Consider the following 1,153,433-nt stretch of genomic DNA (forward strand, 5'->3'; position numbering starts at 1 on the left):
AGACCTGGTTCAAGAGATTTTTTTAAATTTTTTTTGAGATAGCTTTAATGAATAACACAACTCCACCTACAAAAAGCTTGAATCAGTCAATGTAACGGATCATTGCAAATTAAATCTTTTCTCTCTGTGCTTTCCTTCATACTATTCTTTTTCAAAAATAAACATGGAATAAGTAAACAAATGCATTTTTTAAAAAACAGAAGTGAGCTCTCAAGAAGATTATATTAATACAAAATAATAGCCTAGTATATATCCTGTCCATCATATAAAACAGAGAAGGTGTGGAGCTGGAAAGCTGGCAAGAAGCAGGATGGAGGTCACCCCAAATTTGGTGTTGGAAAAAAAGATAGCAGCTGGAAGTTCTCAAATTGCTCATTTGGAAGTAGCAGGGTGGACTCACAATTCTGCCACAGTCACCGCTGTCATGCGCCGAATATATTCACCTTAGGAGAAAAAGGTAACGGAAAAGGCCAAGGCTTAGTCGAGGCATTTGGAAGACCAAATCCATTGAAGTCTGAACCCAACAGAGAGTTGCAGACCTCACCACGGGCTTTCGGGAGGTCTATGCTGTGGTGACACCGGGGCTTGCCGCAGGGGCACTGCGAGGACATCCACACTGACACCTGCTATTTCCAGACCTGCTCGTGATTTTCCACTCAAAAATGGCTCTTCTGGAAAAATACTCATCTATTTATTTATTCTTAATGGGAAAATGTCAACTGTGATTTCAAAAATACGGTTGCTTTATTGCATGGGAAATTTTGAAACCAGCATGTTTGCCTCAGTTTAAAGCACTTTCAGCCTTCAGTTTAAACGACTTCAAGTTGAAATATCAGTCACAGAAATGACCTCCTGATATGTCAAGAGGTTTTTTTTTCACCATAAAAAATATTAAGTCAAAGCAAACTGGCCATTCCAAAACGATTTTGACATATAGTTTCAAAATACAGTGAAGCAGTACAGTAAAAATTTACAGTCTTATTTTCAATTCAATTTAATGCATTTTTTAAATGTTTGAAACATATTTCACAAAGTTGGGCTTTTGCTAGGAAGAGAAAATGAAGTGAATGGAGACTTGTTTCACTTCAGTTTTTGAGGTGCTTGCCTTTTGAGGTGCTTGCTCGGGAAGGGTGGGCTTAACTTCAGGTGCCACCAGCATGTCCTGGGTAGACGGTTCCTAAGTGACCTCAGAAAATTAATTTAGAGAACAATTTATTTAATTAAAAAAAAAATCAGCCAAAAAGATCAGCCACTTTTTTTGAGTGTTTTTTTCCCCATTGTCTCTTTTGGGTAATAGTAGCCAGTGCTCTCTGTGATCTGGTACCCATACCCTTTGGAGATCTCTTCACCATCCTGTTTCCCTGGTTCAAATGGCAATAAAAAGCCATTTCCAGCAATTTGCACTGGGAGGGGCAGGAATGGGTCTATAAGGGTCAGGTTCATGGCCGCGAAACCCCCTCCAAACCCACCACAGGAGTGCATGGCTGGCCCCAGGATACCAACCACAGGACTGCCCCAGCCTCTGGCTTCTGCTTTAGGCTAGTTTTTATATACAATAAAGTAATTTTGACCAGCAAGAACTTCCCATTTGGTCTAGATTCCCTGGGAGTCCTTTATAAAAGGAATGGTTTCAGTAAGGATTTTGCAATAAGAGTGGCTTTGCTCCAGATTTTGTACCGCATAAATTCTGGCTTGGAGCTGGAACCGGTGCTATAAAGACAGAGTCATCCATGCAGAAACCTCAGCAGATAATCCTCATCAGGAGACACTCATTAAACGCTGTTTAGTATCGTCGGTTCTATGGATAATTAATAAAGCAATCAGCTGGAAGAACCCATACGAGGTAGGGATAGTATAATACAAAAACTCTTCCACATGACTGGCTGAGTAAGGGTTTCAGCACTGGAAAGGTGTGAGAAAGCCCTAAACGCCTCTTATTTATACAGAAAGCGGACCGACAGCCTTCAATAAAGAAAAAATGCAACTGACTCATGAGGGCCCCCAACCTGCACTCAGGAGAAACCCCTCTGATGGGGCACTGATGCCTTCGGTGCTCACAGCACGTCTGCACTGAGACCAGCATCGCATCTTGACTGGGCTACAGCGGAAACCTCGGTAAGCGAGGCGGCGCAGAGGCGGCAGCATCCATCAGCAGCCAATTCATTATACTAAATCCAGAGAGGATAATGAAACCCGCTGAAATATGGGACTAAAGGCCAAGGTTGGGTTTCCCTGGAAACCATAGCATTGTATTTGCTAACTTTTGTTATTTGCAAATGTTGTCCCTGGTATTTCGGCATCGCTGGTCTGCCAAGGGAAACGTAGGGGTCTGCGCTGGCGTTTCCCCTCCCTCCCCTCCAGCCCCATGTTAGGACAACTGTAGCTTCAGCCCTCCATAAATTCTTGCTAAAAAGATAATAAAAGAATATTTTTTCTCCTTCCCAAAGTCTCCCTTTTATCTTAATAAAGACACTGTTATACATTCTCATAAATACCTTGGCCCACATAATATTTCCTTGGCTCTTGCTGGTGGCTGGGAGAAAATAAGTGACTTCAGTGGGGCTGTGGTGATAACGTTCGTATTTATCAACAGAAACTCCGATGAGTCTTATTTGCATTTTTACTGCAGTCCTGTTGCGGTATAAATCAAATAGATCTCAGGGCCGTTCATCTGTCGTGATGGATCTTAGCGCTGCTGTCATCGCGAGGAAGGACATCCGTACGGGGAGATTTGTGTGTATCCGTCTACTTCTGCCCTGCCAATAAGCGAGTTGTGTCATCCCTGATGGAAATGTTAGCACGCGGTGGGGATATCTGGAAAAAAGGGGTTTGCTCACGGTAATAAATTACTTAGCCAGACTATTCGTATTGTCTAGTCATAACTTTCAGCCTTTTATCTCTGTGTCTTTAAATGGCAAGGGGATTTCAGGGCTTTTTACAGACTATTCTTTAAACAAGACAAACTATTTTTAGCGATTTTTACAATAGGGAGCACAGTGGAAATGAGCCGGGCTTCCCAGCACAGCCTTGGCAGCATTTTTAACGCTCAGCAACACTTATCCCCCCACATGAGGAACTGCAGCCCCCAAAAGTGGCACCAGACAGCCAGACATATGCGATATGCTTCTGTAGCCTCTGCTCTCCCAAACCCACCGGGCACACTGGCTCATCTCCCTTAGGTGGAAAATAAAGGTGATTTTTACTATATTGCATAGATAAAGAGCTGCCTTGGGCCCTGGGATGTGCTTTAATAACAAGTGACCCCAGCCCCATGTGCAGTGGGAGCCATGGATGCCTGCTATAGGATGGAAAATGAAGATAAAACTATGTAAACACTAAGTGATGGATTAAAATATTGCCACGTTTTACAAGAATGAGCATAAATACTTTCCAGAAGTTTTCCCAAGCTGTTTTATTTCACATGTTTTGTCTGCTAGCTCTCCCCCTTGACCATAAGGCAGCTGTAAAAACGTCCACAAACAGGTTGGCTGCGGGGTGAGTGACTTCTCTGCTAGCCCACAGAAATGCTGGAAATATTTAGCAGTTGTCGTTAATGCCTGTCCCTTCTTAATGGGAAGGAAATTCCCCGTTCCATCGCTCCATCCACGGTAAGGACGCGGCTCTGGTGTGAGATGCACCATCCCCTACTGCAGCATGCCAAAGTTGAGCGACGTTAAGACAAAACCCCATGGCAGGCAAGTTGTTTAAGTGTCTATTTGGTTTTATTTTCAAGTTTTTGCCTGTTCTCCCTCTTTTTCAGCGTGAGAAGAATGGGGGTGTTTTCACGACCTCAGCCTGCCAGCCAGCCCCGCTCCATGGGGCACAGATAATCCCCTCCCCCTGCAGCCTTGCCCCGCTAAGATGGGCTTATTTTTTAAAACAAAGGAGAAAAAAAAGAGATGTTTTTGGTGGTGTCCCACATTGTTTGCATTTCCTTTGTCCCATCCCGTTCTCATTTTGCCCTCCAGCACATCCCACCAGCCTCGGCATCCCATTGCTGGCTCTCAGGCTGCTGTTGCTCTGCAGGAACCGCCGGAGAGCTCAGCCGCACGTGTCCCAGAAGACTTTCTGCTCCTCACATTTAGGTTTGGACTGCAAGCAGCTGTCTGGAAGCCTGGATCTGACCTCCCTGGTCTTGGGACTCTACTTCTACATGCATATCACTCCTGCACGCATGGGCAGATCCTCTAAGCCAGTGGTGTCAAACTGGTAGGAGGGAGGTTGGTGGCTGTGCTGCAGCTCCAAAGAGGGTTTCCTGGGACATTGTCACTGCCCAGCATCCTTCTAGCTCCCCCAGGATGGGAAAAGTCATTCTGGCATCTGCTGGAAATGCTCTGGGGCTTGGGCATGGTGGAGAGGATGCAATGCAGAGCCCTTCTCTCCAGCCCCAAGGGTAAGGGAGCATGAGGTGTAAAATAACCACACCGGGGCATTAACATCCCAAATTTTAACATTGGAATGCTTCTAGCCCCTGTACATACACACACTGCCCCACCAGTGCTGCTGGGGCATCTCAGCCTGCGTGGGTTTGGTGCCCCCCAAGCAGTTGCAGACAGTCAGTATGGCTCGGGGTGCTGGATTTTACCGGGGATTGCTGCAAAACTGCCAGTGGAAAGGGAGACACCGAGGCTGGCACGGGGAAGGGCTCATGTCCCATGTTTCATGTGTGACAGAGGAGTTGTGCTCAGCCAGACCCATGCAGAATCCCACAAGGATCGGGTGCCTCTGCAGCTGAGCAGGACCTTGATCCCTACCCTCTGGGGGGACACAACAAAATCCTTACAAAGAGCAGAGGGTGCAACTGGTGCAGGAGGGACAGAGAGTCCCTCCAAGGCCAGTACACATCCTCACTGGTTTCTGTAGACACAGACAGAGAGGGACCTGCGAGACAGCATCTGCCTTTAATTGCCTTGTTCCCTTTCTCATCTCTCTGCCCATTTTTCCTTTCATGCCTCCTCTGTTGTCTTGTCGCACCATCCACCTTCCTCCCTCGCTCCTCGCATCTCCCTAGGCTTGCATCCCCTCCTCCTTTCATTGCCATTTCAAATGCCCCAAAGGGTTTGACTTCTATTTCACCGTGCTTCTCGCTTCCCCGAAAGCCCTCCCTCTGGAATAACACCAGGGTCTCCCCTTTCATTCACTTCTGAGCTGAGTTAAAAGAAATGGGTTGTTAAACCTGCACAAAGCCAATAGCACCCAGATTTCTTTTTGATCTTGACATCCGCACATCGTAATAGAACCAGAATTAAAACAGCCCAGAAATTTGGCAAAGCAAGGGTTTGGCGGAGCAGTTGAAAGGAAGATTTCCAGGATTTTTTTTTTTTTTTAAATGAAGGATTTAGAACAATTTTGCTTTGAAACAATGTCTTGCATACAAAGCCATTCCGCCCTGCCAAATGATTTCCAGTTTCTTGTGATAAGCTGCGTATTGGGGGGTGGGGGTGGGGGGTGGGTAAAGAAAATGCTGGGCTTTATTTACCATCAGTGGGTTCATGTTAATATGCAGCAAAAGCAAACCACCCTTTCACTGGGTGTACGGTCCACATTCCTGCTGTCCCTACTCCAGGTCCCCCTCTGTTTAACCCTGCCAGATGGTGGGAGACAGACACTTGCACATCGCTCCTGGTCCCAGTCCCCTTTCAAGCACAGGGAATTTTGTTTTGATTTTAATGCATCTAACGAGAGGTTCTTGGCAAAGGCAGCCTGCGTGGCTTTCATTCCTGTGGTCCATAACATACACACTCACCAAGCTGTTTACACTCTCTGTCCAGAGATATTTTTCTGATTAACCACCAGCAGCTATTGGGATTTATGTTTGCCCACATGCACAGCTGGGAAGAGCAAACAGCAAACACTGGAGGGGGGTGGACGGGCACCCTCTGTGTTTCGGCTGTAAGATGCAGAATTCGAGGTGAAGTGGCTCGTTGCTGCTACTTGCACCATTTCCACTAATGGCCGAGGGCAGGACGGTGGTTTTTTTCAGCTGTTTCACCACTGCTTTATTGGTACTGTAAATTCCAGGAAGAAAAGGGTGCCTTTGTATCCATCTAGATAATGCACCTATCTGATTCAAAGCAGTAATTACTGGGTATTTCCTCAGTGCAATCAAGTATTTATCAGCAGTGGGTACTTCTGCGCAGAAAATTAGATACTAAAGGGCATTGCTTTACAAAAATCAGCACACATTAAATAACTTTTTCTTCGAGCCTAAATATATGCTGTAACATCTTCCTCCGAGGTGTGTGTAAGTGTGCGACATCACTTTAATTAGAGCATTGGTGCTATCAGTAGGAGAAACCAGCATCCATTAACTTTTCATTTTCATTTAAAGCACGCTGCTTCGTAATAAGAATATCAGCTAATGATCAAAAGTCCACCTCTTCTTTCAATTAAACCTCATTTGCTTTAATTTCAACGCGTGCTGTTCTTTTGCTGGAGCTCACCTTAGGGGAAGGGCTGGGTGCATCCCCCAATCCTCATCCCCCGTCTTCTTCCACCTCCTGTTTTTTGGGACGTTTGTGGGAGCCTGCGCTCCCATGAAGCCAGAAACCACTATCACGTAACAAATAGTACATTTTTATATAAAAATAGATGTATTGTCTATTAGACACACACCAGAGTCCAGCACTAATTTGCATACGAACGTCATCATCTCTTCTCTCCCACCCTTTGCCCCTGTGCCAGTGCTCATCGGGGTGAGAGCAGCAGCTCTGATCTCTGCTGCCATTCACAGCTGAGCCACTTCTTGCTCTTCATTCCTGTAATGCAAAGCCTTGGCAGAAGGAGCAGGGCAATAAATAGTTTGAGCTCTGGGTCCGTGTGCCTGTGACCCGAGCCGTGTGTCGGTCCTGCAGCCCGAGCAGAGCCTCGCCGCGGTTATCGGCTTGTCCTTGCTCTAAAACCTCTCTGCACAAACCAGATCAATACTATCAGCCAGTTTCCTACTTACCTGTTTCACCAGAATCACCAAGCTATCTTTTTCAATACTCAAGGTCCCTGGCCAGAAAAGCCACCCCTGAAGTTATGATTTATTTATTCATTCAGGGGAGATGCCATACCCAGCAAGAGTGAAATAGAAAAGGCAGATGCTGACCAGTTATATCTCATTACTCATAACTAATTTGATGCTTTTCCAGCTGTAACAACTAACTCCAAATTATTGTCTGGCTGCAAAGTGATTTCCAAAGCTTTAATCTCATACACAGCTCCCCGCACTGCCAGAGAGAGACTTTGCAGAGCTTTGGTGCTTGAGCAGAGTTCAACCCACAATAAGGATTAAATACAGAAAAACAATAATGAACCTTTTCCTGCCCATTGACACCAACATACATTTTCCTATGTGAGTGATGTATAAATACAGGATACATTTGCCATCGATGTGTCCTGTTGTACACGTCTGGGCACCTTGGGAGGGAAACTGTTGTCTCTGCTGCTGGATGATATGCAGCCTCCTGTCCCGTTTGCCATGTTCTCGTTGATGAAAGACGAACGCGTGCAAAAATCAATGGCCTCATGCATAATACAGGGAACAGCAATTAACTCTTTGCTGCTATACTTTGCCGTGATGCTGACTGACTACAAATGGCTCTCTGCCGGGGCTGAACTCTGCCAATTCTCATCATCGATCAGGCATCCTGTGCCCGCTCAGCTTTCAAAGCTGCTTGAGGTGTCTCTTGCTGTTTTCCCCCTCACTTGGCTGGCAGACACGCATGGAAGTAGCTGCACGTCTGATCGTATTACTCTCTCCAACCACACCACTTATTATTCTAGCTGGGTTTGCAAATCTGATCCGTGGTGCGTGGGCCTGGAAGCTCAGTCTTGTAAAACTTGATTTTATGAGGCCAAGCCTCATCCCAGTTTATTCTACATCATTGCCAGACACTGCTCCAGGAGGTAGGGACTTTGTCACTGTCCAAACTTCTTGAGAGCATCCCTCTGGTCCTCCCAGCCTCCTCATTCCCACACCATACTCCTACCACCGACCTTGGAAATGCAGGAATTGACCAGCCCGTCGGGTTCACCGCGGTGCGGCAAGTGTAGGGGTCCCCACGGGAGCTGCCTCTGAGCAGGCAAAGCCTGCGAGCTCTGCCAACAAAGCTCTCCCTAAATCGTCCCTATAGTGGCCAGTCAAGCAGCAATAAAAACAATTGCCTCTGTGAATTTATCTCCTATCGCGCACCAGACGTAAGAAGGGATGGCTGTTCAGGTGTTTTGCTTGTGTTCCTGATAGTTAAATGGGAGAACATGTTATTAATAAAAGCAGCAATGAAAAGTAGCAGCATCCTTTGGCATGAGAATTTCTTGGAGCCTTCACCAACCTGGACCAAATGGCCCCAGCGTGGGGGGTTCACAGCCCTCCTCGAGAAGTCTTTCATGGAGGAAATGGAGCTGGGACTCAAATCTTCCTCTCTGACACCTCGTGATGAAGCGTGGTAGCTAATGACTAAGCTACTTTAGATGTGGTGGTGGGACTACATTCCTGAGTTCTTGCTGTGATGGGCTGAACATTTAACGTCCGCAGGCACGTAACCATAAGCCCAGGACTCATATAATCCTATCCAGCACAGCTAGTTCGCAGCTTGTCAAAGATACGATCTTCACCGGGCTCTGGAGGAAAAAACCAAGAATCTCTAGTGCTTTTAAAAAGCCTACACTTCAGTTTGTTTAGTGAAAGGATGCAGGGATGGTGAGCAGGAAGGTGACGGGGCCCCTTGCTCTAGATTAGACCCAGATGGCCCGCAGAGGTGGGGGACTAGCCTTTGCCTTCTTGATGATGAATGCACAAATCCCTTCTGCAGCTATCTGAACCGTCGTGTTGTGAAATGTATTGTGATTGATTAGGAGAGTATTAACCTTGTCATTTGTAATAGGTCATCCGTTGATTTTATCACATTTTAATCCATATTTTTTTCGTACTGGTCTCCTTCCTGAAAAAAGCGTGTAGATGGGCGAGCTGGGGACGGATGGGGGTCAACGCTCAGAGAGTTTGATGATAATTTTTTTAATGCTTGCCTTTTCTGAGTCAGTTTTTTTTTGGTGGTTCTGATGGTGGGGTGAGACGGCCATTGTCCAAGATTTATGTGACCAAATTAGTGATGTATATTTACTGATCACTGTGAATTCCCCGTGTCCTTGAGGTGCTGCAGGTTTAAGGGAACAGACCATAGGTAATAAGTATTTAGGCTCTTGCTCTACCCAAAGCCATGAATATCTCCCTGAAGTCACGAGGAGTTTGCTGTGCCTATCTGAGGGTAAAATCCACTGTAGATTTATTTTGTGGTTTGTGAGTACAGCAATCATTTCTGGTTTATTCGCTGTCTTATTTAAAGTGGGTGATGAGCTGTGAATTCCCAAGTTAGGCAGTTACTTAATTAAGTAAAAAACATTTTTTCTTCAGTACAGCTTTGTGAGCCCAAGCTTGCAGGCACCTGGTGAGACTTTTGAAAGCACCAAACACCAAATTTCCCATTAGTACAATTCCAAGAAAACCAGCCCTCCTTCCCTACATCTTCACCAGAGACATTTCAGGCCACTTTTGTTTCCCACCTCTGTTTTCCGTCTCTGTGCTGGGTTTTGGGATTTTTTTTTTAAGACCTGCGGCTGAGCAGTTTTCATACAGCCATACACCCCAACGTGATGCTCAGGTGGAAGGAAGGATGTTATTTCAATTACTTATATCCTATTTTTCCCTGAATGTGTTGTCTGGAAGGGATGACTGTGGTCTCGGGTCCTGCTTTGGTCCAGGAAGCAACATCTCAGCTGGAACAATGCTTAAAATGGGCTCCCCCAGTCGATGGGGATAATTTAATGGGTTGGCAACTGTGGCTGCAGAGTCAGGCTGCAGCTGCAGACGAGGCTTGCTCTGCTTGGCTGGAATGAGTTAGGGGTGCAGCAAGAAGAGAGTGAATCGGGGCCACCGTCAAGTCCCAACTGCATTTCTGTGTCCTTTAATGATGACATTAAGTTCAGGTTAGCGGGTTTCTCGGCTTGAACTGCCAGTAAAGTGCTTAGAAAGGGGCCAAGAATGATGCTTGGGTTTTCATGAAAGGAATAGATTAGAAACATAAAGAAATCAAATTTTAAGAGAGAAACCCAAAAGAGAAGGAGTATCCCAGTCCTGAGAGGGGTGATGGGTCCCACCTCAAGCTGCCTAAGAGGTGTTGGAGGTCTGCAGGCACACCAGGCAATCGGAGGGTCAGCCTTGTGCTCGTGTGCTCACTGCTGTTAGCTGCTGCATGTCTTTCCGTCTGCATTACAAAGTGAAATGAGCTGAAATTTCCCCAGAAGATCACTTCTGTAATTACTGGTATCTGCATGCCTGTGCTGATGGGGACATTGCCATTATAGTCTATCACCCTGCGCAAGAGGAGAACTGGAACTGGACAGAGTTGCCCTCAGATGGTGCTTTCTGGGCACTGATCTGAAAGCACGGTGCAATTTTTTTAATGCTTTTGGCATCAGAGAGAAAAGCAGGGCATTTCTGTTCCACGCTCACACTTTGGGAAGTCGAGAAATTTCAGATTAACCAAATTTTCTCAAGCCCAGTGAGGCGATTTGTCGGTATGACGATGCACTGAGAGGCATTTTTGTGCTACAAGTCTCAGGAGCAGCCTCTCCGGGATTAGGGCATCCCCTCCGTGGAGCAGAGCTCTGCACACCAAATTGCACGCTGAACAATCACTGCAGCCTCTCTCCATTCTGTGGAGGAAAGAGGATTTCACCCTCTCAGCTAAATTTACCTTCAGGGGGAAAAGCAACACCAGCCTCTTGCCCCAGATGGTATTATCTTGGGTAACCGCATTTAACCCAGGCTCTCACTTTGTTACAGTGCGTGTATACATGGGAGGTACTTACATACTGTTTATTTTTAGATTTCAGCTTAATAGAGAAACAGGAACAACAACAAAAAAAAAACCCCAAGGGGAAGGGTGCAAACGTATTTCTGAGACATGCCTGAACCTGCTGCATCTTTTAATAAGATTTAGCGAGATCAATACGTTGATACAATATTCTCTGGCCTTGCCAGAACAAATATTCAGAGAGGAAAGTGGGGCAAGGACGGCTGCGGGCTTTTCTTGCCGTCAGATCACCACTGCAGAATTAGCAGAAATTTCCATTCTGAAAAAAAAAAGATGGAGCTTAGGCTTTCAGTTGATGAAAACCCGGCACATTTAGGAATTGCACGTCCTTGGTGGGATAATAAACTTGCAGTTCCCTCTCTCTGATGCAGCGTTTGCTCTTTCTAAGGGATTATTCTCATTTTTTCTGGGTTTGATGTGAGTAAGATCAGGACCAGGCACCTTTGGCTTGAATCATTGCTATGGCAGTGGCTCAGGATCTGGTGTGGACTGGGAAAGTTAAACACCAGAAGGGGTCCCCAAAAATATCCAGGAGGCTTTCAGTGCCAAAGCTGTCCTGCTACTGCTGCAGCAATTAAAAGATTTATTCAACCTAGAAAGCAACATTCTTCTTGGATTCTTAGCAGTGTTCTATGTTGAGCATATACACTTGGAAAATACTTTCCAAAATATTTACTTTCAAATATTTTTAACTATGCTATAGTGTTTTAGAAAAAGAGCTAAATTTATCCCTTTGTGGAGGTTTTGCAGTACAGGCTGACTCAGAGATTGCTAGTACAAGCTGAGTCTGCACTGCTGCTGGGTTGTGTTTCATGGAGACTTCGCTCTTACCTGATCTGTATGCTCCTTCTGAAGATGGAGGTGCTATTAGCTATTGCTGCAAATGATTTTAATCAAATGCATTTCATTAAAATCATTTTGGGCACAACAAATAAGGTAATTTGCATGAGATTTGAGTAAGAAACCACCATTTTTGGAGCCTGGTAGAAGACAGGACTGAAGGAGGGTGTTGCTGGCATTGCACGTTTGTTACTGTTGTCTGTATTTATGGGCTGGATTGTGAAAACAGATTTTTAATCTGGAAAATAGAGGCTCAGCCTCAGTCAGAGTAACGCCTCTGCCTTTCCCAGGAGCCTGCTGCTGTGCTGCCTCCCAAGGCCCTTGCTCAGTGCTTCTGACCTAGTAGAAATAACTTCTCTCACAAGAGACTACAGCAGTTTACAAAGCATTCGGGAAAGTTTAGGACTGGAAAAGCGAAGAAAAACTACATTGTTTACTCTAATGCTACCAGCTTTAATGTGAGATATGATAATTTGCCCAATCACATTCGCTTTGACAACAGATGCATTTTGTCAAGCTAAAAGAAACAGTCTTAAAAATACACTTGTTATTTTGCTGTCAGCCAAAAAAATAACCTCAACACTAGAGTAGATTAAAAAACAGAGAGCAGTAAGAGCAAGGTCCAAAAAGCATGAATTCTCTGCTAATAGTAGGAGCGATCTGCTTTGCTGGAAGTCAGTTGAGATGGAGTTTGTCTGAACACACAGTCCCTGGGCACTTGTTAGGGCGTTATTTGCCCATACTGTCATGCTGTGCGAGGCCACGACCCGCACCTGATTCAGTCCTCTGGCAGAAAATTAGTGAAACTTCATTTTTTCCCAGAGTTGGAGCCCACACCTGTAAGTGATCAAAAGAGAAAACCCAATCCAAGCACTCCTGCCCAAAACTAAGGTCTGAATCTCAACCCATCTGCAGTCTGCGCCTTCAGTCCCTTCACATTTGCTGTAACAAAAAACTGTCCAAGAAAAGTACAAATAAACTTGTTAAGAGAGATGTCTGGGGTCACTGCACAAGCTGTCACACTGAGTTAGCTCCAACATGTTACTGCAACGTGTATTTATGGCCCAGCATGGATCAGCCCAGGGGTAGGACAAGGTACTTTGCCAGGAGCAATGGATTCCTCCATTTTTCTTGTACCTAAATCCAGACTGAGTTCAGCAGAACTTAAAAAACACACAGCTAACAAAGGAAGAAAAGGATACGGGAAACATCTAAAGTAGAAATTTAGTTTTTAAAAAGGATATAACATAGAGAAATAGGTATATTGCCTGCCACCATTACAGACCATCATCTGGCCGAGGGCTAAGTCAGCATCAGGTTAACATGGTAAGACCACGCAGCGGCTAATGCCCACAGAGGCGTCAGGGCTTTTATCGCACCGTCCCTTTTCCAGTTCATCCTTTCTCATCTGGACTCAACCTTTTTAATAGTGGGGCTCAGACAAAGAGCCCGGCGGCTCCCCCATGTCTACCCAGCAGTCCCCAGGGTGGTGGGACCAAAAGCAGCCTCACACCATCAACCTACCATCCCGAGAGCAACCTCCAGGGCGCCAGCGGTGGAAACCAGAGCAGAAACCTATGATTTCTCTAGTGCTTTCACATCAATTACCTTTTACTCAACTTTATGAAGCTTTTGCATTTTTTCCCTTTATTTCCTTGTCATGATTAGCCCACGTCCCACCACTGCTCCCGTCTCCAGTTGCCATCTGCGAGCAATCTACATTCCCAGCCTCATCATTAATTTGTGTCATTTCTTGAAAACAGCACAATCGTATGCTCGTGGTAAGTATTTCATTCTGATTCAGGAGAGCTTAAAATGCCTCCGTGTGTGCCACCCTGCACCAGCTGAGTGTCACCAGACCACAGCCCTGGCTTGTTTTTATGGCTTGTATGAAAAAGCCTCTGCCTCATGCTCCCCGTGATGCACGAGCCCTTTGTGAGCGCCCGAGCTATGCCCAAATTTACTGCTTGGGGTTTTCTCCCCCCACACATATGGTAATAATTTTTAATGAAAAAACAATGTCAATGACATTTTCTGCAGAACAAAAAAAAAAAATAAAAGAAAGAATTTTCTTTCAGAAGTTGCCTTTTTGTAAAGAAAACAATGCTTTTGAAACTTTTGTTTTAAAAACTTTCATTGCTCGTGTAAGTCTGAAAACATTTGGCTTCATTTCAAATGCAATGAAAACAGTTATTGAAACATCCAGATTTACAGTAAAAGAGGCATTCCAGCCTTCAGACAGCTCTGGATCCAGAAGGTCCTTAGAAACACTTGGGACAATCCATCCCAGAGACACTAAGCCTCTCTTTTGCCATTTCAGTGGCAAAATAGGGACATTTCTTGGACATCTCTCTGCGCCCCAGCCACAGGGTTGGCTATGCGCATGCAAACAACTCATCCGCTGAATACAAATCCCTCTCCACTGTAGGGCCTGGGACCCCAACATACCTATGCCCCTGGGAAATAAATGCAGGGGAAAGCCTCTCCTGAGGATATAACTTGAAGAATCAAATGTTAGGCTGGTTTTAATGAAGGGTCATTTCTGTAGTGAGATTTCAGGCACAACGGGACAACATCTAAGGAAGACGACCTCACCCAAAGAGTACTCAATATTCACCTCGTTGTGACAGGTACCACTGGCTTCTGTGCCTCCTGCTTAAGAAATTCATGTAAGATAGAGACAAAGGGGCGCGCTGCTGCCTTTGTCACACATCCATATGTGCCACATGCCGCTCGCGTTAACGTAATTAACTTAATTTGACAAACTGCATCGAGCAACAGGCGTAGTTGTCTCAGAGCCTATTCGCTCGGTACGGTGACTACTCTCCAAACCATCAACATGACAGAAGAACTGTGTCTAATTAACACTTTCTTAATACCTCAACAAATAACAAACCTGCTGTTGGGAAAAATAAGTTTCACACTTCCTTATCAAATTAGGGCAAAATCACTCCTAATGAGCTAAAATCAATTAGTGCGACACCAAAATGAATGTATTTATGCTGTCAGCAAGCGCTATTTGCATAACAGTTTGCAAGGGCAGGGAAGATGCTGTAGCTTCTCGGTGCTGCTAATGAGGAGCTGCTGCAGGAAGGTGCCACTAGAGAGAAAATTGGTTTATGCAGGCTCCATACAACACTGGCCGGCACCCAGGGCCAGAAGCATCACAGGGCATCATGCGGGACTTGGTTCTCCAAAAAAACCCAAAAGGCCAGGTAAATGAGGTCCAGGGCTGCGCCCTGTCTGCACCCCCGGGAGGAATGGGGATGGCCTTGCCGCTCCTCTCTGCCGTCACGTCGTGCACCAACAGCGCCGGTGGCCGGGGTGAGCCTTTTGGCACCACCGGTACCCTCCCCATGGGCGGCGGTGCTGATGGGGAACCTGCTTCCTCCCTCATTTACCCAGAGAGGTAAAAACCTCTTCAATGCCTCTTCTGCCCATGCAGAAAAAAAGTAAACAGCTGAAAATGGTACATAACAAGACAGAAATGCCTTTATGAAAATCATCCTTAGTTTTCTGTTGTTGTTAAAACACTTAATTAGATTAGAGGACTGGCTCATGAACAAATAGAACGGAGGTAGACAGCAATTGATTTTAACCATATTTATTTTTTATAGCTACCTAAAACATCTCGTTGTGGTGCCGGTGTATACAAATGTATTTTTGACCTTGGAGTTAATTGCTTTGAAGCTGTGCTTGTGACTAATGCGTACGTGCCCATATGTCTCTGCCTCTCTCTATCTCAATGCCTTTATAGTCATGCAGGTAGAAATAAATACATAAGAGGAAGAATGACACAATGTGGACTGAAATAACTGCATGTAAACTGGTGCAGCTGAAATCCTTACCAAGACACTTGTAGCAAATTATGTCACCTTCTTCGGAATTCGGGCTATCATACAGATAATAGTTGGATGGATAAATAACATCCTGCGGCTTTCCTTGTCAGAAGAAAGGATGCACGAGTGGAACACGGGTCCAAAAAAATAAGTGAAAAGAGAAGCAAATACAGGGAGGGATCAGGAGGAGAGTAGAGGCGAGCGTGTTTTAGGGGAGGAAGCAGGAAGGTGATGGCACACCCGGCCGGGCAGAGCAGGGGCAGGGAAGGGACGTGCTGCGTGAACCCAGCAGCACCACAGACACCAGGGGATGGTGCTGCTTCCCCTCGCAAAGACTTTACAAGGACTGAGTTGCTCTAAGCCCTTCTGGTCTTCCACTGGAAGGCTTTGGGGAAGGATATGGTGGGAGGTAGATCAGCACAACCCAGACCAGCTCTCTGCAAGAATGGGCACAGGGAGGTCTGTTCTACGGTCAATTCTATAGCTTGGGAGAGTTTAGTCAATACAAGATAGGATGTTTTCTTCATAAAATAAAAGCAAATTTTCAAACACGTGGGCAGGGTGATGCTCTGTGATGATCCTGAGCTTTTCATATTCTCAGTATATTTTCCTTGGACAAAAATATTGGTATTCATACAAGCCCATTAGGCAGTAAATTTCCCACACTTCTAGAATCACTCTTCATTGCTGGTTTCATTTTACTTTGTCTATTAAAAAGATGTGTGCATTGAGGAGTATTTTAATATCAAAACCCTGAAGCGAACAGTTCCCTTTTATTTAATGGCCTTGGAAAACATTTGTAGCAAATATGAAAAGTAAGCCAGGCTCTTCAGCAGGGGACACATCTGCAGGGGCAGCTGTGGGAAAACATGGCAATTCAGCCCATTTCGCTGAACCCACACCTAGAAAACAAGTATTAACCAGGCCAGGGTAAAGGCTCTGGCTGCTGCCAGGTGCTGGTGGGTCCTGCCCATCGCCCCCAGGCTGGGGAGCAGAGCGGGAATAAGTCAGTGTCAGATGGAGCCCTCCTGCTCTGGGTGTGGCTGCAGCAGATGCAGGAATTCCTGTCCTTAAAACCTGTACAAAGCTGTGCCCAGAGTACGTGTGGGTCACCCGGCTGATGAACTGCTCATTAATTAGCATGGGGCTGCAGCAACGTTAGTGAGTGGTGGCTGCAGCATCCCCCAAAAGACACATTGGAGGTCATACCGGAGACATTTCTCCAGGAATTTCTTCTTTTCTTCTTGAACGCTTCACGTCTTTTGGCAATATACTTTCTACTCTATTTTCTGTAGTTTTCTCAGCAAAGAGAGCGAAGAGTTCATTGCATCTGCCGTAGAGTTTCCATGAGCGTGGCTGCTGCCGCAGGGTCTGCCCAGGACCATGCAAGCCCCAGGTGTTCCCGCCGTGCTGGGACGTCAGCCCATCCACTTAACATAGCTTCGCGCATTCCCCGGCACCGTACATCACCTCCCGCCGCCCCACCAGCAATTTCAGCTGCCTCGTGGGAGCTCCGCCGCCAAAGATGGCAGATCCTCTCCGCATGCAGAAAGCGCATCAATCACATGGGAAGCACACAGGTAATGGGCAGCATGGGATGGGTCCGTGGATCCTGCCCAGCAAACTGCAAAAAAAAAGCCACAATATTTTAACTTTCTGCTCTAGATACACTCCGCTGGGGTCTAAGGCATTAAGCATGAATCTGTTTCTTATCTTTGCTTTTTATCTGGCAGTCATGGGGAAAGCATTTACTAATGCAACCAATGCACTCAGGAAAGTTTTAAACAGACTTTCTGAAGAAAAAAAAAAAGACTTTGTCACGGGTTATTGTTAGTGGTTATTATCAGTAGAAATTTTCAGACAAAGAAGACTGTATCTGTGGCTGGGACTCCTTGGCCAGAGCCACATGTGCAGGCACCAGAAAGCCCACTCCGGGGAAGAGGCATCCACACCTCGAACGCTGGGCTCAGGGTTGGGCCCCTCGGGACAAGAACGGCCTGGAGGGGCTGGAGCGTGTCCAGAGAAGGGCAGCGGGGCTGGGGCAGGGTCTGGAGCACAAGTGTGCTGGGGGGCGGCTGAGGGGGCTGGGGGGGTTTAGCCTGGAGAAGAGGGGGCTGAGGGGAGCCCTTCTCGCTCTCTGCAGCTGCCTGAGAGGGGCTGGAGTGAGGGGGGGGTCGGTCTCTGCTCCCAAGTCACCAGGGACAGGTGAGAGGGAACGGCCTCAGGCTGCGTCAGGGGAGGTTTAGGTTGGAGATGAGGGGAAATGTCTTCACCAAAACAGCGGTCAGGCCCTGGCAGAGGCTGCCCAGAGAGGTGGGGGAGTCACTGTCCTGGGGGGGGTGTCAAAAAAACATGTCAACATGGCACTTGGGGACATGGTTTAGGAGGCCTGGGGGTGTTGGGTTGGTGGTTGGACTTGATGATCCTGGAGGTCTTTTCCAACCTTAATGATTCTATGACTCTATGAAGGTGGACATCCCGGTTTGTGACACATCTGGAGACTCTTGGGCAAGTGTACAAAATTCCCTAAATCTTCACTGGAAAAATTTTGAGATGGAAAAGGAGACATTATTTGTCCAAGAAAACAAAAATCGATGGTAGCTTATTATAGAATTTTATGCAAAATAAAGAAAAATTGATGGAAAGAGATCTTTCCTCTCACATCACTCCATGGTCTGTTGCAAGCTGGTTTCTCTCTGAAAAAAAAATGTTCTCATACTATATCTGGGCCTAATGTATAATTTTTACATTACAACCAGGATCTTTGAAAGATCATCTGAAATAAGGTTGCGACATAATCTCCCAGAAAGGATGAGAGTCTGCAAGGTCAGTGCGTAAATGAGATGAGAGCATATAAGCAGCTAATGAAGCAAGCAAATATTAGTGAGAAAGGGAAGAAATAAATTCCTGAAGGACTGAAACCAGAGTGTTGCCCAGCTGCATGGGTTCTGTACAAGCAGCGAGAAAATGTGGGTACGAGGTGGACCCTGGGAGCTCCCTGCCAGAGTGGGGCACCCCCAGGCCATGCAGAGCATCCCCCACGCCTGGCACATCCATGTCTCTTGGCACATCCTGGAAAACCCCGTCAGCTCCTTTTCAGCAGCTTTAGACACCTTTGAAATTATTTCACTTCATACATGGAAAAATTGGCAGGGGGCAGCTCCTCAGCTTGTGCAGACGAGCTCCCCGGGACCCACCCAGGGCAGGACCCGCTTGCAGGATAAATAACTGGAAAAGATGGTGCTGCCAGGGCCAACGTGGCATTAACATCGCTGAGCAGCTCCTGTGGCAGAGGCATTAGCTGCCACAGTAATTAACGCAGGGCAAACACGTTGTGTTCCTGTAGGTGCAGTCATTCTTCGAATGAGTAATTTATACGAGTACATTAAAGTATATCGCGTGTAGTTTCTCACCTACCACTGCCTGAGGGGAGCACGCAAACCTGTTTTACAAGGAAGTGCTACACAGACACCACGCGGTGGGCCATGAATAACAGATACTTTTTTTAGATTTTCCATCTTTAAATAGTTCTACAAGGCAGAGAAAACACCCTTGCAAAACCAAACCCCCTGTGCATCGCACCCTCATGGTGCGTGGGGATACAGGAGTCCTGCCGGGAGATGTTTGGCAGCTGCTGCTGCTCGAAGGTGGTTTGCAAAACCTTGCAGATGTTTTGCTAGATGCTTACTCAGCACCCAGCAAGGACTTGCTGGATGGGTTCATAAGCACGCTGGATAGATTCACCCCGGCACTTTGCAGAAGTTTTATGCTCTCATGTACATCTTCTCCTCCAGGGATGCTCCAGGAGCGCTCCTGGACCTGTTGCATCAGGCTTAGCCTACGCAGTTAATTCCATGTTTATTGTCTCATCTTGCAGTCATTCTTACGGTTGTTCAGAAAATCTGAATCTCTGGTCCGTGATGCACAGAAGTCAAACTTGGTCATCAAATTTTGAACTGCAGATATAGATCAATGTCTTGTTGTGATGTACAACAGCAGCTGTGGCTACAGTGGAAGGGGACCATGGACTCATAAAGTGTCCAGAAGTCGATATGATGTGATTAGTCTCAGGCCTAGAGGGGAGGTGGAGAAAACCTGAACACTATTGCGACTCTACACCTCAATCATCTCAGTTATAGGGGGAAGACTGCTTTTCTTGCCAGCTTAGGAGGAAAAATGAGGCAGTACAAATGCCACGTCCAAAAGCAGGAGGACATGGAGAGCCCAAGTCAGAAGCCAAGTCACCGTAACTAGTGTATATATTTAATATTACCCAGTCAAATCTACTTGCCATCACAACAGCCTCAGAGAGAGGTTGCACTATTTTAAACTGATGCAGGTTCAGCACAGGACCAACAGAACAAAGGCAAATGTGTCTTTGGAGAGCCTTCTGCTCTCCCAACCTCTTGGGAAACACAGCAACAAAGCTCCTTTAAGACATTGTGATCTGGCATCACATTGAAATGTCATGGACTACCACAAGACAAATATATCTTTTGTGCAATTTAAATGGCAATCAGGGAGCAATTTTTTCTGATTAATATACGGAAAGTTGGCGGTCACAGCAGGGGACTGATGAGGCTAATCCGTCAATGTCCTTGATAGTGGTATGCCTGATTGCTCCGAGCCAGTGGAAGTGCATAATGACAAGGAAAGGCGGTGATCAGAACCGGGGTACGCCACCCCTTCTGCTCGAGTCATTTGGATGTTTGCACCTCAGCTGACGCTACGTTGGATATTTGGATGGTCTCTCAAGAGGGCATTGCTAATGAAATTAGAAGCAGGAGAGGGTATCTGTATTAATGGGGGAGCAGATGCAGGCCAGAAACACAAGAGGAATTTAGGATAGCTCCTGGATGAACTTGTTCTTTCAGTGCTTCTGCAGCAGATACCTGCCGTGGCCAAGTAACTGTAAGTAAATGCATAAGCAAACATCTCCACTGCCTTTTTATCAGGGAATTTGTGCCCTTAGCAGGGAGCAGGAGAGGGGGTTTGAAGGGTTGCACTGGCCACTCTTCCCTCTTTGTGGGACCAGATGCTCATGGTCCCAGGAGGGTCCTGCCCAGCGCAGCTGAAGCTCTGTAGTTTGCTGGCTCAGCAACCAGCTGCTCACAAGAAGAGGTTAAACACCAGCTGAGGGCCAAACTGGCATTTGCTTCTCCATCCTTTGAAGCCAGTCTCAGCTGTACCTGTGCTTCTCAGTGCTCGTAAATGTATCGACAGAGTGAGCTACGGGTGTTTAACACGCGCAGGTAGGCAGGCAGGAAGCCTGCAATGCATCACGCTGCAGTTGCCCACTGCATCCCTGCTGAGAAATGAGAAATTTCATGGCTTATTGAACACTGCAAATAGTCACAACAGATAAGACACAGCCCCAATTTTATTTTTTTTTTCAGTTATTACACATCGAGAAATTCCCATTGTGCCACAGCCTAGAAAGCCGTACTTGCTTTCCTCCTCCCAACACCCAGCTGGCTTGGTACTCTGAGCTGAGTTAAACAGCAAAGCCTCCCATGCCCATAGAGAGGACTGCAGCACAGCTCTCCATCTCCTGCAGCTCTTCTCACCCTCTGAAAACCAAGGACTTCTTTGCGCTGGCAGCAATTCAACGGCCCCGTGTTTGACAGCTGACCGTACACCGTTAGTGGTGATTGTACCACTAATGGTGGTATCTTCCACTGAGGGCAGCAGGCGGAGGGTCTTCCCATTTAGCATTTAATTTTGAAAGCTGTGCACGTCTCCCCAGTGCTTGCAGGCTTCCCTGCCTGCCGGGGGGCTTCTCCGGGTGCTATGCAGGGATTGGATCCGGGGTTTCCTGAAGGCAGCATTTACCGTCACTCTACCATCGATACGTATGATGGACACATTCATCTCCCAGAGGGTGGAGAGAAGGAATCATAACTGAAATAGAGCTACTCCTAATTGTTGCTTTTTATGGTGTAACACTTTCCTTGACGAATAGCCTCACTTCGGCTTTACCTTTTGACTCCAAAGGGTGTGTCAGGCGTGTCCAGACAATGCTTTCTTTTTATGGGCTGCATAAAGTAGAGAGGAGCAGCTGGCCTCGAACAATCTTCTCCATACATTGGCATGAGTGCCCTCCTCCAGAAGCAGTTCACCTCCAAAGTACATATAGCAAAGGCTCCACTGAAGTGCTAAGGATTATTTCTCTCTATATTCATTTTTATTCTAAATGCTGTAAACACACAAATGCAGAAAGTCTTAGACCCAGCCAATGCACTGCAATGGCTTCTGCAACTACCTTGGGTAGAATTTGCTATTATTTGAAATAATACATAGCAAGTGATAACAACAGTACAGCTAACACTCAGGTGATTCCATCTCATTTTTAATTCAGGTAACAAAATGTTCCTAGATTCAGACATCCCTCCTGCGCTGGCAGCACGTGGAAGGGCGCAAAGGGGCTGCAAGTGCCCTCATGGGTACCAGCGACCCTGGCACACATTACACAGCTCGGCTGCCGCCTCAAGCTAATTTTTCAGTGTTGCATTGAAACCACGCGGTTTGACTCAGCTTTCCATCAACTAGATTGCAAGAATGCTATCGGGCACCATATCCTTTCCTCCACCCCTTAGTGCCTTTGATTTTGTAGCATGTTTGGTCATAATGGCTACTGCCAAGGAAGAGAAACGTCCCACAGCACTGGGAAAGCCCTGGGGTAGCACGGGGTCCACCGCGCCGCGGGCGTGCAGCACCCAGCCCTGGATGGGCCATGCACCCGGCACTGGTTTGCAGAGGCAGGGTCGACACCGGCTGCAGGAGACCACTCACCACCTGCTCATTTGCTGGCATAGGGCAATTCAAAGGGAGCCACAAATTTGTAACGACCTGAATATTTCAGTGCAGCCACATTTCTAATCAGTATGGGCTAATTTGCTTTCAGATCTTTTTCTCTCCTGTAAAGCTCAGCCTGCTTTGCAAGACAAATGATCGTTTTTCTGAAATACCTTTCTTCCCCTTGGATTGCAAACCAACTAGCCCTAGGGCTGAGCCTCCAGCAGATTGCAACCCTGCCACCTTAAGATAGCTTCGGAAAACTGCAGGCTCCTGCTGGCAAACAGCCCTGACACCCCATCGTACACTCCATCCTCTATCCTCCACCCTCTATCCTTCATCCTCCATCATCCACCCTCCACCTCCCACCCTCCACCCAGTCTTCCATCCTCCATCCTTTATCTTCCACCCTCCCAGCTTTCCTGAAGCAGAGCAGGAGGGCGAACCACAGGTGGGAGATGCCTCCTTCACACGTGCAACACCACACACCCCTGACCTGTTCCCTGCCGCAGATCCTGACATGGGGTTGTTAGACTTGGCTTTCGACTGCTCGAGCGGGATCTTTCCAAAAATACTCCAACCAGAAGAGTTTTGCGCCGTGCTGGAGGAGCATCCCTCCCAAATATGCCCAGCCCCTGTTCCTGCATGTCTTGCAGATGGCAAGCACTTTTTCTCCAGGACTATCAGTGGTGGCTGCGCTCAGTGGGGAGGACGCAGTCCTTTTGGTGCCATCCTGGTACCAGCAATGGGTAACACTGCCTGTAACCACACTGCAAATCACGACTTGATGGGACAGACTCAGTGCATGCACTTGGTTAGCTCAGATGCCGGGGCAGGAAAAATGCAATTCCAGCAGTCCCATGGGCAGATGCATGCCCCTTTCTGCCCCCCCCGAGGCTGCAGGAAAACCATCTCCCTTCAAACACTGCTGAGAGCAGATAAAGTGGATGGATTGTACCCCGCAGGCACACATGGGATGCTGCAGTGACTGGGCGGACAGTCAGAAACTCGCTCGACCATTGTCGTTAGTGTTTCTAAGCCCTTCGATAAATCAGCGGCCCGCACCTTTATTTTATCTGTAGGCTCTAATGCAGTGATCCCAATTATCAGCTGACTATCCAGCCTTATATTCAGCTTATTTCACAGGGCAATAATAGTTCAATGAAAAGAAACAGAGTAGGAAACAAGTGAATGAAACTGCTGTCGAGATGTTTCTCCACAGGAGAGAGATGTCCCCATGGCACAGAGCTCCTCGTGGCCGGCACAGTCCTTGCTCCAAGCTCAATGCACGTGGGAATTACCAAACATCCCCATGCCAGGCCCCAGGAGGGACCCTGGGCTGAGCACTCAGCCTCAGAAATATTGGTATGAAAATCAGAAATATAGGCAGAGTGAGTAGGAAAAGCACCTGGCCACATCCCAGGCAGCCCTGGAGAGGCTTGTGCTGCGAGGATACCTAAATCCTACCCAGACCCTCCTGCAGAGGCATTTCTCAATGCTGCTTTTTTTTCTTCTGCGCAGCTTGAAAGCACAATCCTTGTTGCATGAGCATCCCTGCACCAGGAGAAATCACCCACCGGCAGCATGGGAAGGAAAGCTTTCCTCCAAAAAACCCCGCTTGTGTGTTCCCAGGCAGCCCACCTCCGCAGCTGGCAGTGTCCTGTACTATAGAAGTAATATAAGAAACAGTCATAATAGCTCTGTAGACCATAAATATGATCCTACAGAGCCACAATTAAACATATGACCAAACAGAAAATATTTAATGCTTGCAACAGGTTTTCCTTCTCAGCCCCATTAGATAAAGAGATACTGGTGGGAAAATCCAGGGAGGCTGTTGCTGGAGTTCAGCAAAAGGGCTAATGAGACGGCAAACAATGTTCCTTTTAGGCCCTGGGCTTCAGGAGTCCCGAATTCCCAACATTAGAGCCAACACATTTTAAATTACTTCCCAAGTCCCAGCTCTGAAGTCTGTTTACATTTTGGAGAGCAGCCAAGAGGTAGCTTAACATCAGTAACGAATCCGTGCTGGAAAAGGACGCCTTCCCGGCGGGGCTGCCCCCCAGGTTATCACTGGGGCTCCAGCCCTTGCCCCTGAGCTAATGGGGGGACACGCTCGGCTCTTCCAACACCCGAACCCAGCCGGCTGTCCTTCCCCAGTGGTGACGAAGGCACGCACAGCCGTGTAGCCCACGTCCCGGCTATGGAGTATGGTGGTAGGAAGGATGGTGGGCACAAGGAAGCAACGCAGCAAGCCCTTCAGATCAAGCCATGTACCAGGGCAAGGAAGGGTTGACTGATGCCCAAAGACAGCTGTGCTCCTTGGACGTCCCTGCCTCTGCAGGGGAAAATTTAATACAAGTTTGGGGTTGGTTGGGTCTTTTTCTGTGAAGGTGGTGAAATTTGACTGCATTAAGAGCCAAGTTAGATGACCTTGAGGATTACATCTTCTTGTGTAAGGAAGAGGATGGAGATGCTTCAGAAACAGAGGAAGAGAAAAAAACAATTGGGAAAAAAAAAAATCTCACAATTTGAGTTGTTGGAATTCTTCCAGTTCTTCCAATGCTCTGGTGCGTGTTGGAGGGAGGAGAGCTGTTTCTCACAAACCTTATCAGATCCCCCAGGCTTAAATAATGGTCACGACCAATGTCATTTTTTCAGTAGGTTTTGATGACTCTGCAATTCCTATTTCCTTTTGATATATGGAGGTTTGCATGTTTTCAACAAAAAAATTCTACGCATTGTCTTTGTGCAGAAGCAGCACTCCAGCATTTACATACCGTGCAATGCCCAGAGTCTAACCAGAGTTTTCCCCTGGCAGCTGGGGCCATGTTCCCCAATAGGTTTTTATACTTCACTGTAGCTGTGGCTGACTTTGGTACTGAAGTTTAAATATTTGTCTGTTTGTAGGAAAACTCAAAGTTTGTAGCTCTGTAGCTGCTGTCTGAGACCATGAGTTCACGTCCCTACATTCACATGGCTGTGCCTCTTGTCGGGGTACTTGTGATGTAAAAAAGGGGCTTCTTTCGGACCTGGGTTATGTTTCAGGCTTTTCACTTATGTATTTTTCATGTATCAGGGAAGGTATTTACTTGCTTTTGTCAGATGTTCTTGTCTCATTCATTTTCCATCAATGTTGCTCTGAATGTTTTAAGCCGATTATAAATGAGAGGACTAAAAGGCTTATACATTTTTTTGCTCAAGGTGTTCATCAAAGATGTCAGGATATCTTCTTAGATCCATTTAAAAAAAATAAAAAATCAGTATATAGGAAGTATACAGGCACATTTCCAGAGCCTCAGGTGGAAGTTGGACAGAAAAAATGTACGTGCCGGCAGCCAAACTCCACACTGGAAATCTCATACTTCAGAGAATTAGGACCGTACTGCTGTCAGAATGGCTCCTTGTATTTTTGAGTGCATCCTCCAGCGTACCATTAAATAATAGGGTTAATCAGGGCTGATGCAAAGGTATCACAGAGGCTGTTTTCGGACATCCAGAAGCAAGAATGATTTCTCCTTTCCCTTCTATTTATTGATATGAGATCAGTTTCTAACCAGCAGATCAAAGGGTGCCGCCTGTTGCACCAGTTCACCGTCAACGGAGATGGACACCTTCCAGTTTGCAGCCCAGAACTGCAGTTATGACCCAGCTCATTTCAGATGTAAGGCTTCTTTGGGGACCAAGTCCTGCAAACAAGAAAAAGATTCCTGTTGTGATTCTTTCTTCCGGCATCAATTTATCCCCATCCGCAACGTCTCAGATGACCTTCAGTCTCTCTGAACTTTTCCCTGGGGAGCAAGATGAAGCGGCATTTGCATGCCCGACCCTTTTTTCCTGACATTTGCTAGCATGTAGATAGAGCTTCATTAGTTCTACGTTATTTATTTGATCTTATGATTTTTATCCTTGGCTTTGATTACCCAATAACACTGGAAATTATTTTGAAGGCTACAAGGGGGTCCTTCATAAATAAGAAGTCTGCCACCTGACCCTCATTATTCTCTGGTTCCTTCTGCAGCGCTTCGTTTTCCATACGCAGAACATGAGTGAAAATATAAAGGGGAAAAATCCATGAGAAACGGTGTCACGCAGACAAATGCACACGCCTGCTTCAGCTTTCATGTATGGCAACGCCGGTAGCCCTCAGATGTCTACAGCAGCTTTGCACGCCGCGTTGTTACAGCACGTTGCCATGATCAATAGCACCATTAATCTTTTATACGTTGACTTCTTCCATGCCTACTCCACAATTAAAAACTCAGAGGAAGAAAAAAAAAAAAAAGCACAAAAAAACCCACCCCAACCCAGGGACGGGCGCGTTGGGAAGGTTTTGGTGGAGCTGGCAGCAGCTCTGCCTACGACCGCGCCAGGGACGGCACAGCCCGAGCGCGGGCCAACAACGCGTTAGTGCACTAACGGCAGCAATTACTGTATATGGTGCTCTTTAAGTATTATTATAAGTATTATTTAAGAGACGTGCTGTCCTCAGATAGATCTCCATCTCCCCGAGGAGACCGCTGGAAGCTGAGGGGAAATGCACCAAGTAGAAATGACTTTTAAAAATAATCTTAAGATTTAATGACAAAGCGCGGTATGTGGAAGAGGGAAGAAAAGGGCAGGATCATGACACGAAAGGCAAAAAGGGTAGGAGTAAGCAAGCTGGGATCTTGCGGGAGAAACAAAGCTGAGGAAACATGGGATATTTTGATGGGAACTGTTTTCCAAATAAAACAAATCAAATGCTAAGTTCTTACTTAAATGCAAAGCTCTCATCTGACAACTTCCAAATCAAAAGTTACTTAGAAAATAAAATAACCTTTCATGTTTTTAAGATGGAAATGTCCCTTGAGTTACAGGTATGGCACGCAGATGCCGTGAGTCTTGTCCGGCTGGCGAGCGCTCCCCGGCAGCTGAACCAGCAGGGATGCTCTAAGCGTGAGCAGCATTTCCAACAAGTTGTAACGAGAGAGAAAGGCAGGGTGAATGCACTTTAACTAGTAAGATTCACAGTCTGTGAAGGCTTAAATTATACCCACCATAAAGCCGGGTGGGGGTAACACCTTGTGTGGGGCCACGGCTGTGATTTATGTTCCCTGATGCTGACCCAGATGGAGCTTTGGGGAGGGCTGGGCTCTTGCTTTCCTGCTAGTCTGAAAAACCAGGAGGGAAATATCATTTCAAGTTCATTCACTCCTTCATTGTCAACGTTAAATTAAATTTTTTTCCCATGAAAATGAAATAGTTCCATAATGGCTCCTTGTTGGCATTTTAGAATTAAAATAGGCAAATGAAATGCTGTCTTGAAACCAAATATTAGAACAATGGACTTGGGAAATGCTGAAGTGAACTTTACAGGCTTTTTTTCAGCCTCAAAAAATATCTCAGTAAGTCACAGACAACTGTGCAAATAACGTTGACGGATCTGATTTTACATTTTCTCTGAGGAGGAAGTATTTGACCAACAAATTGCGTGTGGCTCCACTTGGGAAGATGCAAAGACCGTGGTTCAAAGCTGAATGAAAGTACTTTGCTTCGCCACAAAGTGGCTTCCTACACCTGCAAAGCAATAAAACGGGAAAATAAATGTCACGTACAGGGAAAAACAAACATAACACCAAAATTCAGCCTCATTTTTTTCAGTGGAAATGGTTACGGCAGCTCTACCCAAGCTGCTGTGTGGATTGGCTTCAAAATGGCGAGAAGATGCTCCTGTGGACCAGAGGAGGTCCCAGCCTGATGTCGTCCCACACACACACGCTGCTGGGCTTTGCACCACCACAACCTGCCTCCCTTCCCAAAATACCTTCAGAAACATTATTTTTGCATATATGCAACAAAAAAAAAACCCACAGCATTTTCCCTGCTGGAAACACCAGCTGCCTTCCTTCACCTTTACTGCCCTGGGCGATAACGTTTGCAAATAGGGGAAGCTGCAATAGAACGAACATTATCTGTACAGCAACATTTCACGGCAAAGAATTAGTCATTAGGACTTTTGAGAAATTTGGGTTAATTAGTTTGAAACACAGTACAAAAAGATACGAACGCAGTACGCTGCTGTGAACCAAGACGGGCTGCTTTGCAGGGTGGAGTAACAGCATTTAGAGATGAAAGAGCAAGGCTGCTTGAGGGATAGAGCCTTGTTTACAAATATACCAAAGGTTGGATGGATTTGCACAGAGCTGTGATTTTACTGTCACACTTAGGTTAGGAAAAGACTAACAACATCTAAGGGCGCCATTCCCAGCTCAGGGCTTCAGCTGAACTGCTAAAACAGGAACAAGAGGAGCAATTTTAGCTCCCACTAAAATTATTATTATTTGCAATTGGCTGCATTCAGCGTGGAGCTTTTAAACCTTATTTCCTATTGTCATAAGGTCCTTGGATGGGCTGTTTCAGATGCTCGGCGGGATCGATCCGCCCATACCGACCCCCTCCCGCGGCTCCGCCAGACAAAAGGGCTCATTTCACGCCCAGCTGGATTCGCTTTGGGAAGGACACTCCTAAATGGGCTCCCTGGGGTCAGACACGCACCACTCAAAATGGTATTTCTGGGAAAATAAAATAATTTTCAATATATTCAGTTATTAAACCTGGCAAATAGCTATAATCTATCTTGGGCTTTTATTTTAAAAGGAGGGGTTAAACAGTGTTGGAAACCCTATTGGAAAATCCTACAGCAGTATTTAACAGGAGGATAATTCCCACCTTCAGCCAGCCAGAGCAAACTGGAGATCGGATGGGAGAAATACAGATCGGATTCTTTGTCCATGTGAGCCACGATGGGCGAGACACTTTGGAAAAAATCAGATAAGAAAAGTGATTTAATTTGCTTTCCTAGGAAAGAAACTAGCCCAGAGCTCGCCAGCCCGCACCCAGGAGGAGACTGGCTAGCACGGTTTGGGTGGAGCGAGCCCACCTCCCGGCACTGCAGCCCCCAGCGCGTTATTGCCTCTCATCTTCAGCCAGGCACGACACGCACTGCTGGAAATTTAAACAAAATCACAGCCCCAAGGAAAGTTCTCCCATCTGAGCGCATCATTTCTGCTCTGACACCTGCTCCTCGCCCACAGGGCGCACGCTCAGCACCAAACCTACTTCTCTGTGCCCACGCCGGGGCTGAAAACCCTCCTGCCCTCAGAAACGCCTGTCGCCCCTGGGCAGAGGCTGGAGGTACATCCCAGCAGCCCTGCAAAGCCTGGCTTCATCCTTCTGCTCCTGGGGAGGTGACCTGGAAACACATGGGCTGGAGACAAGCCAACATCGTCTTTGCAATAAAAATGTTTTTGCGATAAAAACGTACCCCAGCAAATGCAAGATAACGGCGCGCTCTGAAAAATTTTTTGCATTTTTTTTTTTTACTACAGAAACAAAGCCCCTCTGTTACTTAAGGAAAGCTGTGAGTGACCACGGTGGACCTTTGCAGCATCCACCCCCTCGTCCAAGGTCGACTCACAGCGTACGGTCGAGCAAAATGAAAACCCTTCCTGCAAATGTCAACAGAAAAATCAAAGCAGGAAAGACGTTATCAGCATTGGTGCAAATGAGAGATTATCGCATTCCTGCAGCAATAACCTGAAGATAAAGGCAAAAATTCAAAGCAAGCTGATAGTTTATGTTGCTGTAGGAGAACCAATGTTGAATAAATTCATCCTCAGCAATGACACATGAAGCGAGGCATGACCTCCAGACTATCCAAGTGCTTACAACAACACAAGGACACTGATGAATTTGAAGCAGGCGTCACTTTGACATATGAGAAAATCCAACGGATTCTGATTACAATATCCCATGAAGCCATAATTAAGGCCTTTACGGCAACAAAGAAAATTGGATTACATTATTTCCGTGCTAAACAGCCAGAAGATTGCAGGAAAGCCAAGAGTATAGAGCGTAATGAGCCATAGACTTCTCAGACAGAAAACAAAGACATGGGCAATTGCAGGATATTTTTAAGCGGTCTTGTGTTTTTCAAAATGATATAGGACAAACCCACGAGTGGCAGCAGAGGAAATCATACCTTCATTTTCTCCTGGTCTCTTCATACTCCATTTTTCATAAGGAATGTGCATCATGTAAATCAGAGGAACTCTAAATGCAATCTGCATGTATTGTGGTTTCCTTCAATGCCTCTGCAGAAAGCACAAAGTTTTCCATCACTGTTTTATTTAAATTAATACATCATCCATACCCACAGCGCCGGCGAGGAATGCTGAAAACCCCCGACACACACTGCAACCACCTGAACTCTCCATCCTTTGAAACACCAAACCAACTCGATAAGAACCGGAATCTCCTGAATTAAAATAGCATGTGAGAAGCAGGCATGGGGCAGCTCTATCAAACTTTGCATTAATTTAAAACCCTTTCCATTGCATTAATAATAAATCAAGTTTCATGCGATGGGGAGGAGTATTTGAGAACCTGCCCATGTCTCCTCTTCACCACCTTCCTCCATCAAGCACAGCAGTGTCTGCTCCTTCCTCTCCATCGTTTCAAAGAACATGGTGGTCCATGGTCAGCCGTTCTCAATTTTGGTTTGCCGTGGTCCAAAAGAGCAGTGATTTGGCTCTTGCCAAAACGTCGTTGTCTATGTATGTCCTTGCTCTGAATGCAAATCCATAACGCGGAGCAAAGCTCAGCCAAAACCGCTGATTTTCCTTGGGTCTTTGTCAAAGCCTTGTCAAACTTCACCAACATTTTGTCAAAAATTCCTCCCAACCCTTGTCAAAATGTTGGCTGATTTTAGCACAAGACATTAAATCACAAAACAATCACAAAGTAGGCAAACTGTGCAAAACCATACGGAGGCACCCGTTTTCACAACAAACCAGCAGAGTAAGCGTTTTGTTCTACGTAATGGTGTCACCACAGTTCTGACTGGTTTTAAAAAACCCACCTTTTATTTTTCCACCACGGTCCCTTGGCCCAGGTGACTGCCTTCTCATGTGGCACCCATGCTCTGCCTCCAGCTGTGCCTCCAGCTGTGCCTCCAGCTGTGCCCAATGAGGAGCTCGTTGGAGGCATCGCAATGCAACCTCACCACAGTTCAGCTACAAATCTCAGATACCTAAAGTAAATAAAACTATGTATTCTCAAGCCAGAGAATAAAAATCATCTTACTATTCAGTTACACGATAGATTTACCGTGCACTTCATAAAACATGAATATCATTTGTTTTAATAAAAGGAAACCCACCAGGGAGTTGGTTTCATCTCGGCTCTCAATTCGCTGTTTGCAGGTCGGGTTTTGCTAGATTTCTCAGCTGATGGTACATCAGTCACATCCGATCAGATCACAGACAACAGTGTTGGCGTTCTTTAATATGTTTTTTCTAGTATTCTCCATCCTCTCATACTCTTTCATAAAAAATATGAATGTGTCAAATACTTTTCAGATTTATATTGATTTGTGACAGATCATAAACATCTCGTCTTCTTCACTTCACTGAGCAAAAAGAGCTGAGAAAAATTTCATTCCTGCTGCATTTTCTTCTTCAAAAGAATTAGCAAATATTCAGGTGAATATCCAGGTCAGAAATAACATCTGAAACGCCTTATCAAAAATACGTGTATTTTATCAGATTATTTCAGTGGATGGCCCCATCACCGTTCAGATTTCAAGACAGACTTTAAGTTGCTGTGTTTTCCTTTTATTTGCTTTTCTAAATGGGACTCGGATAAAAAGGGAGGTTGTACCAGTGTGGGGCAGGGGGAGAAAGTGTGCAAAACCTCTCCAAGACCTCCTGTGCTCCTGCGGGACGCCCCGGCATCTCGCGGCTCCTCCCCAGCACTGCATCTCCAGGTCTCAGCAAAAATTAATTGAAAGTCTGTTCTTCCCATTTGTTTCCTTCTGTGAAGCATAAATTCAGAGATTAATTAAAAATTAGCAGAAGAACAGTGTTTTGGGAGGAATGAAATGGTATATGAATTCTGGCTGAATTTAGCAAATTCAGAAATGGCAGAATGTTTCCTCCTTGTGCTTCATTTCAAAATGGCAGAATCAATTCACTTGAAAAAGAAAAGAGGTTAAATCGCAAGATTAACCCCAAAATACCCCCAGATTTCATCTAGGATATAATGAGATGCTTTGGGTTGACCCTAAAGAAAAAAAAAAATATTTTATTTCCCTTGTATCTACTTTAAATCAGTTTGGCTATTAATGTTTTTAAAACTGTCCAGCCATGCTGTGCTTTCAGTATGAGCAAACTTGAGCTACCTGGAAATCAAATTTCTTTAAATACTCCCAGGTCATGAATTTCTATAGTATAGTAAAATTTTGGGGGGGGAGTGTGTAATATCCACACACGCACCAAAACCACCAATGACAGAAAACCAAAGCATAGCCAGAAGAGCTGATCTGGCAGGCAAATAGCTTTGAGAAAATTGCATATGACATCAAATCAGAAGCAATGTCAGAATATCAAATGTGTACCTCAAGCTCTATTTGAGTCAATTAAAAAAAATAATCTACTCTGGGTTTATGGGATTGCTGAAAAATGTCAGAGCTGAAGTTGCTGTGTACAAGCACGGTACATGTTAAAATACATTGACCAAAATGGCCTTGTGTGTTGACGAGCCATAAAAGTATCTTCTTTAATATCTATAAAATGAAGTAAAAAATATTTTTCTCTTTTCCTCTTCCAGTATGTAAGCCATTCGGTCCCGCCCTTGCAGGAGCTTCCCACCGGGGAGCAGGGATGCAGCATCAGCTGCCAAGGTTCGTTGCCTGCACGGGCCAGGTCGGTGTTTGGGACGACGAGCAGTGACCATCAGCAGTATTTATACCCTCTCAGGGCATGGGGTTTTTGCCTAGTTCAAAGAACAAGAGCCCAAAGTGGGCAGTAGATCCATAGCCTCTAGGAAGCCTTCTGGTCACCGGCCACCACCAGCTGCTGGGACATCCTGGGAACCCAGGGCCCAAGAGCACCAGAGGTTCCTCTAACAACAACTGTCTCCTCCATAAGATATTTAACCTGGCCTTTAGACCCTAATTCAGCCCATTTGGTTACTGGTTAATGCGTTTGTTAGCGGTCACCGTCATTAAGCACATCCCTCCACGGCAGCCACCTCCACGCTGGTCACATAGAATCAGAGAACCATTAAGGTTGGAAAAGACCTCTCAGATCATCAAGTCCAACCATTAACCATGGTGCATGGGGACCAGAAGACCTGACATAAGAATCACAGATTTCTTCTACCGCTCCGTGTTTTCATTTTCCATCCAGAGCTCATCCTTACTTTCAGACCCCATCCCATTTACTCTCCACCATGTACCACCACCCGATCTGCCGAGCGGTGCTGCCCGCGCAATGCCCGCTGCCAGAACCGGCAGCTCCTCGCAGGAGAGCCCACCCAGCCCTGCCGAATCTCGGACAAGGGTTTCCCAAGGAGAAGGAAGGTAATTGCCATCGCTTTATGATTCATTTAATTACCTTGTGTTATGAGGATGATTATATTTGATTCACACAAAAGTGATGCCGATTACACACAAAATCATTAACTGATAAAAAGATAATATATTCTCTGTAATTAATTTTTTTTTTTGATCCTTGACCGATATCCTGCTCTCAGGAAGAACTGCAACAAGCTAGATCTGAACGATAGTCATTCTGGGCAGGAAAACCGAGCCTGTCCCATTCCATTACACATGGACCCAAAACGAAGGTCTCTGAAATCTGGAACAACAGGGCTAGGAACGATGCGAAGCAAACAGGTACCTTCTCCCACACTCCCACGAAGCTCTCTGTGCAAAGGCGTTGAGGGGATTGCGGGGAGGAGGATGCTCGGAGAGGGGGCGGTCACGCTCTCTTGGCAAATTATTTTTCTTTCTATCACAGAACCACTTTCAGGAATCCTTCTGGGTACAGCTGAAACCCTTACAAGCTAGTAAAGGGTTGGTTTGACTTTTATTGCTTCAATTAATCAGTGTGGTTATTCCCCATCCCAGGCTGCTATTTCTAACCTCTGCGTTTCAACCCTGTATCAGTGTTTGCCTGCATTAATGCAAGGAGCCAGCATCTCTCCCTGCCCTGACCGGGGGGAAGAGCAGCCTACAGCAACCGCCTCTTTTTCTTTCTTTTTTTCTTTTTATCCCTTTTTTTTCTTGTTCTTTTCTTTTCCTTTCTTTTCCTTTTTCTTTTTTCTTTTCTTTTCTTTTCTTTTCTTTTCTTTTCTTTTCTTTTCTTTTCTTTTCTTTTCTTTTCTTTTCTTTTCTTTTCTTTTCTTTTCTTTTCTTTTCTTTTCTTTTCTTTTCTTTTCTTTTCTTTTCTTTTCTTTTCTTTTCTTTTCTTTTCTTTTCTCTTTTCTTTTCTTTTCTTTTCTTTTCATATTTTCCCCTTTCCTTGCCTTTCCTTGCCTTTCCTTGCCTTTCCTTGCCTTTCCTTGCCTTCCCTTGCCTTGCCTTGCCTTGCCTTCCCTTGCCTTGCCTTGCCTTGCCTTGCCTTGCCTTGCCTTGCCTTGCCTTGCCTTGCCTTGCCTTGCCTTCCCTTCCCTTCCCTTCCCTTCCCTTCCCTTCCCTTCCCCATTTCCACTGTATTTTCTTAGTCCCAAGCAGACGTGAAAGGTCCCTGATCTCACCAGTGCATCCAGGGACAGCACATAAGCTTCAGCCACAGTTTGCAGGGGGAACACCTGAACACCAGTGAGCTGAGAGCGCTGGGCGCCTGGCACAGCTCAGCCTGGCATCCTGGGAAGAAAGGAGGGCTTTAGTATTTTACAGCTAACCAGGAAGGTGGGGAGCTCCCCACGCAGCAGCTGTTGGGTGTGGAGCACGCTGCCATCGCCCACGGCATTAAGGATGGCTGGCGGCTCTGCAGGGCTGGGACCCACGATGGTCATGGGGGGTCCCTGCCTGCAGACAGGGGCTGCGGGGGCTGCGAGGAGCGGGGGCTGCACGGCATCTCCAGGGATGCCCCCCGGGTGCCCCAAAAACGCCTCTGCAGGGCACCAGCTGTGCCAGGCACCACGCTTCATTTCACTGGCTCTGCACAACAGCAAGGATTTTCTCCAGTTTAGCTCAAATTACTACTGTCTGCCACATGAGTTATCTAAAATGACTGCCCTGGCACAGCATTGCAGGCAGTGCCAGCACCTTTCTCATCTGGAACTGGGAGATTTTACCCAATACAGTGAAAAGCGTGGCCAGTCCCAAGGTAACAAGCGAGGAGGACACTCTCAGAGCCATTCCTCCCAATGAAGGACATGTGAGGGAATAAGAAGGATGGTAACGTGGTGCAAATTTTATGCCAAAAAGACAGAAGATGATGTAAAATCAAGACTTTTAAGCTTTCTCATAACATAGGCTACATCTGCAGAGAAAGCCTATTTTATATTCTAGCCTCCATCCCTCTGGCAGGTGAATAATATTCCTTCAGCAGCCGGAGCGTTTGCTTCCATGGAAAAGCGATATTAGGGAAGTACTGATGCATTTTATCATCTTGCAAGAGTTTGGCCCAGGTGAAAGAAGTCAACAAGAGGTGACCTGATGTGTTGCATTAGCACAGACCACAGAAACCTCCTGTAAATTAAAGAAAGGGTGACCTTTTTAGATGTGCGCCCTTTGCCTCATGTGTCAGCACCAGCATGAGAATGGGCCCAAAATGTGCATTGCAGGCCACGATGTGAAAGAGGAGGAGGGTTTGACGGAATTTAAAATGAGACAGCATACCTATGGAAATGCAAGAAAATGAAGCTAAAAATTACCTTGTAGGTTTATTAAACTTCCACATGATTTTGGCTCATAAAATGCTTTGGATTCGATTTAGAGAGGAAGCTGATGGCATTCACTAGTGGTACAAACAACAGGATGGAGTTACCCTGCTATATTCCCACCAAACATCTACATTAAGACTGTACGTTTATATTTTGTTTCCAAATCCTACTATACAGCATGCAGCAATTTCTGGCTCGTGCTGTAGCAAGAGATACAGGGCAGCAATTGCACTCCCTTAGCCTGCCAAATGACAAAAGAGTCGCTCCACAAGAGTATACTGAAAAATATGGGCAGATCATAGGTTTTAGGCAGCTACATGGGTTTAATTTCATCCACTGTTGTGTAATCGTGGTACTGGCATAAAAAGACATCTGTATTGTTCAGGTGTATCTCACCGGGAAGCAAATGACACCATTTTCTCTTCCCTGCCAGTGCACACGCTTTGCCCAAGCATCACTTTCCTCACTTACAGAGGAAAGCCACCCGCCTGCCAGGTAAAAAGGGAAAATGAGAAAAGAAAACCTGAGCAGACGTTACCTGGCGTGACAGCGGCGTGTTGTACCAGCATCCTGGAGAGTGGGTGCGGGGACTGGCGATCAGACCTGCGCAACTGAGCCGTGGTCCACAGCAGCAGCAGCAAAATTCATTTTTATAAACATACAGAATGTGAAAGCAACTTAAACACTATTACAAATACAACATTGGCATGCTTACTAAAAAACACAATTAATTCCGGTTTCCAAAGCCTCTAGGCAGAACATCAGGCCAGAGGGCTGTGAATTTCTCCCCGACGTACACCTACAAAGCCAAGCCAGCAAGGCAGGCTGTCTGCAGGACTTAAGGCTAGGAAAATTGAAAATCACTAATGGAATATTGTGCAGTTTGTTCATATTAGGAGCAGTCAAAAATCATACATAATGTAACAAGGTACATGCAACAGCAGGCTCACGCGAGATAATTTAACCATGAGGAAATGGTCTTTGAAGTGGTCCCTGATGAGTTTTTGCTTGTTCCTAAGAGAATCCAGATGTATTTCAGAACAGCATTTTAAAACCACTTTCTAAAATTACACACACCCCCCCCAGTCATTACGGTGCATTACGGTGACACTCTGCAGTTGGGATTTTATGGGGAAAATTACTTCCGAGTTATATTTTTCTGTTAAATGCTCCCCCTCCAGTACCTGAACCCCCACTTTGATGACTGCAGGCATTTAATTACCTGACGTACGCATTCCCTGGGCCTTGTGTTTTGCAGAAGATACATCGTGGGCCAAATTCTGCCTTCTGTTATCCCTGGAAAGCTCATTAAATGTTATTAATCTTGACTTTGTCAGGCTTTCGTTAAGGTAGCTGAGAGTAGAAGTTGGCGTGAACAGTCATGGTTTCACCCCAAAATGTTAACTCATGGTTTTTACAGCCACAGAGCAGAGCAAACCGAGGGGAACCAAGCACCCTTCCTCTCTCGCCTGCTCCGTGAGAAGGGAATTTAAGTGCATTATTAAAAGGGCTCCCTGATTTTGCACTTTGCTGGAGATCTCACTGCCAAGCCACAGAGCAGGCAGGTCAGGAGGTTTGCAAGCCAGCAATATATAATTTTAAGATTTGTTCTTTTCTTTGTCCCAAAAGTGACAGAAGCAATGTGTTGGATGCACCAGCTGGCTCGGGCTGCATAGGTCAAGGACGCTGCAGCTAAAACAGAGACACCCAAACAGCCATGCAGCCCAAGTTACACTGGTCCAGGCTATAATTGTGTTCCTTACTGGTATTTCAAGGAAAACTCCTTGAAAAGGAGAAAAAGAGACTCCTTGTACATATAATTAAGACCTGCAACCTTACACTGCCATGAGCCTTGCTGCCACCCCCATGACTGCAATGACAGCACGCACCGCCACTGCAGATCCTCTCCCACTGAAACAGTGGCGGGTCCTTCCCATGGGATCTGCAAGAGACAGGATGCGCCAGGCATCCACATTTCCCATCAGGATAGGGGGTTGCAGGACCTCTTTTTCTTTCCTTTTCTTTTTTTTAAGGATTTGACCTTCAGAAGGAAATTCATGGGCAACCCTAACAATAACCGACTTCCCCCATCTGTGTTAAGTACTGGGGAAAGCTATCAGGCAAAGAAAATTGATTCCCTTTCAGAGAGAGAAAAAGACTCGGAGAGGGATTTCATTTTCCTGTAAGGTTATTATATTCAATGTTAACATTATTTAAAGGGTTTTGAATGGAGCTGTACTCCGCAACATCTCATTATGGAGTAAAATCATCTTAATGATTATGCTCTGCCAATACCCACTGCTTTATGGGGTGCTTTCATTACCGTTAGAGATGCTCTCCGTCTGCGAGTGACGTCTATCTATCCCAGCAGCTTTGTGAGGATGGGAAAGAAAAGGAGACCATCACTGTGCAATAATTGTTAGCGTTTCTGTCTGCAAAATCCCCGAAGTTGTAACGATTCAGTTCAAACACGTGGGATTTTGCATTTTCCTGCAGTGCTTTTTAGCACTAGAAGTCTTCAGAGAGTTTCATACATTAAACATAGGTTCTGTGCTTAATCTATTTGTACTGGCTGTTTCCTTTCCATACGGAACCCGTCAGGAGTTTAAAATAATCTGAAACGTGGTCATTTATTTCCACACTGCATTACTAAGCGTATGAACAGCACTTATCACCCAGTAACACACCTGCAGTGCAGCACCTTTGCATTTGTGGAACTAAACACATTTATACAAGTGAATAAGTAACACAGACTATACAGCTTGTCCTAAGCTTAGCCAGGAAAGCTGTTCCAACATATTTTTTTTTCCCTAAAAAAGTCTTCCAAGAAAATGAAGTAACTTTGGATTTTATAAAAAATATTGTCTGGAAATGTTTGCATTTGCAGTGAAAACTCCAAATCCTCTGACCAAACGATGCAAATAACCAAAATGTAAGAGACTGGGAAAAGATGCTTTGACAAAATGCAATATTCTTTATTAAACGTGGTGTTTGACCAAAAGCACCCACAGCAATACATCTCCTCGGGAGGAAGGTGTGAAGGGGTATTTACTTTTATGCTTGCGGTTTGTAAAACGGTTACAGGAAAAATTATCTCCCACTTCTGCAGCCAAGAATACAAGGTGGTGGTAGGTTAAAAAGGCTCATTGTTCACTCTAAGAACAACATTAAATACTTTTTTATAGCGAAAGATGTAAGCTCAATAGATTAATCTTCTCATGAAGGAAAAGATTAACAGGTGACTTGGCCATAATATCTAATCTATCTAATACACGGCACTCTGCAGTCTAACAGGAGAGTGCTCTGCAGCCTAGCAGGCAACGTTATCAAAAGTTACTATAGCTGGAAGTCGAAATTTAGTCTGGTACGAATTAAATTAGACGGATTCATTTCCGACCTTAAGTGCATTTAATAAAGGGAGCAATTTACCCGGGATTGTGGTGCACCCCATGCAGCATGGATCAGGCATTCGGTCTCGGTCAGACTTCCCAAGGTCTAGTACTAGGGTCCTTGTCCCTCCTCAACCCTTCTAAAAGCAAAGAAGTCCTGGCTTTCTAAGCTTTTTCTTATTAATTGAATCCTATTTAATGCAAGCACACCTATATTTACAATGAACAGGGCAAACATTTCTGCACAGGCATTGGTACTCCACGGAAATACAGCTCTGCACTGCATTGCAGCTCCCTTGCAAAGATGTTTTATAGCCCTCAGAAGGAATAAATCCAGCGCACCATGACCCTACAGCAGCCTTGGCAGGTCGCACCCCCCCGTAGACATGCAGCAGTGGGGGACCCCCCATCCCCAGACCCCGAAAGCCAACGCTTTCTCTCTGGACTGGGTGTTGTGTCCCTGCCAGCGGGGGTGAAAAGAAACAGCTCTAATTCTGACCTGTTCCTACAGATGAATAGTGATTTTTAAACTCTTTTCTTCCCCCAAGTCTGCTATTAGTGTGATTAATGGAAGGAGAGAAAAACTGGGTAAGGAGAGGAGAGAGGCACCCTGCTCCTCCGAGCCGCAGCTGCCCGGCCAGCAGCCCACCCCTCTGGCGAGGAGATGGATGAGGTTGCTGTGCGCTGGGAAGAGGGGCCAACGGGCCAAGCTGAAATCCCATCCCAAACCCATGTTTAATATTTATAGCTGGGTTAGAGCACCAGGAGGCTAAATCACACACAGGTTTTGAATTACGTGTGAGTTTTCCCCACACTGTCCTTTTCACCTCCATCATCAGCAGCAGTACCTCCATATGGAAGCATCCCAGCTACTCGCCCAGCCAGCTCTGCAGACAGAAAGCAATTTGCCAGTCACCATATGCATTAACCAGAAAATCCCCTCGGGCAAAATTCCTACATGAGGCTCAATGAGCCGCAGATACCTTAACGGAGTCCCCGAGCCCTCTGACAACTGGATTTTAATAACTTTAATAACCCAAATACTGTGAGCTAAAGTTAAAGATTAGGTTTGTAGTTTTTCTTGTACTTATTTGGGTGCGGGAGTGTTTTGAATAGCTTGTGAGTGGCTTTAGTTGTTTTCCTTGTCAGCATGTTGGCCCTGGGCTTGCAGTTCAATGCTCAACTCAATTGCTCCAGTTTAAAAATTTTTCCTTCTCCTGACTGCTTTAGTTTTCCAAATAGTCCTAAACTGCAAACTGTAAGAAAGAGAGACACGGGGGGTTTTATGGGCTTTTAAAGTCCACAAAGAGGGAGGTCCTGTCTGATGAACACTAGCAGGGATGCCTGTAGGCGCGAGTAGAAAGCCATTTGCGATGCCTCCTACAATGGCCTCCATCGCCCTGCACTGCTCTGAGGGAGGCAGCATCCAGACACCTGGCACTTACCAAAACCACAGCAGAATTTATGAACTGCTGCCAGCAGCCTCCATGCTTGTTAACGCCTCTTCATTTCCAAATCTAACAGCCGGAGAGGTTGGCTCCTCTGCATGTGGGAGATGAGGGACTTTGGCCCCATCGCTGATGGAAGGTGCCCAACCACGCCTGCACACAGCAGCCAGCTCAGCGCCAGTGTTTTGTGCTGGGGGGAACAGAGCAGCATGGCCAACCCACCTGCTGCAGGTCACCATCCACAGCAGTGCTTCCTCCAGTATAGCCGCACTTGTGCAAGAAACTCATTGCTTAAAGAAGACCTTCTCCCCCCGAGCCTGTTCCTAGCACACCATTACTGCCACTACCACTACAAATAGAATCAGAGTAATGAGTTGGGTTGGAAGGGACTTCAAAGATCATCTAGTCCAACCGCCCTGCAATGAGCAGGGACATCTTCAATAGATCGGGTTGCTCAGAGCCCCGTCCTGCCTGACCTTGAGTGTTTCCAGGGATGGGGCATCTACAACCTCATCTAACCTACAAATGTTACCAGCTTCAAAGGAATTATATCACGCATCCATGCTGCAAGCAGAAACAGGCAAAGCAAAAGTAAAACTGTAAATTATCTCTTCTCTAACATGAACATGTTGAGTCACAAGTTAATTAATGGTAAATTACGTGAGAAAATTCCATAATGAGCCTCCAAAACTCTCTGAGTCAGACGCCCACAGGTTGGAGGAGGGATGAAGGAGGGGGAGAACAGCTTACAAAAGGATGGCCCGAGGAGCAGGACCAGGAGTAAGCGGCCATCCACCCATCATATAATTCCCAAGAAAGAACTATCTAGAGCACGATGAGAGATGTCAATGCTTAAAAAAAGAAACAAATGCCAGAACTCTACAAGCAACAATTTGCCAGAAAAAGCAAAATAGCTGAGAAAGAGTAATCTGATCCACATTTTTTTCTCATTTTCTTCATTAATTTTAAATACCAAAAACTTACAGGAAGGCAAGCCCTAAAAAAAAAAAAAAAAAAAAGAAAGACAGAAAAGTTAACTCCTTCTTTTCTGGATGAATAAAGAAGCATAGGCTTTTTTGTAGTTTGTCTCCCTTTCATTTGAGAGGATTGGACCAGAGCCAGCAGGCTGCTGAAGAAGCAGACACTCGTGACAAGGTGGCTCAAGCTGCGAGATATGCCAGCTTAGATCCCATCAGGGGCTCTGGCCCAACACGGGCAAATGCCTCTGGATAGGGAAATTTGGGAAAACCTCAAAATCATCGGACAGTTCTGCTCTCCCTTCATAGGGTGGCTAGGCGGGCAATGGATAGCTTTCCCTCCCATCACAGATATCAGGACCAGATGCTCTTCTTGAGATCTGTTCTTTCTCTCTGAATGCCACAGAAATGAGTAATCATCTAAAAAGTGATTTATTCACAAGACAACCTGTGAGACACTCTCCGGGGCGATCAGCCGCTGGTTTGGTTTGGGATTGAGTGCAGAACCTGCCCTTCATCTGCTTGCCATCCTCCTTTCCTTTCCTCTCTCTCTTCTCTATATGTAGCCAGAGGGTTATCACAATTTGATTAGTAATATCCTAAATTATTGGGGTTTATTCCATTCTGCATTTGCAACAGCTGATGGGACAGCTGATGCTGAAGGAATTGCCACCTTTCAGAAGAAGACTGGTATGAAACAAGGGTGTCATCCATCAGTTGAAACACCTTCCAATAAAGCCAAGGACACTTGGACCACAGTTGAACCCGTCACTCTGCTGTGGCACCAAGAGATAGTTGTCATAAGTATTAGAAATGCCTCAAAAGCACCAAATCCACAGGGTGCACCAAGTCCTGCAGCCTCCACCCTGCAGACAGGAGGTCCAGGTCCCTCTCCAGCTAAGCAGACACACGACGTCCAGTCTTATAAGTGCATCACCAAAGCGAAAAGAATTCCTGAAAGCCTTATTGCCAAGATACTGCTTCACTGGCAACCTGTAGAGGCATTTCTCTTTCCAGCTTTGATCCCAACACACACCTCCTTACCCCGTACTCCTTGTGCAGGAAGATCACCATGAAGACAAGACCTAAATGTCTCCAGATGGTAGAAAGCATCTGGCTTTCATCTCCCCAACAAGCACTGGCCAGCCTCTATGTCCCCAAGCTGTTTTCATCAAAATTCTCTTTCACCTGAGTGACCTGAGTGATTTCTGTAAAGGTACAGTGCTCAGAGCCAATCTAAGTTTCTACTCCAGCTGAAACCCAAACCAGAGGCGCTCCAGGTCACGTTCGTTAGGGTTGGTCTGAGAAACCACAGTCCTTACGCCGCAGCCTCCTTCCTTTCCATCTGGTGGCAATGCCCTGACCAAAGCCACAGTCACACCTGTCACCTTTTGCTTAAAATTCAGAAATAATTTCCCAAATATGAACCAAAGCTTTTTGAATCTCTATTTCCCTAACCCTCAATTTCAAAGAGAAGAGAGGGTTGAGCAGCAAGGACCTGGTCCTGCTCTCACTGAAACACCTACTCCTGGGTCCTCTGTCTTTCACCTGAAGTTTCACTTCTTCCCACCAATGATGAGAAAGAGAATAAAGCAGGAAAGAACAAATCCTTTTCAGTATCTGTTTCCATAGAAACACCAAAATTAAGAGAGAGAGAAAACTTTTAACATCACCCAGTCCATACACCTGCCAGCACAGTCCCGGGGGTTCGAGACCGGCTCACACCTGAGCTGACAAAACACACCTACATGGTAGTTTTACAGACTTACTGACAACACTGACTTGAGACCTATCCCAGAGTTACACGTTGCTGTGATCTAACCAGGCGTGATGTGACTGTCTCCCAGGGGTACTCCTCTGGCTGCGAGGAAGCAGTGATGGGCACAAGGCACCCTCACACTCAGTACTTGCCTTAGGAGCTCTAATGTATATTTAACCGACAAGATGCATAAAAATCACTCGCTGAGCAAGGCGAACATGGGAGTTATTTGGACAGGGTTAGCAGGTTTGCAGTATCCAGATGGAACACACAACTCCTCCAAGAATGTGAATATCATCTTTTTTTTTTTTTGAACAAATTAAGATGGGCCACGAGCCAGACTGTGTCAAGAGGAACACTCACATAAGGGAAGCAACCACACTGTGGCCCTTTGTCCTGATAAACCACCATTGTATTTCCCTTTGCTGCTGGTTTTAGAGCTAGAGCAGACAAAGCAAGTTACCAGCCTGCTATCTGACACCAAAGTCTGGGGATCCCCATGGTTATGATAAGATACGTACTCCATCAATGGCTAGGAAGGAGGAATTTCATCTTCTCCTTTGCCTCTCATGTGAATGCTTTGAAATGAAAACATATGCGTCAAGAAATCCCCGAAGCATTAATGAAAACTGGATGCTACTTCTTGTTACTTTCTAAATTTGATATATAACAGGAACACTGAAAAATGTGCAAAGGAATGTTCTTCCCCCCTCCGCTAAACGACAACAAGCTTTTCCCTGGTAGTTTGCAACGCCGTCTCTGTTCCATAAAAACACAATAAAAATCACAGTAAGAAACACTAGAAGAGACTGACAGAGTAAAATAGGAACAAAGTATAAAACTGAAAACATCAAGAGTAAGCTCTTAAGTCTCTTCTTCCTAATCTTCCCAATGATCTTCGCTGCTGTTTTATTACCTCTCAGAAGGGTTTTAGCTTTAATATATATTGGAATTACTGGGGAAAGGAAACATTTTAAACATTTAGGCATCCTAACTCTTTCAAGAGAGGCTTCTTAACCTTTAATCCTCCTTCCTCCACCCGCAGGCCACGCAATAGGCAAGGCAAAAGGTCAGTAATGTGGACAAAAGCAGTAGTCTGAGTCTAGCCCACTTCTCTTCTGCCCAAGCTATCTACAGTCAGTGCACAAACACATGTCACTGACTTTTATTACTGCTAAGGGCTGATGTGCTGAGTTTAAATACTGGCAAGTATTTAAACTACTTGACATCCACGCACGGCCAAGCAGAAGAGCATGTGGGCTTACCTGGGAGGGAGAGCGGCACATCAGCTCTCCCCAAGAGCTCACAGTTGGCCAACCAGGTCCTCAGCTGATGCGAATTGGTTCTGCTCCATCTACCTGCACCCTGGGGTCTTTTCGGGGGTGATCAGTCCATCTACAGTCAGCTCTGCCCTGCTGCCCCCACACCCAGAGCTGTCAGCCAGGCTCATTATGGGCAACAACTGTCACAAATATAATGATGGTCACGGGGTCTTTGCTGTGATCCCTCCTGTGGCACCCTGTCGCTGCTGTGCACCAAAGCATTTCATCTGTGTTTTGGGATGGTTCCTGGCATGCATTTTCTAAAGTAAACATCAGCAGCAAAATCAGCTCCAGAAATGCTTAGCACCACCACAATAAATATTCATGAGGTGCTCCAGGGAGCAGTGCTTTCATTTCCTCTGCCCTCTTGTTGATGGGGTGACCGTCCTGCCCTGCAGGAGCTACAGACACTTTCCCTACATCATCAGGAAGACCAGAGGGAAAGGGAAGCTCAAAACAAGACTGCCAGGCAATAATGTGCTACAAACAAGAGAGATGTGCATACACTTCAGCCACCCTGCCTCAGTGACCTCTCGAAATACATTCGTTTTATCAGTTCCATGTCATCCCCTTGTGCCCACACTTACAAGGAATTTCACTTTCTCCACAAGTCACTTCACTCCTGAAAAACTCTCAAAGCAATAGCACAGATGTGTGAAATAGGTGCAGCCACTGGTGTACACAGGGACAGAGCAGCACCACGCACTAGCTGAAGGCAGCTTGCCAAAAAGCTTCTTCCTGGTGAAAAAGTGAATACAACAGAAAAGGATAAAGCTTTATAAGAGATTCTGCTGGTTTTCCACACCACACTGATCTACCCAACTAAGTATTTGGCCTCAAAGCATTCATTCTTCAAGCTGATTGACTCTAAAGCTTGTATTTAAGGCAGAAAGGATGGGCAAAGACTGGCAAGTGGGAGCACAAGTCTCCCTCCTCCTTTCTCTTGAGCTATATGTTGCTATACAGATTGATCAGAACAGGCTGTGAGCAGCTGAGCTGGGTTTGCTCCCAAGGGCTGCTGCAGATGAGTTTCAGCATGATGAAATGATGATCTAACCATGACCTAATGGGAGTCCTTTGTCTGTCTATGGAGAAGCCTTCAATGAGCTCATAGCTCATATGGTTTATCACCATAGTTGGTGATGAGCAACTCCAGAACCATTGTAGGGAGATGATTAAAGACGCAAGTTTGAATATTCAAGCACATAGAGATATGCTTGACGATGCCTTTTGTTAGACACCCCAGCCACTGATTTATACTCGCTGTCAAAAGGAAGCTAAAGATAGCGTCTGGAAGACAGCATAAAATGTTGGGTCTGGTGCATGGAGCTTAAATAAAACTATATGTTCAAGAAAACTGTATGTACATTGCTGTGACTCTGGGTCTCACGTAGTTCATCTACAGGTTTGGAACAAATATTAATTCAACACCAGTTAAATGGTACTGCAGCCAAAGCTGTGGCTGTCAAAATTGTGCATCGACAGTGGCCTTAGCCTGTTTGGGAAGTAATTGGCGATGCAGCTAAAGATTCCACAGGGAACCAGTAATACGCAGCAGGAATGATGCTTCCAAAGTAGCACTGCAGTCTGCCCCCACTAGACCCATTTCTTCCGATCAGTATTTATCCAAGAGGAAAACAGGATCAACTGATCATTTACACCAGTGACTTTTTTTTTTTCAGTAGTTTTAAAGATACTGACAAATAAAAATGCAAACTGATCTGTATTAAGCAAGCTTTCGGCTGTTCTTTGCAAGTTTAAATTTGAAATGCAGCATGTGAACCCATAGCATTTTATGGTTTCATCATATGAGTAGGGCATTTCAGCTAACTTTAGTCTCCCTTTGATCATCTTACATGTCTCATCTGTTCCTATCGTAACTTTTGAAGAGGATGTCTGATGATTTCTTCTGAAGATCATGTAAGAAAGTGAAGAGCCTTTATTTCAGGTTACCTTTAGAAAGGAGGAGGTCGACACATGCAAAATGTAGTTTTCAGTCATTTGTTTTAGTCTTTTCAACACAAGAAAATGAATCTGTCGGTGACAAATTAGTAGGTTGTTTGTTATTTCTATACTGGTAAAGGAGAATATGAAACTTACCTGGTGTTCTGGATATTATATTATTTCTTATTCTTTTAAAGCATAAATAGGTGCTGTGAAATGGAATTAGGCCAAAAATGCATTAGCAAAATATCAAAGTAGGAACAAGAGTTTGGGGACAGGAATATGTAATAGCACCTAACCAGATTTGCCAGCAGGAGCACTTTGCTCTCAACAATAAAGATGCTCTCCAAGGTAATAGGTTTAGCTCTAGATATATTACAAGACAAAATGCAGGAACTCGAATGATTATTAGTTCATCTTGTTGCCTCTACCCAAGGCTGCTCTACATTAACAATTTTACCCTGGGAAGTAGCAGACCGATGCTGGGGAGCCTGGGCAGAGAGACACTGCATGTGGATTCTGTCGCACTCGGTGACTCATGATAAGAAATATTTGGGGAATTACTAAAATGCAATATATTTTAATGTTTATTTTTTATTCCAGTTTTCACTAAAGGCATCAGAAGGTCTTCTATAGACTTTAATGGGCTCTGAATGTGGGTAACAAAAATCCTGGTGATACTTTGCAAGAAGGTTTTCTGGACTGATCCCTGAAATTCTGGGCAATATTCACCTCCCTCTCCCCAGAACCAAGCTGTGGACTTTTTCCTAATGCACAGGACAAAAGAGGGCAGGATTTTAAGCATCCCTGCTATTGCATAGCAGCAGCATGCTTCACAGTGACTGATTTCCTCAAGCTTCCAGCCAGGAGGTTTGGTTAAGCTCTGCAAATTTTTATAGAAAGGGCCTCCAACTGTCCTGACTTACATGTCAGAAGAGATACTTTATCACAACATCCATCATCCATCCCATCTCCTCAAAGTGGGAAGTTTTGCGATATCTGGTTTTACATACTGCCAGATGCTGGGCTCTTTCATTCACTGCCAGACAGGAACAGAGCCTCATAACTCATAGGCAACACACAATGCCATAAACCTTTTTGCGAGGCGCACTTCATAACCATGAGGGTTAAAAAGTATGACCCCACATATTTAAAAAACAATAAATGAGGAATTTAGTGCCCATTAGGCATGGCACTATGTTTAAGCATGAATTTTGACTTCTCAGATTTTCTAAGAGAACACTTTCCAGATGGAAAAATAGAGATCTACTAAAATAGAAATGTCCTATAAAAACACTGATTTTGATACAGTTCTAATGGGAACCTGTCTCCTTACCTGCCACCTAGCACATCTGGCACGCAGACCCAGAGCCAAGCGCTTGGAAGACCACATTTCAGAGCAGATGCATGGCCAAGGACCACCATGGCCAAGAGATGGGAATTGGAGCGCTTCCAGCCTGCTGAGCCCCCTGTCTTTCCCACCAGGAGATCGAGGGGGAGAACTCCATCTCCTCCTCCTCCTCACAGATCTCTCCATCCAAGACATGGGACCTACCTCGATCAAGCAGAACAGCAACGCTCTGGTGTAGTCCTGATGCAAAACAGTCCCTTTTCCAGTTCAGTGTGGAACAAATTCAGGTCACACTAAGGTTAGTCCAGGCTGCTTCTGGCCTCCAACCTTGGTGACAGTCTCAGCACTGAACATTTGATATCCAAATGCCCTATTTGTTCTCACATAGAGGCAGATTCAGAGTGGGAACAACATCTCCCAGTTGTAAACGTAAATACCTCCCAAAACACCCAACCTGCAAGCACTCCCCCGTCTACTTTCCAGGTGGCCTGGCCACGTTGGATGTGGCAGCATCCCAGAGGTGCTGGCGAACGTGGTACCTGGAGACTAAGGAGATGGCAATCCCCCCACTCCCTCCACGTGAGCGGGCAGGGCTGAAGGCAGGAGCAGCTCATGCTGCCACCCCAGGACAAATATGCCTGTTTAACCCCTACCAAGCAAATCATAAAGCTTTTAAAGCTCAACCTCCCCCTCTTCAGCCAAACATTAAAAGCTACAGTAAGAATTGAGATGAATTAATGTCTGCCTTACAGCCTCAGTTCCATTTGGGTAACCCCACATCAGGGGGAATGCTCACTTCCTCTGTCTATTCATTTGGATGTACGTTCAAACAAGCAAGGGAGATGAAGGAGACACAGAGCAATGCCCTGAGATAAAGGAGGAAATCCCTTTCAGGTTCACGGAAATAGATCTGGGAGGGATGTCTTTCCAAAAAGAAAACAAGCCATGCTAAGACTTATCTTGTGCATTTGTACCACTTACTAAAAAGCCTCTTTTCCCAGTGGCGGTGAACAAATCTCCCAGCCTAGTATCTGGAAATGCCAGAAGAAAGAGATTGTTCGTATAAACACATACATTTCCAGGGGAAGTTTACTCTCCCTATAGCCAGAGGATGTTTACTTTTCCAGAAAAAGAGTATGTTAAAACCTTTCTTCCCTTCTACTTCATCACCGTTTCACTGGCACTTAGGAACAGACATTCCTCATTTCAAACAAGGTTTAGCAGGTCAAGCGAAGGGGGAGCCACAGTTGTATATGCAAGCAAAAATAAATACGGGGAATGAAATGAATAAACAAAGAGGTTGAGTTAGAGCTTAGAGACTAGTAGTTCCCTGACCGGGGCAGTGACACAGGCAGGCAATGTGATGGCTGAAGACTGTCAACTCAAAAAGCTCAAGCCCAGACTAAGCTCTGCAGGTCAGTCCTATCGTGCTCCTAAACGTCACAGGGACCACAGGCGGAGACCCTCCTCCCTCCCTCTGCCATTCCTCATGAAGAACTTTTGAACCACAGGGAATGTGACCAGCATGCTATGAGAGTCAGCTGGCTTTTGGTATGCTCAGTTACTGATTTGCTGCAAGCAGATTTTAGAGATCAAAAATCAATGCCAATGATTTTAACTTCAGTTTAACAAAGTCCTAATGAAGTTTAATGGATGCCATTAGGTAAATTGCAAGCACCAGCACTATCCATCACTGCAGAGAAATGGAGATACTTTAAAACGCATTTTAAAGGTTCTTATAGAGGTACAATAAGAATAAAGAATATCTCATTATTTTTATGACTACTTAACAAGCTTCTGCAGTATTCACATAAGCACCTATAAATGAAAACCCACCGCTCTCATAATCAGGTACAATTCCACTGCCTTCAGATGAATCACACCTGATTATCTGCAGGGTGAACTGGGCCATATAAAGCAGCAAAGATCGACGTTAAGGAATATAGGGAAAAGCTGCAACTCTAATGCTTATGGAAGAATTCCAAAAGCCTCTGTGTGGACAGGCTTAAAACAACTTCACCTTTCAGCTAATGAATAAAGACAAAGAGGTTTTGATTAAGGTCTTGTTCCTGCAAAAGTGAAGAGGACAGGAGAACCCCCTCGAGGCTGGGCTTTACAAAGCAGCATATATGCTTTAGGAACAGTACATGATTCTCTGCGGAAGGAAAGACAAGCTTCCCCTGTACTGAACAGGACAAGAATCCAGGTGCCTCACACATAGCCCAAGTAAACAGGTCACAACAGTGGTGCCATGGAGCTGAGCAGACACTGAAGAGGCCGCTTCTATCTGTATCAGTGCAGGTGATGGCTGACAAACACTGAACTCTCCAGAAGCATTTGATGTTTGTGAGAGAAGAGCCCTCTGATTTTCATGAACACAGAAGCACCTGATCACAGGAAAAGCCACATTTCCATGCTGGATCTCTCCTTTCCAATTCCAGGAATTCATCCCATTGAGTTGGGTATAAAACTGGCTGTATGGCTGGGCCCAAAGTGTTGTGGTGAATGGAGTTAAATGTAGTTGGCGGCCGGTCAGAATTGGCATTCCCCAGGGCTCAGCGTTGGGGCCAGTTCTGTTTAATATCTTTATCAATGACCTGGATGAGGGGACTGAGTGCATCCTCAGTCAGTTTGCAGATGACACCGAGTTGGGTGGGAGTGTCGATCTGCTCGAGGGCAGGAAGGCTCTGCAGAGGGACCTGGATAGGCTGGATCGATGGGGCGAGGCCAGTTGTGTGAGGTTTAACAAGGCCAAGGGCCAGGTCCTGCCCTTGGGTCACACCAACCCCAGGCAATGCTCCAGGCCTGGGGCAGAGGGGCTGGGAAGTGCCCGGCGGAGAAGGCCCTGGGGGTGCTGGCTGACAGCCGGCTGGGCATGAGCCAGCAGTGCCCGGGTGGCCAAGGAGGCCACCAGCCCCCGGGCTTGTGTCAGCACTGGGGTGGCCAGCAGGAGCCAGGCAGGGATGGGGCCCTGTGCTCGGCCCTGGGGAGGCCCCACCTCGAGTGCTGGGCTCAGGTTTGGGCCCCTCGGGACAAGAAGGGCCTTGAGGTGCTGGAGCGTGTCCAGAGAAGGGCAGCGGGGCTGGGGCAGGGTCTGGAGCACAAGTGTGCTGGGGGGCGGCTGAGGGGGCTGGGGGGGTTTAGCCTGGAGAAGAGGGGGCTGAGGGGAGCCCTTCTCGCTCTCTGCAGCTGCCTGAGAGGGGCTGGAGTGAGGGGGGGGTCGGTCTCTGCTCCCAAGTCACCAGTGACAGGACGAGAGGGAACGGCCTCAGGCTGCGTCAGGGGAGGGTTAGGTTGGGCGTGAGGGAAAATTCCTTCGCTGAAGGGGTTGTCAGGGATTGGAACAGGCTGCCCCAGGAAGTGCCAGTCACCATCCCTGGAGGTATTTAAAAGACGTTTGGATGTGGTGCATAGGGACACAGTTTAGTGCTGAACGGGCAGTGTTAGGTTTACAGTTGGACTCGATGATCTTAAAGGTGTTTTCCAACCTATATGATTCTGTGGTTATGAGTACTGAAGACCTCTAAGGATGGAGTTTACACAGCTTCTCTGGATCCCTGGAAGAGCAGAGTGGGGAAGGGCTGAAAATTCACCCTTTGCTTGTCTTAGGTACCAAAACAGCTTCCCAGAGGCACCTCTAATGACTCTGCTTGCAGACCAAGGAATCCAGCAAGTCTGAGGATGGTGAAGGAGAACACCAACTAGGGCTTGGAGTTGAGTTTTCAGCAGAGGGTGGTGGTGACTGGGAAAGTTCCCTTTCGCTTTCCTCTCGCTCTGATGTTGCTGCAGCTGCTGAGCCTCTTCCCTTGTGCTGCCAAGAGGAAGCCACTGTCACTAAAATAAAGACTGGTAAGGAAAAAGAGCACCTCGGTAACGCAACAGGAAAAGCTGGTCATGCACTTCAGGTTTCACTGTTAAAATTGCTTCCTGGACAGAGACTGTTTCTTCCATCTTCATGGAAAGAAGTGTCCTGTTAACTGAACCTACATGTATTTTTCAGAAAACACTTTAAAATGAGGATTTAGGTATCATCTTGTATGCATTCCTTCCTCTCCCCCAAACTGAGAAACGTAATCTCTGAGGGAAGAATTTAATCAAAGCCAGCTGCTAATTACTTTCCTGACACCAGGGGAGAAGAATGTTGGCATCAGAAAGATCTGGAAAATTTTCCGGATTAATATTTGATAAATCTGTAATTGGATCGTTTGATTTTGCAGTCTCCTTTGAATAGAGGTAGAAACTTTATTGAAATTAATCTTTATGAATTCAGGCCACAAACTTCAGGGGATGATAACTAACTGATTGATTTGAGTATCTTGAAGTGCTAGCCCTGGAGAGAAGATAAATTGGGATTGCCTAAGGACAAGTCAATACATACTGAATGTAATCCAAAGTGCTTTCCTCTTAAAGGAAATAAATTACATTCTGTAAAGAGTTAAAGTTGAATTTCCCCAGTCTTTTTTTTGCTAAAGTTCAGAGATTTGACATGAATATTTAATTTAAAAACAAACGAGAATTAAGTGTGCTAACATTGAATTAATAAAATGGTTAAGTAGCATGCAATGGTGAGCAAATGTTCTCATGAAAATGAAAAACTGCAACATTACAGTTATCTAATATATCATATTGTTTAGAATTGCATATAAGAATTTCTTCTTGATCCTAGTAAAATAAAGCAGAAATTCTATTAAACGCAGTAAGAACATTGTAGGGCTCAATATTATTACTATGAACAACAATTTCTTGCTCTGATTTTTAAGTATTCAGTTATGTATTGAAACCTTTAGATCTGGTTTATGCTAATAACCCAGCAGCAAAGCAAAAAAAAATCTGTCCAGAAATATCTGGTTTATAACTAAAGTAAATTAAAGGCCATGCACACATTCACTGAGGGATACGAATCCCCAGCCTTTTATTTTGAAGACAAGAGATTAAAGTTCCCTTTCCTTAACCAGCATCGCTGCTTTGAGCAGAGAGCAAAGAAATTACAAAAAATAAGAAAGAAGTCTTAATTCTGGTGTTTGAACATGGGTCGTGTGTGTTTCCCCTCTATTGCAGAAGCAAACAGCAATACAGCTCTTTTATATTAGCTTTAAAGAAGATTTGGGTTCAGGCACCTCTCCCCTGATATTTTTAATTCAGAGTTTAAATAGTTGCATTAGTATGCACAGCACTTTCCACAAATGCAAGGAGGGAGGGTTTTGCCTCAAAGAACTCATGATCTAAATTAAATCACAATACTGAAAAAAATGGCAAAAAAAGCCACCTGAAAACAATACTCTTAATCTAGCTACAAAGCTTTCTCCCTTCCCCTTTCCATCGCTGCCAAGATTTATGAGAAGCCAAGATATAGAGGGTGATAGCCTGCACTAGGCAAACAAAAAAGGCAGTACTTGAAGCCAAGGATGAGGAGGTTGTTCAGCACAGTGCCTGTGAAAGGCTATTCTGGACTCGGAATTAGAAAATTGATAAAGATAGCTTTGTTAGAAAAGCTGGAAAGATGTAACATATGAGAATGTCATGGATTCGGTGGATATGGCATGATGGCTAAAGTGTTTGAAGTGGACAAGGAAAAAGGCAAATACAGAGATAAAAAGGGAGCTAAGATGATCCTTCCTACAAATACACTTCAGGCCAGAGGGGGACAAATGTGTCATGTTCCAGGTGACATTAAATAAAAGGATGGCAATTTCAACCCAGGTTATGGAGCTGTGGAGATGTAAAAGATTTTTGACGTATAAAAGGAAAACCAATACAATTCTGCAATCAAAGAAGGAACATGTGCTGGAGCATTACACATGTGGAGGGACGTGGCTTTGGAATCAGTACTCTAGCTGAGCTGCTCTGACATTGTGTATATATTCAACATACATGCTGTGGGTAGCGATCTGTGCATGTTCCGCAGAATCCGTATAGTCAGTAGGGCTCAATACCAAACATAAACTATCTTTGTAGTGCCAGTTTTTCTTGGAGCAACAAAGACTTGCCCACAAACACAGCTTGGAGCACCTTCAACCGCAGGCAGCGAGTAGAGTGGAGTAAAATCATGAGCCCTTCTCTTTGCCATGGAGCACTGGGGAGTCTTTCTACACAGGGCTTCCAGCCGACGGGTACCACCAAGCTGCTCCGTCACCACACAAAGGAGAATGCTTTCAATGCATATATATGCCTTTGCATTTATAACTTCTGCAGCTGATTATGTAGCAGCAAGTACATAAACTAATAGGTATTCTAGAGCTCAGCCCATGGAATTACATCAGCAGAAATCTAGTTCATAATGGAAAAGTTTATTTTGAATTATCCTCACAGGCAAGCTAAGGAAGTGTGGGTTGGATGAGGGGACAGTGAGGTGGAAAGAGAATTGGCTCAACAACAGAACTCAGAGGGTTGTGATCAATGGGGCAGAGTCTGGCTGGAGGCCTGTCACTGGTGGTGTTCCCCAGGGGGCTGTGCTGGGTCCTGTCCTGTTCTACATATCCATCAGTGACCTGGACGATGGGACAGAGCGTAACCTCAGCAAGTTCGCTGATGATCCCAAGCTGGGAGGAGCGGCTGATACACCAGAAGCTGTGCTGGCATCCAGTGAGACCTGGCCAGGCTGGAGAGCTGGGCCCAGGGGAACCTCAGGGAATTCAACAAGAGCCAGTGCAGGGTCCTGCCCCTGGGGAGGAACAGCCCCCCGCACCAGCACAGGCTGGGGGGGACCTGCTGGAGAGCGGCTCTGCTGAGAAGGACCTGGGGGTGCTGGGGGGCAGCGAGGTGACCCTGAGCCAGCACCAGGCCCTTGGGGCCAAGAAGCCCAATGGTATCCTGGGATGTATTAAAAGGAGTGTGGCCAGCAGGGCGAGGGAGGTTCTCCTCCCCCTCTGCTCTGCCCCAGTGAGGCCACATCTGGAGTGCTGCGTCCAGTTCTGGGGCCCCCAGTTCAAGAAAGACAGGGAACTGCTGGAGAGAGTCCAGTGCAGAGCTGCCCAGGTGATCAGGGGACTGGAGCATCTCCCTTGTGAGGAAAGGCTGAGAGACCTGGGCTTGTTCAGCCTGGAGAAGAGAAGACTGAGCAGGGATCTCATCAATACCTATAAGTATCTGAAGGGCGGGTGTCAGGAGGATGGGGCCGGGCTCTTTTCAGTGGTGCCCAACGCCAGGCCAAGGGGCCACGGGCACAAGCTGGAACACGAGAAGTTCCATCCGAACATGGGGACAAACCCCTTCCCTGTGCAGGTGCCAGAGCAGGGGCACAGGCTGCCCAGAGAGGCTGTGGCCTCCCTTCCCTGGAGACATTCACCCCCCGCCTGGACGCGGCCCTGTGCCCCTGCTCTGGGGGTGCCTGCTCAAGCAGGGGGTGGGACGGGGTGAGCTCCAGGGGGCCCTTCCAAACCCCGCCAGTCTGGGATTCTGTGAATAAAAGTTGACTTTGTAAGCGAACCTCACCCCAGATTCCAAAATGAAGGACCAAGGAGAAAGGTAGCTCACCAAAACAAAGTGAGGGAAAAAAAAGCCTTTAGTCCATTGAAAAAGGGTTCTATTCTTATTTTGTAAAAGTTATTTGAAGAAACTGCATAGCGCCCTTGGAGGACCCGTTTTATTAGAAGTAACATTTATGCACCCCGTTCTCATCGACCTTCCAGGAAACCCCTGGGCCCGGCGGCGGCCGAGAACCTCCCACTGTATTTCCCTCAACAGCAACACCCCCTCTTTTATCAATTTTCGACTCCATGGTACTCGCCGGCCCCAGAAAGCCCCAGCCCAGGGCTGGGGGGGGGAGCGTGATGGCAGCCCGTTTACGTTACGTGACTGACTCCTGGTGCACCCAGCGGGTACTGCACCCCCGACGGCCGGCTTGTTGCTGCCGGCACCACGGAGCCCCCGCAGGGGCAGCCACGGGAGACTTTCACCGCGCCGAGACGAGGGGAAGCAGCGGCCCCGGCAGCGGCGGCCCGACCACCCGGCTGCCCCGAGGGGCCGCCCCGGCCCGCCGCCACACACCGCCCGACGGCCCCGGCCGGGCCTTCCCACCGCCCCGTCCTCGGCTCCGACCAATCGACCGCCGAACGACTAACCCCGCCTTATCTCTGCCCGCTTCCTTCGCTACGCTAATCGAGGTGTCGGTGGATCGGCTCGCTCGGCTTGGGGACAGCGGGGCGGGCGCCCGTCGCGCGGGTGCGGAGGGGGGGGTGGCTGCCGCCATTTTGCAGGAAGAGGTGAGCGGGGCGGCGGTCGGGCTCCCTCCGGGGCGGTCCCGCCGCGCCTCTATCTCCCCTCCTGCCGCCACCTTGTTACAGAGCGGGCAGCGCCGCGGGGCTGCTGTCGGGGACCCGGGGGGCGGCCGTGCGGGGCGGGCGGGCGGCCCAGCCGGTGCGGTACGGCCGGGCGCGGTGAGGGGGAGGGCGAGGCCGCTCCGAGGCCCCGGCGGTGCCGCGGAGACGAGCGCATTCGCTTCTCTTGCAGGGGCAGTGGGGCCGTGAGGCGAGAGGGAGCCCGCCGCCTGCAATGGCCAATGTGAGTAACGCGGCCCCCCGCCTCCGGAGCGGGCCCCGGAGGCTTGCGGTGCGGCGGGGGCTGCGAACCCGCCCTGCGCCTTGTCCCGGTGAGAGGGCAACGCGGCGCCTCCCGAAGAGAGCGCTTCTCCGTCTTCCGCGGGACGCTTGCGGCTTATTTCCCCTTTAATGCTGTCTTTAAGTCACCTGCTTGTGGGAGAGTTGTTGACAAAAATCTGAGTTATGCCAAGGCCCATTTTTATTAGAAGGCAGTAGTATCGTCGTCCTTCCATCTAGGTGTGGAAGCCAATTTCTGTTGGATATCGTGGGATTAAGCAAATTGAGGATTATGTAGGTTCTGGTGGTGTTTTGTTTTGTTGTTTTTAATGTTATGAGTTAAGGTGAAACACTCAGGCTCACCAGGGTACTTCCAGACTGAAGAATAAAACGCCCTTTATTGATGTATTGTTGCCACAGAGACATGAATAATTTATTGATTTCAGCAGTATTTTTTCCCCTTGTGTAATGATAGATATGTAAATATTTGCATAAGTGAGCTCAGTCAACATGTCTGTAATTAACGCTAACATCTCCATGTTAAGTGATCCTGACCATAAGGAAAAAATACTCTTTTCTTGTAATTATATGTTAGCTCTAATTGATTAAATCTGATTTATCTGTAATATAATCGTTATGGAAAAACTAATTTCAATAGCACTTTTACGTAATGGAAGAAAAAACATTTCGGTGGAATCAGCAGGCTTTTGTTGTTGTTACAGGAACCTTTTAAAGCTAGTGGTGTTTTAGAACTAGAGGGCTTATGGTCTTAACCATTACTACTCAATCTAAGTCAGAAAATCAAACATGCCTTTATGCTTTTGAGTTTTCATAATGCTGGTAGAACTTCCTAGACACTGTACATTTATGCAGAGGTGGTATGTAAGAAACTGATGCTTACTGACTTAGATCCTGATACTTGGAGTAGAGGTTTTTATCTTAAGCATGCAAATAGTACCATTTGCTCAGGATTTTTTTGAAGTAATCTTGTTACATACATATTTAGTGTACAGATATGTAAACTTTTATAGAATCAAGAATACACCACTTAAAGAAAACCTCTTTATGTAAGTTTGTTGAAAGAATTTCTTTCCTTCACCTGGAAAATAAAGTTTTATGAAAGCACACGTGCTATGGCAGGTGGGGTTTACATTTTCCAGTAGTGCATGCTTTTGTGCAACTGCAGTCAAGAGTATTAGTGTTTTTGTGTTAGAGTTAAGTGGTCTTTAATTTTTTTGAAATTACACTTCTAACTCTATGTTTTGAGTGTATGATTGGTTATTTTTCTGCTATGGGTGCATAAATGCATCGTGAAAGTTGTCAGTCTCTTTTTAAAGTATAAAAAAAAAGACATTTCAGTTTAATCACACTACCTGGATATTTCTTTAAAACAACAAAAAAACCCAGTAACAGTTGCTTGTATTATTACTTAAGTTACTGTCGTTGGGCCTCAGAGTTAATCCTCATGGTGAGCAACTACTAGCTCTTTGGAGTCATGTTCAGACCATTTGCATGCTCAGGGAAATAGCATTGCATCATTTTCCGTTTGCTGTGTGGCTGAATCAGCTGCTGATAGAATCATCTTCGGCAATTGAAAGTTATGTTGACAGTACAACTCTGTGGTGGGGAGCAGATTTTCTGGTGGATTCCAAGACCACAGAACCCATAAAGGCTTTATGGCTTATTGGCTCTTTGCCCACAATGCTGATCTGGTCACAATAATACTTGTCGGTAAATATGTGAGTGCAAGGAGTTTACAAATCTAAATAACGCTGGCTGCACTAACTTACGTTTTGCACATGTTAAACGTTCATGGGTTTTAAGAGCAAAAGCAAGAAGTTGAAATTACCATACCTACCTGTTTTGTTACGCGTATCTCCCTGTCTAGTTCAGAGCTGTTGGTATGGGTACTTTGCTGGCAAAGAAATATGTGTAAGCACACATGTACATACTGCTTCTACCTGAAAGCTACAAGAGGTATCTGGAGTGATACTATCTTGTGTCTCCCTCGGTCTTTTAAGAGGTAGGTATACAGGCTGGCTAACATTTGTGCTAGCCTTCGAGGCAAACGTCTTGGATATCAGCGTTTACTTCATTAACAGTATTTCTAGGTATTTCTGATGAATCCTGTGATCATCATGGGAACAATGGCATGCATGGGAATAATCCTGGGAACAGTCCTCACCCGTGACTTGGTTTAGGTTGTGGGGTTTCAGTGGTGCTATTTAAACTTCTCAGGGTGTTTTCCTCATGTGACAAGGCCTTTCAGTAAGTGTTTTGGGGGCTTTTCCTTTACTTAGAATACTATTGCTAGTAAAACATAAAACTAATAAAATACTTTCAAAATTTGATTTTACAGAAACAGTTGATCATAAGTAAAATTGTAATTTAATTGAGTGAAGATTTATCTTGTGATCTACAAAGCTGTACTTAAACTAATATTTTTGCTCGTGGTGTGTAATAATTGTTTGCTTTTGTCTTCTCAGGTGCTCTGTAACAGAGCAAGATTGGTCACCTACCTACCAGGGTTTTATTCCTTAGTCAAAAAAGTTGTAAATCCCAAGGCTTTTTCTACAGCAGGTTCCTCTGGCTCAGATGAGCCTCATGTTGCTGCTACACCTCCAGATTTATGTAAGAAAAAGCAAATTCTTTTTCTTTGAATTCGTAGGCTATCAGAACTTTATACCCCATATAAATTTGGGAATTCTGAAGTGTGCTTTTTATGTCAGGGCCCTTACTTTTACTTGTGTATTGTGCTTACTTTGGTTATAGATGATTATGATCAAATATGGGTATTTGTATGGGAGAGGTTTTTTCTTTTTTTTTGTTTTTTTTCTGTCACCTTTCTTTTTAGATGCGATGGCTAAAGCAAGGCCTTGACTTTTGCAGGTCCAAGAACTGTATGGCCAGATGAAGTAATGGGTCCATTCGGTCCTCAGGACCAGAGATTCCAGTTGCCTGGTAATATTGGTTTTGACTGTCACCTGAATGGCACTGCTTCTCAGAAGAGCAACCAAGTTTCAAAAAGTCTGCCAGACATATTAGCAGAGCCTTCAGCAAGTGAAAGGCATGAGTTTGTAATGGCACAATACATAAATGAATTTCAGGTAAGAACAGGCTTCTTCGATGTGAAACTGATATTTCTCGTCTAAGAGAAGCATAACTAATCTGTATTCCTCCTGAAAAAAAGATATCATTGATTTTCTAGCCGGGTTCAAAAGATGAACTTCAGCTGTGGTGAGTGGGAGATTACACAGAACTTTGCTGAAGTTTTTTCTTTGAGGATAAAGAAATATTTCAGGGTGTGTTTTTTTGACTAAACAGTGCTTAGTGAAATAGCATTTCAGTAGTGACTTAATTGTATGGGTACGGGAAAAGAAAGCTTCAGTTTCCAAACTTGCTGTTTACTAAATCTCACTACCTTTCATCAAATGGAACTTGTAGATCCTTCAGTATTTCATTTAATGGATCTGGACATGAATGCTTTGGACAGTGTTTAGATCTACCTGCTTAGTTCTGACCACCCTTGAATTCACACAGGAGGAGCAAATCAATGTCCCTCCATTCTCACAGTGAGACTGCATTTTGGCAATGGCAGAGCTTGCAGCGAGTCAGATTCATTATTAACAACCAGCAAGTTGGTAATTGCTGGCGTGGTCACAATGTTTCAACAAATCTTGAAACTACTAGCTGCTGACTCAACTTTCTAGGCTGAGTTTGTGACATGCTCAGACTTTGGAAGTCGACTAGCGAATCTCCATTGTAAAAATGCTGTATAGTGGTTTTTTGTAAATGTAGCGTTGGATTTCAAAGTGTTAGAAAATGTAAGCTTCTGGAGAGCTCCCCAGATTCTGTTTTCAGCTTGCGTGGGTCCTACTTCCCATTAAAAGCCCAGCAGAAAATTCTGGTTGTGTTCATCTAGTGCAAACCAGGTGCACTGAATGCATGTCCGCTTTCTAGCAAGATTACATGTGTAATAAAATGCCCAGTGCAGCTGTTGCTACCCAAAATGGAAGGGAGAAATGGGAAAGAGCAGAGGCAGGTTTTGCAACTGGTTTTCAGAAAGTCAACAAGAGTCAGCTCTGCTTCATACCAGTAGGAATCCATGAACAGCATTTAGCTAACAAAAATGCTAACCTACTCATCCTAGGAGAGGACCCAAAATGGAATGATGGGATCAGCTGAATACAGGAACCTCCCGTAGGTTGCTGCAGCAAGCAGGAGAAAAGCTCAGTGCTGCTGAAGCTCATGCACCAGTCTTTGAACCAGCCAGAGAAACAGCAAACTTCTCTGACCTCTCTGTACCTGAGATTGATGCATTAGTTTCATCTGAGCAGAGTAAATGGGCCTACCAGCCTATCAGTATCGGATAGTGATCTGGATCTTTGGAAAATGGCCATAGTCCCTTGATGATAGCATGCCCGCTAAGCGTATGTACTGTATAAGTGGTGTATAGCCAGCTAGAAGGGGGGTGGTAGACAAAAAATCACAATGAACTACCGTTCTAGTAAGAGAAGTGTCCTGTAGTTAGGAAGAAGAGAAGTTTACCTGCATAACTGCATCGTTTGTCAGGCTTAAAGTACCAACCGACCTGTCCCAATGATTTTGCAGTCATAATGTAAGATACACATAGAAACATATGTATTGAAACTGCAGTTAGTGTCTGTTGTTTTCTGTTGCTGTGTTTGTTTTTGCTGTTTTTTTTTTTTTTTATTCTTGAATGTTAATTTCTGGAACAAAAATGTTAGCTGCACTGTGTATTCAATGTAACAGTTTTCTCTAGGGAGAACTGTCAGGTACAAACAGGTCTTAGTTAGGGCTTAATGTATTATTCAAGGTTGTAATTTCAATCTTGGAGAAACTTGCTGAAATGCCTTGTAAATTACGGCATCATTAGAGCTACAAAAACTGTATTAAGGCATTCTACACCTATTACATAACAGTTGCTGTCCCAAAGGAGGCAGCTGTACTGCCTTATTAAGGGCATTTGAAACTTAAATGCTATATATTTAACACACAGGTGCTCCATTTGTAACATACCCACAAGGATCTGGGGGACTTTTTTTGTTGGTTTGGGTTTTTTTAGAGACTGTAGAACAAAAAAACTGTAAAGAATAAAAATGGTGTTATTGGAAAACTGTTCTGCTTCTCAAGCTATGACAGCTAAAGCTAAAAATACTGATAGTTCAGGGCTCTAGAACTGTTGTGTAACTTCAAAATAAAGTTTTATTCTGGCTCAGGTAATGTGTGTATGTCTGAAATCTCTTGATTGCTGTTGTATTGAATACTTGAGGCTGTTGTTTCAGAACGGTATTTTAAAAAATTCTGTATTGATTAAGGATTTGAGATAATATGGTTGCTATAAAACAAAAAGCCTAAAATCTCCCTTTAGGTTTAAGTAACACCCCTATCTGTTTCACTCCTAATATTTGAAAACTGAGTTTTAAGTCTCATTACAAGTCATCCTTCTGTGAAACTGCTTGGGTGTGACATTGAGTCACAAAAATGTAGTCTGGTGTACAAAGCTATTCTTGTTATACATTAATGACCATGAAAGTTACAATTTTCAACTTTTCTCAGGGTGCTGATGTTCCACAGAAACAGCAAATAAATAACGCTGAAACTTACTTTGAAAACGCAAAGGTAGAATGTGCGGTACAAGCTTGTCCTGAATTGTTACGAAAAGGTATGTTGTTCTCTTTTTTTGAGAGCTAAGAAATTATAAGTTTTTAAAATGTAAACATCTGTAAGTAAATGCTCTGATGTGGCATCAATTACAGAATGTGTAACAGAAAAGAGTAATTCAGAGTTAATATTTTACAAAAGAAAAATACATGCTATAAAATGAAAACTGAAACTTTGCTGTTGACAGTACTTTGTATTTCATGTAAAGTTCAGTGCCACTTAAATTTAAGATCAGCTGGGGCGGGGAGTAACTTTCAGCTACTACTTTAGTGTCAGGTAGATTCTGGAGCTAATTCATTATCCAAAAACTGGTTTGTGACAAAATCATACTAAAAAGCAGTGCCAAAAGGTAAAAGAGCAAACTGAAATTACAGAACTACTGAAAGCATCGCTTTTGTATCTTTCTTTAATTTGTTCAAGAGGTAAATTATTGAAATTAAACTGGAGTAAAACCTTCTACCTTTAAGTGATACACTGAAAGAGGGTGGAGACTGAAATCTTGGTCTAGATGCTGAAGAGAGCAGACTTTTCAGAGAGTAAGAATGAATGAACCTTTCAACTTCTAATTTTGGAAAGTGCTTTTCCCTCCCACACTGCAAGCAAGGCTCTGTGAAGCCCAGTTGTGACTTCAGTGCTTCATGTCCGTTCCTGTTTGTAGTCCAATAGATGATATTGAGAGAATCATGATGAGTTTGGGCCTTTTCTGCCCCAGGGGAAGAACAGTCACAACTGATGTCAAGTCTGCTGTCATGTCCTAGGAAGCAGATCTGAGGCATTTCTGCTGGAAGATTTAATGTAAAACCCCATGTGCATCAGGTAACATGGCTTAGCCAGAAAGGAAGGGTCTTCACACCTGATGTGTGTGAACTGTGGTGTTCATTTCAAAATACTAAATTGTTACTGTAGTTGGTGTTACATCTTTACAATAAAGACACTTGTTTGCACATTCTGCAATGTGCAGAGTAGTGGGGCCTTGATCATCTTGCATTAAATAGGAAGTCTTGAAATAGCCAACTCCACTCCCTAAGTCACTTGTAACAGGACCTTACCAAGGTGCGTTAGTTTATGCAAAAGCAACATCAGCATTTCAAACCAACATGCGGTTTCCTGCATCTGGTGTGAAGAACACACATGTATCTTGGATTTAAATGAAAGGAAGGCTCTAAAGTAGTGTCAATAATCTGTCTAAAACTGAAAAATCATAAGTAAAATGTAAAAGCAAGCCATAACATGCTGGTTTCACTTTTTTTAGACTTTGAATTAATGTTTCCAGAAGTGAATGCCAGCCGTTTAACGGTATTAACTGTCACCCAGAAGACTAAAAATGATATGACTGTATGGAGTCAAGAAGTGGAGGATGAGAGAGAAATGCTGTTAGAAAATGTAAGTAGCTGACAGTACATCACCTTATTTTTGTTTGTAGATGACTCTTCCATGAACTATGTCTGTATTTTGGTACATTTATAGCTCTGGTAGTAATACATGGTAATACTTTTTAGAGCATTTCTGAGCTATGCTGTCTTACTGATAAAATGGACGTAACCCTTTTTCTAGCTTTGTAGCTATTTGACTACTCTAAGTGTCTCAGAACCATTAAATTCTTTATAGTGGGGTGAGTCAAAAATATACTGAAATGTTGTAAAATGCTACAGTAAATTATTTCAGACAGTTGATTGTTGTCCTGTTGCAGTTAAAGGGCAGCAGCTGTTTTCTCAGCTTACTTCAGCTTCGGCACAGGGCATTTTGTAGGATTTTGCTGCTCTCTTTGTTTTTCTGTGGCGTAACTGAGATTCGAGTACAGAGTCTGGCCACGACTGTGTCCTTACTGTTAAGAAGTGGTTGCTCTGGGGTTTTTTCCGTTCTGATAATAGGTATGGTTAATACTTTTTGCCTGGATATCAGCTGTATTTATTACACCTTAACCATCCTGAAGAATTTCGTCGTCTTGCTCTGTTGCCACTAGAGGTCTCTCTGAAAATCGCTTTATTTCACATTCTTCAGATTTTTCTTGAGTGTACTCCAGCAGGTGTCAGCGTTCACCACCGCTGGCATTCTTTTCTTAGCACCTCACATTATTTGTTAGAATTTTTCTAAAACTAGTATAGATCATCCTGTGGGATTTTCGTCTGTATTGTGATGGTCATATTTGTGTTTGAAAATAGTCTGGTAATGTCCTTTTCAATCCTGTAAATTGCAACTGTGGCCTGTATAAAGCATTGTAAGGGTTACCACAAAAAAAAGGGAGAAGCAGTCTGAAGGATCAACATAAAGATTACACACAAATTAAAATTCCCTTCATTTTAGTGTGTTGTTCTCTTTGAATTATTTATGGTCTGTTGGTCTTTGGCATTGTAATCTGGTCTAATTATATGTTAACTGGCATCTTTCTTCCTTGTGCACCTCCCTGTCAAGTCTAATACAGTCATTGTAGGGGTGTTAGGATGTTGGATGTAACCTCCCAGCCTAAAGGTTACTAACAGCAAATTCACATGAAAATGGTCTGTTTGTTTGCTTCATAGATGGTTAGAAGTAACCTTAAAAACACTAATTTAATGTGAGAGGTGTGTGCGAAAGTAATGAGTTATGTACGGCCAAATCGAAATGTTTACAGTAGCGAATCTCAAGCGTTTATCAACTGCACTCTTAAGTGATTGCTGAGGGGTTGTTACAACACTGGATCAGAAGATGTACTGTCTCAGAAATGTAATGCCAAAAATGCTGTCTTCAGGTGGCTTATTTATATTTGTGACTTAATTTACAGATGAAACATAGTTAATCATCGCCACCGAACCTCAAAATATAGAACAGATTACTGTAAAGGGTAAACTTCCCTTTTTTTTTTTTTTATCATTAAGGGCCTGAAGCTGGGTAACTATAATAATATTTCTATAGATTTGAAACCCTGAGGAGGGCACTGACTGTAGAGAACAATCCAATTTTTATAACCAAAAGTAAATAAAGTATTAAATTTATTCTGAAGTTATAAGTATTTCTAAGATTAGGGCATTTCTTTTCACATTTTGAGGAAGCTATGTGAATTCCATTTGTGCTTTACTCTAGCTCAGTGTATTCATGAGTTTAGATTTTTGCACTTGGACATGTTTTTCTTGGGGTGCATGAGTGGTTTTAGGCCATCGCTTATCTCAACTTCTGTGGGTTTTTCCCCCCCCCCCCCACTCACCTTTGCAGGTTTCTGCGGAAGTTTTCTGTGGGCCCGTGCTGGCCCTTGTAACATGCGTTGAAAACTGCTGCTCTAGGTGATAAAAAGCACGTACCTGAGGTCTCCTGTCGTTGCTGATTTATCTGGAAAAAACACGTGCTGCGTAATCTGTAGGTTGTGTGATTATTTTGTGCCCCATGTTGTGATGTCAGAATACAGGAGCACAGCTTTAAATCTACCTGCTTGAATTTTCTGCTGTACCTGACAAACAGATAAATGCAACTCGACATCAAAGATTTTTTTTTTTTAGAAAAGCTTGTTTTCTCAAATTAGCTGATGTGACAAGTTTGCTTAAAAAAAAAAAAAGTAGATTCTTTAAGTTGTTTCTTCCAAGAAGGGAGGTTTTTGATGACATGTTATGGAACAGGGAACTTCTTGGCATGTTGCTTAATTGAAAATGCTATTTTCAGGAACATCAGCTGGTGTCCTCCAGCGTAACTGAAACATGACCTGCACCTTTGATTGTCAAGTAGTAGGAGAGTTTGAAATCATCATTCATCCTGACCACCAGTTCCCTACCAGAGAAATGGCATAGATTGGTGTAAAAGTCAAGTGCTTATGGAACTGTTTGCTATCATGATACAAAACTAAAACGTTCTTTAAAGTCACTTGCAGTTAAGCATTTGTAATGCAGGAAGAACTCCATAATATTCTTCTGTTGGCTGAGATAAGATCTTACAGCAAAACTGTTTTTTTCATATATTTATAAAAATATATTTAATGCTACATTTAGTGTCAAATTTGTGGAGTTTAGGTGAGATCTGTAAACTCGTGGAAATAACACAGAAATACCTGAAGTAATGGTTGACTTCTTATAGAGGACAACAGGTATGATTGCAATCTGCATGAATAATCAAAGCAATTACATAATTCCTTGTACAAGCTGTTAATCCATTACTGACTGGCACAAGGAACACTTTTAAATCTCACATGATTGGAGTAGTCTGATGTATGCCATTAATTCTAATCCTCTTAATAGTAATACTTCTTTTTGAAAGTATGCTGAATTTCTCATTTACTAGTAGAGGCCAAAAGAAGTCTGTGCTTGTTCTTTTTCAGAATATTATACATGTGTTCTGACGTGTGTGTATGTATAGGTAACAAATCTCATTTGATATTCTTCTTTCCCTTTATTTTCTTTTAAGTTCATTAATGGTGCCAAGGAAATTTGCTATGCAATTTGTTCTGAAGGCTATTGGGCTGACTTCATTGATCCATCCTCAGGACTGGCAGTAAGTTCTGTGCTGTGTGCAGTGGACACTGCAGTGTCCTGACCAGCAGTGGTATTTGGATTCTTTGTGGGTTAAATCCAACTTCTTCATATTGCCCACAAGCTGTTACCGTAGGAAAATTCCTTTCATAAATTAAGATAGGATAGTAACCCGGAGCTGGTACCCATACTGTGTCAGTTGTCATTGCTCTTGACAGTTTGGAGAACAGTGTTCAGCAATGAATTTTAGATAACTGTGGAAGTTTTATGCCCAAAAGCTCTTGGTTGCTGCACAATAGTCTGGTTATGCCCTCCCAAGGTAACTTGGTAGTCCTGACACCTATTTGGGTAGATGGAGGGTTTTAAAAAGTCTCTTTGCACTACTTAGTGATATCTTTGTTACGCAGAAAGTACGAATAGCATGTTCCTATTAAACAGCAGTGGCATTCATTATCAGATTACACCAGTTCTCTGGAGGAGCTGACAGCTTCTTACAAAGACATCTGTGAAACAGAGAGTGTCTTAAAACTTACAACAGAGAATTGAGAAAGCTTCTATCAAAGCGTGAGCGTATGTGTGTTTTTGTCTGAGGACTGTTAAAACCATATAGTAGTTGAACGTAATCATGGCAAAACTCAGTTTAGTGAGGTTTTATTTAAAAACACTATGAAAGGCAGTGATTTATTGTGTTAACAGAGGCAAGCAGGTTTGACAGGGGATGTTTATAAGGCGAACAGGTGGCTGAAGGTGTGTATAGTGCTTGAAAGCTTCCCACAAATTCCGTGCATTTAAGGAATAGTTACAGATTGATGAAAGCAGGGTTCTGTCTTCGGGCTCGAATTCAGTTCCAACATCCTTACCAATAGCCTGTTCATCAGGAGTAGGCTTTTGGTCAGAAGTTTCCTCCTGAGATAAAGCAGCTGAGATACACATGCTTTGACGAGCAAAAACGTGGGCAAATCTGAAATCTTTATTTATAGGGGGCTCCTTGAAAAGGTACATGTCTCGTTTTTGCTGTTTCACAGAAGGGTTTTACCCTTAATGCCTGTAGAAGTAGGAGAACCCTTCCAAAGCACTTGAGGATTTTTGTATGTATGATTGATTAGACATTCAAACAGACTGCTATGCCCTCAGCGCTCTGTCTGTGATGAAGGGAAATATTTAAATATGGGGTATCAGTGTAACCAGAGGTGCTCTGCTTAGTTTCCTCTGTAGATTTCATGAACAAAACTCTACATAAAATTTCCCATAACGGATGTAACTGGTACTTCTGGGCTTGGGTTTTGTTCTAAAAAGAGGTAGTTCTGACATTTTAAATGTTCTTGGAAATGTTCACGTGAATAATTCTTTTTTTTTTTTTTTTCTTCCCCCACCTAGTTTTTTGGACCTTACACAAACAACACTCTGTTTGAAACAGACGAACGCTACCGCCACTTGGGATTTTCTGTTGATGATCTTGGCTGCTGCAAAGTGATTCGTCATAACATCTGGGGTACTCATGTGGTTGTGGGAAGTATTTTCACTAATGCTGAACCTGACAGCCCTATCATGAGAAAACTAAGTGGGAACTAGCAGTATTCAGGATTTCACAAGTTCTTACGAGCTTTGATTTCTTCTTCTTGATGATTCTAAGCATTGTCAGGAAATGCCACACTTTAAAGTATTCTTAGATAATAAAGTAGCTGTTATTTATTTTTAGTCTTTGTGAATGTGTTCACCGCATGTGACTTAGAATATTAATTGACAACATTGAAGCAGATACCTTTATGTGCCACATGGATTTTAAGCTGTGAGTTTCCTTCATCTTGAATAAGTTTAAACATACATGTACATAGCTCTCTGCATATCCTTTTTTAATATTACCTTGCAAGCCACACCGCTTAACCATTTTGTCTTTCAATGTCTAACAAATCTGTGCTCTTAGTATGAAAAATCCTGATGCCACTAAAGTTTCTAGGAATTTTGCCACTTGCTGAAATAAGTAAGTGGCAAAAAACAAAACAAAACAAAACAGTCAGGTAATAAAATTGTTCTCCCAGAATATAGAACTTAATAAAAAGTGCAGAAGTTAATGCTGGACTAATCACTCATTTGCTGTTCTAATACGAGACTAATGAGATAAGCTTTCAGTGGTCTCTAACTGCAAGTAATACTTCAGCAGGGGAGTGTTCACTTGACTGCTACATCCAGAGACTCAGTAAAAAGTCTTAAATTGCTCTAGAATGGGTCCTCTCTCAGTGTTTTTTGTCTTTGTGTTCCTTCGGATTTTAATTTCTCAGTGTTTGCTAAATACATTTTATTAGTTCTGTAAATGTAACTTGAAGTTGCCTTTAACTTCTTAGGTCATTAAATATGTTGTGAAAAAAAAAAGATAATGGGGCAATGCTTGGATATCATCATTTTTTTTCCTGTATTTGGATGCAATTTAGACTTGTCTCTTTGGAATTTTGAAATGCCTGCGCAAAGAGCAATTATGATCAATTATTGCAATTATGATCAATTATAAAAATATTTCGACAGGAAGGTTTCAGTAAACTAGTTGGTCTCTTCAGGTATCATAAAAACAGTCGGGTCAGTTGAAGTTACTGGAGGGAGAATATTGAAGAAAATTCAAGGCACCTGAAATTCCAGAGCTCTGTCAGCTGCCTCCCTCCAGAGACTAACTAACAAATTAGATTTTAATCTCACGGCAGTTGCTTGCCGGGGCCGTTTGTTAATACACCACTGCAGTAGCTGTGCCAGTTGGTGCAACAATGGGAATCCTTCAGCCTTGGCTCAGAATTGAGTGCAACTTTTGTCTGGCTAATGCCTGCACAAGACGATGATCTGAGAGGTTTAGCTTCCTGACAGATAGCTAGGGATTTTAATCATTGTGTCTTTTTTTCCATTGTTAACAAGTACAGATTTAAAACTTGTTCTAGGTTTGTATACCACTTCTGTTCCCTACTCGGGGTCTGAGCCAGTCATCACCAAAGTCTTTTTCTTTACTTTCATGGGTTAAGAATCAGATCCTTTACCAAGTGCCTGTATCTGTCCTTGTTAACGATTGCTGCACGCCCGTAACCCTGCTGGATTGCGGAGGTTTAGGTGAGGAAGACTTTCCACTGGAGAAGCGAGTGCTGCCTGCTCTAAATTGACTCGCTAAGCCAGCAATTCAGAGGTTATCTTGCTCACCTACCACCACTGTCATTGCTGTTGGCTCTAGTCTGCGCACATTCCGAGGCTGAAGTGTGTGCCTCTTGAGGCAGGATTCGTTTATCGCTTTGTCGTGGGATTTGTGCTGTATTTCCAGAGTCCAGGTTCTTGACCTCTCTACTGTCCAAGAAAGCTGTATTATTTCCAAGTCTTATATTGATATTTATTTCTCATTCTCATAAAGAGGATTAAAAAAGCTTGAAGCTGCAATGTGTCTCGTCTGTTTGCAGAATATTTTGCAGAATGCAAATTAGCTCATTTGATAAGAGGGGTAGCGTCTCACTGGACAGTAGAGTACGCTGTTGTAGAGAACTTTGGATAAATATTAGAAAAATAAATTCTGTGATAATAGTTCACATATATTTTAACTAAAATGAAGAATCTTTTCTTCAGGTCACTTTGCCGTACTTGCCTTTCTATGTTTTATAAGGGGAAAAGCTGCTGGGCAGCTCTCCAGATTAAGCTTGGATGCTAGTTTTTGAGTTCATATCCTTTGAAGTTTTGTCCTGGAAAGGGCTTTTACAGTGGCATTTTGAACGGCTTCAACCCAAGGCAGAAATCTCGCTGAAGGTAGTGGGAGTTTTGCCTTGACTTTCCCACCCTTAATGTTTCATGCCCGCAGTTGAGCAGAGTATGATTTCCTGGTATTTTTCTATGTATTTTCTCATACGTATTGATTCTCAAAAGAGGCTGTTCCAGTTCTATTTCCCTCGCATCAGAAGAGCTATACTGTGTATCGATTAACTCGCTGCTCTGAAATAAAAGTTCTTGAATACTGTACTTCTGGTAATAAAAACCAAGACAACTTTGTGTTACAAAATGAATTCCTTTCTAGGGTAAAGAAGCAAACACGTGAGAAGAGCTATTGTATGTAAGGTCGCATTTGACTCCTTAGCAAAGGCTACTGCTCTGTGGGAAGTACGATTTTTCTTAATTCGGAGAGGCTGTTAATTTCTGGATGTTATTAATTCATTACCAAATATGCTAGAATTTTTTTGCAATGAATCCCATGAAAACTTATTTAAAGTGGTGATGCTGAGCATCACAAGAGCAGTGCTCTGTGTAGTTACAGGTGCAAGCATGTTATTACACATGGAGAATATACTTAAAATGCTGCAAGTCTAGAGGTTAGCTGTAGTGGTCAGAAGGCTAAAGAAATGTTATAAGTGTCACGTAGGTGCCCTAAGATACGAGGAGCTGAGCTAAATGCCTTTCACAGAATTCTTAGTAAAGGTGAGGAGAAAAATCACAGTTGTCTCTATCTCCTAAAATATCTTAGTACTGCTATGATCCCAGTGAAGTTCTACACCGCCATAGTCCCCTAAACAGCTGGTGCCATCACTGCGAAGGGCAGTAGTGGTAACAGGATTTTAATAAGTTAGAAAAATAAATTTGAAACCAGGCTTAAACATTTTATAGGGATAAATACACAGAGCAGAGGCTGGTTCCCAGCTGGAAAGAGATGTTTTCCTGTCCTGGGGAAAGCCCTCACTGTGTGTCTGAGCTCAGTGAAGAGGAAGAAGTTGCATTGTTGGTCAAATCAGGACAGGGAAATAAGTATCTTGAGATCTTTGATGCGGTGATAGGGATCTTTCTCTTTCCACCTGAAGGTTCCTGAAGTATAGACTCAGGGGCAGCTTTTTCTGGTAGAAACCTCGAAGTAGCAAGTATAAAAACATTCCTGCTTGCGGTAAGCGGAAAGCTTACACGTTTTTCAGTGCCATTGGCGTTCATGTTTAAGCTGTGGGACAGTACGAGCTAATTTTAGGAGTTGTGTGGATTTTGTGGTGGGTAAGACACAGCACATTATTTTAACAGCCTGAGGATTGTGTTTGGAGGAGTCTATTCGAAATCAACTGCTTTGGTTCGGTTCAGTGACTTCATTGATTTATTCATGACACATCCTCATGTAACAGTGCGGGCTTTAGAATTTAGCTTTATATTCAGCTGTGCTTAACTTGTAAGAACGCAGGTAAACTAGGGTTTCTCTGGGTCACCGAGTTAAACGTTAACACTCTACAGGCTGTCCTGTGGAGGGAGTAGAAACACTGTTAGTGATGTAGAGCTGAAATGGAGTAGTAAAATAATTGTATGACTTGCCTCATGCTCAGTCCTTTTAAAGCCCCTTTTTATTAAGAGTTGCTTCTTTTTTACTCAGCAGCCTTAAAATCGTCATTCAAACTGATGTTTGCTGCGCATGCATTTAGAGAGAGCAGGAAGATAAGCCAGGTGATTGAACAGCTCCCATTTATAAGAGCATAAACAGTGAAGAACTCTATTCTCCTTCCACTAGCAGCCACCTGGCTGGAAAAAAAGCTGTCAAAATAACCCAGAGGGTCAAAGGGATCTCTTGGGGACGAGGGCCCCTCTGCTTTGACTGCCGTCTTGGCTCCAGGCTTGTTGCCCTTTCTGGCTAATTGCGGTGTCATTCAGCAAGAGATACTGCGGTTCATAAACCTGCAGGAAAGCGCAGCTGTAACTGACAGCTCCAGGTAGCTGATCCAGAAAGGTGAGGCCGCAGGACATCAGCTACTTTGTCACGGTAACATACGTAAAACCTGGTCTGTGAGCTTGTCTTACTTTAAAAGCTGCTGCTCAGTCAGGCTACACTAATTGCAGAAATCTGGGTATATGGTGGAAAAAGACATGAATTTGGGAGAACTCCTTGTACCCAGCCTATGTTGATGGTATTGCTCAAATAACTTGAAATAAGTACGAAGTAGCAATAGGATCTGGATGATCCAGCACATCAGAGCACACTTGTTACGCTCTTTTTTCCCCCGTCCGCTGCACCCTTAGCCAGCAGCAGAGCAGCTCGCCGTGCGGTTTGCCTGCTGGTCGGAAAGAAATGTGACAGCTGCTGATTGAGAACGCGTGGAATTGGTTGTGGATGTGTGGTCTAAAATGTCGGATAGATGGGGTTATTGTTATGTTGTGTTACGAGATACGCAACATACATATTTCTGAAATCACGTACTTTAGAAACCAGGTAACTTATTAAACCGCAGTGTCACCACTTAAAAGTTGCCCGTGTGACCACGTATATTAAATGAATTCCTTCCCTTGCTCTCGAGCTAATACTTGGTGGACACTGGTAACTCTCGCGTTTGGTAGCACATGGATGGCAGAGAAGCCCTGTTAAACTGTGGCGTGCCCTGCGGCACTTCAGCGCGTGGTTTAGGAGGCCTGGCGGGTGTTGGGTTGGCGGCTGGACTTGATGATCCTAGAGGTGTTTTCCAACCTTTATGATTCTATGTTAGCATCGTGGCAGAGGTGGGGAAGGCAGGCTGATAAAGGAGAATGGCCCAGATCTGTGTACATTAACTGGTGAGTGGATAATCAAGGGCTGAAATACCTCTCTTGATCCGAAACAAAATATCCTATGTATGGATATTTTTGTGTATTCATTCGTCTAGCAAAATAGGACAATTTCACACAAAATTGTCAAACATTTGTGGTTTTTTTTTTTCAATTCTTCTTACACAAAGCCAAAATCCCTACACGATCACTGATGTTCTCTCGAATAGCTGTTTTTACCACATAAGAATCGATATTTATTCGTTTACTTGAGCTGCCCCTCTGCACATAAAAGTCATGGTCAGGAAAACACGTTGCTTGAAGCTTCCCTTTCAAACAGAAGAATTTTACGCTGGTTTGTTTGGAGCCACTAGGAAACCCATAGAGATAACCCAGAGCTTGAAAAGTTGCATTATTATAGCTTGGCCTCCAAAGCTTTCCTGGCTCTTGACAAAGCCTTGCTGAGCAGATCCTGAGCACAAACACTGCCGGTACTCTTGAGCTTGCCAGCTCCTGTTGAAGCCAAGGCATCCTCCTGGTACCACAGAGCTTTGGTTAGTTATTAACTCAGGCTAACACTGGGACTGTAATGCAAAATAATGGAGCGGTGAATTATTTCCTAAGGAAGAGGAGGCAGAATGTAATAGTGCTGCTGCTCCAGGCCTGGCCTGTGTGTCCTGACAGGCGGGGGGAACCCTCACTAGCAGATACTCACGTGGTGGCTGTATTGCTTTAGCACTTCATTGTATGTCATTGTTCTAATTGGATGCAATTCTGTGGGGTTTGGGGTTTTTTTTTTAGCTTGAAAAAGCATCGGATGGGAAGGTACTGCTTATAGCTAGGTGTGCTGTGAAAGGGGACGTGATGGTTGGGCCAGAGAGGTAACCTCTGTGCAATTACTGTCAGGAACGAGCACTAAGGTTAGTCCGAATTTCCAGCAGAGGAAACTAATTACAGATAAGATACTAATATAGAGTAGAATTCCTGCAGTTTATTTGAAATGATTACGTTTCCTCTAGAAGTATAACTTCAGCAGGGCTAACTAATTTTAATTGCAATTAGAGTGGTGAAGTACCGAAGTTTTGACCCTGCTATGAAATCCCTTGGCCAAAGAACTTCCATCAGCAATCAAGACCTCGGCTACACCTGAGCACTAACTCCTGCCACTGATATGTCCTAGTCTGTTGTTTTGGTTTGGGTTTTTTAAAACTTCTGGGGGCAGCTGCTCAGCTGTTTTAAATTATTTCACTGAAAGCAGCAGACCTGCTCTAATTTCCACTAAATAAAGGTACAGCTTGCCATACTCCAGTGCATCCCGGAGGGTTAAGCATTGCCGTGTGTGCTTTCTGTTTGTTGTTCCAAGCAGGTCAGTTGGAGCCTTTTGTGCTCTTAAGTTTTCGTGCAGGCTGACACTTGCATAGGGGAACTTTTCCCTAAATCTGGAAGTTGTCCAGGAGCTACATGCCCATATGCACACACGCACCCGAGGCTAGCAGCAGCTGCTTGATGACAACAATGGCATCTTGTATCAGCTGCAAGAATAAGTTATGTGTTGGCTTTTTCATAGGATCCTGCTCTGTTATAATTCTCTTTGTTTCCAGGGGAATAACAGCATCTGACAGCCGCCTTTGTCAGGAGCAGATCTTCGCCAGGGGATGCATGCAGCGTTGATGATATGTACTTGTTAGGTCTGTTTTAGAGCTGTAAAGTTTATTTTTGTTGTGTGAGGGTTTTCTGTGCCCTGTTAAAGTGCAGGGTTGAACCTTTGGGTGTGTACACCAACATGTGGCTGCATCGCTTGCTCATGATCGCATCCTAAACGGTACTCAAACACAAAAACTCTTAAAGTAGCAAATTCTAGCAGCAGCACAGCAAAGCTGGATTTGCTGCAAGACACCAAGCCAACCCCATTTTCTGGTTAAATAGAATCCCCCACCCTGTTACCTGCTGGTTACGGGGAGGGAGGCTTTCAGCAGGTGTGTAATCGGGGCTCAATGCCCTGCAGCTGGTTCCCCCCCACCCCAGCCCTGCCCTGCCCGTCCTCCTGCAGCACAGCCCCGCAGTAAGGCCTCTTTTGCTGAGCTAATCCTGTCCCTTTCTGAGAGCATTTGGTCGGTGTTTTATTGCCTTGATGTGGGTAAGTCGTGTCTGTGAGATGTTCTTGGTCTTTCAGCTCTGAATACTGTGAAAATAATTTAAATTGCTGTATGAGTACTTGGGGCAGTGAAGACCCTGTAAGTGTCCTACAGGCTTTGGAGGGGCTTTATCTGGGCTTGTGCTGGCCTGGGGGGAGGACGGGGCTCGGGAGAAGGGCTGCCCAGGATGGTTGCATGGATTCCTGCAGACAGCTGCAAGCCTCCCGCTCTCCCTCTGAGCGGCAGTTTGAGGAAGGAGACCCAAGCCTGACATCTGATGCAGTCTTTGCTGAGAAGCTGATGTGGTGACAGGAGAAAAAGCCTCAAGACATTCAGTGAGCTCAAGTGTTGCTAAAATACTTGGGTGGTTTTGTACCAGCTGGGGTTTCCCAAGGGCTGACTTTGCTGCAGAGACCACGTGGCTGCTGCGCAGCCTCAGAGCCACACCACAGTGGTGTCTTAGCTCAGGAGAACCTCAGGTTGAAAAATCTTGAACCAATTAATTTACTAATTTGAGCAGAACTTAAACAGTGGAGTGGAGCTGCTGAGCTCAAGATAAATGTGGTTATTTAGGTATTTTCCAGGACTGCTTTGTTTACTTGCAGGAGTTAGATATATTTCTCTTTTCATTTTGTCCTGTGATCTTTGCTCCCTCTAAGGGGGAGTGTTGTGTGGCAAGCGAGTTTTAAATCCAAAAGTACATAAAATTTCAAGAATATTGAAAAATAGAGGTTGGTGATAAATAAGATGAGAAGCCCTAGAAGCGCAGGAACAAAGCGTATTTGTGTAGAGGTATGGAAAAGAAAATGAATGTGTGAGGGGAGAGGGCAGGGTCATTGCTGATTTGGTACTTTGGAGTCTGGGAGAGAGAGATCAGAAAAGTTTGGGATTTGGAGACAAAAGCGTAGACAATAACGTGAGTAATTCTTACAGGCAGGATTCAGAGTAGGAACCAAAGGAAACCCAGGTATTTAACTCCGTCCTGTTATTTATGAAAGTCATCCAGAGCATCTTATGACTTTCAGCTCAGGGGATTTCCCTACTAGCTGACATCCTCTTGGTCGTGCCCAGAGTTGGGTGATGGAACCCCCCGGTTCCTGCCCCTCCTCCTCCTGATGCTCCTCTAATCCCCACCATCAACACAAAACGTGACCATGTCCTTCCCAAAACCGCACAGCAGAGTACTGCTTGTGCAGGCGGGACTCTCTTCCAGCATCTTGTCCCTTCCCAAGGGGACGTGTCCCATTTAGTGACCCAAATATTCCACAGGAACAGGGACACGTGCAGGGCTGGCCCACCGGCGCGTGGGGTTTGAGCTTTGCAGCCCTCCAAGGCTCTTCCAGCTCATCTCCTTGAAGCCGTGAGAGCCACACAGCTCCTGTTGCTTTTGCCAGGTTGGGGGTTTTTTTCTTTCTTTCTTTGGGCTTTTTTGTTTGGTTTCTTTTTTTGCTTTTTAGTTTTTTTGTGTTTGTTTTTTTTTTTTTTTTTAACTAAATCCTCAATGATCACAAGCTATGCGGTTGGTTGCCCTGTTTGGAAAACCATTTAGTAGGTACTACAGCGTGGACCGTAGCCTTTCCCTACAGGCTGTGCGCGTTCAGCAAAGGTCCGTGACCAACTCCTCCTCCATCGCATGCCCTGTCCCCATTTTTCTGAAGAGATGTCTATCCATAGACGCATGGCATATGCTGTATATAAATGAGTGGTACTTATAAATGGATGGATAGTAGCGTGCCTGCCAGGCTCATGCACAAGTTGAGGTTTTACATGTATCCACAGAGTCAGAGACTGCAAATCTGTCTTTGAACACAGGAATCTTTTATAAAGGAGGGGTTTTCACAAACATTTTCACAAACAAACCTAATAGCTCAGGTTAACTGGCATGCCACATGGGCTATTGTAGAATATCTCCTCCCTCTGCCAGCCTTTTGTCATTGTTTGGGTTTTCTGCTGGGTTTGATGCTGGAGAATTGCTGCAGGCTCACAGATTATCTGGCGATGGAGGGGGGCTTGGGAGGCTGTGAGGGTCCAACCCCTGCTCCCTGCCAGGCTGGCTTGGAAATCTGGGAGTCTGAAAAGACACTGAAATGTCAATGAGCAAACTGGCAATAAAATTAACCCTCTCCATCCCTGCTCCTGCCTACCCACCGAAAAGAAATTGTTTCCTAAAAACCTGTGAAAGCGTCCCAATGAAAATTCAGCTGAAAAATCATTGACCAGCCTTATTGTTCCCAAATGTCTAGGGTAATGAATGAGGTTATCTGCTGCACACTAACGTCCGCAGTGAGGATAAGAAATAGCTGGGGTTTTTTTCCTCTTGACAAGTATCCTGCTGTCATTCATTGAGGAAAGAAACTGTGGTCTTACCTGGACTAAAGCCAAAGGCTGGTGGTGGAGCTTTGAGCCCGGCACCCAAACCTGAAACCCACATAAAAGCCGGGACTAAGTTGAGATCTGACTGTGGCTTTTATTTCCCACGGGCTGCTGCGGTGCCTTTAAAATAGTAGCCCTCCACCTTGGCAATGGCAATCCTTGCTTTAATTTTTTTTCCGTAAGGCTCAGGCTGCTGTTTCAGGAGCTGCACAAACACAAAGGTCTCATCGGTGCGGAGTCTGACAGGGGAAGCCTAACAGGATTTATGAGACTGAAATTTCATGCAGCTGGGTGTTATGCTTCACTGAGAAAGTAATCTCTACCGCTAAAACTGCTGCATCTGGCAGATTGGAAAAGCTTTAAGAAAAGCAAATATAGTCTGAGGGCTGGACTTTGGGGAAGGGTTTGGCTCTAAAAGAGACACAGAGCTATCCCATAGTGACTAAATGATGACTGCTAGAAAACATTGGGAAATTAGCTAGTTGGAGTAGCTAATTTTGAGCTGATGTTGAGTTGGAGAAAACTCAACATTTTGGCTAGTGGGATGTTTTCAGGTGACAACTGATCATTTTACTGGTTGTGAAAAAGCCATGTATGGGCACATGTTGCACCCTGCCTTGTGCTTAGGTTGGTAAGACATCAGTTGGGTGTGAGCGGTGAGAAATACCCGTCCCGGGTGGTCAGCTACAGGGTCAGCAGGACCAACCCTGCCTTTTTCTGGTCCCCGTGACACCTGCCATGGGCTTTAGGTGCAGCTTTTTATTTGGCTGTCCAGGTAGATCACTGCATGGCACACAACTTCGCAGCAGGAGGGTTACTTACATTTTTAAAGGAAAAACCTGAGCCAATTACCCCCTTAAAATAATTACCTACTTAAAATACTCTCCTTCTGGCACCCAGCAGCAGAAAGGACTTGGCTGGCAGCCCCTTGCCACCAAACCAAATCAATGCTTTTTGTGTAGGTGGGTGGGGTTATTAATTTCTAACACACGTGAACTGACAAGTTGAAGTTCAGCCTGTCTTCAGTAGAGCTTGATAGGAACACCTATAGCATAACCAAAACCTATTTGAATTTTATATTGGAGACTAGTGGAGTGCTGGCCCTTTCAGATTGCTCCTCTCACTGTATGAAAACTTACTTTGGGAGGGGTTTGGGTGTTTTTTCTTTTTCCACAGCTTGGTACACTTCCTTTTTTTTCCCCCCAGTTTCGTCAGCCCTATGTTGGATTTGTTTGCATTTATTGTAGGTAGACTCCATCATGTTGAAGATATCCTGCAATTTTTAGTCTAAGACTTTTAGGTCTGAGTACTGGATAATGAAATGTGTACATGTAACATGTCTAAAATCTGATGACATCTTAAAACATATAAGTTCAGATATATTGGAAATGCTTTTAAATATGTAATGTCAATGCTAAAGGATTGAAGTTGTTATATCAGTGTGGGAGGTGGGTGGCTGATGGGTGGCTAAGGAGGAATCTGAGAGGACTTTGGGATTAATATCAAGGGGAATCCCACCCAGCGATGAGCAAAGGGAAATTGATACAAGAACCAATCAAATGATGAAAATAATGGTGGAAAAAGAAAATGCCTTCACTGCAAGAGCGGTCAGGCCCTGGCACAGGCTGCCCAGAGAGGGGGGGAGTCACCATCTCTGGGGGAGTTCAAAAAACATGTAGATGTGGCACTTGGGGACATGGTTTGGGAGGCCTGGGGGTGTTGGGTTGGGGGTTGGCCTTGATGATCCTAGAGGTCCTTTCCAACCTTAATGATTCTATGTAATGGGGTTGGCGTTGTAAACCATGTATGAGCAAGATGCAGCAAAAACTGGAAGCTCATTTTGACATGAATCTGGAATTGTAATGCTGGGGGATGTACAAGGGCTGTGACTCAGGTGGTTGGTTCTCATCTTGGCTTTTTTTTAATTCTGAATTGATGCCACCTTGGGCATTGCACCTTTAGATCATGAGACTTAACTTACGCTTGCCATTTATTCCCTAATATACATATTTTAAGTGTGTTTTCCATTTCCTTTCCCAGTAGCTACATGGTATGTGTGGTGATACAAGTCACCAGACTCAGAGTTCAACTTGTTGGCAGTCTCTTGGTGGAAGGAGCAAGTCGTGATGCAGCCTTGATGGGGCATATATGGGAACCTCCAGGCGTTAGTGAGACTCTTGGGGCATAACCTTTGCTGGTGGCTTGAGCCTCTTTAGGGGGTTAAAAATGCTCTCGAGAGCTTTGCCCTGCCAGTTAGTCCAAACTGTTTTTTGTGGGACTTTGGCTGGCATTGGAGAAGAGGTTCTGGGTCTCAAAGTGTTAGGAATTGCAGCTGCTGCAAACGGGAGGTTCAGCATCGCTTTGGCTGTTTCGGTGTTGGGTGGACTTTGCATAAACCGAGTTGCTGAAAGCGATGCTGGGCTCCCTGATGATTGGGCCAGGAAAGCGGGTGAAGGCTCTGTCTGGTGGTGGTTAAGGGGAGGAAAAGAGCTACACAATCAAGAAGAATTGTCTTTACTGACAATTAAATCAACTACTTTACAGAAATGAAAGCAAAGCGTTTGTTAATTAACATCTGCCTTCAGCTCACCGTGCTGTAATGCAGAAAATCAGTAATTCAAGCAACGCGCTAGAGAAGCGCTGCAAGGCTGCGTACCCCGGGCGTTTCCCTGTCCCTGTCCCTGAGCAGGGCCTGGTGTTTCCTCAGGCAGCTCTTGAAACGGGATAACCAACTCTCTTCCCTCAAGGCGTGCTTGTAAGCAAAAGCTGCACCAAATGCTGAACCGTCAGACAGAAACGAGTTTTAGGACTGAGGGAAATGCAGGAGCTGTAAGGCAATGTACTGTAGTTAACTGTGCTACTGCAAGTTGGATTTATTCAACTTAAAAGATGTGGGAATTGGGGCAGTGCAGCAATGCTGTGGGCTGCCACCAGCTGCCCTTGCCTGTGTCCAGCTGCTGACAGGTGAAGCCGCCAGTGCTGGCAGCAAATCCTGCATCTGGGACCGGGCCCTACGGCACCAGGGGCTCCGAGAGCGCCCTTTGGGTGCCTTTTCTTACGAAGTGTTGCTGTGGGGGTTGAGCAATACCATTATTCTCCATCTGAAAAAGAAAATAATATCCTACTGAGAAGTTCGCACAACTCTTTTGCAAACTGTTCATGACCATCCCATTTAAGGGACCATCAGATTTTTTTTTTTCATTACTAAGAGAGAACTGTTGACATCTTGACGCTAACTCCCCCCTTAAAGGCTCCTCCTGATGCTTTAGGCACGTAGCATTAATTGCACAGCGTACTCGCCAGTCAACACTGTTTGTTGTTATTATACACTTGCAAACGTTGGTTTATTAACTTTTTTGCCTTTGCTGTGTCTTCACTTTCTGCAGCCAGGAGAGCCTCGGTTCAGCCTTTCCCACTGCTGAAGCGGTCGCTGAGCTGGAAGGCCTTTATATGAACTCGGGTAAAACAAGTACATTCACTTCTGTACGCATAGCATGAGGGAATATCCCACGCTACAGCGATGTACTTCTACAGCTTTAACTTAGGTATCTCTCTCTATAATTCTTTTTTGTTTTTTTTAAATATTGAGTCTTACCTTCTTCACGTTATCCATAAATAACTTTGTCCAAAACCTTTCGTTAGCTACACGACATTGTTTACATCCAAGTAAGTGTTGCTTTCAGGAGAGGAAATTAGAAATAACTGCATGAAAACCTCCAGAATGTGCTGGGACTAAATTAGAGTGGCAGCACAGTTACGGAAAACATAAAGCTTTCCCAGAGCAGGTGAGGGAAAGGAAGATCCAGGGGTCACAAACTAAACAGGAACCTCCGCAGACATTTTATTAAATGCCCAAGACAAAACAATTTGTAACAAATAACTATGGGAGCGCAGTAGGAGGAAACCATGGGGAAGGTTCATTAGCGACAGGGGGAGTTAAAACAAAATGCTCTAAACACAGGGGTTTGGGTTGTTTAGTTTTTTTGTTTGTGTTTTTTTGCTAGCAGGACATCAGGGAAAGGCAAAGGGGACAGGGGAGCAGCAGCAGTGTCCCAGAACAGGAGGTGGCACCACACCAAAGAGCAGGGCTGCTGATAGCAATTGTACATCGTTATCAGACACCTCACACATCATCTGAATATTTAAAGCATTTATTTATACAAATGTACAGCATTTACAATAGTTAAAAAATTAGATTATATTTAAAAGGAATATCACATATATAAATACGGTGCAGCTTAGCATTTATGTGCTTTTAAAAAAAACCCCAACAACTCCAGGGGCAGACAGGGCACGGTGACCTGCTGGTACAGGGAGGATCCTGCGTGGGTCCCCCGCTTGCTCTCAGCCACCTTAACTTGCTCTTTATGCTCAATGTCCATAATCCTTGTACCGCAGCGGAGGTAGCAGCCCAGTTGGACAGTGCTCAGGTCCCTTTTGAAGGCCGCAACTGTGGCACAGCAGTGGGGGAGAGGGACCAGCGCAGCACAGGAACCAGCACTTCGTCCATCTACAGCAACATCACGGTCACAGCAAAGCTGGTGATGGGCTTCGGAGTGGCTCCTGCTCTGGTATTTGCAAAGCACTGGTCTTGGCATAACTGCGTGGCTGGCAACGGGATATTCTAGGTGGGCTATAGTATTTATTTCCAAGCTACTTTTACTAGGCACATCCACAATTAACAAGTTTAACCATCTGCCTTAGCATGCAATGAATCAGCCCCTGAAGTACCACTTTTTCCCCCACTGACTGCAAAGGGAGTAGAAGTAACTGGCTCGGTTCAATATCTCTACAACACCCATAACTAAATTTGATCAGTGGCATGCCAGTCTTTGTGGGTAGAGATCACTCCCAGGCACCCCAAAAAAAGTCTCTGGTCTGCCTGAGGTGTACCTACACACAGTACGAAGATCCTGTGTGTCAGTGCACACGACGAGCCAGCTAGCGCGGGAGCCCGTGCCGTCTCACTGCAGGCACCGCACCTTTCATGTGGTGGGAGCGGTCCCAAAAGGCCAACATCTTACAAAGAAATCCGGCCCTCCCACGCAGTTATACGTATCTAGCTCAGAGTTAGCGTACCACAGGTTAGGCTCGGTGAGTTCTGTTAAATAACAATGAAACTGCAAAATATATGGAAAATAGGGGGGGGATGACACAAAGTAGCCAGAAGACACAGCCAGAAACCTGACTGCAAGCTGTTGACCAAGGCAGTCAGCTCAGGTCAGGAGGTAATGTCTGCTCCTTGCTGTTGGCTAGGTATCTTAGTGCCTGACTCCTAAATGCCTGTGTTTAGCAAGGCCCAAAATGAAAATATAAATCCTTAAAGCATCCAGCTCAGCTGCCGCCACCCGAGATGGCAGGGAGCTCCCCCACAAGGTGCTCCTGCTGGCCACGTGCAACAGGGCCTGAGCCTCCAGCCCACCGCAATTGAACAGATAAGCGAGATGTTCCCGCGTATTCCCAGATTCCCATGCTTCCACCTGCTGGCGTTCCGGCACACATTCTCGAAGCCCATGTCCTGGATCTGGCCCTGCGCCTACACAACAGCGCTGCCGAAATGCTCGGCCAATGTTTAACCCCTGCCCCAGGAGAGCAGCTGAAGTGCTTCACGCTCCCTTTTTTTTTTTTTTTTGCAGGATAATAATAATAAATATTTAAGTTGCCATCAGAGAAGTCATAAAACCCTCCACCTCATTCTCCCCCAGCACCTACAGAGAAAGCTCCTGTGAGTCAGCACTGGGCTTCCTCTGCTCGAGAAAGCTTGCAGAGGAGGGCAACAGGCTTTATAAAGACTGCAGGGTGGATTTTTCTCAGGACCTCCAGAGACACATCCACCTTGCATAAAACCGCAGGTTGCAACTACCCTCTTACCACTAGCGATCTGCGAGCAAGTCACAGGACATCAAAATGCAAGGTTTGTCTGTGAGGTCAGCTAGCCTGGCCTCAAAAAAAAAGTTAGTTTTATATAAAAAGTTAGAAAAAGGAAAGACCCAGTGATCAAAATTCAGTTTTCACACTGAAGTATATATACATTTTTAAAAAAAAGTCACTCAGCAAAACACACTGAGGCGTCCAGCGTGCTTTTCTTCCCCAGAGCAGTCACCTGAAACTAAATCAGGAGTGCTGCTCTCAGTTCTCATCCTCCTTTGCCGCCAATAAAACTCCCCCAGTCAAGTGGAGTTCACTCCAAAGGCCACAAAACCCAAGACCGCTCCTTGCGTGCTCAGAGCTGCAGTTTTCCAGCTATTAATGGTATCCAACACAGATGCTGCTAGATGAGGGCTTGCTGGTACCTTCCACGAGCCCTCTCAAAGCACTGGAGGGGTTTACAGAGCCTTTGGCTTCCAGCATTGGCTTCCTTCCTCTGCCTTTCGCTGTGTAACTCACCAAAAAGAGCACCTCAGAGCATAAGCATACCCTAACTTGATAAAGCCCAAGTTGCCTTGGGGCACAACTAGCCAAAAATTAACTCATAAAAGAACAATTTATTACTATAGTGTGTTTTTTTAAAAAACAAACAAAAAATTAATTATAAAGTTTGGTTTAACTTTAAAACAAGTCCATGGACACCCTGATTTTATTATTGACCCTGCAAAACAAAGCTAATTCTTTTTCAACAGTGATGCAAAATAATTTTTATATATATTTATGATAATTTATATATTTACCCACTTGCAAAACAACTATTTTCCTTGGCAATATCAGTATTAAGAATCTTTTAAACACTTTAGACCCTACTCAACATAGAAAAATAAATATTGCATACATGATATCCGAGCAAACCAAGCAACACAAGTCACCAAAATACAGCTGCAGCTAGTATTAGTCCATACTCTGTCATGGGAGTGCAGTAAATAAAATAACAGAAGCTATTCAGGATCATCGCTTTCTCACGCTGTAGGACTGGGTGCCAAAATACGACCACAGGTAAAGCCCCCAAAACCTGGCTCGGTAGGCACCAGCACCTCCACCTGGGCACCCACTAGCTCGCCATCCGCCTCCCTCCTCTCGAGAGGGTCAAGGAGCACACACCCACCTCCCCCCCCCCGATTATGCTTCAACAACAGGGTTGTTAGAGTTTTTCTGGTTGGGTTTATAAACCAAAGTGATTTTTCTGTGCATCCCACCGTGCGGTGTTACGGGGGGGGTGGCTCGTCATGCCGCTGCTGGACAGCCTCGGAGGAAGCATCCGTGTGTGGCGCTGGCCTGAGCCAATCTGCTGCTGCTCCCTTGACCTCATCCCTTCCAGCTACTGCTGCCGTGCTACAAACTCCTGCCCTCTCCGAGAGGAGCAGGAGGCCTGGGGAGACTGCAAAGGCATACTGACTATATGTATGATGTTATTCACCGTTTGGTCTCAAAACAGGTTAAAGAGACACAGGCATTAGTGCTCTGACAAATTATAATGAAGTTTTAAATGAGTAAGTGATGATACTAGCAGCTGGCAGTGACACCATAGTTCTAAATAACATTTCTTCATGGAGAAAGGACACTAAGAAGACCATAGGCATCGGTCCCAGCCATGGACTCTGGGAACATTTTTGCATAAGTTTCTTCAGAAAACAGTAGAGAACCGTGATGGTTTTACTCCCTTCAAATGCACCTGCATCCCAGGCTCACTAGCTCATCGTTAACAAGAAATCAGGAGGAAAATCAGTCTTGCAAAGGCAACTCCAAAGCGCAGGCTCTGTGGGGAGAGGTGGCCCGTTGGCGCAGATGCTCTCGCCCCGCTCAGCTGTCCGGGCCCGCCCCGCGTGGCATCGCCACCCAGTGCTGTGACATCAACCCCAGCCAGAGACACGCCGTTGTCAGCAGGACGGGCTGTGAAAGTCGCTGTGTTTTGTTGAGGGGGGAGAGGGTTGTAAATACGGCATCTGTTGTGTTCCTTGGTAGTGGCAAGTTGCAGATGCTTCCTTCGCAGCAGGAGGTGCAGATCTGAAAGAAACGAGGCTATAACTTGGTTATTTGAAAAATACCCCTGCCACTGAATAAAGATATAGGGGAAATAATATGATATATGCAAAAAAGCACTGGGCTAGTCTGATGGGTTTTTTTTCCCTTTTTTCCCCTGCTTCTTTCCTCCTCCCCCTTTATTTTTTAACTCCATTTACTCGGAGGACAATTTCACCCGTACAGGAACAGTACGTTGGCTGGTGCAAGGAAGACCCATCCATTTTCATAGAATCATAGAATCGTTAAGGTTGGAAAAGACCTCTAGGATCATCAAGGCCAACCCCCAACCCAACACCCCCAGGCCTCCTAAATCATGTCCCCAAGTGCCACGTCTGCACGTCTTTTAAATACCTCCAGGAGTGGTGAAGAGGAGCTTTGGCTCCTCTGGCATTTTGGAGAGGTTATTGCCTTTTCTACCCCAAATAAGTAAACTGAGGAAAACCAGTGCTGTTTGGCTAAAGCAGAGCTCACAAGCCAGAAATCAAAAAAGCCCCAAATCAGTATTTATTCATACGGGGGGGGGGTTTGTTGCCTATCACCTAATACTCGGGCACTGGCGTGACGGAGTGCGTCAGCCCGTAAGGACTAGCTGCCGCCTCAGGGCTAGGAAGGGCCGGTTGCGGTACCCTGCCAGGGCACAGGGGTTTAGAGCCACAAGACTAACGCACCCGAGGCCAGGCGAGCATAAAATGACGTGCAAAACAGAGATTCAGCGTGTCTGGCAGCTCGGAAAGGTCTTTAATTTTAACCTGTTGGAGAAGTTCAAACAGGTCAACTGTTGACCTTCAGAAAAATCTTTAATAAGTAACTGATTGAGTCACATATAAAGCAGCTGCTCGGAAGGTTTCGGGGCTTTCCCCTACCCGTTTCAGGAAGAAAACGAAGAGAGGGTCGGCGAGCATCCGCCGCAGAGCAGAGGGCACCAAACACGGTGCAGGACTGCTGGCAAAGCACTCCTCGGCCACAAGGGAGTGGTTTGCTCCCCCGAGCTGCTGACAGGACATTTAAACAGATTATTCTTTTCTTCTGGGAGAGGTTATTCCTTTGTTTCTGTGACAAATGGAAACGAGCTGCAGCTCATTAAGAAAAATTTCATTTCTGACAGTGCTGATTTACCCACTGAAGCAGTCAGACTTCTGGTGGAGGCCACAAGGATTCTGCCCAGTTTTCCTATGAGAAAAAGGCAATTTTTATCCTATACCTTGTATTCTTCATGCTTTACATAGGTGCATCCCGTAGACAGGCAGTCCTCTAACGGTACACAGCGTTTGGTGACAGATACACTTTCTCCAGTGACTTTCATCATGTGTTGGCTAAAGCAGTATCTTGTACCTACGAAGACATACAAATGTGTTTGCTGGTCAAATTCAAGTTTCCTCTACAAAGAGGAAGAAATAGGAAATAAATCTTGGATTTTTTTCCAAATCTTGGGATTTAAAAAAAGAAAAAGAAGAGTTTTGATGTATTTATTGCAATACGTAGATGTCTCTTAATACTCTGGTGCAAACCTGGTTTCAAAGCACTCTGGAACACGGAGATCTGTTTCCAGTGTTACAGCTAACGAAACATACAGTGGCTAGTCAAGCTACGAAGGGAGCTTCAGATAAAGACCCCAAATCTTGCACTCTGTTAGTTTTATAGGAATTGTCTTGTCGTAAACAATACCTGTTTATGTCCGAAGCCAACTTTCATTTGTATAGGTTTAATTTTTTCCCATTACACACTGGAGTTGCCTTTCCCTACATCCTCAGAGCTCATGCAAGCTGTCCTCACCGCTCACACTCTGATCCCGGCTGTCCCAGGGCTCCTGCGTAGCCCACCCCGCTCTGTCCCTCAGTTTCATCATCCATCAAAGCCAAAACACCGACAGAACAGGTGGGAGGATTTCCGTATTTCTCAAGTTTGCCAGTCTTTGGAAGAGGCACCGCGAAATGGACTGTGCCCAGTATTCCCATCACACCTTCTGCACGCTTCTCCTGCGCGCGCCCCCGTTCCCAAGGGAGACCCTCCTCCTCCTCGAGCAGTTCCTCTGGTGACACTTGTAAGGCGCACAGAAAATTCAAAGCAGGATGACTGACAAATGCTGTGGTTATCCTCAGGCATAGAGGAATTTGGGTTTATTTCATGCTTTAGTCATCAGAGGGAAGCTGAAGGTGCTGTTCCACTTCCTAGCACTCCAAGATGAAAACACCGGATTTTCAACACAGGAAACATGCCATTATATATTTCTTCCCTAAATTATACCTTGTTTCTTATTAATCAACCTTATTATTAATAACATTGTTGCTTTCACGGGGGGGGGAAAGGGGTGTAATTAATATAAAGTGAACATTCCTGTTCAGCCCCCATGTCCGATGGGGAAAGCCCTGCATACTTCTCGTGTTTCAGATTTCAGCAAGAGCCGAGCGAGATTGCCAGCAAAGCACGTTAGTCATTAGGCAATAAAACCCCTCAGACATCTGTCGTATCTTTGACCTGCTCTTAACTCAAGTGCAACATCCGCAGCAAAGAGACTTAACTTATCCCCCGAGGCTGGAGGTGCTCCGTGTGCTGTCTTCCTTCAAACTGGCCAGGGCTGCAGCACGCGTCCTCCAGGCTCTCCTGCGCGAGGGGGCGACGCTCTCAGTTTCACCCCAAGGGGAGCACTCTCTGCACGACGGCTTCGAGCTTCTCCCGGGACCTTGCCTGGAAGGGCCATTCCCCAGCAAATCTGGGCGTGCGTCCCTGGAGCTTTATTTCTCCTGCAATGGCTCTGTCTGTGCAGCGGAGCTCGCCCTTGACAGGTCCCAGATGGAACAAATAAAACTTCTAGCACCCCATAACTCTTGCAGGGCTGTTTTGTCCTTTCTTCCAAGTGTGTTTGTAGAAAATATTGCGCAATCCTCTTAGAGACATGTATTTTCCCCTGCACAGAGGGACCAAGTATGCTGTCTTCACAGCCATCGCTGATGGCTATCACCTCCTGCAAGGCAGGGCTGCAGCTACCGAGTAAGTCCACAATAAGCAACAAAATCCACTCGCTCAAATTAATATTAACTTTTGCACTGCATTCTGGTCTGCCTCTCTTCCGAGAGCAGGCTAAAGATAATGAGGGCAGGCGCTATGAAAAGGTTCGGGCCAGAGAGCACTGGGAGAGCCCAGAGCGACGCACAGGTGGGGAACGTCACCACGTCTAACCCACAAGGACCGCTCTGCAGACAGGGAGCCGCCAGCCAGAGGGGTAGAGGAGGAGCTCCAAGCTGAGCCCATGAAGAACACATGCCCAACACTATAAAAAAGTTACCAAAAGTATCAGAGAAATCTAGAGTGATTCAAATAAGACATTAAGGCATGAAAGTTGATGCTTATAAGTACGGTGGTGCCCAAGCCAGGCAGCTGTACGGCCACAGGGCAAGGGTGAGTCTTGGTGGTATCGTGTCGAAAAAAACATGGATTTCTTTCCTAAATTTCACGGTTGCAGAGCATCTTTAGAGGCACTTGAAAGCTAGGCTGATCGTGGTGTAATATCCAGGCTGTCCAGCAACACGTTCCATTACAAAAGCATTTAAAAATGAGATTGTTGCTCTGGGTCAGATTATGTGGGGGATTTTTCAGGGCTGTTGATTTGCACTGACCCCCGGCACGACAGACGACACCATCACCTCTTCTTTTGCATTTTTCCTTCCTCTGGTGGAACTGTCTGGCAAAGGCTGAATGACGTCCTTAAGCTACGACATATCTCCAAACACCTACGTACAACAGGCAGCCCCAGGCTCGGCCTGCTAGGAGTGGGTAGGGAAAAACTGAACCTGGTATTTCAAAGGGCCCAGAGTCACACATTGACTTTTGAGAGCCCGTTTCCCAAACCACAGCCTCTAACAAGGCTGTCAGGTGCCACCTGCAACGGCTGGAACGTCACCACGGTGGTGGTGGCCATCATCGAGACGTCAGCCCTCCCACGGGCCATCCAAAAATAGAGCACTGGGAGTATTTTGAGTGCCATATTTCCATACAAATTAGATCACTAACACTGTTTCTGCTTGAGCTGAAGCTAATAAATAACAGAAAACGAGGTTAATGCACAGCAGGAGGCCTGCCTTCTAGGAAATGTTTTTTCTAGTCTCTGTTCAATATGGGGATTCATGTGGTTCCCTTTAAGTTCCTACATTATAGTTAATGAAAATATTCTGGTTTGCTTGGTTTTAATAGCATTCTGTCCTCAAGAAAAAAAAAAAAAATAATCCATACAACTAGCAAATACCAGGATGGAGATTTCTCATTTTCTCCCACCACTTAACCCAAGCAAACCAACAAGGGTTCAGATCCCTGCAGCGAGGGAGGCAACGCCGTAAGCATACCCCTCTGGCTCCCAGAGATAAGGTAATTACCTGAGCAGATAACCCCGGAGCAAGCCTGGAGCCACACCTCAAACCTCAGGCTGCATTTCTGCGGCTTCCTTACACAAACTCAAAGTCACATTTGAAAATTAAAGCAACAAAGAAGAAAAGCTGGCTTAATAAAAGCTTTCTGATGTGGAGGTGCATTGGATGTAAAGCTAAGAGACGCCAACAAAAGCCATCAGCGATGAGGCATCCCAAAGCGACGTCTGATTTCTGCAGAGCGGAGAGCGATGACACTGTCAGCTTTGCTTCCACTGCACAGCATAAGGACAGAGCACCTAAGCCATAGCACCCGACCCCTTTCCCCAGTTGTCTGAAACACAGTGACTGCTGACTCAGCAGTGCAAGCCCTGGTCTCCCCCAAAAGCCGGCAGCGAGGGGCTGGGGGCCCGTGGCGCAGGCAGAGCTGCGCTCCAGCCCCGGGGCACGGGATGATGGGGCAGTCTGGGCACCGACATGATCTGCCTCGAGTAAAGCCTTATCGAATCCTTCCATTTTAAGAAGTTCTCTATTCCAAAGATTAAAGATAGACTCAGGTTTCCAGCTAGCCCCTTCTCAAGGCTAAAACCCCATCCTTACTTCACAGTGGGTGTTTGTACCAGCAGGCAGGAGGGCTGGTGACCATAACTAGCGGCTCCGTTCAGGCTGAACACAGCTGGTGAGATCCAGATGCACCAAAGCATGGTTTTCCCCTCCCCTAAACAGCCATTAAGTACTAACTTCTCTTTCCAGATTAGCATTTTTTGGGGGTCAAGTCATTTCTGCTGGTTGTTACTGAAGGCAGACCTCGGAGTCGCGCGCCTCTCCTTGCACAGCGATCTATGGGTAACGCCGTCCTTGGTCATTTAAACACCACCTATTCCTGTCGAAGCTGGGAGTATCCATGAATATCGGTCTCATCTGATGCCAGCCAGCCTGATCTCTTTTTTTGTTGTTGTTGACGTTGTGCTGATTTGAGCTCAAAGCAAATAAATTCTCAGGCAGATAACGCGCTGTGACGCAGGCTGCAAACACAGCTGGTTCGTCCCTGCAGTGCAGGTTATGGTCTTTTGTCTTTCCAAAGTAAATATTTTCTAAGGGCATTTGTAATGTCCCACAACAGACTGCAGGCATTCCGGATAGATGCTGGACAGCACTGCCGAGCCTACGGAAAGCACCAGGGAAGCGGTAAACCCAGCAGCATCCCTGTGCCCGCGCGGCCCCGGCTGCCTCCTGCCCACACGTGGTTCCCCCACTGGCGAGGACATGGTCCATGTCCAACCTGTGTCCAGGGCTTCAGCAGGGGCTGTGAGCAATCTGAATGCATGTGAGTGTCTCAAAAAGAGAAGCAGTAAGGGAGGGGGAGATCTGAGGGTCTCACCGATACCTGGATCTGATATTTGGGGGCCCGTATCCCAAAGCCCTTTCTGAGCTGTTCCCAACTTCAGACTCCGATGGGAGTTATGAGCCCAAAATACTGAAAATATCTTGATGCCAGCCAAAAAGAGGCAGCCTTGGCTGCCCTGAAGCGCGGGCTCGTGCCATAGGGAAGGGAAGCAAACAAAGCAAGGACTGGGCCCGTACTCACCAGTAAGAGAAATCCAACCCTTAAATACATGTCAGCCTGATTTAATTTCCAGCTGAGCCAGAGGAGCACGGGGAGTAGATGAAAGTCCTAAATTTCATCCACCACAAAGAGACAGAAAAGCTTAAAGGATTAGTCATATCTCTTACACGTCTTTCTTGTTGAGGAGGCTTACAAGCAGGAGCAGCAATCACCAGCATCCGAGTACACGTAAGGAATAATGGGGGCTCAGTGCTGTCCCCACTGCGGGGACAGTGAGAGGTTCTTGTAAGGTGGGTTTAAGTGAAACGCTAGCATGCAGCTGGTTACCTCTTGGGCAATAGACATCCGGAGCCCATCGGTTGCATTCATAATTATCTGCTGCCTTTTCACAGGTGAAACACTTAAATCCATGAGGATACGGTGTGGCTGAAAGGAACAGACAATATTCCATTAACATGAGCCAATTAATCCGGTTCTGCTGTTTTTCAGAGGCACACAGCAACGTCTGTTCTCTTTAGACATATCTGCCTGCAAGTACGCCTGTCAACTTCTTCAAGTTGGTCCGGATTTGGAAAAATCCCATCACCGATAGCAGCGTAGGAGAGGCACGTACAGATACAATAAGGACGCGGTTCACTCTGTTTACCTAGCAGAAGTGCCCACTGGTGACTTCAAAGGGAGTTAATGTGAGCACGGAGTACTTATTCTCTTGGTATCAGAGCTCACATCCAATACCGCTACTTTATCAGTGCTGATAACAAAATATCAGATGGATTAAAATACTTCTGGAAACTGTCCCACCGGGAAAATGAGCCACCCTGTTTGAAGGCAGGCTGATATCCCCAAAGGAAAGGAAAAAAAAAAATCAATTTGCTGAACCTCCAGTTTTTAACAGCAGACCCCACCCTAATTTATCTTGCCAAACAAGAAGTGTAATGTCTTAAGTGGTCTCCTGGCAGGGCTTCTGTAGCACATTCAATACATCTTCAAGATGCTGCCACCTTCTCAAGAAGCCAAATGGTGAACGGATCACATTTATCTCCATGGGATGAAGTAAGCTGAACCTCCGCAGCCCCACAGGCCACATCTCACCTCTCCCTCCTCTCCACCTCCTCCCCTTGCCCACGGGCTCTGGGCCAGACCCCGTTCGGGTGTGAGAGGTGAAGCAAGAGGCATTCACTGCTTGTTTCCCCAGAGCTCCTCTGGGTAAGGGCCAGCAAGTCCCCTGGGAGCATCTCTGGTGGGGCTCGTGCTGCCCTCAAGGAGCAGCTTTGGGGTGGGACAACACAACAGCACGAATTAAATTCACTGCTCTCTCCCTGGACCTCTAGCAGGTCACAGATATGGCATAAAACGGGACTTTCAATTTGCTTGTACAGAATATAAATTTTTCAGCCAAATTCAGAAAGGAGACGAGTTTTCACTGGGAACAGATGGCAGCACAGCTCTCCTTCTAGGATTAATTAAGGTTGTGGCTGATGAAGTGAACAAAACTAGTGAAAGGACAGTCCATGGAAGATGTAAAGATACATAACTTTGCTATAGCATTGCTTCAGGGAGTTGGTGCCACAGCTGCAAATGGTCACATTTGGCCCTTGCTCACAGCTATAGATGTGCTTGAGCAAGCTGTGCGGCCGGGGGGCTTGGCCTTGTGGCCAGGCAGAGTATTGGAACAGAAAACAGTGAACGAAAAGCTCCTGACATACTCAGCAATGGCCCATAACCCTATCTGTCCTTTAATCCCTCTGGGAAGCAACAGTTTGGTTTTATATCAACTAGTTTCATGAGTACTGGGGATAATTATTTAATCTTTGCTCAGCACTCGGCTCAACCCCAATGTTTCTGCTGCCTTAACACACGTTCTCCCTCATCCTTACCCCCATGCCGCAGCCGGCCGTGGCTTTGCAGCCCCCGCAAAGGTGACTTACTGGAAGGGTGGAGGTAGACGATGTCCTTCACGGTGAAGTCCCTGGGCTGCGCGGCTGGCAGGCAGCCGGCCAGCAGGCTGAGCAGCAGCACCCACGCCGGCGTGGGCTGCGAGGCCATCGCCGGGCGAAGCCGTACTCATACGGCGGCCGAAAACCCTCACCTGGGCAATAGCAGAGAACAGGGGTGAGCAGAGCAAACCCGCGAGGAGCGCAGCCACCACCTCGGCCCCCAGCAGCCCAACCTCACGAAAACCATGATGCTCCCGTGAACCTTCGGCTGCCCTCCCGCAGGGGCGGGCAGCGGTGCCGTTACTTTGGCTCGGCTTCAGCGACATCCCTGGCACCGCCTGGGAAGAGGACTCGGGCAAACACTCTCCCAGCAAGAGAGCTGCAAATGGGAGCCAAGGGGAAGGGTGGTCACGTTTGTCACTGTTCACAATTTAACTGGTTGGCGACTGGTTTTCAAAAACCTCAGTAGGATGATGCTAGTCATTGGAAACTGCACTGCAACGGGGTTTAACTGCTTTTAGAGAATACTGGAAAACTGCACAGTTAGACCGGGAAGAAAGGAAACGGTAGCCAGAGACCTGTCGGGATGCCCGGCGAGCAGCAATGGCTCTTCCACCCACACTCCAACAAGGGATCACACCTTCCTAAAATGCACCTTTCCGGCAAACCAGAAGCTCCGCGTTACTTCCCACGTATCTCAGGAAAGATGAGGAGCTCCAGCTGCTTCAGGTTATCTCTAACTTCAGCTGGATGCTGTTAATGACAAAGTGATTCATAGACTCATAGAATCATTAAGGTTGGAGAAGACCTCTAGGATCGTCAAGTCCAACTGTCAACCCAACACCCCCACGTCTCCTAAAAAAAATTATTGCGTTTTCCTCATCCGTGCTCCAAAGGGTCTTATTCCCTTTGTGACAAATGATGCAGGGTATTTCCCCCACATCCCTCAATGAAGGGAACTAATATAAGCAGAAACAAATACCCCCGTGGTACCACTCGTGAAGCCATCCCAAAAACCAGCAGCTTTCAGGAGCATCCCAACCCCTGCACCCAGGCTGTGCAGAGCCCTCCAGGAACAGACAACACTAATACATTGCTAAATACACATCTCTCATTATTACAGTTCCTTAAAAATGATGAAAACGTGCCTCAGAAACCAAATGGGACAGGAAAGGCCCGAGAGGAGGCGGCTGCCGAGCCAGGCAGGAGCCGCCGGTTTCCCCCGGCCGCTGGCATCCATCCAGCACACACAGCATTGGGGTATTTTTCCCACTCAGGCTGACCAAGAGATCTGTGATACCCAGATATTTCCTAAGCAACTTCGAAAGTGTGGTAGCTATTATTTAATAAATCAATTTTGGGTTGTTTTTTTTTTTTTTTTTACAGGAAAGATGTTCCAGGGGCAGTGGCGCAACCTTCCACCTCTGCTTCCAAATGTTTGTCTCGCAGCAGCGACCTACGCAGGACGAGCAGCACAATGGCCGTCGGGGGGGCTGTCATTATCCTTGGCTCTTATCTGAAAACAGCCCTTTATTAAAACACCATGAAATCCATAAAAATAGTGAGGGAAACAGATAACACACAACATGGTGCATTAAACTCTGTTGTTTTAACCTTACAAAGAGGGAAATGCCAATTTCCATTGGGTTTAATCCACAGATGCGTATCGGCCAGGGGAAAGTGAAATCCTGGTTAGAAACAGAAAGGAAATAAAACAAACCTCTCCCAGCCACGTGAAAGATGAAAGAAATGGGACCAGCAGCTCCCTTTGGGGTCTGGAGGAGGAGTCCCAAGCAAAGCCAGCCGAAGCCCACCTCGGTGAGGGAGCTGGGTACACGTGTGGATTTAGGACCATTCACATTTTTGAGTTCCTCATGGCTAAATACACACGGGCCTGGAGCTGAGCCGGCCAAATGCCGACGCTGCCCTGACGCTCCCGAGCCGAGGACAGCAGGAGCCATCAGCCGCACAAGCAACGGCGCCGGGTAGACGCGCTCCAGTGCGGGAGCGTTTGCTTCTGGGACACGTGTCTGTACGTCACGTAAGTCACACACGATGCTCGGCACAAGGAAACGAGGTGTGTTTGGACTCCTGAGCTGAGCCTCTCCTTTCCTACGCAGGAGGAGGCCAGTCCATCACCGGACACACATCAGCCTCTCCGCTCACTGCTTGACCAGAGCCACTCAGCGGCAAGTGGGTTTCACATGTGGAAACTGCTTAACATTCATCCTGCTGAGATAATGAAGGCTTGGAGGACAGAGGGCTTGCTGGATTGTGTTTTTTTTTTATCCCAAACAAAACAAAGCAGATTTTACAAGCCCCTTTATTAATTTCAAGAAATCAGCAGTTTGCAGTGAAACTCTGTCGGTTCGCAGGGGCTCAGCAGCAATCCTGCATTATAGCACAAAAAAAATTAGGACCCCCATCCCAACGAGAGGAGCTTCTCATAGCTCAACACAAACTCTCAGCAGCAACCTATGATTAACGTAGGTTATCAACAGAAAGGACAAATAGCAATATTTTAAGTTTAAACATAACAAGATTAAAATAACAGCAAGAATTCCTCCCAAGTATAATTAAAAAATGAATTTGTAGGGTTTTCTCATCGTAATCACAAAAAGCACTTGTATTTACAGCTCTGATCAGAGTCTTCCAGTTGAGGACACCAGTTTTCCCTCTATAACACGTGCTCCCTTTTATGGGATCAATTGCTTATTCAGCCCATCTCCAAATGTCCGTGCGTAGCTGTTAGTACTTGCCTCGTCGTCAGATTCAGAAGACAAGTGGCTGTTAGTCCTGCCTGAGAGGGTGGCAGAAACCATCCAGCTGCACGCTAAAAATACGCACATCGTGCCTCTTGTAATTGCAAGTAGCTTAACTGCCAACACCGCTTCTAATGAGCTGCAGGAACCACAAATGAATATATAGAATTCACTTCCCCACCTCTATTTTATATGTTTGAAGCAGATTTAATTATAGGTAAGGAATTAAAAATTTTTAAAAAAGCCCTCTGTGTTACAAAACATCCCTGCTCAGACCAGAGCAAGGCCAGCCCGGCCGCTGCTTTGAACTATGGCAGCCGCTGAAGTGGAAAGTATTTATTGAACGAAACGCCTGCCGCCGTTACAGTCACTGCTCTTCACAGCAAGCGTGTTCTACCTGGGCATTTCATACACAAATAGTGTAAAAATAGATATTTCTGCGGAGACAGAAGCACCTTCTGTAAGCTACTCGAGTACTCAATATTTCACAAATATTTTGACTATGTACACACGGGCACACGTAGTTCTGTCTTTCACAGGGGACAAAAACACACGTACAAATACACTGCGTCCAACTGAGAAAATATTCCACAGAGAGTGAAATACCAAAAACTATTTTGAATAAAAACCTATTCAATAATTACTGCTCAGCACAGTAATTCTGTGAGCACGCTCGTTCTCTGCTTTTACGCCCACACATAAAACCAAAACGTAATTGCGTTTTTGTTTTTAAAGGAAATGCACGTATCTACGGATGCGCTGTCTTAAAACATGCAGATGGCTGACAAAAAATTGTTTTCAGTTACACTTTTTTCCCCAAAATCATCCAAAAATGACGTTTTTCTGCAAAGATGGCTGGCCTTCGTGAAGCCTGTAAGCCCTAAGAAGCTTCATCAAGGGCATGGAGACTTTTTCTCTTGCTCACAAGCCCCTTTTAGGTCACGGCTTTCAGCCAAAACTGCCAAACGTTGTACAAAAATACCTTTTCAAACAGCGATTGCTGCCATATCAGCTAGTAAAGTGCTAAACTGCTGCTCTCCAGCGCACGGGCACGCATTTTTTCCTTCTGAATTAACTCGGCTCCTTTCCAGCTGTAGTAGCCTCCCGTGCATAGCAGCGTGCACGCACCAACCGAACAGAGAACGGCATGGCCCGCTCTGAATTTGATACCGGATTGCAGTTAGGGGAAATAGTCACATGGTATTTAGATCATACAGTCTGTTTATAAAAGGTCTTGGGCACTGACACAGAAATCCTAGTTAACTCAATCTTTCCAGCTTCACCAGCACCTTTCAGACGGAAAGGCATCCCCATCCCCGCTCTGCAGCAGGATTACTTCTTCCTGCCCTTTGCCCTAACACGGCGCTATGGAAATTAACCATTAAATTCCCTAAGCAGCAGCCCAATTGCCCATTTGTCAGGTCTCATTAGGGTGGCGACATGTCATCCCCTCCGTCACCAGCGCTGGGGACAACGGAAGGCCCCCGTCCTCCAAGGAAGGGCCGGGGGAGCCCTCGAGCAGAAGCGCTGCCAAACATGAGACCTCCGGTTCTGGGGGAGACACGTTGCTGGAGAGCACAGCTATTTGTGAGGATGCATTTGTCGCTCCTGTCCCTCTCGCAAGCTCAGTAGATAGTTGCTAGCTGGCCTTCACCGACGGCCGTGAGCTGGGCTGCTGCCAGCTGCAAGGCTGCAAACATTGCAGCATTTCAGGAGAAAATAAAAACCCAAACAAGTCAGACACCAAATCTTCCCCTACAACCATTTGGCCAAAGCAAGGCAAGAAGGAATTCCTGGTTTGCAGCATTTCTGTGGTTCTCCTCCTTGTGCGAGTACAGCAGATGCTGTGGTGTTCGGTGCCCCTCCATCTCCCTCCGCGGCAGAGGAAGCATTGTCCTGCTCTCCCTGGACGTCTGACACAGGTGGAGGTTGCCCGGCCTCACACGAGGTTGATGCTTCTACTGACATCTTGGCTGCACCTTCCTCCTACATCTCCTCCTCAATGTCTGGGCCACATCTCCAAGTTTTATAGCTTACTACCTTATTTCATCTTGAAGGCATTTTCTCTTATCTCTTCACTTGGAAGAGCCCCCATCTCACAGTGCCCTAAAGCAACACTTCTTTCAGATAGATAAAACAGTAAAAGCCAGCAAAAGCTCCCTCTCAGCAGGCAGGAGGCGTATCAGCCCTGAAGTATCGAAGCGCAGCATGCCAAAGTCACAACATTGGTCAGAAACTGGAGAAACCACAGCACAAGTAATTTGCTTTTGTGAGTTACACTGTGCAAGGTCAGCTGGACCATCCTTCGACTATGTTTGATGATTATTCATCAGTGATAAACCAAGTCAAAGGAGCTACAACCAGCGTGGCAATGCTGGAAGATCTGTTCCTTGATGCAAAGCCTACCCAACCGTAGTTCCAACTTACGCACATCACCACTGCGACTTCCCCAACAAATGCAAGAGTTAATTCACTGTTCTTTACATGTCTTCCTGCCTTTCTTCCAGTCTACATAAAGCTACAGGTTGGAGCTTCCACTACCGCAACTCTAATGTACATATTCATTTGCATCTCTCTACAGCGTCGAAAACTAAACCCCAGATCTCCATCTCCGGAATGCCATCACTGTCCAAACAGAAATCCGGATTGCAATGGAAGTTTTCCCACCTACCAGCTGTGCAGGATCCTGGACAGCAATCCCAGACACTATTTGCAACTTTACCAGCTCTAACTGCAATTTTCCCCCTTCATCCCTATCCTGCTGAATTATTAACATCAATTTTTTTTGTTGTTTATTCTGTTTATTTCCTCCCTTTTGGTTCCTACCAAAAACATCAGAAAAGTTTTGAACAAAAATTGGAATTAATTCGAATTGCCTTCAAAATCCAGCCTCTTTCCACTTGCCATTTAGAGAATTTTCTTTGGGGTTTGGCCCTGGGAATGGTTAAATATATGTCACCCTCCTTGTAATATGGGATGTGGTGAAGCACATGTAACTTCTGAGAAGCCGTGGGAGCTCTTGCAAAGGGGTTCGCTACCTCTCCTCAATTACAGAAGCAAGAGTAATTAAACAACCGAACACAATTAGTGCACAAATTACTCCCAGAAACGTGGATGATCTAATCGCCTTGCTACTAATTACAAAGCCTGTATTTCATTGAGCTAAAAGCCCACGTCCTGGGGAAGTGAAGGGGGGTACAATATGTTCCCTCTCACGCCATCTTCCCTCGGATGCAATTTAATCTTTAACAAGATGCGATTTCAAGATTATTTTAGAAGTCCCACATTGCTTTTATTTTCAACCTGTATTATTTATATTTTCTGTCTGACTAAGGAAAGTGAAGCTTTTCTTAGGACCTGTACAAACCCTTCATCTTTTAATGAGTTGTAGTAAAACATCACTTACATTCATGCATCCCCAGAGGATAGTTTGGCTTCAGATAAACTCAGAGGAGAGACAAAACAGATGAATTCCACTCGAGTATTTCAGACACTTACTATTTGGCATAAATGACAGAAAAAAGTTAGATTACAATCCAGGCATGCCATGATGTTCATATGAGAAAATACAATTTATGCAAATTAATTGTCAAACTGGGAAGACGAGATATTCAAGGTTAGACATAACTCATTCCCACTTCACTCCACCGTGTATAACACACAGTGGTGCAGGGACACCAGTTCTTTTAAAATTACATGTAATATTCAAGAGTGTGACTCTGAACACTTCTGAAGTAGCAGCAGGATGGACACGGGTGATCTAATAAATCATTTCAAGACCTGTCCCCCAGGCTTTTGCACGGCATGCAATAGAGGCAGCAGGGGCAGCGAGCCCTGAACTCAACGGGGTGGGTAAGATTGGGATTCGGCTCAGTTTGGGAAGTTTGGAAGCCGGCACTCACCCCTCCCGTGTCTCACTGCACATGGGCTGACCTCAGTGTGCACGGAGCCCCCAGACAGCCCGGCTCCATGCAGACGGAGGATAAGGAAACCATGCGTGAGCACAAAAATCCTGGGATTTTCCTGCTAATAAGCAGCAAAAAACCCACTCACCGAGCTCCAGTGGCCAGGTCCCTCTGCAAAGGGGAAGAGAGCGCGTAAATTATTTCCTAAATAAACATTTAGGTTCACCGGGGCCGCTGAAAGGGCTCCTGTCTCCAAGGCAGGGATGCTATTTCTGTGGACGACACATAGCGTATGGCTCCTTTCTGCTCATTGTGGAAGTCTCATAGAAGAAGAAGGTGCAAGGCTCTGTGCAGCTGGCCCCAGGGCACCCAGGGAAGGTTTTGTCAGGACAGGGAGGCTCTGACTGCGGTCCAGGGTTGGCAGACACCCCATGAAATGGTGCAGGCAGTGGGCAGGTGTTGGTGCTCTCCAAGGGAAAAGTAGAACGAGGTCCTAAGCTTATTCAGTAAGTTAAATTTTGGTGAGGCTCAGCATGGCAACAGCAGTTGGGATCAACCTGGGCCATCTTTACTATTTACATTTACCCAATAAGCAAGAGAATTACGCTTAAAACATGGGGAAGCACTGACGACACCACTGTGCAATGCATCTGCTAGGAAAAAATACTGCAACATGTTACCAAATATATGTAGGCAAAGAGTCAGAGACGCCAAAGAGACAAGTGAAATCAAACAAAACAGGAGAACGTACCCCATGCTTACAAAGAGATAGATGGCAAATGATCTAATCTGCAACCAAGACATGAAATACTTCAGTAAAATAGTTTCCTGGTCTCTGTACTAGGCTAGCAGATATACATATACACAGCAGTTTTAAAAGATGAGATGAGCCCACTGAGGTTTTAAGGTTACATTTTTATTAAGTCTAGTAGACTGGGACAGTCTAGAGACCAGGAAGATCATCAGCACAAACTCAGTATTTCTAAAGGATCAAAGGAACGACTGCTTAGCCTAAGGTCAGTCCTGGGTAAACTCACAGAACAGCCTGTTTGTGCTACAGCAACAAACATTTCAGGTTGTAAAAAATTGCACGAGAGGGTTGGTAGGTTCTTGCGGAAAAAGGTCTCCAAGCAAACCCATCGTTTTCGAATGGGCAGGATTACGGCTCTGGCTGTGAGAGGAGGCTGTTACACAGAATAATTGGGGAGAGACCAAAGCAGAGAGCCAAAGCACCGAACCCTTCTGATTACAAAAATGAGTTCAACCCAATTAACCAAGCATGCTTGGGCCAAATTAAAAAAAAAAAAAACACAACAGCTTAGTGACATCTCAAAATCTAATTGGTGAAAAGAGCATCTTTGAATGAAAATACTTATTTTTTCCACTTTTCTATAAGGCTAGGTTCAGCATTTTTGTACCAAAAGTATTGACAACAAGAAATTTCTTGTATTAAACACAGCAGAAGACGTTAAAGACTGAGCTGAAACGCTTGCCCGTCATGCAACAAACTGTGCTTTAATAAAACCATACATCAATCTGCACCATTGTGTCCTCGCTCTGCTGATGCCTTCCCCCTCGGCTCTCCAGAGCGGTTTGTGACAGTTCTTCTCGGACATCACCCCGCACATTTGACATGCTAGATTAGGCACCGAGTCACAGACTGCTCGGCATTGACCCAAGGCAAGCTTTGTAGAAGTTCAGCGATCAGCCCCGAAAACACGACGTTGTGGAAATGAGATTTTATTATTATGAAATAATTCAAAACTTGAGCTTTTCCCTTGTGGAAGAGAAACGAGAGCTTTTTCACCAACATCAGCGTAAGCAAGGTTGGGCCATTACTATTCCTCACGACGGGTGAGATATTAATGAACCCCCAGCTTTAACCATCCACTCTGTAGTGCCATGTTTCCCCCCAACACAATTTAACATATTTATGTAGTAGTTAATGAACACCAGGTGGTATTGTTCCAGCCCCAGACCCGCGTAGGTCAGGCTGCAGAAGGGCTCTGTTCCCTTGGCAGTTCACCCGGAGTTCATGCCATTTTTTATTTCCCGACCCACACGTGAATTCCCGTTGGCACAAGGCAACAAAAATACCAGCAAGCCGCAAAGGGAGGGGACACGTCTGAGGACAACACGTCTGGTTTTCCTCATTCCCAAGGAGCACATCTCAGTCTGGGCTGCAGGAGACACCGCACCGATAACCCCCAGGGAAATAATTGGGAATTTTCTCACCGTTCCCAGCTATACTTCATGGCACCTACATAAAGTTTAATGAACAATGACCCAAGCCTCGCACAACGATCCTTTAGATAAGTATCTCATTCTTATTTTTCTCTTGATAGAAAAAAGTAGCTCATTTTTGTGTGGGTTCACATCTAGCAGAGTCAGAGGTGGCACCCAAAACCTGGTTTGTGCATCAAAATAAGTAAGACCTTTCTCTTGCACTATTTTATTATTGTACTGCCACCCTTTGCTCCACAAGGACTATAAGACTTTGTAGGAAATCTCTCCCTGCAGAAATTTCCATGATTAGTTACATTAAAAGAGCAAAATTAATCTGATTTCACTTTTTTTTAAAATCACGTGTACTGAAATTCAGACAGTTTTCTCGTAAAGCTTTACTCAGTTATTCCACTGCCATCCCTCCGATTGTAATGCATCTTTATTTGGTATAAACATTAGAAAAGCTACATGTCATTAAAGTCATGTAAAAGAAACCCATATTAGAACTGACCAATTAGTGTTCTTTCAGCTGCCTAGTTAATCCATGGAGTAAACAAACAGTGCCATCATTAATTCATTCAGGTTTTCAATAGCTTTTCCAAAAAAACAAAACCCACCATAACCCAAAACAAACAACCCCCCTGCTTCATATGACTTTCAAGTGTTATTTGAGTTCAGTGGCCAATTAATTACTTGGCACTTCTCCTCCCAGAAAAAGCCATTTACTTCCTTTATTTTTCTAACTTGTTGGTGAAAAACAAAAGGCCAATTAAAAGAAAGCAATCGCCTCCACCATGATGGGAGGCTATAAAATGCCATCCCCATTTTCGCCACCACTCCCCATGACTGTTTCAAGCTTCCAACGCCTCACCGATGGGTTTCAGCTGAGAAGGAGACCTCAGCGTGCTCCCTGGTACTTGTCCGCACATACCTGGCCCGCGAAGCTGAGCGGCAGATAGATCTGCCTTCCTACAGAAAGCTCTTTACCCTTTGCTTTGACAAAAAGCCCCCCTGCAGTAGCCTCCCACCCCTGTGAATGCCATTACAATGTACAGATGAACTTGCCCTGCAACCTGACTCAAAGGGAGCCTAACGGAGCAGCAGAGTCTGCTGCACCTGCGTACATGCAATTCGCAGCGCAAGCCGAATAGCTGAATTAACGCTAGTTTTGATTCATCCTTCTGAAACAAAAGTGACCCGAACCACTTTGCTGTTCAGAGCTCGGTTTAGAGGCAACTACTTATAGAGTAAATTAACTGCAGGCAGGAAACTCCAAGGCTAAAGCAGAGGCACATTCGTTCCCTCTTGTACCAGTTTCCTTGTGCATTTACTTTTTCGTTTGGTTTTCATACACGCTCTGTTCCCTCCCTACGTTTCACTTATAGCTAATCACTGTCAATCATCCCTCCATTTTACTGCGTACAAATTGCATGATCAAGGATATGGGCATAATGCAGTTTTCTCATCAAAAATACTGATGTTATATGACATAGTTTAATAGGAAAACATTCCCATGACCATTAATTATCTGCTAACATGTCATAAAGCTAATGCATATATTTATGTTTGTTCTTTTTTAATAACAGTAAATCAAGACGCTGCACAGAGGTAAACACTTGCAGAATCGCTGCAAGTGCAAAACCAGGCTCAGATCCTCCTGGATTTCTCACAAAACCAGACCTAGTCATTTGTAAGCAGTGTCAGAAAAGGATTTTTTTTTTTTTTTTTTTTTTTTGCCGTTTTTGCTGTTGGTTTGGGTTTTTTGTTTTGCTTTGTGGTTGTTTATTGTTTTTTCTTCCAATTGTCACTGTAACCCTCCAGAAATAATTACCTGGAGCTCATCAGTTATTTACTGTGTCGATTCATGGTTAGCTCCAAACAACAACAGTGCAAAAGGATAAAAAAAAGTAAACCTCCCTGACACTACAGTGCCCGGCTAGCTGTTATTTTCCCAAAATAAAAAAAATTATATTTATGCATTCATTTAGCCTCGTCGCAGAAGTAATGCACACGTGAATAAAGCTGCCTAAAAAAAGGGCTAAGAGGAAAGGGGGGGACGAAGACCACTGGGGATGTTACAGGAAGACTCTGGGCTAGGTCCTAAGAGCCACGGGACCACCAGCTGGTGCCCATCATCACAGGTAGTAATAAAAACTGGTAATAAAAACAGAACAAACAAAAAAATCAGGAGAGTGCAGGGCACCAAAGCAAAGGCCTGTGAGCCAGGACAAAGGGCCGGGCACTGCCTGAGGCCAGCAGAGAAAAGGAAGAGGAGCTGAGGTGTGAAGAGATTAGGTTGTCCAGGATGGAGAAAAAGCCACATTTATTGAGCAGTTTTACTGTGACTCTTCACACTTCACCCCCTAACGAGGAAAAGGCAGAAGCTAGTGGGTCTGCTCTTCTGCCTCTGTAGCCCCGCTCGCACAGGGGCACACCTGTGCAAACAGGTATGGGTCTCGCTTGACTTGCTTCACTGGGGTAAACTGGAGCACGCACCTCCATAGATCATGTTGCAGCTGGTCATGCTGGGTCAGTGCGTATTGCTTGGCAACTTCACCAATCTCTGGCACATGAATTAAAACACAACTCCTACTTGGTATGAGTTAAGCTTTAAACTTCAAAAAAAATAACTTCTTCCTCCATTCTGGAACATCTCTGCAATGTAGGAGTTGTCACCCCTTTGGTCTCGCACCTCTGATAAGCCCAACTGGTGCAGGCTCCCATGCAGGGTGGTCAGGCAGCCTCTGTGGGGTTTTGGCATCCTCATCCCCGCCTTTGCCTTCGTCTGTAACCAGCCCCACGTCCTGATGCCCCGTGCTTTTGCCCCAACACCTTTGTTAACACCTTCTGCCCACCACCTTGCCATGCACTGTCACCTCTGCCACTGTCCGTGTCATCCAGCTGAGATGCTTTAATATCATTAGCTCACCAGATGGCAAATATTATACATGATATTAAATAATGTATTCGATATCAGTAACTGGGAGCTAAGGCAGACCTCCTCCCGCTCCATCTTCAATCTGCTCCAGCAAACCTCTCACCTCCTGGAGACAAAGCTTCACTGCAGACTCTTCTGCTCCTTCGTTTATCTCTTCATCTGCTCTGCCTTTTGCTAGATCCAAATGCCTCATCATCTTGGCATTACAAAGTCCACTTTCCCAAAGTACAGTGTTTATGGAGTATCATCAGTAATTCAAGTGTCTGCCAGCTAAGAGATGTTATCTCCAGCATAGCTGAAGAATACCTCAAAATCATGCTCCAACTCATCTGCCTTAAACGCTCACCTACGGAACATGCTAAAAGCAGACATAGTTTTCAAAATATACCCCCCTGATTTAACCAGTTGCTTAATTTTCACACATGAATCATCTGGCATTCCACAGGCCACGATATATAACTTTCATTATGTCACCGCTGACATTTTCACTGCTGGAAGACCATGATTTACTGGTTTTCATTAGACCTGATCCCCACTCTCAGTCCTACCCCCAACTTCTTGAGGAATTCACGTCTGATCAGTGAAATGTTGATCTGACTTGAAAATACACTGCTCTTCATCTTCTAATTTCTCTAAAATTGACCTTTTCTGACAATCACTTCCAATGCTGACAGTTAGCATATACCACTATAAATAACGAGCCTGAGAGGACATCTCTTCCTCCAGCGTTGGAAGAAAAGAGGCTTCTAGCAAAGGCACTCTACAACCATAGCCACAACACTGCTATGTTTTTACCACAACAAATACAAAGGAATACTTAAGAAAAAATAAACCCATTTTCTTTAAAACATTTGAACTGAAACTTTGTACAGTTTTGCTTTCCGACTTAAGCACTAGGCCAATATCGTTATATTTCATTATACTTCTTTCCTAGCAAAGACCTCCCTAAGCGTTGAGAAACCACCTCCAAAAGGCTGAAGGTTCCTTTGCATTAATAAAGCTTTGCCCATGGGTCAGCACAGCCAGTACTGGTGTGCAAGATCTATGGGTGACAGCACAACCAGGCCAGCAAACACGGCCCATGCCATTATTTGAAAAGAAAGACAAATAAATACATAAATAAATAAACCCAAACAAACAAAAAACACCAAACCCAGGCAAGAAGTCAAGCGCTAGTGAGAACTGGTTATTTCAAAGGATTTACAGATCATTGAAAACCTGAAAAAAAAAAATCAGCCTAGAATAAAGTATGATGGAAGCTTACTCCCTAAAGCCAACAGAGAGGCCGATTAGTAAATGGACTGAAAATTCAGAAATCTTACAGGTCCAAAGGAAACATGAGAACATGTCTGATGCGAGGAATTCCAAATTGCTTTCTATGGCACTGTTTTAGTTAATTTCTCTTTTATATATAATTGAGACCTCATGAAACACTAAATCAGGCAAAGGTTCTTATAAGGTATGTTGGACTTTCCAAGAATATTATAGCTAAAACACAGACTACCCAACAACATCTGTGATCGTCCCCACTATACCCACCAACAGATACACATTTTGGCCCTGAAAGACTGATTTAGTTTCCATAATATCTAATTATGTGACAAGTCACTGGCTGTAAAACCATGCTTAACATGCTTAAATCCGTGCTGGGTTCCAACTAAAGAAAAAACAGCATTTCTATTCTCCTTTTACGTAAAACATGCACTAGCTGTAAATATCTCAAACTACCAATGTAAGTAAGATGTTCAAAAAAGAACTATAAAAAGTGAGACTATATTATGGAGCAAACCAGCACCATAAACAGACAGCAAGATTAACTCATAAAATTCCACACTGGGAAGTGCAACAGAAATCCATTACAGAATCAGAGAATCATTAAGGTTGGAAAAGACCTCTAGGATCATCAAGTCCAACCCCCAACCCAGCACCCCAGGCCTCCTAAACCATGTCCCCAACATGCCAACACATGTTTTGACCACCCCCAGGGACCCCACCTCTCTTCCAATGCCTGACCACTCTTGCAGGGAAGAAGTTTTCCCTAACATCCAGTCTAAACCTCCCCGACACAGCTTGAGGCCGTTTCCTCTCCTCCTATCACTGGTGACTTTGGAGAAGAGACCGACCCCCACCTCACTACAGCCTCCTTTTAGGGGGAGGAGATCCCTCTTTCTGCAGAAAGGGCACGTTTCTGCAAGCTCTGGGCACTGACCATTTCCACCCAACTCTGAAGTCAACTCTGGTGATACTCAGAAACGAAGGCACGGCGATATCACGTGCTAGCGTGTCATTGCTGGTTGCAACGATTACCTATTTTAATCCTGGGCAGGGGCCACAGGAGGTAGAAGAAACAGTGCCAAGCCAGTGAGGCTCACCATCGGCTGCCCATTCACCAGGACCTGCCACCTCCAAAAGGACCAGAGAACCATGACCAAAGAACCTTCCCTTTAGTATCTTGAATCTTTTCATATAATTTTTTAAAGAGTCATCCCACCCCGCTCCCCTTTCCTATTTGTTTCCTTCTTTTTTTCCTATGAAAACCAATTCATTACTCATGATTCCTTCACTGGTAGATCCAATTTCCAATAATGATTCTCCATAAATAACTCAGGAGGGTTAGGAGTTCTAGGCTAAAAAAAACCAAAAAACCTTAATGTTTATCTAGAGATGTCTCTCTCACCTATTTCTGTATTTTCAATAAATGGCCAGTACCTGTGCAGCAAGTAAACTCCCTTTAACCTTATGTAAAGTGTGGAATTCAAGCTATATATATATGTATACAGAAAGCTTTGGTCATGGATTCTGCACCCCCTAATACATGGGGGCTACACCTACCCCTGTGGATAAAGCTGGCCAAGAGAAGGCCAAGATGGGGTGGCCACCGAGAGCAGTGCGTGGCCCTCCGTAGCCCCAGCATCACGCCCGGGCACCGTCTGGGAGAGCCACGCGAGCAGGCGGCGGCCGAGAGCGCGCCGTGCAAGGGTGCTCACGGCGCGGGCACTCATGGGCACGCACAGCTCCTGCTCCAGCCCGGCATTTGCACCCAGGGGTCACTGGTAGCAGTACACAAGGTGAAAAATGTGGGGTTATCTCAGCGATTACACCCTCAGCGCTCCCCTCAGTGGAAGTCTGCAGGGTTTGCTTCTGCGTTTAAGTATAAAGTATTGCTAACTCCAAAATTCCCACAATAAGACTCTTCACCTGCTCTGTTTTCCTCTGGTAGGCTGGGGCTGGATGCAATGACTTTTGGGTCAGCAGAAAACCTTCTGTTGACCTCAGATACCTGCTCTATAGGGCTTTTATAGCACTGCGTGGTGAGACGAGCATCCTCCCGCAAAGCCTGAGCAAAGACTGGCGCCAGCTCGGCCGCACTCCCACAGAGAGTTGCAGCACCCACCCGGCTCTGGCACCTCCTACACCCACAGCAGCTTTACACATAAGCTCATAATTGCAGCCGCAGCTCCGAGCACCACAATTATGAATACACGATAAAAATAGTTTGCTCACACCCCACTCATGCAAGCCCTGGAGCCAAAGCAGTGCCGTCGGGTCTGGCACCAAGAAATCATCACACTCTCGCCCACCATCAGCCAGGTTCCTTGTCTGCAGCGTACAAAACCCCTCACAATACAACAAGCGCTTTTAAAAATATACCTTTCTGCAGAGAAGAGACAGGTAACCGAAGAAATCTAGGCCTGCCGAGATGCAGCGGGATAAGGCGTGCAGTAACCAAGCCTCCCGAACCAAGGGAACAGTATCTCTCTGAACTCCTTATGAAGTTATACAGCAGCGTGAGAAGCATCAGGAATTAATTAGAAAACAGGTTTCCACGTCTGATCAGGTGTCTGCTCTTTCTGCTACAGCTTTGTTTACAAGGAAGACGGGCACCACAGCTGACTCCTCCAAGCTGACACCTACTGCTCTGTGCACGCTCCTGTGGAGGGGGGGAAAAAAGAAGAGGCGTTGCTCGAGACAAAAATGTTAGATAAATAAAAGAAAAAAATACTAGAGAGAACTCTGCAGAGTCTGCTCTTATATTCTAATGCACAGCCATGCCTTCTCCCCTGTGCAATAAAACAGGAAAGCAGAAAAAGGTCTCACCCCTCCACAGGCGATTTGTTTCCTCCAGACTTGCCCACTATAAAAGCCTAAAACTCTGCACACTGTAGCCATGAAAATTATTCACCTGATTAAACAAAATAATCAGTGGTTTAAGACTTTGCTTTGATTCTTTCAGCCAATTAAAAAAAAAAATAAATAAATCAGTTTTACACCAGAAACAAAGTAGCTACAAGTCTCGCAAGCAAAACCCCCTACATGTTCTTATCTGCCAGTATAGATTTATTATCATTTTTAAAGCTTAAGCGGAAACACCTGCAATCTCCAGGGTTACAATTCTGCGGTAAATGGGCAGACCCAGGCCGGAGCGGAGGCAGCACACCGAGAGATCAGGTGCATTTTCAGCCCGGACAGCAGCAGAGGGGGACGGGGCTGGCACCCGTAACTTCACCCCTTGCTTATACTCCAGCGTACAGCTCATTGCAACAGTTCAGAAAACGTTGTCTTTCTTCTCAAAGCGGAAGGGAAGAAAGAAAAAATGTGCCGTACAACCTCCTCTTGTTATGACAGCCTTGCACAGATATTTCAGGTTTTGTTTTAGTATCGGGGGGGGGGGGGGGGGGGCGGTGGGTTTCTATGAAGCTCCAAGACGTGCTGCTGTGCCAGAGGTATGATGTCATGTAACTAAATTTCTGACTCCCCGCCAGCCTGAGCAGTTATATTAAATGGAGCCAAAATGAGCTTCCTGTGCTAAACTGGAAACAAAAGAGCACTTTCACAACGCTGCCCTCAGGGTTAATAGAAATATATATGTCCAACTCAAGGCACCGTTACCGTCTTATCACACTATCAGCTTCTACATGCATAGAACAAGATACAGTGTGGGCTCTTACATAATGGGCCTATATTTAAGTCGGCGCGGACAGACGCAGAGAGACTTCAAAACAGCGGCAGGCAGCAAACCACCAGCTCAGATCTGCCCACCACGGGACATTCCTGCCCAGCCGCTCATTTCCCAGACGTGGAGCACATGGCACGGGGTAGAAGACGTAACCTCAAACCCCAACTGGAGACAGAGGAGTCACTACTGGAATTGAATTAGGAGAAGCCATTTGGATCTTAATCTAACAGCACTGCCAAGAGTCCTGATAGCTGTAGAGACCCAGGAGTTTTAACCACAGTTAAGTCAAGAATATGATTATGGGTCAGATTTGGAGAGAATCTGCAAAGTAGATGTTACAATTCACATCAAGGCCAATGGCTGCTTAACTTGAAAAGCGTTTTACCTGCTGTCACCCAACCGTCCCCAAGCACCGGCCGTGGACGGTGCCACCCCTGAAGGACCAGGCTTGGTAGGTTCATTTCACACAGGCTGAGCTGGGCTCAGCAACGGCAGTGAAAGCAAGCCAAAGATCTTGTCATGGTGATGCTTTTTTCAAGCAACCCATGTTATTTTAAGTGCCAGAGTACCAAAAACTTCAGGTGACAAAGGTAGTGCTGCATTACACAGGCAAGTCTCATGTATTGCCAGGTCTGCCCATGGGACATGACTTTTCTAATATTTCGATGGCACCTAGCTGCTCTTGCACCCGCCCAGTGGCAGACCACCAAATGTGTCCCGTGTTCAGCGAGTCTGACAAGATGGACCTCTGAACCCCAGGAGACTGGGAAACCAAGGACTGACAAAATAAATATACGTCCCAGAGGTACAAGGAGACCTAGTGCCCCACTGGGGACCACAGTTACAGCCTCACTCCTGAATAATGAGCCAATTTTAATGGAACTGTGAGAGACACGGTGCCCTGAGAAATATCAAGTTAACTGTCAGAGATCTGCAGGTATTTTGGATTTGAAAAGAACAAGCAGATATTAAAGTCTTCCTTGAAATGCTTGAGAATTAGGGGAAAAATCCAACAAATGGCGCTCAGACAGATCTAACTAAGACTGCTAAGTGTGGTCAGATGCTGCCGACAGCTGCTGAAAGCATATGCAATCATTTCAAGACAAATCACCTTGAAAATAACCCTCCCTCAAGAAAGCTTATGATATCCAACAAATGTAAACCATTTTCAGACATCTGTGGAAAGGAGAGAATTGTAAGGACCTCAGAAAAGCAATTATATCAGAGAGAAAACCAGAGTGAAGACAAAGGCTGGCATCAATGAACACAGTTATCAAGCATTCCCCAACAGGGACAAAAATCAACTAAATGGCTTTCAGTGGGGAAGTGCTCTCTGTTCCTGAGGATGCTCTATGCAAGCCAGCACGCAGGTATGGGACGAGCCTCAGGAATGCGAGCCTCCACCGCCAAATCCATCAAACTGTCACTGGACCACAAAAGCCAGAGCGAATTTGGATATCCAGTGCACATCATTTTTCCATCATCTGAAGCCCTCTGAGAGCTTCTGAAATGTGAAAGTCTTTCCTTCTTACAAGTAAAGCTACATTTTACTGAAAGTTACTACATTTTTTTAAAAGTCTACAGAAAATGTGTGTGCTAAAGACACCACCAGAACTCACCCTGTTGGGTAACAGCAACAGCTCGGTTCCTCTCCTTGACTCACTAACAGTCAACAGTTAATCAGTAAGACGCGCTAAGTGCCCACAGAGGCTCTGTGTAGCTTTCCGCATCTCTATACGACAGATGTACCAATGCGCTTGTACGAAGACATTTTCCATTCACAATGGCAACACGGGAGCATTGCTGCAAGGCTTGAAAACCTCTTCCCATACCATGTCCTGTGAACGGATACCAGATACAACCCACTAAACACACAGTGGTCTTGAATCGAGATCGGAGTCAGACTTATCGCAGCAGTGCCTCTACAGCAAAGCAGTGGTATTTAATGTTGGTCCTACTATTTGGAACCTCAACATAATTTTCATTCACTGGCATCGGATGGAGCCCTTCACATTTATTTTGACTGCCAAGCCAGGCAAACACCTGCACAGGATACGAATTCAAAAGGAAAAAAGTGACAGATGTACAGCCATACGCACCTTGCATGGCAACAATTTGGTGCCAAAGCACCAAAACCTGTGCTAATCACCTTGAGCTCATTAATTTACAAAGCTTTGGCCCAACTCTAGCGGCTGGCAGACGATAAAGCTTTTAGTTGATGTGATTCAAACTAATCCACTAAAAGGCATTTAAGATCCAGCTAGGAAATAGGTATTTTTATATTATTAGAAGTGCTAAAAAGTTTCAGTGACACCAGACTCTCAAGGTGAGGGACAACACCCAGATCCATATGCGAGGATTTCCCACCTCAAATCCCACCACCAGTCAATGCACTCACAGTCACCCAATGGTTGCTCTACCATTTCTGTACCCTTTCACTGGAGACAGGCAAAAAAAGCAACCTGATGCAACCTATCTTACTGCATCTCTCCCTTTTTCACCCTCCTTCTTTGGACCCCATCTTCGGCATGATCTCCTAGGGAAAGGAGGCTTTTGCCATGGCACAGGAGCATGGGTCATTACGCCTTTCTGCTCCCTTCTCCATCCAAAGCAACGCTCAGACCCATCGGTGGCATTTGGCCAGGCTGGACATGGAGGTAGAGGCTGGGAAATAAATGAACACACACTGCAAACACCCTCCAAGTGCCTCAGCTAAGGAAGCACTGCAGCTTGCATGAGTAACTCATTAGACACAAGAAAAACCCAACCCAAAAAACCACCACCCACACCAAAAACAAAACAAAAAAACCACAACCAAATCCAACAGAGAAAAAGAGAGAAAACTTTTAGGTGCCCCAATCATGGAAAAAACTGAATTACAAACCACAAACCAGGAGAAGACACAAAGCTGTAAGAAAGCAAGCTTCATCAGACATGGGGCTCACGGTGTCCTTGGGGCAACGCATGCTGCTGGCTAGTTTGCTGTCAAACTGGGTCACACTCAAAGGTTTTTATTTCATCACTTCCAGAAAGCCAGAGGTTTCTTGTCCTAAAACCCAACTAAAGAGCTCCAAATGTTATTCCCAGAGAAAATAGTGCATATAAAAACCTACCTCTGATAAGTGGATAAAAATTCATTGGTTTAACAATGCTCTTCTCTGCCTGAACTGAAATTTTCTCAGTAAAGCAGTACCACAAAAAAACACTCACAAGAACAAAAACCAATGAGAAAGTCTTTTTCCTTTTTGCCCCTCAAGTATAAGACCTACAGCCAAGGAACACCGAGGTAGAAGCTGTTTAAAACCTCTTTTATCTGGGAGAAAAATAAAAAGAATTACAGTAAGACCTTTAAAATAATTTTAAAACCACAAAAACCTCCATACTCTATTACATGTTAAAGTACTGTACAGTTTGGCATAAGCAAGCTAAGCTCTGGTTGTAAAAAACTTAATAGCAATGAAACTTTCATACTTACAGAGCAGCTCGCCTGATGCTGATAAAACAACCTCAAAATTTTTCAGTCCTTGAAGGCCAACTAGCAAACATATATACGCGTGCACACACACACGCATACATATATATGCATGCACATGCTCTCATCATTCAGCAGAGACAGGAGGTAAAATGAGGAGGACGAGGACAATTGGTCTTTTCCTGGGCTGGGAGGAATCAATAAAGTGTTCTCTTCCCCCTAAACTACTTGTAGTTGACTCCCTTGGATGCTCTGAAGCACCACAATTATTACCCACCAAATGAGCTGTTCAGGAGCTATGTAAACCTACCCAAAGTCACAGCCGTTATCCCAAGGACACAGGGTTCAAGTTCAATATTCACAGTTGGATCCACACAGGACAGATGTATCCCGACCCTACGCTCACCCTCTCCCCCAGCGCTGCTCGACACCGCGACCACAGACGCTGGCCACCACCCTCGCCAGCCCCTCTTATCTCGCTGACGTGAAGCCTCGCTGGGGGCTGGAAGCTCCTTAAGAGAATGAACACATCTCAAGAGATATTAACTCTTAATATCTGCAGACTGGCATCTGCTTCCTCAGCACTTTAGCCCCAAATGTTTGTCTGGAAAGAGTGCTCTAAAACCAGTAGGGTTTTCTACAAAATCCAGCCCTGCACCGGTTTAGCTTTAGACTCTTGTTTTATTAACACAAGGATCACAGGAAAACAAACTCCTTTGGCTAAATATTTAAGGCCAGAAAAGCCTGAAAATGCTTTTGACATCTCTTCCTCGCCAGCATCCACAAAAAGCAAAGAGCCTAACAGATGCAGTAAAAATAAAATACGTAAAAATAGCTTAAACTCCATTAAATATTTAAACATAACCAAGACCACAATAACAGCATTAGCCAAACTGGTCATGAAAACCCACTAATGCTCATGCCAAAACCATCTTTATCTGAAGGTTTGCCTTGTTTGTGAAAATTCCAACGGTCTGTTTTATTTCACGTGTGTAGATCTACAGAAGTGCCATAAACCTTATGTGGTGACACTCAAGCAAATATGATGAGATGGGTATTTTTACAACATATATTAATCATGTCTAAATCAACTGCATGTGCACATCAGAACTATGAAACCGATCATCCTGCCCAAACACACTTTACTGATCAACTCAAAAAAGTGAGCATCGCAGTAATTTAGGGAAGCCTTTCCAAAACAAACACGAGCATCACGTGTTTCACCCGGCCACATGCACGAGACAGAGCAAAACATATCACAACATGTCAGTGACCACCCGATCGGATATTGTTCCTGCCTATTGCGTTCAAATAAAGCGCATGCACTCACCGGAAAGGTGAGCGCCAGATGAAAAGGTTCAAGTTTATTTCGGATGCTGAAATTAAACCGCTGCTCGCTGGGACTTTGGTCGGTGGAAGCCCACGAGACCATATGACTTTAGCCACAGATGCACAGAGCGATATCTTAAGATGCTAAAACGTTATCAAGGACTTCCATTATTCTGGAGACAAGAGCTATTGTTTCCACTCACATCAGCGCTATTTTGGGAAACGAGTCATACCCACAATTACCCAAATTAGCTTTCATTCAACTATTCAGATATAACGTCTGAAAAGTAGCCTAACTGAATCTACTCCATTTACTTCAAAAATCACGCACGTCATTACGAAACAACAAACAAATGAAAATCTGCACAAGAAAGCTTGGAGCTGGCAAAGAGACATCCAGGGGTTTAAGTGAAGAATATTTCAGTTTGCTTGTCCTTTCTCCTTCCTACCAACCTTATTTTTAGGTGACTGAAACCTTCACAGCATACCTTTACCTTAGATTCCAAAGCACGGCTGTAGGCACGCATTATTGACTTAAAGACATCCATCCTACAGCTGATTAAACTCCCGAAATGAGCTGGTCAGGCACCTCCCTCCAACACCCAGACAAAAACCTATTGATTCCCATAACAGTAATGTGAATATCGTGGCATAAAAGGGCAACAAGCTGCAATCCCCCCACCGACGTTTCAGTACCAGTGCTGGAAAATAACATGGACTTGCACTGCAAAGTGATTTAATCTGAAAATCTTTGCATGAATAAAGGAATGATAACAGTGAAAGGGAATGGGGACTGGAGTTAGCAATTTCCAACTGTTGGGGGGGGGGGGGGGGTGGATTAAAAAAAAATAATAATCAAACACTAACACAGTGGCAGTTCATGTAAGTTCCTGTGAAAAGCTATTTTTAGAGGAATTTTTAAAATTGCCCTTGGGCACTTCATAGCCACATCTAGTAAGCTTGAAATTAGGCAAGGTCATGAGTATGCAGCCTTCAGCATTTCTGAATATAAAATACCAGGAAAATACCCTGTTTGCATGACTTCCAGTTTCCTAGAATCATTTTATTCACTGCCCTATAAACCGATTTCTGAATCCCAATACGTCGGTCTATTAATCCATTTACATACTTTTCTTCTTTTGCACAGCACCCCCCTTAAGTATGGAAACACCCTTGTCAATACAAACCCCAGTAGTTTTGTAACCTGCCTCGTGCTGAATTATTTACATGAACATTTTGCCGGCCAAATACCTTCAGCATACAAAGGAATCGTCTGGGCGCTAGTCAGTCAACTACCTACAAGTCGTAATTCATCTGTGCAACAGCTAATGAGATGAAAGCAAACACAAAAGCAGTAGGTTGACTGATACAAAGTAATTGCAGGCAGAGTTCGATGACAGAAATTTATGTAATTCCATTAAAGGAAAGGCAGTCGCAAGAGGAAAAGTAGGGAAGCTCAGCTAAAACCCCCAGAATTTAAATGGAACGCACGAGGAATTTTATGTACCGTATGAATACCTAGAAGGACGCAATAAAACTTTTACTTATATTTAACCCTATTCCTCCCACCCCTCCCTATCATACCCAGCAGTTTCTACAGCGTATTCGGCTGTTTATATAAAGCCAGGCAAAGCAGCAAGGCAAGCCCCCGCAACAGCTTACTCAGAAACACATGCCGATGGAGGAGCTCGCAGGGTATTTTATGTCCTCATCCTAAGTACATCCCCGCATTTCACTTTAAGGTTTCCACGAAGAATTTTTCCGGGTATTACAGCAACGTAAACTCCTGGCACGAGGCGCAGCTCCTGCTGCTTGCATCTGCAGCATCCCTTCTAAGGGAGACCCAGTCTTAACACCCTGCCTTGGCACTGCTGCGATCCAAATAAATAGCAATATTGTGGTTTCAGGCCTCATCACGCCCTGGAGCACTAACGAAGGGTCTGAACTGGGGATCACGTAGGCGCAACGCTGTGCGACGTACAAATGGCAGCACCGTTTATAGAGAACGCTTCCCTTTTTTAACACTTCCCAAGTGATAAACCATGATTTTATTTAGTACGTAAATGTCAAAAATATTTAAGCTGATGATATATGGCCTGTGATGAAGCAGTCCCGCCTACATACATACATCTCTATCGTGAAACCCTCGCAATCGCCACAGCAGCTTTATAAAAACTATATCAGAGACAACGAAGTACCATGTGTGCAGAACAAACCAAGTACTGGCACTTACGGAAAACGACGATTATTGCTGCGAACATATGGTGACAGAGGGATAAGAACTACGCTCCTCTCTGAGTAGGTCACACCACTCAAAGAACACAGTCAAGTCAGCGGGCAAAAATGGGTATCTGAGGTCTACTACAGCTATTGTAGATCTTGGCAACCAGGAAAACTATGAAGGATTATTCACTTTATGAGAGAAAGAAGGTTTTCCAACAAGCAGGGAGGCTTGTCGGTCAAACTAATCCCCCCAAAATATCAGGGAATCCAAAATAATTTAAAAAAAAAAAGATTAAATAGATGTAGGATATATTTCTACTCATGTCATTCCTCACTAATTATATCACAAGAAGGTATTGTCTAATGTAAAAATCTATTCAGAGCGCCAAAGGACCACCGGCAATTCCATCTTACCACCTACTCCGTGCTGTTCTCGCTCACTAAATACCTTCTTACAAAAGGAGGATACCTAGCAGCAACTGAGATACGCCGTGTTCTACCCAGGGACCACGACAGCCACCCTAGGGTGAAAATGAGAACGTGTTTTCAAGGCAAATGAGTTCGTTTTAACTAAACATGCCTTAGCGAACCTCAAGGAACCAAACCATCAGCGGCACCAACGCACACTTCGATCTCTTCTGGGGAGTCCGCCAGCGCCCAAGCTCGGCTGCTGTATCGCTTGACCCCTGCGAGCTGTTCTGCCTCTTCCATCACATCGATTTGACAGACACTACGTGCAATGTGGGGGCCAGGAGAAGGGAGGGGGGGGCTCTAACTTAGTGCGGCCACTTTCATACATGGCTAAATAGCATCTTGAAGGACGCAGAGTGATTATTTTAGCACTCCTTAAACCGCTGTACTTGACATTAGATCCAGTTTCTAACAGCAGCGGGGAGCGTGGGCAAATCAAGGGATTCAGATTTGGTTTCCATTGGAAAAGCCCAGTCCTACTCATGAGCAAAAACTGAAAAAATAATTTATTCTATTGCCAAACTACAGTGTCACTTGTACCTTACCTTTTACACAAGAGAGTTGGAGGAAATCAGACTCAACATCAGACACACGAATGCCAGATAATTAAACAAGCGGATCACTGACGCATAAATAAAGTTTTAGGTTGACAGCAAACAAGTCTTCTACTGTAAAACAACCGGGATGGCTTTTCAAATGTTTTTATGTCAGCACTGGCCTAAAAAATCCAGTGGAAACTCGAAGGGTCAGATTCCCTCCCTGCTGGCACCTCCCAGGGCCGTACAGGAGGCAGCAGGGTTAGACCCGCGGACCAGCCTGATTAAAAGCCTGTCCTCGGTGTTTGCATAGCTAATCAGCTGAGCGTTGGGAATCATTTTATCTGAGCAGTACTAATGAGCTAAATCACTATTATCATCACAGTGATCACCCACCCGTAAGCGCCTCACCAATGATTTATTTTTACCTCATTCTGCAGCAAAGCAAACATGGATCTAGTGAAGAAACCTTGCCCGGACACCTCCTCTCCACCAACGTATGGAGCCTGCAAGCTCATCGCTTACTAAAATGGAAATACCTATGTTTTCATTTCAGCCATCCTTCCTTAAGCGCTTGTTACGCAGCGACGGCACCATTACACTTCCACACCAGAAAACCAAACACGCAGGACTGAAATCCTTGTGGGACGCCGGAGCCAGTCTGACCTCCTGACACCACCCTCCAGCAGCGGCCCCGAGCTTCGATGCATCGAGATAGCCGTATCTCTGTGCAAAATGGGCTTTCCACAGCAATAAAAGCAAAAAAGTTCAACAAAGATCATTCTAAAGGTATGTTAATGGCCACACTGGGGATCTCCACCCAGTTCACACTGAGATCTTTGTTATTTACCATCAATTCCCACCAAACAGGCTCTCTGAGGCAACAGATCTTTTTTTATATATTTTTTTGAGACAGAATACAAATATTTTCCCAGTTCTGCCCATTGGAAGTTCACAATCCATTATAACCATCAGCCCTGTGCTCTGGCGTGGCCTCACAATGACTCTCATATAGACAAAAAAGATGAACCACGGCCCCTCTGCGCAGCCCGGACTTCTGATGCTCTAAAAATCAACAGACACCTGACAATGTGCTGCGTTAGACACGACAGGTACTCCTGCAGGTAGCCCCACAATTTGGGCAGGTTTTCGTACCTGTCAATACCCATTAACAAGAAAAAGCTTCTAAAATATAAAAGAAATCACATGGACATATGAAAGACACATACTCATTTCCTATTGTATTGGCAAGTGATGTAATTAAGTGTTTTCCATCACGCTGGCTATAGAATGTAATTATAATTAAGAAACTGTTAAAAGTCCCTCCAAAGAAAGCGTGGTTTAGCAGAAAAGAGTGCGTGCTCTGTAATGCTAAATGCAGCGCTGGCTACAGTTGGAAACACAACTATTTGGCTAAGAAATTAATTTAAATTTATTACATACTGATTTTTTTTAAGTAACAAGGAAGAGTCGGAAGCTCTTTTGCACCGGCGGTGCTGTTCTCTTTTGCAGACTCACAACATAAATCATTATTTCATTTGCTTTTACTTGGAAAGCAATTTGTAAAGAACTACGTTCTCACAAGCAGGCTCTTAATAAAAAAAAAAATAAATTAAGAATCACAGCCCCAGCCTCCTGCGAAACCCAAAGCACCCCACTGGGGAGCGGGGCAGGACCAGACGGACGCAGAACTGCTCCCTCACCCCACCTTCATCGCAAAAAGCACCCGGACAAAGCGCCCCGGCGGCTGGACGCGCGTCTGTCCCCTGGAGGTGCCCCCCCTTGGCTCTCGGCACCGCGGAGCTGCTCCCCCCGGCCGCGGAGCCCCCCCAGACCCACAAATGGGTGGGAGGGGGTTGCTTTGCAGGGCGGGGGGGGAACACGACATGGTGCTGTCACCCCAAAAACGGGTGGGCAGGAGGGGGCTGGCTGGGACACCACCACCCCCCCACCCCCCCCCCGCTCCCCTCACAAAGAGGGGGTCGGGTCCTGCTCCCTTAAAGGAGCGACTGATCCATACGTTGAGCTTAACTAATCCGACGGGTAGTTGAACAGACAGAAACCGGTCGGGTTTAGCTTTTACCTTACCCAACACACGGTCTGTTTTCCTAAGTACATGTCAACTGCAGTGACTTTTAGACTAAAATCACTTTTTTTTTTTTTTAAAACGGGAAAAAAAAAGGGTTAGGAAGGGGAGATTTCTGTATAGTCTATAAAGCCGCGTACCTTCGCACCGTGCGCTTCCTGCCTCGTCGTTCAGGGGGTTTCCATCGCGCCCTCAGCGGAGCCGGCGGACGGGGGACCCCGGGGCTGTCCCCTCGGGGTGCTCCCCGGGGTGCTGCAGCCCAGCCGGTCGCTGGCCTCTACCTCCGCCCGGCTCCCATCGCCCGGCGGGCTCGGCACACCTCCCTCCCGGGGCCAGCGGCAGCCACGCTGCTTGTTCATGGAACGAGGGTTCCCGCTGCAGCTCTCCTCTGTTGGGAAGGGAAGATTAGGATCTTCGCCGGGCACGGATTGTGCTGAGCTCTAGTTTTCTTCCATGCTTCATTAAAAATTAGATGCTGGATTATTTAAAGCATATATATACATATCAAACAACTACGTTGTTATTCTACTCTCTTACAGAAGTCCTCTCTGTTTCGGGAGGGGGAACAAACTACAGACAATAAAGCATAAATTCAAAAGCACGGGGAACGAGAAGCTCTCAGGGAGAGCAGCCAAAAGGGGAGAGGAATCGCATCCCGCTGCAGCGCGATCCGGCCGCTGCCCCCCGCAGCAAAGAGCGAACCGAGGGCCGCGCCAGCACGAACCGCATGCGAAACAAACGCTCCTGGCTGCGGGGTTACCTTATCCCGGCAGCTTTTCCGCTCCGAGGGGCTGATGCCGCTCTTCGCAGGGGTCAATAGCGAGTGATTTCTAACTATCTTCTCCAGCTGGGAGTGTCTTTCCAGCGATGAATCATTCCGGTTGATCCCAGCATAATGTTACAAGAACGCTTTACTCAAGCAAAACTCCATGTATGAGGCTGCAGGTTTTCATCTCTTGCCAATTTCAAGTGGGTTTTGTTATCGTGAAAAGAATGTAATTACGTATATCTCGCTATATTCACGTCTGTTTCTCAACAGACTGAACATAAATACCTACAGATACTTAGAGAAGCATGACATCACGTTTTAGCTCAGTTAAGTGGCTTTTAGATAACAAGCAATGCCCCCGTCCTTGAGAATGCAAAGATTAGATAAAATATTGAAGAAGAGCCGTGACTACCAGCCGGTTGTACATACCAGCGTAAAGCTTCACAACACAATTTTATTCATTTCGGTACATTAATTAGTCATGCAGAAAGTATTCAAAACAGACTAAGCAACAATTCATCAAAAAAGCATTAGTATTAAATTAAAGCAGCGTTGGCTGCCAGCTGAAAGCTGCTAATAAAGCCAGGAATGCTCTTGCTGTTGGGAGAAGCTACACAACCTGTCCCCCACTCCCATCCCGTGCTCCCCAAACACAAATCAGGGGCAGGGGCTCAGGCAGGAGCCCGGCGTGGCACCACCGGTCTTTCTTGCTCCCTGCTGCTCCCCTTTCTCCCTCTAACGTTTATGGGAACAAAATCTGCAAAATAGAAGCGCTCTCAAACAGTTCTCTGCCGTGGCCAAAGATATTTTTGTCCTCTGGGTTTTGAGCACTGCCACGTGTATGCTCCTGTGCATAATTTCATTTCACAGAGTTGCTCGGATCATATATAACCATTGTTCGCTCACTGGAAAGGCTGCAAAGTCAGACCCAAGTCTTGAATTAATTGCTTATTATTTACCTACATGGAATCTTGGAGGGGTCCGTGTTTTCCTCTTAGGGTTAGTCTAGTATAAATATTAGTTTCAAAGATTCCTTAGAGCTTTGCAGGAAAATATTGCATAATGGAGCACTGGCTCAGGGGCAAAATAAAAAAGTCAAGGGCAGACCCCCTTAGACCACTGTATCCCACAAGTCAGATAGAGGCCGAAGGAGGACTTGAACAAGTGACTGGGAAAGTGGAAAATGGTCTAGCAGAAGAGGCAATAAGCACAGAGGTCCAGGAAAGCCTTTAAGGGGCCGAGGACCAAACCTTTGCATGGGCAGGGCAAGATCCCCTTCCTCGCCCTGCTGCAGGACCAGAGATGCTGGGTGTTCCTGGGCGATGAGCTGCTCTGGCAGGTGATTTGAAAGGCACATGCCAGCTCTGGGTGTAAGACCTTAGTCAGGGCTGGGTGTGGAGGCAGGGAGCTTGGTGCTGAGCAGGCAGTGCTTGGATGGAGAGGACAGGAGCCAGACAGCCCACGCGAGGAGGAAGTTACGGCAGCCCCAGCTGGATACAGGGCATCGCTTGGACCAAGGAAGGGCATCTGACTGGGTTTACTCACGGGGTTCACAGATTGCATCAGGCGGTGGCTGCAAAGCTGCGGTGGCACAGCAAGTATTCAATGGTCTTCTATGGTCTGAGATGGTAGCCAGCCTTACCCCAAAAAATAAATGCGTAGAGCGAGAGAAATCTCCTCTTCACGGGAGCTAACAAGAAAATAAGCCTGAAAGAGTGGCATAGACACCGACTGCTCACAGAGGGCCGACACCCTGGGACCACGGTCCTAACGCAGCTTGAAGATCATCCTTTATACCGGAAAACCCTAGCCTTACACATAGGGTTTAATTATACATAGGTAATTATTTTCATATCTATTCCCACGAATACCATTAATAGGAACAGACTCATCTGGCTGGAGCTTTCCCTGCTTGTGAATCGTCCCAGTGAATCAGTTGTAAAAATACAGACAAGGGGCTTAATGAAGAGACGGCAAAAGGAGCAGCAAGGCTATGAGATGGCATCGTGAAGAGGAGAAGCTCAATAGGACAGGCAAGAAATCCCACAACAGTATCAAGATTATATGGGCTGCAAGTCTTGTGAAGGTTACAAGAGCCTCATGTTTCTGTAGGGAGATTATGAGGTCAAAATGTCTAATTAAAAAGGAATTTATATGAATCAATTTATTCCAACTCACTCTGTCAGTATCCATAGAAGGTATACCTGCCTGACTGCACATGCACATATATAAAAGAGTTATTTCAAACCTTGTATATAAAACCATTGTTAAACTAACTCGTAAAATTATGTAAGTTATGAAATAAATTGTAAAGCATTTTAAGAGTCCCATACAGACTTGAGGATTAAAGAAATAACTGATGTTAGCCATAAAAAAAGCTAGGCAATTTATTATGAAAGACATTTATTTCTTCTCCTAAGGAGGATTGCTCACTACAGCCAAGCAGCATACGCAGCCCTTTGCTAGAGTTTGAGCACTGACGTGTGGTATTTAAGGCAGGCTCACGAACAGCAATTAACCACGACGGTCCGAGTGAGTGCTATGGTGTCTCATGCCAAGTTAAACTAGGGAATCCTGAAGCATCAAAGGCCAGCCGTTAATAGCTATTATTAATTCATTAATTTAAAAGATTACATGAAAGAATGAACAATCGTAGACAAAACCAGGCGGCAACACCAGTTCTGTTGATCGCAAATCCTGGTTTTGTCCTTATGGTGAATGAATGAGTGACATCTGTCCCTTCAGAAATAGTTGGGGGGTGTGGGGGGGCCTTTAGTGCTGTGACTCTGCCTTTGTGCGCTATGTAAAAATAGATTTAAATTTTCACATCTCTTCAGACACTTCCTAACTGGCCAGGCATGAAACCACATTACTATTTTAACAGTATTTCCAGTGCAGCCCTTAGTTTCTGTGCCAACATTCAATGCATTTTATTCATCCACTTGCTTGTGATGGTTTATGAATGATCGCTTCATAGCTGGGGAACACGAAAGCCGTTTCTTCAGCTGCATATAGCTTATACAAGCAGCAGTGTGCATCTGTGGCTCTTAGCACTGCTAGACTGGATTCTTCAAATTCCCCTTAAACCCTGAGAGAAGAGCTAAACTGGGACTATTTTAATTTCTTTCTCTGTGTTCATCATGACCTAGTCTAGTTTGGGCACAGGGCTGAACTTCTTTGCATCTGTGTCTCAGAACAGTAACTCTCCTATTAAATGTACCTTATTATTACTGTTTATAGCTCCCCACTACCAGCATCAGATACAACACGTCTATCTAAATTAAATTTTGCTATATCCTTTTTCAAAAGCCTTCGGCCAGTTTTAATCACCTTTACATCTTTGCTGAAGCTTTGCCAAGGGCACCCAGCATTTGGTGTTTCTGAAAGAACAGCTCAGGAACTGCAGTAGCAGAGAGCCCCCAGAAGGCACACTGCCTGCTTTCTAACACCTCCTGCATTTAGACCAAGATTTTGGAAGACAAAGCGTAAGTCATTAACCTTTAGGCTTGGTGGAATTAGAGCCGGACATCCTCGATCAGGCTGTAAAAAAGGCACGGCAGAGGCGCTCGCACACTTCAGCCTCGGAGCAGCCCTTCCAGCCCACCTTCTCCTGGCCGCTCACCATCTGGGGCAAAAAGACTATAAAGACATGGTGAAGCACGACTGTGCTTCCAGGTGTCCGAAGTCTGGATACACTGTAATGATAATTTTGCTTGTTGATGGGAACTGAATCTCCACATCTCTGGAGATACAGGAGAGGGTCTTGACACAAAGAGGTTGTCCAAATGGCAACCCTCCAGCTATCCTCTGGAGCAGTCTCAGCAAGAAAAAGTTCAAAATCAGTGACAAGGATATTAAACTTTGCATCAAAAAAACCTGAAAGCATTGAGTTTTGAAAGATCAAGTTCAGTTGCTACCAAAATTCTACCGAATTGTCCTATTCGGTAGAAGATTCAAAGACAATACCTTGGAGACATATTCCAAGCTATCGGTGGTTTATAGTCATCTCACAAACATAAGGTTTGGGTTTCTGCATGCCCAAACAGTCCTTGGTTTCATGTGGAACTAGTGACATAATTAACAAAATTTAATAACGTTCAACAGATACTCAGAGCCAGAAGACTGATGGAGCAGTCTAAATGGGTGCCTTGCCATATCAGCAAGACTGAATTTTCCAGACCTACAAAGGGAATTGAGGGAAATATCTGCGGTGTTACTGTTCTCTAGCGTTTGGAAATTACTTTCCCAGTAGTAAAACTGGGAACACACTATTAAATCACAGCACTTTATGAAGAACAGGACATACTGGGCATTCTTCTATCCTTCATTTGATCTCAGGCTTCCTGGTTTAAATATCACTTGAAGAGAGAGAGAAATCCGATCAATTATTTAGTCTTGCATCCAGTCTGACACCCCAACCACCAAAACAGTCTCAAAAAGAAAAGGATTTCATACCTGTTCAGCATCCCTTCATTTTCAATGGTAACTCTAAAACACGATTCCTTTCGGACACCCCTTTGAGAGAGCACGGCTTAACAGAACAAAACATAACACCATCTGGTGTAATAAAAAAACCCTCAATACTTCAAATAAACCAGAAAATATTCTAGGAAAGAATGAGGTAAGGTTTACAGAAGGATAGGCAGGTAAAGAGAAGTTGGAGGGAAAAAGTAGGAGTGCTTCAAGGGCAAGGGGGTACTGTAACAGGAGAAATAAGTGTGGGGGGAAGGGGAACAAAGGATTTAAGACATTCCAGGGTTAGGTGACAGGGGAAATCCCTATATCATCAAGGACTTGCCATCCTCTGCCTGACAAGAGACTAGATTAATTAGCCAGCGCAGGATTCTGTGCCGCAGCGGAAGATGGACATGCCCAAAATCTTCTTGTAAGGCTTTAGCTTATGGACAACAGGAGCTGGGTTAAGAAAAAAAAAAGGCAAACAAAAAAACCGAAATAAAAAAAGCCATGACAGAAAGGTGTCCAAGTCACTCAGAAACACAAGGCAGAAGCTCTAGCCAAATAGCAACTAACAAAATACTTGCATACAGCTGCGTGATATTTCCTAGTAGAAGGTACTGAAGGTGTGCGGCATGTTTTAACAGCACGCTCCGCAATTCGTGAGCTACGGTTTCAGCGTGCCCGTTGTACCCACCAGGAGCAATGCTTTAGCAAACAGCTTATGGCGTGTTTCTCCTTCGCTGCCAGGCTTCGGCAGGAGACACCTCTGTGCCAGGAAGGGAATTCCAGAGGTGGGTATCAACCGTAGAAACTAGTCAGGAGCCTTTCTGCCAGATGAAGGATGCTTCCCAGAAAGCGCACTTCTGGATCAGCGGCAGCCGAAAGAGCAGAGAGCCATGAAATAAAGCATTAAAATAAAATTTAAAAAGAGAAGGGAAAAAAAAAAGAGAGAGATAATTAGTGGAATAAACAGGGGGTTAATTCTTTTTTTCCACATGCTTTCTTTTGTTTTTTTTTTAAACAAAAAGCAAGGACAAAAAGTGACAGGCACGAAAGGGACCCTGATTGCCTATTATTAACTGCTAGTAGCACCATTAGTTTATTTACTAGAGTGAAAACTAATAAGGAGACTAATGAGAGGTTTGGTTTGAGGCATGGTGGCGTTTCATTACAGTCTGGTGGAAAATTGGAAATGAACCCGATAGCTCTGTACTCCATTAACTCTTTCTCTTGGATCTGTGTGAAAATGCAAACACACATGCCAGTATTCAGCCATACTTGCCAGGAAAGTTCCTAATAATTTTTGGCCAACTTTAATCTCCTCTGTAGAAGATTTCTTGCTATTTTTTCCTCTTTATGCCTTGCGTTGCAGTATTAAAACATTTAAATTCATTTACCATCAACATAATAATAGTTTACATGTCTGTCGTGCCTTTCTTTGATCAGGGTCTGTCAAAGCATGGCCCAAAATGTAATTAATTAAGCCTCCCAATACTCCTGGGGTCAGAAGTGGGATACAGCAGCGTCACTTCACCTCCCCAGCACGGTGCAAGGAAACATTAATTCCTTCAGTAACCTGCTCGGTAAAGACAAATGCTATCTCCAACTCAAGAGATAGGGAAAAGATAGAAAGCAAAATGCAGTATCTGCTGGGATGGGGTAAAGAAATCAAATTTTTCACCTTTTCTTGATAAGTATCTTGGGAACTCCAGTTTAAGTGATTACAGACATAGCATCACACAAAGAAACTAGATTTTGAAAACTCTTAATGGATACATCAGAGAAACAGGAAGCAAACAGGTAAGATTTCCTATAGCTTTGAGTGATGTAAACAATAAAACTATTTTAACCAGTTGGACAATAATAAGGCCATTTCTTTTGCAAGGAGCTGTATATTGACAGGAGACTGGCACATCATCTACCTCTTTCCCACGTGAGCATCCCTGGGCATACATCATCTCCGACAGTGCCACCAGATCTCTCCACTGCTTGATGCTTTCATTTCTGGTGGGGTTCGGTAAATAAAAAAAACCCATAACTCTGGTTTGGGAATTAATACCTACTCGAGTCATTGTTAAAAGAGCAGTCTCTATCCCCCCAAGCCAGGCATTCCTGTTTCTTCCCTGAATTTAAAAAGGGCTGGATGGGCTAGAGTAACTCACTGCAGATCCCATTGATACAACACACACTAGGGAGCATCTAGGTGATAAATGACCTAGCTTTTTCACAAGATTACCAAATTATATCTTTTTGCTTGGTTGTTTTTTTCACTGTTCCTTCTAGAGGAGCCAGCAAAACCACTGCCATCAAGTACAATCTCTCTGGGTAAAAGTTTCATGAGGGGCATCTCTCCATCTGCAAATGCACCAACACTTTCAGATGCAAAACATCTGAGCTTTCTGGAGACGATCCGTTTGGTTTCTTAGGAGGAAAAAAAGATTGTCTGAAGACAATTCCCAATAATTTCTGATATTTGTAGCTGGCTATTTATAACAGTTGGATCCTCAATTAGGTACAAGGGGAATACCTGTATTTAAGTTCTCAGCTCTCCAGCATAACGAAGTGCACAGCCAAGACAAAATCTAAAATTAAAATAATTTTTAAAAAAAAAAAAAGAGGGATTTAAAAGAAAATACCAAAGGGGGCTAAGCCAACAAGTTTTGTATTATTCCCTCAGGGAATAAGTCTTTAAAGCAGGTGTAGAGATAAGCAGCAGAAGGCACAACAGAGTGGTGCAAACACGACATGGAAGAAAGACCAAAAATACACGCACACGCAATTACATCTCCTTCCGACAGAAATGGTGTCAGACGGAAACGAGCTGGGCAAAGAAAGGAGTTCCACAACTGCAAAACAACGCGCAAGGTGACTCCAGCTTCTTCCTTCGACCACGTGTCTGCGTTACCATAGAATATCATTAAACGATTTCACTGATCCCAGGGCAGAAAGCTGCTGCAGAAGTATGTGTACACACATACAAATATATTTGCTTCAACTATTCGTCTCAGATTCCAGAAAGAGAGTGACGTGCAATTTTTCCCTAAAGGACTTTGCAAGATTCTAGGAATGGGAGAAATCTCCTGCAACCTGTCCCCTTTGCCATCATCACACACACGACCTTTTCGTTTGGAGATGGAGCTTTCATTAGGACCATCTGATCTGCGCAGTGCCCCCAAAAAAGAGCCCTTGTTCAGTTTGAAGCCAGATGCTCAACTTTATTAAGCACCTGATCCAATGTCCACTGAATTAATGCAAATCTCCCACCAACTTCAGCCGCCTTTGATTAGGCTGTAAAAAAAAAATAAATTACAAACTTCTCTATTTTCCCCCCTGTAGCTCAATTCCATCAATGGATTAATTTTTTTATTTTTTTTTTTAATCAAGAACATCTCAGATTTTGCCTCTCTCTTTTAGGTCAAACCTACTGGATATCAAATGTCAGCCACCTAACCTTATTGCCTCTTGCCCTTGCTTTTCAGATGGACTTGCTTTTCAGCTAGATGTCTTCTTTGGGCTTATATATTAAGGAGACAAAAGTATGAAATGGTGGAATGACAGGCTGATTAAAAAAAATATATATACAGCAGTATATTGTTCAGACTGCCACACTGGCAATTTGGCAGAACTGTGATGTGATATTGTCATGTTTAATAAACAGGATGAAAAAAAAGGTTTGAGTTTAATAAAGTAAGAGAATAAACAAAAGAAGGGGGAAAAGCCATTGGGAAATGCATGTCTTTATAGTTAAGATGTTAATGGTCCAAAATAACATCTGTGTTCTTCCTACATTCTTAAAAAAAAACGGGGGGGGGGGGAGATCACTTGCTGATTATGTTAGCTTGCTTTGAAAACCCACAGCAGATTTATTATTTCCTTTGGAGAAACTGTACTTTGTTCTTCCTACAATATCATTCCCATCAACCGTAGCATGCCAAAAGAAGCTGCTTTGGGAACAGGCCAAAAAGATTGAGACAATGTGGTATACTCTAAGCACAGACTATTTATGGGCCATGAGAGAAAATCCTTCTGTGATTTTTGAAGTCTGCTTTGGTGCAAGTTAATGAGAAAGTTTGAGAGACTGAAAGGTCTCATTATGATATGTCACTCCAAGATTGCATCTTTGTTTTCTTAATTTTCTCTTAAGCTGCTCCCAAGTTGGCTGAAAAGAATCTTTATGAGAGAGGATGAGATAAACTTTGAGAATTTCAATGCAAAGATGGCCAGTCCAGATTTGATCCTGTTATTTTGCTCTTGCGGTGAGCTGGAGTGAATGAGCCTACGAGTCACTGAGAAAAGACTGTCGACAGAGCTCTAAAACCCCAGCTATTTTTTTCCCCGCACTCTGCTGTCATCTTTTTGGGCTGAGTAGAGTTTCTAGTTATTTACAGTACCTTGCACACTGACACAGATTTAGTCCTCTCTTCCGTTTGCGAATCATTCCTTTTTTTCCCAGGATCCCGATCATTTTTCCAAATTATTTACAAGGTAACCCTCAGTGACAGCTGTAATTGTGTGGGTTATCTGCAAGGCTGTGCCCAGTGGCCATAGCTGGTTTGCTCAGAGAGCTGCCTCGCAGAGCCAGCCACCTTCTTCCTAAATGGAAGACCAAAATGAGTTGACAGAGCTTGAAAAATTACTTCATCAGTAACACCAGTAACAGATTATTTCTTCTCATTAACCTTCTCACATGATTAAGTAAAATCCTTTGAAGGGAAGCCACTTCCTAAGTGGGCACAGGAAAACCTGTCACATGAAAATCAAGATGCTCAAAAGAAGAGTTTTGGTGCACGGTGGGAAGTGACTGCTGCAGTTATTGATCAGCTCTAGGACCTTTGGGTTAAGCAACTATTTACAAATACACATCACTTTAGGTATTAATGAAATAGTTTGTCCGGCAGCTTCACAGGAGTGCCAGCTCCACTCTTGCGACCCTCACCACCTCGGCAGCATTTCAGCAGGCTGCACTGGGCTGCTAGTTTATTTGTTGCACCCCTGGCATTGCATGCTGCAATGTTGTCCAAGCAGGCAAAAAGGAAGAGTAGCTAAGTTAGCGGCTGGCACGTTAAACACAGAGGTGATCAGAGGGAAGGATGTATGTCCCCTTACGACACAAGGGACCTACACAGGTAGCATCGCATCCTTTGGCGTGATCGTTTTATGACCATACCAAGCCCTACAGTAGTCCTAGATTTTGGCTCGACATGATGTTTTCATGATATGTTTTCTTTTGAACAGAGTCCTGGGAAAAAAAAAAAATAATCAGAAGTTTGGGACTAGAGGGAACCTCCCTCACCAGCAAACATCGTCCTCAGCCACTGCAAAGAGCTCTGACATAAAATCTGTTTCACACTGGGATCGACTTCCACGTTAAACATGCAGCTCCTCCAACTGGATGGCTGTTCCCAAGTCTCACTGATCCGGTCACCACCAGAAATGCTCCCCTCCACCCAGGGTATCCGTGGCTCCATCACATTCTGCACTGCGTTCGTCTAGGTTGCTCCCAGCAGCGAGGGTGGTCAGCGATGGGCTTTTCAACGCAGGCCCGCTCTTTTTAGTACAGCACACCGGCAGAGAAAGTCATCAAGAAGAAACCCCTTGAGGTTTTTCCTTGTGCCTCTTCTGAAGGACTGAGGCAGCACGTCTTTGCCGATGGACGACCCCAGTAGGTCCCATTTTTTTCTGGTGCCAACTTGTCCTTTCAACCGAGTGCAGCTTAGTCCTGCTTCCCTTGAGCGCCCCCAGCCCATAGGGCCTGCTCTGTGCCCTTCCCCTCCCCTCAGCCTCCAAACTACTTACACAGCAGGAGAATGTGTTCCGGAGAGGGAACAGTTGCTGTAAGTGATGTAGTCATGGCTGGGGAAGAGCCGAGTTACCTGCAATGAACCCCACCGGCACGGTTGTGCCCCAGACCCCTTGGTCATCCCCTTTTCCTCACTCAGCCCCCAGGGACCCACAGGCAGCATGCCCTGTGTGCGCCTGATTGTCAATAACGAGTTCAATTCTGAGCATACCTCCTGAGAGCCACCGCTGTTCTCTGCACGTTCCTTTCACTTCTGGAGCTAATGTTAAGCTAAGCTGGAGAGGAAAGTACAGATATTAATTTACATGCAGAAGTAAAAATGGTAGATTTCAACCTACTCCTTGTTGAAAGCCCAAGTCTGGAAGTGTTTCTTACTACTCACTGCAGACCTCAATTCCTAATCAAACACTTGCATTTAGTGATTTTCACACAAAATGAAGGACCCAGTGTCAGCTACTTCAACCTGCTCACACGCTCTGGCTTTTGGGACACACGCGAGTCCATGGAGGAGGGCTGGAAGAGGTCCGGAGTGGTTTATCTTTTCAGTTCAACAGGAATAAAATATTACACACATGGTCGATGCATTAACTTCTATATATAAGGACAGAAAATGTAAAACCATTCAAAAATACTTCGAGATGCCACCAGTCAGTCATTAAATAACTTTGCTTTTTTGTACTAAATAATAGCAATTTCTAGGGAATCTTAGAATGAGGTTGTGGGACTGGAACCATACCTAGGAATCTTCTCATCTCATGAGTGAGCAGGCAATATTTGGAAGGATTTATAATGAACCTGAAAAAATAAACGCAACTTCTCCTATCTGTTTACTTCTCAGTACCCAGTTTATGCTAACAGCCATGGAGCCAAGTAGTCTGCTTCTCCGCAGAAATCAGAGGAGCTGTAAAATTGCACCAGTGTAAAGATAAATGCCCTCACCCGGGAGAGACAGGGATCCACAGCGAGCAGAAAAGAATGTAAGATGAGATCTACCACAAACACCACAACGATAGTAGCCGGGCAACACGCGAACGCTCCCCAGACTGCAAAACTCAGGAACCAACTGAAATCCAGCCCTTTCCCCATCGCTGTGCAAAATGTTTGCAATCAGGCTGCTAATTGCTGCTTTCCAAATACTTTCCATTCATTGGAATACCTGGAGATATTTTGAAATATTAAACATGCTTGTGTGTTTCTTCCTGGAGTGTTGAAAATTCAGATATTTTTTTTTTTCCTTCAAATCTTGGTTATGAATACCAAATGTTGAATATGATGCATTGCTTCAGTGGAAGAGACACCAGTGGGAGTTAGCCCCTTTTTGCACTTTTTTCTGGTTTTTTTCGGTGTATTCTTCAATGTCATTAGCCATCACTTGGATGATTCCTTTCTTAAAATAGCATAATGACAACCGATCATCTCCAGCCTATTTTCAGCACAATTTTCATCACCAAGACCACTTAGTTTCACGCAAAACTCCCTGTTCAAGAATAATTAATGCTCTGACAAACAGCAGCAGCCACGGCTCAGCACTGGGAAAGCCAAGCACGTTGATCAAGAATGTATCTGAGTGAGGACAGGAATGCCTCATTCACGGTCACAAAGCTCTCCAGCTCTTCTGCCTTCGCCCAGCCCCAAAACGGCAACTTGAATTCAGTCAGGCTGCTCGCATGCTTAAATTTACATGTATGCTTAAAATAGTTTTAGATCCAGTCCAGCTGGCAACTGGAACAGACTCATTAGAGAGTTACCTGGATCCACAGCTAGAGGGGGAGGAAGGCTCTCGCTGTGGTCTTGTAGCTTACACAAGAAATGGAAGACTCGGGCATCCTGGAAGGTCAGAAGGGCTGAGGATCTACAGCCAAAGCAAGCGGGGCTGGCGAGCATCCCAGCCCAGGCGGCAACAGAAAAGCAACGCTCACAGTTAACACTTCCACATCAGGAGGTTACAAACACACCCCCCCCCCACAAACACCCCCCCTACAAACACCGTCCATTATTGCTAACAAAAGATAGACAATAAGTGAGCTGAAGATACCAGAAATGCTGCAAAGCTGGATACTGTTAGAGAATCAACACACAACGGTGGCAGCGGCGCACACCGGGGGCGGCGGAGCAGAGCAGCAGTACCAGGGTCTGCAAGAACTACCGCAGCACCACCTCTAGCAAAAGCAAAGGGAACGAGGTAAGAAAAACTACACCAGCGTTTTGAAAGCTAAGAGGGTTAACTCTCTTGGTTCTCCCAAAAGCGAGGCACTGCAGAGCCCAGCGTGCTCTCAGCACCTACGGCACATGTGTGCCCCCCCCCCCACCCAGCAGATGCCCTCACCTCTCTTCGGACAAGCCAGGTATCATCGCTAAACCGACCACTGTGCGTTCTCGAAGGAAGCCTGCTGAAGTGGAGTTGTTCCCCAGAAAGGCACACGTTGCTGCAGAGCAAAGGAATTCACAAAGGAGAAGCGGGGCACAGCCTGAACAGGGCTCTCCAGTGCTTCCTTCACTGCCTTCAGCCTCACACACACACTCTCCCTCCCACCTGCCCCCACGTCCTCCTGCTTTCACCTGCCAACCCCTGTTCTGCTCCCCAGAGCTTCTTGCCCTGAAGGTACTCACATGCTCCCATGTCATCGCTGTAGGACTGGGCAGGACAGGAACAGGAGAGGAAGAGAGAGGCTTAACCAGCAGAGAAGGAAAAGTGTCACAAAAAGAGCAACAAGAACGAACGGAGCCCTAACAGCCATGACCTACAGAGGAAGGTCTAACGAGTAGGAGCTATTCGACGTACGGACATTTTCTGACAGAACGAAAGGGCAAGTTCATTGAAGATCACCACGGGACAATCTCTTCAGCCTGTTCACGATGGATGTGAACACTTGCACTGCAGCAAGACCTACTCAAGCTAGACGGGAGCAAAAACCTAACTGTAATGGCAGTGAAACATCGGAAGAGCTTTCCTTGCTCTCAGAGCAGAGGTCTTCCAGTCCAGGTTAGACAAGGGCTTCTGAGGAGGACAGGGAGCAGAGTTGCCCTCGTACCTATCTGAGACTTCTTGAGGTCCCTAATATCAGTTGCACCTAGTAGCAAGCAGGTGTTCCCCACCGTGTGGGCACCTGAACGCCACTGGAACATCCTCTGCAAAGAGCACATCTCTGTGCACCAAGAGGAACATCTGCTCCATCTCTCGCTGCTTGGACAGCGCTAAACTTTGTGATGATCAGCTGTCCCAGGCCCTTTCCAGAGGCACGGGACACTCCAAATAGCATTTGAGAGTTCTAACTTGTCTTTCCAATTCATTAATGAACACTTTATCTTGTTAATCTGAAAAGCTGGAAAGGGATAACTGTCTTTAAGATTAATAGCAGAAACTGGGGGGGTGGGGGAAGCGTGAAACAAAATTCCTTCAAGTCAAGAGCATAGTTTGCTAATGCAACATGATTGATGACAAGGATGATATTGAATACATTTCTCCATTAATATAAGTACACTTTCAAGATTTCACAATTAATCCCATTCTCCTGGACTACAAGTTAATGGTCATTTTCCCAGACTTCAACAGGAGAAAAGTATAAATCCCACGAGCAGGGATGGGCTGTCCCATAACCAAACACATCACTGCTAATGTCACGTTGACCTCACGCTTACAGGCCAACTGCACGCGTTTGTGTACGCAAATCAAAAACCTTTGCATCAGCCTGCCGGTGTCTAAACTGATTTTGATGAGTGCTGAAAAGACCGAGTTCCAAAAATCTGCTGATAAAGATTATTGCCAGTGAACTGTCAAAGAGGGGGTTTCTTCCCTTTATATTATAAATTAGGCTATTACCAAAACACATTTCTGTAAAGCTAGATTCTGTGCAAACCTGGTCTTAACAAAACAGGAACATCGGCTCCTGTGGCAAGGTATCGCATGGGAAAGATGTCCAGGCCCTTCCCTTCCTCCCGACTTCCCTTTCTCCAGATGTTTGAGCCCCAAACCTGCATGTAGAAGGGAAATCATTGTCCCCAGGGAAGATTATTTCATCTCATCCCATCACCAGATTCTTTTCCCTCCCTCGCCTTGTTATGGGTCCCAGTCTCTGGTTATCACCGCTAACAGCGGCGAGCTCGCCCCCCAGGCTGCCGAGCCTGGCCCCTACGTTGCACGCCGACAACTAGCCCAGGCCACACTGAGAACCGGACACGTTGATCCCACAGAGAAAAGGTGTGATCTCACCTGCCCCTTCATAAGCCACCTTACACGCGCACGGCTGCACCTCCACCAGCGCGGCCGGCTTCTCCATGGACCGTGAACATCGTTGCGTGGGGGTGGATAAGGAATACGCATTTCCAGCATCTGAAGGCCACCTGCAGTCATCCCCAACCATGTCCCTCTTGCTGTAGCCCTTCAATCCCTTCCCGTTACCCTCCCAACATTCTCCTCAGTGCCTCAGACAACTCCAGAGATGCTTTTGTTCAGATACAGAAATTCCCCAGTTCTGACCTCTCCTGCAGGCAGGTTGTCTTCTCTTGCAAATCATCCTCTACTATTTTGAGCTACCCAAAGATTTGGCAGTCTGTGCAAGTGCAAAATAGCCAAGGCATTTAGTGGCTCAGGACAGAGTCCTCTCCCATGGGCTGTATGCATAGATTTTATTTTATTTTCTCCAAGTAGCCTAGTGAAAAGAAGAGAGTTCACCAAGTTTTCTCAGCAGCAGCAAGACAGACATCAATGCTTCACCCTGTATATACTTAAACCAAAGCACTAATTTAGGATCCCAGCTCCTTTCAGGGATGGTAATTTACCCCTCTGTCCCAGATGACCAGAGCATTTCTCCTCCAGGCCCAGCTCATACAAAAGCCCCAATTTCCAGTTGTGCTGGCTCCCATGTGGGGGGAGGTCGCGACAGTCCTGTGCTCTCCAGCAGCATTTTGACAATGTTTCTGCTGACTTAGACTCTTTGCTCCCAGTCTGAAAAAATCCGTTCCTCCAAGCACAGATTTTTCCCTCCATTTAGTCTTTTCCAAAAGTTAGTTTGTGGCTATGAAGATGTTGGATCTGGTTTATTCAGCCTTCAGGGTGTCATTCTTCCCACAGTGGTTCATACTGTTCTTCATTTAATACTCCCCTGAAAATCCATCCTTGTGTTTCTCGTGCTTCCTTTTTCCACAGCGCTTGCTTTACCCCTGGTAATGTTTAACTCGCCCTGCACCATATATACTCACACCAGCTCAGCGCCTTTGCTTTTCTGCTTCTTCATAAACAGTTTCTCCTGACATTTCCGAGTAAGTCTGCGTCCTGCTTTTTGCCTTCCCAAGTCAGCAAACTTCTCCCACGCAGGCTACGTCCTTGGCTGCAGTAGCCAGGTCTACCTGGGCTGAAGCCCAAAACCCTTTGTTACAGATTTTAAATGGTGGTGAATACAGCCATCCACACCAGCTTTCTTAAAAACAAAAGCACATTTTTAAATAGGAGGGGGAAAAAAAAGGCACAACACAAGAGACAAACGCCTACTTTTTGTTCCAAAGGTTACACAGCCCGTTGCAGAAAGCTCCCCCATTATCCTGTCTGCAAAACAGGCAATCATTCATACCCAGAGAAGTATTTTGGAGGGCAATGCTTATAAAACCCACGTTCTCAGTAAGAGAAGATCAGTAAGGGAATTTTACCTCTTTCATATACATGAAGTGGCAGCGCTAGCAGCTCAGTGACACAGGAGCAAAATCAAAGACGGCAAAGCTAAACCCATCAGGTGAGTACACATGGGCCTGGGCAGGTATACACCGTATGAAGAGCACGGGAAAACTATGCATGAGGAGCAGAGTCTGAAGGCAATGCGAGCGAACATCAGGCAGGACCAAACCAAACAGAACATGCTGAATGCCGTCTGAGATGGCTCAAAGCCACATGGAATCGGAGAGAGAGATTTTAGCCCCAGAAAGACAGATGCAAAGGATAAACTGCGAAATCTAAACCTCAGTATTTTCAGTGAGTTTTCCTACAGTGTCAGCTCTAAAATGCTTCTGCAAAACGCAGGTTAATGCTGTGTAAGCTAACTTTGGCCATCCCCCTCTCTCTGTAGTAAATGATAATGTACTTTTTTTTGAGGAAGGATATCTTGGTCTGATGATGTTATTGTCATTTGTTGAATTTTGGAAACTGGAGATGGGTCATTTCATCCATTCAGGAGTCAGCCTGAACTCTAAACTCACCGTGTGAGGGAAGGCAAACATCGTGTCCTAGCACTCACGCTTCATCCAGACTGAAATAATCAGTTTTAGCTTTGACATCTCACAAAGTAAGATCTCAAATGGTAAGGCAAAAAAAAAAAAAAATTGTAATAATAAAAAAAGCTGTTTGGAAGCACAAAGGATTAACACCAATACACAGCCCACATCAGCAGTAACAGGATTTAGCAGAAACAGTATTTTGGTTCAGCATATTAATAGATTCATTCGATAGAGTTTCTGTATCTGATTTTCAGTATTCCCAGCACTTAAGAAATCATTTGACCGCCAGCTGTGGACTTTTCCTTCTCTGGCTGGGGATTGAAAAATGCTATTCCCTGCCCCCCCAATACCTTTTCCTATATAAATGTGGAAGAGAGCAGAGTCCCGACTTTCTCAAACCCAGAAGGGCAGCGTATTTAATCGCTCATTTTCAATCTTTGAAGACCAGCATGAATAACACCATTGTTGCACATGTATCAGCACCCAATGCTAGGGTTACACTACTTTTGGAAATCAGTAGCCTTTGGATCGCCCCTCTAACAACTATCATGTTTTTTAAAAGGCAAACCAGCGTACCAAACGCACACTAGAAAATCCATGTTGCATCACTTCAGCTTAAATTCAGAAACAAAAATATGAATTTTGACTAGCTAGCAAACAGGTAAAACACTACCTTTCCTCCACATAAACCAACCAGCGCCCAGCCTCCCATTTGCACTATCTCCTTGCATTTATCAAGTTTAAACTAACAATGGGAATACTGACGAAATCCTGCGAGGAAACACAGAGCTATTGAGCTGCTACGGCCTATCGAGGCCTCTATCAATCTTAATGTCTAATGCCACATTCCTCCTTGCTTAGATTTCAACGGATACGAGAAAGAGTTGAGCAAATGTTATGTAATTGCTGTGCACTTCAGAGCTTCAGAGGAGGCTGCGTTTCACATTTAGTTACTCCACAAGGCACAGACCCAAAGTATATAGTGTGCTAAGAGTCACCTGCATCCACCTCATCTAACCGTCAGGACGACAATCTCAACGCTTCCCATCAGTCATGTGGCATTATTTGGCCTTCAGTTATAATATCCAGAAAAGAAAGAAAAAATAATAAGAGTCCACAGAGAGATCCTTACCAGCACACTTTACTGGATCTTTAGGCGAAACTCATGTTACTGCATTATGGCTGGTGACAACCAGCTCAGAGGGAGGAGTACGGAAACTAGCGAAGCTGCTTTTCACGTAAGACAAATTGCTCGGTCTCTATTTGCACTGAGAAATGCATGTTCATGCTAGTTCTCCTATTTGAATTCAGCCAGGATTAGTCACATGATTAAAACACTCAAAAATCTGTCCCTTAATGCATTTCTGGCAGCTTTAGCAGTAAAACCACCGGGATTTATTAGCAATAGAAATGATTATGATTTTTATTCTTTGTGGCTAATATTTTCAAGCGTGCTTCCTGCCTCATTGACCAGTTTAAAAGTTTGGCTTTGATATTTTTGGCCAGGTTTTTAAGGGTACTGCAAAATTCCTTCGCAATACGGATGGTTTTAAAAATGCTGCCAAGTAGCAACTTTAAAATCTGACCCTGAGAAGCCTGCCTTTTACTGAAAGTGAGAAGAACTTTAGCCATCACCTCCCTTCTCTTGTCTGGAAAGGACACTTTGGTACTTCAGTGTCCCAGAGGTTAAACTTTCGGCGAGTAGCACCGCTTGCACGGTGACACAAAGCCGGCTGGGATGACAAGCGTGCCCAGCTAATTACGCACCCTGGAACGGATTCGCTCCGCGCTGCTTTCGGTGGTCAAAAACCGGGGTCAAGGCTGTTTGCACAATTAAACGTCAAAGCCTTCAGCAGGCTAGGTGTCTTCTAATATAGCCTCCTGACACCTCTGACACCCAGGAATCGGGCACTTTACAGAAGAGCAGAGACAGATAAAATTACATGGTGCAACTGTGGAAAACGAATCAGAATTACCCAAGCAGTCAAAACACTTGGTTCTGTATTTGGTTTTCTGCTTTATGATGGGCAAACTTTTTTCAGTGCTACTTTATTAGCTGTGACCAGAGGTCTAATTACTAGTTAATCCTAGGGAGTATCAGGTTTAAACAGCTGCTGAATCACAGTTCTGGAGGGTATCAGTGCAAGACGGGGCTATATATGACTAGTGCTGGTGCATGTGTATTGTGTAATCTGGCTAAAAGTGTCCAATAAATAAGTTCTCATAAAAGTCAGTGGCACAAAAGTGATACTGTGACTTACACTTCAGAGAAACAAATGGGACATTTTAATGAGACCACACACAGATGTATTCTGTAGGGGTACTTCTTGGTTAAAAATGAAAGCAAGTCATGAGAATAAAACAAAAACGGAATTTTTTTTTTTTTTCCTACAAAGGGATTTTCCTGCACAACACTCATCTATAAGTTACTTTCTGAAGGTTTGTTTTTGTCAGATGGATCCTTTTGCTTTTGTAACTGACAGGGAAACCTGAGCATTTCTAGCCTAAGGCCCCACATAAATTCTTCCCTCCTTGATAGATGTTTACCTCCAGCTTTTGGACGGGGGAAAAAAAACCAAACCCAGAATAAAAGTCCACGTGTCCCACGCTCCTTGTTGTCATATATGGCCCATGAGGTAGAGGCCATGGAAACAGTGCCCACTAAAGATGACATCCTGCAAAGATTTCGGTTGGGTTTCAGTTAAAGTTTAAGCAGACGGAGGCCACAAATTCCCTCGAGGTTCATCACAAGAGGGGAAAAAAAAAAGAAAACAAAACATTTTAAAGTATCAGCCCATGTGAATGAGGTACAGAAGCGAAGAGCGATGGCTGCCTCCCTGCGCCAGCCCCGGACGCCTATATCCGAGATAAGCGCGGGATGCTAAACGGGTACCGCAGTGCGGTCCTGCAGCCTCTCTGCCGGCCAGGCCAACCCGCAGCGCGGGGGGAGGCGGCAGCGGCGCACAGCTCGCCCGGAATAAGAGAGTGCCGACAGGTCAGGTGAACAAAAGAGGTATTCTGAATGGTATTTGGCCTCCATTTCGGTCAGCAGCAGCCTGGATGTTAATGGAAGCTTCTTCTCCGAAGAAAGACTAATAACATGTCTCAAAAACACCTAAGGCAGTTTGCGACACAGTGAAAAGGCTCGGCTCTGAGCTGTTGAAAAGGATGATGTTATGGGGGAAATGTTAGAAACGTTCTCTCAGCACAGAGCCTTTGGCCTGAGCACACAATTATTCTATAAATGTTGAGATTAACATACAATAATTAGTAAACAAATATTTAAAGTAGGACCTAAATGCCTTCTGTAAGACTGAAGCCCAAAGGCAGCATGTTCTTTATGGTCATTAAGGCCAAACAGGTTTTGCTCCCCACACTCCAGGCAGAGGGACGCAGGGGTGTGGAGATGAGCTTTTATCCCTGCTTTGCAGAAAGGGAACGGAGACAGAGCCAGCAGAAGTCACGTAAGGAACACACGCGGGCATTTCTCGCATCCCAGTACTGTGCCTAGTCACAAGCCCTTGCATTCTCATCAAAAAATAAAAGCACATGAGCACATGAGTCTATAGGGACCACATAAACATGTTGTACCTTTGTCTTCTGGGTCTGATCGGTGACTAATTTAGCCAACCTAAACGTATCAGAATTTTTTAACCTCAGTTATAGTAAGGCCAGAAAAAATGAATTTAGTATATTAGCTTCTGAATCCATCAAGCACTTTAATCCATCAGATTATTCTTTTATCCATATCACTACCATCTTTCTCTAAAGATCCACTCCCTCCTCTTTTTTTAAAAATAAATAATAATAATTAAAAAATCCCCACTGTAATTCAGTCACTATTACTATCTCCAAAATTATCTACCTGTGCTGGATTCATACCAGAGAGATTTACAGGACTTAACGGCAGCAAGGGTTGGAGGTCAGTTAAGGAAGCTCTGAAATTACTTGCCCTAGGACAGCAAATTCCACAGCAGTTGCAGCAAAGCACAGGCATAATGACTGCTTTGAACGTGCTGATGACAGATGGAAAAGGTTCTGTTTCGCGTGCAGTGCCAACGTCCTTGTAGACAGTATAATTTTCCTCTTGATAACTTACTTCCTTGAATCAAGGTGTCTCAAGAAGCGTCACTAGCTGCACCCTCCGTTCATCCGAGTTAGATGCGCGGTGTCCGTGCAACCACTGTCGCAACTGGGACGTACAAACTCATACCTTAACACAAGCGTTATCTCTCTGCCCTCGCCAAAATGGTTTTAGGTTTCAAATCAAATTTACACCCTGCAGTTATGTGATGAATTGCTGAGCTACCGCAATTTCAGTAACCAAGATTGCTCTTTCATCCTTCTCTGTACAGGTTTCCGTAAGTCAAGTTTCCTCACGCTACTACTGTTTTTTGCTTTTCCTTCCCCACATTAACTCTCAGATTTCTCTGTAATTGGCTTTTCAAGAGACTCTGGCCCCCACAGCTCTGCAGCTGCTTCTCACCACGCTCCCTTGCTAGTTCGCTCCTAACTCTTGTCCTCTCCTAATCCACGTACTTCAGCAGGACTTCCCTTTCTCTCCATACTTACTTTTGATTGTTTTTCAGTGAGGAAGGCAGCGAAACAAAACTGCCCAGTGAAAGAGCTTGCCGGCTGTCCTGATGATCCAGGCTCAGGGTGATACTTGACACATGCTCTATGACGCACCATTGAGAACCGACCTCGCCAAACATCACACTCCCACTCGTCGTGCTTAGCTCCCCTCAGTGACCTTTGCCATTTCTGTACCAACAAACATAGAGAAGGACGGGGGGGAAAGGTTTAACGTTGACTTTTTACAGGTTTTTGTTTTTGTTTTTTTTTTTTAAAAAAAAAAAAAGAAACCAGTAACACACGTCCTATAGAACTACATAACCTCCTTGTATTTCCAACTTACACAAGAAGCTGCAAAATATTTTAAAGATCGCACACTGTAAGTTTAATAAACTTATATTGAGCCTTTCTGGCAGCACCTGCTATAAAATGGCTAGCACAATAAATTGTTGTCTCGTCTTTACTTTGCCTTTGGCTTTTACAGGCAGAAAGATTAATTTTTTTCCACGGTACTCTCAGTAGCTTTCCTTTGCCCACAGCCACCTACAAATTCTTAGCAACTTTCTAAGGCTACCAGTTACTTAAAAAGTGACAGGCTAAACGTGCAGAATAGAGATTACAGCATAAAATGTTATATGATATAATGAAAAAGGCATGTTATGGTCACAAGGCAATGCAAAGGAAGGAAAAGGAGGAGGAGAGATTTCCACTCTGCTCAAATTAATAGGGAGCACCCTAGGATGGGGCCACGAGAAAGATAAAGGAGATAAATGCTCGGTTCTTAAGCTGAGCAGATGAACTCTCACTTACTAAAGGAAAAAAAAAACACAACCAAAAACCACAAAACCCAACCCATCTCTTTCAGAAACTTAAATAGCCAAAAAAGAGCTAAAAGATTTTATCCGAAGTTTGAAACAGGACTTGTGTCAAGGCGCACGTAAAGGCACGCTATCTCAGCAAGCAAAGCTGTGCAATATCACTTCTATAGTGGCTGTCACCTGAGGATCCAGAACCACTCTAAAACCTGAACTAGTTAAGTCTTCCAGTGCACGTGTGGGATTTAAGAGGATCACCACGACTGTGCCTTTAGGACGTGGTGTCTTGAAGTACACATTCTTTAATTGAAAGAGCAAGGAGATGGCAGAAAGGCAATTTGTGAAGAGCGAGGGTAGATTGTAACAGGGCGAACACCTCCGTTTTTATGCAGAATCCCTAATGAATTGCAGTGATGAGACCTTACTTTGCAGCTAATCCAAAGACAAACATCTTGAAACCATCTGTTCCTGCCCCACAAAACTGGTTGAAAACAGTATTTTAAGTGAAGGGGGACGTGCATTTTTTTAACCTTTTTTTTGACCTGCACATCCCTTAAAGTTTCCTAAGAGAGACCTCCTCTAGGTCTAATTTGAGCCTACCAGAAAGAATCTTCCCTTCCCTCCTCTCCATTAAAAAAGTTACCTTTCAGTGGATCCTTTACAGAATCCACAGACCCCTCAAGTTTTAGTTTACAGCCACAGGTTGAGACCGACCTTTGATCCAAAAATGTTGATCCAACATTTTTCCAGAGATTTTTTAAATTTCCTACCTGGCCTTAAAGAACTGTAATAGAATGGTATTAGGAAAACTGATTATAAGAAAGGAGAACACTTGAATTAAAAAAAAAAATAAAGCCCATGAAATGAAATTACAAAGGTCATTGATCGTGACATTTCATAGGAACTCAAAACTTTCAGGAATGTTTGTAGAGTTTAGAAGGGACCTTACTAAGCGGCGATCCCAGGAGTTTTCACTAGTCTTCTTAAGTTCAAATAAGGAAACTTGAAACATAGCTGCTGGCAGACACGGGCATAGAAGCCTGATGGTCCAACTTATACACAAGCTATACTAACAATAATGCTTTAAAATCCCTTAATGTTTTGCATTTGCTTAAAATCAGGGGGATAAAGGATACTTAAACATATGACAGTATAAATCAGAATCAATGGTGTAGATTTGCCAAATCTTTCAAGGTGTGCATGTCTACGTGTGTGTATTTTTAAAGCACGCCGGGCATGGAACAGGCAACAGCAGAAAGTCTCAGCCAGTCCTCAAAGGCCTTTATGCTCATTAAACTTTTAAAATATAATTTAAAAGGGGGGCAAAATTTGAGCTGCTGAAAATCCTGAGAATCAGAGGTGTACAAATGTGATTTAGAGCCTTCACTCATTAGTGACTATTAAAAGACTACGTGAAGAAAAGCAGAATGACTGCATGTCAAGACTGAGTCTGGGATTTCTTGACATGTCTTATGCGTGTAAATGGAATACTTATTTATCACTGCAATAACAGAAAAAGCTAGTTCTGGAAATAATTCACAAACAGACAGGAATAAATTGTGAGTCAAATGTCACTCAACAAACCCCCTAGCACTGCTGACTTCTGACAGTTAGGGCAGAAGGTATATTAGATTTATATTACTTTAAATGAGAAACTTTTAAGCTTAGATCAGTCAAAGCATTTTCGGAGTGAACAGAAGGAAGTTGCAGAGAGATGGAGATTTTTCTCACCAATAAATGAAATCCACTTGCAGTGCAGTGACACCGAAACCCAGCTAGCCTGGGATCTTAGAAGACACTGCCAAGAGCAATCCCAGCTTTACACGGGTATCGACCACAAACACGGTTTTGACACTGCAATTCCCCAAGCGGCTATACGTGTGCTGACCAAGCCAGCTAAACACACACACGATTGTCGGCAAAAAGCAAGAAAACCAGTCGAAACCAAGAGACTCGCACCGCCTGCTGCAGTTTTCCATGCTAAGTTTCATACGCATGGCTCTTTGCCCCAAAAAGTTCTATGATCAGGTATTCACCAGATTCTTTTAATCTGGTGAATCTCATTACTTTTAATTATACTAACTCTTCAAATATGGAGTTAAAATAATATTAAAATCACCTTAAATTCATAAACACCAGATAATTCCATTTAGGCAACATCCAGCCTTTAGAACATAACATAAAAGAGAAAAGAAGATGAATGTAACACACACCAATATGAGTCTGGTATAGAATACTACAGTAAAACAGAAACATTTTAGTGATATAAGGTAGCCTAACCAAAATATCTGTACATCAGAAGTAAAATAACGTAGAAATCAAACGTTTTTAATGATTCCTATTAAAGTTATCTGCACTAACGCATTCCAACAGATCACTTAGACTTGAAACTAATTTTCAAACAGAAAATCATATTAATAAACATGTTGAATGTTCTCCGCTTCACAGTAGAACAGACAGATCTTACCGAGCCTGCTATGCTGCTCCCTAGTAACACCAGAGTCTAAGGTGCTGTTCCACAAGGCTTTAAGGACCAGAAGTATCAATGCACGAAAAACCAAGATATACGGTCATAAAACCTACAACGAGTTTAACCTGTAATTAACACTCTGTGGCAGAAACAATTTAAAGCTAAATGCTTACCTGCATCAGTCACAACTGTAATGAACTTCCCGACAGAACTGTAAGTCACTACAGCCCTTCACAACTGCCCTAAAAAGGTAAAAATTTACCCAGACCTTCTTTCTTTAAGACTTCCAAGTTGAGAATGACAAGATGTTCCCCAACCAATAAGCCATCAAGAATCATGTAGATGGGATGACCTCCAGAGGTTATCCAGCCCAGCCCCCGGCTCAAAGCAGCGCCAGAGCGCAGGGAAGGGCGTATTCTCCAAAACTTCCTTCCTGTAAAGACAGTTTCTTAACCCGGTTCAGCCTCATGATAGGTCAGCGGTCTACACGATTACTTATGGAAAGGGAAACAGGTAGAGAGTCAATGGCATCAAGGTCAGAGTATCTCCAATGCCACGACTGCAGCCATACCCCGCTCACCCTAGAGATCAGATCTGTTGGCTCTGGCAGACTGTGTTTGGCCAAAAGCCAAGATAAATATATCAGAGAACTTCTGAACCAAATGCGGGGCGGGGGGGAGGTACGTTTCATTTAAACATGCTTTATTGGGTTTCTATGGCATAAATGCACCCATTTACAGTTTTCAGAGGAGGCAGTTAGAGGAGATCTATCTAGCAATCAGCTGAAGAAAACACTGAAGGAAACCAAAAATTCAGTTGAAGTAAACCCTCTGAAACTTGCCTGCAAATGCACAAATGAGTTTAGCCATGGAATTATAATAAAGTAACATTCCCTTAAAAACAAGCTATTCTGATTTTGGCTGGGATAGAGTTAATTTTCTTCCTAGTAGCTGGTACAGTGCTGTGCTTTGGATTTAGGATGAGAATAACGTTGTTAATACACCGGTGTTTTAGTCATTTCTGAGCAGTGCTTACATTAGTCAGGGACTTTTTGGCTTCTTATACTGCCCTGCCAGTGAGGAGGCTGGGGGGTGCATAAGCAGCTGGGAGGGGGCACAGCTGGGACAGCCGACCCCAACTGGCCAAAGGGATATTCCACCGTGTATGGCATCACGCCCAGTATATAAACTGGGGGGAGCTGGCCGGGGCAGGCGCAGCCGCTACTCAGGGGCTGGCTGGGCATCAGTCAACGGGTGGTGAGCAACTGCACTGTGCATCACTTGTTTTGTATATTCTTTTATCATTATTATCTTCCATTCCTTCTCTGGCCTATTAAATTGCCTTTATCTCAACCCAAGTTGATGATAGTAAGGGGAGTTTTACCTTTTTCCCTGATTTTCTCCCCCAACCCACTGCAGGAGTGAGCGAAGGCTGGGTGGTGTTTAGCTGCCTGCCGGGTTAAACCACAACACAAGCAAACAAACAGCTTTCCTCTGAACAACTGTTACTTGTAGTTTTAAACAATTTAGTAAAAAAAAAAAACCAAACCAAAAGAAAAAACCTGTAAGGGGCTGAAGTACAAAGAATAGAGAAGGATAGTTTGTTTTAAAAAAGTAAGTAATTATAAACTTCTGATAGCCTGACGGGATTTTCTGAAATCTTTGGGTTTGGTCCTGTATCTGTCGTGTCCCGTCCCCCCCCATTCAGTCTATCCTTTCTATTTTCTGTAGTGTAAAGTAGCAGAAAATTTCCTCGCAGGGAGCAAGAGATGATGTTTTCTAAAGACTAAAGGCAAGCTGGTAAGCAGTCGTGAACAATAGAAAAGCTCATTAGTAAAATATGGTTTTCCATGAGAAGGATTTTTTTTAAAAAAAAAAAAAGCCAACTTGAATAAGTGCCAGCACGCACACAATAACTAGGCAGAGCAACTGCCCTCTTGAACCAAATGGGTGGTTCAAGTCCTCAAATGACTGGGTGTTAGGTATTTGCATATGTATTATCCTGGCAATTCAGGCAGTAAAAGTCCTAAGGCACCAATTAAGCCATCCCTAAACCCTTACTTGACAACTTCAAAAGGTATAGAGGGATTCATAGACCTAGAGCTGACTTTCTTTATGTAAAATATGATATTAATTATGGAGGAGATAGCACAACTTTCATTTCCTACTTCAGTATCTTGTCTAGAAATATATTAGAATCTTTTACATATCTGTATTTCTCTTCACCAAAGAGCAGTTTTGTTCTCCCCACTACTTCTTGTCCCTGACAATCCCCAACGCCATTTAACAAGATGGACGTGAACAATGAACAGGAGCAGCTTTGCAACAATTTCTCTATTCTCTTCCAATTCAGGTCCCACATTTTCCATTAAGGCAAAATAATTTTCTTCCTAACCCTCCCCCCAAATAAACCCCCAACAAAACCCAAACCACCCCCAAAAAATCAAACTGCCAAAAAACCCCACCTATGTTCTGTTCTGACCCAAGAACAAAGAGAAAAGGATTAATTCCAGGAATTCCTTCTTACTGACAGCTTCCACGGGCTGCTTTCCAGACTAGAGGAATGATGTTCCACTTTGGGGGGTTCTGCAGGAAAAACTCATTTATATAATGTTCTCCATGAGACATTTCTAAAAAATTTGATATCCTGCCAATACGAGCTGACTAACTCTGCATTACAACTGCCCTCTCAGACTAAATGAAAGCATTTGCACTCAGCACCGTTCTTAATCGATTATAGCCATGAATTTTTTACTTTCAAGTATTCAGGGCTGAACTCTAATACTGCTCAGTGGACACCATCTCCCCAGGTTCTGCGAAAGGCGCATTTCCCATTTACTCTAAGTTTACCGGTGTTCATGAAATTAAAAGAATGCACAGTTGCAAGAGTAATTCCATAATATCTGCATTGCTGAGTTTAGCAAAGCAAAATATTATGGATATTATCTCTCTTCATCAGGAGATAGAATAGGGAAAGCAAGTGAACAGGCATTATTCCAGGGTTTTTTTTCAGCACTCAATTCATGAAACAAAGTGGATTCAGTAATAGAAGAAATGCATCAGATATTTAATATTGGAGGCAAGCACTTTCAAAGTATTTGCCCTTCACAGAGCAAATAACACCATGATTTTCATTTCTGGATTTTAAACATCCGCACATCTCTGGATCCTTGGGCTTAAATCACCTCACCATTCAACAGGCACCACAAAGCCTTACACTGAAAATCCATTTTATGCAAGTTAAGTGGTAAAGAAGTTTGAAAACAGTGAAGACGCTTTGAGAGGTCGCAGATTCAAAGCGAGGACTGCGTGTCTGGATAGTACACGCTGCCCTCACACGTGGCCTTGGGGATGTGCTACCCCGTCCAGCAGCCGTGTTTACAAGATGCTCGTTGGCAGATGATAGAAAGCAAGAGGAGAAACCGTGTTCTCCTGATCTTCACCTTTTCTACAATGTTATTCTTCTTCCTTAAAAAGAATAAGAAAAAATCCCCCTACTTTTAAGAAACACACCATGGGGAACACTTGCATCACAGAATAACTGGAGTTCATCCTTGGTCATTGCTGATTAAGAAAAGGTGGGGAACACTGCCTCACCCCTGGATAGTTTACCTGTATCTAGTAAAAGAACTACAGCAAACAAGATTAGGACAAGCTTATTTGGGTAGAGCTGCTGTGCTTTAGCCTGCCAGCCTACCTACGTCTGCATTGATTTTCAAATGGAGATGAGTCCTGACAAAAAGGATGCTCTGAGTAGTGAGGACATAGGACTGGTCTGTGCCACTGAGGTCCAACAGAATCCAGGACACACTGCATGTTCGCTCATAACACACCTGTGACCTCTTTTAGTTAAAAAGCAAGATATACAGCGGTGGTTTAAAATTCCAGGCCAGCCGGTAACAAAGATACGTACACCCTTGTGGAATAAGCATAACAGAAAACAATAACCAGAAAAAGATAAACACACCAGCATTTTTAAATGTTCTTTGTTTGGCTTCTTTACTTTTTCTATATGACTTTTTATCTCACACCTCACTATAATCTTCGAAAGAGGACTGTGAGTATTCTGTCTTTCAAGTCCTTACTCAAGAGGTCATGAGTCTCCATTAAATTAATTTCCCCACTCTATGATGTACCCTCAGCTGATCTGTGTGATGACCCCCAGCTGCAGATCAAACCCTAACGGAAACGTTTGCAGACTCAAAATACTTGTATAGTCCGTTCCCTTTAACAGAGTTGTTTGGTGTTTTTTTTTCTTTTTTTCCTTTTTCATGTCTTTCAGCTGCCCAGGCTGTTTATATTTTGACATTCTACCGGCAGGTTGAGGCCTCTGCTGCTTTTTTATTACCAGAAAGTAAGTTTGAAATCAACCAAACAACAACAAAAAAAACCCCTAACCACTGGGGATTTTTATATTTTCCTCTGTACACACAATTCTGAAGGGAGAAGGACAGGAGGGAGTGCTTTGCACAGCATATAAATGACATCCCAGAAGGCCTGTGGGGGGAGAGGGCTGACGAGTTTGGGAAACATGAGAGCTGATAAGCACACATCCCCACACGCTCCACAGGAATTAAAATGCTCGTTAAACTGAAAATTTACCTTCCAAAGGAAAAAGACCTTCAACTTAACCTCCAAGAACAATGCTATTTTGGTCACAGTTTCTAGATTTTTCTGCTTTTGGATTACTTCATTTTCTTTCCTGAAATCAGCCCAGTTTTTAAACTTCTAAGGACTTCCTGCACCATTAATCTTATTAATGTTAAAATAAGCCATATGTCTCATTCTTGTTATTTCTTAAACCTACGTCTAGTCAGATCCATGCAGCATTTCAACAGTGATGACAATTAGGCTTTTATTTTTCTTAAAAAAACCCTTTGTTTTGCCACTTTGGCTATCAACTCACAGGCCAACTTCCAAACAGATCTTTTCAGCCGCAAGAACCAATTAAACCGGCACATACCTTGTCTGACTTATTTAAAGTCACTGGGTCTTTTTAGAAGTCTTTCCCAATGATCACATCACCATGAGTAAGCTCCAGTATAAATTTATTGCAGACCAATATATATATTTCTCTTATTTCATTAAAGCAATAATAGAAATTACCTAATTGCACAGCAACACCTGCACGTGAGCAATGACCATATATACGCTGGTTAAAGTCCCAGTACTACCGTGGTAAAATTCCCACCAACTTCAACGGAACAAGGCATTCATTCACAGTATTTAAGACGTTTCCAGGTCATGAAAAACAAGGCTTTTCCAACCACATCTCATGAAACCATTTACATACCATATGGTTCTTGGGAAGCATTTTCTTTTTTCCATAGTTAAACAGAGAAGAAGGAACTGCGTATCGGGCTGGAAATACTACTCCATCAAAGAAGAAAGCAAACCCAAGAGTGTACTTTATGATTGGTTCCCGCTGCTCTGTACCCCATCTGCATTCAGCAAGGGGAAAAATTTAAAAGGTATCACTATACATACAGAAATACCTATTCTGCCTCTTAAGAAAATAAAGTAGCTCTAGTGATAACCATTTAGGTGTGCATCAATGTTAACTAGGCATAAAGAAAAGCCAAGCGTTTGCAAAACACTAGAAAAATATCTGACAACTGCATTATAAGTCAAAATTGCAAATAAGCAGAAGGATATTCTGCTACTTAGGTCTCTGGCTATAGCTCAGGAGACAGATTATCATTTCTAACATATACCTTAGGAATGAATAAGAGACTGGAGAAAAGTCAGCCACAAAAGTCTTCAGGGCAGCATTCAGTTCACTCCTCTCACCTCTAAGTGCCTCTAGTTCAAACCATTCCCCAACGTGAATCATGAGCAAGTTTTTGCCCGAATCCCTCACGTTAATAGGGGAAGAGTACACTCCTGCACTCTCCAGAGGTAAAACTCAGTAAAAATACTCCGAGGACCTCTCTGTGATGAATGCCACATTAATGCACACTTTAATGTTAACCAAATCGAAAGCTGGACAGAAAGAAAAATCAGGTGCAATGTAGTTTCTGGTGCAAACTCAGAATCATATGAAGAAATAAGGCTGGAAGGAACCTTTGAAGGTCTTTGGCCCAACCCTTCTGCCATAAGCACAGCTAACTTACAAGCGATATTAGGTTGCTTAGGACTTCAGCCAGTTTAGTTCTGAAAATTCTTTCTGCCCCCCCTTTCAGGGCTTAATTGCTCTCACTAGGAAGAATTTTTCCCTCATGTCTACTCGCAGTTGCTGGCATACAGTCATCTGCACTCTGAAAAACTGTTTTCTCCCTGTAGTTCACAATAATGAACACAAGTGGCAATGTTCGTTTCTCATTACCCCCACAAAAGTTAAAAAAAACACTCTAAAGAATGCAATATTTAAGAGACACCAAGAAGTACTTTGCTATGAGGAGTATATTTAGAGTGTTCCCGCCAGCAGATAACCAAGCCAAACTGACAAATTCCATCGACTGATTTGATAAGCTATGACCACAACTTGGAGTTCATGCTTATTCTTCCTTCTGTTCATGACAGACTTCCAGATTTTATGTTCCTTTGTGAATTGGTCACAAATTAAAACCGAACAGCCTGGGATCAACTGTTTTCATCCTTCATTTAATGCGGGTGCATTGCAGGACTCTATTCTTAACAAATTCTTTGAATCCTAGCCAAAGACAGACATGGGAAAGCCTAAGAGCCGTAAGGAAGTGCCGTTTGTAACAAGTTTGTGGGATGTAGCCATGTGCAAGAGATTATTTTTCTTCCTTTTCGGAGTAGGGGGAATACACAGTGGAATCTGTGAAACCAAAACCATGAGGAAATAGTACAATTTGTAAGACCTAAAATACACATACTTTCTCCAAATGGCATGTGATACGTTTTGTATTAATTCAGTGAAAACCACTGCGTTTAACTTGTCATACGCTTATTTTTCACCTTATTTTATGTTCTGTTTATCCCACCTCCACTCACATATATATTTTCTACTTATTACAGTTCATTTTGCCACAGCATTCCCATTCCAGGACAGCACCATATCACCCTGGTTACAGCGGCAGTTCGAAGGGCAGAGATTAAAAAAACCCTAACAATAAATGCTAAGACTGGGACAAATTAACAGAAATGAACTGTGCAATGTGACCTTTAAACCCCTATTTAACAATGTTACCTTTCTTCTTGAATAAATCTATTCAAATATCAAACATCTACACTTTTCCCTCCTTTAACAGCAGCTTCTTAACACAGTACTGACATTAAAAACCTCGTCAAATCACCATGAAATTTAAGCAATCTAAAATAACGTATTATGACTACTAAATATATTCCTCTTTTACACTCTCCAACCCTCTCCCCAAACTTACAGCTGTTTTTCTGTATCTCCTTGATTTCTTGAAGGCAGCACCAGAACAGATGATGTTAAAAGTTCCTACAAAACACCAGACGTACTTTCTGCAGAGAGATAATACAGACTAATTAGTTACCTGGTGCCTGCATTGCTACAAGAGGCTAAGTTGTCCTGACCTTTACAACAGCTGCCTGGCTTTTGGACAGGCTGTTATTTGCCCCAGCTGAGAGCCTCTATCACTGCAAACCTTAAATCTACAGTGAGAAACAATATCCCTACCTTTCCCTCCAAGCTCCACAGCTGATGAGATTCTTCCTCAGCCGAAAACGGAGGAGACATGAAGACCAGGAAGATGCTCAAGCGCTCCATAAACTGCTCCTGCTCCCGATTACCCTGCCTAAATACACGAGCTAGAAGCCAGGAACAGTGTCACTCAAGTGCGGTGCTATGCTGCTCCTTTAGGACAGGGCTGCTGGCCTTGTTTTCTTGATTTGAAACACCTGCAAATAGCAAGGCCTGTAAAAATCAGGCACTTCTTACAGGGCTCCTTCTAGAGTCGAGAGATGTGTAACAAACAAATATTTTCCACAGAAATGGCTTTGTGCTCTGAAGTAGCTACATTTTTTAAATCTTGATCTTCTTTGGATGAGACTTGCTACAAAACTCTGAAATGGGCGTTTTGTCCTGTTTAAATGAGCGGGCTGCTCATATCCTTCGTTTGGAATTTTAACCCGTACCTGGGCTTCACTTTTTCTGGTAAGTTAAGAGGCCGGTGTAGAAGCAGATTTTTCCTATCAAATGTGATAGTAAATTCAGAAATGCAAATGAAACCTAGTTTTCTTTGTGCCTTTTAAATGCTTCCAGGCACAGCATGCGCCCATCAGGATAAATTACCCTCCAAGAAGGGAGGATTGGAATCAGTGAAGATTCCTGAAGCCACTGCTGGTAAAAGTCAAAGCAGATGATATTATAAACCATACTGAAGCCATGACAGAATTTCACTTAAACTAAGTCTTTGCCAGCGTTTCCTTAGCTGGAGCAGGAGTCTAACAAGCAGTCTCCCCAGGAAACACAGATACACACACACGTTGTCCATAACGGTACCTAACGGGACTCAGGTGTACGTGCGATCTGTTGTTCAAGGGAGCCACATGTGCAATGTAAAGCTACATATCCATTGCTACACCTTGTAATACAACGCCAGGAAAGAAGGGTGATCCTCATCTAGGAAGTGGAATTAAGCCCACACTGCTGATCTGCAGCATGCTTGCTCGGTCTAGCACACCCATGAGAAACCGCTGGGAAGGCGCATATCCCTTGGCCAGTTTGAATAGAGATGAATAATTTCCCACTGTTTCCATTTCCTGAAGTGGCAGAGCTCTCTGGCATCATTAAAAGGGTTTTGACTTATGCTGCCCGGGGAAAAGGGCATCTCTACCCCATGAAAAATTTTATGTCCCTGGAAACAATTACATGAATCAGGAAAGTCAAAATCCCAATCCGTTCCCCCTCGGGCCTGCCTTAGGGCTCAGGCGCTCTCCTGCCTAGGCTTGCTGACCCCTGCGCCTGTGGTCGGCCGCAGGTCCCTCCTACCTTCTCAGGACACCTCCTAGCCTGCCTCCCAGTGACATCTAGCTTGTATCAGAAGAGAAAGAGCAGCAGAATCTGCCCTCAGTGAAATTTCAGCTCAAGTCCCCCGGTGCCAACAACCGGTCTTGTTGTCTTAAGAAAGAAACAGATTTTTATCTTTTTCCACCACAAACATCTTCCACCAGGAAATATTTGAATATTTAATTAAAAGTGCCATTTCTGGAGAAGAGTTAAAACAGTAACATAGCAGTAAGAAAGCACCATACAAACCAACACTGAATAGAGAAGACGCTTTCAAAAATAAATCTTCTACAGAGTGTCCAGTGCAATGTAAAAAAAAGTCACCATTACATACATATATTATAAAATGACATTTATCTTTCCTCAGCTGCACAGATTAATTTACTTGCCATTAGTCATGAATTCTCTTCAGGTTCTAAGGGCAATACAAAGGGATCATTTTGCCCGTGAATGCACATGAGTTTGGCACCCACTGACTTTACCCAGTGCCTGCTGTCTCTGGACATAACCACCCACCCCACTGCTGAGTGGGAATACAGTATTTAACACGTTATTGTTGGAAGCGGGATGTACACAGAAGTATTAGCAAAGACTTTTCTGCATATAAAGTTATGGCTGTGCATTTACAGAAAGGGAATTTCCAAAGTTGCGCAGCTAATTGAGGCATTAACAAGTCGTACGTAAGTTACAACAGCTGTGAACCAAAATCGAGATGCATGAAATACATACATTATGGAGCGCCTGAGGATTATTTTTCTCAGATCAAACAATACTTGCATAAGCTCCTCAGTCAGTACTTCAGGCAGATATCTGAAGAGAAAATATAGCTGATACCTGAATCTATTTAATAAAATATAAACATTCCACCATAAATTAACGTTAAGATTGCTTATGCAGGCAACATTTGTCATGCCAAAAATACGCACTCTGGTGAATTTTAGCACTATTTTCTCTAACAATCAGCACACATTGCTTTTCCTACAAAGTTAGCTTTTACCATTGGCCTAACATAAAATGCAAGCAGAAGCATACAGGCTTTTACATACATAAAAAGCAGCAAAGGGTAGAATTAATATTCACTCTTAAATTCTGTATTTCTTCAGCCAAGTGCCAATTTGTGCAGCATTAACATTGCAGTAACAGCTTTTGCCTATTCATTTTTCTAGACACCATAGTCCTAATCTTTGCCATAACAAAGGTATTGATGTATCAAGGTGACTAGAACTCATCCTTAATATCCTCCACTACTGGAATTCTATTACACTAAAAAATAAACCTTTGGCAACAGCAAATCCTTTCATATACCCAGGCTGCTGACTTTATTGTTAATTTTAAAAAGACGACAATTAAAATCAAACATACTATTTTGGCACTCCAGTGGATTTTTAAATTTTTTTTTAATTATTCCAAACAATTCTTTACCAAATGCATTAAGTAAAAGTATTTAAATTATGAGCAGATTTCTTAACTTTCAGTGTGGCAAACAGGAAAAGAAAATTTCAGTTCAACCAAGAAAAACAAACACACAGAGACCTCCCCTCCCAAAAGGTCTTTTGGCAGTTGCAGAGAACCTGCACCCATTTCCTCTGCACCTGAGCCCTCCCTCTGGGCAGCTCTCCAGGGTCTCCCTGGCACTCCCAAACGCTCTGGAATGGCATTTGCAGGGTAAACAGATGTCAGCACTTAAATTATTGTAAATTATTTACAGTAAACTCATAGAAGAGTATAGGGCACTTTAAGGCCTTGTTAAGACTGCAACAATTATTCCCAGAAACTGAATTATGGGAGCATCTAGTACTTAGACACAAAACCACAAAGAATACCGTGACCTGAAACACGGAAGACCACTTGCTTTCACTTTACTAAGGAATTCCCCCTTGAGCAGAGAGCAAACCTGGAATGATTTCCCCCCCCAAAAAAAAACCCTCAAGCACCCTGTAGATCCTGTAGCAAAAAGATGATGTTTAATGCCAAAACACATTGAACGTGCTGGTTGCTATGTCTGACACCAAGATTAATACTACAGATATGTTACCTAGGGATGATCACTGAACAAAGGAAAAAATTCCCCAAAACATCCTCAGCATCTTGGCCTGCTGGATGGAACGACAACGGTGATCAGAACCCAGAGCCTGGAAAACCTTGACTTAGACAGCAAGAACTAGTTTGCATTGGCAAGGAGGAAGTGTCGCCATCCCATTTTTTATAACTACGCAATTGCCTGTCAGCAGATCATAGACTTTTAGACATATTTCTATATTCTAGAAGTATTGTGTAGGCAATTTTAGAATGCAAACCAAAACACAAACATTTCAAAAATCTGTTTTCTTCTGCTGGGGCATTGGAAGAAACACATCTGGGCAAAAGGAGCAGCTGAAATTTGTTAGGTATTTGGATCACATAAAATTGTACTGAGAAGTCGTATAACTTCAGTACCCGCTGGTCTCTAGGATCAGAATGTTTGCAGTGCAAGGAACATGCATTAAGGAAGTAACCAGGGCAGACACTGTAAGTCTGACCTCACAGACTGTGTTTTAGGCCAGTCTCTAACAGCTCGATCTCTCAGAGCCCTGGAGAGCACTGTACTGTGCTACGTGTGAGAGTTCACCCAAGCAACTCATTAACATCTGCATCACAACGTTTACAAAGGAAAACCAAGAGGGTTTTAGTACATGTAACTGTAATCCAAACTCTATTACTTGCCAAATTTGCAAGTGTTCATGTAATTCATGAACAGTCATCTAAATGATAAGGAGTCAAATAGTCAAATAAATCACACTAAACTCCCCATTATTATAACGAAAAACAGAATCTTGGCCCAAACTTTTCAAACAGGGGTGGCAAAGCTACATAACAATGGTGCCCTGAGGTCTGGGATATCCGACAGTGCTGACTTACAAGTTGATGATCCATCGAGGACAGTAACATCTGGGAGAAACTTCTGCAAATCAAGAGAGAACCCAGTAGACTTCTCTCCTTATTTATACCAAGTTACAATTTTTATGACAACGTAGCTGCAATTTCAAAGCCCCGGTATTACCACCACTTTGAACAATATCACAAAGGCAAAGATTCAGCTGAGGTGAGACTCTATTGCAACAAAACAACCCCTTTGAGGCAGGGAAAAAAGGAATTCTGATTTAGGTGCTCAAATAGTTCATAATTTTTAGACAGAAATTCTATATAATTTCACACTTTTAAAATCTGAGTGTGAGAAAACATTCTGCAGAAAAGAAAGATATAAAGTATTATTTTGTATTATTTCCCATCGAATTGATAGCTCTGATCAAAACAGAAAAAAAAATCCTCTCATGTGTGTTCTCTATGAAAACCGTGCATGTTCTCTATGAAAACCATAACTGAAGATAAGCTTAAATACATCTGTTGATCAAGACAAGAAACTCCGTGTTATTTATGCACAATGAAATACAGTTCAGAAACAGTTTCCCTTGAGATACCTGGTGGCACATTGTCCATCGGAAGTTCCATTTTTATCTCACCTGGGAAAGCGATTGTCTACAGACACTTTTCTCTGTTCAAAAAACATGCCAAGCATATGTGTATTTTCATCATAATATAGTGAATTATAATAACTTGAGTTCACCCCACTGCCTAGCCAACCAGTGGGTTGTTGTGGGTTATTTTTTTCTTAAACACTGCAGGCCGTACGGCATCTTCACTAAAATATCCAAGGACTTCATGATGTCCCCTTGTCTTTCCACTGTCCCCTTACATTTCCTGTAATTAAGGACTATCAGTGATTTCTCCTTGCACATACGGAAACAATCTTCTTACAGTTTTTTATGGCCCACAGGCAGGCAGGCCCTCTCAAGCAGGTGTAACGGGAGGATGCTGCATCACGACCACGCGATCATCATGACTGATACAAGCACTGCAACGTTGACTGTCCGCCTGCTGCCATCCGACGTTCTCCGGGCGTGCAATACAGCAAATACTGCATTTGTGTGATTGGTTGGGATTTCTACATTGCATATCATGCCTTCACAGCACGAAACACATTCCTGTTGAGAAAAAGGGAGATCGCTGGACATCGGGTAATTCAGCAGTGGCCTTTAGAGATCTATGTTCTTTCAACTGGTTGCAAAGGTTACAGCTAAACGGACTAATCACTTCCACCTGGCAGCCTGACCCAAGAGAGCAGATGGAGCTTATCTCCTACAACTCATCTTCCAAATCATGCACCACAGCTTTACTAGAGTAACTCATCACCTAGTGCTGTCACTGGGCTTTGAAACAGCGATGTGATGTCATATGGCCACGTAGCTGTACTGACGAGTCACTAACATTGTAAAAAATAGACAAAACTTTCCACCACTTTCCCCTTCTAACATGAACTAAAAACAGGATTTGAATGTTTCAAGTTTCAGCTTTTACAGCTAAAAAATTCTGACTGTAAAAACTCTAGTCCCATTTGTTTTTCCCCTCAAGCTTTTGTATTCAGTGTAGCTTTGCACGCTGAACTTCAGACTTCCTTTTTATCAGTTTTCTAGTGCCACGGAACCACTGACACAGCTGGTTTTCAGGAGAGAATCTGAAAGTAATTTTCCTTACTTGACACTCCTTACTGGAAAAGCCAAGCAAATGCCAATTTTTATCTAATCCAAAGGCACGAGAACTCTTATAAGATAAAATGTGCAGAAGGCAGGCTGCATACTTATTTCATGCCCTCAACCCACCAAAAGCTGTTGAAATCAATGGAAGTTGATTCAGATAACAGGCAGGTTCTTTTACAGTCAACATGGATGCTGTCTCCTTTGTCTTTGGTGTCTGAAATATTTCATGTTAAAAATAACATACTTAACCTTCTCAACTATTAAGGAATCAGTGGATAACACTTCATTGGAGTGAATAATAGGTTGGTGGGACGTGCTTGATTATTAAGAATCAACTTTTACCTAGCGTCTCAAGGATGGGAGAAGGCAGCAGTTCTAGCTTTTTGTCATGGAACAAAAACTCAGTTGTATCTTGCTTAATAGCATGGCCTTCGTGGACAAATACAGTCCTGCTTTGTGTACTGTGCAAGGTTTGTTAAGCAGAGACATGCTTGGAGCACCTAACGCCCCGTCTGGCTTGCCATGAGGCTGTCAGCAACACCGCTGCGGCACCGCAAGCACCAGTGCAGGTTGCGTAGCCTACCTGGGCACCCTGCTCAGAAACCAAGGCCCACCAGCAATGCCCTAGAAAGCTCAGGTGTTTCTTTAGAAGTTGTTATTACATCCCGTTACGCAGGAGCACAAATAGGAAAGTAGGAAGAAGGGGTTAGTCACGATTCTGTTACAGAAATGTGATTTCTACTGTTAAATACTGGAGAGTGTATCTTGGCACATCCTCTTCAGCTCAGCAGGAAAAACAAGTACTGGAATGCAAACTTCAAAACCAATCTGCTTCCCTTATACAAAGAGTATGCTTACTGTGTGGCCACTTTCTCGGTGATGGTGGCAGCCTACGAAATGGCATTCTTCTCCAGTAGCACATTTTTTGGTGACTGATGTACTCTTCCCGTGGTCTGTGAATAGGTGAACTGTCAAACAGTACTGAGTACCTACAAAATAAATTTTAGAATGTTTATCTGCAGAAAGTATGTGTTCTCTTACAGGGTTTAAAATCTTCACACCATTTAGCAAAATATTCCCATAAAAATGACTTATTTTGTCTGTATAAAGCCATTTTCCAACTTGATCAAAATACCATTTTAATTAGTGATGAAATCTTAAGCTTAACTGGCCCTTCAAACCTCTGAAAAAGGCTGCTATCGTTTAAAGTACTTATTAGCGCTATATTCTACACATTTATCTTCCATTCTCTACTCCTTTTGCAGCACATTCTTGCTTGCTTTGTTTCAGGCGTGTTTCCTCATACCTCTACTTCATTTCTTCCCCTTTCCCACTGTTACTGTGAATATCGCTGCAAAGAAAAATGAGGAAACGTATTTCCATTCTTGTCTATGCATCTATCATTCTCTCATTCCAGTATGATCCCTAGTCATTCAGGTCTTGCCGCTCATGAGCAAGCCTCTAGCCTAGAGAGACCATGACATTTTGGAATGGTACCCAAAAGGAACGGGGTAAGGCTACCAAGGCAATTCTTTAGTATTTTTAAACAACATCTTTAAAATTAATTCCTAGGAAGCACATAGCTATACACACACACAAAAATTTAATTCATGTATTATCAATATATGAATAATGCATTAATTACTATATTAATAAGGTATTGTTATATATTACAGACAATGCTTTATACATATATAGATATAAATAATTTTTTACTGTTGCTTTGCACTCCAAAACGGTCAAAACAGTCACCTCAGCATAAAGTGCATGATTCATTATTACTAATAACATAACTGACAGCACCACGGTGTTGGCACGTTAATCCTATTCAGTTAGACTTCTGCAAGACGGCTGAGTCAGGGGGAAGCAAATTTAACTATCATAAAGAATCTCCTTAGTACAGACGCACTTACTTGCAGGACACCATCTATCTTCAGCCCATCTGTTACAGTTGTAATTGTCCACCGCATTATCACAGGTAAAGCACTTAAAACTGTTTGGAAATGGAGTGGCTTTAAAAATATTAAAATATAGTAAGTTTGCAAATATTAAGAAAAGAAATATTCAAAATAATACTGTAAGTGCTTGTACACACATATACATACAAAACAGATTACATGCGTTTACATATTTTCAATGATCCATCACTATTAGACAAATAAAACCTATGACACAAGTTTTGTAGAAAGCTTTTACGGTTTTAACTGGTTTTGCTATGCCTGAACTTTATATCATCTCCTGTTTTCACTCTCTCACAATCTAAAATACCATTTTAAGTAGTGCTGGGAAAAACAAGAAAGAGAGACCATCTTACATATAAGCACATGACAGTACATCCGCATGTATGTTTGTACAGATACACAAACACAATCTGCATTCAAATGGCTTTTGATTCCTTTGATGAAAAAAATACATCTTCAAAACCAGCTTCAGATCTTGATCTCCAACCCTGGAGAAGCCTGAACCCTTTGACACAGGGATCAAGAGGCCTATTTTAAAATCTTATTTACATTATACAAATATATAAACTATTTTAAGATGCACAGTTCCCTAGATGCACATATATTCCTATTATATCTAGCTGTCTTGACTATTTTAATGATACATATCATGAACATCTTCTCCCCTTAAATGAAGGGATAGAACACTTCTGATGCTAGATAAGAGGCAAAAAAATGATGCTATTAGTGACAACTGGCTTCACAGGTCTCACAAGGTTTTTAATTACCTTCAGTTTGAATTAACTGCATACAGCACACCTATTCTTTCCCTTACAGAAACCCCAACAAGATAAAAGACAAAAACATCTGTTCTGTATTATTTATGAGAAATCCACTGCATAACTTGTACTGTAGGAAGACATTTCAGAGGCAGAAAAATGTAATAAAAGAACCTGAAATGTGAAAACTATTGCCCTCCTGCACTTTTTAATTTAGCAATGCATGCAATTGTTTGTTTTCAATCAGTCAACTTATAATATCTTAGAAATAAACTGAACTGCTATGGGTTAAAAAGCAAAAGTTTTATTTTAAACTTTTTATCCTTCATCTTTGAGGAAGACAAACACCTAAAAAACAAAGGTTTGATAGAATATGGCATTTAACAAAAATGATAAGCTACAATTGCATACACAAAAAAACCCGTAACTGCCTACTTACGGTCTAGTGGAGGTCTCACATTGTAAAAGTTGATGTTCTCAGCTGAAACCCAATTTCCTGAAAGGAGGAGGAACGGAAGAAAGGCTCCGGCCAGCATGTGATACAATAACAACATGCTGAGTATTACCGTACATGAAAAGCAAAACTCTTAGGCCTAGGAAAGAAAGGGAATACATTATTTAGGGGGAATCATAAAGAAATGAGCATGTAGAACAATAAATTTCCTATTAACTACTTCTGAAACCTTGAAAATTCAGTCCGTAGATCTATACTGTGAAGATGGCTAATGCAAGCAAGCACGCAACGATGAACAATGCAAAGCTGGGCAATTGCTGCCTTCTGCTGGCCAGGATCCTGTACAGAGTACTTAAATTTCCACAGACTTTAAAAAGTTAGTATTACTTCTTTAATCTATTTGTCATTCTACGCAATGCCAATCTTATAAATTCCTTGTAAGCATTCCTAAAAATCAACATCACAGCTGAGCTCCTTTATATCCTACTTGAAACAGACAGGATTACCATACCATTAAAGAAAGCAAAATGCAGACAAATGTCATTTTTCATTTGAAAGACCAATTCCTTATCTGATATAGATCAATGTGTGTCTATTGACTTCACATAAGCTACATCATCTGAACTGGAAGCACACTTACAGTGGCACAGCATTAAAGGTCATGACTGTAAATTAGATTTACTTCTTTTTAAAGTGCGTACCAAGGAAACGCCAAGGAAGATGCTTGGTGGTGTTACACAAGCTTTGGAGAACTGCAAAGCAGAGCATTCAGAGATGAGATACGTGTTTTAGGCGTTGCACATTTATTTGGGGCTCCCTAGGTACATTGGTAAGGCTTTATAGTGAGTAAGAACTAATCAATGGACATTTTGGACAGTTTGATATTTAGATGTACACACATATGTACATACACAGAGGTATGTTTGGCAAATTGCAGTGATACTGGAAACCTAGGTCAGATATTAAAAAGCAGAATCAGATTAAATGGCACCCTGCCCATGCAAATTCCCAGCAGGAGAAACGAGCTTGAGTGGAGGCTCCTGCCAAACCAGAGACGTTGCTTTGAGCTGCCAAATGCATTCATTCAGAAATCTCTCTGCACACCCCTGCACAGGCCTATGTAGACGTACGGTACGCCTGCGCAAGCAGCTCTGAATGAATCCAAGCACTGAACTGAAAATGCCACTCAAGACCATGGCAGTAAAGTCCTTTTTCCTGGTATTTTTTTTGTTTTGTTTTTTTTTTGCCCCCATTTGGCACTGACCAACAAATCAATCAACAGGAAGTTCAGCTTATTGCATTGGGAGTTTGTCTGTCCTACTTAAGGCTTGTTTTTTAAATCATGGCTTTATGAACATGTTTCAGTAGATACTGAGAAAGCCACAGCATACCTCTACCTGCAGTGCTCCTCCAAGATGATCTTCTGTGGATGGTCCAAATTTCTTCTGACTATAGCCCAGGATCAAAAGAAGGATTAAGAAGAAGAATCTGTGGAAAACAAACAGCAATAGATCATCGTAACTCTTTCCTGAAGGAACTAATTAGCTGAAACACTGTATGTCCCTATTTATATTGAAAATGAAGACAGAAACCTGGAAGTGTGGTGGGTTTTATAACAAAATATCCAAAGAAGCATCTGAACTACACAGTATGGCTCTGCCTTATTGAGTGCTATCCTACTGCAGATATACAGACTCCCTCCTCCCTGTGATACCCCGATGTCATAAAGACAAATAAAAGACAACAAGCAAAGCAAGGTGACTACTCAGTCCTTCCATGAGGGTGAGTTTATTTCTCTTGCAAGGGAAAATCATTATTGAGGCAATGACCTGGGCGGGACCAGACTATACCATATGAATACATATTTCACACTCTAGAGACATCCAAACTTTCAACACATGCTATGACCAAAATAGAAGCACTAACCAGCAGCAAGGTAACCTAAAAGAGCAAAGACAATCATCAGCCTCCATCAGCAAACTATGAAGTAAATAGGTCCCCCACAGTTCAATCCTTACTGAAACAGAAACACAAAAATATTGGTCAAATCCCTAGCACCACTGCAAAATTGAAAACAAATCTAAAACATAGTTCCAGTTCTCTCCAATTAAGCACACGGTATTTGCACAGTGATATTCTGCAGCATTAGAGACAGGCTGTTTATAACCCATTTATAACCGTTTATAACTTGACTTGTCTCACTAACACACACTTAAGGTGCACATTGCAATTGTACACTTAGTTTTAGTGCGGGGGGTTAATTTATTGAGAGACAAACCTGTGCCTCATGGCTGGACACTCTTCTGCTGACAAGTCAGCCCACATCCTGTTCTGTCACTGAGCTGTTGCCTCCAAAGCCTATTTCCTGACCCTTTAATATTTTCCGAGACAGATCAGCAGAATGTGGCATTATCCGGCATAGAAGAAAGGGAAAAGAGGAGACAGTGCTGCTACTACAATTCACAAATGATCCTACATACTATTCAACTTAATTTCTCCTTCCTCTATCACTCTTAGCTCTACCAGTTTATGTTGGAGACAACACCTCTCCCTCCAGCTCCTTTTGTTTGACACAGTTCATTTTAAGCTAGTGCTTAAAAACTCTGTCCTTCGCCATCTGTATCTAAGATTCTTCATATCAGTTTTTGCTCAAACATAACCTTTTCTCCCTGTGTCAAGAGGTGAAAGAATTTTTATTCCAGCTGACAAATTTCTTCTTTTCTTCATAGAAAATAATTCCCCATATTATCCCATCCCATTCTCTGCTTTAAGGTGCTCTGGATGAGATTTCAATCTTTCATTCTTCAACCAAGAGGAGGAAGCACCATAGTGTACCAAACCCCTTCATTAATACCATAACCCTTATTCTGAAGGAGTTGAAGAGTTAAAGTGTGCCTTCCATGAAAGTAAAATTATACTTTCCATTAAAATAGCCAATCTGAGAAAAAATGAACAGCTAAAGATGTACAAAGGCTAACATAAGAGGTCGTCGTTTCCCACACAGAGGAAAATTCTTACATGGTGATTTAAAACCAAGAATACCCCCAAAGCACAGAACATGAAACACAATTACACACACCTGAATTAGCCAGGTCTTTGGAAATGCCTCCTTTTCCTGATGCAGACGACACAACCGTCCTGTCACTCTATCTACAGACTGTCCTTTCCTGTTCTTTCCCATAGGTATCTCTGGTCATCCGTTACTGGAGTCCAGAGAATGATGAGATGTTTGGTCTGACTCAGTACATCCCCCTCATTCTTGCGTTCATCCCGTCTATCCCACTACTCTGCAGAAAGAGATTAAAGCTACTTTAACAGCAAGGTGAAATTTTACCATGCTGAGCCACGTTTCCCTACCTCCCCCTGCTCAGCCTGTCCCCTCAGAGGAAGACAGAGGCAAGGGGATGGCACAGCCCATAACGCTGCACCAAGCCAAGCCTGTTCTGAAGCTACTGTGCCAGAAGAAGCTGGTCCCCAAGCCCTGGGAGGGAGTGACACAGTGATCTCTTGGTACCATCTCAATCTCTGTATCCTTTGCTAGGACACCATGAAGTGTCTTTACATGCAGAGTAAGCACTAGGTCAAAATCAGAGCTGCTACATGTTTAATTTTAATAAAATAATTTTTAAAAAGTACAGAAACTGATACCAATGCGTGGAGTTAAAAAGACAGTAACTCAAGTACAAGCAGGTACCAATTTTCAGAGCCACACTTTCCTGATCCTGATCCTTGCCCTTGTGCCCCAGGACCATCAGGGATCCAGTACCAGGCCCTTAATGCACACAGGCTGCCCCAGTGGTTTTGGTAAGAGTATGAGAAGAATCTGGTTTTTTTATTTTGCCTCTAATGCCAACATCCTTCTACACAGATCCCCTGCAAAATACCTCTGTTTATGCCCTGTGAATATCACAAGCAAGTTCCTTTTGAATTGGCAAGCCAGTTTTAATCAAGTAGCAAATTTCAGTGGATTTCAGGCAGCTCAACAGCATTTAACTCCTTCAGGTTTACTCTGTAGGAAGATAGGGTATTGAATCATTTCAAAGCTAACAGTTGCAAATTTGATCTCCTTAACATATATTTTCTGCAGTTTCTGCTAGGTTGAGAAAAATTTGCCTTTATGGGGAGTCTGTTCTGTAACTTGATCTGGTGCACCTGGATAGCAAATAAAAAGCACAATTACACTTGTGCCAGCTTTCTACAAATTCAAGCTCTCTCCTGCTCCCCTCCTCCAAGTTCCTATTGCTCTCCCCAGAGAAGCTCATGCCAAATGGGAAGTTTTAGAGAATATAAATACAAAAAAGCTACTCTTCAGCTGGTGTAAAGCACAGTAAATTGACCTCACAGTTTGCTGTAGTCAGAGGTATACTTGTTTGCTAACCAGGCCAATAAATAATGGATGTCGTCTGAGATAGTCTTAGTTACACAGCTGCACCAGAAGTCTTTCTCAAATAAAATAGGAAAATATTGGCAAAAAAAGGCTTTCATATCTTATCTAAAAATCTTTAAAATGCTTATTTTCTTCATAGCCTCCTACCTCTGTTGCTCTTTCATATAATATTATCTCGTAGCATGAGCAAACATTTCATTATGCCCAATTAGGCACTCTCATTAATGAAGGAAAAAACTGTCACTATACAGATGATTAACTTATATAAACAAGAGCAAACAGGGAGGCATAGCTTTCCTGGGGTGAGGGAAGAAGACCCGAGAGGGAAGGGCTGTTAACGTACACTCTGCTACGTTCCGTAAGAACGTATGTTCTGTAAAGAACTTGTTACTAAAGCACCTTTCAAGAAAACAATGAGGAATACAATGGCTGAAATAAGTAATATATTCCAGAAGGTTTTAAGGTTTATCTTGCAGTGTGTTATAGAAGAGTAGGAAGCAGTGTGCTTGATTTCTGATTTTAATAAAATTCAAGTCTGTCAACATTGTTTTTCCTGGCAGACTCTGTGGAGGATTAGCAGATTTAACATCAGATATGGAATGCAAATGAAACTTCCTCCTGTCATTTAGTAAGCAATTTTCAGGTGCTATTAGGTAATTGCAAATGCTTATGTTAAGCTTGTTAAATACCACTTCAGGACATAAGAGTTAGAAATACATAGGCAGAAAGGTATGTATGTTAAGGGCTAAAAAGTTAAACCCAACACCTGACATCATCAGGTGCTCCCTGCAACAAATGACAAAGGCCAAAAATGACACTTCCAACTTATCTAAAAGGACAAAAATAGCTCTTTTCCATTTCTTAGACAAATACTGCCGTTCTCATGTTTTCCTCTGGAGACCATTTAATTTGATCTGTAAGCTACCATTTACCCCACTTCAAAACTCAGGGAGTGCATAAGTGGATGGAACAAATAATAGAAAGCCTTCATTTTCTTTGGGAAATAGGCGGAGCACATGTAAAATAAAAAGGAGGGGGAAAGGAAATATTTTGAAGGGTTGAAAAAAACCAAAACACTATTACAGATCTGCAAATTAAAACTATTTGTTATACAAGTTCTACCTCTTCTTACCTACTGACCTGAAGCGTCTATTTTCTGATTTCTTTCCTTGCAGCATGTTATCATTAGTACAGAGTAACACAGGAAACAGATTTTACATTACACTGACAGATGTCTGCAACTAGTAACATCAACAGAATAAAATTCAAGTTATCAACATTATTTTTAAACACAACACATTTCTTTATCTTCACCCACAGCACACTTAACCATGCCTGGAATTAAATTTGGTCTTAATTACAAGAAATTATAGAGTTCTTTATCTAAGATCTTATAAAAGTAAAACACATACAGACCTGGTAATGACAGCATCATTTAGCTTGGGGTATAATGCTGGCATGGGAAGTGTGATGCAAACCGATTGCGAGACATGGAGGTGTCTGACTACACGATACATACAACTGCAAAGATTTTGAAAAAGTTAATGTATGATTAATGTGATAGATCTGAGCAGTACCATTGAAGTGAAGTACTTGCAAGGATAAAAAGAGAAGATCCGTGGAATGAAAATTGCATTACATGATGTTATATCTCACTCCTTTAATAGCCAAAACTGCTCAGCAAAAACTAGTCTTGAGCACTGACATTTACTTTGAAAGTCAGAATCCCTGATCGTCTTCGGAGAATAATTTATTCTGTCTAAAAAATCCATTAATGAGAGATAAATTCCCATTCCTTTCTGCAAGTATAAAATTTCCTCAAAGAACTGCACTTTGTCAAAGCTATGGATGACCAAAAGTTTTACACTTCAGCTTGTCACAGCTTTTATATATCACATACACAACGGTTTTACATCTCTCTCTCACCCATCTGTGCATGACTGGAAATAGGAACTTAATATTACTCTAGAGAAAAGTGATTACAGGAATAAGCAGTGTTTTTTCATTCCTTGAGCTCATCAGAGCACTTCCATAAGGATGAGTTTAATGATATTAATTTTACAGAATATTTTGTTAAATGCACCAGTGGATCAGACCATTATTAACCAGTTAGGCCTCACTACAATGGTGGGATAGCAGTTAAGCAGACCTACCTCTCTGTACACAGGCTACTGGGACCCCAGTTTACGTTAGCCAGAGGCCCCAGTGAACACCTGGCCAGCTGAAAGTAGAAGACAAATTCTGACTTCCAGTATCCTTCTACAAGTTTAGCTCCAGGCCACAGCCAATATTTAAAAGACTTCTTTGTTCCTGCCAAGCTAAAGTTACTCATATTCAGCAAGACAAGGTAATACACTGCATGTCGCACTAGCATGAAGTTCTTCAAGACCTATTTTAGAACACAAGAGAGGAGGGAAAACAACAACATGGCTCCAATTAAATCAAGAGATATCTGTGTATTTTTATATAATATCCACTAATTATTATTAAATGGAAAATGCAGGTCTTCAGCCAGTTAAATTCAGCCTCAGGAATATGCTTTGGTTTTAATGCCTGTTTTTCCAAGTGAAATTACAGACTCACAGAATGGTAGGGGTTGGAAGGGACCTCTGGAGATCACCTCATCCAACCCCCCTGCTTGAGTTTATGTTAGAAATCCTATTTCTAACACCCTAAATCCTATTTCTATTCAGCCTTGAGAAAAGGAGGCTCAGAGGGGATCTCATCAGCATGTACCAGTACTTAAGGGGTAGCTACAAAGATGATGGAGACTCCCTTTTTACATGGAGTCCCATGGAGAGGACAAGGGGGATGGACACAAGTTGCTCTTGGGGAGATTCCGATTGGACACCAGAGGGAAATTTTTCACAGTGAGGACAGTCACCATTGGAATAATCTCCCCAGGGAAGGAGTTGATTTGGCCACGTTGGGCACCTTCAAGAGTCATCTGGACAGGGAGCTGGGCCATCTTGCCTAGACCGTGCTCCTCCCAGAAAGGTTGGGCTAGATGATCCCTGAGGTCCCTTCCAACCTGGGATTCTGTGATTCTATTTCTAACACAAACTATGCCCAATATACACAGTTACATATGCCATAAAGTTACATATACCACTCCCAACAATAAAAGACATTCTAGGCAACAGAAATGAGAACCTACATGATTTCCACTTGAGAAATAAATACTACATTCCTGTTCAAATTAAAATGTCAAATAAAGATTTGTTAGGAGAAAGGAGTGCTTGCATGCAGTCCTAATTCAAATCTTAGATTTACCAAAATCTATTTGAACCTAGAATGGCCCTCTGGGATCAGACAAAGTAGAAGATATGACATCACAAAGGCATCACAAAGAACATTTTTCAGAAGCTTCGCGTTCAGTTGTATTTTAAAACTAAGTCTTCAGCTACGCACCAGCCGAGTTCATAAACCTGAAAAGCATGCTCTTTTACCCACCGCTGATGTCTGGAGTGAATTCACTGACATTATCCTTCACTTCGTTACTCTTGGTCATTATCTCACCACCTTGGGTGATTTTTTCCCCCCCTGAGCTGTTTGGAAAGGGAAAGGTGCAAAAAAAGTGGGTGGTGCCTGTCCTCTCCTCCAGTCTTAGTTGCAAGCTTTTCCCAAATCACAGAGGGCTCAGTATAGCGTATGTGCCAATACAAACTCGAATTTTGAACTGAAAGAATACAAAATGGTAAAGTAACTTTGTCTAGTTTTATTGTACCAAGTGCCAGGGTCCAAGGTCTCATGGCAAAATGTCCTTGCTTCACTTAAAGCACAGATACTACGTTTTCTACAATAACACAACACTAGAAGGACTATTTTGCCTTCACTTTCCCAGTAATAAGAAAATGGTCAGCAATGCCCGTCCACCACCAGTTTATGCCAGTTCAAGACAGTAGCACAAACTAATCTGCACTGCAATTGAAAAAAACCACACACAAAGTCAGCCACTGGCTTACATTGGCAGGGTTTAATGTGTGAAATGTACAGTACCAGTACTTGTCTGATACTATCTTTGCCTTTGTTTATATACTATCTATATACTTACAATAGCAATAGATATACTATGTTATACATATATAATACTATATTTATTATAATATAATAGCTATAGATAGCTATACTATCTTCGCCTGATACGTTTATACCAGCTTTTGGTTACTACGCAATCCCTGAAATCATAAACAATATCATCTCCTTGAATGCACCAGGAATGACTGCACATGCTTCTAGATAGATGCCAGCAGTTCCCAGTTCTGCTATACTATGTCCAGGGAACTGCAACAAACTCCTGCTATTGAATGAATTAAGTCTAAACATCAGTTGTTAAGAACAAACCGTCTGCCTTCATACTGAACTCATTGAGAAGAAGCTTTTGTTCAGAAGCACCTGAACTCACATCAAGAGTTAGTAAGTCCCTTAATCTAAATTAAACTCCTTATTGAAAATATAACTTTCAAAGCAGAAATCTTTTGTAGGTTGTATTTTCATGGCCTACATGATGTTTACATTTATTAAAAGGACTGATTTGCATTGCAAATGTGCTGGAGACAGGGAAAGAGTGACATTCTGATGACTGTCCAGTCCATACAACATCTACTATTGATGTAACTGTCCAATTGACGTAAAAACTACCTTCCTTGAAATCCCATTGCCTACAGACCTGCACTGTGCTCGGTGTCATACATCACATGTAACACTACTAGCAGTGTAACACAACTAGTTTTGAGCAGAAAACTAATCATAGCGTCACCGACTACACTTCTGAAGATGTTTTGTGCGCAAAATCCCCCTCTTCCACATCACTCCTCCACATTTCTAAGGCACATACCTTCAGTCACTGAAAACTGATCAAGTATCTGAATAATTCCCATTATTTCACCTTGCCCTACACAAGCTGACATAACATCTCGAGCAAACAGCCTTGCAGATATAGTTCTCAGTAGATGAACTCAAATTGTGCGTTTTTCCCTAGTTTTCTCTCTGAAATCTCAGGCTACTCCACTCTGAAGCAATGGATACTTCAAATAATCTTCCTAAATTACAGATGAAGACTTTTTCTACTTGAGATACAACCACCAATGGAGAAGACATGATGAAAATCCCATTTCCAAGCCAAGGTTCTCTGTTTGCAGTACTCTGGTTTCCACAACCCCTTGGTAGATGAACTTTTCACTCCTATTATTTGCCACCAAAGGGTGAGCTGAGAAGCTAGCACTGATGAGAGTGCTTTTGATGAAGTCTTTTAGGAAAATCTTAATATACATGACAGAATATATCTACACGCATATTTTACAGCATTTGCTTCTTAAGAAAAGATTTACTTGGAAGATGTGTCCAGAGGTAGATGAACTTAAAAAGCAAGAGATGAAAGCGGGTAAGGAGAAAAAGGCTTTTATTTTTCTAAGTGTACTAACAACGTCTGTTTCTATTCCTTACACTTACAAACACAAAAAGGCTTAAGAGTAATTTGTTTGTTTTGAAATGCTTTAAATGAACTAGACTTAGTAAATTGCTGACCCACCCAATCTGACCTAGCGTAAGATGGCATTTACTTCCAGTCCACACTCTAATCCAGAGAGTTGAAAAGAGCAAAAAGCAAATCTCAATTTTTACTAGCTGAGAACTATTACCCACAAGCAGCATTTGGCACAATTTGTTATTTGAACAGCCCCAGTCTGCCTTCTGTTGCATTGTGAGAGAAAAGTGATTTGCCGTCATTTCAAGGGTGGGGGAACAATACAAACATAAAAAGCTCCCTTTCACAAGTTCACAAAAGCTGTGTCGACATGTATGCCATATCTTCAACCATAAAACCCAAACGCAGCACTGTTTTCTTCCTCTAAGGCTCAAACTTCTGGAGCAGAAGCACACGGCTACCATGTCTATAGAAACAACTTGATATTAAGCATTAATAATTAAGTACAATATTAAATTAAAATTATTTGAAAATAATTGCATACAGTTTCTCTCCTCCCCCTTCACCATAAACATCCATGCTCTAGAACTGGAATCACATCACTATGTATAGCAGCTGAAAGGAAATCATGCTTCCATCATCTTGCAGTTACCTGTTTCATTTGCTGGAGGCTGAGTCTTGAATATTAGAGTAGCGAAGGGAACATTCCCAGGATTCAGGAAAAAAAAACAAACATCCATCATTTCTGGTCTTTTCATCATTGTCCAGGACAGACATATAGCATTTCATAACATTGTTTAAATAATATTTTTTCACTAAAGTGTCACTATCTTTTTCTTAAAAAAAAGCTTGAATCGAAGCAGTGCAGGAGACAGGGAGCCAACCATTTCCAGCACCAGCTGTTTGTGCTGGAACAGCATCAAGGTAGTCCCTTCACTTCTTGCAGCTTTAGCTCCCACCTCCCTCCCTGGAAGTTGCTGCAGTAATCAAATTACAACACTGATCATCTTACAAATCTTAACTATTTGGAATGGTCCCATCCTCAACTTAATAGTATATTGAATATTGGAAGGAAACGGGTAAAAGTCTATTGCACAAAAAAATCCAATCTTGACACCCATTTTATTACCACCAAAGGGACAGGGGTACCTCTTCTCACCTCTTCACACTGCAAAAGATACTGTCACTGTGGGTGTGAGTCATGGTCTTTGTTCTAAAGAAAGCAACCAAGCATCTTGGTTTTGTCTAGAACAAACGTTCCCTTCCCCAATACACACTTTTTCTCAGCTGTTTGGGTTTTTTTTCCCCCCTTATCTCTTTAGTGTGATGCTATCAAGGCAGTGAAATTTTCTCACTTGCTGGAGGAGGTACCTAAGAGTTTTATAATTGAAGTCACAGAACTGCTTCTATTCGGTACATCCTAGCTCTTCTGATACTCTCCAAGGACAGCAAGGCTATTTACCCTTTGGATATGTCCTTCCCACCTTCATGCCTCTGAAGTCCTCTCTGAGAAGAAATCATCTTTACTTTCTGGGTCTTCCGGCTGAGGGGAGACTGACTTGTATTCTCAAAGCCTGATAAAGCCTCATGCCTCACTCCTTTCAGTCAAGTTGATAGAATAATAAATCAAAACATGGAAAGTAATTTATAATCTGAACTAAAAGATAGTTTTCATTCAATTAGAAGAGCAATAGAAAGAGACAAAGTGCACACTCTACCTCTGCTGTTACCTGCCCATAAGACAATGACACATTCTTAAATAAACTGGTAGCGGGTAACAAGCAACACTAAGAATGCCTCTCGGTGGGGAGATTTATTTACTACACGTATTGCCTGCAATGCGCGGGATTTAATTGGACCAACTCAAGTTGGCAAATTTTGTGTTTCCTTCATTTCCTGTTCACAAATCAGGAGTAACGCTAAACAAAAGCACCACAAGTACAAAAAAAAAAAAAACTCACTTCACTGAAAACAAGAGATCCCTGGCAGGTAAGGCAACCTTGAGTAAAAACATAAAAGTAAGTATTGTATTTTAGAAGTGAATGCCAATTTCTGCATCCGAAATATCATCAGTTGTTTTGCAGCAAATCTCTTCAAAGGTTTGTGAACTGCTGTGATTGGACTAAGCTCAAACCCAAGAGCCAAATGCTCTTTTTTTTTTTCAGATTTCAGATCCTCCCATATATTTCCACACAGCCTGATAACTCTCCCTTTCAGAGAGCAGCAGACACCCAATGCTGCATCTGTTTGCAGCAAACTAACTTTGACTATTGGTGAAGTTTACCAGCTAGAATACTGTGCTGCTTTTGGCTGGGATGGAGTTAATTTTCTCCACAGTAGCTGGTATGGGGCTGTGTTTTGGATTTGTGCTGGAAACAGCACTGATAACCCCGGGATGTTTCAGTTCCTGCTGAGCAGGGCTTGCTCTGAGCCAAGGCCTTTTCTGCCCCTCACCCCACCCCACCAGTGAGGGGCTGGGGGGCACAAGGGGTTGGGAGGGGACATGGCCAGGACAGTGACCCCAACTGACCCCAGGGATGTCCCACACCGTATGAGATCGTGCTCAGCACATAGACCTGGGGGAAGAACAAGGAAGGGGGGGGAAGGCGGAGATGACACACATTCAGAGTGACAGGGTGATGGTGTTTGTCTCCCCAAGTCACCATTAGGCGTGATGGAGCCCTGCTGTCCTGGGGATGGCTGAGCACCCGCCTGCCCGTGGGAAGGAGTGAAGGAATTCCTTGGTTTGCTTTGCTTGTGTGCGCGGTTCCTGCGTTACCCATTAAACTGTCTTTACCTCAACCCAAGAGTTTTCTCACTTGTACTCTTCTGATTCTCTCCCTCATCCCACCGCGGGGGAGTGAGCAAGTGGCTGTGTGGGGCTGAGTTGCCAGCTGGGGTTAAACCATGACAAACACATAGAAAATACTATGTGCAAACCATGCAATATCTGCACACTGCATTTCAAAGCAGGTGCACAACTCAACATGAAGGGTGAATAAATAGTTTATTGTAGCAGTTTCTCTTTATTGTGCTTTTCATACTCCATAGGCCAGTTCCAAGAACTATCGGATGCCATTTGAGTAAGCTATCCATATAAATGAACACAGATGAAAACTTGCCTTACTACTGTTCCCCTCTAAACAGAAAGCAATTCACTGGGGGAAAGAAGAAATCTTATTCCTTTTGTGTACGGGAGCTCACTTTCTAACTCTTTGCAATCAAAGGCACCACGTGCTTTTGCAAAGGGTTACTCAGAACCTTGCAGAAATCCTTTGTGTAACCTTGGGTGTATTTTAGGCAGATAGGTCATTATCAAATCAGCTGCAGGATAAACTGGAAAGAGACACAAGGAAAAAAAAATCACCTGTACGGAAAAAAACCGTCAAAACAAAACCCCCCAAACACTAGCAAACACTAATAAGAAAATAAACACTAATAAGAAAAACACTGAAGTCTCCTAACAAAAACTACCACATACCTTTATTAGTAGTAGTAGTCTCTTCAGGTCTCCATTCTTTCAGCAGGCTATACAGATTTCCCTCAGAGCTTGCAAACATCACATGAAAAGGGCAAAAAGGAAAAGTATGAGGAAACACAGATGTTAGGTCGTTTCATTTTGGAGGATTTGTAGGATTTCAGTTGATTTCATTATTGTCTCTTTGGACTGACAATACATAAGTATTTCAACACGTCTTTCAATACTCTCCCTGAGAGCAGGAGATTTTTCTTTTGATTTTCTCGTGTTAAATAATACATTTTTAAAAGTTTTTTCTGTTAGGCTTCTTTTCCGTAAAGAAGGAAATGTTGTTTGTTTGGGAGATGGCTCTGAACTGTGTTACGAAGTGGGAGTTACAAAGCTCTCTTTTCTCCAAACCTGCCCAGCAACGAGGCGTTTCAGGAAAGAATACGTGAACATCTCAGCTTACAGGGATAATTTCTGCTGTAGATATTCACCCCCCTTCCTGACAGCCTGCAATTCAGGGACTTCCTGGGGTAGAAACGGTATACATATCTTGGTATTTAACTGCCTGTCCGTGGTCCTTGGATAATTGAACTGTCCATGGGTTATTACCATCAGTTTTTGAACCCACCGAGAGTTTTGGTAATCACAACACCCTCTGGCAATAAATTGTGAAGTACCAACATGTACCTTTTGAAAAAGTGCTTCCTTCTCTTTGTTTCAAACCAGCTGCCTGTTTCATTTTATGGCATCTCGTCCTTGCACTGTGACAAACCATGAATGACCGACCGTTCTCGACTTCCCTTCCACACACTTGCCGTGATTTAATTGTTGTCTGCCACATCCCTGATTCAGTTGCCTCTTTTTCTAAGCCGAAATTTTTAAACCTTTTTCATAGAAGTTGAAGATCTTTGTTGATCTTTACTGTCCTCTACACATTTTTTGTTTCATGGTATATATTCTAAAATCAAGTGAAAAGCAACCACTAAACAAAGCATGGGTACATATTACAGGGTGGGGGGAAGAGATACCCATTATCCATAGGTTAGAAATCTACCTTTTTAGAGGTTAAATGACTTTCAGAAATTGCCAGTTGAGAATAAGTCCTACTTGCACATCAAGCAATTCCTCAAAACACATTCTGTGAACATCAACAGACGAGTAGTTTCAGAGGGTAACCTGTAGTTTATTACTTTCATTCTAACACTTCTAGTGTGATGCATGGATTATGCAGAAGTTGACACAAACAGAAAATTAATTATCTACCTCAAGGATTTACAATTGTGTATAAACAAAATAAGAACATAAATGAAACATTTTCAAACTCAGATCTTCAATTCCAAGTGTCAGCCTGGAGCAAAATTTTAAGTCTGAGCTACAGTACTAGATCCCCCAGACATGGAAAGATTAAAAAACCCCGTCCTTTCAGACTTGTATTGGGTTTGCATGGCAAGGTTTTGGTAGTAGGGGGGCTAAAGGGGTGGCTTCTGTGAGAAGCTGCCGGAAGCCACCAGAGCCAATGCCAGCTGGGGCCGAGATGGACCCACCTAAGGCCGAGCCCATCTGTGATGGTGGTAGCACCTCTGGGATAACACATTTAGGAAGGGAAAAAAAACCCTGCACATCTGCGGTTGGAGAGAGGAGTGAGAATACGTGAAAGGAACAACCCTGCAGACACCAAGGTCAGTGAAGAAGGAGGGGGAGGAGGTGCTCCAGGTGCCAGAGCAGTGATTTGCCTGCAGCCCATGGTGAAGACCACGGTGAGAGGCAGACTGTCCCCTTGCAGCCCCTGGAGGTCCACAGTGGAGCAGGTGGATGCCCAAAGGAGGCTGTGACCCCATGGGAAGCCCATGATGGAGCAGGCTCCTGGCAAGACCTGTGAACCCCTGGAGAGAGGGGCCCATGCTGGATCAGTCTGTTCCTGAAGGACTGAACCCCAAGGAAGGGACCCACGCTGGAGCAGCTCATGAATAATTGCAGCCTGTGGGAAGGACCCATGTTGGAGAAGTTCATGGAGGACTGTCTCCTGTGGGAGGGACCCCATGCTGGAGCAGGGGAGGAGTGTGAGGAGTCCTCCCCCTGAGGAGGAAGGAGCAGCAGAGACAGCGTGTGATAAACTGACCCCAAACCCCATTCCCTGTCCCCCTGCACCACTCGGGGTGAGGAGGGAGAGAAATCAGGAGTGAAGTTGAGCCTGGGAAGAAGGGAGGGGTAGGGGAAGGTATTTTAAGACTTGGTTTTATTTCTCATTACCTTACTCTGATTTGGTTGTTAATAAATTAAGTTAATTTCCCCAAGTCGAGTCTGTTTTGCCCATGACAATAAATGATGAGTGATCCCTCCCTGTCCTTATCTCAGCCCATGAACCTTTCATTGTATTTTCTCTCCCCTGCCCAGCTGAGGAGGGGGTGATGGAGCGGCTTTGGTGGGCACCCGGCATCCAGCCAGGGTCAGCCCGCCTCTGCACTGAGAACTAGAGGTTAGCAAAAAGTCTTCACTGTGTGGTGACAGAAGGAGGGAAAACAGGGAAAAGAAACACAGGATGGGCTGCATCAATAAAACTTACAAGGCAATTAAATAAAAATATGGACAGAAGGGCCAGGACAAGTTATTTGGCGGACAATGTAGAAAGTGAGCTGAATCAGAGCTTCAAGTGTAAGCTGAAGGATTCTGCAGAACTAAATTACCCAGCAGGTGAAAAGCTATCCATTCCACAATACCAGGCAAATATATAGGAAGCAATAAACTTTACTGCAGAAAAAAAAAAAGAAATTCAACAGTCTTTTGAAATAAGACAACTTCCTTGCTGCAATTCTGTGCTTATCTGCCATGAATGGGCTTCAGTGATTGAAACCCAGCAGCAGGGAAAAGAAAAAAAGAGACATCGTTCCCGAACAGTTCTCAGCTGATGCTTTAATCATTTCATTACTAGTATAATAGGACGCCGCACCAGCAAAACCTTCTCAGTGTTTTCAAGAAGTATCTTTATACATTACCAGAGAAACATTGCAATATTTACCAAGAAGTGGACGAAGCAGCAGAAGGGAACCCAGCTTAGAACAAAAGGGAAATGTCTCTAACGACCATCATTGCCTGATGAACAGACAATTGAGCAATCATTGCCTGATTGCTCAATCATAATGTGCATCTGGTCCCTACCTCCGTCTCTGATGGAATAGAATTTCATCTTTTAAAATAGTTATACTGATACCTGCAGCTATACATGCTACTTAAGTATCAAAAGGTAACTGAATATACAACACTACATGGCATTTGCCTGTACTACCGGTATAAATCCATAACTTAGCTATGTAATCTTAATAAAAATTAAATAGACCATTTGACCATAGCAACTGATTAGAGTCTATAAATTAAAGAAACAAGGAGCGTACCAACTTGGATAATTATTATGTTATCTATCTACTTATGATAGTGCCCACACATATTCCTTCAGCCAATAAATATTTACCTTAAGTATGCTTAAGTCTAGCCTTCTTTGTTAAAGTTCTGAGGGTTTGATTCCCCAAGAGTTTTTAAGGTGACAGAGCAGCACCAACACGCAGCTAGCAATGTTGTCAGCCTGCCGGCGCACACAGTTGTCCAGCAGGATTCAAGTGCTGCCCTAGTCTGCAGCAGAATAATACATATTATACTGAGAGAATATAGAGACCTATTTCCTCTGCCACAGAATTCCTGCAAGCCAGGAAGAACAAGAAGTTGCACCCAGCTTTGGTGATAACTCTAGCCAGATTTCTCCAGCGCTGTGGTTTGGGTTTTTTCCCAAATCTCCTTCCACCAACAGATCAAGAAGATAAAGTATGATACGGGTTTTAATGCAAAACAAGATTAAAGGTTAAATACAACAACAACAAAAAATCTTTCAGAAAATATTTAAATGACAAATGACCCTCAAATCCTCCCAGTTGCAGGGAGGACGGCAGATCTGGTCAGATCTGCTGATATACAAAAGGATGCAAGAAGAGGCTTCAACTCAGATGCCTAAGAGCACTATGCTAATTTGCAATTATTATCTATATGTCACTTCCTGCACTTGCCACACCAGTGTGAATTACCTCTTTGATGTTGCACAGCTTGAAGTCTAGCCATGCATCACCCCACTCGCTTCATCCTGTAATTCCACCACAAGAAATGAGTGTGTCTGTGCCTGACCTTTAATTTGAACTATTCATTATGGCCTTGACGAGTGGATTGCAGGTCTGAAATACAGTCGGATGATTTCAAGGACATAGTTACCTTGCAACAGACCTACCCATGCGCACGTATGCAGATCTCAACCCACAGGCCTGAGGACAGAACTAAGCGAGTTTCCTCCACTAGGCAGGTCTCTGACTTCTATCAATGTCATCTGTCTGCTGCTCTTCTCATCACACATACAAGGAAGTGGCAATACATTCACGTTGCCCATTGACACATTTCTACCTGGTCTAATGCAGAAGAAAAAAAGCAATTCACAAAATTCAAACACAAAATTAACCCACAGCAAGCAAAGCACCAGCTCCACATCCATCCTTCAGTTCTCCCTATCAAAGGTGGAGCGAAAACCTATAGGATGAAGGGTATTCAGGGGCTTTTGCTCATCTATCAGATCTAGAACACAGCCCTTAAAAGAAGAATCCAGCTTAAGTACTCATTACCCTATTTGAAACAACTCAAAACACAGGCAGCCAGTTGCATCACAACAACAAATAACTACCATAAAAGCATGGTGGGAGTATTTTTAGGTAAAAAAGAAACTCATTAGCCAAGAAGAGAATATAAAATATTCTAATTTTCTACAGAGGATAAAGTGTGAGTCTGGGACAAAAAAACATAAGGCATACTTTGCCTTTTGCAGCAATCTAAGTATTTTTTGATTCCTACAAAACAATTTTGCATTGAACAGAGTGAAGTGATGCTGTAACAGAGGGCAGAATTCCTCCAGCTCTTATCTGACACTGTGTAAACACTATAAAGTGCCGTGGAAAGATAAAGTTCTCCATCTGCTGATGGTTGCTACTGTTAGTCAAAATGGGGTCAAAAGTTAACTCAACCAGCTTATGCATAAGGTTTTTATAGTTTAAGCCCTTAGGAATGAAGCCACATTACCATCCTTTTGGAGAAAAAAAAAAAATTTACTTTGTGCGTAAGAGACTCCACCAGCCAAAGACAAGAGATAAGGCATGTAAAGGGCCAGTTAAGCTGAACCAAGAACAGCTTACTCAAAGCAACCTGAATAATCAATAACTAGAGACAAGAAAATTAATTAACTGTTGTACAATCCTCTCCAGAATCGATTCCAAAGACAAAATATTGTGAGGAATTATCATTAGCTTTAAAATTTATTCAGAATAATATCTAAGTACCCTCAAAAAATCAATTAACTGAGCTTTTAGTAGCATACCAAGCAAGGAAAAATGACCGTATTATTACCAGCCCAAGACTCGGAAGATGTGGGCCCAGTTTCCCGCTCCCCTACAAACATCCATCACCTAAGGCAAGTCACTAGCCTTTTCATTTTTCCATCATAAAAAAAAATAACTGCATACCTTAAACATACTTAATCTCACAAGAATGCATGAGGCTGGGAGGTATTTGTTGACAGCCATAAATGCTGTATTCTTATAGATACAAATTCAATTTTACACTTAATAATCTTGAAGGAAGCAAGTTTGTTGAAACCCCCAGTCAAACCTTAAAACAACATCAGACTATTTCAAAATCTAGTATACAATTTAGTGTAGTTACTTCTGTTCCTTAAAGAACAGAAATAGCTAGGCTTTAATCAACCAGTGCTGACACACATTGAATAAAAGGAAAAAGAATTACTTTATCCACAGTTTAACTACAGAAGAACTAAGTACCAAAGGGGCTTCCTACAGAATAGAGGCAAAAGCATCCAGCTGACGATCGCAGGGACCTATATTTATGAACTAATATGCACTTCAGTCCAGGTAGGGCTGGGATTTACAGCTAGTCGGAGATCAGCACTGGTATATAACTGGGCCAAAGCCAGTATCAATCTCTTTCCCCATTCTCATGGCTGCTCTGAATAAATAATTTGAAAAAATAAGAGGGATCTCCACTAGCTTGCCTCAGCTGTAACACTCCAAGGGCATTCGACAGCCTTAACACAAGAGAAAGCCGAAATGCTTACTGTCCACTTTCATGCACATTCAAACAATATATCTGTATTCACACATACACACCTCAGGAATACAGTTCATCCTAGCAATTTTTGGTTCCACCTTCCAGTTTGGGAACTACGTGAGTTTGTTTCTCTGCCTTATCCTGGTGATGCAGAGAAGAGCAGGGATGCAGCAGATCTGCTGGGGTGATCATCTCACGATGACTATTCAATAACATTCTATAACCTGCCAGAAATCTCTGACACGGGAAGGACTCCAGAAATAGGAGAACTATGTCAGACACGCCAGACAGCTAGTCTCTGTTCAAAGGCTTGAAAGTGTGGGGTGGGGAAAACAGGGGTGGAGTGAAAAAAATAATCCTAACTTAATTATAAATATAGCTTAAGAATCCCATCCACGTGAAAGTTCTCCTGCTTTGGATCATGAATACCTCCAGGGCTCAGAAAGCTGCCTTGAACAGAAAGCACTTGGAATGATTTCCTTGTGAGTAGCTCTTAAGTGGTAATACATGTGAGGAGGACAGGGAATGCTCCTCAGTAAGTGCTCCTTCAACACACTGGTGGAATCATTTGTTGTTTTGCTCCAGGTTGGACGGCTGCAGTCCGTACCTACATACGGCCTCCAAGGCTGGCAGCCTCGGTGAAGGAAAAGGTGTGGGTGACCCATAAAGCATTTTGTGGCTGTGCTCTCCCAACAGCCAAAAGCTTTCTTCCCTTTCTTACTTGACTCTGACGTCAGGCTGCCTGTGCTTTTTGGTGTCATTCACCTCTTTCCTGTATTATTCTTGGTCTCCCTCACAGTCACGCGTTACTTGTTTCAGGTTCAAGCGTTTTAACTGCTCCTGTAATGAATGGGTGAGAGGAAGGAGCAGCAGTCAGGGATGGAAGAGAAAGAAGACATGAGATGACACACCAGAGACTAGAAATCATGGCAGTCTGAGAAACTTCTTCCAAATGGAACAGTGCCGTGAATACTCTGAGAGCTCACTCCATTTGCTAAACAGATAGCTCTCTTCCACTTCCCTGCAAATACAGGAGCCTTTCTGTGTTACCTATTTCCTTTGACTATCTTTGTGTAAGCTGCAAAGAAATCCATTTTCATAATTCCCTACGTCAACTACTTCAAAATGCGTCCCTCAGGTTCAAATGTAACCACTGCCATGTCAGCAGAAAGAGAAAATACTAATAAATCTAACATTTAACAAATAGCAAGCAAAGATCACTATAGTGCTCTGTACCATGTAAGGAAAAAGCTAAAGGTGTTTTACAAAGCTGTATTTACAAAAAAGCAAATGTAACTACTCCCTGAAATCTTAACTGCTACTTCAACATTGAGAATTGTTATAAATTACATTAATACAGCACAAAGCCTACCACTAACTGTGATATAAATGTAAATGAACCCAAAGGAAAGCTTTGTAAGAAATTTTCTCTTCAGTTGAGAGCAACTGCTACTTGAGTGAAGACACGTTAACCTTCTAGGCAGCGTTGTTTGTAGACTTCCGAATCACAATTAGAAAGTGTGACAACTGGCATTCTCCGTAACTCATAAATTGGATAGGAAAAATATCAGAAGCCTTGCAAACTATTTACTCTGCTTCTTCATCTTCCTTTCAACACTTGTCACTATAGAGGCACGCTACCAACATCAACTAACACATCTACTTAGGTGATAAGGGATAGCAAAAATGTCTGAAATAACTCCATGCCACCTACAAAGGCTGTAGGAGCTCATTATACTATCAAAATATTATACAAGACATAGAAATAGCATTCTCACTTTATTGAGACTAGATGGTTCTAATTCCTCTAACAACCCCCAGTTTCAACAGCTAGAAATTTCTGCTGAGCAGCTGCTGTTGAATACCAGATGTTGTGAGAGTTTCTTAGAAATTTATTTGAAGAAACATATCCTGCATACCTTCCATTCTAAGCGTCACCCTAAACTTAATCTTGGCTATAAAGTATAAAAACTGCTATACCTCATCAGTCTCTGCTTATTCAGGCTTGACAGACAATATAAAAATCAGCATCCAAACGCTTTTGGTTCATAATCCCTTTACTTACAAATGTATGACTGTTGGCAGAGTCTTCTACTTTAAGTGTGGTGTTTTGCTTGTAAAAATGCTGAACAGAAGTTTCAAGGCTCTAGCTATCACGATAACTGTCACAGCTGCTAAGAAACTAACACTCCGTGCTGTGTATGTATCTTCTACAACTGTGACATTTTCTCCCATTATGTTGCTGACAGGGTTCTTTTTTTCTGTCTCTAGTACAAAAATATCTTAGCTGTCCTCTACTTCTAAATAACCAGCCTGCAAATATATTCACACTTTTTTCCTTTTAAATCCGTGTATCTTAATAAATACCAAATGGTTCTAGTTTTGCATAATTTAACAAAACAAAATATAAACCCAGAAGAAAAGAGAAAGGAAAAAAACCTTCAAAATCTTATTCTCTGTTCTTAACACCATTTCTACAGTGCAGGGGACAAAAAATAGATCTTTCTCATAGGAAATGGAAGAACCAGTTGCACACAGATTCCTAAAGATTAGCATAATGAATTTTTGCCTAAAAAGTGCCTGGATTGAGAATTATTTAGCAGTACCCACACTTGCAGAACTTAAGTAATAATACAGCCACTTCAGCACCCTGAAGCGCCTCATGCTGAGGTCAGACGCGTGCCAGGGCCAGGACGGCAGCTGGGAGGCCGAGGAGGGACGTGGGGAAAGGCAGCCAGGCGTTGGAAGATGACTGCAGCCAGCAGCAAGGCGATCCCACCTCCTCAGCCTGCAGGTTAGACATCCAGCAGCATCACTTCTTAACCCAGCTCAAGCAGCAGCCACCTGCCAGACCCCAACTGCTCATTCCCACCTCCGACTTGCCCTGCAGAAGGTGCATGTGGCCACACCATGAACCAAACCGAGGAACTGCTCCAGGTTAAAATAAACCCAGAAAAGATTGCTTTCCAGCCACATCCCTTTTCCTGGCTCAGTTCACTTCGCGGCTGTATAAATGCCTAAGCAAACACAGCACAGGAACAAGCAGGAACAGACAACATGGTTACTGTTTTATGCTGTCAAGAAAGCTACCTATGAACTTCACCCCCCAAGCAGTCTGTCTTAAAATAAACTATATTGTTTCACTGTTGCTCTGAGCTGGTTCCTGGGTAGCTGGTTTGCATTCCTCACGTGCTTTGGTAATAGATCAATAAATACTCAGCAGGTATGCCCGTATTTAGACACCTAGGCGATACAAACACTAGACACAGATGAAGGCAAATTGCACTGTGCAAAAGCCTACGGGGTTACGGCTGCAGATTTATGGAAGGCTGCATGGCTAGGCCCAAACAAACAGTTTTGTGAGGCACAGGCTTGTGATTTTGACCTGATTATACCGTAGACGTTGTTGTTGAGCATGGTTATTGTCATTAGTCCATATGCAAGGAAGTACACAGGCTATTTAGCCAAATGGAAAAGCAGAAACAAGGAAAGGGCCCAGCGGAGAAATGAGACTGACAGTTTAATAACAATTCAGTAACTAAAAGATTTGGAAAAGCAACCGATGTGAAAACTCACAAAACCCCGAGAGAAACAGCGGGGATTCAGAAGGTAACTCAGGAAGAACAAGGACCAGCCCATTGCAAGCACTAAGCAGTTAAGGGAGGGTGACATTCACAACCTGCCTAACCAAACACCATCAGGTCGCTGAACCATGCACAGCAACTATTTTAGTGTTTAACCTAGTACCACGCTGCTTTAATCTATTGCTTGTAGGATTAGTCAGAAGACAAAGGAGCAGTTGTACACTCACAAGTTGTACGTGTGATCATGCAGTCTAGTCTTCATGCACAAATACGCCCAAATAAACGCTATCCAAAGGTTTTCTGGCTGCACACCTAAACCCATGTGAGTGCTGGGCTATCGGCTCCCTTCCATGTAGAGAAGCCCTAATGTAATAAATGAATATATAAATAATCAAACATGAGCTAAGTAGCTGACTGAACAACATACAGGAACCGAAGGAGCCGTGTGCCCCCCTCGGCCTTGGCTTTGCACCCACCTTACCCCACATTCAGCACACCGAGGGAACTTCTTGGCAGACGAGCTTTCTGCCACATTAAGTGTGCTGAAATGGCTTGGCCCAGGTCCAGAGGGCTGCAGACCTGAAGACAAAAAGATGGGAACACATGGCATAAAACGGAGGAAAGACGACTGCACCACAGAGGTCAATAGTTAAATCAGGCTTAGGCTGCCACAGAATTGCAGCAAGACTTACTGCATAATTCCCAGCTGCTGGATGGGCCATAAATTTGTATTACATCTGCAGTAAAGAAGCAAAATATATTTCCTGGTCTAAATTACTAATTTGAAGACTAGATAATCATCTCCGGTGTTGTTTGCCTCCTTTGTTCTGCCATATTAATATCTGCCAACATCTAAATAGTCCGCTTTGTTCCTTTCTATTTTGTTTACTCAGCTACTGAACCCAGGGAACAAGTCTTCTCACTATTTTTATAGAGAGAGGATATCTGGAGTTATCTTTTTTTTTTTTAAACAGGACTTGCCTATGAAGGCCATTCAAAAAAGAAATCAAATACTCATAGAAGAGCATAATGACTGTTCAAAGCAGTTAATGAAATTTGACTTGGCTCTGTGTGGACATGTGCACTGAAGATAACATGGACAGAGTAAGTAGGCACATGCTCCAAGTCTGCTTCTCTCTCTCTCTGTAAGGGGAAATATCACTCAAGATGTTCCCTCTTGCACCACAAACTATGCTGAAGTGGTCTTAATTTGACTGAAGAGGCACTTGCTGACTCATGCTCCAATGCCTGTTACGAACTCCGTCACCCTGAGTACTCTTGATTACTCTTGCACCATTTGGGAAAAAAAAAAAAAAAAAGGAGAATTTACACATAAATTACAAAAAACATTATAATTAGATCACCTTATTGCAGCTGAAGATTATGTCTCCTAATTAGCATAGCCAAGTTGCTGTACTTTGCCCTCTTTGCACTTCTATCTCCGACAAGACAGTGTGTACCCACCGGAGGGAAAATTGGAAAGTTTTCTTTAAAGGTCCAGAGGCCACTTTTGTTGTCTGGATTTTGAAAGGAGCACTTTTTTCTTTTTTTTTTTTTTTTTAGTATTTATAAAATCTTACCAAAATATCTCATTTGGTTTGTTTTTTTGTAATCCTTTAATGATATATTGTTTTCTTTCACAGAATCCCAGAATGGCAGGGGTTGGAAGGGTGCCCTGGAGCTCATCCCGTCCCACCCCCTGCTTGAGCAGGCACCCCCAGAGCAGGGGCACAGGGCCACGTCCAGGCGGGGGGTGAATGTCTCCAGGGAAGGGACCCCACAGCCTCTCTGGACAGCCTCTGCCCCTGCTCTGGCACCCGCACAGGGAAGGGGTTTGTCCTCATGTTCAGGTGGAACTCCATTTTAGAACTACAATGAAAGCTGAACAGAAAATGGTAAGAACTAAACGCCATGAAATTATGGAAGAGAGAAGTCGGGGTGGGGGGAAAATATATTTTATTTTTGCTGTTTGATAAGGACAACAAAAAATATGCAGAGCATTAAAGGGGTTTAAAATAATTTAATTCATGATCCTTGAAATTAACATCAAGATTCCCCATTGACCTCTATAGGGCCAGAATTTAACTTCAGAAAAATAAATTCTAGAGAACAGAATACGTCTACCTAAATGCATGTACAGAAGGCAAGATTAAGTCATTCTGATCACTCCTTTTCTTATTCTTACATTTAAAATAATATTTTAAGCCTAACTTTTTCCATGTGACTCAACGAAGAGTGTAGAAGAAGTATTCCTACAATAGCGGAGAAAAGGTGTAATTCACCATCAAAAGGCCATTTAAAGTAGAAAGGTAATTTCAAGCACAGATAAAATTATGAACAGGATTTTCACAATTAGCTTAAAGAATTTCAAATATCCAAGAATGTAACAAGCCTAGTATATTGCAAAAAATCTGAAGCTGGAAACAAGCAAACAACAAAACTGAAACTGTTTTCCATGGACCAGATCAGCATCTGGGGACAGAAATACAGTTGAGGTTCCTTTTTGAGGATGCCAGCACTTTTCCATAAATATGGAGTCCAAAGAAAGTGGAAGAAACAACAGAAATATTCTTAGGCACAATTTTAAACTAAATGGCGATGAATCTGCCCTTGATATAAGGGAGATGATAAAAGTCATCAACATCTTGTAGGACTAGGAAGGAAACAAAGGCTGAAGAAGCCAAAGCGGTGAGTGACTGGAAGCACAGCTGGAGAGAACGAGTCAGAACAAAAGACAAGACAGTCTGTACTGAAAACGATGCATTTACATATGGCTGAACCATAGCAGAACCTCTTACATTTGATTATCCAAATGCAAAAATTAGTCTTTATAATAATAGTGGCCCTCTTACCACAGCAGCTGCTCTTCAGCTCTCTTGTACGTGTGCAGCTGTTGGGACAGAACAAATACACGGTCTGCTGGTGGACATGAAGAGTTTTCCATCGGTTCAGATCCGTCCTGGGGACACAGGTGTAACCACCGTGCCATCCAAACAGCTCATCCAAGTGACGGAGGGGGACAGAGCAGTACTGATGAAGCTATGGTAGGATTCAGGAAAGCATATGCTGATCAAAAAGATAGTTACCAGTGAAATATGCAGCAAGTGTATTTGAACTTAAATTATCCCTTGGAGCCTGGCTCTCAACACACTGAACTTCCCTTGCTTCATCCCATCCCAGTACTGTTTTATTAATAGGGATTGAAGACAGGTGGTGTGACCAATGAAGCTTTTTATCATTACAGATTAATTTTCTTTACTCGGTGGTCATTAATCACAACTTCCCTGAAAGGAAGTAGTAGTTCAAATATTCTTCTAAATGGACTTTTTTGTCCAAGCAAAGTTTGCTTGGCTGCATTGGGTTTTTTGTCCAACAAAGTTTGCTTGGTTGCATTGTATCTTCTGTAATTCCCTCCTATCTCCTTTTAATAAATAACTCTTGTAGAGTTTTACAGCAAAATACAGCACCTTCTAGGACTTCTAACATGACGCTTCTTGTAGGATACTGTTAATTAATAACTTTTAAGATGGGCTTTTAAAACCTGTTAAGAAATGGGAACTTGATAGCCCCTTCTGCTGTGTTTTATCATTGAGAAAACAGAAATGTTACGCTTAAAACGCACGCTGAATGTATGAAGTATGTTCTACTGCACAAGTGAGGCCAAGGGCAAAGAAGAGATGCCTACTTCGCTTGGAGTCTTAGACATCCCTTGCAATAGCATCAGTAAGAGTAATATTTTAAGGCTGATGAAATATCGAATTTCTAAAATTCTGGGGAGTCAGGCAGTAGCGTTAGAAATTGCCGTTTGAAAGAGTATCACAACCAAACGCTAATACCATAACCTGAGGAGCACTTAATGCCAGTGTTCGTACTGAAAAAAAGATGGAGGCCGCTCCCAAGCTTCAGCAGACTGTTTTCAGCTGATTTCTTGTTTTTTCTGTTGGCCTGGCTGGGGGTAGCCCAGATGAGCTCCCTGCTCAGGCTCTGCATGCAGCCTCCCGCACAGCCGCACCAGCACCATGCAGCAACAGCGCTGCCCGTTCAACAGCAGCACCAGCTCGACGAACTTGTCAAGCTGCCACTGTGGCTGGGGACTTTAGCCAGGAGCTGAGAGCTGAAACAGGCCACAGAGTCAGGAAAAGCCCAAAGGATTTCTCGGCCAGCATCTGCTGCCCTCGGAGCACCTTGCAGCAGAAAGCCCTACCGCCGCACAGGATTGCCCCGTTGTATGAGCAGTTGCAGAAGCATCCGTACGGCCGCCTCTCCCTTCTGCAGACGGGCTGGCAGAAAGCAAATGCGCAGGGAGCCGGCGGGTGCACGGCCGGCAGCGGGAGGTGGGGGCAAAGGGGGAAACAAGGAATCAGAGAGCAGGAAAATTGCACAGGCTCTTGTGGAAGCAACAAGCCTTCAGTTCACCACATCAGTTATCACAAAAGGGCACAGACTGCACATCTTCACGTGTCATTTTGGTTGTGTTTGGGGATTTATTTTTTTTTTTACTAAATCGGTTTCCTTACCAAGGTTTTATGGAGCTGGCACACTGATGCAGAGAAAGCACACCGGTATTTCAAGAGGCAACATATCCCTGAACCATACCACACCTGAGAAATGCAATACTAACGGTGACAAACCAATATCTGCCACATACAAATGCTTAAAATGCCCATGGCTGAAAAATCCCATTTAACAAGTGCCCTCCAACATACCAGATGAAATGATTAAAAAGAGTTAAAACAGCATAAACTTTTCTCATTTAAAATTACTACTACAAAATGAAAGTCAATAATTGTTCGCAGTTTCTTTTCAGCACTGAAGCATCATCTCTAAAAGAAGGGGGCTCATTACACAGCATCTGATAAGTTCTTGGCAGAGTTTAATGATAAACAATGGGACTCTGTCTCGAAGTCCGCGAAGAATCAATGTCCTGCTAAACTCCTGACTGCCAAGGAGACACAAACCAATGCATTTGCAATTTTCCCAGCAAGCTAAAGAAAGCAGGGTGGCTAATTTCATGGACGAAAGCCAAGTAGAATTACTGTATATTCAACACCTGTGGGTCAGCACACTTCGCACTTAAAACACATCAAGCATAAGGACACTCTTTTCCCGGTAACACAAACCCCATTTAACTTGAAGCACGTTTTTAAATTGGTCATTACTTTAAAAATGTGCAGCTTTTTTTTTTTTATTTAGAAACAAGGAGAATATAATGAGAATTCAAGAACAATTGTTTCCTTTTGTGCAATGAAAGAGACCACATACTTGTTTTATGCAAAGTCAAACAGGATATCTAATGCTCACTTAAGGCAAACAATTCCCTCAGCTTGGAGAAAAACCCTACACATTAAAATAAACAACTTCTCAATTTGTCTATGACCAGTAAAATGAATACAAAGACAGTAAGCAAGCACATGGTTTACATCCACTCCTGACACTTCAAGGGAGTAGAAACTCCAGATTAAAGAATCTGAAATGTCTTTGCAGGACAACTAATCCCCGGGGAAAGACTGCTTTGTTTTTGTAATCTGCAACCACATGTTGAAGTAGACAACTGAGGGAGGAAGAAAGAAAAAAAAAAAAAGGCCTTCTTCCCAAAGCAGCACTGCACTCAAGTGACTTAGCAAAAGAATAAATGTTTGCTTGGGTTTTTTAAGTGATGAAGCACAAACTACGTAAACCATGTTGAGATTAACAGAAACCTAAAAGAAAACATCACCAGATGCAAGGATTGTACTGGTTTTGGCTGGGATAGTGAACTTCTTTCCATAGAAGCTCACACAGTGCTTTGGTTTGGATTTAAGACCAAAACCATGTCAATAATCCAAGGATGTTTTAGCTATTGCTGAGCAGGGCTTATACTGAGTCAAGGCCTTTCTGCTTCTCACCCTGCTCCACCAGCGAGGGGCTGGGGGGGCACAAGGAGCTGGGAGGGGACATGGCTGGGACAGCCAACCCCAACTGACCCCAGGGATGTCCCGTACCATATGGTGCTGTGCTCAGCAATAAAAGCTGGAGGGAAAAGGAGGAAGGGGTGGACGTTCGGGGTTAAGGTGTTCATCTTCCCAAGTCACCGTTATGTGTGATGGAGCCCTGCTTTCCTTGAGATGGCTGAACACCTGCCTGCCCGTTGGAAGGAGTGAATTAATTCCTTGGTTTGCTTTGCTTGCATCAATAATTCATTAAATAAAATACGCACTTCATAAATTGAAAAATATTATTTGCAACACAGGAGTGCGATTACAGAAGCAGACTGCTCTACAGCACCGAAGAATCAGGAAAAGTGCAAGTTATATGTAATTTCCCAGAAGAGAGCAGAATCTACTTATGTCCCACGCATATATATTTGAAGAAACTGTAGGGTGCATCACCTGCCCAACTCTGCAGACAGATTTGTAGCGAAAGGATTCTCTCTCCTCTGTCCTACTTTGTGATCGCACCCTTGGACTTGGACAACCTGCTGCACAGCCTGCCAGGCCCTGCTAGCATCACCTCCTCTCCCCTCGTTCTGTCAGTCGCTTGTATGTATTTCCTAGATCACCAAGTTTTTTCCTCCAGAGTTTCACTCTCTATGGAAACATTAATAAGCTGGTGATTCCAGCTGGGGGAAGAGATGGTTTAACATCCCCTGCGGCCTTCTCTGCTCCTGGCTGAACAAACCCAGGTGTCTCGGCCTCTCCTGTGCTCCGGCCTCCTGCCCATCCTGGACACCTCTGCCGGACTCGCTGCACTTTGTCAGTGTCTTGCATGTATTGGGTGTACAAAACTGGTAACATACTCCATAGGTGGTCTTGCAACGGCCAAGCAGAGGGGAAGGACCGCTCTCCTCAAGCAAGATGGCGCTCCAGCCGATACAGCCCAGGACGCGGCTGCCTTCCTTGCTGCGAGGCCACGCTGCCGACTTATTTCAACTTGCTGTCCCCCTTTTGCTATTTATCTCACAGCATACGAAGCATGCTGTTTCTTCACTGAGATTTTCAAAACCCACCTGTAGCACCTCATAACATTAGTTTCATCATTATGTTATGGTGCTTCTAACTCCATTACATAATACCAACGCTATATATGTTTTTGGCATTTCAGATCAGCAGAAATCTGAACACAGTGAAAGAAAACGCAGGGCAAACGTGCTGAAAGGCTGAGTGCGGATTTAAACAATTCAGACCAACATTACCTGCTTCGTCATGGCTTTAGCAAGCCCCGTGATATACTTCATATGAAGCTAAACAAGAATTGCGTACCAGAGACATGCATTTGATTTGAGTTTGGTTTCTAGTACAGGGCAGTATGTGCAGTCACCCTTGGCTGGTGCTGGGAAAGGCCACAACTCCACTTCAGACAGGTTCTGAAGTCTTGCACTCGCTGTGAGTTCATTTAGAAAGAGGGCCTCTACACGAACTCTCAGACGTCTCTTCTAATTTCACAGTCTCCATCCAGACACTCGCTGAGGCCCGTTCGCCCCTGGCAAGCTCCAGTGAAACCTCCCAGTCCCTAGTTGGCACTAAAATGAGTTTCACTACAAACATGTTGTCTGGTTCTGGACACTGTATTACAACAAAATAAAAACCTAACAGAATTTAGTTTGTGGGAAAGATTTGCTACCTTTTCAAAACAAAAACGTTGCTTCTTTGGTTGACTGGGGTTCCCCGCCCACCCCACCCCCCCAAAAAAAAAAAAAAGCAGGTACCTATTTAAAATACTTTGATTTCCCCAATTCACTTCCACGTCCATAATACAAATTAAGGCACAGAATGCTGAGAGGATTCACAAATCGCATCCCAACAACCATGCAAAATACTTCCAACGTTGCTCTGTAAGAGGCCTGTGAAGGTCAGAGGGAACGTGGTAGCAAAGGGCAGCTCTCATCAGTGCCGCAGGTCAGCAGCCGGCAGAATACTGACTATCAGGCACTCAGCTACAGACACCAAGATATGAAGGGCTAGACAAAAAAGGCACTTAGGTTTCTTCTAGGATAGGTATAAATACATAGCAGAAAACTGTATTAAAAAGAAAAAAAAATCAATGTAAGACCCAGGTATTCTAAATATTTGTGAGCATGTTCAGCACAACATCAAATAAAGAAAAAAGCCCTTAAATCCCTCCCACTATGCAGTTTATCCATACGCAAAATGTTTTTGCCACCATAGGCACCATATAAACAAATAGCTATAGCCTATTAACAGGCCATTTGGCTCAGAGGCAACAATCTTAGCCAAATACTTCCAAAAACCACCACAGGGAAGCAGCTGGTCTGTCCCAGTGTCCCAGCCTACACCAACTGCGCTGTTGTACTGGTTACACGAAGCCTTCCGCTGTTTCTGACACTCTAGGAGATAAAAATAAATGTAGATTCCCCTTTTTCATATTACCCAGTGATGATTCTGGTAATGAATTTCTCAGCTTTGTACTATAAACAACTTTTGAATTTGAGGTATTTGAACTATCAAGTTGCTCCCTTATACTTGTTTTAAATGAGAAAATATAAAAAGTACCTGATTTACGTCTCCTGTACTGTTTCTTCTATCAACTCTTCTCTCTCCCTGCTGTACCGAGGTCTATCATTTTTGTCACTCAACATGAAAACTTAGGCTTGCATCAACCAGTCGGTTTCTAAAGTACAAATCTCTGTTCCATTTTTCCATACATTCCTATCCTGTGCGCTTTTTAACAATATGCACTGAGCCACAAAAGTGTTGTTGGTATAGGCTAGGACTGAAACTAATCTTCAAAAATTAAGACAAAACCTTGCAAGTAGTCTATTTTATACATCTTCTGAAGGTATACTGGGTGTTGCACTTCAAAGTGAAGAGAAGCACAGAAGAAAAGCATTACTTTCAAATATCAGTTCTTGCTGTTAAAAAAAAAAAATCAAGTTCAGTATATATTATATTACTAGACCTGATGACATACCTAAAAGCTACATCTAATGTCATAGTTCTCAGCCTTTTCAAGTCTGTTTCCATGTCAGGAGCTTAATGAGCAGAAAACCAAACAAGAACTCCAAAGAAGATCAATGTCATTCAACAAAACCCTCTCCTCCTGCCTTTTTTTTTAAAAAAAAAAAAAAACATTGCACGCATTCTTGAGAAGACAATGATGACAGATTGAATGTCAAAACCCTTTAAAAAAATTTCAAACCTTTTAATTTTTTTTTAACTCTTAAAAGTAAGTGTTGCTACTTTGAGCTTATGCAATGTGAAAGCCAAAACCAGGTAATAAAAGGTACACCTTGCCTTCATCTGAAGCTCATTTAGACAGTGTTATTTCTTCCACAGGTCTAATCATATTTTATTGTAAGAAATACCTTTCTTTATTATGTTAAGATAAACATTAAGGTGTTTTATGGTGGTAATTTCTTTGAGATAAAGAATATGGTGCTGACATGATTCAAGTCAAGTGCAGGAAGCCATAACTCTGGAATTCCTTTCCCAGCATCACTCCTGGCTGCTATTTGCTTTTGGAAAATCACTGCCGTAGTCTGAGGCTTGGGCTTCACTCATCTATAAAACATCTTCTTACCTTCAGGGCTGATGCTGATGTATGTCATACAAGCAAACGCCGATTAACAAAAACAAAACTTCATCTAAAGTGCAATATGTTCTTTAGTCAACCTCACTCAGATCCCAGACCAGCAATGCTCTCTGCCACAGGCTTTCCCATTGACTTAACAGATTTATGCGTAAAATTAGATGCTTGGCTTAATCAGAGCAACACAAAGATAAGCTAGATTTAGTTCACAGTGCTATTTTGGACCTAGTAGAGTTATAGCATAGGTATCCCTGCAGGGAAATGATTTTCATGTATTTTACATTCCAAAAAAAAACTTTTGAACAAGTTCAAGGGGAAGTTACATAGACTGAAAGCGTGCGGCTACACTGCGCCACAACCCAGAGCTTCCCAGTGAGCACCCTGGGAGCTGTCTCCAGAAGAAGCAGCTGAATAGCTGTGCTGTTGCTGTTGTATTGCCTCCGGGACCTACACTACTGCAGGTCCCTGTCAGCTCACTATATTACTGCATGCTGTGATGTCGAAATGCTCTATGAATTACACTGAATTTACAGAAAACAGTAATTTCTTCTCATAGAACAATGCTCATTGTATTATCAAAGAAAGGAGGAAAACTCCATGGACAGCATCTACCACTATGGAGAAACAACAGAGAAACCCAATAAACTGTCCATTTCAATAGCGAGACTCTGATATTCTTTGTATTATTAACACATTTATCACAGAGACACACAGATGGGGGGACCAGCAAGCTTTTGGGGTTGCCTAACTACAGTGTGCTCCTGCTGTCTGCCACCTAATACCTGTCCTCAAAAAATAACCTTCTGAGCAAACGTAGATGAACCTCCATATGCCATTGAAAATGTAATATAATGAAAACAACAACTTGCTGCTTTTAAATAGAACCTACTTCTCAAGACTTAAGTCACAGTTGGAAATGGGATCTTAAGTTTTGAGCTGTTACAAGTCTGAGCAATTAAATCTCATACAAAAACACATTAATATATGGACTACAAGTTTCTGAGGTGATGAAAGATTAATAAGCCTGGTATTTAACATACTACTATAGCTACAGGCACAATGAACTTCCCCTGTGCCTGGTATACTATTGGGTATTGCATTGCACGATACATATGCACAGCCTCAGGCTTTCCTATTAAAATAGAATATAAAAATTCCAGCTTTTTAAACCACTGGACACTGCACCAACAGGTCAATCTGTCCAGTGGAGAAAGACATCTGGGTGATTCGCCAATACTCTGGATGTGAAAATGCATCCAAGCACAACCTGCTAATCCTTCAGTCTTCCTCTACCAACACAGAGACTGGAAAAAACCTAAACCCCTCCTGTGTTAGAACCGACATTAGCCATGAACTGTATGGCATTCAGATGCATAAAGCCACTATCAGGGATTATTTCTGCGACTGGATCTGAGAGACCTGAGCTGATTTTGATGACTGATGTGGTATTTTTCTTGCAGAGCTCAAACAGCAACATTTTCAAGCACCTAGGTTTAAATCCACAAAAGGGATTTGTTAAAAAAAAAATACAAACACAGTAGACACACAAATGACAAACTGCAGTCTTCACATTCACCCTCTCAGCTGCTACCAGGATTCCCCAGGCACCTCAAAGTTTTCCATTCTCTAATCACGGGAAATTCTGCTTTCAGGCACACCCTATTTTGGCAGGCCTCAGCAGTTTACCACCCTATCTTGCAGCTTAGTCTCACACTTGTATTCACAAGCCCTTCTTGAGGGCTTCATCCGAGGGGTTCGATCCAGATGGCACTCAGGCCAGATTCCTTCGCTCGTGGGGAGGGAGGCTTACGGGGAGTGAAGGAATTGGAAGCAGGACTGCTTTGCTCTACTCGGTAGCTCCACTCAACAGGAGTTAAGTGGCACGCTTGCCTCAGATGTGGGAGAGCCTGGTTAATTCTTGCTAGGTTTCAGACCACCGTTTCTCCAAGAAAGTGTTCTATCAACAGCCAATCTGTTCATTTACAGCGGGAAGCTCTTGATCTCTCTTGTTGAAACCGATATACCTTGCAGGGAACATCAAAGGTCCATCCTGCAGACAGAAAGACTACACACACACACGGAGCAGACGATCACCTGGGAGGAAGAGGATCTCTGTTCCAGTCTTTGTCTCAGTTATCAACTCTCTTATCCAATGACTTTGGCATATAAAACATCAGAATTTTTAGTGAAGATAAATGTCTCTGGTAAACCAGAATAAAGCTCCGTGTTTCGACGAGAGTCAGGGTTTAAAAACCTGTATTTCCCTAGCCTCCCTCTTCTGCATACCTGCAGGCGTCTTCCCACAGGTAGAACATAGGCCCTTGACATCTCCCGTGAGCTCCCTTATATTAGTAAGACATACAGAACATAACCACCATTACACTGATGTTATGGTTCCATGCAACATCTCCTTGATTTCAATACCATTTTGAGGGCTGTTTTTCAAATCAGAGTTTTTGTGGATTTAGCCACATGTCAAAGCTGTACAATCGATATCTATTACAGCAGGCTGTTGAAAACATGCAGCACTTGCCGCTGCAAGGAAAATGCATTTCACCAGATTAGTTCAGACACTTCTGAGTATTGGTGATAATGTTTAACAATTAACCCTCTTCCAAGCAGACTTAGAAGTTGATTAACTACTGCATCCCTTTTACAGAAAGGGAACAACTCAAGAAACCTGGATAAACACAGTTTAAGACTCTCCCAGAAGAAAATAACCCATTTATACGAGCACGGTTATTAGAAGAGTTCTGAAGGGATTTCCCCTTATCTACTTCTTCAAAGAATATGTACTATATTCTCAATATAAACCAATGTATTTTGTGTGTATACACATCGCAAGCATTTTCCTGCAGTAGTAAAATGAGTAAACCTGAAACTTTCAAAGTAATTTTATTGCTCATTTTATAGATTTTCCTAGCCCTTTGATGAGCTGCCATTCCAGAAGGCAATCTTAGCCTCATACCTTTGTTGCTACTACTCATGTCAACCACACCCATTTCCAGGTTGTCTGTGGGAACAGTATGCACTGGGAATTAGCCAGGCATCTCCCGTCAGTAATCCCCACAGCAGAATGCCAAATCCCATGTAGTGTCACAGAGGTTTTCTTCAGCACGTGCGCTTCAGCCCTAAGTCCATTAGGGAGAGAAGCAAAATGTAACTTGACTAAGATGCAGAGACAGAAACCACCAAGGAAATGGCATTCCAGAAAATCCAGGCTCACCAACGGCCATTTTTTAAGGAATCTGAAATAAAGATCGGATTGCTTTATCTCATATTAATAAAGAAATAAAGCCAGCCATTTATTTATTAATAAATAAATAAATAAGCCAGACTGTATCTAAGTGCCAGAAGAGCTAAACATCCTCCTTCTAGCAAAGCAGTAGCTATAAGCAGGTAAATTCTCTGCAGGTGTAATCCCCTAATTTCCAATGGGTCACATTCTAGCAGATATCCTTAAAAATAAAGACTGTCAGACTATTATACCCATCACACAGTACTTTATTTCTAGACAGAGTAGAAACAGTTGGACTAGCAGCTGTTCCATAATCACTGTACGCAAAATATTCCCTCCTATGCAGAAAGCTGGTACTTCACTGACACCTACACCCTACTCCAACCACAGCATTGATGTTAAAATTACTAACCGGTAACGCTGCTAACAGTAGCTACGGAGCCATGAGGCACTCCACGGGACATATATTGTTCATTTCAGGCAAGGGAGCAGCAGTGCTGAGGCTGAGCAAAGAAATGTTAATCTCATGCACGGTCCTAATCAAAGTACCTGGCATGGCAAAGTGCAAAAAGAGGAGATCAAAAAATCCGTAACCAAGTAGACAGATGAAAATGAACGATACTTGCCACAATCCACACAATTCCTATTACTGCCATTGTTCTGGGGGATAATCAAATGCTCAAGATGCTCGTAACAAAATCCTTTATTTAAATGCCCAGTTTAAAATGGAAATACGTAACAAGCATTGTCCACAAAAGATTACCTGGAGACTTAGCTGCAATGATTTATTACTCTTCAGATTTTTTTCTGCAGAACAATTCTGCAGTGGACTACAGTCTGGTGGAGGACAACCCACTCATCTGCCTAGCTAATTTGACTGAATGCTATTAATGCATTTCTTAACAGATTTTATACTCTATTTCTATACAATTTTTATACTTTTTTTTAATATCTAGACACATACACACACTGTGATTTCTCTGGTAAAACAACTAGCACTAAAACAGACGACCCTGGTGGCATACCCCAAATGCTGCAGCTCAAATATCACTTTTAATTGATGAACTCTAGTGAAAATTGAAGAAGATTTAGGCTAATAGCTGGGACAAGGCCCAGATTAAGGCAGCACTTGAACTAAATTATCTTCACTTTTCCATGATAACTGAGAAACGGGAACAACAGTTAAGGAGATGCACTGTGGCTGCTTTTAGCTATGTTGACTTAACAGTGTATATACTGCCAAGTTTCAAGTTTTGTACCTTGCATATGTCCAGGCATGTGATTTAGCACATTATCAGAGCAGCCTTAACCACTGAAGCCTCTTCTGTGGAAGCACTGCAGGAAAACAGCGTAGTGTACCATTACGGAAGGCCAATCATTACCTTTCCAGCTACAATGCATTATTCTGAGAAACAGCCACTTAATAAACTGATAACATTCCTCACAGCATAGATAGCTCCTCTCAAAGCCAAAGAGGATAGAGAAAAATAAAGCCCAAAGAAAAGCCATTTAAATGTGAATTGTATCATCAGTCCATTACATGTCAGCACTTACTAGAAGACAGCCCATGATCTTATCTAGTGGTGGTGGTTAACAGGCAAGGTTGTAAACACAGCTTTAACTAGTTAAGAGTGCATTCTGACAATTCAGAGCAGATCTCAACTCCCTTTATTTTGGCAACCGAGTATACAGCAAAGATTTCTTTTGCAATTACATTCTTCTTAAAACAGTTTCCCACATAATTACTTCACTCTGGTGGTCAAACTACGCTGACAACTGACAAAGCCACATACGGAAGTATATTTTCAATCAACATATACCTTCTGCCTATTTGAGTATTACCAGAGAAAATGCGTTTTACATCCACACAGAATAAATTAAACCCTCTGCAAGAAGAGTCATACAAATTGGACTTTCCTCATTATCACAGAAGCAAGGCTGCATTCTTGGCAATATTAAAGAAGACAGAAATACATTTCTAAAATCCCCAAACCCTAGAAATAACTAGAGGATTAAATAATCTATGCTTCAAAAGACCAAAGGTCTTCAAGTGTACACAGAATTTCACAGTCAAACATACTCAGGTAGGATATTAACACAATAAATAAAATTAGAAAAAAGCAATTTGGAAATACTATGCCAGCACAAGAAGTCTATCAGCACTATTTATTTTCTTGAGTACACATCCAGAGAAAGCAATATACTGGATTCTTACTCTGAACTAGTCATTGTTGCCTCCTCTGGCCACCAGCCAGAGGAACCACCATGCTCTCATGGTGGCCCGTCAGTTTGAATTAGAGGCACGAACCATCCAGTTCTGTGGTTTGTAATAGCCATGTTACTATTTCCCTGATAAGCAACTGAAATGGACCCAGAGCGCATCCTTCCCAAGACCTCCAGGCCTTGAGGTCAACCCTGAAACCATTTTCGCTCCCTCATTTCTAAATTCTTAAGTCAGAGCTGCCCCCAGAAATAATGCAAGGCTGCCCAAAGCAAAGAAAGGAAAGGAAATACTTTCTCCTCTGCTTAAAATTATCCTACATGCATCTCTGTGACTATCAAAATGGTACACAATGCATTCACTGAGCCTTCAAAATCCCAGGATCTATCTCTAATTGTACTTTAGCATGACAGTGGGATACAAAGAATGTTCATAAATAAATTCATGTGTCCAATGACATTTTCCAGTGTTTGGACACCTCAGGACATATTTTCAAGGCAAAAAAAAAACCTTGAAACAACTAAAAGTGGTCCTGTTACTTTTTGATTCCCTGTACCTACTATAGTTATATTTCTGTACTGATTTTTCAGAATATCTGGCTTCAACAGCTGATGTCTGTTCAAAAGCCTGACCCATACTGTAACTCTTCAGGCATTTTCTATTGAATTAAGGCATCAGAACAGTTGCTGTTTGCCCTGTGCATTTTTTAAAAGAAGTGGAAACACAGCCTCTTTCAAGCCAAGGGTGGTTTTGTCATCCAGCTTTTTGGGAGGCAGTATTCCACCCTGCAGCTGCAATTATTAAAGGCTTTAAAGGTCTTATTTTGCAAGGAAGGGGTGGAGGCTAGCAGTTTGAAAATCCAGGAGCAGCTAGAATACAAAACATGTAAGGCATTCAGGTTATCGACTGTCGCTGCATGTCCACCACTCCAGAAAGCATTACTCACTTTTAAAAATTGCTTTATTGGAAACGCAAAAGACAAATGAAACGGTCCCAAAAGCCACTCCTTCTCTGAAAGTTGAGATGAAATGCTATAGGTCAGTCACACCATCTCACTAAGAGTAAGAAAAAGTTGGTTACTTCCATTTGCTTTTCTTTTCCCAGGTGGGTCACACCAATGGCAAGCCAACTCAAAAGCAGGTAAGACTGGAAAAGCTATGCAGAAGGGTGCAAGGCTCTTGCACGAAGTTTTGCCTGCCTTACACGACTAATAACATAGTCTTTGGATGTCTACCCTGTCATTAGGTACCTACGGTAACACAAAGATTAGGTTCTGTAGTTTGTCTCTGGGTTCTGTCCTCTTCCTCCTTTAACCTTGTGGTTGATTGACACCAGAGAGCAACTAAACATTCACCATCCAAGACTTGCTCCCTCCCTGCCCCAGTGGGATGGGAAAGAAAACTGGAAGATAAAAAGTGAGGGAAAACCTTGTGGGTCAAGATAAAGGAGGTTTAATATGTGGTGGAAGGGGAATTACTCACACACACCCCACCAGCAGACCAATGCTCAACCACTCCCAGAGCAACAGCTGCCTTGAAAAGACACCCATCCCCCTGTTTTTTATTGCTGAAGACATTATATGGTGTGGAAGGTCCCTTTGGTCAGCTAGAGTCGGTTGTCCCAGCTGTGTCCCCTCCCAACTTCTTGTGCCCCCCCCAGCAAGGAGGCTGGCGGTACAGAGTGAGAAACAGAGGTGTCCCTGATGCCGTACAAGCACTGTTCAGCAATAGCCAAAACATGGGTGCATCATCAACAATGGTTTAGTCCCGAATATAAAACAGAGAACCATATGGGCTGCTATGAAGAAAATTAACTCAATTCCAGCCAGACCCAGTGCAAACGCCCCAGGAGCAAGCTCTTGTAGGAGCATCAGCATAGAAATGATTCCTTCCAGCAACTCAAAACCAACCACCTGATGACAGGAATCACGGAACGGTTGAGGTTGGCAGGGGTCATCTTGTCCAACTGCCCTGCCCAAGCAGGATACCTAGAGCCAGTTGTCCAGGATTGTGTCTAGACAGTTTGTGAAGATCTCCAAGGAGGGAGAGTCCACAACCTCCATGGGCAACCCATGCCAGCGCTCAGTCGATGCAGAAAACCAAATCCTGATGCAGACAAAAAATCTGGGTAGTTGCGTACCTTATGTAACAGAAAAAATGTAATGCACTAAAATAGTTGATGTGAATTGTTATGCTTTTTATCTTTTGGCATAAATTGCACAAGGTAAGAAACCTCTCTCTATCAAATATCCTCAACTAATAACTATCCTTTTTAAAGCATGCCCTACTAGGCTGGTGGGCTCACTAATTTTTAACAGGGAAAAATAAGTCCTGTGGTAATGAAGTATGTCAGCAAAGGCCTTTTCTTCCTCTCCTATTAATTCTTAGTGAAATATTTCTCTATACATCTGAAATCTGGCTTTGAACTACAGCAAACAATTCTTTCCCATCAGACAGTGATCTATTTGTTGAATCACTAGGGCGTTGCTAAAGTCAATGTTGGTCAGGAAAGGGAGTAAAGTCTACTTCAGCATTCTCTCAGGACATTCACCATTGCTGAGGTACTGCTCTAAGTGAACTGAGATTCTGAATCCTGGCAAGCAGGTGGAATGTATAAATCTTACATATGCTGAGTGTTTATACAAACCAATCAATCCTACTGCCACAGCCAGGAATGATTACGGTTGGCAGGTATCACTGAGGAAGGACACATCCTGGTGAAACGCATACAAGCAAACTCACAATAAAAACAAATGAACGACAACAACAACCACAACGATAATCTGTCTTCAGTTCACACTGTTCCGCACTCTACCCAAGATGTGCAAGTCTAATCAAAATTATTACTTGGAGAAGCACAAAAGCTCACAAGCTAATAAAATGATAAATTCAAACTGCATCAGCCTAGAATATGGACCAATATGTAGTTTTTCCTTCCTGACAGGTGCCCAGACACACACCCCTTGCCAATCACAGCCTACCAAGCACCAGGATCATTGACACCACTGCCCTGCGGCACCCATGAGCTACAAGCGTGCAAGTCACATAAGGTGAATCCACTGGTGGCTCTGGGCAGGTATCTCTTACTTGAGCTCATGTTTTAGCTCCAGAGGTTTCCAGTCCAAGTCTAATGGCACCATTCAAGATGGCAGCTGCTATAGTAACACAAACCAGTTGTATTTTGATTCTCTGCAAGACAAATCCATAAATAATACAGACTGAGATCTTCATTATTTTGAAAATATAATCTGCTTAGTTCCTCTGAACACAGGAAGTACTGAGACTTTCTTATAACCAAATAAGCTATTGCCCAAATCATGACAAAACAAAGACTATGGTATAACATGATCACAACAGATTAACTTGGACATGAGGAAGACAGCTGGCATAACACAAACAAAATATCTATATATAAACAGATATTCTGTTTATGAAAAGTACTGCGCTCTATCATGTTTCATGTTAGATACCATACAATGACAAGTCCTTATCAAGACAACACGGTATTGAGTGCATACGCTACAAATCTAGAGATTAAGATAGTATAGTAGTCTCAGGAAGTGTTATTAGCTGAAAGTCCTAATAACAAATACTTTTAAAAAGCTGGTTATTGACAGTATTGAGGGACTAAAAAATAGAGAACTGCTGTGAGCCTGAACACCAGATGCCCTGAATCCCCGTTTCATTTAGCACAGAATTCACAGTGCCTGGAGGCCCTCGAGGTAGGCAATGATAGCCCTTAATCCCTACCTCTGAAAGAAAAAAAAGAAAGCCATGCAGATTTTAGTTAAATTAGCAGGCTGGTTCCAACAAAACCTTATTACTCTAAGTATGCTACAGTTCCTGCCTTACAGTGTACAGTTCAAACGACACCCTCAGCCCTACACACAATTCTGGCAGAAGAGGTATGCATCTGTTCTGCACAGCGAAGCTCTCACTTCCTACAACTAGAGAAGGAGAAATCCTACCTCACTTGATACATCTTTCTTCTTGCCTAATTATACAGTAATTATTAACTTCACTTTGTTTCTTCAGAGAAAAGAAGAGATATTTTCAAGTCTGTGCAGATTAGCTGTAAATCTGCAGCCCTTCTACACCTCATTCATATTTTAAACACCTATTTTAAGTTTTTCCACACTAGACATAATTTGTGGCAGTGTAAATTCTTTTTAGCCTTAGTCTTGCAAACGGGGTAATCTCTCCAAATGTGAAACTCATTACGGGGAGGGAAAGAAAAGATGGGAATTTTGTTGCTGAATAGGATTATTTTGAACTGGGATCATTTCAACAAACCAGCTTGCAAAAGAAGTGTACTGAATCAACAGAGCAGGGGCAGGTGGGAACCGCAAAATAGCTTCAGGTATGCGTACACACCCTCGCTCCCACAAACCTCGCCGGCACAGGGATGTTGCTAGCAGAGCCTCGTCAGACTACTCAGACTACCGAAAGGTTTAGGACCAAGAACGTACAGAAACTATAACATTACTGGATGTGGGTAGGCCGAAAGGGAAGAAGTAGGTAAGCAACATAATCAGCATTTCCTCTCAGTGAGACTGCTTTTTTTTTAATATATACTGACACAATTTGCTGCTCCACGTTCCCTGTGGTCAGCTCTCCTCCAAGGACAGCAGCCAGTGCTGTTTTCTACCTTTTTCCTCTCAAACAAATGAAGCTAAAGAGCCAATTCCAAAATGCTTTAATGAAAGAGGTAGACAAGTCCTCCTGAACCTACCAGTGACACTCTTTTAAAGCCGAACACTTTATTATCCTTTTTTGATCTAATGAATGAGCGAGAATTTTCAAATCCTCTTCCACTATTCAACGACTCCTGTAAAACTCCAGTACATACCTCAGCGTGTAACAGGATACATGGTTTGAGTTGTACCTTGCTAACAATACACACATATTAAAGCAATAAATCCCTCAGATTTATTTTTTTAACCAAAATAACTTAGTATGAAAGCACAGAGTATGTATTTCATGGCATCCAATCAGAGAAAATTCCTTATTAAAAGCAAAACAAAAAAACCAAAAAACACCCCTCAGACTAGATTAAATCCAACAGTCATTCATTAAACAAATGATACTATCAGGATGTAGCTGCCCAGTGACAAGCAGTCATTACCACAGTTTCAGAGAGCTGCAATTTGAAGATCATTACTCAAACAGCTATTAGCAAGTACCGGTCTAAATATGGGTTATCGCCTGCTAGAAAAGAAAACAGAAGCAAGTTTTCAATAAGGTGAGAGGCAGACACGGGAGATGGTGGTATGAAGCAGGGGAGAATGTCAAGCATCCTTGGTAGAAGTTCCCAAGGGAGAAAGGACTGTCCAAAAAACCAAACCACCACCACCAAAAATCTCAGGAAGGGTCTTTCCTGAAACTGCAAACTACAATCATCTTTCCCTTCTGTGCTGTGAATTTTGAATTTTATCAGGCTAGATTGATATCAGGCAGTGTTGTGATAATCTTAAAAAAAAAATTAAGAGGAACAGAATGCACCCCAAGGCTGAAATTAGCATCCAGAATTAGCTTTGCACAGGGAGATTCCCCAGCCCTTACAACCACGTGGCGTTTTAATAACTGATATCCCAGAGGAACAGCTGCTGTGCCAGCATCTCTCACCCCTAGCTTGTTCCAGCAGACTGCTTTCTTGACTTCTGTAGAATCTGCTGCTGGTTTGGGGTTTTTTTTTAATGTATTTGAAAATATTTTTTACATGTTTATATAAAAATCTCTGATTTGATTCTACAAACAACATAAGGCATATGAGATACCATTACATTGAACTTGCACCCCACAAGTGGAACGTTAAATTGACATGTACCAAAAAGAGGCTAAGAAAGGGTCATATCCTCCGGTATAGCATGTAAAATAAAATTTGCCATTTACTCTATAATCCCAGTGCGCCAGTGTCTGGAAACCAGTCTGTTCTCTGGCAGTTCCAGAGAACCACTGTAATTTTAATTTTTTTAAACGTTTGACTTGTAGGCTTAGCTTTAAATTATGGATACAGGACCTCCCCTTTGAGCAGACCCAGTTTACGGAGGAACCACATTACCCTGCATAGCTGAGATCAAGCATCTGATAATGATCTCTGTCCTGCCACTCTGGGATGAAACGCCAGTTACAGAATTATCCTACACAGTCCTGTAACCGCAAAGAGCTGGAAACTACAGAAACAGCTGTAATGATGAATCTAAGGAAGATGTTACTTTATTTGAACCAGGCACAACAGATGGAGACAGTGGACTTCAAGGAGAACCGATGACCCCAGCCAGAGAACAGTGCCGGGGCCTGCACACCCACCTGGTGCTCTGCAGCCACGACACTATGAGCTAAGGAAAACGTGGCCATTAGGAACTACAGCTAAAATGGATTTTCTTAGTTACGGGTTGAAAGAAGGAACATCAACACTTTACAAACAGAATACACACAGAATTGTACAGGTTGGAAAAGACCTTTAAGATCATCGAGTCCAACTGTAAACCTAACACTGTCAAGACCACCACTAAACCATGTCCCTACGTGCCACGTCTACACGTCTCTTAAATACTTCCAGGGATGGTGACTCAACCACTGCCAAGGGCAGCCTGTTCCAGCACTTAACCACCCTTTCGCTGAAGAAATGGCTCCTAATATACAACCTAAACCTCCCCTGACGCAGCTTGAGGCCGTTTCCTCTTGTTCCATCACTAGTGACTTGGGAGCAGAGACCAACCCCCCCCTCACTCCAGCCCCTCTCAGGCAGCTGCAGAGAGCGAGAAGGGCTCCCCTCAGCCCCCTCTTCTCCAGGCTAAACCCCCCCAGCCCCCTCAGCCGCCCCCCAGCACACTTGTGCTCCAGACCCTGCCCCAGCCCCGCTGCCCTTCTCTGGACACGCTCCAGCCCCTCAAGGGCCTTCTTGTCCCGAGGGGCCCAACCCTGAGCCCAGCATTCGAGGTGGGGCCTCCCCAGGGCCGAGCACAGGGGCCCCATCCCTGCCCGGCTCCTGCTGGCCACACCAGAGCTGACACAAGCCCAGGGGCTGGTGGCCTCCTTGGCCACCCGGGCACTGCTGGCTCATGCCCAGCCGGCTGTCAGCCAGCACCCCCAGGGCCTTCTCCGCCGGGCACTTCCCAGCCCCTCTGCCCCAGGCCTGGAGCGTTGCCTGGGGTTGGTGTGACCCAAGGGCAGGACCTGGCACTTGGCCTTGTTAAACCTCACACAACTGGCCTCGGCCCATCGATCCAGCCTGTCCCGGTCCCTCTGCAGAGCCTTCCTGCCCTCGAGCAGATCAACACTCCCGCCCAATTCGGAGTCACCTGCAAAATTACTGAGGGGTCCCTCAGTCCCCTCATCCAGATCATTGATAAAGTTAATAAACAAGACTGGCCCAACACTGAGCCCTGGGGAACCCCACTCGTGACTGGCTGCCAACTGGGTTTAGCTCCATCACCACAACTCTCTGGGCTCGGCCATCCAGCCAGTTTTTACCCAGCGAAGAGTGTACCCCATCCAAGCCATGAGCTGCCAGCTTCTCTAGGAGGATGCTGTGGGAGACAGTGTCAAAGGCATTGCTGAAGTCCAAGTAGACAACATCCACAGCCTCTCCCTCGTCCACTAGGCGGGTCACCTTGTCACAGAGATCAGGTTAGTTAAGGACCAGCCTTTCTTTAAGCTCACATCTAACACGTACTCCTTATTTGGCACCAAAACTCTTCGTATGTGGCCGTAAATGAAGTTTTAAGTCTAAGGCAAAAATAGCACCTGCAAACAAAGTTTTAAGCGCTGAGTGGAAACACATAATGCTTACCGCGTCAGCAAACTCGGCAATACAAGATACATATGTCTGTATTTCTCTCTATTTCATAAGCTTTTAGCTCCACTTCTGCGTATTAAGTTGAGCTCTGAATTAGTGCAATTTGCCACAACAGGTTTATTCACATCAAGACAAAGCTGGGGCAGCATTTTTCAGAAAAAGGATTAGATGACTGTAACTACTACCATCTGCACTTCTGCGTGTTTAGACTCTGAGAAGGGTAATCACCACACTTCAGGGCATGCTTTGCAGGGGTCAGAAAGATAATCTTACGCCCATCTTTCTGTTTTTGACATTACCCAATTGGGAAGGCACATAATAGAGGATATTAGTCTTCCCTGAAGCATTAGTTATTCATCACTGCCAGAGGCAGCTTTACAGATCTGAGGTTATGAGCCAGTCTAGTATGGCAACCTGCTCCTTCAAACTCTGAAACGCACTCCGCAGTCCAGAGTGTGAACACTACATTGTATTTCAGATACAAATAAGAGATAATCCACAAGTACGCCACAAGATTTCATGGAGCAATTTTGGAAGGGATGATTATACCGAGGGCCTACACACCACTAAAGATAGTATTTTATGGAGGGTTTTTTCGTTTGTTAAATTTCTATTTAAAGAACAGACAGAAATTACAATATCTTGCATTTAAACCTAGGGCAAATATAAAGATACAAATCAAGTATCGCTCTTACAAGTGGTGTTAGTTTCCAATCTATGTAACCCAAGATAGGCCTAAGGATTTCAGTCTCAGCTTCTCCGTCATTTGGAAATACCAGTGTAAGCTTCTTAGGCTACGGGGAAGGTAGACACATTTCTTTATAGAAAAACAACAAGGTTACTTGGGCTGGCTAAGGAAAGAAAACAGTTCTCACAGATACACTGATTTACAAGCAAAACAAATTAAGAGTGTGTAAAGAACTATATTCAAAATGCTAAATAAGCAGTAAGTTCAATCTATTTATATATGATTTTTCACCTACTTATTGCAAGCACCTCCTATTTTAAAAAAATGAAGGATGAAGACTTCTTTCCATGAAGCTAGTCAGCAGATACATTCTGCAGGACGGAGTGGACCTTCCTCTGGCTTGAGCGCTGCCAGTGAAACAGCCCCTGGCCCCGGCCAGCATCCTGCCAGGAGCAGCAATCTCCTCCTCTCCCCAGCTCAGGTGGTCACCTCAGAGATGACGACCTGATTGATCTGCAAGCCATGATGGTTCAAACAAGGTGGGTTAGCATCAACACTTAAATAACAGGTCTTGGCCAACCCAGCACATTTAGACTGCAAGGGTGTAGGGAACTCTTCCAAATGCAGCCCTGCCTTTAGATCTGAGTCCACAACCCTCCAGCAGGAGCACTGAGGGCAGGATGAGCTTCAACCAGCAGTGAATGTGTCACATATATAAACTTCAAACTAATTTTTGTGACTGCTAGTGAGGTCCTAGTCCACGGTACAGTGACTTTGCAAAACTCGCTGATTAATAAACAGCACTGCTACAGTACAATGCTGCTTTTTTTCCCCTCAACATTTCAGATAAGCAGACAATTTCTTCTACACACTTCTGAGAGATGGGATTGTTATCAAACCATTTTATGGACTGAGAGAAAAAACAGACAAGGAAATAGAGTTTAAATGCTCTGATAATTTAGTTTAAAGCTGGACTGACACTGAAAATAACTTTTTCTAGACACGCTACAGGGTTTACAGAAACTTTCAAGTGGAAACCTTCATCCCGGACTTTCCCACCACCTCCACTTGACTGATCGCCATCTTTAACAGGTGAGAATTCCACCTTTCATATGCACTGCAGTACATGGTTAGACCAAAACATGGGGAAGCTCAACATGCTTGAATTTCTTGGGGTGGAACTGGCACCCTTAATAACGCTATCATTGCGGTGCTGTTTGCACAGAGAATTCTTCACGAAATGATCAATTTTCACAGCAAATCATGGAAATAGAAAAGTCATCATTATTCCCACTAATGAGACAAGGAATAGGTAAAAAGAAGATAAATGACTTCTCTAGAACCATTTAGCATTTCAGAATATGGCTAAAGCCAAGTTCTTTTAACAGAAAGACCCATGCTCTAATCCTTTACTGCCCATTTCCAGATCTGTAAAGCGATATTAACAATGAGGTTTGTCAGTTTATTTCAAGCAGGTTTTACAGTTTAGATTTGTTTAAATATCAAAGCAAAATGTAGACAAAAACCACCAAGTGAATGCCATTTTAACCCTAATTCGGTTCCTTGCCAAAGCCTGTAGTTCAAACCAGGTACATCAAAAAGCCCCAAGCTTCAGGCAAGAAATCCCAACCTAGTTTGGTTGGCATAGCTAGAGTGGTGCCGTTTCAATGTGAAAACGGATCGTAGCTCGTGCCTTGCATTCTGGCTTCTCACAGATGCTAGGCTCTGAGTGAGAAAAACAACAAATGCAGTTATGCCGAGCCTTCATTTCAACATTTGGCGCTCAGAATAACCAGCCCTGTACTCAGATGCCTGCTGAAAGCACATGCAAAGTCTGGAAGATGAAGCCTCTTATTTAGACTAAAAGATTCTCACAGCAATTAATGGAGAAATAACTGCCAACAACACATGCATCATACAAGACAACTCGATCCTTAAGGAAAGCTGCAATCTGAAATTCCTTCCGAAGTTTATTGGCATGGCACTATCGTACGTACCTTTGCACCACTTCTGAACTATTAGACATGCACCTCATCCAGAAGTCCTTTGAGTCACACACACAAATAACCGAAGCATTCCTTTCCTTTGAATCCACAAAATCCAGGTACTGGATATGCAGAAAGCAAAGTAGATATTCAGGAATTCTGAGGTTAAAAAAAAAGGGGAATTTCTGAAGTATCAGAATTTCTGCAACAATGTTTTTTTTAAGATGGAGGACTTTTATTTTAAAAAACCCATCAAACAAGTAAGGTAGAGAGGAGGTAGGGGTTTTTTTTGGCATAGCTTAGAGCCCGTTTGGACTGAGAAATGATAGACAGTCCTGGAAAATTCTTCACCCCTCAACCACCTTGCCCTCCTTGAGAGACACTAAGCACCCTTAATATATAAGGTGGTGTCATTCCCTTTCTCTCACCTCTGCTACTGAGTTCCTCACTTGCTGTCTGCACTGGAAGCACCCAGCAGCGATGGGCAGGATGCGCTGTACTACAGCACACACAACAGTCTTGGTGACTTCTGTTTCATAACCTAAGTTTGCAACTCCTGATTTCAGAGCTCTCCTACAAAATTGACCCAACTTGTATAAGCAGTACAAAAGGAAAGAGCCCCTCTCTCTTCTGCCACAACTGAAGCTTGGGAAAATGGAAAACATGGCAGGAAGATATCGTGGCAAATCGACTAAGCAGCGTGAATCGGCCTATGAGTTAGCAAGGTACAGGTGTCTCTTCTACAGAGTTCCCAAGGGTGCAGGAAAAGGTGCCCGTTGCTGTAACACAGCTTCTCTCCCCTGCAGCACCTCACACTTGCCAACTGCACGCCTCCCCGACAAAGAGACCATATCTACCCTCACCTTGGCTACGCTTGCCCTCTTTTCTTTCTGCCAGATAAAGCATCCAGCACCTGGTCCCAGCCAGAGGATGGAATTAATCAGAAGCATTCTGAGGATCAGTGCACGGGATCCATCCTACATAAGCTGATTACAGGATTTCCGGACTCCTGACAGTTAAGATCACGCAGCCAGAATGTCAGATGTCAAGCGTTGGAGATGTGGCTCTGACAAAAAAGAATATCCACTCTGGAAGGGGTGTCATTGAGAGGATGCGACCGGCTGCGAAGAGAACACGGCAATTATCACGCTGGGAAACGCTAATTGACTTAAAGCAAGTAACTCCTGACGAGAAGAGGGAAAGACTCTCATCAGCAACACTGGTAGCTACGTTAATTGTGGATTGACTAGAAGAGCAAAAGTATTGCCGTGCAAAGACTGATGAATCACCAAGCCATGCCCACTGTAACAAACAGGACAACTCCCTTCATCCATGCTATAAAACATCCATCTACAATTACCTCTGGAATTCACCTGCGGGACCGCACTGCCGGTACGTGGCCTGGCCACGCTCAGCGGGGTACTGACCGGCGCTGCCGACGCGAGGCACAGGCACCAAAACGACAGCGTACTCTTTCAGCTTTGAATTCTCGTTATCCAAATTGGCGTACATGCTCTCAAACGCGAGGGAGGGCTTTATTGTCATCGTAAACCTTCAATTTTTTTGTCCTTTTCTTAAAAAACGCATCTGAGGAGAGGCAGAGCGGGGTGTCACCATCAGGAGGTTTGTAGTTACGGAAGAAGCTTGAAAACTTTAACCTTAGAGGTTCAAAACCAACCTGAGAAACAGCGACCTCAGCATTTAATATTTTATTATTTTAAACAAAAACATGTTTATTGAGGGAAGGAAACTTGACTCATTATCTGAGCATCTGGGCTTACCAGTACTGTATTTATGAAAGAGGCTGCAGTACATGGCTCTCTGCAATTGCTCTGATCTCTGCATCTGCGGTTCCAGGCTCTACCCGCGCTACCCTCTTGACAGACGGGAAATCATATGAGCCTATTTTCCTGAGATTGCCCTTAGGAATCAACCAGCCGAGTCTTGCAAACCAGTTCTATCTGCGTGAACCGCGTACACTCATCAACCCCGGGACTGTTTTTATTAACCCTATTACCAGAGCACCCATAGGCCTTGCACAGAACCCAGCCCTCGGCGCCCTCCACACCACACAAACACTGCTGGTTGTTGTTCCAAGGAGTTTACGGCCTAATATTGACACAGGAATATGCATCCGTGTATAGGAAACACGTTCTAGGCGCCGGCGTCCATTCTCAGGGGAAACGCCACGCAAAGGGCTGTGCTTCCACAGCCTGCGCCCGGCACCTGCTTCTGCACTGCCACGGTGGGCGGCTGTTACTGGTATTTGCCTCGTTATGTACTTATTTTAATGCTTTATTATTTGCTATGGTGAAGCCTAACGTGCTTACTTTTAAGAAGAGTGAAAAGTTTGCTGACACACCTGTGAAAAATGAAGAGCAATTTTTTTTTTACGGCTATATAATCGCGAGCAATGTTGTAATAACTGCAATTTTACAACACACCTATAAAACAGGGTTCGTATTTCGCATCTGAAGCACTCGACGCGGAGCACCCGGCACTTCTCCTTCCACAAGCGTGGCTGCTCGGTCCCCCCACGCCAGGGGGCCGAGAGTCGTCCCCCCGCTCCCGCCGGGGCTCGGGGGGCGCCGGGCTCAGCGCCCAGCCGGGGAGGGCGGCGTCGAGGCGGGCAGGGGTCGGATCAAGGAGCCGGCCCGGCCGCGCCTGGGCCCCGACACCGGCCACCGGCCCTTCCCGCCTCTCGCCCCGCGGCGGGCGCGACGCCCGGAGGGGAGGTGAAGGCGGCGCCGCGCCCCGGCGGCCACGCTCCGCGGGGGGCCCTTCCCTCCCCTCTGCACCCCGGAATCCCCCTGTGCCCCTCCCGCCGGCGGTCCCTTTCCCTCCCGTCCCGCCGGGGGTCCCCGCTGCCGGGCTGGCGGCGGGGGGGCGGGGGACACTCACCCTCTGAGGACGCCCGCGGGTCCCCGGGGGCGGCGCGGGCTCGGCGTGAGGCGGCGGCCGCTCCGCTCCGCTCGGGTCCGGCGGGAGCGGCGCCCCTGGCTCCGCGGGAGGCGGGCGGCGCCGGCGGCCCGGAGGTGGGGCCGGGGCGGGGAGGGAGCGGCCCGGACACCCCCGCGCCCGCCCCGCGGCAGGGTGGGCTTCCCCGCGGGGCCCAGGCAGCCCTCCCGGAGCCCTGGCGCCGACGGTGCCGGTGGGTCACCGGCTGCGGGGGGAGGCGGTGTGCTGTGAGGTAGGAGCTCTCCAGGCGGGCGTTCAGACAGCGAGGAGCTCGGTCTACGCGTTCCTTGCTGTCAGTCAGCTTTGCAGTGCTCGAGACGTTGGGCATCGGCACTGAGACTACTCAAAATTACGAAGCGCTGCTTTCAAGCCAATGTGAAGGAAATCTGACAGTCCAGGAGCCTGCAGTTCAGATGTGCTGCCAACGTTACCCTGGGGAACAGACTTGACATTCAGCAGCTCCTGAAAGCCCCCTGACCCGCTGGGGCTCTGCAGGTGGCATCGCCATCTCCATCCACCATCACCGTCCCCACTGCCGCAGGTCCGGCTGTGGGGCGAGGCATCCCTCTCACTCAAGCATCAGAAGCATGTGAAGTAAGAGCTGATAAAGTTTTGGCTTTTTGAAGCCAAAACTATTGAATAAATACAGTCCCCACTGAGCCTAGCTCTGCTGGAAGATAAATGTAATATAAGTTTTAGCGAAGAAGTATTTTCATCACTAGATACACAGTGAGCGTTTTTCTAGGGATGCAAACACCTATCCTTTCCTTCTCACCGTACTCTTGCGTAAGCTGAATCTTGGAAATGGATACAATAATTCATGTTGTTTTGATAGTTAATTAACTGATGCAACCCAACATTCTGAAAATGAAATTGTAGGGATACTTGCAAACAGTCTGCTCTATAATTGAGCTCATCCTCCAGGCACAAGCTTTATCTTCGAGATCTTGAAGGGTGCATCTTTTTGATTCATGGAAAAAGCTCTGTGGCGTGGCAGCGCGCAGCGTTTGCCTTCCTCGGCAGCACCAGTGGGGAATGCTCGGGACTCCCCGGCCACGCTCCCTAATGTGAACCAGCTACACTGGAAAGCCCCTTCGGCCTGATGGAGCCAAAGCTCTGCATTCTGCAGGCAGTAGCACCATCCAAAGGTCATTCTCATCTAGAAACAATTGACTCCCAATTTAAACAGACTAATTTCTGAGTCTGCCAGGACAGTGGTCTGCCCTACTAAACATACTGGGTTAATCATGACTATATTAGTGCACCTACACGCGTGGTTGCTGGGTGGCATTCACCTAGCTCTTTGAGGCCTGTACTTGCCACGCTGACCATCAGCCACCATCGGCCACCCGTCACCAGCAAGAACCCTGAGAGAGCCTGGCTCTAAGTGGCTTCCAACGCTTCTGGGTTCCTAGCGGGCCCCAAGCGAGAGCAGCAGGAGCGTATGTAAGCAACGATGCAGACCCACGTCATCCTTGTTAGAAATCTACTCGGCAGCAAAACCAGAGCCATCCACTCCTACAGAAATTCTGGAGCACCATCAATTTGCACTGCTGCGTAGGAAAGTAACAACAGACTTGAGAAATGCCCAGAGTAATAATTACTGAAAATAAGCCATTTATAAAGCTCCTGAACGTGACTTAAGGGAGGTGGCGAGGACGCAGGAACCCTGCTCCATTACACTGTATATAAAGTGAGTGTAACATCCCTGTACAAATGGAAATGCATGCAGAGGGTAAATCTCCCCGTCATCCTCCAGGCTACTGGAAAAGAATAGGAAGCAGGAAGATTTCCATGGAGAGGTGGTAGAGAAGATGCAATTATTTATTAAAAACAGAAAACAAACCCAAACAAAACCCCCTGTGTTCATTTCCCAGCGAGCCATCCAATGAATTCCTATACATTTAGAGGAAAAGCTAAAATCCAGAGGCCTCAGACGTGGACTCCGGCACCGCCTGAAGCGCAGCTCCATTGAACGGGTCGCTGCCACGCGGCACGGGCACGGGCAGCGCGCCCCTCTAACAGATGTGCTGTACATAACGCGTCACACAACACGCACACCGCAAAGTTTAGTTCAATTTTATTTTCCACGGTTTTTGAATGATACATCATGCAGTCTGCCAGTGTATCCATCCATCTCTGATAGAATTTTAGAACGAAGATAAAAGACTTATCTCCATGGGATGGGGGAAGGAGGGTTCAGGTCTGCTATCAAGAGTTTAATACATTTCAGCATCATTTGATGCAATGGCAAAAAATTTCCCCTTGTTACCAGCAAAACGTGTCCACAATTTATTTTTTTCCTAAATTGAACACTACTGTAAAGATACATAGAGCCCAGAGAATACACATCTGCAGTACACGTTACACACTTTACAAACTAGACATGTATAATTCTACAGAATGCCTCAACCCCCGTGGTTCTCCCACAACGAAAAGTGTTTCAATGGACAAGACGGTGAGAGCGAGAGGGGAACTGGTGGAGCGAGCGGTGTTCCATCCTGCACAGCGGATGTTCTCCAGTGCGCCTCGCAGTTCAGGCAGGCACAGTGAAGATAAAAGAAATCAAAGCAAGGGTAGATTAAGATTATCCTGCCAAATTATGTTTTGATTTCTTCCATTTCCTGTCGAGATGTATTTCATTCGTGTTTACCCAGTGTCTTTCCTCTCCAATAACAGAAATTTGATCAGGCCTCCTTTTCCGTTCGGGCCTGCGTGACCCAAATGGCTTTAAATACTCATTTATTCAAAATGAAACAATGTTCAGCTTAAAATTCTTTCTTTTGCTTACTTCCCTTCGTCAAAATTTCAGGCAAACGTGCATCTTAGTCCATTTGGCTTTATAAAATGAAATTTTAAGTTACTCACAAGGTTCTGTAGGCAGAAATTATTGACTTTTTTTGTGACTTATTTTTTAGTTTCCGATAGATTCAGGATAATCCACTCTCACCCTTGTTGAGTTAAATACAAACTTAAAAAAATGCATCAGCCAAGATCTTTCCAGGTTTAAAACTTCCCTTGCTTTCCAGAAAACAAGTTGATGAAACGTGAACTCAAGGACAAACACAAGATATTTGAACATATCATTAAGAGAAGCTCAAGCGAGCAGGAAATACTTTTTAATTACTAGCAAAAAGAACAATATGCACTTTAGTTCCATCTGAAGTACGTTCTCCATTTGTGAACAGTATTTCCACCAGAAGTTGTCCCATGCATGACATTTTAAAAGGGAAATTTAATCTGCGCTACACAAATCACAACTTTAAAATTAGCCTAGAATAAATATAACACAACATTCAAAGAGTGAAGAAAGTAAGATAGCATCAAATAGTGGAAATGGCAGGAGACAGGTTTTGATCTCTGCAGAGCAGATGTGTGGTTTCCATTTCTGTATATAAAATGTGTAAGACTAAAAAATGGTAGAAAAGTTGAATATACAATACTCAATACAAACTTAAGTCGCCTAATTAAAACAGGCTTACAAACCAAGAATCTAGAGATAAGCAGAGTAAGTTCAATCGACGGAATTAAGAATTTCCAATCGAGTAACTATCTTCTGTACTTCTTGGGGGGCAGTTGAGCCTCAGGCATCTTTTCAGCATTTCAGTTCTAGAAAGTGCTCCTGCAGCCTTGACGTAAAAGTTAACTTGGAGAACCTTACATTATTTCAGCTAGGTGAACTGACTGGCTGATCAGCACTAGCACAATTAAGAGATGTCAAAGCTAACTTATTACTCAAGCTGAAGAAAGCTGTCTAAGCTGCCAGACATAACTAATGGTGATGATGCGAGGAACTTAATACAGCTTTTTTAAGCTAATGCTGCATCTACAGTATATTTCCTGACCACACTTTGAATTTGAGAGACAGAATGAAAAGTTTTACTACAATACAAAATCTTTGACAGCATTAAGTTTGGTATCTTTTCCAAGACAACTCTTTTAGAACCAAACCAAGAGGATTGTTAGTTCATAGTACAAATGTCAGCTCCGAACAGCTGATAAGATAGCACAGAGTAGTTCTGAATTAGTAACTTTATTAAAGATTGCATATGGCAAGTTCACAGTTCATTTTTCTGGCAGTGCACATGCACATAAAGAAAGAAAAAAATATAAAAACTTTGGAAAATACAAAATAAATTAAATACATGCAAATTTGCAACTTCATTAAATATTTTTAGCAAAATGCTCCCCAAAATAGTGCAACATTAAAAAAAACAGTTAAATTAAGTCCAACTTACTTTGCAACAACCTAAATAATTTCAGTAGGAAAAAAAAAATCTAAAGTCAATTCACAATCTTTCAAGTCGCTCTACGTTGACTAAATAGTTCTACATCTACCAAAATACACATTCAGAAAGTGAAGAAAAAAAAAAAATCAATCTCAAAGGAAATAAGAGCAAACATCTGCAAAACAAGACCAGAGGGCTATGCTCGGCCGTAACCTTCCTAGAATCCACGCTTCGTTAAGACGCGACGCTGCGGACTGTGCACACCTGAACACGGACGGGGTGTGTGTGTGTGTGACGCAGAAGTGGTGGCAGGGAGGAGGAGCGGTAGCTTCTGCCTGCCAGCGGAACCTTCCCAGAACGATTCCAGTGCCCCCTTGCTGAGAAGATGGAAACTTTCTGTCTGGCACAAGAGAGATCCAAGAAAGGCAGGCAAGCGGTCTCATCCTTAGCTCCGTGAGCACAAGCCGACCGTCCGTGGGACGACTTGCGTATTGTAACTTGTCAAGACATTCCTTCCCCCTTGCAGTTTGCTCCTCACCTCCTAACAAACGTATTCCCAAATCTGGTCTGCAAAGGACAGCTCGAGTAGATAACTCTCACCTCCTTTTGGACTCTCTCTATATAACTTTTTTAAGGTAGGGGCTGGGGGTTTGCGGGAACTTTTACTTTTGTTTCTTTAAGGTAGCGTCTGTTCTGGTAGGGGACTCTTCACTCCGGTATCTGAATTCCGGTGTGAACGCATCGGGGCTTGCCGAAGGCATGCGGGAAGGGGAAAGGGGGGGGATGCTTGTCAGCTTTTCCAAGACAAGATTTCCACAGCATTCTGAAAGTCTTCAAAATTTCATAGAGAACAACGCTTACAAACACATGGCTAGCCATCACACTCCAGGAAAACCCACCACCGTAGGGAGAACTACAAGCAGATCAGATCTTAATTTTAAGATAGGTCACACAGATATATTCATGTAACTACCAAACTTCAAAACCTAGATCTATACTAACAGATTTCTCTGCATCCCGTTTGATCTTTACCAGGTACTGCAATAAAGGTTATTTTACACAGTCCAAAGATTTTATCAGGATATTACAAATGGTTCTTTGGGGAAATTTACTTCTGAAAATGTAAGCAGTAAAATTAAACCATATAGCAGCACATTTTCATCCCCTAAAAATATAAAATAATATGTATATTATACAGTAAATCAGTCATGACAGAGCACAATCACCTGCCTTTGATGGCACTTGGTCATTGAATAATTAATTCTTTGATGCCAGAAGTCGGGATTTACTGATGCAACAGAAGACTTCGAAAAAGCATCAATCTGAGTGTAGAAGCCCCAACCTAACCAGCGCCAAGGGGTCAAACGCAGTCAGTGAGAGATTCTGAGCGGCAGACTTCCTATCATTACTTAGATGGTTATGTTAAATACATTGTACAAGTATCTGTAGAAGAGTTGAGCCGAACACTTCTGTACACGTGGAGATCCTACGAAGCTCAAAATACCTGGGACCGGTGCATTGCAGATGGCTGTAGGAAGCGCAGGATGAAGAGGATGTGGATCAGGTTGAAGAGGGGGGAAAAAAAGAAACTAGTGACTTAATGACAGTCCTTAACATGCTAAGTGGAATTGACCTGTCAAAAGAGAGCAAGAAAGGTAATGATAATTAGCGGACGTTTGTGACCAGAAAGCAGATACGCAAGGTGGCAAATCAACCCGTACCTACACTGCACAGAAACATGATGCACAGCAACCGAAGAGCCACCATAACAGCGACGAAACGAGGCACCTAAAGCACAGTTTTAACAATTCATGAAATTAGGGTTTCAGTTACTAAGTCTTGGAGGGGAATTTTGTCAGATCTATCTTTCCAGGCCACAAACTGGCACAGTCATAACGGAACAATCCTCGTGATGAAACTCATTCTTTGCCACCAGGAGCATAGTGCTACGTCTTGCCTAAATACATCCTTAAACACGATCTGAAGGTCTAACTTTTTTCTCCCTTTCATCTCTCTGTTCTTTTAATGGGATTCTTCTCTCCTCTGGTCAGACTTGGATGTTCTGAAGAGCAGACGTGTGCATGTCTTATACAGGTAAGGAGGGTAACTGCAGTTGAGTTTGAAAACATAAAATGAAGGGCTGAAAAAATACAAATCCCAAACAACCCTTCTGTTTCCTATGTCTCCTGACAGAGAGGTGCTTTCCTATTAAATACACACACACACACGTATATATAAAAAAATATATGTTCACAGAAAGATATAAAAATATTTTCTATAATATCCTAGTAATATATTATAAAAATATACTGTACAATTTTATATAACATATATTCATATTATACAGGCATCTTTCTCACTAATTTAATAGTAATTCCATCCAGAAGCAAAGTTCAAGGCACCTTACGCTGAGCACAGAAGTGATTTAAAGTTGATCATAAAACATTTGAAATATAGATTTTCAAAAGCTCTTGGGTTTAACTTCCCCCCATCTCTCATTAGCCATATGAAAAGCACCACATGAGTAACTGAATGTGCCTAGCACATTTTAAAATTAGCTCATCAGCCTTACAGAGAGATGTGCTTTCCTCAATTAAGCATTTTCTTGAATAGTTGTTTAAACAACCCTTGTCCATATTCAAGATCAAGTTATAAAGATAAATACATAAATATTGATGCATCAGTGTTTTTAAATTTACCCTAAATTAACAGTGGGAATTGTAGTTAGCTCCTAATTGTCATCCTTATTAGCACCTTAAAGGTAACCAGGATGGTTATTAATTTATGCATCTTATTGGCTAGATTAAATATAGTTATTCATCTTGCTCAAGGATGGGGAGGTGCTGGGAACATACCAGAGACTTTAGGATAAGGCACATACAGACAAGAGCCTGTCTGCACAGCGTATTTCACAAACACAGATCCCAGTACAAGTGGCTTTAATAACATCAGTAGGCCATGACGGAGAATTGCTGCCATCGTTAGCGTATCTTCATGTCAGCCCTTTCCTTCTCTTTAGAAACGGGGTATCAGACAAGATTTGAAATACGAAAGCATCATCAATACATCTGCTCCTGGTCTGCCTGTCCAAGGTCTCCAGGCAGCGCCTGAGCATCCCCACTGTGCCAGCTCGCTCACAGCTCTATCGATAGCAGGAGAGCATCCCCACTGTGCCAGCTCGCTCACAGCTCTATCGATAGCGGGAGAGTATCCCCACTGTGCCAGCTCGCTCACAGCTCTATTGATAGCAGGAGAGCATCCCCGCTGTGCCAGCTCGCTCACAGCTCTATCGATAGCAGGAGAGCATCCCCGCTGTGCCAGCTCGCTCACAGCTCTATCCATAGCAGGAGAGCATCCTCCAGCCAGCAGCTCAGTCACTGAGAAAGGTGTTGCAAAAATGGTGACAGCAACCCTAGAGGTTTGCATCCAGCACCTGAAGGGCTCTCCAACAAAGCCTCTCAAAAGCGTTGAGTGTTATCACCCATGCTTTCCCCGAGCCCCAGCCTTAGCTGTCCCTGAGCTCTGCTAGGGACACTGTTCTGCGTGCGGGGCCAGGTTAGTTGTAATTAAGCAGACTCAAAGATGATCTCTGCCCCACCTGGAGAAAGTCCTTGTTAAATCATGAGCTGCAGAAGCACAGCACCGCCGTGGCTCACCTCTCCTTGAGCAACCTGAGTAACCAGACCTGTGTCTGCCAGGTGGGGTGTAGGGGGGGTTCTGAGCAGCGTCCGTTTCATGAATTTAAAGGCAGACCTTCAAAATGAGCTGATTTGTACTAATGTTGACCTGGCCACATATTTTAAGCACGAAAAACAATTTAACATAGATTTCTACCACCTAATGCATGTTTCCCATTATTCACTTCAATCTGGCAATTACTAACTAGCTGCTGCAGGGGACATTCGAGTTTCTTCAGACACTGACTTTATGCTTATTTACATTTCTAACACTTATTATTATAGGTTTTCTTTAATGATTTAGAAAAAAAACCCATATGAAACCAGGTTGTATAGTGACTGATAATTTTGCACAGTTTTTGGCCTAAACTTTGTGAGGCAGCATGAGAAAGAGTCAAAACAATTTGGGTTTTCTTTTGTTCCTATCTAAAGCAAAATAGATACCACAGTTTTTGCTTTTTAAATTCCTGGTATTATTTGAAGAACTTTAATATTAACCTTTTTTGCAACCTGCACTGTGTTTAGTTACACTTAAAAAGTATTCCCGTAGAGAGCTTTAAATACAACAATATACAACTAAGCTCCGTAGCTGACCAGCAGAGACACGAATATGCAACCGTCCACATGATGTGATGTGCAGCTGTCACATGTGGGGGAGTATTATCCTTTAAAGTTTTGTCAAAATACTTATCTCCAAAAAATTAAGAATTACCTTGAAAAACACATTTCAATCATTTTTATTAAAACAGAAAAGATTAAACTGTAAGAACTGACTCAAAACTATGCTACAGAAATAAACATTTAGAAATCCCCAAGGCCTCCTCCATGAACCCTGGCATAAACTTAGCTACCAGGTTGTATCAATTCCAGCACCAACTTCTTACAGAATTACTCTGCAACCCAAGCAGGACTTCTACTGCAGCAATTACCCTGTTAGCTGCACCAATGAGAGTTCCCTTTCCGATCATTTCCGAAGTCTAGGCTTGAGGTATGCCTTGAGTAACAAATCGACTGCACTTGCATTTTCAATGCAATGTAGGCAGAGTGAGGAATTATCTCATAGAGATTTGCAGACGCTCATTGGCCTCCCGAGCCTCCTCTTTAAGCCAGTTAATGGCAATTTTCAATTTCAGGACCACATTTTATTAACGCCCACATTTCTTTCTCTCCCATCTGCTACTGTTATTCACCAAACGCTGTGCTTTCTGGGGTAGAAATCATCTCCTTACATCATGCACGTTGCACCTAGGCAACATGGCCCAAACTGGGCGAAGTCTGCACTTTGTCCTGATGAGCCTCACAGAAGAAATTTTACCACTGAACTTCATAAAAACAGCAAAAGCAATACTGGCTGTTACTGAGGGGTAGGCTGCTGGGTTAATAAATCACAATTACTGACCAGTCTAACAGCGATAAGTGTCTATTATGTTTACTGTGAATGATGAATGAACATAAGATAAATTGCCCCTCATCCTGGTATAAAATTGTCATGCCAGAGACAGTGTATGTTACTTGACAGCAAACATTTATACAGAAATCCCACCTTTATTTCATTGCTGTTAAATAACTATAAAACAAAGTTCTTTTCTCATGCTGGCTGTGTAGAACTGTGCCATTCAAAAGCACGGTGTAGCTCTCCAGAGCATATAAATGTCTCAACGATACCATGGAAATAATCTATATAAAGTTTTCCCTGCACAAGTAGTACCTTTACTCACACTCTTACTCAGGCCCCTGGGCTTTCATCCAATGAGCTCAAAATTCAGATTACTCTGATACTCCCCAAATCCTTTGGCGGCCAAATAGTTGCAATTTGCCAATAATCTTCTTAACTGAAGGAACAGAAATGATGAGAACTGACCTTTTAATCGCTGCTTGGCCTTAGCTTACTATATCTTCAAGACATCTCTCTAGATGTGGGCAAAAAAATCTAGAACTTGACTGACTGATGGTGTTGGTCTCTTCTCCCAAGTCACTAGTGATAGGATGAGAGGAAATGGCCTCAAGTTGCATCAGGGGAGGTTTAGATTTGGTATTAGGAACCATTTCTTTACTGTAAGAGGGGTCAGGCCCGACACAGGCTGCCCAGAGAGGTGGGGGAGTCACAATCCCTGGGGGCGTTCAAAACACATGCAGACGTGGCATTTGGGGACATGGTTTAGGAGGCCTGGGGGTGTTGGGTTGGGGGTTGGACCTGATGATCCTAGAGGTCTTTTCCAACCTTAATAATTCTATAATTCTATGACTTAAAAAACCGATTATAAAGACTAAAATATGGTTCTCTGAAGTAGTAATCATAGAATAGAATCACAGAATACACAGAATACACAGAAGGGACCACAAAGATCATCGAGTCCAACTCCTGTGACATTTCAAATTGTTGCCTAACATATGATATGTAATACATAACACAGCCAGGTGTTGGACTCAGTCTTGAGCTGTAGAAACTAGACCGATAAACGCCATAAAGGAACACTACTGTCAGTTAAGAAAAAACACACACACACTTTTGTAATGGCTTCATTCCAACCTGTAGGGCTTCTGTCTGTTTTTCAGAACTTTTTTTTCTAATTTTTTGAGAAACCATAAATCCGTAAGTTTACCCCGTTTCCTCTAAGATCTTCCATCTTCGTTTTCTCCACCCCTATTGTCCATGAACTCCTCTGCAACACGTTCCAAGCATGGCCCGAATCTGCTCATCCTTCACCACCCTCAAATCTAAAACTCAGCATCCAAAACATCTGAGAGGTATTCTCTGCCTTCTGACTGCGTTTTTGTGGACTTCCAAAGTCCTATCTTGTTATAGACCCATCTAGTTTTAAGTGTGTTTATTTTGTTAATAACTTTTATTAATCTATAGTTGTTCACTTGACATGTGCCTATGCCAAATACATGGCCTGTTTGAGTCTGACACTTAATTTCACAGCAGATGGTATATTGAAGGCCCACCCAGTTTAGGCAGGTAGCAGTTTTTTTTCCCCCAGAGCAGCTGTTACGATATATGTTTGGAAATATTTTACATGCCTCTGTATCACACTCTTCTCTTTGCTCTTTCACTGAGGTGGGAATGCAACGAAGTAGACAGACAGTAGCTATCTCACTTGTGAGATGGAAAAGGCAATTCCAGTTCAGAATGAACTCATGTGCAAAATTACTCAGCAAAGACTTGCCCTAATTCATCCCCAGCGAAAATATGTTGCTTGCAGCTACATGGCTTATGGAAAACACAATGAACAGAAACAATCTGCACAAAACAATAACAGCTTGAGTGCGATGTGATGGATGGTTTGCATGCATGCATGACATGAAACATTCTCCAAAAAAAAAGGAAAAAGAAAAAACCACCCAAGAATGCTGAGTGCCTAAAGGAAACCACATACTATCAGAAGAGAGTCGTAAGCCAGAATTAATCCTGAAGGAGGGGAAAAAAGCCAAACTTGGAGGGACAACTTAGCAGTCCACTGGCTGCTTTCCACAGCCACTCACTACCATCCAACTCTTAGCATGCCTATATCATAAAGTTATAATCTAAAGTAAGAGCAGATGTAAAATATCTCAGAAATAACAAGAATTTAAAGAAGTAAATGGGAGGGGAGGGTACATGTAGCAGTCAGGGAATATGCCACTCATCTCTCCAGGATGAGATTTTTGCTTAGGAGAAACCCTCAAGCCCTTGCAATTAAAGTAAAATATTTACACATTTTTCTGCAGAGAGCTCAGTAAGAGTGCAAAGCAAAAGAAACAAAAGTTTGCCAAACTGTGACACTCAAATTTAGAGAGCTCTGTGCTGCTGCCACTCACGTCTGCTCTATGCCAGGCCCAGGCTGGAATATCACAACACTGAAACATTCATGTTACAGAAAGCAGAAAATTAGAGTGGCAGAAGGAACCTCTGGAGCTCTATTTTTACTACATGAGTTTCACACCTCTATGTGTGAATTTCAGTACAGATTTACCAGAGCATTTTAGTTTATTAAAAAAGTTTTAAGTGATAAGTCATTAAAATAAAAACTCTCATCAGCAGCTTGCAAAGCATTCTAACAAGGCACTCCTCGCTTAAATGACTGATTTTCACAGTTAAATTATCAGCAAACAACTCCTACTAATAGTAGAAGAAAATACTGTGGGTCTTCTTAAAGCAAGACTGAAATAGAAGAAAACTGGGTGATCAGTGAAAGAACAGATGAGTAAGTTACTTCGGTCTTACTTCTCGTCTATTTGGTGTTGTGATAGTAGCTGGAGTTTGACATCCCTCCCCCTCGGATGGCATGGACAGCCGTTGGAGAAGACGCTGGGTAATGACCAGGGCGGATAGGCTTGGCTGCAGAGTAAAAGTAGGAAATCAAAGAGGACGTTTAGCTTTCACACAAGGTTCTCTGCCTCACCTTCTCCTCAAGTACAAACCCCATTGTTTCCAAACAAGGGGCCATGCTTGGCAGAGTAGTCTGTAACCTGGCTCTGCAGAACACAGCATTCCCTTATCTCAGCCAGCAACAAATACATCCATTTTCTGCTTGTGACAGAGCCATTTAACCATCCCATGCATGCCCCTCATCTCTGCAAAGATTATGGACCCACTTGGTGGTCAGTGATGTACTTTCTACATCCAGTTTGACTATTTATATCATTCCAGAAGATGCTGAGACAAAGCTGTCAATGGCTTTCCACAAGAGGCAGCATACAGCAGGAAATAGTGTGTGCCATCTAATTATTTCTCAGGTTTTAAGACACCAGTATTAGCATCACCATTGAAAATATCCTACTTCAGCAATTTCAGCAAAGCATTTCAAAAATTGCCCCATCTTAAACACCACTTGGATGTGTAGAACCATTCAGACTGCACCACAAAGACATATTAGGCATCTGAATTATATAGGAAGATTTTTGACCCTACACAGTCCAAATTAAATCACAAGGACAAGTAATCATAGAAAAAGAAAGGAAGGAACAAGGTCCAGAGAGGCAAGGAAAGAATGAAAGCAGAAGGAGAGGGGGGGGCGGGAGGAAGAAAGTGAGAGACTAATTTAAAGAGACAGGTTTTCGGGTCACTAGAAGGGCACACAAGACCCATTATACCATTTATTTACTGAGTTAAATAGCAGAGGCGCTTTAAACTTTAGGTGGGGCAGATTCTATTAAAAAGTGAAGCCTTTGAAGATTCCTGTGCAGCAGAGGAGAAGCAGACCCTGTGGTTTGCCCCAGACTGCTGCTTTCAAAGCTCTTGCTATTTAAACATGAGCAAACAGACCAACCATGAAGTACGTGAGCAACCACTAACCCTTTAGCTCCATGTCCTTACCAATTTGAGCAGAGTGTGCTCTCCGTGCCATGTTTTTGGCTCTCACAGCCTCCTTAATGCGATCTACCTCCTGCTGGTACCGTTTGCGGTCTCGCATGGCGTTCTCCTTGGCCTCCTTCAGTGCGCTCTCCAGGGCCTTAACTCTCTCTGCCGTAGCTCGAAGTCGTTTTTCCAGCTTAGGAAGCTCACAACGAAGATCTGCATTATCACGTACCAACTGCAAGAAAAGAAGTTTCAAAAATATCCTATGAGAAACTATGGGAGAGGTCCTCTTCCAAGGAGAGAGAAAATACGGCCGATGCCTCTTCACACCTTGTATACTACCAATGAAAGAAACAGATTTCTTCCAGAAATTATTGTAAAAAGCTGAATGTCAAAGAGCGATTTATTTTTAATCATGTAGTTCATTTGTCTAGCTGGGGTATGATATTAATTTAAATTTTCCAGAAAGATGTGAGTTTATTCCATTCAACAAAACTTCACCAATCTGATGGCGGACGGTGAGGGCTCCAGCACAAACCCTGCTACTACGATACCCACTTTTCTAGATTTCAAGAGCAACTATGGCAGAAATTCTGCATTTCTTCAGGACACAGAAATGCCTGGCATTTCACAGATATCTGATCACCTCATTATTTCAAAATGGCAATGCTTGAATATGGCTTATAGACAACACGGGGTATCATCAAAAATTCATCATCTCCACTGGTTACGGCATGCTTACCCACTTGTTCCCTACTCAAGCATATGGGAAAATGGGAGACTTCAATGCCTCCAACATTGCTAAGAAATCACTTAAGGCCTGTAGTGATAAATGTGATGATTATATGCAACTCTGAATTCATGCACTGCCTCAACTAAATACGAACCTGAGCAAGGTCTGTCGATTATCAGAATAACATCTAACTTCACATGAAACAATAGCCGAGATAGAGAACTGATTTTTTTCATAAATAAATGATGCAAACAGGTAGAAAATCCAGTACAATTTATACTGAACAGATTATGCCACTACTAGAAATCAACAGAAGATTGTTCCAAGGGAGTGATTCTCCCTTTTCTGGAGCAAAGGGGAAAAGGTGGTTTAACCACCACATTAATAATACAGCAAAGCAACAGCACGTACTAACATTCACACGTTGTTTGATAATCACGATGTTTTACACCTGCTAGTCCAGGCTTAGTGCCAGAAGAAAAACACAAACAAAGCTAAAAAAAATTGTCACAATGTGCTTTTTCTGCAAGTGTTGAACCCTTGTTCTATGAAATAGCTATGATATGAAATAAGAGCAGGATGATATCACATTCAGGTAAAGTCCAATGTAATTTTTCCCTCTAAGTTTCTTATGAGGCATGGACACCTAGTTGGTTTTGAGTAAGTATACACTAATAAGAGCTATAAAAATCTGTATCTGAAAACGCAGGAGATGTGTGAACTGAGTGCAAAAACGGCGAAACAGTAAAACGAAAAACGCTTGTAACACGTCCTGATTTCCACATTTAGAAACTAGGTCTTTAAACCATCTGCTCACTAGGAACCTCAAAATACTGAACCTTAGCAGACACGTGTCACGGTCCGGCACTGTTTGCTTTTTTGGCACTCCCACAGGAATAAATAAAGCAAATCTCAGCGAGCGCCATGTCTCACTAATTACAGATTCAGAAAAACACACTGAAGAATGTTATGACACTATTCAAAAATGAAATAAAAAACATCTTTACTGTTTTGTGCTCTGCACCCGAACAGTGGGGCACAGTTCAGAAACACTGACATCTGACATCTGACAAGAGGGTGGAAGCATACTTATTGGCAGAAATGATCCAGCTTTATCTAACGAGATGCTGCCTAGATATATACACACACCACTGGGATGTACATGCTTCCAGTAAGCAGAGGGTAAGGCTCTTTCCTTGACGTATAACTGAAACGTTTGCCTACCACCCCACCATTTGCAGAGTGGGCACCTATGGAGAAGGGCTCTCCATAGCCCTTGTCTCTCTGAACAGCAGAACTGGAAAGGAAATGGGAACCCCATGAAAGAGGGAGAAGACAAAGATGGACATGCTCAGAGATGACCAACCTCAGCACCCTGGGGAGGCACCAGCCTTTAAGCTGCACAGAAAACCTCTATTTCTTTGCTTTCATCAGTTTGCTGGTTGACTCCAGTTCGGTCACCTCTGAGGGTGCCTCTAAGCAGCTTTAGACCAGGAGTCAAAGATGGAGACACACAATCCATCCAGAAACCAGCAATCAGCACACAAGGTGAAACAAACACCTTATTGTCGGTTTTATGTATTATATCAATACAGGGACAATTAGTCTTGCCAAAACTGCAAGAGTATTTTCACGGAAAAAATAATAGCTTATTTAACACATCCATAAGAAGTATGGGGAGTGGGAAGAGCAGCTTTCATACCAACCCCTAATTTTAGTTGAGAACTATAGGTACCATTTCCTCAGACAGTACCTACATGTTACCTTCAAATATTATCCTTTGAAACAATAAAAAAGTATATTTTTTAAAAAATAAAGGTAGTTGTAATACTAAGGAAAAGTGATACATGTAAAGTTTTTCCTCATAGCTGAGTTTCCAGAAGCAATTACTACCAATCAATGAAAATGACACATAAGATTTTGATTTAATAGCAACCAGGCACCGGCAGGAAGCGCAGCCCCTACCTGTTTGTGAACTTTTGTAAGCTGTTCCAGGTTGTTCTCAAGAAAGGAAATTTTCTGCTTCTGTGCAGCACTTCCACCTCCGTCGTCACTGTCGAGTTCAACACTCTGCACAGAGAGTTGCAGCATTCAGCACAGCCAGGCAGAAACTCAAGAGGAAGCTCAGGTCTTTTGTGAATTTAAGCTTCCCAAAGGCAGAAAAGTCTTTCAGAGCCCCAAATTAAAAATAATTTATTTTATCTGCTCATTTGATATTTAAGAGCCACATTCCCTGCTACGCAAAATGTAAACTATTCTTACTGAACAACTGGGGCGGGGGGGGATCCTGAATAGGAAAATCATAGATTTTAGTGGGGAAAACCCCTTTTCTCTCTTTTTTCCACTCCTGGGAGACTTTTTTATATAATATGGGTTTTCAACCTTTTTTTTAAAAAAAAAAAAAAAAAAAAAAAGGCATAAAAACTCTTCCCAAAAACTACTCTAAAGGACTGAAAAGCATTGTGAAGCCTTTGATAATTCATGCAGCTTCTGACTCTTCTTCAACAGCTAAAAATACATTAATTTCTGCCAAATAATAATTTTGCCAGGAAAAGGCTGAGTAGCCACAAGCCCATAGAAAGAAAGGGCCGCAGCATTCAGTGTAGCATAAGTTAATGTAAGTAATATTGAATAATTTCTGATACCCATTAATACCATCTTTGAGAATTTTGAAACTGAACTGAATTGGATTGGTTGGTTTCACTTAACCACGAAGCCTTGTCCTTAGCAAATTAGAACCAAACAGAAGGTGATAAACATCAGAACAGTTTTAATCTTATTACTCACTGTTATTGAAAAAGACAATAACCCATTTTGTAACAACATGCACTAAAGGCTTCCAGCAAATCACAAGAATACTGCAAAAAAGATTAGACTTTTAAGAGTATAGTCTTACTTTTTTAACACGGGTGGTGAGATCTTGCACAAACAGTTTGCGTAGGTTGTGAAGAGTCTGAAGTTCTCTCGCCTGGAATCAAAATAATAATAATTTTTAAAAAGCATAAACCAGTAAGACATAGTCGGTACTCTGGGGTAAAAATTCTTTTCAAATTTGAGTACATGATAACACTGTCCTGTGATTTACTTATCGAGATGTACCTGCCTGTAGGTATATGCAGCTCACAGAAAGGCAGTGCCCACGCTGTTCCCCACTGAAGAGCTCTTGCACCTCCCAAGGTGCTCACCACTCCAAAGCTACTTCTGAAAATACGTTGACTCCGTCTTAGGGCGTGGGGAAACAATAGCAGAAAGCTGAAGTCTCACAAAGTGGCCATGGTTACACACATCTAGCGACGTGGAAGAGCTCTGGATTTCACTCCAGCAAATGCATTGGCCCGCTCCGAATGCTTACTCACAGGCACTTAAGATGTCTAAGTGCTCTTCAAGTTTTGGCAAAAATCCAGGTTTTCCCAGGTTTTTTTATATGCACCAACTTCTCAGGCTCAGCGAAATAATCACCTTAGTCCAGACTGGAAGTGTGACACAAGAAGTGGCAACCCTGCCCCTACTCCCACAAGGATGGAAGCACTGATCCATTTGCAGGAAAGGAAGCTATGTGGATAGGCAGTTCATCCAACCTCACACTGCCCCAAAGCCACAGCCAAGAGAACTGTCTTTCCAAAGTTGGCATGAGTAACCTTAGCTTTTCCATTTCATGCTTATCCCCTCACACCCTGGAATTTAAATGAATCGCTCAATAAGCTCCACCACGACGACAAGCTTTTGAACTTGCATTTTTTTTATCTTTATCTCTCCAAACAAAAAGGCAAAACTGACTAGAAGCCAAAAACGAGAAGGTTCCTGCATGGACTACTAGAAACCATACATTACAAGAACAGCTTATTTATGTATGAGTGACGTGGTACCCAGAGGAGGCATCATGTGCCACTCCAGGTCAAACACAGCTGCAGAGCAGACGCCTCCCCATGAGCTCCCATTCAGGGTGCTGCCCCACAGACCCACCACCCCATAACTCCCTCCCATGGGACCCCTTCTTCTACCTCCTCACCAGCCCAGCACTGGGAAGGAGAACAAGCCAAAGAAAAGCAGCAGCTGTAGTCCCACCGAAACTGCTCTTCATCCCTTCCTTATCATATCAATCATCCCAACAACACGCAACACCCACAGAGCCTGATGCCTCCCCATCCCAAAGGGCAGGGATAAGCCACCATTTGGCCTTTGATGGCTCACGTTTTCCTGTAATTTGCTATGCTTGATTGTTAATTCCTGCTGCAGTAACTATTAAAAGTCTAACAAAGTGAATAAAGTCTTAATGTAAGATACTTCAAAGATGCTTATTCAAAAATTAATAAAATATCATCTGGGTTTCTGCAAGCTGATGGCCTCGTACTGCCTAACTCTGATTTCCAGCTGCCTTACTCATTTGGCATACAGGGCAAATCGAGTCCACATGCAAGCTCGGTAAGTATCTGATGAGTACGGTTCATATCAGAAAGGTTGGTTAAATCTGTCCCTTGCATGAGTTTATTTTAACAAGGCAGGGAAGCCATCAGGACCCAAATAGTTCAGCTTCAGTAATGAGTTCATTCAGTAACAAGTTCAACTGATCCTGAGGCCGCTATTAGCTTAATTTTTAAAGCATCACACAGAGGAGAAAATCCTGGTTTTGAGTTAATAACCATGTTAACACTAGCAAAAGTCACTGTGTGATGCTCCTAGAATTGCTATGGCTTCGACCCGCTTCTGAGATCTTTGAGAAAGCTTGCGTATAGACGAGCTTTACAGACAGATAAAAATGTAGCTTCCAACAAAACTGTGCAGCAACAGCTTCAAGCCTGAAGCCATCCATCATAGATTGCGTTTTTAACTTTGCATGCACATTATCAGATTTCTTTGTAAGCTGTTACACTGGTAAAGTTAGAGGAGACACATATCACCTAACTGTGGGTACACTGTTCAGTACACTGCTTATTTCAGGTGATTTAAAGTGAAACAGCGTACCAGTAGACTTAACAGCGATAGCTTATACACGGGAAGCAACAACAATAGCATTTGATCTCAAATTTCAAAATTCAATGTCATGATTTGGCAAAGTGCACAAATTTAGCCTATTATGATATAAATTGGTCATTTTTGGGGGCACAGATACAAGTGTTTTAGTAATATATCAGTGTTGAAGACCTATGCGGGAAAAAAGCTCAATAAAGTGTAATTAAGACATACCACTGTTTCTTCCAGCCCTTTAAGATCTTCTCTTGCTTGCTCCCTTTTATCGTTCAGCAGTCTAGAAAGATCACAACATTAAACACAAAACAAAAATGTTGAAGTCATGCAAGACAGAAGAGACTCAACCAACGTTCAGTTTGGGTAGAACATCTGCAGATGTGAGCAAATCGTACATCTCTCTGCATCTGTAATTACGCTTTCGACTGTCCCAAATATGGAGCTTTCTCACATGGAATGGCTCTGCCACCATCTCCATTTTTTGTGTCCACACTTGAAATTTTTCTCTCTCATTTCCAGGAAAGGCTTTTACTCAGACATCTGATTTGTTACTTTAAAAAAAACAAACAAACAAACAAAAAAACACCCACCCAAACCCTCCAAATTCTGTCTTGTTTGGTGTTGCTGTGCGTTAAGGAATGAGGGATTTAACACTTGCTATGATGTTTCATAAAATCAGAGCTCTAAAAGAAGAATATTTTTGGCAAGTATCAAATCCACTATTAAAAAACCTACGATATAAAAATAAGAAGTAATTGGTAATCCTTTATTAGTACTGCATTTGGCTTTGTTAATGAAATGATATTTTCAGCGTGAATATTTCCACACGCATGCTTCTCACTAGGACATTTCCTGTGGACATATTAAAAGACACTATATTCAAGGACACCAGATGAGAAAACTGTTGACTTACATGAGCTTTTCCAGTTTCATTTCTCTTTCCTGGTCCTCAATTTTTAATTTATCATAATCAGCACTCAGTTTCTCTTGTTCCAGTTGCAGCTTCTGATTCATACTGGAAAGGAAAAGAAAAGATCAGTACAGCTCAGCCCTGAACTCCATGAACAAGGTAAATCTCCATAAACAAAATGGGGTTAGACAGAGGAAGTAAAGCTGTAAGTCTCCACTGAAAAAATGTGAAAGAAATTAAGCAGAAAGAATCTGAAGAACCGTATTTAAAAATATTGGAGAATTCAAATCAGTGGCTTGCTTCCTTTATCTTAAAGGGCACAAACTGTTCTTGCAATCTTTCCGTCCCACTTCCTCACGTTTCACGTTTCCCCATTATCAGTCTTTGGCCACACAATAAATGTGATGAAAGAATGAACACTACATCAGGATTGCCTAGGTTTTATGAACACTGACAAAAAAGATGAGTACAGGAGCAAAACCCTCAATTTTCCAAGTGCTGGAGTACCTGACTAACAGAGTTACATTGCTGTGTTGGGAAGAAATATTAGGGTGTGAAAATGGGACACATTCGAGCCACCCAGATGCTCAGAAAGTCTGTGGCAGGACTAGCTGCTATATGAGGTCCTCAAAACTTTTATCTTTTAAAATCTGTTCTCTCCAACCTTCTTTTCCCTTCTGACCTGCAGGTGTAACATTATTCTTTCTTCTTCCTCTCTATAATTTTATGGACTTGTTAAAGCTCCACAATAAAGAGCCAGGCACTACAATCCACTGTGCAAAATAATTAGAGGGTTGGGTGTTGCATGTAAGGACACTACTTCCTGTTAGGTGCTGAAATATATAGACATTCATTAAAACTAACAAAACCAACCCCAAAACATCCCTGCAGTGTCACAGAACAGGATAGGAACAGAGAAAGCAATGGAGCAGGTGAACATACTCTCTGATTTCATCAATTATTTTCTGCTTCTCTTCAATTTCATCCCTCAGCCTGGACAGCTGCTTCTGGTGGGCTTCCCTGTGACTCTCCATCTGCTGCTCCAGTGCCTTCTGCAGGGCGCAAAAACCAGAGCCACACATGAAACAGAAATCAAGGAACACACAGCTAAGCTTCCTTCTTACGTGTCAGCTAAATCAACCTATCTTTCTGGTTTGAGTGAAGCTTATCAGATCAGGTTAGTTCAGGAATCTGCCTGGGACGTCTCTCTATGATTACAAAACTGTGCATCTACTCAACTGAGCGTTTCATTCAGACAGTTTTTAGCAACAGACGTACACCAATTTCTACTCATTTTCTTGCAAAAACTATTGCATGTGAACCCAGGCACATCAAGTGCCAAGAACATCATTGTTCTTACCAGTCCTCTATTATTTCACCTGTCTATTCACACACACCCCAAAAAAAGCACACAGCTATACCTGTGACAGAAGTAAAACCCAAAACACCCTCCCTCTCTGAGAACTGTTTATCCATGGCCCTGTTATTTAAATTCTAGGATTAGGCATATCTTAAGTAGTAAGCAAAACTCAATGCTTCTCTTTAGACGGCTAATAAAAGATTTGCTTTTTTCTTCCAACTGTAAGGAATAACCTTACAACGGTTTTAATAACTTTAACTTTTTATAATGGAGGCAAAAGTTCTGAAGCTGACAAACCTCTATCACGATCCTTGTAAAATTATCTTTTTTCTTTTATGCCATTTGCAACTCCATCAGAAACACAACTCGCACATTATTGCCTAACACTTCTTTGCATTCCAAAGGAAGAAGAAAATACCACAAAATAGATTTATATTTCATTATTATTTCTAGGCGATAGTCCGAGTTCTTGCCAAATGATTTGAGAGAGTGGTCTGGCATCTTTGTTTATAAAATTTTAGTACCTAAACTACATTAACCCCAGGAGCCTGATTCACTACTTAGCAAATTGACTTTCAGCAGAGCTCCACTGGCAAAGAATTAGAATAACACAGAGGTGAATCAATATCATTTTTCAGTCATACATAACAAAACTGTTCTCAACTACGGATGCAATATACAGGTTCTTGTATTTCAGTTCTCCGTTCATGAGATTTGAGGAACCTGGGCATGTCCGATTCATCAACCACAGTCCCCTGAACCTCTCTACTCTTTGATGCCGGCTCACCTTACAGACTGGTCACCTCAGATATTTAGGCTACAACTTACTTTTTTTTATGATCTGGTCAACATCCTCAACATTAGCAAGGTCTCCAGTTTCAAATTGCAAAGATCACTCACTGACATAAGGTCAGGTTTTCTAACAGAAGCTGGCAATTCCAACAGAGGCTGAAAGTGTTTTCTAAAAGCACACGCTGTGTACAGGAAGACAAAATTACACCCTAATTATCAGCTTAACAAAAAATCTCACTGAGAAATGCCCTCTAAAATTGCCACACGCCATACTACCTTCATCTCCTCTGCGTCCTGAAGCCGGGTCAGATGCTCCTTCTCCTTATCCTTGAAACTGACTTCGTGCATTTTTTCTGTTTAAAGTTAGAAACAGCTGAGAATTAACCACAGTTCCAGGACGTGCTATGTCCGGCCATTTAAAAAGAAAAAACAGTTCCTCTTTTTGCGGGGGGTAGCGGGATCAGGGGAGACAGCTTTGGAGGGGCCAAAACAGCCATCGCTTGCAGTACCTAAGCTGTGACCATACTGCCCAAACCCCCTTTTCCTTTACTAACAGCCCGTGTCGTTTTCAGCCCACCCAGCACCTTTCCAACCTACCCTTGTCTCCTTATAACCCTGCATATCACAGTCCTCCTCGTCCCCTTTCATTATCTGCTGGGCAATGGTGGCCTCCAGAACCGGGTCATTTCTTATGAGCAGGGTAGGAAGATCAGGAAATGGAATAAAAACTCTATTCTAAGAACTACAGAAGATGTTAAAAAAAAAAAAAAAAAGAATCTTGTCACCACCTGCTGCTCCTGGAGTGAGAGAAGATCCCCTTGTGCAGAAATCCAAGGGCTACTAGGTCACATTGGAATTATGTGTCAAACAGGAGCTTAGCAATGCCAGAAGAGCTGCTTTTGATATAGCTTTTTCCTCATTAAATCAGAAGGGGGAAAAAAACCAACCCAATTCTTAAAATGAAGTCAGCTGAATCCTATAGAGGAGCTAGGAAAGACACACCTTTTACTCAATCCTAAGGGAAGCAGCATCCTTTTGAATGAGACAGGGCATTTGCCAGAGGGACAACTGAAATTAGATATCTAAGAATTTTACAGAACAGAGATTTAGCAAGATTGACTGGTGCTGTTTGGCTAAACTATTTGGGTTGGGTTTTTTATTTCTCACATCATTAAAGCACAAGGTGAAGCTCTTCATAGTTTTTGATTCTTTGGAAAAATAAGTTTCTATGTATTTTGTGAAAGGACTGGGGTAGTTCTGGTTTTATCTGAAGCGTAATGTACTACAAGGAAGTGCAATGTGTAAAATGTTCTGAATCACAATTTTATGTCTTCACCAGAAAACAGTAAGCAGACAATAGATGTTGTAGGACTAGTCTACATGACACTTCAGCCAATACTGCATTTTCTAAGATCTAGTTTGTAAAAGAAATGATGACCACAAGACCCAATGCTGTACCTTGAGCACGTAACTTGGCAAGTTCTTCATTGAGAGAGTCCTGTGACTCTTCCAGCTGCCTCCTCTTCTGCTCCATATTTTGCATGTAGTCTGTAAGGGACTTGATCTTTGCTTCATGCTTTAAAGACATGGGGAACAGCAATGAGATGTGAGTACCACAGCTTGTTACCTAGGAATTCAGGTACTTTCCTACATACAGGACGAAAATTGGAAAGCTCTCCACATCCAGAGCTGATGGCTAGGAGAAAATACAGCAAAAGATCTCAGAAGGAGCTAACGGACCAAAGCAGATGGTGTTTTTAAAGGTCACACTTAGTACCCCAAAACACATACTGAACAGTGCAGATGGTAATTCCAAAACGTCATGGGAAGGTCATGATTTGGCGTTAAACAAACAGCAGCAGCTTTCTAAACCCAGCTGAACACTGGGCTTCTGAGGTGGCTTCCTGTACGCTTCCACCTGCAGAAGCTCAGATCAACTTTCACCAGCCATTGTGACAATTCGTTTCTTGCTAACATCCTTCTGAGCTAGAAGGGTTTATGTTTAAATAGAGAAGAGCAAAGCATGTATTGAAAATATCAAAAATTAAATTAAAATTTTCTAATCTGGGGGTAAAATTAAGATGCCTTCTGGGAATTATTACATCCTATTAATAAGGCTGCTGAAGCATTTGTGGTTCACTGTTTTTAAAGTTCACCCTGGCAGAGAGGGTATTGAGACCTCTGGGTTGGTGCTACTGTAAAGATCAGACAGAGAGGAGTAATCCTTAGCAGGAACTAAAATAGTTCAGACCCTCCTGGCACCAAGGTCTCCAGGAAGAGAAGGACGCACACCCCAGTTGCATGCTTTGGGCAATAAATCCTCCAACAGATGCCTCAACCTGACAGGAAATTTAGTCAGCTCCCAACTTGGCTCCAAATGTTCTGGCTCCAAAATGGAGACTGTTGGTATAGCACGCAGCGGTGATGCACCATTTTATGGATCAGCCGTAATTGTGTAGCCCTGTGATATGGCACTGTATCAGGCCACCAGCTCTGTACTGAGTTTGCAAGGCCTCAGGCCTGAGGCTTGCTCTCTCTGAACTCTTTCTGACCTGCCTTGCAGCTTTGCTTTTCTTTTTTAACTTGATAGCTTTACAGATAAGGTACATTTGCCCATTAACAAGATGTTGAGCATAACAGAGCCCAGCTTCCTCCCACAGACGGGCCTCGATATGCACCTACTTGCAGAACCTCCAAAATGCCAAGGCAAGGTGGTCACCCGCTTAAGAGTGTTTCTGCTTGGTTTCTTTACCACATGAACATACAGTACTTGGATAAACCTTTCAAATCCTAAACCTCCAGTCTCTTGTCTGTAGTTAGGTACTGAGGACAACAGTCAGGTCATGCTGGCGACAAGCTCTGAGTACTGAATAGCTCTGCGATTCCTGTGTGACCACAGTGTAAGAGGACAAACACCAACCCCACAGAGGCAGCCAGGCTGCCTTCCATTCACTGCTTCCCTGGGTCAGCATAAGCCAACACCACGGCTGAAAGAGACTGTCCCACCAACCGCTGCTGAGACCTTTATACCCAGCTCTGTGTTCCCGCTCCTCTCTTGCCAGCAGAAGCTGGCTTTGTGAACAGCTGCTTTGCAAATCAAGCCTTAATCTGCTTTACTAATGCAAGTTCCCAAGGAAAGGGTGCAGCACAGGCTGGCAGGATGACTTCCTTCAGTGGCTGTGCCAGCCCAGGGTCTACTTTAAGACAGGATGAAAAGTATCTCTACAACTACCTGAAAGGAGGCTGTAGTGAGGTGGGGGTTGGTCTCTTCTCCCAGGTCACTAGTGATACCACGAGAGGAAACAGCTTCAAGCTGTATCAGGGGAGGTTTAGGTTGGATATTAGAAAAAATTTCTTCACTGACAGAGTGATCAGGCACTGTCACAGGCTGCCCAGAGAGGTGGGGGAGTCACCATCCCTGGGGGTATTTAAAAGATGGGTAGGTGCAGCACTTCAGGGCATGGTTTGGGAGACATGATAGTCTTGGGTTGGCAGTTGGACTTGTTGATCCTAGAGGTCTTTTCCAACCTTGATGATTCTATGATTCTATAGTTTTTACTTAACATTTCTGGACAGCCAATACCCTCAGGACTCCAGCCTCCCTGTAATACTAAGAAGTATGCTTCCAGCTACAGCTTTAGTAAGTAGAACTCAATAAAGGCATTCTGCTGCAGGACAAGAGGCTGTCCTTGTTCCAGGTTTTCTTAAACTGGTAGCAAATGAAATACAGTAAATTGTATTTTCTCCTCCCCTCCATGCGTCCACTTCAAAGCAGTTGAGCATGTCAAAGCAGTTAATCCCCTCTCCTGCAGCAAGCATCACTGCTTCAAACTGCCACCCCCATGAAACCCTCCTACCATCTAGCTTTCTATCTGATATAGTAATGTTTTCCATAATGTATTATTTTATGTATTGCTGCCTAGTTATCTTGGTCGCATACTAACAGAACAGATACAGGGTAGTCTCCAAATGTTTTGCTAGGGAACCATACAATCACTGCTTCCTTTCTCAGGTTGCTTTTACAGTGAAGGTACCAGATACAAATTGATGCTGAGGAAATCACTCTGCGGAGGATTTTCAGTATTATGCCATAGAATACATTTTGTGATCTACAGCAGGACACAACCTTGCCACAGAATGTGCTGAAAAACATTGAGGGGGAGGAATGGGAAAAGAGAGAAAAAACAACAAAGCAGACAAGAGAAACACCGCTCTGCTCCCTTAAGTCTCATTTCTCACTCTTAGCACACACATTTCACGAGGAAGGAGGCTGACAAAGCCATCAAGCCTTGCTGCAAAGGAACAAGGAAGGAGCAAACGTACTTGTGAAATGAGGAGCTGGCAAGCTGCAAGCTCCCTCTCGCTGGCATTCATCTTCCTGTTGGAGTCTATCTGGGCACTCTCCAACTGCTTGCTGCGGTTCACCAGAGACTTCACCTCAGACTTCATCTTGCTGATGTAAAGCCGTGCCATGGTGAACTCCTCCTCAATCACCCCGTTCACATCTGCTAACTAAACACATAGACGATTGCGATCTTGAAGGTGTGGTTCTAACAGGTAAGTCAATGCAAAGCAGTCTTCCTGCTGTGAGAAACTCTTGTCTAGAGGTAGGAAGCCTCTGTGAAAGCACAGCAGCCCTCACAGAGTACCCACAGACCTTCAGGTCACCTTTAAACATGTTATACCACTCCTTCTTACAATCTTCACTGATAAGCTTCAAAAGTGAGAAATTAAGGCTTGTGCTCAGTGTGCTTCATCAGTTAGCGGTTCAACACCTAAAATAATCAAGCCCACCACCATGGCAAGAGTATATTCTGGAGAAACCTTCTCATGTCACCAGCACAGAAAATTTTCCTTCTTTCAAACTGCTAAAAGCTGAATAGCATTTTCAAAGTACTCCTTAAAGAAGTCCCCCCTCAAAGGGTTGTGCTTCTTCAGTAACACAGACATGGGTCTGGAAATCTCATCTGGCAAGAGAAAAGTAATCGCTCTCGTCTCTAAATCTTAGTATCATTCTATTTATACATCATTTCCTTCCCTGGTTTAACATGGTGCCTTTTATTTGTATGTCTTTCTCTTCATGACTTTTCTTCATCTACTTAATTCATGTGGCCCACTGACGAGCTATGAAGGTTCTCCTTGAGCGAGCATATGGCTGGCAACTTCATCTGCTTTTTGCCTTTCTCCCAGCACCGCCAAGGGGAAGGTAACATGTACTGTGTCTTCTCCCAACAGCCTAAAACATGCGGCTGCTTCCAAAACTCTCAGTCTGGTCTGAAATTAGACACACTTTTTGAAGCTGCTGATTGCCAACAAATTTGAAGTTATTCTTCTAAAAGCTTCTCAATCTGGCCTTATTTACACTGACAGCTGTCCTGTAAAATGCTGACATCTTAATTCCTATAAAAATGTGTATCACACAGCCTCTGTCTCCATTTTCAAAGATTTCCTCTTATAGTTACTATTACAATGGCCACCAGAGGTTGCTGTAGCGTCTAGCAAAGCCTGGCCTTGTGGTCCTGGCATCTGCATAACCTCATCAGACAACAGGGATCATGCCCTCTGCATTAAGAGCAGGCTGGAGCATCTGTTGATCTAAGGGGCTTTAGCAGGACATCAACAACCCTCAGAGCCAATTCAAAGCACTCCAGCCACACGTATTCACTTTTAGCTTTGAATGTTCAGGAAAGTTCATTGCTCAAATACTGAAAAGTGAACTAAAAGCAAGAAAATGGAGTCCATTGCAAGGAATTCCCACACATCTTGGAAATTAATTTCTTTTCCAGTTTTAGCACTTGCTCTTTTTCACATGGTTTTAAATGGACAGACAAGATGGCATTAACATCACCAGGAAGATTTTCTAGGCCATTAGAAGTATCCATCAGAGATCTGCCATTTAGCAATGACCACACAAATATCTTCTCTAAGACTTAGCATTTTGCTCATCTACAACAGGAGAAATGAGTAGCTACCTTCTCTACCATACATGTAAACCCAAGAGCCAGACAGAAGGCAAACTTCAAAGCAAAGCTGGATAAAATTTGCACCATCTCCAGGCATGTTCAGATACCGAGGTTTCTGCTGCTTCAACCACCTTCACTCCCATTTTTACCTTCTTATTTCAGAGGAAAATGATCCTCTGATATTTTTCCTCTATAAAGGTTATTAGTCAATACACAAAAGTTAAGCTGGTCTCACTGTCATGTAATTATTTATGTGGTATCTAGCACAAATTTACCAGTGCTGGCAATCAGTAATTTTAAAGCATCTTGTGTTCAGAAACAGACACAAAAGCGTGGGCTCTTTGATAAAGCGAGCCACTGATGAAAGGTAATAAACATCAGAATGCAGAATACAGTTTCTGTGCAGATCTTTTTATTCAGGTGCCCTGGACAACCGTCAGTACAGACGTCTGGCTTTGAGAACTGTTCACCTTCAGCTACACAACAATTTTAGGACATACTTCAAACACAGAGGTAGCCACCCAGAAGCCAGATCTCACCACTGAAGATTCTTCAGCTTCTGGCAGTACTGGATCATGCCAGCTCACGAAGGAGTAGGGCTATATGTCTATTGTTTTGGGGGGAACTCAGTCCCCCCATTAATAAATGCATCAACACACAGACAGGCTGCATTAGTCTGGGCCCAAACACTGAGCTGGGAATAAAAGTGGTAATTGTGTGCACTGACACTGCCCAGATCTGGCCCAGACAAAGATCTCTTCAGTATTTTATACTCTGTGCTCTAGCCAGGATTTAAACAGCAGTGTCCTGGGAAAAGGACATATTCTACGTCAAGTATTTTTATACTGTGGGAGGAGTGGGGGCAAGCAGTAAAGGTAGCCAACTTACCGTTTTAACATCATTAGTACCAATGATTCCTCCAATCTCTCCCAGGTCCTTAAGCAGTAAGTTCAAGATTTCTGTAGCTCTCTTCTTCTGATGGTTACTGAGCTCCTGCAACTGGCCCAGCTCCCTCTGGGTTGCTGTCAGGACACTCTGAAAAGGTTTAAAAGCAAAAGTTACCTCCCCTCTGCAGAGTGGGGATCAGTTCTTCTCTGATATCTAGGTTACCTGGCATTGTCTTTTATTTTCCTGAACATGCCTACTGGATCGATGTACTGACGCTGACAATTCTACCTTGCCATAATCCACTTTCACAACTCACGTGCTAACAAGGCTACTTTACATCTATTAAACATAGTAAATCCTGTAAGAATCTTATTTGCATAATACATGTCAAAGAAGGTTTATCACAGAGAAACAGGTATAGAAGTATTTAAAACTTTTTTTTTCAAATGGATTTCATAGTAATCTCTTTTACTGAAGTAGATAACAAAGTCTTCTGAGAAAACAGACCTGTTAACAACAGCTTCCTCAGTTCGTGTAATGAATTAAGGAACAAGGATGTATTAAGCTAGTATGCCAATCTTGATTTTTCTCAGATCAGACTTTTTTTCCTTAAGAACAGTACACAGCAGCTGAAAAAGCTGATTTTTTTCTGATTCCTTCCTTGAGATCTCCTGACTCTGTACAAAATTCCAGCTCCACAGCGCAGAGTCCAGAAAAACACAAAATGCTGCAATTTGCATAAAGCAGATTTTCACATCTTTCTTGGCATAATACAGTTTTTAAATAACCAAAACACAGACTGCCCAGTTCTCACATTCAGTTCGGTTGTCTCTATGGTGTGCAAAATACAGAGGTTTCAAAAGAGCCACAATCTGCCATCGGCTTCCACAGAGCAGTTCCTGAAATACCTTAATTTTATCTTTTAATTAAGATAGATGAGAGAGGGTAGCATCAGCAAGTACGGATCTTTTAACAGCTTCCCTGCTACTCCCATTTTTAAACTACGTAACAACATACTTGGCAGCAGTATCTGAAAGATTCCTGAAAAGGCACAGGCTAGCAGTTATCTGGGAACCCCTATGGAAACCTTTAGGTGAGGTGCAGAGTTAGGGGGCAAGGATGGAGCCAGCACTATAAACCGCTTGCTCTTACACTCTTCTGTGCCAGCTCGTCAGCCAGCTGCTCATTGGCTCTTGTTTTGTCCTCCACTTCCTGGGATTTCTGGTCATAATTGACAGCTAATTCTTCCAGGGCTTGAAGGACCTCTTTCACTTCATCTTTCGCTGCTTCGTTCTCAATCTGAAGACGGGTCAGCTCCTCTTGAATCTTCTCATAATCTCTCCTAGTGGAGGCCAAAAGCTGGAAACCAGATATCACAGAAGCGTTAAGTCACCCAAGAACTCAAAGACAACACTGAAAAGGGCAAGGACAGACAAAGAGAGAAAGAAAGAAAACATGAGCACACAAGCGTGTGTGAGAGAGAGAAAGCAGGAGAGAAGAAATCCTGCTACTCTACCAGAAATCACATCAGTTTCAGCATAAATATATTTGAAGGAAGCAAAAAAAAAGGCTCTGAACATCAATGAAAAGAAAAATCTTAATCAAATCCTATTACGGCACAAGACTGAGGCAGAGAAACTTATTTTAAACAGTATCATAGCTCCAAATAAATTTTCTGCCTTCAATCCAAGGCTGCAGCTAGGACCAAAAAAATCCCACAAAGTAAAATGTTTAGACACAGAATCACAGCTTTGAACTGAACCAAGTAAAAAGGCTCTCTGAGGCAGCCTCAAAGATCTTGTGGCATAAGAGGGATATTTTGGTAAGCAAGCCTATGATGATTATCCTTAGTTATCATCTGAAGCATGATGCCAAAGACAGACTAGCTGCTCAGACAAACAGACTTCACACATACTGGTGAGTACTTCCAATTTGTAAAACTTACTAAATTTACTCTTTGCATGCTACTAGGAGAGATGCTGAAGTTTCAGTGACAGTGCTGACTGTAAGAGGTCAGTTGCATGGTCCTCTCCCTTGCCCTCACATCCCTCCTTCTTCATTCAGATGTCACAGCTATCGGGTTCTTAGCACAAATCCAGACTCAACAGCAGTAATATGCTGCAGAGTGATGTGAAAATAAATAAAAGGTGCCACCTAACATCTACTGTTAATAATGTACTTTTGAGAATAATAACAAATTCAGCCCTTGCATAGCATAAAAACAGAAAATATAGAGCAATAACACATAAAATTTAGTGCATGAGATACAGGAAGGCATTCACACCCACAGATCACCCTAACAACAGAGATTGAACGCTTATTCACAAAACTCACTTATTTCCAAGCCTTCCTGTCCATGGATTAGTATAGTATTGCTGTACTCCATCTTTCTGGGATGGCAGAACAAAATCTGCACTACCAAAGTGTGTTGGGTGGACTTCTGACCTGTCCCACCACTGCCCACTGCCTCCCAGGCCATGAAGAAGTCAAGCATGAGACCCTAAGCTAAACAGAACCATCTCTCTAAAACAGACCACCTAAAAGGAGAAATGTCAGAGAAAACACTGTGCTTTTTTGGCTCAGAGTCCTAATGGGAAATAGGAAACCAAGCAGGCAGCTTCAGACACTGGCACATGCCCAAAGTGGCAAAGAGAGGATTCAGATGTAAGGGAAATTTATCTCGCTGGTAATGCTGCAGCCTCAGAAGTGCACTCACGTTATGGAAAAACCCACTGAATTGCCAAAGCCAGATGGCATGTAAATATTTAAACAACAAAATAGCTTAAAATAATCTTTCCACTAAACACAGATGGAACTATTATTTACATTTACTTAAGAAAATTTCTGTGTGAATATTACTGTGACTTCAAGTAAAGGGAAGTGTTGTATATCACCTAGAGCATAAACACAACTCCCCAGAAGATTCTTGATATAATGTGGAAAAAATATACCAAGATTTTAAAAGGCTATTAATAACACATTATTCCGATCAGATGTAAACAAAGGGAAGGAGACAATGGCTGCAGCACTTTGCGGATCTGTTCACAGCATGTTAGATGTAAGGGTGGAAGATTTAGAATCCCCCCCAAAATACATACCCTAAGAAACAGCCAGTGGCAAAAAAGTACCAAAAGATACCCGTATCAGCACAATGCCATCTGTGGCAGGCCTTATAATTAACCTGCTAGCTTAATCAAGCAGAAAAAAGTACTCTGGTTAATTAGGGGGAAGCAGAGTGAGGCAGCTGCTCTGCAGCACATCTATCAACGAGCTAATCACAGGCTCTAAGACAGAACAGGTAGATCGCTCCCGCCGCGCAGGTCAAGCTTACATGTAGAAGACAAAATCTTGAAAAATTAATTCAATTCCCTTAAAGAAGAAAACAAAAATATCGCATTAGCTTTCAAAGTTAAGAGATGGACAAGCTTATCAGATGAACCAGCTAGACCTGCTGAACAAGTGGTGCAACATCAGCTGCAGAGAATTCCATAAGTCAGCAAAGCTTACCTAGAACATGTACAAAAAAAAAAGGGAAAAAGTGCTCTGTAAGGCAAGGATTAGAAGCCACTGAAAACTTGATTCATCTTCCAGATGTAATATTGAGTATGGAACACAAAGAGCATGGGGAATAAGCCAGTGTACAGCATGCCCCCAAATACCTAACACAAAGAAGGGAATGCACATTACCCAAAAAATAAGACTCAAGAAAAAATGAGAGGGAAAAAGAAGCTTTAGACGAGAACGTTGATGTTAGAAAGATGGGAGAAGTGAGACGGCACAAATAACACACATCAGAAAATGTTGCTAAAATGCATAAAATTCTTTTACGTTTGTATAGCACAGACATGGGTAGCGGATAATACAGAGCAATCAAAAGAAAGTTGTGGCAAGTGAATGAAGAGCTTAATCGTGGAGTAAGATAAAGGTGGTAATTCCTTCTGTGAGGATAAGACCCCAAAGGTGGCAGGTAAGTCATGAGCGACAAGTAATAGATGTTTTCATACATTGTTCTCTCCCTGCTAAGGAGCCAAGCCTTGGAAACCCTTTCTGAGGGCTTGATGAAGGATTAAGGCATGCACAGAATCATTTTTCAATTACAAGAGAGGTTTCACACCCCCAGAAAAAAGCAGCCAGCATAATGCTGTACTCCAGGTGAAGTGGCTTGGGCAGCTGCGAGAGGTACGCCCCTAGGGAATCACGGCAGTGTTCCCGCAAAGACAGACCAACGTTTCAGAACACTAATGATGGGTGAACTCCCACACCAGGATTTTGTTCTTGGTCTGAATGGACCTCCTCCAGCTTCCTGCAGTCTGAAAACCAGCATAAAACCACCTTCTAAGGAATATCACAGCCACATTTGGGGAACTTGGTAATTTGGTGTTCTTGCCAGATTTTATATCTTCAAAACCTCTCATAAACAAATGAAAGATAAGGAAATGACTTGATTCTACATTTAGTGATCATATTTCCTGTCTTAAAACCAACATTCATTTTACAAACAGAAACGATAATATAAAATGTTTAAAGAGAGTAATCTAAGATTTCAAAGCAAATCTGTGGCAGAACCAATAATCAATTTTTCAGTCTCATGGATTTCTCTCAGTGCTGCCTCTAATTGCCCATGCCAAAATAATGAAGGTCAGTAATTTATTTCTGTGAGTAATTTCTATACTGTCAAACTAGCGAGATCTGTTAACTACCTACAGCCCATCCTGAAAAGATACAGACATAGTGAAAAATACATTTGAATTGAAAAATACCGACCACGCTCCTACCTTGGTATCTCCAGCATCACTTCCCAGCAGGATGGTATGCTATTTTAAGGAGTCATCAAGGCTTAATGCTCTTCTGAGGATATTATGAAATTTGAAGTTTAAACCTAGCTGTCACACAGGTTTTTCTTACCTATTGAATTTTAGCCAGTTAATATAAACATATCTAGCCAACAACTGTGACAGAATTACTCAAGAAAGGTCTCATAAGCAAAATGTAAGGGTTTTTTTGAGTTGTTTAGGTTTTTTACCTCCTCTTGATCCAACATTTGTTGCTTTAGTTTTTCAGCCAACTGGCTCTGCTGGTTGATTTCATCATCCTGCAATGAAATAGGGTTGGAGATTTTTAGTTTCTTTTCACAGTTCTTGTTTGGTCACTTTTATTTCACCTTTCTAGAAAAGAAGGAATATAATGCCATAGCAAAACTTGTGCACGTTTGAGTGGTATGAGAGGAGAGAAAAATACATGTACACAGAGCTACACAGTACAAGCAATGCAGACACGCAGTAATGAAAGAGGAAGCTCAAACCACAACACAGAACCCGGACCCTTGAACTGCAGAATTTGTATTTCCCTATTCCATCGCAGACCTTGAAGAAAATACTACCATGTAACGCACAGCCAGGCATCCCATTTTACTGGCATTTCAACCTCCTTGTTAAGACAGCACCTTTATGCGTAGGAACTGATCTTAAATACAGAAGAGAAGTGATGATGGACTCCACTGTATGAGTGCTTCCTCCAGAATGCCGCACAAGGCACACCAAGCTCAGTCCCTGACCGAGTCTATCTCTGTTCCTGTGATGGATATCCTTCTCTAAAGGAACTCACCAAAGAGAAATGGTTGCTTTTTCACCCTATCAGAGTCAATAGATGTTTTGTGTTTCACTGGCAAGCATGCTAATAAATTGGTCTCTGATAGAAAATAAAGCTATCAGGTAAAATATATCAAATCATTTGCTAAAATTAAAATAGTCCCAGATATAACATAAGAATGGTCTACACTGTAACTATGAATAAATGGTGATATTTTGGTTTGGTTTGGGGAATCAAATACCTTCTCATTTCTTGTGGTACTGCAGCAATGCACCAAATACGCTTCCTATGTTTCCTAGGGCAAAACTCAAACCTGCTGCCAGTTCCCTCAAGAATAATTCAGTGGGCTTTGCTGCTTTTGATGAGGGAAAGAAAAGAATGACTGACTTTTTTTCTTTTTCTAATCAACACGTAAGAGCTACAGACTGCTACCAGGAATGTATTCTCCATCACAAAAAAACCCTGTAATTTCTTCAAGACCTTAACTGTTATTTTGAATGCCATCAACATACTGCTGTGTGCAGCCGGAGTGTGCAGAGAGACCTCATGCACCTCAGAGCTAAGGCTTAAACACAGCTATCTGCTCCCTCCCTCGGTATTCAGAAACAGCCAAACTTTAATATTAATGTACAAGAAAACAATGGGCTTTTTTTCTGATATTTTCTTGCTAATTACAATTGAAAGTCAAAATGAAGTTTTGATTCAAGATAAAAGCTATCCTGAAAACTCTGGCTAGATAGCCTTTTAAGGCGTTCTCATCCATAACAGGAATTGGTTTTAGTCTGCCTTTCCCCCTGCCACTTCTTATCTTCACACAAGCCACAGCTATTAATGGCAAGTGCTCAGTAAATTTATTGCCAATAGCTTTAAGTGCAAATGATGTATTTCAAGCTGTGCAAATAAATTAAAAAAGAAAAAAAAAGCCACCTGCAGTCCAAGCAGTGTTGACAGCTAGAACCACATGAACAAGAGAGACCCAAGGGGTGGTTATATATTTTCCTTAAAATTCTAGTATAAAAAAATCTATTAGAAAATATTAAGATATAGGCTCCCTTTCTTCCTTTTTCTCCTGTGACCCTGAGATGATGTTACAGTTTGCTGAGGCAGTACAGTATTTACAAAATTCACTGAAGGAGGGCTGAAAAGCCTGTATCGAGTCCTGAAAATGAAAGGCAAACAGCGATTTCGTGGAGAATGCCAACAAACACTATCCACAGAGGGAACAGAAGCAGGTAGCTGACATGATCGGACAAGATCTGGTTTTATGCAGTGACAGTGTTTTGAACTTTGGGACATTTTCCAGTTCACGGTGCCCAAGAAGTACAGAGACAACAACCCATTTTGGCTTAGTTTTCCATTTACGGCCAGAGAATGGGGTCAAACCAAATGTTCACACCTTATCGTCCAGCTGTCTGTAGAGACTGGCAATCTCCTCATCATATTTCTGCTTCTCCTCTGTCGAGATACTGGCAACAACCGGTGTGATGTTGTCAATAATCGGGGTGTTATCACAAGGCTCCAGGTTCTTCTGGTCCTTTGCACTGATCTGTTCATCTTCAGGCACAGCTTCTCCTGCAGGCACATAATCCATGGTCATTACAATCTAAGACAGAGGGTTGCCCCAAACCAAGGACATCCTGGGATGGTCCTTCGCAGTTGTCAAGAGGGACTCAGCAAAGGAAAGAAAGGCCGTATCCAGCTGTGCAAGACGGGCAACCGCCATGCATACAAATGACAGGCCAAGCTAGGTGTGGAAGGAGGGCTGCTCATTCTCCACGGCTAGAAACACAAACACGCAAAATGCAGCACCAGTTCGAATGGCTGCCATTAAAAGCACTGAACTCCTGGCTCCCCTTTCACTCAAGCCCTCCATAGATGGGATTAGCTCCTTGGATTAACAGAGGTGTAAATAAGGAGGAAAAAAATCCTACTTTCCGTCTAAACCCACTGGCAATTAAATGTCTCTTCCTCTCCAGATTCCCACCTGCCTTATCAACTCTCCCTCCCTCACAATGAACTGCTAGAGTATCAGGGCAACAAGCAAGACAGCTGCATTTAAAACGATATTCACCTTCTGCCTTGTCACATCTAAAATTGAAGAGCATAGACCAATTTTCAGACGTTGCCTATGCATACCAGATAGGATGTTCTCCCTATACATTTTCTTTCAAAATCATTTTATCTGAAGAATATTTTCTTCAGTAACATCGATGCATTGTAATTACGAGCCTGCTGCAGTTCAGTGAAGTGGGACAGGCAAGGCGCTCGTGCCAGAAATTGAATCTACTCTCATTCAAGCCTGGTGAGAGACCCTGTGAGTCACTGAATGCTGCATGCTTGCTCATGGTACAAGAAGATTGCATCCAACCCTTCTGCACAAACAGGTTTCTTCCATTTCTATGAAAAGCTGCAATATTTGAGACCCATGAAGCTTTACTAGCCATTCCTCTTGCCAAAATAGTGTAGGCACTATGTATCTTACTGGCAGGGAAACCAGTAAACAGTAAACATCAAAACCCCAAAACGCAGCCTAATTCAGGCCTCAAAACAAAACAGGATATGAAAGAGTACAACCAACTGAAGGAGAGATAATTTTTTCAAGCTTAAAGAATGAAAAAAGAATAAATTGAAATCAAGCACCATAACCTCTAGAAAAGTACTACACTCAAAATACTTTTTTGCCCTATTGCTAATGGCTTCATGATATTTTATATTATTAATGAGAAGATTGTAAAATGATTTTTCATTGTTGCATGCCACTGGAGCAGACTGGGAAAAGTGGGCTCAGTCAGACCGTGGGACCTTGCACAGAGGCAACCTCCTCCGGCTGCGGAGAATCCATCAGGAGCCTCCCAAAATGAGTCTTGGGATTTTCATTTCATTGTGGTATTTCACTTAACTCAGAAGCTCTGTATGGCAGACTGCCACAGGTGAAAGGAGGAGGGGAGCCTAAATTTGACAGAGAAGCTTGGATGAGAACAACCTCCTGCCTGTCAAACACAGACCAAATTGTGCACTTGGATACAGGGCTGCTGAAATCCTGCCTCCGTCAGAACTGGGTCCACCCATTTTCTGCTACAGTTTCGTTTTGTATATTTTTTTCTAAATTTACACAATAAGCTATACCAATGGAATATTTAGGCATCTACCTTGTATTTCATATTCAAGATGTAATTTCTGCGACACTTTCATTTGTAAAGAGCCTCCTTTGACACAATATCCTCCCAAATGATGCTATTTCAGAAGGTCAGACAAGAAATCAATAGTATTTTGAATGTATCGCTGGGTGATGCCAATGAGAAAATCAGGACAGACCGTCGGGAAGAGGAGATGTGTATGTTTAGACAAAACAATAGAGACAGCCTGTTAGAAGGCTTCTTTACGTGGCATATAGAAAGGATCTATACAGGGTTTTCTGAAAAAAAAAATCTAGAATGAGAAGGAAATTAAAGTAATCACATTTAGCAAACACAGAATGAAACACATAGAATATCAGCGGGTTATAAATCCCCAGCACTCCTCAACACCAGCAGACCGACCGTCTCCATAGCAATTGCGCTATGCTGATAAGGGAAATATTCCCTGTGTTGAAGTCTCCAGAGAAAGGCACGGAGCGCAATCATTAGGTAACGATCTCATCTGAAAGGCAAGTAAACAGCACAGGGACCTGAAAGAGGGGAGCAATTTTAAGTAGAGATTTCACCCAGGATGTTCAAAGCCAGACTTGACTGTGCAAAACAAGTTGTGACTAATAATTAAATCACAGAATTGTATATGGAAAAGAACTTTACGATCATCAAGTCCAACCGTAAGCCTAGCGCTACCAAGTCCACCACTAAACCATGTCCGTAAGTACCGTGTCAACATAAATACCTCCAGGGATAGTGACTCAACCACTTCCCGGGGCAGCCTGTGCCAATGCCTGACCACCCTTTTCGGTGAAGATATTTTCCCTCACACCCAATCTAAACCTCGCCCGACACAGCTTGAGGCCATTTCCTCTCATCCTGTCCCTGGTGACTTGGGAGCAGAGACCAACCCCCCCCCTCACTCCAGCCCCTCTCAGGCAGCTGCAGAGAGCGAGAAGGGCTCCCCTCAGCCCCCTCTTCTCCAGGCTAAACCCCCCCAGCCCCCTCAGCCGCCCCCCAGCACACTTGTGCTCCAGACCCTGCCCCAGCCCCGCTGCCCTTCTCTGGACACGCTCCAGCCCCTCCAGGGCCTTCTTGTCCCGAGGGGCCCAAACCTGAGCCCAGCATTCGAGGTGGGGCCTCCCCAGGGCCGAGCACAGGGGCCCCATCCCTGCCCGGCTCCTGCTGGCCACACCAGTGCTGACACAAGCCCGGGGGCTGGTGGCCTCCTTGGCCACCCGGGCACTGCTGGCTCATGCCCAGCCGGCTGTCAGCCAGCACCCCCAGGGCCTTCTCCGCCAGGCACTTCCCAGCCCCTCTGCCCCAGGCCTGGGGCGCTGCCTGGGGTTGGTGTGACCCAAGGGCAGGACCCGGCCCTTGGCCTTGTTAAACCTCACACAACTGGCCTCGGCCCATCGATCCAGCCTGTCCAGATCAATCACAGATTTGTTCTCACTTTAGATACTTCATATTTGCAAGAGTTACATACTATTGAACTGGGAGACACATCAACACATAGGACCTGGATGTCAAGCAATTTAGAAAATAAAAATTACTCCAAAGAAGTAGTATTTTGCTGTTGGTGGTTTGCTGGGATTTCAAGGTACAGGGGGGATGCAGGATTAGTTCCTTTAGGTTGGGAGCCTGTTTGTTGCTTTGGAGTTTGGGGCTTGATTTTTTTTTTAATACAGGGAATAAAAAACTAAAAGGATGGCTTGCTAAAATTATTTGTCAATGTTCCAGATTAAATAAAAATTCGCTAATTTGTATGTACGCATAAAAATATTCTTCCTGCTTTACCATCCTACACGTGCTTTTACAACCTACCCTGAACAGCAGTTCCCTGTGTTTCTAAACAGCAAATTGGCTGTTCTCGACACATTTCACTTAGAAGCCACAGAAGACAAGTGGTGAGTCTTCTAATCAAATGACACTCCTAATCATTGTACTAAAGGACTAATTATTCTAATGTTAAACTCAATTATTAAAAAAGAAACAACAAACCACCAAGATCTAGTTACCTTAAACTATAACGGAACTGATTCTCATGCCTGAGGAGCAGAGTTCTTTTAAAAGAACCCCAAACATAATGACATTTTACGTTTACTTCATTAATAATACTAACATTATTTGAAATTATTCACACCTTTCTGTATTCTCTACATCTGATATCACACTAGTTTTGGCACTTACAGTGGTACCTTTTGTAAATGGCTGGTGCTGGTTTCCCTGGTTTTTGCTTCTTCACCTTTCAGTTATTATTATGAAGCATGAGCTACAACTCTGAATCGTGAGCTTAGAATTAGAATGACTCTTGTGATTTAAGGCAAGGCTTAAACATACATACATAACTTAAACATATAAAGACATGTACCCCTTCCCATTTTCTGGTACATACCATTTCTCCACCTGTTCAGTTCCAGCTCTAGATGCTGGATAACATTCTTTAGACTCTTGTTTTTGTCCTTCTCCTTCTCATACTTTTTCTTCCACTCCTCCGCAGTCAGCTCCAGATTTACAGAGACCGTGTTCTTAATCGTCTTAGCTCTGCGCAACGAAACCAGGTGTCAGTTGTTCTGCAAATTCTATCTCAATACAACAGTAAGGATTCAGAAATTTTTCCATAACACAAAGGGAAACCGCTAAACATTTGCAATTTATTTTCTGAAGTGCAATGCCACAATTCCATTTTCTCTCACTCCCTCAGTACCATTACTACTAGGAAGCCTCAACAGAAATTTTTCTAGGTCCAAATCTGGCGGCCAGTGGCTGGGGCTTAAACTCCACCAACAAAATTCAGCCGTGTTTCAAGCATCACAGCATGAAGGATGTCAACACAGTGAACCAGAGATATGGAAGCTTATCCCTCCTGAAAGCCAAAGAGTGCTTTCAAACACATTTTTGGGGGTGGAAGGAAGGGAAGGATGAGGCCCACTGGTCACCACCAGGTAACTGGGTTACTGCTGGGCTGAGGAAGGCTGTCAGTGGGAAGGGAGCCTGAACTCATGCCTGTGCCACTGTAGGCAGGCTCAAGAGTTACTGCCTCTCTAGGCAGAAGTATCACAAATTTTAAACCTTTCCAACAACCACCACCACAACTTTATTATTGTGACACTGCTTAGCTCCAACTGAACCCCAACAATTGCAACAGCAAATGCAAAGCAAGCAGGAGAAAAACGCACAGCACCTCCTCTAGCAAATCCACATTTAAAAAGAAAAACCAAACAAATCAGTATGAATTAAGAAAGCTTTGGATCTTTGCCCTTCACTGTTCAGACACCGAGGCTCTCCAAATGCCTCCAGCGTTATGGAACAAAATAGAGACTAAGTAAAGGAATAACAGACAAACCTCCTACCGGTTTGTAAAAGTGTAGGCTGAAACACCAATGCAAGAAACTACGCCTAGGAATGGGCTATAGATGCTCTGGCTAAGTCTCCTTTGGGGAAAGCACGTGATCTCAATTATTTTCTTCACAGCTCCACTTAATTATGCTAAAACATCCTTTAAATGTGGCCAGTCACTAAAAATCCTGAAAGTTTCTTTTGTCGGCAAGAAAACACACTCATATCTGTGCCCCATACTCCTGATAGCGCTCTGGTGATTTGCACTATGTGACAAGCAGGAGTTTTATTACCTCAGAAATATTTTAAAATAACCCTGTACTTTCAAAATAATGCCTAACAATTAGCTTTCACATATTGTCTCTGCCAAAAGCTCAAGTTTCCACTCATTTAACTGTACAGGGTGGAAAAAAAAGCGACACCATAAAGTGTATTGACTGCATTACTCTGATGATGGATGAAGTACTTACTAGCAACTGAAGTGAAAAACAATATAAAAACACAAGAAAAGATGGAGCAGAAAGAGAAGAAACTGGCTCACTACTAACGGAGGAGCACAAGCACATGCTGATTAGTGTAAGTGGGCCTGTGAAGATTAGTTTTACTCCTGACACTTTTAATGGTGATATAATTCTTTTTTGCTAGGAAAAATGGAGGAACCAGTAATCACCCATGACTCATATACCTTCCCTTTAACGTTATTCAGGCCCTTAATACTGTCACATCAGAAAAATGAAACACCACAACCAAAGAGCCCGTAAAAGAAACCACTTCCCGTAGACGGCAACATTCCTGTCCAAAATGCTGACAAATAACACTGGGTATGTATAGTACGTGTGCTGCTCTGCAGGTCTAGTGCATCACCAGTCCTCCTCCTCGTATTCCTTTTCATTTCAGCTCAATTCTATACCTCTTAAGCAAACAAATAAAAACCCTACAAAAAACCCCAGCCAAGCACTCTCACAAAGTATTTAGCTATCTTCCCAGTCCTTTCAGCTGACATCCTCGTCCTCAGTAAGGAGGATCTTAAAAATATTCCTCTTCCTAGAAGAGCACTCGTCATGTCACATCACTCTGAGCTCTGCTGGTCAGGATGTGCAGAATTGGTTTGAAAATTATTTTCCCCAAAGAGAAAGGTAAGTTTTACTAATTACTGACAAGAAAAACAAAACCAAGAGAAATGTAAACTGAAATAACATGGAAACTGGACTTCCTCTACACACACTTCCTGAAGTACCCAAGCATACAACTTCCCAGAGATCCTGGAGCACTGTACGCATTACTGAAGAAAAGCAAACCCCTTTTAATCTAGATTATAAAAATAAAATAATTTTTTAAAAGCTACACTACCTGTTAATCCTCTTAACCTGGACTATTATATTTTCCTGTTTACAATTCTTTTTACTTCAAACCATACCTGCAGACAGAGGGTTCAGCATAACAGCAAGCAGACTGAAACCTAACACGGCACCTACTCATCTACTTAAAATGAAATGTCCCTTCGGATGCTTTACTGCCTTGGAGCCTCGGCCAGAATGAATTAGCAGGAACTTTGGGACCGCTCTTCTGTTCTACACAGGTGCGAGACTCACACTCGTCTGAAATCACCTGCAGTCAGAAAATTGGACGTGGGGAGGTTCAAACTGTGAACTAGCAAAACATTTAAACTTTTACCATCAACAAAAACTGTACAACTCACTATACTTCAGAGTTGTTAACGCTTTTTAATCACTGCATCTTAATATTTGCATTTACTCAAATTTCTGTGACATTATAATAAACGGGATTTCAGTAGGAGCTTTTATCTTCAATAGCTTAAGCTCATGTTCATCATAAAACAGTGAATTAAAACTGCATAGCAACGCTTAAACCACTACATGTTAATGACTGCTTCCTCCTTTTATAGTCCTTATCCATAAAAACTTACTGCAGCAAACTGTGAGGTTCCTTTCGGGAAGTTTTTCCCGCATGCTGTTATTTAAGTGAGTAGCTTATAGGAAGGACATGCTATAGGAAGGGGACATCAGAGTAATAGGTGCTTTCTGCAGCTCCCTGGCTTGCAGCACATGGGTCCCTCCCCACCTTCTACAAATCCCAGCAGCGGATGACAAGGACAAGTTAATACTGGTTCTGGCAATGCCAGATGGGGAGCGTGTTGCAGAACTGTCCCGCAGCCCTAACCCACAGCAGCAGCCCTAAGCCCCAGTTGTTCCTCACGAGGGACTGCACCCAACTGCATCTGCTTGTCCTTCACCGCCCATCCTGCGTTTTTACGTACTCTTATACGAACACACTTAAGGGATCATCCCTCACTAAAATCTAAGGAAAGTTCACATTAAAGGTATAAAAGTCAGGCAATGAATTAATATAAGATTGTCAGATTAATCTTTCATATGTGGTTTTACTTTCCAACATAAGATGTTCCTTAACAGTGTGGGCTTCGATGCAAAAATTATGCATGGTGGAAAACAACCCAATTTAATGACATTTAAAATAAAATAAAAATAAAAATCAGAAATATATTATATTGTACATACTGTTAAGTATATTATATTTCAAACACTCATAGCTTGCTAGTATTTTTTCCGTTGTGATTTGATACAAATAAACATACACGAAACAGTGAGCAGTCATCCAAAGCATCAGAGTTCTCCTCAATTGCAGCAAAAGCAGTAATTACGTAATGAGCCTGACCTATTTTTGCAAACTTTCCAAATGTATTTCATATGGCTATTGGCAACGAACACATATGGAAAAGAAATCTTCTGTCTCAACACTTCCACATTTATTTTATCCTCGCTTGTTTCTGAGGACTTGTTCCTACATTGTTAATGTCCTTCAGTCATATAAAAAGGTCTGTGAGCTATCACAGTAATCTGTCGAGGCTGTCAGCATTACACTGTGTCCAGAGTCTTCATTTTTCTTAACGTTTAAAAAAATATTTTTTGCAACCCTAACAATAATCCCCAAGATGCCATTCAAGGAGAAGATGCATCTTAAAAGCATCAAGAGCAGTATCAGATAAAGCAAAACTGAACATTTTCCACTGAGTTAGCCAACAGAAAGCTGCCCATTACCATTCTCTTCCCCATAAAATTCAAAGAACTACTATAACGCTTTATACTTTCTGCAGGAAAAATTATCAGAGCTTCAAAGTAGTGCAGCTGCTGGCCAACATTAACATTTTTCTGGTACCACAGGGAATAAAGTGACAGTTTTCTCAAGTTCTCCGATACTATTTCTGAACAACTCCAGAAACCACAACCTCCCTATTTTAAAATATCTGCTCATCTCACTCCCCTCGGCACAGCTGGCTCAGAACACATGGAGGAGCCTAAGTGTCATCCAGCCTGATGCCAAGTAGGACTCACCGCTGTCCGAACATCAGGGTTGACTTGGTTTCTGCTTCGTTGAACACAGAAGGAGAACAGCATATCACGATGGTGGTTCTGCAGTTTCCACCCAGGGAATCCTGAAGTATTCGGGTCATTTTGCTGTCTCGGTATGGAACATGGGTTTTCTAATGAAAGTAAGAGACAAGAACAATTTTTTTAAATTGTCTCATAACGAGAGAGAACGTGAGTCGTCAATGATAGGCTTAATGGATTTGAAACACACAATCCCGAAGAGTAATTGTTTTGATTATGCCAAGATTGGATAACCACTCAAGTGAAATCATGCAGATTTAGTTTCTTATCTTTAGAAGAAGAGCAAAAGTGTCACTGGTTTGTGGTTGGAAAGCTAATAACTTCTTTCTGAACTGAAATGTTAGCTTATTTTTTTATGTGCATGGTGAAGAAACAGATAAATAAAAAGCCATTCTTCAACAACACAAAACAGGATTACTTACAGTTCCCTCTGCCAAGGCAGATATCACATTGCCTAAAGCAGACAAAGACTTATTGATATTTTTAGCTTCATCAAGAACAGCGCCCTCCGCTCCAGTTTTGCTGACCTACCAAAGAGAGCAGGCAACAGTCAGGCTCAGCTATGAGCAAGCCTCTGTACAAATACAGCTACAGTGGCAGATAGTGCAACAGTTAAAGATGCTTTTGGAAGAAAAACAAAGCACGCTTATCCTCAGCATGAAGAAGGAGAATTTTGTATGCACGTTTTTCTTAGTGGAAGCCGGTAAGACTGCTGCCTTCTTCCAGTGTAAGAGCAAGCTCATTCTTACTTTAAGGGAAAAGCTGGTGAGCCCATGCTCTCCCAAGGACACTTGGGGACCATTTCCAAGACCAGACAGTCCATACAGATAGGGAACACCACAGTATATTCTCAGGGCACGCTCAGTGGAACAGCATATGCCACCAAACGAGTATCTTGGCTTTGTGTTTTGCTTGCATGGACCAAGAATATCAGGACAGAATAGGCATCGTCTCACTCATGCAAGGCCCACTGGCCCACAAACTGGATCCCAGAGTGGCCCAGTCAAGAAGCTTGGTGGCCTGGGACAAGCACTCCCTTAGACAGCAACACAGTTTTATAGTCTTTTTTCTTTTTTCTTTTTTTTTTTTTGTTTTGTTTTTTGGGGGGTACGACGGACGGACACAAAAACGTAGCATAAAGCTGTATCTTTTCCTCTGCACTGAAACTACAGTGTCTGTACTTTCCTCTAAAAATGAATGCCACATGACATAAAAGGAAACATAATTGTATCTGTTGTGCTTTTGGCTGGGACAGAGTTAATTTTCTTCACCGTAGGGGGCACAGTGCTGTGCTTTGGACTTAGTATGAAAACTAATGTTGATACACACTGATGGTTTAGTTGTTGCTGGGCAGTGCTTGTACTAGTCAAGGACTTTTCCAGCTTCCCGTGCCAGGGGCACAAGGAGCCAGAAGGGGAGGGGGCACAGCCAAGAGAGCGGATTCAAACTGGCCAAAGGGATATTCCACATCACGTAACGCCATGCCCAGTATGTTACTGGGAGGGGCTGGCCGGGGGAGGGGGGCAGCAATCATGGCTCGGGGATGGGCAGCATCGGTCGGCGGGTGGTGAGCGGTTGTGTCGCTTGTGGGTTTGGTTTTTTCCGTTTTTCCATTTTCCTTTTTATTATATTATCATTATTGTTATTATTATAATAATCCATATTATTGTCATTATTATTTTATTTTAATTATTAAACTGTTCTTATCTCAACCCACAAGTATTTTTTCTTTGCTTTTGCTCTTCCGATTCTCTCCCCCATCCCACAAGGGTGGGGGGAGTGAGCGAGCGGCTGCGCGGTGTTTAGTTGCCAACTGGGGCTGAACCACGACAGTATCTTTTAAGAAGACAATCTGCCAAGGAAACCCTGATTTCAGGTTTTCTGTACAGTGTCCAAATGAACATAACAAACCACAGAAGTGTAGTTTTCAGAGGAGAGCAGAGCCTGACTAGGCACTCATTTTCTAAACACCACTAGGAGGTTTTAATTTCACTTCTAGTATTATATGCAATAATAGAAATTAACATGATTAATTACTCTGATGGATGGCTTCTGCATTGTAATGATGGGTTATCAACTAGTGTGTCCCAACGAGCATTCTGAAGGGTGCTCTGCCTATCAAAATCTTTCATTTAACTTCTTTTTTTCATAAAGAAATAGAAATCTATGACCACAGTGAGAGACACTGCTTCATTGTGAGTAATTATTTAATTATTCTGACATGCAGAATAGTTACCAAGGATCCAGCTGGAATGAAGGATCCATAGCACTGTAAAATTCATTTAGTTCACTTATGGTGAAGTAACTTTGAACACTACAAAAGATGTTAGAATTAGAACTGAGAAACAATGTTTTTTCCACTGCAGTACTGTTCTAGACCATTACTCTTTTAATAAACAGATACAAGTCCTTTTCTGATTAGTATTTTTCTATATTGGAAAGCAGACATAGTCACTACGATCAAGACAGACATTCAGGGAGCTTCAACAGATTTCAGCTGTATAACTGCGTTGACTGCTCTTATTTCATTGATCTAGTATGCGAAATAATTACAGAAAACATAGAAATAGTACATCTGAATATAAGGAAATTAAAATAGCAGTTTAATATGACAAATTACACAAAAATTATATTATATTAAAATACCCATAACTGAATGCGAAGCTATTTATAAGTACGCTGGTTCAAATTCACTTCATTATAAATGAAGGTATATTGCACAGTTTTGGGTTTTGCATTTCCTACCAATAAACAGTTCTGATCTGTTCCTTTTCTCATTTCACATTAAAAAAGAAAAATAAAGACTGCCACACTAATAATAACATGAGATCAGACCTCTGTAAAACTTCTGTAACTCCACCTGGCTTAGTTTGCACAGGCAGACATTCACAAGATCAGTTCAGTGATCCCACCAGGATAAATCAGCAGTTTAGGAAAAAGGAAAGATTACCTTCTCACTTCCAGCCAAGTCTACCAGGTAAAGCTTTCCACTGAGTTTCTTCTCAGTTTCCACATTCTCTTGTTTAATATTAATGAGGAAGATACTGTGGCTCCTAGAGCTATGTTCATTCATATCTGCAATCACATTTGACAGGTTTTGTTTAAATTACTTTAAAACCTGACAAGAAATTACATTTCATCAGAGCTAGCCTATGGCTAGCAAATTCAAAGGGATAAGCCCATCCACTGGAGAGCCCAGACTGCTCTACAGACAGCCGTGTCTACGCCAAGAGCTGCAAAGAAAGCTTCTGGACTACAGAATGAGGTCCTACTTTCTCCCAACATGAGCAAATTAACCAGATTCATGATAAAATGACAGCCTTGGGAAAAATGCTGGTTTTCTTTCTTTTTTGAAAGTTTTGTTCCCCTGAAACAATAAAATTTGACCAGAAATAGTCAAAAACAACCAAAAAAATCATAGCATAAGAATAATAAAATAACATTACACAGATATAGCAAGAAGTGAAGGTTCTGTCCTTTCACGCTTCTTCATGAGTATAGACAGCTCAGACAAAACACTGCTGTGATATAACAGACACTATTTAGACATAGAACTACAATGCAGACGCATGTCCTGAACAGAGGAACAATTTTGAGCTGAGCAAGAGAATTTAAAGAGAAGTAATAATAATTGCAATAAAAAGAAGCTGGGTAGGACTCAGTGCAATTGTGTGAGGAGATCTCCCAACATTTTAGCAAAAGTTTTCATTAAAAACCCACCATTAAAATTTCAGAGTGATTTTTATTGCTTATGCCATTAAAAATCCTCCTTCACCCAGGCAGTTACAGTTTGAGCTTCCACTTATTCTGAGTTTGACTGTAACCATGGCATGCTTGAAGTTTCATGTAGTAGCAAAAAAAAAAACCCCCATTAAGAATCAACAAACCACTTTCTCGCCCGTTTTCTCTATTTTCTGTTACTTTAAAATGCACTATCACCTTCCCCCATTCACACTCACAGCAATATTTATATTTTTCTGAACTCCCTTTTCCTCCTCCATCACCAAACTCCGTTTTTTCAATAACACTTCCAAATTTGCTCCTCGCCATTTTCGTCCAGGTAAAATTAATTCTCTGTCAACTTTTGGCAGAACTTCCCTGTGCACAGGCAAATGCAACAGGCAGTATCACAGCAAAAGGTGTATTTGGGTACTTTTTTTTACAGTGAATAGCAGAAACAACGGGAGGAAATGTTACTCAGAAAAAAGAATATACGTCTATTGGTATGATGAGAAAGGCATGGGAAAGCTAAAGCAATGTAATATTTACTAAAGCAAGAAGGTAGAGACATGGAAGAGAAAGAAGTTACCCAGGGCATCATAAAAATAGAAAATAAAGTAAAATAATATAAAGTAAAATAAAGCAAAATAAAATAAAATAAAGCAAAATAAAATAAAATAAAATAAAATAAAATAAAATAAAATAAAATAAAGCAAAATCAAATCAAATCAGTAAAACCCAATCAAACACAAGCCCCCCCCCAACCCACCCCCGCCCAAAGATTTGAGTTATAAGCTGAGGTCCTGCCAAGCCCACTGCTTGGATCAGACATCTTACAGCATAAATTGGGAAACAGGGCAAAGATACCCGCTCTTTTCATCACTGTAATGCTAGTAGGCTGCGCACAGCACAACGTGAACAAGTTTGGCACAGCCCGAAGTGATTATTAGGTTTTTTAATTGAGGAAGATTTGTTTGCTTTGCCATCGTTGGAACTCAATCCAAGGCACCGCTTTACTGGGATAACTTGCAAGAGAGAAACAGGCGGAGTCTGGTAATTGCTCTGCTCTGCCATTTGATCGGTGAATTGCTCCGAGTTCTTGACTTGTAGCACAAAGAAGAATGTACGTACATAATTTCAGCTATACATAATTTCAAAATATCTATATCATGTTATAACAATACATATTTTGACTTTTTATATAACAATACTATATAATGCCATATATTAAATTCAGGAGTTCTCAAGGCTCAAAGTCAATAAACGTTTCTGTAGGCAGTGAAGCAGTAAAAAGTACAGGTCTATTAATCTCAGAGCGTTATAATTTGTGCATCCCTACGTCGTTCACATAAGTAACTCAAAGTACTTTGTGAACATGAAGAATCAATACACCACTAGGAAGCTACAACCACCCGCACGCCATAGCCAGAAAAGCTTCCACAGAATACTTACTTGTAACGGCTACATGACGGTTGGCTTTCCCTTCATCAATGACATCCAAAACTTCTTCAGGACTAGATACAAATCGTTCTGTACAACCCTAGGAATATGCAAGTTGAAAATAGAAAAGTTTTCTGTTCTCTTCCTGCCACCAGGAAGAATATTTAGCACTGATGAACAAAATAATTGGAACCGCCATCAACATCCAACATGATCATTAGTGAGGCAATGGACCAAAACGTGCCTTTGTATGACTTTCAGGAGGGGTCCACAGGATAACTTGAGAGACAATTTTCTTTCACAAGATTAAAGACTCGGTCAAATCTAAACATGCAGCAGAACAGAGTTTCTATACTTAGAACACATGGAATGATACATTCCTGTTACTAATTTGGGTTAGATTACAAGAGGAAGTCTCTGCCTTAATGCAATATTACTGAAGGAATTATTTTATCAAATTTTTTTTTGCCCTCCCCAGGATGAGAATAAACAGAACAATATTATGTGTATATTATTAAGGCTCACATATGTTCATCACAAGTGTATTAATTTAAGTGAGGGCCCAGGAAGGCATAAAACAAATTCTTAACCCAACAAATCTGTTTTAAAACATTGCAAGCTGACAGCATCTATGCAACAAAATATTAAAGAACAATATTCTTCAAGGTGTTCTCTTTCATATCTGACATGAAATGGGAATATGAATACTTAAAATTTAACACCGTACTAACAAAATATAAATGTTCAAAGCCAGGAAAATAAAGCAAACATGATTCAAGCCCATTAATATTTCAGGAAACTGTCTAAATTCAGGGACCAGGACTACTTGAACATTCAGGATTCTGTACATGAGGTGAATCATCTCAGCAAATGCACTGGGATACAAATGGAAATGTGTAAATAAATGCATATGTGAGAAAGAATGAAAAAATAAGCATCGAATTTTCCTTGTACCTTAACATACGGGACTCTGTTTTTATCTTCATGTACAGCGAGGTTTGTTTTTGACACTAGAAAAAAAGACCGAGATCATTAGGAACATTCCGTGTCAACTATAGGCAAGACAGACAAATACCATGAACGTATTAAATTTGTAAATGAGAATAGTAGTCGCTCCCCACTCCTTATTAACTACCAGTCTTTCTGTTACATAAAACTTGTTGCTTGTCCTGTCAATCTTGTACCTGTTTCTTTAAAGTTAACTTTATGGCACAAGAGCTTTTTTTTATTTTGTGGATTAATAAAATAAACACAGACCAAGATGGATTGTGCCAAAGCAGCAAAAATTTCAAAAGAAACCGAAGAACTCACTGGAATTCAAAAAAGCTCAGATACACGTCCCTGGCTTTGTGTTACCATTAGCATACATTTCTCTGTCTTCAGACTGATTCAAGACACACAATTCACACTTCCATCAACATACAGCACGCACATAAAGACACACAAATTGTAAAAGAGACGGATAACTCCCAACAAACTCTACATAAGAGAAGCAAAGCAAGGAATAAGTTGGACCAAATGTATTCTAAATTTAAAACCCTCAGCAGAACACAGTTTTATTTTCAGAATCTGTGTTGCCAACGAGGCTCAGACATGGCTTGAAATATGAAAATTCTCTGTACTCATTGATTTATAATGAAGCTACGTAGCACTGCAGAGGTAGGTGCATGAAGAGTCAGATCAGATGACTTAAACTGCAAAATTCTCTTCCACAAACCCAGTCATACAGCTTAAATTTAAATCACTCGCAAAGAAAGTAACTGTTTCCCCTTAAGCGTTGATTCAAAGCACTATACCGAGCCCAACGCCACTTAGTCACATAAGAAATGCAGAACTTACCATCAAGTAGGTCCCTTATTTTGTCCAAATATATCTCAAAGTAGGAAACCTAAGTAATCATAAACATTACAGATTTAAACTTTGGCGATTTAAAAATCTCTCCACCTATATTTCCATATCTGTCCAAATAAAAAGCACCAAACTAAAAATATAATCCACTTCCCACATACTTTGATTCACATATTTCACGTGAAAGTATTTGTATTTTGAATGATTTACAGGTCACTGATCTTTCTCCATTTATCAATGATTCATCAGGAAAGTCTACAAAAACCTTTAGATAAATCTTACCTTCTCTATTTTTTTTGACACAAAAATATCGAACAGAATCAAATCAATTCAGCTAGTATCATATCAGTACAGCTGCATCACAAGGAGGGTAAATTTTGACAGCTCTAAGAGGCATATTGCTATTCACCAGCACAAAAGCACACAGCACATTTAGTGGTTTAACACCCAAGTTACACAAGCTTAAGCAGCGTAAATTAAATTAAACTTTTAAATGAAGTGTACGTAAAAGTTCTGTCCTGAACCAAGTCCAAAGAGGAAACTGAAAATGAGCTTTTCTGTAATAGAGAGACACAATTGTACTCAAAAAAAAAAAGGGGGGGGGGGGGGGAAGATGAATGAATGACTCTCTAAATTAAAGGATATTCGACTCACAGAAGCAAACATAAATGTGCTAGGGGGGTGATGCCTAACCTTACCCTAAATAAGCTTTATCCATTTAGCTAGAACACTAGATGGATAAATTTTAGGTATTAGTAAACTCTAGCTATCCAGTAAAGTATCATTTTCTCTCATATTAATAATAAATTATATATATATTTTTATACTGACAAGTTGATCTTCCTGTGTGACAACTGCTATTAAATGCAGATGTGTTTTGCTTTTGTGCATTTACTTCACCTGTGTCCCATTTAAATCCATCCTCTGGACCAGCTCATTTCAACAGTCCGGTTCTCCTAGACTTAATTCACATGTTTTCTATTACCCTATTAACACACTGCTGAGGACCAACACACACAGGAGATACCAAGTTCCCCTCCCTGTTCTAAACTGGTCTCTATTAAAGCAGAAGAGAAAAAAAATTATATTAATTTTCAACGTTGGCTTAGTTATTAAAAGAGCATGACAGTTTGGATAAATTCTGGCTCCCACTGACAGAACATGCATTTCTCTCAATGACAGCTCCTTGTATAATCACTCACTCATTCATTGCTATTTAGGCAGCTTTTCTGTTAAGATATTCATAAATGTCAACTATGATAGGAAACCACTGAAACAATTTAGTGCTGGCAGAACATGATTTATAAAGCGATAATCTTCTGCTGGGACAGGAATTTACTACATCTTGTACAAGGGGGTCCCCATCTGTGGGTACCCAAGTGCTATCACATGGAATAGCAATAGCCATGGGAGAGCTTTACAGAAGATGAAAAGAAATCAGTGTCACTCCTATGGAAGTTATGTTGATGAAAATTCAGAGGCGTGACTTCTGAAGGAGCTCAATATTTTAGAATTAAAATATTATAAAATATATGTATATAACAATCATAGAATCATTAAGGTTGGAAAAGATCTCCAAGATCATCAAGTCCAACCGCCAGCCCAACATCCCCAGGCCTCCTAAACCACGCCCTGAAGTGCCACATCCACTTGGGCTTTGAACGCCCCCAGGGACGGTGACTCCCCCACCTCCCTGGGCAGCCTGTGCCAATGCCTGACCACTCTTGCAGAGAAGAAATTGTTCCTAATATCCAATCTAAACCTCCCCTGACACAGCTTGAGGCCGTTTCCTCTCATTCATGCGGCCTCACCAGTGCTGAGCACAGGGGCCCCATCCCTGCCCGGCTCCTGCTGGCCACACCAGTGCTGACACAAGCCCGGCGGCTGGTGGCCTCCTTGGCCACCCGGGCACTGCTGGCTCATGCTCAGCCGGCTGTCAGCCAGCACCCCCAGGGACTTCTCCGCCAGGCAGAAAATATTTATAAAATTTAATTTTAATAAAATGGTTTATTTGTACTTTGTGTGTCTACTTCTTCTGACTGTACTTCATGAACACATCCAGAAGGAGGAACTGCTAAGAAAGCTCTCGATACAAAATGACCAAATAGTCCTTCCAGGAGATCAGGAACTGGTTCAGAGGTACTCTGCTAGACTATTGGGGAAAAAAACCCATACATATACCCTCAGAAGTGCTTCAAGGGCTTTAATACAAGCAGTACTAGGTCGTCACTCATCTCCCACTTTTAGGCACAAGAGGGACAGAGGAAGAGAGCTCCATTGTCAGAGAACATCACCTGGTCACAGCAGAAGGGACAATGTTTTCACACTCCACCTGCACTCAGCACATAACTCTCCTGAAGTCGCCTAGGTATATTTTGTGTGTTTTGGGGGAGGGATCACACAGAAGAGTACCCATTTTTCCTGCAACCCATAGGGTAATTTTACTGATGTCCGCTTAGAAGAAAGCTGTACCCTGACCCCAACTCTGCCAGAGGGACCGATGCCCCCATGGAGACCGAGCTCCCCAGGAGACTGGATGAACAGCAGGAATTAAAGGTCACTCAAATAATTTGAGATCATATGTCTCATATCACAATAAGGGACAGGGAAAACATATATATCAGTTGTTCAAATCAAGACATAGCCTGCCATCTTAAGGAACCCATATGTAAGATTGATAGATTAAAAATTACTTCTAAACATCCTCCTGCCTATCGCCCAAAGCCATCTTTCCTCCATCTCAAACCCACATATTGTGGAGGACTGTTTATGCCATTGAGATAGGAACAACATGTCAGTATTCTCTCAAACGTCGCACAGATCAACAGTATTTATGGTCATAGCTAGTGGGGCTGAGGTACAGTCTCTGGAGAAGCCACAGTGAAATACGTGTTTTCTTACCATGCTGGCTAGCCTCTCAGGGGTGGTGAGAGACAAAGCAATCAATGGACTAGCAAACCTGAGCCGAAAACACACTGAAAAAAAATTTCCATAACTCTATTGGATTATTTCTAGCAAATACCCTCAGTAACCTAATCCTTTTTTGAGTTATAAAAGGAAGAAGGGAAAAATTCTGCAGCACAATGTTACACCCTGAATGCAGGTTTTCCATCCAAGCTCAACTTCCTTCCACCAGCCCCATTATGTAACATGTCATCCCACATTTACCTTTATATGAAACTCCAGGTTTTCATCCATGGAATAGATGTGATCAAAGATGTCATGTGCAATTCTCGGAATGATTCCCATGAGCTGAGGGTCGTGCAGCTTCCCCTGCGGACACAAAACCAAACCTTGGTAACTTGGAAAGCCTTGCTCAGGCACAAGAGAAAGCCTTGTCCAAACATACCTTCCTCCAGTGGGCCCCTATGAACGGGGCTGCTGCCTTGGGGGGATTTGCTTGATATAAGTGCACAGAAAAGGTGGCAGAACGACTCGACATGATAGGACTCTTCACCTGACAGAGCACCTATTTTGTCAGCTCCTGCCATTTGCCAAGCATGCTGTCCTGCTGCTATTTACACTGTCACTCTTCGACCAAAGGTAGATGAATAAACACAAACAAACGTGCAAATTACTACCTGGTTGTCCCAGTCAAATCAGGTATTTGGAAACATGTCAGAAACAACAGGTATTAGAGCATTTTGTTTCTCTTTCACCACTATGCTAGAAAGCTAAAGGGAAATCTGGGTTGCGGGGATTTGGGGATTAGAGTAATATATTCTGATTTGAGCTTGCTGGGCCTATTGCCAGCAAACTGTGCCTTACAAACACTACTGTTCTCCATGTTGATTTGCACAACTACCTTCCTCTATTCTTTCAAGAACTGAATATTAACTAAAAACAAGAATTTCCCTGCCGCACAGCTCCGTTTAGTCACATTGTTCCTTTTGAAAAAGCCAGACACGAACAGGAAAGCTAACACCATTTGAAAATTGAATAGATATATAAACTCAAAATAAAAACCTTTTCTGACCACAGCATACAGTGCATTTTTATTTCCAAATATTTTATGAGACTGCTTAAATACGCAATAACAAGTCAGTAGTTGTAAGACTCCATCAGAACATAGTGTCTAGAAACTCCAATATACCTTTTTAATATATCTTTGTCCAAGTATGACTGTCCATAGTGACACAACAAAGCATCTTACTCCACCAGTGGTAGGGATCTTTTTTTAAAATATAGTGGGTAAGCATACAATTCCAAATCATGGGAAGTCAGATTTGATCTGTAATTGCTAAAAATTATTAAACACCAAAAAACTTTTAGCAAAATAGGAAGAAAATCATACACGCATACACGTGTTTCTCGATATTACGCATGTTTGTGAATGACTAGTGGTTGACTTGGAAATTGACCTGTTTTCCAAGTTTCTCACTCTTTATTAGTATATTCAAACACAGCCTTTCCAGACATCGCTTCCTTTATGGTAAAGCTGGTGAAAGGACAGTCAACTTCTAAGCATCAACCTAGGATGAAGGAAATTTAACATGAAGGACTGACACAACCTCTCTCTCTATCTCAAAGCTTGTATTTAAAGCAGTTACTAGGTTTCTGCCCTTGAATTGCACAACTTGGGGAAAGAACGGGGGGGAAGAATATAGATAAATCAGTTACATTCCTGACTGCCTTTCCTATAAAGCAGCACTCAGCTGTATCTAAACCGTGAATATTTTATTTATATTACACAAATAAGATTATCTTCTGCAGTGGAAGCAGTTAAATGCTATACCTTATCCAACATCCTATTAAGCTTCTCAGAAACTAAAAACTGCTTGTCGTAGGATACATCATTTTATTTCAGACTATGAGAATGACAAAGAAGGTGATTAAATAAACTAAATCCCTGATGGAGAGGAAAACTTGTATGCATAAAACCACTTAAACCAAAGGCCAACACCTTGTTTTACCTTGTCAGCACAGCACTTGGTTCCATCACACAGTGCTGCTGTTGAGCAGAGACCGCAACACAATTTTCACACTATCCACCCCTTCTCCCTGAAGAAGTCCTTGAAAAGCTCACAGAAACCAACTGACTACCTTGTATTACTGCACAGAGAGAGTATTCCCAAAGCGGGGAAAAGAGTTTTTCCTAAACTAGAATAAACAGAGATTTACTGGTATTTCTGCCGTGCACACGAATGCAACACTATTCAGCACTGTAAGATGCACAATGCCTAAGGCAGCAGAGGCAAAGGCAGCTACAGAACAAGAAATGCTAGAGCTATGCAGTGTCCCCTTTTCTATAGTAGCTTTGATCGAGCTGGTCATTAGCTCAGCCAAAGGACAGCTTGAATTCAATGTTTTGTTGCAGAGACTTCTGTCTGCACAGAGGTGCATCAGCTTTGGAATCACCGCACTAGCTAAACCTTTCCTCTAAGAACTGCTTGGGGTCTGGGTAAGTGACAACTTACAGAAGTATTTAAACATTCTCCTAGTCTCAACAAGCCCTGTAATAACTACGCTTTACTGAGCTTTCTCTAGCTCAGAAGAGAAAGCAATCTGTAAAAGATGATTAAGTGTGCTTTAAGGCAATCATCACATCTACACCTTCTTGGGCTTTCCACTATTTAAGTCAGTAGAAACTTCAGTGAAGCAAGATCACATTCACCGCTTTGCGAAGAAAGAGTTAAGATCTCTAAAATGCCGTAGCATCAGCACTCTTGTGATGTATCAAAAAAAAATCATTTTTACTTTATTATCAACATGTTTTTATTAAAACATGAGATGAATGAAGCAGGTCCCACTATGATTTATGGAGACCACGGACTGGAAGAGAAGAGAAAGGTAAAGGTAGGCTATTCACTGGAAAGCTGGAATTAAAAAAAAAAAAACAAACAAAACCCAAATTAAACCACTCTTATGGATTTAGCTGTAACCAAAGAGTTTGGAGAAATGCGCTGCTGCTGCCATGCTGACGTTGCAGTTAGTAAGCTCCCCTAAAGCACCAGGACGGAGAGTTCTCTGCTTATTAAAGCCTCTCGTTTTAATAAGAACATTAATTTCCACATTTAAACCTAGCAGGCAGGCAGGCAGGAGCTAGTGAAGTGTAACATTTGAGACAGCGCTCTTTCATTTCAGGATATTGACATTATAACTACAATCTATAGGGACCCACTATTGAAAACATTATTATAAGGTCAAAGCTTATCAATATAATCTTATGGTCAAAAATACTGAATTTTTAAGATAGTTTTGGTTATTTCCTGCTACACATGTTGCCAAATGTTTTATCTAGCCCAGCAGAAAGACCTATGTATGTCAGAAAGCCTACCCTGGCTATATCATACTACCGTGTCCTCTTTAAGCTTAACACTAACACTATGAAGCATTTCACATTTCACAGAAAATCCTCCAGAACAGCTTTACCAAGAAGATTTACTATTTCTTCAACTTCAGACTATTTTTTTCTTCCACAACATACTTTAGCAACTTTACAAGAGGATGTTACTTTAAAAGGGGGATTAAAACTGAATATAGATTTGATTCTACTTTAAACTGACAGCTTTTTCTCTATTAAAGAAGTAAAGCAGCCATTTTTCTACAGTCATTTTCTTTATCACAGCTTGTAATTCTGAATATAAATTGGCTTTAAGAGATCTTTCCCTATGCCATGTGGAAGCACCAGCTCAAGCCCTGCAGACATTTTGATTTAATTACATTCAGAGCTGGTGGATTACTCAGCCATTGTGCCATCTGTGAGGGCTGAGCTAGTGATTTCCCCCATCCTTGCAAGGACAGACTTAATTAGACGTGAGGCATCAGTTATTGCATCCTCCAGGAAAGTAGCAATTGTGGCAATCGAACAGCAATTTCACCAGGGCCTGCTGGCTCGAGAGAATATTGCTTTCCTTCTCCTTTAACCTTCAGGGTAGGTAGGTCACCTGTGTTCATCGTGTAGAAAACCCATCTGATGCTGTTAAACAGATGAAAGCTCATTTTTTCCTTTCATTTAGCAAAACTTTGCTGTAGACCTCCTGTTTAAAGTTCACAGCTGAACTGAAATGCTCCAAGACATATACACCCAGCCTGTACAGCGTTGTGATGGAACAATCCTATGCAAGGAGTAAACGCTTGAATGATCTTCCTTTTTTAGCAAGAGACTAAATGTCTTCTAATGGAACAGTTATAAAAAAAAACACAGGAAAGAAACGACACTGTCATGCTTCATGTAGCAGAAATATGAACAGACTTAGGACTTCAGCCACTGGAATTTGGTGTAATTTGGTATTCTCCTCCAGTGCAACAATTCTCAAATCCATCCATCTGTGCTGCAGGAATGGTATTCCCAGAAGGGGAGTGCAAATGAGAAAACCAATAACCAAGGCACAAATTTTCATAATCCTGCATGCAAGGGAACCCTACAGACCCTTATTACTGTTTTCATTTGTGGATTAACAAATTTCCCTCAAATCCTTTAAAATATACACATACCTAAACTGTTATGACAAACATGGAGAAACTATATTTGATGTTTTTCACTCACCATGTTAGTTTAGCCAGATATCTGTAGACGTCTCTTGAAAAAGACACCACATTGAAAGAAAGACTACAGCTTAAAAGGCAGTAGAAGCTAAACATACCCAGATCTTTTTATATGTCACTCACAGCTGAGTGCTCCAGATAGCTGGCTTGTTCAGGTAATTGGTACATATAATTCCACTGCTGCTACTGAACTGATTTAATTTTGCCACCGTACCTCCATAGTATGTGTCTTGCCTGACGATGTCTGTCCATAAGCAAAGATTGTGCCATTGTAGCCTTCAAGAACATCTGCAAGAAGAAAATCAATTAAAACTCATATTGGCATCTTAAAGCTGGATTATCAGCATTTCGTGAGTCTTTTACAATGCTGAAGCTCATTTAGGAAATAATCTGTGCAATAAAGAATGGGAAAAATGCGACATAACTAGCTACCTTTAGGCCAAAAAAAATTTCATAATAAAATCTAAATTAGAGAAACCTGGCAGGGCAGAAAGTTTCCTGTCCATGGCCACTTCCAAATGCAACTCCTGCTTTTAGAGTCGGCCTTCTCTGCTTCTGAAATATTTGTACATTTCCCACCCTCTGTAGGCTACCAGGAGGAAAAAAATGTGTGTATATGTATGTACACATATTTATAATAAATATACACACACATCTATATTATATATTATTGCATATAACATCATCTTATTACATAAACACACACACATATAATCTACTTATGTATGTATGTAGATGACCCAGCTAGGAAGGAGAATTCAACAGGGTATGATAGAAAAATATAAAAAGCATGAAGAAGAAACAAGTGTGAAAAACATTGAGATAACCACCACAGAAAGATGATGTCAAAGAAAAGAAATGGATAAAAAGAAAGGCAAAGAGATCTTTTTCCGAGACAATCATGACACAGACCCACATTTCCAGCAATACTGAATAAGGATGAAATTGGAATGAAGCCATTTAAAAATATCTATTATACTTAAATGCAGAGTGTAACTGTTTAAGCTGTGGCGGAACTATTTTGGGGAGCTGAAGAGGACAGACATGCCAGAGGCTGTATAGACCTCCACAGAGTATTGCTGGGTAAATTTTTCAAATCTTGAAATCCAGGAGAATGACAAAGTTAGAGACTATAATTACTATTATTCTGGTATTAACATTTTGTATCAATTTAGCATCCTCGTCTGTTCATAAGAACAGAGACACTGCTTATTCTTGCTTTAAGGAAACAAAGTTTAAAATAAGGAATTATAAATAATAATTGTATAGATAAAAAACCAGATGTCCAGCTGTAGATGCAGTGCTATCCTGAGTTCATGCCTTCGACCCAGAATTTCACCCCTTCATAAAGGCTTCAAGATAGGGCCAAATTTCATGTTATTGGTATTTCAGAACATTCATTCACCAGTTCTTTTCTGAAGGGAACATCTCATTGATTTTCAGTTCAACACAGAATGAACTTGAGTGGAAGGGAAAGGCTACAACAACAGTAGTTTGAACGCAGGAGAAAACAGCTGTCGAGCCACGCTGCTGGCCATCGGCTGCACCACGGTCAAAGCCCATTCGTTTGAACTTTCATGGGGGCAATTTTTTTCCAATAAAATCCCAATGTATACTCATCAATGTCTTTGGAAGGCATTAACGTCTTAACAACAGAAAATTAGCTGCTTAGCCATTTCCTGAAGGTTGTTGATGATTAAACTTTAAACCAAATTCTGCTAGGAGCTCCACTCGACGCACAGCAAGGGGTCTAACTCGGGTGAACCAGCAGAAGCACAGAGCACGGGGCCAAGGAGGTAGAGAGACAGAGATGCAGCCAGGGATCGGCAGCTTAAGGGCAGTGGCAGCAGCTCACAGGAGATAGGAGTTATATCTTGTTTTTTAATATAAAATATTATTTACTTTTAAAAAGTTCATCAGATTAATACAAATTAATTTCAAAAGAGGCTATAGGAAAGGCAACGCTCAATGCAACTGTATTTGAAATATTTTAAATAAAAAGCTTACTTGACACTTTTTTTAATAAACACACACACATCTAAGCACAACAGGGAGGCAGTCATGCGTAACTTTCAAGACTATATCCAGTTGTAAGCACGCCACATCTATTGTGTATAGTAAGTTCCATCTTTGTTAGCCAGCAAGGAAAGAAAATCTAGCTAGAAGTTAGAAAAGGAAGAAGGTTTGGTTTTCTCTTTAGATGAAAGCCAACTCATATTTGGAAGGTGCACAGAACCAGAATTTCAAGGTGTTTAGGCATCAAAAAATATAAATAGTTGTCCTAGGAGGAAGTCAGAAATCCTCAAGCAAACATGTGCAACTCCTTTTTGTTTCTAAAATACCACCTAGCGTGCAAATACCTTTTAAATTCCACCCCAGGAGAGTTAAGCACAATCTAAGGGTTCACTATTACCATTTCCAATTTTTGCCAAACTTGGTTAAAGTTTAAGGGAAAAATAGGTTGAATTAAAAACAAAATATTATCTTGTTATCTCCAGGTGAATGGAAGGTACAGTGTCAGCTCTGTACTGGCACACAGCCTAGGGGGGAAATAATCTGATTAATCAACTGTTATGTAAGGAAATTGCTCAGAATTTGCATCAATGTATACTAAGATACATCGCTGCTGGAGGAAGCATAGGTAAGTAATTTACCTTCCCAATCAGCAAAAAATACCTTATTCTATTTAAAAAATAGGCTTTTGCGTCACCTACAATTTTAAAAAGTCAGTGGTCTCTGTGGTAGAAGAGGTTATTTTTGTCAGAAGGCTTTCCACCTTGGGACAGTTAATATACCATCTGTCAACTGGATAAAGAGAGAAGGCGGTTGCTGATAGAAACAGCCTGCACAAAACTTAAGGGGGGGGAGGTGGGGGGAGAGAGATGAACAAAGTGACTGAACAAAGATCAGTTGGGATTTTTATGTAACTCGTAACAAACAAAGTAAGACCAAGCACTTTTCCCAGTTCCTGGTCCAACCCTCTCCACAATGATTTTCCGTTTGATTTGCCCTCCGCACAGAAGCCAGCTACGCGACTCAGCCACTCCACTGCTGCCAGATGGCCTTTTTCCTGGATAGGACCAGTAGCAACAGTCTAAAAGTGCAGCCCTTGTGCTGCCACAACACAGACTCGCTCAGGTTAGGGACCCAGAAAGTCCTTCCAGCAACACCCGAGTGCCCAGCAGAGCTCTGCAACAAATGGCCACAGGTGGCTGTGGACTGGACACCTTTCGAATGGACAACCCACAAGTACAGAAGTCTTAATGGCAAGCAGGAAGACAAAATGGCTTTACAGAAGTCCTTCCAGCCTCATTTCTATGACCAAATTTTTAGCTCTATACTTTTTTTTTCCACCTCTAAACTTCATATTTCTGCGACTCAGCATTTGAGCCCTGCATTTGTAACCAGAATAGAAAGCCCATAAACCACGCAGTGAGATCAACCCCACCACCCAAAAAATCATTAAAGTAATTTTCTCCTCCTCACAGGACACACAAAGGTGCAGATGTTCACATGTGCACTAACACGCTGACAGCTCTGGTGCTCAGCAATAGCTTGGGCCATTATATGTTCCCGCCTCAGTGTAATTGTAGGAAAGATGTAAAATCAAGATACAGAAACCCATCTGTGTAGATTGAGAAGATAAAGCTGTCTCCTGGCACTAGAGAGCAATGGGAAACAAAGCAAAAGTGGTGGCAATCACACACTATTGTTCCCTTTCAGATTTAGTGGTATTTCTTAGCTTGCTTAAAAAAAAATGCAAACACAAGTTCCCAAACTGTGGTCATACGCACCAGTTATGATTCCCCACACTCTTCCACTTCTGCCCTTGGGAGCACCTTGAACAAACACCATCCCAGTCCCCACCCCAATGCAAATCACTGTAGCACACGGATTGCTTTTCCTCCTGTTTCTCATGTTTCTCACGTGTGGAATGTGAAATACTTTGACTTAGTCATTGAGCTGTTTACTTAAACCTACTCCCATTTCTTCTTTAGTGAAAAAAACCTCAATTCGATCATTCTTATTGTGAACTTAGTTATTATAACCATTGTTTTAGAGACTGTTAGGCCACCTGGCATTTTCTGTAATAACATTAATCACAATGAAACCATCAGCCATTTCATGGGACTATAATGAAATCTGATAACAAATGGTAACCTTGAAAAGCTATCTAAAAAAGTCTCAAAGACTTAAATAGTGCTCCCAGTTGTAATGCACCCAGCTCATATTTCCATGTAGTAAATTACATTGTTGCAGTCTATCAGACACAGCCCAGTCTGTTTCACATTCTTCACTTTATTAGGCTTTAAACTGGAAATTAAACCTAAGGAAATATAAGTCCAGAGCTCAAGAATATCACTCCAGTGTGCTCTCCCTCCCTCCCAGACCCTCTCCCTGTCTTACACTCCCCTCCCCTGTCTCCCTCCCTCCCTATTGCTCTCCTCACTTTCTCTTTTGTTCTTTTCCCCCCCTTACCTCTTTTCCTTTCTATTACACCCTCTCACCCCCCCATCAAACTTGCCTTTCAAGGAATCCAGACACTCCAAGACAGCACATATGCAAAAGTGTGTTTGAACTCTATTTTCAAATAGGACTTTGGAAAGTATTTGCCTTTCTATTTCGTTAATGAAGAAGACTTAAGTCCCTGATTTAGGTCTTCCATATTGCTCTAAGACAGGATTTTATTTCTCTCAACATTTTCAGAGGAAAACAGCTTCCACAGGGGATATAAATACCCTCTAAAGTCTATAAACAGTGATGTGCCGCTTCTGTTAGTGCACGCTGTAGTATTGAAACTGTTCCCCAAACTTCCAAAAGTTGAGTGTATGTCAGCAACCCGAACCAATGATTTCTAAGATCTACAACTCCAATCCCACCAGTTTTTATTAAAGGCTTACCCGTCTGAAGTCAGAACTGCCATAATTAGGCTCCCCTCTGAGAAGAGGCAACTTAAGTCTTATGACTCATTTCCTCTCTCCAGCATCAAATAATTCAGCTTCTGGCCCTCACCCCCGATCATTTAGACTACAGACATGCTGGTTTGCTCGAGGCTGTCCGAGCAAGCCAACCAATTTCCTGCAGAACAGACCCCAGGGTTTGCAGCAGGGCTGCCCACTCCAGGGACCTTTCCCCACTGGCAGGCAACAAAAGCCCTCAGCAGACGCAGCTCCAAGCCTGAAACACTACCGAGCCCTTCAACACTGCTTCGGTAGCTCCTGCACCTGTGAGCAGCCCCAAATCTCTCACACCACGTAAATCCCACAGCCTTCAACACACAGCCTTGCATTTCTAAACAGGCACAACTCTGACACCATTCCCACTGTCTGCAAGAACTGAGGTCCAAATCTTGGGGGGCACAGGGGCACCACACAAGGCCAGAGAACAACTAGACTAGGTACTACTCATAAACCCCGAGATGCTGTAGCAGTTTTAATACTGTCATGGATAGACTATCTGGCATCAGAACCGAGTGGGAGGTCTGAGGGTCATTTGGGAGGTGGGGAAAGTATGGTAGGCAATTAAAATGCACCCAAAAAGTTTGATTCTCAAGTTAAAATTTTGACATTGCAACCATTTATGAAGGTTTTGTTTTAAACAAATAGGGTGCTATCCAACAGGCACTTGGGTTCTCATTTCATTTTTAAATACAAGCTATCCGGCAGCAAAGCAGCTACAAAGCCAGTGTCTTCTACGTTTTCCTTTAACGGTCCTTCCATTCAAGGACAGAGCTCTTCCCTGCTCATCCTGTACTGAACAGTCTCATGCTGCATGAAGAACATGCTTTTTGTTGCTTGCTTTATACCACAAAAAGCAAGTATTTGTGTGGAATAGCAGTCATACACAAGGAGAAAGTAAGGAACAACTACTGCAATTCCTTCAACTCTTTTTGTGTTTTTTTTTTTTTGTTAGTTTCAGGTTTTGGCTTTGTTTTTCACATAGACAATTCCTTAAAAAAGGAAATGCTTGGATTTACTGACATTTATTGTCCTGTCTTTAAGTAGCTTAAGGAGACAGAGAGGCATCTTTCGCCCTCCCCCCAGCAGGAATAAACAAAGACAACACCCACCTTTAACAATCTGCTTGGCACAGGCATTATAAACTTGTTCCTGGGTTGTATTAGGAGGTAACACTCTATCAAAGACATACGGCTTCCCTTGCTGCAAACAAAAGAGAAACTCTGTAAGATAAAGAACATTTAAAACAGTTTATAGACCCAATTTAACAGGCAACCTGAAATGCAGCACTTGGTACAAAGGAAGCCATTCAGTGCAATGGAGATGACAATATTTTGTTGACTGAACAGATGTGACATTTCGTGTGCTCCAAAACCATCTTTTCTATAGCTGGCAAGTAAAATGCGGCATATGTTTTTTGTATGTTCACATTTGGGTCAGCAGCAGGTTGCAGGAAACAATAAGCTGAACTACCAGCAATTGATATTGAAAATGAATTGAATTGAAAAGTTGATTATTTTCTCCCTCTCCTAGGACTTAAGGGGGAATACCCATATAAATATTTGCAAGAGATTTGCTGTTCATTACTGCAAACTAGTGAAAGCTGTGGCGTGAGAAACAGCAATCAGAGCACAGAGCCAGAAGTTTGCAGGTCCTGAGCGCTGCCTTCTGCTAAGGCTGGTGTGGCCCAGCACAGCACACGTTCCTTCAGCAGAAATATCCTGGTTTAATTTCTATGCTAACCATGCAAATGCATAGGGTAGACCCAAACAAGACAGCCTAGTCAGACTGTTTTGTTGCAGTAAGGTTATATTTTATCCAGAAATTGTCATGATTTTTATCCTTAACACCAACAAATAACAGCATGCCATGTGGAAAGAGCTCCAAAATGACATTTGAATGGGATTGGGGCCATTTCCAGGCTGTGAACTGCCACCACAGACACCAAGCTGCCCTAATTCCCAGGTGACACCATGACTGACACTTATCCATATGTATATACACAGTGTAGCACCACCCGCACATACACTTCCAGAAAATTTTGATTCCTCTTCGTAGTAAGTATAATTGGTTACAAGAGAAACACAGATTAGTAATCCTAAAAATATGTTTGCATGACACTTAAAAGGCAAATCAATTTTAAAGACAGCAGCTCACCTCCTTACAACTCAAAAACAACAAGACACTTGCATTTAATACACAATTCCTTTATTTAAAGTTACGCTAAGCAGACATATAACACCTTTCTTATCTTCCATCAAAGCCTGCAATATTTCCCTTTGAAGGTGTGACACCTACTCTGAAAACAGCATAACGAGGGCTTCAAAGCTAACTGCGAGGTGGCTGGATATCCGATGTGGGAGCCTTGTTCTGTTGAGTCGACGTGCCATTTCTGCCATTCGCAGCCAGATGTTCAAATGCTGTGCTCAATTAGCCATTTTTGTCACACTTTGATTTTACTTCAAGCAGATCATAAGCTTACACTTGCCTGCTCCTTAAACTCGGGTACTTAACAGCCACAGGGCAAAATAAGACAGAGAGGTGTTTGCCTGTAGTGTGTGTTCTTCATGTTTCATCCCAGAATTTCAAATCTCAAGGATAAGGCAGTGATTTATAAATCGTTTATTAAATAATTCATGGTCTTGCGCTGGCATGGGGTGAACACTGGGCCATCAAAGCACCCCACTTGATAAGACACAAACCCAAAGAAGTGACTCAGACCAACATCCGCCAATGCAGCCCCAGCCCCCAGAAGAGCAGTGGGACTGCTGGGAGCACCCAGCCGGCACCTACCCAAAACTCTGTCTCTTCACATCTTTCCACGGACAGTGCACGTTGTGTGGCTCTCAGCTAGACAACGCTCTTCATTCCCAGGATGAGAAGGGCTGCTCAGCCCTGCTATAACTATTTGCGAACAATTTCTCAAATGGACTTTGTACCTACTTGCCCCCATTTTGCTTATTCCAAGCCCTAGAAAATAAGCCCTAATGCAAAAGGCCAAAAAACACATGGGGACATAACCTCAGCCATCCACTTATCCCATTTATTTCCTTCATGCCCGAGCTGAGGCTTATTAGCTAAGCAATGTGAGAGCATAGCAGAGAGTGATGCCAGTACCTCATCCTACCATGGCAAACACAAGCACTCCAGGCAAACATTACTCTGGTGCAATCAATCCAGCTCTTCTACTGAGCTCTCAACAACTATAACGTCAGAGAGCCTCAAAAAACAATCCCTTCATAACTGTCCCATCATAATGCAGCTGAAAGAGGTACTGGCTGCAACTGTTGTTCTGCCAAACTGAAAAGCTACAAATGTAAAGCTGCAAATCACAAACATGCTACATAGGTCAAAATTCTTCCTCAGGAATTTTGTTCTGGGAAGCTAAAAGACTGGAATACCCCTCACTGATATCTGAACAAAATAAATGAATGTGAAGGATCACAAAGCATCTGTCTCCAACCACACAAAATGAGAGAGCTCCATTATCCAAGCAGCATTTACGGGTTTTGGGGGAGGTTTTTTGCACATCATCTCCACATTGATCTTAGACAAAGACAACTCAAGGCTCACACTCCTTTCCACAAAGGACAGTATGATGAGTGGGCACAGGCCCTCTGGCTACCCTCAGTTTGAGAGTTTATACTTCTTTTGCTCTACCACTTCTTCTCCTCTGCCCTAAACCCTCTCAGTCCTGCTCAATCCTCTTCTCCCCACCTACATCACCAGCAGGACTCCCTACTCCTTAGGCTTCTCATCCTCCTCCCTCTTTCTTTGTTCAGAAGTACCTGCTTGGGTCTCTAATGCTGGAGAAATATTGGGCACCTCCCATGCCACCCCGTTCACCTTGTCAGCTTTCTGACCCTTCTGTACCACCAGCTCTCATAGAACCATAGAACCATTAAGGTTGGAAAAGACCTCTAGGATCCTCAAGTCCAGCCGCCAGCCCAACACCACCATGTCTCCTAAACCATGTCCCCAGGTGCCACATCTACACGTTTTGAACGCCCCCAGGGATGGTGACTCCCCCACCTCTCTGGGCAGCCTCTTCCAATGCTTGACCACTCTTGCAGTGAAGTAATATTTCCTAATATCCAATCTAAACCTCCGCCCCGATGCAACTTGAGGCCTGTCATCCTGTCACTTGTTACTTGGGAGAAGAGACCAACCCCCACTTCATTACATCCTCCTTTCAGGCAGTTGCAGATATGGTCTCCCCTCAGCCTCGTCTTCTTCAGACTAAGACTCTCCTTGGAGTCCTCCTCACCACCAGCTCCAGGCTCCTGGTGGCAGGCTGCAACCTTCACCGCCACTGGTGGTGGGGCTGGAGGACACGACACCACCTTAGACAGGGAGAAGATGCCCAGCCTGAAGGAAAGCTGTGGCAAATCACCTGCCAAGATACTGTTAAGATAGAAGATTTTTCTCTGAAGCAAACTACGGTTTGGGGTTTTTTTTCTTCTTTTGTTTTTGGTTTGGAGGGTGTTATTTTTATAAGCTTATAATTTTTGACAGACTTTCCTCGAAGGTAACAAAAGCCATATCCATCCTAGAAAGGCAACATGCTTGGAGATCCAAAGGTTTTGCTCCAAAACAGAGGGAGGGCGAGCAAGCATGAACATCACCGTATTTTTAGCATGTTCCCAAGCAGTACTTTTTCCCCTATTGTCATCTTCAGAAATAACACAACCGTTTTTATTTTGCTTTTAAATGTAACTCAGCTTGACTTAAATACCAAAATCAGGAATATTTCAGCCCTATTAGACCTTATTCAAGAAAAGTAATAAGCAGCCAGAAATAAGTGGTATTTTCTGAGTTGATGCTAAGTTTTATCTGTGCCCCTTCTCCATATATTATTTTTCAAACTTTCTCATTATATGCAGTGAATTATCTCTCAGACATAAATCACATCTTCCTTCCTATGCGATTACTTCCTACAGTCCCCCTGACAATCTGTTCCATTAACTTATGCCACTGCTGCATAATGGCTAGGATAAGTGCTCCGATCCACCCACACAATTCCTGCTGAAGTTGTATTGACAGCAAGATAGATTCTGTCCTGGCTCTTCGATAGCATGAGGAATGCTATTCATATGTATTGCCAATTTTTATTTCACCAGCTGAATGTTTAAAGTTTCCTATTGAGTTTATAGGCTTGGCATTAAAAAAAGCAAACACTGAGGATTTCACATGCACAAAAAGGACGGTAACCATGAATGCATGTGCTAGCAAAGCCATCATTTTACAAGCAACAGCATCGAACAGTACTATTACTACAAGCTAATGCATTCTCAATTAAAGACAATCAAATATATTTCCTGTTTAAAAAATAAGTAAATAAACCTCAACTCTCCTAAATTCCATATAGACAGGAAATGAGAAGTGCTTGGTGCTTAGAGCTGCATGCTAAGAATTAGGAGCCTTAGTGCAACTTTGTGATTAACTCCCTGTGATCTTCAGACAGACGTTCAGGGTCAACTCCACCAGAGTATCTGTAGGTTATGATGCTAAACAGGACGACACCTGACTTTCAGGCATCTGAGCTCAGAGGCAGAACCCATAGTCCAAGGACCATCCCCAAAGTGCCTTATAAAAACCATGGGCATGGTGAGACGGCTTAGAACAGAATTTCCAACAGCCAGCATGAAACTCAGAAATTGCTAAAGCAGAAGGGAAGAGGACAGCATACAAAATGCTGGGTTTCTTTGCTTTTGGGCGTTGTAAGGAGACATTTGAGTCTGATGAATTATTGCCTGAAACCATTCCCTAGAATTAGAGATACCGTCCAGATCTCTCCCAGGACAGATGCAAGTTTGTTCTGCTTGAGCAGACAACAGCTATGAGCAAGCTGTATGACGACCGGCAGTTGTGAATATGCCCAGTGCAAAACATACAAGCTCTGCTGATGGCAGAGGCAAAGCTCGTTCAATATTGGCCTGCAAAATACCACACCAGTTCATCCTTGAGGGGGGCATCATTTTGAATGAGACCCAAGAAGAGGTCACGCATTCACTTTTAAAAGACAGAAGAAGAACATCCATCACTCCATCCAAGGCTCATCTCCATGCATCCCAAGGAGCGCAGAAGCACAGAGGCAGGGGGACCCAAATGGCAGAGTACAGGAAGAGGCACCCTGACAGGGCTCCTGCCAAGGCTGCCCCTGGTGAGCACCTGCCCCATGGTCCAGGCGAGAAGGCCATCAAGAGGGCTCTCAGGATCACATTTCAGACTGCTTAGGGGTACAGCACACACAATGGGAAGCAGGGGAAGAACATTTCAGGATTGCACAAGAGTTAGGGGATGATGAGGGGAGGACAAAGGCAAGGAAAGGGAGGGATGCTGGTAATTTGGGGAGGAACAAACGGGGAGAAGGGACAAAACCACCAGCCCTGTAAGCAGGCTGCCAGTCACTATTCTTGTCCGGCCATGCCCCACACCCGATCAGCACAGTCCTATCTTCTTAATCCCTTTATAACTTTCTTTCTGGATGAGGGAGTTCACTCTGTGTGCATGCATGTGTACGGGGGGGGGTCTAAGCACCCCAACTGAAGTAGGACCACAGGCCACAAGGTCCATGTGTCCCTGCCGCCAGCTACAGCCCTGTGTGAGGAGGTCTGGAAAGGGGCTCAGCCTCACCTCTGCCAGGCTTCTGGATTTGGCTCTTCCTAACAGCCAATAGTTAGGGCATTCAGCTGAGACGGGCTGATAGATCATGTACATCTTAGTCCTCTCTCCCCTCAGAAAGCAGGAGTGTTCTTTTCTCCACAACCTGGTCAAAAAAAAAGGCAGGCCCTCCACCCCTGTAAAAGGGATGCATCAGTCATGCAACCATCAGCTGATAACTCGGGAAAAATTTTGGTCCCTGCAGAAACAAAACAGTGCCAAATCACACACTGGGTTTATCAGATGAATCGTCTGGCAAACCATGACTCTGCTGAAGCTCTGTCATTGTTATTCTGGCTCTCTATTCAAGTCAAAGAGTTTTATTGATGCAGCTGGAATGAATGATCTATGAGTGGGTTTAACATACCATACAACACACCACTGCCAGTACATACAGCAGATGAGTATACAGGTAACAGAATCATGTGATATGTAGGAGCTTAATTAATGGGAAATTATTTCCCAGGTGGTTTTCACTACCCTAAGTGCTCTTGTAGGAGAGGTTTTATAAATAAAAGATATATAATTGCAGGCCTAGAAGACAGAGTTTTTCAAAGAGCAGAAAGCAAACTATTACCAGCGGCAATTCAATTTTTCAGTTGAAGCACCGAGTTTCTCCCTTAGAAGGTGGCATAAAACACATTTCTTCCCTCTAGCCTACAGGAGTAGGAATTAAAACCTTTACACTCTCTGAAAATGTAGGCACCACACTTACTGAACACGGTATCAAACTTACTCCATTCACAAGCAGGATACATGGCTGGATAACTGAGTACATGGAAGGACTTCTTTTCCCCACAAGTTATAGAGAGTCTGCAACTACAAGGTTGTTTCTATTTTGCCGATAACGCACAAGAAATTAACAGGATCTATTCCATTCTCCTAAAGCCATTTATCTCTAGTGAAGACTGAAAACATGAGGATTAAAGATGAAGAAAATAAATGCATGTTAGCAAAACAGTTAACTTTAGTTATTATTAAAATGTTTTCCCTTTATTCTGTCATACTGGCTAGGGAAATGCTACTGCTGTCCTATTCATCTTCTATGTTAGCTTGCCCTTTAAAAACATTGGGGCAGCAACGATTCATCTAGTGGATGAGAATTCAGAACACTTGGGATAAAAAAAATTAAGAAAATTTATTCAGAATAACCTGAATACAGTTCATAGTCACACCAAGTTCTCCAAAAGAAATTCTTAGATCTTGGTAATGCTCCTAAAACTCGGTTGGAAAAGAAATTAAAACAAGCAGTCATGTATGAACAGGCACTGCAGAGTAATCTGAGTCAAACACAACATTACTTTTGCATAGAAGGCTTAATTATTGATCTACCTTATGAATATTTCTGTGGAGCTGACGGAATTTGGCTCACGGCCAGAGATCCACTTTTAGCTTTCACTCTCAGCAGAAAGAACCTTTAACTCCTTGCAACAAATCCTGTTTTTGGAAAGCGCTATTTTGGTATAGATATGCAATTTAGGAAACCCAGCCTTAGAAATTATTTTAAAGCTTTTCTTCTACCTAGATGTATAACCTGGAAAATATACTCTTTAGAAACCTTGAATGAATTTTAAACATAAAGATCTCCCAATACTAAGCCAACTATTGAATAATACCCTTTAGCAACATTTTTTTATACTTCTGACACAGCAATATTCGGAGTCACAGCTCTCCATTATTAATTACTTGTATTGGTGCAAGCTAGTCACCACGGCCCAGAGGATGAGATGAACCCAGTGTATTCAGCCACCACAGACCCCGCCAAAGCTCTAACCCCTTGCTGGCATTTCTCAGCCTGCCAGATGGGATGTTACCAACATAATGCTAATCACAAAAATAAAAAAGCTGTACAGACTGTCTCCCAGCCCCCAGCCCGGCCATCAGATGATAAGCTGCAGGCAGACAGACTCCTCACAGCTGGGAGGAAGGCTGAGGTGAGGGGCTGGAAAAGCAGCACCCCTGTGCATCTGAGGCTCAGGAGCTCCGTCGCTGCTGGAGGCTGCAGCCCAGCTGGGAGCGCCCATCGGCACCACGGAGAATGGGACCTCTTCTTACTTGAGGGCAACCGACTCACTCCTTCTCCTCTTCCAGGACTCCCCAGCGCTGCACGGCTCGGGAATGGGATGGGGAGGCAGAAAGGCCCCGGGACACAGCCTCCTCCAGCTCATCGCCATGGTCATCACTTCGCAGACAGACAGATGCTGGCAGCCTCGGCCGGGGCACTGCCCAGTCAGCGACTGAACACCCGGCAGCACCAAGCACCACACGTGGATGCTGCGTTACCAGCAGCGCTCAGGCGGCGCTTCCTTTGGTACTCCTTCCACAGTGCAGCCTAATGCCATCAGGATTAGCACCACCCTTCCAGCCCACCAGTGCCCTGCACACCATGCGGCAGCTTGCAGATTTGGGCCTCGATTACTTAACTGCTTATGCAACAGCACAAAACTGGGTATTTGGAGAGCCGTGTTATCCTTCTGCAGTCAAATTTCATCTCTGAAAAGACGAAGCTCTGTTAATGATCGTGGGGAAAAGGATTTCATTTGGTGCTCTGTACAGCACTAGCTTAAGATGTGCATCATTCCCCCTTTCCTGGGTCTCTCACCCCACATTAAAAAATTAAGATAACTTTTTCACACTTTTGTTTCTTTTACAAAATTGTTTTTTCTATTTTTTCTCACAAAACTAATTTTTAAATAGATATGCGATTGTAAATTCAGCAGACCTCTCCGCTTTATCATACGTATAAAACCATCAGGGTGAGGAATTAGACACAGGCTACTCTAACAGTCCTAGGGGACATGGGAACATTGTCCCCAGCACCACCCCTCCAGCTTTCAGGTACCTTGCACCACCGTATTAGCTATAACAGCTAACTACCAGTCTAATTTCATGTGCTAATTTAACTAACTTAATAGAGTTTTTCAGGCCTTTTCGAAGCTACCTTCATAAGCTACTCATTTTACTTCAACAAAGCACAGACAAGCTTAATTAAATTAACTTTAAAATGCTGTCACTCGCATTTCAGATAAAGATCCTCTGGACATCAGAGGTTCCCAAATAAAGAGAAATCATGTAAAGATATTTACTACATAATATTCCAAGCCACAATCAGGACAGGGGGTCCTTGTCTAACCTGCTTCTGATAGCTTCCACCATTAACAGACACCTTCCAAACCCTTCTAGAAAAAAAGCACTCAACAAGGACTGAAGGTAAGCCAGACTCAAAATCATCCAAAACTTCTCTGGTTTTACCAGGCTCCAGCATTTTAGCTAACCTACCCTACTCCCTGACAGGATAAGAGAATTTGATAGTTTGCATGGTTTTATACACAAAAGAAATTAACAGTTTAGAGAGAAAATACAGAAAAAAATATTCTTTGTAGAAGAAAAGAGAAAGGTACCATAATTATAGAAGCCTAAGACTCTGCTAATGAAAGGTATTGTGATTTTTGTAGCAGTTGAGAATGAAAAGAGAACAAGGTATTGTCTATTTTGTAAAAATGAAATACTTCAAAATTGGTTTTAAACTACCAGATTTTTGTTATTTAAAGAACACTATGATTGCCTCTTAACAAAAATTAAAATTACATAGCCATAAAATAATGTAGTAATAGCTATCCTGAGGCAGCTCCCGACGGCAGCAATGGAAGGAGTCAGGCGAGAGCACCTCATGGGTGGGGGGCTGTGGGAGTAAGTTATGCATGGAGCAGCACCTCTGCTTCTTGTCAGTGTTAAAACATTCCAACAAAAAGCAAAAAAGCTAGGGGGATATTTCAAAACACAAAACAAAGCCGTTTTGGTGAAGTAAAAGTCCCAAGTAAGATGCTGACCTTTGGCTCCACCTACAGAAGAGAAATACAACATAAAGCAGCCCCAGTTCAAGACATTACTACATCTTAATTCTGCTGTGGCAGTGTTGTGTTAATCTCCACTTTGTTAAACATATCACTTACAGATTTATGGGGCAACTGGGTGGCTCAGGAGATTAGTAATGGGATACTGAGCACTGTCAGTTGTAGATTGAAATCCACCTCAGGTCAGGAGAGGTCAAAATGAAATGAGAGGGCATCACTGGTCCGTAGAGCAGCTTTCTTTTCAGCATGCTCCGCAAAACGAAGGATTGAAGGGGATCAGAGAACAAACTACACCATTGGTCATGGAATATCCCGTCAGGCTGGATATATATTGGCAAAAAGAAACAAGTGAGACGCTTGCACCCCACTGCCTGCATTGTACGGTATTTGTTCTGCAGAGAAAGCATTTCACAAGCATAAACTGTCGCATTTGCAGCTGGGCTGTGTACTCATTCAGACTCCCGGGGATTAAGCCAGAGCCACTAATTTATTGTGCGACTGAATCCTGAGGGAGGAGTTCCTGGAGGGTCTCGAAACTGTCCTAGTAATTGCAACTGCAACAAGCCTAGATCCCGACAGCCAGCCTACACGGTGGGTCCGGGCATATCTCTGCTCCCCAGACTGACTCCCTTAACACCGATCTGTGCGGAGCAAAAATACCATCAGCATGGCGGCACACCATGGTAAGAACACGGTTCTGCACTGGGGACATGCTTCACCAAACAGGGTTGAATTACTGTCATCCCATAATCACTGACAGCAAACCACAGGACCAACAGCAACACCTGTATATGTAGACTATTTTCCTCTGCCCTCAAGAACTGAAAGATCTCAAGTCTTCAAAAGCCCAGACTAGTAACGTCCAAGACAGGTGAGAGAGGAAGATAGCAGCACCCATGATCGAATGGAGCAACTGTACTCCCAGAGAGCTACCAACAACCCTCACCCCTTGATACCTTGCTGGTTTAGTGTGTTCCTGATTCATTGGGAGACCAGCAACAACAACTTAGACTTGCTTCCTAATTTACAAACCACAATACTAAATGCCAGTAGTGCTGACAGATTGAATGTCTACTGACCTGGTGTTGTGGCAGGAACTTAAAAGCCTACAATATAACAGAAACGTTACCACTAGTCTGCCCCAACCTCCTTGCAGGCAATGGAATTAAAAACGCATGCACTGAAAACACATCAGAGAATTAAGGAAGGAGAATGACAGCACCACTACTTCTGTACTTCTCTCTACCTTTTCCACTGAAAAGTGATACTCAAAAGAAGAACTGAAAGGGCAGCACACAGGGGAGTGCTCTGTCTAGTTTTATCTATAGAGATATTTGATGTACACCTGCACTAGTATTGTTTAGCAGCTTGACTGCTTGTAGCCTAGACTCATGTTGTATATTGGAAATATGCGGCTCTGCATCTCAGTGACTACAGTAAAAGCCACAATCTGAGCATGGAAGAACCTTCACAGAAGCTCAGATGTCGAGGCAGGCAGAGCAATTACCCTGTCACCGAGTAATGCAGACAAGTTGCTCCTGGCAACAAACCTCTTCAAACATGGACGGAGAACAGCGTTCACAGAGCAGAGAGCCCATGCACGACTACGGCCATTTTGATGAGCTTCTGCGCATCCGCCGCTTTTCTCCGTTCTGGTACTGCGGAAGCTCCAGCACCCGGGGCAGACCATGGCTGCCTGTTACTGTGAGGCCTGTGCTTCACACGCGAAATGCACATCTAAAAGTTTATTTAATATGAACACAGAGCGAGGTTAGATCTTCCAGGAAGGAACATGCAGCGTTTGATAAGGACTTTGATTCCCATTGCAAAATCACTGACCTCCTTTCACTCTGGTAACATTTCTATTGATTCCTTTTACCTTTTCTTCTGATTCTTATCTCAAATTGCCCGGTTTCCTCTCCCCCTGCCATTTCTCCCAATTTAAGACAGGCAGGGGTGGAGGAGAGAGGAGGCAGCTCCCCTCTGGGAGGAACAAAGCCACCCGGCACCCGCCAAGCACAAGCCTGCGCACTTGGAGCTTCAGCCCTAGCCTGCAAGAGCACCAGTTCCTGCCATCCATACCCTCTGTATAAAGAGGACCCTGCTCACTCCCATCCATAACCTTACAACCAACAAGCTTCGCTTCTCGGCTTGTTGCACTGATTTCCTTACGTATCTCATCTCATCATCTGGAAGTTTAAAAAAAAAAAGCGCACAACTCTCACTTTTACATGATATGTCGAAATCTCACAGTTTTAGCACCAAGCATCCAGTCTTCCTCAAGCTACAGCATTTAGGGCCAGCCAACTACACAAAAATCATAGTTTTTAATATTATTAAAAAAATAAGAATTCTGTCTCTGATGCAATGGGGGCTACAAAGCTTAAATAGGAAACTCTTAAATGAAGACCCAAATGCTATTTGTAAAACCCATACATTTGTGGGAGCAGGGTCATGATACTGCACTGCTTGGTTTGGGAATACTCAGCAATCTTATTCCAGTCCAGGCATTCTTATTTGTACCTCTAGTTCATAAAAATCACATTAGGTAACTGGACAAGTAGAGACAAAATAAAATAATCCTTACAAAAACATTGCAACCCCTTACAAACCAGAATTACTGCTGCATCCATTTTTGCACCAGTTATCAGGAGGAAAACAGACTATTTGAGAATGTGGTGTTTGCACTTCTGATAAACTAATCCACCACTGATAAATTAAGTCAATCATCAAGAAATTCAGAATTGTTCAAATCTCATTCAAAATTCAGGTGGATCTGGTTCCAAATGGCTTTGCATTTGGTAGCAAGGAGGTCTACGCCACCTTGTCCTATACTGAGACATCTGTGGTGACAAGTTGTGCTTTCCTGGACAGTCAGTGAAGGGGTTGTGGCTGTGCTACTGCACAGAATACAGCTCAAATAGTTACACAAATAATATGAATAAAAGTGGTGTTACTGAGCTGGTTAAAGCACAAGCACCCAGGCACACACAACAAAATATCCTCCTGTGAACTTTGTAAGAACAGAAAGCTGCAGAGTTGCTTTTTGAAATGCACTGCTTGGACCTTCTTTGATAATTTCTGGGGTTTTTTTAAGTGCAGAAATAGATTTTCTGGCTCGTAAGCCCTTCCTGTGCCCTCCCTGCAGCTAGAAATGCATTACACCTTACATATACAGCACATCTCTTCTTACAGCACAGCAATGAGATCAGAAGACGAGCCCCACTTTCTGCTAAATTATCCAGAAACAGGCAGTGCTGGCTGGAATTATCTGACAGTAATTCTATTATCAGATTTAGTAATGCTGATATATTCCTTCTGCGTTTCCCAAATCTTCAAAGCAGGGTACAATCTGGCCTGCCACACTCCGTTCCCTTAGAGCGTTCAGGAGGCGCAAAAAGCGATCGTGTTAAATGCTTACACACATGAATGAAAGCCCTTGTGCTGCTGTTTCTTGACCCACTGTGGCAAGGAAGATGAAGAAAGGTCCATGACCTATAAAATGAGTGTCATATAAACATAGTACCTGCCTCATAGGTAAATCATGATTTGTATTCCTATTTCTTCACTAGCAGAAACAAAACCTGCAAAAGACAGGACTGTCAACTAGCAGAAAATAAGGAGGGTGCAAACAACCATTAACACCTTTTATTTGCATCAGCATAAGCAGCTGCTCTTCCTGTTAAGTCACAAGCCATTCTGACTTCAACCTCCAGCCACTCTCATCATTTGGCACTATTTCCAATAAAAAAGCAAAACCAGACCCCTTAGTCCTGAAGCCACAGAGGTCTCTTGTCTTCCCCGTCCTTGATGTTTATCCAATTTACAATTCCTAGATCCCAAAGTCTCTGAAACCCACACAACTCCAAATGGCAGTTGTTAATAATAATAAAAAGCAGAATAAAAAGCAAGCAGTTCTTGTTACACACACCAGCTTAGCCTCACGAGCACAGTCTCCTCTCCACCTGGCCCTTCTCCCCCACACCTCTCAAGAGGAGGGGTAGCTTTTCCCAGACACACTGAGCGTGCAGCAGCAGCACAAAGGAACTGCCTGCTTTCCCTTCACAGCAGCTTACAGGGAGAGGCTGAGCACTGCCTACTGCACACATCTAGGGCAACAAGGCATCTTTATTAGCAATGCTCCACTTAAGATGACTGTGGGAAAAAAAAAGGAAAAAAGAAAACCCAGCACAGGATCAGAGCTGTACCAGCAGGACAGCGCTGCCGTCGCTGCCCCTACAAGGCTCTCTCGGGACCACATTCACGCCGTTCAGCCACTGCACCCAGAAATGTAGAAATACATTTCTACAGTTACCAATGGCTCTTTAGAAAAGAAGGACAGATACACAGCAACAGACTCCAAATCCTAAAGAGAGAAGGTACCTCTCTCCAAGTCAGAATAACTGCTCTGAATTCACACGTCCACCAGCAAGAATACAGAGACACCCAGCTGCTTCAGCTTTCAGGCTTCTTGATTTTTAAAGAGTGGGCCCCAGATTTCTCAGAATGAAACTGAAGTGTGTACCAGCAGCTACCATAGTATCAACAATCAGAATACCCTGAAATTTAAACACCGAACCCAATAACAGATAAGAGAAAAGGAAGGAGTATTTCCATTGTATAAACAGGGGACCAAAGAGCTGACGAGCCCAAGGTCACCTGCAAGTCAAATCCAGGTTTGTTCAGTTCCAGTACAAAGTCTGAATCCAAAACAGGCCAAATGCAAGCTCTACTAAGGTGAACAGATGAAGAGTTGCATGAAGCCAGTAAAGCAATGTACTCGGCTCCGTTCAAATTATACATCCATATAGTACTGCCGTGCTGAAATAGCACATGTATATATCATAAAACTTAAGAAGGAAAGAGTTCACTTAATTTTAAGAAAAACATAAGTCCCATACGAAGTGATATATTATTAACCAATTCTGACAAAAGTGAATTTTAAAAAAAAATTAAAAAACAGGGCAACAGTTCAGCCTGCTTCTAGAAAACAACCACATCACTACGCCTCTCCACTAGCTCTGCATGCAGCCAGCCTTCAAAAAGCACTGCAGGCAGCACCAGGAGCTGGTTCCCCCTGCGGCAGCTGCTGTCCTTGTGCCACCAGGAGGAACAGCCCGGAGGGCTGCTGAAGGCAGTGAGGCCGCCAGTTCTGCGCTTGCCGCACTTACAGAGAGTCGTACCCATCCCACATAAGCAGCCCTTCAAGCTTCTTGGTTGGAGATAGCAGTGACTCATCTCGGCATTTTTTTTCCCCGAAGAGAGGCAGTTCTGCGGGTGAGTTGGGCATTTCCCGAGCTGGGCATGGACAGCCAGGCGTTCCCATTTCTCATTCTTTTTCCCAGCTCTGGCAATGGCTCACACAACACGCCCGGTATGAAACCACCTGAGGTGCTTCCATTTTCCTTCAGCTCTTAGCAGCAGCGTCCTACCTTCCACCCGCACAGAAAGAGGGAAGGCAACTCTCACACAGTGCTTCACAGCTCAGTGATCACATATGGTACAATTAAAATAAACTGTTTATGCTGGCAACAGTTTTGTTTGCAGTTTACAGCTGAGGTTATTCTATAAAACTCAGAAAATCTGGGCTGCACATAAAGCAAGCAATAGACAGAATAAATCCTCTATTACCAATATAAGCAAACTTTTTTCTCAAGTATAAAGAAACACGTGCTTCTGTACAGCAAGATTAACTTTGCTTTGAGATTTGTTTGCATCATTGAACTACTTTGCTTTGAAGTTAAATTGTAAAAGGTACCATAAAGTGAAATATAGTCAAGCCTATGTGTTTATCGAATGACAGCAGAGTTTTCCACTGGGTATTTATGGTTGACCCAGAAAGTGTTAGGAAAATAAAAAAAGAAGCATACAGGGAGGTTCTAGGAGGAGAAAACCAAATAAAATGCAATATAAAAGGGGGGAGAAGTATAGGATGGATATGACATGGAGGTGACAGTTTGAGACTAACAGGTCCATCTTCAGGAGTGGCATTTTCTTTGATTAAGATGGTGACAAAAATCAGCATTGGGCTGTTAAAGAGGAATTAACTGCAGCTGGAGAAGACTGAGCTAGCTGTATGGATGCAGACAACTGTGTGTCTGCGTGACTGAAACAGCTACTAAGAGCACCAGCAGCAAAACCCAGGAGCAGTGTGGCTTCCCAGGGTCAGAGAAGTCACTGTGTTTTAAAAGGGCATGTGGCATTGACCAAGCCATCAGCAAATTCCGTCAGGTACACAGCCAGCAAAGCAAGATACTGACATTTGCTGTGCCTGCTCCAGCTGAACTGGCCACAAGCACCTCGATGGAATATCACTGCATGTTTTGAGCTAGTCCAATATCCATACATAGAGATACATACAGGTATCTATACATACATATAGATACATACATAGATATATACATCCTCCAACTGCATCCTGTGCTTCCCTCACTAGGCTCTAGTGTCTGCAAGTACAGCAGCTCAACTATTCGTACTACAGAGCAACGTATTTAAAAAAAAAACAACAAACAAACAACCCAAATGACTTTCCTTAGTACATTTTTGGAACAGATTATTACTAAGTGAACAACATAAAATCTCAAAGGTCTGTGAGAAGTTGCAGCATTATCCACATCTCGCTGTTGGCCTAAATACAGAGACTGAAGCAATTCAGGAGAACTGTACAGTCAAGAACAGAGATTACAACTGCAAAAAAATCTGACTTCTGTTAACAGCTTTGCTAAAAATATTCACTAACCCAGTTACCCCAATTCGGATAATGGTCTCCTGCACATCCTTTGCTAGGTGAGAGAATAATTTAGCAGTCAGAAGGATACTTGTGTATCAGAGACTCGACTTCCCTGTAGATTCCCAATGTGACTTTAAAAGTCAACTTTCACCCCCCAAAATAAGAGGTCATCTTTACCTCACAGGCTGCCACAAGGACAATTAAATAGAAAAGACTGTGTCATAGCAACAATTTCTAAGTAAATTCAAGAATATTTTGTTCAGTACAGCAGAAGTTACTGCAAGCCTTTGGGCCATTAGACATATCAGAAAACATGTTTTTCGGTGTCACATCCTCCTCATGCAACGGGAATGTTTAAAAACAGCTTCAAAACACCCAGTTTTTCCAGAATCCTGCTGCTCCCTGACCCAGAAGACAGTCTCTTGTACCAACCAAGAGCACCTCCTATCCATCATTATAACTAGGTAGTAGAGTAAGATTTCTTTTAGCAGAGTGAAGTACTGAAAAAATGAATCACTTTTAGCAAAGACATCTAAGAGGACTGCTATTAAATATTTAAGTTCTTATCTCTGAATACTCATTTCTCATGGGGAAAAAACCCAGCATTCTTGGTTTCAATTAGATTCTATCTCATAATTTGAAAATATGCATTTTCTGAAGCTGTCATGGGACCAATTATTGATATTATAATGGGAATCCGATAACAATCATATGCATTTCCAGGACATCCCATAAAAAGTCAAGAACCAAACAGGCCATAAATATACAGAAACATCTTGGCTCCTTCCAGCAGATGAATAAAACCAGGAATCCACCAGAAATGCCATGCCTGTGACTCCACACCTTTAAGATTCTGAAGGATCCTACTTCAGGTGTTTTGAGGTAATGGGGTTTTTTGCTGTTGTGCTGGGTTTGGTTTTGGGGTGGTTTTTTTAAGTATGCAATATTTTCACACTCCAAAATCCCGTAAAATTGAATAAAGGTATTTTCCCAGTTCGCAAAGCCATCACACAGACAAATCCAACACCTACCTTCCAGTGGAGCTGGAAGAACAAACATTGACAACGCTGCAGCCAAGTCAAAAGTGTCAAGCAAATACTGAGCAACTCTAAATCACTTTTCTGCTTCTACACCCGCAGCATCAGCTGAAGCACAGGTTACCCTGTATTGCACACCCAGCCTGAGGTCTCAAATGACTCGGATCCAGCACCCCTTCGTATTTCTCCCCGCTGCCAAAGAAGAGCTCTGCTGCCTCACCCTGAAGCATCCTGGTTCTCAGCAGTACAGAGAACTGAGAGCAGACCCTGAACCAAGGCTCATTCCCACACAGATATACAGGGGTTTTTTAAGTCACCTGAGTACCTTCGTAAATAACTTTTCAGAATGAGTTGTACCTCGGCAGCACCTCTGAGCTTTAAAAGGCTGCAGCAACACAAAAGCAAACAGAAGAGGGAAAGTAAAGGGTCTGAAAGTAGGTGGTAGGTAATTGTGTTCGGTCTTGTTGGGCTACATTAAGACAAAACATATCAAGTTCAAAGGGACCCAACAAAAACAGACCCAAACCACAAATAAATCCCTTTGTGTGGAGGAGATCTTCTGATAAAAACATTCATCCCAAATTCCAAACGTGCTCTTGTGTTCAACTAAACCAGCCAGAATTTAACAAGAAATGCACCAGCAACCAGACCATCCCAAGCCATGGAGGCTAACAGGTGGAAACTGGATTACATGTGTTTCTTTTCCAAGCAGAGAACAGATCACCCCATTCGTTCGTTCCTTCCATGCCACTGCGACCTTTTCAACGTGTGTCCACAACTCCCCTTTTCCCCACACGTATGGTATTACCGATGAACAACACGGCTCAATTTATGCACACTGAAGTCTTCAAACAAAAGAACAGACAAATACTGATAAGACAAGACATTTAATTTTCATTTAACATTGTCCTCAGTGGAAGGAGAATCCCACCTTTAAGAAAGCACAGTTGTGAGATCTGCAGGTGTTGCACCTCTGCAACTTGCTCTGATGCGCTGATTACAGAGTTAGAAATGTACGTTAGTGCCTGGAGACACGATTGGCATTTCGGAACCGGTACATTTGGAAGAAAACAAATCCTAAGGTGAGTCATTTTAATGATAACAGGAAGAGCACGAAGGTAATACCAAGGGTGTCAGTAGTCCAGTTAAAAACTGTCAAGAAAAACTAAATGAAATAATCTCTCCTCCTAAGTATCTGTTTTTACAGAGCATCTGTCCCCCACCCCAATCCTCAAAAAGCTACTACAGAGAAAAGCATATTAATATTAAAGACTTATAAGTGGCATCTCATCCTTCATTTTATCTTTTGTAACAGCTTTTATTCTTCTGGCAGTTTGAAAGACTGTAACAATATGTGGAGATGTAAGTACACATCACACCCTAACAGCTTGCTCCCTGCATGTTATGCCTTGGTTTAGGGCAGGAAGCTTCAGGAGAAATCATCTCCAATGATGCGGGCAAAAAAAAGTACTCCCAGACTTCCCCAAATACCGATAAATCTGACTGTACCAGACTGAACAGCCATTTGCAAAAATGAATCCGAACACCAGTGACGAACTACGGCATCTCAGGGGAAGGAAACAAAGACTGGAACGAGGTATGCGAGTACAGATGCTGAATGGTCTAAACCTTCTGGGCTAAACCAAAGGCATGCTGCAGGAGCTACCAGAGGAAAACAGACAACGTTCACAGTGGCAGGAGACTACATTTTCTAGTTGTTTGACAATCTATCTTGTTGAAATATATCATCTGTATTTTAAGTTTCAAAGCTTTAAGGATGAACCTGTGTTTTTGACAGGATAGGTGTGCAAGATGAAGATCTTTTTAGAGAAAGATGTCCAGGTAGGATTAGAAAAAGATTTTTTAAAGCCTTCAATGCCCTAAGGAAACACAAAAGGGAAACTGCTCCGGTGAAAAAAATAATAAGCTTTGTATTTTGAGTAAATCATCTTTCTAGCACCACCATCAATAAATAGAAGCTATTTTCACACCTCATTTCTCACTACATTTTTAGAAAACAGAAAAGCATATACAACTTCATCCAAGAAGTACCAACTGATCCATGTTGAATAATTTTCCCGCAGTTCAGCACTTCCCAGACAAGCTTGAAAAAATATCCCTTCCAGAACAGAAAGAGCAGAGGATTCAGAAAAGAAACAAACAGAAATCTCCAAACGACACTGTCCCCGCCAAAGTCACTATGTTTAAATCAAGCAAGAATGTGATGAGCAGTGTTTAGCAAGCCCCGGATTTTGCTTCAAACCTTAACTGGGAGGAAAGGATCTCTGTCTCACGAACATCTTAGAAAACTGGTTTGGTGCCAGCAGAGTCCCGGGAGCCCAATCACCCACGGCTCATGCCGACACCTGAGGCGCAGCCTAGGGGAACCCCCACAGAGCATTGCTACCCATGGGGCTCGGGCAGACCCGAGGGTGTTACTCATAGACCCAACTCACCGCCCTCTAAACAACACCACGCTCTGCCCCTGTGTGAAGTTTCAAAGCTCTACGTGTGCCAAATCGCCATGCAAGCCCACAGCATTCCCTTCGGAAAGCTGTCTCCCCATCCCGTAATGACCCAGCCCAGGTTATGGGGTTGGACAGATATACAGGCTGGTGCTAGAGAAGGAGAACGTCTGGGGTCTGGAGAAGCTCAGAGACTTTTTTGCAAGCCCTTATCAAGCCAGACTTTTTCCACTGACTTATTTTACGGGAGAGTAAGTCATGTTGTCCATTACACTTGCTTCAGTGCTTTAGGGAAGTATCACTGCGTCAAGAAATAAATGCATTGTATTTCTTGATAATTAGATCTGGAACAGTTTTGTTCTTTAGCCAACACACTGTTAAACCAGAACCAAAAGTCTACTCTGCCAGTCATCTCGTCTGTCCCGTGATTTTAGCCTTCTATACAAGCTTCTGAAAGTAAGTGAGAAGTGCAACAGTATGCCTTAGGAAGACAACTACCCTCTTTAAAAATCAAGCACACGAGCAGCTCCCTGAACAGCTACCACAGCAGTTCTTCAGTAAATGAAATAATTTATTTTGCAAGGTACAGAAAAGCCACCCGGACCAAATGGAATCATCTCGTATTTGTTCTTTCCCAAATGAACAGCAACATGCTATGATTTACAGGCTTCCGCTTCTTCCCAAGATACCTACTGGCTTAAGCTACTGAGAGAAATCACCCAAAAAAAAGCAAGTGCCAGATCTGTCAGTCTTGTGCTGCTGCTGCTGCTGCTCTGGAAATAGCCTGACCTGAAAGCAACACAGCCCAAAGCCAGGGGGGAACGAGCACAGCACATCATGGTTCATCTCATCCACAAAACGGGAAAACACAGCAGATGAGAGACATTCACAGCTTATGCCAGGGTGCAGGAGGATTAACAACACTCTTGAAAGAAACAGCTCCCACCAAGGTATTTCTCAGCTCTTAGTGTCTTCAGATACCCTCAATCCCACATAAATGTCCTGCTTAGCTATGCCAGCTACTTTTATCTCACACCAGTCCTTCACAAAAGCTTTCATACAAAACATGCTCAGTCTCCAACGGAAAAGAGTTGAGCAGAGCTGGAAAACACACCAAAGATGCTGGGAGACAAAGCAAGCATTAGGTTCCCAGATTAAGCCTTCTGCTAGGAAACTGGCACGCTGCACATCCACTGACACATTTTACATCAAGACAGAAGCCCCATCTCACTTCACATCCTACACCAAGCCGGCATGAGCTTTCTATAAAAGGTATTTACAGATACGTCATGAACAAACCCTCTGTAAGCAGAACTGCTGTGCATTTTGAGGTAGGAATGCTTGGCTTTTGTCAGAAGCACAATCTACCACACCCAGTGAAAAATGCCATGCAGCACTGGGTGGATTTTTCATTTTTTTATATTTTTTTTTTCAGGTAGTCATTTATCTACTGCCCCAAGGATTTTTGTAGGTCTGTCTTAACCACTGAGTGCCAACTGCATACCAGCTTACAGAGATCTCTGTACAGGAAGGACTTAAGAACACGACTTTGTTTCATTAGTACAAACTCTACTGACTTTACTGGGATACAGAAATAAAAAGTAAAATATATCAAAACATTCTAGGGATGGAACATTCCAAACAGTACTTATAGCAGAAAGTATTAAAAAAAACCACAACCCTGCTCAGACTCCACCCCACCCACAGCAGAGGAATCAGCCATCAATTTTTGTTTTCTTCTACTTCATGGAATATGACGCTGCAAAACAGCAATGACCATCACACAGCGGCAGGGTATCAGGTGATGATACTTTTATTTGGTTTTAGGCACAATAACTAATTATGTGGAATGTTTTGCGGATGAAATAACAGAATTTTCCCCTGTGTGAATGAAGCATGATCCCAAAGGGCCCCTCCCATCTGCCCTGTAGCTCTCGCTGGTTTTCCCACGGGTGGTTTGCCGCGGGAGCTGGCAGAGAGTTATGCTAAAGCCCCCCAGATCGGGCAGCAAGGGGCTGAGGAAGGCTCCGCACTGCCCGCCTGACACCGTGTGCAGAGCAGAGAACTGCAGTGCTCAGCAGCTCCTGCTAAGCTGGGCTTTACACATGCCCTCACATTGCAGCTCAAAAAGCAGCTGACAACCAGAACGAAGAGTCTTTTATCCTCTTTCTGGTAATACTAACGTGAGGTTTCCAAGCTGGCTAGAGAGATTCGGTTTAGACGTTCTCCTTCCTACATGGGAGATATTTGCCTGGAAAATCAGTTTCAGATCAGTCTTGCACTACAACGGAAGCGGTTGCTCTAGTCCTAACAGAGAAAGGAGGTGAAAATACTCCTTCACAACTAAATGTCTCTATTGTTTACAACAGGGGATGGGGAAAAGGGCTGGAAGCGCTCTCCCCATCAACATAAACCAGGAAAGTATCCTCAGGGAGAGCATCCCACCAGGTGCTGAGCCTCTCTGCATCCTTCCTTTGCAGATGCTCAGGAATATGGGCACTCGGAGGAACCAGGGGAAGCATAAGGAAACCACACACCAGAAGACTGTCAGCAAACAGGTCCACACCCTCCAACAAGACCATAAGAAGCAAGCCAGCTAGAAAAATACATTTTTAGACATGTCAGCCAACACAATCAATCGAGAGTCACCTTGAGGTTGCAGAGGAGCAGAAACAAAATGAAACTGCAGTCTGTTGAGACTGTTGGGTAGCTAACCACAAAAGAAAGTGATGGATTTACCGCTGTCACCTTTTTCTGCCATGGTTAAAGATGAGATACGTTTAAAAGGCTTTTATATCTTAAACTTTAAAGTACTATCAAAATACAATGGGTTTTCTCTGTTTTAACCAAAGGAAACTTTAAGGTAAAACATTTTAATTTTCCATACTTTACTGCGCTGCATATGCAAAGCGCGTGAAGACAGATGGAAGAGGCCAGAATATAAGACACTCAGTGAAATCCCAGCTCTCAGGGAGGGGTTTAACTGGTTTGAATGGACTTAGGACATTGCCCTAGGACTTGCCTGACAAAGAGCTCTGAATCACACAACCACAGGCATTGCAGAGATACAGCTTTATTTGTGGAGTGAAAGATATCCTGGGGAAACTCAAGCCTAAGTTGTTGAACTTCCTTCATGGCTGTTTGTTTTCAAGAAATCTCATCAACTCATGATCTTTAATTTTTGCTGGAAAATCTGCTCAAGGCACTAGAGGAGTATTATGGGAGGTGACGGTGGGAGGTTCAGAAAGAAAGCATTTCCCCACAATTGTTTGCTGGGATGGAGAAGTAAATTTATTCAGACTTACTAGTCAGAAAAAATAGGCATTTCCTTTAAATCATTTCTATTTTAATTTTTCTTACATGAAGACAGAATTCCTGGGGGGGAGGGGGGTTTTCTTTGTTTTTTTTTAAGTTTTAATAGAACCCCTTTCTTTCCAATATTTTATGTAACAAAAATAAAAGCTGCATTGCAGTGTTTTTCAAATGCTATAGTAAAACATACAAAAAAAAAAAAACAACCGAGGTTCTGGTTTATTTTTGCTTTACACAGTGTTTCTAATAGCTTTTGGAGCCTAAAATCTTGCTTTTCTAGACAGAAGCCTACTCCAGTAGGGCCTTCCACCAGAATTAGGATTCCTTCTCCCTGCCAGGCATTATTTGTTGGAGGTAAGCAGTCACTCTAAAATGAGTAAATAACTACAAATGGTGCTACCTTCTACTAACCTACTGCAGTGGCATCCACTGTAAATCAAGTTACACCAAAGCTCAAGGAGCTCAGTACTGCAAATACAGAAGGCAAAGAGTATGAAAAGATTTTCATGTTCATTTACACTTACAAAACTACAAATATCCCCACGGAACCCCAGCCAGATGGTTTCTCTTGGGGGGAAAAAAAAAAAAAAAAAAAAGAGAAGCTGTATTTGAGGACATATTGCACTAGTTAAGATGACTAAAATGTGCACCTAAAAAAGACCAATATTTTGCCCTGTGAAGGGGAAGGAAAGGCATACACAAAGCTTCTGACTAGATTTTCAAGACAGCAAATAACCCCCCCAAAATGATCCTGCCAAATTGAATATACATATAAAAATAAATATTTATATTTTTATGCATTTATATAAATAAACACATGCACTCTTCTTGTTTCTCTCAAACTTTTTTATTTTCTAAACTTCCATGGTAGGAAATTGACAGTTGCCGGTAGTTTTCCTTTTTACCTTTACTAAAGGAACTACCTCCTGTCTGCAAGATATAAATACCTTTTTCAAAGCATCACAGTTACTGTTTTCCCAGACAACAGATACTTTATGGACAAAGATGCATTACATACTTGCATGCTCACTTTGGTGGGAAAAAAGGATTCTAAGTTCCACTTCTCTTAAAAAGATGGCATTGTTAAGGGATTTGCAGTAGATGTGTTTTCATCTACTTTTAATATGTCCGAGGATTTATTTATTTAAGGGAGGGGAGGGGAATTTGCTGACATTTGTTTCTGAAACACCCAAATGCCTGTGCTACAGTTTGCTTGCGTTCCAAATATCTGTGGACTGAAGGCAGCTCTCCATGGCTGACTGAGATCGACAACCAGTTTGGTTATTCTGTTGTTAACAGATTGCTGTGGGTGTCACAACTTTAACCTTCAAATAAAAAACATTAATTTGGCTACACAGAAAACATTTATGAAAAACAAGTTGGCAATTTATGTCCAGAATTGACTCATTTCTTTCTTTTGTTTTCTGCAACTGTTTGCAACTTTCATGAAAAAAGTTTCTAATCAACTCAAGGTTTTAATAAGAATCTTAACAAATCATACAAATAATTGCTTGCTCTCTGTATCAACAACTAGTTTTAAGATCCCTTTATCACAGCATAGTACCGATCAGATTATCCGCTTAACCACAGTAGACCAACATATAAAGCAAAGCACCCACATGGGTGGGTTAGACAGCAAACCAAAAGGAGAACTCAAGTTAAAGCGCCTGGGGCTGTCTATTCGCACCCACCAAGACCAGCACCAGCAGACTCCCGAGCACAACCCCAACCCACTTTGGAAAGCTCCAGCTCCCAGAACGCAAAGCAAGGCACACTCCTGCGCAAGGCCGACGAACGCGCTGCGCCACGTTAAACGCTGGGCGAAGGAGCCGCATCCCAAACCACGGAGGGCCCAGATACATGCACGCTTTGTTCGATTTAAAGCCTTTGCTGCTGTGAACAGCCTTATCCCCTCCAAAGCAAGGGAGGAAACGCAGAGTTTGGGTACGGTGGTGCTGCAAGCGTGTAGCGACTTGATATTTAAACTCATTTTTATTTTTTAAGATGAGAAAATACTTCACCTCGCATGGGTTATTTTAACTAGCGATGTTCAGGTGGTTCTGCAGGGTCCCACCAGCACCAGCACGTCCTCCCCGGCCACCACCGGCCCCAAGGCGGGACAGGGCACAGTGGATACCCTTCGCCCCGGGAAGCGGCCCGGGGTCTCGGGACAGGTTCGGCTTTGTCTTGCCTCGCAAGAGCTCCGCGCCCGCGGGGGATGGATGCTGCGGGAGGTGGAGGGATGGATGCTGCGGGAGGTGGAGGGATGGATGGATGCTGCGGGATGGGGGGAGGATGCTGCGGGGGGCTCCCCCAGCCTCGGCCAAGGGTATCCCACCGCATACCGGGAAAACTTTCTCGCCGGCGGCTGCCGCAGGGGCGCGGCGGGCGGGCGAGCATGCCCAGTCACCGGCATGACATCAGCGCCGGCAGCGGCGGCCGCCCCCGCGTCCCCAGCCCTCCCCGGGCCCGGCCGGCGACCCCCGGGGGGACACCCCAGACCCCCTCACCCGGTGGGTGGGAGGGGGCCCGGCGGGGAGCACCACCGCCACCGCCCCTCCCGCGCTCCGCCGCAGCGGGAACAATGGCCGCGGGGAGGGATGCTCGCCCCGTCACGGCGCGGCGCGGGCGGGAGAGGGATGGCAGCGCACTCACCCCGATGACCACCGTCTCCTCGCCTTTGAATTTGGGGATGAATTTATCCCCCCGGAGGATCTCCGCTTCGTTGAGGGGTCGAAACCGGCACATCACTTTGATGCTGCACTCGGCGGGGTCCGCCATGGCGGGGCGGCGGGGCGGGAGGCAGCGCTCCGCCGGGCAGGTGCCGCAGACGCCCCGCGTCGCCCCCGGCCCAGGCGCGGCTGCGCGGGGCGGGAAGGGCGGGCGGCGCCCAGCCCTCGCCCCTCAGCACCCCCGGGGCCTGACGGGAGGCGTAGTCCGGGCTGCTCAACGGATCCCACCGTCCTAACGGTCCCAACGGCTCCCCTCAGCCGCGCCGCTCCACCGCCTCGCCTCACGAAGGAAGGCGGGAGGTAGGGCGGGTTTTCCCCGCCTCAGAGCCGCCCTCCCGTCGCCAGCTCCCCCCACAGCCCCCGGGATAGCTCTTCGTCCTTGCTAATCTATAGTAATTAACTAAGGGTTATCCGTCCCAAGCTTATGCTCGTGGTGACAGGAGAAAAAGAAAAAAAAAAAAAACAAAAAGGCACAAAGAGGGGAGCAGGTACTTCATTTCCACCTGGCGTCATCTGCTCCATTTTAAAGCAGATTAGGCCTCCACAGGCAGCTGCTCTCTGAGGGAAAAGATGTCAGGAGCAAGGACTCGAAACCTGCACTTCACCTCCTACCCAAGCTCCATCCATAACCAAGTTAAAGGGCGCTTGCTGCTGGGATGCTGTCATGGTTCCATGACATGGTGTGTGCCAGTGCTTCCCTTCATTGCATTACCCGTATTTTCTGTGAGGAAAAGCAGAAAGCATAGTGTCTCTGGGTGACGCTTTGACCTTGTTACATTTACAAGAAGTTTGCCACGAAGCAGTCAGTGAATCAGCATCTGGGAAAGACAAAGTCTGTAGCCGGCTCCTACACTTCAGGGTTGAAGTCCTCCTCCCTCACTCTCTGACAAGGAACATGGCAACATTTCTTTTTTACCAGCTAAAAATACCTTCAATTTACCCTCCTGCCCCAACCCTGTGCCAAGGCCAGTTCATTTCACTAGATTACATGTGGTACCTTAGACTGTTTCAGACCATTGTAGTCTCCTCCTCCCTCATTTTCTCCCTACAAGAAGCTAGTCTGCCTAAGGACGAATGTGACAACTGCTAATGTCTTCTGGAAAGTTGCAGAGGTTCCCTGGACTTTACCAGCTCCAAGCAACTTCTGAAACTGGTTTCCTCTGCAGATCAGAGCACCAGTTTCCTTAAATTAGCCTCAGTCGTACAATTAAGGTGACATTGGTCAGTTCTTTGGCATTGCTACAGAGATTTCCCTTCCTTCTGGCCACAGTGGTTGTCCCCATTACCTGATGTGGATGCGAGAAGAGCAGGCTAGTTACAAAGGCTCTCATCCCCTTCTTAAAAGCAATTACACCAGGGGGAGTTAGCAATGTGCAGGATGCGATAAGACATTATTATATAATGTGATTTATTCCCGTGGATTACCAATTATCTAGCCCTTTATTTCTCTTATGTTTCAAGCTTTTACCCTGAATAGCAAATTCTTAAGTCATGACAAGTAGGGGCTTAGTCATAAAAGACAATCATTTCGATGAATTAATCCTTATTTTTCTCCATTATCAAGAGCTCATTTTGGAGGAAGATAGGCAAACCTCGATTTTCCTATTAGAGTAGGTATAATCTGTGATCAGGAAGAATGCACTGAAAAGCCGTCTGTTCTTAGCAATTTTGTCACAAACAATACCGCGTTGTCTGTATTCTAAACAATACCCTATTGTCACAAAACTGCTAATTTTATTACTTATTCCCAGATTACAGAGTTAAGCAGCCTAGTAGGAACATTAGTTTTCAGCCCAATTCAGGTGTGATCAGAACCTCCTTCAGCTTGTGAGCTTCTTCCGGTGTGTTCTGGATGCCTGGTGGAAGGTATGATTTACAGTTTATTGGGAAACTGCTTCACCTAAAAACACAAACTAGCAAGATACAGAAAAATAGCCATACTCCGCTGCTGTAATCTTAAGCATTACCATTATTCATCTTTCACTCCTGAAGCCATGGTTTTTTTCAGACAGTATACTTAGAAGAAATACCACTACAGATATACTCCGCTTGGCTTTGTTGAGCTACAGTACACCAGAACGCAAGAGAATTTTCTTGCTATTGGTACCACAAAGTAAAAGAAAGTGAACCTCGGTATCATCTTATTTTCCTCCAACTGCGGGGCAAGCTCTCCAGCTAGATACAAAGTCCATGGTTTAAATCACCGTGGCAGATGAGACACGGTTTGACAGCGAGTTCTGACTGTACCTGAAAAAATTCTGAAGCTAAGCCAACCTCAGCTGGGACAGTTCACTAAGCAGCCTGGGACGTCTGAGATCTGAAGGGAATGACAAATCTCCACCTCGAAGGCGGGGGTGAAGAGGGCGGCCACATGGGAACAGCGAGATGCCATTTCTCTGTAGATGAGCCACCAATACAGCCAAGCTGTTCAGGCTGCAGGAAAATCAAGGAGAGGGCATGTGATAGGGGTTCTGAACAACAGCAGAGCGGATGCTGATGGGGAGGTGGTCCCACAGGAATGAGGGAACGGATGCCTGGGCATTTCAGAAGTGAAGAAAAACCCTAATTTCCTATCCACACAGCCAAAAGAATATGATTTCCTTTCATTGCTTCTGGGCTCCAGGAACGACCTTTAGTGTTGGAAACGAGCTTCAGGAGGAAAAGAACAACAAGATTGAATATCTGCTGTCTTTAACAATTCAGTGCCATGAACAGACGCCGGTACTGGCCAGGGGCCTAACTTCTCAGCAGGGAGAGCAGCTTTAACGTGGATTCCATTGATCCTGGTGTCTCAGCACTGGCCATTGAGATGAAATCTGATGATAGGCTTCTGTCATCTGTGCTGAGATATGTCTACAGGGAAAGCATTTCTTCCAGGAGGTACCGAAAGGGTTGGGATCCCCGTGACAAAAAGCAATTTCAAATGTCGAGGGTAGTTAATGTCCCTTGGTGTCCCACAGGCACCAGAAGACGCTGTTAGGAGTGCGTCAGGGAAAATGTTTACAAAGCCAGAACAGAAAGCATTTAACAGGAATAAAAATAAATAAAGGAAGCCAAAGACTGTAGTTTAGGCAACAAAATGAGCTAAAAAGTGCTGAGAAGGCAGCTAGGAGGATCTGAGATATGGAAACAATCTAACCCGCATACTCACGCATCACTTCAGGCAAGGAGACATCTTTACCTTTCAGAAAGGCTGGGCTATGAGACCATTTGTCCAGGCAAAGTTAAAATTTAATAGCAAAAGGTATAGGATCTGCATAATGGACACTCTTGGTTGACCAAGACAATCATCCCAGAAGCAGCATTTCCCTTGGTCAGACGGGTAAGGATCTGCTCAGTGATCAGGGGTTCCTTCCCCATGCTTCCACAGAAAGGTCGGATATGGGAACCGCCAGGCAAAAGATACTCCATCGGAAAACATCTGGGCATGTTGGCAGGGAGTTTAAGTGCAGCCATTGTTTCTGGTTTGCAAAACACTTCAATGTATGCTTAAAGTATGTGTGTAAGTGTGGTAAGTACACACATAAATCTCAATCTTCATATAAATTATTCACGTTATGCATTGTCATACATATCATGTTATCCCACCTCAAAAAATGGGATTGCTAAAAATAAATTGATTTCTACTGCTTTGTATGAAACAGCACAGTATTTTAGTTGATTATCCAATACTCAAAATACTTTTCCAACTTTCAGAATCCCAGAATGCAGGGGTTGGGAGGGCCCTCTGGAGCTCACCCCATCCCACCCCTGCTTGAGCAGGCACCCCCAGAGCAGGGGCACAGGGCCGCGTCCAGGCGGGGTGTGAATGTCTCCAGGGAAGGGACCCCACAGCCTCCCTGGGCAGCCTGTGCCCCTGCTCTGGCACCTGCACATGAAAGAAGGTTTTTCCTCATGTTCAGGTGGAACTTCCCGCGTTCCAGCTTGTGCCCGTGGCCCCTTGGCCTGGCGTTGGGCACCACTGAAAAGAGCCCGGCCCCATCCTCCTGACACCCGCCCTTCAGATGCTTATAGGTATTGATGAGATCCCCCCTCAGCTTCTCTTCTCCAGGCTGAACAAACCCAGGTCTCTCAGCCTTTCCTCACAAGGGAGATGCTCCAGCCCCTGATCGTCTTCATAGTTCTGCGTTGGACTTGCTCCAGCACTTCCCTATCCTTCTGAACCGGGGTGCCCAAAACAATTCATTCATTTGGGTGACTCTATAAAAGGATATATAAAAGGATATATAAAAGGATTATAACTTAAGAAAAAAAAAAAAAGAGCTTTTTCTTCCTTAACTATAAAGCAATCATAGAAACCTCAACCAAATGAAGAACCCCGACCCCACTAAAAAAAAAAAAAAAAAAATAAATACAGAGCCGTGAAACACAAAGCCTCCACACTGAATTTTGCTGTGAGGGGCAACGTGTCCGTTGTCAAACCCCCCAGCTTTATGCATGAAAATGCAGAAAGAGTTAACCAGCACTGCAGGCAGATGATGCCATCTTCTGGTGTCACTTACACAGCTGCTGATTTAAAACCGGGATGACTCGTCTAGTCAGATCATCCTCAGGAAGATGGGGGACGATGTTATTTTTAGCATCACTTTATCCCCAGGGCAGGGTTCAATGAAGTCGCATTAATTCAGGAGGGGTCGGTGAAGCATTAAGCAGCGATGGTGGGAAAGCGAGTGCCAGGCTGCCATCAGCTCGCCGCCAGCTGCCACCAGCCCGTCCCCAGGGGGTGAAGTCAGGGCATACAGGGCTATGTCGCCACTTGCTGAAGCGGGGCCTTGCATCCCCGTCAAAAATCAGTCCGAGTTTGAAAGTGTAATGTTAGTTGTGCCTCACCTCGGTCAGCTGATCATCCTCTGCCCCGTTAGCTTCTTCCTGCTCTCCTTAGGAGAGTTCAACAGCTGGCAGGCACGGTGTTGGTTTAAGTTTACAGACATTCCTGAGGAGGTAAGGTCTTGCCAGAACACAATACGTAGGGTGCTCCAGTCAGAGCCTTTTCTTTTTACCTGTCAGAATGCTAAGGAAGTGGTTGCATGCTCCTGGCTCACAAAAGGATTTAGGGTGCTGTATCTGTTCTGTTACAACTTTTATCGCTATCTAGTGTGGCCTTAATTAATTGCCTCCCTCCGCCATTTGCCCCTTGCTCTCTAATTGATCTTTCTACATTATCCTCCCTGTGTGATTACATTTGTCCTGGCGTTAAATCAGCGTATAATGGGTTGAAGCCAGATTGGACTAAACTGATTTCCCCATTCTGAAGTCACAGAAACAATTGTAACTTTGGGGGAAAAAAAGGCAGCGTAGGCAGGGTACGGGGGAAGGGAAATCCTGGCACACCGGTTGGGGCTCGAGACACCTCACAGGTTCTGCACAGGAGTTTTGGGCCATCCTGCCTCGCCGTGCCTGCACGTCTGCTCACCCTGAGGCCGTCGAGGGTCGCTGGCTTGCACTGCACAGCACTCTCAGGCGGTGCAGGGACGGCCGCTTTCCACACTGCTGTGTATGGGAAGTCGATGCTGATATTCAGAGGAAGGAGTGAACAGAGCCCCTGCGGAGTGGGCATAGCCCCCGTTCCAGGAAGCAGTTCAGTTGCTCCACAGTTAGTCCCTTTTAGTTTTCAGTTTTACATCCTCTTCCAACTTCTTTTTTTTAATTCTTCTTTAAATGGTAGTTACTGGGTGACAATATAGACTGTGATAAAATGGGGTTAAATTCATGGCCAAATGTAACTAGCACAGGTACTCTTCATTAACTTTTTGAGATGACACCATTAAAAATCCAAAGCACATGCAGAAAAAACCATTACTCTGCATTTTGAGATACACCAAGTGACTCAGAAACAAACAAGTTGCTGAGAAAACAGGGAATGTAACTTCAAACTCCCGTTTCCTCCTGTATAACAGAAAGGCACTTCAGAAGCAAACATTCTCATGTTGGGGAGTGTCATTTTGGGTACCGACCGTTGCCGCAGCAGGACGGCGCACAATCAAACCCATTTAGGGCCAAGTGAGACCCTCCCGCCGGCCAGCTCCAGGCACTGCACGTAAGACACTGGTGTTCCCAGCTTTTCCCTCACAGAGTCAGCAAAGATGCAAGATGCAAATACATTCCGTCAGTTAACAGGAGTCACTCACAGAATCACAGGATGTCCTGAGCTGGAAGGGACCCACAAGGACCATCGAGCCCAACTCCTGTCCCTGCACAGGACACCCCAAATTCACACCGTGTCTCTGAGGGCCTTGTCCAAGTGCTTCTGGAACATCGCCAGGCTGGTGCTGTGATGCCTCCCTGGGGAGCTTGTTCCAGGGCTCCACCACCCTCGGGGGGAAGGACCTTCTCCTAACATCCAACCTAAATAACATCCAACTAATACCCAGCTCCTCCTAGAAGGCTCTGTATGCACTGGCACGACAAGGCACCCAAGGCCAGCGCTTGCTGAGCTAGGTGCTTAAAAGGACAGGGTAACGTACGAGTAAGAACTGCAGCCTGCCTCAAACTCATTCTTAGCCAGCGGACTTCCTTAGCAAATAGAAATGAAATCAGCGTTACTTTCTGTCTCTCTCTCTGAGGCGCATCTTTACTTAAATCTCTAGAAGGAGAATGTAAAGCATCGTAAAGAAAATTACCCAAATACACATGCTATTCTCACGCATTACTGCTGGCCTCCAAGAGGAATGCTGCCATTAAATGCATTTAGGCACTCTGCAGATAGCTGGAAGGCTGCTTTACCGCTAGGTAGGCTAGAGCAATGCAGCAGCGTATCTGTAACAATCACCCACTGCGTGCCTTTCTCAGACATGAATGCTTGGCTCTGAACAGCTAACCCCACTGACACTGTCCGGGTCTGCTGTGACGCAGGAAACGTTTCCCCTCCCTCTTACAGAGGGGGCTTTCCTTTTTCTTCTTTGCCAAGTAGCAGTTAACCGTGAAGACGTGCTTTAATTTATGGCAGTTATTCTCCATTCTTCTAAGAATGTCTGAATATTGCAAAGCCTAAAAGCAGAAGAAATAGGGAAGCGAGATTTGAAACCGTTTCCCTGAAGTCGAATCCGGGCAGTCTGCTGAGACGACAGTCCTGTATAACAAGTGTTTAGTTTGCTGTAGCCTTCAGAGCTTTCCTGTCTGGAAATGGGAATTTCTACCGGGACGCCCTATTCTCGAGGCCTGGGCAGTTGCTCCTGCAGAGAACTGGGGAGTGAGAGGAAGGCTGGTTACCTGTGAGCACAATGCCGAGGAGCCCACTTCAGGATAAATCGGTCGCCTCCTGGAGGGCTGCCTTGTCTGAGGGTTCTGCTTCCCAAGTCACAGTTATGGTAATATGGAAACAGGAAACAGTTCTGTCGTTCTCTGAAGAGGAAAACGGACTGTCAGGGAAGGAAAGGAGTCGCAAAGGCAGAGCCTCAGGGGAACTGAAAAGGGCTGCGGTAACCATCGTCTTGTTTGCAGGGGGCAAAACCCCGCACAAACAGCCTGCTGCGGAGGACTAAAGAAAAGGGTCAGCTCTGTAAATAGAACAGGATATCATTTAGATGTTGTTTGGAAAGGGAAGGAAAAGCCCTACAGCAGAACCAGAAACAAGATGCCTACAATTAAACATGTACCAAAACTCCAGTCACTCTACAGATTAAAAAAATTAGACAAGCCTTATGAGAGAAAGAATCATAATTTTCTAGCATCTGACATTTAAGGGAAAACTCTGCACGTTACATTTGGAGCCAATATAAATTGCTGTAGATAAACTACATTCAGAAAGGCTTACCTGAACAACATTGCCTGACACACAATAAAAGGGAAATCACTCTTCAAAAAAAATCACACTGCAGGTACGTGTGGTGTTCAAGAAGGGGATTAAAAAAAAAAAAAAAAAAGATGACTGTCATATCCTCCACACTTTCAACACAGCGCACAAGCGTGACTCAGTCATGGCTATTCCCTGCTGCGTACCAGGCTCAGGAGAAAGGAGGCTTTCTAACAATACTTCCTTCCTTTTCTCTTTTTAATTGAAGATTTCTATGGACTACAGTATTATTTCCCACTCTTTCCTTGCACTTGAGGCACACAATTAATTGCTAGAAATTCTTAAGATGACTATTATAACTTTAAAGCTATGTCAACACTAATCCTTTAAAAAGAAACTCATTCACCGTACGGCATTCATTAAATCCTTTTTTTCCACCTCACGTTCTTCCAGAATCTTATTAAAAGTTAAAAAACCTTTAGCTGGAGCTTCTAAGTAATTGGGTGAGGATTAGACTATACCAAGTCATAGATGCACAGCGATCTTAGAGTCATTTTCAGTCCAATTTACCATGGAAGCTACCTCCGTTTGTAGTGAGAAGAGTCTCTACTACAGCGCTCGTCATTTATGAAGTGTACAACTCCCAGTCCATGGAATAAATGACTTCACGTTTTCATTAAACCTCAAAAGGGTTTTGGGGATGTGTCAGAGAGGCGATGTTATTTTTCTGTATCAAGGGGAATAACTTCTTTTTTCTCTTCCAGACTCAGTTTTGCAACAATTCTGCTTTCAAGAAGAAATTCATTCATCCATCAGGCTCCATAGTTATTCCTGGAAATGACCCCAGTTCTACAGAAAACCCGAGACATCGGTGAAAAGATCACGTACACGTAAAGAACGATTAATGGGGAAGCCACGACTCCAGTAAAGGCACGATGCGGCTGGAGCGATGAAGCAGCACGTATTTACACGGGTGCCCCCCCTTGTGCTGACACCCCCAACCCTGCCACCGCACCTTGCCTGACCAAGGCAGCGATGCGTCATGGCTTCCTCTGACTGTTCTCACAATCTATCGTCATCTCTCCTTGTGGGCTTCATACTGAACAGAAAATAAAGCATCAGTCAAGCAGAAAACAGCTAACTTTAGACATCCGAGTTTCTGACGAGCTCTCAGTATTTAAAACTCTGCAACTGCCAGAACTTTCAACTTACAGAACGTAAGGCACAACATGTTTAAACACAACTTAGATTAAAAATAACTCACTCACTCTATATAAAAAAAGCTAAGAGGAAAAGTAGGCGGACTGCATGACATCTAGGCAAATCATATCTTGACTTTTTCGGGGTGTGGGGAGTGCTGGACTAGACAACACCCTGAGGTTCCTTCCGGCCTCAAGGTTTCTGTGATTTATAAGAAATACAGAAACATTATCCAAATTACAGGTGGAGAACCAAAACAGCAGAAAATTCAAACGCTCCTACCCGAAGTTCCTTTGGCAGAACAAGGAAGTGTCTCGTCCTGATTTACTCCTAGGTCTCAGGCCCCAGCTACGGGGCCCATCCCGCCCCGGCCGCATACTGTAAGCGCAGGAAACAATCACATAAACCGACATCTTTTGGGAAAAAGTGCGTATGCTGGGGTCAAAATCATCGAAAGACTGCCAATATCCTCTAAAGTTTGCCCTTAAAGGTTGGGCTAGATGATCTCTGAGGTCCCTTCCAACCTGTGGTTCCATTGCCTGCACACTGTGAAATAAACACATATGCAACATGGCCATGTTTTGATATGTATTTTTATTTCCCTGCAGTTTTCACTTATCAAGAACAAGTAACAGGGAAAGTTGTCTGAACTAGTGCATAAACAAACATTCTGAAACACCACTACACGTATCTAATTTACAAGAACCGTATAAAAAAAGTCACTAAAACACTACACTACGAAGGTGTCCAACGCTTACAGTCAGACTTTTTCCAACCCGTTACTTGCCTTGTAGCCACAGGAAAACTCTCCAAAATTGAAAAGACAATCTTGCCACAACCCTCCCTCCCCCCCACCACCTGGGATGGCTCGATAGCTAGACATCCAATAATTAATTATTGCAATGATATATAATGCAATACATACCTGGTAAAATATCCTTTATGTGGTGTGTTACAGTTTTAAAGCCGGTTAAAATATGCAGTCTTCAGATAAAATGTAATCAGTTGAAAATTTTCTCATATCTGCACAGTTTTAGATGTGCTAGATGCATAATTTTCCTAGTCAGGTTTTTTTTTTCCTGTGTAATTATTTTTTATAAACTGGTATTATAAATAGAAATATACATTCAAAATATATGGAAAAGTGAGTTACTACATTAAATTTGCATGTATCGATCCATCCCTTTCCCCTGCACAGTAATAGAAAATACTATTTTGCCTTGAACTTCATATTTGACAGTGAAATGCCACTAAAGTATTTACCAAAAAGTCCATCTAGTCAAATTGTGAAACAAAATGAACCAAGTGAAAACTTTACATTTCCTTTAGAAAAAAATTACAAGAATTTTGTTTCCTAACTATGAATCTTTAACTTTTTTTTTTTAGACACAAAGTTGGATTTATTTGTACAAGATACAAAATGTAAACATGGCAAAATAAATAGTTAAAACAAGTGATGCAGGATCCCATTTCATGCTCATGATCCCATTAAAGAATTATTTTTTTAATCCATTCAGTTGCAAATTCAAGTGCAAAAGCATGATGATGAATATCTACTATTCAAGTAACAGAAATAATATTGATGATACAAATAAAACTATTTTACAAGGTAGTGATTTTCCCAATTTTTACAAAATTTACATTATATATCGACTTAATACACGATATAATGATAGTCCATTTAGGTCCATTTTAGTTCTCTGTGATCCACAGAGCGCTGTATTTTGCATTCAGTTGGAATATAAGTGACTACACCACGAGCACGGGTCGAGACGCCGGTTTGAGGTTATGTCACTTCCATTGCTACTGTTGTCTCTGCTATGCCGTTCAAACCCAGTCGTTCTGGTTCATGGTTCTCTCTGCAAGAAAAGGAAGAGTCAATAGTTACAGGCAGAGCAGGAGCGTTTCCTTACGCCGTTTCAGTAACGCCTTTCACGCGCTGTGTGCTTTTACGCAGTGGTTGCCTGGAGAAACCTTAACACATACACTAGAAACAGATTATTTAAAACTAAATGCCGGCGTTTAAGAACCGCTTTTACTCCACAGTCCCTTCTACAAATTACTGCATTTCACTGTAAATTACCAGCCTAAATTATGGCTAAGAGTTACGCAGGAGCCTCCTGAAGGAGCCAAGGCAAGAAATGGTGAGTATTCTTGTTACACTGAAATAATGAAGTGGTGGTGAACCCTTCAAGATGGTCAGGAAAAAAAGTCCTAACAAAACAATAAGCAAAGGCCTCTTGTAAGAAAAAGAGACTTTTTCTTTCTTTTAATAGATTTAAATGGTGATGGAAAGCACTCATTAAGCATAATATGTTTGGGGGTTGGACTAGATGACCTTTAAAGGTCCCTTCCAACCCAAACCATCCTATGATTCTATTCACCACGATGACTCGGTACCAATAGCACATCACTCTGTTAGTGAGCAAAGCATCGTTCTAACACGATTTCCCCCCCTCCACCTCAATTCCGCTTCAGCTCTTGCACCAGAAATCTTAACTTTTGTTTCAAATTTATTATAATTCTCTCTAGAGAAGCCTGAGATCTCTTCAGCTAAGGTGGCACTTTCTAAGGCGGTTGCCGACATGACTTGTGACACCCCTCTGACTTGAAGGAAAAAAGAACCGCATGCATTAATGATATAAAGGTATGCTTTAAGGCACGACTGCTAATTCAGAAATACTTTTTCCACAATCAATGCAGTGGCCAAACAATACCTGCAATTTGAGATGGCAAAAAGCTCTTTTTAACCTCTCCAGAAGCATCACGAAATAATTAGTAAGGCACATTTACTACTATCCAATTTTTACTTTTCTAATTCATAAACAAATGTGATTGATTTTTTTAAGCTTTATACAATCCAGCAGAGATTTAAACCAGAGCCCAAATATTGTCATTTTCAGAAAACTTAGCCAACTGCAAGCTCCTGCTGCTCCTGTGAAACATCTTCTAATTGTCCTGAAATAACAGTGTTGCTTTTCAGTGAGAATAAATACCTGCCTGTATACACCAGATAGGCTGGCACCGATCTGGTTTCATTTTACATAAATATGTAACGCATGTACCTATATATATAACAGGTATGTGCCCGCCTCATCTCATGACATGAATACACTAAGTTACGGAGAGAACATGTGGAGAGTTTGATAGAACCTGCCCGAAAGCGCCGCATGAGAAGGGACAAATGAAAATGGTTAAAGCTAAGCCATTTTAAACACACCAGAAGTTTACCAAAATTACCAGTGCCTAAAGCCAGTGCAATTATTTGGGGGTTAATCTGCAAAAAAATCAGGCCTCGTGGTTTGGCACGGCCACGCCGAAGACACCAGCAGCTGCATGTTTTCCAAGGTTGAAGCTATAGTGAGAAGTCTCTTATTAGAGACGGAAACAATTCAATTTAGCACTTTATGGCAGCACTCACAGCACAAACTCAAAACCGCTCCAGCCTGCTCGACGCTTACCTTGCTATACTGCTGATGGCACTGCTAGGAGTTACCTTTGGCACTCTGTCCATACTGGCAGCAACTGTGGCGAGTTTTAAGGCTGTTGGCGATGGTGCTGAAGTCCTTGTATTGATATGCACATTGACTGGAGAAACAACACTGACGTTGTTGAGGTGCACTGCATTCGTCAGGCAAGAATTGTTCATGGGAAGCGTTTGAGGGCTGCTTGTGCACAATGCTGGAATTAAGTGGTTTGTGGTGGTGTGGCCAACTGTCCTTACAAGCTGTACAGTTGAAATCCCTGGGCTGGATGATAAAGCCATGTTGGTGGAGTACAAAGTTCTAGAGGTTCCTGTTACAAAAACAAATGTTGTTAATTAAAAATATGCCACTCCTTAGATTCAAAGCCATAGATTAACCTCAAGGGTAATGCTTTAAGTATGCGTGTCACTGGAATTGTGCAAAAATCTCTTTTTTTAATGATTCACAAAAATGTGAAATGTTAGAAATACTTATCTTTTTTTTTCTTCCCATTTACAAGAACATCAGAAAGTAAAAGAAGGTACTACAGTACCTACAAAGAACTTAAACATTTCCCAACCTCGTACGCCTCAGTTTCGGTGCCTTAAAGGGGCAACATTCCCCATAAAAGTAAATTGAACGGGAAACACCTTAGCCAGGCAACCTCAGAGAGCGACATGACGCCAAATTCTGATGCTTTGCATCACCTCCTCAGCTCGTACCTTGTTCTGCTGGCAACATAAAGAGGTTCTGGGGACTGGTCTCCCTCAGGGCAGCAAAACTAGGGGTCTAAGACTAGGTAAAGTAGAAAACTACTTTCAGGTTACGCTGCAGTGCTCCATTTGCACTCCTGAGTCACGAGAAACCTCAGGTTTCACAGTGTATGTTCAAACCAGAGGGTCTCGGATTTCATCGCGGTACCCTAGCTATTCACTGGTCTGATTCTGATCACAGGGGAACTAGATACTTTATCCCCTAGATTCTTATTTCGGGGGGGGGGCGGGCGGGGAAGAAAAATCTGCTTTCAGCTAACATTTCCTAATTTACAGATCTTCTTATCCTACACAGGAATAGTTCTGTCACGTCTTTGCCACTTCCAGCTTTGGAACTCTAACAGAAGTGTAGTTTTTATGCTAATATTTGCAACGGTTTTCATCAGTTGTAAAGCCGTGTACCGTGTATTGGCACGGCACCTTACCACATGCCTCATCTTACACCCCTCAAAACATTTCCCTCTCTGGTAAGACCTTAGAGAATTATACTTAGGTGTCTTTTTCTTTCCTGGAACTGTTCCAGTATATTGATTTTATTCAGTTGCGGGTTTTTTTCCTCCCCTCCATTCATTTCATATTATCATTAATGCAGCCTGGCAGAAGGTCTATAAAACTAATCACACCATTAGCTGTTAAAACAACAAATTAGTCTAAAAGCCTTTTATCTATTATAGCAAACGCCAAACAACATTTGTGTCTTTGGCAACGTGGCTACTGCACCAGCCCTGCCTTCCAGCAGCGGGGCCAGAGGAGGGGCAGGGGGAGGTAGCGAATGCCCACGTCTACGCCTTCGCCCGAATTTGGGAGGAATCCCACACGCAGCAAAATCTGAAGCTTACAGTAATGCCAAAAGAATTGCTAGAAGTAGTTGATGAGTTTGTTTTGTCTGAATATGCAAGTGAAAGAATGACCAAATGATGTAGCAACTTTTCTATTGCCTTCTCAAAGTACTTCACGTTTTAAGCAAGTCATTTCTTTTGATTACACATTCACACTGTTTTTAAAATGCTGTCACTTTCTAATCTGTTATGATCAAAAGCATAAAAGATAAAAGCCTACAAAAGAAAACAGAAAAAATGCCCTTCACAACGTAAAAAAGCATTTGGTAGTTTTATGATCATACTAACCTGCACGTCATTGCCCAAAAGTATTTTGAAGAGCAATATTTAAAACTATCACAATTAATATATTTGACTTTTTTTTTTTTAATTAAACAGTATTTTAGAAATCAGAAATAAGATCAGTTGCCATTCTCAGCTCACATTAGACCAGGAGTTTTAAGAAATCATCACCTGAAGGCTGGACAACACCATTAATATTGTTGTGGCTGGTGTTTTGCTCCTTCGTTACCTCACTGCGACTCGGGGCAGGTGCACTAACCACTGCAGACGCAGCAAAGTGGGCGCTGGCTGAATCGAGTGTTTTTGACATACAGTCAGAGGTGCTGGAGCCCTGTGGGAATTAAAAAAAAAGATTTCTTCTTTATAATTACCCAAGCACAAAATGAAATGCCATGTTAGGATTGCTGTAATGCACAATTACCAGCAAATAAATAAATGAATACATCTTCTAAATGTGATCTAATGCACAGTAACATTAAATATTTCCATATCACAAGTCCAATGAAGAGCTGAAAATTAGTGTCCAAATGAGCGTCGAGTAAGTCCTGCCCCATTCAGCCAATGGCAAACGTGGTTCTTGGCAAAACGGATCCCTTTGACGATGTGCTGCTTAGCCTAGAGAAGGCAAGGCTCCAGGGAGACCTTACAACGGCCTTCCAGTATGCCTTTACGTTCCTGGGGCCCGCAGGAAAGATGGGGAGGGACCCTCTATCAGGGAGTATAGCAATAGGACGAGGGATAACAGTTTTAAACTGAGAGAGGGTAGATTTAAATTAGATATTAGGAAGAAATTCTTCACTGTGAGGGTGGTGAGGCCCTGGAACAGGTTGCCCAGAGAAGCTGTGGGCGCCCCATCCCTGGCAGTGTTCAAGGCCAGGTTGGATGGGGCTCTGAGCAGCCTGAGCTTGTGGAAGGTGTCCCTGCCCATGGCAGGGGGTGGGACTAGATGGTCTTCAAGGTCTCTCCCAACCCAAACTATTCTGTGATTTTATGCGTTTGAGAAGTTTCCTCTAAGAAGAGGACTATGCCTTGAACTTGCTTCTCTCTTCTGTCTCCAGGCAGCAAGTACACTGCAACTGCAAGTCTAAATAACTTTCAGTATTTATGGTACGTTCATCCTCACGAAGTAATTTGTACCACGGCGCAAGTGCCCTCCGTGTTCTGGAAGTACACATCTTCTGTTAGTCCAGTTTCTCTGAAAGACTGGTAAGTACTGGAAAGACACCCCGAAATGGCTGAATGTATCATTCTGCAATTTCAATTTCTATTAATTAAGAGAATGACTTTCCATAGACATTCAGAATGTCTTAAAAATCAGAAATCCATTCCTTTAGTTTAAATATTCTGGTATTGTGTCTTTACACTTACAAAAAATGCAATCAGTTACTGTCACCGCAGAACCCCTCGTTAATCAAAGCAGAAAACACCGAGGGGCAGGGACAAACAGCACTGGCAATCAGATACAATATGCTCAAAGTAAAATAAGTTTTCCTAGTAACAGACAAAAGCAACAGCTTTTATATTTTCCTGGTAAGAAACTAACAGAAAATTAAGCTTGACAGAAAACCAGATCATCTTCCCTTGCAAGGCGTTACAGAGGAAAAATGTGATTCTTTTAGAGAGAAGTAGCAACACTGGGGATAGGGAGGGGGAAGGAATCAAATTAAGTGTGCAAAACTACCCATTTCCTCTCAGAAGCTACCAATTTTAATACTCACTGAACATCTGTTCATAACAGAATACATTACCTCATAAAGGAGTTTTAGTAAGGAAATCTCTGTGGAGCACAAAGGAGGATAAAACCCAGTGCGAACAGTGAGACGTGACAGAGCACTGGTGATTTCTACAATGACTGAGTCTGTGGACACTGCTAACACATGAAAATATGAAGTCTCTTACTCAACTTTTAAAATGCAGCCACGATATGTAGTATTAAAAAAAGAACACAACAGGTTTTGATATTGAAACCTGAAATATTACCCCATTCCAAATAGAAAAATGGAAGCCAGCTATCTGTACTGGCTACAGCACAAGTTGCCTTCCGGGCACTACACAGCAAACTGGAAAAGCATCTTGACCAAAACCCATCCTACATTCGATCGAAAATTTAACGTATTTACTGAGGTGTTGAATTATGTTGTAAGACAGGTGAAAAAAAATCACTGTAAGCAAAACGGAAGACATCAGCATCTGACAACATTTTGGGTGTGTTACCTGTGCTTTTGGATGTGTCTGTTGCGAGGAATGCTGAGATTGCTGTTTCTGCTGAAGCTGAGCAAGTTGTTGCCTCTGCATTTGAACTAACTGCTGTTGATGTGTCTGAAATTGTTCCTCCGTGATACCCCCTGTTACTACAGAAAAGAAAGGGGAGCTAGCGTTAAATAGGCCCGCACAAACACATGCATCTGAAATGCAAGAGTGCATCCGTGCTGGATAACAAGTGGTTGAAGACAACATACATTGTGTTAGACGCTTGCAAAGAGCTTTACGGAAAGGAGAGGTCAAGCTAATTTGTTTGTTGTGTTCTTTGAGCATTGAATCCATTTATAACAAAAGGATTCACAGCTTTCACTGCTTTTAAGCAGTTTCTATCTTTGCTGGTTTTCTCTCCAGTAGTTTTAAGCAAACACTTAAGGAAACTCCTTTCCTGGTTTTCAGAAAACAAGCACATCCTAAAAATCATAGCTGAGGAAGAAGTTTGCTGGGCTGAGCTGGGTGTCTTCTCTCCCAGCAACCGTTGTCAGTCCGTTCCTACACAACCTTCCTTCCTACAGTCCCTTCTTATTGTCCTCCTCTCCGATGTCAGAACGGACCCTGTAAAGGAAGCGTACGCCTGCTGTTCGAGAACGCCTACTTCTACAGCACAACCAGAATTCAAATATTTAAATGATTTGTATATAGTGCTATGCCAATTCTCACTTGAAAGGACTATAAACTAATATACAATGACAAAGATAATCTCCAGATCTAGAGCTTAGTAAATGTTTGCAAATATCACAATGCACTGTTTATTTAGCAAATGCAGTTTGACCTCCCTGTTTCACACCTTCCTCCCCCCCCCCCCGCCCCGAAGGAAATGCTTGAGTTTCACCTGGACAGGATTTTCTCCACCAATTAGTATTTGTTTTTTATTTAAATAGAATAAGAGTTTAAGGGTGACCCAGTAGCATCATATGCTCAACAGGTGAAGCGAATGGTGAAGTCAGGAAAGCTGTTCTCAATATTCCCCCCCCCCCAAAAAAAATGCACACTTGAAAATACTGTCTGGCATTTCGTGTTAAAACCTGAGGTTTGTGCAGTTGATGCTAACGTGAGACCCAAGTTCTCCCAGGAGGAATTTAAAAAAATTCGCTTCTCAGATTCCCATTAACGACATTTCAGCAGTTTACTCTGAACTGTATTTTTCAAAGACTGAAGCTGTCATTCATCTCAAACCCCTGCACTCTGCAGCAACATCATTGCATCAAGAGACACTGAGCTAACACTAAAATACGAAGTGACTCATCTTCCAGGGTCTGGCTTTTTCATTTACTAGTTGCGATACTCGCCATTGTCCTGAAATTCCATTCTGAATGAACACCAAAATTAACAGCGTGACTGTTTAGAAATCAGTACTGAAACAGCTTCTTCATTGCTACATTATCAAAACAGGCTTCAACCACATCAGGAGGGCACTTAAAATCCAATGACTTACGCAGTTACTCCTATTAGATTCTAGGCATTTTATTATCATTTCCAACACACTCTGAAGGAAAATTTATTTTGTATTCAGCTGTATTTTGTCCATCTCGAAGATTCTTACTTATTACTACAAGCACTTAAAGTTCAGTCAGCTAAACCTGTCAAGTTCCCTCACAACAGTCTCCCAAAACGTGTTGTTTCAGTAAACGCAGGAGCCAAGAACACCATTATGGAACAGTACATGTATATGTATTTCTATTTTTAAGTTCTGAGGTAACAAATTCCAGAACATGTCTTTTGTTTTGTTTTTTTTTTTAAAAAAATGTTTTAGAACAAGCTTATACGGCACAATGAAATACCTAAATTCCATTTAGCTATTAGCTATTATCTGTCTGCAGCACAGGGGTATTCATCTAGACTGAAAGCTGCTTCCTTCCCTGGACTGTAAAGACATAATATAAAAAGTAGTGTCTGTAACAGAGGACCATCTAATTTAGCCGACATATCAATTCCATGTCTTCAGTCTCCCTCCTCAGTGTGACAGAGACCATGAAGTCATGAAACACTCCATTACAAGGTACGGGGAAGCTTGCTGCAGCAATATAAAAATCCCTTACTCTGCCTTTACATGTTTTAACTCCACTCAGTTCACTACCTATCGCCAGACATTTACTCAGTGGTCAGACTGAGCTCAGCTGTTCGCCTTGTTATAAGCCAGATGTTCATTAGTGCATTTAATCTCATTTTCTTCTGCCAAATCAAACAACTGAAGGGTCCTAGAGATAAAAAATAGCAAACCTCTACAATGTCCCAAGGTAACCTTTAAGGTCACAGTTAATGCAAGTGTCCCAGACTTCTTATAAAACATTCTAGAATTCTGCCTTCCCCTGCTGAATATCGGAATATGGAAATACTACAAGAGACTGGGTAAAAAGTCAATGTGATATTAAGTCTTCCAGGCTCCTCTCCTCCTTGACAGCTTTGGTTTGGATTATTATGTCACTTCTCTTAGGATTTGAAAGCTTTAATCAACAATCATCTTTCCGGCTGCCTCAAAAGTGGTATTTCATTAATCTAATTACTTCTACAGGGTATTTAATTCCGGGGAAGAAGAAAAAAAAAAAAATAAAACAAAAAAAAAAACCACACAACAACCCCAAAACAAAACCCAAACCAATCTCTAAAAGGTAAAAGCTTATTCCATAAAAACTCTTCATCTGAAAATGCCATCCTGCGCACTTGCACTCTGCAGCTAGGGACGCGGTAACCAAACAGGTAACTATTTGAGTGGGTCACTGGAACTTGCAGCTGAAGTGAACTGGAAGCCAAACGCAACACGCTGACTGTACTGCAAATCGCTGAAGCTTCTGCCTAAAGCCTACTTCATACTTCAGTCCCCCAAAAGTCCCCAAAAAAGTCCAGGAGTGCAGCAAGCAGGTTAGGTATTGCTTAGCTGCCATAGGTAGTACCATCTACAAATTCCTGGTAACTTCCTTCCTCCACCATCTCTCCTGACGATCAGTTGTATCCCTAGCTCATCGGCTGGTCTCATTTTAGAATAAACAGAGAATTCTTCTGGAGACGTGTCTGGCAAAGAGAGCAGCTTACATTTCCAGACACAGTGTGTAAGGCTACAAAAAGTTTACACGGCTGATCAAAGGGATCAGACTGTTGCAGTGACCTTGTCTCTTAAAGTTCCTCAAATTCAGCTTTCCTGTTTGCAGTTCTGATAACATGAGCAAGAAAATAATTTAGCTTGAAACAGTGGTTCTTTATTCATGCACTGGTTAGGCACTTTAAAAATGTGTGACCAGTCTTTTCTTGAAAGTAAGTCTGTCTTTCTGTACAATGCCTAGCATTTGAGGAAATACCGCAGTAAGAGTTCCTTTATTAATACAAGTTCATATTATAACACAGAGGTAATTTTAAATATTCTTCTGCACCAAAAACCAGAGCAAGGAAATCCAAGTCTTCTCTAAACTGAAAGAGAAACCCCCCGAATAATCAGTTTAACTACCGTCATTGTTTCCTCTAGAGGTAGCTTTATGCTTACAGGTAAGGGTGCTATAAAATCAACCGATTTCAACAATCGTCTCCCAAACATAGTTACTTTAGTAAATGCGGTGATAGTACATGCGCTCGTTTATTGCACAGCCAGACTTTGACCGGCCCTTCCAAAATTCACTCACTATTTGCTAAGGAGAGAAACCTAACCGCACTGCGTCTCGCTGGCTCAGCTATTTGGTGAAGAACTCTGTTGCACCTGATCCTTTACCAAAATTACGAGATCTGTTTTGTAATTTAAATCTGGGAAGAAAAAGGTCTTCTGTAACCATAAATTTCCCTGCATAATGTACTTCAACTACTGACTGATCTCTATTCTTATCGAAATCTGTTCTTCAGATAATTTCTAAGATTATATAACAGAAATTAACTATTATTCATCTACAAAGTGGCCTGGATCCTTCAGATTTGGATTTATGCCTTTTAACTATTTCTCTATAGTCTCTCCCATCATTAAAATATGTCTTTCTCTACCCTTTCTTTTAGTTCTCTCTCCCTAACAGTACAGATGCTGAAGTACATGAGTGCTCCTCCATAAGCGTATATCGATCTGTCATTAATATGCTATGTAGCATCAACAATTCAGGTGTTTTACTCTTGTTGATGGTATTACCCGAATCAGGAAGGGCTGACATTTTTGTCTTACGCACACACAGCTCCCTACCAAAACACAGACCTCCCTTTCCCTGAATATACCGCTTAAACGCTGTTCTCATTTTTGTTTTCTTATTATGGGCCATCCTTCCTCGAGCTATTGGCGTTCTCTTCCACTGCTGCAATCTTCATTTATGCTAAAGCCAGGTATGGAGATTTCACTGTTCTCTTCAACCTTTTTCCTTCACTCATTTCCCTATAAACTAGTAAAATCAGATGTATCGACTTCCATCCCAGAATAGTCCCCAAGTTTTTTAGGTAGGCTCCACTCTCGAGGGGGAGGAGGAAGTCTCCCCATGGCAGAATTGAAAGCCTCACAGTTTTATATCTAGCTAATCCTTAAATAATTGATTGATATTTATATTATCATGAAAAATTCTATAGGACAAATAATCAACCTAACCTGCATCTTTCCAAGCAACTTTCCTTACCTTGGTGCCATCATACTTCGCTCACACAAACAGAAATCTTGCAGTATAACTTGCTCCTGTCACTTAAAGAGCTACCAGCAAATTCTTCGTTGCTCCTTACAGCTTATGGTCTCTCTCTCACATGCTTAACTGACAGACGGCATTCCTGTTTTCTGCATTTGCTTGAACAAGACATCTCTTGATGCTTATCAATAATCCCATCACACAAAACTGCCCCTTTCTGCTACAGGTGCAACTCTGCAGCCCGTCAAGCTTCTTACAAAGGAAAAGATACAAAATATGACCATAACACATTATGTCCGTTCTCTTCATACAGCAGAAAAATATTCTTGTGCAAATCTTTTCATGAGAGAGAGAAAAGAAAGGTTGCAGTGACTATACTGAAACGTTATCAAAGTAAATATTCTGTGCTTATGTCAGTAACTGACGTCACTTAACAAGCTAACGCTCAGTCTTTTAAAACCCTAACAGAGAAAACTGCTTTTGTCTTCCAGAAATTCAATTTCTACACGTGAATTCTGAAGTTATGCTACTGAAGATTAAATACCCAATCCCACAACTGACTTTGTATGGATGTGGAATAGTCCGTCTCTTTTAAAGCGAATTACGGAACTGAGAATCAGCCTCTTGTATTACCCAATTATCCTGTTTCACAACACCTCATTTCGTACATAGACGATAGAGTACGAAAATACTCAGATGCTTGCTGATGCTTGGTAATAGATCCCTTTTGGCACATCTCCAGTTGTTCAGCTTTTTAAACAATCATACATCCTTTCACAATTAGAAGGAAGTGACAATGTGAAAACCTGAGCAATTACAAGTCCAAGTACAGGAAGCAAGTGATGTAAGAGACTGCTAATGTAAGCTTAAAGCAATTTTTCTTTTGGTGGCTTTTATTCCGACTGTAGTGCTTCCGTTGCATGTATTTTGTGTTCTTGTGAAGATACTGGAAGAATTTTTTGTTTTTTAAATGAAAACTGTTTACATGTGAAGGGCTGTCCTGCTCATCCGGAGCTGTCGGGTCATAAAGCTGCACGGTAAGAGATGGCCGCGCTGGCTATGAGAGTTAGAGATGACATTTAAGGGAAAAGGCAGTCTCCTATCACATTTAAATCAATGGCCGATGATATTCTAACAAAAATCAACAGAGAAGGTGCATCACTGGATGCTTCCAGCATCTAAGTTTTTACTATGACAGATATCAACAGAAAGTGCCATTTTCAGACTTTTTCCTGCCTCCTCAGTACGCTTACTAACTTACCAGTGGTTTTCCAAAATGTTTTGGTGAGATTTAAAAAGAAAAACTTCGAACAACAAAAAAAGACACTCCCCCACTCCAAGAAACCAACTGCTTTACTTTTGTATTTATGAAGAGCATTCTTCTCTCCTTAAACAAGGTCAGACCAATTAAAGACTTTGAGACTCAATCACGCCTAAGCAATTCTTAAATACGAGCAGAATCCCGCCTTTGGATAACGCCTTCAGTCCAGCACTTTATCAGGATTCTGTTGAAACTGAAATAACAGCAGGAGGAAGAGGACTATTTGTAGAAAAATTCTGTGTATTTTAAGAAATGTAAAATAATTAGCTTGTCTCTTTGATTTAGGTACGTGTCACTGCTGAAGGTGTTATCAGTCCAGTCACAAGTTAAGACCACCGGAATTCAATATTCTAAGTTCCAGAAGAATTCAAATCCTTGCCTACCTGATATGCCATTCTTGCTGGTGTTCAATAAAGCTACAGACGCTGCAGAAACTCTTTTGTTATTCACAGTCTGCCCTGGTTTCCATGAGGTACATTCTTCGCTATCGCTGTCCTGTAGATTTTGTAGCCTTGGCTGAAAACACTGCAGTCGACATGATCTGATATTGCTTAGTATTTCAGGAAGGGACAGTCTGTTTTCACAACGTTTACTGGAAGCATTGGTCCGTGAAAAATTAGAAGAAAAGTCTAAAGTCTGGGAAGAGCTTGAAAAACTGTTCAGCATTTCCGGGTCAATCTGTCTCAAGACAGGATCATGTTCTGTGGATATTCGGTCCATTATAACCCTGATTGAAGAGGATGAACAAAAGACATTAGTTTAACTATCTCCTTCCCATATTTTTATCCTTTGAAGGGGAATGAAGAGCAAAACTAACGCAACTGTACCTTCCGCCCCTGCCAATTCGTCGTCTTGCAAATCCGATACACCTTCTTGGAATTGTAAGGGTTGTAAGGCAATGCCTGAACCTCAGTTTGTCCAATTCTGCCAATTCTGAGTTTTCATATGAAGGATTAGTTTGGTCCAAACGAGGCTGTGAAAAAAAAAAGAAAAGGCAATTTTGCACTCATTTAGAGAGGATACTTTGATTAGGTTACTGCTAAGTGATTATCATGCACCAGCTACAGTATCAAAAATGTGGAAAATGCCCACAGAACTATCGCTTGATTAACACGCTCAGATCGTAAAAGAACGTGGAAGATTTTTTTTTTAAAAGGGACACATGACTTCATGAAGCAGAAAACCCTCTTTCCTTGATTAGTCATAAAATCAGCCACCACAACCAAAATACAAAAGAAGCCAGAATTAATTCATTCTACCCAGCAGCACATAGAGCTGTCCCACTCAGTCACAGCTCCACTTGGCCCAATACCTCCTGTTGATATGGGCTCTTTTGGTGATTCATCACAAGATATAAGACACAGGGAGCAATTCTTTCCTTGTTACAACCTCTGAGCTTCAGGCTCTTAGAAGCCAAAGGACTTCCTGGAGGCAAGGCTGCACCCTGACTGTGTTTTCTAATCAGCTGAGGGCCTATCCTCCTCATGAATTTGTCTAATCCTGCTAGTAAGGGTCAGTCACGTAAAAGCTTTTGCCTGTAAAAATGGGTTTATGAAAAATAATTGATAGAAATACTTCAAAACTATGTGCACAACTCCAGTGCTAAGCATCACGCTATGAAGAATACTTGTAGTACTTATTGTGACAAAGGAAGTACCAAGGAGGCCTGTTCATTTATCAAAAATGCCGCTGAATCTCCAGCTGTACAAAGCAAAGCAACAACAACTCCCAATGCAGACAGCTTGCAACCTAAGTGTGTAGTAATTTCGAAACAGGACCCTAAATTTACAGTTTAGTTTTACTCATGAAACACATACTGCCAAGGGTAACAGATGCTGATCTGAACAGCCTTTGTTCCCATTCACAGCATTCAATTACCACACCTTGGCAGTGTATTTCCATATCAGCTTACCTTAGGGCATTTTTATTACTCCATGAATATTTTCGTTATTATTATGAACTCAAAACTGCATAACCTTTACAAGCAGAAATGCTGTGTGCTGTCTGAAACGTCTTACGTGACAGGTTAATATTCATTAAAATCATCCATTTTTGTGATCAAGTTAAACCACAGCAGCAGCGCTGTAGTTTCAATCAATTTGTGTGAAGAGTTAACCAAAACTCAAACTGCTTCAGTAGTTAAGAAAAAAAAAAACGCCCCAAACCCTAAACAAAACAGAACAAAAAATCCACCAAACAACAACAAACCAAAAACTTAAACGCTAACACTGAGGCTGTTAAATAACCTGCTTCTAAACAACCATAGAAAAGTAACAGAAAATAATGAAAATACAAGTCTTCAGTCATCTCAGCTTCTTTTGGCAAAGGACTTAACTCACAGGCTAAGGGAAAAAAAAAAAAGTAGGATAAATTCTAAGCAAGAGAGCAGCTAACCCTCCAGAGATAAGCAGCAGAGGTGATGAGATTAGCAATCAACAGGTGAAAAAAACCTCACCCAAACCGCAGGAACAAGTTAAAAAGCCTCACAAAAAATGGGTGGTAAAGAGACAAGTATATGTGAAGTAACCCATTAATAAATCTCTAAAAGGAGAACAGTGGTTAAAAATAATGACAGGTTCTTGGAAAGATCGAGCTGTCTGTGGTGTTCTGAGATGACTCCGACCCAGCAGGACGCTGCAAAGCAGGCGCAGGAGCAGGTGCCAGCACACATCTGACCTCTGCAAAGAGCTTTCAGTACAAAACTTGTGGGAGAGCCCCATGCTATAATTTGAGTGTTCAGGGCGATGTTTAGGCTTCTGAAACAGCCCACCTAGTGCCTAAATGACTCCTCTATAAGCAGGTTTAAAGGCTACACAATTATTTTGTCAGGTAACTTAACTCTTCCCATGGGAAGCAAGCAAAGAAAAACCAGACCTGTGGTAGTGTTGGGTTGCCTTTCTTAGGCCTCTGCAGCCTAAAGCTCCCCATCCATAAGCACATGCTTGGTAAAAGAATTTCAGTGTCAGTGGTTCTGAGATGATGACAGGACATCTATGATTAGTCTCTGTCCCCTGCACATTCTTGCAATCGCAACCTGACATTTTTCAATGTACCTACAGTTTGCACTGATTTCAGAAGAAAATTTTCACTTATCTCGATGAAAAAAAATCCTCAACAGATTAAACCCCTCTGCTTCAACAGCAGGCTCTACTCACTGCCCCAGCAGGATCTCTCAAGCAGGTCTGAGAACTGGGACAACTAGTACCTAACTCTAATGAGCTCTGCGAGCTGGGAAGAAAGGACATGCTAAGAAAACTGAGGGGGACAAAAAAAATCTCAGCCTTCTTAAGAGCGGCTAAATTGGCCTGCAGGCAACACATTCTGTTACCTTCGGGTAACCACAGAGGAACAGTACAATGAGAATAGTTCTCATAAAGATGGAAAATGATTGTCTTTGGATTCAGCAAGTCAAAGTGATGGAAGTGGTGAAAGTGGCAACAGAAGAACAGTTACATTAGCACTGTGCTAATCTAAATTTACAAAAAAGCCCCACCAATGTCACAAAAAACACCACACCAAATCCAACAGCAAATAGTCTTACAGCATAATACTGGCATCCTGCTCTTCTCCTGAAAGCACAAGGTCCATCAGGATCATTTTCTTCTTCTGCTTCGGATACTGGTGAGGGTACCTAGACCAGAAAGCAAAGTCATTCTTCCAACTGCCATGCTTATGTAATAGAATTTTAGTTACTATACAAGTTTATATTTATATAGCATAAACTGCCACATTTATATATTAGATGCAAGCCTCTCTGAAGCACAGCTTAGAAGAAAACAAACACATAGTTTATGCAAGTATCTTTTATATATATCTACTACCCAACAGAGTTGTTATTCTCTGTTTCAAGCTAGACTAGCCAGATTACAGGCAACTGGAATTCCCACCTGCTGTACGCTGAGATTCCGTAACATATTATTACCTGCGGGAACTCATCTTCATCTGAACTGTGGAAGTCATACTGTTTAATGTCACTCTTGTTGATAACAGGCAAGGGCTCAGCAGAAGGCTGTTGAGGAGTTACTACACACTCTATTTTAGGTTTCTTTAGATACTTCTTCTTTTGACGTACAACGTCGGACACCTCCTCCTTTAGAGATGAATGATGAGGATGCTGTTTGCGAAAAAACAAAACAAAACAAAATTTAAAAAGTAATTAACCTTTCCAATCCTCATGCATTAAAGACAAGGCTGCTTATCTTCCAAAGCCTCCCAACATGCAGCACCTGCAGACTATTTCAGACACACAATGCAGTATTTGTTCAAATCGTTAAAAAAAAAAAATTTAAAAAAACCCCAAAATTTTACCTCTTACCATCTTTACAGGTATTTATTAATAAAACAAAGTGAAAGCTTTCAAGCCGTATGACTACCGAAGATGTTCCCTGCTTTGCAGTACACTCAGTATATTGTAATTGGAAATCTTACTCCAACTGTTCTCTGAAATTTCAGTTTTCTATGGCAAGCACTTTCAATTTTCTGAACCGCTCAGATACATTCAAAGGAAACCATCTAATTTGTTTCATGTTTCTCAGTTTGTATTTTTGAAAAGATGTACTGTTATTCAGCAAAATCTTAAACAGCAAAACTAACATAAACCCTCTGTAGTAAGAAACTCCATCAATATGAAACAGTTCACTTGAACTAAAACGCTTTTAAACTTCCAAGCTGTTAAATTAAAAGGAAGATGACTTCACTTGCAAAATTCTCAATTATAAGTAAAAGCCACTGCAGTTTTGAGGAAGTGTTTACATCTACCCCAAATTAGCAGTTATCAATAACCATCTCACTGAAACTAGCTCCAGTAATGGAGCTCAGCTCCATAACTGGGGACGAGAAAGACAAGGCATAGCAGAATTCCTGCACCAGAAGGCAGCGAGGGGTTTGTGTTGCCTTCAGCCACCACGAGGTGTCGCGGGTGCTAAATACAAACTTCAAAAGGTCTTCAACTCTCCAGCCTTACATCCAAGCATTTTATAACAACTAGTATTTCAGGTTATTTCCTCAAAAACACGTCTTACTTCAAAGTTGGGTGCATTAACCCGAGATGAATACATCTGCCAGTACTGCTGCTCGCAGGGTAAGCTGGTATTGACTACACTACTGTCTTTCGTTTAATTCTATTGGAACCGCACATTGCCTGAACCAACGGCTAAAGTCATGGTTCACTGGGACCCTCCTGAAAAAAAGGTTTTTAATTCTCTTCCGCACAGATGTAAAGACTGTCCTCGGAGGAAGATCGCAATGAGCGTACAACATGTTACAATCTGATTCGGTACTGGAACTGAACAGTGACAGAAGGTAGAGAGCCCCCTTTGATGTGGTGCGGTTTTTTGTTTTGTTTTGGGTTTTTATTTGAGTGGAATAAGTTTGTTCATGATACAAGAAAAAAAGAAAACTGCTTGAGTTTAGCATGTCTAGCTATGGATTATTCTTATATTACTACTTCTCCAGATGTTACTAACAAGGTCATTTATAAAAACAGAACTAGATCCAGTGGGTTTCTGTACAGATTCAAAAAAACTAAAGGAAGACACCGTCAAGTAGCGTTAAGTTCAGTATTCCAAAACTCTGCTATTTTTAGAAAGACAAATTAACTAGTGTGTGACACACAGCAAATCAGGTCTTACATCCTTCTGCGCTATCTCAGAGCAGCCTTCCATCCCTTTGCAGAAACTGAAGGTTCCCAAAGTTAGCCACTCCTTCCACCTCCCTGTGTTTGTTACTTACCTAATACTGAGGGCCAAGCAGTGGCAGATATAAAAATGCCTACTCAGGATTACTGAGAAGCGAACAGGCCTCAGTAATAACAGACTACTACCAATTCCAGTAAGTGTTTGTGGTTATGTGCGGTTGGTTTGTTTGTTTTTTAATTAGTTGCTTGCAACTTTTTCCAGCTGTCGAGAAGATGTAACAATTGCATTCTTGTGCCTGGAAATATTACTAATCAAAGATCACTTAAACAGTTCAGAAGAGTTTCTAGAAGCCTTTGGCATTCCAGCTGTAATTCAGTAAAATCCTGTGTTTTCAGGACTATCTTTGCGCTGAGGGCTAGTCAGTACTTATGGACAACACCATGAGAAAAAATTCAGTGCTCCAGTCTCCCTTTGAAGGGAGAAGAAAAACTAATTCACTATACTTTGCAATCTCATGGAGGTCCTGGTGTCCACTTAACTCATTCACGTTTGCATCACCTTATAGTGAAAGGTACAGAACTGAGAAGGAAACTGAAGACTACTACAATGCTGCTGTTTAAAGAAACAAGCAGCGATGCCAGCCAATCATTTTAAAACTCTGGTGGGAAAGACAAAAAACGTTAAACTAGAAGCAAGCATGGTCTCCTACCTTCAAGTATGGCAGCCTCCTACTCAGTTTCCCAGTGCAAACATCTCCAGGGTGTATCCAAAAGAACGATGAAACCGATAAGAAGAGACTCGCAGCAGAAGGCGGCTTACCTTAACTTTACATTCTTGAACTTTGTGATGATTTCCATTATGAAGAGTGGATGGAGTTGTGCTCGTCTCTTTCTCAGGTCTATTAAGCTTCACTTCATTGAGGATTTCACCTCCATAATCACCCAAATGGTACCTAAAGAAAACCACACACACACAAAAAATATAATACCGCACCTCCACTGGGAAACGCCTGAAAGACAAAACCAAAAAACTAAGAGTCTGTATAAACCCCTTCTATTTCAGCTTCTCAGGTTTACGGTGCTACATAAGCCTTCAGCCACACACGAGTGCAGAAAACTGGCATCCATACAGAAATCAATTACAGGAGGTGTTTCCAAACCTATTTGATGAAAATTAAAACCTTGGTGTCATAGATACCTTCTTATAATTTGCCATTTTACCTTTTCTCAACAACTTCTAATGTTAAATGCAATAGCTCGCGTTTTGTTTTCTCTCTTCTCTTAATCATCTCCAGAATTGTTATGGCTCTGCTAAACTCTCTTCGTAATTTCAACATCTTCTCGTAAGATGCTTCATCGTTCTTTCGATTCTATTGAAAGATTAAACAAATTTAAGTCAAAAGCAGAACCTGCGAGGCATAAATAGCACAGAGAGTTACATAATGCTGCTGCAAGTGAGAATCCTACATGTATGCTAAGAAGAAACTTTTCCTAAAGCATAACCTAGTTGGTAGACAAAGCCACAAAAACTAAGCAAAAGCCAACTCTTAAGATTAAGCTGAAAGAGAACTTTCTGGCCACTTCTCCCCATACTTTCCCTGCTCAGATTCCATATCAAACCAGCGAAAGTTTGTCAGAAAAAGGAATTACAGAATCCCAGAGTAGGCGGGAGTTGGAAGGGACCTCTGGAGATCATCCCGTCCCACCCCCTGCTTGAGCAGGCACACCCAGAGCAGGGGCACAGGACCGCGTCCAGGCGGGGTGTGAATATCTCCAGGGAAGGGAAGGGACGGGACTCTACAGCCTCTCTGGGCAGCCTGTGCCACTGCTCCATCATCCTCAAAGTGAAGAAATTTTTCCTCATGTTTATGTGGAACTTCCCGTGTTCCAACTTGCACCCGTTGCCCCTTGGCCTGTCACTGGGCACCACTGAAAAGAGCCCAGTCCCATCATCCTGACATCCACCCTTCAGATATTCATAAGCATTGATGAGATTGTTTTAGGTACCAAATCTTGAATTCATCACTTTTCCCACCTTGATTCCACATGCAGTAAGGCTGCGTACATATGCGTGCAACACTGATGTAAGATGCCGAGTAACTATAGGTTTTCTAGTTCAAAATCAATCCACGCCACAATCACAAAACCTGAGCTATTTACTCCACGGCAAATGGAAGATCATTTTCCCTTCTTTCACAGAAGGGGAAGTCTGCAACCTAGCAAGTCCCACAGCTGCTTGTTTGTGTGTCAATACATATACATTGCCCTTTGAGTTTCAGCTTCCTAAAAAATGGGCAGACTGTAAATTCTCTATAGAGACCTGAAAGATTACACATTGACCACATTGTTCAGCAGGTGTGAGATTTAGCCGTCCCTAATGACAATGAGATCAAGTAACTGTGGATACCATAGGACAGATCCTGGAGAAACGATCAAAATTATTCCTATCACTGCAGTATTTAAAATGCCAAATTTAAGAAGTCTGACGAGTTACCTTTCTTGTCTGCATCTTCTCAGTTCTCCTCCGGAAGGCAACGTAAGGGTCGTTGTTGGTGGAGCCATCCCTCTTTTCCTGTTTGATTTGGGGGATGAGAGATGGCCCTCTGCAATTCTTACGCTTTCTTACCCAGTAGTCATATACAGCCTTAATAAGGTAGTCATCCTCATTTAGCAGCAGTTTCGCTTCCTGAAGTGTTACAAGCTAAGAGAGAAAATTCAAGAGGTGCAGTTGAGATGGTGGGGGGGCACAGGGAGGAAGTCACCACACATTCCCACCTCTTGTGCACTTCCTAAATGAACTTGATATTTTTCTAGAACAAGAGTGTAAAGGGAGGAAAAAATACTGATCTAAACTGAAGTGCTTCAGGCATGAGCTGGTCTTCCTAAGTTAAATATATAGTTCAACTTTTCTGACCTAGCATCATCATCATCTCAGAAACTTTCATAAAATACGACTTCACCAATTTTTCATTAAATCCAAAAACACTGTTTGAAACAATTACACACAGAGGGTGTAAATAACTTACTACAGTCTGCAGATCATGATTTGGGAATCACTTTGACTTTTTTTTTTAAGAAGTGTCTTACTGGTTAGCCGTTATTAACATATGATTGTTTGGAGTTTAATATTGATTCCCCTAGAAGATTTTTTTACTCTAGACAGAATACATCCTGTAGTACATTAGTTTCTTAATCTTTCCCCAAAAACGTTTACTTTGTGGCAGAAAAGGATAATGACTGCCCTTGTTTATTGCAGCCCAGAGACAAAGACATTCACTTCTCAGGGAAGTTATTTCAGTAAGAGGTAGTTAAACACAGGTAATTAAATGATAACATTTGTTTTTCCTTTTTATGTTAAGTTTTTTATACAGAAATCAGACTCTAAATAAATGCAAAACCCACCACTGATTAACTAGTACATTAGTTTAACATGCTCATATCATCTTAAACCCATTCATTACATAGAGAACAGTATCTCTAGTAATACTTAAAACAGAAGTCAGACAGCACTTCATCTTCCCCATAATTTGAACAATTTCAACTGAACAACTTAAATTTGCAGTTTTACAACGTGTCAAACTATGCTAAATCTTGTCCCTACGTTAGTATAAACAGAAAAAGTAACAATATGTTTCAGAAAAATGAGGATATCCAAAGTGTAACCACTGCTACTCTAAGTGCTAGCTCCAGCCAGGATAGAACAAACCCCTTGCAATCTACAGCAGAGTTAGAAAAACAATGAACTGTTTTTAAAAGAGGGAGGCGGGGAAGGTAGTCACTAATTCCTCTGTGTTTACGAGGTCATGCAGCATTAAAACAATAATTTTGTATCTGTTCTACCTAGAGCAGACCTTAGCCTGGTTAACCAGACACACACACTCACCAGCATACCCCATCTACATGTAAGAGTTGGTATGATTGTGTGTAGCTAATCCACAACTTAAACATCATCCCATCGCTGTGAATATTGCTAAAAAAAAAAATCCATTTCAGTCATGTTTGTCCTTTGCTCCTTTTTTTCTATTCACATATTTCTTAAATTAAAAAAAAAAAAATTGACTCTGCCCTGAGTACACAGTTAGAAAAAGTTAAATTTTGTCCCTGCTTCCTTGTTTTTGCAAGTGCCACTGGCCACATGGATGCAGAGTCCCTCTATTCCTTGCTTACATCAGGTTATCAAAATGCCCAAGAGGAATGCCTGGAACCCTCTCCTTGGCGAGGACAGCATTCCCACCAGCGTCCTTTTGTGTTTCAGAGATAAGTCACATAAACTGTAAGTGAATTGTGTAGTAGCCGCCCCAAGGGGGATTTGAGAGCATTATAACCCCGTGTGGGGAAGGAATCTGCCAGGCAGCCAAACTTCTTTGTTCCTCAGGCTCCAGTAACTGGCAAGAGTTGTTTTTATCTTACCATTCCTACCACAGAGCTACTCAACACTAGCTGAAGTTTTCTGTAGCCCAAAAGCAGGACAAGAAGCTTGAACACACACACGCACACACACACCCACCCCACAATCCCTGAAGTTAGGCAAAAAATACCACACAGGAAGTCCCACAGAAATTTCATCTACAAAGAGGGATTTCTCCTTACACATCTTACCTTCTTCAAGGCGTAGCTTATGTTGTAAGGGTCAATTACAATGTTTAATGTACACGTAAGTTCTTTTCTGTCATGGACTTCCTTAATTAAGCACTTTCTGGTTCAAGATACTCTTCACCTCGGTAATGCTTCAGTGTTATTTACATTTAAGGGAAAAAAGGGGGGGGGACAGCTGCCTACAGAGAGAAATCCATATTCTTAAATATTTTGTTTTAGGAAGGCATCTTTCAGTTCTTAAATTTAACTCTGTTACTCAAGCAATGAAAGATGAAACCAGCATAAGAAGGATGCAAATTAATCTTGAAAAGCGATAACAAGAACCGCTTTAACTGAAAGCCAAAACAGAGGTAGCTACATCAAAGCTCTGAGAGATGTGAGTACCACATGTTCAAGAAGTATCATCCAATGTACTCTGCAATTCTTCACATATCATACTAAGAAATTTACCTAATCCTTATTAAAAAGTTGCTCTGAGATATAGGCAATGTCGGCCTCTTAACACCTAGCATTGACCTAAATCAGCTTAAGTATCTGAGGCAGAGCTACAGATCCTGCAACGGGATTTTTCACGCCCACAAAACATTCATCTCACCGAGAAATAACTCTACCTATTTCAAACTTGCCTTTCAGAAGCTGATCCTTCAGATACAAGTTTTGAGTAATGATTTTGGCTTTAAGACCCTTCTCCAGACACTGGCCTCCTGGAACACCTCAGGAACTGACGAATAAGACACTGGTACCCTTCTGATAAAGTAAATGACTAAATATCCTTCTAAAGCAAGGAAACCAGCCTCTGAGTTTCAGCTAGAGTATAACTTACTTTCTTGCACCTGTGCAGTTTCTACTACAACAGCCCAACCTTAACAAACACTTTGCTTCGCTGTCTATGCTTTTAAGTTTCTAATCTTCAAATGTCAACTGAAGGCAATGTCCACTAGTACCAAATGAAACAAAGAATTTGGATTCTCATCTATGTTTATAACCACATCTATACACCTACTGATCACCACAAGCTTCTTCCATACCAACACAGGTAAAACAAGATGTTGTAAGTTGTCCTCTGTAATGCACCATGGTCAGGAATTAAAATTGAAAACCCACTCCCAAAAGCTCCCTCCTCACCTGTTTTCCAAATTACCAATATCGACAGTAAGAGACAGCAATATGATTTCTTATATAACTGCAGATTCATACAAACACACTTATCCTGTTAGTAGGACATAAAACAGACTAAAAAAAAACCAAAAAACCCCACACAGAACCACCCCATCAGAAAACTCCAATATCAAAAAACCTCAGTGATTTCTGAGCATGGTACAATACCTGACTAGAACTGGCTTTTTCGAGTCTGTCAACCATTATTTCAAACTGCAGCGGTTTGATTTCCATCTTCCGATTTAGTCTGTTCAGTAAGGTTTCATCCTCAGAGTCCATATCATAATCTGGCTGTTCGTTGTCCAGATTGAAGGCTGAAACAAAAATATACAGGCACAAAAAATTGACATGCTTGGTAAATAACATTCTATAGAAATACAGAAGCATGCACCTGACACTCAAAAATCAAAAATGAACTATAAGATTTTGCATTAGCACATCTCTGCCATAACACTTTTTTCCTTCTGCTAAGGAGTTTCCCCATATAACAGCTCCAAGACAGTAGTCGGACTTCCACTACGAGGAAAATCAAAGAAGTTTCATTTTACTTTAAGTGGCTTGAAGGGGTGACAGGAAAAAAGCTTTAGTTTAAAAAAAATTACTGTAGAGGCATAGAAACTTTAATGTATCTTTGCAAAACAAGAGCAAAAACGCTTCTTAATGCTGTTATAGTACAGCTCCTCCAGAATATCATGATAAAATTCTTAACAATTAAGATAATTTTCAATCAAATCCCAGATTTGGAGAAAAAGCACTTACACTGATGTTCCAATGTAATTTCAGTTGCCCATTTTTAAATAGTTCTACAAACTAGAGTCTTAAATACTTAAGACTAAAGCATTTTTCCCCCCTTTCACATAACTGGCAAACTCTAAAAATGTCAGACCAATCCTGTGGGAATGGTACCTTTTTCTCCAAAACCAACTCAGCTCTGCATGTAGAACCTGAATATTCCTTCGTACTCTCCAAACAGTAAGGACCCCACTTTACAGCAAAGCTCATGTCTCTATTACAGATTGCACTATTCATTTTCCATATTCAGACAAACTTTCTGGTCCTACTAAAAGCAGAAGGAAGTTTTCATTCAGGTAACATAGCAGAAACTAAATTTTACAAGAAGTACGAGCAAATTTCATACAACGGCAAGAATTCTTAACATCAAACGTTAATTGTATCTAATAAAATCTTGAAGAGGTGAAACACTACAACACTCCAAATAATTCAATCAACAAGTTACTGTATTAACAGCAGCAAAGGCTTGTTGAAATATATTCTATTCGTATTAGACAAATAGCACTATCTTATCTTTACGCTCTTAACTCATGGCTATATCTGAGTGCTAACTTAAAGAAGAGCTCTGCTACTGAGCTTCCTAGTGTGCTTTGAGAGGACCTTAAAACAAAAACTTAGACGACCAGGAGCAAAGCAAAAATGCTAAAAAAGTATCCTTCAAGCAAGTTACAGTATTCTCTCTCCCATGGCCTGACCACTCAGCGAACAGGTGGTAAGCAGCATATTCTTTCTGTATCTCAGACTAACCCAAGACTGCTCTTTCTGTATTCCAATGCAGTAAGTTAGCTACATCACCTCCAACATTTAATCTATTTGGCTATGCATGGGAACACAGTCCGATACAGCTGAGAGGTGCTAATAAGCAGTCCCTTACCACGTTCAGCTGCAAACTGCTACCTCTCAGAAGAGACTGCTCGCCTGTGCTGACTCGGACAGCACCCCTTGCTCAGAAGGCTTCTCCAGCCTAACACACACACTGTAAACATGCTATAAAAATTTGTTTCAGGAGAAATCAGTAATAACAGGTTGTAACTATGTATTAAGTGGAATTATTAATAATATTAATTCAGTAATACAAGTTGCATGGCACTTGTCACTTCACACTGTCATTGGGCACATGAGCCACAGCACTCCCTCTAACAATTAACAACTGTATATTAGACAAATGACAGCTTACGACATTAGATGCTGCTTCTCCAGGGGCAGTCTGTAGGAATCAAAAGTTCCAAGATAAAAACTGATTCAGTTTTTTTTTTTTTTTTTTTAAATTCATAGTTCTGTAAGACTGCATTAAAAACAGCACCAGGCAAGACTATTCACTTGAGAGAAGAGAGAGACCGTTACAGGGCTGGGGGTGACTGCCATGCGGTCCTGTTCAAAGAGCTGAACAGCTGGCAACTAACCAAACATCAGTGAACTAGCTGCCACGTATCAATGCTAACTCAATGAAACCAGTCTGCTACGTATCGCTTCGGCTCCTGTAAGCTTTGCTCCAACTTCTCCTGTGCGGGTTCAGCAGAGCCGCCTGGGAGCTCTGTGGTGTCGTCACCAACAGCCATCATGTCGGCCGCACCTGGGACGGGGTGTGTTGTCCCACCTGAGCTGTAGCCCTCACACTCCTGAGCTCCACTCCAAAGCCTCTCTCATACAGCACTGACCACTGTTCAAACACAGGTCAGACCGAGTACGTCCAACTCCACCTGTTATTCACTGGGGTTTCAAAACACTTCAGAGCTTTCCCAGCCAAATACGACTTTGGCAGTTCATACTTCTGGTGCTGCTGCAGAGTGATGCCCAACACTGCACTTCCCCTCCACTACAATCTGTAATTTGATGACCTCTTAAGCATAAACTGCCACTTTCACCAGGAAGGAAATTGCACAAGTTTCACCAGCCCCAAGACCATCCCCAGAGTTGACAAAACTACTACAGTCCTATTGTACACTGTGAAATCACACTCAACTCTGCTCACGGGAGGTGGCCAAAATTTCTAGACCAGACATTCCCATCATTTTGGAAAAGCTCTCCTAACAATAAAGCAGGTCTCTCCACTGCAAAAAACAGCTGCTTAACCATGTTCTCACAGATGACATGAGAATATACAGAAATTTATTAAAGTTCAGCAAAGCCGCTGCTTTTTTACCCTCAGACAGATGTTGATCTTACACCAAAACAAAAGGTCAAACTATTACCTGTCAGTACGTAATTCAGTAACCAAAATGTTTCAAGCCAATTTTTCTAAACCAGAATATCAGTGAGCAGGATGATCCCTATGACAGAGAAGACGTGACACCATTCACCCGTACATCATATGCAGTGCCAGGAAGCTTGCCTTCGTTTCCACAATGAGGAAAGAAGAGTCACTGGAAGTTCTCCAACCATGCACCTTCCTGAACCACCATCCAGAACAAAATCTGGAGGCTGCAGGTTAATTACACCGAAGCAATGGAAGCAACACTCACATTCCGCCTCCTGTTTCACTGCGGACAGGAAGGCCACAAAGTCTCAGCAGCCTGTGGAGGTCCGAGTCTCAGAAAATGCAAAACTATCGCTCTGCCTCTACCTGCCACATGCAATCCTAAGGAATTCATCTACCCCCAGCTGGCTCGCCACAGCTCTGTGACACTCATGGGAGCATCCTCCTACCCTGAAGTTTGTCCACCACAACTCTTTGAAACCTACTTTCAGTGTCGTCCTTAACCACCAGTTTTCTTCTTTCCCAAGCACCGAGTGAACTGTACTGGTTCCAGAGCAAGCCATTTTTCACGCTGGAGTTGGCCTCTAGGGCAGCAGCTCACTGGCTTCCAAAGGCACTGCTAGATGCAGGTGGTTTACATGCTGTGTGATGTAATCATACATCACCACGTTCTGCTTCTGCCCTGCCAGAGCAACAGAATCCAACTGTTCATTCACGCCTGCAAGAGTTAGTGAAGAACTAGACTTGGCCACAGAAAGCACTGTACTCCACCTGACCTGCTACTAGTTAGCATTTTAAGAAAAAACAACCTGCTAGCTCATGTAGTTAAAAGTGGATCTCCTCTGTCCCTTTCTCCTGCTAGCTCCTGGGATATTCTTGTGACTGACTGACAAACCTAGATATCCTTCTCCAGAACTTCTGCATTTCTCCACCTTGCATGCACTGCGGGAACACTCCTGAACAGGGCCCCAGCAATCCTACCAGTAAAGTTTACCTCGTATAAACGCTCAGAACTTGTTGGCTTGCTAATTGCTGTTGCAAAACCAATGTCCCAGTTTCCACCCTTGGCCACTTCAACCACTCCCAATGGCAGTACCTGTCAGACGCATTTGCTTTGTTTACCTGAGCTCCCCTAGGACCTTAGTTTACACTAACTTACAGAAATACAATTTGTTTTTAAGTAAAGTTATTTTAAATTGGCTTTAATGTAACTAAATTAACTGATTTCATTTAGCTAACTACATTAAGGCTGTGGTTCCACAGTCATTTGAAGCTGACAGAGGCGTGAGTTACCACTGAAACAAGCGGTTCCGCTAGCTTCCCTCCCCAACAAGCCACGTTCCTACCGCCTTGCTTGTGCCAACACCGGCAATCATGCAACAAGCCAAGACAGAAAACTGATAAATATGGAAGTTCACCTAACCAAAAAAAGAAAAACCTTTCTGCCAGATCAGTTCCCAGAGTTAGCTCACCCGTGAGCACAACTGCCACCAGAAACTCGCTGGCAGAAAAAGGAGCAGGCAGCGTTGATCCTGATGACAGCACACACATGTATCCAACAGCAAATGAAGAACCACAACACACTCGTTATACCCAAAGTTGTAACAAAGCATCAAAACACCACCTCAATGGCAAGTCCATAGCACCTGACCGCAACAGGGCTTCCAGCACTCCCCACCTACACCGGAACACCTCAGCAGCGGAGGCGTCATGCAAATACCCAATTTTACATACCCAGGCTGCAATCCCACAGCCTGAACAGATCCTGCCACAGCATCCTCTGAAAACGTGGAGCACACGCCGAGTAAAAAATCGGCAACTCTCAATTACATGAAATGCACACGCTTCACTTTTTTTTTTTTTTAAACTTAAGAGTAACTAGAGTTCATCCCATACAACTTCATGAAGGTTATTTGAACAATCCGGCCAAGTTATTTACAATAAAGCATTAGTTTGATATGATTACCATTTACATACACAGGTAATATACATATTATAGAATAATATATATTAACGATATATTTTTGCTCCATTCTTATTGTTTCTGTTAGGGACACTAATTTTCTTATACCCACTTGGCTTAATTCTAGCATAGCTAGAAGTGTACTACCTTATTCTCTTTGCTGCATTAGTAACTTACAATGCATCTCCATGTTACTGAAACTACAAACATTCTTGGAAAATTATTAAGCATACTGGAATAGTTAGAATAGTTCAAGGCTTTTGTTTATATTCAGTTCAAAGTCACCTGGATTGGTGCTACCTAAGTCCAATAACGCCTCGAATCCATGCTTATTCACTAATTCGATGCCTCAGAGAAATTAACTTTTCTCTGTTTAGAACCACTGGTCTAAATAAAAGAATTATACTAGTAAAGTTAAAAATATTAAAAACCTGGGCTACCAGATGAAATGCAAAATTATGTAGGTTTACTCAATTTTCTAGTAATAACCACCAGTAACTATGGATTACAGTACATTGCCTCTAGGCTTCTATCAGTTTACATCAATTGCCTGGCCAAAGTGTTGTTGCTCTTTGTGCTTTTAATATTAAAACAGAATTTCTAAGTGGTTTATGTAGCATAAAGCTGCCTTGTATCACACCTACTCCAACCAGAATATGTGGGAAAATTATCTTGGAGCAGCATCTAATGTTTATCTTCAGCTCAAATACCTTCTGTAATTCTGTCCAGAAAGACTGAGAGTTTCAACAATACAAAGAACATTTTGGCATAATATATTTAACACTTTTAGACATGTTTATGAACAATATTTACAGTGTTTCTGGCAACGTCCAAAGAAAAGAATAAAATACATTCCTCATTCAGCAGCTTTAGTTCAGTTAATTCAACCTGCCTTGCTTGCGGGTTTGTTTCTTCTATTAAGGAGAGAAATAATCTATTTTCTTTAGCTCAGTTCTCACATTACCAGTATGATCTCTACTGTATCACAGAGAATCTTGAGCATGTTATTTCCAAAAATCTCTCTTTTGTAAATATATAGAAGAAATAGGTGATTTCACCATGTTGGTGAGAAATGACACAAAGATTTTCAATATACAGCTGGGTTTGGGCTTACATATCTTTGCCTAACTTCAATTCCAGTTGTGTTTACAAGCAGACAACACAAACATAAAATGCTTTCTCTGCTCAAATCTACATGTGGATCAACAGCCTCTTGTTGAGGCAGCTGAAAAAAAAATGTGAGGAACAGATTATCACCACATTCTACCTGGCAAGATGAAGTTCGATAAAGTCAATACTGTCTGTGCAAACCCCAAAACTAACAACCGAGGACCACACTCCTGTCCAAGGTGCTTTGGCATACCCTCGTCAAGAGTCTTTCCAACACAACCAGCAAAGAAACACGTGAACCTGTGACGAGAAGTCTTCTCTGTAGAGACCCAGGACTGAATCTGTGCTACACCATAAGGGCTGAGAAGCCACTGTGATAATGGAATCTAAGGTTTTGCTATGCAGATGACTCTTGGGAGAGGTCCAAGTCATAAAATAACCCCCTAGAACTACATGCTGCAAAGGACAAACGCGATGTGTATGCCAAAGAACAACTGAACTATAAACGTGTGTCACTTGTCAAAAGAACATCAACCAAAAGAAGTGTCAAATTTAATCCAGAGACCACTATAATTAACTACAAGTTTAGATTAATCAACTCAATCTTTTAAGACTAAGGAAGCTAAACTCGTGCAAGAGAATACTTCCTTTTATCTATACAATAAGCTTAGAGTTCCCTATAGAAAGGGAACTCTATACAGTTTTAGGGAAATGCAGAGAAATAACTGCTACCCACATCCCAGAACACATCCATGCTAGAGTGAATAGCTTGAACTCTACTGCTGACACAGCTGAGACCAAACCTTCAAGAACTCTATCACAATCAGTAGAACGAAGGCTGATTTAATCACAAAACCTCTTCTATTTTATTCATCTCCATTTATACAGAACTTTTGAGTTAACAGGCGCTCCAGACTCACTCAGCGAGCAAGACAACCAACACCTGTTCCACTCTGCATTAGTATAAGCAACTAGGAGGCAGCTAGGCTTGTTCAGAATTGGGGGGCGGGGGACTGGACGACAAAACAAAAAACGGCTTGGTCAACAATACTGGATGACCACCAGACAGGATAAGGCTTGCCAGCTACCATACATGGAGATATGGTATCAGCACAGAGCCCACAAACAAATACAGCAGGAAAAACCTCACATTTACCTTCAACCTTAAAGTTCTTCTAGAACTTGAAGACATACTAGAATTTACATGTATCAATCCCCCTTGGATTTTTGAGTCCTCCCACTTTCTGAATATTGTAATAACTTCACCCTCAAGATTGTTTGAAGTTTACTCAATTTAAATAAAGGGGGGGGCAGGAGAGAAACAAAACCAACATTTGTTAACTTACGTTGAATGTGAATGAACTGCTTTGGTTGCTTGAACTCTCCTTTATACAAACGATTGTAATAGTTGACATTGCTCTCCGCTTCAGGGACTGGGATAACCATGCTCTCTTTCTTTTCTCTGAAAACTTGTTGTGCTGAGATAGCCCGTTGCAAATGATGTTCCTGCAAGAGGAAAATTTAAGAGTTTGTTTATTTAGGTATCAGTATATGGAAGTGCATAAAAAGACAGTCATTCTTTTCTCCTACTGTTGCCCCAGTGTTCTACAGGAGACCCAGATAAAAGAGTTGAGGCTTTACTGTATTTTAGAGGACAGCAGGATATTTGCTTCCAGGTTAGAGGCAGGAGAAGACGTGTTCTCCATCATTTAGTATACCATGGGGTTCCCAACTGATAGGAATCTTAGAGCTCCAGTGAAGGTAAGGCAGGACTACAAAGAGATGAAAAGAACCCTTTGTTCAGACAATAGCACACACCTTCTACCACACTGGGAAAGAGTCAAACATTCAAACTACACAAAATAACCTCAGTGGAAGACTAGGGCTGGTGTAAGCCAAACCCATCAAAACCTGTCATAGAGAAAATTTATGCAAGATCAGTTAACAGATGCAGAGTAAGTCCTTTAAAGTATTATAAGCAACAGCTTCAGATCAAAAGAATAGCTAATTTCATCATTCCTGTCTACCCAGCAATTCTTCCCGGCTTGCTTTCTTTGGAAGCGCAGCTACGTAAGAGCCATAGAAAGAGTAGTCCTCACAGAGTAACACCTGAAAAGCACAGGCTCCCTAAACAAGTATCACTTCATTTTAGTCTTACACAACAGGAGTCACAATTTCTACAGAATCACTTCAAGTGAAATAAAAATCAAAATAAATGTATTAGTTTACAAAGATTTTTTCACACAGTTTTATTAGTTAACTCTGAAACCCATCTACTGCTGCAAGTTAGCACCAACGTGTTAATTTTTCTCTTCAAGATTTTTCATGAATACTCACGTTGGACTTCACAAAGACAACAGTTATAACTGGAGTATTCTGATTCACACTACAATCCGTGTACCGTTTCAGTGCAGTCCGCAGAACACCTGATATGAGCTGACCAGTGACTAGAGGAGCCTGCCTGGTAGACTGTCAGATGGGATGATTCTGAACACTACCCCCCTCGCTGTCTTCCTCCTTGAGCCAGAGGCTGGCAGCTGTACAGAGTGTATGCATGTGCTTCAGACCCTCCAGCGCAATCTACTCATTTAAACCATTACAAAAATGTTTCATGCTACAGCTCCAAATGGCTAAGTTGGCACATGCTGCCTTCTGTGTGGCCAGTAAAGAGGAACAGTAGTAGTCTTCACCAGGATGAGGTCTTAAATCAACTTTCACAAGTAGCTGGCTGTGGTAAGTTGCGAGTTCTCCATCCGTGTAAATTGAACATAAAACAAGCAAAACTGAAGTCTCCTAGCAGATTAACTACTAGTCTCGAGCGGAACCAGGAGCTTGAAAGTTTTGTTCTCCTTTCACTGTTCTCTCCCACCACAGCGTTCTTGCCTCCAGCTTCCAAACTTTGGGGGAGGGAGGATGACAGAGCAGAAGATCAACTTGAAGTTGAAGCTCAGGTCTGTCACAGACCTATGCAACTTTACTTTGCCTATTCCAGGGGCTTCAGGTTATCCTCTAGCCATTCCCTCACACCTGACTGCTGAACAGAGGGGAAAAACACAGACTTTGTTACTCTATCTCCACTTCTGGTTTTCCGGGGTACCCCTCCCCACCACTAACACCAGTGACTATCCTGCATCGCAGCACCACAACGAGGAGAACCAGGCAGCGTTTTGCTAACACAATCACAATGCAGTCTGGCAGACATGGCAGTCTCGTACACAGAGATTCCTGGCTACACACTTGGTAAATTCTCTCAAGAACAGGATTTCTTAGTCTTTAATTCTACAGAGCTTTGTTTTTAAAAAAGTAGTAAATGAAAGCAAATCTTTAAAAATATGTGAATGATATTTAATAAATTACGCCCTCTTAAATATCAAGATCTTGCAGAAGCACAAATAACGCAATTTCTGCAAAATTAGAATATAACAAATCAGTGACTGGAAGAGCAGCTTGGGGAATCTCCTGTAGCAGATGAAGCAACATTAAATCAAACTATCAGGCTCCCAAGTGAATGTTATTAGAATTAAGCATGCAATCAAATATCTAGTGTGATCTGCTTGAGTTACTACATACCGAGTAAATCTGTCACTCCACCATTAAAATGTGTCTTGGAGAGCTTCACAGCGCTGAGTAGGTAATTCAACTCAAATAAAATTTGTTTCATTACTGTGTTGCTTTCAGCTGACATCCCTAGAGTTGCCCCCTAACAGTGAACAACACAGTACACAGGAGTACCACAGAAATGCTGTTAGGAAGGACTCGTGGAGGTTATCTGTCTGGCCCCCACTTGAAGACAATTATCTCCAACACTAGCTAGGTCAGCCGTGACTTTTTCAAGCCCTGAAAACCTCCAGTTCCCACAGCCCCTCTAAGTAACCTGTTTCAGGGACGTACTAACCCTCTTTTGCCAGAAGTAACAGAAGCAGTTCCCTCACCTTCTCCTCAGGGTAGCTACAGTCTAAGCTTCCAGTCACTCTGGCAGCCCACTGACAGACTGCCTTCCAGTTTCTCAACATCTTTGAGAAATCTAGGGAAAGCAGCGTAACAGGAAAGAGCATTTCGAGAGCAGCCTCGCCAATGATAAGTGGAGAAGCAGAGTAACTTCCCCACCTGGTAGCCACGCTCCTCTTAACACAGCCCTGTCTATAGCATGCCTTAGTCACACAGCACACACATCATCAGTGTGGAACCATCGCCTGGTTCGTTCTTTTCACCAGTGCTGCCCGTCAGCCAGGCAGTTCCCTGCCTGTACCAATGCACAGCATTATTATTCTGCCCCAGGTGCAGAATTTGTGCATTTCTCCTAACTCAACTTCACGACGTTTCAGCTGGGCCAGTCCTCAGGGTTCTCAGCATCCACACAGACAGACCCTCCACTGTTGGCAAGCCAACCGCTCCTCCTAATGTGGGATCATTGACAAATTTGCGGAGGATGCATTCTGTACGCAGCCAACCAACTCATGCTGACCAACTTGTCATTCCCCACCACACCCCCAAAATAAAACAAATCCAGACACTCTTCTAAAATGGGATTAAGTAACTCGTAGAGAGGCCACACTAGTTCACAGTGGCCTAAGTAATGAATAGGTAAATATGGCTTAACTTTCAGAAAAAGTAGTGAAGAAGGACACGCAGCAACCAAAATTCAAAACCTCTTTTGGCTCCACAGCCCATTAAACAGCGCAGATGAGTAATTCAGATTCGCAGTTTTTGGATCACTGCTAGTAAGCATACAGAGTTCCCAAGGAAAATCTGACAATAGGTGTTAGTACTCACTTTACTATAAAAAGCCTTCAAGCATAACACAGCTTTCAAACAGAAAAGTCTTAACAGTATTACTGTCACTCATCAAACAGCAGAGCTTCAAGAGACAGATAAGCAATATAACTTTCACAATTAGGGAAAAAAAGAAATCTTTCTGCTGAACATGAAGTTAAGGGAAATAAAAACTTTAACTCCTGAAACAGCTCTGTTTAAGCATACTCTGCAGATTTTTTTATGAAAGTTTGTCTAATTAAATGGCTTTATTAAATCTGAAAAAGTGCTTTAAGGATAGATTTAGTAACTGGTACACCAATACACCTTCTTGTCTATTTTTCACCTTTTCTTATGGTTTTAAAAGACGTACACCCCTTTTTTAACTTGTACTGCTTTCTGAAGTAGGGGAGATAAAAAGATCTCATATAAGATAACTGAACATTAGAGGAAACAGTGACGACAGCAAACAGAACATGCTGCCTTGGGAATAAAAAGGAGTACCTGTCAAGAGAGTTATTACCCACTAATTCCTTAAAAAGCACATCCAAACCTTTCTCACTAGTATGACTAAAAAATTTCAAACAAATACAGCTTAGATAGTCCTATTTCTTCAACTAACAGCATAACAGAATTAGAAATATCCAAATGTTTAGTATATGTAATACTGCTGCTTTAGCACATTGGCGCTTTAAAACAGAATTGTTCTCCAAGTGAGATTCAACTCTCTAGATGCACTTTAGCCATGCAGGCACCTTCACTGTACAATCACCATACTGACAACAGTTTGCAACAAACTGCTCAAGTCACTGGCTTTATATAATCCAGTATGTTTTCCCTGGTGTAAGCAGCCTGTCCTACCAGCACGAATCCACTCATTCCGCGCCGAGCGGCACAGAAGAGCACGCTGCACCTCGCAGTCTCACACCCCCACCTTCGAAGCCCCGACCCAAATGACTTGACAGCCATTCGCAACAGGGTTGACAGAGAGAGTAAGCACCAGCTTTAGTCCAGAACAAACTTGAAATCACGCCTCTGCACGCACACTGAGACACTGCAATCCTCACTTTAATTTTTCCTCAGAGGGGAAAACCAAAAAACCCTACAAGGCAGTACCTAAAAAACACTTCACTTTGGTTGCACACGTTCAGCACCAGGCTCAAAGCCCGAATCAGCATGAGGTACCTTTCACCCCTGAAATTCAACAGGTTTTGTGTTCTTTCTAAACTTTCTATCTGGGAGTTTCTTCACTACAAAAAAAAAAAAAGTTCAACAATAGTAGTAAGTCAACAGGTAATATTCTCCTAAAAACTACTTTTGTTAAGCTTTAAGGGGAACAGCGATTGATACTGAACATTATTTTTACCCATGAGAACTATATTTACCAATATACTCCCTTTTATTCTGCTGCTGCAAAACAGAGCACTTGGATCCAATGGACCAGTTTGGTTTCTTCCTTATCCTTTAAGTTCCTTGTTGCCCCACAGTACTCTCTCTGAAATACAGTTTATCATACTTTTATATGAAGTTCTAGTTTCTTGGATGAGCACCGTGGGAGATGCCTGTGATTGAACACCATCTTCACACTGAAAAGCTGATCTGTCTCAATTATGAAACTGCAATGAGCAATTCCATAGTGGATACAGATATCCTGGAAGACAAACCTTTACAACTAAACATATTAATTCCTTAAAACTAAAGCATACAAGCAATGCTACAATTCTTTAAAAGGTTATTTCACCACTTTTATTCACTTACTGATATTTACACTTACCCCATGAGGCAGAAAGTAATAACACATTACAGTTTACTGTGGCACTATTTAGGAAAAGAGTTTCCTCTTTGCCAGTCCTTTCACAAGAGAGCTTTGGGTCACACAATTTACATTAGATATTTGCAACACTGTAGACTTTAATGAAAGTATATTCACAGTTGTTACCGAGACTTCAGGGAAACAAAACATAACATACCACAGCTTAGTTACTAAAATCAACTCTCTTAACAAGATAGATGGCTTTAACTCCAGAACACTCTAAGTATGGTGGAAGAGAAAAGTGAATGTATTAACAGCTTTACCTTCTCAAAATAAGCTATTTCTAGACCAACCTAGAGTCAGCCTTCCAATCTACCTGCAATCAGGAACTAAATTAGAGCAAAGAAAACAAGCAGAACTTACTAAAGCCTAAAGATCTTATTTGCTTAACATTATATTCAAATTAGGAAATACAAATTAACTGACATTTTTCTATTTAATATGGAGATTCAGAAACAAAAAGTATAGAATTTTCATCTGAAGTGTGCAGACTCATCTTGCAAAGTCTCAACCACAGCTAGTAACACTGTGACAAAGTGACAACACTTACAGAAAAAAGTGTCACAAAGCTCAAAAACCACTCTGCCCAAAAGCCTCTCTCCCCTTCCAAAGCCACAGACCCACCTACTCCCCCTTTGCACAGCCCTCCCCCATATTTTTATAAAGATTCCTGTTTTTTTAAATAAAGATTTCCAAGAGAGAAGTGTAAACTCAAGCACCATTTTTCATTTTCTTCTGCGGTTAACTCTTTCAATCCTTAACTGCCATAAAAAACATGGGGAACAAGTATTCATCCTCCTCAGTGCAGAAAAAGCTTGATATTTTCTAACAAGAAATATTAATTTGTCTCTATAACACCAAAGGAATGAACCCCTTCCTGAGCCATTAGCAGCTTACTGGCAAAGTTTTATTTTTAATTAATTGATTGTACATTAAAAAAAAAAACACTCAAAAAACCCCACCAAAAACAAAGAAAAAAAAAAGAGATTCCTGGACATGTCAACAATATAAACAAAATGCTGACTAATTATCTGAAGTATGACTGACTTCTCACTCTAATCTTATCATACCTGAAAGTGGATCTAAGCAACTGAAAGGCTTAACGAGGGTGTGTGTGGAAGAAAACAGGGGTGGGGGGGAAGAAGATCCCTCCAGAGCTGTTTTCCTTTCTTTCCCCTCCCTCTGCCAGGGGTGGAAAATAGTTAACTGAAATAAGAAGTCACATATAGAGCAGGAAACCTGTCTGTACACCATGGCAATTTTCACCCTTGAGACAGCAATGAGTATCTTCAGAGAAACTAATTTCCAATTTATTTTGAAAAGCAAACATTTTAGTGAATTAGCAAAGTCGATCATGCAGCATATTCTACTGATTCAATGGAGAACTAGTCTATTCAGTCGTCAGATCTGTTTCCTCTTGCTAGACAATGTCCCCTTAAAAGGCTGCATGAGTTACGAAGCAATGCAGAGAGCTGGGCAAGCAACAAAAAGTCACATATTGAGTTCAAACCAACGTACCCAAAGTAAAGCTGCTTTATAGGACTGAAACTCCTCTCAGCCTCCCCCTAAGGGGTTTCTGGCTCTCAGTGGAAGGCAGCTCAAGAAAGCCCAGGAGAAGGTACAGTGTTACCTCCTTACAAGCAGATAGGGCTCATGGAACACTTTTCAGTTTTGCTTTTGGCCATATCATGTTTTTCCAATATGATACCCCTCACCATTTTTTTTTTAATTTTAAATAATCACAGGAACCACTCATCACACACCTGCCTTCTGTACTGCCAAATTATGACTACAGGCAAAAAAAACCGAAACCTGTACAATGGCAGGCTGCCGTTACAGATGACTCAGTAAAGGAAGCAGCAGCTAAGTGAATCAAATTGTACTACTCCATCCTAAAAAGTCACAGGAGTGAACTAAAACATCAACAGAGAAAAAAAAAAAACCCCAACCTGCAAACAAACAACCCAACACTTCTCTGTCACTTTCTTCCCTTTTCCATCCCTGAATAGTCTCTCAAGAATGCTGACATAGGCTGAAACAATATAACAGGACCACCAGCAACACCTAACCAAGCCCAACACCCTTGGGTGACACTTCCTGTCTAGATAGATAGGTCTACATAGCAGCTGTGTATCTAAATTAAGAAAATCCAATCTGGACTGAAAAAATGCCAAAAAACTTCTTCCATTTCCTCCCTGGCGGTCTGACCGAGGCCAATTTAAGGACTATAAAGTGTTTACAGGCAAGACAGGCAATAAAACTAGAAATTAGCCCATGAGACACTGATGGAGGTACGGGGAAGTGAGATGACCAGAGAATATTGCAATGATTTTTGTGTTTCTTTAGTTAACCTTGCAGCACAAAAAACCACCAAAATAAAAATCCCTAAATAAGCTTAACGCATAAAAAAGGAAGCAATGCAATTTCAATCACCCTATGTAAAAACAGACATGAAACAGTGGTGAGACATCGCAAGTATTACCTACCAAGTGGGACAGCAGTAACGCATGAGACCATGAGCAATCTCCCACCCCTATCATGATTGTTTGCTATTTATGAACATATCGTTGACACAAAACTGTCACTGTTTATAAAGCAGCCAAAAAACCCCTAGAGCAGCATATTTCAAAGCTACATTTAATTGTACAAGTTTCCAGCCTGCCAAAACTTGAATATAAATAATTTAAAATAAAACTATTGTTATAGTATAACAATTAATTGAACAGAACTATTAAAAATTCCTTTTGGAAAGGCTGAATACAGAACTTTGAGAAATGCATGTTTCGTGAAAAGCGGGACCTCTTTCCCCTCCCAAGATGAGTCTGCACAACCTTACGGGATAATTGTTACAAGTACTGCAACATCCAGTCAAAAGACTTCCAGAGGAGTCTCCATCTAGCTCCTTATATTGCTCCCCACAAACAAACAGCACCTTACACAGAAAAAACGGCATCCGAGGAATTCCTTTTTGTTTTCTGTAGTTTGCTTCAATTAGCATAGCTTGATCGTCCCAAGTCAGACAAACAGGGATGGAAAGGTGTACACCTACATAAATAAACATTCTCTTATTTTTCATGTAATTAACCCCACAATGTATTTTAAAAGGCTGAGATTCCACAACAACTAGTTCTCCTCTTTGTTAAATACAATACAATACACAGAACCTGAACTCAGTTTAATTCCTGGCTCCATGCACCAAAACCATGAGTCACAAGGCCACGCTCCTTGCGGAGGAGAGGAGGAAGAGTCACCAGGAGGGAAGACTGCAAATTCTCTGACAGAAGCTGATCGCACCTCCCCACGGCATCTGCCTTCCTGCTGGGAGGCCACAAGGACCTGGGAAAGGCAGCACAGCAGTGGCTGCTGCCTCGCTTCATCCCGCAATTAAAGACCTGCGTTACCCAACAGCTTCGTAACAACATGTGCTGCTTCTGATCCCAGCACAGAAACCTTGCTTGAAGCTATTCAAGCGCCTCCAGTGGCTGACACTTCTGAGGCTACTTGCTCTACGACATTTGTTAGCAAAGAAACTGTGCTACCTTAAAATTGAAGAGCTGGTCTTTCAAAGCATCAGTTCTTGTTCATATCACACAGGTTACAGAATCCCAGACTGGTGGGGGTTGGAAGGGGCCTCTGGAGCTCACCCCACCCCACCCCTGCTTGAGCAGGCACACCCAGAGCAGGGGCACAGGGCCGCGTCCAGGCGGGGGGTGAATGTCTCCAGGGAAGGGACCCCACAGCCTCCCTGGGCAGCCTCTGCCCCTGCTCGGGCACCCGCACAGGGAAGGGTTTTTTTCTCATGTTCAGGTGGACCTTCCCGTGTTCCAGCTTGTGCCCGTTGCCCCTTGGCCTGGCGTTGGGCACCACTGAAAAGAGTTCAGTCCCCTTGTCCTGACACCCACAGGTGTTAACGCTGGTCTCGTTTTGTTGGTGCCCACCAGAAGCCTCAAGGCCGGTTTCAACACTCAGAGATCAAGAGGTGAGAATTTGTATGGCTGCTTAAATGAAAGATACACGCTAAAAATAAGCTCCTGTGGTCAAAGCAGAACTTAATGCCTTAGCACTGACATTAAGTTGCCACAAGTTTGGGTACCAAACCAGCCCGTTAATGTCATCTTCTCCAGAGATGCACTTTCCTGTAACGTTTCAGGTATAACTTGTACATTCAAGGACAAGTTGCTTGCATTACCCCTCCCTCTCTTGCTGCACTACGCATTTAACCTTCTGACCCATGTGTAACATCATCTTTCCAGGAGTAAGATCCAAAGTTCTTATTATGGATTTGTATTTAACAGAGGTACACACAGCAATACCAGGGAATTTGTGTTTGTTACAGAGTTTTTAAAACAAAAGTCCTCAAAGTGATGAAACATGAACAAAACAGACATCCATCATATTGTAATACAAAAAAGAGGTACCAGAGATTGGTTCTAAAGTCAGGACAACTCAGAAAAAGGTTTAAAAAAAATAACACATAAGTGCACATACAGTAATTGGTAGGAATTGAAACTACTAAAACATCAATTAAAAAATTCCATTTTACCTCAAACATCTTTAACTAAAGAAATATATATATTATTACAGAAAGTTAGAAAATAACAACAGTGCCTCTCTTATCTAGTCACTGGATACCATTGCAAGGCATCCAGAATTTTGTCGATATCTAAGCTTAGTACAGGGTCGTCAGACATTACCAGGACACTCTGAAGTAGGAACAATTTTGTTATGCAACTCAAACTGGTCAGATAAAGTGTAAGTTGTAGCCATAAAAATGTCAGAAAGCTAAGAAAAGCGAATCACAGATTAAAATGTAAACAATAGAAAACAACTAGGGAAAAGTGGCAGGAAACATTTATAAATATGCTGTTCATGAGTTACTTTGTGTGTCACAGGACATGATGAGATAAAATGGAGAAAACTAATTAACTGATATGGAAAACTGACGGAAAAGTGACATCCAATGAACTGGGGAACAGCCTCACGAGGCAAGCTGTGTAAGCCCCGACTTAACTAACCTAACACTAACTGGGTAAGCCTAATGCAATTTAGCATGACATAAACATGAGAAAATACCTTATAGAGAAAAGTTCTACTGAAGTTGACATACTGGTGAGGTGTGGAGCACACCAAACTTCAGGGACCAGAGAGGTAAGTCTATTAGACAAAAGCAAGCCAGTTCTTTCCTCACACATTCACCAGTGGGGAATGTTTTTCTTTGCCAAGGAACCCACCTGAGAGGACACAACTCTACTATCGGCTCACCTACTCTTTCCACTCTGAAGTGTGCACTTAAATAATAACAGGCTAAAGGCATATTTGCAACTAATTAAGTCCAATATTCTTATTCCAGGCATTTCCTTGTTGGCTTATTTCTGAAGAAATACTTTTAAAAAAAAAAAGATAATCAGGTGTAGTAATCTCTCCTTTTACATTAAAGGATTAGGCATTTTATTGGTGTAAATGTATTAACCACAATTAAAACTGCACTAAAGTAAATTAGGAAAAATAAGGACTCAGATTTTTTTTCTACACGTTCCTGCTCCCTCATATTTAGAGCAGTTCTGTTATGGACAGGGACAATATTTTAACTCAACAGCTTCAGTTACATGGCACGGTGATTATCACATATTAACAAGTAGGGATTTGCAAATGGATTAAAATCAAAACTTTAAAATACTATATTCCAAAATACTTTTTTTTTTTTTAACTCAGGACTAGTCAACATTAAATGCAAAATTGTGGCAGCCTATTTGATATAACTTTTAGTTGCAAAAAATTATTTTCTCTATTTCTTACTCCTTTTCATACACAGTAACTCAGTTCCGGTTCAGTTCTCCTCTACTTAGAGAAATTCCAGTTCTACAATTAATCTTCCCTGCCAATGGTTTTTGCAAGACCTAAGATTTGACTGTAACTTTGTTTATGTAAATATTGCATGTGTTATTTATCTTTTTAAAAGTTGAACAGATAGAATGATAAATATGTTAAGTCACATAACTGTTCAAATAAGTATAAACAAGGCATAGCTTGTTAGGTTTTTGGAAAAATAAATTACAAATAACCTTGTGCTTGTGAATGTCTAAGCACCAATCAAAATTATATTTCTTATGAAAAATAATTAAAATCAAGATTCATATAAGCAGATTTAACATCTGCTGATCTCAATTACTCAAACGGGACATCTCAACTGATCTCAATCAACACAGAAATTGCACAAAGCTGACTACTGCTCAGTTTTGTCAAGCAGGAGCCATATGAAATCTGGCACCACGTAATTCAAAGCACAACCAAAGCTGCCCAAAATATTTCTTTCCAAGCTTTCCTTAAATTGAAGGAAAAGGAAACACTGCTGCCTACATCTGAGACATCCCAGAGCTGAGGGACAGAGCACAGAAAGGCAGATTGCAAAATGCTCTCCTAAGTTTTCATCATGGCATTCCACCTCATCCGAGGAAACCTACCTATAAGGGAAAGTTCCCACATAATGAATTGAGGTGTGACTCCCAATTAACATCCCTGCAGATACCATTGTTCTCTACTATGGACTCAGGCACCCAAACAAGTTAGGACGGATTGGATTTCACAGACCGGTGTTAACTGACCCCATGCATACCACTCTAGCCTGCAGCAAAAACCCAACTTTATCTAAATTAAGAGTGTGGTTTTAAGATATGGCTGAACCCATCTAACCTCAGGACGACACCAAAAGTGTAGCAGTCTCATGCTTCTCCATTCCCTGGTCCACTATCCCCACGTGCTCCTATCACTTCTCATAAAGCACAGGATGCTCAATTTTTCCCTGGTGGGCTTTTACCTCCCATTATCGAGTCAGATGGGCCTCAGCACTCTGAAAAGCAGAGCATCCCTACTAGCTGCAGGCCACAGTTAGTCTGGCTCAGCCGTATCTTAAAAGCACACCCCCAGATAAATGACTTGACATTTGTCACAGGCTAAGCCTATACTCACAAGCAATTGTTACAGGTTCGCTGACAGGTGTTAATGTGATAAGCCCTAATAAACTGATAGTGAGTTTGAGACTTAAGAGCAAATCTTTCCATTGTTTACCTTTGGCCACATAAATACAGCCAGAACAAATTAAAACAAAGGCTACTCAGTTCAACAGTTCACCAGGTAACTACGCTCAGCTACTCTAGCATTTAGATGAGGTCCACATTCATCAACAGCTTATTTTCATTCCCACCACAGTGTCAAGCCAACACAATCCAACCTACCTAGTGTTAAGACTGACATACTATTATCGAAGGGCACATGACAAAATACCAGTGGTGGACTGAAAGGAAGTTTCTGTTAGCCACAAAAATACTTTGCAGGTGAAAGCACAGGAAGGACAGAGGATCACAGCTGAAAACTGAAATAATGTCTGGGAGACAGAGCTGAAACACACACTTGTGAGGGACACCACTGCATGATGCAATGGGTCTCGAAGGGAAGGAGAAAAATACAGGACCTGAAGGCAGGGGAAAAGGTCTCATAAACAGAACCTAAGTTTAAAATCCATTAATAAAGATTACAACACAGCATTATGCTACCTACTACCAAACATACTTCAGCAATCCCAGCAGTTGCCAAACACACCCAAAATAAGTATATAAATAAAGGTGCCAAACTCAAACACAGAAATAAACTTCGACAGGGAATTGCATTTCCCCAACACATAAGCCAGTTGATTCTAATCAAATAAATCCCATTTCTTTCCTAAGTGAAGTGTGCTTAGTTTCACTTACTTCTGCATGGAAGTACAATCTTCTAAGTTTCTTAAACTTTTGTAGTCTTTTTGAGGGACTTTCATTTTACAGAATATCTGCATGGCTTGAACTGAAGTTATCCTCTGTTGACCTTCTATTTTACACACCAGTGTCCTGGCTTCTTCTTTGTTCTACAAAGCCCCACGTTTGCAATCAACTTTGAGGCTATGAATGCACATCTGACATAAGAATCCCAAGTCAGAATAGGTTCTGCCCACATGGGGAGCCATGTATGTATAAAAATTTTTTAAAAAGCGTAATCTGGAAAAATGTGTGCCATTTCAGCAGTAGACAAAAGGGGCAAAAGCAGAGCACCCCTGAAGTGCCCAACCAACACCAATGTATTTTTGCTCACACATGCAGGATGGAGCCCCTCCAAGAAAAGATTAAGTGACCATTATTAGATCTTATAAACAAAAATCACACACACAGAATGTTTAGGTGTAAGAATACATGCAAGAAAATGTTGACATAGGACTGGGTCATAACGAGCTTTTTAAAAAAAAGGCAAGTAAGTATTGCCATAAAATTAATGATATCTCTGTGGGTATGCAAGTGTTTTGAAGTCTTCCAGTTCATTTTATCAGCACAAATATTCAGTACGTTCCACCCTATCAGCAAAAGTACCCAAACAGAAAACTACGACTCGTGCAAAGTTAACGCTTCCTGCTTTAAAAGGGGAACGCATACTGCTGTTTCAGAAGTGTCACTAGCTCCAGGATGCCTTGAAAGCCAGATGCTGAACACTTCAAGTTTACAGTGTTACAAAAGAAACAGAATTCACTAAGGGACGGAGAGAGTAGGAACAGAAGAGAAAGCAAGAAAAAATTTCTTTTAACTACTTGCAGCCTGTCCAAATACTCAAAATTGAACGTTGTATTTAATGATCAATGAAAGATCATCCTGAGGTGATCACTCAAGGACTGAGAATGAAAGTCACTTCTCCTTCATACTCTGTCAGCATTTTAATAATGTTAAACCATGTCCTTAACTTGCTATTCATGCACTTTTTCCTCTCTAACCTTAGCCTTGTCATGTGATGTCAAACTCAGCTGTAAATGAATGTACGTTCAAACCAGAATTGAGATGAACGTTCAGATAGCTTTGACCAGGCAATCTAGGTATCATCAATTACCACCATACTTTTACCTTCCTAACAACTCCAGTAAATTTACTTCTGAAAGCCTTCAGCCTGAATTTGCCTCATTATTAGGCATGATTTTCCCCCACAACATGCAACTCTGCAACCTCCAGTAATAGGTTTTCACATAAAAAACACAGTTATGCGATAAGAAACAAAACCAGGGCTTATCTGTTCTGCAACTTTTCCCCTTTCTAGCCAAAACAATTCGTTAGCATTATGAAATAGAACTCTCATTCATCAGAAAAAAAAATAGTACGAAATGTTCATGTTCAGTTTCTGAAGTTAAGCAAAAGCAGGAAGATGTCCTTTTGTTAACAGTAATCTCTCTCTCAAGGGCTTAAAGAAAGAAAACAAAACAAAAACAAAATGAACCAAAACAAAAACCAAACCCACAATATTTTCTTCTTCAGGTTTAGTTTAGGGTAAATTATAAATACTTGTTAACATAAACATGCTACAGACCAGAAGTTTAAATCTTTCACAGCTGGAATCTCCAAGGGAGAAAAAATGAACTGCTGATTTGTAAAATACTGCAAGTGGATATAAATCTCTAATAGAAATTGTTCCAGAATATTCATCAAGATCAAATAAAAAGAGGTCTAATGAAGATGCTTATACTGACAGACTGGGTAGTATAATTTTTTGTAGTGAGATGAGCAGCAGTGTATATTGTTGCCCGGTCTGGGACTGTAGTGACTGTATGATAATTTAATATACAGTCCAAATAACTTTAGTAATAGTAGTAGGAATGAGTGACAATCATTCAGCACCCGCAACCCCAGGCTTTAAACCTTTCTACGCTCCAAGCAATAGAGCTAGTTAAAAAAAAAAAAAGGGGGGGGGCAGGGGGCGGGACACAACCAAAACAAAAAAAAACATTTTAAAAACAAGTGGTCCAAAATCTGCATTTTTGTATATACAAAATATCAACCATGAACAAAGCAAATCATATGCCTGTGGTAGCAAGCCTAGGTTGTAAAGAACAGGTCAGACAGACATGTCAACCTTACTCATTTTAAATCTCGCAAATCTGTGAATACATAGTTATTTTCAGTGAAAGTCAGGCCTGGAGGATATCTGACCCCATGACACACTGTACTAGGAGACCTTTCTGATTTCACCAAGGCTTCACACAGGGTGGCACAGCAGGGACAGCAGCGTACTGAAGCCAGAGTATTGTCAGCTTTGTGTCTTTGCACAGCAAATGCAAATCAGCAGCCACCCCGAGGGTTCAAACACCTTTCACAAGATGTGCTCCTGACCAAAGTCTGCGCTAAAAAAAGGCCTTGAGACACTCAAGTAATTGAGATGTCAGAAATGAATATGTGGGTCTCTCTCTCCCCCGCAAAAGTCCCTTTCAAAATACATCAAGTCAATCACAGCTATGAATGAAAGCTGTTTAGATATTTCTAAAATATTTCACTTCTGTCATCTCCAACAGCCTTTCCTAAAAGGGCTTTACATACCACTACCACAAAAATTTACACTAAAGCATCATTTGTGCAACACTGGGGAAAGGGCTGCTCCATGAATGAAACTGTCACTACACAGCAATAACCTAAACAACCTATTAATAGGGCAGTTTATCATCTCGTCTGGCTGATGTGTCTAGCACTATGCTTATATATCGCTCCAATGACCATTTCATTTTGAGACTATTACATAATCTATCAAATACAGCCACATTTCAGTGCAGAGAAAATAAACCTCATTCTTACAGGAAAGCAACATTTTAGTATAACACTAAGCAGTTTTAGTGAATTATAAATCTAACCTTCACGGTCATTTAAGCAGCCCACAAGCAGCTTGCTTGCTTGCACTCTTACAAGAATTTTCCATTAACAAGTTTATTTAAAACATGATTTATCAAAACAACACTATCATTTTGAAAAAGCAGCCATGTTTTCTAAACATTAAATGCAAATACAGCCCTGCAAGGAGACTTTAAAGACTGAGAAAACCAAATTACTCTCCCAGATTGCTTCATTATTACCACGCGATCGTTGCTTTTAAATACGCTCCCAGATTCTAGCAGAAATTTACTCTTTGGGAAGTACTGGAGGTTTTCATCACAGTGCATTACACATTGTAAAACAACGGGGGAAATAGGGAAAAAATAGAAAACAACAAAAAAAACCACAACGGTGAGACAGAGGATTTCTTTTAACATCAACAGCCAAGTGAGAAAACCAATCAGAAAGGCACGGAGCCTCCTTTGACAGCTGTAACCTCTGAAAAGCCAATCCACAGGCATAGAGGTTTGGCTGAGGCGGAGACACGGATTCATTGAAGAAATTCTTGAGGGTGCATTTACTATCGGCTCTGCATAAAAGTACAGACACATTAGGCAACAAGCCTATAGCTAAGACTTACACAACTCTAAAGAGCACAAGAGTAGACGTTTAAAGATCAGCAGGACAGACCAGGACATTCAAATGGCGCCAGAACTGTGGGCAAGCATTTTCAAAGTGGTGCTGTCCTACTGCTTGTCAAAAATTGAAACTTATGTTTAATTAAGTGGACAAAAGCTTCCCCCCGCCATAACATTACCAGAAGGACATGCATCACGCATCCAATTTTTTTAAACACTTGCCGGTTTATTTGGAAATCATCTAAACACTTACAAGCCTAACGCAGTGCAACGCGTCCAGCTGATGCATCTGTACATCATACTGCACATGCAGTTTGAAGTACAGCACAAAACAGCTCTTTGGGGGGGGGGGGGGGGGGGGGGCACAAGCAGGACGCGTACTCCTTACAAGTACCGAGGATTCCTAGGGGACGAGGATGAGGGGGACGAGCCCTTCGAGCCGAAGCCGCCCGCTGTCCCCCTCCCGGCCCCCTGCCCTGCCAGCACACATGTGCACCGTTTGGAGCAAGGCAGCGTCCCACTTCCTCCGCTCCCCGTCCTCGGGGGAGCCGCTCCGGCGGGCAGGCACCGCACCGCGCCCCGCTCCGGCTCCGGGCCCGCTCCCGTCCCCGCTCGCCGGCACAGGGGAAGCGGCGGCAGCAAAGGCACGCTACGCCAACTGCGGCCGCCCCGCTCGCTTGCTCATTCAGAGACGCATCTTGCGCCTTCCTCCTTCTTACGCTAGCGTAAAGGCCTCCCCCCCCCCCAACCCCCCCTCCCGACACTAATCAAAACACTCGCGAGTCGGGACGCAAAGAAGATGGCGGAGCAGGGCCCGCTTACGGCGTCGGACAGCAGTTTACGCTGCGCTCTTTGCGCAGGGCCCCATAAGAACCGTGCAGCGCTGCGGTGGGGAGCGTGCGTAGTGCGCTTGGTGAATGCCGATGGCCTATTTCCCGTGAGGGGAGGGGGGTGTCTGATAAACAATGGTGCCCCCCCTGCGCGGCTCCCTTACCGATTCCTCCTCTTTCTCCATCCCCGTGGGCATCTGCGGCACAGCCCGGTTGATGGAGACGCAGTCGTTGAGGTCGGGCATGTCCTTGCCGCGGTAGATGGGCAGCGGTTTGGCGGCGTCTAGCGCCCGGGCTCGGAAGGAGAGTTTGCTCATTGTCTCCCCCTCACAATAACACCCCGGGGCCGGGCGGGCGGGGGGGGCCTTCAGTGCGGCCGCGCCGCCGCCTCCCAGCCGCTCCCGCACCCGGCCCGCACCACCATGGAGGGTCCCGCCGCCCCGGAACAGCTCTCCGCGGGGCCGCCCGTAGCTCACAGCTCACGCCCCGCAGCCCTAGATCCGCGCCGGGCTCGCTCGATCCGCTCCCTGCGCCATGGCAAACATGGCGGACATTAACCAAAGCGGCCAGCGATCCCGACAGCCACCGCGAGAGCTCGCGGGGGGGGGAGCGGGAAGGAGGAGGGAGGAGAGGCGAGGGGCAGCCGCTCTGCGCGCGCAGCCGAGGGCGGGAGGCTGAGGCAGGGAGGGAGGGACGGGGGGTGGTGGCCGTTGAGGCGGGACGGGACGGGACGGGACGGGTCGGGCGGGCGGAACGGGACGGGGAGGCGAGGAGAGGCGAAGTGGGGGAAGTCACCGTCTCCGCGGCGTTCCCTCGTTGCCCCGGAGCCGGTTGGCAAGACACCAAGGCTCACCCGGTGGCGAGAGGCCCGTGTGGTGACTGCGAGGCGGGAAGGGCGGTCTTCTCAGCGCCCGTCGCGGGCTTATGGCTCGCACCGTGAGCTGTTCTGAACGTTTTAGCGATGAAAGCAGCCGCCAGGAGAATTAACACTTTTAATAAAACAGTAATAATTTGCAGTTACTGTCGCAAATCAACACTTCACAAACACACTCGCACCTGTTCGATTTTTCCGTCAAGAGCCCCGTCCTGTGTTCCTCTCTGCACGCTCGAAGAGGGGCTGAAGTTCTGAGTACCACAAAATAAGGTGCTTCTCGCGCCCAAAAGTTTGTTAAAGACGTGTCCGTAGGTCTGGAGTTGCTCTGGGATAGCTGTGCAGTCCGTGTGCTCAGTGATGCTCTCCTCCTGGAGAAGCGCCTCGCTCCTGATTGCTTCGGCCCTCTTCCACAGGCTACAGCACTAACCAGCAACAGGGCACACAACGTGCAAAGAATAATCCCGATTGTCCACACGTGGACAAAGCCACAGTCCTCTACCGATCCAGAGCTGCCCACATCAGTTCAATGTCTAGACTTTAGTCTGCAAAGCCCTTCATCAAAGACCTTTAATACCTCATCACTTCCATATAATTTTGACACCCTGAGATCAGGCCAGCGGCTTTTTCTCACTTCTACCTTAGAGCTCTTACAGGAGTTGTCAGAGCAATCTTCTGTCTCTGAAATAAATTGGAACTGTTAGGCAGGCAAAACTTGACCATGTTACCACTCGGACCACAGTGCCAACTGTATCTAATATTCAATTTTTTCATTTAAAAACAAAACAAAACAAAAAACAACAACACTTGACCAAATAGGTTCAGTCTCTGAATTACTGTTCCTTTTTAGTTACCTGCTGCATTTGTTTTTTAGTTTTATGTAGCAAATGCAACTACTGTTCATGATAAACACATCATTTATCATTTACAAGATGAAGAACAAAGAACTGTGTCAGCTAGAGAGAGAGATAAAGAAGATGAAACAAGTGAAGTAATACAGAAAAGGAAAAAAGAAGCAGCAGTAACACTACGTTCATGAGCCAAGGACCCAAATCAGCTTGAGAAAGAGATCTAGAAATTGTATTAGCTGCTCCTGTGAAAGCATCAGGATAATGTTCAATAATAGTCATATGAACAAATGACACTTTAAAAGTTTAAAGGAACAAGGAACAGAACTGTGATAGATTGCAGTTATTTAAAATTCCCTTAAAATATGTTTACTCATAAAGACAGACAATTCTTGACTTGGATTAGAATTAACATGCAAACATTTAAACATTCCATAGTTTCTAGCTTAAAATTTATAGTTCAGCACCATTTTAGATGTGGCCAAACTTCCAACATCCAAAATGGGCTTAGTACCCTCAAACTGATTCACAATTGATCGGTAGCAGCAGACAGTTGCCATTTTCCAAAGAGTAGTTACGATGCACTTCTGCATGAGCTTTGGCGTCTCAGTCTTGCTGTGCAGCACCAATACGGAGATCCTAAGTCAATTAAGCCATGGGCTCTTCCTGAGCTGGAGACTCTGTGACTTGTGCATCCTTGCAACTCTCTTGAATAAGCTAATCCAAACAACTCGAAGAAACTGAAAGTTGAAATAAATATAGTCATGCTGTTTTGGCTAGATAAAGGTGGTAGCAAGTATAGTTACTAGAGTTCTCAGCAGCTCAGGAGTTAGGTTCACATTTTGATTACTGATGTAGTGGAAGGAAGGCCCTCGGGGTGCTGACCGACAGCTGGCTGGGCATGAGCCAGCAGTGCCCGGGTGGCCAAGGAGGCCACCAGCCCCCGGGCTTGTGTCAGCACTGGTGTGGCCAGCAGGAGCCGGGCAGGGATGGGGCCCCTGTGCTCGGCCCTGGAGAGGCCCCACCTCGAATGCTGGGCTCAGGTTTGGGCCCCTCGGGACAAGAAGGGCCTTGAGGGGCTGGAGCGTGTCCAGAGAAGGGCAGCGGGGCTGGGGCAGGGTCTGGAGCACAAGTGTGCTGGGGGGCGGCTGGGGGGGCTGGGGGATTTAGCCTGGAGAAGGGGAGGCTGAGGGGAGCCCTTCTCGCTCTCTGCAGCTGCCTGAGAGGGGCTGGAGTGAGGGGGGGGTCGGTCTCTGCTCCCAAGTAACAAGAGACAGGACAAGAGGAAATGGCCTCAAGCTGCGCCAGGGGAGGTTTAGACTGGATATTGGGAAAAAAATCTTCCCTGCAAGAGTGGTCAGGCATTGGAAGAGGCTGCCCAGAGGTGGGGGAGTCACCATCCCTGGGGGTGTTCAGAAACCATGTAGACATGACACTTGGGGACATGGTTTAGGAGGCCTGGGGGTGTTGGGTTGGTAGTTGGATCTGACGATCTGAGAGGTCTTTTCCAACCTTAAAGATTCTATAATCTTATGATTCTATGAAAGGAGGAGTTCTGTGAATGTTCCCTCACCAAAGCTGTCTTGTTCATCAACTGCTTCAATGTGTGCCTAAAGTAGATGCTGAACTAAATTCAACCTCACCTGCCAGGACCCAGCTTCACATCTTAGCACAGACATTTAAAGTTGTACTGAAGCGTGAGCTTCCCCTACACTTGTTGACAAGCTGTGTATGGGGGGCACGAATTCCAGTCTCGCTATTATTTACCTTCAGCTTCATGTACCTTCAGCTCATATTTTCTGTACAAATGCCATTACACCATTACATACGGTTACGGCCCTGCTGTACAGATAATGTGCATTTGAAAAGGTTAGGGTAGCTGCATCGAACAGGCAGTTCCCCGTGAAGTACTTCCTCAAGCAGCTAAAAGGCAGGAAGGACTTTCCTCTTTCTGCTTCCCTTCTAGCAAGAAGGAGGCATTTTACACACTGCCGTAAGAATTTTTTTGCTTTTTCAGTTAGCACAACAGAACAATAGATAATAATAACCTTTTCCCCTTGTGTGCATGTTCTGTTCTTTTTCACTGCTTAAACAAAAAAAAAAAAAAAGGAACAGAAATGCAACATATTTACCCTCAAGGTGGCTCTTAGTCCTGAACTCATCCCATTATTTTATTTCTACAAGCAATGCAATTTTTTTAAAATGGTGCCCCATGGGACACTGAGGTTTTTTATGTAGTCAAAAAAGCCATTGCACGGAGCTGAACATGGGGAGGACTACAGTTTTAACTTACGTTAGCTTAGCTTTAAGCTGGAACCATACATCTTTTCAGTACATAACCTGATCTCTTAATCTTGTAAAATATTACAGGTTTTCTGAAGAATTTCAGCTGTAAAAATATTATGAGCTATACCTGACCTATAGATAAAATAACTTACTTTTGAGTTAAATCAAGGAAGCAATGTCTCAAACGAAATTATTCAGTAGTTGAGTTCTGACGTGTCTTTGTGTTTTTCTATATAAGGTAACAGATTTGAATGTGCACGTTTGCAGACTGGATAGACCAAAAATATCCAAATTTCATTTGAACACATGTATCAATGGAAATGATACAGTTATATAGGCTCAGGTGCTTTTTCTCATCCTTGCTTTTGGTTCTGCTTCTCCATAGTGACATTTCACATGAGGAATGCTTGTTTTCGCTGTAGCTGCCTAAAGCCTGGGTCATTTCTGGTGGTCTTTTTGCAAATCATTTTTTTTGTTTGATTTTTTGTTTTTCTAATAATATACATCTCACTGCATTAGTCTTACATCAAGCAGAAACATCACTTATGGACAATTATGTCAAGAAATCTCATTATTGAGAGTATTGAATATAACTGAATGTTTGAGTATTGCGCATTATTGCAATATGATATGTCATGAGCATGCAATAGTTCTTTATTTTGTGTGATGTTTCCTTACAAGTACAAGAAGTATTAAAGAAAAAGAAAGCATGGGCGGTATGGGAACCGGGATTCCAGAAGTGGCTAATGGCCTCTGGAAAGTCATGGTGTCATTCAGCCTCGTGGGGTGTTTGAAACCTTAATTAATTGTACGGTGTTGAAAGAATACTAGAATATTAGGGTGCTAATGACCTCACTGTAAATATACAACAAAAATAATCGAGATAGGAAGCGTATAGAAGAATTGTCTTTGTCTTCTGCAACGTGCCAGGTACGCGCTGCCCGAGGGTTAGAAGATGCGATTAGGACTGACGAATCTACGCTGACAAATATTTCCGATGTCACTGATACAGCCATTGTACGTCCAGGATTCCTGCCTCGCCAGCAGCAGCAGCAGCCGCCTCATTAGAGAGTGTTTTGATCTCATGTTTAAGCAAAGCTTCACTAGAAGGGAGCCTAAAAGTAGCCAGGAGGCTGGCTTAGTAACTTCAGCACAAGGGAAAGTGCTGAGCTTTCCAGGAGATACATGAATGGACTAGGGGAGTCTTTTTAAAGGTTATGAAGTCCTCCTTTCTCCCTATGTCTGAGAACTCCTATTGAAGTGAAAGGAACCTCTGTCCTATTCATTTCAAAGGGGGGTTTGTCAGGAAAAAGAGCTTGATCAAAGTAGCTACTAAGCATGCTTAGTGCCTAATGTTTGGAGTTAAATGTATCAGCTGTTCCAAACCATTTCTATTTCAAATTATTCAAAGGGTGCAGGGGACCAGCAGCCTGCACATTTTCCTCTTTAAGGTCACCAAAACCTATCAGCCGAAACCTGAAATCTAGTATGGAATAGCTCCTTGGGAGCTTTAAAGCTCTGAATGTAAATTATAAAAGTTGAAAATTAAGTTAAATTAAGTTAAAATCTCAAGCCCAACAGCAACAGGCACCATAGAAAACTAAATAAAAAGGCAGCTATGAAAATAGCTGATTCCCAAAATTGTCACAGGAAGGTAAAATGATGAAAGATGCTTCAGCTAGGAAGCAGCAGGAGGCTTCTGATTTAAGACTTTTATACCAAAAATATCCAGGTCAAGAAATATGTTTGAAATGGAGGGAAAGCGTGCTGTACGTCTGAAGGTTAACACAGGCATCAGGAAGGGTCGTCACCTTTTTAAGGGAACCTGGTGCAGATGTTTCCTATTGTATAAAATCTTGGGTTCTTAGTGAAATGAGAAATCTAGTGTTGACTGAGGTGCCTATAAAGACATTCAGTTTTAACTTGTAGGCTGAAATTTGCTCTTCACCACTATAGATGTGCGTACACGTCTATATTCATCTCACGCGCTGTTTATACCGAGCGTAGGTAGATGGTTGAGTAAAGCTGTTAGCCACCTGTACGAGCGCAGCTCAGAGAGGCAGAAATCTGGGGTTGATTTTTAAAACAGGCAGGATAGAGTATGAAGCAAAAATGATGCATCTGGAAGCAAAGTGGAGTTCTAAAAGAGCAATATTCTTTTGCCCAAGGGTAATTAATAATAAGGATATCCGTAGCTTAAATAAGATACGTGTATTCATAACGCAGAAACCACCATGTCTCAAGAGAGAAACCCACTGAGAAACATAAACATTAAAAGGTCTATCAAAAGCATTTTGAACCTGTTTGGTGTCACTTAATGTTGAAAATGGTCAGCACAGAGGGAATTGGTGGTTCTTTTGGTGTTTGACAGGCCAGACTTGACGGGAGATGCGGTGCAACATCGCTGACCTCACACGGTGTGATCTTGTAGAGGTTGCAGCGACAGTGCGAAGCGAGGTCACGTTAAGGCAGCTGGTTTGGTTACTCACGTGTAGGTTTGGCAGACTGGCCAGGGGCTTCTTCTGTGTCATTAGCTCGCATATATGCAAGTGAAGAGAAGGGGATAATGCCAAATAGTATAAAATCGGTAGGTCTAAAGGATTGCGTTTATACCGTTAAGTTTTGGAAAATAACAGTAGGCCTTAAAAAGAGAGAGATTTACTCCACTGTCATTTAGAAGAGTCTAGCAGAGAAAATAATGAAAACCAAGTTTACAAATCTATAGAAATTTATCCCGAAGTCTCACAGCTCAGGAGGCAAATACAAGATTATTTTTCTTTTTTTTTTAAATCAATGTGTTTTGAGGAGCTGGGAGCTCCCCAGCTTGTCTTAAAAAAATGAAAAAATAAACCCCATCCCACCACTTAAAGCACCAATAAAGTAAGAATCACAGAGCACTAAAAACCTCTTACAATTTTTATTCAGAGTTCAGAAGCCAGCATGAAGGAATTTCCCTAAAGTGGACTCTGCGAAAAACTGCCCCAGCAGTAAGAGATGCTCCCTTTCCTCTTCAGAGCTTCATAAATCTACTGGATTTTAGCGCAAGGGTGGAAGTGGGTCTGCTTGCTAAAAATAAATTTGGAGGCAACTGCAAAAATAAGAAATCAGGAAATACACAAAGCGTAACTTATTTATAAATACCCTTAAAGCCACAAGCTTACTTAAAAAAAAATCTTGATAATTGCCATCTTCTGGATTAGTGTCCCAGATATAACAATTTTTCTTACTCATTAAAAATGGCAACATTTTCCCCGCCCACCTAGTCCTGAGGCTGATATGATTTGCTTCAGCCTGATCCGGAGTTGCAGTCCTCACCGGCATGCAAAGAGCCCATCTAATGGCTTCATGTGGTGAAAGCAGGAACCATGGTGTGGCCGGCAGCAAAGCGTCTCCCCGCGGAAAGACTCCTTTGCCAATGCAGAGTGCTGTTTTTTCCATCATGGTGGGATAGCTTGAGTGGGAGCCTGGCATTGGGGTGCCTGGCTGAACCGAGGTGACCCGGGCTGCTGGGGTGACCCTCTGGATTTTGTGAATTCAGGTGTGGGCACAGGCTGAGGCTTTGTGAAGTGTCCGGGCAGAAAGCCTCTGCTGGAGATGCTCTTTTACCAGCAAAACTCTACCTTCTCTAGTGGGGTTCGTTTTCCTTTATCTGTGTATATACCAGAGGGTTAGCGTGCACACCATCAGATCTGCCTTTTTTCCCTTCTCAAACTCTTAAGTCCTTCCATAACCCCTTAAAAAGGAAAATCTCAGTGCTTCTCAGCAGCTGGGGTAGAACCAGGTAGCTGCCCCACCTCTAGAGCAGTAAGACACCTGTGGTTGCTACTCCTCCTCTTGCTCCGGTGCACTCTCTGTGCCACGCTGTTCCTCTGGATGCCATCACAGAATTACAGAATCACAGCGAAACACAGACTGGTAGGGCTTGGAAGGGCCCTCTGGAGATCACCCCATCCCACCCCCTGCTTGAGCAGGCACACCCAGAGCAGGGGGCACAGGACTGCGTCCAGGGTGGGTTTGAATGTCTCCAGGGAAGGAGACTTATCGCACCACCAGTCTGGATCTCATCAGCATCCCCAGCAGCGCAGGCCACTCGTGCTGTCTATCAAGGCTTGCCAGGCTTGGGCAACGAAAGGATGACGTGCTGCCCCTTAACTGGTGCTTGCAAAAGGCCGCTTTGTGAGAGCAATTTCCTGCTCACCCACTCTCACTGATGATAGCTGCTGGGCAGGGGTAACCCAGGTCTCACTCCTCACAGCAATCCCCCTGCCCCAAATCACTGTTGTCAACAGTAGCCTAGAGGCTTTTCCCTGGGAGGAAAGACTGTACTTTTATCCAACTGTGATGCTAATCAGGGAGAAGTTTATTACCACTTGTATCGGAGTAGTGTCGTTGCATGTTCTGTACTTGCTCCATTTTTCTGGAAAATGGGACCGGAAGCAATCACAGAAAGACAAGAGCCTCGACAATGTTGCTGTGCATCAACAAACAAAAATATTAGCTTGGTTGCAAGAAAAGGCAAAATGAAAATGAAAGCGTTACGTTGGCTATGAATAGTGCAGTTGTGATACTGTTTGTAGTACACTCTCAGCACGTAAATTCATAATAATGAAATACAGTTTTTAGTCTTCTAAGTTATGCAATCAACACACAGATTTCAAAACATATTCATGCTTTGAATTTCTGTACATCCTTGCCAAAGGGGTTTCTTCAAGAAAATAGTATTTAAAAGACACTTTTGTTACGCAGATACCAGTCACAGCAAATCTGATCTAGTATTGGCTCTTCCAAATTGCTGCTGATCACTGCTGATTGACCAGTTGAGAAATACCTTGCTACACGTACAGTCATATCTTGATAAATCCACAAACGCTTTAGAAGACCTGCTTTCAGGAAAGTCACACAGTTGTACCAGCTATTGGTTCCTCAGGAACAATATCGCGAGCTACGCTCAGCTGAGCAATTTGTTCGTATTTAAGTGACTAATGATTCAGCATCGCTCCCTGAAAAGATGGGAGAAGTTTGCCTGTTAGCACATTCAGCTTCCTCACGCTGGTGCTTTCAGTTCACAGTCAAACTCTTTTTGGAAGGAGGAGCAGCGCATTTACATCTGAGATGGACTTTGATGCCTGGTACCCACTGCCAAATCCTGTCCTGGAAAGCCCCACTTCAGGGGTTTGAACTCAAATGATGGGAGAGGCGGGAGCAGACGGATAAGAGAGGATGAACTAGTTGCACTAAATAAGGCCAGTGAGCTATGAGGTATAAATGTCCATGTGTATTGAACCAGCCCTTCCTGTGCAACCAGCACCACGGGGTGTATTTAGGCAGCGTGAACGGTGAGGAGCTGCAGCTGGCCCACGGTTACTACATGCACCAGTCGCTGGGTACTGGGCTGGGGGGTGAGCTGCCCAGGGTGTGTGATGGCAAGGGGTGGCCGTATGCACCAAGGGCACGGCGCAGGTGCACCGTGTTTTGGGTGCAATGCAGAGCTGAGAAAAGGCCACTTTGGAGTAGGCACCAGCTCAACGCAGGGAGAAAGCTGAGTAATCAAGAAGAGGGAAGTTTGGCTCATACTACAGATCCGCAGGCACTCTTACTGTATGAATAATGCCATTCACGCCTCTGAGAGCTTTTGTTTCACTTTGAATTGATCTTGAGAGGGTATTTTCACACAGCTGAGTCTAACTACATATTCCTCTATGACTGAACTTGGAGCTGGATGTGTAGAGCCTCTTGTGTCCTGGGCTCAGGCCTGGAGGACAGACAGAGCAGTACCTGTTCACAACATTTCTCTGAACTTCGCTAAGAAAAAAAGGAAGAAGAGAGTTAAAAGTGGGAACTGGATTGTGGGTGTGGGATAGAGCAGACAGGGTACAAGGACTCTGGTGAAAGTGAGAGAAAGGTGATGACTTCAAGTTTGAGTTTTCACTTGTAAGCCTTGGAAGCTTGCGAATGCAAATTATGGATAACTCCAGGTGATATTTGTGGAACTACAATGAACAGACATAGCCAAATGGGAAAGGGAAAGCCTGAGAAAAGATACATTTGTCATAAATATTTAAAATAAACATTTCACTCTGTATAGCGGTGCAGTAAGACTGCCCTATCGCCTGTGGAGCAAATAAACGAGGAGGCTCAGAAATGCCCAGGTAGCCACACAGTGTCTCCTGGGGTGGCTCCTGGCCAGAAGACGTCGCAGGGCATGGCAAACACCTACCTTCCAGCAAGCACAGGTCATCCGGAAGAGGCAGGATTTACCAGGGAGCCAGTGCACAGAGGAGCAGGAGCAGCTGAAACCAGCTTGAAACAAGAAGACAACAAAGAGGTAAACAAACCACGTGGGACAATTTCTGAAGAGCCTGCACAGGCATTGTTAAACCCTACTAGAAAACCAGCTGCAACCGTTTCACTTTCTATCTAGGTCACCCCACGGTGAGACACGGTGAGTCAATGCGAGACAAACTTTTGGCAAGTTTTACTCCTTGCTGCTGAGGCTTTGAAGGCTCTAGTAACATTTGTGCAATACATCCCACGCTTGTTGTTAGGGAAATCAGGGAATGTCACAGGTGTGATGGGAATTTCTAACCCTGAAATCCTGAATAATGCCGGTGAGATTAAAAAGCAGGACAGCAAGTGCTTCTGGCCACTGCAGGTGTAGCAAAAATCTTATAAGACAAAAGAATGGCTGGGTTCGGTAATGTTTCTGCAAGTACCTGAATGGTGTCACTAATTAATCACTCTTAGAAACAAAGGAGAAATAAAGGAGTGGAAAATATTGCCATTATATAAAAAGAAACTCACCTCAGAGTCCTAGTATGAATCTTCAGTTGAAAAAAGTGCCAGTGCAATAGTTGTATTCTCAAGAAGCCCGAATTAATCCATTCCCGGTTTGTATTCAGTATTTTTTTGTATTCTGTGCAATTTCTTTGCACAATTCTGTCTTGATTTTAAACACACAGATATATTTGTGAGCTTTTCCTGAAGTCACAGGTTAATCCTTCAGAGGAAAAGGATCCATAAAGCCCAGGCGTTGCAAGGAATTGTAATCCCAACCTGTCTGGATTATCCAAAACACATTTGTAAACTACCAAGCTTTTTCCTCTCAGTGAAATTATAATGCAGCACGGGCTATGCTTTCTGTGATCAAAAAGAACGACAGATTTAAATTTTCCTTAAAAGCAAAATATAATGAAGCGAGAGATACTTCTTCTCTCGCCTTAACTAGTATTCTGTTACAGTAACTGTATGGGAGGTGTAGAGACAGATTTCTTTGTAGTTCATGTACCCATTCTTCTGAGATGTTACCCACTCAGGGAACTTGTTGAACAGCCTTTACTCCAAATTTAAGTAATAATAAATGCACACAAAGTCTTGCCTACCACTGACCCACAGCAACCCCTAAAAAGCAAGAGAAAATGCTTTCTAATTAATTTCTTGTTATATTCAACACTGAGCCAATAAAACTTTTATATAGTGAGTCTAGCAGGGAAAAGTGTATTACTGTCAAAGCAGAAAAACAAATGTATACATTTAGTTCAACAGCAATTCCTTTGTTTCAAGCTTCAAGCTCATTGCAATATGTAGCCTCCTAAAGCTATGAGAACATTATCAAGCTTTTCCTGTACTGTTTTGCCACTTTCCAGCAAACTATTATACTGCACGGCAAAATCAGGCAAAAATCATTCAGAGGGTGGAACAAAATGGTTATTCTAAACTGCTGTTAAGGAAAGAAGTAGGGAGGGAGTGCCGTGTAAGGGGAAGAACAATACAGAAACAAGAGTTTGATACTGGGGATCACCACGGGTCGGGGAGAAGATTTATTCTCAAGTTGCAGTGGTAATTAGTGAAATTAATCGATCTGTCTACATAGTTGCTCTGCACTGCATTGTCCTGCGATCTCAAGGTCCAACAGTTCTGGGATGTGTCAGGAAAGTTGTGCCGTACCAGAGCACTTCACAGTAACTCTACAAGCCCTTCCTTCTTGCTTTGAGATGGCCTTTCTGGTGGCTTTTGTCCCCTAGAGAAAGTAACGGTGGCAGGAAACTTTGTATGTATGAACCTTATGAGAGAGAATAGCGAATGGTTGAAGGGGTCAGATGGCTCAGCTCTTCAAGCCGCGATGGCCCAGGAAAAACATTTTAATGTAGAAGCAGGAGTGATGTGTTTCCAGGAGTATCCCTGCCAGCCAAGCAGCATTAACTCATCACCTGCAAGGCTTAGACACCAACTGCCTGGTGTAACTCCCCTTTTCCTGTTAGCCACAAAGCCAAATATTGAAGTACACTGAGGTACTCTAAGTCACAGCTAAGCTCGAGGTGAAAGAGCTGCTCCCAGTGATCCTGGTTCAGTGGGGCAGGATGAAGTGCAGCTCGTGCCTAGCTTCCAGGAGCTCAAATAGCTGCAATGCTATTTAAGGCATAATCCTTCTGCTCTCCTGGGCCACCTTATGCCCTTCCAGCAACGGCTGCTGAGCTTCTACATGGACCTGCCGCTAGCCGTGCCAGGTCCTCCTCGGCGCCTCTTTTAGAAAAATGGGTTGTGGAAAATCCCTTTTCTGGTTCAAAATCATCACGCAGACATCATGTGGGTCAAAGTGGAGGTAGGTAGTAACAAACTGAAGTTAATTTGAAAGACTGAGTGTGTGTATTTAAGTGCAAACTAAGTATGAAAGTGATTCTTGCACTGTGATACTCCATCTGGAGAATTCTGACATATGGGAGCAAGGCCAGAGGACTTCTGAGAGGGTTGGGAGCTGGAGCGCCTAACGTATGAGGAACATCTGAGAGGGCTGGGTTTGCTGCGCGTGGGGAGAGAAGGTGAAGGAGGGACCTGATTGCTGAGCAGAACCAGGCTCTTCTTGGAGGTCCACCATGAAAGGAGGAGGGAAGAGCTACAAACAGCAACAAGGGAAACCAATTAAGCATAGGGAAAAGTAATTAGCGGGGAGCTCAGTTAAACACTGATGCATCGTCCCAGAGAAGCTGGGGAATCTTTTCCACTGGAGATGCATAAACCCCACTGAACAAAGCTTGGAGCAACTAAACCTAACTTCCAACATGGCCCTGCTTTGAGTAGGGGTCAGAGCTGATGAGCTCCACAAGTCGCTTCCAACCTAAATTAGCCTGTGATCCTAAAACGTGTTGCAACGCAGAAGAAAAATTAGCTGCTCAGGCTCTCAGAGATGATCCTGTATTTTATGCTGTCAAATGGGAATGGAAGGAAGATTTCTATCAAAAAAATCCTAACCATGAAACTTGAAAAAATGGGGGTACGTGTCTTGTTTTAAAGACACAGTAGGCTTTAGTGTTACACTGAAGGCTGAAGCTTCTCCTTTTTCTCCAGCCCTCCAATCTCTGCAAAATCAAACCCAACCATCTCACAGCTGTGATCCTCTAGCAATAAATGACATGATTTTCAGAAGTGACTAGGGTTGAACTCTCAGCCGTGCTGATCTCCAGGCACTGGGAACTGAGGCTCCTGAGGTGTCTAACAGCTTCTACAATTTAAAAATCTGTTTTAAATGGCTTTGCTTGTGATAATTTAGGCGCTTTTTTTCACTCTTCCTTTTAGCATGAGCACAACTGATGTGAAATTGGCAAAAGACAGCCCAGGACCTTAGCGATGCATTTTTCAGAGGCTCTCAAACCAAAAACTTATTAAAATGAAATCAACCATCAACATCAGTTCAATTAATAATTTAGACCCTGAGTTTTCTGAATTTCTTGGGGAAAGTGGAAGATACTTCAGAAAATCTTTTCACACAGATTGGTATCAAACTTTGGGATGTTTCTGCAAAATCTTAGTTCTACTCCCCAAATATGGATAATACGGAGCTTAGCTAGACTTAAACAGAGTTTGGTTATGATCTAATTTTAACAAAAGGCTTCCGTAGGCCTTATTAGATTTTTAATAGATAGTATCACTTTAGAACAGATAAGCATAACAGCATATCTATGAAACAGAAATAGAAAATATACATAAAAACCCAGACAAGCAAGTAATATTTTAAAATTTTTTCATTCTTTCATATGACAAATTTGTAGCAGGAAGAGAGAAAGATTAATTACTGTTTTGGTTTAGAAGGATTCTAAAGCTTCCTCTAATTTTTAGCTAATTCTCTTTCAACCGCTCAGCAATTTCACACTGTCAGGTGCGGCTGAGAAAATCTGGCGTTATCGAGACACATACCCTTGCCACTCAGTATCCGAGACGTGGGCGCGTCTTGCTGTGCCAACAGCACGTGCCCTGTTTAACTCAACTTTTACTGGAGTCCTCCATGTGAGTTGTAGCTGGATGTGTAGGGCTCTGCTCTGCCCACCACGTACCGACCGTATGATTGTTCAGGAAAACCTAGGCTGTCCGTACCTGCAGGCCTGTTTTACTTGTTTTTAAGGGTAGTAAAAAGGAAGCTGCATTTGACCAAAAATAGGACATCAGTCTCGCACTCTGCACTAGTTGCATGTGAGTGCAACAGGTGCAGCACTGCTGAAGCAAACAACATCCCTTCTCCTCAGAGAAACTCCCATTAAGGGTGTAATTACCCTTGCTTTAAGCTTTTCCTTTTTATTCTCTATCTGCTTCAGCGGTATCTCTGGTTAATGTGCAGGAAGAACCCAGGCTGAAGCAGCACTGAAATCAGCAGCGTTACATGATCAGCTCTCCAGGCTCCTGACCATTGGGGGGTTCAACGAATGCCCCCTTTTCCTGGGGGAGAAAGGGGCTCTCCCAGTCCTGCAGAGAGACTTGCACCACTTGTCCCATTTACCCTTGAGTTTTTATGTGATGGTGAATTTCAGACGCAGGAGTTTTGCTCTAACTTCAGATACCAAGATGACCAACTCAAAAGATTAAGAAAACTGACTGCGTGTCACCTCCAATGTATTAAAATACTCTAAATTGGGACGTTGTCGTTCCATGTACGCGGCTTTCCTTTCCTGCTGGCACCTCTTTAATAACACGTTTTGTTCCTCTCTATTGCCAGTCTGAAATGGAACAGATTCTCCATGTGACAAGAGAACCACAACGAGGAACCGTAGGTCTTGGCACATCGCTGCAGTTATTAATTTCCTGACGAACAGCTCCTCAGGTCTTCATTCCACTGCGGGCAGAGACTCGGTTGCGTTTAACCAGCACCATGAAAGCTTTTGCTTTTCTCCAGCTCAGAATGAGAGTGGAGCCCTTGTCTGCTACGGCATCGGGAGATTTGAGGGTATTTTTTCTGATGGATCGTGGTGTGGTTTAGCTGTGATCTGCCCGTCTCGTTGCTGCATTTGTCCTATTCCCATGGACACATCATTATTCAAGGTATGCTTTGAATATATGAAATTCTATGATTTTTTTCCCCTCTGTTAACCATACCTTTAGTCTGTTAGCAAATACACTTTCAGAGTTCATTTCCAGTTTAATGTTTCTGCACGAAGCATGTAGGAGCCGGTGTCGTGGCTGGATCCAGCCAAACCCCATTTCCATCTGCCGAGTGATTTATAATCCAAACATCACCACCTCAGTTCCTGCCCTTCCTTTCAATAAAATTATGCAAGTGCTCTGTTCTGAGATAAGCATTTTTGGAAATGGTTTTATTTACGTTACCTGTTTTGTGTTTATTTTTTAAATTATGATTTCAGGTAAATTCCTGCTATCTTCGTTCATGGCTGGGCAGAACGGCCCTGTTAATGTAAAGAGCCATTGGGTGATAGTTTAAAAGATTCAGTGCAAATTTGATATAAGGATAGGATCAAGCAATATTAAAAAAAAATATTTGAGAAAGGTCAATTTGCTGTCAGCTGTCCCAGAGCAGAGGATACTGGGCACACTCCGCTCCCCTAGGTATGGATGGTGGCAGGCAGCCGGGCAGGCGTCACCACACCCAGGGCGGGTTTTTGCTACGTACCAAACACTTCCAAAAGCCAACATTTAAAATGAATTTAGAAATAGATGCAACGAAACATGTTTAATGTCAGGTATGTCCGGCAATCCCTTTAGGTACATTGCTGACAACATGCGTTTGTGTTTTAACCCACGACATTACCTCTCTCTGTTTTGCTCCTGAAATTTGCTTTTGTTGGGTATGGAAAGACTTGCCTGAGAATTGGTCTCGCCTTCCTCTAGCACCGGGCTTTGCAGTCTCGCCGCCGCTCTGATGCCTTCGCTCTTGTGCTGTAGTTTGGTGTGATGGCCCCAAGTCTCCCTGTGCCGCTAAATAATGCATTCGTGTGCAGATTAATATAAGTGGCAAAGAACAGTAAAGAACAGGATTTGAATTTCCTTCATTTGATACAGCCTAGAATAGGTCATTTTACTTGCAACTCATGTTTTTCAGCAGTTAATTGTATTCTAAAAGAACAGAACAATGTTATGTTTAATAGTTGTAACTCGTTTTATTTTGGGCTGAATGGTACAAGCTGAACTGGCGTATTTCAGGGATAAAGACTGGTCCTAAATCTTGGACAGGATTTTTGGTTCTCTACTTTTGCTTTGAGAAGTTTTCAATATAAAGCTTACCCATATAAATCAGTATACATCTTAAATGCAAACTTTCCAGAATATATTCAAAAAGTATCCGCTTTAAGCAAGTGCTTAATTTAAGCCTGACATGTGATTTGCTAAACAAACTTATGACTAAGGCAACACATAGTTTCTTCAGCAGGACTAAAATTTGTTCCAGTGTGATTCATCAATGAGTAAGAGTGATGCTATCTGGAGTTTTAATCTAAGTGCAGATTTGAATAATAACCTGGATTTTTTCGAAGAGCAGCTAGCTAAGCAAGAAAAGGAAAAAAAAAAAAAGAGATCTGTAAAGGGCTCTGTGGTTGATACCACTACCTATTTTCAGCTATATGAGTCAGCGAGCTATCACATGGATTTGCACAGAAATATCAAAGCAAATCCCACTTCAAACCCACACCACTTCCCAATATATACCCTCACTCATCGATTCCAACAAACCAAGTGAACGTATGTTTGTCTGAAATAAAAGCAGAAGAGATCAGAGCTACAGCAACAATTAACTTTCTTAAAACAAAGACACTAATTTTTCATGAAACTTCTGCCTGGGCTAATTTACAATGGAACCGAGAAGAAATATGCAGTCAACAAGTGACATTTGCTGAGCTCAATAAGCGGAGCCTTTACAACGCGTGCAGAGATCAAGGGAGGCAAATTGTTTTGCAAAATTGCAAAATTTTTTTTCTAAAATGGCAGGGATGGCAACTTGTGCAAATGTTCCTTAATAATAATGATTGAAAGAGCTACAGCTGTCATGCAAGGCCTGAAACCCAACATATTTCTTCAATATCATAAGCTTATTGGGATATAAATATGAGATACCTCTGGATACATGAGAGAAACATCATTTGTTGTGGTTCGTATTTTGAAACATGAAGCCAATTACTGGGCTAGAACAAAACATAACTCAATCTGTTACAGAGGATTTCTGCTAAATCACATCCTAGTAGAAGATGAAGCTTTGACAGACTTTCATTTTTTCCAGAATATTCTGCAATATATTGCAAGTTGCTGCCAGGTATAAAGTCCTCTGGAAATTAAAAAAAGGATTTAGGCAATATTTTTAATGCTATATTCAGAATTGCAACATTTACACATGAAAAAAATATATTGTCTTGTACTTTTATTGATCAAAAAAACCCCTATGGATTGGTACGTCCTACCATTTTAGGACATCCTGCTTTTCTCCTATGGTTTATACACCCCTATAACTGAAGGTGATTGGGACGTCCCCACTACCAAGAGGATTTAGCAGTGACTTAGCAAGCAAATGAAGAGAAGAAGTGGAGGAAGCTGCTGGGTCGTCTCATTCTTCCTCGCAAGTATCTGCTTCAAGGAGATAAGTTCAGCTTTGGGTTTTTGCTGGGAGCCTCCTCACCAGGGAGCAAGATTTCCTCAGTGCCAGACTAACCAGAACGGGCGATTAGGAAAACAAGTGAACACAGTGAGGAATTGCTACTTTAGAGAAAGCGATGCAGCAAAGCTCCTACTGGTAAAGTGCTGGGTGACAGAGCGAGAAGAGGCGGTGCTGTGGTAGAGTCAGTACCTCCAGCAACATAAGCAATAACAAAAACCAGCTCCTTGGCATCTTCTCATTTTCCGATTGTGCATTTGTTTGAACAAGATCACACAACAAAGCAAATGGCCAAGAAAATAAATCAAGTCCATTCGGCTTTGATTGAGAATTATCACTGCCCCTGACTTCTGGTGTGCAGCAGGCCTAGTTAGAGATGAGAGCTCTGCACTGTATAAAAGATACCGTTCAGAACAGCAAGACAGTCGAAGCCCTTGAAAGGTGGAAAACGTGAGTGGGGGAAGTACACCTGCCATGTTATTCAGGAGCAAAACAGACCGTATGACACAGCTCAGTTAAGACCCAGCCGGAGCTGCTGTTTGACAGACGTGTGCCTGCAAATACATTTTGCTCATAACTGTGTGCAAACTCGCATGCTGAAGGAGGGGCACATTCCTGCATGGAGCTGTCAGGTTTCTGCCGCTGTGCTGGGGCTGGGAATACGAATGGCACAGGCAAGTCAGTCACCAGTCCAGCGCTTGCCCTAATTACGGGCATTGCGGCACAAACCATATGGCACAAGTTCTACATTGTGTGCCTTGTGTACAGCAACGTTAAATTTTGCGTTCAAAAAAATGTGTAGACATGGCACTTCTGGGCATGGTTTAGGAGGGTCTGGGGTGCTGGTTTGGCGGTTGGACTTGACGGTCTTAGAGGTCTTTTCCAACCATAATGATTCTATGATTCTTAATTTTTATCTTAAATTATTTTTTAATACATTCAGTCTGAAATCTAGTGCCATATACTAATTCTAGGTAAAAAAAAAAAAAAAGGAGGGCTAACAAAATAAAATTTTGTTAACTGGAAACAACCAACAATGAGCTATATACATTAGTTGATTGCAACGTGAGCACAAGGTCCAAGTATGTCTCAGATGATTTAAAGGTATTTAGGAGAGAAACAGCTACGTGCTGGTGTTACCCTCCGGCACTGCTGAGACTCCATCTCAAACACCAGGTAGAGCTGATTACCTAATCTGGCAACAAGTGGCCATCAAAATGACCAAGTGATTGGAGAAACTATCATACGGCAAGAGATGAGGTGTGCTGCTTGCTTGCTCTAACAGAGTGAAAGCTGAGGAGGGATAGGATCGCTGGCTGTAGAGGTGTCAGCGACTGGATGTGCAGAGAGAGAAGCTGAACAGCTGTGCTGAAACAGGAACGAACGGGTGTGTGCTGGTTTTGGCTGGGATAGAGTTAACTTTCTTTCATATAGTGCTGTGTTTTGGATTTGTTCTGAAAACAGGGTTGATAACGCGGAGATGTTTTAGTTGCTGTGAGGCAGTGCTTACACCGGTCAAGGACTTTTTCAGCTTCCCATGCTCTGCCGGGTACACAAGGAGCTGGGAGGGGACGCAGCCCAGACAGTGATCCCGACCGAGTGTCCCACACCATACGACATCGTGCTCAGCGTATAGAGCTGGGGGAAGAAGGGGGAAGAGGGCGACATTGGGAGTGATGGCTTTTGTCTCCCCAAGTCACTGTTACACGTGGCAGAGCCCTGCTTTCCTGGGGATGGCTGAGCACCTGCATGCCCGTGGGAGGGAGTCAAGGAATTCCTTGGTTTGCTTTGCTTGTGCACGTGGCTTTTGCTTTCCCTATTAAACTGTCTTTATCTCAACCCACGAGTTTTCTCACACTTACTCTTCTGATTCTCTCCCCCATCCCATTGCGGGGGATGGGGGTAGGTGAGCGAGCGGCTGTGCAGCGCTGAGTTGCCAGCTGGGGTTAAACCACAACAGGATGAAAACAAACTCTGAGCAAATGCAGGTTGGAAATTTGAAGATGATTGCAACTGCAGATTGATGTCCCAATCAGAACAGCAGCAGGAAAAAGTAAAATACGGTCTGATGGAACTTAAAAGCTAAAAAACCCCAGACAAACAAACCCGGATTATGCAATGCTCTGCTTAGCAGCGCTGGCCTAGGCTTTCCCACAGGCAGAGCCCTTGCACCACTATTTTGGGACTTGGCGTTTTGTTTTTAAGCATAGATTTTTAGCCTCAAACTAGGTTCTCTGTTTTAGCATTAAACAGGGAGGAATGCACACCGTGCTGCTTGGTGGATTTCTCGGTTAGAAAGTCACGTGTGCAGGTCAAGAAATGTTTTTCCTTGGGTGATGCAGAAAAAATGTGCAAGGTCTCCTGCGGGCGCTGGGAGCCAGAGCTGCGCAGCAGCTGGGGAGAGCAGGTCAGTGAGGCTGAAGGGAGAAATACTTTTCTGAACACAGCAGCCTTTGTGGAACGGCGATTTGCTTTTCATGGACCATTCAAATCCATTAAGCCCTGACCCAGACGTAGGAGCAGGTAACTGTGGCAGGAAGCCTTGCTGAGGTGGCTGGAGCGGAGATAAATTCAGCTCGCTTTACGTTGGAGATCAGACTTATAACATGCTTCTTAGAAGACGCTCTAGGAGAGTATGTTAGAAAAACCCCATGTTTCTAAATTATCTGAAAACTTGAATAGATGCAATTGACTACGGGGCTTAGGTAAGAGCGCTTTCAAATTTTGAAACCAAAAAGGTAATGTGCAACTTCAGTTAAAAGCAGCGATTTCTGAGCATGACAGACAAGAAAACTTTAGATTCATGGTGATTTACTTGAAAACGCTGGGCCCGGATGCCATTCTGCAGCAGTAACTCAGAGGTTTTAAAAGAAACCTTGTTTCTAACTTGCTTTTTTCTAACAAATATAAACTTCAAGACTTTTTACTTAGTCTTTGGATCTAGAAGCAAGTAAAAGAGAACGCGAATGTGTGATCAGGAGGAGTGCTTTACCTGGGTTTTGTTTTATCAAAGGACGAAGCTGAAATAAACCTTTTTGATTTAGGAAGCCCCTTATCTCCTGGAAATTCTCAAAAAGAAATCTCATTCCATCTCTTAAGGATCATTAAAAAAAAACCCACAAACAACACTGTGGGCCTGGTAGTTAAAATAGTTAGTTACAGGCCCATAACGCACATTCTTAGTCACATTTTGGTGAGACCCTGTGTGTTACCCATTGGGGTTATCTGAACGATGCCCTAACAGTTGGACTCAGGGGGAGTCATACTGATGTCTGAACTTAATGGTAAAATCTGCTTTCCCTGTAATCGGGAACAGCATGGGGCTGAAGGAAGGGAGCCCAAAAAAGCATCTTTTCTTCCACTGGTGATAATTTTTCAGCAAGTGAGAAGAGCGGGGAAGCAGCCTGCCTGCTGGACAACTCTTACCGCTGCAGAGCGACCGAGCGGTAACCTGGAGCTATGGCACCGATGACTGTGCATACTGTAGGACATACTGCTTTGCTGCCTGTTCTCCTAGAGCCTGCTGTTTTGGGAGCATTGTTTATTAACTATTCCCTGATCCCAGCTTTATAATGAGTGCCCCAGCAGAGCTTCGCTGCCGCACGCCGTGCCAAGCCCACAAGACCCGGAGGTTGAACCCGCACCATCACACACACGCACGCCTGCAACAGCCATCAGTAGCTACACTTCCCTGCGACAGCTCACACCGAACACGCCCCCAAAGTGCGAGTGCCTGAATCACCAGGCTCTGTTTACACCTCCTTTAATTAACATTCATAGGTCCTTTTTGGAAAATAAGATCTAAGCTTAGGCAGGAGCTCAGGGCAGTAGGACGGCGGGCGATGGCAGAGCAGCCTCCGCGCCTGCTCCTTTGCTGGGCTCACTGCTGCCGCCACCGCCATGGGTCAATAGCTGTTTTGGGGAGAAGCATCGCTCCCAAGAGCATCAGCAGCCATCCATTTCTCACGGGGAAGAGCAGCTCAGCATGCCTGCTCCTCCCACTGCTCCCTTTCGTGGTCCATTTGCTCTCCACCCCCCTTCCCCCGAGTGGGAACGGGCCCTCCTTGGCCTGGCCCAGCTTGTGGTTGCACACGCGGCTGAGAAGTCTTCTCCTGGTTCTGAGCGGCTTGTGGAACGGGGGCATTTGCTCTTCTGAAAATAGCTGACATCTTCAAGATGTTCATCTCCTAAAAGTTTTAAGATCAAAATCAATAAACCAATTACATTTTCCTATGCTTTGGTAAATAATTGTGCTCATTTTGCTGCAGGTTCAACTATTCTTGTGATACACTTCATTCACTCTTGCTGTTCAATCCATTATTTTATTAGAAGCTTAAGTCACCCTCATCAGACAGTTAATAAGAGGATCAGTGTAGATAGTTAATGGCAACATCTTCATCTGAAAACTAATTAATAGAAATGCAACATTTGTATCCTTTGGAATTTGGCCGGGTTTAAACCTCTTGCTAACGAAGCACAGGAAGTCATTAAAAAATACGCAGAGATGCTTTGAGGTTTGTTCGACGCGGACTTTGCCCGTTGTATAGTTAGGTGTTGCTTAATATGAAATGATCTTTTCAAAAGCAAAAGCCTTCCGGCCCCGGCTCTGGAAGACAAAGGTGTGTTTTTAATCATGCACGCTATCAGTCAGCTCACTGGTTCACAGCGCATCACCTCAACGTGCCGAGATGTCTTTACAAGGCTGAGGCCCCGGCCAGGCGACGGGAACGCTCCCACCCGCAGGCGGGACCCCGTCTCCAGGCGGGATCTGCTGAACAAAGGCACCCGCGCACCCAAGCTGCTCCGCTGGGCGCCTCCCGTCTTCGGGTAGATTCAGACTAGAGTGAAGGAAGATGTTTTTTACACGGAGAGTGGTGAAACCCTGGCCCAGGTTGCCCCGAGAGGTGGTCGATGCCCCATCCCTGGAAACATTCAAGGCCAGGCAGGCCGGAGCTCTGAGCAACCTGATCTGGTTGAAGATGTCCCTGCTCACTTCAGGGGGGTTGGGCTGGATGGCCTTGGCGTGTCCCTTCGAACCCAAACCATTCCACATTTCTGCCATTCTATGATTAGGAGTGCGAGCATGCAGGAACAGCAGAGAGAGCTCGGTTTGGGGGACAGACATGATAACATCTTGTTGTACAGATTCCGTAATTAATTTTAATTTACTTAATTAAGTATTTAGTCTTTGGGGAAGGAAGATGAAAAAGTTGCTTCATAAACTGACAATGGGCGATTGTTCTCGGCTTCTTATCCTGGAGGCACGCAGGATAATGAGAGCTATAGAAATACTTGGAGAGATTGATTACCGAGAGCAGATAGGAGTCCCCCGGCACAGGCTCCTCGTGCATTTGCAGAGTACCGGCTACCTCCCTGCTCGCCTGGTGCACGCCACCGCTCCCCGTCTCCGCAAGAAATTAAACTGGCTTTGTCCGAATGCAGCTACTAGGGGACAAGTGTGACAATATTGACATGAAAGAAACATGGAAGAGAGCGGACAAATTGGACTGACTTGCCGGTGTCTTATGTGGGCAAGAGCGATGCAATTTAAAGCCAGAATTTGGAGACGTAATTTCTGATCGGAGGGGGAAATTCAGCAGATTTCCATGCAGACTGTGTTCTCCCCACACACGGGGAAGGATTCCTCACGGAGCGACTCAAAAAGATAGGCCGTGTAAGATCACTTCAAAGCACCGGATCAGGAGGCGATGCTCTGAAAATGGCAGCTAGTTAAACTTATCTGACTTCTTGGGTTCAGGACATGGAAAACTAAAATTTCTCCGCAAAAGCAAATTTTCCTTTGAAGTCTTAGGGCTTGGGTAATTAATGAAGTGGTTACGGATTTAACCTCTGCCAAAAAAAATCATCCCTTCATCAAACATTAAATCAACAGACAAGAGAAGTTGGGGAAATGATGTTATTAAAATTCTAATGTGGAAATTCCCAGTACTCTTCCCCAGCATACATAAAAATAAAACGATATAAATATAAAAGAAGTCCAACAGATGTAGTGTCATATGGACTTGCTTAATGGCAACGCTTAGCCTTTCAAAAAAAGATTTACATCCACATTCACTACTAAAACTTGACATTTGCATTGAATAATTCATCATTTGTTGCTCGCTGCGCTTTGCTGCCTTTCCTATACTCCTAAGTAATATTAGCCCCGCCGTGAGTGAGGTAGATCAATTCTAACCAGTGCAGATATTCTCGGTGTTACTCTCAATATGAATTTTCTAAACCCATGTTACAACTTCCCCAGCAAGACCTCTTTGCCTGTAAAAGAAACGCTCCGTACAGATTTAATTCGCACCATTACTGGGCTTCAGCCTAATTCTCCCGCAACTATTCCAAGCATTTTAACAAGAATCACATGCAGTTTGGACGTGTGTTTCCATGCCTACATGTGTCTCATTTTAAGACAAGCTCGTTCCACCTAACTCCTTGTCCGGATTGCAGATGAGGTTGCTGTCAGGGCTCTTCCACCCAGCCACGGAGACCCTCCCCCTTTTGCTGCCGCTCACCTCCCACCGCTCCCTGCCCCGGGGATAAGGGGAGAGGTGTTGGGCGATAACCTGGATCCAGCATCTGCGCAGAAACTCGTCCAAGCGGGACCGAATACGCAACGGCTGCAAAAGCGGTTTCCCCGTTGCTGGGTTTAGGGTTGCAAATACTTTCTTGTATTTTCATAAATCTCCCAAAATTTTTTAAATCTAATTTTAATTCTAACACTTTATCTTCAATTATTCCATCATAACCAAATTATGAATTACAACAGTTTAAGTGGTATCAGGCTTTTTTCTGGCACTTATCGGCAACTGTGAGAGAAGCAAGCGGTGCTTGCGTGGCCCCGCGGACTCGCCTCCCCCGCCGGGCGCTTTCCTGCCGCCTGCTCAGGGAGAAGTTTCGGAGTTTATTCATTCAGACTAATGGGTCAAACAGCACAACACAAATTCATTTCACTACCTCAGCACACGCTGAAGGGGCTAAAAACTTGTTTTTTGAAATTAATTTAGTCACCTGGACTCCCTCACCTGGCGCTAGAGCACGGTTGCGCATCGCACCCTGAAGCCTTCCCTTGACGAACCAATAGCCACAAATTCAAAGCACGAGTAAGTCTTTCAACATGTTTTGGGGGTCTGTTTTTTTCTTTTTTTTTTTTTAATTTAAAATTTTCTCTTCTATTCTACGTATTTTATCCTGCTTTTAGTTCAAGTTCCCCTTAAAATACCACATATATGATCGGGCTTTATCACGCAAAGTAAGTTCTTGCAGAGCACACCAATGCAGCCTCAGGACTGGAACGGGAGCGTAAAAATCTTACGTTTACTGAGGGGAGCAGGGGAGGCCACCGGTGACGCGCGTTGCTGCTGTCACCGATTGTGGAGGCTCCTGGCAATCGAGAGAAGGGTGTTGGCACCTGCCTCGCGAGGGCCAGTAGCTTCCCTTGTAACTTAAAAAGCGAATTAACAGGAAGACTGTCATGGCATTATCTGAAATGGCAAAAGCCTCGCGTGTCATGATCTCTATTAGCTCCATGGTTTTGTAAAATAAATTTATAATATCTGAAAAAAGAAGAGCAGGCTGGAGGCGACCGGCACACAGTTAATCATCTGGGCAACGGCGCAGGCACGCCTCCGGGGTACCGATTTGTGAGCACTGCGATGACACCTCAGTGGCCAGGAAGAGAATTTTGCTCTGTCGGGTTGGCTTTTTGGATGTCGTTCTGTAGCGACACGGAGGGAGAATCACAGGTTCGCCTGTTTGTTACTTTGGTTGATGAGACTCTTAAGATTTATGAGACTAAGTTGGGGAAGCAGAGATTCTCCTTTCGGTCACAAACAAATAAAGGATAGAGTTAGACTAGACTAGAAAAGGTTTTCCTTTCTTTTCCAGGGGTAAACCTTCAATTTTTCCTCAGAAGCAAAGAGCAGCTCCCACGCGTGAGAACAGGTAACGGCAAACCCCGATACTTTGTGGTTTTTATGACTTTTTCCTCTTCCTAGAGAAAAATCCACGAGGGGAGCAAGAAATTATTTTCCTGGAACTGAAAACGAGCGGCATCTCTACCCGGAGTTAAGAATTGCTTTTCTTTCAAAAAGGCCCAAAATAATTGTGATTTGATGAAACCTCTGAAGTAGGATTAAACCTCATCTTTTCTCTAAACCGGTTTCCTTGACGGGGGCACCCGAAAAGCCCTCTCCAACTCCCTGTGGTGGCTCCCCGCGGCACAGGCCCCGCGACACCCCCCCCCACGTTCACATGCGAGTCAGAAATCGGCCGAGTAGCAGTTACACGTTTTCTGACCCGAAAGTGTTTATTCTTCTGTATTTTTAGGATACTCTTCTCTTTCTTTGCATCGCAGCCTGAATTTTGGTACCTTGCCATTTCCTCAGGGCGGGAACGCGTGTTTTTCCGTATCGGTACAGCCTCTCACGATCACTGATTTTAAATAACAGCTAACAGGTACCAACACCATTCGCTGAGCGGAATCATTAACGCCCGCAGCAGGACTTACCTGCGAGTGTTTCGCACCACCGGACCTGGATGCGGACGGGGCCGTAACAGACTTTGTTCTCCCGCCCCGTGCTGGAACTGGGTCAGCGCCGTTCCGAGCCGGACGCGCACCGCGGCCCGGACCCAGCTCGCCCCCTCACGGGTATCGGCTCCCGCCTGCAACCTCCCACACGTGCACGGTTGTTCTCCTCGGCGTGTGGCGCCCCAGGCAACGCTTCCTTGGGGTTGTACGCAGGAATAGGTGGGGATGCTCCCGCTCTGCCTTTGCCACTCCGCTTTGTCCAGGGCAAGTATGTCAAACCCCTTCCCTTTTCCCCTATCTTTCCCAAAACTGGAATTTCTAGAAAGAACTATTCTACATATATATATATACACACTTTTTTTTATTTTCCTGTTCTAAATCCTAACCCCTTATTTCCTGCTGGGATGGCACTCGCTTACAGGCAAATATTTATCTTGCAGCAGGTGAAAACGTGAGAGATGAAATCTCTCCAGAACGTGCTTTCGCGGGAGATATTTCAAATCAAATCTTGGAATTTTTTTTTTTTTTTAAAGCGACAACAAAAACAGCTTTAAGCCTTCAGAGCCAATCAATAAACTGTAAAACCTGGTAGAGAGAACTGACGTAGGGAGGCCTGACTTCCCACCACTCAGCTTTCAAATGTGAAGCAAATATAACGCATTACTGTTCCAGTTCGTAGCGGCTCACTCCGTTCTGCACGCGGGTTTCAACAGCGGCCTGCAACGCGGGGTCGCGGGAGGCCGGCGGGACTCTTTGGGGTCTGTATGCTCGGGCGGAGTTTCTTACAGGACTACAAACCCAGCCCGACGGAACCGCTGCGTTTTGAGCAATATCGTATGAAATACGTGAGCGCAGGCTCGCTCTTTACAGTTTAGCCTCTAGCCCGTGACGCCAGCAGAGGGGCAGAAACCCTCGGCGCGGCGGGCTGCGCGCTCCCAGAGCGCCGGGGATCCTCGGGAGGCCCCCGGCCGCGTGTCCTGGGGGAAAAGGAATTATTTTTTGGTAGGATTTTTTTTTTTCTTGAAGTCTCAAAGTGTTTTTCTGGCGTTGATCCGACACATGCGTGAACGGCGCTTGCAGTGACTTTTGCACTAAATGATCTGTTTGTGTGTTTGGGATGTTGCACATCAGTTCACGCGCTTAAACCGCTGCGTTAACGGTGTTTGTATTTTGGGAATCCTGAAACACGAACGTTGAGTTGCTCAGTTAGTCCCGGTAAAAACAGCAGAGGGAGGGAGGGGACTGAGGGCCGTGTTACCGGAGTGGGTCTGGTTTGACTCGGATGAGAAGGTCCTGAGTTGTGCGAGCAAAAGCTTCCACAGCCATCGGCTTCCCCGACTTACCCGTCGGACGTCGCACCCGACGACACCGCCCTCGCGGAGGTCACGGCAGGCCAACTAAGGACAGGTAGCGGGATTGGCAGGCTGAACTGTGAATTCTCTTGCCTTTTATGCATTTAAATCAACCTCAACATTGTTGGTTGCTACTTAATTTGATAGCGGTGCCCGTGGCCCCATTTAAGACTGGGCATCCCATCGTGGCATCTTACAAGTACATCGGAAGACATAGTCCCTGCCCCGAAGAGAACATCACAGTAACTTTTTTTTCTGGTGATTTAATCATAATATTGACAATTTTATCAAAAATTACAAAACTGATATTAAAAAAATCTCTAATTCTTAATAAGACTAGAATGGGTTTTTTTAAAAAATAGAAAAGCACTTTTATGCTACTGCTCTTCTGGAATTCTCACATTACAACCCTACATAGCAAAATACAAACTGTAGCTAAGAAAGGTAGCAGTCCTAAGGTAATTCAGTCCACCACGAGCCCTCTAATATCTCTATACCATCAAACTCAGGGACTCCGAAAGGAGAGCACATTACTTATAGACCTTCGGCAAAGCTGGTTTAGGAAATACCTTGAAATGTTAAGTTCTTTTTCACCCCTAAAACCTTAGGCTGTGAGAATAATTAGGCCTGGGACTTCAGAGGTGGGGAGGGTTTTTTTGATTTTTTTTTTTTTTTTTAAAACTACGTGGATATTATTTTTGCAGCTGACACCAGCCAAACGTTTTCTGTCAGAAGTGAAAATATGAAGAAAATCCATTGAAATAAATGAAAATATCTTTTTTTTTTTTTTTTTTTATGGTGTTCACAAAATGCACCATAATAGAAAGAGGAATATTTCCTTTAATTTGAACGTCATCTGAATGACTCAACCACATTGTCACCCACTTCGCAGAAGAAAGCATAATAAATAAATAAATAAATAGACAAGAATATGTAACACTTTACATCCTCAAAGAATCACGTAGTTCCCTCATCTACCGAGATCCTGATTGACGTCGTGGGCTCGCTTTACTCAGCCAGTTCGGTTTCGTGTGATTGTGCCATGTTAATGACAAATAAAGCGTTGTTCCACTTTCCACAATGGAGTATTTTTTTTTTTTTCCACCTTTTAAATATAGGAATTCTCTCTTAAATTAGAAAGTAGGCAAAAAGTATTTTTTAAATTTTCATTTTTAAGTCTTCTATTAGAAAAAATATAGATTTATTAAACAAAAAATAATAAGGTAGAAAGAAGGGTTGGGCCTCCATCAAAAAAGTATATTATGCTTTAATGCAAAGAGAAAGAAATGGCTCTATGGGCAAAATTCAAGTATGAGTGACCAGTTTTTTAATCGTAAAGTAGGTGCAACATTTCTTAAAATGTTACAACACTGCATGACCTGTAATGCTCACAATATTTACATTAACTGCTTACATGAAACCATAAAAACTCTAAAAGAGAAAAAAATTGGTATGGACTGAAACAAACTACTCCTAGCACCCACATCAACGCCATTATTAACCAATGAAATCAAGTGCACAAAAATACTTTACATAGTCTACTGATGTAAAGTATACATCGGTGAGAAAGTACAAACCTAGTTAGTCAAAATGCCAAAAGAAGGGTCGGTCAATACAAACTCGGTTCTAGGACAGAAAGCAAAGGGAGAGAAAGAAACTAAATCGAGACAGGCGCTCGCACACGCACACGCGCACGCACGCAGTGATGAATTAAAGCCCACGCGGGTGCGGACAGGCGGCAGGGAAGCGGGCTTGGCGTGGAAAACGGACAACATCGACTCTCGAAACGAACACATCGACTCGGAACAGAAAAACGTGAGCTAAACTACAACCCCCCCAAAAAAATATTAAAAAACCAAAACAAAACAAAAAAATCGATAGAACCAACCACTTCACATGAGCTCGCATGGAGGACGGTGGCGTTACAGAAAAGACAAATGAACCTACCCTGCGGAAGGAAGGGCTCCTGCCTCCAGGCCCCTGTAGCCAGTGTAGCTATTGCGATCCCTCGGGCTGGGGGGAAGGAGGAGTGAGAGCCGTTTTGCCGGACATGAGAAAGCCCAGGGGCGAGCCCGGAGGTAGTGCTGCGTGCTCTGGCACGCGAGAGCCGAGGCTGGGAGAGCCGCCGGGTCCCGTCGTCCTCGGGGACGGCTGGTCTCGGTCAGGTCCTTCAGAGAGAGGAGTTTGGGACTTGGGCAAGGCAGCTGGGAGGAGGAGCAATGACTCGTGATCCTGGCGCCGCGTGCCGGGTAGCTGGAGAGCGGCGATACCGCCAGCTTCCCAGGATGCTGATCACTGCCAGTCCTTAGCTAGAGAGTGGGACTTGGGAATTCGGGGAGGGGGGGAAAAGGAAATCTGAGGTAAGTGGTGGTCCCGGACGAAGAGGTAGGGGCTACGGGCTCCACCCCGGCACCGGGAATGGTGAACTGGGAGCTATTTCGGGAAGCCTTGAAGACAGAGGATGTCATTGCTTCCATCACCATCACCACCATCCGTGTGAAAAAGAAAAAAAAAAATGAAATAAAATGGAAATAATGTTGTGCTACACTTCCGTTCGTTAATTTTATAATGGCTCATAGCTTTAGACTTTTAAATCTGTAGTGTATTAATTTTTTTCTACATATGTTTCACATTTCTCACTTAATATAACATAAATAATTTGGTTAATAGATTTAACCTGCACATTTCAGCCACATTAATATATATAAGAATCTGTTAATGGTATAAATAATTCTTTTTAAATAAAATAAATCTGATATGTTACATAATACTGATAAAAATTACTGTTGCTAATAGTTTTGTAAGCCACCCTTAAGTTTTTTGTTTTAATACTGCGCGATGGATACTGGAATTACTTTCACGAACGCTGCGGAGCATGCCCTTCCATTCTACTGCAAAACCAAACCGTAATCGATACTGATCACATTATTAACGCAGGGCCTCTGCCCCCTTAGAAGTAAACACGATGGTTAATGACGTTAGATAATTTAAGCTAACAAACCTAGGGGTTTTGAGGGGGTCAACGTTACGGGGGGATATAAACTGTTTAGTTCGTCAGGTGGCTATGAAACCTTAACTACAGAAACGGCTGACTAAAATAGTCCATCTACTTTTTCTTCTTTTTAATAAAATCTACAGCATTCTACTTTAAAAGTTAAGTAACTAAAAACGCAACCGGTAGTTGCAGCCTTTGACTTATTAATTAGAGCTGTGATCCCACATCCCGTTAGGAATCTGCAAGGTTGCACTCTCCTACAGAGACCTGAAATGGAGTACAGTACTTCCAGGCAAGGTTCATTCCAAACAGACAGTATCGATGAACACTCAGTGGCGTGAAGTGTATGTCATAATTAAGGTATTACATAATCATGCCTTCTCTCTGCTGTTAAATACAAAAACAGCATCTTTTACATTATCATATAAAAGCATTTAGGCTGTATTTTTATTTATCACTTTACACTGGTAGTCTCTTGTATGTGTACTCAATAGAAACCAAAGAATTTTGTACACTATTTTTTGTACAATAAAAGATAAAGTGTGCATTAGGTACGCTTGTACATGACAATATTGTACAATATTTACAGTTCAGATATCGCCGTGAAATTCTGTATTATCTATATACACAATGAAAATTTCTCAGAAACATTTGGACTATTTCTTATAATCACAATTTTAGTATTATAGAAAAAAATTTCAGTAATCATCTGACATTGTTACTGCAACCTTTCAAGATTTCTGATTGGCTTATCCAGCAACCGCTATCCCTCCTAATCATCAAAAATATTGTACCACTAATCCGCGTAGCACCCTGTGATGGTGTCTATCTGTCTTCATATAAATATTGATATAACCGCGTCTATATCAATACCTACATATAGACTTATGTGCACGTTCGTTTTGATAAGTACTGGACCAGTAACAAAGACATTCAATGTTATCTAGAGATCTTCCTCCTCTTGGGTTTTGGAGGCTTCACTTGTCTGTCTCCCTGTGGGATTTGGTGGACCTAAAAATAAGTATATTTAGAAGTTAGCACAGAATATTGGTCAAAGGAACCAGCCAGTAATAAACGAGCTACAGGATCGCTCGAGGTGCCGTTACAAAACGGTTCTTATTATTCCGTGTCCTCGAGGAAGCCCGAATTAAAAGGAACTTCCAGAACTTTACGGCACTGGGGAGAAAAAGGTTGGTGCCGCAGCCGGGACATCTCAAACCTCTGCGACCCTGGGGAAAGGTACCAGCTACAGCGACTGTGAAACCGCGTAATCGGGAACCCAAAACGGCAATTCCGTCACATTCCCCGAGACAAACCTTTACACATCATCGTGACACGAGCAATGAAGGAGGAAGTAGGTGGTGAGAAAATACAGCTAACAGGGAAAAAGAGAAGTCAAATTCAGGTCTGCGGTGGCATTTTGAAGGAACAAGCTATGTTTAGCAGAGTCTGTCTTGATCTAATTATTAAAAGGAAATATTCAATTCCAAGCTAAACGCTAGATTAATTTGAGCGTGAAACAGTTTTTCATCTCTGGCTGCTCAGTAAAAAACACAACATAATTGGAAGCAAAGCCGTGGAGGAAGGCGCTCGTGTCTGGCGTGGAATAGCACCACCATCTGCCGGTGGACGCGAGCTGCTGTCCTGGGAAGAGGAGTTTGCAGCTTCCAAACGGCAGTCAGGCAACAGGGACAAATCCTTCAGCAATGCGCGACATTGCTTCCGTGGATCTGTCCTGAATCCCCTCAGACCGCTGACATTTGCTGTGCGTTTACGGGCACTTACCAGCAGAAATAATTCTTTGAGCTAATTATCTTGTTTGCATATGCTTTCTGTTTAAAACCTAACTGATGCCTGAACAGCAGCAGCTGACAGAAATGCAAGTCACTAAAAAGAGCGCTGCTGATTCCCTTTGACTGTTTCTAGGAACCATCATCTTTACGGAAATAAACCCTGATCACAAATTTTGTGACCAGGTAATTAAAATATAAATCAAGACTCTGTAATGACTCGTCTGCATCGGCTTGTCTGCCTTACGAAACAACCCCATCAGCAAATCCCATTACAGCAGTTTCCCCTGAGCCAGTTTATATCACAGTTAAAATTCAGAGAGCACGCAGGTTTCAGTGTTTCTGGATTTATAAATGAAAAAAGGTATCCAGTCCAAAATGGTCCAAGTCCAAACGTATAAGCTGGAGCATAACCGGCACAGGGGGGTGCGTGCCAAACACCCCCCGCGTTTAGTTGTAACAGACCTACAGTCAGGTCCTACTTGCCTTTTCGTTCCACAGACAAGAGGAAAAGACGTGTTGTTTTAAATCAAAACTCAATCTCGTTTTGTAAAATTCACACGTTTAAACAAAAGATCTGATTTTGCTATTATTTATGTCAGCCCGTCAAAGCTACTGAGTATCTATTTAATGGGTTTTGGTGGTTCTGAAAGCAGCTCTAAGCCTGCAGTGCTGGGTACATTTCCTTTTAGGTGCTCCAGTAGCTCCCCTGAAGTTTTACCGCTTCTAAATATGCAGGTGTACAAGCACCTTCAGCACTGAGCATCGGACGTCAGGAAAAAGACTTCTTAGTGTATTCAAATGTTTTTTACTAATAGTTTGGGTAACTACCATGGATAAGATCTGAGAGGTCAGGGGTGCTGTGATAGCCCTTCTGGCATTTCTAAGCGTGCTTCAGTGAAATTACAGACGTGCTCTAAATATGAAGACGGGGACATTATATAAACCAAATTTTATATTAGAAGGACGCTGGGCTCACATCACGACAGTTACCTTCCCTGACAGCATCTTTCAGGTCACATAAGGGAAGCTTTACTCAAAGAGTTTATGTTCAAAAAAACGATGCTTTTAAATGTGGTTTCAATATCTTGCTACTCAAACGGAAGCCAAATGAGCCTGATTTTGTGTCACTAGTCAGAGAAAACCCAAGGAATATGAGCTGGACTGGAACTGATCTAAGCATTACCAGGCCGGATGAGGAAAAGTACGTCCAGGAATCTACCTTTGTGAAAAATAATATAATTAGCAATGTAAGTAAAGTTCTGCATCTTTTCCCATTTTTCAGAATGATTAGACATCTGCAAACGTTTGTTAATGCAGGAGAAATGTTGAAAATTCCACATTACTTAAGAAAATAGAAACAAAATTTCTGTTAGAAAGCAACCCAAACCCACACTCCCAGTCTTCATGTGACACACGTGCAGAAATGCAGAAAAAGGAGATTATTGCGAACGTGAAAAGAAACTTACATTCCCAGACATTTTGTCTAGTTCACTCATGGCCTCGTGTATAGCAGCTTCTAAATGGTTATTTAGCTTTCCACTTCTAGGAAGAAAAAACAATGCCATCAGTAACTCTTAGTAGCAGAAAAAAAACTTAGAAGAAAATTCAGCGATGAACACATTAACGCCCTGGATATATCTGACCAACTGTAGAGCCTTGAGGTTGCTGTAGCACAAACGGCAAGATCAGGCCTATATGCAATGTTACGCAAATTAAAGGCTTGTGCTGGAATTACAGACGAAAACCGAAAGCCATCACTTCAGTGCGCTGTGTGGCTAGTGACGATACCCACGAGACAGCTTACAACCATGAATAAAAAGCAAGGCTTCACAGTACCACAGCATTTTGTGCAATCTTTTTTTTTTTTAAACCATTATCAACGGGCCAGACTCTCGCGGGTTTTGATCAGGCGCAGAAGAGGAGCACTCCAGCTGCTCCGGGCTTCCCTAAGGACTTCAGCTGTCACCAAACCTCTAGCGCCCGCTCGCCGCTGCGTGCTTCCCGCTCCATGTGACACGCTGCATTTTCATTTAACCGTGGTTCCATTTCAGCAGTACTTCTGCGAGGGACTAAATACGTACACTGCCGTCTTCTTGAGAAGTCACTGCCTGAGCTGCAACGTTTTCCTCTTACCCAAAGCACAAGGCTCAAAGTTAAATATCCCTTCCAACTTTCAATAGCCAGAGGAAAATAAATCATATTAGTCCTCTAAAACGTTGCTAGTTTTACCCCGGAATGATGGCTATTGGTGTAGGTAAGAGGTCTAGAGAATGACGGCTACGGTAGAGGTAAGGAGAGGATTTTCTTCTTGCAAACCAAAAGTAACCCCAGTCATTGGGCAGCTCCATACGCATTGGGTTTTCCAGTGACATTTCTGATTTATGTCTATTTCTTTTTTAAAGAAGTTTCCCACTGGAGCACCACGCTCTGCATGACAAGTCATGCTTCTGTGGCTCCGGCTTCACGCCTCAGAGTTTCAAGGCAGCAAACAGGACCTGAGAACATGCTACTGTCGGTTATCGACAGCTTGTTGAGGACCTGTGCTTAAAAGCAGGCATATATATACACACACACACACACGCTGTGTGTATATATATGTATTTAGATAGCCTGGTTCATTCATGACTTCAGCTGAACAGGTAGAGTTACAGGAGTCATGAACATGAAGAGAAATGGCTGAATATGAGATGAAAGAGAGTGTCCTGGAGATGAGAGACATTATTGTGAGCATCCATCACAATATCCTCAGCAAGTAAGGAAGCACTGTTATCCCTGCTCTGGAGGAGCAGAAACGAGGCAGGGGGAGGAAGAGAGCCGCCTGCATCGTGAGGGAAGATAATGGCTGTGACAGGTAAGAGAAGAGCTCGTCCCAAGCTCCAAGGATGGCTGGGTCACTAGGGCTGTCCCTCACAGAAGGAGACGCTTTCTAAAATAAAAAAAATCTCCCATTTTAACAAGACAGACAGACCATCACGTCAGCTGGGACATTCTTCCCTGGGACTTACAGATCTATAGCAACTAAAAGCACTGCGAGATTGACAAGGAGGTAGCACAGACGAACCGTCCAACCACTGCTGCTCTACAGTAATTCCATCCTCTTTGTTCAGCAAAATGATTTTCATAACCACCAGTCCAGGTGGGAGATCAAAGAGAGGAGATCAGACGGTCTGGTATTCATTATTTAACGAAGATATTCCCTAACACCACTTTGCATTGGTCATCTGAGCCATACCAGGGCACAAATTGCACAAAAAATTTCAAAAAGCTAGAAACCGTACTGACCTGACTGCACAAAGGCGGAGCACAGCAGGGCTTTGTCCACGTGTGAAGTTGCACGAGTTTAACTAAGGCTTTGAATGAATTACTTAAAACGGTGGTGGAGGAGTTTTGTGCAACTTAAAGATTATGTATCCTGATGTAGTTTAAATCAACTGGAGAATTTATAAGGTAAACTGAGCGAAATATTCGCATACAAAGCCTGACACGTCCACCAGGGTTTCTGGACTGCTTGAGCTAGACTGCTTGCAAAACCAACTTCAAGCGATGCAACTTGGGCAAGCGAAGGCACCCTTAGGTGTTATGAATGACAAACAGAATATTGTTCAGGGGCAACGTAACTTCCTGCAGGGGTAAAACAACTCTGTTTATAATGCAGATATCTGAGTATCTGTAACACTGCTGACTTGCGTGTCGTCTAGAAGCAGATTTCAGATGTCAAGTTACCCATCTGTGATGCAAAGTAATTTAATCAACATTATGCTCTATCAGCCACTCGTATTACAATACCTATGAAATTATTGCCATACCTATGAAATTATTAGTCCAAACAGCCATTTGAAAGTATTTGAAATGCAAACCAGCATTTGAATTGTAGTCTTAAGACACTGTTATGTTCATTTTACTGTGAGGATGGTGATCTGCCCCTGAGCAGCTCAAAGTTTCAGAAGCACCCATCGCTAAAATATCCATTTACTGCAGACAAAACAATGCAGCTAAAAACCTGAGCATCTGACATCAGCTAAACATCTGCATCAGGTCTCCCGTGATCCAAACCAACCTGTAAATATCACAGTTATTCACTCATTAAAAAGCAGCACATCATCTCCGAGAAAACCTCGCGTGGCCAACAGCTTTGCAGAAGGATTTAAACCCCTTCCCTCAGGGAGGAGAGCCTTTTTGCCAGAAGTGTTCTTTTAATCCTCCTCCTCCCTACTACGGCCCCTTAAAATTTTACCAAATTGTATCATCGAAATGAAGTCTGAGCACGTGCCGAGTCAAAGTTCCCTCCCACAGCGGACATACTCCAGACTTCACCTGCAACTGCTGCTCGGGGCAGCTCTGGCAGCGATAGCAGGGGATGTCTGAGTGCACCCACCCTGCTTGCCTCTAACAGTATGGTGCAAGCCGCTGGTAGACTCACACCTAGAGAAGACAAGAGACAGACTGTGTCAGGACAGAGACTGACTGGAGCTGGAAGTTGGAAAGGTGGTGGAAGAGATGCGTTGTATCTTCCCTTACCGGAGTCCTGTTCAACTCTGAACATGGCACGTGTCCTACAGAAGGAACGTCAGAGACTTACCTGTTCGATGCTAAGGAGCCATGTTCAAACTTCATTTTGAGATAACTTAGGATGGATGGTAGGGACGGTAATGGTAGGGATGGTAAATGGCACATCCCTGACAAAAGAGAAGCCTCGTGTTGGAAATAAACACACAGAGGAACAGGAAACCGCAGGAGATGACGACACTGGTGCTGGGTATGACCCGCGGAAGATGCTTTGCACGCAGTGGGACAGCAGACCGCTAGTGAACAGAGGAGAACAAGGAACTGTGAAGCTTGGGGAGAACAAAGACTGGGTCAGGCGAGGCTTTGATAAGGGAAGACTGGGCCTCCAGCAGGTGATCTTCTAGAGACTACAACCGGACAGGTGAGGAAGCTGCTACGTCCTGACCTGCTGGAAGCGCGAAGGGACGTGGCTCGGAAGAGAACGGAATGGCTGAGACGAGATGGAACTGAGAACGGGCCTTGTAGGAAATCGCACTCTGGTACAAACCACTGAGCCACCTCAGCCTTTCTCAGTTAAAAACTAATACTTAAGGTTAGATTAAGATTTACAGTGCACAGATACTGGATTTAGGGTGCAACTTCAATTGCACCCTATTACACCCCTATTACAATACAGTTTTTAGCTTTGCAAACATTTTTCATCTTCAATTTAGTTTTAAAAATTTTATATTTAATATCTAATATACATTATTGGGGATTGCATCAAGACTGTGCAGTGAAGGAGGCTGCTGCTGTAGTCCCAGAGGTAACGTTGCCAAAACTGTACAATATACTGGGGCTGCGACACGAACTGTAGGAACACGAAGCGTAACTTATGGGGTTAAGGTACCTGAATGTCATTTTGAGGACCTGGATGCTAACCCTGCTCTGACACTGGACCTATGTGATGCTAGTCCATGCTCTCTCAACATAAACTTCTCCCGGGTTTCTTTACCCCCGTCTTCTTTCCTATGGGAGCGGAGCGTTCAACGATGCCAGTACATGATACACGTAAGTGCTGAGCACTTACACAGGCAGGAAACAGAATCAGGAATATTCTACATGTAGCAATTATACCTAACGCTAAAGGTTTTAAAAAATCTGGGCTTGTGCGTAACAAGATACTGCAGAGACATACACCAGAAAGAAGACCACAGGGAGATGAATAACTCTTTCAGATGGATTTATGACAGTACACAGGAAAAATAAGAAGGGTCCATGAAAACATACCAAAAAAATTAGGCTATGAAATAAGCACAAGTAGAGATATGGAGAAAAAACCTGTAAGGGCTGTAAAGCAACCCTGCGCAAGGGGCGAGCAGGTGCCCCAGACCGAGCAGGTATTAGATACCTCGTGTTTCCCTGTGGGGAAGGAACAGGGCAGAACCAGACATGCCACAAAAAAAGGCCGTTGGATTCAGTGAAATTGCAGACAACCCTTGCAGGCTGCTAAATATACAAATGCAAATCAGAAGATGGGGAGTTTTTCTTAAATTGTACTGTTTATCTCAACTTTAACATCTCTGTAAAATTGCTCCTGATGGCACCTTACTTGAGTCACGTATTTTGCTTCAGGGACATGAGCAAATAACTGGGGAGTTGCCAAAAGCCCTTCTATGTTCTCACCCCACCCCCTCAAACTCCAGTAAGATACTCTGAGGATGATCTTGGAAAAAAAAACCCACCAATATTGTCTCATTGGCATAAAAAATATTTCTCTTAAGCACCACGTGACATATAAATAGAAGAAAAGCTTACACCTTAAAAGGAGTGGAAGACAAATAATTATTTAATTCCTTTAGGCCTGTGTTTATTGTGCTAAAGACAAGTATTGCAAGCTGACTTTAAATTCTCGCACCGATTCAGAGTCATATATTTTCCCTGCAACAGTAAATAAGCAACAGCATCCTAGAACAAAGCCAACCATAGCAGAGTTTCTGCTTTCCATCCTTTTATACCTGTCCAGATTATTTCTCTCCTAAAGTGAACCGCTGCCCTTTTTTTGTCTGTGCTGATGCTTCACGCCCTAGTACCGTTCCGTGGTCCTTCTATCCTTGTATATTTGTAAATAAAAGTTAAAAGGCAAGATAAACCCAACACTTTGCACAGCTCTGACACAAAGCTGTGCACTGAGCCCCTTGTCTGGCTAAATACAGCCAGACTTCACAAATTCTGAAACGCTTCTCAGCAATGGGAAATAAACTGAATTTATCTGAATAAACCTGTGCTCTGCCTGCAGCAGCAGCTGCCAGAGGGAGAGGGAAGAGATAAGAAGGGCAGATCTTGTTAAAAAGCGTATTTGGTCAGAATAGTTTTGATGTAATAACTTTTTTCCCCCGTAAATTAGAAATCCTACACATGAAAGCTCAAACAAGTAGGCTGACATTTTACAAAGGCTACTGTAAATATCAGAAGCTGCAATAAAAATGCAGATATCAAAGATCTCCAATGATTATCATAACCAACACAAGGAGTGCAGAAAATTAACTCTTCAGTTTGGCCGATCTGCTAAGCTCCCCAAAATGAGAGTCTAAGGAAGGAAAAGAATTTAATTATTCCATTTCACCAGTAAATAAATGGGCATTTACTTACTTTCTGTTCCTTTTTCTGGCTCGGTTGTAAGCTTCTAGACCTTCTGTTAGTGTCTTCAACTTCTCTGGCTCCACCTGAGTGAAGGTATGAACACCAAACCACATTACCCAGACCTGCAATTATTAAACACTGCTTTTACTTCACTGCTAGACATGCATTACTATGGAGCCTAATCCTCCCTGCGTCTGTAAGACACTAACCTTCCCAGCAAAGAGTAAATTAATGTATGGCTGTATACACCCCCTCATACCTAGCTGTACAGATCGTCATTTCTCTAGATGTCCACACCACTAGCAACAGAACCCACAGAGTCCCAGGTGGGAAGGGACCTCTGGGACCACCTAGTCCAACCTCTCTAGGAAGAGCACAGCCTAGACAAGATGGCCCAGCCCCCTGTCCGAATACAAAAATACAAATACAAAAACCAAACCCACCACACTTCAGAAAACAAAACTAAGAAGGAAAAGAATATCTTTAAAACCTTGTTTGTCTTTATATTATTAACACGAACACTGTTGTTAAAGTCTCTCGTGCTGTACTCACATTATACAAATGTATTTTACACCTTTGAGACCACCTGGAATGCTTTAAAATACCAAGTTGCCTAGTTACACGTGATACAATTTTTACAGATGCCATCAACACAAATATATTTCCCATCACCTCAAAACTTCCGGATAAAGCATTTAATGCCCCAGTTCAACAATGCTGCTAATGGCACGGCTAAATTCGTTCCTACTCCGGAAGAGCCACAGTACATGCTTAAGTTAAAAGGCTTAAGGCTGTAAAAGGGGGGCGGGCAGGATGGCGAGCTGTGTTCATGCCTTATGAATCTCTGAGCTGTAACTACCGCTCGCCTTTGCCAGCTGATTTACTGGTCCTGAGAAAGGGCTTTTTACATTTTTTTACTGAAGCACATACATTAGCGATCTGCCAAGTCAGGAATGAATGTGAGCACGTGCTCAACAGGGCTGCTGAGCTGGTAGTTAAAGTACTTTAACTGGAAGCATAAGTTCTCTTAACTCAACCAGAATTATCATCTTTTAAGCAATCTGTACATAAACCACCGCATACAATCACTGGCACCGCTGGGCAGGTACCAGTCAGTACTAGTATAAACAATACAAACACGAAAGAAAATTAATTATATGATTGGTATGATTTTATCATCTGCATTCTCAAAACATTAGTCCACTTAACTCTGCATATTATTGTGAATTGGCCCAGTCATTTCTGCTTGTAAAAACAAAATAAGGTATTTAAACACATCAATTTAAAGAAAATGAATGGATAAAGTCCTTTTTCTTTGTCAGTATTGCTACATTTTGCTTGGCTTATTTTTTAATCTTTGCATGACTTAACATGAACCTTATAGCATTTGTCTCATTAAAAAAGTACAGCTTGTATTCTGACACAAGGAAAATTAATTCTATAAATACAAATTTATTAAGCATGCCTATATACAATCTGAAAAATAAATTTAAATGCAAATTCCCTCTAAACCCAGACTTTCAATTACTAAATAATTTATTTGCACAATGAAACTGAATTTTAGACGTGACAATGTGAAGTTAACGAGTGAGCAAGCTGTCAAAATCTCTAGCAATAAGGCCTCATGTAATACATTCAGACCAAATTTCCCATGTCTTGAACTTACGCATCTGATAATGAAATTGGGGAATTCTGCCGTTTCAGGAACTTACAGGACAAGAGTCATTATTGGTGAAATCTGTGCGTGGGGAGGCAAGATTGCTATTTTCATGAAATAGATTCACTATGCCACGGATCGTAGCGCTTTTCCCTTAAAACTGTGCTTACTTTTAATGTAAGACTGCAAATACTTCAAATAATTCCTCTCCTATTCAGACTCTGGAAAAATACAAACGCATACGTAAGAAACACTCGCTATTTAAAACCTGTGGAGCTTTTCTAAAGATAAACATGAGAAGAAAAGGCACACGACACTCACAGAATGAGCAAACGGGCTTCAGAAGCTTATACATGACATCTCCTACATTAAAATGGTATTATCACAGCAACGCTACTCTGGCTGCAATACGCTATAGCTCAAGCCTTCATTTCGTAGAATGTTTGAAAAACAGCTAAAGAAGAAACTTATATTTTTCAAACTGGACAGAATTAAAGGGCAGTAACATAATCACCTTGATCCTTTACCTTGGGCACTTTACTACGTGACAGAGCTGTCGTGAACGCTAAACCGTACGTTATCCATATCCACGATATCTATTCGTATATAAGGAACAAACTCTGCAAAGGGTTGCGTATGTCTGCCATTAGATATATCCGAAAGTTCAACGGTAAATATTTTTATGAAGAGCTAATATCACATTTGGGTCATGAGGGACTTAAGTAACAAAAAGAAATCAATATCTTCGTTACCGGAATTTTGCCATGGAAGAACAGTAAAAAACCCACTGGCAGTTTTTTGAAGAAGTAGTATCAAATTGCTAACGTAACATGGTATTAGAAGTAACTCTACCAGATGTATTTGAATTAATAACATCATATGCCTTCATTTACAATAAGCCATTACAACACTAAATAATACATACAAATGGCATTTTCAGGACACTGATAAATCACACCTATTATTATCTCTAGACCTATAAAATCTGAGTTCAAAAAAACCGAGTTTGACTGACGGAAGGCCCTATCGAGAACAATGCTTGCCCCGTAAGAACGACTGTGCAACGCACTAACAACGGGCAACCACCGCTCACACAAACCCTTTGGCTTTCACATTGGTGCTGTCAAAGCCTTGCTCCTGTTTAGATGATCTGATTTGGATAATAACCAAATTAATTACTTTATGAAATACACATCCCCCGCTTTAGGATGTGTGTAGCTTCAAGGCTTGATTCTTTCTTTCTCAGAAATTTCTGCTGCTACTGCTGCACTTCCCTTGGGTTCCTCTTTAATTTTCCAATAGCCAAAAAGCAAGCGTTCATTAGGAAACAAAGGTGCGACACTCCTCCCTTCTCCTGGTAGGGGAACACCATTCTAGCTGCTCTTCAAGCAGATGTGTTATCACATTTAATACACAAAGTCTTTTAAATGGAAACAAAAAATCAAATGACGTACGATATAAGGAACAGAGAATATACAAAGCACCATGAGATCCCAACAGCACAGCAGAACTAGTGTTACAATACAGGAGGTTAACATTTGATTATACAAATACTTTAAAAGACATTTTAAGGAAGCTCTGCAGAAAATACCATTTTCAGAACTGCTGCTGGTGACTCCCACCATGAATCGTAACCTTCCCCGATTTTCTGAAGTGCAGAATTTCTGAAGACCATTTCATTTTCAAGGTTAGTTGTTTTCGGTTTTCAAGGTGTTTTTTTGTTTTGTTTTGTTTTGATTTTTCTTCAGACCCGGCTGCCCAAACACTGGAAGAGTGCAGCTGTACAACATGTTACAGGAGAGTTTGAGTACGTGTACAGATTGCCACTGTGCATGGGGGTTCCTGCTTATTTTCAACTAGAAAGAGAACTATTATACAGCACATGCACATTTTCACCTCTTTCGTATTCCCCTGCATCCCACCTTTCAACCTCAACTCCTGACCTTTGGAACGGTCATTCACTCTGTACTACTTGTTGGAGAAAATTAGGCTTTTTTTTTTTTTTTTTTAAATTTAGAATTATTAATAATAAGTTAAAGGCCGCCTGATGTGAGAGGTGATCCACTCCGTGGGACATCCTGATGAAGAACTTGAAACGGCCTCTCTTGCTGCCTCCACAAGTACCTTGACAGTACTGCACGCGCAGCACTACGCTCTTCCATAGTTTGCTTCCCTGTTGCTCGTGCTTCAGTATACAATAAAATCTGTGCCGCTGAAGATAATATTACACAATGCTTATACAATGCACGTAGGAGACACAAAATTAATGAAGGCAGGTTCACACAAAAGCAACTATACGTTCTGGTATCCACAAATTGGGGAGTAAACTTAAAAAACTGCTGAGGAATGCAAATGAAAATGAAAAATTCACCTTTTTACAAAAGTTATAAAAAAATCAGCTCTTCAAATATATCAGAACAGTCATGGACGCACAATTTTGTGAAGTTAATATACAAATGCATACCTGGACAGTGCAGTGCAATTACTGTATTCATAATTCTAGTTTGTGGTCTGTCCCGATTGCCTGTACTTTATAAACTGACTTGTAACTTCAGGATCTAACCTTTATATGGAATGAGCTCTTAAGCATTCAAATATTGTTACTAAAGCATGTTGATTTCTCTGAAAAGCAAATACTTTTGTTCAGTGTTTGCAGGTGGGAGCTCTTTGAAACCTTTATGGCTGAGGAGTTCAACACAGAAGCCACCTGTAAAGAGAGACTAAAGTTCTCCCAAACTAGGGTTGAAACCATTGCTGGCCAAACATCACCCCGGTTATTTATAGCACCAATTCCTCAAAGACCTGATGGACTGTCTGGGGGAATTACATTTGCCTATCAACCTCGGTGAACTGCGACAGCGGCCTGCAGGAAGGCCAGCAGTGGCTACACTAGAGATACACCAGTTCCAGCTCCAGAAGTTCCTGAGCTATGGGCTGGTGGGAGTCAGAGGCTGTTGGTGAAGAGGCACCCCTCACCATGTTCTTGTACTCCCTCTCCTCTGGATATCTGCTGTTGGCCAAATTTGGGGGAACGGGGATCTTTGGTCCAAGCCACTATCACCGTTCTTATGTTCTTAGGACTGCTGCCGTGCAATGCACCAGGCAGGTACACGGGGACAAAAGACATAATTAAGTGGTTTGATTTCTTTGTGTCAGAGGTAAAACGTTATTTCATTAGATCTTCGCTTTCTGCTTACATAGTTTTAGAATTTGCATTTTACAAAATGGCTCTTAAAAATATTTATATATGGAAGATGTGAAATATTTGGTAAGAACTGCAAAAATATAATGTTTTACAAGCAGCGCAGACCAGAATTTGAAATATTTGTCATAATAAAATAACCAATAACTCCTTGATAAATGTATTTTCTGTATATTCCCCAACAAGCATATGATTTGTCGACAAAAAAAAAAGATTATTAGTATTAAAGAGCAAACTAGAATGCTTCCCTTGCTATTAAAAGATGGTTATAACCTCCTTTCAAGGCGAAAATGCGCATCCATTTCCTCTTAAAGAGCGTACGTGTCAATCAGCAAGATTTACTTATTACAGACTTAACAGTTTTCAACACTTTTAAGATATCTCCATATAGGTTTCTTTGGACACAGCCAGAGAAGTTCAGCTAAACACACAGTGTACGTTAAACAATTTTTTGTTAACATTTTTTGTGTAGCAAGTCTTTTGTACACAAATTCGTTGTAAAACATCATCAGGCCAAAATATAATCTCTTTCACGGCATTGATCGGCGTTTCTCATTAGATAACTATGGGAAAAATTCAGTTCTGCAAGCTATAGTTATGAAATAAAGCAATTTGTACTACTAGAATAAGAGACAAAGAAAAAAATAAAGAATGGACCGAGATAGTTTTGAAAACCATTTGTATGGGCATAGGTACACGTGTATATAGATAGATAGATATGTGCATATATATATAAATATACCTTCCCCTCCTCAGCGTTTTGTTGACATGAATTGTGAACGTCTTCTTCTCTTACTAGTTTTCCAGGCCATGAAGTCAGTCCTTTGATTTGGCCCCAGACCAAGTCGCCAACATTAAACGTCCTCGGCCTGTAATGTATCAGCTCATTGGAAGAAGGGGAGTCTGGGTTCCTTAGGTCATCTTCACTACTGATGCTTTTAGCATCTGAAGGGCTAGGCACACACCCATTAATGCTTTTGGCATTAAAATCTCCATTGTAATGGATATAGTCTTTAACTAACGAACTTTCCAAGCTGTTTGAGGAACTTGGAGATTGCTCTTCCAGAATCAGGTCTTGTTTAGAAGTGTTCAGCAACTCCCCAAATCCTCTGTTCTGCTGAGGCCTATTTCCGTTTATGTGTGCACATCGTTCCACAGTGTTCTCCAGTCTTTCCTTAAAACTCATCATAGTTCTTTTGTAATTGTTATACCTGAAATTCTCCTCCAACATTTTATCACTCTGACAGTTTCGCTGTGATAACAGTATCTGATGCTGCTCGCCTTGTAATAATGGCAGCGTGGAGATGTTATTGGGCCTTTCGTGACAAGGACTACTATGGATATGGGCAGAGTGGTCTAGAAACTCGTCACATTTCCATCTATTTATCTCACTGACGGGACTTTGCTCCCCTTCCCACTGTTTTTTGGGTGTGTTACAACTTGTTGATTTGTAATATTCATACCCATCCCCTTCGCTTGAATTTTTACCGTGCTCTGAATTCTTCAGTATTCGTGTTCCTCTAGTGTTCCTTATCCTACCTTCATGATCAGAAACGGCAATGTTTCTTCCATGGATTACTGCGCTGACAGCACTAGAAAGATTTAATGGGTCACCAATTGAGGCTGTGAAGGCACTCATGGCACTCAAAGCTGGAATGGGACTCATTTGTGTTGTACTGCTAACGGCAGTGGTGATTACTACTTGCATTCCTTTGCTCGCAGCATCTACAACTGCTTTGTAGATGGCGTCCACCGATGTATCACCCTGAGCAGTGACATTGAGGTTATCCTTCGCCTGTTGTCCAAGAGATGGTTCAGTTCTTTGCTGCAAATCACACGATGTTTCTTGGAAAGGAGGAAGCATAGTGTTGGAGCTCTCAGGAACTGGTGCCATTCCCATTTGAGTGATCATTCTTTTGTTTAGGACAGCAGCATCTTCCTGCATTCTCACCTGGAAAAAGTAGAGAAAAAGGTGGACATTGCCCTTCTGCCTAAAGTTCCATTTCAACAGACAAACTTCATTTCATTTTAATTAAAAAAATTGGGACGGCGGCCAGGGTGACTATTTGTTACAGTCATAATTTTAGTTTGGTTATACATCAGTTATGAAGTTTAATGCTAGATAGAAAACAAGCAAAAAAGCATAATTTAGAGGAAAACAAAACCACTGGCTTTTAGACTTTGCCTCGTGGATCAAAACACACGCCTTGCATGAAATGATGCAACCTGCCACGCACTGCTGAGACTATGCTATCATCTCTTTCAGAGTCTTTTCAGGGATTTTCTTCTTCTGATTGAAGTACAGCACCCTCCTTTTTCTCTCAAGTCCTCAGCAGCTCCACCAAGTTCAATATTTCTGTTCTCAACTATTCTCTTTCGTTCCTCCCCAGACCCTAACTTTGCTTCCTGCCTCCCCATCAGCTGTTCCGGGCTCCTTCTATGCTCCTCATTCAGTCTCTGGAATGTGGGCCACCACTGTCCTTTTGGAATTGGCTAGGATTTCTATTTTTTCCCTTTCGGTTATGCGTGTCTCTCGTGGGATCTCTTTTTACTTCAGTCCCTCGTAAACCGTGCCTGCATCCCTTTGCACTGCAGCCGTAATGTCAGGCACTGCCACAGTAAACTGTAACCTTCAGATTAAAGTAACTGTGCTTTTTATACTTCCTGTCACATACGTAGGCAGTGAAGACGATGTCAATAATAGTGCTATAACAAAAAATTGTAAAAAAAGAGGGTAAAATATTTGCAAAAGCTCCTTTAAATACTTAACCATTACTATTTATACAACTGAGAATCTGAAGCAAAAAACACTGAGATAAAGCTACTAAAATGCATACAAAACCAAAGCGAGATAATAGGCAGTTAAAGGGCTGTGATTTTGCAACAGCAGTGAAACATCTCCACTGAGAAAATGACGCGGCTTCTTTTTCCTTCTTAAAGGGTAAAAGCACTTTCTGGCACTATCTGCATGCCTCCGTCTCCACGTCTCGAGTTCTGCAGCAACCACGGTATTACTGAATTATAATAAATACGTACTTTAACTCTGGTTTTACTACCTGTTTTGGCTGCTATGCTCCCTGTCAGGATCTTGGTTCGATAGTTCAACCTGCATTATGACGAACCGTCTGTTTAGGTGAATAGCAGGGAGGGAGGTACCGGTTTTGCACTGTTTGTCAGTGTATATTCATTCTAATGCCCTTTTTCTTCAGTCTGTACAATCCACATCACAGCTAGCTCTTCCATTTAATTTCAGCAGGAATACAAGAGGACTGGTACACACGGTCACGTCTAATCATTTATTAAGTTTCTCATTACTGTAAAGAGGTATCAATATTTATTTCTCACCACTGAACTGTTAAGGGTGGTCTAAATGGGAATTTATGATCATTTCTGCGGAATGGAAAATAGTTTTGCTAAAAATGTATAGTAACTGTCAGAACATACATAGCATATTTTTTCCAATACATGCAGCGTAACTCTTTCCAAAGAAACTATACCCAATTTCTAAGGAAGAAGGTATAAAATTTCAGTAACAAATGTTACTGATTTGCCAAATCCAAAAAATACAGGAAGAGGCAAGCAGCTGGATATACCATATTGTCTTAATCACTCAGCAAAAAAAAAAAATCAAACTACGGAGGATATAATTTTACCTACTGAGAGTTGCACATTTGTTTGAATATTGATTTCATTTTGCTTTCTACCTGGAAATTTTGGAACAGACATGCCATGGGGTTTGGGTTGTTAGCTGGGCCAGGAATTGGGGGCTGGCCTTGAAAGCCCTGCATGTTCTGATACCCCTGGAGAAGGTGCTGTTGCTGCTGATTTGAAGAAAACATCTGATTGTTGTTTAATAGCGACTGCAGATGACTCAGCTGATGGTTATTCAAAGTAGTGTTTATAGATGACATGTCACCTGTAATTCAAACACAGGGAAACATAAGTCAGCATAGTTTTCAACAGTCAGGAGGAATTTCCTTGACTCAAATTTTAACTGACTGCTAAGCAAATGCCTCTGTAAAACAACACTCTTCCCCTTCAATCTTCTACGGAATGATCCTCAAGGCATGTGCCTCCTACTCTTTATTCCGTTATTTCTTCAGGATTACTTCTTTTGCATGTCACGTCTATCTGGACTCTTTCTAAAGGTTTCTGACACGACTGCCTTTGCCTTTGGAAGGGTACCCAGCCACGTATGGCAGAATGAGCTTCTATGATATTCGGTGTCTCGGAATCCGACTCTTAGTTTCCAAAGAGTTGACTGCTTCAAACAGTACTGGGGTGGTGTGGGGGAGGAGGAGGAGGAGGGGAGACAGAGAAAGAGAAAATAATTTAAAACCCCCAACAAAACTAGCTTTTCATTAACTATGACAAAATAACGTGAGCTAACTGCAAATGAGCAAGGGCTCATTTTTTTTTTTTACATTCGAAAGAAACAACTGCATTAATATTTTGTATTACAGGAAAATCTCACTTTACATAAAAATTTTCATTCTAGTGAAACAAATACTATTTCTTTATTTGGCTGAACCTGACTTTATGAAATAATAGAGCTTAAAAATATATCAATTTCCTAGGTGCTTTTTTGGTTTTTAATTAATAGCTCATGCTTTCCTTAAAATTGCCATTTGCAGGATCATTGGTTAGCTGCATTTTACGTGGAAAATGTAAAGTAGGGTTGAGCTCACGATAGGCATTAGTAGGTAAGAATGAGGTATTAAGTTAAAATACTTATCAGCTCTTTGCCACTATTTAATTCCTCCTACTAGTCTATTTATCAGGTTACGTATTGCAAACAGCAGGAGTACTAACTCTATTACGTATTCTTGGTAAAACACCATCAAAAGATGGAGGAGAAAAAACTTGTATTTAAGGGCTTTTTAATCACTTGTTTTGGGATGTAGGTGTTTGTCAAGTGAGATACCCTGGGTTGCTAAACTACAAGCTAGAGTAATAAAAACAGAGAAACGAGGAAATGTAAATACACGCTGAAGGGCTCGAAGGGCAACCTTCCTCTTCGAACTTGCGCGAGGACCTGCTGCGAGTGCTCTACGGATTACTGTACGGGGAGTGTGCTTACAGTTTTGGCACTTTTGATTCATTTGGAAAAAGGCACTTGGCCATTTTTCATCTACTGCACAGCTACTCGTACTAACCCTGTGATGCCACACGCACTTGAAACGAAACACTGCATCCCGGAGATGCACCTGTGCTTTTACTACTTAAAAAAAATGAAACAAGTCCGATTGCTTACAGAATTTTAAGGTGTACATAGTAGGTCTAGGTGGCATCAGAATTAAGACTGGAATATAAAATAATTTCCAAAACCAGTATTAAATGTTACTGAATGAAATTAGAGCGTATTTTAAATTTCTTACAATAACAGTTATGTTTTTCTCAATAGAAATAAACAAGCTGTAACAAACTAAAGCCTTACAAAAAAAGTATGATAAAGTGGAGTCTTTAAAAATAGAACCTAGAATCCAAAAGTCCCCCTCCCCAACCCTCTTCCTTTTTTTTTTTTCCTTTTATATCTGTGAAGAAATTGAACTTACCAAGCAGACCTGTCCCCAGTAGAGGGTTAAGTAGCTGTGGCACCACAGAGTTATTGTTGAGTTTAGCTGGACCAGATGTATTCCCAGCATTATTAGATATGTTCAGCAATGTTTCTGCCATTGACACCACTGCTGTCCCACCACCCAGGGTTGAGACAGACAGTGCTGCCACTGCTGATGATGTAGTGGTTGTGGTAGTGGTTGCCTGGGAGGAGGTGGCTATGGAAACCTCTGGATGATTAGCGGTGTTGCCCGATGCAGAGTTCAGGACACCTCCCACCAGCTGGGGATTCAAGGCCATTAATGCTGAGGCCCCAGAGACAGCTGGGAGGAGCAGGGGGTTAGAAGTAGTGTCAGTGCCTGAAAAGCTTGGTATAGGGTTGCCCAGGGGGTTGGTTAAAAGGGTCTCCACCCTGTTGCTTTCTGACTGATTGCTTGGCAAATGGTCAGGTGGGGCTGTCATCTGTGTTACTGAGGGTAAAGGGTTATTTTGCTGTTGCAACAAATCTGAGATGGTCAGATTGAAAGATGGTAGGGGAAGCATGGCAGCTGCTTGGGCTTGGTTCTGAAGGAGGGTTGCTAGAAGCTGAAAATGAACAGGTTGTAATACCTGCCCATCCACGTCACTGGAGAGAAAAGCTAAAGCAGCATTTACATTCGGGTTGAGAAAACCTAAAGGGTTGAGGTTGACCTCAGACTTGCCTTCTCCTGCTGAAGGCTGTAGTATATTTAATAGATTCTGGTTTAGGAGATGTTGCTGATTCACTGGCAAAGAGATAGGTAGAGAATTGAGGAGGTTTTGATTCAAAGAATGTGGAAGATTGTTGTTTGAAGAGCTGTTCTGCAGAAAATGAAGCGAGTGTTCGTGGCCAGCAAAAGGGAAATCGCTCCCAATGGGCAGCTGGCTCTGAAGTGGGTTTCCAGCTGCAGTAGTGACTATAACACCATCTTGAAGCACAGATGTTGTCTTTGTGATGGCAGGTTGGCTGGTGCCAGCTATGGCTATTGATGACGACGGTCCTGAACCCCCTGCAATGCAAAAGAACAAAACTATTAATAGAGTACTGCCTGTTGGGAGACCATCATCGAAGCTATAAACTAACTAGGTTAATCCAAAACAGTAATGTGTGATACCTGTGCACAGGAAAGAAAATGTTTGGAGCATCCAGATTTCAGTACTTTTAAAATAGGAATGAATCTGTTATCAGCTACTTCAGACACTATGTGCTGTGCCACATCTCATCAGAAAGTTTTTAACTATACACTTTTATTCCCCTTAAATTTCTCTGAGTAGGAATAAAACAGGATTTCATTCCTTCCATATTTTGAATAGCATAAACCTAAAAGCAACCACGACTTAATGCAGTTAGTCGTGGACCGGTACGAAATGAACTACTAGGAAGAAGGATCAATGGGAGACATGAACGACATTGTGTGGAAGAGTGTGAATACATGATCTAAATGTAGATGTGAGCCTTATGCTCTTTTATTTCCTGCTCTACTTCATTAATGGGATTTTGGAGAATTATTACTTAAAGCGTTATTTTGGACTCCTGAAGAAAAAATACAATGGTTACGATTACGTGTCATCATGAAGACTATGATAAAACCTAATGAGCAAAATACATCACGGTCAATGTAGGTTGGTAGGCAAACCCTCCACAACAATTTATAAAGAAAAAAAAGTAAATAATTGGGGTGGCCTAGTCATATCCATCGCTTGGCATGAAAAGAAAGACCAGCTGGGTAGATTTACTATGAGGGGGTGACACTGAAGGAGTGAGAGAATAATGAAGTTTATTTGGCTTTCTTTATACCTCTTTACCAAAGTGGAAGTATAAAATAAATTATTCATTCTCTTTTACTTAAGGCAGAGTCAGGAATTGACAGTGGTCATACACAAAAAACATATGAGAGGAGACTAGGAGAATTAAAACGAGTGAAATTACCTTGAACTATGCCTTTCTACTTTATTCATTGTGATTCACTGGAGAACATTCCAGTATTAAAATTACATACTGCATATATACAAACCTGTATAATTATAAATATATTTAACTGTGGTTTTGACGCAATAAAATAATTTTCCACTCTCAACTGCCCTGCAAATGCAGCTCATATGATAGAGATCAGACGGTATTGATTATCAGAAAGTATCAATTATCATTCTTCCAAACAAATACTATTTGAAAAGGGATATGCAACTACACTGTTAACTGGTAAGAACTGAATGAAAGCTTTGCATCATTTGTAACTCAAAATACCATTTTTTAAGTACTGTAACATTATGACAACTCAAAAAGGTACAAAATTAACATAGTACATGAGGCACTGCATTGACCTCAAGAGAAGAAAGATCACACCCTCTCTCCCAGGTACCATTATCGCATTTCAGTACTGGAATTAAATAATAAATTAACAAAAGATAAAGTAAGAACAAATTGTAATCATAATGCAGAGGATATCCTATTCTGGTGTGATGAGAAATACGTTAACAAAGCAATAAAAGCCATTTCATGACAAGTACATTTCTCTAGGCAGCAGTTTGGAACAAAAAACCAGATAAGCGCTTGAGGAAAAAAAACCAGCCATGCACTGAAAATATACGTCTCATTGGATTTCCACTTATGGTTTTGTATTTAACATTTCAGATTAGGCAGGAATAAGCAAACGCTCTATACCTTGACACCCCCAGGCCTGGCAAATGCCTCATGTAGACCCGAACAAGTGGCACCCACGCCCTCCCCAGCTTTCTAGCTCAGAAACACAGATTTCCAAATTATTGACACCTTCCCAGTACAAGTCAATGAAAAGCTGCTAACCAGACAAGGTGCTCAGAGATTACTCAAAACTAAGATGAAGCCGTAACAGGAAACCTATTGGTAGAGATGAATGAAAACCACTGCTATGGCAATTAAGTTTGTTTTCTGCCAATGTATCTGTCCTACTACCGGTCACCTAATTCTGGAGAGAAGCCGCCTCTGGCAATGCCTCCAAAATGGAATGTAACTGGAAAAAGAAAGATTCTCTCAAGCACGTGTTTACACATCAAGGCGTACGTGACTTACTGAGATGGCATGTTAAAAAGATTTTTCATGTGTGCGCACTTCTTTTGTCCTTTTAGTATTTTGTTATTTTTGTAAATAAGTAAATAAGCCAACAGTAAAACATGGTTCATATGGATGAGCGGCATAACATAAAATTAAATTCAACGTGCATGGTGATTATTTATTTTTAACACACAACTATAAACTCTGGCTACTCAGATTCAATGCCACAAATCCCAGAGAACCAAAACTAAAATATAACCGCACATCTTCCTTTTTTTACTAATCTCTGAAATATTCTAAACTGCATTGTTAGAAAAGTAATAGAGAAGTCTTTACAATCTTTGTGGCTACAGGCAAACTCTTTTTGTTTCACCGGAGAAAAGTCAATACATGCACTTATAATAGTTTCAAAGCCTCATGCCAGGCCTGTAATGGATCAGCACGTTACAGAGCCCACAGTGATACACGTTATTAACCACCTGTTTGCTCACAAAAAAGGGAAAATGTCAACTTTTTTTTTTTGTTTTGTTTAAATCAGTATCCAGAACTGGCACTCCAAGGATTTAAATATTGGGAAAAGTCCCAAAGACCAGACTACAGATTTAAGGCAGATCACGATAAAGTAATTCCTGTATGGTTTTAACAGAAGAACCGGCTGTACCGCTCAAATGACACAAGATGGATGACTACCAACTTAAAAATACATAGGGCCTCTTAAATAATGCTGATTGAAAAATTGCTTACTGAAGCAAATCTGTCCCAGCACTTTGAGACACACTTAACATTAGTCTCTCTAGTTGCAATCTAGTTTAAGATGGACCAGGTAATACCCGAACATCTCCAGATGGCTATTCCTCCTACTTGTAAATTGCCTTCCACACAAAGTCTTACTGTTATATAGATAAAAGCAGGCTACCATCAGCTTAGCCCGACCTGCAGGAATAGTCTGATACACTGGACTTTGTAAGCATGAGTTCGTTTCAGGCAATATTTTTTTGGAAACTCTTTACTCCTGCAATAGGGGAAAGACAGATAAACAAGCCTTTTCCTCAGTAGCTAAGAAAGACTTCCCTCGCTAGTAGAAATCACATTTATGTGTTGAGCAGCACATGGATTGATTTTTAATTCTGACATGAGGAGACTCTTCTGTATATAGACCTCTCATGAATCTAAACCCTAATTTTGGTCTTTTCAGGTGGAGCTAATCTCTATTTTTAATTTCTTTATGATCCTATTTTCCATTCCACTCAGGTAAATGACTACACAGAATAGTATCTGGTGTGAAGTAAATCTCCAACTTTTAAAATTGTTGCTAGGTTTTTGTCAAAGATCGCTCTGACTTCTATCCCCCATCAAACACGGCTTCTGGAGATCTAACCTGAGAGATCTAGAGCGCATTCAACACTTCCCTTTCTCCAGCTTAATTATGCAATTAACTAGTTGCTACTGGGGGGGAAGAGGGGGGAATCTTGATGGATCCTGAGTGGGAGGAAGAAAATGTGTCCTTATTTCAATCCAGACTTGAGAAGTTTGGGAGTTGAAGAGGTGATGAGCAGCCAGACTTCAGCAGGAAAATGAAAAAACCGGCAAATATTCTCCCCCAGCTTCTGTTAAACCTGCCTCACAGACAGACATCATAGGAATTGGTGAAGAGAAGTCCTGAATCGGGTATCAGCTAATAGAATATTTACAACTGCATTCTGGGACAAATCTATCTCCAGCAACAGACTGAATTGCCAGCATATGATTTCTGGATCTCTTCCAAAAATACCATCTCCAACAAGTCAATATTCCAGATGAAGAAATGCATGCGCACCCATCCTCATCAATATATAGTCCTGCTAGACATCTTCTGAATGCTTGGCCCTAATCCAAATGGCAAAATCTGAATTATTTTGTTCCCCTTTATAAAACATGTATAGTTTCCGTAAGTGTGATTGATAGTGCTGCATGAACAAGGCACAGAATTCCATCTTCCTCTGGGAGGACCATGAGAGCCCTTGGAGAGCCCTCTGAACTGCCCTTCCCCAGCTTCAAAATAAAATCTCCACGATCCAGGACAAACGTGAGCAATCCTGTCTTTTTGACTCAGGAGGAGACCAGGTGCAATGAGAAGAAAGCGGTGCCCTGCATCGGCAGTGTCAACACGTGAAGAGTTCTCTGAAACAGCACGGAAGAATGTACCTTGCCTCATCAAAGCAACAGTATAAGCTGCACTGCGAGTACAAGGGGAAAAAAGTCCTAATGAGAAGCCTGTCCTTTCAAATCAGGCGGAAGCACCAAAGCATAGCAGCAGTGACCTGGAACTGACTCTGGATGTACTTTGAGGTCTGTCTTTTAGTCAAAGCGATATCTAGACCCATACATTGTATTTACTAGAATTTAAGAAGAGGGCAGGACGACACTGGAAACCAGATGGTGGATGTCAGCTGGAAAGGGATCCCTGTGCAAACAAGCTGTCTTGGCCAGCAGTGCTGTAAGGAAAGCAGGACCACCTGCATTTCCTTCAGGCCTGGAGAAGGACAATGGCCAGGAGAAAAGAAGATGCACCGCAGCACCGAAGACTCTTGGCAGTGCGTTAGCTCACCCAAAACTCTACCATGACATGGTTTGTTAGTAGTGTATCCAGGCTCCAAGATGACAGTTGGGAGGCTTTTGATGAGAAATGTGAATGGGAGCTGAAAGCTAGAAGGAAATCACAAGTTTGAGTCCAAGTTTCATAGGAACGTGGTATTTTGAATCCTGGAAACCCAAGGCATCGTACATATTAGCTCAGTAAACAACAGTTCTTAATAATCAGAAGGTCTTAAAAGTAAAAGGAGAATGAAAAAAGGATGCAGGAGTTAGACTAGAAGCCATAAAAGCCTAAGACAAATGCCGGCTTCCAGTGCCTGCAGACGCAGACGTCTGACGAAAGTTCTCTTGTAGTTGTTGAGAAAAAGGAACCGTCTTTGTAATAGAGTGAGAAGAAGAAATATCCAGAAAACTGAAGAAGTAGATCTATTGTTCTCTTGGAGGGTTGAATAAATGTTTTGGGAGTAAATAAATGGAAATTGAATAGGATACACGTTTTTTTAAAATTACCTCTTCGTTACTATAGTATTTTATGTATGCTTTTTTTTTCTTCTTTTGAAAGTAGGTTTATCTTCCTGTGTGGATTTTATCTGTGTTCCTTTTTTTGAGGTATTGCTTGACAAGCATTCTTAAGCAGATGCAATAAAATAGTGGGTATTATGAAACCAGTTTGTGTTAGAGAAGATTTACTCTCCCTGCTCACTTAAAATAAAGCAATTAGAGTGGAAGATATTTATCATTCATACCTTAGCATTGTCCTACCATGAAAAGCGAGGAACCCATATGTACATATACGCTATAGGATATAGCCAGAGATCTTTCTTGTTTTGAGTCCTGGTTTTTAAACCCTATTAAGATTTGAACAATATGAAGACTTGGACAGCGAGCTTCAGTGGCTGTCCTCGGAAAGCGGAGTTGGGGTATGAGGTATTGATTTCAAAGTAAACAAAAGTAAAGAGTCAAACCCCATGTAACATCTCTGCAGCGGAAGAAGAATTGCGTCTGCATAAACATATGCAGGAACGGTAATGATTTCACATACTGTGAATAATGCTCGGCTTCCTTATAAACCAGATAATTCAAACCGAAAGCAAACTACTGTAGTCTTCATAGATACTAAAAGTACTTCTACCAAATTAAAGAACGTTAACTATATATGTATTTTCCTAAAAATTGCAGTTAGATATACCAATTAGAAAAATACAATCAAAATTTTTTACAACGCATTTCTCTATAAGAAACTATCCATTATGTAGTCTAATATTTCTATAGTCTCAACAATATATTGCTGGAATCTGTAGAATAAAAACAACCGATAAGACAGGTGTATTAAGTACTTAAGAAGCTAGAAGTACAGAACTTGCATGAGTATCTAAAACATTTTAAGAGTTGAAAACAAAACATGTTATACATACCACTTTCTCAATTCTTACTTTTATGCGTATTCAATAAAAATGCAGCTAGCTTTATTTAATATTTTTTCTTTATTGCTTTTTAAATATAGAACATTTCAAGTTTTTGAAGCCCTTGTCAGAAGCTCACATGCAACTTCTTGGTCATGTAGCGACCACCTCTTACAACCTCTCCTAGGGTAAAAGTTGGTAGCTTTTTCAGAAGAAATCTGCAAGATCCTTTCAAAAAGATCCAGCGAGAGTGGAGAGAGGAAAGTTTCGCTGCATACCTTACCCTGAGGTGGTGAAGGTGTGAAAGTACAAAAGATCAGTTAGGCATTGTAGTCACTACTGTATCTCAAAGGGTTTGTGCAACCTCTACCGCATAGGGTCGCCAGCCCGTGCTCGAGGCCTCCAGAAGCTACTGCAATCCTAATATAAAATAAGACTTAACATCAACTCAGAAATACAAACACACCGTTTGCATCAGTGGCAATACTGTTAAATTAGTGATTTTAAGAGGCTTAACTCGCACAGAAGCGTAATTGCTGATGGATGCGATCTGACCTCATGCTCCTTAAAAAGTTGAGACGTGTTCTAGCTTTAACTACATATTCCATCACTTACCTCTAAACTTAGAACCAAGAGCTATACATTTTTATAATTATATTCTCCATTTTCTTTTTGGAATGGAAAACATTTAAGATATGTATCTGGTATCACATTTATTATAGTGTTTTCAATTCCGAAGCAACCATAATTCAGCAGTTAACCGCAAACTACTGTCAGCTGTTCTTATCGAGATTGCGCGCTCCCTTGGGACAACAGAGGAATCACGAACAATGGACCAAGAAGTAAAATATCCTTCTCACGCCAGTGCAACCAGCTAAAAACGTGGACTCCCGTCATATACAATACTCCGTCCACACAGAACGTGCTCTTCTGTGAAACAGATTTAACTGCCTGTCCATAATATCACGCTTCTCACTGTAGCAGCTGAGCGTATTACTCTGACTACCAACGGCACAACGCTGCATGGCCGTATTTGGTTTTTTTACTTAAAACAAAACGGCTGTAGGGTTGGCCCCATACTTAATAGTGTTTTTCAAACTCTCGCTTTAACTGATTATTTTAAGAATGAAAATCAGCAAGGACTAGAGCATGCAGTCTCTGCATCTTCTGAAAAGCGACCCAGCCAAAAATGAGTCTGTCAAAATTTTGGGGCAAGGGCAAAAAGCCCAAAGCAGTTTCTAGGACAACAGAAATCCTTAAAGTTAGGCATTTTTAAAAAAAACACCTGAGTTTCAGTCTTGGCTTTTCTCCTTGTCCCTGTCTCTCCTGACTTCTACATTTTGCCATCACTGCTGCTTTTAAAATTACTTTGGAAAAGTATTCTTATGCACTTAGCTGTTAACAGAAAGCAGAAGCAGTCTTCTGTTAAAAAACTGTCAAGACAACAGCATACAAATGCAGAAATAGTCTTTCAGTATTTACTCGGTGTTGGCACTTACTCTGATGTCACCCTCTTATCATTCCCCCATTCACAGTTGTGGGAGATGCACTGCAGATGAGGTAAAACATTTAACTGCAAATTTGGGAAACTAAAAATTCAGTAAAAAGCATTATTTCTTTCAGCAGTCCCCACTCCACCCCCTAGCAAGTTCTGGAGTTGCCCACTGGTTCTGCTTAAGAGTGTTTTTGTAAGATGTGGAGAGCTAAATATGTATGCCAAGCCTCACGTAATTAGTTCAGTTTTTCTTGACATTCATATCTTTAATAAAATAAGACTCATCGTTCTGCATATTTTATTTTTTTTTTAACAAATCTGCTAATTTATTAATATAAATTCCTAGAAAAATGTATGCCAGTTAAAGCCCTAACCAGATAAGAGTCTGGTTAACTAAAAGACTGTGAGCTACTGGCAAATTAAAACACTAAAAAACAAAACACCACAAGAAAAACCCAAGCTGTGTGTCCACGCAAGCGATGTGCTTGGTAAGCGGAGCTTAGCAGAGCTGAACTTTTAATCTTGGTATTTATCTCAGAGGTAGCGCCACTGCAAATCACCAACTGGGTACGGCAGTGCCTGAAGGGCCCCAAACAGCAGGTGAGGTCAGATCACAGCTAACATACATTGAGGTATCAAGTTTAAAGACAAGGATGAAGGATGCAGTAGCAACGTTGAGCGCTGTATAACTGCACACCTTTCACAAAAGAGCCTGGCACTCGGAGCACGTGCCCCAGGACGCGGGCGAAGCGCTACGTGATCCCGTCATAACCCTCAACACGCCAGCGCTCAGTTACTATTACCTTTTCTGATCGCCACTCACCAAAACTCAACCCGCACAACGTCTCATATAGCTATAAATAAATGATTCCTACATTTCCTTTTTCCACTTCTACTAAAATTAAAGGCTTCCTCATTTCATCTCCCTGTTCCAAACAACCGAGTTAATTAAGTAGAGATTGAGCTGATTCCTAAGTTTTGCCAATTTGCTACCACTTGCTAACAATAAACATTCATAAATAGAGGTAATTTGAAAAGATAAACTCTATTCCACTTCCAAATTTCTCCTCTATTGTAAGCCTTGTAGCAAGTATGTTTACACAGATGGTATAAAAGGCTATCAAGTTAAAAATTAAGTTATACTTAATACATTGCTGATACCTAAGTCAGCCATTCCTTCATGTTCAGAGAATGAGAGTGGTTTTGTGCATAAATCTCCTATCAAGAGTTAAACAGAGCAAATAAATGAGATTATTCATTTCAATGGCAGGGTAAGGAGCAGACTTGACCCACCATACATGTCTAATACTTGGAAATCTTATTCTTCATGTAGAACATTTCCCCCATTCTTTACAATTTTCAGTTGAATAGGAAAATAATCACTTTTGTCTCCCTAAAATAATAACAAAGGAAAATAGGGTAGAATGTTGAAAAGTAGTGCCAGATTTTAAGTAACAGTGATGACCTATAATCATACCCCTCGCCACCACCTCCCCACCAGAGAAAAGTCCCTCTGTACATTTCTGTGAACACCAAAACCCAAAATCAAGAGAACATTTCAATTGGCTTTATAATTAGAAGAGTAGCTGGTTGGCATCCTGTCTAGGGGTTATTTAAGTTGAATAAGAAACTTTTCGCAGACATAACAAGCCCCATAAAGGATGTCAGCTAGATACTCTTCTGAATTTCAAGTCAAAAAGTTCTACTGATTTTGCAATTCCATGATATATAAAGGTAATTTTGGGGAGCAAATCCAGAGGCTCAAATACTAGAATATGCCACTTCTAACACATTTAATGTGATATATTCTAAAATACCCCATCTTCTTTGATACATAGAAAAGACCATTTTCGGAGAAGCAAGGGCCTACATTATGTTGATGACTACCACTACATCCAACAGTACATTTAACCTTTTATTCATGCTTTAGGTTCCTCACATCATCAAAATATGGATGCGACTGCAGTATCATTCCTTTCCATCTAAAGCATATATGTTCACAGCTCTCCCAGAAGCGAGAATACTTATCCCAAACTACCAAACTCCCCCACCCCGTGTTCACAGAAACTGAAATGTGAAGTGATACTGTTCATGGCACAGAGCAGTCATTTCTCCCCTAGACTAAGGACAAATCCTTTAGACTAAAGCAGTTCACTCCTCAGGAGACACAGCTTTGTGCTACAGGCAAAGAGCAAGAGAAAACAAAACTTTACGAACGGCAGAGCAGCGGGGCACGTCCCGAGGATCACACCCCACGCTGCTGAAGAATAAAAAAACCAAAGGCCAGACTGATTTGAAGGGATATTTAATCTGAGCTGTAGTATGACTATCAACAAGATAGTTTCTGATTCTGTGAAGGGAAGGCAATCCCCGACCGCTCCACTTTGACTAGCTCTAGCCAACTCCCAGTTTGGCAGAAAAAAAATCTTTCATGAGTCCTTTTGTTTATACTGGGATTGAATCCTGATAATGAGGCACTATAAAGGTTAGCACAGAGAGTATTGTGAGCCGCCAGTGTGAAAGCAGTGCAGCTCCCCGTGCCACCCACAGGTCAGCCCGGGGGACAGCAGGAGGGGACGGAGCTGAGCAGATGCTGAGGTCAGAAGCGACCACCATCATCGTTCAGAACCATCCGGTGCACATTTGGGTGGTGATGTCTCTTTAAGACTCTTTCTGTTCACATACTCAACAGGTCCTCTGCCAGAGTACTTCAATGTTTCGCACTCTCACAAAAAGGAGACCACTAGTTTCTTTGATGCTGAATTTACCAGCTTTCAGCCACTGGAAGTTGCCATCAAATGTCTGCCAATAAGTAAAAATCATTCAGCCCTCCACCTTTTCAGATACTGCCCAAGTATAAATACCTGTAGGAAGAGATACTATTCCTTGGCTACTTTTTTGAAGGTGCAGATTCCAGGGCATTCCCAAACGCTGGAATACTTCATATCCAGCTCAACTCCCTGGCATCCAGCCTGCTCACAAGCTCACGGTGCAGGAGGTGAGCCTGACTTCAGGATCTTCGGTAAGCGAAGAGTACGGACCTGGCCTCTCTGGCTTACATCCCGAGTTCTGATCGACAACCACCCGTACCAATTTTGTGGCCCTCCTTTGAAATCTCTGGTATTTCTGTACCTTTCATGAGTGTCCGCTAGCCAGAACACAGCATCCCAGCTCTGCTTTTCTCAAGTGTACACAGAGCCAGGAGCATCCCCTGTTCCACTGCGTATTCCCATTTTTTATGTTTCCAAGGATTCGCCCGGCTTCTCTCTTTGTGCGTTTTCTGGAGTTTCTTTTTTTCTGCCACATCACTGATCTGACAGTTCCCATTGTGGCTATAAATCAAAGCCTCCTAAACCCCTTCTTCGAGTCACTGTTTCCCAAGACAGTGTTCCATTCCCAATTATATGATGCTGTACTGGGCTATATTAAAATAAACCATGTTTGAGCGGGACAGAAGCTTCTCACTGATTAGTATTGGTCCTGTGCGCTCCTCCTATTTCATTATATTTTACTATTCTCTATTCGGTAAATTTCTCCAGTAAAAATTACTGTTCCGAGTCTATGGGAGGGATGTAGCCTTTGTGTGCCAAATCTGCCCTTTATTTGTTGCTACTAAACTTCTAGAGTTTCTCAAGTTTCTGATGTTCTGATATCTGAAACAACTTATCATCTTTATTTCTATTCGCTATGGTTATTATATTAGTTCCCTTGACTTCCCTTATCAGCTGTATATAGCTGTTACTCCCAAGAATTTTTCACTTGGTTCCATCAATGCCGTCACTTATGCGTGTTGCATTCTTAGCAGGATTTGCACGTTGAATGTTCAACACACATATAGATTTTCTCCGCTGTGAACTTCTGGACTAACGGCACATTCTAACAGCAAGAAAAAAAAAAAATGAGCTAGACTCTACGATAAAACATATCACGCAGTGACATGGTCCCATTTTACAAAAAGAAGAGACAAATCCAAAGAGAGCCAAAGTGGCTTAACGAAGAAATCTTAAAGCTGCCAAACCTTCAGTTTATATTGGAAGTCTGAGGGCTTGATTAACGAGGAACACAGCGTCAAAGGTTAACAGAACTATTAACACCACTCATTAGAAAAAGTGAGTCTAGAACCTGGTCTCCTGGCAGAAAATGGACGGTTTTCCAAGGAATAGCCCTAAACAATCTATACAGATCTGCTGCTAGCTCTTCCTGCAAGACAGCTGTTACTGAACAGTGTTTGTAACCCAAATATTCGAGAACTGAGACTGAAATTGTTAATAAAAATTAATTGAGAGTAACTGGTTTTCAAGGGCTCAAACTTGGAAAACTGCAAAAGCTTTCTACTGCATACACAGAATTTTTTATTTTTGTATTTATTCATTTTTAATTCCATCACACTCATACTGATACTGAAAACTACCTGGAACCTAAAGATATTATCTGCGGAAGAAGAAAAGCTGGAATAATGGAACGTGGTCCATGTCATTAAAATATAATTAAAAGCTCAGGCAATAACCAGCTATCTAACTGTGTTGACTCTCAGTATTTTTTCTCTCAGGAACTATTTTCTGATTAGCAGCTATTCTGAATGCTGGCACAGAAACACAAAATAGACTCAGCAATTAAAATACTTAAAAAGAAAGAAAAAAAAAAAAAGAAAAAAGAGCCACAAACTCCAATACGAACACAAGAGTTTCCTGAAGACATCCTGCTCAGCTGAACTGCTCCTGAACGCGCTGTCACGCGGCATGTTTGGCACCTCTCAGCTCCAGACATCAAAACTATCAACTCTCTGTGCCTCTGTACACAATAACCCACAACGTACCTCTTATCAGTTTTGTCTCCATGGCTGAACGCAGGCTGGTAACTAACTTCCGTTTTTAAAAGTTATTATTCATGCAAAATACTCAACATTTCATGCTTTTTTCAAGGAAAGAACACTTCCATTCTCCTGCAAATACAACAAAACGTCCCCACCTGGATTTTCCCAGCTATGGATTAGATCTGCATCTCCCGCCTGAGCCCCACGCTGCGGTGATGACTCAGGCAGGAGGCTGGATAAGGGTTTATGCACCGTTTTAGAGCCTTGCCCCTGGGAATAACACTAAGATAACAGAATCTGAAATTTCATCTTAAAGACGAAAACCAGCTTCTAGCCATCAAGGATACTTAATAAAATGATTAAATGCAGGTTGTGTGTATTTTGCAAGCATCAAAACTACAGAAACAAACCCCTTCAGCAGTGAGGAACAGAATGTATTCAAATCTTTCTAGTCTTTGCCTACACAGAAATATCATTTATCATTTAGATAAGGAAAAAAGTGTCAGTTTAAAGCCCTATAATTATATCCCTATAATTCCATCCCTTATCTCCAGGGTATTAGAAATACCATTCTGCAGAAACACCACAGCAGAACAGAAGCTCCCAGGTGGGGTTATATACATATCACTGCTCCTCTATCGATGAGAATTGAATTGGCTGTTTCTGTCGAAACCTTTCTCTGTGGGGCTTTGGCACATGCACAGATTTGTTCTGTCGCTGCCATCCCACAGGAGTTTGATAGCTGATACTATTGTTGCTTCTCCCTCACATAAACTTTTGCCTTCTCAGGAAGAAATTCGGCTTGCCTGAAGACAAGGACTGGCAATGCAAGCAAAGGCTCTGATTAACTACCAGAGGAATGACGACAAGCTGTGCCATCAACCCGAAGGCAGCCTTCACGAGCGGTCCCAGCCACCCCCGCACCAAAGTGGGGCACGCTGTGGTGTATGGCTGGGTCAAAGCGATGGAGCGGGCACAAGAAGGTCCCCCATGGGGATGAACTTGGATTCTCGTTCTTAGAAGCCCTCTTTAATGGTCTTTAAGCAACATTTTATCGATAACTTTTATGTCACGTAAAATTTACGTTAATCTGTTCCAGTCTGACTTTTTTGCAGGAATCTTGAACCTTTTCCACCCTCACCCGACGTGGGGTGAGTTACTACTGCTCAGCTCCTTGATATTAACCGCTGGTGTAAAGGTTCTTATCTCACATAACATTCAGTCTTTTCTGTTCTCTGGAAGGCAAGTTAACATAGTCCAGTGCTGCAATAACCTCACAGCTTTCTTCAGCTGTGCGGACAGTGACCATTCAGAAGAACCCACACATACCACTGGTCCCCACTGAACTCACAGAGGCGGAAACCTAAAGAGTTCCTGCCAAAGGGATTTTGCAGTAAGCTTAGCGGGACAGGGAAGCAAGCTCCTAAGGCAAAACCAGACCTTTGTTCTGTTCAGAAGAGAGTACAAAGTCTCAGAAGAGACAGACTATATCAGGAAATACTCCTCTTTGTCAGCATGACAAGGCAAAACAGCCATGCAAGGATTAATAGCTGCTTGCTTGCGACACAAACCACCAATAGCTAAGGAACAAGAAAGGCCTTTTTTATCCAGGAATGGAGAGAAACCTTTAAAAGTCATCAGAAACTGTGACCAGCATAAAATTAGAAAATTATTTTTATATAATTCGGTTTGTATATAATTCTGTTCTGTATTTTAAAGAGCAAACAGCTCTCTTGAAGGAAGCTCAGGAATACATATTGGGTTCTTTCTTGGGTTAATGAGAGAGACCACTTGGATGCTTACAGTCACTTTCGTTTGACCTGATGTAGTTTAGCTATGATTGTATCAAACACACGCTTTGAAATTTAACCAAGCTGAAACAGTGAAATATCAGATGGAAGGTTTTCTTTCTGCTTCTTAAGAAATTAACATAGCACCACCTTTCAAAAATGCATACTTTGTTCAACCAGTAGCAGTTAAATGAAATAGAAATTTTTGAGCTGTCTCCCTTTTATCTTTAAACAGCACAGAGGTAGTAACAGGAGCATACCTGTTTCCTCTCCAAGTCTTCACTGATGAATAAACCAGGAAATCTCTCTACACTCTTCCAACTGAATATACAGTTTATTCAGCCATTTAATTACCAGGTTAGTAAAATTATCATGATAACGGCAAACACAGGGTTATCTTGTGAACTTCTGTCCTCCTAATATCTCTTCCAATCTCTGATAAGACCAACTCTTTAATGCAAGCAGTAAGGAACACATGTATAGCCTGGTCATACGCTGCCAGGCTAGCCATAGCATTCTAGGGCATGCTGCAAAAAACTCCCAATTTATTTGGGCAAGTGACAAAAGCTGAGGTCTGGGTATGTATAAAGTGCATGGATTTTATTTATGCAGAGCGTGCGGAAGTTAATAAATGCAATAACTGTCATAGGCAGGAGGCCAAGATGATTTTGTTCAGGAAAAGGGAGATATATTTTAGTCTACCGCTGGTTTTTTTTCCCTCATTTGTTTTATTTTTGAGTTTCCGGATATCAGCATGAAATAGGCAGACTTTTCATATCTGTAAACTCAAATTTAAAAAGTAGGTATGTAAAAGGAACCCATTAAAAAATAGTCATCATATATTTCCAAGCAGTCAAACATAGGGGTATCCTTTTAGAAGGAAACGTACCTGCTTCAGGACTTGTTTGATTACAGCTGCTAACAATGCTGTTTGGTATCACTGGAGTGGAGGATGCCTGGATTCTCGACTGAGATGGGTTCGGATGTAATGAATTTCCTAAAGCCATTCCTGACTGACTGAGCATCCCACAGCTCCCGCTAGCCTGCATCTGATTTATTAAACCTGCAAGATGGTTGGTTGTGCCCGGGCTAGTACCGTGGACAAAGTTAGTGTTTGTGTTCTGGCAGTGCACACCGTCCCCTCGCAAAGGTAAACTCTGTGCCAGTGAGTTCTGGAGACTGCCAGAGTTCACACCGGCGTCAGCAAAATGCATCTGGTTACCAGAGCAAGGTAAAGCAGTATTTGAGCTCCCACAACTGGTGGTACTATTGCTGCTCATGTGAGAGCTTTGACAACTCATGGACTGAAGTAGCTGGGACATAGAACTGATGGGAAAGGAGCTCTGGCTTTGCTTTCTGATCAAATCAGATCCGGCTTTGGAAACTCCAGAACTGTCCAACTGAGACTGTCTTAGCAAACTCAACACCGTGGTAGTCGGCTGCTTTCTTTTCCTCAGAGGATCTTTTTGCTGAGACATCAATTTATCTCTCAGTGCTGCTCGGCCACTTTGCCCTTCGGTTGTTGGTAGAAGCACATTGGCAGCAGGAGGGAACATGGTATTTAAAGTGCTATGTCCTTCGTTGTTGCCACCACTGGCAACAGGTCCAGAATTGCTACTGCTGTTATTGTTGTTACCAGCAAGTTTATTTTGATTTGCTAGCTGTGCTTTGGCTGCTGCTGAGAGTAAACTACTTGCTGGAAAAGAGGCAGCATTGTGCTGGTTCAAGATCTGATTTAAAGGCATTCCCAGCAAACCAGGCTGACTCTTCAAGGAACCACTTCCAGCCGATGCAGTAGAAAAAACTGCATTGTTTGGAGGATTCAATACATTACTCATTCCAGCAATCAATGGGTTAGGGATGTCCTTGTATTGATTAAGTCCATCATGCTTTGTGGAAGGGCTGGATGGCATAGATGGTCTCGGTGACCCTATCGTTGACCTTGGGGACCTGGGAGGAACTTTAATACCGCTACAGGATGACTGTGGTCCTACTGGAGGCAGCAGGAAATTTCCATGATCTGATGACGTGGAAGAAGAACGTGATCTTTGGGGAGAAGCCTCGATCCTTCCAATCCCGGATCCCATCATATGAACTGGGGATGTCACTGGTGAAGGAGAGAGGGAAGTTGAAGCAGAATGCTGAACTCTTTGAACATGACTTCCATGGTTCACATGACCGGGTTTTACAGTTGGCAAAGGAAGATTACTTGGCAAAGGGACGACAGCAGGAGGCATGCTTACATTCATCACGGGTACCTGAGAGTGGACGTTTGAATGGAAAGTAGTTGGGTTAATGATAACAGGATTCTGATTCACTGGTTTGCTAGGAATAGGGTCAAGTATGCCAAGTGGATCCTTTTCTGATGTTAATGGCTTTTTCTGAAGCGCACAAGAAGGCGGTGGAGGAGGCGGGGGTGGACCTTGGGGCGGTTTATGGTGAAACATTGCTCGCGGTATTTCCATACCAGATGAAAAATTACACATGGGTTTTTTCATTACTGGGCTTTTTGTGGTCAAAGTTGGGGAAAGAGGTATATTAGTCCTTCCAGCCATTGCACAGGATGACTGTATGGGAGAACCATGTAGCATTACTGATGGTGGAGATAGAGGTGTCCTGTTCATGTGAATAGGACTAGAGTTGGGTGCTCCATGAAAATTGGGGTTGTTCCTTGTGAAAACATCAGGGCTTCCAAGTGGGTCAGTCCTAGGAGAGATTGAGCCATCTCCATATATCTGTGATCCTGATGAAGCTGGACTGGGCATCCCACCATGACTGCCACGATACGGAGACTTCTGTCCAAGTTCATTGCTACCCAACCTCTGCCTAGGATAGACAGAATGAAGTTCTTGTTGCTGGCTTCCAGCCATTTCTTGCACATAAAGCCTACCCATGGCATTAGATGCCCCTATCATCAACTTGAAAGGAGTCTTACATTCTGGCATCACAGAATTTGTAATTCCTTCATGTGATTTATTCCTCATTGATCTTGGAGTTGCTGCTCGAGTGGGAACTACTGGAGTTGCACCTGGTATTAAAAACACAAGAGTTACTGTTTTACAATCTGATATCACACATCTCAGTGCAAAACTACTGTGTGTGAAAATACTCATAGAAGCTAGAAAGCCTTTTGGCTAAACTTTTGCCTCAACAGAAATAACACCTGAATCACCAAATAGTTGCTGGAATGGCGCACGCTACCCTACTACACAGAGCAGTTGTGCAGACCTTAACTCCATATCCCACGTAAAGACTGCATAAATAGGGGCAACTTCAACACTTGTGTTGCTCAGGTTTCAAGCACACTTGCTACAGACACAAATATATTTTAGCACCGTCCTTCTGAAACACCAATTCCTGAAAGGTTTTTTTTTCTTTCCCCCTTTGTCTTTTCCCTCTAACCATCATCTCCAGTGTCCTATTCCTGAACCTCCAGCATCACCACTTTGGCTACAGCTAGAAGGGCTGGCAGGAGGAGCAAAGCTGTCACTGTCCCAGGGAAAAGGAGCCTCTGGCACCATCTATTGAGTACAGGAGGAACAAAGCCCAACAAGGGTTTAGACTAATTTCTCCATGCCCTACAGAGAAAAGGGTGCTGCCCCAAACGCTGCCCCTGACGAGGATGAATGGGGAGCCGTGCCATACGACTTTGCCACAGATTTCTATTCAGCAAAGCACTTAACTGCAGAGATCTAAGACACCATGGCCGCGCAAGGCAAGATGCAGCTTCTCTGGCTGCTCTGCATCACTTGCTGGCACCAAGGGCACTGAGTTCCAGTCCTCTGAGTTAATCTGTTCCTGGGAACTGCTTTGCTAAAAAGGTGAGGACATTATATCACGTCCTGTGTTACTTTACTGAATTAAGGCTTTTCCTGCAGCTTCTGCAACAAGCTTTGCTTGGGGGTAAAGACGCTAAATTTAAGGGGATCTGCTTCATATGTTGGTTTCAGGATAAAGGCCCTGGGGATATTTGCATATGCACACATATGAACCCTTCTACAATGGAAAAATTTCCTGTAAACCCCAGTTTTGAGACTAGACTTTCCTACTACAAGAACAAAACCACTCTCCTTTTCTGCCCACTAATACCAGTTTGATTTAAACCCCCCCTTTTTTAAAGTGCTTTACTTTTACCATCACAAGCAGCTCCAAGTCTGGCGGACTTTCTGCGTTTTGCTGCTCTGGGAATTTGTAATCCAGCTTGCAGTGCAAGCTCAGTAAAGGCAAATGAACGCGTTTTTGGCATGCAGCCTCTGAATATGCAAACTTAAACTTGAGTAATGAGCTAAAGGTTCCATGTGCAGATGAACTCAGAGGTGCCTTTAAATTCTTCTACTCACAAGAACCCAATCCCATTCTTTCCTTCAGCCTGGCCGTAGGAGACAGACAGCACTGACATTGCTGCCTTCATTCTATTTGCTCAACCAGCCACATCATCACAAAACCAAACATATTACATTACCCAAAATACAACCAAAGTCTCACTTAGGGGACAAATCTCAAGACTGAACTGCAAAACGAAGTATGTACAAGAACCCTCACCTTGAACGCTGGACTTAAGGAAATGGTCAAATGTAAATGTGCATAAAGGAAAAGGCCATTTATTGGGAAATTTTCTTCTTCGCTTAGTGCACAAAATTCTGATCAGCAAAGAAGGCAAGACCACATAAATGCAACTTCTGTCTTTAACATTTAGCTGGTTTCACCTCCTTCATTTTGCTGATTTTTTGAAAACAGAGATGTAATTTAATTACTACTAATAAAGAACACAAAAAAATTTATATGGAATATGCACAGTAATTTGGGAAATTGCACTGTTCGTTTAAAAAAAAAGTACATTGTAAAAAACAAGTACATTGTAAAAAACAACCTAACCAAAGCTTTAAAATCATAAATAGCTATTTGAAAATGCAACAGCGCATCAGTACTATGAACAGCACCGGTCTCTTCGCATTGTCTACGCATCTGAAATGTATTATTTGTTTTTATACTCTTGAAATTTTCCACTTTGAAGTCAAGCTACAGAGCAGTTAGCGATTAGCCAGCTATTACTACAGCAATATAGGGGTGCAAAAGATCTCTCAGATTATCAAGGGTCATCTCCCAGAAGTTGCAGGCACCAGAGTATATAACCATAAACTTAGCGAGCTCTGTCTTAAAAGTAAGCTTCACTCCTTTGTCCTAATCATTTGGATTTGTAGGACTACCTCAGAAGCTTTTCTTGTAATCCGTAGAAAGTAGCTGATTTTCAGTCTAAGTTTCTATGCAACTGTTTCTGTAGCTGTTTCTTTCAGCGCTAACTTTGTCTTTTAGCTGAAGTAGCTTTATTTCCTGGTGCTGATTCTCCCGATGCCTTTATTGGCAGCCATCGGTACCTCCTTTGAGCCACCATTTTGCCAGGTTGAACATGCCAAACGCTTTTAGATGACTTTCATGAAAGAGGTTTCGCAGTTCACTAAAAGAAGATCCTCTGCTCTAGTTCAGCTTGAGCACCGCTAGCGAGAACAGGGGCGCCGGAAGGCAGTAAGCATACAATGGCATTTGTACTTCTCTCTCTGAGAGCCACATTGATCTGCCCCATACCGCCATCTGGTACTGCTCACAGGCATCTTTGATCAGCTACTACATCTAGGCCTTCTTTCTCAATAATTTACAGCTAATAGCTTTTTTCACTAGTCCCCAGGTGAATAACCTTACAATTAACAGGATTTGTTGCTACACCTTTTCTTTCACTCCAGGTCTCTCAATGATCTCCTACTTTCTCAACATGTTTTGATCTTCCCCTGTTTTGATAATACCTGTCAACTTTATCCATCAACAAATTACCTCATTTTTTGTTGATATGGATAATTAAAATGCTAATCCAGGTTGGTCCCCAAAAATAATCCTTGAGAAATTACAGTGGAGATCTTCTCTTGCTATATATTCTGCCTTGCAATACAATTTCCCATTTAGCCAAGTCCTTAGCCACATTCTAATCCCTTTATAATCACTTTATTCTGCTTCTCTAATTTCCCATGTGACAGAATATCAGACATATTACTACAGTTCCAAAAGATGAGAGCTAATGTATTTTCTTTGTCTAGAACAATCTGATATCTTTTTCAAGAAAATCATGCTCTTAGTTTCGGATGACCTGTTTTTTAGGCTCGGTTTCTGTCTACCTACATCTCTCTAATTACTACCTCCATTTTTAACTTCAATCTGTTTACTCTTACACTTGTAGACATTCAAGACTTTGGGGGCTGGTTCTATATAGGAATTACATATACTTGATATCAAGTAATTAAATGATTCTGCGTGATTTTACTTACTTGTTCCACCACCAGGACTGGTTAGAACTAGTGAAGGATGTGGTGCTTCCATGCTTTTATGAAGTGTAGCCACAGCAATAATTTTCCTTTTATGTATGCATAGTTTGGTGACATCTTCGTCCGCTTTAACATCTTCAGCAGTTCTCTGCTTCACAGTAGCTCCAGGATCAAAATTAAAGACCTGAGAGTAAAGATTCCAACATTTAAAATAATTACTATAGGCAGCAAACTCACCAAATATACCTAAACCAGACATTTACATAAAATTACACATGCCTCTGTTCTTTAGAGCTGACTGCTCCTACGCTGCCCAAGAGATAATCTTTACAGTATGTTTTGAAATTACAAATAGTGAACATATTTATAAATAGCAAGAGAACTTTAACACCCCTCAGTATAAAGGGTAGGGAGACAAAAAGGAAAAAGAATCATGTGGGTCTGAGATTACTCTATGATTAAGAAGAACAGTATGTTTGTGTATAGACAATAAAATTGTGAAGCTGATACTGAAGCTATCATGGTAGTCAGGGTCTCGTTCTGATTCTCACATATTAACACGACGCTGTCAATGGTAGGTTTCTGATTTAACAGGAAAATGTTAAAACACCATAAAACCCGAGTCAGATTTTTCCGTGAGGGGAAAAGGCAGAAGGGAGATCCATTCTGTGTTTTCTGGTAAATCTACGGGTATATACCACTTCTCTCATTTTGTATGTACAATCTGAACAGAGATTAAGTCATGGTACAGCATATTAGCTGACACAACTGATAAGGATTATAGCACAGAGATCAAAAATGATGCTTTTCTTTACCTTGGGAAGAACAAGAGGACATTCTAGGCCACACTTGCATGTTCCATCAGTCAGCAAGTAAGTCTTCACCTGCTCCAAGCAGGATAATAAAGACCCACTGGGACTGTAAAGGAACAGAAATGATGAATACAAGCTATTTGATAGGTCATGACTTCTATCTACCATTCTAACAGCTCACACAGACAGTGTTTAAAATAACACAGCTAAGACTACGTATTTTGTTTCATAGTACTTCTTGCTTTTAGTCAAGAACTGGAACGATACTTATCAAAAATAGACAAAGGAATTTTTTTAAGAGAAAGATTTATTACAGAAAAACAAACACCGCAAGTGCAGAGAAAAGAAATTAATGGAGACTATTGATATTTACTATTAATATTACAGTCCTGCCTGAAAGCCTTAGCTACTGCCTAACAACACTAAGATTACTTTTCTCCCTCCTCTCTCCTATAAAGTTTAACACAGGCAGAGCGCAGTCCCCACGGACCTCCTCCCCCTCCGCCACATCACTGCAGTTCCATGCAGGCATGACAGTCATCTAGTTTTTAGCACCAGGACCTAATTTAAAAAGAAAAAACACAAAAGTGTGTTTCAAGAAGCATGAAAAAACCCACATAGAGAAGGGGGAACAGTAACAGAACTGTTGTGGCTAGGTCTCTTAGTTGCATAAACAGTTTGGTTTCATTCAGCTAAAATTTCAACCCTCTCACTGAAAATGAGAAATATTACACCAAGAAACCAGTCCAGTGAGTTTCTGATAAACTGCACTCGGGTTTCTCTAACTCCCACCAGAAAATCATTATCTCCATATCCAAAAATAGGACACTGGAAATTCTGTTACGGCAAAATCACTAATTCATAAGATGAAAAAAGTTCTCATGTCACAAGCCTCTAACTTCCAGATTGCTCTTTATTACTTAGCCATCTAAACTGCTTGTCAGGGAAATAATACAATAATTTATGAGGACTGGCTAAAAGACTGGTTCTTAATGGCAGCTGTAAATAGCCCTTAATTTAACTAAAACAACTGAAGTGGAGTAGTTTGTAACACGAAAACAGCCAAGAGTCAAAATTCTAAACTATGACAAACTTTTGCACTTAAAACGCAATGAATAAACACCTAATTCTGCACAAGAACCAAGTCATATATAAAGTAACATCTGCAAGTGACATTTAAAGTTACGGTAACAGTTTAAATAAGTCATTTATTTGCCAGACTTGCCCTGAAATAATTATTTTAGGGAGAACTGCCCAGGTCAACTATGTGCAACAGTGACAGTTCTGAGGGTAAGAAAGATAAAAGAGCAATCTAAAAATAACAGTACAGGTACGAAGTGACAGGTCAGAGAGCCAAGCCTTCAGCCAAACATTCCCTGTCTTAAATTGAAATACTTGGGGAACAGCGGGAAATTACTCATTTCATTTATTTCTTTATGTATTTATTTAAATTTCAGCTACAGACTGGTTAAACCATGATGCTACCGTTACCACACTGTAACCCAGTGAGCATCACTCGCTCTCTGCTTCGGCTCCGCACCTCCAGCACTGGCCGTTCGCTTTGGACTTTCCTGACCTGTCCTGACGACGCGCACAGGAGCACCTGCTCGCCCCAGGCGAGACCAATACTTCCCACGGGAGACATTCAGATTGCCATTTGCTCTACACTATCCCACCTACGCGCAAAATCTCTGCGGACGCTTTCTGTGACGCTTAAAAAGCTTGCATTAAATGGCAACCCTGGGAATACGCTCTGGAGTCAGGATGCCATTTTATTTGCATTGGTAAAAAAGGCTTGCTGTGCAGCAAGAGTAAAGCTATACCATCAGAGCTCGTTTTTTCCCCTATTTCTACAATAAAGTAATCTTAAATAACCTTCCTTGGCAGGCTGTTTGTCTGGAAAATTTGGGCACACATATCCAGTGCAGGCACAAGGAGATACTGGAGCCTGGAAGCAACAGATCTGTAAGGCACATATTTACTGCACTGGTGATCAGTGGGTGTAAAGTAAGGTCTGGATAGTCACACTTACTAGGAGTGCACAGCTCAGCCCACTGAATCCGTGGCATGTGGGGTTCAGCAACCCTGCCGCACACACATGCATGGTTATTTGTCCGCAAGAGACGACAAAATTTAAAAAAGGCCCAATTTTTCTGTTTCTGCCCTGTTCCTGGGCAGACCTATGTAACTGCCAAGTATCTTCTGTGTGCACAGATTTCCTCACACTTCTACACTGCAAAGGATAATCCACAGCTTCCTTTGTAGGAAACTACTGGGTTTTTTTCAGCACTGAGGTCATCCAGAAGTTTTAGGCCTCCCAGCAAATCAAGAAAGAGCAAATTATAAAGTATATTAGGATCTGTTACTGACAGTTGTGAAATCTGTCCTGTTATTAAAGAGCTTTTCTCAGTTTATTCCACTGATGACTATTCACGAACAATTAGCTGAAGAAGAGATTTAGGTCCTATTTTAAGGCAGCGGCACTGTTTTACTAAGAAAAGCACTGAGACTCAGCTCACTGCTTTTAACAGGTAGTAAAACCTAGTTAGTTAATAGATTTAATCCAAAGCAACTGTTGACAGTTGATAGAAAAGTGTGTGTGCTTTATAAGGAAGCACAAATACGATGAGTCTTTATTTAGCTTGGATCATCTATTCTAGTTAAATCATGTCAGGGCTTAATATATACACTAATTTTCTCTTGGATAGCTTTTGAGTCAATATTGTTTGACCTTTCATTCCCTCAATAAATGCTGTGCCTATTTGCAGGGTGGTTGTTCCTTTGAAAGAGCAGTGCAGCACTGGAGCAGGTTACCCAGGGAGGTTGTGGAAAGTCAGTCCTTGAAGATGCTGCTGGCGAAACCACGGGCTGACCTGAGCGAGTGCTGCGGACACGCCACGTCAAGAGGAGGCTGAACTATTTGACTTCCCTCCTTTCCAACCAACATGTCCTACCCTGTGCCTTTCACCAAAGAAGAATGTGAGAGCCGTGGGCTATACCAAGTGCGTTGTCTAGTCTTCCCTTTCATCGGGATGGCTTAGAGAAGGCAATCAGAAAATTAACCATGGGATTAGAGAGAAGAAAAAAAAATACACGGGCAAAACTTGGGAAGAGGGCAGAAATAATACAAGCCTCCCCAGGCTGAAAAAGGCAGCTGGTAAGCTTGATTAATAGGGTCAACTAGAATAAAAACAGTGTTTTGTGTAAGGCAATTCAGGACAGAACTACTAAGAAAGTCCCCCTGAACAAAGAGGACATATATAAAAAGAAGACAGAAAAGCAAATAACTGTCAGAATTATACCAACATTTACTAGTTTATAAACATGAAAGACACATGCTTGAAGAAGCAGCACAAGCTTCGCAGCCTGCTTCTTACAGCCCTACAAAATGAAGTTCAAAGGCAGGTAAAGTCATCAGGTATATAGAAATACCAAAGCATAATATGTTCTGACGCCTGGATAGAGAGATGACAGGGAAAAAAACCCCACGCAACCGGCAACTTTTTCTTTCTCATTGATTTTTAACTAAGGCAGAGGCCCAGTAAATTATAGCTGTAATGAGAAATACAAGGGAAAGGCGATTTATCTTTGACACGCGTATCACTGACATGGATTTTGTTTGATTCTGCTAATTGGGAATACAAACAAGAAATCCTGGAATACATTTGATCTTTTATGGTAGTTTAGTGTAAAATTGGAGTATGCTTTGACTCATGAAAGACTTTTGTATTGGTGATACATAAAATGTTGTGAAGAAGTGGTTATTTTAATCACAGAGCAGTGGAAGGAGATTAAGCAAGTAACAGACTGATAATAATTTAGATTTCTGTGATGTGCACCTGATGCACCCATGTTTTGTTAAAGCTAACTTTGATCTTCTTTCCAATAGCATTTAATTTGTAGTCTGTATGAACACATTCATTTAATAGCAATTTCAATACATTTCTTTGTGACCGTTCCAGGGTGAAGGAAAAGAATCCAATAAGCTAACCAAATAAACAAATGAAATACCTAAAACTTTGGATTTAGGCTTGTGTTTTACCTACATGAGAAATGTGAGAAGTCCGTAGAAGTAAATCTTGCTGGAGAATGTCAGTGATACTAAACACAGAACCTTCACAGGGCATATAAAACCTGATGTTTTCTGCAGCTACTAAGTAGTTACACCATTTAAATTTCCTTTCAAAAGAGAGTAAGTAAAACACAAACGTGTAATGGAGATCTGGAACACAAATCCAGAAAAGACTTTGGGAAGAAGAGCTACAGAGTGTCAGGATAAAGTTGCATGGCACAGCATGAACTGACCTGAAGGCTTGTTGCTGACAGAATAAGCGAGTCCCACTCTACCTTACCTGCCATGAACTGTTTGCGTCCCCAAGCACCACTTCGAACTTGAGCAGCAAAGGCTCTTATAAAAAGCCCATGCTGGTGCCTACGCACCTGGGAGCAGGCAAAAGACAGCAGAGATTTCTCATCATCTCAGGTGTGGCATATAACTAAACCTCTGGATAGTTTCATTGTAAAAGGTTTGAATAATAAAGATATTAAGTAAGGTTAAATCTGCTACTGCTCAGCTTGAAAATCCATATGACAATAAGTAGTAATAAAGAACTATTCATGCCTAAAGCAAAATGTATAGTAAGGATTATCAAATTTTCAAGACCAAGCAATATTAGATTTGAGAGTACGTTAAGGGCATGCAAACGGCACCACTGCCATAAGCGGACTCCATTAATATCAGCAGAAAAAGCCATCTCGCGCTCCCACAAGAACGAGCCCTTGAATTTCTGAGTACAAAAGATTAGCTGAGTCACTAATTTACCCCACGTTCTGGCAGAACTACCACGAAACAAAAGCGGTAACCCTCTCAGACAACCGTACCTGATATAGAGCACTCCGCTTTGGTCCACCCGTCGCTGCCAACCAACGGGAACTTGCACTGCTGGTGGCCCTCCATCCGTGTCCCCTCCGTCACACTCCTTTCCACCATTCATTTTTCTGTTTCTGTTTATGAGTCTTCAAAGATATCAACAGTAAGATGATATCCTTTTACTACATGTCATCGTGGCCTCCCAAAGAAGGCCACGCAGTACACTTTTCCCCAAATTGTACAAAGTGCATTGGGAGGCTCCAGCTCAGTTTGAAACCAAGTCCTTAAAAGTGGCCATTTTTGTTAATGAGTCAGTTTCCCATTATAAGCCACATTAAATATGCAAAGTTTAACTCCTTATATATTCATAAGGATGAACTATATAGATAAAAATTAGTGCTTCCAACTTGGGAAAACCGTAATTCACCAATCCTTTGTTACCTGTCAGAAAGGAGAAGGGGGTAAAGGAGAATTTCTAGTTCAACAGCATGGCTCCAAGCTTGATGACTGTCTAAGATAACTTGTATTTTGTGAAAGCTCGTCTCATTTTTATAAATATGAGTCAGATCTAATACCTCCAGGTATTATACCCTTTATATGCCACATTCTTTTTGTTTTCTTTTTATCTTCCGTTTGTTATCCAAGTTGTCTTCTTGAGATTCTTTCATGACTCCCTGGCTCCAATAAAACAGCCTGAAAAATACAGATACAGAGAACACATGAGCCATCTTCTAAAGTCTTTCAGCCCAGTTCAGTAACACATGAAGATGTATACAGCTGCATCCATTTAAAGAGCTTAGAATCAAAATTTTAATATCAATGGAACCATCAGAATAAGGCTTAGGGTAAACATAATCCTGCTCGCATATTCTATTTATATGTGGATGCAACGGAGCTCCGTCTTAAAAGCTAAGAGAGTGCAACTGTGATTAAAGAGTTAATGTACAGTTTGGGTGAATTAAGGGATGTATCTTTTAACTGAATAGTTTCACATATGCTTCTATTCAGAATTATCAACAGATGACTAATTAATGCCCTTTAAAAATTGTTGATAAAACTGAACAAATTTAATGTGAAGGAAGCTGCTTCTAGGGTTGATAATAACCATAAAAATGGAAACCCCTGCATTTAGACGAAATTAAAATAATCATTTCTTACAGGAAAATTGTATAATAAAAAGGGAAAAGCCAGCATCAATGCACTGATCTCAGAATACCTATGAAACAATTTGAATATCGTAAGTAATAATTTCCCCCAGATGATTATACTGTATGAGCAAATCTTCATGAAAGAAGTTCAGAATAGCTGTGTTATTCCCCCAAAAGAGTTTTTTAAGTCGGCCAGGTAAGACTTAACTCTTAAGATTGGACATTTTATTAAGGTGAGACAAACATGGAACACGCGATTAAAATAGTAAATAAGTTAGAGATGACAACAATCCTAGAACTCAAATGTAAGATGGCAGTGATTGCTATTGTTGTAATGATGCTAACAGGTTTTTTGTGGAATTGCATGTCATTCCTGCCTTATTCCTAACACTAATGTTATGCTAACATTTTAAAACTTAGTAAATGTTACTATAGGCCTGACTCATTTTAATTAGAGAAGGTTTTTTGAGATAGAAATGGAACAGAAAGACTTAGGATCCTACAACATTTCTGCAACAACAGTACCAACAACACATTACATCTGTATTTAACAGTAACAACAGCTCCTTCCTTCAAGACCACTAAAGGAAGGTTACAGAGGCGTAAATACAGTCCTCGAAAATATTCCCTTAAGTACACTTATGCAGTACATTTTCTTTAGATGCGCTACTTTTAAATGTAAAGTTCAAAATGCTTCATAAAGAAAAAAATAGCCACGGTATTTACACGAAGGATGTGGCCTAGAAAGGAGCCAGCTGGACATACCCCCTTGACTATGGTGCTGAAATTCAAAGGATAGAATGCGATTTTCAGAATAAAGAGTGCGATTTCCTGCAGGGTGAAGCCTTCTAGAAGAGCCTGGCACAGTTTTGCAGGGATCTGTTTCAACTTTCCTGTACTCTGGAGCACTCCAATAGGATGCAATCCTTGGCCAGCCAAAACTGGGAAAGGGATGAGGAGACTATGATGAGATCCTGCTCACTGACAGCGGAGGGGTGACCGGCTACCAGCTAGCGAAGGTCAGAGTGAATGTCACATGAAACACCTTGCCGTCTCTCATATGAAAACAATCTATCCTTTAATCTCTAAATCTGGTACACAGAAATAGGATTTGGAGAGCACTTGGCGACAGTTCAAGACTCTCTCAGGTTTTCAGTTGAGAAGTTTTGGTGTTTGACTGGGTTTTATCCTAATTAAGAATGTGGCAGATGATGGTTCATCAAAACCAAGGCAAAATTTGCCTTCAGGTTTCAGCGTTATTTATTGCTGAATGTTGCACTGGCATTTTTATTACAGGTCCCATGTAAGGCTAAAACAGGTAAATAATTCCCCTATTATTTTTAATGAGAATTAACTTTCTGTAACACAGTAAGTTCAGGATCAGAGAAAGACATATTTAAAATACTGGAAGCGCACAGCACAGAGAAGGTTGCTCATCTCTTCGCCCGGTCTTGCTGTGGCCCGTGTTGCTATTTAGGGCAATTGCACTGGATCCATTACGAGAAAATAATAGCCATCAATTTCTTTTTTGCACAAGCAGCAAGAGCCACTTTGAAGTAACCTTATATTTCTACTGGTTCTGCAATGCTCTGCCTCAGCTAACATCCCATTCCATCACCACCATAATACTCATCATCGTCTAATCAGATAAACCATTTTTCTGTACTGCACATGGCTTGAAAGAGTACTAGAAGAGGCAAAAGAATTCACTTAACTGCTTCATCTGTGGAAAACATTTTAATTTTTACTCAGTTCGTTGAATTGGAATAAAATGGCTGCTTCAGTCAAAGTTTATTGTTTGTATGGCTTTTTCCTGAGAAGTACTAGAGACTAAAGAATTGTAAACACACACAAGGATTTGAGTGATGTAAAAAATAAAAATGAATCGCAGCACAGGTATGACGATCCATTTTCCATTCTACCCCAAGGACAAAAATACTTCAGCCACCACACTCACCCTACGCAGAAAACAGCGAACAATGCTGTTCACATCGTCAAAGTTTGACCTTTTGTCCTGTAATTTACTGTGCTCATATGCAAGTTGGGGTCTGTGAGGACACGCCGATGTGCCTGTGTGCAATGAATTACCGAAACGGGGGTTAAGGCTCCCCGGAAGCTGCTTAGCACACGGCTAATCAGTGTGTAACTAGCCATGTTTTATGTGTTTAAAGGAAAACTCTTGTGGAACTGAGATATTTTTTTTTTTCACTAAACACTAGCCCAGTTCTGTGCAGCTTTCCAGAAAATGCAGGCAATAAAATAGCCGGTACGTACTGTAACCACTGCACATTTCTGTCGGGCATGAATGGTAAAATAAGAGCTTGCTATCAATGTTTTGGTACAGAAAACCTTCACTAAACTGCATGTGAGAGTTGATAAGTCTTATTTTATTTAACTGCATAACACCATAGAAAAGTTAAGCGTAGTACAGGTCTCTTGGAGAGACTTAAACCTCTCAAATCTGGCTCAACAAAGGACACCCATCGCATTTTCCCAATAACCGGTTATCAGCCAAACAAAGAAAACGGAGCTAAGGAAGACAGCAGAGAAAAAAAAGAAGATGAGAGTCACTTAAACCAGGCTGCGTCTGGCTCTTTTTCACTCTACTGCTGGCACAGGCTGGTTTTATAACACATTTTATACAATAAAGCAGCCTAGATGGGAAGCTGCAAGTTTAAAGGGAGAATGGACGGGATGGTGGCACCGCTCTGTCATGTTTGGCAACTGTTCTGTGATTGAAAAAAGACATTTAAATCCCAATAGGGACCAGCCTGACCACGAATGCTCCGACACAGAGCACCCAGTTGACTACTCAAACCTTTTCATTTCTTACCAGCCCAGAATCTTCCAACTCACTGGCAGAAAAATCCCGCCCCTTTTGATGTACCATTTTCCCCGTCTCCATCAAAGTATTCGAACTGAAGTACTTGGGATTGGGTAAGAAAGTATTTGGATTTTGGACCAAATCCAAAGTATTTTGGACACTGGATTCTATCCAAAGGCCTGATTTTCATCAACCCATGTAATAAATACCTCTTCTCTGTAATCTCGTAACAACTCCAGACAACTCATGTTATCTCACCACGAGTAACACAACTTTCCACATCTAAATCAATTACTTCTTTCTTCTGTGCGCCAAGACATGCTGTTTAGATTTGTTTTGCAGTCCAGTTTCATTACAATATGCTTAAAAATATTTCATTGGAGAACTATGCAAAACTACACTGAATTGCTTCCCCCCTTTAGCCCCCCTCAAACCCCTCCCCCCATGGAAAATCTCTCCTGAATTTTCATATGCTGAAAATATGCTTTCAATTTTTAATGCAACTGTCTCACTTCTTGACATGTTGCGTTTTAAGAAGCCTCTCTGCACACTCAGCTGTTAATGTTTACTTTAACAATTTTTTTAGTCAAGTAGTGAAATAGAAAATTTGGTACAAAGTAAGGAGAAGCTTTAAGGAGATACTAATAGCCTGGCCTCAGATCTATTACATATGATATGAATACCAGGATAACATTTCTTTTATTAGTAAGTGGACATAAAGCCAGTTAAGACAAATTTTGACAGTCTAATATTGCAAAGATGCTCCACTACTTTTTTCTTACATAAATTTTCAAGCATGCCTAAAAATTCCATGTATCTCCGAGAAAGGCTGCTTAGAGGTCTGTGGTCAGAGGCTGCCTCTCTGATGCACAAAATCCGGTGCTAACTTACAGAATGGCCAGATTTTTGGTATAAAGTTATGCAAATGCTTAGAACGTACATGAAACACTGCTTATAGATACAAGTTGCAGCCTCACTTCCCAGCCTTTCCTTTCTATCGCAGAAAAACCTACCAAATACACTGAGAAACAGAAATACCCTCAAATCACAATCTTGGGGGTTTTAGAGCTGACAGGAGCTTTAGCTTCTTAAAAAGCATTACTTTCAAGCCATGCAGAGTTAAAATGAGGTTTTGTTTAGTTATTGCTTGCACATTATTAATCTTTCAAAGCAATTACTTAGGATTCTCCTGTATCACCTAATTAGATACAAGTGTTGCATTACTTTTTGGGAATGCTTTTCCATTTTGAAAAGAAGCATTCTCTTGACTAATCAGATTGGTAACGAATACTTTATGAAGCCCTATTTTTAGTCGAGTGAGTCAACAAACAAACATGTCTGAAGTCTAAAGGAAGCCTTTCTTCCTTCAACCTTATCTCATTGTATTGGTATCCAGGTATACATGTTATACCCTGGCCTTCGGGTTGAGAAAGATACCTTTATCTTACTCATAAATACAGAGTATTAATACATTGCAACAACCAGAAAATTGATCTGCACTGAATGAATTAATTAAAATGTAGATTTTAAATCGCCCTGGTGTCGAACCAGTTTATACTAGTCCAACTACCTTTGGTATTAAATGATTTTGAACTGTATAAAGGACAGTTTTATTATATGCTGTAACAAGGCTTATGTATTCCTAGTTTATACAAGTTTCGATGCTGTAGAACCTTTTAGGATTGGAGGACCCCAGTTTAACCACTCTATTAAATGATAGCTATTTGGATGAATTAACTCATAAACAGCCAACATTTCAAAAGTCCAGGCCCCTGTACCTCTCTCTACAACCACAGCCAGTGACCTTTACCAGTAGCCCACTGGACGTGCCCCAGCTCAGCCAGCCTTGCTTACCTGCATGTGGATGGACACAACCCTGTATCATTTGGTTTCCTATGCTGCCAGACTACATGATCAAAGCAGTCACTTCAGACCTCCGACTTAGGACTCTACACTAATAAAACAATAAGGAAAAGATTCTCATGGAGAAAGACTGAATATGTTCACGGATTCTAGCTGATCACTAAGAGCATGCAATATGAATCTCATCTCTTGGAGCATTTTGGACCTGCATGCCAAAAGCTGTAACCTTACATCCGACATCCTTCCTGCAGGTAAAAAGCAGAGTTTATTGAGCTCCTCAATTCAGGAGATTTAACTGTGTTGTTACAGTTGTCCAAGGCAATGGCTGAACTGGGAAGGAACGTGACCCTTTTAGCATCCTTTATTTAGTGTACGTATGGTGCCCGAACCTGAAACTTTCTCGGAGTACGACTGCCTTTTAACACCTCTATCTGTGTCACTCCCACAGCTGGGAGCAATTGAGGTTCACACTTCCAGTGAAAGGATGGAGGAAGTACCTCCTCTGTGTACACACGTGCACGTGTGCACACACACAGCACCTCTGAAAGGGTCTGGACAAAAAGCAAAGCTGAGCTACATGACAATCAAAGATGGCAGGAGACAAAGGATTTTCTTTTTAAACCTCAGCTCTGTCTACTCAGTCAGAATTTAATAAATACAATGGTCACCCAGTAAGAGTCCCTACACGAATACAACAGAGTCATCATGCTCTTTCAGGCCTTCCACCACATTAATTTTTTCTTTACAAGGGAAATAGGTCAAAACTGTGTGCGTGTGAGATAGGGCTACTTTACTGTCAAAATAATGTAAGCCCTCAGATTTTTAAAAAATTAAGACTAATATTTGGTATGCAATTTCAATCAACCAAGTTATTCTGTAGATAAGAATCATGTCACCATTACCAAAACCTTTCTTGGGGAATATTATGAAACAGAATATTACTAACCTATATGTTAATAAGAAGTGAAGAAGTGTTATTACATCCACTTTGTCACTTCAGGGGAACTCGTATAAGGAAGTGAGGAACTTGTGTAATATACGATGCCCATCTTCAGCAACCTACAAATCTAGGAAAGGCAAACCTGGACTTGGATGCTTTCTCTCGTTTTTAATGGCCAAAAGCCACCCATACATTTACTTTTCAATGCTCTTGTTTCAATCTGCAGGCATAAAGCTAAAACAATCTTGTACAAACTGGTTATTTTTTTTATTTTCTGAAAGAAGAAAGCATGTCAAAGTATTACACAGCAGAGATTTGCATAGTGAGGTTCCTAGCTGAGGATTTAAAGGACTAAGCTTTCTATAATATAAAGAAAAAATATACTTGAACTCTTTACTGTGTAGCTTTCCTACATTTCGTTTTCTTTTTTCTTCACCATGCAGTGGTGATACGTCATCGGTTCTGCAACTGGGAAGGCCGCTTTTTCTGGGCTTTCTTTGAATAAGAATTCCTGTCTCCACCAAAACTTGCTATAAGAAATCCACAATTCTTAAAGTATTTTGATTCTGTTTATGTAATGCTTTTCCAGAATTTAGTATTTTGGAAGGAGCAGGAGTAGATTTTAATTCTTTGTGGCTTCAGGTGTCTTTTATGGTTATAATATTGAAGCTTTTGTACACCAGCTGAGATTCTGTTAGCTCTGTAACAAACTACCAAGCTCTAGAAGAGTCTATCAGGGCAAGTTACCATGACTCCATGTCAAGAAAAAAAGAGATGACTGTAAAATGTGGGAGGAAAATAAAGCAATCTGCACCTACAGGAGAGAGAATTCAGACCTTCCAGCACCAACTGCCACAACAGAAGAGGATATTAAAACAGGAAAAGCTGCTTTGTCACAGCAGGTTCGCTCTTGCTAACCTAACACACAGATTTATTAGAAAATGACCGCTGCAGACATTCACATTTGTCAGAAAAAAGTGACAAGGCACTTAAAATTAACAGAAACTTAAAACTCTAGCAGCAACATACTGGTTATTAGGAAATGATTTAGCTAGAAATATTTTAAAACTTCAGACCGAAGTAAAAATTACTTCAAAAGGAGATCCAAGCACATGAATAAACAAATAACAAACTACTCTCAATTCTCATGTTTCAGGCTTCCAAAAATCTGAAATTATTAAATATATTTTTGTAACAGCTTTATAATGAAGACTATATGAATTTCAGGAACATCTGATATAGAATGTTCTTAAGGTATCTAATAAACATGGAAAATAAATAGGTAATAACTATTCGTAAGTGTTCTGTTCTAGTTGACAGCTTTGCTGTACATTACCTACTTACTGGTTACTAGGGAAATATAAATTTGAGAAAACAAAAAAGTTAATTTTAAACGAAAAGAATATTTAAATATGACTGTCTCAAAACCTGAACATGAAAACTCAATTAGATTTTAGATACTCAGTTAAGAAAAGGAAAAAAACAGATTGCTGGAAATATGGTGAAAGGCCCCGAGCTGCTGGCATAACAATTGTCGGATTAGCCCCACATCTCCATTAACTGTGCACTGCGATATCAAAAATTAAGCAATGGATGGTAAAAATGAAAATCATACTCTTAAATGCATACTATCTTAAATCATACTATCTTAAATGCAGAGGCCTCAATAAACTATATACACCTCCTTTGTATTAGACACCTGGAGTTCAGGGCACAGCAATATTTAAATCATCTGAATAATTCAGATTCAGTTTCTGTGGAAGAATGTCAGAAACATAGTAGGGTTGCAAATTAAACCTGTAAATTATGCTTTTGTGCCAAAGTAAGAAGTCACATGACTCTACTATTTTTAGACACAGGGAATTTTTCTCCAAGTGCTATTTTTTAAATTGTTTACTGAATGATGTATCTCTACTCAGCAATTTCCTTCATGAAAATACTCTTAAGATATTAAAAAAAACCCCTACCATCAAAATCAGCTATTCAGACACCTTAACGCAAACTCTACAGCCTTATCTGGCACAAATGTAATACTGCTCGAGAGCTTGGGCTGCCTCTTGAAATCCGGTATGCTACAAACCTGTGCAATATGACAGATGACTCTCTAGCACTAGTAGATTATTACTCACTGTCTTTCAGTGATACACTAATTGAATGTGTAAGTATTTGGAGAGTTCATCCCTGCTGTTTTATTTAAGCGACAGACAGTTCTCTGTTTTCTAGAGCAGGACTCAGAATTTCAAGGATTATTTTTTTTAAAAAAGGTAATAATTTAAAATGCTTTTATTCCATGAAAATTATGACAACTATTTCTTTCTTGATATACAAGAGGTCCATTAATTGTAAGTTTAACAATTTTTAAATGAACCTCTATGAAAATCTGTATACGTGGCCCTTCCTTCTAGTGCTTCTTTTTCTACTTACACTGGTCCGAGTCAGCTGTTTTATGAATATGCCATTCGATTTAAAAATAACCTTCCTCCCCTTCCTATTAAGACTTCACTTTTGGTTTTTTAAGATACATGAAATAAGTAATGCAAATATAAAGTACTTTTAAATATACAAATTATCAGTAGGGCGTAGGATTAAACAAAAGAACCCAAACCTGACCTTTTTCCTCATTAAGCATTAGATTGAAGGCAGATATGTGCATCTTGTTCATTCCAAGCTGAAAAACAAAGAATCAGTTGAAACAGAAGATAAGCAATAGTAAGCGATACAGTCCACTTACAATGGTAAGATTTCAGCATTAAATGAGTCTTAATTATTTCTTCATATTTATAAACACTTAACCAGAGGGGATCCTTAGAATATTATTTCTCCTTTGAAACTCTGAAATAAATACCTGTTTTCACTTCTTATTTTGTACATGCTTCATTTCCATAGAACATGAGCACAGAAAAAACAACCTAATATTTAAGAAAATGCTAATGTACAACTTTTTTAAAAAAAAATCTACTCTACTAAAGTTAAATCTGTATTCCAGCAACAAAGACGATAAAGTTCTCGACTATCCACGCCACTAGTTTCAAGTAAGATTTTGTGCTTTGTGAGTGAAAAACCTTGCTCCTGTGTGGCTGTCCCATTCCCTTCACTCAGAGATTTACTCCTTAGAAAGCCAAGGTATTTTTAGCTTACTAAAATGAGCTAAGTACCTAAATGTTAGTGCCTGTCTATTTCAGGGTTGAGTTTTTATATGACAATTATCAGATGTATTCACATTGACACCTTAATAAGGATAAATTTCGTTGTCCAATAAACTGTGAAGCCTGCAGTCTGGCTCCTAGAAAATGAAACATTTGGTTTTACGATAATAAAAAGCATTCTGTTCTCTGCTTCAGTACAGGGGTTGTGAAACTCTTCCTTGGAGGTGTTTTGCCATCCAAACATGGCAGCATCAGGTTTAATGTAGAGCAAGATGGTACCCGGTAACGATGCTCAACCCTGCCCTGCGAGGTGTCCATGGCTTTGCTCACTTGATGTACTATATAACCTGATTTTACTGCATGTGCAATAGACAGCATACGCTAAGCTAGGCAAAAAAAGGTTTGATTCTCTTCAGAAGGGACTAAACAAAGGGGTGAATCACATTCAAGCCTTGACAAGTAGAAGAGAATTCCACCAGCTCGTCAAAGCAGAGAAAACAAAAATAATAGTAAGGACCACAGGCACCCAGAAATTAAAACCATGTGTCCCGTCAAGGATGCGGTACCTCCAAGAGTTTACGAACAAAGCTCCAAAAAAAAGATGAAAACCTAGAAAACACAGTTTCATTCCAGTTGAAGGATAATGTGTTTTGTAAAACTCAATACAGTCCTTTATTATCTGAATAGGCTTGAAAAATGTCTCTGGAAAAGCAGGCGATAGGGACATAACACAGATATTTAGCATGTCCTGGCACCATGCTCCAAAATAAGCGAGCTATCAGAAAAAATGTAGGCAAAGAACCATTTAGTCAGCTCCTCATCACAACGTATTTAAAGTTTGATCAAACAAATTTCATTTAGTAACACAAATATATTCTGTCACAAAAGAACCACCATAAACAAAGCCATTACTGCCACGAACAAATGTCATAAACTCTTGGCAGAAAAATCTAAAAAATACAAATTCAAGCTACAGACAGGCACAACAGCTTCCCACATTTGTTATGCATGTATGTATTTCTTATGTTACACTTCAGCCTAGCATCACAATGGAACTCTGAATTGGAGGAAATCGGTGGCAACCTTCCAAAGGTTGCTGAACCTGAATTTCACTCCATTTAAAATATAGCTTTTCAAAGCATTCCAAAGCCTTTTATTTAAGAAAAAAGGTCCTTTGCTTCTTTTTTTTGTAATGAAAACTGCCACACATGAAGACTTTAAATACCACATACCTTAAACAGAAGTATTTTATGAGTAATAGAAAAAGTTTGCAGGGAAACGAAACAAAGCTAATCCCACAATTAAGTTGACAGAATTACAGAAACTGAGGATCTGAGGAGGGATCTCAGGAGAACAACCTGCTCAGCCCACTGCCAGCGGTGGAAGGTCAAAATTACTAAGATTGTCTCTGAAAGCTGCTTCTTTATGCATTTTTAAAAAAAATTTCCTATCACAGATTTCATGATATTTATAGGTGAATATGCCAGTCTTTCATTCATATTTGCAGTCAGATATTAGGTAAAACAAACAGGCTCGGACTGTTTTCTCTTCACATCTCTCCTAAATTATCCTTTGTGCAAACTGAACTTGCCTTTTTTTTTTTTTTTTTTAAATCGATAGAGCAACTGCCACCATTGCTTTTCTAAAAACCTCTTATCTTTTTAAAGCCTTATGCCCATCCTACAGTGTTCCCTTTTTTTTCCTAGAATAAACAAACCCAATCCTTTCAGCTGTTCTTTAACAGTCCTGCTTTCTAAATCTGTCACTAGCTTGTTGCTCTGCTTTGCCTTCTTCTGGCTGATACAAATTTTCTTTAAAGGGCAGTGTCCAGTACTGCAAAATACATTCTACCTGAGGTCTCGCTGACAGTGAAGACGTACCAAGTCCTGTGTCAGACACTCGTACTATACACCGTAAAAATTTCCAGCGCTCTAGGAATGAAGATTTGTGACATTTCCTCCCCTCCGCCCCCTGCCAAAGCTCTCCAATTGTCTTCCCCTTATCGAGGCAACATGCAATAGAAGCTCAGAGGTTTCTGGAAAAGGTATTATTTTTAATGCATTTTCTCACACAAAACATGACTGCGGAAAGTAAGATATTTTTAAGGAGCAAAGAGACCCTTATGGAAGGAGAAGCTCAAGAAGAGAAGGTTTAAGAGAGATCTTACTTCTGTCTTCAACTAGCTAACATGTAGTTAAGGAGAAGATGGAGCCAGAATCTCCTCTGACGTCCACAGTTAAAGGACAAGCAGCAGGCACATGTGCAACATGGAAAGTTTTTAATACCTATTAGGATGTATGGCGGGATCTTTTCAATGCATATGAATACCTGAAAGAGAAGTGCAAAGAAGATGGGGGCAGGCTCTTTTCAGTGGTGTCCAGTAACAGGGCAAGAGCTAGAAGGCACAGACGGAAATGCAGGAGGTTCCGTCTGAACTTCAGCAAACACTTTTTTACTGGCACAGGTTGCCTGGAGAGTCTCCATCCGTGGACATACTCAAGAACTGCCTGGACACAGTTCTGGGCAACCTGGTGACCTTGCTTGACCAGAGGGGTTGGACAAGATAACCTCCAGAGGTCCCTTTCAACCTCGGCCATTCTGTGTAACCTCCAGATAACCCTTCTAACAGATATCACTCTATGGTTACACGATAATTCTGTCTTCATGACATCCCCAGCTACTGGTCTTGCTAGCTTCAACAGAAAACATTACATAGTGCTTCAGTAATACACATCCTTCAAGCAGGATGTGGAACTGCTTGAGCAAGTCCAGGGGAGAGCTACCAAGATGATCAGGGGACTGGAGCATCTCCCTTGTGAGGAAAGGCTGAGAGACCTGGGCTTGTTCAGCCTGAAGAGGAGAAGGCTGAGGGGGGATCTCATCAATGCCTATAAATATCTAAAGAGCGGGTGTCAGGAGGATGGGGCCGGGCTCTTTTCAGTGGTGCCCAACGCCAGGCCAAGGGGCAACGGGCACAAGCTGGAACACGGGAAGTTCCCCCTGAACACGAGGACAAACCCCTTCCCTGTGCGGGTGCCCGAGCAGGGGCAGAGGCTGCCCAGAGAGGCTGTGGGGTCCCTTCCCTGGAGACATTCACCCCCCGCCTGGACGCGGCCCTGTGCCCCTGCTCTGGGTGTGCCTGCTCACGCAGGGGTGGGACGGGGTGAGCTCCAGGGGGCCCTTCCCACCCCCACCAGTCTGGGATTCTGTAATACAACCATATACATATTTTCATCCAACATTACAGAGAAAAGAATCCCTTCACTTACAAACTAAACAATTCACTTATCTCATAATCCAGGTTTTCTTACAGACACTTGTCTTAGAACCTGTTCACATCGCAGGTTCAACAAACTCGATTACAACATGAGAGTAACATCCTCCTTGGAACATCATGAAATCTGAAAGCCTCCTTTCAGGAATTTAGAGTATTAAGAATGGAAGCCGGAAAACCAAATATTTCTAAATATAGCCACAATGTTAGGTTCCACAGGTACAATCTGCAAATGCAAGGGGGGGGGGGAGGGGGTGGGTGGGGGAGAAATATCAAAGGATCTTCCAAATTTTCATAAAACCCTACCAAAGAAGATTGCTCTTCTGTTAGCTGTCCCTACTGAAAGGGACAGCTCTTTTAAAAAAAAAAGATTCAAAATGAGCTGTGAACATCAAGTATTCTGTGGGAATACTATACCTATCAGGTGATCAGACAGAATTCTGTATTTTCTCTGAAGAAGAAAGTACTGATAAGAATGAAAGCATACCAGCGTGTTTAAAAACCTTATTCTGATGCAGCAAATATAGTACAGACACTACACTGACTCATTAGGATGCCCAAACAATCTATTGTAGATTACCATAATTTTATTTAAAAATAAAACCCTACACATTTCCTCAACTGGGGCACTTCAGATTAGGGATCTCTTCAGTCTTTTCTGGAGGGATTTAAAAAAGCTTTGGAGAAATCTTAAAGCTATGGAATTAGCCTGGTATTTATAGCTCTGTTTCCTAGCGTGTTCTTTGAGCTTCCTAGGACATTCTTTTTCTCCATCTGCTGGTTGTTGACATGGTATAACCTTATATTTTGATTATGAAAATGTATAAGAATAAAAGCATTTCATTTCACATTTTACTGTAAAGTTCTGGCTTCATCTCAGGGCAAGGCAGCTGCACTTTGCTACTACAATATAATCTAGGTCAAGAATGGTGCTGCATATTTTCTGATACAGATAACTGGAGTTCCATTGTTTAATGATGTCAAAATATATTACTACCAATTATGACTAATACTCCATATGAATCACACTGTCACAAAACGGTAATCTTCTTACCATTAAAATACTGTGCTTCGCATGCTGTTTCAATACAATCTGTTAAATCTAGGTCAAGAATGTTTTTTTTCTTCTTTGTTCTGTTATCAAAAAGGTCCACGTATGGGTGCACTGTCTATCTTGTACGAAGATATGAATTGCTAAATTGTTTACTTCTCTACTTCAGCACCACTAGATGTTGAAGATGTCTGCTGTTCTTCTGATTTTTCTTCTAACCATTGGCTCAAATCTTTTGTATTATACTACTTGGGATGCATTTTGTAACATACTTCACCACCACGGCATAAAACTATCAAAATAAAATAAAAAGTTTCTCAGCTTAACAAATGCACTGATTTACTTCTGAATACTTACCTATATCACTCCTCATGGTCTTGCTTCTAGTCACCTTGGGGATCTTTAGGCTCCTTAAAATTCTTGATGCGCTTTCAGCTTTGCTTTAGACAGTCTCCTGTTTAGATCTTGATAATGGGCTATGTCCATTGAGGCTGGCTCCTTGTCTTACTACACCCCTCATCTGAGGAACTCTCACACCCCACGTTACATCTGTTGAGACAGTTGCATTATTTAAATTAAAGAATGAGCCGAATGTTTTTATTTCACTTTTCTTGATTGCTTTGTAAGCCCATATCCAATTAGTTTGTAGTATAAACTGCAATAATATTTGTTTTTAAAGAAGGGGAGGATGCTCTGACTGGAACTGAAAAAAAAAAAAAAAAGGATACCTTTTACTACATTATGGTGATTCGTTGTCCAGAAGAGCGAGTAGATTTCTATAAAAATGAGTATAGGGTTTTTTTTTTATGATGGAACTAGTACGCATACAAAAAAGGTCACTTCTTCAGACAGCTTGAGCTGTACTGATGCATGCTAAAAACCTTCAACTACAGAGGGAAGAAGTCCAGGCTTTAAGGAGTTACAATTCTGCGAATGGCCTTGGCTATGTAAAAGGTTCCACCAGCATTGCTCATGAGCTGCTAAATCAGTCTTTGCCCAGGTACAGAGATACCGGTGAATCCCCACCTGAAACAGAACCCAGGTTATTCCACACCGTCTGCCTGTTATTGAGCCTTTTCCTTCAGATTCACCATCAGAATGGTGCAGTCCTCCACTGGCTCAGAGTTAGTTATGCTTTGACCGTGCCAGTTTCAATTTCTGTGACACGGAAAGGAGTTAACAGTCTTTGCAGGACTTAAAGTCAATTAATTAGTTCTTTTAGAGGTGAAATGGATTGGAGCTTACTAGGTTAGAGGCATATCCAAAAGAGTTAATGTAGGCCTTTAAAACATTACACCTGAAAGTCTGAGGACTCAGTAAGGGCACAGTTACGGATAAAAAAAATACACATTTAACACATTCAGAATTACTGGGGATTTTACCTTTTTTTTTTTTTTTTTTAAAATAAATCTTCAATTAAAAGAGATGCAACACAGTCAACCAATGCTTTCTGAATCCCACAGGAAGTCTGATGAATTTGTTCTGATTTACAGATCACTTATTTGGAATCTCTTTTAAAGCCATGTGTCAGCATAGCAAAGGTCTTGGTTGTTAAAACCTTCTCCCCAACAGAAAACCCGCTGATACAAAACGTGAATGAAAAATTTCAGATAAGCCAAACAAACTGTGTATAAGCACATTAAGTCACATAAAGTACATTGGCTGCAAATACCAAACACAGTATTTGCTAAGAGTATTAAAATCTCTTAGTTAATTTTATAAGCAAAACCTTTTTGCTTTCTTGGCGATGACCCGCTGTTTGACTTTCACTGACTTTTTAGTACCACTCATTTACCTGAGTTACCAGTTGATCAGCATCTTCCCAATTTAAGGGCAAAATTGAGGCACAGCATTTTGTAAAAATGGATGCCAAAGAGTCTTGGCTGTTTAACACTGCATTTACCAACCCAGTAGAGCCTTTCAGCGAACAGTTTTTTCATATGCAAACTACTAAGAAGAAAAATTATTAACTCACTAAAATCCTTCCCCAACCAATGACACTTTGACACGCCCCTATAAAAAATATATATATTAAAAATATATTTTATATATATAATATATATTATATATATATATTTGACACGCCCCTATAAAATGATGAATGTATGTTTAGATTTTCTTAAAGGCTGGGGTACCAGGCAGCTTCCATGTTTAAGCACTATACGTTTAATGCTTCTGAACACTACAGGGCTTACCTGTTCTTCATACTGAATGCTTTTATGTATCTAGAATACTAACAACGTACATCCAGTCTGTAGATGTTATTGAAATGATTACAATAAAAAATAATAATACATACATGACAACAAAACTAATGTTATTGCTATTGGTAAAAAAAGCCTCATCCCCTTAGTTGAAAGTGTTAAAAGACTGCTGAACAAACAAAACTGAGTTTATAAATGCAAGGAGTCATAGGGCTCTAAATACTGAGTATGTATGACTGAAAAAAAATACTGCATTTTAACAGGTGAAGAATTGGGGTGTTCAGTGGGCAGAGCTGCAGTAAAAGTTACCCACAACAAAGTCAGACGCACTGGGGAAAGGAAAAGGATACGAATCTCATGGAGTTTGAGACATGCTGAACCCTCTCCCGTGAAGCATCCACAGGACTCACGAGGTTGGGCTCTTACCAACGGGCCTTGGCTGCTAGCTTCAGCCGATCAAAAAACCGAATGCCAATGTTTTCTAAATTACTCCTGAAATTCTAGATCTTAAAATCTAACACGTAAATGGCTAATTTAAACACCAGAATTTCTTCTTCAATTGTAGAAATGACGGAAGTTTTAAACTTGTTTCTGCTGTATATAAGCTGCGGGAAATCTTTCAAAGAATGAACATTTTTACATAGAATATTCATAAAATTAAAGATAAATAAGAATCCGTGGCCTCACAACATAGCTTATCTTCACAGTAACAAAACAAATAGAAAGATGATATAACCTACCATTAAAGAATTTGCATACAAATATATTTTAGATCGCAATTTCACTATGGATATTACATTCCTCAGATAAAATTATTTATTAATGTTTAAACACATTGAAAGGTATTGATAAGAGACATTTTTATGAAGAACTTCCCTTGAGCATATAATGCTAATCACAGCAAACACTGTAAAACTAATTTACTGGAAACAATTTCAATAGATGGATGAAACAGCCCAAGAATGAAACCTAAGTCATACTAGGGCTTAAAATAACTAGGTCATGTGGACAGTACTAAAGATTGAAGTAGCATCAGTAAAAGCAGCTTCTAATAAAAGCCTCAAGAGATCTACAGAAAAGCTTTATTAAAATGATTTCAAATAAATAACCTGATTTTTAATTTACAGTATATAAATAAAATAGGAAACATAAATTAATGATAGAAATTGTCCATACTGAGCACATCGAAATGGAAACGTGTAAGCAAAGATGTAATTAAAGTTTCTGCTGAAAACGCAGACATTACCTTAATTATGCATATGCCTTTTAAACACTTACTAGCATCAAAATACTAGCACCAGAGAGAGATGACCACCTACAGAACAGTTTTATCAATACGATGCATAGACTACTGGTGATAATCAAAAGGCTCCTATATGGTGAGCCAGGAGAAGTTGTGTGGCTAATTCAATAGACTCTGCATTGCTTTTCCCCTCCTGAAAGTCTTGTTCTCATTCTCCTTTTAAGCAGCCTTCCTATCTTTCTTTGCCTATTAGGAACCACCGGTTTTTGTGATGAAGAATTAAAAGTAAGCATTTGTAAAAAACAACTGCCAAGGATTCCCCCCCCCCCATTTAAAAAAATGGACACTGGACATTGAAAAAAAGCACTTTACGCCTGAAGCCTGCTTTTCAATGTAAGAAGGGGATCGTCACAGGCCGTCCTAGCTGTTAATAAATAGCACTGCATCATGCGTGAAAAGACCAGTTTATTTTATCATTCAGAGATAAACGCAGGACCTACACAGTGACTACAATATGTTTATTTTTCGATTGCATACATATCCATTACAATAAACTTCCCAACGAGTTCTCACCAAGTTGCAGGAATCTAATGGTGAATGTATTTCTGGGGAAGAGACATCTGTTTTTGCAGTGCATGTGCTGTCTCGTTCTCTTTGTGAGCGGTCTATTTACATAACAAGTCTGTGCTAACAGATTAAAAAAATCCTGTCCCCATCTAATCTCTTAAGATATGTACAATATTCTTACAACTATGGTATTCGATGTATCTAAAATTAAAGATACTCTATTTTTCATAAGGAAAAAAAAAAGAAAAATGCTAAAAAATCATCTTCTAGCAGCAGAAACAAACTCAGTAAGTTTTCAACTGTGCACTGTCACAAATGAATAGTGAAAGGAGATGGCAGTCAGCCAGTTCTCTTTTCTCTTCAGGTAGCTTTAAAATTTATTTCTTCTAAACCAATCAGCTTGATTACTGGATGTTTCTCAGGTTATTCTTCCCATTTACCCTGTAGCATAACTGAAAAATACTCCCCAAGAGAGTATATTCCAAATCAGAGCTGTGGGCTCCGTGCTAGAAAAAAATGGCAAAAGCTTAGAGACATGCCTACAAGCATCCATTCTGATTTTGTCTGATTTTATTTGCAATAATTGTTATTTTTATTTTGTTGGTGGAAAAGTCACACAAAATAATATTTAGTAATGCATCGTATTCCATAATACCAAAAATAAACACACTATCATTAACTTCTAGTGGTGGTGCTACATTACCACCACATAAAAGCACCGCCTGTAGCACCAGCCTACTGGAAACCCACTGTTATCTTCTGACGCATCAAAGAGAACAGAAGAAATTATTTCAAAATTTGAAATCACTGTATTTGCTATCCATATATACATGACAGAAAGAGAAAGAGTGGCAAAGAAAAAATCCACCTACCTCAAATCTGGAGGACTGGTGGAGGTAATCCACCAGGTTTTGGTGGGTCTGTGAACTTTTGGAAAAAATTAGAGAAGTGCTATTTCTTTACGTCTTTATGTTTCTTTGCCCGCTTTGTTGTGATAAAGCCTCTTCTTCCTGCAATAAAATACATGGTGTACTAAAACAAGGTTTGCAGAAAGACAAGCTATCAATACCTGCGCTTCACAAAGACCGCACAGCTTCTCTAACAGACTGCTTTGCTACACAAAAACCACGGGCACGTTCAGAAAAGCAAACATTGAACAGAACTGGTGAGTTTACCTAGGCGCTCTCAGTAGTCAATTGAAGAAAGGTAGAGTCCAAAGTGTGATTTAAAATAAATTAATCTAAGCTGATCCTAAATACAGCGGTATTCTGAACTGCCCTCTAGAAGGGTGTCTCTTTCTTCATTGAGCATAACCACAAAATCAGAAGAATACCCTACTGTCCAAGGGGAGGGTCCAATATGGCCATATCCTCCACTGCTTTACACTCCTACAGAATTTAAAGCTATAGAAACAGAGCCCACGCAGCTGGAGAACGGATAAAAGGACTTTTTAATGAGATATGCTTGAGAAGACCTACCATCAAATTTCAGAGAACTAAAGCTGTAAAAAAGATTCCCAGTTTTGCTTATTTATATATACAGCTCTCTCTGTATATATACACTCACACACATACATATATACATATATATAAAAATTAACATAAAAGCCCCAAAGTAGTTTAGATACCACCGAAAGTAGAATTTATACTTGTAGGCATTTTTCCCTTAAATGCCTATAGATTTTTCCCCTAAAACAAACACAGCTACGACTAATTCTGTGACTTGAACACGTGATGAAGAATCATGAACTCAGCCTAACCAGAGCCTTGTATTTAATTTTATTCTTATAAGCAGCATAAACAGTTGGCGAAACTATCTTTGGATGGCTATGCTTGGGCTAACTACAGGGATGACAGGATTCTCAGGTTTCCCCAATGCAGACCTGGAACCCCCATCAATCCTGAAGACCTGGCTTAAATCAGGGCTGTGTTAGCTCCTCAGCAGAAAGCTTGAAAACTATGGGGATGCCAGACTTTTTCTCTCCTTCTTCATTTTCCTGGAACTTGAGACCATTCTTGAGGAGGGAATCCCCCAAGTGTAGCCCCTTACTCAGGTTGGAGGGCACAACTCAACCCTCTGCTAAAAGGCTGCCCCTGCCCCAGGCCAGGTGCTGCCGTTGGCCGCTGCTCCCTCTCCTCCACAGAGGCTAATGCTGGTCCAGTGAATCAGATCAGGGAGCCGATTTGTGTATTTCTGCTGGATTAGTCTTAACCTAGATCGGTTCCCTGATCTCTGCGGCTGGAGGAATGCTTGTGCTGGACTAGATGCTTAGGAAGGAGTAGCACATGTACAGGAACAAGTAGCTCAAAGTGGAAAGAGCAGCAGTGCATTTGGCTCGTGCCAGTCCAAGGTGCTTGGGGAAACTCAGTAAGTTTGCTCATTTCTTTTGTTGCAGAGCACTGCGGTATTGAAAGTATCTTCTCATCTCCCGTTTTCATAGGAGAACGTCAGTAGATTTCATTGCTTAAATAAAAGTAATATTTAGCTGTCTACATATTCAAAATGTGTGATCCTAATTCTCAATTTTAACTGTTATAATACCAAAGAGCAGGTAGGCATGTCTAAAAAAAATCTGGCTTGAGTACCTGACTAAAGTCATCATAAAGCTGTGGAAAGAATAATCTTGCTTCCTTACTGATTAGAATTCACATCTGTTATCCGAATATTTGCTAGACACAGTACCTGGAGAAAACGAAATTAAAACGTAACAGATGACATAGGAAAACAAGAAGCAAATATCCTACCTTACAAGGCTACCTTTGCACGAACATATGGCCTTTTCCAAGTGTGCTGTTCTCTTGTATCACAACAAGTTGGCCATATTAATATGACTTCCAAAATGCGTTTTAACTGCCTAACACCACAATATACCAAGTGAAAAACATGAAAGCTAGAAGAAATATAACAACAACAGGCAGGTCTTTCAGAGAAGCTAATTTAAAAATTAGCTATAGCTCTAAGGTTAACATACTAACACATTTGTTTTACGTATGTGATATATAGCTACAAGGCTAACATACTAACATATTTGTTTTAAGTATGTGATATATAGCTACAAGGCTAACATACTAACATTATTCACAGATTTGGCAATGGTGTCATTTGAGTGGCTGTAGCTTTGAACAGAGAAAATGTGAGAAGGGATACTATCTATTTTTCTGTTGCCAGTTACAGGGAAAAAAAAAAAGAAGAAATGGAGTTTTAATTTGCAAGAGGAGAAAATCAGAGACATCAATTTAGTCAATAGTCTCAATCCTATAAATCCTGCATATCTGATACTCTCACAAAGAAAGTGACAAGTACTAATAATATATCTTACAACCATGAAAAGACTTTTATTTTACAAAAAGCCTCGGTTTTGACAGGAAAGGCGCACACTCCTATTCAGAAACAGCATACATGCAATCTTCACCCAGCAATTTAAGAACTGAACGAAAACAATCAAATTGACAAATAGATCAGTTTCTGACTATAGAGAAAATCACTCCCATGTACAACCCTGGGTAATAAAGAGGTAAGCACAGTGCAGGCCCATGTACCATCGCACTCGTCTCACCTAACTGCTGGTTGCTATGGCAAGCATTTGCCTGTATTTTGTACATTAAACAGTAATATGTTTTCTGCTTCCTCATTCTTGATATTTTCATGAAGTTAATACTCAAGATTTGGACCTGTAAGGTACGGAAACTAACGGGTCCCTCCAATAATCATGCATTCCAATTCATTTTGGGTTTGTGGAAGACATCTTAGAATTAAAAATTAAGGAGTAATTTAAAAATTATTTTCATTCACCTGTAACACAGCATTTTAAAAACTTGTGATTTATTTCCATTAGCTACTTTGCATACCTGTTGTACATGCGTTTCTATTTTCTAGCTCACAATGGAAATATAATCTACTTTTCTCCTTCACTGATCTTTAATTTAATATAGAGATAACTGTGAAACTGATGAGAACCGAGATGATAAACAAGTGATTTTAGTTCTGTATAATACCAGTCTGTCTTTTCCCCTCCTTTTTTTCCTAAACAAGTGTTGTTAGAGGTACAAAACAACAAATTAGTAAAAAAGAAAACTTTATTTAGTCATTACTACCGTCAACTAACAAATAACTGAATTTTTCTGTAGTTGTCTCTACCTGAAACACAGCAGTATTTCACAAGGTGTGTAAGAGCCAGCTATCAGTACCAGAGCCATTCTTATGAGGGGAGGATGGTGTTAATCCACTTTCTTCTTGATTTCTACGGCTGCCGTAAAGCCTTAGCATACAAAATACAAATACCCCAAAGTGAATACATTTAATAAAATAACGCCAACAGGAGAGAGAAACAATCCTCTTCCCACCCCAGGGGTCCCCACCAGACCAACTGCAAACTCAGATGGCCTCCACTGACAGAACGAGCCAGGACAAAACTCTGCAAGAGTCACACACCTTTCTTTTTTTTTAGATCAAAAAAACCCCACCAAACTCTCTTTTGCTAGGAATGTTGTTCCTGCTATCAGCAAATGCACACAGCCCCCTGTTCTTTCCCACACATGAAAAGAAAGAATCTCTACATGGCTTCATTTGGTTGTTGCACCATATCTTGACACACTAAAGACAATTTGACAGCGGGGTCAGTAGTCCTAGATTATGACTTCTAACCTCCCCTGTACTTTGCAACGTACACGACTTGCAGCAGCAGAGTCTCAAAAGCATATTTACAAATAGCTGAAAAGCCAATAACAAATCTTATATGCATTTTGTTTCCATTAATGTACATGCTTTTTGTCATGCTTGACATGGATGAGGTGCAGGATGCACAAATGTTGTCCTGAAGACAGCTGAACCAGCCTTTCCTCCTGCCCGGCTTTCCTGCTGTCCCTCCAGCTGCTCAGGTGCTTCCACACCGTGCTGGAACTCTTCTTTCACAGATCAGGCCGAACTGAACCCACCAGTTATGATTCATATTGTTTTATATAAAAATATTTGTGTTGACACCAAGATCGTAAGCTTTTCCGTTCCTCTAGGAACATGGCATGAGCAGCTGAGGCACTGTACAAATATTTGAATAAATATACGAACGGCGTAAGAAGCAGAAGAAAAGGACTTTAAGACAAAACTGTTACCCAAAGCCTCAACCTCATTAGGAAAGAAGAAATTTAATGCAGCAAGCACACCAACCGTTTATATTTTTGCCTCATGATACTTTATCACCACATAATAAAGTACCTTCTTTTAAACATGATATTATGCCATTGTTTAAAATTAAATCCTCCACAAAGAAAATAACATAAACTTTTCTAAACTATGTCATTTCTTATTTAAAAATTCTTGGCACAATCCTCCATAACTGGCAAATCTTGATTATTTTTAGCTCTCATGCAGGCCAACTGCTGCCACCACAGTTGACAGGAGGAGGACTCAATGACTGGCGTCCAGCACAGAATCTCTGCAACGATGTTCTTCTTGTAGCCTGAGTGCAGACCACCAACGCTGGCGGCAGAGACATCCGTTTTCTCCTAAATCTGAAATATTATGTTGTACACCTGAAGTTCACCTAGAAATTAATCACCTCACCCAGGTACACGAACACCATCACATATAAATGTTTTTTTCATTGTTAATCCTCAAGGATGAGATAACTGGAGACTCTTAAAGAAGCTAAGAAAAAAAAGGAGGGGGAGCGGGGAAAGAAAGCCTGTTGCTTCACAGTCTTCTCATCACTAACCTTTCTAAAGAGGAATTACCTTAAGGGAGGTCAGGGAGTAGTTTTCACCACCACTGACTGCAGAGCCAATGGTTTTAACATGCTGAATTTTACTCTTTGCTTATTTAGTGGTGTGACCAACTTCGTCACCGTAGCATTCACACCTTCCATATTCTTTGCTTCCATCATCCCTCTATGGCGAGAGAGCCTTAATCTCCCAGTAAAATGATAACCAAAGTCATCGTATATACAAATTTCATTACTTAATATCTCCACAGTGCCTTACAAGGTGTTCAATATTGTTATGCTACAGAAAAGCCTGGCCAGCGTGTTCTACAGCAAGTATCCCGCCTGAAACTGGAAATGCTGAGAAAGTTAAAAATAAATTTAAATAGCAAAGGAATTTCATTTCACTACGCAACACGTACCATGCTGCCCGCTGAAGGCTGCCTCCCTCCTTCACCATGGAGGAATATTCATCACTGTGTTCCTCTAAGTAGTTCTTTCAAACGGATGTTGCTACTAATTAGAACTAGTAATTGTCCAATTCATTCATAAAGCATCAGGATGGTATTTTAATAATCCCCTGACACAGGACTCCTAAAGCAGAATTCACTTTCTGGAATTCTAATTCTATTCTTGTTAAGGTTAATAGATGGTTTCCCACTGAGTTTAACATAATTCACACTGGATCACTACTGAGTCTATATTTATATAAAATGCCCTACTATTTTAATCTGTTTGATAATTTTAACCATTTTATTTATTTGTCGATAGAGATCAAAATTCTCTAATAATTTAGCCTAGGATCGAATGATTTTTCAGAAAGCTTCAACAGATACCATGAAGTCTGTTTTTAAGGTATGTCTAAGTATCACGGTACTAAATCATCAAACATTCCTCTTATGTTTGGAAATATATATCACCTGCTGCAAGTAGCACCAAGGCATTAAGGCCAGACAGACACATGAAATAATACTAAGCTGCTTTAATGACAAACGTTCCAAATGTCATTGGGGAAAAAACCAAAGCACCCGTGCTCTTAAAAGGCTAATGAAACTCACTTCTTTTTTGCAAGGTTTTCTGAAGCCTTACGAGTTTGTGAAAAGGCCAGAGATGAGAAAAATGCCTCAGACAATAGTTGATATATAAACACATCTAAAGAAGGCCTCACGATGTCTTAATGTATGTAAACACATCTGAAAGCTTTATGGTGATCTTGGGCAAGTATCGATACATATATCATGTATTGTTCTGGTCACTGCTGTGATCATAAAAATAATTATCCTTGCTGCAGAATTTGACAGAGCCAGATTTTCCCTGAAACCACATTTTGAACACCAATCTGTACTAAAATCTAAAAATATCAATGTCTATAATATTTTATATAAATATACAATATGCACATTATATAATTACACAAAATAATAAAAAAATCCTAATCCAAGAATCAAATAAAAAGGCATAGAAAGCTGGCGAGAGGAAAACGTCATTTTTAATCTGATTAATACTAAAGCAAAAATCTTTAACATTTATATATAAAAAAGTGATTTGGCAACAGCCTATGACTACAGTGCACAGAAGCCTCCTAAGGTCAATGAGAAAGCTGTTCATAGAAGTGCAAACCCCAGACTGCCCTCAGAAAGGTTTGTGCGGGGCAGGTCGGCAATCAGCACTGCAAACCTGCCAGAGCCCTTTCAGCTTCTGACTCCCAGAACATCGTGCTGGACAGGCCACAAAGCCCACGCTCTCGAGCACGCGATGAAGGGATGTCCAGAGAGCTCACCGAGCTCGGTGGGTATACCTCAGTGCCTCCAGTTTGTTTCTGACCCAGGAGTAAAGCACAAGCCCTCTTGCAAGTCTCCCCTTCTTCGCTCTGGCAGAAGCAGCTGTGATGCCTTCAGGCCTTTTGCTGGAAAGCTGGCTCCCGCACTCTCTCACCAACTCCTCCTCTCGCTCCTCCACCTTCTCCTCTCCTCACCGCACTTTTGCTCTTGGATCTAAACCCTTACACATACCGAGCAGACAACCTGTCCTTAGCAGAGTCCTGAAACTCTTCTTCACCTCCTGCCCAAGTCCTCTCCCAAACATGGCAGCACATCTCACCCCGACACCAGCTGAACTCTCTCTTGCTGTCCATCCTCCACGTGTGATTCTCCATTTCTTTGGTATCTCTCCATGGAGTCTCCTCTGGGGAAAACTCGTCCCAGTGTATTTCCTCAGCCCTCATCTAGGCTGGAGAAGCATAATAAGGAAAGCACACACCTGCCCTCCAGGGAGGCTGTTGATGATGTTAGAGCTAACTAGAGAGAGCTGCAGCTGGCGGAGGACACCACTGACGGGTACAGTCACAGGCTAGTCTAAGCAAGTGATGGATATGGAAGCATTTCTAGTCACATAAGCCTTTTTCAGTTAAAAACCTAAAAATAGGAAAATACCTAAGCTGGTAGTTTGGCATGTAAAGGAAGAATGAGGACATTTCTCCTCATCCACACCTATTACCTGCTTCTTTCCAGCCTGTCACTAAGGAACTTTGTGTAGGAGGCCACGGTGGTGTTGGGCTGATGGTTGGACTTGATGATCTGAGAGGTCTTTTCCAACCTTAATGATTCTATTCTATGAGCTGTTCTCCCCAGAAGCAGGCTGGACCTCAGCAGTCCCACTGCCTTCCCGAGGCCAGAGCACATCCAACTCTGCCTCAACAGAGGTAAGATTTCACCCATGTGAGAGTATTTCCAAGTAAATGACCAAGCAATCCACAACGGTCCCTCTGGCAGAGCTAGCCTGGGTCGCTGGTCGGATTTCCTGATGCCACAAAAATCAGGATGAGAAAAACCAAGCCTATTTCCTAAAGCAGGATGCCATCCCGCTGTATTCAGTAAGAGTTTTAAGGAGGCAGCAGGTAGGGCTGCCTTAGGACTTGGGCATCAGCGGTGGTTTTAGCCACACCAGGCCACCCTCGCTCTCTGGCAGGCAGTCCCATTGCAGTGGTTTGTAATCGGAAAAAAAGCAGAACTCAAATTCAGTGGCGATGACTGCAGTATTAGCTACAGCTGACATAGACAAAGCATTACATTAAACATCTCCTACAGCAAGTTGATCATAACAGTCATCCGACAGCGGTAAGTTAATTAGATTCTGATACTTAGTTCGATATTCCAAAGATATTCGAGTGCATACTCAGCATTTGCAATACTGAAAGAGAGGTGGTGTAAGGCTACTGGGGAGGCAGTAAGAACCTCTGTAACACAGTTCTTAATCACAGGGAAAAAGAGTAATTCCCAGACCCTCACACAAACGGCTGCCGATACCTTTGCACTCAAAACCAGCTGTTTGACTGTTTTTAAAATTTTTTTCAATTTGCGGATCACTACAAATAAAAAGTTTTATACCTTTCAGTTCCTATTTTAATGCAGCACTTTGCAATACAGAATTATGCAGGCTGTATTCCGCAGTACAGAGTAACGAGTGGACAGAGGCATGTAACTGGTTTATTGGTCCGGTTTGCACACTTTATTATGCAAAACAGAAGCAATAGTTTTCATCTGATAAAATATCATGTTGGTTTTACTCTGAGCAATTCACCAAGAAGAAAGAACAAGGCGGGTTCCCAAGCTAAAAGTTAAAGGTGCTGATGTATGACAAAGTGCCAGCTAGTCAAACTGCAAATGAAAAACCAGAGGAAACATCATGTCATTAAAAACTTATAATATATTTCAGTAAAAATACATTACACAGCATCATAAATTTACTATTCCTTTGGTTTACTGAGATAACCACATAGCTTCGGGGGGAAGAGGATAAAAACAAAGCTAGGAAGAATTGCCTTACCAACCCTCCCCCATCAAAACACCCCCCCACCCCCAACACTTCCACAAACCTAAATGCTATTTTTTACTCCAAATCTGCTATGTAAGCATTATTAAATGAGAAAAAGAGGGGACAGTAAAACCAAGCATTTAAAGTTGACAAGGTGTTTGCCAGTAAATCAACAATAGGAGTAGGTAGCAACCAGAATTTTTAAATTAAATACACAAATATATATTGAAGGATTAAAGGCACAAAGCTATTGCAACAGCAGCAACAAATCCTTCACAAAAATAATTGCAGAATTAACTCTTTTCTCTAAGATGGTTACATTGCAAAACCTACAACGTAAATTCAAAATATGAAGTGCATTAGGTTTCTTGCTTCTAAAATGTTTTTTTCTGGGGGAGAAATTCAATGAATGGCTGTGTTAATACTGTCATACAAAGATCAAGAAAAGTGCTTCATGTGTTAGAGCCGCTAACGAATGAATTTTGCTTGCCCCATCTTAGCCAGCTTTTCACATCAGCAGAGCACACAGAGAAAAAGGACCTGAGAACAAGATTTTTAGTAATAGTCAACAAACAACTTGGTTACAGGTAAGTTTGGTTTTTTACGACAAGATTTAACGTAAAATTTCCTCTACCAACAAAAATCCCCCTTTCAAGCTAAAGAAACGACGCAAATGACAAATTGTTTAAGGCCTCCAGTCATTAACAAGAAGTTAAACACTTAATTGCTTTGTAAGTTGAATAATTAAAAATATAAGTGTAATAGCAGTATAGCCTTACAATTTTGTACGGATATCAGGTGAATTACACAGTATCAACTGGTCTAATTTAACGACCGGATTTTTTCCTTCTTCACAAAACCCACAAGCTAGGTGTCCCTGTTCCTTCATTCCTAGCATGTTTTTCCACTACCCGGATTTAGGCTTAATATAAGAGAAAGTTTCTGACCCTTGAAGCTTTTGTTTCCTCTTCTGTACTCACAAACGTCTCCAATTCAAAGGTACGGCAGCTGGCAGGAAGGAGTTAATAGGAACTTCCAGCTGACAGAATTCATTTCCCAAAGAAAGCAGGAGACATCCGTTCAAGGAGAAAAACTTTAAATTCCTACTGAATTACACTAGATTGAAATTGATGGGACAATCAGATCCTCTGGCAACTCCTAATCTGGTAGGTAAAAAGATTTCTATTCAAACCAAGCGCTGAGATATAACTGTGAACTGAAGCCTAAGGATCAAAGCGCATCTGCATCTTAATGCCAACCTGCTTTAAATTTGACAGCTCTAAGAGTACACTTCCCAAACACTGGAAGCAGTGCTCAGTGGCCTTGGTCTGGCGCATAATAAACCTGACACACGAGGTCCAACTATTTGGACTGCCTGATCTGCCAACTGTCTGCACCCATGGTTAAAAGTAATTGCATATAAAAAAAGTTGATTAATTTAAAAACTAAAAATGTTGATTAATTTTAAAACTATCTTTCAGGGGATGGCAGTATGTAGCTATGCCAATGCAGAAACTTTCGGTCAGCTTTTTTGAACATGTGAACGTGGAAACATGTGGCAAACACACCTAAACAGAAGTTGGGACCTAGAATAACCATGGAAAATCATACTTTCAGCCTCACCCTGGATTAACAAGATAATCAGCAAGTGTGATGATGAACAGGACCTTCATTTGATGAACTAAAGACCTGCAGTCTCATCTTAGCGTAAGAGGATACCAACCAAACAGTCATACATAAAGGCACAAAATTAAGCTATTATGTAAAATGGCAATGTGCACCAGTGCATCAGGAAATACCTATTTTAGCTACTGCTCAATTTCAGAGGACAGATGGAAACATTTAAAGTTTGGGTAACAAGAATTATTTCCTAATAATACCAAGATAGCCTGAAAAACAGGTAAGAATGCCTTTAATTCTCAGCAAACTGAGCTCTGTGCAACCTAATGTGGCTACTTTAACACCCTGATCATTAATGATAAGATTTTAAATAGTTGAGTTTTCTGCTCTATGGCATCATCCAAAGCCTCCAACCAAATATATTATGAAGCTTCATAATATATTAAATGGGGAATACGCCAGCATACTCTTGTGACATTCTGCGTTAGCAGGTACAAATAGCGGTGCTCAAGTCTTTCCTCAACTCCAGTAGCTGCAACCTGTTTGAGCGTTGAGTACTTCCAGCAACACGTATCTCATCTGAAGTTTTAGTGCTAGAGAAAGTGAGTCACCTTACACACAAAACAAGAGTCTCAGAGGAGATTTAGAAAGAAAGCCTGCTGCACTTTCAAAGAGCTAACACAAGCACTATGAAAACTAGCCTCCAAATCTGTTGTTATAATATGAAATGCCTAACCAAGCCACGATACAGGATATGAACATTCCTAAGAAAGCTGTAATGCTGTAAAAGTTCATGCAGGTAATAGCTGCTGCTAAGTGGAATTATTAAATTAGTAATTTTTAAGTAGGGTTCCAAATAGTCAACACAAACCAGATACAGCCTTCTGAATTCTTTATTTTTTGAACTATAAACATGTCCTCTGCTAATCTACCAAAATTAAGAATCTGCTCATGCAGTTAGATCCTCATCTTGCGTATGAGGGCTTCACTACAAAGCAACATACATTTACTCAAGGTACAAATTTATCCTAAAACACAACTGAAACTGTAGTAAGTGGAAAAAGTCAAATCAGCTGTCTGTAACTGCTGTAGGTCAGCCTAACGAAGTGCTCTATGGTAAATACAGTAGGGTAAAAAAGTTTATACTTCAGCACCTTCAAGTATTTTAGGCAGCAAATTAAAACAAGCAGTTTAAAACAAGGTTTTTCTCTAAACAGAACTTTGGTTTATTCTTCCAAAGATCCCTTAAATATAGAAAATATTAATTCACCTGCACAGAAATAATACTGTACCCTAACATGCCTCATTATCCTCAAGAACTGTTGCTATACCCATGTACCAAAATATTTTATGTCAGTACTTCTTCCCACTTGATGTGACCAAGTCATTTTGCAGCAGAGCCAGTTTGCCAGCACAGAGTAAACTATCCATTCTGCTTTATCCATTTTCTTCGTTGCCTTAGTCAAAATACAAATCCCCCAACAAACTCAAGTCTGCTGCAGACGTACACTGGATGGTAGCCTGGGCCTTTGCAGCACAGGTTGCAAAGATGAAAACACTAAATTTATGTACAGGAATTAAAGAGCGTAAGTCTTCCAAAGCAGTCAGTTTTCACACTGGTTTTCTAAACTCATCGAATCCCAGAGTCCTGAACTTTATGACCTGCAGACTATTTAGCATCTCTGTATAAATTTTGCTGGTATGTTTGATAGAAGTGTGTTTTTGTAGCATGCTTTCCAAATCCCATTTACAAGTAAAGACGACTAACGCATAAAACCAACAAAAAGGAATGTAAGTTTATTTTACTCTCTGCTTTCAAAATTTTGTGCAATCAGCAACAGAAGATGACTTGGAGACTGCCACGTATGCAACTAGGTGTGAAGGGTCATACCGAGAAGGAGATCCAACACACCTTCAGAGCAAGGATTTTCTCTGCCCAAAATGACTGCAGACCCAGGTAGGGCCCATTGCACTATAAAGACAGTTTGAGACACAGGAGTTTTGAGAGCTGAAATAAACCAAAAAGCTGAAGAGAGAATTTTTTTTCTTCTTTTAAATTTCCCACTGTTATAGAGTAGCACTTTTAGAAAACTTAATCCATGAAGCTTTTTGGAACTACAGCAAGACAATTTAACACATTATGCTACTCTGGAGTTTAGGTCACACATACTGACATCCTGTTTTGCATGAATTTTGATTATCCTTAGCATTATGTTATTTGACATTCATGGAATCATCTCAGGTTAAGCCAAATGGCAATACGTTGCATCAGGTTGTATTTTAGTAACCTCAGCGCTGCAAGCTCAGCAAGCAATTCAGGATTTCAGTATTCTGTATTATTGCAAAGGCACTATATATACATTTATATACAGTAATTGTTATATCAACAGAAAAGTTTTTAATTGATTTACAGGCATAGCACTTAAGCAAATTATCAACGTTGATGCCTATCAGTTTGATTTTTCCTTTCTTTTTTCTTTTCAGCTGGCATTAGCACAAGAAGTTCTGGCATTGACTCTTTTCAGTTTGTGCACATTTAAAACCAGCGTTGATTTCCTGGGACAGCTGATTTAAAATTGCTATGTTCTCTTTAATTGAGAAAGGCTTACAGGAGGGCCATAAAGACTCCTATTAACCATTTGATTTCCAGCACCCTAGAGAGCAAGGCTTATTTTCTCTTCCCACTATGTACTAAAGTGACTTTCTCTCGGATCACTAAAAAGTGTAATAGGACTTCCTAGAGGCAGCGTGGCTCCTCCCCTCTCCGTCCCACATACACCATAAGCATGGATACCCCAGGATTTCTCCATGGCAAAGCCTGTTTCTTTCTGGGGGCTGGCTGGACAGCCATCTATCTGCTTCCTGTACCGGAGAGTACACAAGATTTCAAAACCTCTTTCACCTCCCCAAGCTCCCCAGAGCTCTCAGACCACTGCTCAGGTCTCAGCCTTTACAAGGTAGCGCTCACCTTCTCTCGAAAGCTGATAGCTGCTTTCAGCCACCAGCACCCTGGGGGTGAAGCTGAAGCACTACAAGAGCTGCCCAGGGAAGTGGTTACGTCTCCATCCCTGGAGGTACTTAAAAGACATTTGGATGTGGTGCTCAGGGACATGGTTTAGTGGTGAACTTGGCAGTGGTAGTTTTAGGGTTGGACTCGATCTTATAGGTCTTTCCCAGACCAAATGATCCTATGATTCTGCAATGTGCTGATTGAATTTATGGCTGAGACCAAATGATCTGCAGCCCTGCCCAACCAAAAACCTAGCCAGAGAACAGTGATTTAAAACTACTGTTCAAGGAAAACAGTGAAAGAAAAGCACGTTAACCCACGAGAGAGAACTTGTGAGTACTGTACAAAGCTATGCACATATTCTGGATATGAGAAGGACCAGCTTTTTGTCCTGGTAAACCACAGATGCCTGCTGCACCCAAGATCATCTCTACAGACAAATCCTGACCTTGAGATTGAACTGTAAACAGGGATACAAGGTCTCACTCCACTCTCCGGTCCCTAAAGACATCTCTCCTTCACTGCTCTCCCTGAGGATGGACAGCACTTCCCCAGTTTCATACACCTCAGCACACAGAAAGCCAAGGGACTGCATTGAGGACAAACTATCTGCTCTTCGCATGTCTGTGCAACCTCAGATGCTTGATCCTATTTAGCAGGGCCTTTTTTGTTTTCTAATTATCAACTTATACATTCTCTGAATTTCCTTTTTTTTTGTTTTATTAAGTTGTTATTGTATTTTTGGATACAATAAAGTGCCAGGGAAACACCATTGTTCTAGGTGTAGTCTTTGTTTTTCAGAAGGGACAAAAAGGAACAGGCATCTGATTTATTTTTGGCATCTTTTGGTTTGAACTGTGATGCTAAACATTCTCCTGTAATTTTTTTTTGCACAAAACGTGATACTGCTGTTCAGGTGCAAGCTAACAGTTACCAGATAGCTTTCTGGAATATTAATTTCATTTCAACAAAAACACATTAAGCATAAATAGTTTACAAGATGAAAAAGCAGCATGAAATTATGACAGCAATAAGAACTGACAGCATATGATGCTAAGGTAAAATATTTTGTGCCTATATAATGCACCAGATTTCTCTCTGCTCCTTAGTAAGGGCTCACTCCACCTCCTCCTGCTCTCCCTGCTGCCAGCCCCACCTCCCTTAGCATAGGAAACAATTCTTCAAACTGTGCAAAACAAGCTGAATGTCTATTACACCTAACTTAGTCATCAGAAATTACCTTGCTTTAGCGTCATATATATTATGTAAAACTCACCGTGTGCTGTTACTGCCGGGCAGGTCTGAGAGTCCTGCAGCCCAGGCATGACGTGCACGACCTACGGATACCAAACTGTTGAGGTATCCTACCTTTAATGGGGTGACGTTATCAGTTATCAAGCTTCTTTCTGGAAGCATTCTTCAGAATGCTGCAAAACCAGGTATGTTTTTTAAACACCCAATGAGTACAAGTTTTCCCAAACTGATTTACTCTGTTCTGTCTCCTCCTGGATACACACTGATACATTGCACGATGGAAACGTGCAGTTGCTGGCAAAAGCCTCGGCATGATCTGGGACTTGAAGCACTGAGAACCACTGCCCACGCTATGCAAGTGTCCATCACAAAAGCACTAGCTGTTGATGTCCTGCTATCAAACGCTGTACTCACCACCACGCAAGTGAACCATCCAAACAGTACTTCACACAGAATGGAAACCTTCTCCTGGTGAGTCATCAGGATTTTTTCTTTTTTTTTTTTTGGCACCAATACGGATCAGAGTAAATTAACAGACATGCAGGAAAGCTCTCCTCCTGCATCCCAAATCTCTAAAGCCGTTTTTGGGCTTGTACGCATGAACCGCTGAAACAACAACAGATGAAGAGACAGTTTGGTTCCTGAAAAGGACTGGGCAAAGGCCTTAAATCTTGTACTCCTGTCAAAATACATCCAAAGACATCATGTGTGAAATCTATTGAAAGCTAAGTGTTAAAAAATTAAATCAACCTAATTAGGTAGATGGCTAGGCCTACCATTCTTTATTAAGTAGTTATGAAATGTCAAAGGTAAAAAGCATACAGGCTCCAGAGATCAGCAACATTTGCATTTGAAACTAGACAAAGATCACGTTTTTGGGGGTGAGGCGAGTGAAAATTAGATAAAATTCACATTCTTCTAATGTTCAAAGGCTGCCCTGAAGGTGGAGGACATTTTTAGCCATTTTAGCATATTTTCTTTTGAAGCACAGATTAGGTTTGTGTTTTTATTGTACTCTTTTGCTTCCAAGCCTTCAAAGTATTAACTCGGTGTTCTCTGCTTTGGGCTTTCAGAGCTACATCTGTAGTTTGTTTTACTGTCAAGGCTTGAACTGCAGCAGACAAGAATAAGCTCAGACCACGCTGCCTCCATGGGGCCAACAGCCCATGAAGACAGGTAAGCACAACCCACCTGAAAACGCGTGCTTTAAATACCCGGGGCAAAGGGCTGCCTGTGCAGTCCTTAAAGTCCTCATGTGGGCAACTGCATGGTCAGACACCAGTTTCTGGACAGCTTCAGCAGTCATGGAACAGAGACCTTCAAGGAGTACGTGACAAATGCATACAGCATAGATTTGGACTGATCCAGATGTGCGAGAGGTTGCCCCACCATTTACATTTGTCAGCCAAACCCTGAATCTAGTAATTTATTGAACTAAAATCGCCAAGTTGCAGAAGTTATGGAAAAATCTACTAAAAAAATAATCCATGCTTATTTCCTGTGGAAAACCTTCACAGGAGAACCCCATCAGCAACATCATCAATACTCCGCCAAAATATTTTTTACCTTTTATTAGAGCAAAAGAATCACGAAAATGAATGACAGAGCATTCAGACAGTGTTCCTTAATGCTGCCAACGAACAGCTTTTAGATGGGACAAAATACTAGGTGAGTTCAAGGACAGATAAAAATTTAACGGATACAGAATCTGTAGCCTAGAGCTCATATGACAAAACAGGCTGCAAAAACACCGAAATGTGTCAGATCCAGAAGAAGGGCCAGGGATCTCAAATGAGATCCTATCCAAAATGTAGCGACGGAACACACTTCAATCAATACAGCACTGTACTTTGTGAACAGAACCAAAATGCTTTTCCAGTTCTGCCATCAATTTCCGCGGAGCCAGGACCTAACTCAGACTTCAATAATTGCGTATGAACACTGACAGTATCCTCAAATCCGTCTGCTTTAAAATCACCTTTTAATCATCACTAAATGACCACGCTTATTTCAACGCTAAAACATACATTCAATCCTAGACTCATGTTTTATAAATTTCTATTTCTACCGAAACAAATTGACTTTTGTTTCGGTCCAGTAGCTACTTTGTATAGTTTTATTTCCTCCCTTTAAGTGAATACATCCCATTATCGTAAATATTATATGAAATTGAATCTAAGCTAAAACTTACTCTAAGGAACACAGCCCTGCGATTCCAACACATAAGGAAGAAGCCGCAACCTCTCTTTGCCTCCCTTCCCTTCAGTCCACTTGCCACCGAGTCCAGTTCCCAGACTGGTTTTAGCTTCTTATATACTTAGTTCTGGATTTAGGAATTGATCATGAAGGAGACAGTCAGACCCTTCTTTCCTTCCTGTCAAAAATGTAATCCCCCTGAACTGAACCCAAAAGTCACTTACAGCTTTAGCTGCTCCTCCAGAAGAGCTCAATAATGGGACAGGACAGACTGTGCCGGTCACAGAGCACCGAGGGATTCTGCCCAAGTCTGTACCTGAAGCAGAGGCTCTAAATATACAGCAACACAATTTTACCCTATCACAGAATTTTGCGTTTAACTACATATTTGGGGCAGCACTAGCCTTAATAAATGTTTTACCCTCCAAGAAAATCTCTGAATTCTATTCAACATCTACCACACTGTTTCTGTCAGCAGCTTGGGGATAAAGCAGTACGGCACGTCAGGAGAGCCGCAACCTTGGTACGCGATGTATCAATTTCTGCGAGAGCGCCATAGCAGAAGTATGCTGGGCTGTGTCTCTCAGCGCACTCTTGGGCGGATCGTTTTCACATAAATGGCTTTCAGAAACTTTTCCCAACTGGCATAATTTTATTCTTTTTGCAAAGAGCGCAAGGAAATGCTAAAGCGCACATACAGCTGAGGGAGATGAAGAAAGCGTACCACACTGTAATAGCAGCAAGCAACAATACAACTGTGAAAGATTTAGTACAAATAAACAAAGAGAAAATACTTAAGTCCTTCCAGATGAAAGGTAGAGCAGCATTAATTTTATATAAAAAGCTACTTCTTGCTATTACAGGTAACTAAATATGGAAACGTTTTCTAGGTGAAATGATGAGCTCACCATCACTTCCAGGATTCAAAACAAGATCACGGACCTTTCGAACAGGCAAACTTTAATCCAGGTTCTGCAAAAAAGTGATAGTCTGCACGTGCTGAAGGAAGCAAGAAAACAGTCGCTGTGGTCTATTCTGGCCTTTGGGCTTTGCAATTCCCTTGCTCTCCCTTACGTGCCCAGGGAAAAAAAAAACCCAAAAGCCTGTCTTGGGCAGGACAGTAAAATAAGCAGAGTAGATACAAAGATGGAAGACACAACCGACGAATCTCTGTCCAGTTGGAGGCCCCACTCCCATCTTCACTCAAATATATGCTTTTACAACAAGCAATTCTAATCTGAAAGCATTTTATCACTGATCAGCGCACTTTACTCTTCTGCAAAAGGACTTAAATATAACTTTGTGCATTAGGCACGTGTCTGCAGAGGCTGCTTCACTGGGGAAAGAGGTGGCCGCTCTGGGAAACGCAGCTTGTCTCTCTTCACCCCGCTTCCCAAATGAGCCCCATCTGATGCGGTGTGTGGTCTAGATCTCAGGACCTGGCTGTTTCAGTCTCATCAGCTTGTTCCCTACCCCCTCCCTGCAGCTGCAGCCAGGCTAGTTCATTTGTAATTATAAACCATCTTTTACTGTCTCAGATGGAATTTTAACTTTGCATCCCTGTAGCCCAAATCAAAACTATTCATAAAGAATGCGTAATTTTATATGTTTAGATAGGACAATTGTGATAATCTAGTCTGAGGGCATCAAACCTCATTTGGAAACATCTGTGACAAACCAGTGACTTGGCCTCTCACATGAGAGAGGATTTCAAAACACCGTACCTTACAGTGAACGACAGAGTCCCACACAGTTGTTACAGCGGACATTTAACTTCTTTCTCTTCAGTTAAACTGGGAATGACAAGCTTTTTGGTAAAATGTACCAGTACATCATCCTAAAGCTGTAACCCGTTTTGCTAACAAGAAACTAGAAAGATCTTTCCTATGTCCTCGCAGGGCAAAAAAGCCACCATTTACAAGATCGTTTGTGGCGCCAAAATGAAACGTCAGTTTTCTGCTCGCATTGTGAACACAAGGCTCTTCTTTGAGAAGAGGGACTAATAAGTGTGTTTAGGATGGTACTCCCACCATCTTAAACAGCTAGGCAGAAGGTGATTTTGCTTTGTCATTTGAAATAGCACACCTTTTTTTAAAGATTTGAAATGTATTTCAGATTTTAGATCAACCAAATCCAATTTAAGCAAAAAAAAAAAAAAGAATAACAAAAATCATAATTTTTATGCGGGTACTACTACTTCATAATAATTTTCACTGAAAAGATATTAGAAAGAAGTCTTTTAAGTATGAACCAAACAGACAAAGCCAACTGAATTATGGAAGCATGTTTGGTAGTAACCACCAAATTTCACACCTTCATGCTGAGGAAGGTGCCTGGCTCGGTTTTCACTCTTCTCATTCTTTTGACACTGTAAATCAACTGTTTTTACAGGATTTCAGGCATGAAGGTATCAGGGCTATCCACAGTCTTAATATTATTTATGCCAGATGGCAAAATCAGCCGAATATTGGTAATATGGCATTTTTAAAGTAACATAATCTAAATCAGGGATTTGCTAACTTGCTGCGCGGGAAGATATACGTTGCGCAGTTTCATAATATGAAGCAATTTGCTCTGTATTTTAAAAATGCCCCTTTGCAGGAACAACAGTTTTGTCTACCGGCACCTGTTCCAATTAATTGTTTTCCAAAGATCACAACCAATTTTAATAAGTATTAACTTCATCAAGGCATGTGCATAGATTTCTGTTGATATAACAGTTAAAGACAGTTACTAAGATTTTTACACTCTCAAAGGTGTTAGAACGATATGGGAATAAAATGATCTACTGATTGATCTTCTGGACAGACAAAATAATATACTATATCATCCAAGCTAATGTTGAATTCATCGTGTTTTTCAGCTAGCGGCAGTTATCTAATCTTCTGCAAGTCAACAGAAATACTGTCATTAAACTTTACTCTGGTAAGGTTTTCTTACTTTCTTCAGCTGTGAAAATTCATACCACACACAAGATACTTGAAAACTTTACCAAGATTGCCTGAATATATTTGGGGTTTGTAAGCCCTTAGGAAGGCCAAAAGTTGGCATGCAACTAATGACCAAGTGCTCCCTTCCTCTTTCTAAAAAAATCAAGACCTTTATTCTGTGTTGTTCTTAACTACTTACAGAGATGTTGTTTGGGAACATGCAGTGTTATTTATCCACTCTGGAAGACATCGCACTCCTCCACATCTACAGAATGCAAAAGCCAAGGACTTTGACTAATGCCAGTATCTTATCTGCTGAATTTCCTTTCAGACTCTGCAATACTGTTTCTTCTTCAAGAGATGAAATTGTGTAAAAAAAAACCATCAGAAGCATGTGTGTCATGGGGATATATTTAATTCTATACTATGAGAATACAATACAAACTGAAAGCTACTACATGAGAACTTCATTCAACACAGAGTATCTCCCAGTCAGAACACCTACATGTCAGACTATTCCAGGCTGTCATTATGCCTACTGTCAACTGTTCATTTGCCTACAGAATCTATCCTATGAAAATGTCACTTGCCGTCACTCAAATACTTAAACTATGCTTGAGATAGAAAGAAAATTCAAAGAGAAAAAAAATATATATGTACACATGAACCAATATAAATGGCTACACTAGAAAATGTATAAAACTTCCAAACAAGAATTAGTACTGTAAGCAAAAATGCTCTGTTAGAATTATTTAGGTGAGGTTAAATTATACACGTTGTAACACACATAATAAAAATCATACAGCTTTTGTTCTGCTTTTATCGATGGTGCACCCGTGGCCAGGTTTCCTTCTCCATTTTGTGTTCCCGTCATCAGAAAAGCGGTTAAGTGAGAATTCTGTCACGTAGCTACCATCTCATAAACTATTGTCAAATTATACACAAGATTCAACAATGAACATTTGCATTTATGTATCAATAGTATAAACATAATACCATGTTTTCTAACATCTAATCAACATACATCTCAAAGACATCACAGTTACTTTGGAAAATTCCTGCTGGGATCTGTCTCTTGAAGAGTTTTAGTTCCCGTATTAAGGACACAACAGATGGATGGAAGCGACCAAAAAAAAATGAGGTATTTGAACTTTTCATGATACTTTTCAAATGGAGAATTTAGCTCACCTGCCCTTTTCCTAAGCTCAAGTATTTTTGCCCCCACTCTCACAGTGGTACCTGTAAACTTTCATACACTGAGGATAAAAAGCAAAAGAAAGTTAATGAATCCTTTGAAGTGATATAATCTCACTTTGGGAGATTAAGTTAAAGCCAACTGTGGCAGCTACTGAGCCATCTTGGTGAAAATCTTACCTCTCCTTAATATTTTTCAGGAATGCAGTAAAAAAGCAAAATAAACATTCCGTTCTGAATGACAGCTCTGGAGTATCACCACAGGTTTTCAGAGGAAGAGTGGCTCTTTTCTTGAGAAACTTTGTGTGAGCTTGAATTTAAAAGCACCACTGGTTTTAATTTAAAAGCATTTCACTGAACTGGGATCCTTCTAAGAAGAGACAAAGATGTTTGAGATTCACTGAGCTGAATCAGCAGAAACTAACTGGGGTGGCGATCTCCCTTTAGCAGAGATATGCTGATAGAGGCCAGTCAAGAATCTGAAGAATGACGATGGCTTGTTTAAAGATAGATCAATAAATGCAAGAATTAGTTTAATTTCAAAGCTCTTATTTCTCGTTGTAGAAAAGGTGTTGCGGCTACACTTGTAGTATTGCAGCTCCTGGTGGTACAGGCCAGATCAGATGCGGATAAACACTGGCGATCCAAGCTGAATGTGCCAACTTCAAACCAGGGCTGTACGCAAAGCTATGGGAGTGCCTCGAGTTCAGCCCTTCCCACCTCTGCCTTTACAGATGTAAATTCTTGCTTAACTGGAAACGACTGCAAACAGCTGAACACAGAGTCAAGGAAAGCTCCTGCGCCCTCTCCCCGCACAGTATAACAAGGACAGAAACAAGGAGAAAAGCCGACTTGGCCAGGCCTTTGCTGTGGGGACACTTGTATCTGGGACAAGCATCCCCTGGTCAGAATCACCGGCACCAGTTATCCAAAGCAACCACTGGCTGATGAACCACAGCACAGACATCTCCTTTTTTTTTTTTTTTTTTTATTTTCACTTTCCTTAACCATTTCGATAGATTTTTACCATGACAGTGGGCCTCTGAGGATGTGAATTTATAGTAAGGGGAAAATAAAACAAAATTGAATAGCAAAATGGAAAAAAAACCCACCTTCACAACCTCTCAGGCCATCTTCACGTAAAGCAAAACAATGGTTTCCTAGGCCTGCATTAACAGCTAAATTTTAAATTTGCTAACCTTGAGCTTCTTTTTTGAGCACTGTTTTTTCAGAAGGAATTATAAAACAAAAATCAAAGATCTGAATTTGGTTTGGTGTTACAACAGAAAAGAATAGTTCAGTTTATTGTAGATAATTCATTCTGACCACATTCTTCCTTTAAATATTTTGTGTCATTAACAAATAATGACAGTAGCTCTATTATCTGTTATTTTAAACCCATAGCTCTTTAAGGAAAACCAAAGATTGTGTGGCTTTTTCTTCATAGAAATTGCTCGATGTATTACATGAAGGCAGAAGGATGGATATTTGTAAAACTTTCTAACATCACGAACTGAAATAATAAAAAACCCCAAAACTTTCTGGAGACATCCAGGTTACCGTGGCTGTATGAAGCCTTAAACGACTAATTCAGAAGCTCTGTGTGTGTATGCCTAGCTTTGCTAAGAAAAATTAGATATTGAAAAGCCAAATTTTCATGGTTTTGCTATGATGTCATTAATTTTAAAGAGAGATGCACTGCAGTATCCAATATTTTTTGCATTATTTAAATATTTAAGTTTGAAATAAAAATTAAACCACTCATCTTGATTAATTCAGTAACAGCAAAAATGTGCTGGCAGTATTTACTTTTGTTCAGGGTGCCCTCTGTCCCGATTTTTCAAAATGGAAAGCCCTTGTAGTTTGCAATATTTATTTACAGTGTCTGCTTCTAGAAAAAGTTCAAAATGTCAGCCCATATTTTATTTGAAAATTGTTGCTGAAGGAACAGCTGGAAAAGAAATGGAGACCATTGAAAACAAACTTCTTGCTCTGGTGAAATGTGAAAAACTTGGCAGAAGAGGTACAAAATTTTCTGCTAAGGCAGAGAATGACCTATCAAATCTATTATATTTAACACATACTCTATAATTTGGCTCTAAAATGTAGCTAAAATTAGTGATATTGTAGGGCAACATTATAGGAATATCTTCCCCCCCCAAAAAAAATCCTCTAAATGATATTTGTAGAAGTAACTTTCAAATTAAGTAGGTTTCCCTTTATTAAATTTAAGAAAGTAGAATCAGTTTATGTCTTACATTAGAGAAAGTAACTTGGGATTTCACAAAAACCCAACCCTTTCATATTAAAAGATGAGAGAGAGACAGAAAATTGACCGTTCTCAGAAAAACATTAGGGTTTCAGAAAAGACAATTGGGCTCCTTGGTTTTAATGACAACCCAGGAAAATTTGTCCATCAATCCGGACTGCAGACTGCTTTAGGGAGAAAAATGATGCAACACGACACTGCTCCTTCTCTGTCTAGAATAACTACAATCACAACATTAGTAATGACACCGTTCTAAGACAAACTATTTAGAGACGCACTGCGTGTGCAGCGCCAAGTCATATGTTATATACTTCAGTATAATTAAACAACCTTATAAATTCTGAAGTTCGGATAGTGAGCGGCCCAGTTCTGCGCAGAGATGTATCATGAGTCCCAGAACTACGCAGTTCAGAAAGTTCTCTAAGACTACATGGCTTGCAGCTGGAGATGGCACAGGGGACTAAACACATCTATCATTTTATCGCACAGTCTAAAATTCTATCTAGCTACGAGAATTTTCCATGTACTGTTTCAAAGGATAAAACACAAGAAACAGATGTAAGCCTCACTTTTCCTCCTGAAGTCTGCATAACCAGCTTTCTATTTTATTAAAGCTCCATTTCTCTGATATGTTTTTGCACCCTTCCAAGCGATTAACAAGACCAAAAGATATTATGAAGACTTGTATCATTCTGGTTTCTTTCACAAGCTGAAATAAATAATACAAATCAATAAGTGCCATCTCAGTTTTTGGATAAGGAAAATCTACAGCGTTCATGCTAAGACCACTATATGCATATTAAAAATTCCCATGAATACCAATGTGTTTTCTAAACAGAATTTAAAGCTTTTTGAAACATACAGTTCTGGAAACACAACATTTCAATGCACGTACGCACTATAGCAAGGACACCATTTGGCAGACGGCTGATCTTTGCATTACGGTTGTGCGTAACCTTCCTCGCACAGCACCGAGGCAGACTTGGCTCCCCCGTAGCACTTCTCAGTCACGCCGAAGTAGCTACAAGGCTGTTGTACTGAAGTTGACTTGCATCAGCTGACTCAGAGCATGGGTAGAAAGATGTGTAACCTTCAATACCCATCTGTGCAGACTCACCCTGAGAGAAAGGGGTGCAAATCTGGAGCCAGAATAGAACTGTAGGTCTGGAAAGTAAGTGAAATGAGGGAAGACTGGTACTATGTGAGAATAGATAATGAAATTGAAATAGGAACTGGCTAACATTAGAAATTACTTGGTCAGGGAGAATGAAAAAAGAGATGCAGGACATGAGACATACAAGGAACTAGGATATAAGAAAGAATGGCTAGATGTGAAACTGAGAACCAAGAAGAATGAAATCATGGCTTCAAAAACCGACGCCTACATCAACAACCCTTGCAATTCCTATGCTTTTTACGGAGTATCACTGCTCTCGCTTTTCTGTCTCTAAAGAATCTTCACGGAGTACCCCTGTTCTGCAACTACTGCAAGAAGTATACAAAGCCCAGCAGCCCACCTTAAGAGCTGGCAAGGGAAGCTCGTAGAACTGAAAACATTTCTGCAAAATAACCTGGGCTTCAGAGACCGGGTTTTGCCAGGAAGTCTGAGAGAAAACCTGTTGCTAAAAGGTACGGTAAACCATATAGGCAAATTCTTAATTCTATCTGCAGAACAGGGTTTGAAAATTATATAGTACAGAAGATCTGGAACCACACACTGAACAACTAAAAATACTAGATAGCTGCATGCTGATTAAATGCCATCTATTTAGTGCAAGGATTTCCTTCTATGGAGAAAAATAGCATGTTATCCTGTAATTAACGGCTGCATGATAATGTACAAGGTGCAAATGGGTGAACCAAGGTCACTAAGGTTTGGGAGTATTAGACTGCAAGCACAGTAATGCGTATTAAATACAAAAAGCCCTTGCATTTAAAAATAGATCGAATGGAATAGAAACAGTGTCTGCACATACCTATACAGCTGTGAACATTTTAGTACTGGTAGTCAATAGAGTGCAAAATAAAAACCAAGATGCCAAGAACAAGACCTACATGGTTTTTTTTGGATTTCACAGAAGCATTCTGAGGTTTATCCACATGCACATATTAAAACTTTACGGAAATAACCAGTAAAACATTAACTTTATAGAAATAAATACTTTTCCTGTCCCAGTTTTCTCCCCAAACAAAAAAATGTTTCTTCTTAACCCAAAGGCAAACCTTGATAATTATTCACGCAAAACATTTGGTTTTCCTTTACCAAATGTTGCAGGTCCCCGTTTTAGAACAAATAAAAACATACCTAAAGGTTAATGCTTGAAGGAAACAGTCACAACAAAACAAACCCAAAAATTTAACCTCGATATGGCAGGGGTATAAATAGTCCCTCTCAGCTCAGCAGTGTTTGTCTTTTAAATGAAAAAGGTCTTCCATTCCAGGGGTAAAAAGAAGAAGGAAAAGTAAAAAGAAAAGACAACTGCCTTAATTTCTTTCTTATTTTGAGCTTTCCTCTAACAAACAGCTACCACTTGTTTCCTTATTTTAGGTCATGTAATTCAGCTATATGTGCTGCGCTTTTTAACTCTTTCCCATCTGCTGCTCTCTTACAGCATCATCTGGGAGCTGAGAAAACCTAGAACGATGCAAGACCCCGATGGAACCAGGGCTGCACCAGCTCAGAGATGCCGGCCAGCGGCCACTGCTTATGGCGATACACTTGAGTAACATAATGTTTTCGTGCCCTTGTTAAACTTGAGATGGAAAAAACCTCAGAAAAGTAGAAAGAGTTTCACAGGAGGCTCTGACTTATGTAAAAAGATACCAAATGGGCAGTGAAACAGAAAAAACATTACAAACACGACAGAAATGAGGTACTTCATTTTTGTAACGCAGAAGTGAGAGACAGAACTCCGACCCTGCATGTCCCAGCCCAGACGCTCCTTCAGGCCGGCTCTGGGCTAACTAGGCAGTTCCCATAATCTTCTATTTGTACTGCTTGAAAAATATAAAGGTCTGCAGAAAAAGCCCTTTCCCAGAAAATCACGGCTGCCCAGACGTGCCTAAAGGAAGAAAGGTAGTTCTGACCACTGAACAAACTTTGTACTAAGTAGATTGGTTTTCACTGTGTCGCATCACACAGTGTTGCACTGCAGGTGAAAAGAATATCAATAGGGCCAAAGCATCCTAACAACACAGTAAGTTTTTTTTTTCTTCAAAAAACAGCTAATGAGAGCTATTCAAAGTTCAGATCTGAGAACTAAGTAGCTTATTCATGAACTTATCCATCCTCTTATTCAACAGCATTTTACATGCTTCATTTTGAAAAGTCTCGGATGAAGTTGCTGTATTCAAAAGTTCAAAAATGAAGCTGTACCCTCATTTTGGACCTGTCTACTAAAACAAAGAAAGGCAAATATGTAAATTCCTAGTGAATTAAAGTGCCCCATTAGGAGTTCAATTATATTCTGAAATTACGTCTTAATTGATTTGCTCATAGATGAGCTGTACAGCTAACCAAAAATCTACTGCCATATAATCGTCACTAAATTTCAGGTATTGCCACACATTAAATTAACAGCAGATAATGAGTGGGAAAATTAGCTCCCTTTCCAGAGCAGAAAAAATTCTTTCCATACTACCTAGAGTGCTTTATGTAGTTAGTTTTAAAACAGAAAAAAATTATGCACAAACAAAACTCTCCTGAATACCTAACGTTTCTTTTGATCAAAAGTCCACACAAAGTAAACAGCACAAGCAGGGCGCACAGCAGATTCATGTCTCTAATATCTAATTAAAAAGAAGTCACATTTCTAAACTCTCATAGAAAACTTCAAGAGGTTCACTGCTGTTTCACTTTGCGTGTTGCTGCTATTTCTTTTCGACATAACTTTTGGGTTTTTTGAGTAGTAAAACCATACCCAACTACTTTTCAGATTCTGATACGTAAGGTATTCCTGGTTATCCTCAGTATCACACACAGATATTGCAAATGACCTTGTGGTATGAAAAACTCATGAGAAAGAAAGAATAAGGAATAACATCAAATACAGAAGAAACAAGCTAAGGACTCAGATTCTTGTAACTAAAAGGAGGAAAAGAAACCGAGCTCCTTCCATAGACCTTATTCTTCTCATTAGTAGGATAAATAAACTTGCTAAAAAAAGTTAAAACTTTTAAAAGTGAAGCCAGGCTCCTGAACTCCAGCTGCTGTTCAGTTTTGGTTATTCTGAGGACAAAAAACTATCTAACTTATTACTTCTACGCAAATGCATAACAGAATATTTCACTTACCTTTGCTGGCCAAAGGGAACAAATTTCAAAGATCTTGTCTGTAAATGATATATTCTTCAATCTTTACGCCTCCAATGACCACCATCGTCAATAAGGATCTGAAGAGAAACACCACAAAGCAGTACATAAGCCACATTAGTTGCAACTAGACTTAGATTTCAAAATTGTATTTCTTTATTAAGAAAGTACAAACTCAAATTGCACATTTAATACAATACCGAATTTATTAGCTGCTGTTAAAAACAAATAGACAAGCACCAGAGCCATTAAATGGGAAGGCATTTAGCTACTTGAGGCATGCTACAATTACTTGCAGTAGTGTATTAAAGACTAAATGCACCAGGCTTGGGAAATTCAGTGCTCTTGTACCAAAATAACAGCAGCAGCATTGAGATATATTGTATTATAAGGACTGACAGGTTATGGAAAGTTAAACCACCTCCCTAAACTTTGAAAAGCTAAATTAAAAATAACTTTAAGACAATATCCCTAAAAATGCCAGTTACGGTTTCAAAAAAACCCCCACATTATCCAACGGTACAACCATACAGTATCATTTATTTGTGCTTTTTTATTTTATTACTGTAACTATGGAAATATGAATTAAAAAGTTTACCATGCTTATGGTAAGGTCAGAATCAAATGAACGAGTCTACGTATGTACTTCCTTTGGAATCAACTTATGCTAAAATGCCCAACAGCTACAGGGGTTTTTTTTAGGTCTCAACTTCTTTCATTAAACGAGAAACCACTTGTCTATTATAACCACAATAATCTTCCATAGAGTAACTGAGGTCGCCAGGGACCTCTGCAGAACGTGTGGTCCACCCCGCCCGCTCAGGCAGGGCACCCTAGAGCTGGTGGCCCAGGACTGTGCCTACCTGGACTTCAGACATCTCCAGGCATGGAGACTCCACAGCCTCTCCGGGCAACCTGGTCCAGTGCTCAACCACCCTTGCAGTAAAAAAGGTGTTCCTGACGTTCGGAATGCTCTCCAGGGCAGAGAACATCAGGACATTTCCTTAATGAAGGAACTTGAAAGCGTAGCGGTGTAACATGAGACAGGGAGTTTGACAGCAGCCCTAAGTCAGTATAAATAACCCTTAGGTACATGCTGGATGCTATATACAAAATTATATACTGGTTATACTGGTCCCTGTATAACCTAACATACGCTGCAATGCTTTTGAAATCTTTTAGTCCTCATTTAGCAACAGATGCAATTAACTAGAAGATGAATCACGTCAAAAAGCTTTTGTCCTGTAAACGATTTTCCCCTCTACTCAGTAGATTCCACCTGGTTTAGTCTTTCTCAGATTACAGCGGTATCCAACTCTGAGCAAAGGAGAGAACCTTTTGCTGACTCCTGGCAGTGTACAACCACAGCAGCAATCCAACTTGGGTTAACACAAGCTACTAATTCATCTTGAATACTTGTTTTTATTTTTAAATGTGATTTATCTATTTACTAATTTATTTTTTTGCAGGCTTAGAACATCTAACTGCCAGCAGTCAGGACATGTGGGGGGGTGATGGGATCACCAGGTCACTTAGCAGGCTCTGTGGGCAATTTATTGCTGCTTAAAGCCATAATAGTTAAATACCTCTAATAGCAAAACCACTAAGTTTTTGCAGTTTGCCTATATCAACGCAAAAAACAGTTTCATCTCAGCTTTATGATAATTCTTTATCTGCATTGTCTGTGTTTGTTTATTCTGAAGTCAATCCACACCCCCACATCTTCCGACACCTGAAAATAAATACCTTTCAAATCAACTTCTGCAAAATAGCAAGTTATCGAATACTTAAACGGGTACTCTGCTCTTCCTAGTGCTTCCAAAAACTTAAAATCTGTGTAGCAAAAATAACTGTCAGATCAGTCTCTGAAATCAAATTGCATAGGCTATACCATGATTATGTTAACTGTCTTTTTCTAATGAAAAAACTGAACAAGAAATTGGATGTACACTGTGCCTTGATGCTTGCCAAACTGAGAGTTGATGGATCGGTATGGGGAAAATATTCCAGATACAAAATGACCCTATTGAAGTATTAAGAAGCTGCTGCGTAGGAACGGAAAGCGACGCTGCACCGGCAGACTGCCGCTGCATTTTCAGATATGGTTCAAGACAGGGTAGAGAGGCAGGAGAGGAATGGAAAAAAGCATTTCAAATAATCTAAGGCTGATGAAACACCTTGAAGGGCACAGAAGTAGTCTGTGAAACAAACAGGCGCACAACAAGTTCTGCTGATAAGCTGCTCAAAGTCACTAAACAACCCGATCTAAGACACCAAATGTTGCTGCATTAAGGTACGCCATGTGAACATTAAACCCAAACCAATTATCTTGAATTCAACAGGTCTACGCCTTGTGCAGTCACAATCTACGCTTCTTTTGTTAGCTATGCTTGGCTTTGGCTGTACTTCGCTTGTTTTATATGCCAAACCAATAAAGTCAGAGGAATAAACTGGTACGGAAGCCAAAGCAGAACCCTTTGACAGATTTGTTTAAGAAGTTCAGCACGGAAGATGCTTATCGGTGGTTACAAACCAGAAAGCACACCTGCTGACAGGGACATCTTCAAACCGAAGATGCACTGAGAGCGGGAGTAAAACTTTTTTTTTTTTTTTAATTTAAAGGGAGACCACATAATACAGAGCAGCTACAGGGACATGAATGCAACATTTCATTGTGCCATTTTAAACAATTATTCATCAAGGTGGTTCAGAGTCTGTGACTTGTTTTCCCTGAAAGCGACTTTGCGCATGTAATTCAGTGTTGAGGCTTCCAATCGCTTGTCCTTCAAACTTAGCATTGCCGTTTCTTAAGAAGCTGAATCATACCCAAACCTCCCCAGATTTTTTAAGTGCCACTGAAAAGATTTTTTTTTTTTTGCCTGACAACTAAATCATTCTCATTTTGCCTTTTGTGTCAATAGCTATTTCATTTTTTTGTTGGTATTGAACTGTACAACTAAAATCCAGATATGTAAGCTCTCCCCCCAATTGCAGATGTTATTTCTGATCAGATTTAATTATCTTTCTCTCATACGTAACAACTGCAATCGTTGTAAAGGCATCATTGATTTTGTTCTCAAAACCTCTACGCTTTCTCAGAGGAGTTTTAACATTGCATCACAGGGAAAAAGTTTCTTCTCTGTTAAACCACATTTCAGAGGAATCTTCTAAATCTCTGGGGACCTGTTTATTTTGCTCAACAGCACCCAAGTGTTTCTTTTTTTTTTTTTTTTTTCATATGGTTTTATGATCATCATCCTAACAGCCAGGAGGAGTCACTATGATCTCATCTTCAATTAATGTGAAGTTACCAAAAAAACTAGAACAGCCTCTTTTTAGTAACACATTATCTTATTTACAATACCTAATCCCGGACACAGAAAAGACACAGTTACATGGCCCTGGAAATAAAGGGACAGTCATAAAGAGACTTAAACCAGACATTTCCATCTTGAATAAAGTCTATGTTCTCTCTCTCTCTCTTTTTTAAGTCTCTAGCACCTTGTTTTGAATGTTGTTCCTCTAAATATCCTAGAGTATGAAGAGTTGGTTCTACAAGATTCTGCGTCCTAGTCTGGTGCCAACCCACAAAACGTATGTCTCTGCTCAAATATAAGAATCTGTTTTGAAATTTTTTTTTTCATTTCTTCCTGGACTGGGGACAAAACATTTATTTAGATACAACTTAACATTTAGTATCTTCAGAGATATGAAACTTTCTAAATCCCAAATATATTCTCATTAATTTATTCCCTAACAGCAACTTCGAAGAAGCTAAACTGTCTGAACACATGACAACAATCATTCAAAGTAAATGCTGAAAAATCATTGGGGAAAAATAATAAATTGGTTTTAGACATTATTTTTTACGCTCGTGGGTGCTACTAAGTCTTAAAACCATCAGATTTATTTTTAACCTAAATATTTTATTGCACAGCTATGTAAAAACATCAATATGTTTTTCTAATGTCATTAGCTTTCCATTTGTTCTCACTGTAAACAGCTCTTGTACTCTATTTTTGTATGATTTGGGATAAGGTAGATTTTCCACTATTGTTGACACAACGGCACAAAGTATCGTTCAAACATTTTACAAAAAAAATAACTCCAACGCAGGAGATGATACAGCAAAGGCCACCCTGAGCCCACGACGGGGTTTCTTTAGATGAGTCTCTGGGCCGGTCCATAGCTCTGATGGCGAAACTTCGCGTCTCCGTGAGTTGTGGTAACTGCCCGCATCCACCCCACGCTGGGGCTTTGCTTTTAATGAGAATATCACAAATGCAAACAAAAGCCAGTCTAACCTCAGGAATTAAATATTTGCATTAGTTTCAGCAAATTAGCTTCTTGAAAGAGCCAACTTCTGCACAGGCATAAATCAAAAGTAACTTTGAAGTTACATATGTTACTTTCAATCACATCAGTGAAAAAACACGCCTGAGCTTCACATGGGTGTTTATATATTAAAGGAAACCCATTAGCTCGGACAGGTGCAAAATTTCAGACCGTTTTCTTTTAGATAAGGGAATATATGTGAGAGGCACTACCACAGAAATACTACAAAGGCTTTGCAATCTCCATCAGTCATTTGCCTCTGGGAGGTATGTTTTCCTTTGGTGTGAGCAAAAAACCCAAACTTAGAAACAGATGAAGATTATTTCATCCTAAGATGAATGTACACAGAAAGAGTTAGAAATTTTAGAACGCAGAATGGAATATCTGCCTATAGCTCCACAAGGGTAAATGAAAGCTTTTCTAAATGGTTTTTTTTTTGTGACAAATTTAAAGGACTAGTAGATTTGGAAAACACTGAAGGGATCTTCGTTTTCCAGCTTTCTGTTTTTACACCCATAAGCAGACTCGTACGTCGCGTACCGGCGATCACACCTGATGCGTGCAGCGGATGAGGAAGAAAGCAACAGGAATAAGCACTGCACAGAACGCACCGCGATCCCTACCAAGGTCACGTTCTGATTTCAGAATCCGCGAGATGATTCAACTCAGTGGCAAAGGCACGCCACCAGAAAAGAACTAGGAGGAAACCCACCCGAGTTTCTATTTTTGTTCCACAATAATGCAGAAAAGGCAGCCGCAACATTTTTTAAAATTAAGAGTTTTCAGTGAGAAATAAATAAACCAGGTTGTCTTGTTTTTGTCAGACGAGCAAGCAAGAACTAATGAGAGCGCATGACAGATGACTCCAATAGCGTTACAAGACAGAATTTCATCCTGCTTTTAACTGTTACTTACCATTTTACCGACACCAATCTAACTGAACTTTCTAATTAGCATTTAAAAAAAAAAAGCATTTTAACTAAAGGTATGAAAGCCTCACTAATTTTATCATTAGTAGGCTGGTGAAGGCCAGACTTCGCAGTTCTCAAGTGTTCTCCAGCAGTGCTTGGGCTCGTGTCATTAAGCTGAGCAAAGCATGACTTGGTGATGCAGCTCGCCGCAGTCCTCAAGGCGAAACGCTGCAGTGTGGGCCTGCTTCGAGTTGGGCATTTTTGCTGTAACACATACTTGCCTATATATATTTTTTTTCCGCAATATTTGAGTCTAAACCATATGTGCATACATATAAATACTGTATTTATAAGCATACATACAATAAAAACTGTATTTTCTCTATGCATCTAGAGAAGTGATACTTCATTTTTTAAATACAGTCAAAAATCCCAGTACTATTAAAAGTTCTGAGAAACAAAACAATATTTCTGGATGAAAAAACCCAGCCCTCAAAGAGACGCAAACTACATTTTAAAAAAATCTCATTTCTCTTCCAAACATGAATATCTATATTTCCTTCCTTTCTAGGTTACTTCTAAATCCTTTTTTGCAGCTAATCACTCCTTAAAGCTGAACAGTATAACTTCTTCTACAATTACCAAAAGAAAGTTCTCCACGGAGATAGTCTAATGTGCAACTGGCTGGCTCTTGGGGCATCACAGGACTTTGGGCTCTACATCTGAGGAAACTAAAACTATACCTGAGCCTAAGTAAGGGGTAGAACAAACTAAAAGAACCCCTCCCCAAAGCCCCTCATCAACCTAACCCGCACCATGCGTTATATCCTGCCCCGTCATTTGCCACCATGTAAACACGGCATTTAGACTTTCCTTTCTTCTTCTCACTTACTTGATACTACCTTAATAGTCGAGCACGCCCTTAAAGCTGGAGCGCTTTACGTGAGTACAGAAGTTATGACTCATTCAACTGAGTATGCAGAAGCTTTTGCATCAATTTATTTCACATCTCAGCTGGCCTCTGCGTCAGGCTGCCCAACCAGCATCTACATCATCCGCAGCTATAGGAAGTTGAAGAACGTAGGGTTTAAACTCTTAGTTTATCAGAGAAGAATGACAAATCAGGACACTGAGCGCTTCCATGGGAACAGGAGGAGGACCGGGAGCAGACCAAAATGAAGCTGGAGTAGGAACCAGGAGTTACTACAGACACCAACAGGAGGAGCCTTGCCTTGCTCTGAGTAGCCCAGAAATTAAGATGAGAGATGGGAAGAATCCCTCATTCATGTAAGTTAAATGAGGGCAAAGTAAGCCCAGTACTACCCTAAAGAAATTATTTTTGCACAGCAAATTGGGTCATAGAAGTGAGTGAGGTTTACTAAATATACACGTTATCTGTAGTTAAGTGAGCACTGTCAAAGCAACGAGGCTTACTCACATTTCACCCAAGTACTCTTTTATAGTCTAATGATCAGTCACACATACCCCCCTTCCACTGAAGATGAGGTACCCGCAGACTTGAAGAGTCTCTCAAAACAAAGATGGTTTTGACCTTTTTAAAATTTCCATACACAAAAGAAAACACTTTGCATCTCTACTGCCATTCATCCAAACACCTAACATATCTTAAAATATACTCTCAAGCATAATTTATTTCCCAAGTCACGTGAAGATGACAGAGTTCTCAGTTTATTAACAGAAAGCTGTGGCAGCGTGATTTAGTGACCTCCTCAAATTCTTGGTATTTTGTCTCCAACAGTGTCACCAACATACAAAATTTCTGTCAACTGGAATCTTGTTGTTACAACCCTGCAAAGATAGCCGAAATCCTTTTGAGAATGTGAAAATGCATGAATGAAGAAAAATGAATGAAAGGATTAGGAATACTACCTAGTGTTTATTTTTGGATTGAAGTAAGAAAACAGAAAAATATTTTTATAAACTGATACTATATAAACTATAAACATGATGTTTATAAACTATAAACATGTTGTTCTTCCTCTGCTGTTTAGATGGTTCCAAAATATTTACCTCCGATTTGTGGCAGTTGCTGTCACCCTAACAGCACTTTATAGCTCCGGCGCAGTCTATGCCTATAACCAATCTGGAGAGAACTGATGTCATAGTAATAATTTTTCTAAACATAGAACTAAAGACTGAAGGAACTGCATTATAGAACTGTAAATACAAAGCTTTAGTTTCTGAATGGTGATTTCCTATCAATACTCGCATTTAAAACCTTCAAAGATGTTACAAGTTGGACTAAAGTTCTATTTTTGGTTGATTTTTGAGAAAACTGCGTACTGACATTTACTATTATAAAATAATTAGTGTTCTTGTGCTTTCAAACACTGAACACCAGAAATCATGACACTGAATCAAAAAACTGAAAAGAGGACACTACACAGCAGATGAAATCCTGACATCTCTTCAGAGACTTTCTTTTAAAATGGAAAAAATGGCACAGTGTTGAGCCTCCATTGTTTGAAGAAATATTCTTCTCCTCCAAAATTAAATTAGAAACATTTAGAAACACAAAATGCTGTAAATTTAAGAACGTATGAATTTGTGATGATTACACAGAGGAAGAAAAAAATGCATCTCTTCAGATATGTCTCTTGTTTTATTTTCCATCTTCTTTAAAGAACAGAAAAGGCAATCAAATGCCACAGAAAAATTGTATTAATTGGCTGATCTTGTGACGGTTTCCATTCAACAGTATTTTTCCATTCATTTAGCTGTAGGATAATTATTCAGCACAAAGTGCAAAGTTATATACCACGTTTCAAATACCAATAGGCAGAATGCTACCACTTCGTAGGACACTGGGTACCAAATGAAGACAGATAGAGGGACATCGCTACAGCCCCTGTTACCTGTTCAGCAGAGCCATACCTTAATATCAGGTACCAGGTTAGCCAGATGTCCGATAGCGCCAATTATACATGGCGTTCCATAGAGTAACAGTCCTTTTTTACCTCAAAGGAGTTCAATACCCTGTTGTGCCAGATGACTCTCCCACCTGACAGAAAAAAACCCCAAACCCCAAATCCACTAATAAAAACCCACAAACACAAGAGGAAGAGGCATACGGGGTCACGGCACTGCAAGAAATAGGATGCAGGTGTTCAGAGCCTCCTGCTGTGTGGCAGGGGATTCGGAACAGGGCAGTACTAAATCCCCCCAGATCGTTTTAGGTAGAAGACTTAATATGAAAACTCCTAGGGAATCGCTGGATTTCCAGGTGTAACAGATACATTCTCAGCAGGATGAAAGGGCGAGCTGCTCTGCCTGGTTACAGGTACTACCATAGCTGGGGGCTTCCTCTGTGTCTGTCTGAGCAAGTCTGCGTTCTCCTGGTCACTGTAATTTACTTAATTTCTATTAATGTTTAAGCAGTAGGTCTTGGTGAAATTGTAAGTAAAACTACACAGACACTCCCATGAATCTGTAAATACCTTACTTATTTTTAAGGAAAGGAACCAGCAAGAAGGTCGAGGAAAAGTGTTTCTCTGAAATCTTAGAAACATAGTAGGTTTCCAGGGTCTTTTCCGCATTTTGATTTCAATATTCAACTGCTAAGTACAGTGTATAATTTCCCAGAACAAGAACCAATTTTTTGGTCTGTATTTTAGCATCTGTAGTTTTACAAAGGACTTATCTTTTGATGGAACTCCCAGAAACGAATTAATTCACCAGTGCCCCCAACCCCCCCAAGATTTAACAGAGGAATACTTCTTTATGTTAGCGGTGCGTGTTCACCATCAAACAGAAATCCAGTAAGACTTTTAATGTGAGATTAAAATGTTTTTCATGTATGTATCCGAACACATAAGCCTGACACCCACTTTTTCAGGCTTTACATTCACATATACCTATTACTCTACCTGCTTTCCCTTCACCCTGATGTCTGGAAAATGGCAGGACAGAAGGGCCACCCACCTCCTGACACAAATACACAACCAGCTGCTGCTAGGGATACCAAAGAGGAGGCACCACAGGTCCTGACAAAGGGAAAAAACAAACATGAAAGGTAAGGAAAAGCAGATGAAAGCTGGGGACATGCCCTAAATACCAACACGTCTCATTGTCTGAGTGTTGCTTTGAAGAAGACCCCTAGAACACAGGAAAGATTTTTCTAAAGACAAAGAACAGTTATCAAAAGCATGAATTAAGCAGGAAATAACAGAAGAAAACAATTCCCTCATTGGTCAGGTAAGCCAGTATACACTTTGCTTTTGCTTCTAATGATACAAGAAAAAAGTTGGGAAAGTGATCTTTTTAACCCTGCTGTTTACCTTAATTAAGGGAGACGGTATTCATTCTACAAATAATATCCACAGAATGTTTAAGCTCCAAGTACAGGTCACACTATTTTTTTTTTTCTCCCCCTTTAACATAAGATTTGTAGCACTGCCATAATTACAATGCTTTTAAAACAAGACTGTACACAAGTATCAAATTCTGATTGATTACTATCAGGAACAATGAGTATCATCTTCCAAAACTTCATTTCTTCCTTTTGCCAAAGTTAGAGCAGCTGCTATTTAGCTGATGATTTAGGCGCATCCACAAAAGGCATCAGGAGCAATTTAGTTACACGGGTCTAATTTAATAAAAAATAGCCTGTGAGATGACTGTATTACTAACAGAAAGGAATTTATCTCCCTTTTCAACTATGTGCGCGGTACATACAGAACAGCCCTATGGAACCTGCAAATCACTCCAAGAAACTTCAGAATACTCCTCAAATGAAATAGTACTCTTTTTTTTAAATAGCAAATTTATTAGAAGTTATGCTTGTAGTCCTTCCTTGGTTAAACAAAAGATAAAAATCCTACTTCCTCCCAGTTCACTGTGCTGCCTTCTTGAAAAGCAGGCTTTCTGGACACATTGAAAAAGGAAAAAGCCTTAATAGGTCTTTGCCTAATTTATTTATTTATTTTGAAGAAGGAAAAACATAATTCTGAATGGACTTTGTAATTCTTTTTACCTCATTTCCCTTCCAATATATTTGGCTGCCAGATTAACAACACTGTTTCTGTGTGTCACATCTACTGTGCCATTTAATCAGCTTAGTTCAATTGTAATTTTACACCATTAACAAAGAGGATTGGGGCATCGGGGAGGGAGTGCCTGTTTCCGTACAGGCTATCAAATCCCGTACCCAACCTTTAGAGGTTCAGTCCTACCAAGCTCCTCTAGGCTACCTGTACTTTCCGGAGCTCCAGAGGCCAGCCTGACTCGCGCTGCCAGACATCCCTGTTTAAGACACATTCAGTTAAGAACGCAGCGCGCTCTATTCTTCTGCGGAGAAAAGATCATCTGCTATTAAAGAACTTGGCAATGTAGGTAACTTCTTCTGAATGGCCTTTCCAGCTCTGACGATGCATCTAATGCAGCTTTAAAAATTCTGGCTTTAGCCTGCCATTCCTTCTGATATTTCTGCCTTTATCAGTTCAGCCTCCATCATTACTCTTTCCATTTTATCTTTACTAAAAAGAAAATTTTTCAGGGAAGCTGCCTTGCTCCTCCCCGGGGTCCAAGAGGCACCTCTCTGCGTTAGTGGCACCACTATCGCATGATGACATCTCCACAACAGGCGCACAATTAAGCCAGAAGCAGATAAAAGCACTATTCCCTTCCTACTTGGTTGAAATGAGGTTTGGAAATTTTTGTTAAGAAAACGACCTTGTTAATTTTTTAAGACATCTCCCAGGAGAACCACAATCATCACATCCTTGTTTCATGGTCGTCAGGAGGAATTACAAGGATTGCGTTGCTTAACTTCCTTAGTATCCAGACAGATCAGGTATGCAGTTTGTCTCTTCAGTCTAACGGCAGAAATGTATTTGTAGTAAATGCTGTTTTATGGAAGTAATTGGTAAGACAGGTTACTCTCTAAGAAAGGGAAAGGTGGAGCGTCTGCATTTCAGTAAGACCCCCCCCCGGGGCAGCAAGGAGGCATTTGAGCCCAAGGAAAGGTTATGTTTTAAAACTTAAGGAGATATTTAAGTGTTTTTGTTACATCGGACACAATCTCACATAACATCTCTTCTTTAAACATGGGGCAAATACGTAAGAGGGCCAGAGCCAGGCTAGTCTCCAGTTTCACCCAGGCAACTCTTCATCACCAGGCTGGAAATGACGACTGTCAGATTTCAGAGTTCAGCTGGAACACTGCTCAAATTCAGACGAGCGCAGAAAGTAAAGGAAAAAAACCCAAGTTTACTGCTGTACTCTTGACAATGAGAATAAGGTGACGTTGATAGCTCTAATAATTTCAAACAATTTTAGAAACAACTTTCACCTTCAGCTACAGCACTTAGAAGTTTCTTAGAAGCACCGCATGTTTTAAGCGATTTCTTAATCAGTTTCTAATGGTTATTTGGGATACGGAGATTACTGGAAATACATATGTGGGGGGAAAAAAAAAATCCAAGGGCACTTTTGCACGCATATCCTCTCTAGTAGCAAGCCTGTTACAGAATCGCTGCTTCGTGTTTCCCACCTGGCCCTCACAGCGCTTCAACCGCCCCAATGTGCCAAGACAAATATTTGCAGTGCCACACCGAAACCCACAGCACTGAAATTATTTGGGCTTACAGCAAACAACAAACATATAAAACAAACAGAAAAACCTCCAAAGAAACAAAAATTGAATGTATCGACAGAAATTTTGCAGAACCCAGCTAACACCCCCCCACCCAATAAAAGCATAAAAAAAATTGTTTTATCTGCACCGTTTCATTAGCCCACAGATACACTGCCACAAGCACTTTCACTGGTGCAAGTAAAAACGGGGAGAAAAACCTTCATGCGGTGAAAGAATGAATGGCCAAGAGGAAGTGGGCAGAAATTTCTCCAACCAGTTTGGCTGCTGGAGAAAACTGCAGAAGCGTCCTTATGGCAGTGTTACTAATGCCAGTTAAAATAACCAGTCTAAACCACCAAAGCAATTTTGATCTGCAAGAATTTTATGACGCTGGAGATAATACTTTTTAAGGAAAGACATCAAAAGCTTTCAAAAGCCTAGCTAAGAGTATCCATGTCAAAATAATGATATTGTTAAAAATTGTCATTTATTTAACCAATTTAAAAGTTTAAATTCAGGATTTTGGTTTGTTATTTCTTTACCTCCCACTGGTGGTTAACAGACCACAAATATATACCCCTCTCTTACTCTTTTAGAATGATTCTAATCTCAAGTGAAATAGTACAAATGACTAGTAGAGTTGCCATCTAGGTCCTACTGATGGTAAATAAAGCAGCAGCATTTATATGCAGTCAAAAAAGGAAGGAAAAACCTCCTAAAAAAGCTTAATGATTTCTTCCTATCTTCCTGCCTTTGTCTCTACCCACTTCAGCCCAAACAGTTTTTACTCTCACTTTTTTCAACTTATCTAAAACTAAATCCTGAACCATACAGATCTCTCTATTCCTACTAACTCCCACTGAAGAAGTGCACAATGTGCACAGACCTACTACCATCGGCTCATCTGCGAGATCAGAAGTTTGTACTGCGAGATCCTTCAGCTCTCTAAAGCCGTGCAGTGTTCAGGCATCATCACAGCAACTCCCAAGGATGCAGAGATTCACATTCATGCCTCAAAAATTTAATACATTCTTTTATATACCCATATGAGATTATTTTACATTGAGTGGTTAAGCTGAAGGAAAGAAACAGAGAAGAAAAAAAAGAGAAAGAAGAAAAAAAAGAGGGCCTTTGTCCTGAAATAGTTTTTTTCTTTGCTTTCTTTGGAAGAGCCATCTAAAAAACCACTACTATTGCAGAATGCTCTTTCATGACATTTAGCCTTAATCTTCTCTTTCTTCATTTCACTGCTTTATTTCTAGCTATAAGCCCCTACACTAGCCCGAGTATTTCCTTTTTATCTGTAGTTGTTTACAATTGCAGATATACATAGGCTGTTAAGCCTTGTCTTGCCTGTTCTCTTAGTCTTTCCATGCCGTTACTTCCTTAAGAGACCAGACAAAGGCACATTCAGGTGTCTCCAATAAATAAGGCAAACCACGGCTCTAGCCCAGAAGTACAGTTACTAAATCATCTGGCTGGAATCCCTTGGAGCGAGTGTCCACAAAGAAATGGCTGTAAGTCATGCAACTACTTACATCCTTTTCAGTGGACTGCACTGAGGTCCTCAAATTTGTGTCTAGCTCTCACACTGCCACAATGCATGAAGCTTTGGTACTAAAATTCTAAGAAATGGGGTATTTCCTGGAATCCTCTGGTTTTGGTAACCCATGGACAGCAAATAAATGCAAACATGAAAATATATACAAAATGTCATCAAACCAAAACCCTATTCACAGAAATTCTAACCATTTTTGCTGTGCAAAGTAAATTACAATAATATGGTTTTATATGAAATCAACCTAGATAGATGTCTGTATGTTCATAGATAACCCCGGCCATTTGGAAACAGCGTAACGGCAATAAGCCAACATTTTGGATCAAGGGAAAAATAATTAGCACAGAGTAAAAGTAGCTTTATGATCTATCAGAAATTGATACCAGATTTTCACATTCAACTGCTACTGCTGGAGGAAGCAGCCCTGCTTTTTCCTGCACTATATCCGTTTCTGCCCTACACTTCACCCTTCCCCTAGAGCTAGCACAACCAATTCACTGCACCAGGAGCTCGCCCTTAAAACTAATCTGTTTTCTTGTGGTACTAATTATAACCTGGATTAACTTCTTGATGTAATTCATCGTACAAACACTTGTGTGGGCAAAAGGCAGGCACCGATAACATGGGAATAGAAACGAGCTTCTTTGGGTAGTTTATCATACACGAAGCACCCGAAGGTAACCATGGAGAGATAAGACCATATGGAGGCACTGCAGAACAGAGGTGGAGGCCTGTGAATACTGGAGCCAAGATGGTCACAAGCCAGAGTTACCCATAGTAAATGTATGTTGACCTACAGCAGAGGATGTTTGGTCTATAACCTCAGCTTTCACTTATTCCACAGAAAACCTACACTCACTGTAGGTTAGAATCATGGAAACACACCAGTTGGAAAGGACCTCTGGAGGTCTCCAGTCCAGCCTCTTGCTAAGAGGAGGCCCAACTAGATCAGGATGCTCAGGGCACTGATGCATCGAGTTTTACATACCTCTGAAAACAGATTTTTACAACCTCTCCAGTGGCTGACCATCTTCATGGTGACTTTATTTTCCTTACATTTAACTGGCGTCTCTTTTTTTCCAACTTCCGTCCATTGCCTCACTGTGCACCTCCAGAAATCTGCCTCCGCCTTCTCCATACCCTCCAACGCCCTTTGATAATTCCCCCTCCTAGATGACAACCAGCTCTGTATTTTGACTGAACACCAGTAAACCCACAAGTCTAGCATCTACTCATCTTGCAGATAGAAAATGGGCCCCATTTACTGTAGAAATGAAGCATAAACATGCAGAAAGACTGTACAAGAGGTGAACAGGGAAAGTTTAATAAATCTCCTTAAATTCAACCAACAGCTCCTTTTAGCTGTTTCTACTGCACCTTCCACTATTCAGTACAACAGCACTTTAGCATGCAAATAATTTTCAGTTCCTACTGTCAGCTCAGCAGGGGAAGATTTAAATCTGGATTTTCTTGTACCATAACTTTCTATTTCTTGGTTGTCAAGGTCTGAGGTATTCTGAATTCTGTGTACTGTAAGAGCAAGAGATACTGCCAACCAATCTCAACACCTCAGCAAGTTTTTTTTTTCTTTTGAAACATAAATATTTTTGAAAGTAAATTGGGTCCTTTTAGTCAGCTGAGGTTACAATGTCAGTTTGTTGTAAAGTCACACTGTTGCCATTAGCAAAAACTACAGACACTATGAATTTCTTAGGTCTTCTACCACTTACTGTAAATAATGTTAGAATTCAATCATTGTAATATCTTTGTTTTTAATAGGCATAGAAGGTGAAGTTGCCTCCATACTAGGGAGGGGGAAAAAAAACCCCAAACCTACAGAAGTACACGTGTTCCCAAATCATCACTGCTTTACAGCAGCTTACAGTAACACACAAAAAACTATTTTTCTTCTGTCTCCATTCTCCCTGTAACCACAAATCATCACAAGTACATGATCCTCCTACGGCGCCTCCTCCTCCCGCTGGGCACCAGACCTGCTCTGGGCACTGAAGTGCTCTTCAGACCTCTCTCCCTCTTACAGGACTTCTGGCCCAACACAGTTGTGTTCAAATACCTTTGGAACAACCGCCTTCAGAGATCCAGCTCATTTTATGTTAGGCAACATTTCCATGGTCCCTTACTTCATTTGATGTATGTCTACGGTCCTTCTGCAAAGGGCAGTCTTCTTCTGCAAACCCACTCATTCATTCCCGCTACCATTCATGGGGCCGCACAACGAACCACGGCAAGCCAGGCCGAGCACCTCACCTGACCGACACCTACCTTGGGGAGAGGGGAGGAGGGTAAGATATGAGCTTTTACTCATTTTCTGGTTATAAAAATATTAGGACTAATGCAAAAGGAAGCAGTAAGGACAGAGGCAGCTGGCCCGCATGCCCTATTTTTCCTTCCCCCATACCGATGCTTCCCAACTTTGTCAGGACTGTCTTCATTGGCATCAAAGTCATTAATGCAAATACTTAAAATCAGTGTTAAGGCTGTCCTTAAATTCCTACGTTAACTTCATGCTACCTTGAGAGTTCCCCATTCTGCAGTACTAACTGTAATTTATTTTTAAAAGGCTTGATGAGATGGGTAATTCTTGCAGTATTTTCTATATTCTACAGCTGAACTATGGTTTCTAACATAAAACCCTATCACAAAACTTCCCTGAAATAATTTACAAGAATGGCACCATTCTTAGCTGAATGGGAATTCCCCATGGAGAATAACATAGCCTAAAATAGCTCCAAGATGTAAATCTCTCATTTGTCCCCCTGGGTGCTCTCATCTGCCTTCATCTACATGACCAGCACGTACCGAACCCACTCCGGGTTCCCTGAAAGCCCTTCCCCAGCTTTTTCCCCAACAATTCCCATCAGATATTTCCTACGTGTCTCAAGAATATTGATTTATCTTCCCAGAACATGTGGTAACTCTAGCAGAATCTCATGCAGGGGTGGGCATGCTGGGGTGAGGCAAGAAGCCAGGAGCAGCCGTGAGCCTCCTAGACCTTGCCCCTGTACGAAGAGATTTCTGACACACTTGCCTGTCTACTGAAAACCTCCTGTGTGATCTAAGGAATACAAAGAGGAAGATGTTCCCACACTTTCAAAAACGATACACCCAGTGATGAGGCCCTAATGCTGCTGTAGGATGTTGCGGAGGACAGAAGTATAAATGCCTTCAAAAGGTAATAGTAGTTATGGACTACAGATCCATTCGTAACTATTAAAAACACATGGTGCGAGCTCAAGCTTCATTTCTAGATGCCTGGTGGTACCTGAGGTTCTGATAATCAATGAGGTATATCTCTATGCATCCCCTTTTGCTAAGCCCGTGTGCCACCCGTTGTCACAGATCTGGCCCAGCATGGCTCTCCTGGAGAGGCACAGACCCATTCAGACCACAGAACAACCAGAGGAGAGCAAGGAGAAATGTAGGCTGCTGCCTCCTCCTCTCTGCACAAAGCTGAGTCCTAACAGACAGAAGGCTGACAGCATGAGACTAAGATTTTTGTTGACATTAAATACTAGAAGCTTTACTAAATTAATTATTTTTATGACTTTTCTCCCCGGTCTTCTCCCTCTTCAAGCTTTGCTTTTCTGCCACTGCAGCCCCAAATCGACCTCTTATCTCTGACCATAGTTTTTTGGGCTCCTGATATTTCTCCATCCATCCATCCATCCATCCATCCATCCATCCATCCATCCACCCATCCACCCATCCATCCTCCCAAATTAAGTCACATTTATTTTCACCTGTGTATTCCCTCGGTTGATGTGACTTCTCCTCCTCACCCCTTATTTTCTTATTTTAAAACAATAACTATCTCATAAGCTAAAAATATCACAACTACCTCATGTTAGTCTGATAATATTTCCTCACATTAGGAACCTCTTGGCCTGATATTTTTCAGTTCTCATGCCCAATATGATTCTGACTTTCATCTTCTCTACACTTAACCAGTTGTGCCACAGGTGGAAAAGCCAAAGTATGCAGGTAGGAAAGTCCATCACTACTCTTGCATTTCAACCTAGTACATACAACATTTATTTTCTTCCACAAAAATGTGGGCAAGCGTGCATCAGACAGACACTGTGTTCTCGCAAAAAGTATGAACAAGTAACAGCAAAAGAACAAACAAGAGAACGTGACATGCTCAGTCCACTGCAGGGATACAGCCCAAATGGCTGGTACAGATAGTTCAAGTCAATATGATCGCCTGCCTGCCTGAAAACCCTTCAACCAAATTTTCCTTCATATTTATTTTAACCTCCCAGGCAAAATGCTCGGCAAATATTGCTCAGAAGAATACAACTCTTTCATTAGTAACTTCAATGCTGCTTAGTTAAAGGTCTGTATGCTAGCTGGCAGAAGTTTTGCAAAGCTGAGATTGATAGATGATGAAAGGAAGCCTTGACCCCAGCTATAAACAAAGAACAGAATAGTCTCTAAAAATGAAAAAATATTAATGGTCAAGAGACAGAGCGCTATTTTTAAAGTGTTGATAGGCAGAAGCTTAGCTCATGAAGTACCCCCACTCCCTAATCAAAAATAACAAGTTTTGAGACAATAAGGTGAAGAATGTCACAGCACTGTGAAGGTTCTGCTCCACCTCAAGATTTTACGCCCATAGTTCGATACCAGCCTTCCCGTCAGGCTGACTAAATTCCAGAGAAACAAACATGACAGCGAATAATAAAATTTTAAATTAAAATTTTACAATTGCTTATTATATGTGTAAAGTGTGAAAACATTCACAGGTAAAACAGTCACATGTCAATATCATTGTGTAAAGCACAATCTAGTTACTACTTCATCTGTTAAAACAAATTTAATTCATCTCGAGGTGAAGTCAAAAACGTCAACCTCAGGTTCAGCAGTCAGACTAAATTTTAAAATCTGAAGTACTTCCTTAGTTAAACTCTAACAGTCTTAAGGGAAGCAAAAGAAAAAGCATACAGAGAAAGGCAGACAAAGTTTAGATCCCAGAGGTACTATTTTAAAGTTGACTAATAGTTGTAGGATCCCTCTTTTAGGGATATCTGACAATTTGATTAAGAAGTCACAAACTGCTGCTGCATTTGGGAAAAGAACTTCCATTTTCCTGTTTAACATAAACAGTAAGGTTAATTCTGGTGTAAACATAAATCAGATTCCACAGAAGGCAAAAACAACAAAGAAAGCATTTGTTACAACTTCTAGGATAATTACATAGACTAACAATTGCATTAATTACTATTTTTGAGTGATAACACATTGGCATTGTTTAAAATATGTAAATATGTCCTGTTGTAAATGCATGCTTGAACTTGTAAATAAGAAAGCAGATTAATGGAAATAAAGATGAAATATTATTTGTTAGTATTACCTGGAATGTCAAAGAATAGGTAAAAATGTAGGTGAGGTGTTGAAAAAACTGGGAAGTGAACATGTTCAATGTCAAGGCTTTGAACATAGAGTGTGGCAGGTTGGGTAAGTGAGGAAAAGTTACGAACAGGCAACAATAAAGATTATCTAGCACTGATACTGCAACGAGAGCACAGAAACACAATGCCTTACAAGTCTTGATAGAGTAACTATTTATTATATTTATAAAAGCTTCAGAGGCTACAGGCAGATGCTATAGAGGCACCAGATTATCTTTGAAATACGCTTTTCAACGAGAAGGAGTTGTAGCACCAAAATGAACAAGGAAGTTTCATAAAAGGCTGCAAGAACACACAAGGCAGGAAAGACAACATCAGGAAAGTGGCAAACATTCCCCAAACCAAAAGCACTGAGCAGTTGTTCATCAACTGCTAAAAAGCTGCTGAAACCTTAGAAATAGAATTGTTCTTCAGAAGAGTCTCTGAAGAAAATGGCAAACTGTGAGGTCCAGGGGCAAACCCCCATGGGAAATCACACATGAAGAACTACAAAAGAACTTCAAGAGATGACAAAAAATGCAACTTCCGTTGCATTTCCACTACTGTTGTTTTTCAAATGGAGTTAAATCATTGAAGTAAGAGTCCATCAAAATTACAGCACAAGAAACCAAAAAATACGCAGCAAACCCTTTTACCACCTGCTGCTGACCTTAGAATGGTACAGAGGACGCCAGAACTGCTGTCTGGCGGGCATGGATTTAGACCGGCAACGACGACAACCCATCCTGTGCAGCTCCTTTCACTTAGAAACCCTCCGGTGACACGACACGAATACTGGTAACTGTATTTCAACCTTCAACTACAGTTTGAGCTACTTCCAGATCACACAAAGATCAGTCACTGCAAACTGTCAAAAGGAGCAGAACGTTACTTTCATAGTATTTAAATAAATTATAGCTTCAAGTAGGCTAAGAAGGCTGGAAGCTTCACAACAGCACATCTGAAGCATTTCCGCATCAAGGGAAGAGAGATATATCTGGGAAACAGAGTATGCACCTATAGCAAGGAGGCTGGAGAGTTTTCATTCATCAACATTTCCTATTCAGAAATGAATTCAGAACCGAAAGCAGTTGGAGAACTTTCAAACTACGTAGTCAGAGAGTCCGTACTTGTTTTGAAAAATCTGAAACTTTTTTTAAAAAACCCCAAGGCTACCAGTAGCAGCAGGTGGCAACTATTCCTTATTTTCAGAAGATTTTATAAGAAGTTCTGAAGAATCTCCTACCAGCAATCTCACCCTCCGCATCATTTACACGTGGAGGGAAGTATAAAGAGAGGGCTCATGAGAATGCAGATGGAGTGACTCCTTGTACTCGATTTAAATGCAATCTCTCACACTTGCAAATGTCAGAATATACTAATTTGTATTAGCATATTCATAACCTAATACCAGAACTATCAGAATATGGAGAATTATGTTGTTTCTAAAGCTTCTTAAATTATAGAATTTAAAAATTAATGTAAAAGTGCTTTGGCCGTACAAGAATTCTTGACTTTAGTCAATGAAAAATTCAAATGAATTAACAAATACATTTAAGTAAACATTTGAAATTTGGTAATCAATTTGTGACTGGCAAAACATTATTTCCATTCTGCAGGAAAACACCCTTGCTTTCAAAAGCTACTTAGAAACTGTGCAAGCTTTCAGTATGCTACCCCAGATACCCTGTCTTCTGCATCAACACACCTTCAGTTCCGTGAACACAATATTCTATTTAACTTTCAAATGTTGACAAATGTGAATTTTAATCGTAACTTTTCAGCCTTTTTTTCCCTCCCCCAAGTTATGAAAAGAAGGACCTGAGAACCCACTGACGTTATTGGAAAGTATAAAAGACCTACATTTGCTTTAGCTAAAATCCTTACAGCTCACATTTGTATATATTACCAGTTTTAACTGTTAGGTCTTGAATAAAAAGGGTTGGTTGGGGTTTGGTTTTTTTGCCTTTTTTGTTTGTTTGTTTTTGTTTCCTTTTTTTTTTTTAACATATGAACTAAGTCATCTGACCACATTTAGATACCTCAAATATCTTTGATTGGATTGCTCCAATAGTCTTTAACATCGCCACTTTTCAAGTGTCATCGTATGTCAGAAATTAAGTGCATAGTTATTATAAACACGAAAGAAACACTGATCCATATTTATAAAAATGGAAATTACGTTTACACAGATGCATCATATACCATTTATTTTGATATTAAACCCAATTAAAATAATTCAATTCTGTGAAGCAGAACAGCCTTCACAAAAAAAAAATCTGAGGGCTCAAATTTTATTTTATCCAGAAAAGGTTGGAGCTCCCACAGAACTAAAAATAGCCCATCGGAATACTATGGGTCAAAACTCAATCACTGCCCAAGACTCCCTCCCCCAAAATAATGCCTATGAGGCAACGGAAGGACACGACAGTTCTGCCTTGTATATGGCTGGATGCAGCCCTATGATTTTAATTACAGATTTTTCTTTTATCACTGAATGTTTTAATTACTTTTAAGAGAGTTAAGCAGGAGAACTGAGGTGATATCTGTAGGCTAAATCTCCCTTGGCCTGCTGAGTGCTGACTGGGCTTTCTGCCCTGAGCTTGGATGGATACTCATTATATAAAGGTATATCTTAACAGGTTTGATTAAATCACCAATGAGTTCTGGAAAATGCCCCATTTTAATTTGTCCAAGCATAGTGAGGAGAAGCTGGAAGGAAAATGCTGTCTTCAGACAACGCAGGGTAAGAAGCAGCCATTGACTGCACACTTTTTTTTGCTGCTGCCTTTGCAGCTGGCCACCGGCAATGCGCCGCCATAGCTATATAACGTCACCTTCCTGAACAATGACCCTGTATTCCAGGTTGGACAAGCAGGAGGTAAAAACTCAACAACACAAATCCCTGCAGCTTGTATTCTACAACCACGTGTTGGTCGTATTTCTACATTTACCATGGGTAAACCTCATGACGAAAACCAATTAATCTGAAAACCGTCAGGTTCCGTTTTGTTTCTCTCTGACTTTAAATATCCAACCAGTAGGACAGAATAGAATAAAAGTTCATAGAAGAAACTCAAACAATGTTTTCTATTTTGTCCCCTCCAGGCCATGGTTTCACACTTGAGGAGGTCTGTTTCAGGCACCTAAGACAGAGAGGCCTTTAACTGGTATTCCATGGTACTGGTCCCACAACTGCTGCCTGAATAAAGACACTGGTGGCTTTTAAGGCAAGTTGACTTAGACATGTATCATTTAGTTCAAGAAACCAATATGCGAAGTTCTGAGAGCTGTTCTATTCTGAGGCTACTCAATCTAAATAGGATCTTATTTCAATTTCTCAAAATGGGTGGGTGGGGAAGAAAAAGCGATTTTTAATGATGTTTTATCATTACTGTTAAGTGAAACTACAAAAATAATTAAATGTTTTGGCTGTACACTCAACTGAGTAAAATTTTCTATTATATATCTGCACCTATAGTAGTTTGGTTTCGTAAATCAGAAAAAATGTTCCTTTTTCTGAATTCAACTAGACTGAATATAAATTCATAGAAGTTCAGTACATTCATATTTCCTTTTTTTCTGTTTAAACCCACCAGTATCCCCTAAAATGATAATATACTATGATAGTGGAGGCATCTTAGACCAAGTCCTGAATCCTGCGTTCAAGAAGCAAGTTTGGGTGCTGGAAAAGCCCAAGTTCGGTATCCCAGCTGTGAAAACAACTCCTTCTCACCTTTAAGCGTATCACAACTGCTCAGGGCAGGATTCAGCTTAAATATAAGCATCAAACTCCACCCCTGCTGCGCCTCTGGCACAAAGACCTATCGAAGACTACACGGAACAGCAACTGGAGGCCAGGCAGGAGGCAGACGCTGAAAAGCACTAACTGCTTACAACCAGGCACCTGCATCCACCTTTCAGTTCTGTATTCCATTACCAATTAAAAAAAGCATCTTTTTTCTTCATACGTGACAATTTTGAAAACAAAAAAAACCAAAAGAAAGCAGCTAACATTTTGTATAAGGATGTTAGGAATTCGAAGTGGTTTGCAAGAGCTCGATCTTCTTAAATATAGTATTAAAATACATTTAAATGGACATTTACCTCTATATTCTCAAACACAAAGATAACGGGGCAGGTCAGTCACTTTTAGGGCTCAATGATCTTTCTGATAATGTCACTTCACACTGATTTTAGTGGAAGCTCAATTCTGCATTTAATCCTTAACTTCTAATCATCTGCTAGATAAGATGTATACAAAACATCTATATAAACCATATGGTCCTGTGAAAACGTGGAACTGAACTGAATGAAATGCAAGCTCTTGCCTTTTCTGAACACATCTGTTGCTGTGGCTTCTGACAGGATAGCACCAAAAGGGCTCCCACATACGCAGGACATAAGGCAGGAAGCATTTTGCACATGCTGTGCTAGGCTGCAATTAGCAGATTCAGAGGCCACCTGTCACGGGGCCGAGCGGCACACAATTCCAGGGGACAGGCTGGGGGAAGCAAGCCGAGCTCTTGGTAGATGGGAGGCATGCTCCGTTTCCTTTGCTGACAGCAGTGAAATATCTCCTTCCTTCTCTCAGTTCTTCCCAGCTCACCCATTACACAGGTCTCTGCTACCAGATTACCTTAACATACGTGACAGGGGACTGCGGCATGCTAACGCTCAGACAACTTATTATTTGCAAAGTTATCCAGAGCTGGAGGACAAACCCGAGCTGTTCTCCTCAAGGAGAGGTACTGCACGTATTATTGAATCTTGTCTTCCTTTAAGCTAAAAAGAAAAACCCAACAAACCCCAAACAAATCATGCTGGGGCTTCTCTAATTACATAATCAAACATGGAATTTTTACTGTGACATTTTCGGTATCTGCAATGATGAACTTCTGCAATACATACAGAGTATGACAGAAAATCATTATGCAAGTTCAGAAGTGATGAGCTTCTACCCTTCTTGGCACATTTTAGCTTTGATAGCAGTCAATTTTTCTCTCATTATAAATGGGAAAACTAAAGTTATCATGAAAAGGCCACTTAAAAGCAAAACAAAATACAGGAATGCAAATTTATATTGGAGTTACACAACTGCCAAGAAAGCGCAGAGCCTGCTAATCTTCTGTTTATTACTCGTATGTTCTCCTCTTTGCCTCAACAGTGCGCATGCAACACTGAAAACTTCAAAAAATGTATTTTAAAGGCTGACTTTGAATATTGTGAGCATGAGTCAGACATAATTTACATGGCTAAAATTTCACTAAATAACTTTGAAATTATACCACCATAAACCTTGTCAGGAATACTTATTTTCAGCTTCTTCATGTATTCAGTTACTGTAATCCTGAGCCCTCTACCAACACGAATAAATTTAATGTTGTATTAAGAGTGACGCAAGGCTACCATCCGTCACTTTTTAAAGCACAGATGCAGAAGAGTGTGATCAATACAACAGCACAGAGGAAGTAAGTGACAGCGCTGAGAATACGGCTCAGCCATTTGAGCCCCAGACCTTTCACCACAGACCATATGCTCCCCTGGCATCCCAACACGTCTTTAACAACCAGACAACCTTTTCCCACACTAATTTTGTTTAGCCAGACTGCTTCAAACACACCTCCTTTTTTCAATTAGCCACACAAACATGAGAAAGTGGTCACAGACCCCTGATGTCTGTTAACAACACACTGAAGAAAAGGGCTGAAAGCTCAGAAAATCCTCTTCCTTCTGGAAGATCCAGTCAAGCCTGTACGTTGCAACAACATGGAGGAAAACGTTCAGAAGGAATTTGCATTACCTCCTCTCACATTAACCCCTCGGAGCCTCGTGCACCATGAAACACCGCTTCTCTTGCACGCTGCTGTCCCTGCTCATGCCCGCTGGTGTGCTCTTGCCCACTGGCGCATCAGAAAGGACCACAAAAAAAAGCCCTTCACAGCCTGACAAATGCTCCCATCTCCGCAGATCACACAGCAGTGGCTTTCAAGAAGAAATCAAAGAGAAAAAACTTCTGTCCCTCTCCAAAGGACGACTGAAGGCTCTGCTATTCCTAGGAAAGTCATGGAGATGTGACAGGGACCCATTGCCCTCTAGTGAGGCGCAGACAATGTACATTCAGATGCCATATTTTCATTTTTTTAATAAGTTATTCTCATGCTAAGATAAGCATGCGTAATGCTTACCTGTAGAGTAGAGGGAACCCAAACAATAGAGGATATTTGTAAAGGACGAGTTGACTCTGAAGACTCGAAGAAAGGGCAGAAAACTTCCCCCCCCCTTTTTAAAGAACAGATGTGTTTTATTATCTACCGTAAGGTAACAGTTAGTCCTGCTCTCAAAGGCAGGCAGACAAACCTGTGGAGATTAAAGTTCTTCATCTGATGACTGTTCACTCCTCTGACAAACTCAAAGTCCATTCAAAAAATTGCCAGCTCTCTATCCATTGAAAAAGTAAAACACCATGCATTTGGGTTGGGTTTCTTTTTTTGGACAATCTACACTGACCAACCTATATTCTGGTACCATTGATTCCATATGTTCATCCTTTTAACTACGCTGTACTTGTTTGCATAAAAGTTTACTTTTTACTCAGTGAAGATCAATATTTAAAATATGATAAAACCCAGCAGTCTAATTCAGTATCCTAAGCACCAAAAAAGTAGCATTCATTAAAGCATTAATTTCCAGACATGCTAAATAATCTTACTTTGAGTGTAATTTTTTTTTCAAACTATGTTGATCTCTGATATTATTTAGACAGCACAGCGACAACCGTGCAAAACATATTCTGCTTTGAAAGTCTTTTCCTTAGATTTAGGTCCTATTAATTAAAAAGCCTCCTAAATTGTCCTTCCTGGCTCTCCTTGTAGCATAAAAATGATAAAGACCAGCAAAAGTTAGCCTTACAAATTTTTGCTCTTAATCCCCCTCGTAAGGAGCAATGTGCATAATTACGGTATATGTACTTGCCTAACATCTTCATTCAAAACCGCGTTGAGTCCAGCTTCATGCTTCTGATTAAAGAATTTCAGCAAAAATTCACCCTCACATTTCTTAGACCAATTCATGTTTGTCCTTTTACCTCTGACAAGGTAGCTTTCACATGCTAAGCTCACCATTTCATCCACAAAACCACATGGGTATAAACCTGCTGCCTCCTAAATCCATTTCAAAATTCACACAGAATTAATCTACAAGTTCCTGTTTCTTTCTTCTGCTGATGTCCTCTTCCCAGTACACATAAATCTCTAACAAAAGAGTACGAATCTCTTACGTGACTGTAGCATAGACAGAGGCTTGCTACTGCTAATAAAATTAGAAATGCTTATTTGAGCCATACACTCATATTCTTGCCACTTTACCTTCTAGTCCTGGTCTATGCAATGAAAACGAACAGCTTACAAAGACAGTAGCCTGGTTGTACTCCCTGCCCATATCATTATTAGAATACCAGCAGAAAGTTTTAAGAAAGCTCAGAACATTTGCCCCCTCTCTTTAGTATTTTGCTTCTCTCTGCATGCAGACAACATTCGTTCCCAAAGTGAGAACAGGTATATGACAATGGGTATCTTTTTAAACTGGATCTTTATAAACAGTTTTTACAAAATGGACACCACAAAAAGTTTAATTGCTGAACAATGAAGGATAGGCATAGGGTGGTTAGACATGGGTGATAAACCCTGCTCTTCAAAAGATTGAATTAGATAAGAATAACGGCAAGAGGACACACTTACCATAGTACCTTCTAAAATGTCTTTTATTAGACTATAATTCGGGACAGAAGTAACAACACAATCTAGTGTTCAGGGACTACAGCAGGGACAGATTCTAATCCCAACTCTGACACTGACTTGAGCAAGTTATTCAATCTCTCTCAGCTGCCACTTATTAAACAACTTTTTTTTTTTTTAATTTGACTCTTCAGTCACTATGAGGATGCACCAAGAGATCTGGCTTTGAAATTGTTAAAAAAAAAAAGTATCTATGGAGGATAAAAAACAAATAAGCCGCTCTGAAGGTATGATAAAATAAAATCATTCCAGCAAAGGATAACACGTAAGTATATGAGGATGGAACTGGAAGAAAATCCCTAGAAGAGACTTTAATCATGGTTGCTATCTTGTATTCGTGTTTAAAAATAATAATAAAAAAAAGAACAAAGTGAGCATGTTTGGCTTTCCCACCTAACACTAGGGACAACCCTTTATCTGTATTTTTTCAGGTAACAAAGAGAAACCCATTATAAATGATGAAAAACATGGAGGTGCTTCTCATTTCAGCCAAAGACACAGCAGAGAACACAAAAGATCTGAAGATTTAAGTATAAGAAACACTTGAAAGCAAGGTATTATGGTCAACACTAGCAACTAATGGCTCATCTGTTCCAGTCAAGCACTGGAGCAAGCTCCCCACAGAAGCCTGTCGGTGTTCAACAAGCATTTGGGTAACGTTCTTAGACACATGGTTTAACTTCTGCGTTGCCCTGTGTGGACTCAGGAGTTGGACTCAATCCGCATGGGTTCCTTCCAACTCAGGATATTCTACTATTTTATCATCTACCTTAAAAGCACTAGCAAAAATCATGGAATCCAGAAAAGTGCAGGCATTAGTAGCTGAGGAAGTGAAGCTGCTATTCCTCCTCATAGATTTTCCAAACAGTGTGAAATTGAGATGTTTGTCTTAATTTTCGTGTTGCCTACAGTGCCCTGAAGAAGAACAACCACCCCAAAACTGTTACAATTTTTCCCCACTGCTGTTGCTTTTCCATTCAGACAGGTTTGAAGCAGAAGCAATGATTCTGTTTGTATTCCTGGGAACTCTACATTGCATTGGCTCACATTTTAAAGGTTATCTTTAAAACCAAAAGCGTTCAGAATTGATCTTTTCCAGCTAATACATCCTCCTTCTCAGACAGGGCTCAAGCTCACGAGACGCTCCACTGTTTGAAAACAGGGACTAAACAAGTACCAGTTTTGAGCTTCTGCTCACAGAGCTTCTACTCACTTGCTTCTGCTTCCCTCCTCTCATTTTTTTCTTTTCTATCTAAAGGACAGCCCCAGCATCCCAATATAATTTCCTCAATATGAATGTTAACATTAGCACTGTTTTGTACGATTTTTGTCAGAGTATCATGTACATAATGTTTAATTAAGCACGTGACTACAGAAAAGAATTGAGATTTCCCCATCCCAATATTCTGCAAAATTATTCCTCCACTGCCACATCTAGATAATTTATGAAAACTTACAGTCGATTTATTCCATGTGACACTGGTAAACAAATTAATGTAGAATTTAATTGCCTTTGTCTCTTCAGCTCAGAATTGCCTTTTAGTGATATTTATCTGAAATTATGATCTACAAAGAAAATAAATTGCAACTGAGCTTATAAAATTGATCGTATTTAGAAGTCGACAACTGTCACAAGTATTAATCTGAATTTTACTTCTCAGGGAAGACGTATACTTGATCAAATATTTCTGCAAAGAAGGCTGTTTTTATGCTGTCTCATGTTTCCTGCAGTATTGTACTCGCATACATTTTTCTAGATTTATTTATTTATTTACTGCATTTGTATAAACGACTCTTCGTTTTTCTTCCAAAGAACATCAAAACCCCTTTTTAAAGCAACCCTTTCCCTAGTGAAATGCAAAGCAATCAAATCTGTGTTACACTTGATCCATAACTAACACTGAAAACCAAACAGAACTGAAATAAAAAAAAATAATCCTTAATCATTATTATATAATGCATACTGCCTCAGCAGTATTAGTACAAATCATTAAAAAAATCTGAAAAACAAATATTAGTGTACAAAACTAACAATAACCCATCTGGCTTGCATTATCTAAAACAAAGTTTGGATTGTGGTAAGTTGAAAAATTATGGCAACATGAACTATGCATTCCTGAAAGACCTATACATTTTCAAAATTCCTATCTGTTCAAAACCGATATCTCACAGCTATTCTGAATTACACACAAAAAAACCCTATACAGGTATAAAACACCTCTGCGCAGACATTTCCTCTGTGAAGTAGCTTTAGCAGAAAAAAAAAAATTTGTATATTTTAAACTTAAGATACAAATAAGGAATGAATGCCCCAACCAGGAGAGAGTTAGGTTTTAGGTGATGATTTTTACCTGGAGGCCTTCTGTTCCTATTTGCTTATTCTGAGATTTACAGCAATAGAAAAGCATTTAGATCTGGAAGTGAGAGTATTTTCTTCAATTAAAAATAAAACATGCAGACTGGAGGATGGGAAAGGAAGTAAGCAAAATGAACGATGCGTGGATATTTGCCACTGTGAATATGAATGGACTTCAGTAAAACCTGGTTATTTTTGCTTAGAAATGTTTTTTTTTTTTCTATTTAGGACACAATCACCATAGCCTAGAATTACTGTGGATTATACATGCGGGCACACAAAGTGCACTCTTAGGCTTGGGACTTGCACCCAGAGTCTTCAGAGAAGTCCATGCAGGGATGTAATGATCCTGAGCATATAAAACACGACAGTTCAGGCCCTCAGACAAATTCACCCATGCCAAGATAATGGCACAATTGACATCTTGTAATTGAACATTTTATGAACATACACATTCACACTCATTTTCCGGTTTCCTAACACCACAAAAGCACTATTTATTCTACTTGCTAAACTCAGGAAGAATCACAGCAAATTCCCAGTGTTATCAGACAACGCAGCAAAAAGCCTTTCCCTCTGATCTAACACCCTGGCTTCACATTTACGCACCCTCCTTTGGGGTGGGGTGTGGAGGGAGAAGAGGGAGGACTCGCTGGGTAGAGGAAATCAAACTTCAGGTATGCCTACGCTGCTAACAGAGGGTGTAACTGCAGAAGACAGACAGACATGACCTAGTTTTAATCTCACTAGCTTGGGTACAAATAGCAATGAAAAAAGCAGCAGCAAAAGCGTCCGTGAGTGGCTAGAGCATGTTGAAGCCTGTTCTGCTACAGGTTTACTGCTTTTCATACCCAAGCTAGTTCCAGTACGCCTAAATACACTGCAGTCACACCTCCCAGGCCAACAACTGAATACCTGTTGCTGTCTCTTCTCCTGACAACCGGATGATCGTTAAAGAAATAAAGACCCTACAGAAGCGTTGTAGAGGTGGGCTTCTGGCAGACACACAACAAAGCAAGCTAAACATTTCCAAGGTAGCATGCTTCTTACAAAGTCACTTGAGCACTTGGCTGCAAATAGGAGATCTGTCTCCTGAAGGCTTGTGTTAGAGCTTTTCTCTTCCTATTTCCTTTTGAGATACTGCTCTGCTCTCCATGGACTAGGAAGAGCATTGTCAAAAGCAGGAAGTAACTGGCAGCTTTTTTATTTTCTCCTTCTCTCCCATCCCCAGCAATGATCCCATGCATGAAACATACAATTGCTGTCTCCTACTGATGAATTGTGTACTGACAAACATTAAGGAATGCCAAGGTACTAACCCCTTTCCTTTAAGTACTAGTAAGTTAAAGCTTCTGGGCCAGGAAAGTCAAGCCACTAAGAGAAGGAAAGATAACAGGGAAGGAAGAAGCCCTCTCCTCCCTTCAAAATTTCATAAATTTATACAGGAAAATGAAAATTAGTTCAATTAGTTCACCATTCCTGAAGACATCATCGGTTGGTTGGGACAAAGCTCTCCCAGCTTACTTTTTCTGTCACCTTAATACTACCATGGAAAAAAAACAGAAACAAGTTGATGAGCTGCTATGCCAAAGCCTGAAGAATTGTGCCTACCTGGGGTTTGTGTGTCTCAGGTTACAATGAAAGCCAGAACAAATTTCACATGGGCCAACTCTGAGATTACAGTTGTGCAACACATTGACAGGGAACTGCCGTGTTAACAAGCCAGCAATATGCAGCCTTGGGGAACCAGCTTGTTTTCCAGCAAATGCTTCATGATAAAACCAGCACCTATTCTTGTCCACGTGGACTGAAGAAGTACTTGCAGTAGCAGCACACGAGAGTAAGGACACTCCATTTCAGTAGCAACAGCAGGATTCATTCAAGCATTCTAAAACAGCTCCAGGTAAATAAGTGATCCAGAGGAATTTTCGCAAGGTGTTTAATAAAACCCAGAAGGTGGATCAATGAGGATTACTTCATTAACATGCCTGAACTTTTCCTCCAAAAGGAAAATAAACAAAACTACCAAACAGTAAGATCCCTCCAACACTATTCCTTACAGAGACAAGGGAAACCTGCTCAGGTATGCTTCATCTCATAGAATCATTACAGTTGGAAAAGACCTGAGGATCATCAAGTCCCACCACCAACCCAACACCCCCAGGCCTCCCAAACCATGTCCCCAAGTGCCACATCTCCACGTTCTTTGAACCCCTCCAGGGATGGTGACTCCACCACCTCTCTGGGCAGCCTGTGCCAGGGCCTGACCGCTCTTGCAGTAAAGAAATTGTTCCTAATTTCTAGTCTAAACCTCACCTGACGCAGCTTGAGGCCATTTCCTCTCATCCTATCACTAGTGACTTGGGAGAGGATCTCAACATCAGCTGTATCTACAAAAAGCCTGCATTCAGTCCTTCATCCAGTGGTATATGTTTCCAGTTTAATAAGGGACCATGGCACGATACCAACTAAGTACTTTTTAGTTTTTAATTAGAAGTGTGGCTACGGTTAAGAATCAGGCGTGCCAGGTAATAAAAAGCAGCTGCCACACCTTCAGTTTCAGAAATGTTCTGGCACAAAACTTCTCTGGGTTTACAAACTCATCTTCCAGATACACTTGCAATGTCTCTTTCCTTTCCAAACTGTTGGGTCTTTATGACAAATTCGTTTTTGTGTGTTAAGAGTACTAAACACCCAACTGGTAAATGAAGAGTCTTGTCAGGATCTAAATGTACCTTGTCAGGCAATTACATTACTTTACAGCTAGAGGTGAAGTTATTTACCAGCCACAACAACATCGTGCCACGTTTGTACCCGGGCTTTGCTGGGGAAGGGGAGGGAGGGGGCCGAGGTGGCTGTATCGCAGCCCGGTGACACCCATACATGTAACGGTCGGACAAGAAGGCAATGCACCCAGGGTACCGTGCAGCACCCATAACAGCTCCTCGCTAAGCCAGAGCACAGCCCACTGGCATGTTTTCTGCAATGTTAGTGTTCACTGAGATGCACTTGAAGAGGTCTTTTCAAACACCTTAGGCAAGGCTGGCTGCTGCAGAAAGCTAAGCCTTCTTTACTTACGAATTTACAGCCATCACGAATGAGAAGAACCTACTTCATCTTCTGTCGGGAACATCAAAAACTTCTAGCAGGTAGGTGAACTTCAAACAGTCTTGCAGAGTCTCTTAAAGAGAATAACACAAAGGTGTATCCCGGGCAATAAGTACTAGTGTAGGCTGGAAAACTTCCATCCCGCTTTCTCAGTAGTGTGTAGTTCAAGTTCTAACCTAAAGTCAGCCCTTTATTGTCCTCTGCATTTTCTCAGAACAGGCAACAGCAACTTTCTACCACTTCTAATCTCTACACAACTATTTTGCTGTATCTGAGCAGTACTACCGTCGGTAGTAATATTTTAATCTGCGGGTGGGTACCCAGCTATCATTTTGTACATGCATCCTGATTTAAGAAAACTTTTCCCTAACTCTTCTTTTGCAGTAAAAAGGTTGGTTTTTTTTTACAAGGAAAAATTCCAAACTGACAAAACCTACCTTAATGCCAGAAAAACTTCCTGTACTGTACAGAAAAAAGGCAGAGATGAGTTATCTCCTGTCTGTTACTATCCATACATAAAATAAGAAAAGGTGATACTATCACTCATCTCCTCCATGACTGGGACGATACAGATGCTTTCCAGCTTGATCTTTGAAGCCCAGGTGTTTGGGTGACCCTGGTAAGGTCTGTTATCCTGGATACACACTACCACAGCACATTATTCTAGATCCTGAGCAGCCTGGTTGAGACAGCCTGGGGCGCCATCCTTGCACCCTCCTGAGTGATGAGGCATGCCAAACATTTTGGCTGTCTTCTAGAACAGGCTAAGGATGTCCAGGAATACAGGGCAGCTACAGGGAAAAGTATCAAGGAGGCACCTGCAGAGCCTGGTTTGAGATGTGTGGATGACAATGTGGAGACAGCCTTCCCTATGAGCCGATGGACGGAGAAAGGCTGCTTCATAGAGGACACAGCTCCTAACCTAGCTGCTTATCAACTACTAAACCCAAGTTTATCAAGCGAGGTTTCATTCTGAACTTACTACTAACAAAGCAGGCTCTAAAGGGGGACAGTTTAGAAAAAGCACAAATTATTTGAGTGTGAATACTACGATTCGCAGAACGGTTCTACTACAAAATATTCCTAAATGATACCTTGAGAAGCTAGATAGAGGTAATTCAGCCACACCCACTTTCCCTTCTTCCCAGTGTCCTAAACCAGCTGCAAAATTCCAAAGTTTTTAGAAGCAGATATCTGTTTTTTCTGGGGAAAGGGAGAGGATAAGCATTATTTCCCCAAATCCTCTTCACAGATGAACCTAAACTTACACAGCAAAGTGGTACGTCAATCTCTGCTTTTGTACACTAAGGCTTAATGTAACGTTTTACATCAATTTTTGAACAACTGTGAGAAAACAAAACCAAGTGACACTTATCCTTAATTGATGGATTCATCACTGTATTATTATACTTCTGTATTTACTATACTGCACATTACATCATGAAGGAGCAAAGCAGCCCCAGAAGATAACATGCCAAGAGCAGGGAGTGTGCATAGCAAGTACTGTCTGCCACAGGAGCAACTTTCAAGAGTCAGGGCCTTCCTTGCAAGCAATCGCTCACCTTCACAGCAAGAGTCAGCTCACATTACTGCAACAGCGAGCAGCTAACAGTTACTTCACTTGAGTTCCTATACTCAGGTTAGCCCCAGTAAGCATAAACTTACAGGCAAAACTGGAGCTCAGAGTTAATTTTATTGGCAGCTGATGAATTTTGCTAATTAATATAAATTGTGCTAACTTGATACATCGCTTGTGGTTGAATTCCCACTCAGAATGTGCCAATAGTTCTACTACTAGTTCTACTCATAGATGTGTTTTTCCCCAAACTTTGTAACAGGTAAAATAAAAGCATGTACAAACACGTGGTTTGGATTAACGATTTTTGTACAAATGGAGGGTGTGTGTAATTTGATACATCAAAGTTTTCCTACAATTCCTGCAATAGCCAAGATGTTCCAGCTTTCCCTGTCTGCTCCCCTAATCTTCTAATGCTGAAAACCAGCAATGCTTTAATGCACCTTCTCACCTTTTTGAATCATCTATATGAATCAGCTGAACTCCAACTGTCTATTCTACAGCCAACCCTTGAGAATAACATGCCTAAGAGCTATTAGGAGTAAAGATGAGCCTATGACTTTGGGAGAAACCTCAGAAATATACATTTGTTCACTTAAAACATGAACGGAGGTACAGGCTGATCGTACTGCTGTACGCCACCAGAAATGCATTTAGAAACTGAAGAGCCTCTTCTGTGAGGAAATGACAAGTCTGGATATTCCTCCTCTTCCCATGTCTACTACAGGGAGTTGAAAGCTTCCTCCTTCATTTCTAAATATAGACCTCGTGATCAGATTCTTCATGATAGGTTTATGAGCACGAGCAACATGATTTCAGACTGAAATAGCAAAACAAAACACAGAACAAGTCACAGTACTCTTCTTGAGTCCTCTTTAAGGTCACCACCCATGGGGACACAACCCAAGAATGTGAGTCAGTGAGCCTAAAGAACAACCAGAAGAGAAGCAGCCAGAGCTGCGCCTGAGTAAGTGGAAGCTGTAATCTTTATTACTGTGGGATAAAATACGCAAAGTGACTTCCAGTTTTTAAACTATAACGTTACAGTTATGAGGGATCTCAGAAGTAACAAGTTGGATGTCCTTAATTGCAAAGGTATTAGTAACACTATTTTCCTGATCTTCTCTGTAACACCTAAAATGGACTCAAAGGAAGGGCAAATAACAAATATGTGACTACCAGTTGATTTTAGGGAGTTTGCATTTATTAAAAAACTCTAGAAAACAACAATAAAAAAAACCCCAACCCCCATACTAGATTTACAGGTCTAGCAAGTATTACCACATATTTCTGTAAACTTCCACGCTCCTTGTAACTCTATCACACTGGTAACTTAATAGTGCTATACAGTTATTAGCATCAGAGGAGGGTCTCAGCTAGCTCGAATACGTCCAGTCGCTGACGGAAGCGAAGAAGGACCCTGAAGCCACCTGTGTTTGGGCTCCTCACCATGGGCAGCCTCACCAGGCTCAGGTAGCTTCATCAGGGAGAATGACTTCTGCTGGCAAATCTCCGAGTCCTAGCTCAGCATCCTGCTAACCTCACTTTTGCTCATTTCTGTCAGATTCAGTGAAATTCTGGAGCAGAGTAGTTTACTAACCCTTTGTATTCCCCAATAAGCAGTTTGATCATTAACAGCATTAACAAACCTGTGTACCACACAACAAATCATTTATCACACAAACCCTTTTCATCTTCCCTCACTGATTGTGGCTTTTCACCTTTTCTGCTTCTGTTGGTGTCTTAGTTCAGTTGAATTCTTTGTTCATTTATTCCTTCTGTGGGGGTGGGGAAGACTCAGAATATTTTTCAGTTAGGAGATAAAAAGCATCCTTTTGTTCTGCTCAGACTGATATTCTATAAGTTCGGTATGCTCTCCCTTCCGTATTTAGTTTGGCTTTATAATCCAAAATGGTCAGAGGACAAATGTTCCTTCACAAGATGCTCCCAAACGCCTACGGCAAAAATTTAAGGTATCAGTTAAAAATAGAAACTAAGATCTAAATTGGTAGATTATAATGTTGATCTGAGCCCTTTTATCTGTGCTAGAAAAGCTGCAGAATACATAAACCTAGTGGAGTCTCCGTGCAGAAAAAGTCACTATTCTAGATTCCCGGTACAATTTCTCCAAGGGCACAATTTTACATCCATTTCTGGTTTACTACACTGTTGTAACCATGAACTTATCAGTGGACAAGAAACCGAAATACTTTTCCCTACTTTTGGTTAGTTTAATGCTTTGTTATATTTTAACTGGCTTTCTGGAAAATACAATATAATTTGAAAGTTTGTGTAAGAAGAATCAGGAAACTGCACCCAAACTTCTCATGTCATTATTGAAAGGTCTATGGGTTTGTAATACCGGCACATATATAAATAAACTGAAGGCCACGCAAGAGAACAGCACATTCTCCTTATCACCACACCGGGTTTCCTCCTAAGTATCTTTGCCTTGCATGAAGATCAACACAAAGCAGTGTTCCTCGCTCGCTTGGACCTGTCCCATACTTGGACAGCTGCACCCATTTGAAATGTGCCTGAGTAGAGCAGCATCTTCTGCCCACTTTGGATTGAAACAATTACCCACACACTTTCTGTGGCGCAGAGCACAGCATGACACAGCAACAGGGATCACACTGGCTTAACAGCATTCAAATGGCAGGTTTTTATCTTGAAGTATGAAATGCACATCATTCTGTAACTGCTAGGTTTGTAATTAAAGTGTGGCCATACCAGGAACACTGTGGTAGTTGCCCAAGCATAAAGTGGGCAAAATCTTCTGAAACAACACTGGAATATTCCTCTTAAAAATCACATTGTTCAGAAAATATAGGCCTACCACTGCCTAAATAAATGAATGGTAGGTCTTCCCAGCTAGCAAACTGTACAACTTTAAGCAATACAACCTTGTTATATTTGTTACTGGAATAGAGTTAATATGGCTAACAGAGATCTGTGTTAACAAAGAGCAATCTTCCCAAGGAAATTTCATGCACCCGATTAACCCAGGGCAGGCCGTCCTCTCCAAAACCAGCTACCACTCAAGATGCGTTTGTTCTATTTATCATTTGTCCGTAAACTGCTCAATAAATTGTGCATTGAACATGACGTATGTAATGAGCATCTCCATGACTGCAGAAATGACAGGTTCCCAAAACCTAAGGTCTGATTCCCAAACTAGTGCAGTCTGGATAATGTCCACCTGCTTTCAGGCTGTTGTATTATTTCTCATTTCCCTGGCTAGACAAAGGGCATGTGGCATACCCTCAGAAAAGTCCCACGTGTGACTGACTGACTTTCACAGAATCCCAGAATGGCGGGGGTTGGAAGGGCCCTCTGGAGATGACCCCATCCCACCCCCTGCTCGAGCAGGCACACCCAGAGCAGGGGGCACAGGGCCACGTCCAGGCGGGGTGTGAATGTCTCCAGGGAAGGGACCCCACAGCCTCTCTGGGCAGCCTGTGCCCCTGCTCGGGCACCCGCACAGGGAAGGGGTTTGTCCTCATGTTCAGGTGGGACTTCCCGTATTCCAACTTGTGCCTGTTGCCCCTTGGCCTGTTGTTGGGCACCACTGAAAAGAGTCCGGCCCATCCTCCTGACACCCGCCCTTTATATATTTGTAGGTATTGATGAGATCCCCCCTCAGCCTTCTCCAGGCTAAACAAACCCAGGTCTTTCAGCCTTTCCTCACAAGGGAGATGCTCCAGTCCCCTGATCACCTTGGTAGCTCTCCGCTGGACTTGCTTGAGCAGTTCCCTGTCCTCCTTGAACTGGGGGGCGCAAAACTGGACATAGTACTCACCAGGGCAGAGTAGAGGGGGAGGATAACCTCCCTCGACCTGCTGCCCATGCTCCTTTTAATATAGCCCAGAATATTGTTGGCCTTCCTGGCCCCAAGGGCCTGGTGCTGGCTCAGGGCCAGCTTGTCCCCCAGCACTCCCAGGTCCTTCTCAACAGAGCTGCTTTCCAGCAGTTCAGCCCCCAGCCTCTACTGGTGCAGGGGGTTGTTCCTCCCCGGGGGCAGGACCTTGCACTTGCTCTTGTTGAATTTCATGCGGTTTCCCTCAGCCCAGCTCTCCAGCCTGGCCAGGTCTCGCTGGATGGCAGCCCAGCTTCTGGTGTATCAGCTGCTCCTCCCAGCTTGGTATCATCAGCGAACTCGCTGAGGTTACACTCTATCCCATCATCCAGGTCATTAATGAATATGTTGAACAGGACAGGACCCAGCACAGACCCCTGGGGAACACCGCTAGTGACAGGCCTCCAGCCAGACTCTGCTCTGTTGATCACTACCCTCTGAGCTCTGTTGTTGAGCCAGTTCTCTGTCCACCTCACTGTCCCCTCATCCAACCCACACTTCCTTAGCTTGCCTGTGAGAAGGCTATGGGAGACAGTGTCGAATGCCTTACTGAAGTCAAGATAGATAACATCCACTGCTCTCCCTTTGTCGACCCAGCCAGTCACGCCATCGTAGAAGGCCATCAGGTTGGTCAAGCATGATCTCTCCCCTTGGTGAGCCCATGTTCACTGTTTCTGATAACCTTCTTGTCCTCTACATGCCTGGAGATGACCTCCAGGATGAACTGCTCCATCACCTTTCTGGGGATGGAGGTGAGGCTGACCGGCCTATAGTTTCCCAGGTCTTCCTTCTTGCCCTTTCAGAAGATTGGAGTGACTTTATAGAAGTTCTCAAGTATTCATATCTGTATGATTTAATTTCATGTCAACTGCCTCGCATCAGAAGCCAGCTACAGAAACTACAGCAGCTGCTTAAGAGAGTTCTCCAGCCTGCTGCAACACCTCCCCTCTGCGAGGAGCCAGTGCCTCCCACAAGTCAGGAGGGGCTGGCGGAAATCTATCTGTAATTCTCACAAAAATCTCGGTTGTAACCTGCTGAAACAACAGCTCAGCCCCAAAGCAGGTGTGGCCCACCTCAGAGTGGAGAAATCGAGGTTTGACGCTGGCTGGAAAAAGGCAGAAGTGAAAAACATAATTGGATCGGCTGTACCTTAGCTTAACAAAGGTGATGGTAAGCACTCAAGGAAGAGGGCTTAAGGAGGACAAACATAATCTTTCGGAGGCCAGCTATAGCAGTTACAACTTCAGAAAGTTAGCAACAAAGCGCAACTGCAAGATATAGCTACACACATCTGGGTTGCAGACAGCACCGCTAAGGTATTGGGTTCTGCAAGCAGGCTCCATACGTGTCCGTATGCGTGTAAGTCTTTGCACAAGCATATTCTATAGCATTACTATACGCTGATATTGACCCTCATTATCAGAGGGGGTCACATATCAGTCAAGCACCTAGCCAGGCCAATCCCATACACCTAAAATAACAAGCAATTTTCTATAAGAATAGTATCCAAGTAAAGTATAATGCTTATGATACGTGCAAGCCTAACACAAGTCTCAACTGGCAAGGACATGACTGATCTTACAGACTTGATAGCGTCAGCACAGCCTACCTGGCTCCACCTGCTCCACTCTTCAATACGTACACACCCTGCTTTCTCTAGCGTGCGTTCCAGAAGCATTACCAATGCACAGGGTTGGGACAACAGCTAGTACTTTTTGGGTTGGGGCTTTTTTTTTTTTTTTCTTTTTTTCCCTCTTTTAAAAAAGGTTGATGTCCTTTTGACAAACTTGCTGCTGGAGACAAAGTAAAATCCAGCTAAGAAATTTCAGTGGGGTGCAGCACAGAACAGCTGTGCCACAGGTGGAGCAATACACATGCCTAAATACCCAACTCACCTGCCAGAAAGAACTGAGCTCACAGATCATGACATGAATCCTTTGGCCGAATGACCCTTAACTAATTCTATTAATACTACCTATGCCCTCAAGAGAGGGGTCAATTCTCAGTAAAATGTACATTGGATGTGATAGCAGTTTAGTTTTGGGGGGTGTTTTTCCCCCCAAAAGAGGTGTGTGACATGTTAAATTGCTCCAATTTATCTGTTGTGTTGCTATCATTTCTCCTTAATGATGAATTTACTACAGAAAAAAACAAAAGCCAAAAGCCTATTAAAATGTCTATTTCAAGACATTAGCCTTCACTTTTTAATCTGTGTGCTCAAAACTCTCTCTCACACTGTAGCTGAAGCACTGCAGAGCAAGAAGACATGTAAAGCAAAACCAGTCTTGAAACAGGCTAATATCTCCAATTTCCTGCATGATGCTAGTTCAGTGTTCCCTTCACATCCTGTCCATCGTTACCTACTGTTGGCTGAAGATAATCTCTTCCAGGCTTCTCAAATGCTGACACAGGAACCTCTGTGAGCTCACTGAACTACTTCCTTTTCTCCTTGAAAAGATTTAATAGCCTACAACTTTCTTCTGTGCCCTACTTGTAGTCTACCGTTTTCTTCCTTCTTGTATCAAAATCTGCTAAAATAAAATTTTACAGAGTGTCAATTCAACAAAGGAAAAAACTATAAAGTTAGTTCTGACAGCTCCCTTTCTCAAAAAAATCTAATCAAAAAAGAAAGAAAAGGGAAAAAAATCCTTTGCCCTTGAAAAGATGAATTGAATAGCCTTAGGTATTCTATAGCTGTATTTATGAAAAAGTTTTTGGACACTAAACACACAAGTCTCTACAGAAATGGGGAAAGAGGTTTTGCCCAAGTCATAAACTTCTTTTTCCATGGCACAGAGAAATACGCTTCACTCCACCACTAGACGTAAGCTCACCTCAGAGAGGTGCAAGTCCCATCCATCTTGAAGGGAAGCAATGCCTATGAGAATACCATCGAACGAAGTAGTCTCAGAAAAAGCCACATATATACACACACAAATATATGCTATTCAGATGTAGGAGAGCAATTATCTTCACTACAGAAACACAGTGTTCTTTCCTGACGTTATTTTAAAGCTTTCTTACAACAACATGTTATTAAAGCTTAATATTGTAATGGTAGCACCCAATCGCAGTACTTAATACTAAAAGAAAAAAAATTTAATAGATCACGAATTGTATGACTGTTACTATTCTATGTAGGAAAGTCATTCCTACTTTAAAATAAAGTTAAAAGTCATGGTGAAAATCATGTAAAAGTAACGCAAAGCTCCCTGGGTATAAATGAAAACAAGGGCAGCATATGTGACAACTCCATGTATTTCCCATTTAATACTTCATATTGTAATGTTGCAGAAATGTATTATTTTCCTCACTTTCATCCAAAACAACTAAGTTTGATTTTAAAATTTTGTATTTTATTATACTGAGAAAAACACCTAACAAGAAAGATTATCAGAGATCAATCCAGTTGCTGAGCATGTATTTATATTTCCTGCAGAACAGGCATTTTCACTTTGTTAGATTCCCTCCGCCAAATCTGTCTGAAGTCAAATAGTCAACTGACCTTTGTGTTACTATAGAAAATCTAAATAAAAAACCCAAATCCTCACAAAGCTGGTCTTCTAACTTAATGCAATTATTTATTAACATATTATTCATCAAATGCTGAATCATGGGGAAAATGCCTAAGTAACTCATTGCTACTTTGCAGATAACTTTATTTCAGCTGATTGAACAAATCCCTTTTTCTTGTTTTTGGCAGAACCATATCAGAATATTTAGTTAAAACAATGTTGTACAGCTGTTGTATTTTGGAGAAAAACATATATTGAAGTATTTAGGGACAGGTTTTGGGGTTGGGCTTTTTTTTTTTTTTTTTTTTTTTTAAGTCTTGAACAGGAAAAAAAAACCGAATGAAAAAATTAAGGCCATTTCTTGTAAGCGCAAAGATATTCCCTTGTAGCCAAGCCAAGAAGCTAACATTGAATAGTATCAACAATATGAATTCATATATCCAATAGAAATTAAATTTAGAAATCAAGTTTCTCTCATTATAAGAAATCTCTTCTACTGTTCATCCTAAATTATCACTTTTCTCTTTTCATTCTTTATTGAACTATGTTAAATCATCCCCCTGTGTTAGGTCCAAAATAATTTTCACAGAGTTCAATGAAAAAAAAAAAATCCCTCATTATTACTATTGTTCTATATTACAGTAATACCAGAGCGCCGGTTATGATTGACAAATACACAGAAAAACACTGTCCAGAAGAGGCACACAAAATAATTTAGTCAGTCATTGAATTCAGAGGGATCAGAGAATCATTCTTAAAATACAGATTGTTTAATGCTTACAAAATCAACATATCTGGTTCCTACTTCTGCTCAGGTTCCTCAAAAAATTTTGTTCCTATTTCTGTTGAAATACTTAAGCACACAAAATACACAGAAACCAACGTTATTCAAGAGATGCCCCTTCCCTTGCTAAGGTACACTGAATTTATTTCCTATGATACAAGCCACAATTCAGATCATTATCTTGGACTAGAAAAATGCTAAATCATTAAAGCTCCTGTTGAATAAAAAAACCCCAACTTTTCTGGCTGTATTCAACGGAAGAATGTTTGTCTCTATTTACGTAAGTCTAGAAATATTCATCTGAAAAGGGTGATGCAAGCAGTTTAAAAAATAATTTTCACATTTCTATTAATTTTAAGACACACACTTCTGTTTTCATGGAATAAATTCATAGCCTTAAAACTGTGAAGATAAGAGTTAAAACAAAGAAGTTAAATTCTCTACCAGAATGCATTTGCTCAAGTGTACAGCTAACAAATGCTTAAATTTTTGGCAACACTTCTGCATTTCTGAATCATTAGGTAGTCAAACTATTTTTTGATTTTGCTTGCATGATGCTGGGTTGGAATAATCCATATAAATCAATGGTTTCCCCTCACTAGGAATACTGTGTTTACTTCTGGTCATCTGATGTCAAAAGGATGCATAAAAAATAGGAAGGTTCAGAAATAAATAACAAAAATGACTTGTGCGTACAGCAGCGGATTGCAATTGTTTACTCAAGAGACAAGTAAGAAAGAATATAGTCAAAGTAAACAAAATAATGGCGAGCCAGAGAAGGCATGCTGAGCATTTCAGTCACCCTTTTTGGGGTATAACGATGGGATGCTTTTCCTACCGAAAACTTAAACATGTAGGTCTTGGGCAGAGACAGCTGTTTATGCTATGGGAACAGCAGAATTCTCCGATGCTTTCCTCCAACCGAGATGTGGAATTTGCTGCCACAAGTCAGAACTGAAGTAGGACAAAGAAGAAAAAGCAGAACTCAACTCCTGTATTTAGTTGCCTAGAGACTTAACTCGTGGAAACCTAAACATCCAGGCCAAAGTCCTCTAAGATATTTACACAGTTTTCTACCGATAGCAGTTATCGTTTGAAAACAGTGGGGCTTGGTGTCCAAATGCGCCTGATGATCTAGACTGTAACAAATTCAAGTTCTTCCAAGTCGAGGCAGCAACAGCGACAACGTTATGAAATTTATATGCCTGATAGTAGTCAGATGCCTACTTATTTCCCTTTTCAAATCATCCTGACACGCTGTAGTATGTAAAGGCTGTGCTTAAACAGCACTTTCTAGTTGAAAATATAGTGAAAATATAAGCCATGAGGCTTCATACTTGTGTCTTTGGTAAGGCTACCAGGCTTTTTTCCACAGTCACCCTGTCCCCCTCCCATCACCATCCGTTAGAGGATCTCCTTCCCTCCACCATGGCAAGTACTTCTACACACAGCTGCATGGTCCCTGTTCCCCAAACGCCTCCCAGTTTTTGTTACAGCCCTGATCACCTCTGCACCAACCTCCTCAGCCTTCAACTCTTCTCCAAACGCTTGCTCTGCCTCTATCTGTTTCCCTCCCTGCTGCATCCCCCTTCTCTCCCTGTTACCATCCACAGCCCCGCTGTGCTGCTTCGCTCCCAACCACCAAACCCTCTCCCCAAAGCCTGCGACTTCCTAACGTCTCTCTGCTCACTTCCTTCCTACTCCCACACCACAAGGCCTCTACAGAAACTTTCAGTTATAATCCTCCTTTCTCCTACAGAGAGCAAAACACTGCCTTCCCTTAAAATAAGTGTACCTAATGTCAAACACCACAACGAATAGCAGGAAGACTTATCCACAGGCAGCACCTTGCAGCTTCAGGGAACTTGCCTCTCCGGTGAGGCAGGCTTCACCATCCTTTGCTGGTACAAAAAAAAAAAAAATCCTACCCAGTGATGTGTTCTCTGAAGTTTCACATTTATTTGTGGCGTTCCAAACTCACTGCACTACTGACATGCAGAATAACACCACTGAGTTGAGAATCAAACATTTCTTAGAGCAAGTGACAGTAAGTTCTGAGGTATTTCTGTTAGGGGAAAGTAAAGTATGTGAGTAAAGCTAAAGTAAACAACAGGAGAGACTGTAAAAACTGAGGGCAGAACAATTATGGATCTATTGGACAGGATTAACGCAGAGATTAAAAAAGTAGTAGTTATTTACAAATTTTTCGTGGGTGAACAGATTCATACAAGCTAATCCTAAAACACCGCTCATCTGTGCAGACCTCTAGTATATGTGCTACCTGACTCCTTTCAGACCCTACGTTAGGACATTAAACAGAAGTCTCTATAAAAAGCATTCTTTCAAGACAACAATAACCAGAGATGCTTTAAGATGTCTTCAATTTAAGGTTCACCAGTCATCAGCAGTGAATAGGTTCACATTCACCACCTTTATAATGAACATGTTCATATATTACACATGAATTTTGGCTACTCTCTATCAAAACAGAAACTAAAAAGTATTCCATTTTTTCTATAATAGAAGCTCAGGAACATTCTAGGCATACAGATACTATAAATAAATCCCACTGTACACAAAGTACTATGATTATTTGCAATAATTAGCAAAAGCTGAATATTAACTTCTTTTCCTGTTTTGTTAAATGCAATACTACTAAAAATGGTATTAACATACTTCTAACGGCTCCACTACGGGATAAGTGTGTGTCAGGTTGTTGTATCAAATCCACAACTTAAAAACAAACCAATCCCCAAAAACCAAACCTGAATAAACTTACTTTTACTCAGCATAGATCAATATTTGGAGAAAGTCGATTAACTGTTTTTCAATAAAAGAAAAAGTGGTAAACAGGTTCTACAAAATTTATATATTTATCCTCTGACAAAACAAGTTAGTGCTCTGCTGGTTATTATTTAAGGAAAAAACAATGTAGCTCCTACACACAGGAATACCTTTGCTGCCATAAAGTATTTACATGTTCCTTTTACATAAAAGAGAGACCTAAATTATTATAATGTAATTTGCTGTTTATTTTTCAGTTCCAGGGATATGCCCATTAAGTTCTACGTCACTGTGCGCCTGCAGATTCTTAGCAGAACTCTGACATCAGATAATGACTTGAGTTACCCAAAATGATTAAGACTGATTCATAACGGTGAAGTTTTTAAGAAAAGGAACATGGGAAAAAGACCAGCAAAAACCACAAGCACGGGAAGAAAGCTAAATATGTAAGGTGATCCACTAGGAATTCACATACCAGCTGATTAAGAAGCTGCCTAACTACCAGCTTTTGGGATCGTTACATGGTTAGGACTGCTCACTCCCCAGTAACTCTGTGAAGTTAGAACTCATGAAAAATTTAGGTTTAGGGCTTGATCCAGCACCCAAGGAAGTTAATAAATATTTTAGCACTGACATCAGTGAAAACAGATTAGACCCTTTATTTTTTTCCTTAGTGTAAAGATTTAATAGATAGATTTTTAATAACAAAAAATCAAGGGTACAAATATTTTATTGACATTTCAAAAAATTAAAATCACCTTACACAGCAACAAATCACACGCCTAATACAAACCTATTTATCAAAGAATAATAACTTGGCCAAAGCATGGTACAACAAAGATGTTACAAGAGTAATGCAACTTTCTGAGAAAACGACGCTACCACAGCGAGCACTGCAACTTTATAGCTCGTGTGCTCTGCACAGATGGACAAGTAATTTTTAGAAATGAATCACGCTGCAAATGATTTTACTAATTTTAAAACAGAGGTGAGGAACCAATAGCCTACAGGCCAGATATGGTTTGCTTCTTCAGTTCAGATGGCCTACAGACACATGCATGCTTTATTACTTAATAACACCAAGGCAGGCTTCAAGGAAAACCACGTGTGTTTTAAAAGGCTCCAACAATTCACATATTTTTAAATACATAACCCTTAAACCCAAATATCAGCCTGAAGTTTAAAGCATTAAATGAAATCTATGTTATTAGCTTGTAGGTTTTTTTTAACACACAAATTCTTGAGTTATTGTCCACTAAATACAGCACATTCTTGCTACCCCGGGAAGATGGGACTTCACAGCCCTCAACACTTAAATTGTCTTAGTAGAGAAAAGTCAATGGTACTTTGAATTTGGACAACAGCCTATGCAACGGCTATGGTAGAAGAACTTTGATACCTGCTCTGATACAGAGGAACATACTCTACAGCCCTTATTTAGGGCAGAACTTCCACTGAGATCAATGCATGTTTTGCCTTGAAGAGACACAGCACCAAATAGAGATCTCTGTCTTTCATCGACAGCTTCTTTCAAAGCATTTCTGAATCTGGAAGTGTATGCAGGATTCTAAATACAAAAAGAACAAGTGAAAAAGAATTTGTTGAGAAGGAGAGAAATCATAGCCCACCACTCCACTTTCATCCTTTCTGCAATTATTTGCAGCTGCCACGAACATATTGATATTTAGTAAACCGAAGGCTACAGCTTTAATTGAAGTTTGACTGCTATAAACAGTTAGCTGCCTGGCTCTGGCCCGCACTCTAATACCATCAGCAGAACAGAGATGGGAAGCATAAACAAACCTTTTAACTAGATTACAGTTTCCAAAACGGCCAAGAATCCCTTCAGCAAGCACTCCTGTGTGACAAAACATTAAACGAGGAAAAATATTTATAAATGATTATCTTAAAAGAGCCTAACCTTTCCTAAGATAGTATGAATAGGAGTCTTCTGAGGAAAATTACTTTAAGTTTTTGAAGGGTGCTATCCTTGAGAAACACGGCTTGATCCTTCGAGAAAAAAAAACAAAAAGCCAGAAAACTTTAAAACAAACCGTTGCAAAACAGGACAATGTTTTCCGAAGGCTTTTTCTCTTCAGACTTCAAAATACAACCAGAGAAGTTATTGAAATTCGAAATACCAGCAGATCTTCTAGTATCATTTCACATTTCAAGTAGCCACGCTCAAGAACAACCTAACAAAACACCACTGCATCGCTGATTTATACCAACATGCCTACCTCTTAAATCCCACCCTTCTCATAGTCTGCTTTAGCTGAGCTTCTTCCCCATAAAGACTATGAGGGGACAACATACCCCCTGCCTTCTGTCCCCGAGCCTGTAAAAGACAAAATGAAGTTCTGTTCTAAAAAAAACCCAGCTCGCTACAGACTTCCAACTACTTTGTTTCTTTAATCAATGATGTCATTTGTCCACTTTTGCAGTGTTTTCTTACAAAAATAGCAGATACCAAAAAATTCTTCCTCTCATCTAGGGGTTGGATGAGAAGATCCAGCAACAACTTTTTTTTTGTCTTCTACATACATATAAATTTACCTCCTTAAGTCAGCAGTATGCATATATAAAAAAATTAAATAGATGCATACATCTTCATTGCATCAGTCTTAAAAGTAGAAAATTAAATAAATTTAAAATATATATTAGGTGCAAACACAGTCAAAAATATAAAGCCAGTGCCAGCTGTTTGTTATTGTCAATGCTACAGCTTGAGTCCTACCAAAACACCCGAAATCTGTACGTGTTCTATGGGGGCTACTCATATATATGCATAGATGTACACACACACACACACACACGCACATACATTCATGTGTGCGTGCATATATAAGTATGTGTGTATGTGTGGGCATACATGCATAAAAAATATACACGAGATATACAGATGAAATCTCAAAGGAATGAGACAAACCCAATTGTTTTACACACTTTTATAGTAAGTTTAGTTTGTCACAACAGATAATCCTAAATAATGTGTTGGCAATGACCTACCAGAGTTTAAAAATAAAGTCTAAAACTGCAAAATTGAAATTTACGTGTTTTTGAAACATTGGGCAGTAGGAATGGAAAGATTACACTATCTATATTTACGATACGTAGGCCTACCTTCTATTTGGCCAACTTCTACTTTTCTCCTAACTCGGACTGCATTTGTTTCCTTTGGCATCGGGGTACAAGGCAACATTATTGCAAGCCTCTCTTTATCTAAACGTTGAGAATATCACCATTTGATCCAACAGGATTTGTTGTGCAAACAATTGACAACTGTTCTGGTTCCCTCACTTGGGAATTTTTCCTAGCAAGGCCATGCTACTGATGCTGCAAACCAAGGGCCCTCATATTTAAGATGCTATTTACATTTCAGATTACTCCTCCTTCAGGAAGTTACCAAGATCCTTTTGGATTTAATGTCACTGAAAACACAGATTAATCAAAAATTATGAGAATGTAAATTTTTTTTTATTCCTGGGCTTCAACTTTACCTCATATAGGAATAATGTAATTAACATATTACTTCTATAGGTCTTACCTACCAAATACTGTGACAAGATAAGAATTTTTAAATACCATTTGCTTACTTAAAAATATATTTTCTGTAGAATAAATAAGAAAAAAAGTGAAAACAGCACATTGAAGAATTTAACCAGAGTAATAAACATAATCCTTTATTCTTTCATAAAGTTGTTAGAAACCTCAAAAAGAATTTCCAGACATCTTCCGATTTAATTTTTTCATGAAATTTAAAGGTCCCAGAACAGAAGATTTCCGGAAAAAACCAAAACCCAAACAAACAACAAAGCATCTCATGCATCTCCACCTCTCTGTATTGCCCTCTACAATGTTCCTCAGCACCAGCCCAATGAACCAACACTCAAAGCTGCTCCCCACGATTTGTTCCTTAGTCATTCCCATGGGAAGGACAGGAGGCAATGGAGATTTTTTGATGGGAACACCTGTCAAGCTGCAGATAAACCGAGATGGTCAACTCATTTCACAAAGGTCTATGAATAGCCATCTCACGGTAATGACTGATTCCTGCTGCCATGTGCCAGATCAAAACAACCCAGAGGTAAAAGGCTTGGAATACAGATCTTTGGAGCTACACAGTCACTTGAATTTTAACTTTTGAGTTCTGTTTTAAAGTATCTATTTTTTTCCCCCACTACTTTAATATGCTCGTTTGTATACACACATATGCATTTGTGTATGTAGCTAAACATATATGCATATGTACTCAGATAGATTGTAATGTTATAGTCTCAGTGGTTTTGACAAATTTTACCTCTATTTAAAAGTAGCACAAAGTCTGAATTCCTTTCTAGAGGATTCATAAAAAAACCCCAGGTATTGCTATAATAAAGAACTTGGAATTTAAGGAGAGGAAAGGAGTCAGCACTTCTTAATTTCTTAACTGCTGCTTTTTATTAGCATCCCACTTGGTTTAACTCCAGTTACAGGGCTTTCAAGGATGCTTTCATTTGTATCTGTCTCCAGTGCTCTTCCAAAATTTTATTCCTAATACAGGCTTTGGTTCCTGTGCAGGCCTACCTGAAACTGACTGAGCAGTGTTAGCCCACCTAGTAGTTCCAAAAATAGTTACAAAGAAAAGCCAGTGAAAGCCTGTGGTTTCAAACATTCAAATAACTCTTAAAAAGAACAAGCAGGTCCTTAACGACATAAGAGCATTCAGAAGTGCATCCTGTATCTTTTTATTGTTAAAATCAGCAGTAACTTTGATACCCAGTTCCACTGGGACAAACCAGACACCAACACAGGGCCTTTAAAAAAACACAACCAAACAAAACCAAGCATCCAAACAACTGAACAAGTCCAAAAGAAGTAACCGAACTCTCCACTTTTCAAAAGTTTTAACAGCATTTTTTAAAAGGAAGCTCAGCCATTTTCAAAACTTGTGCCCTGAGCCATTAAGAGACGAGATGCTTCTCCTGCAAGCTGCTTTGTGCATGTGGTCTCTTAAGCCCACAGAAAGACACACTGACATTAGCAGGGCTCCAGATGGGCACCCACCTGGCCTACTGCTTTCCAGAAGGAACATCCACGATAAGCACTCGCTGCTGATTCGGAAACTGATTCTGTAGTTATGGACTCTACTCAAGTTACTGATCTTCCACATGCAAGGAATTGCCACGAATAACGGCGGTGGGGGGGCAGGGGGGGAACCTACTGAAAAACCGAATTAAATAACCCAGCTGAAACCCAAGGCATTCCATTTTTGAGTGGACTGTTACTGATGCCAAGATCTTCAGCGCTTTCTAACAAGGCAAAGACTGATCCCTCCACAGCCAAAGAACGAAAGGACTGCCAGTGAGAAAAGTTAAATTACTGTAAGTATTGCATCATAAAGATTCTCTTCAGACATCTGCTTACCTAGTCTAAATAGAAACCAACACATTCATCTACAAAGCAAGGTAAGACAGCAAACTCCAAGGAAAGACTGTTAAATACAAGTGTGGCCTGAACAGCATCTTTATGTCTAGCACAGCCTATGTTTTACCATGGTATGTTCCTTGCTAATTCAAAACAATCTTGCTGACCTAGAGTCTGGGAAGCCACTACCCTGGAATACAGGAAAATAATTATTAATTTTGGCTCCAAGGACAAATAATTGAAAAACACGCACAAGGTTTTCCTAAAAGCAATTAGCAATTGTAAATACCTATTCAAAACAGCAGCAAAAAGAGCTTAAAATCTCCAAACAACACCAAACGTATTGCCCTTTAGTTATAGCTGTTGATAACACAGTTTTCCTTAACACAGGTGGAGAGGTTCAATTCCTTCAGTTCTTAGAAGGCTGTTGTGACAGCAGCCCCAAATCAGCCCTAGACCCCTTTTTGCGAGGCGCTGCAGAAAGGCAGGAATTGCCTCCGACACAGCTCAGAACCCCAGCCCTGCCAGCAGGTCCTTAGGATGGACCTTCCCTACCCAAATCCCCCCAATCAGCCTACAGAAATGAAGGTTTTATTAGGAATTTTATCTCTAGCATTTAAAGTAAGAGAAGCTCCTGAATTATTCTGCCCAGCTTTAGAATTCAGTATTTTACTAAGCAATCATATTAAATCAAATCATATCTATTTTTAACACTAAAACAGAAAGAAATTAAAGCGTTAAATCCCCGTAATAAATAATACATCCCCTCAGCTGTAGGCTGTGAAAGTTGCAGGCGGATCTGCAGCTCTGCCTATATTGGGAGCGTAATCTTGGAGCCACTATAGGCTTCCATGTACAGGTGAAAGTAGATCAATGGTATCTCAGGTTGATGAAAGAAGCATTGCCATGGAAGAAGGAAAAAAAAAAACCCAAACCAAAAAACGGTGTCCTTTATTCCCAGTCAGTCTTTTGCTGTCCAACTCTCGCCTGTAGTAAACTAACTAAAAGGAGAGTCCCACGTTTAAAGAATGGTCTTTTTTTTTTTACACATGTATCTGCTGATTTTGACCATGATTATCACTCTTTATTTTCCCATGTTTAAAACCAAAGTCATCTTTTTTTCACAACCCGACAGAAAACTAAGGGCAAACTATCAGAAAGAACTACAGTTACAGCTGCTACCTTTGGTTACTCCTTCGAAATGTTGTCAAGTATCGGTCCAACTATATTTTTCTTTCATTCTTTCCACCCCATCAAATTACAGCTTTCTCCAACTCCGGTTTGATCACAAAATTGCTGCTTCGCACAAGGCATGTACGTACAAATTAGAAATGGGAGATACCAAAGCATTTCAGGAGACCTCTTTCTTGTGGGTATCTTTCCAGCGCGAGGCAGAGATGACACACGCTCCCTGCTGACCACCATTTAACCATGATGCCCTGCTGAAACACATACTGGTGGCCTGCTTCATGGCTCCGCACGCTCCGCGGCACTTAATAAACTGAGCGTTCAAACAGTCTTTTTAAAATTACAGAGGGCATAATTAAGCTCCAGAAATAAGAAGACAACAGCAATTTTAATATAAGCATCCTATGTATGTAGAGGAGTCTGATTTCACCTTGGCGGTAATGCCCAAACTCTTACTTCTGGATTCTCACAAACCTCTAGAAGGCTTCTTCCAATATTTCCTCAAGGTAGGCATTTAGTTTGCCCCCCTGACGTTTTTTAATCTGATTCAGACATTTTAACACCTAACTTTCCTTTTAATCAGTAGAAATAATGGTCAGACCAGCCCACCAGTGGCACCCGACCTAAGGAACCAGCGACATCGCGAGCATGGATGGAGACATTTGGCCTTCCCAGCAGAAGGCCGTGGAAAAACAGATCACGACGTATATATATTTGAGCAAACTGTTGACCAAATATAGCCAGCCACCAACGATAACCACGTACCGCTATCGACCGTGCAACGCTGATCCCAGTCTTGCAAACACCGACTTTTGTCGAGAGTCCAGTTGTTGGACTATCCCTAGAAGTTAAGCTCGACAGCAGGTCTTTGTAGGACCGGGGCCTTAACGACCGCAGGGGTTTAATAAGCCAAATAACGGCCTGAAAACGCCGTGGAGAGCCCGGCGGGGGGGGGGAAGCGAACCCCGAGGGTCTCCCCGACACCCCACCGTTATTTCAGCCGGCCAATTCCCCGTTGCGGCGGGGTAAACACTTTCGGGACGAGCCGGGGCTCAGCGCCCACCTCAGCCACCCCCAACTTTCCTCACAACACGGCGCCTTCAGCACAGGGCCGCCCCCACCGATATAACACCCCCCTCCCCCCCCCCCCCAAAAAAAAAAAAAAACCAACCAACAACCCCGGGGCCCTGAGGAAGCAGCCCCCGGGGGCGTCGGGGCGGGGAGCATCACCCCAACCCCGGCGACAACAAAGCTCCAGTAGGACGGTGCGGGGGGACCCCCCCGGGGGCGCAAAGTGACAGGCGGCCGCCCGGCGCCCCCTCCCCGCCGCCCGCGGCCCAGCGCGGCCGAGCCCCCCCCTCCGCTCCCTCCCCTCCCTGAGGTAAACAACCGGCCCCGCCGCTCCCCGCCGCCGCCCCGCACTCACCTCAGCGGCCCCCCGGCGCCCGGCCGGCCCCGGAGCGGCGCAGGCGGAGACGCACACACAAAGGGTAATAAAGGGGGAGGAGGGGAGCGCGGGGGGTGGGGGCTGCCCAACTGCCTGCCGCTCCCCCGCCGAGGTGCCTCCCGCCGGGGCCGCCTCCCGGCTCCGCTCCCCCGCCGCCGGCGGGGTCGGTGTGTGTGGGGTGAGAGGGGAGGGGGGGAACTCCCCGGGTCCTCCGGCGGGGCTGGGGGTGGGGGGGGTAGAAACTCGGGGCGTCTCGCACCGGCCCCCCGCCCCCGCGCCGATGCCGAGCGGAATTAGCGCCCTGTCCCTTTAACGGTGTAAATAATGGACCCCCCCGCCGCCGCCCCCCCCCGCGCTCCTCCTCATCGTCAGCTGCTGCCGCTGCTCCGGCTGCTGGGGCTCCGGCGCTGCCGGGGAGGAAGAGGGGAGGCAGCCAAGGCGCATGCGCGGCGGGGGAGACGGGGAGGCCGCGGGGCGGGGGGGGGGGAGAAGGAGAGGGAGGGACGTGCCTTCCCACAGGGCCGCGCGCGCCGCCCGCACCCGGAAGGAAACGCGGCAGCGGGGCGGAAGGAAGTGGCGGCGGCGGAAGTGAGGGGCGGAAGTGAGGGGGAGGTTGGGCGGGTATGTGTGTGTCACGTGAGGGGGCGGTGGCGGCGCGGGGGCTGGCGGGAGCGGGGCGGCGGGGCTCGCGGCCGCCGCCTCAGGTGAGGGAGCGGCGGGAAGCGGGAAGGGGGCGGCGGGTCCCGGGTCCCGGGGATGGGAGCGGGGACGGTGGGCGCGGAACGGCCGCTGCCGCAGTCCGGCGCCTCCGGGCCGACCCCCCTCCCCTCACCGGCGGGTCTCCGGCGGTTGCGGGGCCGCTGCCGCGGGTGCCCCCAGCGCGGCGGGAGCGCATACGGTGCGGCGCTCGGTGGATGCGGGGCCTCGGCCGGGCTTTCCCAGCCCCGGGTTAAAAAAATAACAACCGGGAACGGGTAAAAACCCGTGAAGGGGCGTGCTTCTCCCGGTGCTCCCGCTGCAACGTCTGGTGGCTTCGGTTCAGGCCGGTGTTCCCGCCCTCCCACGCCTGTCCTCGCAGAGCCGCTGCCCCGCGTGTCGGTCGCGTCCCTCGCAGCCGTGGGTGCTCTGCCGGGGGACCGCGCCGCGCTGCCTTCCCCGCGGAAGGAGCGGAGCTGGGGGATGAGGGAAACGGCGGTGCTAAAATGGGCGTAAACTGTTGCGGGGCGAGTCTTGGAAGCCTTCTGTTAGCGCAAAGGTGAAAGGATTTTAGGGATGCTGCTCATCTAGGCAGGTACTGTGGTTGTTGCTACAGACTGCACGGGTGCAAGCACAGCTCGACAGTTGTTTCTGTAAAAACTTACTGTGGGTCTTAACACGTTACCGTGTGCCTGTGGCTTGTTCCGGCTCTGCAGAAACGTAAACGCGTCGTTTCAGACTATCTTAAACGCAGTTAAAATGAACAAATTATAAATTACACTTGGAGGTGTTGGAGGTGTTAAAAAAAACAACCGCAATTAAAGTTACACCTGGAGGTGTTAAAGAACCGTGTAGATGTGACAGCTCGGGACATGGTTTAGGAGGCCTGGGGGTGTTGGGTTGGGGGTTGAACTTGATGATCTCGGAGGTCTTTTCCAACCTTAATGTTTCTATGATTATACTCGCTGGTCAGTCAGAGGAGGAGGTGTGCAAATGCCGCTTGCAAGTATATAACTTACTTGATGACTGTCGATCTGGTTGTTCACAATAATGTATCTGAAGTGTAAACGCACGAGCTGTGCCGCTCCTGGATTGGTGCAAGATCAGCCTGTGCGTAGGTGTGCTGTCTTGGTGGAACTTGGTACGTGGCTCATAGGCATGCAGATGTCATCGTGGCTGTTAAGAGCTTGCTCGATAAGAAAACTTGAAGAAAAAATTTCATAGCAGTTGCATTAGGTACTGTTTGCGTTGCGTTGAAGCATCTGAAAACAAGCGCTGTTCAGAAGTTTTATATAAATGTGGATTTAATCAGATATGAGTTAAAAATGCTTCAGTTGTTGGTTTTTTTTTACTAGTAGAGTGAACTGGTACATCTTTGTCAGCTAAGAAACAATGTTCATTACAACTTCAGTTCTTATGTATAAACAACTGTCTTGTGTTTGCTGTACCAAACATAGTAATATCTAAGTAGAGTTTCTGACTAGCAATTATTTGGAAAATGGAGTAATTCAGTATAACTTTTTTTTTTCTCTTTCTTATTTAAAGATGAAAACTTCAGCAATGAGTAAACGTAAGTCAAAGGAGAGCTCTGCAGCAAATGCAGAATGTATTTCACAGGTTAGTAACATCTTTATTAGCTGGCTTTGTCCTTAAGTTGTGAAACTTTTCTGTCCTCTGCCATCCACCTCATTCTGTAGTTTTTTACCAGACTGGTTAAAAAGGTGGGTACAGGTACTTGAAGAAATTTCCAGGGCCGTAAATGGTTTTTGTATTTATATTCTGTATTTCTTTCAGCTTCTTACCTGGTGTTTGCTTGCTTCAAGTGTTATAGTAACAATCTACTTTTTGGAGTCTTAATAAAAATGGTGAAGGATGGTCTTGCGTTTTTACAGCTGTTTGTGGCAACAGATTTGCATAAATTATTTTTATCTGATCAGATTCTTTATCTTCCAGTTTGTAGGGTGAATCAGAAACTGGGTGACTGTTTTTTTAACAGCCTGGGTTAGGCAGGACAGCAGCTGCTGAATCAGTTTTTGGGGGTCTTTTTTTAAGCTTTAGTCTTCTGTTTTCTCAAAGTGGCTACTTAAAACCTGTGATACATCTTGTAGTGAATTACCTCTGGTCCAGTGCTTGCTTTTATTTAAGTATTTTTCCTTCATTTACGTATAAAATCCCTTTACCGGAGGAAAACCTTTTCACTTGTGAATGGACATTGCTGACTATTCAGATAGGCTGTTCATCAAAGTAGAATAAATCTGGGGATTAAATCAGTAAGATATTAGTAGAAGAAAAAGCAACTGAAAAATCAGGTAGACAAGTGCAGCTCCTATTAAAAAAGAATTAAATTCATAAAGTGGCATTTTAAGCCAAATGCCTAGAGCTGATGGTGATAATTCCATCGTAAATTACAAATTAGTGAAGTGTTAGCAGAAGATGTATTTTCAAGGTCCTAAAAGCCTGTTAGTGACTTGCCCCGGGAGTGGTCAGCTAAAGCAGGCATAAACAGGTAAATACCACCTAAGGTGAGAGAAACACAAAGCATGTGTGGTACAGCATTACCTCAGTACAGGTTTACCTGGGGTAGAATGCGATTCTTTTTCATGATTTCTTAGGGTTCAATGGAAATGAAAACTGACTCAGTTAAGAGGTGCAACTGAAGGATGTAGAGGGAAACCATGTGGGGGGAAGATGAGCCAGCTCAGATCGAGGGAATGGAAAAGCAATGACAGAGATGTGTGCAGTAATGGTATAGTTAGTTTTTAGGTCACATGGGCATTCACTTAGAATGAAAGACAAGGTGCTCAAATGTGATTTTTAAGGGAAAATCACTTTATTAACAGTTTGTTATTTAATCTCTGAAATTCTTTGACAACGAGCACTGAAATTGGACGCGGAGTGTTACAAAAGGATGGAGTATACAGGTGTTTTAGGATAGCTTAAATGAGGGATGGGGAGAAATAGTAGTAGAGTCCTGTAAATTTGTAAAAGTTGGGGTTGTCCAATGCGCGTACCGCTAGTCAAGCAGTAGGGAGAAGTCTGCTATGGTGCCGAAGGTTGGTGGTTTGGGAATTGAAGATGTGATATTAAGTAATGGTTCTTAATGTGGAAAATGGGAGTCAGGGCAGACGTATATCTAACGATATGCCGAGCAATATATCCAAGTTAATAGTTAAAATCACATCATTCACTGTGCAATTTGAAGGACTTAAGAACTTGATCTAAAAATGAAGCTGGATAGACTTCATTCCATCCTTCGTAAGCAATATGCTAGCTTCAGTTTCATATCGCTTCCTGCCCCCCTTCCAAACTTTTAGGAACAAGGTATCTGAACTGAATCTTTGAAGAAACTGTAACTTTGATACTTCCTCACGTTTGAACGTTGTAGGCCGCACCGTTGTTGTGAGTGGTGCATAAAGCGTGTTCACTGAGGATTTGGGGGAATAATGGACTGGGTTATGTTTTATTTAAGTCAGCTGGGAAATGTTTTCTTGCCTGTATTACACAATGAGTTAGAACTAGGAGTTAGAATAACTACTGACGTAATTTCGGTGACAAGTCTAACATCCCTTTGGGGCTGAAGGAAAGGAACTGCCAAAGACACATATTGCTATCCTTTAATTGAATTTTCTCTCTTCTGCTACAAAAGGGTCTGTGAAATACTCTGCCTACTGCAGCTTTATTCTTACTTTCATGACCCCTATATCATTGATGACACTTAAAATTTGCATGTTGGAGTGTTCGTAACACCACAGAAACACGCATCTTTTACTGTTATTTTATTGCAGTAATTGCGTTATTGGTACGTTCTGGTGTTTCAAGCACGAAGCTTTCTCTCTGTCTTGTGTTATATCCATAGGTGCAAAAAATTCTACGTGAAAGATTCTGTCACAGTACTGCTACTGGGAAGCTGTTTGGGGTTGAACATCAGTACAAGTGAGTAATTTCTACTTTAACCACAGTAGAAGAATAATCAGGTGAAGTCAGAATTTTCTGCTACCTCTGTTTTTCCAAATTACACAGCCTTAGATGACTTGCAGCGCAATGCTTCTAAACATTGTTTGCCTCAGATTTTAAGAGTTTTTATACAACCATTGCTTGCTGTTTTGTCTGCCTCTGAGTTTTGGATTTCTCGTCCTTGTTCCAGATCTGCAATTCCTGAAACACTTTTTATTTGAGCCCAAAAGATACTTTCAGTGCATATTCTAAGGCTGTATTTAATGACCCAACCAAGCAAAAAGTTAAATTCTCTTGTTGGGAGCCTTTATTTTTACTTCAGGTTTTCTCCTGTTGTTTGTAAGACTGTGTGCAAAACAAATCTTAAACCTTGGATGCTAGCATTGTGTTTCCTGAAGTAGAGACCCATGTTTAAAACAAACCTACTTCTTGGAGCCGTCCAGATGTGGAGGTTAAAGTTAGGAAGAAGGGACCAATTGTGGCAATAACACTGTCCTAATAGTGGACCTTTTACAGATGCAGGTCAAATTCTGAAAATATCGAACACGTATCTAAAGAACTTCGTTTTAAACAATTGGTTTTTCCAAGGGTAACTTTGTGTAAGTTGAATCACCTGATGTGCGTGAGCATTAGTTTCCTTTCCCTTACAGGAAGGAAAGTAACATTTCTGATATTAAAAAACAGCGTGGTGTAAGATCCACGCAGAGCTCACATGGATGTGTTTATTGTTGTTGTGAGAAAATATATTTCTATGATGTTAGTATTCTACAAAGCAAACCTCTTCTCTTTATATTGGAATTCTGAAAAACAGTTTACAGACTGTCTTCTACTTAATATGCCACTGTTGATGAATTACCCTGGAGAGAAAACATGATGAACTTCCCAGCTTTTAGTTTTTCTTTCCCAAGGGATATCAGGGCTCTTGGCTATAGTTAGCTCTCAAATCGTGCACAAAACCACATGCCTTTGCTACAGCCATTCTGTAATGGCTCCTTCACTCCTTTAGAAGCGATTGCATGATGTCGGTATTCTAAGTGAAGAAAAAAAAAAAGGCATATTAAATGTGTGCATTTGTAAATGTTTGGGAATTGGGAGTGCCAGTAGTTTTTGTAAGTACTTTAAATGTGGTACTAGGTGATAAATCTGTCTGGAGATAATTTAGAGTTGTTCTCTGTTCCTTCTTTCGTGTGGGAATAGAATATGAACTTGAAGTTTAGTAATGCTGTTACCGTTCACAACCTTTGAATGCCTAAATTTAGCATATGATCAGTTTTGTGAAGATTGTCAAAATGAATGTATTCCACTGGATTATTAATTTTTACTGGGGTCAAGGTTTTCCTTCAATATGTTTGCCAGTCTTCCTTTTTCATGAACTATATATTTTTCTCTGATAAGAGAAAGCAATCTTTTTTTTTAAGAAAGAAAACTATTGAAGTCTGTCCTTTCATTGTAGAGAATTGTAGAACTTTATGAATTAGTGATACTCCTGACTTCTGCATGTTTTAATATTTTAAAATATTTTAAGAGGTCTGATCACTCAGCCTTTTGTACTTTATTGTAGTACATTTTGCATGCCCTGAGCGTTGGCTCTGAGAGCAAGCTGAAATGTGTCAAGTTTTCTCTCACGTTTGAAAGATCCTTTGAATTTTCCACAGTTTCTGTGGGTGGTGTCTGGTCTGAAATTTTTAACCTATTGCTGTTGTCAACACAGGCATCTGCTGGAACTGCTGAAACGAACGGTGGTTCACGGAGAAAGTAATTCTGCCCTCATTATCGGACCCCGAGGATCAGGAAAGACTGCGGTATAAACACGTATTAAAAGTTGATACAGGGTCAAATTAAGCCTGAGGTGAACAACCTCACTGAAGTCCTGGGAGCTTTTGGAGTTAAGTTTTCATCTCTGCCTGTTTTTAATGAGAGAACTGCTAGTTGTTTACATATAATTTCAAAACATTCTAGGACTTCTTGTGAGATAATTCTGTTGAAAAACAATATGGAGAAATTGGTTTCCTAATTACAGTCTTCTGAAATCTTTCAAATGCTGAGTTCCTGGTGATTTTGTAAAACAGAATAGCTTCATGTGTGGCTGACAAAAGCACGTGCCTGTCCACCCTCGCAATGACTTGCAGAAGTATGCATGCTTTTGGAAGTCTTTGCATGTCTTCGCTAGGTTTCATGACACGCTACACGTACCTGAAACATGTAATATGGAAATATTTTTATCAGAACAAGTTGCATTTGTCATTCAGCGATCTCACTACAGCATAGGCTCTGCCTTCTGTCAGCATTTTGCCTAGTACAACTCTGTAATGGCTCTTGCCGCAGAGGCGTTAATCTTTGCAACTAAGGCCAGGTTTTGCTTACCCTTTAAAAATTAACCTGCTGTTGCTATTGGGCCTCTGCTGTAAAAGTTACAGAAAAGGCATCAAAAAACTGTAAAAGCAGTAGGCAAAGGTGTGGATTTATACATGGCTATTCATATGTGAGGTACCTTAACCCTGTTTTAAACGTGTTAGAGAATATTGTTACCTAAATTGCTAGGAGGTTGGGTATTGTATGGCCTAGTTTACAAGCATAGGTTTTTGTCCTTTAAAGGAACTCTTTTTAGTTGAGGGATGTGAAGGGATGACATCTAACTTCAGTGTTACATACTTTAATATTATGCAAACACTTAAGTCTTATGTTTACATGACTACAAAATGGGATGAATAGGTTGGCTGTTACTGCAAAAAGTATTCAAGATTGAAAAATTACAAAAATTACTTTGGAAGTTTAGCAAGCGGCCTTCAAGCTTTTCAATACAGTTGAATAGAAATAAATGAATAGGTGGTAAGCCTATCCATGATACGGCTGACACCAGTCATTCTGCCAATTTGTTGATAGCTTTCTTGTTTCGCATTTCAAAAAGTCAGTATTGTTACCTTCTTCTGTTAGCCATGATGCTCCAGAGAGCGGCTGATTGCCTAAAAATTATGGAGTGGTGGTGGGGAAAGGCTTGATAAACCAGTGGGAAGTAAGGATTCCTACACCTGTGGACTTCCTGCTGGTCTTGAACTGGGGTTTATTTCTCCTTTATTAGATTTACAGATTTGTAAGTAAGTAACAAGCACTCTCACAGTGCAGAAAATAGTTTTTAGATTTTCTTGTATTTGCAATGTAGACTTTGAAGGTGCAATTGAGGTTGTTGGATAAGGGGCTAGCTGGAATGGATGGCATCTGCTTATTGGGTATAAACTTGAGAAACCAAGGGAATAAGCTTTTTTGTACTGAGTGCTGTATAGTAAATGTTGGCATCTGTAGGAGGAGTCTAGCTGTGTCTGCTGCTAAATCCAATATCAATAGAAAAGTAGAGAAGAGCTTTATACAGCAAGGAGATCAGAATAAATGTGGAAGACACTAAAAAACCCACAATAGAACGATCCCTTAAACACCATGTGCCCCCACCCTCCAAAACTCAAACTACTTTTATTATTTAATTGAAGTTTACATTTTCTTCCAAACCTTTCACATAAGGATAGTGGAGATGAAAAATTGTGGTCCTTTCTGCCAGAATACAAGCAAGAAAATCACGTATGGGAAGTGAATGACTGTCTTATTCTATATCAGGTGAAAGATGTTAGTTCTCAAAACAGATTGCTGGAGACAAGAAAATAGTATGTGTGTACATAAGTATATGTCTGTGTATACATACACATAGGTGGGAGCTGCGAATTCTCACCTGAGGAAGCAAAAGCAGAGAAATAGCAAGTGAATGAAAGTTAACATTTCGTCTAGTTAAGTGTATTTTAATGCACGTTCCTTAACGACTTTTGCCAAGAACAAGCTCCTGATGGGCTGTAAATTGGGGACCCCTAAGTTTTATAAGCAGGAGTTGATGTAATTATGTGCAATTTAATTGTGTCAGGTTTCCTAACTTAAAGACGAAAAGAATAAGCATAGTGTCTTTAAAGATTTAAAGCAATGACTTTTGTTCTACAGCATCTAGTGATGCCATGAAGCCGAATACTCACATCTCAAACTCATAAAGTTTTTTTTTATAAAGGCAAAAGACTTAGTCACTTGTTATTTGGGTAATATCTAAACTATTAGAGTTACTCTTGTATTTTTCTCCCGACTAATTCAGCAGGATGAACAAATGTAATTGCTACACTCATGAGAGTGAATGCGAAGCTGTCATTTTAGTGTTTTAGTCTTGAAAGTACTCAGAAACATTGTTACCTAATGAAACTGCACATATTGTTTGCTATCTGGTAATATCCATTTGTACGCTTTTCTCCTGTTAATACATTAATCTTATTATAAAGAAATCACGTATTTTTTTCTTTCTCTAGTTATTAAATCATGCCTTAAAAGAGCTCATGGAAATGAAACAAGTTAGAGGGAACCTCTTGGAAGTTCATCTGAATGGCAAGTAATCCAGCATTATTCAAATGTTAGGTTATATTTAGTTGTTATATATTGTATGTACCGAACAAAAACTTTGGTTTCAGCAATTGTAATCTAGCCTCAAGTATGGACGCATTTGTCCGTGAGCTCCCCAGTGCCTTTCTTTGGATCTCTCTATAAAGAGAACTTTTGTGCTTTTAATGGCTTTTCAAAGACATTAAAAATCAGTTCAGTTGTGACTGAAGTGAAAGTAACTGAAGGACTGAATAACAAAGTAACTTCTTATTACATATGGAAAATTACTGTCTGGTCTTAATTTATAAAAAGGCTTTGTAAGGCTGGAAATGGAGAGAAGCTTCTGGATAAATTTCTAGTGGCCTCTTGGAGCGAAGGAGAACTGCCAGTTATTCATGAAAAATCATTTTATTTCAGGGCTTCTGCAGACTAATGATAAAGTGGCCCTGAAGGAGATCACCAGACAGTTGCACCTGGAAAATGTGGTTGGTGATAAAGTTTTTGTAAGTATCAACTTCATTATACTCTTCACTGCTCTCCCTCAAAGATCCTTGCCTAGAAAACTCGCTTTATAGAATGTGACTTGTTGAGACTGAGTGGGCGTTGAGAGTTTATTAGCAAAACTGTGATGGGCTGGCTTGGTCTTCTCAAAGCTTTCTCTTTTAAAATATTTAATAATTGATGGCTGTAGTGAACTGTGGCAGCAGGTACCTGTGAAGAGCCTGGTGTACGAACACTTCAAGCGTGCCAACAAACACTAGTAACGCTCAGCACTTGTGCAGAACACATTTTGCTAGTTGAGCAAGATCAATGCATCCTGATACTTTTTCAAAACCCACCAACTTTGACTTGGAGATGGAGGAAGAACAGGAAGGCTCTCCTACCATTTACTTCAAGCTTCTGAATAAAGCAAACATTAAGCATTCTGCAGAGGCTTTCTTCAGAGGGGTGAATTGTTTTGGCAGCACTGGCTTTAACATTTCAAGACAAAGAGTAAGCAAGTTAACCAGCAAAATAAATAAATAAAGCTGTATCTTTAGTATATTTGCAACCTTTTTTAATTCATAGGGAAAACTATCCAGGCTTCTTAGAGCCTTTCATTTTACATAGAATTTCTAATAAAATATTTGAGAAAAGGTCAATGGAAGCAAAGGTAAGAAACTCATTTATGTTAGTACTGCAGTCAGTAATAAAGAGAATAAAAGTGCTTCAGATTAAATTTCACTCATTTGAGTGTGAAACCACTTGGGCTAGTGATCTGAGCCACCCTGGCTGCTGCCTGTGTTTCAGTGAGTGTGCTTGAGAGGCCAGTCTTCTGGTGTGACAGAAGGTCCTTCTCAGCATTGTCTCCTCCTATGCTCCAAGAGGTAGGGCCTCTGAGATCAGCAGAGTTTATATAGCTGTGCATCGGGTGTAATACCAATCCAAGTGGCTAAAGTAGAATTCTGAGAGGGGAGAAAGCTGAACTCTCGTTGGATGAGGTTTATTTTTATCAGTTGCATTTGGAAAGCTTCTAAAGAGAAAAGATGTTACTACTTTATTTAAGAGAAACCAGAGAACTAGGTTAGAGGCAGTGTGGGATGCAAGATGAAGTGTAGATTGTCATTATTAGGCTTTATTATCTTTTCAGAATGCTTGCTGCTTAGGCTGTGCGTCAGTTTCTTACTTATCCCAAGTGATTTTAGATACAGAGCATGGAAAACCCTGTCTGGTGGAGAGCTAAAAATTTTCCCAAATACAGCTGCAGCCATAAAAGGAAATAGCAAGTATTTAATATCAGTGTAGCCATTTGAATGAGTTGTCTTTTCAGCAAAGAACAACTTTTCAGTGTCTACAGTTCTACTACCAAAAATGGTGGAGGCAAAACTGGACTTAAATATGCTTAATTCCCCTGTAATTTTCCCTGTTAAGTTATCGTGGAGCACTGCTACACAGTGATGTGCAGGAATGTCCTGGCCATAGAAACTTTTCCCTTCTTAGCTTCTGCAGCTCACATTCAGAGAGTAAGTTGGCTTTTCTGCCGTCTTTGATAGGGCTTGTGGTCTTCCATTATAGTTATTTCCCATCCCACAACGTGCGTGCTTCAGAGTGTGTAAATGTGGGTGTAACTGGAGCAGAATGGTTGTAGCAATTCATTGTTTTCTGTCATGAATGTTTGTTGTTTTCCTCTATCTAATAAGGTTGCAAATTAAAAAACTGCATGCTGATCATTCTCAGTGGAACACGTTAGATGGCAGTTTTTGCATGTGTGTAGACGGAAAATGAGGATGCAATAGCTATTAGAGGAAAGATAGAGCTACTTGGAAATTTAGCTTATTGTAGACATTCTTCTGATCACAAATTTCTGCCTGTCTGAGGCAATTAGTTGGGGTTTTCAGATGGGGGAAAAAGCGGATCGCTGTAGAGTTACCTATCAGTGTTCTTGTCTGCGGAGGTTATGGTTATACAACATGAAGTAACATCGCAAATTTTCAAATGCGCCGGTTCTGAAAGCAGGGTTTTAGAAGGAAATGGGCTTCGTTATGTGCCTGAACTTGATGTAGTTGCACCATTCTGAAACCGACGCTGAAAACCTATTGTGAAACTTTTTTGTCTTCTCTGTGTAGGGCAGTTTTGCTGAAAATCTCGTGTTCCTTCTTGAAGCTTTAAGGAAAGGTAAACACTAGTAGCCCCTGTTCTGAAGCAGCCTGTGTGTGTCACTTGACTGAAAAGTTAGCGTGTGCGTGTTTCTCCATCTACTTGTACAAGCGGTATGAAGAAATCTAGCCCAAGAATGTGTCATGGTTAAAAAACAATGTAAAAAATACATAATACTGAACAAACATATGCCTGACATAACTGATGCTCTAAAGGCTTGCATGTGATGGTCAGCTCTGCAGGACAGATTCCTTTATCCAGATTTAAGCTATTAAGAATAGTGGGGTTTTTTTAAGAGTTTGCCATAGAGGTCTGTCTTCCCTTGCAACCAGAAATGATGCTTGGCAGAATACTACAAAACCTTACCAATTTTTCAGTGTATTTTTCTTTTTGCTGTTGTAGCAGTACACGTGTGGAAAGCAGGGCTTAGTGAAAAGCTAAAAGAAAATATGTAAATTGGTAAAACCTGAAACTGTGCAAGCTGTAGAGGTGGAAGCCTGATGATGATGTTGCCGTAGCCTAACTTTTAAAATTGCTGTCTCAGGAGATCGAACTAGCAGTTGTCCGGTCTTGTTTATACTGGATGAATTTGACTTGTTTGTTCATCACAAGAATCAGACGCTGCTCTATAACCTCTTCGATATATCCCAGTCAGCGCAGACTCCGGTAACAGTTATTGGACTTACATGTAGGCAGGTAAGACATTGCGCTTTCTCTAAAAAAAAAAAAACAAAAAAGAAAAAAAGCTAAAAACTTTGAGTGAGAGACTTTTGTCATAGTTGGAATGTTTTCTCTTCTCCTCTCCTGGAACATTACTTAATTTACTAAGAGGCTTTTCCCAATTATCCATTTTTCTGACTTTTGAATTGGGGAGGGGGTAAAAAAAAAAATAATTGTGCTGAGACTAAACTTAGATGACCAAAAAACTGCAAAGCCTTCAGTTTGACTGCTAAAGGGGCAGGTTTTCCCTTCTAAGGAGGCAGACGCAGGACTGTTGTCCGGTATTACTGCAGAAGAGCCGTATTTATCCGTGTGGCTGTTGTGTCTGTGCCTGACGTGGCTATGCTGCCGTTCGCCCTGGGGAGAGGCTCCTGGGCTTCTCAGTTTCTTGGTCAGCAGTTGGTAAGAACAGTTTTAACCCACAGTGTTTAAATCATTGTTCTGAGGGCAAGGAATTTTTTTTAAGCACACACTTCAGTGAGGTACTTTTTCTATAATAACGTGTTCAAAATGGGGTTAGGATCCACGATAAACTTGCTGTGAGTTTTGCCACGACGTTGTAGGGAACTGTGGACAGACTGTGTGTACACTGTGAAATAATTACTTTGTAACACTATGGAAGCTGATACTTTATAAATATTATACTGTTTTTCTCAGTACACTGGATTGGTGGTGAAGCTAGCTGGGTCATGACAAGGAGAAGAAGAATTAAAATCTTTCATCAAAGCTGGAATCTGGGGTTGATTGGGTTTAGGTGATATTTAGCTGGGCAAGTTTTTGTAAATTAATAGAATAGTTAATAGTCAATTTAGTAAATTACAATCTTTCCTTTTGCTTCATTGCTGTCCCGAGTCTGGTATCCTCATCACCCATTATTTAGAACCCTATATGCTCTGCTTTTGAACGTAATTAAGGTAGCGTCTTCAGAGGCTGTGCCGTGGTTGTGGTGATAGCTGTTGCTTCTGAGTTTTTTTTAAATCCCTAGTCCTTGTTGCATGTTAGTTCTAAATTGAAAGGGGTCTTTCTGTTTCGCACTGTTGGCTCTCTATTTGCTCTTACCGCTCTCTTTTTGGTGAGGAATTTGTGTTCTTTTTTTAGTGCAAGTAAAACCACCAAAGCCAACACACAACAACCCTTAAAAACCAAAAAGGCCTATCCCAAATTCCTAGAAACTAGGAGTGTGCTCATTCTGACCCAGTATAAGGTAGGGGAACGGTGCTGTGTTCCTCTAAAAGGAGCAAGCCGGTAGGTTGTTTCTGATGCCGGCCTATTGCGATGTGTTCTGAGAAAAGTAAGCTTTTCTCTTACTCTCTTCAACCAACAACTTGATGGCAGACTTGCTTAGTTCTGTGTGACTATCTTAGAAGATAAATATTGGCTCTTAAGTTTTGGGTTTGTTTTTTTTTTTTTAAGCTAGATTCTTTCAGTGTGACGAAAGGCAGGTGAAATGACAGCTGCCAACCAACGTATCTACTAAAGAGACAACTTGTCGAGAGCTGCGATAGGCTGCCACATCTTGAACGCAGATTTAAGTAACTGAAATATTTACATAATCTATGGAGAAATTTTGCTGGGTATCCTAGCAACTAATTACCCTGTGTGATGTAGCGCATCACATGATTCGGGTAAATGGCTAGTTCTGAGGCATTTCAAGGCACATCAATTACAATCATTAGCAAAGGTCTTGTTAGAAGGTTTTAAACCTGAGAATTTAATTGTTTGTTTGTCTGTGTTTTTTTTTTTCCCAACACTATTTACTTTTGTGTTTCCTCTTGCAATTTTTACTGTAGCAAAGAATGCACTAAATGCGTCTGCTTTTTTTTAATTATTATTTTTACTCTTTTTTTTAACAAGGATATCCTGGAGCTCTTGGAGAAGAGAGTAAAGTCAAGGTTCTCTCACCGCCAGATATACTTGATGAATTCCTTTAATTTTAAACAATACCTTAGAATATTCAAGGAACAGCTTTCTCTTCCTGCTGAATTTCCTGATGAGTATTTTGCACAAAAATGGAATAAAAACGTTCAGGTATTTAAAGCTCTTTATACTTGGTTTTAGTAAAACTTATAAAGTAAGACCAGTTTATAAGTGTAAACCTTTACCCAGGATTAGTATTTCCTTTGGCTATTTGAGTTTGTTATGGAATAAGGCGAATTGTGAGAGAGAATCTTTGCTTATTGAAGTCTGGAGATAAAATTGTGTCACAAAACAGACCAGAAAGTTCAGGTTAGACATGAAGAACTGTGTTGTCAAGCATCAACTGAGCTCTTTCTGAAAGTTAGTTAACCAGTATATTTTCAGGTGAGTATGAAATGATTTGCTGAGATGATTAAAACATTACTTACATTTTTTTTTTTAGCATCTCTCAGAGGATAAAGCTGTGCGAGATGTGCTGCAGAACCTTTTTCACTATGCCAAAGATCTGCGCTCACTTCATTTGCTGTTGGTATGTATTTGGATGTATATATATTAATCTGTAAACTTGGGTTTTTCAAGTCAGTTGTCTGAGCTTTTCTTAAAACATCTTTTTATTGAGTGGGCTTTTGACAGTGCTGGTTTCTTGCATGCTTTATCAGTCCCTGCTTTATTAATGAATTTGAGTAGATCCAGTTTCTGTAGCAGTTACATTGTGAGGGTGTACTGTTTAATTAAAATGGTGGTGAGGTTCTGGTATTTAAGAGAACTTTTGCCAAGCCTTTCCATTTATAAAGCAAAACTGTAGGTGAAATACTTGCAAAATACTCATTCCTGTCTGAGATTCTTTTTGGTTGCTGGTCAATCCTGAAAACTGCTTGTACTAAAACCTACTTTTTCTCCTTTAAGTCTGTTGCTGCAGCCAAATATTCCTCTGTTCCTCCTCTTGCACTAATAAATCTGTCGCTATAGTCAACGTGTTTCCCTCCATTGAGGTCTGTCTTCAAAGACCAGTAAATTTTGGTGCCGTTTTTGTACTACGGAGTACAGTATTTGTTGTTGTCGTCCCTCTTTCCACTCTGTCTTCCTGAACCGTTGCTCTTGCTGCGGTGCTCCTGAGCACACATGATGTGCATTTACGGACTAGTTGCTCCTGGATTCCTCCTGAGTAAGAGAGTTCAATATATCTACAGTCTTGTTACTCACGCAGAAGAAATGTGGAAAAGAGAAGGAGAAGTGCTGTCCCTTTTATCACTTCCAGTTTCTTCTTATGCAGAGTATCGGACCAAACCACTTTAGGAACTATGATTAGGCACTGCTTTGTTTTCCAGAGCTGGTTTCACATATGGAACATTTCAGGTAGCCCAGATGCTGCCCTGAATTCGTCCATTACTCTGACACTAGTCTGGGAAATGTGATCTTAATCTTTTAAATCTTGAGGTGCTGGAAGCTTGAGGCTACTAATCCCTAGTAATACTGAGACGGAAGTTAATCCTGATCTTCCGAATGACCACATTGTCTGGCATCAAGGGCCTGAGGAAGCAAAAGCGAATTGTACTTGGTAGCTTCAACCTTCCCCAGTTATTTTAGGGGAGAGGAGGAAGGCTGCTGTGTGGAGAAAAATTAGCCTTCTGCCTCTCTGTTAACTGTGAGAGAAGACTTCTGTGTTCAGTAAGTAGGAGGTAATGCTGACAGCGAACTTCCTCCTGTCACGACAAATAAGCCGGAGCTTAATGCGTGGTCAGGCTCTCTTGGAGGGTTGTTTTTTTGGTTTTTGGGTTTTTTTATTTTGATCTGCCTGCCTCCCTCCTGTTTTTTAACACAGTTACTATGAATGCAATAACATTCATTACAGAAGATACGGAATGCTGGTTTGACCACCTTAAAATATCTATGTGCTTCTGTCAGCGTGCAAAGCCCACTAAACGTACCTGCTTATCCTGTCTGGTGCAAATATTCAGGTGTTAACCTTCAGCTCTGTGGTGGCCTGTTCTTGAGTCCTTAGTGCTCACAGCTTCTCCCAACACTGAGTTTATAGCCATGCTGAAAACTAGATTGTGGACTTCCTGCTCTCGTTCTGAAACACACGAGCATGATCGGCGTCTTCTTTCGGGCAGCCCTCTGTGGATGCAAGTTCGTTACAGGATTGCAGATTATTTCTGGTTTAGCGGCACCCAATTCTGTCTCTGTGGCTTGAATGAATGCCAGAAAAAGGGCCGATGGCTCCCTGAATAGCATCCCTTTGAGCTCCAGAGTGTGTCAGAGCCGAGGCTGAAGCTCCCGATTGTTTTCTTCAGCATGTTCTGAAGAATTCCTTTAGAAAGGGGTTTTTCACTCTGAAGTCATCTTGCTACATAAAAGTATGCAATACAGATTCTAGCGCTTCTGTAATTCTTTTGTATTAGCTGAAGCGTGGATTAATTGCCCTACATTTAGTTTTTAAATTTTTAAATTCATACAGTTCTAAAAATCTGTAGGAGCCCGCTGTTTGAGCTGGTGAGAGCAGCTCTGCGATGGGCAGTGCTGATAACTGGAGCTGCTGTTGCTAATTACCTGCTTTTCAGTAGCAAGGACTTGTTTTCAGTGACCGGCTATTTTTAAAATCCCATTTAGTGCTCCCCATCACTTCGCACTGTCAGTTGAACACATGGGTTTCTGTTTCATGTTGCACTACCCTAAGTGGGATTGTGCAAAACCTTGGAAAGCTTGGAAGAATCGAATGAGTTAAGTAAAAAGAAGTGATTTTTTGCAGAAGTAGGACTAGATAGCTAGTTTTGCTTTTCATAAATGCTCTTTTCCCCATGGTGTCTCTTGTGTGGGTGACTTCATGTGATCAGGTGCTTGTCTGCCTCTGAATCTGGTAAACCAGAGGATGCCCAGTGCCCCAGGCTCCCTTCGGTGTAGTTACCAGTTACTCTCAAATCTCCCTAGCCCTGAAGCAGAGGTGGCAGTGACTGACAAGAGATACCGCCGTGTTTCCTGTACTTCTTCCCATCTTGCATGTCCATTACTGACCTGGGCCTGTTGTTTCTTCACCCCTCCCCTTCTTCCCTATCCAAATTCACTTTAGCCTTGATAGTATTACAACCTCATTCCGCACCTTTGGAAGTCTGAACGATCGTGCAGCTTGTTGAGGCTGTTCAGTTGACATCTATAAAAGAAAGAGGACTAGAAAATCCTGGTGGTAGATAGTATTGGATGTTCTCAGTGAGAGACCTCAATGGAACAGATGAAGCAACAGTTTCTCATCACACAGAGCTGCAGAAGTCGGAGGTAGTCACTAAAAGCCATTTTTTGTGTTGATGACTATTAAACAGCAAAGTATCTACCAGGCAGATACTTCAAGCCTGGAAGAGCAAGCGAAGGTCGCTGCAGCGTGCCTGCTGCTGAGCGAAGGCCTGTGGATAATCAAGAGCTTTGAGGGAGCGGTGTCAGAAGGGGTCAGTTAACGACGTATTTATTAACTTATGTGTGTTAAGAACTCACTTTCTGTGACAGGTAGTTAAAGACTGTTAAAAGGTTCAAACTGCAGCTACATTTGAGACTGTTTAGTGAATGTTGTGAAGGGGTAACTCACATTCCGTAAACAGAGGGGCGCCTTCAGGCACTGTCTCAGCACTTTCAGGGACACGAGTGTACCAAGGTGCCCTTAAGCTAGTTGTAAGTCATTCGTACAGCAATCACCGAAGTATGCTAATCCATTGACATTAACATAAACAAGTTAATGAGTGTTTATCTCCTCCAGTGAGGAGGCTTTAAAGTTTTAAGCCTGGAAAACCTCCCTGGCGAAAGGCAGTTGTAGCTACCAGCTATTTACAAGGTTTTCAGTATGAGCCCACTGTCTGTAGGGTTTATTCAATGATGTTTCCAGTAGATGACTCCAGGGGAAATGTGTTCTTCTGCATTCCACCTCCAAGTAGAAAGCACATCTGGTAATTAGTAATTAAATGAAAAATGTCTTCTGCTTTATTTTTAGATGCTCGCTGTAAGTAACGTTACTGTGCATCACTCGCTTATCACTGCATCAGATCTTCAAGAAGTAAGCAAGCGGTATAGGGTGGACTCAAAAGCAAACATCGTACATGGTAAAGCTCAGCTTTTTTCCTCCCTGAAAGTCTCTTAGGAATTTGGAATGTGTGAGGTTCCTCCCTGAAATCCTTTTGATGCAAGGGATGCTGTATAGTGTGGTGTCCCCTGTTGGTGTGAGCTGCAGAGGGAATCCATCCGCCCTGGGAGTCTGCTCCATGCTCATCTGCGTGGGTATAACAATGCCGGATCAGCCAGGAACAGAGTTACAGAATAGTTGGTATAAATCCCGCTCAGCAGGGAGCTCGGCAGCACCCTGCTACGATGCAGACCTGCAGCTGTCGGTACTGGGCAGCCTGCGTGGATCTGCCCTGCCAGGGGAAGCACCGGTAGCCTGGACAAAGGCACCTGTCTGGGCAGTGTTTCTGTCCTGTCTCAGTGGTGGAGGAAGGAAGGGAAGGTGCTGACCTCTTCCTGCCAGCGCTGGGAGCTGTTGCAATAAACCCTCTGAGAACTGCAAAAATCTTCTCAGATATGTACAAAATGGGAGCATGTACTTGAATTGTACTTGAATGCTTGTGTCAGCCCTGGTGTGGCCAGCAGGGGCCGGGCAGGGATGGGGCCCCTGTGCTCGGCCCTGGGGAGGCCCCACCTCGAATGCTGGGCTCAGGTTTGGGCCCCTCGGGACAAGAAGGGCCTGGAGGGGCTGGAGCGTGTCCAGAGAAGGGCAGCGGGGCTGGGGCAGGGTCTGGAGCACAGGTGTGCTGGGGGGCGGCTGAGGGGGCTGGGGGGGTTTAGCCTGGAGGAGGTTGAGGGGGAGCCCTTCTCGCTCTCTGCAGCTGCCTGAGAGGGGCTGGAGTGAGGGGGGGGTCGGTCTCTGCTCCCAGGTAACAAGCGACAGGACGAGAGGAAACGGCCTCAAGCTGCGCCAGGGGAGGGTAAGGTTGGATATTAGGAACAATTTCTTCACTGCAAGAGCGGTCAGGCCCTGGCACAGGCTGCCCAGAGAGGTGGTAGAGTCACCCTCCCTGGGGGTGTTCAGAAACCCGTGCAGACGTGGCATGTGGGGACATGGTTTAGGAGGCCTGGGGGTGTTGGGTTGGTGGTTGGACTTGATGATCTGAGAGGTCTTCTCCAACCTTAATGATTCCATGATTCTGTGAATTCTGTACTCTGAGAACTGCAGCAGCATGCGCTTACCTGCAATTAACTGAGCATCTGCTAATGCTGTACTGACTCCTGTAGCCGCGGGGCTGTGGCGTGCTGCTGCCGCCTGTGCGTGACCCGGGGCTTCTCCCCTCCTGAACCCCAGCGGAGGGGTGTACCGAGCGCTATGCTTAGGCGTCCTCTGATAAGCGTTTTGGAACCTGTGCAAAGGGTGAGAAGAAATAATCTTCTCCTGGTGATGATACTCAGCCCAAGCGTAGTCACAGGAGGAATCCTTCCCCGATCAGGAAGAGTTACCTTGTCCCCTTGCTGCTTTATGGCTTCTGGATTTTACAGGCTTTGGGTTGGCTTGGCCCTGTGATTCTCCCAGTCCCCTTAGTGCCGTGGAGCTGATTCCCTGTGTCGCTTCTTTAGCTTTGAACAGCAAACAACCCCTTGGAACTCTCACTTCGTGGCACGTTACACAGTAGCACGGAGATTCTCTTGGTGCTGCTAATGCTGCTTTGGCACAGCGCACAATCTGCAACGAGGGTTTTTCTTTACGCTTAATTTTCTTGCTTTTTGATGGAAGCAGCCCATTTCTTAACATGTTCGCTTCATCCCTCTGGAAAAGAAATGCTCTCTTATCCAGCCTCTCCAATTCTGGAGTTGTTTTTTTTTACAGTATGAAGCTATGCGAGGCCTACAGGCGTGTGCAAACAGAGGAGTAAAACAGCATGTGAACTGCTTGCATTTCTGATACGCTTAAGAGACATACTTAGAGCTCTTGTCTTTCCCTCTAGGTTTGTCTGTCCTGGAAATCTGCCTAATTATAGCGATGAAACACTTAAATGATGTTTATGAAGGAGAACCATTTAACTTCCAGATGGTTTACAATGGTGAGACAAATGCAGGAACTTCACGTAAGCTAAATCACCTACTTTCCCCTAAGTAACTTGGTTTTTTTCCTATCCCTGATACAGAATTCCAGAAGTTCATACAAAGGAAGGCGCACTGCATGTACAACTTCGAAAAGCCGGTTGTCATGAAGGTAAGCCTTGAAATGCAGTTGGTTTTATTTATTGTAAGGTATTGAGATGTGGGTTTTTTTTCCCTGGTGCGCAGATCCGCGTAGTCACACGCAGCCCTAGAACCGAGGGCGGGCGCTTCAGGGCGAGGGGAGTCGCAGGTGGGGGCTTTGGGCAGTGCCCGCTGCCGGCACCGCACCTCGCCTTCCCGGGGGCCGGCAGCTCACGGCTGCGCTGAGCGGGTAAACAGCGGCATTTGGGGGAGTTTAGCACCAGGGTAAGGAGCTGCTTTAAACAGAGCTTAACTGGTTCAGGACGGGGGTTCAGCAGGAACGACTGTATGAGCAACGTCTCCCAGAGGAGAGATTTGTGTACGTGTGTAGGCATCTTCATCTTGCTCCTTCGCTTCTGTTGTTTAGAAGTGAGGTCTCCAAAATTTAAATTGATCTTCCCACATCAGAAAACCTGTTTTACTTAATCCAAGTCCCAGTAGGTCTTACTGGTGTTTGGAATCAGTTCGTAGCTGTTTTGCCTCAACCAGCTACAATCTAAAGTGCAAATTGAAAATCAGGAGTTTGGTTACAAACCTGATGCCCGTTGGCCCTCTGGGCTGGTGGCTCTGTTAACGCAGTTTTGCCAGGCTCAGCTCAGGGATCTGGTCGCAGGGCACAATCCTGCCGTAGCGCAGCACTCAAACAGGGGTCCTGCAGGTTTTCGCTTAACGAATTTAACCCGACGACCAGCCTCGCAGCTGCTCAGCTTAAACAATTTGGGTTCTGATTCAGCGTCGTTCTGCTATGCTTGAACTGGAAATGACGTACAGCTGCCCATGCGCTTGTAACAGGCTCTTCCCGTTTGTCCCCCGGAACAACAGCGTCCTTCCTGGTCAGTTAATGTGCAGGTTTCAAATACGATTTCTTTTTAAGAGGAAAAGCGAAGGTAAACTAGAGCTGGCGCTTCATGTCTGTCTGAGGTCACGCACCGCGGGTTTCTGTCACAACAGCGTCCTCCCAAATGAGCGGCACAGCCCAGAACGGCCCTATCTTCCGTTCCCTAATATTTTTTTCTTTTGTTTTTAGGCATTTGAACACTTACTGCAGCTGGAATTAGTAAAACCGATAGAAAGGCCGTCTGTGCGTGGTCAGAGAGAGTACCTCTTAATGAGACTGCTTTTGGACAACGACCAAATCATGGATGCTTTGCAAGCGTACCCAAACTGTCCGACTGACATCAAGCAGTGGGCGACGTCATCGCTCAGCTGGTTGTGAACTTTGTGGAACTTGCAGTATCGCTTTCTGCATTTAAAACTTTTGGAATTGAACTTGCAAACTCCAGAAGATGTGATGTTTACCCGCAGCAGGGTGTTCAAATTAATAAATTTTTGGAAGAAGCTCGCTTTGCTGTGCTTCGCTGATCGGTTTGGGATCTTGGTTTTTAAGGAAAGCGATACTGCTGTATCTTCTAATGGCCATGAAGTCGATTACCGTAAATGCCCAGGCCGTTTAGCTCAGCTCAGCACTAATGGTTCCACTTCGCAGAAATCGGAGCTCTTTGGAACTTCTCACTCGCGGATTAAGATGGCTCCGGGCACCGGCTCAGCGGCGTGCTGCCACAAGCGGCCGCGGGGCTCGCGCCGTGAGTTCTGAAGCACAGATCCCAGTGCCGTTTAAAGCTCATACTTAGTGTCCTTTTTCTTCTCAAATTTAACTTGAGCTAGAAAATTGACTTAATTAAAGCTTTAATCACCGCTACCTTCAGCCAGTTAGTGGTATTTCTGTGCAATGTCTCCCGGTCGTTCAGCGGAGGGAGCGATGCTGGACGGGCACCTCGTGCAGGCGGCCGGGCCGGAGTCTCCCTGCCCGGGGGCGGCTCTGGAGCTCTGACCCAGCTGTCCCAGCGCTGCAGCGTCAGCTCTGCAGGGCGAGAACCTGGTTTTAGAGCTGCTCTAGTGAAAGATGGGTAGCGCCGCGCATGGGCAGGGCGTGCGCAGCAGAAGTACGGCCCTTCCCAGGTGAGGGGGAGCGTTGGTTTGGTACCAGACGTGAAGTCTGGGTTCTACAACGGCGTTGTTTTTCCAAAAAGTGCGTGCGTTTGCCCCTTGCCCGAAACGCCGCGCGGAGCGGGAGTGCTTTATTCCACGCATTTTTGTGCAAAGATGGGTACGAGCTGGTAACCAGGTGGGCACCCTGCACTGAGACACAAGGCAGCCATACAGTTCCATGTGTCAGTCACAGCTAGTGTTGACACCCTCCAGCTAATCGCTGATTACTTTCTCATTTCACCTTAAAGGCACGGCTCCCTTGTAATTCACACAGCCTCAGAGAGTGGCTTATTTGAGTTGGGGATTTCTGGCCTATGGGTGTGATTTTTAGTATTATAATGAGGGCAGTTCACCTAAAGGGCACTTTGGTTTAGTTCTTATCAACATCCCGATTAGTTGTTGTTCTCATTTACGTGCTATATCACCGCGTTCTCAGCATCTTCTGAGCCCCCTTCTCTGGCCGCTAAATCCTGCCTTGCCCGGCTCACGTGGGTCATTGTTATTGCTTAGGAGAAAATTCTGTTTTCTTGGGGATCTCAGTTTGAGTTGAGGCTGTAAGTAGCGTGGGACACGCCACGTTCCAGCCCGTTAGGCCGCAGAAGGCGGCCTTAAAGCCCGTGTGATGTAACAGGCATTTGTGGCAGCGCAAGGGCTCGGCCCTCGAGGAGCTGAAGCAATTGCAGCGCTGTTTGTTCACGCCTGGGCCCCCCTCGCTCTGCTGTCACTCAGGTGCCCTCCGCTTCGGTCAAAGGGTTAGGTTTTATTTATTTTGCGCTCTTTACTGCTGCGTAACGATACTGCCTCCACAGGTGCACGTCTCGCAGCACTGCGCTTTGAAACGCAGCCACATAGGTACTGGGCTTGCCCTAACTTTGAGAGCTGGTCCTGGAAGTGTCCAGACTAAGAGGCTGCGCGTGAGTAACTTCAAGTTGTTAAAGTCTGTAAAATACAGTTAAGTTGCAAGTGACGGCTCAGGCACCCTATGTGATGCTGTTAGCTGGGACCGCTAGTGCAAACTCTCAGTAAAAAAAGTTTGCTGCAAGATCTTCCACAGAAGTAACTTAACCAGGAAGAAAAATATTTATTCGGCCAACAGAAATCTCTCTGCAGCTCACATACTTCAAGGTCCTTGAAAAGGGGAAGGGAGGGGTTACCCAGCGCGCGGGGAGCAGAGTGGGATCAGGAGGGGCTGGTGTATTGCACGCGTACCCGTAGCTGAGGAGCAGCGGCTGCGTGACAGCGGGGTACCCTCACAGGAACGTTGATTAAATCAATCCCAGCAGCAGCAGCTCCCCTTTTCCCCTCTGCTCCCACCCTCAGGCCTCCTACTGGAGCAGCTGGGTGCGGGCCGCGGAGTGGCGCAGGGTGCTGCTGGAGCACCCCGCGGTCCCGTGAGTAGCGACGGTCGCCAAACCCCTCACGCCGCAGCCACCGACTGGTGCGAGTTCAACCTCTGCGTCCAGAACGCCTCGCCCTAAGTAACAGCCTCCCAGCCACGCGGCTGAGAGAGGCTGGAAGTGAGTGAAATCTCCCGTTTTCCAGAGGAGCGACAGCTCTGCTGGCAACGCTGGGTCACTTCTACAAAAACAAGCTGCAGCAGCGATAACGCAGGCTGGAAGAAACCCCCCCACACACACACATTAACAGAAGAGCAATCACAGTGTAGCCATGGATTTTAAAGGTCTGGTTGATGAAATTTAACATTTTTAGAAGGGAGAGGGGTGACGGACGGGGCACTCGAGCTTCGCTCCTTTATCTCTGCGAGTGGCGGCCGCAGGCGCAGCCTCGCACTGGCAGAACACGGTGCCCGGCCCCGGGGCTGGAGCAGCCCCGCAGCCTCTGGGCCAGGGACAGCGATGGAGCGCGCAGAGTGCCCAAACCCTCACCCTGGCCTTTCCCTGCCTCCGCCCAGCCTTCATCACCACAGCCCAGAGTCTGCCTCGGCGCTCAAACTGCACGCCTGTGCAGCGTCCCTTCGAGGGGGAGGGATGGGGAGGGAGGGTTTTCCATCCGAAACGCTGCAGCTGCAGCTTCTGCGGTCGCTTCCCCGCCCGACTACGCTGCAGGGCCTGCTCGCTTCCCGTTACTCGCCCCGTGGCTTGAGAATCGCGGCAGGCGCGGCCGCATCTCCTCTCCCGCAGTGTTACAGCGTGTAAAAAGGCATGTATGAGTCATAGTAGTCACGTTTTTTTATTTTAACTTTTGGGGGGAATAGGGGAGAAAGAGTATACATTTTTATTTGTACAATATTTAACAATCACTTTATTGAGGGCGGGGGGGGGGGAGGATTGGTTTATTTTTAGTACTTGCAGAAAAACAGCAAGTACCTTTTGACAGTAGTACAACAACCTGTGCCCGAAACACTGACAAATACGAAGAGTAGAGTTAAAATAATTGCTTACCAAAATCTTGAGAGGTAACGAATAGTATATGGACTGAAACGGCGTTAAAAAAAATAAAATTAAAATAAAAAAAAGTACTGCTGGTTGAGTATCTGAGGTAAATGATGTTCCATCAAGGATGCTACTTCAATCATTCTGCCCGTGAACATCTATTGCAGCTTTCTGTGTTTTGTACCAAGTGTTCCTAATGAATGTTTAAAAAAAAAAAAAAGAAAAAACGTTAAAAAAGAGAAGCTGGGGAAAAAAAAGAGCGAACTGGTAACCCTATTCATTCTCTCGAACGCTACCACGAACAGGAAATGTCTTATTACTGCCTGGTGACAATTTAGTTCGCCCACCGGTAGTCGGTATTTGGAAACCACACCGCCTTTTGAACATCGCAACTCCAGAAGGCTCGAAGCGATGGATTTCGGTCCTCATGGCACGGGTTCAGATCACCGCCACGAGCGACAGCGCTCGTCCAGCAACTCCAACAAGGCCGAGGCACGGCCTCCGCTCTGGAACGCTACGGCCCGGGTGGTGGGAAGTACAAAGTCATGCAGGGTGCGACACGGAAACTTCTCACCCTCTAACACGACGGCAAAAGTAACGCTGAACTTCTCTTAAGGGGCTTAAACTTCGGGCGCAGGCGGAGAAGAGACTCAGGCCACATCCCCTGGCAGAGCCGCGGTTGTCAGACCAAGCTCAAAGGTAAGAGCAAGGGGGCGGCTGTTGCTCAGGGGACGCCTGAGAAGGTGACTCGCTACAGGGCATAAAGGGACAACAGTCACTGCCCGCCAGCATGTAATGCCAAAAGACTTCCACCGGTGTCAGTCTAACTGAATGCTGCCCTCAGTTACGCTTGCGAGGCACCGCTGGCTCGGGCACCATCACAGCTCGCATGTTAGACGCCCTGAAGTACAACCAAACCACCCCTCAAAGCACCCCGCGAGCACAGCCGCACCAGAACAGCTCCGGGAGGGTACTGTTCCCCCTTCGACAGTGTTTATACTACGGCCATCCCTTCCACAGCGACACCAAATTATGCTGTTAAAAAAAAAAGAGGAAACCCTTTTAAACCTCATACTTAACCTCAGGTTTAAGCAGCTCCCCCTTCGCCGCAAGGACCTGCCGTAGCTGCGGGTCAGAGGACAACACCCAGATAATGCGTGTTTTAGACATGACCAAGTTCTGCATCAGCTCTTGACTAACTGATTACAAAACGATCTGTATTTACTCTGGTTTTTGCTCGTAACAGGGTTAAAACTCACTGGGAGCACAGAAACTTCAGCGAAACGCGAATGGGCTCCTGTTTGGAACTCGGCAGCTACGTTCGTGCCCTGCTGCACGTGTAAAGTCGCATCCCTGGATTAAAAACAGAAGCAAAACGAAAGCATCAATCAAAGAAGCGGCCACAAACCAGAGCTCGCTCTTCAGACAGCCGAGCTGCCCCGCACCGAGCTGCCCCTGCGGCACCGACGGGCTCTCCCGGCTACCCAGAACCCGCGGCACCCCGCGAGGGAGGGCAAGGCGGAGCGCGGCTCCTCTCCTCCCCCCCCGACGCCCAAGAGCACGCAGGCCTAGGGCTTGCGACTCCGTAGGGTCTCGTGTTGTTCCCAGAGATCAAGTTCATGTAATGTGTGAAACCGGGAGTAGCTCGCGGCCGCACAGATCGATTTTTGAGATAAGGTTCGCAGCGAGCTCCGAATTGCAACATTAAAAGCTTCTTTCGAAAGACTGACCGCGTGGTGTAAAACCAAGAGCGACGATGAGACGCGCAGCGTGCTACTGGCTATCGCCGGTTCTGCGCTCCAGGGGCTTCTAACATTTATTTTACTTGAAAATCTGCGCGAAGGACCAAATAAATGGAGTGAAGCCGTACTTCCGAGCAGCACTTTGGCACCCACCTATGAGTCACTTTGTAATTTGAAGATAAGGCATGACTTCCTAAACTCAAGAACATTGGAGTTGTGAAAGCCATTTTGATGTTTTTCCGCATTTCTTGTGAGTCTGTGCTACGGCCACTGGTATTCGTTACCTCGAAACAGTCGCTGCACGATGCGAGTTGTAAGCGTAACTAAATCATCCCTGAAATTTGTAAGCCTTTCTCATCTGAAATCTGCGGCTTGAATTTTCCGTCCGATTCTAGGGTGAGCCTCCGTGTCGCGGACGCCGAGCGGCGCTCTGGGGCGACGGCGCCGAGCTCTAACAGAGGGAAGTTGCGAATCTCAAAGCAGAGAGTGAGGAATTGGGGGTAACTGAGCTTCCTGAGGTGATCCTGAAACAGCGATACAGAACCCACTGCATACTGTTTAGTGAAAGAGAACACGCGCAAGGCAGACCTTTTCACAAACATAAATAGGAAAAAGACTTTTTTTAAAAAAAAAAAGAAAAAAAAAAAGAGTTCAGAGCTTTCCAGTGTCATAGCTCACAGAAAGTTAAAAAAAAGTCATGCTTAAGTTCTCAAATATTCCTCAGACACAGCAAACCTAAATAGTGTTCAGTTAAATAAATGTATGAGAGATTCTGGGGGAATGGAGGTAAGAGAAAAGCTTGAAACTAAAAGAGGAAGGAAAATTTTGTTTCAATAAACAGCACTTTTTTTTTTTATACACAACAAGCTAGTACAAGAAAAGGCTAAAAACACTGCTTTAGGAATGGCCATTTACTGTCGGCATGAAGCATAGCTTACCCTTTTTAAATAACACAGTGAATTTGAAATACATCATTTACAAAACATGGATCAATTTATTATTCCAATTCTGTTAGTGTTGTCAATCTCATAATTTAGCAGAGGTGGAACTGAGGTATACCTTGTTGAGGGAGGTTAAGTAATACTTGGAAGCCTCTTTGCTATATCCCACTTGATTACTTTTGTTTATGTACACTGAACAGCAGCACACTAAACATTCACAAGCTGTGTCATATTGGCATTACAATAGTCATTTTTATAAACAACAGCAAATGCAATAAAAACAAGTTACCCTTTTTTTTAAATCTGAAATGAAATGTTTGATTTAAAAAAAATAACAGTAGTTCATTTAAGGAATTAGTCTCTTCTGACGGGTATTAAGAAATCTGATGTCAGTTTTTAAAACGCTTTATTAGCCAGCACAGGTCCGTATTCTTCATTTAAGTTCCTTGACAGCGTTGTTAGGGTTTTCTCAGTCCCCGTGTCCTTCAGGTGTAAGCAGGGAATGCAAAAAGTCTCACGGATCCATGTTTGGGAGGAGGAAGGGGGAAAATAAAGGACAAACACCTCTTGATGATGTTCCGGAGAGACTTACCATTCTTTTCACACAGAAAACAGCAATGACCTAAGCAGTCCCGTTCGCTTTAGCAGCTCCAGTGAAGAGTCCCGGCGGTCAGTGGCGTGACCAGTGCAACTATCATAGACTGGATTCTTTGGGAGGAAAGTCAACATTTGTCACCATTGTGACCACGGTCACGATGTCCTCTGTCGTTATAATGTTAGTTAATTTTTGCATCTGAATAATCCGTTCTTCTACGCAACCCGCCGACAACCTGGCCTCCGCGTCGTGATCCCAGCACTCCTCTATCGTTTCGCAAAGCATCGCCATGCCCTGCGAGCAAACAAAGCAAAGTGAAAAACAACGGTACGCGGAGTTAGAGCGAGTTTTACGAAGGCGGGGTCGCCTGGCAATTCCAATAGCAGGCTGCATTTTAAGGTACACCTGCCAAACCTCGCCCCTTCTGCCAACCACAAAGCTCTGCCTCTTTCTTGTGAAACCTAGCGGGGTTCAAAACCTTTTTTACAGATTATTTTGCACTATTTAAGCAAGATACGCAACAGCCAGCAAACCCTTTGCACCGCACAGTGTCGCAGCCTGCTGGGGAAGTCCTCGTGGTATCTTGAAAGATCCTGCGCTAAGAGAGGTGAAGTTCTTCAGCGATCAAAGGAAACTTGAACGCACGCACCGAACAGCACAAAAGGGGGTTTGTGTCTGACAGCAGGTCACTCTTCTCCAAAGTAACACTGAGCTAATACAGTCATATGATAATTACAAGGAGCAGATGGTAACGGACACTCGTTTTTCTTGCAGACAGACAGCGTCATCTATTGTTTCTAACAACCCGTTTTTTTTGGGGAAAAAAAAAAACAACCCAAACCCCGGTGCTAGGAATAAGCAGCGGCGTTACTGCAAGTCTCCAGCCATGAACCACGTCAGGGAAGCATGCGATTCCTCCCTAACCGATCCCAGAAATGCTCATACGACACTGCCTGCCCTATCTTAGCACCTTCAGTGTGTAGCATTCCTGTACTAAATCAAGATTATTATTTCTTAAATATATTTTTAACATGTGCATTCAAAGATTACCCTCAAGAATTTCTTCTTTCACCAAAAAAGAGTGTGTGCGTGTGGAAAATCACTCAAATCACTCAAGAGGAGAGAGAACGTTCTAAGATTAAGAACACGCTAGTTTACAGTCCATCTACTTCTTACTAGACCTACTAAATTCTTCCTAAAAGACAGCATTACGAACACAGCACAGGATTAACCAGATTTGAAATTCAAATCATGGCAGAACTTTGAAGAACTCGGTTGCGTAACTACTTACAGAATGTTTTTGCCAACACTCTCTTAAAACAGGTCTCTTCTTTTTATGAACTACAACTTCCTGCATGTCTTCAAGGGAGGGATGCTGGCCAATTTCTTCTTCAAATGGCAACATGTACTCATCTACTGGGCCTACAGATAAAAAAAACAAAGAGAAGTTAAAGCACCAATTTTGCTTTATAAATGGGGGAAAAAATAAGACTGGTATCTTAGAAACGTAGCCCATAACCAGGATCTTATGGAGCCGTTGACTTTCTGTGGCGGTTATGGCTCGTCCTAACGGCAGGTTAGCAGCAAGCCATGACCAAGATCTTCGCGAAGCAGCGGTGGCGTTCACCGGAGCTAGAAGCCTTCGCTCTCCTGCGCGTGGCAGCCAAGCGCGGCTCCCGGCCCAGCTCCCTCGCAACTGAAAGCTTCGAAACGCAAGGGCGGAGGGAGGCTCTCGGATCCACAGCTTCTCCCCTGCCTCCTCCAACAAATCATGGCTTTGGTAGGATCAGTCATCCTCCTCCTCCCAAGTTTGCTGGCACTCTTGGTATCAGATGGCCACGCAGGCACCCGACAGCCACTTGTGAATGTTTTCAAGTACCACAAACGCTGCAGGAAGCAAGCCTGCAACAGCAACTGCGGCATCTCTCTGCGAGTGTAACGCGCTGCCTCCTCCAATCCACACTGCCCAGGACAAGAGTACCTATGTGGAAGGCTAAGCGTAATACTTGTCCGTAACAGAACCCATAGGAGGGACACGCTCCGTATGCTGAACCACAGACGACATAATGGACATTATCATAGTAAGGTGTTTTGTGCTCTCAGATCAAGTCTGAAAAAAGGAGGAAGGGGACCACAGCAGAAGCGAACGGTATGGTACACGTGAGTCCCACCAGGTACCTTCCGGGGAAGAAAAGCCCAACCACAACCCACAAAACACCCCACCACAACCATGTCTTTGCAGAAATTGAAGCGGCAGCCAGGACTGCGATCGTGGCCGTAGAGCTACACAAAGCTGTGACTAAGGAAGGCTGCTTTCCTTCACCGACGCCACCCCTACCTTCTGGAACAACCACCGCATCGGCCAGACACCCCTACGACACACTTCTAGCGAGATTTAGGTACGTACATTTTACAGTACACCAAGGCATGAAAAATCAACGCAGAATGTGGGACTCGGAGACTTGTGTGAGATCGTGCAGATCCTGTTAGTAAACAGCTTAACATTTCTAAAAGGGTAAAATCTCCCCAGTGGCTTCTGCTCCGCGAGGCACGTCTGAAGCAGAAAAGCACTGCTCGGAGGGGAAGAGTGCTGTGTGGCCACGCGCTGATCTGCTGCGATCTCCCGTGCGCCCTGGCTCGTTACATGGCTGTCAGCTGCACTCGGCTCTCCCACGAGAGCTTCGTGACAAACAGCATCACAAGCCCAAGTGAAACTGTCGTATTTACTTAGTTGGATTCAGTTGCTTTCAAGACTGTACTGAAAATGCAACTTTCTCCCCAGCATTTTTGAGCCTTGCCTTTTGTCTTGCTCTTGATTAATCCTGACTTATTCCAGACACACAAAAAAGATCTCTATTTACAAAATTTAAGAATAGAATTCATACTTGAAACAGGGGACACCCAATAACTTTGCTTGATAGCTTAAAAATTGGCTCCAATGCTGTGCTTTGAGGCAAACGACTGTGATGGACCAGCTGCAGATCTCTCAGACATGACTGTATTTTCCATCTCTAGGCTATCAACCAATTATCAGAAATTCCTCAGAAGTTCTGGCATCTAGGTGAGCTGAACTAATGATGCATGAGTGACAACGAAGAGAAAGAGAGGGCAGGGAAGCACTGAGCTTCCATGGCACAGCCTCACTCTGGCACCTGTGGCTAAACCAGGAACAGAGCCTTTTCTATCTCTTGCTGCAGACAACTGACTCCCCGACGCACTGAAGAGCAGGTCACCAGGTCGGTAAGGGCCACGGTGGCATCCTGCGTATGCCTGGGAGCAGCTAGAAAATGATCAACTGCATCAATCTGCTTTGTAATAAAATATATGTTGACCTACGAAAACTCATGTCTTTTGGCCTTATAATCCCTGGCTGTATCGGGAGCAGCTCTCTGACGTTAATCGGCGCCTCCGCACATCTTCCCCAGGCAGCACTAACAGGCCGGTCACTGCCCAGGTGCTAGGGTGTACAGCAGGAGGCACTGACTTCCCAGCGGGTGCTGGTGGGATATCGCTGTTACCAAGGTTAATCTAATCTCAGTTTTTGCTTACGAGAAGCAGCGATACCTTTAAGGTAAATTGTTTGGCACTGAACAGGCTGAACTAAGAAGAAACCCAACATATTGGGTTAGGAGTTCCGCAGTAATCCTCTCTCTTCCTTACGACGACCAGGAGAAACACAACAGGTGTCCAAGTATCGGAAAACTTTTACCTGGGATGCCAAGTACTAAATTATAAAGTGGCTGCGTGGTGTTGGCGTTTCATTCGTTTCCCCACATGACTACCACCCTTACTGAATCTTACTACATACATATAATCTACCTTCCAATGTCTTGCTATAAATACACCTCTCAAATTACATTAAACGTTTCCATAACACGAATATGTTGCTTACCATCTGAGGCAGTACAGCGGGATGCCAATTCCCAGAGGACTAATCCCATGGCATACATATCTATTCTCAAAAATGCATCCCTTTGGAAATTTATAGCACCTTCTAGTACCTCAGGAGCCATATACCTTCGTGTGCCAACCTGGAAAGATAGGAAAGCATAAAAATTTGTACGCTAAGAATAAACATGATCACAATTTCCGTCAATCTGGTGACGACTATAAAAATGCGGCAGACCAGTACTATTTTTTGTCAAAGATTAAAACCAGCTGTGGCTATCCTTGTTTAGGACTAAGTCTTGGAAGTTTCTTGTATTCTTATATCTAAGAGTAGGTAAGAGGAATTAGAAACTATCCTATAGACAGGGCCCTATAAAGGATATGTACAGAGCAGGAAAACCTGAATAAATTTTAAAAGAACACATTTGCATAACGAGCCAAGATATTTGTCACTGCCATTCCTCATTCTCTTCCAGGTTACGGGAAGGCCACTATTCTTATTTTTTCACATCAAACAAGTTAATAGTTTCACTTAAGGATGTGAAACTTGCTTATGTTTCTTCCCTTGACAGGAGCAGTCATAAAAATAGCAAAGGAAAACTACCTACCCAAGACACAATTTATACTGAGAAAGTTATATGAAATCACTTCCACAAAACTGGCCGTTAAATGAAGACTGCGGGGATACCCCCTCTTTTTGAAATTATGTCATCTGAATAAATCAGAACTGATATTATGTCTGAACAAGATCTACTCCACCATGTAAACCTTCACGGTAGCAGCTCCGTCTCTCCTAAGCAGCGTTACTGAGGTTTTATAACCTTATTGTAAAGGATTTTATTTTTGTCGCTCAGCCATAAACTGTGAAGTTCTGCCTAAAATGAAATATACTTAGTTTTCCAGAAACCGTAATGCTCTAAGTTCAAGCTTGTTATTTTAGAAGTATGTGGCGCTAAACCAGTTCCCTGTTGTGTGACAAGTGCTTGATTAGCACCGTTGTCAGAAAGTTAGAAGCTGGCTGCCAGTGTCATTCCTCAATTTCTGAGCAGAATCTCAGAACGATTAATTAAACTGTAGCAAGACCACTCTTTCTTCTCCAGATCCTCTAGTAAGAATGAAAATAAGGAGCGGGGAGAGAGGCCATGTAATGAGTCTGGGGGAGGGAAAAGGCTGTGATATGTAATTATCTAAAGAATTGTTTAATTTTTAGCCTGTGAGAAGGAAACACAAATTGCCACGTTCATTAAAGGTCACCAAAAATCGGCATTTTTCATGCACGGGATACTGTATCATCAACCCTAACCTATTGCTTTCCATTCACATACAGTTAACAGATGTATTGTTTATGTAGATAAATTGGTATTTACCTGTCCATGTGTATCTCCTGCAGACTTTCCAGCCTCAAACTTTAAAGCTAGACCGAAATCAGCAATACAAGCTGTAAGGTTATTTTTCAGCAGCACATTCTTGCTTTTGATGTCCCTTTCAAGTTAAGGAAAAAAATTAGAAGTCTAGAACATGAAATACCTTATAAAGTTCTAAGGAAAAAGTAATATAATGAAACAAAGAATATTATAATCTGAAAAGCAAGAAAGTTGCAAAGAAGCCGTCCCTTTAAACAAAAAAAAAGAATAACAATAAAACCTAGGAGAACACTTGCACATCTTTATTCTTACAGAAATAGAGGCCGCAACTGGAACTATAATTTTGTGCTTTGTTTTAAACTATGTACAGATTTGTAAGCATGCATGACACAGAAACAGAATAAAAATGTAGTTACTGCATACTTTAGTTATAACCATATTCTGTTTGTTTAAACAGTAGGAAACAAAACACTTCGAAAAATGAATCTTGATTGTTTCTAACACGGAGATACACGATTTCCTGCAGAAACAAAAGACAATGGACTCGATCCAGGGATTCCCATCTGTCCTGTGCGTATCGCTCCCCCTCCCCCGTTTTACCATCAGTCAAGCAGCTTTGCTCATGAAATTCCACATTCTGCAGAATTTTTATTTCTCTTACTCTATATGCCTATCTTATTTTGGTTACCACTATCATTTCAACTCCCTACTTCAATTAATAGCTTTCTATACCTACCTCATTTAAAAAAACCCAGCGTTTACACTCAACAACAGGCAGAACACCATTTACAGCAAATGTTTCTGTCTGAATGCCTTCAGTACCACTTAAAGTTATGTAAGTGTTTAAGTTGTTTCCAATAGCTATAATGCCAATTATTTTGTGTACTGCAGAGGGCGCTTAAATAATTAACTGTAAAAAAAAAAGAATTAATGACATTAACATCAACCACCACACCAAGTTCTATAAACCAGCGAAGTTTTTGCTTAGGCTGAGCAGATTTCTCTTATGAGGCTCTTGATAATTCTGTAAGGAAGATATCAAGGGTATTTATCTGAATACTTCCTATCTATCCACGCTTCATATGCTTTAACTCACAGTTGAATATTAACAAACACTTGAAAATATTCTACATATACTATACCTGTGTGAGATGGCAGGTTTGTGCCCATCTTTTAGCCCTGGTATATCCTCGTGAAGATAAGCCAAGCCTCTAGCCATAGTTTGAGCGATGTGACATAGCTCATTCCAAGAGACCACATTAGCCTTGAGAAAGTCTGTTAATGAACCCTGTGCAGCAAAAGAGGAAAACAATTACAGATCAATTTTATTCTCAGCTACTCATAAAGAACACTTCTAGATGGCCTCCATCATTAACAAACACGGTATGCCTGTCTGCCTTCCTGTTTTCTGATAGACCATGTAATTATACACATACATACGTAATCAACAGCTAGTTTAAACAACAAAAAATGAACCTTTGCATCATCTCTAGTCCACGAAGAGAATCAAGACACATCTACACATCACCTCAGCAAGAAAACAGCGCAATGAACTCAAGTGCAGTGGCACGCTTGCCAATGAACTGCGCCTAACTGTCAGTGTCAGAAATGGGAGCTAGACTTAAGATATCTAAGTTCTTGATAAAGACAACCCTGCTTTTCCAAGGGTGATTTATAATCTTCCAGGCACAGGGAATTACAGGTTGGATTCACCTTCACGGATCCTGCTGAACTGTGTACACGCATTCTCTAAGACCTTTAACTGACAGTCTTTTCTTACAGACCAGCAACAGTAAACTCCAGTTTCACAAGACAGTTTTGGACTGAAACACATATTCTGAATAAATCTAAAACGATTAAGTAAAAATCTAGTCAACATAAAGCACTCCTCTTCAAACTCACTCCGACAGCCTGCTCTATGCACACATATTCATGGATTTGTGTATTAGCCGGTGTGCGAGATGTCACCGTGCCACACGTTGCTGTATGAAAAGGCAACACGAAAGGAAAAAATGAACAAAGTGCACTCAAAGTACAGAGGCAACCCTTTTAAAAGTCAAATAAAAATTTCACATTTTCCATCAAAGTCATCTCAGATGCCATCTTTCCAACAGTAACAAGATTTTTAAAACTCTTAGACAAAAACCCAATCAAATAAATGACAATAACCTTTCAGGAAGGCAGATTAGTTTGATATTATCTACTTGATCATGGAGATCTGTCAAAAATTTTAGAGAGTTGGATAGTTTTAGTCTTCTAAATGATTAAAGCAGAGGCATAAATGGGAAGAAATGCCAGAATGAAGAATGAAATCTTCAATACTAGAAATATGATCTATGACTCAGCCTTAATGCATTAGCATATCCATATTTTACAGATGTATATTTTCTCAAATCTGCTACAGGTAACATCTTCCTAATGCCTCTGTGCCTGCACTAAATTTAAGCCTGAGGCTTTTTCTGCTCTTTGTACTTACACCTGTGACAGTTAAATGCATTAAAAAAACCGAAAACAAAAACAATCCACCTAAGTGGACAAAATAAAAGAGTGAGCACATTCCTAATTACCTGTATTTATGTCTCTTATTGTGGTTATCACAACACAATTGGTACGCATTATTTTATTCTTATACACGCAAATCAGCTGACACAAGTAAAACAAGAACACCACAGCCTTGACAAGATGGAGTTTATTTAATTTAGGCATATTTAAATGGGGGATATTAAAAAATACACATTCTAAAAAGCGAAGAAGTAGAATATATTTGGTTGTTGTCTAAAACAACTCCTCTATTAAGTAAAGGCTGATGACAACTTTCTCAGCTGGCTGAAAATATATTTAAATAAATTCATTTCCAATGAAAAGAGACAAGCTAAGAATGAGCAAAAACTATTTTGTTATTTCTTAACTGTTTAAAGTTCACGTTTGTGACAGATATCTAAGGCTGTTCTTCCTCTACCATCATCGTGAAAAAAGAGAAACCACATCATGAACTGAACACACCTTTTCATGAAATGCTGTAATTAACCAGAGATCGACATCAATGCTGGTGCCTCGTTTCTCTGCACCAATGAACTGTAAAATGTTATCGTGCTTCATTCCAGGTAAACTGTAAATTTCATATTCGTTCTGCCATGACTGTTTGTCCTTTGAAGGAAAGAACACATCAAACCAAGTTAATACCATAATAATAAGAGGTGCTTTCCCCGACAGAAGTTTCTTCCCATAACTTGCTGTGCATTTGTGTATGATCTATCAAAAAGACTAAAACTATTTTTTTTTTAAGACAGGATTTACTACCTAAAGGACAGAAAGTGTATGCGTAGTGTATGCTACTAACATCGCGAGGCTGATTATTTACAAGTTCCACATGTTTTAGACTAGTAATAATATATGTTACAAACTAGTGACCTAATGTACACAAAAATACGCCAGCCTGTCTGTTTTTGCATGTATTACATATCCACATTTAGTGGGAAATTGTCTGAAAAATGTTGATTTGTTGTAAACAGACATCAACTCTTGAAAATAGCATCACGGATATGAACCAAGGAAAAAAAGCTGTAGATTAGGATTGGAGTCTACATACTGCAAATCACTGCAATTGCTTTAGTCTTAACAGCGTGGTTCAATTTTTACATTTTATTAATCTGCAAGAACCCCATAAAGAATTAGAACTACATTTTCCTTCAGTAAAAATAGTGAACAAAGCCTCAGATTCAGTTTACGTTGTGCTGATGGCTGAAACCAGCAGAAATACATACCATTTCTCCTAGAATAAGAATCCGCAGATATATTTATTCAGCAAGTCAACACTTGGTTAATAATCAGAAAACAAAAGGACGTTTCACCTCAAGTAGGAGTGGGTGATTTTAATTAACGTAAAATCTATCCTAATATCATTGTGTATGACCATTTTGCATTCTTTAACTAGACTGGATCTTAAATTTGTGAGTACGATCTCTTCTAAAGCATGACTTTCAGAGGGTCATTGCTAGGAAGTGAGTATTATTTCACTTAATTGAGGCTTATTTAATTGGAAAAATCACCTTATGGATTTGCATTTCAGGACATTCCTTCCAAGTACAATTTAACTTGAAAAATATTAACAAACTCTTCTCAATTGAGAGATGTGTGAGAGCTGCTTAGAACTGTTCATGCCAAATATGTATTGTTATGACTAGAAACATATTTAAATCTCACAGTGCTTATGTTTCATTAATGCTTGCAGCATTAGAATACTTACTTTAACTCAAACTCTACCTGCACATTTTTTTAGCTCACGACATTTCCTGCATTTAAGAATTTCTTTGACCTATCTAGATTTAGTGTGTACCGAAAACTCTCTAAAATAAGTCTCTTATTGTGACTAGAAAAGCTGGTTTAACATTATGCTATTACAAGCCACAAAGGCCACTATGAACTTCTGCTTACCTGAATAGGGAATATTTTAACTGCAACATACTCGTTCAGTAGTTGAGCTTTCCATACACACCCAAATCGTCCCCTAGCTTTGATCTCTAGTAACTGCAGTGGCTTCAAACCCATCAACGGTGAAGGTGGCGGTGGTCCAGGATCCTGAAATCAGGTTAAAAACCACTGAATTAATTTTACTATTATATGTGCTATCTATGATGACAGCACTAGAAATAAAGGCTTGTAAACTGAAAGAGACTTGGTGTCATTCTGTGATCATATACCCAACCCCCTCGCAACAGATTCCCCCAAACAAACCAGAAACAAAACAGCAACCCTTCTCCACAGGAAAGAAAAATGAGATTGTAAAACATGCTCAGAATTAAAGTGCAAGCAACAGCGTAACAACAGTTCCGTATAAATCAGTCTAACCAGGTGTAAAAGCACAGCAGAAATTAAGGAACAAAGATAATCAAGCTTTACTTGTTGTGTGGTTTTTGTTTTTTGTTTTTTTGTTTGTTTGTTTGTTTTTTTTAGCACTAGAATTAAAATGTGCACCTTTGATATATTTAAGGGGTCTCGTTCGTTCGTTTGTTTGACATACACGTGACCTGTTCAATCCTTTAGTTCAATGGCCTGGCAACGTGACTCTACACAGCCACAAAGTCCATTTCCACGCGACCTCAGCCATCAGCCAGGAAGCAGACGATGTCTACATGAGCAATTTGGTTGGGGGCATAAATGACTAATTTTTTTTTTTTTTTTTTTTTCATTCAGAAACCACTGAACCACACACACACGGTGCAGACGTTTGGCACAGGAAACCAAACATCATCACCTCCGCAGTCAGCCCCTCCAAGCCACGCGAACGGCAGTGCGAGGAACCACAGCACCAATGCTTCCACCTACATCCACTTCTATTGCTCCCAACTTTTGCTAGTGTAGCTAGCCAGTATGTTACTGAAATGTCAGTACTTGCCGCACCCCAGAAACAGAACTGGAATTAAATTTAAGATATTATCTTGTCATATCTTACAGCATTTATCCTTTACTGAGGGGCTAGCCCAACAATTCCTTTTCAAATATGGCTGCATAAGCTGGGAAGTACAACTGCAACTGAGACGGTGCTTCCATACAGCTATCCGTATAACTACCGAGCTTACTACAGATTTTAACAATTTCCCCTTCTGGGAAAGACAACGTGACAACTTACTGAATATCTTGTATTTTCTACGTCTCTTACACATCCTGTATCGTAGACATCATCTGAATGTAACAAGTATATTTTAAATTTTATTGCCAAAAATGTGCTGCTTTCTGGGTTGTCATTTTCTCCCCAATCTAACATGTCAGATTAGCTCGTACCTGTGTAAGCTTCTTCCCTGCCATGAACAAGTGCATCAGACCCATCTACATATGCCTCTGCGTCGAAGAATATTACCCTACGCGCAGAGCCAGAGAAACATCATCCCTTCTGTCTGATCCCTGTTTTCTGGAGAAAAATAAGCCAAGTTCTGGTGCGTAGTGGTCACTAAGCAGCATTACCAATACCGTCACCACAAGAAACAGCTCCACCTTCCTTCCACACACCCCCAAATCAGTTTAAGCCACGATTTGTTCCTCGGTCCAAATCACTACAGAGAACTGCAAATGTCAGTGCCGGCGGAGATAGCGTGGGGGTAGACTGCTAGACCACAGATGGGAAGCGGGTGAACGGCCGCTTTCAGTGGCAGCGCAGGTCTATGGGGACCACAAAATTGCACCACAAATTTCAGTGTTACATATGGAAGAAAGAAACATACAAATGGAAGTTAGGTATCGCTTTTACATTATACCCACACAGCAGAATACCACAACAACAAAACCTAAAGTCTACTGTTCAAAAAAACCTCCGAAGTGTGCACTTGGCTTCTCTATTTTCTCCCTAACAGTCCCAGCTGTGATGCTGTTTTAAAGAGAAAGAATGAAAACCACTGGAGTAGTTGCTTCTACGGAACAAATGAGAGTACTCAATAGTAGTACAGTATTTGAGCACTTCTGTTAGCAACAGAAATCTTGTGCACGTTAAAGACATTTTCTGAACGATGGTGGTTTTAAGTATACTTGACTATTGTGAGAATGGAGACAAGTGCTTCTGTATCCAGTGCAAGTTTGGAGTAGTTTAAGCGCAGGAATAATACAAAACAAGAGAATGGTTATTTAAGCAACACCCTTCAAAAAGAACATGTTTCATAGAGAGACAGATTTATAGCCATTTCAAGAAATTGTAACCTAATCCCACAAATTAATAACTGTAACAGAAAATATAATGTTTGAAATTCAAATTAGAGACACATTACAATACTACCCTCAAAAAAGTATGAAATCCTTTTGCAAATGTGACAGCGACAGGTGCTTAAAGTTGTTACATCAAAATTGCTGGGTTTAAATCGGACAAACAACAATACAGAAAACGAAGTTTAAGAGCTAAGTTTTCCCTGCCGCGCTGCCTTTCATTCAATGCCAAAGGGCCTTTATTTCAGGCACCAGGGAAATCACTGTCCTCAATTATATAATTGTCAAAACTAGAAACAAGGTGCCCAAATTTACTCACAAAAGCCTACTTTAATTTGTAAAAAACCCTGCTATTTTTAAGAATCCTCAGCACTGTGTAGCATCTGGGGGTTTAGCATCAGGCGATCAGCTTTTTAAAGTTTTGAACCTAGTGACTTGCCTAAATTAAGAGAACAATTGTGGGAAGTAAACCCAAACCTCACTTTGCTTTAGCGGCTAGAACAGCTCCCTTTCCTCTCCACACCCTCCACCCAAAAAATCTGTCGGTATTTTGAAGGGCACTACGTGAATTTTTTCTTGACCACTAAGCAAATAACCACTTAATACTTCTCAAAGATTTTATATAAAAAAATAAATTACAGCATCTGTCGCATGAGAGAAGGCAATAATTCCTCAGTAAAAAGTGGCCAGCGAAAATCGGTGCTCCTTACTTTCACATTAAGCCACAATACTTTTCATATACCTGGATTTCGTACGTCCTAGAAAATCCAGGCATTTCGAAATACTTCCCCACTACCTTATACAGCAACCTCCTGCGGCTCCCTGCACATTTCCCTTCTGTGTTCAGACATTCTTATTAAGTCAAAACTTCCAGCATTCTTATGAAGAAGCAACACACCCACACACACAAATCAAAACAAATTACTTTAAAATGGAAAGTATAATTGCCTTCTGTTAACATAACTGAAAAGAATAGTTTTTCCAGGGTTTTTTCTGATCCTTTTCTAAACAGCTTTGTTAAAAAAATCAATAGGCATTTACTCTAAAACTACAGGTACTATTTTTATATGGAAACATTCCTTGACAATATTTTCAATTTCTCTACTTCTAAGCAAAAATGTTTAACGTGCCACGGGCATAATTATTTTTGTATGGCTTTTTAAAATCATCTCTGTGGCGCCAAGGATGATGATATAGCGTGAGTAAAGATATAATGTGGATATATTAGTCTAACAGCTTGCCACAGCTGTCAAAAAAATAAGGGCCCAGTTCCCCGTTCCCAAGCTTTCCCTGTCCATTCCCTTGGACTGATTCTGGTCCTTGTTTGACCACGCAGCAAATCAAGGCAATACGTTATATTGCCAGAAAGCTTTGATTCATTTTGCTAAACTATCAGAAAACTAACCTGCTTTCAGTAAATAAATAAATCAGTTTGCAGCGAGGACCAGGTTAACACAAAAAGCACGGCAAGGCAGAGGGAAGCAGGGCTCTGTTTTGGGAGCAGTGAGCCACTGGCCCATGTAACTTCACCCCAAGTACTCCACCTTCTCAAAGACGTGCTCGGTCCGAACCATGGGGCAGTCAGAGGCAGCATGAACACCCCTGCTGCACAGTGATCTGCTGCTACATAAAAAGCAGAAGCAGCTATGGGGGCAAAAAGTACTTGAACTGACTGGGTCATACGATGCTCGGACAACTAAGCCTTACTTCCCTTACAGCTCAATGCCATTGATCATTAAAACCCTACGTTTGGGTTGTATGGTGATCTCAGAATCACGGACATCTAGTGATGTCGTATGATGTAAGGTTTTCGGATCTCAAACAATGCTTTTTGGTTCTGGTTTTTATAGCTGGGAGTTGCAGACAGCTGTCAGATAGCGCATGCTAGTCACACCAGAAAAAGGACAGAGGGCAAAATACCCACTAAAGAGTAGCAACTTCCAGAAATAGGCTTCCCTGAGAGTCTTCAGGAATGGTTCTTACGGTCAGAGAGAAGCTTAACAAACGTGAAACATGAAACTACAAATACATTAAAAATATAACCAGCGGAACAGATTGTTTAAAGACCTGCCCCACTGCGGTCCATCAGCACTTGAGCTTATCTCCAGTTGCATCTCTCATGGCAACTGAACCAGGTACCACAAAGGGGAAAAAAGACCAATTACCCAAATGGGGTTTTATGTAGACACATTTTCATCCTTTCATTCCTCTCTTTCCTGATTCTAAAATATAACCAAGTTCCCAAACTTCCAGAGCGCATGCAAGTTTTCCTTGTTAAATGGTGCAATATTTCCCCTTGGTTACATTTATCGTACAGCTTAACATTGTGAACATGGTTGACAAGTTCTCACTGGAAGACTCTGATGACTACCTTTGTTGTTTCCTCCGTTTTTAGTTTGGGACTAGTTCATTTTCAAACTGATCCATAAAGTTAAGATCCAAATACAGTAAAAGGAGTCAGAATTCTTAAGTTTTGTAATTATTCCAAAATTGACTATGATTTGTATCAAACTAGATTTCTTTTAAATTAAATGGCAACAAATTTTCTTTTTCACCCCACAAAATCCCGTTTTATTGTACACTACAAACATTTTCCCCACAGTAATACAAAGTAGTTACTTGTAGGCACGACACTTCAGCTTCTCCCCTAACTGAAATTACCTCATTTGAAGCAAAACAGTAACACAAGTAAAAGGAACTCGGATAAACTTTTACAGATGCAAGATATTCAGGGAAATATTTAAATAGCACCATTCTATTTTCTTCTAAATTACATTTACAAGGCATTTCAGCTATTAATGAGACACCTATAGAGACAAAAGAAGTTGAGCATTTGTATTACAACTCAAATCTTGACTTTTTCAATATTCAATTCAGAAGCCTAGCAATACTGACCAAGTTCCTGAATTAACAGGTTCCAGTTACTTGTAGTTTCACATGAAGTATCAGCAGTTTAATACACGTAAAAGTAACTTCTGGCCAGTGAAAAAAAGTCAAAGTAAAGACTTAATAGCGAAAGATTATTTTTCTTCAGGTGATCTATTTCTCCGAGCCCCTGAATCACACAAAACCCCATCACATCACCCAGACTCACAACATGCAGACCACACACCTCACTCAGACAGTCACAGTTCACAGGTGGGAGATGACAACAGATACCCCAAGACAGGACAGAAGAGGGCAGGACCCGCTGTTTACTCCCAGGGCGACCCGGTCCAGCGAGACACACAGTCCCTGCCGGCTGGCCTGCTCCCACACCAGGGACTGGGGTCCCCAGCAGACGCAGTCCTGGCAGAGCCCTCGCCACTGCTCCTACGATGTGGCACGAGGGCGGGAGTGACACACATGAGCTCGGCTGCAGATGAAGAACCACAAACTGACTATGCCCTGTGTATTTCATTGTCAATCCCTGCAGACACTTCACTCAATAGCCTGAGAAATTATAGTAAGTTTTAAGAAAGCTATGAACAGCAGACTAAATCTGTGTTTAAGTCAGGTGTGTTTACAAATCTCTTGTCCAAAACACCAAAAAAATGTAATTCATACCAAAACAACTTCTTACATGTCCACAGAAAGTTCCATAAGCATGAACAAACATCAATGCATCTTACCTCAATCATTATATGAAAGGCGTGCTTGTAGAGAGGGGAAAAAAAACACAGGCAAAAGAAATTACTATTTATACCAAGAATGGGATGAAAAAACAGCTTATAAGAAAAGAGACAAAACAGATTCTTTGAGAATTAACAACAAAAATATTCACGGGGCTAGCAACACTTTCTTGTACTAATAACAGATCATTTAAAATAAAAGACTCCATCATTGATATGTTAGCAAAGAAAAATGGGCAAAAAATAAAGATTATTATACAGACCATTAGCTGAATTGATCTCATAACTAAAACCAGAATTAGCCGTTAGAAGTGTATAAACAGTCACGTTACTACAAACCAGTTTAGAAACACATGCAGAAAATTAAACAACATACACACAAACACAAGGTATGCAAACTTCTTTCTTGTTATGCTGACAACTGTACAGTAGAGGGCAGCGTTGTATTTTTTTAAATTCACTGTAATTAGCTAGCTGTGGAAAACGAAAACTTTTTAATGTCTAAGTTACACCTAAACTTATAAACAAATAGGTCATTGTATATTAGGCCTATATTACTGAATTTAATCAATAAATCTGGCATGCTAGAGTTGTAACTAGAACAAGTGAACTTGAAAACTCTATATCCAGCATATATACAGGGAGATTGCAATATTCAAGATTCTTTCAAACCAGTAACATGAGTTTACTGACTGTGGAATGAAATCCATTATAAAAATCTAAGTCCCAGGGCACTGTTACTGGAACTTAAAACACATTTTAACTACACAGGCTTGTTTGTGCTTCTTTGATCTCTTCTGTAGTGAACAATCTCATTGCCACTCAAGCAGAAAAGCTCCGAGACACCTTCGCTGCTCCTCTACTTTTGCTTCAGTCATTTTCTTTGTCCCTTATAATTCGATCAGATAGATGTTGCAAGAGCATGAAATTCAAACACTTGAAGTATTCAGCTGCCATGTAACAGCAATCATCCTTTCCTTCACCCTTTATCCTCACGTTCTTAGGATGATACAGAGCGCAGGGCCAACAAGAGGCTTTTCTCTGCACTTGAAAACCTTCTAGCACACACTCAGAGTTATCTAAATAATTAATAATAGAAAGGCTGAAGTATTTCTTGAAGGATAGATTAGTTGGGAGTTTGATTTATAAATACTGTAGCAGAGCTTGCTGCCACTGACAGAGCACTAGAGGATGCTGGAGCCCAACAGGATCACTCCACCTCCCACCATCGGTCAGACGACCACCAGAGAAAACCCACACCAAGAGTCTGAAGCAGACTCTTTCAGGACCTGTAAATATTTCCAGGCACTTCATAAGGGGAAAAAAAACCCCACAGTACCCAAAACCCCAAACCCTTAAACTGGTTTTCAGAGTAGCTGATCATCTTCCCCTTCAAATCTCTGCAAGCTGGTGATTCCAGTAGAATGACAGCTATTCCACGTACACTTAGAAAAACTACAGGTGAGATTCTGCAGCACAAACTCCACAAACCATGAGCACCGTTACTGAAAAAACTTCCCCCTCCAAGCCCCCCATGCTCCTTTGCCAGAAACAGCAGACAAGCAAAATAAAGTATTACTCAATCAGTGAATCTGACAGGGAATGACTACCGAAGAGAGTAACAGAAACACCGTCGTGTACTCATATTTCTGCTAACTCAGGTAGTCAAAGGACAGACCATAACTCTTAAAGAAATTATAAAACATTGCTTGTATGAAATAGTTATTCAAGGATTGTCTCTCCTATGGCTGTAAAAAAATTTATTAGTAATTTTTCAGACCTATTTGCTATTAAAATTCTCTAGCTCCTGAGAATTATGTAAATTCCTCAGAAATAAGGAAGAAGATACACGAATCCAACCTTTTTGCTCCTACCATAATGAGAAACTGCAAACACAAAGCTCTGAGAAATAAGAGTCCTCTCCCATGCCTCTCATTACTCTCAAGGGGATCAACTTCCCCCAAACACTAATAAATTGGACATGCATGAAAATTTTCAGAGATTTATTTGCATCATAGACCCTGTGATTTTAAAGTCACTGTCTCGATAATGTAGATTGAATATTACTGTTTACAATGAATGAGCAACAGAAATTCAAGGTAAATTAAATGTAGTGCTGTAAAAGCCTTCAGTGTCTTGTCAGTTGTTAGATCCATATATGCCGAGCAAACATTTAGGAGGATAAGACACCAGGCACTGCCTACATCCAGCCTTACCAGAGGGATACACATCATCTTGCACCAGCCTCTCAGACCCACCCTGTACAGGCCCTGCTCCTAAAACTAAACCAACTTTTTAATAAGCCAGGAATACGGTATAGTATTGAAAGCATTTCTAAGACAATGCTCTGCTTGAATCAATTCAAAAGCACAAAGTAACTTCAAGTTCACTGTAGAAATAAATTTGAAACGTTTTTTAAAATTCTAATTGTACTTTTAATTATAAAGTTCCCTTTAGGCTGCCATTCAGGGGTAAGATCCCTAAGTCTGGATTTGTTTACCTCTTGAAGATAAAAAAAAAAATACAGCTGCGTTTATGGTTTATTTAAATGGAGACAGCTCATCCTGAAAGCAAATAGGCGATTCTGGAAAGTACTTTGAAAAATAATTTTTTTTAAAAAAAAGCTGTCAAGATTTAGAACCAAAGTTTTGGAAGTCTAGTTGTACAGGGAGCGCTGGAAAAGCATGCATTGCTTTGGGTACTTGTTTTTCAGTTACCTGTCATACAAACCCTTCCCTCTGTTAAAGATTTTAAGGAACTACTTGCATTGTAATAGCCTATGAATTCTTCAGAGAGTTACACGCTATTTACCTACTACACATTAAGGACCACTTACCTATAGAAACTTTCCTACCACTTCCTCACAGTACCCCTATATTTGTGAGCCTGTTTTTTTTTTTCCCTGTAACAACCGTATCACAGTTGTGCCTCGCTGAACCACAAAGGATCAGCACTAGATCATCCTCCTGTGCCATTCCAGCTGTTGATTGGAGTCAGTTCTAAAAGAAATTCTTATTACTCCGGAGTCTTATCAGTGCGGTTATTAGAGAATGAAATCATGCACACATCTAGCAGTCCAAATCTTGAGATCGTCCAGCTATTCCTAATACCAACACTGCCACTCATTACACGTTAATCATTCATTAGCCACTGATACATACCCAACTATAACTCCTTCCTAGCTAGCCACAAGCTCTAACTCAGACTTTCTTTATTATTATTCTTCCTCTTTCTGAGCTCCACCTTTTCTTTATCGATCGATCTCTTTTCCCATTTCATATAAGCGTCTGGCTTCTCCTCCACGTATTTTTTGAAGTAGCTATTAATCTTCCTAAGTTTGGACCAAGTCCTTGTAAAAACACCTCTCCCCTTCTTATTCTTCATTTTTTTCAAGTGTTATAATGATTCTATTAAAATATCTGTAACCACAATAAGATAAAAATGCAGCTGGAAGACAAAAATTGGAAAAACCTGAACACTTGATTTAATTCTTCATTCTTCTTCAGCAGCCAACTGCAATTTTCCCAGTGTGCCAAAGGGATAAAGAGTATCCCTGAAATTTTAAGTGCACCAGGTACATTATTTCACGTGCTAGAAGTTAATTTAGAGAACAAAACAAACAAATTAAAATCTTTTCCAATGCCAGCCATAAAAATTTTCCAAAACTATCTCACTGAAAACAAGCCATTCAAGTTACACACACACACGCTCACCAAACCCCTTGGCACAGGTCTGGTGGCCTAGACCAGATGTCTGAGGGCAAAAACTGCCGCAAAGAGCAGGGCTTGTTTTGTTACATGTTCTTTCCTTATTACTTTCCAACACCAAATTTGTTTTTCCACTGCTACACATGCAGCAGGACCTGCGGTCAGTAGTTCAGAATGTCTTGCATCTGCCTATGTTAGAGACTTTTCTCCTTCATCATTATTCACCTCACGTAATATGATACTGTTTTAAATTCTAATGTCTTACAGCTGAAACGGAAATATCAAAACCATGAGATAGCTACAGAGATCTAGTCATACTTGAGTGTCTTCAGGAAAAGATACACTGAAGAAAAACTATTATGGTATGCTAGTGAAGGGAGCCATACCCAAATCGCCAGCAACCAAAAAATCAGAGTATTTTTTTATGCTCCAAAAACCTTGAGACCAGAGGGATAAGATCAACATCTCTTTATATTTGATACATGTGCTTCAATTGTTATTAATTCTTGGTTCACCTAGCACATGACTTTGAAGACAAGGGACGTTCTCCATAGATACAGGACTAGTGTGGTTCATCTATATGGGGTAAAAAAAATCCAAAAATGAAGCACATAAAAGATGACTGTGCTCAGTATAGGGAATACTGGGTGAAAAGCTTAACAGAAGTGATATACAGGAGATTAAAAGCAGAAGATGTAGTCGTATTTTTCAACTGTGTAACCCTCGCCTCTGAGGAGAGATCCTAGCAACTAAGCTTGCTTTTATGGACACTTTAATAGATGGGATCTGTCCACTCTGAGTTTTTAAATGTCTGGAACACCAAAGAGGCCTAAATCAGGGCTTTCTTGTGCTTAGTGATGGAAAACATGAAGCATCTTTGACCGAAGTAATTTCAAACATTTCAGAAGAAAGCCCAAAAATAGGTTATGAAGACAATATGTGAATATGTAACGCTTTTTTCCAACCCTCTCGACATATGACTTTTACATTAAAAACAAGACAAAACCAAAAAAGCAACTCTGATCCAAGAAGATATTCGTAACCTGGGCACTCGACAAAGAGTACAAGAGGTTAGTCTCTCTTTGCACAGTATGGATGTAAAACGTTGGGAGCAACAGCTCTGTGAACTGATAAAAACCAAAAGTGTTACTTGTGTCAGTTATGCTATAAAATAGGTTATGGTCCTATCTATGGGATGACAGAGTGGTAACACCATAGCTGTAATTAGCATTGAGTGACAACTCTGGCCCAAGCTCAAGAGATTTTAAAAATAATAAATAAATGAGCATAACATACCAACTCCTTGCCATCTGCATTCATATTTCTACTATGAATATTAGCAGTACAATATTTCCCTGTGGGAAAATCTAAACTATACCTAATTTGAGAGTTAAAGCCTTTGTCCACAACAACAGCGTTTCATTTTCAGTATACCTGGTGCTGCTAAGTGAAAATTAACCAGATGAGAGTAACTCTTTCATATATAAAAATACACAGATTCAAATATTTCAAGTACTAATCCATTCTTTGGTAAATTTGATCAGAATACGCATTTGCTGCATGATTACATCAAATATAAATAACAACATTAACCAGTTCTTTCAAAGCATTTTACATACAGACACATGTATTTAGCAAACTTAATTTGTTAATAACTCATTTAAGAATTTAAATAGCGACAGATTTTATAGAATTTGAGAGTCAGCTCGAACTAGGCAGCACCCACACAATAAAGCGAGGCATAGTTAACAGCACACACAAGAGGCAAAGAAGTACATAGGCCATGTAGGCCAAGACTAATGGGAGCAGCAGGAGCAACGACAGGTCCCTGCGTGGGCAGCAGCACCTCGGAGCGCACAGCTCTGCCGTGGCTGTCCCGGACCCGCGCCTCGGGACCCGCTGAGCGCTTCCGACTCGGGTACCGGCAAGGAGCATCTCAGCAGTCCCCTATTCTAGTAACCCCCTTGACCTCTCTACTCACACACCTGAAAGAAAGCAACAATGAAATGTGTAAGGAGCAAACAAGAATATCTGCTGCTTTCCAGTCTTAAACCAAACATATAAACTAACCCTACTACATGAAATTTTGAAGTAATTTTTTGTACATTCAAAGAGAATGTGTAAAGTGAAGTTAATCCACAGAGCTGTGAACTGAGCTCAGTTTGTGTAGGAACTGCCTGCCTGGTAGGTGCATGCATGTACTTTGAAAGTCAAATTGATTCACGAGAAAATGAAGTTGCTTGCATTTTCTTAGACATTTGTCCTTTATATTTTGCTACAGGTTAAAAAAATTTCTCCTAGCATATTTCTTCCTTTCTTTGAAATTTTCCAAACAATTCCTTTTCCTTTTGTCCTCTGATTTTTTTATTTACTTATCCCGTTGTCTCCTAATTCTTTCAAAATTTCTCATTCTTCCATGTTTCCTCATTTTTATATCGTTTGCTTATTCCTCATGTATCCTTTAACTTCTACTGGAAGAAAGATTAGTACCAGGGCGTACTGCACCCAAGTACTGCCAACACCTTCCGGGAATAAACCAAGTAAAACGAGATATCCTTTATCTGTATCTCATACAGAAATCCCTGTTTCCTAGGGAGTATCTGCTGTACATCTGACCTGCCCCATTCTACCATTTGCTACGGGAAGATTTAGGAAGGAATCCTTTCGCCTACGAACTCTACTCATGCCCTAATTATTAAATATAATATTAATATTTACTATATTAATTGCATAAATATTTAAATGTTTGCTTCGTGGTTATAAAATTACTAATACTTTTCCCTCTCTTCCTGCTTCCTCTGCCTCCTGTTCAAATCATCTTTAATCAAATTTAAAGTGGGAAATACTGCTCTGCTGCATATGGGAGAATATTTAAATTACATTATTATGGAAATAGAATGTATAGTTTTTCAGGCAGAAGTAGCTTTTCCTGACTTTCCACATCAAACCTTAATGCCTATTCACCACAAGATAAGAAAATGTTATTACACCATAACTAGCTCAAGCACCAACACATACTTATCCCAACAGATACAATCTGAGCATTAACAAAACAGGTTATTACCCTATTTATTAAAAATTTATGACGTGTCCACTCCTGCACCAAACATAAACCATGCAAGAAAAGAATTGCAATAAGAAGGAGGAAGAACATAAAAATTCAAGTTCTTGGTATCTTGCACATATTTAACATTTGCTTGATTTTCTATCACTTTATCCTCTACTTATTTAATTTCTCTAAGTCTACAAAGGAAATTACATGATGAAATTATTCACACAACTAGCAGTTATGAATTTAATCTTACAGTGAAGACTACTAGGTTGATGGAAAGTCCCAAATACATAAAAATTGAGATGGATGAAATAATTATGCTAACAGATTGCATGAAGTTTGAGGATCTGCAATACTTTCTGCAAGGACAGGAAACATACTTTTCTCCTCTAAATTATGTTCTTTTCGTTTGGCAAGAACATATGCCCACTGCCTCCCCCCAAGTTTTTCTTATCTATTACTACAAAACTAAAACCAAAACAATTTTATTTATCAACCACAGGCAATAATGCTTCCTAGAACACCCTGAAGTCAAGCAGTAACACCAAAAATGTCACAGAAGCTGGCAGTACAGAGCAAATACATGTAAATTATTTTTAAGTACAATCGTACTGAAAGTAACAAGTGTTTTCGTTTTATTTAATTATGAACAGCATCATCATATCATCACTGTATGAGAGGCAATGTATCCTGACTGGTCGCTGCACTGAGTGAGGAAGCTTAAGTTCAATTCCTACTGCAAAAAGCAGAGTGTTGCGGGACCTCGGTAAGTCCTTCACTTTGCCACTTCCACTACCACATTTTGTTCATCTTTGCTACTTCGGCCTGAAGAGTTTCTTGTCTTAACTCCTTTCATAAAGGCCTTCTAATCTCAGCTGAGTCTCTAGACACCACTGAAGGAAGAGGAGTTCTAGTATTAACGCTAACTACACCTACAGAATCAGCTGGAGCCTGACAACAGCAGGAACTATGAACATGCAGCCAAAAACAAGGTTTGTTTTGATCAACACGGCCAGTTTATGTTTCATGTTTGGAATCCACAATCTCATAATATTTTCAAAGTAAAACACAAACACTGCTAAAACTGAAACATTTTAAGACAAAACACAAAACGCATAAACAAGTAAGAGGAAAAAGATGACAGGAATCACAGTAAGGCCACGAGCTGAGCTAAGCCCTGGAACTATGCTTCAGCTAAAGATTTTCTTTACGTTCCCTTTAACTGATACCTCTATCCCAGTTCCATGCTCTTCTTGTAGTTACTATATTCTATGCACTGCAAATTGCCATTATGAATTAGCATGTCTCCTTCATTTTTGTTTTAAGGTAAGCATTACATAAAGCTCAACCACAAGTACAGCTCAAACACAAGTGCAGCTGTACGCAACTTTTGGACAAGTAGTCCTTTTAACTATGTGGGAGTCCAAACTTCCCACGGCTCTCCAGCAGTACTGCATCTTTGCCATCTCAAGTTGTGTTTAGTTTTTCTCCTCCCAAACACACAGACGTGTAAAAACATTAAGTAGTTGCTCATACGTTCATCAAATGCCAATTAAAGGAGATAAGGCCATTTAAGTAAAGCTTAATTTTCTGCTTTTGCGGCTAGCAAGCATTTGCACCTCTAAACCAGGAAAGTAACAGAAGACTTCAGCCACATGACAGATGCACACCCCTTCCTCTCCTCTTCACAAAATGGTCTTACCATTCAAAAAACCATAATCATAATGCAGCGACTTACTTGAGTTGGAACGAGAACTGGAGGATACGCTAGCTTGTGATGTCTGTACATCCAGAACGAAAAGAGCACAATCACTGCAATTCCCATTATAGGCACCAAAGAATAAAGCAAGGTATTGAACAGAGGTGGCTTAGGTGTCACAGGATTGGAAGTTGCTGTAGAAAGAAAAAAAGGACACAGCTTGTAAGAAACAAAAATCATCCAACGTTTGAAATGGCTGGCATCCTGATTTTCTAAAAACTCCTGCAATCAGCACAACAGGCTAAAAATACTTGGGTTAAATAGTGTACTCTAGAACAGACAGTTATTTAAAAAGAGCATTTTGGAAAGCGCAGAAATAACTTAGATCCCCAGATTTACACATCTAACTTTTTTGTGCTTCTAAGCTCCGCCTACCTCCAGTGTCTAAGAGGTGTCGGTATTTTAAAAATATTGCAAGAATGCCATCACCTAATGAATGAAAAAAGAATCAATACAAAGGTTTAGTCTTCGGAATGTCTACAATAAATGTTGTTAATACATAGAATAGGCCAGAAATAATCTGCCAACATTTCTATGCACAGTTGGTTTGCTGGAAGTAAAAGCTCCCTAGCTGAAGACTCGTCCATAGGACCTCCAGACAGGCTCCAGAGAAGCCCTGCTTCTGAGGCAGCCGGAGCAGGGGCAGCCACAGACCCCTGCGGCAAGAGAGGTTTCCATCAGTGAAGAATGTCAATTATTCCCTTAGCAGTATCACTGACAAAAATGACAAGAATATCTCTTGGGTCAACAAAGGCTATTTTAATCTCACAGAAAACGTTATTTAATTTCATAAACAACTTCCTCTGGCTATTTGGTACACAAGACATTTGCTGTTTTCAGTTCAGTTATTAACATTATTCAGTTTTCCAACACAGATTAGATTCTTGACTGGAAGAAGATATGCAAGAATAATCAAATAATCTTTTAGTTATTGTTTTTTAAAACAATTATTTGTGAAATCTGCCCATCTGATTTTCTTTGTAACCTGGGAGAAAATTCTTTCCCCTTTTTTAAAGTTTACTGTGTCGATGTACAGAGAAACTCAAAGGTGCAATTAGTTCAAAGAAATAGCAAGAGCGCTGTTTCAAGAAGAGGAACATTCATAGGCTGGTACATGTATATAAGGATGATATGGCTTTTAGCCCAACAATTTATAGACACTTACAGAAGCTTAACTATACAATTAAGGTAAGATTTGACACTAACTTCTGTATCTTAAAACAGCCAATTATTTCAGATTATCCTCCCTCCTCACCCTTAGAAAAGAGCTGAAGTACCTTTTATCAATTTAAATTACTCCTACTATAGAGACCTTTCAAAGTTGAAGAAAATGAACTGGCAATTTTCTAGGCTCTTTATGTGAATGCACACAGCGCTCTATCATTCGGGAATCAGAAACCTTCTGGCAGGAAAAACTGACCACATTTTGAAAAGCCTTATCTCCTGAACATGCACAATGTTAAATGTTTCTGAACCCTGCTAAGCGGTTCCTTTACAAACGTGTTGGGCTAACTTACGTTGCGTGACCTCCATTTCAGGAAAGTAGAAAAAGCGTTCGTTACACATGTTGCCTTCACAACAACAGAAAAACACCTCGGGGCTGTCTTTCTTCTCTATGCAATCATTCCTATAAAAGATAATAATAAAAAATTTATTAATCTTAAGTTGGGGGGGTTGTTCAAGAGAAAAACATATGCTCACATTTAAAATTTAAATTGAACTTCATTTAATCATCCAGGATAATGTACTACCCAGCTAGGACTTGAATCTGAAGAACCAAATTAAAATTTTGTTCATCATTTAATATTAATGATATGCCACTGCAATATGAAAACTGAAACAGTGCATTTTTAAACTTTGTCTTAAAAATAGCAAAGAAAACCACTGACTGGATGTATTTCAAAAGCTGACAAAAATACTGAAGTTCATGATCTAGATTTAAACAGAATAAACGATCAAACGCTGGTGTTTAACCATAAACTCACAGTACAGGGTTGCATGGGTTGGAGGTAAGTGGGAAGGAAAATGTTAAAATTTTATTTTATTTTTAGAAGAAAAGGCAAAATTTCTGCAATTTCTCCTGCCTACATTATGTTCATGGACAGGGCTTATTCCACTCTAAGAATTAACTGCAGGAAAGGACTTCTATTAACAAATAAGCTGAAACTATTCAAGTCAGGAAAGAAAAAGAGGAGTCATGCAGGAGTCAAGTTAGCAGCAGAAAGAGAAGAATTTTAAAATCCTGCAGAAATAGTTGAGTGTTTTAAATACAGCTGAAGATGGTCAAAAGATTTTTGGGTTCATCTTCAAAAATTAGGTTATTTTATGGAACCAGCTATTACTATTACACTCTATTGTAACTTCCATAAAACATTTATTCTTCGGTGTTCTTAATCAGCAGTTGTTTGGAGTTCAGTGTACTCTAACTGTTCAGTAAGCCACTCTTCACTCCGAGAGATAAGATGTTGTTTAAAGGGTATTTTACACGGCACAGCAGCGTGCATTCTTATAACAAGCTGCAGTTAATGAGGTCTCCGAGCCAGAAAAACTTTTACTCAGTTTTCAACTATTTCCTTAATGTCCTCCCTGCATTTTATATCTTCTTCCCACTTCTTTTCTTTGCTCGAAGGAGAATTTATACTAATTTTTTTAGCCTGTTCAAAGATACACATGTAACTCGAAGATAACAATGCTACAGAGCCCAATTCTATATCCAAACTGAAAAATTCTTTTTCCATCCTAAAATTTAACATTTAGCAGAAATAAACTTGGTATTTGTAAATACCCCCACTTCTGCAAAGCTACAACTAAGAGTGGATTTAAAAAACCCCAATCAAACAAAAAAACCAAAGTACTTTCCCATCCTGAGTGACTTACAGTTCCTAGATACTAGTAGGAACAAATAAGATTTCTTTAAAATTGTCCTTTGCCTTCTAGCATAGCCAAACTTCAATCATGCTGTGCAAGCGAGCTGCAGATGCTTTGCCACTTCTGAGAAGCAGATAAATCAGAACTACTGTTCAACTTAGCTTTAAACTGTCACTGAAGGAGCCAACGGCCTTATGGGGGGGGAAAATTTGGTAGAAATGATCGTAATGATTTCTTCTAATCATTCAACATTTAAGAAACACAAAAGGAAAATTTTTTAAAATAATACTAAAAATAATTTCTAAATACATTTTAACGAAGATCTATTACACATTTAGTTTCTTAATTCTCTCCTTTTCCAGACAATAACTGTTTTAGTCAAATAAAACTTCATATAGGACTTTAAAGAACTATCGTACCATTTCTTAAGAGAGTCATGACCTTTATTCAGCCAGTATCTAACAAAACCCAAGTCCTGCTGTTACTGCTCACGGGTACTTGCTACACCATCTGTTATTAAAAAAATGGCTGGAATTTTAGAATATTCAATGGCTCTTAGAGCTGCCACTGAGGTGAGCTTTTTTAATAAATCAGCAAAAAATACTTCCACGTTTAATTAAAGAACAGACACAATGTGCTGACTTCCCTACCCCAAAGACTTTGGAAAAGTGAACTACAGAATTTTGCACTCTGGTTTCAATAGCTATACTTGCATTGTTTGGCAATAACAAGTCATTAGAAAATATATTATTAATGGCCTAAAAAAGAACAAATTGAACACCTGGGTTTTAACATATATTAAGTAAATAAGAGAAGGTAGAACATTCTATTCTGCAAACAAGACAAAATACTTAGATGAAGTCAGGTCGCTACATACAGGTACCTGAGCAGAAAGAAGCATGTGTATGCGTGCGCGCCTCTGGGAACAAGGTAACTATTCATAGACTACTGTACATCGTTTGTCTCAAGTACTGTTTGCAAAGGGGAGGTCGTATAAATTATGGACAGGCAAAATGGGTTAAAATTACAAATAAATTTTAAATTTATAGGAAAACTCACTTACCTGTCATAACAATTGATGTCATCTAGCCAGCAACCTTGCTTCACAATTTCAATTGATCCAGAAATATTCTTCCACGTAGCAAAACAGTGTCGTCTTTTATCTTTATCACCATAACAAGGTTCAATACCACTGCGATTTGTTTTATCTTTTTCCCAATTAGCGTTGTAGTAGATACACTCTTGTGTTTCTGATCTGCCAAGTATGGCACCTTTTAGGAATGAAAAGTAAATCACAGTTAAATGGCATTCTGAAGGATGAGATGCATGAACAGTCAAAACCAGGATGTACTAAAAGATCATACACCACTTGCATCAATATAACCTCTCCCCTCCTTTTTTTTTTTTTTTTAAATAAAGAAATAAAACATTTAAAGTTCACAAGCATTCCAAGTAAATGTTGAAACATAAAACAAAGATCTTCTGTTAAGTCAAACAGCAATTTGGATAACTTATCAAGATTTGAAGATATAAAGGACAAGTTACAGCAATACTTTTCCCTGAATAGCAATAGCAGAGACAAATATTGAATAGGAAAGATTTAGTTACAACATTAACCAAACAAGAAGTTTCAGCTAGCAGAATTTACCAAAAGGCATTTTTGTCTCTTATGTTGCCACACGCGCCAAAAAAAGCAGTTTGTACATGTCAGAAACCTAAATCCAACTAATAAATTCAGTTTTAAACTATCAACCTCTTTTCCCTTAGCTTTCATCTGCGACATAGCTTCTTAGCACAAAGCACTGACGTATAAGACACGCTATGCTAAAATAGTGTATTTTGTCATTCTGATTTGCCAAGCGAGCAACTGGAATTAAGACCAGTAGGTGTGAGGCAACAGTCCCTAATCTCCAAGGGCAGTGCTGGTTTTTCACTGTGTGGTCCCACCCAGTCACCAGCTGCAGCGTGAAAGAGCTTCGGTCTTTGTCACAGCTCAATAACCAAGCGCTCCCGCTCTCAGAAGGGCCAGGGGCACAACCCCCCTTCCCACCATGCGTGCCCAACATACACACTGGGATCAACCACGATGGCCAATGTGCAAGCTCCAGGCCATAAAAGCCAAGTGTGGTTTGGAAGCCAAAGCACTGATGCAGTCTGTATTAAACGTGCTGGTTTAGACCATAACAGACCAACAGACTGGCTTAACCTACCCTGATACCAAGTGATTAATTTTTTGTTGCTGTCCCAAATATTCTTACAAATAAAAGTTTCTAAACTTCTCAATTTAATTGTCTTTTAAATAACAAATGTAATTGATTCACCAATGCCTACAGACAACCTGCAGCAAAACCCAGCAAATATTAAGACTGAGGCACCTGTAGGGGGAGCTTACTTTTAGTTTTAATGTGATGTGAATGACCAATCTAGTTTCTGCAAAGGTGAAGGGTTGTTAGGATGCAAAACCATTAACAAAATACTGGAAGGGAGAAATAACTGGCTATTACTTCTGGTTTTATCTTGTCAAACACTGCCAAGAGCGTGTCATTAATCTTCATCATTTAACACTTATTAAAAATATGGAAAAACAGAGGGGGAGGAAAGAAGAGCTAAAGAATCAGAGGACTCGCTTCAAAACTGAGAAAGGGTCAGGAGGATGACAGAGCACATTTACTGTGCCTGTGCACCCATCTGATATTTTCCAAGAGGGACAGGTACATTAGACATCATCCTGAAGATCAAATTTAAACAGAAAAGGACTTCCATAGCAGTCATTTTAACACCCCGTCAAACACACACAACGGACAGTACGGTAATTTTTCTCAGTAAACAGACCCAACTGCACAGGGACCAAAAAAAGTTGCACTTCTCAGGGTGATGAGAATTATTTCAAACTGGAAATTGCTGCAGCCCTCTTGAAGTGCCGCACAGCACATCCGTGGAGCGCAGTGCTGACCATACTGGGCATCCCACATTACCACCTTCAGAAACTTTTGACTTTGACGCATTCCCAAAATAGGCAGAGGATGCTGCTTACGCTTTTTGGGAAAGAGCCTGGATGTTCAATGGGAGAAATGCACTAGCCAGCTGGTAACACTGCGAGATGCAGTATGTTAACTATTATATTCTTTGTGCTGCGATGGCCTGACCTTTACAACTCCCAGCTATGGCAAGAAACAGATGAGGCAACAGATTGAACAATTTGGTTCTGTCAGTGCAATAAAGCAGAAGTCCTGGATTTATCTCATACGTGCCATTCCTTTTCTTCTGCTGCCAAGTCTAGCTTTGAAGGACCGTAGACAAGCTGAATTTGATAATTTTACTGTAGTTTCTGAATTTTAACTTTGCACAAATATTTTCCTTGTACGTGTCTTCTCTATAGTCAGGGTTTTTCTTATCCACTAATGCTCTGAATCAGTTCAGCCTATCCTACTGGCCAGCAATTGCACTGTTGGTTTAGTGACTTTGGATCTGGCTGGAGTATCTACCCCGTAGTACCTTCTCTGGGGGCCGAGGAGACATTTGCAATAGGCCTGGCAAGACTGAGCTGATGTATGGACACATCAAGACATTATTGGCTTCACCGTTCGAAGCAGAAAAGCGGGAACACGGTGGAAACAAGGGAAGAAGGGGAACCACACAAAGGCGGCAGCCCTGAGCCCACCGCACAAAGGAAGCATCTGCTTCTAACGAGCTCTACCACCCCCTCCTCAGGGATCAAACTCCTAGAGGAGAAGGGCAGCTGGCATTTACAACAAAAGCAAATTTATTTGGGTGCCAGTTTAGGCACAGTACATCTATAGTGTAACTCCCATACCCATTTTGAGTGCTGACAAATTGTTTTCGTATGAAATTGTCATGTCTTCAGGAACTCTATTACTGAATCTCAAAAGGCAAATCGCAGCTGTCGAAAGAAGCCACGAGCAAAGAACCAGCAGCACCCTATGGACTGAACTTCAAGTCTGAAAGCTTCTGAGAGGAAAACACATTGAAAAAGCAAAGAATATTACAAGTATAAAAGAGAGTTTAGCTTCAGCATGTTAACAGATCACATTTAATATATGCTGTTATCGCACTGCAGATAGTATGCTGCTGTATCACTGTACATTTGTGTTCATCCCCAACAGCTGCAGTAAAAGAAAACCAACATTTGCTAGTGAACTTCTGAACTGCTGTTAATACAGGATACACTGTAATTGTCAGCAGTACAGAAAGCAATTATTAGAGTGTGCATGTGCAGTCTGGAAAACCTCACCTTAGGAGGAATATTAAGGACTGGGTACCATTTGTTCACGCAGAAAGACGACATGAAGGCCTGGAAAAAATTCTAGCAGTTTTTTTTTTGTGGGTTTTTGGGTTTGGTTTTTTTTTTTTTTTAAATTTTAAAAGAGGGGCAAAAAATGAAATCTATGCATAGCTGATTAAGAAGGACTATACTAACATCGCCCTAATTTAGAAAGGGATTACGGGAAAAAGATACTGGATAAAATAGGAATTTTCTATTACAGATACCACCACATTGCACTCCGAGGGAAAAAGAGATACCAGCTTCTGCGAGTTTATCATCTAGCTTTATTTAGTAAACATGAAACTAAGCAACGCAACCATATTGGTCTGTAACGCAGAAATGGCTTCATGACAGTTTTAATAAAAAGTCTGATATGTGATCATGATCTTCTCCCTCATTTCCTGAGAAGGCTTCAAAACAGGCACGCTGTCCCCCCCGTGTCTTACTCCTACCCCCAAATACTGCTTTTGCAGCACGCTTGGCTGGTGACACAAAGGCTTCCAGTCAAAGGGCAGATAAATCTGGTTTCTTGCTGGTTTTTGAAATCTTGCAAAAATTTTGAGCTGAAGCCATGAAAACTTGTGAAAAGGCTACAAAGATTAGTTTGACGGAGCTAAGATCTAAAACAGCACCATGGAAAAAACAAACCCAGATCTTCTGAAAGCCAGTCTACTATGTAGGTTGCTCTGAAGGGCGCTCCCAAGGTCTACCTAACACATCTTCAACTAGAAGTAAAATTTCAAACTTATTTCTGCACATCTTCCAGCACTAGACAGAACTACAGGCTTCTTTTCCACATAGTATGTTTCCGAGGTGTCCCTACTCAAGCCTGAGATGCAAACAGCAACAGTGAAGTCTGGGAAGAGTAATCACATCTGTATTTTGTGGCTGCACAACCTACCCAGACAAGTCCATTCCACTGTCCTTGAACTTGATTCTATTATAAGCACTAATGACAGTATCGGTAAGGATTTGTATGCAGGAACACTCGTGACAGAAAAGGGCTTTTTGTTGTTGCCGTTTCCTGGAAAACCTAGTATATACAGGAATGAAAGGGTGAAGTTTAGTCTGGCAGCTACCTACACTTGTTGTAGCAAGATTACTTAAACTGCATTGTTTGTGATTAATCTGAACTCATTCTGAGCACCAAGATCCACAAACAAAAGGAATGGAGTAGTTCATTAGAATAAACTAGGTGAGCAGAATGGCCTGAAGCTGCACAGGGATCGGGTGCTGTGAGCTGCTTCACAGACAGAACGGCCCATTTGCTGAAAGATCTGAATTGTAATGCACTGGTGTAGGGGAACAAAAAAAGGACAGAAAACATAGCATATAGAAATAGCATCTTGAAAAACTTCAGTTACTGTTCAGGTATCTTTTTCTAGAACTTGCCTACATATATTATTCTGTTTGCTTCCACAGGATCTCATATACACTCTCTAGACCCACAAATATATCTAGAATATACAAATTGTATCTAAAATCTACAAATAGATACTAAAAAGGACCAGCTTTGACATTTCCACAAGCAGGAAGAATGTTTTCATCACTACGTATTTTTTCAGTAACACCCAGGGGAACGTTTCTCAAAGGAAAAATAAAGAGGTTATTTTCAACCTACTAAAGCAAACTGAGTTACAATAGAAAAGAGCTATTCTGTCCTCCTTATTCATACCACTATGTCCCAAAACATATTTTGTTGATCTTTAGATAAGTATTAGTCCTATTATCATTATCATCATTGTTCTCAATGCTCGCAAGTCAAACAAGGACTGTACTTCATATAAACTGTGCCAAAGCACAGTCATTAAATCCAAACACAACAGCAATTACCTTAAGCAATGCAAGAATCGGGGAAAAAGATAAACAAGGCAGCAAAGTAACAAATCACCTGAACTGTTGTCACACTGCCTTATACAGAATATGCATATAGTTTCAGACTAGAATTTCTCATTCTCCTTTTCAGCATGTACCACCAGCTCTGCACTGTAGCTCATCAAAAAGTCACTGGGAAAGAATGGAGAAAAGCCACCAAAGTGTGCACCTCTGAGAGACTTAAGATCTTTTAAGAGGCTAAAAGATTACTCTCAAAAATTAAGAAATTGAACTGATGTTCTTCTCATAAAATAAAACAAAATTTAAAAGTAAAAAAAATAAATTAATCTGCAACTCAGCATGGGTTTACTAACTTGGAAGTTTCAGCGTGGCTTTTTGTATAATAACAGCTATACTAAACTTAAATTCTCCAAGATTGTAGTATGATTTTGGAGGGGGGCAGAATATCAGGAAACCTGTATTTGGTTAGATATATGGGGGTGGTGGTGTTTGTGGTTTGTTGGTTTGTTGTTTGTCTTTTTTTTTTTTTTGTTCACACTTTGCCAAAATGGAAAAGTTGTACGGATAAGCCTGCCCTTGAAGTATGAAGTTCTCTAGCTGAGAAAAACAATTCTGAAAAAAAGAGCTTTCCAGAGGAAGAATCCAGTGCTGGAGAACTGAAGAATGATCTACCTAATGGCACTACATTAAGCCTTAAGAGCACAGGTTCCTAAATATAGTGGAAATTATGGAGAGAGGTGTCACCTACAAATAAGAAATACAACTGCAAAAGGGGGTGGTGGGGGGGTGGTGGGGGAGAAAAGAATAATATCACTCCACTACTATACTGTTAAAAAAAAAAAAGTCCTTGCAGCCCCTTGTTTGCTGGACAGACGGCAACAAGAAAACAAACACTTTTCGACTGGAAATTCTACTGGATTTACAGATATCAGTACATAAGATAAAAGAAGTCAGCTGCTATAACCACTTCCTGTTGTTTAATCTCTCTTAGTTTTATTAAAAAAAAAATAACAGTGAGCATGAACATATATTTTACTCAGCATAGACAACCATTCATCTGCTTCTGAAGTTCAGCAACTCAAAAATAGTAGGTATTACTCCTGGATCTAAGAGAGCTTCCAAAACAGAATCAGGTAATACATATATTTTACTGTGGAAACAAATGATCAGACGGCACGCGTGGTATTTGATCTCTCTTCTTGTCACAGATGCAAAGGCCAGTGCTCTGGCAATGGAAGGTGGAGCGGGACCGTCCATTATCCTTTTTTCCTGACATTAAACAGCCAGTGCGCAATGCATCAGTCTTTCCGAGATGAGCTACAGAATTTATACATACTTGAAGAGCTCTGTACACGGCTTCAGTAGATCACCGTTTCTCTTCAGGGTGCAAGCAGTGGGCCAAAACACAGTTAGGTTCCACTCAATATTTAAAGGCACTGCAATATTTTAGTTCTAATATGAGAGATTTGGCAGACTTTGCTGCCATGCAACTTATGCAACTTTTTGAACAGAAACAACGCTTTGGGCTAAAAAAATACTATCCATGCATGACTGGCAACACAAAATTAGATGCAATCAAATGGAAGACTAGGATTTTGGAAAGAAGAGATGCCCTTAAAACACACTCAACATCCAAGACAGAAGAAGCCCCCTACCTGTGAATCCCTATGAAAGGTCAAGTGGCTACTTTTGCAAAGTTCAGGCTTTGATAACTAGCACATTGAAGAAACCTGTCCGTCTATAAAGCTGTGACCTGTCCGATTACTTCTCCAAAATAACGTGTAAGAGCCACTCTCCATCATTTACCAGCAGTCCTGGTTAACAGGGGAGGTCCCAGATGACTGGAAGCTTGCCGATGCAATGCCCATCTACAAGAAGGGCCAGAAGGAGGATCCAGGGAACTACAGGCCTGTCAGCCTGACCTCAATACCAGGGAAGGTTATGGAGTGGTTCATCTTGAGGGCACTCACCAGGCAAATGCAGGACAGCCAGGCGATCAGGCCCAGCCAGCATGGCTTCATGAAAGGCAGGTCCTGTCTGACCAACCTGATCTCCTTCTGCGACCAGGGACCCGCCTAGTGGATGAGGGAAAGGCTGTGGATGTTGTCTACCTACACTTCTGCAAAGCCTTTGACGCTGTCTCCCAGAGCATCTTCCTAGAGAAGCTGGCAGCTCATGGCTTGGACAGGTGTACTCTTTGCTGGGAAAAAAACTGGCTGGATGGCCAAGCCCAGAGAGTTGTGGTGAACAGAGCTAAACCCAGTTGGCGGCTGGTCACGAGTGGGGTTCCCCAGGGCTCAGTGTTGGGGCCAGTCTTGTTTAATATCTTCATCAATGATCTGGATGAGGGGAACGAGGGACCCCTCAGTAAGTTTGTATGTGACTCTGAGTCGGGTGGGAGCATTGATCTGCTCGAGGGCGGGAAGGCTCTGCAGAGGGACCGGGACAGGCTGGATCGATGGGCCGAGGCCAGTTGTGTGAGGTTTAACAAGGCCAAGGGCCGGGTCCTGCCCTTGGGTCACACCAACCCCAGGCAACGCTCCAGGCCTGGGGCAGAGGGGCTGGGAAGTGCCCGGCAGAGAAGGCCCTGGGGGTGCTGGCTGACAGCCAGCTGGGCATGAGCCAGCAGTGCCCGGGTGGCCAAGGAGGCCACCAGCCCCCGGGCTTGTGTCAGCACTGGTGTGGCTAGCAGGGGCCGGGCAGGGATGGGGCCCCTGTGCTCGGCCCTGGGGAGGCCCCACCTCGAATGCTGGGCTCAGGTTTGGGCCCCTCGGGACAAGAAGGCCCTTGAGGGGCTGGAGCATGTCCAGAGAAGGGCAGTGGGGCTGGGGCAGGGTCTGGAGCACAAGTGTGCTGGGGGGGTTTAGCCTGGAGAAGAGGGGGCTGAGGGGAGCCCTTCTCGCTCTCTGCAGCTGCCTGAAAGGAAGCTGTAGTGGGGGGGTCGTGGGGGTGGTGTTGGTCTCTTCTCTCCAGTTACTAGTGATAGGATGAGAGGAAATGGCCTCAAGCTGCATCAGGGGAGGTTTAGGTTGGATATTAGGAACAATTTCTTCACTGCAAGAGCGGTCAGGCCCTGGCACAGGCTGCCCAGAGAGGTGGGGGAGTCACCATCTCTGGAGGAGTTCAAAAACCATGTAGATGTGGCACCTGGGGACATGGTTTGGGAGGCCTGGGGGTGTTGGGTTGGTGGTTGGACCTGATGATCCTAGAGGTCTTTTCCAGCCATAATGATTCTATGATTCTATAAGAGGGGCTATTAAACTTTTTATTAATTTAAACAAAGAGCTACAGTTTTCAGAGACCCGATATTTTAGAATAGGTGGTAGCAGAACTAATTAAAGCATCTTTAAGGGGTGAGGCCACAATTCAAGGAAAAGGATGCAAGTAAAGATCAGGAACCTCTTAGTTCAATTGTTAATTTGAGAGACTCCATGGTACCATCCAAAGCAAAGTCTCTGAGTGATTAAAGAAGATGGGATTAAGGGGGCAATTGTGATACGTGGCATACTCAAAGAGGCCACTGCAGGAGGCATAACAGCAGCATCTAAATCTTGCTGAACTCTTGCTCAAGGAAAAGAAGCTGAAATTACTTTATAATACGTGTTCCTCCCTGCAGTCCCTCCAAGCAGTCAGTCCTACTGTTAGAAGAAGAAATAAATAATGTCATAATAGGCTTTTGTAGAGAACTTCCATTTTCTGCCTTGTACTTCCGAGTATCTTATTTAAGACTGGATTTAAGGAAGTGGAAAAAAACTAAACCTCTGGTGTCCAAGTTTTCCAAAATCATTTCAGAGCAAAGCATGTCACAGAAAATGGAGAAAGAAGGTCAGGCAACATCAATTTCTACCTAAAGAATATAAAGGTGCCAGTAATGGCACAACTGGTATCTATAGCATCAGCTGGCTACCTCTGAAATAAAGATTGTCATCCTCTGGGAATCTCTAGAAATTTCAAGTTAAGTGCTATTTTTCACACTTCTTGACTTCAAGGGAACACACTAAAACACAGGCTGATGTTTTCAAGTTCAAACATGCCATTCCTGTCACTGCAAGGTGTGAACAGCACAAAACAGAAAAGCTTTCTCATCTACTGTCTAATACTGTCTAATGATTTTGCGGGGGGGAGGGGGGGGGGCGGTGGGCAGTGGCAGAAGCTTGAAAGATTCTGTAAATTATTTGGTTTTTTGAAGCATAGCCTTGAGACTGCACTCACCTCATACATGCTGGTAGCTTTTATAGATACTACTGTCAAACATCCCCTCCAACACAACAGAGAAGGTTATTGCAAGATGATAGATTTACCACAAGTAACACAGGGTTCAACACTCACCAGAAAAGTTTAAATTCTACAAGATTCAGAGGTTGGAAAAAAACAGACCAGGGCCAAACAGGCACTAACACTAGAAATACACACAGTTTCTAATTAGGATTACCCTCTCACCCCAGCAAAAGAAACCCAAACAAACAAAAAAAATCAATCAATGTAGAAAATAATCACAGCAGCTGACCTCAAAAGAAAAGCCGTTTCAAGTCAGCAGAGATTTAAAAGGAAGTGAGCAAAAGGGGCATGGCACAGATGAGAGGGACAATGTTTGCCTGAACAGGTCCCTTCCCATCACTCCCCCCAAGAATATTAGCCCTCAATACTGTGTACGGGTCTGAATGTATAAACAAATCTCATGAAAAAACTCAATTCAGTTTTTAAGATTGAAAACTTGGAAACTGGGGTTCTGCTCTACCCTGACTATCTTGGTGGTACCATCTGCAACTGCCTCCAAATGAAGCTCAGGTAAGGTAGCTGCTCATGAAGTAGCTAGGGATGCTTTCCCATTGCACATGCGAGTAACACCATTTCCACAGTCTTAGAATACTGTTATTAAACTAAAAATGTAGGGCGCTCCCCTGGTAGGCATACTCCCAGACTAAAGCCTAAATAAACCACCTAAGGATATAAAAACTAGATTAGGAAGATATGAATCGTTTTCAAGGATGACTATCATACTGCTGGTGGCAACTAGCAGAATTTCTATTTTGAGGCTTGACAGCGAGTTTCCCAGCAGTGATCTCAGATACCTGTCATAGCTGTTCATCTGATTTGAGAGTCCCAAAGCAAGTGGAATCCTGCAGTGCGTGGCTGCCACTGCACGTGCCACAGCACACCAGGCACAAGAAGGCTCACCGTAGGCCCCTTTCATTGTAAGGGCCTGCACATCCATTCAAAGTCTCTACACAGGCATTCATCGAATGTAGAGGGCAGCTCAGGAGGTAATATTTGGCTTCTCTTCATACACTTCTCTTTCATGCTAGATTTTCCCAAGATAAAATAGGGGTCACAGAGAATTCTAACCATGAAAAATAAGATTTACCTTCAAATAAATGCTGCCTTTATAGCTTAGAGATATAAGCAAACTTCCTCCCTCCCTCCAGGCTGCACTGAACAATCTAAAATTTTCCATACAGCAAGAGTGAATCCCATGCAGATAGCTGTAAAAAAACCGAGGACTTCTCACGGCTGGCATCCTACCTCTGCTGCCAATGGCCTATGGTTTTAGTGTGCTGCCCACCTTGGTCAGAGCAGTACCTCAGTAACACCCGGCTGTGACTCTCTGGTATTTCAGATCAAAATGATCCTTTCTCAGGGTTGGTATTTGTAGAACTTCTTCCCTGAGCTTTTTAAGACCTTCCCAACTGTGAACTATGAAGCATTTTTAGGAACCTTCTAAAATGGAGGTCTTAAAACGCCTGCGAACTCACGTAGATGGAAAATTCTAACATATTATTCACTTAATGAAAAAGCGTTAAAAAGACTTAACAGGAATCTATTTGTCTTTACATTCCCATCTCTGATTAGGCCATAAGACAGACAAGATCAGTAAATGAAATCGCCTCCAACTCTTTTCCTGTAACATTTATTTCACACATCTTCCAGAATCCTATGGAATATGATGAGCATCTACATTTCACCACACATATAATGCGAAATAAGAAGCATCTCCTCTTCCCTGCAAGGAGAATGCCTTCTGAACCCTCAACAAATGTGCATAGAAGAGATAAGTCAGGCTAATTACAAAAAATTATTATACCTTTCTCCTCCCAAATCAGTCAAGTTCAATGCAAATTTTTTAACAGTTTGACAGCGAAGAAAACAGAACCCCACACCAAATCAACAAAAACACAGTCAAGACATCTGTGAGGCAGGCATCCAACTTCACATTTGATGTTTCCTCCATGTGATGCATCCTACCCCCACTTCTTTTTCTGTCTTTCAGGACCTTATATAACTATTTAAAAGACAACAGGACCGGCATGATTCTGTCTTAAACTGAGATCTCAAACAAATCTCTCTGTGGGTGTTGTGTCCCCACTCTGTGCTATTGCAAGCAAAAACACTACCCAGTTATCCTTCATATGCTCATCAAGCTTCTTATTCAAATTCAAACTCTTTTGCCATCGCTACACTTCACTTTTTTTCCCCACAGCTACAACCAAGATCCCAGGCTAAACATACTTACAACGAGTGTTCACCTATTTTTTTCTTTTTTTAAGCACCAGCTCTATTCTTTTGCTTACAACTGGCCCAGAAAACATATAAACTGCTAAGCTATTTGTCTGGCCTGGCTCAGCCAGCAGCTGACTGCCAGTAGCTAGCTGGCTGGCTGATGAGTACACATCCACTGACCAGCAGATCCAGACAAGCTACAGCTGCCCTTGTCCAGATGGCAGCTAAACAGTATGAAAGACAGGTTCCAGATTTGTGTGAACAGAGAGAGGGATTACCTTGGACATGCAGGCAAACAGAATAACATGGTGGGGAAAAGGCAGGATCCAGTCTTGAAAAATTCAAGCCTTTAAAGGTTCACCCATTCAATGGAGCTGGAAACCCCTTTTTTACCCTTCCCTGTTTAAATTCTCCAACACATTTATGAACAGTCATCAAGTTTAGCTTCAGTCTTGATTCTAGAGTCAATGATCCAGGGGCTTTTTTGTATTTTTATTTCACTACCTCATCACAACGGTAGGTCTTTCCAAGTTCATCTTTCTTACAGAGGTTGGCCAGAACTACACTCAGTACTTAAGGCATTTACAAAGACTTGTCTTGTATCGATATTGTTTTTGTTCACTAGGAAATACGCCTTCAAAAGCATTTTTGGATCACATGAATCACAGCCAAATCACATTAGTAGCTCACGGTATCTGTTATAATGCAAGACCACAGTCTGAAATACATTTTTAAGTTGTAGCGCAATCAAAAAAAGCAGACTCTGCTGTATAGCCTCACAAAGAGCTGAAGTGGCACAAATGAGTGGAAGTAATTCCTTCCTTCAGCCACTAAACTTAAATAAATGCCAGACTGCAGCATTACACATCTGAGTAAATACCTATCATCATAAAAATGCTAATATGTTTTTGACTGCTGAACCCTCTTCCTAAAGCAAAAAACTCTGCATAACCTCAAACTTTGCTGTATCTGTTTAATGCCATTTCTACTGTCCAGTCCTATTTATATAAAATTCTAAAGCTTTTCTACACTGAAAGACTTTCAAGAGTTGTCTTTATGTTCTGAAATCAGTATTAATTGTATTTTAAAAATCCAGCAAAACTGCCTGTCTACCTCTAGCTAAACTAGCTGTCACTCGAAATGGATTTTCTATTTGTCCTCTCTCAGGCTGTCTTATTTTGCTCACTGTATCAGACTGTAAACCTGAAGATTATGTAAAAATTCCCATTCACATAGCTTGAAACAAGCCATATTTTTATGGACGAGAACACTGTCGATAAGATAACCACCTACTCTTCTTGCTTTCAGGCTGTGAAGTCATCTCTGTCTTCAAGCTCCCAAACTCAACACGGGCGGTTCCAGCTACACAAAGCCTCAACTGCAACTCAACTCTTTATCAGTCACAAAACTCATCTTCAACACAGATGACCTGGGTACTGACTGAAGGACAGAAGAAGGGAGTAGCAAGATTTTTTTGTTTAAAGTACCTAGTTATTTTCTAGAGAAAATCAGGGAAATCCAGAGTCCAACTATCTCATGGAGTCTTTATTACATAAACACATCCAACATATGTAATGCTCACTATTTAAATACTCATTAGTTTTCACCCATCATCACGTTCCCATGCTCTAAAGGTACTACATATCAAAGGGAGCTTTCCATCAGGACGTGAGAACTGATAGAATTTCACTAGAAATCATTATTATGCCAGTTTTTATGTAGAATACATTCTGATATAAGTGACTGGTAAACTGTCAAAAACTTCAAGTATTTAACATTCATAATAAGATAAAAAAAGCAATGGAACAAAGCAATTTCCTAATGCACCTCAATATTAGACTGTTGTTCTGCTCTATTTTTTTTTAACCTTTATGGATTCTCATGAAGCAGATTTTGCTATCCACTGGTCATTTTTTTATATTATTACTAATTGTATCCAGAAAAGCAAGACTGACAACTAGAAGAACAAATCCAAAAAGGAAGTATTTCAAAACCAAAAGGAGGTTATTAAAGTCAGGATGCTACATACTAACACTTAACTCATTGTATTTGTCAAATATTTAAGAATAACTGACTGGAAAAGGGAACAGTTTAGAAGTACTTTCATATAACCCTTGATGGTGTTCTAGAGCATAACTCTGTAGTAGTGACTTTAAGGCTATGGTACGCATTGGACAACCAGCACATTTATTGTCATTAGAACGATTAAGTGCAGGAACTGCCGCAACAGCTGGCTTAAATGAGCACTGATCTAACATGAGAATCAAGTCAATATAAAAGTAACCCAAGATAGTTGCTTTTATTTCTCTTGCCCTCCTACAAGCACTTACAAATAGTCAATGTTTTCATGTTCAGTGGTTTTCTTAATAAAAAAGCCTTTTCTAAGGCTGTTTGATGTTCAGTATGAAGCAAGGCAAACAGACATTTGACAATATCAGAGCGCAACGATGAGCTCACTCCAAATAAATACTACTACAGTTTCTTGCATACAAAAAAGTAACTATGCACATGCTTCTAAAGTTTGGCCCTTGTCAAGTAGGAAAAGAAATATTAATCTCTCCTGAAAGTCTTCTCAAAAGAAATTCTGAAGTGGATAAAAATGGCTGTTGTTCTTCCACCAGAAAAATGCTTCTGAATTGCTGCCATTTAACCTATACATACACTGGAAAAATGTAGAAAAACAGTGTGGAATCACCCATCTTCTCCCTTATTAGAGTAAGTACTAGTTCAACTCTAGTAATGTATAGATCATCTCCCTATTCCCCAAAATGCATAAACAAAAAATCTTTGGAAGAATTATATATATAATATACCAACATCAAGTAATTTGGAAAAAATCCAACTAAGAAAAAAAAGACCACAATATTCTTATTTGTGGTTATGTGTAAATACCTAAATTTTAAGTCAAAATTGCATTTTTTTGTTTTTAGCAAATCACGTTTCATAACACATGATCAAGCTGAGTGTTGGTACCGCACACCCTGACTGTATAGCCCACATCTGGCACAGTAGAATAATCCTGAACTATTTAAACACGTTTATAGCATGCAAGTCCATGAAAAAATTGCCTGAAAGTGTTCATTTAAGCCAGTTTTGCTTCATTATATTTTGCAAGAAAGCCTTAAAGATCCATTTGTTACAAGAGATTGTATAAAAGTTTCAGGGTTACTCTGAATTAGCATACTGAAAAGTTAAGATAATTTACCAGAATTTTAAGAAATTACTCTCAGGAAGCCCAGGTTTGTGTAAGAGAGCCCTACACAGTTCTCAGCTACTTAAGTATCTACATTTAGAACAGCAACTCCGGTTCAGCCAGTACATCAATTATGCGCTGGGTAATGCTTTTAAAACAGAGGGAATCCAGATTTGCTGTGGGACACTTGTATTCAAATGTTTTATTTTAATTAATTTTCCCCTATAGCTATGCCAACATTCAGGCAAGATTACAGATCTCCATAATGACAGCCATCCCCTACTACAAAAATATTACATTTTGTTACAGAATTAAAAAAAAACCCAAACACCAACAAACAACAAGAAAAAAACCCACACATGACTGCCAAGACACAACAAAAACTGTATGATGCTAGAACTGTTTTGGTAAGGGCTGGAAAAAAATTAGGTGATGGCAAAGTACAGAGCAATGCACAACTCACCACCTCCCATAATGTATTTACAAGTGTTTTATGAGAGCTAAGTATTTTTTAGCTTATTATCTAGTTACTTCTCCATCCGTTTTGTATACTTGATGAGTACATGGAGTCGTGTTCCCGAACCTGGATTTAAGACACCACTGTGGTCTAGAAGCTACAAACATTCCATAAACAACTCTAACCAACAGACTCACATAAAGCACTCAGTGGCAGCAACAACAGAAGTTATTACAGAAAATAAACCCCATCGACTTTAATATTTAATGGAACTACCCAGAACGTTTTACTGATTGACCATCAAATAGTTTGTTAGTATTAAAAGGATTCCTTTCACTTAAAACTTCCCCATAAAATACATCATGTTCTGAAATCAGTCCTATACAATCTTCAATTGATAAATAAGCAAATGAACAGAAAATCTGATTATTCCAAATAGTGAAAAATCATTCCAGTTGTACTTGAGGCACGAGTGAGGAACTGATCATCTCCCAAAGCAGTGAAAGGTTTAATCCCCAGACAAAGGTTTGAGAAACTTGCTGCTTTCAAATCCTTTGCTCTGCCACATAGCGGGCACATACCAGTCCCAGATAAGTTTTAGTCTATTCAGGTACTATATGTGTCACTGCTGCATTTGCTTCTTTTGCACAGCCTGAAGCAGTCCCGTTCCATCACCCTGAATTGCGAGGGTGGTGGTCAGGAAGAAAAATCTTGGTCTAGTAGAATGAAACAGATATTAACAGATCACTAATATCAGACCCGACAAACACAGATGACTGTGGCAAGAAGATCAAAGAAGCCACCACCTATCTTCAGATGCAGAGCCAACAGGAGGAGAAAACACACTTAAAAACGTTAGCCTGGTTCACTTCCTATGAATTTAACTAACATTTTGAATAACATCAGCTGTATCTGAAATAAGCCAAATGATACTTTTAAGGTTTTCAAGATACAAAACACTGATTTCTGCTACTTGCTGAACATATCCAAATGTGTCATTTTTACAGTACTCAAAGAAGATATTAGGTATCTTTCTGTATGATCACATATACGTACAAAAAACCCAGTTAAGATACTTTCTGGCATTCAAGCAAGGAAGATAAATGTAATACAACGAGTTTTAATCAAGATCAAAGCTGTAGGAGAATGCAGACAGACAGTCTAGACTGCTTTACTTCTGAAAGCCTAAGCATATAAAGCAACATCTGCAAAGAACATTAATCACATTTAGTCTACAATCTTACCACCTCCTAAGCAAGCAGAAACAACTTTTACTTAAAAATCACATGCTTATATATGACAAGCATTTTAATGATCTTTAAATTAGATATTTATCACAGATTACAAAGCTATTATATTGACTTTGAAATATGCTAAAGGTAATTTTAAATACATTTGCATAGTTCCCTGGATACAGGATTTGGGGACATACAGGACAGAAGAAAGCACTGGTAAGGAAACCTACTGAACAGCAACAGAACTATTCCTGTGCTGCCGGTAGAAAATGGGAATTCTCTAAATATTGAATTCAGTTCCGATTTGCTGCTCTTCATTTAAGACTAACTCAGCAGGCAGCAATAAAGTGTAAGGTATTTCCTATACACAGTTTTCTTAAACTAGCTTTGGGAAGTGACATGAGAATATAAATAATTAGCTTCCTTTTGATTTTTTTTCTATTAAAAAATTTATCTTGCTCCTACATTTTTTAAGGGGAAATTAAAAATTGGAGAAGCAGTACATATATACACATTAAAAATGTATGGGATTTACTACAAATCCTTTAATACAAAAAGAATCTATTCCTTATGTACATTTGTTTTTTCTGCTTACATTCTGGTCCATTCTCACTCACAGTTTTGTATCCTTACTAGCAATCATTTAATTGCTTTTATTTAAAGTGTCTTGCAGTAAAGTTTTCCCTTCTGCCAAAATTTTCATACAATCAACCCTTCAACAAGAGCCTGGGAGAGATATACCCACAAAAAAATGAAATCCATCACCTTATAAACCTGAGGCAACAGCTGTGAAAATTTACATTTTAAATCCACAGGAGCAAAGAACTGCAACCAGTAATTTCTGCATGAAGCTCACAACTTCTTAAACAACCCCACATCCCGCAGGAAACCTAATGAAACGCAACAGCCAATTCAAAATTTATGATTCTTATTCAGTGTTAAATTTCTCAGCTAAAAATGGACACTGTACATGATCTTGCCTTCATCAGTATTCACTGAAAATACTAATTTTTAATATTTATACTGCCTAACACCTTTAAAGTCAGCAATCCCTTCTCATTGTAGACAAGTGCCAGTCATCATGCTGTTTCTCAAACTAAGGTTCACTGAGATTTCTTAGCCCCTCAGTAACACAAGATCTGTAGACAAAAAGATTATTCTTGAAGGTCTTTTTTCTGAAGCCTTCCCAATTTGTCGACTTCAAGTCAAAGCTTCAAAAGAGACATTTTTTCCAGCAATAATCCCACCAATGCCACAGTAATATTATCCTGCACTGAAGTAGCCAGCATTCCACTGGAGTGAACATGGCAAGCACCTGTGTTTTATTCTTGCACATGCAGGAGCAGTAGCACTATAGAGCTCCGCAGTATTTCTGTAGTGCTGAGGTTCATTTGCCTATGATCTAGTTAAAGAATTACCTATTTTAATCCTACTGACAACAGGTTTGTTTTTTTTTTAATGCTAACTTTAACCTCCTAAAAAACACAGTTTAACAGAGAGATATTCTGCGCCCCTTTTGAGACTCCTACACCTGTGGAAAACAGTGTGTTCTGCAAAATATCCTAATATACTATGGTTTAAGTTTGTCACTTCCTCAGGAAGAGAGGACAGAGTGAGCAGGAGAGTTCTGCAAAGCTGCCAGAGCAGCAGGCTGGTGGCAAAAAGCATCAAACAAAAGCAGAGGAGACTGGCACATGCAACAAGTATAGAAGAATATAAAGCACAGTGCTATTTTGTTATTCGCCTGGGCCGCCTCATACTGTCACACCAAGGCAATCTATTTGCTGGCCAATTGCTCAATTTGCTTATCTGATGTATTCCACTACAATATTATAAGTTAAAAAACAGATTTTAGGAAAGTAGGAAATTTTGAAGTACTGAGAGATCATGCAGAGACTTTCTCAGAGCTTGGCTATTTATCTTCAAAAACATGGGATTGGTTCTGACTGCTAAAGTTTTTACTGTGTTAATTAGGTAAATTTGATAGATTAAGTAAAACTAGACAGACTATTTCTGGTTTGTACCTAGCAAACAAAATTTGGTTTCTATCATACTGCAGCTATATCAACTTCAATTTTTATTATCTGGTCTTTCCTGCCCCCCATGTCAGAATGAATATATGGCTATGCCACTAATACATATTCCCAGCAACCTCAAGAACATTTTAACCTTTTAAAGTTTCTGAAAAAAAGGAAAAACTCGCTCTTTTAAAGACCAACTGCACAGTGATCTATTTACGTATTTGAACGACTCGCGCATATTTGGTAGCAATTCTACCCAACAGCCCATCCCCACTACCAACCAGCCAGCCTATGTAACTCTTAAGACACCTACTCCCGTAGCCAGATCACGTTCAAGGCTGTCATTCTGGCATCTTCGCCCAGACCTCTTTGCTGGTGGAATTGCTCTTCCCTTCATAAGACAAGCTCTGCTGTCTGGAAGCTCTATCAGTCTACAGACACCTAACGTGGAATACATGCCCCTTCCATCTAAGCAGCTTGACACGGAAGTCCTAGAGTTCACTAAAAGAATCTCATGGATGCACATTTTGTAACACAAACCTACCTAGCAAAGCTAGCCTCACGGGCAGGTCAGAATTACTGCTCTGATTTTTTTGTGGAATAAGGAATTTACCACTTAGCCTAGAAGAAATAACACCGTGGCTATATAAAGACAACCTGGGTTTTGACACTTCTCATCAAGCTGTGAGCAGAAAAAAGTTAATCCAGAAGTCCATGGATGAATCAGGGATGTGTGTGGTAGAAGAAAACAACACCACAAACAAAAGCTTTCAGGTGGAAGTACTGTACTTGCTATTAGAAGCTAATTTTGTGTTCTAAATTTAGATAACAATTAAGAAAATGACATCTATTGACCTGAAATCCTGAAAGCACTTTAGAATACAATTTTGACCTTATTCTTCCTATTCAAGAACACAGTGAAAGCTAGAACGTGATTGTTGTTACCTTAAGGAGCCTCTCCACACTTTGACAAAGTAACAGTCTTAAATTTCAGGATTAAGACTCCAAGTTCCACACCAACAAAAGTCTCGAGCAGGGTTCCTTAAAGATGTAATAAGACTAGCCTAGACTACTCTGTGTCAACTAAAGCTTTGACAAAGCTGGCATCAGAACTCTCGGAACTTCTACCTCAATAGCTGTACACAGTACGAAGGATGAAGAATCTTTTCAGACCGTTGATGATCATGGGCAGGTAACCAGAAAACCAGAATTTTTAACCAGAAGTTCTAAAATGCATGATTCTTAGGATCAGGGAAAAGATATCTATACTTGCATCAGGATCACAAGTGGCAGACTTTATTATTATACATAAACTATTTTTGATCTATTTCACTCAAGCAACATTGATAATAAACATTTATCATATCAAAGCAACTTAGGAAGAACCCAGGATACTTACTTTGGATTAGCTTATGTCACCTGCAATGTCTTTACTGCCACAATGGCTAAAGCCGCCCAGAATAGGCAAGCTTAAAGCAAGCAGCATGTTATATTGAATATGCTGACACTGTATACTACAAACACACAGAATCTGAAGAGAATTCAGGCATTAACCCGGCTTAAGATCGACGGTACAAAACCAGCACTTCCTACAAATCTACCACCACAGACTTAACTGTTCAGAACCTGCCTTACTTGCACCCCCTGATCCCCTTCACACCCTAAAGAATACTCTTTCAGAACAATGCAAAAGAAAGAACTACAGAATCACAACTACAACATGAGCTACAACTTAACTTTTCAAAAACATATGGTAAATGGAAGCGAAGTGAACTTTGCACAAGATTGTAACTGCTGATTCAACTCCCTCCCTTCTGCCACGCAATTGCTGGGTCCAGCACAAGGCAGGCTGTGGAAACCTGTCCTAGGGAGGGGAAGGACCGCTCCCTTTTCAGCCAGTCAGTAGGTACACAAGATCGGGTGTGATGTGAGAGGGCATCTTGAGTGCAAGGAATACTTCTTTAATGTTGCCCCCTCAAAGACAGAGAGATACAAAAATTGCTTCTGAGCAACTGTACTGAGGCTACAACTTTTCTCCTGTTTGGAAGAGATTAGAAAACAAATGTGTTCAGACAGCAGTTATCTTTCATGAACTGTTGTAAGGCGTTTTGGTACTAGGATGCCAGCTCAGTGTAAGAACACATGAAGGAAAAAACAGCAGGTTTGTCTACTTTTCATCAGAAATATCCCTTGGAGGAGAATGTTTCAAAACCATCAGACCACATCAACTGTAGGTTTAACTAAAGGCTTTTGGCAGGAGTATTCGGCAATCAGGAATTATTTGATCTGAAGGTTCCATCCAGACCAAGTTTAAGCACCTCTGAACAAACCATCCTTCCTGAATTTGTCCATCTGTGAGACCTTTATTTCCACATGTTCTGAAACAGTGAGTTCTGCAGTTTAATTACCCATCATTAGTAAATGTACTTTTTCTATTTAAAGTACCTTCATCAACCACTTCACTGGATTCAATGTGAAGCATCTGGCCAGCAGGCTGAACAGAAAGAAGAGGCAAGTTAAAGGCCCTCAGCCCCAAAAGCATCCCTAAATACATTTCCGGCGTTGTCAGACAGAGGCAGTACACTGGCATGGATGGGGATGGAGAAATTACTGCTAAGTACCTAGGGTATTAACTTCAAATTCCCAACCTGATTTAAAAGAGAACAATGCTTAAAGCTGAATCCTCCACTCTGATGCGTGGAATTCTTAGGACACTCCTAAGAGAACAGAAAGCAACTAAGCAGATCTCAAGTTGTTTACATTTAGTTTTGATTGTTATATATATGCTCATATGTAACTTCCTATTCCTAGTTATTTAAAATAAAGTCAACATCCAAGAGAACACATTTCTTTAATAGTAAAATAAAGCCTCTTCACATATTAAGGTAATGGCAGAATGATGATGTTTTCTAGTGCTGTATTTTTTTTGAGATAGCCAGCAATCCCCATTACACCAGTGCTTATTTCTCAAGAGAACTTCCAAAGCTGTATTTAGAGTATCTGACACAGAAAGAGAAGTCAAACAGAAGTTTAAGGGCTTATACTGCCAGATGTTGTCTTTGACAGGGGAGTGCTTCTGCTCAGGCAGAAACAGGTGTTTCTCTTGTCACAAGTGAGGAATTCGCTCAGCAATGAATTCCCCTGGCAATCCAGAACACCACCAAAGATTCACAATTGCCAAAAAAAGTTACAGGAGAATTCTCACATCTTGCCTGTTCAAGGTGTTTCTTCAGCAGTAGCCAACAAGTACATAAAAACCTGTATCACTAAGATCAACAGGAGATTAGCCTTTTCAAATGAGAACAACAACTGTTTGCTTTTTGTTTGGGTTTTGTTTTTTGGTTTTTTTAAAAGGACAATTATTACCTACTGGTAGTCAACACAATCAACAGATATTTGGTAAACCAGTGGCCAAGCAGTATCAGTGACTCATCTTGTCTGTGTAGCACTCTGAGTGGTTTATTCTGTCCTATCAGGAACAGCAAGACTGGTGTTTTAGAGACAATACAGGGAATCCAAGGCATTCCTGAGCTACCTCCCTTATAACAAAAGCTTCCTTGAAAAACAAATTGAACAAGAGACTGACACCCACCTTCACCTTGAATATACTTAACAGTAATATTGTACAGTTAAGGTGGATGAAACATTCACATTGCCTTTGTTTCTTCTCTTACATTGTTTATTTGACTACAGTATTATTTATGCAGAGATACCAAGATTGGTGACGCCATGAACTCAGGTACCCAAGTTCCCTGTACACTCAGTGGAGAAATATGGGGCCACTAACCAGAGAGTGGAGAGTTGCCCTAAGCAAAAAAGTAGGGAACCCAGAGCACAAACAGAAGTTCCTACCCACAGAAGTTAAATTGATGCCTCCACCCAGCCCACCCTTCCCAGGCTTGAGGCCATCCACTTGAATTACCAAGCCCTTTTTTTTTGGTAAGGAATGCACATACTAGGGAAGAGCTCACTCTTCAGTAGAGGGCACCTACTGGAAATTCCAGATAAAAGCTTTCTGTGTATAAGCTCAGCAGTTTGGAAGAGGGGGCCCAGCCTTCAATTACCTTGTCAGCCTCAGAGCAGTTAGATTCCACAATGGGCTGAAAACCATCTGACCAGGGAATTTTACAGTCATCCACTTCCATTTGCCTCAGCTTCTCTGTGGCCCATGTCAATCCCACCGGTGCTCTGCCTCCTTTCATGTACAAATAAGCCGCTCCACTGTGCCAAGCTGGCTGAAGACTGGTCTAACAAAGAGGTAATGCACTTTCTATGTGTAATGTTCTGAATCTGCTTGAGAAGGATATGGAGAATGTGAGAGCCAGAGGTCCCACTAACACCTTACCTGTTTCTCTTCTGGAGTAAGGACAAGGTAATGGCAGTGGAAGCACTTATCAGACTTCTCCGTAAGACATTTAGTTCCTAAAAGTCCAGAAAACTACTCCCCCAACAAAACAACACTATTTGGGGACTGAGGGGTGGGGTGGAGATTTTGTTGCATTGAATAGAAAGGTGTGCTGCCAAAGGTAAATAAGAAAGGAACATTATGCTCCCAGGAGAGGAGTGAACAGCCTCACTCAAGGGTAGGTAGACAGAAAAGAACAACAATGTACATTTAGGCCTCTACTTTCTGGTGGCAGTAAGTCATTGCATAAACATAGATGCCCTCAGCAGAAGCCATCACCTCAGGGAAGAAAAAAATCTGAAATAAACACTCTGCTTTGCTTAAGCAGAAAGCAACTTAAACGTCATAGTTAACTGGGAACAGCCAAAGGAACAGGATGCTGGAAATAGCAGCCTGGGCCTTGGAACATTAGCTTCTTTCTTCCCTAAAAGGAAGGCTGGTTTTGGGCTGAGCTGGAGAAGACTATGGTTGGGAAGAAACAGAAAGATGACAGGTTTCACATAACACCTAAGCTGAGATTCCTCCATGCTTCTGAAACAGATCTGGACTTCTAGTCCTGTTTTAAGTCAGAATTTCAGGACGCTGCTTCTGAAGACTAATATATCCCTCACTTTTGCTGCCCCTGCTTGGATTTTTAATATAGAAGTAGTCCTCATGTAGAGATTCAGGGAAGGTTAAAAGCAACACGATGTCTGAGCAAAGCCTGCAGCTTACTTCACACTACAGTGTAACAAAAGGCTGATGAGTTAAGGTAGGTGCCCCAAAGACTTGGTTAGCAGCTGAGCTGTATGTACCACCATCTCACCCTGACTTGTCAGAACCACACCTTTTCTTTCAGGAAGTATGCCCTGCTGTCTGGAAGACTTCCCTAGCTTATGGCTTTTGTCAGTTCAGTGACACTTTATACTGCTCTGCACTCCTGACTGCCCTGGTTCCACCATCTTACTCATCTGGCTTAGGGACACTCAGGAGTTGTAAAGGTAACAACATGGCAAACTCCTGGCATGTCGCCCGGTTCTTACACGCTCCCCTGGAAACTGGAAGATGCTCACGAGGTGGAGTGCTCTTAGACCAGGGAGACGGGGACCCCAGAAGTCAGCTACATGGCTGTTTAGCTGATATGTAAAACTCATGAGATCAGCTATTTCTGTAAGAGCGATGCTGTTTTGAATTCAATACATTCAGGCATTATCAAATGAGGTTTGTTATTTTAAAGACCTCTCCTACATTCTTCCCCCATCACTTGTATATGTGAGAGTGCTGGCTATTCTCTGCTTGGATCTGAATTATTTCAGAGTTTTTGCATAAGTTTTATGCCTACCTGCTCAGACCTGCAGTTAAAGTTTGAGTGCCACAAATCAGACACTAGTAAGATTATGGTGCAAATAGTCTTTTGAAATTGTTTTTTTAAACTTGGGATGTAATTGGATTTTACAGCTCATTATCTCAGTCTGAATCTCTTATTTAGTTCCCACCTCACTGTTACCAGTGAACCTAGGAAATGGAAGTGATTTTTATCACATATTCCTTTGAATCTGGTTCCACAGATGCAGGTTCCAGCTCTACCAGTTTGTGACATGCTCTCTGTAAATACAGGAACTTTGCCTTCTGCTACCTGTGAAATACCCACAAGTGCAATGGAAGAAGGTGCCGCTTAAGTGAATGATGACAATGAAAGCCTTTCACCACCAGATTCCTGCTCTCTCTCATATGCAAGCCTCGTATGTCCATAAAAATTCCCCCAGTAGTTCTGCACCAGTGAAATGGAGGATGAGCAAAGGTGCTGTCTAAAGCAATGCTGGGACAGGCAGCGGCCTGCCATTCTGCCTGGAAATGTTTCACCTAGGGCCCCTGGAGAATAATGTGACATGAAGACATTTAAAAAGCAAGGGAAGAGGAAAAAAAATCCTGTGACAGAAGGCATACACCGAGATCCTCAGAAACACTCTGAAAATGAGAAGCAAGCTCTTTTTGAAGACAGAGGTTATTAAAGGTGATAATTGATTTTGTCATTTTTCCTTTCTTACCCAATACACATACAGAACAGCTCTACTCACCAACTCTGATGCGTCATTTTCCCTTGCTCTAATCACCTTTTAACCCAACTCTTGTCCTCATTTGATACTGCCTGCAGAAAGCTACTCACTGTTTTTTCAAGTCACTTTTGCTGGTTTAGCAAATTGAATCACCACAATGTCAGCCAGCCACGAGGGCTGGTGCATGAGAGAGCTGAACCAACAGCAAAGTGTAACTTTGCCATGAAGTGGGTACGGGGATGAGGAAGAAGATACAGAGAACTGTCATTCTCCTGGTTCACCCACCAGATTTTCTTGAATACCCTACATAAATCAAATCTGACAGTACTGCAAGACACCAACAGCAAGAGGCCTCTACGATGTAATATCTTTCATTATGTATAATCTGTAAAGTCTTCTTCACACGTCAAATAGAGAAGCTAGCTTAAAGCTAGAAATGTAATCTGGAAGTGCCATACAATAGACATTTTAAGTAATGACACTTCAAAGATGCATGGGAAAAGGAAACACTTCTTACCATACATATCCTTCTACCACATGAAGAACCAGAGACTTCTCAACAGAAGGAAACCCCCCTGGATTTGGTTGAAGGAGGACAGGTTGTCCTGAACGGCTACACTAAGGGATACTGGCTGTCACCTTTAACAATAGATGCAAGTGAAATAACCCTTTTGGGCAAGTAGAAGCTAATTAGCTGTTTTCTGAAGCTGGCTGAACTACTAGAGGAACAATTAAGCAGCATGCACTTTCTTGGCTTACTTCTAAATTTTTATTTCATTATTGAACCTCTCTTTCAAAATTACTTTTTCTGTCCAAATATCCTGTCTAATGATACCATCAACCAAGCAAAATCTAACACATGCTAGACACTCCTCTTGTTTCTTATCTGCAACAAGGACTTTGCAGTTTATTAGTAACGTTCCAAGAGTTCCTATCAAAGTCTATGACCTACTGCATGGTGAATGTGCCAGATCATGCTTGAATAATGGATTTCTCAAACAAGCACTGAGGCTACGAACAAGCTTCTCTTAAAAAAAAAAAAATGTTACACTGACTATGGGTAGAAGGAAGACAGTAGGGAGAAGAGTTCAGATAGTCAGCCTGAGCTCGCCCAAAACGTACTTTGTCGGCATGTAAATATCCCAAAAGTCTACCAAAACCAAATTCAAACCCCACATTTTCACTCTTAGATATGAAGAAAGGGGAACTTGTCATTGGCTGCTTCTCTCACATACTGAAGTCTGCTAGCACTCAGCCAGGAAGGTTTTAACTGCCTGAGTTGACATGCTACACAGTACTTGTTGAAAGAAGTTCATACTTTGACCAAGGTGATTATGCTGAAGTAAAATGCCAATAGGTTTTCTACACAGAAACCATTCCTCATATTCACTTTGAAAGACCTTCCAACACAAAAAAAATATTTATAATAATGTTGAGAGGAAATCTTCTGGGATTACTAAATTTCAGAAGACGTATTTTGTCAAAGCAAGGTTCTAGAAAATCTTCATCAACTGCCAACTAAAAAACTCATCCCACTCTATCAAGTGCCATTCTCCTTCTAAAATCATAGGATATTTCACCAGATTCTAAAATTTACTCATCATTGATCACGTAAAATCCAAGGATTATTCCATTTCTGTTCTTACACATCATTAGAGTAATATCAATACCATCACTTTTGGTACATATTATCATTGCTCTTTAGACTGAAGATTTAAAGCAAACAAACAACACCCAAACAGTAAGAACTGAATTTGTTTTATGGCTGAATTCTCGTGACAGATCATTAGAAGATGGTTCTCCTTAGGATATGCCATAGATTGTTCTCCTTCCAATTATGCTTCTTCCTAATTTGAAGAGCTGGATGACTGATGGTTTTGTTGTTTGGTTTTTTTTTTTTTTCAAATTATCTACTTATACAGCCTCTGTGTAGGCGTTTTCAAAAGCACATAATCAGTACGTTAAGGAATGCTAGAAAAGAACATGAGTTTCTGCCCTCACACTGTCTGACGGGACACAACAGGGTAAGGGACAGGGGAATATTTCTCCCTTCCTCAAACAAAACGTCCAGAGCACCTCTCACTATAGGTCCAAACAGCATTCAAATATATTTTCTAAATTATTCCAACTATCTTACTAAAAAAAGAGTTGAATTTATTTTGAAAGTAATGCTTTATGGAAATAATTACACATCATTTGGGGGAGACAAAAGGGCGATTTAAATTCAACTTGTCAAAAGTACAGTTCCCTCATTTAGAGGGGACAAAAGCAAACTGAAATGAATTTTGCTTTATTTGCCATCCATCAGAATGTTTTAAAGCCACTGGAAAAGTAGAGCTGCACACTGGAGCATCAATATTTGTCATGACAGATCCACTCCATTTCCAATGGAATAAAAAGCAGACCCTGAGAAGTCCTGGCTTCTTTGAAAGCCTCTGACCTAATAGGATGTGATTCAGTATTCTATCATGTGAACAAAAGACTCAAACTGTCAAGTATTTTCTTTTTTCATAGGGGGTTTTCCAGAGTGCTGGTAAGTCCCTCCTCACTAAGAGTTTGGTGGTGGTGTTTTATTTGGGGAGGGGAGAATTTATTTGGGGGCAGGAATGGGAGCATTGTGTTTTTAAATAACCTTCTCAAATTATTCATGGTTCCAAAGCTTGCTCTTAGTACAAACATGGCACATACAAACCAATTAAGATCGCACTAGCGATTTGTGTTGTTTTAAATGAGCCAGGTTAGAAGAGGCTTAATCTGCTGGGGTCTGTTGTCCCCCCCAGTATGTGCCACAACCTGAGGTTAAACAAAATGTAATCAAACCGTAATGTTTATAAGAGCCTTTTAAGACAACCTTTTGACAGACTTTGTGTTAAACTTAATGAAGTATAATTAAGCCTACAGATAACTGGAAAAACAGACCCTTTCCAAAAGTGAAGATCAGAGTTAAAATGAAAATATTTAACCAGTGGTCTTCTCTATCCTACTTTTAAAGTAGCTTTATAAACGATGAAAAACAGACAACTTATTATAAAAAGCACAGTAATTCAAACGATTGTGTGCAATTTAAAATTTTTGCAACTTTCACAGCCTAAATGTTTTCAACCCTGAAACATGGAAATATTTAAAGAAAACTCTTCCATCATGTAATTGCTCTGAGCTAAAGAGAACTATCTGTACCCTCTACTGACAAACACTACCAAAAATTTCTAAAATTAACAGTTACTTACTGCAAAGTTTAATTTTGTCTCATACACTTAACGCTGCAACTGAACAACAAAATTAAACTACTGCCCTGTTTATGTGGCTCTTCCCCAAAATTCCTAGAAGGAAACAGTTTTCATGTTAGGAGGCTTGATAAAATGATCAATTACATTTAAAAACAGCTTTTAGAAACAGATTAAATTTCAACTTATATATTGATATCAAAATCCAAGTATTCAAAATACAGCTGACAATAAAGATCACTATGATCATTTAGACAATATTTAAAGCCTAGAGATTAGTGTTATCTAGATGAGATAAGAACTCTGAACCTAAAAAAAATAAGGTCATGCTTTTACAGCTTCAGTTACAAAAAACCTGCAAATCACAAGTTTGTAAGCCACCAAAAGGAAGGAAACTGCTGAAACGAAGTTAAAATCAGCCACACGAGCTAGCAAATAAAGCTCGAGATAACACCAGCATGTGATTGGAATAGAACCACTCTTGCAAGGAACATATCCCTAGCGGGATGCAAAGTATCACAAGCAGAGTCCCCCAAGGGCCCACCCTGTATCATCCTTTATTGCTGGCTGGAAGAGGTGGTGTAAGGCACCTCTGTGAGTCTGCAGATGACGCCAGAGGGTGGGGTGTTCAATGGCAGGGATGTTACTCAGGAGGACCTAGATGGACTGGAGGGGTGGGCCAATGGGAACCTCCTGAAGTGCAACAAGGCCAAACGTGAAGTTCTGCGCCCGTGGGCAGAGCACCCTCTGCATCAACATGAGCGCCGACTGACAGACTAGGTAGCAGCTCTGCTGAAAAGAACCTGGAGGCTTGGTGGATGACATGCTGCTTTGAGCATGACGCTGGAGAAGATCGCCTGATGACCTAAATGAATCTAAGCTCCTAAATTTTTTAAAAAGTCATTTCAAATAGGCAACTACCATTTCTTTTCAGAGCCATTATTATGAAACAACATTAAGAAAGAAGTAGACTACAGGATTACAGCAACCACCAACTGCATTGCTCCCACATCAAAACTTTCAATACTCATCTGAAATAGAAATAATCTTTAAACAAGAAGCAGGCATTTTTTCTTCAAAGCATGTATCTACACTGCAGATCAGAGCAGGTCCAAGGACTGTTCGCTGGCCCTTTGGCAACATGCCATAGACTGACCACATCCATTCCACACAGTGCTTGACCACCAACCTCGTCCTCATGACTCCATGTGATGTTCTTCTGGCCCCAAATCAGGTTATGGGTTAGTTTGTTGTTTGTTTAGTTTTTGTTGTTTCGGCTGGGTTTTCTTTTTTTTTTTTGGTAAATGGGACAGTTTTCCAGTTTGAATGTCCAAGATAATGCAAAAGCCAAGCTATAACCCAGTGTAAATCACCCTAGTGTTTTCACACAGCATACTGTTGGTATATACTCCATGCTTTCAGATACAAGATGAGGGCATATTGAAGGGCTGAAGTTGCAGGAATTCTGGTACAGTCTTGACTGTGCTGTCTCCTGGCACCGGCCCCCTGCCTGCACTATCCCTCACACTGTGCTTGCGTGTCATCTCATTAGACACCAGTTGGCACAAGCTGAAACAGTTATCAGGACCGCACTAGTAGTTGAACAGTACATGTTTTCACGCTGCAGCCTCATTTCACAAAGAGGTTTAGAAACAGTCAAAACAGACAAGCCACAGATCATCTCCAAAACATTCTTCAGATCTATAGTCAACCATATTAAAAACAATAATTAAAAAATAATCACGGAGTTGCCTTACCCCTTCCCATTTTTCCAGAATAAAAACTGCATGTAGACTTACCCTCAGAAAAAGTTTGGTATCTTTCAGAAAATACAGAAACAGTATCCTAAACATTTTTAACCACTTTCTCCTTTCTCCACTTCTAAAAAGGCTGGATGTACCATCCACCTTAAAAAGTCAATCTGCCACAAGAAACCGTGCAACTTCAGTTCTAAAAACCACCTCTTTTCTGGTGAAATGACAATGCATTGAATGCACTCCATTTAGGAATGGAAGACGCAAAGAGTTCAAGCTATAGAAAACCAACAAAATTCTAACCATATAAATTCTTATTCCCAGTTTTAAAAATACTTACATGCTTTCTGAAAACAAAACCTTTAAAGGTTACTTAAGAATCCAATTTCATTTAAGGTACTAGCTTTAAATTCTGTCAATGTTAACAATTAAACCAGTAAAACTTAACCCATTTGCTGTCATCATCACAGAGACAGTGGAATCTTCCCAACTGTGAGAACAGCCTCATTCAGGTGCACAACAAAGCTAGATTAGAAAGCAATACCTACCGTTTGTAAATGCAAATTACAATGTTCATTTTCATAGTTTCAGCTTAGTTGATAAATATCTCAAACTTCAGAAAACAAAAGAATTTGGGAAATATTATTGGTTTTCATTTTAGCTAAGGTCTAGCATTTATAAAAACCTTGATTCTTCCCAAGGATCTTGCCTTTCAGTCAGTTCAATTCACTAACTATAGGCAATGTTTCCCTGTAATGTAATAAAAAGGTATTTTGGCAATTCTTACATGAACATTGCAGTTAAGAGTATATAGGAGTTTGTTTTGAATTACATTCTGGTTTCAGCATTTTCAATTGATTTACCACCTAATTACAGATTCATATAAATCCTTAAAAGTAGAAATTATACCTTAACAAAATAAGGAATCTCAAAAGGTGGTATCTAGGCACTTAAATCACTTCAACATGTGGCCTTCTCACCAACTAAAGGTATTCAACACCATATTAAGGCCAAGTCAGCGTAGTTTAATAGTTACTAACAAGCCTTTTCAATGAATAACCCGGGAATAACACTGAAATTAATTACAATTTCGGACTCACTCTGCATCCTGATTGAAACAGATTACCTTGCACCAATTTAACCAGAAATACCAGTAGAATACAAGAATACCTGTACTTTTAAAAGGAAAGTTTTTATTAGTCAGCAAAACTTAATTTACCCTCAAAAAAACCCAAACCCTATGAAACACTGAGTTGGCAATATACACAAGCGTTCTTGTTCTTCCACCACTACGTTGTAAAGTCACCAAGATTTTAGGTTACACAGCCATCACTCAGACCCTTGCTGGCATCAATACAACTCTAAGCATGTCACTTGCTCGTTTCCTCCATAACGAAGTTTTTGCCTGAAAGCAAGAGCAGCACAGTTCATTAGCAGGACCATCACAAAGGAAGTTCCAAAGACGCAGAGGTGAAGGCTACCATCCTGCTCATCCTTCTTTGATTGTTTATAAGAAAGAAAAGATAAAAAGAGAAGGTACATTATTTCGCCAAACTATCTAAAGTAATTCAGGTTGTTTTGATGGCACCTCACTAGAGGTGGGTACGAAGTAGTACTTCACACCTCCAATACGCAGCCTCAGCAGATCGCATCCTAACACCAACACCAGTGCTACCTCCAGCTGCTTCTGGCTGCAGGAACAGGTAGTCTTCCCACAAATGCTTCCCTCATTTTCAAGTGTTTTTCAAATACCTCTAACCACATAACCAAAGATTTATGCCTCCAGTTAGTAAGCGTATTGTCTAGTTTTGTTTTCTAGCCAGACTACCTGCTTCCAGTTACAGCTTGAACTAGGAAATTCACAAGAAATCCATTAATCTTGACCTTTCTCTTCAAGGGTTACTTTACTATGAAACTGTTACAGAATGGTGCCTTCACAATAGCTACTGCAGTGGATAAACCCTTCTCTGCTCTTTCCACCGACGACTGAAGTATTTGATGCATCTAACGTACATTTGGGATTCTTAGCCACAAAGATATGCAATGTAAACAGTATTGCAGTAAATATTCATTTTCTGTGGGATTAAGCCTAAATACGCTCCGCTGTTTGGCACCGTAGTCACAAACTGTTTCTAAGAAAAAAAACCTCCACCACCGCACAGACAGTGTAGGGAAGAGAAGAGAAGAGATGCCACATAAAGTCACTGGCATCCAATAACACTTCAATTTCCATATGGAAATAACAGGAAATAAGATATGCTGAATTTTAAGCACCAAGGCAACAAAAACACATTAAGATTTCATCACACAAGAACTTGGCTGTAAAATTCGTAATTTTCTTGATCTTTTTAAAGAGTTCTCATTTTCAGGAACATCAGATAGCTAACAGACCATGTATTCTACCAACCAGCTAAAGCAGACATTTGCATTAATCTGCTTTCTGTTAATTAAGTGGTGGAAATGCATCCCCCCTTCACCAAGAAATCTCTTCCACCATCAGATTCCTTATCAACCTCTCTCTTTTTAGAGCCCGTGTTATAATGATGATTCTCCAGATGATTTCCTAAGGATAAGTACCCAGGACTTGATATATCTTAGCTCTGAATCATATCGGTCACCAAAAAAACATTTTTTAATTTGTGTCCACCACATTTGTCTGTGAATAAAGAAAATGCTACTAACATCTTTTAAGAGATCCAGACACTGGACATACAAACTTTATAATGATGATTTGAAATGGAACTGTATTCCAATTGCAAAAATAAACAAGCTCTGAGAGTTGGAAGAGAAGGTAGAAGTAAAAATGAAAACCCTTGGAATTACGTTTATTTTTTCCCCCTACCTAAAACTAATGATATAACAAAAATTAACTTCTATAGTTAAACAGAGGGAAGAGGAAAAAAAAAGTATTTATCAATCCTCATTTGCAAGTCATCTGAACCCACCACCTAAGGACTTTTGCCCCAAATTCCAGAAAGATGGGGGCAAAAAAAAATAATAAAAAAAGGCATTCAAATACTCACCATTAAAACCAGCTGAAAACTATTATTTATGGTAGCAGTCATTACCTTCCTGCATCCCTGTACAGCAGAAAACAGCTTTCCCCTCACACAGAACACCTCCCCCCACCAACTTCCATAGCATCCAGCACTTGAAGACAAAGTTATTTAAGCTTTTTCTAAGAGAAAAGACTTGTGTCTGAAGGATAGATATGCAAATAAACCCATGACAACAGCATCTCGCTGGAAACATTTGTCAAGCAGAGTTCTACTAGAACTATGCTTAACATGTCCTAATACTGCATTCACACAAGCACAGCTATCTTCTGTAACCCAGAAGATGTAAGGTTTCTAACTTTTGTGAAGTATTAACAGATTACACAGAATTAGTAACAGAATTTTGATCTGTCAAAGTTATAATATCAACCTAGAGCCATGAAACTTTTTAAACTACATAATGTTTACATCTATGTAAACATATCTATGCTTGAAAACAATATTAAGCAGGTTTACAAGCCCTGCTCTCAGCAGCAACATCAGGAGTGCTGAGGTGTTGCCCAATGATTGGTAACACTCACCACACATACACACACAGAAGGTGTACACTCTTACAAAGACGGAATCTTGAGCAGGATTTTACTTTAAAAACAGTACTAAGTCTGAACTGTTTTATTGCTCTGCTCGTGCAATAAAGCAATTAGAGTTCAACCACTATCATGGACAGCTTGCAGAGACAATTTCAGACACTACTCCTAAACCTTTGGCAGGATTTTCAAGTGCTACCCAGTTAACAATGAAAAGGACAGTGAAAAAAAGTTACACTAGTAAAACTAAAGAAAAAACGTCTTACCTCCCACCCTTCAATTCCTTCAGAGCACCTAACTATTCAGCTTCTGAAGCTGTAGCACTATCTTTGGCTTTACAGTACTACCTAGATTTTTCTTGGTGGAAAAAATTAAAAAGAATAATCATGTCCCCTGAGAATAATCGGTGTGAGGCAGAAGAATAAAATAAAATAAAAAAGAATAAAACATTCCCCATGCAGTGAAAATGCTACTTCAACTACAAAGGTCTCTTTGACATGCCATTTCCTTTAGCAACATTACCCAAGACCTGCCAAGTGGCTTGAGAATGATCTAGCACTAGGAAAAAAACCCCAAGAGGACCAAGACTTTTCTGGTGTGCTTCCTTTCGCTTAGGTGATTTTTGGCATGAATGGAGCTTGAGTGAGTTTTAACAAACATGGGTCTTGCCCCTTCTAAGAGACTTAAAGCTGCAGAGCTGCTTTGATGCCGGACCGCCCAGGTACCAAAGACAGAGCAGGTAGCTCAGAAGAGAGGAAACGATAGTTAAGGAGATATGGAGTGTAAGAGCAACAAAAGAAACCATGAGATATTAAAACCTATAGCACCCACAACAGAAGAGTTTGGTTGAAGAAAATCCACTACTTGGACATCTCCCACGTTTTCATCTGCATAAGGCATATATTCTGAAACATCACAGAAAATTACGAAACTACACATTCTCTGTTCCTGAAAGTTCATAAAGTATAACTCAGCAATCATGAAAACTAGATGACACAGAAACACGCTTACTTGGGAGATGGGAGAACACAGATAATATCTAAAAAGAAGTGGTCTTTGATGAAAAAGGTATTTTATTCACTATTTTTCTTTTTTAAGCTCACCTAAAATCTTACCTCACCTACAAGAGAGGCACAGGAAGCATATTCAATTGCTCATAAGAATTTTATTATTACTTCAGGATCTTCTGTTCTTTATTAAATAAAAAAATACAGGCAGGTTTTTATATAAAATATATCAGTGGGCTAGTGGACAACCTTGACCTGGGCACTTTGTTTTCACGTTTAGTTCATCTGCATTCGTCTCATTCTCTTGTATGAGTACAAACGGGTGCAAACTTACACCCACTTTTACCCAAGCTTCTACAAATATTTTAAAGCATAACAACATAACACAGATGCTCTTTTTCAAACATCTTAGTCAGAAAGGGGAAATATTTTCACTGCCTTTGCAAAGATTATTAGATTTCATTCACTGGGAATTCCTATCCATCTGAAGTACGTTTATACGATTTCATACAGCAGTTTAGAGACAGTAAAATAAAATGCCTTCAACCTGAAGACCACTTCCACACCCACCACACTGGGGGGGGGGAAGATCCCACAACATTTTCACCTATTTAAAGAACCCCAGTATCAATTGGCTATGTAAACCACTGTAGAAAATAGCTGCATATAAAAATAAATTAATAAATAAAGAAAACCAGCCCCCCACTCCCCGACACAGACACTCAAGAGTAGCTGGAGACTGCACCATGCATGTTCACACACCTGAACTCTAGGATTTCTTCAACCATTGCCAATATTCTTAAATATATAGCCCGGGCAGACTTTTTTTTAGACTAAAGACTGGAAAAGAAACAACTTCTGATGATGATGTTAGAATCCATTGATCAGGTATGTTTTTAAACCTGAACAAGTCACAGTGAAGAGAATTAACACTACTTATCAGAATGCCTGTACTTCGTGCTAAAAGCTTACATAATCTTATAACTTCGATCATAAAAACAAACGCTTACTGTTTAATTTATTTACTTTTTAGAGCTACACCAGTACTGCAGGTACTCTAAAATTTTAGGGGAGTAGAAAATAGTTGAATAATTGTTAAATTCCAGAACACTCAACGCGTAGTCCTGGAACAACCACCAAAACAATGTCATTAACGTGAGAAGCAGTCCAAATTGCAGCCGGTTGCCTGCTCATTTAGCAAAGCTTAATTCCATCTTCACAGGCAAGAGAAACATTCATTTTACCTTACCAAAAACAACCTGAGCAAGTAATGCTAAAGAAAAGACGGCTTTTGTTGCTTAAACATTCTTTTTAATAAGTAGGATAGGCAACGTCAACAAGATCACTATTCTGTGCTCTGGGCGAAAAGATCTTCATGGAAGGGAGAGACAGACATGAGGAGCAGACGGCACCAAGTCTTTCAGAAACTGTCAAGTGAGGGGCGGGGGGGGAAGTTTCCCTCCAGAAAAAATTCCCGAATTAAGAGGAATGTTGCTCGAGTAACTTAAAAGCAAGGTATTAGGAAGAGATGAAAGACACATCTACTACAAGACAAAACTATCAGAAGAAATCGTGTTTTGTTTCAAGAGAGGAATAAATGGCATAGCCTAACACAAAAACAACCCCAAACCTCTGCCTGTCCTTAACCTGCTCTCTTATTTATCCGGTTAAAACAGAAAGGAAATTTTTTTTCTTGGTTTATTTCTGGCAGCGCTCGCCATTTCACAGCACATTTAAGCGCACACGGAATTGATCAATACGGCTACAGACATAAGACTAGACTATCCATTTACTAACCACAAGAAAACGTCCTGTTCAGCAAAATCCTGTACATTATAACACTAAAATTTTAAAAGGCATTGTTATACGGATCTCATTACTCCCTTACACCGGTTACACTGAAAAGCCGAGCACTTGCCTGCTAGCGTTCAGACTGATAAACAAGCGTACCTTTGCACACCGTGCAAGAACGCTAAAGAGTGCACTTAAACCTACGCAGAGGAATATATATATATAGGTACTCACATTCAAAGCGTAAGCTGAAAGTGCCAGGCTTGCTATGTAAACAAATCAGCTCAACACAGCTCAAAATAGGGTCGGTTGTTTTTTTTTTTTATTTTTTTTTTTTTGTAAATCTGATGTAGCTTCAAGCAGAAACGTACCAGCAGTTCCCCCAACCACTGGTTGCTACCACAACCATTTTCTTCCTGAAGAAGCGTGGGGAAGTCCTCACGCCCCGCTCGCTTCCCAGGACTCGGAGCTGGCATCTGAAACTCAACTTCTGCTGTTTTAAAGAGAAAAGTCGTGGCTTTTTTTTTTTTTTTTTTTTGCACTACAGGGCAAGGATGTACTGAGTAGCAAAATACAAAGCGTCACAAATGATGGTTTAGAAAAATCTGCTTTTCCAGCCCCATTCTGTGCGTTCATGTGGAGGTGCACACACCCCTCGCTAGGGTTAAAGGACGAGCTACTGCTTTCAGAGCAGTACCTGTTCTAAACTAATGAAAGCATTAATGAAGGTTGCCATTCACCAGTGAATGGTCCGGAATAAGAGATCTAATGGAATTAAGAGTATTTCAGCTGGGTTATCCTTACTTAAAAAAAACCAAAACCCACAGCGAAACACTAATAACTGCATTGCCAGATGACTGTACGTGACACTAGGTGGTTATGTCTCCACGTTTGTGCCACACGACTGAGCTGAAATCCAAGCGCTGCTCGCATTTGAAGTCCTCAGGTATATGTTTTTAAGAATAACGATGAACACAGCTTCTGCCTTTACAATCACTGCCACCCCCAAACATCTGCCATCTGGAAAAAGATTTCTCCTCCTTCATTACTAATCGACAAAGTTACCTCAAGCTTTCAAGCACTGACCCCAAAGCCTTACGTTTAAAGCGACAAATCAAAGAACATTCGCTTACCTGAAGAACAAGAGATAAGAAAAACAGCAAACGCCAACTTGGTAGCAGCTCCCATTTTCCAATGCTGTTAAAACATTTAAGTGACTTTAATTATCCAGTTTCCTGGGTCCTGCGAGCTGGAAAATCTCCCTTCTTGCTGAACCGTTATAAAGCAATATATAGCAACATTTCTGCAGCAGATAATGTTCATAAAACAGTAAAATCAGACTTCTTTTAGATGCTGACGATGTCCCTCCGGCTCTTCCTAGCGAGAATCCGGGTTGAGGGATGGATATATTTGAAACCGTGTTTCAAAACACACGGGTCATTTGGCTTCTGTACAAACGGTGGCAAAGTTTAATTCATAAAAGTATGCTACGAATCCACGTTTTGTTTTGTTTTTCTTTTAAAAAAAAGTCAACGCTCAAGCCGCTGGACACGACGAAGTCTCTGAACACACTCCCAACTTTGCTTTTCCCACAGCAAGCTCCTGAAGCATCCCTCGTGGGCGCCGAGCGTCGGGCAGTCGGATCGAGGGCAGTCAGCGCGATGTTTGTCCGTCCTGGCTTCCCCTCATACAACATGTAGTGTTTGGGAGAAAAGTAGCTCCATCTCAGTTTCAAACCTCAAAAGCCTCCGGGTGAAGGGAGGAAGTTTTGGTAGCTTCTGGATAAAAACTACCTTAAAAAAAAAAAAGCCAACACAAAAACACCCCAGAAAGCCACTAGCTACACGTGGGCAACCCTTCGGTTTTCTTTTAATAATGCTGAGGGGTTTAGCGTAACCCAGAAGAGGAAAAGGGGAGAAATGACAGTTTCACAACAAACCAACCTTCGGGCTTGTCGAAAAGTGGCAAATCTCTAGTCCTGGCGCCGGTCAGCGAGAGCCGCGCATCTCTGCCCGATCCTTCTCCCCAATCCCAGCAAGATTTCAAATTCTTCTAAGAGATTTCCATCCCCTCCCCCCCAAGAGGCTATATTTGGTATTTAAACCCAGAAGAGTGACTGGGGGGGGGGGGGTGGATATGCAGTATCCAGCCGCTGGGGAGGAGGGTGATATATTCTTTGTGGCAAATCCTTCCTGCCTCGACTGCCGTGCTTCCCGGAGAACGCGGCTCCTCTGGAGAAGGAGGCGAGGGGGCCGGCGGGGCTCGTCCTCCCGCGGAGCTGGCGGCTCCTCGGCTCGATGCACGGCTCCTCTCCAACTCCTCACCGACACTCGTCCTCCTCGCCGCACCTCCTGCGAGCGCAGACCCGAGGCAGTCCGTCTGTCCCCCCCCGCCCCGACTCAATCCAGTCCCTGCCTTTTTTTTTTCCTTTTCCTTTTAGGAGAAAGGAATAAGAAATAGCAGGGGTGGGAAGGAAAAGCCTGCTGGGCTGCCGCTGCCTTTTCCTCCTGCCTCCCACACAGCGCACCGGGCGAGCCCCGGCCGGAGGGCGGAGGGGGGAGGAATCCCCTCGTCACCCTCTCCCCTAACTCCGACCCCGGCTCACTCCCGGCTCCGAGGAAGCCGCTGCTGAACGCAACTCTCCCGTCTCCCGGGCGGCAGAGGCAGCGCGGCTGAGACCAACTTTGTCCCTCCAGGAGTGCAGTTTAGGGGTTGGAGAGGAGAAAAGGCCGAACCCGGGGCTTTTCTCAGGGCGGCGGCGGCGGCAGGAGCCGTCTCTAGAGTCTCCCGAGTCCAGCCGGCAGCTCAGAACAGCCCTCCGTACGCCGCTGCTGCTGCTGCTCCCCTGTGGTAATGGCATATCTACCCATTCACCCGGGTGGCGTGGAGAACGGACCCAAGATGGCGGCGCCCGGGCGATTGTTTTTGTTTCCTCTCCCCCTCCCCCTCCCCCACCCTCCCCTCCTTCCCCACAATCGCGGCGAGGCCCTCGCGCGAGGCCCGGAGGCCGCCCGCCGACCCGGATTGACAACCCCTCTGCCCACTCACCGCCCAGGGTCCGCCCCTCCTGACCCCGCCTACCGCCTATTCCTCCGCGGCGGGGCGGAGCGCTCGGCCCCGCCCCGCTCTGCCCGCGCGCGCACACGCACGCGCGCCCGCCCCTGGGCGCGGCCCTCGCGCCGCGGCCGTTGGGCGCCGTCCCCTGCTTTGCAGAGCTGAGGGCGGGGAGGGGGACGGGGACACGGGCACGCGGGATGCTGGTGGTGTCGCTTCTCCCCTCGGTAACGCGGGGCGGGGGCTGCCGATGCCCGACCCGAGAGGCCGCCCTGCCGGCCGGCAGGTGTGAGGGTCGGACGGGACGGGGTGCGCCGCCCGCCGCCACCTGCCCGCTGCGACCGGCCCCTCCGCCGGCGGAGGAGGAGGAGAGCAGGCGCCTCCCCGTCCCACCCCCCTCCCCTTATTACTAATTCACCTTTGCGAGGCTTGGTCTTGGTGTTGGGGGGCTTTTCTCCCTGACCGCCGCCCTCTTCGGGTGGCGGAGCGCCTTAAGAAAACAAAAACTACCCTGAAAAAACGCTGTGAGACCCGGTGTAAAGCTGTGAGTTGGTACCGGTGGTTTCAAACGCTGCGCCCCTGGCCCGCATCGCCACTGCGGCCCCTGAGGGAGGCCTGCTGGGAGCCGGGGCGCGTGGTGGTCCCCGTGGCAGGCACGTTCCTCAGGGCAATCGCTGCTGCTGCGACATCCAGAGCCTGCTTTATAGCCTTGCTTTCCGACGCCGTCATGCCAAGGTACTACGTTAATAGGTGGTTGTACCTACAGTGTATCACGTGCGATTAATTGCATTCGCGCCCCGAAGAACAGGGTGCTCGGCTAGAATGGTGGCCGCGCTTCCTGCCCCTGGCAGCTTGCTGAGCCTCCCTCCGAATCACAACAAACTTCTGTTTCCTATCATTGTTTGTCCTTTGGCTGCCGCAGTCTAGCGGCTTGCAGTATTTATTTGTAGTGAGATAGCCTTCAGAAGTTCCTGAGACGGGCACAACACCACATTGTTTTACGTGCTGTGCAAGAGCAGAACAAACAGTCTGTGCTCCAGAACGTGGGTATAAAGCAGCACATGTGCTCGGTTTGGAACTGAGGAGGGAGAGAGCAGGAAGGATGAATAATTTCTAGTGTTCCCACCTTTCTGGAAGATGTATATGTTGGTGGTGCTTTTTGTCACTCGAGATAAAACACTTGCGCTACGTTATCCCTGGAGGACAGCGGTTCTCCTCCTTTGTGAGTTTGGTGAGACTCCCTACCTTTTTTTTTTTTTTAAATGAGTACCATAAAATACGTTACTTGTCCCTGAGTAAAAAGGAAGACATGTCTCTTAGAACTGGCAATCAAAGCAGGAAAGCAGAAGGGTCTTCATGGTGGCCTATAATTGCTGTACTTTTATGAAGGGTGGTGTTTACATAAGCAAGAGGTGCCAAGTTCTCTGAAAACTGGTATGTAATTCACTAAGCTTAGACGTGTACAGAGTGATTTCACATGCCTGCCTTTTCATGCTGCTTGATGGCATAGTCTAAGTTTTTGGGTGATGAAAATACTAGGTGGTACTAGATTGGAAGGAATATTATGTATAAGATATTTCAGATATGTGGATATACAGCCGAGTCAAGGCTGGGTAACGTTGCCAAGCTGTCTGAGCTGTGCTAATGCACTGATCAACAGAGGCGTTCAGTAACTAGACCCAGTGAGCCACCACTAGCGCTTGGATTCAGACATGAAGAAATGTAGATATTTCAGTCTATTTATATTGAGGTGTCTCCTGGAATTCTTAATCAGGGTTCGGGCATCCTTGGTGTTTCTCTGCCGTGTTCAAACACTAACCAACACTAAATTCATCCACTGACTGTATCTTTGGTGATTTGAATCATCCAAAAAGCAAAGCAAGATGTATGGAACTGTGCACATCTAAAAACATCAAGACATGTGGCAACGCTTTTTGTGCCATCTTTTATCCAAGTATTTCAGAATGATTTACAAGCTTTCATTAATGTAAGCATTACAACACTCCTACTTAATCTGTATTTTTTAATATTCTTCAATAGCAGAATGCTTAAACGTGACCTGTTCTGCAGGTTGTATTTTCACTTGGCTCAGCTTCTTCGAAATGCTCGTCATGTTGCCACATGCATAGGAAATTATAGCTAAAAATATTGCTATTGTACGTGTGTGTGTGTGAATATATATACATACTTCCCATTGTAGATATTTGTCTTATTTTTTCTTTTTACTGTTGGAATGTAAATTATGGTTCATATTTGTATTTTACCAATAATGTTTCATAAAAATAGAATATGTCATCCGTATAACACCATTTGCATGAATGTCATAGTAAGGAGGTGGCTCTTACTCAAGAAGCTTATTATTCTGAAGCATGTGTACTTTTTTGCTTGCAGGACCCCTTGAGCAAAGTGAAGCCTTCTGGCCATCCAGTAAGTATTACAAGACCAGTAATAGCGTGGGGTTGGTCTTGTCAATTGCGTGTTTATCAGGACCACAGGAGTGACGAATGAAGAGTATCTCTCTCTTCCTTCCCAGTTTTGAGACCTAACTGGGACCATGGCAAATGGTGTATGAACTGGGATGACTCTTGGTAACTGGGATCAGGGAGCCTGCTCAGACTTTCATACCGCTCCAGAAGCACCACCCTGTTTTCAGCCCCACTGGTGCTGTGTGTAAGCCGTGCATCCTTTGCAGACCCACCTAACGTAGCGTATGAAAAGAAACAAATAAGGAGAGGTGCAGATATGCTCACTTTTGGTATGCAGGGAATAAAACCCAGTTTTGTTGCATGGATGCAGCACCATGATATTGTTTCAGTTATGTCATTATAGGCACGATATTGATAGAGCTGTCTGTCTCTGCATTAGGGATTTGCTCCCATTTAATTACATTTAACAAAAAAAAAAAAAATTAGGTAGTTCGGTGCAAATGTACAGACCTTAGCAGAAATTGCCTACCGTTTTTGTGAGGTACTTGATGCAGAATGCTTTAAGGGCTTTGGGCTTTCTCTAGGCTGTTGCTTTTATTGCTAGTGAAGGGATGAGTTTTATCCCAAGTAGACATTAAATGTCAACACGGTTGCTGTCTCCTCTTTCTTTTTAAATGTCTTTTTGCATGCCTTTTTCATGTGAATTTTGGGGGTGTTTCCCTTTTCTACCTTTTGGCTTTTTATTTCTGTTTTCCTTTTGCCTTAAACTCCAGGTCTTTTTTCCTTCTTCTAAGATCAATCTGTCTATGCATTTTTAATGATTCATTTACTGTGACATATGAGCACTGAAGATACAGTGTCAGGGACTTAAGCATCTGTGGAGAGCTTCTGTGCAGGAGTAGCAGCAGCAAGATGAAATGGATGTGATCTTAGTTTCATTCTTTTGTTCACGTGGGATGGTACTTTGCCTAGAGGCTGCACAAATATAACTTTCCTTCTAGGGAATAATGAGAAGAATTAAAACCCAGCAATGTCTCATTTTTCTCTTCAGAGCACTGCTAGGAATAGAGGGTTTCAGCTGTGCCTTTGCTATTTCCACACACACCACTGAATCAATACTGTTTACGCAGAAACAGCATTATAGGTAAGAAGCTGTTGTGCAAGACTCATTCATAGCATCTGTACAAGCATTTTTTAAAATGTAGAGTGGAAATGGGGTTTATAATACCAGGAGTAACATCAACAGCTACAACCCTTGTCATTATCTCATTAATCTTCCCTCATGGTCTAAGTAATTCTCCCTTTGATACTCTGAAGGAAGAGGACCATGTTCAGACCCTGTCCTTATATAACCACAAGAAAAATGACCAAACCAACAAGAAATAAATCTCTCTCAGGGATCTCCTCCTTACCAGCCAGCTTAACTTGCCATGCTATGGGGAAAAGTGCAGATACTGGAAGACAGCCTAATTAAAAAAAAAAAAAAGACTAAATAACTGCCTTAAAGTTATCTTTAATTTCATACGAGTTTGCATAACTTATATGAAACTCATAATATTTTAAAAGATACAAATTTTCAATTTTAGTGCAGTGGACAGATAACAAAATTACTACAAATTATTCATTATTCTGCATTTTTTACTCTGTTTCAAAACTATTGAAATACTTCACAGTTATATGGATAACACAGCTTTAAGGCTTGGAAAAATGCAGAATTAATGAACCTTTTAAATGGTGATGAACTGAAATAAAATCAAAAGCTCACCTCTGGTGTGCTTTTGGATTGGTCCAGTATGTATGTTTTCACCTTTTACACTTGTAATCAAACTTGTAAATTTTACATGCCGTTGTTGAATCCAGCTGATATCCACAAAGACAAAGGAAAATACGTGCTGAAATCATAGCCCTATTTTGGATTCAGGTATTTTGGTGTTTGGCTAAAGTATAGTCATTTTATTCACGTGAGCAGTACTAGTAACTACAAATGAATAGGATTTGGCCTGTATCGTGCTATGTAAAGCTATTTCTACAGCCAGTTTTTTGTGTGTGGTTCAGTCCTTTTTAATGTAATCAGCTGGAGCCTGGAGATGCACACTAAGATGAATGTTTCCCTGCTTCAAGTTTAAAAACAAACACATAGATACACAATTTAACAGAAATTAACGCTTAAATACAATCTCCACCAAGTAATTTTCATTAAAGGCTGCATTTATACCAATGATTATTTTTCTTTTTTGGTCTGTATCCAGCGCTTCTGCTTCCTTAAAATACTTGTGCAGAGATGAAAAAATATCTAACCTATTTTCTTGGAGGACAGAGTGATGTTTCTTTCTAGGATTTGCACTGTCTTGTCAGAAAAGATCATTCGATCAGAGCTTCCTGTTGCTTTCAGACACTACAGTGTCTCTTAGAGGCAGTTCATTGTGTCACAGTTTCTTATTACTGTGGCATTTATCATGTATGATTTCTTACATATTTCATAACATCAAATTTTCTAGATATAGTGCTATAGTCCTCATTTATGCGATAAAATCCTTTTTTTGAAGTGCTGTGAAGAGTCTCAGATGAATTCTTAAAACCCTAACCTGTATTGTGAAAACAAGGTTCTTCAGGTCTGTGTGGAGATTTTCCTTCTCAGAATCCAGTATCATAATTGATATACCCCTTGATAAGCAAACTCTGAGTTTAGTACAGAAAGCAAAAGTGCTACAACATTGTAATGTTTTCACCATTATTTTGAAATGAATTCTTAAAATCTGTGACAAGTGTTTTCTTTTGCTGCAGCATCCTGGCAATGATACTAGATTTTAAAGAATGTATCTTTCACACTGACTTAGAAAGTCTTTATATGTAATATATATTGGTTGGTAAGGAATTACGTCTTTTAGACTGACAATTTGTAATTAAATAGTCATAAGAAATGGGACAGCAAAGAGTCCAAGTGGGGAGAGATGGTAAGATATTCAGAGAATGAAGTTGTGTGCTCTTTAGAATTATTTTCTTAATATGACTTTTGGTTCTTTTGAAACAAGGAGAGAACTTGAAAGATCTAATTACTTACAATGTCATTCAACATATATTAGAAGCTATCTGCAGTGACTGAAGAGTTGGATCAGGAGAGTTGCCTAATTTTCTAACCTGTGATGTGTGGTTTAGCTTCAGAGTTTAATGACAAATTGTGTATACATATATTATTTTTATTAAACAGTATTAGAGGAGCACAAGAAAGACAAATACACTGTCACAGGTAGTGCGTCTATGTTTTCCATAAGCGAAAGACGTTTTATCAAAAGTGTACCCAAAGTCTTCATCTGTTTCTCACTAACCGAAGCAATTTATGGAAGCTTGATGAAAAGCATAGTGCTAGTGTCAGGTATACACCCTAGGTTCTAGAGAAAATTAGATCTGGTTTGCTCATTGAATCAAAATGAAACACACAGAAAAGTGCCCCCAGGGGTGGAGAACCAGAAGAGGGTGGGCTGGTTATCAGAGCTGGGATGTGCAGTTTGGATTCAAGGCTTAGCAACAATCTGCATACATGCGTAGTGTTTTTCAAAAGAACTGACAACAGAGCTTGTCCTTTGAGTTTTCATTTCAGCCCTGAATCTTAAAATGTCGAGTTCTTTTGTAGCAGGAAAGTTTATAGGATGTTAATAGTTGACCAACTTCAATTAAAAAGAAGATAAAAAATTACAAGGATTGAACTGGAAACCTTAAAAATATGGCTTCTGGAAGTCTCGGTATAAGAAGGTCTCAATAGGTTAGTGAACTACATTGTGATAATTGCAGTTAGGAATGATCAGGTGAGCCAGCCAGCTTACAAGTAGCCAAATTGTCACAGGCCAGGTTTTCAGGATATGTATGTATGAGATACATATTTGTGGGTTTTAGAGTTTACTGGCAGAGATGGGTAGTGATGGTTACCTGAAGAAACGCTTTGGGAAGTGAATCAAAGGTTTGCAGGTTGGAATGGAAGTTGGCTGCCTGGAGGAAGAGGAGCAGTGGGAGGCCATGGGTGAGACCACATGTTTACAGTTATTTCTGAGTCTGCCCATCAGAGAGGTCCTGTTGTCCCCCTTCAGTAATTTAAAATCTCAGTAAGTGTAACATTCCTGGGAATAGTATTTGATTCAGTTCAATGTCATAGACTAGATGAGCGCTGGGGAAGATGATTGAGTGCTTGTTTTTGGTTCAACAGATAACGTAATAAAGTTCCCAACAGTATTGTTAAAGAACAAGAATGGGAGGTGGAATCTTTGAAGATTCAGATGGATTGGGGGATACTGGAGCCCAAACATTAGTTAATGTTTTTGCTAAAATGCTAAGAAATTTGGGCTCCAAAATGTAACTAATTGGTGTCAGAAAGAGATGGCAACTGGGTGTCAAGCATCTATTAAAAAAATCTCTGGATATGGTATTTGAAAAATCAGTCATTTGGAATTTTAGGAAAGAAATGTGAAGATCCATGGTAATGAATAAGCTACTAATAATTTTGTGGTTTATTGTGGCTAATAACTGAAGAATGTTGAATTAACCCATACAAATATATTACATGGCAGAAGAAGTTGTCCCGCTTCTAGAGGCAGCAGTTACAGGCTAATAAAGCCTTCCTGCAAAGGAAAATGGTTGGAATATGATTTGAGACCCACTTCCTTTGAAAGAAACTTAGCTGCTGATGCTCCTGCTGAATACTTGACTCCATGGAGAGAATAGTGACTGTTAGAATTCCCATTGTGTAAGAGGAACGGATGCATCTAATGAATACTGATAAAGAGTAAAATTACAAAGGGAAGGGGAGCTTCCAGAGCTTCTGTTGCATTTGTTGTGGGTTGTATTTTCTGTAGCACAGTGAAATATTTCTAAGTGATGGGTAGCAGAAAAATCTATTATATCTGTGCTTGAGCAATGAGATCTGACAACATTAAAGGTGAGAGCTGCTGTTGCCTCTCAGTGCTTCATTTTCAACTGCAACTTCCTCAGGCCCATGATAGCGTCTCGCTTCTCTGATCTGCCATATAGACAGCACTGCTTTTTGTTAAAGATGCTTACATGGAAATGTAGCAGGAACCCTGAGGAAGTCAGAAATGTGACTCTGGGACAGTGTTGCCTAATAGATGTGAATTTGTCTAAGTTAATGTGGTTTGGTTTCAGCCCATAATCAGTGATGTAGGGATTTCATAATTTCTGCACAGAATGTGAGTAGCATTAAAATAATCCTGCCAACAGTAGCTCAGCCTGTGGACACCCCTTTGTTCCTGATCACTGATACAAAAAGCATACCTCTCCCCAAGTGCTGTAATGCCAGAAAATCTGGCGCATTACGGGTTTCCATGTGAAGAGATGGAAGATGCCCAGATTTGACTTATTTCAGATCTAAAGAAGGACAGAGCAAGTTTATAGTCTCTCAAGGAGCACCTACTAGCTGTGCACTTCTTTTTTTATAAAGAGGAGAATCCAGCTGTAACATTTCTGTCTGATGACTGTGCCTTTGGCAAGATGGATGGCGTGAGCCAATCCAAGGACCTTTAAAGTCCTCTAAGTTCAAACCTACAATCTTGTTTCTGCAACCAGCAGAAGACCCCAGCCTGCTGCTGTTACATATGCTTAGCTGTTGTCCAGCTCACCGGGTAGCTAAATCCTCCTCCAGCTTCTACTGCTGAATAGTTTTGGGGTAGATTAATATACAAATTGTTTTATAGTAATTGCAGTTTGGACATTGAACAAATAATATTTTCATGTCTGAGATGGCAAAATTCCATTTACTCCCTATAGTGAGAAGTTCTCAGTTCAGGCTGTTTTAAGCTAACCATTTTTTTCCCTTTAACTCAAAAGTTTTGTACATAGCACTCAACCTTTCTAATATAAAGGCTCAATTTTTGCCTTCAGATTCTTTAGGGACTGAAAGCATACTTCTGAGGTTGTTTTTTAGTGACACATAGTGCATGCGCCTTGTTTTAGGAACATCAGGTAATTAACTTTCATAAACTGCAGAGAGGAAAGTGTTTTTGTTTTACATGGAGAGGCAAGAAAGCTGAAGTACTCACACATGGATACTAGATATGTTTTACATACTTGCCCCAAAATATTTTAATGACTCCATTGGAACACCACCATTTTGAAGTTTAGTCACTTCTGATAATGAGTGTATTGGTGGTTTAGAAGTTATTATACATTTGTTGGCAGGACAATGAGGTTTCTAAGGGTGTGAAATGAAAGTGGGGCCTTTTTGTCCTAGGATTCATACGCAAACAGGGATTGCCTCAGCCAGAAGACCATTGATCCTCTTTTTACTGTGAATACCGGTAAACTAATCAATAGCATGGCCAGGAGAGCTGGCAGTGTAGTTTAGAGGTCCCTCTTTCTGTGCTGTTTCCTAAATGATGTCTCTGTTTTCCAGAGAGGTTTATTTAGTTTTTTCACCATTATTATAGTCTGTTTTTTCTCAAAGTTCATGAGAGGTTTTAATTTCCAGTAAGGTGTTTTTTGAAGGCCACAAGCACAGTTGTGGAAAGGTTCAGTTAAGCTGTGTCCTAAAGCCTGTCAGGATCTACTCGGAGAGAAAAGAAACTCAGACACTTGACTAGCTATTTGGAAATCGGAAGGTGGGTGCCAGTGTGTCTAGCATTCCAATATCAAGGTGGATTAAGAGCATTAAGGAAGCTTAAACAGCTCTCAGGAGAGAGATTCCCATGGTTTTGAAGGCTTATTCTTCTGGAACAGTTGCTTGGCTGCAACTTGGGTTGAAAGATCAGGGTTTTTTCTCCTGGAATTGTGCATGGCACTACCTAGTCTTGCCTTTTTTATTAAGCATACCCAAAGTTTGAATGTTTGGGTCATGCCAAGTGCTTCATGTTTGAGGCAGCTCAGACAACACTTCTTGCCAAGTTTAGTGGACATTGCCGTGGAAGTTCTCAGGCACTGGCTAAGGCAAGTGGAAGGAAAGAGGCAGGTTTTTTTCTTGTTTGGTTCATGTTTTTCATTTAATGATCTGTTACAACTAATAGCCCCAATCTGTATGGGTTTACAAGTTTTATTGTCATTAAAATATCAGGCAATTCACTGAGCCATGTAAACAGCTGAGCTGTTGGAGGGAAGGACTAAGATGTGGTTGGATGTTTCATCTGTATTAGCTAGCATGGAAGAATTTTATAGAACCACGTTGCCTCTTGCAGCAGTGATGGGAGAAACCAGATTAGCATGTAAGAACAGACTCCCTCCCTCTCATTTTCTAACTAAATAACATGGAAGCCTTCAGTTAATCATAGTTTCTGAAGCAGGTTTAATGAAATTAATACATTAACTGAACTGCAGTAACTTTGTGCAACTGCAGACCATTTTTCAGCTCAGCGTATAGTACATAGTGTGCTGCCAATTGATCATTTGCTGTGCTTCTTCATAATTTCGTAATGGAAATTATCCAGGTATATTTAGGAATGGTATAAATAACTGCTTTACTTGTGGATATTCTTAGGATCATCAACATTACATCTTCTAGCAGCCTAATATCAGTCATATATGACAGTTGAAGAAAAGCTATCCTCGTGCGCAAGATTTGCTTTCCTGGAGTGCTGACTGCAGTGAACACTTATTGTCAAATACTTAGCAAACAAGCTTCAAAATATTGAAAGAACCTTTTTTTTAAACTATTATTTTTAAGGAACAACATGCTGTTTTCTGTAAATGCTATTAGCTGATTTGCATCTGAGAAAAACTTCCTGGGACATGCGCAATATATAATGTATATCTGTGTACATCTGTTAGCAGGTGATTATTCTTCTATGTTATCACTTCTCTTAAATTCTGCTTAAGGTTTGTACCAGATAAAGAAATGCTTTTTGGGTGAAGATTTATTTATTTATTTAACTAGAATGTAAGTACAACCTTTTTAGCAAAAGTTTCTTAAAAACAGGTAGATAAAATGAAAATGTCGTGTGGCAGGTGGCAAATCAGTCAGCATGAAATAATTTTGCTGTGCAAGTTCTAATAGATGGCTCGTCATACTTGGAATAGCTTATATTTTCGGTGGAAATGCTATGAAGATAAACTGTTTGGACTGGACACTTTAGAATATACTGATGCAGTAAGCTTGTGGTTCCAAGTAAAGACAGCGCTTCTGAACAGGCACATGTCCAGTCCAGCTTTTTGTGAAATCATACAGTAAGAGCATTCAGATTGTCTGTGGCTAGAGTTTGTATTTCAGTGAAGTAGTAATGGGAAAATTCGAGTGTCATTTCCATCTTGATTCTTCTGGTATTTCTGCTGTTACTTCGGTTTCATTCTCTGTTACCTTTGGAGCATTACGGGAAATTTTGCGCAGAGACTGAAAGGTTTAGCAGTGGTCTTATTATGGAGAAGGAAAGTCGCAGACTACAGGCAGGTTCAAAGAGGATCAAATGATGGCAGGACAGGTTAGGGTTAGAGAGGTGGGAAGAATGCACCAAGTGTGTATCAGCTTTCTCACAGAAGCTACATTTTGAGCAGTCTTGTAAGTACATATCTCATGTTATCATCAATCATACTGCAATTTGATGCAAGTGACTTGGGAATCAGATTTTTGTCCTTGCTGTTGGAACATACAGTTACATCAAAGCTTGCGTATTCTTCAAGCAGTTACAGCAATTTCTAAGCTCTCCTCTGGTAGGCCCCTATGAGAGGCACATGGCAAGCCTTTAGCTATTCCTGTGTTCTGGAATGGCATTTGTGGATTATTAGCGGTGTTGGACTATAGCACATCTTTAGTTACATTCATGCTGTACTTTCACGAACGCTTTAAGCCATCATAAGCCAAGGGATGCTGCCCAACCCTGCACAAATGTTCTTGCAGCTGCACGCTTAATTGATTGGGGAACTGATTTGGGTTAAAACTAGCTCAGCAAACAAACCAAACCAAAACATTAGCTTTAAACTAGTTTCTGAACTCAGTTCATTGGTAGCCTCCCAAATATTTATGTTGGCTTGAAGGTCTTCACCTTTCTGGTGTTAAGACCACAGGAAGTGTGTGAAGAAAACCAGGAGCCTCTTTTTCGATGCAAGGGCAGGTTTGAAGGGCTTGTGGAATTGCAGTTTAAATTTTATCTTCTTGTTAAACAGCCAGACATTGTAAAGGAGGCTTAAAGGGCATAAAAAGATGACCAGACTCCCAAGTTATGTCGGACACCTTGACAGAGCCCAGGGTGCGCCTTGTACTAATTCTGTGTCTATCACCTGCCTGCCTTTAACCATTTCTCTCTAAAGAACTTTAAGTTGTATCTTCCATGGTCCAAACTATGTCTAACCGAAACACATTTCCACACCCACCAAAATATTTTTCTACCCTGTGACAACCACTCACAACAGGTATTTTCTAGATTAGATAGTTACATTTACTATTTATGCAACAAAACAATTGGAGAAAAAATACAGGACTTAGATGGATTGTGCCTGTCAGTATTACAATCTGACAGTTTAAGTAGCTCATTCCTTTTCTCCAAAACTGCGATAAGATAATTTATGCGTTTTATATAAAAGTGTTTCATCTTTGGATTACTAAGAATTAGTGTTTCACTCGTCCAAAATTACATACTAGAAAAAACATTCCCGTCTCATTTATTACATTGTTGGACATCAGAATAAAATTATGGATCATGGTTAGTCGCATCAACTCCTTTCATTAGTCTTACAGGTCTTACATAGTACTTGTGCATACTTCCTTATTGCTCGGAATTTCTAAGACAATTACAGCTAGTTCAATAAAGATTAAATGCCCCTTTTTTTCCACCCCCAAGAAATTCTCCTTAATTTAAGTAATCTTTTAGTACAATGCAAATAATAGTTATGTTTGGGGTTTTTTTTCCCCATCTTTCCACTATAAGCCTGCCAAATTTAATGCGTTATGTGCAAGAGTTATTCATATAAGTCCCAATTTGTACTTGCCTGCTTGGCGCTTTTATCTAATACACTGCGAGCCTGCACCACAGCTGCTGCTTCTCTCTGACCTCCGACACTTGAAGCAAAGGCTGGGAAGAGGCTGTGATGCCGCATGGCAGTTGTGTGTGGTTGTAAAAGGTGTGCCTTTACTCAGCAGAGCTCCACTGGAAGGTCTCCTCTTGCCAGCTCTTCCTTTCTTTGGAGGTCCTGTCGAGTAACCTGACCAGCACAGACCTTCCTTCACAGGAAACAGGCAGTGGTCCTGTCACAGGCAGAGTGTGGGCATGGGCTGGGAAAAGTTGCACTACACCACTGACTGGTGGGTTTGTTTCTGGTTTTTTTTAACAGGTAACCTAACGTTTTGGTCAAAGATTGATGCGTTATTCGGAGCTGCATGGAGTAAAGCACATCAACTCTGGAACTGCAAAGATACCACAAAATCATTAATTTCTTCAGCCAATATTGAAGAATTAACTCCTACACTCTGCAAAGTAAAATTCAGCAAGGTAGCTTGCCACGTGAAATTTAGAAGATATGGAAAAGATAAAGGACTAATTATAGAGGTCGACTGCCAGTTCTGTTTAAACTGTAAGTTTCCTCCTCTTCTCAAAAGTAACTAGGTCACTGCATTATAAAAATAGTCTCAGAAAATTCCATGGTGGAATGGGTGTTAGTAAGCTCTTAACATGTGCCTTAGGTTATTGCTGTTTGTGTGTCAGTCACTGATTTATTTCTAATTTCACTTTATCTTTGAACAGTCAAACTATTTTTGAAATTTTCTTAAATGTTCTTTCATTATAAAGTAAGAGGAGATGAACAGTGGTGGAAAGATATAAATCTTGAAAATATCTGAAAAAAAGATTTCTCAAACTGTATGAATTTTCAGTTCATTCTGATTATTCAAGAGTCAAAACTCTTGAAAGCTTTGTCAAAAGCCAAAGCTTTTCTTTCACTAAGAGTTTGCAACCTAATAGTGGCTTTCAATTATAAAAGCAAAAAAATCCTCATGACCAATTCACAGGTGTAATTTCTTAAAAATTAAAAAAAAACCCAAAGTGTTTATCTAAAATTGGAAGGCTGCTGCTGAAAAAGCAGTTCAGCAGACTCTGAAATAATACAGATTAATAGTCTAACTTCTTATCCCTTAGACCTCTTTGTAATTTTCTCTAGTCTCGTCTCCACCTTATAGGGTCTATGTTATTATACCTTAAAAGTATAACTGGGATCTTTAAATAAGAGAGGGTAAAACCATTGACCATTTCAGCTAAACACTTAAATCACAGTTTAAACTGAAGCTCCTTAATCTAAATCTATTTTAAAAAATCCTCTTAAAATACAGAATAGAGTACTTCACATTGAAATTGTTGAATTAACATATGTGAAAGGTCAACAGTTTTCAGAAGGGAGGAGTGTGTACTGCTACTGATGATATAGGGGATGAAACCTGTTCATCTGGACCTGCCAGCCAAGATACTGTGAGCGTGGAAGTGTAGCCTCTTCTGCAATAGTACTCCTTTGACTGGGGGAAAACAAAAAAGCAACATCATATATGAAAACCCAAGTGGCAAACACACAATTCTGCATCGTAAACATATGCAATTCACAGAGGGTATAGGAGGTAGAAGGAGCCAGAGATACAAAACCTGTTTCTTCAGAGAAGGTGGGAGAGTTGAAGTGAAAATTTTAAAACTGATTTATTGAAATTAAAATTTTTAGTATTTCCATTTAAAGGAAATTTCTTAAAAACCAAATTTCAATCCAGACTAATTTCAGTTCTTTTCTAGTGTAGAAATGTTCAGTAGTATGGAAATTGAACCGGCTCTGGCTTAAAATTCCTTTACAGCATAAGGAATGAGTATTATCTTAAACAACTTTAAAGTAAAGGTGGAGTTTTGTTATTTTAACTCATGTGATGTAGTACAAAACACAACCTGGATGCTTAAATTATTTTATGATGTAGTTTTTAATTATCAGAAACTACACTTCTTATTAAAAGTTACTACAACCTAAGCTGAATGTTTTTAAATAGCAGGTTGGAAAAAATAATGCACCTCTTTCATATGTGCAGTGCTACAGACTCCTTAGTGGTTAGTTTCTAACTAGCATTCCAGTGGTGCGTGAAAGCAATACGTGAAATTAAATGCTAATATTGCTTTTCAGTACCTGACAGATATTACTGTGACGTAACAGGTAGCCTATCACAGAAATTGCTCGCTCTCTCTCCCCTGTGTTGCGATCTCTAGCTAGAGGGTTCTCTACAGGGTTTTTTGTGCTATGAATGCTTTTCTGTGTCTGTCATTCACCCGCCTACCTCTCTTAGTGGTGTGTCGTGAGTTACTGTTGATCTGCTTTGCTTTACCAGGATCTTTTATTATGGTTTTCTCAGAGTTGGCATTTTATCTTTGTAGATGCTTAGGAATTAATGTCTCATAATGATCTGAAGTTTGCTACTTTGAAGTCAGAATTTTTAAACAGGAGACTTGGCAATAGATGTACTGTAGCTGCTCTTAACAGTTTAATTAATGCTGTGTTATGTATGCACATTTTTTAGCATATACTATTTGGAAACATTACTTGATATATGGAAAGAAAAAAGCGTGCACACTCCCTAAGTGATGCATGTTGTTGTGTCTGTGAACTCTGTACATTTGTAATGTTAAATTTGCCAAAGTTAATGTGTTGAAAAGTAACAAGTTACTTAAGTTAGTTAAATGTCTCTTTCTAGAGGAAAATTACCATAATGGTTACTTTTACTAAAATGCAATTACTGTCATTGTAACAATCAATCATATTTTCTTGTGGAAGGAACTTTACCTAGTTCTGAATGCATTAAAATGTAAGATTGCTCTGCTCACTGTTAAAATGAGCTGCAGAGGCAATGTACTTTTGGGGCGAATCAAGTGGAAGCTGCAGTCATATGGTTGTCTTTAAGACTATTCGAAAATAGAAATTAACTTCTTAAATGAAATTGAGCCCAGTGACTTGTAAAACACCAGCCAAAGTATTATAAATTCTGAAAGGCTTTAAAAATAATTGAAAAAGTTTTTCTTACAGCTGAGCTTGATTAAGGCTTAAGCAATAAGTTCCCATACGCATTCACTGCTTGGCTGACAGAATCTACAAAGTTCTCCGGAGCAATCTGTAGACCGGGGTTGGTTTGTCTGCTGTGGCATCTTCCCACTTTTCTTCTTTGCAGCCTCTTCTCTCAGGCTTGCTAAGCCTGCAACTTGCCCTCTTCATTTTCCTAACTTTTCTTTTCCCTGGCCGCCTTTCCTTCCCTTCCTGATCGTGTCTTTCCAGTGTCTTTGTTCTCCTAACTCCTGTGACAGATTCCCGAGGAAATAAAATGTTCTGCAAAAAGCAGAAGCAAGATAAAAGAAATTGTGAATTTTCTACTAGATTTATTTCCAAAGTAGTCTCTCAGACTTAGATATATCAGAGGTAGTTGTTGCTTCTTGACCTCTCACGCTGTGTATAAATGTAAGAGACCTTTAGCAAGAACCAGCAAAATTGCTCAGAGGCCCACTGCAAATACTGGAGTTGCTTTCATTTTTTCATAGTACTGCAAGTGGCTGCTCCTTACTGTGTGACTTCTTATTTCTCACTGAAATGTAGGAGGACCAGGCCTAGGGGAGAATGGTTTCAATAGCTGTCTCTGCAGATTTATTACAGTGCCCCTTGTCTTCTAGTACTCCTTTCCAAAGACAACGTGGTCACCTTTTAAAGTACAGGCCTGTAATGTTGAATGTAAGATAATAGTACCCCATCAATCTTAAAGGTAAAGGGGTGATTCTGTAATCACAGAATCCCAGACTGGCGGGGGTTGGGAGGGCCCTGTGGAGCTCACCCCGTCCCACCCCCTGCTTGAGCAGGCACACCCAGAGCAGGGGCACAGGGCCGCGTCCAGGCGGGGGGTGAATGTCTCCAGGGAAGGGACTCCAGAGCCTCCCTGGGCAGCCTGTTCCCGTGCGGACCATCTCATGGTCGCTGCAGCCCAGGCTACCCCCAACCCTCACATCCTCAACCAGAGCTTCTCTGTCTGTTAGTATAAAGGCCAGCAGCACATCTCACCTCATTGGCTCCTCCACCACCTGTGTCTAAAAGTTATCCTCAGTGCTCTGCAGGAACCTCCTGGATTGTGCATGCCTCGCCGTGTTGCGTTTCCAGCAAATATCAGAGTGGTTGAAGTCCTCCATGAGAACCAGGGCCTGTGATTATGAGGCTACCTCCAGCTGTCTGTAGAAGGCCTCTTCCTGATCAGGTGGCCTGTAGCAAACACCCATAACAGTGTCATCCATATTTGCCTGTCCCTTAATTTTTACCCATAAGCTCTCGACTTATTCTTCCTCCACCCCTCAGCAGAACTCAATACATTCCAGTAGCTCCCTAACATGAAGAGTAACTCCCCCACCTCACCTTGCTGGCCTCTCTTTCCTAAAAAGTACGTAGCAATCCATGACAGCATTTTAGTCATGCGAGCTGTCCCACCATGTCTCTGTAACTGCAGTGAGATTGTGGCCCTGTGACTGCACACAGACCTCTAGTTCCTCCTGTTCATTCCCCATGCTGCGTGTGTTGGTGTACAGCCATTTTGGAGAGGTGCTTGAGCACGCAGGTGTGTCTGGAGGGGTGCACGAGGACCCACTATAGCCATGCACACCCTTGAGGTGGTTGGTTGCTTGACTGTCACCTCATGAGGCAGCTAAGGCATCGCTGCTCTGGCTGTCCTGGATGTGACAGGATTAGCATTGCCACTTTGGCCTCTGCCCCCCGAGGTTTAAAGCCCACCTCACCAAGCTGGCCAGCCTGGCATTGGTTGACCAGCCAGTGGTATTTGGTAATTGTGTCTTCCATAAATAAATAAAAGAACGGTATTACAGCCTTTCTTTGCTGACTGTAGATTTCTGGTTTGTTTTTATGTTCGTTTTGTTTTGTTTTGTTTTTTTTTTTAAGTAAAAATGTGCCATTCTTTTACTGTTGTTGCTTCTGTTCGTGCTATTCCTGAATAGAGCTGATATCAGATTCAGAGAAGAAACATAGAATGTTACCTTGAAAATAAATGAGGAATATTTTAAATATCTTAGGTCAAAATCATTAAATGTGTGACAGTTTTATTGGCAGATCAGGCACTGAGATTTTGAAACCAATTTTAGTATTTTAGCTCTTTAGGTATTATATTCTTATGCTTTTGTATAAAGAATTGCATAGCACACTTGTATAAATTAGTTTGTGTTATATGTTATGTAACAAATTATATGGTAGGGAAATGAGTTTATATAATGCTCAAAGATATTTTCATGACTGGTTTTCTAGGAAGTGTATTTCCTTGTACAAAATACTTTTATCTCCTCTGTTGGCAAAGAAGGTATGTACTTAAATTCTCATAGATTATAAAGAATTTTGGTGCTCAGCTTGAGATGTCCTATGAAGAACATAATTTTTTTTCAGGCAGTATTGTTCGCTGCCACGTGGAAATTGGAATGAGGTTGTATGCCTGTAACCTGAGGCACAATTAATAATGTCTTAAAAGTTTTGACCTGTCTTCTTAGAAGTTTAGCTGATTTGTTCTAAGATGGTGGACCTAAAAGGATTTTTATAATTAATTTTGTCTGTCTTTATATTGATGCAAAAATAGCATCTTCCTTGAAAAACAGCTGCTAAAACATGCACCAGAAGTGTTTTCATGCTTTGAGATTCATGTCAATATATGATACTACTGTAGGAAATGTATCATGATAAACACATGCATTCCATACATCCCCAGTTTTTCATGGTTTTCGTAGGTGTATTTTGCACAGAGTGTGCCATAGGTTTCAGTGAACATATATACCCATTGATTTTCTGTTTAAAATATGAATGTTATTTTCATTTCACTGGTTGTAGCTAGGTAAATTATTGCTCTACGTGTATTTTGAATATTTATTTCAATGCCAGCTTTTCAAGCTCTCTTCAATATAGGAGAGGGATAATAGTATAGTATCTGATTTAAGTCACAGTATTTTCTTGTAAGTTCATTAAGGTCTTGCAATTTTTGCACTAAAATCTATGCTTAGCTTTTGGTTTTTCAATTTATTCTTCTATATGAAAAAGTGTTTTGGCTGGTATTCTAGGGGCCTTTGTTGGATTTTGAAGAGATAGCTCACCAAATGACATCCTTCTACAAAATTTACCGTGTACTAAAAGCTCTTTACTTAATGCCCCAGTGTTACGGATTGCATGGTAATATGAAATATCCTAAAATTTGACCAAATGCCCAATTGGTCTGTTCCAAGGCAAATTCATCACCGATGTATTGGGTAAGCAGTTTCAATGCAGCTTATAAGATTCACCAAAAAATACAGTAGCAAAAACATGGGAGGAATTTGGAGAGGGACATGTAGGGTATGAGGGATTCACAGAACTGTGTGAATGGCTGAGGTGGGAAGGGGCCTCTGGAGATCTCTGGGGAAGGGAGATAGAGGTTAGAGCAGAGCAAGCTGACACCTGGATTGATCATGACATATTACAAAAAGAATACTTTGTGGGATGACATGCAAAGTGACAGGAGAGAGCAGCATTACCAGCGTTTGGAACAGAGATTGCATACTGGATCTAGTGAAAGGAAAGCGTTTTTAAGCATTAAGTGTGTTTAGTCCATGGCTAAATAGATTTTGGGGGTTTAGAGGATTTATATACAACATATATTTAACAAGCCCTTTGTTCCATTTCTAGATCGCATTTCTGATCTATGTGTGCTTTTAATGAAACTTTTTAAAATTTTCTTTTGTTAATGAAAGATATTTAATGTATCATTTAAACAAAAATAATAGGATACTACACATTTATTTTATATATAGAATAGTTGTTATTATAGTAATATGCACATATAGTAAGCAGATGTAAACTAGGTAATCTGCTTCATACTAACAATTGAATTAAAAAAAAGAGCAAAGAGCAATGCTTGTCGTTCTTAAGTCAGAGGCTGAAAATATTTTTCACGGCTGGCTGACAAAGCTATACTCTCTTTAGAGGAAGTTACGTTATAGTAAAGCGAGTCGGAAAAGGTGAAAGCGTAGTAATCCCTTGCCCAGCTAGAAAGATTTTTCACTAGATGGGGACATAAATATTCTTGTATGTACTCTTGTTTATCATATTCTTCTTGACTAAGAATGGCTGTCTCCTTATCACACTTCTATTAAACATTTTTAGATTAATATATAGTTTTCTGGAATAATTGCCTACTAATAACTTTCTACAAGTTGCCCTATTAGTATTACATTTTATTGTTGCTGTCGTGCAATATATTCCTGGAATAGATAATTACTTCACTGATATAATCATAGAAATAATAGTATTGTCCTTATGTTGGAAAACGGAGGTTAATACAAATGATGTTCTAATTAGAATTCAGAAGACTGGTTGGCACACAGTTGATTTTGTTGGCTCTCAGCCTAATCTTGTTACGTTGTTTTTAACTATGAAGAGAGTGGGTTTAAAGATCTCCAGCAGTGCAAATGAGATGAGGGAGTTATAAAGAGCTTAAAGAATCAGAAAAGTGTAACTCCTTCAAAACAAATTATGTAATAAACACAATGCTTAAAAATTTTACCTAAACATCCGTTAATGTAATGTGGACAATTCCAAAAAAACAATGCAAATTTCTGCTATTGTTAAATAGAAAGGGTCAAGTCTTGTACTACCATGCTACTTACAGTACTACTCTCTAATTGTATAACTCCCGCCTTTAAGTAGTGTATAGGTTTAAAACATTACTAGTATGTTACACTTTTTATTTTTTGAAGTGCAATAGTACTGGAAGTACTAAAGAATCACTATTTTTACAAATATACGTACCATTCACATTATGGTGACTCTGTAGCTCTTCTTAGTAAGACTGTTTATAGCATTAGTTGCCGTGAGTTCCAAGACGTTTATGTCAAACTTTATTGATGTGGTTGACTGCTGACACAGGTGATTCAGAACTTCTAGTCTTTTTTTATTTTTCTTGAGAAACAGCCAACACAGCCTTCTGCAGCCATTTGACGGTACGTAGGTTATGCAGTTTTACCTGCATTATGTGTGTAAAAGCAACTGCTGAATACTTCAGATAGAGCTAGACACAAGCCTGGGCCAAGATAGATAGGTGGAATTCCATCAGCTTTAATGCAGGTGCCCCGGCCTGTGGTACTTGTAGAGTGAACCTATTGCAATAGAACAGCTCTTGACGCTCAACTTGCGTAGCTCCAAGAAATTATAAGACAATAACAACAAATACTTTATACAAATAAGGTGCTTTTCAGTATGTTATTTCTATGAACTGGCTCATAGAAAACCATCGGAACTATATCATTACTGACCGTTAGCTGTGTTCTTCATGCACGGGCGCTGTGGACGTGAGGGTTTACTTGAAAGATCTTGGGATTTGCTCTTACCCTGATGCTAAGGGTATTGTTTCTGATCTTACAGTTATTACTTCTGTAAAGAAAATAATCTGTGACTGATTGTAGATCTACTATTCCCTTAATTTCAGGTTTTGTCGAGTACCTGTAACTATATTAAGAAGTAAAAAGGTTTTATAAAATAGGATTCCTCTGTGTGAATTCAGAAGCCAAACTGCGACCTCCCCAGTGCACACATCCTTTATTCAGGTGTTTCCCAGAAAGACCCCAGGAGACCTGCTTATCAAAATAAATACGAGGGTTAATGTTTCCCATGTAGTTCTCTACCATTATACTTATTAAATCACTACATTTCAAGTCAGGTCAAATTAGCACAGGAAAACCAAAAACTGTAAAATGCTGCAACATCATTCTTTTTGTCCTTTTTAATCTGTTGTGTATGAAACACAAGCACATGCACAGAAAATTAGAGCATATATATTTAATATTTTCACTAAGGTCTTATTTCTAGCTGTGACCGTGGTAAAGATTCATCCACTCTACAATTAACTTGCTATGCTGTGGGTGGAGAATGGTGTCTATGTTTACTCATTTTGTAGTATTTGATGTAGACAGGGAAAATCAATACACTTTCTATGACAGTATCAACAAGTGCTTGCTGCGGGGTTTATTCAAGGGTATCCTACATGATTTCATATCAATGAGAAGTTGCAAATGAGACAAAGATGAATGGCTGTGAGGATATGGTACAATAAACATAAGCATGAGTTTGCAATGGTAGCCATCCACCTGATTTAAAAATGAATACTTTTGTGAATACTGCTATGTTAAGTTTGGGCCTAAGAAGCAGCGGCCTGAGCAGAAGTATCGTGGATCTATCGGCCATAAAAGATAAAAAAAGAAATCTGACTTTCAATGTTCAGTGAGCACTGGGAATCAGCCCAGCTAGCAACAAGACCCAGTACTTGTTTAAAGGTATGAGCATTACAGGCAGTCTAGCAAGGAGGACGAAGCAGCACAAAAGGTGCTGTATATATTCTCAGCCTTTAGAAAGGCTGGAAAGCTGGACAATTCACTTTATAAGGTTTCTTTTTGTTGAAATACATAATCCTGTAATACATTTCACTCAACCTGAATGTGTATATGCACCTGATATACAATAAAATAGTATATATAAAATAAAACATAGGGAAATAAATGGTAGCGAAGACCTTCCTGGCTTTATGAAATCTAGTTCAATTCTTTGAGTACCAGAAATTTTGCTTTTGTAAATTACTAATTTCTAGGTAGTATGCTTTTTTTGTGATGTTAGATGTGATTCATTACTGCATACAAAGCAATAAATTTCTTTTAACTTGACCCTTTTTGTTTTAAGACATTCAAAAGTGTCCATATTAATGGCTTAGTTTCAGTTCCAATCATTTATTTTGGTTAAGAATGAATGACAGAGTTCTGCTGCAATTTTACTTTTCCCCATATAATAACCCAGTTGTAGAGCTTGCAAGCATGTCATTTCTATAGGGAGAATTTTCTTTTGTGTGGGGAAAAAAAAAAGTTTTGATCGGTTCTGTTCATACCTTCAGGAGTTTGGGTGATGTCTATTTTATTTAACTCCTTGACTTTTTATCTTAGAGCATCTTTACTTTGAGTGGGAGCAAGTTCAGTATATTCTTTGTGTCTGTATGGTCAGTTCTCCAGTCATCAGTCAGCTCAGTCAGCGTTTGGTTGCCTTGGTGGTGGCTGCGTGACTGCCTGGGAGCTCCTCAGCCTTTTGTAGTGCTTCTGTTTTGTAAGATTTTAGGCATTCCTGTATGTTGGCATGTTATCCTATTCTACCTTAATTATTTTATTTTCTTAAAGTTACTCCACCTTTCAAAGATCATTCATCTGAATTCCCTTAGGTCTTCTGATACGATTTTCAGTTAATGCTGATTCTTCGATTCCATACAATACTATTGCCAAATCATTGATCTGATTAAATTTGAAATGCAACCAAACAAAATCATCTTATTATAATTTATAATTTTGCAGATTTCCATACACCTTTTCATCTCTGTCTTTTTTGTAATGACCAACATTTTTTGGTACATATGTTTACAGCAGACAAAGTAAATCTATGTCCTTGAGTGAGGATGTATCTTTCTGGGAATTCCCTGCAGAGTTGTATCAAATACATCAGAGTAAGAGACCATGAAGCATGAGTATCTAGAAGGAGGAAAACTAGGTCAATTGAAATGATCGCTGAGGCTCTTCAAGAAGGCCTGCGAAGGAGAGTTCTGATTTCATACCTGATCAGTTCCGACTAGATAACCTTGGAAAGTAAGCCAGGCAAGGTAAAAATATTTTTTCTCGTGTGTTGCAATATGGTAATATTCACACGAGCTGAGCAGAATGGACTGAGCTACTAAAATCTTAAACTTATTTTGAAGCAGTAGAGTAAACCTATTTGCTCTTCACTGTTTAGTACAGGTACAAGTACAGTCTAGTGCCGGTTATTTTCCAAGTGACTCTTGTAACTTTGGCAATCAGGAACTGTTTTCTGCTGAACATGCTCCTTCTTTACAGAAGCCGTGTCTTGCATTGCTGATGCTCTTGTTGTCCAAGGAAGAGACTGCCTACGATGTGAGATCTGTTTGTTCATGCTGTTACCAGGAGTGCGTACAGGATGTACGTACCCTTTTTTCTATCAAAATACAGATCTTTTTCTCTGCCTGCCTTTTTACCTTTTCCTTCTGTCACTCCTACAGCTTATTTTAAACTTTAATTTATACCGAGCTTCTGCTTTCTCTATCAATATCACATCATTATTCTTATCTGATTCTCTTGATAATTTGTTTGCACTGGAATTCTTGGCAGTGAACTAAGAATTTCATTGTCTACCTACTCTCTTTTCTCTTGGAGAGTATAATAGAGTGGGAGGGAGAAGCCTCATGGTAATATTTTTATATTTGAAATGTAGCCACACTTTATATGCTCCTACACATCATGCTACTTATAGATAATGAAACAAGTCTCATCTTGTGGTCTACTGCTTTTCTATTTTGGACTACTTTGTGCTAATTCTACCCATTTCATCTCAAACACTCTTATTAATGCTGCTTCTCTTTTCTTCGCCTGCCTCTGTGGTATTATTTAGGAAGGGACTATTATCACTATCTGGGAAAGCAGAGCAATAATCCTCACACCAAGAAATGAGAAAACAGCTAGTGAAATTAATAGGATGGTGCCACGGATGTAGTCATCTCAAGTCTCCTGTTGAATTAACGTGCATGGAGGAGAATCCATCCTTCACAAACACAAAGTGCTTCCTCTTCTGCACCCAACCGGTTCTGGTACACGGTGACACACAACTCCGCTTTCTCCTCCTCTGCCATCATTTTGCAAGGCTCTTGGGACCTCAGAGTTCCCACAATCTTTCCTGTAATAAATGCAGCAGTACAGCTGTATCTTGTTAAAAGTCATTGATAATTTGAGGAAAAGAAAATGCAGTGCATCTCTGAACGATTACTAATTTATTATGATAATGCTGGTTTTTTTGTTCTGCATCTTTATAGGCCACTTTAAATACACAATGATAGCATCTACAGGAAGTAAGTAGAATTTAGTTTAAAAAGAAGTTATTGTTGGCAGAGCAGATTATTTTTAATCCCTGTTTCTTTTGAATACGAAAAATAAATATTTGTACATATTTTTAAAAGACACATAGTTTAGTATAAAATAGAGCTTTTCTAATGGCAGATCATCCTTTTTCACATCCGTCATCTCCTGCCTAAAAGATTATTTGTTCTGCTATGAAGTTTCTGTTTTAAAATAAGTTTACTGTACGCTTTTCTTCTTACAGAAATTCTTCTGGCTTATTTTTAGGTTGCTTAGATTTCAAAGTGTACTGGGAGAGCTTTGATAACATTTCAGGATTCAACTTCACCTGAACTCAAAAGACACAGCAACAAGAAACCTTGCTGTGTTGCTAATCTTTCTCGGTCATTTTTGGTAGTTAGCACCTGATATAAAAGATAATGTCATGTGATTCACAAAAATCAACGTGAAAATCAGAAATCTAATTACGTGGTACTTTATTAATATACTTTGTGTCTAAATGTAGTTACACTCATCAGATATCCTCCATGAGATAGGTGCCAGTGTAGCTGATTGAAACTTGGTCTTCTGTTAGAGAATGATAACTAATAAAATAATTACTATTTTTAAAATATTAAATATTAGGATAATGCTTAATAAAGGAACAGTATGTCCTTTATACAAAATAGATGACAGTTTATTCTTTTGAGGGTAAAACTAAGCACTTTTATTCTAAAACCACATTCAGTTTAATGCCTTCCATATTACTGTCTGTTCTTGTTCTTTCCTAGTTCTACCGCACACTTGCCCGTGTTGCTGATCAAACCTCGTCTGACCACATCCCAAGCCTTATCAATCATAAATGATCAGGCTGAAATTCAACAACTTTACTGTGTATCTATTCCCCCTATCAGGAAACATCTTTGAAATAGAACAAATATATAAAGTGGTGAGTGTGTTTCTGCCTTGAATTGTAGAAGTGAGACAACTGCAATATTCACCTCAGTTCAGTTTCTGCCTCCTTTTCGAGAATGGTCATAAACCAGATGCATTACCAGTTTTTGTTAGGACACCTGCCTTTTGTTTCACACAGGCCATAAGGCGTTTAATGGGATGGTAATGGCTCTTTGAAGACTGTAGCTCTGATTTGGGTTTGACTTGCCATGGGCCAGGCAAAGGATTTCTGTAGCATTACTAATTCAGCTAATGAAAAAGCGAGCGTTTGATGGTGTTCAGCAGTATTTGGAATTTTCTGAGAATGATATCCAATACCAGTGAGTTATTTTTCAGGGGAATAATTTGGGTGGATGGTTTCCCACTGCAGATGGTGGCAGTGAAGATAGTGTTCCTTTCTAACCCAAGTTTCTTTGTTAATAAACAATTCTGGGAACCAAAAGCATGGGAGATACGATTTTCTTTTTATGTGCCACGGAATTCTCGTATGTTAGTAAACTTAGGCCTTACTAGTCCTTAGTACTAATTTTCTTGGTTTTTTCTTCTCTAGCTTACCTTTTCAGAAGAAAGGTTTGTCATATCAATTTCATTATTATAAATAAACCTTCATTTCCTGTAATGTATGTGCAAATCTGGAACAAATCTCTACGGGCATTTTCAAAATTTAGTTCAGTTTATTAATTTGAACTGTTTACTCAGGGTCTTTGGAGTCTTTCATGTCATGATTTAAAAATACCGACTGTAAGAAAGCTTTTCTTTCTCAGTAGTTTTTCAGGAAAAATCTTCTTTGGAATGAAAAGAAGTTCTAACTTAGCAAAAATTTGACAGATTGGGCCTTGAATTATATGTAGGGACACACTGAAAATTGCACAGTTAATTACAGGTTTTTGAAATATACCCTGTAGTATCTTGGCTATTTTTGTAATAAGCAGCTTTATATCATTATGGGTTTTGATGCTTACCTCTCTTGGTCTCTTCTCCATTTTTTTAGGGCTTTCATGTATGTTTTTAAAAGCTAAAATTAAGCAGTTACTTTATTTCCTCCTACAGAAATAAAATAGTATAGATATTCTCACCACATACCAACAGGTCTCGGTGTTATTATTATTCTGTAGGCCAGGCCTTTGTCAAAAAGTCTGGAAGAATTAATTAAAACCTGATCAGATGTCTTCACCAAATGTCCAGGGTAACAAGGTGATGCCTCGAATGAAATACCTATCCTACAGCATACAGAAAAATAGAACACAGTATTGAATTCAGGTGGATAAACTGTAAATCAAGCTCTACTTAATTTTCCTTTACTTTTGTAAAAGCAGCAGAAATGACTGCTGTGGCCAGATGCACTGTTCAAGCTGCAACTGAGACGTATTAAAAGGTACTTGCACAGTTCTGCATCCCTCCATTTATGCCAGAAGCTAGCAAAGCTGCTGACAAAACTGCACATATAGGAGTTTCTTAATCCAGTTCTGTCAAAATGGCTGAGGTTAAATTGAAGTGAACTATTAACATACAGGGTACTTACTATATGGTAGGCTGAATCTTTTTGATACAGGTGGATCAGGGAACATTTACCTAAGCAGTTTTATAGGTGATGGGAGAGGATGGTAGCCTCCTTCGGCAAGACTAAAGGTGGTAAGGTAGATGCCTCCAGCCAGAGACAGTGATCTTTTAACCCAGTCAGTGGAATCCAAAACATATCTTATTACAGGCTAGGGACTTACACAACTGGTCTCAATTAAGACCCCGGTTTTGCTTATTGCACCATTCCACATTGAATTTGCTGAGAGTGTTATGGGATATGCACTGGCCGTGTTCAGTCAGTCTTTCTGGTGGAAAGTCATTCTGCCTCAGCACCTCTTGCCTTCAAATTCCATGATAAAGGACCATGCTCATCCTGTCTATTTTATACTACAGAAATCACTAAGAACAGAGACTCTTACGGCACGCTTATACTGTGCAATGCAGCGCCAGGCTGAGCTACCCAGATCCATGTTGAAGTCCTCTCCAGAACTGAAAGCAGTAGAGCTGCATTAGGATGCTCTTGTTTCTCATGAGCTAGCTTGAGTTACGCTGGAGCAGCTGTACTATGTTAAAGACCTGCCCTGGTATTGGTGCACAGCAATGCTTTTTGTGATGTAAAGATACAACCTTAATAAAAACAAAGTTTGAAAGTCACGTATCTGAGCTGCACCACATTGTTTAGCGTAAATTGAACTACAGAAGGGCAGACACGTTTGTCTTTGCTGTAACTAGTCCGTACTGTGTAACATAAGCTTGTGCGAAATATCGCACCCGATTTTCAGTGTCTGATATCAGAGTTAGCCCGCTAACGTTAGTCATCTACATTTTCCTTTCTGAGCAAAACACGATGTTAATTACTGAAACGAAGCAGCATTTTTGATATTTATAACTTGTTTATCAAGTAAATTACCTTACAGTTTTCAGTTTCCCTTCTTTGCCCTGCTGTTCTCTCTACAGAGGTATTGGTAACGCTGCAGTCAGGAGGTAGTAAATCCATTCGTTCTGCTGTTTCCTGGGGCACAGCTGTTTCAGCTTGCTGTGGTTTTTTGCCTGTCTGAGATCTTCTTAGGCACAATGGCTGATTTACTACCCCATATGCTCTCGTTGGTATTTCTCCACAGTGTGTATCCACCCAGAGTGACAACCTTATACTGCTGAGGGTTTACCTGTAAATAGCTGCTGCTTTTCTGTGATTACAGATATGGTCAGCATCATTCTCATGCAGTCTGTGCATGATAGATAGAATCTGTTCTTTCATAACTGTTAGATACTCCGCTCCTCTGTGGTGGTGGTGGTAGTGGTAAGAGTTTTCATTCTTCTCCATTTGGGTACTCTGAGAGGACTAGAGAAGAGAATTACGAGGCAGCCAGAATAGTATTTTTATTTTCTCTGTCATGCGGTAGGAAATCTACTTGGTAGCTGCAAAGAAATCATCAGCTTCCAGTCACAATGCTCCAATGCTGACTTGGGGCGAATGGGGAAGTTTTGTGGCAAGAATGACTCCTGCAAATTTAAAGTTGAAATCTTTGTATAGGTTAGGAAATGTATTTAATTATTTTTCCTATTAAGGCAGTGCCCCAAGGTCTGAAACTTTTATATGAGAGATCTCCAGACCAACATGTCACATGTAAGTGATACAGTTCTGTTAGTCACTTGTGAGTGCTCATTTTTCCTAATGTTTATGAATGAGGGAACTTTTAACTTTGTTTTTTGAACGGTGATTATTATTAGTTTTTTAACTGTAACTGTGATTTTTAACTGTGACTAGCAAAACAATGGTTTATTTAAAACAGCACCGTGATCCTACAAATATTATACAGTAACTTGAGAAGGTGCAGAGAGGAGATACAGTGATGAAAATCATGAAACAACTGCTCTGCGAAGAGAGATGGAATTGTTCAGGATTTTTCCAGTTTGCAAAGAGAACACTCGATGGAGAGTTGTGGATGGGGTTTGTGAATTGATGAATAGTGGGGGAAAGGTGCACAGAACATAATTTTTCATCATTTTTCATAATACAAGAAATAGGCAGTATACAAAGGTGAAGTGTCCTTAAACAGCAGGGAATTAAATTTTGGAATGTGCTACTAGAGGTGATTGTGGAGGCCAAAAACATGAACAGATTTTTAAATCACCATCAGTGGCTATTGCAGTGAAACAAAAACCCTAAAACCACACACAAAAGGGTACAAACAGGGTACAAACTCCTGTTCAGGAACATCCTTATCAGCTGATTGCAGGAGACACAGGTGTTACAGGCCTTGGTGGTGCCCTGGGACGGGATAATGTGTTAGATGAACATTATTCAGTCCCAAATGGTTGTCTGTCAGGGACATAATTGTTATATGGTTTATGTTTGTTCACGTCACTGGAACCATAAATAAAATGTAATTTTGTTGATTTCAGTCCATATTGTAAAAATCTTGGTCTTCAGCTGTCTTTATTCTCTGTTTAAGCTGTTCTTTGCCTACTTAAACGTAGCCAAAGGAGAATGCCTCCAAAGTAGCAGCAGAATTGGGAGAGATCAGAGAATACAAATAGCATGGGTGCACTGTGGAATTCATCCCGTTGTTTACTTCCTCTACAGTTGCACATCATCGTGGGAGGGAGTGTCACAACGGGGGCTCGCTCACACCTCCAACTTCCATGTTTTCTTTTGTCTTGCACTTCACCGTCTGTGACAGCAAGCATGGAGAGCCCTGCTTGATTGAATTTGCCAACAGGTTGAATAGCACGCTGTAGCTGTAGTGAAATCTACACTTAAACTGGACTCCTGCACCACTGTTGCCAGAAATAACAAAGATAACAGGTGTAAGTAGATATAGGATGTATAGCCAAACACTTGACAGCCGTGCTTTGTTTTTTCAGTAAGTGGGAGTGTTTTCATGCATGTAGCCAATTTCAGTACTGGAACACTAGTGATACTATGAATGACTTGTACAGGACTTTTTATCCCAAGATTTTTTCTGATTGTGCAAACTGCGACTCACTCTCTCATTGCTGAAATGCAGCCACCTTTGGCATTGAGTGTGGCCGTTGTGTAATAGCCCACAACGGTTCAAACTGAGGTTTTGCTGTACTTGAAATTATTGGGGTACTTTCTCGATATGCGTATTAATGCTGAAGCTTAGTTGGTGACAACTCAGTAATTCGTAAGCTCTCCAGAGCCCCCGATTACTATTCAAAGGGTATTATACATAACTATTATATCAAGTTTGTCAGTGTTTCTTTTAAAAATTGTGGAAAATTTAGTATTTTTACATTGGTTTTTATAGTGCCTCTGTTGTTGAGATTGACATCCTTCAGGGAAATGATGGACAGGTGGCAACATTTGCATAGTGTTTGTATCTGCGCTGATTCCTTTCTTGTGTCTGAGTGTGACAGCAAGCAGTCTTGTAGGTTAGAGGTGGTGGCTGAATCCATGTTTGCTGTGTTCATACACAGCCCACATAATCTATCACATCTCTTTCACAACACCTCTCAATTTTTTGTGGTATTAAAAAAATGATCAAAGCTTTGTGCCTCAAGAATCTTATAAATCAGGATTAAAAAGCCTGCTTTTGAGCTGAGTTTTTGATATATCTTTAGGCTTACGCTACAGCTTTTGCTGCCAATCCTAACTAATTGAATAGTCTGCCGTTTTTTTTTAGACAGAGTTGCATCAAACAATTAGACTAAAAATGTCCTTTCTTTGCTTCCAGGCAAGAAATTAAGTTTCATTGTTCTAACACTATGAAGAAAATCCCTGCTCCTATAGCTGCAATAGTGGTTCACTGTCTTTCTCATGAGCTCTTGAAATGGGAAGTTTTGTTGGTCTGTGGAGAACAGATTCCAAGAAGTGGTCCAGGAACGTTGCTACAGGCAAAACTGCAATAGGTTCTGTTATTCCCCACTAAGTATTTTTTGGCTGCTGCATCTACCCAATTAATATGGTTCCATTGATACAGTTTTGAATTAAGAGGCGAGACCTGAATTTCACTTTTACTAGCTGTCCGTGTTTTTCTTTACTCACAAACATCTTCGCACAGGAACTGATAGGTCTGCCTGTAGTGCCACTTGTCAGTAGTTCACATGCACACAGTACTTTACTAATCAGGGTAGGACATTGGTTTAGTCCTCCACTTTTACAACAGGTAGTGTCATTTGTCAGAATTCGTCAACTTTCAAATTGTTAACTGTTTAAAACTTAGAAATCTCATCTTAAATGCCAGAAATCAGAAAAATACACATTTGGCTGTATAAAAGGTTCTGTGGCAGTTTTTCTCCTGACCTGAGGAAGGGCTTTGTGCCCGAAGATCTGTCTTTTTTGTCTGAATAATGTGAGTTGATGTAACGTATATTCTCTTCCTTGCCAATTCTGTCTAGCTTTTTTTAATGAGGAATATAGGGTCACTAAAATTGGTACTAGGTACAGGATGCAAAAAGTTAAATAAGAAAATGTATTTGAATAATTGAGAATTAGCATAATTATTATGAATTATTTAATATATTTATTTTGAATTATTAAATATGGGTGACGAATAGAATATTAAGGCAAAGCTGTCTTATAGGAAGAAAATTTAAGTCCACAGCATCATTAGATTTAAACAAGAGTACTGTACAATTCTACATCTGTCAGTAATGCCTAGAAAATGGCAGATAAATTCTGCTGTGACTAGGTAACAAAGCTTTTCTCTTTATTGTGGATTTTTCTGTTTTGATAGAGTTAACCTTCCATAAGAACATTTTTCAAAGTCCACTATACACTATTGTAGTTACTGTAGAAATTAATCAGTATTCCACCTTCGTTTGGAAAGAAAGATCTGCAAAGAGAAAATTGAAGTACTTGTACAGAAGCTGCTGCCTGTTGAGTACTTTACAAAAGCATCGTTTGATCTTGAGTTTCATTTTGTGTTAGCTCTCACAGACATTTGAAAGTCTGTGGCTGGAGAAGGAGTTCATAGTTTAAGCAAGCGGGGGGGAAAGTTTATGTCAGGGTCTCACAGCAGACCAGGCTGTCCTGTACCTTTTCCACCATGAAACGTCGTCACTGTTGGCACAGGAAACATCGGTGGAGAGGCGCAGCACTCATCATGTGTAGTGCATGCCAATCTGCTGTGCCTTGAGTGTGGCTGAAGGAAATGTAACTTGTATTAATGAGCAAGCATTTTAATATTTTTATTTTTTTTCTGAGCTATTTACTTTGGAAAAAAATAGCTTTGGAAACACAAACTCTATTTTCACTTCCAATTCTCTCGTAATCCCATGACTCCAGGATTTGCAGATTTAAGGAAAATATGCTTATTGTTGTGACACTCCTTTATAACGTGTTGAGTTAGTAGTAGTATGGCAGGTACACACACTTAGATTTCCTAAATGTGTAGAGTTTGGAAATCCCATTACAGTCAACGAAAGCTCTAGTCATGGCCATGAAGCTATAAATATTTTCCGAGGTGTCAATTACAAAACAGGGCAAACTTTTGCCATATGGACCCTGTTCTATAATTGATAGTATCTATAATCTGTTGGCAGTATGCTAAACTCACACACAAAAAACAGTGACGGGTTGCCAGAAGCAGGATTCTCTGAGATCCATTGGGGTATTTCATTTTTCTGTACTTCCTCGTAGAAAACTAGACCATGATACTGGCATTTTTTCCTTTGCGTAGTACAAAAATTCCGTTAACTCAGTAGAGCCAAAAAGCCCCATCCTCTAAGGTGTCCTAAGCATTATCAGCTGGCAGCTTCTCATGGGCGTCATAGATAGAAGTGGGTTTTAAGGGAATTTGAAGAAAAAAGGGCTTTCAGGTTACAGGTAAGGTATTTTATCTGTAGTGATGGAGGTATGGAACAAAGTGAGCAGACATTTGTATGAGTAATTGAGAAGTGGAAACTGTTGCCCTACAGAAATCTAGCATAGGAGGAGGAATATGAAATCATAAAAATGCAGGTGTTGTTCCCTTGCATTCTTGAGTATTGACATAAATGTGAGAAACTGACCGAACAACTTTGCGGCGAGTCCCGAGTCTAGGCTTCACATAAAACATTTGATATTGTGGATGGTTTGTTTTATTTCATTTTAGGATTGGCTGTTCCTTTCTGAGGTTATAGATAGAACTTGGGAACAGATAACGTGACAATTAAAATAATACTTCACTGATGCTGTGCTGTTTGAGGCATCTTAGAGGAATGACTTGTCCAAGCATGAAAGGAGTGCCTGAGCGAGGGACGCAGACCCAAATTCTATGCCTCCATCCATCCTGGATGGAGAAGCAATGAAAGGAGGACAGGGGGTCCATATCCCATGGATCCCTGCATGTAAGTGTAATAAATACTTGTACCTCGCGCACACCTGAGTCAGTGTTAGGCTGGGGTTCGCCTTGACCAGAGTAAGGGAGATATGGCAATGGAGGTGTGCGCTCCCTTTCCTAGCTCCACGCCGGTGAGCTACACCAAGCCCAGCTTAAGATACAAATAAAATACTTAACAGTCTTTGTAATAAAATGTAGCTGGTGCGTGCACTACTTTGATGAAAAATTATAGCTAATGGTATTTTTAAATGACAGATTGTGTGTGTGTATGGGAGAGACTGAGGACCTATGAACACAGCTGCTTTTTTACATTTTTTGGAAATCTTTTTGTGTTTTCATTGCAATGAGTTCCAGGTACGATCGGCAGTAGACGATCAGCCGTCTGAACCTGGGGTCCTGAATGAGAGCTGTCATTTGCTTACCATGATACAGTTTCACTTCAAAAGCCCTGTGGCCGTTTTTAAAGAATAGTATTTCCCTGTAGACAGCTAACCAATCGTCCCTGCATAGCTGGAGCCAAAATAGTCCTAATATTCTCTTTACTGCAACTACAGTATCTCTTAAAATGAAGGATGAGCTCATAGTAGCATTTTGGTTATTGGTTCAGTTTCCTATTTCTTTCTAGATCTTTTTTAAGCTCACACTGTCCTTACAGAATGACCTCCTGCGTCGCTGTGTGTAGCCATGTGACCAGCTGTTTACTGTGCTTCACTGTGCTTGTTTGAGTCATTTTGATAACCTAAGACAACATTTTTAGCTTTATGGTGTGTCAGAAGGTTCAACTGTGATTTGCTCACATTCTTGGGAAGAATCCAGTACTGGGATGAGAATGAAGTGTGGCAGAAAGCACTTCAGTCAGGATTGTTCATCAGCTAATAAACTAATGCCAGCGCAGTTTGTTTTCCTTCTAGTGATGTGAGTTTGCTCTAAAGAAATACTGTGGGTGAGTTCCTGAGTTCTTCTATTTTGCACCAGGTGAGGATCTAAACAATATCCTTCAGTTAAGAGAGCTTGAAGTAGAAGTGTACTGGCAGGCCCCGATAAAGAGCCGATGGAAGAAGTTTATTTACACTGATGGATGCCTCGTGGTAGTAAACACTACACTTAATAGTATGTTAATTGCCTGATAGTATGTTTTTATTTGCTACTATAAATCAACTTGTTGCAGTATGTTTAATACTCATAATCCCACATCGTTATAATGCGCTCCTTTGCATATCAAGAATTTTGGGGAATATAAGGTGCATTTTGTTATGTTCACTGGTGTGAGAGTTCCAGCTGATTTTTTTCATGTTTTTGAATTGCAAGTGCCTGGGTGTCATGAGATCTTTTATTTAAAAAAATATAGCACACTGTTCCTATGCCAGATATTCTTTTGGATAGCTATTTTTGCTCCCACCCCCAATAGTAACAAGAAAATACTGCACTATGAGTTATTTTTAAGTGGATGGAAATAGCATCCATATTATTTCAAGCCACTGATGTATAAAATCTTTTTAATAAAAGAACGGCCACTTGTTTATTGCATGTTGTTTTCTCACATTTGTTTATTCTTAAATTTTAGATAAGGGTCACGTGAACAAAAATTAGCATTCAAGATAATTTGTAAACATCATTCACTCTCACGTACCAAAAAATGATGGTCGCGTATGTAAATGAGAATGGCTGTTGTTCTTCCCTTCTATATTGTGATTAAACAAAACAACAAAGCTCTGCATCCTTGATTCTTACAAGTTGTGATCTGTCCATTAGAACCGGACTGTTCTCAAAAACTTGCAGAATCAATCTCAGAGAATAATCCTCTCATTTTATTAATGGAAAAACGTGAGTCTGGTGGAACTCTAAGCAACGAAAATGTATGCATGTTATTTTGTGTTCATTCATTGCATTTTACAGGTGCATGAAATATTACATCAAAAAGGTTTTGTAGATTATGGAGAGTCAGAATGTGTAGACTGTGTCACCAACAGCTCTTAAATTAATGGGGCTGAGTTTTCCACTGCATTGTAAGGGGTCTAACGTGATTTTTCCTAATATACAGTTGCAATAGTTGTGTGGAAGTGTAGGGCTTATGGTAGGTGAGAATTTCATTCCAGTGGCACTACTATTTATTTTCTGTTAAAACAACTTAAAAGGTAAAAATAATCAACCAGAGCCAGAAGTTACCAGTATTTTTTAGTATTTTATGTAAGTAGAGCTAATATGTAATTAAATCCTCTGTATACTTCCACTGTGTTATAGTCAGCTTATGACTTCAAAGACAGCAGAATTTGTACCATATGTGTCAGTAGTAGCTTGAGAACTTGCAGGATAACATCTTAAATGCAGTTACACCGTGTATTTCCCTTTTAAAAGCTATATTCTTCAGAGGAGAAATTTTTACTAGATGCTGTTATGCTCTTCATTTCAAGAGTAGATCCTCCTAAAAGCATTAAAAATAAATGGTCAACTGCCTTTAGTAATGTTTTCTTGTGAATTTTAATTAATTTTATAGATACTTTTTATCTGTAATTAGCTTCACTCCCTATTCTATAGACTGAATTACTTCTGTAACTAGTGAAGTAGTTTTTGGAATTACCCTCCATTTGAAATATAGGAAAGCAAATATGTTAGGCTGTACATACAGAAGTTAACTTCTAAAATAGCAGACTGTTTATTTGATGGATAACATTTTTTCTTTACCAAACTGTATCTAATCAAATCCTTACAAAGCAATGCCATGCATTCAATGCATGTCCCATAATTCTCTTTGGAGACAGTGCACAGCTGCTGCAGTTAGTATTAGCTGCTTCTTATGGCTTGGTATTTTCTTTCAATAAAAATCACAGATGGCAGGGTGTCTTTCACACCATGATTGTAAATATGAGCCTGGTTCAGGTGAAGAGGTGATGTATGTACATGTAATTCTACTTTAAGTATAAAAATCCCGCACTGAGCTCAATTACTGTCTGTTTTTCTGTAGTCTTTGAAATGTCCAGACTTGATCCGATGACAGTAGTGATGTGAAACATAAATTGTTGTGCGTCTTAGGAAGGGCAGTGGCAGCCTTTACCTACAAAAATGATAACGTGGCACTGCAGGGTTTAACTTCTTGTGAATTTAGCTCTGCGTATGTTTAAGTGTAATCGTTACAGCTTTTGTTCTGTGTTAAGTGCATTAGGCTTCTTAAAACCTCCCACTTTCCTCAAGTTTGCTTCTGCAGATAGCTTGTTTCCCCTCTACTCGCACTGACACATCCTCTTTTGGGTGGGAGGGGGAGACTTGTAAATTATTTGCACAGAGCTTATGGACTGCTATTTTATTGATTTTCTTGTTGCTAATTTTAGGGTGAAAGCGCAGTGATACCAAACATCATCAGAGATATCTCACATTCTAATTTTGTTTCTCTCTTGAAAAAGGGTAATCAGCGCACATCTGTTCTGAAGAGTAGGGTATGATGAGGAGTTCGGTCCCACTTGAGTTAGCTCCACCGTTGGAAGCAAGGTAGCTATGCCTTCACGCCTGTGTAGTAAGAGCTTCTCGTGGAGCACGTTAGCGTGAACACAGCCCTCTGAGAATGCAGCCATGTTGCTTTAGGGGCCCAAACTCAAACTGTGACAGTAGTTTGGTCAATACTAACTTGAAGGCCTATGCACCATGCTTTTTTTGTGATGCAAAACATGTCCTGATAAAAGACTAAGATCTTGTAGAAGTCTGTTGCAGAACTATCAAGCATTTAAGAGTTTCCATCAGGTTGTACCATGTGTTGCTGTCTAATACCAGCTCAATCTACATCCGAGTTAAGCAGGAGGATATAGAAACAGAATCTGATGGTGACTCAGAGTCAGAGGAATATAGAATAGGGACTGACACAAGCACAGAGCCTATTATGGGACTATAATTATTATTAGAATTAGTGCTGGTGGATACGAACTTTCTTTGTCTCTGGACAGTCTCTCTGTTGACTTTTTATATCACTGCAGCAGTATTGGTGAATTTGCAAGCCACAGAAGTTTGCTGAGGAGATTTAACTCAGTTGACAGTACAGGCCTATACCTGCTATCTGCTTTCCAGGCTGTTTTTCAGGCTATTTTAAGTACCATATGTGCTGAAGCTTCCATCGTTTCTTTTACGTAGCTTTCTCAGTTCAAAATACCCTACTTTCACCAAATTTAACAAGTCTGACTTGAAGCTGGTTTCTGATTGTATCTTATATTTCTCCCTTCCTACTTCTAAGTCAACTCATTTCCCCCGTAAAGACAATGGCAAAACTCCCGTTGAGTTAAATACAGCAATTTCAGCACTAATATTTATACCATTTAAAAACGTGTAGGCAGTACTCATTTCCCCCCAATTTATTCATAATTGTGTTAAACTATGGTGTCTATATCTGAGATTTTTTCCAAAGTTCTAATGATTTTTCATTTGTCTCCGTTCACTTACAGTTTTTATTCTTCTTCCATGAATCTCCTGTCATTAATTTAAATCTTCCTGGTAATGAAAAACCTCAGTTGGATTCTCAGCGTGTGCAAGTGTGTATCACTTCAGCTTTTATTTTTGCTGCCAAGCTCAGTTGCTAACTTATAGAGCTGCTATTCACTGATGCCTTGCTAAAGGGGTTTTATTTAATTTTTTTTTCTACTGCAAAAGCATTTCAGAAAATTTTCTCTGCTTTTGAATTTTTGCAGATTTTCTAAGCTGAAGGTTTTTTTCATCCTGTTCTGTGAGTTTGCCTTCCCTCTGTTTCCTTTTTTAAATGTTTTTATCGTTCTTCCTTAAAACTGCAGCATCTTGTGAGGGATTTTTTTTCTTAGTGTTCATTTTCACATTGGTTACTTTATTATGTGTCCTGGAATAAAAAAGAACTAAAAATCCAGCCTATCTCCAGTCTTTATGGAATAGTCTAGACATAACAGGTCATTACATTTGCTTTTAATTACTGTGTTTTTGCATTCCGTTTATTAGCACCATGTGTTAATTTTCAGTCTTCATGTGCGTGTACCTGTGGACTTTATAAGGATGTGCAGACTATGAACTTGGTATTGGATGGATATCCAGGAAACACCAATGGGATGGGATTTCTCTAACGCAGTTGAGATTGGAGGCGTTTAACTGTGTGGCATGGGAGAGCTCTTACATGGCATTCATTTCCATTCCAGGGTATAGAAAGTTGTTGCGTTTTACTTATGAAGTTAGCAAAGATGATATATGTCTGTGAGACTTTCTATTCATCAGTGGAAAATTTTAATTCTTGGCATATTTGTTGATTTGATATCAAGCAAAGATGATACCAAGGAAGTTTCCAAGTCTGCTCACTGCTTAGACACAAATGTCTTCAGTAACAGGAACAGGCAAGTGCCCATTTATCAAACGGCTTTCTGTTCTCTACTAGTGTCTTAAACAGGTAAGTAGGAGCGAGCTGTTTCTGCCTTTCAGATGCTTCATTAGTTAATGACAGAATTATGTACTTTTGATGAGAAGAATAACGGCTGTGCGTTTCTGACACGTTGTCAGCACATTAGTCCATAGCATCTGACAATCTCACCTAATGTTCTGGTTATGTATAATCTAAATGAGAAAGTGAATGTCGCTGTTTTGGTAAACATATGAGACTGCTTAACCATGCTCAGCAATGTAGCTCTCAGGTACAAAAATGCAGTTTATAAAAGTATCTCGAAATTCACACTTCTGCATACAGCTGCCAGACAAAACAAAGTTCTGGTTCTTCTCTTCGTCCTGTTTCCTGTTCAGATTTTGAGAGCAATCTTCAGTGAATTGAAAAGGCTTCAAAGGGAATAACAAACATGACTTGGGAGTGTACTGATTGGCACGCCTATACTGCCTAATTAGAGAAAGTTTGGCAGCTTGGCCAAATCCAAATGGTGCAAAGACTTTGGATGGCTGCCTCTAAAACAGGTTGGTTGCCTCCATCCCACCCTATCCATCTCTGAGCAGCATGTGGCAGCTCTGTATGCCTAAGATACAGTTTTGAGGAGGGGGTAAGGTTCAGTTCACGGTCTGAAAACATGCAATCTTTGCTGCAGTACACCAGAATGGTGCTTTAATTACATGCCATCAAAGTGACATTTTCTGTTTGCTGTATCAATACGTTTAGGGGAGATTGAGGACACAAAAACTTGGATGACTGTGCAGGTAGACCGCTTTGAACACAGGGAGCCAGGACTGATGTCGTCTTTCCCTCGTTGACTCTTAAAACTGTTACTGAAGAGAACTGTGCCCAGAGTTGTGGCCTAGGTTTGTCTTGGAGAAGTTTAGCTGGATCGCTTCAAAAGTAGGTCAAGAGGAGAATTAAGAATTAAGTGATGTGTATGAGCAAGGTACAGTGCTTCTGTTTACAGTGTGTAATAAGGCAGTGCAGGCAAATCCATAAAGCCAGGCCTTATGCCATCAGAATGTATTTAAAAAGACAGGAAAACACTTCACTGCAACTGCTGACCTTTCTTTAGACCCTCTCTCTGAGATCCTGTGGGTAGTGTTTTGCACAAGACATTGGTTGAACTTCAGGTAATAGATCGTCCTTGGTTTTGCGCATCCCTTAGCACCCAATAGAGTTTTTATTTCAAAAATCAACCGGTTTGGAAAGCACTAAGTTTTATTGACTGTCGTCTATGGCCTCTCTAGCACATATGTGTGAGGGAGAGCTTTGCCAGTGTCTCCCATGCTCTGGAAACTGATCAAGGAGAGAAGGGTCGCAAGAGGAAGATCTGGCACTCTTGTCTGGAAAATGGGAACTCAGTGGATTTTTTGGCGATCTGTAGACATCAGAATTCTTAAGCATCTTTCCTCTTGAACCACCACCCTCATTACTTAAGAGGGGAGGAACTTTAGGCTCCAGAACTGTAGTCTGGACATCTAGCTGTGGAATAATAGATGTTTAATGGAAAGCTTCTTGGCTACATGATGAAATGCTTTCCTGTCTAATGTGGAAATTTCTTTTACTCTGCATAACTTTACTTTGCTATGATACTAAATTTGATGCCTAAGTTATTTGCTTTCTCTGTTCTTGTCTTCCAGATCACCTTCTTTTATAAAATGCTTTCTGCTTCTAATCATTCTCCCATATTTTTATTCATGTCCTTTCAAGGTATTTCCTATTTGTGCCATGGCTGGAGAGCTAAGCTAAGAACTTAAAAAAAAAACCCCCTGACTCCATAACTGTGCATTAGTTACCTCCTCTTTGAAGGAGGTATTGATAGTATTACCTGAGGGATGTATCAACAAAGATCGAAAGTACATTTTACAGTCCAAAGAGGAATAATCAGAAGTGTTCCATTGGTTTTGTACACGGGGAAGTTTAGATTTTGAGTCTTCAATGTATAGGTGCATGAAATTTAACCTACCATCGCTTCTGTTTGCTTGCTTTGTCAGTAATGTTATGTTACATTGTTATTTTTAATTGAAATTTAGAAATTAGTAGTTTTAGACCTCTTTTAAAACAAATTAAATTTTGAAACAAATCTTTATTTTGGGCAAAGAAATGCGTTGCTTCTAGATTTTGAGTTTTTCTGCTATACAAAGAGGTTGTTTTGTAAGTGTGATGATTTAATCTAGGCTTATAGTATGGGAACTCATTTCGTCCATGTAATGCTGGTCTGTTCTTCATACACATTTTTAATTTTGGTTGGCTCCTTAAACTCCTCTGCATCTGGTAATTTTTCCAGGAAGATATTTCCTAATGGGGATTTTTAGCGTGGCGCTTTCCTTTTCTCTTTCCCTAAGCTCCATGCATCTCTAAATGGGGTTGTTTATGAACAAAAAAGTTTGGCAGATTCAGTATGGGTGGAGTGCACTTTAGATATCTGTCTTGAGAAACAGCAGTTTACATAAATCTTCCTTAGCTAAATTTTTGGGTAAGAGCCAATTATGTATAGCAGAACTGCTTTTTTAAATCGTAAACTGTATGCCTAAACTTGTCAGGCCTCATGGAAATCGTATAATTCTCGTTCCCTTTCTCCCATGTTCTTCATGCTTTTGCATATCTGCAAATCTCTGTAGTGCCTGTAAGCAGAAAAACTCTGACAAGGATCACTTTAACCTCCAATCAACTAATGAATTTATGCTGCAGAGTAATTTTCTCTGTAGTGCTTTGGAGGATGCCTTCGTTGGTCAAATTGTGACAAAGTCCACTGAGTCTTTGTATAATGCAGTACGAATAGCAATTTTTTGGTTGGTTTTTTTTTTTTTTCCCCCTCTACTTGTGTCCACTTGAAATTTCCCTTAGCTTTAGAATGTCACACATAGTTTTTCCTGCTTGGTCTGCACTGGCTTCTTAACTGCTTTGCACTCCTTTACTCACCGCCCTTTTTCATGTAAGCTGCCCCAGAAAGAAACCCTCATTTCTTTCAAATATAGAATTTGCAATATTTGATTGAAAGCAATATCCATGTGCAAGGCAATAAATGTTGATTGAAATGCAATAAGCAAAAAAAATAATTGCTTGTTAGCAATTATTTTGCCCGTGGCCAGTGAAGCCTGCTCCGGTCACCCCTGACAACTGGCTATGTGTTTTGGGGGCTGCATAAGAATTTTGGGCTTCATACTCGTGTGTGCCATTGTATCCCTGTGTAATCCTGGTCGGTAGCTGTCTTGGCACACATTGATCACTCTTTCCTTGTTGGATGTTGTGAGCAGTGGGCGACGCGCTAAGTTTGACTGTTACAAAATTTTGCTAGAAGGGGCCCCAATTCTTTGTTATCTTCAAAAAGGAAGGCAAGATCATTACAAATAATTATCCAGTGCCTGATACTTCTTAATTACTTGTATATTCATTATTTTAGACTATACTCGAAGTATATCCTGCCAGGACAGTAGCCCACAGGTTCTGAATATAATTTTATTAGCTGCTTTGAAGCTGTCTATTACCTATTTAAAAATACTTCAAAATGTAATTATTTTAATTATTTTTAATCCTACAGGATACATTGCTAATTATTACTGATATTATAGATTTATTTTATTATATGGGGTGGATTTTGTCTAACTAGTTTCGGGGTTTTAATTAAAAGTTATAATGGATTTATTATTAATAGCTTTGGGCTCTATTAACTGGAATGCTAATCACCTTTTCGCCCCAGTATTTTCGGTGGGAGACATGCAGGTAATCGGAAGAATGATTCATTCCCTCTCAACTAGCTGTGGAAGTGGGATGATTTACAGCCTTCCACAGAAGGCTGTGACTTCTGCTGGCTTCTACAACGTGGAAGCGGTATTTGATAATCAAGGCTCTCGTACAGAATCTATCTGCTACATTGAATAGTTCTGCCTGGCAGGATATTACAAACTGAAGTGATGTGACCTTGCAAACAGTTATGTGTATGAATATAATTTTACTCCCAAAGTGACAAAACTCGCAGGCAAGCTCTGGCTTGCCTTCTTCTGTGATTTTAAAGCTGTCCAGCTCTTTTTTGAGGCCTTACATTGCTGTGCTGCATTTCCATACAAGTAGACTAAGGTGATGACTTAACTAAATACTTTTCTACTAGTAAAGTTGTGTCCGTTTTAAGGTTTGTAATCAAGTTGGCAAAAGGCTTGAAATAATGAAGAGGCAGTGGTCTGGAAGTGGGGATGAGGTATGAAGGGCAGAAGGTAATGACTGTAAGGTTTACTTTCAAAAGGTTGGAAGCCACTGTGCAGCCTTGTTTTAGGCACTTGACAAAACTAGGGGGCACAGACTAATCTGTGTAATGCTGCTGATTAAAACAAGAGGAACAAGAGTTACTAAAATATGATTCGTGCTGAAGATGTGAATAGTTTGGCAGCCCATAGTCTTCTGGTTATAGTCAAAATGTCCACTACCGAGGCCTTGAGATTATACAATGACCAGAGATACCACAGTTCTTTCCATTCTTTCACCTCTTATGTACATTCCCACGAAGAAAATACTTTGAAAGAAATGCTGGGAATTCTGACATTCTGCCACATTGCACAACAAAGATGATTTTAAAAAAAACAACTTACCAGCACAAAAAGCTTTACCTTACTAAGATATATTTTGAGGCCTTCTGATAATTTCATGATCTAAAGGAGCCCAAGAGAGATTTAGGTGTCCAAATCGTATTGAATGTTCATAGGAAAAAGAGGGATAGCACTGCCATTGTCTACTTTGGGAAATTACAGGAGGTGTTGGGCTGCCTGGTCCTGGACATCTTAATGTGACTGTACGCACTAGTCTGTCTCTTACCTCCACCGTTTAACTGCAGTTGTAGTGTTTTCTTATAACTTTCTATCTGAGCTGAAGCCCAGAACGTGGATCACCTGTGCAGCTGAATTCAGGAAAGAAACAAACAAAAAAAAAAGATGGTCCTGCATGAGGTAAGTTCTTTATGAATAGAATCGTTCTGTGGTAAAAGAATATTTATTGTAAACTGCTGTAATGTTGAAAGCCAATTTAACAGAAAGTTTGCTCTGTAAACCAATTTACTGATTAAAAATTGCACACTCTGCCTGTCACCTACATTGCAGTGTATTTAATTCCATTCTTGATTTCTCTAGACAAATGCAAAGTGACAACTTAAAGGAAGAGCAGCCTTTACTACCACTCAGGACTTAATGCATTGCCCTGGCGTGCCCTCCGTGACCTTGGCAGTACAAGGCAGATTAGTAGTTCAGTGCGTCTTTCTGTTCATGTTTATTTCATTGGAGGTATAGATGTTGTATTCACTCACCTTACAATCTGTGAAGCTAAAATTAAACAATTTGCCCTCATGTCTTGCAGTGAGAAACTGCAAATCACACTTCTGTGTTTGCATACCAGACAATGTTTTGTCTTTGGTGAAAACAATTTTAGTAAGAAAGAGAAAGGTGAGACTTCTGAAGACGGTGAGTAAATGTGGGGAGCCAAGTTTATATCTTTTGAAACAACTCAATCCTAAGTATCAAAGGAATAATTAGAAAATAAGGTAGAGTTTACATGACTTCAAAATCTCGGTACAAATACTTCTGAAACTCTGAACTCAAATCCTGCTGTACTATGTAATGTTCTGATTGGAACAATCTCCTGTACGAGTCTCTTTCCAGTAATAAGTATAGCAAATTTCTTTTTAAGCCACTGGGAGAAGTGAATTTATAGTTATTCCCTGCCAACTGCTTAAAAAGCTGCCAGCTAATCTGTTTTTCTGCCTTTTGTGTCAAAGTTGAAATCTATCTTGACTTGAGCCGAATTCTTTGTGTAAAAGCTGGCATTTTCCTATTCTAAAAAAGCCCTCGACTGAAAACTTCTGGAACCATTTTTTATAATCACACAATTTGTAGTGGAGCCTAAGAGCGTTCACAGAGCTGGAATAGGACAATTACTACGAATTCATACTGACCGTTGGTTCAAACTGTCAGGCACAACAATTACTGGGTTCTGTTGGTCTCAGTATAAAACTTTAATTTTTTTTTTAAATGGAGTTTTACCCTATGCCCTTGGTGAACAACACCAGCCATTTTGACCTGTACTGTTATACTTGGTATATACTTGGTGTATATGCAATATATATTGCCTGTCTGTGATGGATAGACAGAGATGGAATATGAATTCAAACAGCAGAGCTCAATGAGTATTGCCTTTCCTTAATAGTGCGGCGATCGCTACTTGCTAGAGGACGTCGTCCCTTCATCAGTGCTTTATTCAGGCTCTCGGTCCTTCTCTTTCACACCTTGTACAACTTTGCCTGTAGTTCTGCATGTTCTGGGCCGTGTTCTTGAATTTTGTTCTGTACTCACATTCTAATCATCGCTTTTTCTCATGAATCGTGCTTTCTGATATTGTTCCAGCTCTGTTGTGTGTCAAACAGCTTGCCTTTCTTATTGCTTTTTAAGATAGAAAAGGTGAATTTGGGACAAATTCTGGATGCCATTGGCACTTGACAGATTCAGAAAATACCTATTCTCTTCCCAGTTTGTCACAAACTTCCTTTATAATTTAAGAAAAGGCTCTATGTTCCTGTATATAACAGAGGAATATAAAAGTATTTTTCATAGTACCTATTGAGTATTTAGGAATAATTATTTAAAGTATGTAAACATAAGGAAGGCGAGAATGATTAGAAGCCATGGCTTCATTTTTCATTCCAGTGAACAGCACTGGTCAGGAGTATTACAAGCAAGGGGAAAGCATCCTAGCATAATAAATAATAGTACAGCATAATACTCCTTCAACCTCCATAAATCCATCTGTATTTTTCATGTATGTTCTACACATCTGAACACCGTCGCAATGAAAGGGCAGCTTGTACAGTTCCAGCCCTTGCAACTGATTGCTCCCCTGAGAGCACTCGCCATTGTTGGTCTTGGCACAGGCTTATCCTAAGGGGCATAACTTTAATCAGAATTTTTTGCAAGGCTAATTTTCAGAGCCTTTGTTACTCACTGATCTCTTTCTCCTAAAAAACGTGTCTTTAAAAATTCAAGTGAAAGTATCCCAGTCAAATTAACGTTTCTCAAAAATCTGTTCAAACTTTTACCTCTACCTTTTTAAACAGTTTAAAAAGAATCCAGGGTAAAGTTGACAGCAGGATCATAATCGCTTTTGTTTTGATCTTTGCAGTAGAAGTTCACAATACAAAGTAATCTACACAGCATGCCTCAGGATCAGGTGCATTTTCTTTTTGAGACTGTTACCTGAATACGTCAATGTTCCTACTTTTGAGAGAGATGTCACTGTATTAATCACATCCTTACAGATGCACTGTGCTTGCATGACCCGCTGTCTGTAGGTGATGTAATTTGGAGTAATGGTTGAAAGACTATTTTGAATCTGAGCTGCAGGAGGTGGTTCAGGAGGCAACGTGTGATTTTGGTTTGCTCCATATCCTAAAAACAGAAGACCAGTCTAGTTCCGAGTTACGCAAAAACCTTTGGGGGAAGCTTCTATGCTCTCTTATTTTGAGCATGTATGAACATCCCTGATTTCTCCAAACCAAATAACAGCAGTCCTCTTTGCACAGTGCTGAAATCAATATGCATATAGTTTCATGAGTTATTCAGCAGAAAATGTTAGAATTGATAGTCTATGAAAAATGTCATTCTCTTACCTCATAAATTCTGCCTGACTAATTTCAGTAACAAAACTTGGTATTAAGAAATACTTCGGTCATTGGTTGCAGCACTGTATGTTGAAAGAACGATTATTAAAACAATAACTGTTTAGAAACAATGGTGCTCAATATTTAGGAAATCCATTCCTACCCACAAGTACATCCTGATCTAAACCATCTTCATTCAGACCTGTTGGTTTTGACCTCATGGTTAGAAGCTCTTTGATTTAGTCTTGGCTAAGGCATATTGTGCAACTTTTTCCTTCTAACAGTGAAGGAATTTAACCTTTCCCAATCCTTTCTGGGCAGAGAGTTTGCACATCCCGTCACATACCTATCACTAATAATGCACATTTATTCCTCAGCTGACAATTTTTAATAGCAGTCAAATTCTGAGTACTAGCAGTCGGTTTCAAGGCAGCATGCCTTTTGTTAAAAGCCTCAATCATATCTGGTGTTATTAAGGATAATAATTACCTCTGGAGTGTTAGAATAGTGCTGCTGCTTCAGAAATTTAAGGTGTGTTTTGCTATTTCATTTCTGATTTTATATTCAGCTGTTTAGATTCAAGCTGCAAGTGTGAAAGTGGGGATTAAAGCTGTAGTGACCCAATTATAGTTATTGCAGCTGTTAAGCACCTGTGATTTGAAGAGAGGCATTTAGTATTTGGGAAGAGGAGTGAAGTCTTTTTGTTGACAATTTATCATTGCAATCTTCGATGGTCTTCATAAAAATCAACACTTGACAGATTTTTAGGAATGTTTGAGGTTTATTTTCTGATCAGACAGCCACTGCGGCTCTGTTCATTGTGGAGGCAATATTCCTTATAAATTGTTAAAGAATACGTGGAATCGTATTCATGTTTCTCTTGGCCGTATGACCATAAGTACACGCAACGGACATCTGCTTCAACTTTGTAATCTAACTGCCCTCTGACTGCAAAGGTAACTTCTTGAATACAAGTGGATATTGTGCAATCATACTGTATATGGATACAAACCAAAGTAATAAATGTTCCTGTTCATCTCAATGGAGTGGTAGCTTTGCAGACAGATTATGGCGATTTAAATATCAACAGAGTTATTTTACTTCTGATCGTTTTAGTAAAAGCATCCAGTTAATGTGCTTATCCAGCACGGTTGGATATTCCATTCATCTGAAGGGACATTCCAGAGGAATAAGGCTGCAAGTTTTAAACTGGGGATGGTTTCATCATCTAAGCAGCAGGTTGGATTTCCTAGACTAACATCTAGACTCTCTGGAACCACAGGTTCAAATCCTGGCAGGCAGCCCTGCCAAGTGTCACACTTGACACTCATTTGGTCCCCAGTGTGTTGCTCCATGACAGCTCTGCTGAAATCTCGCACACCCAGCGGCGAATAAGCAGCGCGTTTCATCCCCTGCCAGTGGGGTGGACGTTGAAAGCTACTTTGTAAGGCCCTGGGATTGCCCCTGCTCCTGTTTGCTCTTTGAACACTGAGAGAGAGAAGTGAAACGCTACGCATATTAGGGCGTGGGAAATGTACATTCAGGAAATGCTGAACTTCCTTCCCCTCCTAGAAAATATGAAAAGTATTGAGAGAAAATAGAGGTTTTGCGTTTTGGTTTTTGTCTTTGGGTTTGAAAGAAGAATGTGGGAGTTCAGGTGCTACCTGAACTCAGTCTAGTCATCAAGATGGCTGTTGACCTGCACTTCATTGCTTGGTGACCTCTTCCTAAATTACAGAGCTCATATATAGAGGTCAAACAAACAAAAAACCCCACTCTTCCAAGTGAAAACCTGTTTGGAAATTGTAACAAAATAGGAGTAAAGTTTGAACTATGCTAACACCTTTGTGGATGACCCTTTTCTGAGTAAACATTTTGACAGAGGAATTATCATCTTTGATGAATAGAGCGAGATTCCTCGACTGCCCAAGTGACATTTCATACACAGCTCATGTATTGATTGTAATCTCCTTTGCCTCAGAGCCTTGAAAGGAAACATGAAGAACTGTGGAGAAGCGTAAGGGCAGCATTGTCCTGCACGCTGAAGTGAAAATGGGCAGTATTTACTGGAGAGCACGGTGTAAATGCGTGTCTGCTTCTGTATCGTTGCTCTTTAATTGAATGGTTCCATTCATTCGTATGTTGATTGACATCCAGTAAGAATCTGACTATACTTATCAGTTCTGTGCTTGAGTGCTGAACAGACAGATTTTACATAAATATTTTAATGTATCTGATATGTTAGTTTCAACGAGTATTTTGACAGGCTAAAACAAGAAAATATTTTAACCCTGCCCCATCCCTGATACTATTACTGGTAAAATACTGTTTAAGTATTTTAGTGCAATGTAAGAGCACTTCAAATCATCAAGCATTGTTCATTTAAAAATAAAGAAGACTGAAATAAGCCATCTTCAGGATTGGGGACAAACATTATTAAGCATGCTGGATAACAGCGAGTGAAAAAAGGCCCCAAACACTGAAGATTGCTTAATATTCCCACAGAGGAGATAGAATTGGGTCGGGGTTTTTTTTTAGTTTCTGTTTTTTCTTTATCACAGAGCAGGTCCCTAATCATACAGACTAGCACAGTACTTTATGTATGTACTGGAGATGGCTGAAGGGTTGAATGAACATTGATGAGTCTGAGACGGCGGACTGAATAACAAGACTGGGTAGCTTCATGCTGTGTCTTCACGTGGTTTGAAATAATGAGTAAAGGACTAAAAAAATGTGTGTGTGCGACAGCAGCAGCTTATCAGAGGAGCTTAATTTGAAGAACTGTTGCTATTGTCCAGATGGTATTAATTTAGCTTTAAAATGCTCTCCCAAGAGGTGTGGCTCTGCTCCAAAGGGTTTGGGGAAGGGCCCACAGTTTTTCCTCAGTTGAGCAGTTCTTTTTCATTAAATCTCCATTTGAATACTGGAAGGAAAATGACAGAAATCCATTTTACTGTAGTTCGATTTATAAGGAAGAGTTGTCAGAAGGGGTGGTATGATGCGAGGTCGTGACTCACTCCTGCAGCAGTCTGAGCTGACACAACGGGGAGCGGTGTGTGTGCAGCACGGCACCTCGTGCCGGCCCGCGTGTGAACGCGCCAGCTCTCAGCGGAGCCCCTACAACCAACAAGATCCTACAGTGCTGCAGCATCAGCCTCCAGCGCGCATCCGGCCTCGCCACAGCTGTGAGGGCGAGTCCCTTCCAGGGGCTGGTGCGGTAGGGAAATTAGCAGGGTATCCAGAGCTGGAATGCAGGCAAGGAGCTAAAACAACAGCAGGTACACCTTTCTAGTTAAATACACCTTTGTAGTTAAATAGACAAGAGAATAGAAATGAGTATGGAATAAAAGAATAATCTCATTATTGTAAGAGGCGTTTAGCAGCACCGTGTCAGTCATTCCCAGACTTTGTGCTATACAGTGATGTTAGAAATTTAGCTGTGGTATCCAATTGTGCATATCTGAGGGATCCTCATACATGATCAAGTATGAGTTCTTGCATGTCTTCTTATTTTCTGAAAAGTTTTTTTTATTACTATAGATATATTTTTGAGAGGGTTTCGTGCTTGGGGAAAAAAGTCATTTTTTAGAAAAAGCAATTTTACCTTTCTATTAATACAGTAATAATCCAGGCTTTTAGATTATTGCTCCTGCACTTCACTAAAATGAAAATTAAACAAACTTCATCCTAACTAGAATCAGTTGCCACAAAAGTAAAAACCTAAAAAGAAGAAAAAGCTATTAAGAGATTTAAGCGCACAATGAACAAGACCTTTTAGAGGAGATTAAAGTATGTGACAAGCATTAGTATTTCAAGGTGCTGCGATCCACTCATGGATTGATGTGCCTCAGAATGAGATGAGGCACATTAAAAGCTGAAATCATTCAAGCTGGTGTGAGACTGAATATGAGCAATTACCAAATAGTTAGGCATTAAATAAAATGGATGATTTTGCGAACTTGCAGTACAGAAGGCTTCTTTGTGTGATAAAACACTTTCTCCTGAAATACAAACTTTATGAGACAACACTTATTGTGGAAACGGGGAAGTTTGAAAGGAACAGTTCCAATTTTAATGTTGCCGTCTAGCACTTTGTGTGGTGAGAAAGCATTACTCAGTAAGAAAAAAAAAAAAATTAAAGTGTTTAACTTCAGCATTTCCGTAAGCATTAGCCATTTCAAAGTCACAGCCATTAGCATTTGCAGGTTAGGAGTTCTGCTGGCGTGAAAGATTGCCAGGTACCTCTGTCATGCTTGTGTAGTAGTAGACTTATATGCAGACTCCATTAGGAGGCTTTTTCTGCATTAAAGAGCCTTATTCCTTCTGAGTATTAAAGCAGAATCCTCTTAGGTCCTGTTCAAACAGTTTGTCTGGACTGTAAATCGGGCATAGCAGTTTTACAAAGGGTTTTAGCCTAAAGCATGTACAACTGTGATTAAACAGCAAACGCAGCTTTCCACTAGTATGGCTGTGGCCTTAATTGGGATCCGGTACTGGGGCAGCCACTAAAACGGGATGATAGATTGTCCAATTAAGAAGAAAAACGATAATTGAAAAAGTATTTGTGGACAGTTGCAAATGAAGTACAAAGTAAGTGACACTGAGGGGAACAATTTTTCTTAGCCTTGTTTCTATGCTTTCTTCCAATAATCAGAGAAAAACCAGATCCTTATATGAAGTATGATTTTTCTTGCCAGGGGATTGATTTGCTTTCACTGAACTCAGCCAAAGTTTTGACATTGACCTAAGTAGAAGCAAGCTCAAAGACTGTAAAATCCTATAAACTCATTAAAAAGATACAAATGTGCATGCGTATTGAAATGTTAAAAAGAAGAATTTGTCTAATTAAAGCTGCTTGAAAGTTCACTTATGAAATTAGAGTGAATGTTATTCACCAAATTTGGTGGGTAAAACGTTTGCACAACCTTTAAAATATCAAGTCCGAATTCATGGGTAGTGATTTTGGTTTCAAAATGAAAAGCATTTTCTGTAGTTTCTGTCTGTGTTTCAAAAGCAAATATGTTAAGTAGTGAGCTGGAGGGTGGAAAAAGCTTGTTTCCTACGTCCTTCCCCTTATAACTGTCTGTGTACCTTTCACTTCGGGCAGTGTGGCAAAGTTCCTTGTCGTTGTCCTTGTCGCTGCCCAATGTGTTCACGTTGCTGCTTCTCAGTTCGAGTGGGGGCCTCAAGTTTGCTGCCTACCCTTTGGTTGCTCAATCCTAGCTTTCAATTTTTAAGCGAACTGTTACAAACCTCATCTATTTGAAGCCCTTTTCCCTCATTCAGATTTGGCAAAAATTTGGTCAGCAGCTGTGTGTGTATGTTCTTTACTTGTTTCATCTGAACTAGTGACTTTAAAGTCCACAGCTAATCGTAAGTTCCTCATAACCTAATGAGCTAATAAAAAAAGAAAAAAAAAAAAAAAAAAAAAAAATCCTTACTGGTGTTCTGCTGGTTCAGAGTCAGGAAAATATTATTTCTACTCATTTTTATTAGCCAGTTCTAGTATTTATTGGCACCCCAGAAATTATATCTACATGGCTGAATGCATTTACTAAATAAAATACCGGTTTTGTTCTGAACTTTAGAAATATTTTAATTACACTAAGTATCATTTTGATCAGGTTGCAGCACTGCAACTTTATCAGGTCTCTAAGCTGACAGCATTGTTTGACACGAGCTTTCTGTGTGAAAATCTGTCTTGGTCTTCCACATTCATTTTTGTCAGATCTTTGACCTTAGCACGTTCTGTTACCACTTCATTCTAAAATCTGCTAACACGTTACGTGATATCTTGTAATGTACGTATTCACTTGACGTACGGTTCACACATAGTCCACGTACATAACCTGAAAAACAAAGTCCCCTTGTGATTTCAGATCTTCAGCCTTTGTGATCTTGATCTGGAAACTGAGTCCTGTGATAGTGTCACGCATTGACTCGGTGTTTTGTGAGCCAGACTAGATGCAACATCTGTTACTATATACAAGAAGCAAAATGATGGAGAGAGCTAGAATAGCATTTAATTACTATAACCATTGAGTCTGATTTTACAAATAACCCTTTTCTATTTGGGTGAGCCAAATAGAAGAACTAACCTGTGTATCTCATTGAACATTTATTTATTTTTCTTGCTTACAGGGACATTTGGTTAGGTTAGCTTAGTAGGGTTGAATGTATATTTTTTTAATCATTATTTCAGCCTGGTGGATTCCCTGGGGAGCCAAAGTAAAAACAGCACAAGCTCTCAGTGACATTTTAGAGTTCGCTGTGTATCCTGTTAATGAGAATCATGCCCTAAAACTATGTTCGTTTTGTAGCTAAAGTTAAAAATATCAGAGTGGGTCTCAGGACATTCATGTGGCTTTAATCTCAACTTATTTATCATAGTTGAGTAATCACACTGTATTTTCGAAGCAACAAGATATTCAGGGTTACTCAGAGCCCAAGCAGATCACCAGTTTTGCTAGAAATTACTTATCGAGCAACCAGAGTTGCAACATATGAAGCATTTTGCTGCAAGGGCTTTCTGATGTTTTTGAATACAACCAATATGTTGATTGCAACCCATCAAATTGGCACGTGCAATACATACAGAAATAATAATAATTTAAAAAAATATACAAAAACCAAAATGAAACACAGTCATTTAACGCTGCTCTCAGGAAAAGTTGCTCACGAGTACCCCATCAGCACATGGAATATTTTCTTTTCTTGGCTAAACCCAGATTAGTACTGAATTTCCCATTCTTTTGGTAGTAGACTGAAAGTTATAAATTGTCATCCCTAATACAAACATTTACTGATTAAAAAGTCTCAGTCATGATTTTGACATTCATTTTTAAAGGCTGTTTCAGAAACCCACGATGGAGTTCTTTGTGCTGTTTGGTTTGCAATTGGAAATGAAGAATTTGTGTTTCTAAAATAAAGCTTTCTTTAATAATCTTTTCTGAATGCTGTATCGATGCTAGATATGGGATCATTTTAAAATGAGATCCAGATTCAAATATTGAATACTTTACTGGACAGGTGGCCCAGATTAAGATTTTAGGTTATTTTTTTCTAGGAAACATAGGAATCTTGTTCAAACTAAAATTTCTTGCCAGCATCTGTGTATTCCCATTTCTGCAGAACAGAATAATGAATATTTCTCTAGCAGAGTTTCACTGCCAGGGGAAGGGCATTGTTTTAGACTTATGATCAGTGGGACAGGTTTCAAAACACCAGAGATTGACTTTTAGCAAAGTCATTTGTGATGATTTCTTTTTTACATGCCTGTGATATCAACTTTATAAACTTTAAACTTTTATGTTGAAAAATTCACTCTTGCAATTCCCTCGTAGAGTACCTACGCAAAATTTTCAGTTGTTGCTTTTCTGTTGCTGTGCCTTGGACAGGCCTGACTAAAAAGGGGTGGATCAAGGAGACCCACTGGTGGCGGTGGGTGCCAGTATTTGTTGGATTTTGCTGTTAGCAGAAAACGTCTGCGACACGCCACTGTTATTTTAATGCGCTACTGGCCCAGGCTCATATTGGTGAGATAGAAAGTGCAATCAAGCCTTCAGGTTTGCCGGTTGTCTTTCACTACCTTTACTTGCAGTGGCTGGTTTTTAGATAGTTTTGAATGACATGTAACTTTCTAGAACAGGACTGTACCATTATATGAAAAGCTTGTTTTGAACAGCCAGCCCACGTTTGTTTCGTATTATATTGAAGTACAGAAAATTATAAATTATGTTTAAGTTCAGTAAAAATACTGTTGCTGTACCTTGATGAGAAGTGGCATCCCTGTAGAATTCAAGAACAGCTTTCGAGAGACTGTTGTCGTATCTTCAGTCTTGTATTTTATGTAAAGAGGTAAAGCATTATTAGTCACACGCAAAGAAGGGATGATAATTTTCCTCCTTCCAAGCATCAGCATTACTTCTGGCAATGTTAGCATTTTCACGTATGACCTTTCTAAACAGCGGCAGGGTGTTCTTGTTTGTTTTCTTGGGAGTTGGCTTCTTTAAAAGCAAATACTCTATCTTGATTATTCCGTACAAGCAGGTTGTATTCCTTACAGAGTATGTTATAGGAACATTATAATAATATGATGTTCATATATTAGTGCTTTGTAATTCACAAACCAACAACCTCATAGGTGGGAATGAACTTTGCACAGTACAGTCCGTCCAAGAAAAATAATAGACCTCTACATGAGCTTCCATGGCAGCAGAAGGTAGAAGAGACAGAATGGAAACGCACTGTGTTAGAACAGCATTTTAAGTAAAAAGAAAAATGCAGTGCATTCTGACATGTTGAGTTATGGATTCATTTCAGAACTTGAAAAAAAGGGGGTGTTGTTTGCAATCCAAATCATCATATCTTTAGCAATTGCCAGAGAGCTCTTGAAAAAAGGAAACAAAACCCCATGTTTGCATTCAGTCTTCATGCTTTGATCTAACATGAAGTCAGTGAAAAGCTCTTATGGATATTATGGAAGTAGGTTGACTGTGTGGGAAATCTGAGAGAAAAACTGCTTTATTTTCTAACATAATATATTCACTCTAGAGGTATTCTCAAAATATATGGCATTCAAAGAAGAAATAAATAAATAGATAAAATTCCCAATGCCCCTCAGTTGGATCATATCATTTAAGCAGGTATTAATAACCTCACCACAAAGTTCTTGATGTGAGAGAGAATACCTTTAAAGTTACTGATACAGTAACCTGAAGTATATATAAAAATAACCAATATAAAATAAATGTTTATGTTTAAAACAAAGTAATTGTCTCAAAAGTAAAAAAGACTGTTGTCTGTCTTGAGGGAATCTGTAATTCCATTTTTATTCCAAAAGGCACGGCAATGTCTTACACCAAGGCTGTAACACTGCTCATTAATAACTTTTAAATTTGTCGTTCCGGTATGTTCTCACCTAGAGAGCGTCTGCGGTAGAACCAGAAGCCTTCAAACATAACCGTTACAATTTCGTTGAGGATGATGCATCTGTGTCTTTCTGTGAGCACATTTACATACTGGTTCTGTACATTGATTCTATACAATAGATCATCCATAATTAATACTATCAATACACTATTGAATAACAACTTTGATTAGTTTTTCTGAAATCATCTCTGATTCCAGTGTTTGAGTGAAAGTTAATTAGTGGGACCTGCCTCTTATTTGTGTTAAAAAGAGTGCCTAATTTATATACTGGATAGATTATTTAAAACATAGTCACTGCTAAACAGCCTAGGCAGGGCTAATTAGAATCGTGTGAGCGAAGGAGTTCATCAGGAATTGCTAGTTAGAGCAGCGTGTTTTGGAGGGTTACTTAATTAGGAGAGGGAGAAGGCAGAAAGGAGCTGCAGCCCAGAAACTTCTGTAGTGGGAGCAGCCGGGGAAAGGAACTGCGAGCAGAGAAACCAGCTCAGATGTTTAATTCCTTCTGTGCTCAGGGAAAAAATGTGTTCCTGTGTTCTCTCAAACTAACCAGGCTGCATCGGAGAAGTAGCTGTCTCTATGAGCAGCTTTCTCTCAGGATCAGGAAAAAGGCTCATTATTCTTTGGTTAGCCATTACTGCTAAAAGGGCAAGAGTGACTTTCATGTGTGCTCGTCTGATTTTGGACATTTATCCTTTACTAACATTACGATGTTTGCTGTGGATCTGTATCCATTCAAAAAAGTTGCAAGGAGGGTCTTTTCTCCACTGTGGCTTATTGCTCAAAAGCAGTTAGAAAGCTGTGTTGTTTGGGAGCTGTACCTGGGAGAGCGATGCCTACTTCACCTGCTACTCGTGATCTGGTCTGGTTGTTTTGCGGTGACCTTTCTTCTGGGTGTTTGCAGAAGCAATAACTTCTGTGCTCTTGAGGCATGCCGGAAGAGTTTCTTGCATGATCTCCACCCTCAGAGAGCAGAGGAGGGATGCAGTTAAAGCTCTCTTGCTTCTGTGGAAGTCAGGGAGAGCAGGACAAAGCCCATCGTGAGCAGGGCTGGGCTCTCGTCACCGATGGGTGCGTTGAGCGAACGCTGACTTTGTCTGGCTGAGGAGTGTAGGATTGGCCTGCTAATCTGTTTAGCCAGGGAAAGTAGAGCGCTCCAGAGTCTCCCTTTGGTTATTCGCGCTGCTGGCCGAGCTTCTGTCGTTCTACACAACCAGTGCTTCAGGAGCGCCAGAAATACCTTCTTTATAGCTCGCTGAGATAGACATCTCACAAACTGCAGGAACATATTTCAGATGGAAGCACCCTTGTGCTTTTGAAAACAAACACATTTTCCACATAATTTATTTCATTTATACTCAAGCTATTTACTGAAATAATTTCCAGTGCTGTGGACTAGGTTATCAGCTAGTTTGAATCAATACAGGCTTGTTTGTGGTAAAGGATCCAGCTCTTTGTATCTTGTGGGGAGACTTGTCAGTGCAAGCACTTGCTTTTAGAATTTGTTCTAATAATGAGGAGAGGTGGGTGCTCCTCCCATCTCTCAGCATCTGAAACTTTACACTAAATCAATGTTCCCTACGAACCCACTGGCTTTATGTTTCCAGCAGCTGCAGGGGGACCCAAACCGAACAATGACATGGTGCCTTGGACAGAAAATGAAAACCACTGGCTTGTGCGTGCTCAGCAGCTGTTTGCAGGGGCTGCTCTGGTCTGGAGCCCGCACATGAGGACAGGGGAGGTCATCGTCCTGCTGTACGACTGTACAGCCTCAGCACCTTAGAGAGCAGGAGAAAAGGGTTCATAATGAGTGTCTGCAGAAAGTTGTATTCTCCCCTTCTTCTCATTTCTGTCTGAAAGGGCTTCAGGCCAAAAGGCTCCAGATTATAGAAAAGCTAAAAGAATAGAAAGAATTTGCATGGAGTATGAAAGCAGAAGGTAGAAAGCTGCAGAATACAGAAAACCTGTATTATATGGAAGGCTCCAGAGTATAAATTTAAAAACTATACAAAATCTTTATTTATAGCTTTCGATTTTACTCATCAAACTCTTTAACTCCACAGACAACAAGACAGATGAGATTGCTCTGGGAAAATGCTTCTAACATCCAGCTCTTTATATATATAGCAGATGGCTCTAGAAACATACAAGTAACTTTATTTAGAAATTATTTTTGTTCGTTACCCATTACTAAATATACATTAAGTCACTTTGTTGAAGCCAGGTTTACAATTGTTAACCTGAGCATGGTAGAGTGAAACCAGCGAGGCAACATCTATATTTATTGCAGTTCCACCTCTAATTATTTTTTGCTTTTAGGTGTGCTTTTATCTTGTTTAATTCTGTCAAAACCTGAGTGGGATCCCAGGTATTTTTTAGATATTTCAGACAAGACCAATGGATGGCAGAAAGTGGAAATTTGGTATTACATAACGTAGATGTTCACCCCTATTTTGTAAGAGGTCACACTTCTGTTCTCCTGATTAGGAATCTTACTTTTTTGTTATATGTTGCTGACTGGTCTTAGCATATGGAAATGCTTCTTGTCTCTGTTGCTGGCTGCTGTCCTTATTTGTGACGGTGAAAGATAAGGTCTGATCCCACTTGCAATGAATAAAGCCCCATGTGCCTGTGTAGGTGTTCTGTAGCTTTGGACATCCACGCGGCTGTAATTTATCGGCAGTCCTAGTTTTTTGTTTTGAGAAAAATTCTTGAATATAGATCAGTATGTTTCGAACAAGATGTAAACATGCACAATGTCTTTTCAAGTAACTGGGGCAGAAATAACTAAGGATTCATAAACTTAAGTAACTCTGTGCTTAAATAATTTTAAGCATCCTTTAAGTCAGTAGGACTATTTGTGTATTCAGAATTAAACACCCTGTATAAATTAGACATATATTCCTGAATGAAGCCCTCACAACATAAAACACAAGGTGAAAAAAAAGTTTTTCACCTTCATCCCTCTAAGCCCCTCTATGCCACTGAAGTGAAAGAAAATCCTAGAGATAAATATGCAAGGAGCAGGCTGACAATCATAATGAAGTTATGGGTTACGACTAGAGAATAGTGACATTTCTTGAAATGGCTTTATAAAAAAAAGAGGCGAAATGTGCCTAGTTGTTGACAGAAGAACATAGAAGAGTTTGGGACCAGTAATTTTTTAATATGTACAGCATGAGTATTTTATAACAAAATTACATTATACTAAGTATTTAAATTAAACACAAAAATATAATAGTATATGGACAAAATTGATCTGATGCTTAAATATGTCTCTATTTTTTACAATTATGATTCTTTCCTGCCATGCATGGTGCTTTATGAGACTGGATTGTCCCCACAGAACAGAAGGAAACAAAGGAAATGTATTATTTATAAAGGTTGTTCATTATAATGATTGTGGAAAGAAAACATTAACACAGTAAGAGGTCCTGAATGCACTGGATTAGGGAAAGGGTAAGGTAAGTGGCAGAACGGCAATTCTGAGTTTTGAAGAACATCTCTTGAAATTTTCCAGTCTCCCTTAGCTGGAGCAAAAAGTACAGGAATAGAAAACAAAGAGTTCATGTTATCTAAAAATATGACACTTCTTTTAAGCCCTTCTTCCATTTAATATTTGCATGTGAGAACTTTCTGCCTTTTGAAAGAACATATTTATTTGAGGAAATTGTGACATAGATGCATCACTAATGGCTAGAAGCTTAGTATGACTAATTGAAAGGTTTGACCTGTTTCATTTCCATATAATCAGTGAAGCAGATATTTAAACACAGCAGCTAAAATTTGTACTAAATAGTTGAAAGACTGCCTTTTTCTGAAAGCGGTTTGAAAACAGCTTTCAAAAGCAGTTTTTGTATTTTCAGGAGATTAGATTCTAGTTTGTCCCTTCGGGAGAGGTGTCGTTTTCTTGTGTGCTTGTTTTTGTTTTTCATTCTTGCCAAACACTGTATCTCTAGTTCAATATTTTTATTAAAAACTAGGTTCAAAAGTAAATTTTACTTTGGCAGTCTAACTTACCTCTGAAGAATAAAACACTGCTGTTTGCTGTGCAAACAAAACCCTGGAGAAGCCTCCAAATATGACCTCAAAACTCCCCAATTTAAAAAATCTACAAGAAAGTAAGAGACATTCTTTGCCTTCAGTATTTTTAGTAGACTGTGTTTTAAAAGCACAGATAGCATTAGATAAAAATTAGCTTAATGAGATCTGCATATCTTATCATAGTATTTTACCTTCTAGAAGCTGATAAGAGGTTTTCAAGAATAAGTACTGCATGGATCAAGGCTCCAGAAATAAATAAGTTGTGGTGGTGGTTTTGTTTTTTTTTTAACTCAGTAGTATGAGGTCTGAGCTTTCATTGGCCATGACAGAAATAAAACTTCATGCTGAACTGCTACAGACCTCTAAAATATCTGGGATGTTAAGAGCGCTGGCTTAAGCACCTACTACGTAGGCATAGCAGGCTCTGAAGTACAGATGTACGGCTTTGGGAAGGTCACGCCGTGTGTTGCAGCTGGGGGCTTTGGCTTCAAGTGCAGTCAGTGTGGAGAATGAGGTGTTGTCAGAAGTCACCTAGGAGGTTTGGAGAAATTTCTAGAAATAGACAAGAGAAAACCCTTCTCTGGAACTTGGTGCCTACTCAGGCTCCGTTCGTTCACTTGGGATCGTTAGCCGACTCATAACTAAAGGCTGTGGAAGCTCTCGTCCTTTTTAAAGCAGTGGAAGGAGTTAATCCTTTTTTTTGTGAACCTAACAGGGCACTCACCTGTGAAAGGGTAGGTTGAAGTGTTCATGCCTCCTTAAAGCTCTGAAAGATCTCAAATACAACCCCCTGGGCAAAGCTCCCGGGGCAGAGCGGTGAGGGCAGAAGGTGCTGAAGCCCACATGCTGCCCAGCCAGGAAGCTGCGATCCCAAAGCGCAGGCTGCAAGAAGGCGTTGTATTTTGCAACCTTGGAGCTGGGGTGCTGACCTGGGGCAGACTGGGGATCCAAGCTCAAATTACTGTGCTATGCACATCCAGCTCTTGAAATGTAAAAATAAACAAATAAATAAGCCTACAGCTTCCAGATGAAGGGCCTATTTTCATGCTCTCAGAAAGCTGGTGGGACTGTACCTTTGAGTAAAATTCAGATAGATATTTGTAAAACACAGCTGAGTAAACAGAAATAAGTGAAACAATTTTGTCCAACTTTTCAGTTGAGTTTTGTAATGTTTATTCAGGCAAATGGCTATTTTTTTGTAACTTTATTGCCCCTTTCCCTGTCACTTAGGGAACTGGAAATGTCATCCCTTTTCAAAATTTGCCTTATGAAAATAACACAGCAGAATAAGAGTGGAGATTTGAAGGAGGAAGATCAGAGATGCAGACGCTATGAATCGGCAGATTTATGGGCTACAATGGGGACAGGAGATTTTAATATATCATTAAATAATGTTACTCAGCACCGAGATGATTAGGATTTTTATTGTATATTTCAGAGGCCTTTGGACAGACCCTAAAATAGCAGCAGGTCAAGAAGAATTAGCAGGCTATGTAGTAAGATAGGGAAAGCAGAAAGAGACAAGAGAAAAGATGTCAGAAGGGGCAGAGTTCTACAGTGTTATAGTGGTAGAGATGAGGAATGAAATACTGCTTTCCTGAAGGAAGATGGAAGTGTAATTCTGATATTAGTAAGACCAACCTTTCACAAAGATGATGATCCAAACATCGTTCCAGCTTACATTCCTTAACATCACAACTGTCTTGAAATTACAGCAAGATAATAATAATTAAAAAGCTAACTTTAAAGGTGCTGTCCAGGTAAAAGTAGTTCAGTCCAGAGGCAATGTAAACTGTAAATAAACATTCTGTAAACTGTGACATGTTTGAATGGTAAGACTTCTGCCCACTTGCGGTGGGATGTTTCTATCGGTAGTTTCATTCTTTCAGTTATTCAGTTACACGCGGATTTTTACTGTAACTTAAATGTGCTCATCCTTTAATTGCTGATAATTGACCACTACACTTTGTTGCATTTATTTCTGTTCTCGGTTACAGTGTTGGGAAGGTCTCAGGTACAAGTTGATGAATTAGAGATGAACACATTTATGTTGTCAAGGAAATTTGTCTATGGTGGAAAGTTTATTTTTCCATGTGAGATCACTGCTCTTCAGGTGCCAGTAATTGTAAACATCCCTTGTTTTCAATTCTTTGTCCCCTTAATCTCATTAGGAGAATATCAGACGTTAAATCTTTTAAGTAGCATTAGAGTGTGTGTTCATCCATAACATATGAGAACGCCAGTCAGTTCTTATCACCTACCTTTTACAAAATGTTTGCTGTTTTGCAAGTTACGGGGCTGAAAAATGAGATTTGATTCTGTGAAGACTTTGCTGGCAAGGGTTGTTGTGAACTGAAAGACAATTAGTATTCAAAATCAGACTGACAATGTAAATTGGAGAGGAAGACAAGATACTTGTGGTGGGGAAGAAGCCATCGCACACTGTTAGGTTACCAACTGTTGTAACGAGCACTTCAAAACAGGTTTGAGGTCTCGTATGCAAGGCCATCGTGATACAACCAGCATGATCGTTGCACGTGTTTTTGTTGTATGCTAGGTCAGAGGATGGAGACAGTAAGTGTAGAAGGGAAAGCTATAAGGTATTGTTTGTACAGCACCTTATTTTGTTAAAGAGCTTTCATCTGAACCCATAACCTGAAATGAATATAGCAGCTTGTTTTCCTTTAGGAAATAACTAAGTTCTTACTCTTGTCAGTTTTTACTAGTTGTAAAAAAAGATTGCTTGTGTTGCCCTTCATGCTTAGCTCTTCTTCCTCGCCTCCTCGTTTCCTTTTCTCTCAAACCTACTTTCATGTGCATTCTTAGGACCTTCCCTTACTCAGTCTTGCAGAAGAAAATTAATTAATAACTTCTAAAATATGAGACACAACTCTTATGCCTATCATCTTCCCAGTCATTGCACAGCTTTACTTTGCTGTTTGTGTGTGAGTTTTTGCCTTTGAAAGACTGTAGTCTACTTGAGGCAAATCTTGGAACTTAATAAAAAGAGAGAGGCTTTTTGGTTCTACCATATGTAATTTTAAAGCTTCTCTCTCTGAAACTACCTATATAGTCTGCTAGTAGCAAAAAGCCACCTCAAAGTAAAACAAAAAACAGCAATAAAAAAAAAATCTTTATGTAATTCTCTCACGGAGCTGGCGATAAAGATAGCAGGCCAAGTGGTGCTGTTCTGATAGCTCCACAGCAGCGGTGCCGAGCCTTGTGTCAAGCCTTCCTTAGCTAAACATGGAGAAATATGCTCTTGCTGGTTGAAGAATTTTAAGAAGAAATATGACCTATGACAGCTCCTGCAGTTCTTTGAAAGAAAACCTTGTGATTATACAGCAAAGAATAATAGAGAGGGCAGAGGTAGATGTGAGTGTAAATAGGGATCCTGTACTGAAGCTGCCGAATGCAGATGGGGTCGCATGGGTGTATCTGGCTCTTTTGTTTGTAGAGCGCGTGCATCCTGCACCGTCTGTGTTTTCCTCAGTTAAAAAAGAAGGTTGATTATTATAGCATGGACTTTCATTCTACAAATATTATAATAGACCTTTGATCAAACAATGACTAAGAGTAAAAAGTCTGTGCTCTGGCGAATGTGTAAGTGCCTTGATGTGAGTTTTTTTTTAATCCCCAAACCCATGGTTTATGTTCATATAAAATCCACTACATTTTAATTAAAAAAATGTGTCAAAAATAATTTGATATTGTGGCTGTGTTGCAAAAGTGGTTTCAGGTGAGAGCTAGTCTGTTTAAAATCACAGACCCCGCTGTTGTTCAGAATATGGATAATTCAGGGACTCCATTCCATGGACTAAAAAGCCAAAATTTTGCCTTGTAAAGCCACCTGGCTGCAGTTGATAGTAAAATCTATTGTTAACCCCTTTTCTGTAATATAATTAAAACACTGCTGAATTATCTGTTTAGCGTGGCCTGGCTGCTCCCTGAAAGCACACCCCTTTGTGCCTAATAATCCTAGCCTCTGTAGATGGCTGTCCATGACAAGGGCTGTGAAACCTTGTTTAAAGATTTTAAGATCTCCTTAATCCCTTCCCTGATGAGACACCCATTGCTGAAAGCTGGGGGGGAAAGGTCCATCTGTCTTGCAACATATGTGTTTACACTGTAAAATCAGTAAATACAGCAGTGTGCTCACACTGCCAAGAATTTCCTTTAGTCATATATTGAGATACATTGTTTTGTTATTGTTGCTTGAGTTTGCAGGCATCTGAGGGACCAGTATTACTAATTACCTACAGCGGGAACAACCCGCAGCTCAGAACTGAAAGTGTAACCCCCCACCCCGCCCCAAATCTGAAGACATTCTCCGTAAACACAGGCAAATACTGTTAAACATATCGCTTGAGTGGGCTTCTGGTTTCCGCATCACGGCCTTTATGCGTTTCTGCCTTTGCTCAGCTGTACCATGGAAGGTTGGGCTTTCACACCGTCTGCTTTTATGCAGGTAATTTACGTACCTTCGTGAGTAGCTGGGGCTCCTGTAGGGGATTGGAGAAGGAGGGTCCCAACCAACTCCTGGTTCAGACCCTTAATTAGGTGCCTAAGAGAGGATGCTGTGGCTGTCCTAGGAATAAATCTGTTAAAAGCAGGAGTAACACAGGCAGAGCAGTATCAGGAACCATAAATTGAAGTCTCTGGCACATTACGTGGCCATACTGTTAATCTGTTCCTGGTACCGAGAATCGTTTAACTTCTTGTTGCGTTTGTGTTTCTGCTTAGAAAACTGATTTTAAAAAAACCCCAAATGGATGCTTTTTATTGTTCACTGTAGCTGTAGTGCCTAGGGAGCGAAGTTATGGAACATGGTCTGCTCTGCACCATTTTGCTCAGATTTTGGTTTAAAAGTGTCCCCTAGATATGAAAATTCAGTTTTAAGAGACAATTTCAGGATAAAGTCAGTAGAACAGGGAAGCCCCTGGCAACACTGCCATGAAACTGATCCCTTTGGCAGGCAGTGGTCTACGCAAAACATTATTTTTTTAATACGTAACAGCCAAAGGACAGTCTTCAACTGGGATTTGAAAGCGGGCAACTGGGTAACTTTTGCATGTCTACAGGAAATAATTTCCAACATGAGGAGCAGCAACAGAGAATTATTAAATACATATTTGAAAAAAGTGAAAGGCAGGTAAATTCTGGCTTATAGGCTGCTCTGAGTTGGAAGTCAGTCTTCTAAAAAGTGAGCAAAAGGTAGATTTGTAGAGAGAGAGTAACTTAGAGAAAAAGGCACTTACGAGGAGCTGTGTGGACGGGACATCACAGTTGAGGTGGTGGGTAAGGAAAGTATGGGGAAAGTTGGTGAGCAAAGCCCCAGGTGATGACAGCTGCAGTGGCTACAGTGTAGAGATTTTATGCAGCAATAGCTACTCAACTTAGTGCTTAGGTGCGAAGGCTTTGAAAGAAGGTGGATATTAATGATGACATCCGTTAAATCTGTTGATATTGTCTGTGGTGGTGAAGAAGGTTGGAGAGGGCAGAGCAATGGGGAGTGTTAATCGCTTATGTAAAGCACCTGCAGTTTGATTCCTAGGCATTCACAGGATGATATAGGAGAGAGGCTGAACAGCCTTCTGAGATTGGTGAGCTATGAAATAAATAGATCTATGAGTCATTAATATACCAACTAAAGATCAGTTTCTATTTGCAGATGGATCAACTGGACAAACACTGTAGGAAGGGAAGAGAAGGGGTCCATAGACCCACTTACCCTGGTTGCCAGCAGTTCTTACAAAGCACGTTAATTTTTTCAGGGATCGTTTGTTACAGTGATACAGTCATTATGGGCTATAGAGGAGAACAGGTTAATTCAGGTGAGAAATAACAGTCAGTGTCTGATTCATAAGAAGTGAGGCAAGTGCATGGAGATCGGATTGGAGATACAACTGTGATCGCGTTTGCAGATACATATTTCCTGGGTGAAACAAGGAGCTTGGGGAGGTTCATACTGCAAAAGTCCATATGATACTCATTCTATGGATGTAGAATATAAATCTGATACTTGTCAAAAGCACTGAATATTTGTTCTCTGTGAATGTCATATGTGCTCATATATTCATCCTTTGTTTTTGAAAAAATGATTATGGTTGCTTGGAAGATTATTTTAGAAACTTGGAAAATTATCTGCTTATTGTTTCTCAGGAATTTCCTATTAAAGTGGTTTGTAGTTCCTCAGAATTTGCTCCATGTGAAAATCTGTATTACAGAAGACTGCGGATACCATGCAGTATTCTTAGATGCTTTCTGTTGCCTAAAAAATATGGGGGGGGACACCACTTGTAAGGCATCCTAAAGGAATAGCAGTATAAAAATAGGCAAGGGAAGCTAGAAAAGCAGAGGTGGGAATGATCAGTTTTGGAGTGGGCTGGGACAGGATCTTGTGAGACAAGATTTTCTTGGTTTACAATTGATTATACTGTGAGATTAAAAACAATTCAGAGCTGATAGTTGCATGTTGGCTCCTGCCTGCAGAAGTAGTGACTAGGTGGTTAGGGAAAGCATCTCACAGGTTACTGTGTCACCGTCACCCAGATACTGTTATTTTAAAAAATTGTGATATGAAGATTCTGTGCATTATTTGAAAGCAGAGGAAAGAAAATCAGATAATACCTGTTACATTTGAAAAACAAGGCAAAGCCTCCAATTAATTCTATGAAATCTTTTGTTTTCTATTTCTAATATGAATTTCTTACATTCTTATTTCATCTTGCATTCTTGTGATACATTCTCATCAAGAATCAAGAGCTGTGGAAATGACCTGGACAATTCCTGTTTCTGGTACCATGAATTTTTTTGAGCACGTGTGTATGTTGCTCTATCAAAGCATGAAAAATTTGCGCCACGTGCTGTGCAGGAGAGAGGAGCAAACGGGTTGATAAATGGAAATCTAGAATGAAATGTAATTTAGATTAAAATGAACAAGGAGCTGGTTCTTGGAAAAAGTCATGTGCAGTGATCAGAGAAAGGCAACCTCGGATGGTTTTGAAGGATTTCTAGCTCTCCTTAACACGCGCGGCAGTCTGCAATGGGTGAAAGGAAAGAAAATAAATCCACCAGAGAACAACTACTTCTTATCTTTAGAGGCAGCAAAATGAGAACATCTGAACCAGTGGGTAGCAAAGAATGTCAGTTATGTTCTAATCTAGATTGGTGAATAAAAAGATAATCATCAGTAAATTAGAAGAGGTGTTGAAAGCTCAGTTAATTATAGGAAATGAGGAAATTAGAGTGCTGAGTCTGACTGTTTCTGATTCACTTGTTAAATTAAAAAAAAAAAAAGGTGGTGGTTTTTTTTTTCCTGTCATCCGTACTTTTGGTTCAGGTGTATAGTTTATCAGATACAGGATTTTTAAAATTTAATTTTTGTTAATAATGCCTCAGATCAGGGTTTTGGTGTTCAGCTGAGCATCAGTCTGCAGGATCCAGAAGCATGTCTCTGCCAGCACGTCCTGAGGCAGCAACAGGAACTCAAGTGTCCACCCAGGTGTTTGCTGTGCTGGCTCTTGCTGCTTCACCTCCGGGCTCGCTCTTCGTGGAGGTCATGGGGCCTCGGTTTAAAAGTGAGAGACTCGCTGAAATTCAGAATTTATAGTTTTTTTATAACAAATGTCAGCCTGTGTGAGGAAAGGAGGGGATTTACAATCTTTAAAAATTGATTCTGGTTTCATTGCATCTTTCTGAAGGTCATGGATTGATTTCTGTTGCACAGAGGAGGAGTGATTGTTGCTGCTGATCATGAAGTGGAACACAGAAGCCCTGTTGCCAGTTAAACTAGAATATTTTTTTTCCCAGTGATTTTAAGAAAAAACAAATAGGAGCTTGAGATTCTCCATATCTTATTTTAAAATCATGATTCAATTAGCGTGTGAGAGGGAGAAGCAGTTTGGCCTTGGGAGTATTAAGAAACACCCCTCTCAGCTTTCAGTATAATTTGCAAGTTGTACGTATTTTGCAGTTTGAACAAGCACTTGATATTTGGATGGTCCTTTAATCTCCACCATACTTTTGAGCACGGTTGATGGGCTGTTTATTCCAGGGGGAGAGGGAGGTAGTGGTGGGGGGCTGGAGCCTAAGCACCACAAAGTGTCTGGAACATTTTGGCAGAGTCTTTATTTAATGGCGAGTTTTGAAACTCCTTGAGGGTGCACCCTTGATTAGAGACATGACTTTGAGGAACAGAGTGGATTAGGGCCTCCTTTGATTAAACCTGTTATGTTTCAGCCAAGTTTTCTTGTCATGGGGGCATAATTTATTTTTTTATTTAGGACTTTCCTTTTTCTAGTCTTTTTTACTCCTTCCTTTGAGCACTTAGCCAGCAATCATATGCATTTAAATGGTCCATATAGTTTCTTTCAGAGCTGAATGAGGTACCTAGAGTTAACATTACCTATCAAGTTTCTGGTTTTTCATGATTATTCTTGGAAGTAGCTTCTTTGCGTGAAAATAATAAATGATTGTTGATTTTTCATACTGGCTTATGGGGTAATTCTGAGCAAAATAAAATCTTCCTTGCGGTGCCTGTTGCAGTTTGGAAATCGGTTATGAAACCGCACTGGAATTGCTGGATGGTTTACAGAAAATGGAATATTGACTGTTGGCAAAGGAATTGGGTGAAACAGAAATCTAGCCTACCTCTGGGATTGGAAAATCAGCAGTAAAGGTTCCCAGTAACTTAGAAAGTTATTTTCTTATTTTTTTTAGGGGGCCTGTGCATATGTATACCATTTCCTGAATTTACAGGGAGGTTCTTTAAATAGCAGCAGTAACAATTATTATGCATAAATAAATAATTCCAGATGTTACAGATATTATACTACTAGTGATATTTAAAGGGGCAACACTTCAAGGTCTATGTGCAAGTTTACAGATAGGATATTGTCCATAACAAACTCTTGTCTTCTTTTTCTGCTGCCCTTTAATCTAGCCCCTTTTTTCCTTCACATATGCTCATCTGGAAAGAAAAGACTCAGGAGCAGAGTGATTTTCCACCATCCTGTGAGGTAAACTGCATGCCCAAAGGATAATCATAATAATTTGACAGTATAAATTCTGTATAATCCTAGTACCTTTTGAGAAACAGTTTCCAGGTCCAAATTCTGTTTTAGCCAGACTTTGCGATTGCAAAAGGTGATACCTCCACAGAAAAAAATGAAGAGAAGAAATAGAACCCCGGACTTTCTTGTCAAGTAGGGTGTTTCCTCACATCATTAGCTGAGATACTCCTTAGTGCTCCTTTACTGGGATTTTTTAATCTGAGGTGGAGATTGCAGTCGGCCCAAAGCAAGGTAAATGACAAAGGAAACGTTCAGCAAACATTCCCCTGACTTTTTGCCCTCTGTGAAAGTTTTCTTTAGCGCAGGTAAAAGAGGGTTAAGCAAGACTAGGTCCTCTAGCAGTGTTGTCTTTCTGCAAAAGGAGAGGTGGGAGTGGGGCCGCCTTCCTGATTCAGCCGCTCTGCTGTGAGTGATTGTGGGGCAGGGCATCGTCACGCTGGGCTGTGCCTTTAAACTCCAACCAACAAAAAAAGTATTTGGAATTAGGACATGGTGATGACTTCAGTGGATAAAAATCTACCAGAATTAGCCTGAAGGTCCTCATTATGCGAGGATAGGGAACAGTAAAAATCAAATCAGCAGAGATAAACTGTACAGATCATTCCTGCTGATCAATAACAGGCTTGTGCAAATAACCCTGCTGTATAGCAGCCCATCTTTCTCAGAGTCAGCAGGGAGCGAAGATTAGATAAACTGTAGGCCAGCGAGACTTTTACAGAAGCTTAACACATAGAAAATGTCCATCACTCCATGATTTGATCATAACGTAATGAACATTTGCTTTGTGCATGTGGGCCACGGGAGTTTATTATGACAATCAAGTGTAACCAACTGTAATAAAAATAAATGATATTATCTGACATACTGTTTCCTAATGTGACATTTGCTATGTCTAAGATACGGCAAATATCAAGCTGTAGACTGAATCTTGAATTCCTGCATTCCTAAAGCAAGGGGAGCTTTGGGCACTTGGAAATCCCATGCAAGATACGTCAATACCAGTCTCTTTAGTCAGTGTCATTCTTTGCGCAGAACAGATTTTTGCAGGATTAGTTGGGGGAAAAAAACACTGTAGAAAACAGCATATTCCAACTAATACGGAAACTTGACTAAATATGATAACGGATTGTTCTCGCTGATAACTAGGTATCAGAACTCGCTTCAGAATAGAACGGTTGTAGTGTCAAAATGTTAATGCCATTTCAACTCAAGGCATGCTTTTCTGGTGCGCGTCATTCTGTGGTACCTTCAGATTTGTGCCTCAGAGATCTTTGCACCAGGCAGCTCTGTAGTTTCTCTGATAGCGTTGTCATGATCTCAGATTGCTTGTTCTTTCATTTTGGATAACACTAATGCTTAGGAAATAAGCAAGTGCATAGTTTTTCTTCTTTTTTTTTTCTTTAATTTTGTCTAGGAATTATGGAACCGGGCTGCTTTAACTGATGTAGTGTTATTACTATACATTTTAGCTAAGGTTAATAAAACGGAAATTGAATAGATACATTAAAATGTCTGGGGTAGTGGCTAAACATACTAGTGAGCTGGAACATTGACCTTACTGCACTTAAAGGCTGTGAGTCAGACTCCTGACGCCACGAGGCAGAGCGAGAGTGGGAATGCATTTATGCATGTGTATGTGTGTGTGTGTGTGATTTGGAAAGGTTTTCGTGGCTCAGAATCTTCAGGCCTTCTGACGCACTGGAAGTTATTTCAGGCATTGCTTCAGCACATTCAATAACAAAATAAGGATCAAAAGAGATAAGTCTTTTCTCGTTTCAGGTTATTTGTTTTGTTTTCCCTTGCAGTTTTATTCGTTAGTGGTTAAAATATCAGTATCAATTGTTTTTAGCTGTTCACTTACAGTAATCAATAAAAAATACATTGGAGATGAGGAAGGCAGTATCCCTGTAATAACTAATCTCGCTTCAGTCTCAAAAGAGTCTCTGGAATTTGGCCTTGATCCTGGTGTACCCAGAGGCACGTCTCTGCCACTGTAGCAGTCAGAAGCGGCCAGAAGCTGGAGAGTTTCTCAGAGTGCCGTAGGGTCCGTGGTGCTCCTCAGGCAGCAAGAGAGTGGGCTGTGGCTGTTCTGGCCCTCACAACATTTGGACTAGGTCCTAACACCATGCATTAATACTGGCTTTGAAAGGTTTCTTCGGAGTCAGATGTGTGTCTCTGCAATTCAATTGCTGTAATGCTTTTGTTCCCTAGGCTAGCTCTTTGGATTCAGGTTCTTTATGTAAAGTGACACGGTAAGTCAGTAACAGAAAGATAGTGCCTTGAAGCTGCTGTTCAATTCAAATCAAATGTGATTGATTTGCATTTTTCTCATGAGAAATTTCAAACTGAATGTGTGAGTTAAACACTGGAAGTTGCCTTTCTTCAAAAGGATCTTTGCAAGGGCACCTGGACTTCATCTGAATCGTAGTTCTGACCGTAGCACTTGATTCTTCTCAAGGCAATTTTTCTCCTCAAACTGCTTGAGGGTTTCCATGATGAGCGTGACTGCTTGCTCTGCTTTGAGGCCTGAGCGTGTCTTGTGGGTCAGCAGGACCTGTGCGTGGAGCTGGTCAGACAGGGACCATTAGTATATGTGTGGGCATAAAGGAATTTAAAATCAATGGGAATTGATTCTAGGTACTGCTGGTACCGCAGAATACATTTTAGATTCTTTCATGAAACTTAAAACACCCTACGTTGCGTTGAACTCTCTAGTCAGACAAACTGTGGATTGTCCAGATCTCTCTGACTTCAGTGCAACCAGTCACATGCTTATAATTAAGTGTATGGTTAGAATCAAGATGTAGATGCATCTGGGACTTGCAGGGAGTATAAACGGTTGCTGCAATAGTAATTTCCTTGCGCAAGGCAATTTAGCTTTCCTGAATATTAAGATCTCCTAATTAAAACGACATATTAAAATGACACATTCATGTATGTATTTATGTGTGGAAAAAGAAGTTTAAAAAAACACCCCAGAAAACAAATGCATCTTTGGTCTCTTGTGGCTATCTCATGGCGGTTTGAATTTATTTCAAGAAGGAAAACTGAAAAAAACAATAGCAAAGGTGAGGCATGGCAGGATAAAACTTCAGGCTTCATTTGAAGATGCATAAATAGTTTCAGTCAAATATCCCCTAAAAAATTAAATTCAGAGGATCTCACTGCTGAAGAAGAATCCAGGTGATTACTAAATATGTACCTTTGTTGCCTGCCTGATGTACTGAATAGTCACCCAGATAATAGTGGAGCCAAAGTTAGCTGAGATTCTCTGTTATTATTTTAGTCTGAGATACAATAAGTATTTAAGAGGAAAATGCTTAAACTATTTGCTTGTTTCTGGCGCTGTTACATGAGTTTCACAAGAAAAGCATCGAACATAACAGACTACTGTTTTTATAACATGGCTATCAGTAATAGGCTAAAAATATGCCTTGTGATTGAAGTGTTAAGTGCTGAACTGATTATTTTTATTAGCATTCACAGCTATTGGGAGTCGATTTATTAAAAGCTCCATTGCAGTAGCAGTCCGGAAACATTTACAAGGATGTGCACTTTTAATGCGGCAGCTGAATTTAACTCAGGCGAGCAGTAGGGATTATTGAATGTCATTGATTATCTGCGGTTGTTCTTCGGTCTTTCAGAAAACAGGGAAATCCAAAGCATATGTGCCACTGAAAGTGACAGGTCCTGGGTGCTTTGTGATGAGATTTTGAGGAGGCGAGGGGGAAGGATGTATACTGGCACAGCTGAAATTTGGTATTTTGGTACAGAAAATGGTCCAGATGTGCTACTCATGTGTTGGTTTGTGCTGAATCGTGTCCTTGTGAGGAGCACTCTCTCCTGGCATGGCTTGTGTGTGCTCCATAACCCCATCGTACGTTATCCCAGCGATTCTTGTGGTCTCCCTACAAAAACCTTCGCTTCTGTAAATCTCATTCCTTAAGCTCTTCCCAGGCTACCATGTAAGCTGTAGCCCTGGCTCTGTGCTCTGCAGGGTGGCAGCTCATTACATCAGCTGGGCCTTCATATTGTAGTCAGGTTGTCCTGTCTGAGAGGAGCCTGGCATGTCTTTGTGGGATATCTCCATCTCGTCACGGTCCCAGTGCAACAGTGAACATCTTATCTTAAACCCGTGAGAGCTGGTATCAGCTGCCTCCTCTCAGGTAGTCATTAGTGGCTCCAGCCCTGGGAATGGTGTGAGCTGACTTGCCTGACTTTGTCCTGACTAGAACCAATTATAAAGTTGGTTACAAGGGCTCATTCGTAAGCCAGTAATTAGCGCAGGAGAGGCAAGCAATTTCCTAAACTACTTTTTTAGCTGTTAGTCTCCTCCTTAGCTGAGTTGTCAGCTAAAAGCATCCACGTGGCAGAACGGCAGGGGCGTGAGGGCTGGCAGGCTTCCTCCAGCGAGCTACTTAGCATGCACTCAAGCGAAGCATCGCCCCGCATTAGGCTGTTCGCTGTACGGACGCTCAGAGTTTTAAGTGACATCTTCAGGCTGCACCAATTTAGCCGTAACTTGGCCTGTGTCAACACGGCAAAATAATACTGCATAAGAAACGGGCCTTTTGCTTTTAATTTGGTTGCTGCTTAATTGAAGCAATTTCCAATTCCTTCTTCCAGCCAGGGGTCTAAGTGAGTAATGAGATTTTTGTGATTTAGCACTGAGTTAGAAGATCGTTGGACTATGCAATATTATTTAGGAAAAAAAAGGGGTTGTGTCTGGAAAGGAGAAAGAAGAACCTCTTTTCTCTTGTGTTGTCTTTTGCAAGATGAGAAAGTCAGAGCAAATACGAGAGAGGAACAGGCTTTCTGTAACTATCCCTGAAAAATTCTTTTCAGTGGATATTCTGTGCACATAGTAACATTGAGAAGATAATACAAATAAAGTAGGAAATTGTACAAAAGCAAGAAAATGAAGTCACTCAGCCACTGTCGACAAATGTTTATTAATTTAAAAAAGAAACAAAAAAGAGGGAAAATAGCCTAATACAGAAGGAATTGAGCTGCAAAAGAGGCGCTTTTAAGCAAAGATTGAAGGAAAAATATGCACAGAAAATTTTATATGTGAAGCTAAAGATCTGGAAGCACTGTTAATTATTTTTATTTGAAATTACTTAGATATGTTGATGAAATGTGGAAATAGTGTCGAACTTAGACATAAATGTGGGTGCTTAAATAAAAAAAAACCCCAGTAATAAATGTGATATAGCTAATCTTTAGCCTCCTGCTAGTGGAGGGGCTGAGATAGGGGTAAGGCAGCAGAATCTCCTTTTGCACTTGTAACCATAGTGGAGAAGAATTTTCTATATGGGATTTCTAGACTGTTAGTGATTTCTAATACTCATTTTAGAGTATTAGAGACTCAAGACTCTGAGTATGATCCAGTGAGATGCTGGTTTCTTAATTACCACTGCAGTCTGCTGGCACTGAGGCCATTGAGCTGGCTGGGGCCGCTCCTGATACCATCAAGAACCATTTAGTCCTTAGTGAGCCTCCAGTGCTGCAAACTTTCATCTCTCTGTGGGTGAGAGCAAACAGGAGAGAAGAGAGTGAAGAGGAAGTTGACCCCTTTACAGTTAATGAAGTAGCTTTGATATGGTCAACAGAATTCCCCCGAGGCATGTGAAAAAAGCCGCTTAGTTTTGCAAAGGAAGTGGATCAAAACCGAGCGGTGATGTTTGCAGTAAGTAAAACAGCAGAGCATAGAGCGATACAATGCCTGCTTTAGGAGAGCGTAAAAGGATACGTACTGTGCAAAATCTGCAAAACCAGCAGGATTTACTGATGTGGGAGGAAGACAGGTTCGATGTGTTCCTTTATTAATCAAACATATAATCTCAGAGTTATCTTGGAGACTTGTGATTTCTTATTTCTGTTTTTGTGAGGCTTTTGTAGGCCCATCATACCTTACAAAACTAAGGTTTTGTACACGGGAATGTGGCTCAGCTGAAGTTTCCATGTAAAGATAAATCGTAAAATGATCTTCTATCACACTTCTCTGACCGGGATAACTCTGCGTTGTTACGAACCAGTTAAGGACAAACATAAGGTTTTAGGTGCAGGAAATTGACACGATGGCAAATCATGCTACTCCACTTTTTAATAGATTTGTATGCAGTGAATTTGAATTCAACACAGAAAAATATGATACCCTTTTCACACCTGATTCCTCCATATTCTGTTTTCGAGTTTGTGAATCCTTTCATACACCTGTAGCGTCGCCGCTTTTGAGCATGTATTGTGGAAGCGGCACATGCGGAAGCGATAAGAGGAAGCACTTTTTGTGCCTTTCCTCAGTGCAGTTTATCAGGTAATCGGTAGTTTCCAGTGTGAAAGTAAGGTACTTTGCATTGCATTGGCTCTGCTGATTCAGCTGGGTATCTATGCCATAGGCTGGCCAAATGAATAGTGCAGAGTGTTGTGAAGATAAGTGCATTTTCCATGCAGAGGAAGCCAGACCTTAAAATATTTTCTTTCTGCTAGTCTCTACCCCTTTTTTAAAAAAATAAAATGCTCTGTAGTTCACTAGCAGTAATGGCCAGTGTTAACTTTTTACTAAACTGATATTAGATATTAAGTTCCTTAGAAGAGGAAACTGAAGAGTCTGACCAGAATCTGTGTGGTAGTTTTATATGGTGGAGGCTTTTTTTGTTATTTTAGTTTAGTTTATTTTGTTTTGTGCTGTTTTTTTTTAACTCCCCCCCAAGCTCTGTCTGAGCCCTGTGAGGCTCCCTGTTCAGCCCACCGGCTCCAAGGCATCCATTCCCCGATGTTTCTCTCCTCCTTGAGATGGTGAGGGAGCTGAGGACTGTAATGCAGGGCTGTGCATTTCATCCCTGGAGTAGGGCATCCTGAAGTAGATGTTCATTTTACCAGTCCTGTATCACCACAGTTCAATCTCTGTGGTTCAGCTACGCGTTGTAACCCTCTTAGGAAACGGACCTTGCGGTCCTGATGCCTGCATGTGCCTTCAACGTTTTCCTGAGTTTTACAACTGAGAACGCTAGTCAACCTTAATTGTAGGCAGTGCTGTCAGTTGTTCCTGTGATTAAACCACATGTTTAGTAACTTTCCACGAAACTGCATATTAACAAATACTGGTGTAAAGGAAGCGAAGCAGTAAGAATTCCTTAAGCCTCGGATGAGATTCTAACCACGGAATAATTCTAAATTTACCACATTGTGCTTGTTCTGTATTTCAGCTAATAATAAATAAGAGCGTAAAAGCTGTTCCACAGTGTTGTTTTGCCAAAGCTAAGATTTGCCCGGTCTAGCCAGAGCTAGCAAGTTAAAATACAGTGAAAGGTAGGTTTCACCTGAAGTCTGGTTGCTTTTTCTGCAAAGCGAATTGTGAATTTTTGTTGTTGAACCTCTTGTACTCCCTTCTTTTGCTTTAAAATCCTGTATAGTATTTAAGCTTCCTAAGCACCCCGTGGGGATATAATCAAAGAGAAAAGAAGCTTGGGGAAGAGCCAAGAGTGTTTCCCTCACTGCTGTGTCACAGCCCCAGTGCTCCGTCAGCGGGGAATTCAGCTCAAGATTGAGGTCCTTCATTCTCCTTTTACCTTTTAGAGGATCCTATCAACAATGATACATGAGAAAAGATTTGATATAGAAAATAATTTGTTCTTTAAAACCATGCAAGCCAGGTGGAAAAAAAAAAAGCCTTTCTGGCAAAGATAATACTTTTAATGAGGTTTACTGATACAGAGTTTTATTCAAATGTGACCTTTGCAGAAATCAGTGTCTAGCAAAAAAAGCCCTTAAATGCCACTTTATTATAGTGACGCCCACTAGAGTCGCTATATTTTAGGGTCTGTCAGCATTTCCATTATAAAACTTCAAGAATTTTTAATTTAATCTGCTATAAAATCTGTTCTGGATTTGAAACATGCCCTACATGTTCTGTGTTTAGGATCACATTTTAGTTTAAAGAATAAATATCTCTCTCTTTCTTCCTACTCCCCCTTAAACAGCATTTCTGGTAGAATAATTATTTCTTTGCTAGAAATAATTACTGATTCTACTGCTGGACAAATAGCTTTGGAAGGAGTTCCATGCCCTGAAAAAATTCAAGGCTTATGCAATCAGTTTATAGTTCCAGTTATGCTCTTTCTCTTGAGAAATAAAAATGCTGTTATGCTTCTCTCCAGAATCTTATTCTTTGTATCTCTTCTGTTTGTGGTGCCAGATAGGAGGAAGGGGAATTTTACAGAGCTTCATCATTATCATATAACCTTTGGAGGTGGGGTTCAAACAAGGTGTGAAAAGCTAGTTACCATGCTTAAAATTCCACTACCTGGTAATGTTAGGATGAGACATTTCACTTAGCCCTTACATTTACGGTCTTTCCAGATTACCTCTGTGAAGGAAGAGCAAGTAATTCGTAAAGAATCAGTATTGCCAGCTTTAGCTTTCTGTTCTGCTCAGGAATCACCCAGGAACAGGTTGTCGTTTGAATTAGTTGTTCAAGCTTTTCTTCGTAGACTTTCCATTACTCTATGATTTGTGCAAAATGTTTTGGATCTCCATCTTTGTAAAATCTTTATATATCTCTATTATGTAATGTGTGTATGCGTATCTGCGTGTATATATACTCATACATTATGCATGATGTAAATGTATATTTTTTTTTCAGTGTGAATAGTTTATTGTCAGTGGTGATATCATGACCTCATTTCATTCTGTGGCTGCACCACCCTACAAGGAGCTAATCACTATTAGTTACTATTAATCACTAATCACTATTAACTGGCGTTATGATCCACTCTCAGCTGTGATCTTCCTTTACTTTTTAACATCACTTCAGGTCTGCGGACTACTTTCTGACTCTCAGTTTTAGGAAGAAATATTAACATAGGTATTTTTGGTGGCTTTTTTATTGTGTTGTCCTATCAACGTTTAACAGTAAAGTAGCCAAAGTTATAGTAGCGTGGTTGACTATTAACCCGCCCTATTAATAGTTTTCTAATAACTATCAACTTTAAAAAATAAGAAGTGAATGTTAGTTCATTCCAGACACACTGCAACAAAGCACGGTTGGCTGTTTCAAGGTCTATCGGTATGTTTTTCAACAAAGACTGAAATGCATCCTTCTTGAAAGACAGGGAGCCATTCCCAGAGCCATTGTTGCATACTTTTCTTTTACATTTCCTAAAATAAATCAGATTCATTTTCTTTCCCCTTCTGTTTTTCATGAATAAAGTTTCTGAATAAGTGATTTATTTGCAAACAGGGTAAGAAATACATGAAGAGATTCTTGTATGTTGCTGTATTGTTTACTTTGAAAGTTTATCTATATACAGTGAACAGGTGTATTTTAATGTGTATGTGTATATATCTATATATGTGTTTTCCAGCAGCGTGTGCCAATTAGAGAAATGATAAGAAAATCTGATGATGACCAAAATAAGTTTTTGTGTAAAGAGATCACTTCAAAGGCAAGAGCATGAAGCTTTGAGTGCACAGGGAGTTCAGTAGTGGTTTTACTTGAATAAAGATCACAGAGTGGAACTGGTAGACTTGTATTTATCACCATTCTTACATTTTGATAGGTGATATAGGTGAGTTATCCTACTGTGATAAGTCACTTCCTAGTGTGCGTTTCTCTTTCAAAATGTGGATGTGGCTCCAATTAATACTAATTGGATTTATGGAAGAAAATAGCCTTTAGTGCTTTCATGCTAGGCTGGTGTAATGACGCTAACAGCTACGTATGGTAGAATATGATCACTACGTACAACATCGTCAATAATAGTCCCGCTAAAAACTACCTGGTTTTCTCCTTTTTATTACTGTTTATTAAATACATATGTAGCAAAACCAATGTTTTGCAAACCAGTCTTCTACTAAGCAGAGTATGGGGCCTGGTCTATCTTAGCCTTGTAACTGTGTGAGACACTATATTAAAAAATATATATATAAAAAAAGGAATAAGGCTTTAGGGAGTGTGTGGTGCCAGCAAGTGCAGGTACGTAAAGAACATTAGCTGTCCTAAAGGATGGTGTAAAGAGAGTTACATGGAAAACTGGGTCTTTGAGTAACTGCTTACATGTGCACTTAGCTGTGAATAAGAGCTGATCAACTAACTGCAGAGTGGAAAGCTACCACCTGTTTTGCATAGGAGTTGAAGTTGCAAGAGAGAAATAAAAGCTGATATAATTATCTGGTTTACAGTTCCTGCTAGCTTATTAACATCATTAGTTTACCCTTTAAATGTTAAATGCAGAAGTTTGTGTCTTTACTTTTGGTAGAATACTGACTTTCTTGGTTGTTACCTTTGTAGAAGAGATTAGCGTACGTATTTGTGCGTGGACTTAACAATTAAAAGGTGTTTGTAACCAGCCGGGAATTTCAGCAGAGTCAGCAAGAGAATGCTTTGCAGTTTGGCTTATAGTACTAAAATATATAGTATCAATTCTGGGGTCATGGATGACAGTAGGAATATGCAAAAATCTGGGCAGGCTTGTGAGCGTGGATGGATGTGAACATGTCTGCATAATTTTGCAGTAAAATTCAGTCACGTTACACATGCATCGGCTTTCCGAGTTGTTCCATGCTTGTTTAGATTCTACCACCTTCTGAATTACAAAAAGCAAAACCCCAAATATGTTACAAAAATGTAAGTATTTATAGCTCTTATCTACTTTGCTACTGTGGAGGATGGTAATGCATCTTCTTTCTACAGCAAGTTACATATGCTGCAGGCATCTGTAGGTGGTGTTCTTGTATATTCAGGGATCTGTCTATTAACTAACATAAAACGATTTATTTCTTCTGTTTATTTACAAAAGCCAAGCCAAACCTGGCTAATGGTGTAATGGATATTTAAAGAAATTCTTTTTCCTCACTAAATAGTCAAGCTGGGGAATAGGTTGCCCAGAAATGTTGTGCTGTGCCTTGGAGGTTTTCAAGGCCTGGCTGGCTAAAGCCCTGAGTAAGCTGGTGTGAAGTCTTGGCTGGCCCTGCCTGGAGAGGAAAGTTGGACTGGAGGCCCCCCGCGGGCCCTCCCAGCTGGGATTGCCCTATGATCCTGACACGGAGAGCGGATCCTATGAGGAGATGCCAAGCACTCCTGTGCAATTGCACTCTCCTCTTATTTAACGCTGTGAATGACAGTAGATCAGCCCCCTGGGTTTGTGTCCTGTCTGACAGCATCTCTTCTCTCCTGGAGGTCTGCAGAAGCAGTGGGGTTGGGCTGGATCTCTCTTGAGCTGTTAGAAGAGGAACTGCCGCCTGAAGGACTTCCTTCAGAGAAGGTGGTAGCAGCAATATTGTACAGTAGCTCAGGTTACACAGCACTGATGTGCTCAAACTCACGCTCAGGGAGCTATTCTTCCTCAGAATGTTTTGCTCTGAGTGATTTCTATATCTGATGCTCTGACTTTGCATTTGATCGCAAGCTATTAGAAATGTTAGGTAGTCTGTGAATTCCTTATTCTCCTATGCCCTTATTCCTTTCCTTCTTTCCTGTCCCTATCTGCGGTAAAATTCACAAAGGGCATAGGACTTTACTGTACCCTCTGTCTCATCTCAGAATTAACCTCCAATTAGAAAGCTTATTCTTCACTCCATAGCTAATGAGGGTGGTCAATGGAACCCACAAATTTCCTCAAAGATTGTAACAGAAATATCCACCATACATCCCCTAGTCAGAGCCACATCTAGTGACAAGGCAGACTAGTTAACGTGTAGTTTCTGCATTTGTGGATTTGGAGACCGTGACTGTCATAAACGTACTGAAATCCTCAGAATCTCAGAACGGTTTGGGTGGGAAGGGACCTTCAAAGATGATCTAGTCCACCCCCCCTAGGGATGTACATGCCGAGGGCAGGGGCATCTTTCACTAGGTCAGGTTGCTCACAGCCCCGTCCAACGTGACCTTGAACACTTCCAGGGAGGGGGCATTGACAACTTCTCGCCCTCCTCCCAGTGAAGCTATTAATATTCTGATTCCTTTTCACTGTATCACTGTGTACTTTTGCTGGATGCTTACAGAGTCTTAAAGATCTTTGTTTTAGCAATGCATAATGCCCATTTTAAATGCTTATGTTTCAGTCTCCTCCCAGGAACTTTCCCTCAACACCTAAATTTTGAATTTGTAAGTTTTCCGGTTGTTGTTCTTTCCTAGGCCAAATAGAAGAATGGTTGTTACAAATAATGTGTATGTGGGAGTTGGGTATTGTGCCGTGTTTAACATTAAATTTCAACACTTTACTGGACATGTGTGAGCATGAGAAAAATACTCGAATGTCAAAATCAGATCTGATCCTGGGAAAAAGTTATTTTCTGTCTATAAATGCACAGAACGTAAACGGCTGGGCTGGATGCAGTGGGGCTTTCTCAGAGTAACACCCAGTGCCAACCGTGGCAACTGCCAGTGCTGGAGAACAACGATCCATCTTTGGGATGTACTTCAAGAGCAAAAACGTTACTGCATACTAGGGAGCACACCTACACACTCACATATTGCGCTAGTTTCTTCTTATCCTCCAGAAAATTACTTTTTGATGACAAAGGGAAGGCTCTATGTTGTGTATGAGCTCTTCTGCTTGTTGGTTGGGTATTGATGTTTACTCCCCTGTGGATATGAAAAGCCCGCTGTTTTGCAAGCAGTATTTGTTTTGTTTCACGGATGGTGAGAAGTCTGAGGGTCACAGCTTAACCAGTGCTGACGCAGCAGTAGGAAACCTATAAGAGCATTAAGTCCACGCAGTTATTATGTAATTTAGGAAAATACAAAATTTGGAAGCATGCATGCTAAGAACACTGGTAGTTTTACTTGCCTAAAGGTGAGCTTTTTTCCTTTTAGTCCGTGTATAGGTATGATTACCTGCCACAGTAGTTCAGTGATCTATATAAATATCTCATTTTCTGGAGACATTCAAGAACTTCTGTAATGTGGTAGATAAATTAGATTTTTTCCTAAATCTTACGGTGGGATTCCAATGTAGAGTTACATGCGCAGTCTTTCTTCAATTGCATTAAAACAAATTGAAAATACATTAATACATAAATGCTTTAAAAGATGCTTACTTATATGTTTTATTAATGCAGCGATTTTATGTTTGATTTTGTTTGGTCTTTTTTTTACCTGGCTATAAATGGCCTCTTTTGAAGTACAAGTAATGGCAAAAATGAATAAAAAGTATTCAATATTACTGAATTGAACCTTAAAATCCAAACAATAAAATCCCTACTAGGTCATTGTAGAACTTATTAAAAATAGGAAATCTGATATTTTGGACCAACTTTTTTTTAAGCTGATGAGATTCTGTCAAGGGTAGGTGAGATGAACACTGATATGTCTCAAGCGCTGGCCCTAGAGTCATTAGAGTTATTTCATCTTTACTCTGAATTAGATGCAACCTGTATCTGCCCAACAGGGTAACGTTAGAGTTTTGTCTTTGAGATTACTTTAATTTTTGTCTGCCGGAATGCGAAGATGAGGAAACCTGCTTCAGTTGTCAGCTGGCTTAATCCAGGCAGTCCTAGGGTAGATCATGAGAATGGGAGAAAGCTCATGTCAGAGGGCTCTGTGATTACTGGTCCTATTCTAGGCCACCATTAACTTTGAATTCTTTTGGCTGTCGTGTCATTATTAGTATCTAACATATTATTTTTCTTGTTGCTTAAATAAACAAATGCTTCCCACTTAAGAAACTAGTTGCTGTTCATATTTTATATGAGAATCTATAGATTCTTTTTAAAACTCAAAATATTTTCCTACATTAATTCCAGATTGTAAAGAATTTATACGAAGTCTTTCATGGAATTGCATTGCTGATGTATCATTCAAGAAAAACGTTTTCTTATCACATTGTAAAGAAAACATCACACACCAGGCATTTTTCACGTAGCATCAGTCGCTCACAAATTTTCTGCAATTTATTCCCATTTTACTTCATTTCCCACAACAGTTTGGTGTAGGAAGAGGTTAGTATGGGGGGGGCAATGCCCACCACCAACCCTACAGCCTTTCTTGCTTTTTTGGGCAGGATCCCAGCTGATGTTAAAGTAGAGATATGGAGGGACACAAATGCAATGAGGGCTCATGCACCTTTCTAGGAGAGACGATGCTGCTGGCTGGGGACGGTTGCCTCTGACAACGGATCTGGTTGGACTGAAAACCAGCCGGTGGGTCAGCGATGAGCATCTCGCTTCCTCGCCATCCTCTCTTGCCTTCACAACATCTGTGCCAACCCACATGAAAATAATTTCCTCGCTAAAGATCTCAGAATCAAAAGTCTGCTGCTACTTGCACTGATCTTTAGGCCTCTTGTGAACGGGGCGTTAAATGTGACTTTTACTGCCCAGGATGCCTGCTCCTGCAAGTCCCTGCCTGGCGGGGCTGCTCCCCACGTCTCCCTTCCAGTTCTCTTAAGATTTTTTTTCCTTTATTCATATAATTTATTCTAATGTTCATACCCTTAAATGTATAGGGGAGCTATAAAGGTCTTCTGTTTACCTTGTCACACCTTTAATATTTGGTGTTCTCTTATTGTCCTCCAGCATTTTCACAAAGGTCTGCCTTCTTCACAGCTCCAGAAGTAATTCATGCCGAGAGAACACAGCCGGTTGCTGGTTGCTGAGGTGGTTGTTCTTGGGTTTGGACTGCTCCGGCAGTAGAGGAGAAGGCCCAGTTTCCATTGCTGGAGCGTTGAATGTTGGTATTGTTTAAAGAAAAGCCATTGCTGAAAAGCCAGTCTTTCTAGTTGACAGTCACCTGTAGCACTTCTCCGGCTTGGGCTCTGAAGTGTACTTCTCTGGAGCTCTCTTCCTACTAGTATGAACCTTGTCTGTATGGAGAAGTCTTCAATACATAAATATGGTGTGCTCTGCTTGGCAGCGTTGGGACTAGTAACGTTTGGTTCTTTGCTTTATGCTTAATTATGTTATGCTTCTTGAAGATAGGTGGGTGAGATAGAAATTCCTGGAAGGGAAAGGGGAGATTTATTTTGCACAGGGAGCAATTAAGCATGCTTAGACAGGGAACCTTCCAGAGATGGACATGTTGGCCATCGAAAGAAAGTTTTGCTATGAAAAACTGATTTATTCTGCAAAATAAATGGTTAAAATTCAGCTATTTTGTTTTGAATAAAAATTTTGCAAAATAGCCTCAAATTATAAAAGGAAAATGTAATTGTAGCTGCTCTGATGATGTGATTTGAGGAATTTGATCACCATGAGGAGGAAGAACGTTTCCATGATAAGTTGAGCAATGGCCTGATGCAATTTGCAGTGGTGGGATGTTTGTTTTTGGCTCTCCAATTTCATCACAGAGCCTTCACCGCCAGCAGTCGGAGGCCTGGTGCTGTGTGGAACGCACTGGAGTCCGCGGGAGTTTGGGGCACGCGTTTGATAAACATTTGGGTCTCGTGCACTGACATCTGTACAAACTCTGCTTCTTATTAACTTGTAGTTTGAAGATACTGAACTTTTAAATAAAACAAAACTTACTACTAAGCACACTCCATACATTAGCCTTTACGAACACTCATTTTGAATAATTTTGCAGTCCCTTTGGTGCCAACATCTTTGTTTAACTAACACTCTATATTATTGCTTTCAAAAATGTACTTGTGAAAGAGAAAGTGTCTTGTGTTGCTGTTGTAGCTTAAGAGTGCCATTATTTAACACTCTTCTGTGGCTTTCTCTTTATAATTTGTGCAGATTTGCCTTCTAGTTGCAAATATTTCAAGACGGTAAACAGCAGAGAGGATCTTAGCTAGCAGTAATGGCATGGAGCTGCCCAGAGAGCATATGTAAAAATGCTGTGAGGGATGGCCGTGTTCGAGAACTGGTGACAGTTCATTATTATTTTTTTTAACTTCAATATATAATGAAACCATACCAAAACCTGGGAACTGTACTGTAGGAAAAAGCCAGTATGAAAATGGCCAGAATAATGCAATAGTGGGTCTCTCCCTTTCTTTCTTGTGATCTAGTGAAAATCCTCTGAGGGGAAGTTTCCAGCAGGGATGGAGATGTGCGAAGCCTCACCCCCGCTCCCCTTGGAGCTCTTGCCAGAGAAGAGCAATTTGGGGTATGACTATTTGAGGGTAGTGCTTTGTATGTCTCGTGACTTTTAATTTATGGTATAAACATGCCAGAATACAAATCTACAGATTAACGTCTTCATGTTTTGAAAAATCCAGATAAAATGCCAAGAAGAAATAGGATGGGTTTTTAAAACTCTACTGCCGGTTATGAAATATGTTACTATTTTTTGGTGGTTATTTTCCTCACAATTATAGTGGAAGCAAAAATAGATACATACTTCAATAATTTGGAATCCATAGATGCTTTTGGTTCTAGCATCGTGAATACAATATAAATGGAACTCGTTTTCTTTTTTTAGGTAGATACAGCTGCAGTTGCTTTTAGATATTCAAAGGCACTAACCTCTGTAAATGACATTTAAGGAATATATCTAAAAATGCAAACTGGAGTCTTGTAAACCAGTAACAAATTTCAGATGTCATCTGACAGATGAAAATGCCATATATGAAGCAACTGTAAAGCTTGCAAGAAGAAACTGGTTTTTAAAGCTAAACAGCTGAGGGCAGCTGCTCTGATATTATACTAGATATAAAGATTTAACTACTACTGCTATGAAAAATCATGTATTAATTGTAGCAGACTGGAACATTTTCCCAAAAGAAGTATGTTCCTTCCTTTTGAGGAACAACAATCCAAACTTTGAACACATTTGTACATATTTTACACGAGGGTGCCGGTGGTATCAGAAGAACCAAAGCTGGATTTCTTCTGCCTGTTGCAACCTATTCAGTAAGGCTGAGGAGGCGAATGAGCGTTTGGATCTCCTGCTGGGAGGCTGGTGCCGAGCTGTGAAGGCCGGGAGGGTTTATTCTTGCGGCTGGTTTCAGCAGAAGTATCTTTGAGCACTTTTTGCGCTGGTTACAAGGGCTCCGGGAGGAACATTGCAGAGTTACTCCATTGGCTCTTTGACAGCTGGGAAACTCCCTCATCCTGAGGTTATTCCTTGTGAGTCTTGTTCTGCTAGCTTCAGTGCCCCTTGTTGTGGCTGTGACAGTATGAAGCGCCTAGATTGGAGAACTGGATTCACAATTTCAATGTCTTTGTTCTGCAAAATATGTACATAAGAATAGATAATGGATAAGATATGGAGACCTACATGCTTGAGTCCCAGTATAGAAAGGAGAGAATTAATAGGAAAAACGAATTAAGTATATTTTTATTTGCATATTTTCCATTAATAAAACATGCTTTATCCCAAGAAAATGGAGCATTAGCTACATTTTGAACTGGGGATCTTAAAAGAAGCCTGTCTTTTCCCTGCAGTCTGACAGGAAGCAGCAAGTGATTGCAGAGCAGAAAACTGTGCTACAGCAAACACATTCCAACCATTCCTTCACCCACCGTTCTCCTGCCCGGAGTTAAGGGGAGGCACAGGAAGGGAGAGTGCCAGGGAAGCTTACATCACGGCAGCTTTTGCAGCGAAAAGTAAACAAATGCACACAGCGCGTTGTCAAATGTGCACTCCGTGTTGTTCTGTAAAGCTCGGGATGTTTATCCTCATTTTGTAAATTAGCCTGTGGAGCAGCCTTCAGGCCTAGAAGAGCTGCAAATGCTGGCTCCATACCAGGCTGAGAAAATTAATTCCTTGCTTCATATGCGAACATCTTTCTACTTTTAGCTAAGGCAATATAAGCAGAGGGGGCTAAAATGCAATCTGGGATAAGACAGCAAGTTTTGTCCCTGGGCTGCCTTTCATGGAGAAGAATGGAACCCTGCAGAAGTCGCTCAGCTGGCGTATCACAGAGCCGGGGAAGTGGGGAATGGGCTCCCCGAGTCACGTCATTTCACCTGACCATTGGACTCAATGGCTACAGAAAGCCGTGCTGAAAGCTATCGCGGTGCTCCGTACTACAGCCACAGAGGACTGCTGCTCCTGTGGACAGGAGGTCGGCTTTTCATGCTCTTTTTGGTGATTCTGCAAAGACTCAGGTTTTGATTAGTAACTTTCTACTACAACAGGCCACAGCTTTCTGACGTGCATCCGAGGTGTGTTTTCTGATTTTGTGCCTCCTAATTTGAGGATTGAGACTCCTGACGCTTAGGTACAAGTAGTCATGTGCAAATCAGGAATTCCAAAGTATGGCTTCTTCCCTTCAGCTGTCTCTAATCTTATTAAAAACCCACGATTTCCAGATCTGATGGTGAGAAGGAATCTCAGGGGCTGTCACAACGCAGTATCTTTTACATTATTTTAAGTGAATTAATGAAAAGATTGTTACGTATGCTATATGCTGATTTATTTCAGTGCAAATGGGCATGGCTCAGTGTAGATATTTGCCTTCTATTGATGGTGGGGGCAGGAGGAGATGCCTAACGTACATTTAGGTACCTACTCTTGCATTTTTCCATAATTTGTTGAGATCAGTGTGAAGCTTTCCATTTTTATCTGGCAACATATATGCCAGTTTATGGATTAAATTAATTAGCTTGATGTGGAATTCAATAATTTCTTAGTTTTAATCTATGTTTTTAAGCATTCTTCCTTATTTTAAAGGGTTATCTTTAAAAACTTATTTTGGTTTTATGTTGCTTTTCAAGTTCTAGTCTTCTCCAAAGTGTTGCTCCTTGTCTCAGCTGACCTGTACCTGAGCAGAACGATGCTCTGTTGGGTGACTACTCCTGTTGTCATCTGTGAGGAGAGTTTAAACATTTTAATATGTGGCATCATTCCCACAGCTGTCATTGCTGTCTGCAAGTTTATTCTCAGCACAGTGTGAAGCTTTCAGCCATGCAGAAGGGCAACACTTTCACTTAAAATGCTAAGACATGAGTTTTATATTCAGTTTTCTCTTGAGCATAATAGAACTTGTTACCAGGTCCTCTTATCTCCTCAAATTGAAGATTGGTGTTCACTGTTGAGTGAATTCTGGGCCAATCTTCTAAGAGTCCTCCATGAATATGCTTTTTGATAAATCTGAAAAGATTTTCTGGTTAGAAAATTGTTGCATGTGGATAATGAACTATTGAAGAGCGGTCATCTAAAAATATAAATGTTTTTTCTTAACACAAAAAGCTTGTGTCACCACATAGGCTAATCCAATTCTGAGGGACAAAGAATGCTTCTTTGTCACTCAGAAACAGAGTACTTCCTTATGAATCCTTGCGTACTAATCGCAATCTGGTTGCACTTACCTCCTGTAAGTAGGACACGGCTCCACTTATTTAGCTATGGCTTATGCACACAAATGTATGTGCACATGGACTCATGTGCTTGCACATATGTATATATACCACATCAAGAGGAATAATTTTCCAGAGTTATACTGATGCATACAGTTACAGAATGCATTTGGGAGTGTATCTTCGTGGGGGAATACTATTGGAAACTGGGAATTATCTGGAAGTATCATCTGGGATATCAAACACTTGTGGCTCCACAGACATGAAAAAAATTTAGTCAAGAAGTAATCCACTTAAGAAAAATATGAAAATAATTGGCAGTAGAGCAAACAACAATGCACCGAATAACAACTAGGAAAGAGGAAGTATGTGGCAATGAATGTGAGATGAGGACATTTGCAGGGAAAGTCGGAGGGCTCAGTGGTGCATTGTGAGTTCCCAGGTTTTACAGCTGTGGTGGCAGCAGCAGCAGCTCTGGACTTCCCAGACCATGCTCTCCAGCTTCCCACACCAGTGCAGTTCCATCCTGTTCTGTTTTTCAGCTCTTTAAATCAGGGCTCAAATCTCTGTCTCCATTCTTTGAATTATACTGTATTTACTTAAGCTCATCCTCTCTAAACCACCTGAGATGGTTCCTACTCTGCATCTTGGGCCAGGTGTGTACATGTGCTGGCGGGCTTTAAATCCCAGAGCCTGCAGGTGGGCAGAGCCTAGAACTGCTCTCGCTGCTGCCAGGGGGATATTTCACTTTGAATTGCAGAGAAGGCAGAAGTATTTAATAAACACCTAGGTATTTGGAGCAAGGTATAGTTATTGATGCAGAAACCCAGAAAAACTTAATTAGACAGCTGTGAAAATACTGCATCAGAGAGAAATGAGGCTCAGGTAGCTGAAGTTTTCATTGTCTGAAAGAAGCTTGAGTTGTGGTTTTATGACCTTTGTGTATCGGCTGTTCGCTGCTCACAAGAAGGCTTTTCAGCCTTGCTCGTATGGGCATAAAAGGTTCCAAAAGCAGAAAGTGGAAATTTGTGGATGTATAAAACTGGTTCTTCCAGCCTTAGACTGATGTGAAAAGAGTATCAGACCATGGCATGTTCAGAAAACTTTATTCCAAGATACAGTGATTTCATGGAAGTTATTTTTTTCCCCGCTAGGCAAGAGTTCTTCATTTTCAAGGCATCCCAGCTGCCGCGTAACGCAGCACGGTAGCTTCCAGTCTCAGTGAAGCCGATGCAAAATACAGATGCCTGACTGATGTAAATGCTTCGGTCTGGGTGGAACAGCTGGAGGAACGAGCAGAACAGGACCTGTTCCTTGCAGACTCTGACCTGCATTTCTTATATAATTCCTGCTTTGCTTCTCTACAGAGATCCTTGCCAGTTCCAAGTTGGTCTCCTTGCTAATTCCCAAGTTAAATATTTGTTCCTGAATGGTTGCAGAACTAACAGGTTTCCTGGATCCTTTCCATCTCATGTCTGGAGCTGACATCACCATCTTCTTCAGTGAATTACTCCTCCTCAGAGGCTGACCTCCGACACCAGACTGAGTGCTGTCTTCTAGCATTTAAGAACACTGTCTTGTGTTTTTGGGAGGATTCACACAGGCAGGAGACGACTTTGATTTCAGAGCTTCCTCAGTCATTTGCCATTTGTTTTCCTTTAGAATTTTAAGAAAAGCATTTTGAGTGTGCTGGACACACGTTATTTGTATATTGATTCTCACTTGCAGATTCTGCTGTACCTGGAATCCCTATTTCTGTCCCAGAGATTTGTGAGCTCTTTGGCTGTGTATTTTTTTCTCCTTTTTTTTTCCCTTTTTAGTGTTCAAATGAATCCGATGAAAGATGTATCCCTTTCATTCCATATTTGTGGAATAAGGAACTGATCTGTCTTAGTGATTTGCTTTTATGGTAACTCCTATATCCTACTAAAACCCAAAGTAACATTGTCCTTCTGTTGCTCAGGATTGCACAATTTATATTTATTGCTCTGTTGCTCAGAGAAAATAAGTAACCGGTTCCTAAAAGGGCAGAAAGGATTAATGCTTTTGCTAGAATGACTTTAAAGCTTAGATTTATCTTTTTTTCATTGCTAAATCCTACTATCATTCTGGTTCAGGGATAATAAGGTCAGGCAGGAGACGTATCTTCCATTTTGAAGTTTGCCAAGTGTTTATTATAGAACTTGCAATTTCTTCTCTGTTCACCATTGGCATTTGTGTTGTACAAACATGTAGAAGTTAATAGCAGTCAATAATAGTGAGGGAATCTTCCAAGAGAAGCGACTGGAGGGCAGGCTAATCTAGTGGTCGATATCTGGGCTGGGAATCTAGTTTCCTGAATTTAACTGGGCAGGCTATTCAAATTTTCAGTGACTCAGCTTCCCTATTTCTAAGTGGAGTTAATAGTAAGACATTAAAACTAGATGTTACTAATGTGAAATCAAGTTACACTGTTGAAGGTATATAAAAAAAAATTACTCATATCTGCTTTAAATATAGCTATCTTCTCACTTCGAATAACTTCCCAGTCCATAAGAATGTAAGTGACTGAAATGGAATTGCTGAAGAACTGAGGGTAGTGCTTAGAGAAGGTAAGAATGCCAGAATATGCTGATCCAAGGAAAACAGTAGAACTGGGGAATTCAGGTGCTCTCGGAAGCAGAGAATCATCAGCCATCACCCTTCTTGCGTTGTGGGCAGGAGAAAGATCTGACAAACTGCCATTTCAGCGTCTGCCTAGGTGTTCCTACTGAATCGCCAGGAGAGGGAAGGCAATTAGGTGTTTTCGTGTAACATTAAGAAGTTTCACGTGCAGAGGCCTCTGTTAGACTTGAATGGTCATAAATTCATTTTCAATGGAAGCAACACTTTGGTAGTGGTTAAATAAATGAATATTGCTTGAATCAGTGGAACCATGTGAATAGAAGCATCTTGTCATATGAGGATTACTTAGGTTTATACCTGTGCAACGGTGTTCAAAATACCCGTTCCTTGTAGTAACTGCAGTGACTCTTGTTCTACAGTAAGTACTAGGAATTTGTTCTTTAGGCTTTAAAAAGATTTATAAATGCATAACTGGACAGTAACCAAGGTTATCACACTGTTGAAAAGTCATTGTTTTGCTGAGCGTGATTTAGGGTCTGAAGGAGGATGCACACAGAAGTACACAGACCATCTGGATACGTGGTAGTTTAGATTACATGGGAAACTAGTAGTGAAACACCTAGTTTTGAATTCCAGAGTTGGTTTGGGGGGTCCCCTTGATGCAATAAGTGAGTGTTCTGGGTTGCACGAACTTGACAGTTATTTACAGTGATTTAATACAACCTATATACTATCTGTAATAAGTAAAAGCTTCCCAATGCTTTCTGTTAACAGGTCAGTGGTGCAGACATCTGACCAAGAAAGGAATTCTGCCCATCAGACAACGACTTGACAGCATTTGTGGTGAAACAATCTGTTCTGTTTGGAGACTGGAAGAAAAATCCTTTCTGTACAACTGGTGAGTTTTTGTTTTTACAGTATGGGCTAGGGAAGCCATCGGTAATGGTTTTCTTTAACCCGTGCATGAGTCATTAGCTGTTAGATTCTGTAAGTTAACAATAAACTGTTTGCTATTTAAATATGCTGTTTGCAGGCCAGTTTTCGAAGGAAAGAGTAACATGTTGTTAAAGCTTTGATTAAGTGAAAGCTCACCCAAACCAATAACAAATAAATCAAAACAACCCCCCTACTACCTTGTGGCCATTAAAACTGTGGCCAGTTCTAAGAGAGTCCTACAAATTTGTGCCAGTTAAATGCACAGAGACTGTAGGTCTTTGTGGCTGCTAGGTGCGTTCATTCTTCTTGAAGCACTGGCTGTAAATCCAGTTTTATAGATTAAAGACTTCTAGCATAATGTAGGCACCTGTTGGATTATGGAAGCCTAAAAATATCTGCCTGGATATAACATGTTTTTCAACAACTTGGAGCATATGTACGTTTTTTGATACCTTTTAGCTTTTTTTTTTCAGTACTTGTCTGTCACCTCAGCTTGTTGTGCTAGCTGTAATACGAATAATGAAGTACATGTTGTTCATTGGCTGGCTTATTAATATGCGGCGAGGGCTTGCCATTAGCAGTTAATAATATAATATCTTTCCACTCTGCAGAAAGAAGTCAAAAGGCAGCATTATTGCCATACTGCAAAGCTGACAAGATGGGCTCTTTTACTGCTAGTGAGGTGGTTGTGATTACAGGGGAGGGAGAGAGATCATATTGACTGTAAAAGATTCAAAGAGGGAACCCTATTTTGTCAAGAACTAAATGAGAAGTAGACTTTATGGTGTCAGGCTAAAACTAGCTCTTCCGAGCTGCAAGCACTACGGGACTTCCTTGTACCGGCATAGATGGCTGCTTGTCTTGATTTTGTCCCAGAGCTCAAATTTGGTCCCGAGCCTTAATGTGGACTACCAGATTCAGTCCTTACTTCAGGACATGTCTTCGCACTGACTCTTTGCTTGAGGATTAGTGTCTTATTAATGGCAAATGCTCTGGTGCAAGCAATTGCTGAGCTTGAGTTGAATGAAGTACATTGCCAGATAAAATCCTGCAGAGCTGAAGACTTGCATGTGAATCTCCTTTATTGCCTTGCTACTGCAAAGGAAATAAGCACAGGTTTTAGTGCCGAGACTTGAGCAGAAGTTGTTCCTCATGGCCTCTCAACTCTTTGTCATGGCTCCTTTATGAAACCGAACAAGTGCCTGAGTGTTTTTGGTCCTTTTCAGGATAAGGTCAAATTTGTGAGTTTCTCTGAAACAAATGGAGCAGGAGCTGATTACAAATGAGGTTTAGGAATCTTGGCACCCCACAGCTGAGTCAGATGCCCGCAGAAGGAGCACTGTTTTGGGCATCTCTGATTTCCCTTCCATCCCTTAATGGCATTGAGATTTCTGTCCTTTCATCAAACACAGTTGAAATTGGCCAATAATTCAAAAATTATTGCTGGAGTGGGAGAACAGGGTCATAGGCAGACTGGTGACTAGGATATTTACATAAGCCTTGCTTTCTTAGGAAACCATGCTAAAAAGCCATCGCTATGTTGATATAACCATTGATGGTGTTTGGATGGGGTTAGCTCATACTTTAACTGCTCATTCATTTGACAGTGTGTTTAACTTTGTTGAAGAGAACTATAGCAGGGTTTACAGATAACAAAGTTATAAATTTGAAACTTGGAGATGGGAGGGAAGAAACAGGAAGGAAATCTGAGCTCTTGTAGGTCAATCTTTTGGTTACATTGGCATTAAATCAAAAACAGGAGGAGAAAAATTGTGCAACAAGAATCTGAGTCTTTTTTTACTGGCTTGCCACTTTCTATTTATGGGAACCCAAAATGACCTGGCTTCCTGGACTGAAAACAAGTAGTTACATATCCTTAATGATAGTCTTACTTTTTAAGCCAGTCCCTGCTACATACCTATGACAGTTTTTAACAGATGCCATAGCCCACACTTCAGTCTGAAAGGTGGTGGGACCTGGGACTCCATCCTGTGACACACGAAGCACCGGGTGATGTTAATAAAATTAGTGATGATGTTAGGGCTGCCTCTTACACCCCTCAGTAAATCAACATTCGGTGCTTTTCCCATACTCCCCCTCACCCTTGAGAGGAGCCTTATGTAAATATTGTCACCCATTCTTCTGTTCCCAACAATGCCTGCAGGAGAATAAGGCAGTAACGGTCAGCACGAGAGGGTTAAACAGAGACATCAGCAGTGCAACTGTTAACAGTTTTTCTCCTCTGCTTCGCTCTTGTGCTAAATTTAATCTGTCCCCCAGACAGCTCAGAATCAATTTTTTTTTCCTGTTCTGTTTTTACGCAGGCTGTACTGTGACTGGCTCTTACCTATGCCTAGCTTGTATTGCTACAGGAACAAAATTATGAGACACGAGCTGATATACTTGACGCCCATTAAAATTGGTAGAAGAGTCCCCACTGATTTCAGCAGAACCTCATCAGGAGAAGAATCACTAGGAGTTGCTAAGCAATTTTTATTATTTCAAAGAACAGAAGTTTGAGGATGTATTAGCAAAGCACAGGCTGTTAACAGAAGCCTGCCTTCCTAGGTGGTTGAATACAGTGGTCTATTTTTGAAATACGTCACTTGGGGGACAAAAAGATTCATCTCGCCTAATACACATGTGCGACAGACGACAGGGCCACTGGCTGCATTTCATGTGAAAGCATGCAAACGTTATATATATGCTATTGCTAAAGGCAATTTTTGAAAGGAAGTGAGGATGTGCATGCAAGAGGAGATCTTCTGCCATTTAGCCTCTTACCCAACCAGGGTAGTTGTCAGAGAAGCTCCAGAGACCCTGAAGCACTGCTGAGCATGAACTTGAGAAAAAAAGGAGACAGAAAAAGGAAATAGAATCAGAACTTGCATTCACACACCTTTTTTGGCAAGGTTGACAGAACATAAAGCTCTTGCTTGATGCCTGCTCTATTTAGCAGAAACGGTACTTGTAAATTTTTTTGAATAAGTAAGTCTGCATCCACTCTACCAATTTCTTCCTCAGCCTTTTCTCTTGCAGGGCCTTGAAAAAGCAGACTTCTAATTTTCCATCTTTGGCTTTGGTCAAAACCAGCACCGTTATATACAGTACCTAATGGTTTTTTAAATAGCACAATACTTCTAAACTTTTTTGATCAGCATCAGCAGTATGTGAGGCTTTCCCTGCCCCTTTCGCTCATTTCTGTGTAATATTGAGACCACATGGTTCCTATGTTCTCTTGCCCTGCCCAAGCAGTGACTTTGACCGTGGTTCGCATTGGCTGCTTGCTATAAGAAGCTTTTTTACATCTTGTGGTTCTCGATGTCTCTGAAGTGAAAACGTAAGAAAGTTTCTTACAAGTCTAATCAACACCCCCAGGAGAGTAAAATTTCTCTTAGTAGCAGCCTATAAAACACCGTGGGGTGGCATCAGCTATCTGTCCCCCGGATTTTTCAAAACATTGTCATCTCTCAGAAGTAAGATCCATTCTATTTCACATCCTTTTTCTCCTGCCTGCTGGGTGGCTGTAGCCTGATGGGTGATGCAGAAAAGAATTAAGATTCATTGCTGCATTTTTTCCTGTGCCTACAAATAATATACACATAGGCATGGGATTATTTATTCATAGGTGTGAGGAAATCATCTGAATATTTCAAACAAAATTAACATTTAAAAATGCATGAAAAGTGATTACAATATTTAGTCCTACCTTAGGCATGTAGCTCTGGTTTTTCTTCATCTGAACTTTTTGAAAGAATTCTGTTTCTCAAATGAAGTGTGTATATATGCAGAGGATAATTGGATATTAAAATGAAATAATGAAATTATATCAATTTCTGTGGAGCCCCTGCCAGCAGCTGAATATTTGGCACTTTTGTGAGCAGTGAAAAATCTGGAATAACTGAGGAAGTTTATAAATTTTTTGTGATATTCCTGAGTATCCAAAGAAGACTTTAAAGACTCTGCTGCAGTGAATTTACTTGAATCTGGACCTCTCTAGTGCCCTGTCAGAACTACAGAGTCATGTTTGCACCAGTCAGGGTAAAACACAACTTAATACTTACAAGATTTTTGAGTGTTTTGCTTTTTACCGATCATTATTTGTTGCCCAAACTTTTTTTCTTTTGCATCAACAGCGTAAATTGTAAGAAGGAATTTGAGTAAAGCTCAGGCTCAGTTCTGAGATTGGTTCTGTTCACTACTCTGTTGTAAGTGATACCTAAGAGCACTTTCTTGCTTCTTTTTATTTTGTGGTTCAGAAGTAAAGCCATTTGAAGGAAAAATGACTCAAATAGCCTACCCTATACTGTTATTCACATCAGTTAGGCCCAGCTGGGAGACTCTGCTCAGGAAGTATAACACAGACTCAAATACCTATTGCAATTAGAGGTCTGTCTGGGTCAAAGGAGGAAGGAAGAGCTTTCGTCTGCTTATATATGTGTGGCCAGGTGAAAATCATATATTGTAGTATTTTCATTAAGTAGCAGGGATAGACTCGTTTCTTTTTAGTGAGAGTTACATGGATGCACGTGATGAAGGTTACAGATTTTTTTAGAACAGGAGATTCTTGAGATCTCCAGAGAAAGGTGTTGGTGCTTCTGACTCTTGTCTTACATTAAAAAAGACCAGCTGTTTTTAATGGTGATTTCTGTGATAGAGGATGTCTTCACACTAGGGATTTTGCAGAGACGGTAGCGAATGGGAACAACAGAAACAAATGAATCAGACTAAGGATTTAAAAGAAGAAGAGGTCGGACGGCTCTTACACTTGACCTTGTCTGAGAATTTATTCTTTCTGAGTTCTTATCTTCTATGTGCCTGCATAAGGATAGTAATGGGGAAATGTAGGCAGAAGGCTGCCTATATGTTGTCCTTCTGGCTGGAGGCAATTTTGGCCACAGAATAGAGAATGGGAAGTAGGTTGGTAAATGCTGATTGCAGCACTAACAGGAGAGTTCTTCTGTTGGCTGGAGGCAGGAAGTTCCTCAGCCCACGACTGCTGAATGACAGCAATGCTTCTTTGTTTCCAGCCGAGGAATTTGCTGGTTGTACCACAGGCTGAATTTCTCAGATAAAATTTGCAGCCTCTGTGGGTGGAGAAGAATGTTTCAGAGGGCTAAACTGAGCCTTCTTCTGGCTTGTGACTCTGAATGGAAGGAGGGTACTTCAGGCTACTACTATTATAATGGTCTCACTATGTTGGCTTGTAAGGCCTAGCCATCATCGAGCTAGCTGGTACTCCTTTGCCAGATTTTCTTGAGATCATATTCGTTTAAGGACTCAGTTTTTTAGTGATCTCACATTTTTTACATGATAGATCATGTTTGATTTGATAGATCATATTTACAAAACAGATAATATTTGCTAATTGTTAGATTGCTTTGTCTGAGCAACCTTAAGGTTCTTAACAGTTCCTTGATTTTATTCTGCCTTTAAAGATGAATCAGAGCTAGTGCTTTTGGGTTAACTATGTCCTCCAAAGTATGGAAAAAAGACTTTGAGCCCATTCAGATGCTGTCCACGTCATGGTGGTGAGGTCTCCATTGTGCTTTTGGATCACACAATGTCTTCTGGTGGTGGTGTGCCTCAAGGCATAATCCAGCTAAAGTGACATTGCTGGCAAGTTTTATGAAGGAATCAGAGCATTGTTTAGTTATGTCAGCTGGAGACGGTGATAGCTGTCCGTTCTTTGAAAGCCATGTTTTGAAAGCTCAAGGTCTAGTAGACCTTGAGCTGTTGGCTGCAAACTCCCACAGAAGCATCCAAAAGCCTGCTTTTCCCATCTGCTCTTGCAAAGGTAAATGTGACAATTCACTCTGGGGACAGAGCTGACTTCCTTCATTAGCTTTAGGTTAGTCTAATGCTACTCAGTTTTCTTGGAACTACAGGTAGGAGCTGCGCAGAATATACAGTTATTTCAGGTAGCACAGCCAGGTGATTAAAGATAGCTTCTTGTGGTGAGCATACTGCACCTGTGGCCTACAGGTTGTTCTGCTTGTTGGCTGGTAATATGATGCAAGATATTATTTGTTCATGTTAAATCCCAAGTGATTCAGGGCTGGGTTCCTGAATGCTTGCTTCCTTCTTGTTTTGGTGTTGGGTTTGTTTTTTTTCGTTGTTTATTTTACTCTACCACAGGAATGATCAATAGAAGCCTTGAACTGAAGCCAACATGACTTGTAGGAGCCGGTCTGGAATAACTTCCTACTGTTGTGTGCCAGAATCATGAATTCCTGACATTCCTGCCACCTGAAAGGGTTCAGTGGGCACTTCTGGAAGCAATCGGTTCAGAGTTGATCAATTGTATTTAATTGCATTGTGGTGATCTAGTATTCCTGCTATTCCTGATTGACACACGTGACTTTGGGAAGGCTGATGGCACCAAATGTCTTGCATACCTTGGGACTCTCAGTGTTGATAATATCTTCTTGAGGAAGTAACCCCTTTTGATTGACTTTAAGAGGAGCTTCACAAATACACACACCCCACTGAATTAATCCACAATGCAAAATTTTACTTTTTATATGCCTTTTAATTAAATTTAATTGTTGCCTACTATAGAAAAGTACTGATTATTTAAAAAAAAGGTCTGAAAACAGGGCAGTCACTTTTTTTTAAATAAGATTCTGTTTGAGTCCCCCCAAAAATGGGGTATTACCATGTCTCATTACAGAAGCCATGCATAGAGTGCATCTTTCATCAGTGCACTATTGCTGGGCATGAAATGCTCTGTTTAGGATTTTAAGAGCCAAATGTAAATGTGCTTAATGAGACTCAAGGGGACTGGTCTGTGGCTGGGGAGAAATGGCTTTTAGCAGCAGATGCAGACAAAAGTATTGGATTTCAGTCTACAAAAAGTCAAAGACAAAAAGAAAAAGAGACTATAGTCCCAAATGGAGGAAGGAGGTGTCAGAATTTAGAAGGCTAAACAGCTGTAGCCTGTTTATGTATTTTAATCCATTGCTAGAGGACTGGAAATTAAACAAAAACCCAAGAGCATATTAAATCCTTTTTTAAAAAGATCTGCAGTTGACCAAGACAGGCTACAAAAACAAAAGCAAAGTTTGTCAATAGATTTAGGTTTATGTGGAATACACCTAAAATATTTTGAAAGATTCTTCTGAGTGGGTGTTGTAGGAAAACGCTCAAAGTCACAGAATGAAGATAAAATAATTCAGATATCTCACGGTCTCAGAAATCTGGTGAGTGTCTGAAACCTGCTGTTCCAAAGCTCATAACTTACACCTGAGAATATTCCTGCCATCCACAACTGTTTCAAGTACTGATCTGGCTAGTTAGGTAGGCATTTTTTCTTAAACTGTTGAAAAGTGGCATGTTTCTGAACTTTAACAATGATGGGTTTTGATACCGGTGAAAAAGGAAGCAAAAGTAATTATGAAATACTTTTATTGGCTTCAGCAACAGCTCTACAGTTCAGATGGTTTAAATTACCTACCTCAGGGTTTGAGTGCAAAACTCATATCCATCTCAACATTTTTAATATTTTAAAAAAGGTACTAACTTGCTGACCTAGATCTTGAAAGCAGCATAATTGAACCCTTAAAAGCTGCTAGTTCTATCTCGTTTTACAGGAGTCAACAAATACTTTTTTTCCCCCTCTCACGTTCGTTGCCTGTGAATTACTTAGACATAGAAAATGACAATCTGAAGAGAAGGAATTGTCTTCCCCAGACTGTTCCACCTTTTAGCAGAACATGAATCCTGACAGATGCAGTTGGGCTCCTCTGCCTTGTCTACTTGGTAGCTGAGGCCAAAAGGGAGGCCCTACCCTTTCCTCTCCTTTCCACCTTCTCTCACTGGTAGCCAGGTGCTCCTTCCTACCAGCTCTGGCATTCACCTGAGCCATTGTAAGCCAGGTCTTTTTTTTCTTATTTTTATTTTTTTAATAAGGCTTTCTTTCAGCTTAGTGAGTGGATTAGCTCAAGAGACCAAAGAAACACCACATCCTCTTTAGTGTCCATGAACTGCTAGACAAGATGGCTAAAACATGCACTATGTTGGCTTTTTATTTAAATATAATTTTTTGTTATAGGCCTTTGTATAGTTGGTACTATAAGCCAACATTGCTGAATGCCAGAAAAATGTGGCTAGGTAAGACACTGTGAGGCTGTTTTACTTCAGTTTTATGCTAGTTTAAACCTAACGAGACTGCTGGAGCTGAGTGGAGTTAACCAGGCTACGTTCTTCGGAAGTATTGCTGACTGGGGTAACCCTTAGAGCAGCACTGCATCCTGCGATAGGCCGTACATTAGGCAGTCTGCATCAGCTGTTCAGTACTTGATCAGTTTTTGAGAATAAATATTGGATAAGTACCTTCATTTTTCTGTCTGTGAAGGATTGAAGATGACAATGCAAAAATCTTCTTTCTTATGCACCGACTGAGTGTCTTCCACTCCCCAGCCAGCAGGTGAACAGCGAAGGAGCCGGCCTGATTCTCCTCGCAGCACGGTTCGTAGAAAGCTCGTGTTATGCGGGTGACATTTTCTCTAAAAGGCATAGTCGTGTGTCAGACAAAGAGGAACAGTGAGGAGAGTTAATCACACCTTAGGATGGCTCTCACCAGGCTCGCAGGCGTGGTGGGCGTCCTCCAGACGATTGTCACGCACGTGCTGCAAACTCCGCAAACCTCTGCCAGGACCAGGACCGGAGTGAGAGCTGGGAAGTCAGACTGGATACTTCATCCAAAGGCACACACAGAGTACTTTAAGCATAACAAACACCTGGTTCCCTATTTGGTTTTTGTACAGGGAAAAAAATACAATTCTGAAAAGTCTCTGACTCTTGTTTTTCTAACAAGTTAAACAGATGGATTGGAAATAGTATTTACTGTTTATTTCCTCAACATACCAATATGTGAGGAGCCAGTATAAATTACGGTTTGACTGCAAACAAACCAACCCACACCAAAGCAATAGAGTAAACATTGTTGTATTTTTTTTCAAGTCAATATTATGGGAATTTAGATGGCTGATGTTTCTGTTTTCACTGGCTATCTCTGAGTAGCTGAATTTTAAGCCCTACAATAGCAAAAAAAAAAAAAGGCTTGAAATATTTTGTGGAAAATTGCCTTAGTAGTTATTCCACAGAACATCAGAAGCTAGTAACATCAGAATTTACAGGCTTTAGCAATAGAAACAGTATTTCTACCATTTCAGAACCATTGAATTTTTTCACGTGAGAAAAACAAGAGTGAAGCCATCACCAGGTACGCTCTGATGGTGCAGTTTTATGATACGACAGTCGGCTCCTTCCACTTCTCCCTGGCTGCACACTTGTGCTTCTTTTCTATACTGACTTCTTGACCTTTCAGGGAGCCTGCTGAGAGCCCTAAGCTCGCAGAAAATCAACACTACCAAAAATAGTGGATGGTTTCTGCTGGTTAACTTCCCCCAACTGGCTCATCTTGGCAGATGAGTCCTGGCAGGCAAGTGCCAGTGCAAGGAAGGGGATGGGGACGCTGGCTGGGGAGGCTGTGCATGTGGGGGGATGGAGTAGCACCTTTTGGCAGAAATGAGCCATCAAATTGGCTTAACAGAATTGTGTCCTCAATTTGCTTGAACCCAAAAACCAAGATGTATGTCATGTTTGTAACAACTTAGCCTGTATGTTATTAATTTAACATGTAGTTGAGCAAATTAGTTAAGATGTCAGGGTTCTTGACCAATCTCTCTGACTGGCTGTGTGCTTCCAGCTGTAGTTTTCCAAAGAGCATATTGTGGAAATTGAGAACAGATGAAACAAGGGAATGTAAAAACAGTGAATTGAATATAGTCCCCAAATTATTCACTTATTTCAACAAACAAGAATCACATTGATGTAATATATGACTGGTTTCAATGCTAAAAGCAAATCAAGAGCTGGAATGTACTTACGTGGCTAGACAGTAAATATCTTTGAGTCCTTACAATCCATTAAATTGCAAGAGTATGTCTGCTTGTCTAAATGGAGCGAGACGTTGCTCTACCACTGCCATTTACTCCTCCACTTCCTGGTTCTTTAGCCTTGTCTTTTTTCTTTTTTTTTTCTTTCTTTTTTTTTTTTTTTGTTTTTAAGTAGGGCTTCTTTTGTATGTGTGAAGCTACTGCAACTCCCACTTAAGTTTTCTCCTGAAAGCTGAGTTAAAATACTGTGCAAATTTGTGTATTGATGGATGCACCTTTTCCACAGTGAGTTGCCCCTTTCCGGTGTCAGAGGCCAGCCTAATGCAGGAGGTGGGACTGGATGGTGCCAGGCTGGCCACCCTCGCGGTGCTTTGTGTTGAAGCTGTTCTGCTTTTGATCGCGCATTGTGATGTTTGCTTTCACCTTGCTGCCTAGTGTTGCACACAAACGCCACAGAGCTGACTGGTTTGTGAAGCGGCCTTGTGCTGGTACGCTGAATATTCTTATCGTATCCCAGTCTGCCCAACGTTTTATGCCTAGGCAGACCCAGTGCTTTTTCAGATAAATATCTTTAGGGTTCGTAAAAGTTGGTTCAGTTCAGGCCTTGGAAATAAATCATTTCTTAATGCTTTAGTCCCGGCAGGGGGCTTTGGAAGCTGCCCTGAGCCACAGAACAGACGTAGCTCAGAGTGCCTGTGTGTCTCAGCAGCGTCTGCTCTGTGACCTGAGATCAGGATGCAGAAAGAAGGTGGAAGTGTCACAGTGACTATTTTTTCCAGTTTATCTGTCTGTGTTAAACTGATAGAAAATGGCATGATCTGTCAGGGTGCTCTGGAAACATGTTTTGTGTACAAGTGGAGATAGTGAACATGCAGTGAAGGGTACGGATGTTTAGTCTGGTTCTCTTCAGCCCACATCACGGCATTAGTTCCAATGTGCTGGCCCTCTCGATAGCTTCAGATAGTCATCATGTAAATCAAGATGCAAGAAAAAAAGTATCTTCCCTTTTTCTCCAGTCTTCCACAAAACCCAGGATTTGAAATTAATGCTCTGATATCTATGGCGTGTGGTACTTTCTATCATGTGACACAGTACAAAATTGCTTGGGATTCAGGAAGCCTTTGTCCTATGTGAATAATGGTTCTAGAAAGCTTATCAGCTGACTGATGAAAGTCACTGCAAGACAGTTCTCCCACTCGCCCCTCACGCTGGCCATGCAGCGCAGAAGATGTGTACCTTAGCGAGCCTACGGTGCTCAGCATTGCTAGAGCGCTCTCGTGATCCCATTTCAAGAACAGTTGTTTTGAAGGCCTGGAATCCCTATACCTTAACCTGATCTGACAAACATAAAGGAAAATCAGACTTTTTGCAAAATCCCAAACAAACGAACACAGTTGTGGAAGTTTGTCATGACAGAGATGACAGAAAAGAAACCCTCTACATTTCCAAACCTGTCAAATCCTAAAAGTTGTCCCTTATAAATCTGGTTCACTAGCTGTCTGTGGTTATTTATTGCCTGAGCAGTAATCGAGTCCTAGCACCTGTCCGGTGTTGCAGTTCTTAGGCAGGAGAGGCATGCTGAATGCCATATCCTGCTAGCTGGTGTGAGGTTTAGTATGAACATCCCTGTGTTCCTAGCACATGTAATTCTTTCCTTCTAGGATAATGTAGTTTGGATACTTATTTTGCTGGGCTCTTGGCTGCCGGCAGTTTTTGGAGCCACTAAAACCTCTTTGGCAGGCCAGGTGCAATCGCCTGTTATGTTTGATTGAAATATTAGCAAGTCATTAATCCAAATAGCAAATTAATTAGTAAAGCAACAGCCAAATCTCAGGTCTGAAGACCTTTTACACCCTTAGTGTTATAATTTCACATAAATAATATAAATTGGCAGGCATTCTTTATGCAAAATTATATATGGGATTAATGTGTACTGCTTATTACAGACCAGAAATTATCTCTCAGTCGCTTGGGTGAGTAGTAGTGTTACGAGTTGACTGACCCCTAAAACCATCTTTTTGAAAGAAAACACATGCCTTGTGCATAAGTCCCAAGGCAACATACTGATCGTTTATATTACCGACATTGTGGAAACTTATTTCAAAATGTGCTACCTAGTGTTTCCTTCTAAGTCTGTAGGAATTTAAAAATGCACATATTTGAAGTTAAATATCTTATGTCTAAACAGCTTTTAAAGTAGCTTCATAATGGAACTGTTTTAATTTTCCTCTAATTGAACTCCTAACACCTAAGGCCTCAAGGCTGTGTAGCTGCTATTTTCAGAGGTGCTGAGTGTGTACAGCTGCTGTTGACTTCCCTTCGTATTCTGGATGTTCAACACTTCTCAAAATGAGTGCATACAGCATCTGCTGCTACTGCTAAAGTACCAGAGTTCCAGTAAAAATGGCTGAAAATTTTCTGTTAGGTTTCTGTAGTACTCAGTTGAGTTGTTCATCACGTAATGCTCTGCTGTGATGTGCAGTTTTGTTTGGGTGGTAGTTGGAGGGGATGCGCATAACTGACCTGTGGTTTTGCTGGGTGTGAGTAACGTGGTCATCCTCGGCTCACAGACCGCTCTTCTTAGAGTCTTAGTCTTTAGGTAGGATATAAGGAAAAATGTCTTCACTGCAAGAGCGGTCAGGCACTGGCACAGGCTGCCCAGAGAGGTGGGGGAGTCACCTTCCCAGGGGGGGTTCAAAAGACGTGTAGCCGTGGCCCTTGGGGACATGGTTTAGGAGGCCTGGGGGTGTTGGGTTGGTGGTTGGACTTGATGATCCTAGAGGTCTTTTCCAGCCATAATGATTCTATGATTCTGCATTGCAACGTATATTTAATGCATACCTCACTTGGCCTTCACAGCAGCATTACCTTGTTTTGGCACCAATAAGTTACAAGCTTGATAGAGGCTGAAAAAAAATCTATTTAATTAAACTTTAAGAATTTTGCTCCAATTTGTTTGATTCAGATACAGAACTTAAACGTGAATAGTGTTGAGCCTTTCCCATCCTCCAAAAAATGAGCTTCCAGCAAGTTGCTTTCCAGATCTGTTGATTCAATATTTGTTCTTCAGCTGAGGTGTTCAAGCAGGTCTTGAGTAGCAGATTATTCTGCTGAACTGCCAAGGCTGAAGGTTTTGTGTTTTCCATGATCATTCCCTAACATCTAGTTAAAATAGGTTTCCATTTGCTGAAATAGCAATTTGTGGCACTCCAGTCTATCACCGGGACTTTGTTTGAAAACGTCTGAATAGCGGGAATTGGTTTGTGTCAAAGGAAAGTGGACAATTATTTCAAAGCTTTCATTTTCACAGTCTATTACACTGCTGCAAATTAACAATTGCTGCAAGCTGACATGTAATTTAGAATATATGCTCCACACACTTCTAGCTGAACAAAACCCGCTAAGATATATGAAAAGAATCATGCGGCTCTAAACGACGAGTATGTTCAGACTGGAAAATGTTGGGTTATTCCCATTCGACATACCACTCTAAATGGGCATCGTTAGTCTCTGGTAAGATGAGGTGGGTAGAACATTAAAGTTACTACTTTCAGAACTGTTAAAGAGCTCTTTCAGGCAAGAAGACACGTGCAACTGTAAAGCTGTCTTCATTCATAGCCTTTGAAATATAAAACTGTGAACTCGGACCACCAAGAAATATTAGGCATGCCGGCTAATGTTTACGGCAGTGTAGTCTTCATGTTTTCCATGCATGACTTGTGATACTTTATCGAATATCTGTCAGGTAGCAGAGTTTACTTTGATGTTGCAAATCTGAATATCTTAGGCTCTGGCTTCTTCTGTTGAAACAGGTAAGTAATAAAAAATAATGGCTTTCATTGTTGGTTCACACCTCAAGACTATAGCGCTAAAGCCTTTGTTATCAAGTTCGAGTTGAGAATTTCTTGCCACTAGTACAAATATAAAAGAGCAAGCAGAAATTTATTTATAGAGGTACAGTTATTGCAGACTGCTGAACAACAGATTAAAGGGACTGTGGTTATTTCGTTCTGCAGTGAATGTTTTGCTAATTATGAGCTATCTATTTTCTTTCCAAATATCGAAATGTGAAGAAACCAAATGTTTATCAAACTAAGCACTGAATTTATATTTCAGACAATTCTGTGGGAAAATGTGCCTCGCATTCACAGCAGGCTCTGCATGCGCTGCTATATTAATGTATCACAGGAATCTTAAGTAAGCATGGCAGTACGGGCAGAATAAGTGTAGATTTTCAGAAAACTACCAGAAGCATGGCTCTACTAACAGTAAATAACAACACAACTTTTATGTATTAATCTTCAGCCACTCAAAACCATGGTTTGTCTCTAAAGCGGAAGATAAGGTTTGCTCGTGAAGGTGTTAAAAGGTTCTCATGCAAATGCATTTCCTCTGCAGTATGATATTTCAGCTGTTCGTTTAGCAGCAGTTTATAGGATGATTCGTACAGGTATAGAAATTAATAATATTTTGCATGGGATGTGATAAAAACGTTGGTGTGTCTGTCTAGATACACAGTCCAGGTGTTCATTGCTAGCACAACTACATGACGCTGCATTATACAAATCCTTCTGTTATGGCTTTTCTAGCTGCCAAACACTCTGAACTCCGCTGTAGAGGCCTCTTTTCAGGGTGGCACCATTGCTCAGAGTAATGTCTGCTGGTAGGAACATACTGTAACATTGGGTCTAGATTAAATTCTTGCTTTGTCCAGAAACCTAGCACAGGTTTTCCAGGCCATTGTGCAGAGACCCCAAGCATCCCCAACAAGAGTGGTGACGCTTTATTGTGCAAGGCATGCAATTTAAAACCCAGGGTGGAAGATTTACTGTTTTCACACCGTAGGATCAGGCTAGTGAAGCAAAGACCTATAGTCCTTCCTTCATTAGCCCTTCATTTTTACCCCATGTTGATAGGGATAGTGCTGTAGCCACCAGGACAGGTGGATCCGAGCTTTTGTAGTCATTGCACTCTTATCCCTTCTCCCTTAGCACAATGTTGGCCTCTCTCCTTCCCTCTTAGCTTCCCAGTGTATAATTTTTGAGGGTGTGCATCACCCTTGTCAAAGAAAACTTGTAATCTGATGCCATAAAATCTTTCTTGGAGGTCTAACACATAGTGGTTTTATTCCAGAGAGTCCTAAAGAGTCACAAGAGCAAACTACTAGCACAGCAGAAACCCAGCTTGTAATACCTTGTTGGGTGACTTTAGGCAAGTTACTTTATCTGCCTGAGTCTTAGGTTCTCCATCTGTTAAAGAACAGTGCTTTGTGAAAGTACTTTAAGATCTGCTGATGAAAACCATTTTCATGCTTTCTTTTGCGGCTGCGAACACTTTTCATGTGGGAAATCCTGCATAGTTATGCATGTATTAATCACAGAAATGGCAAAAAAGAAAAAAAATTCCAAAGAGCTATGCATTTTTTTTTAATTACTGGTAGTATACATTGGTTAGAGAAGATTAGAATCTGATATGTTCATAAATAAATACAAACAAAAGGGATTATTTAAGATGCTTGTGTTCAAAGACTACAACTCACAGCAAGTCTGTTTGTTTTGAACAGTTTCTTTGTCAGAAAATATTCTGAACCATTAGACTGCTGCTGCTTCGGAGCAGTGTGGAGACTTAATTAAAGGTTCAAGGGAGAAAAGCGGATGGTGAGAATTTTATAACCATAGGCTGATATTTCTGAAAAGCATTACCATATTTTTTAATATGTAGAGGACTCGTAAAAGTGCAGGTGTAGAAGGTAAAACTACCTTCTCATTCGCTGCCAGGGTTCACCTGCAGGTTCCTGGATTCTGGGATTTCACTGTTCTCAGAATAATGTCCTGAACATTTCAGCTGCAAGGATCATACATTTCTGTGTATATTAAAAGGGCTGGGTTAATGTGACTAAAAAATGAGCTGTAAATCTTTACCTTTTTTTGAGATAAATCTGTGAGTTCAATCACCAAAAGACTTCCATTTGTTTCTTTTGCATGTAGATATATTATTACATGTATTTCCCATTACAAAAGCCTTGCATTTCGAAGTCTGATACTCCCTTTTATAAATAATGACCTTTTGCATGCTTATCTTGATAATAGTGTTGGTGCATAAAGTACCCTTCCTTTTCTAGTTGCACCTTGTACTGCTGTGTGAATTTGGGGGTACTTTGTTTTGTGCGCTGCTCGATTACTCTCCACTCTTTTGATATGGCAGGTATGCCAGAAAATAGGGGGGTTTGGTGGTCGTCCTCATTCTCCTGTTTCTTAGGGGAATGCAAGGAACTGTTGCTAAAGCCTCTGATCACAGAGGGGAGAAGAGGAGCAGGGAGAAGAACCAGCTTATGTTCAAGATTTACTCCTATAAATAAGCAAAAGTTCAGCCGCTTGAACTTTGGGGAATTTGAGTCTGACCTTGAGCGCAGCTTCCGAAGGCTACAGAGAGGTGGCCTTCGGTAATGGAAGGAGATTTGAAAGCTAGCTCCATAGTGCTTCAGGAGCATGGCGTCAGACAGCGCTAGGCTAAGCTATCCCAATGCAAATGGAAATATGATTGTGTAGAGATGTCCGGGAAGCCTTTCCTTATGTGCTTGACACCTCACTCTTATGAACACCTGTGATTTTTACAATGGACAATGTGTAATATTCCTTAGAGCCTCCACCTCCTGCCTTATTGTAAGAATTTCAGCCTTCATTTAAAACAAAGCTTTTACTCTTCTGAGTTGCAGGAGAAAAACTTGGAAACGTAGGCCCAGCTGTCAAAGCGCCAACCACTTGTCACTTGTAATTTCACTACCTAAATATGTTAGAGAAAATAGCATTATTTAGATCTGTCTGGGTAGTGCTTTCATGTTCCACCGCACATCTTTGGTAACTGAGGTGTCCTTTTGTTTCCACACATTAAATAATGTGTTACTCATCAATTTTTGACCTCACCAAGATGAAGAATTAGTCAGGTTGATGTGTGTTTAAGTGGCTCATGGCTATGTTCCTTCCAGTTGGGTCAAACAAGACAAATTTTAGATCTTAAGCGCATGGCTAAATTTACCCAGTTCTGCATACTTGATTTGGCAAAACCATATGGACTTTTTGATACATTCCTCAGATCTCTTCTGAATCAGTTTCAAAAGTCTATATTCATGAATTGTACCCACTGTTCAGTAGGAGGTGTAGAAGAACAACGCCTATTTTAGGCGGAAGATTTCCTGTGAACGTTACTTGTCTCGGACCAGCTCTACCCTGAAGCTGCAGCCTGAAACTGTTGAAAGGGCTGGTCCTGTCCTCCCACCTGTGCTTAACCACGCTCCCGCACCCCGCCTGGGGTGGGGGCCGGGGGGGTCCCCCAGCCCTACGGTGGATCAGTGCAGGGGAGTAGCTGAACAGTGATTTTCTCTCGGTGTCGTTCAGGCTGAGCTTTCTGGAGCGGAACTCTTGGGTTTGATCCAGAGTCCTCTCCGCCGCAGGGAAGGTGGTGAGGGTGTGCAGCTGGAGATGAAAAGAAGGACTGGAGGCAACAGGGAGGTCTCAGCTCAGCTTTAGTTAACTGTGCGGTTGCACTTCGGTTTTTGCTGGGGGTTGTAGGGCTGATACAGAAAAATGGAAAATTCCCTTTTAACCTGTTAGGCAGGATTTCCAGAGGAAGAAAAGTATTTGCTAAACACAAGCTGTGAAGCAGCTGACTGATCAATCCCCAATGATATGCCTGAAAATCATCCTGCAGGATATTAGATGTTTAAAGCATAACCTGTTCCCTGAGCAGTTTGCCCTGAGGACTAAAGCTGGAGATGTTTTTCTGCATTGCCAGCTGAGAATCCAGTGCGACTGGAGCACAAAGCGGGCTTGCCCCTGCCTCCGCCGAGCTGCAGAAGCCCAGGGGGAGCCTGTAGCATGTATCCGAGGCAGCGGATGTCCTCGTCAATAAAATGCTGCTTTTTGCTCGGAATGCACAGGTCCTGATAAGTACAGGTGCAATAATAAGAGGTTGACAGGGAAAGAACTATGAGCTGTTTAAAAAAAAATGCATTTGAGAATAATATTAGCCTCTTTTATATTTCAGATATAACAACTGCATAAATTGCCTTGTAATTGCTTTTTATTCTTTTGAGAAATTTTAAAACTATGAGTAGGTTTTTTTTCTTCCTGCCAGTGGTCTTAAGAATGGATTATTTGTACTGGAGAGGAGAGAGCTTAGCCCAGAAGGTACGAAACAGAGGGCTGCTAGAACTTGCCGTAAGGTCTTATATTAGAGCTAAGATAATCCAAAAAAGAGGTGATCTAAAAAAATAAAAATATATATGTAGAACCACCTTTTTTCTCCTGTTCCCCTAACCACATGATCCTGGTGCAGGCTCTGTGGCTCATTTGCCCTGTGGTGAGCTGATTCAGGGAGCTAAATTGGCAGAAAACTACTTGGTGTTTTATGTATAGTTAGTTCTTCGCTGTCTCATTTTCTGCACTGATTCACCACAAAGTGAGACAAACTCCAAAGCCAGGAGAGGAGAAGCAGAGTGTGGGCAGAACAGCAAAGGAGGGGAGCCAGCAGGACACCACCTTTCACTTGCAGCTAGCTTTTAGATTGATTTTAATCTAAAATCTCCTTCTTAAAGTTTTAGAGTAAGTTAAAGCCATTTTTTAATTTTAGGTGGTAGCATGAATCTGTGAAAATACAAGTTTCTTCGTCATCTAATTGTTCAAATAAGTATGGAAAGTCTAAGTGAACTTGTGGGGGTTAAAGTTTGGATGTACTTACGCAGGCACCTGTGTTTTGGCAGGGTTTGTAAGAGCATCAATGTAAAGGAATTCTTTTTAAAAAATAAAATCAGAATTGTTGGCATTTTTTCAGTTCAGCGCCTAACCTGGAAATGTAGAAACAATTAACTTTGAATTGCATGCAATATTTCCTTTCACATAAAATATTTCGGTTTGAGCTTTTAAATACTTTCCAAGTGTCAGATATTCTCTGCTCTGCTATAAAATTCAATCTGAACTTACAAATACTTTGTTTACTCCAGAATCTTTTTATTTTTGGGTATAAACTATGCACTTTTGCTGCCAGCTATAGCTTCTAACGCAGGCTTATGAAGCTAGGCCACTTCCCCTACCATCCGCTCTCAGTGAGTCAGGGCTGCGGGTGGAACTTGATTTTGTCATTGCCAAGAATAAAAACAAACTGCTTTAGTAGAGCAGAAAACTCAAGGGCATCATTTTTTTATCACAAAAAGTGAAAAACAGTGGTTCAGCATTTTCATATTTTTGTATTGCTGATGTTTCTTCATCTTCCGAATTCAGTGCGCGCATCAGTTTGAAAGCACTGAAACCTGAAGAAGTACAACTTGATATCTCAGTGTGCCGAGAGCTTTGGCCTCGTCCAAGAAGACGCCAAGACGCTTAACCGTGTTAGTCATCACAGCGGTTTCAAAAGTGAGTGCTTGTTGTTTTGAGGGTTCAAACCCGCAAAGAAAGCTAAACTTGCAGAAGATCATGGAGAAGTGTAGTATCCGGTTGGCTGAACTGACAAATTTTCTGGAAAATCCCCTAAATCTGGGCTAAAATTATTTCTTTTTGATGCTGAAATCACAGCTGTGACAAATATTCAGCCTTATCTATGATTCATGTGTTTTCTCAGAATGGGAAGTGTTGGAGTAGCACAATTTAGTAACTTTTGTTTACTTCCCCCTGCTTCAGCATTTCTAATTTAACATGTTTCCTCTGGAGTAGGTTATCTACAGCGCAAGCCCATTATTACCTGTCTATATCTGACGCTTTGCCGTTTGTTCAGCCATTCCTTGCTGCCTAGTTATAAAATATTCAGCTTCCTGCAACGTGACCAAGTAGGGGGAAAATTTCCTGCATTAAATGTTGCAGAATTCTTTTACAATCTCATCGCTTTTTTTACAGACAGAGTATTTTCTTGTTTCAAAACATATCCCAGTTTACCTGCAACATGGAATTACCACCTTCCTCTCTCTGCTGGCAGTTGCAACATTTCTTTAAAGCTGGTGACCCCCATCTCCACGTGCCCAGCTCCCAGGAGGTAAGACAGTGCTGGACACTCTCAGTGTGCCTTGTAGGCTTTCAGGTCTGAGTTCTGCTCCCCACTGGTACAGAAAGAGGCGCTGAGACCTGTTTTCTGACTATTTGGGTCAGGAGCACATTATTCACGTACAGCTCTGTGCCCGGCTAATAGCTTCATTTGCAAACTTTTCCTTCTATCAAAGCACCCAACCCCAGTTTGGTGCGTGCTTGAAAGTTGCGCTTCCTGTAATTTTTTACCTTTTTGTTCCTTTTAAAACATTTCAATGTATTAGATAAAGATTAGTTTCCTGCATGTAATAGTTGCTTCTTTGGTGATACGCTTTTGGTTTGTGTTTGAGAAAGAAATCCTGGTGGTCTTTCATGCAATTAAAATCAGAGTAGCTGTGGGGATCTTGAAGTGAGAATATATTTCACTGCAAAAATGTCATCCTAACCAGTCACGTCATGTGAATGCTTGCTGTTCTCTCCCTCAGCATAAAATAATCTGTATTTTAAAGCTGAGGTTTTGCTTTTCTGTCTACCCTCATGGTCATTAGAAAGTTGTACATGAAACCTCGTTATGTTGAACAGCTGGTAGTTGTATTTAAAAACGTCGTGTTAAAGCAAATGAATTAACTAAGTAACAAAGTTAAAATCTGTGCACCGAGAGGCCGAAGCGGTAACAGAGCCGCTCATGTCTTCGCAAGAACAGCTGAGTACAAGTGAAAATACGGCTTGGAAAAAAATCGAGTTTTGCTTGCACATTGTTCTCAGAAGCATGACTTATCTTAACAACTTGCCAAACCTACCTTGTTAAAAGTCGCATGGTACCACTTGTAAGAGATTTTTTTAAAATGATGTGCATTAGAGGGATTTTCTTGAATTAGAGCAAATTTTGTTCTCCTGCTACCAGCAAAGTCATTTAACTTAAGTGAATGCACTTCACAGTGGAGTAAAATGTTGTTCATTGTATTTAACTGAGGTATTAGCAAAAAGAACAAATCCGTGGCTGGTTTTATGCGGAATGTATCTTTTATGTGGTAAGAGGAAAGGAAAATGAATAATTTTCAAAAGGGCAGTTTATGAATGTCAGTCATTCTAGTGGAATATTGAAAAGCTCAGTCAGAGATGAAGGATTCAGGTCTTTGCATTTCACTGTGATGCCTCAACGCTGCACTTTATAGGTTCCCCTTGGTGAAAGATTTTTAGGAGGGCATCACCATCCTGAGCAGTGAGACTGGGAGCTCTGCCTGCCCATTCCGGTTGTCGTCCTCAACTGGAGGAGAGTCTGCCTCCATACTCCCTCATTTTGATGTGGAGTTTGAAGCTGCTTAAAAAACATGTTATTCTACATTTGACTTCCCTTTTTTGGGTATTGCAAACTGTGTTTTTACATGAATTTTCGTGAAAATTTGAGATGGATTTAGATTTTTAAGGGGAAGCTTTCAAGGCAACTTACTATTTTGTGAGTCAAAAGCAGTTTGAAACTAGTTGCAAGTAGAATGGCTGAGATCACATGATACTTTTTCAAGTCAAAGATAGCTCCATTTGCTCAAGAAATGCTTTCATGTGATTTCTCAAGGCGAATAGTAACTTCTATTGAACTGTTTAGAAGAGACCCAGTGTCAAAGTGGCTGGTGGCAAAGTTCCATTATTTCAGCCTCCAAACACATTCTCCAGCTAAAGTAAATCTGTGTTGGTGACGAATAAAACACCTTTGTAAGAGGTTGGGAGATTAATATAATCTACAGATTATTTCCCCAGCACAACCTCCTCTGCTACTGCTTAGTGAGGGGGGAAGAATTAGCAGGTAGAGTAGCACGTTCCCCGTGAAAACTTCTCTTGCTGTAGATATTTAGTGATGAATTGAGTCAAGGAGGGAAGCGCTACAGGGCCTCTGGCCAGCCGTGGGTCCAGCCTCAGGACTCTTCATGGGTCGCTGCCTTCCCGACCTGCTCAAGTGCTTCTCTGGTTGCATCAGGCCCCCGGAGTTTGAAGTTACAGAGGTAAGTAAAAAGCTGTTGCTGGCTCGTTCTCTGCACGCACTGATGCTATGTGCTGTGCTCTTTGTGGTATAGACTGTTATCTTGCCTACTGGGTGGGGTTGTTTTTGTCTTGGAGGGTCTTGTTAATTTTTAATTTTGTAGTTTGTTGTACTTTAAATAAAGTGACGTAAACTTTCACAAAAGTTTTTACTTCTGGTCCCTTGGTATTTGGTGTTCATGAGGTTTAAGGAGATTTCCAGTGTACTTCTAACAAGCTTAACTTCCGTCGCATGGGTGGTGACCACTTTTTGAAAATCAAGCCGTACATGGCGTCGTTACGCAAACACCCCAAATCCTTAGCTAATGTGACTAGACAAGGAAGTGATGTGAGAGCTGAGTCAAAAACCATTCAGCCAAAAAAAGGAATGCGTTAATTTATCACATCGTGCACAATGTAAGCAGAATAACATGGATCCATTTGTCCATATTCAAATCACAACGCTGTATGATTACATGGAGGACATAATCTGTTTTTTCACTAACAAAACCCATAAAGATTTCAGATACCATATTAGGGCTCATCACTTTCAATTAGCTTTTACCACTACATTGAAGTCTACTGAAAACGGCTAATTGCTCTGTGTGTAAAGAGGAGATCAAATAACCCAAATAATCCCACTGAAACAGCAGAGACCTGCATGTTCTCCGTAGGCCTACAAGCCCAGCGGTTAGCAGATTGGGCTCTGGGAACTCTTGTGCTAATGATGCTCCCAAGGTCAGTATCAAAATAATAAGCTAGTTGTGGTGGATTTAGATTCTCTCTCTGTGTTTTCTGCTAACAATGCAAGAAATTCTTTTTTGTGTGTGTGAAAATGAGCAGTTTTTCGCATTTCAAATGTTGGGGTGTCCATCAGTCACTGATATCATGATGACTACTTTGCTTGGGTCAGCCTTTAATACACTTTTAGAAAAGCTTTTCTTCAAAATCTTGCCAGTGGTCTGTCTGTCAACTCTAAGGTGGGCGGGAGATGGCATCTGCTGTGTCTGATTCTGGGCTAACAGTGTCTGAATGGCCAGAGGCAGCCCAGGCGTGGGGGATGACTGATGAGCTCCCATTTAAGCCTTTTTACCAGCGACAGTACTAATTTGTGTATTTCCTTTCTCTTCCAGCCATCACTTCTCATTAAGTTGATCGAAACTCATATCTGTGAGATGTCTACCTGGCTTTCTGATTTGATTAAAATTGGTCAAAAAGTTATTGGACAAAGGAAAGATGGACAGTGTGATCACATAACTCTCTTTCATTAGCAATTGAAGCCAAGAATGCTGCATTATAAATCTATGTCATGCATTTCTGGGAGCTATTTCTATCTCTTATAAAGCATTTGTCTAGTCCATATTTGCAATTAATGGCAGCCATATAAGCTATAAACGTTACCAGTAGTTTGCGGTGATATTTTACATCACCTGAATATCAGCAACGGAAAATGAGGAGGAGTATCTTGCAGAAGTAGCAGATTCTGAGAGGAATAGGAACAATGTGGAAATTGTAAGGCCCAAATGTTAGCAAGGCTACTACATTTGGAAGACATTAGGTAGTTTTCATACTGTTTTATGCATGGAGCCTTCTAATAGTTATTTCTCATGGATCTGCAAAATACAAAAGACTTTAGGTTAAAGGAATAGTAATGAATCATTTATGAGATATTATCTACGAAGATGGATTGGTTCCATCTGTTACAGTAATAAAAATAATAATGCTTAGCAATTACATAAATGCTTTACAGGTTTTCAGTGTGCATCACAAACATTAATCTAAGATCTAGCCCATAGCACAGTTTTTAAGAGCTTGCAAAATGGCTTCAGCTTATACATACTGGTTTGTTTATTTCTTTTTAACAGGGAAATTTGTTGTAATAGAGTTTTTAAACTGGTTTAGAAAATTGAGTTGAAGCTCGTTGGTCTAAGACAATATATGAAGATAGCCACAAAATTAGCTTCTTTTCCTTCTGTTGATTTAAGTTGCTGCAAACGTCCAGGAAAAATACAGCTCTACAGGCAGGTGTTCATTAACATACAAATGGTAGAAAAGCCTTCCAGGATGTAGTACTCGCATTATCTCACAGTTATTTGTTAATCACATTTTTTTGTGTTTTGTAAGCATCTCACTGATTGAAGGCCAGTGTATTCTGAAGTGGGATATAGACTGATAGAATGTCCACGTGTTGTATTTCGGTGTATAGGACCATGTAACCTGAGAGAAATAACTTATTTTGTTCAATCCAGGAAGAAATTGGATATACGAAGTAGTGGTTTCCCATAAAACGTGTTTTAGATGCAGCCTAATTTACCTAACAGAACGAGTATTAGATTTAATTCTGTTCTGTTTGGTTTTTAATTTGAATTCTTGAAAAAGAAGTGATGATAACTTTAGGCAAAGAAAAATTTTAATATCTACTGGGATCGTTTGATGTGCTCCCTAGCAGACAAAGGTGTGGTAAAATAGGCAAGATTTCTTGTCAATGCAATTTAATAAATAGCTATCCCTACTGATAATTTGAGCATGTCTATAGGGTATATGAATATAGATCAATATATACTATTACGCTTGGGGTAAGTACATATGTGAGGGTATCTTGAAGTTGGCTTCTTCGCAGTGTAACCTGTGACCTTGAAAGACAAGGTGCCGTGTAAGCTGCTGCTTTGTAAATCTGTTTATCTATATACGTCATAGATTAGACATGGGCTTTGCAATATGACGTGACTGAAACAAGTGACATTAATTCCATTAACTGTGGCCAAAAGTAGTGTATGTATCGACGATTTGAATGGGGTGGATTATGTATCTTGACTTACCAAATATTTGGTTTGGAAACCTTTAACGCATTAGATTATGCTAGCTAATAGAAAGGTTTTCATACGACTAAAACATCCGTTTGCCAAAACAAGTTATAATTTCCTTAAGCAATATTCTGTTAATTCATCTATAATGAGATTAATTAAAACAGATGGGGGCATAAAAATCCAGTGTTTCATACACAGAGAAAATGACGGGTTCCATTTATTCATATCCGAGTGCTGATAATCATTTATGAAATACAGCAACAGTTTGTTATCAGTGCTAACTCTACCCTTTTAATCATCAATGACCTGGAAAGCAGTTCTCTACTCTCGTTATCCGGGCTATCTGGGTTAGTGTTACAAAGCATAAACTGCACACGGCGGAAGCGATTAGCAGTGCAGAGTTGATCTTGCTTGGTAACTCCCGGCTGCTCTTGGCGTGCTCCGCTGCCCGGCCTGTCCGAAGCTTCCCGTGCTGCCTCGCGCTCTGCGCTGCAGCCGTTCTGGTGTCCTCACCTGCACGTCCCTGTGCGTATCCAGCTCCCCTCGGGCCCTTCTCGCAGGAGGCATCGCTGCCGAAGCATCTGTCTGACCATCTTCAGGGTTACCCCTCCGACAGCTGCTGCAAGGGAGCCGTAATGTTAAAAAGCCGCTCTGCTAGTGTGTGCTGGTTCTTCGGTTCTTTGCTGGATGGCAGTGCGTGCCTGTTCACCGTTGCCAAATTATGGCTAAAAGAAATTATTTCTTATAATACACTTTTCCTTCCCTGCCTCCTCCAAAGCATGAAGTACATGGTAGAAATCCCTCACTACAAGTGTACATCAGCAGGCTTCCTCAGCTGTTGGAGAAGGATGATAATCCTCCAAACTGCTATGGAAATCTGCCCAGAAATCTACCTGAATGGAGGATGGAGCTCCCATGGTGTGAACATTGTGATGTATTTTTAACACCACACTGATAAGAGTTGAATTTCGGTGGTGCTCCTCTAAACTGGCTTAGTTTCATACAGTAGGGCATCAGGATAAACACTTTCAAGTTGGTGGTGCACAAGAGCTTTGACAAACCAGTTCCAGCTAATCTTGCTTCGAGGTGGTTAGATCTCCTGGCCCCGGAAGCCTGCGCTGTTTTTCTGCCAGAGCTTACCAGCCCATGCCAGGACTGGCAGGAAGGAAAACGCTTCTGTCATAGCTGAGTCTTGGCTCAAACCCACACTCATCAGCAATTTAAACCAAGATGCCACTCTGTGAACAGGGTTAGCTGAGACATCATGCACCTGGTTTTTTGCCTCCCCTTGGAGGTGGTGTACCTCCCAGAGGAGAGCAGGGTGGGTGACGAGAAATCGTAGTAGTAAACCGCTACTGCAAGGTTTCCCAGTTATCTTGTTTCAGGTGACCTGCATCTGCAAAAGCTGTAGTTAGGCTAGTAAATGATTGGTTTGGTATTTTCTTTTGTTCTATTCCTTCTTTCTTTAAAAACTGGTAATTGTAGCTGAGAATATTGTCCCAAAGTTCCAAAATAAGTCACTGAATTTTCTGGAAAAAATGGTCCCGGGCTGTTGCTACTCAGGTGGGATTTCAGCACATAACAGGGTTTTAGAATATTTTTTTAAAAAAGAGCTACTAAATACCAATACGGTTTGTCTAGAATATATAACTCGCCGTGTTGCACAGCAGGGTGATATGCAGAGCTGAGCTGCAACATAGCGTAATGTATGAGGTTGCTTATCTCGTAATAATGTCTTGATAATTGTGATAGCATCAGAAATTACTATCATTCTTTGCTGAGAAATTGCTTGTTACCATCCTTTTGTTTAAATATGCCTGTTCTGAATTTATTTACAGGACTACTTGGAGGCTTCCCCTAATCTTCCAGATTCTACTTAAAAAGAACCAACAACTTGTGTGTATGTGTGGGAAATTCTTGGTTATATCTTACCTGTGCTGAGCTACCTTTTGTACATCTTCCCAGGGTTTTGCAGATGTGTGTAATACTGAGTTTTTTTCTCTTTTTAGTGTCTTATAAAGATCCAGTACCTTGTCTTGTAAAATGTGTTTGTGGGGGGAAAAAGGTATTAATGACTAATAAGAAACAATCTTTTTTTTGTTGTTAACACAGCTCATCCCTTTCTTTTTACCTCTGTCACGATCAGAGTGTATGCTCTGGTTGTTGCTGTTGAATGTTGGATTACCAAACTGCAGTATTTTGAGTTGGTTGACAGAAGTGGTTGGTTAAACTCCGTGTGTCCGAGTAAAGAAGAGACGGTCTGCTTTAGTGGAATTCCCTGTGAAAATGAATCCCCCTAGGAGGGACCTCTCCTCTGGTCCCAAGATCCCCAACATATTGAGTGTTCATCCAGCAGGAACCAAAAAGTTTCTCCGGCTTGAGAACTTTGAAACACCGGTCCTCATTGCTGACCTTTTGCAGTACGTTTACAAGGCAAGAAAGTCTAGTTTTGGGAAGATAAAGCTGGAAACAAATTCCAGTGTATCTGTGTTGCTCCTCCCTCTGTCCTTAGGGGGTGGTATCTCAGGTTATCAGGCCATAAATTATTAGAAGCCTGAAAACAAACTCCAGGGACACCCCACAAGCAACCAGTTAGCCAGTGTTTTCCATATCATGAAGACATGAGCACAAAGAGCACAATGTCTTCTCATCGTGATCTTTAGCTGCAAGTGCAGCAATCAGAATTACTTATCACAGAGGAACGACTTCCTTCTGTTTTCATTAGTAGGCATCCACAGACTGTTAGGTTACAACTCCAAAAGAGAAATTATCTCTATATCCTTCTGTGCTTTGGAACATGTCAGTGATGTTGTAGTTTACTTAATCAAACTGAACAGGACGCTGATGTGGAAAGTGTGGAAATCGAGGTGAAGGATCGCGAAATGACATTAGAATTGGTGTAGAACTCCGAGCTTCCCCCCTTCCACTTTCTTCCTTCAACTGACATTGCCAAGAGAAAGCATAACTGCAGTTACTAATGTGATAGAAGTTTCCATTAGATTCTCTTTCAAAAATCAAAATAGGGTCATTTGGAGAATACCCTTTCGAACATAAAATGTTAATGACTGCTGAGGTCTGGACAGGACAGATACGCTCCATTTACACAGCCTTAGCTTCAGGTTATCAGAAGTATATGAAACACAGGCAGCTACAAAATAACTCATTACCCCGTGGAAACAAGAATGTCCCATACCTTCAAAATTTCCTTTGAAGTTCATCAGTGTTAGGAATAGACCTTTAAAAATGTTGTTTCCAGAATATTCTTACCGCTATCAGTGGTATCATTTGACCAGATTTACAGTCATGTAACGAAGACTAGTACAAACGGCTATTAGGAAATAATTCATCAGGGAGAGGGAGTGTTGTGGTTTGGAGCGCGAGGTTGGCTGATTTTATTTTAGACGATAACATTTCAGCTTGAGGATTGTGATCCTTGACTCTCTGTGCTGTATGACTGGTCACACAAGCCGTGTTTCTCCTCCATGGAGGAGACAGGATGACTTGAGCTCTTTATGAATAAAAAGCAGTGAGTACTGCAGTTGTAGGTGTGGGCACGGCTAATCATATTTACGCAGTGTGGGAATCCATGTAAAGACAACCCAAGAGTCTCTTTGCTTGTGTATTTGTCAGTAGTGTTTAATGACTGTACAAGCACATTGACTGGGAGTTTGTAATTTGTGCAAAGGATTTTAATGTAATTCACCTGAATATCTTCTGGATGTCTGTCCTAACTGCTCTTGAATACTGGCATTTCTTAAAGTCAGGGCTACTAGTGAGCCTGTGGTGACAGACCGGCTACAAGAATCCTGTTAGTGAGGCTCTTGGAAGAAATCTGTATATTAAAAGAGAAGTTTGTCCCTTGACAAGTGTTTTTAGACTAGTTGATTTTTTTTTTTTTTAATGTTTCTTGAGCCTCTCTGGCCTTTTTTTTTTTTTTTTTTAAAAATGAATATATATATAAAAGGTGGAGTGAGAGAAGGGGTGGACTCATTTCCAGAATGTATGTATGATTTAGCAGGACTGAAAGAGAAGGGAGTTTTGGTGGTGCATGCTCAAGAACAACCATGAGACTTAACACGCTGATAAAAATCACTGGAGGTTGCGATGGACACTGAAGCCAGAACTTAGCGTGGTAATTTGGCTGCCTGCCATTCTTTTACCGTTTTTTACTAATTTATGTACAGGATTGCATGATGATTGGTCGGAAAATAGACAGCTTCATGAATGGTGTCTTTTATTACAAACGTAACTGTCAGATATTATTTAGTTTCCTTAGTTATAACGCTTACCCCTGATACTCACATGACAAACACCGTGACCTGTAGTGCATATCTGTTGGGATAGGAGAAGCGAAAGAAATCTTTCTTGTATGCGTTTGGGCTCATTTAAATGTGTTTCCCTTGAGGGGAAGTCCCACATTCGTACAGGTCCCAGATAAAACCTCTCATTTCATTTCCCATACGAGAGGCAGTGAAGGCAGCAGCAGTCAGTCCCTGAAGAGTGAGCTGTAGCAGTTTCCCGCTTGCTGTCTGTCAGTGCTAATGCTGGGTGCTAAAATAAATGCTCCACAGTACATTTAAGTTGAAAATGCAGCATTATAAAGCTGCTTGAGGTAGTTAGCAGTATCAAGGCAACTTTCTAAGAGAATTAAATGAAAGAGTCAAGAGTAAAACATCCATTCAGGGGTGCGCAGCGACGTGGGTGTGGGGAGGGACAGATGGAAAGGGTAAAACCAGCTGAAAGGAAGAGAAATGTTCCCAGCAAAATGGCTCAATGTGTTTTCAAAGAACAAAAGTAGAAACCCACGTTGGATATACGACTTAATTTATAGAATTTTTAAATTGTTATATAATTGGAGCTTTACCGTGACATTAAGAGTGTAAAACTTAATGTTTAACAGGCTTTATCACCTGAATGGTGTGTATGCCCCCCCCCCCCCCCCCCCTTCTGCATAACACCGGCTAATTTTGCTCTAATTTACTCTTTGCTAATTTCTTCATTTCTAGTGAGTTTGGGTTTTAAATATCTGCCAACTCTGTGAATTCCAACAAGCACTGGCATGAGTAATGAGTCAAATGTTAGAGCAGCATTATTCTTTGACAGTTCTAAAAGGATTATATAACCAGAATTTTAAATAATATTTTTGAAATGTGTAATTTAAAAGGTCCTCGTGTTCTGTAAATGGTTTAATTTTTCATACTGTTTAATTGACATTGCAAAAGAATCACTAAGTCAATGATGATTAAAGCAGCACTTTTATGGATCAAACTCTCTTCTGGGAGAAACTTAGTCATCATGAAAGAGATATAGACATATATTTTGAAGATGCTGCAAGTGAAGCAGGGACTGAATAGGCTTTTCAATAAATCTCTGCCATTGCATCTAACCTGGAACCCCCTTGTAGTCAATCCGAGGCCAAGGCACCTCTAGAGTCAACACTGGATATTGTAGAAAAATTCTGTTGTGCCTTTACAACATGACCCTCACTTGAGAAGGAGAGACTTATTTCACCCGTGTGGTTTCAGCCCAATTTGAACCAAATTCTAAAGAAGTGAGAATGTAATTAAGTTATTAAGTGTATTCTCATGTTGATATTAAGCTGCTTAATTTCCTGTCTAGTAAACTTCTGCACTCATTAGAAGTAAGTAATGAAGTTTTGCTGGGTTTTGTGTTGTTAAGTTTCAAAACTCTGCATGCCTGAGACAGCGGCTGCAGCTCTATACACTTTTTCTTACTTCGTAAGAACTTTTCACTGTATTGTGTCAACAGATATTTTTGTTCTTACTAAAAAATATAATATTCAGATATGCGGTAGGTCTGAAACAGGAAAAGAAAGGAATAGTACCGAGAAGTGTTGTGTCTTTCATTCTTTCCAATTCCCTTGAACAGTGTCTGTTAGAGCATATAGTGACTTTTTTTCCTTTTGAAGCTGGCTAGACTACATTATCCCGTCCTGTATGGAAGAGGAATGGTACAATTACAGACGCAACTGGATTAGTCTCTTCTAAACTCTTGTAGGACATTTAACTGTGGTTGCTAGATACTTCTCTCTTAGTTCATCTGTTGGAGAGTTTCTGTGTGAGATGTGAGCCTTATTGAAATTAAAATATTTGAAAAGTTCCAAGTTATGGGTAACATCAATAAAGCAAGTTATGTAAAATAAGTTCATAAAGAAGAGAAGTAAAGGAGGTCAGAAATTAAGGAATGATAAATGCAGAAAAGCAGGTATTAATGTATCAGGTCAGGAAATAAATAGTGTTACTCCAACAGGGTTGGTGATAACGGAATCAAGATAGGATGGGATTGCAAAAAAAAAAAGAGAGCTGCAAAGTCAGGATTTGCTCAGAGAAGATAAATTGAGAGTAAGAGCAGATTGTCTAAGAACAGAATATAACTGATCTCTCAGATTGAAAATTCACTCTACGTTTGTATCATGTACAGTTAATGACCATATTTTCAATTTTATTCTGTTAAGTTCCCTTAAGTAATATCTCTGTTAAAAAGCATAAACAGGCTAAACTTAAAAATTCACTAAACCAAAGGTAAAAAATTATCAGAGAGAGGAAAAAACCCCTCTAGAATACGATTATGTAATATAAACTGCCCAACAAAATAAGAATAATAAGAATACAAATAAGATCTAGGTTCTCAAACCTCTCAATGAAGCCATTTAGCAAAAGCTTGGAAAAATGCATGCCCTGTGCCGTTTTTCTGGTGATCAGTCAATTTGAATTATATGAACGTGACTCTGTTCCTTTCCTGAAAGAGAAAACCAAAACAAAACAGGAGCTCATCCACCCACATCTCTGTAGCTGAAGGTTTGCCACTAAGTGTCGTGGTCATTGATGAGCAAGAAATTTTCCAGACCTGGCGAAGTTTCTGTAGAACTTAGTAGTTGCCATGCCACGTTTGTTCAGCCATTAGCAATAATAATAAAGAAAAATCACTGCCTCCAAATACACAGACTGTTCCCAGATATACACACAGCAACATATAAATCTGGCCTAAATGTCAGCACTTAAAAGGTAAAAAAGCTAATTGCAACTAAAGCAAATTAGTCCTTCCCCTAAAGATAAGGAAACCAGATCCTGTATATCTTTCTCATCCCTGGCCCCATGTCCCTCTTAATCATGGTCCCTAATCCGGATTTCTTCTGAGTTACATTCCCTATTTGCCCTCCTTTCAGAACTTCCCCTGAGTTTTCATGCAGCCCTCTCCACTGCTGCCCTCCCCATTCCCTGGCTGCTCCCGTCGGGGAGGCTGGTGGGGGCCTTTCCCATGGCAGATCCCGCAGGATTTTCCCCTCCAGGTGGAGCAATGGACACTTCAGCAGCCCTTTATAGGTGCAGGAGGATCCTCCCTCACCTTCCTCCTTTTCAATTCATTCATCTGAGCAGAAATTGAGAAACCACAGTAGGAAATTTCTGCAGCAGAAGCAAATTGAGAAACATAAGTAGAGAGATGTGCCTTTAGTTCAGTCGTTTTTAGCACCAGAAAACAGATGAAAAGCCCTATACATCAGTGTTTCAGATGTGCTGATTCCGTTAACTTCATTGCTGACTTCACTGTCAGATGCATTTATTTTATGAGCCAGGACTTCAGCCAGTCTTAGTCAAAGCAGAGCTCTCCTGCCCTTCCACATACACTTTGCAAGAGCAGATCTTTCAGCTGCCTCTTTGCTGATGGTCTGCTGGTGCTGTGCCAAACCGTCTGGGAGGCGTCTTCCTGTTCTACTTATACATGAAGCATCATGGCACTTATGGGAGGCCAAATAAATTTAAATAGTGGATCAATCTACAAAATCATAATTTGTAACTTAAATTATTTCTTTGGAGGGGAACAGATGACTTTGTGCTAAAATGATAGGCTTTTTAAAGCCTCTTTCCAGGCTTGTACCAACAAGGTAGGGAGACACAGCAGTTTGCAGAGCAGGTGAAGGGTGTGATGGATATGAACGGCTGAGGGAAGATGTTACACAGGGGATGTTCCAGTATTTTGAAAAGGGCCCTTAATGTGATGTTCTGTTTGTAATATTTTCTTTGTCACTTGAAAAATCCATAATTTTCCCTGCTGAAGTTTTCCCTCAGCTAACTTTATTCTTTCTTTCTCTTTACAGGGTTTGTGACTGAAGTACTTCTATTTACTCTCCTGTTAATCTCTACCTCTCCACGGAGAGCTGGTAAGCCTAACTTTTGAAATGTGGTCTTTTGTAACAGTTTTGAGCAAATACAACAAGCGTATAAATGTAGAATATTTTAGTGCATTTTTTGCATCCCGAGTAACTGGCAGTTATGTCTAAGCTGGACTTTGTTCTGGAACAGCAGGAGCCTCAGGGCAGCAGTTTCTTCTAAACATGGCTCTCGTCTGTCTATGGTATTTGTCTTGCTCTATAACAGTTGTCCTTGAATACAATTTTTGATGTATTTATCTGGCAGCATTCCATGTACATCCATTGTCAATGTTTTATGGAGACTGAAAGATTCAATAGTTATGAAAAGTGTTTTTAACAGTTAAGATTCAATTAATACCTCGCAAGTCTGGAGTCTCATCATGAAACCATGGCTCCTTGCTGCATCTTTGTGGGGGTATAAAATCAACAAACCAACCAAAAAAACATTTAAAAGACCCCACTGGGAAAACTTGAACAATTCCTTGGAATGTGTCTGCAGACTCGATTGTCCATCTCAGGGCTTTGGCTACTGCTCTTGTGGAGTATTGCTCTTTTGCACATGGTGTAAGTATTTATTTGCCCTGCACTTGGCCTTGTTGAACCTCATGAGGTTCACACGGGCCCACTTCTTGAGCTTGTCCAGGTCCCTCTGGACGGCATCCCATCCCTCAGGTGTGTCAACTGCACTGCTCAGCTTGGTGTCATCTGCAGACTTGCTGAGGGTGCACTCGATCCCATTATGTCATTGATGGAGGCATTAAACAGCACTGGTCCCAAAGTCCCAAAACGGACCCCTGAGGGACACTACTTATCACCAGTCTCCATCTGGACATTGAGACATTGACCACTACCCTCTGGGTGCGACCATCCAACCAATTCCTCATCCACCAAACAGTGCACCCATCAAATCCATACCTCTCCAGTTTAGAGAGAAGGATGTTGCGGGGACCACGCCAAAAACCTTACAGGAGTCCAGAGAGATGACATCCATAGCTCTTCCCTTGTCCATGGATGCAGCGCTCCATCACAGAAGGCCACTAGGTTGGTCAGGCAGGACCTGCCCTTGGTGAAGCCATGCTGGCTGCCTCGGATCACCTCCCTGTCCTCCAAGTGCCTTAGCATAGCTTCTAGGAGGATCTGTCCCATGATCTTCCCCGGCACAGAGGTGAGGCTGACAGTTCGGTGGTTCCCGGGGCCCTCCTTTCTACCCTTTTTGAAAGATGATCCATCAGGTTCCTCTGCCTTATGTTGTATCCCCTTACATAGTCTAACGTCTGGTGGAAACAGCTTATGTTAGTCTTATCTTCATAGCTGTAACAACACGGCTACAAGGCCTTACATGAGTGAAGTGGGATCTGGGAAAACTTAACCTTGCCTGCTGCTTCTACAAGAATGTTAGCAAGTTTTATGTTCTTTTTTTCTTTCCCATTTTAATTGTGTGCTGTATTTTGCTATTAGTAATTTCTAATGAATTGCTGACTTGGAAGTGTTATTAAAAATACAAATGGCTTTCTTTTACTTTCCTTTATGGTCCTGTAATGTCCAGAATATTTTCATTGACTTGGGTGTATGAGATGCTACTGAAGAATCTGACTTCCTTTTTTCCCTTTTTTTTGGATTGTTTTGATATTTTGTTTAACAGCTCAAGTTTGCTTCTATTTCTACTCATCAAATCAGGGAAGTTTTATTCTAGCTCCATGATGAAAATTCTCTCTAAACACTTTTATTTAAGTTTTTTTTTTTTTTGTAAAATCTTTCCTGGAAGAGAAATTTGGAATACAAGCACATATGGCCTGCTTAGGATCTTATTTCAGCATTGCTCAGAATACTTACATAAGTAGATAGGGAGAGCAGGATGATAGAAATTTGGTGACCATTGACTTCCTGTCTCGCTGGTGCTGGTACATTAGCCCTTATCAAAGTTGGAAGAGCAGCTACAACATAGCCATTGTAGGGATTGGATCAATACCTGGCAAAGAGCCTGAAGGTCAGATAAAGTACTTAGGCAGGCAGCATGCCAGGCTAAAGAGATGTCAAGAAAATCAATTAGATACTAAAGAAAGAGCAGCAAGCTAACTAAAAATCCAATCTTGAAAGGCTCTTTATATTTTGAAGTCAGCTTATTAGTGTTAGCTATATCTTTATCTCACTAATAAAATTACGTTTGTTAAGCAATTAAAACCAGACTTGGGTCATACAAGGCTAGCACAAAACTGACTGCGAACACCTGTACAGCACTAGATTAGAAATAGCTACAAGTGGTGGAGATTAGATCAAACGGCTTTTAGGGTACGGCATTACATAACTTGTGATTAATCTGCTCTCCTCCTCCCCATATTGATTACTTTACCTATGTGCATTTGGCATATAACTTAGATACTTTCTCCTCGGAGTGGTGATGGAAAGCGTAGACTTTGAGCTTGTCTACTGGTGCCAGGTAGTTTACTTAATAAATTATAGCTGTCTGAAGTCAATAAATAAGAAAGAAATTCAGAGTGGTGGGTCATCCCTTAGCTTTCCTCTCCCCTCCCCAAACCACAGTGACGGAAAGCAGCGTGCATTTTACTAGGTTAGCAGTTAGAAACATGAGTGCTGTGAGCAAGTGTGTTGCAGGAACACCTTTTGGTACCAAAGAGCCCTTGCTGTGAGCGTGGCCGTGTGAGGCAGGGAAGCTGCTCTCCTGCCTGGGTGCAGATGCCCTTCTCTGCTCTCCTCTGCAAAAATACCCACTATAGAAGAAATTCACCACACGTTGCTACCTGAAAAGAAACTCAAGCTATTTGTTCCACACTGAATTTACTGGCAAAAATTCATAAATTAATTCCTGTCAGTTAATCAAGCTGCCCAAGGCTTGAGCTTGTGAAGGTCTATAAGTGTATGAGTATGATGCATCTTTTCGCCAAGTGGCGGGAAGATCACACGCAGGAGTGCAGGGTCCTTGCACCCGTGTTGTGCATCACGCCGTTGCCACGTTTTCCCTCGTAGCCAAGACGTGGTGTGCTGGCTTGCGTCCAGTCTTGATCTGATGCAAGTTGTAACCCTCAGAAAGTGAAGCTGAGGTTGGTGGAAGAGAAGCAAATTCCAGGTAGTTTTTTGGCAGAGTCCCCAGCCGCTCAAACCGCCTGTATTGCTGTTGTAGACTCTGTCGTGAGACACCTTTGCGTAAAATTCTGGCCTTGGTGAAGTCACGGGTTTTGTCAGCTTTTCAGGGATAGGATCTCACCTCTGTTGTGTGGGACTGAAAATATCAGTTAAAGGTAGTTCGTCTTGTTGCTTATATTGATATGTTCATCCGTGGACAGAATGTTTGATGGCATGTTGGTTTTACTGGCGTGCATTTGGGTTGACTGCTAAACAGCATTCTTTTCTCGGAAAGGAACGGCACTACTTTCCACAAGGCTTTTGTTATTTGTACGCTCTCTTTTGACTGACAGTTTTGAACTTCGTTAGCCAGATGCTGAAAACGTCATGCGGTTTGCATGCCCATACGTGTGGGTACGTGGGTGTATATGCATGCACATACATATCCCCTTCTCCATACATCACTGTGACAAATTCCTAGAACTGAAATAATAATTCCTTTTTCATTTTGACTTTATGTGGAGATGCAGAGTTCAATATATATTAATGAAACAACAAAAACTGTCTGTACATAATTAATAAGGGTAATTTATTTTATTCGGAGTCTTACTGGATGACTGAGGAATCAGAGTAAGGAAACAAAACGGGCACAAATAATGACAGCAGGAATTTGGACTCTCACTGAGGAAAGGGCTCGAGTTCTTTATTCATTCGGTGCTGCTCATTTTCCTGCTTAGATGTATTTTGTGATAACCCCAATCTACAGTTTCAGCACATGCACCAGGCTTTAATTAATTCAAACCTTTTTGTTGCCAATGATCTCACCAACAAAATATTGTAGGAAATAAGTAGTATCGGTCTTCTTATACCTACATTTTCTTTCCAAGTCCTTGGTCTCCTTGCCAGGACAAATCCATAACATTCTTGTCAGTATTCACTAAGATTATTTTTTTTACTCACATCCAGATTTCATTGGCTGGCCTATAAATTAATTCAATCCCAAAGGATATGAAAAACTTCAGAATTTGAAATGTTGAATTCTGAAATTTCAAAAACAGTAAACAAAATCAAGTCACTTCCATGACCATATGCATTCCCAGTTTTGATCTGCATTGGACAAAACTTCTTAAATGTCCAAATTTTACCTATTTAAAGAAAAATGTCATTAAATCTCCCCATCTGCCTGCCTCTTCCAGATATCTGTGTATTTTCCATAGGACCAGCTTTATTTGATGGAGCTTTATTTTTAGGAAGCTGGTGAGGATCTCCACATATTTAACATACATATATACATATATCTGTGTGTACGTGTTATCTAAAGAGTACTGCAAGTAGCAGACAAAATAGTAGCTTTGAAGAGTGGTGGCAGTGATGTATGCACAGTAAATTAGGAAGATTTGTGTGAAATCCTTTGTACTGTTCTGGAGATCAAATGTAAATCTCTATAGAGAATGAAAGTTACCTATTACGGATATTAAACAGAAGCTAAGCCTTCAGTATGAAATAGGGAGAAGGCAAGTAAACTAAGGGTAATAATTTAATTATGAATATTCCTTTTTTGAACATTAATAGGTACTCATGTCTTATTCAGACTGATTTGTAAACTTGTGTCAAGGGTTTTTATAAATTTCAGGTGACTCTGAAGGCTCGAGACACAATAAAGTCACTACAGTTTTGATCTCTCCTTCATCCATAGGCTCTGGGGATTCATACTAGGACAGGACTAGAAGGTCCCACCTTACCGTCCTATTTCTCTCCAATAAAATGTACTGTCTCCCGTATGGTGGGGAACACGTAGCTGTGTATTCAGTAGCCTAGGCTGCTGGTGTGCGTACAAATTGGTGGTGGTGGTTTAAGTTGCTGTGTCCAAATGACCTGGAGCGGCCCTTTGGCTGATTCCTCCTGGTGGACACCAAGCTCATCCACGGAGGAGAAAGGCAAATGGCTGAGGTCCTTCAAGTCACGCAGTCGTGAGTTGCCAAAACCATTCGATCTTTCAGGTAACAGCTGGTTCTGCAGGTGTCTGTCCGTGACTATGGGGTCAGATAATGATCTCCTTGAACGACAGTTTGGGAATTCAGTTCTCATAGTTTCACAGCAAAACTGAACAGCGTTTAAATAGTGAAAATGTAAAGCCCTGATTCTCGTGGATAACCGTCCTCGTTGCCTATGCGTATTTCACGAAAGCAGTATCACTAAGAAATGTTTTTTCTTGTCAATGTTGTCACTTTCCATCAAGGATATTTTTTTCTCTTTGCAATAAAACAGGTATTTTAAAATTATAAAAGTAGAGCAAAGTGGGAAAGTCTGTTCTGGCATTGACAATTCCCTTACATCATCTTAAAGAGAATGCACAGGTAACTGGGCTCCAGTCAACCGTTACAAGAAATGTGTAGCAACCCTTTCCAACCCAGCCTAGGATCCGTAGCAAGAAGTAAAACAGCATGCATCTGTGATATTCCAACTTCTACACACACATTCTGCCAGTAATGGTTTCAAAGCTAATTCAAGTTTGGGGTTTTTTTTTGCAGTTCTGCAAATGATTTGGGTGCTTTGACACAAGAATTCACCAATTAAGAAACAAGCAAAGAGACTTTTAAATAAAACTTACCACGTTTCGTCAAGTCATTGAAAAGCAGGAAATTACTGTTGCTCTCCAAAAAGCAGCTGTGTATATACAGTGACATTTTATTTAATGATTCAAACGATAGTATAAATATACATTGTATTACTTGGTATTCTCATTTGTATTGCAGTCCTGTAAAAGAGCCTTCAGCATAGATGTCAGCTGTAACAACTGAGGCTTTATACAGGGGCAGTAAGAAACCCAGACCTCGGTGATGTAAGAAACATTAACTGTCTTTTAGAATCTGATGCTGGAAGAGTCTTATATGTACTTTTTGAATCCCATCATACTACATGCTGGTCTGCTTCTCCCTTACTGGGACTCTATGTTGTTATTTAATATTAAGGTGAAAAAAAATAAATGTTTCAGGAGTCATTAATGTTAAACTTGCAAGAAAAAAATAAATACCCCCGCAGCAAAATTCATCATACACAATTGAAGTACTGGATCCATTGTAAAGTAGATGATAGAAGAGTTATTTAAGGATATACCCTCCTTGCCTTCCACATACTGTCCACGTTTCTGACACACATACGATGCCCTCCAAGCTCAGCTATTTGACCCAAAACGTTGGCACAGTCTCCTGTCACTGGTTTGTAGAGATGCTGGAAGTCTTGCTCGCATCTCTCCTAACTGCTGCTGTGGTGTTAGTGTGGCTTCTCATATAACCTGCTCTCAAACCACTTGAGTATATTAAGGTGTTGCAAACTCGACCACAGGTGAAACTACTGAGGCAGCTCCTTGAGCCCCGAGCCCTGGTTTATTTAAATGGATGGCAAGCACCTGAGAATTGTGCAACAGTTAATTCCCTTGGAAAGAATGCAGCGGGACTAGTTGTAGTGTTTCCTGCTTAGGAAGGTATCTGGAGAAGAGTAGGGAAAGATTCTTATTCAGAAGAGGCAGCAATTCAGCTGGAGGTCTTAGACCCTGCAGGGTGCCTGGTGTGAGCTCCTGAATAGAGTAGAAATATAAAAAATAGATCGCTGTCATTGTTGGAATGATGCCTGATGAATAATGAACGGTGAAAATGAACTGTGGCATTAAGGTCATTCTGTATTTTAATTATAGAGGGGACTGTAAATTATCTAATTATCTGCATTCACTCTTTCAGAGAGAATGAGAAGCCTCCTGCCTGCGGAGGTGGCTGACCTCGGCCTCAGCATCGGGCTGGAGCAGGAGATGGGAGCTGACTGGGCTGCTAAAGCCCCCTTGTTCCCCTGGAAATCCATGCTTGATGGATTTCAGAAAGAAACAAGAAACCTAACAAATCACGGGATAAGGTAGATGCAGACACAATCAGCTTTGTGAGCACAGGGTAGGAGCCGCACTAGAGCCCCAGGGCTGCAGCATCCCCAGGACATGGGTGCCTGGAGCCGGACCAGAGAGCGGGACAGGGTTTGCTGCGAAGAGCTGTAGGATACAGTGTTGTAGGATCATTGCTTCTCTTTGTGCATGTTCCTGAGGCCTTGGTTGTGCTGTAAGTTTGTAACTGTTCCTCTTTTATGTTTAGATTTAAACTGTCCGGTTGATTTATGCACCTAGAGGGCTCCCAAGTGTACCTTGCCCTCTGTGCCTTTGTGAGGTCTAAGCCAAATCCTGTGGCTGGCACGGCAACTCTGGCTTAAAAGCAGAAAGGACAGTCTAGAGCATTTGCTCTCTGCACGGGTGCTGATACTCTCACAAGATAATTCATTTCTTCACAGCCAGGCAGCAGCTTGGTTTAAAACCATTTATATGAAAATAGATTCTCCAGGAAAGAGAATACACTGCTATTGCGCTTTTATAATATGGTGCTACGTTGTGCTCTTGCAAGTGAGCTCTGCTGCTCGGTGCCACTTGCTACTTGAACGGAGTGTAAGCAAGTTGGGTAAGGAAATAATATGCATAATATGTATCTTAACTTCCTTACTATTCTGAGAACTTCAGCTATGTTCAGTGCATTACTTATAATTAAAATATACTTATCCTGCCCTTAAGCACAATTTATTTTGCTGACAGTTGCTTCTTTCATGATGGCATTGCAGGCGATACCCAAGCAAAAAAGTGCTTTTTTATTTTTTCATTTCATTTTGACAAGACCAGTACTGGTTATATTAAACATAAGGCAAAGTGTGGTAAAGCTATTAAACTAATAACTTTCTTGAAATGAATATTTAAGATGGACACATGCTGGAAGCTGGACCACGAGCACAGGGATTTGTTAATTAATTTAAGGGCATCTTATTTCTTTCCTTTTAAGGGCTAAGCTGTTGTATGCTTTGGTTCTGTAAGCTTTTGAACTTTTTTGCCTGCTTATTCTAAATGCAGAAGAAATCTCATGTCTATTTTTTTTAATCTGGAAAGCTCAAAGATGTTACTTGTGGTTAATTTTCCAGCGAAGAGAAACTCAGTCATGTGAAGGAAAATGACACCAATTTTATTCAGTCCATCAGCGCTGATAATACACTTGTAGAGAACCATCTGCATTGATGAGATAGCGTTTATGTACCGCTACACGTAAATCAAGCCGTTTTTTCCTGAATCACCGCTTGGGGAGATTTGTGCTTTTTAGGGGTATTTGTGATTCATTTGTGTTGTTGTTGTTCTAGGAGAGGTAAGATAAGGACCGGTCTCTAATATTGGAAAACAAGAACGGCACATCAGCTTTGTTTTAAACTTCTTAGTTGGTTGGGGATTCAGTGTACATGTGAAAACAGACTGAATTACCATGTCTTGAAGATGGGCAAGGAAATGATTAAGTGACTCTATTTCTATGCAGATTGGGGCTACGTAATTAAATACGTACTTACAGACAAAAGCAGAAATGAAATTGCTTCCTCAGTTCAGAGAAAAATAATAGGAAAGAATATAAAATTGTATGACTAAAGAAATAAATGGGAGCAATAAATGGCCAGTCAATAGGGTGTTTTGGTTAGAGAAGGTCAAGCGAACCTGATCTTTTATTCTATTTTTAGGTTTTTTTCTGAAACTGCAGGTTAGGCTGAAAAAGATAATGTAATAAACCTAAACTTAAATAAAACATTTTAAGCGAGTCTTATCTGAAATGTTGATTAAGAAATATAAATCATTATCTGGCACATACTAAATACACTGAGCTGGCTAACTGCCTTCAAGGGTAGCTTAAGCAGCTAGCAACTGAGAAGTAAGTTTCTACTAGAGACTCGTAGGTTGGTTCTAGATCCACTGCTGTTTCGTGTTTCTGTCTATGACCTAGAAGGAAACAAGAAATCATTACTGATTATATATTGATACCTATGGAGAGATAGATAGATACGGAGCTATTCTGTGTGTCGTGGTCTCACACGCGTGTGACAGAGGGAAGGGTGCAGGCAGGCGCAGTGAAGAGGCCACATCACTGACGTAGAGCGTGTCCGGTTTGGGTTCCCCAGTCCGGGACAGGCGCGGACGTGCTGGAGCGAGCCCGGTGGGGGCTGGAGCGCGAGATGCCCACGGAGGTGCTGGGAGGGCTGGGCCGTGCAGCCAGGAGGGCAGCGAAGGCTGAGCACAGATCTTACGGCTGCCAGGAGAGAGGGGCTGAGCAGCTTGGTCCAGCCAGACCTGCCAGGAGCAGGAGGTGGGACCGGAGGTCCCCAGAGGCCCATTCCAGCCTCAGTTATTCAGCGATTTGTGCTTGGCCCTAACAAACTCTCTGTGTGGTTCAGTCCTGGGGTTCACTATCCTTGTTCACGAGCGTTCAGAAGGATTAAGAGCATCACTAAAATGCTGGCAAATAGCTGTAGAGAGAAAGTATATGTTCTCTTTACGTGGAGAATATGATATATTGATCTTATCAAACTAAAAATTGCGCATTGGCATCATCTATAATAAACTATGTGGTGTATAAAACCTTATTTAGCATACAAAGGTATAGTGAGATCCAGGACTAGAAGCTAAAACTAGGCAGCCTTTACTGTATATAAGGCGCTTTTTTTTACAAATGGATGTGATTAATCATTATTCTTATGGTCTGTAGGTGCAATGCCACATTACTTTTGATTTTTATCTAACTGCTGTCTGGTTTTAAAGCAGATCTGCTTGTGTTCCCAGACCTGTTAGTGACCGAGTATGGTTATATCAAATTAATTATAATGTGAAGCTTTGCTCTAAGTTATACTGGAAGTTAAGCTAAAGGAGTACAGTAGTCTGCACTGCACATCTGTAAACCTCCTTTCTTCACCGTGCTGCAAAAGGCTTTTGCAGTTGTGTTCTTGCTGCGCTCAGGCTGTCGTTGGAGTACCCCAAAGAATTTTTAATGGATCAGCCAGAGAGGTGCAGTTTTGTAGAAACCAGTAATCCAGATGGAAAGATCAGGGAACAACTCTACAATAAATTATGAATAAATGAGCATTTGCCCAAATTACTTAAGACACAGCTAATGAAACTAAGATGCCTTCTGTCTGGGAATGGGTCTGAATGCGTTCTGTCTTTTAGAAAGGCTATGTTTGGGTTTTGAAATATGTAAACACTGCCTGCTTTTCTGGCAAGCCGGGCCGTTCGGACCATCTTGCGTATGTCGTGTGTCCCTTACCGTCCTTCTGTGCGTTGCTGCGCGCGTCGGCTGCGGTGCCCGATGGGACCATCCTGCCCCCTCGCCCTACTGTTCCTGTTCTTTATCCACCTTACTCCTCATTCTCGTTTGATTTATATATGTTGACAGGTTTTTTTTTTTAAATAGAAGTCTGGTAACACAGGAGGGCTTAGGTGGAGAGAAAGTCGTCTTCTATCCTAGTTTCTCCTCCTTAGTAAAAGTGCTGACTAAACGTTTTGTGATCAGTTATTAGCTGGGCATCCCCCGCCGATACAAAGAGTAGACACACGTCTGGCTGTCTGAGCACTTGTCTGATGCTTCTTCTTTGAATATGTGTGATTAATTCAGCCTCTCTCATACGGTTGCTTTTCTTCAGGATCATTTGATATATTACGTAAACTGCTTACTAAGATATGTCGTCTGAAGCTTGCATTGTTTCATGGAGAACACTGACAGTCCCGCTGAATTTATAGCCCTGATTGCCAGACGAATGCTGATGCTTGTTTGAGTTGTAATTCAACGTACTGCCTACCTCCCTCTGGTTAGAGGGGAAGCTGTTTATGTTGTGGAATTACTTTCTGACGTTGATGCATGAGGAAGTTATTCCACAAAACCTGGAAAACACGGGGCATGCTGTAAGAAATTCAGTGAATTAACCAGGATAAGGGTAACCTTCCAGACCGGCCAAAAGTATGGAAGTCTTTCCAAGGATTTGTGTCATCCAAAGGCAATTGTGTGGTGCTCTGCAAAGACTCCTACAGGACAGTCACACTTGAAATTCCTGCAGATTAGCCTATCATCAAGTCATCAGGATCTGCTATTTGAATAAACACAGCTGTTGTTTTCCAAGAAATATGGCAAAGAGCAGCAAGGAAGAGGGACAATTAGTGTTGCTAAATGCCAAGAAACTCAAGCTGGCATAGTTCTATTTATGAGAGTTCGGCTTTCTGGAAACACTTTTGCAACACTGTGACTTAAAAGAAAAGAAAAAAATAGCCTACCTATCCTATACCAGTGCCTCATTCATGTTTTTATAAATTGAATAGGATATGGAAATAATTTCCTGGTGTGTTTGGGTCTTTCTTTTTTACTTCCTAACATATTTAAGTTTCTCACAGCTCCTTTTTCTGCTCCTATCTACATTTTAACCAAAAAAAGCGACATTAATGCCAGAGTACTTGATTCCAGTTTGCTTCTCTCACTGTCATCTTTTATGTCCTCTGCCTTGCTCTGAGTTGAGCTCAGGCTCGGGAGAGAACTTATCATTTGATTATTATATTGCCATCAACAAGCAGCATAGCAGTTCAATCTGTTTTGTTCTCAATTCCCCAGAATATAGAGGCCGTGTTGTATTTTCTGTTGTCTCCCAGTAACAGCACCTGTACAGATGTCCGTCACACTCTTGGCTGACCATGCATTAGTGTTCTTGAGACTGCAGGGAAATGGGTAGTTTAAAACCACCTATTCCAAATTTCCTATCCTCTGATCTTGTGCCAAGGAGAGTTCAGCCAGAAAAAAAATCAGAAACCAGAAGCGAGTATGTATATAAAATCTGTTTGGGGGTCTTGTGAGTTAGGCCTGAGCATACAGATACGGTGGGAAAGAAACGCATTAGGCTTTGTGTTTCAGATGGATTTATTTTTATAATAACTTCTCCTAACTTCTTAGTCCGTACTAAAGAGAAAAGTGATTATTTTGGATAGAAAAATGTCCCTCCAGTGTTCTTTGCTCTTGGTGACAGAAAGATCCAGAGAAAAATTAAATAGGACTAAAATGTTTCTTCAGTAAAATCCCCAGATTACACTTTACAGCATTTCACTCCAAAAAATCTGCAAGCTCTATAAAAAATATAGTTAAAGGCTTCTTTTTTGAGTTTTGGCTTCTACAACAAATCTTTCCCCCAGAATAATACAGCGTACTGTTTGTTAGTGTAGCCAGTAGACCAATAAAGGACATGTCTTGAACATGGAAAGTTATGGTTTAAATGTTCTGTTGTACCTTACTGACTGCCTTGAGGAACCATCCTGCTACCGGCTCACGTAGGCTCGCTGGAGTTCTGATTTTGGATATGGAAGGGCCTTGGTTTCATCTTGATAGTTCAAAACATGTCCTACCAAGCATCAAATTTTGTACAACAGGGAAGCTGACTCCTACGCAGCTCTCCAGCCTTCCTCTTTTAAGCACGATGCGCTTCTCCCTAGCAAACACCTCATGCAGCCGTTAGGCTCTCCTCTGAATAGCAGAGGCTCGGTTCAGAGACCTGAAATAGTGGGGAAAGAGGTTAATTTGGAAAACAGAGGAAATGGAAGAGTTCTGGCATCATTAAAGGAAGAAAGTGGAGAGAAAACGAGAGAATAATTGCATAATGCACTTATGGACAGAGTGGTGGTCTCACGGCAAGGTGTCAGCATAGACTGTCAGACAAAATATGGGCAACCGAGACAAGATACTTCCCTCTGCGTCACTGTGAGGCGTCTCATCTCGTACACTTCAGCACTTTATTTATACCCCCATTTTGGCAATGTACATAGAGCAATTTCCTTAGTAGTTAGAGCATTTTATATCCAAACTGGAAATCATCCTGATATCTCTATTTGTTATGGGAGAAACAATGCAAAAATGTGTTAGACCTAGAAGAGAGACCTAAGAAGTTACGTGCAATAACAAGCGTCGGAGTTGTCACAGGGATGGAAGAAGCGTAACAGGCTTCTAAAAAGCACTTAACAAAGGCCTAGGCTGGCTATCCAAAACCAGGGTAAAAGTGCCTTGGGAGACACAGTTATACCACCCGAGGACTTCTGGAACGTACCACCTGAAATATAGACAGAATTCAGAAGCTTTTAACAATATTTAAAAACCGAAGCCTGAAAGGATTGCGTATTTGTGGGCATAGGCTTATTTGTGGGGCTAAGCTGTTAGTGGCTTTGCCACAGACCACAGTTCAATGTTCAATTTGCTAAGTAATTAAAAAAATTCATCTTTTGGGGCCCAGCTATGTCCTAGTCCTACGTGTACTGAAAAGAAGAGAAATTGAATTATTTTCCTTGGACATTACTCAATTGACCTTCCACTGAATAGTCTATCTCCTGCTTCTGCTTTTAAGCTTATTAATACAAATTTCCAACTTCTTCATTCCTGCTAATGTCAGAAAGTGCAGAATAAAAATTTATACGTGTAGCTGAGTCCAGACAATCTGGCAAACTTTATTCAAAGTAAGAATAGGAGCTCTGATAAAATGAATGATTCATCTGCCGCTGTAGCCACAGGTGGCATCTTCACTACCTATTTGTATCGCTTCAGGTATAATGTCATATGCTTTGGCACCATAAACCTCTGGAGAGATGTCTTGTTTGTGAAGTTAAATAGAAATTCCTGGGAAATATTTTCATATTTCTTTTCTGTCACTGTACATTGTGGAACCACACGTTGGTGTTGGTCCACGCTTTTGTATCTTAATAACGGAACCAGAGTTTGTAAATATTGTTGCGTGACTGAAAAAATGTGAACGTGGAAGTTAATAAATTGATTTTTGGAAAAAAAAAGCCAAACTATAACGTAGGAATTTCTGGAGTTAGTAAATAGAAGCAAAAGCTACCTCTGAATTTATTTTTGTGTGGAATTACCAAGTAAGAATGGCTAGAAAAGTTCATTTTATTTGGCACGTGTATTTTTTTATGGAACGTGATGTAATGTTTTTGCTGAATACCACCGTGGGATCAACTATTTGGATGCAGCTGCGTATATTTTGGGTTTGCAGCACATAATTTACATGTTGAGAGAATACATGGCTGCTCAGGCATGGCAGTGGAAATACCGTAGCCTTCTTTGCCAGCTACATCCAGCCTGCTCCTGCGCCCTGTCAGTGCTTACGGTGGTTGTTGCTTTTGCACTGCTGCAGGGATTTATTACGGCACGGTGGAGTGGTCAGCGCTGGAGCGCTTGGCATATGCTGTTCAGCAGCACGGGAAGCCCACGCCTGTCTGGAGGCCCCGGTTACAACTTATTCTGACCATCACAGTCTTGTAGGAATTGGGTGCACATGGCATTTCTTCCAGCTTTGATATTTCCTACTGGCTGATACTTGACTACGCAGGAGCATGTCTCCATCTGAACCTACATGGCAGGGATCTGTGCTTCATGCTTACTATGCACTTTGGGCCGAATAATCTTAAATGGAGCCTGTGAGTCCTAATAGAAACAATAAAATAGAGTAATAGCATTAAGTTAAAAGAGGTAAGAATAACAAAATACATTTTGAAAATATGTTTGAAAATAAGATAAGTGGTATACACTGAGGTAGAGGGAGCCAATTTTGTGAGTCTAGGCTCCAACAGTAATGATGTGATTTAGATTAATTGCAGTGTTTTATTGCTTTGAATTGAAAACAGCATTTTTATAGGCTAGACAGCAGGTGCAGAATATCTCAAAAGCAAAGATCCAGTTTTCCTGAATGCTTACTGAGTAATAAAACTGGGAAAGGAAAACAAGACAGAAAATTCACTACACAAAGTGACTTTTTTTTCAAAATCGAACGTCTCACCCTCCCCCTTGTCTTGAAGCATTCACAGGTCTCTAGGGAGCGTATTTTTATCATGACTCGCTGTGCACCCTGAAGATTCAGATCCAGGTCTGATCTTTGTATAATGTGCCGTTTCGAAGCATTCGGTTGCGCGGATGAGATTTATTAGGGGCTCTAGAGTGCCTAATTGTAGAGGCAAGTGCTGAGCACCATGATGCAGCATTATCGCAGAGCAATTGCTCCAGAGAACCCAAATGTACAATGAGTCCTGTTTATCATTAGCCTGTACAGCAGTATCGCTAAGTATGTTGTTCTGTCTTCAAAATAAAAAGAGAGTTTATGAATGAGGCACTTAGATCTGTGGCAGCTGCCCTCCTGAAAGTACATCGTTACTAGTTTGCAGCAACAGTGCTCAGCTTTCTACTGAAAGTTGCTGTTTGTTAATTCTGTAAGTGTGCGGCGGTAGGAGCCTGTTGTGGAATCGCTTTACGCTGCTCAGCACTGAAAGTGCTTTCTTCCTCGTTTAGCCAAGAATTGTTCACCCTGATGTGATTAAATGCTGAAAGGTACGCATTTACCGTCTCTTTCTTTAGATAGTCGTAAGTATGTGGTGCTGTGCGGTCTGAAACAGCATTTTGGTTTGTCGAAGGCAAAGAGAACATAAGCTGATGGAGTGCTGCGTGGTGAATTGCAGGTTCCCCATATGCTTGGCTCAGGAAGAATATGGCTTTATTGGTGTACTGCCTCTGAGCTCCCTTCAGGGAATATATTTAGAAATCCATACCATGTTGGAGCAGGATAGGCTGTTCTGCAGTAAGTAGAGGGCTCCCAGGGATCCTCTGGAATAGGCTGAGAAAGGCAGGGAAAGCTCTGGGCTCTGCTAGTGACGGGGAGCAGCAGCACACATGATGGAGGCTTTCTAGGATCCCTCTTCATCTATGAAGTCCAGCATCGCCAGATGTTACCCATGGTGATTTGGTTTTCTTGCTCCCTCAAGAAGTTTTCACTTTGTTTCAATAAACAAAACAGCAAACGCTTCTTGTTGTACAGGAATTTGCATCTGGAAATGCAAATTCATCCGTAGTAACAAAGGGAAGAAGCATCTGGGCTTTATTTTGGCAGCAGAAACTACAGAGAGACCTAAAGAGAGGGGAAACAGGCTTAAATATAAACAAACATTTGTCATTTGAAATAACAATGTGATCTTGGTGTTTTTCAAGAGCTGACTAACCAGTTAGTTTCCTTTATTTTCCTTGCCATTAATTTCCAGGTTGGCTTTATATATTTGATAACAATTAGGAGAGAAATCACTTATCTTGGAGGCAGGAATCAGTCTGAAAGACCCACGCAGGAATATTAAGAATGGCTGGCTCAGCTAAGATGTCTAGACCTTTTTGCGTCTGGTAATTGAACTGACTGCTGAGCAGGCAGCTGCCTGTGCTGTGCTTCAGCTGCCGTGGCTGCGGCCATGGCCAACAGCTGCAAGAGGCCTCCTCTTTCTCTGGAGGTTTCTACCTGTTCCCGGAACATGTAGAGGAGGCACACAGCCCATATACACATTGCATTTAAGTGCAAATAGAAAAATTTACATCAACGTGCACAAGGAACGTGGTCAGATGTTGGCCAAGGATTCTGATCAGTTTGGTTCCGTTTCTGCTGTTACCGTAGATTTCCTGTCTGGCTTTATGCAAACCCGTTTAGGTTTTCGAACTCACGTGTCCAATGAAAGCTTTGGGTGCTTTCCATGTCTGAAAATCCCATCGACTGGGTTTTCAATTTCTCTGTTAGACAGAAGCAGATACATCCCTGCCATTCACGGATACCATCCATCTGCACCAACAGATGGGGCGTGTGGAGTCAGGTGAGCCGCACCAGCGCGGGTCTGACCCCAGGGGCACAACCCTCAATGTAAGTAAGTAGATCTTGACAGTGGGGTAAAACCCATTTTTAGTCCTTTGCTTTTAATGAGTTTTACAAGAAGGCAGATATTACCCAATAGTTCAGTGTCTTTGTGAAAAGACAGCTGGGAAGGGACAAGCAACCTCTCTTATTTTAGTGTTTATTGCATAAGATAAGCACAGGAAGCAAAGAGAGATAGCTGAAGAGGAGAGATTTATCCCACACAACACTGCCAACGACACACAGTCTGGTAAGGGCACACAGGGGTCGCTTGTTCCTTCCGTACTATAGATAGGTTCTCCTATCTATAACAGGAGAATTAAGTAATTTTATATAGTTTTAGGTGTAAAGAATGAAGGTTTGTTTAGTATAGATGGTTACAGGAGTGGCTGGAAAACTAGGTTTCATGTAGTTGTGACACTCTGAAATATTTGCTATGTGAATGATTGAAGTCTCTGTCATCATTTGTTTTCCTCATAACCCTGTCCTTATGCTAGTCCTATTTACATTTTTAATGTGCTTATTTGTGTAGCAGCAGAGCGAGAGCAGGTCTCATTCAAGGCAGGCTTTGGGGTTTTTTTTCTTTCTACTGTTTGTAATTTTCTGGTGTTACAGATCAGGTTGTAGTTGTTGGCAGTGATGCATGCAGAGAGGCAGAAGACCCAGATTTTTGTTTAGCATTTTTCAAAGAAGAAAAATATGTTTGGCATTTTAATTTTCTTAAAACATTCTATAATTTGTTACATCTTGCTCATTCATAATGTAAAGCTAGGGAGAGATTGATACCATATAAATAGTTTCTGAAGGCTCATGGGTGAGGAGTACTTGTGGAGTATTACAGACTGTAATGTTTAGGTTACGTGTGCTCAGGAAGGTCCATTACATGATTTGAATTTAGAACGTGGAAAACTTTGTATTTGATGGAGCAGCCTTTTTGCTGGTGTAAATTGCCGTGCTTCCATTGACTACAGCATCTTGTACTGGCTGGAAACCCACTGCAGTAAGCTGAGCTTTAGTTTTGTGGCCCTGTAAAAGCCAGACTGTTCCAAGTTAGGTAAAGGAAGTGGTCCCTGCTATGAGGTTGGCTAACTTCTGTTTTTATTTAAGCTATGTTATAATGAGGCTGATAAAAGGTAGTTGGAGGATTGGAGAGGAGGCAAGTGGAATAGGGAGAATTGTGCTGTAGCAGTCAGGTAAACCCCATTCTGATTTATTCACCTCCACACAAATCAAAATATTTATTCTGAGGGTAGGTGACAGGACATCCAAGTCCCTTGAAAGCAGTATGAGGTGAATTATGGACAGGAGCAAGGAAAAGCAGCAGGACTCTAGTTTTGCTTCTTTATTTCTTCCCCCACCTTCACCTTATAAGTGAATATATTTTTCACAAATACATATTGCAAAATAAATCTCCCAAGTGAAAAGATCATTGTATGTTTTTAACGCCTTAGTAATGCTTTTTGCTTGTCTGCGCTGCCTTTCCCATGGATCTGAGAGTGCTTGTAAAGTAATCGTCACAAAGATCTGCATGAGGCGGGGAAGAACCGTCTCTGCTCGACAGATGGGGACTCTGAGGCACAGATGGGATTTCATGACTTGAGCAGAGAGGCAAAAGCCACGCGCAGCGACATTGCTGAACCTAGAACATCTCATCTCTCCCAGATCCTTCCCAGGCCTAAGCCGACACCACAGTTCTACGTGTTAGGGCAGGGCTAAGTCAGGAAAATGATGAAGTAATGCCTGTGGCTCTTGCTGATCCTCAGTGCTTCTGTGTGATTTCCGCTAGCGCGTGTGCAGCTTCAGCGGGGCTGCGTCCTGGGGAGGAGGGCAGCAGGGGATAAGGAGCTGGCAAGACATCTTCAATGGCAGACAACATTTTTACCTTTTTTGGTACTAGAATTTTGCTCATCTTGCAAAAGAACATCCGATGTGGAAATACGTTTTATTCTCGTACAGAGTAAAGGAGTCTCTCATCCTACCTGGTAGCTATCAAGTCTCCAGGAGGAGAAGATGGTTGGAAACGAGGCCGGTTTCCTTCAGAAACCCTCCTGGGCTCTGGTCATACCTGGCAAATACTGAACCTTGCCTGTGAAATGTTGTGATTTCGAGGAAGTGGCAAATTTCGAAAAGTTCAGCTTTTTGTCTATTAAATGTGGGGAGCGATCCTTTCCTACTGCATGGTGAACTGTGAGAAAAATGCACGAAAGGCTCTGAGAATCTCAGAAACTGAAGTAATAGGGAAAGGGGGGGCTGGGCCCCAGATATTTTGAGTAGGCTATATCTAATGGCAACTGTTTAAAGGGAGATAAACCACTTCTGTCGTTCACTAGCAGACAAAATTTCCCACGGGCTTAAGACCCATAACTGGTGGCAAGAGGCAAACATCTACCGAGCGCACAGTCTCCAAGAAACCCAGGCAATTACGTTGTCCTTTGTGATTCTTGGCCTTCAACGTATTTCCTTTTGGAGGTCAGGGCAGGCTTCCTTGCCGAAATTCTTACTGATGGGAGAATTAATTGGTAAATGGATCTGTGGGAGGGAATGGTGTCCTGAGCAATGCATCCTTCAGTGAGTGTTCACCGTGTAATGGACAGAGGTCTTCTCCGTGAGTGATCACCGTTTCGTCTGCCTTGCATCCTAGAAGGTACGTTTGCATATGTGTCGTTCAGGAATTAAGTGATTTATTTTTTTAATGCTCTGGTGTAAGAAACACATGCATTACATTGAGTAATAGCGGTTCGGTATCATTTTACAAAACAAATGAGGAATAGTATGCTTTAGAACTAGATTTAGCATGTCAGAATTGAGAGCTCATTTTATATTTCGAGTTTGAAGATATTATTAAACTTTGCATTGCTGTGAATTATGTATCAGTCAGCACATTATCAAAATAGCAGCATCTTGAAATACTTATTGAACAAACATGAAAGCAGCTTCTTAGATTACGTATCAAGCATCTTTACCCAGCAAGAAAAAATACAAGCTTTCTATTTTTCGTGTAATAAAGGGCAAAGAGATGCAATAAATAGCTGCTTTGGGGAAACATCATAAAATATTCATGGAAGTCAGCATTCTTGGGGAAAAAAAAATTAAAAAAAAAGAAAGAGGAAGTCTAAAAACTCTGGACACAATAGCGTAAACCTCCATGGAGACCATCTGTGATACAATAAAGAAATTCAGTTTGTCAGTCACAGGTAGGGTTTTTTGTGGCTGAAGGATCTCAGGAAGCTAAGATTCACCAGGTGCTTTGGGAAACGCTCCAAGTTCATTAAATGCGATGGTGATGAAATCAAAGAAAAGATGATTTTTTTATAGAACACATTTGTAATTATTTTCATTCCGTATTTTAAACATTTTTCTTAATCTTTTTTGGTACATTTTTCTTGCGAGGACCTTATTAGGTACTCTGTGTAGATAATGGGCTAATCTAATGCTAAACAAAATGGTAACAGCGTGAAGTCATACCTCAGTGAGCACTCAGCTGAGTCCTAATGCTGTCATAATTTCTTAATGTTCGTTTTATTACAATAACCTACAAGTTACCCAGGAGGAGGTCCCTGTTTGCTGGGGACTGTGCAAACACTGAGTAATAAATGTTCCCTGCCATGCAAAAACGTGTGGCTTGTGGGGATGAGGCAGCAGAAAGGTGAAGAATGAGGTAGCAACAGTGAGATGGTTTTTGTGTGCTTGGGGCACAAAAGGTCCTAACTCATTAATGACGATATCAGCTATGCAGAAGGAAAAGAGCAGTAGATGAAGGGCAGACAGGAGGGAAAGAAGAAGGTAAAGGACCCTCTTTTCTGTTGCTGCCACAGGACACAACATCATCTGGGGTCTTTGCACTGTTCACTACTGTCACTTAAGAGGAGGAAAGAGAGCATATCGTCCTCTCTTGAGGATATGGGTGGTCTTCTCCATGATGCTCCAGGAGATGCCCATTTCAGTCCCTTTCTTCAAGCTGCCCCTTCTCTGAGGTGATGAAATTGATTAAATTTACTTATAATTACTATTATTAAAAGCAACAATTTATACTAGTTGTGATGCAGCTTGCGGCCATAAGCAGTTTTACTGCAGAATATTACTCAGCCACTGTTTAAATGATCTCTTTTGGGAAATAAGTGGCTGGATCGGACGTCCGGTTCTCGGGATGTGCTGCTGAATACAAACCTCTAGGGTCTCTTTCCACAGCAACGGTCTGAAGGACTTACCAGCGCTAACACGCTTGCAGACATCGTTAGCCCTTGTAGGTAGCCGGGGTAGCGGCGTCAGCCCCCCTGCACTGGGTGCAGGCTCAAACTACTCTGTAATCCGTAAAATTCTTCAGGCAGAGCGTAGGCATCCCCGAGTTCCCTGGCCGGGTTATGGAGCCTGTCCAAGGGAGGGTAGCTTTGTCACTGTAATTACATCTGAGCTTCGCCTTTGCAACGCAAAGTGGCGTCAGGACCAGTCTGTCATGCTTTTCCAGTAAAAGTAAATACAAAAGACCTCCCTTCCTGCATCTTTACATGGTGGAATATGCTTGAAAAAAACCCCTTGTTTTTAAAGATTATTATGGATACTTGTTCTAAATAATGCTACAAAGTGCACCTGTTTCTGACACCACCCCTGCCAATGAAATGTACACCAACCCTGGTCAGTAGCTGTCAACAGACTTGTTTCAGTGGTAAATCCACTGTAAACCACTGGAGACAGTAAATAATTTTATAATCTGATTTTATCTCACCTCCCTATTCATATTATAGCCCTCATTTTGTATTTGTAGGAAGCACTGCTAACAACAGCTTTGGTAAGCGTGACAGTATATGCCAACAACAAATGTGTAAAAAAATTCCTTCTGCTAATTGCTGACCTGTGACTTTCCCAGGGTAAGTAGCCTTTCAGGCACTGAACGAAATGTAGACAAAGCCATACTGTCATGTGGTGTAAACTGATCGGATGGTACTGAAGCATTTGGAGCTGTGCTGATTTATTGTAGCAGCTGAGGATCTGGAAATTGTAATTCTTAATGTTTTTAATAATCGATAACGTTACTCTGACTGGCAGCAACAAACTAGTATATACGAGTTTCTTCGATGCTTTCATCTCTGGGGAAGCATAAGGGAGGCTCCTGGAAGGTGAGGAGCCCCCAGCACCCCGGCGTCCTGGGGGGACCCTGCCAGCTCCGCACCCCTGGGATCAGAGCAGCCGGACAGACCTGTGGCGGCGGTGGCTATTCACACCCTGGTTGGGCCATCCTAGATACCAACCCTGCCGTGAATATGTCCCAGTACATGTGTAATTAAAAAAAAAAAAATCACTGAATTTGCATGAAATCTTTCAATACTCTTGGGTTAGTCCTGGCTTGCTCATCTCCGCTGCTATTTTGCCTCCATAAGAGGCACAAATGTTCCATCCGCTGCATTTGAAAGTGACTGAAAGATCCATTGACTTTCATCCAAAAGCAATTGCAAACCTCTATAAACACTCATTTCATGGCAGCCGTCATCACTATCACTTCTCAGCACTACATGCTTACCTACTCTAAAGCCTTCTGGTTATCTAAAGCAGTATTTAGAATCACATCTAAATGATTGTAATCAATGGTATTTAGGGACCAGTCTGTACTAGTAAGACATCCCAGCAATTTTCAAACATGTTGCAATGTGAAAAGGTTGCATTTCCAACCTTAAATTGTTTCACTGCACTGCCAAATACTCATTTCACCCCTGCTATAAGAACAGGAATGCTGGACCGAGGGCAAATAGATCCACAACTTTAGCACGGCTTTTCCGTAGGCTGGAAGGAATACAGACATGCTTAATCAGTGTCTTTTATTGTTTGCTGACCTTGTGGCCTCACTAATATTACCCATTAGAAATTGGTGATTTCCCTGTTAATATTACCAATCTTAACAGTAAATTATTGCTAAATTAAGAATATTGATTAGAATCTCTTCTGTCGGCCAGTAATGTTAACTGATATTTTGTGGCTTACAGTCTTTCCCATTTTGCTTGTGATCAGCAAAGTACGTTGTCTAAAATATTAGTTATTCTTGCACAGGTATTCTGTGCATACAGGTCTCAGTCCATGATCTAATGGTAATCACGCTTTCAAAACGTCAAGAAAATGTTTACATATTTAACTTTTGCCAACTTTTATTAACTTTTTTTTTGTTTCCTTTTGAAAAGCAGGTGGAGTGTGGTTTGAAATAGGCCTCTTGAAGTTCCTCCTCTCTGATTTAAGAATCTAAGAAATATTTGCAAAATTAATACATCCCAAGTTAAGCCTGGTGTTCCCTAGATCAGCTTTCAGAGAAAGTAATAAGTGCAAACACAGCTTGCCATTTCATGAGAGGGATTTTTTTTTTTCCTGGGTCTCAGCTCTTCCCTGAAGCAATAGAAATGGGGAAAAGGATCCTGAAGCTTCTTGACATTTGTAAATTCTCTCTTATTCATCTTTCTATCTAAGATTTCTCAGCTGGATGACAAATGTGTGTCATCCATGGAGTTATGTTTTTTCGACGTCTCCATTTATTGGATGCTCCAGGGTGTTTGGATTCAATTGGAACTTACAGCTTGTCTATGTTTTATTTGCATAATGAGGTTATGAATGACAGAGCAGCTACAGCCAGACGTGTTGGCTCCAAAGACTGCAATTTAAGCTGGGAGTATTTTGCAAGAGTGAAAAAAGAATGAGAGCGAGAGAAAGAGTCTGATCATGTGTAAGAAAGTTGCAGAAGGGAAACACCACACTGCAATGTTCGTGGCTGCCTGACATAGGTTTTTTTGGACTGATGTGGTTATATGCGGCCTGAATCCCGGTCACCTGCATTCGGGTTCTCCCTGACGAGCTGTAGTAGTACGTAAAGAAGTTCAGAGGGACAAAGAGTTTTCCAGATTTGATGAGGCTCTAAATGACTGCTGTTGTCTTTGTAGCAGCAGATAAGGCTTTGCTTGTCAACCTGCATCGCACGTTAGCTTGAGTATGAAGCAACTCTGTCCTTTCGAAACCAGAAACAGGTAAGAGGAGGCCCACAACCTCCCAATATATATTCTCACGGTGGGACTGTCTAGTCCCATAGCCCAACCCCAGCCCATCTCATCTCCCCTACTGCCTGCATCATTTCTCTAAGAGCAGTGATTAAGCCCCCTCGCCTAAAAACTGAGCACTCGCACATGCGCACCCATATATATACAGCGTATACTTCAGAGAGAAGAGACATTAGTCTGTTAGTGTTTTTAACTCACATGTAGGGCCTGAATTGCATGCGCATTAGACCTATGTGGAAAATAGTTTTCTATATATTCCAAAATACTTCATTTTTCTCCATTAAGTCACAGTCTGTGGCAGTTCAGTTGTGAACCTGAGGAACTCTGGCCATTTGCACGCAATGTTCCCGAGAACCTCTGTTGAACGGGTTGTTAAAGTGGTGTTTCGTGTCCTTCAAAACTACCGGTTTCCGAGACCATTTGAGAAACAGCTTCTGGTTTGTGTGAACTGAATTACAGAGACAGAAGAATATGCTTAAGCTTCAGCGCTAGTCATTGTTTCAGCCAGCGCAGTTCACTGACCTTTCTGGGCTGCATTGGCTGGCTGGCATCATCTCTAAGCGTGCATTAGCCGGTACTTGAGGTCACTGGGTTTGTAGTGCAGGAACGCAGCATTTATTTGGATTTTAATATGTATTTTTGAATGCATATCTATAAATATGAAATTGGCAAACATTATGTGCAGACATACAGAGGGCCGATTTTTGAAGCTAGATTTTTAATATGCTAAGAGTTAATTCTGATGTACAGAGCCAATCGGAGCTTCTCGGTGATGATTTACAGATTTATTGAGCCATGCACTTCTATTTCTAAAATGAGTACTTTTCAATCTACATCAGGTAAGTTCTCCAGTTGTGCCATTCTGATAATGGACGTCTTTGTATAAAAACAAGACATTGATGGAAGAAAAGATTTTTCTTAATATTCTCCAATCGTAGAGGCTATTGATTATACACAATGGTCACGTCAGGCAGTGCATTTTTAGATGATTACTTCATGCCTCAGGTGATGCGATGTACCATAAAGATGATGGATGGTGCTTTGCACTTCTAGTACCTTCCAAGTGAAGCCTGAATAATCCCTGTGATTTTCTTCCTTACTGCACTACCGAAACCGTTGGCCTTCTCCTGAAACAATAGAAATTGTCCAACTGATCTAAGCTGTTGTGTTAAGTGCTGCCTTCTGTGGCTCCTAATAACTACATTTATTTTCCATTGATTAAATTCTTTCTTGTGTAGCTTCTTCAGGCAGAGCAGTATGTTAGCAGACATTATGAAGTTAGTAAACACTATAAAGTGTGAAAGCATTTGCTGCAGGAGCTGTAGTCTAAACATTACAGGAGAAAGCAGGATTCCAGATCTAGTCTTGGCTTTGCCTCTGAATATGATTGTAACCTTGGGCAAAGCTCTTAAGTTTGCCTCTCCTTAGTTGATTTAATTTGTGCAGCAGGATAATGAGACTTAGCTAGTCTCACCCTTCCTGGATATTGGTGGAGAGAGGGTGGAGGAGATCAGGAGGAGCTGCCTGGGCGGCTGGCTGGAGGATGGAGACGGGAGCGTGCACTGCAGCTGGCACCATGCCGGAGGGGAGCAGGGCAGTAAAAGGGCTTGCACCACGCTGCCAGAGCTGACTCTAGAAAAGTGCGTTACGCAGACTTAGTCTTCATTAAGTCGTGCTGCTCTACCCTGTGTTTAAGGGCAGCTTGAAGAAGAAAACGTGAAATGCCAGCAACCAGTAGAGCGTGATCCTGGGAGAGATGTGCTGCCGTAGACTGAGCACAGCTATTTGGAAACCCTGGGGAAGCTACCATAATAAATACTAGGGGTATGGTGAGCTCCTGCCCACGACTTTCACCCCCTCTCCCTAGCATTGCTTTTTATTCCTTATATATGAACATTAAAGTACTTGCTCCAAGAACTCTGGTTAACTCTGAGTTTAAGACGGGTCTGCCTCCCCCATCTCTTTTCCTTTCTCAGTTCCACCATTATGCTATCCCCACTGGAATGGTAGATTCACAGGTATTAAAGAAAGTAAAGGCTTACTTCATTTTCCAATCCATCTTTTGGCAAAGCAGCAGTGTTCCCCGTTGTGCATGTATGAGGGCTCTTGCCCGGTCATGTTTTAAAGAATGGGGATTAACTGCTTGCTTGGGAGATAGTTTGAAGCTGAAACATTTCACTGTCAGGAAGTTGTTCTTCAGATTCAACCTGAATTATCTTTCTTAATTTAATCACATCACTCCTAGCTATGCCCAGTGAGTTGCACTAAATCTTTCCTTTCCATTCTTTCTGTTTACATCCTTCATGTGCGTGTTGACAGATATATTGCCCATAGGTATTGCTTGGCTTGACTATATGTATTTAATTGAAATGCTCCTAGTTATTGCTCCCCATATCCACCTCTATAGCCCCTGCTATGTTTTTCTTTTACTTTTCTTTTTCTGTGCCTAGTTTGCCAGTAGCTTGCTGGTTAAAATTATTTCCGAAAGCGTGTTCGATGCCCAAGTTTTGGGGAAACCAGAGCAAGGGAAGGAGGCCGCGTTTGTTATCAGCACGAACTGCTAACTGTAATTTTCTGAATTCTTGCAGAGCTTTGGTGTTTATCTGAAATAATTACCCTCGCTTCTGTTTTCATAATCTTCTGGCTTGTCTGTGGATTGTCATTTGGAGTGTTTATGGGCTAAAACTAAGGGTTTTCACTGAAAGATTTCAAAGTAGGTTAAAATCTCTCTCTCAATACAATTTGAATCTCTGCCATTGTACAGCATTAACCACAGCACCAGCTTCTACATGTTAAGCTGATTTTTGATCTAATATTCCTCTTTTTCCTCTTTGCCTAGAGGGAGATCTAGAAAGGCTGTCCTACTGCTGTCTAAAGCCAATTAGTAGAAAACATGATTATTTCCTTGTCATTGTTCATCCACTCAACATGTTGTAGGACTCGGCACAACTTCTCACACAGTTCTAGCATCCCTCGAGTCCCTGAGGACTCGTCGGTCAGTAATTTAGAAATAAGTGCTAAAGTTGGTATGAAAAAATTTTGCCAGTACTGTTTGGGAAAGAATAGTTAAGGATTGAATGCTCTGCAAACTAATCTAGTTTATGTTTTAATATCTGGTGGCAGATACCTTTGGTGGTACATAGCTGTCCATGACAGTTCAGAAGTGCAACGTCTCACTAGCAAAATGTGTGATAGCTTTCTATTGCACCAGTAAATTGCTTTCTTTATGAACTGACATTCAGAGATCCCAACACTCTTAAAGAGCTTTAAAATCCATAGCCCGTTGCCTGGGGTTATTTTGTACGGGACTGGCCAGAATCACAAAAACACAACCACTGCAACTCCGCTCCTCTCCGCTGCTTTCATAAATCGCTCATATTGCGTGCGTAGCGCTACGTGACAGAAGGTGCTAGCTTGGGTTGAATGAAGACAAATACGTGGAAAACCATTTTACTTCCCTGCTTTGTACTGAAAATATCACAGAAAGGATGCCACCGTTCCACCTAAAAATGAGAGAGGATCTGCTTTACTATGAAACTACCCACAGTAAAGCAAGTCTGAAAGCTCTGTCCGAGCTGTTATTGAGCGGCATTAACAAGCCGTAATTGATCATTTTATTGTGGGCTCAGCATGCCGATAAATACAAAACGCTCCAGTTCATTTCAAACAATCACACAATTTCCTTTGCGTTGCTGCAAAATGAATCCTTGACAAAACGATTTACTGACAGTGCCAGTCACTGTCTAACCGTGGGACTGCTTGGATGTCCTCTCCTTCAAAGTGACTGATACCCTGCAGCATCCACCACAGAACAAACAGCTTTGCTGGACGATGCAAAAATATCTTGACAAGTTCAACCGTTTTACTTTAACCCCTTGAGCACCGGCGCGCTGTGTGTTGTGCATCTGTGGGCTTCGCCGCAGTGCAGCAGGGTAGAGAGAGCAGAACCTGGTGTGCCTCGGGAGGTGCCAGTTTTTAAACATATGCTCTGTAACTTCTGAAGTTGGGAAATTTGTTCAGCACAGCAAAATCGCACTACTTTTCAACTCAACTTCTAAGTTGTCAGAGGGGGAAAGTGTGGTAGATTACTGGCAGTTATTTTGAGTTTACTTGAGGCTTTTAACATTTCCAAATGAAATTATACAAAAATCTGGAGGTTTGAATTTAATGTACTACTTTATTCAACAGTAAATGTTTTTTTTTCCCCAGTGAAATTGCTGTTTCTGTCAATAATATTTTGTTCTGTGTAATATATGGAGGACTTACTGTTGATTAAAGTTCTGCCCGAGTAGGCTCTGAAAGAACACATAGAAATTCCACATCCCAAAGGCATCAGGGCAGATCCTTAAAAAACCTTAGGTGCCTGACTGTCGTGTATATCAAGGCTTAACCTTTTAATTTTTCTTAAGCGAGTCCATTGCAGAGTGTGAACACGTATGTTAACACTTGACCTCCGGACGGTAAAGAGCTTTCCACTTCTAGGCATAAAGTCTAAAAAATTAGAGTTCAGTGCATTCAGAAATGCAACATTTTTCAGTAATACAGCACATTTAAAGCACCAAATACCTTTGTTACTTTGCAGATAAAGTGATCCGAAGCAACCTAAATAGCACTGAGGAGCCTGGCCCCAGTCTAAAGATACAAAGCCTGGGATTTGGTAGGGGTGAAGGAGGAAAGCGATGTCCAGTGACAGATACAGGGAGTGGCTTAGGCCACCCCTACTTCCGATCACCCTTGAAACTGAGCCCACAGATCCCCCTCTACTTTCAGGGCATCTTAAAAAGGGCTGTCTTCCTTTCTGCTACCTTCTACCCCATGACCTCTGGCCAAAAAAACCCCAACCAAACAGCAAAAACCTCAACAATCCCAAACCCTAAAACAAACTAACAAAAACATCTTCAGGGAGAAGCCAGCAGAGATTTCTGCCGGTGGGAGAAGCTGCATAAGACACCTGGAGAAGCCTCTTTTGTTTTTCCTGGGCTTTTTCTGATCTGAGCTGTGCTTCAACCCCATTTTTCTTTCATCTTCTCCTCTTCACCTCAGGTTCCTTTGCACCCCCTCCGCTCCTTTCTTTGGGCCTTTTCTTGCCATTGATTTGCAGAGGAATGCCAAGGCATTTTGGCACAGAAAGAGAGTGCAGATGCCTCCGAGATGCCGCCGGGAGGATCCTCGTGCCCACCTTGGGTAACCCTGGTGCTGTAATTGAGGTGCCAGTCATCTGAGTTAATTGTGCACTGTGGACTCAAACTCAAAGGCATACTTCTCTCATGGCGTCTTCTTTAAATAATTTGTATGTATATATAGAAAAACCTTGGCGTTTAATCTTGTCTCTGTTTGTGCCTATTTGTTTATTTATCCTCAGGCTCTCAGCTCCCTGCAGTAAAAACAGCCATTTCCTGAATGTCAGGTAATACGTAAATGGTGGCTGCTTTTCCTTTCAAATGAATTCATCATTATTTTCATTTTATTTTTCTAAAATAGAAGCAAAAGCTTGCTATCGGTGACTATGAGTATCTTGGAGTAACTCTATAGCAGTTTAGGCCTGCAAATAGTTTTTTGGGTCAACAGCCTGAGAGTTTGTCCTTCTTCTCGCCAGGGACCTTTAGGTACTAGCAGTGAACAGGGGATTTCTGACAGTCTGTGGGCAGCGCTCCACCAAACCACCTCCCAGCACTTTCTAGTCAATACTGCCTTAAAATCCAGGTGAGCTGTTTCCTACGCAGAGTGACAGTCCTTAGTGGCCAGGGAAGGAAAGCCGGCGTCTGCTTGCTGAAGTGCTGCACTTGGTTTAGTTGCGTTATGTCACGGCATTTGTCCTGTCACGTCCGATGCAACATGTTCGAGTGCAGCAAAATGTGACCCGACAGAACGCTTTACGGCAAGCTGGAATGCTTTTCCCTTCGCTAATGGAAGAACATACATTTGGGGAGCAAAAACCACAGAACAGGTTGTCTCCTATCCTACTTTGGTCTGAAAGAGGTTGCTCCTCTGCATTTCCTTCCCAAGATTTTACGGTGTGGCTTAATTGCTCTACTTATCTTATACTTAACTGCTCTACTTCGGTTATCCTGTCTATAAACCGGGCAACTTCAGATGGTCCTAATACAGCTTAATGAATGAAGGAATGTTTGTAAACTGTAAGGAAGCTGTTAGTATGAAACTGGAATGTAAAATTTTAGTTGCTGTATGTAATAATTTCTGTTGATTCCCTAGTTCTCCCCTCCACCCCAAAAAAATGCATCTTGGGGCTTTCTGCTATCCATTCAGCTAATCCATTCTGCTACCACAGTCATTGCTTGAAAACTACTGGTAATACAAAGATTGCTCCTTTTCACAAGGTGAAATATAGTTGTCTGCCTTATAAGCTGAGATACGGGTCAGTTGAATTTTTCCCCATCAGATGATATGTCTCTGCTGTGCACTGAGCACTACTTAGAGGCACCCACGTTGCAAGGAACAAGCAAGTCTTTGATGAGATGTGTTATAACTGGTCAGGTCAGCCCTGTGGTCTGCCCGCGCTGAGGAAACGTGAATCCTACAGCTTGTCCCCACAGAAAGAAAAGGTCCTGTTTTCCTCCCCTTCCCCTCCTCTCCCTTCTCCACCTTCCCCGCTCCAGCACTTGTCAGATCCTTCACTTGTGGTTTTAACCTGGCAGAGAACTGTTTCCTTTTTTGTTCTTCACTGGCTTGTGTGTTGACCTGGTTCGTGGGAGAAGTCCAGGAGGCTGCAGGGAAGGGAGGGGAGAGGAGCACCGGGGAGCTCTGTGTTTCGGCAGCACGGATCTGCTAGATCAGCTTTGCTTTTACATTGCAGAAGGACTCATTAGCTGAGGAAGGAGCAATTACTGCTTTTTGCTTCTGGGACCTGAGCTCATGTCCAACCATTTTGCTGCCTCGTGTGTTGTAGAGTCATTTGCACAGTCAGTGGCGGAGCTCTCTTGACACCCAGCAAATACCCTGATGTCTTCCTGTGGCTTGAACGCAGAAGTTTAAAACGGAGCACCACAAGAGCGGTTAGAAGCACAGATTCAGTCGCCTCATTAATTTGTTTTAATCTGCATTGTTACAAAGTTTGACAATGTGTGAAGGATCTCTGTACATTGAAACACAACATTCATCTGTTGTCAGCTCAAACATTCGTCTGACAGGTCTACCCACAATTATAAAATTTCTGGGATTGTTTTATTTGTTGTCTTGTTCTAGCACTTCTGATGATTATTGTCATCCTTTTATCTGCCAGTATTAATAAAAACAAAAACTGAGATTCACACGTTCTAATGTGAATCTAGAAGCTGGGAGTTAGCCCTCCCCCTGTAGTGGTGTTCAGTGAAGTAATCAGCCATTAAGAGCAGGACAGGCTATATATTTTAACGCCTTGGTCTTCAGATGAGAAGAAAGGGCAAAAATTGCAGAAATGCAGATTGACAAGTGCCTTGGCTTCTAAGTCCTCAAAGGTCATCACATGGCTGCGTTTTTTACCTTTCTCTTGGTAAACGTGCTGGTTCATCTCTGTTTTTTAATTTCTATGCTTCTAGCGAAGGGCTTTACAATTGCATGAACTTTCTGTGGATACTGGCTAAAAATGTAGGTCCCACTTCAGGTAGTGAGTGACTGGGTGGCAGTGCAACGGTCTTTCTGTACTAATTTTTGGTGAAACTTTTTGTTTCCTTTCATGCAACATTTAGCACATAAAAAACCAGTAGCCATGCTGATGAGAGAATTTTTGCTTTGGGAGATGCAAAGGCCCAAAATGTGTTTAGAAGATCAAGTAAACTGGGAGAATAAGTAACTAGAAAAATCACACGGTAAAGGCAATTGGCTGGAAAGAAATAGACTGGGACCCGGGGGAACGGCAGTGATGGCGTTACGTGGCGTTTGTGGCCGGGCTGATTGTGGTGACTGATTGACTGACCTTTTCAAAACACCTCAGGTACCTCCTGTGTCCACCCAGCCTTGCTGGCTGCCGCGGACGGACTGGCCGCAGGAACCCATTTTGATGTTTTTGCATCAGCTCTCCCTGTTGGCCTCAGCGTAGCAACGCGTGGATCGTTATTACAGTTAATCATTGCTAATTGAAACAATACTCTAAATGAGTCCTGGTGCGTCTCAGCGGTGGGAGGTGCTGGCGGTTCTCTTCCAGTTCAGTTTGTTTACAGACTTCCAGAAGCATCATTTACAAAGTTCAGAGGCACATTGATAAATCCCCTCGCCGGTTCAGTAGCGCTTCAATCAATCATCAAACTAACAGCATCAACATTTTTCCTGGGCTATTATCATCACTTCAATTGCTGCAGCAATATATTTTGCACCAATAAATCAAGAGTGATCATTTTAGATGGGCAGAAACATAAACAGCATTTTAAAAAATATATCTTTTTGCTGTCTCCTTTCATCTTTCTGTTGGTTATTTTTATGTTATAAAAGTAGGATCATTTTCTGTGTTTGTCTTAGTTTCCTCATTTACACAAAAGACAACCTGGTATTTTCCAATTCCTTTACCAGCCAGTCAACAAGCCCCTAGCTAGCATGGCCATTTTTCATTTTTCATTTCTTATTTTTCATTTTTCATTTTTCATTTACCTTTTTCTTCTTTGCTGCTCCTTTCGCTAAGTGTGGAATGTCCTTGCGTTAAGAAATGGCTTGTATTTCCTCAGGCAACAGGTGCTTATCTTTTTGGTTACAACATAAAACTGACAAAGCAGCTCACATATCTAACGGCTATCATATGAGAATCTGAAACCTTTCTCCCCTTTAGTGAGTACTTTTTTTTTAAGGCAAGCTGCAGCTGCAACACCTGAATTATTGTATGGCGAGACTTTCTGTGGGTTATAGTCCCCTATTACATTTTCCCATTAGGAGGACAAGAAATGTATTTATTCTTTCCATCATGTGCACATACTAGTTTTCATGAAAGATTTTTATGTTCTGAGCCTTGTGTTCTCTCCTTTTCAATACATGTGCCTAGTTAAAGGGGTTTTCTTAATTTCCTGTTTTAGACTTTCCTCAGAGATTGCTTGTTATGTTTTCCCTTCCTTATAGTATACAAATACGTCTGCTGGCTGGAAATAGTAAGACCAGTTTTCGCTGACGGTTGGCAGCTCAGGTGATGACAACTGGCTCACTCCCTGCGGTACCCAGCTGCAGCGTGTGCCCGCTTCGGTGCCGGGTGGCACACCACTCACGTATAATAAGATTGCATTTTATCGTTCTGGATGAGCAATATCCCACTGGATTGTGGTATTTCATACGTCATCCAAAGCGATCCGTTGTCCTGGGCAAAGCGAGGCTTCAGTTTTGGCTTCGTACCTAGCGTGCCATTTAGGTATCCACCTTGCACAATTTCATCAGATGCAAAAGCGCTTCTTGTAGAGTGCAAGTTTGAGAGGTGACGAGAGGGAGCAGGGCAGTCTGCAGAGGACTCATTTGGCTGAGAACAAACATCGTTTCTTCATGGTCACCGAAACAGGTTTTTTTCAAGATAAAACAAGTTGGAAATCGCAGTTCTCTGCCCAATCAGAAATATCCCTATTTCATGCAAAATGAAAGATTTTCTTTAAATTTTCTAAGTTTTTTTTCCTTTTTTCTTTAAATAAAAATATTTTTAACTGGTCATTCTCATTTGGGCCCATTAAAGTAACAGCGATACCCAAGCCTTTGTGTAGCTGGTAGAAAATATCTGTTCTAACGGCAACAATCATCTACAGGCCTGAACTTGCAACATCAGCGTTTATGGGAACTGCAGCAGGGACCAGAGATCGGTGGGAACTTGGGAGTCGCTGACAGAAGAGCAACAAATATGCATCATATGTCCCCATATTTGCCTGGCAAGTCCTGGTAAGGGATAGAAACCTGAATAGTATTTCAGCTAGTGTGGAAGAGAGGAGCACCATGTACTCACAAACAGATTTATAGTTTCATAACTTCCCTACTGCCTGGATTTTGACTTTGAAAACAGCCAGTTTTCTAATCTTCTGCTATTATGCATTCAAACCTCTGATCTATATTCAAATTAAAAGCATAGAACTGAAAAAAAAAATTCAGTGTTTTTTTTCAGTCTCCTGAGTCAGCTAGTTTGGCAGCTACATGGAATGATTTAGTTTTTTGTAATTCCAAATATGGTGGGATTAGCCCTTCATCCTGTTGTTTCAGTGTGTCTGCATTAATTCTTTTCAGTCCTCTTTAATTCAACAATAAACTCACATTTTCAGTTCAATGGAATGACCTATTCTTAAATCACGTCAATATTATTCAGAACTAGGTGATACCCATATGCAGCCTTCCCAAAGTACACCCATTTATTTTTTAACTACTTTAGCATACTCAGTCATCCAAGGAGAAAAACAATATGTGATTTATAAAAGACATTTAATGAATTTCATCCATTTCCCATCGGAATCTCAATATTGCTGAGGCACGGGCACAAGTAGAAAGAACAACGGCAGAAATCCCTAAGAAATTATCATCCTGCATTCTGGGGTAGTTCTGTTTGTGTGTGCAAGGGCTGAACTACTGCTTTACCCTTCAAAACCTAAATTGAACTGAGCTAATTAAAACAGCTAGCGCCTGTGGCCCGTGGTGCCAAGAAGGAATTTGCTTTCTAGCACAAAACCGGCTGTGGTGTCAGTTGTTGCCATATTTAATCCTCTCCAAACTTAGTGTATTGGTTTGAGTTGCTGTGGACGCTGAACATATTCTTTGTGTAGATAGATGTGAAGTTTAGTTACGTGAGTTCTGGTCTGAGCTATCTGGGGATTTGAGATACATCTTGGAAGGGTCTCTGTACACATTTCCAGTATCGGTGTGCTGTCTGTGGGATTACTGAGTGACCTGTGAGCAGGTCAACAGTTAAAGCTAATAACCCAGTGTTTCACACCAGAGATGTTTCAGCCCGATTTGTCAGCCAATATGCAGCCAATATCTAGAAGGTTGCAACTGTGTGACATCGGGGTAATTTTCTCATGTCTCAAAAAAAGGCTCAGCTAATACAAGCTTGTTGATGCATTTTAGAAATTTAAGACTATCTATTACCCATCGCAAATCCTTCCCATTTTCAGATTCTGCGATTCCTCGTATTTTACTTTGATGTGGGAGGGGCAGAACTTTCCTAAATTGAGATCAGCCTGATGGTTTAAAATCTGTGCAACTGTTCCAGCCTTAGTGTGCTGTATAAAGGATTATCGTTTCAATTGTAGCTCAGTGCAAAGTCCTCCAGAGTGGGATATACTTAGTGGATTCTTTAGCTGGCAGAAGGGTTGACAACAAATTGCTCTCTCCAGCTTTGTTTTATACAACCTGCGCATGGTTCTCATTACAAATACCACCTCGTCCCTGGCGCAGCCAGCAGTGGCATTATATACGACTTCTGTTTAGAAGGTAAAGCGTTATCTCAGTAAAATTTGTACAGTACAATTTGCAAGTAATTAATATTGCAGTAATATTTTCTCCTCAACTCGGAGAAATCATATGGAAGTGCAAGCTATGTAGATGTTATAACTGTAGAAGTGTACAACAAATAATAATTTCGGATCATAATATTTATCTAGAGTAATCGCCGTTCATAGGACACAGCTTGCTGCAGTTTCTCTGTCTTGCATTTGGAATCTGAAACACGAATGTTGCAGATCAAATCCTGCTTTATCATGCCATTGTAACGTTTTTCTATTATCTGTTAATTATTGATGTTAGCCAGATCATTACTTTCTGTGGATGGCTGTTTTGAAGATGTCAGCTACAAGTCAGCAATTGCTCTCGTCAGCGTTGCCCTTAATCACACAGTCGCAGTATAGCTTCTCTTTCTCGTATCATTATATAGAGCTGTTATTTGTCATCCTAAATATACCAGCAGGACTTCTGAATCTATATGTAAATGAAAAATACAGCTTCATTTAATAACAGCTAAAACTGTACTGCACTGGCAAGCAAATGAGTAGCTTGGTGAGGAGCCTAATGAGTGGTCACAGAGCATCACTGCCCATACCACAAGCCCTGCGTGGCAGCCACCTGCCCTGCGAGGGCTGAGGCAGGAGCCCCTGCAGGCAGCCAGCTCTGCCCTGAAAGCCAAGGGCAGGACACGGGCTTTGGCTGCTTCAGGGATGTATCTCAGGTGTGTAGAGCTGGTTGGGGAGCAGCCCTGGGGAAAAGGCGCAGGTGCTCGAGCCAGCAGCAATCCGGGCTGCCGGAGCAGGGCCGTGGCTGGAGCTTGGGGGACACAGTTATCCCTCTTTACTCAGCACTCGGTGGGAGGAAAAGGGACAACAGCTGCAGTGGGAGTAGGGAGGTCCAGACTGTACTGGAGCTGTGCCTCCAGTTTGTGCCATCTCCACCCTCAGAGGGCTGCAGGACCTGAGTGGATCAAGCCCTGAGCAACCGGGTCAGACCCCAGGGCTGACCCTGCTGGGGCAGGGGGTCTGACCAGAGCCCTCCTGGGACCCCTTCTCACCTGAATTACTCTCTTGATCTTAATTTTTTTCTCCTTTTATGATATACTTTTGTGGGGCTCTATAGCTTGCAGGTGCATGTTGCATGGCTGCTGCTAACTTTTTAATAACTGAAGACAATGATGAGCATGATTTTTCAGTTGATAAAAAGGTTACATGTATTGCTAACATGTCTCACTTCAGGGGAAATTTTGGCCAACAACTTGAAAAAAATATTTTAATGATTTTGCATTTTTATGCAGACAGCAAAAGAAATGTGTTGCGTGTTTGTACTAACAATAGCTCTTTTTTCCCAAACAAGAAAGACAGCATAGAAGTATGTGCTGTTATATGACACTAAATGAAGCATAAATAATCAGTAGAAAACAAAATTCTTTAGGAGTGTCCCAAATTATAAAGCATATAAGTACATTTAAAGCAGGTCTTTGTAATCTTTGCAAAGGCTTTTCACACCAAATCACCCAAATACATGAAAAAAAGAGAAATCTTTTAAACCGTCTCCTCATAACCGAAAGGTAATTAATATCAAATACAATTCTGGCATGTGTTTCAGGTGGCTGTGTTAAATCCAAGCAGCTAATAATTTCATATTGCATATACTTGATTTAAAATTTTAAAAAATATGGGGTTTTAAAGCAAACTCTGTATTCTATTCGAAGCACTAAGGTCTCTGAACAGCACGAATCTGGGATCTAGAAAGTTTTGTAGTTCAGAGTGGTACTGGTCCATTCAACTTCAATGTCAGATCATCTTTGCTGTAAAACCTCTGACCTATTCCATCAGTTTTTGTATTAGGGATCTAACTGGTAATTGTGGAATTGTGTTTTCCTGGGGAAAAAAAAATGGACTCTTTCCCAGGGCATTGAGGCTGTTGAGATTCTGGAACCCCCAAACTGAAGAGGAATCTTCACAACAGAAAAGCACATGACAGTAAATGAAATTGGAATTGCTTCATGAAGGTTTTTCTTAACAAGCGTTTCCTTAACAATACCTTTGAATGCAGCTTTTGAAAGAAGATGCACAGAGTCCATAAGTCTCACTAGGTGTTTTGGCTTTGGTGTCCTGAAGTTCCTTCTGAAAATCGTAAGTCCTCACAAGCTGATGACAGGGCTCAGTACTTCATGGTTACCCCTGTCTTTGCTAGCACTTGTTAAAGCAAGAGGACATTGCTTGTTAAAAATAGTAAAGTTTATTAAAGAAATCCTTAAGTTGTTCTTTAATATGCACCTTCTATGAAGCCATGAGTTTAAGACTGAATTTAAAAGTTGTATCACTCAGCTTTACTTATTCTCTCTGTTTAAAATCTGATAATTGTGTATATTAAGCCCGTGCAAGGATGGGGGAGCAATATACTTGTGGGTTTTCTATTTAATTGCTTGTCCTGGAAATTATTTTAGCTGTTCTAAGATATGATATACAAATAAATGTCAAAGCAGACATCTAGTGGAATCAATACAAATTAATTCTGAATTTATTTCCTTCCTCTTCTTCCACAAAAGCAGTAGGAAAGTGAATGGTACTCCTACATCTAAAAGGGCCGTGAGCCGGACTCCCACACACAATATTTAAATTAGAAGTTAATTCATACCAGGACAGTTTGCATTCTGCATTTATTTGTTATCTTCCATTCAAAGGCAAAAAAAGTATTGTGTCTAAACAAAATTGTCATTATACTTGTATTGGCTACTGGAATTTTATGGCAATTTGTATTTTAAGTAATTCCGGATTATAATTATACTTACTGCTTCGCTAACTGCATAGTTACTATTCAGAATACCTCATGTATATTTTCCTGCCATGAACGTTCTATATCAGAGCAGACCTTTTGCAAATGGATTCATTTGCATCATTATATAGTCTTTCAGAAATCATTTTCTGACTGTGAGGAATAGACTTCTGGTGGAATCAGAGCTGGTTCCTAGAACTCATCTTTATAGCTAAGGCAACTAAAATGAAACCAAATAAGATACTAATTTTTTTTCCCCCCATTTGGTCTCATTTTAAAAATGATGTGCCTCTGCTGAAATGGGAATTTTTGACAAAGAGAGTATTTAGTGGAAAATTTTGCTTTTGTTCATTCATATGGAAGAACTCAAAGGGAACAAATTATTTGGCTCACTTTTTTTTTCATAAGGAAATGATGACAAACTTCAGGGCTGTGTGGGACATGGCCCTGTCATGTACCTTGGAGCACTTCCTTCTCCTCTGCCCATTATCAATCTCTCCCAGCCACTTACTTTCAAAAGATACTAATTTAAAAAAATTAACCCGCTGCAGAAATCCATTAGAGTTTTTTTTCCTCCTTCACCTCCACAAATTGCCACCGCCTGAAGCTGAAGAGAAGCAAAAATCCTGGATGAATGACAAATATCATGGCTTTTAAAGTCTGATATCCCACGGCCCTGCAGGGGTAGAAGAAAGGGGACGGAGCCTCTGATCAGTCAGCCTGGTACAACATAAACAGAGCAAAGTTGCTTTAGAATGGCGGAAGAGGGCTAATTCCCTTGTTCTGCTTGTACAGAGGCTTGGGGAGGCGATACTCCCACACTGGCAGGGTGACAAGCTGCATTCATCTGCAACATCTGAAGGAGCCGAGTTATTTGATGTTTTGTTTTGAAAAAAGTATCAAGAACTGTTTTGTATGCAAAACAAGTTCTGTTATTCTTTTGGCTTCTGAGTCCTAGATAACTGAAGATACGGTTATTGGAGGTAATACATTTAAATCTTGTAAAGTTCCTTAAAAAGATGATATGCTACACAGAGAGAACATGTACCAATGCGTGAGAGGGTTTATCTGTACTGTGAAAAGTCATAATTTTGATTTACTCACTCTAGAGATGGGCAGCTAGCAAAAAGTTAAATCCCCTTTTTTCCACTCCTCCTGAAATAAGATAAAACGAACTATGTGTGGATATGGCCTATTCATTTTCGCCTATTTCTGGTATGTGGCAGATGTTTTGGTGAGAGACAGGTAGCCGAAATGGGCAATACTAATTTTTCATTTCTTTCGACAAAGAAGAAATCAGCAAAGCAAACTTAGGGCACTAATACAGCAGAGTTTAATGCTCCAATTTGTTACAGCATGTGAAGGGAAAATGACCCTTACTGCTCCTAGTGTTTACGAAGAACATGGCTCTTCACATGGCTGTGAATCCTCAGACAACAAGGTGGGTTTTCACACTTAATATATTAACTCTACTTTTTTTGTTGTTTTCTTTTTTTAAGGTGCATCCTACACAGAACAGATCATAACCCGAACAGTAGCTTATCCTTTTCCTCAGAGGAACAACTTTTAATATCTCATTTGCGTACAATTCTGGGGACTATGCCTTGTGTTACTGAGCGCTGCTGATTGCCTCACGATAGCTTTAGTTTTAATGAGCAGTGTATTATCTCATCTGTGTGGGTACAACAGCATATTTCAGAACATAGGTATGGAAGGAGTAAGTTGTATTGGCAGCAGATGAAAGTGAGATGGAATGCTTCAAAGGCCAGACAGGCAGAAGGCAGAGAAAAGGGTCTGTTAGGCATTGGGATGAGAAGCTTTTGAAATATAGATAACCTACAGCAGAGATGAGCTCTGTTCTCCTGGCACTAATAATTAGGCAGATAAGAGGGTAAAGTGAAAGGAAGCCAGGAGATGTGGACAAAGTTCAGGATAGGCCATCCTGGAGAGGTGCAGCCATGGAAGTTTTATTCTGGAAAAAAAGTCAGCTGAAGCTCATAGGGAAATCATAAAGAACCTGAAATGTTTGTGACAAACTTGGGGACATAGACAGTGAGATCAAAACCAGCGGGGTGAGTGCTTTTATATGAACAGCAGAAGTCTGAAAGCTCCGGGGATGTTGTAACAGGTGTTGCAGAAGGAAAGTAATCGCTATAATACAGGACGTAAATTCCCCAGCAACGGGAGAAGGCATGGCCCGGGTGATAAAACAGCCATAGGATTAAGGAAACATATAGTAAGAGGAAGCTGGTTTATCCCTGTTCAGACTGACAGTGCCGCAGCCAGGTCCCCCCTTCCAGAAATGCTTTTTGACAGTGAAATGGTTGGCACGAGGAAGAATAATTCTTCAGTTACCTCTGAGCGCTGCAGTCCTTCATCTACTTCAATCAGTATGTGTGAAAAAGCCAATCCGGAATAGTCATAACAATATTAAACATCCTTGTCGGAGCAGGGGGGCAAAAGAAATCAATGCACCTATGGAGGAACTGCCTAATAATGAGGAAGATAATTAAAAGGAAATTAAAGGAGCAGTTAAGAGAGGAATATGTTTGTAGGCGGCTTAGATGATTTAAAGGCAACAACTTATTTTACTACGCAACACAAATATGCACAACATAATAATTTTAAAGAAGATCTGCCAAAAATAAAACATAAACCAACATACAATGGAGCTATTATGTTTGGGTTTTGGTTGTTTTTTTTTTTTAAAGGAAAATGAGTCAACTCTCAATTTGAACGTAAAAGGCAAGCCAAACAGATTTTGAGCTCTTACTGAAGGTGGAAAAGCTAATAACAAAAACTTTTTCGAACACATCAGAGGCAGGAAGCTTGCCAGAGAAGCAGTCAGACTGATGGATGATCAAGGCATAACAGGAGCATTAAAGGAAGATAAGGCCATCGCAGGAAAGCGAGATGAGTTTGCAGTGCCGTTCACTGTGGTGGAGGTTGAGGATGGCTCCGTGCTAGAGCTGCTCTTTAGGAGGGATGTGTTTAAGGAACGATCTCAAATCGAAGAGGCCAGAGCAACCCTGCTGGGGCAGGAGGTCAGGGCAGAGACCTCCGAGAGCTCCTTCCCACCTGAGTTGCAGGGAGAGCCTGTGATCCTGGGTCTGATCACTCCAGAGCTCTGAAAGCAAGAGCCACCATCCTTGGTTTGACTGGCCTCTCGGTGTGCGGAGCTCTGCCCCTGCGGCCAACCTCTCCTGTATCCTCTTAGGAGACAGAGGCGAAACAACAAATGATTTCTAAACAGGACTAGACATGTTACCTTTTCATCAGAGGTGATAGCTGGGAAGCGACTTCTGGTCCAGTATTTAGTTAATGATAGACGCAGGGATAGTACATCCATAAAAGAAAGGCTGTCCTTTCTTCGGCTTCGGCTCTTACACTGTACTCGCATATCTTTTGCTGAGCACTGTACATACTGATATTCCACTCTGGCCCTTTCCTGGCCCTTCCAAACTGCCTCCTTGTACTGGGCTGAATTACATGAAGATCTAGGCAAAACCATTTCCAGATATGTTGCTCAAGAGAAGTTGACTAATCTTTAAAAATAGGCTAAATTCCAGTTTAGAATTATTTCAGTAGAGTAAGTTTAGAAGACAATTGCTATAATTATGCAAATTTAAACAAGTGTAAAGCTTTAACACAATGTATACGAAATAACGGTTTAAAGGAATTAGCTTCAGGAATTAGCAGAAATTGGTCATTTGTATGTAATAATAGGACTGGAAGCTAATGATCCAGAGTGAGAGAGTTTTGTCAGTAGATATTAAAGCTTAGAAAATCTTTTGTTCAGTAACTTCACGCTTGTATTTGTTTAGGATTGCAGCCTGCGCCTGTATTACTGTATTGGAATTCCAATCACTCACCAGTTCTTAATTAGACAATATAACTGATAACGATAATTGTGGCATGAATTGATTATTAACTGGAGTTTGTATGATAATTAATAACAAAGTTCTTAAACAGAACATAAAAATAACATAAGCATTCCCAGATTGGCATTATTACGCGGTGGTTGTGACCCAGCGTTTTAGTTGTCAATATGCATTTAAATTCACGGCTATCCAGTCCAGCGTTTGAAATCCTTAAAAGCAGTTGCCAGCAAAAGAAAATTTATTTTGTTACCCAGGCTTTTTTCCAAGCAATGAAATTTTCGAACGACCTGCCAAAACAGTCTGTATTCTTCAGGGCCACTGATTGATCAGAGTAGTCTTCTGCTTTTTACATGCTATTTCTGTTTGGTTTTTACAACTTAAATCAGGAACAATATCAACGGAATCCCACCAGTATATCTGTGCTTGCCGTACACTTTGGTATTCTAGTGTGCCGTGTCTATTATTCTAGTGCGTAGCATCTGTATGTCTAGTATGTTCAGTTGCACTGATTGTAGAGAAGTATTACCCTTGAAACCTTTAATGATGATTTTCAGAATTCCTATCTCCTAATAATCATAATAACAAATAATTCTACATCAGGGTCTCATGGAAGAAGCTGATCCAGTACATATGTAGTTACGGGTGTCATGGTACCCCTGGTGAGGCTGGGGACATTTTGTACCCACCATTGAGTGAACAAACAATGAGGGACAATCGCTGGAGAATTTTAAATCTAGACCTTGTACAAGGGGGATAGGCTGCTTCCTACAGAATCAGTTCTTTTGTAGCACCTTCTTTAATCAGCCAGAAAAAGTGAGTTTTCAAAATAACACCCTAAATGACAGCAGCTTTTCCTCCCCGCTCTGACCGTCCGGCGGCGTGCCGAGCCTCGTGTCGCAGTCTTGCCCGGAGCGCCCGGGGTGGAGTCCCACCGGCAGCACTCGCCCCGGTGAGTCACGGCTAATTAACCTGCCTGGGGTTTAACATGTACTGAAATGGTAGGGAGACCCAGCGAACCTGGTTGTTGTGTGACCCAGCTAAGATTACAATTTCTCTGTCAGAGCCGAAACTAAAGCTAATTAAAAATAATGAGAGCGGTGTTACGGGTTGGTGAGAGCTGCTGTGGTTTGGGGCTCACGTGCCTGCCCAGGAGGTGCTCGGGTGTCTGCAGTGGGATGGTTCAGGCAGCTGATCGTGCTGCAAACTTGTCTTTTATTGGTGTTTCGCTCTGTTTTTTGGTGGGTTTTGCATTTTACATGGATCAACTCCCTAATCTGTGTTACACAAATGCGACTATGTGCTGGTTTTGGCTGGGATAGAGTTAATTTTCTCCACAGTAGCTAGTACAGGGCTGTGTTTTGGATTTGTGCTGGAAACAGTGTTGATAACCCAGGGGTGTTTCAGTTCCTGCTGAGCAGGGCTTGCGCTGAGCCAAGGCCTTTTCTGCCCCTCACCCCACCCCACCAGTGAGGGGCTGGGGGGCACAAGGGGTTGGGAGGGGACATGGCCAGGACAGTGACCCCAACTGACCCCAGGGATGTCCCACACCGTATGAGATCGTGCTCAGCACATAGACCTGGGGGAAGAAGAAGGAAGGGGGGGACATTTGGAGTGATGGCGTTTGTCTCCCCAAGTCACCATTAGGCGTGATGGAGCCCTGCTGTCCTGGGGATGGCTGAGCACCCACCTGCCCGTGGGAAGGAGTGAAGGAATTCCTTGGTTTGCTTTGCTTGTGCGCATGGCTTTTGCTTTCCCTGTTCAACTGTCTTTATCTCAGCCCATGGGTTTTCTCACTTTTACTCTAGTGATTCTCTCCCCCATCCCACCGCAGGGGAGTGAGCAAGCGGCTGTGTGGGGCTGAGCTGCCAGCTGGGGTTAAACCAAGACACACTGCTAGGGCAAGGGAAGGATAAATGGCCACAAGTTGTGCCAGGGAAGGTTAAGATTGCATATTACAAAAAACTTTTTCACCAGAAGGGTTGCCAAGCATTGGAACGGGCTGCCCAGCGAAGTGGTTGAGTCACCACCCCTGGGGGTGTATCAAAGACGTGGAGATCTGGCACTCTGGGACACAGCTTAGTGGTGGGCTTGGCAGTGCTAAGTTTATGGTTGGACTTGATAATCTTAAAAGTCTTTTCCAACCCAAACGATTCCACGATTCTGTGATATTTCACTTGGGCAGAAGCTGAAGGCTAATTCTGGAGAAGACGAGATGAGACATTTCAGCTGTGATAAAGCACTGTATTTCTACAGAATTTTTGCAGTAGTGCCTGTATTTCTGCTCATGAAATGACTGTTCTATTTGAAACTCTTTTTTGCTTTATGATATCAAACCATGTCAGAGATGTCTCAATTCTTCCTAAAAAGAAGGTTCTTTTTTCATCATGGAGTCTGGTTAAATGGGTGGAGTTTATTTGGTTTGGAACTAAACCAAAATGTCAGAATCCTCCCAGAAATGCAACACCTGTCCTTCCTACAGTGATAGCTGAAACCAACTGGAATTATAATTTTCCCCAAGCTTTACTTGTAATTCAGATTTACATTTTGAAAAGGTGAAACGGGAGGCACAGAACCAGGAAGGTTTATTTGGCTCTGGAAATCATTTTGTGATACCGGCAGCTCTGAGACTCCTGTCCTAAGTTCCTGCTTTGCACATTTTTGTGGAGAAACCTTAATCGATAAGTGTCCAATATACTCAACGGTTGAGCGATCAGTATTTTCCCTTTACTTTTTCTTACTTTTTTTATTATTGTCAGGGAAAATACAGCTCTGTTTGGTGGGAAAAAAAGATGGGAGCAAAGCTCCTACAGTCCTCAACTCTTTCTTCTTTCACCCTGATAAATCCATGGCTGGCTGTGAATGTTTTCCCTCTCTCCTTTCTTACTCTGTGAAGAACCCCCAAGTGTGGCTGATCTGTTATCCTCGCTACTGTGCAGCTGATGCCAGTGGAACTGGCTTTACTGTGCTTTGCAGTAAGAGGCTTTTCCTCAGATTTATGCCATATTAAAATGAGATGTGTAATTGCAGAGGTTAGATGCAATGGCAGCATGCAACAAGAAAAGTGCCTTGCATTTCTTTCTTCTTTGGCACTAAGTAGGTGAAGTATGGATTCCTCACTGCTGCGTAGCACCCGGAGAGACCTTTGCTGCCGCTGTAGCTGTGTCGGGATCCCGGCTTGTTCACCTGGGCTGGAGGGTATCTACAGAGCTGCAACCATCGTTCCTTGCTCAAAGGCAGACAAAACCTTTGTAAGGACTGGGAATACTAGCCATTTAAGATAAACGAATTCATGTTTTTGTAGCTGTGTGAGAAATAAGTGCCAGCTTTGATAGCCGGTTGAAAGGAACATTAGATGCTCCATCATTCTGCTCGCTCTTCTCGTGAACGAGTCGTGCTGCGCTCCCGGAAGCTCACGCATGTGCCCGCAGTCTTCATGTACACGCAGAAAAGCCCAGAATGTCCCAAACCTAACATTCACTCCAGCAATGGAGTTTGAAAATTATTTCTAGCCACTATTACTTTTTGTTAACAAGCAATTTTTATTCAAGACTTCAGGAGAAAGTATTCTACTCCTCCTATCTGTACGAGCAGCTATAAACTGAATGCATTTTAATAACTTTTTCCAAGAAGTTACAAGGTATTTCATTAAAATGTCAACTTTTTCTTTCATATATTTTATGATTCTCTTTCTTCCTTCTGCCACAAATATGTTGTTGCCAACATCATCATGACACAGTTTGCTGCCAAGACTATGGAAAGTTAAAAAAGGAAAGAAAAAATGAATTTCTATCCACTCTTTAGGTAAAATTCTTCCAGCACTAGAGGCTGAGAAAGCAGTCAGAAATATCTGAAGTGCCAAAGACAAATGTTAGGGTGCCAAAGTGGTGGCATAAAACCACGGAAACAGTACCGGGGGGATCAATTCTGAGCGATAAGTGAATAGCAATCGGCTGTGGACATTTCCTAATCCGTTTGTCATTTATAGATTTCACATAGTTCCTATTAATGTTTCTGTAAAGATTAGATAAAACAGCACGAGCATGCACACACTGGCTTTGAGAGATTTAGCAGAGCAAGTCAGCTCCCGTTTGCAAGAAGTGACGTGTCTTTCCCACCAAACCATCTCCAACTGCTGTATAAAATCCTTTGTGTCCTGCTGCATCCCCCCAAGGACTCTCTCTTTTAAATATATCAACCTGCTGTCACTCAGAAGGTCACCAAACCCAACTCCAGCCAGGTGCCAAGCCATCTGGTGTTAGCTGGTTTAATAAGGAAGGAGCCGCTTCACCCGGTTTTAACTCATTAGACTGGGAGCCGGGGGAAGGAAAGAAAAAAACCCCAGTTTTGCTTTTGAGAACAGTCAAGAGATGTGAGTATTTGCTACTCAGGTGACTTAACACCTAGCTAATTAAAACCAGCCTGGCTTTGCAGAGGGAGTATCCCTGCAAAGGCCCTAATTTTCAGCCCTTCAGCAACACAAATTCTCACTGGAATTTCGTTATTACTTTTGCTGTCCTATCTTTACTTCTGCTTGGAGCTGCCGAGTGGCTACGAAGATATTAAATCAGCTTCGTGCCCAGGATTTCTGGACTTCTGCCTTTGTGGATCTCGATTTCCGTGGCCCCCTGTGCAAACGGAGAACAGCGATGGAGGGTCCTTGCCGGCAGTGGATATTCAGAATGCCTAATTGCAGTTTTAAGGCATCTTAAAGTATTTTAAATTCCCGAGTGATATCCCAGGCGCAATTTCCTGCTCGGCTGAGGAGTGAGGGACAAACGTTATTTCCACTCCTACTAAACCAGTTGTGGCTTCAGGCTGCCTTCCCAGGCACTGCGCGTGGCGCCGGAGAATTTTGCATTCGGCTGGTTGAGTTTGTTGTTATTTTTAAACAGCACAAAATCTCCTTCTTGAATTCGCTCTGCTTCTTAGGTGTTGCCCTCACCCCAGAGAAGTTCTCTTTTAAAAGTGGTTTAATTTCTCTTTCTCTGGCTCATAGGCCACAGCTTGATTTTGCTTGCACTCCTGGGTCTTAAAGCAATTTTAGAGGGGAACCAAAGAGTTGCTGCATGTAGCTGTTTTGTTTACATTATGTAAAATTGGGAATCTGCCATAGAGAAATCTCACACATCCCATGCAGTGTTGAAGGCCCGCAAGGGCGTGTCCGCATCAGATAAAGTAGGTGGAGTTTTTTAGCAAAGGCCTGGAACTTGCCCGAACGAGTTAATTACACATGCCGCGTCCCATTTTCCCAATACAGAAACATTTGTAATTAAAAAAAAAGAAAAAAATTAGTGTGTAATTTAGAGTTGGCCTTGGGCCTTTCCATCTTAGTCCTGACTCTGGGACCCGGTCACTCTCTCATCAACTTTTTCAACGTGTGATGCAAGAGGTACGGAGGAGAGTAACCTGACAATTTGCTTACACCTACTGCTCTAATTTAGGCTCTCGTCTTATGTAAATAATATTGGCAAACATTACCGATATTTTACGGAAATACAAATGATTGAGAAATAGTATACCTGGAATAGATTTTGAGTCATTCGAGTAGTATATACAACATTAATTTTCTGGTACTCTCTCATGGAATGCATTGCAATTGTAAACTGCATAATGCAGATAGAAATCCATATGCCTATACTTTCATATTTAGCCCCAAAGCCTCCAAGTAGACTATTTTCTATGTTGTATGCAACTGGAGTCAATGATTCCCCCATGTATCTGAGACCGTCGGCTCTCCTTGGTGGAATATTGATTTCCAGGAAATAATCTCCATGCAGCCATCTTTGCTTAAATACAGCATAAAGATATAGCCTTACTCAAAAATAATGCGCATTCCTGCCATTTTCAGCTGGAAATTGAATGTATTGCTCTGTTCAGCAATGTATTTAGACAATAAGGCAAAAAAAAAATATTGATGTCTCCATACTATGGAACATTTTACTATTTACATCCTAGCTACCACACATGACTGGAAATGTAATGTTTCTGAAGCAGTTGGAACTGTGAAATACAGCAAAAAAGAACAGTGCTGGCAGCAGTGTTAATGCACGGTAAAGCCAGGAAGTTGTTCAGACTGTCTTTGAACTTGGCCAATATACTGGGATACGTATATCGGTCAGAAAAGGGAGATACTTTAAAGATCTGTTAGGTCAAGAACACGTTTTATGACATCAAATGTTTAATATTATCTAAGCAAATGAAAAATCCTATGTAAGGGATCAAGGTTAAAATAAAACTTTGTGGCTGATCTCTTATGCTATCAGAAGATAATGTGTTTCCCAAAGTTAAAGGGGGTTATTTTTTAGCACACAAGAAAGTTACAGGCTACAGATTCGGTTTGACCTTGCTACCTTGCTGCTTTGCGGCACTCAGATTTATACTACATACCATTTAATAAACTGGTAAGGAAAAATATTTCATTCTTTATTTAGGTTTTTATTTTTCCTTATGTATGCAGCTTTTTGTTTCTGTTAAAGACTTTGAGATGAACCATGTTATTCAGGGCAATGGAGGTGGTGTGGGGTTGTCCTTCTGCAGATGACTGCAAACCAGCACAACACTGCTGCCCCTCTCCAACTCACTTCGATATTCAAGAACCGTAAGAAAACATGGCCCATTTTTAAATTTTAGTCATACAAACACCATAAATGAGCCCCAGATTAAAAACCCATAGGATTAAAATGACCGTTTTAATTTTACCTTATACTTTTTGCCTTAAAATTGCTGACAAGACATTTGCACAAGGTAATGATGCCAGAAAAGACACACAAAATACAGTTTAAAAGGAGATCAGAAAACCAGAAAGGTGTATCTGGCTGCATTCTTAGGATGTGTAGGAGGCACTTCTGTTTCCCAATGTACTTTATTTAGAATAGAGAGTGGAAGTTCAGTCCTTCATGGAGTTCGTAGCCACCTAAAGAACTGGTATGCTGGCTACTCTAGCCTGGGGTTTTCTCATTGCCCTTGTTAGAGCTGCTGCAGCTTGGATAAGCGATGGGATATTTCTTGTGTACAGTCAGTCACCGTGACCCCATTCCTTCCTCCACCCTCCCACCCTGTGTCAATATTTATTAGTATTTTTTAACACGTAGCTAAAAATCTTAACAGGAATGCTTGGACTCCAGTCCCATCCTGGGAAGGTGAAGGGAAATGTGATTCCTGTGTCTGCCAGCACTGATTAGCTCTGATGCCGACGACTATGTGATAAGAGGTTTTTTAGGTCTGTTGGCCAACTGGGATATGTTACATGCTGGTTTTGGGGAAAATACATCGTTTCCCCCGCAGAGCACCAGTTAACTGTCCTGCTGTATCATCAGCCCATAAATCCACCCTTTGCTGTGCCAGCAAGATGCCGTGCTTGCTTTGAGATTCTGCCTGTCTTTCCGTTCTTTGCCCACGAAAGTCTCTGAAAGAAAAGAGGAGGATTTAATATTATGTAAAATCTACTATGGAACAGGTAAAATGATTCATATCCCTGGCAGAACAGCAGTTGAACTTGGATCCAGTCATTGTTTTCAGCAGACTGATTAAACTTGGATCTTAACCTTTAAATGCAGAGTCAGCAGAAATGATCAGTGTCCGGCACTTACTGAGCCATTTCAGAGCCATGTCAGGCGACAGATTCCAGTTTTGTGTCAATATAATCGATCTTCAGTGTCAGAGGTAAAAAGAAAATAGCATTTGTATTTTGATATCATTTGTCTGTGAAAATGAATTTCCATAATCTTTTTAAAGTGAAAGTGTGACTTTCAAAACAAAAAATCATGAACCCCGCATGATTAACCCCCTTTTTCCTCTCAGACAATGAATTTTTGTGGACCAGTGCAGCTGCTGCAGCAGCCACCCGTAAAATTATCTATGGCTCAGAGAAATGCAAAACTAAATGCCATATTTTTGGATTGTTAAGTGTCACTTCAGTGAAATGTACTCATGGCTGAATAGCTGCCGTTTATTTTCCAGGGATGGTTAAAAATGAGGAAGATGTGACAATTCTTCAACATTTTCAATTGCTTTTCCTTCTGTTGTTCATGATGAGTGGGGACAATGCTTTTATTTTTTGATATTTTAAGGGCAAAATATTCTAAATGTTTGGTTTTGCCACTGCACCTCTTTTTCTCCTTCTCGTATTTGCCACTGAAGAGAGGAGATAGTTCATTAATGGGGTATGAGGCCTAGGGGAAAGCAGGGGGAAGGAGAAAAAGAAAACCTGAAATGCAGTTTATCACAAAGTATATGATAAAATGGAAGATTGTGTCTTGAAGGTGAACATTTTCGGTGGAAAAGCTTTGCAAAATCTTTAAGAGGTCTGAAGAGAGGGGAGGAAATACTAAGTCCAACATGTTTTATGTGCTTGCTTCGTTCAGACTGTGGTTTTTGAGCAGCGGGAGGGATGCGTGCAGTGGGCATGGTGCTGCCTTGTCCCGAGGACCTCCCTGTTGCTCAGCAGCTAAAACCAGGAACACCACCAACGTGTTTTGGGTGAATTGGGGCTGGTCCATGAAGGAGCAGAAGGCAGAGCCATGGGGAGTTGGAGAACAAGGGCTTTCCCACCAGCAGTATTAGCTCAGCAAAACCATGAAGATGAAAGAGAGAAAAAGGCATAAATTATGTATTTGTATGTGGCTTCACTGGAGTGAAAGGGAGGAAGAAAAAAAAGGCATAAATAATTAATTAATCCCCCCCAATGTCTTTGAAAATACCAACAACTATCTAGATAAGAGGGGAAGCGCTGCCTTGTTTCAGTCTTTATTTCAAAGGAGCAATAGACAACCTGTGACACAACAGACTGATGGGGCTTTTTAAGATTAAAAATAGCTTAGGAGAAGAGCCATTGAAATGGATTATGAACTGGCTTATGGAGATGAAACCGAGGGTGTCAGTGAAAGAGAAAATTCAGAGTGAGGAGGGGAAACAAGTGGGGTCAGTAGTAGGGGCCTTTTTTCTGATTCATCGTGAATGCGGATGACCTTGGTGAAGGTGAAATTTCAAAATAGGCTGGCGCAGCGCTAATCACACAAGGCTGGAGTGTAGCAGCCAAAGACAACCAAGCAGACAGACAATTCAAGAGACTTAAAGTTAATTATAAAGATGAACAAGCTATTCGTGTCATTTAGCATATGGTACCATGGTTTTAAACTATTGAGATGAAAACTTTATTTAGAGGAGAGCAGGGATTTCATGGTCTTAGCTAAAAAAGAAACTTTACTGGCTGGGTTGACCTGATCTACGAGCCATAGGTGCCCTGTAATGTCTCCCCATAGTCCGTAGATGCTTATGAACAACCGTACAACAGAGCACCGTGTCAGCTGGACTCACTGCTGGAGAGGTTGCCTCGGTCTGGATTGCCCCCGGTGCGCTGGGCAGGGACACGTGCAGGTGTGAATGTGTTGAACCATGTTCTGAGTTCAGAGGAGACAGACTGTAAAAAGTTGTCAGTCGGGTGCGTGGATGCGCTGTTCTGACATGCCTTGGTCCTCCGAGCACCAGAGAGATTTCTGAGAAAAAGCTGAACCTAAAAAAAAGAGTTATCGAAAAATGCCATTTGGAAAATTGAAGCTGGGGGAGTGGCGAGATTTTCTGGTTCCTTTTTAGGGTTTGAGTATAACCCTTTGAATATTTGGCAGCTAGAAAATGTTCAGTGGCGTAGTGATGTGATGGTGCTCTTTAAAGGGAAATACTGTGTGATCATAAAGATGGACTTAATCCAGCAGATCGTTTCTGCTAACTTCTGTGACGTGGACAAGGTCCCAAAAGTTTGGCTGTCTTTTCAAAGCCAGTCAAGTTCTCAGGGCAGCCAGAAGGGGCTGAGCATTTCATAAGATGTGTTTTCTCATGATGTTTCCAGAGCTTTCACCCAAAAATGGATCTAGACCCAAATACTGTCTGAAGCTCAGGCTCATGACTGACTCTGAGCTCTGTGACTTGCTCACGCCTTCTTGCTTCTGGTCATCGAACGGGAAGGAGACACAGACCTTCACGGTATTTCAGTGTTCTGGGTTAGTACCTGGAACCGGAGACGGGCAAGAAATATGTGAGGTAAAAATTAACTGAACTTTTTTCAGACCTTAAATTTGTTTTAGCTTTGGCACATTTTGTCCGAACCAATTTGTCCATCTCTAATGCGGTGTAAATAGCATGAAGCAGTTGCTTTGTGAAATATGTGACGTTTGTAGAAAAGTATATATAGACTGGCTTCCAAAATCAATATAGTGAACCCTTGATATTGCATACCGAAGTTCATTTCTGTTTTGACACATCTTCAAAGTAAGATATAGAGTCCATTACTTCATATGCTTTTTAAATTTAAACACAGCAATTTATGTATTGATGAAAATGTGTAAGTCATAGTCTTTATGAATGGCTTTTGGAACCCATTTATCAGTAATCTCTGGTTTTATTTTGTATACACGGTCTAGTTGCTTGCTTGATTTAGCAGAGTCTGTAGATTTCCATGGGTTTGGGCAAACTGAATTGCTGAACAAGCTCCTTGGTAGTATGGCTCTGTAATGCACGACTAAAACTGCACAGAGCCACTTGGACGTGTGTCTGGCAGTAACTATGGCATGGCGTTTTACCTTTTAGAAAGAGTTTTATTAAGAAATACTGTTAAGAGAGACCGTGGCATTAGGCATGTGGAACTGTCCTGTGATCTATCTTCTCCTGCCAGTGTGAAAACGAGCTGACAAGTATGCCAGCTCAAGGCCTCAGCTTTTAAAGGGATATAATGCTATCAGTAACACAAATCGGTCCTAACAGCCCTGAGCAGCCTCCCCCCAACTCCTGCCAATGGCCCAGGACCCTGTTTTAGGCCACCCCTAAAACAGCTGGGCTTTTCAGTCTGTCACTCCCTGCCCCAGCCACGCTGTAGGATGCCAGGGGCTGATGTCCCCACCTGCCCTCAGCCAGCCCCCGTCCCCACAGAGGTGTCCACAGCCCAAGGCAAAATGTAAAGACGAATTACATTTGTGAGATTTCAAAGGTCTGAGCTCCAAGTGTGGCTAAGATTGCAAATCTAATTTAAGCTGGTTATCAGCTGTTTTTTAATTTAACTTTCTTAACAGTTCTCACAGACATGAGAGAGAAAATAGATACTATATCTCAGCCTGCTATGCTGAATGATATGTTATCTAAATCTGTTCATCAGAATGGTTTCAAAGTATTTACACCTAAACTTACAGGTTTTCCAAAAGACATGAAACCATTCTTCAAAGCAGAGAGGTTTTGATGCTTTTTTTGCTTTAATCCGATAAATCAGAATCACCCTTAGCACGTGCCATGGAAGCCACGTTTAAGATCGTCGAGGGACGGTGTTGACAGCAAAGATGAAATAGATAAAGGAAAAAACCTCCTAAATTTCTGTGTTTGGCATCTCTTCTTTCTGTTTAACCCAGGGGACTTCTGTTGGGTGGATAATAAGTCATTAGAAGCAAAACTAAGTCTTCACCTTTGCTACCCACTCAGCAAAACAAAGTCCTGAAGGGTTGTAGTCTAAACTGCCCTAATGGGTCCTAATGTGTCCTGACACTCCTCTGGCTCAGCTGTCCTCCACTTCCTCTGCTTATTGCAGACAATAAGGACTGAACTAATGAAAAAAAGGCAAACTACTGTTCCACTTGGGGTTTTGATGTGCGTGGGAGGCATAATCTGGCCAACTCTGCCCAGCACATGCTGTTGTGTTGCTTGCAGAATAGCATTGCCATTGGTATGAGAGGTCTTTGGGGCTGCAGGACCAACGGTGAAGCTCCTGCTCTCTCGGATAGGAGAAGGAATGGCAGAGCACTGACAATGAGGAGCGCTTCATATATCTGGGAAGAACATTGGGGGTCAAGATTCGCTTTTCTTTTCCCAGATGTGTGACTGCACAACTCTACGTATGCTTTCTTTAAGAAATAAGCAATGTGAACGGTTTCCTAAGTTCACGTGGCAGGGTTTGGAAATGCTGAAATAAAGCTTAGTTAAATCGAGGAGAACGCTGAGCAGATATGGCTGCACTTATTTTGGGAGAGAAGCTTGTTTCTGCATGATGCTGGATTGTGCTGTACCTTCTAAGGGACTCTTAACAAAAGTTTGCCTTGGGCTCTGTAAGTAAATCCCATAACTTCATCCCTTCATCAGTTCTTCACTTTCCCCACCACTAAGTGCTCTGGTAGGAAGTTAATTAAGTAATAGCTACGAAGTATTTTAAACCTTTGGGTGAATTGCTGTGCGGAAAATTTCCCTTGCCTTCAACCTGCGTAGACAGACAGACTTTTGTTTATATACCAGGAAGCTTCCATAGCCTCAGGTACTACGTGTCTTATTTAAAGTCCAAAATAATCAAGGCAGCCACACCATTTAGTCTTAGGGAGAGGATCTGCCTTTTTTCCGCATGTGGTTATTTGTGCAATCACACCAGTACCAGCAAGAGTGCCGTCCGCTCCTACACAGCGTAGGCCTGACTTCCAGGATGTCTTATTTGGAGCTGATGCTTCTATCAGAGCGGGCACTGTTTGGATGGAAAAATTAATTATGTCAGCTCAGCCTTAAATCCTGGAACTGTTTTAAATAAACTGTTCTCCTCTTCCTGTAACACTGGCATGCCGGGGCCAAGAAATGGAGTTTGGGACATGAAGTGTTTTCTACAAACCAAATTTATGTTGTTGGGTTTTTTTGTTTTGTTTTGTTTTGTTTCTGTTTTTTTTTTTTAATTACTAGACACTGCGAATACAGTGACTGTTCCAATCAGGATCAACATTAATTTCTTCCTATCTTTCAAATGTTATAACTATATTTCTCCCAACATGTTGGCATCTGTGTTGGTATTTATAAATTTTTGCATGCTTTGACTGCCATGCAAATTGTTCCAGAAAGTACCCTCTAAGGAGCTGAAGTGAGAGAGATAACTCAGCAGTCAGAACAACCCTGCCTTTCGAAAGATTATTTTGCAATTAAAGTTGCGATGTTTCTATAAAATGGATGCACAGAAAGCGACTCGCTGGCATCAATAACAGATAAAGTAGGGATTTGCATTTACAAATGAAAGAGCAGTTCTATTCCTCTGGACTCACAGACATAGTGTCGGTTCACATTTGGACTTTTTTATTTAGACTTGCTTACAAATCTCCAAAATGCTCATGTACGGGGCGTCAGGGCATCCTGGCTGATAGTAGCTGCTCCCAAGGGAGTATGTTCTCAAGCTTGTATCAGGCAGAATAATTATGAAGTTATTTAATTGAAGCAAATGGGATTTTTGCATTCTTGTATATGAAACATTATGCACATTTATCTGGGAATGCTATTAATCTTTTAAACACGGTCCTGCTGCTGCTGCTGTTCTCATCTCATATTGAACCCAATGAGAACAAGCGGCGCTCAGTACCTGGCGGCGTGCAATCCTTCCTTATTTTCCCCTCCATAACCTTGCCCATGGGCTACAAAATCCCGTCGGTATGTGTCTGAGCTCAGCTGCTGCTCTGGGAGGGACAGAACCTGTTTCGTAAACAGCGCGTGCTTCCAGACCTTGGGAAGCCATGGGGGAAGGCTGGCATTTCGTTCCCCAGACATCACGGCAGTCAGGTAGCTGATGGCGTGTCGGTAGCCTGCGAGGGGCCGGGAAGAATGAGGCGCTCTTCTGCCGCTCCCTCTGTTACTTGATCGTCCCCAAGCTGCAGATACTCTCCCCCTCCTCTGTTGTAAGCTCCTGTAAGCTGGATGACATTCCAGTGCTCTGAGGTCTAAAGGTATTTAAACCCAAACGTTTAAGGATGAAATAGGATCTTTTTATTTTGCTTTCTAGTGTGTTCCTAACCAAAGAGACGGAGACCTGCAATGGGGTATGACTTCCCCTATTGAAAAAAGTCACAAGGGAGCAGGAGAAAGTTCTGTCTTTGCCAGGGTAATCAGGAAAAGGAATGATATAGGAGGTAGAACCCACTGCTGTGTATTCATCTTAAAGAAAAGACCAGGAAGCCCATTACTAGTTTCAGTCCTCCTCTTGCCATTGCTGAGAACCTGACCTCTCCTTCCCTCCAACAAAAATAAATTTGCCATAACAAAATTAGGTCTGTCCAGCAGGTTATTAGCCAACAGAATATATAGCTCGGCCTCTGAGCTCATCCGCTAAAACCACTATGAAATCCTGTCCCTGTTGAAATCCCTGGGAGTTTTGCCTTTGTTTTCAGAGGAACTCGGATTTCTTTGCAGGTTTTTACAAGGCTTTGAAGCTGCTTCTCTAAAATGACCTGTTTACTTTTGTGTAAATGGAATATACATGCCTCAGATATTTATATTACTGTACTGTAAATTGGTGCAAACTAGGAACAGTTAGAAGTAACACTGATGCTAAGAGGGTTCAATATGTTCTCGCAGTTGATTAACGAAGTTTAGACTAAAGCAGATACATTAGTGCATGAAAAAGTTGAATATTTAAGCCTGAATACATAAACTGAATACAGAAGAAAGTCTGTAAAAAGATAAAGAGACACCTCACAACATCATTTGCTGCTGATCCTTTTGTCGCTTCCCAATTCATCAACTGCCGATGAACTGGTCACTCTTTTTTGCTGTGAAGTTCTCTGTCCACTAAACATTGTTCCTGTCCTCTTATTTTCCAGCACACGTCAGGAATACAGACGTTAGGGCTGAAGAAGGAAGCTTATTATCCTTTCTGTGAAGCTCCTTTCTGCTAGGAGTTCTCAAGTCGCATACATGATGAATGTAACCCAGTTGTGCCTGTGTATCTGTCACCACTCCTCTCAGATTGCAGCCTCATATGATCTTAAAATAGCACTGGGAAGGCATTAGTACATAGCATATACCTCTATACCATATGCTAGGGATAAAGGAATCTAATTGGGGGTCTTTTTTTTTTTTTAATGTATTATAATGTTTTAGCTTCAGTTCCTGCAAAATATTTTTTGCTTTCAACAGAAACTACTAAAATATATTTGCCTCTGCTTATGCAAACAATGCTTCTTGCCCTGCTTTTAGCTTGATTAATGCACTAAAGGAAAAAAGCTCAGAGTAAGATGTAACATAAATCTTAAGCTAATTTTTTTTTAATTTTATTTTAAAAGCTATTTTGATCAAAGTGTCAACCCTTTTGGAATGGGTTTGTCATCTGTTGAAATCAGATCTTCTCCGCTACTGTCATCACTATAGTTTTGTTTGAATAAATACCAAAAAGATACAGACGATATGTATCTGATGCATAGCGTATCTGGTGCTCTCATGGTGAGATCCGAACGCTCTGTTGACCAGTTTCCGTGTGTACTAATACTTTCAAAATGTACAGTCATAAATGTTGGTGGAAAATTAACTTGCATTTGTTTAGCCACGCTGCATTTTAAGTACGTCCTTGGGTGAGAATCATCAGTGCCACAAGCCGATACGATGCAATTTATGCCCGATAGCCTTTGCACAGCAGGGGATCGCATTCGTATGTGATTATGTCCACTTAGAAATGTTTGCTCACTCATCCAAGCGGGAAATAAAACACTTCGATGCAAGTTGTGTGTCAAATCACTCCTCGACAGCACAACTTGAATATCAGATTATGTTTTTCAGTTAATCCAGAACACGAAAATCTGTCACAGAATGTTTTCTCAATTCTTTTCTCAGTTATAACTGTTATTTGAAGAAATGATCAAATATGAACAGGAAAATCATGAACAGCATCTGCTTAGGAAATAAGCAGGGACTATCTATGCCTCAGTATAATCAAATGAGTCTATATGTGGTTGGCCATTTAGGCATTTCTGTAGTAAACGTGATTAAAATAGCGATGAAAAATGCTGTAGTACTTGAATAACATATGAAATATCTGTTTTATTTCCTTGCTTTTGCGTATGATATGAAGTACCCACATGAGTTTTTATGACTTGTGTCCAGATTTACGTACCCAGCTGGTACTCCGGAACGAGAGCGGGGCTGGATCAGTTTGGTGCACCTAATGTTACTGACTCTCCTAGAGAGCAGTGGGGCAGCAGCTGGCTATAAAACCTGCACTGCCCCTAACATCTTTCCCCACAGCTTCCTCATCGGTTTTGGTGAGGGGCTGGGGAGGCGCTGCCTTGCAAACTGCCTTCTGCTCCCGGGGGGACAAGGGATGCGATATTGCTGGGGTCTTCTCAAACTTCACACTCACTCACCCAAAGATTTTAAAGCACTGCTAGAATTTAAACCGTAGGTCGCCAGGAGAAAGGTAAGTATGACTGTCTGTTAAACTGCTTTTATTTCTTCACTTACAACACAAGCGTGCCATTGCCTATAATTGCTGGAAGTGCTTTACAGTCATTTGCTAGCCCTTCCCTCTTAGCAGCAGCACTATATAAAGAGAAATGGGCTTTACCATTTCTGTACAAAGCTGGGCTTTGTGGCCTGCAAACCTTTGCCCACTTCTAATAGATGGAAAAAATACGAAGTGGATGGTTTGGGGCTGCTTCTCAAAATGCTTGGGTTTTTTTTTTTTTTCCTGTTTTCTTGGCGTTTTTGACTCTGTGTTTGCTAAGGCGATGCTGTCTCAGGCTACACTTTGTCCTGCCACGCATAGATCTCTTCTTCAGTCCTGTTGTACCAGCGCATTTGTTTGTGCTGCATTTTAAATACGAGCCGGTTGCCCGAGCAGAAGCTACTTTGCATCCTAGATTGTAAATGTTTCTCAGATGTAAAGTTATCGATCAAACAGCCTTGGGAGCAGTAGTTGTGGCTGAAGCACAGCATCTTATTGAGGAAAATTAGTATTATTAGCACCTCTGGGGATCTCTGTCCTTATGTGCAGCAGTTTTGGAATCCTCCTTCAAACCCATCTGCTCGGAGCTAGCTGGCAAGTGAAAAAGCCAAGCATCTGCATGCCACTTGTTTGTGTACACATCAAAGTATTTAAACGGTCAGAAGTTCTGCCTCTGGTGTATCCGAATTTATTATTTTGTTCTGCTTATTGCTTCCTGATGAGTTCCAAGGCCAAGCTCTTTGCAGGGGAAGGAGGTCCAAAATATAATTGGGAACATTTTAGATTTTTGGGGTCATTCCCATTACATGGTGGGATGTTTTGGAGAGTTTGCCCTAAAGGCAGGGAGCTTTTCTTATTCCATTTACCACTCGGTGCCACCCCCTTTGACATACTGTTTCGTTAAAAACTCTGAAAGTTTGGGTGAAGGGAGTAGGAGGTTTTGGTGCAACAACCTAATCCCCAGCAGGAAATTTATTGAGTTGCCAATTTATGATCATCTAATTGACTTAGAAAGAATCCGAATGTGTTTCTAAATATCCGCCTGAAATCAATGGTGACTGTCTTTATTTTCGGCCTCGGGCAGATTGAAATTGAGACAATAAATGAGAGTGTCTCATTGCAAAAGAATGAGAGTTGGCAGCTTCGGCACAGGCTTTGCTTTTGGGGGAGGAGGAGGAACAACCGAGGGCTGAAGTTCCCTCTTCCGCAAAGGCTGGTGAAATTAAATAGGCGTCAAATCAGCCTCTGTTTGCTTTTTGTCAAAAAAGCTAAATTCTCCTGTGCCCAGGGTCCGTAGGACTGTCTAGAAAATGAAGTATTGTTGAGAGAGCCCGAGGGAAGAGCAAAAATTCCACTTTTTAATCTTTCACACCAAAACCCTTAGAGAATTTAGACGTCTGTAAAATGTTTTGAGATTCTCCATTTTCAGGTGTAATTAACTGAAAATACCTTTAACTAATGGTATTTAAGATCAATATGTTTTTACCAGAATTTCATACTGCTTATAAAGCCGTGATCTGTCTAACGCCGTTTAACATACCTAAGCAGAGAGTGGACTGCTAACAGCCACGGGGACGATCGGGCAAGGGCGTTTTTACTTTTATTGCGCCGTTGTATCTGGTAACGTCGAGCCGACCCCACTGTAGGAGCCTTTAATGCAATTATGCCGAACAATATTTAAAGCTGCGAACAGATGCAGGCCCTCCGACTCTTGGGCACGTTTCCCTATCTACATGATCTCTCCGGCCGCCTTTTGAAGTCCTCCTGGTACTGGAGGTGGAATTTGTTTGGTATGAACTGGAAATCTAAATAGCTCTGCAAACACAATGACAGATGGCAAAATCCCAGTTGGAACGTGTGACCAGCGAACTGGCTGCGATTTGTTTTCACTCCAGGGTAGACAGCAGACATACTGTGTCTGCGGAACAGCTGTGACAAATATTTCATTCGAGAACTTTCTAAGAGCGGGGAGCAGTTCCAGGGAGAGGGGGGGAGATGCTACCTGTGTGATTTCTCAAATAAGAAAGGAGAATTATCCTTTAGATCCAGGGGGAAAGAAAAGCTCAGGAAGTTGAAAGCGAATGAAAGTCCCTGTAATACTTGTGCTCTCATCCGGTGCGGTTTAGTGCATCAGTTTGGTATGAGGAACACAAGTGGAGTTTCATCAAGTAAAGATGTTGGCTCTTTAATGCCAGTGAGATTTTTCATTTTCTGAATGTTGAACAATGCATTTTCTTAAGGGATTCTTTTTTGTTGTTGTTGTTTTAAAAATATTTTTAATGAGGGATTGGAAAAATGATGTGCTCTCATATGAGTCCAAGTTAGCAATGTCTGCAAACCTTTGAAGTGATTTCCTTATTATTATTACAATTTTTTACTCTTGAAATGAAACATAAATACCTAAGAATACAATAGCTAAACTATTATCAGAGTTAAGGAAATGATCCAAGTGCCTTTTCTGTTTAAGTACCAAACGTAATTAATAACTGCAGTAACATATAAGCCTTTGTAAGCAATGTGTACTGGATATTGTGCACTTCTTTTTCCCCTCTTCTTTTTCACTGGCACATTATACTCAAAATAAGCAGTCTGCTCACATCCTGGGCCCTTTAAAGCTGATGGCAAGTTTTGTTTGCAAACAGTATCAAGTTTAAAGGACAAGACCCTGTGTCCAGCATTCCCCTGCATCCCCTACATCTGCTTCGTTTTCCCTACATCCCTGTACACTGCCAGATTCCCCGAGTACATTATCTTGGCTCTCAGTCCCTCCTTTCTCCACCCAAGGCCTGAAAGAACAGTGTATTGTGTTTCAGAGCACCATGACAAAAGTCCCCCATGTGCCATTTCATATAAGTAATGTAAAAAAGGCTGGTAATTGTCTTTGAGGAAAGCTTTCTCCCTTTCTAAAAAAAGCCAAGGAGTTTCGAAGTACTTGGATTTAATTGAAAACTAAATTCCTGAGAGGGGACACTGAATGGGGATCTATAAAACTAACTCTTTTAAGTGGAATGTGGCTTGGCTACAAAACTTTTAGCACTAGCATGTGACTCTGAAATATATTGTGTGTGCATATGTATGTAGATGGGTTTGATAGATCTGTATACAGGAGTGTATTTAATCCTTGGTTTCTTACGCTTTAATAAGTGAGGTCTTGGTCTGTTTCCCAATGCAGAAGAAAACTAGTCTGTCCACTCAAAGGATGTATATTCAGATTTCTAAATGTTAGTAATCACAAAGTATGATCTAGATGCTTGTTTTCATCCTCTGATATACGGTAGAAAAAGGTGAGAGTTATATGGGAATCCTGAGTTAAAAAAACCCTGAGTTTATTGAAGTGAAGAGATTATCTCAAGCATATAGCAAAGTTTTGAACAGGGAGAAGTACAGCTTATCTCATGGAGTATGAAAGAAATTACTAGACAGCGCAAGGCTATCTTCATTTTAACCAGATTGTTGATTACAATCTGTGTTATTCTTCAAGATATTTAAAAAAGTGTTAGCGTAAGTCTTTCTAATTATAGATAAATTGTATCGTTCCTTCCTTTCAATGATTTTTGTACGCTAGCCGCATTTTATAAGCTGTTTTTTTATTAGGAAAGCATGTTTGGTTTGTTTAGGGTTTTTTGACCATGATAAGAATAGCCTTTAGAAGACGTTTTTAAAAAAAACCACACGGAAGCCATGCTCTTGACACATTTATTCTGCTAGTCATGCCACTGTATAACTTCTCCAGGAGACATGGCCAGGTCAGACCTGATGGTGGGAAAGAGTCCTGGTTTACAAAGGCTGTTCTCTTCTTATGCATTCAAAAAACAGAGGGATGGTCTTTTCAGAGAGAGCACTGAACTGGGAGCTCCTATTCAACTGTACGCCCACAGGATCTGGCAGACTGTTTTCAGAGTCACTGTTTCCTAGGAATCCCCCATCCTATAAATATGGACTGCATTTTTCTGTTCCTAGAGGTACACCCGAAATTTCGTTGTGCTGAAATGAATGTTCCTTGCTTATGCCAAGCAAGTCACTGGAGGCTCTATCAATGACCTACTTGTTCATTTAGTATGTTAAGGACATTACACTAACTAATTATTAATGAACCTGTTGAATTTTTTGTTCACTGAACTTTTCAGAATATCCTTCAGGGAACGTGTCCCATAACACAAGAAATTTCCTGTCCCTCCTCCTGAGAGCCAGCCTGGGGAGGGACTTTCTAGTGACAGAGAAGTATTGTTCTCCACTTAGAAACTCATGGAAGTATCCTTTATCCCCCACATACTGCTTCTTAGCCATGTTTACGAAGCCATGTGAGCATCATTACTTGTATTATTATAGATGCATAAAATGAGTAACAGAGAGGTGAACGACACGGATGAAGGATCTTATAAGTGGTGAGGTCAAAACATGGTGTTTTGATTTCCTCATCTCATTATTTTCCCAGAAACAAGCTGCTTGCATTAAAACAAAACAAAACAAAAATAGTACAGCAGGGAGGTTACGGCTTATAATAGTAGGAGCCTAATAAGACAAACCAGGGATGGCCGATCTTACCAAGGGGCTAGAAATACGTAACTCTTCCGCCCCAACCTCACCTGCGATGTTCTGTTACCAGAAGCAAATGCAGAAGACCAATAGCACAACTTCCATGCGGTGCTTCACGTTGGAGCGAAGCGTGGAGCAGACCCTTGCCTCGTGTAATCAATTTTAAGTAGTCTGAGAACAATCTGCCCTTAAAAAGTTGTAAGTTACACTGGGGGAATGCCGAACTGTCAAGGCAAGTTGCCTGGAAGACCAAACAATAGATTAGTGTATATTGATTTTGCTTTCAGAACTACTTAAAAGAAAGAAGAAAAACAAACAAAAAAAAAGAGATTGCAACCCAACCAAAGAAAAAGATGTGTGCCTAGAGAAATAAAATAGATCTGTGCCTCGTTGCTGTGTGGTTTCACACAGATGCTGAGACAAAGCCACGAAGCCATGTTAGGAACAGATGTACTGCATGTTTTATAAGCCTTGAAGGACTTTTCAGTTGTGCCTGATGGACCTGCATCTGCACCTGCATCTGTACCTAGTGATTTCTGGAGAACAGTGTCACGGATTTCAAGCAGTTGCTTTGAGGTCCCATCTTGTTGACTAATATCCTCGTGAAGGCACCTGCACGGCATGCAAAAGGATAATAGTGATGTGTGAACGTGTATTGGGGGTGCGGCCTAAATTTAGCTTTTCAAAGTGCTATCTGAGGCGGACAGAATGCTCTATTTCTTGGGGGAAAATGTAATATAGGAGAAAAGCATCAGAACGAACTCCAAGCAGCTGCATTGTTCGAAACAGAAAAACCTAAATCCACATTTGGTTATCAGTCTAAGAACTGGGGAACAGGAACAGGCAGGTAAGTCCTGTCTTGCCCTACAACCTCGGCATCCCTAGAGATTTCTGCCCTTATCGTGCCTCACAAAGGAGCAACCCAGTAGTTCAATGATTTCAACAGCTCTGGACTTTGAACAGGGTTCTGTGGATAGGAAATTATTTGGGGAAGACAGGGAGCAGCTTACCCTCCCAAATGCCTTCCCTCCCATTGCAGTGCCTGGTCCGTATGTAGATAGCAGCTTGTGATGAGCACTAATCTCATCTCAGACCGTGGCTATATGTTCCACAATATAAACAAAGTCAGCCTTGCTGATGCTTTCCGTGCTACTCAGGCATGCAAAGCAATTCATTAGTTACTTAACTATTGCAGAGTTAATGACAGACTTGAGTAACAATGTCAAAAGCAGAGAGCTTGATGAAAACCTGGCAAGAAAACTAAGGTTATGTGGTACTTAAATTCATGAAGATACAGACCTGGGAGTAATGGATGCAGTAGGGGGTGTGTGCAACACACATTTCTTTCTCCTTGGCAGCGTAATTGTTTTGCAGATTTCTTGTGGAAATCAAACCAATCTATAGCTGTGCTGCTCGATGGATACCCTGAAGCTGTCCCTCCTTTGGTATCTGAGCTCTCTTGGTGTGTTGCAAATCGTTCTAGATAAATGGTTGCATTTATTTCCTTCTCGTACTGTGTCCAACCACCTGCTTTTTTTGTGTTGCTGTAGGAGCTTGTAAAATACTCCACACTTCATAGGTTTTTGAACTGGAGCCCATAAACATGGCAGAACAAATTTGGAGCTAATTTTACAGTGGCACAGGTTGCCAGAAAGGACCATTAATTAAAGAAATCTTTACTCTGTCACCTACAATAATACTGAGTAGAGGTTTTTCCTTCTAGATCTTTCAGATACCTACTGTGTATGAACTTGCATGGTCTAAAATAGAGCTAAGAAGAAGAGTTGAGGTTTTTCTAAGGGCAGAGGAAGGTAAGCTTTTCACCTTTTTGAAATTGCTCTGAGCTAAGATACACATTCAAACTTGGCATCTTTCATGATTGCAGTGGAGCGGGAGCCACAGCAATGCACATACTGGTACTTGTCCCAAAGAGTCAAACTGCCTGCTTTCTGGTTGTTTTCTGGGCGAAATGAAATTTGGAACATTACAACATTAGTAACATATATTAAGCGAACCAAAGACCGTTGGGTTATAAATCAGTAGGCAATATGACACACACACACATTAATTTTATACTAACTAATAGTAAGGCATTTTTTAATGATTTATGTACTAGAGTGTTTATTATTTCTTTAAACATGAAAACTGGGATGGTTTCAAGTGAGGATTTGATCCTGCTGTTCTAAACCAGTTGTAATGATCAGTTTCAGCACAGGATTATGTAAATAGGACTGTAGGAATAAACCTTAGAAAGCCAGGTTTGATATATCTGTTGCGTGCCTCTAAGCTGACTGTTAGCCATAGATATACATGATTAGTAGGTGGTTCTTCATTTCTAGTGGCAGAAAGGAGACTTTCCTCGCTGTCTGGGCTCTGGAGTGAGCTTTTGTGGAGCAATGTCTGGCTTCATTTTTCTCATTGCTGTTTCTCTTCATTTATTCGCATTGAAAAGGGCCTCCTTAAAGTCTGCAGAACAGTCAGACACGCAGCTTTCCTGCAAGCCATATGCCAGTTTGCAGCCAGGGAAGGTAGCAAGCAGCCGCTTGCAGAAACAGCTATGGAGAGGTTCTTGAGAGATGCGTTACCCCAGCAAAGTGTCGCTGTGAAAATAAAGGCCATCTGCAAAGGCCAGAAGGTCAAAGTAAAGACTGACTTGACAGAATACAGAATGTAAACCGAGCCAAAATAAACAGTGTAACTGGAGAAAAAAAAATTGGAATTTTGGGGTAAGGGTTACAGTTTTAGTAAGATCAGTCATATCTAGCAACATATAACAGGAAGGAGATTGTATTATATTTCAAACGTAGTTTCTATTAATATCTGCTAAATTTTGTTTTAAATCTTACATATTACACTTTCACCATTGTTCTTATTCCCTTTCTAAATAGCCCTTTTTCATCAAATCACTATTATGAGACAGTTTGCTCATCTCATGACATCTCAAAAAGGAATTTTCTATTTCTTTAAAAAAACTCTTTGAGCTACCTTCTGTTTGGAATAAATAATTACCATTTGGAAGAATAAGAAAATTCAACTATAAACATGAGATAGATTTCTAAAGGCTGCATTTATGTTTATTTTAAGCAGTTGAGAATTTAGGACTGGAAAATCATTTAATTATTTTTTAATGTTTGATATCCTTAGTCTGCACTTTCTTCCGGTAAACCTCATTAAGATATATTTTGGTTTCAGTTCACAGGCTTCATGTGTACATAGTCTGCTAAGGTCTGTTAATGTCTATTGCATCTATTAATATGCCTATTAAATGCCCAATGCTATCTAATATTAGAAAGAGATGATTAAGTGAGATAAAGTGGGTAGGCAAATGCCCACATACTTGGTAGGCTTTTGATACGAAGTAATAGGGAAGACGCTGCATGTTGAAGTATGACTCTCATGTGGCTCCTGTGCTAACTGGGACGGGTGGCATCGCATTTCTTGGACTGAATTGATGAAGGTACTGATTGAAAAATACTCTCCTCTATTTTTGAACTCGATGATTATGCTCTCTATACCAGACTTAGCCTATGGATTTAGATCAACAATGAGGCCAATGAAAGATCTAGTTTATAGTTAGTTAAATTCATTGGTGTGAGGATCTCAGCTCATAATTGAATTTTATGTATCAATTTTTACAAAATTACCTGTCACTGAGTCGCTCTGACCTCTCTGACATATTCTTTGACATCACCATCTTCTGCCACATTGACGGAAACGTTTCATTCCACTGTGGCTTTCCTAGCTTACATAGCCCGGGAATGTAGCGGGTAATGGTGCCTGCACTGGGCTGCACTGGGAGCCACGTTCATTCAGAGCACACCCAAGTTAATTAGCCACGTTACGAAGCAGGACTTACTCTCTTATGCCCCTATAACAGAGACGTGGTTCTTGTGGTAGCTAAGCACATTCAGACTACCTTGGGAGCACACGCAGCACTAGATTTTACTGAGGGAGCATAAACTCGTTGCCCTGCTTTGCAGGATGCTTCTCACTTTCACAAAGTTCAGCCAAACTCCTCCTCATCTTCTGACAGCTCTAGTGGTTCCAAATCAAATCACTTCTTAGCTCCTTCCGTTCGTCTAATTCTACTTTTCTCCTTCTACTGACACGCTCGTTTTGGCAGAGGAGCGCACTCTGCCAGTTTGCCATCTGGTACTCTCTTCTTGTACGACATCACTTCACTGAAGAGACTTTCCGTCGCACTTCAGAAACTTGTTTTATCTTTACCCATCTCTTCCAGTATTTGTCCACTCATCTTATAATTACCTTTTACTTTACTTTTTATCTCTCTTGAGGACACCAAACTACAGTCTTTTAGGAAAGCGCTGAACATACTATTTTTATTTTGTCATACTCTGCTTTGGTGAAAATCTCTGACAGTTTTTCTAAAAAAAAAAAAGAAGTCATTTAAATTCGCTAAAAATGCATATTCTGCCTGTCCTTGTAATATGCAAAGATTCCTGCAGAATAAGAGTCATAACTGGATGCACGCTCCCGTTGCAGCTCCAGGCTGTAGAAAACTGTATGTATGGTGCCTAAATGCAAATAATTACAGATTTCTAATTACTTATTTTACTCCAAAGCTTTAAAAAAAAATTCTAATCAACAAGGTGGTCCTAATTTTATATCTGTTATTTCAGCATAAAGCTCTGCTAGGAATGATTTACTATCAAGTTACTTTTAGAAATATATTTTTGGTCTGAATTTGTTTTTACTCTTTAATGAGCACTTAAATAAAAGAAGCATATAGCATTAACTTCTGCTTTGTTACACTTATGCAATGAATTAAAAAGAAGAGTATAAAAACAGTACAGAAATGTCCCTATTATATAGAATTTCCTGGCCCATTATGCATAATTTGCTCAAGCCTTTTGAGACAGAGTTACAGGTCTCACAGCTGTGACTTCAGTAACTACATGGCTTAGAAAATGCACGATTTTATGTTAGTTTTTATTCACTAGCTAATACGTTTTAACATTTGCTACAAAATGGCTTGTCTAAACTATTTTTAAAAGAGCTTACATGCTGCTACCAAAAGTCTAGTTAAATATTATAGTGAAAACCAGGAAATCTGGAGATACTTTTTGCATCCTTTACTGCTAATCGCTTACTTTCTGTTCTGTGTGGCTCTGCAGCTTCAGTGTCCTATAATGGTGATGAATTTAAAGGAGAGATTATTATCATATATCCATCCACATGAATTCACAGGATTCCTAGTGTGAATGAAGAAAGAAAATAGTCAAGCCAAATTCTCCTTGTGTTCTAAGTCTCGAGATAAAACAAATGCTGCTGAACATAAGGTTTTAAGGCCAAATCCAAAAAAGGATTTAGCAGTGAGGCAGACTTCAGTGCCTAAATCCAAAACCGCACTACCAAAATATCATCAGCTCAACTGTGGAAGTAATGAAAATGTACTGGCCGTCCCCCCTTTACTCAGAAATTTCACTCTTTTTCAGCTTCCCTGTGTGCCCAGCTGCCTCAGCCTGACTGCGAGATGTCTGGCTTTCGCTGGAAGCCAGAAAGGAAGAGGAACGGCACGTAGATCCTCAGAGCACATCCTCCCACACGCTGGCAGGCCTCGGTCCCCACAGAATTCGATTGCCGTAACTCTTTTTTCAAATGTTACTGATGGAAGAGTTGATCGTGGCACTGCCTTCTCTGTTCCCTGTAGCCAGGCTTGTAGAGGCATTTGGCCAAGAAGCAGGTAAGCCGGCTTGTTATCTTCATGGAGGTCCCCACCGCATTGCCCGTCTGCGGGATGAGCGGCCAGAACAGTAGGCTGCAGACCAGACGGGGTGGGTTCATCCGCTAAAGCTTCTGTTGGAATTTTACCACTGTGTGGGAATTAATGCAAGATGTATTGCACCAGAGATTAAAAAAAAAAAAGGAATATGACTGTGGCTTAATCTGTACCACGTGTGGGCACAACAGGCACACCCTGCAGACTGGACTTCAGACTTTAAACCTAAGAACTTTCTGATGTTAAATGTTTGATATTCAATGCATCAAGCCTTGGCAGCAAGGTCAGATGCCAGGACTTGATATTGAAGACATGATCTTGCGGAGTCTGTTTTCTTTGTAACCTTTCCCCTTTCGGTCCCGTGACTCCTCTGTTTTTGCTGCATGGCAACACAGGAGACAAGGAAGTGCAGAGAAAGTCCTCTCACCCCCAAATCGGCGGTGTAGTGATTTGGGCGCTCCGTTGTGAAGGGGGCTCTGAGCTCCCTCTGACTTTGAAGGATATCAGCATCTACATCGTATATAGAGGATCTGATGACTTAGTTATTCTTTAAAAAGTGTTGATTCTTGCTGCATCCCTAAATGGGGTGGTTAGAAGTTGTGTCCTTGCTATCATCTTTTAGGTCTCTGAGATTCTGCAGAGTTTTAAAAAAGCCCTTGGCTTCTCCTGAGGACAGCGCTGTGCATCTCCCCCTTCAGTCCTTCCCTGTCAGATAGTCCTGCGGAAATCACTGCAACTACTTCTTGTCTGAAGTGTCAAGAAGTCAAGTGTCAACTCGCCAAGGAAGTGCAAATCTCAGTATGGTCATATCTGTAAAGCTATGGTGTGCGTAGGACATCGCCCAGGCGGAGAGGTTGGGACAGACTTGCACAGGGGGAGATTCAGTCTGTCCCCGTAATGCTAGGTGTCCTTATTGTTACCGGGGCAGGCGAGGGCTAATGTGTGACAAATAGCTCATTAATTATCAAAGATGTTTCTGATTTTGGAAAGAAACCATTGGAAGGTTGTACATTTGAAAGAAATTCAGGCTAGTGGTTTTTGATTCTTTTGGTATTCTCATTAGTTTCTTAGATAATTCAATAGGGATTTTCTTTAAAATGCTCTTGCAGTGGTAGTGATTGATTTCCTGTCAAATTTATGGATTGTGCAGTGGCAGCAGGAAGAAATTTCTCCCATAGGATGACATTTGTTATCAGAAACTCAGGGTTTGTTGGACTTGTTTAAAGAGGGAACAGAAATTGGGATAGCTCTGAGTAACTTCCAAGTGTCAATGTGCTGTCCTTTCCACATCTGTATGCTGCACTTTTTCTCTTTGAGGATCAGATTATGCCTCTATTACTCACTGGATAGCTGCTCATTTCCATGGCGCGACTTGCAAGATAAGGTAGTAGTAAGGTGTCAGAGTTTGGAAGACAAATGCTTATTTTTAGTAGATCCTCGCCATATATCCCTGGTTGTATAAACGTGTTTGCTCCTCCTTCTGCATCTGCAAAGGCTGCTGTCGCTTCCATTGCGTTTGAAGAACTGCATTTGTAATGCATGGCTCAGGTATCCAATATTCTAGAAAAACATTTTCATATTTTTCATATTGTCATCTTTAGGAAGCAATGTACCCTGAGTCCAGGTGCTGTAATCAGGAGCTGCTTGGCCTTGGCTCTCTGATGAACTCTTCTGTGCTTTGTAGCAAAAGTTGTTATTTGAACCACACATTAGCGGTCATTCCAATTTTAGAGATTCTATTTCTTATTTTGAGAATGTAGCACAGTGCCCTTTGATGAATTTGTACTAGTTTGTCACAGGTGTCATAAAAGTTCAGGCCCAAGAAATGTATTATATTGTTTACATCCCATTAGGAGAAACCTTCATAAGGAATTCCGTAACAAATATTAGTCTAAAATTAAATTTTAAAATAATTTCAGGTAATTTACATATTACTTTTCATATACTGTTTTCTTCTATTTATGAATTTATTGATTTTGGTATTTATTTACTTTTCTAAATGATGGGTTTACATTACAGAAGAAAAACTTTGATGAGCTCAAAGTAGCTTCGGTTCAAGACTGCATCTGTTTTTTTTAAACTTTTACAACCGTTCCTTCAAGTACGACCAAATATAAACCACTGAGGCCACGTTGCTGTGCTTAGTACCTGAGCCCGTCTTCAGAAATTGCTTTTGTTGCCTTAGGTTTTTGTGCAAGGGCTTGACAGTCTTTTCCAGCAGATCCAGCTGCAGGACATTAAAAAACAGTATAGTGGGAATGCTTCATCCAAGAAGAGATAAACCAGACAAACCCAAACCAAATCAAAATAGAATTAGGTATTTTGCACTGTACTGTGAAATGGTTTTGCACTGAGTAACTGATTTGCATTTTGTCAGTCAGGCGGGCTCTTTCATGAGCCTGTAACATTTCTGTCCATGAGAGACAGTGTTTTATAACTGCAAGGCTGGATTCCTTCAAGGCTTTGGGACCTCATCCTGTGGTAAATGAGAGAACGTCCATTGACTTCAGCTGGAACAGGATCAAGCCCTTTAAACATGCAATGAAATGACTTTCTAAAGCCTATGAACTTGAGCCCGGTATTTATCAAGTCTGTGTCATATTAGATGTTGAAATCAGGCAACAATTGTATTTTCACTTGGCTTTGGCAAGAAACCAGGAGAGACTTGGGGACTTCAACTGACTTTCTCATGGAGTGAAACTGGAGGAAATATTTTTACAACACCCTGTAGGGAGAAACTTGGTAGTTTTCTACCCCACTGTCTGCCAGCAGCTTTGGAAGGCAGCAGGGTTCTTTGCCGTGGTGCTCTGCTCTACAGAGGCTCTTCTCTCCATTTATTTGTAGTTAATATTTTAACCAGTATTTATGGGTGGAAAGACCCTTCAGTTCTTCAACAGCAGGATTATAATAAATCTATCAGGCTGAGCCATTGCTCCTCCATCAGCTTCTGTACTTGGATGGTAAAATATCCCAGTACATGTGTTCAGAGGTTTTATTGCTAGGGTCATGCGATAGCTTTCTTAGCGCTGGTGAAACGAATTGAGGAGTCTCATTTAACTTAATACAAATTTTCTGAGACTGGTCTTGGATAAATTTAGGCTGGGGATCCAAAATGCTGAAAAAGGAGTGAGAAAACTGATATTTTTCCCCAATACTTGCCTGATGGTAAATGTGCCATTAAAATAGTGAGACTTAGAAGATGAACCTAATGGACTGTAATAATATATAATCCATCCCTGCAAGATAATCTCTGTATTTACATGATTGTCATCGTCATATGCAACTCATCCATTTTGATCACCATAATCAAGCTAATGTAAGTATTTATTTTCATTTCAAAATGTACGTCTTGGCTTTGTCTCCATTTGCTTTGGCCAAAGATTGAGACATTTACCCAACGTCTGGAAGCTAGTACCTTCCGATAGGGTTTATCATTAAACTAATTTCTGTTTGTTTGGATGTTATCTTCTGTGTGATTGATAAAGCATTCAAAACCTATGCAGAATATATATTGAAATAACATGCATTTTAATCTGTCAGCATCCAGTTCAGTGCTGGCCTCTGTGTAGACATTTGCCAGCTTTGAGGTGCCATCTACACAGAGTCTGAGGGAGGCCTAAGCCAGCTTCTGGGACAACATTCCTTAAGTTTTTTGAACTTACATTGTTTTGCGTCATTGCCTCTGAGTTTTGCAACAGCAGAGAATCAGCAGAGGAAGGGAAAGTGTGGGAACACGAGCAACAATGGTTGCCTGAACACTTCCAAAATGCCTGTAGGCAAATTCTATTAATTAAAAGAAATAGGAACCTCTGTGGATCTCTACTTCCATGGGAGTTCCAGTGTGTGTGGGGTAGATGGTCTAGTGCAGCATGCATGGATGTTGTGCTGTTTGCAGGACTGCTTCGGTGTTGGCCACAGGCCAGGACTCCTTTGATTTCCCCATGCCGGCTTGCAGCCATGGCTCAGCCTCAGCTCGGGGCCTGGTTTGTGTCTTGCCTTCCCGCTGTCCGTGCAGGTCAGAGGGAGTGCGGGGCTGTGTCCTGTGCAGGGCTGTGTCCGTGCAGGGCTGCATCCCATGGAGGTGCTGTGTCCCACAAAAGTGCTCTGCCCCACCAGATTCTCTGCAGCCCTCTCAGAGTCACCTGTCTTTTGAGATGGAGGTTTTTAGCCCTGATGCTGGTTTCTCAAGGCTTCCTGAGAGCAGGAAACCCCCTGCCGTGTCCGTCTTCCTACTAGCAACAGGCATATCTCAGGCAGCTTTTAATGGTGAGATGAGGATCTTTCACAGACCTGAACGGCAGTGGTGGTGGGGTGTAGGTGCGTGTGTGGGTCTCCCTGAGATCAGGGCAGTCACTGCCATGACTCTGGAACTGAGAGCTTGTTTTTCCTCTCTTGGGAGCTCACCTGAGTCTCACGCTGTAAGCAGGGTGCTGGAGTTGGGAGGTATTCTGTCCTCTCCACTCCCCTCCTGCAGCTCCTCCAGGCACCAGAAGCTCCAGAGAAGGTATTTTTATAGACTACATTGTCAACGTGCTCCTAAAATTTGGCTATCCCTTTCCTGCCATATGTCCCTGGCAACTTCCTTCAGCTGAAGCAAGCCCCCCTGACAGCCAGCACAGAAGCTGTCAATCACGTCCACATCCATCCAGTCACTTGACAGGCCCCAGGGACCACCTGCTCGTAGGCTTGACTTCTTTCCCTCATCCCCCCGCTCGGTACGTCTGCCTTTTCCACCTCAAAGCTGTCCCTGATCAAACACCTGCTATTTTCTGCATCCCTAACTACTGCCACATTTCCATACTCTTTCCTCCATCACCTTCACCTAGAAAGAAAATGAAAATACAAGCACTGCCTGTCAGTAGTAATAGGGGACATAAAGTCCACTGCTTAAGTAACGTGTAGTTCTTGTTGCTCTTACCGGCATAACTTCCATGAGTGTTGAGTTGCAAGCCGTGTCGTTTCTCATGTCTCTTACTCATTCCGAAGTCACTTGCAGCTCATATCTGAAATTAGAGTTTAAATTTTGTGGCATCCTATGTGTTGTGAGCTCCCGTAGTTTGTACAAGGATCTGGCTGTTCTTTATAGTCTTTAAGAGTTATTAAAAAGAACTGTAAAACTTTAGGTGTAAAAAGACCATGAAAACAATGAGTGGTACTGCAAGTTACTGTTGTTGATACTTTAGTATTGAATTTATTGTTTATGTTTGGCTTGTCTGTATTTCAGTGCCTGAGTCACTTGTTTCATTGAGATCAAAGAATAGCTGCCCCTATCTCTGAAGAGAGAAACGGTTCATTTCAGGGATGGTTTCAGATGGTTTCTTGTCACTTGGGTGACAAGAGCTGGTCCAACAACTCTGTTTCTGTGTCATGTTAAAAAGTAAACAGAAGTCAAAAACTGCCAAATATCAAGCGGATTTGCTACAATGCAAGGATAAAATACCTATTGCTGAGAGAATGTAATGTGAAATCACCCTTAAATTATTCACAGAATCAGGATTCCAGACTGGTGGGGGTTGGGAGGGACCTCTGGAGCTCACCCCGTCCCACCCCCTGCTGGAGCAGGCACCCCCAGAGCAGGGGCACAGGACCACGTCCAGGCGGGGGGTGAATGTCTCCAGGGAAGGGACCCCACAGCCTCCCTGGGCAGCCTGTGCCCCTGCTCTGGCACCCGCACAGGGAAGGGGTTTGTCCTCACGTTCAGGTGGAACTTCCCGTGTTCCAGCTTGTGCCTGTGGCCCCTTGGCCTGGCGTTGGGCACCACTGAAAAGAGCCTGGCCCCATCCTCCTGACACCCGCCCTTCAGATATTTATAGGCACTGATGAGATCCCCCCTCAGCCTTCTCTTCTCCAGGCTGAACAAGCCCAGGTGTCTCAGCCGTTCCTCATACGGGAGATGCTCCAGTCCCCTGAGCATCTTCATAGCTCTCCGCTGGACTTGCTCAAGCAGTTCCACATCCTTCTTAAACTGGGGGGCCCAAAACTGCACACCATTTCATCAGCGAACTCGCTGAGGTTACACTCTATCCCATCATCCCGGTCATTAATGAATATGTAGAACAGGACAGGACCCAGCACAGACCCCTGGGGAACACCGCTAGTGACAGGCCTCCAGCCAGACTCTGCTCCGTTGATCGCTACCCTCTGAGCTCTGTTGTTGAGCCAGTTCTCTGTCCACCTCACTGTCCCCTCATCCAACCCACACTTCCTGAGCTTGCCTATGAAGCTTGCCTATTGTTCTGTTGTGTTTGAGTGCCAGCCTGCACTGGAGTCATAGTGAAAGTGGTATATGGAGATATGACCATGCACAGGATCAGACCGTGGTGTCCTGCTGCAAAGATGCTGGGGCTCTTCCCTGTACATTTGACATTTTATTTTAAGAGGTTCCTTTAATCACTTTGTTTAATGGGGGCAGAGAATAAGGAGCAAGTGTATCAGATGTCAAACTTTTCAGGTTTGTATGTCTTAATTGGCTCATGGAGGAGGGGGTCAGATAAATGTTAGAGCTGCTGGAGGGAAACAGTGGGGACACGCAGCTGGACTAGGAGAAGGGGAGCAGGACTGTCCCTTCCTGGTGGACCTGCTCATAGATCAGCTGAGACATCTAGAAAACCTCTTTTGAAGCAAAGAAGCAGCAGCCTTTTGGGTTAGTACCAAAAGATCTAAAATCTATTTTGGATCTAGCCCGTAGAATACCATTTTGCTTAATCCTAATGAAATCAACAATTGCAAATTTTTCTTCATATGCGTAAGTACCTCACTCTGATTATCATAACAGAATTTGGATTTCAAGTGTTGTGCAGGGAAAATGTGGAATCTGCACATGAGAAAAATCTATAGCCTCCTTGAAAACCTCACAAAGTCTGAAATCACTGTTATTGAGATTTCCTTATTTACTAGCAATCTTTGTTTACTAGCGTTCTTAATTTACCATCAAGTTTCATCTATCGATAGAGATCTTCTAGTATATTTGCCTTTTCAGGTTACCAACAATCTGTATTCTGTCTATTTTCATTAATTTGCCTTTTCCAATTCCATTCAGGCATGATCCTGTGGTTTCTTTTTCAGGCATTGTGTTCTGCTGCAGCTGTTGGGTTTTTTACTTTCTTTTGTGGGAAATGTAAATCCTTCTGGGAAGAAGTGAAAATTATTGAGGGTATTTCAACTTGACTTTAAAGTCTGATTGGGAAACACTCTTTTGATTTACTGTTAAACGGAAAAAATGTCTGATGCAATTTTGGAGGTCTTAAATCTTTACTTTCTAATTGTGATTGCTTTTTTGTGCTATAATATCTATTCCTTGGCATGTTTAAAATTGTTTTCCTGATCAGAGGTCAGATGAAAATGAAACGATTTTATGAGAAGCAGCTACAGTAAAACTGAGTAAGAATTTACACCTTTTTGGGGAACATTAACTTGATTAATTCTTGAAAACGAAAAATACAGAAGAAAGTGTGACGTTGATTAGATGGGTTTAAGGAGAAAATGAAAAGACTTTAAGAATTATAAATAGAATTAAAGGGTATGAGCATTAATGGTTACTTAGGAAAAAAGGTGTCTCCTTTCTTCTTCCCAATCATATTTTTGATCATTCTATAATATAACAATACATTTCTCCAGCACATTTTTTTCAGGTTTTTAAAGGTCGCCACGTATACACTTTAAGTAAATCAAGGTGCAGAGAATGGGGTACCCTAGCCAAATATTTTTACTGGTATAAAAAGGCATACAAAATCTACTCTTTTCTCTCTTATTTTAATGATTTTTTTAAATGATGCCAGGTAGGTAAACCTCAGCAGTCCTCCAAAGAGCTGTGGTTTTCTGCTGTTAAGTCAGTGAGCATACAACTGCAGCCCTAAGTCGGTTGCTGCAGTATTTCCCCGACGTTATGGCTTCCCACGTGATGCGCAGCCATTGCTCCGTCCTTTGGCATGGTGAGCCTGTGGTCCCATACCCTCCACGTTCATGAGAAGATCCTACGTGATCCTGCCTTATCTCCTTAGCCCTGGGGGCGCGTGGCCGCCCGGCCTCTTAGGACAGCTTTCAGGATCTACCAGAGTCATTCTGGGCCACGGCAAGGCTAGGCATGGTGTGTCATGAGGTCTCTCTGGTGCTACAAATCATCCCTCTGAGAAGCAGGGAAAGGCAGCTCCGCATGACTTACGATGCCAAATTTAAGATTTTTAATAATAAGAGCAACACTCTGCTGAAATGTATAAAAATGGCCTTATTGTATCTCACTGGAGCTGCGTTTGTGCCGTGTAGTCCTTGTATGTTACAAGTGAATCCCTTGCCCCAGTAAAGTTAGTGCTTTGCCATTTACTTCAGCAGGGCCACAGTTTTGTCCTGGTTTTGCTTGTTTTTATCTTTCATGACCTACTTTTTTCTCTCTATAGACCCGCTATGTATGAAGGAGAGCAGAGTTAGAATTCAGTTCTGACTCAGGCGGACAGAAGAAAAAATTAGCTGTAAAATCTGGCTGCCAAATCTTTGTTGTTTAGTAATGTGTGACTTGGAAAGGATCCAGAACTGGAGTAAGATTGCACGGCTCGTATTAAAAAAACCCCAACACCAGCCCTCTACTTCTTTACTTCTAGCGTGATTTGATTTCATCTGGAAATTACCAAGATGCCATAAATATGAGAACCCACAGCACAAACTTTTCAGAGCCACTGTTCAGAGGAGAGCTGCTCTTAAGGGAAACTTGATATTATAGCAGCAGAAACCAGCTTAGATTTATATTTAGTGACTTGCATACTTACTCAGTGATTAGACTCTTTTCCATTTTCTGGCATGGGTGAAATGGTATGTTAAGACAGGATATAATCCTTTCACACTCTGCAGGCAATGTCACAGTATGATGTTGGCACTGTGTTAGGCTTCCTTAACCCTAGAACATGTTGCGTATTCACTCTTGGCAGTATTTTAGAGGCTACAAGCAGTAACCCAGAAGTAATCTTATTACCTATAACCAACTGTATCTACATGGAACGGGGTGCTGACTACTGAGTGAAACTCAGTTACAGTCATTTGAGATTCAATTAAAAACTGTTGGTTCAGACGTTTTAGTGAGTCTGAGGCAGATTTCTTCAGCCTCCTCTTGGAACTGACAGTTTCATTGAGAGTTTTCTCAAATGTAAACTGCCGGTGTTCCTTCAACACACAAACTGCATTTTCAATGCATTTCGCAACACGTTTTGTAGACAAATGTGAACAATCCGCTCATTTATCTATATAGCGTATGCTGCTTGGAATTCTTATTTCTACCAACTTGGTCAAAAGGCTTTTATGTGGGAGAAAATATACTGCTTACACAAGTATTTCTTTACTATGAGATATTTCTGCAGGTTTATCTCCCTTCCCTCTTGCACTGCACAGCTCATCCAAGACCGCTCTATGCACGCACGCTAATAACCTGGGGACAGAGACAGGAATCAAACTTTGTCACAGAAAAGTAGCTTTTCCCTGCTAAAAAAAAAAAAAAATCCCCTGGAAAACCAGAGCACTTTATCAACAATAGCCACTGATGCAAAATAGATAAATTTTCTGCAAAAGAGGTGGAGTTTATTCTCTTGCACCGTTCCAGTCAAATAGCCTTATTTATTGGACAGAAAAATATTTGAGAAGCTGGATGTAAATACTGTGGCTGATGGCCGTTGAAGCCATTGACTAACGTTGGACAGTTACTGTGCAAGACTGATTGTAAGAGACAAACTGTGTGTATGTGTATATACAGAAACAAACGTATATAACGGATATAAGGGTATTTAAAGGCAGTAAGGAGTGTGGAACTGCTGAACACTGAAGATTCGCTTATTACCGGTGAAAGGAACGGTGGAGAGAGTCCTTTTACACCCTTCACTCCATGGATTAATTGTTTATCGTAAATCTCCACTGGCGCTAACTCAGTGGTACGTGTTCTGTACCGAGTTCTGTGGGAGGCAACGTCAAGCATCTTATCACCAGTATTTCAGAGTACTTAGGTGCAGTCATCACTCCTAACATTTTAATCAAAGTCATATTTAAACTATTTTTGATGCCCAAAAGTATTCAATTCCATTCTTTACAGTTATTTTTAATGAATCAGTAGTGAAGGGAACTGGTCAAACTTTTACGTTCATTATGAGTCACCGAGATTTTTAGCTACTTGCCAGTGTATTTTGCAAGATTTCTGCTGTTCTAATTAACCACAGAAAAACAAAGTGTAACGGCTCGAACCATAGGGGAAAATCTCAATGACATATCTGTTAAAGAATGGTAGAAAAAAGACGAAAGACATTTTTAGACTTTTGGCTCTTCTTGGGGTTTTCTGCTGGTGTCAGAACCAAGAGCAAAAACTGTAAATCACATTACAGTTTTTTTTTGTGATCCTTAACGGTGTCCATGAGACCAGTGTGCTGTTCACATCAATAAACAACCATAGTTCACACTAATTAAAATAGATAATTTCATTTTAAATTATGATTTCTTCATGAAAAAACACATTCTTTAAAATACTTGTGAGGTTTAAAGGTTTGTTGTTTTTTTTTTCCCCCCCGTATAGAGTGAGTCCAAGGGGCTACATGGTTTTAATATTCTGATAGGCAGGTTTCATGTGTGATAGTAATGTAAACTTGCTGTTTCCTCAGTGAGATGCTAGAAAGGAGATTTTGTTCTTTATACAGGCACGTGGCAGGCACTCTGCCTGCTAGTGACAGTGCACGTGGATAACTCTAAGTGAGATCCATCCTGTTTGCATTGTATTTTCTGAGTTTAGTTATTGGTACGAGAGGGGGCACTTGAGTTACAGCTGGGGGACCAGGTCCCGGCTCTGCTTGTAGGTGGTGCGTACATATAATCCAAATACAAGGTTAAAAAGTAACAGAAACTTGAAAGGTGAATTGGTGGAACTGTTTGCCCCAGTGTTTGCATTATTCTTATAAATAACTTCCTGTTCCTCCTCTGAATCACGAAAATCAACCAAAATCCATTCCTTTCTGAATCTGGGCACAAAGGTATCAATTATAACCGTCAAGAGATCTTTTTATAGACTTTGTAACTACGGGCCCAAATAAGCCGCTGTTTAAGGTGCGTGTATGTTTTTATTGTCAGTAAGGTGGCAGATCACAAGTGCAGTAACCCAAAATTATAATGTTTGGGGACTGAATTTCTGGAGTTTGGTGCCCAAAGCAGTGCAAGGTGAACAGGAGGGCTTTGTCATACAACTCCGTCAGTCCACTTCAAAAGTCCAATTTGATTCGACCTTCTTTTCTCAGTGTATGGGTTTTTCTAGGTCAAATATATCCTTTGAGGTTAGAGCAAATGCTGGAAAGTTTTATGATATGTATACACACCTACCAGTGGCATAACTGCAGTGTCAACAGATGGAATAATCTACATCTTCATAAAATATAAAGCAGTAACTTAAGGACAGTTCATTTCAGTATCAAACATTGAACATTTTCCCTTTTCACTACCGAGTTGACTTTGGATAAGTTTCAATGTTTTGGGTGCACTGAATATTAGGAAACATGTGTTTCCAGTGCTACAGCAGGGCCTCACTGGAGGTTTCAGCTTTGATGAGCAAAACACCTTGAGGCTTGTTTGGAAAAGCCTCAGTGGCGACCACAGTGACCTCGCTGGTATTGGCATTTGTCTGCGTGGGACGAGAGCCAGCCTTAATGTGACCAGGATTTATGCAGCGTCTTGGTAGGGAGAGATTCGTTTATTTTACCAGAAAAAGAGAGCAGCCTGGAAAGGAGGGTGAGAGCCCAAAACATGACTGGAAAGCTCAGATGTGCTTAAGAACATATTTCTCCCCCTTGGAGAGTTCAGTTTTGAATAAAGCGCTCCCTGGGCTCTCACACTTGTTTGCCAGATGTGGTTTTCCCATCTTTTAGAGCGCTAATTGTGTCCCAACTGGTGTGTTTTATGGCTTCGCCTGTACCTGTAGCAGAACAATTAAGAATTCAATTGCGCCTCTGGAGAGAGAGAAGGGACAGAGGTGGGGAGGAGAGCGGTGGCCCCAGGGAAATGGCAGGACGTATTATGCCTTTACAAACCACCGTGCCTCATGAGCATTAATACCTGCAAAACACATGTTGTAAACACCCTTCCCAGACTACCAGCACATGTTTCCCTGCTCAAAAGGCCCCTTTTAATACTGCTGGCATTACTAATCTAAATCTGCTGTGGGGAGGATTATTGCCCTATGTGTATTGCGCGTATGAGTAGGGGGAAAATTCCCTCCTAACATCCAGAGCTCAGTGTTTATGCTCATCTGGGAAACGGGCTCATTTTTCTGTTTGGATTTTGCAGATAAAATGATAGTTTAGGAAGGTGTGCCCTGCTGTGCACATGGTAAAGGTATAAGCTGTAGTGTTTCCATCTGAAGCCCGTTCATGGGAGTTGAAGGAGCCGCCCCCTTCCTGGGAGACCTTCTGCCTTCAGGCATGCCTCCCATCTTTAACTCAGCTCACACAGCAGCTCCCGTCGCTGGGGGTCTGCCCTGTATGTTTTATTGCAATATGTTCATCCCTCCGACTGATTTTGGTTTAAGCTGATAAATACAGACGTGCTGCCAGTGTTCATCAGCTGCTTGTACTCCTGTCCTGGCTGCATATGGAGAACTGAATCATGTATCTCCGAAGCTGTGAGCTGCTACACATCTAATCAAAGAACTATAATTCATTGTAGATATGAAATGATAGAGACAGGGGCTTATAACATATATTCTGCAACAGGCTATCCAATCTTTTGTCACCAGGAGTGCCCAAAGTGGCCTGGTAATATAATGATGTGTTACTGAAAAGCTTCCCTTTGTGTCAGGAGAAATACCTTAATGAAGATTGCTCTGAAAACTCGCAGGTTTGGTCTGTGTGAGTCTCTGGAGCGCTCTGTCACAGAGAGAATGTGAAACCTTAATTTACTTTCCTTTTTAAGAAAAAAGAAAGACCTGAAGCCTGAATTCATGTTGATTGGTTAAGAATTGTGCGTGTTTGTTTTTAATATCTGTCAGAAGAGAAGAGGGTTTCTCAATATCATGTGTTAGGTAGGTTTGCAGGGGCCCGGAATTATTCACCTAGGCTTCAGGTCTGTTGAGCAGACGGTTCCATGCACCAAATCCCAGAGCTCTCTAAAATCTGATACAGTGCTGGAAAAACAGTAGCAAAGTTAGCAGAGAAGTAAAGATAGTGATTTATATGGGAGGTGAAAAATTATCCCTTGAATGCCTCAGCAATATTTTGTGCCTTGAAAAAAAAACAATTTCTACTCCCTCCTACTGTCACCTTGCCCTACAGAGAAAAGTTTTAATACATTTTTAAATGAGAAAGCAAAAAACTGCTGTGCTCTGTTCTGTGTTGCATTATTAAAGAGGAGATGTTGGGTCATTACTAATGCAGTAAAGCACCTGGACCTTTGCACTTTGTTTAAACATGCATATCTTGGAGAGGAGATTACAGGAGGATAAAGTACAATATTTTTCAGACTTAAGTGAGCTCAGGGTGAAGGAGTGTATTAAAAAACTAAAAATGTGAAAGCCACTTATTGCACTTGCCAAATTGAAGTGTTAATGTTAGGTTTGTTAACTTAACCTTTGTTAAAGTAAGGACCGTGGGTCTGTTACTGGAGCGTTGGTCAGGGAGAAGGCGTTAGCCATGAGGTGTTGCACGCTCTGCGGGCTCCCGGGGCTGAGCCCACGCTTCTCGCTGAAACCCTCATTCAAACCCCTCCCAGTTCTTGGAAGCAGAGTCAGGAGTTGGTCTGGGGCTGCGGCGGCTCCTCCAGCTGCTGCGAGCACAATTCCAGGCAACGCTTGCTGACAGGGACTTATTGGCCACAGCTGCCACTGGACTCAGTGAGAAGAAATGCAAAATATCTCCAAAAAACAGAGGCCAGCCAGCAGAGAATAGTGCAGTCCCAGGCCCGTTGAGTTGGCCACTGCAGCCTCCTCTCTTTCTGGGCTCCGCTTCTCCGGGTGCCTGAAACCCGCTCAGTCTTCCCAGCAAAGCCGTGAAATTATATTTAGGGGTAGAAATGTTTTGCTTTCACAACTGCCCCTAACAGAACAGCCCAGGGCCTGTAATTGCCATGAAAAGCCATATGATCAAGGATATTTTGCTGAACCTTTCAGGTTTTGCCTGAGAAACGTGCGCGCTGTACGATGTAATTAGTGCCGCCATGTCTTACTCCTGCAGCACATCGCACAACATCCATCGTCTTGGAGCAATTGCAATTCTGTGCTGAGACGTTCCCAGACAAATGGAAAAAGAGTGCGCTCACCCAGATGGATAAAAAAGCCTCTGGTAATGACAGACAAACTGTGTTACAGGACAGGAATGTCATGCATGATCAGGTATTTCAGCTAGAGCATTTAGTTTTTTTATTTTCCCTTCAAGTCTTTTGGGAAGGTGGGTTCAGCAGCTCAAGAAAAGAGATGCCATAGTTTCTGACAAGTTAATTAAGCTTTCACTTCTGAGTATTATATGTATAGTGACGAAAGGAACTTAATTGTCTTTGCAGTGCCTGACAAAACCCAAGAAAAATGCCTGCATATTTTCTCAGTTTTGTCTCTATTTTTGATACTTATTCAGCGTGAGCATTATACTTTCATGGGTTTAATTAAAAGCCAAGTTTTGGAAGCTTCTCAAATGTTAGTTTTGGTACATAGATGTATGCATTTAAAGAAATATTTATGTGAAATCTAAAGCCTAAAAGGAATGAGAGAGGCTTTAAAACGGATCAGCTGCTTCCCTGTATCTCTTTTGTCCAACTACCTCCCACCTCCTGGTATTTAAGATAACTTCTGAAGAGGTGAGAAAGCTGCTTAGGCCAGTTCCAGGGATTTATGAACTCCGAGTCCTCACACAAACACGACAAGCAGTTCTTCCTTTGTTAAGCACAACATTCAACTTTGGATTTCTCTGCATTTATTTTTCAATCATTCCGTGCAGTACGTAAGCAAACTGTAGGTTTCTAAATAGCTCCATAAACAGTTACTGGAGGATTTTATTTATTTTTTTTTTTTTACCTTCAGCCATTTTGGTTTTTGCTGTGAGGGTTGTTATAATATAGTTGCTATAAAATCGAGACTGGTACAGAGAGCACAAATAACAAATGATTATTCATTATTTTACGATAATTCAGTGATGCAAGAACTGAGATTATAAGGGAGCTGGTTAAAAACAAATAAAAGGAGTGCTTATGCTCACAAGGTATAATAAAGCATTTCCTAAGCATCCTTATCTGTTCCCGTGAGGGTACGGGACGAGGCTGGACTAAACCTGTGGTTGTATTTACTACAGCTGATTTGGGGTCTTCCAACCTTTGCAACAAAAGTGTTGGAGGATTTTATGCTGAACTTTTTTGCTGAACTTGCGAAGATGGAGGTGAAATGCCGTGAAATATTTACAGGTCATTGCGAGAGAGGGGAATGCCAATGGCTGAAGGGTTGGACAAGGGAGAAAAAAAGAATAACCAAAAGGGAGCCCAAGGTTGGACAGGGTGGGTTGCGTGCCATCTTTAGTAGGAAGCAACCATTTAATTGATGGCCTCTTCCTAGTGCTTATGCCAGGGCAGTTTCCATGGATGTAACGTTAAAGGGAAGCCATGAAATTTTATAAACCTGTCTGAAGAGAGCATTTTATGAATAGGGACTCTCTGTAGGTGTTTGCTGAAGAAGGGGAAAGGGATTAAGCTATCGCTTTTCATGCAGAGGCAGGACTTCTTCCTAATTGCTAGTGAGATCTTCCTTATGTAAAAAGTGTTCATGCTGCTCTGCGCTTGGACAGTTTTTCCTGGAAACCCCTGTTGGAGCGGGTACATTAAATAGTATTTCAACCTCTGGCTCAAAACTTACTGGAAATGCAGTTATCAGCCTAGGAGAGCGATAGAGATCTCGGGCAGGATGGGCAGAAGTTTGGCTGAGCACGGAAGTATCAGAGGCTCATTTAAAGGAGCATGCGTGTGTCAGCAGAGGTGCTTGAGGCAGGAGGAAGAGTTGACTATTTATTTATTTAATTACACAGCTCTGCGAAAGCCTAGAAATCCGATAGATTTTTAAACTGAATCCTAGGACAAGCTTTTTTTTTTTATTCTCTCTTTTTTTTTTTAACCTTTTAAATTGCTAGACTAAAATATGTATTAAGCAGCTCCAGACGTGGCAGGCTGCCTAGGCAGCACACAGGCTCTTGCTTTTCTTTCTTGCAATCTTCTGTTTCAAGCACCACCTAACGGCTTCGCTGCAAAACGCAGAGCGCGCATCCCCGCGCAACAGCTGCCAGCGGTTCCGCCGCGGATCGCTGCGAGCAGAAGCAAGCTGCAGAACTTAATAGATCAAATACCAGTCCAAAAATGTAATAGCTGGAGGGACTTGGCCTTCGTTTTTATAGCATAATACAGCTCCTAATGCCCAGGATATTATGATTTCACTGTGTAAATGCATTATACTACAAAGTAAGCATTCATCGCCGCAGACAGAGTGCTTGGCTCGAATGATTTGCCTAATAGAAACGGGGAAGTCTTAACTGTTCAAAACTTCTCTATAACGTTTCGAAGGGAAGCACTGCACTTCTTATTTCTCTCCTTTTGTTAACATTTTCAGCAAGAGGGAGCACAGAGCAGGAACATTGCCCAGCTTGGCTTCCCTGCCACTTGAATAAGATCTTTGCATCATTAAAGCATATCAGATGTGCTGCTCCCATGCTAGAGGCACAGCCACAGATAATTTGATAAGGCAAACATGCATAACATAGACTTGTATCGATAATTAGCTTCTTCTAATACTGATGTTCTAGGGAGCCTGGGAATCTGGCTTTCCCAATAGCCCATCTGAGCTGCTCTCTAGGAGCCAGGGTTTCTAGTAAAACAAGTAGGCAAATGACCCGACAGGAACAAGTCCTGTCACATTGATGTGTTCCCCAAATCATTTTGATTTCAGCACGTCAGCATTTTTGAACAAAGCAGAATTTAATCAGAAACTCCTGCAACAGCTTTAGTTTTAGCCTCAGTAATAATTCTTTGTGGTTAGAAAATGCCATTTCTTTACTCTCCTGTCATATTTCTGTCCTTTCCTCTGCTCCTCTGTTGCTTTTTTCTTGCTTCCTTTATGTTTTTGAGCATGATCTCGCTGCTGCCAGGTCTCATAATGTTGTTTGGAGCCTCGTCATATATGGTATTCTTCCTGAAGCTGCAGCCCTGTGAGTGTGTCAGGCTCTCAGTCTGAACTGAAGCGAAAAAGGACGCTTCCAGTCCTCGCCGGCTTGAAAGAGAATCCGAAAATACAAAAAGTAGCAGTTAGAAAGTGTTATTTCAAAACTGTCTCCTAGTTTTGGAGTAAGAGAAAGATCTAGCTCGGGTTTCTAAACATCTGAGGCTGGCGCAGAGACCTGTGTTCTGATCTCTGCTTTTTTGAAATTGCCTAAAAACTCTTAACGTTTGAGCGAAGAAGGTGTAGGTGTCATAAAGCTGTTATGTGACACAGAAGAATTAGCCTGGAACATCTCGAGAGAATCACAGACCAGAAACTGCAGGGTTTGAATAGCTCTCTGCTTTCTCTCTCTGCCTCCCCTTACACATGTCCGTATGCACCGAGTCTCTAAATCTTGAAATCAGAAATTAAAGATCACTAGTGCTGCAGGTATTTGCTGTCTCTGAAATCAGCATGTGTTTCTAGTTGTGTTTAATTAGGAGGGACATTTTACCCTCAAATTAACCTTTGTCCCACACAATTCTGCCGTTACGCAACCTTTATTGCTATGAATCAGAGATGCTGGACCATGAACTTGAAATGATATGTATTTAAAAAAAAAAAAGGTAAGTAATTAATTCCACATGATAGTGAGTTTCCTGAGAAGACAGGGCGTGGGGGAATTACAGGCCAGCTGAGAAGCAGAAGAAAGTAGGGGTTTTAAAAAGAATTTCTAGTATCTTTTTCTATTTTTCCTAATCCAGGGACACACATTAAATGCACAAGGAGTGGGAGCAGCACCTGTTCTGGTATCCTCGCAGAGGAAGTCCAGAGTTGCACACCTGGTTTGCTGTCGTTCTGCTCAGAAGTTGTGTAAGTTTTTGCTGGAGTGGCACAAATCCAGTGAAGCGTCTGGTCCGTAGCCTGCTCCACAGCTTCTCAAATAGCAGTTTCATCCAGGGATATGAGGGGATTACATGATATAATTATTTTATACAACATGCGCTGCAGCTCTGGCTGAATTTTAAACTGGAGGCTGCTTCAATTCCGATTTGGAGAGCGGCTGCTCCCGTCGCACTGCGTTAATTGTGGTCTCGGCTGCGCTGGACCCCAGCGGGTGTCAGAGCCCTCTCCCTGCCCGCTGCGGGAATACCTGCAGCGCCTCTGGACATGCTCAGATGCAGCCTGGCATGTACCTGGAGGGCTCTCAGGCCATATAGGCCGTATGTTTTATGAGATTTATGTCCTTCCAATGGAAGCGGCTGGCGAGAGGGCTTGTACTGGATTGCAGCAAGGATTCGGTGGTCCCAGGTCAAAGTCATGGGCAGGTGCTACAGTCCTTCTGGGGGATGTAGTACATGCAAACTAACCAAAAGCTGCAAAACTGTTAGCATAGGGTTTAGATGTTATCTGCTTTTTATGAAGTAGCATTTTCATTTTTAAAAGCTTCTAAGCACGCACATTTTTTAAAAGGTATCCCAAACTGAAACGCTGAGGCTGCAAGTGCAGGAGCCATGGAGTTCTCCGGAAGAAAGGTACATTTTTCAGACTATCATTTTCCACGTGTATTTATAAAAAATTGTACTACCTCATAATTACAAATGAGTTTTAAAATGAGTACAGTAGAATTTTTATTTTTCCAGTGCAGTTGAAAACTCTGCACAATTCACCTTAAAGAAGTTGTGTTCAAGGAGGGACAGAGGTACCTGAGCAGGGGCATTCATTCCTGTGGTTTTCTCGGAGACTTTACGCTCTGTATTTAGTCTCTCTGGCAATAACCTATTTTTAAGAGGTTAAGTACTCATTAAGATAAGATGGAGCGAAAGATGGAACACACTGTAAAGGAACATTATCCATAAACTAATTTAGAGCTCAGTCACATGAAAGCCAAGCCCAGCTTTGCTCACACAGTACACGATAATGATATGTTTCAGGATTGCAGCTGAGAACAAATTTGACAGATCTGTGCACCGTGCAATCACATTTGCTAATGTTAGTTTTAAAACAGTAAAAAAAATCAATCCCAGTTGAAAATATTTTCTTGGGAAAGCTGAGAACGTGTCTTAGTATCGCCTGGTAATAGATACGGGCACCCATTCAGTAGGAGCGTGGTGCCTTTGCCCTTGCAAGACCTTGCTGCTGGTGGCCCCCACGCCGACTGCCGTGTGCTCAAGCAGAGCTGCCGGGGACGTGGGTGCCGGACCAGCGACTGCTGTGATCGTTCATTGTGCACACCTCCGGACGCCTGCTCCAGGACTGCGTCGTCTGCCCTGGGTGGTCTCAGCACAGGAGCTTTGAGTGACCAACTCAGGCTACCAAATGAGAGCAGCGACACGGAGCATCCGAAATCTGAGCTTGGAGATCACACAGAAGTCACCCTGCAGCTCTTTCTGCTCTGTCTCGCCTGATATTTCAGCTCTAGAGAGAAGTATGGTATTGCTTAGGTTTAGGGTGTTATTTGGGCATACCTGGCCTTGGTCAGGCAAAATAGCTGCTTCTCCCTGTGCCTTCCTATCTCGCTGAAGGTGCCCACCCTGGATCCCGCTCTCTTTCCCATGGGTGATAAGGTGTGTCTGGCAAAACACTCCCTCGGAGGGCTTTTGGATTTTGGAACATGCTCACTCCAAGACTGAATTTGATAATGTCTTGATATGCTGCAAGACATCTGTTTGAGGGGGTTTTTGGAGATGACTGTGAGATTGCTTCCCATAGATGAATGAATAGAAAGAAGCTTCCATAGGTGTTTTGCTGGCTGAGTTCCTGCTGGAACAATTATTTCAGTGCTTCTGGGATTCATTATATTGTGTAATTAGTGAAGGTGTCAGGAAAATTTGAGCCTGAGATAAGCATGATTTTATCACTTTAGCTTTTAATAATAAATATTCTCATGTCTAAGCTTTGCAAGTGGCTTAGACATGTGGGTCTCAGACGTAGAAGTCACCAGCATTAGCTTTGGGGTAGCAGCCCATGTATGCGCTGTTACTCTGAGGCAAAGGCAAAATAATTCAAATGAGAGAGCTGAGCTCTCTCTCCGTACTTTATAATCATCACACATTAAGAATTCACACACTGACAGCTAAAACAGCTCAGCCAAATTGGGACAGCTGGTTATGTGTCCAACCCCTGTGATCCTTCCTCCTGTCTCTAGTTCACTTCTTAAAATACAGGTTTACGTAACAGGTCACATTTTTCAAAAGTTCCTAAATCTTTCTAACTTATTGGAGAGTTTTGTAAACTTTCAAAATATCTACAGATAAGTTATGCAAATAGTATGGTTAAGAGATTCATCCGAACTCACGCATTTATGTCCTGCTCCTGCAGTCGTGGCAGGGGGAGTTTATGCACATGAGCTGTCTCAGTGGATCATTGTGGTTGTTATTGCAGAACTGGGCCTCGGAGTTAATCAAGTTTTGAAAACATAATTTCTTTCCTATTTGAAATATAGGAAAAAAACCCAATCTCATCTTATGCTTTTCTATTTTCCTTCCAGTGTTTCAATTTTCTTTTATTCAAGTGAATTAATTTTGCTAGCTAAATGCAACACCTCCTCTGGAATGCCAAGCAGAGGGGAATACTGCAGCACGTTTTCATCTTGAAAACAAAATAATTGCTTTAAAAATAGTCCTGTGTTTCTTCATTTTATGACGTGCTCTCTTTAGACTTGATAATCATCCTTTCTTGTACTTGAGATGCCTTCCCTCCCCACACCCACTCTCTCCTATCCCCTGAAATTCTGGGGGAATCGCAGAAGATGTGTCGGCAGCCTTTTTCCCAACACTGGCACAGGAGATGGAGGCAGCCAGCCTTCCACAGGGCGTTGGGGAAGAAGGGGTTTTTTTCAGATTTTTTAATATGGTATTAATGTGTTTCAGAAGCCTTCTGCGATCTGCAGCCATGTTTGATGGTCTCTTCTGCAGTCACCACGGAAGTTTGCAAATCCTAGCGCAAGTGGTGGGGCACGTGCATAGGATCACCTGCGCGTGGCTTTACTTCAGGTGCTTTAGTAAAGAGCATTTTGGATGAAAAAACCCCAAACAACACCTATCTTCACTTTGGGTGCAGAGGTGTGGGGAGCTGGGAATTAAAGGAACATGAAACGCTCCGAAGGATGTGATCAAATCATAAAAATGAATTGTTTTGGCTTCAGCAAAACTGACAGTTTAGAGCTAAATTGGCTTTCTGAAACATACCTCAGTAATGACAAATGATGAAAGCAGGTGGAAACAAATCTATCCAGCTGCTGCAGCCGAGGGGAAGTTGGAAGTAGCCTGACTTCAGCAGGTTTCTACATGTTACATGAAAAGCGGTTGCTTGTTCAGATTGCAGAGTTGAAAAGCCCATATTTTCTTAATGCTTTTTTAATGAAAAATCAGATCCAGGAGGACTTTCTCATTCCTTCTGTTTTTAGATTGGCTTTCAAATGTTTCTTAGTTATCTAGGTCACTGTAACGCTGGGCAATTCAGAAATATATGGGGCCCGCTTAGAAAATCTGTTTCAGGAAGGTAAAGGCTTCTGTTTTGATATGAATGACTTTCGCAAAGGGAGTTCATTCCTTACATTCTGTTCTTTGTTGTGGCTCTGCCAAGTTATGAGTAAACAAAACACTTAACATACATTTGTATGATTTGATGAAGATGACGTACAAAGTTTGAAGGGAAAGTTAAAGCTTTTAGGGTGAATAAAAACCCAAGCTTTAAAAGTGGTGAATACTTCTCGCTGAAATCCTGCGAAACTGCAGGTTGTGCAACAGTTCTTGAAAAAGATAAAAAGAGAGGGGCATAGGTGATGCTTCTGTATATTTGCTGTCTTAAGAAATAGGCTAGGAATGAACTGTTCCCTGGTTCGGTCCAGAATCTCTTGTTAAGCAAAAGCTTTTCGTGTATATTTTCAACCCACTTTCAAAGAAATTTTTCCATCCTTTTCAAAAGCCTCACAACCCAAAAGAAGGGCGAGGAAGGTGCTGTGAAGTATGATTCTTGTCCATTCGAAATAATAGGAAAAATTGAGACTCATTTAGGTTAGTTATTAGCTTCTTCAATTTTTACGTAGTTTCTGGCCTGGGTTTCCTTCTGGTACAGACAGCAGGGCAGAGGGGGAAACATATCCTTGGTTTTGGCCCCATGCACCTCTCACTGCCCTCGCTTTTCTCTCTGGCAGCTGAGCAAGCGGCGTGCAGGAAATCACCCCTAATCATGGCTCCCAGTGTGGATTTGGAGATGTGATTCACGCTAATGTATCGCAGAGCAATTTTCCTCCTCCCTCAAAAATCAGAAACACCAAAAGAGGGAGTGTTATTTTGGAAGTCCAGGTAATTGTCCTCCCTCTCCTTTTCCTGCCATCAGCAATAACCTAAAGGCTTCCCATGAAAATATCTTGTGGATGATTCCAACTGTTAAAGGTATTATAGAAGCTCCCAGAATTTGAACTTTTTTCAAGGGGATGGTGCATGCTCTGCAAAGAATGCAGGAAATAATACCTCCTTCTTAAGTCTGAGGTTTTCAAGGAAAAATACTGGTTTTTTTCTTCTAAGCAGAACAGTGGAAGCTGCTGGGCTGTGAACACTTCAAGAAGTGTGGCCCCAAGGTCTAGTGATTAAAGGCTGCTTTAAATGTGCAAGACATTTCTCACATTAAAAATCCCTACAGGGAGACCAGTTAATATTGCAATCAGCCTTTGCTAAAATGCCAATAATATATTTTTCTGGCATAATAAATACCTGTTGTGTATATAGATCACTACAGGCTGGAGATTCTTGCGCAGCAATCCTTGAGCATGAATATCTGAAGCAAACCAGTACGCGCACATTAGCAGTAGATAAAAGTCCTGATCACTTGTGTGCAGGTTACCGGAGAGTTACTACCATTTTACTGAGTTCAGAGGATAGCAGCGTAGGTGTAAAGCAGGGAAACTGCTCTTAGACTTGTGTTGAAAAAGAGGCTGCTGCAGCACGCGGGCTTTTGTGGTTCAGACCATATGAACAAGCATCTAGTAAAATAGATGCACAGAGTTTGGCGAGCCCTAAGAACGGTGGTGCAGAGCCTTGTCTGAAATCTCAGGCGCTTTTTGAAGCAGCATCAGAAAAACAACCATAAGAAATAAAGCTGAGTTTTCTCTCACCTTGTTTGGAGATTACCTACACACATATGTTTGTCTTATTTGGTTTGGGGTTTTTTTCCCAGGTTCCTGTACTTTATTTTCTTAAGTGCGCAAGTTTACAGAAAGGAGGGCCTCTGTGTTCAGTGGTGGAACCATGCATGTTGAATCTTTGGTAAAATGTCTTAAAATTTGGCTTTTTAAAGCAAGTTTGATGCAGTCCTACTGAAGTACTCACATTTGTACTTTGTGATAACTCAAAACTTTAAGTTACATAGAGATGTGACCTTCCAAAGAGTGCAAACCATGCAGGTGCAGAAAACAACCCTTCCAGCAGGACAGAGGCAGCAAGAGAAGGACAGACAGACAACTCGAGTGTTGAACTGCATTAAGAAAACCCAGACAGCCGAGTTCAGCATGATGTCATCTTACTGGCTCTTTAGGAATCTCTTTGCCATCTAAAAGTCCCTTCCAACCCAAACCATTCTATGATTCTATATAGGGGTGCCTTCAAGGAACAGAGAACCACTTCACTTTAGGGGCGCCCTGCTTTCGTGCCTTGCTTGAATCTGGTCATAGATCCTGGTCAAAGACTTCAGTGATGACTGCACAGGGCTCAAAGGGGGAAAAATTATAAAGAATAAACTAAAATTTATGTCTGAGCTTTTCTTGACAGGCGTCCTATATCATCAAGCTTTGGATGGAATCAGGCCAGCTTGGCACTTAGCGCCCTGACTGGACATCATCGCGGGTCGTGTAGAGGCCTTTTTTCTTTTCTAAGGAATGCTTTCTTCTCTCTAAAGTCATCTGAAAATATGCAGATTGCAAGTATCAAGGCACAATCATGTCAACTATTTATGAAGGGAGGTCACTTGCAGTGAAATCCAAGCTTTGCCGAATAGAGGGAAGAAACTAGGACGTGTCTGTGGCATAGTGCGCTTCAAGGATCTGAAATACTATAGAGAAAGGCAAAGTTTTTCCAGAATAAACACCGTTCAACGTCAGCTATACATAAGCAGAGCTGAGGGAACCGAGCTGAGCAATTACAGTACTTTGCAGAGTCAGAAAAGTAAATAGCAGACTCTTACGAGAACAGCCACTGTGATCCGAGTAGATCTCAGAGAAAGAGCTATGGAATGACAACAACAACAACAAAAAAAAAAGCAAGAGGAGAGTTCAACGTCAAACTGGCAGACTCTACAGTGTCATCTGTAAAATGATATCATCTGCCAGAAAGCCTGCTGCCAATTCATACATTTTTCTGCATTCACAAGTCACAAGTGTGCAGCTGTGAGGCTATTGAATTTCATGACTGTACATTTGCAGCTTGTGAATTTGTCAGTAGGCATTTCCATCCTGATAATATTTGTTGAGAGCTGTGCAGTATGTCTTACCTTTGTATTAGATATGCTTAGTACAGTCTGCAAATGCTAATCAGAGAATCTCTGCTGGACCATAGTAAAAATATCTAAGACACGCTATTTTCTTACTGGTTTGCATTTGTATTTCTTGATTTTCCAGAGCTCTTAATCATGACTGGAACCTCATTGTGAAAAGTAGTTGAATATATATACTGAACTAGGGGAATGCCATCCACTCACATTATCATTATTTTCTATTCTTTACCTTTTTGTGTATAGCACTAAGGAAACCTCATACCCCAGCATGCGATACCAGAATGCAAGAATCTTGTTGGGCTATTATACAGTTGAAATTGGTTTGTTTTGGTTTTTCTTAATTTATTTAAACATGTTAAAAATACAACAGAGGTGATTTTTCATGTACATTAATTTGTTTGCATTTGTAGACCTCTGAAAAGTAAGGAAAAAGTTCTTTGGTAAAAGAGGAAGCAAAAATATCTGTTTGAAACAGGTTGCTGAAGACCACATAGGAAATCTCATTTTTAGCAATGGTCTTTGAACGCATTTCTCTTAAACTGAGTATTCTAGAAATTCTGGGCAAAACTGTGCCTTAAAGGCACAGTTCTGAAGTAAAGGGATATCTGTGTGGAAGAAGGGGAGACCTAAGAAAGTGAGTCTTTTTTGTTTGGAGTTCACTTTGTGATATCTGGGCAACACATTTCGCAGTGGGAACACTGCCAAAAGCCTAGCTGTGTAGTAAATAAACATTTCGAGGAAAAGCTGGCTGAAAGAAGATGGCTAGCCAAGTAGGATCTTGAACATCTATCTATTCATTTATTTATTCACTTTAATTCTGTCCTTGTATATGGCATCTGTATCTATATGGTTGGCAAATGACAAGTTCACCCACCAGAATCAAAATATAATTAAACAATGCCCTGCTATGGCTGCAAATGCCAACTCTGCCTGCTCTAAAATGTGGTCTGCAGAAGCACCCATCTCACGGGGAGAGAGCAGCAGATCCCGCGGTGTTGCTGTCTCCTCCTAACGGCCAGCCTTCCCCCCATCCCATGCCACGTGAGATCCCCTTCAGGAGTGGAGCTGTCGCACACAGAGGGGCAATTTGTGACTTTTTAGGTTAACGTGATCACGAAACACGCCTTGTGAGAGGTCAGGCACCAATATGAATTATGCTCAGTGGATGTTTGGGATCCCGATGCTTTGGATGGCGACACACCGTTGGGAAGAGGCCACCACCTTCCCTGGCTTGCCCCTGGGCTGAAACAAGCTCAGTAAGCGCAGTACTCTGTTTGCCCTTATGGTAATAGCTCCCACCTAGCAAAGCTCCTTGTGCAATAACTGTTGTAATTTGATTGCTTTCTTCATCACATCCTTGGTGCTGGTGAGTTCAAAGTTTCTCTTAGGGTTGTCCTGAAGGATGCTTCAGCCCACCACGCACTTACTGGAGCACACTCTAAAGAAGACACAAATTGTGAGTTGGGTTTTCCCAGTCTGTCACAATCCGTGGCTGCTGGAGCAGTGAGCTGATTCAAACGCAGCTCTCGCTGGGAGTATTTATCCCTTGCTGATGTGTCTGCAGTGCCTGGGGAATAACAGAGCTTGCTGAAACCGAGATCTGTTTGCCACAGAAAGTCCAGGTGCATCTTCTTTCTTCCGTGGAGTTGAATTGTGTTTCACTTTCCTCACTGGCTTAGGGGAAGATAATGCTAGAAATCTTTTGCTGGCCATAAGTAAATAAATAAACAAACTCCAGAGTTCAAGTATGTGTGGCATCTTGCTCTTCCTTAGCAAGCAGTGTAAACAAAGCAGCCTTTTTTTCGACTACTTCTGCAAAACATTGCCAGTTGATAATGTAGTAGTAATATGAACACATGCCTGTTCAAAAATGTGATACATACTTTTGGGTCTTTGAGATTAGTTCCTCTGAAGTGCTTTTTCTTCGGCTGCCTGACAAAGTTTTTGGCTCCACTTCAGTCTGGTAAGAAGACAGCTGCTCAACTTCTGACACAAATGAAGAAAATTGATGGAATGCCATCTCCAAAATTCCCTTTTTCCTGGCAGGCGCTACTAGACTGAGTGCTAAGAGTCATTCAAAGTTTTGGGCTTTTTTTAAAAACATTAGTTGGGGCAGGGTTTGGGGGTTGCTTAGCTGGCTGGGCTGCTTCTAATAACATTCAACACTTGCACAGACTCTGCATCTCTGCAAACATAAATAACATAGCATTAATACTCAGCTTATAGAGCTTGCTCGCTTAGCTGCTGTTGTGTACTGAATGATCATTAGCGTGGTTTTGTATGTCGTCTCAGCAATTTATTTATATCTCTTTGCTATGGAACTGCAGGAGACACAAACTCCAGTGGGGGCGCCTGTAAGGATGGGTCTTCATGAGGTGTTTCTGTACGTCTGGGTCCTCCTGGGGTATTTCTTTAAGGAGAGTAGAGGTGCGTGTGGGTGACCAAGAGGAATAATGTTTAGTAGCTAGCAAACTTTGTTTGCTCACCGTGGTATTCCTCTGAGCTCTCTGATCCTCTCTCTAATGCGTGAGTCTAGAGATGCTCTCAGGATTTTGAAGACCACTCATTACAGGGTACCTGTGTGTACGGTTTTAGCTAAGTACAAAGAAAACTCCTTCCATTGTGCTTTGCTGCCATGGTTTTCCTGCTCCTCAAGGTAACATGAACTCTATTTTCTGTGTTTTCCTCTTGAACTGTTTCCTGAGTCAAAGTTTTCATTTGCAAGAGACCTCAGCTCTTTGGGTCTGTGTAAAGTACACCTTCAGACCCATCCATCTAAAAAGTAGTGACTTTATCACGTTGCTGTCCCGTTACGTCAGAAACAAAACCCTACCCATGTCTAGTTTTAGACTTTACTTCATGATTATCATTGTTGTTGCAAAGGGTTTGATTCTGATACACAGTTTGCCATTCATTTTTAAACCTCCATGGAAAACAAGCTCTGAATAATGCACATGACATATGCTGCCTGTCTTGCAGAGGGAATTGAAGAACCCGACAGCAGTTTGCATTTTTGGAGCTGGAGAATAGAGGCAGTAAGCTCTAGTCAGGAGCTTTAAGGGACTCGGAGGTCAAACCAAGGAGTTCAGAGCTGCTCTCGCAGAGACAGTAATTAGATGGGGCACAAAGGATGTGCTCAGAGCTGAAATTAAATATAATCTAGTTACAGTTACTGTTACTTCATAAAGACACCATTTTCCTTGGGATGGTAAAACTTGTGTCCCTCGGATAACAGCGAAATCCCTTACCCCTTACATTTGGCAGACTTAGAGGAATGGGCAGCAGGATCTCATAGTTTTATATGTAAGGAAATGCTAATAAAGGTGGTGCTATTAACTTTGTCATGGCAATAAATGATGGCTATGTGCACAGCTCAACTCAGTTTGCTTTGTTAGATGTGGAATTAATAACTACTATCAATTTTCATTACTCTACTGTTGTTACTTAGCAGTACCTGAAAGCTTGCATGAGGTGGGTGATTCCTTTGCAGTAGCTATTGTGCACATATGTGAAAGCAGGACACACGCCGGTAAAAATGCTTTGTTTCTTTAAAGTAGGTAAAAAAGCTCTACCCAAATACGTTGAAGCTTGGCTGCTCTTAATTGAGTATTTTGTAAAGATCGCAAAATACAACTCGGAGAGAAGAAGATTAAATTCTTGCTTGAGGGAAATAAGAAGTTAAAGTGAGATTTTATTAAAACAAATTTTAAAAAATCATTTTCAGGAATCAAATACTGACACCCCCAATCTGATTTTGACTTCCGTTCTTCATTGTGAACTAGAAAAGGGCTCAATCAAAAAATGCCACTTTTCCAAAAAATATTTGGATGGAAACTCTTTAGTCAGCTCATTCACCAGCCGTTTGGAGGAGGCTGCTCCATGCGCGAGAGGCTGCTGAGCACTCCGTGGCAGCTGCACCGCTTTCGGGGCTGCGTGGATATGGCTCTCCCCTCCCAACGGTGGCGAGGGCCTGCCAATGCGCGGCGTCAGCTTTGCGTCCGTTAGCGGCTGAAATGGGATACACTTGGGTTGTGTTAGCTGGGAGCCAGTTTTCATGTTTTCATCTCAAACAAGTCCTTTTTTTTTTTTTTTTTGTTTTAAGAGAATATAAGAATCTGGTTTTTGTCCAGCTGAGCCTTCCCAGCGCGGTGGTTTTGGTTTGGAACCCGTGCAGGTGGGGAGCGCAGGACTCGTGCAGCGCAGTTTACCTTTTAAAGAAATGCAGCTAGCTCCTTTGTCTCTTAGGCAACTGCAAAAATAACTCCATCAAGAATAAACCTGCAAACAAGGGCGAAAAAGCAGAACTGTGTGAAGACATGAAAGACGCTGGTTTAAATAGTCCTGTAAAGCTATTTCCTCCCCTTGTACCGTTCCGAGGCTGTAACGATGTGCTCTGATTCTTAAACACAAATACTGATGTGCATAAACGCAGAGATTTTGTATGTATAGACCTGCAAATTGCTAAGATAGTAATACCTGGATATTTTATGGCACATCCTTAAGTCAATAGGCAAAAGGTTTCTGAATAAAAGCCTTAAAATTACGTTATGAATTATTAACTATCCCCTCTATTACCTTGGAATTATAAAAGCATAGAAAAATAGGAAGGAGAATTGAAAAGCATCAATCTCAGGTCCTTTAAAAATATAATACTAATCATTTGAGCAGTGTACAAATCTTTTATTAAAGGTAAAGAGGAAGCCATACTTTTTTATTAACCTGGGGATATGTTCAATCCACATGATTAAAAATCTCATTACTGACTCAAGTCAGGGAAGTGATTTATTACTGAAACAAAATAGAAGGCATTTTGCTGCCCATAGCTGTATTTATCGTGAAGGAAACTATCAGGTGGTATCTACTTTTGTGCGTTAGGTATTTCTAAGGGTGGATTAGATTTGTCTGGGAGTGGTGGGGTTTCACTGCAGTCTGCAGCTGAAGTACTACTACCTTAAGAGGGAAAGCCTGAACCAAAATTATGGCTACCAAGAGATTCATTTTTACTCTATTAAATTTAGATGAAGCAAATTATTTTGTCTGATTAGGTAATAGGATGTGCAAAAAGTCAAGATTTTATACATAGGTACAGTTCAAGTGTAGCTAATACTGTAAAGCAAGTGTCTGCCTGTAGGTATTTCAGGGATTCTTCATGTATCACACATACTAATATTTATTGATCAGTATAGTATAGATATACCGTTCAAAAAGAGCCCTTGAAGTGAAGTCTCAGTTTGCAATGATAAAAAATGATCGACTCAATGACGTTATTTCCAGAAATACTATCCTACTCAGGGAGATATATCTACGGAATATATATAATATTTTTCTCCTTCCTGAACCTTAAGCAGGTGAAATATTTTGTCTAAACGTTGGGCAGCTATATGGCTGTCTTGTACCTGAAAAGGGTAAATGTCTGCAGCATTGAATTATAGCCAGCATAAGTTCCAGTACTATTTATATGACATCCTACGATGTAAAATGGAGATAATACTGAATTTATTTACATCACAGCAGCTGTGGAAAAACTGGGTTATACACACTTGCATATAAAGACAAGGCATTAAATGGTGCCATCAATTCCTGCAAGCCAGCAGAAATAGCTTTTCCCTTCCCGATAACCATGCCTGGATGGTTCCCAAGGCTGAGTGCTAGTTTTGCACATCCCACAGGAAGTTTGGATTCTCTCCTGCATCGTGGGTGGAAAATGCCTGGTATTATCATGACAGGTGCAATAGGTATTGAAACGTAAACCTTTCACTGATCCTGGGTAACATATTGCCGGTCCTGGGCTTTGCTCCAGAAGAGTGTTTTGGGAGAAATTACATGTCTTGAGGAAAAGAAACATTTCTGGAAATAGGTTGCTTCAGAAATTTGGCAGCTCTTCAGATGTTCAAAATGTTAGAAGCAGTCAAGGCAGAGATCGAACGGGGGGTGGAGGAAGGCAAAGAAAGCAGCTAAAGGTGCATAATGTATGGTAGAACTGTGGGAGAGTTCATGCACAAACATCATGGTCATTTAAGGAGGGATTCATGTGGCAGTTTGCAAAACTGTGATAAAAGAATTTGTTGGGCACCTTTACTGGTCTCACTCGTTCTCAGTCCGCTGTTCTACTTCCATCTGGATTTGGCGTTTAATGCAGTTCACATTCCACTCACCAATTCCAAAACTTCATATATTAAAAAATAACTCAGGTGTCAGAGCGTTTCCAGTTGCTCAAATTAAAACTGTGTCTCGATGATCTCAGGAGAGAGCCACTGTAAAACGTTTGTGCATGTGAGGTACAGAAATGCAGAGGGACCTGAGGGGACTTTTTCCAGAGGGTAGGATGGAAAAGCTGTTCTCAAGGGAGGAAGAGGAGGAGGAGGAGGTCTTCAGCTTCCAGTAACACCTAGCAAGTCCAGTAAGGCGGCAGTAGGCGTGGCACACTCAGCAAGTCCCATAGACTTCAGGTAGTTTGCAGGGCAGGAGTAAATATCCTATGTAAATTTGCAGGCCAAGCCTGTGTAAATGTATTTTCAACGTGAGAAGTTCCAGGATATCAGAGAGCATAGGAAAGAGAGGGGGGGTTCATGCTTCTGCTTGCGTTCGGTTGGTCTGCGCTAATTAAGCTACGGGACTTTATGAGGAATGGCAGAAAAAGAAAAATGCCACCAAAACATCTTTTTAGATTTCACTTAAATCTATCTCCAAAGTGGGTTTTGTTGTCATAGTTTTGGCAGTTGAGGGAGGATCCTCAAGAGAACAAGAACTTGTTTTCTCTGGAAAATATGCTTTTCTTTCTTTTTTTCTCCTATATTTGCACATAAATGTTGTTATGTTTTCATTTCCATCTGGAAGGTACAATCTTAATCTGAAATCTTTATGTCGTAGCTTTATGAAATAGCATCAAAGTAGGTGAAAATGAACACATTAAACATCATCTGATGATTAACAGGATACTTTTAAGATCTTGCTTTATCACATGGAGGAGTCTGTGTATGTAAATCCGTTACATGCCAGTGTCTGCTCAGTCTGAATCCTTCCAGAATTTCTCCTGCTTTCAAAGGAAAGTTTACAGGAGTGTTTTAGATTGGGTTGGGAGCGTGACTGTCCGCATTTCTGTGCTTAGGTCTGCACCTTGGAGGCCTCAGCACCGACCCTTTTGCTCTGTTGAGACGACCCCGTTGGCTGTCAGCGCTCACTAACGTCAACGTAGCTTAGGTCTTTCCTTGCATCATGTATTGTGGATGGCAAAGCATCAATTAGACAAGGTGAATTTAAAAAAAGGTCAGTGTATATGCTAAAGGGGATAACTGCTTACTTCTGAGCTTATGTGAATTTTGTTTTTCAAATGTTTACCTTCAGGAATATGCTTGGCAACTGATAAATATTTGCCCAAGATACTGCATTCTGGTTTTCATCTGCCAGACTCTGATTTTTCTCTTCGTAAATCTGTGGTAAGTTTGTATTTGTGATTGGGCTTGAGCTTAGCTTTACTTCAACTGTATTTTGTTATAACCTAACATAATTTATAATATAATTTATTGTAAAGATATTGGAGAATCTGATTTTGAAAATCTGAGAAAAAGGAATAGAAAAATCACAGAGCTACATACTCACCCAAATCGTCTGTCTAACAACTATCACGCTGATAAGTTTGGATTAGGATCTAATTTATGGCTTATCTGTATTGAAACTTTTCTGCATTTCTCACACCGTCGAATACCAAGTCAATGTCAATGATTTGACATTGCTTTCAAAAAGTACAATTATAGTATATTCTGCAGAAGAGTTATGTTTCACAGTAGTCCTTTGTTATAGTTGGCAATAAGTTTCACACGGCTTGGTTCAGAGCTAACTTTTTTTTTCAAAACATCATTCGATAAGATGCTCTTAAGTCTTTGCAATGTATTACAAAAAAGCTTATCTACCAAACCAGCTCCATAATTGTATTTGTTTATGTATATGTGCAAGCATGTATTTTATGCGTATAGATTGAGAAGTATGGAAAGTTTTCAAGGTCAATGCCGGAATATGTGCCAGATCTGAAAAGGTGACTCTCTGACAGGTATGTGATAACTCAAGAACTGCCATAGAGATCACAAGAGCTGTGAAGAAGAACATGCTGTTGAAAGGGAATAAAAATATGTATTTTTGTTAAACATTTACAGTCTGCGTGAGCAGATCGCTCTCGACAAGGTCTGGACTCTTTGTGGGGATCGTTGCACGTTATGAGAAGGCCTTTTTGTTCAGGCTTTACCTGGTGGCTTCTCAAATATCTCTGTGGCTTTTCAGGCTGGTGTTTTGTGTCTTGGGCTGAACCCTGGGGCTACGAATGCTTCTGCTTTTAACTTCATCCCATGCCAGCACAATGCTTGTCTAAAACCAGGTTAGAGAAAAGCAGAGACTGAAACGGAAGAAAGAAAATTACAGTTAGATAAGGTATATAAGAGCCTGTTTTACATTGCGCCTTTTTCCCACGTTCGTTGCCTGTAACTTGCCGTTCAGGGTACGACCGCAGGGGAATGTTTGTGTGCTGTTGTAGAAACGAAGCATAGGCCAATGGATTACCGATCCTGACGGGGGCTGTGGCAGAATAAGGGCTCTGTTTTCAAAATGCCTTTAAATATGTAGGCAAATAAGGACTCCTATGGAGAGTTTAAGCGGATTAGGCAGGTAACTCCTGTTGATTTCTTAAGGAAAAGCACACTTTACATCTTAAACTTCTCTGCACTAGCTGAAGGCTAAATGCTGTTCAAATCCATCACTGCTGTTTAATGTTTTTGAAATACCAACAGTATCTCCTGCCAGCCAACGTTCTCGGGTAGTTTGTGGATGTAAGCATTTGTGTAATAGTCCAAATTCTCCTGACCGACACGTTTTTCCTCTCTAGTTTAATATCTGGGACACAAGAACGATGAGACCTCTATTTTTCTTTCTATGTACTGATCTGTATCTGACAGGAGCGAGTGAATAAGTCCTAGCCAGATTGTCAGGACATTTGCCACAGCTCTGGAGGGTGCCTCTTGTCTGACACGGGACTGAACTGATGTGGAAGGGAAAAAAAATATAATGAATACAGGCCTCTTCATGAAACAGCATTCTTGGGTTTTTTAGCCAACCTCCCACAAGACTTCCAGGTCTCAGGCTGTTGGGTTAACAAGAGGCTCGGGGCAAGACCAGCCGAGAGGTGCCGTTTCGCAGCGTGGCAGCCTATGTTACCAGATGTGGTTGAACCTCTACTGTTAAGGCTTGACCGCCCCACTTTTAGGAATTCCACAGCCTGCTGGACAGCAGACATTTTAGGAATTTCCCAGCAGATAATGGTTTATCTAGTCCTTTTGGATTTACTACCTTAAAAGTAATACTATGTTTTGACAGATGGTGTCAGCTTCACCACAGATCTAAGACATGTTTAAGATGTTTGCCTAAAATTACAAATTTTTGGAAGAAAATATTAACAGGAAACATTAATGTGCACTGTTAATATTGTATTCAGCAATAACTTCCACTTTATTTGCTCCTAGCTTTGATGCAGTATACCCCAGGACTGGCCAAACCAAGAGAGCTGTTGGAGTTGTGTATTTGCTCCTGAATTTTAGGAGGAGCAGTGCTGCAGGCAGCATGACACTGGCCATGGCAATGGTCACTTGTCTTAACTTTTATAGTTATACTCTTTCTGTGACTGTTGTAAGACACAAATTTAATACAAGAGACAGTGAAGCTGTGAGCAGCATGCCTAGTCGAGTAAGTCCTCCCGCCTCTGCTGGGAGCATGTTGCAGGAGCCGTGCTTGGCTCAGCATGAAGCCATTTGAAATGAATGTTCAGCACTTCACAGCATCAGTCTCTGATCATAAACCTCATGTCATGGATGGGGTCTGAAACCCAAAGTTTTCAGCTCTTTGGAACTGGGGTCTGTCTTTAACTGGTCCAGAAGGACATTTATGGGGATGCTTCAGAAACAGAGGTCCCAGCCCTACTGTGACTCACCTTAGTGTTATTACGTGATTTCTTCAAATTCCTTCAGTGGTACTGCTTTGGTGTAAAGGTACTAAAGAAGCAGGCTTAATGAAGTAATTATAATTAATATTACATAGGGGTTTAGAGCCCTCAGGCAGGAGTCTTAATATCACGGTCTAACACTTGATTTAAGAGAACATCTTGTATGTATTATTTACACCAGATATTAGACCTGCTGTGCCAGTGCCAGTGACTGCAGCCCAGGGGATTTATTAGCACCAGATATGCTATTTATTTGGAAGAAATTCCATGTAAGTTACAAAATAAGTTTTGAAATAAATAGATCTTAATATCAGATGAATGATGGATGAAGGCTTAGTTCAGACTGGCTCCCTGATCAATCGGGGCAAATGCTCTGCTGGAGGTTTAACACTAATGCAGCACAGTGGGGGATTTTTAAGATATCATCCCCAATCTCTGTCACGTAGAGCAGTGGTACATTGGGCTTCTGGAATCCCACTGCAGAGGTTGTTTGGACTTTGAGAGATTTCAGCTCTTCTTGTGTTTACTTAAGTACACTTAGCTCTTTTTCATGTTCAAGTAGCTTCAAAAACTTTAACTGATTTTGTTTATTGATAAGGCTGAAAGCTTGGGTCAGGGTGAAGAGAAACCAGTTACAGCTGTGAAGCGGGAGGGGAGCAGCAATCCTCATGTGTAGGTCGTGGAGTCAAGTGAGGGTTCTTGGGTCAAGCTGGAAAACCCCTTAATGTTCTGCAGGTCCCCAGAGTCTTTCTGTGGTGGGAGGAGATAATGTTTTCAATTTCGTTTTAAACATAGCTTTTTTTTTTTTTTTTCTTTTTCTCGAATGACTAAAACAAGAAGTGTAATAACTGGAGGCAATATGGGAAAAGCCTGAATGTGGCAACGATGAAGTCCTGATCCTGAAGGTGCACATATGTTTGCCAAAAGTGCTGCATGAAGACATTTAAAGTTCTGGATCTGGGGCTTGTGCGATAACTTTCCTGTGGAAATAATCTTAGGTTTTTCTCCAGCCAGGCAGCTGGAAATCCCAAAATACAAGGGACTGATTCTCGTGAAACATTTTGGCTCTTTGGGTTTGTTCCCTCTGCCTCCCATTGGTAAGCATGTGCAGGTTTCCCTTGTGGTGGGAGAAGACTGAAATGTGGCCTCGTTATGAAGTTTTGCTGGCATAGCTATGTTTGCTCCAGTTGTGAAAAAATCACGCCTCTAGATCATATCCCTGTGCAAAAGTCTCTGATGTGGATGCAGCTACCCTGACCAAGGAACCCGTCTGCTTTGCTTATGTTCCTAAAGCTGATGTTACTAAGCCGGCAGGAAAACTTCCATGAGCATATGCTGCTTCTACTTTGGGGGCTCTGTCTGTGTAACTATAGGAGTGTACAGAGCCTTCCTTGTGCAGGTGAGGCATAATTTATACAGTAAGTATAGTTTTCTATAAGTGCTGCAGGTGAACTTAGTAAAAAGCACAGTTTTGCTGATGCTGCTGTTCTTGGTTGTAGGTTTTTTATCACCTGTATTGCTGCTGAGGCCAGTTATTTCTTGATCCATAAACATACAGGGGTAGTTGTAAATTTAAAGTACCTTAATTTCATAAAGGAGAATGTGACTTTTGCATCATCTTTTTGGTCCCCCAAAGAAGAAAGTAGAGCTTTAAGTCTGGGGATGAATATACTCTTCTCTGTGGCATCTACGAACCTGTACGCACTAAGTAACAGCATGCAGTCCTGGCAAAGATTTTGAAAAAGAACTCAGGCAAATACAATCTAGGTCAAAGCAATTCTCTTTCTGTTTCTGCTCTGGCCTTTGATTTATCGCTATTCTTTTATATTCATTTCTTTTCAGCACATGGGAGGAATACTGCCCACTGCGCTCCAGCTAACTAGCTGATTTATGGCTTACTTCCTATACACCCCAGTTTAATTAGGATGTTACTATTTCCTGCCCCTCATTACACTAAACCCTGATCACCGACTCAGAACTGGAAGCAAATTATTATCAAAGCACAGAGGAATACAAGCTGCTAATTCGTTTTGGTCTCTGCTGGAAAATTGAAATTGTACGTATTGCAAAGTGCTTTACAAAGTGTATTGTGTGGCCTGACAGAGAGCTTGGATATCTAACTGTTGCTTTTCAGAGGAGAAAGCTTTTGTTATATTATTAATTATACATAACCGTATATATATTAATTGTATTATCCCTTCCTCTTAGGACAGAGAAAGGGATTCATGCGGGCAGTTCAGGTGGACTGGCTGCAGATCTGGAAGGCTTTTACTTTTACACCATGGCTGCATGTTGTGGGAGAACATATGTCCCTGCAGCCACAAGGGAAAACAGGAGAATTTTTAACAGGGGTTAACTAGCACAAGTTAAAATCCTGGTGCTGAGAATACAAGTTGTAATTTTAGTATGTGTCAGCTGGCTGAGTTAAACCCTAGGTTAGAGGATTGCGGCAATATAGTATTTTGGCAGTGTTTTGTTTGCCAGGAGATAAAAAACCCCACAACAACAAAGAAATGAATCCTGCATCTGTGCCTTTCTTGTTTAGATTTTAATAACAGCAAGTGGGGCAAATTCCCCAGCTGCGCAAAGGGGTTCACAGCTACTTGAGTCAAAGGAGTCCTGTTCACTCGTGGCAGGAGGGGCTCTTTCACATGAGGGTGGCGATGGCTGGGAAGCAGCGAGGCAGAGGAGAGCCTGCGGCAAGAGGTCTTGTTTGCTAGAGGGCTTAAACTGATTTAAATTCAGAGCGATTTAAATTCTTCCTTGGCTATGATAGCATTTGCCTCCATGTGCTCTCTGAAGAGTTGGGGAGTTGTCGTGGAGAAATGTAGATGAGTTGCTTGGAGCTTCAGCACACAAGACGATGAAAAATATCGCTATAAAAACAAAACTGAAGGAGTAAGTCGCTCGTGGCGTGTTCGGAAAGGGTCCATCCTTGAGCCGTGCATCCTTAACACGTGGCGTTAAGGCCGTTGATATAGGCAGTGCATTTTGGGCCGCAGTCCCCTGGGGACACGGTAAGGTTTTAATGGAATACAAAGCCCTGCTAGGCTTGTTGACACATCATAAACGCAACTACTGGCGTAAAGGACAGCAGAGTGCAGCGGTTTGGGTTCTTCACATTATCCTGGGCCGACACCTATCATATATGCAGGATATCATTGTCCCTTTTTTGTGGTTTTAAATTATTAAGGCCAGTTAACCATGTGCAGCTATGATACCTGTATGGAAACTGGCTTCTCAACATGCAGAGCAGAAGATTTGGTAATGAAATAAATTCCCTTTCCTACCGTTTGGCTAAAACCGGGTACTGTAAGAGATTTGCAAAGACTTTTAGGTACCTGGAACTGTTAGTTAGTGGGAGTTACATATCCTAATGCTGTTTGTAAATTTTCCATATGAAAGTTTACCTTGTTTTCATTAAAATACTCTGAAATATTCATAGTAGTGACCCAGACTTGCTTCATTTAACCTCGTTACAAATGCAGATTTAATTCATTAGCTGTGTGGTTTTGAGATATCTTCTGTGGGAAGAAGAGGGTTTATTCTGAATTTGGGGCACCAACTTCCTCCCTCAGTTTTCTATTTCTGTTTCTATTTCTGTACCATGAGGTTTTGTTATGTTTATTATTATTTTGCAAGGTTTGGGTTTCCTCGAATCGGAGAAAAAACTGTAGGCGGGGGCAGGATCTGTGTATCCAGGGCAACACAAACACAGCTGGTGGAGGGGAAGATGATGCAGCATGGGTCTCAAGCTCACAGCCGAGGGTCAGGAGCAACTTCTCCATAACTTGCTGCTGCTTTTTGAATGCTTGAGGTGACTCTTTCCCTGCCTGTAAGCTGGTAATCCTGCAAGATAGCTGGTTTCTGACATAATGTCTGAATCTGTTCAGTATGAGATAATATTGGTATTGGGATTTGGGTTTGAACAGCATTGTGTTTCGTATTAAGCAAAAATCTGCTTTGGAAGAGTGTTTCCATAGTCTGACAAAATCAAGCCTGTGCGTGAAAGGTGGGCTGGGGAAATTCCACTTCCTGAACTAAGAAAACGTAAAAGTTTGTGGATCTGGACCGGGCCGTAACCTCTTTTAAGTGAATATTGGCATTGTTATTGCTGTGCTCTTCCAATGAGTCATGAAGGGAGAACAGGATCTCAGATCCAGTTTGAGATTCTCCAGCTTGAGATAAGGAATAAAAACAGTATAAGAATTTACAGGAAGGGAGTAGATAATGTTTAAACATTGCTCCATCCTTCCTAGAGAGACTGCGTAAACTTAAACAGTATTGGAAATGACAGCTGAGATTAAAACAGGTCATCTCTTGCGAACATTTTCACAACATCCCCGTTTCTGTGACACCGTAAGATGGAGAAAGTCTGGTGTTGGCAAGCCGTTGGGGAGAGCGCCTTTTGAAATGAATTGTTCGCTGTACAGCAAACTGGAGTGAGGACATCTTTCGAGAGTCTGTAGGAGCGCGCTGATTGCTCCTGCTGTTTACAAAACATCTCTTTTCTCTAGAAAAGCAAGTCAGCCAAAGTGTGGCTTAAAGCTCTTGGTCTGGATATCTTCCTGGTTTGTGTAGGCTGTATGGTAGTCAGTACTGCAGTCTGCAGTGTTTCATCCCTGAATTGTGCTGAAATACTTTTCCTTCCTGTAACTTTTTCTGTCCTTGATCGTTCTGGGTGATCTGATTGCGGATGGGCTGTGGCCGCAGAGGGGACGGCATGCAGAGAAGGAATATAATCATTTCCCGCGGGGAAGACATTCTTTCTGTGCCGTGACAAGTCAAATAACAATGATGCTAATGACAGGCCAAATTTATATGTGCAGATCTTCCCATGTGCGGTTGTGAGCTGCATTAAAGAAGTAATGAGTAAAAAGGTCTCCAGTTCCCTGCGCAGGTGGATGTGGGACTGGGCTGCTTCCATCACCACTGCGATGTTTTTTCTCAACTGTGGAACAACCTAAAATGTTCCTCCTTTTTTAGGGGAACTTTTCAGCTTAGAGGGCTTAAGGGGAGTTCCTTCGGCTGTTGTTGAATTAATTACAGCACATCAGTCACGAACAGTGCACTCAAGGCAGTACCCTGGTGCAACCTCTGCTTTCCTTGTGAAAGCTCCTTCGCCTTGCAAATGCTTCAGGTACCTCATTTATCACATCAAGTGCTTTAGCAACCAAGAGATTTTCCTGAACTGATCACAAATAAACGTTTTCTTGGCCTTTAGAAGAGCATTACCTTCTAGAAACTTGGTGAACAAATCCAGGCGAAGTTACCGCGTTCTCGATCTGCAGTCGCGGAAAGCGATGGCATTAGGAAAAGAATATCAGCAAAAGGGATATATTTTTCATTTTAAATTATACCCAGCTTTCTTAAGAAAGCAAATTAAATTGCACTTAACCAAAGAATACAGATAACAGTATTAAGTACAATAGAACATTTTAATTACTAAGAAAAACAAATGTCCATGTCTGTAACTGTAATTAAGGAGTGCTGTATTTGCTGTGCATTAGTGTGACTTGTATGTCTGCAATACAGTAATTGGCGTGATTCATCACTTGCTGTCGGACTTGACATTACGGTTACTGCGAAGCACTATGAGAAGACAGGAATTCAGTGCTTAGATGCAGACTGTTTGACAGGGTGTCTGAAGGCTGATGGGGCATAGCTGTCATTTGGCTTCATCATAGCCCAGCCTCAGGGTTGCAGTTGTGCTCTAGGTAACTTTGTACTGGTGGCCTGTGAGCTCCCTGGTAGCTCTCGGTGTGTTTGCTGGATGCCTTCACAGATGTCCTGCTGCTGATACTCCCTCTCTAGTTTCCATCCTTCGCTGTGGGATCAGGGATATGGGTGGCTCAGGAGCTATCGCGGTGCTGAGGAGACAAATCAATGCAATCTTTGCTGGAATAAGGACTGTGGCATTGCAACTTGTCCCCGTGGAAGTGTGCTGGGTGCAGAAGGTGGCTAAGGGGGGAGCCCGCAGGAATGAATGGGAAGAGCCTAAGAATAAAGAGGCTGAGCTTATTTCCCAGATCTATTCCTTGAAACTGTTTTCTCCTCTAGCTTCAGGATGCCCAATGACAGTAATACTGTCTTCAAACACAGAAAAGACTGCCGCGAGACGAAAAGCAGCAATTTGTTCTCTATGCCCCTTGTGATAGAAGAAGAGTAATGATATAAAAACATCACAGCAGGGAAGAGCTGGTTAAAAAATGAGGGAACCATTCCTAATAGTAAGGTAGTTAAGTACTGGAATAAATTCCCTACAGAGACTGTGAAAATTTCTTCCCTGGAAGTCTCAGGACAGTATCTGAGGAAACTTTTCTGAGAAGCACCATGGTGGACCTTGATCCCTCCTTGGACCAGGTGGACGGACCCCATCACCTTTGGGCCCCTCCTCCAGCTTGATTCCTGTGACTCCGGGGTGGGCAAACCCTGCTGCCTGGGGAGCCATGTGGAAGGCAGAAACCCATCCTGGGGACTGCCTGGGAAATCCCTGCTGAGCAGGCACCGTAACGGCTGCACTGGGCTCCTGTGTGGTCACTACTGACCTCTCCAAGGGAAACAAGCAAATCCAGGTAGGAAATGATTCCTGGAGGTGTAACCAGCTCCCGGTCTGTCCTAGGGTTAAGAATATGTATGAAAAGCTAGTGTAGACTTCTCTTTTTCCAGTCATCTTGAATTCATTTTCAAGCATGGCTCACCTATAGCTGTAGTGGCCAGTAACAGTGCTTTGTTTATAAAAAATACTAACAGGTAGGGAACTAACCTCTTATCACACATAACTCTGCACTGGTTTAGCAGGACAGCAAGCAGGTAAAAGGCACAGAGACATTTCTTACACAGCGGACCAACTTTCCCAGCTGTGTTCTTTCAGGTACGGACGGATCAGTTCCAAAGTGGAACAACTTAGGATAGCTGCTGGTTAATAGTTAATGAGCAGCCTTGGTTTAAATGCACATTCCAGAGATGGCCCTGCTGACTGCATTTAAGCAATAAAATGCAACAGGCGGCGCTTTTTGAGGCAATTACAGCAGTCCTCGTGTGGTGTTATAGTGCCACAGGACTGAGGGCTGAGTGACTTTAATCACTGGAGAACTGTAAACTCACTGCCTGCTATTAGGAGATGGACTTTTGAGTTTAAAAAAAAAAAATAATAAAGCAAGTAAAACAGGTAGGCCTGTCAATTTACTGAGCGTTATTGGCAGAAACATGATCTAATTGGCAGCCAGTGAGAAATCACTATTTATGCAGAAGTACCAGTAAGATTTACATTGCACGAGCAATAGCTTATAGTTATTGTATAAACAAGTGATATATTTGGTTGTGTAATGCTGAGGTATCTACCTAAGCAATGTTGTGCGCCACATTACTTGTTGTATTTGAGGTGCTTTCATATATGGAGTTCCTAGTTACAGCTAATAGGAACTGTCTTGTTCAAATAACCTTAAGATTATAGAATTGCGATATCCAGATGTTTTCTGTGTAACCACTGAAACAACGACGAAAAAAGTATTTTTGTTTTTCATTTGGCGCATTATTAAAATGTCAGTAAATATCTTAAATTTTAGTTATTTTTTTCAGTAGAGTGATGATAGGATGCCTGACCGTTTTAAGGTAAATCTAAGCAGATTTCATAACCACTTCGTGCAACAGAAGTAGTAGTAAAATAGTTCTATTTTAGGTGAAAGAAACATAAAGGGGTTAAGGCAATGTCTTGCATGTGAGGCTGCTAAAATAGTTCAAAAGCTATGCACGTACCTGAGAAAAACAAGAGGGCTTCGTGGCCGTTCAAAGGGGCCTAAGGCAGAAGCAGCGTTTGCTTCCAGCAGCTCATGCGGGAGCGTGCCTGTGCACACACATTTTCCAAAAGGCGATAGCTGGGAAGGCGAACGAGAGCAAACCTTTGAATTTGCATTGCATGTCTGGTAACAGGCAGGGATCGGCGGCGTGGAGAACCGCATGGGCCTGGGAGAAAGGCTTCTCAGCAGCAGAGAGCAAAGGAGAGAGCTTAACTCACAACATAGGACTTTGCTCCTTAAGCCTCTCTTCAGCACTGGAGAATGTTTCCAGGTTTTCCAGCTGGGTTAGTGGTAACACTGTTCGTCGGTATACATGCCCCCCATTTCCTTTTGTTTTCGCTGACTCTTTGCTTTCATTTTGAAACTTCTTGATTTTCTTAAGCTCAAAGAAAGCTGCCAGCTGTCTTGGGACATCACCCTGAGCCATGGGAATCTGAATGATTCATTAGCCTCCGAAGAGTGAGCTCAAAGCTTGAAACCCTTTTCAGACTCTCAGTAAAAGACACGGATTAGGGGAGATCTCGGTTTCCATCTCCCAGAGAGCTGCCAAATTCCCTTCCCTGCTCCTCCAGTTCTTATGCCACTCTTCAACATCGTGCATTAAATAACATGACTAATATTTGTCATGTGTTACTTTTCCTTTCGGGCCTCTCTGGAGGGAGAAGTATATGCATTGTTTTGACTGGCTGTTCTAGGATTTTTTAATCTAAATATATGTAACTGTGTATGTTAGAGATAGCAGGTAAGAACGCATGGGGTAGAATATGATTTGGGTCTGGAGCACTCTCTACTTCCAGAAAGAGTTCATTCCAGTCTGAGGCTAATTCCAAGAAAAACTTATTTTACAGAATGACTCGGTCTTTACTGCCTAATGAGCTTACGGCTGTAGCAGCAAGTGGCGGGGCCCAGCGGGGGCAGATCAGTAGAGCAGGATGGTGCTGAGAACCCGCTGGCTGCATTTGGTGGCTTTTTATTGTGAGGCGGCATGGTCTGGTGCCATGGGAGAGCATCCTTTACCAGGGCATTTCTTGGGGCATGTCTTCCACTTTTGCTTCACCCAGAAGAAGTCCAACTCCACAAGGTGAAGCAAAGCTCTGGAAGCACAGAAGACTGTGCAAAACCCCACTCCTTGTCTGAACTAAACCCACCATGTGGCGGCACCCTCAAAAATGCTGTTGAAAAAAATAACCCCCTCGTCAGATGCGTGAGCCCAGGTGTCATTGCTGCTGAGAAGCTTTCCCCAGGGCATTATTTGGCACATCTAGTCTTGCTGTTTTATTACTCTGTAAATAAGAGAAACAGTAATACCACCAGTAGAATTAAATATACCACCACGTATACTTTATATATTGCAGTCTCTTGTTCTCCTGTTAACTTACGGACGCTGCCCTCCCTCTCCGCAGCGCTCACGAACCAGCGTGTGTCTTAATGTGCCTCCTGCGCAAATTATTTTTGTTGGTTCAGCATGTCTCTAATAATCAGTCTCTATAATTTGGTTTTCTCCATTCATTGATTGCCCCAAATATGATTTTGCAATGCAAAGATCCCCTAGTCATAACTACAAAAATGACAGGCAGTACTTTTTGTAATCTCCATATTTGACGCATGAAAGAAGGCTAAATTCCTGTTTGAATAAACAACATAATAAGGTTATTGAGAATAAGACCATTACTATATAAAATTATGTCTAAGTGGCAGATATAATTAACATTGGATTGTAATTACACTAATTACAAGTCACATTAAGATACTCCAGTAATGACAAAGTGAGCACCCTATAATTGAATGGAATAAGCAGGGAAACATGCTGCTCACACTAATTACCTAAATGAGCTAATATGTCTTCAGAGTGACAGTCATGCTCAGTGTTATTACACAGGCAAGACGATTTTGTAAGTTAAAAAAATTTCTAATTTCCTTCCTTCCTTCTCTTCAGGACCCATTTCAAATCATCAGCAGCTTCAGAATGTCTCTCTTGAGCCAAAAATAGAGAGATCCCACAGTTTAGGCCTTTTCTAATTTTGTTCGGCAAAGTACAATTTTCAGGGTTACACTGTGGTTTTGACGTATTCCTGCTGCTTTAAAAGTAAAATTTGGTCTGTTCTGTGTTTATTGGTAGGGTCCTTCGACGAGCCAATCCACTGTGATTTTTTTCACTTGTCTAAATTCGAAACAAACAAAATCATGTAACTTAAGCTCAGTGTGCTCTACAGCATAAAGCATACTTACTTTGTTGGCTCCAGAGTAACAAATATGGCTTATAACAGTCTGGCTCCAGTTGTGCCCTTGAGAGTGGTAAAATTTGAATTATTCAAGGCAATTAGTGGGAGCATTGCAGTGGAACTCAAATTTCAGCTCGAGCGTCTAAGAATAAAAACTAATATAAGAATAGGAATCCTACATATTGTGGAAAAAATGCACATTACTTTTTTCTTTAAACACCTCCAGCTGTCTGGGGCTCTGAGTTGGGAGGAAAAATAACATAACAGACACTTTAACAATCTAAAATAGTTCACTAAGAATTAAAAAATAGAGCCACTGCACTTTATCAGATTGCCTATACTTCAAACTTATCTGAAAGATTTATTATTATTATTTTTACTTTATGTGTGGTTTGATTCTCAGGGACCCAGAGTACCAACGATTCCCATTCTTTTGGTAATAGCCAAAAATCTGAAGCATATGGTTTCTTAGCAATATTTCTGACTGTTGTTGTTTATTTTTATCCCAGGGAGTAGGAGGTTCACTCGCAGAGCAGTTCAGTGCCAGCACTTTGATGAACTCTTTTCCTGTCACCAGGAACGCCATGAGTTTTTAGGAAGCATTTGAGAGAGGATGAGGAGGTCGTTGAGTGGGATGGTGTCCTCAGATGTAAAGATATGTCAAAGCCGCTTACAGAAAATGTAATGTCGGGGTATCTTGAAGGCCGATCCTCCCCATAGAGAGCGGAGAGGAGAGAAAAGTTGATGGGGCCTCGGAAGCCAAGGTCAGAAAATAAAAAACCCTGGCAAGGAAATTAGGCAATCGGTGGTTTAAAAAAAGATGAAGTCTTACTGGTTTTTGAGTTTAAGGAGAAGTAAGAGAGACTTGCAAAGTCTTGTCCTTGGAAGGTGGTTCTTTAGCAGAGCTGAAGAAGTCCATCCTAGGGGAGGCAAGTGGAGGGAGGCAATCTGGAAGAGAGTCGGGGGGAAGGGACACCAGGGAGAGACGGCAAAGCAGCTCTGGAGAACTCAGAAAAAAGGAGAAAAAAGCAGAAAGGGCAATGGGAGGAGCATGGGTGGTGTCAGGCGATTTCAAGATGACAGAGGCTAAATACATGTTTGTACCATGAATGGAAAAGAGAGGAAAAAAAAAAATGTTAAGGCAATTTGCAGGAACGAAAGAGAACAAGAGTGATCAGGAGGGGGATTAGGACTGGGGCTTGAATGGGACACAGCCAGTGAGGGAACAGGAGTGTTCAAGGAGCAGAAGTAAACATATTTCTTTCTCATGGCCTTAAAGAGAGTGTACAGAATTAGCTCAGATACAGGCGTCTGTGTTCTAGACAGTGAAAATTTTATTTGGCTTACAAAGAATCACCAATTCATGGACCCTTGAACCATCCTTTACTGTTCTTACACATTAGTAAAGGAAAGAAGGGATAAAGTCCTATGTCTGCTTAAACCTTTCATCGGGAGTCCACCTGGGTCCTGTGATGCCTTTTTCCTGATGATGCAGATTCATTCAGGGGCTTAATGAATTGTTTAAACATGTAAATCCTTCCTTGTGAAAGATGGAAATGTCAAAGTTGACAACATATTAGCAATCCACACTACCTATGATTTTGGGCCAGTCACGTGTGATAACATATAGGAAAAAGAAATAAAATAATATGTGAATTTCTGCTAGCAGCTGGGTTGATTCATTAATCTGCAGGCACGATGCAGATACGTGTTTTACAACTGCCTAGCAAAATGACATTGCTTATATTAATTAATTCCTTATTTGAACAAATAAATGAGAAGTTGTTGCCAAAATGTATATTTTAAAAAAAGACCTCCAGTAACCAAAGTTTTTTGACTGAAAGCATTACCCATAAAAAGTTACCTGAGAATTTAAATTCCAGAGAGAGAAAATTGTGATTTAAATTCGCAAAACCATCAAATGAATAATTTTAACAGATTCTCAGCTCTTCTTAAACAGATGACTGTGTGTTTGCAACTGAATGTTTGATAAATGAAAAGAGACAAAATGTTCTACTTTTCAGCACATTTTTATCCACAGCTGGTGCACAGACTGAGACTGAGTGTATGTTAGCTTTAGCCGTGATTTTTCAAGTTGAGGTTTACTATATTTAACTCTACATATATTTAGAATTGATGGAAGTAAATTTTTTAACTTTGGAAAATGTTGCTGAGCTGGACTTTGGTCCAGCTGAAAAATATCAGTGGTGCTTCTCGATACCACGTCTATGATGTTGAGAATTACTGGCCTCGGGGACCCCAGACGAACCGTGGGGGTTTTCATAGCTCCTAACAGCAGAGTGAGGCAATCGGGAGACACGCTCCTTCCCTTCCTGAAGAGGGAATCCTGCACCCAGACACATCCTCTTTGTAGGCTCCCTGCTTTAATATATTTGTAACAGAAGGTACGTAACCGTTTATTAGGATCGTACAGTATGTTTGAGGCATATCGTACACATTTGGGAAAAATAAAGAGACCCGGGGATTTGCTTGAGCATTTTTAACAATAGTTAATATGTTAGAAAGAATTTAACTTGGCAGAAACTTTTAGTACATATTTTTCTAAATGGCTGTTTGCCTAACTAGCATGATAATAAAAAGGCAATTTGATATTCCCATTCCTATTCAGTAGGTGTGACTCTGCTTCCACACCTGCTGAAACATTCCTTGAGTCATCGCAGTAATTACGAACATCCTTAATTTAATGTAGATGGTTTATATATTCCCTATTAAACATACCCTTTACTTTTACAGAAATAATTGTTATGTACATCTGCTAATAACTTTCTGTGTGGCTGTGCAGAAGGTTTTCAACATACTGCTTGCATTCCCATCTGTAAAGTGGGGTAACACTGCAGTTTGAGCTACTGATTGTGTCCTAGTATCGGTACTGGTTTCGGTATGGTATTCTCATTTTGCTAAATGCTATGCAAGTTCTAGCTTATGAAAACGCTATGATAAAGCTGTTGAGTGAAAACGTTATTGGAATTATTATAAAATAAAACAGCTCAAGGCTCTCGCCATGCTGATCAAAATATCAAAGTTAATTTAGTTGGTATTTAGAATAGCAATTCATTCAGATTGGCAAAAACATAGTTCGCAGCCACTCAAGGTAAATAATAATCACTTTAAAAAAAGTAATTTATTCCAATTTGATTATATCAGCATAAGCACAATACCGCTGGACTGAATAGGGAAAATTGAAGGCTCTGTAGCACTTGACTGTAGCTGCCTCTGCCAAACTCCTTCAGCAAAGGTGTTAACATCGCCCTGGGCTGTATCAGCATTTGCTGTAGGGACAGTCACCCTGCGATCCGCATAACTGTCTTTCTGCTAACACATTGCTCCGTTGTCGTAGTACTGAGATTGGCATAATGCGCCTTATCTGTAATGTGGTGTAACAGGAAAAAAAAGGTATTTTGCAAATACCTTTTGTATTGCAAAACCACAGAGACATTTCTCGTGGTCTGTGAGCGTTGCAGAGCTGCTTTCAGCTGGGCTTCTGCTCGGTCTTGTTGAGCAGCGTGCGGTCCAGTTCTTGCACACATCCTCACGGTGGCTTCGGCGTGCGTTTCATATGAGGCTGCAGAAAGAAAACGTCAGACGCCACAGTGAGGGTGGTGAGGGATCTTAACCTGGTCAAACTCTTGCTTCGCTGAGGATGCGAATTAAGGTGGTGATGGGCACAATCAGTGCTGTGGAGGAGACCTGCATCTGAACTACTTGTGGCAATACAAATAATAATCCTCTCAGTTTACTCTGTAATTAAATATCTCTGGTGAGTCACTCCTTTCACATGATGCAAATATTTACGGCTTGTAAAGAATATGATATCCAGTCAAGAATCAGACTGTTCTGGTGAGCGTGGAAAAGGCTAGACATCTGAGAATGAGAAACTCGGGAGACTGTATTTACTTAGGAGAATAGAAAGACTTTGATGGTACAGAATGTCCTCCAAAGCCAACCCAAATCCTGGCTTTGAGAAGCCCAGCTTTCGCTCAGGCTTTTATTAGAGAAGGTGGTGACTCTCTAAAGCTGTGTGAGATGAAAAAACTGTGCAGAAGTATTTGGTGTCTGGATTCAGCCGCTTTGCATTGTGACATATTAGTCCCACTTTGGAGCTACCAGGCCTGAAATTCTGTGTTTCTCAGCCAAATACGAGTTTAATATTGACTTGATGATGGTTGCGTGGTCCTATGAGAACAGACCTCCTGCCCTTTGCATTCCTTGCTCTCACAGCCTACCAGCCACGGGGGTTGGTTATCTGTCATCTCTCCCCTCCACCGGCACCAGCTCTGGATGTGTTGAAAAGGAGGAGAGAGAAAACACAAATTTGGTTATAGCCCGCTGAAGTGCAGAATGAATCGATGTGCCTCCATCCTTCCAGAGCCGGCACGGCTCGTGATTTATCTTGAAGGAATCTTGTTCAGGTTTTAGGGTTAGCAAAGAGGATCCATCTGGTGATTTTACAGCTCACGGACTACGGAAGGGACTGAATTGACAGCTTTTATAGCTCTGTTGTCTCAAAATGTTAAAACATTAAAAGTCTTTCATTAGAGGAAAATCCTCATCAGGAAACAGCCAGTGCTGGGAATCCATATGGAGGGCAATTGCTGACCAGTACATCGATACGTTGAGTACCAGTCTAATTTAGTAATTTGAAATTTTGCACTTTTTATAAACGACCGTGTGATTAAAACATCAAGTCTGATAACTCAAGCTTCCAGGAAGCAGTGACCAAATTAGTCCACTAAATACTTATCCGACTTATTCAGGTCTCTCTTGAGGAGTTCAAAGCGTTCGCGCCAGGGTTGAAGTTGCTTCGTGATAAGCTTAAATACAGGAGACAGGCACGAGTCCTACTTCAGATTCCTCCTCAGTCTGGAAGTACAATTAATCCCTTCACCCCATCCCCATCCTGTACAACAGTTGGTTTGATTACTGCCAGTTGTTTATTACTGCAATTCACTTATATAAATTGCATCCTGTTTATTTTAATATAAATCAACTAGGAATAGAAATATTCCCAATGTGGTTTGTCTTTTATAACAGAATATTTAATGTAGGAATGGTATAGTATTACAAAACCTGAAACCTGCTAAAATGATTTCACCCTTGCACCGTTTCTGTGTATAATCAATCAGTCGAGGTACGAAGAGCAATTTGGAATGAAAGTATATGCCTTGCCAAATTAAGAGATATGGGGAAATATATATAAGCTAAAAGCATCAAACCTCTTGCCAAACAGCCATTGTCAGTTCTACTTTTAATAAAAACAGTTCATTTGCAGAAAATAGGATGAAATCTGAATGGAAACTTGTTTTTTTAAAAAAAAAATTGAAAAACTATGATCTTGCATATTAGAAACAGTTATTAAAACTTTAGAAATTATAAACTGAAGAAAATTAGCTGAGATGAATCATGCTGTAGATGAGCATATAAAGGAAAGGCTGTTTAATGCTCTTTTTGCACATATGGCTGTGTGAAATGAATGTGACTATTATCAGCCATCAGACTTAGAGCAAAGGCGATGGTCAGAGTTTTATGCATTTTGTTATTCATCTTTTTCTTGTGAAACTGACATGTTTTAAGCCTTAAGCCCATCTTTTTCATCCTTTCATCTTTTTCTTGTGAAAAAGGTGGCTTTAAGGCTTGAAACATGGCAAGTCCTGGAGAAGGGTGGTCTGAGGAAAGAAGTCTCTGCAGATCCCCATTGGGAATGTGCTCCCCATTCAGTCCATTGACGGTTACGCTTGTTCTACCGTCAAAATCCAAATAGTTCACACGTCTCGCACCAAAGCTGGAGCACTTCAGGACTGCATGAGGTCTCAAGTTTGTCTAGCCTGACAGGACAGGGATTTTGTTGCATCTTCTCTTCATCTCCTTGAATCTGGGGCTGAATGAGGACTTCCTTTCTGGAAAATTACTAGTAGAATATGTGTTTGAGGCACATCTTGTTTCTCAGTGACCCAAGACACAGACACATCTCAAGACTCTACTTTTTCCTATTATTTCATATTTCTATTTTTGATCTGCTGAAATTCCATAGAAACCTGAAGTTTTAGCAGTACATGAATGCTGCTTCTTGCCTGTTCTTTTCCTTCCAGATTCCTCCTGGAGTAGAAGGATGAAATTAAATCAGCATAGAGCTTTGGCCAGTCTGGAGCAAGCTCTGGCTACCGGTCTGTTAGTAGGGTCGTTTCAGGCAGTGACCTGAGAAGATGATGAATTCGGTACAGATGTTGGCAGCCCAAGTCTACTTTCTGAAATCTGTTTAAATGGCTTTAGTAATAAACACGGCAACGTAGTAATGTGTAATGCTTAAAATCATAATTGAGTAATTTCAGTTATTTTAAAACTTTTATTTAAAGGCACAGAAGGGTGGTGTGAAACCACCAAGCTATCGCTATCAGCTAAGGAGTTCCTGAAGTAAATTCCTGCCTATTCCCATAAGAAAGTGAATTCCTGTGCTGGCTGTTGTGGTAGATTTACAACTGAGCGGTACTTTTTTCCATGCTGGCCATGCAGGAAACTTTTTCTAGATGGCTGCTGCCTCCCAGCCCGTGGTTATGGGTTGCTGGTTCTATAGCACAAATCAGTATTCAGATGTTTCTGGCTAGTTACTTCTCAATTCCTAAAATCCCTCTTTACTGACAATTTAAAAACTTGCTTTCTGTAATTTATACCGTCTCTGCGGCTCCCATCGGAAGAAATGTGTTCGGATTCTATGCTAAATCCAGAAGCTGGATTTGTGTTACTAAACTAGAAATAAATTGAATAAATTGAATGAGGCTCTAGCTGGCTCTAGTCTTGTGATCGTACTCCGGGATCCTGGTCGATCTATACTCAAAAGGGTAGGTTTCGAGAACTAAAGTACTTTTGGGATAGAGACTGTCAAAGATGGCTCTATCAAAGATACCCAGCATTAGTCTAATGAAATGAGACTATAAATTATGTCAGTGTGAAGTGAAACACTTAGTAGTTCTGCTGCATAAAACGGGACTGGCAGCATCTTCCGTGCTGCCATGTGATATAGTTTCTTAATTACAACCACAGCTGAAATGAGTTGTCTTTGGGAATTGGAATGAGTTCATATAAGCACTTACATTATCAGGAAATATAAATAGTTTATTTATTCATAGGGCACCTACCATCTTCCTACTATAGGTTTTTGATGGACGCTTGTGCTGTCTCAATCCACTCCGAACTCAAAATTGTTCTTTTGTGCAAGAACTTTATGGCAAAAGCACTATAATTTAATTTAGTATAATGTCTTTAAAACAATGATGTTTGTTTTTAAAATGAATATTTTATATGTTGTGTTTAATTAAAATAAAAGTCTGCTACTGATCTAGGAAACGCAAAACAGACTTGAGTTCGTATTTATGAAGTGTAACAATATTGGCAAGAAACAACTTATCTTGTTTATGAGACATGCCTCCCATTACCGCTACAGATTGCAGACGTTTTATTGCTGAGCTTTACATGGTTTACAATTCAACAAATGTAGCGAAACTGTCATCATGAAAATAAGCCTATAAATGTAGGTTTGGAGGATTTTGTGGTTTTTTTTTTGTGGTGTATAGTATTTACAGATCAAACTGTGTTTCCGGTAACTCTGCATTCTGGAATATTTCTTGGTTTTAAATCCCTGTAAGGACAGAGCAGTCCTGGGGAACAGTCCTCCGAATACAAAAGGGAAACAGGTGATTTTTTTGTTATGTATAAATGTATAAATGACAAAGCTTGGCTTGACTCTCCGGAAAGGGAGTTAATTGGTTTGAGCAGGAGGAGACTTGAAAAAATGAAAATACTTGAAAAGTATTGCCCACAGATATTGAAATTATTAGCTTTGCTCTTCGATCAGCAGAGCTGCAAACACTGGCCGTGGCCACCCCTCTGCTATGAGGAGCATCAGATTGAGAGCTGAGCTCCTGCTGCACCCCTCCGTGGCTTTCACAATACTTGGCTTTAATTAATGAAAGCACACCCAGGTCAAAGTACTGCTCAAAGCTTTTATATCTTTCATTAAAACATCTGACGACATTAAGTATCTCCTATATCTAGCCGTTTAGTTGCGTGTCTTTCCAGGATACTCATTAGCGTGGCGGATCTGTACTTCAATAATAATAGCGTTGCGAGCTGAACACTCTGCTGCGAGAAGAGGTAATTAATTAAAGCAAGATCCTTGTGACGCCAGCAGATCTGATCCATTTTTCATGTGAGAAAAGCTGAGGTGAGCAGCGAGGTGGATGTGCCATGCTTGTACCGTGCGGCATGGGGATAACGGTGACTAAAATCCACCACTCTCTCCTTCCACACGGGGTACACAGTAACTGCAGGTGCAAACTCTTGGCGGTGGATAGGTGCTGTGAAACTATGGTCAGCTTACTCTGTTCCAGGGGTAGGTTTTTATAAAAGATTTGTTGTTTTGTAGCTTCATATCCACGTTTATTCAATGGAGACAAAATAAACAGGAACAAAACGGGATAGGTTCAAGCTACAGCGTGGTGCAAAGCTCTGAGCACTGTGGTGCAGGACTGTTTTTTGAGACCTCGTGCCTGTCTTCTCTGCTGTGTCTCATTCTGAGCATGTTCCACGCTGCCAGATTTCTTCTAAGGTTTTTCAGATGACTCAAAATCCAGAGATTCATTATCCTCTGACTTACTCATTTTTCACATAACAATATTTTGACCAGTTTAATCATCTGCATGGAGAGTGAGGAAGTCTTGGCAGCTACTTGGCATACTAAGATAGATTCCCAAAAAGACCAGATATGCTTCTGAAATGTTGGAGGAGATGTGATGTTGTATAATTTGCTTATTAATCATATAGAAGAACAGACAGAGTAATGTCTCTGCTCCTCGCTTGCTCCTCTCCCTCTCCCCAAATTCTTTCTTGTCTAAATAGCTGAATCACTTAGGGTAGAAATCTATGCTTTGTTGTTTCATGTTTCTTTGGCTCCATGTCTTCTTTAGGAAAGGAAAGCAAGTTTCTTAAATGTTATGCTTTGTTAGTCTATGTTTTTGTGGTCTCTGATAAAGTTGTGTTGGTACATTTTCTAAGTTAACATAATTTTCAGTCTGAACAGTGTAAGTCTTAAATGCGTAAGTAGTGACCAGCTTTTTAGCTGCTGCACGCTAGACATTTTTTTCTTCTTGTTCCCTTGAAAAAACAGTGAAGAGTGCAGCCAAGGAACTTACGTGGCCTTTGTCTTTATTAGTCATTGTGATGTTGATGCTGTTTTAGCATTTCATACCTTAAATTTACAATATTTTCGCTGAAAAAAACAGGACTGCTTTGGATAGTTGTATTCTTGGTGGTAAATCTATGAGAAATTGAGCTTGTATTAGACAAAGTCAAATGCCTTTTCCGTGTGAAATGGGAGGCGGTGTGAAGTAACACAACATGTAGAAAGCTAGATATTATGTGTTCTCTGAAGTCTACAAAGACAGGCAAGTATCGGTGCAGAAAGTGATTATTCCAACATATTTCACATCCATATGTTTATTCCTCCCCCCTTACAAGATGGCAGCTTGCATGTAATGAAAAAATGTGCCACAGGCTTAGATCCGTTACTGCGTGTATGCAGCAAGGTTCGTGCACAGGAGTAAGCTTAATATTGGCCTGTATCAGAGTTGAACGCGCTGCTGCTATGCTTGTTTTAGAAATCTTCAGAATTGGGCGTAGCAGAGCTAGAAGTGCCCAGAGTAGAATTCCGGGGTCGGGTCATTGCATCTAGCTGGAAAATCTAACGGGAAAAAGGAGATGAAACTATTGCAATGACTGACAGCTGCTGTGTTATTTCTATCTTTCTAACTAGTTGCTTATCGAGCTAGATAGGAAAGTAGGAAGTGTTGCAGCTCTGTGCTGAGATCTGTAACCTGTGCTAGCCTGGCTCTTACCGGGGTCAGTGAACACAAATGCAATGGAGGTATTAAGGGTTTTTTAGACATAAATGGGGCAAAGTTGGTTGGCTTTTGGGGGTGCAGATGGAATTTTGTGAATGAATGAGTTAATGTAGGTGTTAGCTATCTGTTGTGTAAGCATGTGAAAGCTACATATGTAAATATTGTTCATTGTACTGCAAAATTTGTTTTATTAAATTTACAGTAGGTTGCAGTACAACCTGTTGGTTCTGATATAACTCACTTGTAGGTTGTCATAAGGTAGGTAAGTTGTAACGTAACCTACTGTAAAGAAGACTGAAAGCCTTAATGCTCACTCAAGAATTTAATATGCCAAATGTTTACTTTTCAGATGAGGACACACTTGAAATTTATGAATATTTAGATCTTAAATATTGCAATTAATTGAAGCAATTAGGTTTCATTCTCATTCCTTTCACCAGCAGATAGACATTTGAAAGTCACTTCTGTAAGAGTGACAACCAAGCATCTAAAACCAATTCAATGAGCATTTTTTTTTAATTATTCATGTTCAAAAAGTTATCTCAGTTACGGTATGGATACGTAACACTCTTAATGCTCATTTATGGCACCCCACTAATGCTTCAAATAACTACCGTATGCTCCTAAAAGGTTTGAGATGCCACAGAGGTTTACCTGGAGATAAGAGGTAATATTTTGCTCTCCATTCATTTGAGCATGGAGCTTGTCTGCTCTTGCCAGCGGGAATTTTCCCCCAAAGCCAGCCCCTCTGGTTAAACCCCTCCAAACTAGCAGGATACAGCCCATTCAGGCTCCCCTGACGTCTCCCAGGAAGGCTGTCCCTGCTTGCACAAGGATGTTGTCTCTGCAAAAAGGCTGCATGTGAATCCAACCGGTTTTGCCCCCCTTCAGCTCTGGGTCCCAACACCGGGCCAGGTTTAGACCAGAACAGAGCGCAGGTTTATTTAGCAAACTTTAGCAAAAGAGTAGGGGAGAGTTTTGAAGCTCTTGTTTGTTGCAAAAGTTTACAAGAGAAAAATGTCAGCCTGAGTTAACTTCTTTGCTTGTTTCCGAATATCTCACGTGGAATCACTGTGCTGTGGTTGGGGCTGCTGGATCCATCTTTCAGTGGTAATCCTGGATCGCCTCCCAGCAGCCAGCTAGAAAACATTCCTCTGCATTCCTCTAATTAGCTATGGCCTCCTCATCTTTTTCAGTGCAAATTTATCATTCATATTTCTTTCCTATCCTGTTTTGCACTTTTTTTGGTGTTTTTGTTTGTTTGTTTGTTTTTTGGGTTTGGTTTTTTTTTTTTTTTTTTTTTTTTTAGATTTGACCTCTTCCTCTGTTTTCAGATGTTCCCGGAATTTTTCAAGGTTCGCTGCAGATCATGCAACAGAAAACAATAATAATTGCATAAGCATTGTCTAAGCGTGTGCTCAGACTTTGTAGCGATCACCTACAGCATCTTTGGACACGTTATCCGTTACCAGATCTGGGAGCACAACATGGTGTCCGGGTACGTCTCAGATCTGAAGCCCATTAATTTTGGCAGTAGAAGCTTTTTCTTCTAATGTAGCTGCAATCTCAGCTCCGGATGGCTCGTAGCTAAAAGGGAGGTTGGGGAGATTTCTTTCCCTTCCCTCATTTTCTCCGCTTCTGGTGCCTTCACTAAATTTTCTCCCAGGCTTTATCCTGGGGCTTTTATCCCACTCCGCTCCCCAGCCTCGCCAGCCTGGGCTGCTCCCCCTCCCACCTCGCCTCTCCCCCCCGCCGATCCCGCGGCTCCAGAGAGCGAACTCGCCAGCCGCAAAACCCATTTCCACTGTCTGTCCTTCAAGTGTGCCTCCTATCAGGGTGGTTTTTTGTGACATTAAAGGCATCGGAGAGACCTATTTTAATTTCTAGTCCCTCAATCCGTCTGAAGATGCCTTGCTTTTATGTTGGCTGCTACAAGTGCAGGAGCAAAAAAGCTTTTACGTAGAAAAGATTTAGAGGAAAGGTCTCAAAGATGGTAAAGCTGTTCTGTTTTACTGGCACAGAGAGTCACTTTTACTAGTTCAGTTCAGACTTCTGGCAGCTTGTTAAGCTGCCTAGCACAGGAGCCTCGTGTTGCTGAGATTACTTTTATTAGGCTATGTGCATAATTATTTACTAAAACTATCCTTTGTCTTGCTTTCTAAGCCAGAGGTGTCTAGCTGCAATTCACTTTGCAGTCACGATGCTCTTTGTGGACATTTTAATGTACCTGGATAGCAGATAAATGCTTCAGGTTTTTTTTTCTTTTCACATTTTCCTACATAAATGGTTACCTATCCAAATATTTGACCATCATACTCCATTCAAATGTTGCAAGTAGGAAATATTTGTTGGGGAAATAGCCTTGAAATGTCATTTCAAATGTTTGGAAAAATTTAAATTTGGCTCTGATGGGCTGTCAAGAGTGGTGCATTCTTGGGGTAATATTTACATCTCAAATGCAGATAATAATAATAAGCAAACCCTCCCACTATATTCTGTCAGCAACACTTAGGAGTGTGCTGAAGCTACTGTAACACACTATCATGCTTTCTAATGACTATAATTCATCATGTGAAGCTATCAGCTTGAAAATAAAATATTGCTGCGTAGCGTGGAGATTGATAGCCATGGCTTGTTTATTGATTGCCCTGGAAAAATGAAAAAAAAAAAAAAACTGGGAAAAAAGATTAATTTTTTTCAAGCTGTTAGCACCACGATGACTGATTTGAAATCTGCCATTTTCTTTTTTACAGTTCTGTATAATGCGGCTGCAACATAGAAAGATACAGAAAATATGGTGTTATCATGCAAAAGCCAACTTCACGTTATTTTTCTTTCCATATGTTTTTCAGTGCATTAAATATTTAAAGCAGTGTCATCACTCTTCGAAAATGAATATACCTGTCAGCTCACCCCTATTAGTCCTTTAAGTCTCGGTTTTTCTCAAACTTTGAAGAGTCTTGCATTCCGTAAGAGAAAAATTGTTTTTGAAATAAGAGGAAAGCTGATGGAACAAAGCTTGTAAAAGGGAGGGTATCTTTTTGCCTAACTAAATGGGATGAAATCTGATTTTCTCCTTTCTGCTTTCTTAGTTTGAACTGAGTGAACCAGACTCCTGGTTCCTGAAGTTTGCGGTCCCTCTGCTGAGGGGGGAACAAGCTGGTAACAAAACTAAAGACCTTAGGCTGTAGGGCAGGCCAGTGAAACCTCAGCTCAAACAAAGAGTAGGGGTGGGGGTGATAGTAGCATTGGAGTGGATGCTATGAAATGGTCAAACAGATCCGCTAACGGATTTGGTGCAGCACAGGTCTCTCCTCTTCCCCACTTGGGAATGCTTGCAATAGCAACCGAGAATATTTTCCGTAATTTTGAGTCATAATTATTGTGGATCAAATCACATGCATTATATACATCTTGCTGGGTTCCAATTTCAGGAGTTTTATTTGGTTCCGAATTTGGTAGCCATGGTTACGACCACTCAAAAGTAATTTCCACTTCTGAAAAAAATATGACCTTAATGTCTTTTTGTGAAAGTACGAAAGCACAAAGACATTTCCAAGTATCTGTATTTGTTAAATTCCAAATTGCCTTTCTAAAAATACAGTTATGAACTCCTTGGGAATTAGAAAGAAGAAATCTATTTCAGAAAGCACATTTTAAAGCAATTTTATGCTGAAATGAGTCCTAGAATTCTGGCCTTTTGTTCTTTGTTGTGGAGGCATAAGGAAAGAGAAGCCAGTGATCATCCTTAGGTTAGAGCGATCAGAATAAAGAACATTTTCTGATCTGCCTTCTACTTGAGCTTTTGCTGATTTAATGGAACTCAGCATCTTTCTTCGGTTGCAAATTCAAGGACCAAACTCTGTTCCGTTAATGCCATTGTAATCTGTGGAGCTAGTTAACAGATGATTTGTTTAAGACTGTTCTAGCTCTAATGGCAGATTCAGATATGGTTTATAGGTTTTTAATCTTTTAATTCTTGCTTGCTTCCAAATTTGCAAGTGATTAAATAGCCTAAGAATAAGAAACAAAATCAATGTCGGTGGTATAATAGCTATACTTTATTTTTTTTAGAAAAAGCAGCTTAATATTTTGGGGGCATATCTCTATTAAAACTGGGCTGAGATTTGGCAGGAGGAGTCCAGAGCCTTTTGTAGAGTTGGAATTTGTGTCACTTCTCATGTTCTCCCTTGGTCCAGCTTTCACACCAGTCAAGGGATGTTACAGGAATTTTTTGCACTTTTCAAGATCTTGGGCAACTAGATCCAAAGCCACGTACTATAAAAATACAAGTATTCAAAATGTGAGGTTGGGAGGATATAATGAGTACATTACTTCTGTTGTATCATTAAGCAAATGGCGTTTTGATAAATCCTCCTTGTAAAAAACTCAAAGTGTTCAGTTTCAGAAACGAGAAAAATGTCGCTAGGGAAATGGATGATTTGTGGCCTTTGTAACTAACATTGAAGAGATTTTCTGTGCTGCTTCCGAGCTACTCTCTTTGGAGATGGTCTGTTGACAGTCAGGTTTCTATAGGGCGCATTGTATGATGCTAGGAAAGTCATTCCATCGGTCTCATCGTCATGTTACCCATTCTTTACACTACCGTGAGAGCTATGGCATGAATGCTTGATATATTCATGGTAATTAGAAAATGTAACATTCTGAAATGCTGACAGAAATCCACAATATAGAAAGCTTTTACTGAAGTGTTGCATTCTGCACTGCTTGCTGGAGTCCATGGTCATGAATGACAGAAGTTGCGGTCCTCCTAATTACTCTAAATATTTATAAGATAATTGTAACCGTTTTTGCCACTTTGACTGAAATCCCCACATGTAAAAATAGTGTCAGCAATGCTTAAGAAATATATTTGAATAAATCAGATGTCAAAGACATTCGCGTTCATCTATCTGTTAGCTTCACTGTCCCACACAAGGACCTCACCACATCTCATTTCTGATTTTACATATTTTTGACAGCATATGAAATGTCCTGAAATTTCAAAAGGACTGATTTCCTTTGATTCCAGCTATATTTCAAGAAACTTGGTGTCTGTAGATGGCTTTACAGTGTAAGCTAATGTTGTCAGAGAAATGTAATTCATTAATGATTTGACAAAAATTTAAAAGCATTCCGTACAGACTTCTGTCCAAAATGAGGGATATGGGGGAAGCACACAACCTTTAGACATACAGAAATTGATTTAAAAAATACTGCCTGGGTAGCTCTGTGCTGTATATTCTCCTGTGAGTGCTATTTTATAATATTTTTAAAGTATTCTCTTACTATAGTTGAGTCTTTGCTAATACCAAGTATGGATGTGAAACTGAAATTGCACAAATAATTGGTCTGAGAGGTCACAAATGAGGTTATCATGTGTGTTTTTCTAGGGAAGAGAGGTTCAGCTAAGAGTGTGAAGTTTGTTTACATAGTTCTGCATACTTAACTATGTACCAGGATTAATTAATTATCAGTGAAGGTCTTTATCAGTCTCCACGTTTTACTGTTGTTATCTACAGTGGCTATTATTAGGTGCAGGGCTGTTGGTAAAAAAGCAGCTATTTTGAATACTAGAATCTAGTGTCTTCAAGAACTGTCACACGGAGAGAAAAAGGATATCAGAGCAAATAGTTTGACTGGATCATCCCCCGATACCCTGATGAAGTTTGCCAATGGTACCAAACTGAGCGGGGAGGGAAGCAGAGACTTTGGAAGGGAGAGCCGCCCTGCAGGAAGACCTGGATAGGCTGGAAGGCTGGGCTAACAAGAACCTTATGAAGTTTGACAAAGGCAAATGTAAGGTCTTGCACCCAGGAAAACATAATCCGGGAGCGCAGCACAGACTGGGACCCACCTGGCTGGAGAGCAGCTCTGTGGAAAGGGACCTGGGGTCCTGGTGGGCAGGAAGCTCAACATGAGCGAACAGTGGCTGCTGCGGCCAAGAAGGCCAACAGGGTGCTGGGTTGCATCAAAAATGGCATCGCCAGCAGAGAGAAAGAAGTCATCATCCGGCTCTACTCAGCGCTTGTCAGGCCACACCTGGAGTACTGCGTACAGTTCTGGTCCCCGCTATACAAAAAGGATGTGGCCAGGCTGGAAGGGGCCCAGAGAAGGGCCACCAGGATGATCAGAGGACTGGGAAGCTGCCGTATGAGGACAGGCTGGGAGAGCTGGGTTTGTTCAGCCTGGAGAAAAAAAGTCTTAGGGGGGACTTTATCACCATGTTCTGGTATTTAAAGGGTGTCTATAAAGAAGATGGAGACTCCCTTTTTACATGGAAAAGACATGGGGTGATGGGTACAAGTTACTCCCTGGGGGATTCCAGTGGGACACAAGAGGAAAATTTTCCACAATGAGAACAATCAGCTGTTGGAATAATCTCCCCAGGGAAGCGATGGATTCCCCAACAATGGACACCTAAGATTCAGCTGGACAGAGGGGGCTGGGCCGTCTTGTCTAGACTGTGCTATTTCCAAGAAAGGTTGGCCCAGATGATCCTTGAGGTCCCTTCCAACCTGGTATTCTATGATTCTATAAAATTTTTTTGCAAATATATGTACATATATACATACAGATGTAGATAGATATACATGCATGTATATACACACACATGCTCGCCGCCCCCCCCCAGGTATTACTCTGGTGAGTTCCAAAAATATGTTAGTTAAAAATAAATAAATCCAACATGTCCAGTCAAGGATTTGTTTTAAGCAGAAACTATAGCTCCCAGGACTTTGTTACATTTTAATTTTGTTTTCGTACTACAAAGAGAAGCCTTTGTTTGCACTCAGGAAGAGCACCTGTGGAATCTTTAAACATTTTCAGGCATGTTTTAAAAGCTCATCCGTGTGGTTAAGATTTAATCTATCAAAGTGGTATAAATAATGTAGACATAGCCTTAGGTGTCACTTCTTCCCCTTGCAGGTCGGGAAATAACAGAAGTATCACTCTGCTGCATTTTAAAATATTGCTCAGGCATAGCAGTGACAGGATCCTGTGCTACCCTTGAATTATAGGCATCTAACTGTTTATTACTGATTATTTATAAGGTCCAAAACCACACGTACAAACCGCCAGGCTTCTGACCAAGTTGAAAACATAAATAGCAAAATAGTGTCTTATTAAAAACCGAAAGTCGCGTGGATGCCTCTAAAGGTTTTGCTTTTCAAGTAATTAAAAAAAATTACTCAGCAGACGTTAGTTGATTTATGTCTGACAGATGACATACTGCTTGATGAATGTCTCTTGGAAACTAAATCTCTAAGACAAAGCCACCTCAGTTTTGATAAGATTTAAGTAAAAAGACCCGCAGTAGGCAACATAAAACATACTTCAGCTATGCAGTATTCTGAAAATATTAGTGTTTTGCCAAAAGTCTGTTTTCACAACAGAATCCAGTGGAGCAGCCGCAGCTATTGTAAAGTATCTGCACCAGAGCGAGTTCACAGTTCCTGCGAGGTCCTCCTGGTGTCTGAGAGGTCGTTCATTAGGAGGAGAAATTACTCCAAACCTTCCTTCCCGTTTCCATTAAATATCTGTATTTTGTATCGTGTCTTGAAAGATGCCTTTTGGCCTGGACGTTGATGTATTGTGAATTCAGGTTAATTTTGTAAGTGTCAATTTAATTATTTCATGCAGTGCTGTACTTACCATACCACTTAGATTCAGAGAGGTGTTTTCTACTATAGACATAACGATTACAAAAGATGATAATTTATAGGAGAATGTTTCATATGAAAGTACAACCGATGAAGTGCTTTACTGGTTGTAATGCACATTTACCGATGAGGTGTGTCACGTGCAGTTTCCTGTATAGGATGCGCTTACAAAATGTGGCATTTCTTTCCCTCAAATATGCACACGTGAAAGGATAACTTTACAATACGAAGACCAGAGTTGAAGAATTCATGTTTATCTGTTGCTGCTTCAAACGTCCCGAGTTGCGTAAATACCATGCTTTGTGTGTTTGCCATGTACGTATTCAAATGCACGAGCAGAGCTGGGAAACAAGTTTAAAAAGTGGGTTCAGTGAGTGTTTTGGTTTGCTGGGAATCAGCATAGGTTTGTGGGCGTGCTTGGGAGGGCTTGGGGTCTCTACCTGGGCTGTGTGACAGAGAAAAGAAGCCTTCAAAGGAGGGTGAGATGAAGGGGAGAAGGGTGATTTGCGGGTGATGGATGTTCGGGCACGTACAGAGGACGGCTCTCTCCTTCCGAACCTGTATTGCTAGCCAAAACCAGATCAATGCGAGCGTGATGCTGACACTTCCCCACACATCTGAAGGAACTGCAAGCCTAGACTTAACAGGCACCTGCTCTTTCTTTAATTTAGCATTTCAAGATAACTAAGCCTGTGAAGGGTGTTGCTGTCATGTCTTGTTTGCATAACCTTCCAGGCTGCTGCATTTGGTTTGGAGAGGTGGCTCTGGAGGGTCTGCTTCAGACTGACAAGTGTCTCCAGGAGGAATTTCTGTGTCTCACCCTGTAAAACAGAGCAAGCCCACCTGCATCGCAGCAGTCCTGAGGGCTGGCCCTCATTTGTGAAGGTTCCAAAAGTTCAAATATGTAGTGCTGATTCATAAAATATGCAGCTGAAACTTGTATCCTTGTAAATCTGTGTGACATTGAACACAAACGGCTTTGGTGTCTGACCAGTGCAGTGTTAAATGTGCATATTTTGCTGTGTAGGAGTTTCCACAAATACTGTCAAAACCTGCGGAATGAAGGTGTGACTGGTCAGAAAGCCATAAGAATAAGAAACAGCGAAGCGAGCCAAAATGCAGCATAGTGTTACCATCATGCGTCCAGCAGGTGCTTCTTTGTCTCTTCCAGAGTCTCAAATTAATTCTTTGAAAGCTTTCAGCCAGGTCACCAGTGGTGTAGAAAGATGTGCAAGGGAGAAGGGAAAGGGAACAGAAAAAAGCCAGTGATTTTTCTGCTTCCAGAACGGTGTATGAGAAAGAAAACAACTGTTCTGCAGCTCATTGGGCGCATCCGTTGTTGAGGGATAGGGCACAGCTGGGGATGTGGCGAAACGTTGCGTGCATTACCTTCTGCCTTGGGGTGTATCACTTCCCTGCATCGCCCTGGCAGGCTCCTGCATGGTGTGTTAAGGAAAGCCAAACAAGGGTGGGGAAGCAAACGCTGCTGGATGCACACCGGGGAGCACTGTGTGGCGGGAGACGGCCTTCAGCCCTGGTCCTTTGTGCTGCTGAAGAAGTGCCGTGTCCCACCTAGGCACGACGTGCGACCTTTTATGTATTCTGGGCATTGCACAGAAGCATTTGTATGCATAATGTAAGTGGCTTAAATTTATTACAGATCTTCCTGCAATTACCAGAGTTGATTTTAACTCTGCCATTGGCAAATATAAGACAGTAAGATATTATTCTATCAGCTAGGCAAAAATCCAGAGCGAGGAACGTTTGCTTAGAGGTGTAGAATGGTTAGAAGTATCTGTGAGCATTAGTGCAAAAAACTGGGTCATTTTGGAGTGTTAAAGGCGTGGCAGTATTTAAATAGAAAGTTGTAGATGAAAGAGAGTAGCAGAGAAATGTTTGAAGACTAACCTGATGCAATACAAACATTTTAGTATAAAAGCCTAAGGTCAGCAACCATCCTGGTGCTTGAAATCATGTACATCTCCAGTGGTACTCCTGGGGTGAAATTTACCCCTTCAGGGTGTAAGTACATAAAAACTGTTTCTTTTAGCTCTCATGTCTGCCTGTGAAAATGACTTCTAACGTGTCTCCTGTTTTTACTGGTGGAAATGAAGTTGAAAAGTTCATGGGTTCCTGTCTTACCATGAAACCTTTCCATAATGGAAGCCCATGCTGGCTCCAGACTTTGCATGTACTTTAGCTACCGGCTCTGTAGAGATGAAAATCTTTTATAACCCTGTAAAGTAATCCCTGTTAAACCTTATAATTCCTGTAAAGTTTTCTAATTCCTGAAAACTTTTCTAACTTTCCTTTGGTTTCGTGTGCCAAGGATCAAATTTTTCACAGGGAGGTATTAAAAACTGGGGGGGGGGAGAAAGGACTATATTCAGTTTCAGGTACAAAAACTAATTAGCCAAAGAATTTCAATTTGAGTACTGGCAAGTCATACTAAATTAGCTTTCCTGTGGGAAAAAGAAAAGTTCAATTAAAACAAAAGACCTGTGTGGAAGAGAATCTGCAAACTATTTCAAGTTTGGTTTTCAGATTGGTGACAAATTAACAGAGATATTAAGATTTTCTTCAGGTCTGCACTTTAAGAAACTCTAGCTATACCAGTGTGCAAAAGAGAAATAGAGTCAGTTCTGCATGACTTCTGATATAAAAACTAATAGGATGGAAAATGACTATGAAGTAGAAGAAGCGCCTAGATATTAGATAATTAACACTGCTTAGTTGAAGTTCTGTAACAGTTGACTGACAACAAGGATATTCACTGTCTATAACCCGAGAGCAAAGTCTCTTTCTTTAGTTGGCTTGACAGAGTGATTAAAAACAGCAAAGATAATAGAAAAGTCTGTACCGCAACCATCTTTAAGAAGGACTTGCTCATATACTCATTGCCCATTTCAATGCTCTTTCTTACCCTCCTTCTGCTTTAGTTGTTGTGTTTTGGATATTATAATTTCCTGCAGCGTTAGAGTGCCCAGATATCCCAGATATCTCGATCAAGTGTTTTATACAACCTAACCAGATTCATCTCATCTAGCATGGAGCACTTGTGAAGAACATAAGTTCATAGTGGTTTTGGTCCTGACTTCTGTGAAGGCAGATGAAAAACTCCTGAGGTCCGTATAGGCTAATTTAGTCCTTACACTCTAAGAACTTACCAGAAATTGAAATGAGCTCATTTAGTCTAGAGTAAGTTGCCTTTCCACATGGGCATCCCAGCTAAGTGCCTGAGCTCAGGTGGATGGAGTCAGTGAGTCTGCAAGCTGCTTTGATGAAGACAAGGTTTTGAAAAGCACCTGGCATCTTCTCATTGAAGGTCAGAGGAGATTTTCTGTACCTTGATAAAATACGAGATTGCAGAGAGGGTTTGCATAAGGAAGTGCAGCAGGTTGGAGGGGAGTCTGGAGGACAGTGAGGGAAGTCTAATTTTCTTTTTGCTCTAATGATTTTCAGTAATGTACTGGAACCTGTCCTGACATGAGTGCTTTCTGTGGCTGCATATTCTGGCACGCAAGTAACAGTTGCTTTAGTTTTTTATATGAAAATAGATAAGCACATAAGAAATGACCTACTGGAACAGGCCAGCGGCGTCCATCCTGGTCCAGCCTTCTGTCTCTGAAAGTGCAATGCAATAGGAGGTGCTGTTTGGGGAGAGCCAAGTCTGGCTGCTTGAAGAACAGAAAGCACGCTAGCTCAGAGCTGTTGGGAAGTATAAGCAGTTAAAATACCGAGTTTGAGCTGACTTTCCTTTTTTTCGTTTTTTTTTTTTTTTTTTATTCCCCTAGATGCTGGGTGTCAGGATGACATCAATAGTTCATTTTGACAGTAGGTTTCTTTTTGGAGCTGTTGAGTATTTTTTCCTCTTATTTTTGGCTTAATTTGGAATAATTGTTATGACTTCTGAGGGCTTAGATACCTAATTATGTTGTAGTTTAACCAGTTACTGCACTTAACCTTCTGTTTGGCCAAGAGTCCATGCAGGGACTTACTTTGGTTCGGGCGATATGCATTGTTGGTTCATTAAGCCACAGAAATCTGCTTGTATCATGAATCCAAGAAAAACAGTGCTGGGCTGGATGTGTGGCACTTTGAAGACAGCGATGGAGTCCTGGTTGCTGGGTGTGGTAGATACTATCTTTGGTCTATCCCATAATCACACAGATGGATGGGCAGGCGCTGGATAAAAGAAAAACATCTTCACCTGTGTTAGAAGAAAAGGAGAAAGTTTCAAACACAGCCTTGGCTTTGAAAGTTGTAACAGTAGGTGGAGGAATAGTGGGTCACCTCTGGGCTCCAGCAGGCAATCCGTGGTGGAGGCAATGCTGAAAGCGTGTGCCAGGGTGCTGTTGTGGGCAGGCGCTGATGGTGCGGAGCTTGCCAGCGGTTGGCCCTCTGTGGATGTCTGGTGAGCGCCAGAACGTCCTGGTGCAAACTTCACTGCCATAATACGGTGGTCCCAGCGTTGTCGTGGGTTACTGCCGGCTGACCGCTGGTCCTTCCCTCTCTGTGGCATAATGAAGAGTAGCAATGTATGTGTTGTGTGGTGTTGGGTGATGATGATGGGTCTCACCTCCGAGGAGATAAAGAGGATGGATGAGGACGGGGAATATGTTCTGGGAAACTATAAAGGACAAGCCAGCAAAAAAGGGGATGCCAAAAAGAAACAGGGAACATGGACAAGATAGTGAAAAGACTTTTCTAAGAGTGATTCCCTTGATGAATCTGTATGTGTGCTTCTCTCTCTCAGAGCTATCAGACTCAGTACTCAAGCTAGTTCAAGAAATCAGTAATTTTAAGTACTTTAAGAAGGCCCTCAGCTCAGAGCAAGGCACAGGCTTTTGTGGAGACCTCGTTTACCCCAAGCATACTTGGAGCCCTCCCTGGTTTTAGCATGGCTGAGCCTAAATTAACATTCCATTTTCGCTGCTTTGCAGACACAATCTATCTGCAACATGATATTTATCCGCACAGCTGGCAGCTGTGGTGTCAAGTGCTACAGATAGATGAGACCATTACTACGATACAAATATTTTCTTTTTCCACATTCACTCTTTGAAGCAATCACACACAACAAAGTTTGCAGCAAAATTGTACAGGATGAGAGTCAAAATGCCTCCTCCTCTCTGTCATGTAAGGAAATTTGGAGCCTACGTAGCCCAAAGATACAGAGGGTAGGTGGTTGCTTCTTGTTTTACTGGGCAACTTAAAAAAGCGAATTCCACTTGCAAGTAACTAGCAAAAAATATGCTTAAAGTATTTAGCACTCTGGTTTGCATAATGCAACAATTAATATAGATTTGCTGTAAAGAATACTCCCCAGCAAGAACAAATCACTCACAAATTAAAACCTCCTCTTAAAAAAAAAAAAAATCCCTTTTATCTGACAAACCCCTGAATTAAGTAATACTTGGATGTTGAAAGATCACAACAGAGCTGGAACAAAAGAGAAAAGTCTACTGACTATAAAAAAGGAAGTCATTCAAATGTGCCTAGCAAAGGGTATTCCAGGTTCGCTGTCTTGAGCGTTTTTACCTCATCATTCAGGCTGCTGTCACTTTCTGTATGAAGCAAAAGCCTTCAGACTTGCAAGCATGGGGCACAGCTAATTGGCTGGTGTCTTCTTTGCATTGGGGCACGAAACCAATATGAAACAAATCTGTCTCCATCCATTGTGGTCACGAATTTGTGTTTTAACAGGGTGTTTCAGGTGTTCGGGAATGAAGTTTGAGGTGAGGACCGGGGAGTTTACGCTCAGAGGAGCAGGCGCTGAGCTGGCTGAGGGGGCCTGGGGCAGGAGAGTGGGAGAAGCTGGTGGAGGGCACAGCATGGGAGCCCTATGGTGCAGAGGTATAGGTGGGCCAAGGTTTCTTCAAACAGCTGGAGGAAGCCTCATAATTCCTATGGGGGACTTTAACTGTCTGCTGCAAGGACCGCTGGTTAGGGTGGGAGCAATGTAGGAGATTTCTGGAGAGTGTTGGGAACAACTTACCCATGTGCCCCCTGGATGGGTTGCTCAGGGGAGGTGCTCTGCTGGATCTGCCAGGGAAGAATGAGAAGGAGCTGCCTGGGGACGTGCAACGGCAGCCCTGGCTGCAGTGACCTCGGGGTGATGGTATTTAAAACATGTAAAATGCTGTGGGAAGTGGGGAAGTAGATGAGGCCTCGAGTGACTTGATCTGGCTTTGAAGTTGGCTCTGTTTTGAGCAGGTGTTTGGAGCAGAGACCTGCAGAGGTCTTACGGATGAGGTTATTCTGTGAGTCTCTGATTTCTTGGTTCTGTACCAAAATTGGAAATGACTAGAATTTTATTTTAAGAGGTCAGAATCTTTGTCCTGCGGCTTTTCTTCAGTGTTAGATGATTTGTAGAGCTGTCTTTTCCTTTCCTAACGCTCTCCTTGTGTCGTTATCGGACTATGACCTTTTTGGAAATTGCACAGAATTTTAGATTTGGTTCTTCATCACAAAGAAAAGGGAAAGTATAAAGCAAAGTATTACACACAGGCTGCTCTTTTTCTGTCTTGACTTTTAGTCCTAAGTCTCATCTAAAATATGAATTCTCTTTTACTGTTTTTAGCTTGTGTCTGTGGAACAATCAAAATACAAAGTAAATGAAAATTCCTGTTCATGATGATTGGAGATGTACTTATTGTGAAACTTAGGAAATAGCTGACTATAATTTTAAAGCATTAAAATAATTTACTAGCCCTATCTAACTGTACTAAAATAGAAATGTCTTTAAATTTCTTTGGTATTTTACTCTTTTAAACACCTTTTTTTTCTCTTGTCTTTCAACACAGACACTCAAGTTAATATTTTCCCTCAGTTTCTACTACATTTGTGTACTGTTACAGTGGCTGGTCTGTAAATATCACAGTTATTTGGTTATAAGAACCAGATCAGTTTATTAAACAAACAAACAAACCCCCCACTAAGTGCATTTTCTTTTAGTAAAAATGTGTTTTACTGAGTTACATTGGGCAAACTGATCCAGCTGGTGAGTTTTTTTGCTTGCCAAATGCATTTCTTGTACTTTACCTTAAAAGCTGAAGAGATGCTTGGGAAGGCAGACTCCTACATCCAGGTCATTCATTTGGGTTTTAGATTATTTTCTAAGAGCAAAAATTCTTATGAGCCACCAGGCAAATTTATATCTAGCTTGGGTAATTATACGATCCCTACCAGCTTGCAAGATCTCTGGGAATATTGGAGATATATGGTTACAGATGAAACCTTTACAACTCGTGTTCTGATTTTGATTGTGCTCCGCTTTTGACCGAAGGAAATATTCAACTTTCTTCTGCGCTCCCCCTAGTGTTTAATGTACTATATGACTGAAAATAGAAAACAAATACAGATTTGTATTCACCCAAATCCAGTGACAGAATTAATGTAACATTTTCTTTCTTCTCGCTTAACTTCCTTTAGGGTTTGCTCTGGTGGACCTTGCAAGCCCATTTTTTGCTGACAGCAAATGTGTGTTGAGTGTCCAAATGTGTTTGAAAAATCAGGGTTAAGTTGGGCTTTAAATAGAAAAGGGTTTCAAAATTTGCCAAATACAAAATAGGGACAAGAGAAAGCATTTGCTGTCAGTCTGTGCTTCATAATTAGGCAAAATTATCCGTATCCAAATTATTCTTACATCCAAGCATATATTTGTTGCGGTTCCTTGCAGTCACATTTAAACTGGTACTGGAAAGAAAGACCTGGATGAAAGCAACTTAGATTTTTCAGTTACATAAAACTCTGAAAGGCTTTTACAAATTGCTTCTGTGTGGGAGGCAGCTTGCTGCAAAGCTGTCACTTGAAACTTTATCAATCAGAAGACAGTACCGTTTTTAATTATGCAGATTTTCAAAGTAAAATAACTTTTTCTTGCATGAAAATGTAGAACAGAGTCAGGTGAGATCTGGAACAATCTGAAAGATTTTGAAGAGTTTGCTAGGCTTAACTGAAATAGCTTCAAAAAGCTTGCTCTTATGAAGAAGAGTATACTTGAAGTGTTTCAGCTTTCTTCTTTAGAAAAGAAAAACCTTTTCTCTCCTTGTGTATCGTACAAATTGTCACTAACTTCTAATTATCTCTCTATCCAGCAAAGGAGTCCAGCTCAGTGTATCCCTGAGTATCTCTATAGTTGTAAAGATCTCCACTCTCTGCATATTTACGGCCTAATTTAGGAGCCTGGAGTCCTAAAATAATGTGATGTAGAATTTTCTGTCCATCAACACACAGCGGGAGCAGCAAACGCTGTGCTGTTTGCAAAGTGTCTAATAAATACTTTCCTTGTGGAGACAGTTTGAAGTTCTCACCAAATAGGTAGAATTGCTGCAGACATCCTGATGTTTGCTAGGAAACCTCAAAACCTCTCAGCTGTGCTTTCTGGTTTGACTGTTACATGAGATGCCATGATGTCATGTCTCCTATATCTTCAGAGAGAAGAAACAATGAGTTGAATTTTATGCTGCTTTAGCAAGACAGGCGATCGGAAAGGAATGTGAATTAATCATGAACACTCCATTTTGCTAATGTGTTTTGTGATGGGGGAGAGAGAGAGTGTTTCCTTTTGCTCTTTTACTTTTTGGGTTGTTTGACTTCATTAGAAGTTGAATTATACTGTTTGTTCTCACTCTAAGAAACATGCATCACTAACATGTCATGTAGTTATGACTGATATGTTCTCTAAACCCTCTTCTCCAGTGTTTATTGTGCAACAGAGTTGGCACCACTACCTGTTGAAATTTGAGAAAATCATGACTTGTACCAGAAAGAGGCACTTCTGAGATTGCTGTAACCAAACCAATAAGCAGTTTTCCCTCTGATTTCTGCTGGCTTTTACACTGGTTACCCCTTTTTCTAATTTTGACGTCATCTTTCCTTATTTCCTCTCCTCTGGCGGTGCTGTCCTTTCACTGAGCCTTATGCATGAAGGTTTTCTGAGAAATCCTAACAGTATCGCCCAGAACAAGGGTGACTCAAAGCTTCTCCCCTTCCCAGCGCATGGTGTAGCAGCTGGTAATAAAAATGATGGATTGCACCTCTGCTTCTCAGGTCCTTTCACATGCCTAGGTGACCCAGTGCTCATGCTCAGCTCTATTAGGGCAGGGTCACAGGTCCTCACCCTCTGACTCTTTTCAGATTCCCTTTTAATATCGTTGTGAATGTGTCTTGCCTTTTTTCTTGTTCTTTTTATGCTTCAGCCTGGAGTTAGCCTTCTGGCAACTTCCCTTCCCCCAGTTGCTTTGTCTTCTCCTTTAGCTCTGTTTTAAATCACGTTGTATTTCTGGATTCAGCACCTACAAGGCTATGACCTCTCCAGTGAACGTGAAGAATAGGCTATTCTGTGGGTTTTAGTCTCTCAGGGTCACAACTGCTGCCTCTTCTGTCTGGGAGTAGGACACATCAAAGTCAACTGTCCTATTTTTTGGCATTCACACTCAAAGCCAAAAAAAGAAATGTGGCTGTATCGTTGGGAATTTATGTCTCCCAGTCCCTGAGTTCTTTTAGGTCAATCAAACAAAAGTGCCAACTGCTACGGATGTGCTCTTTTATCCCTCCATCTCCTAAACTCCTGGCTCAGCAAAAAAAATAATCACAACTGTTGCAGATGTAGAGGCTGGTCTCCAAAGAGATTCTCGCAGCGCCAGAGATCACAATCTCTGTCTCTGCCCTTTCTTTTGTGCTCCAAGACCTTTGAGAGCAAAGACATTTCAAGAGAAGCTCATCTGAACACTGGCTTTCTGTTCTCAGGCTGGCACCAGAAGTCCTTGGATCTATGTATGTAATCAAAGGGAAAGAGAAGCTCTTCAGCACAGCCCTGTACCACCCCGAGGCAAAGAAAAACTTTTCATTAACGCCCTGTAACACCCGGTGTGGAGCTAGCACATGGAGCTCGTGACCACTTGATGATCCACGTTATGAATTACTGTACATCCCCTGGTGTCTTTGGAGCCATCACGCTGTTGCAGGCACCATACCCAGAAACTTCTCTGGATGCCAGTTAGTGGCGTTTGCCCTTCCTTACTGCCATTCCCACTCCCACATGATTTGAAGGAGAGATTCGCCTTTGAGCCCATTCTTGGCTTGTGAGCCCAAGGTGTTCTTACAGTACTTCAGAAATCCACGTGAAAGCTGAATTTCTCTCTTTTATTTACTTGCCTATGAGTTATGCCTGGAAATTACCTAAATTTATTTGTAACTAGTTGAGCATCTTGTGATTCATAGGTGTCTTCCCAGTAGTACTGAAGTAGATGGTTGTTCACACCTAGCAAAGGCTCCAAATTTTATTTTCGAACTGCAGACTGTGAAGTGGGATTGACAGTTGCTGAAATTTGTGGCATTTGTAGTTGTAAAAGAAAATGTACTGTTTGAAGTAGCACCCCTACTGCATTTGGATTACAGGTTTTACATACAGAGCATTTCTGACATTTCTTCGCTACCCCTAACAAAGAAAGAAGAGGGAAATTCAACATTTAAAGATTTGTAACTACAAGAAGAGCTCTAGAAGTTGGAAAATCTGCTTGTAAAATTTGCTCACCTCGTTTAGGAAAATGGGGTGATTTAAAATGCCATTTTGAGATTGACATGAAAAGTTGAAGACTATATCAGCGACTGTTATGTAAATGGCTCTTGAAAAGTCTCTGGATCACTTACTCAGAGGCGTATTTAAAGCAGGAAATGACTTATTCATACATTGTTTCATGAACTCATACTATGATTTTTTTTTCCCAAGGTACTTGAAAGGGAGCTCAAGGAATTACGAGTGTGTAGAAACCCACATGATAAACAAGGGCAGCAGAGTGGGTATGGAGGTGACATGAAAACAAAGCCTGGGAATGAATGCTGAACAAACAACTGATACAATAAAGCAAGCTGAATGAAACTGCTGAGCAAAGTCTTCACTCGGGATCTTTTCACCGTGAATGTCAGAAAGTCTTCCAGGAATTTCACTTGAAAACAAAATTAACACTTCAAGCTAAGATGTTCTGATAATATCTACCTGTCTTAGGCACTGATCTAGGGTTAACTCTTGCTTAGGAAGGATTCTGGCCTTTTTATAGGGTTTTAATCCTTGACAAGTGATTTTTTTTTTTTAAATTTATTTTGAGAAGGTGAGGTGGTTTTAGTCATGAAAATGACTACCATGAAACACGTCAACAACCAGAGAAGGTACCAAAACAGTTTAGTCAAGACATTACTGCTTGTATGGAGGGTATGGCTTTTAGGCCGTTATTTCCTCGCTCCCGTAAAGTTGCATGAGAAGGTCATTGCAAGTGAGTAACACGAGCATGGGGAAGCCCAGAGATGTGAGCTTGGAAAAAAGCCCGATTCGGCAAAGCTAATTTTACAAGATTTGTTTACACTGGCAGGCACTTTGCCTAAACAGGATGCAGGAGAGCTATTTCATTCCTGAATTTCCTACTCTCTCAGGATCCTCTGTAACTTTGGACGCGTGATTTAACCCTTCATTTCATTGTTTTCCACCTGTAAAGAGCAAGTGCTGCTCTCCTCACTGGTTAGGGCATTAGGAAGGACCAGTTCACTAGCAGGTGGGAGCTGCTCAGATACTTCAGTGATGTGACCAGTAGATAATAAGCAAGGAGATACTAATTCAAAGATCCTTTCCAATAATATTATTGCTGACCCCAGGTTCCATAATAATGTATTTGTTATTTGATTTATTCTTTCTAGAAATCTTTTTAATACGTCTTTATTGTTTGTGATTTAATTAACCTCCAGTTCTTCAGTTTATCAGGATCATTCTGTTTATCTACTAGCTCACATAGCCACAAGATTACTGTAGCACAGAAGAGCTTTACATGCTATGTACCTTTGGTTAACATAGTTTCTATTTTTTAAAAATACTTTGTTAATTACCGTGTTGCTCATTATTGCCTTAAAAAAGGCTGTGGGAAGCATCAAACCGTCTTCTTGAAAAGTGTGTTGGTACTGAAATTATCGCAAAGAAAATCCTGTTTGCTGAATGGGCTGTAATTGCACAGTTTGTGTATCAGGTTCACGTTGGAAGCTCTGACCATAGTAGAAAGGCATCATGGCACATATTCAATTGGCTGTTTCTGCTCCTGTGAAAATGTAATTGAAGTATTAAACTTAAGCATAGGCTTTCCTTTAAGCTCAGATTCATTTCTACGTTTACAGATAGAAGCACCATCTCTGACTTTACATGTGGTCTTAAGCTTGAGTACGCTTTTAGTCTTTGTTCTCAGGTTTTTTACTGCTTGGTAATCATTGCAGGTCAGCTTGATTAGATGGAAAAGGCTAAATGTTGGCTGCAATGAAAATATGTCTTTATATCTAATGGACCTTATGCCCCTCTCTCCAGAGGGAATGGATTTTCTTCAACATGAAGAATTTTTCAAAAGCTGTTGTCTTCTGCCCCCTAACAGACCAGCTTTGGTGACAAAAGGAGGGTTATCTAACCCAGCGTAATCCATAACTTGACTGCAAAATCCACAGCTTCCTTCAGGTGTGAGTTTTAATTTGTTACCTTTCTTAAATCTATGCAAACCGTACTAGGAGATGAATCTGCAATTCTTGCAGTAAATGCTTACTTACAGTACGTGGAATGTAAACCTGGAAGTCCACATACAGGCTCCTCTGAGAGAGGACTTGGTCTGGAATGATAAAGAGTTTCTAGTAAGGATGGCTTTGGCTTTGTGCAGATCTGGGGAGATCAGTTCATTCTAGTATTGACAACACTGACCCTCACGGACAGACCGACTGCCACTCCTTTGACTTTAAACCCCCATATTTTCAGAGAGCCCTCAGGCTTGCTATTGTGATATTCTCAGATTCATCTGAGTAAATGACGATGAAAATTTCTGAACATGTCAGAGCGACTCCGAAACAGCAATACCTTGTGGATGCAAATCTGAAGGAAACTGCTGCTGGCCACAGCTGCTGCAGTCTAGATAGAGACAAACATTGGGAAATTTAATGGAGAACTTCTACTCTCGCATTTTTATTTGAACTTGTGATGCCTAACTTCGTTTTGGACGTAGAGCTAGAGACACCTTCACAGTTTTGTAGTTCACATTCATTAATGGCTTTTTATTAATAAACTAGAGTCAATGTAATTGCCACAGCCGTGTAAAGAGAAATACGGCTCAGACCTCCTTGGCATCGTGCCTCTGTAATCAGCTGTCTCTGGACTTGAAGGCAAAGGTGAAGACCCAGGGTCATGAAAGTGAAAAGGTATCAGAGATTGCTCCTCATATTTATCTTTGCCAGTTGTACAGAAAAGGCACCTTTGACCTGAAAACTCCTCCACGCTATGTAATGATTGATTGTGCTATATTGAATGAGAACTTATTTTTCATAAAATAGATCTCAAAGGCTGAATTCTGAACTGTTTAAGTCCCTGCTTGCTCAGGGCCCCTTTCCTGGGGCCGATTTAGAAATGTTCTTGGAGGAATCCTGTCATTTTTTTGCCTCCCTCAGAGCTGTCTCGAGTGTGCTCTGGAGGAAAAGGGCATGCTGAGCCTCCATAGTTAGTTTTAAACAAAGATTTAGTCAATGCAGACACTATGATTGGATTTTATGGTATTCTATGCATGAGCCAAACAAGAGAAATCTTGTGCTCGAAAAATCAGTTTGTGGCAGCAGGAAGAACTTAGTCATGCAACCTCTGATTTGCAGGAGGCAGAAAGGCAAGGAAGAAAATGGTGCTCAGAAAAATTAAGCTTAAATCAAGGCATTGTGGTTAAGATTTAATCCTTGTTTTTTAACATAGAAAAAATGTGTAATTCAAACACTGAAGAGAGTACATTTATAAATCTGAATAATAAATCAAGAGAAAAGCATGTGTTTAGGCAAGGAAGTTTCTTGTGTCCCTCTTGAAATATAGATGTGGTATTGGTTATTCATACAAGTTAAGAAATAAGAACTTCAGGACAGTGAAAACAAAATTCTTCGCTTGGTTCCACAGGGTAATAATTCACAGAGATCATCTCCATGTGATCTACACATGTTAAAGAAAGATAAATCAAGCGATGGATAAGAGTTATTAATTGCCCACATAAAAGAACTTGGGACTAACATCATGCGGGCAGAAGGGATGATCAAACCAGGGTGGAGTTTGCAGAGAACGGTATAAGAAAGAACACTTTTTCATGCATCTTCCCCGATGTATTTTGCCATCCCCTCCTTTGCCATCAGCGGCATTTTTGTCTTTATGCATGGCGTGGAAAAAGCTTTTAAGTGGGAAAAGCAGAATTCAACCTATCCTCAATATTTTGCTTCTCTGTGTTCAGTCCCTTTAAACACTGGGAAATGACCATCTCGCCTTTCTTCTGTGAACGTGGACCAAAGCCTGGTTTATTCAGTTTTATTCCAAAAGCCTGATTATCTTCAGTACGTTTTTTCTTTGCTGTCTGTGTGTGAATATCTTGTTAGGATTGATATTTGCTCGTGAAACAGATGCTGGCCTGGCCTCTGTGTTACTTGCTCTGTGTATTGAAAGAAAAAGCAGTAGATATGCTGGGAGGTTTCAAATCCCGCAAAATTGGATTTTGCCTCAAAGGGAGGAATTTTTGTCTGTTTTATTGGACTATATCAGTGATCCACTGCTTATTTTTATTTGCTATTCAGAAAGTGAAGCTATGTAAGTGCTTGCATAAATAAACATCACTAATTCTGATAGTTTAATGAACAACTGAATCTACATTTTTAAAAGCCACCATCACCCTGAAGTGCTGAGCACTTTTTAGGCAAAACAAGCCAGATCCCTTATCCTGAGATTTTTTATTCAGTAGCCCCAAATTTTTACGGCTGTGAAGAGCCTTTTGTGCACACCATCATGTCTTTTAGGTATTTAGATATTCAAAGTAACTCCTGTGCAGAAGCATCAAAGATCAGGGCCTAATGGGACAAGAAGCAGAAGAAAGAGCTCATTGTCAGCAGGTAATAACTCCTTGTCATTCTCTGTGGGAGGCTGGTGGAGGTTAAAAAAACCTGGGAAAGATCGTTGCTAAGCACTTGCCATATCATCTCTTGGTTAACCAGCACCCAGGATAGCCTGGTTTTCAGATCTCCTCTCCAGCAAGTTTTCAATACCTGTCCTGCAGCCTTATACCAGAAAATGAAGCTGAATTTACTCAATGTACTGAGAGAAATAGGTATAGCTAAGTATTAAAAATATGGCGTTATTAGACCCCTCTGAGACCCCTCAGGAACATTTTTGTCTCATATTTGATTTTTTTATTGATATTTCGCATTTGTCATGCCATTTTACTTTTGATGCTATTGCTGTTTAACGTAACGTTTTTGTAATTTGATCTTCAACCCACAATTTTCCATATACGCACGTTGCCCTGTGGGGACGCAAGGGGAGGGACTCCTGAATGGCAGCATGGTGATTCCTCATCGATTCTGACAATAGCAAATGAAGTCTTTTCTGTCTGCATATGCAGAAATAAGGCCCACGGACTCCGCTGTGTTGCTTTGTCATTTATAACATATTTGGAAATTTCCTTGGAGTCCATCGTGGCAATGTGGAAACTTGTGTCCCAACTTGAAATCTTATCAGAATCCATTTCTGCAGATGGAAGCCTGCTGATTTCGCTCCGAAGCCAGAAAGGGGAGGCTATTTGACATTTGTTTGTTGGCTAATCTGTTTGAGAAATCTTACATAAACTCCGGGAGGGGAGCTGCCAATTTCTGCACGTTGGAGGAGAAATGCTTCCTTATTTGGAGAGGTTTGCTCCTACTCGGGGCCACAAGAGCGGTTTCCAAATGCTTCTGGTATTTGATGACTGTGGCATAACTTTGGAGATCTTTGTGCACTTTATATTCCTTTCAGCTGTTTTGAGATCAACTGATATGAAAGGGTGGCAGTCGTGGAGAGAGTCCTTTGAGCTTTGCTGCCTTTGGAGGGTTTGCTGCTGGAGAGGAATGGAGGGAGGGTGAGCAGCTTCTCTGCCAAAAAACACCCACAGAAAACCCCAAAACAAAACCACCCTCCTCCCGCTTTTAACCTAAACTTTTTGTTTTGCTAAGTGTGGTGAGTTGACCCTGGCTGGATGCCAGTTACCCACCAAAGCTGCTCCATCAGTGCCCTCCTCAGCTGGGCAGGAGAGAGAAAGTTTAACAAAAGGCTTATGGGTCAAGGTACGGACAGAGAGATCACTCGGCAATTGCTGTCATGGGCAAAACAGACTCAACTTGGGGAAATTAGCTTAATTTATTGCCAATCAAATCAGAGTAAGGTAATGAGAAAATAAAAACTAAATCTTAACACACCTTCCCCCACCCCTCCCTTATTCCCGGGCTAAACTTCACTTCCGATTTCTCCACCTCCTCTCCCAACTGACATGAAGGGATGGGGTACAGGGGTTGGGGTCAGTTCATCACATATCATCTCTGCTGCTCCTTCCTCCTCAGGGGGAGGACTTGTCACACTCTTCCCCTGCTCCAGCATGGGGTCCCTCCCACGGGAGACAGTCCTGCATGAACTTCTCCAACGTGGGTCCTTCCCATGGGCCGCAGTTATTCATGAATTGCTCCAGTGTTGGGGTCCCTTTCCCAGGGTGCAGCCCTTCAGGAACAGACTGCTCCAGCGTAGGTCCCCCACGGGGTCACAAGTGCTGCCAGCAAACCTGGCATTGGCACTGTTGTACATGGGGGAAGCTTCTGGCAGCTTCTCACAGAAGCCACCCCTGTGGCCCCCCTGCTACCAAGTCCTTGCCACGCAAGCCCAATGCACTAAGGAATAGAAAACAGCAAGAGAAGAATATGCCTGAATTTCTGCGAGCCATCAACGGTGTCTGCCAGCTTTGGGAAGGGAGCGCAGGGTCCTCACGTGTGTCGTGGGCAGGATGTCTGAGAGCAGTGGCATCGGGCTGAGCCCTTTCCTTGGCCATGACCTGGCCTGGACGGTGTAACCCTGCTGCGGTGTGATGCGTGTGGTCCCTTGGGACAAGGGTCCCTTCTCTGCCTGTTAGGGTCACTTCTCCGGCAGTGGTGTGAAGCCAGATTTGGGGGCTTGAGTTGAGCTCGATTCCGCAGTAACTGGCTTCTGACAGTGGATCCAGTGCGCAAACATCTGTACGTTAATCGCTTTTGTGGGCTGTGGCGTGGCCGCCAATGCTGTAATGCAGGAGGCTTCAGAAATACACGTGGAAAGACTGACCCCAGGGACTAAAGTGGTTGTCTGGGGGCGCTGGCAACTGGGGAGAAGGTTTCTTCTGCGAAAGAGTCTCTTTCCCTTTCCTGTGACCTATAGATATATATTCAATGCACCGTCCGCATTATGCTTTCCTCAGTTTACCTATTTTTTCCCCTCATATTTGAAGAGTTGTTTGTTTAGAAAATTATATTACTGTTTCTCTGGAATTTATTTGCTAACTGCCAGCTCCAGAGTTGGTTTTACATGTTTAATTTTATTATGTTCATGAGGCAATGTTGGCAGGAAAGGCACTATAAAAAGCATTCATTTCATGGAGTGGTACAAACATGTTTTCAGCTGAATTGATGACACTGAATATAAAGCACTTCTCATTTACGCTTCCCCTTAAGGTTTGTTTAATGAACTAAAGTTTTTCGGATTACTTAGAGGTGCAGTTCTTTCCACCCATCCAGAAAGGATAAAAAAACTTCATATGCATTTACAGCTGCTGTCTCTTGTAAAATAACCTGTTTAGGAACCCTTCTCCATGAATCTTAGGGTGTTATGGCAATTCCTCTTCCCTTTTCTTTTTTCTTACTATTTCCCCTTGAACCTTGAACTCTTTTATTGTGAGCATATGAATAAAAATTATTATAAATGAGGATTTCTGGATTGAGAAACCGGTTGTGAAAGTATCAAAACTTTCAAGATACACGTTTACACTGCGGGGAACCAACGTGTTTGAGATACCCCAGTGTTTTTGGTCTTCAGGTTGTGTTGACACCGCCTGTGAACAAACAGCCATGATTCCCCAGCGCAAATAATTTCCTGAATTTACATGTAATATTTTTCCCTGGCAGTGGGATAGTGCTAATTAAAATGCTCATTACAACTTACGATCTGATACTTTGCAGAAGGCACTTCCTTAGGCTATTAACGAGGGCTGTAATGAAAAACGCGTGTTTCCGATGCTGTTTCATACATTGGTGTCTAGAGGCTGGAAGTGGTCCTGTCTAATACTGCTCCATCCAGGACTCATCTTAATGCTTAATTAGTTTTCTGGTGAGGTTGCACGGGTGTGCCAGGTCATGTAGGGAAACTGGGGAAGATAAGAATGTGTAAAGCAGAACCTGAAAAGGGATAATTTGACCGTGCCGCTTTCCTGTGTACAGGTTCTGACGTGCAGTTAGCCCTTCATCGAAGGATTCATCTCCTGCCCATCACTTCAGCTGACCTATATTTCACTGTAAATATTCAAAACAGTTAGAACAAGGTGTTGCATAAAAGGCCATGCCTTAAGTTCTCACTGTTTTAACTCTTTGTCCCCCAGCGTAGCTCCTTTTTCTACCTCTGGCACTTGTACGTTGACAATAGCTTTAGCAGGAACAGCTTCTGTTTGGGCAAAAGTCAATTATCTATCAAACTTTCTGCTTGCCTGAAGGGCAAATTAAGATGGCAAACATCAGTGTGCACGGCAGATGAGGGCAACCTCATGCCTGTTTGCGCTTACCAGTTAGAGGAAGCTGTTTGTTACAGAAAGTAAAGCACCGGCAGAACTACGGGAGGCTTGTTCAAGAACATAGGGGTTACCATTTCATATCAGTAATGGGTATCGCATCAAGAAGGTGCCATATGCCTCACTGAATATCTGATAGACATAGGAGACTTTGAACAGAGAGAGGTTTTGAGCCAATGACTTATCAAAGGCTGTCAGAATAATGATTTTTCCCCTGATTTCAGTCAATTGCTGTCTGACAATTGAAAAGCAAGCCTATTCAGGGAGTGCTCACCCACGCTGGTGCCTGATCCTCGGTGCTCTGCAGCCATATACTTGGAAGCAAAAAGGAAAAGTACACATATGAAGCACCAAATGGAGGTTGTTAAACACGAACCATATGTGTTATTTAGCTTTGGAACATAGTGAGGTTACGAAACCATTCTTGGGAAGGAAGACAAATACATTTCCTGTACATCAAAATCATTTGTAAAAAATGGGTGCATGAAAAGCTTGCTGAGAGGTGGGGCAAAATAGAGATGACAGAGCCGAGAAATTCAGGTTACAACTGGAGCCTATTCATACTGTGATAATGAAGTTCAGGCAGTCCTCTAGAAACATGGTTAAACACAAGGCATGATAATGATTGGTAAAGGATTTTAATTTATTTTTGATGGACTTTGTAGTCTTCTGAGTATGAATTGGAAACATACTTCCATTCTATTCAATGTTATTGAATCTGAGCTCAGTATTACTCAGTAATAATACTGAACTCAGTATTAATCGGTGTCAAATCTGAACTCAGAATTAAAGTATCATGGTTTAGGCTTACCTCTCCATGTAATTCTCAAAGCTTATGTTGGATCTCAGTATGTAACATTAATTCATTTCTGATTGTATGTGAGGGGAGAAGGTGCCAAAGGCTACCCACAAGCCAAATACTGTACAGTGTATAGTCAAATGAAATCTGAACATCAGTGATTACATTTTTAGTAGGATGAGTGTTCTGACTGAAATGCAGCAATCTGTCACTTGGCCTTTCTGTGACATTCAGTGTATTGAAATTACCAGGGAAAGATTGGTTTTTGACATGCTAAATTAACTTAGTTAGAAATGTGAGCTTTATCATCTCTGCTAATTGTTACAGGGAGAGGGAAGAGTTGTTTGTCTTTTATTTTCTAAGCAGGCTATTCAGACGGCAATTAATTAAAAAAATTAAAATAAAAATATCTTCCAAAAAGGTCATTTTGGAAGTAGTATGATTGGTTGATAAGAGAAGCAACTCTTGATCTGAGCTGCAGCAGCACAGTGATTGTACTGAACGCTTAAAGTCCAACATAACCCTAATTAGTGTTTGTCTGCATGACGTTTGTGGTTGTGCGAGCCACTGCATTGCATCGGGGCGTTGAGCCTCTCCTGGTCAGACTGGGGCTGCTCATGTCCACCCTGCGGTGGCTTCTGGTGCAAACCAATATTTACCTTCTTTTTGGAGTAAAGGCATTAATTCTGGATCAGGAAATATTTTTGTTGCTGTTAGTTTGTTTTCTTTCTGCAGTGGATGAAGGCAAGGCCAAATTAATCGCTAATGTAGAAGGCAATCTTTCATAAATCGAAGAAAGACCTGGCAACTGCGGTAGCAGGTGAAGAATAAATGATATAAAATAACTTTTTAGGTATCTAGAAATTTATGTTCTTGCCCATGAATGACGATGTTTCACTCCTAGGTTTGTTTTCACTTGGTGTGGTGTCTACAGAGATGTAAAAATCCACTTGACCTAAAAATAAACGATGCTTCTCAGGATACTGTGCAAAATCTGCTGCAATTGCAACCCTTATTTTATTTCTTTTTTAATTAAAAATACAACAATGAAACGCTGTTTGCAATTATGCTTCCTTTAGGATGGGATCCATTTAATTTTCTTTCTACTTATTTATAAAAATGTAAGTTTTTCTTTCTGATAGATACGTAATAAATCCATGTAACTTCTGCCAGGTGATGGTATCGGGACCCTCTCTGTAAAATCAAAGTGTTTCAGATCTGAAATTCTGTTTACTCTGGCAGATATCTATGAACATCAACAAATCCATTTTATTTTAGCCTCCAGAGAGAGGTGAGTCCTGGACAAATGTGTAAATGAAATTTCTGGGAACTTACCATTGGTAGTTAAGTACCTACGTCACTGTTTTTGCTGTGAAAGATAGTGAATGTTGATTTCACTGGTATTTCTCAGTTATCTGAGAGTTCTCCAACCTTGGCTTCCTATCCCTAAGCGTTAGATATGAATTCGTAGGCCTTGTGCTAAGCAAATATTTAAAGAAATACTTGACTCGTCTGCGTGGGAGAGTAGAGGGACTTCAGTAGTAATAGATGAAATGAAGAAAGGGTTCCTGTCCATGAGATCTGTTAGACCTACTGTCACGTTTCCTGAAGCAGAAAGAGCTACCAAAGTATACGAGATAGAAGAATAGATGACCCTAAACATTTAATTTTAGTAGTGTTTTCAGGACGAAGTGGTGAAATTTAAAGCTATGATTGAAAATGGATGTTTATGTACATACACACAGAGTTATTTTGGCACTACCCAGCACCAGGTGAACAGTGTGGGCAAAGCCATAATTGCAGCCGTGCATGTGTAATTGTTAATAGAAAATTCTGTGGGCAGCCTGACTTATTGCCAGGCAAATTTAGATGAATGGAAGCATCAGCTACCTAATATTTGACATTATATAAGTACGTGAATTAGAGAAGGTTTCTTTGCTCATTCATTCCACTCTTGCTTTTGGAAGGCAGTTTCAGGTAGCAATGGCAGTTCATCATTGGTTTGTGAAATTTTGATTTATGATGTGTTGCCTACAATGGGAGTGTGGTGAGGCCAGTTGCCTCGCCAGGACTTCAGCACGCCCATCCTCCCTCCGGGAGTCGCATTCTGAGAGCATATGCTGAATTAATAGAAAGAGATGAAGGCTAAAGGAAAGTAAAATCCAGCGTGTGATTTGTGTGCGTATGTACATACCTACAGGCATACATCGATCTGCTCAGTTTGCATCCAAGGAAGAGTTCACAAATAACTCTTACTCAGGATGAAACCACAAGAATTCAATGTGATGGTGTGAGCAGCATCCTCTCCCAAACAATGTGGTCAAGGCCGGGCAGCGTTATGAAAGCTTCCTGCAAAGCTCATGTTGCTTCCTGAGACTGAGAGCCTGACGTGAGAGGTGAAGATTGATGAGACGAAGACAATGCATCTAATGGTTAATTTAGGAAAAATGAAAAATATATCTTTGAGGAAACCAAGAGGATGTTTCTTTCTCAAGTCTTTAGTTTTTCCATATCGTATGTGGGGAGAAAAAGAGCACAAGGCACTGACAGCTTAATCCAACTGCTATAATTTAATGTGGGGGGGGGGGGAGGAAAGGAGCCTAGTTATCTCAGGAAAGCTTTGCTTTCCATTACTTCATGTGTATGCAGTGCCGACTTCACAAGATGTTTAATTCACATAAACACCTAAACATCTGGAGCCGAGCAGCACTGCTCCTGTGAAGGCGTCCTTGGCTTGCCTGAGCTCTGCCCGGGGGCATGAAAGTCCCATTGCCAAGACAGCGCGCTGTGCGCATAGTGGGGGAAGGCCACAGCGCAAGATTTGTAGATAAGGCAGAGGCAAAGTGCAGGATTTCTTGCTGCTGAACCCTGCTGAAATGCTCTTTCGTTCTCCATTATTTAGAAAATGTAACAGTATGATCACACATGGTACAATGCATGCAACGCATGGGCGCAGAAGTGAAGAGTAAAGCAGTCGTGTTGCGTTATCACAAGGATTCAAGCTGCTCTTTTAATTATAGACCAAGTTAGTTAATAAAAGTAAAGAAAATGAGACCTCTTCTGAGAAGTATACGGTGCACTGTCAAATCTTTTCCCATTTAATGGTAATTAGTAGGTAGAAGAGTGTGGTGCCTCACTGTTCTGCCACCCTCCTGTTACATGATATGCGTTTGTATACACAGTTTTAAATAAGGGAGCAGCTGAATTCGGTGTAGGTGGAAGTTGTGTCTCAGAAGTTTTGTCTTTAAGCCTTTGGATCGTATGGCCTCACAAGCAGTGAGAGACTGAGGACAGATATATAATAATGTTCCCTAATATTTTGGCTTACGGTGTGAAGACACCTTCTTTAAGCTAATCGTTATACTTAAAGTTTGTAAAACATGTGAAGTTAGGTGAGGCTGCTATAAAGTAATATCGTGTAGGAGAGATGTCCTTGTATTTTAATATTTCAAGAAGACTCTTAACAAATTTTGCATTTATTCATGATTATTTTCTTTTTCAAAATGCTTTCCCCATATAACCTGCTTTAATTCCTCTAAGGGGAGCCAGGACGGACCATGGCAGCACCTTCCATTGCAGGGGTTCACTCTGCTCTTGCCTCCTCCAGGCTCAGGGCTCTGACGTCTGGGAGGGGGGTGCCCGCAGACCGGGGAGGTGCCGCGTTGCGGCGCCACGTTGTGTCCATCAGGACGTTTGAGGGTTGAGTGCTGATAACGACCCCTTCTTCCCATGACTTTTGCTGAACGTTGGCCATCTGCGTGGTGGTGGTGGCGGGTGCACGTTCAGAAAGTTAATTGCGGGGTCTTCTGCGATGGAAACAGAACCAGTTTGCAGGAAAGCACCGTTATTTAGTTTTCAAACTAAGCGTTCGACAGCAGGAAGGGCGGGGGTTTAAGGCTGTGCGAACTTCATCCAGCTCCCTTCTCTGCACGTGGTATGATAAAGTCTGTAATTACACCTTCTCCGTGGGAATCCAGTCACATTCAGTGCACATGACAACAGCAGCGAGGGGAGGATTAAGATACCAAAGCAAGCTCAGTTTCAATCATTTAAATTTGTGTTTTACATATTTTAAATGTTTCTATATGCATGCAAGCTTTGTGCAATTCGGAGTGAGAAAATCACCTTGGCTGCTTTAGCACCTGCTTGGTAATGAATTATGTCAGTAATAGGTTGGTGGGAGACATTCAGGCTGTGCGGTTAAAGCACTTCTGTATGAATACTTAAAAAAAGAAAGCTTAAAAATGCAGAGGTGGCAGTGCTGAAGCTGCCAGAGAGGCTGGAGGCCAAGCAGTGGTGGAAGACGGTGGCAAGGGAAAGCTGCCAGCCAGCTGCCCTGCCAGGGGGACAGCGGCTGCGGCGGCACAATTAATGGGGCAAAATATAAAAGTTTTATGCCTCTCATCCCAGATTTCCGGGGTCAGATTTGTCTTACTCTTTGCCATAGATTGCCTGTGGATCTGATCATTGGTATTACATCTTGAACTTGCTTTTCAGGCAGAAATAATGCACCTTACCATTATGATTATTACTATAAACTTTCCCTGCCTTCACTTGTAAACAAGAATAGTACAAAGAATGGGTTTTGTCTCCCCGGCTGGAGATTTCTTCTCTCCATGGCTTTCCCGAAGGCTTGATGGGGGTGATTTGGGGTTTGTGGTGGTGGCCCTGCAGCAGGGGCTGTGCATCTTGCAGTCACCCGGGACCTGCCGGGTTGGGCTTGCTTTGGGTTCAGCGCCTCTAAACCTGTGAATTTTTGAGCTGATGGCTCCCTCGCGTGGTGGCACCACACAAACCTCATCTGCTTTCCCTCGCAAGGAAACCAAAAATTGCTCTCCTTTACCGTGAGAACAGTTTTAACAAAGCCACGTAGAGACCTTTTCCACTGCTCGAGAGGCTGGAAAATAGAGACGCGTTGCTGAACCCTTGTTTTCCTCTGTTGGGCTCGGGGCCATCGTGTCAGCCATCATTCGCGTTTGAGAAAGCGGTGCAAACCTGCCCATAAAGTCCGTTATTAAAGCACGACGAGCAACCTCACGGCATGAAGCTGCGGGGAGGCCTCGCTGTTGGGGACTCGATGCTCAGAGTGGTTATTCGTGTAGCGCTTTACCGACGGGCAGGCAAGTGATTTAGCTGAGCAGGAAAATCATAAACAAAATAGTGGCAGTATTATACAGAAGTCTGGGGAGCACTGAGAGTAAGCAATAGTAAGGGTTTCGATAAAATCTTTTTAACTGAATGGAAACAATTTCTGAAGCTCCACGTAAGTTTTTAACTTTAAGTTGTAGAAAATAACGCGTTATTAGTATGGTGTTATAGGAAAATCAGTATCCTCAGAATAGTACAAAATTCTACAGTCAACCTCTGTTGCTTAGTGACTTAATTACATGAAATCAATATATAGCTTTGGTTTATTTATTATTTAATCTAATAAGAAGTTCAGAATTACAACTGTGGCTATGGGTATGCACGTATACCTTCATGGCATTAAAGTTAGATCTAGTCAGTGTGCACTGCTGCTTTTCCACCGTCTCTGTGAGATTGCCAAGTTCTGTAGTGGGAAAAAAAAATTCAGCTATTTTTCCTTAAAATTCAGCTAGCGAGCCCGTCTCTCTTTTGCATTCAGTGGGCATTATGCCTGTCTTTAAAAACTGAACTTGCTTGGAGGTTAGCCTACACGAGACACAGAGAGATGAGAGAATTGTCATCACCATCTCACTGTTTCAGTGTCATAAGGGAGTTTTATTTTTCAGATTTCATAGCAAGAGCTTGTATCCCTTTTATTTTTATATAGGTCTTTTCTGTTTGTGGGAAATTATGATTTCCTCTCCAGTTTTGTGTATATTTAAAATAACATTTGCCTTAAAAAAGGCTGGACTGGGAGTGTTTAAGTTGTTTTCTTTTTTTCTTAATGCAATATCAGAGGTATTTCATTTACAGATTCAAAGCATCTTTCTTTCTTTCTATGAACAGACCATTAAATACGCAGCTGTAGATACGTGACTCACCCCCTTCTGATCCGATCCCTCTAGGGTACGGTGTTCCAAGCATCGTCTTCCTCGTGTTTTCCAGTAGCGTGTTGTAAAATACTCAAAATAAAGAGGCGTCTCTCTCAAAAGCCATCACATTCCCGAAATATTAGCTGGATGAAACCAAGCCTGCTCTTTGGGAGCATCGTTGTGCAAAACAAGACTTTGTACAAGTGGGGAAATACAAGCAGAGCTGTTCTTTATTGGCTGCCTTATGATTTGCAGGTAAATACACAGTATTATAATGATTTTTTCCATCTTGTTTTCTGTGTCGCGTTGAAAATTATTCAGAAAGAAAGCTGCGCTTGATATGCTGAGATCTGGACTCTTTTCGTCCTCTCCGCTCCTCAGCGTGAGAGTGGAGGGAGGCCGGGGAAGCGATGCTGGTACGGCTGCAGGGATGGGACCCAGCACCGCGCAGCGGACAAGCATCCGCATGGACCCGTCTGTGCTGCGCCGCCTGGGGCCAGGGATCACTCCTGAGACAGATGCCTGTCGCGCCGTAGACGTATGTGTTTCTGGTTTATTTAAAAAAAAAACAACCCAACAAAACCAAAACCAAAGCCACCAAAACTCTTGCAATTTAGACAGCTGGTCTGGCAGTTGGTAATGTGAAGGCCTATTAAAATATTTATGCTATTTGTTATTTAACGTCATTTGTTTTTTTTGTAGAATTTGGAAATGGGCTGACTAAATAAAATAGCGTGAGGTCGCTCTGCTTGGGAGTGACATGTATTGGCAGAAATCTGGGGGCACTGGCAGCACAGGGCACTAATATTCTGTCTTTCACTCTCCTATAATCTAGTCATTTTGTTTTCCTTCTGAGTGAGAGGAGGTGCTGATAAATATGCTGAAAATATTTTCACACTTCTGTTGGGTGGAATTTCAATTCTGTAACTGGTACATGAAGGCCTGGCTCCATGAAAGCTTCTGAGTCAGTGACAAAGCTCCTTTTGACTCAGCCATAGCAGTGCAAATCAATGTTAAAAATGACACACACACCCCTTTAAGATTTAATCGGCTCGTTACTTTAGGTCTTCAGACAACTCACTGTGTAGGTTTAATGAGCAATCCAACTTTTACAACTTCTCAGCTGTTTAAGCTATGATGCGCGAAACACAGTTCGGACAAATTTCAAGTACCATTTAATTGTTTTCCAAGGAAGAACAGCTCTCTTGGAAATGCAGAGTGGCTACTTTAATTAGAGAGAAGTAAAACCAATATAATGAAGTTTAGCATCCTCAGGGAATGACGATACCAAAACTAACACCACGGCTTGACACTTTAGAAAGGGCGATTTTAAAAGCAAGAGGGAGGGAATCCATGTGTTGACTCACGGCAAAAGCTGAACAAATTGGGTCGTTCCCTGTGTTTAGGGGAGCCCATGTGGGATGTGTGCATCCTCATGCCATGCAGGGGACGGGGCACTGCGCACACGGTGCGGCAAAAGTGAAAAATTCACGCTGGCATGGCAATCAAAAAGGCATTTTCACCGTAATAAAACCCCAAATAAATGGCCACCAAGAATGGCAGAGTTTGAAACAAGGAAAAAAGAATGAAGGCGATGGAAGAGAGAGAGAGGGAAAGGAAAAAGCAGGAGAAAGAAGTCCAAAAATTGCTCCTTTTCCAGTGCCCCACTTGAAGGACAAACTGCCTTGAAAATGTATGTAAATTTATTTTAACCCCCCCCATCTAGCTAATAAATCTGCAATTCAGCTAGATATTTAGCTCACTGCCAATACTGGCTTCACTGGGGTATGTTCAACTCTCTTGACTTTTGATAGCTGTGAGCGTTGTGAAAGCTTTAGAACAGAGACCAAGAGGTCAATTGTAATCTATGTTCAGAGATGGTGATACAGCATGAATAAATGGTGCTAGACATACGGAGATCAAATTAGTAAAGCTTGGTTTCATGTTAACCATAGATAATATGGTGTGAAATTATTTAATTAGCAAAAATCCCTAGATATTCTGGGAAACACAAAGGAGCAGATTGGAAGAGAAGCAATGTCGAAGTGGTCAAGGAGATGAGTGAGGGCGTCTCCATGGCTTCATATTGTTACTAGAGGAGTGAGGAAAAGGGCAAATTTTGTTCTCTGTTGAGCTGGAGTCATGTTAGCTCTGTTGTACGTGCATGGTGAGGAACTGGCGCGCGGGTGCAACGAACGGCGTGTCCATGCGCACAGCAGCCGCATCTCCTGGGCTGGACCAGGACATCGGCCCCTTCCTGACATCTCCCTTTCCCCAGCAAGTCACATTTTTTCTATATTATTCCTATGCTTTAAGGTTGCTATTTGCAATTTTATAATTTTGGATGGGTTACTCCTTTTGGAGAGCTGCTGTTCCGAGGCTGATCTTTATTAGGGCTTTTACAGATAACGCTATGGTAAGTTGTTCATGCACTCTCCACTATTTTTCTTTTTTAAGGCTGAGAGTTTCTAACTTGTCCTCACAGCAACCTCTTGCTTGGGCTCTTATGTATTTCCCCTCAGAATACGTGTAGAAGCCCATTTGGGTGCTCAGCTGGTTAGTGTGTTTTGCTCTACCAGCCGCCCGTACGGGTTGGTTAGACTATAATTTGGCATTAAAATTTGGTTCAAGTGCCAGCAACAGAGAAAGCTCTTCCCTCTTGCTCTTCTTTTCCTCTGTTGTTTTTAAACTTCAATATACAACACCGCACAGTTCTTCCCATCTTTTCGTGACCTGCGCTGTGAGGAAGGAAATGTGATCAGATAGCTTGAGTTGGTCGCCTTATTTTAATTCTCGTTGGCAGATTTGCCAGGTAACAGCTTTTATTTTCCATATTCCTGTGGTTGCAATAACAAATGAAAGAGCAGGCATAGTCATAATACAGATCGTATTTCAATGCTTATTGTTTTGCTTTTAATTAAGCTGCATTAAGTCACTTATTTTTTTGTACCTATATTAAATGCAGTGGTTGATACATTTGATTATGTTTCATCTAATATGCTGTAGACCTTGCTCATAGTGTAAAGGTACTTTACAGAATTGTTACACTTTACAGTCAAAATCTGGATATAGGTGTTGTGTTTCGTTGCTTTTTCCTAAACTACAGTTGCTGCAGGACAAGTTTATCTATAACTTAAGCTTGTTTAAAAGGATTTTTCCTATTGTTAAAAGGATTTTTCAAAACGATCATCTTTCCTTTATATATATATATATATTTTAAATCTTCTGTACATCATCAGAGGAGAAGTTTGGGTTCATAACCTTGCAACTGCTTAGAATTAAAGGTCTGAAAATAATTTGGAGAAAAAGCACTCATATAGGAAGTAACAATCTTTACTTTTAATTGATCATGGTGGAGCTGCATCTCCGGCCCCTTCCTCACTTTCACTCCTGCTATGTATGTGAAGTTCAGAAAAGCAATTTGCAGCCTGAAAACCTCTTGAGTATTTTTAATGGTTCAGTTGAATCTTATATTCTTTCTTTCTTAAGTAATTGGTATCATTTAGACCCAAGATAACTAACAGGGGAGAGTAGATGCAAATCCATTACCTGGCTTGTAATTTTTTTTTTTATCCTAATAGACAACATTTGGTTTCTTGCTTACGTTCCTAAGTGCCTTTAAGAATATTTTGCTTTAAAATATTAATTCTATTTATATATTTTCTTTTTGTATATACAGGATGGAAGAATTGGGAAGGCTGATGGCTAAGAGGGCTGGTTAGGGAAAGAAGAATTGCACTTTTTCTTGTGACTTGAAAGAAAACCCTCTGAGCGGCCCGGGGAGCTCTGAATCTTTTCAGTTATGGGGGTTAAACTGTTGTTTGCATTTTGCCAAATGACTGAGGCGACCAGTGGCCTGAAATGGTGTTGACTTTGTTAAAAAAGTGGACAGAAAATATGACTATGCGTGGCCTTGACAATGCTTGTCTGTGTGAAGCAGCATTATGGGTGTCAGCAATTCCTCTTCCAACTTGCCAATATAAAAGCTTAAAAATTCTCTTCTGATACCATGTGCTGCATAATTCAGTTTAGGATCTAAAAATAAAGCGAGGTTCTTTACAATACTGTGCACACGCAGAAGTGAAGTAAACACGTGTTAAATCTGTTCGGAGTTGTCTGATTAAAATAATCTTAGTGTGAAGGAGGAAGGCAGGAGGGCCACAGACAAGCGTTTCTGAGAGCAGAGAGGTGTTGCAATGCTCTTGAAAACTAAAGCTGGGAGAGACTGCGCATATGTACAGCTTGTTAAAATTATTAGGGTTCACGTGGGTGCAAAGATGTTGACAACTTGAACTTGAAATTTCTTTTAGCACAGCCTTAAATAAATGTATATTAATTCAGCAAGAGGAGGTGAAGCTGTGTTCGATGAAATCGTCTGACCGATTGCTTTTAAGCCTGGAATTTCGTTTTCCAAACGTAATACTGTGGATAGGGAAACAACAAGCAGAAACGAACTGCAAGTTATTTTACTGTTCGGGGAGACAACAGGCTCTTTATAGTTCTGCTCTATAGCTTAATTTTTAGGGCCTGTATAAACAGAATTCAATCCACCAACTGATTCAGAGAGGATAATCCATCAATATTTAATTTGGTAAGAAAGAAAAGGCTTTAAAATAATATAATGTAGTTCATGAATCAGATGCACTGTTGGATTCCATTATTAAATGTAGATGTATAGTATCGGTGGCCTTGTGTTTGTTATTTTAATAATTCTAATTAACTTCTGGTAATTGTAGTGGATCTGCTGCCAACTATCCCGGCTATGATCATTATTCAGGGTTATTATTTTCAGTAGACAGGGAGCCAGTGAATATAGGGGGTTTTATGGCAAACTAAACTTAACTAGCACAAGAAGGCTTTCTTGTTGAAGAAAAATGCCTCTTGGTGAACTTCATCATGATCTGTCTGTGTTTAAGAGCTGCTGAGAGATTCAGGCAATCTTTATGATAATGTAGTAATTTACAAACCCCCTATAAACAGTATTTCACTCTTTCTCCCTGATTATTGATGATTAGTGAGATTTGCATGAAGAAGTACAAGCTTTCTCCCTTACAATTATCCTGGTCCTCTTTTCTCTGTCTTTTTATGGTCCCACACTCCATTTTTTTTTAATACCATGGTAGTGGTTGTAATAGTGATAAACCGAGATGCTCCGGTCTGAGCTGCTGCAAACATCTCAGCAATAGAAAACTAATCCATTTATGCATGCAAGGACGAATTCTCACTTACGCTGAATGGCACTTCATTGCCCAAGAAATCCACCGCCGGTGAAGATTTCTCTGAGAAATGAGCTTGTGGTCTTTGTCTTTCCCCTCGGTAGCCTGTGAGACTTCTCTGACGTTGGAGGTGGCACTCTGGAGTGTGTCAGCAGTTTTGCCTCTCTGGATCAGGTCTTTCAGCTGCTGCAAACATTCTGTCCCATTTCAGCTGGTGAAGTGTCACAGGTTGCAGTTTTTCATCAAAGGCGCGCTCGGTGCAGGAGAGAATAGCTGCTCTCACTAGCATTGCATTGCTGAGAAGCAGTTTTAAAAAGAGTAAATTAAGAAAAAAACCCAAACTATTGTGATATCCTGAACTCTATTTCCAATCAGTTGGAGATGTGGCTATCTATAAAAGTTGGAAAGATGTATTTTCTGTGACAGCAGCTTTTCCATGGAAAGGAACAGTTGCAAAGCAAGAATTTGATGAAATCTGACTTTATTTCATTGGAAAAAAAAAAAAAAACTTTTTGGAATTTGAGTTATTGTAATTTGAAAAAGAAATTTTTAAGTGTGGATTTGCAATGGTCTTCAGGTGAAATGAGTAGAGCGAGTGAAACACCTTGCAGCACCAATTCCTCCTAGACCTGTTCTCTTTCCTGGATATAGCACATTTTTTAAAGGAAGGGAGGTACCCTCCAAAATGTTACTCTCGTGCCTTTAGTTTAACAAGTGAAGGTAGGACTCACGGAATAATGTGTTAGAGGTAGAGGAGAGCAGCTGAGACGTCTGGGAGCAACGAAACCCAAACCATTGGCAATGGCTTTAGGAGAATTTGAACATTGCACGCATCCTCTGTTAAGACCTGAAATATGGTGCTGGGAAAAGGAACAAGCACTTTTCTAACAGTCTAACATGTGACTAGATTGAAAGGAGATGTCTTGTGTATTTTAAATTTAGAAATAGAAAATTTTGTCAGTAGATTGAATTGATCCCCGAAGAGTGTTTGCGATGTGATTTAAGACTCTCAAATACAAAGGAAACTCAGGATGAATTTACAGATTACAGCTGTTGAGGAAGATGCGTATATGACAGCCGATGAGTACAAAGTCAGACTGTCATTTGAGGAAGTTATTAGCACTGAGGGATAGTACCCATTAAAATAACTGCTAATTTCTTATGCTGCCAAGCTAGCTGACTGCTCTTTCTTCAAAGCACATTGTGTTGCTGAGAGAGTTCTTGAACTTATTCTAAGCTACTAGACAATGCTCATCTTCAATTTGCCCATCAGAACATCCATACAGTTATTTGGGGCATCTTCAAAGCGTTTCATTGCTTTTGAGTAGATCATTGAGATAATGTACTCTCGTTTGATAGCGGCATGCCTCCTGGATGACAATGTAAGAAAATGAAGCCCCCACCTCCCACTGATCTTTCCCTTTCTTCTTGCACATCACACAAACAAATGCAAACTCTGAGATCACGTATAACCTATAGATTTCTCAAAAGAAATTAATCCTAACTGGTTTTCTCTCATTTTCTGTGTATTGCCTACTGCAATTTGGTCTCTTAATTTGTTTTTGCAAATGATGAATTTGATTTCCTGCTATCAATGAGTGTCTGCCTTTTGGTGTGCTCCGAGCATGACTGGCATAATGAAAAGTCTTTTTTGCATTGGAATTGTAAGTATTTATATTAAGAACTTCCCTGTCTCTAATAACTAAGATCAGACGGCAGATCTTCCTATTTCTTCACTCCAAGTTGTTGCTACTCTTTATCATCAAAGTGAATAATACTTACGAGGGTACAGCAAAAGTAGAGCAAAATATGTGGAAAATGTAGTAAATGGCAAATCCCAGTGCTTTTCTTCTGTTGACTCTCTATAAGACCCAGGCCTTTAAAGTGCTGTTGCTAAAGAAACATTTGTGGTCTGTTAGGGATTTCTCTTGGTTGTTGGAAATAGATGGGGGTGGATCTTGAGCTTTTTTTTCTTCTTGAAATATAAATCTTTTTTGATCTGGTTTTGGAAGTGTTCGTATCAGAACTATAATAGTATTCTGTTTTTTTTTATTTGGCAGCGACAACACAAAATAAAACCTTATACCCTCAGTTGCCATAAGGTAGACGGGAGAGTTATTCTACGTGGGCGTACAGATCCCTGACGCCCAGGTAAAATTTGTTTTCATCTCCGAGTACGTACAATGAAATGATGCTGTTCTCTCCCGGCAGCGTAAGCAGCGCACTTGCCTCTGGGGTCTGCACTTGGCCCTTGTATCTAACAACATCGCTACCCAGTTAACTTCTATTCAAGTAGTTGTTTGCTGACAGATGGGAGGCATTCAACGAACGCGGCTTGAACCAATGAGGTTCTCAACTTTACAGCGGTTCACACTCGACAGTTTATTTTTTATTTTTTATCTACATCTCAATTACATAGTAAGATGTTCCTTTTAAAAACTTGTTTGTTATTAAGATATAAATCTACTTATTTTAGTCATGTAGTGCATGCCAGCGTAATGCAATACAAGAAGATTACAAGCTGATGGTTAGATGTTAATAACAGTAACACAAAACATTAAGGCAAGTGACATTTACATAAGTATCTTGATCTTAATACATGTAATTTACATATGAAAATTTAATCACCATAGAGATAAACAGCTGCAATGTTTAATTAAACTCTCCACACAAAATCAGCCTGCAAGAAGTAGTTTGTCACTGCTAATTTATCACAATTCTCATAAGTATTCTTTAAAATAAAAATGCAAAATAAATTACTCTTATTGATAATTTAACTTCTGGTTACTTTATCGTATTCTCAACAGGCTTTGATGATACAATTACAATATGAAGATTCTAGGCTCATTTTCTCACAATTTAGAAGACAAAACATAAATATATGGAGAACAAATGTATTTGTTTACAGACTTACGGGTCAGCAGTATGGCAGCACTAGAGTACAATTTAGGCAAATTTAATGCCATGATAAGTTATGTGTAATGAAGGGATGCGAGTCTCTCTCTGTGGAGCTGTTTAAGGAGGAAACAATTATAAGTGAAAATTAATGCCAGCATTATTGCGGAGTTGGAACAGGCTCCTCGCTCACAATATCACTGGCTAAACCACACATTTTAGAAAACAGAGATGAGCCGACATTCAGAAGTTATTGAAGCCTAGACTGTGCTTCTAGTGATGTATTTTAAAGCAAAACAAAGCTCTCAGGATCTTGAAAGAAACAATTTACATACATTTCCGGGGATTCTTCAAGAGAATTAAAATTAGAAGGTTGACTGAATCCTCTTCACAGCACTGATAGCAGTAACCGCAAAAAAAGGGTGAGTAGGAACGGAGAACAGATATTTAACATTTAGTACCTTACAGTACGTATTTTTAGGTGTGAAATTATATTATATCCCAAGTAGAACAAGCTGTATAACGAGGCTGCGGACCATGATGAGGGTATCAGATGTGCCTTCTGCCTATGCTAAGAATTGCCTGCTTATATATAGATATACTGAATTTCATATACCATGGTAAGCCCAGAACGCTGGGAAACCTTGGTTTGCGTATGGCAAATTAACTTACTGTTATGGACCCATTGAAAAAGGATGACTCTTGGAAAATACTGTTTTTGCCTTGGGTTTGGATTTTCTTCTATTTATTGCCCGTATCTCTTTTTATGTCAGTTTTGTTTAAGGGTGTGATCATTTAAGGTCATTTAGGTGATATGCCTGAAGAAGATACCCAGGTCATAAAGAGCAAATGGGGTTATTGGGTCTTGGGCTCAAAAATCCTTATTCTTAATAATATACAAACTTAATTAAAGTAAAAACTGGGTTAAATTCAACTTTATATTAATAAATGGACCTTGTAGGAGAACTAGATGTGAGTAAAAAAAACCCTAATAAGTAGGATTTAGGTCTCACTGTAATGATAAATCAATAACATGCTGCAAAATAAAAAAAACCACCAAACCCAGAATTCAATTTTAAAGCAATTTTTGGGTTTTATTCTGAATTCCAGTTTTGCAACATAGGTGGAATTAAAAATGAAGAAGCACGAAGTACCATAACTTTCTGCAATTCACATGTATTGAAGTAGCCACATCATAGCTGAGGGAAGGAAATAAGGTCTTGTTCTTAAAGTATTGTCCCACACGTGTAATGCTGATTTGTAAGTTTTTTTCAACATTGTCTCTAGATAGTGTTTTTTCCAGTTCTTGAATAAAAAAGTATCCATCAAGATTTATGGCATGTAGGGCTCAATTCGGTGGCCGTTTCAGTCGCCCGTGGGCGCTCTGGCTGGTCCCCAGCTGCCATGGCAGGAGCGAGCAGATCCTGTGGTCTATCTGCTAGTCCCATGTGCGTGCCTATGCTTAAGCAATTGGATCAAGCTCTTATACTCCAGAAATCAAGAGAAAGGTTTAAATGGATACCTTAGCGACCGTAAAAATCATACCTGGCAAAGAGGCAAGAGTTTCCCAATAAGTGATGATCCACTTCACAAGAACTGGAAGGAATAACCTCTATATCAACTTAAATAGGAAATATTCTCATTACCAGGCAAATACTGTTTCATCTTTGATTTTGTTGTGGGTATAATGTGTTGGCAGGCAGCTGAACGTAAGTGGCAATTTCCTGGATATGCTGCTATTAATTGCTTTGTGTTATAATACATATGGTCATGATTTGAACTAGAACGTAGGATATTAGGCACAGTTCCCTAGCAATTAAAATATTTGTATTCAACAAAACAGAAGAAGCGGAATGAAGATTACAAGAAATAATTCTGTAATTCCAACATTTTAAATTATAGATGAGGACTGATTGCTGAGGTCCGCGAGATCTGTAAGTGCAGAATCTGTCAGTGCATCGAGAAGGTGCTAATCGGAAATGGAGTTTTGGAAATACATATAATTACAGCCAGAAAAGACCCGAACCCCAAATCATTACAAAAATAACATTTTGGCATATCATGGTTTTGCAGTCAATACAAGTGAATATGTTTCATATTCTCACCTGAGCATGTTCCTAAATGCTACTTATTTCAGTGATTTGGAATGTCATTAGTTTACTACAGTTAAGCAGGAGCTGTGTAAAATTAAGTACACTGTCTTCCTCTGCTCATGACCCTCCAAAACTCAGAAAATTGACTAGAGATCTGCTCTGTAAGATCTGCTTGCTTGAAGGGCAGCATCTATTACAGAAGAAAAAAACGTCAAGTTCTACGTGGAATTCAACCGTAATATTCCCCCCGACCCAAAATTATTTATTTAAATAATTACATTTTTTTCGTGCTTTTATTAACATACTGTGATCTCTCATCTGAATCTGGTTCTCCAAATGTATGCAGAAATACATTCAAATAATGTATTTATTCAAAATTCTCTGTCAGCGCTGGCAAATCTTCCCGTTAAGGCAGAAATGTCTCTTCTCCCATTCTGTACAGGTGATTTTGAAAGACTGCAATGTGAGGGTCTTCTGCACTTTACAAGTTAATTACATTTAACTACTAGTAATTATGTTTTGTATGCACTTTCTGGATACGAGGCATCCTTATACACAGAAGCTAACCTGGTTATTCGGAAAGCCTTTATTTAGATTGTTGATGGCGATGTATTAGTTACACATATATAATGCCTTATAGGCATGTTTTTCCATATGGGCACATGACGCGTCTCCTGCAGGATGGTCGATGGATGTAAAGAGCCACATAGACACAGGGCATTCAGCTCACACGTGGTCCCTAGGGATTTAGGGCATTCAGCATCCTGCAAAATCAGGTCCAGTTGCGCAAATAGGCTAATGATGGCGGAGGAATATATTTTTTAATAATTATTTTGGTTGAGGTAATTGCCTTATGGCCATGCAACATGCTACTGAGCTGGTCTTGAGGACGCTATAACAAGTGACCGTGGGAGGTGTGTGTTGTTGCAGGGGCTGAGAGAGGTGTGTCCTTAGCACAGCGCTAGAGAAAATGTTGTTTGGTTTTCCAAACGGACTGGTTTTGCTAAACTGGTGCAGGAAGGCTACACAGGTAGGCTGCCTGTTCCCAATTATAGAACAAATCTCCATGGAAAATGATGTGGGGCTTCAAGGCTTGGTTTTGGGGGGTGTGAGGGACCTCACTCCCTGCTGCCTGCCTCTTCCTTGTTAGCAAGTGCCTTCTGTTAGTATTAATGAGCTGTGTGATGCTCCCCGTCCACAGCATGTGCTGGAAATACCCCTGCAGCTACAGCAGTCCAGGCTGGGATCTCGTAAGATCACACATACAGCAGGGTCTAGGCTGGACTGCCAGGCAAACAAAACCACTGCTGCTCCTGGGCAGAGCCAAGGCAGTTCAGCAGCACCAATGCAGGACGCTGCACTTTCCTCCTCCCTTGGTGCTCAGGCAGGGTGTGGGAAAATGCATTGCTTCGGGAAACCTTTTGAATTGCATGGGCTAGGTTTGACCATCTATTATCCCTGCAGATCCCATGCAATCTCCTTGAAATTCAGGTGTATAATCCCACAGCCCCTGGCCGGCATCCTTAGCTATGCTCTGCAGATCTCGTGCTGATGTGGGCGCCCCTTCCTCCGTCTGCACTGTCCTTTTGGTGCCATGGTGTGCTGATAAAGAGGCATCTATATCCCGCTTAAAGAGGAGGCTTTATGTCGGCCATAGATGAATTAACTGCTGTGTTGATTAGATTTACAAAATCTTTTGGGATAAAAGTCTTAAGTAAATACAAAATGATTAAAATCCAACTGTGTACGAAAATAAAAATAAAAGCAGAGTCCCTTGTATCTCCTCTTCTGGCTGGGAAACTCATGACATTAGTAAAGCTGCGGACCAGGAGTCAGTAAGATAATTTTGCTTATGTTTCTTAAGTGAGCAAGTACAACAGCTGGACAAAGTCTGAAACGAGTGGACTGTTGAGGACTGACTCCTTTAACTGCCATCTCCATCACTCGGACAATAAATCATTGTCTCCAACAGTAGAAACCTGTATTTCAACACTAATTAAAAATAATGCAAGAACACTTTATTTATTTGCAAAATACGTGTAACCTCCCGGTTATAAGTATAGACTTTCTCCTGTGAGAAGTGATCGGTCCCTCGGGAGATCTTTTCTCCCTATCCCTTGATGATGTCAGTGAGCCTTGATTAGCTGCTGACATATGAAATTATGGGGGATCAGCGAGGTTAATGAAAGGCTTCTCTGTAGAGCCATGCCCATACACTGTCTCCCTCGGTCCTCCTCGGCTTTGGGTTGTATGGTGACCTCGGTGACAAAGTCGAGAGAGAAAATATACGCTGATACCAGTGCAGTCTAATCAGTGGTTCTCTGTTAATATCTAATTATTTAATAAAGGGGAGATGAATTATTTGTGGCCCAGAGTTTTTACAAACCGGAGCTGATCTCCGTGGAAGTGCTGTTCAACTGTCTCCGCAGTATTGTCATTGATTAGCTCTGTCATGTTGAATATATTTTTGCAGGTGTGACTTGCATAGGAAATTCCGGTTTCAGCCCAGTGATGGAGGCAGACAGAGTTTGTCATTGCCAGGAAGAAAATGGGGTTGCGCTGGAATCACCAGGAGGACGGATTGACTCGTGCAAGTCAAGCGGGTTTGTCTGTGCCCTCGGTGATGTGGCTGGAAGTCAACGATGAGAGCTTTTATTGCCAGCCTGCTAAATGGTGGTGTTTAATCACGATAACTCCTCAGTGCTCTTCCTTAAGCGTACTGTAAGAGAGTAATAACTGCCAAGGAACTACTGATTTTACAGTTCCCCATCTACATCTTTGTGTCGATAGATAGACCTTTCAAGGAGCAGCCTTTCTGCTGCCCTCCTCGAGAGGATGCTGTCGGGTCAGACCGTACCTCGGGCGATCTGCTCTCTTCTCCTGTGGCCTGTGCCTGTAATTGCGGTCACTGTTGCGCAGCCCGGGTAGCTGGTGGTATTTGTACCTTTTAATTTAAATCATCCTCCTTTAAGGATTCGGCTTAGAAAAGATTTTCTGAGTTGGAATGACCTTAACATATGTCACGCTTTCTGCAGAGTGGGTGAAGATTATTTCCATATTAATTACTGTTGCAAAGTTTTTCCTTCCCAGCTGCACACAATTCCCGTCTGTTCCTTCCTCTTTGGGGCTTCCTTTTTATCACACTCCTTCCCTTTTGAGATTATTCATCTTACTGTGAAAAAAAAAAAAGGAATGGTTGAGAATTTGTTTTACTGAAAGTATTGCTCCTAATATACATTTATTTCAAAATATGTATTCATACATACGTTCCTCTCCCTCACTCCCCAGCTGGGGACACGGAGTGTGGCTGCGTGGGCTTTTTCGTGCCTTGAATTTCCCGTAAGGACAGCGCAGTCGGTCTCAGCCTAATGAGGTATGGGCTGAAATGTAAGCATTTGTGTAGTCTCATCAAATTTAATGTAGCCTCTGTTTTGAAATGAGGAGCATGCAAATAAATTGACAGCATTGTGGAAAGCAGCTGACTTGCGAGCCCCGAGGGACAACGCGCATCTCTGGGGAATGACCGGGCGGAGGGAATGGCTCTGGAAAGGTGAAAACACAACGGGAAGAGAGCAGCACAAACAGGGGAAGAGGTGTCGTTTCAAAACCTGTTGGGGAGATGTTTTTGTCAGACCTTTCCAGGGGAAGAAGAAGGGGAGGGACCTGCTGGGAAGTGGTCAAGCATGCAAGTAACAATGAAAAATGCTGGGGTTTTAGAGGAGCCCGAAGGGGAGACTGAAAGCGCGTGGGAGCTGCTGCTTATCTCCTGTAGGGCATTTGGGAATCTGGGCTTGTACCTCGCTTCAAGATGAGCCCAGGTTACAAAGTTAAGGTTTACCTTTGAACGTCTGTAAAGCTCTTGGGCTTTAGAAGGAAACCCCATGGATAAGGAGGGAGGAGGACGGGAAGGCAGGTGTGGGAAGACTGGCAGAAAGCCTGCTTTCTATTTTGGGAGATAAAATTAGGCGGGTTTTAGTGTCTTGGGAGAGAAACATCTGTTGGCTGGCTGTTTTGCTTCTTGCATATGCCTCTGGACCACGCTGACCCCAGGGCGCTCCCTGGGATGCTTGGAAAGTGGGTCCTGAGCTGAGGCTTTGGAGCTGAGGTTTCCTTTTATCCGTCCGCAGAAAGTGAGACAAGGGCTCCAGCAGCAACAGGCGTGTGTGGCTGAACAAAGGAAGTTATTTTATGGGCAAGGATGTGGGAAAAATTCACCTTGGCTGAATAAAAACTATATGCAGTTGTGAGTGTTAAGCGGGCGGGTGATGAAGGATGCTAAAGCCGGTGTGGCAAGTCTCCATTTTTGGGTGTAAGTGATTCAGAGAAAGCTAGAGGTATTTGGTGGGACCAAAGCAGTTATACAAATGGAAATGCTTCTATATATCTTTGCTTTTGCTTTTTGCCTGTATTTTTTTTAAAACTGGTTTTTAGCAGCTTCTAAAGCATTTGGCTCTATCTGTATGTGTAATTAAAAAGGGCCAGATCCACGGTCCTGCTTAGCTCCTGATAAAGACAGTTGTTTTGGCTCAGAGAGAAGATGTATAGTCGCTCTCTTATTTCTAAATCCATTGCGAAGACACACTTTGGCTCAGCCAAAGTGCCAGGGGCATGCACATGCAACCTGGTGTAATCTTTTTATAGGAGGGATAATTTATAGAGTGGAGAAAAACGCTTCCTGCAGTTTATCTGCAGGCAGGAGCTCATACCGTGGAGCAGCGCTAGAGGTGCCACCTGGCAAGCGGGACCGTGGGACCCTCAAAACTATTTGGCTGTGTGCTTTTTGGCTCACCGTTTGCTTCCATGGCACCTTAGTATGTGCGTGAGCTTAATTAGTTTGCAAGTTTGCGACAAGTTTAACTCTTTACATCCGTGCTCTAATCAAGTCAAGTCTCAATCCATGAGGGGCAAACTTTTTTTTGCTTGTCATTTATGATAGAGCCATAAAAGCTGTTTTTTGGTTTTTTTTCTTCTTTCAAAGTGAAAAGCCCATGGAGAGTGAAGTAACGGAGGTTTTTAAAATTATCTGACGTCTTTAACCTCAGCACACTCTATCTGTGTCAACGCCCGGTACTGGGGAATATGAGAGCAGGCTTTTGTTTCGGTGACTTAGGAGCATCTCCTCTGTAAAGCACATTTTCCTGTTCAGGTTGGACAGACTGGTCTCTTACCTTTCTCCGCGGAGCTCCCCGGCACGGGGCAGCGCTCACCTCCCGAAAGCCCGAACCAGCGCTCAGCCCTTCTCTTGGCTCGTCTCAGGTGGGATGGAGGTGCCGTGCAGGGTCTTTTCAAGGCTGCTGTGGATGAAGTGCTTTTCCCGTGTGCTGTTTCAGTCACCCTTATGGCCCTCAAATAACAGTCACAAACAATAAATCCAAGTTTCAGATGTCTTGTTGGTTTTATATCCTTCGGTGCTCGACTGGAGCAATGTAAGATGGCCCTTTCTTAACACTTTGTTTTTTCACAGTCTCCTAAATTAAGCACATGAGGTGATTTAGGCTTGAAGCTTCTAGGAGAGGGATAATTGTTCTTTTATTATTATAATAGATCAAAATAAAATCAGCTTGCGCTTCTGAAATGGAGAGTTTTTTAGCTGGAGAAGTGTACAGTAATTCTTTTACAGTGTTATCAAATGGCATAATAAAAAAAAGCAAAAAGCATCTCATTTTCTAGGCTGTTTATTTTACATATCCTCTTTGAATTGATAAATATTTATATTAAAATCTGGGATTCTCTTTGGAGCATCAGCCACAGAAATGATCCAGTGTCGCTTGACCCTAAAAGAGCTAATTTTTGTGTGTGCAAAAGTGTACAAATTATTTCCTGCCTATATTTACACAAACAGTTAACTTACAATGGTGGATGCAAAAGAAATATTAATGCATGCTAATGGCAGTTAAGCATCTGAAGTGCCATTTCTGTATGCAAATACCAGAATAATGATGTTAAAAGAGTTACTAGTGTTTACTTAGTACCTGTGGTATCTGGCATACAGCTGAAATAATTGCATGTAAGCCTAAGTAATTCCCTGCACGTTTTAATAAAAAATATTCTTTGCTCCGCTGTATTGTTCTAAGAAAAACTTATGAAACTTGCTATTACCGGAAAACTTTCAGATTATTCTAAAATCCTGTGTTGCTGGGTTTTTTTGCACAAATTTAGCGTTCTGTAATAACTGGCTGAAACCAGAGCTAAAATGCCAGGTTCGGGATCCTCCGGCGTACGCAGTACAGAATTACAGACGCACAAAGTTTGCGCAGCAGATCCGGGAGGGCTGAGCGTCACCCGGGGCTTGCCGGGTCCCGAGAAATTCCCCCTCGAGCAGCTGCCCGGCTCCGCCCGTTGTGCGGCAAAATGCAGAATTTTGAAGCCAGGCAGGTGAAGCAGTTAAAAAACCGCACCAAAATCTCTGCCTTCATCTAGCCACCTTTTAATAGTACTTTCTCTACTCTCTGTTCAGGCATTTGAAGAGCAGGGCAGATCAGATCCCCCCCTCCTGTTTCAGTGCCCGCTCGCCGTTCCCAGAATGGTGGCTGACTTAAAAAAAGAATTTACACAGATTTTGTGCCCCAATTAGCAGTGCTAATTGGGGCACACAAGTAAATTGCACTCTACCCTGTGGAGATTGTCAGCCAGTCAACCAGATCACTGAGTCACCAAGAGCATGGCTCTAACCCTGAGTTCCAATTTAATCAGGTGCAAAAATCAGAGGTCCCTGCAGGAAGGACACAGTCCTGCTACTGGGTATCAATGAGAGAAGCTCCTTGGGGCTTTTTTCCTTCCTTTTCATATTTTTTTATTTCTTTTTTTTTTTTTTTTTTTTTTTTGGTAAAGGCCAGAGTTTAAAATAAATCCCTGCCTAGCTGGGAAGGAGACTGCTGATAATTCAGACTGCTGATAATTCAGACTGCTGATAATTCAGCATCGTGTGCTAGGGAAGTTTAGGGTTTGCTGGGTGCAGTTAGCTCCTTTACAGAGAAGTTTTGGTTAAAGAAATACCATTTCATCTGCAGGCCAGGAGCGAACCCGGCCCAGCACGGTGACAGTGGGGCGAGCATGCTGCGTCCCCTCCCAGGCAGCAGGTCCAGCGCCAGAGAAAGGGACCTGGGCATCATACCTGTGACGGTGCCTTCAGGTATTCTAAAGCCGCAAGAGAAACGGAGGTTTGAGCTGAAACCTCCGGTGTCTTGGCAAATGCGTAAAATTTTGTTTTTGCAGGCGACTTCTTCATAAACTGGGTGATCAGAGTTTCCCGGGCTGGGGGACAGCGGGGAAAGCCACAAGTGGCTGCAGGGCATGGTGACACTTCTGCTCACTGCTTAAAAATGTGCTGTTTGTAGTGAGGGAGAAGCCAAGCTGATTTTACCAAGGTGGAGCAAAGCTAAAAGTCATTTGGGAACATTGAAGAGGGTATTTTTTCCTATAGTGACACCCATGCAGTTTTGTATATGGCGGTATGCGGCAGTTGTGGATGTAGATCATTGACCATATCACATGCACAGTTATTAATATATTATTTCTTTCCAGGTGGGTGAGCAAAGGCTCGGTGAGCCTGTAACCTGGCCAGGGCTGAGGTATGAGTATGGTGATGCAGAATTAAAAATAACGGATGAGTTAATTGGATGATACGTTTATGTGTTTGAAAGAAAAGCACCTCATCGATACGCTGAAGGCAACGCCACCCAACATTGTTTTGGACGTGTGTCTGAATTCCACTCAGTTTTTAGAAAATGACGTGCTCCTAAGGCGGCAAATATCTGAGTGAGGTTTCGGGGAAGCAGCAGGTGTGGCTGGGAGCGTGTCGAGAAGCAGCTGAAGTACAGGTACCCCTTCTGGCACCAAGAGGATAAATTTTCCTTGGGGTACCAATAAATTTTACTCAGAACAAGCAAAAATTTTGGAACAAGAAGCATTTTTAGAAAACTGTCATCGGGCTCAGCCTTACCCGAGGGGCTTCGGGGAGAACAAACCTCCCCAGTAAAACCCAGCTTGAAAAAAGCTGGAAGCAGAGCTTAAATATGTTTGGTTTTACAGGTTTCGATGCAGTTTTTGGCAAAGGCTGGTGTTGTGAGGGGGGTGCAGGTGTTGCTGCCCATCCCTTTCCTGGGGAAAGAGGACTGAGACATGCCTGGGCCATTTGGTCCTGCAGCTATAAAATATTGCTCCATATTTTGTAGTGTCGTGGGAGCCGCGGGAGTCACATTAGCTCCATTCTGCTGCATGTGGAGAAAGAAAACTAGCCTTCTCTACCTGCCAAACAATTATTTATTTTTCAAATACGGTGAAGTTGGTCAAGATTGTTTTACTTTTATTATCTGCATTTTCACTGTCCTCCCACGGTGCGCATGGCCCCCGCGATGGTGAATGCCTGATATCCTGATGCTTGTGAATGGCAGAGGTATTTTCCCAATGTGCAGGTAAGGCAGCAGAGTCTAAAAGTCCTGGCTCAAAATCCTACCAGAATCCTGTAGCAAAAGAGGAAGGCAGAACCTCATCGCTAAGCCCAGCATGGCAAAAGCACCCCTCTTTCCCACTTCCAAGAGGTGGGCAGCAGTGTCCATTTGAAAAGTGATTTTGTGCATTTATAATCCATTTTGATGGGGGGAGGGGAGAATTTTTCCTCCGTCAAAGGAAAAAAAGATATCCTGGAGATGTGTTTTAGTTATAGACATTTTTACTGCTTGAAGAAAGCAGCGACAGAGTCATTTTTAAAGGGAGAATATCACCGATGCTGGTTTTAAATTCTCTCTGCTTTGACAGTGTGTGATTTTCGTGCTCTTTTTCTGCAAAAGCCTTGGATGAAAATCTTTGTGGAGAAATAAATACCGACCGCCGCCCGCTGCGGGCCGTGAAGCTCTGCCTGTCCTACCGGCCCAGGCAGCGGCACCGCGGGAGCTGGGGACGGACTCCAGCACGCCAGGGGCTGATAAAACCACGTGTAGAGCAATAGCTGTCGTGCTACTTAACTGATAATATAGCCGTAAACCTCTGAAAAACTCAATCAGTGCTTCAGAGGAGAAATAATTTATATTTTGGGCTCTTCGCTTTGTGAGAATCGCTGGTTAATTGCTGCTCGTGTTTTAAGATCTGGAATAGTACTCTGACCCCAAAGCTCTTTTTAAGTGATAAAAATATCTGTGAGCTCAATTATGCCCTATATGCCATCTCACTTTTTATTTCTTAAATTTTAAGGGCTATCTCCCTTGGAGTCTGCTTTTTTCCGTCTTTAATGAAGTGGTGGTGTTCTATTACAGGCTGCAATACACGAAGTAAGCGCACTGTGGTAACTAATGCCATATTCTCTGTAAGAGAGGTAAATTCCATAGATATGACAGGTTAAATGTTTTTGTCTCTATTTGATGTACTTGTGGCTTGCTGTAAGTAATTAGATCCACTAGATGGTGGTAAAGACCATCGACTCTATTCCCCTGTATCAAGAAAAAAAAAACAGAAAAAAGTTAAGAGTACATTTAAAAAAAAAAACCAAACCCAAACCCCCAACTAATTAAACATACCTACCTCTCTGTTGCATATATTGAAAGCAATTGCAAGCATGAGGAAGCAGAGATGCTTTTGGGCAGTATTATTATACTATGAGGAGCTCTCTAAATTAAATAGTTTTGTCAGGATAAATATTGAGTAAAATGATTATGAATCATTGTGGCAAGTTTTAATACAGATCAGAAACTAAATTAATCTCCCTCTAACTCATGGATCGTGGCTTTCTTTTTCTTCAGATACAAATGAATAGTAAACAACATTTTGGCAATTTTTAGGTTAATCATGTAGAACTGATTACTCAAGAAGAATGCTATTAACATTTAGTCAATTTATACCCTCCTATGTGACAAATGAAAATTAATGTTGCTGTTTTTAAGATATCAAATGGGTCATGATTTTAAGAAAAATGATTACCCCTAAAGATAACTGATAATGATGGCTAAAGGCAAGGAGCACTAGCAATGGAGCAATATTCATAATTCCCTAAACAAATTCTGTGGGAAAGCAAATACAGCTTACTCTGTCTGGGGCTAAAGAGGCAGCATTTTAGGTATTATTTGTTGGGTCTTTTTGTTGTCGTTTTAAGTGTAACATTCCATGTCAATTATTTGTTAGTCATTTCTCATGCAAAAAAGGCATGAGTAATGGTATCCCAACATCTAATAACAAAAAGCACATTTCTGGAGTTGAATATGACGTGCTTTTGGTGAAGATGTAATAGTTTGTCTTCCAGAATCCGTTATTCTTGTTGGTAAACAGTCTGTCGCTCTGCTGCTTCACTGCTGTTTATTGATAAAGAAATGTTTTGCTATGATCAGCAGAGGTGATGCAACAAAAAGCCCTACAGGCATTTGCAACAAGTAGGGGACGAGAAATGCAAGCAAAACAAGCGGGGACAAAGGTCTTTAAGGTAAATAAAATATTCTTCATTCCAGAAATATGTAATTGATATCATGGGAGTGTTGAAATTGGATTCTACAAGGGATTTTTGAATAGATGTTAAACAGGTATGAATTCATCTCATATCACATCCTATTACATCATGGGGAGAACTGGTGCCCGCGTGCCGTAGTGCAGTACTGAAGTCACTGCCGGGCTCTGACTTACTGCTTGGATCTCTCGATGCATGCATTTGAAGCATTGCTGTATTTCCCCATAAAATAATTTTAAAAGGTCTTGACCTTTTGCAGAATCAGAAAAAACCCCTGCCAGCCCAGTGCTTCCTCTGTAGCTCGGCTGTCCTCGGGAGTGATAAATGGGGGCTTTCGGAGCAGTGTGCTTGCGCTTCCTAATGGAGGCGGTACATTAAGGGGAACGTTTCCATGTTTGTTTTAAATCACTTTTCACATGTTTAAAAATTACATTGCATACAGTAGTTTTATCACATACTATATACCTATGATCAGAACAAAACTTCATCGATTTTAACAACTTTTTAAACTGTAGACATTTAAAGGAGGTATTTTGGGGGAGTTTTATGGTACTTATGGCTCTTTTAGGGTGGAAGACAAACAGTCAGCTCCTGACTTTCCCGTGTAACAAGATATCCGCTATTTGTGCGTCTGTAGAGTGATTGCTTTGCTTCTCCGGTGCTCCATCGGCAGCAGTCCAAACCCAATCTGTATGACATATAGAGCCCATTTCAGCCTTACAAGAGTGCAGCCATCACCAAGTGGAATATATCAGTAACCACGCCGGAGCCGACCTTTGCAACCTAAGACGTCGGTGATTTGTGGAGGCTTGTTAAAGTCGGTAATCTACATTTCTCATTGCTTACCGTGGCATTTCCACTTTCTTTTTTTTTTTTATTTTTCTTGGGGGCGGTGGCGTGCTGACCCGCTCTGATACTCGAGTTGGATGGTTAGAAAGATTAAGATCTTTTAAAAGGCTGTGAAGGAGCACTCGTGTTTGAGAGCAGTGCTGAGGGCCTGGTTCCTTCGGAGGATCGTTCCTGGCAGTGTTTCCGTTATGAGTTACCCAGGGACGGAGGAACCGTAGCTACATCTTGGCTCTCTTGCACGGGCAGACTGACAAAGACTTGAACTTCCCTGAAAATTCCTCACGTGAAAGTTTGCTGCCAACTCAAATAAACAAAAAAACTCAAAAACTCCTTTTTTTTTTTTTTTTTTTTCTTTTTTTCTTTTTTCCCCCCAAATGTTTCCTGATCTTACGGCCTACGTTGCACCAGGGCTACCTGTCCTGGAAGAGGGCATTTCTGCCAGGGTACTGGTGGGCTGCATGAGTCCGAGCCGAGAGATGACTTCCCACCCAGCTCAGAGCAGTGAGTAAAGCTCACTATCATTTTCTTTGCTTGTTTTTGGCCAACGTTGCTTATGTCTGCCAGCAACGAGGGTTTGTTTTGTGTGAAAGTATTTTTCTTAGGTGTTCAAGATCAATTGAATTATTTGAGGGGAGGGTCCATGAACTCAAATTGCTTAAAAACCGGTCCTTTAACGTAGGCGGGAGCAGGCTGGCAGACATCTCGCCACAGAGGAGGCACAACGGTCTGTTGCGATAGGATCAGCAAAAAGTTAAATTCATTTCTAGGTACGTGGGCTTCGGGGAACACATTTCTCTTTGCTGCTGAGATTTGCAGTTTTGGAGTTGGGTTAGAGATGAGGGAGCCCAGCATGGGCAAGCAGCGTGTGGTTTTCATAGATTTGATGTCGCTTTTGAACCGGGTTGGGTCCCTGGTGCAGAGAAGTGAGTTTTGAGTTCTCTGTTTCTTAGGAATTTTTGCAAATCATCTTCCTGAAGGCTTATGATACTGCTTCTTGATAAACGGCATATCCTTTTTCAGCATTTAGCCCTATCTGGTGTTCCTGTGTCATTTACTCAAGTTGTGTTAATGTCGATGAAAAAACCAAACTTGGTGAATGAGGAAATAGTTGGTTATAATGGTTGTCAGGAAGATTCTGATATTGTTTCATTTGTTCCTACATGGCCACAGGGAACAAGCCATAACAGTAAAGGGATTTCAAAACAAAAGTAATGTCGAAATTCATTGTCAGATTCTTGCTTTGGAGAATTAAATTCTCCCATGCTGTAAACATGTGGATTCCCCACCAAGACTTGAGATCTGGGAGGAATGGCTTAATAGGTTGAAAGAAAATCTAGATGTGTTACCTGCGTTAAACCGTCACAAAAGTCCAGTGAAACTTCCAATTCAGTTACGGTCACCCCACTTTGAAGGATGGTTTCTTTTTTTCTAGCCTAATATTGGACTTTGGTCTCTAAGACTATTCAAAAATGAAAATTACTTCCCAGAAACTGAAACCGTCGGGGTGATGGGAAGACAGATGAAAGACAGGAGAGCACGTAACTGAGTTTATTATTTACAAACAAGAGAGAAATAAGATGAAAGGGTCGCAATTAAGAATTCTCAGAGGCAAAATAAACCCGGCAGACGTGTTGCTGTGTACGGAGGGCATAGGGTGTCACTGCGAGCCCGAGGAGGGACAGGGGACTCCCAGCCCAGCAGCCACCAGTGCCCGAGCGGGGCGAGACCAGACCCGGAGCCGCAGCAGAAGCAAGGCGGCAGGTCAGGTTTTGCCCAGCAAAGGGTATAACACAGCAGAACAGTTGAAAAAATGGGCAGAAAATAGCTGGAAATATATGAAGCTGAAGGTGAGATGACAGAGGTGAGGGCGAGCTGCTTTGTGAAGGCTGTCGAGTGGTGCGAAGGCTGTCGGAGGCTGCTGGGCAGTAAAAAAATACTTCAGTTGAAGACATCTCGTTGGTCCTTTATATGCTGTAAGACAAAAAGTTCCCTATGGTCCTTTTAACGTAAGCATTTTAAACTAAAATATAGCAGATGTGCACTAAAAGCCAAATCCCATTTAATGGGGCGAATCCTGTAATATTTTTCATGTAAAAACCATCAGATCAGAATCAACATTTAAAAAAAAGGTGTTTTTATTAATGTGTTTTGGGTAGTACTGCAATGCCACAGTTTTTTAGGCATATGATAAAAAACAGTTTCTTGAAGTATTTTCACTTCTTATATTGCCTACACGTTTCGGAAGCAGCGTCTGGTCTTCCGACCCTTACAATGCCCTGAGAAATGGCTTACGTATTCTTTTTCCTCTTCCAAGAGATTTTTACAAGTTCCAGTTAATCTACCAAACCTAAGCTGATCACAATTTTGAGAACATGTCTTACTTCCAAGTTGCTGCTGAAAGTGGCAAGTGGCTCTGAAGTCCACAGATTTTCAGAAGGAGGTTTTGAAAACGTACCCTGAGATTACTTCACTAAGCCAGTCTGTCTTTACAGACTCACTCTGCACTTAGATATGGCAATAGGAGCATTGCTCGTGCAACTTAACCATCAAGTACGGATTTTACTTAGCACTGAACCAGTTAAAAGAAAAACAAAGTATTTTTTTCAACCAACTCTAGCTCCACTCAGGCCTAAATTATTATTTTTTCTTCAGAAACGGGCATTTTAATGTGTCACTTTTCAGTTCCAGCTCAATAAACAACCATTTATTTACAATTTTAAAGCAATCTTCAGCCTAGTCAGGTAAGAATTATTTCAAAAGAATAAAAACATTTTCATTTCCCATCACTGCCAAAAATGAAAAGAACATGAGTTATGAGTCTTGCTATGTTGTCTTAAGTTGATTACTATGGAATGATTAAAAAACTAGCTGTGCTGTCATAGCAGAAGAGTACATTATAAGTGTAATAACAGCTTAGGGATACAATCCATCAATGCCGTACTTGGAAGAAGAAAAAAAGTTGATCTATTTCTTTGGTCATCATTTTCAGCATATTAGATGACAAATAATTGTACATTCATCAATAACAATAGATTAAAGTTGAAATGATTTATTGCTGTTACACTGCTGGTATGATGGAGCACTAGGTCACTCAAGCATTGATGGGGTCTGTATTTAATTTTCACGGGTCTCTTAGCAGAAATAATAGACAGAGAGGAAACCACCTGAAACAAGGTAGATCAAAGTTGGTGACAAGTGATTTGTAGGTTTGTTCTTTGGGAGTGGTGGGCTGGAGGTGGCAACTCTCCTGCTTGGCGCTCTGAACCGCTAAGTCAGGCGGCTCCTCACATCCGTGCTCAGCTGAGCAGCCTCAGAAGAAAACCCTGCATGCCATTCCTGAGGGTCAGGCCAGCTCATAAGGAGAAAATTATTGTGAAACTTTTCTGCTGTGAAAATCCTTCCGGGAAACATGTTTGTTTACTCTTAAAATAACACAGAAGTGGAAGCTGCACCGTTTTTCGAAGGTGTGAGCAGGACTTCTGTTAGAAATCAGAGGACATTAACGTGGAGTGCTTGCTCAGATTTTAAACTCAAACTTAGATATTTTTCTGAAGACTCTCTCCAAAGAAACTTTGTGTTCAAGTCTCGCAATAACTGTGTCATATCCTCTCCTGCGCAGAGCATCTACCAGAGTAGACCTAGTTAAGAGGTTTCCACTGAAACACGTTGTTGAACTGGAGCTCACCACTTCATCAGCATCCACGTAGGGATGGTTGGGTTTTGACGACGGTGTGACAGTCCCTGATTTCCCGCCAGCCTGCCTGCGCGGCTGCCTGCTGCTGTGTCTGCTCCTCTGCAGTTACTGCCTCAAAAGGGGACAAACATCTTATTTTTTTTTCATCATCAAGACCTCAGGGCTTCCGACACCCATCGCTCCAAGAAAAGCTGTGGAGCATAATTGATTCCTGGGTACCCCTCAGCTGCAGTTCTTGCAACGAAACTGAGATCTCAGCTGAGCAAATTTTTTTAGGTTCTTGGGTTTCGATGCAATTTTCATGAAACTGAAACTCTGCCCAGAAGAAGATGATTTTAAAGTCAGCTTAAGTTTAAAATTATCTCTGCTATTATATTGATTTTATGAGGAGGCAACTTCCATGGTTCAGATTAGCGTTAAAGATGTTTAGGAACTTTCCCTGCATTTACGGTGTGAAAGCCCCCGTTGAGCATAGCGGTGAGAGAAGGGACTGCTAGGAGTCAAGATCTCTGTTTCTCATTAGCCAAAAAGGTTTTGATAATATTTATAATGATGGAATAAAAAAAATAATTTTAATGTACCATTTTAACATCTCAGTGAAAGGAGAGAGAAAACAGAGCGATCTCTCAGTCTGATACTGAAACATTATCAGAGCTGGGAAAAACTCAGGACTCCTCTGCATATGCTGCCGAGGACTTTAGGATAGGTATGAAAAATGCTGATTAAATTAAAGTGCATTATAATTAGAATGTCTCTGAAAGGCTCAAGGCTATTTTTTATTTATTTTTGACAGCACTTACAAGCTTGCCTTAGTACTGTCAATGTTTTTATACATACCAGAGCTGAATTCAGCATTGGATGGCTGAGAAATAATTTAAAAATAGTAGTAGTAGTAGTGATAATAGTAATAAATTAATAATAATAATTTTCATCATCATCTAGTGCACTGAGTTAGTTCGCTAACTTTGGAAAACTCCTAGACTCTCTAAATAATGTTTTGATAATGTTTGTAATTTGCAAAGCAGCTCCAGTACCTAGCCGTGTACTGATGACCTGGGATAATCGAAGTAACCGCTTTATTTCAAAGTAACAATTGAATCCACATGATTTTTCCAGCTAAAACTCTATGGAGATGAATTTCCACTCTGTCCCTCTGGGAGGCACGGGCAGAATCTGCATATGCGAATGCCGCTAAAAGTTAGAGCGAGTTTTATGCGGTCTCTAAACTACAGAAATACCTGGATTCACACTACTTTGAAAAGCCGTACCTGCCAATAAGTTGCCAAAAGTAAGTGACACGAATAGCAAAACGGTTTTAATTTTCTGTCCAGTCAAATCTCAGTATTTCACACTCAATTTTCCTTCCTCGGTAATCTAAATAATTTCCCACCTTGCTCATGATGAATGTCTTGCCAGTTCCTACTCAGTCCTTCCACTTTACACAACCTAATTAAAGAAAACATTCCATGATTGCCTATTTTTCCTCATGCATGACAACCTATTATTTTTTCTACCACCTGATTAGGGCTTTATTATCCTTGGATTTAGATTGATTTGCTGGGCACTTTAATAAAACACTGCTTAGTTTGATTTAAACGGCTACAGGTTTCAGTCATTCATAGAATTACTCTTATAAGTAACTCACATTGGAGGTACCGTATAGTCTCCAGGAAAAGGGGTTCGAGGGTGCCGTGATATTAGCCTAAAGAAATGAGAATCACAGGTGGTGTTCCAGTTGTGCGTCGCATTAATATTTCTGTTGTGAGCAGTCAGGAGAGGACATTTTGCAATATAATTTGTCAAGGGTGATAAATCTGTTTCATCATTTCTGTCAAGAACGGACCCCGTGTATTAAAACTACTATAAATATTTTCTCAAGATAAACCAAAACTTTCATATGATTAAATAATAATACATTTATGATGACAAATTACATTTACTATGTGTTATCTGAAATGCGAGACAAAATTAGGTAGTTAAAGTTCAAATGGATGGAGATCAGTTTTGATTTAAAACCAAAGGAATTTTATTAAGTAAATGAGATTTTCATCATTATTTTGTTATATCTAACATTCTCTTCTTTCAGAAATATTATTTATGAGCTTAGATGATGATTTTAAAGAAAAAGTGAGCTTATATTATAGCAAAAAAGAGTCCAGTGAAAAAGTTCGGGAGTAGTTAAATGCCACGGTTGTTCCTGCCGCCGTTGTTGATGGCTTTGAGCGTTAGCAAGACGAGGAGCGATCCGCGGGCTGCTGTCCCTGCCCCAGTCCAACGATGCTTTGGGATCACTCTTGTCACACCTTATTCAAATATTTCTGACCTCTCGTGCTTTCTTCCAGAGCCCTTTCTGGCTGTGGAAGATGCAGCTCTGTTTCCTACAGCTCTTCCTCTAGATACAGCTATCGAGAAGCTTTGCTGCGTCCCATTGACAGGCTTAGTTCAATAAAACAGGTGGTTTTATTGAATGAATATTGGCATGTCAAAGTGTGTTTCAGCTTCTGCTACTGTACGCTTTTGTCAGGAAATTTTTCAGCGTCCTTGGATGGAATTAAACTTACTTACCTAAAAATGTCTGCAAGGTAGCTGGCACCAAATAGTCAGGTTTTAGGGCTTGCTTCAGCTTGTAGGAGGTGTACACTGTGTGACGCTCCGGCTTATGAGCCTGATCCACTTGGTGGTGCATTTAAACTTAGGTGGGGCTTTATATCTCGCTGCATAGAAACTGTAATGCTTGACACGTAAGGTTTATTTATTATTAAAGTAATATTTTGCTAGCATACCGGGTACCAAACGGGTATATCTGGGTACCTGTGGCACGCTGCAGACCAGTACGGGTTGCAAAGCTAGTTTGTGTCCAGCTCGGATGTGTTACACCAGCAGTGCTAACGCACCTATAGATGGACAACACCACCAACTGCTAAAGATATGGACAAGCTTGGATCCAGCGCAGCATTTGAAAGCTTGCTGAAAGGGAATCATGTGAAAAAAACTCATTTTGTACCCACATGCTGTGAAATTGCTTCATCCTCCTGGTGTGGGATCGCTCCAGCAATGGAACAGCATCCATTTCTTACTGCAAAATGGGACAAAAGAAACTGTTGTCTTCTCTCTTTCTGCGATACGTGGACTATGTCTTCTGCTGTTTCTCATAATTTCTTCCTGAAGAAAAGCACTTTCTGTGCTGGAGGAGCCAGGTGTGTGGGGATGCACCTTACACACCTGATCATCCCGGTAAATCTGTTAATATAATCACTTACATGCTTAAACTTAATCACTTTTGCAGCTGGAGAATTGAAAGAGATTCTGTGAAGGGGAAATAATTTTATTTTGTGGTTAGTTTACTAATTTCCTTGTTTTTTGGGCACTTTAAGAAGTGGAGAAGGAGGGGTTTGTGTTTGCATGAAGGCAGGCTGCAGAGAAGATTATAGTGAAAATAAACAAAAAGACCATATAAAAGCCAAGTTGTAGTGCTAAAGAGACTTAATAGCTATAAACTGGTAGCTATTAGCTTCTAATTACTCTCAAATAATTACTGAATAGAATAGTAAATGTTATTAGCTTGCTTTAATATTCAACATAAAACATTGCTTCCAACAATAATTTACTGTTTGTTCCGCTTTAATATATACACATGTAAAACTGGGCTACGTCCTAAACATCCTTAATAAATGCAATTATTATCGGAGTTGTGTGGAGGAGACCTGTACCAGCATGCCCATACTCTGCTTGCATTGAAGTTAAACTACTCGTCCATTTATTGTGGAAGCAGGCTTAAATACTGAAAAAGAAAAAACTATCCCCAAACAGGAGGAGAATAGGAGTTAGATGTGTAAGGGTGGTTCTGATTTCCAGAATTAGGAGCACCATTATAGCTCAGGTGATGCACCTGAGTCTGCAGAGCTCTGATTTCACTTGCTGGCCAGCATCTCTGCTGGTGATTTTGACTTAGTGTCAGGTATATATGTATATTATCAGAAGGAGGTGATTAGTTTGTCCTGCCTTAGTGGCCTAAATTACATCGTGTCATCTTCTTCGGAGAGGTCGTACAAATCTCTGCTCCCTACAACTGACTTGACCTTGGTTTTTTTTTTTTTCCCCTGAAGGAGAAGGGCTTGGGTTTTGATGTATCAAGAATAAAAGCCTACTGTACCTTTAGGGCATCGTGTAATATCCAGAAAAAAATTCTAAACCTTCAAAGTCCCCAAAGGAGGGCTCTGTTTACAACAAATATATATTTCCCATCGAATGGCCAGTTGTAATATTATTTTTCTTTATTTTTGCTTCAGAACCGTGGAATTGCCCCTTAACCATCAAATAACGGTATTTTTTTTTTTTTAATGCTGCATCTCTTTGTATGCTGCTCACCTTTTTAGAGCCTTTTAATTCCTCTGTTTTGTGGATTATGTTTCTGAATTTCCATTCCTGTACATTTCATTCAGTCTATTGCTGGGCTTCTTTAAATTCCACTTGAAACATTGAGATTTCCACTAGAACAGCGTTTCCAACTGTTTCTCGGCTTGCCAGCTGCTTCTAAAAGGTAAATTTCTAATATATTGCTGAATTCTCCCGGTGGGTAACGTGGTTACATCCCTCAGTCTTTACAGTAACAGCCTCTTTTCTCTGTGTTTTCTATTTTCACTTTCAACTAAAAGCATTGAGTCTATTTTGATGTATCTGTTGTGCCAACGTGGAGTGGTGTGGATGAAGGAGGATGGAGTGCTGTAGCTTTATTGTATTAGTGGAATAGACAGGGGCAATTCAGAAATGATTTCGTTCTCCTCCTCTGCTGTCATCTAAGCCCTGGTCCTTCACCTCGTTGTCGTGTAGTGGAAGTATATGCCTTCAGCTTACGGCCTTCCTGCGAGTCGTGAATTTACATTATATTCCTTTGCTAAGGATATTTTGCTCTAGATTAAAAGATGCTTTTTATAAACCCCAATTGGCCTTCCTAGCCAAGCTTTGAGAGGCTGACACCTAATTTGGGTAGGGGAAGAGGGACCCATCAGGCATCTTTGCATGTGCATTTGTTGCATGCTCAGTTACACACCTCCAGTTCCCAAATTCTGCTTTTTATTCACGTAGGAGGATGCCCACGCTGGGGCTGAGGGGGAGGGAAAAAGGGAGAGAGAAAAAGGGGTACTGGAGCTCGTTGCCAGCTCTTCTAAATGTAGCCTTTTATGCATTCAGCATGCATTAATCTTGTTTTCTTTGATTTTGCCTGAGAGTGAGAATGGCTAACTTTTTGCTTTTCTATTTGTAATAATGAAGCTTTCCTGATGTGGACAATTAACGACTTTTTGTTCTTTGGAAATTATCTAGGTGCATCACTCAGCAGTCTGCACAGCTGCAGCACCAGCCAGCTCTGTGCCAAAGGCGCCTCGGGTAACGCGTGAAAAGAATCAACAAGGCCTGTACTTAGCAGGGCTTTATTTAATTTCACATTCCTCTCTTCTCCTCTTCTCTTCTCTCCTCTTCTCTTCTCTCCTCTTCTCTCCTCTTCTCTTCTCTTCTCTTCTCTTCTCTTCTCTTCTCTTCTCTTCTCTTCTCTTCTCTTCTCTTCTCTTCTCTTCTCTTCTCTTCTCTTCTCTTCTCTTCTCTTCTCCTCTCCTCTCCTCTCCTCTCCTCTCCTCTCCTCTCCTCTCTTGTCTCTTCTCCTCTTCCATCTTTCTCTCTTTCTCTTTCTTTTTCTTTCTTTTTCCGTAATTTGAACTTGCTCACAAAAGTGTGTGCTGAGCAAGAGACAGATAGGCAGAACAAGATGATGAGATGGGGATCTTCAGTTCTGCCAGAGCCCAGGATGCTCCTATTCCTTTTAACATCCTGAGATTTATCACTGGATTCATTTTTTTTTACAAGTATTGTTTGTCATTGAAAGAACTCCAGAGGAACCTTTATTTTGAAAGGTTCTTGTGGCAGACAGATTTTGGCCTCTAAAAGGTATTTTAAAAGTGGGCAGAGAGACCAAAATCTACATTTCCACTTCATATAATATTGCATATTCATACCCCAATCTTTTCTTCCTACATCACTGAATAAATACACCATTTCAGTGCTCTACCATTTTTAAACGTCATCGTTGGATATAATCAATCACCCAAATACATAACAACAGCATTACAGAAGCACAAGAAAATATGTTTGAAATTTCCTTTTTATTGTAACACAAGATAGTGCTTCCAAAATCCCAAACTGAATTGCTTTTCAGTAGATAAGCATCAAAAAATACATTTCCTGCTTTCGGTGAAGGTGCAATAAGGTGCTGTATCAGTGTAATAGTTCAGAATGATATGCTCTACTAGTATTTTGATGAATTACATGATTATAGCTAAAATGAACACTTTCATCATGCCTGAATTAATAATGGTGGTATGATTTGGCAAGTACTCCCGCAGTGTTCTTTAACTCATCACTTCAGAAGACAGAGTTTTAGAGCCCATCCTTTGTCTCGGGGAAACACAGGGATCCTTTACGGTTTAAAACCACAAGAAGCAGGAGAAATGTGACGGCTTTAAAAGGGGAAAAAGAAACTAATGCATGCATACCTTCTCAAGCTCATCGTGACTTAATTGGTTTATTTTTCACTGCCTTTTTCTGATGTCTAAAGCACCTACGACTCTGTCAAAAAGAAAAAGATCACTAATTTTTTCATGTGAGAATAGGTTTGGTGTATTTTATTGCAGCTGTTGTGTTACCAAATGATCCTAAAGTCCTTATAAGGACATAATTTTCTCTTAAACCATTAATTTTACTTTAGAAGTTGGGTAATCAGTACGTTCCTTTCTGTGTCTTCCACGTTAGTGAGCACACGAACGACCCCCCGCCAGTACTTCAGCTACCTTGAGCGAAGCTGTGTATTGACGTGCCCCTTTCAGGGTTCTTCTGGGTGGTCCAATCGTGTGCACTAAAATTTCCCACACCGGGGGCTGCCGTGATATTGTGAGTACATGCGTTGGTACGGCATTGAGAAAAACCTCCACTGCTAATGCCATTATAATATTATTTGGCTGGTAATGAATGAAGGCTCTTGGTCTTTACGACTGTCATCTAGTACCTTTAATGAGAATTGATTTTCCTTGAAATAATAAGAATAACAACCAATCTGCTGTAGATAAGAAATGTAAACTTTTGCAGGCTATTGTGAAAAATGGTGATGCACAATGCATCAAAAACATCTGGAGCAGATGTTTCTGTAATTACGACACACTTGACGATTATGCTGTGTTCGCTGGCCTTTCCTGGTACCCTCAAAACTGGGTGATGTTGCAAGCTTGTGCTGGTGCACTGAACTGGAAGAGAGGACATACTGTCTGGGGCAAGACCTGTCCTCTCTGTTTTCCTAAGTGCTCTCTGTCCATCGATTTTTTGCTCTTGGTTAATTATTATCTTCTATGTTTGTATCAAATAGTAATTTTATGCCATGAAATATCTCAGGCCTGCTGATGCAGAAAGTCAAGCAAACATAAGCACACTATTTTCTGAACCCAAGCTATAGGAACGGTAATATTTGGTGGAAATGAGACTGTGAGGTACATCCTGTGGGGTTTGCTATAGTTATGTATATTATGATCTGTGCTATTATGATCTATGCAGGAGTGCATGACTTTGTATCTTTCTGTTTAAAGAATATTATAGCTGGAGGTAAAAATGTATGAAAGACTTAAGAGGACTGAGCAGGTCACCTCAGATGAGAGCAGAGGAAGATTAGCTCAGACGTGCTTCATATATCTTTGATCTAGTGCTGTTAGAAATCTCAGTGTAACGCCTCTGTTGGGCCGTGGTTGGCCTGACGAGCGCCCGGTTTCCAGTCACTGCTAGATAAGCTGTCCAAACCTCAGACAGAAACTTGGCGGAATAAAACTGAGCCATGTAGATGCTTAGTGAGATATAGTACCTTGCTCACAATTACGTGTTCAGAAGGTTTACCAAAACAGGACTAATGTTTTAAAACATTAAATGAGTCAGTAAAGAGGGTGATAGCCAAGTACCTCTTTCCCTCGCTACAACAAAAAGCATTTAGCAACCTTTCTGATTTCTTGGTAGGGCAACAGCTAAGCCAGTGGATGTGTTTGCTCCCTACAACACCACCCCTTAGGAAATGTGTGCTTGTCGAAGTCTGGGCTGCTGCCGCTTATCCTGGGGTGGGTAGAGAAATGTCACGCAAACGGCATAACCGCATTTGTGGACCATAGAAGCTAAATAACTTAACTGGGGTTTTTCTTTTAGGTTTTGGTGCAGGATATATTCATTTTTGGCACTCTAATAGTGTAAAATCTGCTAGTAACTTGCGTGTCGAGGCACAGCTCCAGTTTAGCTTCACTTATAATGAAACAAATTGTAATTCTTAATTGACTTCTCCTATGGAAATAGCAGCAATATAAATTGAAATGTCGCTAGAATAAGGGGAGGGTGGGGGGGAAGACCTTTTTACAAGCCTCAGGATGACAATTTATAAATAAACTCAAACTAAGAAGCCTTAACAAAAAATCCCTGTGGAATCCAACGTTAATAGCCTTTACTTTTAATCTGATACAATAAATCTTCCAGCTACGTATCCACAACAGAAATAACAGAAACCAGGCCAAGGTGGAGTAGGTATGGGGGAGTTGGAGAGAAACATGCCCTTTCTTTAATTAAAAGTAGATGGCGATTTTCTGGTATTCCAAAGTCAACAAGTCGTTGCTGCCAACTCACTGCCAATCAGCTCGCTCCAAATGAGGGTTTTTTGGTTGGACTCTTTGCCTAAAAGCAATGCAGCGTTGCCAGAGCTTCAAAATCCACATGTTCTGGGGAATTTTCAATATTCCCTTTGAGAGCTGGTCTTCAGGCTCCAGTGCTGTAATTACACATGAATCGCAGATTTCTAGCTGTTTTGTGAACTGCAGTGTTTTAAAAGGAAATCTGGAGGTCCAATATTATTTATTTTTTTATAATATTATGAATTTTTGAATGTTCTTTGAATGGGAGCAAGGAAAGCGTCAAAAATTTGCCCAGACAGAGGATGTAGTGAGCTTCTGCAGTGTCAGTTGTGACTGAGAGGAGAGGATGAGACGTGGTGCCCCGTGACACGTGGTGGCTGGAGGGCAGGATGGGATGCGAACAGGTCCTTCACTGTGTGCATAGGTGCTGGCAGAATGAAGAGATTTAATCTACTACATATGTCACACGCCAATAATGGGAACTAGGGTTTTCCGTAGGCTCATAATGTTGCCAACACTCTACGTTCAAAGATCTTTAGCTAGATAAGAGAAAAAGCATGGGATGATCTTAAAATTGTGATAAAAACCAGCACACATTGGCCTTTTTATTTGTCCTCCTTAAGAATACTCCTAAGAGTATTGAGATTGAGACTGATTTTCTCAATCATGATCAGGGCCTGAATTTCAGCTTTATTTCTTCAGAGAGAGTAATATTTTGTATAACCTTGATTTTTAAGTCTCAATAACGTAAGAAAGAATTAACTTTATGGTTTTTGCACTGTCATGATGAGAAGCGCTGGTAAATCTACTACAAGTTTTGTATTTCTATACTGGTCTTTGTCAGCCCAGAAAGATCTGGATGGGAACATACAGGTTTTTGCTATGGGTTTATTTTTACCTTCTTGTTTGTTTGTTTCCTGCAGAGAAAAGCTTTGTTGTGTCTACAAGATGGATGAGTTGAAGATGACGGTTGCTCCTTCAAGAACTTACAAACAAGAAGGCCCGAATTTAAGCCGAACTCTTCGCTTACCTCGTGAATGGTGACTTAAATTAAAGCAAGCCGCCTATCCCTTTGAACGCTTTTGTGAGGTAAGAACCAATAGCCTGCATATGCACAGGGTTTCCGGCACTTAATGGGTTAAACAGAAGATAATTTTCAAAATAAAAGGCCAGCACCAAAACGATGTAAAAGTATTAAGTTTATAGGACCAATGAATATAGTTACTCCTCAAAGCAGAGTGAGACGTCGTGATTTCGAATTGGTAAATATTTACATATATTGAAATATGAATTTATTTGGCAAATTCTATGACTGGGCAGATAAATACCAGATAAATATCTGGTTCAGTCCCCTGACAGTAACTTAAGGACAATGGCTTTGAACGAAGCTGTAGAGCAAAGACGTTCCTACCATGAACTTCAGAGGGAGCTGAATGTAGATATTTAAGGTAGAATTTGTCCGCTTGCATGTGAAATTTCTGTTCAGACAAACCACAGTATTATGTGTATTTTTTCTCAGTTTAGAGCGCTATTTTCCCACTGATTGCCTGGGGTCATGCGGCTGGTTTGTATTGCATCTGATGACACATACTCCAAAATAACCCTGGAAAAGAAAAACTTTATAAAAGAAAAATCTTACCTTCCCTTTGGTAATTGTAAATGGTATGAATGTGCATAGAGTATGTATGGATCTCCAGTGTTGGACATAGCGCCGCTCAGTTTTAAAGATCTTTACCAGGGGAGTTATGCCAAGGCTTTTTTTTTTTTTAAAAAAAAAGTATAATTTTTAATAACAGTAACAGAGAAGTGACATAGTCTCAAGTCCGTTCCTAAACCAGAGAAAACCGAGAAACCCACAAAGACAGAGGCTGGGTTGACTTGTGCTTTCTGGAATGTGACAACATCTGACCAAAATTGTATTAACTGAAGATTAAGTGCAAAAAATGAAATTTCACCCTTTTCCAGAGCTCAGCTCTGCCAGGAGCAAGCATTGCTCCATTGTCATGCACTCGGCTGTAATTGCCTATCTGAGCTCAGAGATTAACATCACAGTTCTTAAACCATAGGCTGCATATGCCAGACCACGGTGCATTGTGTCAAGCCACTTAGGCATGAACCATCAGTGTACAGAGTGTTACTAAACGCTCTTATTTTTAGGTCACGCAGATGCAGATCATCCTGAATATTTCTCTGGACAAATTGCTAATCGCTACCTTGTTCGAAATCTGTTGGACGTTTCCTATGTGCTGCATCTGATTGTGATGTTTTTTTAAAAGCAATACAAGCAATAATACGAAGCTCACTGATGAGGCCTGCATAAAATGGTGTATAACAACCAAGTACAGTAAATTAAACATGATACTCATTACATAAATACAATTATATTTATCAGCCTTTTATAACCACGCAAAGCATTTACCAGTAAGAGTTATTTTGGAGTAGATAATTCCCAATTAACTTTTACTACTTTATTTTTGCTAATTTAGTTAGATTTAATTTTTCAAATAAAAAAAAGCTGTATCAAATGGCATCTCTAACTATTACACTGGAGATGAGATATAATTAAAATGTTATGTATATGGATTTGCAACTGATGGGAACTTCAGCTTAAACTCTTATTTTTGTCTTTATTTGATTGTTGCCTGCACTGCACAGATAACATGATTGAATTGCAAGATGGCTGTGTGCTCACAGTGCCAGCACCAGGAGCTTGGAGAATAAAGGGAAGGGAAGAGCTTGGAAGAAAAATTACCTGGAAGATCAAACAGGTCAAGGTCTGGTCTTAAATGTGCTAAGGAACCCTGTGACAAGTCCTTCTCTGACCATACCATTTTCTTCTGCAAAGCTGGTCACGTCTGTGGGGCTGAGCATAGAATCATAGAATCGTTAAGGTTGGAAAAGACCCTTAAGATCATCGAGCCCAACCGCTAACCTGTCACTGCCAAGGCCACCACTAAACCATATCCTCAAGCACCACGTCTGCCCTTCTTTTAAATACCTCCAGGGATGGGGACTCCACCACCTCCCCGGGCAGCCTGTGCCACTGCCTGACAACTCTTTTGGTGAAGAATTTTTTCCTAATAACCAACCTAAACTTCCCCTGGGGCAGCTTGAGGCCATTGCCTCTCATCCTATCGCTTGTTACTAGGGAGAAGAGTCCGACCCCCGCCTCGCTACAGCCCCTTTCAGGTAGTTGTAGAGAGCGATAAGGTCTCCCCTCAGCCTCCTCTTCTCCAGACTAAACAAGCCCAATTCCCTCAGCCGCTCCTCATAAGACTTGTTCTTATGAGGAATGGTGGACTTCTCTGGGTCCAAGGTGAGAGCAGCAGTGACCTATGGGTGCCTTTCCACACTGTGGATGTGAAGCGACTCATGCATGAATCGCTCACCAGCATGTTAATGAAACTCGTGATTCCACTCACTGCTTTGCTACCAAACCTGAGCATCATGCAGAGCTTGGAACTGTTTGGTCTACTCCAGGGAACATCCCCATGACTCAGCCTGGATGACGATGCAGAGCACTGGTCAAAGACGACCGTTTAAAATTGCCACCAAAACTCAAAGTTCAGGCCAAGTTGGGTCACTTGGGTGAGGTGTCATCCCCAGTGATTTGAGTTTTTGTGGCTCTTTTCAAGCATCTCTTTTTCTCAAGGGTGGTGGTGAGAGACAGAGCCTCTCCAGGGATGAAGAGTACACAGAGAATCCATTGAAAAAGTCATCGTAGTTTTGCTGTGCTTTTTAAAGAAGTCTTTCAAATTAAAAAGAAGGACAATCCTGAGAAGGCTTCCTACCTAGATTTTGCTTTTCTGGTTTTTACTTTGTCTTGAGATGTAAAGCTTAAAATCTACAGTTGAAAATGAGGCTATTAGATTTCGCCTTCGAAATCCAACTGCAGACATGCCGTGTCTATGTCCCCATCCCTAAAACAACAATAGTCTAACTGGTCCCCCAAAGAATCCCTCTCTTGGCAGGATTAAACGTGCTGATGGCTGTTTAAGGCCACTGGTGTGGCTTTACAGACTTTGGTTCAGGACTTGGCTCGGGGCCGGGGGGCCTCCGCACCCCGGGACGTCGCGTAAACGCGCTCGGTGATTTGTCACATGGGGGAGGTGCGGTGGAAACGTGCAATATTATTAAAGCGAACCTTTCAATTTCATCTGTCACTAATAATTAAAATGTAAATGCAGTGTTGCTAATTGTGTTTCAGACAATATGATTTTAGAATAAAATGAATGTGAACTCCAAGTGTTCGACACTGCTCTAAGACAAGAATTAATATGTTTCACCAGGGAAGGGGGGCTTTGGTGATGGTAAATATCAGAGCTATCTTTCTAAAGGCGAGGACAGTTACAGACCCACTGTTCATTACTTTGGATGTGTCACATTTGCCAGTATGACAAGATGTATTATGGACAAGGAATTTTACAGATGGAGAGAAATATCCATGTAAGTTGTTTATTTGATTTTTTCAATATTTTTTTTTTTTTCTTTTCTGTACTACCCTGTCCAACCTTGGGATAATGGAATTATTTTATGCCTTCTGCGCTATCATCAGGCTTTGGATGGCTGCACAAAGGCCACTGGCAACGGAATAAGATGGCTGTAAAAAAATGCAAAAAATTGGGATAGAAAAAAAAAGGTACAACCAATAACTTGCCCTTAAATTTAAAAGGAACTAAATGAGGAACTTCTGGACAATTTATCTTGCTGTTTACAGATAACAAGTCACTTTGTTTTTATGTGCTCAGTCTAGTATTCCATAATTTATTTGAAAGAAGATGAGAAATAATGTAGATAAATGATGAAGTGTCAGGGTCTGACGCTCTTAAATGAAGCTATTATGGTCAAAGAGAAAACGTAAAACCTGCGGCTCATTATGAGAGCGTTCTACTTGTCAGTTAAGTGAAAAGGCCTGGAATGATTTCCAGTTTATTTGTCATTGCAGTTATTAAAGCTGTCTTTTTGGTGCCATGAAAATGAATTGAAGACTTTATTCGAAGTAAATTTGTACTAAAGCTTTCAGATGTATCTTATGTGAGTTCAGTGAGGCAAGAAAACAGCTTAAAAGCTGAAATATTACAAGAAGGCAACTACTGAAGTCCTGAAACACACAAGAATATAAAGTCTGAGGAAGTTACACGAATAAATGAAGTATTTCATCTCTTGGGAAATAAAGCTTAGTTTTACTATATTGTACACTTAGACAAAGAAATCAGCCCTTGTTAGTGGCAGCAAAATATTGTCTTTCACGGACTTGTGCGTGGTGCTTACTTTTATATCAAGCTATTAATTTTGGGACAAGTTTATCAGAGAAGTGCGGCTTCTCTGTTCCAGTCTGCATGGAGCATCTGTAGAAATACCATCTCCGAGGCAAAGAGTAGACATTATATCCATGGCAAGATTAGACTTTTTATGGTCGTCATGACTAATGCGGTTCAGCTAGGGGACAAAACGATGCGTGGGAGATAACGGGGTTGGTGAGACCAGCCCAGGAGAATCTGTTTCCCTAATTGAATGACTGGGCTCTGAAGCAGCACATCCGACTACAGGGAGTGGGAGATATTATTTAGATTTTTATCCCTCTTGAAATGGTCTTAAAATACTTCACGAACCTCGTGTGGCTTGGAGGTTAGAGTAAAATTTTAGTTTGCGGCCAACTGAAATCAAGTTAGCCCCGCTACTGAGGTGGTCATTGACACTTACTTTATTGCAATCCCTTCTTAAGATTATTTCTACTGAACCGTAAATCTCGAATTTATGTAGACGACTGATAGGTTTATTTTATTCTGTTTTGTCTATTGCTCTGGATTTCTATTCCAGTAGTCATGTTCCCCACTACTGCTTCATATTTGCCAAGACAAATTAGTGTAGTTATACTGGGTTTGGACTGTCCAAAAGGAAATTAAGAGTCTTTTTTATTTTAAATTGAAAGCTGTAGGAGCACTAAACTGAATGCTTAACTCCAAGTTCCAGCAGTCTTACAGCAGTATAGTTGACACTTTATTGCAGATATTACAAATGTTATGACATGTCTTCAGGGTCAAGTTAAAAACAAAAAGGGTTCCACATTCTCATCAGAAGTAATCTGTCAGTTTTGTCATCAGATATTATAGCAGCCCTCAGTAGCGGTGTCACAGTCAAGGGTTTATCAGGCTCTGTAGTATATGTATACGTACTCTGATTTCCAGGGGTTTATATCTGCAATAAAAATTCCCTCTGGGCTAAAACTTGGCATTCATACCCCAAAGGGATTTTTTTAATTAAAAAAAAAAAAAAAGTATCAGCAAAGGTTTTCTTGAATGATAAGAGCACAAAAAACGTCTATTCTGCATTTTTAAAATACTTTAAATCTTTTAAACTGGCAGACTTCAAATATTTAAGCGGCCAACTCTCTTTACATAAGAGACCATTAAAAAGGACAACCCAGGAAGGGGATAGGTGGTGGAGTAGACAAGTGCTTTGTGCTCATCGTGAGTATAAGTGTTGAGCATTTGATGAGATGTATAATTAGCCACACATTTCTAAAGCTCTTGGTGTCTCTTTCTATTGAAACTCGGCATGAGGGAATTAGAATGTCTGATGCACAAATATAAATCATTTCTTCCTCACCACCCTCTGGCATGGTCCTGCAGAACAGGGCTGATACGGTGTAAGCTGCTCGGATCAAGGCAGCCCTTCTGATATGCACGTTACATCTGCCCTGCGTAGAAACAGAGGGCTTCATTTTCCACAGCTGCCAGTCTGGTACTATTTTGCTCCTGTTTCCATTACAGTAGCAACCAAAATATGCAAAGCACGGCAGGGACATTTAGTGGGACATGTGGAAAAGAAAATAACAACACAAAAAGGAGTGCCCACGCAAATGATGGTTACGGGAGGGATGCACGACCTGACGGGCGTAGTGCTGGAAGTACTGATGGGTGTAGTGCTGGTTAAGACCATTAACCCTGAACACTCATTTATTTGTAGGTGATATTTTAGGGTCGGTCTTTCAATAATTGGTGAGGAAATTAGGAGCAACGTATTAGATACAGAGATATTTGCACTAAAGAGTGATGAAAGACTATTGCTTATCACTTCAAAAACTCCATCTTTAAGCCTTTGCTTGGATACCAAACCCAGGCTCTGTATGAGTATTTGCAAATGCTTTGTGTAACAGTGTGCTATATACTGCAGGTGCCACCTGCTCTGATTTATAATCTATGGCTCAGGGACAGCGATAGCAAACGGCATATTAAAGCGTCACCAGGGTTTTCCATAAAATCCTGGTAAACCAGCAGAAAACAGGCACCCCTGTGTAACAGGAAGGGGAGGAAAAGCTGCCATGGTCTATGTTTGCAGGTTATTATATTGTAATTTTACTTTCTGAGCGGAAAATAGAATGATGTGAGTAAGGAAAACCAGCCTTGGGAGGGTTCTCTGTCATGCCCATGGGAAATCATCCTCAAACACCCTTGCATGTGCTCCTTTAGCGCTCCTGCGGAGGCCAACCTGTTCAGTCGAGGGGAAAGCTCAACTAAGGCCTTCCGTTGGAAGAATACATGCGGCCTTTTCGAAGATGCTGCCTGTTCTCCATAGCTGAATTCTCCATGTCTGAATTCAGTCTTGAGTTCGCACCATCCCTTTGCCACCAAGAGCTGCTTCTGAGAGTCGTCAAGCGACTGCTAAGAAATGAGATTGGTGCCAAGGATATTCTATTTTTGGGGTGGATTGTTTAATCCCTTTTTTTTATTATTTGTGTCTGATGAATCTTTTATTTATTATTAAGAATTCAACTTTTAATTTTGCTGGAACACACCTTCTTTTCAGTTTTGACTTCTCTCTAGTGGTCAACGTGAACTTAGAGGACTCCAGCCAGTCCAAGGCACGTGTGTTCCCACAGGCAACCAGTCCATACAGAAAGGCATTGCAGAGTATCCCAGACAAGGCCAGCTTGGCGAACTCAGAAATAGAAGTTTTTTTTCTTGCCAGTCTGCAAGAGTTACCAGATGGAGGTACCAAGATCCAAAATGAAGGAGTTACTTGCTGTTTGGTAAGGAGCAATGAATGTCGCGGAGACAACACCTAACACTGGGTAATCCTCTTTATCACAGGTAGCCAGGGATGGTCTGGATTTTTCAGTTTGCGTGTTAGAACATTTTTCTTGACATTAAACTCTCTAAAAGAAATATTACAGACCCACAGTGTCCACAATATGGTTATTTTTTTCCATCTGCTTTTGTATTTTTCAAGAATGTCCTATTCTTAACGCCTGTGTTCTGGAAGTCCAGAGGAATCTACTGAGAGACCCATCAGCCGTCAGCCTCTTTCACAACATTGGTTCATCCACCTGTACAGAATCTCAGCAGCATTTGCAGGCACTGGAAGTGAGTGAGGGTAGTTGGGTATACTGTTTTCACTGATCACCGTAACTTATTTCCTAGCTGTCCTGTAGCACAAATTCCTCTAGTTTCGGGTGACAGCTGCCTACCGGCTGCCATTACGTCTTTGGAAATGTCCAGTATTCCCTAGGACTTCCTAAGAAGCTCAATGTGAAGGATGTTATGGGAAGAATACAGGGACTAGGTGAATCGCAGAGAGACTCATATTTAAAATTTACATTGCTTTTCTTTTTCCTGTAGCAAATGAACAGATTAGTACCGTTCTGTGACATTTTTAACAAACTCCCAGTTTCTGCATCAAGCAGACTAAGACTGATAGTGACGTTTGATGCCCTGTGCTGGGCCATAAGACTGATGAGATGGAAAAAGAAAGGACGGTCTCAAGGGAAGAAAATGATTTCAGTAAAGGCCCATAAATGCAAATCTAAGTACTCTTTTTAGTAATGCTGGTGTATTATTATAGCCTAAAGGAAGTTAATTTAATTAATAATTAAGCTCCCCATCTTCAAGTTGCTCTCAGTATGAACTCTAGTACCAGAAATGGCCAGGAATTTATTTTATGTTGCAGCTCCAAGTCAGAAAAGACAGCATCATCAAAAAAGCCAAAACTTTTGCCAAAAACATATGCCTATTTTGTAAAGTTGCATCAGGTCTCGTATGCTAATTAAAGCCAGCAAAATCCACATTAGAAGAACCGGTATCAAATAGCCATCACAATTACTCTTAGCTTCAACGAGACAGCGTAGAGGTGGTCATTATATTTCAGACAAATTGCCTGAGCACCGAAGTACGTATTGCTCAGGGTGGTTTTTGGCAGTCTCTCCGATTGCACGTGCTGCAATGAGAAGAAAAAAAACCTGTGCCCAGGCCCTTCCTCCCAGCGGGTGCCTGTTCTGGGCCAGCGCTGAGCCCAGCACCCGGGCAATACCAGAGCCCAGCCAGGGCGCTCCCCCCTTCGCAGCTAGGGTTTCCTGTGCTAGGTTTTCCCCTTTCTGCTACATTTTCCAGTTTGCAAAACTGTGGTGGTAACAGTTACCCTGCTGGCATTTTAGAGATCAGAATCCACAGAAGCATCAACAAAGTGCTTTGGATTTTCTGGATGGAAGCTGCCACAGAAATGCAAAATGTTGGTTTTATTCTTCTTTTCCCCTGCATTTTCTTTTATATTTAACAATTCAGGTGGTCGGAAACTAATTTTGTGTTGTGCCCTGTTTTAGCTGTGCTCGTATCTTCTTCTCCTACCTTATATGTTGTGTTGTTGTTCACAAGCTTATTCAGTATTCTCCTTTTAATTTACTTGACTCAAAACCTCTTCGAATAGTTTACTCCATGTGGCAGCAGTATCCCAACAGAGCAGTGTTGTCTCACATCTCTGTGTAGGGGTAAACATTTGTGTCTTTGGAGTTCAGAAACAAAAAAAATGCTGATTTCTGAGGCTCGGTGGTTGCTACCCACCTGGGTGAATATTTTGGACTGTAAATCTAACGCTGTCGGTGAGGAAAAAATATTCATGTACGCTATAATTCACAATAATTAATAAATTATAACCTATTTTTATTAATATTATACAGATAACCTCTAAAAGATGGCTATACCTTGTGATACTAAGGCTTTTCTGCTGCACGGGGCACTGAAAAATCTGTGTTTGGGGAGCAGGAAAGGAGCGCTCGGCCCCAGCCCTCGCTGCTGTGCTCTCGGTTTGATCCGGTGCCCAGAGATGGAAAGATTTGTGTTGACTTTGTGCGCCGTGAGATTGTGAGCAGTCTGACTGCACAATATTAACAACCCAGATGCTGAGGATCAGGGTCAAAAAGAATTTTTTATTTTGTGCAATGATATCATCAGAGATGGGCCATAACAAGTTGGTTTTTCTTTTTTTCTAGCTCATGCAGATGAATAAAAGCCGAGTAGAAGCAGACATCTCATTGTAGAAGGGGAAAATGATCCAATAGTTCAGAGTAAAGGAATAATAACATGGGTAGCCTGTGAAACTGTTATGCTAGAAAAAGGGGATAAAATTACGTTGCTGATCACCCACCTTTGCTGATAGTATTTTACAAACTTCACTAGAAAAAAAAAAAATAATTGTTATTCTGCAAAATTTTTAGCTGAATGGATTGAATTCATCCCGTGACAGGACAGAGGGTTTCATGGTCAGCCTCCGTAGGTAAAGTGAAGTTCTGGGAGTTTGGGAAATTGTGAAAGCATAATTCTGATTTTTTTTTTGTTTTGTTTTGTTTTCTACCGAGCTGCCCAGGGGCGGTGCATTCTGGATGGAGCCTTGCAGCCTACTCCCCAGCATATGTTACTTAGTGCAGGCTTGGTTTTGCGTGGGCTTTGCCTGCTTCGGCCAGCTTTGAATACCCTGGTGTGGCTTTTTGCGAGAACAGGGTGAAGAAGTTGCTCCTTCCCAAGACAATCTCTACTGCCTCTCCACTGTCTGGGTTTTCTTAGACCTGCCTTCTGGTTCAACCTTTCACACCAATTACATTGCATGTGTGCACAGGTATCATTAAAAATAGTCGTAAAATTGCTATTTAAAAAATTCTTACCTTTGAAATCTTGAAAGTTCCTCTTCTGTGGCTTTATCTTAGCATTGAAAGATTAATTAGTAAAATAGTAGCATAGACTTGCTGCATGTGTGTCCCCAAAAAGTATTTGTACAATGTAAAGATGCAATAATTTTTCAAAAATCTGGAAAGTTCTAAGACAAAATTTTAAGTAAATTTGACAGGAAAAATTTCAAGACAGAAAACGTCTAAAATTTCGTTTTCTCATGACGGCAGTTGTGTGGAAAAGGAGATTTGCATCATGATAATGTGCAGATAACCTTGTGAAGTAGGTAAACGGTCGTCTTAGTGATTTCATGTGAACATTCATTGTTATTTCAGTGCACTGAGTAGTGCTCCAGTGGTGCTCGCTGCCCTGAAATATGCAAAATTAATGCAGTGAACATCAGTAAAAACAGTTCCAAAGACATCCAACCTACAAAGACAGAAACACGTTAAAGATAAAAATCTGTGACATTTGACTGTTCTTTTTCCCTGCCTGATTTATCTATAATTCAGACTGCTTAACTTAACTTAAATACAGATACCATAGTCAGAGTATTTGTTAAAGCACTAAGCTGACAAGTACAGAGCACCGGCCATTATTTCTGTTTGAGAGTCAGAGGGTTGAGCTATTCATTTCGTAGCCCGACACTCCGCACCACAATTCCTTGAATTCCCAAAGCTTTTCATACGGCTTCCTCAAGGACAGCTATCATGTCTTAGCTGCTGCAGTGACAGATGGGATACAACGTGTCATGTGATGGATAACGCTGGAGCCACAGTACTTAATCCTTCTAATACTAATAGCGGCATTATCATAGAGATTTATGAGAATGTCAGTTCCAAGTTCCCAGTTCCATTCATGGGTTTTTAAAACTTCAGCTGCAAAAAACATGCATCCATCCCATTAATTCTAATTATCATGGTTCATCTTCTCAGCAGTTTTGTACTCCGGAACCTTTCAGTGCAAATTAACGTACCAAAAAAGTGTATTAATTAATATTTGTAGCTTTTAATTTCTGCAAGAGTGTTGTCTGGAAGCAGCTGGCAGTACAGGGCCGCTGCTATTGAATCTTTGCCAAACAAGTGCAGATGTAATTTTGTTATCTCTTGCTTAGTCATTTACGCAAATTAATTTGAACAATTAGCCTTTTACTGGTCCTTCATGAATCATGCAAAAGGGATCTGCCAAAAAATTGCTAGTTGACAGAAAAGAATTGGTTAACATTGTAAATCTTACAAAAGGTATTACTATGTTTGGGATAAAGTACAACTTCAGGAGAAATTGTAGTACGGGTTGGGGTTTTTTTTGTGTGCCTTATCTATTCTACTTTACATGTTTATTACTGTTGGAGAAAAAAAAAAAATCTAAAAAAAGAGTAAGCAGTAGAAATCTGGGGACTTTCTTGCCTAAATGTTGTCTTTTCTTCGCTGTTTGCAAAGCAGCGATGGGTTTCTTTTGAGAGGAGGTACGTGGTGAGGGCAAATCTTTAGTTCTCTCCTCGTAGGAAAACAGGCTTCCACGTATACACGGCAGCCTTGACCTGAGGAGGTGCTGGGGTTTGTCTTCAGGTACCTCACAACATGTGTATGAGCTAAAGCTTTTATTTAACTAATGGTGAGGATGCCAACTCATATGCGAGGGCTAGGTTTGAATGACAGCGTGTCAGATGTTTCAAAGAACTGTATCATTGCTCTTTTCTTAAACTCATTTTTTAGTCAGATAAACCAGAAAATCAAGCTCACCCTCAAACAGCACCATCCAGAGACTTTGAATAATGCTGTGAATGAAAAGCTGTCTCATTTTCTGGTACTGTCGAGTATATACTCTCTTAATTTTCTCCTCAAAATTCTTATACATCCTTTTGGTTTAAATTGTATTGCATAAATCTGAGCTTTGTGATGGATATTCCTAAATGTTATTCTCAGGTGGCTTTTACGATGCGACCATGGCGTCACAGCCAAGTTAATTGTTATCTGTCCCTTCGATTTCACTGTTGAGACACTTCGTGCAATTTTCAATGTAACTGGAAGTGCTGTAACATGCTTCAGTTGAAAAAAAAAAAAAGAATCCTTTCCTAGTGGTCAGTTGCATTCAGAACCAGGTGCCTTGGAGTGATCTTACTGATATATTTAAGTAAAACCTCACAATTCTGTCCAGCCACTTCTCCTCCTAACCCATCGCGACACGGTGATGGTGCGCTCTTGCTGCTGCCACGCAGCAGGTCGGTCCCGCAGAACAGGTGAAGCTCTTGGGGCCTGCTGGGGCTCTAACAGGGCTTGCGATCCTGTTTTGCCAGAGGCTTTCCTGAAGAGCTGGGGGAATAACTTCAGAATTAAATCCTTGTTTTGGGGAAATCGCGCTCAAGCTCGAACAAACGCTGACTCTCTGTTCGCTGAGCCAAAGAGTCCTGTGCAAATTCCATCACTCTGGCAGGGTAAGGTATGGGTCCCTTTCCCTCTAATTGTTTTTTACAAGCTGCGATTTCACAGTCTGTATTGTTATTTCCATTTGTCCATTTGATTGCGGAGAGAAGAGACCAGATGTTGTGTGACAAATCATAGCTATTTGCAATCTGTTGGAATTCTTATAAATTGTACCGGGGATCATTTTCTGATAACTGATCCTGCAATCACTTATGCACGTGCATCACTTAGAGCATGAGATGTCCTATAGAAGATTGTGGATCTATTCATATGCTTAAATTAAGCACGCATCATGCGCATTTGTGTAAATGTTTGTGTTGTAAAATATGCTGATATTTAGAACTTGCCTGTTAGAGTCACCATTGCATTAATTTACATTTAATCAAATCACGTATTATTATTACACTCGAAATCAGTTGATGTTTTTTATTATCATAGGACGCGTATGGCTGAAAATTTGGCTGAAGTATATCCCGCAGCAGAGAGATCCAATTCTGTTTACTGATTTGTAATTCGCAACAAATAGTTCCTTCAGTAAAGTGCATCAAACCCAACCCTGTTATCCATCTGTTTTTAGGGTCTGTGGCTAATCAAGGAAGTGGTCTCTCACTGACACACTGAGAAGAATGAAGTTAGTTCCTCTGTAATTGAAAGTATCAGTAGTAAACTTGGCTGGAGCTTGATTAATGGTGTATTAAAATCAGAGTCTTCATGGTGAGTGCTAGATAAGGAGTTTTGGGCAAATTACTTGGTTACTGGGAAACCTTTAAATTTTAATCATGGAGACACTTCAGCATCATTAGGAACTGAAAAAGACAATGGACACTGGGAGGGAGTTATGTGAATTGATGTGCTTTTCAGTCTCCTCTTCTGCGGTGATACTGAGTGATGCATGGGCTGCAATCGAGAATCCTCTTGCTCCCCATGCCTTTGATTGCTGTTGTTATAATTTAATATTATACAGTTCCTTACGATCATGGAAATCAGATGAGTTAGTTGCAAAAGATGGAAGGTTTTAGTGTAAGAAAAATTAGCTTAAAATCCTGGTTTCTCTATGCTGTTTGGCTGGGTAGCAAAATAGGGGGACGCTGTAACTTGTATTTAGAACTAGTGGAAATAGAGAAACACGACCTGTTACACACCTATTTACTGTTTAATGTGGTAATAACATTACAAATCTCAAACATACATTTACATGTCGTTTTGAAGTCTGTTCTTGTATAGTGAACATGTGCATATCTGTAACATGTATGGGTGCATGTATGTAATACCTATGACGTATCTATGTTTATAGAAAAGTGAAGTGCTATAATAGGTCTTTATGAGGTTACATATGGAACGTAGACGTCTCTCCTGGGTGACAGATCCAATTCAAACAAGCCCTAATAAAACTGATACGCTCAACTCCTGCAGTCACAGCTTTCGTTTCTGCCTGGGATTTTCAAGCGACTCTGAGGATATCAGGCTCTCGGCTCCAATGTCATCGAACAGACTAGAAATACTCAACATATTTGAAGTAAAAGCATGGGCTATCAAATTCAGGTCCCAGCTTTTCCAAGCAAGTATACGATGGAATTGGGTTTATAAAGTGACCCCTCGAATTCAAAGTCAAGTCATTTGTTTGCCTCCACTATTGCTATGGGAGAATCTCTCTCCTGTCTGAAGATGTCGTTTAGACATATTTTTCTAATAGTCCAAATTGATCTGTAGCCAGTGAACGCCTGTTCACATTTGCACCAACATTCTCTAGTGATTTAAAATAGTTTTAACCCCAGCCTTCTTTCATTTTACTGCGCTAAAAAAAATGACTTTGTTCCACTCGCATCGCTTAAGAGAGGTAGGACTTTTGCCTGAGTCACCCTTTTCCGTATTTTGACGTATTTTCGTCCTGTGTGTGAACACTCTGAACCACCAGGTAGACCCAGCTTGGGCTTGTACAACAGTATGAATGTTTTCCCGTTCCTAATGAGAACATTATTCCTTCCCTATCTTAAGATGGACTTCCTGTTTTTCTTCATGGGCGCGTTGTATCAACGGCTTATAGTCAGCATATTGTGAAATCTCTGCCTTCCTCTTCCATTTCCAAGCACTAAGTCCAAGCTGTCGGCAAAAATACTGATTGTTCACTCCTAAATTCCTGAACCTGCAGTTTTATGTTACTAAATGTTATCCTACTCCTGTCATTGCAGCCCCCAGATCATTTAATTTACCTGTAGTCTGATACTCCTTTGGGTTGGCAATGCCTTCCAAATTCATATCATGAAAAAAATATAATTGGTATACTAGCATTCTCTGTCAAATTAATTATCAAAACTGTTAAATAAGATCAGTTCTGACACCTAGTCAATGTGGGATTAAAAGTGATTTGTCCAAAGTCACATTGGAGTGCGGTGACGAAGGAGGTCTAAATCCCAGTGAGTTCTCTATATTAGAGAAACATTAATTTTCTTTCTAAAGGAAGATTTACTGGGAAATATGTACTAGAAAACTGTGAGCTAGGAACAGGGTTCTTTCTAGCAAAGACAGAGCCTGCTGCAACAAAACTATTTGCAGAAAAAAAAGAAACTTCTTTTTGCAATATATGCATCAGTTGTTGTAGGGGAAGCTTCTTGGGTTTAGGCTGGAGTTTCTGCTCACACCAAAGGAAACTCTCAGCTTGTTTCGCTGGCCAATAATTCAGTAAGGAGTTCGTATAGAATGCAGGAATCGTTAAGTCCAAGCTGTTGGCCTCAGGAAGGCGTAGTACCAATCTACAAAGCGGTCTCTCCCTGACACTATCCTGTTCACCCATTCACTTAGTTTCTTGCTTATGAAGATTAGAAACATTTTTAAAATCAGGAAAATTGTCATGGAGCAGGAAACCATTTGCCATCCAAAATAGCCACGGGCTGGAGACTGAATTCTGGCCGCAGAAAAGAAAATGCCAGACCAAAAAGTGAGAGGAAGAAACATATCCTGGCAGGGGAAGTTGTGCTTTTTTTTTCCCCCCTCTCTTTTAGCAGTTGATGTGTACTTAGGAATTGAGAATATTAGAACGAGTCCTAGGGGAATATGGATTTAATGGAAGGGGATGAAGTTGTTGTGGAAACATATCGTTTATTAAATTTTCTCATTCAGATGTTTATTGTATGATTTATGGTGACTTAAGCTTATTGTATGCCCCTTGTAAATTTGTCACATACTGATCGTGCATATGTATACAGCCATGGTACGAGTGAATTTGTGTATTCGGAACAGATAAAATGCTAGAAGAAGCCACTCCGATCAGCTGATCTACCTTTGCTTAGAGTGCAGCCCTTTAATTTCACCAGTATCAGGTCATTCCTTGTGCGTACGTTGCTATAGAATGTAGCTATATGGTAGGCGCAGCACGTATTTCAGAAACATTCTTGATGCGCAGGATTTTAAAAAGTAGCACTGTATATCATTACATCAATGTTTGTGTGTACGTATGGCCAAATATAAATAGGGCCATATTCCCGGTGGTGTGTAACGTCCTGTGATTTCAGACACCTCATTTTATGTTCACACAGTCTAATTGTGAGCTTAAAACTGGAGAAAAATTTGAGGCCTGCAAAAATGTAATGCTTATCTAATGTAGTTTAGATTTGCCTTATCAGCCTGGCTGAAGAGTAGTCTATGTGTGATAGGCTTGGATTATTTATTAGGTTCAGACTGTTAATACAGGAAGATGTATGAAAAGTTGAAATGAGAGTCTGTATTGCATTTCAAAAGTGCAGTAAAGAGCTGAAGTGTTTTTAATTGCCTTTGCAGCCCTCTGCACGGCTGAGCCTGGAAGACGCATGGAGATTACGGAGGCGTCTAAGCACTGACACGTACTTGACAGCTCCATCTTGAAGCCTCCCAGCCTGGGTCCCACCCCCGTGTGTCCCTGAGCGGCGTCTGACTCCAGCCTGACACAGGGGAGGCTCCAGGGGATGTTCTCAGCCATCGGGGCCCAGGTTGCTCATGTTCGAGGGTTGCTCGGCAGCTGCAGGAGGGTCTGAACTTCTGTCTGGTGGGAAGGGGCAGGGCTGGGAACAAGGGGCCAGTCCATGCGATAACACTTGTACACTTAAAACCATGCCTTTTTAGAGTTATGGCTATTCATAGGCTGAAGCTCATTTTTTCTTTTCTCTGTACTTTTCTTTCCTTTGCCACCTTCTCCTCTTCTCTTCTCTTCTCTTCTCTTCTCTTCTCTTCTCTTCTCTTCTCTTCTCTTCTCTTCTCTTCTCTTCTCTTCTCTTCTCTTCTCTTCTCTTCTCTTCTCTTCTTTCTCTTCTCTTTTCGCCTCTCCTCTCCTTCGCCTCTCTCCTCTCCTTCGCCTCTCTCCTCTCCTCTCCTCTCCTCTCCTCTCCTCTCCTCTCCTCTCCTCTCCTCTCCTCTCCTCTCCTCTCCTCTCCCACTCTTTTTATTTATATCGCTCTCAATTTCTTTAGCTCTTGTTCTTTGTCACCACATCACCAGGAGAGGAGAAAAATCAGGAAAAGATTCTGATTAAAGATCCATCATAAATTAATGAACAAAAGTGCAATCCTAGCACTTCATGCTAGAGTGGAACATTTTACAAAATCATGAAGTGAAACATAAGAACACTAGAAAAGTTTGGATTGGGGTATAAAAATTATTTGGAAGACTGTGTTCTAATCAACAGTAAATGTAAGAATCAGTTAGGTTGATAGGGCAGTGAATGACTTGTATTTTTTATACTGGAGTTTTTCAATCAGCATTTTCTGAACATGGTTTCTCATTATGATAATGATGATGGGATTAATTATCACCATGAGAACAAGTGATAATGGCACTTTGAACTGTATTTGTCACCATATGACACAGACTATTACTTGTTTTTACATTCTCCAGGATGTGTGTGCATTGAGGTGCTGACTTTCTCACCGAACAGCAGGCTAGCTGGCGAGGAGATGCGGAAGGAGGACTAACACTGACCAGGCGGGATGGCTGCCCTTTCACAGAGTCGGTACCTGGTTGCATTAAGGTAGCACCAGAAAAATCATTGAAATTAGTCCTTGGGATTAACATTCAGCTGCAGCAAATATTTTAAGCATGATGTCTAAGTGAAAATATGTGATTACCTTCTATGCAATAATATTCTTACGTAAGTCAAGTTTCCAAAGGTATTCTCAAATTAAGAAAGTTTATTTTAGCCCATACTGGAGGGGGAAAATAAACCAGAGTGGTTGGCAAAAGGAGGCAAGCTACTGTGGCTGCAGCAAACAAGTGTGCTTCTCACCACTGGGAATAAATCCACGAGTCTCAGAGTGTTTCCCTGCCTGGGGTGGCTGGCTAGAGTAGAAGGCAGGGTAAATACTGACAGTGTTGAGGTTTCCATCTGCCCTGTGTCCAATGAATATTTTAGAGAAGTATTTAAACAGAAAGTGAAAATATATAGATGCCACTAAGAGTTATTGGGAATTCAAAAATCCTGATGTGATCCTGCTTTCTCATGGGATATCCAGCTTTACAACCAAACTGTTCCTAAATCACAGCCATAACATGTGGCTAATTCTGAAAAGAGCTGACTTCTGATTCTCCTGTACATACCTGATGAACTGGCTGACAAAAAATATTCACCTGAAATTTGTTCTGTGTACAGCTTTATCATGTACTTACTATTTGTGTGAATTCCAGAAGCCATTTTTTGTCTGAAGATCTTACCAGGACAATTTGGTTTTCATATGGATGGTTACCCATATAAGAGAATGTGCTCCTGGACTTCTTTCCTTGTAATTAAATTTATTCAGGGGATGGGTAAGCACCTTCTAGTGCTATTTAGTATCTCTTACTATACTAATTAACATATAACTGACATACGCATACTCAGCTTTCATAATGTTATCCGATTAATAAGCAATAACTACCTCAGTAAATCAAACTTAAATGCCTACTTACGACAGTAAGTTTAGAACCCTCCTGCCTAGAGACTTTACTTTGATTGATTCATTAAATATTGCATTGTCATATGGGATCAGTGAAAAAAAAAAACTCGTGAGCAGCTTTGCCTTTTGTTTTATGTGTAAAGTTTTACACCAAGGTTTCACTGAAGTAAAAGCTCTGCAGAACACCTTGGGTAGGTGGTGGGCAGTGCCCACATCAGCCGTCTGCCAGGACCGTGCCTGACCACCGCCTGTAGGCAGGGATCGGCTGGAGAGGGAAAGGGGGACGTCGGAGTAATATATCACTTCCCGAATTTATAAGGCCATTTTGCAGATAATTAATGCCCCTGCTGGAACCATCCAAAATCCTGCTGGTGGTTTCATAAAAGATACTAGAAGCTTGATTAGGGTTGAAGAAATAAAATACCTCCAAGAGGCTGGAAGAAAAGATAGACAGCCTTCGTTTGCAAAGGCAAACGCCCCTGAAGGAGAAAGTTTAAGCTCTTCATTCTCAAGAAGATTCACAAAGTCGTGCTTTTCCTGTGGACCTCCCAGTCAGCAATGTCAGAATGAACCCTCAACTTCAGGTCACAGATTAAGGTTCGATAGAAGAAGCAGTTCTCAGACTATTCATTTTAGTGTGGAGCTTTCCATTCCAGCTATACTAGACTATTTTGGCTTCCTTCCCAATACTTAATAACAAAATGTGCTTGTTATTTATATTTAACAAATACATAGTTTTCTAGTGCAATGAAACCACTCTCTAGAGAGATATAGATATTCGGTATTATTTTATTTTTCAGAACTATATTTCTCCCAAACTTCCAGATGTGCAGCCAGCATTAAATTTCTAAGCTATTCCAGTATTTCTCATATGTTCCAATTCACATTTTTTGCCATTTTATACTCATTAAACTCCAGCAGACGTTGCACAGAGTGCTGATTACACGAAGATACCTTGGACAATGAAGGCCAAATTTACAGGGTAATTAGTTCATGGAGTTGTAGGTGGGTAAGTGAAGGAATGTGAGGGATTGGGAAGGCAGATGGTTAGTGTAATGTCTTACTTCTCTAATATAAATGGCTTTATGCAGAAAAATGAGAAACAATTACAGCAATAGAGCTATATATCTTTACATTTCAAATGTAACAAATTAGAAAATCTAAATATTTTTTTATTGTTCTGGTTTCTAATGTTTCCTTGACTCTACATTTATTTACAATGTATCTTCTGTCTTTAATTTTTTTTCTGTTTTTGAAGGCTGTTCGTTGTGAAATAGAATAAAATCAGTGAAATACAATATTTAAGTTGCGTTTCAGGTCACAGGGAGTGTCTGTTTAGGGTAAACTTTTGTATAATAAAAGGTGTTGATCCTGAGCTTCCTTCTACCTTAAGGAGTTTTTGGCTGTAAAAAACGCTATTCTAAGGACAAGAATCTAACACAATGATTATTTTTTTCACTTTACTGTGAAACTCTATTTCTTGTCACTGCGTTAACCTGAAAAAGATAAAGATATATCTTCGTTTTCCTTTAAACTTTTTCCAATCATTCCTTTTTAACTCATTCCTATAATAGCCCGTTTTAAGCAACAACTCTGACAGCAAAACCTATGAGGGTTTTCAAATTCAATAACCAAGACTGGAAAGAAGGCATCCCTCATCTCCACTTTAGCTGAGTAACTGCAGATCCTTAACATTACCCTCTACACTGGAGGTCTTCAAAGTCATCAATCTGTTGGAAATATGCTGACAGCTCAGAGTGGTTCTGTAGTGTCTAAAATGTGCTGTGCTGCTCAAAGAGTGTAGTGTTCTTAGATCACTTTGAAAGAGGTGACTTAGGAGGCGAAAGGTTGAGCTTTCTGTTCCTGCAGCACCTTACACGTGTCTTCAGTAGCACTGTGTACATGGGCCCAAAATGCCACGCCCAGGGGACCTGCACTCAGATGGAAATGGCACGATTCTGGTCCATCTCCCCAAGGTCAGGAAATGCTAGATGGGAGGGTGAAAGCGCAAGTGAATGGTCACCAGCAGAAAAATGGAAATAATTGTTAAGAATTTGTAGAGTATAAACCTAGCTTCAAACCTGCACATCCTCTTTCTGGTCCTCCTACACCCCAGAAACACTTTCAGAGTTGTCATTTTCCTGATGTGGAAATATTTTGAGATGGTTTGGAACAGTTGCTATGTGGATTGTCTCTGGATCTCGTACTGGCCAGAACTGAGCTGTGGGGCTTCAGCATTCCCGTTTCCCAGCCGGATCTGCCTTCCCCCTCCTCCTGAGCAGGTTTTTGCTAAAGTCCTGGAGCACTTGTAGAGCTACAGGGATTTCTTTGGAGTACAAGGTTACCATATTTTTCGGTTGGAGTGGTCTCTCTTTTGTTGTTTTGTTAAAATAGTTTTTAACAATGCTCTTAATTACAATAACTTCCTCATATCGTAACATTATTTTGAGCTATGCCAAAGGATATTGTGTACAGGTGCTCACAGCAGAGAGATCATATGAATTTATTGTGATTGCTGATCTTCATATGCGGGTGAATTAAAAAGGTAGCAGGATATGTTCTGTAAAGGCTTGTATATCTCTTATTCGAGTCTCTAGCATATGGCATCGGTCTTTTCAGGGTAATAGGAAAAGGTGTTTCACTCAGAGCTTATCCCTTTTCATATAGCAAAGTATTTAATTAGTTTTAAGTTCCCCTCCTAGAGGAATCTACTAATGATTCTTATTAGTGCACCCAGCTATAAAAAAATTAGTTATGTGTATGCACAGGATTTTTTTGTTTGTTTGTTACATGCTAATCACTGGGTTTTTTTCTGTGGTAGGTTTCAAACTAAGGTGCCAGTTGCTTTCCGAGTAATAGTGAAAGATCTCCAGGTGCTTTCATTGCTGGTGCGAGATACTTTATTTTTTTATATATGTAAGAGTGTGTGTGTGTTTAGGTAAAGACGATATTGCCTCTTCTTCAAAGATTATTTGCTGTGATAGGGAATAGACTGATAATTTTTTCACCAAATAATGTCTGTTGCACTTGTTATTCCTTACAGAGGAAAGGCCAGTGTCCTGCATCTTCTAGGAGGAATGACCTTTGGTGGCCACCTGGCAGAGATGGAGCTCATGGCAATAGAAAGAACTGACCTGCATGAAATGCTGTCCATGATTCCTCCAGGTCAGTGCGGTTGCCAGCTGTATAAATCAATCCCAAGTTGCTTGGTTAAAATGCAGTTAGGTGAAATGGGGCTTCTCTCCTGCAGTAATGTTTTGGCTTTGGAGAAACATTTCTGTCCCAAGTTCCCCTCTTTGCATTGTGATAGAGGGCCACACACTGAGGATTTTACATGAAAACCCCTGGGGGATAGTCAAGGGAAGCTGCTACAGAATTATTTTCCTAATGATGCGGGGGATAAAAAGATGTCTGATGAGTCTGAGCAGAAAGCAGAGGAGCTGTGTTAGCAGCTCCTTAACTCTAGACAAAGGCGAAATCCTCATCACTAAGGCAGGAACTAGAAACACAGTTCCAGCCTTTGAGAGACTACGGGCTGCTAAGAGCATCTCAGGGACCCAGAGCTACCATCCGCTGACACCGGACACCCGGCCACGCAGAAACTGTCACGGTAAGGAGACATTCCCACCGAGAATTACACAGGTGTGCTGGGAAAGGGGCTATAAAGAGATGCTGATGAAATTACCATGGAGAGAGTTTTGCTTTCATTCACTGATGGGTTCCTTTTCTCCTAACAGAGTTTTCTCTGCCATGGTTGTAGTCGCAGTGTGTGTGTGCTTTTTGCTTGTTGCATGTTAATGTTCTGCAGGTTCCCCTGGGAACATGTTGATTCTGGATAAGACTTCAAGATTAGTTTCCAGAGGAACCTCAGGCTATTTGAGCCTGCTTCTTTCTCCCATCAGCATTGCCCAACGTAGGGGTTCTGCACATAGTCGGCGGCTGATCTTCATTAATTTCACCTTCATTACATCTCTTCAGATTATTTGCATGTGAATTTTTCGGCCTCAAAATGTCACCAGCTAACTGTCAGTTTTAAAGGAATGTTAAGATTCTTCATAAAAATGTTGGTAAACAGGATGGCAATATTCTTTTCATGTGAAAATTCAAATATACATTAGGACTTGGCATAAAAATGTCTTTAGAAGGCAAGATGAGGATTCAACATGCAAATTTAAGGTTGCTCCCTTCCGAATATTACAGTCACGATGTTGATCGTCGCTGTAGTACATGATCACCTGCTCCTTTTCCATCAACATACTATTACGGTATTCACACTTAATTGTGTCCATTTTTAGCTTGAAAACCAATGGTTTCTTCTGTACTTTAAAAAAATCACAGGGGGTTAAAGAGTGATGTAGATTAAGTATTATCAATCTCAAAGCTTACCATTTAGTCCTGGAGCTGATTAATGTTGCGCCTGCAAATATTTGAAGGGGATGCATTCTGATGTTTCTCATGTTAATGAATAAAGCTTGGCGTCTAAAGCCATCTAAGTCAGTTAGATACCCAAGCAGCATCAAAACGTAGTGGGAATTGGGTCTTTAAACCCTTTCAACTACATTTGAGACTTCTGCCTGATGAATTCCACCACATACCAATAATTTCTGCTGAATAGGAATCTGCCTTAGGTTCAGTACTTAGACTTTTCTTTCCCTTGTTCTTTTGTCTCCTTTGCCTTTGATGTCTTTGTCTTCAGTTTGTCTTTGGTCAACAAATGTCATTTTATTTCAAGTTGCCTTATACGAGCACCGTGCTCCAGCAAACCCACATATGCATTTTGGACCAAATTCTGACTGCCTTAGGTTTAAAGTCAGTTAGATTTCCTATGCGTAAGACAAGTATGATTTTATGTCCTCTCTATAAGGTCATATGGATGGTGAGTGGTTCTGATATGTTAATACTATTCTCCAGATCAGTGGATCTTCTCCACCAGAAGCTACAAGGTGTAAGTGACACACTTGCACTGCAGGAATACTGGTTCTGACCCCAGGTCTCCAGTATATTAGTTGCTTTGCTGCAATACCTTTGGGCAAAGCCATTCAACCGTATCGCAAACAACTTGCTTTAAGACTGGAGCACATACTGTTTACTGTATAATCCTCTCTAATGCTCTATTTTTTTTTTTTCTTGAGAAAAGATTAAAGAACAGAATTACATTGGAACTGGTGGAGGCATGATCCATGCCCCCTTGATTATATGGAAACATTAAAATATCATCAGCATGTTAATTTTATCAACTGAACTGTATGAGATTTATTCATATCTCTTATCTATTACATTAGTCTGGAAATACAATTTATTCTGATGGTGAGAATGTCAGACAGAGAGACCAGAAACATCTGGACTTCTTAATATGAAACAAATTTTCTAGGATGTATATTGCCACTTTAAAATTAATTCTGCTAATAAGGAGGCAGAAATTTCATAGCCTATTGATCTTTCTAAATAGAGCCCCAGCCCTTTATTGGGGTAAAACAGGTAGATCCTGGGAAGGTTCCTTTGAGGATTTGTAGTTCACATGTCTTCTGTTACACATTTGAATATCAAAAACAATAGATTATTTTAGCATACTAATAGAAAATACACAACAGCAGATAAAACCCAGCCATTGCAAACTATGGGATTAATAAAAATCAATGAAAATTCTCCTAGAAAAACAACATATCTTAAACATTTCCCAGGTCTGAATTGGTGGATTTTCTTTCTAAACATATAAAATCAATATTAATTAAAACCAACCATAAAACCCCCAAACCCTAGCCCATTGAAAGATAGTTTTCATTTTAAAAATATATTGTATTACACAGGGTAGATTATCACAGAACGTTTTCAGCCATGGAGGAGCGCGAGTAACATTTCTACTCTGACTACATGGTATTTGGGGGTACTTGTGCTGGGAAGCACATGGAAGCAAAGGACCACATGCGGCTCGTGCCCGCCTGGCAGGCTCCCATTCCCATTTTACTTGGAGCAGAGAAGACAAAGCAGGGCAGTGAGCTCTAATTCAAACTATCCCTTTCAGGCTGCTCCAGGATGGCTGCATTTATACGCAACTTCGCCTCGAAGTTCCAGGCTAGCCCATGGCAATAACTTCATAATTGTTCTGGGAAGAGACTCAGCACAGCCATCTTATGCACAAGTAAACAGGCATCTATAAGATTAAGAATTATATGCCAGGGCTTTGACACAACCATCAGTTATGCCAGATGCAAATAATTTATTCTTTGTCAGTTCAAATATACAATCTTATTTGGATGGCTTAAATTTATACTGGCACCAAAATAGAGCAAGCAATATTATTTAAGTGTGGTGTTGAAACCACAGATACGCATCTCAGATGACCCAGAAAGTGGAAGAAAAATGTTAGTTATATTTTCTGAAAGAAACTCATCATTGTTACGTAATGATAGCTGATGTAATGACTTAGCCTTGTTGTGCAATAATATGATATCAGATGTTGGGAGATGTATCTTGCCTTGACGTACACCGTAGCCAGGCATCTTCAGGTGCCGTGCTCTCCTTGTGATAACTCTTAACAGCAAAAGGATTGCTTCTCCTCTGGCCTTGTTCAAAAGAAAAAGCAAGTGCCAGTAACTCGATAGGTAGGCACGGCATTCTTCCGTTTTGACTTCAATAATTTCATTTTGGGGTTTTGGTAGCTCTTCCGTTAGAGCGGTCAAATATTGGGGATCAGAAATCCAAGGGGCATTTACTTCTGAAATGCAAAATATTCAGTTTAGGTTTTCCAAAGCAAAGCAAAGCAAAGCAAAGCACATAGAGGAAGAGCAGGAGAGAAATTAAGGCAGTTGCTATTGCAGAACTGCAGTTTTGCCAAGGTGAAGCTGGGTCGGACGCTCAGTTTCCTTGGGATGCGAAGAGGTTGCTCAGACATTGCCTTAGCCTTGCAAAACAAGAGAACATACAGCTTCAGCTCAGCGCAGACGCATGGAACCACTTAACTTTATGCACAGTGAGCACTCCAGTGTGTAAAGTTAAACATGAGCCTCCGAATTAAGATTAAGGCCTTCAGCTTTTAAATAGCACCTTAAACGTTTAGTTTATGTTTGGTGAGTCTGTCAAATAATTTGTTCCCATGCCATCAGCTGAAAATCCCGCTCACTTTATAGGAGCTCAGCTTACATGGATTTACTGGACAACAGAATAAGTGAAATTTAAGACACACATCTTAAGCTGAGTTCATAACGGCCCACATTTCCAATAACAAAACTAGCAGTGACAGTGATATATGGCTTTTTTTATGAGACCTGATAACTGATGGATATGTGATCTTATAAATGCTTAGACAAACTAATGCACATAATTATATTTTCCATTTGAAGTCTATTGCTAGGCATTCTAATACAATATCATTAGTCGAAATGGCCACAATGATACAGCTTGGGCAGTTTGTCACAGTAATTACGGGGTGATTATTTTTGACTGGAATAAAGATTTCAGTTTTAGTATGGTAGAAAGCATAATCACAAATTAGAAACAGTCTCAGAATAAAAAAATATCGGGGAGAGAGACTTTAAATATGGATTATAGTGCAATTCTAAAACAATTTCTTTAAAAAAGTGCACTCGTTTGGCTGGATACGTGACTTTATACCAAGTTTCTGCCCAAAAGGATGACACTTACCTAATTAACAGTTCCAGTGTGTAAGGTTTTAATAAAAAGGAAAAATCTAGGCATCGTAAGGAAGGCTTATCTTATAATTTACATAACTGCTAAAATAGGCTTTCTTTTTTCAATCGACAAAAAAATAGATCATTTGTCTTCACCGTTTTCAGGATGGTTGATTAAAGTAGACAGTGTCCTAACATCTGTATTGAAAACTATATTAATCAATTGATTAATCACGAGGCATTAATCAAAATCTTCCCTAAGTGTTTTAGTTTTGGAGCAGCTCTTAGTATTTTCTATCAGATTCCTTTTAAGGTGTCCATTATAAAGATTAAATTTGGGTGGTAAATATTGAGGGGTTGAAGCACATGTGGCTTTCTACTTGAAGGTCACAGCCATTGCTCATTAGTGTTACTTTTAATGGGATAAGAAGCAAAAGTTTTTAATACGTGACTACATCAATTAATCAAATACACATTTGATTTCCTTTCCAGTAAGCAGTCCATATTTTCAGCATGTGCAGAGAAATTTCTAGTAGTCTAAACCTTTGAATACTTCAGGCTATGCTGAAGCACATTCCATGTATTTAAGGAACTTAAATTGTACTTGCAGCTATAATGAGCTGATGCACTAATGATAATACAGTAAATTATTCTCTGCTGTTTTTAAATATTCTGCTTTACAAAAATTCATTTAAAGGAATCCCGATCAGTTTTCATTAAGGTTATATTTAAATAATCTGATTTTTTTCCCATCCAATGAATGTAAAACTTCAGACTGCTGTCATGAAGTGTTTTAGAATGAAAGAAGGTATTTTGAGTGTTTAGTTGATTCAAGTGAACCATGGAGGACCTATGCAACAAAGCTGATCATCTGAGAATTTAACTCTGTTTGGTTTTGCTCATTCCTATTTGTTTTTTCCAGTATGAAACATTAAATACCGGTACTCAAGTAAATGTATTTTTTGAAGCATCAATTACAGTACAAAAGAAAACCACTGATTACCCATCTCTTCATGTGCATAAAAATGTTTCTTCATCTTGCAATCCCTCTGTAAGTGATTCTTTAAGAAAGATTTACTGAATCCTCATTGTGGCTGCTCTTATGACAGACTAGAAATACCTACATTTCTACCGAATGCTTTTTCCACAGGGGGGAAATGAAAAAGGAACACCAAACCCAAGCAGACGTTATTTGTATTTATTTGGATATTCAAGTATACCAAAAAATGTGCATCTGGCATTCCCATCATCTTTGGCAAAAGTTTAAAGGAACAAGAAATCAAAGCACAGCAAATTAAATCCTGCAGCCACTTCCCAGTGCCTGAAGAAGCTGCCCTAAAAAAAATGAAGCACTTTTCTAGGTAGTCCTATTTTTGTCCCTGCCCATAGGTTACCAACTACTAATTTTGTAATGTTCCTAACTGCTCATGTTTAAGGTGACGTGGTCAAGCTGAACTAAGTACAGACAGAGGTCTGTTAAATCAGCAGCTCTTTATTCATTTGAGTGGCAGTGGCCCCTGGGGCCGGGCATCCTCAGGAGCCCCTTTGTGCTGGTGACTCCAGCGGGATTCCCTGCCTGGCCTTGAGTTTGGGTCTGCGGGGATGGCCCAGGCGGAGGCTCCCATCACACCCCCGGGAAGCCCGTCGTGACCCAGCGAGGGGGCATCAGCAAGAGGAGTGGGAGCAGGAACCGGCTTTCACCCTCTGTCTGGAGGCAGAGCGTTTAAAGCAGCACTTCTAATCAGATTAAGGAAGCCAATCGGTACTGATTTGCACTACCTACTGATTACGTTATAATTCTTAAAAGCCACTTTGATGTGTGTTTACCGGTTTCTACATACGGCAGAGGAGTTATTACATATTTAAAGCCATTAAAATGCACGGGAAATTTTGTCCGCCTTTAAAAATGATACCGGACGGCTTGTCATATAATTTTGTGAAAAAGAAACATGTGTCTTAAAGTCTTGAAATAATCAACAATACATATTTGGAAATAAAATAAAACCTGCGCTGCTCTTCCACAGCTGAGTTCTGTTTTCATTTTGCTGTTGATGGTGAAGGTTGGTTGCCTTCAGCAGGAAAGGAAATGCAATCTGCATAATTCCCATTAGTTCTTCATCGCGCAAATATATACTGATAATAATTCTGTAGTGGGTTAGTTTGTGGCTAATCATCTTTATACTTAGCAGCAGGTGCTGTGGCAGCATTGGAAAAAGTATCATGCATTTTAGAAATTACTGCTGTACTATTTATCTATAATGCACCTTTCTTTTTAATAAAATTATGTTCAACAGTTCATCAGTTTAGCTCACGGAGAACACTACTGTGATATTGGTGTGTAGGTTTTATCAGTATTTTATTACCAAATGCCACTGCTTTGTTTTTGGTTTTCTGTTTTTTGTTTTTTAAAGGAAACATGGTCCAGAGAAAAGAGCCATTCAAATACTGAATAGTCAGTAGCACCTACAGGCTGTTCTGCATTTTAGACTACAAAGAAAATATAAATGAAACGGCTTCAGACCACTCTGATTCTGGGTGTGGGAAATAAGTTTGTCATTTCAAGTTTGCCATTATGGTTTGTTTAGGAAAAAATGAGGAGGTGAATACAGGCTTATAGGGAAACGGACCTGATCGCTCGACTGCTGTTGCTTGGAAGAATTTGGAAAAGGGAAGATTAAAGGAATTGTCTCTGCAAAACAGAACAGAATAGAATATTTGTTTCAGTTGGAAGGGGCTTACAACCATCATCTAGTCCGAAAACTAGTGGAGAGGTTTAATGAAGCCACAGAACTTACACATGATTCTGGTTTTTTTCCCCCCACATATTCTTATAGTGCCTGCAATAACCACTCTGGAAAAGAATCTTGAACCGCTGCCATACAACCGAAACTTCTGGTCATGACTGAATTATGACTAATGCCTTTCCTCCTAACATAAATGCTGCCTTCGCTTCACCCCGTTTTCTTCCCCAGGAAGATGGTAAGAGACAAACTGAACCTGAGCATCAGCGTATATGATAAAAGGAAAAAAATATGAAGGAAAAATGAAGTTTGGGGAAAGAATGGGAAGGTGTGGATAAAAACCTTAAAGACACTAAAAAATGGAAATATACAACAAAATTGAAATAATAAAATAGCCAATGATTTCGAGTAATGAGTAACAGAGTGTTAGCTAGAGGTGAGGAAGGAAGGAGAATACAAAAAAGGGAAAGATAAAAGATGAATAAGTTTCAAAAAAGAGAAGGAAGGCAAAAGTAATGGACGTAGTATGAGTTTAAAATTATTTTAAAGAAAACAATGTTTTTGTAGCTCTTATTAAAAAACCCTTTTTAGTCCCATGAAACCCATGTGCAGGAAAATGTGCAAAGTCTGCATAAAGCATGCAGCCTTCAAAACTGGGTACCTGGAGTTAAAGGCTTCCATTTTTATTGATGAGAGTTGGAGAAATGCAGTTGTATTCAGAAGAATTTGCTGAAAAACCCAAACAGGTTCGAAAAATCTTAGTGAAAGTTCTCTGGTTTTAATCATTCTCGGTAGAAAATTTCAGTTGTAATTAAAATACTGTTTACCTAAATTGAAAATCTCTAATGCAAAAGTAGATAAAAATAGAAGTTTAAATTTTTTTTCTTTCAAAGTATATTTTTTAACGAGAAAAGAATTTTACAGGAAAGCGATAGTGTCTGATCAGTCTTAATCTTTGGTAAATTAGTGTTTTGGATAGAAAAAAAGGTAACAGAAAATTGTGACTAGCAGCTGGGTACATTTGAAAATAAATTGATTTCTGAGATACTGTTCAAGGATACCAGCTGCAGGTGGGGTTCTTGACATTTCTGAAAAAAACCCAACTAGATAATTTTGATAAGAAAAATAGACATAGGAGCCTAAGTTTTGACCACAAAATGGTAAACTTTAAATTCTGTATAAGTTCTCGTTCAATTTGGTGAAGTTTTGTGTCAGATCTTGCTCTCAAGAGTAAAAAAGACATTTCTGTGGGTTTTTAAGAAAACTGAATTTATATAAAATATTATCCTGAGTTGAATTTTCATTTTTCACCATGCATTATACATTTTACCTTTTCCTAAATTTTCTATTCTATTCTATTCTATTCTATTCTATTCTATTCTATTCTATTCTATTCTATTCTATTCACATAGCTTAAAAATTTCCAGATGTTCACATTGCTTTTAACATATTCTGGTTCTGTATGTTTGCAGGAAACTAACAAATGTGCTCCTCCCTTTATTTGATATAATTTTGGGGTTTTTTTGTTAGTCCTTTGCACAAAGCAAGCAATGTGTTTTACTGCTGAGGGGCCGTATCCCACCACTGGTTTCCTGTAGCTTTTAACATCCATCTGTATATGAACGTGTCAGACTCTTCTTTTGCTCTACAGGTGATACAGATATGTTCTCCAACCACAGTAAGATTTATTTAAGTCTTTCTTTTTTTAAGGGAACAGAAACAATATGGGATGCTTATGTTCAAGCTGAAAAAATTCAGTGTAGTCTATAACTCCATAACTCATGTCGTAAACTCATTTAGGTGTCTCCCTATTTAGGTCTCCTCTCAATGAAGAGGCAACAGCAGAGGAGGTGGGGAGGCTGTTGTATGGTATCGATAGAACTACTGACATTTTGTGGGATAGGTTGTATGACTGGAATATTAAAAACAATTGTTATTATCCGTTTCATTAAAAGGAAAAGGAGAAGGAAAAAAAAAAAAAAGACAGGTATGGATTAAATGTAAAAGTTTCCTGTCTATGAGACAACATCTGTTTAAACTGAATATTTCCATATTACCAGGTGACTTCTATTCAAGAGTCTTAAAGGAACCAGGCTAGGAACTCTATGAGCTGCTATGGTTATTTTTTAAGGTATCTTGGACATGGTGTTTCGAACATTTTTCAGTAAAGCCAAGAACAACAAGGAAGTACATCTGAGAGCAAAGGCGGCGTGCTGGGGCATTGCCCTGGCTCAGTGACACAGGGACCTCCAGGCCTCCTGGGGACTTGTCCAGCCAGCTGGTTCACATGCGCCCTCACGAGAGGCTTAGTGCAACCCCCGAACGACAAAAGGGGACTATCACCCACAGATAGTGAGCTCTCCTAAGAGGGCTTCAGGGCTGCTCTTTTGTTTCCAGTGCCTGCACTTCAAGGAGGAGCATGACCTTGCTGACAAGAGTTCACAGGACGACTACAAATAGGAACTGTTTGAAATGAGCCTTACGATGTGAGGTTTAAGGAGGTCAGCCTTCATGTCGGTGGTGGTTCGGAGGTGACCCGAGTGCCTTCTGCGCTGCTGCGGAACGGAAAGACACTGGCTGCTCTTCGGAGGTTTTGTTCATTTTTTAACTTTGCAGACAGTAATATTTGGAGGTTGAAGTTAGGCCATCTCAGCCTGGAATTAAAACTCGTCTTTCCTGCAGAACGAGTGACTGAGGTCTGGATCAAATCACTGGGAGGCGGTGGGCTACCCTTCCCTTCACATCCTTGACAAGAGCTTAGATTTTAAAAATAATGTATACATGTTTAGTTCAGATTCTACAGAACACCCTAAGCCTGGGATTTGCAGAAAGCCAGTTGTCCTTTCATAACTACTTTCGCATGGGCTACTCTGCCCCAAACAGCAGAGAAATGCAGCTGGAACAGCTTAAAAAAAGGTACAGAACAGTTGGCTGGGAGGCGATGGATGGGAAAGGTTTTAATGAGAAGGTTTTACCCAATGACCACTTTGACAGGATCTCAGTGCTGCTGAGACGAGACTGACCTTCCTGTGGCTGCTGGCAGGGCTGGTGGGGATGCCCAGGAGCCCACTTTTGTGCCTCTAATGCATTTCTGAGCCTCCCAAGGAAACTCAGCTCTCTGGATTATTTATGTGGGCTCTCACGGCTCTATCAGTTGGTTACTGTCGTTGCTTTGGTATGTGGAGCAGGTGTTTAGTAAGCAAATCCAGGGAGGGATTAAGAAAAATGGGAACTAAAAGAAATTTTGTATTTGTATTGGAGGACCTTTTTTTGCAGTGCCACTGCATGTGGCGTCTAGTGGGCCTTGTAAAGAGCTGTTAGATTTATATTCTTTGTAACTCAAAAAGAGAGATGAATTTTCTTGGAAATCAGTAGCTTTTTAGATGTTTCTGTACCATAAATCAACTTCCCGATCCAGATGGATGTTTAATCTAATGGCTGTCAGCAATGGGGCACAGCAAGCTCCTGCTGATGGAAGCTCAACCCACCTCAGTCCTCAGTTTTACTTCAATATATATTAAATGAGAACTTCTACTGTAGCATCCACACGTGTTTTCTGGTAGGCTGTGATGTCTCTTCCAAGTTAAGCACGGACTCCTTTATAGACCTGTATTTGCAGAATGGCTACTATATTAAAATTAAAAAAAAAAAAGTAATTACAACATATATTCTCCAAAGAGAATATTTACTCTTGAAGTCTATTGTATAAAGATAGCAAAGGTAAGAAATCTAGAAATAGGGCCTAGAACATCCATGCCACAATTATAAGAAAACCCAAAATATTCTTACAAATAAGCAGTTTCATATAGCTGTTTTTATGGTTATTTTTATTTCTAGTGTAACTCCTAGGAGCCATACCAGTAATACAAGCTAAGGACCCTTCCTGCCCCTGTGGTGCCTCTTCCCTCCAACATAAGGATAAGCAGAAGCATTCCTCTGGACATACTGCATGTCTGTGTGTTATTATTACTACTAGTGTCTACTATTATTATTAATTATTTTAGGGTACTCACGGGGGGCTATCCTGAACTTTGATCTAGCTCAGCATCTTCTCCAGCCAAGAGAAGACGCCAAGAGAAGAATCTAAGAGCAGGGCAACTGTATATGATACTGTTTAGTGCCCAGTTTTAGAACCCAGAATGAAAAAAAGAGAGTTTTTTTACTATTTAAGATTTAAAAAAAAAAAAATAAAAATATATATATATATATATTTAGGTTTGTGTCCTATTTCAGCCCGGAGTATCTTTCAAAAGCCAAATTACTGAGCCTTAGAAATGAAGACTGCAAATGAAAAAAAATGAATGCAAGTTTAATGATGGCATTGGAAATGTCAGAGGAATGACAGAGCTACTGCATTTGCTATGACTGCTCCCTGACTGCTCTTCTTTATTGGCATGTGTGCCTCGATTGTTCAAACTACACAATGTCTGAACATTGATGTCATATTTTTGTTATTGCAAAAAGCCTACATTTGACCTTTCTTTGTAACTGTGACACTAGTTGAATTCTGCTTTAGTTCATGGCAATTTACTAAATCCTTTGAGAATTCACTAGTTAATTATTGCCAAGTGAATTTTTAATTTGCTTCTATGATTACATTGGTGAATACAGTCATTAGTGGGAAATTTATTTTAGAAATTGGCACTAGAGGGAGCTAAGTAATTGTATCATTTATGTATCTAGGAAGGAAAAAAAGAGAACATTCATTAAAAACTTGCTTTTTTCTGAACCTGCTGATTTTACAAATATGGCAGCTATGCCTCAGCAAATTATAAGCGATAATGAATTAGTTAATTTTCCTTACTGGAAACTGCTATGCTAAGATTATTAAATTACTGTATTTCTATTTAGTGAAACTAGCTACCAGTCAGTAAATTAGGATTTCTAGGACTCTTTTGGGAGGTGGATTTTTTTGTGACTATTATCCTTGTTTATCATTATTTTGGTCTTAACAGAATTAAAATGCTCACAGATACCCTCCCGAAGTACAAGTTTGTTCCCAAATGCATTACAGGATGGATGGCCCTGTCGGATGCTGCAGCCCTGTAAGAGGAGCCGGAGGAGGTCCCTCTAGGGCAGACCCTGAAGCCTTTCTGGACTGCACCAGAGCCACGCCTGGACACAAAGTGCCATGGTTTCCAGTCCAATGTCCGCTTAAATCAGTGGAGTCCCCTCTTGATTTAGTGGCAGCTGACTCAGGACATCTGTCTTGATAGCTCGCAGGCCAGCCTCACGCTGGTCCCCATCCCCGATGCGCACGCCCGTGCCGCTGACCTGCCAGGTGTGTAGGTTTGGCTGCGGTTCAGCACATCCCGTAATTATCCCCAAATGGCTGTGCTGCTTGTGCTCCACAGCTCTGGCCATCTGAAGAAACTGCGACATTTAGCGTGACATAAGCCTTCTGGTTCTACATGAAAAGTTGTTTCATCTGAAGGTGGTTTAAGGAGGGCTTTGCAGTTCACCTGGAACCCCCTGTGCTCCCTGGGTTATTGCTGAATGACTTCTCACTCCAGTTTTTTATATATCTTAAAGGAAAGAAAACCCCCTCTTTTCCCCTGTGGCGGCGCGAAGGCCATAGGAAGGGAATTACTCATCTCTGCCACTGAGGAACACAGCTCTACTCCTTCCTTTGCTTCCATAAAGCTGTCCCTAGCATGGGAACACTGAACAAGTGCAAAGGACTGGCTTAGTCGGTGGGTCCCAGCTTACTGACCTTTTTATTGGCTGTAAAGTATAAAACCATTGCAGGAATTGTCCATCTCCAAGAGCTGATGCTGCTTTTTGTTTTTAAAAAACGAGCTAACTCTCTATGTAGTATAGCCAGTAAAATAATGCAGAGAGCGAATTAGAAGAGATAAAAATCCTGAATCCGAGATGTAGCGACTGGCCTGGATTCTCCAAGAATCACAGAATCACAGGGTGAACAGCACCTGGCCTTATGGTGAAATACCATTAACACAAATTTCTGAAACCTAGTGGCTTTCTGATCCCCCAGCTCTTTCTTGTTTACGCCAGTTTTTTTCCTGTCATCCTTTATTCACGCACCGAGAAGGCGGCACCGCCACTACCACCTCCTGAAAGCAGTGTTGGTTTCACCTGCTGAGCCAAGCGAGTCCTGCCAGGGAGGCATTTGTGCTGGTGTTTTTTAAGAGAGCCACTTTATCCGTGGTGTTTTTTCTGCATTAAGGCATGGGATTAGTGTACTCTTTGGGTTGGATTTAATGATGTGTCCTCTTTTAAGTACCCACAGAGATAGATAGAAGAAGGGTGATAAATGAGTATAATGTTGCCTTTTTTATTTTTACTCTTTTCTTCCTTTTTTTTCCCTGGAATTTTAAGGTTGTTCTGCACCTGCAGTGCTGACTGGGTATGGGGGTTGGCCATTCCTTTGTCACTTATGGACTCTGGGTTCTTCTTACGTACTGTGAGAAATTTTGCCAAATTCTTTGTGTGTTGTAGTCCATTTCGCTGTGCATAACACTTTCCTGATGTAGTTATCTGAACTGAAGTTGCCTAAATGAAAACCCACCAGGCTTTGCAAGTCCCTTTTCCAGTATAACCTCCTCGTATGAGAAGTAAACACCACATTTCATGCTTTTGACACTAGATGTGTTGTTCAATAGTTTAAATTAATATAAGTAATAATATCACCAATCCAAGGCAATTTTTTTCCCCTTTTGTGTCATATGTGCGTATAGGCAATCGGGAAAATGATTTGAAGTTCTGTTGGTTTGGGTATGTTTCCCCAGTGACTTTATTCATGCTTGGCTAGAACAAGACATCTTGCCTTATGCTCCTCGGGTGCGAACTATGGATTAGATTTAGCAGTCTGATATTATTGTACAACAACTGGGGCCCGGAACCAATACAAATTCTTTATATTCCTAATAAACTGCTTTACGTTAGTAAATATCAAGCTATTTCTGTCAGCTTTCTGGCTTTTCAAGCAAGTGCAAAAGTTGTGAATTTACAGCGGAGTAAAATCTGTTTCAGGAAGGGTAGCGCTCCAGGCATCCGTACCGTCGGCAAAAGAGTTTATTTCTTAACTCCTTTGATTTAGATTTATTCTGTACCAAAAGTCTGTACTATGAAGGTCAGAGAGTATAGGCAACAGGAATAGAGGGAAGAATGTTATCCTTTCCAGTTTCTCTGTAGCAGCAACGGATCGGGGAAAACTTTGTAGCTCTGTGTCCACTTTGTGAATTTCTTTCCAAATTTCATTTGGAACTGAGGGAATCTTGTAGCATCTTTACTGTTTTTTTTTCTTAAAGAGTGCCTCCTGATAGATGTTAAACATGATAAGAAAGTATTTGCATTGCTAGAAAAAGGCAGTTTAATTTCCTGGCATTAATCAGGAGCACAGGGAAGGGTTTTGGAAGCTTGTACCCCTTTTACATAGCAAGGGCTAAGTATGTACTTCATATTCTGCACAACCGTTCTGAAGAGCTCCAAAACCCATAGGCCAGCTTTCTGGCAACCTAGAGATGGGAAACCACTATGTTAAGGCTAGCCTGGGTGGGTGTGGAACTGGTTGGTCTGCTGAGCAAAAATCATAGCAGCTGACTGCCCAAGGTGTAACCAGCTGCCAACAACTCAGCAGTGCTCCTCCAGGGCTGCTGCCGGAGCCCGTGCAGTTCTGCACGTGTTGTCACCACCCGGGTGGTGGCATCAGGCACATGGAGGCTCTTCTCAGCGGTTATCCATCTTTGTGGGTTCTCAAAAAGCATCTGGTCTAGGTTCTGAGCATAGGGGATTTGGAAGGTTTTCAGGTTTTTGGGGTGAAGAAGTTATGCAAAGTGGACAGCAAGGAAGATGCATGTGCCTGTTCTTTAAAGGGGGAACTTCAGCAGGAAAAAGGAAGATGTCTGGAATTTATGGCACACTGATGGAATGGAGGGGACACAATTAAATTCCTGTAGCTTAGCTGAAAAAAACCAAAACGTTTCTTTCATAAGAGATATCGATTTTATATAATTTCTACCACAACAGGAAAGAAAAGGGTAATGTCATAGGAGACAGGTAGAAGGAGGAAGAGGCGATAATGCCGTGGAGCCACCTTGCACTACTTGCAGTACTTGCACTACTACAACTAGTCAGACTGATCATTAATGTTCTGGTCACATTTTTGTTACTGTCCTCAAAACAGGCCAGCTTGGTTTTTATTGATCTAAAGCATGGGAACACAAAGCCTGATGTTGTTTCTCTACATAATAAATTAGCTAGCACTGTGTGCGTCCTACCGTGCTTGGGAGTAGCATCCTTTAACTTTGTGAAAGTTACCTTGGTATTTTCCTTCAAATCCTTCCTTAAACCAGTACTTTTCCTACCTTTCTGAAATGGCTAGGAAAATGTAATGAAGGTCACTCACATGGGTACTACTGATGGCTCAGTATAGTTTGCTGGCTTGCAGCCAGCTGTGCATAGCCCTCGCTTGTGTTTTGAAATAGGGACCGTACTTTATGTTGTCTTTCTGTGGCGCCCAGCAGAATGGAGCGCTAGTCCCTGGGCAAAGCCTCGGGGGCCTTGGTCAGACAAATTATTTTCCATGAAATATGAAATGTATTGAAAGTAACTAAATAGCCCTATCTATTAAGTATTAGTACAACCACCATTTAAATAAATACCCTAGGTGAATTCAGTGATGCAATTTTGCTTCCAGTAGGTTAAGCTGAATAGCTTCCTTTTCGTAAACAGAGAAGGCAGTAGAGAAATAGGTGATCCAACTTATTGAAATACGACGGTGGATGAAGCATTTTATGGTACAATAGGAACGTTGGTATAATTAATAGGTTAGGAGTTGGAAAGCCAAGGTAAGTGTCAAGGGAAAAACATAATTGAAGCAACTTCTGAATCTAATTGGCTATTGATAAACACTGAAATGGAAATAAAAGCGGTTAAATAACAGCAGAGCTTTGCTGAACTTCACTTGTGAACTGAGCTCTGTTGACTTGGGTTGGGGCACTGGATCGGGACACCTCTTCTGCTGACTTCCCATGGTGCACTGCTCTTCCCTGTGGTTCTGTCAGACTGAATTTTATTAGCAATGAAAGCATTTAAAAATGAAAATGTTGCAAGATGACAACAAAAGTGTGATTTCCTCCCCGTTCCCGTAACATTGACTTGATTTATGAGTATCTGAGCTGTTATTTCAACCTATCTCCAAGCACTGGAAAACTTCTTTTCCTACCCTGCATGCCCTGCTTACATTTTGAGGGGTATTTTTAGAGCTGTGAGGGCCAGAGATACATAAGGTGGTTTTGTTTTCCTTTTTTTTTTTTTTTTCTTCTAGAGTAAGCTGAGAGTCTGGGGCACAAGATGGCAGCATAAGGAAAATTTGCTAACATCAGAAATAGCTGACTTGTCTAAACTGCAAAAATGTGAGTGTCCTGGTTAAGTTTTTAAAATGTTTTGAGCAGATTTAGTAAGATTTAATGAAACTTCTTAGTAAGACAATCTATCACTTGATCGTCTTAAAAATCCCCTCTCTCTTTCAAAGCCTTGGTGAACTCATATCTCATAAAAAATTTGCTTTCTTAACTCAGACTTCTTTTTTAATAAACATTTTTGCTGGTTCCTCTCCCACCCTCTCCCCCAGTTATTTACTTGCAGCTGGAGTAAGATCAACAGGATACTTAGACTTTATAAGGCACTTACCCAACAGCTTTTTTTTGTCATTAAATATCTGCAGTACGCCTCTTCAGTAGGTACAGTGTGCTATTTCAAACAGAAAGCTCAGTTATAGCAAATCAAACACTTCCATGCTGATTTCGGAGTTGCTGGTCTGACTTTGGTTCACTAGAAATTGCACCTTTGATAGAGCCTCTGATTTTACTGCGTAAGAAATCGTAGCTCTTTAGAACCCAAAATAAGAACTCTTCGACACGTTTTTGTTTGTTTGTTTGCCTTTTGTTTGTTTTGGGTTTGTGGGTTTGTTTTGGGTTTGTTTGTGTGTTTTGGGTTTGTTTGTTTGTTTAGTATTATACTGCTTGTGCTACCACAGTGGGTATTAGAAAACCTTCAGCTGAGTTTTATACCTTCACCTCCCCAGTGTACTCCTTCGGTGTGTCTGTATGATTTGCGTACTTCGTAAGACAATTTCCTGATATCTTTGGTATTTGTTATTCTGTGCTTTGGAGAAATGATGCTCTGTATAGCCATGTAGCTTGAGACTGTACTCAGAGGTCTTTCTGGATATGGTAATGTGGTAGCAGAAATGCCCTCTGCTTAGAGAAATCTCAAGGTGTTCTGCTCTTGTGGAAATTATTTTGCATCAGCTCTGCTCTCTAGAGCTGACCAACGAAGTGCCATTGATCACGGGGGAGTTTGGGGTCTTTGGAAAATGTATTCTGTTTCTCTGAGGTTTGTGATGCCCGTCCATGCAGTTGTGGCGACAATGAGCTACGTAAAGACACAGAAGTTCTATATTTCCTTTGGTTTTTACTACGCAGCCAGCCCGCGGCCATCTACAATGGCTCAAAAAATAAATACTGTGGTGGCTGAAGAGACAGCTCTATGCATGAATGTCGGCCACTAAGGGCCAGGGCTGTGAAAACTTTCATGTTGTTATAAGCCACTTGTGACACTAGAAGTGTTGTTATTAGTTTGCACAGTTTGTTACAGCTTTATAGAACGTATCACAGGATAACAAAATTCTTTAGTATAAACTCACACAAAACTCTCATTTTGCTTCATTTCTTTTGGCTTCCTAGCTATGATCTAAAATGTAGTGCTTTACTGTGCCTTTTCATGCCTCCAGTGTCTGTCTGCCAACTCGTTAGGCTGCAGTTTGTTCCACATAGAACATATTCTAGGAATAAAAAGCAAAACAAAACAAACCAAACAAAGAAGGTGATCCACATTCACATTTATTTATACAATTACCTAAGTATTTCTAATGCCATCTTCTGAAGATGGAATCTCTCCCATTAATAAGCAGCTTGGGGTATTCCTGGGCGTACCTTAATTCATGTTGCCTTGTAGTTTACCAAAAAAATCTGTTAAAGAAGTTGTCCATGTAGTAATAGAGAAAGGAAGTCAGATCCAGTTATCTATATCTTTTGCTATGGAATTCTAGATTGTTGCATACATTTTTCTCTATCTGCGCAGAGGTAGGAGGATTGCACTGGTGTTTTGATGCACCACGGGGGCTTCTATTTATCATCTTTTCCTTACCCAAAGGAAGCTGCTTCTTCTGTTTAGGAAATAAGTCTGGGAAAGCATTGTTGGCTTCTCCTGATTATATTGCAAGTCTTCTGATGCTGGTGTCTCTTAATTCAGAGGTATCCAATGAAAATATATGAAAAAGAGGAAGCTTCCAACCAAAATCTGGAAATGTGACTTGAATGTATTTTAAAGGTTCAGAATGAAGAAAGAAGATCTAATTCATGGATACTGAGCTTTCTCACCCTTGATCCCTGTCTACTGCCTCTATATGTGTGGGGTTTTTTTGGGGAAAAAAGCAAACAACAACAACAACAACAACAACAACAAAAAACCCGAAAGCAAATCTCAGTGGGGAACTCCCTGTAACTTCTAAGCTCTACCCCACTGCATACCAATACAGACAGCTCAGCAGCTCTGGCTGCGTGCAGCGATCCGCATTTCAATGAAACGGAGCATATAGGCTCAGATGAATGCACTGATTCTAAACAGACTTTGATTAAAATAATGGTTTAATCTGCACAGTTTCTGTAAATTATCTAGGTGCATGATCCAGGTGCATCCAGAGTTTGCGTAGAAGTCTTACGCCAGCCTGTGATCAGGTGGTTGTCATCTTGCAGCAACATTTGTCCCCTTCTCTCTTCTGGATCACTCTTAGGGACCCAGAGTTCTTAGTTCCTGTTCATAGTTGTAGAGGTAATCAGGAAAAATGATTTCCCCAGGGTCCTTTGCTTTGCTCCGTGCCGCACACGGACAGGAGCCCGTCACAATCCCGGATGTAACTTCAGAGGTGAACAGAGACATCTTGTTCTTTACACAGCAGATCACTATTGTCCCGTTCCTTCTCACCTGCCACTTAGACCTGTTAAAATGAGAGCCTGGCAATGTTCTTTAGATTTAATGTATAATACTGCGGGTATCTGCGCATATTTATGGAAGACACATATAGCAAAACATTTTTTTTTTTAATTAAGCATATCCCACCCCACTTTTTTCTTTTTCTTTTCTTTTTTTTTTTCTCTTTTTTTTTTGGTTTTCTTCCCAACCTTAAGGCAGAAACTAGTCACTACCTATGGATCTAGTTGGGTATCAGCAGCATAGCCAGTGAACGAGCTGTAACAGTGATGAGAATGTACATAGATCGGAGATGAGACTGCAGTTATCTGTGTCCGTATTTACACTTCATGTACTACTAGTTTTTCTTTATCCATATCTGTATCTAAAAAAATAAGCACGTGTGTGTGTGTGTGTATACACATATACAAATGATACCCCTCCAGATCTAAAAGCTCTAAAATTTCTTTGAAGCTCAGGGAAGGCGGAGCTGTTGTGAGCAGTTCACTAAAACCTGAGCCAAGCTGAGTAGAGCGCAGAGCTTGGTGTGGTTCTGCTGAGGTAAGCAATCAATTAATTTCCATGCAGATCCACATTTCCCGTGTTGAGAGACCTTGGCATTTTGCCATGTCTGGTACAGCTAAAGGTAGGCAGCACCAGCATTTCAGAGAGATCTGTTTTTCTGTGCATGGCTTTCCAGACAAGTCAGCTGCCCCAAAGTTGCCTATCTTTAGCAAAACTGCACCAGACATGTTTTTTGGATATTTGTTCCTTTTAAGACCTATACAGCAAAAAGCAACTTTGGTCTGCCAAGCCGTACCTCCAGCATGATAGGAAACACAGACGCTGATTTCATATGATGGAGTTATTTTTTTTATGATATAATTTTCATTTTTAACTTTTTTGAGATTCCTTTTATTACTCCTGCCTTCGTTTCACATGACGTGATAGTATTTATTTTTGTTGTACACAGCCACAGTTTCTTAAATTCAAGCTGGGCAATCAACCAAAGTTTTAGGTTCTACACACCTAATCTACTAGGGAGGGTGGATTGGACATGGCACAGAAGGCTTGTGCAAGTTCCTCAGTAGTTCTTAATAAGTTACCCCCAAAATATTAAAACAGAACTTCTTCTGGAATATTTTTAATTCATTATACTGTTATTATTCCCAGCTTCATTGTTTCATGAGATGTACCTTGATTGCAAATCCTTTAAATATAAGCAGGGGAGGGGCATACAACTTAAATACTTCCTTAATCAAGCATTTTTTTTAATGTTCAATAGATTCTAGAATGCTTTGGTAGCTCTTTTAGCTGATATAGAAGAATTTGTATCCTTGTGCAAATGAAAAGAGCTGCTGCCAGCAATGAATTACAGCTGAACTAATGTTAGGGAAAAAACCATCCCTATGGCTTTGGTTTATTCCTGTCTACTGCCAGAGGGGGTTATGCCTCTCTGTACCTTGTCTGATTTTCAGGGTGAATGAAACACTCTGCAATATGTGAACTTTCAGCGGGGGTTGCCAATACATTCTTCTCTTTTTAATGAAGAACCTTACCCCACTACGCTGCAGAAATTAACTGACGTATTGAATTATGTGCTGCGGCATTTTGTCAAATGAACTAAGCCCCAGCGTGTTTGGTGTCAGTTTAATGAGCATTAGTCCTCTTGGTACCTGAGGCTTCATTCTGGGCATTTCCAGATTCATTTGGGTCTCTCTGGGTCTCCAGATGAGAGCCATGGTTGCTACTGTTCAAGCGATGTGCTTCAAGCACTGCCAAAGCCTGGTGCTCTAAAGATATGGGTGTGGGATGAACTAGAAATGCGGCTGTTGAACATGCTCAGCAGGGACGGGGGGGCAGAGAAAAGTTTACGAGTTGTTGTTTCTTTGGGGTCTCCCTGTTAGAGGAGTTAATTAATAAAGGCAAAAATACCTCCTTCTATTCAAAGCTCTGTTGAATGGCAGCTTAGTAAGAACCTGCTTGGTCTCTGGAGACCAACCTCCTGAGTCTCAAGTTAGTGTAAATAATGACTTCAGTGCAGCTAGACCGGTGCTCACCCGTTTACTCAGCCTGCTGTGTTGGTCCAGCTTTTTTTTATTATTGTTTTAGTGTATCCAATATATACGGGCCCCATGACTGTAGAGCGCTCACAGCCAGTAATTTCCTCCTGTGCATGTGAGTGTGTGTTCATGGTGTGTGTTCAGCTTCACGCCATGGTCGCCAACAGAGTAGGTCGAAGATGCTCCCCAGTACAATACTCTGTTGGAAATGCCCCTTCGTGAGGGGAATTGGTTTTTTGGAAAATGGTAATACAGTAGTCTCATCATGTAATCGACAACACCTTTAACCAGTAAGTTAATCGTAATTTATCTTCAAGGTTCAGGGAGAAATGCGTTGTTAAAGACATGCATGTTCTTATCGGCATCTATTGTCTTAGCAGCTAATTACTGCAGAGATTAACGCCAGATTTCATGTTGAAATTTGCATGTAAAATAATTTTAAAAGTCGAACATGACCTATGTGATGGATATATTTCAATTTGAAACTGAAGATTGAAAGTCCTTTCCTTACAGTGACTGAAAGGACTGTCTGCTCACAAAATTTACATAGCAAGTTCCCTTGCCACACATTTCAGTGAAAAGCAGAGTGGTTTTCTTGGTGTTTTTTTTCTTTTTTTCCCCCAAAGAAAAAAAAGAGCTCTTTTAGACTCTTTCCAGTTGATGCTCCATGTTGTGACATGTCATGTAAAACTGCATCTGTTACGTTGAAACAAGAACATAAGAGACACTTTGACATGACGAATCACAACACAACTTAACAGCAGGAACATTTAAAACAACACGGTTTTGTTGTCAGTAACCTCAGCCCTGGTAGAGATGAGGTATTTAGCTGAGCTTCCAGCTTCACTGAATCTGTGTTTCTTCCCTAATGAATTTTCCTCGTAATGTCGGGCCCGATCCAGCCGTTCTCACAGGCAGAAACTCCTGGTAACTTTAAACGTTGAAGCCAAAGAAAGTTTTGCCTGAGTGAAGACCTCAGGATCGGGCCCAGGAGTTTTTACCGCCTGTGAAGTATAAAATAGACTCAGATTAAGCTACCAGACTTGTTATTTGACAGTTTATAAAATATTTTAGTATCTTTTTGGCAGTAGCAGTTTGAATGTTGGCAAATGTACACATTGCTTGCAGTTACAAAACCTTGTAATGAGTATTTTCCACTGTAATAGCAGTGAGTTGAAATTTGGATAAACCACTTAGACTTGTGAACTCTGACATGCATGGTAACTATGTCTTTGCAAAAGAATTTTGTCAAGTATTGGAGCTCCTACTAATAGCACATCCATCTTTCTGCACACTATAAATCTTAAGAAAATTTCTATTACTCTGCAATTTGTCTGGCTTATGCTATTTATTAGCCATTTTATTCTGCTGCTTTAAGAAGTAATGTGATGTTCATTTTATTGCTGGTTCAATAAATTGTTAATTATAATGCAGTGATTGCTGCTGACGTGATTTAAAAGCCACATTAGCACTATGGCATTAAGTTTTAACTATTTTACCCTTCAATTCCCTGTTTATACAACAGTAAAAGGAAAATAGCCTTAGACTAATTTAAAAAATGAAGGTACTTGTATCTATTGATCACATGATATACTAGAAACTTTTGTTGTTTTTTTCAGAAAGGTTACGTTCAGGTCTAAAAAGGGAAGAAAATGCATCAACTGAGCGTAGTCTTACTGTTCAGCAAAAAGTGTTCTTAAAGCAAGATTAACCCCCAAGTTAAATTAACAGAATTACTTCATTAAATTAGGACAATTGGCATAATATATTAAAGGAACAAAATACCCAGATAAATCATAATCATTTTATAGTTATGCCTAGCTTCTGGTGCCCATTTTGTATAATAATAGAGCATAAGGGAGGCTGAGATTGGAAAGCGTACCTATTTGCTCAAAGAATATTGTAAATGGGATTGGGAGAAATCTCTGTTTTGCTGATTTAAAGTCAAATCTAATTGCTAAAAGTGTAATGATATACCCTTGGCTGAGCGAGTAGAGGCACTAGAACTGAGTCTGTACCACAAATCACGCACAAATATTGTACAGGATGGACAAAACCATGGAAATACTGGAGCTGGAGAGAATAGGGACACTTACTGTCTGTTGGAAACATGTATTAATGTTAATGCAGTGCCCCCAGACATACAGACTCTTGGTGAAAATATCTACCTTTCTTAGCTAAACCACGTGGTTTGAATTTTTTTTTCTTAGTTCGGCAAACGATATTCATAGAAAAATAGGGGAAAAAATAGAACAACGATGGAAACTGGTAAAGAAAGCTGTTATATTTGCACATATACACACACCTATATATAAAATATATATAAAAATACGCATAAATGTAATTAATGGATCTGAGTGTTTCTGTGCTTTTGCAGCTCCACAAACACACCACCACCAAAAGTACTGTGCAGCTCTCAAACACTGGAAGCTAGAAGTCAGTTCAAACAAAGCCATTTAAATACATAGAAAAAAAAGTAAATTTTAACTGCTCGTTCCATATAAATTTGTTGACCTTGCCATAGAGCGGTGCCTTCCTGTAGGGGATGCTCGCCATCACATCCTGTCAGATGGTCAGACTTCCAGGCTACAGCATCTCTGTGATCCTTGGTACTCAGACAAGTAAGGACAGGTTTAATATGTAATTAATAATACATGGAAGAAAAAAGTAGGGCGATGTGGCTCTGAAAAGCTGCCTGGTAAGAGGTTTCCAGCACATCCCTGCTCTGACCTCTATTGTGAGCTGCTGTGAGCTGGTGATAGACAAACCAAAAAATTACAACAAATAGGCTTTCCTTGCTAGTTCGAGATTTGTTGAATGAAATCGGGCACCTAAACCCTTTAGAGAGTCATAGGAGAGAGAAATCTTCTCTTGAGGTGTCTAATTGCATTTACAAATCTTCCTAGAAGACGTCTTCCTACTCCTTGACTAAGTTAGAAATAGTTATTAGCTTGATGATGCCTGTTTTCAAGGACTCCTTTGAAACTGGAAGCAGTTTTGTGGCAAGAAAAGAGCTTAAATTATTTTATTGAAGGAAGGATCTTTTCCCAAGAGGGAATAGTTTCTGCCAGGATAGTATATTTAGAAACAAACAAACAAACAAAAAAGCAATGAAAAAGAAAAAGGCAAACCAGCAGCCCACCCCACACTTGAATTTTAATAAATCCTAACTTATTTTATTTAATCATCCCTCATTTGATTTGTATATAAGACACTGGTTGAACTGCTTTCAAATAAGGGTGAGTCTTGGCGCTGGTCATGGTGAAAATTACAGATATAAGCAAAAGTTTGACAGCCAGCTAACTCGAAGATTTCAGGCTTTGGGAGCAAAGATCTGAGCTAAAGGGACTGATAAAGCTTACTGAGCTGTCATAATACACTTAAACTTCTACACTTGACTTAGTACTGCATGACATTTCAATACAAGAAATTAGGACATAAAAAATTAGCGTAGCCCATATTAAACAGATTTAAAACTGGTAAACTAATTGCAAAAAGCAATTGGGATGTTTTCAGCAACGTCTCATAGGGATCTAGTCATGGCCTAATGCATTTCCACGATATGAGTAATGATCTGGAAAAATCCCTTTCCTCTTAAAGCTTGCAGATCACACAAGAATTACAAGAATGATAAATAAAGAAATGGCATAGTTATTTATATAATAATCTATATTATTTTGGAAGAAAGAACCTTGTTATCGGGTAGAGCTTCAAAGCTGATGTTGTGCTCCACTACGAAACACTGAGAAACCAGTGGAGAAGGTGGTAATGCTGCAAAACCAAGACAAAATCAGGCTCTGAAGCTTTCTTATGGAGCAAGAAATTATCCGTCTTGGTTTTGCAGGGTGGCAAAAGGATCTGGCCTGGGGCAGCAGCACGGCCACTGCTCTGGAGCTTCGGATCTGGGATGCTCGGGGACTTGGCGCTGTTGCCGAGCTGGTCCAGGTCCTCAGCGTGTCCTCATCTGGCTGATCAGCCCTGGCGCCCTGGCAGCCTGCCGTGTGGGTTTTTACGCTTCAAGCTGTTTTGTGTTAAAGCCTTGTTTAAAACCTGCACGTTTGCAAAGGCTGTTTTGAATTTGGTTTAAGAATTCAGATCAATTCTAGCTCTACCGGAGTCAAATGTGAGACTGTGGGGCGGGAGGCCGTGTGGAAAGTATGAAGCTTGCAGTGGATGTGAACTCCCAGCCTGGAATTAACCCCCACCCCAATGAATTAATGACGTGTTGCACAAGTGAGCGGGTTACTGGGAGACAGCACAGCACTCGTGGTCTCTACCAAAAGGCTGTTGAGTCCTGCGGTCTGCATTTTGCAAGGTGGTGGTCGTGTTTGCAGAGTGCCCCAGAGAGAGCTGCTGACAGGGATTCATAAAATTGATTAACAGCAAGAGAGATCTTCTGCTAAAGGCATCAAGACTGGAGGAAATATAGTATACCTAAGAGCTAATGGACAAATCAGATTTATCCCCAAGTTTAGGGATTCCCTATGTTATTTATCCCAAAGTAAAGGAGAGAAGGCAAGCCTGAACTCATGAAACTCCAGGAATATATATAGTGTTGCCCAGCGCAGAAAGCTGAACAGCCTGTAATGGAGGATATAAAAGAAATGGTTAAAAAGGTAGACTGAAAAGCAGCCACACAAGTTTACTGAAAGCATCAGTTCCTTGTATGTAGGAAACTCTCTAAGGAGGATGGGGAGAGTGGGGCATAAGTTGATAAAGCCAACGCGGCGTGTGCCTGCCTTAGCTTTTGAAAAGCGTTCAAACTGCGTCTTTGGAAATGCCAATTTACTGTTGGCTCTAAATAGTATGTATAAAGTTATTCACAAAGCCATAAGAGAAAAAGAAACTTCTAATGAACTGTGAAACCAGATGCTTTATGCTGGAGAAGCACATTCTGCAGTCTGCATATTATTAATTTGTTTTGGGGAATGCTGCAATGTGCTAGGTAATTTCAAATATAGATGCAGGCATGGTTTGCACCCTGAAGAGTTTATGCTGGGAGGACTTGCTATTTGTGGTTGGGGGGCAAGGTGGGTATACATTCAACAGAAACAGACTTACGAGAAATAAACTTATTTTTCAGACTGGAAGAACAGTTTAGTTTAGAAACCTTGTATTGAATACTTTTGCATGTTAACAGTCAGCCCCAATCTACAGAAAGGCTGTGAGTCTCTAGAGATGCTGTAAGGGGCTTGGGCACAAACAGGCTTCTGATGGGAGCTGTAAGAAAATGTTTGGACTGCCAGCCAACCCAGATATCCTAAAAACTCTAGGCTGGACTGAAATCAGGGTGTTTTACTTCCCAGAAATGTTTAGGACAACTAATATGCCTATATGGTCTGGCTGAAGAGTCATTATTATGAGAGGTTGAAGTAAAGCAATACTGATAGCCAATGATGTAAGAAGTTCTGTACGTACATGTGAAGTGCAGTTTGCTCATGAGAAACATTTTGATCCGTAAAAATTTTGAGCAAAAGGAGGAGAATGTAAAAAAATGCTTATCTTCAGTATATATGGTTGAAGTACAATTGCACCGTAACTGAAATGTTTTGTGGATTCTTGGAATTAATGATGGTCCAATCACACATCTAAAATAGTAATACAAATAAGGAAAACCAGTTTTATGCTGAATTTGATGAGCTGACAGAATAGCGAAAACCTGAAGCTGAGATAAGTCATGAATTACAAAAGGGGCTACATGTGCTGAATTATCTATATGGAGTAGAAAAAGTGAGATACAGAAATATGTTCTGACTAATAAGACAAAGGGAAATGGTGCAAAACAGATACATGGCATTCCATTTTGCCTTATGATTATGTATGATGTCATTACAAAACACTGGGATTTTTACATTAGGTGATTGGAGATCAAATTGTCAGCCTAACTTTTTCTAAACTTTAGGTTAATCTAGAATTTTAAATACCATGAGTAGTAGGCTGCAACAAGCCGTTCCAGAAGCGAATGCTGGAACTGGGAGAGTCAGTAGAAAGAGGAATTAAAAACTTTTTTTTCTGATTTATCCATCAGATTTTCATTTTTTTAATAGTTGCTTCTAATGTGTAACTTCTGTGGTAGACCACGTTACAAGAAATAGGAGAAATACATTGCTTAAATGTATTGCTTTCGTTCCAATAGATTGGAGTGTTTGCAGTAGAGAGCTAGTTTGAGGAAGGATGGGATTGGTACGAAGAAGGAGACAGATTGTATGGTATATAGAAATAACAGAAGAAATCTAAGTCTAATGGCCTGTATAGACAAAAGCCGATTTAAAAAAATTATTATTGTTTTTACATAGGCAGAGACAATTAGGAAGGGAACAATGTTCAGCACTGACTGCCAAATGGAATGTATTAGGCAAGCAGAAAAAGTCTGAAAGTGAGACAGGCTTTGAAAAGCCTAGAAAGGAAGGATGGAGAGCTTGATTTGAAGTAGTTCCAGCTGAAGGAGGTCTGCGTGGCCAGGGCTGCATCACTGAAGTGCCGGTAATTTTGCTTGATGCCAACGCTTTGGGTGGATTGGAGGAACGCGGGCTGAGGAATCGCGCGGGCAAGAAGAACAAGGTTAAAGGAGTGATGATAGGAAGTTTTGAAAGCTCCATGACTATTTTTGATTTTGCTGCAGCAGGAATATTTGCTTTCTTTGCTGTACTTGAGTACTGGGCACTTCTATTTCTGGAAATGCCCCACGAAGGTCATTCAAACTATTTCAAAACTCAGGAAAATTTTCTGGGTAGTTTTCAGTTTGCATTGCAGTTTCACTTGTCTCTTACTTCCGAGGCTGGTTTAGCCATCTCTGATGAAAAGCAATAGATCTTGTAGATAAATTCATGTGTAATCTTTATGGAAATTAATAGGTGGTTGTCCTTTGACCAAAACTACTTCATCTACATGTTTGCATCTTTAGTTTAATCTTCTGTTTAAATTAGGGCAGAGGGAATGTTCCTTAGAAAGATTTCTTTTTTTCCCCCCTCTTTCTTTTTTTCCCTAGAATCACCTGAAAAATCAGAGGAGGGAAAGCCTACTCTTCAGGCATTGAGAACTTTGATACCAGTTTGATTTTTTTATCCTAGTGCTTTAAGCATGTGTCGTTTACTTATTCCATTCAGGTTTTATCCAGTTTTTAATTTGTGTCACACTGAAAAATATTTACTTTAATGTGTGTGCTATAAGATAAATGAAATATATTCATAAAGAGAAACCACTGTTTTGCTGAAATATCTACAGAAGGCTGTATTTGTTTTAAAATACTTAGTGAATTCTTAGATGCCTAAAGTTTCAGAGAACAATATGAAAGAATAACATTATTGAATGTATTTCATTTACAGGTTAAGTAAGAATACAAAAATATTTTTGTTTTAGCCATGGTAAAAACAAGGTACGAATTAACATTACAAGTAGAGAGGGAAGAGCACAGATATTATAGGAAATAGAGCTGGGAGGCAGGATCCACTGTACCTAAATCGCTCATGACAGATACTTGTCTAACTTGCTCTTTAAATATTTGGTGATGGAGTTTCAACAATCTCTATAGGCTCTTTTTCCTAATGTCTAATCAAAATCTCCTTCTCAGCAGTTCAAGCCTGTTACTAGTTATTCTTTCTGAAGTTGACACACAGACCAATTTCTTTGCAGCTACCAACCATCTACGTACAAAGTTTTCACTGCTTATTCTTCCCTTTAGGTTAAACCAGCTCAACTCATATTGTTTTTATAAAGATCATATTTTCCAGGCCAACCAACCTTCTGTTTCTTATCTCAAGAGTTAAGGCAAAGGAAGAATTCCTGGATGCAAATTTATGTAAAAATGAGCGATCCTTCAGCCAGGAAAATATGCAAGCCACAAGCAATCAGGTATAATAATTAGAAGTAAGTGCTGATATTTGGGGTTTGTTTGTGTGTGTGTGTGTGTTTGGTTATTTTTATTAGCCTTTGCCCTGAACGTATAGGGTCCTACATCATACCCCGGTCTAACCTTTGGTTGTGTGGGATGAGGATGGACCATTTTGAAACTGGGGACAAGTTTTTATACTTAAACTTGTTGATTCTGTCAAAAAACTCCATGTTGAATCATGTGGCATTTGAAACGTCTCTCTGAAAGCACTTTGAAGAAAATTATTTTTCATGTAAATTTATTTTGGGAAAGGGCTCTTCACAGCAGAGCTGGAAGAGTAGGGTGCAGGGCATGTGCCCTCTGTCTCTTGCTTTCCCCTCCCCTGCCACTTGGTAAAGGAAACCACTGTTAGTGTCTGAGATCCATGTCCTAAAGGCTTTGGAGACCCATATTTCTTAGGATCTGACAATTAGGTTTAAAAAAGAGAGCAGAGAAGTTCATGGCAGAAAATGTGTTTTGCACTTTCATATGTATGATACTGACTATGAGCTAAAAAAAAAAGTTGCCATATGTTTGTATGTTTAAGGAAAAATAAAGGTTGAATATTATTTTACACATATTAATCTGATGATTAATTAATGTGATGCAGTGAAAACTATGATCTGAGACAAAAGAAATCCCAGGAAAATTAATTGGTCAGGGAGAGAAAAACTACATGTATGTATGTTTCCGTGCTAGAGAGAAAATAAGGTTCATTCATTTTTGAGTTTATTTAACCCATATACACACACACATTCAAGTTATCAGACAAGCACTTAGTTGTTGAGATGACCTTTGAGAAATTTGCTAAATGATTTAAAATAGGGTTTGGCTTTGTTTTGGTTTTCTTTTCAAAGTTCCCTGTTCCATTCACCATCTATTTTTGGTGATTGTTTTGCTATTTTTATTGAATCTAATAGTTGTAGCCCTGCCTCTTGTGGCAAAAAGAGCTGGCACGTAAGACTCATAGTGTCCCATTTCTGGAAAATCCTGAGGAATTAGCAGCATTGCATTTACCAGAAGTGCACTTAAGTAACTGGAAAGTTATTCTATTTTATTTTGCAAACTTTAGCCTTCTGTCTCTCAAGAAATGTGCTACTTGAGTAACAAAACCCAGCCTCTGGGACACAAGTGCCCTACAGCATGCTCCCGGACTGGCAGGGAGCAGAGTTTGACTTCCCAACCGTGGGCAAATTCAGCTCCTGATGCAAGGGGATGGTCTCCCCACAGTCAACACAGCTTAAAACTGCGTCCTCAAAAATCTGTTTGCTCATCACTTTAGTCTTCCTTGAGCGTGCCTAAGTAAAAAATAGATTATTCCCCAGGATAGGATTTGCCTTATCTGACTTCTGGTGTTTGCAACGCAGACTTCTACAGCGGAGCTGATCACCCAACTGCCCTCCGAGTCGGGGAGGGAAATGGGCACTCCCCGAGCACGCTTCCCATCAGCTTTTGCTGAGATTTCCTCTTATACTCCCAGCTATGGTTACAATATGAGGAGGTAAGTCTGGGTTTTTTCTTGCGTCTTTTAAAGCAGATTTGCAGCCAGGTGCTGACCTAGTCTGGTTCATCTGACTTGATCAACCTGTGAACTTGAAGGTTTCTGTTGAATGTACAGGCAGAACAAAAATTTGGAGCAGCACTGCCTTGATCCCGGGGCCAACAGCTGCATTTTGGGGTTTTCCCACAAAAAAAGAAAAGAGTGCAATATTCCGTTTCCCATGCCCTTGTACATAACAGACAGCTTTTAACTGCAAATGCCACTGGAACGTGCCAATAACTAAAGTTCAGCAAAGTACCTACTGTAGATATAATATCTGATAGGGTGCAAAAAGTGCTTGGCCTTAGGAAGAGCAACCAGAAACCCAGGCTGAAGCTAAATGAACTGCCCTCTTGCAAAAACTTTTTGGATGTGATGGGGTCCTCCGGTCTGCTCTGCAGGACAGTGTTGCAGGTAGTGACCAGGATGAATCCCCTTGCCATTGCAGGCACATCACCCTCTCATTTCAGTGCCGTTGCCTTCCGGAGAGTCAGGTTTATTTGTCTGTTCCCGGTTAATAAAATATTTTGTTGTTGTTAAAATGCGATTACTTCAGTTGGGTGGTAAAAATGGAGCAAAAATATTACAGGCAAAACCGCCTGTGTAATGCTTGTCAAAGTGTCAGTGACCCTCAAAGGTTTGTCCATTTATCATAAATGGCTTTGTTAATACATATCATCACCGGCACTTAGGCTTGCATTTGCTTCAGTGCTTTGTTCAAAGCTGTAGTGCAACAATAATGACAATAGGATATAAATACTTTATAAGACATCTATTGTCATCTATTTATCTTTTATAACACGCAGCAAAAGCATTATAAAACATTTATTACGCGTTCGTAGGTAGCGTTTTGTCACTAGCGCCATGCATTTGGGATGCAGTGTTCGTCTCTGACTCGCTGGCAGGTAACCTGCCTGCTGCAGAGGGACCGGGGGAAGAGGGAGACGACAGAAAACCCAACCCAGCATCCTGGGGCAGCGCCGCGGAGGGGAGAAGGAGGGGCGGGAGGAGCTGCGTTCATCTTAAAATATTATGTAGACAGGAGGGAAGGTCTATGTGAGGGATGAGATGAAAGATATAAGACTGTTTTTTTATCATGACACACACATTCGTTTACTGTCTGCTTGGCTGTGGAACAATCCTGCTCCACGCAGGATGCCGGCGCAGTGCTCTTGGCCGCGCGGCGGCCGCCGGGCTTTGCTCTGGCTGTGCGTAGGGCACTGCTGTCACAGAAATGCACCCGGGAGCTTCCGGAAGGAAAATTCAGGTGCTATTTGGTCAGGAGAGACAAATAACATTTGACTGCTTTCTCGTATTTGCACTGCAGCTGTTTCTTATTCCTTGTGTGAGACACGATACCAAAGCACTCCTCTTCTCCAGAGGAAAAATCCCTACTATTATAATTTTTTTCATTACAGCTTAAACATTTTGAGTTTTAAAAGAAAAAAAAAAAGTAATTTGCTTGATCTGATTTCTGATGCATTTTGTTCAGTGTTATGTAGCCACATTTTTTCTGTAGGAAATTTGATACATTACTTTAAGTTAACTACATACAAGAGAATACTAAATAAATTCACTTTATGTGCTTCCCTAATTAGTTTTCAGTCATGTAATTCTCTTCAATATAGAGTTGAGAAATCCCCAAGTCTACCTTGATGTAGTTAGTGTCACATACACTGATCATGTGAAATTGAATTTGAATTTACTACTAATATTTAAACACGAAAGCTGACTTGAACCATATTTCCCCCTTGGATATAGATGTCACCGCTCTCTGTAATGAGTAGCATTATGTTGAATACTTAAGCCAAGAACAACCAAGTTACAGGAGCAGGACATTAATCTTAGAGAACTCTTGAATTTCATGCTTTAGACAATACAGTGTCTTAGCGTTACTGCTTACGCTTTAATTACTCGAGACAACTATTTTGCAATACGTATTGCTTGAGTATATTTGTAAAGACGGAGTGGGAATGTAGCTATCACCAGGATCTCTTGGATAACTGGGTAGACCAACTGTATGCACAAAACTGACCTTATACTATAACCTTATAGCATAACCTATATATATATAGAGAGAGAGAGAGTATAACTATAACCTATACTATCACCTTAAGCTGTTGAATGCACAAAGTCTAACAAGTTTCTGGGCAGATCTCTCTGACTTTGTCCCCGTGTCTGTGTGGGAGAGGTGCGAGGGGTGCGTGTACGCCGACCAGACCCACATCTGGGGGGGAGAGGGAGATGCTGAACACTTGCTTCCCGCAGGGTTTGGTGCCACCGTGCTCCTGTGTCTCTGTTGCAACCCTCGCACATGGCTTCAATAATCGCACGCTTTGAAATCTAAAGCTCAGCGTCACCTGTGGGCCTCTGTACCGTGTGGGGAAGCTGAGGCTTTAGGGAGTTCATCGGGAACTGTTTGCGAAGACTCTGGTTAAATCAAATTTCCTCTGGAGTTTCTTTTCCGCAGCCTCCGGGGCGCTATATTCGGAGAGGTGGGACAGGTACTGCTAGACTTAGCACCTGTAGCCTAATTTAGGTTGCTTCTTGATTAACTCCTTTTCTGAGAATAAACAAATACCTGGATGACTTTAAAATACTTTCAGTACAGACTGTCTTGGCCCTGTTAGCACTGGGTGTTTGCTGATCACTGCGTATAGAATGATGTAGAGGGGAAAAGGAAGATGGAGCAGGAGAAAGCAGACCTTTGAAACTTTGAAATCACTGTCGAATCTCTCTGAAAATGTTTAGGAAAAGCAGATGAGATTTAAGCCCTTCACAGTGTACGTGAAAAGGATGATTACCACCAAAAGACATATACTCTGAGGACGCAATGAAACCCAGGCCAGTTGCCATGGGCACAATAACCAGCCCCAACAGGGCAAAAACCTGTTGGCCCCTGGGACTGCGAAGGTGTGCACCTGCTGCGGGGCAGGGGAAAGGGCTGCAGCTCCCTCCCCGCACACGGTCAGCCCCAAGGGCAGAGCAGGGACAGGCAAATTGCCCCATGTTTTATGCGGCTTAGAAAATTTCCCTCTGGCTTCAACAGAGGATAAATGAAGGAGCTGGATAGGCTGATTGCTATGGAGATCTTTACACTTTTCTCCCTACAGTGATCAAACAGGAAAGAAACAAAGACACAGAGGAAATCCCCAAAGAACTATAAAATGAAGTAGGAAACTTTCCACTGTATATACAAAGGGAGAGTCAGGAGATGGATCACTTTTTTTTTCTGTAAAGTGTCTTTAGAAAGACAGCATGCATTTATGCGTACAAAATATACAAGGCATTGCACTGCGTGTACAGGATAATTTGATCTTCATGAGAAATATATAGGTGAACATGGATTTTTCCCATATGTTGTTGAGAAACTGATGTTTCTATTCTCTAAATCTCCAGCAACAGGCTGCTGCCGCTAGGTGCATTAACTCCTCGCTCAGAAAATACTCTTATAGAATCCCAGAATGCTTTGGTTTGGAAGGGAGGTCATCTATTAATTCAATCCGTGAATTCAACCCCCTGCCACGGGCAGGGACATCTTTCACTAGATCAGGTTGCTCAAAGCCCCATCCACCTCACTTTGAACACTTCCACCGACGGCGCATCCACAACTTCTCTGGGCAACCTGTTCCTGTGTCTCACCACCCTCATGGCAAAAAGTTTCTCCCTTAGAAGGGAAATAGGGGAAATGCACTTTGGCCCCAGCCAGAGGAAGGCTTAGCATAGCTTGCTAAGATCCTCACCCTAGGGTTTTTCTCCGAGACAGCCAGGGCTGGACCAGGCTGGAGCCCCGTTTCCCCTCTGAGCACGTCCTGCTGCTGGGCTAAGGAGCTGGCTCTGCTCTCGCTGTCCCTTCGGTGCGGCGAAAGCAGGGCTGAAGTGCACCGAAGCAGCCTGGGATGTTCACTCTCTAACAGCCCAAACCCCCCAAACTGGTTCCGTTCTTAATATCATTACCAGATTAATGAGCACGCATGCTGCAGGTTCAGCTAATGAGGAAGGTAATTACCCCCTCAGTCATAGCTGGGAGAAAACCTCGAGGTACCAGAGTGGCTGAGGAATAATTATTTTGAGGAACTAATACCCAATCATATACAGAGGCTTATTGAAAATAGACCACGATAAATTGAAAGAGGACTTTTGTGTAATTTACCAGCCATTTTTCTGTCCTTTCTACAAAGATCCACCCACCCGCTTTTTTTCTCTTCTCTTTTTTTCTTTTTCCCCCCTTCCTTTTTTAACAGGGTGTGATCGATTTTCTTCTAAATGTGTTGGGTTTGCTTTTCAACTTGAAGACTTTTAGGATGTTAGTTAGAAACTGATTTAGTGAACCACGAATGCCCTTAAATGACAAATCATTAATAAATGACAAAAAGCAACTGCTAAACAAGTGGATTTTGGCATATTCATGGAAACCCCCTTCTGTATGCTGATGTAGATTTTGCTGCAGTTTGTTGCAATGGCTGAAGTAGTAACAGCTCTTCGGCTGGCTCGTCTCACACTTTAAAGAAGCGGTTTGGTTGAAATCAGGTACCAAAAGCAATTTAGCTCTTTTCTACAAAGGAATGAGCTCTGAATGCAGAGAGTTGCATCTTTCTGTAGTAGGGCTGCAGGACTGCCTTCAAGGATAACCCAAAAAGTCGGTTGGTGAATATGCCTTTTACCACCTTCGAATGGATGAACTTCTCTTGCTCCTGTTTTCTCAGCAGCACCTGTGCTGCGGTGTCTGCAGAAGAAGGATTACACTGCATCTGGCAAAGGAAATTACGGATTAACGTGTGCATTTTGTAGGAGAAACATTACAGGAAAACTGTCATTTGTATTTTACAAGGAAATAATCCTTTAAGTCTCTCAGGACCGAAATAACTCCTTAGTTTTTTCTCCCCTTTTGGAATACCCTGTGAATCATCATGTCAGAATTAGTAAAAAACAAAACAAAGATCAGAAGGATCTGGACTTTTTCAATGAGAGAGGCCAGTGCTAGAAAAACAATTGCAGAAAACGTTCCAGAAGTGACTGAAAAACCCCCCACGCAGTTGGACTCTGAGCTGCTGGGCTGCCTCCCTCCCGCACTGACTACCGGGGCTTGGATTCTGGGGGGTTATACTCCACGTGCTGACTACGGTCTAGATATGTCCACATGCCTTTCTCCCTTACTGTAGTGAAACCATGGAGTAATGACCTGCAGAGGAGCTATATGGGTTGCACAAAACCTGAAAGAAACTGGCTTACGGCCCACAGGCTCAATCTATAATTCTGATCATTAATATTGCCCAGGAGGAGTGCTGCTCAGAGGTCAGGAAACATTTTAGAGCTAGATGCACTGAAATACCCACTCGCCGCTGCTCTCCTTAGCTCCTGCGGCAGTTTTCTATTTCCAAATCATTGCATGTTGCTGCCCTAAACTGCTCAGGTTTGCAGGGGGAAGGTCCTTCTGCCTGCATCACCCGATTTCTTAGATTTGCTCAAAGCGTGCCTAATTTTTTTTGCTTCCCCAACACGTGGCTTAAGGATTTTTAAACCTGCAATCATCGAGCGAGAGTGGGAAGTGCTGATGAAAACAGCCATGCGCAGTCGTTCCTCTCAGTCCTTCCCATGATGCAACCGCTCAGCATCAGTCGGATCACTGCTCTGAAATGGCTTGTCGCTATGGAAGGGGGATGCTGGACCCCGGTGCGGAGCATCCTCCGGGCCTCTGGTCCCTCTGCGGGGTTGTGCCTTTGCTCTCCAGCAAAGGTCTCAGGAGCATCTTGCCTTCCAAGCTGGGCATTACAAGAAATGGTGAAACTCTTACAGCTGTGGAGTGTTTGCTGTTTCTCAGGCGGCCAGAGAGTCACCTCTGTGCTGTGTTGTGGGACGTGTGCCAAAGCTGAAAATTAAGAAAAGAATTTCTAAAAAAAATCCCCCAAAGTGGCCGCATGGCCCCGTGCTTGAACGGGGGAACCCACGGACCCAGTCAACATTTTAATGTTAACTCCAGACCTCTGCCTGGCTTGTTGGAGAGGTGGGGTTTACACCCATGTACTGCGGCTGCTCACTTTACCCTCGTGGTCGAGGTTACTCCCTCCTTCCAAGCAAAACACCAAGCTGAAAGGTAGTTCTGAGGGAAAACCAGTCGTCGGGTTGGGCCAGGGATCTACATTTCATCACATCGGGTTGAATGCTGACTTTGGCGACGCTGGTCCGGCTAAAACAGAACATGACACGGCAGGGTGTTATTTTCGCTCGTGAAAGCTGTCATCTCTCCATCTGATTTTTGGCTAAACTAAGTGCAGCTTTAAGCAAAAATCTTTATTTTTTAACAAACTCTACATTTACTTCAGGTTTTTTTTTTTCCTGTTTTTTCTTTTTTTTTTTTTAAAATGAATTCCTTGGAGTCTATTTTCCAGCCTACCAAGAAACAGTTAAATGACTGAATCTCAAAGGTTCGAGTACTTCTACAAACAACAGTCACAGGGAGGAAAATTAACGGTTTTCTGCTAATGACTCATATTAGTCCTCTTTGGTGGTCCAAAGCGAAGGATTATATTTTTTTTTATTTTTATTTTTTTCCCCCATTTCTTCCATACGCCTGTCATGGGGCTGCTTTTCTGATTGCTAGTTTTGTTGTTAAAAATGTCACTCTCTGTATTTGCCCTCCACCCCATAGAATCTTTAAAACTAAATGCAGGAAAAATGGAATATACCTGTCATTTAGACCATCTAGAACAAAGGTTGATAGAAAATACATTCCTAGTTTGAAGAGGCTTCCCTGCTGATTTTGTTTATCAGAAAATGGCAAGTTTTGTTCCTAATGGACTGAAATTTAAATAAAATCTGACTCTGGAAATAAAAGCAGCCATTATAACAAAATAAAATTATATATTTTATAGGAGAAATTGAATTAAAATGCCAGTTTCCTTTGGTTAAATTCTTTTACATAAGGAAATGAATAAACGAGAGAGAGTGAAATAGAATGAGATAGAAAGCTGATTGTTGAAGTAAGCTTTTTAAAAATCAATAATCTCTTGTAATTTATATTTTTGAAAAAACTTTGAACAGACTTCCATACAATATCTTGAATTATAGCTACATTTCTATGTTTCCTTTCATTAGAAGTTGAACTAGGGGTTAAATAGTGTTTTCCCCCGGGATCTCAGGTTCTTATCAGGCTGTGGCTTTGGACTACAACCTTCTACAAAAGAAAAGCCTCTCCAGAACCCAAGTTAATTGAACAATTTTATTTATTAACATTTAATAAATATTTTTTTTAATCAGGTTATTTTGCCTGCCAGAATGGGAACTTAACTGTCAGGGGAGATGGAGGAACCAAGTCAGGGCTAGGGAAGGTGAGGCTTGAGAGCAATCCACCCACTGGAAACTCAGATTCCAGGGCAGCCGTTCATCCAGATTCAAGTGTTTTAAGAGTCAGGTCCTAAACGCTAATAATTAGGGCTAGAATCAACCTATTGTGCACAAGGTAACTTGGTGTGTTGCTGTATGCACCCACAGCCATTTTGTCCACCTTAAATTAGCATGGCTTGCTTTGGAGACATCCTTGCAACTCCTTGTAGGTAAAGGGATTGTCCAGATTTTGAACACCTGCGTGAGTTTTCCTAAAAAGAAATGGCTGAGTTCCCGTTAGGCAAATAAAAGAGCTTGCAAACCCTAAACTATTAATTAAATTTAAAGAGAAGACTAGGCCTGTATGAAGCCATTGTAATAAACTTGGAAGTCCTTTCACAGGCAGGCCACGACCCTCCTTTTGGGTTCAATTTGCAGCTTTCTCACCAGAAAGAGGAGGCATTTCTGGACCAGTGGCAAAGAGCTCATGAGCAGTAGCGATGATTTGCTCCTCCCTGAGATGTCCCACCTGACCCTTAGGTGAGATTGCAAGGGAAATAAAATCCTGGGTTACTGCAAGTCTTAATTCAGGTTTAAAAATAATAAAATAAAAATATCACAAAACATAGAATATTGAATTTTCCTCCGTACCTGTCCACACCCCCTGCCAAATTACCAAATGCAGTGTTTCCTAGAGGGCTGGAGGATGGAGCAGGTCTCAGAGCACACCCATACAGCTTCTTGATACGATGGGTTAAAACACCCCTTTCCACTGATCCTTGGTTTTCATATCTGTAAAATGGCAGCAACGCAGCCTGGCTGCGATCAGAAGGGCATCGTTAATCCCCACAGAAATCTCTGCCACCCCTGAGTGTTGGCAGGATTATAATTATTGTCTTCTTTAAACAACAGCTGGGGAGATCTGTTAGCAGATGTTTTAAAAGTGCTTTGAAGATGAAAATATCTAAATATTCTTACTACTATTATTACTACGGCTGTCCACAGTGATTGCTGTGATTATACAGCACCTTAATGACAAAATATCTTGTAGGCTGTGAAGGGTTGAAAGCAATTCCTCTGCCCCACACGACCATGTGTATAGGACCTTGCCTGGGGCAAATCAAGCCATGGGGAGGGGCTGGTGGTGCTGGTCTGGCCACAGCCCTCCTTTCCCCAGTGGTGTTTGGGAGAATGGAAATCCCTCAGCTTTTTTCCCCATCGATTTGCCACCCAGACTGTCCGTGGGATGCCAGGGCTGTGGTGCAAGGGAGCCATGGGCTGGCACTTGTCATGCCATCGCACAGTGGCTGCCCAAGCCTTTCTCCAGTGATGTAGAAATGTGTAGTGATGAAGGAAATTGCTAAAACTGCACAAATTCCTGTGTACGACGCAATAACATCGTACAGGACTCTGCCTTTTTTTTACCTCCTATTTTATTTTTCCCCAGCTGACTGAGGTGGTAGTTTAACAACTGGTTTATCTGTTTCATTTCCAAATGAAGTCTAAGCCAAATTTGAGGCCATGAAGCTAAATTTAGGTTCCCAGGTCTATATTTAGGCATCCAAACTAAAGTGATGTGATGCCCCCGCCTCAGCACCCTGATGAGCTGGACACAGCACCCACCGAAATGAGCAGGTGTGCGAGCACACTGCACCTTTCTAGCTCATGTCTCACATTCAGAATATAGGGTTTCAAGCCTAAATTTAGCAGACTGAGTTGGAGAATTTTGGTTGTTTCTTGCTAAGGGTTGATGTGGAAAAAGTCTGTTCTCTTAGAAGTGAAATTCAATCTCATTTAGCAGAGAATTTGTCTGCAAGAGATGGATGTGTGACATAGGGCTTACCTGTTGGTGTATTCATGGGTTATTGCCCAGGTGCAGTATTTCAGAGCTCCTGCTAATCACAGCAAGGCAGAGGGGGACCAACAGCTATTACAGCTGCTGTTATGCTCTGTTGGATGCTGGAATATGCTCCTTTTGCCGGTGGCAGGGGGTATTGCCACGGCTGGTCCTTCTCCATCCCAGGCGGAGCGGGGCAAGGGCCGCTTTCCTAACAGGCACCCTTTTGCCCAGGACACCAGTGGGAGCAAGGCAAGAGAACAGGTCAGCCGTGTACTCAGAGCTGGGGTCAGGGGGAGATCCAATTACAGCACCTTGTGTTTTGATTGTGGGGGGATTAATTTAACTACGTGGACCAAATGAGAGGCAAAGGATCCTGGTTTGGACAGCTGTGCACTTTCACCAGATGTGTAGGCTCCAGGCTGGGGCACTTCTAAAGGGTAACTGCTAGAAGCCGCCTTTTACAGGGACAAGCCAGCCTCCAGCGATGTTACTCAGTGTTGAGAATGTTGCTTGTGCATGGGTGGGAATATTCCTGCAGAAAGCAACGTGCTTGGTGGAGGACAGGAAGGTCCTTGTCTGCGGTGCCTGCACACCAAGAGTTGCACACTTCCCTCTGAAGCTCTAAATCTTTTAAAACACTTCAAATACATGCTCTGGCCTCTCCCTCATCCACCAGCAATCAAAGCAGGATGAGTTGTTTATGTGTGCCTTTTTGGAAAGGTTCATTTCCCCCTTGAAGATGAAACAACCCCAGAAAGCTGATGGCTGCCACGTGAGCGAGCGATGAGCGTGCGTTTGTGTGCGCACGCTGGGTCCGTCAAACGCATCTGCGTGGTGATCGGAAGATACAAAGCTCCCTGTGTATTTGTGGGCAAAGTCCAAGTACAGACAAGGTCCCTGACAGTGTTTTCAGAAAATAAATTGCTCGTGATAATCCTACTAATTCATCTGCAGATTTTCCCCTTTCCAAACCAACCTGCACCAACTGAAACCGCTTGTTACACAGCCATTTAATATGCTGGTTGTATTTTAACTCTCTCACTGAGTAGGGCTCAGTTTCTTCTTTCCCATTTGGCTTTTCTTTTTTTTTATTATTTTTTTAATTATTATTTCATATTTGATTACATCCTATTGTATCTGATACTTACCAGAATTAAGCTCTCCTTGCCGTAATGAAACCTCAGTAAGCCTGGAGTGCTTTGGCAAAAGTAACCTCAAGCTTGTTTGTTGAGATGGTTTTGCCAAGCCCACACAGCTCTAATTACATCTTTTCACTGGCCTGTTTTAAACTGTCCCCTCTTTCCACAGTCTTTTGTGTGTTATTCAGAAATACATTGTTATAATGAATACAGTATGTTTAGAATAAGTTTCATTGGATTTGGTAGCCAAGCAATTGTACGTTTTTATTAGAGGTACTGAAGACTTCCAATGGAGATAATATTTATACAGTGGTCCAGAATTGTTTGCATTTAGAAGAATAAATAAAATGAAAAATATCCAAACAAGATAATTAAAATGTCAGTTACAAAGTACCTTTAATTTGCTTTGGCTTTTGATTTGCATATCCCTTCCTTTACTTTGAAGACAAAGAGAAATACACTTGATACCAAATCTCCAGCTCTCTAATATATCATGTAATAGCCAAGAACCTCCCTTTTGGACTGTATTTGCAGCAAGATTGAAGAAGTGCACCCACATTTGCCTCTTTGGCCAATGTTTTTCAGTGCACAAACATTTCCAGTCTGACTCTGTCAGATGCTCCATGGAACAAAATGGAACAAAAAGTTCCATTTTTGTTAATTTTGTAGGTACCCATAATTCATTAAAAAAACCCCAAACCACAAAAACCCACACTCACCCCCCAGTTATTATATAAGATATTTACAAGTATATCACACACGGGTAGGTAGATATGGGTATATATGTGTATGCATATACATAGAAATGAAAGGGTGGGGAGAGAGAGATCTGTTAATTATAGACATTTAAGGTCTCTTGACTTATCAACTGTGGAATATTTCCTAAAGAAGTGGACTTTGAGTAAATAGAGCACTGGTAAAAGTATGTGGTTGGATCTTACTGGCAGCGATAAGATGACAGAAGTACACAAATCACAATAAAAACTTTGTGAACCTGGTGCCTGTTACATATCTAGGGTTTTCTGTTTGTTTGCGGCATATTCAGCACTTTTAAAAATGTGTAAGCTTGCAATAGCTGGGAGTATGTTTGTGTTTTGGACTAGCAAACTCTTTCTTGTGTTTCCTGAACTTGGCCATTTTAAAACAGGTTGGACATTTCTTATCCCTGTTTTGTTTTTTTTTTTTTTAAACTATTTTTTGTTACTATTACTGGGCCTATGCCATGAATTAGTTGTCATTACTACTTATTGCTCTCCATTTTGATCTTATGTATGGGTACTTTGCAAAATCTGTTGGGATTACTCAAGATGAAAGGGTTGCTATGCAAATATGAAATCTTACTCCCGAGTATTTGTTACTAGTTGCAAAGCGCAGATTTGAAATGAACAATTGTATGGCATCCTGAATAAATAGGGCTGCTGGCTAACAAAGCCTGTATGTCTCCGAGACAAGCGGAAGATGCAAGTTAAGCTTTTCCTTTTTATAATCGTTATTTCTAGTCTCAATTTTTCTGGCGTGCTTTGTTAAGTAGATCTTTATTTCTAGAGACTGAAACGTACTCCTCTTCCTTTTTCCTTGAAAATTAAAAGCTTCTACCTTAAAGAAGTGAATGATACATTATCTGCTATCTCTTAATTGAACCCATTTGGAGCTATTTGCATCCTGTAGAAACCTACAGCTGAGTGCTGTGCTCAGAGGTGTAATGACTGGTTGTCACAACACGCTGGAGGTGGCCCCATAACAAAATGATCCCCTGTCAATCCCCTTGCAGGAAATGCATTGGCAACCTGTAATTCGGCCTCAGTATTAACATCCTGCCTGGGTTTTGTTAAATAGCACTTTCTAGGAAGTAGATCTGCTGAACTTGTGCTTAATAATGTTTTAAGGGGAATATTTGATGGAAGTTTTAGAAAGCATCACATGGGGTTAACAGTGATTTGTCATTTGTTTCTAATTAAAGGACTTAATCTCTTATCAGTAGAACAGCCTATTTTTTTATACTAAAGGCACAGATGTGAATGGAAACATATTAATGAGATGTCATACTACACAGTCATTTAGTGTTTTGTTTAACTTAAACATAGCAGAAAATGTGCATCTAAGTAGACACATGTAATGACATTGAGATAGAATTATAATTTCCTACATTTGCATAACCTTTAGCAGCATCCACTTTAGATCCACCTTGCAGTGGTTATTCTATATTTAAAATTGATGTTTGTTATACTAGTAAAAGGGTCTGAAATCACACAATGACATTGTTTTGCAGTCAAATGGCCTGTTGTTTTCCTTAAACCAAACATATGTCTGTTCGACTTTGTAGGGTCTTCTTAAGAGAGAGAAAGAAAATCTGTCCACTCTGACAGCCGTGGTTATTGCTCTTGCAAAGTGATGAAAAGCAAAGGCTAACGTCATCCATAGGTACCATGTCTGTTACTGTCAGGTACATAACAGCCACTTTACTGTCAAAAATATTTAAAATCTAGGAAAAAGTGGCATGAGTTACTATGATATTTAAAACCCAAAGAGACATTTTGGTCACACGCTCTGGCACAGACCGTCATGCATCACTTAGTAATATCTCCACGTAGATCAGGTAACCTGTGGATGAACAAGAGAGGGTCATCATTTCCAAAAAGCCACATTCTCAAGGTCACAAAACAAGTTGGGGTTAGAGCAAGGATAAATGGGTTATTTAACATATTCAGATCCACTACTGAGAGATTTTTGAGCCTGAGTTTTTAGTGTGCACATTACTGGGAAAACCTTGTAAGAAATGAAAGGTTCCAGGCAGATTAGGTGTAACACAGTTGCCAAATAAATATAATCAGTGAAGAATTCATCAAAGTTATACATCATATTTTCTTTACTCTGAGAGGTGCTGCTGCTCCAGGTTGGTGACTCCAGCTCTCCCGGCACATCCCTGCGTGCCAGGACAAATGCCATTGCTAACACCATAGACCAGCACTAGATAATGTCTGTGCAGAAAATGCCAGTCCAACTTTATTTACCAGGGAAGCTGTCTACTTTTTTGACCAGAGGATTGGGATTTAAGACACCTTGGCTTTATTTCACTGGTTGTCTTACTGTACAACTCGAGGCAAATTGCTTAGAGCTGAATTGTGGCCGCACTGCAGTGGGTGTCAACATTTCCTTTAACTAAACCGGAATTTCTGCTTTAATTCTGCATGCCAGACTCTAAGCTAACTTGTGCAGGCATCACAACGTGACTTCAGGATTGGTGCCTCTCTGCGTTATTTTGGATGACTAAGAAGGGTAAGAGTGATCATTACTCCGCCTGCCTTAACCGCTATAGTAAAAAAGTCTAACGTTGCTGTCGGCTATTATGGCAATTACTCTGAGAAAGCACGCTCTTTACGTTTTACTGGCCTTTTCATATAGTTAACAGTAACCAGAGGAAAAGAAAATCTGCTCCAGTTTTCACTTAAATAATGCATAGTTTTCTCATGTTCAGAAGACTAGATGGTTCCTGTGCTGGAGGCAACATCAGAGGGAGCAGTATTGGGTGCAGGTAGTCTTGCAGGTCTCAGCCAGCTCACTTTTAACTTACAATGCAGAGCAGGAATGGCACAAGGTGCTCAAAGTTGAGGCAGCCAGTGGGGCGTCTGTGGGGCTCCTTCCTTAGGGAAAGAGCTGATTGCTGGATCGTGACTGCCCAAGGACTACTCATGGCCCTGCCCCAGAACAGCCTATGCAGTCTCAGCACGAATATTAAACTTCCATGCTTTGAATAAGGATAAAGTCAAATAAACATAATAGAGAACAATTTCCCCCAAATGCTTTCCTCTCCCATCCGGAAACTACCATGGCAGGCTGCTCTGCTTTTCTTTCCCCAGTGCCAGGATCGCAGCTTCCAGCTCTATTTTAATCCTTTTCTCTTTCTTACATATTTATTTTCCAGCTTAGTCTTCTCTTTCAGCTCATCTTTATAACTCCTCTTTCCCCACCATGCCCACCAGGCCCATTAGCTCCCTTGAGTGCCACAATCTTTTCTCCTTGAGCTTTTCATTCCCCTTCTTTAGTCTTCCCAGAGCACAGCTACCGAAATACCTTACTCTCCATCCCTACCAGCACGTTGTTCCTTTTTCCTTCCTTTTACTCTCACCCTCAATTCCCATTACACCCCAGGAGTCGAGCCAGGGCTGTCCATAATCCTTGCTTCAACTAGACTGCGGTAATTTCTTTTTACTTCCCTCTCCTGTAGCTACTTATTTTTTTCTGAATACATCCAATTTTTTTTTTTTTAAAAGAAGTCTCATACCCATTAATTTTTCGCTCACTGAACTTTCCCTGTTGCTCTGAACCCTTCAGAAACACCTTCCTGAAAGCCTTCATACTGAGATCTCCCTGAGAACTTACTCTACCCTTCTTGGTAGCCTCTTTCAAGTCCCGCCTGCATCCGTCTTGTATTGTGTCCTCACTGTCTTGGCCTGCGAGTACTCAGCTGTGTCTCTGCGGCAGCACGTAGTCTTGGACAGAGGTACTCTGCTTGCGTGCAGAAAAGGCGGATAGTTTAAGTGGAGTGTTGGGGTGATATTGCTTCAAGGCCAGAATGCTATCAGGAACGCAATTTGAGGAGGGGCTGTAAAATCAAGGACAAAATAGGGAGTAGTAACAGTAGTAATGGAACTGTGAAGTACCATAGATTGAAAAATTACCTTCGTTAAGTGTTGGGTCAAAACAGAAAGTTTTTGATCAAACAAAACAGGTCCCTGAGAAAGCAAAAGCTGAAGAATATTTTTACTGTGTCTACTTCTATTCTTTTTTACTGTCTTCTGCTTCACTATCAATGTTTCTAAAAGGAAAGTCTTCAGCACGAATGGCTGGAAGAAGTAACAGTTTTCTAACAAACAGTTACGGTTGGCAATGGCAACGGGTGGAAAATGGTTCCTTCCCTGGTAGTAATACAGTGCGTGTGGGCCAGGCAGCGCTTTTGCTGGGAACGACTGCAGGTTAACCACATGTTGCAAAGGAGATGTGGATCACCAGGCAAGTCCTTGGCCAGAGGTTTCCTTAGCTTTCTTCCAGCTGGGTTTTGCATACTTGTATTTTTTCAGAAGCTGTTGATTAGGTTGTGAGAAGCAGTGGTTTGGCATTTATGTCATTCTTTTAAATGTTACCTAGAAAATTAAGATTATTTATAAAACAACAGCAGTAGAGTTTAGCCCGCTTTGAAAATCAGTTGCCAGAAGTCATAGAAACAGTAAAAAGTAAAATTTGGTTTGAAAAGAGCTTGTAATGTTACGACCATCTTGATGTATTTTCCACCAGAGAGTTCTTTAGATGTCAGCTTTAGCAAATAACCCACTATTTCAGTGATTTTATTTTTGTGGGAAAAATATATATATTTATATGCTAGTAATGAGTAAAATAAATGAGTAAATAAGTCTACATTTTAAAACAAAAGTGCTTCTATTTTTCCTCTAAACTGGCTTACAGAGATGAAGTAACCATGCTATGGTGGCAGTCAGTTTATCAAAATGTAGTAGTTGAAAGTAAATGAGGATTATTTATGTCAATATTAATTTGCTTTTAGTACGGTAACTCCATCTAACTGTTTGATCCAGTGCACTTCAATTCAAAGGGTTTCTCAGTCAAAGAAAAAAATATTCATTAAAATAGTTAAGGCAGAAATACAGTGGAACAGTACTAATTGCCTCAGAATAACCTTTTGCACACAAAGTTGCGTGAGTAGGTCTTTTCACGTGGGTAGGAAAGGTCCCTACGTATTAATTCGGAGGCTTAAACCATGAATGATCATAAACCCATGTTTTTCTGTTCAGAGTATTTGGACCACCGTGCCTGTTTCCCGTAGTGCTTTCTTTTGTATTTTCTTAGTGGGAGACCACTTATAGTAGGTGACGTCCCTTCTTTCGAAACAAATTGTTTCTTTTGGCTGGCGTGGTTCTGGTAATTAAGGCTGTTCCTTCAGAATTTCAGATTTTACTCTTTCCTCACTTGTATTATAAGTTTTCCTTAAAATGAAAGTAATGATGCAGTAAAAAGAATCCAAAGCCATGTCTATATAGTAACAGTTAAGAACAACTACGTAGCAGGATTAGGTGGCTTTAACAGACAGTGGTTTTCTCAGGTGGCTCTAACCTTTGGCTGTTGTTGATAGTTCAGAACAGCTCATTACTGGAAGACCCCATAAATGTATTTCCTGGCATTATGAAATATCCTTTTAGAGAAAGGGTCAGAAATGTGTTATTTTTATTCAGGCAAACGTTTTCCTTTTGTGAAGATGTTCTCCTTTGCTTAACGGAAGGATTGTGACGCAAGTGAGAATATTTCAGCATTTGACACTGGCTATCAATACAGCAGAACTAGATGGTCTTAAAACAAGAAACTAACTGAAAACTTGAGTGCTTGTGTACCCGGGCTAAAAAGAAAAATTCAATTCCGTTTTGGAGGTGAGACCTATGGTTTTCAGTCTTTGGCTTTCTCATTTTAGTCACTCACAGGTTTTAATGTTGAGTGAAACTCAAAGGCGGCACCACAAACTGCAGAATAAGCCTGGTGGTGAGTTTGGCTATACCTCGGTACCTGTCCCTGTGCCAAGGGCAAAGACTGAAATGCTTTCCCATTTCACCTGTGCATATTGAGTCGTCAGGCATGCCGCGATGGCAGAAGACCTTATTAGCAGGGCTATCTGTATACCCAGCAAGGCAAATGTGCAGTTTTAGTACTGAAATAACAGGTGTGCTGGGTTGCAGAGGTTCCATGTCTAGAGAAAAAAACATTTATTTTGTGCCAGCTAGGATGCAAACTATTGAACCTATTTCTTGTCTTTTTCTCATAAAAGAGCAGTGTAAAACCCAGGTCGGACACATCTGTGCAGAGTTGCCCTCACCTCTCCATCCAGCCTGAGATCTATGCCTGACCGAGAGGCTGCTGGTCCTTTCAAGTGTGCAGAGAAAGTTGTCAGCCCGGGGTTTATTAAGCATTTCTGGTCCCCTTTCTGCCCCTTGTAAAAGTTTGAAAAAGGCTCATAAATGGCAAAAAGGCAGTTGTATACAGGAAATGTAACTTGGCAATAAAAGCCTGTTTTGAAGTACACTACATGGTTTCTGAATAAATATTTCTTTAATGCATGTAATTACCGGATCAGCAGAATAAATGTGGTCATGTCCTTGTAATTAATACATTGTCAAAAGTTCATTTAAGTATAATAATTTCACAGGAGAAATGCTGTCTATGTAGTTTGTGCAATAATTTGTTAAATTAAGTGCAATAAATATAGAATTATTGGTATATATATTTTTTTTAACTTCTTATTAATTTCAACATGCCATCTAGTACTCTTAAATGGATTTTTTTTTCATAAAAAGAAGTGATGCTAAAAATAAAAGTGCTTTAATAATGTTTTTCTTCTTTTTGCTAAAGGAATTTTCAAGCAGCACCACTTAGTACCGCAGCTGCCGTTGGCAAATATTTAGTTAAGAATTGTGTAATCAAGTTGGCAAAGGCTAGCAGATCCAGTGAGGAATGCACAGAGAAGGATGCCTGTTTATCCACTGTAGAAAAACAAAATGTTTATCCCTGGATTTGGTGTCATACTTCTTCAGTTCTACCCAGAGCCGATCACAGGGCTGGGTTAAATGTTACAGCTGCACAGAGTTTTTAGCAAGGGGAAGAGTTGATATTCAGAGCTAATTTAAAGTAATTCTTCAGGAAAGAAATATTCTGATTCTTCACTGCCTATCTCAGAGCGGGGACTTTTGTTGGGTGACTCATTTCGTTATGACCGGGGAGGCGGAGGCTGTGGAGCAGTGATGTGACCATGAACACTGGTGGTGGCCACGGCCAGGCTACCCAGCAACAGCTGTCTGTTTGCAATCAGCATGTACACATTATTGACTCCTGGTGAACTGTATAGTTCAGAGAAATTTCTGCTGGTTTTACACTGGTTGGAAGAGGGCTGATGGTATCTGCTCTGGCACAAAGCTTGTAAAGGGGTGGTGACCCGTTGCCACTCATTGAACATTTTTTAAGTGGCAGAACAATATTTTACTGGATCAGGGGTTTGTGTTGTACAGTCATGGCATTTCTCATCTGGCACTACAACTCCTTAAGTTTATGCATGATATTCTTGAACCCCGGACAGAGATTAGATTCTCACTTGGCCACGCATATGACAAATTAATGTTAAAAATAGAACTGGAATTCAACTTCCCAGCTTCTGAACTTGTGCTCAGTTGGTGCTCGCAAGACCACATCTCTCCCACATGACGTAAACCACAGAATGACTAAGAGACTATGGGACTTTATAGTACTCCTAGTCAGACTCTTAAATTTATCTAGGCAGTAGAAGTTTCCTATTCTGTTTTTGGAGATATTAAAACTTCAGCTTTTCTTTCTCACTAAAATTTCATAGTTTGGTAACCTACTGTCCTAACAGAGTTTAGCATGTGGGGCAATATTTGAAGAATATGGAGTAGGAAGGAATTCAGTGGGTTTCGACTGAAGCTGGAAACAAATCAAACCAACCAACCAACCAAAACCTGGTTTGATGAGCAGGCTCAGAGAGGGCAGTAGTTAATGAGTGGATTAAATCCTAACCCCTGGATGTCTATGAGAAGTGACAGAACCCAAAAGGTTCTCTGAGATTTATTCTGTGCTAACATCTTTATCAATGACCTGGAGGAGGCAATCAACACGTTTGCAGATGACACCAGACTAGGGATCCAGGTGATATGCCCAAGGTCAGGGTTTCCTTTCAGAGGGACCTAGACTGGCTGGGAGAGTGGTTCAATAGGAACTATGGGAAAATCCTGCCCAAGAAGGAATAATTCCTGTGAACAGTTCTGCTGGAGACCATCTGGTTAGTGAGCAGGTCTAGGGAGAACACCCAGGTGCTGGTGGGCACCGAGCTGTGCAGGAGCCAGCAGCATCCTGGGCGGTAGGAGCAGGGATGTGGCCAGAGCCTGAGGGCTGCGATTATGTTCCTTTGCTCAGCACTTGGTGTGGGGCAGGAGGAAGAGGGACGACAGGTGTAAGTTGGGAAGGCAGAGGTCCTCACTGCATACAAGGAGGAACTTCTTCCCTCTAAGGGTGGTCAAGCAGGGAGCCGTTTTTCCAGAGATGTTGTGCCATTTCCATCCTTGGAGGTTTGCAGGGCTTAAGTGGCTCAAACCCTGATCAGACCCGCGGGCTGACCCTGCTGGGGCAGGAGGTCAGGACAGAGACCTCCCTTAACCTCCCAAAGTACTCTGTGATCCCATGGATGTGAGGAAATGTTCAAAAAAAAGCCAACTCTGTAAACCTGAGCCACATTTTTGTCTATTCAGCTCTGAGTTACATGCGAAGAGTAAATTACCATATGTAATGAGAATCCAAAATCATCTCTGATGTCTGTCAGATCCAGCATATAACACACTGAATACTGCATTTCAGTGCTAATGCTTATATTTGCTCCAGTGAGATATAAATGTTACTTGACCTCAAAAACAGGTCATGAAGCATATACGACATCTTGCAATTAAGCTAAAAGATTCATTGACAAACATCATTCAAGTAGTACAATTTAGATGGTTACAAGAAACCATAAAAATATTGTGATATTGCAGGGAAATTGGCTCCAATGGGTCTATATTATATCTTGGCATTGAGACATTGTGTTCAGTAAGAATAAAGCAATGTTGCTCATAAACAGAGGAGCATTAATTATATACATTTAATTTTATGTAACATCACACTTGTGGAAAACATAAGAAAATTCATGTATTGTAAATGTCATCTTTTTTCCTGAAGGAATTTTCCATTATTATTTTATGATGATAAAATAAGGTGTACTGATGTATTCTCAAAATAATTTTATATTTATTTTTATGCATTTCAATAATATTGAGTCAATAAAGATGGTATCAGGAAATCTATGAACTATAATGAATTTTATTTACATTTTTATTATAGCACTAACTTCACATCAGTTCCCTTCAAGAGTATATTTGAAAAAAAAATGTGCAAATCATCTCTTTTTAGCAAAACTACCCAAAACGTCTCAGTCACTTTTGTAATGAAATTTTTATTGCAGTGTTTGAAAAGATTTACATCAGCAAGAAAAAAATGTTCATCAAATGAGGCCATATTCTGGGAGAACAGGGAAAATGGAGTAATGTAAACGAAATAATGCATGGTGAGAACTGGCCCTTGACTTTCTTCTGGAAAACGGTAGGATCAGTATAGTAGTATCTCAGCATAGAGAGAAGTTCCAGAACTGGTTCTGCAGCACAGCATCGGTAGATGAAGCTCTTGTTAAAGTTGTGCTTCAGGATTGTCATGGTCGTATTAAATGGGATTGGTGGCGGCTCTCAAATTGCAGTCTGACGACACTGTTACCTAGATGCTTTAACCCCTCGTTACAGACAGAATCAGTCAACTGTGCCTTCAGAAGTGTTTTTAGCTAAATTTCCAGTGAGATGAGGGTTTTTTCATCCGAGAGAAATTTCGAGGGTGGGCAGCAGGCAGTTGGAACAAAGGTTCTGGGGCTCGATGGTCCAGAGCAATTAATGCAATGATTGTGTATTGGAACCTAGGAGGAAAAAGGTGTTTCTGGCAGGGAGGACTGAAAGGCCTTAGCCACCTCTAAACCAGTGTCTCTTCATTTGGAAGCGTTAGTGGCACAACTGATGGCATTTGTTTAAGGCGGCCATCTGGTAAACATGAGAGTGCAGCGCACCATATTGCATTCCCAGTAACATTTTAAACTGTTTGCGATCTCAATAAACTTTTAACTTTGGAAACACATGCACAGAGGACAGTTCCTTGCTTCTGTTGGAGGGAATATCAGATTTATATAGTGTCTGTATACTTCCATTTCCAAAAGCTGCAAAGTCAACAGCCAAAAATCAAAGCAGGCCAAGAGCAGCAAAAACTCATGAAAACCTCTGTTCACTGTTTTTCGGTTCTGTTTTGTTCATTTTACCACTACAGCTTGGGGTTGGGCTTCTGGACTGGCCCACCGGGAGCTGCAAGGTGTGGACCTCACTTGTGTTTTCCACAGCAGGAGACGGCAGGGGTTCATTTTGCTACTTTGGTGTTGGGAGCATGCAGACGTGCCTCTGACCAACAACTGCCTACAGACATAAGCAAATATATAACTTTTCAGAGTCGTCTTTTTTTTTTTTACTTTTCCTTGTGCTGTACATTCTTCACGTGGTGGATGAAGAGATGAAGCATTCCTTGTTCTCTTTCGGCAGGCTAGCTTTTGGGAAAGCAACAGAAATGACAGAAGAGTAATTTACTTCACCTGTTCCCTTCTATTCTATTCTATTCTATTCTATTCTATTCTATTCTATTCTATTCTATTCTATTCTATTCTATTCTATTCTAAAATAGTGATGTCCACAGCTGGCTGCATGTTGTGTCTGAGCATATTTCCTGCATCCTTTGGTGTAGTGTTGCTGCTCTGTTCTGGCTGTGACTACCCAAAGCAAGGACTCTAAGGCTTTATTCTGTACTGGAATGAGTGTAATTCCAGTCACCCATATAAATTCAGTGTTGATTAAATCTGGGTTCATGTTAAATTTTTTCCAAACCCAAACCACCTTCCTGACCTGATTTTTCTATATCTCTTATTGCACTGCATTGAATAGACAACTGTGTAGTTGGTGTTGTCTTCCAGAGATAAACGTGCTGGGTTTCACATGCTGCCCTCTCTGTGGTACTGCGTCCCTACGCCATGCTACTCAGGGGTAGCAACAGATAGTTGCCCTATTCTTTTCCATACAGTGCATCATGTTTTTGTCTAGATATTTCAGCAGTGAGCCATCTCTTCTAGGACAGTACCCCATTATTATAATATGCCAGATACTTATGTCAAGGCACTGATATATGTCATTAACACAATGGAAATAAATTCAAACTCATACGTTGTATTTCACACACTGAGTTTTATCTTGACCTCCTAAGGTGAGAGACAGATGTTTTCCATTGGCAATACTGTGGTTATTTGTTTATTTTTGTAAAATGCACATCTGAAATCCACCTATATAAAACTGGAATATGGGCTGCATTTTAAGTGAAACCAGGGAAAAATATGCAAACTTTGAGAGACAAAGGGGGGAAAAAACCTGCAGCAAGCACCAGGATATGTGAGTGAGTAAGCATAATAGATCAGAATAAGGCCCTAAATCAATTTTATTTTCACAGTTCTAGCATCATAAAAAGTGGGTGGCAGTAAACCAATTATTATGCAACTTAATGAACTAATTAGGAAAATCAGAGCAATAATGGTACTGGTACTGACTGATCTGAATATAAAAAGTAGAATTAAGTTCTCAGTATTGAATTTTTCAATACAAAGGATTATATAATAACTTTTAAAGCATTTTGAATTTGGGGGGAAGGAGGATTGCACCCGTAGCTGCTGTGGGTACCCAAATGACCTGCTATTTCACGTACCAAACTCGCCATGTAAGTACCCTCGTCTACTTATTAAAAAAAACCAAAACAACAAACCGGATCATTAAAAGCTTCATTTGCATTTATGTGCCCCTAAATACTGTTGAAATAATGATATCTGTGGTCAGTAGGTTCTTAAATACCTTGAGTGTATGGCTGATCCTGCAGGCTGGTGACATGAAACCTTGTACACTGGGTTTGCTGCGTAAACCCAAGCACTGGTTTAAGCTTTCGTGGGAGTGGGATTTGCACCAAACTGAATGCACCGGAATAGAAGAAAGTAATCACAAAAGCACAGCTTCTCATCCTTAATATTAGTATCATAGAACACACTATGCTTTAAACTGTATAAAAACCCTCACATAATACCGAGCATGTTGACAGAAATTATAAATATATTGCTCTCAGACCAGTATTTCTCATTATACATCTGAGATTCTGTATGAGTGTTTCAAGACATTCAATAGTTTGTTGATTTTCTTTCTTTACAACATTTCTGCCTTTACATGTGTTGATAATATGATGTGTGATTATGGGCCTAAACCTTTTCTCTTTAACATCAATGACAAGGTTCCTTTTGCCTTCGGTGCCGAAATTGAAATGAACCCTCATAAATTTCTCCATCATTGCCTTGCTATTGTAAAATGTACTATAGATCTTTCTTTGATTCATAATATATTTCTTTATCATACAATTATAAAATGGGGTTCCTTTACTAGTTTTCACATGATTCCACGTCTGCTTTATCCATGTTTGGCAAATTTAAGAGCTATAATGTTTGTATGTGGCCCACGTTGATTTTTTTTAATGCTCTTTATGATATTTGGCTATGGAAGTGATCGCATAGGTTGGTTCCTATGTGTGTCAGGGCAGTTTCTGTCTTGAAATGTAAGCCTTGCATTCTCAAATGGAGTGCTACTTGCGTGTGTACCCAAAACAGGACTTAGCTATGCCAGTACCTGAAGAATTGTGCTGTTTCAGATAGCGTCTGTATTTTTTCCAGGAAAGTAGCTGCTTGGTCCACAAGCGTTTCATCACAAAGCAAAGGGGAAAGTCATTTCTTAAATAGCTTCATGGAAAAGCAAAAGTAAGAAGAAAAATAATTTCTATTTTCCATGATAAAAACAATCAATGTGAATAGTTTTGTTTATTTTCGTGGTCAAAAAGTCACTGTCAGAGTATATTTAAAACACATGGGGAGATGGGAGGGGCAAATGGCCTAAAAGCAAATGTATCACATACAATACTTTTTAAAAAAGAGAAGGAACCCAGGCCAGCATGTTAAAAATGAGCATTTCCAATACAATTTGTCACCCATGCATAAATCTTGCTGACATTTTCAGTCACTTTAATAGCCTTCCCATTTTATAAATCAGTATGAACTTGCACAGTTGCAAAAAGTGTGTATTTTGAACATCTCATTTGCATACTTTACCAAAAGCCAATGAGGCAGTGGAAGCAACACTGGTGATCATAATAAGTGTTTGGGAAAAGACAGAAAGATCACTAATGGTTTGCCTTTAGGGATTTCTGTACTCCATAGGGGACGAAAATGAGAAATATTTTTCAAACAGCAGGGGTAAAGGTTTTAAAACTAGAAACACATGGAGTGATAAAAATGTTAGTGCCACAGGGCGCATAGCAGGAAAAATTTACAATGTAAAAACTGTAATTTCAGCATTAGGAAGTAATAATCGTGTTTCATCATTGTTATTAAAGCATGACCCTTAAAGTCACATAAATTAGATATAACTTTCTAGAGAAGTGTATAAATCTTCAATGGAAAATATTAGGAAAGTTTATTATCATATGAAGATCATAAGAAACTGTTTTTTATTAAAAAAAATGAAGTTAAACTTGGTGGATTGGGTTTTTTTTAAGAAATCTCTAGCATTTTGAAACAGCAGATAGACTTGTGTTTACTCAATGCAAAATGCAGTGACCAGCTTTGCTCTGAAAACCAATAATAGTTACATGAGAAGAAACAAACAGCCAACAATTAAAGAATGAGCTAAGGAAATCCAGGAAGTTCTATTCATAGGCATAAATGGCTTATATTTTGGTCAACGTATTCTTTCTATTGTGTTGATGCCAAACACATCCAAATGATTAATGAAGAATGTTACAGTCATCGGAAAGAAAGAAAAGTAAAATTGTAGCCTGAGGTAGTACAAGAATATCCACTGGGAGACTTCAGACAGAACCGGTTATCCAAGGTGTGTAATTAGTGACTGAGGGATAGTTTCCATCCTATCTGTAAAATGAAATTTTATGAGGGCCTCTGTATTTCTTGTAAGCGCTGTTTAATAAGGTCGCTTCAGCTGCAAGAACTTTTGGGTAGATTTGTATTTGCAGAAATCTAATGCCACACAAGTGCTGGGGTTGTGGGACCCCCCAGCTCTCCTAGCTTGGGCTATGAAAACATGGTGCAATGCAGTGGGAGTGGACCTTCTGAGAGAAGCACCTGCTGCTGAGGACCACACTGTGCCACTGGAGTGGATTCATACAGGATTAATGTGATTTCTATTGCCTTTATGGCTCCAAAATCCCAGAGGGTTTCTTGAAATGGAGCACTCAGGGTGTGGATTCAGCCCTCTTTGCTGTGGCTCACAGGATCTGCCCAGGTGGTAACTAGAATTAGAGACTGATCTCTGCACTTCTCTATTTGCATAATTTTATCTTGAATTTTCTCTTCTTGATTTCAATTTAAAGAACTAGCTAGCATTTTAAAGGGAAATAGCATGTAAAAGAGAACTCAGGTGAAGCTGACAGACTGGAGGTACTTTTAATCTTCTGGAGATAAAGAATGGAATAGCGCTGTGTTATTGATAAAGCCTTTCAACTTCCTGCAAGACAAACAAGCTTTGACATGTTAGGCTTTGCAATGCTGGTGGTGTCTTGTGTCAGAGCATCAAGCAAGTACCTCCTGGAGTACAATTTAGCCAGCTCTCCATTGCTCAGTCACTAGAGCAAAACCGTCAATAACAGAATTGTATGGAAAAGATCTGCCCACCCATGTTGAACACCCTCATCCTTAGGAAACAAAGCTTGCCTTCCTCTTGCATACTCTATTTCTTGCCCTGTGACTCTCCTTTTTCTTCATCCACATTTGTACATCTGGAAGAGGAAGAGGTCCACAGTTCATTTGGAAGAGTAGACGTCCACTTCCCAACTTAATTTGTAGCTTGACCTTGTGGATAGTCTCCAGAGAAGCAGCAAACTCTTTCCTAAGTGCTCCAAACACAGGGACGCTATGCATAAGGAGGGCATCATTATTATCTCTCTCCCCAGCTGTGTTCTTATGTGAAAATGGTTGTAGCTGTTGTTTTTTCTGTCCCTTTCTGCCAGTCCCTCAGGCAGTTTATGAAGCTCATGCATAGCCAAAGATTAGGCGTCGTGCTTCTCTGTGCCATTGGAACTAACAAGGCAAACTTGCCCAAATGCATCTTTTTCTTTTTTTTTTCTTTTCCAGGATGCCTTTCCTGTTTGCATCAGGCATGATTTGAAGATTTCTGCCCCTAAATTTGGTGGCAGGACTTGTTATTTTCCAAAGCAGATAATTTAAATTTTTTTCACTTGGTAAAAAATTATCAGTTTTCTAATCCAGAAAGTTAATCTTCTTAGTCAATATGTGCTAAACACCAGTACTGAAATGGTCCCAATGGAAGACTTCATCATTTTCCTTACTGAAGGGGGAAAGATATTAGATATTAGTGTGTTTAAAATGGGGCAGATAAAGTAAGTTAAAGAAATAGGGAAAATCGTAAATAAGTGGTGAATTTGTTGACTTTATAACTTTATGGTGCATTTTGTGGAAATTTTGCTGTTTTCAGCTACTCCTTTACTATAAGGTGAAATGAATGACAGAAATGACTTGTTACTCAATATTATTAGCTATCTGCTTTATCCTGGTGTAAATGGTCTTAGAAAAGAATTTGGCAAGTGTTGAGCAGTCTATACAATGTTAGAGACTAAAGCTTTCGATTTCCAAATACAGAATCCTTCTTTATCTGAAAGTCTGCTGTTGAGGTCAAAACCTCATTAGTCAGTAGTCTGCTTCTATAATAGTGATCTATAGAACAGAATTAAAAGAAGAGTCCCAGTGTATGATAGATTTATGTATATTTTTAACATTTCATAATTTGAAGAGTAAACTGATGGCACACACTCTTACAATGAACTCGAGTGATCTTAAGAATTATTAATAGCATTCATCCCACAACAGTATCCATTGATGGGACCAAATGTGGTCAGCATAGAAAGCAGTGCTCTGTGTACCATCTGGTATCTGCACTACCTGTGTTGTACATGTGGAAATGTCCATTGTATCAGGGACTGAGACCAAAGGTTAACTTAAGTGGCCAAATTGTAGACTAGAAAATGCTGCGTGCTGGTGTTGCAGTCATGAAACACCTCTGCCTCTGTGTGGATGGTAGTCAAAAACTGATCCTTGTTTAGAAGTTCAGCCTCTGAAGCTGGAGCCTGTAACTGGTAAAACAGGTGATTAGAATCATAGAATCATCAAGGTTGGAAAAGACCTCTAAGATCGTCAAGTCCAACCACCAACCCAACACCCCCCAGGCCTCATAAACCATGTCCCCAAGTGCCACCTCTACTCGGTTTTTGACCACCCCCAGGGCTGGTGACTCCCCCACCTCTCTGGGCAGCCTGTGCCAGGGCCTGACCCCTCTGGCAGGGAAGGCATTTTCCCTCATCTCCAACCTAAACCTTCCCTGACGCAGCCTGAGGCCGTTCCCTCTCGTCCTGTCACTGGTGACTTGGGAGCAGAGACCGACCCCCCCCTCACTCCAGCCCCTCTCAGGCAGCTGCAGAGAGCGAGAAGGGCTCCCCTCAGCCCCCTCTTCTCCAGGCTAAACCCCCCCAGCTCCCTCAGCCGCCCCCCAGCACACTTGTGCTCCAGACCCTGCCCCAGCCCCGCTGCCCTTCTCTGGACACGCTCCAGCACCTCACTGTCCTCCTTGTCCCTTTTGATCGATTAGGTTTAGCTTTGGAGATCAGGAGTGATTTTACATTTTCTAAATGTAAACTGCAGCAATCAGACTTTAAAAGAGTTGTACACATAAGTTTTTAACTGGTGTCTGAAATGTTTATACTACAAAGTTCAATGTAGTTCCATACATTTTGGAGGTCAGCACTGAGAAATTTCGCTCTTTTCCTCTGTGGATTGATTAAATTTTTTAAAAACTCTGATTACATTAACTCAGATGTGAATTTGGTAAAATTGAATACATTTGGTTGTACCTATTCAGTTTATTTATAACACGTATAACTTGTGGTCTGGACTTTGTAGTCTAACAATTATGTTTTTCAGGATCCATTCCCTAAACCTTTTAGTCTGTGACAGTTTGAGTCCCTCAGCTTATTAACTTCTGCCTGAGAAATTAAAGGACCAACACAGGCTCAGCTCGAACAACCTGTTTAAGACTACCTTTTCAATAGCCAAAATACTAAATGACCAGAAAGAGGTCGAAGCTGTACCTCTGTGCAATACATGTCTAATATATACAAAGAGTCAAATAGAAAATAGTAGGGCATCTAAGGCCAAACCTAATATTTGCAACTTGAACCATTTCAGTGAATAATTTACGTGCTACCATCTAGAAAGTTATAAGAATTGGGAGAATTGTGATAGAGCTATAGGACCAGCTGTAGCAAATACATGTTGGGAAGCAGTAAAACATGGAGAGACATGCTCAAAGAAAACTAGAGTAGAGGTTATCAAAGAACAGACTTAAAACTTATTTTATGTAATATTTTCACAAAGGATTTTTTTTTTTTTAAAAAAGCTTTTTTTAGCACAAAGTTTGGAAACATCACTAGTTCAAAACTGATTTGAGTTATACAAGAAGAACTAAACCATGTTGAATGTTGAAGCAGTTTGCATGGGATTAAATTTAGCACTGCTGAAATGTAGTTCCTTGTGGAAGAATTTTTCTATGAACTGGAAGTTCTCAACAGAGAACAAAAGGAGAAAAAAAAAAGGAGTTGATTGCACATGGTTATTACAGAATGGTTGAGACCTACCAATACAAAATTATTAGGAAAATGAAAATACTAGCTTAGACCTTAACAAGAGAGGTTATTTCCAGCAGCAAAGGAGAAATGATATACTTCTACAAGGATGCTGTAATCTTCCCGCCCCCTGCAACAGCAATATTATTTAACCTTCTTCTAATTTCTTTCTTCTTTCCTCTTATTCCATGGGATCAGTTTCCCTTATTGCATCTATTCTTTAGCATGAATTTACTGTAAGTACACTCATAGTTACAGTCGTTATGGATGTATGACATATGTAAGTTTACATGTCCTAAAAATTAAAGTATGGGTCTGATATAACCCTCCCAATACAGGAGTGGTTACGGAAAGACAGAGCATGTACTCTAAGTGGGATCATGACATAGTTTCTGGATTCCTCTGGGAGGTCAGGCATACATCTCAATATCTTGCTCTGTGTCAGAGACACATCCTGATTTTCCTGGGGAAAAAAAATTCTGCCTTTCTGTTCCATTTGGCCGATGCAGCTGAAATGAGGGTTTGGAGCTATTATATGATGTGAGCTTTTCAAAGGAAAACTCACTTTAATGGGTGGGTGCATCCTTCAGTGAAGGATCTCTGAAAGTGAACAACTTCTGATGAGGCAGAAGGTATACACTGAGGAGATCCTGATGGCCAGGAGAGGACAGTAAGGCAGTAAAAGAAGCAGATGTGTCTTTCATCATGGTCAGAATCAAGTGCCAAGAGGACTTGGGCATGCCGCAAGATCCTGGGCTGCAGGATAGACAGTGAAGATCTCCAGGGAGCCTTTGTCAGAGTTCAGGCATATGTATGGGCAGAAGGAGGTATCAAATTTAGTCTGTTTTAACTACCTCTCACGTCTTGTGAAAAAAAAAAAAAAGAAACAAAACCAAATGGACTGAAATGAGTTCTTAAGTTAAACCCATTCATTTAGATTTGTTTTCTCACATTTTCTTTATAAAAGCTGTGAATTTCTTGATATACTGTCTTAAAATAAGTCATAGTAATCCTGTTTTTCCAAAGTGACTCAATCAGTCGGTAGTGGGCAGCCAACATCCATGGAAAACCCTACAATAATAATATTTAGCCTATAAATAACAACCTGATTCATATGCCTGATGGAAGGAAATAAATTCTGAGGGTGATTTCAGTATAGAGTGATTGAGAGGTTTATTGTATAAACCAGAAGTGAAACACATTATTAAAAGTTATGAAAAAAATACGGTGTCTTAATAACTGTAGAATGCCAGTCAAAACATGGTATTTTGCCATGCTACTTAAATTCAGCAGCCTTTTCCCCATGAAATATATTTTCCCTATGAGTTTTTAAGTAAATGTTTTCTTGGGAAATTATGAAGTGTATATTGCTTAGGAAAATCTAGTCTTGAATAAAATGCATTTGGCCAAACCATTAGCATGTTAGAAAGGGCACGGTATTAGTCCCTGCTGACCCTAAAATATACACGTGTTGGTTTTTGCCAAACTACCAGTTTTCACCGTTTTGATACTGAAACAGAGGAATATTATTTAACTTTACTTTGATCTGATACAACATTTGCATCTATTAAATTTAAAGTCTGTGCTTCCTACAAGCCACATTCACACAGGAAGAGCTGCTCCAGGGCACAGCAAGTGTAAAGTAGATCGCAGGAGGGTACTCTATAGTTGGAGGTAGAGAAATGTGGTTGCAATCACCCCTGAACTTGTGAGTGTGCAAAATACTTCCAGCTGAGAAGAAAATATAATGGTCAAGTTCAGCCAAAATATTAGAAGATTCAGTTTAGTTCTGTTCTTGGCCGGTGCGACCAGTGCCTCTGTTTGCCACCCTCTGTATAGATACAGATGCAGAGCAGTGATAAGTGAAACTGTTCTGTCTCTCCTGTTGACTCTCTGCTACTCTGTTTGACCAATAAATGTTAACTGCAGCAGGTTAGTGTTTCAGCTCTTACATTTTAAATCATGTGCCTTATTGGTCTTTGATGCCATTAGCGTTGACCGTTTGACGTAAATGCTCCAACAGGTCACTAGGACTCTACAGAAGTGTAGAAGGGTTTACAAAAACCTTGAATCAAGGAAGAAGAGAAATCCTGGTTTTGGTAACAGAACCTTAGATTTTGGTGTTGGCCAAATGAGAACTGTACTCCAATTCCTAATGCATTGGAAGTATAGACAGTAAATGCATCAGATTCGGTCATTGTCCAGAATCAAAATAATTTCTAATAAATGTTGGCTCCATTAGCAAGCCAGCTAAACGCATAGTGAACCAGTTATTGATCTTATTTTTCTCCAGGTTTTAGATACGGTGACTCATATTCCATCAAAATTATGAAATATTGGTAGTTGATTTAATTCATACAGGTTTATGTTCCTCATCAAACCCCACATTTTTGGCAGAATATTAATGGAGATATAAGAATGTTTGGGAAAGTACATGCGTTCAAATTATATCGACCACCACTCACGCTAGCGGTGTGAACCGATCTCCTCTAACACACTTCGAAAAACTATGGTCAACTGCAAATATAGTTTTTTAATCTCTTCAATATATACTATACACAGATGGCAATATTTTCCTTTTTCTCAATACATCTTAGAAGAGTAAAATATTTTCTTACGCACAGAATATTATACCTGTAGTAGTACAATAAACTTTTGCAAATATCTAAGCTGATATTCTGTAACATTCAGGTTGTAGATGTCAGCCATTTCTACATCATGTATGAATCTTCTGTAAAACTAGAGCGTGACCTCTTAGAAAAATTTTGTGAATTGGTTTAAATACCTTGAGTGAAGGAGATCCATGTGAATTGTTCCTGTGGTTAGTTATTAGAGAACTGTGTTGTGTTCCTACTCTGGATTTGGGTGTGTGTATTTGTGTATTTGCATTTGCCAAACTGTGGAGTTACTTATGCCATTTTCTTTAATAGTGACTGAAATTTCTATTTTCCTTCTGGTTAAAGCATAGTTTAACCTTTACTGGGGATAATTAAGAAGAATTTAGCTTAGTATGTCCCTACTCAAGAAGACCTTTCTTCAAAATATTTTTAAAGCCTTCCCACGTTTGTGACATTGAAGTAGCAATTAGAGAGGGGCAGAAGATGGTGCACGTTTTCCTGCCTGATTCTTCCAAGGCTGGAATAATGATGGACGTGAACTACCTATACAGCAAGGTAATGCCTGGGCCAGACAAAAAGGCATGAGAATCATTTGGCAACCTGCAAGTGGTTAGTTTGAGCTATGATAACATTTCAGTACCTGAATACTGTTTTTCTGTGTGTGTGCTGGAAGTTGCAATATCCAGATTGTAGCTCTTCTTTATGCATTGTCTGAGCTGGTGCTTTAAGTACTAAAAACCAGAATGGCTACAGAATGGAAATTACATTGGCTACTCCAGGGCTGGATTTTGGAGTACGGTCAATACAAAAGCGGTAAAGGGGCAAATTTTGGTGAACAGCATTAATGGAGAGTGTAAAAGCATTATCAGCACAGTGGGGGAGGCTTATTAATTAGGTTTTGTCAGGATTAGTTGTGATGCCAGTGAGTAAGGCAAATTCTTTGGTGTCCCAAAAAGCAGCGAGCACATAGAAGGAAAGACAACTGCTGATGTCCCTCTTTGCCCGGCATTTGGTATGCACGGGCGTAGGCATCCAGCAAGCAGCAGACAGCACTAAACAAGGACTACCCCGCTGCAGAGAGAGACGCACAAAGTGAGAGCAGCTGTGAATGCTGGCATATTTAGCTGCTAAGAGCTGCCGACCCTCGCAGATGAGGCTGGCACGAGACCGCAGGAATGACGATGGGGTGATACTAACAAGACTGAATTGATCTACATATATTACAAGGGAAGACCAGAATACTTGCATAATCACAAATCTGTAAAGTAGGTCCCGGGGAACACCTTGCCTTTCCCAGGAAACGAGAAGGCAGCTGCGAGTGTTTTTGGCAGAAAACTGCTTCTGCTTTTGCGAATTGTCAGCCCACCGTTGTTCACTCTCCTCTTGGTCTGGGCTCAGTTTAAGCGTTGCCGAAACTCACTCTGCGTAGCCCCATGGTAAGCTTTCGTGTTCTGTGTCGTGGGTGTGGAAGAAACAAAACTAGGCCTCCTGCCTAAAAAATTGTGGTTCAATACAAACACTATAAATATATTATGGGGAGTCATATATACCGCTTTGAGGGAATAAAGAAAAACAGGGAGCATTTCTTTTGTAAATGAGAAATTGTAGCTCATTCCCTGGTATAAAACGAGACTGCTGGTTAAGAAGGGTCATATAGATTTTAAATATGTTTCTTATGAAAATATGAATACACTCAGGGCACATTTGTCCAGTACTTTAAATTACAGTGTCGAAGTTGCAGAAAGCTTAACCTAAAAAAGAAAACAGGAGCAGAAAGAGACAAGGAAATGTATCTGCCCTTTTCGCTAATAAAGGAAAAAACATAATCATGACTTGCTGATAAGCTGTAAACTTTTGGATGCTGCATTTCCTTAGGCAACCGCAATTGTCCTCCATAAGGACTGTTTCAGCAAATCATGCTATTTGGACAGGCATGGCAGAAAATTTTAGCAATCTCCAGAACTGCAAGCTCAGTCTTGCACTTGGTGAAGTGCATAATGTAAAGTGATGCCTTTAGAGAAAGTACCCTATAATGCAAGAAGACAAATCACTGATTTGGAATTGATATGTTCCTTGTACTTGATATGTACATTTATATGCAAGAAACTTATTTGATCCCAAATTCAGGAATTTAACCATACAGGCAGATAATTACATGGCCATCAAGTGAAGAAATGGGAAAAAAAAACCCCATCAAGATCCCTGTTGCAGAAAACAAGTATATAAATTAGGGAACAAGAGACAAATCCTGAAGAGGAAAGCAATATACTAAATAAAGTACTATTTCATGCATGCAACTTGTGTAACATTAAGGTTATGCTTATACAGTGAGGAGTAAGGAAATTGGAACTAAAGAGAGAAAAGTCAGCATTAACACCAAACCTTGCCCTTCTGATTTCAAAAATTAATTTATTTTTATTTTCCACATTCACAATGCATGCGCCAATATAAATCCCAGTGCATTATTTAAAAAAAACAACATGAAGACATAGAAAAACAGAAAGCTTAGACTTCATTCGATTTTCAAGTCTGACGGAACAAAACCAGACAATGTACAGCTCCCTCCTCTCTGTCTCTCACACGGACACACATTTGTTAGGCTGTTGTGGTTTTTTTTCTTAGTGTGACATCCTTTTCATTTTAGGGTTTAATTAGTAGGTGCATAGCTATAAAATTTACAAAATTCTTTAGATATTTTAAAAAGGATAAAAATGAAGAAAAAAAAAATTGCCAAAAGAATTTCAAGGTCAGATATCTCTACTTCGGGTTTGTATGTATAAGCCAACAGGTAATTGGCTTAGTTTGATACTTACATTCAGACTTTCAGGAAGCTTTTTATAGTCTAGTCAGCTAACTAGGAATCTCAGTTTCAGTAACAGGAATCCATAGGATCCATAGGATTTGGATCCCAAAGGACCGAGCTGACAGTGCTTGCTACTTAATTTACTTATTTACTTTTTTTGTAAGAACTTTATTGTAAAGTGTTAATTTTTATAGATAGTCCAAAACTGATTAAATATTGCCCGAGTACTTAACAAGTATCGTTTTTCTGCTGAGCGATATGCTCTGCAATAAACAGGCTGCTGCCTTCAGTTGGCTTGGAGCCATCTCAGGAAAATCGTACCGCCGGTGCTCCATGTCTCTTTTTGGATGGTTTTTATTGTAAATGCAGTATCTTGATCCCAGAAACCGTTTATGGATCCCAGTATGAGTAACACTTCTCACCATTAGCAGTTCACAGTGTGCGATAGTCAGATGACACCCAGGATCTTGCTCAAAACTGTGACGAAATGTATTTTATATGTGGGCTAATTATTCATAGTGAGCAGGAAGGGGCTATGCATATAATATATAAAATTTTAAGTGTAATAAGTGTAGGAAGAATTTATACTTGAAAGAATGGACTGGATCAAATGTGTCATTTTTTGAGATTCATCTAGTTTTACAAATCAGTAAATATAAGTCCAGACTTAGTTTCCTTCATTATTTTTATTGAAATATGGATCATTTTAGTTTCCATCATTCTAACTTCATGAAAAAAGCACCAGACTTTTGGTGAAGCTGTTCTACTGAATACTTCATGGTTGTTGTTGTCTTTGGTTTTTTTTTTTAAACTTACAGTAGAGACATTGGTAAATGAATTGTGTAAAAGAAGTGCAATTTATGTACCTGTATGTATCTACCATGATTTTTTTTTACTTCTTTGACTCTGAAACTAAAAGAAGCAGAATTTCATACGCTGAAAGAAGCAGAATTACACAGTAAGACTGATAGTCACAGCTATAAAATCTGTGGGAAATTTAATGAACAGAAATTTACCCAAAGAGATGACTTTTTTGAGTCTCACTTCTCTTTCTCCACATAAATCCATTTCAAGCCCAAGACACATGCAGTGTGAATCACATCATTAAATGTGAATGTTTGGAATATTCCACAAAGTGCATTTCACTCAGGTGGTTTTTTTTTCCCCCCCTAAATACTGAGGATGCATTAAGATAATTGCAATAGTCTAATTAGACTTTCTCCTAAAAATGACTTGTCTACTAGTGGTTCAATAGATTAAAGATTTTAAAGGGGTTAGAGAGAACCAGTTACAGTAATCAGAGAAGAAAAAGTGCTGAAGGTATCATGAAGGCTCATAATTAAACTGAAGCTTACAGCTCAATTAAACTTGAGCATCATTATGCGTAAAATATCAGTGGGCATCAAGAGTCCAATAAAAAGAGATGCTATCAGTGTTAACAGTCAAAAGGTAAGACATCATATGGATTGGACCAAGTCCTCCAGATAAAGTCAAGGAAAACTGTGAACAAATTTGAAGTTGAAGTACAATCTAAGCCACATCTAATAAGCTGATTAATGTAAGTTTGCCACTGGAGAGACAGTAACTGCAGGACTTAACACTGGGCTCAGTTTTATGCAAACCACAATAGATTAGTTTTGAAGAAGGGAAATACAAGGGCGATCTATCTGGCTGAAACAGGACAAGCAATGCCTTTGACTGTGAAAACACCACTTGTGTCTTCCAGTCCTGCGCAGTATTTGTTATATTCAGGCATGGACATCCCAACCTTCGTTTGGTTTCTCGTTTTAGTTTTATAGCTATATAATTTGGCAGTGCTTCCTATTTCAAGATCCCTATAATCATGTAACTCCTTTGTAAATATGTGGCAAATACTTTATAAATAAGCAGTAATGGAGCCATCAAGCAGATGACTCAGATTGTGAATACACTTCCAAGCTCAAGGCAGATTTATTTGTCCCTGGTAGCAGTTGGCGTGTGTGAAATCGCTGTACACCTTACAAGATGTTTTCTTTCACGTACCTCAGGAGAGAGGAAGGCTCAAACCCACCAAATCTATTGTGATAATCTTTGTAGCAGAGAGGGTCATGCTTTGAATCAAAAGCTCACAGGATTGTATCTTGAAGTTTTCGCGTTTTTCTTTCAGTTAAGTCTTGTGCTAACTTTTTTTTTAACACATATGCAAATGCAGCAGTGAAAAAAGTTTAAACGTTGGTGAATTCCTAGCAGTGTAAAATTATTAGGAACAGCATATCAGTAAAAAACTGTGCGATAGAAATTATTTGTGATATTGCACACTGAAGAAATGTTTTTGCAAAAGAAAATTGCATAAGAAAAATAGTTGTATAGGAAAACAGCTTTTGGTGCTTTTGTCTGAAAGATACAGCAGGTGCTTCCAGCATCAACTGAAAAATTAGGAATGCATTGATTGTGCGGTTTGAGTTTCTGTAATGGAGACTTTAAGTTAGTGAGTGCTGGGAGAAGTACTGCAGTAATATTCTAGAGGTAGCAGAATATTATAGAAATAATAAAGAAATCCTAGCATGAAATATTTTACCCAGATTCTATAAGATTCACAGGTACTAGTAAACGAATAGAATACCTTGTCCTTTTTATTCGCAGCTCTGTATGACTGTCTATTCTTTCTCTCTTCTGTGGTGCCCTTTGGATTGCCATCTGCAGGAGCCTCCAGGTTCCACTTGGAGAAATATGATATTAGGAAGAAAATGTCATCATTTAATGCAGAGGAAAAAGAAAATCTGCAAGTGATAGGCATGGAAGTCTAAATGCTATATTAGATCCAAGTTCTTCCTTTACATGTACAATGCTTGTACAACTCCAGTTGTCTTCCTGGGGAGTACTTTGTAGAGGTTGTTGGGTAGTATTTGTGTAAAGGCTTTTATTTTATCAGGAACCAAATTATTACTTAATACCAGTTTCAAAGAATTTTCATCTGGAAAGGTTTCCAGGTACCAGATGGAGTATGTGGCGCAGCGAGAGTCTGGAGGGGAGAGGCTCTTCCTAATGTAAAAACTGCAGGGGACCTTCTGTGGTTCAGGTCTGAAACTGAACGTGGGTCTCCTGCATCCTAACTGAATGGCCCTGGTTTCAGGCTGTTCCTTAGGAGAATCTCTTTTCTGGATCAGAGCAAGAGGTAAATTCTGTTGGTAGCTCATAACTCCAAGCAATATTCAGTCAGAGGGGTGGTGTCTCACAGGATCCCACATCCGATCATGTATTCAGTCATGTCTTAAATTAGCCACTCTTCTGTTTATAGTGAAGTGAAGATGCTCCGGTGCTGATTAAGAAGAGTCTATTAAGCCACATAGAAATGCCTTCCTGATTTGGAGCTTAGACATGACTTAACTGGGCATCGATGGCTCTGCAGTGAATGCCCACATATGTGCTCTGTGGCAAATATGAATGTATTTACTTCAGCTTAGTTTGCAGAGAAAGCAGGATAAACCAATTGAAATTTGTCCTGCCTGGTTAGTTCATGTGAGGTAAATTGGTACTCTGTGATAGTATTTAGATGTTATTGTGAAATCAATAGTTAAGTATACCTTTTACATTAGCCAAAGCAACATGTTTGCTCCTTCTCAGGACCTTAAGTATCAGTTTTGTTATTATACGTGTTAGAGCATTATTATGTTGCATTAAATAACATTAACTAAAATTATAATTACAATCATTATAGTTCACATTCTGTTAACTGTTATATTGTGATAATATGATCATATTATAACATTATCGGTGATGGTGGTAGTGATACACATCCATTTCTGTAAATAGGTAAATGCTTTGTACAGCTGAAGCAATGGTAGGAACACAATGGGATGAAAGACTTTAACAATTGCAGTGAGATCAGCAGAAGGAGTAAAGATCTAAAAATTCCTACTGAAAATCACCCCTCAGAATATTACATCCATAAAATGCACAGGAAAACACTTCTGAACTTCCTGAAGGAAAGGCTTTCCTTTTAGGGCCATCAGAAAACAAAGACTAAGATGCTCAGAACGTCTCCCCAGGTCAATACACTAGTGTTAAAATTGCTTATCACTTTGATAAGGTCAATTGCCAGCTTTTGCTCCGCAGCTTTTTGAGTAACTGTAGGGTAAAAGGGGTCCATAGTCGCCCCAAGAGAAAATACTGCTGCTAAAAACCGCAGAGGGGATGAATCTGGACCGTGCCTGTTGTCCCTAGTGTCTTGACACAAAACCACATGTACAGCAATACAATTGTGTGTTCGTGAAGCCTTTTGAGCTTGACATATTTTCTGTGAGCCCTTTATTCTCCCATTAAAAAATACACAGGATATTAAATATAAAAAAGAATGTAAAGGGTCTTGCTAAACCAACAAAGCCAAGTGAATTCATGAATCCCATAATCTGTCCCATACTAGGTTGTTGAATACCTAATACTGTGATACCTAATATTTGGACTACTGCAATTCACTGACCTAAGTGAGTGAGTGAAGAATGAAGAGCGCAGTATTTTATCTTGAGTACTTTTTATTCTTTCCCAGAAGATACTGTTAGTAGCATGAAAAGATTGTATTATAACAAAATTGTATAAAAATAAATTCCCTCCCCCCGAGCCAATAGGTATTGTTTTACAGCTGGGAGGCAGAAAACATATTGGTTGAAAACATTACAATATTTAAAAACCACATGGAGTTGTAAAAATTGGAATGAGTCCTCTAAATCTTCTATAAAATGGTTAATCAGTTGATCCTTAACAACTGCTATGTACAGTACAGAGAGCTTATAATTCACAAATTCAGGTTCAAGCAGTGTTCTCCAAGGATGGGGAGAACAGAGTAAAACACTGAAAAGAAAGGGGAGGGAGAGGGAAGGAAGAATTAAATAAAAAGGTCAAATTCTTAATTTGTTTTTTTATTTTGTGTTTTCCCAATTATTGTTCCCTGTCTCTCAACGCTGTAAAAATCTTATCTTTTCTCACTCTCTCGTGATGGAAATGGAAAAAATCAGTTGCAATATATTTTGGAATACTAATTATTAAACTTGCTTGCTATTTTTTTCATATCTTCTAAGAAATCCTACTATATTTTGCAAAATTTAAAATCCAGGGCTTGCCCGCAGTAAAAGAAAGAGAAGACACACACACACATATATATATATTTCTTTTTAATGACAGTCTAACAATAGTCACACAACTCACCAGTGCATTCCAAAAATTTCATCCTGTCATCATAAAAATCTGACAGTAGCAGAATCTGTCTGGCACTAGACATAGCCCTAATGACCCTAAACTCACATACGATCCCTGGTGATCACAAGAAGAAAAAGACGGTTAAAACAGAGAAATATGTAAACTGCTTAAGTGACAGAAAAATATTCTCCGGAGAATGTCATTCATTTTTTTCCCATCTTTCACAACTGTCAGAGGTACCAGCTCTCTGAACTTGTCTTTTGTTTTGTTTAACAGGAAGCATAGGAGAATTTACTAGTCACTTGGAAAGTAAAATTAGTGATAAAGTCAGGTCATTCTTCCATTTCTACAGTTACAACCATACATTTGCACTATTTAAACAGGAAACATAACGTAACCCTTTCCAGTTTTACAAATGTTGGTAGTGATGAATTTCTCTCATCAGACTTCTGTTTCCTAGGGTTCATTTAACGAGAAATTATGTTTCAATGTAAACCAATAAATAAGGTTTCACATGAACACAGAAAAGTCTTAACAGAATCACGCATGCATTTTAAAAGAAAATAAGTCCTTTGCACGTGCCTTTTCTTTTTTTTTGTGTTAATACAAAATCGCTTGATTTTAATTGTGATTCAGTTCTAGCATTGCTATAAGTTAAGTTGGGAGGAATTTATAGGACTCTTTGAAAGTTCAAAAGCATTCTAGAGAAACTATTCTAAAGAAACTAAGATTTTAGTAGAGATTGATAATTTTTTGCCATATTGTGTGACATTTGATGTTTTTACCTCCAGCTTTTGAAATCAGCCTGATAGTAGAGGCTTCTTTCTGTCTCTCTCAACTATAGAGATAAGACTGAACATATGAATCTTAAATGTGCTGACCCTAAAAGCAACGAGAAATATCAGTATAATATAATATTGCTTTGAATAAATTACTGACACTTTAAAGCCAATTGGTGTTTAATTTATTATGGTTTTTAATGTTAATGGTTAGCAGTAGTAGTCTTTCTTTACTCTGTCTTGTTTAGCTGTGCTGTAGCAACGTGTTTTACACGTTATCATGAACCCATTGATTTCCCTGGGACTCAGGTCTCTCTCATTCTTGGGCTGGGCTCTGAGCACCACGTGGAGCATTTTCTTTCCGGTCCTCCTTTTCCTTTCATGGGAACTCTTGAAGAAACATATGACTTTTATGGAGCTCTTCTGAGGTGAACAAAGTCAAACTTCCTTACGAATGGCATAGATTGACCAATATGTGAATTCCTACTACTAGAAGTGTGCAAAAAAGAAAGACCCATATGACCAAAGACCCCAAAAGAAAGTTACAATTCAGACTGTCGTACTTCAGCCCCAGTTGGCAACTAAACACCCCGCAGCCGCTCGCTCACTGTCCCCTGTGGTGGGATGGGAGAGAAGAAGAGCAAAAATAAAAAAACCAACAACTTGTGGGTTGAGATAAGAACAGTTTAATAATTAAAATAATAATGATAATAATGTTTATGGTAATAATAACAATAATGATAATATAATAAAAAGGAAAAGGGGAAAAGAAAAAAAAAAAACAGAGACACAAACGATACAACCACTCACGACCCACCCAGCAACGCTGCCGGTCCCCAAGCCGCGATTGCTGCCCCCCTCCCCCGGCCAGCCCCTCCCAGTAACACACTGGGCATGGCGTTACGTGATGTGGAATATCCCTTTGGCCAGTTTGAATCCGCTCTCTTGGCTGTGCCCTGTCCCCTTCTGGCTCCTTGTGCCCCTGGCACGGGAAGCTGGAAAAGTCCTTGACTAGTACAAGCACTGCCCAGCAACAACTAAACCATCAGTGTGTATCAACATTAGTTTTCATACTAAGCCCAAAGCACAGCACTGTGCCCCCTACGGTGAAGAAAATTAACTCTGTCCCAGATAAAAGCATGACACATGCAAAGATCCTGTATTAGGGGAGGGGAAAACTCTCTTAGCTGAGGAAGGTTCCATCCTCATAAGGCTTGGAAATGGAGATATTGGGGGATTTGCATATGCGCAAACTGTAGCTGAACAATCGTCCTTCAGGAAGAGACATTATTTTAGTTGCTGATTCATCAGGAAGATTGCTATCCTAGTCTCCAACCAAAGAAGGAGAAAAATGGGTGCATGGTCAGCTCAACACAGTCCTACGCTGTATTTCAGCCAGGGAGGTGTGTTCCCAGCACAAAGTAATTTCTTCCCGTATAACTGGATATCTCAGCACCCCAGGAGCTTGGAGAATGAGAAACAGGCAATTTCAAAGCCAGGTTTCCTGCTATATAAATACTTCATTAAAGTGACCAGAAATCCTGTGCTCAAAGTGTGCTGAGGTGGACGTTAACATCAGTGAGTCCACTCCCTCCTGATCAAACTGTGCACATCCTCATGTTTAATTGTAACGGTTTATAGGCTTGTGTCGCATCACTGTAGTATTTCATGCCTTGCAAATGTTAACAAATCTAGCTTCACAGCATCCTGAGAGGTAATGTCAGGAAAACATCACATAAATATTTTAATCTCTCTTCTTGCAGTAGAACTTTCACTTCCCTTACACACATCCTTTATGTTTGTTGAACTTGTATTTATTGGTCTAAGTTTTCTTAAACCAAAACAAAACAGTAATTTATCTAGTTTATTTCTTTCAAAATGGTGTTCTTAAAGTACATCTTGCAGATAGATTATCTGTCCCTCACAGCAAAGCCTCACAATGGGAGTCTAATAATTGCTCTTTTTCTAATTTCACTAAATGAGTTATAATTATTTTATGTCTGTTTTATGGTTACTGAATAGTACTAACCTAAGCTCTAATTATAATATAGCTTTCAAAGAAATGTATGGACACTAAATTGATGGACTGCCAGCTTATGTAGGAACATCACATAAAGCAGATATACAGCTAATAGTTTAAGGCATAGCATGTTAAAATTCAGGGGCACAACTTGTTCATGAATAAGTAACAGGGTGTAAATTCATTGACCATCTTTTTTAGAAGATCAAACAGAGAAGGGCATGATTAATTCTTGTCAAAATGAAAGTACAGTTAAAGTTGAATGTTACTTGTACCAATATCATTCGAAGTCTTAATCGGAGCCTGAAAGTCAGGTTAGTCAACTCTGTAATGTTAATGATGGATGTTACGTCTGTTTTCTTATGATTTGTCCTGTATTAGAGCATTATGAATGTTACTTTCATAAATTACCCCATTGTTTTTCACGTATAAAGCGATTCTCAACTAAATATTTTACAATTCTCTTATAGTCAGAGGTGGTTGAAGGTCAAAACATTAGGAATCAAAGATTTTAACATCTATGCATGCTTTATATAGCCTCTCCCTACCCCTGCCAACGTGATGTCTGGCTGCAGATTTGCAGCCATGAACCCTCGTCCCCAGAGGTGACAGAATGTCCTCCCGACAGAGCTCCCCATGGCTCCCAGCTCTCTCCGCACCCTCAGCCACCTCCCCCTTGCCTGTCCGGAGGGGATTGATGGCTTGCTCATGTCAGAATAGAAAATCAGATATCTTTGGGCATTTCTCATCCATTCACTGGACAGGTCAGCAAAAAGATGTTATTTGGCCCTATATCCTCAGGAGTGGCCTTCACTGTGGTTTTTCCTTTTGTCCACGTTGGGCAACACTGGCTTTTTGTCCATCATAGAATCATTAAGGTTGGGGAAAAACCCAAGCACACCAGAAATAAGTGAGAATTTCCTTCCCCAAAGGTGATCCTTCTCATGTAGACACCCTGAATATATATGACACCCATTCATCCTGGATTTAGATTTTAAAAGTCGGTTACGGACTTGTAGTTAAAAAGCGCTGTTTGAATTAGCTTCAGACTAAACAAATTAGATGTGTAAAACACACCTGGCTCTTATCTAGCTAACAGCTAAGCCTTGGACTATGAGAACTAAATAAAACCTATGAGCCATTTCCTGGCCAGTATGTGCGATTTTCTGTTAAGTTTATTTTTTAAGCCTCAGTGTCTGTTTCTTAATTACTTAAAGGTCCGCAGATTCATTCTGTTGTATGAAATTGAATATAAATTGTTTACCAGACTTAAGGGGGCAAGGAGATTATGCACTTTCTTATTTTTAATATTTCTCTTTCCTATCTGCTGTGACCAGACAGAAATTTCAAGCAACAGTTCTTGGAAAACATATGGAGATCGGCCTGGGAGTTTTGAAAGGTAAGGGACCGGCCACGATGCCAGGATGTCTGGCTGCCCCTTCTGCATCCTTTATGTTTTGAAATTATTCTATTGTAACCATTTTCAGTTTAGTTTAGTTTGACAATATATCCTTGTTTCTAAAGGTGTCTACACTTATTTGACTACAGAAAATATTTACTTTTCTAAAGGGCAGCTTAACCTTTGTTTAAATTCGAGGTGAGTGAAAGGTCATTGTAATTATTTGCTGTATTATTTGTGTCACATCTGAGTTACTATGAAGGCTGAACATGCATTGCCCTTTATTAGGAAACTGCTTAACAAAACCCAATATAACCACATGTTTTGCATCCAGCAAATATTTTATTGAACCAATGGCTGGTGCAGGAAACTTTCACCTCTCTTGGGCTCTGACTGAGAACATTTAAGTTAGCAGTGGCTTTCCCAGGGGATGGGATAGAGATGGGTGGTTTGATACAGCAGTGATAGTCACTTCAGTCTAAATAGCTTACAGCTGGGAAAAAGGGAAATCTGAGTGCAGTACCTCCTGATAAAGAGCTGTGGAGTGGAGAAATAGCAACACCGCTGGAAGTTTTATAGCAAAGGTGGCTTCACGGGAGTATCACACTGCTGCTTCTAGCAAAAAAGGGCTTGATCTTCCATAACTTTCCCAAAACATCACTTCCCCACAGCTTCCTTGGGAGGTAAGGAAGAAGAAATATGCAATATGGCTGTAAATTATAACTAAAAGTTTCACGGTTACAGGTAGGAGCATTTATTTGTCTTGCAGAAGGCTGTTAATCCCTGCAGGAGGCAGCTCCACCATCACAGGCACCATGGATGGCTGCAGCTGGCTCCTCCTCAGCCAGGGCAAATGCAATTCCCAGACTGAAAGCCAAGATCACCCTCTAGTTTTGTTGTTATTGATTTGTTGCAGTGTTTCTGGTCTAATGCTTACTATTTGTGAGCTGTTACATTACGTAAATAAAGCTGCTGCCTCTACCTTCATAGGAAGCTGTGATCCAGTGGATAATGAATTGTTAATCTCATTTGAGACAAAATTCCCGATGCCTTTGCTATAGAAATTTTAAGTACACCAACAAACATGTAACTACCCTTAGATTAGTAAGTCTGGTTATAGACTGAAAAGGTTTCACCTGGTAGTGCTCCAACACAGAAAAAAATGACAGTGACAAACAGGTCTTCAGGGGCAGAAACCCCTCACGACTTTGCATGGATGCACAAGTCATATGGGATTCAGCATTCAAAAATACAAGTTATATTGTGATGCTGTAAAAAAGAAGTTGTTTACATGGATAAAAGGTATTACAGCAGGTACCCAAAAAAGAATCACATCCTTTTTCAAGGTACGAGTCTCGTTTGCATCAGTAACAAACTGATGCTGCTCTCCTACAGAGAAGCACGGAGAAGCAATTGGGGTTATCTCAGTTCCAGGCTGTGTAAAATGGGACAGGGAAGAATATGAGATCGAATTGAATCAGAAAAGAAACTGGAATTTGGCCAAGGCAGGGGGATGACTCCTCTGTTAGCTGGGAAGGTACCACCTAACGTTGGACGGCAGGTGACCTGCCCCTCCGGACCAAAAGTCTGTGTTCCCAGCAGAAGCCCGGCTGCTCTGGTACTAGGGATGCTCTGAAGAGTAGGTTACATATATATACACACATATATATGTGCACTGTATACATATATATACACACATACAAACATATATATACCCCCACTGTATATGTATGTGTATATGTACAGTGCATATAGAGACCAAGCTCTAATTTAAAGTCAAGAAACTTTGCTTGAATTTGTTACTTGGAAAATAGCCCAAGAGCAGCTTATTGTGATAGACTTTGTGTAAATAATCAGCACCTCCCAAGTTACTGCCATGATAAAGCGTGATAGCCAGGAAGGGTTACTGCTTCATCACATCACTCAGATGGTTTTATATCTGCATGGCAAAGTAGCAAGTATCCACGGATCTGAAAGCGCTTGATACATGGGATATTTAGAGCATGTGTTTTTTGTATTTGTGTATATTTATGGTCACTCATTAAAGGATCAGTGACCCTTTGATAGATTAATATAATGTACTTCAGATACAGTAGCACAAGTGAAATGACTTTGACGGTGAAGCCACTTGTTAGTGCTCGCGTTGCTATGCAAGTGGAAGAAGCGATAGGCCTTCAGTTCTAAAATCTTTCCTGAAAATCAGCCTGGCCGCCAAAGTACACTGCTAGATTGAGTCAGTCTTATCTTTTCAGTAAATAGAGGTTTTTGTCTTTCACTCAACAAGTTCCTTTTAACAACATCCATTTAAAAACATCAAAGAGAAGATGGAGGTGGTAGGAGATAGCCAGCAATCACTAGCCAGGACCGGATTGCATAGACCTTTAAGGGTCAGGTGAGAGTATTGCTCTGTGGAAATACTGATGTGAGCAAAGGGAAGCAGAGAGACATCTCTGCGCGACCTCGCAGCGGGAGACGAGTGTGCAGTGCCGCAGCAAAGGTTTGCGTTGGCAAAGGTCCACCGTGGGGAAGGCTGTGCTGGTGTGGCGCGGTGTCTTTGTTGTTCTGCAGATAATGTGACAGGGGCTCAGCTGGAAACTATGCCATTTTTTCTCGTGGCTGAGGATAAAGTCAGATTTCTAAAAACACCAAAGGCTTTAAAAACATTTTTTGTTTGCGTTTTCGAAAGAACTGCCTGCAAGACAGAAGTCTCAGATCAGAAGTTGTCTTGTAAAAGTCCTGGGGAGTATTGTTAACCCTCAGTGAGCGTTTGGTGATGTGTCAATCTTCGAGCGATACCGCTCTTGCTAGGAAATCATAATTTATTGAGGTCAATGGGTTAATGGGCTGGGCTATGTGCTACCAATTGGTAGACATAAAATATATTTAGTCCTGTGACATACCTAAAAGGTTTTCAATAGAGGGAGGCTCGCAATAAAACGTGTAATGAGTCGTTCTATTATTTTTCTCCCAGAGCATTTTTTTCTTTCAAAGATAAAGAAAAAGGAGAGAAAGTTCATGTTTGAAATCAAAAAAAGCTGCGTAGCTGTTATGTTGCAGATGTGCATTTTATAGTTTAATATTTTTTGCGTGAAAAAGCAGTTGGGATTCTAAGCAGACATGATGTAGAGCAATTTAAAATTAATAGAGCACTTCAAATTTTTAGGAGCACTTTAAGTTAGAAGTGATCTTGGTTTTGGGCAGGCTCGGTGTAGCAAGATGTAAAATTATGAGAGTTCCAGATACACGAGAACATATTGGTATAAAGGCAAACACTAATATAGCAGATTAGGACAAAGCAAATTATTTAAAAATGCAATAAAACAAAAATTCTAAGAACAAAATTTGTCTCACTATATACTTCCAGTATAGTTATTTGGCTTCCATTCTTTTATTATTCCATTCTTCCATTCTGTTATTTTACATCTTCCGTACGAGATGGAACGAAGATTCTCACAGAAGAATATTGAGAATAGATATTAACGAAAATGCAGAAGATCTGCTCTTGCCCGCGTGTCCTCCCGTGGGCGGACCGTCCTTCCCGCGGGGGGAGCAGGTTATTGATCAGCACAGGGGAGGTATCCGCCAGCCCCCGCCTGCCTTTCCGGGGTGAAAGGGCAGGGTGATGCAGGAGGAGACAAGCTCGTTACTGAGTCTCTCAAAGGCCACAAGGGCAAGGCTGGGCTAATAAATTCTTTTTTTTAAGTAAGTAAATGCTTGTGCTGCCTCAAGCCCTCCCCATATAGCCTAGCTTTATGTTCTCTGAGTGCTATACAACTGTTCGAGTTTTCTTCCTCATCACAGAGGTTTTTCCTACTGGGCCAAGCTGCACAAAGCTTTTAGTTTGCTTTCTTTGGTTTGTTCGTTTTGGGTTTTGTTTTTTTTCGTTTGTTTGCTTTGTTTTTATTATTGTGCCATCCTCGGCATCCATACAGTTGGAAGCAAATGGAGGACTGGAAAATATAAACTTTCTCGGCTTGTCAGAGTATGATGTGATACGCGCAAACAGTCCCTGGAGGACCACGTGCTTATGGCACGTGGGAGAGGGGAAATCTCTGGGCCTGGAAGGTGCCTGGTGGTGGCCTGGGCAGGGGATGCCAATGGATGCCACAGGAGAATCTCCCTGGGCTGACGGAGGCTCTGACGCCAGACTTAAATGCTTGATCTATAGCACATCCATGCAGCATTTGATTAAACCGGGCCTGAACTGCCATTTGAATTAATCCCATTACCAGCTTGTCTGTCCAGATCAGTTATTTCAGTACCAATATCCATTACGGTCCTCTGGAAACCGAGGAGCATCAGTCACCTGTCATGCATTTGGGGCTGGCGTCGTAGATCAGATGTAAAAGGCACACAGAGAATCTCCCGGACAGGTATGTACAGTCTGTAAGAGAGAAACCACTGACCCTGCTGAACCTGATGGAGGGGTGAAAGGAGTAAGGGTAGTCTGGAGGGTGAGACATAGGAAATCTCGGTTCCTTTTCCAAGGGAAACTCTCAAAAGTACCCTCATTTTTGCAAAGTGTGGGTGCTCTGTTAAACAAGGCCTAATTTTTCTGATTTTTGTTTACCTAGTACCTAACAGAAAAACATGACCCTCAATTATGGTGCACCGATACGGTACAAGTTATATTGTTATTATCCATAGCTATAAGGATAAAATCTTTAATGGGTTTGAAGCACCCTCACCAGCTGGAGCACAGAATAAATATTTGGGTACATAGATGTTAGGCACATTAAACTTTTTATTGCATCGGAAAGATGAAGTCGTTCTGACTACTGCGTCCCAAATAAGTTCATTGCTGTGGTATTCCTGTGCATGACTTAGTAAGTGACCAAATGTTCTTGTCACTCTCAAAAAATGAAGCATAATGTATTACGTGTTTCTTTAATGCCTGGTTCATTATACTTTTGTATTGATTTCCATTGTTTGCTGTTTTAGCATATACTTTTAATATTTTTAGATGAGGTGTTTTGTGACACTGCATAGATGTTCTTATCCCACTGGACAAGGTTTGTTGCAAATATGTTAATGAAACAGTGGTCCCTCCCTCCAAGCCCTGTCTTCTCTACTTTTACTGCAGCTACACAGATCATTGTGCAGTAGTTTTTCAGTGTCTGTCTGGACATAGAGTCACTCATGTCTGCCTCACGGAAAAAAATCCTGTGTACTTTAGTAGTGGTACAGCCAACAATTTTTTATACAAATAGCATAAAACTTATTAAAATTTAATAGAGAATATGGTAGGTCTTTCTTTTTTTAAGCTATCCCATGTATTTCTGTATATGTGGTATGATTTTATGAATTAAACTCCAGTGGATAATTTGAAAATTTCTGTATGAAATTGCAAATAATTTTTCCCAAAGGAATTTGTTTGGTACATGCATTATAAATATATAATTTCACAACTGCACACTTTATTTTTCTTATTTATATTAAAAATGACAAAAAGATTCTCAAAGCAAATGCACTTTGTATAATAGCTGAAACAATGAAAGACTCCGGGGGTCCCCTGCCTCCTCTGAACTGGGAAGTATCTTGTTTATCAAACTTTACACAAAAAATGTGTTCCCCATCACATGCCTTGAAATGCCTGACTATTCCCCATTTCCCACACTCCAAACTGAAACGGTAAAACTTCTGCGGATAACCCTAAAACAAGATCAGCCTTCAGATGTCCTGTACGCATTGATCTCTCTTTTCGTGCCAGCGCCTAACTGGGATAGAGGGAGATCTGAAGGGGTGTAAAAAATAAGTAATTATTGCCTATGTCCCTTGCCTTCTGACATCAATTTCCTTATATAAAGGCAAGTCATTTAATAGCGGTGGTTTATAGCACTAAAGTACTTCTAAAAGAACGGGAGAAAATAATCAAACAGCGAGGGCTGTCTTCTTCAGTTTGCATGATAACGCTCTGCTCCGGCCCTGGGACTGGACCAAGGTAAACTGAAATAAGGATTAACTGACAATAGCAAAGGCTAATTTACAGAAACCACATGAGGAGTTCCTGAGCACAGCCCAGATAACAAAAATATTATCAACGTTGTTTACAGTGAAGTCAGTCAGTTTATTAGTTGGAGTGCTTCATTATGGATAAAAGATGCCAATGATAGTCTCCTAGTCAAAATAAACAGGCATAAAGTGTTCCACATATACAGTTTGGAGAGAAGAGTTACTTTGCTATTTATTTAATAATTGACCATAAATGGAGTCAAAGTGCAAAGGGAAAAAAAAAAAAAAAACTAAAAAAAGCAGCACACTAAGGGCTTTTTGAAAGATTGATAAATAATGTGGAATCTCAATTAGGCTTTAGAAGGAATGCAGATATTAAAAATTTGGTCAAGAATCTAATTAGCTGGAGGTAATTAAACAGTCTCACACGGGGTCATTAATCTTTTCCACAGACCTTTGATGTTTTGCACACTGTCTTCTAGTCATTAATAAAATTCATAACACTCCTCTTTGTGGTGTTTTATCATCGTGTTTTTCTCTGTAAGAGCATAGAGCAAGTGTCATTGTATCACAAGGGCCTTACTTTAGTTAATTTCTTTTTTTCTGCTTGTTAGACTTAACTCTTTCTTGAACAAAATGATACCAATTTAAGCTAGAAGTTTTAAGACAGGTTCTAAATCCCTGATATCCCCGGTAGCTTTCAAAATCCATGTATTAAGAAATAAACCAAATGTTCCCGACACATCTGGTGAAGTAAAAAAGTTTTTTTCAAATCTAGTTCATCTGTCCAGGGCTTAATTTTGCAACCAGGTTCATATATTAGTCATACCCTTTCCAGAAAAAGTAGAGGATTTTATTTTGCTTTCTTTCTTCACTTTAGGTTTCTCTCGACGGCAAGTCCCTTGGAGGCATAACCTGTAGTGCGTGGTTAATTTTAGTGGCGTAACCAGGGAGCTCTTGAGGACAGGGCTGTGATAGAAGTGAGGAATAATTATGAAAAAGAACCAAGTAAAATGGAAATTTGTTGAACGTGACTGATTTTATGTACAGTCTCAAAAAGGAAGCGGTACAGTACTTCAATAATGCATTATCCTGACATATTTCAAAGACAGGCTGTGTTCAAGAACAGCTGAATTTAAAAGGCAGGAAAGCTACAAAGGATGCCTTTGGAAGATATAAAGATATGATTTCTATTACAAATATTAATATACATATACAGTGTGTGTTGTATATTTATGGATGTTTGTATTGCAAGACCCACATTTATGAGCTGTTATGTAGAGTTGTATGAGTAAGTGTAAATAGAAAGAGATATAAATGCTTTGTTAATGAAATGTTTGTATCTATACAATGACATTTTACATTTTAGAAGAATACATTTCTGAAACAGACAAATCCATTGTTTCATAAAAGTACTTGTAGATTTTTTATTTCGGTCTGAACAGTTTCAGGCATTTGCTCCCCTGTAGCAAGAACGTGTTGAGTCATTACAGGCGGTAGAAACTGAGCTAATACTTTGCAAGCCTTCCGGTAGGAGAGCCCCATGGAAAGCTGTGAGAAGCATAAAAATATGCGCCTTCCCGTTCTTCACAGCAAGCGAAGACATGTAAAATGGTCTTTAAATACTGTGATAAAGGGCAACAATTGAAAATGTTGATAGGGATCAGTTTTTGTGTTTTTATGACTGATTTGCACAGCTGAAATACAGCAGCTTTGTGCCTAAAAAGCTGGATGATCTTATCTTCTATTTCACAAAGAAATCACGCGTCCATTTCAGGAGTAAGAGGAATTAATGAGAGACAGGAATGAAAATATCTAAGAGTGTATAGTTATCCAGAGTAATCATATTCTGAACTTGTAGACTGTTGTTCTTTTCTTCTTGTATGTTCTGCCCTTGCATATTTGTCTAATAAGTCTCTGTCACTACTTGAAGTTGCTACTTTTTACAGCATCTTCTATTAAGTTCATATCCAAAATGCAGCATAAGGCCGTAGAGACCAGGAAAGAAAAAAAATAAAAATAGAATGCATAGCTACAAGGCTCTGAGTAAAAAATACCGTTTCTTTCTCAATTGAATTTTAAATACAAAATGTTGTGTGTCATTTTCTCAGAGGAAGGAAGCGATAGCAATCATTTTATTTCTATATTACTGGGCAAAGATGTTTTCCTCTAAAAATATCAAACCAACTGCATAATATTTTGCAGAGTGATCTACTTGAAAGTGAGTGGGAGATGGACAGCAAGGATTATTCTCTTTCGTGTTTACTTGTAATTTATAAACAAGTTCTGACAGTCCTTTTTTCTTCCAAAAAAATAAGGAAGGGAATTTTTATACTTTTCATTCAGATTGAAAAATTGTTTCTTATCTACTTAAGACTATTATTATCGCTGGAAAATTGATAAGTGATACTTTCACAAGATGAAATGGTGAAAACTAAGCAGCTGCAAAGAGAAAGTCCTGCTAAAACTGCTCTTTTCTTCTTCTTTTCCCCCTTAATGCTCATGCATTTTCAGGACTCATTAACTTTTCAGTAAGGACTTCATCTTTAGTGATTTGACCTGGATTGCTTTTACAATATGAACCACCCAATAACCTCAGGAGTTCCACCAGGAAAACAAAGGACAGATGGTAACATCCCTGTTACTGCCAAAGTAAACAAAGAATAAAAAAAACCAGGAAAAAACCAAACAAAACTGAGCAGACTTCTAAGGCTGGGTTCTGTTTGTTAACATCAGAAATAAACTGAGGCAGCCTAAATCTTCTTTTAAAAAGGGTAACTTTTAATGATAAATTTTAAGCAAATTGCAGATGCCACCTTGTGACCTTTTTTCAAAGTGATGGTAACGAGATCCATAGGTGATTTAGACTCCTTAATAATAATGAGATTGATACAAGGAATGCTCACATTGGCAACAATTTGATAATTGTCTGAGCAGGAAGAACTAGCCCTCCCTGGTGGTTTGAAAACATAGCTGAGATTTGAAAAGCAGTACAGAGCTCTTATTTAATCTGAGCAATTCTATAATGATGTGAAAAGGTAAGTGTTTTTGATTTAGTGATGTCTATATTTCAAGAGACAAGATGTTGATGATAAAGAAAAAAAAAAGGCAAAAGATGAATGGCTGGTTTCTGGAGACATCTTTTGGCTTAATATCTAACACCATGTATGTCTGCGTGCATTTCTCTTAGTTTTCCCACTAGTAAAATAGAATACTAATTAGATTTTGATTACAGTCAGTTTTTTAAAGTCTGGAAGGCACACTCACATTTTGCTCTTAAAAACTGATGTGATCGCTGGACTCAGTCCTTTGATTCTGATGTGCTACCAGGGCTGATCAGCTGGAAAGAAAGCGTGTGCACGTTACTTACGTATGTGGTACATTTTTTTTCTCTGTGGTCAGAATTACCTGGAAGCTTCCTGGTGATGAAAAACTAATCCAATGAAATACTTCTTTGGATCTTTTCAGCTAAACTGATACCTTTTGGCATGTTTATGGCTTAAAGGTTAAGAGGCGAAGCTAAAACTCTCTGCTATAGGTACCAGGTTTTGTACCTATTTTTATAGGTTTTGTGTTAAAAGTCGCTGGGGTTTACATAGGTAAAGATCTATAAAGATCAGTGTTCAAACACGACATACAACCTAGAATTGCCCAGGGTGAACCTGAATACTAGTTTCAGTGACTCTGAATTCAGTACGTAAGTGAAGAGGCTGCAGGTGACCCTCTCCAGTCACCCTGGGTCTCCCCATTGCAGACTGCCTTCCTGGGGAACCAGTAGAGATAGGGAGCCCTGGATGAGTCCTCACCACTCTCTTGACCAGAAAATGTCATTGAATTTCATGGTGGAGAATAAGAAACACCTTTATGCTTATTTAGGTACAGCAGTTTTGGTTTTAGTTGTTAGGATATAGTATATGGGTAAAACAACTAATACGACCTAGGGTACCAATATATTGCGTTCATAATGCCTGCCCACTGGCAAAAAGTATAAAGCTCCTGAGTATAAGTGCAATTTTTTAATACTTAAAATCCATTTTAGATACTTTTTTTCACCCCAAAACTAGTTTAAAGTTGAAGCACAGTATTTCCAAGAGAACTGTTCTTGAATTTACATTTATCAGTGTGAAATTTATCAGTTTAGAAAGCAGTCCAAAATGCTGAGAGTATTTATTTCTTTTATATGCATGGAGTGTATTAGATATCCTTTAAGTTTAGGGAGAAACGTTGAAAAAAAAAAAAAAAAGGAGAAGCTTTTCATGTAGATGCAATATTTTTATAGACATGTGATTATTTGTGTGTTGATAGCATTAAGCTGTTAGAAACTGCACTCTGGCTGGAAAAAAAAAAAAAAAGAAATAATTATCCAATGAATGAAAGAGACTGAAGACAACGATCTTTGTGCAATACTGAATTTTAAAGAAATGCATTGGCTATTTTAGATCTGAACCAGATCCCGTACTTAAAAAAGAAAGCAGTTACTCAATAATGGGAGTTAAAAACGTTCAGTGAAAAGTTTCTCTGTGAACTCTATAAATATCCATTAGGATGTCCATTAGATTGAATCAAATATTTCCTTTCACTCATTTTAACCTTCCCCAGACCGAGTTCTGTGAATTTTTATGTATTCCTGCATAGAAGCTTCGGTCTGAAAAATGAGAAGACAAAGGTGTAAATCTTCTGAGGTTCAATGCCACCTCGCAGCTTCCCAGTTAACCGTAAGGTCATCCCGCAAACAGCTGGGCAGAAAGGAAACGCGCGGCTCTGGAGCCATTATATCATTTCCTCTTCTGTTTCCTCTCAGCTACCTCTGCCAGAAAGTGGCTAATAATGGGCTATTTGCATAGGGCAATAGGAGAAGGCAGGCTAAAGATATGTTTTAATGCTGAATTTCCTTTGTAAATGTAGTTATAAAAACTGGACTAAAGAGGGCAGGAGATACTCTATTTAAAAAATAAATGCAGGCAACTGGATAGTAAAACTCTATGGGGAAACAATAATATATATTTCAGTATATAATAAAGTGATTTATTTTCAATAAAATCTGTAAAACTGCTTTAGTTACTTTGACACCTTGATTAACTGGAGTTTCAAAGATATTTGTGTGTGTGAACCTTCTTCATACCAACAGTTCCAAATACTTTATTGCATCTGCTATTGAATATGTATGTTTTAAAAGCATTTGCTACACTGTAGTTTTACTGGATGTCAGGGACAAAATAGATTAATATTAGACCTCAGCCAGAAAGCATTTCTGTGGCAGCACATGAAATGTAGCACTCTTCACTGCTGACGGTCTCCCTGACTTATTCCTTGGGATGCTTTATACAGAGCTATGGGCTACGGGATAGATTTATTTCCTCTAAAATCACTGATTACCATTATAAAATCCACCCCTAAAAAGTTTGCAGCCGTTGAGCAAATTTCAGTTCTGGCTGTACTGGGAATAAAAGGCTGAGCAAAGCCAGGATGCATCGTATATATATGTACAGTTAGAGCAGCGTTTCTATGGGCTGCGTATCAGAGAGTGCAAAGCTTCACTTCTCGTCTCCTGCACCGCACGAAGCAGTGCAGCGTTGCTAAAGTGGTTATGCTGCACCCCGCAAAGGTCCCAGAGCTTTTGCTGAAGCCCCTCTTGGGGCTTTTGGGGATTTCAGTGCGTGTTACCTCACACCTGAAGGACGTACGGTGACTAGCAGCAAATATTTTCTCTTACGCGCAAGAGCAGGGGGGAAAATTTACATCAGGAGGAAATCCTAGCATTGAGAAAGACTTTTTTTTTGCCTTTCCTAAACACATGCCGTCTCTGCGAGAGCCTGTAGCTTAGCAAGGGTGGAGGAGGTTGTGGGAAATGACGGCGTCTTTCTCCTGCCTTCCCCCTGCCCGGGGCGCGGGGTAGCCTGGGTGCAGACCTTATGTCACGCAGGGGCACCACTGGGCTCTCGCTAGTTGCAAGTGGCACATTGCAGGGACATGGGAGACACGGGAATCACCCTGCCAGGTTGGTTTTCTTCTGCCTTTTTGCTGCCCTTCCCTCTATACCAGCACAAGGGTATATGGGGCATCTACCTCCCAGGGATTACCGCAGACTCCAACTAGTCATTAAACAGCTAGTTAGTATGGAAAGGACGGCTGCAGCCAGGCTGGGGTGCACTCAGCTATGGCAAGGCCCCACCAGATGCTGGGGGTCCTGATTCCTGTGTTTAAATAATATGGGATCTTTCCAGCAATTTTCTGGTGCTGGGTGTGAACAGGTCACACACCAGCGTGAATGTGACTTCTGCTACTAACTACAGTCCTATTTTGACTTATTTTTTCCAACTCTGTGTATACACACTGCCTATATCTTAGTGAAAAAGAAAAAGCATAAGTTGGATTTATTTTTTTAAAAAATATTTATTTTCTATTTTTATATATGCAATTAATGAATATTAAAAATACTGACAAAACACACAAATATGAATTTATCGTAAAACTTGGGCTTTAAAAACTGGAAGAATGAAAGGGAATTTATTTTAAAATCATCCAAGCCCCAACACCTTCAAAAATGTTGAAAATTTGCTGTCTTGTGTGTATTAACAACCTCTGTGTTTTGTTTCTGCTTGAATATACCAGAAGTTTGTTGCCATTGTTGGTTAAGTGCTTCCAGTGCATTCATCTCAGAGAGTATTAACAAGGAATAAACAAGACCTCGCTGAAGTTTGAGAGTAACATTCCAGAAACATCAGTATTTATGTGATAACTCTTCAGAGTTAATTTTAGATAAAGACCCTCTTTTCGTGATATCAGAAGCACAGAAAATCAGAACCACAGGTTTCCTTCAAAGCCCCCGTTTAACAGTACATGATTATATTTTTCTGAAGGTTTTTAGGTTGTTTTAGCACTGATTTGTGTCAGTCCAGTGAATGAACTGAGCAGTAAAAGGCACGTTCTTTGAATATGGAAAGATTAGAAACTTCTCTGTGGAAGAAAGTCCAAGAGTAAACAAAGGTTGCACGATTCCCTTGGGAAAGCGCTCGAGTTACATGTCATGCGTTAAATGTTCTTATAAACCTCATGATGTTGGTCCTGTTTTGAATTTCATATGCTCCGCGACACTCTCGCTAATGTATCGCTACACAGAGCTGAGAGGAGAAAGACACCAAAACTGTACAGACAACTACGCATAAAAAGAGCATTAATAAATTCCAGGACTTTTTTCCAAGGTTGATGATAATTTTCTCTACCGAATTAAGGCTTTTTTTTTTTAAGATGTCAGAATGCTAAAATGAAAAGTATTCAAAATTATTCCAGTTTCAGATGTAAATTATGCTGCCAGAACGATGGGTGATGTGTGTAATGGAAGAATTAGGTCTCAGACGAAAGCAGATTCCGATAAATCATAAAATATGTAAGGAGTCTGTGGCCAATCCTGGATTTGCTAAAATGAATATAAATGTGATGAGCATCTGATGGCATGATAACTTCTGCCCTTTCGAAGCTGTGAATTTCCATGCTCAGACAATTCACAGCAGCATGGAGACGCACATGCTTCGGGCTAAATACCAGTCGGAGGCGAACACCGCCTTCACTTCTGAAGGCTTTTTACTACTTACACTCTATTTTGTGCCAATGCATCGGACTGGAGATCATGGAGATCTTCTCGCTTCTCAACACCCATCCTCAGTTGCAGGCTGCTCCTCACTTTGCAGCAGCACGGCCAAGCCAGCCGGGCTGTGTGGGTTTGCACGCTCGGGCCCAGGCGCAGGTTGTCCCAGGAGGTGAGAAGAGCAGTCCAGGATCAGTGCATGGTTTAATTTTTGTCTTTTCAGGCAATATGAGCCCAGTGTTATTTCTTTAATTTGACAATGGCTGCAAAAACTTCTTTTGCCATCCAGATGTGCTCTTTTATACAAGGTGGCTTGTATTTTTTGCGTATCCAACAAACCTGCACATCTCCATAGTGTTTCTGTTTGTCTAAAGCCCGCTATTGCACCTGGGCCTGGGTGCTCACACATCCTCCATCTGCTGTAGGATGGAAAGCACACTCTGTCCCTGAGATATGCTAAAAACCTTAATAACTTTTCCAGGTTCTTGGGCTATGACCAGAATCGGGAAATCACTGGCCACACTTGATCTGACACCACCTGAATGATATACAGAAGGCATTTGCTCTGGGGAAACAGTAACCAGGAAGTTTTTGTAACTTTTATGGGGAAATATAGTAAAGCTCAAGCTTCTTTTAGCAGTCGTTGAATAAATTCTTTTTGTCTGTGTTTATATATATGCCATATATATACACACAGAGATGTATAAATTCTAACTCTGAAGTTTCCTTCATTTGCTTTTCCCAAAGACTGTAGAGAGTACCCTTGCAATCATCAGCCTTTTCCAAAACTTATGTTGAATTCACCTCACATATTTGTAAACTGAAAAATAAGGTTACTGGGAACCTTGTTTGACAAACTCCTTTTGTTAGTGGCAGTATCAAGGCTTATAAAGTTTATTTCCAAGAAATTAAGACATGACAGTGCTTATGCCCACAGACTGAAGCCAAGTTTCCTTCTTTGTTTTGGCATATAGAAACTCAGGTTTAGTATCCTCAAGATGCATAAATTACGGGTCTGCAGTTTTGACCATAAAGTTATAAAATAATGGAATTCATACCTTCCATTTCTGGATGATTTAGTTTTACTGTCATATCGTCTCAAAACTCAGTCTCTAGCACAACTTTTGAAAACCTCGAGGTTTTTAAATTTGCTTCACGTTCCTCCAGGAAGCTAAGCTGGAGCACAGGAGCTCGCTTAGATGGCAGGAGCAGGCAGCTAGGTGATGCGCCAGCTCTCTGACCCAATTTAGCTTTCCTTTGCACCACTTCCCTATTTGTTATCAGGCCTTTTGGAAATGGTCTGTGAAGGATTCTTTTAAAAGGGAAATGCTGCTTTATCCTCTCATGAGGCGCAGGCTTTCCAAATTCTTGTAGTATTAGGCAATGCGTCATGTTTCTATCATCTATGCCACATCCTAAGTGTTGTACTCTACGTTGCAGCATAAGCAGATCTCCTTTGATGTTTTTCTGGAGGAATTTGAGCTTCATTGGCCTAATATTCTCAGATTTCTTCTTCTGCAATATTTTTGATACAAGGTAGGTCCATGATTTCAGGACTTGTCTGTCCCTCCTAACCACTGTTCAGGACAGAGTAGCTTTATTTGGGTGATAGTCCTGAATTGTTTTATGGAAGATCAATTATATCTGTGATTCTCCATTAAAGCGGAGTTCCTACTCTTTTTTGGGTGTTTTATTCACATTCTGGACATGACTTGGGTTCCGATCAGGAATTAGGGTCCTGTTAGCAAGGTCCTTAAATAAGCCATCCACTCTTCCCTAATCATACCTTCCTACTTATTCTTTAAAATTTTTATGCTATGAATTCTGTTTCCATGTTTATGTGAAGTGCAAAAATCTCTGGTTCTATTCAGTATTTTCATAACTGCAGTCCTTGTCTTTCACAACTGAAAATTCTTACACAAATGTAGTTCATATCACTCTCTGAATTAAGGGTAACTTTGACAGTCTTTTTGTTTTTCTTTTTACCCTGGCCTGCACTGCTTGGGGATGCAAAGACCATTTAAACATTTATCTGTTTGCTTCTCCTATTTCCGGAGCATTTCAAATCGCACAAGCCCTTCCAGCTTCTGCGTTCTTCTATCCCAGCTCTTTAATTTCTTTTTATTGTTTTTAGTATGGTCGTATATTCACTGACCACTTACTGCCTGTGTTACAACTGCCCTTTATTTTGCACCACTTTGCAGAAGCTAAGCAGAGGACTTACAATATTTCCACAGCTTCTTCATCAGAGAGACCTTCAAAGCCTCATGTTTGTACCCTGCTTCCCTGACCGTGTGAGGTGTCCAGGCCTGCTGGAAAGAAAGTTGTTTAAAGCCTTCTTGTGGACTGAGGAAATTCATGAGGAACTCATCCTGTTGACCTCTTGAGACATCATCTCAACAGCTTTGGAAGGACAAGTAGGTGTGGGAGGTCGTAACAGAGAGGTTTCTGTAATGCCCAACCTGAATCTCACGGGGAAGGGAGGGCAGGGAGCACACCTCCTACGCTTTCCAGCCTGTGGAGCACAGGACAACTGTTTGTCACTGCCGCCTCTCAAGGATGACAGCAGCCATTAGATGCTTTGGTGTTCATTCATCAACTTCTAAGTTAGATGGATTGTAGTCACAGGAATTTATCTGCTATTGGCTTGCGAAAATAAACCAAAACCAACACGAACCTACTGAACATGCAAGATAGGGATTTTTTCTAGGTAGAATATCCAAAGACCACATCCTCAGGGAGCATGTTTGTACCTTGCACAGCTCCTAGATCTGCCCAAGCTTGGTGGACCCAAGCCCATTGCATCTGCTGTCTATGGCTGATGTGCTCACGAGAGAAGTCCTGTCTGGGAGTCAGAACTGAAGGTCTAACAGACCTGAGAGGGAGAGGTGGTGTTATTCAGGCAAAGACAGTGAGGCTGAACACTGGGTTAATAACTGGAAATACGTGGGAACAAGGCAGTTGTGGACTTGGCACTGGTGGGGCTAGTGATGTATGGTGGAATAATGAGATTTTGCGGACAGGGTTAGTGTCTGGGACAGGAACCAGTGTGGAAGGAAGGATAAGGATTCAGGCCTGGTGAGGCCATAATGAAATGCCTGGGAAAAGGAGCAGGAAGTACATGAATAAATGGCTGTGACAGGAGAGAGGAAGATGCAATGAAATGGTGGGAGAAACGAGAACATGGAACATGCCAAGCAGTTCTGATGCCGCTCGACCATGATTTGTAAATCCATTCCTAAGGAAACCAGACATATTTAACTGTGTAGTCTGTGTATGTGTCTGCCCTTCCCTAATAGCTTCTAAAATTGTTGGCCAATTTCAGCCACTGAGAGTAAGAGTCATATTGTTATTAATTTCCTATAAATTTAATGAAAGTAGGCAGTTGGGTAGATGGGGTAGGCTCAAATTAGTGAGGAAAAATCTGCATCATCAGTTCAGCTGTGACAAAGTGAGGAATCCATGCTGGAGAGAGGAGAAAACCATGTTTCAGAAACGTTTCTTCTTGTGGAATCACTTGTGTACCACTGATCCAGTGTATTAAACCAAAATACATTTGTTGTGGTTAAACCCCATCTGGCAGCTAAGCACCACACAGTCGCTCGCTCCCCCCTCAGTGGGATGGGGGACAGAATCAGAAGAGTAAAAGGGAGAAAACCCATGGATTGGCATAAAGGCAGTTTAATAAGGAAAGCAAACCAAGGAATTCCTTCACTCCTTCCCACGGGCAGGTGGGTGCTCAGCCATCCCCAGGAGAGCAGGGCTCCATCACGCCTAATGGTGACTTGGGGAGACAAACGCCATCACTCCCAACATCCCCCCTTCCTCCTTCTTCCCTCAGCTCTACATGCTGAGCATGATGCCATGTCGTGTGGGACATCCCTGGGGTCAGCTGGGGTCACTGTCCCGCTGTGTCCCCTTCCAACCCCTTGTGCCCCCCCAGCCCCTCACTGGTGGGGTGGGGTGAGGGGCAGAAAAGGCCTTGGCTCAGCGCAAGCCCTGCTCAGCAGGAACTGAAACATCCCGGGGTTATCAGTGCTGTTTCCAGCACAAATCCAAAACACAGCCCCATACCAGCTACTGTGGAGAAAATTAACTCCATCCCAGCCAAAAGCAGCAAAACATTGAAAATATTCAGGGTGAAAAGTCATATACTTCCATATAAGTGGAATAACCTGATATAATTAAAATAGCCTCTGCATTATGACACTGGCTGAAATTGAACCGTCTTTGCTCTTTGATCAGTGCGCTGATCAAATGGGAGCTCTTCAGCCAATATATTACCCATGCAGGTCACCATATATCTGAGTGTCTTGCACATTGCACACTCTTCAAACCTGACTGAAGATGCCATTACTAATTTATAGAATGATAGAATAGAATCACAGAATCGTTCAGGTTGGAAAAGACCTCTAGGATCATCAAGTCCAACCACCAACCCAACACCCCCAGGCCTCCTAAACCATGTCCCCAAGTGCCACATCTACATGGTTTTTGAACTCCTCCAGAGATGGTGACTCCCCCACCTCTCTGGGCAGCACCTTCCAATGTTTGACTTGTAATGACTCTGAAGATATCATTACTAATTTGTTTTATTTGCCGTTCAGTCGTGTATATCTGTAAAGTGTCTGAGTGCTTTAGAAATGTTAGTTAATTGTCACAACCCCCTAACGGGGACAGCAATTTCTCTGCTAATAGATTAGGAGCTATAGCATGGGAATGTTATCAAAGACCAGCACTCCGAATACTGCAGGTAACACAGATCGTGACACTATAGTCACCATGTTTGGAGAACACTTCCGTTGATGTTAGCTGCAGCTGGGAATGAGCTCATATTTCCTGCTCCAGAAAGTTAGGGACACAGAAATAACGGCCTCCTGGGAACAGTTTGGGTTAGGTAACTTGCTTCACATCCCTCCCACCACAGCCTGTGATAGAGACGATGCATTTTCTTTCTGCATTTGTTATATGCTATCCAACTTGTGCAACAACTGGGATTGATAGAGATATTAAGTATATTTTATATACATTTATTATTATATAATTACATAGATTATACAATTCTCACAGATTATTCTTATGTTTTATATAATCTTGATACTTCCTCAGAGCAAATGTTTGCTGTGAACTGAATAAGGAAAGGCCTGTAAAGAAGTAATCAGGCAAATAAATGCTGCATCATAACAAATATCAGGGTACAGAGTTCAGACAGTGCACAATTCTTAAGGTCTAAACACCTGAGTTTTCAACACTGGTGTCCTTTCAGCTACATGTGGGCGAGAGAAAGGCAGAGACAAGCAGAAAGAAAAGAAAAAGGCCCTTATTGCTGCAGTACTTCTTGAGTTCAAATTCATTGTAATTGAGTGTTAATTTTTCTTAAATTAGAAATGATTAAAAATACTGTGGCCAGGGTTGTAATGTGAGATGATCCGAAAAGGAGGGTTTGCTTTTGAACCACTGCAGAATGAATTGCAATCTTAACAAAGTAAATGGCTTGTAAATATATCTAGTAATTGTGTATTAATGGAAACTGTGTGCACACACTGCACATGCCTCTTTGTGGCTGCAAAATTTGACTGTCATTGAGAGATTTGATTATAAGAACCTTTTCTAAAAAAGTCTAAGAAGGAATGGAAAAACTCATGGTTCCGAGGGTAAGCCAGAAGGGAGTCAGAGGAAGAATATTTTTCTCTAGGCAAACTATTTTATAATAGCTCACTTCAAGGCTTTGTGTTACCTTTAGGAAACGCCCAGAAATGGCGATTTTCGGAGAGAAGATACGGTTCTGACCTGGTGTTGTTATACCTTTGGCATTTCGTGATATGGCTTTGTAAGACTGCGTCATTATAAGGAAGAAATTGCTAAATAGATTTTAAGTTAAAACAGACAAATATCTAGACAGCCTACAACATAATAGGGTAAAGATCAAATTCTACCCTTGCTTAAAATCAACCATCTCATTAACATTAATAGGGTTGCATGTGTAACTGATAGCAAAATTTGGCTAGTAAACCTTGAAGGACTTTTTAGTTTAAAAAGAGATTTTTATGTACAGGCCAGGAAAAAAACAGCTGAAACTGATAAAATGCAATTTATATCACCATAACGACAGTGCCTAGTAGTAAGATGTTGGGTTTTTTTCCCCTTCAAGTGGGTAAAGATTGTTCCCAGACTGAAGCCTTCATCACAAGCCAGCTTTTAACTGCAAGAAAAATGTCTGAACTGGTGATTTAAGCCTTGCAGATTTTTTTTATTTTTATTTTTTTTTTAATGCTGGATATGTTGGTGTGCAGTCATATGGTGCAAAAACCACTGTAGTAAGTGGGGATTTTGTCAATGTGGCGTCTTTGCAAAATCAGGAAGTAGGATTATCTTTCTATTGGAGTTTAACTTTCCTCCTAAATATTTCTTGGGGTATTGGGGTCTTCTTTGCAGGAAGGTATCATACCTTATGTATTACCTCCATAAATATGAAAGTCTGTTTTAACATTGCAGGCCTGGATATGTTCATAATGAAAATCTCAACATTTCTTGCTTTGATGAAATTTGGAATTATCCTTTGTGCTTCCCCATCTAACATGAATAAATATGGCATTGCCGTTTTCACATTATTTATTCACATAGAAGAAGAATGACGCAGAAGGTGCCAGTTGTGGTCGGAAATATTTCCATTCATAGCTGTGGAGTCAATTTTTTCTGTTTCTCTGAGATGTTAAAAAAGGACCCCTGAGGGACACCACTTGTCACTGATCTCCATCTGGACATCGAGACATTGACCACTACCCTCTGGGTACGACCATCCAACCAGTTCCTCAACCAAACAGTGCACCCATCAAATCCATAACTCTCCATTTTAGAGAGAAGGATGTTGTGGGGAGCACGCCAAAAGCCTTACAGAGTCCAGATAGATGACATCCGTAGCTCTTCCCTTGTCCACTGATGTAGTCACTCCTTCATAGAAGACAATTGGGTTGGCACAACCATCGGAGATAGTAACGCCCCTGTATGGCATCAAATATAGACCATAGCCCTGGGAAAGGACTCTCAGAAACCCCATTGCCCCCCAAAAATTCAGAGCTTGGCCAGGCCTCTGAGGGTCTAGTGCAGGACCTGGCAGCATGTGCTTTCCTTTCAACACCTGCATGCAGAAAATACACATGTTCAAACACTTGGCAATACACATTATTCTCTGACTACACTAACACACGTGGTGTTAGTGCTATGCAATCAACTGCTTGCAAGAGTCACAAAATCTCATTTCAAACAAAGAAAATGGCCCTGTTTTTTCCTGGGAGCGATTGAAACCAGGTACATTAGCAAAGCAAGATAACTCAAGAGCTGATGAATAAATAATTCCAGGGGATAAATAATTTAAGTGTGGCATCAGAAGCCTTGAACAATCTTTATCCTTGAAACAATAAAATGTGACCACGTGCCGTACGACTGTGTGCCATACAGAGAGGCTGTAGGATTAAAGCCCTGCTTTTGGAGAGCTGGACTGTAAAACTTCAGAAGATGTTGAGCAATATCACATACACCACTTGTCAGGTAGCAAGAGCACTGAGCTCCCACCCTGAACTTTAGGAAGGGCATATGGTGTTTCCCAGGTTGTTATGATTTGCCTCAGCTGCTGGGAGTGAAGTAAAATGCTGTTAGGTGAAGTTGATTAAGGTATTTCAGCCATGCAGGGAATTGTGGGGACTTAAATTGCAGCTGATGTGAAGTTAGGGAAAGTAGAAAAAGTTTTTCTACCTTTTTCTTTCTAGAAGAGGACTGGAGCTCTTTCACAAGGCAAAGGAGCCTTTAGCTACTCTTTGCTTTATTTAATATAGCTCATTAACATAATTCCTTCAGTTGTTCTCAGGATTTGAAAATCCAGGCTCAGGCAGCCCTTCTGCAAAGCTCACTTCTCTGTGGTGTCCTTGCTGGTTTCCAGACCTGGCCACCACGGCAGGCAGATGGATTTTCTCTGCAGGGGCGGTTACAAAGCAGATGTTTTGGTGTCTTTGGTAAGTCCTGTGGCAAGGGGTGGCTTTGGATAAAAGTGGTGAATTTGGGCTTACTGCATCTAAAGGAAAAAAGGGGTTTGGCTGTGAGAGAGAAAGGATTGCTCTTGTTAATTTTATTATATAGTTTGTTTCTTTTGAACTCTGTTTTATTTGAAAAGGATTTTTTATATATATATGAAGGCAGGATCTTTTGAGAACACCCACAAGGAAAATGTTTTTCACTTGAGGTGAAGATCACTACGTAAAGATCATCTTCACACAAAAGATTTTTTTAAAGGTTATTTGAATAAATCAAGACAAAAGTCTTCTTTCACTCTTGGAAGACATCTGTCAAGTAAGAAATTGTTGTAGTAAAGACATTCAAGTTGTGTAGTCCTGCAAAAGAATTTATTTCTAAAATTAACATGAGAAAACAGGGAACATAAGATCTCTTTTAACCTGATATAGTCTGGAGTAAAACCGTGGTTCAGTTTTCATGATATTAAGCATTTTGGCAAATACTATCTTTGGGTGTTGTCTTGGACTGTTAATAAATATAACGAAAGGCTTAGGAAGGAGAGATACTTCATGTATCTTGGTGAGGAGCAAATATGAGATGTATTCTCCAGCTGGATCCAGGTGAGGAGACCTTGCTAAAGTGCTCGTGCTGAAGGAGGTTAAAATAAAAATGCACCTTGTCCCCTAACTCCAGCTAGCACGTTGTGATAAATTAAATTTGGAAAGTGTAAGTTTTGGGGATTTTTCGGTGCAGGAAAGCCTCAGTTCACTTTCTGAATGCAGACTGAAGTATCTCTTGAGTGTAGATGGTGGGTACTTTTTACCATGGGCAAATTCCCAAACTTCTAATAGTAGTCAACATCTTATTATCAGCGTAACCTATGTTTTATTTCTATTGTCATGCTGCCTACTGAGATCTCTTGAGCTGTGATAATATTTTTAATACTCTGCAAGTTACAAAACTGAACATCTCATCAAAAAGCCCATCATCTGCATGATTCATAAACACTGTAGAAAAGTAGGAGAAGTCATAGGGAATAGGTTAGGGAGTGGAAAAAGACCTTTTTTTTCTGGTTTAATCTTGGCTTTTATTTCCTCCTTGTTTCTCCTTCTTGCACTGCAGAAAAGATCTGGATTATGTGACTGAGGTACCACAATTAATTTAAACCAGACAAATGCCACTGTTCATTTATACATACAAATGCCAAAAGACAAGTGAAAAGCCAGTCTAATTCCACTATGGTATTATTTTTCTTTTCTTTTTTTTCTTATGTTGCCATAGCAATTAAAAATGCTGGATCAAAAATAATGGGAAAAGTAAGATTACAACTCTTCTAAAAAAAGGTCTAGTGTGCAAATGACATTGCAGAGCTAAGGAAAAATAGGTAATATATCTTCACAGGAGTGCGGAAATATTCCTGAAAGTGGATTGCTGGATTTATAACAGGTGAAATCCAATACTAGTCAAGAAGGAAACCTGGCCTTGAGTACACATCTGCACATGCCTGTGTACACTGTTACCTTTGGTGTATTAGTGTTTATAGTGGTTAGATTGCAACAGGGAATGGCAACAAGAAGGTGCAATGCTAATAAAGCAAATTACTGTGGGAGAATATATTTTAAACTGGAAGTCTGATCCCTGTATTTTGAATTCCTGACCAGTTGCAGGGTTTTAAATCCTCCTTCCTGTCCCTGAGGTTGAGGTTTGTTTAATCCCTCTTTCCTGTTAGTGGCTCAGCCAAGATATATTATAAGCAGGCAATCAGGTGAGTGAAATAACTGTGGAAGTGGTGAGCAGGGCAAAGACAGAGGTCAGGACAGATTTTTAACCTTATTTAAATGCTATTTTGCTGCTGATAATAAGAATCCACTTCAGAGCCGGTAACCCTCAAAAAGCCATATGAGATGCAGGAAGGGAATACACTCTTTGTGCCTTGTTGTCTGACAGCATTGCATTAAGCTTAAGGAAATGGATATTAGGAGGTTTATCATTTGGGAAGGAGTCTGCCCTGGAAGGAGCACAGATACTACAGCACCTTCATTTAATGTGCTGTCCAAGCTGATAATTAAAATGGTAGGAACTAAGGTACAGTAAGCGGGGAGGGAAATGTGGTTCAAACACAAGATTAGATTGTAGAGAAAGAACGTTAGTGATTCCCTGGCAGATCCAAGGCAAAGAAAACTTTTCGTTTTTGCGTTTTCCCCATAGTCACAAAAGACAAGACGTGATGGGGGAACAGAGCTGGGAGTCGGGGGAGCGGGGGGAAGATGTTGATGATGCCTGGTGGTTTCATTGAAGTTGTAACGTCACCCACATATTATGGAAATTATTGGCTTAGAGACTGTGCAAATCCCTGGGAAAGGTTTTGGAGCTGTTGGTGGCTCAGCAGGTGTGTTCAGGAGTGTCTGTTGGATTCAAGGTGGATCAAAAAGAACTTGTTGCAGGCAGAGGTGTACGCCAATTTCTGCATTAATATTGGAAAGGAGCCGTCGTATGCCATGATGTAAAAATATCTCAGTGAATAAAAAGATGGAGACCTTTTCTGCGTTAAACATAAGATTTAGGAGTTACGTCATCTATTTTCTTAGTTTTGTCACAGACCTTTGGGAATATAAATAATAATTTAGGAAGAGATTCATTTCATGTAACGTCAGCCACCTGAAAAAGCATTTGGCCTAGTTATCTAACCAGGCTACCTCCACAATCAGTGGAAAGGAATTCATCATCTCTTAGGGTGGTATCTGTCTTTTCGCATATTATGGGCCATAGGCTATTCCCTGAATTAATTTCTGTGTCAAATCTAAGAGCCAGGTTTTACTTGGAGCATGCATTTTTTGGAAAGGTATGAAACTGTGATGTTACTGTTTTTGATGCTGGGAAGTCCACTACCAGTAGTCTGCACTGAAGGCTTAATTAATGAAATAAGGTGATTTTTTAAAACATATTTTGAGTCTTAATCTAGTTTGGGGGTACTAGTTTTTTGGTGTTGTACCCTGCTTGGCTGATATGAAATGACCACAGTTTCTAGTTTGGTGGGTGGGGTGTTGGTTTTTGTTGTGGTTGTTGTGTGGGGTTTTTCTTTTTTTCTTTTTCTCTCCATGGAAGTTATTTACTGTTGTGGTTACTTCAGCCTACAACTATGAAACTTTTCTTATTTAGTCATTTGACCATTCTCAGGAGTCTTCAGTTTCTCCTGATTGCTTGTGAGGAGCTGACACCAGAACTGCGTGTGCAACGTTTGAGCAGTTGCTGTGTGCGTACTTACACATCGACACTGCAGTATCCTCTGCTCTCCTCAGGCTTGACAAGTCTGGGGTCTTTATCTCTAGCACTCCTGTCCTGAAAAGGCTGGTTTCCCAGAAAAATCCAGAAACCTCTGTATTAGTCAAATTTCCTAATCATCATCTCTCTTTCTCCAATCTCACCACTTTGAGGTTTGATGAAATCATAATTATACCTTTTCTCCCTGTTTTTGGTTGGTATTTTAGGGCCAAGACCTCACTCTTGCAAGGCTTCTCTAGAACTGCTTAATTAGGATACCCCATTCACAGCTGAATTGAGGCACGGCCAATCGTCAATCCATTAAATGTGTGCAGGGTTGATTGTTCTTTACTGTGGCTTCATATTCAAAGTGTCATGTGTAAGAGCCAAATGCCTCACTGAAGCGTATTACATGAACACAGTATTACCTTTACACCCAGACTCATAATCTCATTAAAAAGATCAGGTTCCTGTGATACAATTGGTTTTCCAAAAACCTGTTAATTGTCCTGCACCTAATTATTTTTTTCTCCTTTTTCGTATCTAATTGTGCCCTGCATTAGCTGTTACATTGCTTGTCCCAGACAGAGGCCAGGCTGGCACATGTATTAAACTACTTTTGTTTTTATAGGGATATGGTTTTTAAAAAAACTATTTTATTTTTAACACATTAGCTTTCTTCTAGTTATGTGTGTTCTAGTTGTACCATCTACTTATGATATTGCTTTCTCATTTTGCTTTCACCATAAATAGAAATGGTATTCAGCACTTTTTTCGTTTGCCACTTTATAACTTAGAACTTTTTTTTTGAAAAAAAAAAAAAAGACTACTTAGGTTCCAGCAGTTTTCTTCTTCTTCGTCTTTTGCTCCACTTACTAGTTTTGTATCGTTTTGAGTTTCTTGTTTACGTTAATTGCTGCCAACCTTTTTCTACTTTGAGATATATATGAGAGCCTTAATTAAATGGCTTTATAAACATTAAATGTATTTGTAAATTAAGTCTTTCTGGTGAAACTTTGTTTGGGTATACTGGACTACCTTCTGCATGCAAGTACTATTCTTTGTGTTTCACATCTTCTGGTAAAGTGTATAATAGCATGGAAGTAGAAAAATATGTGAACAAATCAAATTTCATCAGTGTTCTTTAAGTGTTTGATTAGGTTTAGCATATAACTATTCAGTTTTAGGTTGGATATTAGGGAAATGTTTTCACTGCCATAGTGGTCGGGCCCTGGCACAGGCTGCCCAGAGAGGTGGGGGAGTCACCATCCCTGGGGGAGTTAAATAAATATTTGCAGACGTGGCACTTGGGGACATGGTAGTGTTGGTTTGGTGGTTGGACTTGATGATCTTAAAGGTCTTTTCCGACCTGAATGATTCTATGAATCATGCTTTTCAGTTCTCCCAGTTCAAAGTTGCTGGCTTTTCTTCTTTAGAGGATCAAACCCGAGTCTGCTCCCTAATCTCTTATTGTGATACTGAAACTTAGAACATAGCCCACTTGGTCATGCGACCTGCTGTTCAGTTAGTCTTTGTTAATGAACCAATTTTAATTCATGATGTGACTTAAAGTACAAAATTTGGGGGGTGGGAAATAGTGTGAGTTTTTGAACTTTCACAGAAACTTATGTTAAAAATCTCCATTTGTAATTATGAAGTGGATGAAAACACAGAAGCTTTAGTAATGTTGAGTGTGCCTCAGGGCTCTGTTCCGTCACCAGAGATCCAAGGGTTCCTTGACACACAAGTTGGTATTATCTTAGATCAGAGTTGTTGCTTGAGATCTAACCAAGTGATTCACTGCAAACTCATCGGGGCTATAAAATGAGTTCTCCTCAGTTTGTGAGAGGCTACGTGCCAAAAATAAATGAGGAATAAAAAAAAAAAAGTCCCATGCAAAAAACTTTGAGAAGGATGCACAAGGATAGATCTCATGGGCAGGCTTTGTTCTGTGACTGTTCTGCTACTGGAGCTGATTTGTTGGGTTTTCTCTTTTAGGGAGAACCAATAGTTACCATATTAATAATTTCTCTTTAACTATTGTGCCTTATACATTTTTATCTCATCTTGTGATGGGTTCCTCCCCTAGCAGTGGTCTGAATTTTGATGGAGGGATAGTGTCAAACAGGATTTTCAGTCTCATTAGAAGTGAGAATAAATTCAGAATGAGAATTTTCCATGGAATTTAGCAAAAATACTCATAGTAGAAGTGTATGTAGGCTGAAATGATATGTGTGAAGGATCATAAAGAATGCTTCCTGAGCCTGTGCAGTATCTGTTTGTTGCATTGCTGGTGCAGAGTATGTTTCTGGGATAGACCAACCTCTGATTCCTGCACAGGTGAGTTTAATAAGAGAAGGCTATAAGCAGTGATGCAATGCTTCTAGGATGTGGCGGATAAATCATTCACATGCTATTAAAGAATCTCTCCTGTGTCAGGCCTAACTCATGCTTATTTTGATATTGCCTGCTTCAAGGATTTGTAAGCAGGGATTTGGCGCTGTATGACCGAGGCAATGCTGCACTCGGTTACAGGTGTAGCTATGGACCTGCAATATAGGTGCTGAGTTGATTAGGAGCACGCATGGTGCTCTTAACCCCTGTGTTTTTGGCTGAAATGCCGATGGCACAGTGGCTAGTTTAGCTAATCTATGTGCTTGCAAATTTGATTTCACATTTCGCTACAAGCGCGTAAGGCTCACAAACCCTGCTCCCAGAACAAGCTAGATAGAAAAGCACTTCATGTTCACTAAACATTGTTTTGCTTGTTTCTGTTTTTTACTATAGACATTTTCAAGGAAGAGAGAGCCAAGCCTTTGGGATCGATAGGGCAAGAAGATTATTGAGACAGCAATGGGCTTTTGCTCATGCACGTTGTGTGTTTGAGCTGGAGGCTGATGGAGCAGAGCAGAGCCAGGGACTGTGCTCTGCTCCTTTTAGGGCTGGCTGGGCTTCTGGTTGGTCTTTACCATGCAATGTAATTGCAATAGTACAGCTCCATCCTCTTCCCCTTGTGCCTCTGTTAGACCTGCATAGGCTCCCCCTCTGCAAGGTGACAGCCTGGCAGGGATGGACTGACCCTCGTAACCCCAGGCACACCTGTGCTCGACACAGCCTACAGACATCGTAGTGTACCTCATCCAAAACAGCCAAGACTCTGCTGCCATCCCTCTCCCCCTGCCCAAACTCAAACTCTGATATTTTAAATATTAAAACAACACAGAGAGGTAAATCTTCTTAACAACACAAGGAGAATTAAACAGGCAACTTCCCTGGGTAATAATGGAAAGTTTTGTAGCTAATTCCCTACGCATACTGTGCGGAAAATGAATCCCATAAAATACAAATAACTTCTCCCTGAGCACCTGTAACTTCTTCCTAATATTTAAAATTTATTTACATTTCATTTAAATAAATTTTAAAATTGCAGCACAAGCTCTGTGTGCTTGCATATCTGTACTGCGTATATGTATTACGGACCGCTTCTGTAGAAGGGGAAGTTGTGGAACAAAATGCAAAGGTAAACAATAAACCAGTTTTGCCTGGCAACTTTGACAGCCTCTCCTGCAGTCTGGTCACTGCTTTGCCTGGCATCGTTAAAAAGAGTCTAAAAGCAGCTGAAAATAATACTAAATAGCGCAAGTTCAAAGTGAGTAAAAGAACAAAAACCTAAAACAAAAAATAACCTTGTTTTAGGTGTTGGTTTAGGAAGAGCAAATACAAAATATTTAAATCTAGCCCATTGTATGCTAAAGAACACTTGCTGTTTTCTTGAGGTGTTACCTATTGGATTGCATTTTGTACTTTCTCAAAACTAAGGCCACGTAGATATGTTGTGCGTTTCGTATGATTTGATCTTATCGCTAGTACCAGCTAAGTTAAGGTCTTCGAGTGGGGGTGCTCGGACCCTGATGCCTGAAAAGGAAAATCCAGAAAAAACCTTTTCACCCATTCCTGAGCCAGCTCGGGGCAGGTCCAGCGCACTCCCCAAGCGGGGGGGGGTTTCCCCTCTACGTCAGCTCCAGCAGTGAGCCAATGCATAGCTCGCATAGAAGATAAAATGAGAGGACCAGCAGAAAGATCACAGGGAGACAGTATTTTCTCTTAGTGCCTTACATAGGCACAATAGTTGAGATTTCAGATACAACAAATTGATTGAGGGCTCTAAGACCCAGCTGTTCTCCTCTTTCAGGAGAGGAAATCTGCGCCCCAGTTTATGTATGGATACGATACTTTAGATGGTAGTTGCCCAACAGATGTGGGTGGGGATAGTCGCAAAGCCTGCACAGGCGTGCTGCTCTCTCAGCAACTCAATAAACAACTTGTGGTCCCCAGAAAAGAGGTTGTACCCGGAATTTATTGTGATTCAAGATACGAAGGCAGAGAAGAAATGTTGCTATTTGCAATGATTTTCTTCTGTAGGGTCGTTTTAAGAAACCCACACTCAGCATATCTCTTGGGCTGTATTATTGATGCACAAAGCAAGCAGACTGGTAGGACTACAGGTATCAGCATGTACCCAAATATCACACCCAACCTGTGGGCATAGAGTACGTGTACACAACACCACAGTAAACAAATTGCCGAGGATTGTGTTCACAAGCACACCAGCGCTGTTTATGTGACGTGGTAAAATGGCTTATGGCATTATAGAATAGGTTTTAATCTTGCCCAGGGTAGGTAGGCTTATGCTATTTTATTTGACTGTTCTTTTATGTTGCTTTCAGTGCCCTGGTATAGAACCAACCCAATAAAATTCAATTCGCTACTACTTTACCCTTCAGTTAGAGCAAACCTACAGTGAGCACACAAAGGCCACTGTGATGGTATCTCCTTTGATCTTCAGCTTGCTCAATCTACTTCCTACTGTGCTGGCTCACAATTTCATTTTAATAGTTAAGTAGTTTGGACATCATTAAAAGAACTGTGTCTGGAGGCAGTGATATGGCACTGATCAGTTTGTCAAGTAATTCCATTAAAAAAAGTTCACAGTTCTGTCCTGATATGATGTAGAGAAAATGTCTCATTAAAAACAACTTTTGTAAAATACTTTCACCCATTTCAACTTAAAAAAAAATGAGGATAATTTCTGGAGACTAGCTCTTTCCAGTCTAATACATCATCTTCTTTTAATCTCCACTAGTTCCTGCCTTTTTTCTAGCAATTATTAATAATTTTGTTGCTCTGCTTAATTTTCATAAGTGGGCTCAAATATATTTTTGGAAGTTCTACAAACGAAGGACCGGGTTACGATTCAGGCTAAACGCCCGTTCAACATGAAAGTAGGGTCAAACACAAGCCTACCAGCCCTGGGCAAGATTTAAACCCATTTATTCCAAACTGGGTAGAATGCAGTATGGTCTGTAGGCTCATTTCATGATTGTGCCCACAAAAGGAGGCAGATATGTGTCTGCCAATGGAGTAATCGCAGCATACCTCTAAATCTGTGCCCCATTTACTACCTTAATCCATATGAATACCTGAGTTTCCTCCTATAGGCATTGCAAAAATGCTTGCGTGCTCATACCAGAGTATTAGTTCAAAAGGCTCATAAATATTCTCAGCCCAGAAGTCTTCCTTTACATTGTCTGACATTTCTAGATCGTATTTCTTTCTTAACCATTACCTAAGTGGCAAACAGAATGCAATATGCTACTGAATCGTTGCTTTTTCTCCATGCCTAGGGTTTGGAGAAGCCAACGTTGAGGTAGTGACCTGTTTTAACATTGCATTTTGCCTGATTTGGGGCAGATCCTACCCTCTCTTTCTCAAATCTCAAGAAAATGGTTACTTATGTATTCTGGGTTGAGGGGCACTTTTGTGTAGTTGTTTGTGGTTTTGGTTCGTTGTTTTTGTTTGGCTTTTTCTCATTTGTTTTGGGTTTGTGGGTTGTTTTTTTTTTTTAATGCGTCGTCCCCCATTTCCCCCCACCCCCAACAAGGCTGTTCTGCTTTAGCTAAAGAGATGCTCACTGAGCAGGAGAAGGAAACGGACTGCAGCTTGGTGGTTAACGTTATGTTTTGTTTGTTCATTTGTGTTTTTTGTTTGTATGTTTTTAGTTTTGTTTGTTGGGTTTTTTTGTTAATCTAGAAAATGTAGTGAGTTGGCTCCACTCTTATCCTTTATATTTGTTAATAACACATCCTCAAGGCACTATGTAGGTAAACTGAGCAAGTAATTTTGACTGAGTATGCTATTGTACAGCAAGAAAGCTAAAAACTTGTTCCAAATTACAGATTATTATCCCTGGGGCATAGTCGTAAGGAGCTGAGGAGTCACTGGATTGCAGTAGCGTGGGCAGGGCGAAATGGTGGCTGGTGTGAGGAGGTTAAGTAGTCTTCTGTCTCATAGCAGCAGCAGCCAGCTATAATCTGTGAGGTAAGGAGAAGATCTGGAAGGGACATAAGATAGCTTCTAACCAATTTGCCTTAAGATGTGTCACTCTGTTTTAAGTTTCTGCATTTGCAATGGGACTTAAACTTGTCTTTTACATTAGCTGAAGGTTATTCAGGCAGGAGTGTCTCACTGCTGATAATGGAGGAGGTAACACGTAGGTACTGATGCTTAGTTTTCAGGACGGTGTTTTTAGTTGGGCTGAGCTTACCGTGCCATGTGCAGGCAGAACTTTAATCTGCATCTTTGTATTAATAGCCTGGTCTTTATAACTTTGACCTGATACACGCCTATAACCAGGCAGGGAAAGGTGCGTACGTTCAGCGTTGCCATCTGAGCTCATGCGAAGGCAAACTGCTACCAGTGCTCCTTACGTGAATCCGGAGGTTCAGTTAAGATGGCATTAAAAACATTGCCACTCTAATCTCTCTGTCCACAGTCTCTGATGTAGCTGTTTTGTTTGTCAGATGGAAAATAATAGGTTTGAAAGTTGGAGTTTAAACAAAGTAGAAGCAATTTATGTCCAGCGAACGCCATAAGGAAGAACTGATAGATTTTAAAAAGATGAAAAAATACTATCAAAAGTGCTCGTCTGCAGTGTTGGTTTTGCTTTTTTAAAAAAATTCCTTTTAAAAACTGTAACAGTAACAGATACGCAACTTTATAATTTGTGATCCATTTGTCTAAGCAGGTATGTTTCACCTGTAAGGATAGGATATCAAATATTTTTCAATGTATAAACGAATGTGGATCTTCAATTTCCCACCCTGGGGGGCGGGGGGGGAGGGAAAAAAGGCGAGACAAACCCATAGAGAATACCTCGAGCTCTGGTATCTCTTAAAATAACAGATGAAAAAAGAAATTTGAAAGCAAAACGAAGAGATAAAGAAGCATCAGCCGCTCAAACCCCCTAGGTATTATACCTTCCAGTGTGCACCATCTGACTGACACACTTCTCCATATGCTGAGGAGGAGAAAGAACTATTCCCAGCTAACCCACAATTATGCCTTCATTATTTCTTTTTAATCTCCTCAGAGTTCCCATAGGGCCTCATATTTGGTTAGATGAATGTCCCTGCAACAGACCAACTTAGAAAGCTCTGCAAGTCTAGAAGAAAACTTTCATGTTACGTTCAGTGCAAATTTGGTCCTAAGCTATTTTTATCTTCCCCTTACTCTTGTTTTTGTTCAGTCATTAAATAAATTATTTTCAGGGCTGCTTTCGGTCTCTCTCATGGAGTTGAAAGATTTGTTAGTGCGCGATAGGAATAATAGGCATTTCAATAATAACTTTTTCCCCGTTGTGTTTTTAGAGGTATTTCTTTTTAGAGTTTTTGACAGGTGAGACGATTTTTAGGTGTACATCGGGATCAGAACCGCTTATGTAATTCTGTAACAAAAAATCTCTAGATTTCACTGGAAGAAATAGTGGGGCCTACTAGTCACGTCGAGTGTACTTTATGTATTTTACACTCTGTTCCATGCAGATCTAACTGAGATAAAATGATATAAACAGAGATAAGTATTTTTGCCTACCTATTCTCTGTGTAAAGTTATTTTGCTTGGGGGCCCAAAGTATAAGCAGTATAGTATTAATATGGTGAAATTGCTACAATTATGTTGTACTCCTACATTACCTTTGATGTGATATTTTGCAAATTGTTCTGTGCAGAATTATTTTGCTATGGTTACATTGTAAATGTCATTTTGTGACGCGATACTTTGAGATGTATATAATGACTTATAATAAACTTTATGGAAGAATCATAAATAAGAGATTAAAATCTTATATATTGTAATGGGTTTTTTGCATCATTTTTCTGTACCACCTGTCCTAGTTGCTTGTTTTTGAGCATTATCTTTCTTTTGCACTTTAGAGGTTCACTTAGTAAATTTAGTGCTAAAAGAAGGTGATGGAAGGACAGGACTGTCTTTCATGTCACTGCACAGTCTTTGCTTTTACATGTCCGTGATGGAGGGTTTCAAGTGTTGGTCTGACTGGTAAAACACTCGACTCTTCCACTGACTTCAACGGAGTTTTTTGGGGTGTTTTGTTTGTTTTCTTTTAATTTTTTTTTTTCTACCCTTTAAGTTCACCAGCCTCTGTCTCTGGATCTCAGCTTCTGTCAAGTTTCTAGCAAAACCCAGTCAGAATAATATTTTCTGTTGTGGAGGCCAGGAAAATGAATTAATAACTTGCCTTAGATTTTGTTAGCTTAAGGTAACATCTTTGTAGTTTCAGGCCCATGCTGAATTTGAATGAACTGATTGCTGAAAGCATACATCTCTGCAGGTTTTCACCAGGTCCAAGAGAGTTATCTTCTTTCTCCCCATTATTTTTAATATAAGAATAAAAATGTGGGAACTGGATCGCCAAAAGGCAGTTTGGATCAAGAAATGCTAAAGCCAAAAATACATGCAGTATTGACTGGAATAACTGTGTGTGATGAAGAAGAAGGAAAAAAAGGCGGCAATTACAGTATATTGAAAAGACCACATTTCTGCATTTCCAGAAACTTAAAGAAGAAATAAAAACCACGTTTGTGGTTATACTGCTAACTGGAAGCAGGAGAGTATTGCTACTCTGGAGCAGGGTCAGACACAACCTTTTACTGTGGCTTGCAGATGAAGGCTGCAGAAATACACTTAATGGACTGAGAAAGAGGGTGTTGAAAATAGATCCATGAATGATAATTCAAAAAATAAGTTGCCAGTCCCAATAAGTTTCTTAAACCCACATCTTAGAAAGTATTTATGCTATTTTTGGAACATTATGAAGTCCATCAAAAAGTGCAATCAGCTTTGAATGTAATAAAATAAAAATCAGGTTTGCAATTATGGTCTGGTTAAAGCCTTCAAAAAGGGGGAAATTTTCTCCATGAGACAGACAATTTATAATGGCTTTTGTAATGGAAGGAGTCAGCAGCTATTGGTAATCTTTGTGTGTCATTAACAGTAATTGTCTTAAGGTGTTTCACTGGATTGTCCCTTAGTAAAATTTCTATTTTATTTTTTTCTTTAAGTGGATTAAAGCCATACTTTTAAGTGTTTAAAGGACATTTTGTTCCCCATGATACATGCTGAAAGAATTAAAGACAAGTCAATAAAAGCAAGACTTGTTTATTAGACCATAAAACTATCTCGGACATGACATGGTATGCTGTTAATGAAGAAGGAATTGCGCTCGGTTGGATATAAGAAACTCACCTTTCCCTATTGCCCCACCCCAGGACGTTGAGTCTTAAGGAGCAATCATGGGGCAGAACTTGCCAATTTATTTTTTTTCCTAGTGCGTTGGAAGCCCTGTAGGTCTGTCTGCAGGTTGGGTTTGTTGCACTGTTCTTTATGGCATAGATACACTTGCCAGGTGAGGTGGCACTCCTTTTAAAAAACAAATGGGAGAAGGCGGCAGCTTCATCCCCAAGTAATTTGCTGCCCAACAGGTCTTGGCACCTCTTCCTCTCTTTGCCACCTCCTGCTGCTTGCCCAGGCTGATGTGCTGATGAAGTGCTGGTGTTGTCTGCAGGCTGACACAGTTGTGACTAGAGTTTCTGTTTTGAATAAGCGTGAAAGAGCAGGGAATTAGTCAGGTTAAGGATTTTCTAGGTATGGCTGGGCTGGAAGGAAGGGTGGTGTGTTATGCTTGTAAACTCTTATTAGAAGGCCATTTCAAATGTGTGTCAAGGGTACCCCAGAGACCTGCCTTGCTCCTATCTCCAGTCACCTTTTTAAAGATGGGAGTTTGAATACTGATATTGTCATTATTCTTGTAATAATGTAAGACATGACTGTTGCCAGTGAATTTTCTGAGTGATAGAGGTATTTGGGAAACAAAACAGGGTATGCTGTACATCCATGTATTTTCAGGGTGTATAAATTTTTGGCACCTTCCCCCAGGTTTTTTTTGGTTTGGTGTGTTTTCCTTTTTTTTTTTTTTTTGTGTTGGTGGTGGTAATCCAGTGATAATTTCTCCTGCAAGTTCATTCCTACCCCTAGGCTCAGTCTCTTAAGGACATACTGTGAACTGATGCTTAATTAACCACCTGCCTCCCCAATAGGAACGTACTCTGATATGATCCTGAAGGGGCTGTTGATACAGGAAAACCCAGTTCTGCTATTACAATAACTCATTTTTATATTGCTTTAGCATGCTTTTTGTCATAGTGGGTGGAGTGGGGGAACGGTATCTCACTGACATTAAGGTACCCGTTTTGTTAATATATATATACCCACACACATTGGAGATGAAGGTTAAGAACTTTGACGGAATTAACTGAGATGTGCTGTGTAAGTAAATTCAAAACACCTTTCTTTTTTTTTCCTTTGTTATGAAGCAAGATTAGTTTAAGATTTGAAAGTCAAAAGGTCAACCAACAAGCCACGAGATGTGGACTTTAAACCCAGACTCTTAGCTATTGCTCTAACTCAAGAAATCCTCAGTTTGTTTAAAGCTGAAGTGCTTCAAATTAAATGGCTACAGCAAAATTGAGTTTTCAAACCTGGCGATGGAACAGATTTAATGAAAATTCTATTTAAAGTTGTGCTGTGAGGGTGACATTATGTACTCATACTGAGTGCCAAGTTGCGCGCCTGTGTATTAGGTGGAATATATAATCTTGTGTGGTTGAATTTTTGGGCATGGATATCACTCAGCAGAAGGAAATGAACACATATGAATAATGTGCAAAGATAATTAAGCTAGTTTTTCAGCCTAAATACCTTGAAATCTACAAAGACAGTCCATAGACAAAGGGGACACTAGTAAAATTCACTGCAATAGATTTCTCCATTCATAATGACAGGAACATCTCTCTCAATATTACTTAGCTAATGAAGGAATAGATCTGCTGTGAAGTTCCTAGGAGGCTCATTTTCTTGAGTACAGTAGTAAAAGTTAGCTGATGGATGACCTAAACTGCTTAATGTTTCTACTTATAACTTCTGAGCAGCAAGGCGTATCTAGGAGAGTACTGAAGGAGTTATCCTCAGGAGGCCCCAGTGTCCTTGTAGGTTGTCAGAGTCAATGAGCCAGGTTTATTTCAAATGGCTCCTTAAATGAACATTTATTTTGTGCCAGTAACACGTTTTTGATTAACAGCTCCTTTTGACTAATTTGCTTCCCAAAACAGCCCAATAAAGGACTCGTTTAAAACATAATTAAAAGCATGTTATTGCTAGTAGTTAATACTGATTAAAACAGGCATTAAGACAATTATCGTTGAAGGAAAGTAAGCACCCCGTAGTTAGTATAGAATCCTTTCTTACAATTTTTATGCGTTGCATACAGAAGCGGGCTGCCTGCCAAACATGCAGAAGTTCTTATTCTGCACATAAGTGTATCAAAACTTGATTCCAATAAATTTTTTAATGGACAAGCAATCTGGCAATATTTGTGTTAGATATTTGGATTCTGGTTTTTAGAATACACGCTCATTTTCAACAAGTTTAAGTTAACACTTTTTCCTGCCTGGTTACTGAATTGACTAATAAGGAAGAAGTATCCCTATTACTGTGCCTTCTACAGATATTTTAAAGGACGCGATTTCTTAGGGCTGTAGGGCTACAGTTTTTGCATGTTTAATTTGTGCCTCTGCAACTTTACACTGTAAATTAATGGCTGCATTTTTAAATTAAAAAAAAGGCATGACCGAAATACTGGCTGGCAGAGGTCGTAGTTATTTTAGGTGCAGCAAAAGTAGAGAAAGTAAACATAAAAACGTTTGTCACCTCTTTGAATCTTCACGTGAAAGTTTGTCATTGAACACATGCATTTCTGTTGTGAACATCTTGATTCCTTAATTTCTCAGCTGCCTTCTGTATTATGCCATTGCAATTTGTAGCAAAGAAAAACGTATATCTACTGTAACCTCTTCTAATTTAACAAAAGTCAGTAAGAATGGATGGAGATTTCTGAGGTTATTTTTAACAGTTACTTCATCTGCAGTTTCAAAATTTGAGAAGTTTTAACTAAGGACTTGCTTTCAGCATTGATTTCGGCTTTTTCTGCCGTACCTCAATATAGTATTAGTATTGGAGAATTACCAAAATTCTTATGCAATCTCTTAAAAATGGACTAAAGGAAATTTTGTTCTTATCTCCTAATCTGCATTCTGTTATGTTGGGGGTTTAAGGTTGGTTTTTTTATATATAAAGAAAAAGGAAATTAAAATATACTAAAGGTTATTTAGCAGATACTTTTACACCTTTAGCTGTACATAGCATGAGTGTGCTTTCAGCCTTCACATTATGCTGGGCTGATGAGGGGGAGCTGTCGCAGATCTGACGTGTTCTCAGGGGCCAAAGCTTTGAGTTTGAGATAAATGCTGTCTAGTCTGTAGGGAGCAGACTGAAAGCAACGTGTCACTGGAGATTTAAAGTCTGGTGGACTTCCAAGGCAAGCATGTAATTTGCTGTCACTTTGTCGGTGGCAAAGAGTCCCTGAAAGCAACCTTCCAACCTGAAGTGGTTGTGGTGGGTCCACAGTCTTCTGCATTCCAGGCTTTCACAGTAACATCAGCTAAAAAAATGAATGTTTCCATTTTTTCCTCAAATCTTAGCACTGCTGGAGACCACGTCAAGCTGAGTTGAGCGAGGTAATGCTAACGGCTTTGGGGAGGTAGCTGGAGAGGGTGTGGAGCTGTGTTTCACCATACGGAGCTGTTTCTAGGAGGAAGGTATGAAGCTTTTGAGCTTGTGGGCTGATGCTGAAAATGGACCACGTGTGGTTGGCAGGTTTGGAATAGTGTTTTTTTTTTCTCCCATGAGTCTTTTTTTCTCTGCATGATGCCCACGTGCTCGAACATGCCACTCTCCCTGAGCGCGCCGGATTCTGCCCTCCCACGGGACTGTCAGTCCTGCATCAAGCAACCAAAGACACAAACCAGCACCAAGAGCATTGGTGCCTGGCACTGTATGCTTCGCGTTTCTCCTTGGTGCACTGTTGATAACTATTTACTGTTTCAATCCTTAGGTTGATGTGCGTAGGTTGCTACAACACTCATTTTTAGTACATGCGTTACATAGAGCTTCTGACAGCATTGACCACGATAGATATCAGTAATAGCCATAACGTGCTATAGCCAGGCGAGGCACAGCAATAGTGTCTGAAACACTGAGCAAAGAGTTGGAGCTCTATGTCCGTTGACAACAGACCGCTTGGTGCGAAATGTGAGCTTTGCAAGCACCCCCGCTCTGGAAAATATGACACTTCCATTATTGCTAGACCATATCTAGAAATAGATGCACATGCTAAGTGATTAGTACCTTATTTGACCAGTGGTCGCAGAGCTTCTGAGGTGTAACGCTGTATTCAGGTATGAGCATGATATTTGTAATATATAAGTGTGGGGAACCTCTCCCTGAAGTCAACCCACATACACCTAATGTTGCCTCTGAAAGAACTTGATCTTGCTTCCACTGTAGAACCTCAGTGCCCTCCTTGGGTGGAGGTTAGGCCTGTGATCTAGGTGGAAAGACAGACTGCTTTGTCTGTTGAAGAAGAAAAATGATAAATATGGCATTGTGTATAATTAAAATCTCAAACTTTTCTTCCCCGGTTATTCTTCTGAAAATATCAGATGTGTATATTATCCTCTTGGGGGAACTAACATCTCTCTCAGTTTATCTGTTTTAATTAAACTGTTAGTTAATTCTTGATTCTTGGGTGTAAAGAAGGAGAAAGAAATAATCTGAAATTATTCAGTTACTATCGTTTAATAACACTTAACAATTACAGAATGAAAAGCAGCAAAAATAAATATTGTTAAAACTAATAATATAACAAAGGCAAAACGACATCTCTGTAGGCTAGAAGTATTAAAGCAAACAAACAACCTCCCAACAACCCTACAATCAAAGACTAGTCAGCTTTTTGTTGTGTTCCTACTAGATGGTCTGACTGTTAATAACACATTTGCAAGAACATCTGAGAAGCATGGGGTGGTAAGGGAGGAAAAAAGAATCCCAAGGCTGAAATTGTAGCAAATAGGTGATGGAAGTTGGACTTAGTTGTGGGCTAGAGGTGAAATTTGGGGTTTTGATAGAGAATTAGAAATGACAGATTGTTATAGTCCTTGCAAATGTCCCCTGTGACAGAAAGAAGAGGTGAGGAAGGGAAAAGGGGCTGGTGTGGTCCAGGCAGGGTGCAGCTGATGGAGCTTTGGAACTGCATTCTGAAACGCAAAGATTATGTTTCTCAAATTCAGGGGAAAAAATGTTCCTGGTGCAGAGCTCTAAAACGGAGACAGCCTGGGAAGTTACACCTCTTCAAGAAAACTGTAATTTAGTTAAGATTTATAGGAAGACTGTGCAAGGCTTAAGGATGGCTTGTTTTGAAACAAGAGATGACGTTCAAACGATGCTTGTACAGTGTGAGGCTAATATTGTCCAGGTTAAACTAGAAAGGCAACAACAGCGAAGAACTGCTTGGGGCAATAAGGCTTTCAGAAGGAGACACTGGCATTCGCTCCCAAAGGGACTAAGTAATAAATGAAAATGACTACAAAGTTCTGGTTCTGACTGAAAACCAGGAAGAAACCATTCTTCCCCAAAACGTCAAATGATTTCAGCAGACTGCAGAGATTAAGTGATTTCTATAGTTTTGAGAGACAAATATCGATTTGCCACTAGCACAAGATGCTAGAGGCCTGCAGAACTCCCTCCGACCTTGCAGAGGCATAAGGAGGACAATTCTGGGAGAAAAAGGGATAAGAAAGAAGACAGAAGAGCTTATTGCATTTTTTTCCCCTATTTTCCCAAGGAAAACCTATGCCCTAAGAGTTGCGGAGGCAGGAAGAGAGAACAGAATGGAGATGTATTTTAAAAGTGGAGGGAAAGTTAGTTGACTTGAGGACCCAAAGGAGTTGTCAGTGCAGCTGTGAGGTGGAGGTGGCCACGTCCCTGGATGCAGGAGGGACAGCTGCTTTCCTGCAGGGCTGCCTGGCTGGAGGGGGAGTTGAGCAGGACTGCCGGGGTGGTGGGACATGGGTGCAAAAGGAGGAGCCTGCCACTCATGCCGTGAGGCTCACAGATAGCAGCAAGGAGTAGGAAGCACCAGCCACGTCCCAAAGAAAGCTACAAAGATTGTTGTAGGGATGAGAAAGAGTTGGGCAAAATTTTCTGCAAGTGACTGGAATCAGATAAAATAAAGCCCACAAGCATGGGCATGGACAGAGAGCTGTGCAGAAACCTTTCTACTTCAGCCCTGCCTTCCCTAGCACTTTGAGCTTCCTCCATTTGAAAGTTAAATTTCTAATTTTATTCAAATAAAGCCTGGCTTTCTTGTGTTTAAAAGACTTTCGGTCTTTAGGGATCTCACTGTAGGTGATGGCTTCAGCAGATCCACTTCAAAGCTTTGGCGGATTCAGTGTCCTATCATAGCATATACTAATTAGTGAAGCTGTGGGCCAAATTCCTGTGGGATATAGCCCAACAGATACAATAGCATTATACTGGAATTAGTTCACTAAACCAAAACTGTAAACCTGCATACATGGAAGTCCGTGGCAAATTTCCAGTCAATTCCAGTAAATATAGGACTGGGACTTAATTAAGAGATTGGAAAAATCTTGTGAATGTTCTAGGATTGCAAGTAAAAAGATCTGGAGCTCTTTTATATCAGAAGGAGAAGAAAATATTTGCTTAAAAACTCAGTGTATTAGAATAACAATGTGAAACCACTCTACTGATAATAAGGCATTCTTATATTTGCTCTACATAAAAGAAAATAGGAGATGTATGACATGTATATAAATGTATAAAAAGGGGACTTGTAGCTTGTGTTCTTGTGTCCAGAAGGGGAGAAAAAAAGGAATAATATGTGAGGGAAAACGTACGCAGAAGAAATGGCACACAGTAGAATTCACCATTTTAATGTATAGTATTATTGCTGATGTCAGATGCGTTTAGCATTTGACAGTCTAATATAAATGAAAATGAAGTGCATCTATCGTATAACTTCTAAATCAAAAATAATAAGCTCTAAAAATACATGTTTTGACACCTTTTCTTCCCCACCAGCTCAGAAAGGCAATTGCATATCGAAATGGTTGAGGAGATACCCTTGCTGTGGCAAGCCTTCTTCTCGGTTCTGTGCAGGCTAATAAGGCTACGGCTTTGTTGATACATTTTTGGGAGGAGAGCGTATTTAGAGGGAGAAATTGGATGCTGAGCTTTTGTTGTGATAGCTCTAAGACTCTGTATTTTGGCTTAGAGTTCTAAGACTCCATTTGAAAAAGGAAAAAAGGAGAGAAACCAGCAGAAATGATTCAGGTGTCAAACAAAAATCTCTTCCAAGAATAAGATTTATTTCACTCTGTAACCCCTTGCCAGAAGTTTGTGTTTTTGGGAAATGAAAATTTCTCTCTTGGTGGTATTAGTAAAGCAAAACCAGCTGAGTACATTCAAACAATGGACAGAGTATGTCTCTGCTAATTTTGAATTTTCTGGCTTTTGTCACTGTATGTCATAGCCGTAATTATTATTTAAACATAGAGGTGAACTGCAAAACATAAATGCAACTTCAGCTGAGAAATGCTGTATAAAATAAAAGTTCCTGCTAAGTTGTGCAAACCTTCAGCACGGCTGCTCATTTTAATTTTTCCTTTTCTTAAAATTTTGTCTGCCGTCTGAAATTACCCCAGTGTATTGAAAAGATCCCAATGAAATATTTATGTACCAATGAAAAGTAAATTTATAAGGTGGTGGTTAGGTAATTTGGGCACTTCCACAGACTGAACGGTGAGCACAGATTACTGTCTCGGCAGAGGCTTTGATAGCCTGGTCCTCACCTGAGAGTGTGGCCCAGTGCTGGGGGTGTCAGGCTTTCCTCCTGCCTCCCATTTGGCAGATCACTTCTTCCAGTTAACATGCGGCATTACAGTGTAATCCTAACTCTGTGGTTGTGCGCTGCTCTACTCTGGAAAACTTCACATTTTAACAAAATTACAGCTGAGTCTTTTTTTTTTTTTTTAACACTAAAGAATAGCCCACCTTTAGAGGCATATCAAAAATCTATGCAAACATATGCTCTGTTTTGAAATAGGTAATTTGGAATAATGCTGCTTTACAACTCCCTTAATTTTGGCTTTCCAGGGGTTTGCTGTTAGGACTGTTGATAGTCTTCACTGCTTGTCCCTTTCTCCTCTTGTTGATAAGAATTATTTAAACTGCTACAGGTTTGTTAGAAACGATGCTTGTGTTGTAGAATTCTTGTATTTAGCTAGTGTTGCCTAATGAAGGCAAAAGAAACTTGGCTTGTGGCCGTTCACCTCAATACCAGGAGACAGCACCTGCGCTTGTCACACATAGTGCTCAGAAGTCAGTGTGAAAAACACACCTGAAAACTTAAATCCCATGTATGCGTTAGAACCAGTTAAAGTAAATCAGTAAAATCTCAGAATTTTTTAATGTACATATATGTATGTATGCATGTAAAAAAGTAATTAAATTGTACTCCCTGTTCCGGTACACTTTAACAGTCTCTAGCAATCCAGTTCCATCATTCCTACTCTTAATGTCTGGGGCTATTTCTAGCCACGAGTAGCCCCTATTTGTGTACCTTAGAGCATGACAGATGATGTGCCAGACGTGTGTGGGGTTTTTCCATCCTTGATGGAGTTGTTGGGATGAAAGAAGGAAGAAGCCTGTCTTGGTATCCAATTGCCCTCCTAATCTGATCTCACACTAGCATGGCAACTATGGAACTTGTCTAGAAAGGTAATATAAATTGCTACGACAGATTATGACAAATGTATAATATTAACCCACTCAAAACTAATGGGAGCTGGAGAGACTATAGCAAAGGTTCTGGGATCTTTATCTGGAGTCTTTGTTGCCTTTACGGCAATTTCTCTCCGCTGTTAAGTATATCTGCCTCGGCGGTGCTGGGTGGTGAGCTGATGATTCTGCTGCATCCTCTGCAAGCATCTCTGTAGTATGTTTTAATTGTGAAACTAGCTCCTTGTCCTGAAAAAATCTTATGCATATGCTTAAAACCGGGGTTAAACTGGAAAGAATGCTTTCTTTTGCTGTGCCAAACCAAGAGAGCACTTTTTGTTTTCTCCCCCCTTTTCCCTCTGTGACTAGGTGTGGTGTTCTGCTGTTTAGGGGGCCTGCTGATATTTTTTGAATAAGGATGTGGTTAGAAGCAATAAGGGAAGACCAATGGAAAACTTGAAGCAGGGAATCGGGTTACTTCTCCAACAATCTCTCATATCTACACAGTTAATATAAAAAGATAAAGGGGCCTGTAAAACTAGGTTTATTCAACCTTTTTGTTATACTGTAGAAAGAGCCCTCTCCTTCAGCAGCTTCTGTGCTGGTTACTTAAACAGACCACAATGGAAAGCAAAACCTTTCCTGAACGTTTGAGAGTCCTGTTGAAATGCCTGGTCTGAGTTTGGTTCTAGACCTGGGGAAAGTAGGGTTACTTTTGCATGCAAACAGTGGGCAAAGTGGATTTCAGGATGGATTCGATGTGGGACGTGCTTCAATAATCATCAGAATAATTACATGAGGTACCTTCCTTAACTGAAGGGAAGTCTGGCCCTTGTGTAGTTTTGTAAAAGCTATTATGTTTCTGTCCACGAAAAGCAGCTCATGTGCGCATCCTTAAAAATACCATTTTGTTTTATCTGGTATATCTGTTTGAGTAAGCTTTAAAATCTTATAAAAGAGAATCCTGAATGATGAAAAAAATTATATTGGTAACAGTAGGCAATATGATATTAAGTCACTGCCATTCATATGCTCTGGGTCTCTTGTATTTCCTTTTTTTCTCTGTAACAAACTAAACAGGCTTTGGCAACACAGGATCTTATAACATCAAACTGTACTAAAGGCAGATTTCCACAAAGTGCTTGCACAGCACAGAAAGTTTAAGCGTTGGCACTGAGACAGGTTTGTGTGGTACAGAAGAATTCTTATATTTGAATGTTTCTATCTTACAAGCCTTTATATGTCAAACTTTAAGTGGAATTGACTGTTTATCCCAGTTGATTTTGACTAGTGACGCCTTCCAGGTTGGAGGGCGCTCACTTCACTCTGTTTCCCATCAGCACTCCTTGACTACCAGCATGTGGTGCCAATTTGTTCCTTCTGTACAGAGAAGAAAAGAAGTTTGGATTTAATTTTAAGCCTTGACACAAGGTTTAATTTGCTAAAAAGGGGAGCTGTGCCATTGTAAATCTTGGAGGAGACACCAAGGTTGCAAAAATTGTCAGCCCAATCTGTTTTGTGCACCATTTCAGTTGCTCTATTAAAGGAACAATATTCCTTTTCACAGCTTGTTCAGCTGTATCAAACCACACAGGTTAGCATGTTGTTGGCTACTTATTGTACCTTTTCTTGCTTTCTGATCAAGTTTTTATGATAAGAGGGAAATTTATGTGCTGAAAATGATTTATCAATGTGTTAGGAAGAAAAAAAAGAGTTATTCTGTTTCAGGTGCCTAAACCTCAAAACACAGCAGTTTATGGCTTTGCCAGAGAGTGTCACAAAGAGAATAAAAACGTGTTCTCATTAAAATCTCCCTAGTCTTACAGAGATAAGTGTGTCACGGATATAGTACTGTTCTTTTGAGAAGAAAACTGTGGTAGCACGTGGTGTCGGTGCGTGAAGGGCTCAAGTACTTTTTTAGTATTGGTGTCGAGTCAGACCATACTTAGCTGTAAAGACTAGCTGGTCCTGTGCTCAGATTCTGATTTCTACTAGGATGATGTAAACGGTCCTTCCTCCTTCACTGCTTTACATTGTAGAAGAGGAGAAGGTTTAGCATTGAAACTCCACATCTCTGCTGAGAATGTGAAATTGGTCATTGACTTCAGTAGGGTCAGGGTTTCAGCCTCTGTCCTAATTCTTTGTAAATGTTTTCTGATCCATGATGATATTACCAGGGAAGGGCACTATGACGTGATGGGATTTGGTAAATATTTATTTAATCTAGTCTGGTTTAAAAAAAAAAAAAAACAACAAAAATAATTTTGTAGTTTGTCAAAAGTCAGAAATTAAAAGGTATACCAGGAAAGATATAATACATTAATGTATATTAAACCCATACAACATCTTGCTTTAGTCCGTTTTTTATTTTACTTTTTAAGAAATGGATGTCTGACCCAAGAGTTCGTTTATGCTCATCTGTCACATAAGTCCTTTTTATTTCTTGGATTAAGTGCTACAGACCTAATAAATCATAGCTGCTCTTTTGGCACCATTCCAGCTCCTGCTGTCAATCTGGGCAATGTGCATGTGTAACGTTTTAAATTCTGCAAAACAGCAACTTTTTGTTAACTGTAAGTTTGTGCTGTGACTGAGCTTTCAGGATAGTTTCAATTTTTTTTTTTAATATACCCCAGGTGACTAATACAGTGATTTTAGTATCTTTAAAAGTTGTTTAATTCTAATGTAGAAAACCTACTTTATTCTAAAATTGAAGGGTTATGTTATCTTGCTCATTCGACTGCTTATTCTTGTAGGGAAGAAAGTCTTTATCCCTTTTGGAAGCAGGAAAAAAAATCCCAAAGAGCCCTGACATTCCTGTTGCTATCTTACATTTACTGCCGCTGCTATACTGCGCATCTTTTTGTGTTATTAACATGTGGTTTTTTTTATTTTCATCCTCTGATACAGTTGACTGGGTGGGTAGACGTATATACTTGAAATGTTTTTCAGTATTAATGGAATTTAACTGTGATGTAGTATTATAGAGAAAAGAGAAGAAGCTAGAGATGTGCCATAAACCAGACCATTTATCAAAAACACTTTCTTTTGGGTGTGCACAACTGGAATGAACCTGGAATGAAAATTTCCAATGGCTTTGCTAAACACAATGAGCTGCTAAGGCTTTGCCAAGACAGAAGGGAATGTGGATCCCATTTTGTCTTTGACTGAGAAACAGAGTAAAATCCGGGCTAGACAGGGCAGGTGGGAGCTGTTGATGCATCCCCTTGTGAGCACGCGGGGCAGCAGCAAGCACCTCTAGTCTGTGCAATTCAAATATCTCTTATACCTCTAAGCGCGGGCACTTTGATTCTTTCCAGACTTAAAACCATGCTCTACGTTGTACATCATACGCCTATTCCAGATTACAGGATTTATGGAGAGGAGGTGTTGGTTGCTTTTCAGGAAGTCATGTAGCCATCTTATCTGGGCTCAGCTCCTTACTTATCAGCTCTGTCTCCGAGATCCTTTTTCTCCTGGTATTTATAATAGGATAGCTGCCGCTCCTGAAAGTGAAGGAAGAGTGCCGTTAGATGGGCTTCTACAGCCTCTCTGCTTACTCTTTGTGCTTCACTCTAACTCCTTAGTGGAAAGATCCATTTAACCCTTTCACTGCTCTCAGTCAGAAATACTATTTTTCAAATTGCTTTGTATCACTGACGCCTGACACACATTGGTGGAGTTGTGGGCATTACGTTTTGATTACATATAACAAAGACTATTTGGAAACAATATGCCACTTCTAAAATTTTAACCTGAATTTAGGAAACTACTATATTCCAGTAAAGAAGACAGATACTGCAGAAGAGTTGCTTAGCCTGTGATTCATCGTTCCCATTTCTAAAGCTCAGTTTACTACAGTATACTTGAGTTATGCTAGTGAAGATCATGCTTTTATTGCAAGGATTTTGCATGTGATGATAGCAACATAGGTCTTGGTGCACGGAGTGGTCTGTCTGTCCATCCGTCTGATCTAGAAACCAGCCTCAGATTCAAGTGAACTCTGTGCTTGTTCCTGCTGAGAAAAGCCTGATGACCCGGCGCCAGCCCTCCCTCGATGCTAGGCATGGGGATTTAAGTCAGCTGCTGAAATCTGGCTCAAGCCCTGGGAGTGCTCACCTCCCACAGTCCTGCCGACAGCAGGAGATGCTGTTAGAGAGGGGAAGTTTCTCCTAGAACGAGACCTCTCCAAGCTCGCTTCTTCTCATCCCATTTGTCCTAATATTTCCATTTAGGGCAAGGCGACAGCTCTGTTTGGGATTAGAGGCATATGCAAGGTCTCGTGATGAAGCACGATGTTGTTTACCTGCAACAAACACGGAGAGAGAGACAGAAATCCCCTCCCAAGTGACCACTGGGAATGTCTCAGGCATCTCCTGTTGGTCCCGCAGACAAATCGCATTTGTAGGCACGCAGTGTTTGTGCAATTAATCAAGCATGTTCTGAAGCCAGTGTAATTTGGAAAGATGACCATTTATAGAAGATTTGTTGTTTGCTGACCGCAGTTACAATTATCCAGGAGAACAGATAGGTCAGATTTATTTAATTTGCTTTTTTTGGTAAAAGCAGTATATTCTGTTAAAATTGGCTAGCAAAAGATTTGTTTCCATGTGGGTGTGTATTTCAACACTGTGGAAAAATGGTTATTTCATAAGCTTGAACATCAATCTTTAGATTTACACAAATTTTAAATAATATTCCTAAGAGTTTGTAACGGGAGCCAAGAGTTATTTTCTGGTTATTAATCTTTCCCCCCCCATCCGAAAACATCCCCGAACTTTGTTTAGCTGTACACTCTCTTCAGACTGTTGATTGTACTGTACTGGGGCTGAGAATGTTTCAGTTTATGTAACCAGTCCCTCTGTTTAAACTTCAATGACAGATCTTTCCATTTTGTTTACAGCCAAATAACAATGCAAACGTGTCACGCTACAGCCGTAGACATAGTGTGCGGTTATTGAAAAGGGCCTTCACCAAATTGATTTCTCGGTCTTATCCTCTTAAAACTTATTAAAAGCATTTCACTGTTATGTGCGGCTATTAGTGAGCAAAAATCAGCTCTCCTTATTTACATGATAACTAGTCGCTACGTCTTCTCAGTTATTAGTTGTTTGGTTAATCAGAAAGCTATGTTATTACAGCATTTCTGTAGATTGCAGTTAAGCAGAAAACCCACACGTGGCATAATGGTGAAATGTTTTACTGCAAACCCAAATACTTAACTAAAATCGTATCTTTAATCTGTTTACAGCATTGCAATATTTAAATTGTATGCATGGATTTGATTATAAACTTTTACGTAGATATATCTGTGTAGTAGTATTTGGTAATGCAAACGTCAATGTGAGGCAGCTTTCTGGGCATAATTAATACTGAATGACAATTTGCAAGTGAATTCATCTAGTCTCTTCTGGGTTTTCCATCTGGTCCTTATCATGCCACCATGTCCGCTCAGCAATGTTCAAGCTGTCAAAATTCTTCCCCAATCTCTCTATGCACAGAAGATTCTTGCTATTTATCCTTGATAGGTTTTCCTAACCTTCCTGGCAACTTCTTTCTGCTCTCCTAGGAAAGTACAGTGACTTCAAATTGTTATAGTATAATAAATTTTATTTTTTTTCCCTAGTCATTTAAACACAGATTTTTTGAGGTAGGTTAATGACGCAGTCCGAACTCAGACTCTATATTTGGCTACTGAAAAAGAAAACCACAACCAAAAAAACCACCCCACATGCTAAAATACTTTTCATAGATTTGTCAGCCTCTCTCTTGAAACTGGTTGAGTATTTTGCTTTCCACTGCTTTGCCTGTGGTGCGGAGCACTGAGCGGCTGTGCAGGAATTATGTTCCTCTTGTGCTTAACCATGGTGTTCTGGTATCCAGCCTAAACTCACCGACAGCAACTTTAGACCCATTTAGATCTGTGCCAGCATTAAGATCTCTTCTTCATTTACCTTTCTGCTATCCTGAGTAGTCATGCTCCTCATCTGCTATTGCTTTGCCTACGCTTAATATGCCATCTTGAACTTGTACTTTGTATACCTATATTTCATTACATGTATATTAATCTGGTCCTCAAGGACATATGATACATTTCTAGGAAATATTACTACCCTTCTATGGATGGATGATACCCAGTGACTTTTGTATTGCCAGCAGACTCCACCATGCTCCTGTTCTTTATGGCAAAATCGTAAATGGCATCTTATAAAAATCTTGCTTAAGGAACTTCACCATATCTTCCTTCCAGCTCAAGAGCGTAACATGTCGAGGTTGATAGTTCATATGGCTTATTTTAAATTCTTTTTTTTTTTTTTCTTTCTACCTCATTTCCTTCAACTTCAGTCTCTCCTTGAGGAGCGCTGGGTTTACGATAGATTTTCATGGTTTTTAACAGGGTTGACAATTGCTGTTTTGCAAAAGCATTTACCATTCACTGCTCTTTCCTTTTTCAGAAAGACAAAGAGTACAGGGCTAGCATAGGTTTAAGATTCCCTAGATAAATCCCACACCACCCCCCTTTAGAAGTATTGTCTGCATGAAATTCAGTGACTTAAATACATTTGTTCAGGATTTCTGGACTTCTGACAGCCTGGGAAAAGCAGTAGATCCAAATGATCCCCTGGACATCTGGAAATCCTAGAAATGCTGTCCACGGAGAACAAGTGCTGTGAGACTTGTGTTTCCAGGAAGAGTCCGACCTGCTGCTCAAACAGCGCCTGCATGCTCGGGGCACGCACGGCAAATCGGCCTCTTCCTGGAATCCTCGGCCTGAAGGACCGTGTACGGCAGAGTGCGTGCACACAGGCTCCTCTTCAGAAAATACCTGACGAAATATGTGGTGACCGTTGCTTAGTCCACTCTATTATTTGCATGTTCTGGAAAAAAGAAAGAAAAATTGATTTCTTTTTTGTATTTTATTCTCACTTGTGGTCTTAAGATATTGATGGGAATGAGTAGCCCCAGACAGGGAGAAAGTATTTAAACTGTATCTGTTCAGTAAACGAAAACACGTGTTTATCTGCCTCATTGTTGTTTTTTTTTCTATGAAACTTTTTTGCCTGTTTTTCCTGGAATCTTAATTTGGATATTACCCAACCTGGGACGCAGCTTCAAAAGTATTCTTATAGCCCAGAATACATGGCTGTGGATAATATAGAGCTTTGAAATAGAGCTGGGTCCATAAGATCCTTCTTAACTTCTCTGAGTATAATATTTTGTCTGTCAATAATAGTCTCCACAAAGGTGAGCATCTACTTTAATGCTGAGATGGAGACCAGAAGCCAGGTGGATGCAATTAAAAATATGAGGCAGTGCTGTGGAGATAGCACAAAGGGCAAAAATTCGATGAGGTGACTAAAAAAACCTTGTCTTGGGCCAATATCATCAAATACTTTCAGCTACTGGACAACACATGATTATGACTGTGCACCACTGTTATATAAAAATTTTTGTAAAGCAGCCAAAAATATGTTAAGTGAACTTGTAGGAGATGAGGAAGAACATAGCAAAGGTTTTGAATAATAATTAAAAAAAAAAAAAAAACCCCAGAAAGCAAAACTCCCAGATTTCCAAGAAACAATATTTTTTCTTTGGAACGAAAACATAAATACACCCCATAGTCCTGAACAAATGCACATGATGTGTGAGCGACTAAGGGATTAATTCTTCTCCTGCATCAAAAACAAGACCAAATACCCAAAGTCTCAACTAAATTAGCTACTCGGCACCTCAGAAAGCTTAATTTACAGTTGTTTCTGACAGGAGAATGTGTAGCAGAACTATCTGACAACGAGAAATCCCGTTCCCATGCCTGAGAAAACTTCGGGCAATGTCTTGAAAGGAAAGTTCTCGAAAAGCTCTGGTAAGAAAACAGAAGCTGTGAATCATGCCATGCAGTATTAAAGAGTTTAGAAAGCCCACTAAGAAGTTCCATATCAATGCTTTTTCTTAAATATATTCAACAAAGGGACTATTTCCCTTGAACATTTTCAAATTTCAGCTTTCTCTCCCTTCTGCTTTTTTTAGCAGTAGAACTGCTCAAAAAACTTGCAGTTATAGCTTTTAGTGTGAAATCCCTCGATTTCTTGCTTTTTATTTTCCTGCTTCTCAATAGGTTTAGAGAGAATTTTAAAGTTATAGCCTAAAAGGTGACTATTAAAAGAAAGAGATTATAAAAGCAATTGTAGAAAAGTTTGGGAACTTATAACTTGTAACTCTTGTTATAGCTACAGCAGAACCGAATATGTGGACACATCATTTTGTTCTCCCACAGTGCTCTACGGTGTTAAAATAATTTATTGAATCTTTGATTTCTTATCAGTACTTTGCTGATTCATCACTGCAAAACGCATTGCCAATAACGGCGGTGGAAGAAACAAATTCAGACTCCCAGGCTCCTTGAACTCCTCTGATTAAACTTTCTTGAATTCCAATTAATATTTGATGAATCTCACATCTCTGGAAGTGCAAATCACTTAAGGAAAAATTCTTTGGGATTCATTGCTTCATCTGATTCCTTGGAAAAATCTTAACAGCTGGCTGCTGGGATTGAGTTGCCGGCTGATTATGGGAATTCTCCAACTCAAGTTTGGATTTTTTCCTACTCCTAATCAAAGCTCACTGCTGTAACTTTTATAAGTTAAGAGTTTGTGTTGTGGGTTTCGTTTGGGATTTTGTGGAATTTTTTTCCTAAAATGTGATGACTGCATGCATTTCTGTGGGCCTGGCTTATGTAGAGGTCATTCTTATCTTGAAATGTTGGAGTTGTGTAATGCCCTGCTCCCCAAGAGCAGTCTCAACCTTCAGGCTGATCAACAGCAATAACAAAAGGTCTCACTTGTGAATTTTTGTTTGTTCGTTTTCTTTCCTGACTTTTCTTTCCAGAATTTTAGTTTGACTTTTTCTTGTAGGTCCAATGAGATCTTTGAAACAAGTCTGATGAAAAATTTTGAAATGATGGCTTAATGAAATTTGTGGAAAAAAATGGATGTTTCCATACTACATATTTTTGTCCATTAGACGCACAAAACCCTGCAGCAATAGAACAGAAAAATTGCTCTGAGCAATAGCTCAGAAAAATTGTGCTTTCCTATGTATGTTAAGTAATTTTTCTATACTTTATGATTTTAATAATGTAACTAATGTACGGGATAAACTAAAAAACTAACATGGAAGGTTAAAATGTAGCTTTCCTCTCTGGCTTCTCATCTGCTGTAGAAGATGGGAATTTTCACTTCTCTATCCTCTCAATTGTATGCTGTAAAACCTGTTAGTGTCACTGAAGATTATACGAGGGTTTCTATGGAGAAATTTAGTCTATATTTTACATATATGAAATTGTTAAAAATTGTATCGCATTCCTAAAATGATTGCTGCAGGACCGCTGATATCCAGCTAACTCACGCAAAGCTGCTTTTATACCATCCAAGGTACAAATAAATGGGGAATGAAAAGTTGTGAAAGCAAGCCTCTTTTGCTCAAACAAAGCAAATGCTCTGGGGTAAAAATAAATAAATATAGAAAAGAAATAGAAGAATGCATGTTTCACCCCTCACTTCCAATAGCTGCTGCTTGGTGTTGGATAATTGCTGTACAAGCTCTTCTGATTTAGATATGTACTTTGTTGCAAGGATCTGTCTTCTAGATGGAAAGGTGAGCCCCTTCCAAAAGTGGGTTTGGAAGTTGTCCCTGGTTATTCTCTGGAATGAGGAAGGAAAATGGAAAAATGAAATGGTGCCTAGAGAAGGAAAATATTTTCAGTTGTACAGGCAGAGTTTCCATTAAAAATTAAGTTTCGTTATGTTCAACAGTCATGATGGTCCTATCAGCCATAGAAAGGATAATCTTAAAATACCTCGTACCCTTGATCTCCACCTGACATAGTAGTACGGCAATGGTATGTACTGACGTATCTATGCATTCAGCAACACACAAGTTGGTTTAAATTGTGCCATGAACACGTGAAAGCACAGAGCAAGAGTTTGGGGCCGGGGGAAATGCCCTGTGCTTCACTCCCTTGCCTAGTCACCAATGGGGCAATGCTTTACCTCCAGCTGAAAGGCCAAGCGCGTGGTTGCCTTTGTAGCTGGTGCTCTTCTGGGTTGACCAAGTGATGCAGCTGCCCTGCTCGTGCGGCAGATGTGCTTAATCTCGAGAGGTTTTCAGCCTCCTCTTTGCTGGGGCATGGGAACCTCAATGCATTTCCCAAGCCAGGTCTCATTAGCATGATACAATTAGATTATTGAAGAACGCAGTTGAGGAAAGGCACTTATAACTAATTTGTGTTAGTGGTGAAAATTGCTTTAGACTGAAATTTCATAAACCTGTCTTCGTGTCATTTGTTCTTCAACAGATCTGATAAGGAAAAACAACATATTACAAAAAATATTTTCAAATACTTTCATGCACAATAATATTCCCTTTTCTTATTTTGCTTCAAGAAAGAATTTAACGCTTCTATTTTTCAACTTCCTTCTCTGATGTATGGGGCTTTTTCCTTGCATTTTATTGGTGTACCACTTTAACAGTATAAACTGCGTAAACTGACTGCTTTTTCTTGCATATGGAGCTTTTATTAGAAGAAGTTTGAGTGGGTTTTATTAGAATTGAAATCTGCGAAGTTTGTGACACCTAAGCTATGCTCAAACTACATCTTTTTGTCATAAACCACTAGTGTCTCTCTGAAGTGTACTTTTCTCATTAGAATACTTAGAAAATAAAGGCACAAATTAAAAATAAAATTAAGCATCCTTAAGTGAACTAATGATATTGCACTTTAGAGCAATAAATTGTACATCCTAAATGATGTAATTCTTCATAATAATATTGAGTATTGATTTCCCCCCCCCGCCAATACTTTTTCTTTCACTTCCTGCGGAAGTATACTCTGTTATACTGCATAAGATGTTGAATGTATTTAGTTTTCCCCAAAAGACAAACTGAATTTTATTTTACATATAGCATTGCATTAAATTCCAGTAGATACAACAGCCGTGACCTGCAGTCTGAAGCATTAACTGATGATTACATTAAAAAGATTTACTTATTCTTAGTGTTTTAGTGTAATGGTATGATGTGGGATTACTGATGTATCTAAATATTATGAAGCTTTTTATGAGGAATTCAGGGTATTTAATTCTCTTCTCCCCTAGTGAATAGATGTGGAAAAACTTTATACAAGGAAGATCACAAACCCTACATGTGTGTACTCTGCAAGGCTAAAAAATTGGTTAAAATTCTGCTGAAGTTCATTAACGAAAAAGGGGCGTTTTAGGTAGAGTGGGGTATCCCAGCAGTCGCAGGCTTATTTCCTCTTGCATCGATGGTATTTCTGGAGGCTGTGTTGTGCTACAGGCTGAGGCTTGGTAAATATCTCTTCTGTTCTAGGAGCGGCTAAAATAAAGTAGAGATGGTCCAAGCTAATTGTATTGATAAGATCATTAACTGGGACTTAGGTGGGAACTTCTGGTATATTCATGATTTAATTCTGGAGTTTATTTAAATACAGCAATATTTGTAGTTCATGCTAGCACAAATCATTGCAACACGCAAGATACTGGTGGTTGTTGTTTTCTTTTTGTGTTTGGCAATTTTTCCTCCTCTGTGCATACCACAACAGTATACTTTTTTTCCATCGTGACAACGCTTTATGGCACAGACAAAGGGAATGCCAACCTCAAGCTTCCTGTGCGTGTCCTGTGCTGCTTTCGTCTAGTAAATGGTACCATTGGACTGTGCCCACACAATGCTTAAGGTGTCCTGCCCATCAGTCACTAGTACCACAGAAAGAAATTTCTCATGCACCAAACCATTCAAACCAACACATAACACCTAAATGGTGTTATTCCTCCGAGTTTTAAACTCAGTTGCATTGTGAAGCTGCTCTATCTACTACTGCTGAATCTCCCACCAAAGAATTTTACCAGTTCACTCTGGCCAAATAACACTTCTGGAATTATAAAATATATAGGTTCTATTTTTCCTTCCCTTCAATAGGCAAATTTTAATGAGACCAAAGCCTGCTGGACAAATAAAGAACTAAAGAATAGAAAGAACTTGCAGAAAAAGCAGTTTCAGGCTTCTTTAATTATCCACGGATGCCAAAAGGCACAAGGAGGAGATTAATATCAACAATGCCATAGATATTTTTTTTATTCTATAGTGATCCTGTCAGTAAAAGAAATTTAATATAGACTCTCTTATCGCTCTCTACCATCTCATTTAAGCGTGCAGGTGACTGAGTAATGCACCCCAGGAAAATTCATCTTTTCAGAATCTGTATTTTTTCTGACACAGATGAACACTTTGTGCTGGGAAAAGGGATGAAGAGAAGCAGCACTTCTGCCACGGAGTGTTTTTTCCAGTGTACGTTATTTCTAAATACTGCAGGGAAATTACAAGAGTAGCAGCATTATGCTGTTGCATGTTTGGTGACCATGGAGAGGGCTGCAAGCTTATTTGTACTTATCTTGCTGGATGAGACGTAAAAGGCAGGATATTTTGTAGCATCATTTATCTTTTTAAAGGCTGTATAGAGAAGACTTCTTCCCTCAAACAGCCTAGGTTATAATCTGCACTCTGGGAATTTGCACTTATCTGGAAATCTTAGTGGTGGCACTAGTCTGCTGTTTCTGAGGAGTCTCATCATCTGATCTCTGCATTATCTGGGTGGTTCCACTCAGCACGCTGCTCCCTTCCCTCCGCCCCAGGCTCTCAGTAAGCCCCTTCTTATGGGGCAATTCCCACAGATCTCAGCTACTTGCCTAGTGCTTGAACCTGTCCTGTCATTTGTGTAGCTAGTCCAGAGGCATTGACCCTCACACCAGTGTGTGAAGATCACCTGGGGTACAGCTATGGCACGATGTAACTCTTCTTCTCTGTATAATTTGATCCTCAGTGCTTGAAAAGTGCGTGGTTATTTTCTGGTGGCATAAGGAGGTCATACTGTGCAGGAGTGTGGCAGTAGGAGAAGACAGGTGTAGACAGCACTGGCAAATACCCTGTGATGCATCTAACCCATCTCTGTCAAATAGCTTCCCTGCAAAAACACTCATAGGGTGAGCAAAGAAAAAAAAAAAGTATGTCCAAAAGAAGGTTTTGCTGCTTTTAGAGTGGAGCCATTTGTAAAAGTAAGAGAAAGTATTCTATAATTAATAAATAATATCAGCCAGAATGAAGATTTATTGCCCGTCTTGCTGTGCACAAATATACATACCTGTATAAAGATATACAAAAACTTACAGCGTAGCAAATATTTATTAAGAAAAGGATTTGGCAAGAAAAAGGCTTAAATTCTCAGACCTGAGAAATGCAAACCAGTGCTCTCATTCCTTTTTAACTGGGATCAGAAGATTAAGTAATTTGGACAAAGTTTCAGAGAAGAGCTGTGGTGGGGAACTGAAGATTAAATACAAGTGTTACCTTTAGTATCAGGACTTTTTTGGGTTTGTTTTTCTTAATCAATAGAAAACTTTCATTGTCTCAGGACTAACTTCTGTTTCTTTTCAGCTACTGTGAGAGTGTCTTTTGACAAAGGCAAAAGGTAAACACACCTTTAGAGTTAAAAAGACAGACAAACTGATACTGAAATAACTGAAACTGCCTCGCTGAGGAAACTTCAGAGGAACTGTACCTACATGTGCTTGTCCCACATTTGAGGATTTTAGGGGGATTTGCTGTTTTGCTTTGGGTTACCGTTGAACCTCAGCTAGACTTTTTCTCATGGGCATTACTGATCCATGATCCCCAGACCAGGTAGGATGGGGGTAATCTTTTTCTCATTACACTTGCAGCCTGATGTCCATGTTAAAGATTACTGGAGAGTGGGCAGGGAGTTTCTTTAAGCTGAGGGATTCAATTCTTCACGGTGCTGAGTATATTTTCCGAGTGTGTTTCCACTTGTGTGGAGCCCAGGGTCCTGAGCATCCCAGCCCATAGACGTTGTTCCCATGGCTGGAGGTCAGCTCCTAAAACCACAGGGATTCTATGGGAAATGCACTCTTCTTTCAAACTTATCTCTCCAGCCCTCTTTAATAAATGATGTGTTCATGATCTTTTAACATCAGTAACAATTTGTTAGTCATATTACACTGTAGAAGAGAGAGACTGGGAAGCTATCTGAACCATTTTAAAACTTAAATTAGCCACCATAAAGTGCAGAATAAAATTATAAAGACTTTCTTGTAATACAAAATTCATAGAGACAAAACTCTAATTTCCTGATGGATATATGATATTAATGTAACGGATACCTCAGTGTAGTTAAATTGCATTAAATGGTTATTAATGCTTGAATAAACTTCAAGGAAGTGGGCACTGGTTGAAATGGGATAATATTTTGTTCTGCTAAATTATACGTTAATTGGTATTTCCTCTCTTGTAAAAGGACCTAAAGGGCTTAATAAAATATGTGGTAGAAACATTATTTTTTCTTCTTGAGATGCTAAGTCTAGGGTTTAACTGGAAACATTTCAAATCATTCCCAGAAAATTCGTCGGCACTCATGATGACATGGCTTACAGGACTCCCCAAAGTAAATAATTATGGCTTTTGGTTATTCAAGAGTACACAGGGTGATATGCAAGGGAGGGAAAGAAAAGCTACAAGCGAATTGTTTGCTGTCTTAATTTCACGTCTAAAAATTATACTTCCTTTGCTGAGATGTAGGTAACCGCTTCCAGTGTCATATAGTGGATAATGAAGATTAGTGGCACGACATGGGGAGACCATTACCTGTGCTAATAGTGGAAAGGAGCTAGCAAAGGGTCTCAACACCCATCTCCAGATAATTTGGAGAGGAATCAGCAAATTGGGAGATGATTGTTTAAGAAAATCTCATTTAATACATCTAATTCAGTGGTTTAAACTTTCCTGAAGTGATTTTTATTCCTCCTTTGTAAAACTGTTTATTCCTTTTTGTGACAGAACTGACTAGAATTGTTATGTAAGGGTGAAGTATGATATTCCTACATGGAAACATTGAATATGGAGACTCTTTAATTTGGAGAAGGAAAAGAGAAAAAAATCTCTATATGAATGTGTATATTCTTATATTTATGGATTTATTGGTATTATGAATAAGCTTTCCTTCACGTGAACATTCAATAGTGCTGCACTTAATTACTGAAAATGAGATGCTTCCACCTCTTCTTCTAAGGGAACTTGATTAATGAGTGAATGCATACAGATAATTAACTACATCACACAAAGGAAGTAAAATTATTTCCTCAAGAACACAGAAGTTAGCGAGGATGCTTCTACCTCTCGCTGTATAAAAGTCATTAATACCTTGATTGCAACGTTGGGTTTTCCAAGGTGGATATACAAAGTTATGTTTTCTCTGCTCCTCCCGGCCCCCCTCCCCATGTTAAAAACAGACCCTCTCTTACAGGTTTCTCACAAAATCCTTATTTTTCAGGAGATACTGTCTGGGAAACAGAATTGCAGCCTCCAAATATCCTTAACTGAGATATTATCCTCACGTAACTTAAAGCAAGTCACAGAGAAAGAATGAGGTTAGCCAAAGTTTTTGAGCTCTGTGATTTGTCTTAGAAGAAAAACATGATAGTGGAACCAGATACTTTTGATACAGTATAAATACTTTAATATTTACAGAGAATGGGCAAGTTCCCATTTCCTGATTGCTGAAGGAATTGTATAGGAGACAGCGCTTTTTTCCAGCCAAATGTGATCCCTTCCATAGATTTAATTCAGGGTCTGGCTACAACTGTTCCTCTCGCTCTGCCTAGTCTTTTCTCAGCTTCCCTTCTCTTCCTGCTTATTTCCCTCTAAGACACTCACATCTTCAGAAAGCTCTTTATCCATCTGTGCATCCAGGGGCCATCCTTGCCCGAAGTACCAGCCTGGGTTTCGAGCGGAGGCTGGTGCCCTTTCAGCTACCTGGCTACATAAGGTGATCTTACAACTACCTTATCTGAAGGCCCGTAATTGAAAAAAAGTAACTTCCAAGGAGGCTTTATCCATTTGCAAAAGCGTGTGTGTAATTGTGGAAACAATGCGTAAGAGCATAACTGATTGTAAACAAAAACTGTTTTATAAAAGCCAGGTGCTGCAGAGCCCTGATTGCCAGCCCTGTGCTGGCTTGTCGGAGGGAGCTTCGGTAAGTTATGACTTAATGTAACTTTTCCGTAGTGTAGGATATGTTTGATGATGAAAGAATAAAGGAAGAAACTTCCCTGAGGAATACAATATTGTTGTGACCTTTGCTTTAAATCTTACTCATCCTCAGCTGATGCCAGAAGAAGACGTGGCACTTAGGGACATGGTTGAATGGTGGACTTGGCGCTGTTAGGTCTACGGCTGGACTCGATCTTTTCCAGCCTTACGATTCTGAGAAAGCCCCGAGTTCCCAATCGGTCCGTGGCAGGCAGCTCACGCGGGTGCTGCGGTTTATCCGAGGCAGAGCAGGGTGATGCGAAGCATCCAGTGCATGGTGAGCGAGATCACCCTGAGCCCTGGGGGGACTCGGCACTTCTGAAGATGAAGCTCACTGGGAGCTTCACCCTTTTTTTTTTGGCTGGCGAAGTGCTGCTGGTGTAGCAAGCTGAATGCAAGGGGTACCTTGTGCTGCTCGCTCCACTGCTAACTGGGATCATTTGTGCTTGGGGGGGGAAAAAATGAAAAAAAGCCAAAGCAAAGTCATTTGACCCTTAGAAACACTTTTTTTCTGAGAAAGAGAAAAGGATAACTTAAATGGTATGATACGCACAGCTAAGTAATTTGTGAAATTCATCAATGCATTTCTTTCTGATATTTAACCTGTGTGCTCTCCAGCCATTCCTCTCCAGCTGCCCCACCCTGAGGCAGCTGATGAGCTCTCCCTTGCAAGGCATGCGATGAGGCTTGTTCCTCTGAGCAGAGGTTCACACTTCGGTCCCAAAGGAAACAATACCTTCAGCATCATTTGGGGTCCTCACCGTGGCACCCTCCAGAAAGGTGTGCTTGGCAAGGGACTGCGCTCAACTGTTTCCACCCGCACAGGGAAATATAAAAAAAGAATAATGTCCTCTGCAAAAGGGTTTCACATGGAAAAGTCTGACCTGGCTGATCCGGGAGGTCAGGCTATAGATAATCCAAAGACTCCTAAAGGGTATTGAAATTTTAGGAGTTGTTAACACGGAACTGCTGTGTGTATCATGGTATCACGAGGTGGTGCGAGGTTATATTCATGCCACTGCAGAGTCTAACTGACAGAGCTGCTGAGCATTTTTAGAAACAAACTGCTGTTTTGGGTGTTGTTACCATTTTCTCCAGAGTAGAGGGAGCCAGAACTAAGTATCGCTCCACCAGGGATGAACCATTTATTAGATGATCTCCCTGAGCTCCCAGCCTTTTCCTTCCCAGCTCAGACACCCCGCGCAAGAATGGAAACACTTTGTGGGCTTCATCTTAATAGGGACTCCCCCACCCCAAAACAAGATCTTTATCCAAAGATTATAATTAATTGCAAAAGTTAAAAATAAATCGTGCTAGAGCACCATTGATAATCCTCCTAGGCTGGCTTTCATTCATGTTAATGTGTAATACAGCCACAGTAAGATTTAATTTTAACCATAATTATAAAAGTTTGAAATTAAATCTTACTAGGGATGTGTTCTCCATTAATATGGACAAAAACTGATCTGGGAGGATTATTATGGGGGACACAAGAAAGATTTAATTTTTAACTTTTATAATTAATTCAAAAATGTGATAAAGGATTTTGTTTCAGGGGAGGGGGAGTGCTCTCCAGACCACTAAGACATCCCAGCAGTCTTTCAGAGCCATCTTAATTACAGCCACAAAGAATTATTTGTTAGAGAATAGTGGTCAGGAGCTCAAGCTGCTTCTTTTATCCAGAAATAAATGTGCAGGCACTTTGAAACTTTCACTGAAACAGTTGCTGTAGCTCATGGTGAGGCAAGGAGCTCAGAGGGACATATACGTGTGTGTGTATACGTACAGATATATGAACACATAGAGGTAAAACATGTGTGTAATATAAACTTATATAAAAGTGTATTTAGATATGTAAATATACGTGCATTTTACGGGGGTGTGTGTGCATACTTCTACAAAACCTGTAAGAAAAATGCATTTGTTCATCTATACACTTCTAAGACTTCATGCACATACATCCACAGAGATGCACACAAACATACGGACAGCTTTTCTTCCCATATAAAAAGAAGATACTGCAATAAGACAAAAGGAAGATTAATGGAAACTGTTTCTTTCAATAGACGGAATTGTATTTGGCTGCACTGAATTTCACTGCATCAGTCATGCTGCACAGCAGGCAGAGGGCAGAAATCAAGTAAATTTACTGAAAACTGTCTATCAAAGATCAGGATGTGTCACAATTAAAGACGTATGCAAAAGATTAAAACGAATCAAGTATTGATTTCACAGGTAGATGTTTAGGAACCAGCTTTGGCTTTAAATTGCAATTTTTCTCTGAAGTACTATGCCTTGATGATTTCATGTTCACTGTATCTTGGTAACTTCCAGATCAAACCTACATGATTTTCCAGTGCAGAAGGATTTTTTTAGTCCAGCTTGTAGTCACCTTCTCTTTTTGCAGCTCTTTTTTTTTTTTTATCTTGCCCCCAGTGTTGAAATTCTAACATTCAATCTGAAAATTCAAGATTTTTTTTTTTTCTCCTTCTCACACCATGAAATATGATTGAGTGATGAGTCTTGGTGAGGATGCACGGGGTTCAGAGCTAGGTTTAAATCCTTATCCTGACAGTTCCTCATCAGCTGGGGGCCAGTTTTAATTTCTTTTCCAGAAAAGGTGGTAGCTGTTTGTACTTCGTTGAGGAAGCACATATTTATTGTAGTATGAATAACAAAATGACTTTATTATTACAAATGTTAATTTAGTTTTAAGGGCTGGGTTTTTTACATTTTCTCATAAATTTTACCAAGTTTTAGTAACAAAATAGAAGAATAAGTATTAGGTTTTTTTTTTAACTTTTACTTTTAAAAATCACTACAAAAAGGTTTGGAATCATGAAAAGCAATATTCAGAAGAGTAAAAATATATGGACAGCGATGAACATTTTTGCTAAATCTGAATTGTTGTAAATATATGTCAAGCTAGTCACAGACCCTTTCTCCTCATCTTCATGTTTTCAGAAAACGTATCCGTATTTGCACCTTCCTTAATTAAATAATTATAGAAGGAAAATCTGAACAATTCCTCATTCCATTAATTGAATGAAATGTTTCACACAGTTCGTATTTTTCATTTATTCTGTAGGTTTTTTGTAAGCGTCTGCTTTCATTTTTTATTTGCCTTTCCACAAGTGATCAGGTTTGGACCACACTATAAAGCACATTACTGTGAAATGCTGTAGCTGTACGAGGCAGATTCTCCCTGCATTAGCACCAATCGCCCCTCCTCGCCGTACACCTACATTACGAAGGTCGCAAAGTGGCCCCAACTAAACGGTGACGAGTGGAAGAGCATTTTCAGATAGAAAGGATCTCTGAACCACCTCTACAGCCTTTCGAGCCTCGACTCGGCTGTGGGATGTGCTGGGATACACAGACCAGGTTACTTTGGCCTTTCACCTAGCTGCCTTTAAGGCCAGTAATTGGTGTTTCTAAGGAAAAAGGGAGGTGTTTTGTGCAGCGTCTCTCTGGGAGGACACCCTCTGTGGTGAGCATCTGGCTAAAAAGCATGCACATGCCTTGTGTTAGTGCCGTGCGTTAGCTTCTGCCTTTGGTGGTGGGTTGAGGGCTGCTTTATTTCACCCGTCCTGTTGCAAAAAACCTCCCAACGTTGATAGTTGCTTCCAGTGGTCTGGGGTATGAGCGGCAGTTCCCCACCCCGTCGTTTGAGAGAGGAACGCTTCTGCTGGTAACGTGCTAATGCAAGTCACCTCCGCTCTGCCGTGTTCCCAGTAAAATAAATTTGGAAGCAGAGTATAATAGAGCTTTTACTGGTGTCCTCTTTGCCGCTGTAGATGTGGATTTGCTTTTTGCATGCTGTTTTTTTTTGCATGTGTATGTAGAAAACATACTGCTGAATACAGAAAAAAAGGACCAAAAAAGGACTAAATCAGGTACTTAAAAATTAAATTTTAGGCATCTTTTATAGTTAGATACTTTCATTTTAATCTTATTTGTAACAAGTAGCTGCTATCCTTTGCAAAACCTTATGAATAATAATGATAAAATCAAATTATCGAGGAAAAAGTCTTTTTTTTTTCTTTTTTAATTTCTTTTCCCTTCAGACAAAGCTTTTGGGTCTTAGTCAACATTACAACATACAATGACCTCCTTTTCAACTTTTATTTTCATTCTAGTGCTAATGCTTTTGTACAAGGCACTTTTTGTGTTCTGTTACAGGTTATTTGAACGTTCAAACACAGTTTGACATAGATGGGGAAAGCCATGGATTGTGCCTGTTGACTGAGGTCAATAATCAATAAACGCGGCCTTTGAGTCTGTCCCATAATAAGCGGTTGTATAAAGAATGTATTAATGCGGGGAAACGTGAGAAAGTGAAGACGTATTCTTAGGGTGAGCTTTTCCTGTTAGAGCTACGTACCTGGGGAAAATTTGCCTTCATAGTCACTTGCTTCACTGTACTTACTAAAATTACTGTGCAGAGGGAAAGAAAATCAGAGATATTTAACTAGCGTATTCCGAGGATCTCAGAGTTCTGAAATAGGTAATAACAATTGTTCTCCTGTTATTAAATGAGACATTGGACATGGTATATTGTAAAAACAACATTACTGTAAGATATTTTAAAAATAGTGGTAACACCACCTTTATTGTACTCAAATTGATGGGAACAGTGATATGGGATTTTATCAGAAATACTTTCTGGTCGATTGCCTGAAGAGGAGGTGAGAGGCCGACTGTGATCAAGTTACAGGATGAAGCGTAAGAAAATATTGCTCGTGCTTTCAACAGAAAAAATCTTATCTCAAAAGGAAGCCTTGGATGGCCAGGGTTACTGCTGTTCGTGGGCTCAAGAGCTGAATTTATTGAGGCACGAATGGGAGGGAACTTGAGCTTTGCATGCAGTTTCTTGGCCAGGGGTCTACTGTGCATATTGATTTTAGAAATCTGCTGTTGCTAAGTATGTAGCTGAAATCTCCTAATGACTTCTTTGTATTTGGGGAAAAAGAAGTTCAGCGACATCAACTTAACCCCTCTGAATACTTTTTCTTTCCACATGTATCATCAGCCGCAGAAAGATGAGCCCCTATGACTGAACCTCATGGGGCACAGCAATTGCAGCCCAGTTGACACACACTGCGTGTTGTTCGTGTCTTGGTGGGCAGGCACTTTTGACTGAAAATTTGGTTCTTGTGGCAAATTCACTTTAATTTAAGATATTTATTTACTTATAAGGTGCAGCCAATTAATTCAAATTTAAGGTAAATGGGAGAAAATTATTTTCCTCCAAAACAAAAAAAAAGAGTTAATACTACCCTTACCCCTTCTGGCTACAAAAAAGGCAATACACTGCTGGGGTCTTGAATTTGTCATTACCATAGAGAACATGTTACAAAATAATAATACTTCACACTGCTATAATATTTTCTGAGGACATCTTATGAACAGTAACGAATGAATGCACGCATTGTATCTGCAAACGTGAGAATGTGTGTCTTTATGGATGGGAGAAGTGAGAGAGCATAACATAATTCAGTAACTTAGTTAAACTTGCAGAGCATGTTATTAACTAATTTAGGAATAGATCCCAGAAATCTAAATTTGACCACTTACGCTTTGTTTCTTCTTCTTGTGGCAGAACAAATTTAATAGTGTGACTCTCTTCTCCTAGTCAACATTTCCAGATTTCCAAGAACCTTCCAAATAACAACTAAAACGTTTAGCATTTCATAAAAATGCCCCAAACAATGAAGTTTGAAACCTGTCCGTGCCATTGCAGATATGTTGGATAACGATTGATGATTTAACTTAAAATGCATTGCACTATGGTGTATACACTTGGCTGCCTAGCAAATGGGAAATAGTGGTAATTTCAGGAAGCCCCTAACCTCATCAGAAAATGCCAAAGTGCTTCTAAAGCTTCAGCCTCACTATTTAAAAAAAAAAAAAAAAACAAACCACCAACAAAAAACCCCAACAACTTAGTAAAAGATATTTTATTACAGGGTCTCCCCTTCTGTCTCTTTGGCTTTGAGCCAAAGTATACTATGAAGTAACAGTTGGAAATGACCTCCACTCCTTCAAATGTGCTGTTTCTTTGGTTTGGCTTAAAATTAATCGTGTGTTTAAGAAAAAAATAATATTGTAGACATTTCTTGGTAAGCCCCAATTTTTACTCATAATGTGGCTCTTTGCCAGTGTCTAATATGACATCAGAGTGATGTTCCTGTGATTGTGCAGTACACATTGGAACTGTAATACATTGCTATGATGATATATTAAACATTGACATGGAACCTGAATATATAATTGGCAATGACAAAAGAAAGCATGATTTAATATCTTCCATGCCACCCTCCCCACTCAAGTTGCTCAGGGTCATGCCTTCTCAGCGCATTCTCATTATTTCCAATAGAATATCTTGATGTTCAGCAAGTATTTATGGGAAACTACAAGAGCCTTTCTCTGTTGGATAAGTTGTGTACATAATACAACTGTCAAGGGATTTCTAATATGACAACTTTCTTACAAAGGAATGCCTTTAAAATAGATTTCCCCCCCACCCAGTTGTATCTAGAAGATAGGACAATGCTTAGTTAAACATTAGGTCATTTTCATGATAATATTAGGCGCTAGATAAGGTTAAAATATATCATGCTCTGCAAAATCCGTCAACTAATCAGGGTATGAGTTGAGTTGTTTTTAACTTGTTTGTATCTGATTTGTTCTAAGAATTACATATTGTATTTATAAACTCGCAGAGAACCCTTTGGGTATAAACCATCCTTTACATTTTTGCATATCCAGCTGAACATTCCCTTTCCCATAGTGTCTCCTTGGTTTTTATTTCTTATAGTGTTCAGCAGAAATGCACTCTGTCAAACACAGCCAGAAGATATCATACCCTTGAGGAAAGTTGAGTGTTCGTGTTCCCATGAAATTCTTCCCCCCCTCCCTAGTTGTGCTGAAGCAAAGATATCTTCCCAGCTGTTACTCCCTCTTTCTACATATTCTTCAGCACCACATTGGAGATTTCTGCCTTTGAACTGCCTCATCTGTAGCTGTCGTCTTTCCTTTTCAGCAAGAACCAAGTAGGGTGCTTGAACCTGTTCCATTATATTTTTTGCATACTGAGGTCTGCCATCCATCCTGTGCTGTTTTGCCAAAGGGAAGGAAAATTATCTTTTCTATGCAATAATGAAAACTGTACCTCTACAAAGCTGAAGTTACTTAATGGCCTCAAATCGTTGTTTAAATTAGCTGTGCCACAACTTTGTCATAGGGCTTGAGCATTTCTGTACTTGTATAGTTTTCTATATTTACCTTTGTGCCTGCTTTTCTAAGAGAAAAGAAAGCCTACTTTCTAAGAGACTAATTCAGGGACAATAGCCTCCTTTTTTTCATTACCCATGTAAAAAAAGAGCAATGACTCCTAACAGCACCATGATGTGGCTCATTCCTTGCCTAAGAAATGATCCTTTTTTGCACGGTTTCCTGTAAAAACCCATGGCTAGCATGGAAGCAGATTATTGTGGGCCACCTTCAAAGACTTTTTTTCTACTTTTCCCACCTCCCCACACTGCTCTAAGGAGTTTTATTAGGACACCCATGAAATCCAGTGATGTATCTGGTAGCAATCTAAATTGTGATTAGCCAATGGAATTCTGCATTTCCATTAACGTTGAAGCCTAGTGTCCCTGAGATTTATATCCCCGAAGCTCTCAATTGATTTATAACCTGGTAATCCTTTTATCCCCATTTATATGCAGCGTAACTTGACGTAAGTGCTAGAATGTCTCCATTAATCGAATTCAGGAGTGTTGGACTGAGGAACCGGACTAAAAACTTTTAGGCCATACTGTAAATACACTTTGTGTCAAAGGAAGCCAGGAGGTAATATGCCCTTGAGTTTCTTCATCTTTATGTTCACTCTCAAGTGAAATGAAGAAGAAAAAATTCAACCAACTATTAATGCTGTACTTGAAGTATCTGCTGCAATACAAATGTGTTAAAATATCTCATTTTGCATACTGAGTACAGCCCTGTTGCCCAGTGGATTGCAACACAGCGTGGTTGTGGGTGAGCTTGCATGGACTACCTGGTTCCTATATGTTGTGGTACAGAGATACCAGCCTGAGTCCCAAACACAATATAGTGGTTTTGTAGGGCTGCTCAAATCCCATTGAAGTTGAGAGGAACTAAGCGTCTGGGTTTCAAAAAATGTCTGCTGCTGTGAAGAACTGGGAAGTGAAAAGGGGTTTTTCTTTTCTTGTCTCAAATCATGCAATATTAACTTTTCCTGGGTTGTATGGCACACAAGTGTGGAGTCCCAGCACTGCTGATTTTAATTATGTGATGGAAAATGTAATAGTTATTGCAGCGTTGCATTATTACTACTCCTTCTGTGTGGACTTAAAAATTAGATGAAAACATTGCTTATAAGAAAATCTCTGTAGCTTCTCTGAAACAATGGCTCACCAGCAGCAGCCCCTTTGGTAACCTTTAGCAGCCATGCCTACAGAGGACGGGGGGGAGTCCCGTGTTACACTTAAATCAAGTATGTGACAGAGCAAATGGAGGAGCTATTAAAATATATTTATTCATTATTAGTAAATTGCCTTCATGTGGAGTACTATAGAGTAGCAAACTTACAATTTTGTTGACTCATTAAAAGTCTATGGTGCGATGTCCTGCAAAACCCAAATTTGTATTTATAGTGTTAATTTTAAAGCTCTGTTTAAGCGATTACATCTGTGTATTACATGAAAAAGATGCAGAATAATGGTAAATCTTACAGTATGCTGGAAATTTGCTGGTTGAATACACTACTGTCTGTCTTGAGACTTATTGGGCTATTGGGATAGAACCTGATTTAACCCAGAAATTTACAGGTGAGACTGTGGAAGATAATGTGTGCCACTACTGAGGATGTGTTAATAAATTATAATTCTGTGTGCTGTATGCATTCCAATTGCCTCTTTAGTAAATACTTAACACATTAAAGTCTGCCAGAAAATCAGATGAAATGAAACCAATTTAATTCCTTAATTTGTATTATGTTATGCAATACTACATCATGTTGCATCCATAGAAACAAGAAATTGATATTTTCTGAATCAGATCTTCTGTTTCTCGGCAATTTGTTAATATGCTAGTATCTTTAGGGAGCGAACAATAAGATAACTTTTCATGTCTTGGATGTAATGTCTTCTTATGCTGTGGGAGGAGAAAAGGAGTAAATAACAAAAAAGGAGGCCATCGTTCCTGCCTTCCTGTGCTATGATGATGGGCGATACTGCTAATACAAGAGCTTAATATGTTGAAATCTTGTTGTCAAGATCATTATATTTAATGATAAAAGTCAACATTTTTTTTCATCCCAAACATGCTTAAAATTTACCTGGAGTGCCTTAGATGAGTAAGTTGTTTAATTTTAAACATATAGATGAATATGTACAGTATCAGGGCATTTAGGTAGCTAATATATAAATAAACCCAACTGTCTACAACTAATCACCCATGAGGGAAAAGTGCTCTTCTGCTGCTGCATGTGTGGGCTGAGCCGAAAGGCCAGTAGGAATCTGGGAGGTGTAATGGTCATCAGCAACGACAACATCATCAAAAAGCTAATTAGTTTTAAAAACGGCCATACAAAGGTCTTCATTAAGAATTTCAAAAAAGCAATTCAATGACATTAATACTAGAACTAGTTGGGGAACGAACTATTTGTGAATATTAAAAAAAAAAAATCCCAAGCCACTTTCTTTTGATTTGAACAAAGTTAAATTTATAAAATTCTTGATAACTCATTTAAAAAACAAACAACAGCAACTGCAGACTTCATGATCTCCTCTGTAGAAGAGGTGCCTGGGAGCTGCTGTGCGTCTCGGCAAACGAGGTGAGAAAGGAAAGTGGACTTGAGCCCTGGTACCTGGAATATTGCCCATGACCCTCGTGTGTGGATCTGGTTCAGCTCCTGGAGGGAACTGAAGAAAACGTGCATTCGGTGTCAGATATAACCTTATACGTCAGTGGGCTTGCTCCTGAGTGCAGCTATAGACTATTTTACTGGCCTTGCCTAAAGAGAAAAGAACTGCCATTGCAATATCATAGACAAAAAAGAAAATGCAAAGGATTTAAGTATCACTTTAATTTTCTGAAAGCACGTTTAGTATGCTTTGTTGATCCCTAAACCATTCAAGTGACTACTTCAACTATTCAACTATTCACAATCTGGTTTTCTAGTTACTAGAAGAAGCCAAAGTCAAAAGAATAACCATCTTCTGTATTTTGGCTGTGTGCTGTATAAAATAATTGACTGTCTGATGAAAAACTGTCTTGTCATATTTTGTAATAAAATAATATTTTGGTGCATAACTTGACCTGTCCTAGTGAGTTATGCTGCTCATTGTTTCATAGTAACAATTTCCAATGGGATTTTAATAATACTCTTGCTCTTACCATCTTGTACGATGTAAGCTGTTACATTCAATTTGTAAGAAAAAATATTCAGGTATAAAACTAGATAATCTGTATCCCTTTAGAATCAAAAGTCACTTTGCCAAAATATTTTAACACATGAAATTGCTTCTTAAGAGATGTTTGCTATGATAAAACGACAGAAAACTACATTTCCATTATAATTATAACTGACTAGTGGTGCTAAGTTTTTATAATTTAAAGGTATTCTCAAATCTGACAGCTCTTCCATGTTGAATTATGCATTTCTGGCTCTTAAATAGTTCTGCTGGCATGAGACAGCTGAGATGAAGTTGTCTTTCTAAAATAATTGCTCCATGGAGCATCCATTATACCTTCAGAAAAAATGTATTACTTGACTTCTACAAATTATAGACTAGCCTATAATGGGTATTTTTGACAGCTATTAGCTTTTTAAAAAAAAACCTGAGCAGTAAAATGAGTATTGATATCACTCTGCTGTGTCTTGCATGTTAATACCAACCTTTTCTGTACTCCTTTTCTAAAGCATGATGTAATCATTAATTATGATAATATTGATGTAATTGCACTCATCCTAAAATCCCCCCCACTGTAATAGCAACGTGTGGTTCTTTTTCTGCAGTAGTACTCACTTCCTATTTCCTGTTCTTGGAAAAAGAAAAAAGGGAAAACAAACAGGCTAGCATAAAATCTTATGTCATGTTTTGACATCATCACTGCTCTGGATGAACGTACCTTGGCTTGCGTGGAGAGTTAGGCTGTCCAGTCTCCGGGAGGTTGTGGTGCTCTGACCTTTCATGTATACTATTGTTGTGTAGCTCTTAATACACGGGGACTAATCCCAGATCCCACACCTTCACAGGTAGAGCAAGAAGACTCACAGCAAGACGTTCTGGTATCTGGACCTCCTTTCGTTGGGTGGCTGCAGGAGGCAACTGAGCTCGTGCGTGTTTATCACTGCCTCGTGCATTTACACTTTTGGATACTGCTTTAGTGATTTCAGTATTCATCAGTTTGCACCACGTAAATGCATGGCAGTTCAGAAAGCGTTAAAAGAGGAGTTTGGGGTGGGGAGCACACGGCTCGGAACAGAAAAGCCTACTGAGCTTTTTCAATAGAAGAAGATATTCCATATATTAAGTATATATTGCCAGTGTTTTATTTAATAGGCTTGTAACTGGAAAGGGTATCTGTGAGAATGGATGCTTGTCCTCCTACTTTGCCAAACTGTGTATATTCACGTGAAAGGAGCAATCCTTCAAAAAAGAAAGTGCAACACATTCATATATACATTGGTTTTGTGAATTGAGTGGTGAGGGTAGGGTGGTTAAGGACAGAGCATGTTTTGTGTCTTTTGTAAATATTGTTTAGACCTAAAATAATAGCATGATTATAATATGCAAAAGAGATGATCTGACTTTCATAATTACAGTTGAATACATTCATTTACGGTGAAGCTAGCCACAATAATAGGGGAGCGTACAAGGTCTTCTGCACTCTGACCGTCGCACGTCACTACTGCGGTGTGGTTCAGCCAGGCTGTGGCTGATCCACATTTATGTTTATTTGTATATTTGGTGCTTGAGTGAGGAGTGTGCGTCTGGGAGGCTCTGACGTCTGTTGAGCTGGGGGGAGAGGAGGAAACAGAAGGTATGGCTGGGAGGATTATTCCTGCCCTAGGGCTATTTTGGCAGAGGTTGGATGCTTCTACCAAGTGCCTGCTCTGTGCTGAGCCCCTTCCTGCGCAGGGAAAGGCGTCAGAACCTGCAAGAGCAGATCAGCTTGGAGCAAGCGGTGAAATCAGATTAATTGAGTTACTGTGTGAATCAAAGTCTAACCCACCACTGGGTTCCGTTTCGCTTACGTGCTGAGAACACCAAACTTGCATAAAAATCACCCAGCAGCCAGGCCGGTTGGCTGAGACGTTTGTAAGGGTAACAAAAAAGGGTGAGGATGTGTAACGTCAGTTCTAGCGCTGCGCGGGGACAGCTGAACAGCAACAACGTGGTAGCACCCACAACTGCTTTCAGCGTCCTTTGATTTCTTGTCTTAAGTATAAAAATCAGCTTTTGAAGAACAGTAAGAAAAAAACCAGACTTCCTTTCAAAGTAAATATTTCCCTTTTCACAAAATAATCAACACTGCAAGTATTTTGAAATAAAGTTAATGTCATAGTAAGAAACATTAACAACTGTAAAAGTTCTCAGTGTTGACAGAACAAACTCCAGAAATTCCATTATAATCTCACAAAAAAAATTTAATTGCACAATAATCAGTGTAACACAAACTATATTTAGAAGCACTACAATTATTACATAATACATCATGAAGACCCTCTAGAGATGGTATTACCAGAGATTATTGGCTACTTCTGAAAGCCATTAAGGATCTATTAGTTGCCAAACTGGTCCATCCATAACTTTCAGTAATGTCCTCTCTGGAGCATTGCTTGCTTACCACGTGACATCTGTAGCAGGGGAGCTTAAGCTTTCAACCCGTGACTGTTGAAAGAAAAAGTAGCTTTGACATCTTGGCTATTTTGTAATGAATGCCTTTATTATGTTCTTGACCCAAGTTTTACAATTATTAGAGGAATTAATCAATATATCTGCTGGGATTTTTATTTTCAATTTGTTTGTTTGGGGATTTTTTTCACTCTCCATTAGGTGATTTCTACAATAAAAATCCTGATACCTATTTCCATGTTAATGGAAGTCTGTTGGACTAAATATAAAATTAAAAACACAAGTTCAGAATTTGGCATAGGTTGGTGAATTGGAACAAAAATTTTGTGCGAAATAATAAAGCACTGTTGGAGAGTTGTGCTTTCTTTCAAAGCAGCAATGATTTAAAGGTTATTAACTCTCTGAACGCATGACACATAACAAAAGATTTGACTGTAAATTTTGGAAAAGTAATATTATTATGTTAGAACCACGAGCCAATACCCTATTACACCAGGAGCTGCAGAAGAGCAGCCCGAGCACATACAATGATTTAAATGGGGACTGCTGCAACTTTCATAAAAATCTGGATTTTTCAATTTCAACTTATAAAAAATGATATCAAAAATGAAAGAGTTTGCACCTGTGAAGTAATACTCTTCAGCATATTTGGTATTTGTGAAGAGATTATATGCAACCTGATCTTTCAGTATATCGGAAGTTTATTATTTCTTGATCCGTTCCCTTCTTATTTAAGCATGAGAAATTTCAGATTTCCTTGTGAGGGTTTCTGAAGAGGTCCATGTGACATCTTACATGCTATGACGTATCTGATTTCACTTGTAGTCATTCACCTAATACCTGATATTATTCTGAATACGTAGAACAAATGTGTTCTTCTACTGCTTTGTAAAGCAAACTTCTGCAGAATGATGCAGCCATTAAACACTCTTCTGAATTAATTCTCTTTCCTGGAGGACAAGAAAAATCCATTGTTCTAAAAAGTTGATAAGAAAATTAAAACAAGAACCCAAAAATGAATTCTTGGAATGGTTGCGCTGTTGCTAACACATATAGACGCTGTGGTGCCATAACCTGCATCCTACTGGTCCCGCGGATGCAGAATGTTGGCATAATAGAGGATAAAAGTGAATTCATAAATAAATAAATTGTTGTCCCATGCAGGGTACTCAGATAAAGCGTGTGCAAGACAATAGCAAATCATTACTGTTACATTTTGCATCCACTTTGCAAAAGAATAAATGGCTGCACAATGTAAAAATCAGTGAAGATCCAGGCCCATGAGCTTTTCTAAGCAACAGAATACTAGCTTTTATTTTGGGGATGGCATCAAAGGCCTTCAATGAAGAAAAGTGTATGGATTTTAAAGTTTTCATTATTCTTCACTGTAGCTGTAAAACCAGGGCTGTTCTAGAGCAAGTGGGTTGCCAAATCATTTAATCATGGGATAGCAGTGTATACTTTGTGTGTGAGCATGAGATTTTCCCTAGCCCCGCACAACAGCTCTGAAGCAGTGTGTGGGATGTTAGCTTGTCACTGTTTTGTTGCAAAAAAAAAAATATCAAGCAACGTCTGATTAAGTCACAGAAAAGTTACTGCATTATTAAAATGGGTGAATCAATTTTTTTCTTTCTTATGGTTTGTCAAATTCATAAAATATTATATTTCTCTTAAGATAGAGTTGCATACTGTGTAGCTCAGAGATAATCCCTATGGTCTTGGCATATGTTACTTAATTGTCTCAGAAGGAAATACCATAAATACCATGCTGTCATCTCCCATGGGCATTTGCTCATCTGTCACAGTGGGAGCTCCAGACTGGGTGAGGTGCTCTAAGACATTTCTTAAACTATGTAAATCACAGCCATTTCTCCTTCCTACTTCCCAAATGGTCAATTATGTATAAACATGTGTTAATAAAAATTTGCTTCTTTTGCCTCCGAGGTACACACCCAGAAAGCTATGTGAGTATGATAAACTATAAATGCCGTTATTATGGGATTCAACCTATGACATAAATTACTGATTTAAAATGCCGACATAGATGTGGTAGTCTGTGGGATTCAGGCCCAAAATAGAAGCAAAACAAAACTATCAATAAAAATCATGAAAGAAACAGGAGCACTTTCTGTATTTCTCCCATTCTCTTTTAAGGAAACTGTTTTGTATCTACCTACCGAGAGAAAAGCAATTAGAACATTACGCTGGAAGTATGGTAAAGGCTGTTTCACACATTTGCTGTTAATGACCTCTGTACAGGTTCAGCTGCCGTGTGAGATAGAAAACTGCCAAAGTTGAAGGGGTACCGATCACAATCACCTGTAGTGAATATTGATAAAAATAGGTAACAGAAAGGCTGTCGAAAAGGCACGCTATGCTTAGTCGTACAGGGGATTAATCAGGGGATCCCCATGGGGTATGAGGAAAAGTCCATCTATTATGACAGTCCATGTTATAGCTGCTGGTTTTGTTTTCAAATAACCCTTGACAAGCATGTCTTATTTACCGGATACTTATTTCCCAGTCTAAATCAACTCCTGGACTGTATTTGCACAGGTCTCATGGTTATTTTGAAACAGGATCTGTGATTGAATTTACACTCGTCCATCTTTAAGATATGGCCAGTCAATAAAGTATTAAAACTGTTACCACACCACTGACTAATATTCCTTAAACATCTAACGGTGAAACGTTTCTGATGTACTGAGCAATTAAATCTGCCACATGCATTGCTGCTGTATCGACGGTGAGTCTGGAAAAAAACGTTGGATCAGACTGAACAATTTTATATCCTTTCCTGTCTGAGATATGTAGCACTTATGCTACAGGTGTATATGAGCCAAGCCTTTTTAGAGGAGCTCATTAATATTTGCATAATTTTAGAAGCAAATGAGAAAGATCTTGCATAGAAATAACACAAAAGCTTGGTCTGAAAATCACCTACAAGAACTTAGGTTGAGTAATTTGTAGGAGAAAATGGTGTGGTGGTATTTCTTTGTGTGCAGAGATACTTTCTGTAGCTTTTGTTTAAAACGGAAGGTGAAGATAAATCAGGTGAATAAGGTAGCATTAAGTTGTAAAATAATAGTTTAAAAGTGGGGGCTAGAGTATTGTGCCTGGCCAATGTCAGCAACGAAATGAGGGACATGTCACTACCTTTGAGTTGATCCTTTTCTCCAAATCTCAACTCTAACAACTAATATCTAGGTAATCCTCTTTCTTCCCATTTCCAAATAACAGGAGGTACACTCTGAATTCAGGCTTCTCTGTTGGGGGTGACTATCTTTCACCCAAGCCCTTAGAAAACGTTCACAGTGCAAATGGCCTTTTTGCCATAGTGCTTTCATTTGGAAGGAGGGGACTTGAAGCAAAGTAATTTAATTTTTATTTTCCCATTTATGTTTCATAGCTTAACAAGCATAAATGTACTATCATTTATTTTTTGGTAAGAAATCTATGTGTTAAATATCTTTATGTTTGGCAGTATCAGAAGTAAAAAGGATGACTAGCTGGAATTGTTGCGGTTTTGATGCTATGATTTTTTGGCTTATACTTACAGGGTCAAATAGATAGCGTGAGTTATGATGAATTTGTATGTTTCCCTTCTCTCCTTAAGAAAAAAAAATGTGCAGTGTAATATAAGGCATTTGAATTTATTACTATTCATCAAAGACAGCTTTTGGCAGCATTTTAGCACCAATGAACTCACTGGCATATAAAAAACAATACATGTGCAGTTCTGTGAAGGAGGAAAGGAAATTTGATGGGAAGGTCTATTACATCACTTGAGCAAGTATTTTTTTTGAACCAAATAAAATCGTAGAGGCGCCACTCACATCACTGTAGCTAAAGGCCATTATAAACCCCTGTTTTCATGGTGTTGTATATCGTTACTGAACCATTAAAAACTATACAACCTTTAAAACTAGCGTTTTGTGGAGGACTCAGCTTGGAAACGGGAAGGTGTCTGCGTATTTTTAAATTGGGAAAAATATTTGTCAGTTAAAAAGGTCAAGCAGCTAATATTTATTTACATTTTTCAATTTTAGGACCCTTGTATCTTAATGTTCTGCATGTGCTTAAGCCTCTCTGTATGAGGAGGTTTTTAAAATGTCCATTTGCCTTTCCGTTCTAAAATCCAGTTTTGTGGGAAGACATTAACTTAATAGTAAGATTTACTATGTCCCGATCGCACAGAGACATGAGTATGTGCACGATTTTACATTCTCGGAGTAGTACTGGGGAGCTAAGAAAGCCGCATACATCCTTGCTGCTTGTGTGGCACTGGAAAAGTAAGTACCCAGCACCTTTTAGTACTCACAAATGTATGAAGCACCACTAATATCTATGCCATTACAACTGCACTTAAAATGAGAGTAGTAATGAATAGCCATAATTTTATTGTAAACCCATGATTTGATTTGCTAAAGTGTCTGCAGAGAGGAGATGTGTATCCATGAGTCGTATAACGTTATTTTCCAAAGATCCATCTAAATGTGGAACCCTTTTCTTCTTCCTGTATCATTCATTTTACGTGATCTCAGAAAATCTTCTTCTGTAACCTATATAATGATAAGCCCTTAAAATGTAGTTAATATTGTAGCGCAAGTAATGTGTCTTCCTGCGAGGGAGGTGAGGTGTTATACTTTCTACTGGAGGAGCAAATGTCTTGATGGTTTTATTGTGTCACAGTGATGTAAAATTATTAAATAGGATCATTTGAATGCAATATTTTCCCTCTGCGTTTCATGGAGGAAATTCCATGTAATTTTAATTTTTCATTTCAGAATCTTCTGCTATACCTTCTCTGACAAGAAACTCCTATTCCATCTTTAAGTAGCGTTATTCATTTCCTTGCATGTTACAGAATTACTTAAAGCATCTAAATGATGACAGATTAAAATGAATGAAAGGAAGCATGGTGGTATGTGTTATAAAGCAGTCCATCTGTACTGGTTATCAGATTATGGGATATTCATTCCCTGATCATGGATGCAAATTGCATCAGCTGTTCTGTGACCTTCAAAGTCTAATTATTCTTAGTTAATATTAGGCACCTGAGTTTTAGAAAGAAAATATAGTCTCTGTGTGCTTGTGATTGAAGACGAGAAGTGCCAGTATATCACTGTTGCTAATTTAAGTCCAGTTAAAATGTCTGGTGAACCATGTGTAAACATGAATCACATGCATACTTCATTATCGTGTGCTACACTACTAATAGAGGAAAATTGTTCTTTTTCTACATGATTATGATATAATTTAAATTTTTTAGTAGCATAAGGCTAGCATCTTACCAGAAATATGCAATCACAAGATTAATAATCAAAGGTAAATAAGAAGTAGTGACACATGTTAACAGGATCCCTGTCATTTACCCCTCTCACCCGGTTTATTTCGCGTGCTGTGAGCTGCCTTACCCCTCCGCATGATCCGTAGTTCCTGCCTAACCTGTCAGTAGGCTCCTGCAGCTGGGGGTGTGGTGTTTGCCATGCTCTCGATGACCTGTTTGTTCTCTGTCTGCCTCCAAGAACAAATGTCCGAAACACAAGGACTTGCACAGGTGACTGGTTCTCAAGATGTTCTCCAGTTAAATGTGAACTAAGGAATGTATGGGGCGGGGAAAAAAGGTTAGAATGGGTGAGAGAAGAGAGTAGGTTGTAATAGAAAAAGCAAGGGCATATATAAGGTGAACCCTGGGGTGCTAGCGTCCTAATTAGTGAATAATATATTTTCTAATGAGAAAATTCACTGATATGGCCGTCACACTGAATCAAAGCTGCTTTTGTATGAAATGTAACATCAAGTCATGCAAAGACACCATAGACGCCAACAGGAGTATGGTAGCGAATCTGGTCACACGCAGCCTCTGCTAAGGTGAGGTTGGTGCGGCTCTGAAATGGTGAGCGGGTGGAGCAAGCAGGACACAGGAGGACAGAAGGACACGTGCTGGAAGCTCAATCTTACTTTGTTATACGCTGTGTGATAAATGGAGCTGTGGCTGAAGTAGGCTACCTAAATAGATTGTGTTCACAAAAGTCTTACTGTTCGAGATTTTGGGGGGGACCAAAAAAACCAAGGTTCCTCCCTTCCAAGTCTCCATTAAAAACTCTAAAAAAACCCTCAACATGGTGTAAGTGACAGTGAAGGCTCAGAAACTGGATGATTGCGGTTTTATGCTTTTTAAAATTCTACCTTAGTGATTATTGAAAAGCCCTGATTCATGTAGCTGAAGCATTTGGTTTAGCAGTGTGTGGTTTGGGGCTGCAGGACTTTGCCGTGGGGAGTTAATGGCAGTTGTGAGCCAGGAGGAGAGCTGGGAAGCGGTAACGAGCGCGGAGCCGAGCACGTGGAAGCGAGTGTAACAGCTGCACCACAGCTCCGGTTCTCCTAATTTCAGTTTATATTTCTGTTGCTAAGGCTGAATTTTCAATTTTCAATTGTCATGCACAACTGGCAGGATGAAGCAGGTTAGAAAAAAATACATATCTGAAGGTAAAAAAAAAAAAAACCACAACATATTTTGAAGTACTCCTCGATATTTCTTGCCTTGCAGGTATGGTGCATCTATTTGCAGCTGTAAAAAGTCAGAATTTAGCACTTAGTGCTAGCTGTCAACATTAGCAAGGCATACAGGATGCTTGAGGGGCAGGGGAAGAGATGAAATGCCCTTTGTGGATCTCTACCTGTGTAGTAAATATTGTTTATTGTGTGGCTTTGTCCAGCAGGTACTCATTTCTCCTAAACAGCCTCACAATTACACTGGGAAAGAAACCAGCTTGCCTACCTCAGAAAGCTGTGTTTTTATATATATATATATATTATTTTTTTCTGCTAAAGCCCTCAAAAATGGTATAGAAGTTCTTAATACATTTGAAGAATACTAAAAATGCACTACATTTTCACAGGAGCTCTCATTATTACAGGATGAGTTAGCCTATCTGAATTAGAAATACATTAGCAAAGGGATTTGGGTAGGCATGTCTATATGGATTAAACAGAGCTGCACTTTGCTTTCCTGAGGTTTTTTTCTTGGTTGTTTTTTTTTTTCCCCTTCCTCTCCTCAATCATAATGAGAGGTGATTGAATTTATTTGGGCAAAATCCAAGCTGAACCCAGCAGAGGATATTTTCAGAGTTACCCTTTTTTAGATACTTGCCATATCAACCAAGATCTGTTTTTAGGCCCCAGCTATTTAAGGCTGCCTTAAAGACTAATGAAATATAGTGTGATGGATGTTACCCCGTTTCAGGGACTTTAAAATAAGTTACTTTCAGAAATGGAAAAAAAACCCCTATAATCTTCAAGCCCTGCTTTGGTACTACTTTTCAAGATCATACATTTATTTTCAGTAGTAAGATGCTCTATGTAATGTATATGTTAATCTTAAATAAAAAAGAAAGTTGGTTCTGAATTTTCTTAACTAAGGAGAGATTTGTAACTGAAGAGGCAGTCTTGAAAAGCAGGGTGAGCACAGTTCAAAAATCCTTCTGTTGTTACCTCTGTGAGAGGTAAGATTTTAAAGGCACCTGAGTGAATTAGGAGTAACCGTGGCAATTGGCAACCGTCCCCAGCTGTACAATAGCATATTACTGCTTGGCAGTTTGTGCGTTTTGATAAGTGACATACAGTAGTATTAGCATTTTGCCACTGTCTTCTTTGCAAAGCCAGATATATTTAGGCTTCTAAACCTGAAATCCTGCTTTGTATGCTCCGGAGATTATAATTTTTTTATTATTATTTTTACAACGTGGTGTATTTAGGAAAATAGCATGACATCGGCTCGTCACTTTTTAGGTCATATTTGTATTATAGTTATAGGATGACCCACATATATTTGTGAGATTTGTTTCTAGATAGCAATATGCAGTCATTTCTGCTGAAAGCCCTTGAAAGTAATGAGTTATTATAAGTGACATCCCTAAAGAAATGATTCTGTGACCTTAAATTTTTAAATTAAGATATAATATACTTCAAATTTTTTGTCTTACATAGCTTATAATGAAATAAAAATCAAGTATTTCTTTTAAAGATTATTTTTACTTCCTTACACACGCTATATTTCCAAAGTGCATTGAAGCTCTTTATATTTAAAAATATTGAACATTTTTAAAATCCAGTGAGTACAGTTGTTTTGAGAATCTTTTTTAGTATTCGTTTTTATTTCAGTGGTTTGACAATTGTCCTGTCTCTTCTGTTCAAGTGAAAGTGTTACCTATCAGACATAAACAGCTAAACGTAGTGCACCGAAAATATAACATTATGATTGCTAACTTTGTAGAGCATAACGTAAGTAAAGATGACAATGGAAAGGCCTATTTTGCACCTGAAAAGGGCCAAAAAATGAGGAAAATAAAATAAAAAAAAGTCTGTTCTGGGTCTTCAGTTCAACCGCATATTCATAAAGAGAAAATGCTGCTCAAATGAGGTTTAAGAATCTGACTTGAAAGGTCATGAAATTCAGATTTACATCTAAAATTCATCGCATTGTTCCTCACTGTAGCAGAGATCTGGTAACAAGGAGTGATGTTATTTACAGTGCTTCGTCTCTGGTCGCTCTGGAGAATAAACCACTAAGTGGAATTCCTTTTGAGAACCATTTTGTCAAATTGTTATAGCTTTTCAGACTGGGACCAAATACAGGCTGCATTTATATGAGCTTCTGAAGTGGTTATTTTTATTAGTAATTTGTGTAATATAGATTTCCATATTTAAAAACACGATTTCCATATTTTTGCTCCTCAGTTCAGTTAAGAGAGGTAAAATTAAATGTTTGTTCTTCTTTGCAATTTGCATGAACTATACTGGGGGAATAAAATTATGTTTTAATAAGAAAACTGAGGAGTGCATTAAAAAACTGCCCCTTAGAATGAAACGGAGCTATGATACAAATTTCCTCTGGGGTGTCTTTGTACACAAGGCAGAGCGCCACCCGGGTGAGGAGAGTGGAAGAAGGGTCTCTCTCCATGCTGGGGAGCTACGAGGATTTTTCACAGCTTTGAGAAAGTTGATGCACACATCAGGAGAGCCAAGAATATCGTCGTTTAAGCGCTTGCCTTTTTCTCAGTCAGGCAGCACGGTGAGGAGGAGCTAGATCCTCCATGTCCTCCATATGCCTGCCTGTGATTTTGGTGAAAATTTGATTCCGAGTACGTTACTTTCCAGGTTTATTCCTGTGTAAAGTTTTGATTTCAGCATCTTGGCGTTTTCAGTTAAAAAACATTTTGCTGGAATAATCTTTATGCACTTAACACAGAAAGAATGAAAACAGTGATGCAGAGACTGTTTCATTTAATACCTTTTTTTTTTCTTTTTTTTTCACATGCAAAGAACCTTATTTGACGAAATTCATCCCACAGTGTTCAAGAAACTGTCTGCATTTTTTAACTATTTTTGTCTGTTGCTGGAAGAGTTTTGGTGGGTGACGCAAGTGCAATGGCAGTGTAGAATTCCTGTCGTGGAAAAGGATACAAAGGAGGGGTTGGGGAGTGAAGTCAATGAAATTTCAATTGCAGAAATAAAATACCAGATTACAAAAGAGGAAAAATCTCTCTGGACAACAATACTCTAGAAAAAACAACTACTTTTAGACTTCCCATTTCTGCAGTGTCTAAGCAATTCACAGATTCCTGTTCAGTCCTTAGCACGTGTCTCCATGAATTGGGGATGACTTTTATTCTCGGGCAGGTACCCTTTAGCGAAGAGAGGAACTTAAGTCCATCTATCAAATATTCAGAATCCTAATCATGATGTTATTCCTCGTAGTTATAATTAGTCTTTCATCATTAAACACTTTTATCAACACTTTTTCAAGAAGCTCCAAAGCCCTATGTGCAAACAAACATTGTTACGTCTATCCTAATGTCTTGTATGTCATAGAAAACCTAAAAAATAATTCAAATTGGATATTTTAGGATAATCTTTGTAACAATATAAGTGTTACTTCTGTCCCATGTGATAACTATTTTCTTCTGGATTCCCACCCTTATTCAGTGAATTTTAACTGAGAACACATTTACCCCTCATCAGTCTAAATTCAATATTCCTCTAACAGAGGATGTTGGCCTCAAAAAGCAGGTTTTTGTAAACAGTGCATTGATTTCATACCTCTAGCTGTAACAGAACATAACCGATGTATTTCTGCTTGCGTGTACTTCTTGTATTAAAATATTGGGTGTAGATTGCCTTAGTTAGCGGACTTTGTCAAGAAATGCTCCATAAAATAGTGTTAATCATTATTCTGTCTTCATTTCACCACATATTTAATTTACAATAGATTAGTGAAATGACTTCATTACAGGTATTTAGAGTAGATTAGTAAATTCATTTGTGCTGATTGAGTCCACATTGATTTGTGATGATTTGCTCCCCAGCACATACATCTGGTATGAGGTTGACCTGAAAAAGTATAGCTGTGCCGGGGCTGTCTTCCTGTTATAATTGTATGGGCTTACTTCATTGGGTTATGTGTACATTATTGCAATTGAACTACAATAGGTCTGTTTTTCACCGTGCGCAATTTAGTCATGCATCAATACATTTTTAATTAAAAGTGTATGACAGGTACAATAGTAGAGTAACCCAAATAATTTTCTAAAGCAGTCCGTTTCCTCAAAGACAGGTAATCAGAATCGGTCTCAGTCAGTCAGTGAATGTATAATTCTTTATTAAGGTTATATGATTAAGCATCTAAAATCTTTATGCTAAATTATCAGATTTTGGTCGTAAACCCTGTACTGTGAATATTTCAAGTTTATAATAACAAAGTGAGGCATTCTTGACAGGAGAAAAAGCTCTTGCTGGACAACTTGATGAGTTCATCTTGTAGTAACAGTCAAGATCAGAAGAGCATATCATGGTTAAAAACGCTTGGATCACCTGGCTGGCTCCATGTCAGGGACGGAGTTACGGCAGGTGGCTCCAGTATTGGCATCAGGGTATCTACTCCCAAGGTCAGTGGGACGGCTAGCGGTGGAAGCTGGATTGCTGTTTCTCCAACATTTCCTTACCTAATACTGGCAAAGGAACTTGAAAAGAGGGGTGTTTCACGCAAGAACAGGAGGACTCTTGTGGGACAGATCTGCCTTAAAATAGCTTTGTCCTCTAAGGCTGCCTTACTAGTAATGCAAACATCTGTAGAACAATTTTCCCACTGAAATGACTTTAAGATGTTATAAGGACGTAATAGTTAGGATGATAAAAACGGGGTTTAATAGCCATTTGACTCTTTCCAGCTTAAATGCCAGAGCCGATGCTGGGATCTGGAACGTCTGAGCGTCTCAACGTAACAGGGATTGGGCAAAAGTTGATTGAGGTTCCAGGATGCCCTCAGCCGTGCTGGGGTGCTCGCCTGCCGTTGCATAGCTGTTACATCAGAGTAGGCAAAAATAAGCGTGATTCTGTGCCCATTCATTCCCCTTGTTTTGTAAGCACTCCTCCCTCTCTGGGGCATTATCACAGTGATAGTAGAAATCTGGTACAAAACAAAATCAAAGGCAAATATTAATTCTGAAAGTGGAGAATATATATAAGTGTAGTTATATCTGTCTATCTATATAATTGGAGAAGTAACAAATTTGGGTACCCAGAATAAAATAAAAATAAAATTAGAATTAACAATGCAACATCTTTCCTCATTTTTATTATACAAACTTAAAAATCACTAAAAGCTTTATTTATTTATTTATTTAATAGGCAAATCCAAAAAATCTCTCTTCAGATTTATTGCTCTGGTAAACGTGCAAAAGAAGGCAAATCTGCCTATCTGTCACATTACCAGTTAACATCATCCACAGTTTCTTCTTACTATTTTTCCAAACAAAGGAAAAATGACGAGTGGTATTTCTGCATCCTGATATTTGTGTAAATTATGATTCTAGTTGTCTTAGGAGTGCAGAAAAGCTGTAGATACTCTTCCTACCCAGATAATATTTCTCTAGTTCTGTTTGTAATGAGAGCACCCTGGAGGAGTTTCTCTGATGCTAGTAGATTAAGGGTCATCAGTTTTATTTCTATATGAATCTCATAAATAGAGCTAGTTTACTGAGTATTTCATTTTAGCACGGTATCCTTATTCAGAAGATCCCATTTTTCCTTATGTTTTTCTTCCTTTTAACCACCACAGCCTTGGTAGGAATGTTACTGCCACTTGTACTGACTACTAGGGGCAATTTGGCTTTCACCTACTCTGTGAACCAAAATAGGTTTGGCAAGGAAAAGGTGATGAGGATGCCCTGTACTTTGCTATTTTTCCTATCCTCAGAAAGGGCTGGAAATGTCAGAAATGAAGTAATTCACAGCCGCTGTTTGTTCCTGTTCCAGGATTATACAAGGGTCTTTTTCAGATATATAAGTTGATACTAACTTTGGTCTGTTCTAGTCATTTTTGCCTTTAGACACTGTGGCCAGGAATGCCACAAGAAACATGACCAGCTATGATTTGTAATTGATTTAGAAAGCCTTTGCCTGCCTGTAATTATACCACGGTAAATGAGGGAAGAGAATATAGTATCCTCAAAAAATCTCTTTCCTCTTAGCTAAGTGTATAAACACTATCACTCATTAATAATAAATTAGTGAATGATTTTTGCAGGAAATCATTAGGGTACACACTTAAGATTTTGGGTGGCAGACATTTCCGTGCAAGTCTGGATTTTTAAAAATTGTTTTGTTGCCAGAGCTCTCAAACCAGAGTTTATCAAAGTAGCTTCTCTAAAGAAAAAAAAAAAAAAAGAACAAAACAATTACAAATGAAACACCTGGAGTTATGGTTTTTTCATTATTGTTACTTATATTCTCACAAAAATGAAAGGTAAAAGTATCACTGTCATGGTAAAGAAAACATTTGGATTTAAATGTTTTCCTTCAATTTTCTGTATTAAAAATATTTCATTTTAAAACTGGAATATTTTACTGATTTGCTTTCTTAACCTTAGCTCCCATTTAACATAATTTTCTTTGCTCTGATATATATGTTCTCGTTTACACATAGGAAGCGCATGGTGATGTTCCTGTCTGCACTTAGGTGTACTTTTGTAGTTACATTTGAAGTACTAAATATTTAGCTGGGAAATCCTCCTTCTTTTTCCTTTCTTTCATGTACATCACACTGGAGACAAGGTAGAACATTTGGACTCAGTTTCACTGTGTGTGCACCTGCATGTACCTACCAACTCAGAGAAGCAAAAAATAAAACCCAAAAAAACCTCAGAAGATCTGGATATTACCAGAGACTTCGTGCGTCAACTTGGAGGAATCACGTAACCTCCCCGTGACTCTGTGAAATGAAGATAACACATTATTTCTCCCATCCTTTTCTTAGTTCAGCGGAAAATTTCTCAAGGCAGAGAGTCCCGTGCTACATCTGTGCAGGGGACGTCGCACAATGAAGTGGAAGTTCAGCTGTGGGCACATCAACGTTAGTACAACGCGGATTAATATATTTCCCCCCCTTTTTCATTTATTTGAAGAAGAAGATACAATCTACCTCTGCTTGAGCTCTGCCTGAGGTATGAAATATGTGCAAAGGTTCACGTTTTTAGCAGCTCGATGTTTCTTAATTAGAACTCTTCTTATCAGTCTGCTTCTTTTAACCATTTCAATTCAAATCTTGTCTCCATTTTTAAAAAATATGCAGTAAAATGAGTGGGTTTTTTTCATTATTAGTATATCTAAATTATGTGCATTTCTTTCTGGGTGGCTGTGCAAGAATTCTTCCTCAAAGCTATTAATGGCAGAGGGAACATGGAAAGGTATATTCTGCTGCTGCTGTGATGAATATTAATTTGATAGAAAGCAAACAAGATCTACAATTGCAGGAGAACTTTCCTGGTGACTTTCTGGAATGGGGATAGATTTTCTCTAGAAACCTCTAAACATGAAAGGACACACACCCCAGAGATTCAAGAAAACCCCTAATTAAATGAATTAGAATATAGCGGCCATAAAATTATGTTTGTGTTCTGCCATACTAGACTTCACAACCCTGGGGACATTGTCTAGCCAGCGATCAGAAGTATAAATGAACTCTGACTCTGATAACTTTGAGACCTAACAGAGAAGGAATGGTGGAAAGTTTGGCAGAGAGGCCCCAGAGACAATAGAATTATATAACATACATATATAGGACAAAAACGACCATGATTTTCTCCTTCAGGATGACAGCTTCAACTATTCATTCAACTATGAACGCGACCTCAATAAAAAATGTTGCAACTGGAGACAAAAATAATGACTGCTGGCCAAATCTGGCCCCTTGCATCAAGCCTGCAGGAAGGGGGATTTGCACGGATGCTGTTTGCAGCAGGCAGCAGCACATCATAGCTACTTTATAGATATTACTAAGCCCCTCAGTTCTCTCCAAACTAGGGGATTTAGAACAGTGAATCCTCCGAATGGCCACATTAATTTTCTCCTGTCCATGCCCTATTCTCGTACTTCTGTTTGCGAGACACAGAGAACGTTGCTTTTCCTTCTCTTGGCTGATCCAGAGTGCTCTGTCTCTGACGCGGGGCAAGACACTGTCTTTGGAAAAATGAAAAACCAGAGCTTACCAATTGCGGAATTAAAGAATTTCTTTAGATTTTATTAAAGGATTTTTCTGTTCAAATTTTAGATTTAGACTTTAGTTTAAATTACATATTAAAACAAAAATGTATGTTAGAAATATTGCCCAATATATACACAGAATTGAAGCATTATAATATTCCTTTCTTTAGCATCCCAGAATTATTAAAAAGAAAGCGGTTCTTTTCTGGCATTGAAAAATTTTTGGACTCCATATGCCAAACTTAGGGGCATATTTTATCTTTGGATGTGTGTACTGGATTGTTGTCAATCTTAAACTGGAGGTATAGAGTATGCATTTAAATCTAGATTATGATATTTATTTTGAATGTCATATAAAAAGCCTAGGAAAAAAAAAAAAGTCATTTGTCAAAAGCTGCAGCTTGACCATGCTGAACGTTTGCTTTGCTGTAGCAGAGAGTGGTCACTTATTCTTGATTGTCTTTAGAATTATGAGAGTTCTTAAATACAGTTAAAAATGTGACCTGAAACCAATGCCTCCAAGGAAGAAGAAATTGCTTCGCTGCCATAGAAATACCAGTACAAGTCAAGAAAATCAGTCGCTTTCTCTAATCTTCTTTCCTATGGAAACTTTGCTAATGAGATCAATTCCAGAGACAGTTGCCTTGATCCACAATAGTAAAAGTCCTTCTGTCGGCAGCTAAATAAAGCTGGATAACCTAAAGCTATGTTAAGAATTTGTAGGATAATGTAAGGTGAACAGACAACCTGGCTTTACTGAGGCAATACTGATACTTAAGTGTGTCATATTTTGTTTGACTGTTAAAAATGGCCTGTAACTGTTCTTTTAGCATAGCATCCTTCCTTTCTGTCCTGCTGCAAATTAGAAACTGTGTCCTTCATCAACATGACATGCAATTCAGATGTAGTCCCAGCTGATTTTGTAACTCGGGGGGAGGTAGGAGGAGAGAAAGCAGTGGAAATATTCACTTTAGTTCAATGTTTAGGGGCTTAGCTGAAAAATAAAATCTTTCAGCATATTGAGTGCTAATTGTCCACTCAATACTTGACCTTTCCGTGACCTGTAGAAAGAGCCTTAGAATCAGCAAATATTTGTTTAGAAAATCAGAAATAAGACATTTTGTTCAAGGTAGAAAAAAATCTGAAAAAAACCCCTCCCAGACAGTCCCTTCATTTTTCGCAGGCTGAAAATAGGAGCAAGGGTGTATTAATCACTGGTAGAGCTGAGGGGGCGTGGGTCCTGGTCTTTGCCCCACACAAGACTTGTGAGCTACTGGAAGGCTGTTGGAAGGCGCAAGAAATACAATGAGAATAAGCAGATATCACTGTGCAGCATATCAGTTTGCAGCGGCCAGCAGCTTTGTGATTGCGTTAAATCCAAGGGGCTCTGGTAATGGTGCCTGTGCAGAAAATTAAAAAGGTGGGGCATACTTTCGTTAGCGATCTTGTAAGCGCGAGGTAGCGGAATTAGTAACATCAGTTGTGCTTTTCTTTAATAGCAAGTCTTTTATGGCAGTAAAAGTAACTCAGCATAGCTATTATAAGTGGGTTTTCATATTGAGTTGGAAAAAGCATGCAAAGTCTTAATGATCTCGTTCTTACCAATGTCTATTATATAACGCTGTGAAAATTTTGGGGATTTACTTACTCTGCGCTTTGGTAATTCTAAGTGAAGACGGTGAGGTTTTTTTCCTTTTTTCCGTGTTTCCTTAGTGAATTTTACCTCATTAGGAAGCCCTTTAAAATGCCTGAATTGCCATCCCGAAGAATTAAGTCGACATACGTCGACAGAACACGTGCAGCTTCGGCACGAGTGGTGTAAATTACCCACTGTTTCCTGTCAATGGTTTTCTGTCTTCCTTGGGAGAAGCACATCTAGAGAGGATTGCTCAGATAGTGCAGACACCCCGCCTTTGGCCTAACTCGTGCGGGGGTTCAGCAGGATGGGGGAGAGAGTTTTCGTTACCTCGAGAAATGTATGTTCTTTGATTTAACGAATTAAGGTAAGCCTTTTTTTTCTCAGTGGAAATTTTTTTTTTAGTTCTGTTTCAGATTCCGGAAACTGCAGTAGAAGTAAACTAGTAACAGTTTCTGTCCTACCCTTTGTAAAACAGATATGCACTATTAATCACCTAGAAGCAAAATCAAACGCAAACAAAAGCTCGCACAAAAGTTCGGGCCACATCCTCAGCCACTGTTAATTGGCAGAGCTAACTTCGAGCATGTAAAGCTATACAGATTTAGACCCACTGAACATAAGTTTAAAATACCTCTAACTCAAAGAACCGCAAGGTTCAAGGATGCTTGTGTGCGTGGCTTAGATTAAGTCCCAGCTAATTCAGGCAGGGCTGGGGAATTTCTTCACACCAGTGAATTAATCACCAGTGTATTCGCAGAGGAGAGGAGCAGTGCAGGGTTCCCAAGGCCCGCTGAAATGGCCTTTCCACTCTTTCATATTATTTGGTTTTGATTATTAATTTACCGCAGTTAGCACAGAGTTCAGCGTTTTCATCTTTTCTTCTTTAGTGGACGTAGAGGCTGACATAAAAAAATCCCAGTAAATTCTGATGATTGTTTGATTGGTAATGATTGCAGAAGAACTAGGGGGAAGAAAATCACTTATGCAAGGCAAATAACTGAACTAAATTGTAAAATCCATGTTGGTAGGACCAGGATCTAGGACTTTGGCATAGCTTTCATCTCTGGCAGGATCCACCTTTAAAATAAACATTTATTAGCACAGATCTTTAGTAACAAAGACTCTTGGTCTGATTTGTACTAAAACTCGCTGAAGTAAACAGAGATATTTGTGGAGAAAGGGCAGCAGCTGGGAAGACACAGACGCATTTGCACATGTGGGGTCTGAGACTCGGGGATGTAAACCACACTTTGAATTAAACTGGAGCAACGTCAGGCTCAGTTCTGTTACTCTGCACGAGGGCAGATGTTTGGTGGTAATTCAGTTGTTTGGTTGCTCTGCTGAAGGGCAGTTATTTCGTGGTAATAAAACTATTATACTGAACTGTGGAAGGCAGCACCAGTTCCAAAATTTGTAGGTCCTTAATGTTCCTATTTCTGAATTCAAACGTGTATGTTGGGAAAATACCGATAAGTAGAAGAGGGGATAATTGATATCATATGAGTTAGTAAATTTGTTTGTTGATAATTGGAAAGACATTTATTTTAAGCCCAGCAATTCTATTTTGCTGTAAATTTAGGCCTATTTTGTTCCTGTCAGATATGAGCTCACGTATTATTACATGACAGAGCTTTGAGTAAAATGATACATTTTCCTCCAGATCAGGCTGTCTGGCCTCAGCAAGTTTATTCAGGCAGTGGAAATCCCTTATTAAATACATTTTTCAAAACTTCCTGCAATACTGTTTATTTATAGATTACAGGGGAGATAATCAGTGCTTTCCACTCATATTCGCTTAGTTCTTCCTAATGATACCTAGTCACACTCAGTCATGGTCATGCATACTCCGTTCCACTCACAGTAAATTCCATTCACAGTAAATTTGAATTCACACTTCATAGTCAATCATTTAACTCATTCACATCAGTCACACTGAATCAATACTCTTTTTTTCTAATGCTCACTCCTTTCCTTTCACATTTACTCTTAAATATCTGCAATCATACTCATTTGCTTGCTCTTAAAGCAAGAACCCAGCTGTAAGCCCTCCGTTACTCATGAATTAAAATGGCTATTGCAGCGCTAGACAAATATTGCAGAATCACAGGTACCGCTTAGACTTCTTGCTGATGGCAACAAACCAGAGGTGATGTTGTTCTCCTTACTTTGGAGTGGAAATGTAACACACACGAGTGTGTTATCCCATTACACACCGGGTAACCTTGTTGTGATGTGGATCTGTTGGCCTTAGGTTGTTTGTTTTGATCACCCTGGGGACGAACAGCTATGAAGTAGAGTTGAAGCTGCTTTTTTTTTTTCAATTTAATTTGATTCTAAACAGAGGTGAAATACTGTGAAAACAGGACGGGAGGCTAAGTTTATTGTTGTGGTCAGAAATGACGAAAATGAGTAGTGTGGTGAGCAGAACAGGGTTCATTTAATAAATAGGATTTTATGAGATGAACTGTTGCAAACTATTCTGCCTCCATGGTATACCTATTTGGAACCTGGCTCAGGAGAGGATGAACCTACCACATTGCACACACAAATTTGGTCCAGTGAGCCTGGTCTCAGGGAGCTGCTTCATGCAAGAATGAATCATGGGCAAAAGGGATTGTAGATATATTTGTGCCTTCTTTCGCTTCCAGATGGAATCAGGCAACACTTTTTCTGTGAAGGCTTTGATGTCAAAATGCTAAAGATACCTTAAAGGTCTAAATTTCCCACGGAGCATTACCGCACGGAAGTCACTAGTAAGATTTCCTGGTTTTAAGAGCTAGAATATACAAGAATATTAATGCAGATTTTTTAACCAAACATTGAATTTACTGATGAGGTGCATATTTGGGTTTTTGTGGGTTTTTCCCCCCCTCCATTTATGTCTATATCAATAATTGGCAGCTGAAAAAATAATGAGAAGTAGGATTTAACCAAAGGACACCACTCCACCCCCGTTGAAAACTAGATGTTACATAGGAGTCCAAAATAGTCCAAATAGTGAGTGATGAAAAAAAAGGGCAAGGTAGAATACATACAGGTTTTGATGAAATTGCTAAAGCAGTACTGGTGGGCAAATACTTGGTGTGCAAAGTCTCCCTTGACTCTCAGGCCACTTACGAGTCAAGTCCTCCAACGGGAGGAAAGACGAGTCGGCCTTACTCGCAGCATATTGTGACTTCCAGTGAAAGGAGAAAGAAACTATTGCATTGAATTAATAGCATTGTGTTTGGGGACAAAAGAGCACGTCCCATGAGACGCAGAAGGATCATATCTATCATCTTGAGATTGGCCTAGGATGACAGAAAGTACATTTGATAGACTATTATCCTAATTTCTGTCCTGAAAATCATACGGGTATGGACAGTGGAGCATCAGCCGTAACCTCGGAGCCGCAAACCTGAGGTAAAAGGCTGTAACTGGCTTGTTCTTTTCTCTTCCTTTTTTTTTGTTCCGTTATTTGTCCTGAAAAAGGAAAGAAAGAAAACAAGGCAATTACATGCTCTGAGGAGTCACAATAATCAATAGCAGAAGCAAGCAGGGAAATGGGTCTGGATAGCTGAGGAGTGAAGGGAGCGAGCACGATGCGTTTGGGATGCACAGAGTTTGTTCAGGGGTGAGCAGCAGCGTGGGGGAGCATTAGACCCCCTAAATGCCACCGAGCACCCAGGTGCGGCAGGTGCGGCCAGAAAGGTTGATATGCCATTTAATTAACGTTGCCCGGGCAAGATGCGACTGTAAAGTTGACAGCGGAGGGTCGTGCTGCGTTGCCTGCTCTGTATACGGCAGCGCCGGGGAGTTTTTGCTCTGCCGGAGAAGCCATGCCCATCTGTACTGCAGCGGCGACCGTTGAGGGGAAAAGCAAGGGCTGCCCCATAAGCAAGAACCAGTGGAAAAATTCCATCGTGCCTTGTCTGTATCAATAATGCCTTTCACCCCCTGAAATATTCTTTTCACCCTTGTTTTGGTTGGTTTTTGTTGTTGTTGTTGTTGTGGCTTTATTTTTTCAGCAACACAGTTATTAAACAAAGATTTCTGTGTCAATTAGCAAAGTGCGTTTGGACTTTCTTTCTTCAGTGTGTGCTTAGCAGATGTTCGCAGAAAAACAAAGTTTATCCAAACATTTCTGAGGTTGGAGTTTGTATATACAGACTCTCTCATTTCTTTCCAAAGGGTACCATATTAACAATTCTTTTCTCGCCAGTATAAATATTTTTACTGCAATTAACTGCATAATGGTACAACACAGATACTTGAAGAGGGCGTACTTATGCACTACAATTTGAGTCATGCCTTTATGGTAGCATCCACCCCTGATGTACTAGAAATCAACTGAATTTTTATTGAAAAAAAATCATCTAAATATGGGGATCATTCCCTAACCTGTTTATTTTGAAAAGTGGTTTGCCTTCTAATAACACAGCCGTAATGAACATCTATTAGCTTTGCTTTGCTTTATTTTACTTTCTCTTCTTTTCTTTTTATTTTTTTTTCTGAGTCATTCTTTGATTTTCAAAACATTTTGGTCATCCACAGATTCGAAGTCTCCTTCCAGGAGAAACACTGAAGAATCAAGTGCATCTCTCCTGCCTTTTAAAATTACCCTTCAGGGCAGTGCACACACAGAGTGACCCTGGCTTTTGACAAACCTTTGCTGAACAAAATGTAACAAGCCCTGTATATTTTGAGCAGCATTTTCTATTCTGACAGAGACAGCTCGGTAGCATTTGATGTCTGCTTGCTGGTCATAGATAATGGTGCATCTTGGGACCATTGTCATCCCTGTCAATAAGACGGCCTGGGGGGACGTTCAACAAAGCTACCTTTTGATTCACCGTTTTTCCTTCCTTCCCAAGACATTTGTAAGCCTGTGGTCAGCTAGGTCACTTTATTTCATCCTGATGTGCCTTGATAATAGCATCATGTCTAACAAAAAATTTTGACAGACCATCGATGTATGTTTCTTTGGTTCCTGTGTTGTTTTCTATGCCTCCTCAATGTCAAACAAGCTTTGAAAGCTACTGATTATGTTTGTTTGGACTGAATTTGACAAGATTCCTATTCTTTGAAGCAATTAAGCTCCTGAGGATGGATCTTGGGATTTGAGCTAATTTTTTTAGCATTGTAGGAAGCTACCAGAGCATATCATATGCTTCGGCTTTTTGTTGTTTGTTTCGAGGTTGTGTTTTCATTGTGCGTTTAGAAATACCTGAACCCAAAGGAAACTTTTAAGCTTTAGAAGAAAATAAAAAAGGAAGAAGAAAAACCTGCAGCTTAAAGCCAGAAGTTTTGCCCATGTGTAAATTTATTTTATCAGGAAATGGCAAGTTTGGCAAGTTCAGGTAGTGAATTCTCTGCGGAGCGTAGCTGTTCTGAGGCCGTACAGGCTGTCCACTTGAAGAATGCATTTTTGGAGCTAATCTGTTAAACCCCCTGCTTACAAAGTAATAGAGATGGCAAATAAAGAATTTTGCTCAACTGGCCACAGATAACAACTCACAGCCTGGCTCACTTATTGTTTAAATTAGTTGCAGGCAATTTAGCATATTACAAATGGGAATTAGCAGTTTTTTTAGTTTTATCAGTTAGCTAACTTGTTAAATGGTGTTACTGTAGTTCAGTAAAGCATTTCCAGAGCTACACAACCATTTTTTTTGGCAGTCACAGACAGAAGTTTGCATCCTGTCCCTGTAGCAGTGGGCATGAAGCACACACACACGTTTAATTGGGTGAGAGCTTCTTTTTCCTTTTTTTGGCACATAAAGATTAATTTATCACAGTTCATGTAATACTAGAAAAGGCAAATGGTGATTTCCTGTTACAGAATTTAAAAAAGGCCTTTCATTACTGTTCTGTGTTATGTTTTAAGAAATTTTGGTTGCTTTTTAATCAATTTAATTTTAATCCTTTATCTTTTATCACCACACAGTGGAAAGGACCTTCCCTTTGAAAACAGCCTCTAGCAAAAGGTCACCTTTTTTATAGATTTTATGACATTTGAGGCCAGATCCCAAAGGGCCTGTGCATGTGCGGATCCCGCCATATGAATGGAAATTCGGAGGTGCCCAGAACCCCGCGTCTCTTGGACTCTGGCAGCAGCCAGGCATAGATTTTTGTCTTTACGCTGCCTTTCAAAGCAGGGTAAAACCTTCAGGACCCTTGTGAGTGGTAGAAATCCACAAAAGTAATCAAGCTTCTAAATCAGCTCTCCATTCTTTCTTGGGAGTCAGCAACCATCACTGAAAGGAAAGTAAATCTGCGGTTAAATGACAAAGATGGAGTGACCAGCTGTGATTCAGGGTGTCCCTACACCTGTAGCACTTTTCTATGCCTGTTCCTGCCAGCACAATTTTGGTGGCCCAGTTTAAGATCCAGCTTACTGGACTGCTCAGCTCCCAGCCACTGGCCTCTAAGACCAGTGTAGGCAAATTTCTGTGCCTCAGTTTCCCTTCGGATAAAAGCAGGATATAAGTATTATCCTCCTTTTTAAAGTAATTTGATATCTCTCATTGAAAGCAAATATACAATTATAAAACAGACTGTATTTTCTTTTTTATTAGAATTTGTATCTAGATTCATACTAAATACTAAATTCACGCTAAGATGACAGCCTTTCATTTTCATACAATTTTGCTTTGATTCTGAGTTGTTATTTGGGTTATACTACCTTCAAAACATGTATTTATAGAGTTACAAAGGCTATGGATGAAAAAGCAGCTAATCGTTACCTGCTGCAAATTTGTGATTTTTTTCTTGCTTGTAAAACATCAAAAATCCAAATTTTCCTAGGGAATTCAGCTCCTTTTGGTTGTGGCTTGGATCATCCCTCTCCCTCCCATGCTCTTAGCCAAGGACAATGATTTCTGTCTGCAATCATGCCACCACTGCCAGTGTTGTTTCAAAGCCACGCCTAAAGGCCTCCAAAAGGGTACCAAGGATGAGGAAGAACTGACTGGTTTGCTTTCTTTTCGCTGGTATTTTTTTTACATGAATACAGGATTCCCCCCAAAATTAATACTGATGCTTTTCTGGCTTTTATATTCAGTGCCTTTCCTGCAGGCTATCTATAGTTCTTCAGGGCAGTATTGTCTAGTTATTCTTTCATATTAAATGATTGGGTTATTACTTTTATGTCTTTAGAATATTTCATTTTACTGATTTCTCCATATTAAAAAGATGATAAATTATGGCAGCTATTAAGGGCCCAATCCTGAATTCTTAATGTAGTAATTTCCATTAAAGTTCCCCCTGACATAGATTTATATGGAATCTGATAAATTTCTGCTTGGCAAATTCCTAGAGAAACTACAGAAACCTGAATTAAATTAGTCTGTTAAAATAATCAACATGAGCCCGATCTTGTCAAGTAAGTGGTAGATGAGTGTGTTCTGTTCATTGCAGGACAGGAGTTAATGACTAATTATTCAGCACCAAAATGGGAAAAGTGCAGTGGGATTTCCAGGCACATGAGGGCTTTAGGACTGAACCCTATTTTTGCTTTAAATCTTACTAGGCCACAGGGTTTTTTTTCTTGCACTTCTAATCTATTTTCCTCTACTATGAAAAAACTGTTGAAAAATGAAGCTTTCCATTAATGACAATTCTTAAATAGTACTGGGGACAGAGTGGGCCCCTTCTCAGATGGAGAGACAAGCTCCAGCAGCCGCTCGGTGTTGCATGTGTCCCAGGGTGATGCTGACTCGCTTTGCTTCCCTTGAGTTGATCTAGAGACTATCGATGTCAAGATGAGTTTTTCCCGTGACCACCATGGGCTCTCATATTGACCTCACAAGACTTCTTTTGGCATAATCTAAAAGAGCAGCACACCACCATTACGTTCGCTTTCTGGAGCAAACCTTTCTAAGCCAAAAAATGGAGAAGACACCCTGAACTTGTGAGAACTTGGTTTTAAGGCAACTGTTTTCATACGATGCACACGTTGGGTAATAACGAGTAAAATAATATCCTCCTACCCCTTCCTCCTTGAGATGAACAATGGCGTGATGCCAGTGGGGCAGCTGCAGGAACAAAGCACACAACAGGTCTAAAACTTTCTTCCAGCTCTTTTCTTACAGTACAATGAGTAGTATTTAAAATGTAAATATCAACACAGAGCGCAGTCCTATCAAAAATTTCTGATATATAATAATTCAGATGCACAGGTCACAAATGCTGAAGCCTTTATTTGTGACGTAACGATCTTGGGAAAAGGAAATACATCTCGTGAACCTCCTTAGGACCATTTTAATGTACGCTGTCCAGCCGTGTGGCAGACTGGCTGTTGCTCTACATAACCATTTATTTTTTTTTCTCATATCACCTCAGTGACCGAGTATTCCTTGATGTAATTGTGAATAATGAATATAGCAAAACCTTGTTTTCAAATTCCTTCTTACCGTTTTCTAATGACACACCCTTTTTTAGCTCTCACCTTATATTTTAAATTACATTTAAATTAGTCCTTACTGAAAGATATATTACATTATGGGTGTTATTAAACAAAGCTTCTAACTGTATGTAGTAGAGTATTATAATGTTTCTCTTTTTCAACACTATAGTTTTACTCTTTGCTTGGACTATCCTGTTCTTCAAGAATATGATGATCCTCTGAAAACTTCCCAGCCAACCAAATTCTGTCTCCTTTCGACCTAATTTTGAGCAATTTTGATCCATTATCCTTATTCTGCCACTCTGATTTTAAGTCTCTCAAATAATGAACTTTCTCATTCTGCTCTGCCCTTTTTCTTGTCATTTATTTGCGAGGACATTTTCAGATGTTTCATAATATTTTGGCCACTTAAAGCTCACCAGGGCGCAGCACAGAAGACAAACATGGATGAATTCAGTGCTTTATTGGATAATGGTGTGTGGTAATCAATAGCACAGCAACTAACAGAAAGATAGGAGATCGAATACACAATAAAATTTGGGTTTCCTCAAATACGAAAAACTCACCTGTCTGGACATCATCTGAGAAGTGGCCCTGCTGCTAATGCTCTTACCTGATGAAAAGTGAGGTCATTCTGATCCGTGGTTGTGGCAGGTGAACAGACTTATTTGATATATCTCATCTGAAAAGCCTTCGTAAACTCAGAGCTTTGTCCTCACTTGTAAACACGACATTGAAACAGATGTTTGATGCCATGAGCTCTCATGGAAGCATTGCCTCTAAAATATAATTTTACACCCAGAGATTTCAAAGACCGTGCATACTTAGAAAAAGGTCTGTCTAGCATGGAATACATGATATCATGGAATGAGACAAAATTAAAAACAAGTAATATAAGGATTTAATGTAGTTAATTAATTTTGAAACTAATTGTGCGTGATCTGTTTTGAAATAAATGCTGCCGTTTTGACTGCCTTTCATTTTTTAAAACCTTTAGGAAAATGAGTGCTTGTTTGACGTAAACTGTATTTTTTTCTTTTCCCCCCGTTTTACCATTCTAGCTACTGAAGAACAAATTCTTTACTGATCTCTATATATGACTGTTTCTTCTATTTCATATATTCTTTAACTTTGCCTTGGAAGAAACAAAGCACAAAGGTAGACTTACCAGATTGTCAGTTTAATGAAGTACTTAATTTTACATAGGTTTCTTAGGAGGAGCTAAATTTCAAGAAGAAGGAAAAAGTCCCCCCTAGACCAATAATTGTCTATGGCAGGAAAACTCTTGGCAGTGAAAGTAGGGATTTATCTTTAGTTGGAATGAATTTCCTCTGTCAATTGGCATCTGAAAAAATTCAGCTGGGAGAGTTAAGTGACTAAATAGTTCTCAAATGACTGAAACAAATGGATGCTTTAATGAAAATCTTTTGAATGTCACTCAAAATTCAGTCCCTGGCGTCGTGGCTTAGATTTTATGATACTGTACATATGTGTTGCTGGGCTGTTGTTTTTTTCTTTAAACCTAAGCTGAATTTGAGGTTTTGTTTCTTAAAACTATATCCCATATCTGGTTTACTTACTTTGATCAGATCCAAATGTTGACCACATTCTTTGATATGTTTAGGAGGATCTTCATCAACTGTTAGGTCTAAAGCAAGGGTAGCATTTTAATGATAATTTTAACTAGTTAACAAGGTCTCTAGGTTATGAAATATCCTTGAGTCTTCACGCATGGTACTAGTCACCGGAATGAATTGGTTTAAATGTGGTTATCAACCATCCTAGGCTTTTATAGGGTCTTAGTTCTGGAAAAAAATATGTACTGTATAATTTACTTTGGACTGACAGTGTTTATCCTGTATGTTTGTAGAGATAAACAGGAAAACCCTTAAACACTAACAATTGTATTTCATAGAATCATATCATAGAATCAGAGAATGGTTTTGGTTGGAAAGGACTTTAAGGATCATCTAGGTCCAACCCCTCTGCCATGGTCAGGGACACCTTCCACATTTGTTTCTTGATGCTTCTTGGCAACTAATCGCAACTCCTTGGTGAGGTCCTATGTATGGCATGTAAGTATTTGACATAAAGGTGAAATATAGATATCTGAGCCCCTTAGATATTTAATGATCCCAAACGATTTCTTGGACAATAAGCGGATAACAGAATGTCACTCATCTGAAAGAAGAGAGGAAAAAAATTCCACGAACAAGCTGTTCATTTATTATGTTTTCAATTATTTTTCTTACAGTAGCTGCTTACATGCCGTTAATTACTACGAAGATTAAAGCTACTTCATTTTAGTGCTATAATTATACATACGTTTAGCAGCGGACAGGTAATCTTTCATTTCTGAATTTCTGCAAGGTGAAGATTTCTCCAAGAATTTCTGTGATTTCTTTGCTGTCTCGCTTGTCAGAGGCTCTGTCATCAGCTCAGACTCCTCTCTTTTCACGAACATCCATCCCAGCTCTCGCTGTGATGCTGGACACCATGTGCCCTCGATTCAGGTTCGTGCCTACTCTCTGCCCTGCAATACCGAGAATATTGCCTAAAAGCCCTTCTGGTTGTGACCTACAGAATTTTGAATCATCCCTAATTATTTTGCTTTCATTTTAACACAAACGCGGTCTGTGGTCTCAGTACTTTCATATAGTCATTGCCATGCCCTAAGTCTGTCTTCCCAATAATGCTTCCTCATCTTATGGTTTCGCACATTGAGTATTTTTAGAGATTTCAAATTTTTAAGATATTTTGTCCAACTACCTGTAAAGAAAAAATTCTTATGTTCCATCTTCCTTAAACTTCTGTAGCTTACATGTTACTCTGCATCTTCCCCCACTTTTCCCCTCTGCCTGACCTTTATCTTTAGATTATGATCCCCTCCACGATTCCCCATGCACCTTTGGAAAATTTCTAATATTGATGACCTGGAATGGGGGAGCCGTAGCAGGTTTGTGGGCTATATTATGCTCTTATCCAAAAGGTCCCATGTGAGGGCATGTTCTGCCACTGTGGAAGTGCCTCACGATCTTCTGTTAACCCAGTAACCTGGCGTAACAAATCTTCTTGGTACCAGAATTCACTAGGGTTTGCTTGTGCTTGAAGAATGTGTGGTTGTCAATGAAGAATTTCTGGGAAACTATTCCTCAGATACTTAGCGGGAACTATGAAAATGAGTGATAATATGAGATCAAAACAAAACTTTCAACAGAGTGGAGTTTCTTAAGAAAAACGAAGCAATTGCAAGGAAAAGGCTGATATGTTTGAAGCCACAGCTAATGCAATAAAAAAAAAAAAAAAAAAAAATCTTTGAAAGCCTTGGTTTAGAACTGCGTGAAGCTCAACAAAGAATTGCTAATATGTAGAGTATGAATTGTTGTTATAATTACATTGACGATCTAGAAAACAAGCTTAGAAAAAGAGATTTTTACGTTGTTGAGGACTGCTGAAGGATAGGAGATTGGGGACCAGTAATTTTTCTCCGCCTGTATTTTGTATGTATATTTTTACACTGCATTTTGAAGATGTATGGAACACGTAAATCAACTGTGACTGTCATTTGCTTTGAAATATTGCACATTAGTTTCATTAAGGGTTTCAGAGAAGCCTTACCCAGAAAGTCTTTTCAGTAGAAACTTTGATTTTTATTATTTTTGGTAGCTTTATTTTTCCTTCCTAAAGGTTACTGCCACTGTTCGTTTAACGGTGTTTATGTGATCTTATAATAAGCGTTATCACTTTGTATAATTATTATGTGTGATTAATCCGGTTCACACTTGAAAGCTGTGGGAATTTTTTTATTTTTTTATTTTTAACCAGAGGGGATGTCTTTAAGCCTTTGTGTTGTTCACTTATAATGATAGCTGACAAGAGCTATCGTAAAGAGGGAGGAGGATGGAAACTGGAAGGAATTGTTGAGTGGAGGAAGACTTCTGGGAAATCTTTTGGACTAGGATCTTCCATAGTAAGCCTTGAGAAAAATGGTGGATGCAATGTATAGATGTCTCATGATTTGATATACTGCATGGATTTCGATAGCAATGAGCATTAGTTTAGAAGAACGTGCATTGTTAGAATTTTTCAAATGTCCTTTTGGAGAAATTCAATGTGTTTTTAATAGAACCCCTAAAAAAAGCCCTTTTTAACCTTTGCAAACATCTGGTATCATCTAGTGTGAATAAACGCCAGCATGATGGACTCGATTTTTTTACGATTGAAGGGGATTTGGCACCTAAGACTGCAAGTGGTGGGATAGCAGAACAGCTTATTTTCCAGGCTGAAGGGATTTGAGTTTGTGTATACTATCCATGGAGAACTTCAACCATTCCACAACATTCTCCTAAAAACCCTGATTATCGTACGTTGCTTTTCTAAATCTTGTAAATTGTTTTTGCTAAGGATGGAATCTCTCTATATTAGTGAAGTATCAGAAATCCCGCTGTGGTCAAGATTTGTCCCAAAGCCTGATAGCTGTGTCGGAACATCACATGGTTCTCAGCAGTAACCTTTGCAAACAAATTTAAGTGTTTATATTAGCACAGATAATGCAGAAAACTGCACTGTTGTTACAAATTGTCTCAATGCTTTCCGAGAACTGTATTCCACCTGGTTTATGTTCTCTGTGCTTTTGTATTCAGCCTTCAGACAGAAGTGATTTGGGAGTTGAGAATTTTCTGGACTTCTGAAGCTGTAGTTACTGTAGTTAAGTACTACTTGTTTTAAAATTTATGTTGGTATTACTTTATATCGTTGTAGAAAATTGTGTTTATTGCTGTTAGTATCTGTGCCATGAATTATTTGACACTTTCATGTGGAGCAATGGATAAACATGAGCATCCCACGTATGGACCGGCTTCCAGAGAAGCCAACAGAAAAAGAATACCTTTGTAAAAGTACTATATTCTTCTCAAGTAACTAGCTAGAAATTGAAAGGAGTGTCTATAGGTATTATAACATATATTCCTTAATACGGTGACGTTGCTATTTTCGTTAGGTGCATTTTTATGCCTTTTTTTTATATTTCACACCTTCATATTGACTTCAGCTGCCAAGCAGTTTGAAATAACATTTACAACTTGAAAAGCTAGTTAAAATTCCCTAGACCTCTTCAGAATTGCTATACTCTAGAAGCCCCTGAACTATTACAAATGTATTAAGGGAGATATCCCCCACATTAATGAGCAATCAATATTTCATATATATAATTGTTTCATATATGACTCACGTGAAAATAGATAACCCACAACCAGATTAAACCAATTAACTTATAGCATGTGGTTTTCAAAGGGGCTCTGGAAATTGAAACATGGGGCCAATGATATGATGAGGTGAGAAAGAAATATATTTGTGTTTCCTCTGAGAAACATTTATTCCAAAGCTGTTTATAAAGATAATCTTAAATCTCACTTAAAAAAAATTTAAAAAAGGAAGGTTTAAGCAGCAGATTTAACTCCAATGCATCAGCTGTTCACTATCCACTGAAGTAACGCTCGACAAAGCGTTCGTACCGTATACTCTTTCTCCTGCCTTCGGCAGAGCCCGAAGAAAGACAGTAAGGTTGAGGCATGTGTCCTACCTCAATGGGACCTATGGAGGCAGGAGGCCCTCACTTTAAACCTTTCTTGAAAAATTGGCCTCCTTCACCTTCATCATACTAGAAGCATATGAAAAATTGGGAGAAGCTTTTTTTGGCACTTCAGTCAACTCGTATGACTGTGCTTTTTCATAATATGCATCCATCCATCAACAGCAGGAATTGATATTGTGCGTCCCTTTATGGCTATTCACTGTTCACTGCACTTTCAGACCAAATTCAGTCCTCTCTGACCCAGGCTGGGAAGCCTTTGTCTTTGGCAGAAAGAGTATTCAGTCCCTAACATCTATAACATTTATGGTGTTCAGTGCACAGACAATCATTCAAACTTAAATTATAAGATTAGTTCAACTCAGGTAATATTTAACATTGATTTATCTAGACCAGCAAGTTTACCAGCTTCTTAGGCATAATATAAAGAAAACCAAGAGGAAGGAAAACTACTAGGAATCAACACATCTCTGTTGCAGGAAATTTTTTTTATTATTATTGCAGTCTATCAGTTCTTTAGAATTTCCCCGTTTTTTGCACAGACTCTAGTTTGTTATTCTCACATGACAGCAGAAAGTTAGCTAAAATATGAAAGGAAAATTCGCATTTTGAAAGTGGACTGTGTAATAGCCACAGCACTTCAATCTAATTATAGTAAAGTTAAGTCCATAGCAGGCAGAATGTTGAATGAACATTTGTAATCTTTATTATTGGTGAGGGCTGACCCTCAGAAGGTGAGGAGCGGAGATGCTTATTTTAATCTTCACTGACCTTGCAAAACCATCGGAGAGCTCTTCTAATCAGACATGCGTGAGCCATTTTTAGACTTTAACTTCAACAATGTAGGGATTGCACCATTTTCAAACCTGTGTGCCAGAGGAGTTAGTAAATCTTCATTTTCTCAGTATAAATTGTCAAATCCTATCTTGTTTGGTTTTTATTCTGGACAGAGGATATAAGTTTTAAATCACAGACTGTCTTATTAGTGGTTGGGCATAAAAGCTAGCTGTCTGTGAGCACTAACTTTTGTTATGCTAAGATCAAAACACAAACACAGGTTGTGATGATGTGAACGTTGCTTCTCCCGTCGCCTATCAAGCAGAAACCAAATCCAACAAAAATATTTCCTGCGCTCTGCAAGCAACTTGCTAATTCCAAATGATGTATCAGTAACACAATCATGGCTGCCTTTTCTTAGAATTATAGTTATCTGTTTTGTACTCAAAATATGCACATGGAGCAATTTCATCTGTGAGAACTTGGGAAAATTATATTAATCATCATAACTGAGTACAGCTTCTTTCTCAGCATGAGCCATAAATATCTTTGAGCATTAAACCTCTTTACAATAACATTAATTTAATCTATAAGAGGACATTGCGTGCAATAAATTCCATTTACAAATCTGAGTGGGCAATGAAGAGAAAGCTGTAGGTCACTTTTTTTTTAAAAAAAATATATTGAGGATGGGGAAAAAATGCACCAAAATAAGTTTCCCTCCACCTGAAACGCATAGGACTAGGAAGGAAATCAGAGCTTCCTGATTGATTTGCCTCTGTGCTCTTGCTTAGTTTGCTGCCAGTCAGAAGCTTGTATAGCTTAAAAGATTGTTATTGATTGTTCAATTTGGCGTTCACATATTTAAATTTTATTCAGGTTAGAGCGATGTTGAAAATTGGGGTCCACATGCTAGATTGCCAGCACAGTGGTTGACAACACAAATGTTAAAATACAATAATCCTTGTAGTATAAAATGGCCATTGACGGTCTAATTTCCATTTTGTGGTTTATGACCTCTACTGAATATCTGATAATGTAATTATGCTTCAGTAAAGAATGAATCCTCTCTGGTAAACGGAGCTGTGTATGCAATGCCAATGTGAATTAAATAAAGTGACATCAAAGCTCAGTCAGGGCTTATTTTAGGAGCACATTTTTAAACATTTACTATGGTTTGTTCTACAGTAATGCCAGGGAGCAGATTTATGGCTGTTAGCATATTCATGCTGAAGAAATGTGTTACTTCATTCTTTATTTTAGCCCAGGAGAGCAAACAAAACAGCCTCCGTAAAAGTGAATGCTGCTCTGCGGCTTAGGTATGAAAGAAGTTTTCAGATGATACCACCACCAAGTACCTCCCTAAGTAGCACAGAAAGGAAAGTGGCAGCTGTGCAGTCGGTAAATTAAAATGCAAAGAAAACTACCCCCAATTATTTGCATGCCACACAAATGAGACGACGTTTGTTTCTTGGCAGTAGGTATATTATCAGCTTTTATGCTTGGAACTTTTGCTGCTGGGTTTATAAATGTATAAGAATATACAATATGATCCTACGGTTAAGAATTTCCTCCTTTTAAATTCCAGTTGTCAAGTTATGTTATGCTGTTTATAATGCGGTGAATTATGTTCTGTCCTATCCCATTCACTGCTAGCACAATGCAACTTAACATCAGGCAACATAACAGAATATGACAGTTAAAATTTAAAAGTACCCTCATTGTATTTGTGAATTGAATACTCAACTGTGTGATTTAAAGATGGACTGGCATCTTGAGTCCAGAAACAAGTAACACTACTTGAATGCATTTTTCTCCCCCTAATATATTTGCATTGCTGTTTTGACCTTCTTTCCAGCAGGAAAAAAAAATAACCCTAAGCAACTGGCACGTATTGACATGGAGGTATTGAAAAGTTAGCACGATGTCGCAGACGTGTTTAAAGGAACTTCTGAAATCATGAATTTGATGAGAGAGACTGAATCAGAATGTCACTTTATCATGTAAACAGCAGGGAGAGAGCCAAGCCTCACGTGTAGATTTTAAGTGTCCCAAAGCATTAGTATTAAAAATCTGGGGCCTGGTTCCACCCGCGATAAAGGAAGGTGTCAAATCAGATCATGGTTTGTCTTTCATTTCCAGTCTCGCAAAGATTGGTGCAGTAAAAGACGTATTTAGAGCATTTTGACAGATCCTTTAGGACCTGTCAATGATGCAGGAGTCATAGGTGACTCCCTCCATCTTACCTGCTCTTTTCTGAACGTCAACACTCTTGACCGACAGAATGGTAAGAAACCTCTTGACTTTTCCACCTCCCTGTGCCGATGTAAGTAATTTCTTGTTGCACCTCAACTCCCTCTATCCTTTCCCCTCTATCTGCTTTGCTTTCAGTCCTCTTGGAGTCCACATCCAGAAGCCCAACCTGATTTCTTGGGAAAGAGCAGATACATGTAAATAGGACCAGACACAAGCACTAATGGGTTAAAGACAAGCACAATCCCAAATTCCCATCCCAGGGCTGGCTCCTGACTTTCTAAGGTGAATCACGCATTTGACTCCATGGCTAAATAATTTCAGGGCTATGTCTTTGGGAAGGGGCAGATGAAGGAAGCACATGTGCAAAGGCATGATCCACTGTAAAACAATGTACATGTCCACACGAAGGTATTATTAATATTATTAACTTGTCATTTTCGTTATCACCTTGCCATAGGAGGGCCTCTCCTCTGTTACACTTGGGTTGTAAGCCATTTGTGTAGGAGCCGAGATGAATGCAGATAGATTGCAGACAGTACAGGGAGTCAATGAGACAGTATTAGTCAGCATGTTGGTGTTTTAGCCACTGTTATGAGAGCATTACAAATATTAGTTATTATTATTTATTACTTATGCAACACACTGGGCGAGACATTTAACAAACCGCATAAAAGGCAGGGCTGCACCACAGAGTGGTTACTGGATGGATTTTAGATGTGATCGATTGCTATTAGCTCCTTGTTTGTGTTTTTTGTACTGAAAAAGTTCCTAAAGGTCCCAACCAAGGAGACCTCACCTATGCCTGGCGCTGTTCAAACACACCATTAAAGAAAATGGTCTCTAGATAGAGAAAAACATGGATTTGTGTGGTAATGTCAGGATCTGCTCGTAGAGCATCTCGCAAGAAGAGTTGCTGTCATACTGAAAATTAGAGATGAAACTATATCAGTTTAAAGGAGTTTGCGAAGCTGGATGCTGTCCTCACACAGGTGCTGGTGTTTTGCTCCCACAAATGCTGTTTCTCCTCTAAGTGCTTTGTAGGTCTGGCTCTATGCATGAGGAATTTGGGGTGTCACCTCTGCATGGCGCGGACATACCATTAGCAGCCTCTAAAATCCCAATTTAAGGTGTACTGCGGCTCCTTTCATGAGGCCCGATACTCTCATTAAGTTGGCAGCTGGTGGTCTAGCTGCTCTAGCACTGGCTCTACCTGGGATGTTTTTGTGCAATCCTAAGCACGTAGGAAGCGCTGGTAGCTTCTAGCAGCTCAGATCACACTAGCTGACTAGATTGGCCCTGTCTACGTCTAGGACCTTATTGACATAGGTACTCGCTATAGGATTAATACCTGTCACACTTCAGTGGTTTGTTTTTTCACTCTTGTAGTGTTCATTGGCTCTTTGGAAAAATTTCTATGAGGCAGTGATGCTGCTTGTCCTATTTCTTCACACTGCTCTCTTTACGTCCGGTTAAAATCTCAAATTACCCAAGCAGGGTAATCCATTAAAAGCTTGTACATTCTCCCGAACATTGGGCTTTCCTTACACAAGTTGTTTCTCACAGCATGAAGGTTTCTGTGTGCTATTTTCTTTGGGTCTCTTACTTTCTGTACAACATTTTCACATCAGACCTTTCTTGTTTTACTGTATGTTCCCAAATCTATCCACACCATCATAGGTTCACCATTCACCGTCCATATGTTTCACCCTGGCCTTGGTGTTTCCTTTGCAAATTATAACTGCTTTGCAGGGATTAATTAGGAATGTTGGTGTCAGGGCACAACCATAATTTCATCAACATCCAAGATTTAGTAGGAACCTCGGGACTGGGGCGGGGGGTTGGCTCTTAGTCTTGGATCAGTCGCAGCTTTGCTGTGATTTCAGATTTGTCCCTTCTGTTTTTTGAAGTATCAATCTTCCCTTTTCATAACACTTCTTGGATATCTTTTCAGAGTTAGGTTTTTCTGTCTAAATATTAAAAGCATCCACAAGTTGAGAATAAGCTTTTGTAATGAAAAATATATAGAAAGAGCACTACGTTTGATTTTTGCTGGCACCCCTTGCTTGGAGAGAGATTGAAACACTCCTTAAATCTTTTCCAGCTGTCCTCCAGATATTTAGCATTTAAACTTTGGGGCTTTTAACTGCTCCGCTCTCTCCTCCCCGGCATTTTCCTGCCCTTTGTGGGTGAGTAATCACCTAGACCTGCATCCCTGCGCGCTCCCCTCCCCGAGCTCCGCCGCAGCCGGGGGGCTCCAGGCATTGGCCTTGGCACGACAAGCTGATATAAGCCAGACTCTCTGAGTTGCAGTTTCTCACATACCACTTTGGTATCCTTTTTAGCAAATTAGCATAGCAAAAGCATTAGATGGCAAGGGACAGGGCAATGGTAACTGGAGGAACATGTGGTTAAATAGATGGGCTACAGGGAATCGGCAGATTTGATTTTGTTCTAATTATCTTTAAAGATATTCCAGTTTTGTGTTAGCATTTTTTCTTTTTTTTTTTTTTTTTTTTTTTTTTTCTTAAACTTAGCTAGAAACCCTACTGGAAAAGAATATCCAATATTTTAATATTTAAAGAATGAATGAGTTTGAAAAGGTCTTTGTTACAAGAATCTCAATTTTTCCATAGTGATTTTCCTTTTCATTTCTTTCCCTCTCTCTCGGAGGTCTTGTCCTCTCTACTGACAAGGCAAAAGGGTGCATAGACCTTACACGTGAGGCTCTGCATGCTGTTGTCCTAAACAATCAGAAGAATATTTTTTAAACTGATATGGGTTGAATTTAGCTCTTATTAAATGCCCTGTTATGGAAAGATGAGGACCACTGGATTAGGGCTTCTCAGCAGGTTTGGTCTGGGGGCCGCACTGTAACCTGTGCCAGGTCTGTCAGCACAGACAACCTGTACTCCATGTCCACATCTGTTCCCAGATGTGAGCACCCAAACAGGCTCTTGCAGAGAAAGAAGCGTCAGTTCGAATTCCAGTTTTAACTGTTTGTCATATAAATCCAGTTTTTAGATAATCCCTTAGTGCAATAATTCCTTCTTATGCATATGGAAAGGCATCTATTAAAGGCGTTTTTAACTTTCTGGGTAGAGTTCCTTTATCTGTATTTTACAGTACAGTGAAAAGTAACTAATTAATTCCAAGATATATAACATATGCGTAGTTTTTATGTATTTATGGCACATTTTAGGGAATGTGAAAATGCTGTAATTATTTTAAAACTAATGCAATACAAATTCAGGTTGGTTCATAGATTTATGGCTGGATTATA

General features: G+C 41.3%; 8 protein-coding genes and 3 long non-coding RNA genes across 41 annotated transcripts; 4 read left to right on the top strand and 7 right to left on the bottom strand.

Annotated features, from left to right (window-relative positions):
* The first annotated feature begins 55,969 nt into the window (after nt 1-55,969).
* MMADHC (metabolism of cobalamin associated D) lies at nt 55,970-70,293 on the top strand. The gene is made up of 8 exons (XM_075092773.1): nt 55,970-56,440; nt 56,688-56,738; nt 59,260-59,404; nt 59,663-59,880; nt 62,354-62,459; nt 63,711-63,841; nt 66,824-66,910; nt 68,266-70,293. Exons 1-8 carry the CDS (start codon nt 56,009-56,011, stop codon nt 68,458-68,460), a joined length of 1,365 nt encoding a protein of 454 aa, XP_074948874.1. The 5' UTR covers nt 55,970-56,008; the 3' UTR covers nt 68,461-70,293.
* A 14,065-nt stretch (nt 70,294-84,358) lies between these two features.
* On the bottom strand, nt 84,359-153,128 carry LYPD6 (LY6/PLAUR domain containing 6). Of its 5 annotated transcripts, none has more exons than XM_075092784.1 (6): nt 121,369-122,425; nt 120,749-120,996; nt 93,695-93,855; nt 92,094-92,192; nt 87,043-87,173; nt 84,359-85,823 (listed from the first exon to the last, which is right to left on the bottom strand). In XM_075092784.1, the coding sequence occupies exons 3-6, from the start codon at nt 93,810-93,812 to the stop codon at nt 85,620-85,622; spliced, it is 552 nt and encodes a 183-aa protein (XP_074948885.1). In that variant the 5' UTR covers nt 93,813-93,855; nt 120,749-120,996; nt 121,369-122,425; the 3' UTR covers nt 84,359-85,619. The 5 variants fall into 5 exon arrangements, with proteins under 5 accessions (XP_074948885.1, XP_074948884.1, XP_074948883.1 ...); XM_075092783.1 differs by having other exon boundaries at nt 120,749-121,064; XM_075092782.1 differs by having other exon boundaries at nt 120,749-121,083.
* On the top strand, nt 114,576-561,569 carry ORC4 (origin recognition complex subunit 4). Of its 7 annotated transcripts, none has more exons than XM_075092776.1 (14): nt 539,865-539,917; nt 541,538-541,609; nt 543,849-543,925; nt 545,658-545,748; nt 548,278-548,353; nt 548,765-548,850; nt 550,954-551,002; nt 551,529-551,680; nt 553,559-553,732; nt 554,064-554,150; nt 557,595-557,703; nt 559,594-559,689; nt 559,774-559,841; nt 560,898-561,569. In XM_075092776.1, the coding sequence occupies exons 2-14, from the start codon at nt 541,538-541,540 to the stop codon at nt 561,084-561,086; spliced, it is 1,326 nt and encodes a 441-aa protein (XP_074948877.1). In that variant the 5' UTR covers nt 539,865-539,917; the 3' UTR covers nt 561,087-561,569. The 7 variants fall into 7 exon arrangements, with proteins under 7 accessions (XP_074948882.1, XP_074948877.1, XP_074948875.1 ...); XM_075092774.1 differs by lacking the exon at nt 539,865-539,917 and adding an exon at nt 539,937-540,000; XM_075092780.1 differs by lacking the exon at nt 539,865-539,917 and adding an exon at nt 539,946-540,000 and having other exon boundaries at nt 545,658-545,831.
* LYPD6B (LY6/PLAUR domain containing 6B) lies at nt 155,935-213,992 on the bottom strand. 9 transcript variants are annotated; one of them, XM_075092749.1, is made up of 9 exons: nt 213,754-213,992; nt 188,248-188,434; nt 185,872-185,974; nt 175,683-175,750; nt 163,781-163,877; nt 162,375-162,528; nt 161,130-161,228; nt 160,075-160,205; nt 155,935-158,664 (listed from the first exon to the last, which is right to left on the bottom strand). In XM_075092749.1, exons 6-9 carry the CDS (start codon nt 162,487-162,489, stop codon nt 158,500-158,502), a joined length of 510 nt encoding a protein of 169 aa, XP_074948850.1. In that variant the 5' UTR covers nt 162,490-162,528; nt 163,781-163,877; nt 175,683-175,750; nt 185,872-185,974; nt 188,248-188,434; nt 213,754-213,992; the 3' UTR covers nt 155,935-158,499. The 9 variants fall into 9 exon arrangements, with proteins under 9 accessions (XP_074948850.1, XP_074948853.1, XP_074948851.1 ...); XM_075092752.1 differs by lacking the exon at nt 188,248-188,434; XM_075092750.1 differs by lacking the exon at nt 175,683-175,750.
* KIF5C (kinesin family member 5C) lies at nt 215,874-304,473 on the bottom strand. Of its 4 annotated transcripts, none has more exons than XM_075092758.1 (26): nt 304,266-304,473; nt 278,662-278,752; nt 272,806-272,879; nt 268,272-268,376; nt 265,095-265,143; nt 264,210-264,265; nt 263,268-263,355; nt 261,046-261,170; nt 258,518-258,622; nt 258,039-258,187; nt 253,724-253,872; nt 249,594-249,769; nt 247,632-247,700; nt 243,761-243,967; nt 242,609-242,755; nt 240,081-240,269; nt 237,216-237,333; nt 236,034-236,110; nt 234,548-234,657; nt 233,609-233,710; nt 232,915-232,975; nt 230,627-230,698; nt 229,696-229,800; nt 227,016-227,232; nt 225,924-226,037; nt 215,874-219,672 (listed from the first exon to the last, which is right to left on the bottom strand). In XM_075092758.1, exons 1-25 carry the CDS (start codon nt 304,389-304,391, stop codon nt 225,931-225,933), a joined length of 2,874 nt encoding a protein of 957 aa, XP_074948859.1. In that variant the 5' UTR covers nt 304,392-304,473; the 3' UTR covers nt 215,874-219,672; nt 225,924-225,930. The 4 variants fall into 4 exon arrangements, with proteins under 4 accessions (XP_074948859.1, XP_074948860.1, XP_074948861.1 ...); XM_075092759.1 differs by having other exon boundaries at nt 219,476-219,567; XM_075092760.1 differs by lacking the exon at nt 215,874-219,672 and adding an exon at nt 219,770-219,827.
* On the bottom strand, nt 313,850-363,490 carry EPC2 (enhancer of polycomb 2). Its single transcript, XM_075092763.1, has 14 exons — nt 363,078-363,490; nt 345,584-345,743; nt 338,344-338,489; nt 334,916-335,122; nt 333,643-333,791; nt 333,242-333,374; nt 330,709-330,900; nt 330,328-330,417; nt 327,614-327,759; nt 327,170-327,513; nt 320,847-320,983; nt 318,804-318,963; nt 316,736-317,069; nt 313,850-315,133 (listed from the first exon to the last, which is right to left on the bottom strand). The coding sequence occupies exons 1-14, from the start codon at nt 363,228-363,230 to the stop codon at nt 315,061-315,063; spliced, it is 2,424 nt and encodes an 807-aa protein (XP_074948864.1). The 5' UTR covers nt 363,231-363,490; the 3' UTR covers nt 313,850-315,060.
* MBD5 (methyl-CpG binding domain protein 5) lies at nt 391,978-539,775 on the bottom strand. Of its 9 annotated transcripts, none has more exons than XM_075092767.1 (16): nt 539,276-539,775; nt 486,650-486,747; nt 459,248-459,385; nt 454,719-454,910; nt 449,501-449,558; nt 440,706-440,808; nt 440,127-440,261; nt 435,249-435,351; nt 434,437-434,617; nt 429,012-431,150; nt 412,998-414,026; nt 411,147-411,358; nt 408,185-409,393; nt 402,593-402,705; nt 396,922-396,997; nt 391,978-394,673 (listed from the first exon to the last, which is right to left on the bottom strand). In XM_075092767.1, the coding sequence occupies exons 7-16, from the start codon at nt 440,237-440,239 to the stop codon at nt 394,602-394,604; spliced, it is 5,247 nt and encodes a 1,748-aa protein (XP_074948868.1). In that variant the 5' UTR covers nt 440,240-440,261; nt 440,706-440,808; nt 449,501-449,558; nt 454,719-454,910; nt 459,248-459,385; nt 486,650-486,747; nt 539,276-539,775; the 3' UTR covers nt 391,978-394,601. The 9 variants fall into 9 exon arrangements, with proteins under 9 accessions (XP_074948868.1, XP_074948867.1, XP_074948866.1 ...); XM_075092766.1 differs by having other exon boundaries at nt 440,691-440,808; XM_075092765.1 differs by having other exon boundaries at nt 440,557-440,808.
* Nucleotides 561,570-564,030: 2,461 nt separating the features above from the next.
* Nucleotides 564,031-634,727, bottom strand: ACVR2A (activin A receptor type 2A). Its single transcript, XM_075092787.1, has 11 exons — nt 632,928-634,727; nt 595,533-595,740; nt 593,119-593,228; nt 591,581-591,735; nt 577,217-577,360; nt 575,786-575,929; nt 573,925-574,070; nt 572,786-572,900; nt 571,423-571,561; nt 568,822-568,952; nt 564,031-567,824 (listed from the first exon to the last, which is right to left on the bottom strand). The coding sequence occupies exons 1-11, from the start codon at nt 632,980-632,982 to the stop codon at nt 567,630-567,632; spliced, it is 1,542 nt and encodes a 513-aa protein (XP_074948888.1). The 5' UTR covers nt 632,983-634,727; the 3' UTR covers nt 564,031-567,629.
* A 309-nt stretch (nt 634,728-635,036) lies between these two features.
* LOC142057204 (uncharacterized) lies at nt 635,037-858,584 on the top strand. Of its 2 annotated transcripts, XR_012660572.1 has the most exons (13): nt 635,037-635,583; nt 637,240-637,275; nt 647,529-647,768; nt 725,519-725,642; nt 744,858-744,989; nt 745,467-745,602; nt 758,529-758,591; nt 791,968-792,097; nt 797,782-797,867; nt 826,507-826,754; nt 844,719-844,827; nt 845,428-845,489; nt 858,554-858,584. It is a non-coding gene; the product is annotated as an uncharacterized LOC142057204 (long non-coding RNA). The 2 variants fall into 2 exon arrangements; XR_012660573.1 differs by lacking the exons at nt 744,858-744,989; nt 745,467-745,602; nt 791,968-792,097; nt 797,782-797,867.
* An 8,268-nt stretch (nt 858,585-866,852) lies between these two features.
* Nucleotides 866,853-868,333, bottom strand: LOC142057065 (uncharacterized). Its single transcript, XR_012660523.1, has 3 exons — nt 868,194-868,333; nt 867,976-868,045; nt 866,853-867,297 (listed from the first exon to the last, which is right to left on the bottom strand). It is a non-coding gene; the product is annotated as an uncharacterized LOC142057065 (long non-coding RNA).
* A 180,128-nt stretch (nt 868,334-1,048,461) lies between these two features.
* Nucleotides 1,048,462-1,078,475, top strand: LOC142057205 (uncharacterized). Its single transcript, XR_012660574.1, has 4 exons — nt 1,048,462-1,049,355; nt 1,059,960-1,060,055; nt 1,060,757-1,060,936; nt 1,072,575-1,078,475. It is a non-coding gene; the product is annotated as an uncharacterized LOC142057205 (long non-coding RNA).
* Nucleotides 1,078,476-1,153,433: the final 74,958 nt, after the last annotated feature.

This window comes from Phalacrocorax aristotelis, chromosome 5 (assembly GCF_949628215.1).
Source record: "Phalacrocorax aristotelis chromosome 5, bGulAri2.1, whole genome shotgun sequence".
Taxonomy (NCBI): Eukaryota; Metazoa; Chordata; class Aves; order Suliformes; family Phalacrocoracidae; genus Phalacrocorax; species Phalacrocorax aristotelis.

Bases quoted from the DNA above. Each gene is read 5' to 3' on its own strand.
- MMADHC (XM_075092773.1), top strand. From the start codon at position 56,009: ATGGCAGCCCGTTTACGTTACGTGACTGACTCCTGGTGCACCCAGCGG. The intron at 59,405-59,662 runs GTAAGAAAAAGC...TGACTTTTGCAG, and splicing joins TGCTACACCTCCAGATTTAT to GTCCAAGAACTGTATGGCCA. The intron at 59,881-62,353 runs GTAAGAACAGGC...AACTTTTCTCAG, and splicing joins AATACATAAATGAATTTCAG to GGTGCTGATGTTCCACAGAA.
- LYPD6 (XM_075092786.1), bottom strand. From the start codon at position 93,812: ATGGCCTCGCAGCCCACGCCGGCGTGGGTGCTGCTGCTCAGCCTGCTG. The intron at 87,174-92,093 runs GTAACCAGCTGC...ATGTCTTCGTAG, and splicing joins GGATGTCTATTGCCCAAGAG to GTACAAGATACTGCTTTAGC. The intron at 85,824-87,042 runs GTATAGGATAAA...CGTTTCTTTCAG, and splicing joins TAAAGCATGAAGAATACAAG to ATCTGCACCTCCTGCTGCGA.
- LYPD6B (XM_075092748.1), bottom strand. From the start codon at position 162,489: ATGTTGTTATTGTATCACATGCTGGCCGGAGCCTTTCTTCCGTTCCTC. The intron at 160,206-161,129 runs GTAAGTGCGTCT...TTTATTTTGTAG, and splicing joins AGATAGATGGTGTCCTGCAA to GTACTCAGTACTGTTTGACA. The intron at 158,665-160,074 runs GTAAGCATACTC...TTTTCTCAACAG, and splicing joins ACCGAGAAAGTGGCCACACA to GAATGTGTTTCGTGCTGTGA.
- KIF5C (XM_075092758.1), bottom strand. From the start codon at position 304,391: ATGGCGGACCCCGCCGAGTGCAGCATCAAAGTGATGTGCCGGTTTCGA. The intron at 249,770-253,723 runs GTATGTACCAGA...ATGTGCCTGCAG, and splicing joins ACTGAACAGGTGGAGAAATG to GAGAAGCTGTGCCTGAAGAT. The intron at 233,711-234,547 runs GTATGTTCACCT...TTTCCTTTCCAG, and splicing joins ATAATTGATGAAATCAGAGA to TATGAATCAGAAGCTGCAAC.
- EPC2 (XM_075092763.1), bottom strand. From the start codon at position 363,230: ATGAGCAAACTCTCCTTCCGAGCCCGGGCGCTAGACGCCGCCAAACCG. The intron at 333,375-333,642 runs GTAAAATGGCAA...GGTTTTCTTTAG, and splicing joins TTAGAAGTTGTTGAGAAAAG to GTACCATTTGGGTGATTATG. The intron at 330,418-330,708 runs GTAATAATATGT...TTTCTGGTCTAG, and splicing joins ATGAAGATGAGTTCCCGCAG to GTACCCTCACCAGTATCCGA.
- MBD5 (XM_075092768.1), bottom strand. From the start codon at position 440,239: ATGAATGGTGGAAAGGAGTGTGACGGAGGGGACACGGATGGAGGGCCA. The intron at 434,618-435,248 runs GTAAAGAAAAGC...CTTTACTCTCAG, and splicing joins GTCCTCTTGTTCTTCCCAAG to GTCTTTAATTTTGATCCTGG. The intron at 414,027-429,011 runs GTACGTTTCCTT...TTTGCATTGCAG, and splicing joins TCAAACAAGTCCTGAAGCAG to GGGGTTCAGGACCGTCGTCA.
- ORC4 (XM_075092776.1), top strand. From the start codon at position 541,538: ATGAAAACTTCAGCAATGAGTAAACGTAAGTCAAAGGAGAGCTCTGCA. The intron at 551,681-553,558 runs GTAAGACATTGC...TTTTTTAACAAG, and splicing joins TTGGACTTACATGTAGGCAG to GATATCCTGGAGCTCTTGGA. The intron at 559,842-560,897 runs GTAAGCCTTGAA...TTTTGTTTTTAG, and splicing joins AAAAGCCGGTTGTCATGAAG to GCATTTGAACACTTACTGCA.
- ACVR2A (XM_075092787.1), bottom strand. From the start codon at position 632,982: ATGGGAGCTGCTACCAAGTTGGCGTTTGCTGTTTTTCTTATCTCTTGT. The intron at 593,229-595,532 runs GTAAGTGAGTTT...TATCTTTTATAG, and splicing joins GACATCAATTGTTATGACAG to GAATGATTGCATAGAGAAGA. The intron at 572,901-573,924 runs GTATAGTATATG...TTAACTTGAAAG, and splicing joins AAACCTGCCATCTCACACAG to GGACATCAAAAGCAAGAATG.